Below are 932,466 nucleotides of genomic sequence, written 5' to 3'. Positions count from 1 at the left end.
ACAAAAACTGATAGGAGGAGGTAAAGGTTTTTAATAACTGGAAGGAATAAACATATTTGTCATTAAAAAGATTTCAGAGAGGGTTTTATATGTAAACCGTGTTACAACTTTTCACCAGTATATATTTCCACCCTCAAATTCAGTGCTCTCAATTTAAATAACAAGATAAGGCAACCATAAATACATGCTGGGAAGGCATCATGACAAACTGGAACTCCTTAGAGGCACAGCTTACCGTGTATGATCAAACTTGACAAATCCTAATTAATACACAGTCTCAGTAGCTTTCAGAGACAATGTCTGACAGGGTCCTGTGGTCCTGTTATCGTTTTTCTACTTGCATCTCATGCATGGATATAAAAAAGGTACCCCCACTTACTTGCTTGAAGTTTCTTCTTTCAGGAAAGATGCCAGAAGAGGCTGCTTTTGCTAATTCTACTATTATATTTTTGAAGCAGAACAGAAGTCCATGCTTTTCTATAGTTGCATATAACTATGCTTTTGTATAGCTGCGTATAGCTTATGAAGACACCTGGTGTATTTTCAGCAGGGACATAATACTGATCAATAAGTAACAAAATAAGTTACAAAGTAACTGAATAAGTAACAAAAATAAACTGTAGAAAATATGCAAACATAGGCCATAGTTTACAAATCTCTTACAGTTTGCTTTTCACCAGTAGTTCTCAAAGTTCTGTGCCACAAGATAACCCTATAGACTGCCACTTTTAGACATGAGACACTAAATCACTGAGAGGAATATATATTTACCAAAAATCATCAATTGCTAAACCAAATAATTTGGAAGAGAGCCCAGGTTTCTCAGGCCCCAGGCCATCACACAGTTTCAAGTTATTCCTTTGATAATCTCCTTACTCTTCAATAAACATTTCAGAAAAAGGTTTTATTATCTACAGTTCAAACTATCCAATAAGAACTAAGTGTGTTCAGTATTTCAGTGGAGTCCTAAGCTTGTCACAGGATCAAATCCACACACAAATGATTTCCATTTCTGTCTTTCCTCAAAGCACATACTCACTTTGCTTTTTAATTTTTAAAGAAAAACAGTTTAATAGTATTCAGAAAATAAATTTAAATAATCACAGGAGGAACATAATTTCCTGTTGCAAAGACATCCACTTACCTTCAGTTATACTTTTCCTATTCTTATAACGTGCCAGATGTTAATTTGGCTCACAACCCCTTGCATACAGCCCTATTGCAACTTTAATCAAGTGATTAAGAGAGCTGTTATTTCATTAGTGCATCCTTTTGCTGATCATTGCAACACATTAGTCATATATAAAAAGAGTACCAGTGGCTTGCTCCAAAAATTGTATATTGTGGTTTCAACTGCAACAACACTTTTTTTTGCCTGCAAAAAACCTGCAAAAATGTTGTTCTGAAAAATATGGACTAGCAACTCTTCCATCTCCATATGAAGAGGCTTTTATTGTAGAGCAATAACTACCCTTTTAGCCTTTTTCTATTAAAAATAAAAAAAAAAGAGAGAGAGAGAAAGGATGAAGAGATGCAGATGGATATTTTATTTTGCTATTTTTAAAGGCCTTTTGACACTGGAGAAAGACTTGTTGATAACAATCTGCCAGTTTAGTTCCTCCATCACTTGTGCTAAAATTGACTTGACTACTTGAAAAAGCACTACACTACACTTTCCAGCATTTGTCAGCACATGTATGCAGATCACTCAGGTGCATGCAGAACATGCTGAGTTGAACATTTTTTTGTAATGAATTCTAATAATAAATTTGACTCTAGGGCACAACTAAAAGTTAGGGGGACACTAAAGCAATTCTATCAATAGAACCAGGATGTATGTGTATCACCAATAGATTTCCATCCTCCATTCTGTTTGAAGTATGTGTGAAAAATATCAAAAGTTTATACACAGATAAGTCAAAGGCAAATTATACAAAACTTAATCCTTTAGTGAATGACATATACCTCAGGTTTTAAAAAGTCAGAGATCTGTGAAATTCATCCTGTCTTCCCAGACATCTTCAGCTTCATAATATATCAACATAATTCAGCATATAGTGGAAAAAAAAACCAGAAAAACAACATTTAGGTGTTCACATACAGTTGTGATTTTGACATTTTAGAACGTACTGACCTGGGTCTGGGGCTCAGCAGTCACACAGGTGACTCCTGCGTCCTGTTCAAGGGCCACACCAGAGTGAGTGTCTCTCACTTCTCAAGGGTGGAATCTGTGATTCTTTTCCACCTGGTTTCACCTGTGGAAATCAGATTGAGAGCAATGACGATGAATGGATCACTAAAGAATTCCTTGATATTAATCCTTCAACAATACAAAAAAGATGTTTTCAGGGAAAAATTATCAGAAGTTGAAAGAAAGCACTTTCTTCCTATATGATCAGTTACAGAGATCGGAGACCAGTGGAAAAAGTAACCAAGGTTTTGTCCAAAATTGGAGATGATCTGATCTAAGGAGTATGGCAACTTCCTTCCACAGAGAAAGAGGCCTTTTAATTTTGAATCAGTAAGAGGACCTCATTTGGCAGGTCAATCTTTCTCCTGGGTTTCAACCAGACTTTATAAGATAAACGGATTTGTAAATAGTCACTCATTCCACCAAGAAAAGATGGCTTTTAGAATTGCTATTAAAGAAGCATTTGACACCCTATTATTACAGTCTAATTGCTGCATACATTCACAATGCCATAAAATTGTGAAAGGGTATCCGGTTACTTTTTGCTGGCAAGTTTATTGTGATGTAAAACGTACAGAAGTATAGGGTATTAAAGAACTATAGTGAAATTCAATTACTGTAGCATACATATAAGCTATGAGAAAAATGTAACAGGAACAAGGAGCTCTGTGTTACTGACAGATAATCAAAGTACTGGCTGCTTTTCACAAGTATTGCAAGAAGGGATTTTCTATTAAAACTTCTCATTTAAAAAAATCAAAGTAGATATGTACTGCTACTTTAAATATTACACAAACAACCAAACAAAAACCAAAAAAATGAAATCACAGAATCACAGAATGGTTGAGGTTGGAAGGGACCTCTGGAGATCATCTAGTCCAACACCCCTACTCAAGCAGGGTCACCTGCAGCACGTTGCACAGGATCACATCCAGGCGGGTTTTGAATATCTCCAGAGAAGAGATATTGTTGATAATATCTCCACAACCTCTCTGGGCAACCTGTTCCAGTGCTCTGTCACCCTCACAGTGAAAAAGTTTTTCCTCATGTTAAGATGGAAGTGTCTGTGTTTCAGTTTGTGCCCATTGCCTCGCGTCCTGTCGCTCGGCACCACTGAAAAGAGTCTGGCCCCATCCTCTCGACACCCTCCCTTCAGATACTTGTACACGTTGATAAGATCTCCTCTCAGCCTTCTCTTCTCCAGGCTAAACAGGCCCAGCTCTCTCAGTCTTTCCTCATAAGAGAGATGCTCCATCCCTTAAACATATTTGTGGCCATTCGCTGGACTCTCTCCAGTAGCTCCCTATCTCTCTTGTATTGGGAAGCCCAGAACTGGACACAGCACTCCAGATGGGGCCTCCCCAGGTCTGAGTAGAGGGGGAGAATCACCTCCCTCGACCTGCTGGCAACACTCTTCCTGATGCAGCCCAGGATACCATTGGCCTTCTTGGCCACAAGGGCACATTGCTGGCTGTATTAGCAAAAATGTATTAGCAAAAATCACAGTGGATCTACTGCAACCTCTCCTTCCTCCTCAACAAATATGGAGATAGCCCTTAGGTTTCATCAGTAGATTCAGATCCAGAGTCGTGATTAGGGTCTGAAAATCTTAGTCTGAAACTGAAAGATGCACTTCAGCTGCAAATATGTAGCAATTATCATGAAATGAAGTTCATTCCACATTTTAGCTAATCACCATGGAAACCTATATTCATTGGCTCCTAATTGGAAACATTCCAGACCTGGAAAACATTGCAGGCTTAAGACTGCATAATTTCTTATTTAAGCAGTCGTACTATTCTTCTCTGTTTGTGACAATACGTTGTGGCAATTTTGGCAATATCCCTAGAGGAAATCCTCTCTGAAGCCTGTCTTTGTAAGTATTTTTCACACTTCAGTGGGACTTCTGCCCCTATAGGATTGTTTCGTCAAGCCACTTCTATGTTTTGTCACATTAATACTTGAACAACCAAATATTATAGAAGGCTGTTGTTCCAGGAACTCTGAATTATAACATTGATACTTGAATATTGCTAAAAGCATAATGCTTTAAACTTCCTTATTATATGCAATTGCTCAGTGGTTCTAATGGATTTAAGGCTGAGTTCAAACTGTAGTGTCAAATATTAGCTATCTTTCATAAGATTTTCAGAAAAATGCTTAAACTGACTTAAGCAAAGAAGACCTACTGATTTTCATTGATACATTCCTAAATATATCCTCCAGTTTTGAAACTATCCTAATAATCAAAAGTGATGAATGCTTGTAGATTTTATTAATTTTACTAGGGTCCGGACAGACCTTCTCTGAAAATCAGAATATTCAGTTAATTTGTTTCTTTTCCATCACACCCTATACCTTTCCTTTCCTGAATATTTGGTTCATTAACGCATATCACCAATTTCTATGTATATTCTTTGTGTGTGTGTATATGTGTGTGTGTGTGTATGAGCTGTCCTGCAAGCATAAACATAAAAAGGTTCTAGATCACACATAATTATACAATTTGATATGTAATTTTCATTATAGATGGTCACAAATTCTGGTTGCACCAGATCTATTTAGAAAGGAGACTTTTAACTACAAATTCTTTGATGACTGCTTTCTCTTTTGAAATGCGTAATTACGCTTTCTGGCTTTCATTAGGATTATGGCAAGTAATTCTCCCTACCTTTCAAAATTAAGGCTCCAAGAAAGAGTTGGTTTTCTGGAAAGAAATATCCATTGAATTTCTAGATTAGCTTGCTTATGTCTCTGTGTTCCCAGAAACACATACATAACAGACCACATTTTCCTTCTATATTCCAGCTGTATAATGATTGTTGTATCTTTCTGTCTGAAAGAAAACTGTGGCGCAGTGAAAGTGTTAGGAAAACTCATACAAGAAATGTTTTCCAGGGATTATTCTGTTTGTTTCCATAACACAGTGCATCATTAGGCAGAAAGGAATCAGGACAAGCTGGAAAAATCTACTTAGAATAACTCCTAACTTAGGGTCATGCTGCCAGACCAAGCTCAAGAGTACTGGTACCTTACACAGGTATTGGTGTCTGAACTAGCTAGTGTTAAATCAGTTCTGGTTTATCTGCAATCACACAGTTAGATTACAATGTAAATGCTTCCTACCCTGCTATCAAAAGCACTCTACAGATGTGTTTCTTTCATCCATTACTATTCTTCAAGGAGTGAAAATGAATCTCTCTTAAGCAGTTACAAAAAGGGCACAAAGCAACTCAATTTACTGCAAAAATTCCTGTTTGCCTTTCTGGGGTGGTAAAGGTTTAGCACTACAGTTCTGCTCCCTTCCTCAAGCTCGCACAAAATACACAAAGTGCACAGGACCATCCACATGCCTATGCCTTTATATACCTTTATACAGTTGTCATACAGTGGCAATTAAAAAGACAACAAATACACATAATATCCATGGAGTCTGGCATAGCATTAGGTGGCATTAGGTTGTAGAAACTGATAGCGTTAGTTTGTCAGCATAGCATTAGTTTGTATAGCCTGATTTTTCAGTGGAGTGCTACTTCTTTCTAATCCCCTTTTTCTGCTAGGAAATTAATTGGTCTTTACAGATGAGTCGAAAGAAAATATTTCTCGACTTCACAAAACTAAAATGAAAAACGATTGTATATGAAAGGTCTGATATTCAGGTGGAATAGAGTTATGCACATTTATATGAGTTTCAGAAGTGCCTTCAGGTAATTAAGAAGTACAGAATTCTTTTTCATTTCCACAGGGCTAAGATTTGATCTTGTGTGTTGACACTGTAAGGTGCAACAGAGTCATTGGTTTGATTTTTATCTGTGTCAAATCACCTTCCTGGGTTCAACCTCCTCTGACAATGGGAAGCATAGAGAATTAATGCATCTGTTTCAGTGCCTAGTGAAAACTTTTTCTGACCAGCTAAAATGAGGGTGTAGATAAATGTATAAATGTGCCTTTACTGTTTGTATTCTCCAGCTCTTGGTTTAGACTTTTTCTCTGGCTCCCAGTCCACACATCTTTCACTTCGCCTTCTAAATATCTCTCATAAGCTGCTAAGTATGCACTCCTATCTTTACTGTGCTAACTGCTTGTCACAAGGAATCTCATTATTAGGTTATTTTCGGTATGTATTTAATTCTCTGATCTTACAATGGATAATGCCTCAAGTTCATGTCCAGGCTCAGGTGGTTTTACCTACTGATGTTGCTGCTAACTCAGGTAGTGGCCATAGCCAAGTCCATGTCTCAGGTAGCTGCTCTTCCTTCCACCTTGCCCAGTGCAGTCTGTCTGGCACCACAGTCCCTCCGGTGCCAAAAGCTGCTCCCATCTCATCCTCCTCCCACTAACAATTGCAGCTTTTTCCTTTTGTCCTCACTAAAGCAGCTTTTCTCCCTTTTTTTCAAAACCCTTCTCTTTCCTCCACCTCTGCCTCTTCCCCAAGGAATAATCACCTAATAGTCCTTCCTGCATTTCCTCAGCTGATTGTATGGGCATAGCATGATAAAGGAGTGGGGCATCCGCTTTGCTACTGGGACAGGAGAAGGATGGTGTGTTTAGATAGCACTACAGAATTGTTGTGCCAAAAGCTGACGCCTTTTCTCCAAAAAGTTTCTGTTGGGATACCCATTGCACCACACATCTAGCTAAGTTGCTGAATTTGAGATTTCATCAGTCTATCTGCCTAGGCAGCTAAAAGACAAGAAAAATATTGCTTTCCAATTTGCTCTTTCAGAGAAGCAATTGTGGACAAACTACCCTTCCTGTTGGCTAGTAAAATCTTAAATGCATGTTTTACATATCTATTACACTGACTTTAAAAACTTCCAGACTTTACGAACCAGTCTTACAAGATATCATGGCCCAGCATAGTAGTTTATTTGGCATTGAGAAAACCTCTAAATTTTGTTCTAGCACTCCTTCTAGCTTCAGGCCATAAGATATATTTGAGAGCTGAGTTTTAGATACATAAGACTTCTCCTCCAACATCTCCTGAGAACCTTATGAATAATCAGTCTTCAGATTATTAAATGTATTAATTCATTTTGTTACCAAAGGCCTATTATGATCCAATGTTCACCTTTAGTTACATTGTGTTGTACCTGACTATGTATCCCTAAAAATCGAAAGTATTATCAAAATTATAAAATTTAGGTGAGACTCCCAAAGAAATCATACTTTGGAAGTCTCAAAGGGGGGAACTGTTACCAAAGGCCCCAGGCAGGAAAGAGTCTCAAAAGGGTGGGGGGGGGGGGGGATTGTGGGAACTGTTACCAGCTCGGACAAGAAGAAGTCTCAACAGGAGCCTCAGGCAAACGTACCCAAGGACACAGGTGCAGCTGCGACCCATACATCCTGAGAAAGTACAGATAAACCAGCAGAAGCCAGTTGGAGCCAAGATTAGGACTGAGACAGTTTTTCTCAAACAAGGAAGCAGGCCAAGCTGAGACCATGTATGGAAAAGTAGAGCAAAGTTCATGGCAAGACGCTGAGTGACACCTCTTCTGACACCACCAGAGACCACCAGAGACCACCAGAGACTCCCACAGAAGACCCCCAGAGACTCAGACCGCATGCATAATGATTATGTAAATGTAGTAATTAGTTCTAAGAAATAGAATGAATATGTATAATCATTCCTGGAAATTTAATGCATATGTATATGATAGAGCAATATAAACTTCAGGTGATGTGATACATGGTGTGCACTTTGGGTGGAGCTATCCCCCATGCACCCGGTGCCATAATAAAGAGAATGCCTGCTTCTTAATGCTACATTGGTGTTAAGGAGTTTTTCTCCCGATTTTGGTGACAATTTCATTAATGCTTCCTATCTCTGAATGGTGTTATGTCTTTCATGCAAATATTTGGCAAACTTTGAAGTTTTAGTTTAGTCTAGCATTTAAGAGAGTTTAGAGAGTGCTGATACCTTTTTTTGAAGTATTCTCCCCCAATCTCCTTATTGCCCTCAGAAGAACCACTTTACTCCTGTAAACACCTACATGATGAATGAATGCAAGTTTATTGCTAGCTACTTTACAAAATGAACATTTTTTGAGTTCATGCTTTGAATTCTTGTTCTCTAAAATTCATTCCCATAAATGTAACTCCAGAAAGATTGATGATTAAATTAGAGCATACCTATTTTAAATCTGATTGCTCTTTTAAAAATTACGTTCCTGTCAATATCTCCCTTTCTAGGTTGCTCTGTTAGGATGGTAAAGAAGGGGGAGCTGGGACAGATTTATATTTTCACTTCAGATGTGCAGAAAAGAAATGCAAGAAATTAAATTTAGGTTTCACTAAATCAAAAAGCAAAGCGAAAGAAATTCACTTCAGGTAAGATTATTATTATTTATTATTAATTGTGTTCACTGTTAAAGGCAGGGCAATAGATATTGTTTTGTTAATTTACATAGAAGACAAATAAATAAAGGGCTGGTTTTGAAGAAGTGGTTGTGGTTGCCAACTCTTTCCCAGAAGGGTGATGCTTGAAAAACTTTCCCAGGTTGCATGAGGTAAAGATTTAATTTCAACCTCATTCTTTAATGATTTAAATAATAAAAATAAACAATGCCATGTTTAGAGATAATGTGGGATGTTTTCAGTTTTCCTGCCATACCTATTGTGCCATTTTGCACCAAGTACTTTAATACTCATCTAGACTCAGAGAAAGTGACTAAACCTTGTCTTTCTGTTTTTAAAAGCTATCCTAAAGAGTGAGGTTACTTCATTCCTCCTCTTGGGATTTTCCTTCCATGGAGAACAGCTGGGATTAAGTTTGTCTTGCCACCACTGCAGTCACCGCAGCCCTGCTGGGAGCGGGTGCTGGAGGTTGTCTTCTGAAGGGAATGGTTCTTGTTAGAATTTATTTTTTTGAGGCCAAATACACCATTGCAAAACAATGAGCAGTTGCTGAACCACAAATAATGTTCTAAAAGGGAAACGCCTCCACACCTCCCAGAGTATCATTCCTGAGGTTAACCTTTCTGAGCATAGCTGAGTTTTACTGATGTTAAGCAAAGCTTCCTTCAAATGATGAAACTTTCTGAAAATCAGCATTTTACAGTTCCAGAGATAAAAAGTTGATGTGTGAGCAAGATATAGGTGCATCTAGATAAGCTAAACCCTTTCTCCTGTGGTGGACAAAGGACTACAGAAAGAGGAATTGAAATTCTGATGTATTTTTTAAAGAAAAGAATTAATTTTAAATCTTACAAGGAACAGATGAGGAAAGACATATGTTAGTAGGATTCTGAAAGCAGGAAGGGCACTATGATTTGAAAGCCTTAAAATACCCATTTTATAAGACTAATTTATATCCAGCATGTTATTAAAGTCATTTAATGTCATTCTTCTCCTAAAAAGAATGTTTAGGAGCTTGGATAGTACAATGACAGGTGCTAGTATAAAACCCAGAAAAAATAAAATACTACTGTGTTAATTCAGATAGAATAAGTAGGCTGAGTGTTAAAAAGTTGTTCTCATGACCTTGTCACTGAAAAATAGTGTGAACAGCTAAGTTCAGGATTTCAAGCACCAGGGCAATAAACACTTCAAAATTTTTAACTTTTATTAAAGATACAAAAATGAGAAGAAAAAACAGTTAAATCGTATGGCATGTAAGGAACTGAAGAAGACTAATTTTAAACAACATTTTTCTATTTCTCTCTGCTTTTTCTCTAGACCTTTTAGAAATAAACTCCCTATATGTCAGCCTTCTAGATGTTAATAGCTGTCCATTTGGGACAAAGAAAAAAAAAATAAAGGCAGTTTAGGTAGATGCTGTTGTTGCAGTGTGTGTTTTCAGAACAAAAGAATATAAACACAGACAAAAAGAAATGAAAAAGAGTACCGAAAAAGGAAAATGCATCTTCTGCTTCTGAGCTTGGTGCCCTCAGTTCATTAGAATAGGACACAGTGTGAACTGAGAGGCTGTTCTGGCTAATCTGGCGTGGCTGCTTACCCCACTGAAGACACACATCTTCTTGTCCTCACAGCCGTGCTGCCTGAAGAGGTTACTTTTGTCAGCCAGAAGATGATGAAATACTTACCCACCAAAGTCACTGTGTGGGGATGGGGCAAACCTCTACCAGCAGCAGATTATTTCAAAATATTTGTTTAGCAACCTCTACGAGATGAGGCTTTGGCTGGCAAAATCAGGATCTTTAATGGGCGAATGAAGAGTTAACAGGACTGAAGTTTGGCAAGTGCAAAGCTGTTGAACAGAGAAGTTAACAGGACTAAAGAAGTCTACCAACTCATAAGCGCAAGGATTGATATGTGCAAGGCTGCGGAATGGAAGCATTAGCAAGACTGAAGAAGTTTGCCACCTGGAATCTGCACGGGAAGAAACAATACGGAGGTATTGTGGTCTTGCCTCGCTAGCAGGGTCCTCCCAGCAAACAAACAGACAGTCCTGTGATTGTGAAACTCGCAAAAAGTCAGCAAAAGCAGTGTTTGCCCAGAGCCCCAGCCGTATAAAAAGAGACTTGGGAGCTAGGAGAGTTTGAGCAGGGACAGGAACCTGACCTGATCATCCTCTCCGGCTGGACCGTGAGTATTCCCTTCCCTTCCCTTCCCTTCCCTTCCCTTCCCTTCCCTTCCCTTCCCTTCCCTTCCCTTCCCTTCCCTTCCCTTCCCTTCCCTTCCCTTCCCTCCTCTCCCCTTTTCCCGGGACGCTGGGTTAAAGTAACTCCTTGAGGTTGAGAGTCCTCTCACTAGGAGAGTGAACAAGCTAGCTTTCAAGTAGGGATAAGCAGTGCTTCCAATTAATAACGCAGTAATCGACGGTTTCAGGTTATCCTTTCTAAATTAGTAACTGATGGTTTTGTGTTATCCTTTCTAAATTAGTAATCGCATTATTTTAATGGACGTTACTAATCCAAGGACTTGTGTGAGGAAATAAACATTTATTATTATTATTTTACTGTCTCAGTCGTTGCTATCAAACCTTCATAGCGTGACAGTGCAACGATCTTGTTTATGCCAAAGACAAAAGGAGAAAAGATCCAAAAAAAAAAAAAAAAAAGAGAAAGAAGATAAAAAGAGATGTGAGGGAAAGAGTGGTGGTATTAGGGCTTTAGCTCATGCCATGAAGCTGGTATTTTCCCTTAATTTCCTCCATCTGGTGTAGTATGTTCAGGGCAACTCATCGAATGGGCTGGTGAAAGTTTAGTGTCATGATGGAGCCTCAAAGCTCTTGGGAAGGGACCTAGGAGGGGGGATGTCAGTTCTTGCAGGAAGGAAACTAATTAAAACTGATGGGAGGAATATCCTATCCTCTGAACTTTTTTTCCACGAAGTAAAATACAGTCATTTTTGGTCCCACACTCTCGGTTGTCAGACATGATCTTAGCACAGTCCTCTGTGGATAATTTTGTGATAATTCATTTTTTTGGAAGAAAAGAACAGCTTGGCACAGTCAGTATAATACTGGCTTAACAATCTCTGTATGAGATGGATTCAGAAAGTCACAGAATTTGCATAGTAAACCAATTGCAATAATTACATTGACAAACCAAAACCATTAATTGAAGAACCTGTGTTTGAAGATAATGCCCTTAATTATAATGAGGTTAAATATTTCTGGCAAAAGTGAATCCTTCCAATGACATGTAAGTTGGGAAGAGAGAAGTAATCCACATTAAGTTCCATGGCTGTAGCTTATTATTCTTCATAGACCCAAACTTGAAAGTGAGCTATATCAGAGGTTGCCTAATACTGATCTTTTTACCCTTGAGACTGTTGCAAATGTCTATCATTAAGGCAGCTACAGCTAGCCAGTCAGTTAGTGTCAATCAGAGCCTGTGAGGCATTTTACAAATTAGTCCCTATTGATATATAATGATATATGAATTAAAAGCAAGAGATGGAGCCATTTGTCATTGTAACAGCTAGGTTTCCAATTAGCCTTTTTAGCTACTTCTGTTGTGTATGCCATGCATTTTTTATTGCTCAATGCATTCTAATTGAATAACAGAAATGCTTCAAGGAGTTGCCATTAAGACAGAAATCTTTAATCTACTGTTTGTATGCAGAAAGAAGGAGGAGATTAACATTTCTTATTTTATTCCTAACTTCATTTTGCCTAGGTTATTTACTTCAGATTTCTTCACACACTGAGAGGCTTAAGTTATAACCAAAGGTCTTCTGACAATATTTTGGGACTAGATTTGTTGATAACAAAAAGTAATAGAGAATTCTCAGACAAAAAAAATCCAGGGTGGAGATATCTATCTCAGCAATGTAAGTCTAGTTTAAAACTGATGGCTATAACTGAGTTATTCTGACATTTTACTAGTGAATGTGAGATAAGAATCTATTCCATATATTTTCAGACCTGTTCCTTGGGATTATTTCTGTATACAGTGAACCTAGCAGGAACTATATTGCCTTGCATGGGTGCTGGGGTGCCCCAAAATGCAGGGTCACTTTACTCCCCAGGATGTTTAACAGGAAATGAGAGAGAAGGAGAAGGTCAAACCACATTCTCGCAACCGTGCTGCAGCTTTTCTCTATTCCCTGGCTAGGGATCACCCAAACCATAGAGAATCAATTGAGCAGCTGGCTGATAAGCCACAAGAATGGAGAACTGATGCTATGTCAGGAGCTGCTCTTCTCTAGTTAGGGTAGGAAACTACTGTTTTAATTACTCTGTATTGATCTAGATTATAAGTGGCAAAGTGTCTTTATTTCTTTCAATTTCTGAAATGCAGGTCTCTCACATATTCCTTATTAAAACAGCACAGTAATCCTACTAAGATTATTCTTGAGTTATTTGCAATATACATACTAATGTTTACTTATCAGTTCTAAACTATTTTAAACATTGATTTGCCATTTGTTTGGCAGTTTGTATTCAGAGAATATGATAGTTTCATTAAGTGACTTTTGGAGGATTCTGAGTTTTGAGGTGACATAAAGCCATAAATAATAAGATGCTTTTCACAGAATAAGAATAAAGAAAACTTCAAAAGTAAAAAAAAGAAAATCTAAGCATTTCACGTAACGATATCAAGTAGTTACACAAACCTGCTAGGGTCTGGAAGAACAATGACATGAAAAAGAGGGAATTGTTAGCAATCTTCTGTTCTAGAAGATTCCTACTCTGAAGCATCTTGCCTGATACTCTGTTTTGGATTTTCAAAATCAGTCCAGGGATTTAGATGTTAAAGTCCCACTGGAAGTGCCTTTGCAATTCCTCCCTAAGAGAACAGACTGGAATGAATTCTGTGCAAGGAGTAATTAGGAGCTAGTATGTACCTGCAAGCTGAGCAGACACAGAATAACACCATCTGTATAGCAACCCTAATTCTGCAAAGAATTTAGGCCCATAAAAGACATTTCTTTCCTTATTAATCCAATTGCTCCTCATTCACCACCGTACTCTCCCCTGTGTATGCTCTGTTTATGAGAAAAACACTTAGAATCAACTCATTGCATTGTTCTTTTTAATCCTTCAGAAAACTCCCTGTAATGACAGTTACTCTATTTACTGAACTAACTGCACTTGTCTCATTGTCACCTCCTCCTGCAACCACATCCTGGCATGCAGCTGAATATTATAGGAACATGGTGGAGCACAGGTGTTGTAGGGTACAGACTCTCCAGAAAAGATAGAAATAAAGGCAGATAAGGTATCTTGGGATTGTTAAAGCCATGTGAGATTGCAGAGAAATAAGGACATGAAGGAGACAACAGAATCAATATGAGTCAAATTCCTTTGAGGAAGGTGGTTTAAGAGGTTTTACAGGCATAGTGTACCTTCAAGCTAGAGAGCTCTGTACTGCTATTAAAATAATGGCAAAATTCCTGAAAAAGTTTACAGGAGAGCTTTATTTTCCAGATATAAATTAAGAATAAATGCCATTAAAGACTGTTCACACATGAAGTAAATAGCAGAAAGAGATAAGAGCTATTTACAATGATGGACAGCACTGGCATAAAACAAATCAGTGTACACTGCAGAGGAATGAATTCAGCCTGGAAATTAGAAGCTATCTAACCATCTCAAGAGCAGGGTTCCAAAAGGCTCAGCATGTGGGCCAGAAAAATAATCCATTTTTGAATGGAACATGAGAAATTTATGAGGACAGTTGTATGATAGATTCATATCCTAGGAAGTGAAGAAAACCCCTCCTGTCAACTCTTCAGTTGGCCTGCTGTTTATCATTACATACTGAAAATCTAAGCAGCAATTGTCTTCTCGCTATATATTTGGGCACAGCAAAGGAGACTGAATCAAATACTGCTAACATGGTAGAAATTATAACAAAATAGCATTGAGGTTTAGAGAGAGATATTTAATGGAAAGATTAAATTATGTCTTCCATACAAAATTTCAGTATATCTGCCACAGTCTGGTAAGTTCAGAATAGGTGAGACAAGGCTATGACAACATTTACTGGGTAGGAATCACCAAAGTGAGTCATTCATCCTGGATGTCATCTCTAAGCAAGTCGAGGAAAAGAAGGTGATCAGGAGTAGTCTTCATGGAGTCACCAAGGGGAAATCATGCTTAACCAATCTGATAGCCTTCTATGATGGAATGACTGGCTGGGTAATGAGGGGAGAGCAGGGGATGTTGTCTGCCTTGACTTCAGCAAGGCTTTTCACACTGTCTCCCACAGCATCCTCATAGGTAAATTCAGGAAGTGTGGGTTAGATGAGTGGCCAGTGAGGTGGATTGAGAACTGGCTGAATGGCAGAGCTCAGAGAGTTGTGCTCAGTGGCACAGAGTCTAGTTGGAGGCCTGTAGCTAGCAGTGTCCCCCAGGGGTCAGTACTGGGTCCAGTCTTGTTCAACTTCTTCATCAGTGACCTGGATGAAGGGATGGAGTGCAACCCAAGCAAGTTTGCTGATGATACCAAACTGGGAGGAGCGGCTGATGCACCAGAGGGCTGTGCTGCCATTCAAAGAGACCTGGACAGGCTGGAGAGGTGGGCGGAGAGGAACCTCATGAAGTTCAACAAAGGCAAGTGCAGGGTCCTGCACCTAGGGAGGAATAACCCCAGGCACCAGCAGAGGTTGGGGGTTGACCTGCTGGAAAGCAGCTCTGCCGAGAAGGACCTTGGAGTGCTGGTGGACACCAAGTTAAGCATGAGGCAGCAATGTGCCCTTGTGGCCAAGAAGGCCAATGGTATCCTGGGCTGCATCAGGAAGAGTGTTGCCAGCAGGTGGAGGGAGGTGATCCTCCCCCTCTACTCAGCCCTGGTGAGGCCACATCTGGAGTACTGCGTCCAGTTCTGGGCTCCCCAGTACAAGAGGGATGTGGCACTACTGGAGCAAGTCCAGCGAAGGGCTACACAGATGATTAGGGGACTGGAGCATCTCTCTTATGAGGAAAGACTGAGAGAGCTGGGCCTGTTTAGCCTGGAGAAGAGAAGGCTGAGAGGAGATCTTATCAACGTGTACAAGTATCTGAAGGGAGGGTGTCGAGAGGATGGGACCAGACTCTTTTCAGTGGTGCCCAGCGACAGTACGAGAGGCAACGGGCACAAACTGAAACACCCTGAAGTTCTGTCTGAATCTAAGGAAAAACTTTTTTACTGTGAGGATGACTGAGCCTGTTTAGCCTAGAGGAGTCTCCTTCTCTGGAGATATTCAAAACCCGCCTGGATGCAATCCTGTGCAACGTGCTGTAGGTGACCCTGCTTGAGCAGGGGTGTTGGACTGGATGATCTCCAGAGGTCCCTTCCAACCTCAGCGATTCTGTGGTTCTGTGATTCTGTGATTTCTATGAGTCAGGAAAATCAAGAAAGTGAGTGGGAAAAATCATGGAAAAAATGGGAAATACCTTTTTTGAAAACTGGGAACTTGGAGTTTAGGTGACACAAACATTCTTTGTTGTCTTTCTAAGCAGAATAGTAATAATAACTCCTGATAATAGTAATAATAACTCCTGGTATTTCAAGCACTAGATTATCCTATATGTAGGTCAAGCTCTAGATTTACATACAACTATTGGTGCAATAGAAATGATTACAGTTAAATAGAACCACATAAGTGTGTCTTCTTTGAAAATAAATGTTTCAGTGTGCCTTTACTATTTATTCATATGCGTTAGCATTCATGTAGAAGCAAAAGACTATTATCCTGTGACAATGTTCTGTTCGATTCATATTATCTCTTAATTAAATTAATACATGCTGTATTGCAGATACTTATTAAAGTAATTGTTTCCTTAAAGCAGGGATATCACAGATATAAGCATTCTAATCATTTTAGGATGATTCAGAGATCTTTTCCAATTATTTACTTAAGTAAAAATCTGGATTTGGCTTGACCTGTGTGATAATAATCTGTCATATTAGCAACTGGACTAAATTATTATACAAATTCTTTACTAGGCTTACAAATCTAGTTAAAATTATAAAAAGGAAGGCTGAAAGAAATATTGCAATCTGTGAGATTTGGTGATCTTGTTTCCAGAAACAAATATCTAGGCCATAATTTCCTTTTGTACAAAGGAAATTTATGGAAGGGAGTAGGAACACTGCCCCTCTATCTCAGACCACTCTGTAATAGATGGGCCAGCGACAGCTTCCTCTATGAAGTTGTGAACCCAGGTCTTCACAGTGGGAATTTGACTCACATTCATCAACAGCTTTGAGATTTTCAATACCGCTGTCTCTGAGATAAATTCACTGATTAAGACTGATAATGATGTTGTACATTTCTCTTTAGCAGCAGACTTGCCAAAATAATGACTTGGAGTGTCACCTCTTTTTTTTTTTTTTGTATTCCTCTCTCCCCAAGGTATATCCTAACTGTCTGATGATTAGTGAAAAAGCTGTTTAATTATACCAAGAATTTGAGAGAAAACAAGCTTTTTTCTCCACATGTAGAGATTTCCCCCAACAGCTGTTAAATTGATAAATTGATATTAAATGCAGAATGTCATGCCATGTTCTTTGAGTAGTATTATTTAACAGAGCAATGATTTTATTGTCTTGAACATCACTTCAGAAGTCTACAATATTCAATGCTTAGGAATCAAAATCAGCCTTTGATTGAACACGTTTCATTTTCACTGAAGTGTATGTCACTGAAGAGAATGTTAATCGCATGGATTCATGAGCTGAACTTGTCATTTGTAATTTCACTGGTAATTATTCCAATAAATTTTGTCTTTTCCTTTAACACAGAAATAGGCTGAAATGTAAGCATTGTATCACGACATCCCTTAGTTTGGTCAAATTCAGTTGTAGATTAAGCTTTACAGATGTCTTCTATACAATCTTGGTAATAATTGTAACCAATTCCCATCCTCAAACTTCTGCATGACTGGATCTAGAAACACACCACAAGACTAATGCTGCTCAATTATACTATAGAATGATATGCTTGTAATGAGGAAAAAAAAAATTACAGTTCCTTGATGTATAGATGTTAGAACTTTAGCAGTGCTGAAGATATAGAATTTCCTTTCTGTATGAACTGCCTTAACACAGCCGAATGTATATTCCTGAAGTTTAAGATTTTGCTGAATGGCTTAACCGGCTTTATAATACAGGAAAAAAAACCCCACAGAATTACTTGTAAATTGTGGAATTGGCTTCCAACCCAGCAAGAGATTGGTTGCTATGGCTGCTGCTTGTGAAAGCAGCTGGCTTTCTCAACATCTGATTATTGTAATATATTAAGTGGTAATCTCCAAGCACCAGAATTTTTTTTTTATATATTTTTAAAAAGCTTCCATAGACAGCATTAAGAAAAAAAATGATCTATTTGAATATTCTATGTCTCTACATTCCTCTTTCTGTACTATTTCTATTATTGGTCTCAGCCAGATACATTTTATGGGACTTGACGGACAAATTTTCTTTTTCAGTATTGTAAATTCTATGCTCCTACATCTGATAAATTCAGGCCAATGCTATGACATTTACTTTCACTTGTGAGGAGAGGTGGGATAATTCATTCACATCTATTCTTCGCAACTGTTACTTTCCTTTTTTAACAGTGAAACTGGAAAGAATAAAGGAAAGTGAGGAATTATCTGGATTCAGGTCTGCTACAGTTATAATTTTGAAACAGATTATTAATTGCCAGCATCAAGCTGCCTTTTGAGTAACATTTGTATACCATGCTACAACAGTACAGTCAATTTTTCTTTTGGTAATTTTATGGATCAATGAATTACTGGCAAATGAAAAATGAAGTAAGTAAAACAAACTCTAATTCATAATTTGCTTGGACAAAGCTGTTTGTCTTTTTTTCTTTTTGTTTGTTCTACAACAAAAATACAGAAGGTGTTTTGTTTCTTTGGTGTACAAGTCATTACTGATGCTTGTGTGATGTCTATTTGCTATAGTATAACAAGAATTTTCATGTTCAGCTACAATGACTTTCAGAGGGAATCAGTTGTTTTCAAGGCTTAAGCTGCAACTGGAGAAGTTCTAAATCATTACCTAAATTTACATTATATTCTGTCTGGAAATTTATTTTTATTACTTGCAGACCCTATCCTTTTCCTTTTAGATAGGAATTTTGCAATTGACTTCAGTGTGAAGTCAATTTTTTTTAAGAGATAACTGAAAAGATTCTGTTTTCCTGTTATTCTGCTTAAATATGACTCATTGTCTATATTTTATTTTTGCATATGAAAGAAGAAAGTGACACAACATCTAGAAAAGACCTATATTCTTGCAGAGAATGGGTGGTTATGGACATAACAGTAATGCTCTTTTGCAGAAATATATTTTATACGCCTGTACTGCTGAGATTTATTTCTATATTTAAAGTGCAATGCAGCAGCCAGTAAATGTATGCAGGGGCCCTGAGAAGAGCTCTTCTGTAAGAAAGGGAGTGAAATCCTGTTTCCCTCAATCATTAGGTAAAAACCTTCAGGAGTAAAGGACCTGACTACTAATTCCACTTTGAAATGAAAACTTTGAGGGCAGAAGATTTCGCCACTTACAAGAACAAGGTGTACTGATATCAGTCATCCTGGAATTCAAACAGGTCTCTTGTTGCAAAGGTTATGCTAAGTATAGGAATGCTTCTGAGTTTGGGAAGAAAACCTACAAAAATGTACACAAATCCCTGCTCTAGGAGAGGTTTATGCCCATGACACTATTCACATACTCAAAATTAAAAAAAAAAAAAAAAAAAACCTTAAATAAAGCCAAGTTCTTAATGGAATCTTGGTTAGACAAAAATCTCGTGATTTTGGAGAAGAGCAGAAAAATGGTTGCCATTTTGGCTGATTTGTACTGTGAGTCAGAAAGAACAACAAAAAAGGAACATTATTCCTTCTATTGTGCAGTCAGCCTCATTTCATCTTTCCTTCCCAGCTTAAGAGTTTTAGCTCAAGAAGCAGAGAGAGAAAAGAAAAGCATGTATTCCCCTCAAACAAATTTACTGCTTGTTTGGCCATAAAGGCAGGTTAATATTTTTGGCAACTCACGTTTTTCCCTTTGAAGCAGGAATTCAGCAGCTGGGAACTGTCTGCCAAAGCAGATGCATAATCTAGGCCATTGCCTCAGAACTGCTTTTGAGAGTGTTGTTAAAGGAGACACTTTCTATTTAATACTTTGTGAATCTTAAAAGTAAAGAGCATGAGCAAAAATAATAGGATTCACTTGTCCAAGCTGGATCAGTAAGACCAGCTGGTTGCACAATTTAGGTATGGGGATAACAAGTTTTCTCAGTTCTCCTAATAAATATGCATCATTATTTCCTCGGTGGCTAACCATAAAACGAAGTTCTAGCTGATAGTTGTAACTCAGAGGAACTGACTCAGGTTTAACTCAGGTGTGGATGAAACCATGCATTTCTCATGACATATTCATTAATATGAATGCAATCATCCTTTTTTCTTGAATAAAGGAAGCATAAAATCACCAAAAGGTTTACTGGTTCTTAGTCCCAAAGCCTTTTCAGCTAGTGTCTTTCTCTCAACTTGCACACGCACAAACACACACACTCATATGCTTACGTGCATCTATTAAAAAAACTAGTTAGCAGCATCCTTCCATTTTTGACTCAAGTGGAAATGGGTGCCTTGTGTTTGGGGCTTAGAGACTGCTGTTACCTCAACCATCTTCTGTGAAGGTTCCCACTGCTCCTCCCAGTAAAATGAGACCATTAAACTCATCGGTTTCTACAATGTTGTATTCAACCCGGTACATTTATGGTGCTGAGAGAGATCTTATTTAAAACAGAGCAATTTGATAGGATTGTCATCTGCCAAATATAATTAAAAGATTTTTGCATTTAGTTCTCTAGCCCTGGAAGTCATCTTTGCTTAAAGCATAGTCAGCTTAGGGCAGCTTGCTCAGGGCAACATTTCACAGTCTCTCTGGGAAACCTGTTACAGTGTTTGATTATTGTAGCTTGGGCTTGTTCTCTCTTGCCCTTCCACTGCTGATGTTCAAAAAGAGTCTAGCTCCCTTTTTCCTATTCTCCCTCTTTAGGTAATTGAAGACAGAAATAAGATCCCCCTTAACCTTCTCCTCTTAAGACTAAACAAACCGCATTCTCTCAGTTTCTCCTTGTATGTCATGTGCTCCAGCCCTTTAACCATCTTGGTGAACCTCAGCTGGATTCACTCCAGTATGTTAGTGCCTTTTTTGTAGTAATGGCATGCTGGAATACTCAACAGTGGAAGTCGTATGTTTACTGTGACTAGATAGCTCTTCCACAAGCTCTGTGTCATGCTCCTTTCTGCTCCAGCTTATGGAATAGCTTTTTATCTAGGGACATTTTAGGTCCAGAAGCAGGCCACATTTTGCATAGCACAGCTGCCAAGATAATACTCCTTCCCACCACCAGGAAAGCTAAGGACTACGATACAGAGAAGTCCAGCAGACTCCATATTGGTCTGGAAGGGTTTGCACAAAACTGAAGTTGGTTAGAGCTTCTTAATAAGAGCTGGTTTACTTATGCAGTGGCCAAAGTTTCTTCACCACAGTTCCCAATGTTCTGGGGAAATGGCTGCAGAAGCTGTGTAGGTGAGGAATCATGCCAACTTCACCTAGATTCCATGAAGCCAGTTCAGGTGCGTCTGTACCACAGATTGTGAAGGTGTGATTTCTGCACTGTCCAACAGTCGTTTTCTATAGATATGTGGGTTCATATATCTATCCACGTATCTATTCCATGGCTTACAGATTTATAGTTAATCTATAGGAAAAAAAAAAAAAAGGATTACTTCTCCATGGTCATTATTAGTGAAACAAGCAGGACGTTAGGTGGGAATTACCTATCGCCTCCGTACCTATTGATGCAAGGAAGACCTTGGCATCTAGTTTGTTATGCTTTTCATGCTAAAATATTAATTCTGTGTAGACACAGTGTGTGGGATGACTCAAACGTTTTATTCTAAAAGACTCGGTCAGTATTCTTTAAAAGCTTCCCTAACAACTGTTCTGATGTCCATTGTGGAAAAGAGTCAACATGTTTTAATGGAATATCCCTCTTTCAGTGGTAATATTTCTGAATAAATTTTGAGAGAAATGCACATACTCATATGTCAAGAATAAAGATCTTATGGAAAGAAGGGAAAAAAAAAGGTGGGAGAGGAGAAGAGAGGAGAGCAGAGTAGAATAGATTTCATCAGCTGGTACGCAGTATTGCCTGAACAAAATTTTGACTAGTCAGAAAAAAACAAACAAAAAAATCCTGGTATCAAGTAAAAACACTTTTTGGTCTCTAACTGATAATCACCCAAGTTAGCAGGGCAGACGTCTGAAGCTCTTGGGTGTGGTACTAGGTAAAACTTAACTACATACAACAGAGCTTGTTGGCCAATTTCATTGTTGCGTTTATCAAGTTCCTTTCTCAAACAGTACTGTAGTGAACATATTGTGGTTAATATTGTCTTAAGATAAGAAAACTATAATGAACTGCAATAGGCTCACTTAATGTTTTTATATTCCTAACATGAAGACAGATGTGTGTCTTTTGTACTGCCTAATATATATATCCCTGAAGCAATAGCCACATGAGGTCAGTGTTGTTCATACATGAATCATAAGTTTAAATCATGATATTTTTAGTTGACTGAAGCCAAAATGTGTGTATTATACATTAATAAAAAATGCAAAAAGAATTAATAGTGGCAAGACATATTCCTTCTAAATGCAAACTTTAACTGCATAAAATAGGGAAAATAAATTAACAGTTTCATTCTTTGAAAACCATTATCTACTATATTTAATGGCACATTCTCTGTAGTAGTTACTCTCCTTTGTATTTGGTTATAGATTGTTTGATGGGCTGTGCTGACAGAAGAACACCAAAAGAGTCTCAAGAAAGAATTAGAAGTTTGCAATTGTTTAATTGCCCATCTTTCATAAGAGAGGTTTTTTTTTTTTCTTTTACATTTGAAGTTTATTGTCTTCGGAGGTATGAAATTGTGGCACTCTCTCTGAAATACTATGTGCAGTGTGAGAGGCTCTGGCATTAGAGAAACAACTAATTAGAGAGACATTGTTATAGCAAACCTGTATTGAGCTGTGGTGTGAAGCCATTTTGACTGTAAATTAGTTACAAAAATGTTTTCCTTAGACTCTTATAAAATATTATACCTATTATGCTGATGCAGTTTCTGTGAATCGTTCACTCATTCATGTGATTGTATAAAATAATGTGCATTATCAGAAATCTTCCCTTAAAAGGTTAGATGTGGCAAATTCAGTGTCATGAGATTTTAGAGAAAGTAAATTTCTCTTCTATTTTATTAATTAAGAATACGTGTCATATTAGCCACTGCTGTATAGTCAAGAAATCAAAGACCTTATAGTGATCAAAATAATCAAGAGAATAGTACTGAAATAGCAATTGAAAATGTCATCTGAATTTATAGAATTTTGTGTGATTAAAATCTTACTCCCAGCACTGAATCAAATTCACATCCATATGCTTAGATTCTGTCAAGAAAACATTTTTATGCAGGTGTATTCATCAGTGTGCATTTAGATGCAAAAACATGACTTGTTCTACTGATAAAATAAAAGATAACTTTAAAGTTGATTAATTTTTTCAACAACTTTAATTTTTGCAACATCTTTTATTAATGTGCCAAACATATTAACTTGTACATGTGGGCATTAAAAAACTGTACATAATGTACAAAACGGCTACTTTAATAGAATATTAACAGAGCAAAAAAACCCAGTCATTTGCTCTGATAGACCAAAGCAAAGGCTGTATGTGTATCAACAGTTCTATTTCTTGGACATATTTCTTCATCCTTAAGCAGGTGAGTAAATAAAATTCATAATATTATGTAATCATTTCATAATATTTAGATTCCTCTATATGATTTAAGAGGCCATGGGGAAAAGTAAACAAAAATAGAATATATTGGTCTCTGGTAAAAGATGAACACAATAATGAATCTTAAAGGACAGAGGTTGCATAGTGAAATAGGTAAAAATTAGGCCAATACAGGACCTCACCACCAAGTTCCATTGACAGTATATTGCCTTAAAATTACAAAAATAAATTAGCTGCATAATTAAATAACCATTAGTTTAAACTGTACAGTAGATCTGACTACCGTTATTGTGACCTCTGTGTTTATAGAAACAAAACATGGTATAATTACAAAATATAATTAACCATACTAATTAAGCTATAAAATAGCAATAACTCTCAGTAAGTATCTCGCTACAGTTTTCTGCTTAGATGAATTTATGACTGTGAAGGAAGTCTAAAAGGACTAGATAGGGGAATGAGTGCAACAGTTCATCCAGCCCCAAAAGTCAGCTAGATTTTGAAAATCTGTTGGAATAGCTGGTGAAAAATCAGTAATAACAGCATGTGCAGCAGATGGTTGTCCAACAGAAGAAACAAGTCTGTGTGTGAAAGACTGCAACAGCTCTTCTGGTAGGTGGTAAACCTATTGCAATCTGAGAGGACTAGAGGGGATTTTACCTCAAGATTTGTTAGCCAAGTCCCCAGAACAGCAGCTCAGCCACCACTGCTCTAAAGAGGAGCCAGACTATTACCCACAGAAATGTTTTAATTGATCAGGTAGCAATAATGCAATGTTTTCGCTTTGGCAGAGAAAAGGGATAGATGGTCAGTTTGCCACAGTGAGAAGACTTGGTTTGAGCCAAATATGAATTGTAGATGTAATTTTGTTGACCTCAGGGTGGGGAAATGAGTTTTCACCATATCGTATCAAAGAGCAGTGATGAGCTGGCATGTGCTCCCCTTCCTGGGATCCATGAGAGGCTCCTTCAAGTCCTCAGCTGAGAGTTGTGCTTGGAAGACAGGGAGGCTCGTACCTTATGTTAAGAGCAAAGATTTCTCTTCTTCATTGCCGTGAATTTTCAACTTTCAGTGATAGGTTTAATTGGTTCCTTGGAAAAGTGGAGCACTGTATATACAATTACTTGATTGAGCCATGAAGCAACAAGAGAGAAACTTGTTGCACCCCCAAACTCAGATTGCTACCATGGAACAGCTGAATATTTTTGCTTTGGCTCTTATGCTCAAATAGATTCTGATTTATTGTGCTAACAATTGTCCTAACATCTCTGACCTTTTAAACCATATCAGGTGACAGTTGTTGTACGAGACCAATATATGAGAGGTATTTTCAGGAACAAGCCATATGACAAACAATTTCAACTTAGTGTTGCTTCGGTGTTTATCAAATAGTGAATTGCTTCTTTCTTTTGCTATTTTTCCAATAAAGTATTTCTGTCTAAGAAAGCAAATAAGGTAACATACCTCCCACTACCTTGCTTTTACTCTCTGTAATAAAAGTCCTCACTGAAAAGAATTTATCACAGGACAAGGAATGTATTTTTTGAGTGGAAACCCCTCAAGATATTGGCAACACATCACTGCATCTCCAGGAAAAGAATATCATCATCTTTATTAGAAAATACGTGTTTTGGTGCCAGCTACTATTCCACTAAAAGCTTGACAATCCAGTAGACTACTATTAATCATGAAGTGTTACTGCCCAACTATGTCAGTCAAGCAGATGTTGATGAGACAGGTGGAGGGCAGTTCTATTCATTTCTTTCAACTGACTTTTAATTTATTCTTCATCCTTTTTTCACTGGGAACTTCTCTTCCTTGCCTTAATAACCTGCTTTGTTCACTGTGTATGGCAAAACCAAAGAGGAGATGGAATAATATTTTTTTGTGAGTCATATGATGGTAATGGTCTGAGCTATTTTACTGTCTGAAGTAACATAGCTCTTTCATCTCTTAGGTAGTTTTAACACTACTGACTAAAGGTTTAAAAGAATGTATGACCAGTCTATCTAAGGGACAGCTGACCCACAGTCACAAAATCCACTGGGGAAATTTTAAATCAGTAGGGTTCAAATATGACTCAGAAAAAGCAGCCCAAAAAGCCCTTCATCGCAGGCCTGTGATCTTGAATGTAGCTTTTGTATCATATCTCCATAGCCTGTAACTTATGTGGATCTCATTTGTAGCATCCTTCAGAGAACTTTTTGAGATTTCTTAGTTTCCATTTTAGTTGTTCTACATTATATTTACAGGAGAAGAATTAGCATAGGGCTCAAAGGCACTCCTAATTCTTTTGTAAGAATCCATATCATATAAAATAAACAAATGATAAATTCTGTATTTCTTTTCAGACAGATCCAGCATGCATTTAGATGTAGAGATTCCTGTTGACATAGGCATTGAATCAGGGTTTGAAGTCATTCAGAAGCCTTTTCATATGAATGCCTTCTAACAAGATATCATAATAATGTTCATCTTTTTAAAGTTTTATATAACAATAACATAAAGTAAAACAGTCTGTTTCAACTGTTGTGCAGATTTTTGGACCACCTTACTCTCTGTAGAAAAGTTTCTTCTTCCCAGCCATGTTGAGACAATCACCTGCTCATCACAGGAAGGTTCAGAGCAAAGCATCTTCTCTCTGCTTACCAGAAAGCTTGACACTAGTTCTGTTGTACATGTAGCTCCTGTATATACTTTCCCTTTAGGTGAGTGTGGATTTTTATCTCCACTTTATCAAGCCACCAGGAACATGTAAATCCTTGTCATCAAGACCTTTCTGTAATTGTTTCTTCTCCTAGGAAGTGTATGTGTGTATGTGTGGGTGCACGTGTGTGTGCATGTGTGGGCATATGTGCGTGTATGCTTGTGTGTGCTATCAGACTCAGAATAATTTAGACTGAAAGGGACCTCTGTAGGTCTTGTCCAACTCCCTACTCAAGACAGACATACATTCACTAATTAGGCTAGAAACAGCAAATTATTTATTTCTGTTAGCATCATGACAGTTACAAAGCAGACACACATTCCTGATAAAATAACCTAGTAGCTTCCAATTATGTAAATTCAGCAAGACAGTTTTTCAGTTCTCTTTCAAACATAGGTATGTATATTGCTCTTTACATATAGATATGTAAATATATATATCACATATTAAGATACAAATACATAAGTCTGACAGAGAAATGAAAGGATATATAAATATATATATATGTATATATATTGCTTGCAGAATATTGCATTTCTAAAGAGGAGTATTCTTATGTTAGATGTTCTAAAATGACATTCCTTTCCCCTAGAAATAAACAGAAAACCATAGAGCTTACTAAGAGAGCTAAAAGAGGACAGAAGGTAAGACCACTTGTCTTTAGCTTAGATCAGCCCTTTCTAACAAAAGTACCATATATTATGGAAGCTGGATACATTATTTGACATTTTGAGAGCACATCAGTTGCCCTTCGGTGCATTCCATATAAGCTTAACAAGTCAATGCCAACCTGGGTGACATCTAATTAAGACACTACTAATGAGGCTGTAAAATTTGGGGTCCTTAGAGATTCCTGATTACTGACATCTATTGCTCTTTGGTCATTATTCAAGGAGAAATATCCCTGAGTGAAAGTTGGAATGTTTCAGATAGGTTTTCAAGAGCACAGCTTTCTGTGATAAATAGAAAACAAATGTGGTTAATCATGCAGATACCAGCAAAACATGGAACATTATGCCGTTGTGTTGATGCAGAAAGAAAATGTGTTTGATGTAGATGTTTAGCTTTATAATAGCTTAATAGAACCAATATTTGCCATATTCAAATACCGGACTACAAACAAATGTGCTGTCACTCTGAAAGCTTTCATATGGTTGCAATTTTCAAATTAGCAAACTGAAAGTTATCTAAAAGGCAACATATTGTTATACTCTAATGGGCCATTATGGCATAACTTATTTACTTACATAGTTATTTGTTCCAGCTAAAATTCAATTTCTGCAAATTTTGGACTCACAAGCCCCACAGGGCTTTTACAATTTGGCTGCTGTAAAGCCTACTCCTGTCTCAAGAAGTAGACATTTTCTCCTGGACTGTTACAGGAGCACAGACACTGCAGTGCTTGGCAATACATCTGTCTAAGTAAATGTGACCTGTATAGGCATTTCTTCCTGTACTCATCACCCCTTTTACAAGACCAGTGTAATGCAAAGACTTCCTTGTCGTAATATACCCTTGCATACAGTAATACAACATGACTGACCTGAGCCTATTCAGAGAGAATATCTGATCTCAACACGTCGGGAGAAGTTGAGTAAAGCCAGATTGCAGCCAATTGACCTGAAAGGAAAACATCCAAGCTTCTATATTAGTTCCACTGATGCTCTACTGACTGAAAGGCATTTATATTCATGATAATTTCCCTGTGATTTCTCCCCTGACATTTTCTTTTCTAGTTTTAAAGCAGAGAACATGAAAAAGGTTGCCTTCTTTAACCCATATACACAACCATAATACACAATAATGCTGTTTGCTCAGGTTCAGCAGGTTCAGCTGCTCTCTCAGGTTCAGCACCCTGACCTTAACCTTAACTGTCCAGAGTGTAATGTCTGTATATGAAGTACTCACCCTAAGCTGTCTTTATAGTAAGTTTCTATAGTCAACACAGAGTCTACTGGGGATGAAGTGAATCTGTAGACTTTTCTTTGCAATGATTGGTCTCTATCAACTAAATAGGTACCATGTGATGGTCTGTCAGAGGTAGATGCTGACACTACAGACACCCTCCTTTTGTCAGATGACTCCTGGCACTACCTCAGTTTGTCTAAAGATGACTCATTTCTCATTAAGTTTGGCCTTAGTGTAATTACATCTGGAAAAAACTTTGAAAAGCTTATTATTTAGTTCCTCCCACTTTCCTTTGAAGGACTGTTTCTTCAAAACATCAGATCTTTCACTCTTACAAAGCAAAGTGACTTTCCTAATTCATTTTTGATCTTCATATACAAAATCAGAGCATACATAATTTAGGAGGTAAGAGTTATCATCCATGAGGCTTTGTGATAACTATAACTGGAATATTAGGACCAGTTTTAATTTAACATTTTTCCATTCTCTACAAGCACCGAAAACATTCAATACCATTTTGGAGTTTTACCCAGAGTCTACTGTAGTCTGTTGAAAGATCTACAACAATGTTCACATTTACTGGTTTAGACTGGAGATATTTAGATTGTTTAAGTATCTTGGGAAAAAGCCTGAATGCTGAATTAACTGTGGTATTTATGCTGGTCAGGCTTTCAATATTGCTGAGTGACCTGCATGTCCCATTCCTTAATGCGTACTGTATAGGATCTTTGATCTTCTCTCAGTGACTTTTCTTTCAAAGCCCCTAAATACAGTTTAGGATGCTTCTCAAACCTGCCTTCAATTTTTCAATATATTCCTATTATAGAAATGCCCAGAACTGGTCACAGTATTTCAAGTGTAGCCAGCCCTAAGCTTTATAGACTGGAGCAATTATCTCCTTGTTAATGTATGTGCATTGCGTATGCCGAGCAAAAATTTGTTTTCCTTGGTAGATGCAACATCACAGTTGCATTTCTGCTTTGCTGTCTACTGACACCCTTCATCCTTTGAAGAATAATGAAATTCAGAATATTACCTCTATGGAATATCTTTGTTTTATAATATTCCCCATGTGTCCTCAATGGTATTTGCAAAAATTAATATATTATTGCCAATTTCATTAATATGCCATTTATTCCCACTTCTTCTGGGTTTTTACTGAAGAAGTAAAAAAGACTTACTTACCACAGACTCAGTAAGAGTCATCTTGCCTAGCTGCTGTCCACAATGTAGGTAACCTTTTCAATTCACTGTTATGACTTTTCTATTATAAATCATTATATGATTTTATTTCTCTTTCTTTGTTTTTGAAATAATTATATCATATGCATTAAAAAAACGGTGATCATACTGAAGCTATTTTCAAATTATTTATGTAGGGTTTTGTGGTTCCTAATGTAAAAATATAGCTGAAGTCTGGCATAGTCCTCAGGATGGAGTTGGAGATTTAGATCTCCCTGCCCCCAGAGCTGTATATTTATTAGTAACAGTATAATATACACCAACAATATTTGCAGCAGGAACCAGAAATCACATATCTTCCCTCTCAGACAGAAAAAAAGATTGGGTTGTTAAAGCTGGCTTTTGCCCTTTCTGGCATCTCTTTGCAGAGTGGCCCATTTTCACCAGGGGCATGAGAAACACTCTATAACTACGGCATAACTGGAGTTTAGGACAGTTTGCTTGAGAATGGAGTAGTATATATCTGAATCTTATCAAGCTGAGATGAAGAAAAGTACTTTACTTTTGTGCTTAGGGGCTCCCCAAATATGTTCTATATTTAAATAGTTCTAAACCCTGAATTCATGTAGTCTTTGGTAAGGTTGTATACTCATTACTATGACTCAATACCATGTAATCCGATATGACCTGTTATATGTAGTATGACAGTCCTTTAACCTGTTCTGTTGCTCCAGATTAGTCTGTGCACTAGATCTTGTAGCTACAAGCTACAGCATAAGCTATGTGATTGGGGGGGGGGGGAATTATATATCCATACTATGGACAACAGAAGTTCAACCACATCTTCCTCATGGGCTCACAATTTATGAGATAACTATGACCTGTCACATTTCTAAGGGAAATTCATAAGCAGCTAATTGTAGAAGAGCGTTTTTGATTCTCTGTTTCATCTTCATGGAGATGCCTAACTTAAAAATGAAGGGAAGGGGCTACTCACAAGATTTCAGATAATCTACTTAAAAATCCCTTTTCAGTAGTGCAGCTTTTGGTGGAACCAGAGAACCAGGTATACTAAAGGGTAATTTTCTGAGATGTTATAAATCTTCACATTGCTTGTATTAGGACATGAATAGAAGGAACACTCTTAAAGATAAATATAATGTTTGTAGACATTTATATGGCAGGTGAAATGGAAAAATTATTCTGTTTTATTGAGAAGTAATGATTACTTCTTATGACTAAATTTTATAGTGCTGCATTATTTACAAAGCTTTGGGCAGACATATTAAAATAGTCATTACCAAGGGGAGGATTCTCCTTTCATTCTGTCTCTGTTCTTTCACATAAAAGAACATATTGCAAATGTAAACACACTTTGAGCTGAATATATACAGTATTTTTAACACTGTTTCTGGCATCTTGCTGGCAGATGACTAGCTGTGATATAAAAAATGTTTTTGTGACAATTGTTTTATGTGCTTTTTACTGAGACTTTTTTTCCTGATATATGTGCTGTCACAATGCACATGGACAACATATTTATGCTCTGTTGACCATCTATTTTTAAAATATGTCAGCTGGATAGAGGACAATGAATGTAGTCAGTCTCAAATGTCCATGAATCTAAATTCTGTGAGCTGAAGAAATCCAGGTAGCTTTTAAAAACTTACATACCTCAACTCCTTTGTGTTTCTATTTTCTAGCCTGCATCTACATACTCCATTTGTACTAACAAAATGAAAAACAAAACAAAACAAAACAAAACACAGGTTATTATACAGATGAGATTAGGCTTTTCAACATAGCCACAACTGAGGTACTTCCGTTTAGCCCAGAAGTCCCAGGAGATAGTGTGTTCTTCTGGGACACAGATTGTACCCTCATTTCTCTTTGCAGCATTAGGATCAGTGCCAAAATTTGCTGTTAGTCTATACCACCAAAGGTCCCTTTTCCCTTCTGCTAGTGGTTCAGCTGAGCTAACCAAAAAGCTGAGCTAACCCAGGAGCCAAGGAAAACTTGGTGCTAACTCCTATGTCTGTGAAACTGTGGAGAGGTTACCTCAAAAAAATGGAGTCACATCCACAGTGCATGCAGACCTGATCTGTGCTTCCAGCTACATGAAGGTGTAACAGTTAATCATTTTGATGCAATATTGTTAAAAATTGGGTGGGCCTGCGTGAAAGGAATAAACAAGATGGAAAAGGGGTGGGATGCTGAGCACCATTTACATCTGTAAAATGCAAAAAATTCTTTTGTGAAAGCTACAGCACACTGAGGACCATTGCTGCGCACTTTGTGTACCTATAAATCTATTGCATGGAGTGTGGTATTTGGGGTGGGCACGCAGTGGATATGAGGGAGAGAGGGCAAGTCTATGGTCTTACGGATTGTATTTGCTTCTGGTTAAGTTATAAGTCTTAAAAGACCAAGTATATTGATCAAGATGGCGGCTGTCATATGTATGCTGTAAAATGTTCACCTTGAGTGAATCATCCAAAATAACTGCATGAAGGAGAGATAAAGCAGGCAAATTTAGAAAGAAATGAATTCAACTGATACAAGCTGGTGTTAAAAAATAATGTAACACTGATCGTATTCCTTTATTCGGCATGATTTGCATTATCCCAGTCAGCTCTATCCACACCTAGAATCTTGTTTGATGAAATGAAAGTCATTTTAGTAATATAGTTTGCAGAGGGCATGGAGAACAAGATTGTTTATTCTTATGTTATAACATTATTACTTTGCATATTTGCAGGAGAAGTTCCTTACTATAAGGAGAAAAATGAAGTTTTACAGCTTGTGTTTTCACTTCTGATATTTGGGTTTTTTTTTTTTTCATTTTCATTTCATTTCCCATCTCATTTTTAGATAATTAAAAAGAAATCTACAAATGGAATCAGGTAACATATATAGTCTAAGAACCACTTATAATAGGAAATTCTGGCAACATCAAAAACTGCATGGCTAAAATATCTTCATGTCTTGATTGTATTTTCCTCTATCATGTTTTTCATTAGACAATTAAAGGAATAATAGATAACCAAACTTTTAAATTCAGAAGAGAAATTATAACATATCCACTGGCATCTTAAAACAGTTGGTTTCCTCCTAAGGGTCAAGACATTATCAAAAATTTGAAACCATGGAGCTTTTAAGGGCTTTCTCTTTAAAAGTACTTAGATTATGGAAACTGAGAAACATATAGTCTGGAAGTCTAAAAGGAAAATAACAAAATATTTCTTGTTGATTACAAAAGGTATAGCTGTAAAGACATTGTAAGTGAATATATTCATAATAGTCCATGTTTAAAGAGACAACTCTACATCTGAAGCTAATTGGTCTCAAAACCAATGTTAATCAAAATAGTATAATAAGCAAATAACATAAGTGGAAAGAATTTTCAGTTTTAGCCTGTAGCCACATGTTGAATATACAGCTGAAGTAATTTTTGCCCCAGTGCTGTTCAGTTATCAGAATGCTCTGTGTTTTACGTGTCAAGAAAAAAACACAAATTAATGGGAAAGAAAGTCCCAAAAGTAACAAAAAGCCAACCTTTAGAGTTTTCTGCAGGAATTATCTGCAAATGAACCACAGAGTTCGTGAAGAAGGAACCTCAGTAAAGTGAAGAAAGCTCAGTGACAGAAGCAACACCTACAGGCAGTGAGAGCAAAAAGAAAGTGAGTCAATATGTGTGAAAAGAACTGTGTCAGCGAGTAAAATAGCTGAAGAAAAAGTGATAAAGAAAAAGAATAAAACAACAGGAACCAGAATAAAATGTGATTGGAGAATATAGTTTTACTTTGGATTATTTTTTATGTAGCATCTTTGTAATGAGTATTGAAAGATCATGCCAGGCTGGTCAAACCTTAGACAAAAAAAAAAAAAAAAAAAGCTGAGGAAAAGACTGAAGAGAAAATTCCTTTTGGACTTTTACAGAATTTAACAGGAGAAATACTACAGAACTCCTCACCCTCAGAAATAAATGATCTTTTTAAAAAATATTATTTACCATCTTATCACTATCAGCTACCACACTGTTTCTTGAGAGTCAGCCAAAAGAAAAAAGTTTTTAACTATCTCCCAGGCATTGTGGGAAAACCTTAGACAAAATTAATGTTTGCTGAGATATTTTTAAGGCAAAGTTAGCCTACCGTGGTTTGTGGTACTTCTTGCACGGGTGCATGGGATTGTAACACTCAGTAGCTGGCTGGAGGGATGGATGAAAAACACATGGGAGATACATATGTATTATTAGGTGAGGGCATGAGGAGTTAAAATGTACCTCGAGAACTTATATACTGAATAAGACACGACACATCATTGTTTGCAGGTGAAAATAGAGATAGGTGATTTGCATCCACAATGAGAATGAAACAGGTATCTTGAGAAGGACAGCTCTCTCCAGAGAGGAGAGCAGACTCTGGAACATCAGTAAAAGGCATTTGGAGAAGGGAGAAACAACAAATCTTAAAGACAAATGACAAAATGTAGAAACTACTACACTAAAGCCTCAGCTGTTGTGGCTGCAAGAATTGACAAACCTTTCTAGTTCAAATTTAACCTCAAGGCAGAACATGAAAAATTGGAAAGCACATTAATTGCAAGAAAACTGAGAGAGCTGACATCTGCCACAGCTAAAGAAAAAGTGAAATTAAATCACTTTGAAATCCACAGTGAATTTAAGAGCAACTGAAAAAATCTGCAATAAATTTTAACAGGATACACAAAACAGGAGTTTAAAGAACACAGTTCTTTAATGTTTTAGCCATTTTAATGTTTAATTTTTAAATGCCCAAACATATTAAACATTTCACAATACAGTTAAAAGGCAAAATCCGTGTCCTGAAGAATTCACTCTAGATTTTAAAGCAAATCTTAGAACAAAAGACTATATCCACAAAAAGAACTGGAAATACTGAAATCAGGCAACAGTGCTATCAGGTGGTAGCTCGTTTGTAAGTTTACATGTGTCTCAATGGTCTGTGAAATGCATGTTACATGTTAGAAACAGCATGTCAATGATTAATTTTAAAGAAGAATTTAAAGAAGGAGAAGATAATGGGATGGGTGAAAGAGAACAAGGTAGACCCTAAGTTTCTAAAAATAATTAGAGACTGTTGCTTCAAAATAATCAGCTTGGCAGAAATTTCAGGAGCCTATTACTCTGAAGAAAAAAGAGTCATAATTAAAGATCAAAGCTTAATCCAATCTCATGTCTCTCTGGTAAGTTAGTGAGAGCAGGAAAGAGGTTTACTTCACAGTTTTTATGATGAGATGCTTTTTTTTTTGTACAGCTTTGTTTTAGCTAGCTTCCATTAAAAGAACTAATTCTCTCCTGAAAAATTTATTGACCTAAACTTTTCATGTTTTACTCTGCTGGAAAGCGAAAATAGATTTGAAAATAATATACTATTCTGGCTTTATTATTATAACTAAACTAATCTACACTTAGTGGCCTGAAAAGTTAGTATTTTTGCCAAAATGTACCTCCTCTTAGCAGAATAATGTCTTGCTACTGTCATCTCCATATATTAAATCTCCTATGTCAGCTGTTTATTTGAGGATATCACCACTCAAAAATGATGACTTGAAAGGATGTTCCTCAAGAAGCATATTGACCATAACATAGTTTGTTGTTCTCCTGATGACAAGACAAAACAAGACACTACCATTTGGTAAACTTTTTAAGCCGGTGAGCAAAAACTGGTCAGTTGAAGCTCTTCCCCCTGCTCTGCTGAGCAGGTTGATCCCATGGTTGGAAGCTCTTCTTGTGCTCTTTCTCCCAGCTTCCAAGCAAAGTGGAGGAACTCCATCATGACAGAATGATCTCTACCTACTTCTGTCCTTTAGGCCAGTGGTCACTGTCTTCTAAGAGGCAGTGGGACTTGTAAATTCAAACATTCAAACTCCTCAGGCAATGACACTCTGTGCGTTGCTTTCCCACAACTCAGAAGAGCCCTTTAGTGGCGGGAGTACAAGGAGAGGCACAATTCATGCCTCTTCATTTGTGAGCCACGGGAATTTCGGCAGCAAATCTCCTGCCACAAGACTGGCGCAAGGACTTCCAGGGCCCCCATGCTCCTGACTACGCATTAGTACTTCCCTTCTGCAGACTAAGCTCACACCCATGCTCACAACCTTTGGAAACAGAGGAGTCTTAACTTAAAATTTGAATCTCTTTACAGTTTTGATTTACAGCTTGATTCCACAAGGTGTTGCACAGCATTGCTAAAGAGGTGGTAAATTGTGGGCTAAGGTCTTGGTGAGAGAGGAAAGTAGGAACTTCTTCAACAGGTTTTGCTATTAGCAAAACATAGTGGAAAATTATATCCTAAGAGATGGTTAAGAAATGGATGTGAGAAGATTTCTGATTCTGGAAAAATTCCTACTGCCTATCTTTTGCAGCACTCTGCTCTTGCAGTTGCAAACCTGCCTGTAGCCTCCTGACATTCATTGGATAGGGAACACCTAACTTCCACTGCACATTTTACGGGCAACAAGGCACCAGGGTCTATTTGTGAACATAGCCTGAGGATGACAAACTAATAACAAAAGGGGAGGGGAACTGAGCAATCATTTAGCACAAAATGGAGACCCTCAGAACAAAATTAATCAAGGCTTCAAGGGATGTGAAGAAGAAAAAATCTTCAATTGCCTATAATCCAAGGCTAGGAGCCTGGTTAGTAAACAAGAATTGGAATGGCTCATTTATGAGCGTGAATTTGTCTTCATTGTTATTACTGAGACCTGATCGGACGATCTGCATGACTGGAATGTTGAAATCACCTGTGTAATCTATTTAGGAAAAATTAAGCAGGAAGAAAGAGTGGAAAATGACACTTTATGTCAAAAATGGCACTACCTCTTTCCAAGTGCTGACAATGTACAAGCAATCAATACTGAAGGCTTATGGGTGAATATTTAACTGGCAAAGCATGAAGCACCAGCTGGAATTTGCCATAAGTCACCACATCACAGAAGAAAACCATGTGTTCAGCTGAGTACCTGTGTACAACGTGGGAGGAATAAGAAGCCCTGGTATCAGAGGGACTTCAGTCTAAGTGACATATGCTGAAGAACTTCTGATGCCAATTCTAAACTTTATTTAGAATTTTAAAAAGTGAAAGGTGAGCCCTTCTAATTCAAGAAGTGTTGCATCTAACATAGGGTTATTTTATACTAGACTTCATCTTACTAGGTAAAAAATAGTGGTCACATACATGCAAATTCCTAGATTTGTTATTTACAGAGAGAACAAAGACCAACCAGCACTGTGTATATATTTCTTTAAATGGGTTGATTTCAGAGAACTGATAGCAATTAAGGACCATGGAAAAAAAGAGTGCATGAATATACATTGAACATACATTGAAGCAGGAACTGCAGAAAGTAGATAAAGGAAACAAAAGTAATAGACTACACAGTCATTTTATAATGGACCTCAACAGATCCAGGTAAATCAAGATGAATCAATTACAAAACTGAAAAGGCAATAAGACCTGCCAAGGCTGTTCAGGTCATCAGGAGGAGAGACTGTTTGGGTTTTTTAAAGTATATTAAAAGCAAATAAAATGAGAAAAGCAATATTGGCTTTGTATTAGCAGATGGGAATCACAGAATAAAGAGTAATAACGCAGGTAAGCCACAGGTATTCAATGCATAGCTCTGTTGTGTGTTTAGGAGGGGAAAAAGTAGTAATTTTATCATAAGGTAATGCCGAAGCACTTTCCATTCCAGTAGTCACTCCAGAGAATTAAAGGCTACTAACAGCACACATTTCCAAATAAAAAGGTCCAGATAATTTTCTTTGAGGAGTTTCAGAAAAACCTGGCAAAGAAATTCTCTGGACCATTAATGCTGATTTTCAGTAGGAGTTGGAGCACAAGGAAAGCCCCAGAGGGAAAGGAGGAAAGCTAATGTTGTGCCAATATTTTAGAGGGGTAAATGAGATGACCTGGGCAATTATATACCTGTCAGTCTAACATTGATCCCAAGCAAAATGATGAAACAGCTGATATAAGACTCAATTAATAAAGAATTAAAGGAGGATAATATAATTAATGCTGATCAACATGAGTTTATGGAAAACAGATCTTGTCAGGCTAACTTGATGGCTTTTATTGATGAGATTACAAGTCTGGATGATGAAGGTAATTGTGTTGGTGTGTAAAATGTTTAGACTTTTGTGAGCTCATTTTGATGACCATTCGATTAAGAAACTGAAATGATGAAAAGTCAACATGGAGCATGTTAAAAGGGTTTAAAAGTAGCTAGCTGATAGGTCTCAAATTGCAATTTTAAATGTAAAACAACCACTGAATGTATCAATAGCACCTTGTAATATTTACCATTTTAATTATTTTTACATAAAAGGAAAAATGAAATAATTGCCATGATTAAACCTGGAAGATGAAAAAAAGGATTGAATGACTCATAGTAAAGAGGACTGGCTACTTCTCTGTGCAGTTTGGGTTGCTTGGTAAGCTGAGGACAAAGAAACACATCTGTCCGAGTATGGCAGAATGCAAAGTCACATAGCCAAGAAAAAAGAATGTAGTTCATAGGTAACAGATGGAGGAGTCTATCCTGGGAAATAGACCCAGAGAAAGGCCTTAGGGATCATGGAAGATGCACAGTTGGACAGGACCTCTCACCATGATGATGTAAGGATTTTTGCAGGATTTTTGCATTTGATAGTGGCACAGTCACTACTAATATACTGTGTTCAGTTCTGCAGTTCACTTTTCTAGAAAAAGTTGAACTGGGAAGGGTTTCAAGAAATGCTGTAAGAATGATTAGGGGATTGTAATATAACCTTGGGAGACCAAGTTCCTTAGGTTATCAAAAGGAATATGACAGATTGACATAGTAACAATCCAGACAAGTTTATAGAAAGAACAAAACTTTTTCAAATTTTGAAAAGAACTTTTCAGTCTAGCAGACAGAAAGCCAGCAAAAACTAGCTGGGGAAAAGTGAACCTGCACAGTTTTAGACTAGAACTAAAATGCTAATTTTTAATATTATATCTTCCAGTGAATCTCTAGAACAAATTACAAAATGTTTTGTTTATTATTCATTTTTGGAAAACTTTAATTCAAGTCTGGATCTGCGTTTCCCCCACAGCTTCAGTTCAACCAGAAATCAACCCAGGGAAGATCTATGACCTCTTGCAAGAGGCCAATCTGGGTAAACAAAAGGATTTTTTTAGCCTAAAAAGCTTTAAAAAAGTTATAAACAGACAAATTAAGATTATTCTTTGTGATCAGATGTAGGAGTTACAAGTCTACTCATGTCTCCAGGAAAAAAAAAAGGTTTACTCTTTATGGAAAATCTTTACAGAGATCAGAGTCAAGGAGGTCTGTTGCATTAGGTCTGTTGCGTTTCTTTTCTATTTCCCTTATATTTCACTCTCTGTGGAGTCCATTAATTTTTATGTGTGACAAAGTGACACTGCGCTAGGCATGAACTATTTTCTGCAGCTTGATTTCTTTGCACCAACTTCCTCGGTTCTCTGGACTCTGGGAGAAGGAGCTGGCTGGAGTGCAGCTGCGCCATGACACAGGCACCTGGGAGGGTAGGCATATTTGCTTTACTGGCTTTAAATCTGTGCATCCATAGACATCAGAAAGAACTGCTGCACTGATTTCAGGTGTTCTGTGTATATATGAACACAGTGCCCTCTTTTGACTGGATGCAGTTTATAAAAAATATAAACGTTTAGCTATTGCTGATACCTACTAAAGCTCTTCCATCAGCCCAGATGGTAACAGGATCTCTCCACAGGTGCAATATGAAGGTTCCTTTTTTATTTTTATTTTTGCCCATCATTTTTTCTCTTTGAAGACGAACCTTCTTCTCCTTTTCCCATAGGACTTTTTTCTCCATTTCTAAGACTGTAATCATACTTCTACCACAGCTTCATCACGAAAGAAAATAACTTTGTTTTACAAATTTCATGATTTTAGTTTCAATGATAATCAAAATGTTTTCTTAAAAAACAGCCATTCTTTTTCAGAATTAAATAATTTAAAATGCCTTTTTTTAAAATGAGCTTCTAAATTTTTGTGTACTTCAGTGCAATCAACAAAAATTATAATAAATCAAAACTTAAGAAATGGAAATAAGTTTTTGACACTGGCTTATGGAAAGACAACTTTCAAGGATATTAATATTGGAACATTTGAAAAATTGCTGCTAATGGAAAAAAATACATGATTCTATGATAATGAAGCAAATAGAAAAAAATATATGGTGACAAAAATAATTTGACCTCCACCTTGGCCAATTTTAAAAGCAAAAGGAAATTCCAGCTCTAGGAAGACGATTCCTCCTGTGCGTTTCTTTGCCCTAGGCAGTATGAGCACACATTCGTTTTCCAGATGAGGTACACGAGAAGCAGAATGTTTAAGTGACTTGCTAAAGGTTACACAAGTTTACAGGAGACAGATAAGGAAAATCTACTACTTGAATGACCAAAGTACCTAGCATATGAAGTGTTTCAAATCTGTGTGCTCAGAGCAACTGAAACGTAGGATCAATAATATTCATTTACCTATACATTGCTTTAACATCCACAAATGAGAAAACATCAACTAAAAATAAAGTAGTAATAGCATTATTAGCCTCTTTTTTTCCAGATGGCCTAATAAAAGCACAGAACATTATAGTGATAATTAAGAAAAACATTGCAGAAATGATGTCTACAGAGAGCAACGGTAGGTAAGCCTCCAGGAAGCCAATTTTTTGTAACCCTGCCCCTGTGTGAAGCAACACAACGTGGCGAGGAGAACCTCCTCCTCTCCATTCCTTCCTTTTTCCTATTCATTCCACTGGGCTGTGGAGCTTTCTGGAAATTCCTAGAGCGGTTGCAACCTTGCTGTCTCTCCAGTTTGGGAGGAGAACATATTCAGCAATGATTTGGTGTGCCCCCTTTGGTGGCAAGGAAGGTCAAGTTGCCCTTGGGCACTGCTCTGCTGATGGAGAGGCCTGTGCCAAGTCCCACTGCAGAAGGTCAGCTGGGGGTCTCTCGATAGGTTCAGTACTTAGTCTCATGTTTAATTTACTGTTTTTCTCTACTAGCATTCATAATGGCAGATATAAGATGGCTAAATTGTCTACTAAGTCAGTGTAAGACAGAGTACTAGGGACACATCACTCCTTCAATCTAACAGCCTGCTGAGCTTCCCTATCCCATTCTCTTCACATTTGGGTAACTGGTTGATCCTTTGCCTGCACACAGGAAGAAGTTAGAATGCTATTATTGGTACTTCATCTGCTCATTAGCAAGAGTAAAATCCCTTGGAAAATTCCTCAACTGGTTAGCATTGCTAGGTAAAAATGATACATCACATTATTTACAAAATCCAGTCATTCAAAATCAAGAAACTGAATATGTTAAGTGACTGCATTATCCTTATTACTGTTACTACTGATATCTCAGCTGAGGTATGGATGATGGATGATGTCAAATGAGGAAGGTAAATCTTATCCTTCTCACCGATACCAGTTCACAGTAAAGTTGGCTAAGAGGTGTGGAGTTCAGTCCCAGTGAACAAACAGCTCTGCAGAGAGGGCAAAGACAGCCTGTCTTTCTTTCGAGTAGCCAGAGTGCATGATGTGGCTCAGCTCTCCAGTGTATGTTGGTAGGCATAATGGGTTTTCCAAATAAGACCCAAGTGCTTTTTCCACTTTGCAGCAGCTGTGATGTATCACTAGGCTTCCTGTTTCTGTCCTTTATTTCATTTATGAAATGATAGCCTTTCTAATTTGCATCACCCTCTAGCTAGTTGTTGTCTGGTGGCTTTTACAAGTCTTAAATTCATGCCTAAAAGGGATAATATTGGTCTTCTTATTCAGTTAAAACAAAGACTTATTTTAAAAAATGTACATATTTAAACCCATCTTAATGTTTCAGATATTATTTTCAGTAGAAACCGCTTCTTAGTTAAATGGCTTTCAGGCATCAGACTATTACATGACAGACGATTTTGTCACTATGCAAAATGTGAAACCTGTAATCAACTTGTTATGGCATTTCACAAAAGTATGTGACAGTAAAATAAGTAAACTGTCATTTGGGCAATCAAGTCTTGAAATCCTGCAGGAGGAAAAAAAAGTACCTGACACTCAATCTTCATGGTAGGGATGAGGTTCAAAAAAATAATTTAATACTGCTACAGTCTTACAGGTTTGAAAGCATTCTTACTGCAGTGTGCTTAAGCCTACAATAATTTTATATTATGTTTTAATCACATATTTTCCCTCTTAATGATTTTCCGCAGATAATGTATATGTATGTCACACAGTAATGCCTACTCTGTTAACAAGGTGTTAGTTAAAATTGAAACAATATTCCCCCTTTACTATTGATGACAATATTATCAATTACCAAACACTCTAAAACTGGTTTGATATTAGAATGAACATAGTAGACAGGAATTGACATTGATTTACCAGCACTTGTGTCAGGCTAGACATAGGCACGGTACTGATGGATGGGAAAGAGCAATCTTGCAATTGGATGAAATGTTTAGGATAAAGCGTCGAGTAACTGGTGCTGTGCTCAGTTTAACAGAGTTCACATAAAAGTTTTATTAAAGGAAAGGGATATATAACCCTATGGTTCATGAGCCACTTGTGTCCCTTCATAGCAGTTCATTTGGCCTGTGGCTTGTTCTTGGACGTCCTTTTTTTCCCCCCGTGGCTGTGGGTTTGATGAAGTGCTCTGACAGCTGCAGTCCTGCCTGGGCTCCCATCTCCCACAGGCACTACCCCAGACGGAGGGAAGGAGCAGGTTAGGGACAGCCTTACAACAGATTACTAGGTCCAGTTACATCACAGGGAAGGCACTGTGGGATACAGTCTTTCTGCCATTATAAGGTGTGTTCCCCACTCACCCAAATGGAGCAGACACTGCGAGTACAGAGGCAGAAACAATAAGCTCTTTTAACTGGGAATGTAAAATGGATCTGTAGCCTCCTGTTTTCAGTCATTAGTGCTAGTCACTAATTTTGGAACTGAGAAGAGAGTTGTAGAAATAAGAATAAATAAAATTATATCTATTTCTGACTACAAGAAGAGTGAAGGGAAACACGAAAACAGGCTTTTATCTTTTTTGTTTTCTTTGTGGCATCTTTGAGGTTACAAACCAACTAGTGAAACCCCCAAAGTCTGCAAGTTAATATTTTGCATAGAATAATCTTTAGCAAGGAGCACTGCAGAGCCTAGCTTCTCAGAAAATTGGGTTTGATTTGACAAAGTTATGAACATTTGAAAATTACTCACTGAGCACACACAACAGGCCTTTTGTTAAGTCTAAGTGTGAACCTACAAAACAGTATTACTGTATGTACACAGCTGATATGCTGAAGCTGCAGGGCCCCCAAACAGGCTCAAACTGGCCTGGGAAAGGCCTTTAGTGTTCGATCTAGAGATTGCTGAACCCAGTTTTCCTGCGTCTCACCTAAAATGCTCAGGGAGCAGTCTAATATGGATTCAGGGGTAATGCTTTATTCCTTCTTCCCCTGCCTACTCTCCTTAATCACATTATAACTTTTTTTTCAACCAGCATATAATTTGCAGCTTCTCTAATTGCATAGAGCAAGCAAAGGCAAGCCCACAGCAAGCCTCAGCTGTGGTGGATCTGCTGGTGAGGTTACAGAGAGAAGGCAGGATTCTTCTTTGGCACCTCAGCAACAGGTTATGTCTGAAGACTTTCATGGAAAATCTAAATGGCACTGCTGTCAAAAAGATTCAACAGATTTAACCCATCTCTTTAAATCTCAGCTCTTGGGAATGTTCATGGCTAGAAGGGTAGAGAAATTAGAAGAGCAGCAGAGGGAAATATCTAGAGAGGTGCTAACCAGAGGTTCAACCACAAGCCAAGGAGCAGAGCATTTCACACAACTGATGACTTTGACTTCATCTGAATCCACTGAGGGCTTATTCTGCTCCTAAGTGGGCTCTTATCAAGCAGCTCTGCTCAAAGCAGAGGCAATGGTCAAAATGCAGCCCATACCCATATGATATAGAGCAGCATTTGGTATTGTGGGATAGAGTGAAAAAGGACAAAGAACTCATAGAGAAAAATGGGGGACAGCGGAGCACAAAGCAGCACAAAAGATGGACAGATTGAACAGCTATGAAGAAGCGACATGGACAAAGGCAACTAGGGTGGAAAGGTGAGGATAAATGAGAGCCAAATGCCAGAGGGAACTGGAGAACAGAGGCAGAAAGAAACACAAACCACTTTGAAGATCAGCAGAAAGCCAGGAACCAGAGATTCTCATTAAGAAGCAGAGCTGTAGGAGAAGACACAGAGAAAGAGAAAAGGATCAGGGAGCTGTGGAAAGCTATGGGAATCCATGGAGATCAAAGGTCTCTTTCTAGATGTTATTCCTTTTGGACTCTGTCACTACAGCCCACATTTTCATTAGCAAAACCCTCCACCATAATAAACAACCTGCTGAGTTATGGACACATGGATAGCACTAGCTTTAGCTTCCTCTCAGAGTTCAAAAGGGTATTATTTGTCCCTCCTTCTGTTAACTTCCCAGCTCTCTCAGATTATCAGATACTTTGTTCTTACCACTTTGCCAGTTTTAATAGGAAACAATTATTGCACATTCTTTTTTGGCCACCCTGACTCCTCAGTAGAGCAGGATTCACCACATTAAAAGTGATCTGTACACAAAGGGCAGTTTGTCTGGGACATGACAGGAGTAATTTTACAGTAGCTACAGAGGCCACTGCTACAGAAAATGTAGCCACTGCTACATCTTCTCTACTTCAAATATAAAGTTCAGATAATCATAATACCAGTCAATACCTGCACACCAATGTCATTTCTGTAAAATGCATGAATGGTATATTGAAGTCAAGAAAGAGTATTTGAATCTGTGGGTACCTGAGCTATTCTCTGCCTCTTGTTGGACATCTCTGCTGCCCCTGTTGCCTTCTTAGGTCCTAAAGTGGATGTGTTTGCTGTGCTTGGTACTTTGCATGACCAGTGATTTGGCAGGTCAATATTATTTCTGTTAGCAGAGGAGCTGACAATCAGAAGGTTGTCCTTATGGAGCAGAGAACAACCAGTGTCACCTTTGTTTGGCGTTGGTGTTTTGCTCCCCTGTGGAGCGCTCATTATGTCATAAGTCATTTTAGGAGGCATAGCTGCTAATTTGACAGGCTGCCAGCTATTTTGACAAACCCACTCTGAAAGTGAGAGACAAACTACTTGGGTCCTAAGTTGCCAGAGAGCTTCCAGTTTCACAGAATATTTGCGGTGCAAATGAACATCCACATTTATTCAGAAAACCTAGCAATGCTCCTCCAGTTCATAAGTGTTGATGTGACTGCTGAAACTGCATCCATTAATGGGCAGCTTAGCAAAAGAGTGACCTGGTCTGAACATAATGTCAAGACTGTTTCTGATGACTCAGCAAGTAAAAGCCTTTGGAGGCTGACTGACACTCCGGAATTTGACATACCATTTGCCACCAACTTTATTTATGTATTCTGGATGTTTTCCATATCAGAGAAAGGCTGGATGTATCACTAAATGCCATTGTCCCTCGTCGTGATGGAGACCAGTACCAGATTCCTGAAACCAATTAATATTTTTTGAATGCATCCAGTGTTGTCCTTCCCTTCCTGTCTTCACCCTGGTTATTCCTGGCCTCTGGCCTGGATCCCGCCCAGTTTTCCAAGTTGGTGTCTCCTGACTGATTCCCCAGCTTTGCCCTCTGCTCTGGCTGGGAGGGACACCGGGGCGAAGGCAGCGTGGGAACCGGCGTGTCCCCGTCCCGGCCACCAGTGCGGGGCGGCGGCGGCGGCAGCAGCGGCAGCAGCAGCAGCCGAGGCACCGCGGAGGCAGGGCAGGTTGGGGCGGCCGCGTCGGCGGCTCTGCCCTGCGCCGCCCGCCGCGGCCCGGCAGGCGGCAGCAGAGAGCCCCCCTCCGCGCCGCGCCGCTGCCCCGTGGCGGGGGCCGGGGGGGCCGCGCTGCCGCACCGCAGCCCTCGCTGCCTTGCCGGGACTGCGGGCAGCACCGTGGCCCAGGCGCAGGGGCTGCGCGCGGGCGGCAGCGCTCCCTGCTCTGTGCTACGCGCCTGGGGGACGGGGACGTGTGTGCCGCGGTGCGGGGGAGTGCCGGGGGGGGGCGCAGAAGTGTCTTGCGGAGACAAAGGAGCCCGAGGGCGGCGGAGCCCCCTCGCCGCTGCCTGCCCGGGCGCTCCCCGGGCTGTGCTGGAGCGGACAAAGCGGCAGTAGCCGCTGCTCGCCCGGTGCCGAGCCCGAGCCGCCGCCGGAGCCCGGCGTTCGGCCGCCCGGCCCCGCTCCGCGCCCTGCCGCGGCTGCCGCCGCCGAGCCCCGAGCAGAGCGGGTTTCCGCTGCTGGGGCTGCCTGAGACCTACCGGGAGGAAGAGAAGGAGGAAGGAGGGTGGGGGAGCGCCTCTGCTGTGGGCAGGAGGGAAGCATCTCTCCGAGCGTGAACTGAGCTCAGCGCCGCCGCCTGCCTCGCCTCGCCTCGCCTCCCCGTCCCTCCCTCCTTCCCTCCCTCCTTCCTTCCCTCTCTCCCTCCCTCCCTCCCTCCGCAGACGGCTGCGAGCCCGGATGGTTTGCGAGCGGAGTTGAGGGGGCAAACTTTGCAGCCCAGATGCCTGTGGGGCTGCGCAGCAGAGCGCGGCTGCTCCTGCAGGCACCTGCCGCCGCCCTCGCCCCGGCGCTGCCGCCCTCCGCGGGGGCGGCCGGCCCCGCTGCCGGCGGCCGCCGAGGCGGCGGGCGCTGCGGCTGCGGCTGCTGCTGCGGCCGCGGCTAGGGCGGGCGCGCGGGCGGCGGCGGGCGCGCCCCCATGCGGGTCCCGGGCCGGGGCGCGCCGGCGGCGGCAGGCGGGAGCCGGGCGGCGGCCGGGCGGTGCTGCGCGGCCGCCTGAGCGGGCGCAGCGCGGGACGGCGGCGCGGGGTGCCGGGAGCCATGGGCTATTGCAGCGGGCGGTGCACGCTGGTGGCGGTGTGCGGCGCGCAGCTGGTGAGTGGCGGCGGGGGCGGCCCGCGGAGCGGGGGGCGGCGGGGAGGGGGCAGCGCCCTGGGCGCGGGCGGGGAAGCGCGCGGTATGTCGGGGTGGGAAGCCGCGTTACAGGTAGTTTCGCGGCAGCCTCGCCGGGGCGGCTGTGGTGGACGCGCGACGGAGTTAAAAAACTCGGGCAGTTTTCCCCAGCGTGGGCTCAACTTGGTGCCTGGTTTCCTGTGGCAAGCTGACATTTAGGTAGCCGTATGTAAAGGAGGCACATGGTTATTTTAGGGGTGATGAACAGCTTGCGAGCGGTTTGCCGTACAGGTGTGTGTAGTAGTTATGCCTGAGCCTTTATGCAGATGCTTCTTTTATTTTTTTGTCTTTCAGACTTACTGGGCAATGTGTATTAACGTTGCCTCATTACATTGTTGCAGAAGTAAAACAGTTCTACATCTATAAATACATACGTGTGTATATATACATCTATATATATAGGGAACATGTGGCAGAACTTGTAAGCTCAGCTACCAGTGAAACTGTACTGAGTTTAAAAAGTATGCACTGAAATACAATAACAAAGAAACTGCCTAAAAATAGATCTGCTTAGCAAGACCCTTAGACTGTGCAAATGTATTGTGGTACTTGAAAGTCTCTGTGTCTAAAGTTAAGAAACTAAAGAAATGTCTTTTCTTGTAATGTGTGCATGGATTATTATCATCAACACAGATACATGATGTGTAGAATTCCTTTGGATTTTGATGCAGTGACACACAGCTGACGACCTGTCAGTGAAATATGCCCTATTTCTTATTTTCAGTAGATCAAGTGTGTATGTGTTGGCAGAACAGGTGCTGAAAGCACCTTTGTTAAGCAGTTAACCTTAGAGCAGGAAGGAAATAATTCATGTTACTCCATCCGTCTACCTCTTACTGAATAGTTTTGCTGAGAAAGTGTTAGTCGGTATCAATGGCAACCAGCATTGTCGCCAATTCTTCTCCTGCAGACAGGTACTAAGAAGACTACAGAAGAAAAAAAAACACACAAAAAAACAAAAAAAACCCAGTAGATTTCACTGACCAAAGTCAGTAAAGCAGGATCTAGAAAAGAAAGATGTGTTAGCAGATCAGAAATCCAAAATGCCTATTGTCTTTATATTAGTTGTAATCAACCTTTAATCTTTTTGTGTTCTGGGAAGCATTTTATTTGTATAAGCTGTTCTCTATGTGAGTTGTCTGATTCTTTGTAGCTGGATGTGTCTTTTCAGATGTGATTTATTCATGCACACTGTCTAAAAAAAGAATCTTGAATAGAAGTAGTGAATCTTGAGTGGAATGGTAGGAATGTAACCTTTTCCAGCAATTTGGAAACATAAAATTAATCACTGAAGTTCTTCAGGTCCATTTAAGTTTCAAGCATACTTTTCATTTTCTCCTGCAAAGGGAACAAAAATGGTTTAAATTGTACCTTTTACGGATAAGAGGTTGATTTTAAAATCAATCAAAGAGGAGATCATGAGAACTATGGAATATGCTCGGATATTAAAATATTATTGTTTTGAAAGTCTGTGAAAGAAAGCATATTTGCTAACTCATGGTAAAAAAAAATATGCATACAAAACTCATGGTTAAAAACATTAACAGAAATACCCATAGGAATGTATCAGCAGGTGGATGAGTAAGTAAGCTGATATAGAATTGTCTTAAGCAGTACTGTAAGCTTTTTAAAAGTGGTTCTGAACTACAATAAGTGAAATATATAAATATTTTTAGAAAGTAAATATTGTGTTCTGGAGTAGCGTAAGCAAACTTTTATCATTCTCATATTTTCATAAACTGCAGGCAAACCTGGCAAATTTTTTGAGCAAAAAGAGTTTCTTTATTGTGCTAGCAATAACACAAAACCTCTGAATCACACTTGGCCTATGTAATGATATTTAGATAGGTTCAAAGCAGGAATACTCATTTATATGGGGGAAAGAAAAGCTGTAGGGAATGGAAAAATGCTCTTTTCTCCCTTCACAAAAATTGCTTCTCATGTTTCTTCATGTGCCATATACCATCAGATGGGAACAGGTCATGAGTTTTTCAGACTTAACTGTTCGAAGTAGGCCTTTGGTTGATCAGTTGTTACTACTTTTTAGGTAAGAGCTGCTTAAAGGAGTAAGCGCTGTCAAGATTTGTCCTATTATTAGCAGCCATGTTAATTTTCAGATGCAAATCAAAAACAAAGGATGAAGAAGTCATCTGGCCTGATGAAATAGGGGGAAAAAAACATTTCTACACTGATAATCATACATTATATATATGTATGTATATATATAATTTTTAACATGAAGATCTCTTATTACTAAAACCTTGATTTCAGTTTTAAAAAGGTCATGTATGAAGCAGAAAATATACTTCTGTTTGAGAAAAATAAGTTAGTTAAAAGAAAGGTTTTACCATTTTTTAGGAAAATATTTTTTTCCATCTCTGCAGAGCCTGGGTGTGGTGATCTAATTGGTCTTTGTAGGCTTTGTACAATAAGTAAGACTGAGGTATACTTCAGATTATTAGAGAAGTTGTTGCATATCATGTGTGTAAATGATATAGATGTCCGGAAATGGACAAAAAAGAAAAAAAGGGGGGGCGTGATTGTTTCAAATACTGATTCGGAGTAGAGCTACATCAACTTAGGAGAGCCCCTGAACAAGCAAAATTATTTTCACAATTGCATTTTAAATGCTCATAGCTAAGGGAATATAACTGTATCATCAGATTATCAGAAAGCTCAAGGAATGTTTCTTTTCTCAAGGGCATACTGATCATTGCTCCCCAGCTTATTAACATACATACACCTTCCTATTTGTGCTCTCATTTGTACTATGGAAAATAACCTTTGACAGCTCATCTTCCGCTGTATTTGTAGCCAATGAGAAGATTTAACAGCAAGTAAGAGCTAATTTTGCTAACATTAGGAACAAGGCATTACTTTTTGTTTAAAAAGTTAATTATCTTAACATATCTTGTAATTCCTTAAGATACTAATTTCAGTCTCTCTTGTCCTTCCTCCTTCCCAAGAGAACTCTGGGCATAGGGTCTCCCTCTGCTCTTTTTTTGTTGTATGTCAACAGTCCTGGTTGCATTGAAAGGAATCCTCTGCTACTGCATTTCTTCCTTTACATTTCTTTCTTTTTGGGTGTCTCCTTTTCTATTAATAGCTTACATCAGTAATAGGAATATCCTGTTGCTTCGACTCTTTAATAGCAACAGCAGCAAAGGTGATGCTGCCATGATTGTTGTTGGTTTCAATGCTCTCTGAAAGGCTTCGAGTCCCATTGAAGCCAGTTAGAAACTTTTTGTGTGTTCTCTATTGCTGCTTAGGAGAAGTCTGGCAGTGGCAAAACAGAGAGAAAAGTAATCTTGTCAACTTAGAAGCCGTCCTCCCAAGTGTAATGATGAGAAAGGACAAGATTTCATAAGGAGACTTCAGGTCTTCAGAAATCATTGCTGTATTGTTTCTGTTCATCAGGCAAAGATTGCCATACTCCCAAGGCTAATTAGATGACTGATATTTCAGCCTTTGCAGTGTCTTCTCTCAGTTTCTGTCTGAACTTATTTATATTGTTCTTCTTGTACTGTTTGCCTGTTGCTATCTCTTTTTTTTTCCTTCTAAGTAAATTGTAATACAATTCAAATATTCTAACTAAGTATTAAAATTTGTATGAAATTTATAAACAAACTTCATATATATTGGGGCCCAACTAGTGATCCCAAGGTATTCTGTCTGATACTCTAAAGGAGCCTGTGTTATAAAGGGTACAGACTCCCCAATTTCTGTAACGCGTGGATTTACAAAGTTTGCAATCTCGCCTTTCCTCGCTAACACCCCACAGTCTGGGACATAAGCACCACATGTCTCCGTCTCTGCATGAGCTCTTCCAGTTACAATTCTGGCTGAAGCCACTGTCAGAGATATGTCATCATACCTAACCAAAAGGAGAAAGGCACCGAGAATTGGCAGGTGCTTTTGATATTATAGGCCCTAACTTTTATCTTTGCTTTTAGCTAATGGGAAAAATGTTTAAACTTCTGACAAGTTGTCTGGAAACACATTTGAGTTTCATGTGTTTCTGCAGATGAATAGTGTGATGTAAGAGAAAATTCAAATACTTTTATTTCAGAAACTGTATCAGCTGAGGTAATTTCTATGCTTATCTGTGATACTAATGTCCATAAACACATACTTAGGTACCATGTTGCACCTAAAGGCACATACCTGATCTGCTGCAAATAGTGTTGGAATTGTTCAATGCAGGAAATGAATTACTTACAAACTGGAAAGTAATATCTGCTGTATGTGTTTTGTGACTTTGGGGGATACTGTCAGAGGTGCCAGTAATCTACAGTGCACACAAACCATTCTTCACTCTTACATTATATTCTCTTCAATTATTGCATGCATTATAAAACAATGATACTTTTAACTACAGAGAACAGAGCTTTGTTTCTTAGAGAACAAGATTGTCTTGGTGATCAGTCTTGTAAAATTTTGTTTTGCTTTTTAAAAAACATAAATAGCAAGTATTTTTATGCTCATTTTATCTGCCATGGACAGAATATTTGTAGGACTTTTTGAACCATCTTTGCTTGCATTTTTTTCAGTGTTAGGCTTTGTGGGTTGAGATTTTTCATGTTCGAAACTGAGGTCAATCACTTTGGGAATGGTAATCTTGGCAGGTTATGGTCTATATCAGAAATCTACCTCACTAGTTTTGGGACAGTTTTATACCAAATGTCACGGCTTGGGAAAAGCTCATGTTTTAACAATTTGCAGATTGAATTGTCTCTGGACCTTCAGGGAGTGGGGTTTGCCAGATTAGAGCTGAGGTCCCTCAGAGAGCAAAGTGAAGGCATTCACAAACAATATGCCCCAGGATTAGCAACCCTGCAGTTCAGCACAACAAAGATTTTTCTTTTTCTCTTTTCTTTTCTTTTCTTTTCTTTATGTAGGCTCTTCTATCATGCTTATCACCATAATACTTTACAAACATCACCCCAAGGCATATCACTAGTATACCTAACAAGTTTTTTTTTTTTTCCTTTTTCCTATGAGGAAGTGGTAGTGAAATTTTTAGGGTCTGTTTCCACTTGCTGGGTTTTGGGGGTCTTGTTTTGGGACTTTTTCAGGAAATTTTTTTTTAATTGTGTTTCATTGTCATTGTTTCCAATGGTTTCCAAAAGCTGCTTTAGGAGAGAAAGGTCTGCAATGGAAAATTTTTGTGACATGTATGTGTTCCTAAATTTTCTGCTAGCGAAAGTGGAATTAAAGAAATAGGCTTCACATGTAAAATGGAAAGTGATTTTGTTATTGCTCTTAGCTTGTAGATCTGAAGGTTTATCAATCGAGGAAAAAAATAAAATTTTTTTTTTGAGTTTTGGATAGTACTTATATTTCAGTCTTTGACATATTCACAGTTTCAAAGGTAGGCAACAACTGGTGTCTATGTTTTCTTTAAAATTCTACTTCTTTCTTTGTTTCAATTTTGTCAGGAAAGAAAGTGAAAGTGTTAGTTTCATTGTATCCAAAAATATTATGATCCCACTAGCTATGAAAAGAAAACAATCTTATGAATAGCGGACTTTGAAAAGATGTATGTTTTTGAAAGCTATTGTATAATATTGCAGAGCTGATTTTGAGGTGTTGCTGGGAATATATAAAACAAGGACTTGAGCATGAATTCAGAGAGCTAACATCTTTTGTTGCTATGAAAGAAATACGTAGCAAACTTTTTAGGTTATGTGATACCTTGGTAGAAAAGTAAATACTCTTTCTATTATGTTCTTGAGATAAAATACCACAGATTCATAACCAAGCTGTTTATTTCTTGACAACTTGAAGTCAAAAATAGTGATGCATAAAAAAAATGGATATTGCTAAAGGTAACAGTCCATTATGTCATTTAATTATAGTGAATTGACTTTCACTGTGAATGGTACAGTATGTTTTTTTCACAGAAGAGTGAATGAATAATGATAATTGTGAATAATGAATTATACACTTCAAAGAAAGCAGAGCATGTTGTTTTAAGTTATAGGGGTTAAAAAAAAAAAAAAAAAGTTGAACCAGATGAATAACAAGTCTAATCCAGTGTTTCTTGAAGCTGAACTCCCATAGAATTAATTGAGCAAGCTTAAGGTTCAATATTCAGACACTCTGATGATGGACAGGATGGAAAAGTTTAAATAGATTGTGAGTAGAAGAGGTGTAAAAACTGCCTGAATATAGGGACCTAAAATATCTAGCTCAGTTAGACATCCGGTATAGCCATGAGGCAAATCTTTGGCAGTAAGAGTTAATTTCATATTGACTGAGATTTGAGCTAGTACCTTGAATGATGAGCAGCAGAGTTTTTTTGTTTGTTTTCTGTTTCTTTACAAAAAGCACTAAGTAAGCATTTTTAAAAGACACTAAAACTCTCTATAGTCATTCTGTAGTCAGTGGAGGGGAATCTATCATTGTGTAGTCAACAGGCAGGAATATACTCCACTGCTGAATGATTCAAAGCAGAAGTGTACTGTTGTGAGCTGGTAGCGACTTTACTGTCCTGGGCTAAAATGTGGGAATGTATGCAACATGAGTGCCGCGTATAAGGCTTGTAACAAACACTTGGTGATGTAGGTGGTTTTTTTTTCTAGGCAAAACTAAGTTCTGTTGGGTCTTCTCAATGCCTTGGTGTACCTGATGAAGGTATTTTAAGCATCCGTTAGACATGGGTCTAATTCGACATCTAGTTTCAGCCAGGATGAAGATTTGAGGCTGTGACACTTCTCTGGGCTCAGGGGCTGGCTGGATTCAGCCAGTGTCTGCTCTGGAGGCTCACATCAGCACCCAGTGAATTACCTGGATATCCTCATACTCTCCAAATGCCTTTTTTAGTCCCATGGCTCCAGTGAGCTGAAGAGATCATTCAAGGTGTACAATGCCAGAAGAGGTAGCTATAGCTAATGACATTTTATGAGAGAAGATGTATCAGTGGATTTCTCCAAGTTTTGCTTATGTTTTGAAGTCTAAGTGACATTTAGCTGAGGATGACAATAGTGAATATTTTCATATTTGGGTGCGTGTTAGGGTATTCACAGTCTGACTAGTTCAGGATGATCTCTCTAGGCTTCTCTTTGGTCAGAAGACCAAACTTCTCCAGAGGGCAGGTCAGAGTGGGTGAGGTCCTTTAGAGCTATTTCTTGAGTAAAGTGGTCCTTCAGCTTAAGAAGGCATTTGCGGGTGGAGGGAGGGAGGATGAAATCACAGACTCATCTTATGCAGTATTGACACCCATAGTGATTATTATTTACATTTTTCCCTCCTCTGGCATTTTTACTAGTGATTTTACTGAGAACTTTTTGACATTAGGGACAATCTTGATCCAAAGATTGAGAAATGCTGTTTTGAAAAGGTGTTCGTCACTCCACTAAGTATGTACCTTTAAATCCCCTGTGCTTTCCATGCTTCTATAATCACTCATTGATGCTAAAATCAAATTGATAAAACAAAACTAAGTTATGCTCACTTTATTTTTTAGGCCATTTTCCGTTGGCTTCCTACAGGGGTGAGGAAGACAGGGACCACTGTAAATAATGTGTGATCAGAAAGAAATACACTGAAAACGTGATAATTTTAAAGCATCAAGTAGCTCATTGTCCTCCAAATTAATCTTCATTTATTGTTTTCATTTTGATGAGTGAAAGGGAGGGACCATTGAGTGCTATCTGACTTGTAAAGTAGAATGGACACGATGGTTGAAATGACATTTTCTTGTCACTGCAACAAATAACCATTTCACAGTTTGTTATTTAATCCTCTCTCCCCACACCTATATGTATCAGCTGGATGGCATCTGAGAATTATCAGCCTATAACCCTCCAACAGAAATGACATTTAGAAAAAAAATTACTGATTTCTGTGTTCACTAAAAAGTAAACATGCATATCTAATAGATCTATTCACCGCAGATCATACTTATGCATTTTTAATAAAATCTTGATTTTAATTCATACATAACTTGTGAGAAATGTTTATCAGTTTAGGGCTCTGCTGATTCCCACTTACATGTTTACATATATCAGGATACCTCGAAAATGCCTTTCATTTGAAGCTCAGATTTACCTTTCATACACAAACTTGCTTCTCTGTTGCCTAAGTAATGATGCAATGTGTGTAAGAAATACTGATTGTTATACTGATTGCTAAAATCAGTAAAAGTACTATTGATATAAATGCATCTCAGATTTTTCTATGTGATTTGTGGTAACAGCTTTCTAGCATCCTTTTTTTTTTTTCCTGATACTTTTACTGAGTTGGGATTTTAGGCTGTGTCTTGACTGAAAAAAAAAATTGAACAAGTTACCAATTACATCAATGGGAATAGGAAAAGTCTATCATATCCCATATTCGTACCACAACAGATTGAGGTTTGGTTTCCTCATCCTTCTTTTCTCATGAAGAGAGTCTCATTAGTAGAGTTTTGTACAGAAGGCAGCATATGAAGTTAATTCTATTATTTCTGAGAAAAATGTCAAAATGATGGTGTCTGTCATCCTTGTATGCTCTGAATCACCTTCTGGAGGTGGCAGCCCCTTTCCATTGACTCTGTAGGGAGCTTTGAGTTGGTGCCCGGTTAGGAATGTGAAGCTCCAGCCTCTGTTCCGCATGCACCGTTATTCACTTCATTTTATTGTTATGTCTGCTTACCTTGGATGGTAGCTTCGCAGCAGCTACTGAAGAGCTCAGCAATACCACATGACAGACTAAGATGAGAGAAGAACGCTAACTGTCCTACAGTGGCAGTTGAGCGAGGATAGGATAAAACACTGCTGTTTAGAATTTAGGCAGAATAAACAAGAGTGACATATAACATTTCTCCTGGGTGAATGGAAGTGATGTTAGAGGCCTATAACAAGGGTCAGAGTGCTGCCCTGGTTCACCTCAAGTAACATTTATTCTCTGTGAGTGATCCCACAGTAGTGCATGAAATCGGTTTACAGGACAAGATAGTATTAAGAGATAGAGGGTCTTGAATCTGAGGTACTGCCTAATATTTGTGTCAGAAAGCTTAACTGCCTTAGAAACTAAAGTAATTCCTTTCCAGGTGACTCACACCATGGGTCAATTTACTAATTAAAAATTCCTTTAAACTTCTCCATAGAAGGACTACTAATTGGCCCTCAACAAGTATATTCTTCTCATTTGAAGATAAAAAGCTTTTGTGAGGATAGGAAGATAGATGCTACGATGTCTCTCTAGAACAATGCATGGAGCTTTGAAAACCCATTCTCCAATAATTATACAAAATGTGAAGTTTGCAAATTTTTGCCATGGCCAACAATGGCCCAGCATTTTCCATTATTCTCTGGTCACAGAATGTTTTTGTGGCAGGCTGTTCTATTACAAAGCACAGAAACAAAAGGAGAAAAAAAGCCTGTTGTATATCATTACTGCCTTCACAAAGCCACAAATACATTATACTCAAGATACTCTTCATTGTGCACTTGAGCCACCAATGACAAAGGCACTGTGAGTAACATTGAATATCAGGCAGTCATATGTCATTACATCACTGTTCAAATTGGCAGAGCAAATGACAGTAAAACAAATGAAAATGTTAGCAGTTAAGGGAATGCAAAAGAACAAGAGGCTGATAAAAAAAAATTTAAAATATAGATGTTATTTTCTTCATTTTCTTTGCTGTAAAGTTGATTTTCCTTTTTTTTTTTTTTTTTTTTTAAGTTCTTGGCCACTCCCACCTCATGCACTTTAGGCCAATTATCTTTTGTTTTCTTTGACACTAGTAGCAGTCATGAGCAGTGACAGCAGCTGGTAACAAGCCAGATGATGGCACTGGTAGTGTTAACATAAGACATAGGCTTCAATGTATCCTGAAAAGAGAGTGCACTGTCTTGGATTTTATCAGGCTGGCTTTCCTGGGTGTGGAGCTGGCAGTAAATTTGGTACTTGCAGAGGGAAAATTGCAACAAACTGGAGCTGGATGCAGTATTCAGCAGAATACCTAGTAATGTCTGCTGCTGTTCCTGGCAGCCTCTCAGAATGCTTAGAGGGGGCTGCTGGCTAGTACTTTTTGTTGCTGTTTTGGGGGGCAGGTTGCTCTTTTTTTTTTTTTTTTTTTTTTTTTTACTGAAAGCCATCACCCAAGCTTAGGGGCATAATGGCAGGTACAGAAGAAAGCCTCAACCGCTGGAATAGATGGTGTCTATACTGCATAATGCTAAACTATGCTTTTTCAGATGCATAATAAAAGTTATTTATGGACACCGATAAAGTGGTATCTGTTGTATAATATCACAGATAGGCATAAGGACAATAACAAAAGGCAGCTGGTTTAGTAAGCTCTATTTGCTGCAGAAATGTGCTGTTCTTTGCAAATTGAAATAAAAATGTGTGTGAGGGGGGAATGTTGTGTTTTTTTTGTGGTTTCTGCCATTGGCAATCATTCTTGCTTTGCAGTGTGCTTATAAAGACAATTATGTGGGTCCCATGTCAGTATTATATTTGTCATGGCTAGCTCCTTATTAGAGGACAGCTGCTCCTCTTTGCCCAGAACATGGGCATAACTACCACGGGTGACAGTAGAAGTTATGAGTGTAACTCTCCCCTGCATTACACCAAAGGGTGATGGTGGAAATCTCTTGGCTTCAGTTAATTGACACAGGTGTAAAACCAGAAGGAAGCAGTGATGAATTCAGGACTGTTCAGATGCTTGTTCAGAGGCAGGTGGAGAGTGGTGCTGGCAGAACAAGTGCAGTGTGTTTGCAGTGCTTGTAACGATGCTTACAGCTTCCAGCAATTAATATCTTGGCCCTTATACTAAATGAGAAAGAAAGGCACGGTCAAAATACACGTGTGTATGTCAGATCATGCTGAGTTCCTTCACTAGAAGGTCAGATACTCAGGTCCCCAACAACCTAGAGCAGCCATGAGGAATCTTAATGCCCAAGGGATGTTTCCAAGTTGTAAATGCTGTACAGTAACTCCTCAGTCTCTTTCTAATTCCACCTGGATTAAAAAGGGGTAAGCAGCAGGTTCCTCCAAAGCTCTCCAGCTGCTGTAATGGTGCTTTGGCTGCTATGACTTCTGGTGGGAACCAGATGGATTTGGAATGAGAAAGAATATAGAGGTGGCATAGTGCATCGTAGTGAGGTTAAGAACTGATGTAAACTCTGCCGGAGGAAACCATTTGCCGTGAACGGCAAGGTTTGTTGGTCATGCCAAACCCATGAATGTATTCTCAAGAACCATTTCTTGGCATTTTAGCTATTGTGATGACATTCATGCGCAGTATCCTTAAGCACCTGGCTCTCTCAGCTCAGATCTGCAATGTGTACAGCTCAGACTGGCTTAGAGAATGTAACCCCATGCCTCTATGTTCATGTGGGTGTTTCTTTTGTTGCTACTTTTTGCTTTGTTTTCAAAATTTGAAAAAAATGAAGTTTTTCTGCAATATTTGGGGTGACTAATTGGACTTCTTAATGTAGACAAAATCTGATTCTTCTTGGAAGGCGAAAATACTGTTCTTAAAATTGCAGCATCTATTCCAGACAGTTTTCTTACTAATTTAAGACAAGACAGTTATACAAAACTACAGTGATGAATGGATTGAATAGTTAATATTTGACATTTCATTTTATAATTACACCATTTTAAAATAGCTGACTTTTGACACATTGCTAGTATGTTTTTTGCATGAATTGGAAAACCTAGATTTAGAATAAAAAGTTCCCAGTTAAGGTCTGAGGTCCCTGGAGGATGATTACACTGAAGGTCCCAGCTGCTCTGATATTCAGTGCAGGTATTAAAACATTCAGTAATAATGGCTTAGGGGAGGGGACATTCATTTGCCCTCACAGATGGACTGGTAGGATGATCAAGAGAGAACTGGGGAATAGTAACACAGCTAGTGATAAACTTTAGAAAAAAAAAAAGTTATTTTTAGTAGTCTGAGGTATTTTAAGTCTCTGCAAAAGTGAAAATTGGTAGTTCCAACAAGTGTCAGAAAAATACTTCAGGACACCTCTCCTGGAGGTCATTTTGAAAGATATGTCTGTCATAACTGGAATATATTTGTGCCAACTGAAGAGTCCATATTCAGCATCCACCCTGTAAGCTGGAAATAGGGGAATGCAGGGGACTGAGCCATTCCTGCACTGTTCTTGATCCGCCACAGAGTCATCACATGCAGATTTGCCACATACAAATTCTTTTAGTGTTAGGTGCAATCCTCTCTGAAATTGTTCCTTTCTCACCCACTTAATTCATCAGGAAAACAGTGAAGAAAGCATGTGCTCATGCAGAGACCTAAGACTCTGGCAGTAGGTCTTCTCTGATCTTCTTCAGTGGAGCCTTGTGGCTCAGGAATTTTACACCGTTCATTTTGAAGACGCAAGGTTTGTTGAGAGTGTGCAGAGGCATGCCTACTGAGAGAAGAGAGAGAGAATCTTTTAGGTACTTCTGCATGTAAAGTGTCAACTTGCATTTGTGAGGAACCAGTCTTGATGAGTGACGTGGTCCCTTTTGATTCTGGGTTGCTAATTGTGCATGTCTTTGCTGGAGTGATCTTTTCCTGGAATGGTGGGTAACTGTTACTTTCTACTAAAACTATTGTGCTTTTCATAATAGTTATATTAAAACTTGTATAAGGTCAGTATGCTAATTCCAACACCTGAATCCCTTTAGAAAATCAAATTTGATCAAGATAAAATGTGCTTAGTGAATATTTTTTAAAAAGGTCAAAAAGTAAAGATGATTTATTTACTTCAGTTGAAATTCAGGAGCTCTTAGGTTAAGGTGAGGGACAAAGAAAATAAATCTCTAGAATTATGTTATACTTGACAGGATATTGATCAATAATTGTCTCAACATGAGCTGTTAGTGATCCAAAAAGTAGTTTTACAAATTTACATAAGTATTTCTGATTGGCAGTTCTTTTTGTTATATTGATCTGTTCAGATTTTCATTCCACATTTTGCCTCGACATTAGCATTTCAAGAATGTTTGACCTCCTCCATTTTTGATTAAAAATGAGTTATAAAATTCTGTATTTTAGTTAATGTTCCCACAGTGTAAGAAAATAAATATTTTGTTTAACATAATTAACATGCTAGTTTCATGAAGTAGAATATTTCAGACTACAGGGGTTTTACTGGATACCCTGTACTGTGAGTAGTGCTACCATGAAGAGGTTTATCTTGAAAAGGAAAAATGCAGTCTGTAGGCATTTAATAATCACTTAAAGAAGATATATCTATGAAGTTCTTCTCACAAAAGTATTCATATTTGCAAAATACTATATAGTTTCTTCTTTTCTTTTATGACCCCTTGCTTGTGTCTATTTTACAGCCTCACTATGACTGCAGAAGTAATACAAGCTCTTTCACTAGCAAGCTAGTATAATCTTAAAGCAGTATTTCTAGAACATCATATTGGAGATCTATGTTATTTTCTCTACCTCTTTATTCACTGGCATTCTTTCCCATCCCAACAAGCATCTGAGAGGAATTCACATCAGGTACTTCAGTGCCTTGGCTAGTGCCTACCAAGATGGTGTGGTAGACAGGTGTCCCTAGGGGGAATTCCGTGCACTTTGTTAATATTTAGCATGCGTAGGTATGGGTATGTCTCAGTGATGTGTAAAGATGTCATATTCAGCATCAAAACTTAGGTGCTCTAAATCATGCTCTGGATAACCAACATATCTGTCAACTTGATACAGAATACAGGCTCCTAAATTAGGTGTCTAGATTACACAGAATACCTACACTTTCCCCCTCTCCCCCCATCACCTGGTGCATACTTCCCCGTGCTAAGTGTAGAATAGCTTGAAATATTGACAAAATTGAATTTTTTCCATATGACCTTTCAATGACTTCACCTTAGTAGTCATTTCAGTTGTGTGATGGCACTGGCTGGCTGGGATTTGCCTGGGCCAGCTGCAGGGCCCTGATCTTCTTTGGTGGCATGCTGACAGAGGACCTGGAGAATAACAGACTCCTTTCTAGGGGCTGTTATTACTTGTACAGTGTATCTGACAGGTTCATGTACTGTCCTCGGGATGTGCTGCTTTTGAAGCAGGCCAGGTCTAAAGAAAGTAGAGTTTAAAGGTAAATTCTCACATAGCTCATTCCTGCCCCGCCCCCCCCCCCCAACACACACACTGCCATAACCAGAGTCCTTAAATTATAGTGTTTCCTTATGGGTCTGTACAATACATTAAGGAAAAAAAACAAAACAAAACAAAAAGAAGGTATTTCTTCAGACTTACTTTTTAATAAGATGGATATAATTGTAAACAGGAAAGCTGTAAAACAGAGTTAATAAAATTCATCCTTATAAGGACTATTTACTCTCATAATGGTGACTCAGTCTCTGCTTTTCAAAAGCTGACAAGCACTAATGGAGTATGCGAGAGCAGTTTTCTTTCATACCTCATTTTTGTCACTGCTCATATCTTTTAACTACTCAGGTTCTACTTATACCACTTCCTTAATATGTCTTGGTATTAAAAAAAGGTAGACTGAGCCATTGCTTATTTGGTATTTGTGGTATTAGATTGCCTTCTACTGCTGCTAGGAGGAATATAACTTCTGTAACTATAAACTAAGTTATATAAGAAATGAGAATTACCTAGGAGGTAGCTACTAATAAATATGAGCATTTCTGGACAGAATCACTCTTTGTAGTCCTTTCTATGTCAGTGAGTTTTAATAAATCTTCTTGGCTGCAGTAAATCAGTGATCTGCTTGGTGACAAGACAATGTCTGGCCAAACAAATCTTCCTGCATTTCACTGGACTACTAGCTTTTTTCCTATAGGTTTCCATGGTTAAAAAGCAAGGGGAATATTGCAAAGCAGGAGAAAAAGATGCAGAGAAGCTCCCAAGAAATATTGCATCTGTTGGGGAAATGCATCTTTGCCAAAAGAAAATCCATTGATATAAGTGACTGCACTTTGAAGAAGTACAGTTAGGAAAATATAAAAAGTGATTTCTGAAAAATTAACAGAGCTACCCTAATGTGGGGAAGAAAGAGTGGGGAGAGGATATGGAGGGAAGAGAAAGGAAAGAAAATACATCAGAGAAAGGATTGACTTTGAATTTTGGAATTTTAATTTCACAGGACTGTCTTTCCTTCAGACCAGCCTCTTTTTATATGGCTCTGAAATCTAAAACGTCAAAATAAATGACAGCTTTTCAGGGGTTCACAGTCTAAATGAGAAAAAAGGAGTTAAAGGAAGCATGCCAGTGTGAAGCATTTGTTTGAAATATGTACAGGAAAAAGGGTATGTCTCAGTGATGTGTAAAGATGTCATATTCGGCATCAAATTCCTATTTGGAGCAGTGATGTGTCAGGAACAAGAGGTGTGCGTACATGGTAACCCTTGTATTGATATATTGCAGAGCTGGTGACTTTCAGAGAAAAACTCATACATTTCTACAGCTTTAGTTGGAAAACTGGACTTAAAAGTGAAAAGATTAATAGCTGTAGATTAGGCACAGACAGAATCTTCAACCATGTCCTGACTAATGGGTAAGTATAAGCAATGGATTACATGTCCATTTTCAGCAGAATGTTATAACAAAGGAGACAGCAGTTTAAGCAAATCTGCGTGAATGAAATCATAGCCATGAGTGTATGTACTGTGAGTTTTAAAAATAGAACCCTGTTGAATTGCACAGAATCATATTCTCCTATGCTGCATGGGTGGTGCTCAAGAGTTTGGGAGAATGAATGATGAATCTGATATTAATGGAAATATATTAGAAACAGACATGACTTTCTCTTGATGCATGTGTCACAGGTGAATTTTTCTTTAGCAGTCCGCTATGAGCAGAGTAAATGATAGATATTTCATATTTATGTAATTGAATGAAGTGGGAAGGATAATGACCTTCATTCTGCCACTTTCTACTATTGTTATTAGTGTTATACTGCTAATTTGGGAGAAAGAGGAAAGAGAGAAGAGAAAAAGAAAAGGTAACCTAGGTAGTCAGTGGGGGACACTGTTAGGAATGCAGAAATACAGAACTCCTCTTCAGAGTTAGTCTAAACTCAGGATTCAAATACAGATGGAGAGTTTTCATTGCTGGTTCTTGCTGAAAGAGGATCTAATTGATTTTGGCCGTTATTTAGAGGCATTATAACAACTTCCTGGGGAACAGAGATGTCCGTAGAGAAATGAGGGACAGTCAAATTGTAGCGCACACAGGGCTTCCTTTTGTTATTCCAGTGACCAGTATTGCTGACCAGCAGAACTGGCGTTTTCTCTGGTGGAGAGATATCCTGCATTTCTGTTCAGGGGCTTGCTTACCTAAGAGAGAAGTCAGCTGAGCCATTTGTTATGTGTGTGGAAAAAATACTTCTAGCTTATATGTTCTAACAAGAACATGCACTTCAAACTTGTTTTGTAGAAAACTTAAAAAGGTGCTTATCCCAATAATTTAGAGGTTGTAATGTAATCTTTAGTTTATACTGAATATACTTAGAAAATCTACTAAAATTCAAGCTTCAGCTCAGATACTAAAATAAAGCAGTCAACATAAAGTGACCCTGTGTCATGCCAGTGAGATAGCCCTTATTCATAAATTGTATAAACTTTGATTTTAAAGCAAAATTAAGCCCACAGCAGCAAGACACATGATGAAAGAAATAATGCGTTATAAATGGGCAACCTTGGTGTTTCTTAAGAATACCTACAGTGAGAGACCTTTTAGTTCAGCCAAGGTGGTAGTTTGCAGGGTTTTCCTACCTCTGAAACTTGTTCTTTGCTTTTTCACTCAGCTTACACATACATCAAATCATTTTTCTTTCTCATTTTTGCTTTTATTTTAGTCAAGAAAGATATGTTCTGTAGTTGTTATATGTATAAAAAATTGTGCTCTTCTGATTTTGTGGTGGGTTAATTCTTATAAATATCAGCTTTTAATGCTGGTTTTTCCAACCTCAATTTGAATAGTCATTTAAAAATATCTATGTTTGTTTCCTGCACTTGATCAATCACCACACAAAAGTTCTGTTCAAAAGGTAAATATTTACTAAAATCCCATAAAGCTTTACTGATACGATATTGAAGAGATATTCATGTCTTGTAACTTATTAAGCTAAATCATTTTCCCATAGTTTGCTCTTCTGTACTTATTCTTCCAGCTCACCTTGGCTTCTAATCTGTCTTGAAGACTACATACTTTTGCTACGTTAGCTACTTGCTAAGCTAAGAAATAGCCAATATAGTGAAAGTCATTTAAATTCATCATACTGTTCATTAGCCCAGCGAGCTGCCTCAGGTTCTGACTCAGTTGCTCATTTTCTCTGTGCAGGCTGATTTGGGCACACCAAAGTACTCCGGGAGACACAGGGAGGGTGGGGAAGGTGTCTGTTATGCTATTTCTCTGCTGGGTTTAGGTGTCCACCTGCTGACCCCCATTGGACACCCGTGTGGGATTAGGATCCCACGCCTGGAAACTGTCCTAAAGTCAGCCGCTGAGATTACTCCTCAGGGTACTGAGGAGAGGCTCCGTTTTTTCTGCCAGAACATGCCTGGAAAAGCAGTGATGGTGGTTGTGGTGCTGTTGCCCATTTTTATAAATGAGTTGTTGGATTGTTCACGCAAGAGGGAAAAGCATCAGTTTGTTGCCCTCTTAAGCAGACTGAAAACTGAAGCAGGCTGAAGCTTTCATTTCTCTGCCATCCAGAGAGTCATTCCCCCCCTGCCGCAGCAATCCATGAGCAATGGGAACATCTTTTCATTCATTTTTCAGGCTGTGTCAAAAAGAGGCCTTGTGTCCATATTTGGGGTTTAGAGGAGTTTCCCTAAAGAAATATATCTGGACTTAGCTCTTTGGACCACTTGTGCATTTTCTGTGATAGAGTCAATAGATGCATAAACAGTATTAAGACCTATACTGTGAATTTCGTTTTAGTACTGTGTGGTGTCAAGTAGAAATAACCTCAATGTCTTGCCCAGAGTCACGACATTAGTCAGTCAGAACTGGATCTGAATCCTTAACCTTTGATCAACCCATTTCTCGAGTGATTTTATTTAATTTCTTCTTTAGTAAACTAGTTCAAATCTCAGTTATAGACCTAGATAACTGAATTTTGACTTATCTTTGTTACCAGAAAACTATATTCAGGCCCCAAGACAAATGCTTCTTTATGAGACAGAAGGTCTTATTAAAAACATTAACAAAACTCCTAAGGGGGGGGGGGGACACTTATAAAAACCATTAAAAACCCCTATCCTTATAAAAACTATTTTTATTAGAACACCATTTGCTTTGTCAGGAAAAGCAGGATTAAGGTGGAAGGATCAAACATAACTTTTATTTCCTTTGCTTGTGCTCTAAAATGTGGTTGTTTCTAACATCATTAGTAACTATCTATAAAGGACCTTGCAAAGTGAAATTTCTTAAGCTTTCTTTCTTCTGCTAAGTTACTGGTCATGGTCTGATTTCATTCAGTGAGACTTTAAAGCCGGTTTCAAGAATAAGAAAAAATGAAAAAATACTTGGAGTTCTCCATGCCTACTAGAGATACCAAAAATGTCTAAATCTGGGCAGTATGATAATTGTCATAACATTGCTCTTTTTTGTTCATTCTTTCATCTCTGACTCCTCTCCATAGAGTACTGCAGTGTGCATGTCGCCTATTAAAGACTGAGTTTTAGAATCTGCTTCAGAAGTAGGATGCCACGCAGGAGGAACCCAAGGACACTGAACAGAGCACTGGGGCTCTTCACCAAATTGTGGTCTTTTGCCTTTGAGCATCCTCATATCAGCTTTTTTATTTCTATGAACAGCTCCTTCAAGCAATTTCCAGAACAGCTGAAGGTACTCTAATGTCTGAACTGAGGTTTGTTGTCATATTTCCTATATGTTCTTTTCAATGTTCCTGAACCATGTTTTACATGGAATGGAGTTTTTGCTCACTGTGACCTGGTGTTTTACATTCCTGGTATCCTACAGGCTGAACTGAGCTGTTCTTTTCCTAACCTGCCCTTATCTGTGGCTGCATTATCCTTTGAATTTGTTGCATATCCATCTGATTACTGTTGCTATGAGCTTACTGCCATCTGCCAGATTTGAAAAAAAATCACAATAAAGTGTATTTCTTTATGACCCATCTTCATAAATACAGTTCTGATAATGTCAGATGGATGGTTTGATTAATGGGCTTATCAAAGGTCGGTGGTTTATCCATGTTTCCAATGTTCTTCAGTTCAGGCAAGTGTTTTTTCAATAGACCAGTTCTGAGTTTGTGAAAGTGAGACTGAGGTTTTTAAAAACTGCCACCATTTTTAGTCATCCAGCTCTATTAAAATATAAATATAAACTGGACATCCAAATGCCTTTTGTGCAGCTTTTAAAATCTTAGCTTAAGGGAGCTCTGCTGCAATTGTTGGAGTGACAATCCATTAAACCTATATGTCAGCCAAGTGATTCAAGAAAATTATTGGTAAGCCACCATTTTGGTTTTATTGTTATTGGCTAAAACATTAATGTGGTAGCTTTGCTATCTTGCCTCTGTTTTTCATCCAGACTACTAGCAGTAAAAAGGATGATTGCTTTATTGGAAATGTGCTGCTTACTATAATTCCTTGAATCTTGTCTGTTTTATTTTCTTTTTTCTCACTTATTTTTATTTCTCTTATTACGTGTATAAAAATTCATCAGATGATAATGTTCAATATGTGTAAAGCTTAGAATGCCTCTTATATTTGGCAATATGAAGTTCAGTCAGGGATCTTTTTCAATTCTGATTACTTTTGAACATAATACCTCGTAGCTCTCACCTCCTCTTTACTCACCTATCTTCACAATAGTAAATATTGTCAAACAGGAAAAATGCAGTATGAATCGGTTTCCTGACTACTTTTTCATTTTTCCCTTTTTCTTCCTTACCATTTCCCAAAAAAGGTTTTAAAGCATATATATCTAATTGACTTCCTTTTCTATAGGAAGCGATTAAATGTTATGATAAATGTAATCTGTGGGAACAGATGGGCAGTTATATGCATGATTTCAGATCTCAGCGTTTTTAAAATATATCCTAATATGAATGTTTCCTCCTGTATATCTAGTAATACTAGTAGCTAGAATTTCTGTGTGAGGAAAAATTAATTTAAGAAATCTTTAAAGATTAATTTCTGTTATATTTAAAGCGTATTTTCCTTCTATTTATCTAGCACAAGCCCAAGACCTGTTAAATGCAATTTACACTAACTTTGTGAATAACTGCACTTTACCTTATTACAAAAAAATGTAGACAGTGATTATCAGTGGGTTTATTATCAGTAGGTCTAAAGAAAAAAATAGTTACGATGAAAAAGGACATGGATTATCTTCTGTATTTAGGGACACCTGCCACGATAATTTGTATGGCAGCACTTTAGTTAGACTACAATTGCATTCCCCTAGTCACCACATAAAACTATCAGATAACATGGATCCCTGTCTGACAAAGTTGACAGAGTGGTTATGATAGTATGTAAGTGTGCGTAAATTATCAAAGGTTACAAACTTTCCAGAGTTCCTAGTCACTTGGAGGAGTACAGATTGGAAATAGTTATCACTAGCACTGTGTCCTGTGAAGGGTGGCCTTTGAGAATCTCCTCTTAAATTCTGAAAGATTTTCCAAGAACTGATTGGAAAACAAAGGATTCTGTTACTTTGTCTGCCATTTATGTTGCCTCATTTTTGGCAGCCTAGAATATGAAAGATTGACAGCAAACAATAAAGGGCTAAGGCTCTACTTTTATATATTTGAAAGAAATTTCTTAAGGAGCATAGTTTGCTGCTAGTGATAAGGCCTGCTGAGATGGAAGTTCAGATGCTAGTGGTATTGAAAATAGAGTTGAGAAGGTGATGTGGGTTTAAAGCTGTGATCCTTTAAGTAAAGCTCCAGTGAACAAGTCATTGTGCCGTGTTCATTTTAGAAATCTGTTGAAGGGTCTCAGCCTGTTATCGCTAAGCTCTCCGATAGTGTGAAATGGCTTTGTTTTACTACCACATATGCAATGTTTCTACTGACTTGTGGAGTTTAACCTCTCAGGGCCAATCAGGAAAAGTACAAATTTCTACTGTTCACAAAATCTCCACCACTGACTCTTGTTATATATGTATCTTCTCACAGTGTATTGCATCTTCAGACTGTTTTACAGTGCTTAACTATCTCACAGCAATATTTTGGGGATGACAGTCTTTCTGAACTTCACAACAGATAAGCTGAGGTTGCTGCATAGTCATTGATTAAGCAGCAAAAAAATAATCGTACTAAAGTATGGTTTCAGTTTCACATTCAGCTCAACTGCTTTCGAAATCCAAGAAGTTTCCTCTGAGAAGAGTTTTTTCTTTGAAGCTAGTGTAATTTTATTTTCCATGCAGCTTCAGAAATCAATATTTTTAGCATGAGCAAAATGAAATACCCAATGCTTTCCAGTTGAAACAGGTATTTGGAAATGCTCATCACTAAGCTATATATGAATTTGGCCTAGTATATTAAGTTTTGAAAAATATTTTATACCATGAACATGCCTGTTTAATCAACAGCAATGACAATCAACCCAGAAGCTATATTCACAGTTTGGATTAACAGCTTTAGTTAGGGCTGTACTCTTTCTCAGGGAATCTCTACATTTTAAACAATATTATTCATGTTTTAATTAAACTGAAAATTTGTAATTGATAGAGCTAATTTTATTATGTACCTTATTTTATTTCACCTAATACCATGTATATTTAGCTTCAAATATTTTCAGTTTTTCATTTGTTCCTTGGCTTTGCCCTAGAAAATTTATAACATACTGTGAGAGTTATAATTGATTAATATTGTATTCTTTTTAATTACAGTTACTCTTTAAATACCACTTAGATATTCTTACCAAATGTTATATACTGTTCTTAAAATATTTACTTTTTTAAATGGTAAGAGTTGTAGTCAGGCAAAATTTACATATAAATTACATCTCTTGCTTGAAAAATTGCAGAACACACTGGACAAAAAGAGAAAAAAAGGGATTCCACAGTTTTGCTCTTCTATCAAAGGTGGCCTAGGAAGGTTTCAAATTTGCTATTGGCAAGTGCTCAGCTTTGCCAAAAAGTTGGGCTTGGACATTTTTAGAACTGAAAAGTGGATGTTTATTCCACATGCTGTAGGAAAAATGGAGCTGCCTTTTATTTTTTTAAATAAAATCACTGCAGAATTTTGCTAATAGAGAAAATAGCAAAATTTTTTACTCTTGTTTTGGATAGGTTCTGATCATTTATTTGCTGTGAAATTGGTCCTGTGCCTATTAATGTCATTTTTATCCTCCTGTCTATGCTATAAAGAATCCTAGCTTTTTATCACTGGAAAGGAGAAGTGGAATTTCAAGCCCAATTCTTGCACAAATTACACCTCTTGCCAAGTGTCTAGCTTAGCTCTCCTTCTTTCTTCCATGGCTCCTTACGCTGTGCAGTTGCATGCACTTCACCACTGCATAAGTGCCAGTGAGGACTTGAGTGCTTTCTGCTTGCTGTAGAGGTTAATGCAAGTTTCCACCCTCTCAGTTTGAGTTAATTCCTCTAAAGATGCAAAGATGCTTTAATTTTTTTTTCCCCTCTAACAAAATCCTGACTTCAAAAAGTAGCCAGAGCTTTTGATACATCAGGATACAAGAATACAAAAATAACAGACTTCTGAAGCAACAGTCCAGAATTCTCTCCAATTATTCCTGCTCTTAGTTTTTCTTAACACACTTTTTTTTTTACCTACCTTAGTCTTTATCACATTTGAAATAAGTGCTAAAATAGCTGTGTGATCATATGATTAAAGACTATATCATAATGCATATCTTAATCATGTATCATAAGGCTGGAATATTAAATCCACAGAGGCTGCCTCTTGACATTTTTCTAACATTTGCATTGCCTTTTCTCGAAATTTTCTTATCACAATTTTTGCAATTTTCCATATGAAAAAGCACACACTGCACACACACAAATACACACAAAGAAAAGACACTAAATTCCTTTATATCAAACCCTATTGGCTACTAGCATTAGTCAGCAGCAGCTTCAAGTCCTCTGAAGACCTCTTGAGCCTGTGGAGTAACAGATAGCTGTCATAGGCTGTTTGTCCTATGATATGTCAGTCAGTCATTGGGAGGGGCTGAGGCATGCTGTGTGGGTATGTTTCACAGTTGTGTGCTGACCGAGGAGGAATGCTGAGACATGGGGGCCTCACAGCTCCTTCGGCATCCAAAGGATGATTTACTGCATCTGGAAGTCAAGAGTTGCAAGTCTTTACCATTCTCTGCTCTCAGCAAACGGTTATGAAGCCTTTTGTCAAAATGTGTCATCTCAGGAAATTGCTGATCAAAATAACAAGCTCTTGTCATCGATTACATGCTATGCTCATTCTTATGGTGGTCATATGGCCTGCTGTTAGTGGCCTTGTAAAGTCTGTTATGAACCTGCAGGGTCAGATGAAACCCTGGGATGGGAAGGAAAGTTTCCACAGCCTGGCTGGGCTCTTATCCACTATGAAATCCATTTCCTGAGCCTTCAGCATCTTCAGGGGCTGGAGTGTTGCTCTGTTTATCCCCAGTACACTGAAGCACAGCTGGACCTGAACTCTAGCATCTCCTGTAACATCAGGAGATGTTCAGTATCCAGACCATGGATCCTGCCTTGTCCTGCACCAAATGTCTCCCTCCTTCACCTCCCTGTTCTGCACAGGGTGTCATTTCTCCCTTCCCACTTCCGTATCGGGTTTGTCCACATCCCAGCTGTTATATCCTTGCAACCCATATACCCTTTACTCACTCACTTTCCTAATCTGGCCCTCTTAAATAAAAAGGCAAAGAGCTCTGCTCCAGTATATGACCCAATATTACAGGGGATAGGCTACAATGCCTATTGTTATCTTCTTTTCCCAGTATCAAATTACGGTACCTGTACCATATATTCTGACCCCTGTTTCACATATCCATATGCCTGTAATGCTTTTCCTTCTTTTCCCTTTCCCTCCCACTATGATCCTTCTTCTTTTACTTCCTGTGCCCCCTCTTGGCTTCTGTCCACCCTTGTTTTGCATCTTATAACTTGTTTCTTTCCCTATTCCTTGATCTGCTTTGTAACAAGCTGCCTATTCCTTTCTTTGATATAGTTTGGCAAGACTAAAGCAAATAAGGACATTGTTTTACAGTATTAATGCAGAAAAAAACCCGGTAAAGTTGGATTGTGAAATATCGACCTCTCACATCTATCAATCTTCTCCTTTTCTGGAGATGGCTCTTCAGCCTCAGAGATGATACGTTTGAAGCAGCTCCTGAATCTCAGAGTATGCAGCTGTATCTGGTGGGCTGTATGCTGCTTACAGGATCCTGTACTGTTTCAAGTGAGGTCTAATGTCTTTGCTAGGTGGCTAGCTAGTGGGTGAGAAAGACGAGACTAGTGGAGGAGGAACCATGTCAGATACCCAGCTTTTATCCACCTTTGCTCATATATCAACACCCTTAGAAAGGAAAATGGCAGCTGCATGTCTGTCCTAAGAGGCTTGACCAGTTAGAGAATTAGTGATATGGAAGCAAGAGGAGTCATTTCTCATATGGCATAATAGTCTCTGGCATGTGGTTTTCTTTGATAAATGAGCTGTGCTGCTTTAAAATATGGAGCATGCATGTGAACTTAAGCTGTGAAACTTTGGGTTGCATGATTAACATTTGGACAAAAAATCTAATTGCTAGCATGTATTTTCATCTGACTTTATAAGCTTTTAGGCAATCTTCCAGTCCTGCATTTTGAAATTAAGATACTTTCCAAATAAGTCAAATGTAAAATTGGAAAAAACTTGTAATACATTCTGGTAGTTCCTCGGTTGATTATCCTGATAGTGTGATTGATAAAATCACTATGTGATTTTACTTCATGTAGTGTTGGATAGCAACTTTTGAAAGAATGCTTTATTCTTCCTCAAATTGGAAAATATGTCTGTGTAACTTACTAACTTATCAGAGAACTTCACACAATTTGTTCTAGCCATTCTTGATTTGAAAAACACTGATTGCACTAAAGAACCTAGAAGAATACTGGATTTTGTAAAATACTGGCAGTTGAGCCAACATGCTTTTCTAAAGGACTGGAATGACAAGATATAGCAAGTATTTGTGGTTCTCCCTGGTTATTTCCGAGTTACAGAGGGGAAGTGCTTTAATGCTGCTGAGTGGCTGTGTCATCATTGGTGGTCATGGTGGGGAGGCATATTCTGTGGGGCCCCCACGTATCTGGTTCTCCACTCAGGGCTACAGAAGGATCAAAGTTGGATGATGAAGCAGTTCCGTGGTCTCTGTGTGCCCAGGCTGTGTTGCAACTGCGTGGAAAGAGCCCTGATGCTGCAGCAAGTACCCACCCGGCAGTGTGGTAGACACACAACAGTACTTGAGTTTCCCTGTTGAAGTGATTGGCCTCGATTCTGGGAGAAAACATCCTGAGTCCAAAATGTCACCAGCAAGCACATGGTCTGTAGCTACAATCCTCCCCATGAATCACTTGAGGGTTTAAGCAGCTAAGGAATTACGGAGAAATGGCCACAGGCAATGCTGCACCTGTCACAGTATCTGAATATTTTGAATTCACTAATCACAAAGTTTGTTGTAATGTGATTGTCCCTGATCTGGGGATGTGTAGTTGCCAGCAGATCATAAGAACTGCACTTTGACTCCCTGTGGAAATAGTCTTTATTTACTGTATAATTAATTTCTAACTTAAATGGCTGAATAAAACGAGGCCTGGCATTAAGTTTGATGCTGATTTTCTGGCTGCCCCTCAGGGCACTGCTTTCCCTCTCGGTGTTCCCAACATAATTAAATAGCATTCATCCTCTGAAGGACTTCCCAGGTAGAAAAGAAAGAAAAAAGAACTGTGGGAGCTGGGAGTATGTAGGGAAAACAGAGAGAACAGAGTGAAGGACCTTAGCATGGGAGAAGGGAGTGATGAGGAGAGGGTAAGGCCAACAGTTGTGGGCAGGTGAATGTGGTTAACACACATCCTTCACTTGTAGCTGAGGATCTCAAGTGGTTCAGAAATACAAGCAAGTTATTGTGGTATTAGCTGATGCAGTGTAACTTGTTCTGTGTGTTTAAAAATAATAATTCCTTTGGATTACCAGTACCTCTGTTGGGTGGATATATTTGTAAAAGTTAGGAAATTGTTTTAGAAGGATGATGGGCCACATTTTCAGGAGTGGCCACTGCTTTCAGATATCTCAATTTTAAATGTGTATCTTGAAATACACCAGGCCATAATTTCACAAGGGTTTGTAGCCAAAGCGCCTGTTCACCGTAGTAAGAATTTTTGATAATGACATTTCTGGAATTTAAACCATAAATTTATTTTGGAAAGGAACCATGAAATCAGCGTTCCCCTGCAAAAACACTGGCCCAAAATACCTTTGCAATCGCTATATGACAGAATTAGGAAAAGGTACTAGATTCTACATTCAATCTGTGCACTTTATTCAACTTTATTCACAAAAAGCATACTGAGAGAAACTAAAAGGAATATTATACTGCAAGGGGAGCATATGATGCTAATTTACTACATCAGAAATTTGTTCCACTGGAATTTACAAGTTCCAATTATGGAGCTGTAGTTTATAGAAGTTAAAAAGAATCTTGTAGTTTATGAAGTAAGTTAAGAACTGCAACTTTGCAGTTTTCATCAAGAATCACAGATGATAAAGAGGGTAGAAATTTACTCTTAACTGAAGACCTATGACTAATTCAAGCTTTTTTCTCTCTCAGCAGGGATAAAAGGGGGTGGCAATGGGTGGCACAGGATGTATTGAATTAAAAAGTTAAAAATACAGAAATGAGTGTAGAATGGGCCTTCAAGTAGCAATCAGAAAACATTTAAAGTCTGTTGCTGGGTTTCCATCTAAAAGGTAGGCACTTTATAGACAGATAGTTTAGATAAAGGATCAAATCCTGGAGCTCATAGGTTTAAACTGGCTGATTATCTATCCCCTTTCCTTTGGGAATATGGTTTGCTGCTTTTCTCCAGATACTACTTCTCATCAATTACACTGAATGTAAATGGCAGCACACATGAACCTGGCATGGATTTGGTATTAATTCTATGGTAACTTGCATTTTCTGGAATTTTGCTGTTGTCAGCCTTCATATGTCTGTGCTTAAAGTACCTGATTTTACTCTAAGTACTCAAAGCGAAGTTGGAGCAGACTGCTGTCGCTGCTGAAGGCAAGAGGGCCACAGAGCAGAACGTTATACTTTGACCTGAAAACTTGCAGAGCACAATCTCTGTAGGGAGCCTCAGTGGATCGTCTGCGGGGTCCTGAGCGCCGCGATACCGCAACTTGGGGATATCGGTCTTTGTGCCTCGCTGAGTGCTGTGCAGAGCGGGGGTCAAAGAGGCCCTTTACTACATCTTTCTTTTTGTACTTATTTACCTTCATTTCAGTGTACTGACTGAACATTAGCCAAACATTTTGCAGTTTATTTTTGATGCTGTATGTATTAATTATACATGCAGAATAAAGTAGATAAATCATACAGTGAGTCTGTGGGGAAAAAATTGGTGAATCAGTAGCTGGAGAAACACTGTTATTAGGCTGTCAGCTGCTCTCAGAAGAGACTGTTGGATATGTAGCACAGCAAACTTCAGCCAAATGACCTAGAAAGGCATATGTTTTATCTAGATGTCAGCCCACTTCTCAGGAAATAAGGTATCACAAGTTAATGGTTGGTCACTGAGTACTCACCTTTGGTAGGCCTGCCCTGCTCTAAACAGATTTCTGCCCTCATTCTTCCTCCTCTAATAAACAACACAAACTCTCAGCTCACATGCACAGTGAAGGGAATGATTTCACTGGGACAGTTTTTGTTTAAGCCACACTTTCAAATCTTTCCATTAAACTGTCTAGTCTGCTGCTGGTTTACCAGCAGGTAGGCTGTGGCTGCAGTCTTGCTGTGCTAACCAGTGTTATATGATTGTTTCATGGAAGTATCTTGACTGTAGCCTTCTGCTATCTTGTTCCATTCATACCATATGTTCTTTGGCTTATCATATTTTTTGTTTGCAAAATGACAAGACCTGATCTTTGACTTGGGTTTTACACACTACTATTATTATACTCTGTCTCATAGGAGCTGTTGTAATTGTCTCTCTGTTTAAAGCTAATTTCAAAGCAACAATGAGATATTTAATATTGTGAACTAAGTGCTAAATGGAATGTGGATACCACCAGCTCCTATCTTAAACAAGATACCAATCCTGGAAGTACTGCTAGTGATAAAAATGGGGAGAAAAATAGACAAGATGTCTTTGATAGGATGTAGAGTCTCCTAGCTCACAACTTCTGTTGTTTTCTAAGTGTAACAATAATTCTTAGATCCTTCTGAAATTCAGCCATGAAGGCAAAATCTAGCAGGAGTCCAGACTTGTTGCAAAAGTAAGATATTACCAGTTTAAATGCCTTGATGATGTAGGAGGTGGGGACTGTTGTGCTAGCCTACTGTGTGGTGCTCTCAGAATCTCACTGGGGCCCACAGCCTTCTGAACGGATGCATTTTTTCCAAAAAGTGTGATTACATTCAAAGACACAACAGCAGTCTGTCATATTATTTTCTACTGACTCACTTTGAGTGTAGTGGGCATGACTTATCTCGAGTGCTCCAGAGGCCCCCGGAAGGATTATAATGTGATTAATTAACTAAAGGGAACATCATAATGAGTGAAAAATGAGATGCTGAATTTTTTTTATGTGAGCATCTCCTCCTTTAAAGTATATGCAGTATGAGTATTTCTTTAATGTAATTTTTCTGCCTGTGTCTCATTTTCCGTATTTCTTCACCTACTCCAGAAAGTTCATACTTAAGAACCATAATGAAACCCACATGTTCATCAGTGCTATTGGAAGTATTCATAATTGATGGTTGGAGAAGGGTGTTACTGTGAGTGCAGATTGATCACTAGTAATAGATGGGGCGTACATGTTGCTAGCAGGTTTTTAGAGATATTTATGGTATGAATTGTATAGAGAGAATCTGATGTTTTTGAGGTGAATGCATGGTAACATGAGTACCAGCAGGCAAAATGCTCGCTTTGCCCATGAATAAGGAATGTTAGCAACAGCGTAACGCATATGTATGGATGCACAGAAGCACGTACACACCTGCAGACACATATGGAGCTGGGAAGTTCCAATATCAAGGACAAACCTAAAAGAGACAGAATGAACTTTGACATGAAAAGACTGGATACTTCTTCCATCAATTCTGCAGAAAGTGACTCATGTTTTCTGATATGGCTGGTTAGTGATACCACCGTGCCAGTTCACCCATGTCAGGCTTTCAACCCAAGCCCTTCAAAAACAGCTTATGATGCCATTTCCTTCCTCCCCGCCCACCCTTACCCTTTTGGATATCAGCCAGGCTCTAATATTTTTCCTTTAAAGTTGACACTTGAGTAGTTTTGACCTTGACTGGTTTTGTGCTGAAACAAAGGATGTTTGTGTCCCCTTTTTATCTTTTTGCTTTTTATTGCCTCTCCTGACTAGTCTAGCCAGCTTATTTCCTGGCAGATTGGTTCCTTATCTGCCAAGTCAATCAAAATTATGTAGAACTTCTTCTATGTGTAAACTGGATTAACATTACACCAAGCCCAAGCTTTCTATTTTATCTGACTTACATAAAAGACTTACTTCCACAGCCTTTTGCTTCCTTTCTTTTTTCTTTTTTTTTTCCCAACCTTTATTTGTGGGACAGGCTCTCTGAAAAAATGATTAAAAAAAAAAAATCTGTCCTTTGTTGCCCTTTTAAGTTAATTCTTTGTTGTCTGTGACTGACTGAGGCAAATAGCATTTGTATTACGATCTTTGGCCCTGCACATTGTGATGGCTTCAGAAATCTGTTCAATGCATGATCTTAGGAAACCCTCATGTTATCTTCCTGGGCATCAATCTTTTGCAGATTTGTTTACTCTTTTTCTTAGCGTGGAACCTCCAGCAAGGATCAAACGACTTCCTTAGAAAGTTGGTGATCACTTAATTAACACACTTGCAGTTTTTGGGTTGTCCTGCACAGATCCATAAAGATCTCTATTGTACTCAGTTATTTACAATTTCAGAGACATTTTATGGAATTTCTAAACTGAGAAGCTGATACAGTCTGAGCACTACTTGCTGATCTATCTTGTTTGTTTGTTTTGTTTTGCTTTTCTGGAAGCTTTAGATGTGTAGAATGTCACCTAGTTTATTCGTTTCTGGTAAATTAGCTGCAAAGATTTCTTCCTGATTTCCAGTCTCTCTTATTCCTTAACAGTTTTCTTTCTTTTTTTCTTGATTCTTGTATGCTAACGTTTGATGTAATATTTAATGTATTTTCCAGGCTCACCTCTTATGTGCTTGTCCTTTCAAAATATTTTCAAATTGTCATTTTTCCAAATCCTCTTTTCTAGATAGCTACTTAAACGCAGTTCTCTTTTTTTTCTTACCTAAAGCCAGGTAGCATGTTTTTTCTGAGGCAGGTCTGATGATGTGGTGATGTTCCTATCACTGGAAATATTTAAATAAAGATCAAATTAAATCTTTGAGCAAGCTTACAATGGAAGCATTTTTGCTATCTCCTGTCACCACATATTACATATGGGAACTGATACTATGATTTGCTCTTTTTGGTACTTCCATACAAAGAAACACTGAAACAAAGGATTATGTTCAAAATAATATCAATTTCCTGGTTGTTTTGTAACAAGATTAAGGGAAAGAGTGGGAGGAGGTCAGTCTAAATACTCAAACTAATGACTATATCATAATCACTGATATTGGGAAAGTACAAAACAGAGGCAGCTGAGCAGAAGAACAGCAAACTCCAGTGATTTGTATTGTTAGGAAGATGTTCAATTTTTGGAAAGCTTCCATGTGAAGTACAGTTACCAAAGGCAAACTATTTTCTCTCTCATATTTTCTAAACCTTGTGGTTTAGGAAGTTACTCTGCAACGCCATGTTTCACTTTTATCTTGATTGCACATCCCTACAGTGCTGTCACACAGCAGCGCGTGACTTGTGATCAGTGGGTGTTGTGTTCAGATGCCATTCCCCAGTCAGGGCTCCACTGTATGACCTGCTAGCCCTTGTACTTAGCTGCAGGAAGAACCTGGTTTGCTGCCTGTTCGCACCCCACAAAGGAGTGGTGGCACCCCAGAGATGATGTGGTTTATCTTCTGTCTAATCTTCCATGCAAACTATTGCACTTATCTCTCTGAGGTGTGAGGTCTGAGTCTTCAGTTCTTACCTGGATTTTGGTAAGAGTCTTGACGGCCAGGTGGCTTGGTCACCTCTTCTTGAATGTGGGTCGTAGCTAGCATGAGGAAGTCATCCCATTTAATTCCATCACATTCCCTTAACTGTGTCTTCTCAAAAGACATGGCTTTTCCATCTGACCAACCAGCTGCTAGAAATGGGCCATATTTGTACCTTTGTTATCCATTCTTAAAAAAAAAAAAAAAAAAAAAAGCTCAAATCCTTGAGTGATTTGGAGCATTAAGAACAAATGAACTGGAAAAGTTAATTACCAAGAAGGACATGCTAAGAGTAAGATGCAAGACTGATTGTATTTTTTTGTGATGAAGAAGATAAAGAGGTTAAGATAAAGCTAACTCACAGATAGGTTGAAAAAGAAAAAAGGGCAAATGTGGATTTTGCACTGACAATTTAAGATCAAGATCCAGGAGAATGGTAACTGACATTTTATGAAATGGTAGCTTCTCAGAAATGTTGGTATACTGTGGTTGATATATTAAGTAAAATCGATATATTTGTATGTTTTTAGCTTAGGATCCCTAATAAAGTTGGAATTTGAAAATGCTACATTTTGGGCTTTCTCAGTGTTGTATTTCCCATTTGAGGTCCTGTGTTTTAGAAAGCAACTTGATATATATATTTATATGTAAAATATAATTTATATAAAATAAAACATAATTTTTATATACATATAAAACATTTTTATGGTATTTTCCATGCTCATCTTGTTTTATTTGTACTTTCAAAAGTAAATGGCAGTCACTGTCAGGGGAATTATGTATCAAACTGCTGTGTTTTAAATTTAGTGAGGCTTTTGTTTTCCTTTCAACTTTTAATTGTAGCCATTTATAATTCATCCTTGGTATGATAATGTGTGAGGATAATCCACTAAGAAAAATAATATTTTCCTTCAATTAAACTTATGAATGGGTAGATGGTATTTTCTTGATTCCCTGTAGGATCACCTGTATGATACATGTGAAAAGCAGATCAGTTTATCTAAAATACAGCTAAACCCAATTGAACTAATGTAGTTACTAGCTGTTCCTAACATCTGTGACAATAATTTCACTCCAGGCTATTTTAATGTCAGCTTGCTTTTTGGGACTAATTGTGAACAAGAAATAATCACCATATATTATGCAGACTAAGAAAGCAAGGGCAAGGTGTACAAGGTAGGTTTGTTTGCTATCCTGAAATTACTTATTCTTCAGTTTTCCTCTGTCACTTTCTCTATTCATATATTTACAGCTTATATAAATAATCCGTGTCTGTGTTTCCTTTAGTTTGGTGTTCCAGAGAGAAAAAGGAAACATAAAATCTTTATGTGAGTGGAATAATTTTCTTTTCAAGAGGAAAGCAACTCTGCTAAGGTGGATAACAGCAAAAAGCCAATTTTCTGAAAAGACTGTAGTGTCATGGAAGCAGCCCACAGGAATTCTGGTTCAATTTAGTATGAAGAGCATAAACACCTGAAGCTGAACTAGAGCAGTGGTCTGTTTGTGGGTGTGTGCACACATATCCAAGAGTATGTGTAAGTCTTAGTGTTGACTTTCCTGGACTTTGAATCCAGCCCATGTTGATGGAAAACAGGCTTTTTTGGACCTACAACCATGATTCTTTAACTAATGAGTGTGTAAATATGCCCACTGAGTTCATTTCATGTAAATCATCTATGCATATGATGTAATTGATGATGGAATAGAGTCCATAGATCTCATTGTTTAACAGCATGAATTGATGAAGTGCCACGACTTTATTGACAGTCAAACCACTTCTGAAATAACTGTAATAAATCGAAGTATAAAAATTCTCCTATGTGTTTCTTATAGCCTTCCTGTGCTGGAAGTGTTGAATTTTGTGTGGTTCTGCTTTGAAAAGCAATTCTCTGAAAATGACGTAACAAGGTTCCATTTTATGTCATCTTTTTTACTTATCATATATGCTCAATTTACAAGTAAAGTAGTATTTGATTCTGCTTTTTTTTTACTAGCCTACTGCATAGCTGGGACTGAGGGCCAATTTTCTCACCGTAGACTGTTAATAAGACTTAAAGGTTTTCAGAACAAATCATTTGTTCAGTACCTTCATATGTGCATGTTTATAACATCAGAATTAGTAAGCAGTTCTTTTGGCTCAAGAATGAAAAGCTCCAGTTTGTGCTGTCTATGTTAGCTCAGGAGACCTGATAGGACTGAAGTGCAGCTTTCATTTTCATTTCAGTTGATTACACATTGCTATAGTATGCACAAAATATAATATGAGGCTGCATTCTGGTCCTGCAGTGGCGTTTCTTTAACATTTCCTTATTGAAGGTTGTGGCCTTCCTTGTGGCTGGCTAGCAGCCAGGAATTGGGGCAGTCTGGTTACAGTAGATTTGTACCTACTAAGGCACTGAGCGGCATGAAGCTGGTGGTAGAATGAGTATGCTGGAGAGTTTTAGTAAAGACACTACAAAAAATGACAGGGTGATGCAAAAGACAGTGTAAATGGGGAGTATACAGATGTCTTTTAGGGTTCCTGGGGCTGAACTGTCGTGAAAAGTGCAGTTTATTGCTAGACAGAGCAGTGCTGATTGTAAATAGTTAAAAGGAACAGACCTGTCGAATAAGAAGGATTATTTTCCCACAGAAAATCAGATTTCTTTTAAGGTATTTAGGTGCCTACCTACTGCTGATTTCACTAAGAGTTAAACAGTTAAATAACATGTCTGACACGTAGTGACGTCTTTGATGTCTTGCGTGCTACTATTATCTGCACAGGCATCTAAATGGTAGGAAGTGCTGTGCAAATAAAGATACACTGAAAGAGAATATCCTCATTCATTACAAAAATGACCTTTGGAAAATGCATGATGTATTAAAAAAAAATTGATGACAAGGTAATATGACCTGTTACACCCATGCTAGACACCCATTTAAACAGAAATTCTGTTTAAATTGCATTTTAATACCAATGTCATTTGATTTTTCCTTCTCCTGTATATTTATCAAGCGGTGATGTACAACTGACAGTATTACTCAGTGGTGGATAATTCTGTTGTTAAGCCTCAGTGTTCTGGTTAGAATTCTGTATTTTCTATCAATCTTTGTTGACGGGCTATTATAGATCAGCCATGGTTCTTACAGTGTTTCTGTTGCTTAATGGCATGTGGTACATATGACATAATATCTGATATGACTGTAGACACATGCATTTGTGTTTGTGCATTAAACATCACTACTGTCTGACAGTTCAGCTCTTTCAGCATCTGGCATACAAATGTTACTGGTCAGTGTCTTAAATTACTGTGAACCTGTCCTAAATGGGTTCATTTAAGTGTAATTACATTAATTGGTCTGCATAGACTTATGGCAAAATTATTAAAGCCACTGTAATATTGCAGAGGAGCAGTAAGTTGAACATACTGCTTGTAACCTGTGACTGTAAAAGTGTTTCTAAGCAATTACAAAAGATATATCTGTCTGGGAGTTTAGATGTTCTACCTTAGGTATACTGTTTCCTCAAAGTACCTGAATATTTTATTGTCATGCAGAAGCTCCAAATGACCCATAACTTGACAGTTGTTGGAAGGTAAAATGGGGGAAAATCTCTTTTTTTTTTCACATGAAGATTGAGATGAACTCGTCAATAAAATATATTCTGCCTTACTCTGAGTGATAGTAGTTGTAAGTTAAAAGGAACTCTTTCATCCTAAACCACAATTGTTCTTCTAGTAGCATTCCCTTGATGTTTTCTTAAGATTTTTTTCTGAGTTCCTAGAAAACAGGAAGTGTTTACCCAAACTTCTAAAACAAGCTTTTGTTGCTATTTTAAGAATATGAACAATGACACGGGCTAACCAGGATACAAATTATGAAGAAGGGGACTGAAATACTTACTTTGGATTAGCTCCTGGCTCTGAATATTCTGTCAGTCATGCAGTGTAAAAGCATGTAGAAGAAGCTTTTTGGCTGATGCAAACTATTAGTGCCTCTTTGAAAGGAGGTGAGTGATGGCAGTCAACCCTAAACTGATGATCTGCTCTATATGGCTTTCACATATGAAAAATGCATGGTTGCTCCCATTCTTAATGGATGCTGCTATCTTGTTACTGCGTGTGTAACCTCGTGTATCACTATGTCAAGCTAGTACTGATCTCAATTTTAACATGGTCCATGGATATCACACAGTCGCTTAAAACTTCAGGGTTTACACTTTAGCATAAAGCAGTGAGTAAATGGACTGTTTTTGCAGCCAAATTTTGGGACTGTTGTGTGCGCAGAGCAGAGCAGCCATAGTTCTGGGCAGTGTAATGTACTGCACTGTAGGGGAAGTGAATCCAAGACAGAGCTCTAAGGACACAACCATTGGGCTCCCATGCCGACTTAGCTGAAAGCATCATGCTATTTCACTTCTTTACTGAATTAGTGCCTAAGTATCAACATTTGGTGTACACATGAATTCTGGAATGGGAGATGTAGATATTTATCTCATCTTTCTTGTTTGCTCATGCTAGAAAATTTCAGATTGACTCTTTTCTACCAGTTTTTCCTTGTAAAATTATTTAATTTAAAATTTTAGGCTTAAATAGCTAAAATATCAGGCTGATGTCTTATTTTGTTATCACTGCATAAAAATACAGTCTGTAACTGTGAGCTTTTCAACCTATATATTCTTTAGCTGATAGTTCTCAGAGGCTTTAAAGGAGCTGTAGTCATGTAAAAAATGTAAATATGGATTAAAAAAAAAATACATGTACTTTTCTTTAGATAGCCCATAATGGCTCCAGTGTGTAAACATGTAATTATGGAGTTTTCTTAAATGCTTACTATTTACTTAATAGTCCGTGAGGGCTACAGAAGGAGCTCTTTATTGCTTTGCAGATCACTGAACTTATAGACTGCATAATAACTCCTTTGAAGTCAGCATGTGCTATTTTAATGTGGGTGCTGTGTGGAAGTCCACATGCCCACCTCCCATTTTAAAGAGAGAACAGTAAAATGATCTCCTCCTAATAGGAAAAGCAGTTGTTCCACACTCTGGGAGACTTCAAATGCTGTATTAAAGAACAGATACCCTTACTGATTTAGGGAGATGGAGTTTGGGTTTTTGTTAGGTATTTTGTGGCTTTTATTTTTAGACAGTATGACCCAGATTAACATTTTTGCAGCTGAATTGTGACTTTCTGAATATAGAGCTTCATAAAAGAAAACATTGACATGTTTTTAACATTTGGGACACGATCAGTCCAATTTTAATCTTTACAAATTTGATGCTGTTAGGCTTTCAAGGGCTGGTGTGGAAAAGTTGCCAGCCTGAGAGTCAGGAAGGGCAGGAATGATATCCAGAGTATATCTTTTTTGCCTATTGCTATGATAGTAGTCAGCAATGTTTTCTTCCTGATCAACTTCGCAGTTTCACTCCTGGACCCAGTCATTAAGGTGCCTGGCATACGGAGCAACAGAGCCTCTGGGACCATGCCCATAATAAGCCTAAATAAGGCTATTTCTAGGCCAGAGGTCAGCAGGGTGAAGCAGGAGCTCTTTTCTGCTTTAATGGGGGGAGAGAAGTGATGTGAAGAAGCCCAGAAGAAGCAGAGAATCAGGAGGAAGGACCAAGTCTGAAGAACATGCCAAACTGGAAGGTGAATCTTGACTAGCTGGCAGTCTCTGGAAGGGAAGAAAAAGCGTTCCTCAGGTGGTATGGAGACAAGTGGTGGAAGAAATGAAACTCCTCCTTCCTCAAAAATCATACGTTGTTTGTGTTCTAGGAGCTGGAAGAAATTGTAAGTTAGTTTAAACAAACTATTTCTGCAGGAAAAAGGGAAAAAATGCACAGTACTGTGAAGACCTCGGTAGTGTTCCTGAGCAGCGTAGGAATAGAAGATCAAGCTTGAATTTTCATAATTTCATTTAACTTCTCTAATATGTAATTAGCTGCATCCAGATGTCCAAGAAATTACCTCTAAAGAGTAAAAGTGATAAAAATTCTGAGTCTGACAAGACTAATGAGCTAAAAAAATGCTTATATTCTGATGACTGAGAAGGGCTATTATTCTTTTCTTTTTGCATAAGAGCTTGTGTCTACCAAGTGCCTCAAAGCAAAAACAAACTCCATCTCTCAAAAAATAAATCTTTTGCCAGGGAAAAAAACATGGGCTGTTTCAACAAGTGTATTGTAAATATCTTAATTTCATTACCAAATTAAACAAAAAGTTGCTCACAAATGAGAAATGAATGAGCTAAGTGAATAACTGTGCCTAAATATGAATGCTAGCATTCAAGACAGAGAGTTTAGTTAAGATAACAGTTCTTAAACTGCAGCAATCTGTTATATATTTGAGGTAAGGATGTATTGCGAATGAAGAGTTTGTTGTAATGTCAACATGCATGTCAAAGTTAGATACAGCACCATGAATTAGGAATAATGACACTGTCACATTTTATGTATGTCTTCCATTTTGGTTTTATGATGTAGCGTAATGATGTTCTGTTAGCTGACTAATTTGTTGATGTTCTACTGTATACAAAGGGGCCATTAGATGCACCAACATAAAATCATTTCCTATCAGTCATTCACAGAAGAGTTTATTAAAAGGCAACATAGTGAATATCTGATTGGTTCCTGATCCAGTTTGTAGTCTGTTATGAAAACATTGTTACTAGTGGCACTGATCTGCAGACTTGGTAGAGATAGTTAATGTTCTCCATCTCCACAGTCCTTGAACTGTCTTTTCCAGAACCATCAAATCAGCATGCGGGTTGTACTGATTTTACCTTTTATTGAAACTGTTGTGCTGATGAGACAGGGCCTTACAGTCTAGAGCTTTTCTGAATCTCACTCTTGTAAAATATGTATTACAATTATATATGCATGTAAAATATAAAGGGAAAGAGAAAAAAGAAAGCAACTCAGATTGTTTTTGGTTTTTTTTTCCCCTTGGATGAACTGAAAATTGTTAGGACTGAAAGTGAAATAGTTAAAAACAATGACTTTTAAATCATGAAGCTCCTAAATGTGCATCTCACAGGGACAAGTGGGGAGGGGATTTCATGCCTCTCAAGATGAAATATGTCCCCACTCTGAAGAGCTCTGGTACAAAGACTTTGTAGAGAGAGGATTAGGAAAACACCGTAGCTCCCTTTCCCCATGGAGCAGCCCATGAAATGGGGCTATGTATTTAAAAAAGACCCATCAAGACTAAGCTAGTTACAGTACATTTCCATCTGCAGGGGAAGAGAGGAAAAAAGTAGTTGACCTGTTCTCCTGAAATGTCTGTCCAGCTTAGACATATGTCTTAGGTCAAAATAAATTGTCCATGGGATAAATCTATTTGTTTCCACTGACCAGTGGCAGCGTAAAGTTTCTACTTTAGATGTAACCAAATTACTTTTAGATGTACAAAGTCAGATGATGCAAATTTCAACATAGCTGTGTAGATACCTATGAAAGCCACATGTGCGTTGCTTTCAATGCATTGTTTATTGAATGCATTGCTCAGAAATCTCCAAAATCTTGTGTACAGCAACTTTTAGGAATGAATACTCTTGCAGTTTGTAAGGCAAACAAAGAAAATCATTGTGTGTTCAGTAAAAAGCTGTATTTACTACCATGTCAATGTAAGCAACATTTCAAAATGCCTCTCATTAGAACGCATATCAGTAGAAAGTATATGGAAGGCCTTTCATCCTAGCAACTAACATTTGGCTAATCTGTTGTTTATTCCCACACTGATTCTCTCTTCAACTACATGGATAAAATCATACTCTGTTCTCCATTTCCCTTCTCTGTTAATCCCTTTGTGTTTTCTAAGCAGCTCTTATAAAAGAGATACAGTTGTATTTCCAGTATCACTTAAATCAATCAATGTTAAAAACTGCTGTTTAGGGGATTCCCTATAAAAAAAATACAACAAAAAATAACATATTCAGGAAGATCACATTCAAAGTCCTCAGGCTGTGCCTTGTTTTAAAATAGTCTTGTTTGTAGCATATATATGCACCAAAAAAAAAACCAAACCTCTGAATTCTTCAACTGTGTGAAGTGTTACGTCATTTTACTAAGGAGTATTTTTAACAAAGGGGAAAAGAATCCTCTTAGACATAAAACCTTTAATATCTCTACCTGCACATAAAGATAGGTGAGGCATCCTTTGCAGTGTACTTTGTAATAAAATAGTCAGTGTCATGGGGAAAGTACAGAAATTAAAAAATGTCTATGGCATTGACAAAAACAAGTACATTGGACAGCAGCAGAAATACAGCTGCTGGAATTCTCCTCAGGAGGAATATTCACCCGTCCTAACAAGGGATCACAGAAAGCAACCAAAGATGTGTATGTAGTTAGAGCTGCACCCTTGCAGAGTGATGCAATCAGACAGACAGGCTTGGTGGAGAGAAGGCCTGTTATTAAACGTACTGAATGGTCAGTGTCATGTAAGCTGGGCTCATGTTTTGAGATTCCTTCTGAATCTCAGACTGACATCCTTTTCCAGTTCGTACACCCTTCTTTCTTCTTCCCTTTTCCTTTTATTCCTCTTCCTCCTGCAAGAGAGGACTGGAGGAGGGATGGGGAGAAGTAGTTGGGAAGGGCCAGGCTGTTCACAGTGTATTGAGATTCAGCATCTCAAGGCTGTTTCTAAATCATATTCCCCTGAAGTCGAGAAGTGTCCTTTCCTGCATTATACACAAAGATTCATTTCAGTGATTCTGTTTCCATTTCTGCCTTATTCTCAAACTTGTGGACTTCCTTATACAAAGTCATGTGTGTTTATTCTAATCTTACTTTAAGCACTACTTTGTTCTTTCTCTGATTCTTCCTTACTTTCCCAGACCTTCTGTTTTTGAAAATGGCAGCAAGATCCTGAGCTCCAGCCATGCAGCAGTGTTCCTCCCTGCTCATGATATGTGAGCCTGTGACTTGTCTGGAGTTGCCAAGAAGCTGATTTTATCAGGTTATTGTTTTCTTGTGGGGTATATCTCTCACCAGCACATATTGGCATGTTTCTGAACTTACTAAAAACCCAAGGCCAAGAAATCTGAACCTGACTCTGGAATAGTGGGATTAAACCCATTCTCCAGTGAAACAAGAATGCATAATCAGCATCTTTATCTACTTTATTTTGAGAGTGTTAAAGGAAAGGAAATGAAGCATGGAATGATTAATAAAGAGAAAGGATTGGCCTTCCAGTCACATTTTGAAGGCATTTTTGCAGCCAGCATTGATTGTATTGATGGGTCTCATGATCAGCTGCAAAACTAATAATGAAGTTTTCTGCACTGGGAAAAAATGGTGATTAAGGCATTCTACAAAGAGCTAGTCCTTTTATGTAATGGAAATATCTGAATACAAGACTGGGAATGGAACAGAGTTAGATTTGCAAGAATGGCTTTTTTTATACCCAGGCTATTTGAATGAACATTGTCCAGACTGGCAGTTATGTGCCTCAGTTTATATAAAGACAGATTGGTTGCCAGTGGATTCTCATAGCACTGTTGTCACTCTGAATTTAATTTAGTGGTCCAGATTCTCTGGGACATTTTACCTCTGATGATCTAAAGGTCTAGGAAGCAGTATCGTCCAAGCCAGCTGTGAATTTCCTGCAATGTACCCAGCAGCACTGACTAGGAAATAAGTTGTGGTTTGGGAGTATCAACAATAAATCTGCTCAGAAATTTTCTGTCAGAAAGGCTTTCCAGAAAAGATACTGCTTCATCAGTATTTTTCTTGGAAAAATTCCAGTTTGGGTGAAATTTGGATAGCGAAACATATACAGACACACTCACTTTCTCATCCAGATACGCTTTCGTGGGATAGCTCATATTCAAACACCTCCCTAGGAGATGAAACTCAGGTTAGTGTCTATGCTATGCTTAATTTGAAAGTTGGTCTTCCAGGTCTCATGGAATTGTTCTGACTTCAAGACTATTTGCTGTTCAGTATCCCCTGGATTTGTTTTAGGATTTTGATTTAGTTAGTTCCACTGCAGAATGTGGAAAGATTTTGAAACCTTGATGTTTCTGTGGGAGCAAAGCTCTGCTGCTCTTCCAGCTCTGTATTTGCCAACTGGCGTAGGGCAGAGTGGTCCCAAAGCTGTACTTCCAACTTGCCAGTTGCCGCGAAGTAAGGAGTGCTGTCATGGATGGCTACGTGCTTTTTAGGAAAGACAGGCCAGGAAAGCGAGGTGGTGGAGTTGCTCTTTATGTGAGAGAGCAACTGGAATGTATTGAGCTGTGCCTAGGGGTGGATGAAGAGCGAGTCGAGAGCTTATGGGTAAGGATTAAAGGGCAGGCTAGCATGGGTGACACTGTTGTGGGTGTTTACTACAGGCCACCTGATCAGGAAGAGGAAGTCGATGAGGCCTTCTACAGACAGCTGGAAGTAGCCTCACGATCCCAGGCCCTGGTTCTCATGGGGGACTTCAACCACCCTGATATCTGCTGGAAAGACAACACAGCTAGGCACAAACAGTCCCGGAGGTTCCTGCAGAGCATTGGTGACAACTTCTTGACACAGGTGGTGGAGGAGCCAAGGAGGAGAGGTGTGCTGCTGGACCTCGTACTGACAAACAAAGAAGGACTGGTGGAAGATGTGAAGATTGGGGGCTGCCTTGGCTGCAGTGACCATGAGATGGTGGAGTTCAGGATCCTGCGAGGAGGAGGCAGGGCACCAAGTAGGATTGCAACCCTGGACTTCAGGAGAGCAAACTTTGGCCTCTTCAGGGACCTACTTGGAGGAATCCCATGGGTTAGGGCCCTAGAAGGAAGGGGCCTTCAAGAGAGCTGGTTAATATTCAAGCATCACTTCCTCCAGGCTCAAGAGCGGTGCATCCCTAAGAGTAGGAAGTCAAGCAAAGGAGGCAGGAGAGCTGCATGGATGAGCAAGGAGCTCCTGGCAAAACTCAACCAGAAGAAGGAAGTATACAGAATATGGAAAGGGGGACAGGCCACTTGGGAGGAATTTGGGAACACTGTTAGAGTATGCAGGGATGTGACGAGGAAGGCTAAGGCCCGTTTGGAATTAAATCTGGCTAGAGATGTCAAGGACAGCAAGAAGGGCTTCTTCAAAAACATCAGTAGCAAGAGGAAGACTAGGGAAAATGTGGGCCCTTTGCTGAATGGGGTGGGTGCCCTGGTGACGAAGGATGCAGAGAAGGCAGAGTTACTGAATGCCTCCTTTGCTTCAGTCTTTACTGCTCAGGCCAGCCCTCAGGAACCCCAGACCGTGGAGGCAAGAGAGAAAGTCTGGAGAAAGGAAGACTTTCCCTTGGTGGAGGAAGATCGGGTTAGAGATCATTTAAGCAAACTTGACACCCACAAATCCATGGGCCCCGATGGGATGCACCCACGAGTGCTGAGGGAGCTGGCAGATGTCATTGCTAAGCCACTCTCCATCATCTTTGAAAGGTCATGGAGGACAGGAGAGGTGCCTGAAGACTGGAAGAAAGCCAATGTCACTCCAGCCTTCAAAAAGGGCAAGAAGGAGGACCCAGGGAACTACAGGCCAGTCAGCCTCACCTGCATCCCTGGAAAGGTGATGGAGCAGCTCATCCTGGAGGCCATCTCCAAGCATGTGGAGGACAAGAAGGTGATCAGAAGTAGTCAGCATGGCTTCACCAAGGGGAAATCATGCTTAACCAATCCGATAGCCTTCTGTGATGGAATGACTGGCTGGGTAGATGAGGGGAGAGCAGTGGATGTTGTCTACCTTGACTTCAGCAGGGCTTTTGACACTGTCTCCCATAACATCCTCATAGGGAAGCTCAGGAAGTGTGGGCTAGATGAGTGGACAGTGAGGTGGATTGAGAACTGGCTGAATGGCAGAGCTCAGAGAGTTGTGATCAGCGGTGCAGAGTCTAGTTGGAGGCCTTAGCTAGCGGTGTCCCCCAGGGGTCAGGACTGGGTCCAGTCTTGTTCAACTTCTTCATCAGTGACCTGGCTGAAGGGACAGAGTGCACCCTCAGCAAGTTTGCTGACGATACAAAACTGGGAGGAGTGGCTGATGCACCAGAGGGCTGTGCTGCCATTCAGAGAGACCTGGGCAGGCTGGAGAGGTGGGCAGAGAGGAACCTCATGAAGTTCAACAAAGGCAAGTGCAGGGTCCTGAACCTGGGGAGGAATAACCCCATGCACCAGTACAGGTTGGGGGTTGACCTGCTGGAAAGCAGCTCTGCGGAGAAGGACCTTGGAGTGCTGGTGGACACCAAGTTAAGCATGAGGCAGCAATGTGCCCTTGTGGCCAAGAAGGCCAACGGTATGCTGGGGTGCATCAGGAAGAGTGTTGCCAGCAGGTCGAGGGAGGTGATCCTCCCCCTCTACTCAGCCCTGGTGAGGCCCCATCTGGAGTACTGCGTCCAGTTCTGGGCTCCCCAGTACAAGAGGGATGTGGCACTACTGGAGCAAGTCCAGCAAAGGGCTACAAAGATGATTAGGGGACTGGAACATCTCTCTTATGAGGAAAGGCTGAGAGAGCTGGGCCTGTTTAGCCTAGAGGAGTCTCCTTCTCTGGAGATATTCAAAACCCGCCTGGACACAATCCTGTGCAACGTTCTCTAGGTGACCCTGCTTGAGCAGGGGTGTTGGACTAGATGATCTCCAGAGGTCCCTTCCAACCTCAGCGATTATGTGATTCTGTGATATCGGCGGTCCTCCCTCTCTGCCATGCCATTTGGAACCTCGGGGCAGTACAGCATCTGAGCCAGCGCTGTCATTAATGCTCTTGAATGGCCATGCAGTTTGTTAATTGTGTTTTGAGATTATATGAAACTGGAAGGAGTTGTAAACACTAGTGAGGAAAAGAAAATGATTAAAAAAAAAATGATGGTGTCATTCAGTGTGACGGGGCAGCAGCGGTTTGGTTTTGAGCAGTGTACTTCGAAAGGACCTCGTGGCTTAGGAAGGTGACAGTTCACTTCTACATATAGAATTTTTGATACAGAAACAATTGACAAGGCTTTATTTTAATAGTATATTTTCAAAAGATCATCAAGTGATTCCCAAGGTTGGAGTGGGAAGCTGTCATTTGTTGCAGAATAATGAACTTTTGACATTAAAACCTATGCAACATTGCTAAGCAGCTTGGCACCTGAGAAATTTGTAAACTTTCTGACACAGAATCAATGAAAAACATTTTATTTTTTAATAATAGGTTGATTTGTGAGAACAGGATAGAAATGTTAAGTGTTAAGGGCTTGATCTTCCATTGACAATATATAGAAGTGGAACCATTATAATTAATGAGTCACATTGATTTACCACTAAAATAGAATCTGGCCTGGATGTATCACTTTGTCAAACACCAATCAAGTTGGTTTGTGATGGTCATCTAAAAATATAATGGCCAGTGTTGAAATACATTAATCAACATTTACTGCATTTTCTTACCAAAATTCCTGTCATTAAAATGAATAAGTTTTGTCCTTTGTCAAGTAGGGTTTAGGTGACTCATAGACCTTGTAGTAATCCTGCGTATCACTGAGTTACACCTGCAGCACAGAATCAAGCATAAATTAGATGGCTGAATGACCCAACAAGGAGCAGATGGAAACACCATTCAGTGATTTTCAAGTTGGATCTTAGTCTTCAAGGTGGCAGAGGTGCAGATTATTGTACGCACAACACTGCTAGTGCAGGACCTGTATTGTTCGCATGAGAAGCAGATGGTTGATCATGCCAGGATGTATTTCCTTAAGACCTTTTATGCAGTTCCATCTCTTCTGTTTTCCCCCATCTTTGCTCTTAAATCTTCACAATAAAATGTATGAAGAAGTCAACAGCTTAAAAACAAGACATTGCATGATTCCAGTGACAGATGATAATTTCCATTCTTTTTACTTACAGGGAAGGTAAAAAAAAAAAAAAAAAAAAAAAACGAAACAAACAAACAAACAAAAAAAACAAAAAAACCCGGAACACTTCAGCTCTTTCCATTACGTAAAACTTAACAGGAAGGTTCAATTAGCCTGACCCAAACACTTCTTTAACAGACTGCAGGTGATCCACCCTATCTGAAAGACATTAGTGTGCCCAGTGTCCGGAAGCACATTCTTGTGCTTTTAGCAAGGTAATTGTACCAGTCATTAGGTATTTTCTGTTGTGGATTACAGTTTTAAATCTTTTAGTCTAAACAAACTGCCAGTATTCAGAGAAGGGTTTTGCCCTCTTCCTCGACTCTCCATCTCTGTAATTAGGACTGAGTTTGAAAGCTAAATTATTGGCTTTGGCACTTTTGTCAAATGACAGGAAGAGTAAGTTAAAATAATGTTATCTTGCCAATAAGCCTTGTGTCAAAAACAGTACACAACCAACAAAGTGCTGGTTAGACTACCTGAACTGGGACTCAGGTGAAATTCTTAGGCGACATAAAATCACACTTTGTGACTGCTGAGCTTAATTCTGCAATGGGAATAATGGCAGGAACCTTCCTTTGTCCCTGACCAAGGAGGTCAAGTCGTATTGCTGTGGCAGACTCTATGTCAGGAGGCCAAGGGGTCTGTAAGAAAAGTACATCTCTGGAACCAATGTGAACTTCTGAATAAAACATAGAATTTTATGTCCAAAAAACTTTTACCTATTTTAGAAGACACAGTTGGGAAGAAGCCTGTACTTTATTACTGATATTGAATGTCCTATATAAGAAAATGCTGGTCTGTTAAAAGAGAAATAGCAGAAAATAAACTGCTGTATTACTTAGAGATAAAATGAGCTAATGAGGTATCACATATATTATCCAAAGAGTTTAATAAAAATCTCGTAACAATTTGTGTAACTTGGCAAGAAAATTTTCCACAAATGGAAGGAAAAATTATCCTCTAATTATTAGTTAAAAAAAAAAGTTGAAATGAATGCAACTTATGACCAGGAATTTTGCGAAATATCTTAAGAGGCAATGAAGAGTGCAATGAAGAAGTTGTATGGCATATATTTAGAACAATTGCACCTAAGTAGACAGAGGCATGCCTTTCTACCTAATTTTCTAGAGATTTTTGTTTATTTTGGATAAACCTTAGCTAGTATTTGTGCACTGCTCTGAGCATGAGAAGCTCTAAATGTCACTTATGGGGGAGACTATAACCCGAACGAGACGTTATATAAAAACAGCCTACAAAGCCATGTACAGTGGGATATTAAGACAGTGAGGCTTTTAAGATATGAAAAGTGGATTATAGTTAAGCTTTGCTTGCAAGTACGGTGAAATGTTTCTCATCCCAAAAAAGAGTGGTCCTTCTGTTATGCGTCATTTCTCCACTGCATATGAAAGGTGATTTTATACTGCCCAAGGGATTAAAATAGGATCAAACCCATGATCTATACAGAGAATACTAAAAAAGCAATTTTATTGATTAAGACTACGTTTCTTTTTCTCTTCACATACTTGAAATAATTGCTTGGAATAGATTTTTTTTGAGAGAGAGCTCAATAAATTAAATATAACCCCTTCTATACATTAATAGCACAAAAACTGTAACACAAACAATGAAAAATTAGAAATCTCCCCTTTCTAATGTCTCTCATCATATTGACTAAACACAAGAGTGAAGTGGGAGGTAAAGTGAAGACCTGTTAAATTGGAAATGGTTCAAGGAATATTGTATGCATATTCCAAAGAACACATGCTGTTTACAGTTTGTAATATATATATTTTAAGGCATGGTGTTGAACACACTGCAGAACATTCAACATTCCCTTGCTGGATGGCAGACTGTGTGGACTTTTCAGTGGGAATTTTGTTACATTAAAATAAAATGGTCTTCCCATTGGTATTTCAGTAGGAGCTGACTAAAAGGATGTAAGAAACTAAGCATACAGCTGAGGTGTCAAAGGGCTTCTTTATGTTCACTAACTATGCCTTCTAACTTCCTGTTAGGAAAAAATAGTGTGGAAATGCTCATTATTTTTCCAATTTTGAAGTAAAGCTTGTTTATAAAGTAGGTTATTTTTTTTTGTGCAATATTCTGTCAATGATATTAGCACAGGGCCTCAGTTATGTTTCTTGGTTAATTATTACTTCAAAATAGGCAACTGCAGATGAAGAGCATAAAACAACTTTGTACTTTATCTGGAGATTTATTAGAATAAATTTAATTTTTCAGTGACAGAATAGTAGGTATCTTTTAAAAACTGATGTGATAAGCACATTCTAGGGCCTTCCCATAAATGTCCCTTCTTAAAAGAAGAAAATTAAAATTTTGAGCAAACTTTCTGAGCAGTGATTTAAACAGTTAGTATTTTCTAGAGTTATCACAAAACTCTCATGAAGATACAAATTCTGAGCATAGAATATACATCTTGTATGTCTTAATCCCACTCACTTTTTTTTTTCAGCTCTGCCAATACAAAATTAAAACCTTTGCCAAGCAGAACTGATTAAACTGAAACCTCCCAGGAAAAAAACAAAAAAACAAAAAAAGCCCTCCCTGTCTGTGAGTTGATGTTTTCCCTGCAAAATACTGTCCTTGAATCCCTACACATTCTTTAGCTTTCATCCTACTGAAGTGAAGCAAGTAGGAACCATATATTCTGACCAAGATAAATCAGCAGAGTAGGAGCAGTGTCAGCAGTAGTTCCACACAGATACCTGAGATCTTCTCACAATTTCCTGATACTTATGACATGATATGACTACTGTTTGGGGCAGCATTACATTGAGAGTAGGTAAATACAGATTTAGAAATGGAAGCCACTCCATAACAGCACCCCATTATAAGTATGTAACAAAAGCAGCATTTCTGCTATGCCCTGTTTGGCTGCTTTCACAGCTGTCAGTACCTCTTCCTTTTTTCCGTATATATAAATGCAATAACTTCACTTAGATTGATGCACAGAAATCAATCTCTAATGTTAATGTTCCCTCCACTTCTATTTTCACCTTTTTGTGGATGATATGTGAATTTGAGATTTTGACTCGTAAAATTTTGCTCATAATGCACATTGGCAATCCATTAGCCTTAATCATTTGTTTAGCCCAAAATGGGTTTCCATTAGCACCCTTGTGGAAACTTAAATGGAAAAATGATTTGCTCGTGAAAGGCAGAATAGGAGAAATTCAGAGAGATGAGTGCTTTCCTGATCTGTATGTCTTTCTGATCAGCCAGCTGGAAAATAGTACTAAAATAAGCATGGTCATTGAAAAAATCATGATTGCAGACTGCTCATGCTGTTTTCCTGCAGGACTCTCCAGAGATTTCTTTCTTTAATTCAAAAATGATTTCTTATAGAATCATAGATATTCATGAAGTGAAAGATGTTATTTGATAAAAAGTCAGCCCCTCTAGTTTAACTCTCTAGCAACATATGGTTATTCTTTTACAGTCAATCTCCAAGTGAGTTATGAAGATTTTAGGTGAATCAAGAATTTCATTTAAGACATGGATTCTCCAGACTTTCAAAGGGCTTGGATTTTTTTTTTCCTTTTCATTCTCACAGATTGCTTCATTTTTTTGTCATGTTAAGTAATGTGCTGCATTATCAAGTGGTTCGCAATGAAAGGAGAACCCTCAGGTTTTCCATAGTCTAATGGTTTTCCCTTCTAAGATCTGTTTTGACCTTATATCTAGCCTTTTCCTTTACTTAATTCCATATTCCTATTCCTTATTAAGCATTTTTAGTCTACTCTGTGTGCTGTTTTTTCCTCTAGGGGGGTTTACTGAATGCTTCTCTAGTAATATGTTAGCTTGCATCAGAAGTGTGCTTTTGAAGTGAATTTCCTGTTCATTCCCACTTTCAGGGCTATATGGGTCACAATGAAAAGTGTGAATCTTTGAGCATATAGCCTGGATCCCATTTGGATCAAACTAAACCAGAAGGTTTGACAGGAACGAACCTTATGTGCTCTTGTTGCGAAAACACACTCAGGACTTGGGACAAGATTAGAGCTAGTCCAAAGTAAAACCCTCACAAATGCCTATACTGTGGATATCAGATCCTCAGCAATAACTGTTTGCTCTACATATCTGTTCCCATTAGTCTTCATTACTTGACAGTGTAGATGTAAGCATTTAGTCCTGATTCACACTCACACCGCACCTAGTGAAGCCTTATGTAGAAGGAATTTGTTCTTAGAGATTACGTATCAGATAGTTGTGTTTGGATTTCTGATTATTCTAAGCTGACATATGTAAAAGTTCTTTTAGTCTTCTTGTCAATCTCATAAGTGTTTTCAGATTCTTTTATTTATATTCTTACTACTATTATCTTTTTCTGTGCATGTTATAACTACATGGTATTCTACATGCATCATTGCTTGTAGAGAAAGATATTGCAGGGCTGTAGCATGATATTGTCAATTCATCTTCCATTCATCTTTTAAGACATTATCAACTTTTTTTCTTGTTTAGCTTTCATTAATATTAACATCTCTACTGTATGTTGGGACTGAGAGTCAAGAAAATTGCACTCTACATCAGGCTGTACCATGGGCTTTCTGGATAGCCTTGGCGATATCATTTACTGGTCTGTATGTCTGTTTTTGAATCTCTGACAGAAGGAAATAATTTTTGTCCTAATTTACTAAGTTTTGAGATCTATACATTAAAGTGCAGCTGAAACCTTGACACTGTAGTTACTAATGATTTTCAGCCTGTTTATTGGATCTGTTCTCTTAAAATCTAAAGTAATGAGCTTTTATAGTATTCTGAGTAAAGAAACAATATAAAAACTAAATCAGGGAATGTAGGGAACTTGCTACCTTGTTCTGTTTGTCTAGTTCCTTTAATTTTTAATTTTTTCCTCTCCTCTGATGCTTATATTATAGGTTAGAGATATTATTTAGTCAGAGAGAAGTTCCAATAAGAAGGCTTCAAAGAACAGTATCAGACATTACTATTATATAATAAAATTGACCGGAAGAGGATTGATGCTTTGCCAAAATAAAGAGAAGAGAATGCTTCCTTTAAGTCTAGTCAATAGGCATTACACTTTTCTGCTAGCTCCAGGAGAGAGAAGTATGTATATTTCTCAATGGTAGAAACATTGTCTGTAAGTATTTTCCATTTTTTAATGGATACTTCATGAAGTTAATGGCATAACCTATCACACATTCTTACCTTTATGGTGAAGACTGAGCTGATGATTGAAAACATTAGGTATCTTAGGCAGTGCTAAAAAAAAAGCTGGCATTGGCAGAGACAAAAGAAGTCTTTTTTTCCAGGAGAAATTACTGGTCTTGAAATAACATTTCAACAATAAAACATAAAAGTGATACATAGTGGGAGGTCATTAAAAAGTATCCTGTCACTTGAGTCAGACCATGTATTGTAATGCTGGTTATATTGATTTGCTGCAAGTTTCAGATTGAAACTGGAGTTTTCCCCAGGTGAGTATGGGTACTAAATCTCTTTGAATTATGGTGGCAAACAGCAGGGTAGTTGGTACAACGTCTCTCTTACCAAAACCTTGAGATCAGAAGGTTATTAGCAGGAGATTTTCAGACTTCTTTCTGAAAGCTCAATAAGTTATTAACCAACTGTATTCATACTATTTGAAGTACTGTCAATGGATAGTTTTATAAAAAAAAGAAGGGCAGTTCTGTGCTGTGCCTTTATTTTTGTTGTAAAGCACAACATTATTCAGGTTGTTCTTTTCAAAGATTAAGATCTCAGGTAGAAGCAAGATAGCCTTTTCCAAGATCTAAATTCAAATCTTCCATGCTATGGTTCTCTGCAATTACCAAGGTTATAAGAACATTCCTCATTGTTGCTTTTTAAAAATGTCCTAACTTTATCAGTTTTACCTTTTGTAGATATGGTATCCACATCCTCAAAGGATGTGAGCATAGGAATAGCAAAAGCCACAACAGAAAGGTATCTGAAGACTGTGGATGAGGCTGATAGAAGTACTCTCTCAGATGATCTGCTCTGCCATTTCAAAATATCAAATGAGACAGAGAAATTCTCAGGGTTAAATCGATCAGCTTGCATCATGCTAAATAGAGGTTTCCTACCACTGAGATACAGTGATCAGGACTCATGTCCTGACAACTGGAGCCCACTGCAGGACAGTGTGTCCCAGTTTTCAGGACAATTCACAAAACGTTTTGTGGGAACATGCGCAGCGGCTAACAAGGTGCTCTTGGGAGGTGAGGGGCAAATGACCAAGTAAATCTACCTCTGCTTGAGGCCAGTAGCAGCAAGCCTGATTCAGGTGCACTAAGGTCTCTTTATTTTGCCCTGATACTATAAAGCAACCTTACAGTCACAGAAACAGCCCCTGCAAATGTTCTCTGTACAAGGAGGAGCCTACAGCCAGAGCAGCGCAAGTACTACTTTGTTGGTCTACTCATAGCCCCTGAAGGATGAGGTCTGTTGAAGACTGAACTGAGGGAAGGGGCAGACAATTGAGGAGAAAACAGTTCTAGGTCTGTACTAGGCTCTACTTTTGCAGCTTGATAGAAGGAGAAGTTGGAAGTGTGGCTTCAGGTAGAGCAACTCAATCCCTCTCTGACTTTTGGTGCCAAGGACACAGGGCTTCAGCCTGCATCAGAGTGCTGGAGTGCAAAGTACAGGCAATTCAATGCTCATCTCTCCTCCTCAGCTCTTGCCTCTATTGCAAAAATTGAATATCTGAGAGTTGGGACTAGGGAGTAGGATGAGATCAGAATTGCTCGGAATGGTGGCGATACCTTTGAGGATCACAACACCAATGCTAAAAACTACTATATATTTTCATCACTTTTCAAAGAAACAACATTCAATTTCCGCTTCGCCTTGATGTATCATATCAGACCTGTCAGATTCTGTTTCACATTAGATCTGACTTTGAAAATATTATTTTATCCTTTTTTTTTTCCCTGAAAGACTTTCCAACTAAATTGAAGGAGTGTGTTGTGATTTTATTTCTTCACTTGATATAGTACTCTGAAGTAGGTCTCTCTGTATTCGTATATTCTTGCTGTTATTGAGTTTAGCCTCTGTGAAAGAATAGCCTTACAGACTGTTTGTCCCTACTGCCGAACAGATATGACATGAGCATCTGCATTCCTTCCCTCACATTACTCTATCAGCATGTTCACCATACATCTAAAGCAACTCTCTTTAATTGTGAGAACAGTTCATTCTCAGAGATCTGTTTCATCATGGGCATTTTTGTTGTGCCTGTTGTTGATAGTACAAAGTTGTAGAGGTGGGATTTTTTTTCTCGTGGCATTTTCTTAATTGGGATTTGGACTGAGTCTGCTATCTTGTGTTAAATAAAGTAATGAATATGGAACATGGTGCAGGCAATTCAAATAAACCTACAACTTTAAGTGACCAATTTCTGTCAGTTCCTGTCCAAATTGCACCTTTTATAATTTTAGAAGGGCTTCTTATAAAACTACTAGAAAAGTAGCTGAGCTGTAGCCCCCATATTGTGCCAGAACCTCAGCTGAATGTGTGTTGCTTTGTACTAATATGGTGATTTTGCATAATTTGTGGATTTGTAAAGGGAAGGAGGGGAGATGTCTGACCAGGTACAAGTCTGAAAGCCTTTCAATGTTGGTAAATTACTGGTATTTCAGTACAGGTTACTGAACATTGATTGAAAGGAAGTTCAAAAGGATTACAGGAAGAACAAAATCTGAATTGAGGACCTTAAGGTAATAGGTTTGTTCTTAACAGGTGTAGATTTTTATGCCTATAATGACATCCATGATGTTACACCTTTATAAAGCTTTTCACCTGAAAATGAATATGCAGTTTCCTGGAAACATAAAGAAGAGAGAATTAATATCATTAGAAAATGCACATTCAGATTTTGACTTGTCTTCTCATATACAATATCCTCCATCTCTGTTTGTTGAACATTGTTTTTATTTTCTCCAATGTTGTTCAAAATCTGCTGGAGAAGTATGTCTGCTTTTCAGTAAATCAATGTCTTTACCAAATGTTAGATTTTCAACACACTGTGGGATCATGCAAAAAGTAGTCAATGCCCTTTTCAGTGTTTGGATCCTGGATTTCCATTAAATTACTGTTATGTTATTTTTTACCGTCTTTTAGAAGACATAGTAATACACGTATCATACAGCAACACTTCTGGATTAGAGTTAAATTAATGGAAAATTCATGGAAAAGAGCTAATTGGGAAGAGAAACCATGAATTCATCAGTCTGAATTACAGGTTAGGAAGGATTGTTCAATGTGGAGTTCATACATAGCACACTTAGATGTGTCAGTAGAGCAAACTGCATCAGAGATTTTTGCTCAGTAACTCTTTGATATTTAAAAAGGTCAATCTTATCTGCACAATAATAAAATATAAAATCATTACTGTAATGATATAAAGATATATGATAGTATTGCTTGATATAGATACATGTTATATATATAAATGATAATATGCATATATGATAATGTAAAGATATAAATATATATGTTTTTTGTGTGTGTGTGTAATGTATATATATAAAATATATGTGTGTGTGATAATGATATAAAGATATAAAGTTACTTCTGTAGTTCTGGGTTCCCCCATACAAGAGAGACATGGACATACTGGAGCGAGTCCAGCGAAGGGCCACTAAGGTGATTAAGTGCCTGGAACATCTCTCATATGAGGAAAGACTGAGAGAGCTGGGACTGGAAGACTTAGGGGGATCTTATCAGTGTTTATAAATATCTGATGGGAAGGTGTCAAGAAGATGGAGCCAGATTCTTCTCAGTGGTGCCCAGAGACAGGACGAGAGGCAACAGGCACAGACTGAAACACAGGGAATTCCATCTGAACATAAGAAAACACTTTTATATGTAAGGGTGGTTGAAAACTGGAACAGGTTGCCCAGAGATGTTATGGAGTCTCCATCCTTGGAGATAGACCTGACTGGACATGGTCCTGGGCAGCCTGCTTTGGCTGACCCTGCTTGAGCAGGGGGGGTTGGACCAGATGATCTCCAGAGGCCCCTTCCAACCCCAACTATTCTGTGATTCTGTGCTCTACGTATTTTTTGTTTCCAATTCTCACCTCGATAGCATAGAACCACTTTGAGAAAGAGGCTCACACTTTGGATTCAGGTTTTACTGGAACATATTCCTATCAGCTGGGGTTAGATTCACCTCCTTTTCAGACATCTAAACGGAGATTCTTGTAAGCCAGTGTAGGTATCTAAAAGCTAGTCATTTCACCTTAAGTGAGTCACTCATCCTTTATACCCAATGGAGAGAAATAGGTACATCAAGTGAGGACAAGTATCTGTCTCAATTACTGCGGATGAAATGAAGCACACTTCAGAGGTGCCTTTTTCTTCCCAATGATTAAAGAAGAGGCTAGCATAGAGCACAACTACTCTTAGACAGCTAACCTTTTGATGCCTAATTTAAGTAGAATAATCTCACTTCTGATACTTACTTCCAAGTTCACAATTTGTTGCTGAAGCTTCTATCAGAAGAGCTGAACCATGGAACTAATTTGCAGAAATATTTGTTTAAAATACTAAAAATCATTCAACCAGGAATTGAAATGCACTTCCTTAGCTGGAGGTTAGGAATGTCCCTCATTTGAAGTCTTCCTTAAAAATGTATGCTTAGGTTCTGGGCTCTGGGAACAGTCTTTGATGAACAGTGTTCTTGAATCACCAGAGCCGCACTGTATTACTGGACGAACATGTTAATAAAGTGACAGAACCAAAATGAAGGGGTAAAGGAAGGCCTGAAGACTTAATCTGAGTTAGCTGTTGGGTCAGCAGTAGATTCAAAAGAGATGGAGAGAGCCTTTGTAGACTGGAAACCCACCTTATAAAAAGGAAAGACAAAAACTGTCAGTAGAGTCACAGTGGCTTATCTAACTTACTAATGACCCTTTAATAAAAGATTCTGGAAAAGAATTTGTTTCTAGTTCTTTTATTTTTTCAGTTTAGAGTATTAACTGGCAAATCCTGTGGAGATAAGGAGCTTTATGAAATGGTTTTGCACTCAACAGAAGTTTTGCTCATGTGATGGCCTCCAGTTCTAAAAGGAATATTTGTGATTAATAAAGTGAAAGATATGATTTATCGGCTAAGAGAAGAGGTGCTAAAGCTGCCTTATAAAGATGAAGTCTATACTGAGGAAGGAATTAAGCAGCTTAGCATACACTTGTATGTATTTTTTGAAAAGACAGAAGCATGAGAAATATGAAAGCCACAGTACCTTTACTAATGGATTCTGACACTTAAAATTGCTAGACCCTGAGAACACCAGGCTTGCTTATTTGTTCACTGACTAAATTTAAGATATTCTCTTACTCAAAACTCATAAAACAATCTGCATACTGATAAATGAGTTCTATAGTGCATTTTCACAGTTGCTTTCTATAAATTAACAAGCATTGAGATATTGTACTAGCAGGACCAAAGTTTTAAATGACTTCTTTTTCTGATTCCATGTCTCTTTTGCAGTAAGTTTATACAACATTGATCGGTTATATATACAATGAAATCTTTATTTCTTTATGTTTTGAAAAGTCCTCATTGTGTTTTTCTGTTCCAGCTATACTGGATGGTTACATCTAGCTCATGGCTACCCTACCAGCCTTAACCAAAGGAAATGTTCTCACTTTTTTCATATTAGTGTTAGTTTTTCCCCTTTTCCCAAGCAGAATATACATTTAGTACTCTCAGAGCCTGGACAGAAGAATGCCCTCATCTCCTATGCCAAAAATAACACCCTTGCTATCAAAAAAACAAAATCAAACAAAAACCATAGAAAACCATAGTGTTTTACTTTTTTTTTTTTAAGCAGCCAACACTACCAGAAAATTTAATTGACAGCCAAAGAACCAGTGTTGTCAACTTCATTTGTGTTCAGAAAGCGTTGATGTGAAGAATATCTACGGGAGTATAGGGAATTCCAGATCTTCCTTTGTTGTTTGTTATCTATGGTACAAATGCTTTGCAGTTCATCTCCTCTGTCTTGCCACTGTTGCTAATGTTGGTGTCAGTAGCAAGGTCAACCAGAATTTAGCGTACAACAGAAAAATTTGGGACCAAAAATATATTAATTTCTGCATAGCAAAGCAATCAAGCAGAATCATATTGGCAAGCTCTGCATGACATGGGTTGAGATGAAGCTTCATGCAAGGCTGGACTATTTCTTGTTTGCTGAGTGGAAGCAGTCTCAATGCTGTGCTTCATAGACTCCAGTTACTAAAAGAGTTTGAAAGTAACCCTAATCATAAAAACAATGTTAAGTCTGTGTGACAAATTTGGAGTTGATTAATTGGCTATTTACTTTACAGTACATATAAATAAGCTGTGTAAGTGGCTATCATTTATCCCAAAGGGCTCAAAAGATAGAGCAAAAGCAGAAAAGCAATCAACAGGAGAATGTTAGAGGAAAAAGACAAAAAACAGCATCAGCTTTCCTCCAGTATTTCCTACTCTTCCTTACAGCTCTCTATTGTATTTTTTTTCTTTTTATCTTTTTTCAGTTTTCCAGTGATATCTTTGTACTCATACCTGTGTAATTTCTACCATTATTTACACATTCTTTTGGCTTAGCCCTAGATTCCTGCTTTTAATGTGCCCTGTTGCAGTACAGATAACAGATTGCACAGTCTGGGGAGATGCCTTGAGGCCTGTCAATGGGCAGAATTTGAGCTATCACTTTGAACTGCCTCTTTTATGTAATGCATCTCTTATAAAAGAGTTAAAGAATATAACAATTGGTTTATTCAGAGGGGATATATCTGGTTCATATGCACTCTTCTGTGCCATTCAGAAAGCAGCTGTCAGACTAAATAAAAATACATGATAAAACCAACTCATCTTTTTAATTGATTTTAATCTAGCTGCATCCAGCCATAAAATGCTCCCCATTGATGATATGGCAAATAGTGTGAATGCAATTAGTTAGCAATTCAATGTGCCTTCCAGAAAACAGTATCCAAACCTTCCTGGAAATAACTTTCTCCTATCTTAACCAACAAGTTTTTTTTGTTTGTTTGTTTGTTTTTTGTTGGGGTTTTTTTGAGATGTATCAAACCACCAGCTTTTAGAGTCTCTTCAAATCTATATTATGAAAATTTGTATACTCTTTTTGAAATTAATACAAAAGCTTTTGTGGCTGAGGCAATGAATGCTGTTTTTAAAGGGAAATAAATAATTGTGGCATGCCCTCGCATATAGAAACTCTTCTGAAAACATTACTGAAGAGAACATTTATACTCCATGATTTTATCTTCCACCAATCCTGGCAAATGGATAATCTTGGAGAATGCACTACAGAACTACAAAAGTTCTTTTCACATTAATTTTAAAGGTACAGTTATCATGATTTAGAAGTAGCCTTTTATTTGTATTTCTAATTCTGTAGCATTTTGTGTTCAAAAGGAACAATATATTAAAATTGCTCACTTCGGATTGAAACAAATCAATCCAAAATTGGTAATCAGTCCATGCAACACTTTTTGCATCGTGTACCACATGCCATACCAAAGTGTTTCTGCAGTATTCGCTAGTAAAAGCAAAAGTCTTCACTTTTCTGAAATTCTGAAATTCTCTGCTTCTGATACTGACACTGCTAGTTATCTCAAATTGTTTACACAGATAATTCTTTCTGCATTGGCTTACAAGCTGCCTTTAACCATCCTCAGCCATAGAAGTCTCTGCCCTCAGCCACTGTACAACCCTACAGTAGTTGTTTAATCTAGATGATCCACAGATTATTTACTGCATGTGTTGCTACATTTGGAAGGGCAAGGGCAAACAACCACTTCCCAACATTTAGCAACAAACTTAAGATCAAAAGACCAGAAGCCCCAACTGCAAAGAGTGTTAGAAGGAATGTAGAGAGTGGTTGCCTCTGTGTGCCTTTTCTGTATGGCAGCATTTGATTAGCTTCCTTCAGTTTACAAACTGAAAAACTTCCTTTTTGCAGTAGGAAATAGTGTCACTGCTGATGACACAATAAACAACAGTTTTTTAATTTCCAAGCTTGTGCATCTGGCATTTAGAATGTGAGATTGCTGTCATTGCCCTTGTTCTTCTTTTTTTCTTTTTCCACCTAAATCATCTTGGCTGGTGGGAATTATATAGAAGCATAGAGGCAAAAATGTCATTCATTTGTTCTCTGTGGGAGATGGGCTCCTCCCAGGCTCTTACTGAAGTGTCAAAGGAATTTGCTTCCTTTAGAATTTTTGTTGTAGTATGATTGTCTAAGGTACTTGTTCCTAATGAGAGAGCTCCACAAAAACAACAGAAATGAATGAAAATCTACCACTTAATTCTTCTCAGTGTGTGTGAAGGTTATGCCCTGTCTTACCTGATTCCCATCATTTTCTAACACACCGCAACAGGCTACAGCTGATTTCCTTGACAGTTAAGAACCTGATAAATCTGGGGCTGATATAAGAGTTTGACTGCTTCTTAACTTGCTACTTTTGTACATGAGAGAGGTACCTGCCTTGCTGTCCTGCCACAAGGTTTGAAATTTTTACTGGAGGACCCTTGAGACTTTTCTTGTCATCAATGAGCTTTTGCAGGAGAGAGAATCTATTTCACTTTCTCAGCACATACTAGGAGTTTCTGAGCCTTGGTGATTTTAAAATCACTTAATTTTCTCATGATGAATAAACTAATTACATTTTTGCCTATGTACTTCTATATTGTTTCCATTAATTCCAGTTGGGGTTATACATGTAAGGGAAGGTAAGACTCTCAAGGTTATCTCTGTGAAAGGGAAGTGAATGACCTTTAATAATGTAGCAGCAGTATTGCACTTTTTTCCTTTTCAAGAAGCTTCTTTGAAAGTAGAGCTACAGTCATAATATATTATGATTGAGCATAATGAAATATCACTCGAAGAAAAAAAAATTTTTTAGTTGTCACCTAATGATCCCTACCTTTAGTTTAAGTACTCTCCATGGAATAACATGAGATTATTTCTGCCTGAAGGCTGTTTCTATTAGATATATGAAAAATACCTGTAATTTATATAAGCTAGCTTCTTCCTTATTAATGATTTTTGCCTATAGGACTTTCAGCACTTTACATACTTAAATGTATTGATTCATTTGACATCCTCTGGAACTCAGATATAATTAAAAATATTGAAAGCTTTTATTTACTGGAGTAAATTTTTTGAACTATAGAAAGACTATAGTGCTCATAGTAGAGAAAGTTCTGCTGTAGATTCTAATAAGGATTATGTTGCCAGGTGCTTCTGTCCCTTAAAATTCAGGAAATGTATAGCCACAATATGGCATCTCAACACCGATAGATGACTGTAACTGACAGCTACATTTGTCTGGGTTTTTTTTGAGCTGTTGTTGGAAGTAATGGGAGACTTTACATGTTATGTAATGCAGTCTTCTTGGATGGAAAAATGGAAATATAGAAATGGAAGACATTTTGAGTCTAACAGGATAAATTTTTGCTAGGTCAGCAAAACAACAACACAAAATTGGCCACAGTGACCACACACAGAGCACTTTTAAGGGTTCCAAAGGGCCAAATCTTACTGCATTTTTTTTCCCCTTAAGATGGAAATAAAAGCACTTCACTATTTCATTTGGGGGTTTCATGTTGTTTTTTTCTGTAGCAAGAGATAATAGATTAAAAAAAGTACTAATTACTTTGTTAAGCAGAACTGCTAGCCTGTCTTGCATGGCACTCACAGTGTCCATTTAATGATGTATTTTGTATTAGCTGAGTTGACTAATAACGTGAGGAAAGGAGATTCAATGTAAGATATAATTTACATAAGAACTGTTCCTATTCCACTAATTTTGTAAGTTTGCACAGCTGCAAAACTTCACTTTTTGCAGACAAGTGAAAGGACTGGAATGTTGATTTTATGAGAGTAACTGCTGTAGTTGAAGACAAATGTATTTGATTTTAGTAGATTTTGGCAGTGTGTATTTATTTTAGATTTATTTGACACATTAAAAAGCACCCATCCAAGGCTGGAAATGCCTTTGACATTTATTGAAAATACAACTGTACTCTAAGCAATTGTTGATTCTTTCCATAATTATATAGCCTTAGACTCAGCAAAGCATGTATATAACTTTAAGTTCACACTTAAATGCTCTGATGGATAGGACAGCTAGACTACTACATGGGAATGAGGAAGAATGAAACGGAAAGGTCATTTTCTCTTCTCTGTTTGAGTCAATCTGGCAGGGCAAAGAAACCAGAAATTGTACAAATGTTGCTATGTGGATGCAGGACCAGCAGAGCCAGCTTTTATTTCAGTGCCTCTCAGAACACAGTAAGAGAAATGCGAAGATGCATGTGGCAGGAACTCATCAACCTGCAAAAGATCCTGGGGCAATTATAAATATCTGGTGAAGGCTAGGTCAGAGAAAGGAGAAATGGAGACCTGCCATGATCTCTGCTAGGATAGGATTTGATCCTGAATAAAGGAATTGCAGAGAATATTCTTACCACTGCCTCAAGTATAGCTCAGAGAAATGCAATGTTACAATATTCAAAGTTAGGAAAATGTGAATCACTTAAGGAATTCTTATATTTGAACCGTTTGGAGGAGTCTGTGCACTCTAGTTAAATGGATGGACACTTGAGACCAGTTGTGTTGCTTTTGCAGCCTCTGGTTAAGTAATCTAGTTAAAAGCTATGGAGGGGGGGAATTTCCAGGAATCATTCTCTGCAAATCTTACATATTCTCAGTGACCCTTAACAAATGGACATAATAGCAGTCGGTATATTCAAAACCTGAAAATGAGTTCTGAACATGTAGTTTGCTACATACAAATGTCGTTAACATCTAGAAATGCATTGTAAGGTGGCACCTTGAAAAGTCTACTAGCTGTAGTTAAAATAATCAAATCCGGACCACGTCTATTGAAGTTCATGGAGTGATGATGATCTACACTCATGGCAACTGAAGCCAAAATAGCTACCTTGAACCTAATTGCAAACATGAAAGTCTGTGTGTTCTTACATTCACATAGAATAAGAAAGTATTGAGAAATGTGTTATTTAGGTGTTTCCAAATCTAATCTTAAATCCAGCCCACAATGATGTGCATTCTGAAATATTTTTTTCTTATTTTTGTTGTTATGTTTTTTCCAAAAAATAAGATATTGACAAGAAAGGAGAAGAAAATGTAGTTCTTTTGAAATGTTGAGTAGATTCCAGGCACTGGACTTCCATTATTCATTTAATGAAATAAGATATTGCCTATGCATCCCTTAAAACACAAAATAGAAATATCAATGTAATTATTAAGCAGAATAAGGACTAAATAGCATAGCAGAAGCTGAAACAAAATCTTAGGTTGATTTAGAAGTTTCGTACTAGCATCAATGTTTATTGCATGGGGTAGATTAACGCAAAACTATTTCTTAGTAGTGTTTCTGCTTTCTTTATTTTACCCTTTTCCTTCATAAGCTTGTTTATTCTTCCAGTGGTGTGAAGTACTCTTGTAAAGCTGTATCACTTTCCTCTTGACATTACCTGCTGCAGCTGGAAAGTTCTTATGAAAGTGAAATACAGCATTTTCATGCAGGCTCATCGTGTAGTGTTCGCATGTGAAAGATGTATGCTAATCCTCTTCCTTCAAACTTTGCTCTTTAGATCCTTAAAATACTCTCTATAAAATAGACAAATGCAGATACTCTAGAGAAGCATAGAGAAGCCTATGTGGAAAGAGGAGGGTGGAATTATGCCACGCTTATATAGATCTGACAGTGGCTATCTAGCTGCTACCAGATCTTCCACGACAAATGTGTATGTGAAAGTTGCTAAATGGGAAAAAACAGAATGGATGCCTTTCATCATCCCATTGGCCACATGAGTAATGCGTTAACAAGGCAATACTGCAGGAGAGGTAGCTACACTGTGAATACGAGGTGCCTAGTGATACAAAGAGTTAGAGTAATTATGAGGAGAAGAACCATAAGTGGAGCTATAATCTGCTGTTGTGCTGAGTGTTTAGGAAGAGGTGAAGAGACAGAGATAATAACAACAAGCAATTAAGGAAACAGATCTGAAGGTCTGTTTCCTTTCATAAAATATGAATAAAGTACCAACTGTTTGTGTTAAAGGGTTTGGGCTGTCATTATCTGCAGATTTATTGAGTGCGGGAGGTCAAAACTCCTGCTCCAAGTAATGGTGAATGATGAATGACTGCTTCCAGGTAAATTCTTCCTCCCTCAGATTACAATGGAAAGGACCAGAATGATGTGTAGAGCCTGTCATTTGGTGATGTATTTTTGTTAAATAAACAGAATAGTTCACCTATCTTTTAAAATGTAGCATATAATAAAGTAACTGAAAAAATCAAAATAAAATGTCTCTCAGCTTGATTGCTGATTATCTAGCTTATTCACATTGATAAAAGCTTGGAAAAAAAAAACAGAGTAAAAATTAGAGCCAACCATCTTAGAACAAAGTACAGTATGATGAAAAAGAAATTTTGAGTGAAAAAATTTACAATTGGCCAAAGCATAGCTGCCATCTGTCCTTCAAATAAATGAGAATGCAGCTGCTCAATGATGTTACATTAGACTAATGTACCAAGGACTACAAGACTAAATGATGGCATCTGAATCATTTGGCATATATGAAATAGACACAGGAATAAATCACCATCCCAGAGCAAATATCTCTTTGAAAACAAATGATCCTGGCTCAGCATTTATTTTTGATCAATTCCTTGTCTCCACCTCTGTTTTGCAGTTGTAGCATCAATTGTGTAGCAACACACTATAAAAAGTCATAAATGTATATACCACGCACATGCTGTGCAGATTAAGCTAAGGAGCATGGTTCACTAAACAGTATAGGGACTTAGTCAAAAGCAGTATAAAAATGAATGGGCCGCTTTTTGGCCATTTGACAGTTCTGGTTTTGTAAGTAGGTCGCATCGTTGGAATATTAGCATATCACAGTGAACTCAATTATATGCAACAGCAAATAAGGAAAGGATTTTAACTGTATCTTCTGGATCTGCATAACATTCTATAAACACAGAGAAGCAGATGATTGATTTCCTTTCTTGTTTTCTTTTGTAAAGGAGCCAACATCATTTTGCCCAAAGCTCTTTTTATTTGGATGTATAGACTACAGATATCGTTTTATAATGCTTAGTCTTAATGGTTTAAGTAGAGGGCTTCTTGTTGAGTGTATGCCTGTATAATTGACTGTTTTTGCTGCTACATTGCTTTCTGAAAAGCAAATGGAAGTAATTTAAGAGGAAGAAGACATCACAGAGAGAAGACCTGGGCTTCACTCAAGAACACAAACCTTGTGGAGAAGATAAAATCTGTGTCTCGAAAGATCTTGCTTTAAAATGTAAAGCTTTCTTCCCCATCAATGTCACCAGTGAAGAGCTTATTTCACAGAGGGCTCTTCTTTTAATTGCAGGGCACTACATCAAATTCCAGAAGATAAATGAACATGGAACAAATTTGTACGGGCTCTCTCAATAACTACTCTGACATTAGCATTTTAGCTCTTCTACAAAAGGAGCTTTGAGATCCAGACAGGATGTCAAAAGGGTCTTTTCTTTGTGTTTAATTCAAATGTGAAATGTCTATCAGCTCAAGCACTACGTTATTAATTAAAAAAAAATGCTGATGTTTGCTTCTTTTCCAGAACGTGCACACATGCTATTTTACTGAGACCTTTACAAGCTGCCGTTGGCTACCCATACACTCCTGAGGCTGTTTTATTATTGTTCACCCTTTCTGCAGAAAACAAAATATAGCAACTTATGCCATGACATTTTGTGACATTTCCAGATATGAACATCTGGGAAGTTTAGTGTGACAGTGACAGCAAAGCTGACAATGATTTTCCAGTTCCACATACAGCCGGGGCATCTGCAGTCACTGCCTTTTCATTTTATTTTCCTCTCCCGCCCTCCCTGCCTCCATTTGCCACCCAAAAGCTTAGTACAGCCCTTCTCCGTTTTGGCCTTGAAGAAAGAATAATATCCCACATTTATTTCAAAGCTGTGCATAGAGCATTGTATATGAAGTGCATCACAAAACAAGCGGTTCAGAGAAAAAGGGAAGTGCACTGCAGCTAGCAAGAGGAAGCACAGCTGCAGAACTTGGTCTAATTGCAGACATTGGGTGGATTTGATCATCACATGTCTGCTCTGCATAAAATGAGAGTTAAACAGCTAAACATTAATTACTTCTATTATTGCTTTTATATATTGAGAGGAAAAGAAAAAGAAACCCACACATCTTGGGTATTAAGTTAAAGACAGAGAAGCGGGGAAAAAAAAAATCAACAACAAAACCTGCCAAATGGTTGCTGTATTTAAAATGTAAAATGTATGGTGAGGAAAGATGCTCTGGATGAAGATAAAATTCCTTTAAAAATGAATCAAAGTGCAGCACTAATATGATTACTTAATAAAATAATGTAAAAGAAATCAAAGTATACTGAAACTTTTGAGAAATACTATCAGGAACATCTCAAAGTCGAATGCCATTGATAAACATTGGTATGGGAAACTGCAGGGAGTTACAGATAGCAAAAGACAGAGCTCTGTGCCAGCTATGTATGTTCATGTTGGATTTAAGCTCTGCATCTGACAATCTGTCTAAAGGAGGAATTTTTGATGTTGTGAAACTATGATTAGCTGTGACCTAATAGTGTGAGGCACAAACACTTAATCAACACATTATGTCAACAACATTTTCAACATAAACCATTTTTTTGCCTTTCTTGGTCTCTTAGACTTCTACAGAAATTGCATTTTGTAAAGAACAGTTTCTCTGTTGCTGCAAGAGCCAATATTGAGCGGAATATAGTGAAAAAATATTGCATAATATTGTCTAGTGTGTTACTGCATTTGCAGCCACAAGACTGTCTGAGTGCATCAAAAATTTTATACCAGTCAGGCCTTAAAATTGCTTTGTGTCTTTTAAAGATAATTTAAAAGACTAATGCCTCAAACAAATACCTCAGTATCTTAAAAATATTCAAGTGGAACATTCAGAACCCATCTTTTGTTATATGCTTTGAGAACTTCTATTTCAGCTCAAGGTAATGGCAAAAATAGTTTAAATGTAATTTTTTTTTTGTTTGTATTTACTGCAATCAAGCACTAATTTGTGTTTGACTGTGTTTAGACACAACACTTTGGTATTACACATTTTTCCTGCAATGAACAGCCTTGAAATGTTTGTGGAGTTACTTAAAAAGAAAGTACAAAAAGAAGAAGGTAAGATACAACAGGAAAGAAGTAATGTCTATTAGATGAGCATTTTGTTCAAATCCTGCAGGAAAATTTATATTCATTTGTTCAGAATTGCTTTTATGGAAGCATAGAAACAGCCGTATCAGATCCACTCCTCTATTGTGTCCCCAGAACGGGGAATGTTCCTAGAAACAGTGTTACAGTCAGTTTTCCAAATGGAAACAAAAAAACCTTTTCCTAGTCTTTGTTAATTAGACATCCCCTGAAACATAAGATTTTATGTTCCTTGAAAAATACTGCATTTTCCCTGATTTTTTGTGTGAAAATCTAGCTAATAAACTCAGTTATTAGAATATTCCCTCAAGGCAAATGCTAAAGCAGTATGGTGCAGTGGAGTCCAAAGGCAAATGTCAATTGGAACAAAGAGCTGACAGACTGGGCCCACAGAGGAATTTCTTGGTCAGACTAGAAAAGCTGTTGCTCCTGGAGGAAAAGCAGAGCTAGAGGATGTTTCCATGTTGCATTCTGGAGAGCATCTCCTCGGCCAAGAGATGATAATGATTTCAGATAGCTGGGTGATTTTCTACCTTTCACTCATTTATATATAATGATTCAGACAAAATGCCCTTAAGTTTTTAGTCTTCTGTTAGCAGGTGGCTGCTCTAGCTTGAGACAATTCTGAGTGAACTAAAGTAATTTCCTAGCCTATCTGAATATATTAAAACAAAGGAGATGATTATAATATTTTTAAATGGAAAGTGACCTGATGAATCAGATTCCTTGATGACTTTCCCCTTTACCTCTTCCCCTTTTCCATCCTCCTCCTCCCCCCAGCCTCCTCTTCGTTGGAAACTCTCACACATCTTTTACTTTTCAAGACCTTTGTCTTTTTTGCTTCACCCCTTTTTATTCTGCTGAAGGCCTAAGCAAATCGATAGAGCAAAGCCAAAATACAGTGTCAATGGCCTACAGAGAGGTTTCCTCAGTAGACAGCAGGCAGTGGACTTGTATTTGCTGCTTCACAGTGTGGGGATGCAGCAAATATGACCAGCTGTTCCATGGAGAGTTTTGGCACAGCAAATCTGTTCTGTGCACTGGTGCTCTGGGCTAGCCCCAAATTTCTTCTCTCCTGAGCTCCGTTATGCAGCATACTGGAGAGCTCTGTTGGCCGGGGGATACAGCCCCCCAGCCCCTATGCATCTTCCCTACAGTTTGAACCACCTGTGGAGAAGAAATATTCTTTCGATTACTTTCTGTTGCTTTTGGCCCCAGCAAGCACAAGGTTCTTTGTGTTCCCTTCTTTGACTGATGGCTGGTTCACAGTGTTGCATCATCTAAAACATGTACTCCGATTTTTCAGCCTGGTTAAGTGTCCCTGCATTCACCCTGGCCTTTGATTCCTAATTTTCTGTCAAGAATAGCAAATTCAACCCTGTTCACTGCAGCTCTGATTTTTCCATGCTTAGGCATTTTTCCTAAAAATTTGTCCTTTGTGAACTGGCAACCACTTTACAACGTATCTAGAGATGTTACTGCACTAACGGCATATCTTTTCCCATCTGTCTTCATGGTCATAATCTATTGAAAGAAATATTTCTGTATTTAAACTCTGAATTAGTTCTGAAGTCGTTTCTGGTGTTTTTGTGTGATGCTGGTACACAACCTCAGCGGAATTCCATATACTGTGCTGTAGTCTAACTGAGGACTAGTTTATATGTACATTGGTGGAAGTTCAAAAAATCCAGATTAATGCTCCTTGCATCTGTTATGGTCCCTAGATACTAACATAGCAATGTGTGGGTATTATGGAATCTGCTGGGCAGCCAGGCTGTAATGCCACTGGCACAGGCACTGTTTGAAATCACTTTAGTTGCCATGTAAGACTTCCCAGGAAGTATTGGAGTAGAGGAAATACCAGAATTGAAACTGGAAGGCAGACGTCTGAAATACCTTAAGCATTGTGGTGACAGTATCACAGATAATCTGTCTAAAACCAGTGGTGGTAATTTAGAGCAGTTAACCAAATTATAAAATGGTGTTAGAGAGTATTTTAGCATCTTGTGGAACGTGGAACTGAGAAGGTTCAAGCATGACCTAGGCAGTGACCTTTTTTGCTATACCTTCAGGATGCTGGGCACAGAATTTTACACAACTTTAACCCTTTAGTTATGTTCTTGTGCCTCACTTGCAAAACTTCTGATGAAAGACTCCCATAGGCTTTTTGAATAATGTTTACATTATTTACATAATGATTACATTTTTTAAAGACAATAGAAAAAAACACAAAGCAGCCCATTATACTACAGGTAAGAGTTGTGCCACATTGCTTGTAAAACTAAATAGATTGCAAAGTATATATTAAGCTTTTTTTGTTAGCTAGCTTGGATGTGACAGTTTTACACAAATTTAGCAAAATATATGATACAGAAGAGCGCAGAAATATAACAAAAAATGAAGGAAAGTAAAAAAAAAATCAACTTTGTGGTTTTCAGACCATAACACAAGTGACAACTGTTAGTTTTGGTTGCTGTGCTTGTTCTGTCAATCCATCTATTAGGGGTCTTAGTTGTCTTACTGAGATGTTGCCTGGGACTGCACAGACACTGTTACACTCTTTGATTTTTCCTCTGACACAACACTAGCTTTCAACCTGAAGCTCAGTATTATTTTATGCCATGTGTTAATTTCTTGCATGAATGCCTTTTTTACCTTCATTTAGAATATGTTGCAGGTGGAAACAACAGTACTTATTGGCAATATATTTGATGGCAAAAAACTGAAGGACAGCTCAGGGTCTTGCATAGCTCTGGGGTATCACCACTGTGAAAGCAATTTGGAGGTGTGACTTGTCATTAAGGAGGACTGGTTTCTTAAATACTGGTGCTTCATAGGACTAACCATTATTTTGAAGTTTTGCAATTTTTTCAAAGACCTAAAAATTTTAAGGCCCCATCCAAAAGCCACTCAAGTCAATGGGAGTTTTTCCTGGAATTTCAGCCACTTTTTGATCAGGACCTTGGAAACATTTCTTTTTGTTTGAAATTGTGTGGAAAGAATACTTGAGCTCTTGGTGCTAAAAGTACAGATTTATGTAATAATTGAGTAGAGTTGTGTTACTAAATCATTATTAGATTTCAGTAGCTGTTCTAGCTACGTTTTTTTCCTGTAAGATACACTATTTATTGCACGTTGTTCTGTTTTATGAGCATTATATAAGTTGCATCCATACAATTTATATTAAGTTTCCTTTAATTCAGATGCACTGACTTTAGTACTTGCAGTTATAGTGGATATTCAACAAGAGTAGCTAGATATGAATATAAATTAAGACACTTAGTGCAACCAGCTTTGTGGAAGATGTTTTTTGTAATGTACCATATAGAGGGGTCATTCCTTTTCACCATTTCTCATTGTTTCCTTTGTTACTTGGGTGGGTTTTGATTTTTCAAAGAGGTCTTTTAGACAGTCGTTTTGCAGATATGAATTTTCCTTCATCTTGGAGTCGTTGTATCAGTTTTACTCTGTAACCATTTGGTCCTCTATTAATGCAAAGAATGGAACTGGTGTTTTCAAAGTAGTCTAGTATACACATTTCTTCAGTTAGTTTTAATGACTAAATATATGGCTAAATTCCCTAGGCTGTTTGGCCAATGTTACATTTGATTTATATATTTTTCCTTTTTCTCCTTGACTTTTTTCCTCAAAGGCTAATAAATATGCTCTTTTGTGTTTCAAAATATCTTAAGCAATAGAGTTATGCATATTTATGTATGTGTGTGCTCATGGTATTGGATAAATTTCAGAAATAGATATTCACACATGTATGAATGCATGTATATACATATAAGCTATACCATAGATATGTTAGAGTAGAAAAAGGATGTAGCTGGATGAAAGGTGTAAGCTTCTATGCTGTGTCCTTCTGTGCTATAGGAGTGTGGACAATGGCTTGGATTTGCATTGAGGATGAATGCAGGGACTGCTTGAATTTTGCAGCTACAAGCACTTCTTTTTACCTTTGCATTTCAAGAGTGAAAGGGGAGTCAGTGGAACTGAAAGGCAGCAACAGTAAAGCCAGAAGGAAATACATCAACAGTTAAGCATATAAAATTATAATACACTGATACAATAAAGCAGTAGATCTTGCTGTCATGAGATACCATACGAGTCCAAAGTTAAGTGCAATTTATATAAACATGAGGGCATAAACTATCTTCTAAATTCAGGTTTTAGAAGAAACTTTACTTATTGAAAGTTATTCCATAATTGCCAATTTCATGGGTTTTTTGTCCTTCCTCTAAAGCATCTGATGCTGGTCACTGTCAGAAAGAGGATATTGGACTAGATGAATTGATCTGAATCACTAGGATGATGTCTGTACTTGTTACTGTGAGGAAATGATCATTTCTATTGGTATTTTACCAATAAGAATGCTCTTAACATATAGGCATTAGACTGAAAAAAAATCTGCACTAGCATACTTACATGCTGTGATCATTTCAAAATGCACACCTTTAAAATGCAAAATTGCAAACTGATCAGCCAGTTTTTGTTGGACATAAATTGTACCTTTTGTTGTACCTTTTTTTAAGAAAAAACATGATCCAGTGCTCTGCTCAAGCTAATAAAATTTCAGAGTTAGCAAATAATATTTTGTATAGGATGGGTAACATATTTCATACAAGAGCAGCTTATGACCTTTCAGAAAAACAAACTTGAATCTTCTTCCAAATTTCAGATCTTTAGCACAGTGGGTTTCTGGCTTGTAACTTGAGCTTCTAGATGGTATTAAAATATAAATAATAATCCATAGTAACAGTCCTAGTCCTAGTCTTTTTTTCCTGTTGTTTACTCTTTTCCTAGTTTCAGTAGTAGCAGCAGAACTACTAGTCTCTGTAAAGAAATGAAGTTATGCATCAGAGAGAAGTAGATATGCTTCATGGCAGACCTGTCTGTGATTAGTTAGAGAAGGCTTTGGCAAATTTTTGGTATATTCTTTTTGTGTAAATACCTTCTCCACTAGGTGTCCCTTATGAGAAGTTTAAGATTCATGTCTTCTACTTTTAAACAGTGACCTTTTTTCCAAGTCAAGCATTCCAGTTAAGATATATTCAGTCCTTATTTTGCTTTTGGTTTAAGGATTTATTGCATCCCACTATATAGCCTAGGTACTTTTCTAAAAAAGTTATTAAAAGCTAGAAAGTTGAGACTCAGCATATTTCTGCTAATCTTTTTCTTGAGTCCTGCCTCACATCCATGTAAAATTGACCTCCACGACAGCAACAAGGTCTTTGTAAACACTTAGCTCCAGGACTCCACAGCGTTGAAACAAATAGCTTTGAAGGATTTGGTTAGGACCTTAAGACTTAGGAGAAAGAAAGAAAGATTCAATCCTTGTCTTAGAGCAGAAACTCTAAGACCTTTTGATACCTTTGCATCAGATAAGTCTAAAGGTTCCCAGAAATTTCTGAGAGAGTGGGCCAAATTGCTCCAAATTCTGCATTAAAAAATGTATGAAAACTGTAAATTTTTGGACAGTCTGCATCCTTCTGAGCCATGAGAAAAATTTTTGTCATTAACGAAGCCTCACTGGAACCTGCAAAAATTATTTGGCAAGCAGCTGGAATTGTCATTGCAATTTCAAAGACAGAAGATAAAACCTATATATACTATGTGCCACTTGTGAGAACAGAACAGACTGGTCTAAACTCCTGCTGAGAAGGCACCAAGATGACCAGATCTGCTTAGTCATAAAAGTTATTCATTGGCAAGCTTGCAGTTTAGAATGTCAAATTATTAGGTCCTTCTTGCATGTTATGATCTTCATAATTATAATAAGTTTACAGATTTTGTTGATGAGGTCACCACAGGAGCATGAAAAAGAATTTAAATCCCTAATTGTTCAGGGACTGTTAGCAGCAAGAGCACCTTTACAAACAGCTCTATATGCTGCAGTTACCATATTATAGTCAATGGAAATATCTGTGGTAATGAGCTACTCATTACCTGGACCCATTCACTGGCCCTTGAGTTCTGAGATCCCAGGAGCAGTGTAATCAACAGAGAAGGATCTTCTGTTTGGATGATGAGTATTAGTTCTGCATGAAAAAGGGTAATGTCCTTCATACTTTGGAGGATTCCTTTACTGCAGTTTGTTCTTTCAATGCGTATATGACTGCAGCAAAAAGGAAACAGAATTTTCTGATATTTGGCCCATGTACATGGTAGGACAATGCAGGAAAACTTTCTTCTTCCAGATGCTATAAGACCCTCATGCCTATTCAAGGCATTATGAAGTGCTTATTGTTTCTTATTATTTGATTATTTGTTTCTCATTTTTTTTCAATCAGATAACAGACTCCTGACAAGACTGTCATGAGTTACCATTTTGCCATGCTTATGGATTTTAGTCTCTTTATTCTTGCTATGGAAACTATTTTCTCTCATTCTTGGTATTGAGGTACTCAACAACATGGACTTCTAGGTGAGAGAGTATTGTAGGTAGCCCCATAACCTGTCCCCAGCTGTTTTATCTTCTCCTTAAACTCCACTTTTGCCCGAAGCTATTGCCTGAGAAAGTGAATCATCTCTGGCTCTTGTAACAAGGGAAGAAGTTCCTCATAAGTAAGAAGAAAGAATTTCTGTTCATACCATTCATTATCCAAAAAGGAATGGTTTGAGAGGTCTCCCTGTCTTCACTCACCTGCTCAAATCCACTCAAATCCAGAAAGATCTCCACAGCCTCATTACATTCTCAAATGACAGTGAGCACTTGACAACACCTAAAAAAGACTTGCTTTTTTTTTTTTTTTTTTTGTCACGCAACTCTCCTAACTCTGTATATGCTAGATAAAACACTAGTTGAAAATGTTACATATACTATACAGGCACAATTTGGACATACTTTTAATAGTTCTCTCCTTATTGACTTCTGATGCAAAGATCCTGGCAAAGTAACCAAAAAGAAAAGGATATTTTTGACCAAGACCATGCTGACCTTTTTTGATTGAGCCTCATAAGCCCTCATGACACCTCCCATTTATATAATTTATATAAGAACATAATGGCCATACAAGGGCAGACCTAGACTCCAAGTAGTCCAGCATGCTGTTTCCAACAGCTTCCAAGCATGTATCTTGAAAATAGTATAGTTACAGGTCAACCATGTAGTGATACTTCGCAGAATATTCTCAGCCTCCAGGAGTTCATAGTCAGAGATGGCATCTTTATACTTAATACACCTAAATGGATTTCTTGAACTTGTACAATTGTTCCTGGAGCTCCTGGAACTTCTGTCATTCAAGCTGGTTTCCTTAACTGTGCCTTAAGTTCTTGCTAAAAATGCTGTCTAGCTTCCATATAGATCTCATTTGTCTGCCTCATTTTGCTAGTCATTATCTGACTATGCAGACCTTAATCTCTATGTTTAGATGTTCCTTTTTTTGTGTGTAAAACAAAGTAAATCCCTCCAGAGATTCCCTCAGGCATCTTTTCTGTTCTTTATCAAAAGTGAAACTCTTTTTTTGTCCAACAATGATCTAAATGCTATTCAGAGATTATAAAGGTATGTTATTAAAGTAGCTGGACTGGAATCTCCAAGTGATATATAATTCCATCAAACTAGACCCAGTCAGCTTTTCCTCCTCTTTGAGAAGTGTCCCACTCACTTGCACATATATTTAAGGTTGTACAGACAATTAATTACAGGAGCTTTTCATAATATGTACTCCTTTTGTGAGAATTTAGTATTTTGCATTCTATTTTTAGGGTAGCTCCAAATCCTCATCATGTTTAAATCAAGTCACTGCATTTAAGTCATCAAGAATGCATTAGAAACTTGGAATAAGAAAGAAAAGTTACTCATTTGTACAGCACCAGAAGTTCTTAGGCATTTGTTATCCATAGCTTTATGTTAATGCATATTATACCACAGTTCGCTCTCCCTTCTCAATATGATGAAACATGATAAAGTTTGTGTTCTTCAATGGAGAAAGACCTGAATGTAGCTTCACCTCTCTCCTTCCCAATGTGGAGATCACACTGCAACCTCTGCCAGGTACTGCAGCATATTCCACAGTTGATACTTTCAAGCCTGAGGATACTGCGTGAAGGTACATCATATGTGGGATGAAGACCAGGCATAGCTTTTCTTTAGTCACTGAATACCATTCTGCTATCAGCTCTGGGCATTTTTGTGGTGTTTACCAGCTCAGTTACTCTTGTCATTCCTTTGAATGTGCTTACACTTTGTTTGACTTTGTGAAAAGTGTGATTGTTTTCTCAACCCTGGGAATCATTTATAGTTTTACATATAGAGGAGTAAGCGTAACCAATGATATGTAAATTAATTGCTTGTTTTATCCCAAAGAAACTGTCTCTAGATGAAATATAATTCTAAGTATTCTAATTCTGCTGAGTGCTCTGCTGCACTGGTTGGGAAAGTTAAATGGTATAATCTTCAGTACTAATCAGAAGCTCTGGGCAAGGAATGAACATTTTATGCCTTATCAATCTGTGGCTGCCAAAGACCTTGCAAAAAAAGGGGAGTTTTGATTGGTTAACGTGTGCATATCTTGAAAATTATAGCCCTCTGAATATAAGAAATTGTACTGCCTGAACAGGTGAGTAGAATACTAGCTAGCACACTAGGAGAAATCCAAAGCTACAGTTTCTTGGTAAATCTCTACAGCTTTTCTTTTTACATAGGCCATATGGAACATCTGTATCAAAAATAGCTCTAAAGCACCCTTATGCAAGTATGTGGTTGTGTCTGGCTGGATCCTGTCTAAAAATGACTGGGGTATATAAGATGAGTTTTCTCATCGTTAATAGTAAAGGTTAAATGTCTCCTTAAAGCCTGTTGATCCATGGAGCTAACCTGTTATGCCACTTTCAGCAGCCAGTGCCACACATCACTAGATGCCAATACTTTGTGGCTGGGTTCACTGTGGCAGCGTTCAGCTTCTTAGCAAAACTGGAGCTGATTCTTTTGCATCCAACCAGAGCTGCCTTAATGGCTATGCTACTATTATTTATAACAAGGGAAGTGTCAAAATGACAGATAGAGTCCTCGATTCTCAGCCATGCCAAATGTCTGCACAGCGTGGCAGAGAAGGTACTAGAGAGCCTGTTAAATATCCTTACAAGCACCAGCATCAGCCGTGGCTAGAGCAGTCAAGTGGATTGTGCCTATAACAGAGGGCACTGTAGCTGTACTAAGAGGAGCTACCAGGTTCTTCTAGTCTGGATGATGGGCAAGGCACGTCCTATGTGTATGAGATATCTTTCTCCTTGTAGTTCATTCATTTGAGAGAGATGCTCACCTGGAGAGATTTAGATGGTCTCCAGTATCTTTACCCCATCAATCTGACAAAAAAAGAGAATATTTGATCCAACAGAGGTTGCAAACTTCCCTTTAAAGACATTTCTATAAACATCTTTCTAAAGAAATGGACTTTTCAGGAGCATTCTTCAACACAAAATATTTTAGAAAATCAGCCTGGTTATTATTGCAGTCACTGTCAAGATGTAAGGAATTATAAATTATTTTTCAGTATGCTAACCAAGATTTTTTTTTTAAATTAAACCATTGTATTAAATTTCAGCATAAAATACCATGTAATAAACAGAGTAAAAGCTATTACTCACTTTCAATTGATAGGTGATTTATGCTATGCAAATTAAGTATCACCATGGAAAAACATTCAGACACTTTAAAAAATTAATGAAAAGTTATGCCTCCATAAATCATCATGTTACTGGTTCATTTCATCATTTTCCTGTCTTATTCGGATGCATTTCAGAACTCATAAGCAAGCCAGAGAGAGTTCTGGAGAATGAAAACTCTCCCAAGTGTGCACACTGCTAATGAGGAACTCCAGCCTCTGCGAACAGGACAGCTTGTTCCCAGATCTTCCTTAGGAGGGAAGGACTGAGTAGCCCAGTATCACATTCAGCAGCTGCTATTCAGGAACTGACCATCCAAGATAATTGAGATAAAATACCTGCTTTTACAGGGATGTAAAGACAAGATCATCTGGAACAGAGTCAGAAATGTATCAGCTTTCAAGAGAGGTTCATATTTCAAAAAGAAGGGGGGGGAAGACTGTGGAGGGCTGTAACCTTGTTGGAAAGCCTTTTTGGAACAATGCAGTTGTGTTAAAGGCATGGGTCTGACGTCTTAAGAAGCGTGAAGTCAGATGTATGTGCATCTCCTCTTTCACAGTTCTATTGCCTTAGATTGCAGCTATCACTTTCAAGCAATTGAAAATGCATGTTGGCAATTGTAAATCTGTATGTGACATTCTAGTAAGGAAAGACAAAGCTATAAAAACATAGTGCCATAAATGCACTGACTTGCCTCCAGTGTCCCATTTTCAGCAATAAAAGGAAATAAGTCTTAAAACTGTACATAAAGCCTCTCCTTTCATATATTGCTATTATTCCTGATTCATTAAACACTTTCTTCCTATAATCAAACTTATGGGAAAATGACCATAGAACAAATGTGAAAAAATAAAAGCACAATTGCTTGTGCATTATTATTGCTATTAATCAGCACTGTGGGACTTGTACAGTAGCATGATGTTTCCATAGTATACCTTACATGTTCATAAGCAGTACTTCATCTACATAAAGTGTTACAGAGAGGATAGCAATAAAAGAAACCAGACAAACAGTAATTGTATAGAGGCAGGTATTTCAGGTGGGCTTCAGTTTAGTGCAAATGCATGTTTAATATTTGCTGGAACAAAACCCACATTGTGCAAACAAATGGGTAAGCACGCTTGGATGATCACCCAGAAGATATCTGTGCTGTAATGGGACAAAAGGCCAGAAATTTTTGGCAGCCTAGCAGCAATGCTACCCTGGATTGGGGTATGATGATACTTAGCTTAGGGACACCTAAGGGAGTTGCACTTGAAGCCTTAGTAGCAGCAGTGGAAAGAGGGCTAGGGAGTCTCCCAGCCAGGGAGCCAACAGACCTTTACAATTTTAGCTCAAATTCTCATGAGCCACAAAGGGAAAAAGTGAAATATTTAAAGGACATTCTGCTCTACCTAGCTTGGAAAGTTGCGCTTTGGAAACTGTAGAGTGTAAGTTTGCTAAAATTAAGGAAACAACTCAGATAAATGGTACTGCTGAGTAAACACCTATTCTACATGTGCTAGGGCTTTTGTACACTTCAGGAGGAGACATAGCTGAATGACATTTATCAGGAGCAGAAACCACAAGCAGTGTAGCTCAGGAGCACAAATCTTTTCTTGCAGAAGTTATTTGTGTAATAGTTGCTGTAGTATCAGGAGATTCAGGGTCCAGAGAGAAGTAGTATTCTTTGAGACAGAAAGACCTTAAATATAAATTGTAACCTTATGGCTCTTCACTTAGTATGTATACCAGGAAGGCTATCTGCCACAGGTGAGGAAAGTAAAAGATTAGAAAAGTTTTTTCATAGTTCGATTTAAGGCTAATTTTCCTTGATTAGAATGAGTATGTCTCTCCTCCAGATTAGCCTAGGTAACTGGTGGAAGAGGGTAAGGGTGTTAATTGATTTTGGTTTAGGGTAAGTGAAGGTTGTAATAGAGTTATTGTGTTGTTGTATGGTGTGTGAACTGCTTGTGTGTAGGTTCCTGTTTACGGTATTTTGTATTGCTGTTAGCTTAGATGTTTTGAGTGTTTCCTGAGAGATTATAGACGAGCTAGTTAGTTCCCCTGTATTTGGGGGAAAAGGTATTGTGGAGAGGTATTGAAGCACTATCGATGCTTCAATGATTTAGCTTCATCCTAACAGAAAGTAGTCTGGTTGCCAGTCTGAATGAAAACTGCACTTGAATACTTGAATGTCCAGATGGACCTGACTGAAAGCTCCAACAAATCCAGGTTAGTGAGTTTTTATGTGAAAATGAGAGGGGAGAGATTTTGCACCTATGTAAGCCTAGCTATCACATTGTAAGGGATGTCTCAGTGACAGAAGGTTTAAAAAAGTTGCAAGTATTAATTCACCTCTAGTAAGGGTGAGTGGTTTGCAAAGGTGGGTGGATTAAATTAAATTCCATTATGAGTTATTCCTCTACCGCCCTTCTGCAGCTGTCTGCTATCATCTCAGGACTGTTACTCAGACTGTGTGGGAAGATGGCTGGAGTAAGATTGGTTTTCAGTCTGGGTGTGGGAGGTTCACCACTGGATGTGGTTATTTTATGAGTCTTTTTTGTGGTAGGAGTTTGATGCATAGAGCAAAGAGAATCTTGTTGAATTTGAAGGTAAGTAGGGGATTAAGGATTTAAGTAGGTGTTATTTTCTAGTGCCATCTTCCCTATAATCTCGTGGAATGAGCTGATATGTCAGAGGGAGATTGTGTTAAAATAAATGCCATCCTAGTGTGAGAAAACCAGGATGTGAGTGAATATCTTGAATAATAACAGCTACAGAGGTTGTAGCTTGTTGTGAAGGTTGCAATTTGATTTGTATTACTTCTGGTTGACAAAGATTGCGGTTGGACTAGTACTCTGGTTTCCTGAGGCTTGGAAACTTAAAGGCTTATAGCCTTTCCTGTATTATGAAATCCTAAACTAGATAATGTTGTTAGCACATACCAAATAATGATCCTGAGAGTTTCAACTGCAAGGACTTCAGTCCTCAGTCCAGTGATAGGAAACAGATAGAGATATGGCAAGAAGAAGTATTTAGATACTAAAGAAAATGATAAATAATCTAGGCTTATATCCATGTTCATCTTGAAACTTTTTTTTTTTTTTAATACATACATATAAATATAAGCATGAGGGTACCTTGGTTCCTTACACAGTCTTGAAACCTGTCTCTGTTGAAGCCAGGGGAAGAACTTTCACTGACTTTTAGCAGAGTTAAAACTTTATATCATATTGTATGATCTTTCAATGTTCAAATACTTAAATCTAACCACTTCTAAATGGTGGTTTCTGTATGTGATTTTTAACATAATCTGGCATATTTTGAAGGGAATGTTTGCTTTAAAATCATTTACTGCATGCTTGAAATAATACTATGTTGGCAAATTAAGTGGTTGGCTTGTTTTCACAGGCAACACAAGACTATTATGGTTAGAGTTCAGTGTCATGAGTCAGACTAGGCTTTGGATAAGCATAGGCCAGATGTGTTTAGTGACCCAAACAATTTATGAAAATGGAAAAAAATCTTAACAAATATTCCAGCTGTTCTAACATGTGCTATTTTTGATGTGCTTTAACAAGATAGATTTTGTAGACTTTTTTACTATAAATGTTTTCTCTCTTTCAATGTGAATTTGTAAATATCCCTTTCATGATCTTTTTTTTTTTTTTTTGCAAGTGATCTGAGGAAGGGGACAAGACCTTAGTTTCACCAGAAGCAATTCTGCTCTGGGTTATTAATTGGTTATAGCTTCAAGGGTGAGTCAATCATGGATCAGTTTTAAGTGGCAGGGAAGAGGAGAAACATATATGGTTGGACCTAAGATTTCACTTGGGAGCAAAAAGAGATCAGTATAGAATTCTGGCTAGTAGATGTAACCCTGATGTCAGCTATTTGATGCAAGATGATATGATTTTTCACTTTTAAGAAATTGCTCATTAGGCTATTGTTATAAAAGCTGTTCTTTTAATAAAGAGTCACTGGATGAATTTCCTTGGCCAGTGTTTTGCAGTAGGTAACTCCAGTTAATCACACCTAAACCCTGAAAAGCCAAAGACATTTTTTCTTCCTTGAGTTCAAGCTAGTAAAACTATCCTTGCTGAGGATTTAGAAAGCAAGCATTTGCATAGGGAATTATTGAAGTTATGATAGTTTTTACATTGAACAGGAAAATGAGAGCACTCTATTTTACATTATTGAATTCTGCTGACCTAATAGCTGCATGGCTGGTAGTGTAGAAGATGGTCTAAAGAAACCTCTAGATGGAAAACTAGATAAATTGAAGAAAAATATCCAGGTTTATGACAAAACTAGAAATGTTTTGGGAGAAATTAATGCTTCCTATCAAAATGTTCTAAACAATGGAATTGCTTTCTTGAAAAATGGAAAAATTAACAAAAAATGTTGATCCCATCAATAATATAGTTCCATTATTAGTATTCTCCATTAACAAGACTGGGTGAAGTTTTTGCTGAACCAGCTCATTAAAGGAAGTGTAGATAAAGTAAAGGAAGTGTAATGAGCTCTCTGAAGTGCAAGATGGAGTTAGAAAAAAGGGCTATTCACCATCCAAGAAAAGGGCTATTCTCCATCCAAGGAGACGCTGTAGAACTAAGAGGAAATTTGGGCAAGGATGATTGGAAAGAGAGTCTTGATGAAGAACTTTGCTGTTTCAATCTTACTTACAGCATTGCAAAATGAAAGCAGCTCTTCAAAACAGATAAATTTAGACTGTGATCTACATTAAAGTGGAGAGTGCCATACTTTAAGGGCTTATTTGTTTATGCTAGGACACAAAATTAAAATGCTGAAAATCTTTAATATAAGGTGGCTCATTTGCTAGTCAGTCATTCTAGTTGATTTCAGCTGAGTTACATTAGTGTAAATCAAGTCCTCTATGTTTACTTGTCAGATTGCTTTTCTGTTTTGCTTTATGTATAACTGAAATGTTGCTTTTTTTCCCCAGAATATTCTGGTTGCAGCTGTATAACATTTTGCATGGCTCTGGAGTCAGTGTTCAATTTAAAAGATATATTACACCTAAGAAGCATTTAAGATTAAAAAGGCTATATTTTGTGGAAGTAAATGACAATAGTGCCATTTAAAGCTGCAATGGTGTTTACAATATAAAAGAAAAATCTCTCTTTCTCTCTCTCTCTTCCTGTCCCCCCCTCCCCCTACTGGACACCAAAACTTCAGAAGATTTTATAACAATACATGTTCTGAGATAAAATTTTATTTTTAAAGCTAAGTTATTTTTAAAGCTAAGCTCCCCCCAAAATGGGAGATCGTAGCTTCCCAAATTTAATACTTTAGCTAAAGAAGTATAAGAGGTGGGAAGAGTAAAGTGTTTTGGAAAATGAGGATGATTAACAGGGCTACATCTCTTTGCGTGTGTATAGTCTTTAATCAGCCTTAGGATGTATACACTTTCCAGTATTATATAGCCTATAATCATATATTATAGTATTTATAATCTTGCAATAATAACTGTAACTGACAACCATTCATCTTAGTGGTAACTCCATTTGAATTAAAGGAAAAATATCTACCTTTCCATATTGGACCAAGCTTGATAGCAGGGCTGCCTGTTTCCCTAACATTGTGCATATTATGACTCTTTCTATCTGATTGCTTGATCATGCTCTTTACTCCAATTACTGTACTTTTCCATAATGATAAAGTGATTACACACATAAACAGCTAACATATTCTGTTTTTTTTACCCTTTCCTTCCTGGACAGGAACAGCTGAGGATCAATTGTTGTAGATGTTTTCTAGCAGGGTGTGCTGATGCGCCTTCTAATGGCTAAAATAAGAAAACTCTTGTGCTTTTTAAGGCTGATGTCAGAAAGACCAAAGAACTGATGCTCAAATATTTTTAGGAACCTGTGTCCTAGTTGATATAATAATGCATGCTTAAGTACTTTTTGAAAATCTAGGCTTTGTGATTCATATTCTTTCTTCTCACACAAACAATATGAGAGAGTGGTGGTAGGGGAAAAAGAAGGGGGGAGATAAAGCACCCTTCTTGAGATGGCTGGACAAAGTGACAGAAGGGAGTCTCTCAGATAAAAACATGGTGAACTGAAGAGGTCGTCCTTCAACAGATGGATGTAGCATTAGGAAGGTGACAGCAGGCAGCGGGCACATGGAGAAAGCAGGGAAGCAGTGCCGCTTGCTCTAACACTTGACGTTATTTACACCTGTTGGAATTCACTATGTCTTCTTGCTCCAAATCCCTCCTCCAGTTAATCACTGAGGGAGAGGGATAAAACTAGATTAGATCTCAGGATGAAAACTTAGATCAGTGTATATTGTTTCATTCAAGTCAATGAAAGTGCATAAGGAAACAGAAAGTTCTGAAGCTTTCAATGCCACTGAACTTCCAAAGTTATCTCAAGTTCCACCCTCTCCCTGGTAGTTCCTACCTTATTTTTTTTCAAAGAAACTTGATATGAACAAGTAGGTGGGCAGCTGAGAAGATAAGAAGGAAACATCAGTGTTTGTAGGGGGCAGGTGGGATAGGGAGAGGAAGAAGGTTTTGGGAGCTAGGAACTTTTCCAGACTTATTGTTTTCACTTGTTTGGAATATTTTTATTTACCCAAAAGTTAATTCTATGTTGTTCTTGCTTTTTCTTCTTGGAGATGCTTGCAGAAGAATGCATAAGTGAGATCTCTTGCTATCCAGCTTCAACAGACCCTCACTCTGTCCTTAAGCCAGTAGGACTGCCTGGTAGAGGAGCCTCGATTAGGCACAGTAAAGATCCGGTGGTCTGACTCATTCATTACCTCATGAAACTCAAGTTAGCTGGACACTGTGCCAATGTGGCTGGTCATCATAAGGGTAGTAAAGAGATGGAGGTTTGATACGCCATAGAAGGGACTTGTGGAATAGTGCCAGTGCACCACAACCAGCCAGGATCTTAACCCTGATTTGAGTCATGGAATCCTGAAAATGTTTTTTGGAGACTGTGATTCAAAAGCTTGCAGCTGCTAGTAGTGTGATCCTCACTCTGAAGCAACCAAACCACACCCTGTATTTGGATGATTATTTGGATGTCAATCACCATTTGGATGATGGTTGTTAAATCATCTGCTGTATTTAGAGTTTTAATAAATTATCTGAATACAATCTGAAATAACTGACCACCTCCTAGTTCTGTCAGTTCTGACCTAGGTAATAGTACTACCAATGAGCCTGAGACAAAACAAAATTCAGTAACTGAGAGAAAGCAACAAAAGTTAGTTGTGTTTTGTGTTGATCCAGCCACACTGATTGTGTGACTCCAAATTTATGAAAGTTGTCCTTGTCATGCTTTGATCTCATATGTATTTAAATGCTCTGCAGGATCTTTAGAAAATTTGACCTGGTTTCAATTTAAAACACAAAACTCCCTTTCTATCACTTGCTGGCATTACATAGCCAGTCTGTTGCCTGGATATATAGGAATTATCTTTGTCTCAGTTTGGGGAAAGTTGTCACTAGCAGGGCACACCAGCTACAGTAGATAAAAACAGTTAAAAAGAACTGTGGAAAATTTTTGAAGTTTCCTCAGCAACCCTAGCATCTACTTTAATTTCTGATATTCACTGTCTATATGCCTCTTGCTGGCTAAGAAAAATAGGATATTGTCTTTCATCAACAACAGAACTGTTTGCCAGCCCTTTGCCTCAACAGGAGCATTTTGAGCTTCTGCAAAATTTACAGTCAAGCAGATGGACAGCACATTGGAGGCCAAAATAACACAAAGGGAACCCTCAAATAGTAGGGCACAGTTTGGGTCTGTCTCTAGATCATCAGCTTTGTGTTCTCTGCAAACAAGGCTGGTATAGAGAAAAGAGTACTGGACAGAACAAAAGAAAATACTCTGTGATGAGTGGCAGCAAAAAATGTGGGACAAGACTTTTAAACCTCCTCCCTAGTTCTTCAAGACAGCTAGAGAATGTGAAAATTGGAAGACCGATACACAAGAAGCTCTCTTGTCCTTATTTACTTGGCACATGCCTTACAGTTAGCAAACACACAGAGAGTTTTTGAATTGTTTCCACCAAAGATATTGAGGCATATCATTGTGACCTTGCAAAAGACATAGGGTTCCTTTCTGGTACAACTTAGAGTTTTCAAGCCTCTGAACGGAAAGTGCTTAATGCACTAGCAATGCAGAATCTGGTTTAGACTTCATACAGTGACCCTGAAGAAGTGATTAATGCAAGAGGATAGCCTTTCCTCTCCAGAACTGGGAACAGGAAAGAAATTGAAGCAATAGAAAAGGGAAGAAAAATAAAAAAATTTAAGAAACTCACTAAGGCTTAAGAACTCATGTACTCATCTTCCTCCTCAAAGACTTCTCCCTTTGCTGAAGGCTGAGAGGCGTTGCTGCTTGACCCACAGGGTTCTGAAGAAGAAACTCAGGACAGATTGTTCCCAAAGGATTTCTTTGATATTGTGGTCAAATAGTCATAAAAACTTCAGAGCTGCAGCTGGCATAGGGTAAAAAAGAAAAAAAAAATTAAGATGAAAAGGGAGAAATACTAATAGTAAAAAGGAGTCTGGTTCTCTCCCCTTAGGACAAGACTTGTAGATGAATTCAGAGGTCCTTGAAGTAAAACTTTGAAATATCAATAAAGTGAAACAAAATAAAATAAAATCCACTGTTTTTACTGAAGGAATGCTCTTCTGGTGTAACATTAAACAGTAACTTAAAAAAAATTATTTAATTTAGAACTTATTAGAACTTTCCCCAGCAGTAACTTCCCATTTGATATTTTTCCAGAATTAAGAGATCAGATGTAGCCTTGGCAGTTTGTTAGCACTGCAATTAGTGGTGCAATTCCTGTAGCTGTAGAAAGCTAAGGTCCATTGAAAAATATATCTGTTAAAGAATATATAGGACAGGAATAAAAGTATAATATAACAATACAAGAATAACAACAACAAAAAAAAGATCTTTTCTTTCCTTTCAGCCGAACCTTGCAACAAATGACTACATATATACCAGGCAGATAATAACCCCAAGAGGACACAGACAGAAATTCAGATAATCATCCCCCCCCTCTTCCCCCCCCCCCCCAAATTTTTACACTCCTCTAAGCTTCCTAGGATGAGAAATGCCCTGCTTTGAGTCAGCATAGAGTGGCAGCTGCACTCAGCAAAAGGAAGGTATCCCTTACGAGGGATGAGGTAGCCCATGCAGAAATTATTGAGCTTCCTTGCAAAGGAAACTTTTTGAGTGAAATGCTTGCCTTCAGTGTTTTACCTCGTGTCTTTCAAAAACTGAGGGCGACTTGTGTATTTCTATGATTTCAGTTAAGTCAGAAGGAAATAGTGAAACCAGGAAAGCACTGGTAATAAAAGTTTCAGGAAGCTTCCTGGGATTAAACTGCCATTCTGGTCTCAGTTCCAACACAGATCTCAGTCTGGTGTTAGCATCTTTCAACTTCCAGAGCTGAAAGGGCTGGGACTGGCACAGGCAGACCCATTATGGCAATCCATAATCATCTGATTTCTCTCTTGAATAGAGCAGCTATGGAAACAATTCTGAGGGGATGTTTCTGAAAGAAATGTCAAGTTGAATAGAGAAGGAAGGCTGGAAAATTAAATTCTCTTTCATGTGTCTTCAGCAGGGGACCAAAAAAAGAGGCTGTAGAGAACAGCCAAATGGTAAGCTTGAGGGGAAGAAGGCTGAAGGTGCAGTTTTTCAGAGACAACAGCAGTCACTGGTTGCTACCGAACTGGTGTGAATATACACAGTTGGTATTTAGTTAGTACTTGGTCAAACTGGGTGCGTCAGTTGTATCCACTTCTTCTTCTTCATGTTCCAGTCACTTCATCAAAGTGGTTTTTTTGGAGGCCGACAGCCATTCCTTCAGTTTCCCAGTGATCTGCCCCTGCATTGGCTAATGTGGATAGTACGCACTGCCTAGGACTCTTAGAGTTCAGGTATTCTCCCCTCTGTCCAGATGCATGCTATGGAGTTTACCTACTAAGGCAAGTAATGGTGTTTTCCTCATACAGGTTTTGCATCATGAGTTCCTGGGTAGTGTCTGCAGCTCAGGGGAGGGCATTCTGTAAAACTGAGTTACATGGGGTGCTGCTGGTCTCATGTGCTTACACTCCTCATTGTGAGGATCACTGCATGCAATATTTTCCTGCTTGTCAGATTACTCAAACAACTTTGTTACTTGAAGACTTAAGAATAAAATATTCATGCTTCGATGATTTTTATTAAACACTCTTTAAAAAACAAACAAACAAACAAAAAACCCACAGCCAAAGACACTATTAACATTGTACTTAACAATAGAAATCTTCCTTAGTGGCTCTGGTGTCAGTTAGTTTACAAAGCTGGGTTATTATCCCCTACAACTTTCCTCAAGGCTGACATGCCTTGGGAATTCCTTACAACTATAGCTTTTCTGTTCATATTGTTGGTGAGAAGTGTTGGGGTCACCCATGGCAATTATTCTGAGCAGCTGATTCTGTAACCTAAGCAGAATGATTTCCTCTGTCTTCCCTGTACTTGCCCCTGCTTGTCTATGGTTGAACTGTGGTCATGTTGCACTGAGTTGTTACATGGTCATGGTGGGGGCGAGAAAGATTGAAGTTACTTCCTTCCTGAGCCTTCCTCAAACAGATGTTCCAGTGAAGAAACTTGCGTGCTTTGAATAGTATGCTGATGTTCATGCACATAATTTTGTTTTGTGAGGTTTTAAATATTAAGACTTTTCACCCACTTTTTTTTTTTTTTGACAGCTGTGTTTTTTATGTATGCAGTCACTTGCTTCCTGATCCTTCTGAACTGTGCAGAACCCATGACAATTTTCCAGTGAAAAAGCCTCATTGTAGGGGGGAAAAACTCAATATTTAATAATAGGATTTCTGCAGCTTCCTTTTTGCCATATCGTTCATGCTTTCATCTTCTCTACATAAGTCTTGTTTTTCTTCAGTTTTAGCAATTACTTTCTATGGATTCCCTCTGATAAAATCTCAAAGCCCAAGAGACCTGCCACAGTTAATGCATAACGTGCACTGTTCTATTCACAGTAGCTTGTAGTTTGAATCTCTTGATTATTGCCTCATACAGTTTGATAAATGCAATATATCTGTCCTTTTTAATTGCATTTTCATGAGTCTCTTGCCAATTTGCCTTTTATGATAAAACTGTTTCACCACAGGAAAAGGAGAGATGTAGAAAAAGAGAGGCTATGACAGAGGAACTGAACTCGAGATTAGAACTCAACACTGAGCTGCAAGTTTAAATTCATGGTAATTAGGAGCAGGATTAAGAAGTAGATATACAATGACATGGCATACCCTCTGCCATTTTAGTGCAGTGCAAACTACAGGTCAGTAGTGCTAGTTCAGGGCCTCCTGCCTCACTCCAGAAGCATAAGTATGCACTGAGAAGTCCTCTCATACCATGCCTATGTTCCTGTAGAAGCTGGAAGAATGCTTACTGGCAGCCTTGCCTAGAGGAATAATAGCGATATTTATGTATCTGAAGGTATAAAAAATAACAAGTTAATAACATTGTTATTATACTTATCTTTTAGGCTGCTCAAGATCTTAGTTTCACACACTAGCCTGTAATGGAGTTGTGCATTTAAAGACATGAAACTCAAGATGCAGTGGTACTGCTTTTGTGTTAACTATAAGAACATGGATGTCCTTGTTTTGGTTGTTGCTTCTGTTGAGAGTTCAGATGCAGATTCAGATTAAGAACAGAAATCATTGTGCAGGGCATCAAAACCCTGAGTTATCACATGTGTATAACTTATGAATAAGGGTAAATGCCTGGAAGTGGGATCTGAAAAAGTAAGGTACCTGCTTACTATCAGTAAGTCCCATTCTTTGTCTGATCTGTTAGGCATGACTACAGCTAAATGAAAAACAAAGGTTTTGGTTTGTGCAAGACTTTAGTTTTGTTTATTTTGGGAACTGAAAAATAGCCCGAGACTGTCTAGGCTAAATACATGTTTTACTCAGTTTGGTCAGCAAAATATCTCCTAACAGTTTACTTTCTCAAATTTATTTGAGCTGAATCTCCATAAATATTATATTTCCATTTACAGGAGGAACATTTTCTGAGTCTAATTTGTTCTGAGAAATTTGCAGCAACTATGCTTTTGCTAGCCTCTTGGTGTCATGACCATGTTTTTTAAGCAGATGTTTGTGTGCTGGAAATGCTCATTGTAAATGGTCTATCATTCTTTTTTTTTTTTTTTTTTTTCTTCATGCAGTATCATGTACAAGTCTGTTAAGGTAGCAAGAGATGAGTCAACATTTATCTTTATATTGAAAAACTGTTGTATCAATTCCTCTGCAACAATAATACCCTATTACTTGGCACTTAAAGTCTTTGAGGCAGGTCCTATGCCTAATGTTGTGTCTGTACAATACCTATTACATCTTAGAGGTTGTATGAAACAAAGTAATTACATCATTTATAATTCTTTCAAAAATCTTTGTAAAAGCTACTTATTAAAATGCTATGGCAATTAAAATAGCTTTTAGGTTCAATACTTATAGGAAAGAGTCTTAACTACATTTTCATTCCAAACTTCTTGTTTGTTGCTCATAAACTTCTGTAACATCTTGCCTTTCATGCTGGCTTTTCCCAGTCCTGTTTCCCTCCCGAAGGCAGTTCTTGTGTTGTTATTGTTGCTGAAAGTCCACAATAAAACGGTTCTGCCACTTCTGAGAGTATGAAAGCTAGGAAGAAGACATTCCCCTTCAATGACTCTTTGGGTCTAGGTTTAAAGTGCTCCAGTAGCCAATAAGGCTGGAAGTAGAAAGCTGAAATAGCCCCTACTGTGGACAAGTAGATTTCAGTGTTCTGGTGAAAACTGGTTTCGGTTGGAGCAAGCGAGGAGGAAACTGCAGAAATACACACATTCAGCTTTCATTTATTTTACATAACCATTTTAACATGATTTTATTGCACAATATGCCCAAATAACTGTGGATATTAACCAAGGACTTTGCAATGGAAAACTGTCAGTTTTATATCCCAAAGTAGCATACTCAAATACTGAGCAATGGCTGTTTGCTTACAGCATTTCCACGGCTCTTATTTTATCAGTGTCAAGTAGATCACTATGTTTTCAGTATGTAGCTGTTCCAAATTAACCCTGAATGTAATCAGGCAACTAACCCACTCTTTGTACAAGAGGAGAAACTAATATGTATTACATCATATCTAATATTCATATAAGTTTGTATGTATGTAGATCTCTCTATGAACTAGGAAACAAGCTTTATTTAAGTTTTATAGGCTTCAAATGCAACACTCTATTATGCTTTTCACTTAAAAATATTACAACATTCACTGCTTGTACAGTATCTCTAAATCTTCATGAATAGTATTTAAAACTGGTAGCAACAAGACTGTAGAAATTTACTTAAAATGATGTGAATTAAAACCCTGTGGTAATGATCTTAATAAGAAATTTTTAGCTCTTTTCTATCAAGGAAATTGTAGTGTAAATCTTAGTCAATTGTAGGAACAAACATAGTGAATATTGGAAGATAAACACCAATACAATAAAATCAGGTACTCTGTGCAGTGCATCAATATAAAGATGTAATATGTTCATGTTTAAAAATCCACATTAAAAAAAGGTTAGCCATCCAAAATCATTGTCTTGCGCAGGCCACAGTTAATGCTAATGTACTGTGTCTGGGATTCCTGGTTTATGATCAATGATCTGTGGTGTTTTTGAAACAGAGACATAAAAACTGAATTAAGAAAAGAAGCATTGTTAATCATCTCTGTCCTGGGGTTTCTGATAGGGCCTATGACAGTAACACTTTTTTCTTTTTAAACATGCTGTCTTTCTACAAAGCATGTGAATATGTGTGTTTAATTAAAAAAGGATAAGATGGCAAAATCCTTATTTATGTATTACCCAGGTCGTGTGATAAAGAGGTTTTTGTGTGTGTGTGTGTTGGGGGGAGGGGGTGGGGGGGAGGGAGTGGCAGGGGAAGGGGAAATGGGACTAAACTGTCCCAACATATTCTGTAGAAATGGAAGGGTGTGTTACTTATGAGACCACATCCATCACTGCTGACCTACAATTGAATTCTTGTCTCTCCTTAACTTCAAGAGGAAATTGAGACATTTCCAAATGCCACCAGAAATAAAGAATATGAATGGTTGATACAGTATTTTGAAGAATAGAGTGCAAAGCTGTTAATGAGCTGTAGTAGCTGCCTTTTGTAAGAAAGACAAGTTGCTTTAATCAAAAAGGTCATGCATGTCAGATAGCATTATTGTTTCCTGTGTTAGCTTGCCTCTACCTCAGTCTGTGGGAATTAAGATTTCAATGAACATTACTAATAGTTAAGATACATATCTGGGGAAGTGGGTGCTTCTGCATTCTGCTCTGCTCAAATTTCTATTTTGATTTATTGGCATTGCTGTTAAGTACTGCTTAAATACAACCAGGTTATACATGTCACTGAAGCCCCTAGAGTTATGCGAGTGTTAAATTTATAGCACAGAAAATAGCTCAGGGATCAGTAAAGCACAGATAGCTTCCCACTTGGGCTTGAATGCTAAGAGCACCTTCATCATCCCAAAGGTTCAAGTGATGTAATTGTATTTCTTAGATAGGCTGGGGGGTGGGGGGTGGGGGGAAGGAAGGGTTGTGATTCAACTAGGTGGAGACTCAACTTAATTCATCTGGGAATTATTTGTAGATAACGATTCTCTGCATGTGGTCAGGCCTTCCTAGGTGGTTTCTGTTTATTCAATGGTCTAGGAGGTTAGAGAGGCATTTGTTTGGAGGGATATGGGGCATGGCCTTTTTTGTCTGGCTGAGGGACAATGTCCCAAAGACAGTGTAAATGTAGATTCCTCCCCCCTCCTCCCCCAAGTTCTTTTCATGACTGTGGAAATTGTATCTTTATTTGGTATTGAATAGCACTTTCTCCAAATATGTTAAGCCTTCTGGCATCCTTTTGTAGTATTTGATCCATTCCTGTGCCAAATACATTTTTAGGTTAAGTGGAGTATCTTCTCAGTCTATGGTGTTGGAGGGTTTGTTTGTTCTGTTTTTTGTTTGTTTGTTTGTTTGTTTGTTTTCTTTTGGTCACCATGCATTAGAAGTGAATTTCCTTGATTGGGTTGTTGGTGCTCAAACCTGAGATTCCTTAGGCACTTGAAGGGCCTTTCTGGGACAGGAGATGCCAGAGATGATTGTATCTCTCAGTCCTGGGGCTCTGTCCCTACCAGATTGTCTCACACCTCAGGAACATCCTGACTGGCCTCAGTATTACTTAAAGTGGTGTCAAGTTATTTTTGTTCTTACACACCTCGGTGGGATACTAGTGAACACAACGCAACCTATCAAGGAAATGGTCAAATGGTGTGGAGGGGTAGTTTTCTCAATAGTTTTTCACAATAGGATCTCCCAAAAAAAGACAGGTCTGCATGCAGGATAATCCAGGATAACCGTATCATTTGGTGTTTTTTTTCATTTTTGTTAGTTTTTATTCCTACTTTTGTCATTTCATTACATATGCACGTAGGGAAAAAAAAAAAAAAAGGACATGTTCATCCTTTAGCAGTTGACAAAACTGATTTTTGTCCCCAAACCCAGAAGTGTAAATAAAGTAAATCTTCTAAAAGCAAAAAATAAAGCCCATTCCTCAAATTTGGGAGTGTTTGCGGGAAAACGTATCCTGAGCATTTCATCAATGCTGGTGGGATTACTTGTCTGAAAACTCCTCTATGCTGAGCAGTAAGCAAGTTCCACAGGAATCTCCTGTCCTACCAGGAATAGGAGTGTTGCTGTCTCAGTGTCGTTGACCTGCAGTGGTGTTAGACTGTACAGAAAGTTCTTTATCAGAGCTTGAGTAGAAAGGAAGATAGTCTTCTTGTATATAAATATAATACACACATACAATTCACTAGAGGGGGAAAAGGGATAGAAAAATGAGGTGAAAATATATTTAACTCATTATTACTACTATAAGCCTTTTACAAATAGCTGGATTGAAGTCAAGATCCTGCTCTGCAACTGCAGGAAAGGCTGATAAAAGATAACGTGGGAAACGATTGCTTTCAGAAATTGCATGGCAAGCTTGCCACATTGATTCTTCTCATTGTCTAGGAAAGGTTGTGTACTTACTTATTTATTCTCACCTTGCTGATATTTTCTCCACTCTGATTCACCTGAGTGAAAACTGCCAAGTTTCCTTTGATTTTATTTATTTTTTTCTCTCTTCTTCTCTTCCTCCCTGTGCACTCCTTCCCCCCCCCCCCCAGTCCTTTCTTAACTCACAGAAGAAGGAGGATATTTTTGACTCAGCTCTTGTAATTAAAGTTATAGAATCCAGTTTGGTGGTGCAATGAATGTCCAGATACCTGAAAAAAATCAAGCATAGAACAAGGCCAGTGCAACTGGATAGGAGTATATGTATGAACATCAAGTGCATATTAAAAATCATACAAATTGATACAGACTTTCCTTGTGGGAGCCATTGTGCCTAAGTGAGCTGTGAATCTAAAAACTACTGAACTTGCATTCAACCTTCCTTTTAAATAGAAAAGCACCAGTCAGCACTTTGTCAGTACCTTCTGCCTATGCAAATGAGAATATTTTCCAGAAATAGGACCATACTCAGTAAGTGTGGGCAGGCCACCAGTGCAGCAGGGGGAAAATATGCATCTTTCCCCTCAAAAACTATTGACATAGTATACGAAGGATAATACAGGTGTATTACTCCTTCCTCAAGTATAATATATATATTCTACTCCTGTTTAAAGGTGTTCTCGAATATGTTTGGATATGCAGCCAGGATGATTTTTCCTCCATTAAAATCATTTCAATGTCTTACCTAAGTAATTCTCCTTTACCCTAATGGAGTTCCATATCCTCTATCCCATCTCTTTTTCATCTCTTTCAACTTAACTCCTTTTTTTTTCTTTTTTCCCCCTCTTTCCCCTTCTGTTCTTCTAAAGGATCCTTCCTATTCTCTCAAAGAGAAAAATCAATACAATTATTGATTTGTTGTGTGTGTGAAATGGTATGACCTTCTTAACACTTTTCCTCTTCTGTTCCCACAGACTCTGGATCTCACTTGATGTTCTCCACATCTTTCACTTCCATTCTTGCTATCCTAACTACCAAACTTTCCTGTGCCCTGTCTTATCTCTACCAGTACATAAACTTCTCTATTCATTTTTCTCTTGTTCTTACTGGCAATAACTTAGGCAACCACGTCCATGATGAAATTAACCATCTGAATTTGTTACATAAGTACTGAAATCAGTGTGCCGCCTAAGTGTTCTTTAAATGGAGTTATTAGAAATACTTATATTTCAGTTTTATTCAACTGAAGTATCAGGCATTTTTCAAAAACAACAAGGAAGTACCTGTAGAGCCGCTAATTGCAGAGTGATTAAAGTAGGCCTCCCAATAAAAAAGGAAGCTCAGTACTACTACGGAACAGATAAAGAAGTTGACAATACTAGGGATTACAAGCCAACTGAGAACAACAACAAATAGCAGGGCCAGCACAAATTGTCATAACTGTATTGGAGGCACTGGAACACCACTGACTTTCATTAGCCAAGGATCTGCCCTTATGCAAGTGCAGGGCGTTGTGTGTGGATATCGTGTACAAAATAGTCCTTTTTGGATGCCCAAGAGGCAACATAATTCTTTGAATCACTGTCTTAACACAAGAGTGGCTGCAGGTTGTGACATCTCTTACTATGCTGAAGCACCAACAGCGTTTTAAAGTCTGTCGACTTACTCCTGTTTGTGGTATGCCAAAGTTAGTCCTTCATCAAAGAAAAGCTAGATCTGTGTTAATGTTGCCACGTCAAGCTCTCTCTAAGTCATTTTTGATTTGGAAGGAGAGAAGGAGAGTGACAAACCTAGCAGGCATGGTTACAGTTTAACTTTTGGGAGGTGAAACTTTAAACCACACTTGTCAGAGGGAAGACCTGAACCTATCCCATATGAATGCTGTAGATCATGAAGAGGAAAGAAAGAAGCATAATAGACTCCTTCCCAATGATGTCTTGGGCAAGAAGAACTGGCTTAAATCCTTTGGAATTTCAGGCAGGTTCATGATTAATATAATGAAACCTTCCTGGCTCTTTTTTTTGTTTGTTTGGTGGGGTTTTTTTGGTGTGCCTTTTCTTGCACTGTATTTTATCAGGGCCTTGTGATTAAACCAGGGCATGCTATTCAATAGCACTTTCAAACTTGGTCTGAGCCTCACTTTGGCAAGGGAAGTACCAAAATGTTACTGTTAAATTCTGTTGTCGCATATTAAAATGGTAAGACCATTTTGGTAATGTAAGAGAGGTGTGAAAGGAGCATTTTTACAAGAAGTTGCCTGAGAACTTCCCTCAGGGAACCTGAGATAGTACAAATCAGATTAGAATTGTCCAGAAATCAAAACTCTCAATGTGATACTCATACTAAGACCCACTCTCTCATACCTATGTAAGAGATGTGATTAGATGTGTGATTTATTTACTTAAAATAAGGTAATTGTCCCCTCACATCCTCTGTCTTCAGTACAGCTATTATTGATAATATATAGGATTCCAGTGGATTATATCCCTTTTTTCAAAGCTGAGATAGTTACTCTTTTTTAGATTTTATATGCCCATAATTACATCCACACTGTAGGAGTTGTACTTTATTACAGTTAAAAAGTAATAATTGTGTTTAAAAAAAAGCAAACAAAAAGAAAAAACACACAATCCTACTAATCCCTTTTTCCAGTCAAGCAGTCTTAAAGTATGAGCTCAATTATACTGCATCCCTGTTCTTACTCCTTTGCTTCCTCAGGCTTCTCTGGGGCAGCCTTGGTGCAAATGGGGGTCTGGGTTTGCTGCTGGGGCCATGAGTATAAGGATCTCTCAGTGCTTCGGATGCCCTCTAGTGGCATTTTAATGGTTGGGGATGCCTATTGGGTTGCACCACTTGAATCCTTAACAGTCAGTGGGTGTGTTTGCATAGTCAATGGCCAAACAAAATCTTTTCATTTCGCTAACAGCATGTCTTCATTCTTCATGTTGTATTTAAAATTGGAATCAATTAGGTAAAGGATATAGTACAAAGACAAATAAAGAACTTCCTGGGTTTGTATGTGTCCGACAAAATGCTCTGGACACAAGGGGGAAAAACTTGTTCCCCCAAATAAAAAGATGGGTTTATAGGAGCACTCGACACGTTAGAGACAGAACACTGCAATTGAAAGTGATAGAAACATTGTCTCGTTCATGTGCTGCTAGAAAACTTCTCTTTAGGTTTATGGAACTGATGGATTTTTTTATTGACATTTTTCACTTCAGTGATTTCTGTTGAATTACATTAATTACAATTCATTAGCTGTTTTTCATTTAAAGACGTAATGAAATGCTAATTTACTTGCTTCTCAGAAAATTCCCTTAGCTTAGTCACAAAAGAAATAAATATTTGTTGATTTGCCTTAACATGCAGTGTCCTTTATTTCTCTAAATTGTGTTTTGGTATGTTTGATAGCTAAAACTATCTGCCACCTGCACCTAAAATTTTCTGTCTGCAGGGAGATGGTTTACACCCTATTTTCTAAAACAAAGATGAAAATATTAATCCAGACTTTGATCGTGCAGTTGAATATTGTTCTCTAATCTTATGCAGGAAAAGTCAGCTGCAGAATAATTCCTGCCATGCATTACTCTTTGTCACCTGATGTCTTTTGCTATTGCTCCTTATACTGTTACCTATTATTATCCTTCAATTACTCCTTCATGTAGCTGTGATGTTCACTATGCAAATCTGATACTTTTTTTTTCTTTTGAAGTTCAGTTTTATATATATAAAACTTCCCTGTAAAATCAGCTGTATTGAGTTTGCCCTGCTTCCTTCTCTGATCAGCAGCAATGGTTGTCTGTGCATGTATAAGGCATACTCTTTAGGACTTCTCTTCAAATAAGTATTTTCTAAATAAAATGATAAATTTCAAGGAGATGGTTTCAGCCCATTATCTCACTGCAAGTTGTTGTTCTCTTACAGTTAAGCATGTGATCAAATGTTTGGGGCTGTTTGGAACCATACAAAAAATGTAGTATATTTTAATCTCTTCTGATATAGTGATGTTTGGGTATCATAATGGACATGGCAGTGTTTTCAGTTGTGAATTTTTAGGTTGATAGAGTATCCTTAAGAACCATTTCGTTCATGCTGACACTTTTAAATGATTTACATTTTCCAAGCATTAGCATAAATTAAAAACTGGCTAGTTTTGTACTAGTTAATTGCATACAAAACATTAAATAGGCAAAAACAGCCTTCAAACATTTGTATGCTGAAGTAAGTTCAATTAATTTAGTAAGTTCATTAATTCATTAAAAAGTGAAGGACTGAATATGAATAGCAGAAAATTCATAACTCATGAGCAAGAGAGTGGATGTCAAGGTGCCTGTCCCCATGCCATATTCAGGAGTTCGTATGTATGACAGAAGATCCGTATATCATGCTTTTGCACAGGCTTTTTCCTCTGCCCTGAAGGACTATCTAGCCAAAACAGAGTAGGGTGCTAGACTACTGGTGAATTTGTAACTTAGTGGTTGATAGATGTTCCAATGATAAAAACACAGTAACTTAGTAGGAACCTCAAAACTTTTATGGCTGCTGATTTTTTTTTCCTTCATTTATTCATTCATTTTAGGATGGATGCTATGATTATGTCTGTGCTCAAAGTAACAACACTATGGAATATTTCCAGACATTGGAATGCGAACATCTATATCATTAAAATGTTTAAACATTTCCAAGTGCTCAGTTTGTCTGTAACATCTAGCACTCTCAAATATTTTTTGTGCACAGTATTGGAGATAGATGCTTGGAGGAACATTCCCGATGTGTGGTTTGCATGCAGGCACCCTGTTCTGGAGGCAAGAGTTTACTGGTACACATGTGCGTTGTTCCATGCCAGTGAGCCTCAGTGTCCAGGAACGAATGGCATGTTGTGTTTACTATGTGTTTAGCCAATAAGAACTTGCTTATATTTTCTGTGATATTAATTAATAATTCGTCTGGGATTGGTAATAGTGAACCCCAAACCTGGTGGGTCTTGAATCTTTTTCCTCTGTTGAGGCTCAAAGAAAAGCAACAGTGATGTTTGATACCACTATCTGTACTGGAGAAATGAGATGTATTTTTACTTAATTTCAGCAGAAATAAGCATAATTCCTTCAGGAAATAATGGGAAAAACATAACAGAACAGAAATTGACTCTTTCAGAATTGATGTATTTTCATTCATGCCCTTGAAACACAAGGCTTAATACTCATGCCAAAATTTTGGTTAGTGTCAGATAGCTAACATACTACCTGTGACTCCTTTTAATAATATTATAACAAAATGCACATTTTTTTTCTTTTTGAGCCTCCTCAAAACTTGATTATTTGCAACAAGGATGAGAGGTGACAGCAGACTGTCTAAATTTACCTATCAAAGGATTGTTGCATGTTTGTTAGGCACTAGAAACAGGCTACTTGCCTGTCATGGATCTTGAAATCTGAAGTCACTTGTCAGCTTCTATGTTACTCTAAGGCTGTAAAGTAAAAGGTCCTTCAGATAATAATTACTTATTGCTTTGTAAAAGTGGTGGCCTAGGTAACTACCTTGGTAAGTACGCATATTCACTAGGAACAATTCAGGCTTTATGCAGGATAAACACTAAATCCTCATAATAATAAAAAGTTAAGAAGTTGCCTAACTCTAAAGTTAGCTTGTGCTAGTATACCCTCAGAATAAGTGAGCGAATTGGTGGTATCCGGAACTCCTTTCTTTGAAGCTTTCTTTCTCCTATGACTTTTGAGTTGGTTGTCTTTGCTACATAACGAACTCTTTCAAGTTCTGAAAGGAGGAGTTAGAAATTTTTCTAAAGGAAGTGGATCTGAATTTTCTAATGGAGTTGATTTTTAGCTGTTGCTTTGGAGTCCTTTTAATGTTTCTGTAAAGCAGTGCTCAAGGCTTTTCTTGTTTGCACTTGTGTGTGTTTTCATCAAATCTCCTCTTTTTTTCTGAACAATAGATGATGTTTACCTGTGAAATCAAGTGTACCCACAAAACCAGCTTCTGCCTGTAATTTGGGAAATTAGTATAGAAGCTTAATGGATTTGTGTTTTTTTTTTCTTTTCTTTTCCAAGGCTATTGTATATTTGATTCATAAATAAGAATTCATTTACATGCTATGCTGTTAAATTAGTCTTTGAAATGAACAAAAAGATAAGTGCAGAAAAATGTATTACGGTATTGCATATCTTGAAACTATTTGCCTGAATAATGTAATACTCCCACATGTCCCGTTTTCAGATAGTTTGCTTTTTGTTGCATGAATGCTTAAGGCATGATGCTGTGCGAGACATAATACTGAGAGCAATACAGCATTGTTCCCAAGCCAGAGGAGGGCAGGTTGGTGTGTAGGAACTGAAGATCCATCTAGGATGATTTCTAATGACTTTTTTTATGACTAGTATAATAACCTGAGGAATATGACAGAACTATTGGTTGTGACAGTTCCTTCACAATTTGTGACAAGTGAGGAAATAAGAAGAATTAGTTAATCATGAGAATTTAGGTTTACCAATGGGTGTCTTCAAATATTTTGATAAGCCGTAGCATGTATCATGCTAAATATCCTTTACCTTTCCAAAAAAAGACTGCAACTTCTCTAAAGAGATCTTTTTGGAAAAGCGTTTTTCCTCCCACTTTAACTATCCTGAAAGAAGATTGTTAGAGATGATTGTCCAAAGGTAATGGATGGACACTATCTCTCTAAAACGAGGAGGATCCTACTCAAACTTAAAGATGTTTTAATAGACAGGACAGATCTTGCTCAGTTCTTCAGAACTGGATGAGAACTTTTATTCAATGACTTAAAGCACTTGTCAATTAACTTGTCAGTTGTCTACAAGTAGCTTTAAAAAAAAGTGCAAGAAGGATGTGCAGTTGAAAAGTAGTCTCAGGGTGTTGATTTAGCTAGAAAATACAGGGTTTTACGTAACATTGATTGTGTTCTCCCACATCATTCATGTTGTGTGCATTCTGCTAATGTGTATCTGTGCTTCTATCTTCTACGCAGGCATAGCTAGGATAGCAATAACAACATAACAAGGTTTCAGCAAGGACTGTAATACCTACCTAGACCTTAATTAAACCTGATGGCCTGCCCAAGGCAGCCCTCTTTATTGCTACAGTTGCACAATTGTCAATGTCTGCTTGGTTGGATAAAAGTTAGTGTATCTGCATAAGCTGTAATTGCATTTTAGTTACTATATAGAAGTATTCTTGAACAGGAGGGTAATTTTAAAAAAAAAACACACCTGTACTGCTTGTTTTCAAAGCTCCCAGTACAGGGAGTTCTTGGTAATAGGCAGGTTTATGGAAAAACATATATTTACTAATAACGGAAAGTATACAGCAGTGCTTCTAACTTGATTTACTAGCTTCAAGCAAATAGTTTCAATAAAATTTTGTGTATAAAACTTCTTTACTAGGGGTTTGAAGTTGGCATGTGAGTCATTCATATCTGTGTATAACTTGTGTGGATTTTTTTTTATATGGAACAATTGCTAGATTTTCTTCTGCTTATGAGCCATCTGTTTACTTTCGCTAGTAGACACATGAACAGAGTCATGTGATCCCAGTAAATACATGTCTGTTTATAGCAATCAATTCCAGGCAGAAAGCGACAGAAAATCTAATCATAATGACAAGGAAAAGATGAAGCTACACTAAGACTAACCAAAAGTCTGCCTAGAATAAATATCACAGACACAAATATACACAGAATTCCATAAACTAATTATGTCCTTTAAAAAAAGGGACTTACGGGGAGTGGGGGGGGGGGGCCGGGAGAAGAATATGGAGAGACTGCTCAGAAATGGATGGTTTATGGGGAAGAATGTCAGCTTGTGCTTAGCTGTCAAAACTCATCATTTCATCCTGCTGCACAAAGTGCTAATAGATTTTGCACTTGAGGGGATAACAATTGCACTGTTTCCTTTGACGAAGCAGATGAAAGCAACAGATCCAGTGAAACTGAGCCTGATGGGATGCATAAGATGTTTGTTATCCTGACCATAAAGAAAATACAACTAGGAGAAGATAACCCATTCTGATCCAAAGGTTAGAAAAGATCATGCTGGAGACTCTCAGAGGGGTGGTCACAAAGATGAACTCTTGCTTATTGAGTTGAATTTCCCTAAATTCCTTCTTTGGCTTATACAAAGATGAAAAAGGGAAAGTCTAGAAAGATTTGTTTCAATAGGCCGAAGTTAGCCTTTTGTGAATATCCTCCTTTGTCTCCTCTGGGAAGACTGTAATAGGTAACTTACTGAAACCAAGAAGCGGAGATGACTAGTAAACTGTATTAACAGGGACAGCCTCTAAGACTGCTACTTAGATCATCAAAACCCTAAAAGGATTCTCAGCAGGGCCTCTGGCAGAGAACAGGTAACAAACACCTTTCCTTCAGAAATAGTTATTTCTTCATAATGCCCCGGAGCTACCTTTCTTACCTTGCTAGCATTAACTGTCGTACCTTGCGACTGCATAACAGGAGCTTTGAAGGTAAAAGGGTAAGAAATCCAGTTAAGTCAAAAAGAAACGAAGACTATGTCATTGTAATAGACATCAAATATCCTGATCTGAAGAAGTGGAGGTCATAGTTGCCTCAGAACCAGTAATAAGGGTGAAAAAGTAATCCCTAAGGTATAAAGAACACTTGGCTATAATGAATGTGAATTAATGCATATATTGATAATTGGAGTATTCTCTGAGAAGAAAACTAGTTATCTAAAATATTTTGAGCAAACCAGAAGATGAAGTACAGCATATGGCCAGCCCTGTGAGGATTCCTCTTGACCCTTTAGGTAAAACCCAGGGCATCCATTATTTCTGTGCCAGTTTATACAGCATGGCACCTGCCTGAGTTATAAGTTTAACGTAGGTTTAAATATTTCTCTGCACAGGTTTCTTCTTGTTTTTATAGCTTTGCTCACAGTGTGTATTCTGAGTACTCTGAAGTAAAGATAGACAAGTACAGAGAATTCTGTTTTTATAACTGGGTTCCACAACAGATTATCAGAAAAATGCTCAACAGAGTTGCTTTTAATCTTTTTTTTTCTTTAATAAAAAAGGCTTCATTTGGGGGTTATATATTTATATCATTACATAAAATTTGCATAGTAAGAAGGATTTCTTGTATATGTTTTACTGTTGTGGTTTGAGAGTTTAGTCATTTTTTAAGACCTGAAAGCATTTCAGTTTCTAAGATGTAAATAATGTTAGTGTTTTCACACCCAGTATTTAAAGAGGTTTAACAACTGGGCCATCAAAACTGCAGCTACTATGGCATTTAATATTGAGGCTTCACATGAGATGAGATTTTTCTTTTCACTTCTCTCACAAATCAGCTTTTATTTCTCATCTGATTCTGCATCTCCATGAAAGTCTGTACAGACTGGTTTCCTCAAGAAAGAAAACATGGGGTTTTGAGTTTCTTTATATATGTTAAACTAGATTCTCTAGACATCTGAGTTGATGCAAGACCTCACAGGTCTTGTGAGCTCACAGGAGTTATACTAACTTAAGCAAGAGGAAAGAGATGATGATTTTTTTTTCTTTTTTTGCCCCACCATTTTTTAACATAGCAAATGAAGCAGGGCTTCACAGAAGTGAGAAACCAACATTTAATTAACATGAGGCTGGAACATGCATAGCAACTGTTAGCTGATATTCTGATTCATTAACAGTAACCAGGTCTAAAATCTGTGCATTATGTAGAAAGCCAGTTTAAAATATGTGGAAAAAATTTGGAGCTTTCACTAAGTTTGAAGGAGCACAAACCAAAACAGTAACCTTTTCCTAATGATAGTATAATTCATTAGCGAAACACCACTATGTCTTCATTTCCTTTATGCTTATTTAGGAGGTACCAGCTTGCTAGTTTGTTTTTATCCATGCCTGGATAGAATTTGAAGTATAATTCAGTATGCTAAAAAAAGCAAAACAAATGTATATCACTGTGCTCCTCTGAAAAATCAACAACAAAGACTTCCTAGAAAACAACAGTAAAATTGATGCTGGCATTTGTTTGCCTCACCAGTTCAGTAGTATACACCCTGAGAAATCAAGTAGGAATGCACTTTGGGGAAAAAAAGGAGAATAAACAATTTCTAAGTGGCATTAAAGAGAGACCCACAAAGATGCCTAATTGAGATGGGAACATAAGTGTCCTCAGAATACAATAGCCTCAACAGCTTTTGAGGGCCAGCTAGGATGTCCAAACTCTAGCAAGCCTTTAGCTGAAAGGGCAAATACATTTGCATCTTTAATGTTCCTCATTTGGATCATTCACATCCTGGCCAGCATTTCTGCCTGCCTGAAAATAGTTTATAAAGCTATTATGCCATTTTGTTTAAGAACATCATTTCTACTTGCAGAAGCCTCTGAATGGATCAAAAACATTCTTCAGGCTTTAAGAGGTTTCAGTAAGGGAGGGAGTCCAAAGCAGGGACTTAAAAAAGCATGCAGATAACTCTGCATGAGTCTTGTCTTGAAAAGTATTTCATTACAGTTTGCAGCTGTGTGTGTACATTGTGTTTATTTTTGCTGAATGCCTTTGTCATTGATGTAATGTTATTTCAGTGTACTCTGCATCAGTGTGTATGTGGGGGGCAACACTCTCTGTACCATCTCTGAATATCTTTCGAAATGAGAAAATAACAATCTTAGAATGTATTCATACTAGTCTGACAAAATTCTGACCCTGATGAAATAAATAGAAGTTTTAAAAAATTACCATAGCATCAGGATTTGACTTTTAATTATCCGTACTTACAGTATCTTCACATAATGTTGTCCCAGTATAGATTAATAATTGTCCGCTGCTCCAAAAGTCTTTGTTCAATTATATCTATGAAAGAAGAGTTCCCCAGAGTAGCTGATTTGTGGTGGTCTCTTGGCTAACTAGTGTTGCCAAGGATTTCACTTATGCTCTCAAGTCAGATTTTTAAAAGGGATCAAAACCCAGTGTGATGATAATGCTAATAATATTTGGTGTTGAAATGGAGCTGAACTCATCTGAGAATCTTGGCCCAGGTTTGAGTCAAAATATCTTGTGAATTGTATAGGTGAGAAAACTACAAAGTGAAACAAATTATTTTTGGAAACTAATGAAATGAAGCAAAGTGGAACATTCAGAAAGAAGCAAAAATATCTATACTGCCTGATTAAAAGTTTTTCTTGAAAGCAATCTTTTTCATCTTAAGGAAATATTAAGTACACTTAAAGATTCTTGATAGGTGAGAACATTTTGTATGTATAACATTCAGTTTAATAATAGTCTTATTTTATAAAAACAAGAAAGATGAAATTCCACTCTGATAAAGTGAAAGGGAATCTTACATATGTTTTGTATGAAACTGAGATTTTACTTTAGGTCTTCAGTTTGGGGTTTTGAAAAGGAGGGGGAGAGGGGTGTTTGCTTTATTTATTAAATGAAATTATTTACTAAAATTTAAAAGAGAAGGGAAAATCAAGTTATTTAAGATTTATCTGAAAGACAAAATATAAAATTGCTGTTGATGTATTTGGATAACAGCTTTAGTTTCCAGGAAATTGTATGCTGGTTTTCAAAATGTGGAATCAGTGAAACCTATACATATGTGAATATCTGTGTGTTCACTCAGATAACTCCAGTGGTTACTCAGGTGCTAAATGAAAAGGAGAATATAAAAAAATTCCAGGCTGGAAGGTTAAAATATTAATGAATCAGGAGTTCAAACATCATGAGAGCTCTAAAAATAGCTAGATGTTTTATTCAGGATCTGTTAAAAGGATTTTAGGTGGAAAGCCACTATCTGTCTTGCTTTTGGTAATCTCAAAGTTACTATGGACATGTGAGCAATCATATATCTGAAGTTGCTTTGTGAAGATGATATATTGCATACCATAAAGGGGCATGATCTTTGCTTCAAGTCCATATTCCAAGGAGAGTTCCATTTCGGAGACAAGATTAACACTTTCACAATATAAAGTGTCCTGGGATATGATAAGTTGGACATCTACTGTTGAAACTTTCACTTTTGTGGTTTTTTTTTTTTTTCCTCCAAGAAGTACAGTAGTTGTGAGGGAACAGAGGAATAATGTTAAAGATATCTGTTGGAAAGAGTTGACAGCCCCTGCAGATTTATACTGAATATGAATTCACAAGCCCACTGCAGATGAGAAGGTACATTCAGTTGGATTATAAATACGCTGTAGTTAGCTTTGAAATGCATCCGTTTTATTCTGAGCTTCCAGCAAAGTCCTACAGATATGCAGCTCCAGTGAGAGCTCTAAAGTTGGTAATAAAAAGAAAATGACAGGGGTTCTGTCTGGAGTCTTCTGACAGCTATGGAAGAAAAAGAAATCCATACATTGTTTTTTCTCCTAACAGAGAAGGAGTAGATAGAAAACTTTCTGCTCTCAGGAAAAAAAAAGTCCTTGTTCCAAGACAAATGTGCTCTATGTGACTGGAAATGTATAAGGTTCAAGAAGCCTTTCCTTCACCGTGTTCCTTCTCATGCTCAGATGCAATAATTCTAAATGTGCTCCAAAAGAAGTCAGGTACTGTTCTTTTCTTCTGGCCTGTTGGAGATGGGAAGACACAAGACTTGCCTTCCTTTCTACTTCTTCCAGCCAAGCAGAACATAGAGACCTACAAGTTGATACTCGCCTGAACACTGTTCAGTATAATGCTTTCCATGATGCCAGCAGTAAAGGCAGTGCTAGACACTGCCCAGCCTGAATTATCAAACTACCTTGCAGGAGATTACTAGGGATGATTTGGATCCAAAGACTAATGTGGTCTCTGTTTGCTTCTGTTTGATCTCTGCAGAAAGTAGTCTATTGCACAGTGTAGCCATGTCCTAGGGTGCAGCAGAAGCAACACTCTTCCTCCTAAAGGGTGTGTAACAACATATTATTCTTTACATGCTAGCAGGATTGCACGTTGAGGAATAATTCTTTGTAGCTCTCCCCTGGTTACCACCTGAAGCAGAATTATATTTGTTTCGCTTTTTTTTTTTTCCCCTCATATATATTTTAGTGACTGAATGAACAGCATGTTCTTCTGACATACATATCAAACATGTGAGAAGTTCTGACTTCGGAATGTAATTTTTAGCTTGTTAGAATTTAATTGAAACAATCCATGTCCTGTCAGTAAACACAAGAAAAGATAATGAATTTGTGTTTCACTACTAAACAAATCAGAGCATAACCCTGTAACTTCTCCAAGTAGCCTGATGTTGCAGTCAGGGGACAGACAGTAATAATAAACCAGCAGAGAGCTTTAAGTGAGTCTTTAGCTTGTATCTGCAACATGTTGGTCTTTAAACTGTCACCAGTTTTGGAATCCATCTACACATAAACTGTTATAGGTGACGTAAAGGTGAAAGACAAAACAGTTACTGTTTACATGGAGTGCAGAGGTGCTCAGCAAACCTCTTTGCACAATTTGTATTCTGCACAGGAATTGTAAAAGGTTTCTGAAGCAGCCACATCATGAGCACTTGCATGCTGTGGAGATGATCTTTGCATGGGCAGGAGATAAGATGGTTAATATAGAGGATAGTTTATGAATGCAACAGAGAAAGGATCTTTGTGAAAATCCAGTAGCCACCCTAGGTCCTTCAGCTACTGCAGAGGAGTTCCAGGCAGTAGGTGAGCTGGCGTAGTCTTAGGCTGATATGTCTCTGCTTGACAAACTCTGGTTCTGTGGGCTTTCTGCAATGTTGGCATAGTCACTTAGACATAAAATAAAAACAGACACATCTTTAATTTAATCAGTAAAAAGTGGAGAGTAGTGCTCATCCTCCTATGAATTTACAGGCTGTGTAACGGAGGCCGGGAGAGCTATTCTCCTCTTCATAGGAACCTTCATTATGTCTTCTATGCTGCCTCTGGGTTTCCATTGTAAAATAACTAGATAAATCATTTAATAAGCTTCACAAACATTAAGTTTTGCAGTTATCCGACTACTTTTTGATGGAACTCTGAATCATAGTGCTGCATCCACGTTAGCTTTTGGGTTTAAAGGAGCATTTGCTATTCCTAAGAGCCCAATTAACAGCTGCCTTGACAGCTTTTACTACCTGCTAAGACATTACAGAACTGAGCTTGCCACAGGCTGTGAATGGTTAGGATTCTTCATTACAAATGACCACCCTCTATCTTCTTTTGAATTGGGTGTGTATATTCAATTACTAGAAAGCAAACCAGTGGTTCCAAAAGCCAGTGAGTGCTGCATGGGACAGTACTCTTACAAATGGTGATTAGTTAAAAGACATATTAGATCACTTGGCACTGTCCAAATTGAATAAACTATTTAGTGAGTGCAAGCACGTAGCAGGGCAGAAAGAATTCTTGATGTTCCCTGTTTTGTGTCACTAATAAGCAATAATCATGGCTTATATACATCATATACATGGCTGCCACTCCTGCAGAAATGGTTGGGTTGGTCCCACAGACTGATGATCTATGTCCATCAGAGATATATGCATGTGTGTGTATGTATATGTATCTCTATATATTTATTAATATTATTTTTAGAAAAACTTGTGATAACTCTTGCAGCAAGAGCCTGAAAGATGTGATAGCAATTAAATAAATAAAAGCAGCATTGTAACTGGAAAATAATTTTTAAGCATGGGATTGCTTTTGGCACTACTACTTGGTGTTCTAAGATCCTTTCTCTGTTTATCCAAAACAAACTGCAAAACTTGCAGTTTTCTGGATCATAAAACCTCACATCATTATCTGAATCTAATTATTAGCCTTGTTAGAAGCAAAAGAACATGAAACATTACAAATTTAATACTGAACAAAAAGAACCTAGCAGTAATAATCTTTGTTCTTTCACCTCTTGATGTGTTTTAAGCATTCTTTCTTTCTGTCTCTCAAGCTTCCAGGCACCATTTTCTTCCAAGTTGTGGGATCTCCATTCTACCTTAGTGTTTATCAATCCCTGTGCAGGTGCTTGTCTTTCTGGCTGTCTCATTCATAACAGATAGCCGGGTTATGAATTTTTAAAGGCAACTTCAATCACCATAGCTGATAGAATGTTTTGGAGCAATATCAACTCTTTAATGCCAAAGCAAGAATACTGAGTTCAGTTTTCTTATCACAAAACACTGAGAAAAGAAACATACTATTTTTGCAAAATATCCTGCTGGTCTGTACACAAGATCATATTATCTTGAGAGCATGCTTCATGTGATTATTTTCCAAAATTAATTACCATATTCTTTACATATTCATTTTTGCAGTGTGACTGTTCTAATGCCATTGTGCTACTGAGTGTAGTGCACATTTAGATAACAGCCTGCCTTGTTGAGTTTACTTTGCTGGAAGTTAGACAAAAATATATCTTTTTAATATGTAAATTGAGCACATTTGGTCATTGAGATACAATAAGCATAGAACATAATGATGCCACTTTTATAGCCACATTTCAAAGTATAAGTACACTTCATCTCTTTGACCCCTTTGTTCTAATGCCAGAAATAGATGTTAGTTCCTGAACAAGCTTCCATAATGTCACATGCAAAGTTTTTTAATCAGGAAGCTGAGAATCTTAATCCATTGAACAAAAATAATATCAGTTCTACAGGATGACTATAGATTTTAGGGTTTTTTCAGCTTTTGTAATAATTAATTGCAGTAAGCATCAAGAGTTTCTGCCTTGCAGTTTACAACGTTTAGCCTACACAAAAGAACTCTCAGCTGTCGCTGAAATCAAGCACTGAATCCATATAGCTACATTGTGATAGCTAATATGTAATGACGGCAGATATTTTCTCTGGCCAAATATGTGTGCTTAGCTTTAGAGAAACTCCAGATTTCTCCCTTCCTCCCCCAAGGAAATGATTCTTCTATTTTTGGGAGACTTTCTTTGGCAAGGACACATAGTGAGACATTTGGAAGGAAACAGATGCCCGAGGTGGGATGGAGGGTTAAGAATTTGGGTAGTGAGACTTCTTACTAGCATCTTGAGTCTCAAAAACCTCACAAACTTTAGATGCTTTCCATATCATCCAAATATTGAAAGTTGCAAAACCCAGTTGCTGACTACTAGCAGTATTTCTGTTCTCAGTGTGAAGCTTACAAACAAAGTTTCTCTTTTCCCACAATTTCCTCCTCCCCACAATTCCTTTTTGTTTGTACAAATGAAGACAATAGCCGACTCCACTCAATGTAGCACTGCTGTTTACATCTTCTAACAAACAAGCGATCTCTCACCAAATGTGTAGAAAAACTGCAGAATGGAATCCGTTGTGAAAAATCAAAGTAGAAAAAAGATCGACAAATTTTAATGGAGGAACTTGTTTTAAGATGGTTCATATAAGAAATAGACAATTTCAGTTTTAGGCTATCTTTTTGTAGATGTGACTCTACTTGGCTTGTATAACACATTATTTGTATGTTTATATGGGTGCCTGTGTCTATGGGGTTTCTGTTGCAGTGAATTTTATTTTAGTGGTGTCTGTCCTAAAAAATAAATAAATAAATAAAACTGAAAGAAATGACTTTGCTTGGTGAAGAAGTTTTTGCTCTTTGATCATTTCCCCACTCTGCTCACAAGAAGACTTCTCCACCCTGTCCTTACCCCCTAACCCCCCAGGTAAGTGAAATGTGCAAGGCCAAGGTGCCTATGCATTTCGCTCTTAAGGATATAGTTTCTCTTCTGTCCTGTTTTTCCTCTTTTAAAAATGGCAAACTAAGATGAAGGGAAAGGTTAAGCTGCAGGTTAGCAAAGAAAAATATGTATTGCCATGCAAAATTCAGCACAGCAGAGTGGTTACATGACTTACCTGAGTTGTTATCCTTTGGGTAGTTTAGGTACAGTGTATCAAACAACCTTTGATGCAAAGTCTTTAATCTAGCTTTGTTTTACTTCTCCCTAGTCAGTGACTCAAACGTTTCACTGGAGAATGTTATTTATTCTTTCCTTGGCCTAGAGGTAGTGGAACAGCTTCAGCAGGAAGGCCTAAAGACACCCTGGAGCCCTCCCAAGGTACCTGATAATAACAACTTTAAGATCTCTTCTCAAATGCTTATGAACTCATGAGCATGCTTATCTTTAAACATGAAAGCTGCTTAAAGTGAGACTTTTCTTTAAGAATGCTGCTTCTGTAATTTGTCCATTTTATCCTAACTACTTCTTGTTAATTGTCATCATCCCTTTACCTTTGCTTCAGAACCTGTTGTGCTTCCTCTGGGCTAAAGTCCTGGGCTCAGGCCCCAGGTCACACCCACAACCCACATGGCGTTGCAATTAGCCCGGAAATATGGATGCTGCCCCAAAAAAGAGCCCAGCAAGATTTTCTTCCACGTCTCGACCAGAAAGGCTGGTAGCTGAAAGGAGGATCTGATTTATTTTTGGAACCAAATCTTGTGTGGAGTCATAAAGGATAGTAAATGCAAAAATCTTCCCTCTCCCCCACCCCACACAGTGCTTTCTGTGAAGTTGTTTTTAAGATCAACAAAACATTTTAAAGCTGTCCTCAGACACCCTCATTTGCCTCGCAAAGCTTTTATAGGTAAGTATCTGCTAGCTTATGCAGTAGTTTTGCAGGCTGAGTTCAGTGTACCGTAGTAGACTGAACATTGTCTTGCATATATGATATATCAGCTTGATGCTAGTCAGCCTGTCTCGTAAGCTGAAGTGTTTTACTGGTTGATTTCGACTTGAATTTTCCTCCAACAGTTGAGCGGCAAAAGAAAATACCACTGGGTTGCAGAGACTATGCTACTAAGTAATTCTAGCTTAACTGGCCATGCCTGTAGTAAGTGGTAAAATCATTAACTGTGACAGCACCATTATTAATAACATCTCATTCATCTCATACCCATGTTAGCCTGCTTAACTTCAGCTGCTTTTTTGTATGCATATTATTTAATGCTATTTTAAATTATTTCCCCCAAAAGCAAAGGGAATGGATTTAATTAATCTCCTTATAAAAAGCTCTGATGCTCTGTCTTCAAACAATTATGTTCTCAAAATTTAGACGGAAAATAAAGCTGAATTATTCACTTACTTCCAAAAGGCATTCTTATGCATGGCTTGATTTACCTTGATTAACATAGCAATTTACCACACATTTCAAAAAGTGTTGCTAGTATTTTTAGCTCAAAATAGCTTTAGATACCTTAGAATTTTCTGCCATATTCCATCCACACTTTTCAGAGTTCAAATGCTATTTAATTTTAGCAGGTACAGTGAGATTTTATTTTAAATAGGTTTTTGTAATAACAAGCAAGCAATAAAGTGATATATTTTTAAAGTTATGGTATTTCTTTTCATTTTCCTTATCACTGCCTTGGCTAACCCTTTTAAAATACATTTTCATCTAAATAGTGTGATTCTTAGATCAAGTAAAGAGCCTTTCCTCCTTTTTCCTGGAAGTGTGTAGGGGCAAACTGAAATGGTGTAGGTAAAATTTGGCTCCATGATGTTAGGAGCAGTCAATCCAAAAAAATGAAAATACAATTAAAAATCTGAAACTGGCCATTAGCTTCATTTCTGAGTAAGAATAAGGGGTTTTATTTTTGTTTTTATTCCTTGCAAAACAGGAAAAAAAAAATGTCTTCTACAATGACTTCCAAAGAATATAAAAATAAATGTCGCAGGTATAAGATTACAGAATGAAATAGCCAGGGCATTTCTCATTTATTTACCAACTCCATTCAACTCTCATTCTCTCTTCTGCGTTCTTCCAGATAGCACTTAGAAAAGATTGTTCTGACGTGGTTACAACCTTTGCCAGGGACCATGACTGAAGTAAGCACTGTTGCAGCGCAGTTCTACAACATGCAAACAGCTTTGGAAGTTTCTTCCACAAATATAAACCATCTCTGTGCCCATTTTCCAAAACGTGCCTTACTCTGACTATCCCTGGACACTGAGCTAGGTACATAATGTACGTGGCTATGAGTCCAAATAATTTTTGTACACATTTTTGGGGAGGTGCTTTATTGTGTAAGCGGGTTGCCATCCTGTCTGAAGTTCTCTTTTATGTCAACCCCCTCCCCCAAAAAAGAAGTTTGGTAAAAACAGGTAAATATAAACCAAAGAAAAACAGCACCAGGATTTTAAAATGTAACAAACAAAACAAAACAAAACAAAAAAACAGCAACAGCAAAAAATAACAGGTAGAAGTTAATGCATATAAAATAGGTTCAGTCCTGTTCATTATGGGGATTGAAAGGATCAAAATAAAGCTGTAACACCTGAAATATTATCTTATTATTTTTTAATATTTGTTTCATTTTTGGAGTGAGTACAAAAGTGTGTCTGTACATAAATATATGCCCAAACTAGTATGACTTTTTGTCCTCTTTCTTAGTTTGTTGCTCATATTCAGAGGTACCAGTGCTTCCAATCCATATGTAATTCATTTGTATAAAGACGTTCACCCCACTAAGCTGGCAGGCAGTCATATTTGACATAATAGGGGCCTCTTTTGTTGAGGACCGTGCACGCTAGTGCTTCACTTGTCTTTGAGTGATATCTGTATGAGTATGTACAGCAGCAATGACTAGGAGCTAAGATAAGCCACTTCATCCCTTCACTTGCTCTGTTAGCATTGGTTTGTTTAATAATTACCACCTTGCAAACTTTCATAAGGGCAAAAGGTGAGATTAGCACAACAATGCTGACTATTTCTGGATCCTATGCTTTGAATGTGAACCCATTAGAAAGCTGCCAGACGACAAGGAAATGCCAAGGAAACAGCAGATATAATTTATCACAGTAATTTATCTGCTTTTTAGGAAAACACTTGACAATAAACTATGCAGCAGATTGATCTCTGTATAAAATATCAGATTTTCTGGGGAAAATATAGTGACAACCGGTGAAGTAAATTCTGAAGGAGACAAATAGTCATTTCATAGAGATGGGAATCATTCTGTAAACAGCTGATGCGTATACACAGCTACACTGCTAACACTGGTCAAGTAGCTGAAAATTATGGTTAATGCACTGTTCTTTGGACATTCTTGGACAGTTTCTTGTTATTCATACTGTTTTGAGGTTGTTTTTTTTTTTTTTTCCAGATTAGGCAGGAAGATTTGTTTTAAAAGTATCCAGAAACTGTATTGCCACCGATTGGCATATTCCAAAATCTAATTAGGATCAAAGATTTTCAGTTCATGTTTATCTCTAAATTGTCTATATTGAAATGCTTGGATTTTGTGATGGAATACGCAGCACCTTCTAGTGGCACTGTTTCATAGACTGCAGGTGTCTGATGCAATTCTCTGTGGCTTCAGTGTGTGCTGGATAAGGTTCACAGTGAATAAACTTGGAAAAAGATTTATAAAAGCAGTCAGAGCCAGCTTTGTTGTTGTTGTTGTTGTTTTTTGCTTAACAATAAAAACCCCACAAATAAAAGCTCTTTCCATATATTTCCAAATTCATTTTCCTGTTTAAGCCTCTTGGGGTTTGTTGTTGTTGTTGTTTTTATTATAACATTAAGCAGGTTTTAGCATACGTTTATTTTAGTAAACAGTTGAAAAAAATCCCTTCAAGAATTGCTCCTTTCTCTTATTTTTTTATTATATGGTGTGCTACTCCTACTTTAATTCTTCTGACTTGATTAATAAATTGGAGGCTCAAAAAACCTTGTAGATTTTATGGTGTTATCCTGATTCATCATCCACTGTCAATATAGAAAATTTTAAACTATTCTTTGGGTTATCCCATCAATTCATATGTTCTTAAAACAGACTCTCTGCACTTTAGAGGTTTTCTTCTAGAGCTCAGTCTTGGAGCTACCTGCCTAAGAGATAAAGTACACTTCCTTAGGCTCAAAGTCAGTTTTTGATAGACCATAGCCAGACCTCATTTCTTATAATTTTTTCAACTTAATTTTTCCTAATGTTTCTCCGTATCATGATTTTTCTCATTAACTCCTTTCCTAATGGTACCACACCACCTGAGTTACTTTGCCACTTCATTTCAACTTTGGCTGTGTATTCTGGTTCAGTGATGCAAGCTGATTCCCATTCATCACTAGCACAGTATTATGCCTTCCTGAATAAATCCCCTATTTCTTAATGTACCAAATTAGTGAAACCAATTTTGGCTCCCTCTTTGCATTTCTTAGACTGCTCAGTGACTCTTGAAACCTCTCTGTAGCTTTCCAGAGCAGCAGACCTAGCTACCGAGCTCTTTATACAAGCACACTAGACTGAAAGGGAGCAACCCAGGTGCCTAAACAGGGGCATCAGAGGAATATGCCGTGCAGTATCTAAGATATCAGCAGGGGCTGGGCAGATAGGAAATGTGATTAATGGGAGATGCTTCTGGACCAGCAGCTGGAGAACAGACAGGATACTATAAGGCACTAGATGCCTGATTTTAGGCTCCCAAAGCACTCTCTAGACTTACTGCTCAAAAAATAGATTATTATTATAATTCAAAAAAAGAGTGCACAGTCCAAAATGTACAGCTTATGTTTTCATTCAGTAATTTTGTTAATTGTCATAGTTGCAATGCCATTGCTAACTGCAATTTATAAAGTTGCTAAAGTGTGTATCTGAACATGATCCGGTCTTATGAAAATTGCAAGAAATATTTGAATAAATATGGCCAAAGGGGAGAAATTAAGGCAAGAGATATCTATGAAGAGCCCAGTTGTTTTAGAAAATATGGAAAAAAACTTTTGATGACAGTAAGCATTTCTGAATGTGAGTCTTGAGGTCCAGCATTCAAAAAGAAAAAATAATGTCTGTTACCGGAATATATATATAAACACTTTTTTGAAGTCCGACTTACCCTTTTTCTTTTGTTTTTATACTTCCTTCAGCCTGAGAAATAAATTAGCACTGAACCATTCCTAGAGAATTTCATTTTCTGATCCTTCCACTGCTGGACTATTTTAATTTCCTGACAGTAAGTTGATATAAGAATATATCAGCTTTGAAATTTCAGGTTTATTTTTTTTGAAATTGTGAAAGCATTTTCTTTACCAGCCAGGCTTCCTGAGGTTCCTTTCTTCCTCACAGAATATCTGCATCTTGAGGAGGTCATGGAAGGGGGGTGGAGGGGGTGGGGAATGAATATCCACTTGTATTAATGTTGGGAATAAAAAGTAAGGCTGAAGTATAATTTTCTTTCAGTGAAGCAATGAAGATAAGAAGGGATGCTTAAAAAGTACTAATGAAGGACTCAATTATGAGGAAGCTGCAGAATTCAAAAAGAGCACCCAGGAAAATTGCCACTTATTCATATTGTGGTGAAACACATTGGTTCTATTGGATAAAATGATTTTTTTCTTTTTTGTTTTCTTTTTCTTTTTTTTTTATGAGCCTAGGACATCATTACTTCAGCTACATATTACATAGCCTTGACTCCCACACACAGCTGCATTGGTATTTGGGTTTGGGCCTGCAGGAATAAACATCCTCTTTACCTAGAAAGGTTAGAAGGAGGAAGGGCAGAACCTGGTATTCCTCGGGAGTACAGGGAAAATAAGTAGGAAAAGATTCCTTAAAGAGAGTCTGATGGGTGTGTGCAAGGCACATACACACACTGCCTTGTTCAAGGCTTTGTTTAAAAGTACTCTCTAGTCTTATGTGTTCTTTTATCTGTTCTTTTCAACAGAGAGACTACACAAGTAAATGAAGCATTGTGCTGGTTTTAATAAGTTCTGTGTCAGTGAAGTGACATTTCTATGTCAGAAAAAGCCCAGTAACATTAGCAATTAGCTGATACCTCTATACTAAGTATTTTCAGATCCTAGTTTATAAGAAAACAGCAGTTCAAAAAGATAGACCACCTAAGGATATCTGTAGGTGTGTTCAGTGCATAGGTTTGATGAGAGTTGAGCTATTGTCCTTTGTTTTTACTATGGTTCCAGGCAAAGACATCTGAGGAGATTTGACTAATTTAACAAATGTGACGTTACCTCACACTTGTCGCATTTAGGAAATGGATGAAGAGCTGTTTGCTGGTGTTTCTATCATTAATGAGAAACACCAGCCCACAAAAAGAAAGAAATCTCTAAATTATTAACTGCCCGATCAGCAACTCATTGGGGAATTTTGTTGGGTCATGAATGCTGGCAGGTTGTCAAGGAAACAGGAATAACGTAACCAACTGCTTAAGTTTCTTGAAAGATGAAGCCTTTTTACATATTTTTGATGGCTAATAGCTGAGCTGGATTTGCAAACGGTTGCTGAAATGGAAAACATAGTCATGCTTTTGATGTAATACAGGCATCGGTCTTAATTTAGACTTTTGATACATGGATTTGATTTTAATTCATGAGAAAGTTCTTGGGTTTTAATTGTTCTCCCCCTTGCCCACCTTCTCCCTGCCCATACCATTCGTTAGTACCATGTAGGAAGATTTCTTGGTATGCTGGAAATTTGCAAGCAATTAAGTAGTGCTCTGAAGCTTAGAGTAGATTAGTTTCCCACATATGAAGAGTTGAAATTCTGAGCGGTTCAGGTGACACTGTCTCAGTGTAATGTTTTATTCGAGGCTGGCTCTCCTTTGCTAACCGTATCCCATTCAGGAGCAGCAATGCGTACTTGCAGTGGCCGAGTTACTCTCCCTTGGTGCTAGGTAATAAAACAGCTACCTGTAAAGGCAAGTTGAGTATTGTCGGCAAGAGGAAAGCTGTGTTCCACTGAGAGGTCAAGTTAGATTCAGTCTGTGATTTGCAGAGATAAGGGGGCTCTTCTGGTTGGCAGGAGGATACTCTTGCCTGCAGTTAGGCTGTAGCAAGTTGTTGCTCTGAAACTCATTCAAAACTCTGTGACAAGTTCATTAGAAGTGATTGCCAGTCCATAGAGCTTGCCTTTTTTCCTGAGCATGTACTCATCTGGAAAGCATCCTGCTGGAAGGGGAGAAACAACTGTTACGAGATCTCTGTATTCCAAAACCTTGTCTGTCACAAGAAGTGGTTGCTCTTCACCTGGTATTTTCCATGGTTCTTAGCAACTATGCTAGCAGTCAGCAAAAATAGGGAAAGGGTTTTGAGTCACTGAATTGTAGGAGTAAGGGTACCTGGTTACCATAGGTAGCATCAAATTTGATTTGTTCCTGCTTAGACACTTAGAGAATAGACAATATATAACTATCAGTGACTGTAGCCAATATTCACCAAATGTTAAAGAATCTATTCATCTGCAGTTGGTCTTTTGAAGTTTTTTGCTAAATATGAGCAATCATGCCAATGAACTTCTACTAAGAAAGCAGACCTAGTTGTCAAGTTTCAGATCAGTCTAGTGAAATCTAGATGATGGGAAGATCTACAAAATCAACAATCTACAAGATCATCTGGGATGATCTACAAAAATAACTATATACAGGAAGCCTGAAATTCAATGGCATACAGTAGTCTTTGAACAGCAAAATACCAAAGATCAGGTTTTAAAATATTAGCTGTCTTCAGGATTTCAGATTAAACCATGTTACTGTTAGCACAACAGTACTGTGGTATCTAAAGCCAGGTTTTCCAGAATTTTCATCATTGTAGTAGGATTATCATCCAAGTAATTTTACTTTTTTTCTAATTCTTTTATGAAGTGCTCTACTGGTCTGATGTTCTCAGGGTGGATAGATGATTGTTAGTGGGGAAAAATATGTGTGTAGTGCTAATATTTACTATTCAAATGTGCAGAAGGAAAATGAGGTATTACTGTTTTTACTATTTCTAGTCATCATTTGTTTTTTCTCACCCCTTTACGGATTCTCATTCCAACCCCTTTCCAATGGTTAAAAGGGCATAGCTTGCCGCCAGCATAATTTTGGTATGTTCCTATGTCTGAATGCTGCCTTAACAATGGAGTACAACTCATCTCATTTAACTCAGCTGGTTGTCTAGACCCACTTTGTACTCAGTGGAGAGAAACCAACACTTTGAGAAGCAATTTGCTCTGTCCAGCAACATAAATACTTACCTTTGGTGTGACTTCTCTTACTTCATGGAAATGCACATTTCCTTCTATTGACTATAAGTGGAGTCTGGACAATCAACTTAGATATCTGAAGTCTTTAAATCTAAATCTGGGCAGATGAAATGCACCTGAGTTGACAAAGGGCTGGTAAAATTACAGCTTGTGATTGGATATGAAAATAAACAATTTCTCAATCAGACTTTCTCAGATCATAAAGCATTTCTCTGCTGGTTAGGAGGCTTGAATAAAAATTATCCTCATCTCCTAGATCCAGGTAGCAATCTAGTATTTTGCATGACACAAGTTTCCGCTGGTATGTAGCGTGGTATGTACATCACTAGATGTAGTTGCAGCTGTTTTCCTGTTTATGCTAGAAATATGGTTATACTGTGCACATTCACAAGACGTGTTGTTGTTTTCTTGCCCAAACTATCAGAATTTTTTTTTTTGGAAAAAAACAAGTATTTCATCTCTTTTCTTGCTTAAATGTGTGAACTACTTTCCTTTTTACTGGGCTAGCCAAATGAACAATTCTTCAGCTCTTCTTGCTTATATTTTTGTGTTTGGTTCTTTTACAAGCAAACCTTTTACAAATGTAACAACAGCAAAAGAAACCCTTCACATTGCATGTTATTAAATGGGGAAAAAAACCTATACCCTATAGTATTCAGCATCCTCAAATCCATTTCTTGTCTATTTCAAAGCAGTATTTTTTTTAACTGCTAATGAAAGCATTCTAAAGATTAGCTTCTGAAGGGAAAAGAAAAAAAAAAAAAGCTTTCATTTATTTTCCTTCTCGTATTCCCTCTGCCATCCAGTTATAGTTCAGAAACAACCATTTTGTTATTCAGGACTAAATTCATTTGATGGACTATCACAGTGCATTCAAATTATCAAAGTCTTATTCTTGCCCTAGAATATGGTATTCAAGAGAGAACACTGATCTGCTGGTACTTCATGGATAGCTTGAAAATATCAAACTAAGAAACTAGTGTTGAAATTACTCATGTTTTCTACTTGTAGGTGAATATCTATTTTCCATCCTACCATATATTAAAATATTATTTCCCTTTAGGTAATAGTTTTCCCTCTTACCATATAGTCAAAAGTCTCAATTTGTTATTCTATATAGTGATTGCTTAAACTGGGGGCACTCAAGCTTTCACAGCTGAAGAGTTGCTTTAATATCAAACACAGTTGCAGAAAACCATAGAAGTCTTGCATATAATAGGGACTCAAAGAAGAATGCAAATATATTTAATAATGAATTTTAATGAGAAGTGTTATGGTAAATGAAGATCAGATTATTAAACAAGACCCGATTTTTCTTTTTTTTTGAGTTCTGCTAGCACCCCAAATTTAATACGTGCCACTCACATATGAGACTAACCCTGGTGGACCTCTGCAACAAAGTCTAGATTAAGGAGAAAACGAGCTAGACTATGCATGTATGTGAGTACAGTGAGGTCATCAACTTTCTATGCTATTCTTCTAAAATTCCCCTGATCTTCTACCCCCTCAAGTTCTCCATGCTCCACAGAGTTATTCCTCAGCAACTGCTGTAAGTAGTACAACTTGCTATTGTAATACTACTACAATATCATATGGTATTTCAGCTTGTCTCCAGTAGTGTCTGAAAGGTAAGATCCTTTTATTCTGCATAAATTGGCAATTTACATGAGTCCTTCACATGCAATGTCCTTCTGATTTTGTTCCTAATACTCAATCTCTGTTACTAAAGAAGGCAGGTCAGTTAAGAGAGGAATGTCAGTGGGTAAGAGAGGTAAGTCAGTAACTTAGAAACAGATTTTTCAGAAGTACTTAGGAACCAGAAGCAGTAAAAGGAAATGTAGTGATATTTTCAAAAACAGCAAAAGGAAACCTAACAATATTTTCAACCCTCCCGAGCAGGTCAGAATCATTCCCAAGTCTTTCAGTTTCCATATTGAATTAATAGGCATTGATATTTTTTGAAAACAGATAAACACCTACTAGGATTTGGAACTTCAAAAGTATTTAGGCAACTTAATCCAATGAATACTCCTAAAGTAGTGAAATATTATTGCCCCTGTGCCAATTACTGATGCCTGTGAGCATGTCCTTCTGAATCTCTTGATTGTTTTTGGCTAGTTGGGACTTGGAAGGTTGTTTTCCGTTTTATGATATTCTGTATCTCTCTTCTCTGACAAAGTGGCTTAGCGTCCATTCAAGATGGTTTGTATCTCTTAACAAAAAGGTTACTGTCATGGCAAGTGATATCAGACATTCCAGAATTTTAAAAAAAGGATCACTTTATACTCATCATTAGACCTAGTTGGATGACAATCCTGGAAGAATTTTCACAGTTCAGTCTAGATATTTGCTACCAAAAAAAAAAAAAGGAAGAGAGAGAGGAGAGAACATCAAGTACAAACTGATGGTTGGAGGTCTTGCAAGGCCAGCATGAATAGCCCCAGGTGTGGTTAGCAGAAGGATGCTTTGCGTGTAGAATAAAGATCAAATCCTAATTCTGAATTTTGGGTGACAAAGACCAAGACATTGTAAGGACAAAGAGGAAGGAAAACAACAGAACATTTCTGAGGCCATTACATATGTACTAGAAGAGAAATTGTGAGTCTGTTATTTCAAGGAGTAGTAGAAACAGAGTCTGCATGCAAAAGACAAATAATATCAGCAGAGAAGCTATTCTAAGCTATTATTTTAATGCTTCTATGCCAATTTTAGTTTCTACTGCTGACTTATCCTAAATTGTCATCTCAATGGCTCCAGCAGAAAATTTTGTCAAGTTAGATTTTTTCAAGTTAGAGCCCAGCTCACAAGTCAACAGTACTAAAACCGAGATTTAAAACAACTGATCTTAGCAACATGACAAAATGAAACAAGTAAAAAAGTCTGTATTTTGAAATACCTGGTAGATGATCCTGAATCACATTTGTATGTCACACAATTAAATCTCTGCAAAATTTTTAGGAACTTTTATGATTAGTTAAGAACTAGCACTCATGAGAAACATTTTTTCATGTCTCAAAATTCTGAAATTTCAGAACAGCTGTTATTCCAAACTGGGATCAAAGTAGAACCCTAAACAACTTTCATGAAAAGTCAGATTTCCAGTTCGAAGGGACTGTCATCATTAACATGCTTCTGTCTATTTCATAGTTTCCTACTGTGGGAGGGTTTCCTGCTGTGGGACTGTTCCACTTTTCTGGCCTAAAGAAAATTTTCATATAGAAATGAAGGATTTGCTTCATAACCCAGGAATTAACCTGGGTCTTCCATATTCCAAGAAACTGCCATACGGTACTTGTCCTTAATAGTTTTTGTTTTCAGCAGCTCAGCATTTGCTGATGAAGAATCAATCTTTAAGTAAATCCCCAAATAACACTATTGTGGTCAAAAAAGCAGTTAATTCACTTGGATAAATTATGTTAATCTAAGATATCAGAGTCTGTGTTTTGAACTAATCTAATTTGCTTAAATGAAACTTAATATACGAGAGAGATTTTGCTGATTTGTGAATTCCTATGGTCCAGGAACATGATTTCAGATCAATAGAGTGTGCCCACTGCACTAATACTGTTAAGTCAAGAAGCAGATAGTGATTTTTCTATAATGGAATAGGCAACAATTAAAATGCATTAGCTCATTTCATTTCAAAGTCAGTATTTTTCCTTACACTTCCATACCTCCTCTCTCTCTTGAGGACTTTGGATGCCATCAACAGTTTAATAAGTACATGCAATTTCCTTTGGTGCACTAGACTTTTCAGACAACCATCTCAGTATACCTTACCAAACCAATCCTGCTTTGTCAGCTAGTGATTTTCTTTCCTACATTCTTGCAACCAGTGCCTTCCTGGTTCTCTATGTAAAGTACTTACAATTGAATATGTAATTGCTAGTGCTTGTACTTGACTAAACTTTCTTATAACGGGCAGTATCACTTAACCAACTCTGAAAAATGGAATGGTACTTTTAGGAGTTCACAACTCAGAAGGCAAGGCATCAACAGCTGGAAGATTTCAAAGGAAGTCAATGGCATCTGGCAAATATTTGGATTATAGAGACCGTTGGTGCATTGATCTGTGTGTGCTTACTGCAGAAAAAGCTCCCCTGAGCTTTTCTTGTGCATGTAAAGCTGCTGAAAACATTTTTATTTCTATTTCATACTGTCTGGGCAAAATAGAAAAATAGGAGTTTTACCAGTTTTATGAGTTATAATTTCCATATTTATAGATTAAACTCAATAATTAGGTATTTATATCATCTACAGTAATTAATTTGGTCTGCCTAGTGTTGTAAAATATTCACACTTGACATACTTAACATCTTTTTCTTATGACTAATTAGCAAAGCGACAATATTGACTTATTTCGGTTTTATGCGGGGAAGTGGCATTATGGTAAAATGGTCATTTATCATTAATATGTATAGTTGAGGAGGCTCTTTCTTCATTTTATAATCCTTCCAAATTACATACTACATTATATTAATAACATGTTACATTGGTTGGTATTTTTGCAGCTCTTTTCATGCAGTTAGTAAATGTCCCAATTTGCAGTCCGTATTCCACTTGATCCTTGGCACTCGCTGAATGACTGCTGCTCTTATTGGAGCTGATTTGGAGGGCTGAAGGGATCAGGATCTCTGCCATCAATTATTTTACTATGTCCAAGGATAAATGAGTGAGCAAAATTGTGATCTGATGGTTTTCAAAACAGACCTGTGTGAAAGTGACTTGTTTCTTGCTTGTTTCTATCAGACTCTGAAGGTCTTTCCTTATCTGTTAGAATTCCTTAGCTGCTCTTGATATCAGGCCAATGGTAAAAAAAGAGAACAACTGTGGAATGGGGCCTAAATATGGTCTGTGACTTAATTTTTTGGCTTGTTGTTGCTTTGGCTGTTTCATGTTCCTGTGTTTTTGTATAGATAATAATACAGCGTATGTTTTAAAGCCTTTGGGAAAACTTCTTGACTTCCAGTGAGAAAATGGATTTCTACATCTGACTTAAGTGATTTTTTTTCTGTTTTTTTATGTGCTCCCATTTTTTTTTCATTTTATCTTTAAAGTTCTGAGAGAGCTCAGCACTTTTCAGAAACTGAGGATATATCCTACTAAGCAGTTCCATTTGCTTCCATATCCAATTAAATTTTGTCCGCTTGGGTGTGATATTCATATTTACCTTCTGCCCACTTTGGAAAAGCTTCTGTTGTCTTTCAGTTTGGGTCACTGCACATAGGCCACCACTTTAGCACTTGAGAGAGACAGCCTCAGGATCCTCGAGACAACCTTGGTAGCACCTGAGATGGTACTCCTCCATATCTGCTTTTTCTCCATAGGTGCCTCTTCAGGGCACTGTATCTGTAACTAGTTAAATAATGACAGAGCAGAATCAAAAAAAGTAAAATACTTGTTTCCCTATACCCACATCAAAGTCAAGGGTAAAATGAAAATACTCTTTTAGAGCCAAGTTTCATGACCAAACATTTTAAATGGCAAGGCATTGGCCTATGTGCTTTCTTTGTTCCACAACAAGCCAGCGTTGGTTTGTGATGATGTTTAGTAATGGTGCAATATGGACTCATGGGAAATATACTGTGGTGGTAATGGTTCATTGCAAGCTTGTCAGAAAGATTAAATAATATTGGTAACAAAATTCATTCTTTGGGTTGTGTCTGTTTGAACATTTATGAAATGAATCAGTTTCCACTTTTTCTTATCATACGTATTTGCCCTTGTCTGAAGAATCGCTGCAAACCTCAGGCACAAGGGCTTAATTCTTTACTGATAGAAAACAGGGATGGTAACCTAGTAACCTTTGTCTCTTTCAGAGGCTTAAAAATGAGGCTAAGTGGTTCTTTCATGGTGGTAGTGATTATAGTGTTTCAGCTTATTTTTTTTTAAATTACATTTAACTCACTTATTAAAAATCAGAATTGATATAATTCAGTTTTTAAAAGGACTAAACCAAAATCAAGGTTAGTACAACTATATCCTTCCCTCTCTTCCCCTCCTCCCCTAATGTGGTCATTATAATATGTAAGTAGCATATAAAATTAACATACAGGGTGTGCCTCTTGTTCATCTGCTCATCTCATTGCAAGTGTTACAGATCACAGAATCCAGCCAGTGAGTGCTCTAATTTCTGTAGATATCAGGATACAGTCAGAGAATATGGATTAGTACTGCTGGGACTTCCTCAAATAATGAATCCTGTTACCTGTACAACTAATTCATTGGTTTCTTAGAACCTTTCCCCAGACTTTGGAGTCTTATCCAAATCCCATTAAAGTCAATGGAATGGCTTTAATGTAGTTCAATGACTCTCTACTACACAATTTGTTTGTTCAGTATCATATTTCAGAAACAATATCAAACTTTTATTACTAATGAAATTTTTGATACAAAACCTAAAACTTCTGGCTGCTTCTTGCCTACCAGAAATGTTTTGCCTTAAAGGTGTAGTTCTTTATCAGGCAAATACTTTGAAGTAACTTAGAAAAAAAATATATATATTAGCCTGCTTTTCCTGGGAAAAGATCTATTTCTGGGGAAATAGGTGAAAGATTATAATCTTCAAACAATCACCTAAACCTAACCATTCTGTTATTTTATTGTGCCATATTGGAAGAGCTGCTGAGAGACATGAAGGCAATATGAAAATAAAAACACTTATTTGAGTACTTCTTTTTTTTCCCACTTTTTCCCTTGCTTGTTATTTTCTTTTTAAAGACTAAATGTTTTTCCTTGTTTACCTTACTATTAAAATGAAATGATTGAACATCGTCTGGTGATAAATTAATAGTACAAATAGAAGGATTAATCTATTAAAGTATAGCAAACTCATTATTTTACCTTAGGTGTTGTTGCCTGTTTTATTTATGAGTGAAGACCTATAAGTAAAGATAATGAGTTGTTTATTTCCTAACAGACAAACAAAAGAATCATTTCATAAATTGAAGGAAAGCATTTTTTAAGGCACATTCTGGCCACTCATGCACATCGAATTTAGAAATGCGGAACATTTTCTATTGCCGAAGTATGTTGCTTATGTTAGAAGTGTTACTTCTGCAGTGTAGGAAGGACTATAAGATTAATAGATTTTCATTACAGTATAATTCTAAGAGTGATTAGAGAATTCTAAGGAAACTTTACAGTAAGGTCAAAATAATAATTCTAATTTATATGCATGCTTATAAACTTTCTGGAAAAAGTCTCTGTTCATAGGTAAATAACTTGCTTTTTAGGCTTCAGTGAATAATAGAAGCTGCTGTGAGAGTGAATAAAATTAAACAAAGACATTCTCTAATACACAGAAGATAGGGAACAAAAGTAATTAATCTACTGTAGGTCATAAAGAGCATAACCATATGTACAGAGCAGTAAGAATGCCAAGACCAGTAACCTGATTTTACTTGTGAGACAAGTAGTCTCATAAAACCTAGCAGAGCATAAGTGCATGGACACTAGAAGTATTCAGATTAAAGCACTGTGGAATTTCATTTATGGAGAGTACAAACCCTTAAGAACGCACTTGCCCTTTTGTCCTGCTACAGCGAGACTGTGAAATCTCGATGAAACAATATTTTGGTAAAATAATCTAACGCTGAACTATGGCAATGTGAATTACTACAAGATGGAACTAGTGATGTAAAGGTAGTTCTACAAGATACAGACTCAAATTTATCTTCTCTATATTATGAAAGACTAATAAGTTTTCCAGTAACTTTAAATTTTAGTGGTCTAATCTCTGTTTTTCATGAGTTGTTTGACAGTAGCCCAGTCAATAATAAATGGAAATAACTGATAACTATTGGGTAGTCTGTGTGTCCTAAAATCAACTCTAATAATTGTCGGTTTTATTTTTTAATAAAAATGTTTTTCTTCTATTATTTCAAGCAAATTAGAGATCTAACTTCACTGTAGACTTAACATAATCCTAAATGTTAGAAAAACTTTGGAAATGAAATAAGACCACTACAAAATTTGAGTAAGTGAACCATCTGCCTCACTTTCCAGATGTTACAGAGCTTTGAGCCCAAAACAAGTTCTGGCAAACAGTTGGAAAAACATGCACACTTGAAGGAGTTTTGGTGTAGTTTGGGGTTTTATGGTTAATGTATGTTTGTTGACTAGGCTGTACTGGGCAAGTATTTGTGAATTTAACATTTCTTAGGAAATGGCAGTGATTAATATGTTTTGAGTTATTGTAAATTTATTTGGGTTTAGGAAAAGAGAATACAAAGTGTTTTTTTAATGGGAGGAACCTCTTCTGAATATATGAGATTGTTTATTTTATCCTTTTGATAAGCTAAAAAATATTTAAATGATTCCTTCTTAAAAGTAATAGAAGCTATTTCTGTCAGAGGCATTGAAGATTTTTTTTTCGTGTGTTTGAATGGTGCTCAGAAGGCATGAGGCTGGTTAGATTTATGGAGGCTCTAAAATACAGAGATTTTATTTCCACATGTATATGTAGTGGAACTGCAGGTTTGTTAACTTTTTTAGTTTGACTAATGCATTGAATCTGCTGCATAAATGGAAATACAGCAATGACTTCAGGGTCATTAAGTAAAAAATACTAAATGTATAACAAATATACTATTCTGCCCTCATTTTTCAAGTAGACCATTTCTTGAGTGGCATCAATATGACTTTTAAAAGCATAGCTACTGTCATTCTATGGACTGTAAATTCATAACTTTCATGTGATTATGAATAACAGCACATTCTTTTCAGTATCTATTTTATATCAATTCTACACTTTAATTAATGTGATAAAGGAGGTCTGTGCGCATAGGTGGAGCAGTTGCTGAGGCAGGCCCCTCAGGTATTTATATACATAACTAATTTTAAGTATGAGTCTTTCTAGTATGAGTCTTTCCATCTCCCAGTAGATAGGAGGTGAAAGACCCCTGAATGGTGCAGACGTCTGCTTCCTGTGTGGACAGTGACAGGGTTGCAGTGTTACAGTGATCAGAAAAAGGAACAGGTAATTTCAGAGATTATAAGATCTGAAATAAAGAATATTTATTTCCCCTTGAAATTTTCTGTAAGCTGTTCTAATGAAATAATCTTTGCAAGGGCTAGATGTCAGTAATAGTTGCAGTAGCAGCAAAATGGGTGTAACTCTGCACATGTATGTGAACTCTCTCCAAAGGAGTGAGCTAGTAGGTGGGACTGTGTTTTGGTCAATGGCAACATTTCCATTGGCTTCAGCAGTTTTTGAATGCAGCCCCCTACATCAGCTTTAAACTCTGTGTTGGAATAATTTCCAATTTTTCTAATTATCTTAACTTTCTTCATTCCAGAAGGGCAGTTCACCTTGGACCTCATGAATTAATGTTTTTGTTATGGAGCAAATTAGCATTTATTGTCACAGTAGCTTGCTCACTGATGGAGGAAAAGATCATTTAAGATGAATAAGATCAAGTGTCCATCTAACCTACTTTATGGGCAGAAATCACCTATCCTTAGGAACATGCAGCTCTTGTAACATTTCTGAACCCTAATTATTTCTGCAATCCCTCTGCGAGAGCGCGACATATTAAAGCAACACGGTTGTAGTATTTCCCAGCTACAGCTGCAGATACCACATACAAATTTATATTTAAATAATGAAAATATTATATATCCTCTCTGATTTGAAGTTCACTAGTGCAGTCAGCTGATCCATATGGATCCTTACAAAGAATAGTACATCTTCAGATGTACGTGATAGTGCATCTTTATAGAGTAAGTTCAGTTTGCTGTGTTGAGAAAGTGCATTGGGGTGAAAAGGCAGGGGAACTGTAAATGTATAATAAGCCATTTGTACACATTAGCAATTTGTGTAGAAAACGCTTATGGCTATTCTCTCAGGCAGCTGTTAATGCCAGGGTCCCTGGGCTTATTGCGTTACGTGGGGCTTGTTCCATGCCGTGGTCGGGGCTGGTGCTCCGTTCTGCTGGCCGATGGCACTGCCGCTTTCTCACCCGTGCATGGCTGACCCCCGAGCAAAGCACATAAGTAGTCCCCGTGTATTCGCCTGGGGGAACCGGTCTTCTATGTGTATTGTTCAGTTACAGTTAGGATCTGGCTCTGTGCATACCGGGGTGAAAGAAAGAACAGAAAGATCCCCCTGCTTGTGACATTTTAATCTATTGAAGACAAAATACAGAATGCAGAGATGGTGTTCCCCTTCTTTCTGCATAGAATGCACCATGTCTAAAATAGGCAAATAATAAATGTGTATCATTAATCATTAATAGGCTAGTAGCAAAACACAGGATCAACATAATCCTTTTGGACATTGATGAGTGCACACTGCCACTTTAAATAATGGCATAAAAGGCATCATTGCTACCCAGTATGGATTTACCATAGTAAATGAGTTTGAGTTACTGTATATATTTTGCACTCCATACCCTGTTATCAATAACAGTCCTCAGGCCTCACAAAGGGCAACACGAGCAGGAAAAGAATAATTGCCATTCTGCATGGAGCCAGTTTATTGATGAGGTGGACAGAAGTAATATTTTTAGCCTGCTGGGTGTCCATCTGTAAGTAGTTTCCTGGAGCTGCCACTTTTCCTTTCTCTGGAAACTGTTATGGCTTTGTCTGCCCAAGGAAAATAATGAGATCCATCTATCAAACACAGAACAAACAATAAACTCTATACCTTCCAATTAATTTGTTTTTCACCTCTGTTTACCAGTGTGCATGCAGTTAACTATCCATCATATTATTTGCATGTAAAGAAGTACATTTTTCAAAAGGTTGAATCCATTAACCCTTTTGCTAGCAAAATACATCTGCATGCCCTCCAGCTAAACAGAAGACTTGGAAAAAATCAATCCTTTTCAAGTGCCAGAACATAACAACATTGAGTGCAGGGTAAAATCATACCATCCAATCTTAAGTCTATATTCCCCATTATGTTAATAAGTGATAGACCATAAAAATGTCTTTTCATACCAAAGAAGGATGCATTTCAGTCTGGCCAAATCTTGTAAAGCATGTCATCTCAAAGTATAATATCTCCATATTAAATATAGAGACCCTCAGAAAATGTGTTGGGATGGTACTTGAAGCTGTAGTGGCTTGTTACTACATTACAGTAATTTACTTCTTTGTCCTAGCTGTACTTCCCTCTCTTAGGTGTTTTTTGCTGTTCTTGCAAAGGGATTTTCAGTTAATGTGGGAATGGCTGTACCAGATGATGATCAAACTATATAGTCCAGCTATAGGCCTGTTATGGAGTTTTGCTTTTGTGTCCACAGTCTTGCTGTGTAATTAAGAAGCACTTGAATACAGGTATTATCTATCTACTTAAACAGGTTTGTGTGCTATTTCCATGCGTAAAACATGTGAGTTCAGTTTTTCAGGGCACAGATGGCATATGGAAAGAAACCTAAGAAGCCAACTAGACAGAAGCATTAAAAATCTGGCTCTGTACAACCCCCCCCCCCCCCCCCGAAAAAAAGACGAGGAAATTGGCTCCTAGCAATCAACTAGTTCCTAATCTTTCATTAGCTTTTAATGTGTAAAGGGTTTGAACACTGGAGATGGTTCAAAATAGTAATAGTCAGACTTCTTAGAAAGTAAATATCCGGGAAATACTGTTAGAAAATAAATGATGCTTTAGATATTAGGAATCTGGCTTAATGACTATGAATAATGTTGTATGAATGGCTCAAGCATTTTATGATTGCCATTTAGCCCCACTGAAATATAATAAGCCTAAAATTCCATTTTTGGGGAAGTTGTTTGCTTTTTAAAAAGTAAAAAAAAAAATTTGACAAAAAAGCTTTAAAAGGTTTCAGAATTGTGGTGTGAAAAAAGGAAAATAAGATGAGGAGGAAGGAGGTAAAGCCAAGAAGACAATGTCTTCCTACGATATTCAATCCATTTCTAGCTGCCCTAAGCTAAACAATTGGTAGATGACATTTTATGCAGATGAATCAACGTGTTCCCAGTTATAGTTGTATATACAATATCCAACATGCAGTCAGCATTTTAACTAGTATTTGTTAACAAGCTGCTCTGAGCTCACCCACAAATATGTCATAGAGAGAAGTCTGTACATTTTGAGTGAGTGTGAATTAGAGAGACAGATGTATAACCTGGGAAGACTTCCAGATTCATCTTTCTTAAAAATGGATGTGTTCAATGTTGGCTACACTTATCAGGATTATTCTTTGTGCCACAAGCCATTAGAACATCATCACCATGATAATAATTCAGAAGTAAGCCAAGGTCAACTAATAATTCGGATATTCGAGTGGTCCTGGTCTCAGCCATAGGAATTGGTAAGTCTAAAGGAAGAAATGCCTCCCCTGGTGCTCTATTGTTATCTCTGTCTTGATATGGCTGGCCAAATACTCAGCTAGTATAAACTGGCACAGCTCCATTCAATTTAATGCTTAGCTAATGATCTACATAGAAAACAACATAGCACATTTATTAGCCATGAAATTCTTATTAAACATCTGAAATTATGAGAAGTTTTCCTGCGCATTCCTGCATTTTTGACTTTTGTTCTCACATCTGCTTGTCAGACTGTGGTTTTAACAACTTCTGTCCTTTATGACCTATGTATTGATCATTGCTGCTACTCTGCCTTTTTCTCTGAAGCAGCAACAGCTATGTATACAGTGCTGTTGCACAATCCTGACCCCAGTGTAGTTCATTTAGTCTGAATTTCAGCACAATTCATAATAAAAGCAATCCACACAAAGTGCTTTAGGCTACGATCCCGCTTATTTCAGAAGGAGAGTACTGCTTAGTTTAGTGCTGGAACTGTTTGGTAATGTTGACACATACATACCTTACTTTTACATTCCAGTGTAACAGTACCGCATAGGACTTTAACATTCAGCTACTATAGTTTTAGTAATATTGCCCTGTAAAAAGGTTGCTAATTACTACTTGCCGAAGTACAAAATTACTCTAAAATGGAAAAAGACGATCTAGCTCAGCAAGACCTATATGGAAGGATGTGTTTTGATGCAATGATATATTTGGAGGTTCTAAAGCTTGAATATCAGGTAGACATATAATTACTGAATTTATTATATACATTTTATTTAAAAGTCAGTCTGATGGATACTGGATTCTCAGAAAGCGAAGATTAGAAAGTAAATGATGAGATTTTGTTTTGCCCGTGTAAGGGACCACAAATCTCACTGAATAAAAGGATTTTATAAACATGTATTGTAAGACCTAATTGTCAACTGAAGTAACTCAGAAGAACTTCACTGAAGTCTGGAAGATGCATGATTTCATACTTTCCCATAATAAGGCCTACATTTTGTAAAGGAACAGATTATGACACAATGAAATGAGAAGAACTGGGGTAAAGATATTTCTGTAAAACCAAACTGCTTAGTATGGTCAGATTCCTTAAAACCAAAGTGTTTAATGAGCTGGTTCTCTCATTTACTATTTTTAGTTCGCTTTGTATCGTAAGCTATCAAGTAAAGACGATCATCTTTCGCTAAGTTGCTCAGAACAGACTTTGGTTGCCAAGATGTTAAAGGCTTCTTGGCACTTGATGAGATTTTACTCCTGGCATTATATATCCACCACTTGAGAGGCTCACTGAACTTTCCTGTATCTACTAAGGAGATGCAAGACTGCTAAGACTATCTACATTTTACCACAAAGAAAAGAATATTTAGTATAAATGTTTTTAAAAAACTGAAGACAATTTACAGAAACAGCAATAAATAGGACAAAAGTGCTGGACTGCTGCCTAGAGACAGTATGTAAAAAGCACTGTATTTGTGTAAAGGTTGTCTGAGGGGAGAAATGCATTATTTTGAGTAGTTTAGGCTTGTTTCTGCGAGATTAGTATGGCAAAGACTTTACAGAGATTTATAATATGCGTCACGTAAATAAGACTTACTACGATAGACTGGAATAGCTTGGTCTCTCAGGTACTGTAATATTATGTAGTGGGTTTTTTTAATTGCTTCAAATATTTCTTAATTGACTTATATGGCTGATAAACTGCTGCATGTAAATGTTTAAAAGGCAGGATTCCAAGCAGGACACAGATCCTTCAAGCTCTACAGGAGATAAGCAGCCTGGCTTCAATCCACTAAAGCACTTAAGTATGTATGTAGCTTTAAACACCTAGCAGTCCCATCATCTCACATTTTAGATATCAAATCACTTGCATCAGCAGGACTACTTGGGTGCTTACATTTATAAATGTACTTAAGTTGTTTTGGTAGATGGGGATCAGTACAAGCAACTAAGAAAAACAGTACTTTATTTAGGGAAGGATTCTTCTGCACTGTGGGAGACAGACGCACGAGCACATCTTTGAATCACTTTGTCTCCAGAATGAAGTGGAAACTTTCTGTGAATGCTAAGCAGGTAGTTCTATAAGAAAAATGGATCAAAACTTAAAAAAAATGGATGCATCTTTTGTTCTTTCTTATTTTAGTTTGATCCGTGTATGATCCTAATTAGTTGTTCTAAAGGATACTTTAAAAATCTGGCATGAATGATCCTTAAGCAATAACTATCCACTGCTGCATGATTAATACATTTCTAAACTAAAAGATTAGATGTGGTACACAATGTGTGATGGACTGTGAATTATCAAGGGAGCCAGCCTTTGAATGCTAAAAATAGAAAAAGAACATGATTTGTTATGAAGAATATTCAGATCTGTTTCACATAATATCATGGTATATTAAAAAAGAATCAGAAGTACAGCTGTCTTGAGTCACTGGCTCTTTCATTTCAAGTTTGTTTCTTGGAAACAGGAAATATTAATCTTTGGGAGAAATAACTGCATTGAAAAAAATACAGATATACTTCTAGGAAGATGGAATCAGATTGTCATCTCCTTTTTACTGATGCTAATTGCAATGTTTCACTTAAAGTGGGGACTGTGAAGAGATGCTGGACAGCCAGAGCCTACAGCATACTGACAGGAAACTGAGGAAAGCCAGCAAAGAATAAAATCAGATGAAAAGTTTTAGTCAGAGGAAAACCTTTCTGCATTTTGTAAGAGGAGAAAGTATGACTTCTAGGAAAATGGGAACCAGGAGTTCAGGCATCAGATGGCACAAAGCAGGCATTGCAAGGTGAAAGAAAAATCATCAAATGCCTAGGAGAAAGTGCCATGTCTTTATACTTTTTTGTGATGTTTTGATTTCATATGTAGTATAAACCTTAAAGACTGATGCAAATATTTCTGGGAAATAAAATCCAAAGTACACCATATTGGTAAAGATCAGAAATGACTTAAACCTATGACCTTGGCACTATGTATATGACTTAATTCCATTATTGACCTGATCTTTTAACAGTATTGTTACAGGCCTATATAGGTCTACTTACTTCTGGGTTTGTGTCTTAAATCTTTTTTTCAAAAAAACAAACCAAACCAAAACATATATATAATAGTGTGAAACTGTCCACCAAAGGAACTGCACAGATTTACAGCAGAACTTCACAGTCACACTTTGCTAGTATAACTTTGTCATGCAGAAAAGCCCTGGTTATCTTTATAGTAGATGTTGAAATGATGCTGTGTGACAGGTTTTGAGGCTGTTACTTCATCACCATTTAAGCAATAGAGGCTATTTTCAAATCAGTCCAAACTGATACAAAATGGTTAGCTCATTCTAGGTAAAACTCCCAGGAGAAAACATAAGGTTTAGTAGATGAGTGGAAAGAAAGAAGGAGTAAGCAAAGCTGGAGAAATAAACCACCTCACAGACAGAAACAACATGCATTTTTTTAAGGACATTATAAATAGGAAGGCTACCAGAAGTTCTAGCAAATAACTCTGAAGTACAATGAACAATTAAGAAAAACAATGACACTGCAGAGCAGTCAAATGATTGATCTGGCTCAGTCTTCACCACAGGATAGTGAAGAGAGACACGACTGCCATTCCTTGTTTCAGCTATTAGAAGTGGGGGGAAAAAAAAGTATTAAAAAGAGTCGTTGTTAAACAGTTCAGTTTAAGGTGGCAGCCTCCTGGATGGTTCACCACAGTTTCAGAGGACCTGGTTACAAGGAATGAAGTGGACAAGATGCTTAAAAAAATCAGCTTCTGATGATAGTCCTCTGCCTTATTAAAAGATCAGAAGATGCCACATGTTGTACATATTTTTAAAGAAAGATGTTAACAGTTAATCTAGGAGTTAGACTATTTTAAACCTTACTTCAGTATTTCTGAAAATGTTAGGGGGAAAATACCATGATTTTAGTAGGAGGAGAATTAAGTTCTTTGCTAATGGAACTGTGATGTACAAAACTTCTACTATTCAGAGTAATTTAAGACAAGTATATTTATCCAAGCTACACTAAAAAATGTATAAAGTGAGTACAATCAATACCTATTGCAATAATTCCTAGCAGGGAGAGCGAGAGTAAAACAATTTTGTACTTAAAGCTACAAACACCATAACTTCCTGTGCTGGAGGTCAGGTCTAGTTTCTGCAGCTGTTATAAAAACATTGCTTGGTTCTTATGTCTATGTAATATTTGATTTCTAAATTTTCTCAAGAACACAAATTCTTTCTGTGGGGTTCTTAAGCTTGCCTGCTTAGTTAACAGAAGCTAATGCCTTAGCTATTCCCATCAGGACTCAAGACTCCTGCTATTTACCTCTTAAGGTAATTAGAGTTTCTCATGTTAACATCTGAGACTTCAGATACACAAATGAATTTACCCATGCAACATCCCTGTTGAGATCGGGTGATCCAGACTTGAGCTTACCCCCAAATCATTGTACGTGTACAGCAGGAGCCCCAGGAGACTAATCCTATCCCTTCCTGCATAGAGGAAGCACACTGCTTCTCTTGCCTGTCAGGTTTTATGTGTGAGAAATAGGCCAAATTTTACCCATAGGGTTTGCCTTTTTGTTTTTTAGAAAAATAAGACCAAAAATTGTTATTAAACATGTTTTAAAGTCATCCCTGTATCTTTTACCTGAGGTATATTTCTGCTGTACTAGGCAAGTGATAGTAAAAAATTCACTTTGAAGAACTTTATAGATGTGAAATGGTGCCAATACTTTCAATGTTATGTTACAGGATTTTGAAAAATGGAATAGGATACTTGAAGCATTTAACAAACATCAGATTTCCATCTTAGTTTCTGAATATGATTAGAGACTCTAAATGAATAATGCTTCACTCCAGCTGTTCTGGGCACAGGTTTTCATGCACCATAGTCATACCAAGCATAGCTGTATTTCTATTTATTTGTAGAACCCATCAAAATACCATTCTGTTTAATGGGCTTTACTCTGTTAGAGAATTGCAGAGTTATAAACTGTGGGCCTCTTTATTATAACAGAGGAGAAGACTAAATCCATGATATATGGTAAAAGTTGTAGAGATACTGTCTGAATCAAAAAATCTTTGGACCAAATTCATATTACGGTTCTATTAAGGAATATGCTCCAAGATGCGTTTTCTTGTTTTGAGTTTCATATGATAGACAGATTTTATGTGTGTGTAGTCTGCACTGGTAACTGCAATTGGAGCTAAAGTTTATTGCCTTCCAATTCTCTGACATAGTGTGTTTTCACTCTTAATTTTTTTTTTTCCCATCAGTTTTAAACCCTACTAAAGGGAAAAAATCCTATGGCTTTTTTTTTTTTTTTTTTTTTTTTTTTGTGGTGAAGAATCTCTGGCTTTGCTGCTGCCAGTACACTGAAGAGGTTGCTTTTATTGGGCAAGTGAGGAATGTAGCAGTCTCGTAGAACAAATCATGGACAAGCTTTTGGCATTGCCTCAGACATCTCAGATTTAAGTTCTAATCTTATGGGAATCCTTTTCAGTTAATCACTGGTCACACTCTACTGATAAAGTTGTCATAATTCTTTGTGTTGTTTTCTTTCTTGATAATTAAGTAATACTTAAAAACTACTATTTAGAGTGGTGCTTATGAATTTGGAAATGGGGATTTGAGGTCTTCCAAACAACTTTTTCTCCCATATACTTTTTGCCCATGTTGATTGTGTAAAAAGGACTTTTGTCTGAATGTACTTCCAGGGTTTTAGTCATTCATGAACTTGCTGGGAAGCAGCAACCTCCCATTTCATCATGTTTTATCCAAGTGACATTTTAGTAATTTCTATATTAATTTTGCCATTTGCTTAAAATATTTTAATGAATGGCTGTTTTGTTGATTCCTCCCCACACACACTTACCTCTCCCTGCCCCTTCCTTTCTTTATGCACAGGAGTTAGCCAAGAGCCTACCCCCTAACATGGTCTCTTTGTGCTGCTCCAGAAGTAAAGCTGGCGATTCCCTTGTCATGTAAGCTAAAGATTTATGTCATTAACAAATTTTGTTCACTGGTAGATGCAATGATCAGAGGATTGCAAACCTATTGGGATATCTGCATCCTTTTATGTCTTGTATGAGGACTGATTCTCTAGTGTCTTGCTCTCTTTGTCATCAGCTGCATCACTGAGAAGTGGAAGGCAGTGCCATTCTAACTGGAAAACACTTTTTAGCTGCATGCAGTCATAGAGAAAAGGGAGTAAAGCTCACCTAGTTCATCCTTCTGTCACTGGAAAGGATCATATCTATCTTACTTGCAAGATCTTAAAAGCCTCTGATGATGGAGACATTTGTGAGCAATCTATTCCAATACTTCAGCATGTTCATTAGTAAAATGTGTACAAACACACATTTTATGTGCATATGTGTGTGTACGTATGTGTATACAAAATGTGCGTTTGTATGTGCATATGACCATGTAACTCCAATCTCCCTTGATGCAGTTAAAGCCTGCCTTGCCCCTTGAACAATTAATTCTCTTGCTTTGACTTTTACATATTTTTATCTGTTCTTGTCTTACCTTGGCCTTTTATGAACTAAATAGCCCCTCTTCTTTGTATTATTGCATCACAAAAATAGAGGCACTGAAAGAGAACAGAGATTTAGGGTTCAAATACTGTGTTTTTCATTTTGTCCGGAAAAAAAACCCACACCAACCCCCAAAAGAATGCTCTCCTCATCTCTTTTTGTCTGCATTGTGTTTCTGTTACCAGCATGGCTGTGTGCAGCTCTTGGGACTATTTTTAATTAAATACTGCTTCATCAAGGGGGAAGGCCCATGTATATTGTGCTTTTGTGGACAGACATCAAAATGGAGGTTTGTTTTTTTTTAAATTTCTCTGCAATAATACAGCTTTGCTAGGAAACAAAGTAACTGAGTGTTGATTATAATCTCAGGTATGTCTTCATATTATGAATTATTATAGTACTGTTTCTCTAAAAGCAGTGCTATATCATAATAATTTTGTATAAAACACTGACAAATTAATCGTAAAATTTGACTTTAGAAGTAATCATATACAGGTTAATAGAAGTAATGATATACAGGTTAATTTTATTCATGAAAACTCTTGTTTTTTTAAAAGAGATTCTGCTTGACTTTGATATTGTAATTATAGTTGTGAAACTCAGTGTTATGAATAATTGTTTTGTTTCCTGGCATTTATTTATACATACACGCATACCTAAAATACTGTGTGTGTTGCTTCATTTGAATATTAAATTGGACATCTAAATGAATTTGAAGCGAGGGGAGCATAACCTCTTTGCCCCTTTCTCCAGAGGTTAGTCACAACATTAAAAGCAGGCGCCTCTTCCCACGGCAGAGCCTTCAGATGGTGTGGCAGACAAGGCAGCACACTCGGCGCTTTCCACATGACAGGTTTCTGACTGAATTCGCAGCCTGCTGTTTCCTCGCCGGTCCCGCTGGCCATGCCATCTCTGGGCTGCGCGGGTCCGCCTGTGCCTGCAATCAGAGATGAGAGCCCCCGGGCAGAGGAGGGAGCCACGGGACCGGGGAGCTGTGTCTCGGAGACGGGGGAGCAGACTTTACACTCAGCATTGCTTCGTTCGTACATCTCAGCTCCCACGTTCCCCCCGATGACATCCTTTCACTGCATGAAGAATTATTCTTTAGAGGCTTGCCTTTCTTCTCCTAATCAACAGAGCTGACATTATATTTGCCCCTTTTTGCTTTTATCATCATCCACTTGGTTTATTTTCCTCTAGCATCAAACTCTCTCTAGCTTTAATTCATCTCTCACACAGATAAGTCAAAAGCTGCAATTACTTACAGTGTGTGAGGAGGAGGGAGAGCATGCATTAATTTATAAATCATTTTAAATTTACTATTCATAAAAGGTGGCGTATGGAGAGTCCTGGCCTCCATCCACTCAGCTTAGCCAGAAAACAACAGACCTGTTTAGTAGAAGTGGTGCCAAAGATTCCTATGTCATGCAACAGCCTTATTCTGCAGGGACCACCTGAAAGATGAAAGGTGTGTGTTCTCTGGCCCTGCACAGTCCATGGCTTTGCCACTGAAAAAGTCAATATGCCTCTCAGTTCTGATGTTGAGACTTTTTCCCAGCTAGGGACCAAATTGTGACCGCTGCCTTGTTTTGCCTAGATTAGCCAACAGCTTCACTGTTACTTTCAGAGTGATGACCTGGGAAGTGGTGGCCAGTAGACCCAATTAGGATATTCTATACAAAATATTAAGGTTACATATATTCTTTCAACTGGAACTATGGGAAAAAATAATTAACTCAGGACATGTTCTTAGATTATATGCTATTAAAATACAGAAGACTATGTCATTTTTAAAGATAAGCAACCTGTAAAGAACATGTGTGGATGGAAAAATATGTGAATATCACCAAAGTTCTTCTCGACATATGAATCAAGCAGCACAAGGGTAGGAATGGCTACCAGAAATGTTTGTTAACTGCCAATGAAAGAAATTCTCCAAAGTTATGAGCGGACATATATCCTAAAACCCAGAGAAGAAAATTAAGAGTAAACAGCTCACAAAGTATCCCATGTGTTAGGTGCAAGGCAGATTAAGGTAGATAGCTGTTATCCAGCTGGGCTTCATACAAACCCCAAAGACATCAGAGAAAATAGATCAAGTGTTCATCAGTGCTGGCGTATACAGTATCCTCATATCTAGATACTCAAATGGGCTTGTGGGACAGACTGATGATTTACAGAACATTTCCAGAGAAAATGCCTAGAATCGAGTGCTCTGAAACTCTGCAAGGCCCAAGAGCTGATGGCAGCTCTCTCAGACTGGATCTTGCTCTAGCAGCAGCAGATGGCGGTGATTTGTCAGCCAGCCCCACATTTTTATGTCAGCACAGGAGCATACATCAAACACACTCTGCAGTCAGATCACAGCCTTAAAACGCTGACTGCATGATAACAGCTCTGGCATTACTTGTGCTAGCAACCACTGTGACACTCTTGCTCCTGCTTCTCACCCGTGGGTCCCTTTCGGAATGAGTTTAAACTGTGGTGCTTGCTCTGGGCAATTTTTTCAATGGCACAATGCTCATTTCTGGGCTGCCCATATCTTGCTAGCTGATCACTAGTTTTTAAAGAGATCATGTTGTTTTCCTTTAAATTCAGCCTTATCTCAAACTGCTCTTTTCCATCCCACACTTTGTGAGTGTTAGGGATGGTCAGGGCCATGCTCTGTAATTGTTAGTGCTAAATTTTAAATTACCTGAATTTGCCACATAACGCCACTAAAGAGCCTTTGAAATTAATACAGGAATAGGTGCTGTCTTCCAAATTCAGCTGGGTTCACTGAAGACACTCTACAGTTTAATATTATCAAGGCTGGCTTGGCTGCATCTGACTTTGAAGTACATGAGGCGCGTTGGGGTGATTTCTCCCTTCAGGGTTCTGGGTGGGGAAAATGACCTCTAGATAGAAGCGGATAACTTTCTTCAGCCAAAGTCCACATGCACTTCTATTCTTCCACCTATGTGTGTTGCTCTGCATGCAAGCAGTTTTCCATATTGCATATTTGAGGAATATACATATATACCATAAGGTTCTGAAACTGATCCTTTCTGTACCTGTAAACTTGCCCTGACTAAAATGCACGTGGAAGACCCTGAGAAAAGAAATTTAAACTGAGGGTCGTTAACAAATGATGCTCTGACTTCCTGGTGCCACTCATTGAATCAGTTCTATAAAAACAAATCTCCACAGTTCTTTCATTACGAGAACCTCTTTTACAGCTGTACTTGAATAACTATCCTCCTCTCTTTTATGAATGAGAGCAAAATTTATAAAGAATAGCACTCTAACATGAAGCAGTGAATCTATGAGAATTTTAAGGCTAAATACCTGTGATGCACAAAGGGAGCTTCCCAGCTTAGACAGTGCACCACATTTTTGTAAATGGGTCCTCATAGTGTTATAGTAGGAAGTGAATGACCTGCAGTGGATAGCAGGGGTTTTGCGTGATGATTAAGTACTGTAGACCGTGACTAGTACTGTTTAAGAATGCACTTAATTTAACCTCAGTGAGAGCACTTGCATCTTTAAGTCCAGCATACTCTTAAATATTTTGCTAAAGTAAGGGCTAGTGTTCTCAGCATCTAGTAGTTTCAAGTACTGGATTAATGCCAAGATTATACAAATGCTTTTGTTCAGTTAGAGCGTTTTAAGTTCCAGACTATTTCCTTGTGACAATGTGCACAAGAAGTCATTTAAGACCTGTGGTTTGGGAATTGTGCATTATTTTAATAATGGGAATGGTGAGGTGCAAAAGGAACCATTTAGAAATGAGTAAATAAATGATGGGGAAGTGAGAATATTTTATTTTCTTAATTAAAGTGAGAGTTTACAGTGCAAATGTGCTGTTAGGAAGTGTTTCTATAGAGAATAATTCTTAGCTGACAGGATTAGAGTTTCTATAGAGAAATGGGCATTAGACTGTGTATTTCACTATACTATTGTAGCATCTTATTTCATAAATTGAACTAAGTTGATATCACTGGTCATCTTATAAATGCAAGAATAGCTACAGTAGTATATGTTTTACTATTTTCTTTCTACTAGATTATAATCTTTGAAATATAAATAAATATCAGCCCCAGTTCCCATCAGAGACACTGGAAGAGGAGGAGGTTAGCCTATTGATGCACGCAACACACTTTAAAAAGTCACTATACTATTTTTGCTTTTAGCAAGTTCATACAGATTTGGAAAAGGTTGTTTGTGCCAACACACAATCAGTCTTAGAAGTGTGTAGGGATGCCCACTGGCAGCGATGTCAGGAACAAAACCGGAGCATTCCTTTGAATTGTAAAGGAATGAATTCCGTATGATTTTATATGAAGTATTTGGAAATCGGAGAGAACATTATATATGTAAACATGAAGACTGTATTTTATGACTAAATCTACTGTCTACTAACTCTACATAAGTTGTGCGGAAGTGTAAGGACTGGACTTTTTAATTGTGCTAACAGAAAGTATATTTTAAAACATGAAATTCAAGAAATTCATAGCAAAAACCTAACTGAAAGCCAACAATAGAAGCTTATATTTTGAAATACAATATACTAAAACATAAACTTGGAAAATAATGTATAAATGGAGTTTTTCTATACAGAAATCAAATTTCTTGCTCTGGAGAGTAATACAGAGGGAAAGTATCTAGTAAACATTGCCCATTAATTTTAGTTTCTTATTAGTTTTGTCTTCATTTTCCACAATCTAACCACAAAAAAGTGCAACTAGTTTTCACCATCCAAAACCAGAGTTTAAAAAATTATAAGAAATAAGCTTTTAAAAGTCCGTATTTTTAAACACGTGCAATTCAGATAGATGCATGCTTTCTAAACATTTTGCCAGATCAGGACTACATGTATAATTTTGCTTGTCTGAGCAGTTAAATCCAATAAATCTACTCCAGAGTGGAAGTTACCAATTAAGATTGAATTAATCTAATAATTCAAAGCTACTTAAGGGATAGGTGTTGCTTCTCTGTCCCATTCCCTCAGATCCTATACCTGATGGTTGTTCCTCCTTGTCTGCTCTAGAACTCATCACTTCCTTGCTGGTTCAGTTCAACCCATTATGCCTTTGTAGAAAATAATATACTTTGATTTTCCAGGTTGGTATTATTAGTTTTAATTTAACAGCTTGAATCAGTGCATTATCAGACTGGGACACAAACTGGCACAACGCAGTGAGAGGTAGAGGCATAAAAATTGTGAGATGCTCAAGGTGGCTCATAATACAATATGCAATGTTGTCCTGAGTAGAAAGGGTACTCAGATTGCATGATATGGTTTTTAAACTCTGGGTTTTGCAGTTTTCTTTTTCATTTTAGAAACTAGTTAAAGAACATGGCAACTGACATTTTAGAAGCTGCATTTTTTTCTTTCCTCTAGAATTTTCAATTCTTCCACTCTATCTCTGCTACTTGTGCATAACTATAGGTGTTGTTGTCTTCTCTTTAACTCGTTGGTGTTCTTGAGCATTCCTGAATTTGAGGTAACAACCTGTCTTCCCTCCACAAGCTTGGTTGAACTACTATTGCTGTTTTGTCCCTCAGTCTGTTGTGTTTTAATCCATTGAGTATAAATAGAATTTGGAAGAAAAATTCTGACTTTTCAGACTCATTCCTGAAGAATATAAACTCTGTGTAATACCCCTTCTCATGGAAGGGTTTCATGAGGCACAGTGATCTGGTATTAGCTGTCATGTTGCTCAGCTGACTGAATGACTTAGTGTCACTGAAAGGAAATCTTTCTTCCCACTCCTGGTTGTGCTGTCTTACCCTGTGAGATGTCCTGGTCCAAAAGCTGCCAGGTCCCTTCATGAGTCTGGAGGGGAAACAGCAGAAAATTACACCAGGAAACATGATGATTTGGGAGGGTATAGATGGATAGAGTTCAAGCACCTTATAACAAGTCTTGATAAATCACAAAATTTGATAAGGTGTCAGGAGGAGAATGAGGACAAAAATGAAGGTGGACGCAGGACTCCATGGCATCCTGTGATATAGAGCCATTCAGCTCGCTCAGTTGCATGAGGCACTACAGCTCGGGAGATGGTCCAGTCAGTTGTCTCACGTCCCCAAAGTGGTGCTTTGCAGGCTAATGTGGTCACTATTCGACAGATAAAGAGAGGCTTAAAGATCCAAGCAACAACAAAAAAATACTGCAAGTCAAATCTCTTTCCTGCATGTTTACTCCTCTGAGGCACTTTAGGATATTTTTGTCACTGTTTGTAAGTATCCAGGCTCTTCGGTCTCCCTATTCATGTCTTACTTGGGGGAAAGTGGGAAGAAAGAGCTTGGGGCAGGAAGAAGTCATGATACTTTTCAGTCCCTTTGAACACTGTTTTTTTGTTATTGTTATTCTTATGATGATTATCTACTGTTTTAAGCTCAATCATAAGCCAAGTTTTCTATGAGCTGTGCTATCCAATTGTTAAATTGCTTTTACTTGAAAGAGAGAGACTGTTCTTGTTAATCACTCGCCATTGTTCCATGTTGGGAGACAATGTAGCACAAGACCTTTTGAAATTTTGTGACCAAAATATAAGCAACAGAGACCCTTGCAATTAAGATATATGATGATATAAGAAATAAGATGAAGATATATGATGATATACGATTAAGATGATATTCAGAAACCAAAATGGAATTTGCAATTTTATTTTATATATGTATAATGTGTGTGTGTGTGTGCATGTATATTTATAAATGTATACAAAATTATAAACATATGCACATAAACAACATATATGTACACTTAAGAGATGCTAAATTTTAACACAACATAATGACCTGACGTGGTCAGCAGCTCAAAATATAACCTCCAAATCACTATTATTTATGTTGTTTTACTTTGAAAGCAACATAAAAAAACACATTTAGAATAGAAGACTAATGTATTCACAGGAGCTCTTGACGAGCTGCACCTTTGAAATTTTGAGACTAGAATAACTTATTCCCATCTAATGATAGACTGAAGTAGTTTATGTTAGGTATTTGAATTAGAATATTTGTCTATCTCTCTGCAATATATACTTCAGCACATTTTTCAATTAAAAAGAAAAACCCTTGGTCTGAGTTGGTAAATTTCAGCATAAATTTTTTATTGTGAAGTTATAAGCACCCAAAAATAAGAAGGGGGAAGATTATAACTGTCTGACACTACCTTAGCTATATAGCCAAGAACAGCATCACTACAATAAAAGACGATAGCAGTCTTCCATTGATTGTTGTTTGATGAATGTAAAGCAATTTACTGAAATGCAATTAGCATTTGCAATTGCGTTACCGTGGGGATTTTTTTATGCTGGCTTTGAATTGAAAATCTATACATTTTCTGGCCATGAGTCACTTCTAAGGAAGCTTTCTTTCTTTCTTTTCTTCTTTGTTTCTTTTTTTTAAGGTTTCAGAACTATAATTTGTGGAATGCTGAAAGGAAGTAAACCTAGAATTGTCTGGTTTAAAATATGCTGAAGGACAAATTGTACAGTATATCTATTGAAGTAGGTGACATATCTAAATGTGTAATGCTCTATGTTGTGTGTCGCTGGGGAAATTGTTTTTAGTTTTTATTTGAAAGAAATACATCGCTCTTGAAAAACAAATGGCTTCTAGACATAAATATCTTAGCAATGTTGAAATAATTTTATAAATGTGCAAATTAAGAGGCCTGAAATACACAGATTAATATCAATATGCTGAAACAATAATATCTAAATACGATGTCATGATGTTAGAGTAACAATACTGCAAGAGGAATGACTACCTTTTCATAAGCATCCAGATCACTAGAAGAAACAAGAATGTGTGCAAGCACTCAATGGGATACACAGTTCTGTCTCTCTGTTAAAAAAGGTGCAAATTTATCTATGTTGCCAGATGTGATTATTCCTGCATCACACAGAAATTATACAGAGATTGTAGGGAAAATACATATGCATCCTTTGCTTGACAATTTGAATTTTCTGTGGGCATTTATCTGAATGATTTTCAGTGTTTCTGGACAAATCTTAGCTTATATGCAGAGGGTATAATTGAAAAATATGTGTATGTTGTAGTGGGCTATCAACATCCTCCTGATGATGACACATGAGTACAGCAGTGAAAGTAAGCAGTATGGTGCTTTTTAATGGTTTCTTCTTTATATTAGGGACCAAGTCCTGCTATCCTAACTCAAAGATGACTACCACAGAGAGTTATTTCCATAGAGAGCTACCTGTGAATATTGATTTCAAAAATACAGTTATTTTTAACTCTATCAGTTAATGTCTTACTGCTATAATGATATATAATGTACCTTAACCACTTTAGGGAAAGCTTTTCCTTTATGCGTTTGACCTTAGAGGTCTTACAAGGACCCACTGCCTATGGCAGCTTGTGTACCTTAATCTCTGTGAGGTCTAGAAAGAATTGCTACTGAATTCCTGGGTACTATATTAATTATCCCACTAGGACATTATCTTCTGCACTTTCAAAGGGTTTTTCTTTTTTCTTTTTCTTTTGGTAATGAAAACCCTTAAAGAAAGTTTAACAGATATGAATAGCGAACAAAAGTTTCTGTATTCATATTTATAAATATACTACGGTGCCAGATGCTGTCAGTTCTTTGTTTCTGCTGAAAACTTCCTTCATTTATAATAGTAACAATGACATTGTAATGGTAACCCTTCTAGCTGGGGTTGGCATCAATATTTTAGTGGAGTTAGAATTGTCTGTATGCCCCATCACTGCCTTGCTTAGAAAAAAGAATGCTATCCTCATTTATCCCCATTAACTGTTATTTTTAGGCTGCACACTGGGCACGTCTGACACTTTATGGAGAGGCTAGCAACGTGACTCTTTGGGACATATCTTAAGCTGGTAATAAGTAAATGTAATTCAGGAAGAATCACTAAGGTAGCAATCCCCACTTCCTTCAGAATTAACTCTTTGCTGCATATTCCTTTAACTTCATTTAAATTACTAATCAGTTGAGTACTTTAAATTTTCTACACTTTCTCTTTGAGGAAGAAGGCTAGATGCTTTTGCCAGATCAACATAGTCTCAAATTTTCTGTCAATTAAGTTCTGTGAAGTTCTAAATCAACCAATATGAAATGCAAGGTACAGGGAACAAGGTGAAATTGTGACTGTATGAGCAGATGCATTAATCATTTTCTAGAAATAAAAACTCAATTTTCTATTCTCCTGGATAGCTGGAATACCAGAGACTTTATATCACTGAGTTTCAAGGATGGATATGTTCCAGATCTACTTATTGCAAATATTCTTTCTTGAGGAGGGAGGTTTGTATCCTTTATGTATTAAATTTTTTGAAGTTAACCTCACTGTGCATTTCTTGTTCTATATCACTGTCTTCCTCAGATCACAACTTGCTTTGTCGTGCCCTCAGTTTCCTCACCAAACAGTCCTAAGGCTAAAAGCAGATATTGACTCTTCTCTTAAGTCTCTGCTGTCATTTTGTTTTTGTAAAGCTGGGATGGCACTTTCAAATATATTCATAAAAATTCTGTCACTGCTATTATTCTTCTGGAAGGCAAATATTTCATGGGCTTCAGCAGAGTTTGGCATTTCATCCAGATGAAGGATGCGACCATTGCTGAGACTAAACTGTGTGTGAAATATTTGAAATGCTGAGTCTGAACCCAATGTTCAGACTGAGGAAGATGCCCTGCTGTTGCTTTTTCTGTGTTATGAGCACTGACACATTGTGACTGAGGAACAGGTTGGCTCCGGAACTGTCACCTCACACAAAAGCAAGAGTGTGCCAGGCAGCTATTAAAGATACTCTTCTCTATGTGATCAATGACTCTTCACTCCTGATAATTTTAACCTTCGCAGAAGCCAGAGCACAGCAGGGGACAGGAGCCACTGTCTGTTGTATTATTGATTATATGATTAGTGTTGTCTTGTCTCTATGAAGGCAACAGCTCCGAGAGAGTTCTTGAAGGCATAAGACTCTCAGCTTCACGCAGAGCCTTCTCACAGTGGCAGAGGTTTGTCTCTTGCCCCATGCAGGCTAGTGGCCATTGTGAGAGCCTCTGCTTGTCCTCAAGGCAGGTTGTGCTTGCTAGAAGCCCAGAACCGTCGTTTCCCATGGAGACAAGAGTGTAACTATCGTATGGGAATACGAGAGGCAATGGCTCCTGTGTGTGCAGGAACTAAGCAGGAGGCAAGACCCCCATGATGGTACAGCTTGGATGCCTCCAGGAGCTGATCAAATACCTTTTCACTTCCATATGAAGCAGGCATTCTAACTCTCACCGAGCTTGGAGTCACTTTCCCTTCACCCACTCCTAGCCCGTCAAGCTCTACGTACAAGGATCCTATTATGGAAAATCAGGCTCGCCGGCCTCCATAACAGGGTCCGACCCTAGGTTCCTGCTGAGGCAGAAGTTCAAAGTCAGATTGGAGAGAAATAAAATTTAATGATACATGTGCAGTAATTACAGCTCGAGCTGGGTGCCTCTGAAGAGGGACCCCGAACAAAGAAATCCCTGGGCAATTATACCCTTACAATCTAAATTCCCCACCCCTTAAGCGATAGTTTGGACCAATAGTAATAGTTAGCTCTGGGTTCTTCCCTTCTTCCTTGGGCCCCTTCACTGTCTCTAGGCAGGCTGCTTCTTATCTTCAAGGTTGGCTGCTCCTGCTGTCCGTGTAACTTCTTTATCCCTCCAGCTTGAACCGGCTCTGGGGCCCCCTTTTACTTATCTAAGTAAAAGTTCACAGCCTGAGGCCTAAGGCTTCAGCAAATTTAGCTACTAATGCTAAGCAAGTTATGCTAAGCAATTAATTCTAGACAGCTTCAGTCCGATATTCTCTAACAGATCCCTTGGGCTGGTATTTTTTGTTTGTTTGTTTGGTTGGTTGGTTGGTTTTGTTTTGTTTTGTTTTTAAGGACCCAAAATGCTGTAGCACAGACAAAGGGCGACAGCTGTTAAGCAGAGACTTTGCAGTGCCCTTGTAGGACAGTTGAACCGTGCTGGGCCCATGAAAGTTCTGTGCAGTGTTTTGCTTTCATATTGACCCTGGTTTTAAAATCATGCATAGTATTGGAAATGTCTCAAGGGAAAGTATGAATTTCAAAGATCTTACCTCTCTCTACAAGATATTGTATGCTGTCCAAGCCAGGGCAGTTGTGCAAGTACAGTGACTGGGAGGGAGGTAAACCAGAAGAATTTCATATGGAGGATGGAGGACCTTCATACAGGCCAGGCAATGAGCAATTAAGAGATGCCCATGACTCTGGGTGCTTCTAGAACAGATTGCAGCAAACAGAGTTGGCTTTAATCAAATATGCAAACAAGTCACTTAAATAATGAAAATCCATGAAGTTGGAAGATAAGAAATTGCTTACCATGCTGGAGTTAAAATGTCAAATTGTCTACTTTATTTTCACCACAATGGAATAGGGGTGGAGTGGAGGAGAAATCACAATAAACAGGTTGGAGCTACTTAGAGTTGGTGAACTGAAAACATTTAAAGCTGCTTTTAATGCAGCTTGCAAGAAAAATGAAGCTCAACCCCTCTAAAAATGTCATTATCACTATGGCAAGCAGGACTCAAGTATTTAAAAAAAAGAAAAAAAAAAAAAACCTCTCCCAAAATACCCATCATGGGGACAGGGTGAACATAATCAGTTTAGCTCATTAAATCAAATGCGGGATTTAAAAAGGTACACTAGGAAGAGATCGTGGAAGCTGCAGTCAGAGCATTTTGCCCAGAACTGAGTCTTGGGAGTGACTTGGAAGGGAAAACTGAGCTCAGCCTGCCAAAAGTGATGCACATCTTGAGGTCTTATTTGCATCTTTTTCCTGATAATGGACTTTACAGGCAGCTATCAAGAACAGAACAAGAGCCAAAAGAACCACCTCAGGATTTATTAGTTAGAAGTCCAGAATGGGAACAGAAAGTGCAGTTTGCTTCAGAAGTGTGTTCTCGCCTTAAGTGTGATCCCCTTTCTGTATCAGCTACATTTTGTTTGGCCCTGTTGGAAATACAAAAATATAGTATTAACTTATAGATGAAAAATAATTTTAGCACGTTGGTGTTAACTGAACATGCTTGAAAAATATAAAGCAGAGTAATAACAGAAGTTGGAGAACAAAGTGGAGACTGGAATGTGGTGTCCTTTGAAAACACTATATGCTGAAGTCATATCAGTAACTGAAGCAGCAGGAGCTTTTCTCAAGGGGAAAAAAATGGCTCAAAATGTCACTCTTTACATGAATGAGATAAATGAACTAGAGACTACAGCTGATGAAATTAAGGCATAAATGCAGAAATTAATGTATTAAGGTTAGCAGTCCAAACACGTAAGAGCAGCACTTCTGGGAAGAAGAGTTTGGCTAAGGATTATAGTATATCCTTTTTATGGAAAGGACATCTGACAGTAAAATGATTATGAAACCCTTCCAGAGGTGGGCAAAAAAAAAAATACTGGCCATCAGGTGCTGTGGAACAAGGACTGCCCTGAAGGAGAACACCAGTGACTGTGACCTAAGGATCCAAAAACTGGGTTCGGTGTCTTGCAAACGCTATAGTAGAAAGACAAACCTGACAATGCATTTAACTTATAAGGAGACATACATATTTGGCTGTTGAATAAGCAGTAAATTACAGTTAGGTAAGGTCTCAAGTCACTGAGAAAATGGTAATTTCCCAAGGATAGGCCTTAATAAGACACATCTTATGAAGTTTTTTCCTGTGAAATTTTATCTGAAAATTCTTATTAGAGCACATATTCTTCATAAAGGATGGACTGAAGTCCCCTTTCATTTAAAAGCAATGACAGTCTGACTATTTCTGTGGTAAATAGTGTACACTTGAAAGGAAGGTAGATGTTCAGATATTGACAGGTAGCTAAGGCTAGGGACATTAGAAGTGGCCTGATGGGTTTTCTGGTCTTCCTAATCTGCTTTGGTTTCTCTAAATTCAAGTCTCCATTGCTGCTGTGGTTGCCTTCTATAGGGTCCGCTAGAGTCTGAGCAAGAGCAAAACCAGCTGTTCTGACACTTGGAACAAGCAGGCATTACAGCCTTTCCTCATTGTGATTTATCTTCAATGTCTCTCCCCATAAGGAGATGATGTGTTTATAAAAGTAAGCTAAAGAGTATCTGGTTATGTGTCAGGAACAGTAAGTGCAGCTAAAAAGTATTATTACCTTCATTCAGGAAGGCTGGAGCTTCTGCCTTTGAAATAGGCTGTAACCGACAAATGTCACCCCTACCTCTAGAATTCTTCATGCCTTATAGCCATAACAACCTGCTAACCTATGTTTTCACTTCTGCAAGGCTGAATGTTACAGCACACTGGTGGGTAGAAGAATTACCTGGCTGCAACTTTGAAAGTAAAGGGGAATCTAATATAAAGCTCTATTCATTAATTTTTTTGATATGAGGGAAATTATATATGACAGAAGAAATGAATAAAGATATTTTAATGCTGCATATCATCTTGGGCATACCATAAAGTGCCAAGATATCTTGGCTAATAGCTTTTGCTACCAACTATCAGCAGTAAAAAGCTTCTCCATGAACATTAAAGCTGCCATGAAGCCTGTTACACATGAAGGTAGCTGAAAAATACCAAGATGATGATCAACCTGTTGTGAAAATGTTTCACTGTAAATCATAGATTAAAATAGATTATAATCAGGAGAACACATGACACTGTGGTAAAATCTCCTCACGACACAAGAATGGGAAGGAGCACATTTTGGGAAAAGATAATCTACCCTTATGTGATATCAAGTAATGAAATCAATTGTTACTAAGTAAAAGGTACAATTGGAATTAATTCCTTTACAATGAAGTTAGACTTCTAATTCAAGAGTAAATAATCGTCATGGAATTGGTTGTGAGATATCAACTGTAAAGGACTCACTAGACAGCTGTTGCTGTCTTACTCATTCATTAAGAATGCTTTAAAAAGTTGGAGGAATAAACAAATGAAGACATTTCTTCAGAAGAATAACACTTATACAGCACTCAAGTGAAACTAGATGGTCCTGTCTCTCTTATTTCAGAAAAGCAGATTATTGAAATGTAAGTATCAAGCATACTTTGCTTCAATCTTCTGACTTTTTTTTTCCTCAAAAGAGAACCGTCCCCCATAGACAAAGCCCCACAGTCCCCCCCAGACAAAAAAGTAAAAAAAGAAAAAGAAAAGCAGGGAAAACTCGTGCAATTAGAGATCCAGAAAACAATAAGGATTTCAACAATAGTGATTCAGTTAACTAAAATATCTGATAATATGAAAACCACACATAGCACAGGAACTCTGAATTCTGAGGCAAACTCATTTCATCTGCCTCTGGGAAATAAGGAAGTTGCTGATTTGGAACATGTGGCGTTTGCTGGTCAGCTGGTTATCAGCTTTTTTGTGCTTTTGAGGATGGTAGGTCATGGAATTGTCTTTGTGTTTTGATACATTTGACAGTCCATAGCTCTTCCTTTGTATCATCATGCATCTTATTCAAGAATGTTTTCATACTCATATATGACATGACGTTGATTTTGTGTGTTTCCCTAAATCAAAGTTACAATAATTCTGAGTAATTTATCAGATTAATTTAATCTTTTTTTTTAGTAGTTTCCTCTGTACTCAGCAACTTTTAGAAAATATACATGAAATGTGGTATGATTATATTATTAGGATATTTGGAGATTAAACTGTTCAGGACAGATTATCCTTTTAAAAGGTGGAATTAAAATTACCATCAAAAATTCATGCTTAATATGGACTAACATGAAGAAAGATGCACACAGTTTCATTGTTGTCAGCAGAATTTGTATGGGCTGAAAGAGGATGACACACATCAGAACTAACATCTATTAATGGATCGTGGAACTTGTGAAAATCTAATGAATGTTAATGTTAGTAGTAAGGCTATGATGACATTGCGCAGTGAGTGGGGGATACAATGCTCACAGTGGAATGTTAGGACTGCATTTACCCTTGAAATCTGAAAACATTGTACATTTGCTAGACTTCCGTAATGAAATATCTGTAATCTGAAATTATGGAAAGATACATTAATATGAGTGGAAAGGGTTGTAGCTTCAGCAATTTTATGAAGAAGAGAGGTACTGTTAAAAATCAAGGAAGACTGAGATATTAACCTTGATGAAGCACGGGTTTGCTCATGGTTCCCAGAGTAAAAGCTTAAGGGCAATAATCAACTTTTTCCTTGTACCAATATATTCATTCTGCATGTTAAAACTTCAAAACATGCTTATCCTCAAAAAAAAATTTTTTTTTTTTGAGTATCAAAAGCTCTTCACAACTTCAAAAGTTTTATGGCTTAATTTTGATTATTATAAAGGTCTACTGCTTTTTTTAATCTAATTTGAACTGTATTTCATATCTTAATGACTGAAAAAAGAGGTGCCTTAGTTCTTGATCTGAGTAGTATGAAACATGAAAATATACATATCACTCTCCAAAATTTACTAAGATTAATCACTGTGCAAGTAAAGAAGAAGAAGGAAAAAAAAAAGACCCAGTGACTTTAAATCCAGGGACTTGTGCTCCTGCAGGGCTAAAAGATAATTTCTATCTTGATTAGAAACTAGAAAATTCTGGTTCCTTTGGGATTTTACATTTCATTCTATGTAATCTAGTTCTGCAAGGCTGTAAAATCATGCTACTTAAATTATTTTTTATATTAAAACCTCTTACTGTGTTCCCAGGAGAGGGAGTATGTGTTTTGGTTTTTTTTTTTGTGTGTGTGTGTGTACTGTTTTGAAGAGAATGTTTAGCAATTGGGAACTTTTCTGGATGAAAAAGGTGATATGAAGCTCTTTAGTGATTTGAAATGTTAAAAGACCTCTCATGGGAATCGATGAGTGAGCAGCTGATTTCATCAGGCAGGTAGGAGAAAAAAATTGTACAGATGTTGTTACTTTGTTTTAAATGTACCCATATCCTCAAGCATCTACTACCTTGTTAGTGCCTCTTCTTGTGAATTTGTGCTGTGTTATGTGAGAAAATCTACAAATTTTACTGAAAATTCCTTCTTTATAAGAGTAGTATGTGCTTTAATAAGCACTCATCTGTCAGTATACAGGAAACAGCTCTCCAAGGACTCCAATTTTATTTTCTTCTTTGGAAAAATAGTAGGAAGTGATCATATTTTTCAGCAAGCTGCTTTGTATTAAACATCAAATTCAGTAGTTCCCATGGGTGCTATTAGACGTACTATCATAATGGTTTCTGTACTATATGAAATATCAGTTGGTGAAGCTACAGTGTCTACATGTGTGATATGAATGTATCTGCTTGTGTGAATATGTGCACATTCATATCCATGCATGAATATTTTTCAAATCCCTGATGATTCTTTGATCTCATTACATTCATGGGCTAGTTTATGAACCAGGCAGGGTCATTCAAAGGAAGTAGAAAGGCTTGGTTTGGAAAACCAAAAGGAAAAAAAAGAAACAAAGTGAGAATTTATGCTTATTCGAAGTGCATGAATAAGTCATTACTCTGTCTATTTGTTAAACTGATTGACAGTGGGAGTGAAAGTGATATGGTAGAGCTGCAGCATTCCCCCTGCCTCTTATGTCTTACAGTAATCCGCCTTGTATTAGATCATGAAGGCTTATAGTAATAGTCTTTGATAACTTTGCGCTCTTTGCAAAGTTGCTTGAGCTGTTGTCATGACTTAATTACACATATTAGCATACAAAAAGTGATAAGTAACTGTGTGTCTCCACCTGCCTGTTTATATGTTTTTTTAAAAATCTGGATGGCCTGGGCAACAGCTCATAAAATCTTACATTGAAGGCCACTTTTTAATAGAATCTTGTTGTATGCTAATTGTCTTGGTATAAGGGAGGTCAAGTCAGTTGTCAGTTATAGAGTAGAACATGTTGTATCTTGTTCTACGAATTTAAGTATATGTTTCTCTTGTCATTCTGAACAGCATCTTTGAACCAGGAAGAATGTCCTATCAATGATACTTGTACTCAACATCTCTTTTGAGTTTTTAGACTGTAGCAAAAATAGCTTGTAATTAAGATTCAGGAAAACATTTTTCCCAAGCAACCTGTGCAGATACTTTCTGATATGGACAGGGATTAAATATTTGTCTTCATATGCTTCCTTGAAGAAGGCAGATAAGAAGGAAGTATAGGTATAAGACATATGGCCTAGCCTAAGGACAATTTTCTTATCTGATATCCTCTGCATATTTATTTCTTGTGTTTATTTAAATCTTTTCAATTAATGAAAAAAGTGTGACCCTTTAATGAATGGATAATGACCAGCAGTGTGTGAAATGTATTTTAGGGTATGTATCACAAATAAACATGAATTTCAATATTTGTTTGGTATAAAATGGTTGTTTTACATGTGCAATATCTTATGACATGAATGTCTGAGTATTCTGAATGTTTCGAAAGACAGAGTTCTTCCTAGACAAATATATCATGTGTAATGTCAGGTCAGCTTTACCCAGATATAAAGAATATTTTTGGATTTTGCAAAGGGATCCTAAGTTCCACTCCAGCCTTGGAGTGGAATTGCCTGGCTTATCTTTACAGAGAGGATGCCAAAAGATGCCAAAAATCTTTAGAGCTATGTCATAATAAAGAAATAAACTCATAGCTAGATCAAAACTCTTTAAACGTGCCAACTTTGCATCTGCTGATTGAGACCTATTTATAACAAAGATAGTGCCCTTCCAGATTTTTTCTGCTCCCATCTGATTTTCCAGTTGTTTCTGGGTCTCCTTGCTCTCTGACAGTTCGCAGGACTTGCTGGCTGCTGCAGGAAACCTCTTTCCTCTGAGCCACGTCCCAGGAGCTCTGGCACAGCAGGTTTCCTGTCTGCTTTCCCCTCTCTTGACAACCCAGTCTGCTCTACAGAAAAGCCTGTCTAACTGAGAGAGGTGGGAGCAATGCAAAAAGACAGCCTTTTCTGCTGTCTTACCACATTATCTTAATGCCTAGCTTATAGAGCACTTGTAAATTGTGAACTAGCAAATCAGACAAGTTTACCTTTAAACTTTCATTAGGTGCAACACATGTATTGTTTCAAGTAGGAAGCCAATCTAAAGCTGTAGACTTCTTATTTGGCAGTCTTTATCACATATCTGCTGTTCTTAATGTTGGTATTCAAAAAGTAGTGATGCCTTACTTGGCCTTTTGTGTTCTGAGAATATGATGTTTTACACTACTAGCATCATCTTGTTGCCTTTTTCTGAGCCATGAGTATCTTTTTCAAATATATTGCTCAGCATTCTCACAGACATCGTCAGTCATTAGCCTCTACTATGTGGTCCAGGGTTTCTGGAGACAGCCAATGTTCTGATTGTGGCCTTATTTCTTTATTCCTTATTAATGACCATTTAACATTTAATATGCCATCTAACTTTTCTTTTCAGTTTTCCTGTCTGCAGTAGAACTTTTTTATCTTTGGATGCGTTAAAAAAATCATTATCTTATTTTAATCATTATCTAAAAAACTCATCTATAATTGACTTGTTCTTTAAAACATGTGAGGTGTTCATATTCCTCATTTGGTATTATTAGATATAATTCATAATTGAAAAAGAAATGTGTTTCTTTTCTTAGAAAATAAACATTGTGCTTCTTGTCTTAAATCTTTATAAACTGTAGATAAGGTATGGTTTTATTTAATAATCCTTCCTTTCAGTTGTGTTGATTTGACATTCTCTTGTATCATATTGTGGTTGTGCTAGTAAAGACTACATCATAAGGCATACAAGCAGTGGGCAAATCAAGTTTCTGTTCTGATAACTCCAATTCTAGCATATCATATTCTATGCTGCGCATCTTCGTCTTTCTCACATTTTATTGGTATGGCAACTATCTAATTAATATAATTAGCATCAAAAGAGGAATTCAAGATGATAAACATTGTATCATTTAGGGAACTTTTCATTTTATAAAAGGTGGTTGTATTGGAGGTGTTTTCTGGTGGCTGAAACTGCTGTAACAGTCCCTGACAGCCTGCCTTGCTCACTTCTTTCCCTAGAGCAGCAGCTATGCTGATGCTGTCATCTTCTATGAGGGGGCAGGGTTTTGTGCTGATTGAAAGCCTGTTTTAGCAAAGAAAATGTGCTAAAAATCTGAAAGCTGTTTGTCTCTTTTCTGCACGTGGTGTTTTAGATTTCCACTGAGTAAATTGCAACCTTTTTTTTTCCCCTAGACTTTTTTCCCCTCTTCTTCAAAGGCTTAGCCTTTTGAATTTAAATAATAAAAATCATAGAACCAATTTGCCAGTGTCAGGAAAAAATTGTAGAGTCTAAAAATTTCTGTATTCACTGTAAACCACCTGTAACTGTGTAAATTAAAATGAGTGTTACTACTAGTAGCTATTCTAGTAAAACAGTTATTTTACTATAGTTAAATTATTATTCTGAGTATTTGAGAATAGTGTTGTCTTTCAAGTTAATTCTTTGGCAGATGTTAATGTTTTAATATTGATCTCTATTTAAAGACTAATATCTATAACTGTATGTAATAACTATAGATATATACCTGGCTCCTCTGGGTCTTCAGAGACTGGGTTGGAAGGATGGATTATTTTACTTTAACAAGCTTCAAAGAAAAATCCTTACTCCTGTTTTTACAAGGTAAAAATTTAGTCTAAGGAACTCCAAACCTATAATTAATCCTTATGTTTTCCTTGAAGATTACAGCAAAAGGCTGATTTTCAACTGTCCTACACAGTTTTTCTCAGATGTCCTATGTCCCTCCAAACTACTGCATGTATACTCCCCAGTTTCTGTGTAAAGTTGTGCCGTGTCTCTGATAATTGCACTTTGGTTTTGTTTTTCAGTAGTACAAACCCACAATCCTAGTGGAGTAAATGAGATGGGGTGAAATCTGTGAACAAGTGGCAGTTCTTGGTTCTTTTGTACCTTTCAGTAACTACTCTTAAAACTAGACTACTGCTCGTCACTTATTTAAATTATGTTTTACAGCTTATTTGGGGGAACTTCAGTGTTTTAGCGCTGAAAAAGCTTTTGCACCTGATCCAGCGATGGCAATGCACTAATATAATTTCATGAAGCCTCGAACTGGATAAAGAAAATGCAATCATGTAATAACAGCAACAGAATTTCAGCTGTGTTGATGTTTTGAGAGAAGCAAAAAAAGGCCTCTCTGACCCAAACCATCCAAATGGCCTAAAATGGTAGCGTACATAACTGCTAGAGTATGAAAAGCATGATATACTAGAGCCATCAAAGAATGGACATCTGAACAGATGAGGGGAAAGAGTAAATGTCACTGAAATAGAACAGATAATGGCTTTTTGCTGCCACATAAATGCTGAGGCCACAAGGTGAAGCAGAAGACATTTCAAAACAGGCAGCATTGATCCTGTGATAATAGTCCCTTACCATTATTTTATTTCTATGACACTGCTTGATTGATACAGATATAATCATTTCATTTCCCAGTTACTGCCGCAATAGAAGGGTATTTCCTTAGCATGTGCGTGATACCCCTTTCTTTGCACACTCACAACTCCCATGCTTATCTTTGTATCAATACTGACATAGCAGGACATAGTTCGAAGACAGAATACATCTGTATTTTGCCTTGAGGCAATAATGTGTAATCATGTGTGGTGTTTTTATTACATATTTTGAGGATAATCTAGATACTTCCTAAAGGTTCACAATCCTTAAGCTGCACTGTTAGCAAATTATGGGTGTGCATCTAGCAATAGGTAAGACATAACTTCTGAAACTGCAAACAAATGTAAAGCAATGATTTTGTCAGAGAACCAAAAGTAAAAGCAAATGAAAGGCCAGTTTTCAAATGTAGGAAGTTTGTTAAAACCAGGGAACATGTACCAACCTACCCTGACTTATATTTGCTCGAGATCTAGCCCTAAAAAATTTGTGGTTGTGGGATTCCTTTTTTTTTCCCCTAGGAATAATTTCTAAGCATGATTGTTAATGAGGAAAGCAATAGTCAAACATCTAACAAAAAAAGGAATAGAAAAATATGCATTTTATATGTTTTTAAATTTTTAACAGAATGGTTAACACAATTTATTAAGTAATTATAAGTACCTTTAGCCGTGTACCAGTAATGATGATATAGCTGTGCATTGTTTAAGGGTATAAGTTGGGAAATGCCTGAAGGGAAAATATGATTTATTAGAACAACTGATAAAGTTGGAGGAGGGAGAGAGACAAGATTTCTGGCACACAGACCCTTTTTTCTATATAAGCTTGTTCTGCCATCCAGGAGTGCAGTTTCTGGACTAGAAAATATGCCATACATCTTTGCCAAAATGGTTTATGGTACATATCTTTAAAATTCAGTTAACTTTTACAAACATATTTAAAGTTTTGAAGGAGTTTAAAGTGTAGTAAACCTTTTCAGTCTTACAGCAGTTTGTTTCATAATTTGCCTTATGCAAGTAACTAGTACCAGTTTTAGAAAAAGTTGCAGTTGTGCAATTATTCTGGAGCTCCTACTCCTCTAGTGTTATTTTTTTTTAATATATTTCTACAGATAGCCTAGCTACTACCTTCTCCATGTCTATTTGAATAGTAATAAAAGTAAACATTCTTTGGAACAGGATTAGAAGCACATATCTGTTGCTTTTCAATCTCATTTACATCAGTGTAACTCAGGTATAACTCTGATTTCTCCAGATAGCATCTTAGTCCCAGTGAAGTCAATGGTAATAACTTGACTGGTATAAAATCAGAGGAAATGATAGAAGAATAAGAGCCACTTATTGGAGATTTAACTGTACCTAGTTTGCTCACATTTCCATTATAATAAATGAACAAAAGATAGTGGGCAATTAGGCCTCCATATTTGTTCTCTTTCTTCTTGTGCAGTGGGGAAATGCTTAACGGCTGCACCTAGGGTATTGCTGGGATTAATTGGTTAGTGTTTGTTCTGTGCTATAAAGAGTATTATCAATATTAACTAAGGATGAGATGATTGGTTATTTAGCACTGCTATTCTCCAGAACATTTACAGGGAGAATTTAATGTGAACCTATATGTTCACGTAGAGTTAGTTCTCATTTATTTGGGGCAAACCAATCAAGATAGAAGATTTAGCTGTTTGACATATCAGAGATTTTGTTGATGCTTTCACATAGGAAAGTTGAAGTTAAATTGCAGTCTGGATTTTGATGTCCATCTGTTCTGAATGTTTGGCATGTCAAGGGCTACCTATATCTCAATTTATTACTGGGCTCCTATAATAAAGAAAGCAAGAAGAGTTGATCAGAAATAAAATTCTCACTGTTCAGGAAATTCTTACACCATTGTTTTTGTTTCATATGAGAACACTCTTGCTCTTGGCTTTTTGCATGTCCTTACTGATAACCAAATCTGAATTCTCTTTTGTAGCATATTTAACCTGCCCTCAAATAAATATGACATCTTAAATATAATCTGCATTATTCTGTCAAAGATTGGATAATCTCAAGTTGTTTCCTATAGCCATATGAATATAAAAGACCAAACACTGACTTAAAATATCTTTGGATACAGTCTTTCTGTGCTGGATAGAGGCCTCTTGTGCTCCCTCAATTTACTCCCCTTTTTTTTTTGTCTTTCTCCTTTGCCTCTCCTCCACTATTTTTTCATAGTCTGTCAGGGAAAACAGTTCGATGTACTCTACCTTCCAGATCTTGTCTTTTTGTTCCTTGGATAAGAATCCCTCCATCATGACAGTCCTCTTTAGTAGGGACCATGTCCAGACGCATACCCAAGAGCAACAGTAAGGTGTGCCTTTTTTCACAGATTGTTCTGACTGCCCTCTCTTCTTCCAGCCATTACTTTTTTTTCCTGTATCTGTATCGGTTGCTGTGATCCTACTCTAGACTGTGTATGGTCAGAGATACATGGCTCCCATTGAGTTATCACCTCCCACTGTCTCATTAATGTGAAGGAGGGGGGAAAAAGACCTCTTTGCCAGCCTCACAGGTATGCCTGCTGCCTACGGAGGCTTGCATGGAGCTGCCTTTGAAGTTTGGCCCTACCGGAGGGAATTGAATTAACTGCACAGGTTGAAATTTGACTGACTCCATAAAAATTATTTTCTCTCTATTCAGCAACAGAAGTGTTATTCAGAAGTTGGTTAAAACTCCCCATATGGCTCTCATGTATTAAAATAAGATACCACAAGAAAATGAACCTAAAACAACCAAAACATCCATTTTTGCCTCCAATATTCATCTAATAAAACTTTTCTTGTTCCACTTGAGCTAAACAGTATTACAGCCTTCTAAAGTAAACACACTACCTCCAAAAAGCTATCGCACATTCACTTTTAACTGAATTTGAATCCTTTTCTCAGTCAGTTGGTACAATTACATCTTTGGAATTCATTTGATTCAGCAGCAACCTCAAAACTAATTAATTCACTTTAGACTGAGCAATGAAAAGGAAGAATTGGGACTACTCTAGCTGAATCTACCTCAACAGGTCAATTTAAAAACCCATGTGATATCCATTTTTCTCCAATTTACATCTTTTTAGAGGGGTTTACAATGTTTGATATAATCAAAGCTGAACTTAAGCTCAAGTTCTTTATTTTTGTTTTGGTGGATTCCTGAACTTTATCTTTCATCTAATCCAGATTTTAAATAGGTTCTAAAGCTTGTTTCCCAAGACCAGTGTCCTAAAATGCTCTTTGCTTCATTTTTTGCCATGACATTTCAGGGTCTGTCATTAAGTCTTTTTGCAGAACTAAGTAGAGCCCATTTTATGAAAGAGGCTTTATACATACACAGTTAAGAATAGCGTACAATAGGTTGAATTGTGTATGCATTTTCAAAACAATTGTTCCTGCTTTGTAGAAATAACAATAATATTGCAGTTATTTGCACCATTCTCTTTGGAAGAATCACTGAATCCCCAAACACTGTTCTAGAGTATTCCCAGTACCTTCTTTGTAGAAGCATAGAAATGGCTTACAACTTGTTCTGAGGCTTACACAAAATCTGTGATACATTTTCATTGATATTAATGGGGATTAAATAGATCAAACATCTAAACTGGAGACCAACTTCTAAACATGAAGCAGAAGCATAAAACATATAGATGTAGATTTAATGGAATGTATAAATCAGTGAGGAGGTTGCATCACAGACCCTGAAAGTGATGAAGTACTTGCTGAGATTTCATCTAATCAACAGAAATTTTTTTGGAAGAAGACAGAGCTTTCAACTAGTATTGGGGTGTATTCTGCATGGCTTTACCAAAAACAATTAAAAAACACATGAAGAAAAAGTTAAAATATTTCTGAGGTGTACCATATCAAGGGTATTTCTATTTTTGATAGCTTTCAGGATATTTTTTGGCCTGACTTTTAGGACAGATCTTTTGTGATAGAAGATGGCAAGTAAAGTAGATATTGTACAGAGCATGGTTGCCTACGTAGCATTGAATGAAAAATATGTTGCCAAGACTTCACTTACTTGAGATAACCCTAGTATCACAAGATTTAAATATTCCCCCAACCCTGAGTTGGTCTGCTGCTCAAATCCATAATAAACAGAATCAAGGAAATGTTCCTTAATTCATGATATCATACTAATAGATCTGTGTTCAGTTCTAAGCCATTGTTTTACAGAAAAAGTGGGGAAATAAGCAATAATTTTCTTATATCTGAAGGATTTCAGAGAACCGGCAATGTCTAAATTTCTGTTTTGCTTGCTTATGATGAAATATGAGGACAAAGAGGTTGTCACAGGCAAACCAGTAGAACAAATCAGTCTCAAGACTGCATTAGTGGTGAGTTTGAGTGTGAGTAAATAGGGTGCAATTCCCTGGAATAAAACCTGTATCTCCTAGAGCTCAAAGTGTTTGGGTTTTATTTGCAGAGATGTTTGAGAAGGATGTGTAGTGTGGCTTTGCAGTAGTATTATTACCATTAATAAATAATACAAAGAATTAATTAATTAAAGTAATGGAGTACATTTTTCAATGGTGCAATAATTTTTTCCCACCAGTGATCATAGTACCCCCACCAGTATGTACTGAATTATTGCAATGCTGAATGTCTTTATACCCATATAGGACCATGTGTAGTATATGAGCCAGGGTCCCAGTTCTATAGCTACTCTTCACTTTTCATGCTGTGGGTTGTTCCGCTGGTTATGTAGTCATGTAGATGTCTTCCTTCTTATGATGATACTAAGTTTTCAAGTTAGTATGCATATGAGTTGTGCTAAATGGGTGCATATGTAAGTCCAAATAAGTAACGAAGCATGCATACATTCTTCATTATAATCCCTACTTAAAATCTCTCGCACTTCATGCAGGCAGGATGCTAGATTGCTATTTATAGTGGGTTGAAAACCTATGAATATTCATGATATTTAATATATCTTATATCTGATTATCCTGAAAGAAATAGAGTTCCCATAAATAAATATTCGAACAAGCAAATGAACTGCAGTAGAAATATAATGCATATCAGTGTCATCCAAAGGACCATGAAATGGACACTTTTGGTGAAAGATAAATCTCTGAATAAAAGTACCTTTTTTTCTTTTTTTTCTTTCACATATCACCATTTATTTTCTGCATGTAAAAGTAATACATCATATATAGATGAATATGACTGGTCTAATTAAAATGTGGACATAGAGAAATAGTCTAGTATCATACAAACAAAAACCCCATAGATATTCTCTGAAAAGTTTTGAACAATTTTTTTTTTAATCTATATTCACCATGATCTGTTTTATGCTTCAAGATATATCACAATTTATATCGTAAAGAGTTGCATGAATTTTGCCTTCCTTAATATGCCCTAAATGCAAATATTCCAGACCTAGCTGGAGCTGATCTTTGGAAGTATAAATTGAAAGCAGATGAATGTTTCAAAATGTAGTCACAAATAAAATTAAAGGAAACTAAATTCATAGCTCTCCCATTCTAAAGTAGTACAGAAAGCCATCTAGGAATAATTTAAACAGTTAGTTTGTAAAAGATTTTTCAAAATTAAAAAAAAATGGACCTGAAAAAGCTAAAGAAAAAGATTATGTTTTTGTGGGTGTTCTAACTACTTAGGGTTCTGGCAGCATACTGAAAATTCAACTTAGATATGGTTCCTATAAGTGCTTTCAGATCAAAAAAGCTTGAACTAATGGGAACTGCAAGTTATTTTTATAATCCTTTCAGCGATAACCATGCACACCACACTTAAAAGATAAAATTTCTCTCATTCTCAGGACTTAAGAGAGCTGTCTGGAAAAAACTCATGGTTTGAGTTTTGCTTCCAGTGAATTACACAGAGGTATCTTTATTTTGACTATAATGACTGCAGAATGAAGCAGCTGAACCACCTTTGGAGGGTTGTTTTTTTTTTTTTTTTTCATTGTTGCATGTCATTTTTGTCTTGTGGATGAGAACAGCAGCAGGGATGCCCATGGCTAAAATATTTCCCTCCAAAATGGCTTAGGCAGGAGGAGCAACGTTATTATTTGTACTGTGTGTGTACTGTAGTTGTCCTTAGCAATCCATTGCACTCTGCACTGTTTCACTTTCCTCATGAAAATTTCCAGGTATTACCATGCACAAAGAGGAAATCAGAGAGGCTGGAGGTGGGAAACTACAAAGCAGTCATCTGGACAACTCTTGGCTGTGGTATTCTCTGGGAAGGTGATGCCAGTGGGACAATCCCGAAGGCACCTATGTCTCCCTTTCGCCGTTGCCAGGTTAAGCTCTGTGGAAACACTTTGTCTCCAAAGAAGGCCAAGCTCCCCTCAACCTGCTCTGCCAGGCGCCTGCCAGTCTCACTTTACCAGTTGTCGCTGTTACTGAGGTTGGGAATGAAATGACTGAGGTGAATAAGATCAGCAGTTCCCACTCTGTGTGCAAATCATGCCAGACTTGGCAAGAAATGTAAATATGATATGTAGGTGTAGAGGGCAGTACAAAAAGATTCTCTGCTGTGCTAGCTTAAGTATGTGCATGATATCCTTTTTACTCTGGGAAGCAGAATAATTGCTTGTTTCTAGACTCAGGAGGTTAGGGTGCATGTAGGAGATCAGGCTGTGAGCCCTCCTATCTCTGTCTAATGTGACCCAGCACGCCATGAGGAACAAGCGGACACCATTTCTGAGACACTCTCTCCAGCACCCCTGGTGCAGGCTGTAACTTTAAAGCCACAAACTAGTCTATTATGCACACGTGCTAACAGCTGGGTTGCTCCAGACCACAGCACTGTGAATGAAACACTACAGTTTAAAGCTGCCCAAGTTATGCTGTGGGTTAAGGTGCATATAGATAAATAAGAGACACCAGGGACAGTGCAGTGATACGCAGCATAGATTACTCATAATTAGGATGGGGAGAATGAGCGAACAGCATCCTAATTACAGGAGTTTGAAATACCAGCCTTAGTATCCCTTTGCAGTTATTGGCAGCTACCAGGTCAGAGTGCCTAGAGAACAGCCTGAGCAAAAGCCATGGAAAAATACTAAAATAAAGTTGATGAGGTAGTTCTTTGGAAAATCCTTGCAACTGCTGGCCAGGTCTGTCCAAAAGATTTCTGTGCTATTGTATAGTCTGAAGTCAGCCTGAATCTTCATGTACCACTAGCTTAAGACAACTTATCTAGTATTGACTTGAACACTTTTGCCAAAAAACAATCAGAAAATAAGGCACAAGTACCCCAGGATCCTATTTTAAGAAAGCAAAAATTTCTTCCTTCTCAAAGTGGCTAAAGGACTTATTTGTTAATAAGGGAGAAAAATCACCCCTGAGAGAGAATCATCTTCCACATAAGTTTCAGGGTGGTTATATGAGAAAGTTTTACGCAACACAGTGATCACTGAACTTCTGGTGCCACTACACGGGTTGTTTTCTGAGTTCTATCTTCTGCAGTATCGCTGTTCTCTTAGCATCCTATCCGCTTCTTTTGTCTTCTCTGTTCAGTTAGCAATAACATTATGATAGTTTACAATGTCTCTTACAGCTTTACCTCATTACACCTCAGGTTTTCTCTCAGTTGCTGTTGAAATGTCAACTGTCTTCTCTGATTATCCCTATTTCCAGTGTCCACTACTTTCTTGTAGTTTTAGAATCAGGCTCCTCTCTTACTTTTGGTCTCACTTAGAAAGACAGTCGTTTTGACAAAGCTAGAAGAATAGCAGGGGGAGGCCGGGGCTGGTGCCAGTACTGGCTCAGTGAGCACAGGGTGTTCAGGAAGAACCCTAGAGCGCTCCAGCCTCTCCCATAGGCAGCTTGTGCCTCTTTCACCGTTGCCTTTGTTTTTATTGTTAAGAACCTAATTGTTCTCCTGCAGTCCCTAAGTATAACTATTGCTGCCACATGGCTCCATTTCCTTTTTAACATTTAGCTGTTAATGACTCGTCACTCTTATTTGTTTTCTCTTCACAACTTGCCTTTTCCCTTTCCTGTTTGTTTCCATCTCTTTTAAAACATATTCATATATTCTTCTGTTTCTGTGCATTTGTGTATAATTCCCAGTAATATTAAAGGGTCTTAAACATGAATATCTTAAAAAAAAAAAAAAAAGTCTGAGTACCTTCCCTCTCTTTCTTAGGCTTTCCTTTGCTTCTGTTTCTTTTTATTTTTTAAAGTATTATTTTCCTCTTGCCTTTTAAAGCTAAATGCAGCTGTCTAATAGACTATGCTGCCTTCTTTTAGTACTTTAATTGGTATTATACCTCCTTGACCTAGAAGAACAAGGGCACTTTTTCTAAAGAAAGCAAATTATATACTTCAGGTTGTGTAGCAACATGGTGCTGATGAGCAACTCCTTTAAAGGAGTTCTGTAGAAAGGAATTTAAATTACAATATACTGCACTAATAACATCTACATTTTTTAGTATAGTGTTCTTATGTTGCTGTTACCAATGCAAAACTAATCCCATCATTAAAGTCAGTTTAGTACAGTTTGCTATACCTAAATTTAGATCTCAACATTTCAAATCATTTCCAAAATATTGTAATAAGAGTATTATTAATCTATTATTTTCATTAGTTCAAATCCAATTTTGGGTATATTAAGAAAGTGAGAGATAAAAGAAAATAAAAAATAAACTTAATTAAAAATAGGGACAAAGATAAGTCAAGCTACATAGTGCAGTTTCTAGAAAATATCAAGCAAAAGCTATCTTTTTGTGCAATTGGGAGTGGAAATGCATGTAAACCTATACCTCTTGTTTAAATTCCTCAGCTATGTGTATGGAACAAAAGCAATGTTGGTTAATCTCAAAACTTTGATGTGGCTGAATGTCAGAATTATGCAGCACTGTTAGAGTTCAAACCCTCTCTTAAACTCCATGGAGATAGTGATGGTAATTAAACTCCCCTCCCATCCCCCTGAGGTCTAACCATTAATTCCTCCTTCCTTCCTGTGAGGGCTAAGATTCTCCTTCATGCTGCTCATTGCCACAAATCAGCAGATCTTATTTTTTTTGTAACCAGGGACTGGCTGTAGGAAAAAAGAGGGATTTGGTGACTGGAATAAATTGGCTGCCCCAGCATGGGCCTGTAATTGAAGCACAAAACCAGACAAAACTCACCTTTCCTCTGCCCAGCAGAGAGTCATTTGCAATGCTCTGTGTCACCAGTTCAGGCATGGAAGAAGATGTCAGCCTCACCTTTTTTAATTAGGTGCTTAAGGCTAAAAATATTCTCCTTGTATGTGATAGAAAGACAGGACAAGGTACACATGCTGACTCCCACATGCTACAAAACTAGTAAGGTTGCATTTGCAAGTGAGCTAAAGCTGGGAAAATGCACTGTCAATGTGAGCTTCAGAGGGGAAAGCCAGAAAGAACTCTACATTTTACCTGCATATACAAAACTTCACCTCCCACACACTGAGCTCTAATAGAGGCAGTGTGTCCCAGTCCGAACCCGTAGACATGCACGGGGTCATTTAGTTCCCTTGAGCTCTTTCCAACTGCAAACCATTGAGAGAGCTGAATAATGCCACAAAGGACAGAGAGCTATAGCTCTGTTTGTAAAGACATCCTGTCACCTTTTGAAACTGTATCTTCCAGCATTCTTCCTGTGAATTGTTTTTCACAGACAATTTAAGCTGGAAAATGGTATATATATTTTGGCAGGAATTAAACTTTCTGAGAAAGATGTAGAGCACTGGGAAGCTAGCAAAAAAAAGGTATTTCAAACTTACATAAAAAGACCAAAATAATTGTGCCATGAAAAGTCCCTTGGCAAGAAGCTGTTAGCACTTGCTATTCTTGCTGAGTTTTGTCTAGTTTAAAAACCATCTCAGCTACTCGGTATTGAAAACCGCTACCATGCTTAAGCTTGAATGTTGCTTTATTTGCATGCTACTCAGAGACTTCTACTCAGAGGACCTAAATCAAGAGCAGAGGGAAAAAAATGGACAGAGCACAATATTTTAAAAAGAGGCCCCCTTCTTCTCAGATATATTGATTCTTGGAGGAGACTTAAATAGAGCTATGAAAAATTAAATGTGTTGAGGGTGATCTTTTCCCTTTCCTGACACCAGCCGTCTATATCAGTGTGACTACTCTGTCAAAAGAGTGCTGAAGTATGTGATATTTCAGGTTAGCTTTCGAGTGGAGAAGTGATGATATTAGCTAGACAGGTTTCCTATCTCTTCCTAACTTATTTTATTTGCACATAAACATAAGCGCTTGACCAGAGACGGTCAGTCAGGATGCAAGGCAATAGTTTCCTCTAGGTGTCTCTGACCAACATCAAGTTACATAGTCATAGAAATTGACTCTTCAGACACTAAAACTAAGAATAAATTCTGCTTCCTTTGGTATATCTCTCCCACTCAGGGCAGTGGATGAAGCCATTAGGAAATGAGGCAAATAAGACTGTAAAAAAATTTCCATGTGATTTCATCTCCCAGATCTAATGTTACAGTTCACTGTCTATAGATTGTCTTTTTCATGTGAATGACTGGTGCCTTCAATGTCTGATATATTTTATGCCTTTTCTTTAATACTGCAAAATGAATAATCTCCTGAGAGGAATATGCTGTTCAGTTATAGGAGAAAAAGGGTTTTGTTTTTTTTTTTAAACTTTTGAAACCCTCAGAAAATACGTGAATCTCTGGCAGTCCAGAAGTTGATTATGTCTGCATACTCTCTTGCATCCCCCAGATCCTTCAATTTGGGACAACTTTAACTAGTTGATTCAACTTTGAATAGCGTCTTGATATTGTGTTCATTATGAAAGTAATGGTCAGCCTCATCGGCTTTAGTAGGCTGGTCTAAATATTAAGACTATAATTTCCCAAATATTACTGAAGAAGTTGGTAATAAACTCTAGCCAAATGCATACTTCATTTTCGCTTCTTCAATATTGCTAGTTCAAACAAATCATGCAAAATCCTGAGTTGGATCCCCTAAACCATATGTTTTAACAAGGAAATATTAGAGGAGAGATAAAGTGAAGAGTATAGACTCTAAAGAGTGCTTGGATCATGTTTTCAAGTTTTTCTGACTGACCAGCTAGCCTAAAGGCTCCGTTTTTTGTTATGAAAGCTTGATATTTTCATATAATCTCCATGTAAGGTCAAACCCCCCAAATTGTGAAATTTGTGGTAAAGGCACAAGAGACAGTAATGCATACAGTTGCTTATGGCTGATTAAAAGTGCCAAATATGAGAGGTTTGTTGAATGAGGAAATATTCTACCTGGTTCAAATAACCTGTTGTTTAAAAATTTATTTATGGGTAGAGTATTCTTCTCTGGTAATTGTTTCCAGCAGAAAAAAAATGCTGGCAAGAGAATTAATTTAATAGCATTCACCTTAAGCACTTAAACTCCTATTTTCTTTTTTTTTCTTTTCTTCTTAACGTGTGAATCAAAGCAAAACCACCGCTTGTTACCAAGAGAATGACCAAAGGCAGTGGTTCTGAAACTTGAATTCACAATACCTAGAAGGTTTCTGTATAAATTACCAGATGCATTTTGTATTTCTACTTTGAAATCTCATTTTCAAATATGAGAAAAAGCATTCTGGTGGATGGAAAGAGTGTGGTACAACAGGGTATGTTACTCTTATTTCTTCTGACCTCATCTATTGTGGGATGGGAAGGGAATGTTTGGAACTAGACAGGAAATGAATGAAAAGGGGCTTTATGTTGATGCCAATCCTAATAATGTTATTATTAATAACAATATCGACAATAAAAGCATTTTTTATCAGTAGGGGAGGTAGTGTCCAGAGCTGGGTAGATTGGTAGAAGATGGGCCACGCAGTGTTTAGAGCTCAGTACAAAATGAAAAGGAAATGTAATCAGATAACAAAGGTCTTGGTGGAGGAAAATTCCTCTTTAAGGAGTTTATTCATCTGAATTGCTGTTTCTATCTGTTTGCATAAGCCTCTTTAGAGATCTCAAAACATCTGTATCTTCTTCATGTGACTAACTGTTTGTTTGTTTTTTCCTACATCACTACAAGCACAATCTATAATAGGTCAAACTCATAGTGCATTTAAGGTATCTGAATCCACCTATGTAGGCAAGTTTTATAGATGTTTTAAAACCTTCTTTTCCAGGATTGATAGTTCCATCTGCTCTTTGGAAAGGGACCATCTTCTTTATTTTTCTTTCTTTTTTTTGACAAGTCTGTATGAATTGAATATCATCCATGGCTATTCAATCTGCAGGCTAAGAGACCTCCTGAATAAAAGATGGCATTTGAAAGCTCTGTATCTTTAGTTGATTTTTTAAAGTCAGTGATGCTCACCCATATATCTGATGGCAGGATCAAGCCCTTCAAAGTGCCTTGTACAAGGTTTTTTGGTTGTTTATGCCTTTCAGCATCCTTTAGAGTTGTAACCAGTTGCACAGTCAACATTTTTGCTACATCACCTGTATGTCCTTGTGTCATGGAGTCCTTCATCCATAATAATCAAATCATTTTCTTTCTGGTGATCTAAATACTTGTTCTCCTTCCACTCAGACCTGACTAAGTGATTTTTTTTTTACAGGAAAGTAACAATGTGTTTAAAGTTTTAAGACAAGTCCATAGTCATGAGAAAAAACAGCATTTTTCTGAACAAAATACCATCTTTTATTGAGGAGATTTCTTTCCATGCAGATTAACAGAAGTACTTAGGGCTTAAAATGAGTTCTTCAACAGCCAGAAGAACTTTAGTTTAAATTATCTAAAAAGAGAAAACAATGGTATCCGAAGGGTTGCAGTCAGTACAGCATGAAGAAGGAAGGACAAGTTTTTGATTTGTCATGTTCTGTTACGATTCTAGGAGCATATGTCCATATTTTGTGTTTACTGGCAATGGAGTTGATGCCAGTCCCATAACATGAATGTGCACTAAACAGACAATGCAAAGCAGATTTCCACATGGCCATCCCAAAGGTCATGCTGTTACTAACAGAACCACACATGTGTCATGAATACGCTGCTGGAGGACCTCGGAGAGGATGTGCTTTCCCTCCTGAGGAAGGCAACCTGTGTCCACACTGCACGTAAGGCACTCTACCCTCGTGTGTTGTTTCAACCTTGGCTCCTCCTGAGGAGAAAATATTTCAAGTGCACCAGGGGTGCAGCTGAGCACACACCATGTTGCAATACAACACAATCCTATCACAATCTGCAAGTGAAAAGAACTGGTTCAAAGCACTAAGTGGGTAATGTATATGCACCCTGTGCAGCATACATTCCTCCTGCCCTTCCACGGTCTTCCTTTCTTTGCCAGTCCTGCCAGGTAGATAATTAGAAAACTATCATCTGGTTAGTTACTAGCCTTAGAAAATAATATGATTGTCTACAGAATGGAAATTTTCTTATTCTTTTGTCAGGGGTTAAACTTTCAGACCATACGGAAGAAATACATTAGAATATTTTGCCATTGAGTAATTATCTGGTGCAATGTATCATAAAAGGAGAGAAGTTTGATTTGGTGACTCACGGTTTTACATGACATAACTATAATATGCTCTATCTCAGGGTTTTTTACATTTTACCATAAAAGTCTATTTCAGTGAGGTGTCAATGAAATAAGAAGGATAGAATTTTTCTTGGTGTGCTAAACCAGATTGCATCTGCAGAGATGTATGAAGGGTAGGGGTTAATTCTCTTTGCCACATACAATATTTAGTTCAGTATAGCTGTGAATGGCAACCTGAGCATATAAGCATCTTATCTGTGATTGTTTCCATCTATGGCATGACGTATTTTTCCAAGAAAGCAGTACAATATTACTGCAGATCCAAGTATGTAACTGCCCTGGTTCAGTTTGTAGCTGAAGTCTTCTAAAATATCTGTGTGTGTATGGTGTCTGTTCCACATAAACCTTTCCCAGGGTATAATTCACATTTTGAAAGCAGTGTTGCGTAGAGGGAGAATCTCCTAGGCACATACATATTTAATCTAGGGAGCAAGTTCATTTGTATCAGGTTTATTTTTCCCCACAGTGTCTATCCACCATCAGTGATTTGTTTAATGAATGCATTTTAACTATTGCTTCAAATCTCCAAGGATTAGAATTGTTAAATATTCTAATATCATTAGCTACCACTGGAAATCTCAATGTAATGCTGAGTAATATAGTCACTCCAGGTTGCTCAGTGTTCTTTTCTGTGATGTATATTTTTTTCTGAATGTTATATTTTAAAGGGAGTTCTGCTTCTCCTACTTACACAGTAGGAGTTTGCCTGCTTTCTCCTCAATGCCCAGCAATCATCCTGTAGACAAAATACAGTAAATTCTGGTTGTGATTACTGTGTATGGATTATGTTTAATTCATATCTCATTCCTATCACAACTTTTCTTTTGTTTTGTCTTTTCCTGAGTGGATTGTTTGTAATTTATTCTTGATCTAATCTTTTACTTTTTTAGTGAGGCTTCTTTTTAATATGACAAGTTATTTTTGTGGGTCTTTACAATATTTTTCTTGAGCATAACTCTGCCCTTGATATTTCTTGTTGCTCATCTCTTACATTTTGCAGCTGATAGCATCATGAGGTGATTTGTTTCACTGAGTGATCCCAGTGTGACACCAATGAAGCCTACAAAGGCAGTGTCTTGGAGAAGTCATGGTTAAGTAGTATCCACACCAAGGAGACATCTCTATCAGGAAGAAATTCTTAGATTGAAAACTCTATGAGGTGATGCTGTGATCACTTTCCCAGTGTTGTTATTTTCAAATTCTACTAGGTTTGAAGATATTAGTGGTCTTTCTTCAAATAAATAGAATAAAAGGTTGAAAATAGCTGTAGTTGCAAAAAGCAGGAATAATGTCTCTGTTTAACGATGAGGATAACATTCTTTGTCTTCACTTGAGGGGCTGTACCTGTGCAGGGTATGATTGTCTGTTGCCAAGAGTTTTGCAGAAGCCGTATGAGAATCATTGGATTTTCTGTCCTTTTTTATCAATTCAGTAAAGAATCTGTGGAGAAGACCGGTCTGTTTGCTTTGGCCTCAAATTACCAGATACATCTGTCTGGTAAGATGTGTTCCTTTGACTGAAGACAATGCATCTCCCAATGGGAGGCCGGAGTATTCTTAATTATCTTTTGTGTATCACAATGCAAGTCTATTAGAGCTTTAAAAACTAGAAACCCCTCTTCTAACTTACTCTTTACTGCAGTACTGGGTCTATAATTAAATGATTTTTCTTTAGCACTGCTATATCTTCTTATTGTTTTAAAGGACTGAATAATAGCATTATTTAGACTAAGTTGTGGGAGGTATACTTTTGAGCTAGCACTGAAAAGCGATGATCTGCAGGTGCACAGGTGGATGCTTCCTTGTCCACTTGCTTCTACATGTGACAAAGCACTTGAACTGTATGTGAGCACTGCATGATGCTATAATTCAGGATGCACTTCCTCCACTCCTGCACAGCTGTGATCTGAAGGCATCTAATTTGTACTGTGTAACTACACACCAGTTCTAGCTCAGGATCTCTCTGCAAATTTCCTTTAGAACAGGTTTTCTTGGTTTTCTTGATAGGATAGTCTCATTTCTTCAGTTAGGTATCAGAGCAGGTAGCTCCCAAAGATATACAAAACCATGATATTCAGAGGGAATTCATGGAAGGAAGCAGAGAGGAAAAAAACAACAACAACAATATAATACCAAATAGTGGTCGCTACAGAGAAGTCTTTCAAAAGCCTTAAAAGGATTCCTGTCAATATAGTACTTCATCATATTATTCTATTTTTGTTCAAATATATTCCATTTATTACAAATATTGCAAAAGCAGCAGTAGTTGCTTAAAACCCTCAGCTTGACTTTTTTTTTTTTTTTCTTTTTTTTGTGGACTGACCAGAACTGTATACAATTTTCAGGGTTAGGTCTTGTCAGTGCCTTAGAGACCCTCTTCAGTGCTTGCTTTACTGGAGCTCCTACTTTTTGTGGCCACATTACAGTGATGATCCAGTAATAATATGCTTTACTAATCCACCTAAGTTTTTATCATCTTCTATTCCTCCTATATTTTGAATTTCTGGCAGAAATTCTTATTAGTCACCACAACAGCTGATTGCACATTTGTTTCCATTTCTTTTACTTCTACTTTCATGATAAATCATTCTTTCTTCTGTTATAACTCCCATTCTCCTCTGAACTGGTAATGCTGTTCTACTTGAATCAGCAGTACACTTCATAGAAAGCTCTTAAGTTTTGTGCCTGAGCCATGAAATAAAATATTTAGCAAGTTTGTTTGAAAAGGGATCACTAGCTAGACTTCTGAGGAACAAAGCTAAATAAGCTGCATCTCCTTTCCAATATGTACTGCCATTTTGGAATTTTTCTTCAAAATTGAAGTTCAGAGAGGTGGAAGACAAAATAAGAAAATAAGTAACTCCAGGTATGCTCAGTCCTTTCTTTCCAAGTTGATGTCTATATTTTGGTGAAAAGGTTGTTAGAGAAGGTAACCACCTTCTGGCATCAAGAGAGCTCTTTTGGTTGTGCATAATCTAATGTGGGGTATTTTCTTAAATTGTAAATTTTTTTGTTACCATAAGGCAAAAACAAAATAAAAATACACATAAGATTCTGGTTTTAGTGTTCTGGATTCACTAATGTTGAAATCTTAGTTGCAGACTGATATGATATTTGAAACTGATCATGTTGTTGATAATGAAAATCATTCAGCATCTGGCAAAGTCGATCCACTTGTATGCACTTAATGTTTCATTTATGGATTCATTTGTTTTATTTAATTAGCTGGGCTCTTGTACTCATTCCCCCGAAACACTGCAGTGTAATGTTTATGGAAGTGCATGTGACCTTGGAGATATACGTCTAGCCATCCCTTCTCTTCTGAGAATACAAAATCCATATGGTGCTCTCCAAAAAGGAAAGCATTTAGGCTGCCTTGATGCCAAATTAGTTGTCATTACATTTGAATAAAAGGTGAACAGTTTGAGGCAAAATCTAATTATCATCTATTGCTGCTTATATTCTTTGTGCAAATTGAACATTTACATTTTTTAATAACAATGCAGAAGATCAAAGTACATCTTTGTCAATTTTACTTATTATTGCCATCTATGCTGGTCATAAACTCTCGTATAGACAGACAGAATGACAGAACAGCTAGAGAGCTCATTACTTGAAATAGGTTTCATGAAAGCTATTAATAAAGTGCTGTCACAATTATCACATGTGGAAACATGAAAAGACTGCTGTATTGTTATCTGTCAAGATAGGCATTTTTTTAACTTTGTTTTTATTGAAGAATGAACATGAGTTGACGGAAACTATTTACAAATTTGTAATGAATTTTTCAGCCAAAAGAAAATCCTTAAGGAAGTGGATGTATTACGTGAATAAAAAATTAAACTTTTCAGCTCAAAACATTTTGTTTCAAAGTGCCCTTTTTAAAAATAATAAACATCCTTCAAAAAATTTACTCCTAAACGAAACAAAAATTTTGATTTTTAACTAAGGAGTCACATTTCATTTCATTTGAACTGATGTTCCAACAAGCTCAATTGTTTCAAGTTGATTTACAGGAATTTCCTCCACTGGAATAAAACAGTATTTCAAAGTCTGAGGATGTTCTTGGAAGAAATGTTGACATTTAAGAATATATTTGATCAATATTAATAAAATTGGTATCAAAATTGGTAGGAACATATGCTAAACAGAAGGACGTAGGAGACCATTAAGTCAGTCTTGACGTTGTGTCCTCTGAAATAATTACATAGTTCAGGATGGTCCACAGAATACCTTCCCTATATCTAATAGGGCACAAAGCATTTTCTGGTATCCCATATCAATTCCAACACATAAAGGACTGAAGATCAAAATAAAAAAAAATATAGTGTGCCAAAGGAGAGAGAAGAGATCAGAGGCATTACCAGTATCCTAACCACCTCCAGATGTGCCTGTAAGAGTATCCTCACCAGACCAGAGAAGGGTGGACCCTGAAAACAGTCCCTGACAATTTGATCAAGGGTAAAATTCCAGCCTGTCCTCAGCTCTGGAGATCAAAGGCCCTAATCATGTGGTCTGTACATCAACTAGATAACTGAGAGAGCTGAAATGGTGTATCCTTTATTTTGTATGTTTGGCTGACAGCGTATTTATAGAGTGTTTGATGCAACTTGCCAATCATACAACCTAAAGATTGAAATGAAAAATTCTCTCATAATGAGGATCCTTATTTGTAATGCTGGTATTCTTAAATACTTTGAGAAACAAAAGGACATGGTGAACTTAAATGCACTTCCAGATTTAAATAAGCATTTCTGCAAACGTTTCTGTTCTTCACTCAGCTCTGGGCAAAAGAAAAATATTTTAACTGACACCTGAAATGATACTAGAATGTTGCACACTTTAAATCATAGATTATGAGTCCAGCTTTCAAAAGAGTTCAGGGCCATATTTCTAAGCTCTCAGTATCCATTTGTGGGACACAGAGCTTAGAAAAGTTAAGGTCCTATTTTCAATCTGGCAAGAGCGATTCCCATTGTGATACTGTTCACCAGCTTTCTGAGAGGTCAGCATGCTTATTTTTCCTTGAAAATCTTTTCTCAGCTGTGGGAGTTAGAAAATTCTGGCCACAGTGCTCCCTGCAGAAAACACTTAAGGAATTATGTGGGCAGCCTGCAGCACTGCCTGAGACTTCTAAGAAGAATTCAGTTTGGGGGATTTTTACTTGTATAGCTTTTTAGCTAGGCTGCATGGAGAAAAGATTTATAGAATGTGTTGTGTTCACAGATGGTTTCATCAACAGCTACATTAGTGATGAGTGGCCCTGATATCCTGTTTGGGTGGGCTTTCACATTAGGAAAACACATCTCTTGAGAGCAATACAGCTGGACATCTCTACTCAAGAAACTAAGAGAATTTTCAAGCTGAGCATATTTTATGTGAATGTCAAATACTCTGCTGCCAAGACACTTTTGAAATTCCTCAGGCTTGTAACACATAAATAAGACTAAGTAAAAACAGAATTGTCTTGGTAATATTAGAAAGGTATTATCTTGCTTGAGCTCCTGAAAGCCACATTAATATCTTTTACATGTAAATTATATGTGATTGGGTTCATTCTTAACATCTCAGATTCAACCTTGTAATTTAAATGGATGTTTTAATGTGTATTAATTTTAATGAATGACTGGGAGGTTTATTAGAGGGAGGGAGGTAAAGTAGTGTCTCTGAAGCATCATTGGCTAATCAAACTACTGTAAATAAACCTTGATAGTCTAAGCATCTACATCTAGGTGATTTCATCATCACCAGAGATGTTGAAGAACTCACACCTGAAGAGTTTTGCTTTCTGCAGCTCAGAGGTGGTCCTAAATATAAATTCTTCCCCCCCAGCCCTGCTTCCAACCTACAAAATGCCTTTCAGTAGAGGCAGTAAGGAATGTAGAGTAGGCCAAATCTTTTCTCTGTGTACATTTGTCAATGACAACTCATTTTATTTAAACTGGCGTAGACCGGTATGAAGCTACATCATTCATGCCCATGCTTGGGTACCAAGCATAAAAGGGAGACTGAGGGGAAAAAATACATGCTTTTGCTTGGAGGCCTGATTTGTCATTTTCCATTTAGTCCATACAGCTAAAATAGAGAAACTTTAGCATGACTCTCGTAGGGACTTGAAAAAGAACACAATAAAAGTCGGGGCAGTGCAGAACTGAATCAGTTATGTGGACTGCGAGACTTTCTGCAACCTGCTAAAATGCTGCTGAGAATAGCTATGAACTCCCCTACATCAACTCCAAACTCTCTTATTCTGCATCTAAAATAGATCATTACTATAGTTTGATCTGGCAGCAAGAATCTCGATAAATGTTAGTGCAAACAACTGTAGTTATAGTTTCCATTTTGAAAGGATGAGTCTGTCACCAAGAAGGTAATTCAGTTGTCCAAAATGACATAAAAGCCAGGGTGAAAGCTGGCCAGAAGCAGGATTCATTCAGTCCTAGTTTCTACACATATTCAGACAACCACATAACTCATTTCACTCCTATTTCATATATTCTTTATCTTAGGTTATTCTGAGTGACTGAAGTTTGGTCCTATTTATATTATGCATTTGTCCATACTGTATTTATAGCAGTTTGTGCTTTACATCTACTTTTTTTTCCTTATATATGCTCATAGCTTTCTGAAAATATCTCCAAGTGTATTAAATATGTGTGCATATATATAAGTATATACTTGTTATATATTTATATACACATGTGTACCTTCACGTTTATGTGCAAATACAAAAAAATGGGACTTTGGGGGTTCTCAGGAGGTTCAAATGTTAAGAGATGGCTCAGTGAGCTGAATTAGGTTAAAACCGCTATATTAGTATGATATCAAAGTATTTGAACTTTAGGATTGTAGCTTGAGCCAAGAGTCACATAACTCACTCTTTTCCTAGCATTTTTGCTGGCAGTTTCAGCTGACAAATTGGGTACTGGGTGGACTATAGAACAGGAATCACCTATGCCCGGTGGAGATACTGATTTCAGATTAGAGATATTTTGTACTAGTGAACAAATCTGAGCTGTTTGGCATCACGAGCGTTTGTAAAACACCGTTTTGTGTAAACGCTGTGCCAAGACACCATCTTGGTAAAAATTGAGGGCCTAGCGGTCCAGATCTAAAGTTATAAATCACAGAGTGTTTGTATTTGCACAGTTCTATCTATCTGAATGAGAGAGGGAGAGTTCATTTTGCAGTCGTCTTTGTGACAGCCTTGGGGATGAAGCTTTGAAAAGTGCAGTTTTTTCCTCAGTATGGACACCACATTATCCCAGGAAAGATTTCAAGAGTAAGAAGTTTTCCCTGGTGTACCTAGTTAAATGTCTTCCTTCTCATCTTGCTTCGTTGTGCACTGGGCTGCACACCAAATTGGCTGCCTTTCAGTGCTGCTGAATGTATGCAGTTTGATATAAGCACATTGTAGCAAATCTTCAGGATGAAAGGCACTGTATAAACGTCAAGTTATTTACCCATTATAAAGGATTTCATCCTCCAGAGCCATAAATCCATCAGGATTTTCTAACACAAAGTTAGAATTTTAGTACTGTAGGACCTCCCCAGAACTAACACATACAGTAGCATCCACATCCATCCACAGCCAAAGGCTGCGCTGGCTAGAAGGAGAAGGTGCAGCAATATATGCGTTTTATTCACAATATATTTGGAATCACGTTAATAGGTTTTACCAGGTCTCAAAACCCAGCAAGTTCCACTGTTCTGCCATCCTGCCATCCGTTATGAACAGCAAGGACCAAATATTGGTTCGCATACGTGTATATTCAATACTCACAGAAATCGGTGGGAGCAATAAGCGTGTAATCAAGGGCAGAATAGGACTCCAAGTTTCTTATTGATAAAGTCAGCATAGGATACTGCATCATTTTGGTCTATTATTATATTTGCTTCATAGAAGATTTATGACTTCTTTTTCAGTAATTAGTTGTGGTTGCCTGAAAACTTGAAAAAATGGCAGAAAGCCTTCTTGTTTATTTCCAGGCTGGTGATGTATTACACACCTTGTGTTTTATCTTTGTTGGTGTTCCAACGTGAATTACTTTTCTGTGTCACATTATTTCCTTCAGCTTTCTGTTCCCTAAATTTGTCTTGCTACTCTCATGTCCTTCTCTTAGTACAAAGAATCAATAGAAAGTGCTTTTAGCAGTGGCAGAGCACAGTGGTTTACTGCAGCATGGGTGCTGGACGGTGTCAACACTGTTGACCTTCTATATATTGTGATTTTGGTTATGCAGCAGGTATCATGTGGTGTTCCTTTAATACGTGTCTTTATGGTGCCTGAACATGTCTGGAAGCGAGCTTTGTTAATACATGTTTGCTTTAGATTCTGAGAGAGAATCTAATGTGGAATATTTTTTCCTATTTACCAATTTTTAAATTCTTCTTAAAGAACTTTTGTTCATATATAGAGCATTTCTATTAACAACATAGTACTGAGAAAAGGGAACATAAAAATCTTAAATATGAAAATAAGTTTTGGCTCCACTGGGTTTTTACTGTTATGGGCAGTGGGGCAGGACCTCCATGCTTGCTCCTCATTTCAGACCTGTATGTGTCACTTCATATCTTTAAAAACTTTGGGATAAGATCCATTGCACATTCAAGCCAGTTTGTGTGAGATTTAAAGTCTTAAGATGTAAGTTCCAGACAAAATGTAGTCAGAATTCAGGACTACCTAGAAGTTGTACTCACAGAATACCTCCCTGCTTAGCAATGGCCCTAGTATTAGTACACCAGAAGCAGAAGTGCTTGTTTGGCAGGAAAGAATGGGAGTTACAGCCACATTCTGCTAAATAATTTAGGTTTCTGTCTCAGATGGAAGAACTGAATTTTAGACTTTCTTCATCTCTAGTGGGCTTGAATTAGCCAATTAATTGCCCCAGCTGTCCTTGTGGCCATGCAGTACTATGAGGGGGAGTGTGGTCCATTCCTCGCTGGAATCAGACACTGGGCAGCTGGGACTTTAAGAAGCCCAGGGCAAGGAAGAGAGCCAGCATCAGGGAGCCTGACTTAGTGGTTTGCAGAGGATGTTCCATGAGTGGGATCCTAGACCAGTTCCTTAGGATAGGAATACGTTTTACATAGCACACTCTTTGAATGAAGAAGCTAACCACCATCTCCTCTGCTATTGTGCGACTTGTTAGCAGCTTCTCATCAGCACAGTTAGGCAGATTCTTGGCTTTCTTAAGGAGATACCCAAGAGGACTTCAGAATCAGGAAAAAAGACAGCCTGAACTAAAGTAACACTTAATATAATATCTATTTCTTAACTCTGATTGATATTTCTCAAGTTCACATTGGCTTTCATTGCTTGCCTCTGGAAATATTTAAGCATGCAAGCAATATAAGGTAGGTGAGGGTAGCTTATCAAGGTACACATGTTGTTTAGATAGTGTCATTTCCAGGAACTCTTCCAGTGTTGAAAGTTGAGGAGTCATTTTGGGTTCTCCTGTTATGGTGAGAATCTTGTCTTTTGTCTTTTCTGTTCATCCTTCACTATTACACTTTTTTTTCTTCTTTTGGATAAATATAGCAGCTAACTGTCTTTTGTCTTCCTTAGAATTGTAACATCTGACTGAAATTAAGAGACTTGAGTCTCCAGATGCTTTGAGATTTTCACATTCCTAAGTTAGCTTGCAAGAGAAAGAAAGAAAAAAAAATAGCCTTACGAACACAAAACAGGGTACAGTGTTACTACACTGGATATATTTTTTTTGTAAAGAAGACAGCTTGTCACATAGCTATGAGATAAAGCCTCACAAATTCCGGTGCATTCATGCTAGATCTTTTTTGTTGCTTAAGTTAATCTAGGATTGATGTCTGCAAAGGCAAACTGTGGCTGATAAGAACCTGAATGGTAACTGGGGGACTTCAGGGAGGTCCCATGATGAAAGCTATAGTCTACTTCTGATTTAAAAAAAAAAAAAAAAGTGAAGATAGTGCAAATATAAATGACTACCTGAAGACATCTTATAAATACCTTTGAGAATCAGTGTAAAGCCATTTAGGAGATTTTTTTTTAATTACTTCTTGTTAGAATTATATTTATCACATATCTTTCTGTCTTCTTTAATTCCTGCCTAATGAAGATAGTTTTGCTTCAGAAACTTCAGTAAATATATTCTGTACAGATACGCGGGAATACGAGGAGTTTGAAGAAAAAGGAAAGAGCCATGCTAATGAAGTACCTAATATGGGTAAACACAGGAAGTGCTGTTTTGCATTTTTCCTAATTTATTGTTCACAGAGGCAAGTAAAGGCCATCTTGCTAATGGCATTATAACCTTGGGCTTCTTGGGATCAAAATGTTAAATATTATAAAAGAAATGTTTCTGTGAGAGGAGGGTTTTAATAATAATAAATCTTTATGTTTTCATTTTAGCACCAGTCCATTTTCTTCCCACGCTGAAGTTCTCAGTAATTTATTCATGACCTTTAACTGCTTCTAAGAAATGTAGATTGGGAATTATTGCTCTCCTTGCCGTTGGAAGTGCCAAGACAGGGATGCCTTGAGAAGCTTCAAGGGATTTTATTAATGAGATCCAATTCTCACATTAGAATAAAACAGCTGAAGCTGCTATTTTTGTTCATTCTGGCATATATGTGGAGGATCAGTGTTTAAAATCACATGGAGATCTTTGATCTAAGGTAAGCAAGAGGTCAGAGCACATGAGGATATGCAGTTTATGATGAATAATCTGGTTTGTTTAGGCTTAATTTTTAATCCTTGTGATTCTGGCTTTCCTCTCCCTAAAAGTTGGTATTGTAAGGCAAAAAAAAAAGCTAGCTGGAGTACAAATGCTGAGTAAGAAAAGAAGAACTTTCTGCATAATTTCATGTGTGTGTGCATATCAGTGTATGGATATATAACATATCTACTCATGTATATGTAATGCATGTTCAGAAGCACAGATATAATGCATGTTTGTTACCAAAATATCTTCATCATAATGAGCTAATGCTGTAGACACAAATTTCAAAGAAAGATTCAGGTGGTAGAAGCCTGGGAACTATTAGCACTTCTACCTAGCTTTCCCTTTTTTCATCCCTGGGCTGCAAGTCCTTTGCAATTGAGCAAAGTCCGACAGCCTGGTTACATGACAAGGGAGGAAAGCACAATAACCCTGTATCCTCTATGTTTTTTTACTTTCTATACCATGATCTACTGTGGATAACTCCTCCATCCTCTGATAGAGGGCTTGGAGACATGGGGGAATAGAGGCAGGGAGAAAGAGATTTATACTAAGGCACTATGTGCTGATAGAGGCCATGGGCGGAGGAAAGAAGACCGAGAGAAAAGACAGCGAGTTTATGGGCCATGACTAGAAGGCCAAGCAATCAAGTTTTCAGAAATCTGAATTGGCATATGCTAAATTCTCCAGAACTTTCATAGGTGTTGAGATTGCCTCAGTCAAGGGCTACAAGAGCTCTGCACTTCCTACAATTTGCAGCTCCTATCACATGGAAGACTGCTAAGGACACAGAACCTGAAACACAGGGATTCCTGTCCCTAAATGTTCTCTGCCAGCTTCCAGATAGCATGCAGCGGGAAGCAACTTTAGTAAGGTGTTAGTGGATGTAGCAGACTGGGTTTATAAGCTTTGTTTGAAATAAATAATTCAGAGCAGGGAGACCAAAACTGCGTCAGCACCTATAGGAGAGGGAATGGCAGTGGGAGCCTAACTGGCCACTGGAAATGAGGATCTCAGAGAAGGATACTGGAGGTAGGAGTTACAGCTGAGGGGAAACAGACTTAGGCAGGGAACTGAAAGGGAGAATGAGACCAGGTCAGGCTAAGTAAAGCACATGCTGTGACAGAGCCTTTATATTAGCAAGTAATTGTGAAATATTGGCAGTGTGCACCTCTTTCTCACACAGAATGACAGGAGATTATTGCAGTCTCTTGGTTTGCTTGGTTCAAGTAGCAACATTCTGTCATGGTTCTGTAGCATATAAGAACTTTGGTGACCTGGACCTCATACTGACTACTGATTTTGTGACCTTAACATTTTATTTTTTAGCAGCAAAAGGAAGGATTTTAATCATTATCCAAATACAAGGTCAGATCTCCTGTGATTATTTGACACACATTCTAGAACTAGCAATCCTTCTTAGTATACTTAATTTAAAAATTAATGCATTTTGACACAGTTTGTTCTGTTTAGACAAATGTAGTTAACCTTTATTTTTAATTTATTTTATTTATTCTTATTGTCTACCTACCTGCTACTCTAGAGCAAAGTAAAATAATATCTTTCAGAAACTGCTTCTCCAACTCACTTCAAATTTTGTAAAAAAATATAGTTTAGTCCCAGATAGAATTTACCAGTGAAAGAATAAGGGGCTTTTAAGAGGGATTTTAATTAGGATTCAAAATTTAGACTGATGACAAACTCATTTGTAACCTTTGTAAGGGAATGACTGTCATTGGTATGCTCTGTTAGAGGTCATAGAAAACTTACGTCCTTTTTCTTCTTTTCTAATGGCCAAGTGATATGTTGCTTGCAAGCAGTCAAAATATTTTTTCTGGTATGCAGTCTTGGGGCTAAAGTAGAGTTTTATTATTTTATCAATGTAAGGTGCAATATAGTGGAACTGGATTTTGATGTTAGCAGTATAAGTTAATAAATTTCCTGTAGAAAGACATGTATTGTGATATTTATTATCACAAGGTATTTATTTAACTCTGTATTAAGAGTTTCTCCTGTCTGTTCCCTAAATACATGTATAGCTTCTCCCCATTTATTAATGCTTTTGACAACAGGTTTACCTACATATCTTTACTGTTGACAAGAAATATTTTAGCTCTTCTGAGGAAATCCTTAATACTGTAACAAGTTTAGTATGATACTGAACAGTATCAAGCTCTTAAAATGTATTACACCACTAGATTTTAAATTCAGTTAAAGAATTTGCTTTGAGCTTCCAGATTGTAATACTTGCCAGGTGTTCTAAAATTGAAACATACAACTCAATCATTTTTATACAATCAGTTTTTACTGTATTATATGCATAACCAGTAGAGCATTTACCATTAGATTCTTGCTACTTACCATTATACAAGATCAGATTTGTATTATTTATTTATTTGGCAAACATATCCTACTCAGGTTTAAATTTTACATGTTGGGATTTCTCTAAGAGAGAATGATATGCATGTGTGTGTTCTATATTTCTAAATATAGGTTAGAATGAATAAGAAGGAAAGAGCTGGAAAAGAGGGGTGTGAAATTCTGTTTTGAAAGAATAGAAGTTGGGATGAGAAGTTAAAGTAATTAGCATGAAAATTGGTACCCACTAAGTGAATGAAGATTGAGAACACAGAGGGGTCTGGGGGTGGGAAGGAGGAAACTGGGACAAAGAGTAAAAATGGAAATGAAGAAGGGGACTGAAACATTTCTAGGAGAAAGGCAGGGGGTGAGTGAGGGAAGGAGGAGCACAGAGCTGTCAGGGTAGAGCTAGTTCTGGCAAGGCACAGGTGGGAGCTGGGGATGGTGAATGAGTAAGGATAGCGAGTAGGAGGTGACTGGGATCAGAAGGGAAATTAAAGAAACTAGGGAATGGGTGTAGTGGGAAGCATTTGACATGGGACAGAAGCTTAAGTGAGTTAGTTTAGATATCAAAAATAATGTCTCGGTGGTAACAGCCTTCTCAGTAGGAAAAAAAAAATTACTTCTGCAGAGCACTCTGCACTCTTCCTCTGGTGCGATGGTTAGTTCAATTTACTTTACTCTTTGGTGCATCATGTGGTACAGAGATACCCTAGAACTCAGAGTCAGGAGCAGAGTGCTAAGGCTGGTTAAGCAAAGGAACTTGAAACTGGGTTAATAGGCCTGAGAGTTAGTGTACAGGTCTATTCAGTCAGAAAAGCAGGAAGGAGAAAATGAGACAAAATTTGGAAAAAAAAATAGGACTGAGAGAGAACGGATTAAGGGAAAAAGAGAAGAAAGGCCTATGAAGGGCAGTCAGAAGAGTCCATTCCCCGGTTAATCTGTACACTGGCATGGCATCCCAGGTTCCTGAATTGAGCCAGTCTTCTGCTAGTTGTAAATATTTCTAAAAGCCTTCAGGAAAATTTGGACTGTTTTTTTTTTTTTTTTTTCAACTGGTGATGATCCAGCTGTCACCTGTCTGCTACTACTGCTACTTACTCTACTACCTCAAGTAGAAAAGTTATGTGGTGGATCTAAAAGCTCCCCAAATAAGTGATGATGGAAGACTGATGTCAGTAAAACACCACATAGTGGGGTTTGTTTTTTCATTTTGCTTTTAAAATAGAGTGAGGCAACTAAGAAATAACTTGCAGAAATGGCTTGAAAGGACACTTAAAGTGATGAAAGCAGAGCTTAACATTTAGAAATGCTGGTTCTATGGCTGATTCTGCAAGTGCAGCTCCTTCCACTTGTAACATACCTGTAATGTTTTTTCATGTTTTCCACTTCAAACATAGAGCATGATGGACTTACTCTGGGGGTCCATCAATACAGAGTAGTGAAAGGAAAATATTGCTGTAATCTGACCTCTGCCTCATTTGCTGCAGAAGTTGGAAAGCATACTCTAAGTGAGGAAGAGGACTGCAGAAAAAGATGGATTTTTTCAGGATAAGAGTAGTTGACTATTGTTCTGAGGATCTGTATTCCAAGCCTGCCACTGTTATCAAGTTCTTACCTTATGCCTGGCAGTCAATTAAAGCAGACTTTTCCCAGGTGTGATTTTTTGTTCCTCATTTTTAAGATTCCTAACCTGAGACCATAATTTGTGATGTGGAGAGTGCCATCAACTGCTTATAATTTCTTGGGAAATGGGCTTAAATGTATGAATTACTTCATGTGCTCAAGTTATGGAAAATTAGGTCTTAAGTTTCTCATTCTGATCATCAAGAAGTAATGGATGCCTTGACTTAATCTCTCAGTGCTACAGTAGTAATAGCCACTAGTCTTAAAGGGTGTTGTGAAAATAAATTAATGAACTTTTGGGAAACACACATGAAGTGTAGAGAGAAGCGCCATGGAAGTAGCTCTGAGGAAATTAATAACTCTGTGAGGAAATTACTCTGTCCTTAGAGCAGGGTGTGAATAGTGTGCCATAAGCAAAGCTGAACATGTTGAACAATGAAAACAAAATATTGAAATAGTAGCTCATTAAATGAGTAGTTTCCATCATAAGCCCTGAATAAGGTTGTAAGTATGCAGAAAAAAACATGTAGTTAAAGACGTAATCATACTGTATATGGAAAAGGGGCTAAGTGAAGGTTGCACAGTTTCTAGAATTGCCTCTCATTTGAGTACTCAACCTTGCAACAGTTTTAATGTTCTTTGATTGTAATTTTGTTTCATATGAACTCGTGTGCACATAAATCTATGTATGTTTCTACACAAATGTTTATTACACAGGTTCTAGTTGGGTGATTACATTCTGTTTCTGTAATAAACTAGATTTTTCCTATTCAAGCTTTACTTTTAATAGGCCCGAGAGGCCTCATCCAGGCTTGAATTTCAGTATTCAAGTATGATTATAAAAGTCTTTGCACCACAGTGTTAACACTAATATAAATTATTTGGGGTTGCAGCTTGATATCTTTTGTTTTAAGTTTTTAAATGAAATAAATGGGTTTTCTTAGTGGTCTGGCTGTTAAGGGTTTGCCCTGCAACTGGTGATAACGTTCTGTATCCCAGCTGATCTTGTTTGGATATTTGGAATCTCTAGTTTATGGGAAAATATTTTTCCCCCAAGCTTTCACGTGGTAAAAAAAATGGGCTAGGAGATGTCAAGGTAAACCTAAATTCACTGCTATTGCTATATTTGTCTGTGGGCTCTGGCAAAAAAAAAAAAAAAAAAAAACATATGAAGTACATGATGATTCTAAAAGTTCCACTAAAGGCTCGCACAGGATTTGAATATAGATTGGTTCTTGGCTTATAGCAGAACAACAGCTGTCTTCTGTTTGAAATAACGTCAAATAAAGGAAATGGAATATTGGTCTTTTGTGTGTGTGTGCTTGTTGGGGGCGTTAATCTGTCTTTTACAGGTACACTAGAGATAGGAAGAGCTTCTTAATTTGTGCAGGTGATGCAGCTGAAAGTGTGGGCACCATTGTTACAAAAAGTAATTTAGAACTAGGGGAAAAAAATCTTTAAATTGCTGCTGCTGGAGTAGGAGTTAGCCAGAGAAAGGAGCATCCTATCCTTATTTTGAAAACATCTCAATCCCATCTTTTGCCAGCTAGTCATAACTGCCAGTTATTGCACAATCTGCCAGAAATGCATGTAGGCTTTCCATCCAAGTTAGTGAAAGGTTAGCAATCAATGTTTCCATGAGTTTTCATTGCCATTATATGAGGGCTCCCAACCAGTACATCTTGTAAAAATTGTATAATAGTAGTACAGTGTTTGATTTTTAGAAATAGAGAAATTTCCTTGCAAAGACTGCCATCTCCCCTCTTGACACATCTGAAGAACATACTGAAATTTCTGTTTTTTATAGAATTCTACAGAGTTTAAATTGTCTAGCTTCAAGACAGAAAATTTAAATTGGAATCAGCAATAAAAATTAAAAATATATATTAGTTTAAAAAATTGACATTGACATTTTGCTATAACATTGAAATATGCTTTTAAAACAAGAAATCTATTTTGAAATTTAAAATAAAAAGTGTTCCATTCCCAGAATTATATTTGATCAAAAGGTGTATACTGTTATAATAAGTTTCAATATTGAGAAAGCACCTTTCCATGTAGCTTTTCCAGGATCGAATATGCTTTCTGTTGGAAAAATGTTCTGTCAAAAATTTTCTAACCTGTTCAAGTCATACTATCCTTTTATCCAAGCCATAAGAATAAATGAATTTCTTTGATATGGAAATTCATTTCTAACTAGGAATAGGAACTCTCTGAGCATACAATGCTTTCATTAAAAGTTATGTGAGTTTAATGATTATGCAGGCTGACGTGCTTGAACACAGTTTTTTCAGTGCTATCAAATTGTATGACAAGATTATAAGATAAAAATATATATGAAGTCCTGTTTCCGTGACAGACATTCAATTTTCTTGTAAAATGAATGGACCATAATGGAGTAGAAATACACAGGAAAGGATTTTTGAATTTTCCAGGTTTCATTCCACTTTGGTGTGAAAGCTGAAAAATATGAAATTCTGAATGCCTCAGAGCAGAAGCCTCATTCCCTGTTTTAAATTGGCCAGACTGGGAGAACCTGCAGGTGGTGGTTCCACCCGCTTCTAAGTCTTGAGTTTGGAAGCCCACGCTCCAGGGCTTCTGCATTCCCCAGATCCTTAGCTTTTAGGCAGACAATATGATAAGTGAGAGCTTTTGCGATGGTTAGGGCTGTGGTTCTTAGGGTCTCAGCTCTTGTTTTCTCTTCTGTCTGTTACAATGCAAGGCCTAGAAGCGCAAGCTATAGAGATAAGCAAGCTGACAGATGGAGGTCTGAAATATGGGTTCCACTGTAAATTGACTGGAATTAAACAGTCTCCCTGAAACATGATATCAGTGAACCAGAATTCTCCTCCTGAAAAAGATACCTTGTAGAACTTCCAGGTGGATCTTTCTTTCATGGCACAGTTGTTTTGGTAAAGCTGTCTGCTGAAAGCCTTTTTTGCAGCAGGACAGCAACAGCTAGCTGGCTGTCTTGGTGCTCCAACTTTATCTCTTTGGATCTACGGCTGAATGGGAAAACTGTAACCTCTTCAGAATGCAGAATACTGAAAATGACCAATGACTAGAAAAAGACCTAGAGAGGCATGGCAATGCCGGCATAGTGTTTAGTTCAGTGTCTGACAATACTTCATAGCTGACAAGTGAAAGTTAACACTCATTGGAAGGAATAATTGGGACTAACCATACACATTGCTGGGTTCTAAATGATAAGTAAAGACCTGACATTGTTAGAGATTGTTCAGTGAGTGTGTCGGTAACTGGAAAAGTAAACAGTGTTGGAATGTTTAAATAGACAGATAGAAAATAGCGCTATGTTACATGAGAGTCAATTATAACCACTCAGCTGGAATATGACATTCAGTTCTGGTCAAAAAAGATAATACAGAAAATAGAGTAGGCATATTAAAGGAAGCTGAGAAGAAAGATTTCCATATAAAGACTCAACTTATTATTTTAATTTAGAAAGGATTAAAGAGCAGAAATGACACAAATGTGTAAGTAAATGCACACAGAGACAATGAAGCACACTCTCATACCTACCTTTTGTTATTGTGTTAGAAAAAAGGGATAACTGAAAGAAAATAATGAACAAACATGTACTTTTATAAAATACAAATTTTGTAAGCACAAACCACATGTGAATCTCATTTTCACAAGATCGAATTGAGGCCAACATCTTAATACAGTTTTTAAATGAATTAGACATTTTCATAATTTTTACAACTTTATATTAGATAGAATAATGATTTTGTAAGTAACATGCCTTTCAAGCTTACTGAAAAAACATTCCCAATAGGCAGATTATTCCATAACCGTCCATTACTTTCCCCAAGGCACCTTGTCATGCTCTCAGTTTGAGACAGGCTACAGGAATAAACCAGTGTTACAACTTACTAATAAAAGTACACTGTGCAATATTTTTAATGCAGTGTTTTGAATGATATTAGCTATTGTTATGTTAAAGCACTTTTCAGACATTATGACTTAAGCTTTGAGAAAAATATAGGCATTCCTATAAATTCTTGCTCTGCCTCCTATCAAAGAAGAATTTCTGTTCTAGCTCATTCTCTGTATATCAGAGTGATGCAGATAATAAAGAATACAGACATGAAGCAATATAGAGAAGGAGAAAAAGCTTATTAGCAAAAGAAGATATGACTCAATATACAATGCAATGACTGGCTTGACTTTTTAGTCCTTCCCAGTTATGAATCTTCTCCAGTTCCCAAATTAATTGTGACCTCTAGCAAAGGCTGTTAAATATTTCCTAAATTAAAAAGGCCATTTTAAAAAGTTGTTGTTGTAACACTTCTTTTTCTTTAAAATTGGGCTGGAAAAATAAAAACATTATTCACCTGAAATGTCAAGACAACCAAAACATTCAAAAACATCATGGAGCATTTAAGATACTTATGATTAATTAGTCAACTCATTAATGAGAGACTGAGTAGCAGTCAGAAATATTTGAAGTGTACTTAATTAATAGTTTTTATGATCCTCTGTTTTCTCGATGTTGTTTGCCATTTCACACTGTGGAGTCAAAGATTTAAAAGCTTGCTAAACTTTGCACTTTGAACTCTGCAGTTACTCATTGGGGCTGCTACACAAAAGTATAAACCATTGTGGTCTGGGGCTCTTCACTGCAATAACCTATCCTATTACAGATCTGTACTCAGGAAAAATAAGGCCTCTATCCTGTTCCTGTTTCTATACTAGAAATAATAAATAAGCTTTGGAATGAAATCCAGCCCCCCTGAAATCAGTGCTAGTGACAGCTTTGTTGTTTACTTCAGGGGGATCAAGGTCAGAATACGCTCTAACCTACTAGACTCTGCCTCTAGCTATAGCCAACCACGGTTGCCTGGGGAAGGATGTAAAATCAGAATAAATCTGTAACAACAGTTCTCCAGAATACTTACAACCAGTAACAGTTTGAGGTATTACCTTCGCATTTATTAGCTCTGATAGTTCTTTCTTCCTTAACTTGTCCAGTCTATCCTTATATTCACCTAAATTTTAAGCATCCACAGACTCCTGATGCAAGGATTTCCACAGCTGAATTACACATTGCATTAACGTCTCCCTTGTTTTGTTTTGCAATTTCTATCTTCTAGGTTTCATTCGACACCCCCAATTGGAAAAGACATTGAAAGACATAACGTCTTCTAGTATGGTACAATATAAAGCAAATGAAACATTATACTCTTGCTTTTTTCTTATGGAGACAGACAAATTTGTAGTTTTGAAAGAGAAGGTGCAAGTTCCCCCATCACATTTCAAGCTGACATTCCTGTTCCAATAAATAATTTTGCTTGATTATTGATGACAAAATAGGACTCCATGAATTTCTTTTATTAAAGAAAAAAAAAACCCTCTTAATATCTACAAAGCATTTGTTTGAATTATAATGCAGAGCTTTTCTTTAGGGATATTGAATTGCATTGTACATAAGCAGGTTTTCAGCTGTACCTGAGTCCTTAGCATTTGTTACTGGTTTGCTGTGGGCAGTTCCTCTGTCAACAAACAGGTTCTTTCTGATTGCTCACCTGAAGCCTCTTAATTTTCCTCAAGTTTTACAAGGGAGAAGACGCTGCTGCTAATGCTCTTTTTAAAACATTCCACGTGGGTACCCAAGAGGATAAATTTAAGTGTTGCAGCACTTAAGTAATTTATTAGATCAACACCTTTAATGTTAGGATGATCGTCTTCAGTTTGATATTTTGCACTAGCACAAGCAGATTGCCAGCTGTGGGACTGTGGTAGATGGTGTCAGGACAGTGGAGAGGGGAAGAAACAGGACTGGGGCAAAATTAAACAGTAGTGCAAGTTCTCCAACCTGTGTGTGAGAGACAAGGAAAGGTCCCATGCCAAAATATTATGGTGGACCTATAGGACTTGAGTACAGGTATCCACCTATGTAGAGTTCATGGGAAGATGTGCATTTTAAGACTTGAATGCTGTCTCACAAAATTTGTTAGGAGTCCTTCCACTGACTTTGATGAAAATTAAATGAGGTTGCTCCTCAGCAAGGTGTTAAGAACTATGTTAAGAAAATGCCTAGTTTTAAAGAAGAACTAGAGATCTGTGTGCGGTCGCAGGGCCATGATCTCATTGCCATTACAGAGACATGGTGGGATAGCTCGCATGACTGGAGTGCTGTCATGGATGGCTACGTGCTTTTTAGGAAAGACAGGCCAGGAAAGCGAGGTGGTGGAGTTGCTCTTCATGTGAGAGAGCAACTGGAATGTATTGAGCTGTGCCTAGGGGTGGATGAAGAGCGAGTCGAGAGCTTATGGGTAAGGATTAAGGGCAGGCTAGCATGGGTGACACTGTTGTGGGTGTTTACTACAGGCCACCTGATCAGGATGAGGAAGTCGATGAGGCCTTCTACAGACAGCTGGAAGTAGCCTCACGATCCCAGGCCCTGGTTCTCATGGGGGACTTCAACCACCCTGATATCTGCTGGAAAGACAACACAGCTAGGCACAAACAGTCCCGGAGGTTCCTGCAGAGCATTGGTGACAACTTCTTGACCCAGGTGGTGGAGGAGCCAACAAGGAGAGGTGTGCTGCTGGACCTCGTACTAACAAACAAAGAAGGACTGGTGGAAGATGTGAAGGTTGGGGGCAGCCTTGGCTGCAGTGACCATGAGATGGTGGAGTTCAGGATCCTGCGAGGAGGAGGCAGGGCACTAAGTAGGATTGCAACCCTGGACTTCAGGAGAGCAAACTTTGTCCTCTTCAGGGACCTACTTGGAGGAATCCCATGGGTTAGGGCCCTAGAAGGAAGGGGCCTTCAAGAGAGCTGGTTAATATTCAAGCATCACTTCCTCCAGGCTCAAGAGCGGTGCATCCCTAAGAGTAGGAAGTCAAGCAAAGGAGGCAGGAGACCTGCATGGATGAGCAAGGAGCTCCTGGCAAAAATCAACCAGAAGAAGGAAGTCTACAGAAAGTGGAAAGGGGGACAGGCCACTTGGGATGAATATAGGAATGTTGTCAGAGTATGCAGGGATGTGACGAGGAAGGCTAAGGCCCGTTTGGAATTAAATCTGGCTAGAGATGTCAAGGACAACAAGAAGGGCTTCTTCAAATACATCAGCAGCAAGAGGAAGACTAGGGAAAATGTGGGCCCTTTGCTGAATGGGGTGGTTGCCCTGGTGACAAAGGATACAGAGAAGGCAGAGTTACTGAATGCCTCCTTTGCTTCAGTCTTTACTGCTCAGGCCAGCCCTCAGGAACCCCAGACCGTGGAGGCAAGAGAGAAAGTCTGGAGAAAGGAAGACTTTCCCTTGGTGGAGGAGGATTGGGTTAGAGATCACTTAAGCAAACTTGACACCCACAAATCCATGGGCCCCGATGGGATGCACCCACGAGTGCTGAGGGAGCTGGCGGACATTATTGGTAAGCCACTCTCCATCATCTTTGAAAGGTCATGGAGAACAGGAGAGGTGCCTGAGGACTGGAAGAAAGCCAGTGTCACTCCAGCCTTCAAAAAGGGCAAGAAGGAGGACCCAGGGAACTACAGGCCAGTCAGCCTCACCTGCATCCCTGGAAAGGTGATGGAGCAGCTCATCCTGGAGGCCATCTCCAAGCATGTGGAGGACAAGAAGGTGATCAGGAGTAGTCAGCATGGCTTCACCAAGGGGAAATCATGCCTAACCAATCTGATAGCCTTCTATGATGGAATGACTGGCTGGGTAGATGAGGGGAGAGCAGTGGATGTTGTCTACCTTGACTTCAGCAAGGCTTTCGACACTGTCTCCCATAGCATCCTCATAGGGAAGCTCAGGAAGTGTGGCTTAGATGAGTGGCCAGTGAGGTGGACTGAGAACTGGCTGAATGGCAGAGCTCAGAGAGTTGTGCTCAGTGGCACAGAGTCTAGTTGGAGGCCTGTAGCTAGCAGTGTCCCCCAGGGGTCAGTCCTGGGTCCAGTCTTGTTCAACTTCTTCATCAGTGACCTGGATGAAGGGACAGAGTGCACCCTCATCAAGTTTGCCAAAGATACAAAACTGGGAGGAGTGGCTGATGCACCAGAGGGCTGTGCTGCCATTCAGAGAGACCTGGACAGGCTGGAGAGGTGGGCAGAGAGGAACCTCATGAAGTTCAACAAAGGGAAGTGCAGGGTCCTGCACCTGGGGAAGAATAACCCCAGGCACCAGTACAGGTTGGGGGTTGACCTGCTGGAAAGCAGCTCTGCCAAGAAGGACCTGGGAGTGCTGGTGGACACCAAGTTAAGCATGAGGCAGCAATGTGCCCTTGTGGCCAAGAAGGCCAATGGTATCCTGGGGTGCATCAGGAAGAGTGTTGCCAGCAGGTGGAGGGAGGTGATTCTCCCCCTCTGCTCAGCCCTGGGGAGGCCCCATCTGGAGTACTGCGTCCAGTTCTGGGCTCCCCAGTACAAGAGGGATGTGGCACTACTGGAGCAAGTCCAGCGAAGGGCTACACAGATGATTAGGAGACTGGAACATCTCTCTTATGAGGAAAGACTGAGAGAGCTGGGCCTGTTTAGCCTGGAGAAGAGAAGGCTGAGAGGAGATCTTATCAACGTGTACAAGTATCTGAAGGGAGGGTGTCGAGAGGATGGGGCCAGACTCTTTTCAGTGGTGCCGAGCGACAGGACGTGAGGCAACAGGCACAAACTGAAACACAGACAGTTCCATCTGAACATGAGGAAAAACTTCTTCACTGTGAGGGTGACAGAGCACTGGAACAGGTTGCCCAGAGAGGTTGTGGACTCTCCTTCTCTGGAGACATTCAAAACGCGCCTGGATGCAATCCTGTGCAATGTGCTCTAGGTGACCCTGCTTGAGCAGGGGGGTTGGACTAGATGATCTCCAGAAGTCCCTTCCAACCTCAGCGATTCTGTGATTCTGTAAAGCACATGAATAGTTGACTTCAGAGGGACCTGGTACATGAGTACTGTAGTGTACTGAGACTATATTGAATGATAGGCTGCCTGTTAGAACTAACTAGGATGTGAAGACCATAAAATCTAAGGAAAACAGAAATATGAAGCTAGCAGGCTGTAGTCTCATAAACTTTTTTGGTCAACATATTGCATTTGGTTTCTTTGTTTTCATTCAGAAAAACTCGCTTAAAACCTCAATCTTTTAGGGCTCAAATATGGTCTAAAATGGTTAATATTAGATTTGATTGAACTAAATATGCTTGCATGTGCCTAAAGCAAAACACTTATGAATAATACAGAACCCAGCCCTTGCTATCCCCAAAAAGGTAAATACTGGGTTGTGTATTTGGTTGGCTTGAGTTGGTAAGAAGCTTGAGAAAAGATATACTTAAAAAAAATTTTTTTGCTTGGTGCCTGTTTTTATGCTGTCTGCACTCATTTCTGTTATAACTAAGCAATTGAATACAATATCTGTAATTATTCAAATATGCACATTTGCTATTGTAATTCATTCTTTCACATGTGAAGCTATTGTTTAAAGAAAAAGAAAGAAGCTCTTTATTATTTTAAATTAAAAATATCACTTAATGTGATAGTGCATTTTATTATTGCCAAAGGAATTAAAGATTTTTCTTTTGATTTTACTGTTCTTAAGTTGATTTAAAAGTATTAGCCAAACTAGAGGCATTTGAATTTAAGACTGTAATGATGATTCTCTCAAGCTGTCCTTTTTTATTAAGAAATGTTTATTTTGTTTGTAAATATTTATGCTGGTTGATTTAAAATGTTGGGACATGAGCACTTTTTCTGACCCCTTTCAACTAGTACTGGCCAGAGCTTTCAGACAACATTTCATCTTAGCTGGCAAGCCTTCAGCTAACAGAAGGCAAAAATTTCTATGCTAGCTCCTTTTCTGTCTGTCTGGGTATGCTGGTATATTGGTTTGAGTATTCTGATCATACCTGTACCTATAGCTGATCATACATTAGAGCAGCTCTGAAGCTGCTCTAAAATGTGTAATATCTTACTGTTTGTTACAGAAATTCAAAGGCTAGAAGTGTAATAGTTTCTAGTTTCACAATGGAGTAATGGCATGCAGTGAGAGCCCCATAAAACTGGAAGAATGCAGCAGTGAAACAAGCCCTCTTCATAAATAAGTTTGTTAGAAACAGATGCTGAGTAAAGGGGGATTCATCCACAGCTCATTGAGTTTTAAGTAGAGATTTCCATTCACTTCAGCTTTCCATAGGCGGTTATTAACTGTAGGTGATGTCAGTTTCTGAGAGTTTTTTTACAAAATCTGCAAGTGAACATGTTTATTGTTAGGTCCTGGTTAATAACAGTTTTATACTGTTTACCTCTGGGTATCTCAGTAGACTGTAGAACCATGTTTGATTGAGCTTCTTTACTTGTGATAACTGCTAGTTATAAAAGATAATGACTTGGAAATGAAAATGTACATTTTGCATGGGTAGCCTGAGTAATTCTTTTCGATAGCCACGCCATTCTTTGTATTCTGATACTTTGTGTTAAGAAGAGGAATAAACTCTGTCTTGTACTCTTCAAAGAACCTGATGTACAGTATATGAGAGTTTGCTGAGCTTTGTACACTCCACATGACCAGAGCAGTAAGAGCAGAACAAAGATAAAAGCTTTTTTCTCCTGAGCATTTTGTGTTCATAAAGACTAATAGCCAATTAAGAACAAAAAGGGAATATGTGATGGCTAAAATTCAGTAATATTATCTGTGCCAGGTCAATTTGACATTTAATATTTTGTTTCCTCTTTAGCAATTTTACTGCAAGGGGCAATTTAACCATTTAAAGAGAGGGACAGAACAGTTTCCATCTTGCACATTTTTTTTTCTTTAATAAGTGTTGTTTTATCATTACAGCAGTGATGTTTATTTACATACATGTGTGCTCATACAGAAAATTCATTCGTATAGCAAGGGTTTTATTTAGATTGATAATGGTCTGCTGAATAATTACATTTTTAAAATAATTTAAGTTAGAGGTATTGAGTTGTTGGATTTTTATTTCTAGAAATATGAGTTAAAAATCATGAAAAGTAGCTATACCTTTTTCTGTGTGCATGTATTGTGGTAGATTAATGCAGGATTATTGAATAGCTTTGTAAATTCAATAAGTATGCACATACCTAAGTTGTCAGCAACAATAATGATGTAGACTCATGAACAATCAATAACTACTGAAAGTTTTGATTTTTAGTTAAATAGTTTCTCTGGATCACTGCAAATCCTTCAGAGATGCCATTTTCAATGCATGGCCAGAAGTTGCAATAAATATTTCTTTGATGGACCACTGTGCTGAAGTGGAAATGTAAATGTCAGTAATTGATAATTTTCTGTAATTGTTAAATAATTACATTAGACTGTTCCTGAGATTTTATTTTTTAAGCGTTATATAAAAATAAAAGATACTTTTCAAAGAAAAAGCAGCATAGGCTAAACATTAGGTTAGAATTAATAGCAGTAGTCAGTGATAACCAAACCCTGCTCATTTTTAAGTCCATGAGTTTGCAGGACATTGTTACTTCATCTGGTATTACTGTTCAAAAATCATCTGTTCTCTCTGGTAAAGAGAAGCCATTACTGAGATCCCCCTCCCTTTCAAATGGAGATCTCAAAGGGCAACATAGTAAAGGCAAAGCTGAGCTGAGACATTTATTGTATTATGTCCTGATAAATAACTATTTTCATCTGTTAGATATAGAAGATAGCTGCTTTTTGAGCCTTTTTCATACCTCACCAAATAATTATTTGTCATGTGATATCCTCCTCAATTTGTGTGAAGACACACAGAAGACTTTAACATGGCCTTTTATTTATTTTTTTTCTAGAAGATTTTACATGGTTTCAAAAGCAATTAGAAAACATCATGGTAAAAAAAAAGGAAAAAAAATTAAAGGAATAAAAATACTAGCAGATACAAAACGCCTTAGTCCCTGAGCTGTACTCTTCTGGCAGCTGGGAGGGTGTACCAGCAGCAGTGTCACTACATGCTTCTCCTGTTCTTAGATTGTCCCCTCTGCACAACTACAGGCCACTGACCAAATAGGATACCAAGATAGACACACCTAGATCTAGAGATAGTATATATATAATTATGCCTTATTTAGTATGGACTTGAAGAAAATCTCAATAAAATTAATCTTTTCCTGAAATATCCATCATCTCCATTAGCTGCAACATCTTTATGGATTTTGCAAATATTGTTCAGCTGCTGTCCCCTTATTAGACTTCAATTAGGTTGTAGGAGATTATAGAAATCACAGTGTATCTTTTGCCCTGAACATAGCTAGAAATGTCTCTATTTCCATCTAGTTATGGACCTACATTTCCCCAATCATCTTCTAGAAAGACAAGGGTGTGACATATCCTGTTCTAGTGTTCAGAATTCTCCATCATCCAGACAAATGCTCCCTTTCCCAGATCAAATTCCCAGTCCTGCCTCCCCTTAGAACTTCTTACACAAGTCAAAATGTTTTATAACTGGTTAAAAACCTCTAAGTTCTTATGACTTGCATTGCAAAAAAACCACAAAACCAAAAAGAAAAAAAGTGGCATGTGGAGTTCCCTGGTTCAATAGTTCAGGTCTAGTTCACAAAGGCACCTCTGCTGTTTCCCATCAGAGACTAAAAAGGAAAATGGGCTCAGCTAAATCTCCATAAATGTAATGATTAAGTAATTTATATATGTAATCCATGAGTTGGAAATGCTGGCCCCAGTCCTGCAAATACAGATGTCTTTTCAGATGCCTGCCTTTGTTTGTTATGCTTCAGTGCTTGGATTTCTGTTGCAAAATATTTCTTCATCTTGGGACAGTGAAAAAATCTCAGTGCTCCTGTCTAATTTCCTACCCAGTATAAATGAAATATTTGGACCATCTTCTTTTAATTCTATCACTTGTAGTTATTGATACAGAGTTACAAATAGCAGACCCTGGGATTAAGCCATTTGTAGCCTCTCAGTCTTGCCCACCTATTCTAGGGGATTCAAGGGCTCCATTCCAAATCACTGCTCCTGGCAAAAAGATACTGGCAAATATTTTGCTTCTTTATGGATTTTTAAGGATAGCTCATCATCCATATTTGGTATTTTTCCAAAATTTTTCTGAGGTACAGAAAGGCCATGATACTGTTTCCTCCCACAGTAAGGACAGTCCTAGCATGGGAGTAATGGAGAGAACAAATTCAGTTTTGTGGTAGAGGATTCTTGCATGTCCTGGTTAGCATGTCTCAAGGAAAGGAAAGGGTGTTAATAAGATAGAAGATATAACAGTCAAGTCCTCTGCAGTTTTTCTGGGCCTACTGATAGTCATAAGTAGGATAAGCCATACCTTAAAAAAATTCCTCTGTTCTACCCAGGTTTATACACAGATTAGCCCCAGCTTTATGCCAAGCCCACAACCCCCAGAGAATACTAATATTTTACAGCCAGACATGCTTTCATTTCCTCTGGGCTGCTGAACCTTTTCCTTTAATTAGGGCTTTCTCAAAACAGCAAAGCACTTAAATATATGCTCTATTAGTATTTCTTTAAACCTTAGATTCTCAGATATGCCTCAGAATCCTATTGTACCAGGTAGTATATAAACACAGCATGAAAATATTGCCCTTGCTCGAAGAGGTTATAAGGCAAGAGACAGCAGATTTCTACAGACAGATGTGGAAGTACATTGAAGCAATGAGACAGTGCTGTTCATCTGAAGAGGCAGCATTACCAGCATACCAGAGACTTAATCACTGTCAGGCAGAGGAAAGTTTCAAGGAAGGATTTAAAGGAGGTTAAAGAGGTATCACTGTGGATGCTTACAGGGAACTCATATTAGACATTAGAGGCAACTTTGAAGACTCTGTATGTTTGAAAATACAATTAGTAGCAATGGAAGTGTCATAGTTTGATCAGGGACAAAAACTGGTCCTGTGACAAATGAAAAAATATATATATTTAGGAAAGGAATAGGAAAGGAAAGGAAAATACAGTGCTTTGAAAATTAGATGAAGACAAGTCAGTTAATGTTTATGCTTAATTTGGGCTGCATAAGTAGTGGTGGCATGGTCAAAGCAGTGGTCTAGGAAAATGGTCCTTGCAAAAATTAGTAGATGTTTGGAGGATGCGACTGGCTTTGTTAAAACAAGACTTTAGTGCTTTGCTGGATAGCTTTTTATTGTTGAGAACAGGGATCTCTGCTAAATCATGTGTGAGATGTAGGAAAAAATATGCATTCCATTTTTTGTTATATACTTTTGTACTTCACAGTTCAAATAATTCTTCTCATTTCTATCCTCTTTCTAATCAAACACCAATTATTCTCCTGTGTTACTTAAAAACTTGAAATTAATGAGGTTGTTTTTTCCATCTTCTTTGAACCCTGATATCACTGAAGCTGTAACAGAGGCATTCTTATCATTCAGCCATTCCTACAACCTCAGCATGAATACCTTCGTAGAGCTGTTTTTCACATACTTTATAGGAGAAATAGTTTTCTGGCATACCACTTTCCATTGACTCTGAATTAAACAATTTGTACTGAGTTTAGCAATCTGCTTTGACTAAAAAGATTTGAAAAAAGTGAAAACATCAAAACCAAAACATCAAAATCAAAACTTTTCAAGATCTTTAGAACAAAATATTCCAATTTCTCATCTCAAAATACTTTTTTGAAGTTGGTCTTTATTTCTCAAGTATTTAATAAAAATAAGATCTTAAAATTAAATGAAATATTTTATTGACCTGAAATGATTTTGCTGTGGATTTTTTTTTATCCTAACAATAATTTGGGCTAATTTGTTCATAAAATCATAAAAAGTGTTCATAGTCTCATGCTGACACCTTTTTTTTCTTTTTAAATTTTATTAGAAACTAGAGTTTTGATCTGTGAACCTTATAGCATGATGGTAGCTCAAATTTACAAAATGTGCAAAATTGCTATGTATATGGTCTAGATTTTCTGCTGTATCAAATATCTTTAGGTACTACAGGCAAGGAAGACATGTACAATAGTTCTCTAATTTTCAGGCTTCTTTAACTTAAGATTTATGTGCATATTGGATTTTGGGTGATCTAAAAGTAGTGTGAAGAGATAAAAGTCATTCGTACAGCAACTCTATATTTTCACTTTTTTGTCTGTCTATTGTAAGAACTCTTATGCTATCCCCATTACCAAAAATAAGAGTGCTTCACAGTCTTTAATTTTTAATTCACCCCCATAGGGCATATATATTAGCCAAAACTGTTACTGGGAAAAGTGTAAATTTATAACAGAACTACTTTTACCCACATTAAATGTATTTAAGAAAATCTGGCAACAATCCACAAATCTATTTTTATAGAACTAGTGGATTTTGTGAATGGTATGAAAAAATGGAGCAGTGTGGGCCTGGGTTCTACTTCTCGTATGTAGCCCATGCACTTCTAATAATTATGCAAAAAATGTTTCACTCACGATGCAAGACCCGCCTCACAGCTCTGCAACAAGAAAGTAAGCAATGCTCTTTTTTGTCATTAAAGCATCTATATTAACTCTGAATTATTCTCATGTGCAGAGCACTACATTGCTGCATAAACTTTCTGGAATAATGGCATCCTCTTTGTGCTATTTGTGAAGATGGTTCTGGGTCTTTTAAACGATGCACATGTGTAGAGCTGATTTAGTGGGAATAAGGAATGCAGTGTCTGATTCATTAGTTGCAATTAGTTATCATTATTCATTATTTATTTTGATTTATAATGGATAAAAAGAACCTACCCTGGGCCATTTTAGCATGAATGATAAATGGAGTCTCATAAAATGATTATACTGGCAACTACTGCTTGTCTCTTAAGTGGACAATAATTAATGTAAGATTGAGCAAATTCCGACCAATGCTTCCCTCATCGTAATCAACAGTCCTTTTTATGCAGTTCTAATTACAAAATCTGGGCCAATAAATAGGAGTTAAAAGCTAGGAGGAAGCCTCTAGAAAATTTTTATCAAATGATGAAGAATCAAATTAAGGCCTTGTGTAAAAGCAGGCACTTTTCTCATCAGAGTCAACAAAACTTATTCTTCAATGTCAGTAGTCAATATAGTCTGGAGTCTGTAGGGGAACAAAAAGCTGTCAGAGACAGGTTTGAGTGAAAAACACTTTTGTTCTTGCTCAGGGTATCTGTCAAAAGATCTAGAACCTCTTCTGCAAGCTGTAAATGACCTCTCATGATACTGATATAATACAGCTACACTTTGAATAATTAAAATTCATCACCACGAACATGAAAGGATGTCAGCTTCCTACATTGTTAAATACAATGATGCTGTATATCAATCAGTTCATTTGCTCCTAAAGCAGTCATATTGCAAAGCACCACACACACACACACACACACACACACACACGCTAGTATTTTTTCCCACACCTTACATCAGAGGCGTACAGGAAAGAGAAACTTTGTCCATAGTTCACATTCTTTCACTGGTTTTATTGCTGTTGAGCATTTAGGTGCTACAGTATTCCAATTTCTGTCTGCATAGTAATGCCATTAACTTTGCTGTCCTTTATAAAAGGAAATCCCAATGCTTAGAAAGGTGAAAGCCGTGCAAATGTAAAGAGAAACAAACATAATCAGGGTTGTGGTCACCAAGACAGCATATCTAAATCTCTCTCATTCAAAGGTAAAAAGTTTAATTCATTTGTCCAAATGCAAGTATTCTCTCTCTTAGGAGCAAGGAGAATTTCTTGAAGGTGGCTGCCTCCCTGTCCTATGGCTTTTTCCTCATGATATGCTTCCTGTGCTCTACTGTGCGGCAGGAGTTGTCCTTGGTAGACAGTCTCAAATGGAACTTCAATATTTTGGGGAAATCAGAGCTGTAGCTCTTCATGTCTGTGCCTTGAAGAAAAATGAAACTTAGTGACCAGTTACCTGTAACCTGTGAGACAGTCCTTAAATAAGATCTGTACTATGGAGTCAGTATAGTCCTAGGTAACAGTACTGTGGACATTTTGTTCACTGCATCCTTTGGTTCCTCCCTGAGTCTTTCCATTGCTTCAAGTAGTCTTTGAATTGGAATTGTATAGTGTAATTGTTTAGTATAATTCTTAACTCTTGAGAACGTCGTGAGTCCTTCTCTGGAAGTCATGCAACCAAAAATGGTGTCTTGTTAATCAGGATTATCTGTTAATGTATACATATTGCCTATATGACATGCCATTGAAAGGATTCTACTCAGCCACCTATGAAGGGGCTTAAACAAACTAGTGAATATATATATAATATGAGTTATTCTATCAGCTGCAGAGCTAATGAGAATGGTTTCCTATAGACTTTTGTCCTTTAATCTCCCAGATTTGTCTTCCATGGCAATAACATCTGTTCCTTCCTGTGGCTGTCTTTGAAACCCCTGCAGATAAAGCATTTTGTCATTAGTCTGGAACTAGATATGTGCAGATTGCCTGGCCCAGATATCTTCAGATGGGATGTGTAGCGGTTATATTCTGCCTACCTTTCTCTAAGGAAATTATATCTCTGGTGTAGTTGTCTCCACACAATTATCTGGAAACCTCCCTTCTTTCTAGTCTCCAACTTTATAAAACCTTTTAGGAACTTAAATTATCTGAGCCTTCTACCCCTTTGCTAAATCTACCTGAAATTGGACAGCTGTTTCAAAAGTTATTTGGGGGACAGCAGATAAAGACAACATGTTTGCATAGGCCTTCTGTCCTAAAACATCATTTTTAAAATTAAACTTATTTCTTAGAAGTCTAAATTTAGGTATATCTCCCAAATATCTTAAACATGTATGATAAAATGTGCTATTATTTATATCTATAACTGATAAAAAAAATAACCAGTATCCAATACATTCAAAAATATATGTAGGATCCATTGTATACTATTCAGTCTGCAGTCTTCAATATATTAATCCTATAAACAAATTTATGAAGCTCACTTTCCAAAGAAGAGTAGAACAGTCCTTGAAAAATTCTGTAAGCAGTGTCTTGCTCTGATGATTTTGTATCCATTTACTGACCAATATACAGGATTTTGGTTAACATATACAACACCAGATTTTGCACAGAGTTTCTGTAAAAGTGAGAGTATGTGTGATGACTTGTGTTCTAGAATCATTTTAGACTAGACAGTCAGGTCTCTGATTTTTTATAGCTTCTTGAAATGTTTTCACACATTCTGAATTCCAGGACCCCACTATGAAAAGACTGATGTTGCCGACTTGTTCTCAGTCACAGATTTTGCTGTATAGACTATACATTGGAAAGCTGCTGGATTCCTATTACACATACTTAAAAGCACAGACTGTAGAGGAGATAAAGACTAATGCACACTAATGCACATGAGAATAATTGGCTTTATTTAATACTAGATACAATTTTTTTCCTTCAGAATTAAGAGTTAAATTAGGCATAGACAACATAACAGATTACTCCCCTCTGCGCCCTGACACTTCATCACTTAATGGATAGATAGGTGGAACTTCAGAAATAAATTATTACCATTAAAAAAAAAATCAAGTGTGAGAACTTGATTACCACTGCAAGACTTATTCTAATATTAAGTCTGTAGCGTGTGCTGCATATAAATGCCTGGTTTGTGTGGTAAAGGGTAAGATGGATGGCCCCGCTACCATGTGCTTACTAATTAACTGGCACTGAAGATAGCCTTGTTATGACAGGATAGTAATCTCAACTAAACCTAGGAAGCAAATGATTTTGCTGCTTAGATGAAAAGATTAATATAAAAGCAGTCTGGCAATGGATGCCACTGGGAACAAAATGAAAACAGTTCACAGAAGACTATTAGATGTCAAAGACTCTTTTTCATTCTGTATCAAAAGTTTGGGAACTATAGCATTACTAGACTTATAGTCTCTTACTAGTAGCCCTAAACAGAATGGAAAATGACAAAGTGAAGCAAAAGGAAAGAGACGAAGCAGACAGTGTCGCCAAGGTCCATTAGTTTTATTCTATATAATCAATTTTATGCTATTCTTCCAACATCTTATTTAATGCTTTCAACACTTGCAAGAACTTTTGCTTCTACCCTCTTTCAAAATGTGTATATTTATATGCGATAGTGAAAATAAGTTAGAGAATTGTTAGATGAGTGTTTTATGATCAGTTGTGATAATTCTGCTTATTTGACCATCCTTAGCTGAAAGTCAGACAAATGTAATGTAGTTCTCCCAGCCATCTCATTTTCCTTACTAAGCTAGCAACACGTTTTTGTGTGAACAGCTGTTTTTAATAAATAATTGAAGCTGCTGATCTTGTGCTTTTAAGAAGTGTAGCACTAAGATAACTTACATCGAAAGTGTACTGTGAAGCAAGCTTTAGATTTTAAGAACAAGCCAACTATTATAATAACTTTTAATAGGAATCATAGCAGTTAAAGGAAATTAGCTATCTATTCTTGATGGCAGTAATTGGGAGTGCAGCAGTTCTTTGTATTGTGACCCTCAGTGTATATAAACATATTTCCCACTGTTACTATCCCAGCTGGCTGATAAGGCTAGGTAATTGAAAAGGAAATAATACAATACATTTCGAGTTGTGGGAAATAAATAATTATTCTCAGTTTCGAACATCACATAGCGTTAGAAAGGATAATATTTTAACCCTGTGAGGATCAGATTGTAATGATCATTCCTAGAATGACTGTTGTTTTTCATGTAAGGAGTATGGATCTCTCAGCAAAGAAATATGGTTATTTTTCCCTGAGGAACTGAAACAATGCCATGTCTCAAAGATCATCCAATTATCAGCAGGATATTGCCTGGGCCACCTTGAGCTAACTGCTCATCACAGGGAGGTTACACCATATGAAGCTCTGCTCGTGTCCGCAAAGATCTCCACTCATGACAGGGATGTACTGCCAGGCAATCCTTTCTAGGCTAGTGGGTTTTATTCAGTGGAATTGGTGCACAGCACAGTTTTCACTGAACACTTAAAGAGAGCCTTTAATAAATTTATAATATTGGGAACTTAATAGAGAAAGAATAAATGTCCTTAGGCCCAAGACGCTAGCTATTTTTATTTGTGAAGTAATGCAAGAAAAATTTTTGGCAGTAGAAAAGTTGCTCACTAACCCTGCCTATATTATAAATGAGAGGCGTATAGTCTTCCTGTGAACTCTCCCTTTCCTGACACCATTAAATACAACAGTCTCTTCTCATTTCAAATTGGGTTCAATTCTTGTTGCATCAGTATTTATTGCTGAATTATTTCTCAGTTTCACCCTGCCCCGCTTTGTTTGTACAGCTGGTACAAGAGGTTGGTAAACCTGTTTGGCTGATCAGTCCCAGCTACCAGGTCTGCATATGCGTCCTTCCCACATCTTGACTCCCACCAAGGTAGAGTCAATATGAATATCAGCCACCCATTTCCACAGAAAGAAAACCTGGGTTCGTCAGCCGCAAGGGAAGAATGATGAAGTCTGTGCAGATCCCCAGTCTGTGTAAATAGGGGACCACGACCAGAGACAGAACTGCAGCATATAGCTGCTGCTTAGTCTGTATAAGGTCTTGGAGAACCTTGGTTTGGCCCTATTATTGTTATTATTCATTACCTTTAAAATATTTGTTCTCTTCAAAACAAATATGTGATTGCAATTTGAATTACTTTGTTCACATTTTACCTGGATATATATTGCTTAATGTTTTGCCTCATTCTGAAAGACTTCATGAAGAACTCTTTAAAAATTAAAAAAATACTATTTTTGAACTGCATATTTATATCTATCTATCTATCTACCTATGTCTCCATAAAAGAACATTTAGGGAATCCTGTTTCCCTGGATTCCAGGATGGAATAAATTTTACAGACAAATGTTTTCCAGATATTTGACATATTGTAGTATCTATTCCAATTTATAATACAGTGTCCTAGTTTACACAGTGGACACCCTTTATATAAGCTTCTTGATACATCTACTACCAAATTCTGGTAACTGGGAGGTGAACTGCATGATTCTCATATCTCACATCTGGAGTACTGTGTCCAGTTCTGGGCTCCCCCGTACAAGAGGGATGTGGCACTACTGGAGCAAGTCCAGCGAAGGGCTACACAGATGATTAGGAGACTGGAACATCTCTCTTATGAGGAAAGACTGAGAGAGCTGGGCCTGTTTAGCCTGGAGAAGAGAAGGCTGAGAGGAGATCTTATCAATGTGTACAAGTATCTGAAGGGAGGGTGTCAAGAGGATGGGGCCAGACTTTTCAGTGGTGCCGAGCGACAGGACGTGAGGCAACAGGCACAAACTGAAACCCAGACAGTTCCATCTGAACATGAGGAAAAACTTCTTCACTGTGAGGGTGACAGAGCACTGGAACAGGTTGCCCAGAGAGGTTGTGGACTCTCCTTCTCTGGAGATATTCAAAACCCGCCTGGATGCGATCCTGTGCAACGTGCTCTAGGTGACCCTGCTTGAGCAGGGGAGTTGGACTAGATGATCTCCAGAGGTTCCTTCCAACCTCAACCATTCTGTGATTCTGTGATTTTGAATTATTCAGATGCAAATTCAATGCCTGAGTTGAACTCTAAAACCTGAATTCTAAAAAGACACATTCTGAGCCTAAATCTAAAAAGGTAATAGCTGTAGCAATTAGTAGTAATCAGTGATCAAAAATCTCCAGCCATATTTACAATGTAAGCATGATCATTCTATTATAATCTCTGACCAAAATTTCTAATTGTTAATTATTATGTGATTTCTAGATAGCTAAAGTGTAAAATGGCAAGCATAAAAGCACTGCAGATGCAGGTGCAGGTTACACATGTCCTATAAATATTAATGTATAACTCCTGAGGAGCAACCAAGAGAACAAGGGAGAAAAATAGCCATGTAAGACCCCTATCAATTGAATGAAGAAAGTCTTCCACCCCTGAAGACATCCAGTTCATGTAATTCAGGTAACTGGGGGAGGTAAGCTACTCCCTTTGAAGTAGGTGTCTATGTCACCAATACAAATACAGAGAACCAGTAATCAGTGCTAGGTGCCACATCTACTGAAGTTTTATTTTGCATAACCTTCTACTAAGGATGAGTTCCTAATCAGGTGTTGTTTGTGTCTGGAGGTGGGAAACCTCACCCAGGATGAATGGTTCCCTGGGCTCTCAGCCCTATTCATTTTGAGAAAGGTTGAACTCACTAGCTCACATCCTAGCCCCCATTCAGGGTGAAAGCATGCTCCTCCCTGCACATTGTCCTTAGACCACAGTGAGTTAGAAGTGCAAAAGTCATGACAGATAGCTCCTCAGAGAGGGGGGCTGAGCCTCCCTGATGTCTGGGGCACTTTGAATGGGCACAAATGGTGTTCCAGGTCAGTCCCATGAATGGGAACATATTGCACTTTGGACTGCTTTGGACAAAGAAATAGCATGGCAGTGGTGTCTAGGAACCAACTGAGTGCCGAACACCCAGCTAGAATTAAGTTTCCTCACGCTCCTTCTGCTCTTCTGGCCCCTGGTTTCTGCACGCCTAGCCACCCACGGTCTAGCTGAAAGAGGGAAGGTGGGAAACACATTCACCCTGAGTCAGAAAGTGGACTATATTGACATGGACGTAGATGAATCTGAGGTACTTAAACAGCAATTTGTGTAGGCGAGTCTAGTCTGTTAAACCTTTTTTAGAGTTAAAAACACTGTACAGTGGTAATAATCTGTTAAATCTGTGTTAAGTCGCAAACCTAGACGGAATGATTCAAAGAATCTCAATTTACTTTCTACTGAACAGGTGTTTGCATCTCAAACATGCTTGTATCTCAAACACTGTGATTAAAATTGTCACTGTGCTTCCCATCGCTGCAGAGAAGTTTAGAGTTTAATCATCATGGAACGATAACTTCTCTCCCACACCTGGAAATACATCTACCTAAACAGGATTGCAGCAAGTAGCTGCTACTCATGCTCTCTCTATTCTTTGTTAATAATAAAGGACTCTTGAGTCCTTACCAGATGGTTTAATACTTTGCTTGATTGCTAAATTAATATTTACCTGATATTTAGTCTGCTGTTCTATCTTCACCAAAGATTGTCTAATTTTGTTTAAGGTCCTATATTAGGACTAGAATAAATATATTAGAAGGTTAAGATTAGATTAGTATAAACTAGGATTAGTAAAAGGACTGACTCATAGAAAATAATTAGGAATTTATAGTAACTGTCTGATATGATAAGCAGTTTTAGTTGTAGGACTCTTTCTGATGGAAAAAATAATGTTGATATTAAGGAAACTGCAAAAGACAGCAATGGTTAATAATATTTTAAAGCAGGGAAATATTTTACATAATTTAATAATTATTTGTATGTATCAAACAGCTTTTGTCTGCATAACAAAACAACATCCTCATAAGTATTACATAGACTTTCATGTCTGTTCCTCCATATTAATGCATTCCAGATAATCAATGCACAAGTTTCTGTTTCTTGTGGTGTATATACAGTGGCAAGGATAGTATATTAGGGAATCAAATATATGACTCAATCTGTAATACCAGTGACGTGAGAAGAAAACAAAGGTCCAGGTTTTTAAGGGTGTTTAGATACCTAAATCTCTTTCCTTTCAGTTTGTTCCAAAGCTTAAACCTGCCTGGTTTCTTTGAGATCAGTAAAGTTACACCTGGTTATACTGGCAGTAAATTTCCATCATCTTGCTGAAAAAGTCCAGCAAATAGCAGTTTTGGCACAGGCCTCCATCTTTATTATTGCAATCATTCCGAACCACTGTTTCCAGAAATCTGGAAGTCACAATCTCTCAGAGTATGTTTGATGATTGCAACTGAAAAGACAATTTGGGGGAATTGACAAGTTTGTGAATATATTTGAGTATTGTAGCTGAAGTTTCAAGCCTGTTGAGTGAGACTGGTTGCACATCCATTTGTTGCATTAGCTAGTGATCTGAATTTCTGTGCAATTATCTTGATAAGAAATGCATATGAACAGCCTTCCATTTAAATTATTTTTGTTGTTGTTGTTGATGTTTGAGAATTGTACTGAACTCCTTTCCTCTAAGCCTGTATGAGATCTCCCGAAGATCAAAATGTAAAGAGTGAAAAGTAAAGAGTAACCCCATGTGATACATAGGTCAAATTGCTTAATATGCTGCTGTAAGTGAGCAGAGGTTATTGCAGAGAAAAGGACTGTAGATGAACCATACAGAACAGCACGGAATAGAGTAGAGGCATCTGAAAAATTGAATGCTGTACTCAAAAAAAACAGCATGAGAAAAAGCCATTGTCTTGAATTCTTTTTCATAGGTTAGTCAGATAGTTACAGTAAATATTTTTCATATTTGTCAATCTAAAATGCTGTAGAGTTTATTTTTAGACTATTCATAGTTTATTTAGAAATAAGACCTATAATTTCCAGCAGCTGTCATTCTCAGTATAAGGGGTGCTCGTGCCCAAGTGGCGTTCTTATTAACAAAAGCTCTGCTAATTTGCATATCAGTATAAATGTACTATAAATCTCCTTTTGCTGTAGTCTAGATAACATTTTTAAAGGACTATTGCTCATCTTGAGGTGGGAAAAAAAGAAAATTCTTAAAGAAAAGAAAGATCTCTTGGGACCTTGTAACCATGGTAACTAGAAGACACACTTGCTGTAATTTGTTGTAATTTAAAAAATCTAATACTGATTTACTTTTTCCTTCACAAAATATAATGGAATCTCTAATAAAGAATGCACACTAAAAAAGTGTTGTGCTTCTACCTAGTGGTTCAAATTCACTAAAACTGTATTTTGGGAAAATAATATGGTTTATCTGTAATATTTAAATAAGTTTTGTTTTTAGTTGTAAGTCAAAAGATTTTATCAGGATGATGATAACTGTGGTGTTAAGTGAGAGAGTATAGCTCTTGGTTCCCTCCTAGTGAGTACTAGGAAATATTTATGTAGGGCACTTTTAAAAAAGCTCTAATGAAAATTCTGGTTGTACATGCTTGCATGTTCTCCTTTCCCCATTGCATGATAACACTGTATTACTCCCAGATCCTTCCATGTTGTTGTCATATTTCCACTTTGGGAAGTTGTGTTGGAACAGTGCCTAAAACCTGCATCCAATACAGCTAAAAAGGGTGAAAACTAAAAGCTAGCAATTAAAGGGACCCTACCTCTGCAAGCACTGTTCGGGGAGCTGGATGGGAGGTGGTGACTCCTGAAAACCAAGACTCTTCTGGAAACAAGAAAAGAAAGGAAACAGAAATGCTAAGTCAACTCTTCTCAGACTGGAAGAAAGAGTTGCTTTCTCTAATTACACTTTAGAATGGGAGAACTTTGAAGTCAAGGATTAGCAACCTTCCTACTTTGGGATTTAAATAAAATAGCTAATTAGCTCCTATGAGAGTAAAGGAGTCCCATGAAGCTGAGCTTTAGACTTTGTGTTATGACCTCCGAGGATTATGAAGGGTTTGTTTTGGAAGTAAAGGACCATTCTGCGGAAAACTGTAACTCAAGGGAATCCTTGCACAACCTGATTGGAACATGTTGCATCTTTGTGCAGAGGTTGACCAACTGCAGATTTTTGAGAATTAAGGCCCAGATACTGGAGGGGGGAGGTATGGGGGGAAACTTCTGTCAAATGCCTTGTCTTTGAGTGCTTGCTGAACAAAACATATAGTCTCCATATACTTTTCGAAATGGTAATTACCTTGTGAAAGTAAAGAGATTTGTACATTTTGCTCTTACTTCCAAGACAAGAATGATATTTACTGTTCATTCATGAAGAAGAGACAAATTACAAAGTCTCTTCCTATCCTATCCTATCCCTTTCTCTGACATTCTTTGCAAGCCCTCTATCTATTACTACAGTTGTGAAATACTAGCCCTTTTCAGTATCTCAGGTTCACAGGTGGGTTTAGACAGCATATAGCCCTTCCCCCCAATCCCCCCATTTTAGTGTTTGCAAATTTAGTGGCAAAAGCTTTTGAATACTCTGAGGAAAAAAGAGGGTGATCTTCATATCACTATTTCTCACATCCACGTCAGTAATTGATGGCAGTTTGAGAAGCCACCATTAACTTAGAATATCACAACTGAAATGGATATATTTCAATATCAATCAAAATTTCAATATAGAAATAGATTAAATAGTTTCTATGTTGAAGCCTATCCATTTGCAGAATCACCCAAAAGGCAAACTCTCTTTTTATAGAATTTATATGCTTTGAAGTATCTTTCCTTCTATCAAGAGTGAATATGTGATATAAATTCAGGAAGATCAGCTTCTGTAAAATGCTTCTAGATTTTATGAAAGAATCATAATGGAAGAAAACAAAATGATGCAATTAGTGCAAATCAATCAGCCTGCAGCTAGAGGACCTAAGAATATCTTCTACCCATGTTTCTATTCTTCAAAATTTAGCACTTTCTCAAACACAATTTCATTTGGGATTTCCTTACAAATGAAATCTGAAGTGGAGTTCAGTCTCGTATATGACATTTTATCAATATGTTTTTTTGAAAATCACTAAGTCTGTCAGAGAAAAATGTCAACAGGATTTCTCCTGCAGGTACATTTCTGCTATTCTGCTAAGTTCTACCTCTTGTTCTAGTTCTTCTTGGATCTCCTTTTTTATTATGTTCTTTCTAGGGAAAAGGCTTTCTTCTTTGGGAATTATAATCTTGAGACAGCCCAAAATACTGAACTGGTTTAAAAATAACACTCCTTTAATAAAGAGAGACCTGAGTCAAAGGGTAGTATATCATTATGTAATTAAAAAGTATATAAAATATTCATATACACAAGAGAAAAGTTCAGATTTTATTACTGAATCCCTGATTTTTGATGAGGTAAAATTAATTTTGCATGAATGCAGAATTTACATGGAACTTAACTTAAAAAGGAAAAAATATCTTCATTGTACTTTTTGCAAAAATACTTGGAGTTCCTGGCTATTTTTTCAATCCGTCTTAGACTATTTTTATGCTATTCTTATTTCCACTTTGGATGCGTGATTAAATTAAAATAAATTGGTCTCCCTTGCTCTATTGGGATAATCACAGAATCACAGAATGGTTGAGGTTGGAAGGGACTTCTGGAGATCATCTAGTTCAACGCCCCTGCTCAAGCAGGGTCACCTAGAGCACGTTGCACAGGATTGCATCCAGGCGGGTTTTGAATATCTCCAGAGAAGGAGAGTCCACAACCTCTCTGGGCAACCTGTTCCAGTGCTCTGTCACCCTCACAGTGAAGAAGTTTTTCCTCATGTTCAGATGGAACTGTCTGTGTTTCAGTTTGTGCCTGTTGCCTCACGTCCTGTCGCTCGGCACCACTGAAAAGAGTCTGGTCCCATCCTCTCGACACCCTCCCTTCAGATACTTGTACACATTGATAAGATCTCCTCTCAGCCTTCTCTTCTCCAGGCTAAACAGGCCCAGCTCTCTCAGTCTTTCCTCATAAGAGAGATGCTCCAGTCCCCTAATCATCTGTGTAGCCCTTCGCTGGACTTGCTCCAGTAGTGCCACATCCCTCTTGTACTGGGGAGCCCAGAACTGGACGCAGTACTCTAGATGGGGCCTCCCCAGGGCTGAGTAGAGGGGGAGAATCACCTCCCTCCACCTGCTGGCAACACTCTTCCTGATGCACCCCAGGATACCATTGGCCTTCTTGGCCACAAGGGCACATTGCTGCCTCATGCTTAACTTGGTGTCCACCAGCACTCCCAGGTCCTTCTTGGCAGAGCTGCTTTCCAGCAGGTCAACCCCCAACCTGTACTGGTGCCTGGGGTTATTCTTCCCCAGGTGCAGGACCCTGCACTTCCCTTTGTTGAACTTCATGAGGTTCCTCTCTGCCCACCTCTCCAGCCTGTCCAGGTCCCTCTGAATGGCAGCACAGCCCTCTGGTGCATCAGCCACTCCTCCCAGTTTTGTATCTTTGGCAAACTTGATGAGGGTTCACTCTGTCCCTTCATCCAGGTCACTGATGAAGAAGTTGAACAAGACTGGACCCAGGACTGACCCCTGGGGGACACTGCTAGCTACAGGCCTCCAACTAGACTCTGTGCCACTGAGCACAACTCTCTGAGCTCTGCCATTCAGCCAGTTCTCAATCCACCTCACTGTCCACTCATCTAGCCCACACTTCCTGAGCTTCCCTATGAGGATGTTATGGGAGACAGTGTCAAAAGCCTTGCTGAAGTCAAGGTAGACAACATCCACTGCTCTCCCCTCATCTACCCAGCCAGTCGTTCCATCATAGAAGGCTATCAGATTGGTTAGGCATGATTTCCCCTTGGTGAAGCCATGCTGACTACTCCTGATCACCTTCTTGTCCTCCACATGCTTGGAGATGGCCTCCAAGATGAGCTGCTCCATCACTTTTCCAGGGATGGAGGTGAGGCTGACTGGCCTGTAGTTCCCTGGGTCCTCCTTCTTGCCCTTTTTGAAGGCTGGAGTGACACTGGCTTTCTTCCAGTCCTCAGGCACCTCTCCTGTTCTCCATGACCTTTCAAAGATGATGGAGAGTGGCTTACCAATAATGTCCGCCAGCTCCCTCAGCACTCGTGGGTGCATCCCATCGGGGCCCATGGATTTGTGGGTGTCAAGTTTGCTTAAATGATCTCTAACCCACTCCTCCTCCACCAAGGGAAAGTCTTCCTTTCTCCAGACTTTCTCTCTTGCCTCCACGGTCTGGGGTTCCTGAGGGCTGGCCTGAGCAGTAAAGACTGAAGCAAAGAAGGCATTCAGTAACTCTGCCTTCTCTGCATCCTTTGTCACCAGGGCACCCACCCCATTCAGCAAAGGGCCCACATTTTCCCTAGTCTTCCTCTTGCTACCGATGTCTTTGAAGAAGCCCTTCAAATAAATAAATGAATAAATAAATAGATAAAGCCTCTCTGTCTCATATGACCTTTCTCCAGAAGAAAGCTCTTGCATTATTGTGTTTTGACAGAGGGTCTGACTTCATACAAACATTTCTTTTTAAACAACCATAACCAGAAGCTCCAGGAACTACTGAAAGTATAGATTTGTGTAGAACTAGAGAGGAAAATATATTTTCTGAAAAGAGTATTCAAAGCATTTGTTTTCTCTATAGCTCTTAGCTGGAATATGCCTTGATCCTGACAGCCTTGGCCCTGGAATGAAATGAATGTGGATAGTCTTCTATAGTAGGTTTTACCATACTCAGTTTCATGAATGATAAGCAGTTAAAAGTTGTCTAAACCAATTACCACTTATTCTCCAAGCCCGGGAGTTAACATCCTGTTTGGGAAACAAGTAGTATCTCCGCAAGGTGCTACCTTTGCTCCTATGGGTTCAGTACCACCCAGCACTCTCCTTCCTTCCTGGGGAAGGAGATATGATATCAGTGAGGTAAATCTTGGAGACCAGTTCAGGTCAGATGAATGTGGAGAGGAAAGGAGGGATGGGAGGAAAGTACTCTTTTTTTTCCAGTTGTGGACAAGGTGTATGGGAAAGCAAAGGCCAGAAAGAGTGGGAGAATATGAACTCAGCAAGAAGAGGACTGGAGTCAGGAGCTAGAAGTAGAGATTAGAATGGCAGCAGAAGGGGGCATCAAGGATAAGGTAACTGAACAGTCATCAGCAGCATGAATGACTGGATGGGGCAGAAGTTCAGCAAGTCTGAAGATGGCACTAAATTGGAGAGAATAGTTGAACTGATGGAGGACAGGGCTGCCGTACAGAGGGATTTAAAAAAAATTAGAGAAGTGGGCTGACATATGTCTTGAAAGACAATATCTTGTATCTGGGATGGAATAACCCAGGCAGCAGTACAGTCTGTGGACTGACTGGGTAAGGGCAGCTCTGCAGAAAAGAAGCTGGAGGTCCTGGTGGACACCAAACTGAACATGTATCAGCAGTGCAGCTTTGTGACAATGGTGGTCAACTGCATATTAGTATCCCCATATAATAATGGGCTATATTAACAAGACTGTAGCCAGCAGGTCAAGGAAAGTGATTATTCTTCTCAGCCAAGGACTAGTGAGGTCAAATGTAGAGTACTGAGTTCAGTTTTGGGATTCCCAGTACAATGGAGAGATTGAAAACATTAGAGAATTCAGAGGAGAACAACTGAGATCATTAGGGGGCTTCAGGACATGACCTATAGGAGAGACTGAAGCAGCTGGATTTGTTTAGCCTAAAGAAGAGAAGAAAATGGTAGGGAATATAACTTCTTTCTTCTGCTACCTAATGTGGGTTAGAGAAGACAGGAACAGTCTTTTCTCAGCAGTGCACTGCAAAAGAATGGTTGAAAGTTGCAGTAACAGAAATTCCAATGAGACATGAGAAAAAACAAGTCGTACCGAGAGTGGTTCGACAGGAACAGGTTGCTCAAAGAGGCTGTGGACTCTTCATCCTTGGAGATTTTCAGAACTTGGCTGGACTCTGTGCAATCTGATCTAACTTTGAAACTAGCCCTGGTTTGAGCATGGATTTGAACTAGATGACCTTCAGAGGCTCCTTCCAACTTAATTGTTCCTATGTTTCTACGTTTCTGTCACTATCTAAAAAGGATTTTTTTTTTAAGTTTATCAGTTGTGATTTCAAGCCACAATTCTATACGTATGAGAATTCCACAGCTGAATCAAGTCAGAGGTGCAGACTTTAATATGTGTGCCTTTGCATTTCTGACTTACTAGCAAGAAGTAATTGAAACACCTGCTTCAGAAAAAGTGAAACACCTGGGCTTTTCTATTACAGTATATTTTAGTACGCTTGCCTTGAAGTATTGAGCTACTATAGGCAAATTATACCTCACTCAGGGCATAATGACTGTATATAGGCAATAAATGTTTTGCTGGCCTGGCGTTTGGGTATAGCTGACAATCTTGTATTCTGACACTACTGCACAGATGGCACTACATTTCAGGAAGTTATATCATGGGCATCTGAAATTTTTGACCTGGTAGAAATTTTCTTTAAAAGAGGTTAACTTCTTGTGTCTCTACTTTTTTACAATACATTAAAATATGATCTTTCTAGGGATGAACTTTTGCCAACTAAGTAAAGTACAGGAGGGCAGTTGATTCCCATTTGTGTCTTGAAAAGATTTTTATCCAATATACCACAATAGGTTGTAGTAAGATACACCCATCACTGGCCCTGCCAGCTAGTCAAGCTGACATCAGTCAGTCAGTGCACACTGTGGTGCAATCTGCTGTAAAGTTGTGAATACAGTGAAAGTGAACTATTGCAAAAATAAATAAATAAATAAATAATAAATAATTGCTAAACTGTTATTCACTTAGAACTGTACAAATACTACTGACTGATTCACATCCCTTTTATGTACCACTGTGTACTCTGTACTAAGCCATTACCCTATTTTGGGGGAGGTCGCTAGTGGTTAAGAGTATATTATTCTTCAGGGAAATGAATATGGTTCTCCCAGGGAAAATAGGTTTTTATATTACTGGAGGTTAGTTTCTAGAGCACTGCTGTATAATAAGAACTTAATGCTATGTTTTGTTTCTGGGGAAATACTACTGCTCCAAGCTCCTTTCCTGCCCTGACTTGGCTGAAAAGTTTTCCCTCATCTTTAGCCAGTCTGTTTTCCTAAAGTGCTAGCATTTGAATGGGAGTTATCAAGGTTTAAAAACCTTCTATTGTTCCTGGTCTAGAAGATGCATTACATGGCCGTTTACTATATGCTCTGAGACATTTAATGATGCAGCATCTCCATACCCTCAATTAGAATTCTATTTGTGTATAGGGAGATTCCCTGAATTGTCATATCCTCAAATCGCATCTCCTCCGTTACATAAATGAAGTGTAAAAATGGCTTACAGTTCCTTCAAGATGCACTGCTGTATAGTGAGCTGCTCATAAAATTACTGAATAGAATGAATGGATTAAGAACATTCATGCTGTTACTTTCAGTGGATTAAATCTCTGTGCTTTTTATTTCAAGTTAATCAGCACTTTGTACTGCAAGCCGAAAAACCAAAATCCTTGTTCACTGGGTCTCAATAGCAGGAATCATGATTATGCCAAAGAACTTTCATTGCCATTAATAAACAGCTGAACTTTTAGAAATGCCAAATTGCACTTCCTAAACAAGTACTATTTTTGTTCTTTTTAAAGTGAACATAAAGTTTTATTAAATGGTGTATTCAAAAGTTTAGAATTGAAAAAGTTTCGCAAATAAATCTAAGCTGTTACTCATTCTGTCTAAACTGTAGCATGCACTCTCTGTAATACACCTTAATATACTCCCACATACAATATTAATTTTTGCTGAAGGTGGCTGGGTGATATAGTGTTTTTTGTTTTCAAATTGCATGTCTTAATAAAGAAAGATTTTGCTTTGGCTTACTGAAGGCACAAAATGTCGTACTACTCTGTGTTTAACCCCGCAATACTTAAGCCCACAAGGAATATTTTTCAGAAAGATAGAAGATATACAAATCTTGAACTATAATAAAAGCCCTTGTGTAACATTAACTCTGACCTGCTGTATCAAGTGCCTGTTGTAGCTATTATTAATGGTGAATGGCATGTATTATCTTAAATATATTGTAACTTTTCCATTGTAATGCATACTTACAAACTGTAAAGAGTGTTTTGAAAACTAGGAACTTACTAATTCTTCCTAGCAGAAGGAGATATAACATTGACTGTGCCCTTTTTATGAAAGGGTAATACACTTCAATTATTTCCTCTAATAAAAGCTTGCAAATGTGCCACATCAGTATGAAAACTTGAAGAATGATGAATAGATGATTCTGAACAGGTACATGTGTCTAATACCAGTCATATCAACATTTACCAGATCTTTTCAGTGTTGCTTATTTCATCAGACTAATGGCTGAGTATTAGCTTTTAAGGATTTTAAGGCAAGGCATGTGATGGAAACTACAGTGGTCCAGAAATACTGTGGGAGCTGGCATCATTCCTACTTTACCCACATGCCATATCCCTCTGTTCATCCCTCTCTTCTAGCGGGAAATGTTTCCTTTGTCAAACGCCTTGAGACTGCATCCCTGCCCTTTCCTTGAGCCACCTTTGCCATGACTTTTCTACTGTCAGTCTGTATCTTAAGCCACAAAACTAAAGGCTCTGTCCACATCATGCACAAGTAATTGACCTTTTTTTCAAATGACCGTGGGTAAAGGTCTGGGGACTGTGACACTCACCCATCCCAAAACACCAGCTGCCATCCCCGAGTGAGTCTTTCCCCTTGCTCTCCAAAGTGAAAAGTTGCTTGTGAGAATCAAAATTTTAGTTACTGTGATTCCTGGTGTAGGGCCACAACTGACAGTGTTTATGTTTCTGAACTATATTGTCTCTTATTCAGGATGTTTTCCTAGCTTGAAAATTTACCTAGGACATAAAAAATAATTAAATGGTTTGTAAAACCAAACTATTTCATGTATAATCTAATGAAGCCTCCACATAGGTTGCCGGAATTTAAATACTAGAATTTTGAATCTCTGTCAGTCAAACTGAAAGCTGTTGTATTCTCCTCAAAATAGGGACAAACTCCATGTAAGAAGCATTAACTAATGGTCAGACTAAAACCCCCCTATATTTGACACATTCATTGTATGAGGCAATGTGACGATGCAGTGCTGGAGATCACATTCAGCAGAATTGAGAATGGATCGCTAAATTCTCAGTTCAGATTTTAATAAAAAGAGAAAATAGGTATTAATTTGCTCATACAACACAGCTAGCCAGTACTAATGTGGGGTAATGGCAATCATCCTTTTAACCCCAACTTATCCTCAGCAAACCTCTGCACAGAAGTATTAACAGCTGCCAGGAAAGATAAGAACAGAACACATTCTTCTGGCTTATAGCTTGGTGTGCTTCCCCTAGGCTACAGGGAATTTATTTCTTGGAAACATATAGCTGAAAGGTACTAATTCTGTCCTGACTAACCAGTGTAACAGAACAGACAGTGGGATTTGACTGAAGACCTGATACTTCTGAATTGTGAAAGCCTTGATGTACCTTTTCCTTCTAACCATTAAGCATCCATGTTGCATTAACCACAATTAAGCTCTTGAAATTTTTGTCTTTATCTGTGCTTGATGTAATATTCTGCTAACCATTTCCATTTTGGAGGGAAAATAAGTATCACAACTAGCAGGATCTCATATCTGTTTCTTCTCTCCTATTCAGTGGCAAAGTTTATTTTTTTCTTTTCTTTTATATTTATATTTATATTTATTTTATTTTATTTTATTTTATTTGTTGCTCCTCTATTATCCTTTCCCTTGTACATCTCAAAGGCTACAAATATAACAAATATTACAGGATAGATCATTATCAGCTTGATTTTATCCTCGCTCTCTCAGTTTGTCATATCTCTGTATAATTGCTGTTAAAGTCATGACAAATGGGATCCATTCAATTCCCAGATCCATGGAAGGGCAAAATCCCCCTGGAAATTTTTATCACCCTATCACAAGTCATAGTGTCATCTTCATCGCAAGGTGTTAAGCTTGCAAAGTCAGTGCTGTTTTCCCTGATTTTAGCAGCTGTATTCTGAAAGCTGTGGCTGCAGGTGTGGTTTTTGACGCTACTCCTCACCACTTCCCAGAGGCTTGCAGGCTTTTAGATCTGCCAGCATAACAACACGTGTTGTTGCTCTCTAACCAATTTCTATCAAAATAAAACAGCATTAACAGTAAGGCTTCATTGAACCAGACCATACTGACAAATTAAAGACTGATAGCACATACAGTTACATCAACAGACCCATGCTACAGTGTGTTAGTGGTGACGGGCAGTGGGGCCTTTACCCCTTTAACCCAGCTCAGCTTTAGACAGCATATCTTGTGCTATCACGAGCCATCATAGCTTTTGTAACTTTTTGTTTGCATGTGCACTTGAAAAGTGTCACTGATGTGGTTTACAGTAGGTCAAGTAATGTTTAACTGTAGCACTTTGCCAGCTCTGTTTACAGTCCATGGGATATACCTGATGCTTCTTTACCAAAACACCTAAGCACCTACGTATTTAAAGATAGGAGCTTTAGGATATCATCATCCAAAAGCCATTAGAAGCAATGGAGAGTCCTGTTTGCTTCAAGCTTGAACAGGCCCCTAATCGGACATGCCATTTTGGTGCCATGGTATTGATGAGATGGGGGAAGAAGCTGAGCTGTTGCAGATTAGTCAGGGCAGCTTACTGTGTTTATGCTCCAAAGCATGTATGCAGATGCCAAACCAGAAGGGGTCGACTCTTTATTTTCTTTCTTCTTCTTTTTGCTGAGGGACAGGCTGCCAGAAGCAAAAGGCAAGTAAAGTTATAGTATAAGCTAGGTTTGAGAAAGCTGTTAAGAAGTTGCTCAAAATCTCTATCTTCCAAAAATATTACCAAAAATTTGTTGAATAAACTAAAGTCTGTCTTTCGAGAAATTTTTAATGTTCCTAAAAGAACTCTTCTCTGATACGAAATGTCAAGAACAGAGCTTGGTTAGTGTTTGTGGTAAATATTGCATTTTGATGCTATTCAGCTGAATGACAATTCACTCAAACATTGGATGAATAATGGCACAAGTTACCACTAGCAGATACCTTTTAAATTCCTGTTTTATGTATCACAGCATAACAATACTTTCTGCTTGACCCATGACCTTCCATTTACTGCTTATGGCTGCGTGGGCAACTTATTAAATTACTCGGTCAAAAATACTTCCCAGATAATAAAGAAATTATATGAACTATGTTGCTTTGAACACAATTACTTTTTTTTTTTTTTAAGTGATCTTATGCAGAGCACCCAACAGAATTTAGCACCTTGCATTCATCCAGAGCAATTCCCATGCCTTGCTGTTACAGATGCTTGTGCAGCCAAAACTACTCAGCTCCCCCAATACTAGACTCAGCAAATGATGTGTGCAGAACTCCAGCAGATGGGCCTATTCTTTTCTGATGATGCATGTTATCTTATGAACCATTTTATAGCTCCTGTGTCTTCAGTTTGGCACCATAATAGATAGACTATAAAGAGGCTAACCATGTAGTTCAGCTCTTCACTTCAAAAAGGTGAAAAGTATAAAGAAAAATAAATAAATAAGTAAAGAGAAGATGCCACATCCCTTTATTTCAGTGACGGCATGGGAGGTTTATGCCTGCTGAGTTCTACCTTTTTTTGCAGCATCCCCAAATAAAGAAAAAAGTATATTCATTTAAATAATGAACACTTCTGTGGTCAGATCTTTTTGTTGGCTGCACTGAATTCCCTTCTGTTCTCCTAACTCACCTGGCCATTGTTTGGGGAGTTTCTGAGATGTGGTTAAGTTCACCGTGAACACAAAAAATTTTAATCATTGCTGGGACATCTTTAATAAATGCAATTAAATCTCACTTAAAAACACTAAGCTTAAGATCTGTTCAGGACCTACCTGCCCTCATTAAAACTCTAGTTAACCTGCTTGTTTCCATCATCAAATATAAATGTGTCCTTTGCAGCAAGAAGATAACAATGCTAGGAAAATTTGTAAAGTAGGTATGAAATGAAGAGATTTGAAAGATAGTAGTAGCTAATAAAGAATAGAACAGAAACATAAGAGACAAACATGCAAACAGCAGCTTTAGAGAATCTCATCTCATCTCATATGTCAAGCAAACAGTAGCAAGATTATTCAAATGGATATGCACCTCTCTCGTTCAGAATATTTTAGATTATTTAAAACAATCTTCTTCTGTTTGGAAAGAAAACAATGTTGATGTTTTTCTTCACATTCCAAACACTACTGTTTGAAATAATGTCTTCCAGGATACACCAAAAGTGGATTAGGCATCACTTGATTAAAGCAAACTTTGACTGAAATAATGTTTTGACTCTGGATTTTGTGATAGCAGGGCTATGGGCCAGGACAGGGGTTTGGGGGCTTAGTAGCTCTGACAGCTCTCTAGTAGCTACTGTAAGCTCTGATTCATTCTGCTTTGCTAATAGGGATGTTCTGCCATCACTTGATGTTAAAAAAATAGTCCTATAATTGGCAGCATCAATTGTCTGGAGACTGAGAAGGAGGAATTTTAAATATATCTCTTCAGGCTAAAAGAATACTCAATGTTTATTTCAGTTTAATAGAGATATGCTAACAAGACTCATTATTCTAATGTTGTGGAAGATTCATTTTCTTTCCCTTTTTGTGCTTTTTTTTGGGTTCAGAATGTGTTCAAAGTACTAGCTAAAAGCCCAGTCTTGGCTGCTGTCGTGTATTCTGCTTTTGAGGGCTGTGGGGTGTTCTTGGGAGCTGGGGTGAACATCTGTCCAGATTGCTTTAGACTTCCTTAATTTTTGAATCTATACAGGTATACTTCTTGATTTTACAAAGACCAGGCAATTCTTCTTATTTGATCCTGGACACTTCCAGTCTGGTTCCTTAAAGGCAGGGAGTGCAAGGACACACCCGGAGAAAAGTCTCTGGGCCTTTCAGAACAGCTCTATTGATATTGTGTGATAGAGGCAAACAGCATTTATTGTAAAACAGCTTCTTCAGGGCTCCCATCCATGCTTTGTGGCTGCAGCAGGAGTAGGAGAGAGGAGCTGGCATCTTTTCCCTTACTCCCAACTGTCAAAATCCTCCTACATCCTTGTGTTTTCACCAGAACTTTCCACCGCATACTCACCCATCACTCGGCCTCTGCAGCATATGTCCTTCCAAGCATTATGGAGTTTTCATGGCTTAATAAGCCTTTTCATGTTTCAAGACGAAGTATCAGCTTTCTACCTTTCTAGAACAATTTTGACAGCTATAAGATTCTATAGATTGCAAGAACACAAAATATAATCCAACTTGAAACTGTTGCAATCCCTGTGTGCATAGGGAAGAAAAAAAATCTGTCTGTTTAAATACCAAAATCTTTGGTAAAATGATGTTTTATCATTTTAGGGACAGTTTGAAGCAACAAAGTCAAATAATATAGAGTAAAAAGCTTTTCAGCCTTTAATCCTACAACTGTACCTCTGTATTTCAGTTGACACAGAGCAATGTATTGCTATGTAGTGGGTAACCAAAGAATCAGAAAGGTGATTCAGTCACAAAAGCAATAACTAGTCTTTCTTTTCTCGTCTCATAATCTTCTGCTTATGTTCTGAAGCAAAATTAAATAAATAAATGAAGTAGAAATTTGGAGAAAAAAATAAAATCAAGAAGTTGCACATTTTATCATTTACGTCTTTTTAGTCTCTCATGATGACTATATTTTTATATTTATTGACTATATTTTTATATTTATTCTTGACTCAGAGTTACAATTAGAGAAGAAAAAGGGTTGTAAGTTCTTCTTTTTGACAGGTTAAAACAGTTAGAACCCCCCCCCCCTTTTTTTTTTCTTTTCTTCTTTTCCCAGTGTTTGCAATTGACTTTACTTTGAAACTCTATATTGGGCAAATAGGAAGATGAAGATAAAAAGAGGGGAAGAAATCACAGAAATGCTGACTGTTAGATTACTGGATTCCCTTGTGCACCTGTGTGGATAGTCCACCACACCCAATAAGCGGTAAAGAGTCTGTCTTCTTCTTATAATAATAATAATAACATGAAGGAGAAGGAAGAGAAGGAGTAGGAGAAGGAGAAGGAGAATTGACTAAGCCGTAGAATCCCCATTATGGAAGGGGAGCAGAAATGACCCAAAGACAGATAAACCTGTCAAAATATCTTCCTTTTGTTTCATTATCACTAGGAAATTCTCTCCTGAAAATGCTCAATGTTACTTTAAATCCATTATTTTCTCTGAATTTGAACCAAGCGTAATTTGTCTAGGTTATTTGGTAGTAAATACCTCTCTTTTGGACCCAGTTTTTGCCAGTTATTCTTGTGAAAGTTACAGAAGTTCACCATGCAAACCTTAATTTTTGAATTTCTTAACCACTACTTGTTTAATATGGTACTTGTATGATCATTTTTCCAAAAATTTCCTAAAGAAATTTGCCCTCCAGATCTTGGATCCTAGTAATCAATGCCAGTGATACTTACAATTTGTCATGTTTCATCAAGGTACAGATTCTTTCCATTGTTTCACCTCATACTCACACACTGTCAATGAAACCACTGCTGTTCACAGAAATGCCATAACAAAATATATTATCAGTGAGAAATTTTACATAGTGAAGGTAAAGCCATTTTGATTGGCAAATTATCTACAAAAGATTTCACTGGTTATCAGTTTGTGAGGGATTCCAAATTCAACACATCTGTTTTAGAGTTGTATTTTGCTGCCAAACATTTTAAAACCTCTGATATCCTGAAAGGTATCAGTCTGAAGAGCACTTATAAGGTGTTTTCCTGTGAGCATTGTCTTCAGTATTTGCTATTTGTACTCTATGATTAGCATGCTAAGTCATATGATAATCTTCCATGATTTAAATTTATATAAAGGTGAAAGATTGGACACAGTGTCTTGGCAAATCTTCCCGGGGGGAAAAAAAAAACAAAAAAAAAACAAAAAAACCCCAATACTTCTTATTAGCTTGGTAAGGAATAAAATTAGCTGGATTAGCTACTAGTTACATCATTATAAAAAACAAGATGTCAACAAACTGTTTTGGGAGAGACTCTTCTGTAGCTCTGTTTTTATTTGTAGCCCTATAAAGAGTTACTGTGCAGGTTCCTATTATTACATGAGGATGAATGGATCTCTTAAGTTTTTATTTTGCTGTTTTGTTTTGCTATTTTTATTTGTTTATTATATTTAGTATCTTTGTAGAAGACCTAATCATGGCTCAAGACCATCTGTAAGAATACAAAAAAAAAAAAAGATGGTCTCTGCCCTTAAAGTCTGACTGCATGTGAGGAAATCGCCCTGTCAGAGAAGAAGGAAGAGGCAAGGCTGATGAATGTGATAGGCAGTATGTTAACAGTCTAATGGTAATCAAATTTTTTGTTGGCTTCAAAGCAATGACAAATTTTACCAAAAGACATAAAGAAGAATAATAAGGCAGTTCTACACATGTTTACAAGGAAATCTTCTTAAGTTTGAAAGGCAAAATAGGAGAAAGCAATAGGTATTTTTAAAAACAGTAAATGGATGGAGGCTTGGATCATGAGCAGTGGCAGAAGTCAGTCTTTGATACTGATGAGAGAGAAATGATCTTGACAGTGGAAGCTTATATTTGAGTGAATAGTGAAGGAAAAGCAACAAGTAGCATACAGTGAAATGGAAGCCACTGAGCAATTGAATGAAAGCAAAGATCCTTGCAGCACTATCATGAATAGAACCAAGATCACATGCATTAAGGCCAGAGAAAAGGATGGTAAAGTAATTGAGACATGAGATGACAAAATTCTTTATAATTTTTATTTGCCATATACAGATGGAAAGTCAGAAGATACACGGATGGGTACATGATGTTATGTGGTGAGATTCTGCAAGGTTAAAGCTAAGAATGTGCTTATGTCTTTGCAGGATAATGTCTGATTTAATATCTTAATTAATGATTTCAAAGAAGTAAACAGCATGTTAATGAAATTCATAGATAACAAAAGTTGACAGGAGATGCAAATGTATTTAGGAGGGAGACATTACCCAAAGACTGGAAGAACTGGTTAGTGAAAAAGGATTCAAATGGACATACAGTAAAGCAGGATTGTTTATGAGATATTGGAAGGTTAAAAAAGGGTCCCAACATAGTTAAAGATTGAGTATCTTTAGGTCAAAGTATGTGGCAGAAGTGTGGAAAAGATTCTAAGGGGTAATTTGAGAATTTGCTGCAGATCTCCGGTGTCAGGCCTATAGAGAGTTCCTTATAATATTGGTAGTATTACTGGAATAAATGTCCTATGGGATATTTGATGTTGCCTGATAAAAATTAGAGGACAAGTTCTATAAATTATAATAGGGCTTACATATTCTTGACCACATAATCAATCTACCAACAAAAGAATACATTTTATTGCATATTGACAAATCATTGTAGAAGACCTATTGATTAAAAACAACTTTGCATGTCAGTGTTCCTAAGATGGTTCAAACTGAATTAGATAAAGAATGCATAGAATCTATAACAGAAGTTCTTAATTTTAAGAGAGAAAATGTTAATAATTATATGGACTATCTATTGAAGCTAAGTGTACTAAACAGTCCCAGAATTTGAACATCAGGAGTGCTCAGAATTTCCTTAAGCCATAAATGTAAAAGACATCTGAGCCAAGGGCATTAAGTATAGGCAGATAGCTAAAATAAGTAATTTTCCTTCATGTGTTTTTTTGTGTTTGTTTATTTTAAACTGATCAATATGAAAACTACATGTTAGAATTCAGGACACATGAGGAATGGGAGAATTGCCAAATATCAAGTCAAGCTTCATCATACAAAAAGTAATTAAAAGCAGAGGTTTTTAGCCATGTGAAATTGAGAACAAAAAAAGGAAGGAAGTACTCTTCTGCTAGGAACACAGGAATTATGCTAGACATTAAAAACAGGTTCTTTTGGTCCAAAATCTAAATGAGAATTTTCTCAAAACTTTCAGCAAAGACAATGGTATGAGAAACGGAGACACAAAATAATGAAAATAAAGACATAGAAATGTGATTTATTGCTTTACAGGAAAAATCAAAAAAAACCCCCCCAAAACTGTGCTTAAGATGGAGGAGATTAGATATTCTTCATCCCAGAATTATGAAGAACCATATTTGAAACCACAGGTCTAATGATCAACCTATCCTCAACCAACCTATCCCAGCTGACACCCTATACTAGGAGAACAATGGTAAATCTTTCATTTAAAAAAGTAGATGGAGACATAAATGATTTGGGAGGGTGGGTTCATCTGGCCTTAATAGTATGTAAAGTTTTAGAACAAATTTCAATTGAAATTATCATTAAATATATGAAGGCAGTTAGAAATGGGACAAAACACAACATGTTTTTAACTGCAATTTTTCTTTGCTAATAATTTTCTAGGCAAATGACATGCAGGAGAGCTCATCTCTTTGGAATTTAGTTAAATATTTGATACAGTGCCAAACAATAAATTAAAAATAGGATTACTACAAGAATTTTAATGTGTTGTGAGGAAATGACTAAAGGGGAGAAAACCACATGTGATATTGAAAAGGATAAGCTTTACTGGAGTGGAAGAGGGTTATTGCTGGAGATCTTTAAGAATTGGTTTGCAAGGGTTCTTATTTAATATTTTTGTTAACGACTTTAGTCCAAAAGGTAGGAGCACATTGCTGATATTTGTTGATGGCACAAAGAAAAAAATGAATTCAAAGTATAAATTGTGCAAGAAAGCTTCCCAAAAGAATCAGAAAACCTACCTAGTAGAGGATACCAAGAAGTCAAAGAAACAAAACTGAGAGGATATATGATTGTTTTCTGTAAATCCACTAGGAGGGTAAGTACAGGGAGGGAAAAAATTACAAAACTAAAAGGTAGTTATACCAAAAGAACAAATTGGATATAAGCTGTCCATTAATTATTTTCAGATGGAAATTATAAGCTTTCTAACCATGACAGCTTTTTGTGTTTCTTAAAAAGCTTCCCATCACAAATAGCAAAATAAGAAACTAACTGCTCTTAAGATAGTACATATTTAGTTCACAAGATAAGTTACATGGAGTAGCAGCAGTAGACTATAGTCAGTAATCCATAAATTCTTTTTCAATCCAATGTTCTTGTAACCAGTGGGAAACATGATACAAATATCTGAAAGAGATTTCATTTTTCCTTTCCATTACTGATTTTAATGTGGTGCCTAGTGAGAACATTACTGTAAGAGTGCTGGAATATAATATCAAAAACGATAAAATTCCTCTCTTCCTTTTGGCTCTGGAATAGCTTTTTAAGAAAAGTGATGGTAGCTTCATCTCTTGGGACTTTTAAAACTAGATTCAATGCACTACTGAAGAAAAATACTGTAGGGAACAAACCAACAGGAAAGACTGTGACCTTGAAGACAAGAGTCTTAATAAGCATTTTTTTCCTTCCCTGATTCCTGGAGTCCCAACCCTTCTAATGTTTGTTCTCCAGGTTTATCCGCAGTGCTATTGACATACTTAATGCAGACAGATTAGAAAAGTAGCTAACGTGAGTGTTCAGTAGCTATTTTCAGAGTTAAGGCATTTTCTATTTCCCTTTTTTCTTTTAATTACAACAGCCACTCGTCTATAAATTGTGCATGCCCTTTGATTGTTGGTGGGAGATTTAATTTCTGGTTGAATATTCTGTTGAATATTCATTCTGATTGAATATTTGACTCAAAGAATATAACAATTTCTGGGAACTAATAGTGAATACCCAAGAATTATTGAGGAAAATCTAGAACTACAGTTCTTTCTTTCTTGGGGTTTTGTTTGTTTGGTTGGTTTTGGGTTTTGGGTTTTTTTTTTACTAGGAAACCATAAAATGGACAAACTTGTCCATGAAAAATAAATGCATTCAGTTATCTGTGAGAAGCCCTACTTACAAATAAAAGTGAAACACCTTCTAAAACTTTTCTGAACATAATCGGTATTGCTTTGGGAATAAAAGTTGAAAAATCCCTAGACTGTCACATCAGAAATATCTGCTTTTACTGTCATAGAGGAAAGAGTATGTAAACTGTAAAGTGTGCTCAGCCTGTAGACTTCTGGAGTCATTGCCTTTTAGGTAAAGCTACCCGAGGCTGTTGTTTCACAAGTTACAATGTGCTAGCAGACCATTCAACATTCACAGAGCCTTTTAGACTGACGGTGTTTCATCAGAAGCCAAACAGTCCATATGTGCATTTTAGCTTTCAGAAGCATTTATGCTGTGGGGATCAGTTCTGCACTGGGATGGAAAAGGAAGTAGATTATAACTTAACAAGACTTCCCTTTATCAGCCCCTTCAACAATTTTGTACAAAAACCTGATCCCACAGGATCAAGATTTTACAACACTTTTTTTTTTACACTTGAACAAAGGTAACCAAGTTAATACATTACATTAGGATAATTGATTGAATTCTCACTTTGAAAATCCAATTCTGAAAGAGAAGATAAATTCTTTGTGAGCTTTTATTATTGCTGGTGGGTGGAAGGAGAAATTTTCACTTCCTGGAACCAACACTGAACCGGTGAATAGGTCCAGCTAATTCTACAGGTGACTTTGTAAATTGCCACTCTGGCATAAAATGAGAATAAAACTTTATTCTTGCTTTCACTGCACCTGTTATAAAGACACTCTTTCCTATCTTGAAGAGTCAGACACAGTTTTAAGAAAACACTCTGGCTTTGTTTTAAAGTCTATGAGACTGTATTTAGAGTCATTAGAGACATACAATATCACAAACAATGCCAATTTTTATGTTCTTTATAGAGCACTGTAGAGTTCACTGTGGTCAACAGGAAGTAGTATAGTTGCTGTTACTTAATGGCACCATTTTCAGTAAGAGAGAGTCACTAGGCAAAGTACTGTTAGGTGTATTATAAATTTAACAATAACATATTATTACATGTGGAAATGGTCTAGAAATACTCCGTTTAATAAGTACATCTTGTTAGTTAACACACAATTATGTTAATGCAATAGAATTGGAGAGTAATTTAAATGTAATTATCATTTTAGGGCTTAAAAGATAAATCGTACAGAACATGGAACTTGTTTTCATAGAGTATGTCTGAAATACTGTTTTACCTTTGAAATTCATTTTGTAAAATAGAATAGGACAAAAGTCATTTGTAAATCAAAATACAATCATCCTGCTCGATGGTTCCATTCTGTTCCAAGCTTAGACTTGCACAATTAATAAAATGAGAAAACATATCTGTGACTGAGATTCAGAGAAATCAAATCCACAGACTCACAGAAAGGTTGAGGTTGGAAGGGACCTCTGGAGATCATCTAGTCCAACCTCCCTGCTCAAGCAGGGTCACCTAGAGCAAGATGCCCAGGACCCTGTACAGATGGTTTTTGAATATATCCAAGGAAGAAGACTCCACAACCTCTATGGGAAACCTGCTCTAGTGCTCAGTCATCCTCACAGTAAAAAAGTTTTTCCTTAGATTCAGACAGAACTTCAGGGTGTTTCAGTTTGTGCCCGTTGCCTCTCGTACTGTCGCTGGGCACCACTGAGAAGAGTCTGGCCACATCCTCTTTACACCCTCCCTTCAGATACTTGTACACATTGATAAGATCTCCTCTCAGCCTTCTCTTCTCCAAGCTAAACAGGCCCAGCTCTCTCAGCCTTTCCTCATCAGAGAGATGCTCCAGTCCCCTAATCATCTTTGTAGCCCTTCGCTGGACTTGCTCCAGTAGTGCCACATCCCTCTTGTACTGGGGAGCCCAGAACTGGACGCAGTACTCCAGATGGGGCCTCACCAGGGCTGAGTAGAGGGGGAGAATCACCTCCCTCGACCTGCTGGCAACACTCTTCCTGATGCACCCCAGGATACCATTGGCCTTCTTGGCCACAAGGGCACATCTCTTGCTCATGCTTAACCTGGTGTCCACCAGCACTCCCAGGTCCTTCTCTGCAGAGCTGCTCTCCAGCAGGTCAGCTCCCAGCCTGTATTGGTGCCTGGGGTTATTCCTCCCTAGGTGCAGGACTCTGCACTTGCCTTGGTTGAGCTTCATGAGGTTCCTCTCTGCTCATCTCTCCAGCCTGTCCAGGTCCCTCTGAATGGCAGCACAGCTCTCTGGTGCATCAGCCACTCCTCCCAGTTTTGTATCTTTGGCAAACTTGCTGAGGGTTCACTCTGTCTCTTCATCCAGGTCATTGATGAATAAATTGAACAGGGCTGGACCCAGTCCTGACCCCTGGGGGACACTGCTAGTTACTGGCCTCCAGCTAGACTTTGCGCCACTAATCACAACCCTCTGAGCTCTGCCATTCAGCCTGTTTTCAGTCCACCTCACTCTCTGTTTATCTAGCCCGTACTTCATCAACTTGCCTATGAGGATGTTATATCATGGGTTCAATTTTGCTATTTTACTAATGTGTAACCTAATAATAAATAATTTTAGCTATTGATTATCAGCATTTGATTACCCAACATTAAATTTCTTATCAAGGTCACTTCAGTATCTGTCTATATATATGCATGTCATTTATTTTTAGATAGATAACTGTACAAATTTAGTGCATCTTACTGTCATGATTAGTGTTTCTTCTTATAGCATAATATCAACATGATTTTATTACTAAATTGCGTATGCTTGAGACTCATTCTCTGCATCAGTCTTGTGATAATGCAGGTTTTGGAAAAAATAAATAATAATTGTGTATTATTGATTGCACTAGATCCTTATTGTTTAGTGTTGGCATTTAGAGGTTCACATTTTGGCATGGATGTAATTAGTAAGCGATACATTTTTTTTTATATTCTATGATGTCTTATATAGTATTTTAAACTCTTTTAAGATGTTAATACATCTTAGTAGTCTATTTTTTTGCACACATTTTCATCACATGCAATGTGGCTGAGTTTAAGGTGCTACAGTTCTTCCTATAATTTTTTGCTGATGAATGAGTGCTTGATTTCTCAACCTTAGCACCATATGAGTATCAGGAATTAGATAATTAATTATGGTCAGTCTTCAAGGACCACTTTTATTTGCTTTGATCTTTTTGCTAATAGTTCATTAGTGAATAGTTTTGCTAATTTTTGTTGAATGTGTATGGTGTTTTTGTCATGCTCCTTTTCTTCAAGGAAAGTATTTCTTTGCCCAACTATTCTTGTTATGGGAATACATTTTTTAATATTCAGCCCAAATTTTTCTTTTCGTACCCACAGGCTATTATTCCTCCTCCCTCTGTTCATACATCCTTTTTCTGTTTCTTATATTGTTAGCTTCAATGTCTTTATAGACTGCAGTCATGATTTTTCTCCTTTTCTGGATTATAAATTTAAGCTTTTCACTCTTGGTTCATTTTTCTTATTCTCCTTACTCAATAACATTTTTTCTGCTCCTCTTCATATTTTCTCATGTTTTTCTATGTCCTCCTTACACTGAAGAGCCAAGAATGCAAGATTTATGAAGCAAGAGCAAACAAGAAAAAATACACACACGGTTATAGTTATGAAGGCACACCCTCTGTCAGTAAGGAAAAGAAAATTTATTCTTTTTGTGTCAAAGTCATATGATTATGTACCTGCTCCGCATTAGAAGTCAAATGCCCTGCCTGCCTGGGCTAGAGACATGTTCTCTGCCCCTTCTCTGTCTCTTGTTCTTAAATCTTCCACTTCCTGAACTAGTGACTAATAATCATTAGGCTGTCATATAATAAGATGAAAGCTGCCACCACAGTCCACACTTACCTTATCCTTCCTGCCATGTTTTTCAGTAGAAGTGGCTGGACTGCTGTAGTTTGTGCTGAACTCACGTGTGTTCAGCGTGCACTGAACACTCCTATAGGCTGAGGCACTTCATGGGATTTAGGCACTTGATTTGTAAGACTGAAATGGACTGTGGCAAGAGGGGGGTCTTGGAGTCAATCAACTCTGCAACGGTGGTGTTGGCACTCAGTATATTCTTTAATATTTCTTAATACATTATCATCCTACTTTGCACAATAGTTACAGTCTGGAAAAAAGAGAAAAACTGCACATAAGGTACTTTCAGTTCTCTTATGGTGCAGGGCTTACTAAATAGCTTATGTGTATAAAATATAATTATGATGGATTGGATTTGGTCAACATGTCTACCTAAAACTCACTTCCACTTACTTCATACATGCATTTCCTGTGTTTCTTAACTGCTTACATTTTTCCTAATACACTCTTTTTTTCTTAAAATAATCTTGTAAGTTTTGTAAAGTGGTGTTTAGACAAATAGGAAAGACAATCAAACGAGTGGCACCATTGAGGGCAAGTTTGCAGGTGAGTTTAAAGGCTATCAGTTCTTTTAGATCTCGTTAATGGCCGCTCAGTATACATGTACCACTCGGTACAATTGTGAGATAGAATTGCCACAGCATATCTCATCTTTTTCTCAGGTTTTAGTTGGGAGACCTGGGAAGGGGACAGTATAGAGTGCATGTGAAAACTATGGAGTATAATTAGTAGCTGGAAGTATTGCAGTACAATAGGAAGGTCATAAAGAACAGGAGAAGGGGCAAGGTTATTGTGACATTGGTGGTTTAATGACAAAGGATACAAGTTTGAGGGAGGCCAAATTTAATTTGTCTTGTTGCACAGTGAGTGTCACGCTGTCATGCTATGAAGGTTCGATAGCAACGACTGAGACAGTAATATAATAATAATAAAAAAGATGTTTATTTCCTCACACAAGTTCTTGGATTAGTAACATCCATTAAAATAATGCGATTACTAATTTAGGAAGGATAACACAAAACCATCAGTTACTAATTTAGAAAGGATAACCTGAAACCGTCGATTACTGCGTTATTAATTGGAAGGACTGCTTATCCCTACTTGAAAGCTTTCTTGTTCACTCTCCTAGTGAGAGGGCTCTCAACCTCGAGGAGTTACCTTAACCCAGCGTCCCAGGAAAAGGGGAGGGGGGGGATACTCACGGTCCAGCCGGAGAGGATGGTCAGGTCACGTTCCCGTCCCTGCTCAAACTCTCCTAGCTCCCAAGTCTCTTTTTATACGGCTGGGGCTCTGGGCAAACACTGCTTTTGCTGACTTTTAGCAAGTTTCGCAATCACAGGACTGTCTGTTTGTCTGCTTGGGAGGACCCTGCTAGCGAGGCAAGACCACAACACCTCCGTATTGCTTCTTCCCTCCCTGGGGGTCCGTGCAGATTCCAGGTGGCAGACCTCTTCAGTCTTGTTAATGCTGCCATTCCGCAGCCTTGCGCATATCAATCCTTGCGCATATCGGTTGGTAGACGACTTTAGTCCTGTTAAGTCCTCTGTTCAGCAGCTTTGTGCACGTCAGCTCTTGTGCTATCAGTTCTTCTGCGTATCAATTGACAAACTTCAGTCCTGGTAACTCTTCACTCGCCCGTCAGTGAGTAACTAACTTCTTTACTATAGTATTAGTAATGCATAGTAGAAATAGAGCAATTGTAGCTTAAACTGAACATGGAAGCATGTAACAGGTTGATAAATACCTGTCCATCACTACAGTCTTTCAGATTTAATGTTCAGGAATCAACCCTTTTGCTCCAGGTGGGAGAAGTCATATAGAAGCTCCTGGATTTCAGTAAGGCAGTGTGTCATAAAGAAACCTATAGTGTAAACCTCAACACAGCAATGGACTCAAGATATATCAATTCATCTTCTGCGCTTGATAAAGCATTGGGTGAAGTGTCTTTAGGAAAGTCCAAGGCTGGGATGTTTTGGTTACCACTTTCAAACACACAATGAAACAAAGTAGATCTTCCCAATTAGGAGACTATTTCTGAAATGCTAGAGGAAAGCTTAGTAAAGGCTCATTGACACCAAAGTACAATTACGCAATGACTTTATTTCAACACCGATTATTACAAAGATGTCATTTGTTCCTTATACAAATGGTAGCAGGAGTATATCAGAGAGAAAAACCCACACATTCCTTTTTTTCCTGAGTCCTACACCTGTTGACTTCAGGAGGACTTCAGAGTTGAGAAATGGTTCCATGATGCATCATTCCAAAACATCAATCCTTCCTTCACTGTGAGATATTTTGGTCATCAGGGGTGGGGGGGCACGAGAAGAGGTGAGGGGAAAAGGGGAAGATTTCTGTTTTCTTCACAAGAAAAGAAGAGGCTTTCTTCTGTTCCCTTTTCAAATGCTAGGTTCATTTTGTTCCTCCATTTTCAGGAAGAGCAGAGACAATAATATCCACAGTATGAGAATTACAATTATCCTCATTCTTGCAGTTTTAAAAGTTGTTAGAGAACAATCTGTATCCAGAGAAATAAACTATAAAACCTATTCAGAAAATGTTTTTCCAAAGAAGCTATTGCAAATCCAGAAACTTCAGTCTGTAAAGCAAGGCATCACAAAATTATCTAATTATTATGCCACAGATTTTGTTTCATCTCTGTTCTTTCATCAGTTTGTGTGCTTGCTTTTATGTTGTGTTTTGTTTTGTTTTGTTACAGTACCATTGTCAAGCTCTCCACATCTTATCTCCTTGAAGAGTAATACTCACCCACAGTTTGACCTTTATGCCAAAGAGCTTTGCAGTCTAGACACCCTTTTCTCCTCCCTCTTACTTTCTCCAGAGTGATAGCTCTCCAGGAAATTTATTGCTTCCTTCCTAGCAGATCAGGACTAATCTAGTCAGAGAGGCCTATTCCTTACTAAGACATATGGAAGATGCTCCAGGCATTTAAACTGAGACACGCTTCACACTATTGACAATTTCTTGGTTTGGCACATGGGAATGTTCATTGATTTATCTTGTTCAATGTGCTGCCTCTGGCAGCGGCTTATAACAGACGATGCCAAAAAGAAGATCATACATGCGGCACCTGAACAATTGTGTTATTCTGAGTGAAGTAGGATGAATTGATTCTTTCAACTTGCATGTGAATATTCTTATCAATTATTTTCTTAACAAGTGTATCTATGCCAGTATGCCTGGGAGTCACTTGGCTGGAGTTCCTTTGTTTGAAACAGAAAGGGTGAAGAGCTGGCTCTATGCTGTGACAGGTATTCTGGAGAAAGAGAGATACGAGATATGGGGCGAGATTCTAGCTGAGACTTGCCTCTGAGTGTGAGGCTGGGGGAAGCTGAGAGTCATTATCAGCATCCTTCAAAATCACAGTCTTTGCATGAAAAGCACTTTTGGCCAATTAGGTTTTAAAGATCACCAGTGCCTTTCAATTACACATTGAAATTTGTTGCAGGTAGAAGTGATTAAAGAAAGGAACTGTCCAGAAACATCTTTCTTTGGGATATGTTTAAAGATAGGAGACTTTATCTGTAATAAAAATATCTGACCAGAACAAAAATGCTGTTAGCTGTTAGCTTCTCTGTATTTGAAAATATTTTGTGATTTCATACAGCTGCACTTACTTAAAAGAATTCAAAACCAGACTAATAATTCCTGAGCTTTGCACACAGTAATCATGTACGGATTTTTCTGATTGCAAATTGAAGGTTGTTTTGTGTTTACATACAAGTCAGTTTTTGATTTTGGTATTTTTCTTTCTGTTATTTAATGTTGTCATGTGGGACCTCTAGGAGATAACATGGCATCATGTTTTCAAATGTCAGAGCCAGAGAATTTTTTGGTTTTTTTCAGCTCAAGTTTTTTTTGGGAGGTGGGGAGGGAAGGAGATGGGCACAAGACTTAACTAATTAAAAGTGATTTGTTTTCATGATCTGGATGAAGTGTTTTTGCCAGATGCCCAAGATCCCTCTGAGATTCAGGCAGAATTTTGTCGTATCATCCAGGAAATCCTTATCAAAACACAGCTTGGATCTCTGGCGGCACTGGGTGTATGGTTTGATAAGCGGGTCCTGCTTTCTTGTCCACACACTAGTCCTTTGTAGCAGAGGGCATTTATTAAAGAAACAGATGGGGAAACATCAGTTATCTTTTGTGCCTTCTGTTTTCTATAACAGCCGGAAAGACAAGGCAAGCTCAACCAAAATAATTGAAGGCTTCGTAGAATAAGTCAGGTAAGTCAAGAGAGAATAGATTCACTCCAGCTCCAATAGTGGCATAGTTCCCAGCAAAACAGTTTTGCATGTAGGGTAGTAAAGCAGCTGAAATTTTGAAAAGCCATAGGTTTTTTTTTTAAACAAAGTTTTGATCAGTTAAATTACTTTATAGTGATATAGGCTGTTGTGCTAGCTATATAAACCATAGTATACTCTGAACAAGAGTCAGGTTATTTAAAAATAGAGGGTTCAGAAGTGATGAACCACTATCTGCAGTTTTAATGGACTTGTCTTGAAATGGTCAATAATTATAAAAATCAGACAAAAGATAACTTGCATCGGAATCATAATCTTTAACAGCAACATTTTTAGTCCAATAAATAGCTTCTGTAATAGTAACTCAGGTCTAATATATTTGTGGCTCTTTTCATTTATATGTAAAATGAGTTTATTGACAATTCTCCAATGGAAATGGTATGACTTAGAGATGATTCCTTTCATTTGAGATTTGTTCACGACTGGTGTTCATATTTCTAATAATTATGTTTGAGGTTTTTACTTTTATTAGCTAGTGATAAATGTCTTAATTTATAGTGTTGAATTAAATAAAGAAAAAAGATCATCACAAAAACTTTAGGTTCCTTTCTCATAAAAAAACTCAGAAAAATTTCTATGAAAGTGAATAGTATAGATTAATATGACTTCTCTCTATTTTTTTGAGACATTCTCTGCTAAATACATACATAGAATTATAACAGTTTAATTGAATTCAGTAATCAAATGCTGCCCTAGCAGGTATTCCACAATCACACAAGAACTTGTATTAGGCAATAGTGAAAGCCCATAAAACAGGCTATCAGAGAACAAAATGGTACATATTGCCATCAGGGAAAGACAGACTGAGGAGCACAGTGAAATGAGAAAATGGCACAAATTAAGGAGCAAAATGAGAATGGAAAATATCACATTAACATACAATACCCTTTTTTTAACAAGTTCTTAATATCATCTGAAATGTTTGTGTGAAAGAAAAAGCTATTTTTATACAGTGTGTGGATGCTGGTTCTGATTATTTTGGATATTTTGAGATAGCTCATGATGTTATCCCTCAGATAATATTACTAGGTTGTCTGCTATGGTAGAGTCATAATATTTAGGCGCCTGTAGTATTTTCTTGTTGTTGTTGTTGTTGTTATTGCCTACATTGATGACCCAAATGGGTAAAAAATACAGAAATGTCAAGTACAGGTTTGTAAGTCTGTACATAAGTAACCCGTCTTTTTCTCAAGTACTAAGCGTCCACCTTGGTTAACTGACATACGTTTGCTGGTTTAAATTACCTGTAAAGCAGATTGATTCCGTACCTTATTACTTTCCATTTTCACATCTCTGTCTTTTCTAATCATTACCTGTTTGCCATTGGTATCGTTGTTACTTTCCAAAGCAATGAAATTGTGGTATCATACCTACCATAGTGCTTAGTTAATCTATAGACTTCAGATACCAACTGTTTGCATACTGTTTGTGTTTTCTGTTATCTGTAGGCATTTCCCTATATGGATCCACAACAAGAAGAAAGTGCTTTTATCATGGTTTGGAGGTCTCTTGGAAATAATCTTTATTTTTTCTTCTTCTAAAAAAACATGTCTTGTATAGTATAATGTAATCGTAGAAAGTTGAGGAGCCTAGAACTACCATAGCTACCTGCATCCAAAAGAAAATGTGCAAAGTTTTATTTGGATAAAGAGATGAAACGCCCATAACCTTGTTGCCACCATCATTGGCACAAACACGCTGCTGTATTCATTTACATTCTATGGCCCACAGCAAATAGACTGGTAGTTTAGGTATGCGAAGCTTCAGGGTGACGATTTAGAATTAATTAAACACTGTTCAGTCCTGTTTTGGTATTTTTGAAGGACCTCAACAAGTGGGAAGCAGGAAATGGAGAGGCTTGAATGCATAGGAAGACTTACAAAGTTACTTAAACAACAGCCTTCTGCATCTTGCGTGTCACTCATTTCATTTGCCTCAGACCCTTTCAAAATTTCAGATTTCTTATGCTTAGTATAGGCTATACTTCATTACCCTACGTTTCCATTCTTTACCACTAGTGCCAACTTCATCTTCCTTTCTCGTAACCCAATAAGGTGTAGCTTTGTTATTGGCCACCATTCAGTGTATGACAGGTGGCTGATAAAGCACTCAGTGGAGTTTTCCATCTGTTGTTCCATTCTTCCTATCCAGGCTTTGTAGGGCACGCGTTTTCTCCTTAAATGGTATACTTCAAACTTCCAAAAGGCTTTCTCTTTCTTGTGCTTCAGCTTGCATGACATTGCACTAATCTGACATGTTTAAGCGATATCTTTTTCATTTGAAAATACACTTTGTGATTTGTTCCTGTAGCAGTGACAGTTTTGAACAGGGGTGTACCCTGAAGAATTACCAGCTGTGTCACCTCTTGGTGCTGTGCCAGCTACTGTTCATTCCATTAAAAGGCTAATTAATATAAGAAAGTGTTCATGTTTTGGATGCTTTTAAAACATCAGAAACACCATCACTTTGTTATTAATGCACCTCATAGACTCACATTTTTCATGGCATATGTTATGAAAGCCAGGTAATGATACAGTTAACTGACATTTATTAGCAATAGATAGATGGATGCCTGCTTCAGATTGTTGATAATGAAAGGAAAGTCTCATCTAACAGTTGTCTTTAGTGTAAGTAAAGGCTCTACGGTTTAGTGGTTAGGATTCCCAGTGGGACTTAGAACGTGTCAGCTGTTCCCCATGCTGGGGTATCCATGTACTGTCTGGGTGAGGTTTGGTAAATCCTTCTCGTTCTTCAGGTTCTTTTATTTGAAATGGGACTTGGGATGTTTCATATCCTTTTGCAAGTACCTTTGGGTGAAAAGTACTGTAGCAGACCTCTATATTTATTTATTTATTATTTCTTTGTCTTGCTAATGATCACAGAGGACCAGAACACTTGAGGAGGAGTAGCAGGGTAGGATCAGAAAGGAAATATCTATCCCAGGATAGATAAAGTGTGGATAAATAGGATAGGAATGGATAGGAAATGGTGGATAAATCAAAACTGGACCCAAATTTTCTTGTAGTCTCATTTTATCCACTAATACCTGACTTCTGTCTCTGTGTTGTCTACCCCATTTGCCCCCCTGTACCTTGATGTGTAAGTAACTGATAGGCCTTTTCCAGTATTTTTAAAACTTTTTGAACTAGTACTGTTGTTCAACATTGAGGTTGTGTATCATGTGCAATGAGATTTAACTGAAACCAAGTGGACAGGATCTGCAAATAAAATGAAGTGAATTCATTTTATACTCTCCCAATTCTTAGTCTTCCCCATTAGCCACTGGAGACCAGCTTTTTATGGTACCTGAGAAAAGATTACTGTCCTGTAGTGTTACTGAAATTAAAAGGAGCTCTGTCATTGAAATGATGATATTTAAATTTCATTTTATAGACAAGTATAGGCAATATGATTTCAGAATGTGTTCATGAGCCATGTGAATATCTTAAAATTTTCAAAGGTCTGAAGCTATAATGTTCTGTGACTTGGGCATAAATATACATATTCTTGTAGGCTGTATGTACATTGATGCATAGTTTTTAATCAGATTTATGATTTTGTTGTAATTTCATTGCAATTTAAATTGGAAAAAAAGCTATAAGCTAGTTCAAATGGAAGATAAATAAAGTCATATTGGATCAGAACAAAAGATCGCCTAAGCACAGAAACTTGCCTCAAGCAGCATCCAGTAGCAATTGCCTAGTGAACAGCACAAGACCCCGTACAGCATGGCCCCTCCCTCAGTTTGCCTTCTCAGTTTTCAGCAATCAGCAATTTTGAGACTTTTTAAACCAAAGGCTGTAGCCAGACCATTGTGTTTAACTGCTGTTAAGACACAGACCACTGTCTTAACTGCTGCCAATGGACTTGTTTTCCATAAACTTGTCTAAACTTTTTCTATCTAAATCACAAAAGCCTGTGACAATATTTTGCCCAGTTTCATTATTCATCATGTAAAAAACAAAATTCCTTTATTTATTTTCAGTTTTTCTCTGACCGCTCCAGCTGGCTGCCTCTACTGCTAGTACTAGGAGAAATAATAAAATTCGTCCTACTTATTTACTTTATATCATCCTTGATTTTAAAGACTTTTTTTCATATCCCCTACAACTGTCTCTTTTCTGACTTCAGGAGTCCTAAATGGTTTCGTCTGTTCTGGGTAGAAATCCTCCACCATTCTGATAATCCTTGTTGTATTTCTCTGTACTTTTCCTGTTTTACTTTGTCTACAACTGCAACTGTGGTGTTTTCTCCAATAGTGGAGTTCTCCACTACATTGTCCACTCTTTCCTAATGACTCCTAAAGTCTGGGTTTTGTTTATCATCAAGGTGACATTTTATGATAACTCTCCAGGATGATTTCATACTTTCCTGAGTAGTAATAGTTAATTTAGAACCAATTCACTATATATGTTGATTATTCTTTCCCAAGTATATTATTTTGCATTTGTCGGCAATTTATTTTATCCCCCATTTTTATGTGTAGTCATTTCATGTTGTAAGACCCCTTGCAACGATTTGCAGTCAATTTTAATGTTGGCTGCCTTGCAGATTTTGAATCATCAGCAAACTTCAGCACTTCCCTACATAACCTCTTCTTACAACACACTTTCTTCAGGTCTTTAGCATGAGACATTGCTGAAGCATTGTGAAAATCCAGATAGACCCAAGCTGGGTCACTGATTCCTTAAAGAAAGAATTCTTGCTAAAGGTTTTGCTAATCTTAACATCCTTAAGCAAGAGTAGCGTTGATTCCTCCACAACAAATTATATTTATCAACATGTCTGCTAATTCTAATCTCTTTTAAAATAGACTGGACTATTATGTGTTCTGTTAGGTATTAGATTAGAGATTATCAATTTGCCTCATGACATATGCCTTAAATAGTGAACTGAAAATCCTTCTGATGGAAAAGTTTCTCTGATTATGAAGGTTGCAGAGACCAATCCAAAGGAAGCCAACAGTTTATATTTAGTATTCTCTATAGTGAAAGCCAATATCAGGATGATTTATAAATATAAATGTAAGTATGTTTTTTATAATAGTTCAAGGTGCCCAACAATAATTTTATTTTTATTGTTATAATGAACTGTTAGTTTCAATATAAATAAATTGCAGTTTAAATGCATCAGTTGGTTTTAACAGTGTGGACAAGAGATAGAGGCACTCTTTCAGGTAATCAGATCCTAACCAATTTAGAACCAATAACTTCACACTTAACAAATGAAAACAGAGGGTGGAGGAGTTGAAAAAAAATGGCAAAAAGCTATATATAAATGTCTCATGAGAAACTAATGATTAGTACTCCAATAAGTTACTACTATTTATAGGCTTCTTCCTTAGTTTTGTTTAACAATCTGTGTTGTTGATTTCTGTAATAATTGATTTAGTTCTTGATTTTAATGTCTTCTTAAAAAAGTAAAAGAAGAAGAAGAGTGTGTGCCAGGTAATGAATTATGCATGTGGTCTGCAATACAGAATAAGAATAAACTGCTTGGCAGGAATAGCATTTGACCAAATTTATACTCGACCACACTGATTGTTGCTGTGACCTTAGCTTGAGCCACCTCTGGCTCCTGACCTCCTTTTACAAGGGAGGAAAAGAATGTCCAGTATATAAAAATGCTGAGTGCTTATATTTATCTTTAATGAGTTTTCACTTTACAGATTAAACTGATATCTAGAATAAAAACTTCAGAAATATTTAAATAAGCTAGGAACTTGATAATTAGAGAAAGTCAATGGAATCAACAGTTCCAAGTGACTTTGTCTTGAAAACAGGATTTAAGTACTGCCTGAGATTGTTACCCTGAGAGATTAAAAGATTTTGTCCAAATCCCATGGGGAATCTGTGGCAGACCCTGGAACAGAATACACCCTGGCATTTTATTTATAGACTAGCAACCATATCAGTCAGTTTGATAATAATTATAACTCTTTTAGGTGAAAAGAGAGATGGATGGGATTCAGTTTGTCTCAGTTGGATGCCTGCAATTAGTCAGACCAGACTGAGGTCTTCAGAGGCACATCTTTTCATTGACTAAAAAAGAAATTAGCTGGAGGTTCAGTACCGGAAACATAAACAGAAATTAGGGTCTTAGGTAGATTGGATCTAGCCTCTGCTTTCTAAATGGAAGTTATGACTGTGATGCAAGGTGGCGTGAACTGTATAGGTCAGTGCCAGGTCTTCCTTGAGCTTATCACAAAGAGAAAACATGAATATCACTTCCAAAACACCATGGACAATGACAGCCATTGGCAGCTCTGGGCAGCTGTCAGTCATCTGCTGGCACTTTGGTCAGCTGCCCATAGCACAGAGCTGTCTTTATCCTGCAGTTTTCCTTATCGGCACAATTTACTTTGTGTAGTGAGATAAATTAAGAAGGAATTTGGTGATCCCAGCTTTTTCTTCATATTTTCCCAAACATGCACAAGTTTTACCTATTCCTTTCTCCACTCCAGATGTAGAACTGCCTGTCAATAGCAGGGCATTTTGAATGGGCATTGATCCTTTCTTTCCTTGGCTGCAGCAACAGAGCAGCAGGGGTGAAAGAGGTCTCTCTGCTTTGGTTGTTTTCTACCTCCCAGAAAGAAGGCAGTTCTCAGTAAGGCAAGTTCCTTTTCCACCTATACTATTTTCCATGATACTATACTATTTTTCAGAGAGTTGGGTTATCTGCATCTTCACTGTAAATTGAGTTCTTCTTAGTATGTCACTGGGGTACAGGTAAACCATAGGGTAAACCATTACCCCAGTCAAATTGGTGCCATACAACACAAAACAGGAATCAGCAGGTGGGCTGTTGCAGCATGCATTGTATAAAGGTATGATCCTGCTTTAGCAGAGCAGCAACACGCTCAATATTATCAGACTATCTTTTCTTGAGTTAAAAATACTCTCTCTAGAAAGGTCACCTATAACACTAAGAATCACACAGACATTTGGTATTATGTAAATGTTATTTTTTCCTATTGTTTCATTAATCTTAGCAGTCCACTTTGAAAAAGACATTGTAGTTACCCTCAAATCATTTTATTAAAAGCTATTGTCTAGCAAGGGTTAGAAAGTCAGTAGACACGCATCATTTAAAACACTGAGTAACATGATTATAGAAAAAAAGCCCCACAATTTGATTTTTTACAATCTTGTGTGAGATAGCATCTATTATGAAATTAAATTGAACACTGTTAGCATTCTTCTCCTAGTCTAATCCACACTAAATTGGTCAAAAACAATTATAAACACCTCTCTTTTGACAGGTCATGATTGGATAGATGATTGTTTTTTGTATAATTTGAGGAGGTCATTTACTAACAAGTCAGAGCATTTAAAATGGTTAGATTTCTGCAGCTAACCTAAAATTGTCAGCTCATTTTTTTGCTAGGCACTGTAGAAGAGTCTGGCTCAGGCAATTTAATTTGCCTTTCATAGTCTATCACAAGGCTCATGATTATTTCTTACAACAAAATATTCAGTGCAACAAATTAGTAGATTCTGCTATGTTCGTTGGGCTGCATTCCAATTCCTGCCTTAGTGATGCTGGCTGCCTTCAGCACTGCCAGCACAATAATTATTGCTCAGTTTTCTAGACCTCATCAAACCAGCACGGTGATCACCCCCTTGGAACAGCTGGGGATATGAGGTATGGAAAAGTGGAAAGAAATTGCTGCAACTCTGTGCTATCATGCCAGCAAGTGCCACTTGAATGATGGCAGCTATTGGCAGGGGTAGGGCTCTGCTGGAGGAGAGCTTGCAGCAGTTCTAGATTATAGCTTTTGCTGCTTCCAAGAATTGCTGTGAGCACTGAAGTAAAGAAAGCAAATTGGAAGGTGGGGAAAATGAAGGTTTGAAGGCAAATGTAGAAGGTGAGATGATGACTTGTGACAGCAGAACAATTTTTTTTTACTGTATTTGCTTGACTCTTTTATGAAGCACCAAACTTCCACAAACAACATAATTTAAGTTATGTGAACTTGTTAGGCAGCCCTCTCTGGCCTTCGTCACATAACAGGTACCTAGTGGTGTCAGCAAACTGGGGTCATTCTTGTTCCAGTACAGAGAAATTTACTTCTAGTTAGTAGTATTTTATTTTGTGAAGTAGAGAAGCAAAAAATCTTACTTTAGGTATTTAAAAATAGTCATCATCAAAATCACAGAATCACAGAATGGTTGAGGTTGGAAGGGACCTCTGAAGATCGTCTAGTCCAACCTCCCTGCTCAGCAGGGTCACCTAGGGCACGTTGCACAGGACCTTGTCAGATAGTTTTTGAATATCTCCAAGGATGGAGACTCCACAGCCTCTCTGGGCAGTCTATTCCAGTGCCTATTGATATGATCCCCCCTCAGCCTTCTCTTCTCCTGGCTGAACAGCGCTCTCAGCTTCTCCTCGTGTGACAGATGCTCCAGTCCCTTAATCACCTTTGCATTCCTTCGCTGGACTCTCTCCAGTAGCTCCCTGTCTCTGTTGTATTGGGGAGCCCAGAACTGGACACAGCACTCCAGATGGGGCCTCACCAGGGCTGAGTAGAGGGGGAGGATCACCTCCCCTCGACCTGCTGACAATGCTCTGCCTAATGCAGCCTAGGATACCATTGGCCTTCTTGGCCTCAACGGCACACTGCTGGCTCATGGTCAACTTTGTGTCCACCAGCACTCCCAGGTCTTTCTCGGCAGAGCTGCTCTCCAGCAGGTCAGCTCCCAGCCTGTATTGGTGCCTGGGGTTATTCCTCCCTAGGTGCAGGACTCTGCACTTGCCTTGGTTGAGCTTCATGAGGTTCCTCTCTGCTCATCTCTCCAGCCTGTCCAGGTCCCTCTGAATGGCAGCACAGCCCTCTGGTGCATCAGCCACTCCTCCCAGTTTTGTATCTTTGGCAAACTTGATGAGGGTGCACTCTGTCCCTTCATCCAGGTCATCGATGAAGAAGTTGAACAAGACTGGACCCAGGACTGACCCCGGGGGACACTGCTAGCTACAGGCCTCCAACTAGACTCTGCGCCACTGATCACAACTCTCTGAGCTCTGCCATTCAGCCAGTTCTCAGTCCACCTCACTGGCCACTCGTCTGGCCCACACTTCCTGAGCTATGAGGATGTTATGGGAGACAGTGTCAAAAGCCTTGCTGAAGTCAAGGCAGGCAACATCCCCTGCTCTCCCCTCATCTACCCAGCCAGTCATTCCATCATAGAAGGCTATCAGATTGGTTAAGCATGACTTCCCCTTGGTGAAGCCATGCTGACTACTCCTGATCACCTTCTTATCCTTCATATGCTTAGAGATGGCATCCAGGGACTTCCCAGGGACTGAGGTGAGGCTGACTGGCCTGTAGTTCCCTGGAGCCTTCTTCTTGCCCTTTTTGAAGACTGGGGTGACACTGGCTTTCTTCCAGTCCTCAGGCACCTCTCCTGTTCTCCATGACCTTTCAAAGATGATGGAGAGTGGCCTAGCAATGACATCTGCCAGCTCCCTCAGCACTCGTGGGTGCATCCCATCAGGGCCCATGGACTTGTGGATGTCAAGTTTGCTTAAATGATCTCTAACCCGATCCTTCTTGACCAAGGGAAAGTCTTCCTTTCTCCAGACTTTCTCGCTTGTTTCCAGGGTCTGGGGTTCCTGAGGGCTGGTGTTAGCAGTAAAGACTGAAGCAAAGAAGGCATTCAGCATTTCTGCCTTCTCTGTATCCTTTGTCACCAGGGCCCCTGCCCCATTGCGGAGTAGGCCCATGTTTTCCCTAGTCTTCCTTTTGTTGCTGATGCATTTGTCCTTGATATCCCTTGCCAGATTTAACTCCAAATGGGCCTTGGCCTTCCTCGTTGCATCCCTGCATAATCTGACAACATTCCTATATTCCTCCCAAGTGGCCTGTCCCCCTTTCCACTTTCTGTATACTTCCTTCTTCTGGTTGAGTTTTGCCAGGAGCTCCTTGTTCATCCATGCAGGTCTCCTGCCCCCTTTTCTCAACTTCCTGCTCCTTGGGATGCACCGTTCTTGAGCTTGGAGGAAGTGATCCTTGAGTATTAACCAGCTCTCTTGGACCCCTCTTCCTTCTAGGGCCCTATCCCAGGGGATTCTTCCAAGAAGGTCCCTGAAGAGGCCAAAGTTTGCTCTCCTGAAGTCCAGGGTTGTGATCCTATTTTTAGCCCTGCTTTCTCCTTGCAAGATTGTGAACTCCACCATTTCGTGGTCACAGCAGCCAAGGCTTCCCCCAACCTTCACATCTCCAACCAATCCTTCCTTGTTTGTTAGTACAAGATCCAGCAGCACACCTCTCCTCTTTGGCTCCTCCATCACCTGTGTCATCAAGTTATCATCAATGCTCTCCAGGAACGTCCTGGATTGTTTGTGCCTAGCTGTGTTGTTCCTCCAGCAGAAAAACTACAGATACATGCTAAGAGACATGTGCTGCGCTTGAGTGCATTTTTTGGACAAACAAATAGGTTTAATTCAGTGTGCTCAACACTAACACAAAATAAGCACTCAGTAAAAATCAGAGTTTAGCCTCAAATTGGTTGATGTAAATTACCTTAGTGTAAATCAGAGAAAAACTATTGACCACAATAGAGAAAGATTATGCAATGAAGAATAGGGCCATTATTTCCCTCTTTAGTATCTCTGTTTCCTTTCCTGTTTCTCTCTTTTGTTTGCCAATATTACTTTTAAGCCCATTTCATTTTCTAGACAATCTGTCTGCATAGAAGTGCAATGTTCTGACACTGTCCTCATCACCGGGACACAGTAGCACCTTTCAGCAGCACAGGAAGAGATATAGCAATCATTCATCATGTGTGTTTAGACTTTTGTCAGAGGTTCACATCTAACCTTTTCCTTGTCCCTCCCATTTTTAACTTTGCAATCTAACCAGATGGTGGGTAGACTTTGGTGATCTTTTAAGCAGGAACTTTATTACAGTACTCTGTTTTTCACCATTTGTTACATTGTAGGTTGATGTGGCTTAGACACTCAGTTCTCTCTGGGAAACTACAAGCAGTTAATATTTAGGAAAAAGTGTAGTTAATAGGAGATATTTATTTACAAACATTAGTTAGTATCCTAAAAAGAGGTCAACATACAGTATTAGTATATTAGTCATTACAGCGTAGCTTTTTATCCCTTATACTTGTCATTAGGGCTAGGGAAGAGGAACGAGCAGTCTGCCTTTTTTGTTTTGTTATAGTTTTAATGTTGGAAGAAGTGAGAGAATGGGACTATACATCTGTACTATGTACTTATATTAGAGAGAAAGGCTGTGCTTTCCGCTTGTAGGTGGTGGGTTTTGTGTTTCTTTTTGTTCTTAATGAATGTTTCGTATCACATTCATTAGGATATATTGTTTTGTAAAAGCAGAAATACTTTGTGGTTTTCTTGAAATGTTTAATAGAATCTTTTTGAGGGCAATGACTGACTGACTCACTATAGCTGTTCATAGAGGCTTGGGATGGAGACCCCCACACCCAATTGCATGATGTCCTAGGTTTTTCCTATTATGACTACAACAGTATAGAGAGTTTCACGTGCTCCTTTTTTTTTCTTATAATCATTTTCCAAAGCAGAATGAAAACAAATGGTGAAATATTGAAAACTGCTGCAAATTGGCTGGCTCTAATCAACAGTTCTTGAGTTGAAACAACTGTCTTGGACTAACCTCCGACAATGCTGTTTTTTTTACAAAGAAAAGATTCACCCTTAAGATAGAAATTTCTGTTTATGGAAATGGGCTGTAGACAACAACTGTCATTCCCCAGCTGTGGTTTAATTCAGAGGTGCTGGGCCTGGGTCATTGAGCATCTTGAAGAGGAGATCTGAGATCTTGTGCTTGCTATTCTCTGAGACGCTGGTGCAGGGAACAGACAGCAGGTCTGACTCTTGAGGTGGCCACGTTACAGATAAGACACTTTGCTGCCTTTGGCACTACCTGGAGTTCCTTAAGGACTGATGGCCTCATGGCCAGGTAACAGGCAAAGTTTAGCAGCTACAAACTTTTCAGACTATAACTGACATCAATTATCTCTCTTCCATGAAGTGGTCTGCATAGTTTAAATGTCAGTTTTCAGATTATGCCAAGGCATGAAAATCTAGTAGATGCTTCACATATTCTATCTAACAGTAATGAATATTCCAGCAGGAGTGTATTACAGAGAGAGATTTCTGTAAGGTCAGACAAAGTCAGCCTTCTGCTTATCCAGTTTTAGTTGTGGAATAAGTGACTACAAAGCAAGAGGCCCTCTGTGCCTTACAGTTCTGTTATGGATTAGCTGTCTTTATCTTTCATGCTTTATGGGCACTCTTCTGTGTCTGAATACAACTAAAACCAACATAGTGACTGTAGACTTGCTATTTTCACTTGATACACTCCTCTAATACCGAATCCGCACTTGCTATTACTATCGCATCTCTCAGTCCTGATGAGATAGTGAATGATCCCTGCCAATACTCCTCAAGATTGTTTGGCTAATAAGGTTTCTTACAGAGGTGCCTTTCATGCTGAAAAGAATTAGAGAGGATTTTTTTTTATTTTCTTGTTAGAAAGTAATTTTTTTTCAGGTATTGGGCAATATTCTATTTTTGGCTGAAGAAACATACGAAGGATAATTTCACTGCCTTGAGGGGACACACCCTAGATATCGCCTCTTGTCAACTCCACATCAACATTATCAGATCTATGCTGAATTTACAAGTGTAATATATGATAATCTGTATCACTGTGTAGAAACTAGGCAAATCTTTGTGAATGAAAGAGATACCTGTTTTATTGCCAAATATTTCCATAAAGACAGAAACAATTTGAAAGTATTAGTTAAGGTGGTGCCCCTCTCTGAATGCTTGATTTTGCCTTCAGGCATTACTGCAGGCAAATTCATATTGTGTGATTATGAAATATTATTAAAGCTTAATGCAACAGTATTTTCCTGTCCAAAACTGGCTCAAGGCTTCTCAGCACTGTCAGTAAAATTGAATTTTGCCATCTTAAAGATGAGCTGTGGGAGCCAGGTCCTCAATGCTCCTGCCAGAAGAAGGCAAAAGAGGCAGAGGAAGGAATGGGGCTAGGACAGAGGGACAGGAACCCTGGAGAGATCAGTCTGATTTTCCCATTGTCAGTGCCAGAACGGGAGGAGATGGGTTTGCGAATGTTGGCAGTGTTTAACCCCATCCCCAGCAGTAATCACCAACCCATATATCCCCATCCCTTCTTTGGCCACAGTCTCAACTAGCCGGGTTCTCCAGGGCTTTGATATAAACAGAGTAGACATCAAGCCCAAGACCGTGTTTATGACCTAGCTGACTTTGTACCAGGTAGTCATATGAAACTAAAGATGCATAGAACTGCCTCCCAAAATATGTTCCCAATATATTTAAGTGGCGTTGTTAATCCATGAGTCCAGCATAAGCGTGCACCAATAAATCCAGGCAGCTAAATCTCAGCAGGGTGTCTTAGCTGGGGCAGGCAGTATGTTGCTATACTGCTCCCAGGCCTGAGCTGGCACAGGCAGAGCTCGGCAGCTGGGTCTCTCCTGAACTCTCTGGTTTCAGAAGCACCGTGGGAAGAGGCAGCCCTCACATCTCTGTCCGTGTGATGTAGACTTGCACTCACCAGTTCTGGAAATCTGGCTGCCTAAAAATAAAAATCACCAGCACAGATGGACTGCAGACTGAAGTCTGCAGTCAGTTCTCTTCCATGCACAGCTGAGCAAGTATTTTAAACAATTCTTATATATTCTATCCTCTGTGATTAATGTTTTGTTAACTTCTTTTTTTTTTTTTTTTTTTTTTTGTGCAGCACATATGACTTATAGTGGTTCCTAAAAAACGCTGGTGCTGGTTTTATTAAATGCTTATTACACTCCTACCTTGGACATGCCAGCTGGGTGTTTTGTGTTACAACATCATCTTGTTCTTAAGGTAGAAGTGGAATTTGTATCTTGACCTGATTTATCAGTTTGAGTCTGAACCACTTTTCTGCACATTCAATCTTTATATCCCTGTTACTGCTGGGGTGTAAAATTATTAAAATCATGCACGGATTGTTATTACAAATGTTCATGAACAGGAAATCAAATACTGTAGAGGGACTAATTCTCTTTAGAAGAGCACCTCTAAGTTATTATTCCTTAAATTAATTCTCCAGTTGAAATATTAGCTTTATGATATTTTAACGTAGAACACAATTTACACATGACTGACTTTCCAAATTTTCTTTCAGGCATGCAAAATGATGTGGTTCTGATATATATTTAAGTCTTGTTACTGTGTGCCAGCCGGAAAGAAAAAACTATGTAGTCTTAAAACATGAACACTCACACACACAAATACACACACAAACACACAAAATTGCTGTAAGATGATGTTTAGATTTATAATCTAAATTATACCATGAACTTAAGATCCCACCCCATTCAAGCAAGTCATGGGACCAAGCCTATAGTTACAATAAGCTTATACATAAAACTTTGCACTGAAAGCAAATGAAGGAACTGAAACACCCTTCTGGTTACAATAGTATTGAAATCTACCAGGCTTCACATATTCCTTCTGTATAAAGTTATTAGCAAAGGTGTATTTGGTTTTGTACAATACAAAAAAAAGAATGTAGATGTTGGAGACATAATTATCTCTATAAGCTCTGTGTAACTATATAAAATGTTCCCATGAATTCAAGTATTTGCTTCAGGTTTCAAAATTTTACATGTCCTATGTGAATGTACAGCAGCACTGTTATTTAATTACATTTTTACCATCATTCGAGCAATATGGTTCCTATAATTTTTATATTAAAGTCATTTTGGGAAACAACATAAAAATAGGAAACTATTTAGTATAAAATTAGAAACTTTTCACATTTTTTTTCCGTCGTTTATCTCTTTCATGGATATTGGTGTTTTGTAATTTGTGTGGAGACTTTTTTTGCAAGAATAGAACTTGTTGATCAGGCATTTTGGCAGCAATTTCCTCTTTTTTTTTAAGCTGCTCACACAGAAGGTAACACTTTCAGGGAAGTACTAGGAAGACAGGGTTTTGATTTTGTTGTTGTTAGAGTCATTGAGTCCCCATATATGTATGGTGGAGTCTAAATGTCTTTAAATCGTGAACATAATATCCTGAAGATATTTTCAGTGCATTGTAAATCATTTTTATTTAAACCAACTGTCAGCTTCACAAGCTCAGCCTTAGCTAGATTCTTTCTTATTTTCATGTCATGAGTAATAATAACTGAAGTGTTATTTAGATAACAATTCTGCTTTTCATTACTACCTAACTGAAAACTCACTGTAGAAAGCTGGTATTTACCAGGTTTCTATTATTACTATATTCAGTCAGAGAAGGCAGCAGCTGAGATTTAGAAAATTCTCTGTACTTGTGGAGAGCCGTGTTGTCCTCAGTAGGTCACAGCAGAAATCCACTTGTACACAATATGATGTAGGGATGTGGTCATATATATAATTTTTTAAAACTGTAATTACCTTTTCATCGAGTGCAGTCAAGGCCTATTCCTTCTCTCAGCAGCATCAAAGGGATTACAGATACAGGTTTAGTATTATATATGTGATTCCTTTAAGGAACCGATGGACAAGAGGAAATTAATTCCTTGCTGGTTATTGAGTTTCCTGTACTTGTGATGGGCTTTTATTGGATGTGGCGAGAACACCATTGTATCCATAGCTCTTCACAGAATTTTGTTTTACTTTTGCCCTTCTCCCTATAAAAAGTGTTTGCATCTTTTTTCTTTCCCTCCTGTCTTACAGTAAAGGACTTCACCCATGTGTAAATACACACAATATGCATATGTATATATTATTGATTTGACTTTCAGAATGCTATTATTACTTCTGTTTTTCAGATTGGGTAATGGTAGTGAAGGAATTGAATAACTGGGCCCTCTATCTCAAGATAGTATCCTGACATTGGCAATTTTGATGAAAATTTAGATAAACATCTCTAAGGAATGGTGTAAATATATGCACTCTGCCTCAGAATGATGGATGAGTTGAGGGAGTGTCAGCTGGGGGAGTTGTGTGTGATACAGGTAGGCTTAAGCATCAGTGTTCTTTCATAAGCCACAGACCTAAAATATTTATAATTATAGGGCTTTTTTTTTTTTCCAGCTGCATATGCCATAGAACTAAGAACTTAAAGTCATGAAAAAACTGTTACTGTAACTTAAAAACACAAGCCAATGATTAGAAGCTGTGGGCATCTGATGCAGCGTGACTGAGCTGAGGGGACCTAATGAGTTACTGATTACCGCTTAATTTCTGCAGCTCATTCTTAGCCTGCACCAGTCATGAGATAAAACACAGTTGCTTAGTTTTCCTTTACCATAATTTCAGCTCATACTCTTTTCTTCATTTGGGGTGGGCTAAGCGCCAGTTGTCATGACTTAGCTGGTGAGTTCATCGTTTGAATGTGATCCTGTGCGCAGGCCCCGAATTACTCCAGTGCCTCTGCCCTGATCTGCGCTGTGCAGGGGCTCTGGCTGGCAAACGGGGCAAATGGGGGCGCAGGGGGCTCAGGTGCCCCCGCACCCACCTTGCGTCTTCCCCTCTCTGCAGCCAAATCGGCAGGCCAGAGCACGTGCCTCCACAGCAGCTGCTCCGGGATGCTTTCGGCAGCTCATTCGGCAGGTTTTTTGGCAGTTTTGCCGCGGTGGGTTTTGAAGTGGAGTGGCAGATGCCACATTTTTGCCCTTTCTGCCCCATATACAGTAACCTCCAACAGAAGAGGCTTGCTAACATCAGTGTCTAAAATGGCCATGATGAGTTTTGCCACTGTGAGAGACTGTATGCCCTAAATGTAAGGCATCATATACATATATATACACCTAACTCTGTGTGTGTGTGTGTCTGTGTGTGTGTGTGAGCGTGCGTGCACCTGCATGCAGTTTAATTTATATTGATGCAAAGTTTTGATCCTGTTTTATTGTGAGGTAGTCTTGGTTGAGTTTCATCCCAAGGAGCTTTCTGAGGAAAGGCACTTTGTCATTTTCCATTTTGGAGTTTGTGTTATAAATCATCTTTTGACTGGTTTCTCCTCTGTGGTTCCTGTCTGAAATTTTAGTCCAGTCATATACTTTAAGAATCATCTCAAAATGGTTTTCTTTATCCTCTGGAAATTCAATTCTTAGATCCCTCAAGGTCAGTAACACTGTTAACCTATTAACAACCAGCCTCTGACAAGAATCTGGAAATAGCTTGAGCTATTCCAACTGGACAGCATACAGGCTGATTTTGTTTTGTATTTATTTCTAAAATATTTAGCAGAAGTCTGGAAAAAATGATTAGGAAAAATGGTTCACTGTAATTACACTTAACTTTTCTATAATTTTATCAATGGTTAGATAAGATAATCTCTCTATGATATTTTATTTACTAGGAAGCCTAAGAATACAATGTGCTGGACGTTTACTTTCTAACATCAGGAATTGAGACTCCATAACACTATATTTTGGAATAGGAGGATTGTTTCATACCTGACTGCCTTATTAAAATTGAATTGAATTAAGACATTTTTTTTTTTTCTTACCATGGTCTACTTTTCCATACAAAGCATCCATTTTTCATGTTTCTTGTTCTCATTTTAAGCTCTGGTTTCCAGAAAAGTAAGAGAGAAAATGAGCAATTCTCTACCTATTCCTAGTCTTCAAACATGAATAATTCTTTGTCAGTCCTTTCCTTTTTCTCTGTAATGTGGTTGAAACATCATTAAATATTTGCAGCTGGTGGTTCTCATTTGGAGAAAGAAGTGCAGTTTAACAGAAAATTAAAAGTTTCTAAAGTAAAGGAAAAAAATTCTTTTAACAGCAAGTCTTCATTTTCTATTGCTATGTAAGGAAATCCCTCATGATTTTGGCATCTGTGGAAGAGGAGGAAGCCACATAATACTGTTTTTAATAGATTCTTGTCAGTATTTTGTCCTACTTTTTACTTTTGCCCCTTTGGAAACATAGAGATAGATCGAATGAGATTTTTTTGAGTAACGGCATGTAGTAAGTCTATATTGTTTTTGTGGGTTTTTTCCTCTCCACCTTCATCTCTTCAGGAAGTGGGAATAAAGATCTAGTTCTGCCCTATATTCTCCATTTGATAAATCTGTGATGCACCTTGCTGCGGAAGTCTGATCTTCTAAGGAACAGCAGCTGCATTTCAGCAGCATTTTATCTATGCGCAGCCTACCAGAACGCTGCTATTTCGCATACCCAGCCGTCCCCGCCCGCAGCTGATGCCTTGGACTGACAGGAGCAAGTCTAATAGCAACTCTGCCTGTGGCAAGCATGAGGCAGACACAGAGGGACAGAGGCGGTACATGCTTGTCTCCTTGTTCTGCATGGCAGATTTTCCCCCCTCCCTTGCTTGCACGCGCTGTTTTCCACCAGCAGGACATTATAAACGTGGGCAGACAGGGTGCTCTGTTCGTCCCCCCAGCCTGATCCCCCGTTTTGACATGGCCGCAGAGTCTGAGGGAGTAGTTGTTCAGTACTGAAGCAATTGTTGGCAGTAGGGGGGGGAAAAAAAGTATATGGACATGTGGGAAGTGAAGATTTCTCACAGAATACCCATTTATCCAACCCTCCTCATAAACAAGTTTTGAGGGAACTATTGGACTGCTCACTAACAAAAGCAAAACAAAAGCAAGCGTGATGCATGACAGTGCCATTTCATTTTAGCCTGAAGTTGTGGCAGGAATACTGTTTCCTACTTTTTTATATAATTAACTACCTACCACAATTTTCCTCTATAATTGACACACTTAGCTGTATGATTTCCTACTGGTTGAATGATTTGCCTCATCCCCTGCATTTTTGCTTGTGGGATCCCTACTGTTACTACAGTAGAGGCTTGTTCAGTCTAGACTCTCTTTGCTACTGCTTTACTATTCTCATTTACTCTTTGCTCAGTTGATGAAAATAAGAGCTCTGTGCTCAGAGTGAGCATTCTGCTTTTGTTATATGTTTAACAGTGCTTTATGTGTAGCAGGTCTTTTGTTGATACCCGTAAAGGACTTCACGCAGACTTACATAACACTGCTTTATGCCACACTTTCTTTTTTATATATAAATGGCTATGTTAATAGCTGAGGAAATATTTTTAACAATAATGTTAGAAGTGTAGGGAGACTGGGATTTCATGAAACTCAGAATACATCTCGCCCTTTCTACCCTTTCTTCACCCCATTGTTGCAGTTATAGTATTATGCCTTGGGATTTGGGGAATTTTTCTATAACGTTGCTTTGCTAAAGGTGAGGTATGTGATATCACAAATCAGTTCATTAAGATCCTGGATAATGTAGGACAAAGATCTCTTTGTGTCAACAAATCTGTTAAATAAAATGCTAGGCAAAATACCAAGACTGGTTATAAGCTGGCTGTATTGTATAAAAGCCATCTTTTTTTGTAGAGAGGAATTCAGTGGTTGACATGAAACCCTAAATTTTCAAATCAGTCTGAAAGTCAATAGGTTATGGCTGACAAACGTCCTTAGGGTTATTTTGAGAATCCCTATCTTAAAGTGCAACATATGCCAGTAAGTACAGTATTATTAACACTCTTGTTTTGCATTTGCAATGATGGTGCAAGTGTAGGCTGTCTTTTTAATGGCAAATATTCTTAGTTAAATTCAAAAAGAAATTGTTGGTGTGACAGTGGACTGCTGAATGAAGTTGAAAAACTCTGCCATAGCTATATCATGTGGTGAACATGTGGTTAATTATCCATTTAGTACTTGATCTCCAAAGGAGGTGTTAACCTTTAAATGAATGAAGAAGTCTGTGAGAGATACACCTAATTTAATTAATCTCCTATGTAATATAAACCAAGTAAATAGTCATCTGTTATTTAATGAAACTTTATATAGAAACAGCCTGCTTTTTCTTTCTTTTTTGTGTTTATTATTATTATTATTATGCATTTTCATGAAACTCATCTGCTCAGAGTTCTGGTTAGTGAAATTGTTATTGGAATTGTACCAAAGAAACTCCTTGCCCTTTCTGCTTAACTTCACCTCACTGTTACATCACCTTCTAATCTTCCCCTCAATATTAGTATGATCAAAAAAATGCCATTCTGCCTATGGGTTGGTTATTGCATTTTGATATAATATCTGAGTATCAGTTAAGGGAAATCTACTGTTTCAATTCTGAAATGATTTCTACTGACACTATTAGAAATATATATATATTTATATTATATATATATATATATTTATGATCTATCTGCTTGGAACAGTCTTTCTTGAAAATAGTCATCCACAGCCCAAGATTGTCCCATAATTCACATCTAAGAATGAAGTATCTTTAGCTTCAGGTAATAGCTTACTTAGGATGTTGTTTGCAGCAGTGGGAGGAGGTAAACTGGACTCATTATCAGTAGAACAAGCTCAAAAAGTAGTATGCATTTGGATAAAGCTAAAAGCCTACTGACAGAATACCTGGGGTAGAGGGAAGAGAAAAGTCAAAAAGTAGAGGAATTAATGGAAGCAAATAGACAGGAGTAGGCTGAAGGATGGTGTTTGTGGATGGAAGCAAAGTAGCTGAGGAGATGTCATAAACCCACCACTTTCAGCATCAGGAGGTTATAGCATTTGCTGGTGTATATAACAAAATGATTTGTGTTTCTCCTGCTGCAAGCATGACATCTTAGTGAACAGAGTTTACTGTCTTGGTAGAAATGACCACATTAATATGTTAGCTAACTGAATATAACTCAGTAAATTGTCAGTGAGAAATGCTGCTTTCATTAAAACAAGAAGGTGAAACATTGCAAACTCATTTCCTTCTACTGCTGACTGAAATATTTTTTTAACTCAGTTACCTTAGGTATGGGTTGGGGAAATGCGCTAATAGATGTCTTCTGGTCAGTTCTAATCTATTTATTCTTTTGCTTTTTAATCACAGGTTTCTGTGCTCGAGAGACAGATATTTGACTTCCTTGGTTATCAGTGGGCACCCATCCTGGCAAATTTTATACACATTATTATAGTCATACTTGGCTTATTTGGAACCATCCAGTATAGACCTCGTTACATAACAGGAGTGAGTATTCATTTTATTTATTTATTTATTTTGATGGGCATGACAAAAAAAAAAAAAGAGTTCCAAACTCTTTACTCTTTTGCTTTTGAATGAAATAGAAATCTTAGCTTGGTTTAAGCTACTTCTGTACATATTTTACATCCACATATTATGCTTTGGGGGCATCTTCAGTAATTAAATGGTAACAACCTGCAACAGTTGAAAATCAGTGTGATCACAAACCACATGAAAACACCTACTTTAAAGACATGAAGTAATTTTAAAGAATTACAGAATTCTCCATGACAGGGATCTAGAGCTACAATGAATGCTAGCCATAACTTAGATACACTGGGCCTCCCCAACAGATCCCTAATTTATTATACTTGTTCATTATTGTTATTAACCAATATTGGTGGAATGCCTACTTGTTATGAACAAGAAAGCATTTCTTCCCTCCAAGAAATTATGGTCTGAGCTGAAAATGAAGTATGGGCGTATGGTAAGAAATGGGGTTATGACAGTTACAGACTGAGAGCTCCAGAATAAAAATAAGGATTCATGTATGGATCTTTATATTTTAATCTGTTTCTTTTCCTCATTCAACTGTCTCTCACCCACAGACTCAGAACTGCTGTACTCTTTAGTATAACATGGTATTAATGAAATCCTGGTTTTATGCTCTGAGTTTTTGGGTTATTTTCTTCCCATTTCTAGGTCTATAAAGAAAGAATAACAATTAAACCTCAAAGCCATTGTTCAGAACCCCTTTTGTTAGAAATTGATTTCTATAGCAGTATTTTTATCAATATTGACTGCTAATTCAGTTAAATGCTGTAGACTTCTTAGACACAGACAGCAGTCCAAAAGTTTGCCCATACACAACCATGTTTTCATGTCAAAGAGGAATGAGTTAACTCCACTGAATCCATACTGACTTCTGCAAGCCTTCATCCTCTCATAGTGTTCCCTCTTATACCAGCAATCACTCAGGAGATATAAAGGTTTCTTTGTACCTCTGTGACACCATACATAGTCTGGTAGTATGATGTTAACAGTAATACATTAATATTTGTGTCTGTGTTCTATCTCTCTGATTTTCTATGTGTAGAAAGTCTGTACCCACATGTATAATGTGTTTGTGCATACACATATAATTAAAAAATATATTGAAAAATACGTTGAAAAATATATTCCAAATTTTAAGTATTTGGAGTATTTTCTTTAAGTCCAAACTCTCGGAGTCATGTGAATGTGAACTGGAGTTTGCTTCTTCCATTTCTAGTGCTGTGACCACTACAGAAGTCTTGAAAATAAAAAACAAAATTCAAGCAAGTGTCGGTTAAATAAAAAGAATGAAAAATGTAGTTTTTAATACTTTTAGGTAAAATTTTCAGTCATCTATTAAAAAGAAACTCCTGTGTTTTCAAATTCAAGAATATTAGAAGCTGGTTTTTTATTATAGTTTTTAGAGAGTATAAGACCATTCCAAGGAAAATGAGCATAAAATGCTTAGTTGAGCTAAGCAAAAGAGCTAGTTTTAAATGGCCTTTTCAATAGGAGTACAGAAAATTATGTGCTACAATGATGAGTGCATCGTGAATGAGGAGGAATACTAACCATATAAATAGGTACTGTTCACATGAGTTTCTGGATGATGCCATTTGTACCACACCATCCTACTAATTTTCACACATATATTTTCTTATAGCTCCCCCCTCACCCACACTGTGTAGCCCATCTGGCTTTGTGAATTTGCCTCCCTGCATCCTTTCATTGAATTGGATATAACTGATCTAGAGTGGGATTGTTTGTATTACTAAGGTTTTGTAATAGACACCTGAATCTACTGTCTATAACAGACTAATTAGATAAGGAAACTGTTACAAAACTTTCATCCTCCACTGCTCTATTTGGAGAATATCTGAAGTTATGATGTGGGAAATGGTACTAGTCACTGGAGGGAGAGATAAGGGAACTGCACACTTTTCCTTTTCGGTTTTAATGGGCCCAGAATAGGCATCCTGATGAAACTAGACAAACTCAATGGTGTCATTTGATATCAGGAGTTAAGCAATGAGTTCTAAGGCAACAAAAAGGTTAAGGCAACAGCTTATAAGCCTACAAGGATGTAGTTACGAGGTTTTCAGGTGAGTGGATGTTAAAACTCAGACTTCAAGTGATTCTGCAAGGGTCAACCTATTTTGAGTGGACCCTGTAGGACCCTTAATCCTCAGTCACATTAGTACCTCAGGTATAGCTTGCTTCAACAAGACTACAATAAATTTCCTTTTTATAATGCATGCTTCATAAAGGATATCACAAAAATGTTTTCCAGGGATAGTGAATCACAGGTTAAAGAGAGCAGGGAGGTTTTAAGGTGAGATTTAAAGAAACGATGTAGTGGCTCAGGGAGAAAAGGAAATAAGTTTTAGACAGATGGGAAACCACAAGTGAATGAGTATCCTTGAACTCTGAAAAGTTACAGGGAAGTTGTAGGCAGTAGTAGTAATAGGTGGCAGGGAACAGGTGACTGTGTGGTTTCAGGCCTTGGAAAATATTTCAAGCTACATGGGACACAGGGGTGTGGTGGACAGAGGATGGGAAAGTGAAGTTTAATATCTCCAGAGGGGTATTAACAAAAATTCTGAAAGAACACGTACTCATTTTTGCTTGTAAACTTAAACCAATAATAAATAAACCAATAACCAGTGACTAAGGAGGTAAAACGTATGCTAGAAGGGTGGGAATGAGTGACTGGGTAGACAGAACCTCTTCAAAAGATAATAAACAGATAAGCCAAATTTTCATTGTGAAAACAATAATGATAAATGGTCTGCTTAACAGCTCTATGTTGAAAGTTAGAGAATAGGGATTTCAGTAGGAACAAAGGTTAACCAAAGAAATAGCTGAGATGTGAATGTGTTTTTAGCAGTGCTATCATAAGGTCAGGTTCATTCTGTCTAACTAAGGGGTCTGGGAGGAGGCAATGCTGTTCATTCCTCTATGGGCTCTGCCTGAAGCTCTGTTTCTCCCAGTTCCTTCTACAAAGGACTCCAGCTGTGCTGATACACTCAGGACAGATTCAGTCCATCTACTGAATGCACGGGTCTTTTCTGGTTCCTGCTTTATGGAAAAGCTCAGCAATCTCATTCTCCCATTTTCTTAACATCTCTAGAAAACATTCTAAGAAGGACAAAAAGTCCCCTTTGTTCTGAATGTCAGAATCTATCTTCACCAAACAGTGGAATCCATCAGACAAGTCAAGCCTACTTGGGGTAGTCAGATGCCACAGAGGTGGCACTTAAAATTAAGTACTTTTTTTCTTCACTGCCATGACAAAAAGATAAAGGAATGTCTAATGGAGCCAGGCAGTACATAAACAGAGGAAAACTTTGAAGTGAACTATGAAATGTACTACTATGAAATGTAAGAATTTGAAGAAAGTCATGTCTGTGAGGTAGATGGCTGTAATTTCCCTTGCTTATTTGGACCTTTTAGACCTGTTATATTTTCTTCTTCTATAATTTGTTCCAAGAAAGGGAGAATCTTTGTATAATTCTGTAGGTTTTACTAAGCAGTCTTATACACAAAGGAAAAATGTTAAGAAAGTAAAAAAGCATCTACATTAAAGAATGATCAAGTTTTCCAGCCTTGAGCATAAAGTGAAGATCCAATACATAAGAGAGAAGGTTTTTAATCCAGAAGAGGATTAGTTTGGTTTCAACCTGTGATAATAGGAGACTGCACTGTGACAAAGTGTTTGCTTACAAGGGACCATTCATTGTGCAGTTAAAGCAAACTTTTGTTGTACAGAAAGCAAAATTATGGAGTGGACAACAACAGTGTTATTAATATTTTCCCATGAATTAATATAGTCTGTTCTAGTGTTTCTTCCTCTTAGACATAAGAGTAAAAAACCTCTAATAATAGTGAACATGGTAAGGGCTCATATGGGCCTACTACAGAACACAATATACTAGCTGAAAAGAACAAGGATCTCAATTTGACATAAAGCAAATCTGCAACCTTTAAGAGCAAAAAGAATCTTGTACAGGATAATACCTGGTCACATTAAGTCTGGGAGAAAAGGATAGATTATTACTGGTACATTACTTAACACGTAATTGCTGATATATATTAAAAAAGAGGCAATTACCTTATGTCTGAGAGTCTTGCAGCATCATCAGTCTGCCAAACCATTAGGCCCCAGAGAGTACAGATGAGTTAATCTATGCCTTTTTTAAGACTAGAAATTGTCAATGGCTTCAACAGCCCTAGCGGGATCTGCTTAATGCTCTATATGACAAGTAGCCCTGAAATCATGAAGTCTGTATTGAAGTATTTCAATTGCATATTGCAATTTAGTATCTTCTGTGTTTTTAAATGCTCAAAGCAATACATGAAAGTGTGCAGCAGTTCATCTGTCGTATGTACATGTCAGGATTTTATCAAACAACATCAGCCATAGCATAGAAACATGTAAAGCCAAGAACAGTGGGGAAGCTACAGTTCTGGAACTGTGTTCTCTCAGCTACTTTTTTGAATTTTAAAGACCAGCTTAGTGTACTTAATGATTTGGCAACAATTTTTGGTGAGGAAGCATTTCATGAGACTGTTCCATTAAATCTTGTGAGACAATCAGTTTTCAATTCTTTTTCCTGAGGAAACAGTCATTCACAGTAAAAGAAAAAGATTCTTATTCTCAAAAATATTTAATAACATAGTTTTTCTGAGCTTAACTTGCTTGTTGACCTGATCCAATTTATTTTCCAGATTTTTGTTTTCTTTAAAATGAGGACATGAATATGCTCAAATTCAGTACAGGAATTATTAAAAAAGGATACTTCTCTTCAACTTTCTTTTACCTGTTATTAAAAAAAAGAAAATCTATTTAATAAAAAGGAGGATGAAATGGAATGGCCCTTGTAGATTCAGGACAGCCTGTAAGGCACAAAGTTCTTGTGGTCCATGAAATCAGAATCACAGAATCACAGAATCACTGAGGTTGGAAGGGACCTCTGGAGATCATCTAGTCCAACCCCCCTGCTCCACCAGGGTCACCTAGAGCACATTGCACAGGATTGCATCCAGGCGCATTTTGAATATCTCCAGAGAAGAAGACTCCACCACCTCTCGGGGCAACCTGTTCCAGTGCTCTGTCACCCTCACAGTGAAAAAGTTTTTCCTCATGTTAAGATGGAACTGTCTGTGTTTCAGTTTGTGCCCATTGCCTCGCGTCCTGTCGCTCGGCACCACTGAAAAGAGTCTGGCCCCATCCTCTCGACACCCTCCCTTCAGATACTTGTACACATTGATAAGATCTCCTCTCAGCCTTCTCTTCTCCAAGCTAAACAGGCCCAGCTCTCTCAGCCTTTCCTCATAAGAGAGATGCTCCAGTCCCCTAATCATCTTTGTGGCCCTTCGCTGGACTTGCTCCAGTAGTGCCACATCCCTCTTGTACTGGGGAGCCCAGAACTGGACGCAGTACTCCAGATGTGGCCTCACCAGGGCTGAGTAGAGGGGGAGAATCACCTCCCTCGACCTGCTGGCAACACTCTTTCTGATGCAGCCCAGGATACCATTGGCCTTCTTGGCCACAAGGGCACATTGCTGCCTCATGCTTAACCTGGTGTCCACCAGCACTCCCAGGTCCTTCTTGGCAGAGCTGCTTTCCAGCAGGTCAACCCCCAACCTGTACTGCTGCATGGGGTTATTCCTCCCCAGGTGCAGGACCCTGCACTTCCCTTTGTTGAATTTCATGAGGTTCCTCTCTGCCCACCTCTCCAGCCTGTCCAAGTCTCTTTGAATGGCAGCACAGCCCTCTGGCGTATCGGCCACTCCTCCCAGTTTTGTATCGTCAGCAAACTTGCTGAGGGTGCACTCTGTGCCTTCGTCCAGGTCATTGATGAAGAAGTTGAACAAGACTGGACCCAGGACTGACCCCTGGGGGACACCGCTAGCTACAGGCCTCCAACTAGACTCTGTGCCACTGAGCACAACTCTCTGAGCTCTGCCATTCAGCCAGTTCTCAGTCCACCTCACTGTCCACTCATCTAACCCACACTTCCTGAGCTTGTCTATGAGGATGCTATGGGAGACAGTGTCAAAAGCCTTGCTGAAGTCTAGGTAGACAACATCCACTGCTCTCCCCTCATCTACCCAGCCAGTCATTCCATCATAGAAGGCTATCAGATTGGTTAGGCATGATTTCCCCTTGGTGAAGCCATGCTGACTACTCCTGATCACCTTCTTTTCCTCCACATGCTTGGAGATGGCTTCCAGGATGAGCTGCTCCATCACCTTTCCAGGGATGCAGGTGAGGCTGACTGGCCTGTAGTTCCCTGGGTCCTCCTTCTTGCCCTTTTTAAAGACTGGGGTGACATTGGCTTTCTTCCAGTCCTCGGGCACCTCTCCTGTTCTCCATGACCTTTCAAAGATGATGGAGAGTGGCTTAGCAATAATGTCCGCCAGCTCCCTCAGCACTCGTGGGTGCATCCCATCAGGGCCCATGGATTTGTGGGTGTCAAGTTTGCTTAAATGATCTCTAACCCACTCCTCCTCCACCAAGGGAAAGTCTTCCTCTCTCCAGACTTTCTCTCTTGCCTCCAGGGTCTGGGGTTCCTGAGGGCTGGCCTGAGCAGTAAAGACTGAAGCAAAGAAGGCATTCAGTAACTCTGCCTTCTCTGCATCCTTTGTCACCAGGGCAACCACCCCATTCAGCAAAGGGCCCACATTTTCCCTAGTCTTCCTCTTGCTGCTGATGTATTTGAAGAAGCCCTTCTTGTTGTCCTTGACATCTCTAGCCAGATTTAATTCCAAACGGGCCTTAGCCTTCCTCGTCGCATCCCTGCATACTCTGACAACATTCCTATATTCATCCCAAGTGGCCTGTCCCCCTTTCCACTTTCTGTAGACTTCCTTCTTCTGGTTGAGTTTTGCCAGGAGCTCCTTGCTCATCCATGCAGGTCTCCTACCTCCTTTGCTTGACTTCCTACTCATAGGGATGCACCGCTCTTGAGCCTGGAGGAAGTGATGTTTGAATATTAACCAACTCTCTTGAACACTCCTTCCTTCCAGGGCCCTCACCCATGGGATTCCTCCAAGTAGGTCCCTGAAGAGGACAAAGTTTGCTCTCCTGAAGTCCAGGGTTGCGATCCTACTTGGTGCCCTGCTGCCTCCTCGCGGGATCCTGAACTCCACCATCTCATGGTCACTGCAGCCAAGGCAGCCCCCAACCTTCACATCTTCCACCAGTCCTTCTTTGTTTGTTAGTACGAGGTCCAGCAGCACACCTCTCCTTGTTGGCTCCTCCACCACCTGGGTCAAGAAGTTGTCACCAATGCTCTGCAGGAATCTCCAGGACTGTTTGTGCCTAGCTGTGTTGTCTTTCCAGCAGATATCGGGGTGGTTGAAGTCCCCCATGAGAACCAGGGCCTGGGATCGTGAGGCTACTTCCAGCTGTCTGTAGAAGGCCTCATCAACTTCCTCATCCTGATCAGGTGGCCTGTAGTAAACACCCACAACAGTGTCACCTCTATTAGCCTGCCCTTTGATCCTTACCCATAAGCTCTCGACTCGCTCTTCATCCACCCCTAGGCACAGCTCAATACATTCCAGTTGCTCTCTCACATAAAGAGCAACTCCACCACCTCGCTTTCCTGGCCTGTCTTTCCTAAAAAGCACGTAGCCATCCATGACAGCACTCCAGTCATGCGAGCTATCCCACCATGTCTCTGTAATGGCAATGAGATCATGGCCCTGCGACCGCACAGATATCTCTAGTTCTTCCTGTTTGTTCCCCAAGCTGCGTGCATTGGTGTACAGGCATTTCAGGGAGGTGATCGAGCATGCAGGTTTCCCAGGAGGGCTAAAAGAGGGTCCTCCATAGCCACATCCCATGCGCACTTCCCTGGCTGCATTCACCTGTTGGAGGCATCCTGACTTGAGCAGTCTTTTGCCAACTACCCTGTCACTATAACTCTCCCCTTCCCCCATCTTTCCTAGTTTAAAGCCCTCCTTACCAGGTTGGCCAACCTGTTGGCAAAGACCCGTGTGCCCCGCCTCGTGAGGTGGATCCCATCTCTCGCCATCAGTTGTCGATCTTCAAACAGGGTCCCATGGTCGTAGAAACCAAAACCCTGTTGCCAACACCAGCGGCGCAGCCAGTCGTTAACCTGGAAAGTCCGTCTCCTCCTCCTCTCATCCATCCCCCTCACTGGCAGGATTGAGGAGAAGATGACCTGGGCTCCCAGACCCTTGACCACCATCCCCAGAGCTCTGAAATCCTGCTTTATGGTCTCCAGTTTGCCCTTGGTGTCATTGGCGCCCACATGGAAGAGCAGCAGTGGGTAATAGTCCGAAGCGTGGACAAGCCTTGGCAGTCTTTGCATGACATCTCTCACACGAGCCCCCGGCAGGCCACAAACCTCTCTAGACAAGAGGTCAGGTCGGCAGATAGATGCCTCCGTCCCCTGTAGCAGGGAGTCCCCCACAACAATCACCCGCCGCTTTTTCCGGGTGTTCCGGCAGGGCACAGGGTCTGTTGTCCCGGTTACTTCCCTGGCAGCCATGCCCATCTCCTCCTCATCCTGGAGGGCACTAAACCTGTTCTTCAGCTTCAGGTCTTCAGGAGGAGTAGGAGCCTTTCTCCTCCCACGAGCAGTGACCAGTTTCCAGCCTTCTTCTGTGATGTTATGATGTACCGTTTCACACGGCACAGAGCCCTCTGGCAACTCCACTGCTGCAGGGGGTTGGGACTCCTGGAGCTGCACAGTCTCCGAGAATACCCTGTCTATCTCTTGCTCTGCTTCTCGGATGCTGCGCAGCCTACTGACCTCCTCCCGTAACTCCCTTACCTGACGACACAACTCGTCAACAGCAGCACACCTCCTGCAGGAGAGCTGACTGCCAGCCCAGGCCTCCCGGAGAGGCCCCAAGCACTCCCTGCAGCCTGAGACCTGTAGAGCCGCATCTACTGTCAGAGGGTCAGTCTGGGTCCAAGCCTCTGACGCAGCAACTCCAACAGTCACTGGGGAACGCGCTGTGCGGCGTGTCACGACCATACTTGAGGAAGTGTACACCACAGGGAACAGAAATGAAGGTCCCTTCGCACGTCCCTTCGCGTGCCCTTCTGCGCAAACTGCTGCGTCTGTTCGCTGCCTCTGTTAGCTGCGCTCTCAGATTCCTACCTGAGACTGCTCTCTATAAAGGTGGGTCCTCAGGAAGTACTTTTGTCTCTGCACTGAGACAAATCATTCAACACTTCACCTGAGTTGTACTTATGTGATGGTTTACTGTATTGCAACTAAAATGTAGATATATATTTATAGAGGAAGGCAAGTAGTCACACAAGATACTTAGGTACTCTAGACAACTTTTTTGAGCAAATATTCATTTGTGGACATAAGTAATGATCTTCTGCATAATCATTTTGAGCTAACAGCCAATAATACCATAACGGCAATTAAGGAAATGTGGACCTTGAACATATAGTAGCAGCTTTGTCTGTGGGTTGTCACAGGGGACTTTGAATCAGGATACTGATTCTGTTTCAAAGTGTAGCATTGGCAAGTTTTTTTATTTGCTAACATATTGTTCAAGGACACATAATGATTTTCTTCAGTCTGTTCCTTGATTCGGGAGTTTGCCATGGAAAATAATGAATGTGAATGTAGTTTGTATCTATGCACTTTTCAATGTATTCAATTATTGAATACACTATTGGCAATATTCAACATAGATTTATGTTAATTTTAAATCTAAATTAAGTAATACAATTGCTAGCTATATAAATAAACAGATATAGGTATTATACCTATTTATCTTTCTAAGAAAACCAGCCTCTTAAACTCCCGTTCCTCGTACAAATGTGTTAGAAAATGCAGAATTTGTTTTCTGCAAATATTTCCAGTAGGAGCAGCAGAATGATTGTTTCTTAGGATATTCTGTCACTATATCTGCTAAAATCTCTGTTGAAAGTAAACATGAAAGTAAGCTGAACAAGACTGAAGCAAATCTACTTTAAACTGGAAAAGGTATTTGTAGGAAATGTTTTCCATTATTCATGCAGTTTTCACTGTAAAATTTCCAGGATTTATTGGTTTCAGTTAGGTTGGAAATATCATGAGGCATTTTATTTGATTTGTAGTTTGCTACTTACAGGCCGGATCAAAACCAGGAAGTGTATGATCACAGTGATCATATTTCCACATTACAGGAAAAATCTTTGTCAGTAAAAAGTTAAGTAATAGCTAAAAAGCCAGAGGTACTTAAAATGTCTATATACCCACTGGATGAGCTGAAAAAGAATAAAAAAAAGAGGTATTTCAATGACAAGGAATAAAAGAAAATGTTGACAAAACAGTAATTTCTGAAAATTAATAGAATGCCAGTAATTAATTACAGTACAATCTGTGTGTACCTCGAACAGGGAGGACAGAATATCTATTTTATTTGGGAAGCTCATGTGTATAAAGTAGTTTTTACACTTGGGAAAAGAGTAAGTGGAGGTACTCATCCAGTACTTTCAAGTTGCAGGAATACAAGCAACCTACCATTGCATTTTTGATCAGAAAGATCAAAAAGATTCAGAAGATACTGAATATACAAGATCAAGGGGATGATAGCATCTCACAAAATGATCATTATGGATAACTCTGCACCTAAATAGAACAAATGGTAGGTCAGGTCAAACTTTAATAAAACAGTTACTCAGTGTTTACACAATTTATTCTTGGGGCTGTTGCTTAAAAATTAGACACATACAAAGCTTGCCTTCAGTTCAGTTCAAAGTAAATCAAAGGAGTTTGTTAAAAAATAATTATATCCAAGTCATTACGTAATGGTGATCACAATATCAGTGGTCTCGTGAAATACCAAGAAACAAGGGTTTGTTGCTAATCTTCATCATGGTAAGAAGAGGGAATAAAATCTTGCCATGATGTAGAATCCCCAGAGACTCACAAATTGAAAAGGAGACAAAGGAGAAGCAGCATGCTCATAGGGCTGGTTAGTAGAGACTGTTTATCAAAATAAGCATCTTTGTGAAAGTTTGTGGCTGATGAAGTTAAATAAAAGAGAAAAACACTGAAAATAAAACTTAGCATAGAATATATAAGAGAAAGAAAAAGCATTGAAGAGCAAAGAGTATGACCAAGAGTAAGAAAACAAACAAAAAAGTACAGATTGAAAACAGAAAATTTAAAAGAGCATTAGTAAACTTGCAAAATGAGTATTGTAGAACTATTTATGGGACACTCCAGGTCAAGCTCCAAATGATAATATGACTTACAGAGTATTACAGAGTGGGAGAATCCACCTCAACCCTGAATTAACCCCAAGTTTCATTCATGGTTTCATTTTCATTATGACAGATAAATCAATGCTAAATGAAGCACTGGTCTTTTATAGTACAGTAATTACTGCATAGGGACACTTTCATGAAATGCTTTCTGTGCCACAAATATCAGCATGCATTCTCCTTAGCATTTGCCATGATAAGTCTTTAATATCATTAACATTCCATATATTACAAAATTTATACTAAATAGTTTATTGAGAGATGCTTGCTGTTTGTCCAGCTTCAACTTGCTAAAAGGATTCTTTGTCCTGGTCACCTGTTCAGTAATCATCTCTACAGATCTCATCAGTGTTTTCTGAAACATCTCCATGTTCAGAAATATCTGGAGCAAGAGCATATTATTACAACTTTTTCTCTAAAAAACTCTCGTAGAAGATTACTGATAAGAATTTGAATCTCACAGGAGGGTAGGCTTTGGGAATCTTTCTATATTCTGTCCTTTCACTACTGGATACAACCTCCATAAGAATGACCTCTGTAAACTTTGCTATCTGCTATTTTATTTGAGAGTTTTCCTCACTTTTGGCAGATGCTGTGAAAAAATTGGTAGGGATGTAAGTAGAAGGCTGCCCTTTGGACTTTAAACAACATTTGCTGAAAGGGATTTCAGTTCACACAGAGGTACACTATCTAACAGAGTGCTTTTTGCTGCTGTTGTGTTAAAAGATTAGATTTTAGTATGTTGTGGATTTAAATGTGCTTTCATTTATGTTTAAAAGGATAGGCTCAGCAGTTTACTTTTGAAACTGGATCTAGCCTATATTTTAGTAGAGGTAGGAATGTGAGGGAGTAGAAGTTAGTCAATAGCTGATCAGTGTCATAGCTGCACTGGTGTGACTAATCCAAATTTTGAGTCTAAAGCCAAAGGCTGAAGGAATATGCTCAGTTTCATGTAGTGCCTTGTACACATACAGAATGTCAACAAAGAACAGCTTAAGGATTTCAGTGGTCAAAAAGTCATTCTTTCTTTATATTTGTGAGTTTGTTGGTGGGCTATTAAATGTTAGTTTAAAACAGATGGTCTGCTGTTTTACCTGATATTCAGTTCAGAGCACTACTTTGGGCTTAGATTACACTAGGTCTTTGGTTTTGACCTCGCTTTTTCAATTATTTTAGTAACTTGCAAGAGATCTCAAAAATTTTCAGCCCTGAGATTCATCTGATCATTGGGCAACTATGTCAGAGAATCACTGTCTGTATAGTATACAGAGTGTGCCTGTCTTGACCATATGAAAATAGATGAAAGAAAGTAACCCACAGTGCATGTCTCTGGAATTTTCTGCCTTTCTTGGCTCTGGAGTTTAAAATTTTAATATCCTTTAAAATATGGACCACAAAAATAATTCTTTTTTTCAGAGATGTATAATTGTCTGAGTAAAGTTTGATTACTTTCATCTACTCTCTTTGCTGGAACATATTTAGGTGTGAGGCACTAAGATACAAAGGGATTAATCTAAAGGAAATTATGAAAAGGAACTTTCTTCTGTGATCAGAAGACCTGACCAACTTCTTGTTACCAAAGTGTCATATATTCTTTCAAGATTAAAGAGTCCCCAGACAGTGGATCTTCCAACTCTAGGGCAGCACAATGGAAAAAAAAATGTTGATCAGACATTTAGGGAGCACATAAAAAGAAAACAATCCCATTTAAGAAATCCTAAGTCTTTGTTTTCTGCAATTTTGTCCAGGACATTGCTCTTTCAGATGTCCCTTACTGTCAGAAAACAGAGCTGTACAGACAAAAGGCGTATTAACCCTGTGGAGATTCACTGTAGATAATTGAATGAGAAGCTCTCAGACTGCAAAAGGACTTTAAAATAGTGAACATTTTGAAAATACAACAAAATCTTTTCAGTTTTTTAAGTATGAGACTTCTTCTATCAAGTTCTTATGGCCAATAAGTCTTGAAAATTAATTTGGGATGTTTTCAGAAAGTATGGTGAAAGAAACCCTAGAAAACTCCAGGACAGAGTTTGCTTCAGTAGCATTCTGTTTGGAGCTTTCTTTTAGACTGAGATGGATTTTCATTTATTTTCAGAATGTATTTTAGTTTCCATTATAATAAATCCTTTTAAAGATACTTAGCTAATACTATTTTTCAAATTAATGTGTGAAGTATTAGAAGATGACAAATTATAATTTGCATCATCTAATGAAGTACAGCATTGATTTCCAGTAAATTTTATGCAGAACCTGTTCAGTGTATGAAGCTTTCTGGTATTTTCAATTTAATCCTTAATTATGAGATTCATAACAGGTTTAATTGGTGTAGAATTCATCTACATTCATCCTTTCTTAAGGCTTTTATTTCCTTTCAAGGAATGGTATTTACATTAAAAAAAGATGGCCATTCAGAAAGTCTGTCCCTCATCCACTCCGCAAAAAAGAAAGATGGCTTTCCATGGAGTCCACATTGAGGAGTACGGTTCAGTGTAGAACTGCTAATAACATACAATGAATATGGTATTTTTTCTAATTCAAACCAGAGAGCTCACTCACAGCATCCCTGGAAAGATACCAAAATATGAAGTTCCTCTACATTTTCATTTTCTCTTTCTTTAGAATAGATCCTCTGGCTTGTCAGTGTAATGACAAGTGGGTTTTACTCTACAGACTTTTTTTTTTTTTTAGAACAAGCAACCCTTTCTGTTAAAATAATGTCTAATTGGCACTTTGTAGTTGAAATACTATAAAAAGCATGGAGAATGAACAACTTAGCTGGTGATGTGGGTAACAGATACACAGAGCAAGAGATTAGAGAGAAAATCCATGGTTTTTGCTACTGTCACCTAAACTACAGTTGAAAGCATTAAAATTCTCTCAAATGCCCAATAGCGCTGGCCAGCTAGAGATAATTAAAAATCAAGCAAGGATAAGGTAATGTTTCCACTGCTCTGAGCTGACCTCTATAGTTCAGTGCCAAACATTTCTCTTTATATAGAGTAATCGAAGGGACTTCTTTGTATTTCCCACAGTTCCTCCTATAGCAATTACTAAACCTATGCATTTCTGTGTAGCATATTCAGTATTTTCTTCTAACTGGCACATACCAATTATGGCTGATAAATTCACAGAGCAGTCTGCAGAGGATCAGCAAGTAAATGGTTATGACATTTGTTCATCTAGGAGGTTATACCTCTGTCTTTTTATCTTGCATAACACCCATTCCTGGAGGATCTGTCTGCCTCGGAGCTTCTACTGTCTCTGTCCCTGTGACACACTACTGAAGTATTCCCCACCATTGCTTTACAAGGTGGGCACTGAAGCACAGAGAGAGTGAATCATTTGCTCAGTACTAGAAGAAAGGCTGTGACAGATCAACACATTATTTCCCAACTCATTATCACCCTAACTCTTACCCAAACTCTCTGCAGTCTAGGAATGAGGATTGGAATAACAGCTACTTAGCAGTATGGAGCAATTCTGTAAGAAAAAAAGTAATAAAACAGACTTTGGACAGTACATTTTTCACCAAGGGAAAAGTCTGCTGATACCTCAAGATCTCCTTGTGATAACTCTTTGTCAGACTCAGTGGCTGTGTTGATGACTGGGACCTATAGAGGCACTCCTTCTAGGAATTTAATATATTTTAATTAACAACTTATACCACAATGAGATAAGCATCACAAAAGAAAAGGAAATATTGCCTGTGGTCCAAACTATCTATCCAAGTCTTCCATTCCTCCGTTCTGCTGTCTGTCATTGTCACGGTTGCAGGTTTGGAGTCGACTCTGTAGCATGGTCCTGTAATGATGGTTCTGCTGTCACTCCTTTTTCTATTCAAACTCCTTCTGTCCTCCTATCTGTGTCTTCCTCTAGTCTCTTCAGTTCCATTCAGCCACTCACTTCTTGTACATTTCAAATGTCATTGTACTTCATGTGGCTAGAACTAAGCTGTCTCTTTATTTTAAATTGACTTGAAGTCTGAGCAGCGAATAACAATACATTGCCAATAGGTTGCATCGAAACCCAGTTCTTGTTTTGACCAACTGATTAAGGTTCAGACAACCTGTTTTGGTCTTCTTAGGCAATCTCAGGCATTCAAATACAGCCAACTGAAGTCATATGGTCACTTCATATCTATACACAGGATCGCCTACCAATACCTGGAATCCTTTCTTATTCTTTTTTTCCAAGAGTTTTGTTTCTAGGTGATGTGACTAATTCTCTTCTTTTGTGAGCTTCAGTGTCACCCTGAGGTTATGCTTCAGGAAAGATGCATTGAGAATCACATAGAGCTATACTATATCATTCATTTACAAATCACCATTTTCAATATTGAGAGAGGCTTGAGATGATTTTCTTAGTCATATTCTAAATGTGGCTTCTTTCTTGCCTTACAAACAAGAACCTACATAAAAATCTTCCTATAAATTTTCTTGTCACAACTCTCCACTGCAGAACTTTAGAGATGTTTTCCACTTCCCATCTGTACTTATTTTTTTTTTAATTTTTAATGTTTTCATTTCTATTTTCAATTCCTGAAGCTCCACAGGAAAAGGGACACACTACTTTTTCAAGCTTTGCCTGTTGTCATGAGCACAATTACCAAGGAAGAAACATTTTCTTGCTGACACTGAAAGGCAAGATAAACAATGTGTAGAGCTGTAAAATGCAGTTCTAAAGATGTTCCAAATTTTCCATTGCTCACTATTTCCATAATTTAGCTGTCAAGGGCACTATTTATTTGGAGATTGTTTTTATGAGTTATTGTCTATACTTGGGCATAGATATTAATGCCACATACATTCATGTTGGATAAACTGAAGTATAAATAATAAATAATCTTAAATTTAAAATAATAAAGATCATAGTGAAGCAGCTATGAACTCAGCAGATATAATTTGAATGATAAATGCCTGTAAGGACAGAATGTTTCCAGTTTACCTGATAGTAATATAAATTTTGCTTCTAAACAACTCTAGTATAGTAATATTCTAGTTTTACAATTAAGCATTATTATTCCCTCTATACCAGCTTGGGATACCAAAGATGCTGCTGCTCAGTTTGATCCCTAGCTGCAGTCCCTTAGCTGTTTTTCAATACTATTTTTGGTTAGATTATCCATTTTTGTTCCATGAAGCTCTACAGCTGTTTTCACTGATTTCAGTGTCACCTTCGGGTGAGTGCAGAGATAACCAGCTTTGGTTTTCCTGCTGTTATATTCACCCAATATGCCACTTAAAGCTTCTTAGGTGCTTCTGCTCTGAGACCAATGGTTTTTTTGTTTGCTTTTCCTTGCTTTTCAGGTCAAACAGAAATTAACATTTAGCTGAAACCAATTTTGGGAAGAAGGTCCTTGGAAGAGTAAGAAAGAACAGAAGAGATAAAAAGTTAGCAGAGTATATAGAAAGTAAATATTTGGGGCATGAGCACCTCACATGTTCTCTTGCATCATTTTATCATTCAGTTTTTGCTTATTCATTTCACATTTTTCCTTGCTCCTATGATGTCCTGCTAAGTATGCTGATAAACCTTGATTTAACCATTCAGTTTTTGTTAAAAGAACAGCGTTCTCTAACTGATGCATAAAAAGGACAATTATTGCAGTCATGTTTTCTTTCCATAAATATTTTGATTGAGGAATAAATCCGGAAGAAAAAACACTAATTTTAAGGCATCTTCAGTTCTGTTAATTTTAAATGTTTACTGTCAACCAATTCAGGCATTCCTAGCCTAGATCTAACGCAATCTTCTGAAAAGCTTTTCTATCATGTATTAAAAAAAAACCCAACAAACTTGTAGCCTGTTGCACTGAGCACTCTGAATATTTCACATTAATTACACAACTTTCTGAAGAGCAAGTTCCCATTTGAAATTTAATGTTAAAACAGGTGTGTCACTGCCATTTTGAATTTTCCTTACTCACTAGTTCACTAGACTTTCTGATAAACAAGAAGCAATATTCTCTCTTTAGTCTTCAAATAATTTGAAATACTTATTCATAGACTTCAAATGTGTTTGTTGATATAAAAATGTAAGGACACAAAGATTTGGGGTTCTACACTGCTTATTGTGATAGGCCAATTTAAGATTTTGTCTTGGCATGCTATATTTTGTTAAATTTAAATCCAACTTCTGTCCTGAGAGACTTACCATTATAATAATTTTAATTACTGTCAATATTAGTGTTTTTGCCTCTACCTCTCAGATTGATTGATAGTTCTTTGCCCTTATAAAGATGTCATTGTTAAATTCACATAAATATAGACACAGTATGAATAAGCAACCTTTTGTGATACATGTCTGTTTCTGTGATACATTGCTGTTTCTGTTTCAGAAGACTCTTTGAGATGACTTTATTGAGACTGACTCTTAACCATTCAGTAATTCAGTCAAATTCTATTGTTACTGATTCTATAAAATGTACAGTTTAATTTGTGCCCACAAAAAAAAAAAAAAAGAAAGAAAATGGGCATTGGGAAACAGATCTATACATTTCAGCTCAGATGTAGATAAGGTTATGAATAAACAATATTCATATATTTCATATAGTTTTCAGAGGTCTAAAACTGATAGTTAGTTACATTCAGTTACTACACAGGGGTTTATGCTTACCAAACAAATTCAGGAATCAATATTTAAGATAAGCAGGTGCAACCTCAAATCAAAGTGCACAAATGTATATTATCAAAGAAAATACAAGGGGAAATAGATATCCAGTCTACTCTGGACTTACAGAAGGTCACCTGTAACTAAAAAAAAAGGCCCACAGGTTACTGATGAAAAATGCCTCTAAAGGGCTGACCTAACAAAAGGCTTACACTTCACATAACTGAAAAGAAGCAATTCCACTGCAAAAAATTTACCCATAAAAATACTGGAGCCATGCTACTGGTTAAGAAAATTGTTCTCATATATGAATATTAAATGGATTACTTCTTATTTGTGTCATAAACCTATGTGGAAAATAATAATTAATGAAAGCTGGAGGTTATGTTAACTTAAATAATGTGACTGTAATGTCTAAAGCACAGCCACTAAAATCCTTTTTGGACTTGAAGGATAGATTTGTATGTTAGATGACATAAAAACTACCCAAATGGCTCTGAAATGAGGTCAAAAAGTCTTAATCCTTATATACTGTTATTTGGACTCTGGTGAGCTTTAAAAGATTGGCTACATAGCTGGAGGATTCTTGCACAAGCTGTGTTGCTGACAGTCTGTAGGAGCACTCTTTCTGCATAGGTCTGATTAAGTCAGGGTAGTATTGGATATGTTCATACAGAACAATGAACAGAGATTTTAAAGAGTATAACATGTCCTCCCCCATAATATCGGTCTTCATTCCAGTGGTGGGAGAGAAGACAGGAGACTCAGATTTATCCCTTTCTGCCTTCTGGGAAACAGATGTGCAAAGTAATTTTTGGTACCATTGAAATCAATGAGGATTTTTTTTTATAGTCTTCCAAGGAGTTCGGATTTTCCTTCTGTCACCAGAGTGATCCTAAATTCCAGCCCATGCTGACACTTACTCTCATGGTGCCAAGTACCTGGACTCTCCTGGTCATTGCTGAAGGGTTTTGTAGGGCTCCTGGCAATTCAGTTTCTGCCCTGTGCGCTCATACAAAAGTACCCAGAATCTTACCTTTCAAAAGAAACAAAATCTTTTTGTAAAGTACATAGGTCTTCAGGCAAGAAGCTTACTGCAACACAATGCAGACTTGCTGTAGAGCTCCTCAAGGAGAATCTGGGCTGTTCTTTAAATTTGCAGTTGCACTAGCATACCCTGTGGAAACATCATGTGGACAGGATGGTATTATGTCAGTTCTCTGAACTTTTAAATGAGTTTGTATAAGATAAGTGGAACGGCCTGACAATGATACTCTGATAAACCAAAAGTGTCCTGTCTTCAAAATTATTCATTTTCATAAGTTATCTATTGGAAATATATTTATTTATCTGTTTTAAAAACTCATCCTTATCTTACTTCATTTGGTTATACTGAGTGGGCTGTGGGTTTCTTGGAAGAGATCAGCTGGTAAAAATACCAAAGTTACTCCATGTTTTTTCCACTGTTCCCTCTTTACCTGGATGCATAGGGATGGATAGTCTATATTTGAGGTTATCATCTATAAAATGGGACAGGCAAAACATTTTACAGTGACATAAAACACAAACTAGCAAACTTGAAAAATAGCTGTGAAGACAATAATGTAGGATCAGTCAAGAGTTTGTAAGTACTTAGAAAATATTCAGATGATCTTTCAGAAAAAGAAGCTAAACTCATGTGAAATTCACTCCGTAGGGAAATTAAAATGCTAAAAAAATTGAGTAAGGCTAACATGTAGATTTTGCATTAGGACTTCTATTTAAGGGGTACCTTATCAGGTAGGAGAGTAAAAGAGTAAAATCATACGAGCAAAATTTAAAAAATCTTGGTAAGGAGGTAGAAGAAGTGCATGCTCAGCAACTAGTATAATATGTTATTTACTGTAAAATATATGAATATTTTCCTAAGTTATTTATTGTTATCAGCAGTTATTTTCTTTCTCTGTAGGCACTCCATACATATTTGTGCCTCATCCTTTCAAAATACGAACTATTCTTAAAAGCAAAAAATACCTATAGAGTTGTTAGAGTGGAACTTTCCTGCCTTCAAAACAAACAGAATGTATACTTAATATTGGTATTACTCTCTGCCTTGGATCTGTGTAGAAAACATTCATTTAGTAGTCATAAACCTGGATGAATGTCCCCTCTTGGCCATTCATGTAACTCCTGTGCTTAGATCCCAGTATTAGATCCTGTGTTCCTTGCCATGGACTAAGTCCGGGCAATATTTAGGCACTCTGCTGTCTCTGGCCTCCCGGATTTACCTCTGTGGTACAAACTCTCTCCTTGGTACCCTTTCTCAGGATTGGAGACTGCACAAGTCTGCTGCTTATGGCCCCATGATTTACTTAAACTTATCTCTAAAAATTATCCCTCCTATGTTTTCTCTGAGAGTCTTCTGAGTCTTTAGTCAATGTTTTCCATTTTTCTAAAGTCCTTTTATCAACCCTCATACCTCTGTCTTTCTTACTGGAAAGGCAAGGCAAAAAAAGTCCCTAAGATAAAGGAAAGTATTTGTTTCAATCTTTTTTCCCATCTTCTCCTTTTCTGCTTGGGAAATTCAAGAGTTTATTCCTACCTCACAAACAAAAAGGCATAACTAACTTTCTTTAGCTTGGCTATCTCCTTAGTGTATTTACTGCTTTCTATGGCTAGGTCATTCCCTGCTAACACTGTCTTTAATTTGCTTGGAGCCCTGTCTAGACAGGGTTGTGTGCTTGTTGGTTTGACTGATTCCTGTTCCACCTCTGAATACAGTTTTACATATATTCCAAACAGCTAGAGTTCCTAATTTTTATATATACATATTCTTCAGACCATTAAAGCTGTGCTGATGAGCTGCAAAGTAATGGCTTAATGATGAGAGATCTGGAGTGCTCCACTCAGAGACTCCCAGGGAGTTGAGGGTACATTAAAGAGCACAGTATGTTGGATTGACACTATTTTTGAATGAGTTGCCTAAGAGTACATCAAGATTTTATTATTTGAATGGCAAATATTTTGTAATGTTTCTGTGCATGCACAGCACTAACTCAGATGTAGAATATCAAATTTAATATCTAGCAACTATCCAGGTTTAGTCCACTCAGTCTGGGGATTTGTTTTCACTACTAGAACTATACATCTTTACAGAAATATTTATTAACATCAGTGACTAATATTTACTAATGTTAGCCTCTAACATTTACTAATATTAGTAAATATCCCTTTCTGTGAAATCCTAGTAGAGATAGGTACACTTCAAGCTGTGACTGACTTTACCAAGTGAACAGTGAGTTTACCTTATGATATAAATAAGGTAGCTTGTGTTCACTAGCATCTTTCAATGGTTTTATTATTATTGTTAGAAGCCTACATTTATTACAATTCAAATTTGACATGGAAATGTATTTGTTTTGACAATGATATTTCAAATCTAGTACCAAGATATTTCAAACCTAGCTATATGGGGGGAAAAGAGAAAGTAATTTTTATCACAAAATAACTCAATACATTACTGATTGCTCACCTGAGATACGGGGGAATAAGATTCAGGGACTGATTTAGAATCTGAATTGCTCTTAAATATCCTATGCTGGTTCTGCATCATAAGGCCGTTGGCTTTTCTTGATTACTTCTGTTTAAATGTTAATTTTTTGAAGTGTCTTAATTTTTTTTCTATTACATTTTGAAAACAAATCTGAAAGTCAAATCATTTTGCCTAATGGGACAGTTCCTTTCTGGGCAGCTCTATTAAGTATTCTGTGGAGGGTTTTTTTGTTGTTGTTTTTTTTTCAATGAAGTCTTAGACTAGGTAACTATAGCTTTTAATGCTTCCCATCTCATTTAAATCTATCAAAGTAGTCACAGTCAGACCCTGCTATTACTTGAATGGGAGGACAGTTTGCATTTCTTTACAGTATAACCTTTATCATGAAGGAGTACAAAAATCAGAGATATGTAAGCCCGCTCCCTGTAGGGGCTGACTCTCAATGAATAATCTGTCGTTTCTTTCTCCATCTATTTTATGCAATCTATTTGAAGCTCCATGGTGAGTGGTGAGTACTGAATGCTGATGACAGCTGGATTAAGCCAGCCAGGAATATTCATGAATATGCCTGTGAATAGTTTTCTGTTTCTGTTCTCTGCTATTTGGAAGTACTTCTACTCACTTATTAGGAAACATTTACACTTACGAGCTTTTACTTGCAAAGATTAATATGCAAAGGAAAGGGATCTTTTAGAAATAGTGGTCTAGTAAAATATTTGTTTCCACTGGTGTTCAAAGGTCCAGTGCCCATTCAAACTAGTTGGTTTACCAGTCTAGCATAGACAAGGCATGGTGTTTTCTTACCCAACAACACATAAGGGAGCAATGCAGTATCATCATATCCCTGTTTCAAATTTTCTGGGCCAAATGACCAAATGCTCCCTTTAGGGTAGGTAAACTCAGAAAGTTCTCCAGTGTAAGTTGGGAGTGAGGCATGAATTCATCCCTTTTGTTTGTTAGCTGAATGCCTTTAACTGCTGTGGTGTCATGACTCCAGACCTAATAGAATTTTGAAAACAAATGAAAAACCAAGGTTTCTTTCATGATTACACCAATTTAGAAGGTGAGTGGCTTGTCAAACTGAGTTACAGAGTTAGTCTGCAGTCCACACTTCCTTTGAAACGAAAAATTCTTATAGGATAGTCATTTGGAGGTTTTCTACAGCTCAATAGAAATAGATATATTAAAGGCTTTTGTGTTATTTTGGGGAGGCAGAGATGAGAGAAGACTGTGATCACTTTCTGTAGAAAAGATCTACAACAGGAAACAGCCTGTAGAGGGAAACAGAAACAGGGACATGTGAACTGCAACTTGCAGAAGGCACCATGGTACCATAATCAACAAACAGAATAGAGTTATAGAGACATTCAGGTTGGAAGGGATTTCGGGAGGTCTGTAGCCCAACCTCCTGCTCAAAGCATGGTCAATACTGAGTTCAGATCAGATTGCTGAAGGTTTTGCCCAGTCAGGTCTTGAAAACCTCCAAGGATTCAAATTATTTGGTTTTGATCTTTTATGCCAAAAGTAAAGAAACCTTTCTGATCCATTACTAGTGGTTCTGGATTTGCACAACCCTTGTGAAAATGAGGTAACACCTATAGCTTTAATGAGTGGATTGCAGCAAGATGAGTAAATATCTGGATAATGTGGCCAGGCTAAATCTGTCTAAATATGCCTCCCTTCCAAGCTAGACTTCATTGCTTTCAGTTATATTTATAATTACTTCCATTAATAACAAGGCGATCATAAGGCAAGGGGTCATTTAGAAAGGTAAGGCATATTAGAAATGTACTATACTGTGGCAAAAGACTGTTTCCCACCCCTGGAAGGCTTTCCTGCTGTAAAATTCCTGGGAGGAGTAGCGTGGGAGGAGAATGGAGAATGATATTGTTAACAGTTTAACTATTTGAAGTTTTCCTGATTTATAGATGAAATATTTATATCTACAAGAGGGAGAAATACTGTTAATCCATACCTCATAAAAGGCTTATAGTCAATAGTTGTGGGCATGCTGTTGTTGTCACCGTTGGAAATGAAAGGCTTTTAATATCCATAAAGGCTGAAAATTGTAATTGAAGTCCTCTTTCCTTTCTCTCAGTAACCCAAGGGATAAACTGAATTTTAAAAAATATTGTGTAGCTGCATTTTGGCTAATTATTTAAAAATACTTCTCCAATTGTAAGTTTTCTCTTGCCTATTTATGTAATTCTATATGTACATCCAGAATAAGGACCTGTCCAAGGATTTCCATCAGCTTTTAACAAATGAAGAGAGGTTAGCAGAAACTAAATTATGTATGATCTCAGTTTGATTCTAATAAAAATTGCAAGATTTAGTCACTCAGCCCATAAAATGCAACACATAACTAAACTTTCATTGCTAGCTTTTTCTTACAAATTTTAAGGACCCATCTGAATGCAAAAATGATTACAAAATATCACTATTTCATTATTTTTCACAGAGACTTTGGCAAATATCACAAATACTGTGAAAAGGTAGTAAGCATGTTAAGGGTAAAAAAGGTTAGTGTTGGTGCTAATGCAAGGTTTAATTACAAGTTTTCTATATCACTCATTCATGAAAGTATTTAAGCTACCCATTCTTTCATTTTCTGTGAATAGACAGCTGTGTGGAGTCATGAGAGGTTTGCTAAAGTGAACAAAAGTATGCAGGCACCTAAGGAATCAATCCTGCATGCACCTATGTGCATGTTTTAACTTTTTACACATCAGCAAAACACTGAACTCAGCAGGGCTACTTTGGCATAAAGATAAGTATGAATGTGTTTGGGGAATTGTGGCTGTAATTTCTGATCCACACTATGTTTGAATGAAAAGGGGATTTCCACTGGAATTTGATCCAGACATAAAATTGGATGACAAAAACAACTTCTCTTATAAATTAAACCAAATTTAAATGCAAATCTACAATGTGAAAGGATTCTTACCTACTGAGCTTTTTAACCTTCCGAATGATACCAGCCTTCTTCATAAACACAATGAGGACTTTGCATTTCAGATTTATGTAGAATGTGCATTTGCAACAGGAATTTTGAAGAAGTTTCACCAAATAAACATGTCTGGTCAACCTTGCAAAAACACTTTGGAAAATATTTATACAACATATCAAATGAATTTGCACTGCTCCTTTGTCTTCACTTCCTGCCAGTAATCTCATGAATGAGCTTCAGAAGCATGAAACCTCAAATCTGAGAGGAAAAAAAGACTATTATAATTGTGTGCATTTGAATATTTGTTGAAGTTAAATGCAAATCCGAGATGGTTGTACAGTATTCATAGTTCACAGTATCGATTATTCAGGTAAGTGGAGCAACCATTCACACATACTATTCCACACTATTTATGAAAGAAGCCCGTACAACAGAAATATGTACTATATTCACTATAAACAAACAGATTGAAATATTGCTATTATACTTAGTATCAAATAGCCAATGCATCAAGAAGTTTGCTTGTATGATAATAGAGCCAAACTTTTGAGTAATAATGTATTCACATAAATATCTTTTGATTAATTGTGAAGTAAAAAGGTCCAGTTTTCAAAATTTGATTTCTATGCATTTACAATTTTGAAAATGCATTTGTGAGCATTATCACCTGCTTATGCAAGTAATAAATTATATGCTTTCTGGAAAATTGCAGACTAATTTCACACCTTTTAGTTTAACTAAGCTTTCTTGGCAGAATGCTGGGATCTGATATATCACCCAGTAAAATGCATGGTCTGAAAGGTTGCTGCTGTTAATATTATTATTAATCACTTTTGCTACAGTATTTTCTAAGAACCAACCAAGAATGAGCTCTATTGTACTGAACAGTGTAGGAATGCAGTGGTGGTGGAATAAGATAGTAACTTGGAGAAAAAAATAAAAGGGGAAGGAGAGAAGAGAGTGACAAAGGCAGTGACAAAGGCAAGAGTAAAGCTGAACTGAAGAGACACTTGTTCTGCTCTATGGCACAGACACACAGTGGCCTTACGCCAGGCTCCCATTTTGAAAGGGGCTCCCCATTTGGTTCCTAGCAGCCTAATGCCTGCAGAAAGGTCTCAGTGATGCTCCCTGTTTGGGCTCTTTCTACAGTTGCTAAGGTAGGAGTATCGCTCTGAGGTTTTTCCTTATTTACCTTGGGAAAAGCGAGGGATAACCCATTGCTGCGGCTCTGCTGTCTGCAGACTCGCATCTACTGTTTGTTTGCTGCCACGATGCTATTTTTATGGAAGAGTTTATTGATTATCTTAAAATAAGAGCTTGCAGATAAGTGTCTTTTCAGCTTTGTCTCCTTTTCTAACAAGATGAGACGTTAGATGCCATAGTAGTTATTAAATGTCTGCCCTGTATCAGATACAGAACATCACAAAAAGATCACACAGTTATCACAGGCCAGCAGACATGAGGATTTAAAATCCTTGCCTGGATTATGGTCCTGATATAAACACATGGTGTGCCATTGGAACTCCACTGAATGTACCAGCTGAGAATTTGGTGCTAAGGGCTGAATGTAACACTCATAGGATGCTTTTTTCCCATGATAAATGAACAAAAATAACAACACCACCAGCAAAAACCAGCAGCATAATTGTAAGAGTAAATGCATTGGAGCCTGAAAACAATCAGTACCTACTTTGTCAACACCTTCCTTCCTTCTGAAAACTGCATAATATTGCAGATGCAGAACTTAGTTGTGTTACTGCTTTTTTCTTTTTATTACATGAATTTAATTCTCATGGAAGTAAGTCATGTTTTTTATCCACTGAACAGGCACCAGCATACTGTAGTTGAAATCTCTGTTAGCATCTGCATTATAACCTTCCAGGTACCTCATCCTAGGCCAATAGGTGAAAGAGTAGTTTAGTTCCAATATTCATATATGTAAATTCTCCATGACCAAGTATTTCAATGTTTGGCCTATCTGCCACATCTAATCTAATCAAAATAGGTAATTTTACAGTACTCACTACTGTAGTTTCTGAGTGCCTTACAAATATTTTAAATTATTAGAATTTTAAGACTGAGAAAATTAGGCTATATTTCTACAAAGAAATATATAGGTGACATATTTCTTCTAGCATTGCTATCTATTGCTGTAGTAAGTTTTCAATCTATTTCCTAATATTCATCTCATCTACTTTTGGAGGGCCCTTTTTTTTTTTCTTTTTAGTTTTTTAATCTTATAGATGATATTTTGTAACATCATTGCAAGCACTGATGAGAGAATTCAGTTTTGATGGATAGTTTCTGTTAGGTACCCATTACATTTAATAAAACCAAAGCAAAAAGATCCTTCCCCAATAGGGTCAAATTTAACATTGTATTTTGTTCAGCCAAATATCTCATGTTAACTCTAGTTGACTTTAGGGACTTGTTTGAAGTTAATCATATATGCTTGCATATTTTTTTTGAATAGAGATTAAATTAATCATGCTGAATAAGATCATTAGGCCTCAAAGAACTGTGGAAGATTTCTGTCCCCACAGAAGGTATAACCTGGTGAGGTCCCCAGCAGGTTTGTGGACCCTTCATTTATTCCTCTTAATGGAAGTTTAGTTGGTTAGATCTGTCATAGAAGAAAGAGAAACGGTAAAGGTATCTTTGGTTTGGCATCCTGAAATCTTTATGGGTTTGGACACAGATTTAGAAAGTAATGTGAAATTCCTGAGTGTGCTGGGTAAATGTTTTCAGCACAAATTTTGTATTTTTCCATTTTACTTATCACACAGTGAATGTACTATCACATTTTGCACAGTGTGGAGCTTGCTAAAGGGCAAAACAAATGGACATGGAGGAATAACGTATGGCATGCACACAGAGAGAGTATAAACATTAGTAAACATGTTCTGCAGCAACTCCTGTATAGGTCTTTAAGAAATGAGAACTTTGCAGAGAAGACATGCTGAATTCTTGCATTGTAGCTCTAATTTTTAGCCCTGTAAACCACTAAACTGTGAGTCAGGTTTAATTATTAACACATTTGGGTGACAAAGGGGAAAATACAGAGGGATAAGAAATTAAATAAAACAAGTGATTATTTGTGTGGGTGGTGAGAAACAGCAATGTTTCTGTTATGAAGGTAGAAGCAGTCGTCATAGATACAGAGCAAGCTGGTTCCAGAGCTAAAGTGTCCATAGAAAGCCAGCCAGTATGTGACAATATTACTGAAAGTGAAAGAAAAAGGGTAAATGTGTGGAAAAAATATAGTGGAGTTCACAGTCTGGAGCTATCCAAATTTACCTGCAAGGGAAAATACAGTGGATATGTACATCTCTGATTCTTAAGAATCTGTGAAACTGGGATTTTACTTAGAGTCTTATACTTTAGGAACAGAGTGGACCCCACGAATTGAAATCTTTTGGCCCCAGTTAGCGCAAGTATAGCAGTTGAAATAATGGTGAATATTTTAATGCTCTTCAAAAATCCCTTCACATGAATAACCATTGCTGGTTTTAGAAAAGGCTTTTCAGGAAGTATGATAAGATGATTTTGATTTTTTTAATTTTGTGTAATGTGAACCTTTTTTTTTCTGATTTTAGTGCTTGCAAATGAATCAATAAAGCCATCAAAGCTTCTCAGACACTTGGCCACAAAGTGACAGGAGTTTAAAGATAAGGCTATAGATTTTTTGTAAAGAAGTTACAAGAAGAAAATAAGCAGATATCATTTATGAAAAAAAGTAGTAACCATGCCAGGGAAAGCATTGAAGGCTGCTTACCTGATCTTTCTTAGGATAGCAACACAAGGCAGAAAATCTCATACCACTGGGGAAACTCTTAATATGCCAGAAGCAACCGACGTGTAAAGCTATTCTTGGAGTAAAGCAAAGCTACAAACAAGCTAAAAAAGAATATTTCAACACTATATCTAACAACAGAGGCAAAGAATTAAAGACATGAGTTCAGTTGTAATGTCTCAGCCTTGGACAAAAATGGACAAAAATCCATATGTGGATTTTACTGCTTGCTCAGATGATCTCTGGAATAGTCAGCTTGTATACTTGCACAGTTTTCATCACATCATTTAATAAGAAGCTGATGTAAAACAGAAATATACTTATAAATAAGATGAGAATAGGAACTTATTACTGGTAGGGGTAATTTTTTTGTGTCAGATTAACTGAAAAGGAAGATAACATAGTAATGAAGTAGTGTTTATCCTAATGATGTAACAGCAGTCATGTAAACGACATTAGGTGCGTTTCCCAGTCCTGCTCTCAAAGATTTCAATTAAGAACAGAAATGAACCCTTATTTGAACAGTGGAGCTAAAATCATTCTCTGTTATTATTAGAAAGACAAAACTCTATTTTTCTTCTTTCATTCTTGCAGTACTGTATGTACATTTAGAACATATTAATATTTTGAAGTGTGTTCTTCTCGCTAGAAAAGTGCTAATCACAACTTAAAGGTGTTGTCATAGGAGGGCTCCTTGAGTAAAACAGGATCCCTTCTTCTGTGAAGGCATCTACATTGGTTATGTTGTTCTCCCAGTTGACAATGAGGTACCATTTAGAAATATGATGAATGTCATAGCTATTTCCAAATCAAGAATTGTTTTCACAGAGCTATTCTTTAATAAATGTATGTCTGTCAGATGCCACAACCTTGTGATATACTGGAACTCGTCTTGGAAAAAAATAACTCTGTGGTTAACAGTCTCACTATATTACCTTCATGAAACTAAATGAACCCATAGCTTCTTTTTTGTTTTCTAACTCCTAATAATCAATACAAAATGCAAAAATTACCCATAATGCCAACTCTTACAGGATTCTGTTAATTATATATCTGTGTCCCCGACGTGCTATACTTATACTTCATATATCCAGTTTAGGGTCCCTATACTCTGTCTTGCTTGCTAGCATGAAGAGAGCGCAGCTAACGGAGGCAGCGAACAGACGCAGCAGTTTGCACAGCAGTGGTTGGGCTCTGACTAGAACTTGAGGATCTTGTTGGAAGTTGTGGGCTTTCTGAGGACCCCCAAGGAACTAGAAGGTGATTGCTGTGAACAGGAAAGGGGAAGCTAGGCAAGGACAACTGCAGGAGGCCTTGACTTCTCCTGGGAAAAGCTCTAGCTAGCAGTGGCTGCTGCTAACGAGCTCTCTTGGTTGCCCCTGACCAGAGGGAGTTGGGGCCTTTGATCCCAGTGGCCCTTGATTAGGGTGGGTCAAGCACCCTCTTAGCCAGTGCTAGGGAGAGGCCTATATAAGAGCCAGGCCTAGGGCACAGCACCCAGAGTGCAGCAGTTTGTGTGAAGGTACCTTTGTTTCTGTTCCCTGTGGTGTACATTTCCTCAGGTATGGTTGTGACACGCTGCAGAGCACATTCCCCAGTGGCTGTTGGAGTTGCTGTGTCAGAGGCTTGGACCCAGACCGACCCTCTGACAGTAGATGCGGCTCTACAGGTCTCAGGCTGCAGGGAGTGCTTGGGGCCTCTCCGGGAGGCCTGGGCTGGCAGCCAGCTCTCCTGCAGGAGGTGTGCTGCTGTTGGCGAGCTGTGTCGTCAGGTAAGGAAGTTACGGGAGGAGGTCAGTAGGCTGCGCAGCATCCGAGAAGCAGAGCAATAGATAGACAGGGTATTCTCGGAGACTGTGCAGCTTCGGGAGTCCCAACCCCCTGCAGCAGTGGAGTTGCCAGAGGGCTCTGTGCCGTGTGAAACGGTACATCATAACATCACAGAAGAAGGCTGGAAACTGGTCACTGCTCGTGGGAGGAGAAAGGCTCCTACTCCTCCTGAAGACTTGCAGCTGCAGAACAGGTTTAGTGCCCTCCAGGATGAGGAGGAGATGGGCATGGCTGCCAGGGAAGTACCTGGGACAACAGACCCTGTGCCTTGCCGGAACGCCCGGAAGAAGCGGCGGGTGATTGTTGTGGGGGACTCCCTGCTGCAGGGGACGGAGGCATCTATCTGCCGACCTGACCTCTTGTCTAGAGAGGTTTGTGGCCTGCCAGGGGCTCGTGTGAGAGATGTCATGGAAAGACTGCCAAGGCTTGTCCACACTTCGGACTATTACCGACTGCTGCTCTTCCACGTGGGTGCTAATGACACCAAGGGCAAACTGAAGACCATCAAGCAGGATTTCAGAGCTCTGGGGATGGTAGTCAAGGGTCTGGGAGCCCAGGTCATCTTCTCCTCAATCCTGCCAGTGAGGGGGATGGATGAGAGGAGGAGAAGACGGACTTTCCAAGTTAACGACTGGCTGCGCCGCTGGTGTTGGCAACAGGGTTTTGGTTTCTACGACCATGGGACCCTGTTTGAAGATCGACAACTGCTGGGGAGAGATGGGATCCACCTCACGAGGCGGGGCACACAGGTCTTTGCCAGCAGGTTGGCCAACCTGGTAAGGAAGGCTTTAAACTAGGAAAGATGGGGGAAGGGGAGAGTTATAGTGCCAGGGTAGCTGGCAAAAGACAGCTCAAGTCAGGACGCCTCCAGCAGGTGAATGCAGCCAGGGAAGTGCGCATGGGATGTGGCTATGGAGGACCCTCTTTTAGCCCTCCTGGGAAACCTGCATGCTCGATCACCTCCCTGAAATGCCTGTACACCAATGCACGCAGCTTGGGGAACAAACAGGAAGAACTAGAGATATGTGTGCGGTCGCAGGGCCATGATCTCATTGCCATTACAGAGACATGGTGGGATAGCTCGCATGACCGGAGTGCTGTCATGGATGGCTACGTGCTTTTTAGGAAAGACAGGCCAGGAAAGCGAGGTGGTGGAGTTGCTCTTCATGTGAGAGAGCAACTGGAATGTATTGAGCTGTGCCTAGGGGTGGATGAAGAGCGAGTCGAGAGCTTATGGGTAAGGATTAAAGGGCAGGCTAGCATGGGTGACACTGTTGTGGGTGTTTACTACAGGCCACCTGATCAGGATGAGGAAGTCGATGAGGCCTTCTACAGACAGCTGGAAGTAGCCTCACAATCCCAGGCCCTGGTTCTCATGGGGGACTTCAACCACCCCGATATCTGCTGGAAAGACAACACAGCTAGGCACAAACAGTCCTGGAGGTTCCTGCAGAGCATTGGTGACAACTTCTTGACACAGGTGGTGGAGGAGCCAACAAGGAGAGGTGTGCTGCTGGACCTCGTACTAACAAACAAAGAAGGACTGGTGGAAGATGTGAAGGTCGGGGGCAGCCTTGGCTGCAGTGACCATGAGATGGTGGAGTTCAGGATCCTGCGAGGAGGCAGCAGGGCACCAAGTAGGATCGCAACCCTGGACTTCAGGAGAGCAAACTTTGGCCTCTTCAGGGACCTACTTGGAGGAATCCCATGGGTTAGGGCCCTAGAAGGAAGGGGCCTTCAAGAGAGCTGGTTAATATTCAAGCATCACTTCCTCCAGGCTCAAGAGCGGTGCATCCCTAAGAGTAGGAAGTCAAGCAAAGGAGGCAGGAGACCTGCATGGATGAGCAAGGAGCTCCTGGCAAAACTCAACCAGAAGAAGGAAGTCTACAGAAAGTGGAAAGGGGGACAGGCCACTTGGGAGGAATATAGGAATGTTGTCAGAGTATGCAGGGATGTGACGAGGAAGGCTAAGGCCCGTTTGGAATTAAATCTGGCTAGAGATGTCAAGAACAGCAAGAAGGGCTTCTTCAAATACATCAGTAGCAAGAGGAAGACTAGGGAAAATGTGGGCCCTTTGCTGAATGGGGTGGGTGCCCTGGTGACGAAGGATGCAGAGAAGGCAGAGTTACTGAATGCCTCCTTTGCTTCAGTCTTTACTGCTCAGGCCAGCCCTCAGGAACCCCAGACCGTGGAGGCAAGAGAGAAAGTCTGGAGAAAGGAAGACTTTCCCTTGGTGGAGGAGGATTGGGTTAGAGATCATTTAAGCAAACTTGACACCCACAAATCCATGGGCCCCGATGGGATGCACCCACGAGTGCTGAGGGAGCTGGCAGATGTCATTGCTAAGCCACTCTCCATCATCTTTGAAAGGTCATGGAGAAGAGGAGAGGTGCCTGAGGACTGGAAGAAAGCCAGTGTCACTCCAGCCTTCAAAAAGGGCAAGAAGGAGGACCCAGGGAACTACAGGCCAGTCAGCCTCACCTGCATCCCTGGAAAGGTGATGGAGCAGCTCATCCTGGAGGCCATTTCCAAGCATGTGGAGGACAAGAAGGTGATCAGGAGTAGTCAGCATGGCTTCACCAAGGGGAAATCATGCTTAACCAATCTGATAGCCTTCTATGATGGAATGACTGGCTGGGTAGATGAGGGGAGAGCAGTGGATGTTGTCTACCTTGACTTCGGCAGGGCTTTTGACACTGTCTCCCTTAACATCCTCATAGGTAAGCGCAGGAAGTGTGGGCTAGATGAGGTGGATTGAGAACTGGTTGAATGGCAGAGCTCAGAGTTGTGATCAGTGGCACAGAGTCTAGTTGGAGGCCTGTAGCTAGCGGTGTCCCCCAGGAGTCAGTACTGGGTCCAGTCTTGTTCAACTTCTTCATCAATGACCTGGATGAAGGGACAGAGTGCACCCTCATCAAGTTTGCCAAAGATACAAAACTGGGAGGAGTGGCTGATGCACCAGAGGGCTGTGCTGCCATTCAGAGAGACCTGGACAGGCTGGAGAGGTGGGTGGAGAGGAACCTCATGAAGTTCAACCAAGGCAAGTGCTGGGTCCTGCACCTATGGAAGAATAACCCCAGGCACCAGTACAGGTTGGGGGTTGACCTGCTGGAAAGCAGCTCTGCCAAGAAGGACCTGGGAGTGCTGGTGGACACCAAGTTAAGCATGAGGCAGCAATGTGCCCTTGTGGCCAAGAAGGCCAGTGGTATCCTGGGGTGCATCAGGAAGAGTGTTGCCAGCAGGTGGAGGGAGGTGATTCTCCCCCTCTACTCAGCCCTGGTGAGGCCCCATCTGGAGTACTGCGTCCAGTTCTGGGCTCCCCAGTACAAGAGGGATGTGGCACTACTGGAGCAAGTCCAGCGAAGGGCTACAAAGATGATTAGGGGACTGGAGCATCTCTCTTATGAGGAAAGACTGAGAGAGCTGGGCCTGTTTAGCCTGGAGAAGAGAAGGCTGAGAGGAGATCTTATCAATGTGTACAAGTATCTGAAGGGAGGGTGTCAAGAGGATGGAGCCAGACTCTTTTCAGTGGTGCCCAGCAACAGGACGCAAGGCAACGGGCACAAACTGAAACACAGACACTTCCATCTGAACATGAGGAAAAACTTTTTCACTGTGAGGGTGACAGAGCACTGGAACAGGTTGCCCAGAGAGGTGGCATCTCCTCTGGAGATATTCAGAACCCGCCTGGACACAATCCTGTGCAACGTGCTCTAGGTGACCCTGCTTGAGCAGGGGGGTTGGACTAGATGATCTCCAGAGGTCCCTTCCAACCTCAGCGATTCTGTGAAAACAAACTAACTGTATGAAAGGTCCTTAAATTGATGGACAGCTGCACATTGTCCTTGTCCCTTGAGTTCATGTGATCTCTATTGTTATGCTAAACCTACAATGTCTGGAGTAAGTTGGGTATCGAAAAATGTATAGGAAGGAGCTGGCATGCCGAAGAGAGATTCTCACCCAGTCTGTCATAGCAGTCATTTGTACATGCTGGCTACAGATCATTTTGAGGAGGGATTCTGAATGGTGCGATTCATGCCAGAGTCAAGAATTTAAGGGGGCAATATGTTTCTTATGATAAAGATTCAGGACTTTCCTATAGTTAGACAGATACTCCCTTATCTTTCTTTCATCAATAAAAAATGTCATATGCTAGGTTGTTTTAGGCTTAATTCCTGCAGGTTTATATATAGTGGTCTTTCAGTTTTCACAACAAAATAAGGTATTAAGATAGCAATCCCTGCTGAAACAAAACAATTATACCAACCAGCTTCTGGCTTCTTTCCAGTGAGAGTTACAGGATCACATCTGCAATCTGCACTTGAGACCTTCTGTAAGAGTTGCCATTTATTAGTTTGAATGTGCTGCAAGAATATCCCATGGGGTAACTAAGAAAAGATTCACTTCGTTGCTTCCTAATACACCTTCAGCAGTCAAAAGCGTCAGCACACTTAGAAGAACAGCCCTGGGCTAAATAAGGGATGTGAGTTAGCTATCCCAGCTGCATAGCAGCCTCTTGTGATGCTTTGCCTGCTTTCTGTAGCATTTTGTTCCAAAATGAGCACCATGGGAATGTTATCATGGCAATAGGTTCTCACTTAAACTTGGGAGCAGACAAGGTTGCCACAGAACTAATTTAGCCAAAGACTTTTGGACCAATCAGTGTTGTTAGGCGGCAGGGGACTTGGTTTTCTGATTTTATTGCTAGCTTTATGTGACAAATCTGTGGGTGTTCTAGATTTTCCATCTTTTTGTGTTAAATACAGATGTTACTGGCATTGCTTTTCTATGAAAGTGCAGCTAAGAGATTGCAAGCATAAGCTAATTGTTCTTTTATCTTTCTCACCATTTCATTAGTGTTCTGGGATAGACTCCAGCTGCCACTGAAGTTTTCTTAACCCTCAGACTCTAATTTCTTGCTGACCAATACTGGCCTGATAGAGATACTCTGCCATTTTTCTCCCCCCCCCCCCCCCCTTGGAGTTTTTATTTTTCTGGCATTTGTTCCCATGGGCTTGTGTGAGGCACAGATCCTGTCTACATTTTAGCATTATTTTTTTCTTCCGTCAATGAAATTACCCTTTTCATGCATTCAAGATATGACTATATTCTTCAATGACCTCTTGTGGCTTATGTATTTGAACACTGTCTTAGTTACTTAACCTTTTAGTCACTCCTTACTGTTTTAAGATTTTTTTGTCTGTCTTCTCAGTATTAATATTCCCATCTTCTCTCCCTTCCTTGTTTTGAAAACTCTCCTATCTATTTTCTGCATTACTACTGCTATGCTGTGTCTATACTAAAGGAATGAGGGCAAAAGGAATTTCCAGTGATAAGGAGAGATGACCAGCAACAAACAGCAAGATTTGGGTAATCCACTGAAATTTTTAGTTTAATAGACAAAAGGACTGCAGAGCTTTTCTATGGGACTCTGTTTCTTTTGAAGTATTATAACAGAAGGGGACTTAATGGCTAGATAGTACTGAAATCCCAGCAGTGCATTTACTCAACATCTGAAGTTCAAAAGGATGGTGGGGAAAAAGAAATGGCTGTATCTATTTATTAATTTACACAATGATAGTCAGGTTTGGCAATAAGTCTTTACACATAAAGTTGTCTAGCATTTTTCCATTACAGAATCTTGAAATTAACCAGTTTTATGAGCTGGCTACAGTTAAGTCCTTTAGATTAAACTTTCGCTTAAAGCTATTTATTATTTTTCAGTTAAAACAATTCAGCCATTCTCATCAGTTAGATCAATGGAATTAGAAGCAAGAAAATCAGTGGGAAAAAAATTCAACATTTTCTAATGGCTGTTTCACTGATTTGTCCCCAGTGAAAATTCATCTAGCTTTGTTTGAATGGACAGTGATTTCAAATTCAGGGAGGGCAGCAAACTAGTCAAAGAGACTTCAGCTGTTCTTGGCCTCCAGCCACCTGTGCCCTTGCTGGGGTCTGCCACTGAGGGAGCGGGTGCAGCTGCAGCCAGAGGGGTGCTGAGCCTCCCAGCTGGCACAGCTGCTAGGAGGGGGAGCGAAGGGCACTGACTGCCCTGTCTTTGCACAAGCGGTGCAGAGGAGAGGCAGGAAGCCACCGCTGCCTAAAGAGATAGGGAGAGAAGCAGACCGGAGGAGTCAGTAGTCCCTATAGATGTGGCTAGTTTGGTGCTGCGCACTGCAATTTCGTTGCCTTGAGTGGTCCATGTCTGTTTTGAAAGGCTAAGGCTTTCGGCATTGCTGATAGTACACGTGTAGATCAGCATTGCTTCATAATCTTTTTTTTTCTCAAAGTTTTCTTTAAACAAGATGGAAGTATTTATACCTATGCATTAAGAGAAGACTTATCTAGAAGCTAAAAGAGCTTTATTGTCCTGTTATCATCAGCCCATGCAGAAGACACTGCTTATCACATGTTATTAATTGTGGCTACCTGACTGCATAATGCCCAGTACCCGCAGTGTAAGCACAGTTGTAAATGTACCTCCACACACTCTTTTACATACTGTAGCAAAAGACTATTAAAGCTACAAATGCTGCATCCAAAACTGAGAAAGTTCCAGAACTAACGCTGCCTGCATGACCTTTATTTAGCCACCTGTGTTTTTGAATTATGTTACAGTCTTTAATTGCATGATCAAAGTAAGCATCTCCTTATTAGTGCACAACATGGGCTTCTTGCTGGTAATGAATAATGTGGTTGCCTTCAACGCCCCAGACTCATTTATGGCAGAAATTTCTCATCTCTAACATGGGACTAATAACTATTATCTTGCCCAGCCAGGGTCTTATGAAGGTAATCCATGCTTAAGAAGTACTCAGAAGCTGCAGTAAGCTAGCCTAAGAAAATCCTATGGAAAAACAGAACGTGGATGATATTCAGTAAATAAAGCTCGAGGCTGCACTGAGTGATGAAGGTAAAAAGACATATTGAACAGCAGCATACAGTGAACATCATCTACTATGATATGTAGAAAAAGACTTGGATGTCAATGAAAATTAATATGGGTAAACTACAGTTCTCACTTTTCCTAATTTTTCAGTTTTTTTGCTTTAATTTCCTTTGGATGCTTGGAAGCATCTTGTATTTTTTGCATGAAATACATTATTATACTTGGACAGGGTGATCTGAGGAAATACTTTTTGAATCGTCTGGGCAATCAGTAGTACCCAGAAGCATATTCTAATTTAATTTAAGCATAAAATGTAAGCATGAACTTTAGCTTGCACAGTTACAAATTTTTATGATGCTTGCACAACTATCCTGTTGTTCTTAAGGCAATAATAGTTAAAAAATGACAGTGTTTTCCTCCTGAATTATTTCACTTATTTCCACTTACCAGGGAGGAGTATGCACTTGATCTGACACTTGGAAATGGAGTTAGAGCAGGAGAAACCTGTTCAGTTTTCATTATACCTTACAGAATTTGGAATAATTCAATCCAGTCATCTCAAAAGCTCATCTCTTTTCCAAGCAAAGTTATCAGTCTGTCATGCTGTTGTCTCCTGCCATAAAACTGTCATCGCAGTCTTTCTGATGTGACAATGCTGGGGTTATTGGCAAAGCATCTTGGCTCAGCGGTGCTTGAATTTTGCATAGCGAGCAGGGTTGCTGCAATAGAAGTAACATGGATCTTTTGCCACAGTGTGGGAGCTACCATGCCTTTCATTACTAATGTCATCAAATACCATCTTGACATCTGGATATATTCTCACCCCATTTGAAGTGTCAGCTGTTTATTTCCTTACTGTTGACCTTGCTTACCTCTTTATAATTTGTTGAGCTATCATCCTTTCAGCAACCTGCTATTTTTTCTGAAAAGTGCGGGGAAAGGGTCTGTGTCACACTGAGTATTTATCAACATAATAGGTATGATTTTCTACTTGAGCTGTGTATAGGATCGTGATGCTAAGAAGGTTCTGTAACAATCAGAGAATCATAGGTTAAGCTAGGTGGGGAGGAACCCCTGGAGGCCATCTGGTCCAACCCCCTCTCAAAGAAACAAAGTTGTGTAACTTTGCTTCTGTTTCAAGCCAGCTTTTGGACAGGGTAGTCATACCCTTAGGTTTCTCAGCTGCATTTGCTATATCCCCTAGTCTTCTTATCTCAAAAATTTTGCTATAATTGATTTTATTAATGGTACATGACAAATATGAATTCATATGTATGTTTTACCTTGTAAGTCAGTTTAATTCCCTCATCATGTAATTCTCAAGAATTTTTTGAAAGACATACATTATTTAAAGATTATAGAATCTCTAGATCCCAATTCACTTAATTAGGATTGTTATAAAAAGAATATGTAGTATAGACTTAGCTTGTGTTAATATCTACACTGAACAATGGTTGTTTCCAGGTGATACATCTAAAAACAACTGCAGCTATATTTTAATTTGTTTTCTACGCTAGCCACATATTTTAATGATGGCTTTACAAGAAAACTAGGACATCATTCTCCAATTTTTTTTTCTCAATCTTCTCCAACACTGATCCCCAGACTTTGGATCTTTCATTAATCACCAATTTGTTGTAGAAAATAATGTACTGAAGCTGTAAGTGTTTCTTGCCAAAACTATTTTAACTATCTGCTTTTAGTGTTGTGTACAATTTCTTGTTTCATCACAGGCAATAATACATCTATGAAGCATTTTTCATTAAATTGCTCTTGCAAATGTGAAAATGATAGACATTCTTTTAGACCTAAAGAAATAATGCGATATTTTTACTAGAGACTACTCTGTGATTAACGATTCACATCCCAAATAGCTGCAACTTCTTTTATCTTTATATCTAGATCCAGTTTTATTCTACTGTAATTGTTAGTTCTGATGCAGTTATGGTCGTCTTGGAAGTTTGTGACCCTGACTTATGCAATGAGGAGAAAATATTTTTAAGATAGTATGTTTCTTCTTAAAGAAACTCTGGATAAAGAACTGAAAGTATCCAGAATAAACTGTGGATACAAACTGAGAAAATTGTTCATTAAATTTCTGTGAGCATGGCATGTCATCCCTGGAGGGTAAAATAAGGCTATTTAGGACATCTCGGCTATATGTTTCCTTATACTAATCTGTTTGAATTCTTCTCAGTGTGAACCGATTCCTGCATTTGCAAACCTTTCTTTGTTTTGAATGTTTTGAAATACTCAGAATGAGGTGAGATTGTATATTTGCATGTTTTTTCTCCTTTGAGTTAGTGGTATACAGCGCACAATACCTACACCCTACTCCTATACTGAAGTACTCTCTTAATTTTATTTTAAGATGCACTTTTTGTCCTCTATTTTATAGTGTGACTTGTCTCTTAGTAGCTTTGTTCATCAGTGTCTTACCTGTAGATAGTGCTTTCTTTCCCTTTGACCATCAGTGCCAGATTTTTCTTTGTCTGTAGAAGGGATTTAAAGATTACTTTAGCGAAATCCACCTTCAGTAGGTGCAGAAAAATGCACAAAGACATAGTCTATCGGTATCTCAGCACTCGCACTTCTTTCTACAAAAGAAATGGCACTTTCAGGGTTATACAGGCTACTCATGTAAAACCTTTATTTGGCACCTCTGCATAGCGAAACTGTCCAACAAGCTGATAAGTGGGCACCATGCCACTGAAGCAGATGGGCATAGCTGTACAGAGCCAAAAGACAATGTATGTGCATCAAGTGTGGATGTTGGTGGCAGACTTCCCAGTTAGTGATGTCTTAACGATTAAATGTCCTGAGTTCTTTGCATCTGTAGTTACAGAGATGCCAACCTTGCTCCTAGATGGTCTTTGAAAATCTCTTGCTTTAATTTTCAGTCATAAAGAATGTTTAGAGGATGCTTGATCTAGGAGGTGCTTGAGACAAGAAGGTTAATAGCAAAGGAAATAGTAATGATAACCTTTCCCAGTCCAAAACAGACACATGCTCTCACCCAAAAGTGAGATGTAAATTGCAGTTCAAGAGGAAAGAGAGATGAAGCATTTTTTAGGGTATTCAGAACACACAGTGGAGAGAAGTGACAGTTACCTTCAGAGGAAGAAAGTCAGATGCCATCAAAGAAACATGGTCAACATGATTTTACCAAAAAAGGAGAATTTAGAGGCCATTTGTCATGGATGAAAGAGATGTGAATCCAGGAATAAGGAAAAGTATGCTGTTCTTTGATTGTACTCATGTTTAGGGAAATACAGTTTGGCCATTCTATGAAAATTAACAGGGCTGCATCACAAAATTACTTGACTACATCACCAGTTTCTCCTCAGAACTCAAAGAATCTATGGGATACAGTAGCTAATGAGGTTTCAATGAGCTAATGAGGTTTTTGATACAAGTTGCAAATGAGGGAAAGGAAAATCTGCCTCAGATAGCTAAGAAGATTTTTCATTGCTTCCTGAATAATGCAGAGCCAAATATGTGCACAGAGCCATATACAAACTTTCCTGAAGAAGGCCATAACTCATTCAATAAGCAAGCAAAGTGTAATGTATTCTGGTGCATTTGGGTAAAGTCAAATATTGATTGATTAATGAGGAAGATATTTTTAGAATACTACTTCCTTTGAATATGTACAGTTGGTTTTTAGTGTGAAATGAATGTTTTTTTAGACATGCGTGATATTGAATTTCCCTCAAGAAATTAGGAAATTACATTCATTTTACATTTTATGCTCTTTAAGAAAGAGAGATTATTCTTGATTTGCTTTTTCTGTATTGTTATAGTTTCAGATTTCTCTATTAATCTCCTTCAATGCTTTCAAGATTAAAAAGAGAAAAAATTATATTGTATATACTGATCTTGCCAAATCTGGTACAGATGTACCAGAAAGGAATAAGGGAACTGTGGTCCTTCCTCTCCTCACTCCCCTTGCTATTGCTCATTAGTATCACTCAGTGGGGCTTTCACACTCATGTGATACAGTGGCAGTTGAAGAGGTATGCAGCACTTGCAGTAACCCTGTGCTCACCATACAGTTTACTGAAGCTGACTTTTGTGGCTTGAGAATTTTACTCCATCTACCCCAGCTGCCTTAGCCTCCCACACAGCAAACAAAATTCAGTCTAGCTCCCTCGTACGGTTGGCTCTAAATAGCTGTGCTAGCCAGGGTCCCCTTAAAGCCAAACACTTTGCAGAGCCAATGATTGTATGTTTGCTTTCTCCAAATAATAGGATGTGACCTTTGTAGTTGACTGGTACTTTCGAAACAGTCAACAGCCTCTCAAAACAGAGCTGCCAGGCAGTGATTTGAATGTCTGTGTGCTCTGTCCCCTAATCCCAAAACACGAACTGTCCTAGCATCTTAGTGAGCTCCTGCTGATATTACTAAACCGATTGCTTCCAAAATTTTGGAGAGGTCTTAGGAATTTTTGAGAACTAATACTTTAGAAAACAGTGCAGAGAGAGGTAAGAATGCATCTGATGGTCCTCACTTTTTTTTTCCTGCAATAAAGTAAATATCCCTTTAGTTTCATTTAAATCTCCCTTGGAATACAAACACCAAGCACCAAAGTCAAAGCCCTGTGTACTCAATGGGCAGGCTCCCCTTGACTATTAAAACATTAAGCCGAAGAAAATGAAAGAAAGAAAACAATACTCAGGAAGCAGACTACAGACCTCTCAATTTGTCAAATGCTCTTATTATACATTGCTTAGTTTTAGCAAGATTTTTGATTTATTCACTGAGGGAAGTGGATTCCCTTTATAAATAGTTACAATTGGCACTCAAATACTGAAGCATCAATAAAAGAATGTAGATAAATGTCAGTAGAGTTCTGTCCCTAGCAACATTATCTATTGATTTTATTTTTTGCATTCTGTTAAAAATGAACACTGAAAGAATTCTGAGTGTCCTGATTTGTATTTTTAATAGGGAATTTAAATGGGCACAGCTGCTAAAAATGCCATTAAAATAAACTATTCAATGACTGAACTATAAGCGTGATTTTTCTTTTTATATGTTTCTGAAACAGTTATAGACACCAAGAAAATGCTCAATATACTTGTTGCTCCACCAATATTTAAATGTCTGGAGCAAATCATAGGAATGAGCATCTGAGACCTTTTCAGTGAGAAGCCCTTCTCATCAGATTACAGCAAAGATATATTTCTCTCATTTATTTTATCTGGCAAAACCCCCTTGCCTTCCTGGCTGCACAATGGCCTTGTCCAAGCAGGAGGGAGGGAGATGTTTCCGCCCAGGTCTTGCTGCGTAGCAGAACAGGTGAGATCCTCCTGGGACTGTCTGAGGTTGAAAAGGACCTGGAGAAGTGGCCCTCAGCTGGTGAGGCTAGTTTGCCATGGGTGAAATGTGAGCATTTGATAGGGTAAGTATGGCACAGAGTCCAAGGGGAGCAGCCCAACGGAGAAGGTGGACGAGTCAGGCTTGTTAGCACACTCTCAGATTGGCCCTGCAGAGCCTTGTAGCAGAGTAGTAGCACTGGTGGTTCCCAAATGTGCAATGACAAGGAGGAGGCAACATCTCTAGCGGGAAGCTGGGGGGTTCTTCACATATTCTGTAGAAAAATGATTACACAGTCTTTTCTTTAACACTTTTCCAAATATTCTAGTCCTCACTCTTGGAGAGCCAATTGATCTCCAAAATCACATCATTTTGATTTCTATCTTTCTTTTTTCCATGTCAACTATAAGATGATTTTAACAGCTGATAAGAACTGCTAGAAAAAAAAAAACTGCTAGAAATAGATTAATGTTTCATATCATTTCAAAGCTGGGATTTAAGGTTTTTAGATCATGTACAGCATTGATTTCTAGTGCTAGTAGCTCTTGAGGTAGAGCCTGACAGATTCATCCATCTGTGCGCATATGCATTTATTTGTATGTGTGTGTAGCTAGGTGGATGCGTACTGCGTTGCAGTAAACTGAGTATTCAGATATTTGAAGTCGCTTCCTGCTGGTAAATGTTTCACAACAAAGATATGATCAAAAGAGATATGGGAATTGACTGATGATTGAAGCCAAACCAATTAAATCTCTACTTCTAAGTCAAAAAGATAAAATAAATATGTCCCGTTAAAATTTCTGCCTTGACTTGCTTTCTTTAGTACATAAAATGCACCTTGGTTAAAAGGGCCATGACCTTTAACATATGGTTTCAGAAGAAAAGTAAAAAAAAAAAAGGAAGAAAAAATTTCAGATCAGAAGGAGAAAATTTCTCTGCTCCTGACTTGTAAGAAGGTCAGAAATATTATCTTTTTAAATAAAAGTATGTTTTGCTTTTTGCTTACAGAATACTTTTATTTGGGGATCTATTATATTTGTAATACCCTACTCTGACAGAGTAGATTGACTGAAGAATGCTAATTTGTACACTATGTTTATATCTGCTTATTTTCATATTTTGGAGATTGTGTTAGAGCATCATACTGGAAAAGACAACATTATTTATCAAGAATAGAGTGACTACATTGAGATAATGCTGTATCTTTCTTATGAAGGCAACATGAAGCGGCCAGTATGTCAACTAAGTTTTTCATGGGTTCTTGGTATGGAGATTTGGCATTTAGTTTTTTGGATAATATCTTAAGATGGTACAGTCTGACACTGAAACAGCACCTGAAAAACAAGCAAACAAAAAAGATGCAGTATCCAGAAAGAGTTGCTATTTTAGTGATTTTCTCATGCTTTTCCTCTAAAACCTAAAATGCCGTGAAACTCAGACAGAAAATGAACAGATGAATGAATGAAGTATAAGAAGTGATAGAACATCAGTAAATGTGTAGAGTGCAACAGCCAGCAGTTCTTAGAAGATGTCTCTTCAGCAGACCTTTGGGGATATTTGATACTGGTGACATTTAATTTTTTTTTGCTTGTTTACTTGTTTATGTGGAAAAAAGGGAGTGCCTATCTGCATAGTGTTACTGTCTCATTTTTGATATCACAGGTACAAGATTTTTGAATGGGCTCTGTGATGTTAAGAATTTTAAGAATCTGTGTCTTAGAAATGAACTGAGCCCTGGAAATGCTTTTCTCTCAATTGGCTTTAATAGGAATCTAGACACTGCTCAGAGGAAGACATCTGCATTGCAGACATCTAAATGTGGGCGGATGGATACCACTCCTCCAGTAATGAATGTTGTGGAAATCCAGCTTCTCTTATGCAGAAGAAGTTAGAGCTATGTCTTCAGAAAAAGTGAATCTCTTTCATGCATTCTGGGCCCTGCATGATTCTGGCACTTAAGTAAATGGAAACCAAAAAGATGAAGCCGAAAGTAAAAAGGAGGCGGGTAAATTCCACCCAAGCTGAAACTCCCTGGCTATGTGTAGACTGAATGGTAAGCACACATCACAGTACGATCCTGGGACCCTGGGATTTGTCTTCGGCCATCTGACCAGAATGGGACAGAATTCTTGCCCTTACATTTATGTATCCTTCCCGCAAAAATCAAGGGAAAATAGAGTTTCTGCACTGTTACATAAAGTCAGGGCATATAACTAAGCCCAAAGAGTCTGAAAGTTTAAACATAGCCACTGAACATATAGAAACTTCCAGGAAGACATTTTAGGTAGCATTTGCTCTGTATTTGCAAGCAGTGGTTGCCAAGGAGTAAGAAAGCAATCCAATGGCCGTTTTCTTTTTGGCAGTGACCAGTTCTGTTGTACTTGACAGTTCAGCAGCTTTCAGTCAGTTTTGGCAGAAGACACTAATTATGCAAGTGTGAACCAGATGAAATAAAGAGAATTCTTGAACCTGAGGGTGCAAAAGAAAGGTGAAACTATAGATTTATTTGTGACTAATGAAAGACTGAAGAGCTAGCCTTGCAATGTTGAAGGGTTAAGAAGATCTCTCCTGATAAAAAACAAATAAACAAACTAGACTATTGAAGTCTGAGCTGGAAGAGTCCAACTGGAGTATACTCAGTAATGACTCATGCAAAATCAACCCACATTTGCTTAGAAATAGAAACTCGGGGTGATGGACAGTGCTCTGACACTATTGCCATGATTAAAAATCCAAAAAAACAGCAAAAAAAGATCTAAGACCTAACAATACAAAGAATTCAGTCACGCAGAACTGGTGCAAGCTGCACACTGTGACAACCAGTACAATTTAGAACAATATCCAGCTTAAAAAACAGGTTGAAAAAATCCAGAGGATTATGTCATTCTGCAAGAGCTCCCATGTACATTCAAGAAAGTGAATGGCATATTTTTTGAAGTTGGACCTGGCTGCACAAAGCCTTCTGCTGCCAGAAATATTGTTATATGTTGTCAAGGCTACTGGGTTTGGCCCTGAGCTGTCTTTCATGGAGGCATGTAGGTAACTGCTGGGCAAGGAAGACTTTCATCCGGATTAAAGCTCATGGTTGCATTTTGTGTCTGGTTACTGAGAGCAGTAGTTCTGCTTAAAGCTGCTGATCTTCACGTATTCAATAACTGCACTTCTCCTGGTCATGGACTTGGCTCCCGATTCCTGTTTGGAGTCTGGCTTTGGTTTCTGATCCTGCTCTGCATTGAAGACCTCCCTCTGGGCCATGGCTCGTGCCAGCTTCTAGAGCTGCACTGTAATCACTACACCACACGGCCCGGACCCGCAGTTCCTATGTCAGCACTTGGAGAAAAGCCTCAGGCAATGGAAAGGAAACAGCCATATGTAGCCCATATTAAATCAGAGAATGATGCTTATTAAATGGCGACTTTGTTACGTGAGGCTGCCCGGCAGACTCCTGTGATTGCCACCACAGATGGACATATCCCAACGAAAAATGGTTGAGGTCTTTTACTAATCCCAAGAAGGTGGAAACAAGAAAGGCAGAACATTTGTCTTTTAATGCTGGAAAGGATCAGATAAGCAGTACCACAGGAGATTAAGGCAACTAAACCCATGGGCCTCGCTCTTCAAGAACAGCTGCCTCACCAGAGTACTAGTTCTTTCTATTTCAGAGGGGCCTTTCAAAGGTGAACAAAGTTGCAGGCACCTCAGAGATTAGCTGAATGTTATCGGCAAGTTGAGTTAGTATGCTGGTGCCAAGTATACAGAATTCCACATGTTTTCAGGTTTGATGGGAGAAAGATAAGTTTTGGAAATTGCATTTCTAAGTGATGATTCTTCTTCAACAGAGGAAATTAGGGGAGAGTAACTTCAGAAGCAAAGATAATGATAATTGTGGACAGTTGTTAACGGTGTTACTGGAAAGAAATGCCTCCTTCCAGACATACTGGGTTTAGGGTAATCTTTGAACAACTCAACTACTGTCACACAGGTAGCATAAATAAACAAATTTTTAACTCCTATAATAAATGGCATCTCATTTTAGAATTGCACGTAGTTTATTTCTTGAGTGGAGCATGAAAGAATGTTGGGGCATAGTATTTTCAGCTTAATTTAAAAGAATCTAAAACTTAAAATGTATACATTTGTAAAAAGGAAATAAGTAGCAAATCACTAATCGCAATAGGATTCAGCTTACTGTTCCTCTTGAATTGTACAAGGTAACATCTTCTAGGTCTTGAGCACTGTACCCTTCTGTACAATGTGATTGAAATTGACCACATATCCAAAAATAATTAGAGAGCAAGAGAAATTCCATGATAAAATTCTGTGAAACAGATGCTTACATTTAAAATGCTCATAGCTATTGGAGTTGCTAACAGTACCTATACTTGAAAGATATGTGACATATTTCTCCGTCAGACTAAGGGACAAGGGTATTAGGCGTGAGTTCTAGTGACCAGCTCTGTATCAAAGACAGAGTAGTGGGCTACATGGACTTTGGTTCTTGTGTCTTTGAGGTCATTTTTCCATTTGGTTGTGAAATTAAATTTAGTAATTTAATTTCTTTGACCTTCAGTTTCCCTTTTAGTAAAATGGGTATAATGCAATTTAGCTGAGTTTGAGTGAATTGTGGAGTATATGCATTCTTTTTCAAACCTATGACTACACGGTGTCTATAAAGCATAAAGCAGGTCATTCTCATAGTTCTTTATAGATGGTTATAAATTTGCGGTAGCCTGAAGAGTGGCAACCATATTCCACCATATGAGAGCTTTCTTTGTATGATTTATTTTAGAAAAGGAAATGACTTTTACTGATTGGCTACAGCTTTGCAAAACAGTAAGCATTCAAATCTTCTCACTTAGCCATCCAGCTGTATCTCTTTCCAGCGTGGATTTCCATTAAAATAATAAGGCTGTGTTGTCATTGCTGTAATCATTGCCTCCTGTCAGTAGCTCCTGCTTGGTCAAGTGTGTGTTCATCAACATTCTTGTCTTGTTGATATGTGACTGCTGTAGCATTGTGGTGGCTTCTGTCAGATAATGCAGCTGTCTTGAACTCCCACATAGGAGAAAAAAATACAACTATAGCCCTTTGAAGAACTCTTATAAATTGTGTTTCTAATTAGATACATATAATAGAGAGTACCAGAGGGATTTGTTCATTGTCACAGACCTTCAGAGCTGAATTTCCACAACAATTTGCTGAAGCACATAGACAACAAGAGGCATTTATGACTGCATGTGATCCAGAGATAAGAGATATGCTAGATCTGAAGCATCTGAAATAAGAAGCAGTGGGAAGCAGAAGCGTCCTTGTTTTTCAAGATAATTATAAGCAGTGTTTATCCATAGAATTCAGGCAGCAACACTTAATATAACATTTCAAAAGAAGCAGCTTTAAAACATGATTTTAAAACCTTTTCTGTGGTCCAATAACAGCAGATGCTCATTAAAAGAATATTTCTAAAACTCAGATAATTTTGTCATTTTTCAGTGATAGACTAGACAGCTGAAAAGAGAAATTTTGCTTCTTCCTGTGAACATAAGACTTGCTGCTGGGACAAGCAGCTCCAAAGTGCCTTGGAATGTTCTGCTGGATGTGCTGTGCACAGGGAGCTTTTTAATCAGCTGCTGCTTACATGCAATGTGGCAAGTTGCACCACGAACAGCAGATCTAATGAAGCCTAGTTTCCAGTGTTTTTTCCCATGTTTTTTCCCCCCCTTGTGTCGACTGATAAAAGATGAAATTATAAGCCTTTCTCTCTATGAAGATATTAGTAGAGTTTCTCTCCTCATTTGTACACCTATTTTCCTGAAACTTTTGATAAATAATATCTTTAAAACTTCTGACCTTTTGTCCTGTTTGGTTAAAATTGTCCAGGAGCTCAGAAGTTATGCCAAGGAAACAGACAGCACAGATGGATCATTATTGTTTAAGTCTCATTTCTTTGGGACCCTGATCTAAATGTAGTGTTTAGAATTTTCATTTTAAGAAAGAGTTATCTTTGTGTATCAGACGAAACACTTGTATTTACTCCATCAGTGTGTATCTGTTCTTGTAAATAACATTAAAGTATTAAAATAATGAAAAAGCAAAGTTCAAATACTGAAAAGTTAGAAAATGCCAAATTAAGGTTATTGACTCTGAATTAATGTTTCTCTTTCTTGTTTTCACATTTCTGACACTCCATGTTGCATGCAAAGTCAGATGTACTATGAATAGCAAGCTACAGAAAACTGAAATGTTCAATATATTTAATGGCTCAAGGTTCAGTTTTTAAAAAAATATAACTGAGTTAAGACTGTGAATCTGAACTAAGTTCCTGTGTTTTGAAGGCTAATTACTGTCTTACCCTTAAAGAATAGATATGCATTAGAGAGTCTGTGAAATCTGCATCCCTGGAGATATTCAGAACTCAACTGGACAATTCCTTGTGCAAACTGATCTGTGTTGACCCTGCTTTAAGCAGAGAATTGGACCAAGTGACCTCCAGAGGTCCCTTCCAATCTAAATAAATCTGTGATCTGTGGACCAGATCTATGGTCCAGGAATAAGGCCCTATAAAGTATATGTAATCTGTATGTTTACACTGCCTAAAATTATTTCTGGCTAAAGCAATTTGAACCTTTAAAATTAGTTAGTTTCTAGCAGATAAAAGCAATATTCACCATGATTCTTTAAAATCTATATATTGGGTACGTAACAATATATTGGGTATGTAGCAGTCAGGCTGGTTGACAATGATTTGATGAATTGCAAAAAATAAGAAAAAGGAATAGGCCTAAATTTTACCCGTGTTGGATATAGTCTCACTTTAGATCTCCTTAGAAGGCATAGAATTGTATTTTCACAGTATCTAGAAGATTAAGTAGAAAATGGCATACTGAATGATAGACTTAAACTGATGCAAAATAGCACTTCTAAGAGAAATACAGGAGTACCACACAGGTTATTACTGAATTTAGAGGAGTAAGCAAAAGTCAACAGAATGCAATTCAAGGTAGATAAATGCAAGATACTGTGCATGTAAAGAAGAGCTATTAACACCTAAAAGACTAAGAGGGTGAGACAGAAAATTGCAATGTGAAGAACGTGAAGCAGTAGAGTTAATTCACAGCTAGTGAATTGCTACAAATTTGCACATAGTAGTAAACTCAGTTCACAGAAGACAAAAACATAGAAGGTGATTATTCTACTGGATCATATGCACAGTATCTCACAACGGGGAAAATGGACCATCATATATTTTTGTTAGGGATAGATAATGTACAGTCTAAAGTATTGTCTTGGGCAAGCTCAGGAAGTGCGAGACAGATAAGTGAACAGTGAGATAGATCGAAAGCTGCCTGAATGACAGCGCTCAGAGGGTTGTGATCAGCAGTGCAAAGTCTAGTTGGAGGCCTCTAGCTAGCAGTGTCCCCCAGGGGTCGGTACGGGGTCCAGTCTTGTTCAACTTCTTCATCAGTGACCTGGATGAAGGGACAGAGTGCACCCTCATCAAGTTTGCCAAAGATACAAAACTGGGAGGAGTGGCTGATGCACCAGAGGGCTGTGCTGCCATTCAGAGGGACCTTGACAGGCTGGAGAGATGAGCAGAGAGGAACCTCATGAAGCTCAACCAAGGCAAGTGCAGAGTCCTGCACCTAGGGAGGAATAACCCCAGGCACCAATACAGGCTGGGAGCTGACCTGCTGGAGAGCAGCTCTGCCGAGAAAGACCTGGGAGTGCTGGTGGACACAAAGTTGACCATGAGCCAGCAGTGTGCCGTTGAGGCCAAGAAGGCCAATGGTATCCTAGGCTGCATTAGGCAGAGCATTGTCAGCAGGTCGAGGGGAGGTGATCCTCCCCCTCTACTCAGCCCTGGTGAGGCCCCATCTGGAGTGCTGTGTCCAGTTCTGGGCTCCCCAATACAAGAGAGACAGGGAGCTACTGGAGAGAGTCCAGCGAATGGCCACAAATATGTTTAAGGGATGGAGCATCTCTCTGATGAGGAAAGACTGAGAGAGCTGGGCCTGTTCAGCCAGGAGAAGAGAAGGCTGAGGCGGGGATCTTATCAATGTGTATAAGTATCTGAAGGGAGGGTGTAAAGAGGATGTGGCCAGACTCTTCTCAGTGGTGCCCAGCGACAGGACGAGAGGCAACGGGCACAAACTGAAACACCCTGAAGTTCTGTCTGAATCTAAGGAAAAACTTTTTTACTGTGAGGGTGACTGAGCACTAGAACATGTTTCCCACAGAGGTTGTGGAGTCTTCTTCCTTGGATATATTCAAAAACCATCTGTACAGGGTCCTGGGCATCTTGCTCTAGGTGACCCTGCTTGAGCAGGGAGGTTGGACTAGATGATCTCCAGAGGTCCCTTCCAACCTCAACCATCTGTGATTTTGTCTGCTTATTAAGAAGGTGATATAATAAAGAGAAGTCCAAAAATGTACTTTTAATAAGTTAAACATGATTTGGAAAGGTAGTCTAACAATTTAGTCATTACAACTTGGAGAAAAGACAACAAAACAAGAAGTCATCTGTAAATACTGGAGATAAAGGGGGTTGGTGATATAAAAGGAGGAAATAGCCTTCAGCTAAAATAGGTAGGGAATAATGTTTTGTCTTTTTTGCTATATTTCATGCATACGCAGTGCCATGGGCCTATGGAATGAAATTAGAAAACATACAGAATTGAATCATGAACAACTAGAGAATAGCAACAACAGTCATTAGAAAATGGCTGTAGTTCCTAAGGTTTATTTGATGATGGAATAATTTGTCAAGGGAAGTTTTCAAGCATAAACGTTATGCAAGACTAGCAACAGCAGGTCAGATTTTACTGTAGAGGATCCTCCAGCATTACAACAGGGAAACGTAGTTTCCAGACCTGGGACTTAAGATCTTATGAATACAAAAGAGTAGCTATAGGCATATATGTGGACAGAAGGAGAGAAAACAAATGTATTCCATTACTCACATCAGATATGCAAATAAGAAATTAGACAACCACCAGTGAACAGATATTGCTTAAGCATGAATACTTCTGTTATACACTGTAATTAAAAAAAAAAAAAAGTCAAAGAAAATGGCAATTTAAAATACAGTTTAGCCCTCAGGGTGTTGAATAATTTTGGATGATGGTCTGGAATGTCACTAATATTTTATAGAGGCAGCTGTCATGACCTAGGGAAAACTGTCCATATTTTCTAGAAAAACTGTAAAATAATGAACAAAAAGTATTTTATTGAGACTAAATCCCAAGTATTGCAGAGTCCAGTACCTACTCCAATAAGTTTGTTATTTAGTAAGTTATATTTGAATAACCATTTGAATAAACAGCTCTGCACTTCTCACATACAATTGATATTACATGTCTCTCTTGATATTGCAGTATTTCCCATATGAGCAGTAATAAAAGATCTAGATTATTTTCAAATTTGAATTTCAGGTCTGTCATCTGTTTTCTCAGATATAGGTTTTCTGGTGTGACTGAACACTTATCAAGTCACACTAGATTGTGTCTGTGAAAGGAAAGAATTTATTCTTGATTTTCTTTTACATGTAACATTCATATGTACCATATTTATAGTCTGTTTTTGTCTTGGATTAAACTAATGGTCTAATGAACTAAGTTCAACTCAGCTGATTGCAAAATGAATAATGTATTGTTTCTTTCTTTCTCTCCTACAGTATGCTGTCTGGCTAGTCCTCTGGGTTACATGGAACGTGTTTGTTATCTGCTTCTACTTGGAGGCTGGGGACCTTTCAAAGGTAATTTACCATCTGATACATTTAAGCCATCAGTGCTGTGTTAACATGTCCCATTTCAAAGGCAAAGACTCCTGTTTTACTCATCCTCTTGACGTTGTTAGAATGAGGATAGCACGATGGAAATTTTGAGTATTCTGGGTATGTTAGAACCCTTTATCCTAGACAATTACAGATATATACATTCTGATGCCCACGACAATAATGATATATAACTTTTAATGGAAAATTACATATTTCCCCCCCCCTCAGTAATTCTGCAAAGCAAATTTCATCTTTATGAGAAAGACTAATTAGTGATTTCATAAATACAGAAGATTGCCATCTCAAGGGTAAACATATCTTTCTTTTGTACCATTTAGCTTGCTATTACTTAGCTGGATTCCTTCGAGGGGTCTTATACCACAGCATAATAATTGTAAAACAAGGTGTCTTTCATTAAATTAAAATGTAAACTGAGGTGCCAGAATAAATTGCTATTTGGCTGTAACTGTTCTTTTAACTCCATGGTTCTAGTAGGAATGTTATGATTCAAGACTTATACATAGTAAAAATCTATAAGAAAAATATTTTTTCTCAAGAACAACATATTTATAGGGTTTTATTGACACCGTAAGTGATAACACATAAGTGGCAGTAGGTAATAAGCTCTCATAATCCAATATAAATGGATCCTCTATCTCAATCCAATACTCCTGCTTTCTAAGGTGCTCCCAGAGAGCTGACAAATTGTGGGATAAAAGATTAGCAGGGGTAAAAAATTGTTTCATTAAAGTTATGAGTTTTAGCTAGGTCTGAATGTTGTGGTCCATGCTGAGTTATGCTCACAGTGGTGTGAGCTGACCATCAAGGGGAATCCCACTTCTGAAAAGATCACTTTCTCTTCTTGATTCAGATATTTAATTGCCTTTCCTGATTAAAGGCAGTTTAACCCAACTGTAAATTACAGATGTAATTCTGTGATCCTTTGTGAGTTACTGATATGTTATGATGCAGAAAGTTAAACATAATTATAGGAAGAATAAATGAGGCAAAGATACTTCCTTACCAGTACTTTCTTTCAAATCACCCCTAAAGTGCAAAAAATACTAGAGACTGGGATCTTTCATCCCCATGTCTTCTGTTTCTTCAAAAGATGCAAATTTCAAAAGGATCATAATTTCATTTCCTGAGGGTATTAAAAGAATTTTCTGCAGGTAAAACAATGTTACACTTTCTGGGTTTTGTACCTTCAGACAGGCCCAATTTAATTAAGAGTCTGGCAAAAACAAAGTAAATTCAGAAACTTGCACGTATATCTTTTATGGTGTTAAAATGCTTTCTGTATTGCTAAGTGAATTAATCTATATAATAAGTCCAACACCTGTTGTGTGGTGGTATATCTATCCTCTTTCCACCTGCTTGTTTCAGCCATTTGCATTCCTTAATTAGCAAACGTTGGGGATGCTTCTTGTGAGATGTGTCTGAGGAAGACGAAGAGGGTGGGAAGAAAAGGCAAAAGGAGAAGCAGCTGTTTGAGCACTGTATTTTAAGGGGTGTAAAATCAGTTTAAGAACACCAATAAGTGCTATCTCTGGAACTGATATTTTCTCATTCTAGGGCTGTGTGATCTAGAGTGTTTCCAATGAACCCTGGGGTACAGGCTTATATTTGGATGCAATTGAGATGTTTATTTGGTCTTTAGTGGTATTATTTATTTGCTCTAGTGATATAATCCACCCTGAAATATCCAGTAGAGTATATTCCTTCCACTTTAGTTAGTTATTGGACCAACAGCATTAGTAAAGAGAGGGAGGAAACGAAAAGTACCTAGAAAATGGATTTAAGAAATAGGTAGAGTTTGACTCATCAGCTACAAAAGGTCTAACCAAATCGCACAGAACATCCCTCTCCTCTCTTTCATCTGTGTGGTACATCAAAACTTCCCCAGATGCTCAAATCTTCTGCAAGAACTAGAGTCTAGAAATATATGTATAGTGGAAAAGTACCCAACTGTTTGCCTGGATAGAACTTATCCTTATATTCTAGGTCTTTCAGAGGCTCCAACTATTTTACAGAGGTCGGTATGTTACAAAATGGATCATTTTTAGCTTTATATCTGTCATTCACATTCACACATCTTGCACTGAATCTTCTTTATAATTTATATTTTCATCTGAGAATAAGCACAACTTCACATTTGTAATGATACTACAGTGTATTTTTTTTGTGTTTGGAATGGTATGTAGAGTCTGAAAAAAGATCTAGGCCTGAATTGGTTCTAAATAGAGAATAAAAAATAACCTTTAGGCAAGTACCAGAGGGATGCCTCTGAGGCTGTAAACCATGAGAGAGGATACTGCACAGCATGGCTTTAGGAATTGATAGGTTAAAATTACAGCCTAATAATAGTCCAGCTGGGTATAGTTTATTTTTATATGTATAATTTATAGCTTTCTATGAAATAAAATAAAAGAAAAGCTTTTCTTTTGAAAGTTTTTAGAACAGCTTTTATTCTATGTGTATGTACATCTATTTTTCTAGCATGACTTGCTAATGTAGTGGAGATGACATACTTCGATTGCTGATATATCTTACTACAAAAGGCATGCTAGCTTCATCCTTTTTTAAACTAGTCTTAGGGGCAGAGGTCATGACATTTTTACAGCTTTTCCTTATTACAGTGATATGGCCCTGTAAAGAGTCAGACATTTTAGAACTATGGGATAATCATCTCTGAAGAGATTGAGGAGTCTGAAGGATTATTAGTGAAAAGCCATGCAAATCTGTTTACATTATATGACATTATAGAGTCTTATAAATGTTGTGGAAAATGGCATCATACTCTAAGTATTTTCTGTCCTTGAGGCATGGTTAATGCCTTTGCTGACACTCTTTCACAGCAAATCAGAATATTTATGGCTCAGAAGGTCAGTAACAAAGAGGAAGCGCAAACCGTTGCTCTTCTCCCTGATTGTTAGGCGGATCTGTGAATGAATGCCTAGAAAACTCACTTCTCAGACTGTTACTTATCAGTTTTACTCTTCAGCAATATTTAATTAGTCTCCTTGTTGCTTTGCTTGCAGGTATTTGCCATACTCAATGTAAGCATGAGTTTTAGCTTTCAGGATCTCCGAGTAGCAATATTTATTTTGGCCAGTGGCTGAGCAAACATGTAGCATACTGAAAACATGACCTCTTGTCTTGAATGAGTCACATTTGAAGTGCACTAGTCAAACAGAAAAGGAAAAAATAATAGAAGGCAACTGTAAGAAATTGTAATATTTCAATTATTTCTTTAAAAATATCAAGAAATTTTTACAAGTAGAAAACAAGGGACTAGCTTCAGCTATCCTGGAGCAAAATCAACAAAAAGTTAACAGCCTGTCTAGCTCTTTTGACTTTCTTCTTCAGGCAAAGCTCCCATTTGCTTCTGTGAGATTCAGCCATGACCTCTGAATGAAGACCCTCAGTAAAAAAGTGCTGCAGATGCTCATATAATGAAGAAACAGCACCCCTGCTTCAAGGCATTTAAAAACTTACACTGATGATGTCTGTAGATCCCCCCAAGCTGAAAAGTGTCAGAATAAGAACTACCAGATTCCTATTTTTAGTTTTAAAATGTGTAGACATTTGCTGCAAAAAAATTTACTGGTGCCTGGCAGAGGTTGCACTGGTCCCATCCCCAGTGTGATCTGTCAGACGCTGCTGTCAGTTACCTGGAGTCAAGGCGAAGGCTGGACTCATGGTGCTGGAGGATGAGGACCAGCTAGGGTTCGGGGTCCAAAGCTGCTGCTGGCACGCATGCTCCCAGCTTCATCCCAGCGATTTGGCTCTCCTTTTATGTGACCCTATCTACCTTGCGTGTGACCCTATCTATCCGACCAGATACCAGAGCTCTCCTCTCACTGCTGCCTGGTTGAGCTCTGGTATAGCTTTGCTGCAATCCCTACAGTGTTATGTGAATGTGAGCAAGAACACACTTTAAAAAAAAAGCATTTTAACCATTGCGATTGACTTTGTTTCTATTTATACTTCTGACTTCTTCTTTATTTTAACCAAATAACGTATGAAGGTTACATTTAATGTATTAAATCATAAGATTGTACTTATATGTCTTTTGACACAAAAGTTAGGTGTTTGAAAGTCAGACACTCCAGAAGCAAGAAATGCCAGAATTAAGGTTGCTTGTATAAGCATAATTTAATTCTCTCTGTACATTCATTTTTATACACTCTTTAATTATGTAGTCATAACTGTATTTTTTTTTCACAGTCATTGCCTTAGTCTCTGTAAAGCATGGCCTATTTTAAAGATGAATTAGTGTTGGGAAGTGAATGAGGCTTTCATGCAGGAGCCTGCTTCATGTGTTGCAGAAGTTGGGCAAAGCTTGATAAAGGGGCAGAAAAAAAGTATTGTATGTTGCTTACTGTGCACGGCCATTACATATTTTATTTTCTCCTTATTGGTCAGTATGTGATTTATTTCCATATTTCATACAAGTAAACCCTGTACTCCAACTCTGCTCTGAAAACAGATGTGATAATATTATGAAAGCTTATGTGCAGTAGCATGGCACTCAGACACCCTAAGCATGGCAGTATGTATGTAGCTCACCACCATGTCAAAATGCAGTTCCTCTTGATTTTAGTAGTCATTCTACAGATGTGACTTCCTGGTTCTGAGCTGAACATCAAGAATACAAGAAACAATTTGTAATCAGTTTTGAAATTTGGTTGCAATGATTTATCTAGCATGAAGCAAGAATTCTATAGCAGAGGCTGGTACAGAACCCTAGTAGTTTGAGTAATATTCATTTACCTCACCATGGGCCTATAGGCTCTTTGAATCCTATTCTTGTTTGAGAGTGTGAGCACTGTGCAGACAACGCACACCCGTTGGTCCCTCCCCTTCAGCCTTTCGTTGTTCCAGCTCCTTCTCCATAGTCACACTGCACTGACCCTCCACAGTGCTTTTGTTTGCCTAGCCAATTACAGTCGTTCCTCCAGGCTTCACACCCCCTTTTTCTGTATCTTGGCCTTCCCCGTTTTCATTCTCTTCTGCTTCACATTGCAAGCTATGGTACTCTTCCACTAAATAAATTGTTGCTATATGCATTCAACTCAGTTTGCTTCTTTTACTATATTGCCCTGAGTTCCAATAGGAGGAGCATGAAAGAACAGGAAAGACAACAGTGTGTTTAAAAGTGAAATTATTGCGTATGATACAAAAAATTGAATATACTGAAGCTATTAAAATGTAAACTACATAAAAATAAGTAATCAGAGTGCTTCCTGCTTGAAGTTTTAAGGAAATTTGAATGTTTCTTAGTTAATTTACTCCTCCTCAGCCCCACCCCCAAGTACCTGGCAGATACAAGATAACTTAGACCCACAGAATCACAGGCTAATTCAGGTTGGTAGGCACCTCTTTAGGTCACCCAGTCCAACCTCCTGCTCAGAGCAGGGCCAGCTTCAAAGTTAGATCAGGTTGCTCAGACTTTTACTCAGGCGAGTTTTGAAAATCTCCAGGGATAGAAATTTCACAATCTCTCTAGGCAACATTTTCTAGTTCTTAACTGTTCTCATTGTGAAAAATTTTCTCCTGATATACAGTTGAAATTTCCTGTGCTGCAGTCTGTGACATTGCTTCTTGTCCTTTCACTGGGTGCCTCTGAGAACAGTTATGTTCCATCTTTCCTATAACCCCCACTTTGTTTTTTCACTGAAATTAAAAATGTCTTTTTTTTTTTGTCCTTACTGAATTCCTATTTCCAACCACACGCAGCATGGTGCAGATCACAGGAAAAAAAGGTAATTATCGTGTAATAAATAATCAGTTCACTTTTCACAATTTTGCATGTTTTATTATGGAAGATAAATGAAGGATCTTCATACATATGTTAAAGTATTTATTAGCTTAAGTAAAATGTAGAAAGATGAAGGTTACTGTGGTTATCTGGAAGAAGTAATAACACATTAAAAAATTTAGAATACTTAGTTCAAAGAGATTTCAAACTGCACCGACATTCAAGTTGCCTAATATTGTTTTTAGGGAAATACTGAAAATATTGCATATAACTCTCGCACTCATATAAAATGCTGAAAATGTGTAACTCTTTCCCCTCTCCAGTACAGGTAGGTATGAATAAGGAAGATTAAGCAAATTTTGGTGAAGACTCTGGGGTAACTAATAGGGCACAGAAGGAAGTAACTTTGCTGGGAGACAGCTCAGGGGAAGGATACAGCTCAGAGGCAGGAGGCACTATTGAAGAAAAAGAGGGTTAGAGGGAGAGTTTGCTGCTGTTTTATTACCTACAGGTATTACCTGCTCTGTAGCTAAACTGCAAGTTTGACTGTTTTCTAGGTCATGAAAGCAGAGTAATAAATACAAATGTAAATCAGAAAGATTAAAGTGGGATCCCCTAACTGCTGATTTACATTGGGATTAAAATCAGTGATTTCATAGTCATGGTCATAGTTCAGGGTAAAGTAAGGCTAGAAGGGACTTCAGGATACTGCTAATCCCTTCTCCTGCCTCCAGACAGCAACCACTATGCATGCACTATGGCATACCATCTGACAGAAAGGATCTTAAAGAGGAACTAAGCAGTTTAGAAATCCATCCATAGCTGATATTTCATGCATTAACAACTTTCTGACACCGATAGGCCCATCTTTCCATTGGAGACCTGAGATGCTAACAAGACTAGCTGTATATGACTGACTTTTAGTGTCTGTGGTGCAGTCCATCTCTACTCTTTTCCTTTTCCATTGGATGATAGTAAAGGGAAAAGAAAGAGGTGGTAACAGTTGTTAACAGTTCCTGCTAACAGAGAAATGATGTCAGCCCTGCATTGCTGATGGAGATAAATGGGATGGGTGGGAGAAAATGTGGGGCCCGTGTTTCTTCCCACCAGTTCCCTTCATTCCCACCATCTTCTCCAGAAAGATGATAAGGACCCATTGGAAATAGGCATCTGCTAGTATTTTCCTGCTTAAATACCCCAACACTGGCCAGCACTCATCCACTTATGCACCTGACTTTCACTCTTTCACATGCCACTGCTTGGACTGATGCTTATTAGCCACAAAATGCAGTTTATATCCATGTGCAAATTAACTGCAATAATGCAAATTACTTCAGGATATGATTTGCAGAGCTTGTTACTCATGGTGCTAAAAGGCATGGTGGCTATGGCTGCTGCATACTTTAAGCAGCTAATATACTCTGATTTTTAAAAGGTCAGTTTGGAACCTGGAAGAAGCTGATGAAAGAAGGAAACAAAAGAAATGGGTCATTCATCTTCAGTCTAACTCAGTTGTAACAAAACAATGAACTTGGCAACAAGGTTGAACTTGCACCAGGCACAGGTTCATTCTCCATTAGTTCATGTCCATTAGTATAATTGTTATACTGCTTTGATTTCACATTTACTAATTATTTTTGTAAGGCAGTGGTTGTTAACAGTTAAATGTCAATGTTGCACGTACTCTAATAAAACAACCTGCAGGATGTTTAATTTTGAACATATTACCTTCCTTGGATGTTGTTTTAACAGATGTCCTGTTAAGATAACAGAGAAATTAAATTAGTTTTCAACTCAAAGCATCTGGTTAACTTTGTAGGTAAATGCCTTTGAGCAGTAAATCTGACCAGGGTTTTTGGAAAAATAGCTATCAGAATGTTTTAAGTAAATGACTTTATTTTTTCACTTCTCTTACTCAGGGCAGATTTGACATGCTTGATCATATATCTAGCAGATGAAAATTGAAAATAGCGCTGGCAACCAGTGGTGTTAGGTTATTTTGAGGGTAGTTTCATGGGTAGATACTATTAAGCATGCTTATGGTTTCAGATAATTTAGCTTTGCAGCAATTTTTTAACCTCAAGATCTTTACCAGCCAGAAGATAACTGATTACAAAATTTGAACTGTTTATTACTCTAGACATAGCATATGGCAGAAAACATTTAGATAAAAATAGAATTTTTCATGTCCTTGATGGTGAAGCAAATAGTAGTAGAAAATCATTCAAAGTATGGAAAAATATGAAATAGATTTTGCTTATTGTACAAAGTTTATCTTTTAAAATTCTGGTGTATGTTTTGTGTTAGACTTCATGAATAAACATACACATACTTTATGATTTATATATGCACACTTTTCCCATATATAATAGTTGCTGTACTAATGTAGGAGTACTTGAAAAATGAGTAAGTGCAGTGACTGATCAGATGATAATTGTATGATAATTTACATGTATGTGTAAATATTATATAAATATCATATGTATGTATGCATGTATTAAGTACCTTAGCTATTCTGTTAAGATTGGTAAGCACATTATTAACATATGCCTTACAACTGCATATAACACAGTCATATGGAGGTTATAGTAGATATCTAAAGGCAGTGCCATGGAAATTTCTGCAAGTCTTTCAAACACTACAGCCAAGACTTTGCAGGAAAAAAAAAGTATATATTTATGAGATTACTTTTTAATATTTATCAATTATATTGCAGTACCATCTAGTGGCCCCAAGCTGATATCAGGGTGCCATTATACTACGTGTCTTAGACAAGTATAATATAAATGGGGACTGTCCTGAATGGCATATATATAGTCTTATAGCATGTGAAGAGACAGAATAAGAAGTGGGAACCAACAAATAGGAGACTGCAGAGAGAAAGCAAAAAGCAGTGATATATCTTTTGAACTTATCATGGTCTCTGGATTTTCTTAATTTTCTCATTAAGTTTTCCCCATGTTTCTCAGTAGAGAATCCCTGTGAGGATGGATAGCCGAGTGACACAAAGCCCTACTTTTACTTGGGTGGCATTTCCTGATATCCCTCTTTAAGCAAATCACCTTCAAATGCTATAGTGTACCATTGTCAGAATTTCAATATTTGTTTAAGGCACAAGGGGGAAAACTGTTGATTTGGGTGAAAATGGAAAATTAGAAGAAAAACTTATTTCCAGTGAGGGAAATGCTCAGAAACTCATAGCTACAGAAAGCCTGTTTGCTTCTACAGCTCTTCTGGGGTGCTTTCTACACCTCTCAGAGACAGCAGTTTCCCTGTGGGTATATAAATCAGGCTACAGAAGCAGCTAAGGAAGAGGGCATAAGGGTGATTTACCATAGAAAGCTGGAGAGGCTGCCAGAGCACCTGCTTCTCTATGGAGAAGCGTATGAAAACATCCTCACTATGTGATAAAAATAAGGAGGGGGAAGCAACTCATTTAACCTTCAGACATCTAAATTAAGGAACAACGAATCCCATCCAAGCTCATATTTATTGTGGGATATCTCAGAATAAGAACCAGGTACTGTGCGACAACCTGCCAAGATTGCTCCCCTGGAACTAACACCCCCACTGACGGGCACTGCCCTGCTGGGCCTGAAGTCACAGAGAATGCAGTTCGGTGTTGATGTAAGGAAATTCTCTCATTCATCATGCACATTTTAAAGAAAAATTGTTTTACTTCACAGTGGGTATCTTACAGCAATGATGAGAGTATGCTCTGCTTTTCCACTCTCTGAGCTTAGTTAAATTTCACTGAGTCATGGTGTCATCTTTTTGTTTCATCAATTATTCTTTTTGATTACATATGCAATGCTTTAAAATACTCCTTAACTATTTGTTGATCTAAATGTAGGCACAATGTTTAGAATATACTTTCTCCACATTTACATTTTCCTCTAAATGTAAGTAAATAATTGCCCTTTGAATTATAATATATCAGAGAAGCTTCATCTTGTGAACCAGGGTCTGCCAGAAACTTCTTAACAACATTAAGTCCGTACAGTTTCCTAGGAGGTTTGTATTAATTGGAATTTTTGAAGGAAACCATCCAGATCCTTATGTCACTGAAAATTGCTCTACTGAAATTTACCTCAATGTTAATCTAGTAGGAAATAAAAATTCTGTGTTGCCTTCAACATCTTTTCACATCTGAATGGGTATTTATTAAAACTGGGAAAGCAACGTGAGCTGTGAAGTACTCTCCTGTTTCTGATTCTGCTTAATATTGTCCCCATTCCACAGACCAGCTTTCATGCAGCCAAAGAGCAGCGCAGTGTCATTTTCACTCTTTCTCACTGCTGCAATGGTAGCAACGAGCTCACACAGCATGAGGTCATAAGTTGAAAATGGCTGCAGTGGCTTGTCATCCCTTACAGTGGTTCATAATCTTATAATCCTCCCTGTTTGCTTGCAGCTGCCTTCTGCGGGAGCGTCCCCTTGCCACAGCCCTGCCAGAGCATTGAAGCCCTTGAACATTCACAGTCTGTCTCTGGGCTAAAATACAGAAGTGTTGCTTGAAACCTTCCTAGCAGCCACCTAAAATATATTCCCCCACCCACCCACTTTGCAATGGAGCAGGGGAGCGAGATCCTACAGAGGACACTGGCCAATAGCTAAGAGGCTGTAATAGCTTTAAACTGCCACAAATGTTTGAAAGTGAATGTCTACCCTAGCCTTGGAGTCATGCTATGCATTCTGCATCCAGATGCATTATGCACTCTGCTTAATTTATCCCAGATATTAGTAAGTGTTATTTTCTTTTCTTCCTTTCTTCTTTACAATGAAACAAATGTTTCCAAAACTGCCACTGAAAGACAGTGATCGGTGGTATACGGATAAGTGAATTAATTAATATCAGTTTTGAGAATTCTGTAGGATTTGATGATGAATTTCTATTAACTGTCCTCAATAAATCAGAAAAAATATTCTCTGGCACAATCCCATTGACTTCAGTGTTGTTACACTGTAGCTGACAGCTCACTCAGCTTGTTTTGTTTTGTTGATTCCATATGCTCTGAATGAAAGCTAGCTGTGAAAAGTATTTGATCTTCTTTTCTAATAACCCACTAAACGCAATGAGTACCTTTGTGAATTTATTCCCAGAGTCCAAGTTCATTCTGGTGTTTATGTTTTCAAAACTTGCAGCTGCTATTCCAATTACATTAATTTTAAGGGGCATCCTATCTATTCAGCAGTAGACTGCAATACTATGGCATTATATGCCACTTATCAGACTACCATGAACACCTCTGCGAAAGAAATTGGATTCTGTGTTTTGAGGGTTGGACTTGACTGATTAAGTAACCTTATGAGTTGAACAAAAGTGTGGTTTATTGTGGGTTTCAGTCTAAAAGCCTACTCTTCAGCAGGCCACAGTATAACTCAGGCTATTTTTCTTCCACCCTACAATAGTTGGCTAATTCAGCAATAACGAGGTGATCAGTAACGTGCTGTGTCTGAGTATCTCACCAGTATCTTTAAACTCCCAATGAACCCTTTTATAGAAAAACTGCTGTTTGCAGTGTAGAGGGAGAGTAAGATTGGAGTACTCATCTAAGCTTAAAACTATGTGAAAAACAAAATGTTTCCTCCTCTAAAGGTAATTTAGACATACCTTACTACTCAGTTGAAAAAAGAAGATGTTGGATTTGTCAGTCTTTTAGCCATATCTTAAAAGCAAAAGGCTCTCCCTGTCTATATAAGGCTCCCATCTGGGGCTTCCAATCAGATGCAGAATAGTAAATTCTGTCTCCCTCTTTCTCTCTTTTCTCAGGAATTTTATATTTGTCACTCCGCCATTTTCCTCACTCAGATTGCTAAAGCTGAACACTCTTTGTAATCCTGGCATTGCACTATCATTGCTGGCCCATTCCTCAGGAGTTGTTTTTAGGGCGTTCGAATGTATTCTAGCTGGTTTCGGCTAAACTGACCAGTTTTATTTTGCTTTGGAGGTATGGGAAAACACTGTATTAAAGTACGGTTTCATTTACGTATTTCTTTTTAATTGCCACTTACAGAATGCACCAAATGTTGTAACTCTGAACTTCCCTGCCTGTTGTAACCACACGCATCTGATTCATAGTGTTTTCCACTTGTTCCCACAGATGTTCTAAAAACCCAACTAAAAAAGATCTGTCCTCCACCAGCAATGATGGGGATTAATTTGGTGGGGAAGTGAAGTAGTTGGAATGTACTTGTTTCTCTCAATGCTTGACTTTGTTTTTTTTTTAATCCCTTTTTTCTCATTAAAACATTCAACGTCATGTTTGTGTGGGTGTTTTTTTTCTCTCATATGCTGCATGTGACATCATAATATAAATATTAACAAAGCATCATTAAACATTGTGTAACAGGTATAATCTAGGTAATGTAAAGTATGGAAACTAGAAGTTTTTACATAAGAATAATGTAAAAATTGGCATAGTGGGTTACACTAAGGTTCCCTATAACATTGTCCCTTGCCAAGCTCTAGTTAATTCCAGGTGTTCATATAGTTATATAAGAACCATTGCTATGGGTAATACTGAAAGAAATTCCTCCATTAGAAAAGTTTCTTCTTAAGCCTTGGAGCTTAAAAACCTTTGCTTTTATTGAGAAGCAAATGTACATATATATTTGATCAGTGTTTTCCATTTTGTCTAATGACACATATAAGCATTTATGTGTCTGATTCTTTTTCTTTTTCTTTAATATTATTTTTTTCATTCCTTTATTATCATTAAGGGCATGAATTCTACAAAATAACAAACATTATTCTTGGCCCCTGTTTATTTTATTTCTTTTGGTTTCATCAGATGTTTTCTTGTGTTATGGATACCTTGCTTTTCATCGTACACACATATCCTGTCTTCTTCTAGTTAGTCTGTCTTGAGTAGTTCCTATCCTTCTTGCCAAATACTATCGGTGCCTTTGTGGATGGTGTGGAAGTATGTCAATCACATAAGTAATTTCAACTCAACACAGGATACAGAGTCTAGCATAATTTATATAAAATCAGAAAGCTTGTGTGCTTCTAATGGTGCGTTTTTTATGGTTGACAAAAAATGATGGGGTTTAGAGAATTAGATGTTTCCTAAAATGACAACTTCTGCTCTTGCGTTTGCCTTCTTAGATATTGTGTTTTTAATTTTTAATAAAGGAAAAAGTTATGAGCTGTTTGTAAAAAGAGGTTACAGAAGTGCTTACTAACAACAGACTATGATACTATATAATTAGATTTTTTTCCCTTCATTAGCATATACAACCTGCTACAGGAATGAGAATATAATGATAATTGCCAGACTCTTGGGTTTTCACACTTAGAGATAGTGTAAAATACAAATCTGAAATAATTGGGATTTGTTTCAAGAAGTCTCTCCTTTCTACATTGTGAAACCAGGAACTTAAAACAGACTTTGAAGACTTAATTTTAAAGTTACATTTCTGGCAAGGAACCTTCAGGAGGAATTGTACTTCTCCTGATTCAGATTCCAAAGTGAAAATGAGTCTAATGATCTCTAATTTACCATTAGAGGACATTTGTCTATATCACACAGTACATAGAGTTAATGGTAGGTTCTGCAGAGTATGAAATGTATAATGCTGCCAGTATATGAAAAGTTTACTGAAAGACTTTACATGGGGAATTTGTTTGATTCCTGTACCCACTCTGTTTAGCTTTAGGCAATGTTGTCAGTTCTGCTTTTCACAAGCATAAAAATGTATCCAGTAAAAAGAATATATAAAAAGTAATATAATTTTTTATGCTGGTATCATTGTGTGCTGTGTAAAACAATACTCCCTTGTTTCTCATCATGAAGAAACACACATTCAAAGTTGGTAAGTCTCAAGTATTTTCTCTTCCCTGTCTCATAAAGGGATAAAGCAAAATATTACAAACATTAGCGGCAATTTGTATATAATTCAAGTATTATCTCACATATAACTTGGGCCTTAGACAACCCACACTGTAAAAATGAAGTTCTTTGCAAATAATATTCAGATTATCTGCTATTGATTTAAGATAGAGAGCTATAGGCATGAAAATATGGGCTCAGGGAAACCAGCAAACCTCTGTGTCAGCTCAGAGGCCTTCTCAGCAGAATGTCCTGCTGTGTGCTGCCTTCCTCCCATGCCCATGTAACATGCTCCTTCCCATATGTAATTCTTCATTCCTTCCCTCTCACTCCTCCTCTTTACACTGTTTTTCTAGACAGCTATCTGATGATGGGTTGAATCACTCTTTGGAAAGTCCTACTTCTCTGCCTAGACTGCCTAGAGTAGATACCTGACTTTTAGACAACTAAAGTTAAATGGGATGAATCTAACCCTAAGTGCCTATCGCCCACTGAATTCATGCTAGTTAAGCACAAAGGGATGTCTTACTTTAACACCAAGCTTCTAATATATTTAAAAATCTGGTGCCATGGAGTCTAAATTGCATTTAAATTGGAATTTGAGTGGTAAGTCTTTTAGTCATTTCTGAAAGTGGGGTTTAAGTTTTAGCATAAATTCATTATGCCTTTTTGCAAATCCTGCATCTATTGATTTTCAACAGATTTATCTTCAAGAAAAGAAGAAAGAATGGCAATGGCAGAGTTTTCATTTATAAACATACAGAAAAACTGCTTCATGTTTTGACTTGGAGGTTGCATAGTTTATTTGATTCTCCTCCCTCACTGATTATCATTTTGTTTCAGAGTAAGCTAGTGATGCTGCACATGAAATAAATTGAAAACCTGCCTACCATGTCCATGAAACAATGGCACTCTGTTTGGAAAACCTCATACAGAAAGTCATGTCAACTACCAACATGCAAATGATTAACAAGCACTTAGGTTTTCAGTTCAGAGGATAGAATGGTTGAATTTCAAAAATGGAGGTCCTTAAAAAGCAAGTGAAGTAGGTCCATGTTTCAAATCAAAGAGAAATGTCAAGAATTTGTGGCTCTATATTCATTAGCGCTGTAGAAGACACTCAAAATAATAAAAATGGATAGACTGCATGAAAAATTCAAAGTAAAAGATCTGGTCTGGATATTTACCATGCTAAGCAAGGGATATATATTAAGCCTACTTAAAAATTTAGTGTATATTTTTATTAATGTCTATTGTTTTTCTGTAGTATTTTCTTTGTGATGGGCTGCAGGGTACATGTTAGATAAGGTAAGAAGGGGGAAAAGGCAACCTGTTGAATACATGAGTCCTTGAGCAAGTAAGTATTTTATTTTATTCTGCGGAATTAAATATTAATCTGTAGAAATATGGAAATCCTGTATTTTATACACAGAAAGTCCTGTGACACTGTATTAAGTTTAAAAAGCTTTGGCATGATGATTTACTTTATCATTAGGAATAAACAGTGTTTAATAAGCAAATTACATATTCATATGCCACTGACATATTTAGAAAGACATAGGTACCAGTCCGGAATGTTTTGCCTGTTTTGCTCCTCTACTTAGGTGATCCTAAGCTCCCTGTAGTAGAACCATAGAAACATAAAGCTGGAAGAGATGTCCCCATAATACTGCTTGTATGTAGGAAAGAATAAGAATATTTAATCTGTTCCTAACACATGATTAGCTAAATTATTCTTTTAAAACTAATAAAATGGATTCTGTATCATTACCAAATATTCTGTTTTTACATACAGGAAGTTCTTCCCAATATCCTGCCAAAATGATTTTACTGAATTTCTTTGACCTATCCTGAATAGGCATAAAATATGGGCTCTTTATTCTACCATCTACATGTTGAAAGACTGTTAACATGCTGACTTTTCATTTTTCCCTTTTTTAGGCAGAGCAGATCCATTTCTTTCACTTTTCCTTATTTATCATATTTTCTAAGTCTCTTATTCTTCTTGTTCTCCTGTGGATTCTTCTCATGTTGTCTGTACCTTTTGTAACATGCAGTATCCAAAATCAAATTCTGGCTGAGGTCTCATGAGCACCAAGTAGAGCAGAATAAGGACCTATAATATTTTATCTATAAAGCTATTATTAAAGCTTACTGAATTATATTGCCTAGGTTTTGCACAGCAGTACAGTTTTGATTCTCATTTCTGAGTCACTGTTATAAACTCCTGCAATTCTTTTTGCCATATTTTCCTACCTTGCCGAATGTTACTCACTTTCAATCTGTTTGATTTCTCCTGCCTACAGGTAGTACTTTGCTCTTGTCTTTATTTAATTCACCTTGTTGTTCTTGGGTCATCTCTTCAATTTGATGAGCTTCTTTGGGTTCCAGTTTTGCTCTCTGAAGTGTTTACTATCCTTCTTCAACATGATATAAAAAGTATTCTATTCTATTGCCAAAATCATTCATGAAAATATTTAATAGAGTTGGACCTGGAGGGGACACCCTGCTTCTGCTTCAAACCCTTTCTCAAATTAACAGCCAAACAGTGATAAAGGCTTTTGGGGAGCATGTATTAAACCAGCTGTGCATTTTTTGCTTGGTGATTTACATCCATTCTGCATTTTCTTGGTTTGTGTATAAGTGATGACACATGGCCAAGTGTCAGAAGCCTGAAAAACATCAGATATGTCCCATCTACTGTTCCACTCCTCAAAACCAACACAGCCAATGAACCTGTCAAAGGTGAAGAAGGAAAGTTGATTTAGTGGGATCTCTTCTGGCAAACTCAGTGTCAGTGTCTTTTATCATCTTACAATCTTATGAGAACACAAAATTTGATAGATTAGCAATTTTGTTACAGACCCTCAGGATTGAATGCAGGCGCACTACTCTAAAATAGTAAAAAATTTGAAGAGTCTGTCTTTCTGAATTTCTGTGGTTGTTATTTCAGCTTTTTAATTAGTTCTGACCTTTTTTTAGTGAACAGAAACTTCAGGTGCAATCATGTCTCCATTGAAGTCAATGCATGTTTTTCAATTGACTAAAATGAGGCCAGGAGCTGACATAGATTTTTCAACAGCTTCTCAGAGTGACAAGTTTTTTCCCTAAAAGCATGATGATGTCTTGAGAATCCTGCACATCAAATCAATTTCATAATAGACAAGAAGATTTTAGTTTCATTGATATGGAAATCATGTTATGGAGCATACATATTAGTAATAGTATAAGTTCTGTTTTGCTTTTGGCTTTCATATTTCAGTGAACTTGGAATATAAAAGATGTGCAAGTGCTGTGAATCTGTACGTGAAGAAGTGAACATTTGTTAATCTATTAAATATCATCTGCTCACTCAATTAGCCAGTTATTTAACAGCAGAAGAGGAACCTGACTTTCTTGTTCAAATCACTGAACTGAACCTTGAGAGATTTGGGTCCATTTTTCAGCTCTGACAAAGATTTCCTGTAAATAGGGGCTTCTGCCTCAACTTCTGCCTCTCAGTTCTTACTGCTGTAAAACAGAGAGAACTGCAGTTGCCTGCATGAGAAGGACAGCACCACAGTGAGGTTAAACGCAGTATTTCTCGAGTGTCTCCCAGTACAAGTGGAGATACCTTATTCTAATGGTTCACCATGCGTAGTCCTCCTGTTCATATTGCTGCATTGCTAGAAACCTTCTTCATAGAAATGGGTCCCATTAAGCTTTTGAATATATGAATTGTTCCCTGCCTCAGTGAAATTACAGACTATAGGTAATGACAACCAGTCAATAAATGTTAACCTTTCTTCTGCTAACTTTTGTGATGCAACTTATTTATAAAATTTTATAGGAAGAAATGGCTTTTCTAGGTTACTTTCTCATTAGGAATTATTCATTCCACTACATAATGACTGGCAGTCTGTTTGGTCCAAAAGTAATTTTCTTTTTACTGATTAGATGAATACAATTAGATTAGATGAGCATATTGAATTTGCCAAGCTACTGGGCATTTGCTTTCCTTAAGAAGCTGATGAGAACAATATGAAAGATAAGGAGAAACCGAAGACAAGATTCGTCACTTTTGCTTCTTCTTTCCATATCGTTTGAAAAAAGAACTCACCTGTAAAATCACGGATACAAAAATGAACTATTTCAGGGTTCCTGAAATATGCATGCATATATTTATATTATTTCCTTGGTTTTGGTCACTAACTCATAAGAGTCAGTGAAAAAATATTAGTAGGAAGTGTATGGCAGAATACTTGTAATGATTTCTTTTGTCTGGGCTCTTAGTAAGTGGTCTGGAGAACATATCAACAATTCAATATGTTTTATATGAATGAAGTGCAGTCCTGATTATACCTTCTTTTACTAGTTACCAGTGATTTTGAAAGTTTTCGAGCCCTACAAACATACAATAAAGAAGAAATGAAGAATTAACGTCTGTATTGTCTACCACCATTATTTTTAATCATAAATCTCTCAGTATTCCTAAGTTATTTCCTGATACCTCAAGAGCCAGAAGTCATTGAGATTATCAGTACATCAAGAAAAAACTGTTTATTTTTTTTGGCATCCTCAAAGCATGCTGTATGCCCTGTTTTAGATTTCACGTGAGCAATTCAAGAGGGAGTCATTCAGTAATTGAAATGAGATCTGAGGCTTTCTTGCTCTTAGTAATCACTGTTAAATTCACATGAGAAGACAAAATATCAGCTTCAGGATAGATATGGAGAAGGGGCTTGGAAGATGGATGGAGAAATGGAGGCTTGAGATCTTTCCATAATATTTTCAGTTCTTTTTATGAGAAAATGAATGATGGAAAGAGGTTTCAGAGGATGACAAGCTCATAGAAGTTAGTAGGAAGGGATAACCTGAATATTGGCTTTGTGCCACCAGGGGAATTAATATTTCAGTGTGTCCAAGTTATTGATCAATATTTTCCTGGAAATGGAGTATTTTCATCCACTGAAAGATAAAAACTGGTCAAGTTGCAGCCTGCCAGTCTAAATGAACCTTTGTATCTGTGTTTCATTTCTTGTGGCCCTGATGAAATGGGGAAAAGGAAGATCATAAATTGATCCATTTTCTTGTAGGATTTCAGTGACCATTGCTTAAAGGTTTTTCATTTATCTGTTAACTTATATTTACTTCAGGGTTTATGCAAGCTATCTATCACTGACTTAAACATTAGCCTCCTGAGGCAAATATTCTGGTTTAAATCATAAAGACTAAGTGCAAACTGCAATGCATTTAAAGGAATACTGATACGCTGAAAGTTTCTGTCATATTTTAAAGTGTCATATTCTACCACAGAAAAGGTGACTGTCCCTGACAAAAACTACTGGGAATCACTTTGCATAAAGAAACTTTCATATTCATTTCTATGTCATGAAATGAAGTCTAGCTAGGTTGTTTTTTTAAGATTCTCAAGAAAAGATGTCCGATTTATGCTGAGGCATCACTTTACATTTGGAATTATCCCGAGGAAATTTGTGAACAGTAGATATAGGAAGCAATTCAGCCATAGCTGAAACATAGCAATAACTGAAGGTGGAAGCATGCACAACCACTTTTAGGAGATCAGAGAAGAAGAGAAGAATATCCTATCCAAAAAGAACAATTTAGATATGCAGAATGTCATTATATCATTCTGAACATTTACCATAATGCAGAGGCCGACACCTCTACTTTAACAGAAAGGGTATGGGACCTTTATCAATTACAAAAACGTAAGCGTTAATTGATTCATTATAACTAACAGTAAAGGGAAGCCATGTCAGAAAAACAGAAAAACAGAATTCTATTTCAACCCAGCATGACCTACGCTTACAAGTACCCATCTAGGAGACAAAAGGGCTTCTTGTGGGAGGGAACCACACAGTGCGAGTGATGTTATTTCCAGTGGTGCAGATGTCCTCAACTGGACAGAAAGCCAGAGATTTTGCTGTAATGTTCTGTCAGTAACATGTGCTAATTTACTTTTTCTTTTTTTTTGTAATAGGATGTTGCCTGGTAATCAATAAGTGTACAGGAAACAAAAGACAGAAAACAAAAAGATAATATTTCACGTGGGAAGAACTTACTAATGGATCCTAATAGTATTTGTGCAGGAGCCTTTGCTGTTCAGCATGTTCAAAGTTGGTCAAGGAAAACTGAGGAATAAAGTGAGGTGACAGCAATGGCTGAGTATACAGAATGATTCAAGTTAGTCAAAGCTAAAAGAGACTCAATAGAATTGCAGACAAATCTTGCAACACTGAACAATAAACTGGCAGAGGGAATTAAATGTCAATAAATACGAAGCGGTGCCAATAGGACAATTTGACCCTGATGATAAATATACAGTGATAGGCTTTAAATTAGCTCTTACCACTTAGGAAAAAGATCTATCTTTTGAATAGTTCTCTGAAAGCATCAGCTCAGTGCTCATCAACACTGAAAAAACGAGCAGAATGTGAAGATATGGTAGGAAAGGAGCAGAGCACCCAGCAGAGAATACCATTATATTATTGTCAAAATTCACAGTGCGCCCCAATATTAACTACTGTGTTCAGTTCTGTTCATCTATATCAAAAAGAATGAATAAAGTTGTTCAAGAGGAAGAAACAGGGGTGCCTGAATGGTTGTATGGGAAGCTGAATGATTGGCACAACTTCTTGGAGTAAAGAATATTTTCTTCCTGTATGTGTTATACTCACAGTATCAGGGCTGTGGTTTCAGCTTCGGCTACGGTTCCCCTGATCTTCGTTTTCTGGAAATATGACATGTTTTAATTTGTTGCTTGTAAATATTGTCCTCTTAAAACCTGAATTTAAAAAAAAAACAGAAAAAAATGAAGGGCAAACACAGCTGGCCAAAATTATTTAGGAATTATCTGTATTTACTTGTTTTTCCTTTTGTAGCTGGTGAATCACCCTGCTTACCTTCCCTCCCTTTCCTCTTCTGCTCCAGTAGAGCAGAGAGGAAGACAGCGGTGATAATCCTCTTGGACTGAAATATTTTACACTTGTTTGGTAGGTGATAAATGCTGCATTCCAAGGGGATTAGCACAGTGAAACTTCACTAAAGAAGTGAGAGTTTCTGCATGCACACTAAAACAATTCAGAGCCTTGTTGGATCCACAATAATATATATATTTTTTTCTGTCTGAAAGCTAATATAGGAACAATAACTGCATCAAGTTAACCAGAAGCCATTTTTTAAATCAGTTGCATTATTCTACTGCAGCTACTGTGATATGAACACACTTAATTGGGTTTATCACTAGTTTACACTAATTTAAGTGAAACTCTGTTCAGTTAAAGCTGAACCGAGTTAGCAATATGTATTGTGTTTTCTTGGGAAAGAAGGATAATTTTTGAAAATTTAATGTTCTAATCCAGATGAAATATTTGTAATGATCAGCATTACAACCACCATAAAATCTTAATAAATATATATTCCAGTAAATGCAGTGGAAATAATATTGCATGTGAAACATTTCTGCTTTTAATGGATTCCAATCTTTTCTTTAAGCATTTCAATTTCATTGAAAACAGTCCTTGAAAAGACATACTGAATTTTCAAGAAAAAAAAAAAAGACAACAGAAAGAGCATTTTACATTTCCCCCCATTTTGCATTTCCCCCATTTTCAGCATTTAAAAATACAGAATCACAGAATCACAGAATCACAGAATCACTGAGGTTGGAAGGGACCTCTGGAGATCATCTAGTCCAACCCCCCTGCTCAAGCAGGGTCACCTAGAGCACATTGCACAGGATTGCATCCAGGCGGCTTTTGAATATCTCCAGAGAAGGAGACTCCACCACCTCTCGGGGCAACCTGTTCCAGTGCTCTGTCACCCTCACAGTGAAAAAGTTTTTCCTCATGTTAAGATGGAAGTGTCTGTGTTTCAGTTTGTGCCCATTGCCTCGCGTCCTGTCGCTCGGCACCACTGAAAAGAGTCTGGCCCCATCCTCTCGACACCCTCCCTTCAGATACTTGTACACATTGATAAGATCTCCTCTCAGCCTTCTCTTCTCCAAGCTAAACAGGCCCAGCTCTCGCAGCCTTTCCTCATAAGAGAGATGCTCCAGTCCCCTAATCATCTTTGTGGCCCTTCGCTGGACTTGCTCCAGTAGTGCCACATCCCTCTTGTACTGGGGAGCCCAGAACTGGACGCAGTACTCTAGATGTGGCCTCCCCAGGGCTGAGTAGAGGGGGAGAATCACCTCCCTCGACCTGCTGGCAACACTCTTTCTGATGCAGCCCAGGATACCATTGGCCTTCTTGGCCACAAGGGCACATTGCTGCCTCATACTTAACTTGGTGTCCACCAGCACTCCCAGGTCCTTCTCCGCAGAGCTGCTTTCCAGCAGGTCAACCCCCAACCTGTACTGCTGCATGGGGTTATTCCTCCCCAGGTGCAGGACCCTGCACTTGCCTTTGTTGAACTTCATGAGGTTCCTCTCTGCCCACCTCTCCAGCCTGTCCAAGTCTCTTTGAATGGCAGCACAGCCCTCTGGCGTATCGGCCACTCCTCCCAGTTTTGTATCGTCAGCAAACTTGCTGAGGGTGCACTCTGTGCCTTCATCCAGGTCATTGATGAAGAAGTTGAACAAGACTGGACCCAGGACTGACCCCTGGGGGACACCGCTAGCTACAGGCCTCCAACTAGACTCTGTGCCACTGAGCACAACTCTCTGAGCTCTGCCATTCAGCCAGTTCTCAATCCACCTCACTGTCCACTCATCTAACCCACACTTCCTGAGCTTGTCTATGAGGATGTTCTGGGAGACAGTGTCAAAAGCCTTGCTGAAGTCTAGGTAGACAACATCCACTGCTCTCCCCTCATCTACCCAGCCAGTCATTCCATCATAGAAGGCTATCAGATTGGTTAGGCATGATTTCCCCTTGGTGAAGCCATGCTGACTACTCCTGATCACCTTCTTTTCCTCCACATGCGTGGAGATGGTGAGGACTGTGGTGAGGATACTGTGGTGAGGATTCAAGTTTGTTTCTTACCTTAGTGAAAATAATATAATTAATACAGCATTCCTCAAATAAGAAATTTGATTTGATGATTACAATCTATTTTAACTCACTTCTTCCAAATATGTCAAGTTTATGATTTTAGAAATGCCGTTGACTGGACTTTCTTCAGTCCTCATAGAACAACAAAGCAAATACACTATTCTAACATTGAATCCAAAGAATATGAGATTTAAAGAACCATATGGAAACAGCAACCTGCAATTGTTTTCTGGTTCCTTCATGTATAGCACTGAAAGTAATCAAAAGACTTATGAAAAAGTAAATTTATGGGTAGTTTATATTTTATTCATTTTTCCTACTCTGTCATGTTCTCATGTTAGTCATGTTCTAAAGTCCAGGCAGATGACTGCAGTGGAACACCAGGAAAAAAAATCCCACTGATGCATCTAACACTAGATACTTCTACTACCAGACTGTATCATACGGATGATTTTAAACTGAGAACTGCATGTTAGAGCCGAGTGTTCCCTCTGTGACAAACACGTCTAGCTACCCAGTGTGGAAATACTGGTCTTCATCCATTTCTCTGACAGAGACTGAATGCATTATTTTTTAAAGAGCCAGGCTTTGAACACAATTGTATGTACTTTGAAACATCATTGCAAGCTAATATTCAGTGAACTGACGTCAACAGATTGGGGTGTACTTGCTTGCACTTGAAGATTATTGTCTCTCTAGTCATTAACACAACTTATTGCAGGACCTGATCTCAATATTGAAACTTGGAGGTGGGGAGAGATTGCATGATTACCCTTTATTTCCCTTTTTAAACTCATTTTGTGCAGTTCTTGCTTTGATGATATATGATTACAGACTAAGAAAATGTAGCATGAAACCTGTTGATATGTGAGGTAGTGTAGAAGATGAGGGAATGATAGTCTAGAGTGACAGAGAGCGTTCAGCCTAGACATTGAATGATTGCTAGAAGTAATGAGATATCTTCCTTTTACCAGTCCATTTTGCAAGTTTTTTTTTCTAATGGCTTTCAGCATATGAAATGCTTAGACTGTATATATTGTAGGCTGTTTAAGTAGAAATCTCAAATTTTTTATAATCTCATTGAAATGTGAAAGAAAGAACTAGTGAAGGCAGAATTCAGAAAACACTAAAATTAAGAATATTTTCTGTCTTTATTGCCTTGACAGGAAATGCATAGCTTAAACAGTAGGCAATGCATCTAAAATAAATATTACACTAGGAAAGGAAAATTCTAATAAACGACACTTTTTTTTTCAGAAGAAAATGTCATTTTTACTATTTTAAAAAGGCACTAGTGATGACTAATTAGACCTTAAGTGTTAAAATATTGTAATATATATTTTGGGGGCCATCATATACAAAGCCATCAAAAACTGCATTTACTGTGCTTGGCTTAAAATAGATTATTTCATGGCTTTGTTCCGGCTCTGCGATATGAAATGCACTTATGATGGCAGAAGATAAAAGGATGCCTCCTCTGCTGATTTAGGCTATAACATGTAAATGCTGCAGTATTTGGAAAAACTGTCTGCATCTTAGTGGCAATTGTTAGTAATATGTTGGACTGCTAGAAATCTTCTTGACATATGCAAAATAGAAGAATAAAATATTTTCAGATTAATAGTGCAACACTAAAAAATCTAAATATTGTCAGAAAACTGATTTGATGGTTAACACTAAAAATTTGCCTTTTCATGGAATGTGAGTTTTTAGCACTTCAGACAAAATAATACTTTTGGCAATAAAAATGCATAATATTTGAAAGCCTGTTGAATATATTTCCATGTAAATGAAATATAATGTGACTTTCTACTCTCAGATTAGTGCTTCTAAAAGTACAATAAACTTCTTTACAGAGGATGTTATCTCATAGCCAATGTTACACCTTAATGACCAACTTGCAAAAGTTTTGGAATATATTCAGTAATTAGTCTAAGTTTTCTGAAACAAGTCCTCTAATAAAGAGTTTGTGCATATTTCCTCTCTTTGCTTTAGACACATTTCTAAGCAGTTCAAATAGTGGATATAGGGTTTGGGGTTTTTTTGTTTATTTGTTTAGTTTTTAACAGCCACCTGCAGAGACTTCTCTGGGGGATGCAGGAGAACTGTCTCTGTGCGTGAGAGCGCTGAGTGGTTTTGCCTGGGGTGACTCTTGTGGTGCGTACTCACATGCACACCTAGTATGTAAGTAGCAGGCCCAAGGCAATAAAAACTGGCCAAAAAATGGTTGTACTCAGAAGAGCACCACGGTCAAAAAAGAACTCTCCTCCCTCAACAGCTCTGTTGTTTTTGAGCATGCCTGGTTTATTGCCAAAATGCAGTGTTTGTTCATTTTTATTGCCTCATGATTACACTGTTGGTACAGATATGAACAAGTAGGCAGGTATCTAAGTCTTTCCTTTATCTAATCACTGGCATTATTTAAAGGGTTGCACTTGAAGGTGATTTGAAGCTATTCTTGAGACACATTTGCTGCCACATTTGGGAGCTGTAAAGGACATAATTTATCACACAAAATCTTTGCATGGGTAGTGGCATGATGGAAGAAACTACTGTTTATCCTCCGATCCTAAACTGAATTTTTGGGTTCTTTATTCTTTCATCTAGAAACCATTTAATTAAAAAAAAAAAAAAAAAAAAAAAAAAAACATTGGAGCTCTATATTTAAAGTCCTTTGCAATTCTAGGACCACTTCTTAAGAGCTGTGATTGTAGTAAATATGTACATACCAGATGTAATAAGCCATGCTGCTAAAATGCTCTAGCTTCTTCCTTTTAACTTGAGGATCTCAGAAACCAATGTGATTTTCAACAGAATATGAAGTACAGTTTTGTGCTTATGAGGATGAAATATATGATTATTAAATGTGGTGGTTATATAATGCCTTTTTTTTGGCTTATACATTTTAAATGACAGGATGAGTTTAAAGTGAGAATATCCTCAATAGTTATAAAATGATGATGCTAACAGAGGATGTTGTAATGTCTTTCAGTATGTGTAAAACGTGTAACAATACTATGACCATTCATTTGTTATTGTGAAAAACTTAGCATGTAAAAATGAAGGCAGAAGGAAATGAAGAAAGTAAGTAGGAATTGTTGCAAGAGAGACTGGATGTTGTGAAGTAAGAGCTGTAATGTATTTCTAAGTGAGAGGGATATAGGATTGTATTTTATTATTATTGTAAAGATAACATATTTTAGTAACCCATCTAAAAATGGTGTGACCTGTCTTACCAGGACATGAATGATATTCATGTATTTCTGGTGCTTTCTAATGGGAAAATCCCTTCATTTAGTCCTACTTTGCATCATCAAACAGGGTCTCTGCCGGAATAAATCATTAAAATGGTAACTCCTGCTGAGGGAGAGAATAAGACCATGTTTTGTTGGGAGACAGTAAAGAAGTCAAAGTTATTTCTTGAAATGTTATGGCAATTTCTCCTTTATACTTAGTACGTAGTCTTCTGTTGAAAATTTGGTATTTGTTGTCTGAGATATGAGTACTCCTTCTTAAGACTATAAAAGCCCATGTTTGCCTAGTTTGATCTTCTGAATAGCACAGTCCTTCAAGTTTCATTGAGTAAATTTTCAACTTCTGATGGAGCTTCTGCTTATCTCATAGAAAACAATCCACTTAAGTGTAAAAGACCTAAAGAGATGGAAAATCCATCACTCCAGGTAAGTTGTTCTACTGAGCAGGTATTTCCAGAGTTAAAAATTTGCTCCTCTCTTCTCATCTGAATTTATTTAGCTTCTACTTCTGGCTTGTACATCTTGTTATACCTTTGTCTGGTAAATTTAGAATCTTTCTATCATCAGAAATCTGCTGTTCATATTTATATTGTTTTCCCTCTTCTACTAATCATACAGTATCACCTTTACCAAGGTTAAATGATACAGAATACTACTGTTAAACTACTTGGTTAAACTAAAAAGACCGTGACTTTTAAATCTATCTCTGTAATTCAGGCTTCCCATCCCAGAATAATTTTTTGAGCTCTTTCCTGAACCCTTTTCACCTTTTCAGTATCCATTTAAAAGTTTAGGCATCTGAACTGCTTTCCAGTAATGGAACAGTGTCAAGAACAGGAGTAAGTAAAAAGTTTGATTCAAACTTCTGCATATCCTTCATATACGTTTAGGGACTGCATCTATTGTCTTCTCCACGATATTGCTCTGGGAGTTCTAATTAATGAAGAAAAATACTAGAACCACTATAGATCTCAAAGTCCTATCTAAGAATGATTTTTCAGAATACATACATCCATCATAAAAGTTTGGACTTGCATTCTTAGTTCCTGATTGTAAGGTATTGCATGTAGCCATATTAAAATGTATTATTCAAATGAGTCCATCTATTCTGTAATTCAAATATCTATATAGTGCTGTCTGCTCCTTATCATTGTTCCTTATTCCACCAATTTTCATATCAACTGTATGCTTTTGCTAGCATGAATGTGTATTTTCTTCTGGATAAATGAGAAATATATTGAATAACACTGGTTCAAGATCCTTGCACTACACCACTAGGAATTGCTTTTTGCACAATTGTTCCCAATTTACAGCTGTTTTCTGAGGTTTGTCAGGGAACTATTCTTTCAAATGATTAGTATGTGCTACATTTGTATAGTGCTATTTTTTTCACCTGAAAGTTGTGCAGACACGTGCCCTTACAAAAGTTGTATTATGTCAACACGCTTTCCTCTGTGAACCGAACTTGTCACCTCATCAGAAGTTTAGACAAGACCTGTTTTCCATAAAACTGTGCTGATTGGCACTAATTATGCTACCATCATTTAATTCTTTCCTACTTATATGTTGCATCAGCTTTTCTGTGACTTTGCCCAGAACTGATGTTCAGCTAACCAGACTATAATTATTTGGGTCATCTTGTCTACCCTTTATAAAATATGTCATAATAGATAATTACAGGATTTTTTTCCTTTGCATTATGTTTTTATAACCATAGGCTTAGATCTCTGTGCCGAGCAGAAAGTAAAGTTTTGTCTAGCATGTCCTTGAAAAGTGCGAGGCACAGTAGGCCACAAAAAAGATCGTCTCACAGGGCATAGTATCTGTAAAACAGTTGGAGAGACTGAATATCTCTTCCTTTTTACTTGACATAGAGTGCATACTGATGATGCTACTGGAAAGTGATGATGCTACTGGAAAGGCTACAGGCTTCTTAAACTCTTCTCTGCTCCATTAAGTCAACCCATATCTCAGATAATCTCTTTCAGTGGTATGTTTCTTAAAGCCCCTGCCTCAGTTCAGAGTTGTGATCTGTGTCCTGTCTGTTAAGGCAGAGCAACAAAGAATAGATGCCCCAGAGAGGCCCTGGAGATGGATGAAGATCCCTATGTAGAATGTGTTGCTTTAGATGATGAAGGATCAGACTGACTCATGTGTTCCTAAAAGGCACCACACTATATTGACTGATTCTGGACCTTTAGTTCTCAATCTCCCGAACCTTATGCAGTTATGATCTCAGGGTCAGCTCCTCAGCCAGAGTAAAGCAGTGTCAATAGGCAATGCTTTGTTGAATCTAGTGATGCCACCATGATTTTTACAGCATCTGAGCAGCTGTCTTCAGTCTAAAATGTCATTAACATAGTATTTTGCTTTTACTTCTGCAGAACAGCTACAATAATTACACGGCATTACCCAAAACATTTCTGAAGTCTTTAAAGTTAAGTATTTACTGTGCATTCTGAGTGTTTCCAATTTTTCACAGATGAATACATCAAGAGGTGCCCTGTGTAGTCATACTGAAGAACAAAAACAGACAAGTGAGCACAGTCAGAAAAAAAGTGCTTCAGAAAAAATATATAATATTTTCATGCTGCTCTTGCCCCCTCGGTGGTGAACTTTCAGGAAACAAAGCTTAATTTCTCCCCTTTGTAAGCCCAGCCTTATCCTGTGCAGTAAATGAGGCTGGCATACATAAAGGGAGTAGCTATGAGTTGTAATGTTATTTTCCCAGCTAATCAGATATACATTTTGTTGTCATCTTGATCTTCGAAAATAATTGGAGGACAAAGTGTTCTTGAAATGTGCAAGCAAAAATATTATCGTGGAAGTCCTTTTATTATGAGGTTGCGCTGCAATCCATTGAAAACCAGCAAAACTCTGTACATACAGGGATTGAAAATAAGGTACAATAACCCTGGTTTCTGTGTGGAAGAAGCAAAGTGTAAAAAAAATCTATATGATTATCTACATTTATAATAAGTGTATTAAAATGTATAAGAAGGATAAATAAATTTTGGGGAAGGTAAAATGTGACCTGCATATTATGCCACAACTGGGCATTTCTAGCAGATGTTGCACCCTGAGCAACTGTTTGTGCATGTTCATGCGCAAATACACATATGAAAATGTATCAGTCATTTTTATTGTTAAAAATACCATCATTTCAGACTTTTTAATTGGAATTATATGAAATAATAAAGGAATAGATTATATTTTTATAGTTGGTTTTGTCCTGCAAGGAATTTACCAATTTTCTCTGGTCCAGAAGTCTCCTAAGGAGATTTTGTCTGGGGAAATTACTAATGCTTTTTGAAGTGAATGGGTAGCTTTCATTAAGTTTTTAAGTAAATTTGATAAAATCAAGAAGCAAAATAAAAATCATTATAAAAATCCCACTCATTCTGAAGAAAAAAATATATATATTTGGTTCCATGTTCTGGAAAAGGCTCAGATGTTCTGGAAAAGGCTCAGATGTTGTGCTTTTTAAAATGCTATGGTAATTGGTCTGCTCATTCCTTGAAATAAGTTTAAGTTGTTTTCTTTTTAATGATACCTAGTAAATACTAATGTAGTCATTTTTCTATTTAGCTATCATATTTATAGGTATAAGTGTCCAGTGATCTTCTGGTCCTGAACAGCATTGAATTAAAATTTGTGACCTGGGCCAAAATAACTTGAAAATGAATTAAGATTGATAAGTTTTAAGCATAATGATTCCTCTCACAGTCTTGGGAAACTCATGACTATCAGATGGAGTGTTCATCTCTACTTTCTGAATCAGATACAGAATTTTTCTTTACCCTACTAATTGTAAAAAACTATAGCATAGATGGTAAATACATTCAATTGCTAAATAATAAAATGCCTATGTCTGCGAATCCCAGCTTTTTAAAATAAGCGTATCTTACTGAGCCTTTAGAGAGGTTCTAACTAATTAACACTTTTAGGTGAGACCTGCTTGCCAATTACCCCTTATGTTTTTCTTCCATCCAGACTTATTCTCTGGGACACTCCAAATCTTCAACAGCTTTTATTAGTTGCTTATTTGTGGCCAGAAGTTGCAGTGAATTCTTAGTAGTAGGCATACATATGATTTCTGCCTTTGATAAGCTTTCCTTGCATTTCTAATGCACAGTTTCACATTTTGAGGGCAGCTATTTAACTTGGGGAGCCAAACACAGCCTCATCCTGAGCAACACTGTAGAACTTGGTCCGGTTTATGTCACCTCTAACTGTACCTCTTCTATGCTCCATGGAAATTGTCTGTATTAATATTATTACTGTATCCCATATGAATCTCCTTGTTATGTAAGCACTAGTATTATATTGGCATTCCATGATTCAGAGAGGAGTTTAATCTGCAAACAGTCTCTAAGAGCCATGTGTTTATATGGTGATATATGGATCTGGGGGGTCTTTGGCTTTTACTCTTCAGTTCCACTCAGCATCTTTTACCATTGTGTCATTTGACTGTCTTGCAAAACTTCATGAAGAGTTATGTAATTAGAAAAGCTGTACTGGTTTAAACTGGAATCCCAGTTATGATAACAGCTCATAAAACCACCTCACTATATAAAATTTGGTTCCCAAAATTAGAGGTAACTCTTGTAAAATTGATTGTGTATCATCACTTGTATTTAGAATGTCTGTTAATTCCAATATTTTTGATGGTAGCCATGAAGGCATCAGATGCTGTTCTGCGCTCTGTTGGTACAGAGCCCGCTAGTCTCTGTAAGTTAAGAAAGGAGAAAGAGGATGTAAAAAGTTAAAAGGGCCATAACAGTCCCCAGTACTTTGCTGATGAACCTTGGCGGGACAGAGAGCGGAATCATAAGACTATTATATTTTGCTTGCTGAACAGCTAAATCTAGTCTTTTGGAAATCTCCTCTGTTTAGATAACATAAAAATGTTAATATTGTAGCTCAATAAATAAAAGGACTTTTAAAAGTTCTTTTTAAAAACAATCATTTGCTGACTTTATTATTAAATTTAACCCAGATACTCCCCAGGACTTCAGACCTCTATAGCATATGTTTTAAAGCAGTTTCTCATGGACTGTCACATGCAATAAGCTTTTTTTTTTAGCTATTGATATCATCATGGTTGCAAGGAAATGTGAACTCCATGACAGATCTGCTGATCAAAGCCTTGTTACAGTTATCATATTCATGTAGAATTATTTAGGAAATATTCATCTGGAATTAGAATAAGCAAAAACACTCAGTATACTCATGTTTCAAATTGCTTACAGGTATCAATGTTTTACTACAGACAGCAATAGTGGAAAACAGATACCTATTTCTTTATTTGATTTTGCTTTTTAAACTGGTTAACAAAGGAAAGAAATCTTATGTCACAGTGCTGTCTCTCAGTCCTCTCTCCTTTCTTTATTTTACTAATTGTTCCTCAATTTCAAGTGAAGACCAAAACAAAGTATTCATTACCAATGTCAGTGTCATTCTTTAATAATGCCAGTGTTCATTCCCTTCCCTTTTTTTTCCCCAGAAGTGAAACAAAGGGAAACATTAGTACTATAGCAGATATACACAACACACACTGAGATCCTAACGTGAAAGGTTTGGGCACTATAATGAATAGTACCTGACAGGGGGGAATCAGCTAGTACACCCAACAGAAAATTCACCTTGGATAAAATATTGTGTGTCAATATGGAAAAGAGAAGATTCTTGGATATTAAAGATTCTTTGTGTGAGACTAGTTTTTCTTAAGGAGAATAGTTTTTCTTGAGTCTAATCTATTTCCATTAATGGTGTATGGCAAAACTGATGAAGAACTGCATTAGCAAAATTAATATTTAAAAAACTCTCTGCAAAGGGTTAAATATAAGTGACTTAAGGGCAGGAAGTTCCATAAACTTGTATGTTCTAAAAATACTAGTATGGCTTTTACAGTCAGATTTTTATTATGCTGAAAAAAACAGCAAAGCAAAAGGTGTTGTACCATGTTTGCTTTTTTATAGGTAAAAATTAGGTATACTTTTCTTCCTTATTTTCCTCACAGTAGAAATTCAGTATTTAGAAGAGATTTTAGAGACGATACTATGATTCTGTGTGAGATCAATTTCTATCTACTGGAACTAGTTTTAATATATTTTGCCATATTTTTGTATCATAGAGTGACTTATATTTCATTTTTTTTGTGGAGGTAGGGAAGGGGTGGGAAAAAGGAAAAGTACAAGGAAGAACAGAGAAAGTGAAATGCTCTGAGTTCTCAGCCAGAGTAAGAGGTCTTTATTCCTGACCTTACGTGCAATCCAATTTCTGTAGATGATTTACAGGAATGGAGACTGGTTTCTTTTACTGAGCATTGAGTAGAATATAGGAAAAGGAATTTGGCTGCCTTTAATTTGAGGGTTTTTTCTACAGTGGAAAGCAAAGGCAAAGATAAAAAACAGTAACGTCAGGGCAGGGTTCAGTGCTTTGCAGGGTGACTTCCCCTTTTCAGCTTTTGAGATGAAATTACTTGAATATGAAATTCTGTGATGCATAAGCAACTTAATGACCTGAAAATTTATAGTTCCAGAGAATTTCTGTACCAAGAAAAGTATTTTTTCTCCTCTGTTTTCCCTTTGACTTTAATAAGATGACAATCCTGTTTAACTGCAATCTCTTTTTCTTAGAGAGCAAAGAATATCACTATTATTAACAAATAAGAGTAAATGGAAGTCATTAGAATGATCTCCTCTAGGAACAATCACAAGCCTCAGCAACTTTGTCTCCAAATATGGTACATGACTCTGACTTTGTCTTCTCTTAACATAAATAAATAGCAACGTATATTTTGAGGAAATGCACACAGAAAGATTCTTTCTAAACATAACAGCAATAATACTTCTAAAACATGATACTCCACTGCATATTTACCTCTCCTTTCCCTCTTCCTCAGGACAAGCTGATTAGGGAAACAAATAGAGTAACTATCAGTTACCTTGTTCAGTATATACTGAAGTTGAGATGGAATAAGAATCAAAAAGTATGGAAAAGCAAAAATTATGTTTGATTTGCTCCTCCATGAAGAATTGTTTCTAAAATACATACATATAATTTTCTCTTCAGAATACGAAGTCTAGAGAATGACAGATTCATGAAGATAATGATAATTCATGTGCTAAATGCACATCTTTACTTAACTACATATCACCTTCCCATATAGATAACTTTTTCTATGTACCTGTACAGAGAAAACATATGTACTGTCTATGCTTCCCTTTCAGTCTGTCCTTTAGATTTGTGCCTGTTGTACTGCTGTTAAACAAATGGTCTACTAAGTGCTAAGTAAGGGATACATTATGATGAATGATTACTTTCAGAATATTCACTTCCAAATATATACATATATATACATATGCATATATACATATATACACATACACACCTCTGTATCTCCAGAAAACAAAATCAATCAATGCTGTCATGTTTAAAGAAACACTATTAGCTTTCAAATTCAAGCATTCAGGCATTTGGAAAGGGCACAATTATATTAACCCATGGTATCCCAATCTATTTCCCTTTTGTAAGATAGTATTATACAGATGGTGCTGTATTAAATGATCATACACAACTTTTACATCAGGCCCACTACCACATTCAGTGCTCAGGCTGATTAGTGGTTATGTTCTAAAACAGTTCAATAGCAAAATATTTCAGTTTGTGGCATGACTTATTTGTTACACATTATCAAGGCTCTGCATAGAGTAAGAGTAATGTTCTCTTGCAGTCTGCCCATATAAGCTCTTAAATTTTCCTTCAGAGCAGTCACTACTTTGCTAATTAGATTATGTGTAGTGCTTAGCCTTTTTAAGGGCATGGATTTTTTCCCTGATGAACTTTTATTTGCAAGCAATGTAGTAATTATAAATTAAAAGTGTTGCTATATCAGAACACTAATGCTTACTAAGCTAATGCTTACTAAGGTATTCTCCTGAAAAATCACATTAATAGATTAGAAATAGTTGTGCAAAATGCATCCTGATAAGGTAGTCCAGTTTTCTTTGCAAATGGCTTTCCACGGACACAGTGTTAACAAACCAGGAAGGGAAATCAGGCATTTCAGCTGCCCAGCTATTCCTTAATCTGATGGGAGCTGTTTCTTTTATTCAAGTTACATATTTTAGGGGCACCTAATAATCCAATTACACTTCATCTAACATCTCTGTCCTATCTTTCTAGGAAGAATGCCAATGCTAGTAACAATAGTCCAAAGTAGTTTTCATCATGAATTGTCCCAAAACACTTCACATAAGCATGTGTGCTTGTGTTTTTCATTCACTACTCTGAAATAGTCTTTAGAATGGCATGTATCAGATTTTCCCAGCCAGCACAGCAGTTTACCACACAAGCAAAATTTTAGGTTGTGAATAATGATATCCCAAATTGCTATTTTGCCTTCTCATATTGCAAGAAGAACCCCAGACAGTTCAGTAACTGCAAGTCTTGTCTGCACTGATTGTGTGTTTCCCCTGAAAGCTGGCACACTGAGCTAACGAATGGTTCCTCAATATTATGCTGAGACATTGGTCTGCTACTGAACAGAGGGAAGAATGCCAGCTACTGAATCACTAGTGCTACTTTCTTTAGCACCTGGGATTTTCTTTGGAAACTTCCCAGCCAATTATTATGCAGGCCAGAATCTGCTTAGCTTATGAGATCTGACAAGATCACAACCTGAAGAGATACAGATGGCAAGGCATTCCCATCATCACTGGCATCCACAAGCAAATGTACTATTTTCTGTTGAGATACGCTTCCAAGAAGACTTAGTATTTTACAGATATAATTTTGTTAAGTGAGGCTGAATCCGGGACCTGATATGGAGCTATATATGCAGTGCATAGACAGTACACATCAGTTAGGATTATACAGTAGTCCTAATACTTAAAATATGTATACACAGCCAAGGAGGCACAGAGGAATATGTATTAAAACTCTGCAAACAACTCATTATTTTGTTGGCCATCAGCTATATGGAAAAAAAAAACAAACAAAAAACAGTCCCCTCAAATGAAAAAAAAAGTCTTTGTTTGCAGGGGGATTTCAGTACCTTTCAGAGAACCTAGAAGGTCACCTACATGTATATATCAATTCAAAGGCAACAGACCCAAAAGAATCTTGGGAGAGGTACTATCAAAAAAAAATATATATATATATAACCCAACTCTCCCCTCTTAGAAGACTGAAATAGCAGTGGAGCCCATTGAAGCTGTTCTCCTCCAAAGGCAGAGGTGAGATGAGGCTGCAGACGTCCTATGCTAAAGTAGGAGGCCTAATCACAGGGTCATGGAGGTCATTCCCACTTTCATTTTCTGGCTCAGTGAATATCTTACCATTTCACAAATTGTAATAGCTTCCAAGTATGGATTTACAAGGAGGTACTGCTGCTGTATCTATCCCAAATTTCAACAGGCAAAGCTGAAAGACTTGTGCTTCAGAACACTTTATAGCTAAGAAAAGATGTCATTCATCTGAGTGATGGGAGAGTCTGAATCAGGCCAAGAGGGGATTTAAAGCCCTCACATGGATTTTAAAATTCAGAAGAAGAAAAAGAGGGGGAAAAAAGAATCTCTTTCATTTTATAAGTGATGCATCATGAGAGAACCATTTGTTCAGGAAATGCTGAAATGAGTTGTTTGAACGTCTGTTGTTTGATGTCCTGCAAAGATGTATTCTGCAACAAATATGAAATGCAACAAATGAAACACATGAACAAGACTGAAAAAATGAAATATGCAGCAATTGAAATGTTACTGTCCAGATTACCTGTACATAAAGGCAAGGTTTTGCATCATCTGCCTGCTCTTTTTTGAACTCCAGATATTCTTGTATCCTGTCTTTTCTGACAGTTGTTGCTCTGTGGTCTGCTTTACCCACTCTCCATCTTAATCCTTCCAAAATCTTTTTAGATTTTCCTCTTTTTTTTTTGAAGACCTATCTTCTGTTTCACAGAAGTCATTTTGCAGTTCCTCTCTCCTTCCATATCGAGCTGCCTTCCTCATGAAGTTGAATTGCAGTGCTTTGGCTCTGGTATTTTACAGTCCTTTTCATTGATCACAACCTGTGACCCTCATGAAGCACCTACAATTCATCTATAGCAACAAAGATGAGTCTGCCTTGATATCATTTATCTGCCTTTTTTTGCGGTGATTTTATTGTCCTTCAGGGCTATCATTTCACCAGCAGTGAAACTGTGCTAACAATATACATATTTCTATCTTGAATGCAGATGAAAGGAAAATCAGTCTGATTAAGTTATGCTTAGAAATGTTATTCTCTGACTCACTTCAGGGTGGGAGCAGGCGGGTGTATGAAGAAAGACCCTTGTTATTTCTCTTGTGTGTACTCTAATCCATAAATAAATACAGAGAACAATATCAGCTATCCAAAGGAAGAAAACCCTCCCATAAAATGCTAAAACAGACTTGCCTGTATACCATTGTATGATAGCCATCATCTCAATCCTCTCTGCAATTATGATACCATTTTACTTTGCAAAACTGCTGCAATTAGCATCTCTAAATGTTCCCTTTCAAAGTATGCTGTTTAGCTCAAATTTATCAGCATTTCCATTGTATGAAATTCTATCTTAATAATCCATGAAGGTCAAGCTATTAGCAAGCCACACACAAGCTCCCAAAAAGCATGCCTGAAGCACAGTGGAAAATTCATGACACTTAAGTGACTTAGCTATAATTCCTTTTCATCTCAACAGCCCTTAAAACTCTCCACGTGAAAATAGCAATAACCCTGACAGTTGCAGGGCAGTGTGTTTTCTGGATATTTGATCACTTGACGTTTTTTTAACCTAAGGGTAATGTACAATGTCGACATATTTGAAAAAAGTTAAAAGCAGAAACACACTTCAAAACTGTAAAAATATTTTACCATAGGGCCCTTGCAATATTTTCAAAAATACAGAACTATGTAGATGTACCAAATTTGCATAGACATACTATTTTCTAAGGACAGCTTGGATTTTTATGAACACAAAGGAAAATCCATTTTATTCTGTGTCTGTCCTTTTTTTGGTGCCTCACAATATTATTTCTTACAAACATTTATCCAGCTGCCTTTCTCAAATTATTTCTATCCTCTGCCCTGAATTCTGCATGAGGTTGTGCGCTTCATACATTAATTTATCTAAGAAGAGAAATTCTATCAGGATTATTTTAACAACTGTGTTTCAATAATAAGATCTGATAATTAAAATAGTTGACCACAACTGCTCCCTGTGTTTTAATTTTTACAGTGTGGAAAAAAAACAAAACAAAACTGTTAATGTAACTGACACACAGGCACTTTTAGATATACTCCTCCTGCAAATATTACCATCCCATTAAGGATCTAAATGTATTCAAATTTAACCCACTCTTGGTTTAGGATCATGTAATATGAGCATGGATGTAAATTACCTTCTCAACGTTTTTGCATTAGGTTTAATAAGAAACTTTTGAAACACTTCATGAAGCATTATTTATGGCCCTACTCTTGATCTCCTGGGGGTCTTCATATTTTATTGCTGTTTTACATTTAATTCAGGTTTGTCTCAGCATTTTTTCTTCACATTCTTCTAGCTTACTGATGCATCAGGTGTGCAAAATTAGCCTACTGGTCCATGTCATTATTAGAGTTAATGGGGCAGGCAAGTGTCCACTGTCTAATGATATATGCAGCCTGGTGCACAAGCAGATGAAATAACATTTAATGGAGTTTAATGAGGAGAGCTGTCAGGGTTTTCTGCTGCCTAGGTCAGTGTTGAGAATGACCATAGTCAGTGCTAAGGGAGTAAAAATAGGTAGCTGATGTCAGAATTCAACTTTTGAGATAATTAAGACACACACTCAGTACCTGCTGTGTTATAAGCATGAGATTTCCAATATGTTTTCACTTGCAACTTACTTGTAATAACACACATTTGAAGGGGGGAAAAAACTGTTGGCTTCTTGCATTAAGTTTTCGTGCTTGGAGAACCAGGTTTAAGCTAGGCTTAGATGTGCATTCTATTGTGGCCTAAATGGTAGCTACTAAATGGAACCAGTTTTGAGCCATGTTCTCTTCTGTGGTGGCTCTGTTTTATTTTTTGTTGTAGCATGTATTCTGCTATGAATTTTACCATGGTCATCATGGCTAGTAAGAAGGGAGCTCTGTGAGATCCTCCTCCACAGAGCAACATCTTGCCGGAAGCAACATGCTGAAAGGAGAACGCATTAGATCACACTGTTACATGATGTCATCCAACTGCAGAAATTACCTCCTGTCACCTATTGGAAGGGTTTGCATGCTTGGCCACCTACCTGCAGGGATCAAGAAGATCAGGTTTTATGCAATAACTTCAAAAGATAAAGATAATAGCTGGAGAAAATTGTTCATCCTGGAGCACAAAAGAACCCCAAATCCAGTCTTTTCAGCTTGGGTCATCTGTGCTCCACTTCCAGCCCAAGGAGAAGGATTTCAGTTCAGTATTATCAAACAAAAGCCTGACCCAGAACTGTGATTCACAACCCTAGACAGTGCTCATCAAACCCCTAAGTCTCCTTGCAGTTATAATGAGTAAAGTCAGAAATATAAGTCATTTTATTTTGCACACTTACATACATTTCTAAGTATGTCTGTCCTTTGTTGCTTCATGTAGAGACTTTGTGGGTCTAGTTCAATGTTTTTTTAAATTTTTAATGCAGATAACTATTTGCTTAAGGACATCAAGTTCTTCAGTCCTGGGATTAATGAATAATATTTACATAGTGCATAGAGAAATTTGAAAGAAGATGCACTGGTAACTTTACTAGCTGCCCTGCACTAACTGAACACCCTCAGCAGTGTCTAATACCAGGTGTTAGTGATTGTCTTTCATTTTTCTAAATAACAAGTTGATAAAACTATTTTAAGATTGAAGCAGCAATCTACATAAATACTTTAGTATTTAGTGTACCCAAACTATTTTTCCATTTTGTAGTTTATTACGAATGGAAACAAATGAGAGTAGGTTTCTCCCCCATTGAGACAGTGTTGTGCAGTGAAGGATTTTTTTTCTTTTTTTCTTTTTTTTTGGTCAGGGAATATGTTAAGAGACTTAAAAGTCAAAATAAGAAATGATTTTACCAAGATTTGAAAGTAAATATCAATTGTTAAGTTCACAGGAGTTTTAACCTTAAATTATTTGCACCTAAGGCCAGTGGAAATGAGCCTGATCAGTGTTCCCTCTCTGTAGTGATGTCAAGTTTGTGTGTATATGTGTATGGCTAGTGGGAGTCAGATTGCAATTTTTTATGGGAATGTTAAACCTTGCAAGATGCAGTGATCTCCAACAACAAGATCAACTGTGAGTCCTATTTCTACCACCAGCCTCTATGACTTCATATAAAATTCCAGAATTCTGATAAACTGTCATGGGGAAAAATGATGAAGTGATTTATACTCAATTTCGCTGGAAGGGAGAAATGCAGAGGCTGTCAGTCTGGGTCTTCAGAACAAATGAGTTACAGTTCATGAGGCAGCTCAATAAGGCTATCATTTCCCATCAGCTCCTATCACTGACAGCCACAGATTTACTGGATGGGGAAAGGGAAAATGGCTGAGTTTTGGTGCCAGGTGAGTCGACACTATTACTCTATCAAGCAGACTTGTGTAGACAAGAGGCTACCATGAATATTTGATAGAGGCTTCTTCCCTGAAGTGCCTGTGGAATGCAGTAAAGCTGTTCTTTCATTTGCTTAAAAAAAAAAAGCCATCTCTCTGTTTGGTTCCTGTTTAAAACGTCCATTTGTAACCACTAAGCTTGCTCTGATTTATTTTGTGTGTGTGCATTTGTTTCATTCAGCAGTCTGGTTTGTGCCACACGACTTATTTAGAGCACTTGCAGAATGAAACAAAAGAATCCTTAGTCTTCTGGGATTTCACGTATAATGCATTTGTCACTATCCATCTCACAAAATGGCAATATGAACATAGCCTCAGAGCCACCTGTGCATGCCCAGAGGAAACAGGACTTTGATCTGCCACAATTACAGATTGTTAGAAATATGTACGTTCCACTTCCAGGCAGAAAAAGATTCAGGTCAAAGCTAAAGAACTTACTCTCTATATATTCTTGTTAAAATAGATTGACAGAACTGACTTCTATATTATCCCAGCTTTCCATTGCATGATACTTTTCTGGCAATTGCTGGCATCTATTCAAAGAGCTACTGTGTATGCTACCTGTATTTTTTGAGAATATTTGCACAGCAGGGTTTCTTAACTGAAATCCAAATTTGCCTCGCTGATACTCAGATGCTGAAACATTTGCCTTTTTTTGTTGGTGGTGTTTTTTTTTTTTTTTAATCTTAATGATCAGTAATGGATTTGGTCCCTAGATGTCAGCATTAAACATTCTCTTAGACTGGATTGTTGTGCTACAAGGATGGGATAATACCTGCAGGTATTATTGCCTGTTTGCCTTTTAAGACAGAGATATATGATTCCTAAGGAGAATTTAATATGACGGTTACAAACAAGGCTGTGATGTTCTCATTCACACTGATATAACTAATTCTACATGCAGTTCTATTTAAGTTGTAAATAAAACACCACTGTACCTTAATCAGCCGTCATAACTATCTCTCTATCCCATAATTAGCTATAGAAATAAGATACTATGCAAGCCATTCCAGGGTTCTGTGACTGAGAAAAAATATTTTAGAATATCTGTTCTGTTATAGAAAATCTTTCCCTCACCCACTCACAAGAAAACACAGTTAAAAAGTTCTTAAGAAGATGACTTCAAATTATTGTCAAATAAGGCTTCCAGAAAAAAAGGAAAATCACCAAAATGAAATAGCATTTCTGTCGTTTCTCAGAATACTCTAGGCCATGTATTCAAGAATATCTTACCTATTCTAGTCCATAAATCATTTCTCCCAGTTTTGCAGTTCTTTTCCTATAGAAATAAATAAATAAATAAATAAATAAATAAATAAATAAATAAATGCATCATGTCCTCAGAATAAACATGGGCTAAGTTCATTTGTGATTCTGTTCCTGAGCAACAGAAAACAATTACATATTTTCATTTTAAAATCTAAGAAGGTCATGGCAAAGATTTCCAGACTTTGCAGCTATGACTAACAGTGTGCCAGAAGTGTTAATGATGGCAGATTTGAATTGTCACATATATGGTTCATCTTGCAACAAAAACGTAGAATAAGTCTTTCTACAATTGTGGAAAACTACATCCAACACATATTTAGTTAATGTTAAAATGATGGTTTCTCACCTGAATTTTTAAACCAATGCTAATTGTTTTTTGCCTAGAAACCAGACATGTTTCAAAGGTATATATTTTTTTCACACGTGGTAGTGACTTTCCCCATTATTGCTAATAGGTAACTTTTCTTTTTTCAAATAGTGTTCTGATTTCATTTGCTTTAATGATGGAAAGGTGTGTATCAGCTCTATCTTTAATCTTTTTCTCTTAAGCTTAGAGAATCTCAGTAAATACACTTTCTAAAATAGAAAAAAAAAATCAAAGTCAAATCAGATTAACCGGTTTGTCATTTCATGAACCATTTTTCATCTAGGAATAATAAATGCAAAGAAATATTTTCTTATTTCTATATCTTTCTCCTGGAGCTATAGATGCAGCCAAAATTGTGTCATAAATGAATCAGTGTCTGTGTAGATGGAGTAGGGAAAGTGCAGGATGGCTGTAGTCATAGAGTCCTTGTGTTGTCTTATTTGTCATCTGTCATGCTGTCAGAGTACATAGCAAAATCCACACTAATCTAGTCTGAGAAAATGTAAGATATCTATTGCCATATGTTTTTCCACTCCCTTTTTCTTTATTTACCTAAATGCAGGATATGGTGATGTTCGGCCAGAAAATTCTCTATACATTGAGTAGGAACTCATAGGAATCCCTGCATGACTTAAGTTTCTTTATATTCACAAAGCTGACCATCAAAAGGGATAATAAACCTGGATACCAGGGCTTTGTGACCCTTATTACTCCATCAGTTACCTGCTCTCTTGAGTGACTGAAGAACTAAGTATGAACTGAAGAACGGCATTTTTTCAGAATATCAGACGATTTTTCACAACACACCACATCCCGTTTCTCCATGAGTAAATAGTATGGTGGAAGGAAAGGGAAAGGGAAAGGGAAAGGGAAAGGGAAAGGGAAGGGAAGGGAAGGGAAGGGGGAAATAAGATGGGAAAAGGGGGAAGGAGGAGGGGGAGGCGGAGGAGAAAGGGAAGAGGAAGGGGAAGCATACATCGTACATGACAGAAGGTTTCTCAATTGGTAGACAATCCTGGAAGAATCTTACATTTTCTTGTGCTTTACTTTTAATTTGAGTTTGGATTACTCAACTAGCAATCCAGACAATGAATAGCATTAATTTCATTCTGGCTTGCTCCATGGTGCTACATAGCAAATCCAGGTATACAGGACAGAAAAAGAATCGCGAAGTTTAGTTGTGAACACATGACAGTATTATGGAGAAGGAATCATAAATATCTGATAAAAGATAGTGAAATATATGGTGAATATATATTGGACATAAATCTGGACCAATGGAGAAGGAAATTTTATCTAAAATCCCCCTGTCTATAAAATGTGGTTTAAGAAGCCCTTTCTTGCTATTTTTTGTAATCAGTGGCAAAACTTTTCCGAATCACAGAAGCAAGTTCTATTTGAATTTCACTGTAATTTTAGTTTGGCTTTTATTTCCTTTAGCCTCAGCTATGAAGCCTGAGCTACAAATTGTGGATTTATGAAGACTTCCAAGATTTGATGTGGTTTAGACTTCTCATTTGATTGAAGATCATGTCTAATTTTATCCTGTTTTCTGTTTTCCTAAAGAGGTGCCCATCTGGACAGAGAATGCTAGCAAATTACTTATCTCTCCATCTTGCTTAATAATAACTTATTGTTGGACAAATCAGAAAATAGAGATACCCACCCTTTCTCCAGAATTCTTCAAAAGTTCTGATGTGACACCTAGTATGTCTTGGATTTCTTACATGCATGGTGTCTTCTCTCTGGGCCTCTGGATTCAATAAAGACCTGGAAATACATTTTCAGCTTCAGTCCATAGTTCATATTTGAAATCTATTCATATCACAAAAACACTGTGCAATCTGGCAAGAGTGACGGCAGAAGAAAAACAGAAATAGGATAATCAGACATGATAAATGTATAGCTGAAGAGCATCACCTGGGCAGTTTCCACATTGCCTGCCTGTCTGCCTTCCCACAATTTCAGGCACTGGTTCTTATTTTTCTACGAACACCTTGTTCTATGATGGTCATATCCTCCCCCTCTGCTTTTGCTCTCCCAAGGACAAAACAATCAAATAAGTGTTTCTTTGGCCAAAGTCTGTGGACAACCAAAGGATTTGGAGTCAGTGCCTCAGTACCCCCCCACACACACATCTTCCATAACTGCAGCAGTCCTTCTGCACAAATATTGCACATCAAAGTTGTCTTCTGAAAATGCCTTGTGAATCCCTCAGTTATAGTTTTGGAGATGAATGTTCATGACTATATGAAATTATCTCCATTTTATTTTCTAGTAAAACTATAAGAGCTGTTAAAGGTAGAGAGCCTGTGAAAAAAAGATAAAAACTTACTAGAAGGTATTAATTGCTGTCACAGTCATTCATGTATGAATTACATCAATTCTCCTGTAAATTGGGCTCATAAGAATGCAGCTGCTGAACTACTCTCAAACTATATGCAGTTGTACTCTTAGTGAATAGAGATCTGCCTATTCGCTAAACTGCATTACTCTGTTGTTCACACAGAAGTTAAAAAGGATGACAGTTTTTCCAGGATGACAAAGTATATATCCTGCTCAAGGATCTTATAATTTGCTTTTTCCTAGTTGAATCTCCCCAGATTTCTTCATCATATTCTCCAGGTTCCCACAATGCAGTGCTGTTTCTCTACAACAATTCAGGATGTAACACAGGCTGACTTTTCCTTATCTTGATATAAAAACATATTGACCAGTTTATAACAAACAAAGATGGGCCTATTCCATGGCCCAGCTAAAAAAAAAGAAAGAAGCATAGTGAGCATGATTTTACTTCATCCCTTTGAGCCTTAATATTCTGAATTTTCCAGTCCTATTCAAGTATGAGAGCAGAATGAACAGCGAGGAAAGACTTAAGCATTAATAAAGTTAATTCAATAAGTCTTTAGACCATAGGCAAGCTAGCTTATCACTGGTGCCAGCAGAAGCCTTGTCTGTTAATTGCCCAGTGACACTGTGTTTAATTTGATAATTCAAAAGAAGATTACAAAAAAAGCTTTTTTTTAATCTGCAAAAAAATTATAAATAAGCCATAGTAATATGTGATGTTTAACAACTGACAGACATTAAAGGCAAGGGAATCTATAGGAGTTGACATGGCTGTTTTTTGTAAAGGTGCCTTCATCCTCGTAAGAAATTCCACACAGAAAGGATGATTTCTATTCTATTCTTCCCCTTCACAAGGTAAACAAACTATAAAGAAATTACGGGACTGTATTTATTGAATTTGTATTGAATGAAGTCTAGCTATACATATACACCACTCCTGAGACAGTTCTGGAAATAGCTGGAAGAGCACAAACCTTTATGAGATAACTGTTGGCAGGGGAGGGGAATTCACGTGAACACTGCAATGCCACAAACCACAACAGCTAATGAATAACAGCCAGGATCCAAAACGGACTCTGCATCCCCAAGTTGCATTTACTGCTACATTTTCACTGCCTGCCGGCTCTGCTGATGCCTTCCGGGTAGCAGCTGCAGCTGGCCCATCCTCCCCATTGCACGGTTCTGCCACCTCCTCTGCTTTCTTGTCTGCGAAATCTCCCACTCTCTCAAAAACTTGGACAGACCCAATGCGCACCAACAAACAATTCAGAGAAAGCGTGCAAAGCAAGAAATGTGTGGTGGTCCTATACAATGCCTGGGAACAGGCTCCGCAGACTAGGATTTTGAACGGGGGAAGCAAGGAGACTAACTGCTGCAGTAGCGATGATGGACTGGAGGGGAGGCCACACAGCGCTACCACCTCGCTCTCTTCTGCTCACATGGAGCAGGTGCCACCCTGTGTAGTTCCCACAGGGTCACAGGGAAAGCCAGCCCTCACGAAAACTGACTCTTCATTTTGCACGTAGTGCAGTGGTGGTTAGAACATCCATCCATCACATAGGAGATTTCATTTTAATTTTTCTTTCCTTCTTGGGAGTGTCAAACCTAAACTGGAAATATAGAAACTAGAAAACCATACTAGAAAGTGATCTGGCAGCAATATGCTATTTAGGGGTAGTTATACTCTTGATCCTTTGAGCATAAACTGCTACTCACTGTAGAAAAGAATTCAAGATTATTCAGGCTTGAGAGAGTGGAAGTATGGCTCTGTAATTCAGACCACAGGGAACCAAGAGTCTCTCATGCCCACTAGGGAGATCAGGGGATCTGGAGAGCTTTGTCTACCTCATTTTCTTCAAAAGCATCAGCGGAAGTTGTCAGGTTCCTATGAAACATCTTGCTTCTTTCAAATCAGTATTTGCCAGTGGAAAAAATCTCAGTTGGTAAATTTGCAACCAGCTCTCTTTCTCTGTGAGATGTTGAGAAAAATGTGACAAGAGACCAAATTCCCAAATTCTTTTGTAAATGGAAATCTGACAGTTCTATTGGCAACAAGGACTAATGATTTAATTGTCACACAGAATTTGCAACAATCCAGTTCCAACAAGCTGGAAAAATCTCTAACATGCAGCACTTCTTCATCTGCCTAAAAGTACAGATATTTATAGAAAGCTTTGATACACAGAAAATTCCATTATTTATTTTTCTCTAAAATGCACATTTAAAAATAAAGAGATTTTGAAGGTCTCCCTTTTTCTACAAAATGGCAGTCCCCACAACAACTTCTAGTTCTTCACTGGCTTGCTTGAAGGTAGTGTGACTTATTTCCTTCTTGCTTGTATCTGGAAATAATTCTTTAACTCCAGCTAAACTATTGACAATTATTTTTAGGCCATCTTACCCAAAATTCATTCCAATAATAGTATAGTGTCTCTGCATCTATTGTATGCTTTGGGCCATATTAATATATACTATCCTAACTGTCTTTTTGTCAAACCTGAGATCTCACCTAAAACAGTTACTACAACTGTTCTTGCTTATAGCTCTTAACTATTAAAAATAGATTTTCATCATTATCAATGGAGTTGTGGGGGGGTTGTAGGATTTATCTGTTCTTTCTTAGTAGGTTTGTTGTGCATATTATATATAACGAGAGCTTTGAGACACCTGGTGTTTCAGCTCTTTCATACTGTATTTTGAGAAGTTTGTTTTGTTGGAAATAGAATGAGAACATTTAAAAACCTTTCTTTACCAGCTGAACATTTTGTTTCCTTTTTCAACCATTTTTTTTTTGTTAATAATTTAGAATACAAAAGAAAACAATGCTTCAATTGCATTTCAAAACAAAGAAGGAAAATATTTTGTTTTTTGTCTACAGCAGGCCTCACTGAATTTCTTGTATTCTTCTGGAATATTTTTATCATAGTAAATGAGCATTTCTCAGTAGAAAATGTTTCATCAAAGATCTTGGTATGTTTTGTGTTTCCTTTGTGCATTTCTGGCAGTGTTATGGTATTTTGTGAAATTCCTCCATCTTATTCTGATCTTTTGTTGATCCCTTCATGTTCTGTTTAGAGTTTGTTATCCTACATTTTGAAGAACTCAGAGTTAGGTAAGAGAATAATGCTCTTATTTCCTCTGAGTTAATTCTGTAAAATTTGTACTGATATTTTCCAGCTATTTTTTTGCTGATGATCAGGGTCTTCATAGTGAACCTATGTGGTTTCCTTATGATGTGTATTTTGTTTTTTCTATTTGCATTTTCATACTAGCTCTACTATGCTTATGATCTCTTCTATTGTTTCTTTTCTTCAGCTTTGCTTTTCTATCTTGTGTTATCATACTTTTTCAAGTTGTATTAATCTCTTAGCATAGCTCATTCATTCATTTTCTTTATGGTTTTGAAAATTCATCTGACTGGTAATTACCTCTTAGTCTAGAATTTTCACTTTTCTTAATTCATGACACTCTCATTAAAGAATAAAATGACTACTAGCAGTTGACAAGGCTATTAGTGCAATGATTTTGGGGAAGATAAACTTGCTTGTTTAATATGCTTGGTTTCTAGTAGCTGGAATTTTACTTTTCTGGTTTCTTTGGCAGTGGAAAGAAGGAGTATTAAATCATCAATGTAACTGTCTTGCCCTGTTCCTTATAAGAAAAAAAAGAAGTGCATGTTATTGAACCATGTAAAAGCTTGAGGGTTCAGGGATTTTCCTTTTAATGTAATTTAAGCTATCAGAGTGGGTAGCCCAGTTGCTCAGCCTACTAATATTGGACTTGTTTTCTAAACCTATTCACATAACAGGTGATTGAGTGAAATGACATGAATTTTCATCCCAGTACCATCAGGCTATTTTGCAAGTGATGTAAAATGGGGAGGTCTGCTCAGAGGAGCCCCATGAGATAATTTTTTCCACATAGGAGAAAAACACAAGATCAAACAAAGCTTATCCTTTTTTATTTCATTAGTTTGTATTACTTTCATCACAGTGAGATGGAATCACTTTCTTCATTTTTTTAAGGGAGGAAATTGTTTTGTTTTCTTCATTTGCCCTGTTATGATTTTGGACTGACTTCAGCAAAGGCAGCAGAGTTCCAAGATTTACTTCAGTGCTCTTGAAATCAGGATCTGGATCATCCTGGTTTTTAGGGTTTAGGGACCTCAATTCTCATTGCTGCTTTGGGGAAGACGGAACGCCTGAGCTGATCTGGGGCTGAGAGCCAGGCATTAGTATGGCAGCAAGGCAATGGCTAACACATCGTGAGTGGCTAACAAGCACCAGTCTCATCATGTAGGCAGTGCCTTTTACAATAAAGGGGGACTGGAAGAAAAAAAGTAATACATTAATCCTTTTATCTAAAACTTTAGGATATTCTCAGTATATCATGATATTCTCAGTATATCATTGTATATCATTGCTCTGTAACTCAAGAATGGTAAACATTAGTAGAAAGTAGTCTGAAAGAAACTGCAGCAATGTCTGCTTGTGCTTGACTCACTCTAAACCACCTGTAAATTCCTGTTCTTTAAATCTGGTTTCAAATTACAATCTCAAAAACATGCCCTGAGGTTAAAAGCGTGTAATTTCTCTTAAAATTAGGTCATGGGAAAAGGAATGTGAGTCATTAAATGATGCTACCCATGACAAACCAAAATCCTATTACATTGTGTTCCATAGTCTTAAAAGTTGAAACACTAAGTTGAATTTTAGTTAACTGAAAATGTCTTTTGAATTTGGACTGAAGCAAATAACAACTGTCAGCACAAATATATGAATCTGTGACAAACTCGTCTCTTGATCCTTATCATATTCTCCACTCAGTGCGCAGACAGACTTCTAGGATTTGCACACAAATAGCAAGGGGGTATTCATTCCAATAGGCTGCAGAGGTATAACTATTTACTTCACATCACAGAGTCTAATAGTTCAAATGCTGACTACTCTGATGTATATTTAGGATAAAACATAATATCAGAAAATATTTATCTAGCTACATGATGAAATTGACTGAGAGAAATCTTATACTGATAGAGCATGTTTACTTTTTTGTGAAGCACAATACTCCAGAGAAATCATTGTTTTTTCACTAAGAGAAAAAAATCGGGATAGGGAAAGCATAGAGGGGTGAAGACACGATTGTTTGAGGATGTAACGAAAAGTGATTTTTACAGGAGAGATTGTTAGCAAAAATAAAATATTTATGCTATTTATTTGGGAACTTGCTGGTTCCCAAAGTTTCACTCAACCCTTTGCAGTATATAAAACTATTTACAGAAAATATATTTTTTAATTTACTCTATCTGTAGTTCTCATAAAAATCACTGTACTTCTTGAATGACCACTTCAGTTTGAATTATACTGCATGCCTTCCTATGGAGTCTGCGATCTTTAGCAGTATATGTTTCAGACCGCTTAAGAGTTGGAAATCTGCCACTTAGTAACAGAATGTAAGAGTCAGTAAACATGCATAAAAAATAGATGTAACAGAGGTGTGAAGCAATACAGGGGATAACTAAAATATGCATCAGCGAAACTGGAAATGAAAAAGCCAGTTAAAATCATGATATCCCTCAGTGTAACTTCAACTTCTCTGTGTAGTAATGTTATTGGGATTTGGCAAGTTCCCTCTACTTATGTATATTCATTGCAAGGAGATCCGGTATGTGTAAAAGTAGAACTCTGATGTGTAGACTTTCTGCCATTATAATGTCTATCTTCGTTTGTGCTTAAAAATCCTTTTCATTAATGTGTGTGCAACATAAAGCTGTTGGAAAACAAAGCTCTCTATTCTTTTTACAACTTTGCTGTTGTTTGACTTTGGGAAAGTCATTTAATCCTTTGGATAAAAATTTTGAAAAAAGGGTCCCTACATTTTGGCTTCTACATGTTCCAATACTGGTGAAATGTTTTTAGAGCTACTGAGTACAGCTGGTTGTTGTGTTGTCATTTTTATCTCTATGGAAAATTTTGACAGAAACAATCTGTTTACTTAAACTCATAGGGAAGTGTTTTGTCTTCCCAGTGAAGGACTAGAAATATGATTTTTGGAAATTGGGGTTTCGGTTTAAAATTTAGGAAGGTTTCCAAGAAATATTCTTATGGCAATCAGATACACTTAATGAATATTTTTGACTAATGACAATGATTTTTCCAATTAGAAGGTTTGGGGGGATTTTTTACTATGTCTGCTGCTTGATCAGTCAAACAGCAATGAATGCTCTCTCTTGGCTGGGTTTTTCTCTCATATGGAAGGAAGTATGCAAATAATATCAACAATATGACTGTGCACTTTATACTTGGATGATTTCAAAATTCTTGCATATTTCACTATGCTGTCTGCTACAAGGACTGGTTGAAAACCAGAAAAGAAGGACATACACAAAAATGCAAAAGCATTCCTTGCTTCTCTGTCTTTCATAACATAGATTCAAAACAGTTATATTCCACTGAAAACTAGCAATGCTGTAGGAAGACAGTCAGGTTAGCCATACTTATGCAAATAATGTTTTACCCTGTCACAAAATTAATTCTGTATGTAAATGTGAATACTGTAACAATGGTATAGTAGATGGAGCACTGGCATCTCACATCTATGGTCATTTAAATCTAACCTGAGGTTTTAAACACAATTAGACAAGTGTTTTAGGGTTATTACCTGTTAGACAGTAGTCTGCCATTATCTTTAACAAAAAGAACATAATTTATCACAGTTAGGCTTAATTGGCCATTCTCAATCTGTGCACAGCAGAAGATCAGAACTGAGACAGCATGGACAATCATTTTGTTCTCACCATCACCAAAGATGTCATTTCCAAACTCAATGATAAATACTATGAGAATCTCATTTAAAAAAACAAAATTGTGAATTCTGCATAAGTGACTGTCGCATACTTCATTCCTCCTAAAGTTATTCATTCTGGGCAATTCCGTTAGCAGACAGGACACTTCAGTCAGAAGACATCTCCAAGTGTGCGATGTCAGATGTCCAGAAGTTGAAATAATGTGCTTTATAACACTTACATTCATGAATAAGAGTATATTGACGAGTGCTGTTGAATGCTATGATGACAAATCATTGTATGGTTAGAAAGAATACATAAAAGCCAACACTATCTTGAATTTTGCAAGACAGTTAGATTGTATTTCTGGAAAAGCAGTAACCTCATTCAAGTTTTTTTTTCTCTCTTTCTTTGGGTATGTTTGAAATCCTGTTCTGTCACATTGCTGAAAGTGTTACAGAACTGTAGATTATGCACATAGAGCTCCACTGACTTCAGCATATTTGTTTGTATCAGAAGACATTCTTGCTTATCAGTTGCATTTAACTTTCACTGGTTATCTAATATAGCCAAAATTATCTTTTTTCAACAATCTCTGTGACCCAGCACTGACAAATGCAAAATGTTAGCAGGAAAAGAAAAGTCTTTAGCACACTTATGCTTCTCTAGAACACGTATGCCTATCATTTTTGTGATTGCTTCATGGGAATGGGGGAAAATGCGGGAAAAGAAGAAAAATCTAAGTTTTAGTGCTTTTCCGCATGTGTTTCAGAAACCTACCAAATGTAGTTTTTATAGATCAGGTAAACCTGAAGCATGAAAGCGTGGCTCTATTTCAGAAATAAAAATATAGTAAACTCATGGCCTACCCTATGTATTCAGATTCAGCTAATCCAAAGGACAACCATATTACTGAGACTATGGCAGTAGTAGTAGACAAATATTACTTTTATCTTACATGAAATATAATAACTACTCTCTTCTGGGAAAATTAACATAAAGTGACTTCATGTGAAACAGAGCTTGTTTACTGAATGTTATATTAGAGACAGCAATGGACAGTGACAGCACGGTAAGAAGGAGCGATAAAATCTGCCACTTTCATAATGGATGCTTAAACAGGAGCAGTACTACATCTCTACTACATAAGTTTTGTGTTGAAATTATTAGTTTTATTGTTTGGTTTTTTTTATTGTTTGTTTGTTTTTTCACCTACAGTGAGTAACTAGAACTGAATTCAAGTGTTTCTGTTTGTTTTTTTTTTATTGTTCTTAAATGAAACATTGAGAAGTTTAAATATCTTCTTGGGGTTTAAACTCAATATTCACTTCCAGATGCTGATCTCCCTAACAAACCATTTCCACTAAACCAGCATCACCTCTTTCAACCTCCGTAAGTGCACTTGTCCAGCATCAGAAGCAGATACTTGATCTATACAAAAAGTAAAAATAGATGCAGATGTGTGGAATATAACCACATATTTTGATAAGAATAAAATATTATATATGAGAAATCTATTGATTTGTAAACTGGTAAAATGAGAGGGGAAAAATCTGCCTCAAAGCACATGAATGTAAAGTAGTACAGTATTGGGGGAAATTTATATATTGAAGAATCAATATATTACTCATTCTCTTGACATATAAGATCTGTGTCTCTGAAAGTGCTTTTTTTAACCTATGAGCAATGGAGAATTTAAACACTCTCTTCAGTGCAGTAACAACAAAATACATTTATATAACATCTTCCCTAAAAGAGTCACAAGGGGCCTATCTGTGATCTTTCAGCATGTCAAATATACTGGCTCTGACTAATTTCTAGTGTGGTGAAAGGAAAAATGAATGTTGTTTTGGTCTCCTAGACAACAGTCTGTGCTACAAAAGTAAACTATGCAATAGATATATATTTGATTCAAATCTAGGAATCAATTTGGGAGTGAAAGAACATGAGTATCTGGCATTGTCTGCCTGGGCTGCTTCAGATGGACAAATAAAAACTCTGCCAGGCTTCAGTATTATTCAGTTTTCCTGCTAATAACATTTTGCAGGATAGATACCTAGACAGAATAAAATCCTCATAGAAAAGCTAATTCCATTAATTTTAGTGCGTTGATTTTTCTTATAACGTCATAGTGATGTTTGCTGTGTGTATATTCTGTTTTTCAGATGAGCAAATGGATGCTATAAACCAACAACTAATAATACAGTTGTCATTCTTTAGATATTTATTTTAATAAAAACCATTATTTTTCATATTTTAGAACTATATTCCTTCTAAGTAGATTAACTTTCCCAATAGATGTCTGCTGTCCTCAGTTGCCAGCTCATGTACTATAGTCATATGAATTAGACCAACATTTTTGTAACAGGCTACAGACAGGAGAATATTCTCCACAGGAAGTAACCCACAAGTAATTCAGATCAGCATTGCTTTCCTATATGCTGATGGTGACATCATTAAAACCATGATTACGAAACAGCCCCAATGTAATTTGTGGCATGTATTTTACATATAAGCATAGTTTTGCAGGACTGATTGGAGTAACACTACATGGATTAACTAACTAACTAAATGCACTGATTTTCAGTTGCATCAGATTTCAGATGAAATTCCAATTAGCCAAGCTAAAAGTAGCTGATTCTTTTTCCCAAGACTGCTCATTGGGGAAAGAGGGAAGAAACCAGTTGAAATTCTCTACATGATAAAATTGTAGACAATTCTTCAATGCTATTTTACTCTGAAGATGTAAACTTTCCACATGAATCATCGAATTTTGGGCACAGAAATTGCTTCAGAGGCTCTACTTAGCCTATTAAATCATGTTAAGGTGACATAAAAGAAAAAATTGCTTTCTGTGAAAATTAATATTTGAGGACTCCCAAATTAAGAAAAGCATTTTATGAGAAGCAATTTTCTTTCAGACACTAATATGGCTTTTCTCTAGCAGGCAAAATAAATGCAATGCAGTTTTCTTCTCTATTCATTCACTGCTTTTAAAATATGTCATTATCACAACCACCAAAGTCTAAAAATATTAATTCAAGAATCCATAAAATTTAAATTATGCCTTTATAAAATTGGATGAGCTTGCCATATTATTTTTCATTTTAAATACTACATGTGAATATATAAGTAGTTATGCTGGTTTGTTAAATTAAAATAGGACACAGACAGACATTTTATCAAGTAATCTGTGTACAAAAAAGACTTCTTTTTGTTGCCACTGTGTATTCTCTCATTTACTTTCAGAAACAAAAACTTGTCATATTTGCACGTCTGTGACAATGCTGATGCAAAATAATTAGATAATTGTAATTAACAGGTATCTTTTTTTCTCTCAATAAAAGACACATATATTTATTTGTCTTCCTTTGTAGAGAGGTTGTTTAGCAAATTTGACCAAGTAGCTCTTTCCAATGAGGAATGTTTGCAGGAACCGTTTTACTGCTGAAAATAGTTTGAATGTTCTTTCAGCTGTTTCATCTCAATGTTAACTGCAGCATAATTGTTCATGCTAAATAAATTTAAACTATTTGTATCATGGCTGAATTGAACTGAAACTGAATTGGACTGAAAAGTATGTGCACTTTCAGATGAGAAATAAAAAGGTAAAGTCAGGATAAGAGAGATTAAATTCAACCAAAGCAGTTAAGAGCAAATTGCTAGTAATTTTTTTAAGATAAGATCTCCTTAAAACATACATGTAAAAATGGACTACTTTCTTCCCTTACACCAGTTTATATAGTAGTGCAATTCTAGGGTATTTGGGAGATTTTTATCGAATCACATCTCAAGTCACTGTGCCATAAATTCCCGACAGGAAAAGGAAGAGAAGAAAACCCTAGCGGCCTCAGTGGGGCTCTCCCATGGTGTAGGAGAGCATTTGCGTGGGGAGAGGGGCAAAGGTAGGATGCAGGACCAGGTCCTAAACGCGAAGAGGATCCAGCCCAGTGGCTCCATGGATTAGGGAACATGAAGGATGAGATTCTGTCAAGTCACTGACAGTTTTCTTATTGCCCCCTCCCAGGGCCAGGTTTTCTTATTGCCTCCCCGGGGGGAACTGTTGCCTGAACGGGAGTTTATAAGCGCCGTGCAGAGTGTCCAAGCCTCATGGCAGCATGTCAGGGCCTGGGGCATGGGAGCATATCAGTCTGCAAGCTGCTGACTGCTGAAAGCTGTGAGGAGGCGCCAGCGAGGAATCGCTGGGTACCTCCCTGCTTGTGGCCTCCTCCAAAGCATCCCAGACTGGTCTAGGTTATTAAAAAAAAAAAAAAAAAGACACTGGATCTTCCTATGGTTAGGTGGTAAATGGATGGAGAGGGTTCATCTTTTCTGAGAGCTGAAAACTCACAGCAATGCTGGGTATTCAGCCACCAAAATGTTATGCAAGGTTTTTTTTAAGATAGAGCACTTTACAATAGCACAGTCATAGTGGCACTGCTTAATTTGTATCAGGTTACATTTAAGGATACATTGTTAGAAGAACTCCAGAGTACACATGGTTTAAGCGCTGACATTTGGCCACAGATGCCACTGTGAGATACCAAAGCGCCATCTCGAATAGCTGGGGTATTAATGGGGAGTTAAATCTCTTCCCAGTAAAAGTTGGAGACAGCATCTTCTTTTATGCTTGCCTGCCCTGTCTGAACTACTTCCCTTTTATCTCAACTGAGCTTCTGCCAACTGCCTCATCCTCGCAGCCAGGAAGTATAAAAGCAAAGTGTCCTTGCCATTTGGGAGAGATGTTGACAGGAGGTAGATGCAATGATCCCCTGCATACTTATGGCATCAGTTCTTTCCTAGTAGCAGCACATATGAATAACTGACTAGCTGCCAAATGCCATTCTCTGGAATGGAGACATTTAGACAGTACTGAAGAGTCTAGTCTGGATCCATAACACAAAAAAACTCAAGTTCTAATGTCTGCCTATGAATGAGCTTAATTACTATTAAAACTGAGTTTATTACTAAACAAAGTAAGTGGGCTTAAAGGCATTGAAATGAACATTCCCACTTTGCAGCTAAACTTCTATGACATGTATCATGAATAGCAATGATGTAAGTAAAGGCATTATATTCAGCGGCAATTTGCTCATTGAATTTAATGAGAATATAATAAATTTTCAAAGGCTAAGAGGATAGTATGGTTCAAAAATTGGTCCTGAAAGTTAAGCAATATATTTCATTTTCATGCTTACTACAGAAATTCTATCAAATCTTGGGTAAGACATCTTAGTCTCCCTGTGCCTAAGTTGCCTGTTTGTAAAACATAGATAATAATACCAGACTATCTCCTAGTATGTAGTGAGGACAAATGCATTGAAAAGATGTGACTTTTCAAATGTTTTAGTGCAGGCCTGATACATACCATCTACAGAAGGAAAGCTGTGTTTTCTCAGTGCTACATTTGGGCATGCAGTATGTATGTAACTGCAACACTTGGCATACTAAGCAGCTGTAAAACAGCTCTGCAGGTGTCAGTATATGGAATATGCAAGAATGATTGATCTAAATGGTTCAGAGCTCCTGCAGCATAGAGACAGTGAAGCAGTACATGAGTTCTTCAGGTCGCTGTATGGAAAAACTCATCATACTGTCTTTATTGTATTAGTAAAACCATTCTGCATGGATGAAAGTAATGCAAATGATAAAATTTGGAAAGTTATGGTATGGGTACAGTTTCCATGGACTTCCTTGAAGCCAACATATTATTTACTAGGAATTATTGCACAGCAGAGGCCAAACAGTGCCTAATAGCTGTTGGGTAATTCCCATGTCACTGCAGAGACAGCTATTTCAGAACAACAAAAATACAGCATCCTTAGATCTTTCAAAAAGAGATGATGGTTTTCCACTGGAAGCTATTCTCCTCCTTTTATGAATGTGTGTAACTTCTGTTTCTAGATATAGCGTCACAAGGTGTCAAACCCAAAACTGTTCCCTGCTCTAGCTTTCAACATAGCCTGTGTTGCCTTTTAAACTAGTGTAACTTTTCAGTGAAGAAAGAAACACATCCTTAGGAGACAATTTTAGAAATAAAAATGGCAAACATTTCACACTGTGTAGAGGTGTGATATGTTACAAGTAATCTTGGAAGAAATGGAGTAGTGGGCAGAGTGCAGGTGGAGTGTTCAAAGCTGTATGTATAATTCACACTTAGTAAGATGGGTGCCATAAAAAAAATCAATATATAAACTCTAAGGCAGATGGAAATTACCACATATTTCTGCTGTTTGTCACCTGAACATCAGCAGCATGTATAGATGTGTCTTATAAGTTCATCTTACTTTCTTTTTAAAAAACACCTACTAAAGGTATATTAATTCCTGTACACAGAACTAGAAGTGCTTAGTGTAAAATATGACTAGGGTTTTATGAGTTTTTAGCTGGAGTTACTTTGCATAAAAAGTGTCTTTTTTCAGAAAATCATGTTTACTTCTCAGTGAGAGATATGTCACAGCAGTGTTTCATTTTGAATAGCTCATTCTGTTGAAAGGTACAATAATCTGTAATAAAATGACAAGACAATAAATCTCATTAATAGTTTTAGTCCTTATAGCACACTAATTAGATATACCATGCTTCATTTCCATAGCTAGGCCGATCACAGATTTCTGAGAAGTAGAATATTGTGGTTTTGCCATTTGGTTGAGATCTGTAGAGTAATCCTAAAAGAAAGAAGAATGATTGAGATATCTACTTATGTTCTTTTTCTGCTAAATAAAAAATGGCCTGTGGGATTTTGATATGATATTGAAAAATGACATATTAAAGAGGAACTGTAGGAATCTGTATTACAATATAGAATTGTCAGTTTTCTGATAGGGACCTTCCTGCTAGTTTAAATTGTAAACACCTGAAAATCCAATGTAAAACTGATGTTATGCCTGCTGTGTGGCAGTCATTTTAATATGCTTGCCTTGAAGCCTCAGAAGCAAAATCCTGTATATAAATACTATGACTTCAGAAAAGCAGGGAGAGAAATAACCATTGATGCTTATAAATATGAAATCTACAGAGTATAAGCAAAAGAAATTTATAGAGAAAACCTTGAACAATTCCTGCAGCAACAACAGCCTTGCTTCAGTCTGAACTGTTGATCCAGAAATATGAGAAAATGAAGTGACTGAAGCCTGTCAGAAAAGAAAAACAGCTAACAGAGTGATGATATGAATCCACAGATGGCAATATTGAATCCACTATCTTCACTGCATTGATTAAAGACTGTTGCTGTTCAGGTGAATGGAAACCTTCAGTGAAGTCATGGTGGAGATGAGCACAATGAAAAGTTGTTCGTCATTTATAACTCAGGACGACTCTGAAGTAAGGAACTAATTTCTTCTTTTTTGCTTCAACTGAATGATACTAGATGGCTCATATGTTGCGTATGTTTCTTCCCATAAATACTTTGTTTTATAGTACATGTAAGCAATCACATTATGTAGGATCCATTATGAGACTAAACTCTCCAAACATAGCACTGCCTCATTATCATGACTGAAGCTTGAGTTCACCTAGCTTGCATAAAACAGTGCATTGCAGTTGGCCTCATTTAAAGAGGAATCCGGGGGCTGCAGACACTGCAGGTTTCATCACGCTCTGCTCTCTCCTGATCCAGACTTTGATATCTGTATTTCTTGCTAATTGTGATAAAAAACAGTTAGGCCTTTTTATTGTGAGAAGAGATTTTTCATCAGAAGTTGTTTAGCAGTTGAAACTTGTTTTTGTTTTTTTGTTTTTTTGGGGGTTTTTTGCGAGACAACACCAGTTTTTAGTAAACTTTCATCAGCTCAGTATTTCACAGCTTGAGGACAGATTAATTGATCAATATCAGAGCCATCACCCTCTGGAAACTTCTGTGGCTCAGATCCTACCCTAGGAGGAGGCATTTATGCAAAGTTCTTTCTCCGACTCAGAACTGAGGACCTAAGCTGGGTCTCCCACATTTCAGCCACACACCCTACATGTACAGCTGTTTGGGTTTGTGGGGTAGGTCTTCCTAACAGCTTCTGCAGGAACTGTTCCATTTTGAATAGATAGTTCAGTGGAGTTATTTGCAAAATGAAGTTTGACCTGGTCTATCTTCATTTAAATGAAGACAGAATCACAGAATCACTGAGGTTGGAAGGGACCTCTGGAGATCATCTAGTCCAACCCCCCTGCTCAAGCAGGGTCACCTAGAGCACACTGCACAGGATTGCATCCAGGCGCATTTTGAATATCTCCAGAGAAGAAGACTCCACCACCTCTCGGGGCAACCTGTTCCAGTGCTCTGTCACCCTCACAGTGAAAAAGTTTTTCCTCATGTTAAGATGGAAGTGTCTGTGTTTCAGTTTGTGCCCATTGCCTCGCGTCCTGTCGCTCGTCACCACTGAAAAGAGTCTGGCCCCATCCTCTCGACACCCTCCCTTCAGATACTTGTACACATTGATAAGATCTCCTCTCAGCCTTCTCTTCTCCAAGCTAAACAGGCCAAGCTCTCTCAGCCTTTCCTCATAAGAGAGATGCTCCAGTCCCCTAATCATCTTTGTGGCCCTTCGCTGGACTTGCTCCAGTAGTGCCACATCCCTCTTGTACTGGGGAGCCCAGAACTGGACACAGTACTCCAGATGTGGCCTCACCAGGGCTGAGTAGAGGGGGAGAATCACCTCCCTCGACCTGCTGGCAACACTCTTTCTGATGCAGCCCAGGATACCATTGGCCTTCTTGGCCACAAGGGCACATTGCTGCCTCATACTTAACTTGGTGTCCACCAGCACTCCCAGGTCCTTCTCCGCAGAGCTGCTTTCCAGCAGGTCAACCCCCAACCTGTACTGCTGCATGGGGTTATTCCTCCCCAGGTGCAGGACCCTGCACTTCCCTTTGTTGAATTTCATGAGGTTCCTCTCTGCCCACCTCTCCAGCCTGTCCAAGTCTCTTTGAATGGCAGCACAGCCCTCTGGCGTATCGGCCACTCCTCCCAGTTTTGTATCGTCAGCAAACTTGCTGAGGGTGCACTCTGTGCCTTCGTCCAGGTCATTGATGAAGAAGTTGAACAAGACTGGACCCAGGACTGACCCCTGGGGGACACCGCTAGCTACAGGCCTCCAACTAGACTCTGTGCCACTGAGCACAACTCTCTGAGCTCTGCCATTCAGCCAGTTCTCAATCCACCTCACTGTCCACTCATCTAACCCACACTTCCTGAGCTTGTCTATGAGGATGCTATGGGAGACAGTGTCAAAAGCCTTGCTGAAGTCTAGGTAGACAACATCCACTGCTCTCCCCTCATCTACCCAGCCAGTCATTCCATCATAGAAGGCTATCAGATTGGTTAGGCATGATTTCCCCTTGGTGAAGCCATGCTGACTACTCCTGATCACCTTCTTTTCCTCCACATGCGTGGAGATGGCTTCCAGGATGAGCTGCTCCATCACCTTTCCAGGGATGGAGGTGAGGCTGACTGGCCTGTAGTTCCCTGGGTCCTCCTTCTTGCCCTTTTTAAAGACTGGGGTGACATTGGCTTTCTTCCAGTCCTCGGGCACCTCTCCTGTTCTCCATGACCTTTCAAAGATGATGGAGAGTGGCTTAGCAATAATGTCCGCCAGCTCCCTCAGCACTCGTGGGTGCATCCCATCGGGGCCCATGGATTTGTGGGTGTCAAGTTTGCTTAAATGATCTCTAACCCACTCCTCCTCCACCAAGGGAAAGTCTTCCTCTCTCCAGACTTTCTCTCTTGCCTCCAGGGTCTGGGGTTCCTGAGGGCTGGCCTGACCAGTAAAGACTGAAGCAAAGAAGGCATTCAGTAACTCTGCCTTCTCTGCATCCTTCGTCACCAGGGCACCCACCCCATTCAGCAAAGGGCCCACATTTTCCCTAGTCTTCCTCTTGCTGCTGATGTATTTGAAGAAGCCCTTCTTGTTGTCCTTGACATCTCTAGCCAGATTTAATTCCAAACGGGCCTTAGCCTTCCTCTTCACATCCCTGCATACTCTAACAACATTCCTATATTCCTCCCAAGCGGCCTGTCCCCCTTTCCACTTTCTGTAGACTTCCTTCTTCTGGTTGAGTTTTGCCAGGAGCTCCTTGCTCATCCATGCAGGTCTCCTACCTCCTTTGCTTGACTTCCTACTCATAGGGATGCACCGCTCTTGAGCCTGGAGGAAGTGATGTTTGAATATTAACCAACTCTCTTGAACACTCCTTCCTTCCAGGGCCCTCACCCATGGGATTCCTCCAAGTAGGTCCCTGAAGAGGACAAAGTTTGCTCTCCTGAAGTCCAGGGTTGCGATCCTACTTGGTGCCCTGCTGCCTCCTCGCAGGATCCTGAACTCCACCATCTCATGGTCACTGCAGCCAAGGCAGCCCCCAACCTTCACATCTTCCACCAGTCCTTCTTTGTTTGTTAGTACGAGGTCCAGCAGCACACCTCTCCTTGTTGGCTCCTCCACCACCTGGGTCAAGAAGTTGTCACCAATGCTCTGCAGGAATCTCCAGGACTGTTTGTGCCTAGCTGTGTTGTCTTTCCAGCAGATATCGGGGTGGTTGAAGTCCCCCATGAGAACCAGGGCCTGGGATCGTGAGGCTACTTCCAGCTGTCTGTAGAAGGCCTCATCGACTTCCTCTTCCTGATCAGGTGGCCTGTAGTAAACACCCACAACAGTGTCACCCATGCTAGCCTGCCCTTTAATCCTTACCCATAAGCTCTCGACTCGCTCTTCATCCACCCCTAGGCACAGCTCAATACATTCCAGTTGCTCTCTCACATAAAGAGCAACTCCACCACCTCGCTTTCCTGGCCTGTCTTTCCTAAAAAGCACGTAGCCATCCATGACAGCACTCCAGTCATGCGAGCTATCCCACCATGTCTCTGTAATGGCAATGAGATCATGGCCCTGCGACCGCACACAGATCTCTAGTTCTTCCTGTTTGTTCCCCATGCTGCGTGCATTGGTGTACAGGCATTTCAGGGAGGTGATCGAGCATGCAGGTTTCCCAGGAGGGGTACAAGAGGGTCCTCCATAGCCACATCCCATGCGCACTTCCCTGGCTGCATTCACCTGTTGGAGGCATCCTGACTTGAGCAGTCTTTTGCCAACTACCCTGTCACTATAACTCTCCCCTTCCCCCATCTTTCCTAGTTTAAAGCCCTCCTTACCAGGTTGGCCAACCTGTTGGCAAAGACCTGTGTGCCCCGCCTCGTGAGGTGGATCCCATCTCTCGCCATCAGTTGTTGATCTTCAAACAGGGTCCCATGGTCGTAGAAACCAAAACCCTGTTGCCAACACCAGCGGCGCAGCCAGTCGTTAACCTGGAAAGTCCGTCTCCTCCTCCTCTCATCCATCCCCCTCACTGGCAGGATTGAGGAGAAGATGACCTGGGCTCCCAGACCCTTGACCACCATCCCCAGAGCTCTGAAATCCTGCTTGATGGTCTCCAGTTTGCCCTTGGTGTCATTGGCGCCCACATGGAAGAGCAGCAGTGGGTAATAGTCCGAAGCGTGGACAAGCCTTGGCAGTCTTTGCATGACATCTCTCACACGAGCCCCCGGCAGGCCACAAACCTCTCTAGACAAGAGGTCAGGTCGGCAGATAGATGCCTCCGTCCCCTGTAGCAGGGAGTCCCCCACAACAATCACCCGCCGCTTTTTCCAGGTGTTCCGGCAGGGCACAGGGTCTGTTGTCCCGGTTACTTCCCTGGCAGCCATGCCCATCTCCTCCTCATCCTGGAGGGCACTAAACCTGTTCTTCAGCTTCAGGTCTTCAGGAGGAGTAGGAGCCTTTCTCCTCCCACGAGCAGTGACCAGTTTCCAGCCTTCTTCTGTGATGTTATGATGTACCGTTTCACACGGCACAGAGCCCTCTGGCAACTCCACTGCTGCAGGGGGTTGGGACTCCTGGAGCTGTACAGTCTCCGAGAATACCCTGTCTATCTCCTGCTCTGCTTCTCGGATGCTGCGCAGCCTACTGACCTCCTCCCGTAACTCCCTTACCTGACGACACAACTCGCCAACAGCAGCACACCTCCTGCAGGAGAGCTGGCTGCCAGCCCAGGCCTCCCGGAGAGGCCCCAAGCACTCCCTGCAGCCTGAGACCTGTAGAGCTGCATCTACTGTCAGAGGGTCAGTCTGGGTCCAAGCCTCTGACACAGCAACTCCAGCAGCCACTGGGGAACGCGCTGTGCGGCGTGTCACGACCATACTTGAGGAAGTGTACACCACAGGGAACAGAAATGAAGGTCCCTTCGCACGTCCCTTCGCGCGCCCTTCTGCGCAAACTGCTGCCTTTGTTCGCTGCCTCTGTTCGCTGCGCTCTGGGAGCTGCGCTCTAGGCCTGGCTCTTATATAGGCCTCTCCCTAGCACTGACTCACAGGGTGCTTGACCGCCCAATCAAGGGCCACTGGGATCAAAGGCCCCAACCCCCTCTGGTCAGGGGCAACCCAGAGAGCTCGTTAGCAGCAGCCACTCCTAGCTGGAGCTTTTCCCACGAGCTTTTCCCAGGAGAAGTCAAGGCCTCCTGCAGTTGTCCTTGCCTAGCTTCCCCTTTCCTGTTCACAGCGATCACCTTCTAGGTCCTCGGGGGTCCTCAGAAAGCCCACAACTTCCACAAGATCCTCAAGTTCTAGTCAGAGCCCAACCACTGCTGCGCAAACTGCTGCGTCTGTTCGCTGCCTCTGTTAGCTGCGCTCTAGAGACAGTCTTCTTGTCATAAAAAATCTTATTTAATACCATTATAAAATATATTATCTATAATAGGCTAGGATATGTAAATTTGAGGTACAAAGGAAATGCTCAAATAGCCTAAAAGAGTTATTAAGTTTAGTATTTGAGGCTTGTCAGAAGATTGACATTGGTTTAGCAAAAGAACATACATACATTAATTTAGTTAGAGAATGATAAAGTTAGTAGGATAAAAAATGGTAAAGATATAACACCTAATCATGTACAAGACTAATACCTGGAAATTGTGAAAATAATGATTCCAATAGAGACACAATTTTCTATACCTGATTTTTTGACATTAATTTTTTTAATTTGGTTCTATCTTAAAATAAAAAAAATACTTAATAAGATAGATTAGATAGAGGACTAGAGAGAGTACCTGATCCATTAGAGCAATTTCTGTATTTATGTGACAGAAACTGCTGTGCGTTGTAGTAAGTAATAATTAAAGAAACTATTGAGTTTATTTCCTAAACAGATTTTAGATTAAAAATATTTTATGTGTGATATTTTGTCCTGATAGGTTTTCTGAATATTATTAGGTATAGTTATCATCTAATTAAGATCCTGACAATCTTTAAAAAAAGTCTTTCTACACCTATGGATAACTCCTGTAGTTTACGGCAGACCACAAAGAGTGACCTGGGTAATGGCTATACTGTTGGGAATATACCAGAGCAAACCTCTGCACATATGCATAGTGGCAGAAATCAGACACAGAGCACTCACCAAAGTTTAAGGTTAAAATAATGATTTCTTCTAAAAGTGCTTCAATGAAGTTGGCATTATTTTAAATCCATGAAGTTAAATTAATTCAGTATCCTCTTTGCTTCTCAGCCAGTATTGAAACTGGATATGTTATGTGTTCTTTCCCTCAAAAAATGTGAAATAGTGAATCAAAAAAACTCCTAATTTTTGTGAAATTGCTTTAAAATATGGTTTCTAATAGCAGCGTTTGTCAAAGCATCCTCAATTTAATGAGATCAACAAAACCAAAATAATCTATTTTGCTGTCTTGCTTCTGCTGGAAAGCTTTCCAAAGTCAGTAGGGAAATCCCTACTGATTTTACAAGATAACCTCTTTTCAGCAGTTGAAAACTCAGCTTTTTCTATGCAGTTTATCCTCCCTCAGTGTTTTCTTTTCTTTTCTTTTCTTTTCTTTTCTTTTCTTTTCTTTTCTTTTCTTTTGACACCACTGCAGAAGAGACCTGAAATGTGCAGAAGATATTTGTTGAATTGTTAGGATATGAACAACATGTTTTGAGTTTGCAGTGTGGATTTATAAAAGGGAGTAATTGTTCGGGGCTTGAGATGGAAGGAGTTTTGTTTCAAATGACATCATATAACAGTAGTTTTGGTGTCTTTCATTCTTCATAGAATAAATTGTGAGTAACTCATCATTCTCTGATGTAAATTTATTTAATTAAGTGGTGCTATTTAGAATTTATTAAGGTGTTATTAAGGTGTTTTTTAAGGTGTATTAAGAAAGCTCTATATCTAATACTTAGTAGGTTGTTGTTGTGAAACTATTCTCTTTAATATTTAGAAATCTTCATATCATTTCAGTTGGCTTTATCCATCATTACACAAAGCTTTTTATCTATACCAGAAAAATGTCAATCCTACTAATGCAAATTCATAGAACAGAAATAAAGCCAAAGGAAACTGGCTGTTGCATATTCCTTATTTAAATCTGGTGCACCTGAATGTAATTAAATGCAAATTGTTAGTTTTAAAAACAAAATATTGATGTAAGAATATCCCTTCAAAGTAGTGTCGTACAATTTTGCAGGATTTTGCAAGAGCTTAAAGATGGAAACTGGTGAATAAGAGAGCCTGATCAGGCACTTAGATCCTCTTCATTCCTTCCACATGAGTTGGCCTTGATTTTGTCATTTTAAGAAACTCATTACTGCAACAAGTTATTTGCATGGTAGCAACAGCTAACATAAACTAGATTGCTAGCCTTCTCAGTAGGCTAGAATGTCAAGCATATATTTCAATGGTCCTGTGTATTTTCCAACAGCTACCAATTAACCCTAAGGTGAAATTCAAGGTGTTGGTACATAACCCTAACTGTTGAACATCCCATTTCCTGCAAGACAGCTTTTCAGTCTCTGCATAGCCATGTTTCCTATGTTTAGTTACCTGTCCCTTGGGTAGTGAAGTTCAAAGTCACACATCCTATTCAGAGTGGTGGGCTCACATTTTTGGAATTGATCCTTGCTGGATAAGTGTAAGTGTGACTACTTTTAGAACATGACATAAGCTGTGAGCTCTGTTCAAGTTTTTTACTTTGCACCCATTGCCATTTAGGTTCCCAGCAGTTTTTTGTCAATTATTTAATCCTTTCAGGGAGTTAGTTCACTTCCTGCAATGGATCACATAGTAAAGTATACAATCATTATCAAAGAGAAAAATGCCACTTGTCATTTCATCCATTTTTAAATCATACAAGGATCCCAGATACAATGGAATGGGAATTTTACAAATGTGCATGATAATAATTCTAGTTAAAATTCTTTAGGAGGTGTGCTGCTTGCTGAACAAGTTTAGGAGTGCATGTTAAGCAAGGCGAAAGAATAATGATTCAGTGACAATACTGGGAGTGGGAAAATTAGGAAGTTTCTTTCTTGATAGGTGAGTATTTAGTATGACTGCAAGCAGTTACTACCAGACTTTGAAAACAATGCTACTTATTAGTAAGGTCACTCCAACCACTGCCATAATACTCATTCCGGTGAATGTGGTACCGTTAGATAGCTTAATTGAGAGATAAGAGCATTCTGTGTCTTCAAAATTGAAGCTGTTTATTGCCTCTTGTACATTTGATGACAATAATCAGTTTTACTTCTTTATTTTTATTTAACCAGCATAAGGTGTCAGAAAGGCCAAAAGTCTCAGCAAACGTACATTTTGTCTCCTGTGTTATATCTGGATGATGGCCAGTAGTGGGTGGTTAGGTAAAGAATATTACAGCAGAACAAATGGAAAGATATGTTTCTCTTTCTGTATCCTCACAGCTACTGCTAATCAATATTTTAAGGACTTTCTGAATCAGAATCTGAATCCAGTTTATTTTGTTCAGTAGCCGACAGTGAATGTTTCTTCCATAAATGCCTCTGATCACATTTCTAATCCTTTTAAAATTTTGGCATTCAAAACAGCCGGTACCAATGAATTCCACAACTGAAATGTGTGGAGCATAGAAAAAGTCCTTTAATTTTTGTTATTTTAAAATCATATGCTTAATCATTTCATTTGGCATCCCTAGTAGGAGGAAGTAGTGAAAATATAATTTCCTATGGCCTCCTTAATCACGTCTGTGGTTGCACAGTCATTTGTAGCGTCTTCCTCTGGCCATGTCTTCTCCCAGCTGTGGAGTCATTGCCTATCAATCTCTCCTCAGTTATAGCCTCTCTTCTTATGGAAGCCATTCCACATGTCTGATTGACCTTATCCCCTTTTCTGCATCTTTTCAAGTTCTTCTTTCAACTTCGTATATGTGCAGATTGGGTAAGCAGAACTGCGCGTATTTTCCATGACAGGGCTGCACCGTGGCTTTAAAGCAGCATCGTGACATTTTGATTTGTTCTCTATTTCCTTACTAATAATTTCTAATATCTTATTTGTCTAAGTATCTCTGAGTATTGAGCTGAGATTTTTCAAAACCATCCTCCAAGGGCTTTGTCTAGACTAGAAGGACTAGAAATACCCAAGCTGGAAGCTACTACCTTCAAGTGCACTATTTTGCATTTTAACAACACTGAATTTCCTCTGCCATTTTGTTGCTCAATTACTTAACATTGCAGTATGCTTCTACAGCTCTGTTCCAGTTCCATTTTTGATTACCCTAAAAAACTGCGTATTGTAGAAATTAGGAAAAGTTCTGAAGAGTCAGGTATTCAGGTATTTATTCTTGAGTGAATATCATCAAGTATGGGTGATTTGTTTCTACTCAGTTTATCATGTATTGATTCACTTTCAGTTTATTCTAAAACCTCTTCTACTGACTCTCCAGTCTGTGAAATCTTAGACTTATGCCTCAAAAGAAAAAAAAAAATCCCTGTGGTGAACATCATTAGAAAGAATTAGTGATATTCTCTTCTTGGAGTGCTCATACAGCACACTGATCATCTGTAGGCGCTGCAGACTTTTTGACTGATTGAACTCTTCTAATGTGTTTAGGAAAAAGGCTCTTTTTTAGTGTAAAGCATTTATGAAGTTCTTCCTTAAAATCTCTTTTGGCATGTGTTGTCATGCTTCTCTATTTAATTTCTCAGATACTCTATTCTTTCTGTTCGCCTAATTTGGAAACACTTTCTAGCATTTTATTTCTTATTGCTAATAGCTTCTTCTACTTTTTTGGTCTGTTTGAAATCTTATTGATGGGTGTTTATTGTTCTGACCATCATAGTCTCTCTGGGACACACAAAGTCACTAAACATAGATTTGGACAAGAATAAGTCATACCACAGTCCCTTGGTTGATGCGCCATATCACAAGATAATGTAGACACACCCTTTGTTTATTCTGAAGCTCCATGCTATGGTTTGAACACTGTCATGCTAACCGCAAGCATTTTATCCTTTTAGCTGGTGCTTTTCATTTGTTTTTGACAAGCGCCCTCACTTTACCTTTTAGAAATTAAGTATTACTCCTGTGGATTTTCTTTTTTGAGGGTGTTTCCTTCAAGGATGAAGATTTTGAATATTGTACTGTGGCTATTATAAAATGGCCCTACAGCCCATTATGTCTTAAATCAGATTCTGTGCAGTTATACAATTTAACACAAAATCCTAAATAGAGTATTATAGATATTTATATGTAAGAAGAATATAAAAAGTCTATATAAGAATATGAAAAATTGAAAAAAATATATTTTACCTAGCAATGGAATACATCAACAACTGAGGATTCCACATTGAAAATTAGTTATAAAGACTGCTAAGATGATAGAACACCCTCAAAGAGGAACATTTTTAATAAAAGCAGTTATACATTCATCTACTACAGGCAAAATCCTAAATCCATCATAAATATAGCTGCTATTATTATATGACAGAACAGTGAAAAGCAGATGGACCTTATTTGCAATAATGTAGCTAGGCTGAAGGTATTTTTCCACCTCTTCTTGCATTAATAATGACAGGTGGTGTTGAAGATAATTTTAAACAGATTATGATGAGCTGTAGTTCAGATTCGAAGACATTTTCTTCTAGCTTCTCATGCTTGGTATATGACTGAACATACTTTTAAATGCAGTTCTTCAAAAACAGCATTTGAAGTGCGTGAGAGCTGATAAGGTGCCTGCTTTTTCTGAAAAGAATTCTTTGAAAAACTTAAAAAGCACATATTTCAAAAAAGGTTTCTCTGACTTTCATGTGAAGATACCTATTTTGATATGAAAATGCTTTTAAATGGAATTTCCAAATAGCAGATTCTCCACTTCTGAAAAATGGATTACAGACTAGGTGATGAACAAAAAAGAATCCGGTGCTTACTTTAGACCTTGCAAGCTAACAAGGTAGTGTATTTTTTGCAAACTGATTGCAAGGTAGCATTTCCTCCTTTTTAAGAAGGAAATAAGTATAAAAATTTATGTAGTACTTGGTTTACCTCACAGCTCAGTGAGTTACCTTCAAAGTCAACTCAGCCCTTGAAGAGAATTTCAGTTTCTTAACTCATTTTCTTTGAGTTTCACCTTCTGTGCTATGTGTATTTATGCATATGAATGTATGCAGATATGGGAAAATGGCTGCATATGTTCAAACTTTCTATAGTAGTTAAGTATATGTAGTGGGAAAATAATGTAAAATACCGCCGAAGCTATAATTTAAGTGGGGGAAAGAATTCTCTGTGAAAGAGTAACATTAAAGCTGTATTCGGCTGAATGAAGATACATATTAATGAAATATTAAAGAACTTGTGCTTTCTCATATTTTGTGATGAAAAGTTTTGTTTTCTGAAAAGCAAGGTCTATTTTCAAACATATGAAACTGAAAATATAAACACAAAAAAATGCATTGAGTCCAGCCACAGAATTATTTTGAATGACATCTGGATTACCAGGCTGTGATAGTTGAGGGAATGATAGTTACAGGTATTTGATCACTTCAGAAGATTTAATGTGCTCAGGAAAGACCGCAAAATACTATAAAGAACAGTGGAAATGGAGCATGTACCCAGCCGTTGGGTCTGAATAATTACAGCTTCTGTGAATGTTTATTCTGCCTGTTGAGGCTAAAATTTGATGTACTTTGATTCTGCCATCTGAAGTCCCTCTGCAAAAGTTTATATCATTATTAATACATCAGAGTTATAATATGTGGTTGCCTGAGTGTGTATTTGGATTCCTTTCTCTCATCAAAGAAATATTCCTGTTCTGAGGGAGAGCTGGTGGTAGATTCCTGGGAGCCCAGGGCAGAGGCTAAGGGCACAAATTCATCCTTTTTTCTGTTTGTAAACCAAATTACTTTCTTTGCTAAATGTTTTGCCCAGCTGAAGCCACACCCATGCTTGCAGCACCCCTACAATCTGTTTAAAAATACAGTTTAAGCAAGAACAAGTTACATGAGTATGAGTTCCCTTGACCTGAATACGGGTGATATGTTGCCTTGACTTTACAGACTACCTCCTTAGAAGGGCCATAGCAATGTCTGCCTTTCTCAATGTGAACTCTTCAAGACAACCGAAAAATGCTTCAGAAAACAAAAATGCTTCTCCCAATTCCCTGTCATAAAGAGGGTCTGCATAAAACACAGCTTTCCTTTAAAAGACACTGCGGCATTTGAGGATTGTTCCTCAATACAGTATTTTAACTTGCTTTGGGTATATAGTGTTTGGCAGATCCTTGTCACATGTTGGTAAATCTCACTCACATGCACAATACAACCGCTCTGCACAGTAGCCTTTTTCAGACATGGACTTTGCTAGTTGCTGTCCACAGTAGCAAAATAATAGATTAGCAATAACAGCAGATATCTACTGCTACGATTGATAAAGTTTCCAGGTCAAATGTTAGTTTAAAAATTCAGCCTTGAATCTGTGATACTCTTATCTTGGTTCAACCAAATATAAGAAATTCAACTAATTTAACTAAACCACTACATGAAGTTGTGCAGTTACTTTTATTTCAGTTTAAATGAGGCATTTTTCAATCTAGCATAAACTGGAATCTGTTTAAGCTAAACTGAAAAAAAAAAATTTTTAAACTGAGTTATACATCCACAATGGAATTCAACTAATTCACTTTATTAAAAAGCTTAAGTTAATGAACCACAAATCTCTTGTGTGAACAAAACTTTATACTTCGTGTAGAAAACTGATAAATAAGGTTTCCTAGCTTTAATAGAAAAGTAGAAAAGCAGTTATATTTGACACATGGTAATCAGATTGCATCTGTGCTTTGCTGAAATACACTCAGATAGAAGGTAAAGGTAGGAAATAAAAATTTGGCTTGGTTAGAATAAAACTGAAAATGTAAATGCTGTAAAAATGTTGCGTAAGAAAGAAATGAACCACATTCAGCTCCCTGAAAAGTAAGCACTTGTATCATTAGGGAAAGGTGAGAAAAAAATGAACAACATTATCCTGGTTTAGGGGCTGGATTCTTGCTGAAGACAGCGAAACTGTGATGGTTTATTTATACTATCTGATGACCTACCATCTATATACTACTATAAATGTGTTTTCTTTCACACACAAACCTGAATGCAGGACAGCAGTGTTTTTAAGAAAAGCCTTTAAGATAAACAGATGTGAATCTTTAAACATGTACTTTGGTTCTATCAAACTCCCAAGTAAAGAGAGACTTAAGCACATACTCATGGACTTCTTCAAGCTGGGACTCTGCAACATTATAAGCTGTAGGTAAGTAAATACAGGTACTCCTGTTTGTAGTGGAGTATAACTGAAAAGAGAAATTGCTTTTCACTTCAGACCACCTTGAGAATATCTGTATTACAGCAATCTGAGGCCTCTCTGTGGACAAGAGGAGTCTGGAAAAGTATAGCTCTTCTACAAAAGAAGAACAAAATCTGCTCTGTATAGATACCAAAGATCACACCTATAGTGAATTTGCACTGAGGATCACTTGGTAATTTCATCAGTCTTTGATCATTTTTCCAGATGGGATTTCACTGAACTCTTCCCCAGCAGAAAGCAGCTTCAGCTGAGAGAAACAGCATGCTCACACATGGGAAATCCAGCAAGGTGGATCTCCTTCTCAAGAGACCAGAAAAGGAAAAGGAATAAAACAGTCCCACAAAAATTCACAGACACTCCATGTCTCCATTTACTTGTGACTCGGATGTACCTTGAATCCTTCAAGTAGCCCTGGCCTTAATGCTGCTGAGCTCTCCAGATCTGGAGCTAGAGCACATTGTTTGCACAAGGCAGGCATGAAGGAAACTGTGATGGGCATGTCCTCACTGAGAGGAGAGTCTCCCCTTGAAGAGGCACGGAGTTGGAGATTCCACCAGGACAATCAGGGGACGAATACGGCAGTAGGACATGATTGTCTAACGCGGCTTTAGCAAACAATAGGGAGAAAACAGACTGTGGCCACAGATAAAATCCCAAAGAAATTTTTGTTGTCTAGTCAGGAGGAAAAGCAAAAAAAGATCAAGAGCCGTCTTAGGGAGGTACAGTGTTTCCATTGCAGGAGGCTGACATGGCACTTCTAACTCTTTTAAAACGGTGTGTTCCATTCAGGATAAAATGTTGCCAGAACTCAGTTATTTAAAAATAAATAAGCAGCAGCTTGAATGCAGATAAAGGTACCCAACTCAATTAGGAAGGATTTTTTTTTTTCACAAATCTGAAAGCAGGCATTATCCTTCTCTGATAGAAAAACACAGCTGTGCAGTGCTGAGATACTAATGCATTCTGCATTCAGCAGATTGTAGGGAAAACAGACATTCTTATTTTGGATACAATTCAAACTTTTGGCAGTGTTTTCCAGCTTCTCAGGTCATTTACAGCACTTCATTACAATGCACAGACATTGTTCATATCTTGTTATATGCTGATTGACTATAAGTAAGTATTTGCATATATTGCTCCATAGCTTATTGAGAGGCATTTAATTTCAGAATTTTAAATATTTAGTGACCAGGTGTTTAACTGCCAAATACAAATTACCACACGTCTGTTTCTTATGAGGAAAAAATCCAACCAATCCAATAAGACATTCTTAGTACCCAATCATTGAAGTGTATAAAATGGAGTGAGCTAAATTCTGCTCTCATTTAAGACAGCATAAATGTGTAATTATTCCACTGAAGCAAAAACCACGACACCAAATATATCTGATTTTAATTAAAATTAGAATTTGGACTCTGGTGTATCAGTATGTTAGGAATATTCTGTGTTCAAAGGTAAATACAAATGGGTGGAATCACAAATCATGGGAGGAATATACGAAAAGAGAAAACCTCTCAAGTTTTTTGTCTATTATTATTCTCATCCTCTAACAACGATTATTCACAGTTCATTTTTGTTTTGCTTTGTTTTCAACTGATTTTTTTTTTAACCTGATGGCTGACTATTAGGCTCTTTAGCATGTACCTAAATTAAAATAGCTTGATTTTTCAAAGTCATAAAGCATCTTCTGCGCTCCTTGATTCAGCAGCTTTCATTATTCGACCATGGAATGCCTATTAAGATCAATGCAATGGGATCATAAAAAAGACAGATGCAACCCTGGGATATGTCTGGCAAGAAATTTCCAGTAGAAACTGGGAAGTAATAAAGCTATTTTGAAGGCATGGCTGAGTCCTCAGTTAGAACACAGGGTATAGTTCCAGAGTTTGCATTGAAGAACCAAGTTTTCAAAAGCAACAGATGCAAACAGAAGGTATAGATCAGAGGTTTGGAGAGCTTACAACGACTGATTAAAAAACCTCAACTTATTAAGTGTAGCAAACTGGAGCCTGAGAGAAAGTGTGACTGCTTTCAGTATAGATATGTATATTTATATATGTATACATGATTAAAGACAAGCAAAGAGAATCTAAAAGACACTGTTCATGCAAGAACAAATGGGAAGAATTTGGGCATAAATAAATTTAGACATAAATTAGAAAAAAGTTTTTTGTCTTAGAGAAGTGAGATTTAAAAAACATTTTTCATAGCAATAGTTAGGGGGTGGGATATGGGAGGTGGTTATGATGGAAAATAAAATCAATTTTACTGATGGAAGAGTACTAGTTTTTAAAAGGGGTGGTACAGTGTGATTTTTTTTCTGATAAAATGGAATGAATCAGATATAGGATTGCGTTCCTTTCACTGCATATCTCTATCTAAGACAACTATCCAAACCTGTCATTGTGATTGCCTCATAGAGGATAAAATATGTATAAAGGCCATATAATCTCATATTTAGATGATAAAAGTCATTTTCTGGCAAATACAAGGAAGCACTTTCATCTTAAATAGAACTTCAGAATGATGACACTGTGTCAGACCAGATATCTATTCATCCTTGAATCTGGTCTCTGACAGTGGCCAATAATGGATGCTTAAGAAAATAATATAAAAAAGAGGGCAAGAGGGTAGTGTTCTTTCCCTGATATCTCTTCCTGGTTCTGTGAATTAGTGTATTAGAGACTTCCTGAGCTGTAGAAAGCGGTTCCATCCTTCCAGTAATCTTTGTCACAGTATTTGCACTTTGAATAGTTCCATAACCTCGTATCTGAGACAACTGGCCAGAAGTGTGTACACAGTATTTGAGATTTCCATGCATTATGGATTTATGTAGTGGCATAATGATGTTTTCTATTTCGTCCTCTTTGGTTTAGTGTCCTATTTTGTTTATTAGAAAATAATTCAAATTTTCTATTTGTCTTTTTATTGTTACTGATGTTTTCATATCCATAATTATTCCAAAATCTCTTTCCAAAGTGGTAGTATCTAATTTAAAATCCATCACTGAATTTGTATAAATAGGGATGTTTTTCTTCCACATGTGCTTTACTTTGCAGTAGTTGCACTGAATTGCACTGAATTTCATCTGCCACTCATTTCATTCACGTATTATTTATACAGACAGTTAACTGGTCCTGGTATGCAGGCTACATCTCTATTATTAAACCTAACATGACCAGGGCAGGCACTGGATCACTGGCTCAAGTCCATATCCTTGAACTCTTTAGCTAGGTGCCTATCATATTTTTTGTGCTGTGCTAGCCAGTCTCTTCCTAAACAATTGCCAAGCACAGTTTGGATGAGAGGACTGTCAAAAGGCACTTTAAATGCAGCTATAGGGTAGGCAAGTAAGCATTTGGGTACAAACTGCACCCTTTCAACTGTCCTCTGTGCCAGAGAGCAGATCCTGACCTTTTTTTTTTTTTTTTTTTACTAATATGCATATATCCATAGGAAATAGGACTGGAGGAGAACCAGAAAATTATGATGAATTTTACATATGAAATTCCTGACTTTTTTTTTTTTTACAAGCATTTGAATGTAGTTTCCAAATCATGATTTTATGGCTTATTTTTACCATTAAAAGTTATTATGTTATCTAAGGAAAACCTCCTTCTTCTACCTTGAATCTACTACTTTTGTCCTGTTTTCAGACAGGGGTGATAGGTCAGTTGCTTTGCGGCAATTGTTACCAGGTCTGTCTCAGTCTTTGCCTTTATGTTGTAAACAATCTTGAAATGTTTCCTGAGGTGTTCAAGATTGCAGCTCTCCATCTCTGCTCTGCTCTGGATGCCACTACTGGCCCACAGTGTTTTTGAGGAGTGGTGCCCAAAGGTACTGGCGGAAATGCTCTCACTGAGTCATTGCCAGCTCTGGGAAGAGAAAAAAGTTGCCTCACTTATCTCACAGAAGATAGTGCTCTTTTGCTCCCTATTATGGTATTTGCTACTTTTACAGCTGTGTGAAAACAGACTCCTTTCTATCACCCTCATGGTTCTGAGGCCTCCAGCAATTGTAGCATCTGTTTTCTTTACTTTCTTTAAATTGTCCAGCCATTTTAAAAAGACGCATCTTTCTACGTTCTGTATGTCAAAACAGCTGTGCACATAATTAACATACTAGTCAATGCTTCTCTTCTTTTGTGTTTTTTTTTTCTACCTGTCCTTCCTGCATAAGCTGTGGCTGTTGACATTAGTTGTTCCAATCAGTACCCCACTGATTCTCAGTTATCATAATTATAATACCATATAATAGGAATTTTAGTTCATTTGCATGTTTCCCATGCTTTTGACCTCACCATGCAGATATCTATGATTTCAGTGAATTCCCCACTATCAAAGCCCATGATTTATAATGTAATCTCCCATCGCCACCAGCACCTTACTGCCACCTCCATTTTATCCTCCAAAACAGCTGCTGTTGGTTATACTTATCTGTGGGCTTTTGTCACTGGCCACCACTGATCTTAATTAAAAGCCTCAAGGGGATGTGAAGATGTTTTTCACCTTTTTCATGAGATGAAGCCTCTCCTTCCTTACCAGTTCATTGAACTATGTCCTAACATCAGGGAAGTCAAAGCATTCTTGTCAGCATCTTTGCACAGTTAGGTATTCAATTCCACATTTCATGTGCTTCTCTCCGTGTGTGTCTTTTTTTATTCTTTGCTAGCAAGGAAATATAACCCCAAAACTCTGAAAATTCATCCTGTGATATGAGTTAAATCATCAGGTCCTCAGGTCCCCATTTGTAAAGCACAATATACAGAAAATAAATGTGACTTTGTAAGCTATATGAGGTCAAGTAAATGCACAGGGCTCACCAGAACCCTACCCAGCCGTCCCCTTCCCCATATGAGAGAGATTTTACCAATGGCACTTAGGAAACTGATGTTCTTTCTCTATCCTGAAACTGTTTCTCTTCTGAGATGTTCCATTACAAAAGCCGTTCAGAATATGTGCAGAGACAAAACACTTAATCCTCATGATTTCTTATGTTTGCAGCATAGCTGATTCCTACCAATTGTTGCCAAGATTTCTGAGCTCCAAGACTATCATTTATTTTAAGCAATCTGCACCATCTCCGTCAGATGTCTTTACTTCATCCCACTGTATAGGTATTTCTTCTTTATTCACAGCCTTTGAAAGAGAATGATTGATGAATGGGGTTTCTTAATCAGAGGTGATTATTAACTCTTCAGTTGTTAATATTTATTCTAGATTATGGACTTGTTTCTTCTACTATTTAAACTTAAAGGACTGCAGTCATAAATATTTTATCAGACAAATTTAGAGAGTCTTCAAACTAGCAGGGTATTCTGCTAGTTGAGATGACTGCTGTAGGAATCTTACATGAATTGCTAACAGTTTGAAGGAGCAAAGTTTCTAACATGATCTCTAGTTGAAGCTCTGAGGGGTATGTTTTGTTTCTTTTGCATCGAAATGTATTATTTTGGGGCCCATTTTTTCAGCTAAATGAAAAAGCACATTTTAGGTCTTCTAGACCTCCAGACATATGCTTTTCACTTTTGAATGAATCAGTGACATACAGTGGAAAGGAGAGTGTGTGTATAGAGGAGGTATGAGTCATCTGAAAAATATGGTCCCTGTGACCACAGATGTGCTCTTATCTCTATCAAATGTATGTGAGTAGATATTTTGTCATAATGAAAACAAGTTTTCTAAGGTATTTTAATCTTTCTTTTCTTCATGTGATGTTTTACTGCTTGAAAAAAAATGTATATAGTATTCATTATTTAAATCTTCATCTGCTGACAAGTGGGTTTATCCAAGAGATCTGGTTTGATATGGAGACTCTAGCAAAGACCATTTTTTCAGGTAGCAATAAATACCAATTGTTTGAAGGTTTTTTTTTAATATCTGCTTTTTTTTTATTATTGTGTTTAAAATGTTGACTATTCTGTATTTTTACATACTTGCAGTGTCAAAATAGAGAATTTGAACACATTAAATAAAGTAGTTAAATTAAAGAAGAATTTTAAGTGCTAACATCTTGTGCTTTAACAGTGAAACAAATCTAAAACAGTCAAGTTATGAGCCATTCAAAAATAGATTTTAAGAAGAACCCCACAAAACCACCTGCAAGCTGAGTTAACATAAATAGGCTCAGAATGATATCCTACAGTAACAGATTTTGTCTTTAACTGTTCATTGTCCTTACAATAGACCTGCTTTGAGATGTTTTAAGTTTTGAATACCAGCAACTGCTCATGTGTAAAGAATATTAATTTAAAATATAGGAATAAGTGTTAAAATTAGCTAACTTTCTATTTCCCTTTCTCTAAAGCTTATAAATATGTCAGCAAGTATTCATGGGCATCACCTTAGCTTCTGGTAATTCATTTGCCTTGTTGTGCTATTATCTATGTGTACTTGATTGCTAAACTAAAGAGGATGTCCAGGTTAGGGGGTTTTTTATTTTTATTTTATTAACTCCAGCCTTGGTCTCTTGTTCCCTTTTTCTTGCTTAGTGCCATTGTGGACATTTCATTTATGAGTACCTATCAGCAGTTATGAAAGAGCAATAAAAATGACTGAGGGTCTGGAACAACCTGATTTATGAGGAAAAGGAAAAGAGCTAAATATGGAGTGCCTGTCTAAATAATGATTCATGAATGATGTGCTAAATATCCGTAAGTGTTTTAAGAGGGTAAACGAGAGAGGAATTCTTTAGGGTGGTTCAAAGAGGAGTGACTGAATGGAAGGAAGTAAAGGAAGGATTTAGGCAGAATAACATATTTTTCTAATAGGAAAACTGTGTGCAATAAGAAAAAATCTCCCAAAGGCACTTAAAGACATATTGCAACTTGATTGGACCACACACACCATCATGATGCTTTAATAAACCATTCTTCTTTTAAACAGTAATAGTTATAAGAGAATTTGTATCAGTATCTCAAAGTGGTCTGCAGCCAGTACTTAACATCTTGTGTAAGGTGAGGAAGGCTAAGTATGGGCATTTGTGAGCAAAATAATCCAGTCTCAGTCTAGATACAGCTATTTACAAATTTTGATAAAATTCACTAACTGCTTTCATCTTTAAAAATTACTTAAATTTGAATCACAAAATTGGGAAGAAAGGGATGTGTTGACTAGCAGGCTAGTTAGTGTGCTCAGAAAATCTCAGACCCTGGTTCAGTACTCTCCTTCATTTATCAGGATTTGACTCTATGTGTTGTCTTTCTTAGAGGAAGGCCCAGTCATCCATATATAAAGCTACTGTGTATAAAGTACACAGTGGGGGTACATTATTCCTATTTTCAGCTAGTTAGGCTATTTGCTTCCAGTAAAATACTTTTTCATTAACTCCCATTAGTTAGGCAAAGCACTGGGAGTGACTCTACCATGGCAGCTCTGGCAGTCATCTGGAAGTTGAGCAGTATGTGTAAAGTTTCTGTAAGTAGAGGAATGAGGGTAACTTCCAAAATCTGGGCAGATATTCTGACACTGGTCATTCTGATTATATCACACTGAAATTCTGATATTTTATAAACGAAGATTGAAGAAGTAAAATGTTTCATTCCTCCCCAGCAACATTTTATTTTTACTTTTCATACAATTTCATGTTTGCTTTGATCTGCAATTTTCTTCAGTTTGTCAGTTCAGGTTCCAAAACAAGAAAACAGTCTGACTGACAGCTGCCAATCGATGTAAAAATGCTGCCATTCCCTTATAAGTCCCAAAGAGACCCCTTCACCTGCAAAGCAGGGTGACCTGGAAGCATTCACATCACTTAGATTAGTATGAGAAAGCTAGCTGCCAAATATCTCAGCAGAATACCAGTGAGATAAGGAGGACAAGGGAAATCTAAGTCCCTGGGAAGTTGCTCTCCTGTTTTTAAAAGATCTAGTGTGCTCTTATTTTTGTAGCGTGAGTTATAAAGTCGAGCAGTAGTTGCACTCTTTCTCCTACTCTGTCATTTTATAGCCTTATTTCCCAGAAGATCCCACTGGTTTGGTAATGTTCAAAAAATGTAGTTCCATTTTAGCCCCTTCACAAGATGCAGTTCTCAGGAGGCAAAGAGAAGGTTTAGGATGTAGTCTCTGGAAGAGGACATGAAACCTTGAAGAGGTCAGAGTAAAGATGCTCCGTATTTGAGGGAAAGAAATATTTTTTCCCATCATTCCTTTTACAGACATCCATGTCTCAATTCGCACTTTCAGTTTGCCCCTGTACCAACAGCAAGAAAGTTCTCTCTGTTGACAATTGGCCTATCAACATCCTCATTTAAATCTTAACATCCTCATTTAAGGAGCTGGTCGGGAATCAATATATTTGGTTTTGATTTTAGTGTTCCTCCAGAAGGCTGATATCTGAAGGGTTTTTGATTCTTAGCAATAAAAAGGCTATAATAACCTTTTCCTTGTGTCTCTTAATTTCATCTCTTGCAAAACAGACACTCTGCTGGCTTTCATGTTTCTCTTCCTTTACATCATACTTCTTGCAAGAACTAGAAGAATTGTTAATATCATAATAAATTCTCTCCCACAGTATCAGTGAAATAACTTTGAAGAGAAGATTTTTTTTCTCTCATCATCCTATTCTAAATCCTAAGAATTATTTTGGACTTGCATTGGTTTATGTACAAGTGTTAATTACAGCACCAAATAATATATTAATATTTTCCTTCTAGAGTACAGTAGCAAGTATAGAGGTTGTACTATATATCATCTGTGTTCACAGATAAGTATGACTAATGCTGTGAACATCAAAAAGAAATCTATCCTGAGGTACTATGTATGAGTCACAGAAGCTATAGTATGATATTAAGAATAATAATAAGACAAGAAATACAGAGTCACGAAATTTAATGAGGTTATTTAGTTAAAAAGTGCGCTCCCAGTTTGTGTCAGTCTGCAGACCAGTCAACATACAGACCAGTGCTATGTGTGCTTGGTTCTTTTCCTTCCGTCCTTCTGTCCTTCTTCCCTATCATGTGCAATGGAACCATAAATTACAATAATTAATTCAGACCATAACTTTAACAAGGCAATATGAGGTGTTAGCAGTTTTGTTTCATAATTGTATTGCCTACCTATTATAGGAATAGTTGTGGTGAAAGTAAACAGCTCTAATATAGGTTTTCTTATAAATCTTTAAGTCTTACTGTATCATTGTGGATGATAGGCATCCCAAAACAAAGCAAAGCAAAAGAAAACAAAAAACCTTCAAAGATGCCTTGTAAAAGACCAAGCCTAGATACTCATGTACAAACAGGTAGGAGAATTACCTTTTAAAAAGGAGTCAGCAAAGATGCATTGCTTCTTTCTTCTTCCTGGAAGAGAAGAAAGGATGGGTTAACCACCACGTGGACTATTGTCATGGAATCCTCTTGTCGTTGATGATGTCTTGTCCAGTTTCTGAGCTGCTTCTGAAAAGAGAATATAAGTTCTAATAACTTAAATAAAAGAGCAGGTTATAAATATAATTTCTGTGGGGTTTTTTTTCCTTTTCTTCCTTGAGTAGTATAGCTTCTGAAGAGGTGGTGTCTTGAATTAGTTGCTTCTCCCCTCCCCTGTATATATCTGAAAAAGTACTTCTTTTTTAAAAAAAGTACAAGGGAAAAGTGGTGGACTGCCAAGAAATGGATGCAATTTTTGTATTATAAGCTGCAGTGACATGTTCTTTCAGCATGGATTATACCCATGCCTAAAGTGTAGGAGGAGGGGATACTGCAAAATATTGGTATTTTGAACTATTAGTGAGATGTTGTATGGAGAGAAAACCTAGATTTATTCAAGAAGACAATTGTTGAACCACAAATAATCCACTTGAAAGGACCCTGTAAATGTTAGTGCTATCATTCTTTTATACATTCCATAAATTAGAGGACTGTCTGGCTACAGCACACCAGGAGGAGTTCTCAAACAACAGTCTCTTGCCGTAGAAAGATATAGATATGTCAGCACATGATTTAATATTGAAATAATCATGCAGAACCTTTTTTCACTGGTCCATGTCTGTTTATCTTTTGTTTTTCTGAGAAGTCTTTATACTATTAATAATTTAACCATGCACAGAGGACAACATAAATTAATTATCCTCATATTTCAATTGTAGATGGTATTCCTTATTGCTCCTATTCCTGAGCTAGCTTCTAGTCCTGAGTTAGTTGACATTAATGGCTATAATCTAACATTGTAGAGTTGAACAAACTGCTTTAAAAACAAACAAGCAAGCTAAGCAAAACAAACAAACAAACAAACAAACAAAAAACATGGGGAAATGAAGGAAGAAGGCTTTCTAGAAGGCTTTTCTATTTAGGCCATTAATTATCTCCTCAAGTAAACCTGAAAAAGTCACTTTCACGATGTGGTGGTTGCTTTTCTCATCATTGGACATGCCAAAACAAGAGGTTAATGTGAAGATTTTTGTTTAGGATGCTCTGCACTTTGTGCAGTATACTAGATACATGGAGTCTGATTTTATCATGTGGCGGAAAATGAAATGCATTAGCATTAAGCAAAGTACTTTGCTGATGCTTATCTTATTAAAGAAGAGGACTTGGGACCACTGCCAGCATGTTGGGTAATTAATTGTAGTGGTCAAAAACCATGATGCTGTCAAAGACTCTCAACTTCTATATAATGCCAGTGTGTTTTTATCCCCCACAGAGATAACGACTGGGTTGCTAGGAAACTTACTTGAGTTTAACAAAGGGTAATGCAGGCATCTCCTCTATGGAAACGGTGCATGTGCCAAAAGCTTTGTTACTTGGGAGCTACTTGCCCTAGAATGATTTTTTTTCTTAATTTGCAATGTGTGGACAGCGGCACCCTGGAGGATAGTCTCTTCAGAGAAATATTTTAATGTATTCTGATTCATTAGAGTGTATAGACATACCTTAATCTAACTCCCAAGTGCAGACATCCCTGAGACTTGATGGGATGACTTCACTACAAGACACACACTCTAATTCAAAGTTTTGAAATTGTAAGTATCTGTGAAACAGCCAAGTGACCCTGTCTGGCTTGAGTCCGTCTCTAGCAAAATAATTATGCAAACCTAAAACCATGCAAAGCTGCTCAGATGGGGGTGGGGAAATTCTTCATTTTTGTCTTTTAAGGAAGAGAGTCCTCCTTCTCTTTGCTTTAGGCCCAAAGACTAGGTTGTCTCTGTGTGAGGTTTGGGGCTGTCCCTTCACAGGCGTAGTCTTCACCCTGCAGCTAAAGAAGAGGCAGCTTCAAAAACGGCCTTTTGCCTTCCCCACTCTGAAACTCAATAATCCCTGAGAGCACTCAGACAGCTCCAGTGACAAAGGACAGCATCACTTAGATGCTGCCCCAGTGCCATCACTATCCTTAGATAATGTTCAGAGCAGGATCCAACTCAAGGATACGCCTATATCAAAGCTTTAAGGCCACTGCTTTTAGAGCATCTTTGCTCCGAATCACTGCAGTTACCTTTAGGCAGCTTTAGGCAGACATAGTCAAGGTAATAATCTGACTTTATAATTTTTTTGTAAAAAAAGATCTATAGAAACATTCTATGACTTCGTTGAATATGATTGGTTTTATCCTTTTTTGAATTGTATTAAAAATATCCATGAGTGTTTTCCTCTTAGAGTAACCATGGCAGCATAATCACACTTACCTGCTATTTCCTTCTTTCCCGTTATCAATATTTTTTTCTAGAGGGTCTTAGGTACACATAAAAATGAAACCCCTTTTTAAAATAACGTTAAGGATGCTTTGCTCATATTTCTACCCTCCCAGTTCCTTGATTACTGAGAACAGATTTGCTTTTGGCAATGGGAGGATGATGGCTATCACTTGCACTGTGCAGGCCACTTTATTGTTGAGATCATAAACACAGCATCAAAAACTGACATCTGATGCTCTTCAGTAGAACAATTTATTTCTATTTCTTGCTGTCAAAATAATAATGATATAAGTTTAAAATAACAAGGCAAAGAGAAAATGAAAACAAGTCTTGTGGTTTTCAGTCTATTACCAGATTCCTCACAGTCAGCATCTGAAATCATAGACATTCAGGATAGAGAATAGGGGTTCTGAGTGTGATGGTGAATATAATTTGGGAGTTTTAACTGTCATTTCAGGAGGCGAAATTATTTCTCTGAACTTCAGTGAAAAGCACTCACTTTACAAGTCAAACTGATTTTTCTAGATGCTTTGGAAATGCTCTGCGGAACTCTAATTGTGAGCTACTTTCTTTCTGTTATTTTTGGTATATGCTGGCATTAAGCACCTTTCTGTACTTAATGTAGGCTACACTATTTTTCAGATTTCACAGTGCAGGAATGTAACTTTTAAATGTAAAAGTGCTAATCAATATTGCAAAGTGCTAATCAATATTGTCAATGTGATTAGTGTTCACTGATTATCAGAAAAGGGAATGTAAATTTGTCCAATTCTGCATGACTGAGTTTGAAGGAAGGAGAAAGAGTCAAGGGATTCTTAGTCTGAAATGGTCTGAAATAAGAAACACAGATCCTTCATGAGACGAAAGAATTTGTGCTCAACTCAAAAAGTGCAGAAAATTGTTTTCTTTGGATTCTTCAAGATCAAATATGCCACTGACTGAAATTTTGTCTAGTGAAGAGCAGAAAATTGATGAGTCTGATGATCCTGCAAATGAGACATTTTTATTTTGTCTCCTTCATTGAAACCTAGTCACAATGATAATTTATGTTTCTCCTCCAGAGCTTTCAGCCACATTTTAACATCTGCTATATTCAGGAGTAGTTTTTATTCATTTCCAGCATCCCAAACACTGCAAAGATCAATCTGTGCTATATACCATAAAAACAACTGAAAGGCAAAAGCTTCAATTTGATCAAAAAGTTACAGTTTTGTTTTCTATTAATAAAATTGCCCTCAAGGTTGAAAAAAAGAGCATTACAAGTCATGAATGGAAGGCTTACATTCACAGATTTGTTAATAAATATTGCAAGCAGGAAAAACATAGCTAATGATAAAGGAAGAACTAAGGCTTAGGTCTTGTGAAGGATGTGAATACTAAAACAAATATTGAGCCATAGAAGCACAAACTGTGATTAAAAAAACCATCAGGTTCTTCTGACCATGAAGATATCTAAACTCACCAGGAACATCACTGTTTGACTTAAAAATTCTTTATTGCCTAGTGATCTTCCTGCACATGTCCAGACTGCCCTCATTTGAAGATCTTGTCTCCCACCTAAAGTCTAGGCTTCTATATGCCTGTACGCTTTGAAGGACCTAATTTCTAACATAATAAAAACTGATTTTTTCTAACAATCTAGTGGCTTGATTTCTTGTATAGGAAGTAGGTCATTTGGATTCAGTTCTCTCCTTCCCATAAGAGCATTTAAAAACAGAAAAAGTTTCCCCTCTCCTAGAAAAATGCCTTAGTCAACAAGCTATGGAGTATAAGTTTCTCCACCATTTTGAAGTAGAAACTCTCTACAGTAAAGAACTAAAGAATTATGGAGAGAAAAGAGGGAGTTTATAGAGGAAGGAGCATAATTCCACACCCTTGTGATTGGTGCATTCATTTTATGAGAAAAATGTGCTAGTTCTATTCTGTTTGTGCATTTTGTGTTTTGCAGTCACTGGGTAAAATATGGAATAACATCTCTTAGAGAACAGATTCAAACCCTGATCTCTTCTCTCCCAGATGACCACCTTATTACTGTACCTTCTAAGGCCTGCAAATCTAAATTCTCCCCTGCAGTGATACAGCTTCAAAAAGATAGCATGAATGTATCTCTATTCTGACTAGCAAATAGCATATCACCTGGTGCTTTTTGTGTAAATGCAAAAATGCAAAGTTCAGATCGGTTCCCTCTAACCTCTGCCTTCAAGACCTGGTTCAGCAGTTTGGATACAAAATACAAAGAAATTAGTTAACATAGGAGTGTATATAAAATAGCCTTTCTGTCCCCTCTAAAACATTTCTTAGTAGCTTGTTCATTCTGTGGGACTTTTAGATTACAATTCTAGTACCTAACTACGTAAGTCCAAATCTCATTGAGGATCAATATGCTTAAAATTTAAACACTCTGACACCCAACTTGTAGCCTCCTAAATTAATCCCATAGGAGGAGGGATTAATCCAGTAGGAGGGGATTTGCAGAGCAAAACAATCAGTGCTGAGGACTTGACTTCTACACTACAGGTGGTTCAGAGTCAGCTCCCATGGGCTGAATGCCCAGCAGTTGTTAGAAGGCTCCTGGGGAACATGTCATTTTTTTCACCCAAAAGGACTCCCATTCAGGACCTCTGGGACTGCCTGGCTGTGCAAACTGTGGCATAGCAAGTGGGCCTTCTTCAAAAGGGCGGACCTGTCTCAGAGTAAAAGACTAACAGCCTCACCTTTGATGTGAAATAGCTGAAAAATTGGGGTATTTCAAATCAAAGTCTAAAAGGAATCACAGGGCTTGAATCTGTTATATGAAACCTCGTGCCCTTGGAAATGCCCTTGGGTGCCTGAGGTACCTCTGCAGCCTGGCAGGTCTGCCACGGGGCTGTGTGGAGTTGCACACCAGGCAGGAAACCCCCGGTCATCTCAGCTGGCACCTGTGTGAGGGTAACAATATTATTCCCTTGGGGTGAAATTCAGGTCAAGATTAAGGCACCTAAATTTGGGTACCTTTCACATGCAGGTGTCTGTGTTGTACTATGCAACTCTGCTCTTATTGTCAATGGACATCTAATGAACATGTAATTGTTGTGGAGGACACAATGGAGTCTAAGCAAGTCATTTCATCTTAAAGTAGATACCTATTGCCTAGTCCCCTTAATCACTCTCTAGGCACCATTGACTGTATTAACTTGATTTCCATTGACTACAATAGATCATTATAGTCCTCTATAATGGGAATGTACTTATCGCACATGCAAACCCCTATGTGAGGTACTAAAAGTTAGGTGTCTTAATCTTGCACTAGATTTCTCTCTTGAAATCAGAATTTTGCCATGCTGAATTTCCCAAAGAGCTTTCTAAGCATCAGCAGAGTATTCTTGTTCAGATCACTCACATTAGTATTATTCAGATCGATATGAACCTTTATAAATGTTGAGTCTTTATGAAGGAGTAGATTTTGAAAGGGCAAATAACTTCAGCAAGAGAATGTCAGTGTCTCAGAAGAGATTCTAAAGACTGACTTCCCTACACAGTAAAACTAGATTACTTAATGCTGTGTGTTATTTACAAAATAAAAAAAAAATGGTGAGTTTTTCATTTAGAATGTGTTTTTTTTATTTTTTGTTTCTGGAATAAATATGCTTATGAAGTAAATCTAGGTTTTTCAGTTCTACAGAATTTCAGTAAGATAGTAATTTTCAGAGATGATGGATTTGCAGGGAAATTTTGCAGCCAATGGAAAAACTTCCCTCTGTTTGGCTGCCTTTATTCACTCCTCTCTTGCAGAACAGCAGTAACTCATTTCTCCATGTGCTGAAGGACAGATTGTTCCTCATCACATGGAACAGACACAGACAGTGCCTCACAGCTGAGGGGCTGGGGTCATTTCTATACTTAAATCACTTCTGTTAGCTTTACAGCCTTTTTTTTACTTTCTTTCACTTCTTTTTTCTTCCTCCTTCTATATCCTCCATCCTGGAGAGTGGACAACAAGATATTCTTCAGTTTTACAAGACGCAAGAGTGCAAGTGTAAGAGGCAATGAAAATTTTTAGAAGTCCAGATTATCTGAAAGGGATGGATTTCAAGGGAGAAGGAGGAAGGGATGGAAGAAAGCAAGTAGGGATATTGTGTTTTAAGAACAAAATTAATTGTAGGAGAACCATATTTCAACATGATACTATTGGGAGTCTAACTGCATAATGAAGGTGTTCCTTAAAATGTTACTGATATGAGAGCATAGCATTTGAAAAAAAGCTGATTTGAAAAACATAAAATGGAAGGAGGAGATGAAAGTGAGAAGGAAGGTGATATGCTGAAAGTTTTTTTGGAAAGGAGGAAGAAGAGTCAAAATACAGAGGGCGTTATTTGAATAGGAGAAAATCATATCCACAACATCCTTATGTCTTTTTTAAGTAGAATGAATCAGTAACTCCTTGGCTGTATCATGCACAAAATGTTGGCCTTGAATTCTTTGGGAGAGAGGAGGAGGGAGAGAAGTATTTTGTGTTTGTGTGGTATTTGAGAATTTTTTTACAAGGCTAAAAGTATCCTCTTCCTTTCTTCTCCAAGTTTGTCCTTTATCTTGGAAAAAAAAAAAAACCCTTAGTAATTAAAGTGCTGAAAAAAGAAATAACAAACTGTGAAGGTTTTTTTTTTACTCAAATTACAATATTAACACTTGAACAAAAGCTGAATGTTTTTCAGAATCTTTGATTGCCCTAAAGCTTGCATATAGTACCGTGGTTTTGATACTCAGAAAATGTCTCATACTTTTTAATGGAAAGTCTGTACGCACTAGAATGAGAAGCATGCATTGCAGTCCCATTCAGGTGTTTGTATATTTATCACAGAGTGGTATCTTCACTGAAAAGTGAGTGGACTCATGATTTTTTCTCTGCTATGTTTTATATATTATACAAGCCAAACCAAAGGGAGATCACTGCTGATATAATTGACATAGGACTTAGAGAGAAAGTGCATTCCCTGATTTCTATCCCTAGTGATCCAGACCTTAATTTCTAAAAAATTTATAAATGCATGTATATATTTAGAGATAATTTTATGCTAACATTGTTTCCAGAATTAACTTAAACTAAATCTAGTGCTGAAATTATAGCTGAGTAATTTTTGTCCCAGGAATTCCCATAAATTGTTGAAAAATACAGTTTCATGGTCCAGAGAGATTCACCGAGTTGGGTCAAAGTTAGCAAATGGTTTTCAGCAAGAAAAGGGAAAACAGTGTTAAACAGTAACATTGTTTAGGTAATTTTTGACTTTTCTCTTTATTTTTTTTTAAGCATTTCTAGAATTTATTTTCTGAAAATTTAATTAATCCAAAACAAAACAAAATCTTTTGACTTGAATCATATTGAAACAGTATTATAATAATTGTGAGTTGATTGTTAGTTCCATTTTTGGTGAAAAAAATCAAATAAATTACTTTTGTTTAAGCTGAACCATATTTGCACAATTTGTTGATGTTATTGTTTGGCCACTGACTGCAGTGTTTTTCAATTTATTATTTTTGCAACTGAAATCCATGTATAGAATGTGCTTGTTTATTTTTGTTATTTCTGTGACCAAATAATAGATAAAAATGATTTCACTGAAAAAAAAAGTGTCTTTTGCAGAGTACAATTACTTCAAGGTATCATTTTTGCACTTTGCATATATAATAGGAATGAATAATACCATTTCTTGCTTTAAAACACTTCATCTGTGCTTGACATAGGGAAAATGTCATTTATTACCTGGCTGCTAACATATTTTCTGTTCATTGACCCCAATTATATAAGCGATCACTACTCAGGCTTAAGAAAGCACTTAGGCATATACTTGAGTTCCATTAATGTGACTTGTTGAATGGGGGAAGGCAGATACATGCTTGAGCACTTTGCTGAATAGGGCCCATCTTAGGCACTAGTCCCTGCCAGCAGGAGTAGCCTCATTGATTCCAGCAGGGCAGCTCACATGAATAAAAGATTAAAATTAAGCACATATCTGAATATTTGAAGAATCAGAACCTTAATGACTGTGTGTGCAGCTAACCGCGGGTTATTGCTAGCTGGCCTTGGCCACAATGCAAAGTGGCAGCACATGTACCAAATCAAGTCCTTTGGCTGTTTAGAAATATTAGCATTAGATTGTGTGTGATGTAGTATGTCTGTGATTATACAGCTAGGCTATTTCTGGAGCAGCCATTGTCTCTGCTGCTTTGGGCCACCCTACACTATTGCACAAAAATCAATGCACATTATAGGTTCAGTTCCGGGATAAATGAGGTGGGCGAATCCTGGCAACAGAGGACTCCATAGCTCTGCTTTAAGCACCTATACTCCATATGCAGTCTATGAAGAAAATAGAGTGGCTAAAAGCATCATGCACTCTAGCATGGTGTGTGTGGAGCTGCCAGAGCTAAGGCATTGGAAACATTTCCCAGATGCCACACTGGAGACCGCTTCCCTCCCCAGTGCGGGATTCTTCATTACCCTCTCCCTGACATTAGGGTCCATGGCCAGAAACAGGTCTTCTCATGAAAAGGAGAAATGGTGAAGATGGCCAGGGCAACTATATCTGGGGAAATTAAAAGTATTATGTTAAAAACATATTTCACCTGCAATATGCAGAGATTTGAGAGAGGAATGGAAGAAAAGAGTAAACATATGTAGTTAAAACAATCTTAATCATGACTCGTATCTGCGCAAAGCACACAGTTTTCAAATGGGCAAGAATCTGTGGGGAGACAGTATCTCTAATTCTGCACCAAATCATAACCCAAACTTACAATTTGTCATTCTCTTTACTCTGATTATTCCATGTTCATTACTGCTGAATTGTTTTTTACATCCACATGACAGTGCATTGAATTTAACACAAGCATCTAACTCCTATTATTCTTGACAGACTCTCTTGCCCATCCTTGTAGATGGAATTATGCAAAACAGTCTTCCTTTTCTTTATGTCTCTATGAAAGCAATGCACTGATACTTCAGGTGCAGAACTTGTTGCTAAAAATATAACCTGCCAACAAGGAAACAAATGTGTAAATTGCCTTTGGCCAGACATCATATTTAATTGTTTTCCTAAACTGTGTTATTATCTTCTAGGAACTTGCTGCAACACGCTTGTATCAGAACAGATAATACAGCATCATGATTTTTCATGGGGAAGAAAGGGATTTTAATGAAAATGCCACTTTTAATAAGAAAACTCAATAATATTCAGTCTTGGTTGTTCCAGCTGAGGTACTAACGTCTTGTGCTTCTTTCTGAAATCCAATAACTGAAAGGGAAAAAGGTAGAGATGGAGAGTCAAAAAATGCTTGCCTGTGCTAAGCATATAAAGTCATAGGAAATGATGGTGGAACTGATCTAACAGCATGTGTTCTTTAAAGATTTTTTGCATTATTTTTCAGTTAACTAGAAAGGAACTCTTCATTTGCCCGAAGGATAAAAATGATAATGCACTTTTACTGAGATGCAGAAGCTGTATCATACGGAGTCCAAGAAAATTCTGAAACAATTTTCAGTGTAATTTTTTTATACTATCATCTTGTACGCAGGGACAATGACTGCATGCAACTACTCTTCAAAGCCATGGATTGGAGCTAGAGTAGACATGGTTGTCAGATATGGAAACAGCAATTTTTGCATTTACCAGGTGATTTCTGCTTTAAGATGCTCTGTTTGGCCTATAAAGCCCTTTATCTGAGACCTGCTGACTATGGACCCAGTTCTGTAAGGAGTTATGTGCTTAATGTAGCAAACATGAACAGTCCCCTTCACCTTCAAGAGATAGTCCTATGTGTAAAATTAGGAACAAGTGTTTTTAGACTATGGACCCCAGGGATGCAGTCCATTATTGTGGTACATAATTGTGATCAATAGAGATACCTCAATTAGACACTCAAGTGTAAATTAGGAGGGCCTTTGGTGGGGAGGTATTTGAGAGGGACTGACACCTTTGCACTGTGAATTTTTTAGTCTACAATTACTAGAGTAAGATTGCTGCATACGCATCAAATCTCTACTGTTCAGAAAGAAAGCATGAGCAGCAGTGAAAGGTATTTTGATAGAAATTTTAGTATGTGGCACTTTCTAAACATTCTTATTTTTCTGCTGAAGTCATGCTATTTTTGTATTCTGTATATTTTTTAAATAACAGGAGCCCAATACTTGGGAAGACCAATATTTTGTTTAATCTTTTTTCCCCCTATCATTTTTATTGTGGAATGTATTTTGATACTTAAATAAGTAGAAAATTGCTTATAGAAATCTTAAGATCGTTTGAACAAATATTGAATGAAACTAAGTCCTTTTATCTCATTGCTTCTTTTAGTAAGAGACAAAATTTACAACACTAGTATTTTTCACATATCACTTTCTTTTACTAAATTGTTTCAGTTAAAAATGATACAATTTTTTTAAATTTTTGTTGTACCAGGAATGAACCTCAACAAATGACTTGTCCTTATGGCTGCCACAAGGCTGTACTTAAGCAATTCCTGACAGATGTTTGTCAAACCAGTTTTTTAAAGTTTTTCAGGGATGTGTTTTCCGCCACCTAGGGAATTTCTCCAAGTTTTCATTACCTTTAACATGAAAAGACTGTTACCGTTCTGTTATCAAGGAAGAGAAATTCTACAAGGATTGCTGAACACATATGATGAACTGTGCTACAAAAGTATTTGAGGAAATATGACAGTATACTTGCCCATTCTTACCTGCCTCCCTCGGCATCTGCTTCTGGCCACTGACAGATAGGATAGAAGGCAAGCTGCATTTTTGGCCTGACACATTACAGCCATTCTGACTTTCTAATGTTACCTCTCAGCTTTCTTTTCTTAGTAAGTATACACAACAGTAGTCACTTTGGAAGAATACAAAGTTAGCTTTTGAAACACGTCTGAGACAAAAATCATTTTGGAGATTTGTTACTCCAGTTTCCAGGAGAGATTTTTGAAAGAAACTAATCTAACTATACAGATGTGATTCCAAAACAAAGGGCAACTGAGCCATCCAAGGCAAAAATAAAAGGTGGCAATCCCTGCTGCGCAACAAGAACACATGGCCAGGCTTCAGGAACTCAAGCAACAAGAGGAACCACTAAGAGTTTAGGCATGATAACATTAAGATCAGCACGACTGATCCAGCTCCCTGTGCAGTGGTGGCAATGGGATGAGATATAATACTATCCCATAGCCATCCTTTCAAGGCTTCTGGCATTCAGATTATCCCAGCAGGCCTAGGTTAGTTCAGCATCAGCAGTTGTGCTCTTTCTCAGGGACGGTGTCAAAGTTCCCCAGTGACTGCCAGGCTCTTATAGCATGGTTAAAGAATAAAAGAACAGAGGAAATAGATCACATAGCAATAAGTAGCTTACAGTCATGCCTTGCTTCCCTTCGACTGCATATATTGCCTGGGGGAACTGGAACTCTTTAGTTTGTGATTTCTTTGTTCCAATGTGATGTCCCCTATCCTGCCAAAACAATATGTATTATTTTTCCTACAGAGTGAGTTTTATTTATCTACAGCTATTTATCTATAGCAGAGTTGTGGACAAATTATTTCCCTAGGAACAGAGAACACCCATCCACTGAAACATATTTGCACAGAAACACGTATAACACTTGTAGCACACTGATGCAATAGTTTTTGAATATTTCATGTACCCATAGCATCTGTCATATGTCAATATAATATTCACTGAGTATTCTGTGCTTCCAAAACATCACATTTGTTACAAAAGCTGACATCCATTCTACTGACGTATTTTGCAGCTCTGCTATTAGATCAGTAAAAAATTTGAGTCCAGCTGGTTTGTGGAGCCAGCTGCAATATAACCCCAGAAACACTGGAAATCAAAAATATTGTATTGGAGGAATAGGACCAAGTGCTAATGATTTAGAAAAAGAAAACGTTCTGAGGCCACTGGACAAGTGCAGGAAGTTGATAAGAAAGATCTGAAGAAAGAGAAGGTTTATAGATGTTTGCACACAGCAGTGACACCAACTGCTAGGGAGCTGGACAGAGCAATCCATATATTTAATTTCATTGCAGCACCAGAATATTCTGAAATTGAAAAAGAAGAGTTATCAGGGACCCATACAGCTTACTCTACAGATTGTAAAGTCTTATTGCTAGGAAATAACCTCTATGATAGTAAGAAAAAGTCTGAAATAGAACCCAAAGTACAGCCCATGAGGCTACAGAGTGCAGCACTTCACTGGCTTTGGTGAAGCTCAGGAGGAAGGAAACACAAACTCGGCAAAGAAAAGACAATACTGAGCATGCTGAAACTTGCACAACCTTCTAGGAAGCAGTGAGAAACTCACATAAAGTGAGGCTTTGCACTGCTCCAAAATCATTTCTCAGAACATGTAGAGGCTGTCACTGTCCAGTCCAGTGATCATGTTTACACCTGCCAGTCCATCAAGGAAAAAGTATTTTCCCTTTGCAAACCAAAAAGTCAGCTAGAGATATCAGGCACTCTGAGAGGGAGGGGAATCTCTGTGCAGGACATGTTGTCCAGGATAAACACCGAGGAAGGGAACACTGAACTAGAGAAACAAAGATTTTCTCATCTTGAACGGCTTTGCGCAATGCCTATCAGAGGAATCACAGAAATACGGAAATAAGTTAACATAATGTCAGCAGGCACCCTTTAACAGCAAAGGGTCTGAGACTGTGCGGAATCCTATTTGGTCCAACTGCAATTCAGCTAAAACATCAGTGAAAGGCATCAGGCCGAGCCCCATCAGTTCCAGCTCATGTGACACCACCACATGTTCAGGACATTAGGGCACATAAAAATAAAGAAAACTGTCATAGGTTGGAAGCAATCCCTCATTAGCAGCAATAACACAAGAGGCAAGAAAAGGGATAGTGTTTTGAGCAGCATAACTGAAGAATGATGTTGGTTATTAAAGCAAAAAAAAAAAAGGCGAGAGTGAAGATCATTTCCCTAAATTAACTTTGTATTAGTATATCTGGTCCCAGCAAGTTAGTTGAGAAATTTCAGAGTGGATCGCATTTTCCAGGAGTAAAGAGAAAGGGAGAGTGGGAAGAAGGGTTGAAGGAGGTAGCTGGAAAACAGTCTATATGTTGTAAACAGCTGTAATGCTAGTGATAATTGTAGTATCCCTGAAAACAGGTTTTGCTGTACAAAACTTTTGTAGTTTAGTCTTACATGTTCTTATAAAATGCAGGCAGCAGACATCAGAAAGCTGAACACCCCATAATTTCAAAATTTGCATTCATACAAGCATGTCACGATTAAGAAAGCATTCACATCATCTATCAGTCTCACACTCAGACTGCTAGTTTATAACCTGAACAGCACAGGCTTTAGATGTGGAGTGCCCAGCTCTTGGTGTTGATAGAAAAGCCACTGCATAACACTGATTGAGTCTCTTGCAACTTAATGTGTTTTGAGATAGGAATATATTAATTGCTTCAGAAACATTTAATTTAATGCTAGCAATGCTGTTTCCTAAGTGCACATTACCATACATACACAGGATTCATACTAGTGGCAGACAGTCCTGCCATGCTTTACTGAATTTTCTGAACTGACGAGGATACATTATTTAGAAAAAAAGTAGTCAATAATTTATCACAAGTCATATAATGTTAAGAGACAAATGTTGCAATATTGCATCAAGAACCTTCGCTTTCCTTGGGTTAAAGTAGGAAAATAGTGTGTTTTATTAACATTTAAGAACTGTTTCATCCTTAAATATCAGGTTTTTATTGATAAAAATCAGGTCTGTTTTTTATTGATAAAGTGTAACGTAATATCAGTCATACAGGGCAAGAGTTCTCAATGTATTCCATAGTCTATAGTGTAAAAATCATGGGCTTTCAGTTCTGTGGGATTTTGGTAAAACAGAGTGACCTTAAATACTTTGAGAATTGTGAAAAACCACAGCATTTATAGCTCTGTGAGGCTTTATGGTTGGCACAGTTTAGTGAAGTGAAAATCAGAGAGGTTCCACTCTATAAAAGCATTCATTTGTATGTACAGGAACCACGGCCAAAGAGTCCTCTTATATGTGTATGTGTGGGTATATGTGTATGTAAATGTGTTGGTATATGTGGAGTTTGTGCAGAGTTAGCAAAAGCCTCTGCCTTGCCCAGAAGAGGGGAGGGATTGTCGTACAATGCCTTTCCTAGAAAAGATGTATCTGAAACTAAATATTATACAAAGATGGATGCAAGGATTTGCCTCTATACAACTCCACACCTACCACATAAAAAGTTATCTCTGTCTTGTTCTATAGCAGCCCAGTAAGTAGCCCTTTAAATTTGGCTATAAAAATATCCAGACTCAGAACAAGCATTTTCTTCATGCAGGATGCTGAAGCAGCATGTCTTCTTCAGCACAGTTTACACATAAGTTGATAATATCTTAATAAGTTTCCGCTTTCTTTGTTTCCAAAACACATTCTAAATTGCACATGAAGGATAGATTAAACACCTTGTTGGAAATTAAGTGCACCTAGTGGTAATTTCTTACTTTGGAAGCAAAATTTTCTGCCTTGCCCAACTTCTTTCCAACAGGAATTGACATCGATTGCATAAATGACTCTGGATGAGGCACGCTTGCAGACACTAATAATAGACTTTGCTAATGCTCCTTAGCATCAAATCCCAAAGAGCACCCCAGAGGGACTTAAACAAAGGAATTCAAAATTAGCTGAAGTGCCAAGCTGGTCACTTGTTAAAGAATCATTTGCTTTCTTATCTGACTGAACCTCACCTACCCTCCATTCCCCACTAGACACATTTGCTATTGCTTGCTCTCTCTCTTTCTCCTCCCCCCCCCCTCCCAGCTCAAACAAGAATTATACTTATGTGCTTAGAAGCTAGAACCACTGTGTGCTGCAGCACTAGGGAAAACAGCTATGATGTTAAAATATTTATACAGCTGGATTCAGTGAGATGCAGCATCTCCTTTTAAGTTAACCAGCTTCTGTCAAATGATAGATAAAAAAAATAAAATAAAAGGCAACTATAGAGCCAAACCCTCCTCACATAATTTTTGTGATGCTCTTATGAACCATGTAATTTGCAACATCATTTTTAAAACACTGTGTAGTGGCACTTCCCAAATACAGTCCAGAACATGCATATAAGTGCAGGTAGAATATGCATATACATTTTCTTAACTCTTTGTGTTTAGAAACATTTTATTTTAATTCTAGGTCTGGAAAGAGAAAATATTTCCAGAAGAATAGGAATACAGTTTGGTCCAGGTGAAACCAATCACCCATCTGTTTCCCTATATGCACATTCTAGCAGGAAAGTCTGAGAAAGTATTTTCCTACCAGTAATAGTTGGAGTTTACGTGTCTTAGATGAAGCTACCATTCCAGGAAAAAATCAGAGTTTATTACACAGTATTTATACCAGTCAGCCATATCATTATTTTTGCACCAACAATAACATCTGAAATTCTTGACTTGAAATCACTAATTTCTAAAACAGAAAAAAAGTCTATATACATGACCATAAGTCATAGTTAATGCATAATATTGTCGGCATATTGCATTACACACAGACTGGCTGCATAGAAAACCTAGAAAACAGGAGCTGTGGAGGCTTGCAAACCACAGGGCGAATGAAACCACCTTATTGTGTGTGCCTGTCCATCTGTGTGTCTGTGTGTACAAGTATCTCATGATTTGGGAGGCTTAATTTTCCATGCGAACAGTTGGGAAGAGAATGCCTTCCCAGACAAGCTCTGGATAAGCCGCTGTCCCCTTGCGGTCCAACAGCCGTCATGATTCGTGGCCAATTCTCTTCCTTCCCTCCCGCACACACAGCCCGAGCACAACCGGCTGTTCCCTACCACTGGTGCAAGCCACTAAAACAGCTTATCCCCCAAGGCAGTTTCCTAACAACCTCTCAAGGTCAACGTTTCATTTCTAACTCCAGTTCTGGCAAGGGGATCTGGATGGTGCTAGTGCCCAGTGCTCCTGGTGGTGTATGTGCAGTAAAACCCATCTATTCTACTGAACGGGTGGGATAGTGAACGGAGGGCAAGTATTTGTGCAAGGTTTTTTCTCTTTGGGTTTGGACAGTGCTTCCAATTTTAGACACTGAAATGTTGTGGCAAATTTTGACTTTGGGATTTTCTGGTTTCACAAAAAACACGACTGTGTTTGCTCTTCCCTGGCGTTAATAAAGCCGCCATGTCTATTTTTGCTTTACAGTTGTAAGGATAGCAATATGTGGATGCTCAGGAAAATGATGTTCCTGACAGTTTTACTGCAAACAGTGGTATGACAAGAATGTCAGTTTTGTTTAAAAGCCACGAGGGGTCATTCGTGGGGTCAGTGCCCTGGAGCAGACCTGCCAGTTCACTCTCTAATTTGGACATGGGCTGGGATCTGATTAGGACCAAAACTAAATTATAAGCAAACAAATACAATTCCCAGCAACTGAAAAAAATGGTTTTTGGCTAGCTCCGCTGATAAATAATGACGGGGTCAAGTCAGCTTTATGGATTAATCTGGCTTGCTTGGTGAAGCAGGCTCATTTGAAAAATGCAAACAATACCAAGAGCAAGGTCACGCATCTAGGAGAAAAAAGAGGTAGGTCATTCCTGCCAAATGGGAGAGACTAGCTTGGGTTGCATTGATGCTGGAAAGAATTTGGAGACACAGGAGGTAAGGGAATGTCTCAGTTAGATACTGTAGCTCAGAGGATAAACATGACCTACAAATTTAGTATATCGCATTTGTAAACTGCTGTTAGTCTCCTGAATGCACTTTTGCTGTCCACACTGTTAAAAGGATAATGAACAGGAGAGGAGTGAGGAAAGAGTGACTAATAAACCATAGCAAGAAATATAGGAATCAATTCAATTTGGCCACAGAAAATAAAAACAATCTGGATACGGACCACAGAACCTCTGTGGAGAAGGAAAGTCTACTAGCAGGTATTTCTTTAATCTAGCAGAAAAAAAAGTTACAGTAAAATCTAATGTGAAAATTCTAGGTAGATACATTCGGAGTGCTTATTTATAAAAAAAGAAGTAATTAACCTTCCTTAAAGACCTGAGGGAGTCCTCGTCACTTGAAGTAAAGCCAAGTCTGTATACTATTTTAAATTCTGTAGCAGACCCCACTGGTTGGTATCTTTGTACTTGGGGAAACTACCTAAAGTTCTCTGCCCTGTTCTGTGGGAAAAAAAAGAAAGATCATGCAGACACTCCCCTCTAACTTTAAAATCTATATTTGTGGTAATCTTGAACTTTTTCTCCAAAAAGCTCAACACTGCATTTTCCTGAAATCCTGCTGGCATTCAGCATCTTCTACTTCCCCTTATATTCTGTGGGCTAGTGAACAACGCGATAACTAAATTCCACATAAGAAATCTTGATTACATGCACAGTTTTAGGGACATTTTTCCATAGATGTGTATGACAAATTAGGATATATGGGCATTTTCTAAATCTTACCTAAATCCCTGAATCAGTGTTCACTCTGCATATTGAGGTCTGGTCGGCAGCCATCTGCACTCAGACAGGAAATAATTACATTTACATATGCAAACAAAATCATCTCCAGTAACCTAGGTCTTGGAAGCAAGGTCATTGTATTAAATTGATTACTTTTATCAAACTATATTTGGAAAAAAATGCGAGAACAGACTTGGGCTTCCATAGCCCTTCCATCAGCTCTGTATTTAGAATCAGGAATCACAAAAGTTTGAGCTTGTTTCATACAGTTAGTTGTGGAGTGTGTGTCTAATTGCTTCTACTGTCTTCAGGGATGCTTTTCATGAAGTGAGACATCACTCAGCACAAGTAATAGTGTCACAGTTACACCTTTTAACAGAAGAGCCAACAAGGTGAATTAGATGTAGCCCACAGTGAATAAAATGGTGTCTTTTTCAGACAACTATATAGAGAAATAAACCTGAAGCTAAGGCAAGAATTTGGATTAAAGAAGGGTTTCTTTGCCAGATTTTACCACGACTTTAGGAGCTGCAAGAAAAGGAACAGAAAAGAAACCAGTTTTAACATGTTCTGCAGATTTATATTTATTAAGAAACAAACAGGCTTACTTTGATATTCTTGAGCATAAAGATACTTGATTTTGCATCTTTAACTGAGACCTTGAGCACAGCAGTGGTCGCTGGCATGTGACATTTTGACTTCTGTTCGTTTGATAAATGTATCAGACTTCAAAAATGTATTTATTCAGAAATGTTAGTAAATGATTTAATTTTAATGAAATGTTACAGGGTTTTTTGTTATCTTCATAAAGTTATAAGATCCTTTCATGCTGTCCTTTATGCATTAGAATTTTAGAACTGAAAGCCACCCATATATTAAGCAGTCTGGCTCACAGCAAGGTGTTCAACTTGACATTTTGAAGAGCATGGATATTTCCATCCCCTGTTTTTTTCAACTTAATACATGATAATTATGCATTTTAAAGCATTTTACTTTAATTTATTGCTTTCCTTCCAGGAAGTATTGCTCCTTGAGTCTCAGAAAGCATATATTTTATGATAAGTATAATTAATATTTTTTCCAAAGCCATTTCTTTATGTATACTCTGTTGCACACAGTGTTATGTCAGAATTTAATATGGACAAATTTTTCAAAGAAATCCCTCTGAAGCTCTTACTTATCTCGTGCTCTATACATACAGTAAGAATAGAAATATCTGTGCTTATGTGAAGATTTGTATCATATATACTGTACATTTTTCATATGCACAGTGTACTATAAGGTATTCACACAATTAGCTTATCAACAATGTAGGCCTGGACTTCCTGTGCAACTTAAGCTGTGAAAAAATCTGTTTTTCTTTCTTCGTGGACTGTATAGGGATTCTGGCTTCCTAATTTTGGAAACCTGAGTTAGTCTAAAACAGCCAGCAGAATTAAACTCCCATTCTGTTTAAACTGGATGTACATGAAGTTAATAAGATATTTACCAGTGTTCCCATGACTATATCTCCTGATTTATTTCAGCCATGCTCACAATGATTTTATTCACAAACATTTGTACGAGACAGAATTTATTCACAAGAATATTCAAGAAAAGGGAAATAATCATGAACAGTAGAAAGAACAGATCTATAGCATATTCACATCTAGTAGAAGGTAGCACGGCCCTTCTAATAAAGCCTTTTTTTGCCATTATCACAAGAGTCATCAAAAACTGAAGATATTCATGTATAACTCATTAATAAGCAAGGCATTTTTCCTGTTTATAAGATATAGGTCATCCATTCTTGGAGCAGAAATAATATCCTCTGATTCTGGTGATTAATCAAACTGCACACAGAGCAAATAGGAAATAATCATAGTGACCTGTTATGAATAAACTCCACAGGAGGTTAAAAATTGTACATACAAACTACTACAAATAAACAAATACAAAGATCTAACAGTCTGTTCAGGGATAATTTACAAAATGACTAAATTCATCAGAAAAGTTGTTCTCCATAGCCTGTGAAACAAGATAAATACTAACTTTTTAAATGTTCTGTTGCGGTGCTTGGGCAAGCAAAATATGTTCATAAACTCAGGACTCTATGTAGTTGGGAAAGTTTTGTATTATATTGGAAATTAAAAAGGGGGGGTTGGATAATCAAGGCTTTATTATATGTAGAGAAAGCTACCTGGATGACTGAACATTATTTGCATATTGATCCATCTAAGTTCTAGCACTACTATGGAATAATGTGTTGTTAGATTCCATAATTTAGAAAGTTTGTTAGACATCAGATCAGAAGTGTGCAAAATGTACATCCCAAGAAGGATGGAATACAAATAGCAAAGACAAAATAAATTGTTCCATGGGCAGTGTACCTCATGAGACCTGATTTTCCATGGTTTTGCATCCTCTGCAGTTCTTATCACAGTATCTGCAGCTTCCATCTCCTCACCCACCCAGCTTTCATATGGTTCCCTTTTCCCTTTCAGTGGCCTTTATGTAATACCCTCACGTCTTCCCCAAATCATCCCTACTCTCACCTCTCTTCTCTGTTAATACCTGAGCTTTCCTAGAGACACCTAAAAGCACTTAGGAAATGTTTACATCTTCTCACCTTCCCTATCTACCCAGCTGGGCATGAAATGTCATTTCTGCCTAATTGCAAGCTACATTTGTGCTGATTACCTGAGCCAGGCACATGTGCTGGCCAATGAGCCACCAAGCCAGCCTGCAGAAAAAACACTGTAGACACATTTTAGCCTTCTCTTCAATGGATATAGTAATAGACTGTTTCTCCTCTTCCCTGTTTCCTCTTTTCAGGAAACTTGTAGGAGTCTAATATCTAGATGTCTCTGTCAGATTTGGTTAAAATCTGCCAGCAGGCTCAAAAATTAGATGGGAGAGGAAAAAAGGAGTTAAACAGAAAGAGGATAAAAGAACAGACAGGCAGCAAGATGCTGGAAGCTGTTTTTTTCTTGGAAAACTATGCTAAAATAGTTTCTGGAATAGATAGTTAAGTACAGAGCTTTATATATTTCTCAACTAATTAATAGGCAAGACACAGGATTCAAGACACATGCAGTTTATGTGAAACATAAGCTGTAATTGAAAATAACAGTTTTCTAAAGACAGATGATGTTGTGCTGGATTTGTGGCAGGTCTCAGCAGGCAGGTGGTTAGTATGAAGTATGAAAAGCCAGCAGAAATGTTAGTAGTAGTAGAGAAAGAAACTCTCATTTAATCTTCGGACTGGTGGGAACTCAAAGTGGATGGCACATTTAGCTTTGGTGGTTTTTCACTGCTTGGCAGCCTGGAAGCCCAGGAGAGATGTGAGCAGCCCTGGTTATTGAGAGCGAGCGTGGACATAACAGATCTATCTGTCAGGTTCTCCATCTCTGCGCCGAGGCATTCTTTGAAGCAGTCAGTGAGGTGCCTGCCTGTTTCTCCATTATAAATGTCTGGGCATTTCCTGAAAAAAAAAAATTAAGAAAAAGAAGAAAACAACCCCCCAGCCCCCCCCCCCCACTGATATACTATATTACTGGCAGTGTAAGTAAACTTTTATGCTACTTAAAAGAAATCAGATTCTGACAAATGGAAATGCCTGCCAATGGTCACATATAATATGCAGAGAGAGAGTTTTTTGAAAACATGACACTCATTTACAAGTTTCTTACTGTTTGAAGGATAAAAACACAAAACAAAATAAGTTCCTTCACTGCCCCCCCAAAAAAGTCCCAATAACTCCATCTCTTCTGAATAATAGGTTAGCTAGCCATGCTTTTATTAATGATACTTCTTCTCTGTGTAAGCAAAGTGCCTAGGAGTCTCAGCCATGGACCAAGATGTTCTCTGTCAAGTGCCGTACAAACAGCCCCACATAGAAGTGCTCATCATTTAAAGTCTAAAACAAAAGCAAAACAAAACAAAAACAAAACAAAAAAAAATCCCGAGTGGATAGAAAATACAAGGTAATGTAAATGTTAGAGGTGGGTAGAGTTAACTTTGTTTAGGCTACTTTAACTCTGTATCTCCATGCTTTCCCATATTTCCTCTTTGGCTTTGGTCAGCTGGTTGCTTTTCTCTTGCTTTTCAGGTATCTGTGTTTTTAAGACCGCAGTATTCTTGTATTTGCTTCCATGTGTTTGACAGATACGTGTTTACAATCACACTCTATTTTAACAAAGAGCTGGGAGACGGAGCTTGTCCAAAGATACTCTTTCCTTGTGGTTTGGGACTTGTAATGCTTATCCTCTCCCAGCCAAGGATCATTTTCTCCTCAGGCAGCAATCCTTAATATCTTCCATGCAAAAATACCACATACTTGCAAGTGAACAGCATAGCTAGGAATTAATTTCCTGCATGCAGGATTTGGTATAAGCCCTCTTTACCTTCTCACACTGTGTCTTCAAACTACAGAAGCCCATTAACTTCAGAGTGTGGTTCCACTGCACCACCTGCTTCCTTTGCTCCTTCCAGGACTACAGTAAACACAGCACTAATAAAGGTGATAGACTGCTTTTATCCACCCCTACTTTAGATTGCCAGACTTGTGGCTTTTAAACTAGTATCCAATGTATGAGGTATTAATAATTCTTTTCGTATTCCAGTTTTTCCACAGAGCTGGATGAAATGAATGATGGGGGGTGGGTTTCATACAATGTATTCCCCTGTTGGTTCCCAGTGCAAGCAGTTACATTTGCTGATAACAAAATGCATTTATCTTCAGTGGCATTTTAGATAGCTCCACAACCTGCTGCGTATTCTAATGAAACCTGTATCACTACCAATTAGACACCTGCAGAAGAAGTGGGCTATGCAAATGCTTTGCCCCCAAATGCTATTTTCCCTCTCTCATTAAGCTTTCAAACTAAATTACATCACAGTTAATGGCTAAAGACTTTCCCCTCAAATTTCAAAGTGTTGCCTGGAATTTAGCCAAACATCTCCCACTGGTTTTAATGGGAGTTGTGTGACTGCAAGCCTTTGAAATGGATTTGCATTGCTTCTCACATGCCTAACCTGAACCCCCACCTGACCACCTTCCTTTCCTTGCAAACACACACATACAGAATACACTGCCTCTTTCCCTCCATCCCTCCCTCCTCCTCCCACCCTCTAATACTTTCTCAAAGTATTCTGGTGGGCTTGGCAAACTGTAGATTATTGTTATACTTGTCATCCCCGGAGGTCCTTGAGTTCAAATGTGAGTAGATGTAAGTCATGCTTGCTGTAAACAAATATTTGTTGGTTATATACACAAGGTAGAGAATAAACAGCAGGTATCTGGCTTATGAGGTTATATTTCCGTCAAGGGTTTCCAATGCTGTCATAAACCATGTGAGAAAAGCAGGCATGATTTATAAAGTTGCCACAAGTCCCAAGACAGAACTATATCTCCATAATTCACACTTACCGGTTTGTTTCATGTGAATCTCAAGACCTGTTCTAAGCCCTGCCTGGGATACAACCCCTGTCTTGCTCACCCAAATGTTTCATTAACCTTTTATCTGCTCCTGGCTCCTGCTGTTGCCTGCCCCATATTCCGATTTGTGTGGCTCCTGCTTTAGTTGCTTTCATCTCCTTCTCCAGGGTGCTCTCCGTTGAATGCCTTGGCAGGAGCTGTAAGCATTACCCTATATCTTTTAATTACACATGCAAGCATATTTCTGAGAGCAAGCTGTGCGTTCATAAGTCAAAATTGGATTAAGACATGCCTAAACAGTTGCGCTTGCAAGTGAGTACAAAAACATGATCAACTCTGCAAACGTGGACGGCACAGATTTCGCAGTAGGTTTTAGATTCTTCTTTTGGAAATTTGACCATGTAGTTTTAAGAAATTCTTTAAGTAAAATGCCTCAAGAACAGCTTGGTGGAAACTTAAAATCTGCTTTACAAAGCTAGAAGGAATGAAGTGATCAAATACTGTACTGCACCTTGACTTAATATCTCTTAAAGAAGATGCTCTTTACACATGCCAATGCCACGGAAAACCCATCAGCCCTATGACAAAAGAATGTTTCTTTTCAAGTTGGGCTATCCCACAAAAGCGAGGGCAACTGGGTTATTTTGTCATTTTTGGCTACCTGCAGTTATCACAAAGATTGAACCTGCCTATGACTTAGGCCTATGTCTTATATTTTCTTCTTGGACAACAATTTCAGTGACACCAGTGTTATAGGTAAACGCGACAAATTGACAACCACTCGGGCCGGGTTGCATAAATTCCAATTTAATAAAATAATTGAGCAAGTCACAAGTAAGCAAAACAGCGCTGGGCGGCCGGGGAGTCTCCTGCTCCACCAACGGCGCGCGCGATCCCCCGCTCACAGTCCCCTTATATGCCTCTAACTTCTGTGGTTGCGCCGGCTGTTGCTGGGGGGGGGTCGGGATGAAAGCTGGGGTCTTCCTCTGCGTTGTGCGTGGTGCCCTTCAGGTCGCGCGCATACATTTCACAATGCAATATCGCTCTGCTGGCTCAGTACAATCATTGTGGTGATAGCCCGTACTTAGCGCCTAGTTTCATGGTAAAATCACTTCACGAGGTGATGTAACAAATTATCACCTATCACAATCCCCCCTTTTTGTTTTGGTCCTTTTTAATTTGTTCATCAAATCGAACAACAGCCTCCTGTGCCAGGGGGAGCATCTTTCTTTATGAAAATTAATCCACCTCTATCGGTCCCGGACTCCCAGTAACGGACTCCCCAGGTCTTTCCCAAAAACCATCCCGGATCCTCCGGATGGGTGATATTAAATGTTTACAAGTTCCCGGGGGGGGGGGGTATAGTGGGGATTTCCCCGATACCCCAGCTGGAGATCCTCTTTGGGGGGGGGGGTACACCCAGAAGGCCCCCATTTTACTGATAAAAACTTATCTAACCCTGCTTCTGGAGTCCAGTCAGAGGCTATAGTTTCACATCCCCAATAAGCAAAATAATAAGAGTTTGGGCAGTTACAGCCCAGGATTAGAACTAGGACAAAAGTAAAACCCCATATGATTTAGACATGGTTCAATAGGCACCAACTCACAAAAAGTAGCTGTAAATGTAGGACTCCCGGGTACACTTTGTACTTGGATCACTGTTTGATCCTCCCACCTTATTAATGACCACTTAAAGGGTTGGTGTATATTATGTTCCCCTTTGATTCGTCTTCCAGAGGAGTAGTGGACCCATGGCTTGGCTAACGGATATTTTACGAACCCTTAATGCCTTGGAGGGGTGATCCGTGATGCCAAGTGTCTCTGGGACTTTAAAGAGTCTGGGCCTTACAATTTTGGGTATCCCTGCTTAGGAGGTGGCTTATCAGCCTCAATCCCCACAGTTTCCATACGTCTCTGTCTCCTCTGCCTACTCTTTTGCTCAGAGCAGCAGGGTGTACCGTCTTCTCGACAGCAGCCGTATTCTTCAGGGGAACCTCCTGTATGAGCTTTTTGGATTTTTAAAGGCTTCCCAGTTCTCCAGAGTGACACTCAACATACGGCACGGTCCACCTACAATTGGTGTTTTCAATTTTGGCCTTATGTGATCGGGGTGGTTGGCGTAGGTACAACCTTTCTCTGGTTGTACCCCTTTAGCAAAAGCTTCCCACCATTCCACCGATCTTTTCTTGAGATCCCTTTTTAATGTCAAATGGGTCAATTTGCCATAACAAAGGCGACAACTGCCGCTAGGGAGGTACCCGTACTACCAATGAGTCCACTACTTCTCTTTACAAATCCTGTATTTATAACACACAAAGGGATAACAAATACAATGTGAGGTTTTACAAAATGTGGTCTTACTTATCGAGGTTTCTAGGTTTCTTCTTAAAGGTTACTTTTAAATTGTCCGGGTTTCCAAAGGCTTCCCACAATGATTCTGAGATCGGCCCTTTAATTCTGCTGGCATGTGTCCATCCTCCCTCTGCGGTGCGAATAGCAGTGTCTGTGGTAAGCAAAACAAGGAAAGGTCCCTCCCAGTGGGGAGTCAAGGACGAGTCTTTCCAGGTTTTAATTAAAACCTTGTCTCCAGGGTTAACTCGGTGAATGGCTACATCTAGTGGAGGTCTCTGTACTATTAGTCCTTTCTTTATCAATTCTTGTCTTCTCTTCATAAGCTCTGTAATATATTTCTGTAATAATCTCTCTTCTACTTTAGGATGTTCTTTTGGTATTTCTAAATCATATGGCATCCCATATAACATTTCAAAAGGGGAGACTCCTGTGTCAGTTCTGGGCTGAGTTCGTATATCCAACAAGGCTAAGGGTAAACACTTGATCCAATTCATCTGGGTTTCCATCATTAGCTTCGTTAACTGTTTTTTTATTTCCCCATTCATCCTTTCTACCTTTCCCGAACTTTGAGGATGCCCAGTAAATTATATTCAGCTTCGGGAACTAATAAAAAGGATCCAACGCTTAATCGAGAGTCTGATTCTATTTTCACATTTTTAATTACTGGGACCTTAAAGGGTTCTCCCTTAGCTCCTATCACTTGCAATTTCTCTGAGGATGGTTTACACCCCCAGGGTACCGTTTGGACAGTAGATCTTTCTGCCCCGGAATCTACAAGGAATTCTACTTCTTGTCGCTGGGGACCCAATTTCAATTTTATCAAGGGCTCGGTTCCTTTATGAGTCCCCAGCAGATAGAGCCCCTGACCCCCCTAATCTTCTTGGAACATTTGCTCATCCTGCATTCGCTTCCTGCAATTCCTCTTCAGATGCCCTTTCTTCTGGCAATAAAAACACTCAACCTGCCTCAAGTCCCTCGTCACGACTTCTCTGGGTTGTCCTTCTTGGTGAGGTGGCTTTCTTTTAGGTCCGTTATACGACCTAGGGGGTTGCGCCTGGATCCCTCTCTGTCCTTCTCGGACTGCTGCCACCAGAATCTTTGCCTGCCGCCGATGAGTTTCCTCTTCCCTTCGCACATGCACTTTCTGAGCTTCCCTCAGCAATTCGTCCAGTCCTCTATCTTGCCAATCATCTAACTTCTCTAACTTCCTTCTGATATCTGGAAAGGCCTTTGCTACAAACTGTGTTTTCAATAGAGCCTGTCCCACAGGGGTACTGGGGTCTACCCTGGAATAAAGTTGCAGGTTTTTCCTAAGTCTCTCGAGCCATTCTGTTGGTGTCTCGTCCCTTTTTTGTTGTTCCATGAAGGCCTTATTAATAATTTGCCCCCTGGGAACAGATTCCCTGATTCCCTGAACTATTATGGTTCTTAGATCGGACATATGTGTCCGATGCTCAGCATTCTGATTGTCCCAGTCCGGCCGTTGGGTGGGCCATTTGATATCTGCTGTGGGACCTTGTTGGTGCTGTTGATCCCAAATCCGCATCCTGGCCCTACGGATCATTTCCCTTTCTTCCACTGTAAATGATATGCTCAGGATGGATTGTAATTCCTCCCATGTATAAAGGCTAGGACCTAAGAACTGATCTAATTTTTCAGCTACCCCTAAAGGGTCTTCTAATAAATTCCCCATTTCTTTCTTGAAAACCCGTACGTCCCCTGAACTCAGGGGCATGGACACAAAACCCATCCCTGGTTGCGGTCCTCCCATGGGGAGTTCTCGCAAGGGGTACAGCTGATCAGGTCGCCCACCTCCCCTCGTTTGACTCCTCGTGACCCTTCGGGTTTCTTCTGGGGAACTAGGAGGGTCTAGATCCCAGTCCGGGGTCGTTGGGGGGGGGCTATGAGGAGGGGCTGGTATTGGGTTTTGAGCTGGAGCTGAGGGAATATAGGGGGGAGGAGAAACGGGAAGTTCCTCCAATATTTTGCTTTTCTTCCTCGAACCCTTCTCTTTCAGGGTAAATATCATGGTCCGAGTATCTGGTCTTATCCATAAACTAGCATACTCACTTTCTTCTAAACTAAAGGGCTCCTTTGAATTCACATATATATTTAGGGCCTGACATATCCAATTTTCAAAAGACCCGTATATTGGCCAATAAAGGGGGTCTCTTCTAATCTGCTTCCCACCCCATACTTGCATGCAGTAATGTACCATTTTCTCTCGACTTTTGCCTTTTCGGGAGGGCCAATCGTTCCAATACTTAATCATTAATCCTAAAGGGCTATTGGGCGGTATATCTGGTAACCATACTGTAAAGCCCTCTATGGGATCAGAAGACTTGCTCTTTTTCTGTCCCATCTTCCGGAGTACACACACACACACGCTCAATCGCTCCCCTAGGTCGTGGCCCACGCCCTCGCGGACAATGGGAACCGCACTACTGTAGGGTCCGCACTCGCTTCGTCCCTTGGGGACGTCTCACTCAGACGTGCTCCGGGGATCCCACCCCAACCGAACGGAACCACTTACCAATACTTTACTCAATCCTGAGTCTTCGTTCGGATCTTCGTGCACAAAGTTTACGGGATACTGCAGTTCTTTTGCTTACTTGTCCGATTTAGGGTTCGGAAGTACAGGTTGTGGTAGGGGAACTACCCACTCAAGGGCCATCCGAAGATGGGGCGCCTCCCCTGAGTCAGAGTCCCGAAACCAGGGAAGCCTGTATCCGAGTCACGGCACCAAATTGTTATAGGTAAACGCGACAAATTGACAACCACTCGGGCCGGGTTGCATAAATTCCAATTTAATAAAATAATTGAGCAAGTCACAAGTAAGCAAAACAGCGCTGGGTGGCCGGGGAGTCTCCTGCTCCACCAACGGCGCGCGCGATCCTCCTCTCACAGTCCCCTTATATGCCTCTAACTTCTGTGGTTGCGCCGGCTGTTGCTGGGGGGGGGTCGGGATGAAAGCTGGGGTCTTCCTCTGCGTTGTGCGTGGTGCCCTTCAGGTCGCGCGCATACATTTCACAATGCAATATCGCTCTGCTGGCTCAGTACAATCATTGTGGTGATAGCCCGTACTTAGCGCCTAGTTTCATGGTAAAATCACTTCACGAGGCGATGTAACAAATTATCACCTATCACACCAGTGTAAGAAAATCTTTGGTTTGCATAGATGGCAACATTAATCAATATCATTTTATCTGTATTCACTTTCTTATATTCTAAAAGCAGAAAATGGGGAACAGGTTGAATCTGGTATTGACTTTCACTTCCTACATCTAACTTTAAATACACTTTCAGTTGTATCCAAACCAAGACTGAGCTTAAGACATTGTATTACACTTTAGCTGACCCTAAAACAAGTAACATAGATCTAAAGACTAAGTGGACTATATATATCAAAATTAGTTTTATATCAAATTATGTTACCTGCAGAGATTATACTTTTGTATTTCATTATAAAATGTATAATCTTTTAAAACACAGGTCTTTCTGTAAATTATTAATTTTTATAGAAAACAAGAGCAAATTCTCTTTGCATTTCTAACTTTGCATTTCAATTCGTTTGCTTTTTTTTGGCTTTTTCATTCTCACTGTGTTCTTTACATATGTTAAAATCTCTCCAGTTCTAGTAGTCTTGAAAAATACAGATCAGCAAAATTGAGCATAAGTATTAACACGAAAGAAACATCAGCAATGTAGTCTTTCTAGCTGTCTCAAAAATGGCGAGAAATTTGCACAGTGATGTTAACTACAAATATTGCCTTTAGCAGAGTTCACTGGAGTTGGCTATAAAGTAAGCATTTACAATGTGAGCTTATCTTTTTCACAGAGCCCTTTGCCCAAGGGGCAGACTCTGTGAAAAGGGATGACAAATGACTATTTAGTGAGTAAGGCTTGTGCTTATTCTCTGAATGCCTTTTTTTGTAGTTCTTTTGTTAGTTTGCAGTAACACCTGCCTAGGTGACAGACAACATGTGAGTCTGCTTTATTTGCTATCTATCACACAGCAAAACCTTAGAGAATAAAACTGTGTAATTATTCTAGCTCTTAAAAAAATGCAAATTTTACATACTGCCTTGAGCTCTATTGCTAACCTTCTAACCTGGAATATTTTCCTGACAGCACGTAAGACTTTTCTGAATCACAAATAGGCAGCGTTGTCTATCTCAGAATGAAATATTAATTGTGACTGATTAAAGTATGTTCCTGTCACTAATTCAGTATTGAGGAAGGTGTATTCCTTTTAAGCTTTTTTGTTCTGTAGCCTGTATAAAAAGATAAGAGAAGTTCAGAATGTTAGTCCGGATACACTGATTTTTCTGTATATACGATTGATGCAATGAAAATATGTTTGTCCTCTTCTTTTGGGTTCCAACCACACACTAAATTCATGTAAAACCTTGCAATTCTGGTCAAAAACAGTGCAGTGAATAAAAAGACTCATGGTGAGCCTAAGGGCACCCCAGAACTCACTGAAACAACTAAACTATGCTGCTTCATAGCAACACTTTCAGTCTCTTTCCACTTTTAGTGAAGCATTCAAATTCCTACTTTTTGCAGTTTTAACTGCTATTTTGGTAATATTTGGTGTTTTGCTTGAATTCTTGTTTCTAAAATCAAGACTGACCATGCAGATAGCCATTGCCTGAATATCTTAAAGAGGAGTTTCAAAATTATCAGTTAAAAGTGCTTTAATTACAAACCTCACATTTTATAAGAAATGCTCAAAGATGTGACACAACTGTCTCCAAAAAGGTTCAACACCAACAAAGGGAAACAATTCTGTTTAAAAAAATCCTGATGTTTTTAAACCTAATCCCAGGATTCTTAGACTCAAGAATTTCATGTTTGAAGTTGAAAACCAGCCCAGAGCTAAGGAGAGAAAATTGGGTTGGACCCTTTCTCTCACAATTATTCTCTGTATTTCTTAAGGCACAGTGTGTTTCTTCATGAGAAAATTCAGAGTGCATGAGTGGAGAGGGAGAACTATTCCTAGTCCATGTGACGTTATCACGCTTTACTGTAACTGTACATGAGAATGAAATGATCATTCTGTGACTGGAACTTGTGAGCAAACTATTTTTTGGCTCCCTGATAAATATTTCCAAACTTCTCCCCAAAATACTTTATCACACAAAGGTTAATATTAGTTCATTAGGACTGGTGTACTATGACCTGCTAGCAACCATCAGAACACCGGGATTTCTCTAGTCATTGAAGAGAGATTGGCATCTTCAGAGGGCTATTCATTTCACCTGGTCTTTGAAGCCTATCCATTACCCTCTGTAGGTCAGCTGGCTAAGAATGGAGCTTAGATAATATATTAAAATAAACATCTGTCTTTTATATCACCAAAACTAGGTGAGCTACACCCCTGCCTTTGTTTCTAGCATTACATAATGATTGCATATTGAGAAGTGCTTGGTGCTCTTCCCATACAGTCAATACCACTTTGTCAATTTTTGTTTTGTGTCATTGAACTGCTGAAGGATTGTTTTGATGATATGCTATTGATCTGGAAGAATCACAATCAATAAGCATTATGGCTACTCAGTGACTAGATTATTAGAAAAATAAATTAGGAACAATCCTGCTGGCAAATAACCATTATTTCACATGATGGGTAGAAAAAGTTGTATATATGTTATGTCATACTTTTCATTTGCAAGCACAGACAGACCTTTTCTAATGTTATAAATTTCATTATTGATCAGAGATTATGATAAAGTGGTTTCTTCTGGACTGCTGTTGGTGTAAGCCCTCTCTTTTAAATTAAAAATCTATTTTATGTTACTGCAACTCAACATAAAAGCTATGTGCTTGTATGTGTACAATCAAGTCACTCAGTCCTCTCTCTTCTGTTTCAACATAACTGACTCGGCAGCCTTTCTGATTAAGGAAAAAAACAAAATCTATTTTTATCTTTCTCCAGCTGATCTTTGTGTTCAGGTATAGCAAACTTACACTGTTTCCTATTGTGGCTTATGCTACAGGCGATTCTGACATTTGCATTTGTACATCATGTGCATTTTGAAATAAAGAAGTGACAGCTTATCTCAATGTTGAAAGCAGGCTTTTGTACTGGCTTTTATATTGCTCTACAGTTTTTGTTTTGCTTTGATTTGTTTTGCTTTGTTTCCTCTGGAGATCTCATAATCTGCTGAGAATTTTTGTGTTAGAGAAGGAAAAAAGAAGTATAAATCTCAAAAGAGAGAAAATAGTTGGTATAGAGTGAAACTGTCACAAAACGCTATAGGCTAATGGAGATCCAGGCCTTTGGGTCCACAACAATAGAAATACATGGAGGGAGCCACAGATTCCCTATATAATTTGCCCTTTCCAAGCACACCTTGCATGTTGTCTGTTAATCAAGGAACAACAAGGTCTGAAAATAAAACTGCTCATCTATAAACAAAATGGAAGGAGGTTATGGTGGAGAAATAGACAGGATTTAGTAATTTAGAGGCTTCCAAACCTCTTACCATGGCTGTGGTCTCCCTTGTAAACAGCAATAATTAAAAGCATCTGGTTGCCTGTGTGTATGCTCTTGCCTTGCTCGGTACTAGGCAAATGCCAACTCACAGATAATCACATGTGAACAGCTGACAGACTTAGGAGCAAGAAGATGGAGGCAGGGGGATGGGGTTGGGTTTGTGGAAAGTGGAGAAAGTAGGAGGAAGCTGTGAGGTCCCAGTGTAGGGACATGGCAGGTCATGCTAGGAATGACACGATGCAACACTGACACTGTGGTGCAAAGGAGAGAGAGACGTCAGGAAGAAGGCTTTAGAAACAAACAAAATAATCCATATTCAGTTATTTTCATGAGGTTATTTTAATGCAAAACTGTCTAAAAATTCAATATCTACAATGTAAAAGTTAGAAAGCTAGATCAATACAAATCACTGCTGCTCAGGTCTGTCTTAAATTATCACCAAATGATGAAAAGTGTTGAATACTGAACCTGAGCTGGGTATATTGACGGCCTTAGCATAGTTATAGAAAAATACTGGGACAGAGAACTAATTAATAAATGTCCAGAAGGTTTAAGAGAAAAAGGATAAAAATATGAGGATACCCAATTCCAGATCTAATGATAATGCAACATGAAGAGTAAAATTCTGTGTCTGTGGTACAGAAGGAGGTTGAGAACAAAGCTGAGGTACAGCTGAGGGGAGCACAGAAGCACTCCTGTATCAGACAGGGTGGCTCAAGCCCTCCCGCCTCTAACAGGTGCAGGAGACTGGTGCTGGCAGCACGTCTAGAATCCACCAGTCCTTGCAATAAGTGGAGCAGATGGACCATTAGTGCTGTAACGTGCTCAGGAGAGATCCTTTTATTTCCATTCCTTCACAGTGGGTGCAGATGACCCATGGTTACAAGTCCCACCACTTAAAAGTCACGACTTCCCAAATCTTATTCTGGTAACGTTGCCTTCTTCCTGTTCTACCATCCATGTCTGGCTGGATGAGTTTTGCCAGAGCCAGCAAGCTCTTGGCCTTAAGTGAATAAAACAAGCCTTTGGCTTTTAAAGATGCACCAGGCTTTTACTTCCTCTTTTCAGCTTCCTCATATCTAGCCAGATGTGTACATAATGATCCCACTGGTTTGTACACTCCTAACAAGAAAATTGGGAAGAAAAGAGGGATAATTTTGCATCCAGCAGCAAATGTTCCCCAGTACACCTGCAATCTATATCCTCCTACTTTACGACTACTTGTTACTGTTATGCTAAGCAGTTTCTGATGACACGGGAAATTTTCTTCTCATTCCCAAATAAGCATCTTTTCTCTCAGTAAACCTGATAGGCAAGTTCAGTTATACACTTTTTTTTTTCCTTCCCCAGTTTTAAAAGTGTCATATGCAGGTATCCAGAGAGAGTTTATGAGCACTAGATTCATTATTGCTTTCACCAGATATTTGCAGACACCCTTTGAAGTGATAGAGATGAGCTTGAGGCACTGAGAAAACCACACCTTTGCCATGGTCGCACTCATCATCTAAGTGGAGAGCCAGGGGAACTACATTATCCAAGGGCCTGAGGACAGCATTCACACAGAAGGAGAATAAACCTACTTCAGTGGTTAAGTTACAGCCAGAGAGTGCTCATAATAACATTGTGTTCACAATAACACTGCAGCTTATATAAACCACAATAGGCTTTCTCTTGCTTTTGGCGGTTTTCATTGCACAAATGCAGAATTTTCTGTTTTCTCCCCTTGCTAGTTAAATTTTGACGTATTAGTCTGTGGCACTAATGTATGCTATAAAATATGCAGTATGGCTGACTTAATACTGCCAAGTCTTAGCTTTTGAAATATGGTTTTTGAGACTTTAACTTCAGAAATTTAACACTGCATTAGTTCCAGTTTTGCATTTGGAAGATAAGACCTTGTTATGCAATAGAAATTTTACTTGAAAATAATTGAATTTTTGGCTTTTTCAGTGGAATCAATACAATTTTTTGAATATCTAGGTTTGTTTATTTATCATTACTCTATTTTAAATTAAAGTGAGTGTAGCACTCATAAACTGTTCCATATTTTCAAGCTACAGAATAATGCAGGTAGTATCTATACTTCAGTTTACAAATTTCCTCCTTCAGGATTTATGAAGGTACAGATTCTAGAGAACAAGAAAGTAATTAATTCTATGTACTGGTCAAGTCCTTGGCCTTCCATGAAGCGTTAAAAGAAGCTTCACAAAAAATTTCTTCTTTCCTCCCCTCACAAAATCAGTCTGTGGGCACTGATGGAAAATATGCATAAGGAACTAAATAAAAAAATAATCTTCTCTTCTGTGTTCTAATAAATGTAAGCAAGGAGTGAAGCAGCATAATAAGAAAATATAAGGACACTTTGAGAAATGTTCTTTTCTACTACATGAAAGTATATGGTGTCCTGTTTTTAAATAGGACTTTGCAGTGTTCAATACACGTGACTAAGCAAACATCATGTTTGTGAACAGGACCAAGGAGAAAGAAACAAGAGAACCTGAGAACTTTTTTATGAAAATCCATAATTTAGGGTGTAAGGGATGTAAATGGTAGATGCTCAGCAGGTGGCACAGGAAAGATGTCCTCCTAGCCTCTCAGAGGGGATGCTAATGAGTGGATATCTCAAATCACCACCTCCCCTGCTCACCCAGACTAATATTCTTGACATTAAAAAAAAAAAATCCAAAAGATAGCATCTGCCTGCTAGAGAATTTTGCTTCCTTCAAAAATAAGATTTACAAATACTGTACATCAGCATGCAATGAATATCTCCTCCATTCCCTATGCCTATTCATCCATTCCCAGCTACTCTCTGTGAGGGAAGAAAGATTAGGAGCAGAGCCCTGCTACCTGCATTCAGCCCTCCTCTCTGGAACACCGCATCATTGCAAACAGATTTTATCTTTGTAATGTTGCTGTGAGGTAAGAAAGTACTATCTCATTTTTATGAACAGACAGGTGAAAGAAAGCAAAGTGGTTTACCCAGTTATTAATATATTTTTACCTAGTTTTGGAATCCTGCCCAGATCTTTTGCATCTTAGCCCCACGCTCCTGTATACTGTGTCCGGATCCAAAATCCAGGCAGTATCACATTTGCTTGCTTAGTTCTTCTTACTTCCAGTGAAGAAGCGTGTAATCTAAGAAAATATAATACAATGGAGAATGAATGGACTTCTGAGAGCATGCAATAGTAACATTTCAAGTACTCTTTTCTAATGACTGAATACTACAGAGACCATCAAAGCGCAAGTTTGCATGTGCCAAGAGTGAACAACATGTTGGATGCTGTACAAGACACTAAATAAAGACACATCCGAAATTGCATTGGCTGAAGTTAGTTTTTTAAATGAAATACACTCTCAGAAGGACTAAACCAAATCTCATTTCATCCACTGAGACAGCATCCTTGAGAATTTTGTGAAAATTTCCTTGAAGTTCCCTTGAAAAGCAGATCTTGCCAATTTAATATGTGGGCTCCAGCTCTGCAAAGCTTATTTATAGTAGCCAGCAACCTGGTCTATAAACAAGCACTACACCCCACGTCATTTATTATGTTATCTGTATTTTATTGTGATTAGGATAAACAGCCAAATCAGTACTAGTTCTTGTATTTACAAAGTAGCCAGATAGATAGTCAATACAGTGCTTCTCTGTAAGGGATAAGGACAAACTGTGCAAAGCAGGCTTCCCCTGCCTCCTTTTCTTTCTTTGATCATTACTCCTTTCTTTCATGTTGTTTTCAGTCGAAAAAGCACCACATGACCTTTGAGAAATGCCAGGAAAACATTATTTTCTCTGTGCCATTCTAGTTTGTGGACATCAGGTACCTCCTTATTCTGAGCCCTGCTCAGCATAGCTGCTCCAAGATAGGTCGTTCTAAAGTGTCTCTAGCTGTGCTCTCAGGGATACTATACACCTCTCCTGACCTTCTCCGAGGGCTAAATGTTGCTGTGGGAGTTTCGCTAATGAACAGCATTGCACCATCCATTTGGCTCCCACAGTTGCAGACCCCTCAGGATGGGGAAGAGCAGCAAGCAAATACCAGTCAAAAATGTCCATCTGACTCACAAATGAGTACAGCTGCTGTTTCTATATTTTACTGTTAAGAATGCTCAGACCCCCCCCTTTTTTTTTCTTCAGAATGACTCAGATGCATTCTCTTTCAGAAATATACCTCGAAAGTACAGAAATTTTAAATGAATATAATAGAAATAATATAATCAAAATATATCTCACAGAAATAAACAAAGGGAAATTGAACCAATTAAAAATTTTAGCTTTTCTGCATACATGATTTTGGCATGCAGATGCCCCTCTGTAATAAAAAGTTTTAGCTCAAATTGTCAGAAAGACAATTACTTTTAATATCTACTTGGGACTATCACGCCATCATTCTTTCTGGGCTTAAATCATCATTAGGTAATATTAATGATAAAAACAACTCAGGAATATTTGTGGTGCAACTCATTTAGTTCCAGCAACTTACACCAAAGATGAGTTTTGGCTTTGTGTCTTTAGAATATGACTTTCAAGTTGTATAAGAAGTTATTTGTGGCTAGTTAAAGAAATACTGGTTTGGGGATTTTATGATCCCACAAGTTTCAACAGTTGTGTCTTTGAACACTTATCTCTTGGGAATAAATTTTATATCCTTTTAAATTCTTTGGGATAAGTACTCTCTTCCTTCTTCTCTGCATAAATTCTAGTACATTTTTCCACCACCACTGTAATATAGCATTTGGCATTTTGAGGTGTTCTGTATTAGAAATACAGATTTTATCTTGTGCTCCATGATGGGAGGAAAGATAGATAGTGATTTAATATAAAATATAGCCTACCATACAGAATCTATCTGTACCAATCAAGGTACTATCATTCTTTAATTATTTTAATTGGCCCTTGGGCAAGTGAAGGAAAGTATTTCTTTACTGGCATTTTCAATGGGAAAAATTCTAATGGAGGGTTAGACTGAGTGCTATATCCATTCTACTAAACAGCAATGTATTCCTGCGCTCCCCATGGAGCCTGAGATGGAGATGGGGACGTAAAGCATGTACGTGTTTACCTGTGACTAGTCAAACCATCCTCATTTAAAATAACTGCGATCATCTGACACAATACTTTGAGATTAATTTAGCCACAACCTGTGCAGCTTCAGCAAATTTACAGGTTTGGATTAAAACAGCCTTGATTTCAAACACCTTTGCTCCCTTTGCAGAGTTCCCTTGCTTGCTGTTAGCAATGCCAGTAGTAGCTCCACGGTTTATTTACACAAAATAGCACTCGTTCGTGTCGCAGGGGTAATATGTTCACGTTAGCCCAGCAAGCGCCATGGGCCGAGCGCCCTCTTCTCCACGGGGCAGCATCTCTCTTGGGTCAGCCCAGGGCCTCTGCCTGCTGCCCCACCGCACGGTACAGCCATACCGCCTACCCCAGAGACCCCCCGTTCCTCCTGTATTCCCAGGGCCGCTGATGGAAAAACGGCCAGTCTTGGTGTCTCCACGAAGCGGCGTGCCTCCCTTGGCACGGCTGCGCAGTGCAAGGAGACAGGAGAGGGACAGGGCAGAGAGAAAAGTCCTTCTCTCCCCAGCCGCTTCATGTCCCTCCTGCTCGCTGGTGCACAGACGAGAGGAATATAGCAGCTCTGCGCAGCAGTTGTCCCTGCTCTCCGGAGAAAAGTATGAGGCTAACAGCAACGAGGCAACAACTTTTTTGGCCGTTCTAGCAGGACCACAGTCTCAGCCAGATTAGGTAGTACAGCAATGTATTTCCTCGCTCTCAGCATTTGCCTATAGACACAGATTAAAACAGGCAGAGCCATGACTCTGGTAAAAGAAAATACAAAATGGATACAAACCACAGTATTAAAAAATAAGAATTAACAAATAAGAGTCATGCTGCAGTTGTGCCAGATACGGTCTGAGACACAAAAGAGACCTTACGGAGTCACACGTTCCTTACTTCCTGGTGATACATTTGCTGCCTGCTCTGCATTTTTCAGTTCTTCGCATGGTTTAATGCTCTGCGGCTCAGTGGGAGTGGATACTCTGCTTCCTTTATGAGCAGCTATGCCAAAGACAGGATTTGAGAGTATCAGGCAGATGTTTTATTTACTAGGCTAAAAAGCCATTTTCCGTAAAGCTGAATATTGAATGATGGGAGCAGTGTCTTCTTTTAACTTTTTTTTTTCTTTTTTGATTGCCAATGTAAGATCACATCTTTTTGGTGCACAAGATATAAGAACAGCTGAGTTTTGATAACAGTTCAGTGAAAGAGATGACAATACTAAATTGCATTTCTCCTAATCTTCCAGAGCAAGAGCATCACATTTGAATGTCAGTAACATGAAAACTCAGTAGGACTTTTTGTGATTTTATTCAGTCCTGTGCCTGCCAACTATTAAAACCCTGTCCAATGGACATGGCACTGCATGATGTACTTCAAAGCCAGGGCCTAGGCTTTAGGCACTAGCATAAAATGTTTTCTTTGAGAAAGCAGTAATGGTAGAACACAATTTGCAGGCTGTCCACATGACAATTCCTACACACATCTTTTGGGGCTTGATTCAAGATCCATGGAAAACAGGGTTTTAGTCCTCAGGCCTTGTGTGAAGAACCCTGACTATCAGAGGGGTAGAGTGAGAGGGACAGAGAAAATGAAACTAAAAATAAGGGATCAAGTCTCTGATGTTTGACCAAGTTTGCATTTCATATAAAAAGGCAGAAATATTTCATCTGTGAGTGATACTGGAACTTAGGAGGTGTTTTAAGCATTTGATTTATTTAAAAACAGTACAGGATTATGTGAATTACTAGATTTCTCAGAAAAAATTATATGGTCTCTGCACTTATTGCACACCATGAGACAATCCCATTGTCACCTGCATTTTTCTGTCTACAGATAAAAACAGAGTGATAACATCAGCAATTTGAAATAATTGCCATTTAAGTATGAGTTGGATGAAAGTTCATTTTATTGATGATAGATGCCTAGAGCTCTTATTGTTGCATTGACAGCAGCCTTAAACCTTTTATATTGTTTGGATTAGAAGAAGGAGAAGGAACAGATGTAAAATGACAGATCACGGAGTTCCCTCCTCTCCCCTGCCTGCTTCCCTCTGTTTGCCCAAGACATGGATCAACAGCTTCAGCCAGAAGGAAAAAATGATTTTTTCTTTTCTTTCTGTGACATCAAAAGGACATGATCTGTGTAGCACCTTTTAAAGCTGCTGTGGTGAAATCCTGTTTATGGTTTCCCACTGACAGATGAAAAATCAGATCTCCAAGAGCTTTGGCTCTACAGCAGACAGCTGAGCATCATCCAAGATGAAAAATGGGCCTTCTAACCGGGATGCGATCTACTGTGTTATCTATCATTCAGTAGCAAGCTCTTAAATAGCATTCTTTTTTTCTCAAACATGGTTCCAGAGCATCTTGTGGAGTTATGCTAAAAGAAGGGGGGGCATAGAGAGGTTTTTTAAATAGCAGATTTATGAAAAAAAAGCATAGAAAATTCTCCTGGCTGAGTAAATATCCTTTTAACAATTCTTTACATAGTAAATAAGAAACTGAGCCAAAAAATTACTTTAAATCTCTATAAATTGTGGAGTACTGTTCAAATAAAAGGATTTATGAGGGTAATTCTATTAATTGTATTGGTAGCTATCTGCATAAATCCCAGCTTTATCAATAGGAAAAATATTTTTGTAATTATAAAATATGCTGGTTAAGCACTCTGGGCATCAAATAATGCACTATTGTGGTCCTTACTCTCAGTTAGGAAGGGGGACATGGTATCCTGTGTGTAATTATTACATGCACTTTCAAATAATGCAACAAGATATTTTAAGAGATTTTTAATAGAGTTAAAAATAAGACCTCTGGCTATCTTTCAGATAGTCATAAGGAATCTGGGATATGAAGTCTCATTTTTTCTGCACAAGTTATCTATAACACTTGGAGATTTAAAAATCCCTTACTAAGATGAGTTAATTCATTTTTACAAAACAGGAATGAGTTTATGCAGAAGAGGAAGTTGAAGAATTCCTAGATACATTTCTCAAAATATGAATTCAGTACCCAACAGCTTAAATAGCTGTGTGGTTTTTGATAATTGCCTGTGAGTATCACAATATTAGAGTTCTGGACATATATTCAGTTGAAAGGCTCATATGATCAAATGCTAGTGTCCAAATAAGTTTTCTCTAGAAGTTTTTCTTTGCATTAGAACAGAATCCTATCAGATTCAGCCTGGATGGCTGCGTTTCCAAAAACTGGGGGGAAGAACATTCATTATTTTGCCCAAATAATATCCTACAAACACACACACACACACACACACACACACACACACACACACACACACACAAATGGTTTGTAATTTGCCAAGTTGTGAATCTGAACTCTAAATTTGAAGGAGCACTTGGGTCTTTGTCAGTCTAATTCATGACTCTTGTAATGTAGACAATGTCTATACTTCCCCCTGCCCCCCCCAAAAAAGGTGAACTATGTACTAATAGTAATGTAGCTGTGTTGGAAGGGTGTACAACTCCCCCACTGCCTGTGTTTGGCTAACTAACCAACATTGAGCTCTCTGATGCTGCAGCTGAACGGTTAACCAAGCTATCTGAGTTAAGATCAGTTCAAATATGTCCACATGTGCTGCAGCTATCTCTCTGACATAACCTTGGAAGGGCTAAAAGCCCTTCCAATAATGCTGTGTCTCCTTGAAACCAGTAGCAAATCACCCTCTGATTTCCATTCAGAAAGAATCACACCCAGATTACTTTTGTCTTGGTGTCATGTGGTTATCTCCTGCACTCATTACGTTTAGTCTTTTAGACTGTAAATAATAAAAACTTTAGGCTTGGTGATATATAGCTATGGGGAGGTCTACGAACGTGCTCCCCAGCAAGAGATATACCTCAGCCCCAGTTTTCAGGTCTACACTGGGCAATAAAATAGGAAGCAGGAGCGGTAGGTCGTCATTAAGGTAACAATACCCGGTGAGAGGTGGAGCTCATTATCCTGGGTGAAGGACCATGCCACATGGCTCCTTGGAGATCTGGCTATGGAGCATGGAGGTTTTGGGTTGGGTGGGCATTAACCTGTGTGTTGCTGCATACAGTTTTTGGCCTCAACAGTCCTCTTGATGAATCTCTTCAATACTTTACAGAGGTAGAGTTGGAGATTTACAGCATTATTTCAAGGGGCTTTTGAATCCTATTCCTGCAACATTTGTTCACTGAATGTCTTGTGTTATGTCTTCAAGTAATATTTAGTAGTTATATTCTGACCAGAACAATTTTGTGTATGTTAACTTGGAGATAATAATTGACCACATGTTGAAAATGGTCTGCCTCTGTTGTTGCTGAGCATGTGAAGACACAGTGACATCCAGAAACTCTGGCAGACTTTTGGGACGGGTTGGCCTAAGAAGCCTGTAGGCACCGTATTCCAGACAAAATATCCAGGGAAGGCTTACAGGCACACTGAGCAAGTTTTGGGAAGTGTGAAAGGATCAAGCTGAAAAGGAGCATGCAGAAGGGGAAAAACAGAAGATGCTCGCTATATTTGTCTCTGACAACTGAGAGGAAAAGATCTTTAAAAATATTCTTTAAAAAAGACTATTTATTTCTGATTATTTTTTCACAAGTCTATGCCACTGATATGTGTTTTGATATCTTTTCTTTCTCTTAAATTGTTCAACCTGTTCCAAAGTCAGCGAATGCATCTGTTTCTATATTCTTCATGCTTACATGCAGTGTGCAATCACTGGTGAAGTCTGTGCCTGATATTTTATGCTCTTCCACACCCAAAAGTAATGAGAAACTATTTTATAGCCACACATATCTTCAGAATGTTTACTTTATGAAAAGAAAATTTTCAGTGAAGTTGACAGAATCAGAAAAAATACTGAAACTATTGTAAAGAATTATATTTATTCAGCTAGGATTTAGGACACAATTTCATTTATAACTTTTATATTTTATTAACAGCATTGATAGCAGTAAAATTTACAATCAATTATTTTGCAGTGTTCATTTATCTGTAAGGAAATTTTCAAGGCCAACTCTAATATGAAGGATCTAAACAGAAGAAAAATGCTGAAACTACAAATATCTCTATTTGAAGTAGCAAAGGGTTTGCACAGACAGTATACCACTACGGTATCTGTTTTATTTCACACTGGGGAGAGCATTCATTTCCCAAGAAATGGTGTGCCTCCTACAGCAAGACCAATCTGTAGAGGCTTTGCATAACAAATTTTGGGTTCTGCATTTCCGATTTTGGATTTCTGGTGGTTTACTCATGACAGAGTTGGTTCACTGATCGCTGGTTTCAGAATGGACAAAATTCATTCCTTTTATCTTGATTGTCTCTCTTCCCAAAGCTGCACTGAAAACTTTTGGAAAGGTTAAACACAAGGCACAAATTTCAAAGGAAAAAAATAAACTTGGTATCCTACCTTCCATGGACACTACTTTCAGACTATGCTGAAATATAACTATTGCTGAGCAAACACATTCCAAAGCCTTAATCATTTGCTCAGAATTTGCTTTTTTTTTTCCAATTGTTTTACACTCTAAAATTAGAGCAGGACGCATGGAAACCAACCCCAATCAAGTCTTTTACTATCAAATGTCACATCATTGTTTTCATCTTTTGTTGCAACAAAGGGAATAATTTCTGGTGTACTTTAATATGTATTGCTGCCTCTGTTCAGAAAATGAGTAATGACTTATGAAATTTTACAGGAAAAGCATATTTAATTATCTCACCGCTACTAGGGAATGTATTAGGCTGAATTGCTGTAAAATGTATTTTATAGTATTTTAAAAGATAAAAACAGTGTGGGGGGGAGGATTTACATTTAAATCATATTTCAGTCAACCTTAAGGGTGCTGTTTACACAGTAAGAGTTTAAAATGTTAGCTCATTAAATATGCACAATGTTTTGCATTGCAGAAAGGATGTGGATTGTACTTTCGATTTCCAAGAAAATTAAACCTGCTGTCAGAAAGCACAAGGTAGCAGGATGCAGTGGGTTCTGTGGAAACCAATTTAAACAATTTATGCTAGCACTTAAAAGTTTGGTGAATTGTATTTCAGATAAATTCTCATTGATGAGCTTAGGTTCCTCTTAAAAGAGCAGAAAGAATCCTCATCTCATATAGACATATGATTTTTCCTTTTTTTCTAATCATAAATTAAGGGCTATATTTTTGCCCCCCATGCAATGAGTTTCAACCATGAGTTGAAATGGTTGAGGTGGGAGATCTTACATGGAAAGCACAAAAATTGTAATGAGATAAGACAGCCTCCAGGACTAAGCAACAACCTTCTACATTTCGCCCCATACACATCAGGTGTTGTTCAATTAACATGTGTAGCTTGCAGACCAGCCCACTCATCCCTAGCCTCCTTCTGTGCAAGTGCAGCCAGCCCAGCCAGTGAACCCATGTTATCCTGTTTTCATTTCTCATTTTGGTGCAAACCCGTGTATAATGGCTTTGAAGAGTCTTTGAATGCTGGATAAGAGGCCAGGATGTGAATCTTAAAATCTTAAAAATTAAGTCATTCCAATCAATCTAGCTCATTGCAAGATTTCCCTTAATATCTGTTCTATGAAAAAGAGGATGGCAAACCCTGCCTATCCATTTCCTTGTGTCTTGCCATTTAGTAAAGTACAAGTAGTAAACTACAATGCAGATTAAGTTATCAAACACAAACCTTTTGATTTCCCTAATGAACAGCCAGGGGTATATCTTCACATATAACTGTTTTAGGTATTCACTGTGTGCTTTAAAAAATTTACTAAGAGCCTTCCAAACAGTGGTTCATCACCCAGCTAAGAATGCTGAGAATTCATCTGTGGGGGAAGGATGTTTATGGTGAAAATGAGGCCATAGGGTAACTGATGGCATTTAATTGGAAAGCATTTCAAATATCTGTATGTCTAACTGAAACCAAACCAAAACAATTTTGAAGATAACCAAATGTTGGAGGTAAGATAATTTTATCGGACAGGTATAATTCCTTTGTAATAATGCATTTATGTCTTTCCGTTAGAGGATGTTAATGCCCTTTACAGACTACATGCATTGTCTTCACTGGAGTCATAAAAAAATGCAAAAAGTTCTAGAAGGCAGTCTTAAAAAGTAAATGATTTGCTGTAGTTCTTTTATGATTCTTTCTCAAAAAGAGTCAGGGAGGCTTTATATTGTCATCATATCCTTATAGTCAACATATTGTTAAATTACTACCTTCACTACTGAAGAAATTGATTTCTGTTTGTACAACACCCAACCATATTTTCAGTCATCTTATCTCTAGACAACAATCACAATGAGCCCAGTTTCTAGCCATAAAATCTATTTTTCCAAAAGTGGCATCTGTCTCCCAAAAGACTTCTATTAGACACTACCGTTAGCATCCTTCGAGTTTCCTCTGGATGAATCTGTCATGCAATTAGGTTACTGATGGACTGCCATGACAAACAGGATGCCATTTTCTTTTGATGTACTTTTGAATTTGATACTTTAAGTATTTTTTGATTCTAAACACTGTCTTCTGGGAGGTGTACCCACTCTTCTTTATGTTTTGAATAAAATTCTTGCAGCAGCATCTTTTCTTTGTGAATCTAAAGAGAAGACTATAATGTGTCATATTTTTCCCAAGTGTGAATTTTATTTTGAACAATACCTATTGTATCATGGAATAGTCTGTAGACTAAAGAGCATTTTTTTTTTACTGTTTTCTTTGGCCTGAGGGAGTTAGCCCATTATTTTCAATCTATTACTAATAATGTACAACTGATTAAATAGGCAATGAAATATTTCAGCTGGTAAAATAAATGCACTCATTTTTCCAAAATATTTAAATAATAATGTTTGCTGTGCAACCTTCATTTGGTTCTTCTGCCTGTGCATACTATGCCATTTTTAATTATTTTATGATATACTATTCTTCCTCAAGATCTCTGCCTTGTTCACTGTAAAATGGAATGGATCTGCAGATAAATCAGAGCTAAGCAATGAAGGAGACTGTTGTCTGTATGACCTCACTTGGTGAAGCTGAAAGTTATATAGTAAGGCAGGAGGCTGCAAGAAAAGAAGAAACTAAGACAACGAATGCTGCCCTAGTTTGCGTGTGATGCTAGTGTCATACTAACTTTCTAACATAAATTTCATCTAGTAACTGTATTTTTTTATTAGTTTTGTTTGCAGTGGTGAATCTAAGTGAAAAACAGAGAACACTATTGTAAAAATTTTAGAGGCAGAAGGTCGAATATATCTTTTTATTATTATTATTTGATCAATCTTATACTTAATTTCAGCAGCAAGTTCTGACTGCTCTAAGCTATATTGGAGCAATACAAAGCAAGCAAAGCATGATGGCCTTTAAGCTGAGCCATAGAACCGCTTTACTGCACAAGATCAATGCCAATCAACTGCAGAATGCGCTCCCAATTCCTCACTGATGCAGTTTTCCAATTTCTTCCTGTCTTATTATTGCCTGGCTTTCCCTACACCACTATGGAGTGATTTAGGTCAAAGAGACTTAATTCATTGTTAAAATTATTTGTTTAAATTCCAATCAGTACAAGCCTTTATAAACTAACTTTGAAACCTTGTGCATTGCTGCTTTCCATTACAATGTTTAATGAATAAATGATGAATGCAGGTTTTAATGACATAAGTGTGAGGATATTGCATTTGAATTTTGCAAAACATCTAGAGGCAAAGAAATAAAATGGCCCCTTAAAAGAAATGTTTCATTCTGCAGGTGGTTAGGCAACTCCTTAACTCTTCTGTACATGAGCAGTGACTACTCCTACGTTTAACTTATACAGATGCATAAAGCAATTCAAGACCTGCCCTTAAACAAGAGGACTGATCTGCAAATAAATCTGAGCTGAGTAGTGAAGAATGCTGTTATCTAAGGACTACAGTTCTGGTTTTATTACATTCTTTTCTCTTAGTTGCTCAAAAGTCCTTGTAGCTTAAAAGACAAATTGCCTTGGTGTTAATGAGGCATAATTACTTCCACTTTCTAAATGCTGACAAAGTTTTTGTAAATTTCTAGGTAGAGATACTAACACTTAAGGACAGTCTACAATCACATTCTTCATTTAGACAGCTATGAATGGGATTTCCCAAAGCAGTTAGGTAATTTAGGAATGCAAGGCCTACTAATTTCAAACTAAAAGACCTAGTCAGCATAAGGTAGCATAAATATTTTAGATCTCTTGATACATTGGAAGTCAAGTGTATCAGAAGATGGCTATGACCTAAAAACACTTTAGCAATATCCAGGTTATAAAATAAGAAGAGATAAAGAACTAGAAAGAAAAAATATAAAAGAACAGTAATTAAAACTGCAATCTTTACCCAGGCTCCCCAACGTTCCATATTCCTCCCATCAGTAATTCTCAAGTATAGACATATCCTACTTTACTTGTCTGTTTTGAATTCTATTGTAATTAATTAATTAATTCACCATATGATTTTTTTAAGTTAAAGCAGTAAATGCTGAAGTTTAGGAGAGAAGGCTTCTTTGATTTTTTCATTAAAAAAACTCAGCTTCTCTGTAAACCCATCTTTAATTCTGAAGCTGCTGTCAGTTTCACCATAATATTTACCAGTGTGTTTATATCTTCTGCTCACTTTATGAAATCAAAATACTTACTGCTCTTATAAGATAAGAAGTCATAGGATATGAGATAATTATCGGCATATAATGCTAAGAAGAATTTTTTAACACATCATCTACAAGGATTTGCAGATTCCATGTATAAAGAATGTTGCCTTTGTACTGCATGCTGAGAAAAAGTAGTAGAAATGATACTGACTAGCAAATATTACTGCTTGTTCAAATATTAATATACTTCCCATATAGTCAATGTAACTGAAAGTTACAAAAAATTGCTTTTGAGCATTTCATATTCATCAATAGTTCATGAAAATACAGAACAAGTTATGAAATCTAATAAAGATGAAAGGGATGAAAATGCTTGTAAATTTTTAATATGGATGATAAAGGACATTAATACAGCTTAATTATGTCAATAAATAATTAAAATTAGTTTTTAAACTATGTTTTTATTTGAAATATCTTTATGTGATACTCTTGATAGAATTACATACATGGCATTACAATTGTCAGCCATGCTCACAAGAGGAAGAAAAAGTTGCTATACTGATTATCTAAGTAAATATGGCCATTTAAAACATTCTTAGGAAATTTCAACCAAGATGCTATTTCTTTTATAAATATCCTTTTAAATCTAAAATTTAGGCAAATAAAAAATACCACTGAAAAAAATGTCAGTGTTCTATCTGTACTATCCTGTCTCACTAGTGATCAAACCAGAGTCTAAAACTTAGTAGTTGTGCCACTGTCTTGTAGCTAAAGGAATCTTAAGTGCTAACTGACAGGTGACTGTCTCGAGCTGTCTCCATCCTCCTGCTTTGCAGATCCCTACAGAGAACTACTGCCTACAGAGAAAAACTGCCACACAGAAAAAACTACACCAATAAGCAAGCCAACATTCAATATTAATAAATCATTGCAGACCCTGCATGTTTGTCATAATCTCCACACAGTTAATTTGTAAAATATTTATTCAGTGAATAAAACTTTGTGGAATTGTGCATATTTTTGTATTAAAAAAATCTGTGACCAAAGTAGTAGATGCTAACAAAAATTCTGAGCCTTTTGTAGGAGCCAGACTGCATCTTCGCAATGGCTCAGTAACACCTGCTTTCCAGAGATAGGGTAGGACTAGTGCACTTCTTACCCCAAGGAAACATTGCCTCCACAGCCTCCCAGCAGAGTAAAATTAAGATTTTTCTCCTACCTCCTTACAGTTGAAAGTAATTGAATGGGTCACAAAGGTGAGAAAGAGAGAGAATCTCTCGCTGGACCTTTGGCCAATGATCTTATAAGTCAGGGAAAACTAAAAAAAAGAAAAAAGAATAGTTGCGTGGAGGATAAATGCTTCATGGACAGCTATAAATTCCTCCCTCTTGTGTAAATATTCAAGGGAATTATTTAGTCATATATATGAAAAAAACACACAGCTATAGCTGAGGTAAAAGATTTAGCATCAGTTTGATGATTTTAGTTGACAGAACACTTATGAGTTCTAAAATATGCTTGTATTCCAACTAAGAGGAAAAACATACCAAAAATGTACCTAGGAAGCATACAATAAAGGGGGAGCAGGAAGGGAGGAGAAGCTGTCTCTGCATTTTGAAAAGTGAAGTCTTCCATCCATAAATGCTCAAATTTTAAACGGCGACAGGAGACAGAACAAAGGGCATAGTGAGTACTGCTCTGCTTTTTTTGTCCAGCCTTGGTTTCCTCTTTTATAGCTTCTCCCTGTTTTGGTTTATGTTTTTCTTTTAAATTTATGGTCTTCTGTAACCATTTGAGTTATTCATGTTTTTACCTTCCTTCATCCCTTTAGAAACACCTTTAAAAAGGGCTCTGAGGTTTTTGGTAGGGATGGGCTGATCTCATCATATTGGAGACAAGCAGTAATGACAACAGCCAACAGTAAATACCATGAAATTGCAATCACAGTAAGGCATGTGTCTCACATTTCTCCAGAACTTCCTCCCAGCCCCCAGCAGCCTGTGCCTAAAAGAATTCCTCAGCTACTTGTTGTGTCTTTGTATTTAAAAGCCCTCTATGGATTTTTCTTCCATGAATTTCTACAGTTGCTTTTTTAACCTAAGTAAACTTTTCCCAGAGCTCAGCATCCTGCAGGAATGAATTCCACAGCTGAAATACAATTTATGTTACAACCAGTTCTGTTTAAACCTGTAACCAGCTTGTTTCAATAAATGTTTATAAGTGTCTGGAGCTCCAAGCAAAGCTATAAGTTTAGGAGGTTATATCTGTTGATGAACTTCCTTTTCATTACTACCCAGAGCACCTTCATGGCTTCAAGCCACATAACAAAGCTACATCTTCTGGGGTCATAGTCTTTGAACTTTATAGTGATATCATGATTTCGGTTAAGATACAGAAATTTGACTTCTTATTACTGCCTTGTCTGGACCAATGAACAGAATCTGGTTCAATGCCTTAAAGAAAAAAATATCTCACAACCTTGTATTGAAACATTGTGAATTTTGTGTTGTTAAAGCTCCCCTTCAACACAATATTCATCTAAGATTCAAAAGACATTAGGATTTTCTCATTGGCTTTCAGTATTTAACTAAAAAAAGAATAAATTCCCTCTTCTAAGGTTCCCACATACCAAACTAATGATTATATATAAAGGACACCAAAGTCAGTAAAAATCATATAAATTCAGGACTGAAATTCAATTTTGATCCTCTGCTAATAGTTCATTCTCTGCTAATGATTCACTGCCGCACCTTAAAGAAGAATATAGTAGTTTTCAGTACTGAAACTGAAACTGAATCCTGTTCTTTAATCCAAAGTACATGATTTTATAAGCAGCTACACAGAATATGGTATTAAGATAACTTTGTTAACATAATAACCTCAGTAATCTCTCCTTTTTTTTTAGTTTTGGTTTGGTTTTTTTGAACCTGTCCTTGCTTCAGCTGTTCTAGTGTTAATTTGATTTTCACTAGGTAAGAGCTGCATATCAGACTGTAGATCAAAAAAGCATTGCTTGGGTTGTTCTGAGTCATTTAGTTCATTGCAGAGGTCCACGTCTGAAGGAGTTTGAATTTCTTTATTTCCTTTTGCTAGATTTAGGGGTGATTCATACCCCCACCATGATCCCATACTCTGGGAGAGGGAAATCTTTAAAAAATACAATCTAACAGAAGACAGTTAGGAGACTTTTTCGGAATATTCAGACACCCCAGTGATTAGCTGTATCTCAAATAAAATGGATGCTTTTAAAAATAATGAGCAATTATATATTTTATGTAGATTTGGAACATGTAATAATGAACACTCATTGCAGAACATAAAAATCTTACCTTTCTCTTCCTCAGACTGCTAAAGTTATGTTCACATTACATATACGACTCAGGGTCAGAGCCCCAGGCTCTCACCTGCCAAGTCAGCTGTCATGGCCAATTTATGTCCATAGTTTCATTCCCAGCTCAGCCTCTCTGTTCAAGCAGCACAGTTCAGACCCATTTCCACTCGGCAACCAACTTGTGTTAAGGGGCAGTGATTGGGTTCAGTAGTTCACAAGGATTTTCCAGAGTGCACTGGGAGAAGGGTGATCTGCTTTTCATAGGGAAAAGAGGAGCTGAAGGTGAAGGCTTAGTTGTTCAACTTGCAGCCGGATGCAGCTTGATCAGACGGGAACTATGGGGAAGGATCAAATGTTATTAATTGTATTCAGTATTCAAACAACTTAATGGTAGTAGACTGAAATTTTACCTCATTGTGCTCCCAATACAATATACGGTTTTCTTTTGCCTTTTTAAATAATATTTGAGGAATAACATCATATTGGTTTTGAACTTTGATTTATTTTTTGTGTAACAATTTTTTTTGTATTTGTAGTTTTGCATTCTGGGACCTGAAGGACTTCCCAACCTTTCTTTAAGTATGATAGTTTAAGGCAAAATGAGAATACGCCCATGAAGAGTATCACTTGGATTCAGGGACGACGTACTCAAATCGAGTAGATGGGTGACCTCCCACTCATCCACTTATGCTACTCCTAAAGCTAACACATGTTTAAGAAATCCAACCTAGGATTCACTATCTGGCCTAAACAGCCTAAAATATACTTCTGCAAAGAGAATAAAGGTGAAACCATGACTAAACTCACACTCAAGTGGAATTAGCGTGCAAGTACCTGGAAGGTGCTTATTAAATATGTGGATCCTGATGGAACAGATCATTCTGATTAATATCTTATGCAAAAAAATGAATAATATTATATTTACACTCAGTAAGGCATTTGAGTGGAATTTTGTTGCAGATTCTGGTGAAAGTGAAGTGTTGCAGCACTGGCTAGCCTAAATTGGCCTAGCTCTGCCCAGAACATATTGTTAAGATTCAAAGCCTTGGTAATATTGTCCTACATGACTAGGAATATATGATTTGTTCTTTCATCTCTTTTCTGTTTGTTCATTAACTGTGGGCAAGAAGAAATTAAAAACTGCCTTTTGGGCAATTTGTGGGCAAAAGATCTCAACATAAACTAAGAGGGAAGACCTGAAAGAGAGCTGTTGAGCCATTACAGCCACCAGCTGAGTCTCTTTTTATTGGCATATAGAAGACAAAAAGCACATGAGGCTTGAAAGTGAGAAAAGCTGTAGAATTCAGGAACCCAGTGATTAAAGACTCTGAAGAAAATCTGAGGAAAATTCTCAGCTAAAAATTGAAAGATCAGGGATGAGTTGCATCTAGAAGTTAGCCTTAATGGAAATCACAAACTTTAGATAATTCTAACCTTTGGAGGCAGATTTTTTTTTTAATAAAATAATAGCTTTTTGTTCGATGTTTTGTTCGATTTTTATATGCCCTCCATGATCAGAAAAACAAATCTGAATTTTAAATTTGCTTTGAATTTGGAAGGTTTTAAACTGTGATTTCAGTTCCAAACAGAATATTGTTGGTTAGTTTTCAAATGTGAATTGGCTTCATGGGCTTGACTTATACTTTCTTTGAAATTCTTAGATTCAATCTACTGCAGCATGTATCTTTTAAATATGTATAGCTAATACTTACAGGAGAGGGAATGCATCTAGGAGTAAAATACCTTAACTTGGAATGCTTGTCTCTATTGCTTTTATCTGTTACTTTAGTCTTGAGTATTTCTTCTGATGAAAATTAAAAATTGTAAAAATTAAGGTTAAAGATTATTAATTTTGAATACATTTGTTTTTATTTACCATGGTGTTTTCTCCTTTACCAGAAAAGCTTAACCTAAGAGAAATGTTAGAATATTCCAGTAATGTTTTTTTACTGAAGACTGGAGAGTAAAGCTTGCAGACAGTTTTGTCCTTTATCATATGAAATTGAAAATATGCTGTCAGGATTAAAGCAGTAAAATAAACAGAAATGCTTGCCTCTCTTCACCCTACCTTCCTCTGTTTAGGACCTCATCTAAGTCATATAGCCTTAGTGAAAATTAATATCAGGGTCCTTTATTTATTTTTTTTCTTTTGAGGAGTCTATAATCATTTTTATAAAAACTGCACTCCAGAATCCTTTTCTGAGAGAGGCACACCTTCTTCTCAGCAGTTCTTGAGAGAGCTGAGCCTTCTTTTTGTGTTCACATGTATTATTTATGTGACTACGCAGGAAAACTGAGAGGAATAAATTGGCAGAACTGCCATTGCAAACCATTCTGCAGAGAGGTTAAGAGTACCACAGCACTGTAAAAAGTGCACTGTAACTTTTCAGATTTCTTTGGGCACTTTAGAATATTTTACCTCTTGATGGGCAAGATGTTCGGCTTATGCCAACATACTTGTAGATTAACCACTAAAAAAAAAAAAGTAAGAATTTTACATCACAGTAAAAGAACCCAAATAACAGTAATAATTCAGAGCACACAAGATTTTTCTTTACTACTTTTAAATAAGAAAAAAGTCTAGTAAAGCAAATACTAAGGTAGACTGTTTCAAGCAAGATATTTTGTACAGGTTATTCAGATCTTAGAACTTCCTTAGCATGACTTATCTCTCTCTCTCTAGCCAGTACCTAGAAAGAAGAGAGGAATTACTATTTCAGAAATTTGCCTTCACCTTTTAAGTAGGTGACAGGAAAAGTGGGAACAGTAAATTTCTATGAATGTAAGCCAGCAGTAAATTGCTAGCTTGCTGCAGAAAAGAGGAGAGTATTAGTGTAATCTCTTCCCTCGGATGTTCCTGGAGTGGAAGAGAACCATAATATCTGCTGGAATGAGCACTCCAGCATGACTAAAGAACTGGATAAAGGACAACTAAAGAGAAAGTGGAGCATGTTACTTCTCAGTTACTGCACACTAGGAGAGAGATTCATCTTGCCTAGTGTCTCCATCTGACCTGATTATCTGGACTGCTATTTTAAGTCAGAGTAGAAAAAGGTACCTCTGGAGTATGTTTTCTCTGCCCTATGTTATATGTCTACCTTAGAACAAAATGAATTTACCTCCAGAAGTGACTGTTTCCTTTGACTGTAACTGGATTCCAGACTACTTGCTTAACTTTGTTTTGCTAGTCCAAAAATGATTACATTCTAGATGTATAAAATTAGGTGAGACAAATCCCACCCTAAGTGCTCAGATAAGGGTTAGATCGAAGTAAACCTGCACCTTTAATTGCAGTGACTATGCTGAGTAGATAAAGCCTGGCTATATAATACTCTGGAGGGTTTCACTTGATGAAATGCATAGTGCTATGTCTGAGACAGTCAGCTTTCACTTCTTTTACAGTTATTGGAGTTATATTTAGTAGATTTAATGGGCTCTAGGATACAATTCATCTCATCTACGAGTAATCATCTGATACAGGTCAGATAAATTGCAGCTTAAAATTTTGCCTCCATTTGCTGTGAAACAGGAGTCTACAATGCAGCAGTATAACATTAAGGGAGAAGGAGCCTATCATCAGCGTCAGAGTGCTCCCAGGACGCAACCCACAGCATTTGGTTAGGGAGTTAAACTACACAGTATGGGCAAATACAAAATAGCCTAGAAAAATTGTTTATTCTGATGCCTTCTGATGTAATATGCTGTCTTCACCCTCATTCATTCATTTAAACTAAGTTATACTCTTTTACAATTAATTGGACTACAACATGTTCAGCTGCTCAGCTGACAGGAGGTAGCTTGTTAAGTCACCACAATTCAATTGTGTTTGATTGTACAGCCATAACCTGAAGCTTTGGTTTTCCTCTGTTCCTGGTTTAAATCACAGGTAGCTTACATGAAGACATTAGATTTATTTCATAGTCTAAAACCATCAGGAGAAGAGAATCAGAGCCTCAGGACACCCATCTTACATAGCAGAAAAAAAAAGGGGAAGGGGACTTTATGGATGACATCAACAAGGAGTGTTATAAAACCAAACTTAGAATAGCTATACTAATTAAGAAAGTGGATTGCTGAAGCTGGAGATTGTAATGCAGATAACCCCACAGTACAAAATGGTAAGACTGCACTTTTCTTTATGGTACTAGAAATTCAACTCTTGAACAATACCTAAAACTCATATGAGTCTTGAATCATGAATGGTTCAAGTACATCAGAAAGACAGTATTATGTATCTTGTACAGTGAAAATGTACGGCATAGACAAACCAGTTAAGTGACTATGAAGTCCTCAAGAAACCTGAAGTGTGTATTTCCTATCATAGGTAAGCATTTGAGGCATGAAGAAGATGTGATTATTCAATTACATACATTAAAAAACAGAAGCAAAACCAACACACCATGCTGTTGAACATTACAAAACAATTATTCTATTCAGTCAGTGCTTTAAAAACAAACCCATTCCTGAACAGCTGGAAGCCTGCAAGTGACATTTATAACAATTGCAAGCAGTAGTTAACATAATGTAGTAAAAGAGAAGATTGACTCTTTTTGTCATTTTTTAACATATTTTACTTTTAAATTTATATTTGGTGTGTGATTCTCATGCAATATCTTGCCTATTCTTTTGTCTCCCCTGAAAAAGTTCTAATTAGCAATTCTCATTGACTTTGGTGCATCTGTCAGTAAGGATTCTGTGTTAATATGTTTTAACATTCCCAAAGTCTCATCCAGAGTGCTTTTACACTGCTATATTATTTTGTTGAAAGGTATTGGGTTTGGGTGTTTTGTTTGTTTGTTTCAAATTCAGACACATCCCTTTAAGCTTAGCTGTACATAAATGAATTGTGCCAGGTATGTTGATATAATTGTGCTCATAGCTGAGGAATTACATAGTTCTAATTGTACCTGTAAATAAAGTAAAACTTTTTTACGTATACAAGTCTCCTCTGAAGAGGTTGTGCCTTTTAGGGCAGATGTCAATAAAAAGCTGAGGTAAGCCACAGCAAAGAGGTACTCCAAGATGACTTGTGCCTGAGAAAAAGAAAAGCATCTGGGAGGCTCTAGCCTGTTCTTGTTATCCCAGCTAAGATAAATCATTAGAGTGACTCAGTTCAGACTCAGATTCCCAAAACCAGAAGTGACCCACTGAATTGGATTTATTGTGCTAATATGTCAAGACATTGTGCTGATTATGAACTCTCTCATTAGCAGTGTGATGATATGAATGGATATTTTACTTAAATGAAATCAAATCACCGAATGAACAGCATTCATTGGCAAAAGGCCCAGACACATCCTAATGGGTAGGTACGCCGTGTATCTTCAGGCAACAAAATTAGTGCATGAAGAGTTAGGAGCCTTATTTGCTTAGGTCTCCTGTGGTCTTAAGAAATGGATAAAGAAAGGCTGAAGCTACACTGCTGCATAGAAATTGCTCCAAAACCAAGTTCATGGGCAGATTCACCAACTGTGGAACCAGTTCTGGAAATGCCTTGCTGGGTTAGAGGAAAATCCTTAGATCCCATCTAAGGTGTTTTTTTCTCTCTCTGTTTGCTTTCTGTTGATCTCTTCCAAATAAAGAGACCTATAGAACTTCTGATTTCAAGACACTAGGAGAGCTCTTTTCTAACAATAATTAAACAAACACAGAATGAATTTCCTGTTTGACTTTCTTTTTTTCCTTATGGTGTCCTGTCCTAGGAACAGTGAGCCACTGTACAATTTTTAATAAGTCTTTGGTGGTCAGTTTTAGCCATAGAAAGGAAATCAGATTTTCTTTCCTTGTCTTTTTATTTTCAAATAAATTCATATTAAAATGAAAAAAATATGTATTGGAATCTTTCCCCATGGATTTCAGGATGGTATTCTTCAAAATTCTTTTCTTTTTTCCCCAGCTTAAAAATCGTGCTAGGGAACTTACTTGTCCCCCTCTTTTCATATACCTGACAAAGCAAATTATAGAAACTGCTACCAGTTTTGGTTTTGTTGTAGACTAAGCCTTGTCTGAGATTGTTCATCTACCGTCTAGCTTCAATTTACGACACCTTCTGAGTCTATGTAACCTAGGTTTTATTTCAAACATTTTGGACTGTAAATCTCTCACATCTCACCAAACCTTATAAAAATTAGTGTTGATGTCTGTAGTACTCAGAAAATGAAGGAAAGTTCAATACCATCAATTCAACTTCAAATGAGGTCATGCCAACGTCCAAGACAAATCCTTATATAAGATATGATGGCTCATTTCCTTGAAGAAACCTGCAGTGTGGATCATTTCCTGGTTGTTATGGGAAGACGTATTTAGATATTAAGGTCTGCTTCTGCCAAAGAAAGAGTTGTCTAGTTCTCAACTTTGGGAACAAAGCTAGTTAATTTCTCCATCAGCAGGCATCCGTATACTTGTCTGGCCACAAAGCAGGCGCTTGTTTAGGCAGTGGTATGTTAGGTCTTACTGAACACAAAAAGCATTATCTGTGCATTATGTGTTTTATCACAATATTCGTGTTCAGAACCTCTAAACAAGATATGAGTGCCAAGATAGTGCTGTGCACGATAAAATCAGGGAGGAGCACATGACCCCTCACCGACACAGTCTACAACTGGATAAATAATGAACATCCAGAGATTTAAAAAGTCAATATGACTTTTGCATTTGGCATAATGCTTTCTTTTCCATTGTATCTTTCTCTCCTTTAGTAATATCTTCTGGGCAAACATGCTGGCCCCAGAAGTTGCAACCCAGAGCACACAGATCCCATCTTTCCAGAGAAGAGTCTATAAAGGGGTTCCTATCACAGAAGCAGGAACCTGGAAGCTCTGGAAATTCTACCTCTGAAGGAAGCCCAAAAATCTAGGCTTCAAGAAAGCCGCTTGCAAAAAATGTTGCTCTTCTCTGTTTCAAAGTTGCTGATGGCTGTGTGGTGCAGAGAGAGTCAAGTAGCCTGGTTCAGTATGTCCCTTTGTTTCATGTGTCTGTACAGATTTAAAGAAAAATCTTTTTTTTTTTTTTGTCTGAAGTTGTAAGACAGACTCAGATATTTAATAGAAAGGAAATATAATATTGTTTAAATTAACAGTGTAGTGTGCAAGAGTATCAAATACTGCATGAATTCAAATCCATAGTAAATTCGTTATACTTAGAAGTAGAAAGTGAAACAAAAAGTGTTCTATCAATAAATTAAACTTCACTGGGGGACAAGGAAGGCCAGATCATTTAGTATACTTGTATTTTGTTTAAACAAGGCAATAAGGCATTAGAAGCCTGGAAAGTAAGGTAGGGCATATAGGTAATGAAATTGGTGAACTTGCAGCATGTACAGAAGAAACTCCATTGATCATTTTATACTTGGTACTGTAACACTTCCCAGCTATTTTTTGACCTCATTCTCAAAAGATTGCTCCCAAATGGCCATCTTTTTACTGTTGGTGGTTGCTGATAAAGCTGAATAGCTGATGATCTGGCAGTAGCAGCCAGAGCGCTGGCCACACCACCAGCAGTAGGACCATTGGACTGAACGTGTTCAGTTGTGGCACAGACACTTTGAAATGTTATGCCTATTTATAAGGGTGGTAAAGAAAGAAATCTTCTGTTTCCTTGTAACATCAACTTGTGAGACTTTTCTAAATGGGTAAATATTCCTTAAAAATCTAAATAATCTCTTCTTTTGTCGCAGTCTAATACTATGAATGTCTGGCATTACTTTGAGTGGGAGTCACCAGCTGCAGCTGTCTGACAGTGAGTTAGCTAAGGAGAAGCTAATCAGCTTGAGATAATCATCTGGGTAGGTGGCATGATTCATCCACAGAAGGCGTCAGTCTCTTCTCAGTCTTACAGAAGGAGCCTGAACAACTAGCTTAGTCTAGAAACTTGACAATTAGCCAGCTAAAGATAGGTGAGATGAATCCTAACCTTGCATATAAAATTACTCATATTTAGTATGAAGGTATTCTTAGCCATAAAGTGCCTTAAGATGATAAATGCCAGTAGATATATTTGACTGAAGTAGGTGCAAGGGTATTTGCAGTCATGAACTGCCTGTGGGGCAGGCACTTCGCTCACTGAAGGACAGCAAGAAAAGCTCTGGATCTTGTTAGCTAATCATTTTTCCAGTCCTTAAATAGGGCCTATCAGTGTTGATCTTTAGAAGAGTAATCATTTAGTCTCTTAGCAGTCACAGCTTTTCTATCAAGCTGCTCCTGTTCTCTCAGTTTGGGGAAAAAATCCTTGGACAGACTGAGCCAGGGAGCCCAGATGGATTTTTAAAGTCCATAAATTTTAGTTCTTTTGACCAGTCCTCTTAAAATGTGGATATAGAGTAGTGATTTCACTACTCAAATTTGTAGATAATCTGCCCCCAGCAATGAACAAAAATTGATGGTACATGCTAAGCTTTTTTTAATTTATCATCAGCCTTTGACACAGACGTTGCCTCTGCATTGCTCTGGAATTTGCTCTCAGAAATGTCATACATCCTGTTGGGCAACTACCAGGATAAATAACTGCACCTTTATTCCCTTCTGTCCTGTTGTATGGTCTGACTCATCTGGGAACATCTGTAGGAAAACGTGGAGGGCTATCATTACAGTGTGTTGATAAGACTAAATTCTATGTGTATCATATGTCTCAAAAGTGCAGGGGAATATGTGAACTGTTGTAAAGGTGCTAGGTTAGTAGACAGTTTTACATTTCAAATCTAAATTTTAGAATCTAAATTCTATATTTTAGAATATTCTGAAGTGACCCATAAGGAAAAAAAATGGTTTCGGGTGAATATTTGAACCCAAACCCTGAAAGATTTTTAAGGTGTTTATTTGTAGTCCTTTTCCTCATCTGTTTCCAGTGGCAAAAAGAGAGTGATAGCACGAAGCAAATTATACATTCCATTCTGCAGATTAAATTTGTTCTGAAAGCTCAAATTTGTTTTAGAACAACGCATAGAAAAATGGCATGTTCAAATTAAATGAAAAATAGCTTAGGGTAAAAAATGTATTTTTCATTGTAAAATTGCAATGATTATCATTACTGACTTTCTGCTGCTTTGAAAAATCAGCCAAGTGGTAAGAATTGGGGATGATAAAAATTACAGTTGGAAGGGGTACATATTCTATTAGCAGTGCAAGCTTATGTTCTATTGGTAGTGGATATGTTTTTCTGTCTGTTCTTCACCAACAATCCGTTCATGTGATTCCTTCCCCACATACTTGTGCTTTTGTCACTGGTAGTTAAATGTCTGTCATGCATGCATGTAGGGCAGAAGAACAATACCTATTTAGTTTTTACAGTATCGTATAGGTTGCACAATTCACCAGTGTTTCAGTACTTGCAGTGCTATCACTGCAAGGTTAAAAGGGTTGATTTTAGAAGAAAGAGGAGAAGCATGGTTCTAAATTTTCTTAATGTGTTAATTTCTGCTGGGATATATGGCAGCAGCAGCTAAAAGAAAATAAGGTAAGGTATTATGGGTCTCCCTTTATAGAGGATTTTGTCTTTTATGATTGTGAGCATCTACCTGTACTTCAAAGGTTCTGTGAATACTGAATAAATGTATCTGTGTGGGAAAGGGTAAGAATGAGCAATGTAGTGGAGATGAACTGTTTGCTTAAAAAAATCTATTATCTCTTCTATATTAATTTGTACAGCTGCGTGCTGCTGCCTAGTTTTCACAGAGTTATCCAGAAAAAGTTTTTATAATAGTTCAGGATAATTTAATGCAGTTCAGGGTGTCTTATTTTAGAGCATTTTGTAACTGCCTTCTGTACTTCAAAATTGGGGGAAAATATTGGAATAGGAATAGTCATTTGTTCTTATATGTTAACAAGATGTATATTTAAAAAAGCTCTGTCATTCGCAAGTTTCCATCAGCTTCCTAAAGTAAAATACTACCTGTAGTAGTTACCAGGCAAAAATCTATTTTCAGAGACCAGCTTGGTGGTCTTTTGTAAGTTATTGAGGTCATTAAATGTAGAGCTGAAGTTAGAAAAAGTGAGCTCAGAGATAAACAGGGATCCTACCAGTCTGAAATTGTATTGGAGTGTTTTGATTCTATTACATGCATCACAGACTCCCTGGTGTAGCCCTGCAGAAAGCTGTTCTGAAATGAGCCTCAAGGACCATGAAGAGATTGATCATTTATCTAAAATAATGTTCTTTTTCTGGTTTATTCTGTTTGTGCAGCCACTGGAAAAACATTTCCTTTCTTGACAAAAGCATTGTTCAGCATCCAACAGGTCTTATCAAGCTAAGAGAAATATTTTATTTTGTACTGGTAGATAGAATTCTTATTAAATACTTTGTCTTTATGTTAAGGAATGCTCTGTGTGCCTTTTGACTTCTAAAGTTTTTCTTCGAAAGGTGTATTATTTTTAATCTTCTTTTTCTGTACAGTGGATACAATTTGATGGATGAAAACTCTGATTCATTTAAAGTATATTAAACAGAGTTAGACCCCTTAAGTCTACCAAAAAAAGCAGAATTTCAGATGGATTGACATCTGATATACATAAGGTCTTTTGAGAAAACCTGAACAAATAATTCTATAAGTACAAGGAAAAATCTTCAGTTCCCTTTGCAGGCTGTATCTCCTCTTCTTCAATCTAGAATTTCTCCTAGAGTTTTTTCAAATGTGTTCTTGCCTACTACTGCTGCTTTGTTTCCGTCTGCAATTTCAGAATCATTAATATGATTCTGGAAAGAAGACAGCAATGCATTTGAAAAAAATAGGATATGTTATTCTTCTCATATTTCTGGCACTAGTTCAACAGGAAGTTGAAGCATATGCTTAATTTTAGCATTAAACTCCATTAGATCACAGACCTGTTTCAGATTTATTGGAATCCTAAATACCTTACTTATTTGAGAGTGTAAACAAAACAGTTTTTAATAACCTAATAGTAGTTTATTCAAGCTTAAGGAAATCTAAATCCTCAGGTATGGTTTTGGTCTTCTCCATTTCTTTGGGAGTCACCACTGTCCATCTGCAGTAGTTAAAGGTAATGGAAAAAGTTGCCAGTTTCCTTAAAAAGTTTGACATTTTAGAAAAATTGCCAACAGATGAGTCTTGTTTTTCTCATGCATCTAATCCTCTTCTCTGCAGTGATAAAGTACCTTTTGATGATTAGGTGAAATGCTTACAAATTTGTGAAAAAAAATCTAGTGCCCTAAATATCTATCTGTGATAGCAGATGTGATATGCACTATGCTTTCTTTCATGGATAATATTATTCCCATAACTTGACTTATAAAAATCCTGTCATGTTAACAAGCAAAACTGTAATCAAACACAAGACAAATAAACAAAATAACATAGTAATTTTTAACTGTCATAACTCTGATGCTATCATGAGAAAGGGTGTTTTGACTCTTAAAAGGTCATTTCTCTTAAACCGTAGGAGGACTAACAAGCTAATTATAAATCTAGCTGAAGGGAAGACTTCAGTCCATGATTATGCCTAGAATTCATTGGTTTTATTCTGAAAGGATGGTGAACTCAGGGAAGTCTGCTGGGACTTTATGCTCTGTACTTTGACCATTGAAATAAATCCTTAACACTGTCACCTAGGATTTTAAGTTTTTTCTCTATATATCAGATTATTCTTCACGTAGAGATTTTTTTAAAGTGATCTAATTGTTTCAAACCCTTAATGATGCAGGTTATAATCAAATGTATATCAATGTTTATACATAATTCAATATATAAACAAAATTTTATCTAGATTCAAGGCAGAACATGTTAATAAATGGAATCCAATAGGACAAAAGGATGTGTTCAGCTGCTTCCTGAACTAAGGCTTTAATAGAGGCATAGATGAAGAATGGGAAAGGAATATTTCTCTTCCAGTGCAAAGTGACTGGGAAAATAAAAGGGAAAAAAATGTAACCTTAGATATTCTGTAAATTAACCTAAGCAACACATAAGGGGGGGGGGCTTTTGAAAGGATTAGCTTTTCAAATTATTTTTCAAATTCAAAATATAATGTTTTATTTACTGTTCATTTTAAAGAAAATTTTTAAATCAAATGAATGTCCTTTTTATGTAAAATCAATATTCCTCGAATATGTAAATGATGGTTTCTAATCAATATATAGGAATAAGCATTAAGGGAGAAATATTATCACTGACAAAAATATCTCCATAAGGCTGAGAAAAAGTGGAGAAGAAAAATGATTTTTCTAAATATAACCTCATGGTAATTTTTTTCCCCAGTGTGAACCTTAGTGATTGATGCTGAAGGGCAAACAGAAAAATTAGACTTTGAAATGTTCAAGTACAATAATTATAATAATAACAATATCTATATGAATGATACTAAAATGTACTAAAATAAAAACACTTTTTCTGAAGCCTAAAACTGCAATGCAAGAAACTTGTTGTATTTACCAACTGATATGAGAGGAAAAGCTTTAAACTGTGAAAACCTTCTTGAGGAATAACATGTAATTGTCAATGAACCGAGTCTGATGTCCTTACTTCATCCTGAACAATACCTTCCTTTTGAAAGAAATTCATGTAATTTGATTCAATTGTCAGGCTGATCAGCAGAGACTGGGCTCTCCATTAACAGATGAGGGGAAAAAAGCACCTACAAGCAGTTGGACATGTTGAGAAAAGTGGGTGGAAATGTGTTTTATGATTTTACTGAATGCGTAGAAATATGAAACCAAAGAACTTGGGATATCATTATATCATCCCCAAATGCTTTAATAAATGCAAATATTAATGTGAGAAAGCTTTGAGATATTATTAAAATACATGTACAGGGTTATTTTCTAAAGTTTAAAATTCCCATTCAAAAGTATGGCTTCTGTCCAGATGCAATTTCTCTAGATAATCAAGGAGAAGCTTTGGCTTTGCTAACACAACTCTAATGCACTTTCTGTATGTAGACTGGCAAATTCATTGAAAAGAACAGTAAATTTGGTCTGTTTTCCCGGACTGTGCACAAAAGTTTATAGTTTTTTTTTATTAAAGTGCATGTTTGACCTTGGATTATTAAGTAGAAAAAAAATGAGTATATGTAAAAAAGTTTTATTTTGATAGTCTTTCAGTTCTTCAGCCTGTCATACAATAAAGCAGAACATTTAAGTCTTACTATCAAACAGCTATAACTATTCTGTCAAGCATGACTTTTTAAACCTGTCAAGCAGTCATTCCTTTTCTGTTTCAAAACATCTAACTTGAAGCTTCCTAACCTTCTTCCAAACAAAAGTTTCAGCAAAATATGCAGTAAATCCCACTTTATAAAGGCCTCCTTTTTATAAACTCTTACTAAAAACAAATCCTGAAAGACATTCCAATTAATATTTCTGGACAGAATCTCAGTTTGTGTTAGCTGGTGTGTCTGCACTAAGGTCAATATAATTTCTATAACCAATATTTAGTGGAGAACTGTCTGAAAGAGCTAATAATTTTGCCCACTGGATACCACCTGTCAAGAATCACAGTGTCTAGGTATTTTGTTATCAAACGGTCAATATTTTATAAGTTATATTGCTTAGTTGTAGCACAGGTTGTGTAATTAAAGAGTTGTCTTTCTTTACTACCACCTCAGGAAGAAATTCAAACGTAAAGCCTGTATCATTAATAAGCTAGTAAGGGCAAATAAAACTTCAGTAAAGTCACTAAAAGTGACTTCCTCTGGTACCAGGTAGTGTTAGAAATAAATAAATAAATAAATATACATTTCACTAAGAAATCCCAGTTTTCAGGGGCTTGCAAATTTGCCTGAGGCTAACTTTTCATGCTGAAATTTCATACTTGCTCCCAGCTTCAGGCTTTTCTTTTGGGAAGATGGATGTTGAATTTCAGTGGAGGTTCCAAGAATGAGATTAGATGGTATTTTTACCAAAAGGAAGTCCCAGGTATTTGCCTGAAGCATTCTAGACTATCCATACTTTAGAATAGTTGTTTGGCAAGAGAAGTGAGGACTGGTGTTGGAGATATGCATTTCTTTTCCAGTCAAAAGTCAGATTTGGCCAATTTATAGGAGTCTTAAAGTTGCCTGTGTGCACCTGTTCATTGGGTGCTGCCAGGTTTTGGCAGGAATCACCTGTGGGACACCCAGGTGTGTTGCTCCTGCTCCAGTCCCACCATGTGGCAACTGCACTGAGCGTACCACGACACTCTCAGGAGCAGAGGAAATGTCCTCAAGGCAAAGAGGATTAGGATCAGCAGACGCCTTCCCCATGTGGGTAGGAAACCAAGTAAGAAATGGAAAGTCCCAAACCCAAGATCAATTCAATCCAGCCTCTATTGTTCTCTCAGAGTTAAGTTAGTTTAGCTGTCAATAAAATTGCTGATCACTAAATCACCTTCAAAAGTCCAAGAACCTACTGCCCCAGAACTGCACTGCTGTAAACTCTACCAGAGTAACAGGGTGTAAATTCACCTGGTGACAATTCAAATGAGTGAACACAGTGAATGTGCAAATTGAACTAAAATTATGCATCCATTCAGTTCACTGCCCAAATACAACCATTATGATCCTAGAAAAAAAGGGTAAAGAGATCTCTTCAATACCCTTCTCGCCTTCACGTTCGGGAACCCTCAGGTTCTTGCCTTTGGGGACTCAGTGCAGTATAGTGGGATATGGAAAGGAATACTTGGCTTTAGCTGGGTTATTTGTGTTTTGTGGCTGAATCTACACCCAAGGTAGAATGAGGCACACTAGTCCTCATGCCAACTGAATACTCAAAAAAAAAAAAAAAAAAAAACTCACAACACTGATTGGCTGCTACAATAAGGGACACATGAAACCTAGCCGTGCTATATCTTCTGTATACCACAGTGAGGCCTCAGCTGAGTTTGTGACTGCTGTTACACATGTAACAGGTAATAGGTAGTGATTAGTGACTGACATTTGGAATCAGCTAGACGCCTCCATTCCTGAAGTTTCCCCTCTATACCATTCTGAAAAACACCTATTTCGAAGCTGCAAAAGGACCCAGGAGAACTCAGTCCTCAAGGCAGAGACTCAGACTTGCTCATTGAAACAACCTCACACCATCTCCCTGTAATTTTCTGAGATGTTTTTCCTTTCATTTGAAAAGCATATTGTATGTGGGTAGAGGCAATGTTCAGAACATTTTTCTAAAGCATAATGAACTCCCCTAAAAGGCTTAGTAACATACTCCATTTTGAATGTGTTTTGTACAGGGCTAAATCATTAGGAAACTTCCCAAGTTTTAAGTAAAACCATCATTCCCAGGCAAATGAGCATAATATCCAAAATAACATGCAAAAGCTCAGCTTTGCTTTAAAAAGTGTCTGCTTGTAATTTTAAAACCACCGACAGTGAGTCAGAACAGGGAGGCAGGTTTCTGCATTTCCTATAGAACTGCAAATCCTTGTGCTTTGTCCTACTTGGCCACAACATTTTTAAGGGCTGTTTTTAACAGAGTTATTTGGAGTAATTAGTGGAGTCGAATTTTCATCATTGCACAGAGAAGCATCAAGAAAAAAAAATAGCAGATAATTTTGTCAAAGCAAGAATGTTGTCCCCTGGAAAAAGGATTACAGTGTGCTATAAACACCTGGTTCAAAACCATTTTACAGCTGCAGTCAGGCATTCTAAGACCAGTAAATACACAGCACATCATAGCACCTACATTTAAAATAACATAAAGCACATATACAAAACAAAAGCCTACTTTGCACCCGTCTTTCTCCTCCCCTTGAAAGAATAGGAGAGAAAACAAACCACATATCACAGCCATGAGTCATGTTGTTTCAGTCACTACTGGAGAACAGCCAGATGTAGGTCAGTTTTACCGTGACTCCTTGTGGAAATTGAGTACAGAGGACCCTGAATTTAAAAGAAGGCTTTGGAATCTTGCATGTCTCCTTACCAAACAGTGGAAAGAGTCACTTTATTCTTCATATGCATTCAACTGCATTCAGAAAAAATGAGCAAACGAAAAGCAAAGCTTAAAAAATGAGAACTAAGGGAACATTGGATCTCGTAAATATAATTGCTACATCACACTTCAGCTACAAATGTTCCATGAAGCATTTTATTGCGCCTTGCATCCTAGTTCTGTCTGAGAGTTTTGTGCAGAAAGTATCATTCCAGCAGGTTTTGTCATGCAAGTGCACTTTTGTGTCAGTAATTTGCTAATGCTGTCACCTTACAGAATCCAGCAGCATTAATCTTAGGAGTAGGACATTAGTATTCCCCAAACGATCACAGTAGTCACAGCACTTGCATCTAGTCTCTGCCTGCTGCTAGTGCTAAACCCTGGTCTCAAGGAGAAGAACTGCCTTTGCAGGTTGGGTTTGATCTAGGAAAAGGAGAATTTCTCACTAGTAGAGTGACTCTAGCACAAGGCTTCTGGTCCAACGTATCAAAAGCTCCAAAGTGACCAGCACAAAACTATAAATCTTTAAAATATCAGGCTTACAGTGGGCTTTCCAAAAGCATTTACACACCTCATTTTATAGGTGCTCTTGACACCTTTGGGTGCCTAAGCAGAGACAGTTTTATTACACTGGAGGGAATGTCCTTAGCTCCAGCTGATCTCATGCATATTTCCACTAACTTCAGAATCTTTGTTCCCATACACATCCTGCCCACATGCAGCCCTTAGAAACACTTTTTAAAATCTGGCCCTTCAAGAACTTCAATCACTTCTCAAAAGGGTCTTAAGACCTTGATCTTGCGTTCACGTCTGCACAGCAGTGAAGAGCATGATTCCATTTATAATCATGTTTTTACACTTTAGGCAGGATTTCCAGGTGGTTTTCTGTGTTAGGTAGAAAGGTAATTTGAATGGAAAGAAACGTTCAAGGAAAGCTAAACAAGCAGCTCTCAGTAAATATATTTCTAAAGCTTTCAACACTGAGATTTCTTGCTTTACCTCTATTACACAACTGATGGCATGGGTAGCTGCCACACATCAAAAATCTGGACTCCACAGTGATATTACAGACTGAGGTGGGACAAGCAAGGTGATCAGCACACATGCTTGTATCATAGGAGTGAGCACATGCTATGCCTAAGTGTAGAACAACTTCATGGAATGGGCAACAGCACTAATTTTACAAATCCTCATTTTTGTAAACTTTAGAAAAGGGGAAGTTCAGCCATGATTCCAGAAATCCCTGCAAACTCTGAACAACTGAGGAACAACTGAGGCAGTCTCGCCTGCCAGCTGACCTGGGAACATTGAACCCGTGTTTCCATGAGCAATTTCCATAGTTTTTTTTCATTACATAAGGGTTGGAAAGAACTGACCATTTGTTTGCCTCAGTGTCAAGCTGAGGACTTATGTTTCACGAAAGCACCTTTCAGAGTAGAGCCTCGCTTAAAGACATTAAAGAGATCAGGAATCCATCATTTTCATTGACAGTTTATTCCAGTTGCCCTCCATTTTGGTGGGTCTTCCCATTTCAATCTCTGTGGTTTAAATTTGCATCAGACAATCCTTTTTGATATGTCTTTGCTGCCATTACTACACAATGATTTATATAAAAATATGTATATATATATATATATTTTATATGTGTGTGTGTAAGTGTATATATTATATATGAATTCATGTATATATGCATAAAATATTCATTTAAAATGCAGCACAGGATCTGCTGTATCTGTCTCGGTGATGATGGATACAGAGATAAAACCACTTTCCAAATTCACTTATCCCACATTTTGGCATCAATGATCTCATTAGCCTTTTTTTACTACAACATTGACTAAAAGTTCACAGCTCACCTATCTAAAAGGACTCCTACCTCTTTTTCTGTCACTGATCTCCCAAACTAGTCCAATGGGGATAAGTAGGGCACAGAAAAAGAAAAAAGCCCAAGGCCATAAAACCCATAAGAGAGAGAGTATGGGCATAAAATGGGAGGAAGAGTTGAGGCAAGTTTTGGAATACATATTTTTTCATTTATTTACTAGTTAACAAGAATTTTTGACATGTTACCAGAAGACAACAGGAAAGAGGTCACAGAAAGATAAAAATAAAGGTTGGATGCCCTTTTCTTTCATGTGCTAAAAGTCTCCAGAAGTAGCCACAACCCTGTCTAGTCTCTCCTCTTCTTTCATTTTGAAAATTCTTTTAACCCCATGTCCCCTGAGTTCATATAGGACAGCCACTTCCAGCTTTCACTTACTCAGAACAAGAATCTTTCTCTTTGGGATTGCAACTCCAGTCACTACCTCTTTGGAAAATCACTTGGCTGAAATGTTGAAACTACTCACACAGGACTTGAATATTCTATTATCAGTCAGTCCAGTTACCAGCTTTATTTAAATCAGCCTCCTTTAAAAATAACATATATTTACACAAGGAGATTTGTTCCTTTGAATCTTCCAAGTTTAAGTCTTCTGCCAAAAATTTGGATTTCTAAAACAAATGAAATTTTTATCTGCAGGACAGACTAGTAAACCATTACAAAGACAGTTAAAATAAAAGACTGTTTGCATGTCTTAGCACATATGCTGTAAAATATTGATACAGAACCCCCCAACTCTATGAATTTAGAACTTTTTTCTTAGTCTTCTGCTGCCACAATGCTGTATTGCATATTGTAACCTGAAAAAACTACCAAATGTCCTGGAACCTAGATTTCATTTAATTTTTATTTTGTTACGTTTGTCAACAAAATTCATATAATTCTGAAAAAATGCAGAAGTGTTTTTTTATCAGACTAGGACTCAGCAACAAATGCCCAGTAATACATATGCATGCCAAAAGAAGAATTGTGAAGTGTATTTTAAAGTCACACTTCCATGTCTTTGTAAAGAATGATCTAAGAATACAAGATAGATTAAAAGAAGGGGGGGATGTCTTTTGTACAGTATTTACAGAGTTTTTTCATCCCTTAAAATGAAAATTTCCCTGGTATTAGCTGCCCTAAATCATATTTAGTCTGTTGTAGTGGGATGTAATTGAAAAAGCTACATGTGCCATGTGGAGGTTTGCTGCGTTAGTAGTTCACCTTTTGATAGGGTTGTTAATTTTGCCTTCTGAGCATAACCAGTAATTGATTTGGAATGGTAAAACATTGATTATTGCTCTCATTTCCTCCACAGCAAGGGTGTTCTTACCCTCAGTTAGAACACAGGTACAAATGCAATTCATTTGGTATTCAGCACTAATGATAGAGCAGAACTGCTCATCAGGAAGGAGGGGGGAATTGCTTATGGTGGGGACGCCACCACTAGAGGAGGAAGTTTCTATATGCTCTGAGTATCTATCTCTTTGCAGTATTTGTTGTTGCGGTTTATTTGGAGGAAGATGAATTTGGGGGCTAGAAGCTTGTGGGTTTACAACTGACACTCTTAACCGCAGATTGGTAATATATTAAATTGAGATGTCATCTGTTATGTTACTAGCAGCATGGAGTGTAAAAAAAAGTCCTGATGTAGCAAACTTTCCTTTTCTGAGCTATAAATGAAGTGCTGTTGAAGAAATATCCTACTGCATGGAAGCATTTAGAACAACTGGGTATACATGCAATGATGCCTATTTTTCAGGTCATTTGACAACTTAAAATGCAAGCTGGATGTTCAACATGGACCTAAATGAGGTAACTCGCAAGTGTACAAAAGAAAATACAGCAGTCTGTGGTATGGCTGTTTTTAAGGAAGGCTTATCTGCAGAAAAATATTTTTCAGGAATAAGATAGAATAAATTCAGACAGTGTATTCCCCTTTGGAGTGGTGCTAATTCCTCTGGCACTAGCAGAAATGCTGCAAAGGGCAATTAAGTTACTCTTATGGCTATCTACACATTAGTGACAATAATCTAGAAATGGACAATATCAGATACTTTTGTACTCATTGGTATCCTCAGATGTGAGGATTTTAAAATAAATCAAGACTTCCTGTGCAGAATGTACTTTTCTAAAAGCTTTTCATTTACAGCATGAAAAAGGGTGATAGGAATTGCCAATAGGAAATCCCCAACCCATTCAGGCTCATGAAAAAAAGACTTCTAATTGCCTGAAATATATTTTGGATCTAGTCCTTGTTCAGTTGTATTAATTATTAATATATGAAACAGATAAATTGCTCTTGCCTTTGTCTTTTAAAGGAAACCTCTAGACTGGTGCTAACTAAATCAAATTCTAACCTTGTATCTTCATTAGGCAAAGTAAGGGAGAGAGGCAGTTTGGTCTAATGGACGAAAAACAAAGTGGGAAAAGAAGAGCTCTTCAGTCCTAGTGTATCAAAATCAAGTCACTTTTCTTTCTCAGTTTCTCCACCTGCAGGGATTTTACTAGTGCCACTATGTACCTCATGCTAGTCATTAATTCTAAAGTGCTTTGAAAATATAAGGAGTCAAATGTTGTTATTAAATCACTAAACAAAATAATTAAACTGTCTAAAAAGAATTACAAAGATTAATTAGCAATTAAACAGGATGCTATTATCTATGTTGTGTGATGATGAGAGCAAAACTAGGAGAATGCAAAACCCATTTGAATTCAAAAGAAATAAGCACCAGTGAAAACTAATGTAAATGTATCCATCTTTTAATTCTAAATTCATTAAAATGCACCTAAACCACTTCTAAATAAATTGTTGCCTCATATTAAATGATCAAATTTAAATTTTATTTCCTTCCATTTCCAAATGATCTTTGCAGTCCAGCTTCAGTTCTATATGATCAAGCAGATGCTCCTTCCTCAGAGTATCAATGAAATGGAAACCTCCAGTGATTTGATGACTATCAGTCATAGCTATGCAGAATATATAAGTAGTACTAAATTTGTAAACAATCCTTAATCTAGGTATTCTTGAAACCAAATATGCCCTTCTACTACATGTTTGGATCTCAGTGGACGTCCCTAGGAATTGTATCTGGCATCTTTGGGCAGAATATGACATTTATTTTAGAAATATGTATTTTTACAGTTTTTAGGTAAATGGTTAAACTGTGAAACACCTTACTTTTGCAAAGGTTGTTTTGAAAAAGAAGAAAAACCAGGAAAGGTATGACCCACAACCCTAAAAGAAAACCCAAGAACTACTTCAGTTCTTATTCCCTTAAAATGAAAAAAAAAATCTTCTTTTAAGATAAACTGCAGGTGTCATTGTCTACATGTGTGTGCTGACCTTTCTTTATAGTCCTACTGAAGGTAATAGTCAAGCATAGCATATATATTTGCAGAATCAGAGCTTATTCTTGGGGATTACAGTTTCAGAGCAAAGCCCATCAAATGCTTAAATCACTAAGCTGGGAGTTGGGAGGCTGTTTCAAATCTTTGCTTTGCCACTAAGTTCTTCAGTCAAAGTCTCTTAGATACAGATTTTTCAATGGATTTAAGTGCTCATTTCCTATCAAAATGGAAGTAGGCATCTAAATGGGCATTACTCGTTGCATGTCTTAGTTCCCCACATAGAAAAAAAGGTATGAGAATATTCTTCTATAGAGAAAGGAAACTGAACATAAATACATGCAATATCTTCTTTTTTCAGGAACAACAACACTACCTAAAATAAGTGAAAATAGAATGTGTTGCATAATCATATGCTGTTCTTTACAGCAATATGAAAATGCCGATATTTCTGTTTTGTCTCAAACAATAGGTATATCAGGGATCTGAGATACTAATACAGAGATGCAAATACTGCACAGTTTGCGTGTAGAGTCAGGCTTCAGGAAATTCAAATTAGCTGTTTAATGCAGGCACCAATCTGCTGACTTCTCACCAAGAATTAGGAATGTGGAGGAGGTATTCAATTTGCGATGCATTTTCCCTTTTAAAAGCTTTTTCAAATTGTTGTATCATTGAACACGTAAAAACAAACACAAAACAGAAAAAATGTTTCTTCCTTTGGGTACAGTTGCTGCTAATTATTCAGAAGCAAACAACAAATTCAGAAAAAGATTCGATGTGGAGAGTGGATACAACAGGATGTCTCTAGACTATATTTTCAGGTAGGGTGGCTTCAAAGATACTGAAAAGGAAATTATTTGGTGAATTGACCTATCACTGGCACTAGGTAAAAATATTGTACAGAATAAGACGAGGGCGTTTCTTAGAATAGAACAGTAAAATCTATCTTAGTTGTCACTCACAAGAATAACCAGGTGGAGTCCCATAAAAATGTGCAGTAATTTTACAAAAATGCTTGTGTGACCTCCTGGAAAAAGTCTCATTTTCACATGTGATATAAATACTCTGAAGTCTTTCTCTGAGATACTCCAATAAAAGTATGTTTGATCATCTAATTTAACATCCCAGGGAATCTCAGGAAAGATTTAAAGAATACTTACACTTTAGCACAAACATGCAATTACCTATAGATCCCCACAGACAACAAATTTTAGTACTTTTTTAATCAGAAAAGCACATGATTTAATAACAGCTCTTAGATGAATGACTATTATCTGAAGCCTCAATACTGAGTAGTCTGCCAGTTCCTCTAGATACTGGTGGAAGAGATATAAAGGTGAGTCCCCTTACTTTTTTTTATACTGTGTTGAAACATACAGTGTAGACATCACATGGCCCCAACCCGAGTGGTAAAAATCGCTAAGCACACCAGTTGAGTAATTAGGCAGCAGTCTGCTCAGAGACAGGCCAAAGGCAACCTCATCCTCAGCAACTGAAAGAGTCTCAATGCACTATCCGAGGGCGATAAGCAGAAGCAAATAGAGTTAGGCTGAAAGTGAAAATGCTAGAGGTGTCCAAGTTGCAGAGTATGACACCAGACATATGGAGGTCTGTGATCTGAGCTATGTAGTGAGCAAGGCATGCATGCATGACTGAGATAGCACGAGGCCAAGGAGCAGGAGTAGACGGTCAGAAGCCACCAAAGAAACTCTGCAATGATCTGTAAGAGGCAGCTAATGAATCTTCTGGGCAATCTATGTCTCAAAGGCCAAGCCAGCTCTTGAGGAAACTGACTGTCACTGCTTACTTGATAGTTGGCTTATAACTGATCCGGGCATTCAATAAGACATACTTTATTTCCTTTCCAGAAAAGAAGACAGATCCTTGTCAAGGCTGGGTCCTTTCATTAGTGAGCTTTTAGGGGGCTGTATGGGGTTGGCTGGGCTTTGGTTAAACATTCCTGTTCAGTTGTAATTATACCACATGGGTCTCAGCTGTCCAAATATGCTCCATCATCCAACTATCTACCAACTGTCCCTTCTGAGGCAGGCTTTGAGTTGTTCATGAAGTACTTCACCTGTTTCAGTTTAAAAGAGGCAGATAAGTTTAAATAATTTAACCAGATGGCTTTTGGTAAAGCAACTGATATTGACAGAACTGCTTTTGACTAAAGGACAGATCTGAGAACTTGGTAACCTCTAATAAAGTGCAGAAATGAGGAGGTCTTCAGCTGGCCCAAATCCAGTGAAAAAAAAGGAGGTGTATCTGAAGCCTATGATACTAGCTGTTTATTTTGTTAATAGACTTGATCTGAGATAGTAGACTGCATTGCCTATTCAAGGATAACTTTAAAGATTTTCAAGTGCATATAGATGAGCATTTTTTTATTTTCATTTGTAAAAAAAAAAAAAAAACCAAACACACACACAAGGTTTTAAGGTAAGTAGAATTAAAATATTAAGCTTCCTTCTTGAAATTCAACTCCTGAAAAGCGGGGGAAAAAGTGCCTTACAGCTTAAAGAAGCACAATGACATCAAGAAACACTAATGCTATATGAATGAATCATCAAATGTACTGACTAAAAGCATACAGAAGTCATAGTAGCTCATACCAGCTTGGCCCATTTGCATTCTATCATCCCATCTAGAACGTGCACACTCTGTGAAATACAAAAGGATGGACACAAATAAAAGAATTAATTTTGTCCCATTTATCAGTCACCTCCTGTTTTTCTGGATATTGTTCAATAACAAGAGAATAGTCTTCTCATCTCTGTTGTGAGTTACATTACCTCTGATTAATTTCACATGTTTCATAGAATTTTGCCCCAAGAAAAAACTATTACATGAAGTTTTGGAACTGAATACTGATATGGCATTAACAGCCTTTACAAATAAAGCTTAGGGGTTTAGATGACATACTAAGCTAGGTCGAGTCACAGCAAACTAAGCCTTTTAGCATTGTGTATGTTCAAGTCAAATTTATTAGTTTCTAATGAAAAAACTGGCTTAACAGCTTGAAGGGTTTTCTAGTGAGTAAAATAAATGAGCACAGCTTCTCAAAGCCAGAAAGATCTAGTTTAAATCCCATAAAAGAATACTAGAAACAACCTGCTAGAGGGATCAAAAGGTGTTTGGTAATAGTAGTCACAATAGCAATGCACTTTATGATCTTGATGCACCACAGGATGCATGTTTGGAAACAGAGCAATTTAAGAAATGAAAAAAAATTAAACTGGCCTATGTGAAAATGTGCAAGGACTTTTCTGCAATAGTATCTGTAAACTAGGTTTTATCCTTGCAGTTGACAAACAACCAATAATGTCTAGCAAGTGTTTGCAGAAGTTTGTATGGTATTCGCATAAGCCTATGCACAATCTACATCCATTGGAGAAATAGTATTATAGTTGAAAAGTTGATGTGTCACAGATTTAGAAACCCCAGAATTAAAATTCAATTCATTCCTCATTGGACATATGTATTATGATATAGATCTCATGTAATGTTCACATCCTATTATTTTCTGTTCTCTTAATGCTCACCTGCTCTATGTTTTGTTTTCTGTTCTTGTTCAATAGGTGTCTTGTGATATATTTATTTATTGCTATTCAGAATCTCCTACTTCTGCCTTTGTGGAAGGCTAGAAAAAAAGGAGGAAATGTGAAACAGAAATGGAAAGACACTATGCCTTTTGTTTCTCCTCACCAAGCATTTTGGCCTGAATACACATTCAAGTTGCTTCAACCACCCTTTCTATCAGCAAAAGGGTAGTATTATACTATATGCCAGAGCAAAAGGAGTAGAAAACTGAAGTATGACTTTAAAATAGCATTTTCACTGCAATAAAGATGGGTGATTGTACTTTGTGTAGACAGAACCATGACAGCTTTACTCTGTTTAGCTTAAATACTGATAGCCATATAGCTACAGCAATGTGGCTCTTACTGCACAAACCTATCCAGGGCCTTTAAGTAAGTGGCTGACCTCTTTTGTGCACTTTCTTCATTAATACCGTTATGCAAAATTAGTTAAATTAATGCTAACACAGGCACATACATCTAAACTGCAATCTCTGAATTTCAGTGTCACAAGATATATTTTTCTTCTTTGGGTGGTTCAGTTATGTGTGAGCCCTTATACAAAGCCTTTGCTGAAATAACTCTTATGTCAATTTGTGACATAATTATCATAATGACTAGAAGATAGATGAAATTCCACTAGAGATTATAAAATTAAAGGATTCATTAGACCAATTGGAGTACGGTTATCAAAAAAAACCTCAGGGTCTGGATCAGTTAAAATAGAATTAGATTTTTTTTTTTAACATACAGTTTTTATGATTAGGGAGGAATCTACAAGAACTCAAGATTTCTGAACATAAATATTGTGTATGCAGTATGCTGCTAATGGGGTTGAAAGAAGGGTTAGAAGGTAAAGATTCTGCTCTGAATTTATGAGATGTAATCAAGCAAACATTATATATCAAGGCTATTGGATCATGTCCATAGATTTTTGACACAGAGATGTCTGGTCCTTGCATCATATCTGAAGTAGGCAATTGCATTACATGCAATTACATTCCTCTTTCCTCGTCAGATTGCAACATCATAGTATCAGACCTATAGTTTTCCAAGCCAATATATATTCATATACTCAAAATGTACCGAGCAGAAACAAAAGCTCCACTTTAAAGAGATTTCCATTAAACTAGACAGTTTTTTTTCTCTACTGACCCAGTTGTCATGACTTGAACAATATATTAACATCAGGTAGTTTGCTAATAACTGTTTTCAATAAGCTTTATACTCTTCTTGCATACTAAACTCAGGAGAAAAGTTCATTATCTTCATAAATGTATTTGAAAGAGATTTCTAACCCAGGTATCAAATAAATAAAGATATCTTTGGCTATGATTTGTTGACAATAATATAGCAACATGTTGACAGATTAAAATTTTCATAGATTTCCTGCTGTTCATCCTTTTCTATCCATTTTATAAAAAAAACTTGACACCACAAATGAAAATGTTTCAGATATGATTTTGGTCAAAGGAAGTATTGTTCTGTTTTTATTTAGGACAAATGAATGTGTGCTTTTCCTCCTATAGACAGATTAAGAACAGTGCACAGAGATTTGGAGGTTATGTATGGGTGGTTTACTAGTTAATAGTCTAAATGGGGCTTTAAATAAAAGAATATAATTCATAGAAGTCTAGATAAAGCCTTCTCTTTCAACTCAGAAAATCATAAACAAGTGAAAACAGAATTTTAATGGTTGTCCTAATACAACTTCTATATATAAACGCGTGTAACAAAACTGTAGTGGCTGTTATTTTTATGAGATGACTATTGAACATACAACGCACACATAATTACACAAAAAATCCTTAAATTAACAAAGTGTATATATTTGTTCATGTACTAAGCCACACATTAGGATACAACATGCCAAATTTATTCTGGATCAATACTAGGAAAACAGCTATTCCTGCAAAATGTATGTGTCTGGGGGCATCAGTAAGAGATTTCAATAGTGCAATACATGGAGCTTAATTCAAGTACATTTATATTAATAAATATATTAATAAATTTTCCCTAAAATCAGTAGACTTGGCATAAGGCTCTCTTCCAGCTTCATGAATATTAAGATAAACAGGAAGTGATCCAGATTATCTTGTAGCTATCTGAAGTTCAGTCATTTAGACTGTCATAGTCATCTAGGCCAGTGGAAAATCATTCTCTGCTTACAGGACACTTTATCCCAGATATCTTTGGCAATTATTCTTAGGAGTGTTAGCAGTCACCTTCTAGCACTCCTCTCCATCAATTATAACTCAACCCAGGGGAGTAGCTCTGACCAGATACCTGACTTTTAGATGGTTAAAGTTAAGTGAGTATAATCCTGCCTCAATAGTCTGTTTAGTCATAGAATTTGATCTTAACTTTACTACTACAAATTTTAGGTGGGTTTACAGTATTTGATGCACTCAAGCAGTATTCTAGTAACGACGTATTTCTTCTAAAGCTCTTGTGAGCTAATATCTTCACAGTTTATCTGATATCAGAGTCTATGCGATAGAATTCTGTCTTTGCTTTCCTTTCTCTAATTCAGTACCACTTCTAGAATTGCCTTTTAGAGCATGTAAATTCTGCAAATCTAGTAAAAGACCTAATTAAAATACAAGCAAAAGGAATCTATTCCTTGTAGTAGGTTATTGCACCAACAGGTTAATGCCATTAGCAAATAACAAGGGTTGTCATTCTCTGATTTCACTCACTTACTGTATTTAGAAAGCAAGAGAAAGTGAGGGTTAGTTTGTGTACACACACATGCATGTATAAAGGCATAGAGAGAGAAACAGATATATACGCATGTATCTATGCATCAATTCCATTCTGAGTCTTTCTCCTAAAGATGTTTATTCTTAATGTCTCTGAGACAGAACCGGTCAGATTTTCAGTCATATTATGCAATAATATGCCTGGCAACTTGAAGAACTTCATGTAATTTTCTAGCAACAGGCAGAGGCCTGCTTATAATGCATTTATGCAGTATATAGTTTTGGTGTGAACAGTTAAACAACCAGCAGTACTTGGTAAATAAATCTGAGTCTTTAGCTCCATAAAGTGTATCCAGTAAATATCACCTCATTCACAAGATTTTCCATCTCATCTGGTCAAGGAGTTTACAATCTTCCGTTTGGGATTTATCAGAGATTTAGGTCTATCTTGTTACAGATCATTTCCATATTTATTCAACTGTCTGCTCTGTATCAGAGGAATAATATACCTCTGAGAAAGTAATAACTGGATTTTAATAGGAAAGGTAAAGTATGGTTATTCACTCTGATTCAACATTCAGTTTTAATATCAGAACCTCCATTTCACAGAATTATACCCAGAGATCCACTGAATGTGTTTATGACTACTCAGCCAACACTGCCACTAATAACTGATTTAGACTGTTGTAATATTGGACAGAATATAGCTTTTGTGTGTAGAACAGAAATCATGATCTGTGATCTGCTCTTTATCAGGAGAGCATGTTGTACATTAGTCCAATGATTAATATCTAATGTGAAGTTAGAAATAGGAGCCTTAGCTGCTGGTATTTCTAAAGCATACGAACTCTGTGCAGGGATCAAGAGACACTAGATCTAATATATCCATGGGCATGGTACATGAATATCAGCTGATAGTTACAGGTAGAAGCAGGGGGTCTTAAGTAGAAAATGGAATTATTCATGATAAATGATCGCCACAAGTATGATAGCAGTAAGAACTGGAGTAATATTGAATAGGCAGTTAGGACTTGACAGATGTGAAAATCATCATCTGAAAGTGGAAACTAGGAAAATTATATTCAAGTTTATACAAAGAAAGAAAAACATGTACATATGATTACCTGTCTCACTAACAACAGGATCAGCTAATTACAGATACATTCACCTTTGCAAAATCTAGAAGAAATCAAAAGCTGTTTCTTTTTTTGCAGGTACTTTAAGTTTAAAAATTCAAACTCAAGGGATATCATATTTTAATCTTCTGAATAAAATATGAACCAAACATAGTCAATGCTAATACAAGACATTTCTGATTCTGAAGTTTTTCAGTTGTGTTCCTGTATTTTATCAAATCAGGTTAAGGTTATAGTCAACATTAAGACAAGCTAAGCTTCTGGAAATTCTGCTGGCTTCAGGTTTGGGTGAAAAAAAATTCTGGAACCTCTTTTATCCCTATTCTACCCATTTAACAAAAAAACTTTATTGAACTTATTATGGTTTATTTTTTAAAGTCTGACTGTGTCTTGACCAAATTTCTCTTTTCATCTCTCTGAATGCTTGACTACTTGTTTATAGCATTATTTTTCTGACTACTAGTACTATCTTTAATAACTTATTTGTTGTTTCTGAAACATTTTTTATAACTGAGCGTCCATGACTTCCTTTTTTGCTTGGGACAATTCAACATTCATGTTCAGGTTAACAGTATCAGAAAAATTACCAAATGCTTTCAAATTCCATATTGTCTCCTTTTCCTAAGACTGTAGTGTTCAGTCCACAAACCAATTCTTCCTTACAGAACTAGATAAGAGATAGTCAACTGCAAATTGTATTGCATTCCTTTCTTTTTCTTTCTTGTAACTAATTAAATCAACTTTGTCATGCCAAATTTGAATTCTACAGTAAGTTTTGATACTATTATCAATACTGTGTCTCCCTTGTCTTCTCTCCAGTTTTCTGGTGGGACATCAGATTCTTGTCAGAGAAGGAGATGGTTAGTTACAGTGGCAAAGGTTTGAAGTAGAAGTTTGGAATTTTCCTCCGAAGCATTGCAGCCATGGCAAAATCCTGGCAGAAGGCTGGGAATCTGCCTGCTGAGCAGCTGAATCTCCAGTGCTGCAGCAGCCTGAATTCCCTGAGGTTGCAAGCTCTTAGCTGTTTAGTCAATTGGCTCAGAACTCATTTTTCTGGAATCACAGACTCCAGGAATCTTGTCTCAGAGTCCTCAAATTTCTTACGCTACATGAATTCATAAATGGTTTAATGACAAGTTTCCAAAAAGTTCAAAAGTTCAAAAAGACTTAAAGAATAGGTGTTCAAATTACCAGACATTTCTAGTACTAGTGCCTTCTTAGAACCTCTATCTGCAGAAAATAAATGCTCTAAAACCAACATTATTGGCTCTTAGGTTGTATATATGTATGTGTGTGTGTGTATATATATATATATATATATAGTATATGTATATGTATGTGTGTGCACACACATGTGTACATGTATGTATACACACATGCACACACATGAATATATATATATATATACATATCATCATTTATTTTTAATCTGAATTGTATGTACTCAAGGGTATCTGTACTTCGGATTTTGTTTCCTAAGTATATGAAGCTGAATCAAATGCAGATACCTACATTTGAGTTAGCATTTAGACCTGCTCTAAAGCCAACAGAGAAAAACAGGGAATTTTAGGGTGTGATTCACCTCGTACTGAAAATGACCTCTACAGCTGGTGAGATGACTCATACCCTGAAGGTGCCGATTCAGCTCCATTGACTCTAAGGGTGACTAGCTCAGAGGAAGACATCAAAAGCTAGAGAAATGAATTCCAGCCGTTCCATTTCATATTCTACTTTGAGAGTCCCACAGAATGGACTGCAGTACTATAGCAATCACCCTATCAAAAGTTGGGAACCTAAAAAGGAAAATATCATTTTAATAGAGAATCATTCACTTAAAATTGCTTCTAGAAATGCATCTCCCTTCTCTTGCATTAAAATTGCTCATGTCTCTTAGAGAACTCCAGGGAAAAGCGATATATTTAAATTCAGTTATGTTTATGCCTTACATGTTGGGCACTTCCAATTATTATATTAAATATATCAAATCTCAGTGGAATGACTAGTGATATGTGTTACATATTTATAAATATTATGTATTCCCAGAACTGTGCTTTCAGTTATTAGAGTTATTGACTCGTATTGCTGAATGACTCAGTAGGACATTTAGTCCATATCCCCAACCGAAATACGTATGAAAAACATGACAGAAGTTTGTCTAACTTGTTCTTAAATGCCAGCAACAACAGATTCCCAAGCTATCTATTCCTGTGTTTTTGTATCCCTTAGCTTTAGAAATTCTTTCTTCCCCAAGATCTAATCTGAAACCTCCTCTTTGCAATGTAGTTTCATCCTGGGCCAATGATGGATATCTCCATCATAGACAGGTTAATCTGTTCTTTTCAACAGCCAGTTATGCTCTCAGTCTTCCTGTTCTGAGCTAAGAAATCCTGGTTCTTTCTGTCTTTCTTCCTAGGTCTTGTTCTCAAACACCTACTCATTCTAATTGGTCCCCTCCAGCTTTTCTCCAGTTGGTCCACACTTTCTGTTAAAATCTTTCAAATTGAAGCCTTGCCAACACTAAGTTAACCTGAATTTTACCAGTGCTCCATATTACACTCTCATTTACATGACTGAGAAGGATGACGCCTTTTATTTGCAACAACACAGCACTGTTGATTCCTATTCAGTTTGTGAACCGTGATAACCTTTCAGTCCTTTGCTAAAGGACTACTGCCCAGCCAGTTGTCACCCATCCCATATTTGTGCATTTAGTTATTTCTGCCTAAGCATAGTTCTTTGCACTTGTTCTTGCTGAACAGCAACATGTGTTCAGGACATATCTCTAGATTCTTAAGATGATTTTGAATGTTACTCCTGTCCTCAACTGTACTTGCAAGCTCTCAGTACACATTTGATAAGTCTATTATCTATTCAATCATCCATAGAATTAATGAAAATATAGTAGTATTGGATCCACAGCAGACCTCAGCATAGCATCGTTTGATTTATCTATCCATTACGACCAAGGACTATTAAAATTACTTTCTGAGTATAGTTTTATAGTTTTCCTTCTTAAAAGAATGCCTTATGGTAGGACAAAACCAGCAAGATGTAATATATCTCAGTTTTGATAAGATTAAACTTTGTCTCATTTGACATTCTCTTCAGTGTACTAAGGAACCTTGGTATACTTACCATAATATGGGACAAAATCAGCTGAAAAAATGTACCAAGAATGAAAAAGATACCCATGTCACCATCAATATACAAGGATATATTAATGGAATCTGTGTATATCTTGGAAAGTGTTTATCTGAAGGTCTGGACTCAAATAACAATTTTAATCTCACATGCTGTGAGAGTCCCATTAATTTAATGGAATTATCATCAGTACAAAAAATGAAATAATTTCTTAAATTATTTAGGACTAAGCTGGAAATCTCTACAGGTTATCCTGAACTGTCATAAGGCTGAAAAATATATGAGGGTAGCTTAATGATGAACAAGATGCTGTGTGCTTAGCTCATCTTGTTGAAATGGTATGTAATTAAACACTATATTGTAATGCTGAGGTGCATAAGGCAGAACCAAGACTGCACATAAAAGCTGCAGTTTGTCATTTCCTAACTTTAGGGTGCTAAACTATGCAATCTTTATTTTCAAGCCTGATTGTGCCATTAGTTTTTAAGCTGAAACCCCATTTGTTTTAATAGAGATGTATCCTTTAAATGTAATGATACTTTACAGATCACCCTTTCAGATGAAAGTGAAGTGTTTATTTTAGGTTGAAAGCATATATGGCTTCACTGCTACCTTCCCTGGACAACTTTAGCTCCTAGTGAATTCAGAATTGCACCAACGCACATTGCAGAGGACTGCTCCTCAGGGAAGTTTTAATACTTTTGATGCCTTTGTCCAAGAAACATTAAAAATCAGTGATGTTGATGGAAAACCTATGATGTGCCTTGTAAACAAAAGATCCCTCTTGTAAGTAATTTATTAGGAGAGTTTTACCCAAAGGAAAGGGACAGAGCGCATGTGGTTTATGGCTAGCACTTCATAATGAAGTGATTATACAGATACTGTAAAACTTATTGAAGGTTATATATTTTTCCATTGGGCAGATATATATTTCTATAAAAATATTTTTACCCACCATATACTTAATAAACCAGGTATTCTATGTTTATTCCTTGACACAAAATTAACCCTACTTCTTTGAATTCACAGAGTTTTGCAATATTCTTAAACATCAGGAAAATCAAAAAAGAGCTCTTTGTATCGTTCTTCCCCTGCAAGTGCTCTATTGTGTATACCAGCTTTCCAATTCAAAGTAATAAAAAGAATCGATCTTCTAACATCTTGACACTGGAGTTCCTCTAATTCTGCATTAGCACTAAACACAAACAAAAAATTTAGTATAAGCAGCCTCAAGAGACAGTTCAACCAGATTTCTGCATTTCCCTGGGCTAAATCAGCTACTGAAAACTTAATTTAAGAAACTGACACAGACACCACAGTTAGAATGCTAAATCTACTCCCCCTCAGTTTCTTAAATAAAGTTTTCAATCACTGATTCAGTCTACAGAGGCAGAACTCTGTTCTTGTTGCCTCTCTTAAGCTATGCTCATTAAAGATCATTGCTCCTAGTGTTTCATCTTAATCCTGACTGGAAACTGGAGGGTCTTTGGATTCAGGGATGCATCTTAAGTGGAATTTTAGTTAGCCTGCATGAAATGCTTGTAAATAAAACATGCAGGCAGAACTATTGATATGAGTCAAGTGGAATGACTGAGAGAGAGAGAAAACATTTTAGAAAAAAAATTTAAAATTTTTGAACATCTTCACTGTTTTATTCTAGCTTATATGTGATAATTCAAGATAGGGAAGGGCTCTAATCATAGCTGCATCATTAAAAATCTGTACAGCATCTTCAAGGCAAACATTTATGCCACTCCAATGCCAGTTTTCCTTTCTCCATCCCAGTGAGAGAGACACCTCTAGGTTGTATCAAGGCAGAAAGCATGTAAGTTAAAAATCTATTCTTGAAAGTCTATTCTGAAAGTATGTTTTCCCTACAGAGTTAGACCATGGATTAGTTATCAGCCCAGTGGACAAGTCATACTTGAGTTACTGGGTTCTTATTAGAACTGAGCTCTCCAGTATGTTATAGTAGGATTTTGAGGGACACACCCCACCTATCTTCACGCTGCAAGAAGCCAATTCATTGCATAATTAGGGGCTTTTTTTGGAGAACTACAGGAACTTTTTTTGATTCTTCAAGGGAATACATTTTGTATCACAGAATAATTTAGGTTGGAAGGTCATCTAGTACAACTCTCTTCTCAAAGGAGGGTCAATTAGATCGCCTTGTTCAAGCACTTTTCCAGTCAAGTTTTGAATATCTCCGAGGATGGAGATTCCACCACCTCTCTGGGCACCTGCTCTAGTGTTTGACCACACTCACGGTTAAAAAAAAAAAGAAAAAGAAATCCTTAAATCTAATCAGAATTTACTGTGTTCCAGCTTGTGTTTTGTTGTCCCTTGTCCTGCTGTGCACCTTTGAGAGGAGTCTGGCTATGTCTTCTCTAGACCTACGTCTCACTAGGTAGTTATGGGCAGCAATGGGATCCCCTCTGAGCCTTCTCCTCTTAATGCTGAACAGGTCCAGTGCCCTCAGCTTCTCCTCCTATGACAGATGCTCCAGTCCCTACATCATCTTTGTGGCTTCTGCTGGACTTGCTCCAGTAGCTCCATGTCTCTCTTGTACTGGGGAGCCCAGCACTGGACACAGCACTCTAGATGCGGCTTCACCAGAGCTGAGCAGAGGGAAAGGATCATCTCCCTTGACCTGCTGGCAATGGTCTGCCTAATGCAGCCCAGGATGCTGTTGGCCTTCTTTGCTATGCTGACTCATGGTCAGCTTGGTGTCCTCCAGGCGCCTCTGCAGGCCTTTTCTGCAGAGCTGCTCACCTGCCAGTCAGTGCTCAGCCACAAGAGATGGAGTTTGCATTCTCACTGAAAAGTCATCAGGTTACTAACTAGTTGGAAACCAGAACTTGAGGCTTCTTTTGCCTTTGAAGCAAATCAATGTAAATTTGAACTGAAAAGCAATTTTTCCTTTTGCAGAGCCCTGTGAGATGGAGGAAAGCATCAAAACATGAGTCTCCTGTAATAGTGGAACTGGCATCTCATGTGAACTGTCACTAAACTATTGTTAACACATAGCTTATCTAGGAACTGATCTTTAACTGTGCCTACCAGACACAAGATCCCGCTCTTCAATTAGTAGGCCATTCTGTATTGCCTTTTACAAAAATATCTCCTTTACATTTGCACTTAATATCTGAAATAAAATGCAGGGACAAACCATATTTAAAAATGGGAATATATGAATCACTCTGCATTATTTTATTTTATGTTTATTTTTACAATTTAACTATTGAAAACAGAACAAAGCTTTTACAAAGAAAAGAAGACAGAAGCATACAATACAAAGTAGCATTTGTTATATCATTAAATAGCATGGTTTATTCATTAACTGCTGCATCTTCAAATACCAGATGAAAATATTTGTATCTAAGAGGAAGGAGAAGAAAATCATGGGAAACAAAAGCTGTTGTAAAGAGTTTTAGGATGAAATGGTATGATATCTAGAAAGTGTCTTGTTATCGCCTAATAACACTATTAGTTCAAAACCATAACCCTGCACCCTGAATCTACGTTATATTTCTTTTGCATGCTATGTATGCTATGTTGTGTATGCTATACATAACTGTATGTATAACTTTAGGTATGCCATAACCTTATGTCTGTTATACAAATTGGTGTGTATGTTATACAAACTGGTGCTAAGGATAAGATGTGCAAAATAGTGGATCCTTTTATTGAACTGTTTTTGCCATCTAAAATTAGGTATTCTTATATTCTGCAGATAGTCCTGCATGATTTAGCAACACTGCATGCAGAGTAGTCAACGTGTAGAAGAGTGGCAGACGATTAATCTATGGACTAGTACCTCAGCTGATTTAAATTGCTATTTTTCTCTTTTATGGTACATGAGGTGCTTTCCTTCATACTGGCTAAAAATCTAGCGTGCCATCGTAATACTATTCCCTAAGGTGTGCTTCTGAAAACTTAATAGAAAACATATATTTATCCAAAGTTATGCACTGAATCTTTTAAAATGGCCTCAAATTATTCTTACGAGGCTGTAGTTTAGTAAACTGATGGGCATGGACATCCTTCAGTAATGACTTGTAAGAAGAGTGAAATACGCTTTCTGAATCAAGGAAAGAGGAGATTTGAACTCATATCACCTACACTGAACAAGTGGAAGTGCTAGCATTTTCCATTTCAATTTGCAAATGCTGCCTAAATGCCATGTAATGGCATTAAAAAACTCTAACATTTTCTTCTGTAAATGTTGAAAAGAATTCCTTATGGTGTTGTTCTCATTCTTGTTATTTTCATTTTTAAGCTAAAACTAGTCTCCAAATTCAGCTGGAATTCCTGAGTAGTCTCAGATTCCTCAAAATTATTTCTGAGGTACACTGCAGAAAAAAAAAAAAATTACCATCTTTAGAATAGAAGAAACTGTGAATCCCATTTCTTAGAAATAATTTAAATAATTTCCTTATTGTAACTTCCCAAATGCAGAGAACAACCAATATACAAACCAACCTTAACTCACTCCGTGTTCAAGATAAGTTAGATCTTATTTCTGTAGTTAGATGAGTTAGTGGATAATCAAATTAGTTTTCATACAACTAATCTGTGGTCCATGCTAAGTGACATAATATCACTCTACAAAAACAAAAAGCAGCTTCACTTACAGTTAAATTAATTGCTGCATGTAAAGTGAAAAGAGTTTGATATATCAAATCTGAATATAGCCTTACATATTCTAATAAATATCCTCATGAGCAAGGACGTGAATGAACTCTTTATGAACTAAAGTTAGTCAGAGTGGTATAACACAGCCCTGTGACAATTGTTTCGTTCATTTAAAAAATAAACAGAACCATTGAGATATATACTGAAGGTGTTTTTGAAAATCTGTGGGGTAGCTATAGCTAAATGTTTTAACACTGAAAACTGTGACATAGGTTTTCCTGTGTCACATGGTAGAGTTGCACCTGTGTGATCCCTTGAAGTCAGATAAAAGTCATATGTAGGTGGAAAATGTGTCAGACGAAAAGTCAGAAATATCCTTGCTACAAATATTCAGCAGTGTTGCAACAGAGACTGCTATATTCAGTCTTTGTGCACACCATGCTGTGTATTCATGTTGTTTTGCTGACCTGACTTTTGTTCCACTGGCCCAAATCTGCAAGCTACCTGGATGTTGTACGGCTTCAGATTTGAATATAAATCTGGGGATGATGAAAACTGTCAGCCTCATCAATAGTGATCTAAATCATGGTGAAAGAGCCTGAAATAAGTCAATGCCGAACAGTTGTTCCATACCCCATACCAGTTCTTTAACAGGACATAAGGGTTATACTGAGATGGCCCACATTCCAGTGCTGTCTCTATCCTTTCTTATCTATCTGTGGCTGGCTTCTTGCTCGGTGTCTTATTTAGGTTCTCTAAGTAGCTTTTCAGGGTTCTTCAGAAATACTTAGCACTTTCTTTCAGCTGGGCTCTGTCTGTTGACTTCAGAGGAATTCAAATCATTTAAATATGGCTATTTTATTTCATACTGAGAATGCAAGTGGGTTGGGAGGACTAGTTCTGCATTTTGACTTGCTGCTTTAGTATATTGCAGCCTCTTCACAGAAGTAAATTCTCTTGAAAATATTAATCTGGGCTAAATTTGAATCAAACTGAATAAGATGGTTCCACATACTTTTTAGTAATTTCCTGGTTCATCCAGGCTTCTTTTTGTTTATCCTGAAATCTTGACACACATAAACTCAGCGCTGACTGGAAGTGCTTAAACTATAGCGCACTGTGTACAATATGTATTAACCCTCAGCTTGGTGTTTCTTGAAGCACCTCTGCATGACAATGATCTCATGTTTCCTAACGCCTCTTCTGGGATAACAGCTCTGATCTGAGAACTCTGTTGAAGTCTACTTACTGTTTCCTGTACACTCTGCATTTTGTGGATGTAATATCAGAGGCAGGTTCAATCAGAAAAAAATGTATATCTCCATTGTAGGCATGAGCTCAACTCAAGAGTCATGGATGATCAGGTTGTTTAAAGCAGGAAAAGGTAGACATTATAATTATTTAAATTTTGAAAGAGAATAAACATCCCAGGAAACAGAAAACAAAGGTTTGCCATTTTATATGTGTACTGTTTTACAGCATTTACTGTTACACAACCAGTGCCAAAGGACCCTAAAACAAACCATATCAATGGGAATTTTCTTCTGCACAGACACTGTAAAACTATCAGAGAAGCTCTATATCACACACTTTTGCTATCTTCCTTACTAAATTGTTGACCATGATAAAATTTTGCCTTGGAGAGAGGTGATTCAGCAAAGTGTTCTTGAGATGGTTTAACAACTTAGAGCAAACCATTCATTTTAGAAAGGGAAACATTCTAAGGATATTCCTTTGATCCCATCATTTCACTGAGGACCTGGACCTTTCCATTTGCAGCTTTGTTCTTAGCTCACTGGAAGCTCTGCTCAGTCCTTTGGATATTATCCAAATGTAAGATGTCCTTGTACTTAGAGTGTTTTATTTAGAATTAGGAGGTTATTTATATTTGTCTCTGCAAATTCTAAGCATTACTGATCTGTGTATTTGCCTGGATAAACCAAGACATGAGACATATTTCCTTTACCATTTAGAAAGAAGAAAAAAAAAAAAAGCCATCCTGAGAGACTAAAGAGCTAAAACTTGTTTAAAAGCATTCTGTCCTGTACATGACAAACTAACACAAATATAGTGATATTTCTGTAAGCTGTGAAATCATCTGTTTTCAATTAAAAATGGACAACCAGTGTTTGGGAACTGCTCATAATATTCACCTCATTTTGAAAAGAAATTCAGAACGATACTGAATTTAGAATGACTGTAAAACTCTTTTCTAGTTTTGCTTTGGGAAACACAGTTTTGTTGTGGGAAGAATATTATGAAGAGAGACTAAATGCTACCATCCAGTTTCTAACAATGGAACTCTGCCCTAAGTCAGGTCACACTGTTCCACACTGAAGCTGAAAATTAACTCTCTAATATACCTGTTGGATCATTGTTTCTTGGTACACCAAAATATATCTAATTTGCCCATTTGTATCTTCAGGTTTAAATTTTCAACTTACTATTTCCAGACTTTATCTTCTGGAATGAATGAAGCCTTTTTTAATGAAATCTGGGAATAATTCCATGCCAGTCAGTAATCTTAGAACAGTGTACATCAATTGAAAGTGGAAAACTGCCTGCTTTATATCTGCATTAACAAAGTTTCTAGGCAAGTCTGGCTATTTTCATCAGAGAAAGGTGGTTTGTCAAAACTGAAACTTTTCAAAACAAGGTATTGTATTCAACACAATTTCCTTCAAAACTTTTCCTCAATCCTAGAATGGTAATGCTGGTTAGAGTGTGATGAGAAATAAAAAAGATCTCATAGAGTTAACTACTACTTTGGGATGTGGGGGACACCTGTTCAGCTGCCTTTTTCATTGTTTTTTATCATTCCACCAAGCTTAAATCCTCCAGAAAGTCAACCGCAAAGAGTTTTATAAGATTGTACTGCTTGGGACCCTCACTAAATTTCTAGAAGACTCAGATTCAAATTTCTATGTGATAGCACAAAGACTGCAACCTGTCAAGTTCCAATAATAAGCAACTGTATGTCACTCAATATTGAAATGGACTTACTTCTTCTATTCTCCATAAAAAAATTCAAAGTATCCTAGTCCAGAACATTCTTAGTCTAAAAATATTCTGTTTAAATATGAAAAATATTCATGAGATAGTAGTAATCATTTTAACCTTGCAGTACAAATTGAAAGTTTTTACTTTCTTTTTATGATATTTTTAATTGAAGAACTATATAGATAGAAACTTCTTGAACAAAGCTGTTAATGAAAAATGTTGATGCTGCTGAACTGATAGAATTATATTCTGGAGTTTAGCAGGGTTTTTTTTTTTTTTAATAAATTGTAACAGAACAGAACAGAATTGTTAGGTATGTCAATGTAGATATTCCAATACTAGAAAAATATGAAGATCTTAATTAAGATAACATTGATTGCAGCTCTAACAATTTCATAAGATTATTGATAGGAATGGTATAACAGAGTTGTAAATTACAGTGTCAATCCCTGTATTGTAGTAGCTATGCTTTTTGAGGACTATTTTACAGTATTTTGTTCACATAACCACCTAGTTTCATTTTAGAAAAGAAAATCAGCACACCTGAGTGATCTCTTTCTCTCATGCTGATGTCTTTATAAGTAATTCATTGAGATCTTTGGATGTACACTACCCTAGAAATCACTTAAGATACATTTGGAGCATTTTCAACAGAATACTGAGAAGAGATAACAGTGAGATAACTTCTGCTTTTTTTCATGGATGAACTTCAGAAGCAAATCTGCTGGATGGACTCAGACTGATTCAGTCTCATCTCATTAACGACATATAGGTAAATCATATTCCATATCACATTTGGAATTATACTGATGCAAAATTGTTATGTAAGAGGAAATTCAAGGCCAGAATTTTGAGTTTCTGGAAAAAAAAAAATCAAATGAAAGGGAAAGGATTACCCATGTAGGAAAAAGTAAAACAGAGAGGCTAAAAATCAGTTAAGATGCAACAGGATAAAAAAGATTTAATAGTGGAAATCCACTATCCCTACACAATTGTACAATAATTATTTCCTTTATGTCAGCTGTGGATAAGAAAGCAAAAAAAAAAAAAAAAAAACCCACTCTACACAGCTGCCAAGCTGTGTGCTGTGTTTTGACCCTTCAGTAAGAGTAGTTGTTTCTTTAGACAGAAAAAGTCTGCTTGCATAATAAAATGGTACTGCCTGATGGGAGCTACTTTTAGTGGAAAAGTGAGATAACAGAAGGAAAAACTGCCTGTAGAGGCCTCTGTGCATCTGACGCATCGAGAACTATAGACGCTTTCAGACACTGATCTTTTATCACTGAAACCTTGTGTGATCATTCAGTCTCCAAGCAGCCCATTCTTGCTAGTTTGAGTTTGAAAAATGAAACAAGGGGTTGCATGGTTGTATTTGACCAAACTTGTACTGAAGCTTGGCAGATCTGCACAGATTTCAGCAATTCCTAATTAGAAAAATGGAAGAATCTCATTTCCCATTATATGGCAAGCCACAAGCACAGAGGTCAATACAATTTAATTTCTCCGAGTCTTCACAATCTCTTGTACTTTCAAAGAGAATAACCCTGAATCACTACTGCCTTTCTTTTTGCTTGGAATTCTCTTGGATTCTTTGGGATTAGGTGTTCCAAACTGCACCAGAGCACCTAACAAAACCCTTATAATAAGTAATTACTACACAGAGATATTATACATATTAATATATAGTAGTAGTAACATACACACACCACCTAACTATCTTCATTTTGAGTACTGCTGACCTGTTGCTGCTCCTTAAGGAGCACAGAAGGATATATTTATTCCTAGTAACTCTTACAAAGCTTTCTGCTGCCATGTTCTGTCATTAGCTGTCCTCAGCCAGATGTGCAGAAGTATTCCTCAGCAAGAAGTATTGTGCCCTTAACCCCAGTCAAGGCTGTTATGTACTGTATTAAACACAGACACAGAACCATCAGGATTCTGTGTTTTTTACAAACCAGGCTAGAATGAAATTACACACTTACTTTGAGGATGTCTGAGCTTCTAATGGCTGTGAGATCTCCAAGCTCTAGTTTTGTCCAGTCCAGCAGTACTACTCCTGACCACTACAAATACCATGACATCTCAAGAAAGCAGCAAAGATGTTCTACTGAATATTTTCCTCTGATTTTTCCCCTTGATGAATAGCAAAATCTACTTTAATGCACTGGTTTTCATTAACAGGCTTTACAAATATCACCAGGGTTTAGGAAAGCATCACAGTGATCTTCAATAAAGCTCATACAGATGTATTTCTGTGTACATGAAGGAAGCAGCTGTTTGTTGAACTTAGGATAATAAAATCTTCCTTGACATACAAACTGTGAACAACACCATATCGACATGCCCAAAGTGTATCAACAGTTCTTGTTAAGTTTCATAGTTCCAAGGCTTACTAGACCATTTCTCTGCATTTCTCTGAACAATGTCTGAGCCACAGATGTTGGGAAGAAAACATATGGCAAATACACAGGAGAGTACAAAAATCCCCTGCTTCCAGCACAGTCTTCCTCTATGTCCACTAAAAGTATATTCATACAGTGAGCAGAGTAAATAGCAAGAGAGCTTATTAAAGAATAATTCTAAATGTTTCCAGTATAATAGCTGTTAATGATAGATATATCATCTTCACTTTGGTTCACACAGTTCTACAAGGACATTCAGGTCCTTATCAGTTTTCTCATTAAAAAATAAAACTTTTCGTAAACTGGTTTTCCATTGCTATTAAACAACAGGAAATGTTCTTCTAATCTGGTTGCACGTAGAGGGAGATGGTTTGAAGGTTATGAGCAAGATCAAAGCCCATAATGATTAATACCTGAGAAGGTCTGACTTTGTGCTGCAGCTGACTTTGTACTAAATAAGCTCCTTCTGCATTTATTCTTATCCCACATGCTTTGGGGGTAAGAATTTACAGGGACTAATTTATGTGCTTGCTTGTGAAAATCAGTCTTTATTATCAGGCTTTTTCCAGTCATATTTGCACTGAGATATGGATGATGCCCGGTCTTACCAGAATCAGATTTCACCTCCACTTACTATTTTGCTTTCTGAACTTGGCCTCTGTTTCTTAATTAATTAGATACATAATAGTTACACTCTTTAAAAGTCTTCTCAACCCCTTCATTCAAAGTTTTGCAAGATTTAAAGTCCAGGCTTTCAGTAAAAGTTGTTTATTTGTTTTTTTCTAATGTCAAGAATTAAGGGAGAAAACACTCCTGTGACAAGTATCAGGCCTATTCTATGAACAGAGGAAACAACACATCATTTTTCTGATTCATTGGGGATAGAAATAGATACAGATCTGTAGGTTGTTCTTTAATTTTTACTGATAATCACTAAAAGTCTATTCTTGAACAAAACAAGATTATTAGTCCTAATCACAGCATTCAACTTAAGTGCCAAATTATGATTTGGAAGCCAGGGAATTTGCTAAATGTAATAGTGAACTATTTCAGAAAATCTTGCAGGAATAAATTCAGGGAGGAAGAAAGCTGGATTTTGCGAAGTTTTATTTATATATGTAATTATAAAGATTTTATTGTGTAATTATATTTTCTGTGTAACTTGGAACTTTACTTGTACTTTTAACCAAAAGCATTTTGGACTACTGCACCTTGTGTAAGCAAACATAACTGTTTTTAAAGCAGTGAAGTTCTCACTAGAGAGTCCAGTTTTGATCTTTATGTTTAGCTCCTCCTGATACATTTTAACTTCACCTGTCAGATGCCTAACAAATACTCAGTCCCTGTAGCTAGTTTGTTCCTTTCTTTTTCAAGGAATACATTTTTCATCCCTTGTCTGCACTTCGTAAAATATTTTTAGTACATCATGATTCTTCTGAATGTATTGCAAACGATAAAATAGAGCCAAACAATGAGTCCTATTCATTCATACTGCTGCTCTGATAAGAGACTAGAGGTTAAGAATTTTCCATGGTAACCAGAATAGCTTAAATATCTTCTGACAATAACATGATGGATTTTGATTTTAGTCATTCAGGAATAAATCCATTACTTCAAGCAATGTTACTCCAAAGATATTCACCCATTCTTCAACCTCTTACACTGGGTGAGAAGGACTTTGTGCTACAAAAGAGCCATAACAACCCTGACTCCAGAAAGAAGAAAAGCCTCAAGGCTTGGCTGCTGGGGAAAAATGTCCATTGACTGTACTCTAAGACAGACAGACTCTGGCAGACACCAGAGCAGCAGATTTGCTAGAGAGGGGTCCAGGGACAGGCAAGGTTTGATGGGGGTGAAGACATATAGCCACAGGCAAATATGTCTGGTTTTGGCAAATTCAGGCTATTTATCCAAATGTTCACAGTAGTCTTGATTACCTTCAAACTGTCTGAAGTTAGTTGCATCAATAAAATTTATGGGAAGTGTCATGCGTTTATTCATATAGCTAATCATTTGCTATATGACTCTTCTGACAACATAGGGCAATTATTCATTGCAGCAACATTTGTGGTCCTTCCTGCCATCTGACAGTTGGGTATATTTGTGCAGGGTAACTTTTTCTTCTTTTAATGTACCAAATTTCTGTGCTTTAAGACTGTAGGGCAACTTCTAAAAGACCTTTCAATAAACTACAGTGTCAAGTGTAATCACTGATTGATTGACATGTCAGTCATGACATTATCAAAACCTCACTGAATGGAGTTACATTTGCTTGAATTAGTGCAAAGAGGGAAAACAAGTGGAACTGAAAAATGATCATTTTTGGAGGGAGGAAAATATGGACACAACATATCCGGCTTCAGAATAGACATTCTGAATGGCCATTCTATTCATTTTGGCATGGTAAACATAACTAAATAGTTACATTTTGAAATCTTTATGAGAATCTTAATTATTAATATCATCAACAGGCTGAAAAAAATGTAGGCTAGGTGTGGGGAGAGTTTGGCTCTGCAAAGACATTACTTAAAAGCAATCTCTTTTACATGACTGAGCACATGTGCACACAGACTAGATACTCACACTTTACAATGAGGTTACATTTATAAATAGTTTATAAAGAGTTGGTAAGCAGTGTAGGCTATTACAGAATCCACAAGGTCCATAGTTTGCTTATAACCATGTATAACACCCTCAAATAATGTGCAACCAAGTATAATTTATGAAAGTCATATCCATAATATTGTTTATGATGTATATTAATCATTTATTAATCCTTTATGATCTATTTATAAGCACAATCTTAATGGAAAGCATGGCTGACTAGTACTCCCTTGCACTAGCTAGAACGTACCAGCTGCATGGGATTTAAAGGTTGCCTGCCTCTCTGCCCTTTATTTAACAAGCTGAACAGTCTTTAGACAAGGTAACACTCAGTAGCTGTTTCCTTACAAACAACTACGAAGTTAGAAGATTGAGATGGGCATTACTAAGAATTCAGAAGAGGAGCCTATAGTTTCAAGCAATAAGGCTAAACCCTTTTTCTGCACCTCCTCCAATATTTCAGTAGAGCTATCACCGTTTTACTTCTCAGACTCCATGAGCTAAACTCCTTGCAAAAGACCCACACATATTAAAGTCTGTGAAGTCCCAGCTCCCAGGGATTCTTGTATAGTTTGGTGGATCAGACCACCAAAATAGGAGCCACGCTTCTAGGAAACGAGCAGAGGAAGGTTGGGGTGGAAATATGCACATCCATCAGTCCTTATGATTTCCGCAGGAACGTGGGAAATGTAACAGAAATGACTGATATGGTCCAGGCTACTATAATGTCTGGGAGCAGATCCTGGCTTGCAGAATTATTTTCCTTCTGCTTCAAAACAATTCTGCCTGTCAAGGTACAGCTACTTGAGCTTGCTGCAGGCAAGCTCCACTAATCTTCATGTGACAGTGCAGTTTTATTGCTGCTCTTTGCTTCTTTATGCATGCTGAGAAATCTCTAGCTGAGGTAACTGGTAACAGAGTACCATCCCAGCAAGTTAATTCTTCACTTGTTCTTTTGCAGGAAACAGATCTCATTCTGACCTTTAATATCTCAATGCATCGTTCTTGGTGGATGGAGAATGGACCAGGCTGCACTGTGACCTCAGTAACCCCAGCCCCAGACTGGGCACCAGAGGATCATCGTTATATCACTGTCTCGGGGTGTTTTCTTGAATACCAGTACATAGAAGTGGCTCACAGTTCTCTTCAGATCTTCCTTGCAGTAAGTGTTTATAAACAGCCTCACTCCCAGCACTTTTTCTAGATTTCTTCTTGCAGCGCTTTATTACCAAAATAGTGGAATATTGTGACATTGATTTAGAAACCCTGGAACTAAATTTTAGAGTCCCTGCAGTGAAACTCTCTTGGCTTGTAGCTATTGCAAGCAACCTGTACTTGAAAAGCTCTGATATACACATTTAGCTCTGTAAGAATTGTCGTCTTTACCTACTCTCTCTTCCTGGCCTCTATTTTAACCATTGACCATCTCACAAAATACTTACAGCAAGTTACATTCAAATTACACTGGAAAATTTAATTTAGGACAAAATAATCAGTTACAGCTATTACTGTGAAAGTCAAAATGAATGTGAAAAAAAGTCAAAATGAAAGAGAAAATTTTTCACAGTAAAAATAGATTCATTGATCATTTCACAGGTCTCTCATCTGACTAGTCAAATTATGTTGTTTTCTTAAATCAGCAAAACTGAACACTTGTCTTTACCACATTATTCAATATGCCCTTCAGGAGAATGGGAAAGGTTCTTCTCAAGAGAAGAAAATGTACTTGTATGAAAGTCAAAAGCAGAAATCTTAATCTTTTTATGAGGGTAAGAATCCACTGTTACACTGAGGAAAATTTATGAGCAGTGAAAAACGGTTTGTAATGGTTGGGGAATTTGATAGGTTTTAAACAATATTTACCTGTACTAATCATTTTTCTTTCTGATGACTCTGACTCAGATGAAAAGATGACATAAACACTGACTTAATTACATTGAATGCCAAGTTGCATTTTTATGTAGGCCCTAGTGATGCATACACTTTTATGTCCAGGTGCAGATATATATATACCTGATTGCAAATAAAACCATTACTATATATAAATTTGGTTCAGCAGCTGGGTACATGACTCCCACTATATACATTTTTGTGCAGAAGATTCCAAAGTTTTTTTCAAAGAAGGACCATACTGGCAAAAGAGGAAATTTGGTTTGCGAGATGCAGAAGTTAATGTAAGGCAGCTGGATAGCCCATAACATAGAACATGGCCCTCAGCTACCCCAGAGGTGAGCAGGTTCATCTATCTATTCCCCAGTCTTGCTGTAAATGGCCAAGTACCAGGTGAGGTCAGGAAAATACATCTCTGTGTTAATACATCTCTGTGACAGCTCCACATGTAAATGGTTAGTAGCGGATTCACCTGAAAGCGCTGCTACCTCCCTTCATTGGAGCCAAACCACACCTCCTCTGGGCTCACCAGGTGACCAAGTTGTAGCAGAAAGAAATGACCTCAATCAAGTTGTTAGCGAGGCCAGCACTGGACAGTTCGCTAAGATAAAAACAGTCCCTGCTCCAGATAGTTCACAATTGCAATTTTGACAAGCTACAACTGATGGAAAAGAGACAAAGTGCAAAGAAATCAGATTGACTAAATAAGTATGATCAAAATAGCTTTACAACTTTGTTTACAACCAATTTTTATGACTCAGACTTAACTTGAAAGGAGATATCCAGGCTTATTTTTCTGTCTTATTTTTTGTGTGTAATGAATGATGAACAAGAAACTCAGGGAACACATAGTTCAGGACAGATTCTGTTCTTATTCTGGGAAAACACAAGCACCGTGCAACAAGGATTTTTGTGTATCTGTGCCTAAACAGAGCTGTGTTGTTGGATAAGGCCATTCTTTGCAAGCCAGAGGAATGGTTCAGAACAAAAAGCCATCAGTAATCTGGTAGCTGTAGCCAACTAAATATATTTTTGCTTTTCCATTCATGTTACTGTAGATGTGATTATCATAGGTAAAGAGCTACGCATTAAAAGTATAGGACAATTTTCCAAACCTGTTGTTTAATGCTTACATATGCATCATTTTCACTTTTCTGATTGGGGTTCTAAAAAAACTGCTAGCATAAAGTCGCAATCATAATAAATATGGTGAGAAACAGAGGAATTACCTGGTGCTGCTCAGTGACATATAGCACAAAGTTAGAAGAGCAGATATTGCTTGGTTTTCAGCAAACTAGCTTTCAACAAGCCCAAGCCTTGGATTAGATTTATCTCCAGCTAGTAGAAAGAAATTAATCTTTTCCTTCAATTTTCTTTTATAGGCACTTCAGTGGATCTTACACTTTAACTGTAAAACTATAAATTGCCACCTACAAATTGATTACTTGCTTTCTATTTGTATTTCTGTATGTTCATGACAATGATCAAACTAATGTTGATCCTGGCTTTTTCACAGACTGGTAGCATGTTTTTAAGGATGTTTCCTACTGCCTACAGATAAAAGTTACAAAGAAATTCAGCTTCACTTAGTCCCACTTATATCAGTTTTTGAAAATGTTATACTGAGCGTATTTTGTACAGCTTATTAGTAAGCTCACAAGGAATCCAGCTACAGAAGGTTAGATTCCATATAGATGTTATTCTTGCTATGAAATACTTGGTGGAAAGAATATGAAAGCTAAGATAAAACCTATAAAAGCTCCATTATGGTATACTTTCTAAAAAGAAAGGCTCCAGGTGGGTTGTTGCATATTTCAAGGACTGCAGAAAGATACTTTGCCGAGGAGGTACAGATGACTCAGTGTCTCCAAGAGACCTTATCTCCCCACCTTATCTAGGAATGTGTCCTAGAAGAAAACAGCACCGGAGAAGAAAACAGTACCAGTTCATGAACCATACAAATGTTGCTGCTAATTTTGTGGAAGTCAACACAGATTTTGGTTCCTAAGGATGCCATTTTGGAGAATAGTCATTTCTTCTCTTAAAAAGAGCAGCAGTTAAGACAACTGGAAAGTGAAATGATCCCAAAGGTCAGGGGAGTCCCCACTGTGCAGAGTGATCATGTTCAATATATAACATCTACCTTTAAGACTAAAGAGAGACAGACATGATGATGCACAGATATTTTGCCAGCTTCTGTTGAGGAACGGATTTTGCTCAGAATAAACAAACAACTTGGCTAAATTCCTAATGTATATCAGGTCACATTGAAGGAGTAACAGAAAATTCTGGTTGATATTCTCTATGCTTTGACAAGTTGAAGTTCATGGTTTAGAAAATCTTCAAAATGGGGGAAAATTATTTGAGAGCTACTGTGTGAAAGGAAATGCTCTGATAAAATGAGGATTATCCTGATTTGGGTATTTAACACTTATGTATGCAAAGCAGGGCTGGAATAACCACAGTGAAACGGGGGCTGCAACCGCTCCTTTGTCCATAACAGAGAGCACACAGCTCTTTGACTGGTGCTGATGAGAGACCACAGACCGTGTAGATCCTATCAGTAAATCAATCCAGGCATCAGAGATACATAAAATAACCATTTAGTGCACTTTTAATTTTGTCTTGTAGCCATTTCCATTTCAACACATTTCTTCTTGCTCAGCTGTTGACTGATTTCATTTCATGTTTATGGATCTCTATTTTGAAAAACTTCCAGTGATTTTTCAGTCAGTTACTGTGATAGTTTCATGGGAGTTTTCCATGCTTGGCATGCCTCTCAAATGGTATGGTACCAAAATCTTAGTGCCACACACTGTGCTTGTCATTTTTTGTGTGTTCCATACCCTTACCTCCTATTTGGTTCTTTTCAGATTGAGCTGAGCCTCATTGCTATCATTTTATCTCTACATTTCTTATCACCTTCTTCCATCAAGTTAAAAAGAGAGAGGAGAAGTTCAGAGTGAAGAAGGGAAAATGTGAGGGGGGGAATCTATTTCTTTCCTAAGTGCAGCTTTGCAGCCTGCAGTGCTGCAAAATAAACAAACATATTTTTAGGGCACCACCTGCAGCATGCAGCTGTATTAAACTGAGCAGAACTGCTAAGGTCGTGATTTGTTCTGTTTTGCATGAAACCCTGAGGTCTGGGAAAAGATGTGGGGAAGACATTTCTACCGAATGACTCCCTCCTTTCCTCCCCTCCTTTCCCCAATTCTCAGTGAATAGCACCACTGAATCTGCGAAGATGAAATCTTAGCTTTACATCTTGCCAGAAACAGTACTTTCTTTAATGCTATGGTGGTAGATGAGGAAAAATGCATAGCTTCGGCCACAGCTAATTCACTTGTTTTGTTGCACAAAGCTAATCCTCACTGCAGTCTGTACTCGCATACTGGGCAAATTCTCCAGTTTGCTCATTCTTTTCCCAGCAAGCCCCATTTTACAGAGCTATGACATCTGAGCACCTGGACCATCAATGTGTTGTGGGAGTACCACAATTCTGCCTGTCCCTGATGCCTACATACTCCCAAAATGAACTGTTTTGGGGATGAAGTGACTTAGATGCTCATATGCTCCATACATTAAGGGGTCCTTATATGCTTAATGGTTATTGATTCTTGCTACTTACATCAGAAAAGCTATTTCATTTTCAGAACTCCTGGGTTATCAAGGATGAATATTCTTAAATTACTGATCTCTGGAGATGATTGTTCCAGGTAAAGAATGAGGTCACTGATACCAATGAACATCTGATTTGCTATTGGTTTGTGAAATCTGAGTTGCATTCTGCATACTTTTCACAGAGTGGCTGCTGAATGAAAGTTCCCACCCACCCCAAAAGATAGGAGGAATAGCTGCCATTTCACCCTGGAGAAGACAGTGCTCAGGGTGCAGGGGGAGGGGGGGGGCGGTACAGTGTGGAGTATACACTCCTAACCTTGGCATATAAAAAAGAAGGGGTTGGCTTTGTATATAAATAGTGTATGGACCCCAGGGAGCCCACATGGCCAGAAAAGGGTCACAAGCTCACAGTTTCACAGGTGCCCACACCCAGTTAGTGTCTGACTCTAGCTATGGATCCTATACATAATTTTCTTCATATGCACATTTACTGAACTCTTATTGTAGAATGGCAAATGGAAAGTTTTTGCAGTTAAGGGCTTGAAATGTGGTAAAGATCACTGAGTTCTCCTTCCAGATCTACTGCTATGTCCTTGGGAAAATCATTTCACCTCTCTGTGCCTCTTCCTGAGTGGTACAGTGAGAAAAACAAGAATTCCACATTTTTCATGTTACATTTGTAAGAGACTACCATTTGCATAGACAGGGATCTCTTGGAAAAACACTAAATGTGTATGACACCTACTACAGTAAGGCCTTTATGTGGTACAAGCAAATTATAATAATGGTAATTGCATTTCATACAGAAATGGAGCTCAGATTCTGTACATCTTCCTTCTGCCTGTGTTTTACTCTTTGATTATGCATGACCTGCCCCCACTCCCACAAGGCTTTTCTTGCAAGAGTCGACAAATCAAAATCCATTTGTAGATTAAAACTCTGAAAATATGCAAATAAAAGATCAGCCATGGAGTTAATGTGACAGAATTACATATCTATTTGCCAACGTAGGAATTAAAGTATTTATTATGCTTGTCTTTTACTTCTCACTTACACACTCACAAGTCTATTGATTTTAGTGGAACTAAGTGCCTGAGTTATGGGAATAAGACTAATGTGAAGGCATCACCTTAGCCAATTTGGGTTTTAGTTATATAGCCCTCGAAAAGATGAACTGTGTAACATTATTCCAGTAAAACGAGTGGAGAAAAGGCATTTCTTATGTACATTATTGATGGTAACTTACATACCAAACAAATAAAACCTTATTAAACTATTACGTATAAGTATTGACCATTTTCATAGTGATCTTGTCCACTGACTTTTTATGTGCTGTACATTAGTCTTAATTCCTTTTCGTTCCTTCCTGTATTAGTACTTGAATATATGCATCATGCAGTCATTATATTATTACTTCATGCTTTAAATAATTGTAATAGGTAATTATCCATCCATACTAGTTACAGTAAATACATACTGCTTGGGATTCTGCATAGTCTGCATCATGCCTAATACCTTTCAAGCTGTGATGCTGTCAGGCTGATTTAAATCATCATGAAACATAACTGTTTTATTAACATGCGATAATAAAACTGGACAGTTAGAAAGCTAGTTTCAAAATCTCTGCTCTGTTGCAGACTTACAGTATGACCTTTGGCAGCGTGCTGAACTGTGCCAATTTCTGTCTGTAATATACAAACGATAGTTCTCACATATCTCAGAAAAGTATTGCAAGGATAATTCCATTAAATGCTGCAAGGTAATCAAATAGTACAGTAAAGTAGTCCATGTATATATTTAGACACTTAGGACAGTAGACTAGTTGTACTGTATTAATGCTCCCTGCTTCTCTCAGGGATTGGTAATAATTAGAATAAGGTATTCTAGAAATCCTTAATGTTAACATACACAGTAAATATTCTCATGCCCTTGTGGGGAGATGGGAATACAGAGAAAGAGGGGGAGTGCATCACTAGCCATCTAGTTAGCATTTCTTTTCAATTTTGTTTTGTGGCTCTTGCTGCTTGAGTGGAAGTATGGCTAAACTCCTAATTAGTCTCTGAAATGTCCCATATTAGAAACAAATCAGAAAAAAAAAAATTTACAGTGACTATTACTACCTATAGTCTTTACAGCACAGAATGGCACAGAAGTGTGAGTGCTGAGCAGGGCAGTGGGGGCAGGATGTAACTTCATAGAAATCTTCTTAACTGGACTATCTTCTTGTGCTTTGGACCTCCATGCTGTACGTATTTGACTCAAATATATATCACCCAAAAGCTGCCAACTGTGCTGTGCACAGTATGATCACAAAGCAAAGCAACAGTTCCTGTCCCAAAGAACTTATATTCTACATATGGAACCCGCCAGCCAACCAATAGAGACAGAAAAATGGGGAAAGACAGGAAAACAGAGAGGGGATACTGGCTTGCAGTTTCAGTACACTTCCTAATTAACTATTGTTGGCTTTTTTGTAGGCATGATAGAAAAGTCCTAAAATGGGTTGTGAACTAGAATAATGAGTTAACTATGCACTGTCCATGGGAAAATTCTCCTAAAAGGCAGCATAAGAGGAGAGTGTGAAAGTTTGAAATATATCAGGGGGTTGACAACAGGCTGGTGGCTCATCAGTGATGCACTCTCTCATACTGACAGTGAATGAGAGGGGAAAAATTAGAGGCGGATAAGCCACAAAGGACCTTGCAAAAGAAAGCAGTAGTTGAATTTCACTTGAAAAAAAAGCAAAGAGAAGAAATGGAGGGGTAAGCCAAGTTGTGAAAAACAATCTCTGTAGTAGCATTCCTGATGGGCTCAGCCTAGACTGGGTTGCTGGTCAGGAGCAAGGAGAGGACGCAGCACATGTACAGCAAGATGCTCCTGTGAAGCTGCAACTCATTGAGCAAGAGAGCAGGAGGGTGTCTGGGGGACAAGTGGACAGGAAATGTTAAAGGAATGAAGGGCTTGTAAAATTTCTGGGTTTGGAGCAGAAAAGGGGAATGAAAGTGCACCCAGAGACTGGAAAAAGGAAAGTACTTTCCTTTTTTTCTTTATCTCTTGTTTTTTTCTTTCTTTTTTCTCTTTTTTCTTTTGGAAGACATTGATGAGGCCTGAGCAGAGCAAGAGACTAGCAGTTTCTCCAGAGACACCAGCAAATGGCAGAGCAGGTCTAAGAGCAGCAAGCAGCGGGCATAAAGTGTGGGGGTGTATCAGCAGGACAGACTGTATGATAGGAGCAGGGACAAAAGAGTGAAGCTGGGGGAGAAGAGGGAGTCTGTCACAGGAATGGAGGAGAAATAGAAGCTGCCTAACAAATGAGTCCATTAGGAATGAGGCAAAGACCAACACAGTGTTTCTATGGTTTCCAAAATAGCACTGAATAGAATCAAACAGATCCTAAATTGGCACTAGATTCTCCAGCTCAAAATGTTGAGGAAGTAAACAAGCAGGTCCTTTTCTTAAAGCTACAAAGAGTCAGGGCCAGGCACAATCTAAGAACTTGCCCTGTATTAAAGGTTTTTACTGAGTTCAGATAGCTGATACTGATCTCTTAGGAAGTTTCACTGCTTGACTTAGGCTTTGGGTCCTGTTAATAATCCAGCATATCCCATTCTCATGCTCAAAATATGTATAATTGGATATGCTAAAAAAAAAAAAGCAGAAGAAGATAAACATCAGATCTGCTTGCTGCTAAAGCAAAAAGACAAAGCTCTTGAAAAACTTCTGATGTCCAACTCCAAGCAGTAAACCAACACTGGATTCTTATTTTTCAGTTTTCAGTTACTTTTTGCTGATCACATGTGGCATATAGCTGGTCTATTTGCAGTAATAAGTAAGCTTGATGCCATTTTCCTTTCTAGCCAACACAGAGCTCTTCAGTTCTGCACATAAGTAGGTCTTGCACATAAAAGCCCTCAGATTTACCCATGTTAATTTTGTTTTCGCACCTCCTTTTTGACAGCAGCCTCCATCTCTTCCACACATGCATACACCCATGCTCATACCTTGTGTATTGGCTGCCTCCTGCTGTGCTTGTATAGTGGTGAGAATATTTATATGTGAAAAAGGAGAAAAGAGCTCATGTAATCAACTTATGACTCTTTGAACCTAATGGGGGAAAATAACATTATTTAATTAAGGTGGAGGTCCTTTCTAGGGCAACACAGTGATTGAAAGAAAATTGATTCTAAATGACATAGATTGTTACTTTAGACAGACTAGTTTTTCACAACAGGACTGGGCAGAATGAGCACAATGGGAAGAGGGTATGAATTATTGTAAAGTGCTAATTTAATAACACTGTCGTGCCGTGTTAGTGGAGGAGCAACATCAGGTTCAGGCTTCTTTGACATTGCCTCAGAGCACAGTGCATTGCTGTTTTTCTGTTTGACAATAATGTTAGAGCATATGTCATTAGTGTTTTGAAGGATTACTGTAAGGAGAGATTTCTTTATGCCTACATGTTATCTGTTGTTGCTTCTATCAAATTCTACCTGCTCTTCTTCACCAATCCTTGCAGAAAACTGAATTGCACACATCAAAGCATAAACTGTTTTTTAATGAGCAGGGAGCTTTGTAAGTAGAATTGCACTCATTCATTTACCTAAAAGCTTCCCTTCTTAATGAACTGGGCTCATATAAAGCTAAGTTATATGGTAATTGTGTGAAAACAAGTTTGCTCCAACTCAGTAGAGAGAAGTCAGCTTTAAATAGAGTTACCCGATCAGTGCATACAGGATTTTCTCTAAGAGGTTTATTTCCCTGACTAAATGAGAAGCAAGAGCACCAGCATGAGCCGAGACTGGAAGAAGCAGTTCTACCTCTCACAGGTCCTCTTCCTGCACAAGCCAAGGTGTGATATCTTTGAGGAGCAAAATTGCGATAACCAAGAACTAAACATTAGACTCATTACTTTGAGGCCTGAGGGAAGTTTCCTAACAATTTGGTTTGACTATCTCATATGTATTCCTTCATATAGAGGACGCTGAATCTGCTGTCAGAGTGGCCAGCCTGCCTGACCCTACAGGGTAGATAGTTACATGGTACAGCAGTGAGATTATGGTTCCCCAGGTTCAGTGCCTCATGGCTGTCCTGGGGCTATGTGATGCTGGACATGCTGGGCTAGCAAGTGATGCTGGCTTGCTGGCTTGCTTCCACCCACAACTGAGATTTAAATTATTCCTCAGCTGCTGTACTAGCACAGTCCTGCCTCTGTTTGCATGAGACTGTCCTAGCATAAGAACTGCTCATGTACTACTTCCAGCTATATGCAGCTCAAAGCCATAGATTGGTGTCCTTTTACCTAGGATTTGGTAAGCACCTACAGGTTTTTCATATTTTGAAGAGATTCAGGATAAAGAACCTAGTCCATTCTATTTTCTTCCTTTGGATAATCTCTACAAGTGAATTTGCAGAGTAGAGAAACCAAATACTCTAATTACAACTGCTTTAGACACACATATATAATAATATTAAGAAGAGGAACAGCATCAAAAGTAAATAGCATAAGCTTCTGGTAATCTCAAGTATTCGATTGCAATGCAGGTGACCCTGCTTGAGCAGGGGGGTTGGACTAGATGATCTCCAGAGGTCCCTTCCAACCTCAGTGATTCTGTGATTCTGTGATTCTGTGTAATGTATAGTTAAACAGAAAGGAATCCCTCTTCATGCTGAAAACTCATAGTCAAGTGTTCATTTCACCAGCCTCTTCCTTGAGATGATTCGAGTGGTATAATAAACACATGAATGCTGCTGCTTAAAATATAGAAATATGCACAGTACAGGTATATCTCAGTATCACTGGGATCAGTATTCTTGCTGACATTAAGTACTGCCTTGCGCTGCAATGGGCAAATATGGCATCTGTTATTTTGCCATTTTGCTCCACACCCCATGAGAACCCCCAGAGCTGAAAGCAAGACACCTCAATTCATGAGTTAAAGTACCCTTTCCTGAATATAAGAGAGGGATTGATAAACCACACTGCCAACTTCCACACTTGGTTGTGGAGAATAAGGTATTTTTCTAAAAATGCAGAAAAGGCCAGTATTACAGCTGGTTTCTAGAGGAAACATTCAAATTTGTACTGAAATTTGTATAATACATTTTATGTTTCACTTTTGTATGCTGTCAGCATAGCTTCTGTGCAAAAGATGAACTCAGCTCATAAAAGTATAGCATTACCTATAAAAATGTAGAATTATATATTGTTTAGCTTTAGTCATGGTAATTGTACTCACAAACCCACAGTTGAGAAAATCTGGTCTGTTAAATTCACCAAAGAAAAAATTGTAAGCTGCACAACTCACAGCCCCTGCAACTGAATCTATATGGAAGGTACCAATAGATTAATGGTAAATTCCTAAAATTCTATAAAAAAGTTAATTGTTTTTCATGGAGCTAGCTACTCCTCAAAAAAAAAAAAAAAAAAAAAAGCCTAACTATGCCTAGGGAAAATGGAAATCTAAGAAGCATTTAAATTTCCCTTATTTTTATGAGTGTGTGAATAGAAATCATAATATTGTGTTATAAATTCTGTAATATTTTCCCCTATTTTATAGCATGGACAGTGCAACAAGACTTTTGCCTCACAGAACAAAGTATCTAAATTTTTATGGTAACTGTGTACCTTAGGACCCTTGGAATAAATATCTGAGGCAGGCCAAGGAGCTGGGTCAGAATACTGCTCATGTTATTTTTGCTATTTGAGGTTCCTCATGCAATCTAAGAAGCAGATCCAACTGGGAATTTTCTGAAGAAACAATATTCTCTTGGAAACTGAATCAGCTCTGAAATCTTTTGTCTTAATGTATCAATGTCCCTGAATGTCTTTTAAAGTGCAGGGAAGTGATAATCAAAATAGTACCTTGTTTCCTGCTAGTTTTCCTGGCTGGTCGCTTAGCTTCTGGACTCCACACTACACCTGTACTCGGCCAGGACTCAAGCCCAAGAACTGCCACACTCTTTAACTTTCACCACAGCCCCTGTCGTGCGTTGGGCCCAGATCCACTACCACTGTGCCAGACAATGTCTGGGCACGGTTGCACAGGTAGCACAAGCCAGGGACCATCCCTGACAGAAAGTTTGGATATGGTCACCTTGTTCTTGGGGATAAAAAGAGCTTAGCTATGTAAATACAAGTTGTGTCGTACCAGTTAGTCTTTAGGCCAGGAGACAGTCTCTGTATTATTTCACTTGCCAGTATATCTCTATACACTGCCACACATCCACAATGCCATGACAATTACACACTGAGAATCTGGCATCACTAAAGCCATAGCAATACCAGAGCTAACCTGATTTGTAGCTTTCGAGATGTGGCCACACAGCATGGAGTCCAGGAAAGGAACCTGAGCTGTAACCTAATAACCTGGGGGGAAAAAAATCCATTATTTATAGGATGAAAGACCATTTTCTAACATTTATGTAGCATGCAAAACAACCTAAGTAATACAGAGTATAATCCTCTGTTTATAGACGTGGCCTAAGGATTCTTAGCTCTCTGCCTTCTACAATGTGGCAAATCTAAGGAGAGAGGAGTCTGAGATCATTTTTTGGCATGAATGTGCTGGAGCTTCCACCTGAAGCCAAGATTTCAAATGACAGGTAACATTCATTAGTGACAAATGTCATTGTTCCATCCAAATGAAGAAAAAGACTCTCCCTTAAAAGTAGGGGTAACCTGTTCTTCACATGTATTCTGAGTAGACACCAGCAAATTCTCCCCATTTTTTCAGCAGATGATATCTTCAGCCCTGGCTGGACAGTCAAACAGCATATTTATGCTGTGCTGATATTTTGGGGGGCCTTTCAAGATGTGCTCCTTAGAAGCATCACTCAGCTAAACTTAAGAACTATTTAGATATCAGTTTTTCAGTACCCAGCTGCTTGAAACTGATCGGTATAAAGTGATTCATGTTTCCAAGACCAATTGAGCAGAATTTTTTTCCAGAAGGCAAGATTCTTTTAACTCTACCCTTGAGCTCTGCTAACTTAATTTCCATCCTGTTCTGAACACAGAAAAGGAAATAGTTATCTTCTAATGTATACAAATAATTAATAATGTAGAGGTGAGACTTTTCCTCTGCTTTATTTTAATTTTTTGATGTCCAGGCTTTCCTTGAATCTGGAACATATCACTCATGTGTGCAATGTCATAACCAGAGGAAAAAAGGCATTTGCAAATTCGTAGGGGCATTTGGCTGCCAATAATAGTTGTTGCTATGGATGGCAATTAAATATTGACATGACAGAACATATTTTTCTTTAAATGTAGAGAATGATCGAGTAGTAACATCTGGAATCTACCCCAGAGGTTCAAGTCAATAAAATATTAACAGCTGCCATTTCCAGGAAGGGCAGCATAACAATAGCACAACAGAGGAATCTCTGACATTCTTTGCACCTATTGTTCTTCCAGCTAATTAACCATTTCCCCTTCCACATACTCTTCTCCTAAAGATCAGGGGAAATAAAACTGAGCCTGAGATACAATTCCCTGACTCCAATTTAGGTTCAAGGAGCCCCATTTTCTAGGAAGGCTTGCTCAGTTCGGAAGTGGCACATGGCAGACAGTAGCGACAATGGGCTAGACCCTTTGGGCCTCTGCACATGGAGCTCCCACTGACGCTGGCAGAAGTGCAGACATAATACATACTGCTGATTTGTAATGGAAACCATACACAGAAATCAAGATCTGTCAGACAGTCTCATCTTAAGCACTCACCATTTTATCAAGAGATGTAGGCTTTTGTTAAAAAGTGCGTTCAGTGTATACAGTCATGATGAGCATAGAAAGCATGTGCTACAGAAGGACTATCAAGTCTTGTTTCAGACAGTCCTGTTTTTCCCATTCCTCACATTCAGTGAGTTAGTATTAATAGTCACTTATGCATAAGAAGAAATAATGAGGTTTAATGAATCTCCAAAGATCAGCTACTTCATAAAAGCAAATGCCACACTTTTATCGGTTAAAGGCCTCCAAGTCCAACATCAGCAGCAGGGGGAATTTTCATTTTAAAGCAAATTGCACCCAGTTTCAGTAAATTATCATAGAACGATTACTCCACTTTTATCCAGTCAACGTTATGCTTCCCAAGTGAAATCGGTTTATTGTCAGTATGTCTGCTTCAAAACATGTCTTCCCTAGAAAGCATTCCTTCATTCAGCTTCTGTTGCTGGAAGCAGGCAACAGCTTGAAGCTAGCAGCTGTTCTTGAACAAAGCAGGTAGAGATGCAGAAAGGCTGCCGAATCCATAACAATAAGCACATCATGACATAATTACAGTAAATCTCCAGAGTGGTCTGTACACACTGAATGCCATATGTTTTTGGTAGAGAAAGTGTACATTAGTGAAACCATAGTATAATATAAGCATTTTCCATAGTAGTCCTGTTAGCATGAAAATGATTTTTTATCCAGAAAATTAGCACTGACAGAACAGAGGATAATATTTGAATGGTCAGCTGGTTAGACTGGGTGATATAATTAATATCCTGAAGGGCATTAGCAGGTGATAGAAGGGTATGGGGGATTTTCCAGTTGTAACTGTGCATAATCTAATAGCTGGTGCATCCATTTAACCTGTCTTTGATATGATCTTCTTTCATCACTGCATGTAATAGCTGTTCTGTTTTCTAAATGTCTTCATTTGACTTTGAACAGGTTAATAGGATTTACTGCTTCTGCAGTCTGCCTATACAAAACAGATTGCCAATATGGACAATACACTGTGGTCTGCCAGGGAATAATAGACTGTTCTCTCCATCCTTGCTTTTAGGAAGTGATTTAGTTTCCTGAAGATTTAGATACAAACAGGAGAAGAGAGGGGGCTATTTTTCTGTGAGAATCTTCTGTGAGCTGGCACTGCTAAATAGTCACTTGGCATTTGCTGTATCAGCTGGTGGTGCCTGCCTCATTTTCAGATGACAGCCTCCTGATTCTCCTTTAGAGATGTCTGCAGAAATTTTGCTGTGGCTGGATACCAACTGTACGAAACAGATAACCCAGATACACTTCAAAGATTTCATTGGACTCTTGCAAACATTTTCTGTTACAAACTGCATGAATTGATTTGGTCTTCAACAGCATTAATCTCCTAAATCATTGTTTTGTGCTCTGTCTGAACCAGCATTTTAGGTTTCTTTGGCTTTGTGTTTTGTAAAGATGTTTCTAAAATCAGTGTGTGTCACAAGAAAAGGATTTTTCCCCTGGCTGTTAGCTCTTTCTTGCCATGGTTATTGCTTCCTGCTGCAGTGATCAGAATATAACGATGCAGCAAATTTTACAGGAATGTAAACTGCATGAACTAAACATATTTTCATTTTCTAAAGTATCAGATCCTTACCAAATGCCATCTGCACATTTACACCTTTATGATTTGTGAAGCTCTGACTGACTGAAAGATCCTAGTGTCATTAAAAATTATGATGGTAGTTGTACGTAAAACAGAGGTAAGCAATATGCACTACTTTTTCAGTTTCTTTCAGATCTTCTTGGAAATAATACTGCTGCCAGGAAGTTCATAGTGATTATGTGAGCCTAAGGGTTACCAGAAAGAGTCTTCATTTAATTCGACCATTTTTAAATATCAGGGAAGAACAAAGTCTCACAACAGTGTATTGCATTCTCTATTCTAAAGTGCTTCTTTTGAGTAACTGTTCAGCTTCCTTAAACTTGGTGATTCATTTTAATTAAAACAACCTAGAATGACATGAGCAAGCAAAAGGAATGAGGTGTTTTGTTTCTTCACTGTGCAATTGTCCGTAGTCTAAAAAAGTCAACAGATTTGTTTACAAAGTCATTTGAAGGTATTATCCTTTTGTGCGCTTACTGGGAGTCACCTTGGGTGGTGGGAAATGTGAATCTCAAGCTGGAGACTCACAAGAATTAAGGTACTTCCAAATTAACAAAATTAATCCCATCTATTTTTAGCTAAGGGACAGACACATTTGACTCAGTTGTCATCAGCAGACCCCTGAACTTGTATTTGAGCATGGCTGAATTTGGGAAGTTTGATCTAAGACAACCTCTGAACTTTTCTCTGAGCTTTGTCAAAGACATGATCTTCAACTCTAACACACTTAAGAGCAAAAGTCTCTGTTTATTCACAGCTCCTTAGAGAGCACCTACTCTGAGCAGGTAGCTTTGATCAAATCTCAGAGGGAATTTTGAAGAGGATATGAAATGTGATTAGACAATTAACCATCTCATAGAGTGACTCAATGTCATTTTTAATTTAGATTGTGCAGTTGCATAGGTCATTCTGAAGCTTTTTAATTCTTCCTCTAGCTTCAAATGTTTAAACAGTTTACTGAAATTAAAAAGTAGTATTTTGCTGAACACTGCTGGAAGCTTTTTGTGTCCCAAACAGGCACATTCTGGTGTCAATCAGAAAATTACAAGTGGGTTTTGGAGCTTCTAAAAAATGTGATAATATCTGTAAAGAGACAGTTGCCATCCAAGACCTTTCAGCATCTAATACATACTAGCTTAATGTTTTGCTTCTTCTGAACGCTGGGTCAAAACCTAAACTGTTGTAGGTTAACAGGGTTCTAACACCAGATTCGTGCACTTGCATTCAGGGTTTAATTTATCGTCAAGTCTGAAAAGCTAACTCTTTTTTTTAAAATACTTTAGGAAGGTGCCCAAGAACCTACCACTGTGTTCCATTAACTACAGTTGTCTTCAGAAAACTCTTTTTCAGCTAATTTTCAAATGGATTTTAAGATTCGGTATGATTATGTATGAGGCACTTTTGATTTTTTTTATACCAACCCTAGAATCTAGTATTCTCTACACAGAACAGTTATCAAATCAAGAACTTACATGGTGAAATTTATGCTGAAATTCATTATGAATTCATAATGAATGAAATTATTATGAAATTCATACTGAAAATTCATTATCAAATTCATAATAAGAGCGACTTAAGTTTCACATGAATAGCAAAGAACTAGTGAGAACCTACAGCTGTCAGCTGGAAATGGTAAATGTTTGAATAGTAAAACCATTCAACATTCCTCTGCATGGCTAGCCAACTAAAATTTTAAAACATCATCTGAGTTCAGTTAGAATTTTATTATTTAGAATGAAAAGGTGTTGCTAGTGTTGTTTGTTGTAGTTGTTATTGTTTGATTGTTGATGCTGCTGTAATTTGATTTTATCAGGTATAATTACAGGTTCTTGGTTTGACCACTTAGAATATCAAACATCATCCAGGGTGAAATTAGAAACTATCTGAATATCATATAATGCCAGATTGTCTTTGTAGAACTAGCATCACATACTATAATTTTTTGTTTGTTTACCATACTTATGGTATGTTTGTTTGTTTACCATAGTTTCAGCTATGGGATCCAATATCTGTTGAACACTACCAAGCTTTACACATTTTATCAGAATACAGTACATTTGTTAGTTTTTTTACTCTCATTTTACATAAATAGCAATTGTCAAAATTGCAGTATGTCAACATAAATTTGGGTGTCATTCAGCCAACCGCCACATGCAAAGTAACTGGCTATCCTTCATGCAATATGCACTAAAGCTACAGAGAGAAGCAAACTGTCATGGAAGAGTATACAGCAATTTGGAACATTCATGTGGTTGGATTTTTTCAGCTCCAGCTCCATAATAATACACCTGTGACCAAAGCAGGTGATTGGAAGTGGAGTGGATACATACAGACAGATGGATTAAGACAATCACAATTGTACTTTCACTTGATTATAATATTAACAGGTTCCAGGTGACTGCTATTTTTTATAACGTCACTCATCTCGACAAGTCCCAGCAGGCCTGGAAGCTGAGGAGAGATGCATCCTGCTTTTCACATGAACCTGTTTCCATTGTGAGCACTTAAGAGAGTTCTTCTGTCGAAAAGCAATTAGCTTCTGTAGTCTAGGGTGCCATTTAGAATATCCAGGCTCATGTGTTTCATCATAAAATTGACCTTTTTAATTTTTTATGTTTAAAATTACCCACTAAAAGAGTAAGCATTAAAAAAATACAGCCCTAGAGAAAATACCAAAGGCACATGTAGAATTTGTTAAAGGATGTCTGCCCCTGAAGTGCTGCAGATAGCAACTCCATCTGAATATAATAAATATGAAGTATGCAGTACTGTGTGCTTAATTTTTAAATAATTGGTGTCATTAGGTAACATAATGATACCGATTACATAAAAAGCATAGGAAAGGAATATGTATTACGTTTACAGACTCACTTTTTTCCTCTAGTAATTGCTTTCCCATACAAATGGGGTCTGCTTGTTGATATCTTTGAACAACTGTGTAATAATTATCCTCATGTTTAAGAGTTTGCTTTGTTTTTTAACAACATTGCCTATCTTGGGTGTATATTTTTTGTTAAAATTTTGCAGCATTTTGATGTAAGAGAGACTTTCAGAAGGCATTATTTAGCTTCAGTATAGAAAAAAAACCTTTCCTTCCTGGACAACTTGAGTAAAAATATTGGCAACAATAGTGACATCTTCCCCCCATCTCTGGGGATTATTATGTTTCCATGGAGACATTGGAGAGTTTCAACAGTACAAGATTGCTGAAGATTTAACAGTACTTTAAAATCTTCAAAAGATTTAAAGATGTTTAGCATTACACATAGGGATTGTGGACAGAAGCTGTCATAGTTTTAGATTAGTCCTTCAGTACTTTTGTTCTAAAATTTAGTGGTAGTTTCAGTGAATTCTGAAGGCTTGCTTCTCTGCTACATAGACGGAAGGAGGACATGACGACACCTTTAGCTCTGCTTGGAAGTGGTTTGAGGTCAACAATGACTCTTGGTGTTGGTATCTATCTCTGGTTATGATCTAGTATCCAGTATACTCACAAAATGACCCTTTGTTAGAGCAGGGCACATTTTTAGACACAGTGCAGAGAAGCGTAGATTTAAAAGGAAGCTAGAATTTGTAAGAAGAAGCAAGAATTTGTAACAACAAAACTGAAAACTGAAGAATGATTATTGGATCCATGACTGGGTTCCATTAAAACATAATATGATGTAATATGACAGCTGGTGCTGTCTGGATGCTAAGTTGTAGAAATGCAGCAAAGACACTTTTTTTATATAGACATTAGTACAACAGAATAACCCAGTGGCCCATCAACAGCAAAATCCTATCTCTGACACTGCCAAAAAACAATTTATCAGAAGAAGCCAGAAAGTAACCCAGCTCCCACAGTGAAATAACTGGGTAATGCTGTCCTGTGGTCTGAGTGGTGTTATATGAGAAATAGTTTATGCTTGAGGATTCGCAGTTCTTGCTTCAGTTCATTTGATTTAATTACAGACAGTACTCTTATTTGTGCAAGAAAATAACTGCTGCTTTAAACAAGTAACAAATAGCTTAATCTTACAGGCAAATTTTATTTTACCTAAAAAGAAAATTCCCCTTCATTCCATACCATTTGATGTCCTCAACATCCTCTCCATTTCATCTCTGAGCCTTTTCCATGCAGCAGACCAGGTTGCTTTTCTTTTCTCCTTTGCTCACTGTGGATGCTCTAGTTCCTTAAGTTGTATGACATCCCTCTCTTTTTACCATCTCCCAAGAATTCAGTTCTCCACTACTAAAACTGGATTACACTGCACCTTTATTTCTACAGCCTTTCTTTTGTCTACCTCACTCCTCCTCCCAAATGGTACTATTTTGTTTGCTCCCTCTTTATTGATGTTTGCTGAATCACCCTGAAGCCTCCTGCTCTGCTTTAAAGCTTTTCATACACTTGAATGTATGAAAATGACTCTGCCTATGATTACTTTAATTTTTTTCCAGACAGATGGGTTCTTCCCAGTCCTGTGCCTTACAGTTATTTTCCCAACTCCTACCCAATAAAGCACCTTTTCTCTATTCCAAAATCCTCCCTGAAACTCTCTATTGCCTTGTTCTCATGAAAAATACTCCCTCTCCTCATCTTTTGTCCCATGTTTTCTTTACTGTGTATGTTTGTCTTCCCTTATTTAGACACTTAGTCCTTTGGGGCACAGGATGTTACTTTATCTATGTTTATAAAACACAGTGTAAAATTATTGTCCTATGTAAAGCCATAGCGAGGGCACAGTTATTTGACTGATAAATCAATTTGAAGGGATGCTTCCAATGATTAATGATACTGCCATATCAAATAGGACACCTGCTAATTGTTTTCTAGGTACTGACAAATTTAACAGTTGTTAATTATACTAGCCATAGCCTGCCTCATGCTCAAAGTTTTACTATCATTGCAATGGCAAGGAGTATCTAAAAGTTTCTTTGCCATTCTTTCTTTCCCTCCACAATAACTGCCATAATAAGAAATTGTATGTTCTGGATTTTACTTGTTAATGAGTTATTTAAGCTTAAACTCCCACAAGGCACACTGTGAATAGAAGGAGCCCAGGCAAACATGGAGGACTGAGGCAGCCAGCAGAAGAAAGCACTGTACTCAGAAAACTAATTTTCCTCTAAGTATGGTAGATTGCAGCTCCCTGAAGCAGAGTTCTTGCTTTCAGAAAACTAACTTCTGGCAGATTGCAGGGGTTATTCCCCTTTGGTTTTCCAGCATCAGACACAAGATGGGAATGGAGGGCCCCCTCTCAGGAGCCTGGCAGCTTCACAAAAAAAACAGATGGGACCTGACAGGCTATTTCCAGGAGATGGAGTCTTTGAAGCAGGAAGCAGGGATGCCTGAATGGCTATGGGAGAAGCTCCTGCTTTTAAACTGGGTGAATCAAGGACTCCTGTGACAGGAGGCAGTATCCTTTCACAGGCTACCAACTGTCCTGCTTGTTATTTGACAGTCTGATCAGTCAAAGGTTGTCTTATGAGTTGTGAAATATTTGGCTAGAATAACGTTTAACCTGTACAACACAAGCTGTCTCTACTTAATTTTGACAAGAACTATTTGTTTATTTGTTTCACTTTGTTAATTTGTGCACCTCTCTTAATCTCCAGCCCCCATCACATAAAAGACCTGCCTCCCAGCTCATATCATGCCTCCTTGCCCCATGCCATCATTTATGTTTCACACACAGGGGACTGGAAGCATCCCACTTTTTCCTATTTCTTACAAATCCTTTAAAACTAAAAAAGAAATGATGTTCTGAAAATACCTGAAATTTAAGTAGTTAGAGGTCTGGTCATGACAACAAAATTCTAATCTCTCATCTTGAAAATGTAATTGAGTGTTTGCAGAAGCTGCACACTGTGTCTGCCAGAAAAGAGCCATCCCTAAGGAGTTAGCTGTGTGCTTCTCAGGCTTGCAAGCAGGTACTCCTTTTCACCAGCTGCAGAAAAGCATGCTGGCTCTCTAACAGTTGATGAGAATAACGTTCTACTGAAAAAAAGAAAGCTGGATAAAAAGCGGTGATATGTCGGCTCTGATCTAGTCTACCAAACAAAGGTGCTAAGTTGTAGCTGTTGGAGAAAGATAGATATGTAGATATCTCCAGAGTGCTGTTCAGCCCTTACATGCTTATTCCACTTACATACAGAGTTGTGCAAGAAATACAAATATAGGTTTGGGCTATTGTTTGTGCACAAGATGATGTATACAAGGTGCTGCTTTGTGCAAGAAAGGACCTGAAAATGGAGATCTTCTATACAAGAGGAGAGTGAAAATCCACATCAGAACTGGTGCTGATTTCAAACAATTCTCCTGGAGCAGGTGTTTCCCACCTGAATCCTCTAACTTTCAAGAGAAAAGGGAGATGACACAAAACCCCTCATCAGCACAGGAGTTAGGAATTGAAATATGGTCTGAACCAAAGTGGTGAAAGTTACAGCAGAGGAGTAACAGTCATGAGCCTGTGCAGTGACTCTGCAGCATTAGGTCACCTTCTGCCTTCCCAGCCTTGGGCTGCACCAAGGTCTAACATGCAATCAGTGAATCAAAGGTGATGCTATGGGTGCCTCTTGGAGCTGGTCTCTGGGTGCAGAACTACCAGCTCTGAGCCCCAGACTTTCATTTACAAGCAGGGGATCCTTGTAAATCAACTTTATTACTGCATGTGGCACAGACATTCCTGGTGGTCCCTTCCTCACCTCAGTCTTTGACCCAGGCTAAAGAAGCCAACGAGATACATGAGGGACTCACCAGAGGCTCTGATCCATTATCTTTATTCTTGGCTCTTTCATTAATTTACTAGGATCTGGGCTGAATCCTCTAACTTTTCACCGTCCAAGTTTACCATGTTTAAGGAACATCGTTATATCTTTCATGGACATTCAGAACTCTTTTTAAAAAGCTTTCTGTCTTCCAGGAAAGGCATTGCACCGTAACAAGATTAATTCAGTTACTGTTTGTTGCAGGAACACATTTCTAATATCTTCTGCCATTATAAATATGTATTTAAATGAATTTCAAGTATGTAGGAAACTAAACCTAGTGTAATATAAATGTTATGTAAAGTTGGATTTTTGATGCACACCAATGTGTTTGTAGCTGTGCATCCATTCACATAACAAAGATATGCATGTGTTCATTGAGTTTTAATTAATAGAGTCCTTACCAATTCCTCTTTAGACCTTTATTATCCATTTCTTTTAATGCACTTCATTCATCACTTTTAAAAATTAGACCAATTTAGTAACATAATTTGAATCCATAATTGAATTTGCTAGCTACTCTCAGTCTTTGCAAGTTAATCAAACGGCATAGTCTTAAATACTTTTTCAGTGCTTGGGAAAAATTATGTTGGTGACCAATCAGCCCATTTAAAATGGGAAACTCTTATATCTCATTCGCAGCCAGGTTCTGTACTGATTAAACTTTCTTTCCTCACAAATAATAGACTAGAGACATTTTCCGTTCCCTGATAAAAATTAATAACATAAGGCTATGTGGAAGGATGAATAAAGTATAATTCTAGTTAAAAATGGGAAATGACAAATAAATGAAAAATGCTAAGTGAGGTGGAAGAGATACGTGTAATTGAGCAGCACCAGAACCATATGTCAAATGCCTTCGTAGAAAGAGACAGGAAAAGGAAAATCTCAACAGTAGCTCTGTGAAAACACCAGAGCAAGGGCTTCTCTTTTTTTACCCCAGTGCTGTGGATTCACTGGGGAGATCTTGCCTTGTCTAGCATTTGACAACTTAGCATCTCTGTTTGTGTGGTCTGTCACCCAGTCAGTCTTTCTTTTCTCTCTTTCTCTTTCTCTCTCTCTCTCTCTCACTAAGACTAAAAAAGCCATTCAAATTAAGCTACCAGAAAGTAACTCAAGTAAATTAAGCTGGAGTAACATGCATCTTCTATTAGAATGAGTCAATATATCAGAGAGCTGGCTTGTTTAAAGCCCTGATATGTTTGAGTTGTTGCTTCTATCAGATTTCCACGGCTTTGTGTTAGACATGATTTCAAAAGTTTGGTAAGCAAATTATATATATATATATATATATATATATATATGTATATATAACATGTTTGTGAGTATGTGTATGTGTCTGGAATAGAAGGAAAGAAAAGGCTGGCTTTTCATGAAAATATAAATGGAAAATAAGGATTTTAAAATTCATGCAATGCAGTAATGAATGTCTCTGTTGAATCAGTTATTTTCCTAGCCCCAGCAGTATAACTTTTCCAGCAAAACTATAAGCGTTCATGCAGTTGTATTTTTTAAAAAAAAGTCTTAAATCTGTTTATAAAACTAGCATAAGCTATACCAGCAGAAAATTGATTTTGCCAGTATATGCTACATCTCCATTAGAATTCTTTGCTTGTGTGGCTATATCAGTTCTCTGTGCAGATATATGGCTCCATTTAATACCGTACCTCGGTTTTCCTTAATTTGCTGTCATGTGGGCAAAAATTTTGAGAAAATAATTCAGTACATCATCCTTTGCCCTCCCTCTCCTCAGAAGAAACATTGTTTTTGGAGAGTAAAATATTCAACTTTAAGCGATACCAGGAAGTCTTGCAAATGACATGTTGTGGCTATACATTAGATAATTACTCTTAACTCCCTGAACTACTTTCTTAACACTCAGCTTTCTACGCAGCCCACAAAACCACCCCAGCTAATAATGTGTTGGCAGTGTGACTTCACTGGAGAAAACAGGCCAGTGAGCCCTAGATGCAAAAGGAGCTGAAAAATCTTGGCAGTGAAATTGGGGAGGCTTCTTTCCACTACATTTACTTTTCTTTCTTTGTCTTTTTCTCTTGCTGTTAGTATCTCCCAACTTTGCATGCCATTTCCTTTTCCACTTTCCTTCTATTGACAATTTAATAGAACAAAACAACAATAAAACAGCTGTCTAACACAAGTGCAGTCAAATCTTCATCCCATTCATGTGAGAGATAATTCTACCTTTCATCAGCTCTAAGAGCTGTAAAAATACCTACCTTTTAGAGCATGAACTTCTCTCAGATCTTTGATACATGTTTGCTATTAGGCTGCAACAATAGTAATTGTATTACTAAACAATTACTGCTCAAGTCTCCTTCCTCTGCATATGCAATTACTTTCACTGGCTACCTTATTTATCTCAGCATTGCCATGAAACTACTTCAGCCACTGGTCAGGAATGGCGCTGCTGCTTTTTCAGCAGCTAAGAAAATTAGTATAGCATCATTGTGCAGTGATGTACACTGTGTTTCAGTAATTTGGAGAAGCCCTAGAGTAGTTGCAAATCACTGTACTATTAATTTATATGCAGGTGTATATTTTTATCCTAAATATAGTGTGTAATAAATATATTAGATATAATGAAGAGTTCTGTGATTCTTTATTCCTCTGTTTTTCCATCAAGTTATTAAAAGGGAGAAAAAGATTATATTTACATTCCCTTTTTTATTTACTGGCTATTTTAAAGTCTTTCAGAATAAGTAGTGTTCCTGGCACTATTGCCACTTTGTAGCCCACAGCAGAAAGAGTCAGACTAGTAAATTGAGTTATATTTTTCAAGTTTATTTTCAGTCCTCATTTAGGATTTTCAGTAAAGATCCTAAAAATATAGTACTAATCATATCTTTAAATGACAGGATGAAAAAGTCTAAGAGCATTTGTTGTTATAAAAAAAACCCATTTAATTCTCTGTGGGTACCGAAGTAAGTGAACCACTACTTAGAGCTTCAATTAACAACATTTGGCTAATGGCCAAAGAAAAATTAACAAAGGTCTAGAATATACTTCTCAGACTGATTTTTTCCTGATAGAATTACACTTTAAGAAGTAAGTCCTACCAGACTCTGAACTCCCAAAAAACTGGGCTCATTTCCAAACTTAGTCTTGAAGATTTATTGCACTTCCACCCTCTATTCTACTTCCCAGGCACTATCTGCTTTCAGCAATTAATACAAATGTTATGGCTTTTGATTTGCATCACTGCAGCATGTGAACTCAATTTCTTTTCATTTGTAGCTTTGAAATGGCATAAGCCTCTTTGTGACAGGCCTTCATAGTGCACTGGTACTAGTTACTGAGCCGTAGGCTCACACCATTGGAGTCAGTTTTAAAGACTGCATCCCTTTTGTTTTAGTCTAGATATGCTCTGTCATGGCAGAAAGTTAGATAGACAAATATTATTACTGGATTGAAAATGGGCTTTTTAATCATCTAACTAATGACATGCATAGTTTCGTATGGGTTAGGATGGAAGTGGAGAAAGTCCCATATCTAAGAAGATTACACTGCCGCTCCAGGGATGAGAGCTTCATTTATTTTTATTGTGCAGAATAGTATTCTTGCAAAAGCTCTGACATACTGCACACATCTCAGGTTGTTCCCACACTCCTTTTGGTCACACCCTCATTTACAGTCTAGCAAGTGTGTGCAAACCAGAACTGTGTAACTATCAGCTCCAGCTAAACTTCCATTGGTCTCAACACCAGGTGTTACTGCTGCAACTCCTCTTGGAAACAGTTGGTGTCTAGTTCTGGTGGTAGGGCCCAAGCTGTGGCTGGAGGAGATATGAGCATCAGATTTGAGTTAGTATTTGTAAATCTTGTAGTGGGACATTTCAAAGGTGTTTCCTTCTCAAAATTTCTGGTCAGGAAGAAAAACTTTTATTGGACATGGAAATGACAACTGACTGTTCAAATGCAGCTGAGAGCAAGACACCCTATGTATGCAGATGTATATAAAACTCCTAGGTGCCAGCCAGTTCCCAGTCACAACCAAGAACAGGCTGGAGAGCATGGCCATTAGTGTCCACTAGCAGCAGCTCTCAGGGCTGCAGTAGCAGGTGAGGACAGGGACAACTGGCCATCCAGCAACCACAGGAAGCATCCTCTGGCATGGGCTGAGGTGGCTTGATAGTCACTCTGTGCTGCCCCACCAGTCCCAATACATGCATCAAGAGTTGCAAGGTGAAAATGTTTTATTTTCACCCATTGTCTGTAAAATCAGTCCTTTTGTTTCTCTCTGTGGCACTGCTCAGTGGGTTGCAGGAGCTGATGACAAACTCTGTCACCCTTCTGTTGTGTTGCAATGCCCACTGAGAATTTTCAAGATGACAACAGTTACTCCTTCATCACCAGAGTGTTTCTTACCTTTATTGACCCACACAGGACCTTTCAACAGGGTGAGCAGAAAGTAACTAATGATATTTAAAATAGATTAATGTAGCTGCATCCCTTTGTGCTCTCCTTGATAATAATAAAGTGATCACTTGATTATTAGATAAAGTCCAGTGGTGATGGGCCTGAGAGAGAGGGGCAAATGAGGAATTTTAAGGTAAAAGTATGTCTACCTCACACAATACGGTACCATGCAAAAAAACCCAAACTGGCTCTGAGCAGTCTAGTTCAGGGGCTAGAAACACCGCGCCCTGTCTGAAATGGTATGCCCTGATTCTAGCATAAGACGAACATTTCTTTAGCCCAATTGCAATGCATTTTAAGTTGTACTTCTGTTACACTCAAAATCATTTTATGGGCAAAATGGGACGTGCCTGACATATGGAGCTGAGAATTTATTGTTACAACAGTTAAAAATTTTACAGTCATATCAAAATACAACAGTTATTATTAGTCCAGTCACAATGATACTAACACTCATTGTCTAGATTAGCTAATTATCACAGGATTATCACTGATTAATAATACAATTTAAATTGTTATGCATAAACTTTCCAGTACCTAGCCCTTTCTCTGGTGTTATGTTCACCCTTCTAATGCTCTTCTGGGTTTTAAGGCCAATGATGCTAATTTTCTTCAAGAAGGATGGTGGCTGTTGTGTGCAAGGCCATCATTGTCCTGAGTTGTTCACCACAATGAACAAGATGTTGATGTTGGATTTTTCTGAGGTCTTGGGTCCACACAGGGTTATTTTTGTATGTTTTCTAACACCATTTTTCACTGCAGCACAGTCTTAAAGAATAGTAACTGAAATGCAGCCTCCTTTATCCTAGACCATCCTGATGTAGCAAAGATGAGATTTACAATCAAAAACATTGGAAATATGGAAAGATGATAGGGATATGCTTATTCCCAAGATATTTTTTTCAGAGGTAACCAATTTAAATGTGGCTTTTCATATCCTTCTGTGGAAGAAACTTCTCATTTTATCCCATTTTTCTTCAGGAAATGAAAAGGTAGGAAAGGCAAGAGCAAAGAAAACTGAGGGAAAAAAAAGAGATTAAAAATAATATTTCTGTGATGAGACACATGAAAAAAAGTAGACATTCTTGAAAATAAACAAAGACATTTAGTCTTTGATTCATTCTTTACCATTAACAAATACAGATCCAGTGGCTGGAAAGACATCCAAAACCAGGAACTTTATCAAAACACAGGAGCCCAGTTAACACAGAGGGTCATAAAAGATGTAGGTTATTCTCATATCTAACCTCCTTTTAGATTTACTTATATACACTAAAGATCTGAGTTATAAACTGCCTCTTAGTATCACACTCTGGCTGCTCTGGTTAATACTATCTGAGAATTAATGGCTGTATGCCTTTAGTTTATGGTAAAGATTATTGTGCTCACCTCAGCAGAATTGCCGCTATTTACAAGATTTGCTAAGGGACTGTGGAGCTTTTGGGGCCATACCATTTAAAAGTCCTAGTCTACTAGTTTAAAAGCCTAGTTTACTAGTCAGAAAACATGCATCCTGGCTTGCTTTTTGAACACCTGTATACTTAAAAATTGTAAGCATACCATTGCAATTATGAGTGTGAGGAGAAGAGCCAGAAAACTGGTCTTGTCCACTGAAGAGCCAGAACTGAAACGTGAGCTGCAAAGTGCATACATAGTTATCTCCCAAAATTTATGTTCATTGAGTGGTACAACTAATAACTAAATGCAGCCTCTATAGAAGCAATGTAAATCTGCAGTCATTATGCATTTTTCAGGGCTGTGAGATAGACCTCAACTGCTGTCTAAATGGTAAGCATAACAGGCTCGGTAAGATTTACTGAGAAGGAGCTCAGACTCCCTCAGTTCTGTACATATTTCAGAATATCCAGTCTGCTAGAAAGATGAGACTTAACGTCCAAAGAAGTGTGAGTAGGAGCCCTGCTGTGAAAATTTTTTTATCGTAGGTTGGAGCTGACATTTATAACATCAGTAAAGCAATTGTTGGAGCTTAATAGCATGATGCATTCTCAGTTACCGCTATGTACACCTATCAGCCAAGATAGCCTCCTCTATCAGTCGGTATCATCCAATCTAGGTTAGCAGTCAAGAGACAATGATGTGTCATCTTGTCGCAGTTAAAAATAATTCTGTGAAACTTAGAGTATCACAGAGTTTGTCAAGTATACTTAATTGAGTTAAAGCAGCTCAGCCACTGATCAAATCCCTGTGGTATCATAGTGACATAACAGGCAACAATATACGACAGCACAAATTATGGAGAGTCTTAAATGATAGGTAAATAATGTGAATTACAAGAATGCAAGTACATCACGGGATTCTGGGAATGTTATAATAAATCCTAAATACAAAACTCCGATAGTATCACAACACCTACTTGTACTCCAGATCTTATTCACAGTTCTTTTTTCTGTACTGATGAGGTGCATGAAATTACAAGTTTCAAATGAGCTAATTTGTTTTGTTCTTTAAAAATCTGAATTCACACGGGTGTGATTTCTGTATGATGCTCATTTTCAATTTACCAGAGGTATTTTACTGCATCTTATTTCTGTGTTTCCTATTTAATGAGACATGTACCACACAGTGGTAAACTGTGAGCTGGCATTATTTTGGCTTTATTCAGCTTTAAAAAAAAGTCTTGATCTGACTCTCTTCCCTTGCTTTTGTCTTGCCACTGTTCGTTAATTCTCCATGGGGGGTGACTGTAATATTAAGACTTGCCACATTCAGCAATACAGAAAGTTCTTCCTAGATATGTCTACTCTAAAAGGCACTTGCAGTTAATGCAAGACCCGAAAACAGCTGCCATCCTTGCAAGGTGTTACTTAGTCTCTAAATTAGAAAGGAAAACAATAGAATCCTAACAATTATAATGGAACCCTTATGAGTCCAAAGGACTTCAGATGGTGGGAGGAGCAGTTCCTAAGCTAATTTTATCATCAGCTTATGCAATTTGTGGTAAGTTACTATTCATTTTTTTTTCAAATCAAAGTCATTCATTCTTTGACAATTTAGTCCAGCCTATGCATGGATATATATCACCTGACAGCTGATGTAGGTACTTGCTATCTTTATATTCAGTAACATAACCGGGAGCTAGCTGATAGTGTGTTTATATCTAAATCATCAAAGAGGCTACAAGAGACTTTTTTTGATATGCCAATAAGCCAGGTAAGGAGCCATTGGCACAGCAGAATGGAGAAACTTCCATTTGTGCTTTTTGTTCACTGGACAAAAATACTTTTCTGACCCTGAGAAATTCAGTCTCAGAAAATTATACTCTTTCAGCAGCACTGTCATTTGGAGCACAGATATATGTGTGTGCGTGTATATATATATATATGTATGTATGTAAGAAATTCCCCCATTGCCAATGCTGCTCTCATTTCAAGGAAACAAATTGTGGCTAATGAGCTCTGTAAATATGCCAGCTTTCACTGATATTGAAGACAAATAGAGTTATATCCACTTTCCAGTTACTAATAAAACACTGTGAGTGGCTCCCACTTCACTCACAATGTAAAAAATAATAAAGAAAGAGAAATTTCTAAGTCACATCAGAGGGCTTTTCACCTTCCAAGTCATTGAGCTACTAAATCATCTGGACATTCTTTAAGAGCCTTTAATTGAAAGTCATGTGATTCCTCCTCATATCCCCCCAAAACCTGACATCTTCCTTCTAATATAAGGGTTTTTGGGGAGAAAACACTCCCCAAAAAAGTATTTCTTGTCACTTCTATAAGTGGGCTTAGGTTGAAGAAATAATTCTTTTGATCTTTGAACAAGGTGTCCTACTGAAACAGCTGTATTTTTCTGTTTCTAAAATATAAAATAGAATGAGGATGTGCTTCAATTACACTTATTCCCAGGTTAGTTATCCTCTAGCATAAGTCACAAAAGAATTGGAAGTGCAATAAGTGGCATAAAGCTAAGATTTTTTTTCTTCAAGAGTTATATCTTGAGTGCACATCCTTGTGATAACTGGATAGCACAAGGGATATTTACCTCAGCTAACACCTGGCCTAGCAACATCATAGTTTGTTTGGTTTTTTTTCCTCTATGAAAGTCTTTTCTGACATAAATAGAGTGGTTAGCATAGAAGTCCAGAGGCTTTGTAGGTATTCTTCTACCATTTGAAATTCATAGATGAAAATGTTTCTGGACTTACTTGGTTTTCATTAATTAATAAGGAAAGAGAGCTGCAAACTGAAAAATAATTTTATGTAAGTTTGACTAGTATCACTGATTTTATCCTAGCTATTGTGCTTTTAAATACAGTATGTCTGTCACGGTTCAAAATCTTTCTTTTCTCACTTTACCTAATAGGTTTTCAGTTGTGGTACCTACCACAACTTTTCATTTACAGCTTGCTAATACAACCCTTACTTAGAAAAATCACTGCCAGATTTCACTCCTCTCTTTTCAACAAGTTAGAATGGTGCAGTCTCAGAGATAAATGAATATGAATCATGTTGATAAATTTTTATTTTTATCTTTCCAAGCAAAAAGGTCTAAAGCACTCTAGATCCTTTCTCAGTAGAAGTTTAGAGAGGAAATTATCTGGGGTAACAGATTGTGAACAGCTGTTGAACAAGGAAGCAAATCATGTCATCACATCAACACTTAAACCAGTGATAGCTGGTTTATGATGGAGGAAAATAGGACAAGACATTCCAAATACCAGGAACTGAAAGACATAGATTGTTTTCATGAAGTCTTGTGTTCACAAGGGTACTTAAATGTAATTCATCATCTTAGGCAATACTGCAGGATGACATCAGTACGTGCTGCATGTTTCTCTACACTTTTAGTTTCTTCCTGTCAGAGTCCAGTAGTCTCTGACCAGGTTCTTTTAGATATTCCACACACATGTGGAGAGTACAATGTTTAATATAAAAGTTTACTTTGAAGATATTTGATGTTACACAGGATTTTTGATTTAACAGAGTGATACAGCAATATACTGAAATCACAACATGAGTGTATACACTTAGCAAAATATAGCAATTGCAATACACAGTTCAATCACAATACCAACGTGATCTCCAATACTGGTCTCCATAATATGCTCACTGTCACAACGCTGGGCATCTCCAGTCACCAGGAAGGAATACATGGGTTGAAGCCAGCTCAAGCCCATTGCTCTCTTTGAAATTCTTTTGTAGTTGTTCAGGTTTTATACTCTATGTTGGGCTGAGCCACATATACACTTCCCCCATGCTGATCTGGCTAATTCAGGGAGACATTCACATTCTTTTGATAAACTCATGAAGAAACATTTACACCAGTTGATCCACTCAACAGATACAGCTTCTTATCTAAAGCAAAGGTCATCCTCTGGTCCCCTTTGTGTTGAGATAAAGTCAGTTTTCTGTGCCACAGCCATGGTTAATGAGTCACATCCTACGTTATTCCTGAGCTTCATGGGCACCTTGCCCTTGCCCATCTCCTCTGAGCCTTCTTCCATTGTAGGCGTTTATTGATCAGTTCCCTATGAACTTAATCTGTCTCTTCATACTCAGTTGTTCAACATTTTCATTTTTATCTGTTTATCAGGTTTAGATGAAAAAATATCAGTAAAAGGACATAGTCACTGTATAACTAGTGATGTAATTTAAAAAGATGGAAGGATTATTTTCAAGAAAGCTATACAGTTAGATAAAGCAGTAAGAGTGGAAATTGGAAGGTTTTTTTGTTTGTTTGTTTGTTTTGCAAGAGCAATAACATTTGAATTTCTCTCTGATATAAAAATATATTGGGGGAAAACAGTGTTGTTTTCAGCTGATTATCTCTACCTGAATAAGAAATATCGGCTACAAATTCCAAGCACTGTAATGCTGAAAGACAACTTTGTCTGAAATGTTTTAACAGACCTGGAAGAATAATTTTGCCAAATCCAGTTTAAATACACAAATATTGCTTTATTTCCAAGTACATTTATATTCACCGGCAGTCATTATTTACGGCGCTCACTTTAGAAGTGAACCAATGTGCTGTAGAACCAGTAAAACACACAAACGGTCTTGCCCCATGATTCTCACAGTCTGCAAAAACACAATTTTAAGAGGATAGATCCAGATGATGTTTGCAACAGCACACAGCACGTTCAGAGCTACATGAATGTTTGATTTTTAGCTCCTTGGAAAAGCCATGAAAAAGAAAGGAAAGGATTTTGTTTCATTCATAATTTTATTTATTGCCAAAATCAAAATATTGTCTTTAGAAAACACTAATACGAAACATTTTTAGAAAATAATTAGCTGAAAAATTCCAGTGAGTTTCACACAAATTAACTAATAGTTTCAATCTGTCTGAATCTGTATTGTTCTGAAAATAAAACACAAGAATGAAAATGTTGCTGAACTCTACTGCTCATCTCTCCATAGCTAACAATTTTTGCCAGTGTGACTTGAAAGACTACATCATCCACTGATGGAGGGTCACAGGATCATTTTAGCACTGAACTACCTGAAATTGTTTCACAGAAATAAGCCTAATGTAAAGCTGAAGCATCACTGATTTCTCTCCTAGGTTTGCAGAAGTGACATGGCAACATAGTCGTGGGGATGGAAGAGCATTCAGACTGACAGCCAGTCTCACACTGTGCCTTTAATCTTAGAGCTGCCTCTAAATGTGATCCATTTAAAAGCATAAAGTTGAAGTGTTTTCTATTAAGCATCCATAAGATAGTAAAGTTCAATTAGGTCCAGTACCACTGAAGGCTTCAAGAAGACTTTTACTTACTTCTTAGTAAAGGACATGTGTCTCACAATTAAACTAGATTTTCAACACATTTAAGAAATGTTGAGGACCAGAACATTTACTTGAGCCCTAACCAATTTACAAGTGCTGAAGCATATCAGGACGATTGCAGTCTCACTTGTCTATGATTTAATTGTCATCAGTTCTCTAGCACTGGTGACAAGCAAAAAAGGAAGAATTGCACCACATATTGCAGAATATTGTCTATCAGTAAACAGATTCAAACACTGATATTCTATCAGAGCCAGACGAATCCTGGATGGTACAGTGCTGTGAAGGTAATGCTATACATATTTTGCTGTGCTTGGGAACAGCATACGTTAGAGATGGAGTATTTCAATTAGTCTATAAAAACCACTAAAACAATTGGTTTTCTTTTTGCCTAATAGAATAGATTTGTAGATGCCATCAGCTAATCTAATAAACCAAAACAATCAGTGAGTCAAGGAATTATTATGCAATTTATTCTATGGAACCGTTTTGAAGCACAAATATGATTTCTCTACTCCACAAAAAAGCAACATGAATTTCAGTTGTTGCTGCTTTCACTATTACTGTTATTTTTGTAGGACCAGCTCTAGTGGTTAAATCTACAAAGAGACTGAACATTTAAAGGGGGGCTTTGGTGGAGTAGGGCCATTCACAACATTTGATTAGCGAGATTCAGACTATCTCAAGTTAAAAATGTAAAATCCCCATACACAGTGTAGAGAAGGCCCATAGGTGATTCAGAGCATCTAAGTCAGGTGCCCATAGTTAGACAACATGATTAACCATTTGCTGCCTTTGCTCTACTGATACCTTAACCCATGAGTTCCTGGAGCCTTCATTTGCCTGAACTTTCACCAGTAAACTTCCATCAATGTCTAATATTTTGTTTTTACTCAGAAGTACCACTGCCATTGAACAACATGGTATCTTTATTCAGTTATGTTTCAGAAAAAGTGAAAACTACAAAGAAGAATGGGGATAAATTAGGGCAACAAATCTTGGGCTTAAATTGCATCAAGGAAGATAGAAGTTTTGCTAAACGTAGAAGTAGTGAAGCTCTGGAATAGATCACTTAGGGCAATCAAGGAATCACCATCAGGAGAGGTTTTTAAGACAGGCTGCCCCTCCTCCAGCAAAACATCAGGAACAGTGTAGGTAGAATTGGCTCTACCTTGAGGGTGGAAGAGGTGGTATATGTACTTCCCACCCTATTTTTATAGGATCCAAAGAGCTTTTAGAATGGATTAGAAGCCTGAGAGGTAGAACTGATCCAAGAAGTAATTCAGCACATATATGCCCATGCAAAAGAAAAGAAGGAAACTTATGTGACTAACAGAGCAAAAGTATTGCATCAGCCCATGGGAGGTGAAGGAGCAGGGTTTAGTACAGTGGTTACCAGCCTTTTTCTTAGTTTGACCTCATGTTCTTACTATAGCTTCACCAGAAGCTTTCTCCTGACTCCTACTATTTGCTTTCCCTCCACACCTCTTTTGGACAAAGCGTATCACCTCCCAGCGCAGTCAGCCCTGGGACCTGGGCAATGGGTGGGAGAAGACGCGTGGAGCACACACAGTCAGTCTGTCTCTGGCTTGCTTCTGCCTCCCTGTAACTCACCTGGGGAGCAGAGGATCACAAGCCATGGGGAACAAGACCACCAAAGGGATTCATAGGGCAGGTGGGGGAGAGACCACTTGCAAGACAGATTGTACACCGTGGCTGCTCTCATTCCTTGAACATGATGCTATGCGACCTGAAGAGACAGAAGTAGCACTACAGGTCTAGGGAAGATCAGAGCAAAGGATGAAGATGAATGGAGTATAATCCAATTTGCAGCACTGCCTCTTCCTTCCCATGCTCCCCTTTGACCTGCAGTGCTACCTTGCATTAAAGTAAACATAAAGAAAAGCATTGGCAGTCAAATAAGGGACAAAACTGCTACTACCACCTATCCTCACTTTGCTTTCATATTGTCAGACCTTACTAGTTGGCACTCCAGTCTAGAAGAAAAATACTGCCTTTCTGTTGAAGATGATGTTGAGCAAGGAGTGGAAAATTTTAGAGTTGCTAAGGGAAAACCAGACAAGAGCACCTGGGCTGGAACCAAACCAGGGAAGAGGAGTTCTCATTTTTCAATGGAATAGGTTGACATTCACCACATTCTGCACAGTGGAGGGTGCCCTTCATCCCAGCAAGGGCTGTAGCTCTTTTGGATATTAAGAAGGGAACTGTTGCTCTCCCCAGCTGGAATTGCACTAAATAAGCCAGAGCAAATCCTGCACCAGCTAGTGCCCGTGGTGCAAAGCTCATAGCCCCAAGCTCTTGGTGCATGCCAGAGCCACCAGGTCTGGTCCTGACAACCTCCAAAGCACCACTAGCTAGCAGCAATGTAGGGGATGGAGGGCACCATAACAACGTTCTGCCCATTCCTTTCCCATGAGCAGTAAACTCCCACCTGAGTTAGAAGTCATACAGAGAAAGACTGTAAGGCTGTACTCTGGCCTAATCTAGTCATTACTGTGTTGGCATTAATTTATCAAGGCATAAATTGCATCTTCCTCAGTATTCAAAATGAGGACCTCAAAAGTAAAGTGCTTCCTGTGGCTTTTAACAGAGGTTTTAGGAAAAGCTATCAAAAGTACAGTTGTGGCACATGTGTCAGATCATGCTGAAGAGAAAAGATCATGCTAAAGATCATGCTAAAGATAAGAGCTGTAATGTAGCTAGAAAGAAATGCCATTTTGACAATGAGGTTCAGTGTGTACCGTATGCATTTACTTAAAGCCATCATGGCCTTCTTCCCTAATATTCACACACAAACAGAAAAACTACAACATGGTCCATTTATTTTAAAGCACTGCTGCAGTTTAACACTGATCCCAACTCCAGTGAAACAATGGTAAGTAATAGGATATTGGTTTTAAATGTCCTACATGGAAAATATGTCCAAGGGATTTATGTATGTAACTCCTCTGTACTTCTCTAAGCATTTCCTCCCTAAGGGTTCTTATTCGCTAAACTGTTGTTTGTTCTTTGTGCAGCATATACATTCAAATAAAAACCCCAAGACTACTAGCATGTCTATCAGGTGGGGTGGCCAGATGTTCAGACTTACTAGCCAAGACTGAGGTTAAAGATGTCCCTCAGGGGTTCATCTCTGGAAAATATTTTATGACTGTGGGTTATTCTGAAGCATATTGAACCGTCTGTTGCTTTCCCACAGCATCACACAGAGCATAGGGAAACAGGCAGAATGACAGAGAAACTGAAAGATCAAGAAAGGGTACTTTACATTTTAGAAGCATCTTATCATTTTTATTAATATAGAAGACTAGAATCTTAAAAGATAAAAGACTAGAAAAGACTATAGCCTAGAAAAGACTAGAAATCTGAAACAGAAGAGAAGGAATTATTGTTTAACACACAAAATCATATTATAATATAAACTGTTTCTTGTACACCTCAATGCTTAACTTAGTTATGATGTTTAGTCTAAGGAAAAGTTAAAAAAAGATTAAGACAGCTAATATGAATAAATACAAATGATTTCAGATGCTGTCATATAAAATCAGGAAAAAAACAGTAGATTTTAGTTCTGACTTGGTGAATCTTGAACTCTAACAGTACTAAAAGGTATTTAAGCTATTGTTCCAAAGAATACTGATAAATACATTCATCCAATACTTTATGTGAAAGAATTTGCAGAATGAAGGATATCTTTTTCTAGTTTTGTGGTTCTTTAGAGGTTTTTTTGTCTTCATGTATGTCTATTGTCTCTCTTACTCTCTGATTATTTACCTTTTTACAGTCAGACGTAGGGTGATCTTTTTTGTATGCTGAGAGCAGTTTCAGCCATCATGAGATACTTGCCCATTACTAAACTCCCTTCCTGGTGTTTTACCTTAAAGATGCTTCCAAAATTATTTTACTAGAAAAGAAGTTTGTTTCTTTTTTTTTTCCTCTTGTGCTTTGGGGTTTCTTCCAAGAACATATTTGCAGTCATAATTAAGAAATGTGTTAAGCCTTCTGTCAATTAGCCTAATTGATGTAAAAACCTGATTGGGTCCTGGAGGAATGGATTTCCCCAGCTGAGCCTTATCAAAGAACAGCTTAGTGCAAAATGAGGGAGAAGCTTGAACATGCAAGACTGCTAGGGAAAAAGCTTGTGGTGCTTTGAGACAAGGTGAAAGAAAAATTTGTGTGTGCAGACTGCTGGATAGGTGTTTCAAAAGTAAGTGTTTTCTAAATGCTTTCATTTTAGTGTAGAGGACTTGTGTAAAGCCATTAAGAGTAGAAATGAGGGAGAGATGCCTGTGAGATAAAAGACTCATCAGGAAAGAATATCAGAATGTGGGAAGACTGGGGACTGGAAGAAGGCAGTTGTTAACAGGCAAGGAAAGTGACTTGTTTTTTATTTTGTCCTGGAAGTGCTTATTACAAATTCTAGAAAATACAGAGTTCATAGGGTCTGTGATGACAGGAACCTTAATCATATAGTGCTATTGGGAACACTGTGTTACCACAGGTAATGATCAGCAAATAAAGTTTCAAAGTCAAAGGAGAAAGAACTGCTACAAGTTTGGGTGCATGTGTGTGCTGTGGAAAACTCTTGTATTTTTTACCTTTTTAGCTACAACTCACAGCCAAATAATGAACTCATTCATTTACTGAAATATTTCTAAAATGCTCCAGATTTCTTTTAAAAAGACCTTCTTTTCCTTCAGGTCTGGTGAATTAAGTATTGGCTGGGAGCCAGGTAGTAATGAGTTCCAATTTTGCTGATAGAGAAGGTTTATTTGTACCTGAGATTACAGGGAAATTCAGTCTCTGAGGCAGGACTGGAGCTGTGCTCTTAGATTCTATTCAGACTATGAGGACACAGTGACCTCCTGGTAAACCACTTCACCTTGCTGTATCTCCCTCTATTTAAAAATGGGGGTAATAAGTTACCTACTTCACTGTTATAACCATCTTGCAACTTTCTTGGCTGATGTGAAAATGGAATTATTTCTTTTTGTTGGCTTGAATGTATATGTGTGAAAGACTATTCAGATTCATCATTTCTGACAAAGAGCTAGACAAGTGATGCTACATGCATATGAGCTTCCATTAGGCAGGTTTTACTGTAGCTAATCTAGACAAAAAAAAAATGTACAAGAAGCTGCTATGGTGTTATGTGTATTCTGATTTCTGCTAGTCCACTGGTTTTGTGCCATAAAGTGCCTCTGTCGCATCCACTTAAGTATTTCTCGTAGTGAGAGCAGCAAGGTTAAGAAGATGCAACAGAAAACATTCCTTCTGATGACAGTGTCTACACTGAGCCTTTCTTGACCCTATGTTTTAATATTTGCGTAACTAATTACTAAACTACAGCTGGACATAAGGCCTAGATTACATTAATGTTCAGTGTTGGTGTACCATTATATCAGAGCCTCTAGATTGGTGACTGGAGGCTGTCAGACAGTGTTTACCATAATGCCACTCTTAGCATGGTTATTCTGAAGATGAAAATACATTTTCTGTATGTATAAACTCATATACTGTAAGAAGCAGGGAGAATGGAGGAACAAGTATGGCCTATCTCTGCACCAAAATCTGCCTTTCTCTCTCACATGTGCAGTTTTGGGGAAAATATTTAAATAGAGCAAAAATGTGGCAAAAACTTTGGGCTGCTTTTTGTCTCCAGCTGAAATAAGCTATCTAGAGGCAAGAAGGGAAGTTTAGCATCACTGGAAAAGAGAAGCAGAGGAAACGCTAGAGAGCACCTTCTATTTTATCATACAAATGAGAGAAGAGCTCACAGAGTAAGGGGAATGCAAATGCTGGAGACCTGTGTTCTAACCAAGAAAAAGGGAATGTTCCCAAACAGATGTAAGGAAGATCTTAAATGTGGTCGGTAGAAAAATGCAAAGAGAAACTAGGCTCTTGATCTATCCAACTGGTCCCAATTGTGCAGTAATTACTTGTGCTAGTTTTGTGTTAATGTTCAGTAGGCCATTAATCTCAGCAAGGCTGTCTGTGGGAAATAAATGCTACTGTAACTGTGAAGATTTGCTGAATTATGCGTTCTAACAATATATGTTTCGAGTATGTCAGCAACCCTTTGATTGATAAAGATGAAATGTCTAAAAGCAAGTGTCCTCAAAGGATGCATCTGCCAGAGAGAGACAGCAAGCATGGGACTCCTGATAAATTGCATTACTTAATTTTTAGCTTATGCCATGGCTCTGCTTTGGAGTACTCCCACAATCACTTTCTAAGACAGTACATGCACACATCACGCATTTCTGGAGAAATGAGAGACAGACATTCTGGAGAATGTCCTTTCAAAGACCTCTCCCCAAAAGCAGTATGGATGAGACTGCACCATGTTTAGATTCTTCTAGCTTACACAGTTTTCCTGTGTTATACCCAGATGATGTGTGGTTTGTTTGTTTGTTTGTTTGTTTTTTTAAACTATCAAGCACCCCTTTATACTCTCCCACTGCACCCAAGGAACACAACACACATCCTCAATTTTACATCCAGGAATAGTTTACATAGTTCAAATAAAGACAAAGACAAAGGAAAACCTCAATGCAGGCATCAACATTAAACAGGACTGTTTTCTACTGTCTCTCCTCTGCCTTGCTGCCTTTGCTATGAGAAAAACTTAGATGGGTTTGATATAACATAGACATTTTACGGTACAGTATACTATAGAGAAGAAGCTCACTCTGTTGGGCTGTGACACAGCCCTTGTTTCAGAGACTTTGAACTGAAAAAAACAAATGCAGAAGCTGGTAATGCTTCAGAGCTGTATGATCACTGCATAGGACTTGGAGAGCCAGTTCAGTGCTGCACAGTCTGCTCACAGCCCTTGTGCTGTAGCTGGAGCTGTGCCAAAGCAGCACAGGCAACAGTCAGTCCACACTATTTGGCCTTGGAGCCAGAGATTGGCCCTTGGCCCTTTTCTGTTTAGCAATATAGACATAGCCAGAGTATCTTTCCCTGCATCATTAATTATCCAGGTTTCATGAATGTACTCTATTTTATGAAGCTATAATATTTCTGGTTCTTTAGGCAGTGCAGTCCCTTTGACTCATTAGTGTGGCCTTATTCCATAAGATGCTTGATTTATGTCATTGTACAACTTCCTGTCATTGCTATCTCTATAGCTCACTTCTTTTAATGTTTCATGAAAGCTACTGGCTGATAAGGGAGATCTCCACTCGTGGTGTGCAGCCTCAGTGTGCTCTTAGTCTTCAGCCTCTGCACCTGGTCCCTTCATAGATGGGAATGTCTGGTGCGGTGGTTATATGGTGATCTGCAGAGGAGAGCTGTGTTTGCCTCCTGCCAGCATTGCCACCTTCTGTAGAATACAGAAGTCAGGAATATTGTGCTCCTTAAAAAATGAAAAAAAGAAAAGAAAAATAAGTGAGAAAAAAGAGTCGAGGTGACATGTTCTCTCATTCTCTTGCCTTGCATTTGCCGTTCTCCCAAGCTTTCTTCACTTTCCTTAAATCCTATGCATTTTGTTTCAGAAGGCTATTTCATTATTTTCTTTCTGTCTAGAGATTCAGATGCAATGCTTCCTGACATAAGGGTTGAAACTTGTGAAGTGTGTCCTCTTTCCTCATTTCTGAAATAAATATTAAACTGAGATCTGGAGTAAGCTGGTTACACCTCTCCTGGGATTCTCTGGATTTAATTCAACATGGATAAAAATAGCAATGCAAATTACATATAGTGAGTTAAGTGCGGTAATAATAGTGTAATACGCACCATGCTGCTAATTACTGAATGTGCTCACTGAAGGTAATTTACTCAAGCAGAAAATAGTGAAAGATCTCACAGTACAGTTGAAGGTAGTTGTATGCTCTGCTGTATCTGAGCGAGTTAGAGACTAACTTCAAATACTTTACTATCACTTCAAGTTTCTCTGTTGTTCTTCCACTGAAGCAAAGTGCTCGTTTTTCCCCATTTGTAGAATTCTTTTCTTCCACAAATATTGCCATATATTGAAATTTTTATATATCAACATTGCATGGACCTTACTAGAGTCACAAATCATGAAGCCATGATTACTTAGTTTGACCTCCTACATAACACAGGCCATAGAGATTCCCTGAACTTTCTGAATTTCTTTCCCTGAATTTCTCTCTGAATTAAAGTTAAAAATGTATTTAATCTTGATTTGAAAATGTCCCATGATGTTCACCACAATTCTTGTTAAATTTAACTTCAACTTTCTTTCTTTTCTAATTTTAAGCTTTGGATCTAGAGATTTACAAGACATTTATCTGATAAACTGCAGTACCCTGTCATTAGCAAAAGTTTTGTTCCCTGTTTTTATGGTTTGTGAAGGTAATCTTTCTTTAGCTAGCCTGCTTAATCTCCTTCGTACTTAGTGAGCTACTCATGCTCACCAGTTCTCTAATCATTCTCATGACTCTTCTCTGAACCTTCTCCCTCTTTTCAAAATCCTTCTTGGAGCTTGGACACTGAATATATTTTGAAATTTAGTAAAAGCTGCACCACGAATACAAAGAAAATGTAATATCCTCAGTTAAACTCAGTTCCCATTTAAACAGCTGAAGAGCACATGATCTGTTTAACCTCAGTGTTGAACTAGTTATGTGCTATGAAGGTGTTTCAGTCACTACCCTATCTGTAAGCCAGGCTTTCCTGCCTGCCTATATTCAAACACATTTTATTTGCTTGTACTCAGTACAAGACATCCAGATTGCTCTAAAGGAGTGTTAGTCCTCTAAGTCTTTGCCTATTCTAAATTCAGTTGTTTTTTGATTGTTGTAGACATATACACACTCTGAACTTCCTGCCTTATTCTGCTAGGATGGGATTCACCTTCACCCTACTGACTTTGGTCATCTAAAAGTTAGGTATCTAGCTTAAGTTAGACAATTGGGCTTCTCCCCTAATCATGGAGAAAGGCAGGCACTTCTAGAGAGATTCATCACATCCTAATTTAGATGCCTAAAATATGTGGGATGACTTGTTCTCTCTATAGGTGTCTGTCTCTCACCAATGACTAGGTATTTGTTTCAACATTCATGGAAAAAAAAAAAAACAATTATAACGGTCATCAATTATCTTCATGATGCCAGAGGCAAAATTTTCAGAAGCTACTAGAAAAATGTTAGGCAAATGCAACTTGAGGGCAAAAACAAGATCTGACTTTTCTATCAGAGCTGTTCCCCTAGGTAAGAGAGAATGAAGTGCCAAGAAAGAATATTTGGCATTTATAAAAGACATCTGTACACTGCTATTCCATTAATCCCTGATTAAGCACAGGGCTTTCCTTCATATTAGCTTGCTGTTTTTGGAAAGGTGTATAATTCATTACAAAGATGAAGTAACTGGAAAGTATTTCAAAGTTAGCATGTATATCAATCCAAGTCATTACATCCAAACAACATGATGTGTTTAGGTTAGCAGTAAATACATTACAGTACAGTTGTGACTAGATCACATCTTGCCGCATGTGTTTTCTGACATAGTAGTTGACTGGGTAAACATATGCAGCTGATGGAAATAGCACAGGGATTCAATGGATAGATTGCTAACAGAAACTGTATGATCTGAATTTTTGTTGCTTGATAGCAGAAAACAGAGTAGATGACCTATGGAAGACAACAGACATTATATTAGAATACAAATATTCCCCATCATGGCATCTATTAGAATGAAGATCATTGTGAAGAAGTCATAAATGATGAAGGTATGCAGGAGGCTTGCATGTGAAAACTGCAAATGAGGACCCCTACACAAGCTGGAAAAATATTGTTATCAGAGAAGAATGTCAATAATGAAAGATTGTGCCTCACTGGGGCAGCAGAAAGGACAGTGAAAACAAATGCACTATTTACTGGGCTCAGTAAGACCTCAAGATCAAGAAAATCAGTAAAAGAATGAAGATAAAAAATGCCATCATCAGGGCCTTCGTATTTGGTACAGAAATGTAAGGACTGAAAAAGAAAAGAAGGCTAAAAAGGACTTTGGAAGGATAACTCCAAAAGAACATGAAAGAGTGTCAGGATGACTGTCAAATTCAAATCAGATAAATTGATGTGGAATCATTAACCAAATTTCTTTATCAAAACTGAATGAGATAGCCTGATTGTGTGAACAAGATGAGCAATGCAAGATTCCCAAAGCAGTCTCTTTATTATATACACCGTTCTCCAGATAAAATAGATATGCTCACTATCCATCCGATTAACATCTGTCTGAATAAAATTTGGGCTTCTCATCTGTTTGCTGCCCAATTGTTTCAAGTCTTCCACCATGTCTAGGTTGCTGCACGTTGCATGAAGATCAGGATCAAATTCAGAGACAAGCACCTGCTAATCAGGCACATATTAAGCATGAAGTCTAATATCTTTGTGCAGAATTACGCCTTTGGTAGCAATTATGCAAACTTTTCATGAGGCACACAGCCTTTCCAGGCACAGAAACAGCCACCTGCCTTTGAAGCTTTGCTACTTCCACTGCAGAGGAAGAGCAAGCCTCTGAAAATGTGAAAGAAAGACTGTGAAAGCTGTGAAAGAAAGATCTGCACTCTCATATGCCCCGGCGCACATGGGTAAATTGCCATACAAAGTTTTGTCATATCAATTCAATGAACTTAGAAATTACAGCTGCCGAATCATTTAATTTTGGGTAAGGTAAAATGTTTGAAAGCAGATGGAGAATGGTTATTCTTTTGAAAATGGAAGAGTTATTTTGATTAACACTTGCTATTTTAAGTATATATCTTTCCCACTTGCAAGTATGTCATTGTAGCTGACCTACAGACAAGTCCTCATTTAATCACAGAGAAGCTTTCAAGTTATCGTTTTAGCAAAAATTATATGTAACACAACAAAAAAAAAAGATGTGCTTTCTGCTAGTTTGGCTTTTCACGTTACCTAGACACTCAAATGCTTGCTTTTCCCAACTTTTATCACTTGCTGAACTTGGAGGTAAGTGACTACATGCCAATGAATGATCAGAGATCAGCACTGTGGAGGTCATTATAAATCAACTAGATATGAAATCAGAAGGAAGTCTGAAAAACAGCAGAAAAATGCATTCACAGCTTTCAGAAAAGAGATGTTATTGTCTCAAGCTCAGTTCCACATGATCACATAATATTGCTGTTCCAGTTCCAGAGGCTGCTTTCTGTGCCATGCGAATTACCTGTGGGGATGTAAAGCTCTCTGTTCCCATGAGACCGCAGTCATGCTGCAGTCTTCCAAACTGGAGGGACCTGCGAGCCTTTCCAAGCTCCCAAGTCTGACTACATCTGCAGGATGCATCCCAAAACCAAACTGAGGTCAGACCTAAGCACACATTAATGTCCTCTTTCTTGATGTCCTAGTTTCCAGAGAAAAGTAACCCAGACACACAAGCTAATCCATGCTTAGCTCCAATCAGGTCCCCTGTCATCCAGGTGAAGGGATGAAGACCACAAGACTTACAGCAGTTTAGCTTAACTGACCATTTAGACACAATCTGTGACCCTTTTGAAAATGGGATGTTTCTGCCCTAAAGAATTCCTGAGCTGGAGTCTGTTGCCATTTTCAACTTTAATTTAACCTCTTTCTTCAGTATTATTGATATATCTGTTTTGCTTCAGTTTTTTAGGGAAACATAGCCCTGCTTATTTAACCTGTGTCAACTACAGTTTATAAACACTCAAGCAAAAATCTATTTTATTTGGGTAGCACAATCATCTGTCAAACCTGCAAACTGCACTTTTTGTCTCTAATAAGGCCTATTGTCCCTCCAGTCCATGTTCCCTAAATGTTTGAATGCTCTTTTATTTATCTTGGCATAATTCTTTTCAGACCCTGTGTTTGCTTTTCCTCTCTTTTGTATAACTACAAATTTATTCTGCAATATGTCTGACCTCACACTGGAATTGTATATCTGATGTTTTATACCTTAAACATTTCAGTGTTCATGCCATAGACTTGCATTATTTCAAATTGGTGATTTATTGCCTACTAATACCATGCAATACATTTGCAAGTACTATGCATCTTCTTGAGCATTCACGAGATAGCATTAGTGCTTTACTTCACTAAACATGAGTGGAAATCTAACCAGATCTATCACTTTATGAAAGTGTAGTTCATCTGTAAAGAGAACATCTTCACAAAGATAAGGCGTTTTATTTTAAATCTTAGCTCAAACAATATACTAATGCATCTCTTCAGAATTACAACCACCTGTAATAAGTGATGTGCATAGCATTTAACAAAGCAATAAAGCATAATAACGATCAAGTTGGTAAGAGAAAATTGTTTTCCTCCACAGTGAAGAATTCCAGGGTGCTATTCGCATGATTAGAGGGTATTATCAAGAAATATTATGATTTAATTGAAAGTTTCTTGAGTTAGCTTGTGTAGTAAAAGGCAGCTATCATTTTGCATTCATTGCTCTCAGGCTAAAATATCTCAACTGAAACATGTATATAATGTGTATAAAAAAAATGTTTGTCAAAAGCTCTCAAATCCCACTTTCAAAAGTGATTTTCACACTTGTCAGCCTAAATGTCAGCAATGAGCTCCTAAGTCCCTTAGCCAATTTAAAAAATGGGGCTTCTAAGTCAGGTTTGCATTATAAAAATATTTTGCCCACTCTGCCTAACACTGCCCTGTTATTTAGGTATAAATGTCGAAGAACTAGTTCAGCTTTCCATCTAAATAACAGAGCAGAATTTGGTAAAATGGATCACTAGTTTCCTGCAAATACATGGCCTATAGGAGTAATCACCTTTCACAGTGATTCGTAACAGCAGGACATACATATATTTGCTTCAATTATCATCTCTGGCACCTTGTCACTGAAAGGCAGAAGTCCAAAATATCTGGTAAAGGCTGTTTGCCAGCTGAAAGTCATAAAAAGTAAAGCTTTTTCTGCACAGAATTCTCAACTGTTTGTCAGATTCTGTCTTCACTCCACCTATCTGAGAGCTCTTTCCATGTTTATCGGGTACTGCCAAGGTATTTAAGAATTATACTTTATTGGATATATTATTTTTTCAGATGAATAAGGTTTTTTGCATAATTTGTGAAGTTACAAAATAGCAAAAAATTATAAAAACAGACATGGTCCAGATGTGACATACAGAATGGCAAAAGGAAAGACAAGGATGCTAGAATATAGTTGGTTGATTACTCTAAGGCACATAGTCCTCTTTATTCTTTAACGTAGGACGGTTTGGGCAATAAATATCCTAGTTCGATAATGTCGTAACTCCCTAACTATTGACCTGATAATTATATAATCATTCAAATTAACTAACTTCACATCCTAACCCATGAAATCTGATGAAGCAGAATGCCTTCATGCTCTATGAAACTAGAAAGCTACAGTCTCTCTTGCATGGCAGGAGACACTTCAAGGTGTCCAGGATTGAAGATGTAACAAACAGTTACTAGATCATACAGACGTATCTCCTAGACCTCAGTACTCTCTTATTCAGAGTAGATGATATATATTAGGGCACCAGTGAAAAACAAGGCAGGTTTGTGTGCATGTGTGCACCCAAGCACCTGGTCTCTTTTCCCTTCTGTGTTGTCAACACCCTTCCTGCACCTCTGACAACTCCTTTTATGCCTTCAGGTGCTGTCTCATTTTTCTCCAAGCAGCTCTCCAGTGCATTATACTGCAATTAAGGTGTTTCGTCTTCCTTTGGAACATCCTCCTGATGCTTCCTAATAGATACAACTCTGCTTGCTCCTGACTAGCATCAGGTATCTAGATATTTTAAAAATGAGCTAAATTGTAATCAACTTCTCAAATAAAATATCTTTTGTATTGGAAATGTGATTAGGACTGAACTGTGACAACAGAATTTTTTACTTCTTCTGAGAGGCCTAATTCAGTCACCATGTACAGTTTCGCTAAAACTCTTATGCCCTTTTCATTTCCCTCTAACTTCTGAAGATATTAGTATAACTTTGCCCACTTTCTGTGGATATATAATAAACCAGGGAGGAAATCTCATGGAGCATGCCGTGTCTTGGCTTTACACTGTGTTTAGTGTTGCAATACAGCTGTACAGCTCAGCTGTCTTCAGAGATGTCTGCGTGACTTGGACCTTACTGCACAGTGTCACGTTGCATTCCCTCATGTCTTGCCAATTAAATTGTCCTCTCTTCCCTTTATTCTGCCAAGGCAACAGAACCAGAAAAAATAAGGTCACACTTCTCAATTTTAGCACTGAATTGTTGATGTAGGAGCACCAAGCATCTGAGAACCATTTCTTCTCTGACTCTCAGTAGGATTTAATATTGTCTCTCATTTTTCAAAGAGCTGGTGCATCTGCTCAAGTCAATAACATCAAATCGCTATCTACCAAAGATCTATTCTCTGCCAGAGTTCAGTCTGAGAAGTACAAAAGATTGACAATGTTAACATTTGGAATAAAAATATGCACAAAATTAAATATAAACAATATTAAAAATGAAGCATTAGCACATTGCTGTTATTCTTCATAGAGTACTTTAATATAATTGATTAATAAAAAAGTAGAACAGAATACCTAGCTGAAGAACTTGTAATACCTTCCATCCAGAATCTCAAAGCAAATGTCACAGTGATGAACAAAACCTTTTCCTGCCCTGGTGAAACAGGCATTATTATCTCCACTGTACAGATGTAAATGGAACTCAGAAAAAAAGAAAGAAAAGATAAATCTTGATTACGCTGTTTTGAAGTCCGTGTTAGGGAGCATCATGGCTCTGCATCACATAGGTGGGAGCTTCTGGAGGCAAGGATAAAGACATAACATTTTCAGGGACAATGAAGGAACACAGCTGCTATACCAACATGATGGCTATGGTGTGTGTTGATGCCAGAGCACAAGGAAAAAGGCTATGGTCTTTTCTCTCTCTTCATGCAGTCTAATACCAGTGTGGAGGCTGAACAGAAATTGTCTTTCTCTGCTGGTACAGAAGCTTCCCCTCACCTTTCCTTATGCTCTCCTGAAGGGGCCGAGACATGACAATCTGGAGCTGGCTGGATTGCCAGAGGTCGCCCTGGCCCTGAACGTGCTGTGCATGGAATAGATGGCAGAGTTGTGGCCTTCACCACTTCTGGGTTCAAAAAAAAGAAAATTCACATTTTTCTTGAGAGACTAATGTGTCAACGTACAGCTGCCACTTGTGCTCTTCCTACCAGAGCAACTTCTGCATCAGCATGTTAAATAGCCTCTTACTGAGACCTAAAAGAGATGTGTGCTGACTACTGAGAGCCACATGGAGCTTCAGAGCTTCAAGCTGAAGATCACTGATTTAGTGGATAACAAGAGAAGTGACTGGTTCAGTTGAAACATTTAGTTTTAAATGGGTATCTGATGTCTGCTGATGGCAGAGGTCTAATTTAGACTCCCTTGATCACTGTGGCTGGCACACTCCCAGGTATTGCATTATATTAACAAGGTTCATAAATCGTCAGATATAACTCATCCACTTAACTCTCTGAAATGAGGCACAGATTCTAAGGACACGGCCTTTCCGAGAATGTTCTCGCTTTATTATTTGTCATTCCCCAAAAATACTTAATGTGATATGATGTTACTGGAGTCTTCAGCTAAAGGGATCACTTTTTTTTCATCACACGTATTGGAAAATTTATTCATATATCTTCTTTCACTCCAGGGTGCAACTGGGACCCTAATCATGAAACTATTTCCATTCAGGCTAATGAGATCACTATTTGTCATGCCGAATAAATAAGGAAGTGATCTCCTGCCCTCCACCAGAAGGAATGTAAAGGGAAAGGTGCCTTTGGCCATGGAATTCACATTGTCCTTTCCTTCAGAGACTCAAGAGGGTAATCTCTTTTCATACCAGGCTAGGCTGCATGGTGTGATATTCCTTTAAACTCTCCAGTGGTTCTCCTTTTGCAAGGAAAGTTTCATAAAGTGCTTTGGCATTTGCTTTTTGAAGTCTGCTTAGCTGATTTTGCTGAATGGAAAAAGTAGCACTGAAACATATCTTTTATTATAGATTACAAAGGTGGAAAAAGCCTTCAGTAGGCTAATGCTGTGAGGAAAAATATCATAGAAACATGAGCTGAGTTCAGTTACTTTAAACACTAGATGCCACAGGAAGAAGTTTTACTGACCTTGAACCCCACTGACACTTAATGCTGTTATATTGTGCATCTAGAGCAAAATGTTTATGCTAGGCAAGGAGATGCCATGCTGTGGAGCCCCCCCCCCCAACCGCCATGTAGACGGCTTTGAATTTTCAGTAAGGTACTTCTCTTTTCTTACTCGAGAGCATGAGGCTTGAAGAGCTATTTGGTTAAGATCAGTTCACTCTTCCCTAATCTGCCTTATGTGCATTGCCAGACAGAGAGGATATCTTGTCAGGCATCCTGCAGCCATGGAGCTGAGAGGCAGAGCCTCCCCCTGACTTAGCCATCTCCCTGGCAGCTCTGTTGCTGAAGGCACTGTCAAAGAGATTGGTCTATTCCCCTGTAGCTGCTCTACGGTTCCCACTTGGCTCAAGATTATTTGTGTATTTTAATAACCAATCAATACTTGGCGTTTAGCAATTAAGTCCCTCTTCATCTAGATCACACCACCTACAGCTTCTCCTATGGATGGCAATATATACCTTATTTGGTTTTCTTCTTGTAAATTAATGAACTTGACTGTTTTGGTTGCTGAAGAGCTGCTTCAGCTGAGCTGTGCACTTTGTATGCAGTACATCAATACATAGCCGTCACCAACCTATTGTAGAAACACTTTGATCAGAGCAATATTAGGCTGTTACACCACGACCACCACCATGAAGCCAGTGTAGTGCTGAAGGCTGTTATGTACCCATGGAGTTTCCTGATCCTGTGACTGCCGTCAGAGCCTTCAAATAAACAATTCATTGCAATAAAAATGAATAGCATCACAGGAAAAGAGTCAGTCTACTGAAAAGTTTCTCTCACCTCTGATGAAATGTTCTGTCACTTGCTGTTTATGCGACAGGGTTACTCAAACTTCATCTAACGTGTAATGATGAAGAAGAGTGCATTACCTGTGCTTCCTCACCAAACTTTTACTCTACACAGTTTTCATGGTGGGCCACAATCTTGAGAAAGTAGCAGACCCAGCACAAAACTCCCTTTCTCACCCTCTACTCACTCTCCTCCAAATGCTTCTGGGGGCCATTACTCACAATCACATCATCGAGGTTCGCTCACCATATGGGTGCCTCAACATGGAGAGTTTTTCACAGAACAGAAGCCCTTGTATGTGTTTGTTTATCAGGAATTCAGAGTTCTCTTCTACCATCAAAATATTTCCCCCTATGCAATCTGCACAAACTTCAGATATGCAGATTTTTTTTTTCTACTGCCCCTCAAAAGAGTGAGTAGCATTGATAGTCAACTGTTTCATCTAATGCTGTTCAATTTAAAATGCTAGGCATTCATTTGGTGGGCTGTGAGCAGTCTGTGTCTTTGTTAGATCTGCAGCATAAAGAACCAATTTTTCTTATCCTAATCCTATGGCTGTCTGGAAAAGGTGACACACACTGAGACATAATGATAAGAAAAGCTACAGCTGCCAAAGGCAGTCAGGTACCAAAGCCAGATGATTAAACCATCCCAAAGCATTCCCAGAAGAGAAGAGGGAAAAGGTCCAAAGGTTTTTTCCATGAAAGCTGCCTTGCTATAAAAGCTTCAGAGAGGAACCCACATACAGACACATATGGACTCTTACTTTAACAATCCATTCCTAATAATAACAGGCTTGCCAGGGTGATACGTATTTTAAAGCCTTTTACCTGAGTTTTTTTGTTTGGGCTTCACTCTTTGTTTTGTTGTTTTGCTGTTGCTGGGTGGATAGAGGCAGCTAACCTTGTTTTAAAAATAAATGGGATGATTTTTCCCAATCTACACAGCCCTAATGGCTAAATCCCTTTGATGCGAACAGCAGCCACTGCACGCTGTTGACCCCTGTACAATCACAGCTATGTTCTAACAGTGACAAGCTGGGTTTCAGAGCTGTACAGTAAGAGGAAACAGAGCAATAGGCTTTTCAATTTTCAGAGCTTTCATACTCTCACTTTGGCTGGAATTAACAAAAATAGGTGGTCAAACATATCCTTTAACCCTAACGAGGTGAGAAAAGGTAGAGTGGAGATAGTTCCACAGAAGCAGAAAAGAGAAAGTTAAAATTTTCTTGTTTTGTGTAGGGTTTTTTTTGCAACACTGACGCCTTCAGCTTGCACTGAGCAGTGTGTATTTGAGCTGCACCCAATACCTGCTGAAAGCAGCTGGTGGGGGATTTGCTCCTGGCTTCCCGGCAGTGTTGTTGCTCTAAGCTGTCACCTGGGGATTAGCACAGGTCAGCATGCTGTGCCTCCCCTCTGCAGCTGCAGACATGCCTGCTTTAGCTTCCTGAGGGAATCCAGCAAAGTCCCAGTTGGGGCATTTTGCCTGTGAGAGCAGCAATGTTGAGTTCAACACTGAGACTGAATCTGCAGGATGCTCTGCAGCTCAGTTAACATGAAGGTCAGCAATAAATGATCCTTACTTTCATTTTGTACAAGCTGTTAACCCCTACATTTTGGCTTGTGTTTGAAACAGGACAAAGTACGTCCTTCTCTTTAGCTGTGAGATGAAATCATGGAAAAGCACCAAGTATCATGTGGTTATCAAAAGCATAAATCACACTGAAATACCTAGGAAGAAGGAAGATTTGTAGAAAGTTTTAGGTCAGATCCACAGAAAAGTCTTCCTAAACTTTCAGGAAATTTGGGTCAAGCTGAGTGTCTGTAATACAGCTTCAAAACAGGTAAGTATCTCTTGCTTTCTACTGTTGTTAAGGTTTGCACACCTCTTATCTGACAAGCCATAGAGCTGTGATTTTCGGTGCCCCTGTGGTCTCTTCAATTCATCAGGTGAAAAAGCTTGCCGGGGAAGATGCTAAGGGAACAGTTGCCCTGAACAAGACAGAACCTTTTTCAAGCTCTCAGCAGCATTTCAAACAAAAACGTTCTAGCAGGTCTTCATGGTGATCTTCACATGCTTATACAGAAATGAAATCTCAGGAAAATTGAATGGTCCACTGAGAAATAAAGAGAGACTTTATGCTAAGCACCTTCTAGATAGCTGATATAAAAAAGATTACAATGCAAGAGTTAAAATAATGCAATTTTTATCACACTTCTGTCTTCCAATGTGTCTAGATTTATCTGTATTTATGATTCATGCTTTACTGTGCCCACGGGAAAAGATAACAAATCAAAAACCTCTGGGGCAGCTTGCAGCTTAAAGAAGGAAAGAAGAAGAATTTGACAATTATATAGGTTAAGAAATCAGATTCTGTCATTTTTTTAAAAATTTTATGTTTGTCTACTAGATATTATTGTGGTCATGATAATTTTACACAGTGTTTTTTTAATAATTATTTTATTTCACAGAAAAAAGCTACTTGGCCACACTAATGAATAATTCTTTTCAGATAGCACATAGATAGATAATTACATAGAAAAATGACACTAAAGCCACGCAGTCCTCATTGCCCATCAGGATTCTGATCTGGTATCTATAGTTTTTAAATGCTCCTCTTATGATGAAGGGCAGTTCATCATAAGGAGGAATGACAGAGTTCTCACAATGGTAAATGTAAGTGTAAATAAAAATGTACCTCAATGGAGTAGTTTCCATGGCACATAGCTTAAGTTTTATATTAAACTCTAGCAATGATCTTCTCTCACTGATGCTGTACTGTTGCAGGCAGTGAAATCATGCTTGAAAGGGTTTTTGCAGGGGGCAGCTTTAGAACCCCCATGACACTGATTTAATTCTACAGGTATTGAGAGAAAGGTCTCTGTCTCATCTATTCTGCTAAATAATGAGTATGATTTTTCTGAGAATCAATATACTGGAAGTTTTCTAGATAACAATTCTCCAGTTCTTCAGTTGCTCCACAATGTGTGTGTATGTATAAATAAATAAGTAAATATATAAATAAATATACATACATATATGTATGTATGTGTGTATATATATATATCTCCAATCTCCAAAACTCCATTTTAAAGAAATACCATCCCTTAAATGCAAAACATTACAAAGACTCTAAATGTGCAACCCCCTATAAGCTTAAGAAATATAGCTAAATTACATGTGGGTAGAAATGTAACATCACAGCCTGGAGATATGAAGTTCCCATAACCAAAACCAACCTGACTTCCTACATGTAATTCTGCATTATTATTACCTGAACTATCCCGCTTTTTTTGTCAAGATCTTCAAGCATAGTGTTTATGGGAACCTGCAAAAACTTTGGGATCTGGAAAACTTAGTCATGAAAAATAAATTAATGGGCCTCAGCATTAGCTGTTTCAGTGGACACTGTAACATCTTTCCATAGGAAAATGCTGTGGGTTTGTGTTTTTTAAGTTTGATGTCCCTTTCTCCTGACAAAGACCAGTTATCGAATAAAATACTCATGTTCAGTGAAGCCAAGACCCTGTGCTATTTCCGTAACCTTTAAATCATTCATCTTCATCTTTAGAACCTTCTCCTCATCACCTCTCCTCACTCAGGTCTTACCTACTTCTAATTTTTGTTTCTTCCTTGTTGTCATTCTTCTGTTTCAGCTGTCCAACTTAATGGAGATAACTCCTAATAGTTGTTTATCTAGATATTGCTTTAAAAGGGGAAAAGATGGGAGGACTTTGAGCAGGAATGATGGTTTTTCATATAATAGCTTTTTCCCCAAATCTGATGTCATTTGCAGTGTATGAAAACATTTATCTTCATAACAGGGGTGAGAAAAAATAGCAAGACAAGATTTTGATCAATATTGATTCTGATTAAGTTTGATCCCAGCACTTGACATTTTGGGCAACTCTGGAAGTACACTCACAGAAAACTCAGGATCAGCTAAGACTCACTAGCAGTGTAACAGGTTAGTGCTGTCTAGGGTAGGGAATATTCTGTCAGCTTTTTTCTTTTATCTTATATAGCTACAATAATGGAATAAGATGCATTAACACAATTCCATAATTAATATAATTGCCCTCTCTTTAGTAGTGCTGTTTTAATACTGATTTATTTTAGGCTTTTGCTTTTTTTTTTTTTCCTTTGCAGAAGGAACAATTGTTTTATCAAGGTGTTTAGAGATGAAAAAATGGCTTTTTTTCACAAAAGTGTTTGAGATCATTGTATAATTACTAGCTTGTATGAATACGAACATCAGATACCATGAAATTAACACCATGAGAACTAGTGCAGTGATGGGCAATATGTAACTTTTAGAAAGAGCAGTGTTTATTTATACTCATGTGGATATACTGGGGAGAACAGTAAGGAGCTGATTTTCTCGAGCTGCAGAAAATGAAGTTCGTGAAAACATGCATTCAGTAATCACTATATATAAATGAGCGGAAGTGTTAACAGTTCCTTCTCTCCTGGATACCCGTAGTAAGGTATTGTTTTAATTTTGGGGACAGATGCAGACATCTAATTTGGATGGTTCTGTGATCCAGATCTGATCTTCTATTCATTGCACCTATTTCTTTTTATCCCTACATGGCTTATAAAAGAAAACTAGGTTAATGGAAAAAAGGGTTGCAAAGCAACAAGAGTTTCCAAGCTAGCCTTCCTGATTTTAAACTCATTCTCTGAGACAGTCAGCACATTCTCTTCATTATCTCTAAGGGCTTATTCCCTTCCTTCTCGCAGAAGAAAAAAAATTCCTCCTGAGACACTGAATCAGGAAGATTCTGTTCTGTGTAATTCCGATACTGCACTCAGCACTGTGTGTTTGAGCGCTTTCCAGGAATATATTAAGCGATGTGACTAACTTCTATCATTTGTTTGTTTTCTCTTCTCCTTCTCCAGGGGGAAAAGTGTGTTCAGTGGACTGTTTAGTTTGGAATTTATATATATATATATATATATATATATGTATATTGCAGTGTGGTTTTTTTAAGAGAAGCAAGGTCAAAGAAATGCACCTTGCACTTGTAACCAAGGTGGCAAATTTTGTGAGAGCCTTTCATCCCTGTGGAAATCTATTAATAGTCTTAGCTGACTGGCCCCCAAGAAAGCTCAGTTATGTCCATAGGTGAGCTTGCCCTTCTTACAGGAAGCCTGAGTACACTGGGGAGGAAGCATGGTCTAGTCTCCATCCCATTGATATCTATAGTCACCATGGGCTCAGTCCATTGAACATGTTTAAAGTAAAAAACATCACATTCGGTTCTGAGCCTTAGGTTTCGGTGAATGCCCTTTATTGCTAACATAATTAGAAAGTAAAACTTGAATGTCTATCACTTGAATGACTATCACTGGATCAGAACTGATAAGTTACTTGGTAAAAAAAAAACAAACCTAATGGGATGTTAAAATTAAAACAAAATTATTATGTGTATCAAGCAATGGATTGGATAATTGTGGAAGAAGGGAAGGTTTATTTTATGAATCCTGGTTATCTCATGGGAAAAAAACTTGCATTTGTATTTAGAACAGAACAATTTCTAGCTTTAAGTCACTCTTTTAATCAGCAAGCTCATCTGACGAAATGCTCTAGGATTTACTTATATATCAAAGGAGTTCCCTAGATATTTAAGGGATGCAACTGAATACAATTAAAAGATCAGTAGTAAGCACTGTTTGCGATATAGTTTGTTGACTGTGCTTTGTGAGAGGAGTTTAATTAAAAACAGACAAACTTGTGGTGTTTTAGCAGAAAGGGAAATACTGAACTGTATTATAAAGAAAGGCTTTACCATTGTGATTGCCTACCAGAGATGTAACTATTCAGATAACTTGGATCTGATGGTCCGTAAAAAGAGAACAGAGAAACTATTAAGCCAACTTTCACATCCAAGAATGGAATCGTTTATGAATAACCTTTCTGGACCTAATTCTTTGCTGAATTAAACCACATGTAATGTCACTGAAGTCAATAGGGTTATGCAGGGCATAAGTCAGTGAAGTAAATTAGCCCTCTGTCTTGAAGCCAAGAAACCAAAGGAAAGAGTGATCCAATAAAACAGAAATGAAATGCTGATATTAGCTGAATGCTGCTGTTCTTGGTACAGTGCGTTCTTTGTGTCCGGCAGTGAATATTTCATTCTTCCCAGGTGTAAAATCTTCCCAGCAGCACTATAAGGCAGATTTATAATAAATGACAAAATTAATGATTTAATTCTCTTGTAATGCAGCTTCCAGGCTCCCAACAGGAACTTAAGCAGGTAGTACACAACATCTATATTGGCTGCAGTATGAGCTCCAAATCAGGTCTTGACCTCTTCAGAAAAATCCTGGGGCTGACCTTTTTTTCTTTAGCCCTCTCTCACACATACAGATGTTAGAAGCTAGCATCCATATGTATGGATGGTTTTCTACACAGTCACTGCCTCCAACATGGAGACGCTAGGAAACAGAACGGTTTTGTTTATATTTCATGTATACAGTTTATATTAAGGATTCTAAGAACCCAGAACACTACAGTGTTTGTAGATGTGCCTTGGATTCATGTACATGTATAATTGCACTAACCAGCATTCACAACAGTACATGGTCTTTTCTCAGATTTCACCAGTTTACTGTCTAACCCACTGATTAGTTGGTCTGAAATTAAGGACATAATCTCCCTCAACCAGAGATTAAGTTTTTTGCACCATGCACACTGAGAGCTCAATCTTGGCCGGAGTCTTTAGGCATTTTTATTATCCAAATAAAGAAATAATTCCTAAAGATTACAATTGTGTTTGCAACTCCTGAAAAGATCTCTGGGAGGTGACCTATGCAGCACAACACATTTTTACAATGCTGTTCACTTTTCACTACAAAGAGACAAAACAACCAAAATTCTTTTGACATCCTACCATCTTTATGCAGACTTCAGTGATGAGCTAAAGGATGTAAAATGGTTTGTTTGCAGTCACAAAGCTCTTCAAACCTAAATGTAGGGGAAGCCCTGTAAAGCACACAAGCGGCAGATACTGCTGTTGCAGTATTTGTTTTATTGCTTCCAATGTGAGCGTAACTTCTTAGGCACAACAAACAGAATTTGTCAGGAGGACTAGCAGAGGATTTACATGATTTTGGCCATGGCCATGTGCGATATCGGCCTTTGCTTTCCTTCTTTTGCTTTTTTTAGATGACAGTGTGAGATAATCAATCTACCATGGTACTCCAGCAGCACACCAGAATTTACATTTTCTTTTAATTATGTTGTTTGTGGTTACAACCCACTTCTGGGCTTGTTCTGAGGAGAGGGATGCAGGGAACAAGAGCCATTTTCACCAGCTGCAACATGAGACACTGATGCAAATACACACAGATCTATCCAGGGATGAAGTGCTAGGTACTTCTCGAGGCTCAGGGGCTACTACAGATACAGGAACTCATCCCACTGTCAGGTCCACAACCCTAATTTCAAGTGATAAAATGTCTCTATAAAGCCTTTACAAGTTTCCAAGTGCACTGAACCAATGCTAGGTTTAGTTGGCAATGTTCTGCTAAAAAAAAGAGAGTTCTACTAAAGGGTGAAGTTTTGCTGGCAAACAAATATGATTTTGACATAAACATGTACCTTTTCATTTGCTAAACTCCCTTCCATCCACCTGCCTATTTGGTTTTTGATTTTCAATAATTAAAAAGAAGCAAAAAGGATTTTTTTATTAATTATTTTGTAATTTTTATTGAAAAATTTTATTTAAGGAAATACCAACTCCTGACTACTTCCAAAAGAATCACAGAAAATATGGAAATTCACTCATTATTAGAAGGAAAGAACTATTGTAAAGAATTATCATTGCCCCATCAAAAACAGTCTGGTGAAGTTTGTTATTTCTGTTGGTTTTTTGTTTTTTTTTAACCAGCTCCTGTTTTTCTATTGTATTTGCTTTACATCTAACGCTGTTACATTCTGTTTCAGCTGGCGGGCTTCATCTATGCCTGTTATGTTGTGAAATGTATTACTGAAGAAGAGGACAGCTGTAAGTACTAAAGCTTTATTACATACAAAATGAATTCTTTTTCTTTTTAAATCACCCTTCTACTATGCTGGCTCTTGCAGACTTCCACTTAAATGCCTTATTTCATGCCTTTTATGTAGCCAGAATATGCTTTCTGACCATCCTTCTTGATCTGCAATTTGCAAATGCCTGGAAGACAAAGGGGTCATGAAATGCAACCTAAAAAAATACACACTCCTTTCTTCTGAAAAGATCATTGTAATATGTTTTCCCCACGGTTTACCTTAAGAACAAAAAAAGGGGTAAAAATACCAATTGACAAACCTAACTTTTTTGTTTTCCTTGTTCCAAACTGCTATCTAATTGGTTACAGCTGAGGGTATAGCTCTTCTGTGTTGACTTCTGTTTGGCTTGTAAAAGCACTTCCAGCAAAAAAAAAAAAAAAAAAAAGCTTTAGATCATGCAGGACCTTCATTTATGAGAGGTGAAACTATGGAGTTCGTCTTTGTTCCTGCTGCTTGCAGGGTACAATTACAAGAGTGAAATGATCTCGTATAGATATATGTTTGTCTTTCTTCTGCTTATTTATTATGAATAGAAGCCTGTTGAGCAGAATTTACTCTAAGTACATGCTACAGAGCCAAGTCATTTCATTTTTTCTCTACTTTAACCTTGATTTTTTTTTAAAGGGCCACTGCAGCATTTCAGGACATCTTGGGATTTATACTAAAGCGCTTTAGAAACAAGTATCAAAACTGCATGCAACTTTGATAAAATATACATGAATCCTAGAGAGAGTTTTGCAAGAGGAAGCTAAAGGGCTTTTATTTGATTGAGAGCACTGATAAGCCTGGTGGGGGTTCCTTTGTGTGTTCTGCTGTGTAGAAAATAGCTGAAACCCTATAATCTATTGGCAATACAGTGCCACTGTGAGCCATCAAGGGGAGATTTAGTGCTGAAATCAAACTGCATTTTGGAGGTCTTCCGGACTGTGCTTATTTTAGTTGTATCTGTGCTTCTGTGGAGATGAGGAAGGCGTAATAGTAAAAAGAGGTTGAGACAAGTTTGTGGAGCAGGGATATGTCATAAATATGTCTGTCTTTTTAGGGAGTGATCCAGCCATATGGCTTTTGTTCTACTCTCCAATGAAGTGAATTCACTATCCACAGAGTTGGAGGACAATGATTCCTTGCCCCCAAAATGAAATCTTGTTTAATACAATTCTGCCCCCTCTTCCCGGGGCTTAAATCTTTTTTTTCAGTCTGTGTAATGCTTTAGGGCACAATATAAGTAAAAAGTGAGGAAGGGACTTGTGATTTGGCTCACTGAACAAGCACAGGACTCGGAGCACATTTGAAAGATTTCTCCTGTGGTCTGTAAAACAGTATTTCCTGGCAGCAGAGCACTACAGCCAATATGGTATTGTTTTCCGCTCGCTGCTGTGGGAGCTCCCTGTTGTTCCGAAGCCACAGATTGTCATGCTTCTCTGAACCTTTTCTTGTGGTTGCCTCACCTATTTTGAGGCTTTTATTACTTTGCTAGTGCACCTCAACCAGGGCCCCCTCTTCTAGCCAAACAGCCATCTCCTCCATCTGTAAGAGTCTCTCTGAAGTGCTAGGGCAAATGTTCGCTCAGTGCAAGGAAGCCAGCACAACGAGACACTCCGCAATTTCACCTCTGGTGAGTTTTGGAAGCATGGCTGGAAAAAAAGAAAAAGAGCAAACTCTGTGACCGAGTCATTCCAACACTGTAATAACTCTCAGATCTGATTTTGGCCCCTCAAGGTATCGTAAAATTAAAGCAACTTTAATTTGTACTGTGAGACTGCATTTAGCAGAGAATCAGAATGATTCTAGTTTTTTCTTTGCTCAGACATTCGCTCTGATATGGGCTGAGTGCTCTCTAACAGCCAGGGACCAGAGTTCGTAAAGATACCCCCTGCTCTGGTTACATTTTAGATTCTTTTTCTTTTTCCATTTATACATGTTTTCTTGCTTTTTCCCTCCCTTTCAGCAACACATCAATCTATCACTCCCCTCTGGGAAGTAATGTATCCCTTACGGATTCTGTGTTATTTAGTATTTATATTGCAAGGAAAGATTCCTAAGTGTAACTTCCTCAGCATGTTCACAGATGGGGTTGTCCCCGTGCAGACCAAGCAAGCGTAAAAGAGAAGCTTTCAGGGAAAGTGAGATATGCCCCAGAGCCTTCTCCAGAGCCATTGCTAGAACTTCCTGCTTATGCCAGCCTTTAGTAGGAGGTCACTTCAGATCAGCTGTGTTTCTACTCCCACAGTCTCCTTTTTCACTTCCCCACCCTGGCATGCTACTACCATCAACAGCCCATTGAAAAAAAAGAAATCCCATTTCTTTTTTGTTAATGGGCTATGGGAGCAACAGCTGCCTGAAAGAGGAGGGGAAGAAGCAGGTAGGGCAGGAACACTCAGCCTGGCCGAAGCGGGAAGTAAGGGGTGGGTGAGACTAGAGAAAAAGTCAAGAGATCTCCAGATGCCAGATGGGGGCATGTTGCAGATTTTAACCGAAGGAGCACATGAGTGTTGCTCCGGAGCCAAGAAAGTGCATCATCTTCTGTCAGGGTAAAGCCTCTACTGTAGAAACAAAATCAAGTTGCTCTTAAGCTACTTCAGCTGAATTAGCTTTGTTCTCAGAGTAATTGCTACAAGCTGAAAGAATAACCATTTCTCCATTCTTTATACAGATTTTACTAAAAGAACAAATGAGCAAGGGTAGAATTAAGCAAACATTTCACTAAGATTAACCTGCTGTAACCTCACTAAAGGATTAAGAAGGGAATAATACAGTGATCAAATCAGGGTCATAACTAAGACTGAGTCAGCAAATCTAGGGGTTTAAATTACTCACAAACCAAATGAATCCAGCAGCAGGTCCTAAATCAAAGTACAAGTCATGTACCAGCTTTCATGAGAAAAATCTGCCTTTGGTTAATTCTGCACTGAGGATTAAAGAGGAAGCTATTTTCCATTTAGTTATGGTCCCAAGCAGTGCTCTATGCAGGCCACGCCAGGGCAGCACTCATCCCCAAGGATCAGACAAAGGCTCTTTCTTCCCAGCTACTTCTGTTGGTAGTAGCTTGTCACTCCCGAAGGTCTGTTCTGCATCTTGTTCCCTGTGGTTGCACAGGGACGAGGCACTCTGAGGCTTGGTGCACCTCAGGTCTAGAGCTGGGAAAGATGAGCAATGATGGGTCCCAGCAGGGCTTCTGCCAGCTCAACACTCTCCTTTCTGTTCTTGCTACCGCAGAGACCAAGCTATTATCATTCTTACCTCATTAACATTATTAGCTGCAGCAATTAAAAATAAAGCATGAAAATGTCGACAACTATCATTACTTGGAGGCATTCAACGGCTGTAAACTTATCAGAGCTCTTCATTTGTTTTCCAAATTCGTATTAGGCCTCCATTTTTCAAAGGCTGCACATTATTTTTAATAACATTGAAATGTTCATTTAATGTGCATTTCCTCACTAGCAATTTGGCTCTCTGCTATAAGTTGTTACTGCCTTAGTAAAGCAAATTCAATGTATTTTTCAAAATGTTATTAAATATGCAGATATGTGGTGGAAAACTCTGGAATATAAGCAATAAAGCAACATCTTCCTGGGGCTTTTTGTCTGTAGGCAATTAAAAAAGGAACCTGGGTTGCTGAAGTGGGAATTCAGTGCTCTCCTTATAGATTCTGTTGATGGATAAGGGATTGGGTTGTTATTAGAGGGACTGCCCTGACTAGGGAGGAACCCCAGCCCAAATTACTAGTGAAAATCACCAGTTCAGTATGTGTCTCACAGTGAAATCCTAATCCAGAAGGCTCTTTTGCAGTCCCAGACAGGAGGAAAAAATCATTATTCACTTACCGTAACACAATATCAAGGTAATCAGAGAAGAAATATGATTTGTCTGGCTGCTCCTAGAGTACAGCAAGGCACAGCCATTGCACTAGCAGGGGTCCAGCTTGCACATGCACTTTCTCCTTTTCTCTTGGCATTGTTTCCAGGTAAACTGCAAAGCAAAAGAAATTACAGCCAGGTTAAACGGATTTTTGCTGCATATCTTCTTGAGCTCAGCTTTTGGGGATATCTGACGTGGAGCTAAACTCTAGACAACCCTTTAAAATGATTTTCCTCCCCTCTGTGAAAGCATGCATTCAAGATTCATTCTTTTTCACTCAAAAATGAAAAATATTCAAGAATACAATACTCGGGATAGTGGGTATCTACTGGTAAGCAATGCAGCATAGCAATTTTCCAATATACTCAGTGCCAAACAATCCATCCTGGAGTCCTACGCCTGACCTGGGATGTACCAAGGTAGTGGCAAAGATTTTCTTTTAAAAGACATTAAGTTCATTAGTTTTAAGAGATGTGAATTTTTGATAAACATACGGGATAGGTAGAAAAGGGTTTTATTTTTATCTCTGTTACAGACTCCCTTCCAACTATGGACAGGTTATTTAACCTCTCCGTATTTCTGTTTCCCATATTTAAAATGGGAAATAATGATGGGGACAAACTGACAGGCATGTTGCTTCATAACTTTGAGCTTCTGGGATGAAAGGCTCTACTGAAGTGCAGAATGTGCTCAGGTATCACTTTATTTCTGTGCCAAATGCTTTTCACAATCTGCTCAGCGAGACATTACGAAGAAATAATACCTATGCTTCCATCTCTGCTTTAAAATATCTAAAACAAAGACAGAGAAACTGCTAGCAAAGGATCAGCTATTAATTCTGCTTCTTTCTTTCCCTTCCCTTTTTCTGGTGGATATGGCTGTAAATTCTGAGATGACTAGGATAAGAGAAGGACAAATGAAGCAGGGATGGACCAGAAACTAAGGCTGAGGGGATGTTTGAAGCTGACTGAAACCACCTTTCTGTAGTCAAGGCTGGGCTTAAATGCAGCTCTGGAGGTTTCCTCCCTGGCAGGCTTGCAGGTCTCTTCCCTGGCAGGATGGTGATGCCACAGCTGCAGTCAGTGTAAGCTGCAGTTTACAAATCACAGAATCGCTGAGGTTGGAAGGGAACTCTGGAGATCATCTAGTCCAATCCCCCTGCTCAAGCAGGGTCACCTAGAGCACATTGCACAGGATCACGTCCAGGTGGGTTTTGAATATCTCCAGAGAAGGAGACTCCACAACCTCTCTAGGCAACTTGTTCCAGTGCTCTGTCACCCTCACAGTGAAAAAGTATTTCCTCATGTTCAGATGGAATTGTCTGTGTTTCAGTTTGTGCCCGTTGCCTCGCGTCCTGTCGCTCGGCACCACTGAAAAGAGTCTGGTCCCATCCTCTCGACACCCTCCCTTCAGATACTTGTACACATTGATAAGATCTCCTCTCAGCCTTCTCTTCTCCAAGCTAAACAGGCCCAGCTCTCTCAGTCTTTCCTCATAAGAGAGATGCTCCAGTCCCCTAATCATCTGTGTAGCCCTTCGCTGGACTTGCTCCAGTAGTGCCACATCCCTCTTGTACTGGGGAGCCCAGAACTGGACGCAGTACTCCAGATGGGGCCTCCCCAGGGCTGAGTAGAGGGGAAGAATCACCTCCCTCGACCTGCTGGCAACACTCTTCCTGATGCACCCCAGGATACCATTGGCCTTCTTGGCCACAAGGGCACATTGCTGCCTCATGCTTAACTTGGTGTCCACCAGCACTCCCAGATCCTTCTCGGCAGAGCTGCTTTCCAGCAGGTCAGCCCCCAACCTGTACTGGTGCCTGGGGTTATTCCTCCCCAGGTGCAGGACCCTGCACTTGCCTTTGTTGAACTTCATGAGGTTCCTCTCTGCCCACCTCTCCAGCCTGCCCAGGTCTCTCTGAATGGCAGCACAGCCCTCTGGTGCATCAGCCACTCCTCCCAGTTTTGTATCGTCAGCAAACTTGCTGAGGGTGCACTCTGTCCCTTCATCCAGGTCATTGATGAAGAAGTTGAACAAGACTGGACCCAGTACTGACCCCTGGGGGACACTGCTAGCTACAGGCCTCCAACTAGACTCCGCGCCACTGATCACAACTCTGAGCTCTGCCATTCAGCCAGTTCTCAATCCACCTCACTGGCCACTCATCTAGCCCACACTTCCTGAGCTTCCCTATGAGGATGTTATGGGAGACAGTGTCAAAAGCCTTGCTGAAGTCAAGGTAGACAACATCCCCTGCTCTCCCCTCATCTACCCAGCCAGCCATTCCATCATAGAAGGCTATCAGATTGGTTAAGCATGTTTTCCCCTTGGTGAAGCCATGCTGACTACTCCTGATCACTTCCTTGTCCTCCACATGCTTGGAGATGGCCTCCAGGATGAGCTGCTCCATCACCTTTCCAGGAATGGAGGTGAGGCTGACTGGCCTGTACTTCCCTGGGTCCTCCTTCTTGCCCTTTTTGAAGACTGGGGTGACACTGGCTTTCTTCCAGCCCTCAGGCACCTCTCCTGTTCTCCATGACCTTTCAAAGATGATGGAGAGTGGCTTAACAATAACGTCTGCCAGCTCCCTCAGCACTCGTGGGTGCATCCCATCAGGGCCCATGGATTTGTGGGTGTCAAGTTTGCTTAAATGATCTTAACCCGATCTTCCTCCACCAAGGGAAAGTCTTCCTTTCTCCAGACTTTCTCTCTTGCCTCCAGGGTCTGGGGTTCCTGAGGGCTGGCCTGAGCAGTAAAGACTGAAGCAGAGAAAGCATTCAGTAACTCTGCCTTCTCTGCATCCTTCGTCACCAGGGCACCCACCCCATTCAGCAAAGGGCCCACATTTTCCCTAGTCTTCCTCTTGCTACTGATGTATTTGAAGAAGCCCTTCTTGTTGTCCTTGACATCTCTAGCCAGATTTAATTCCAAACGGGCCTTAGCCTTCCTCATCACATCCCTGCATACTCTGACAACGTTCCTATATTCCTCCCAAGTGGCCTGTCCCCCTTTCCACTTTCTGTATACTTCCTTCTTCTGCTTGAGTTTTGCCAGGAGCTCCTTGCTCATCCATGCAGGTCTCCTGCCTCCTTTGCTTGACTTCCTACTCATAGGGATGCACCGCTCTTGAGCCTGGAGGAAGTGATGTTTGAATATTAACCAGCTCTCTTGAAGGCCCCTTCCTTCTAGGGCCCTAACCCATGGGATTCCTCCAAGTAGGTCCCTGAAGAGGCCAAAGTTTGCTCTCCTGAAGTCCAGGGTTGCGATCCTACTTAGTGCCCTGCCTCCTCCTCGCAGGATCCTGAACTCCACCATCTCATGGTCACTGCAGCCAAGGCTGCCCCCGACCTTCACATCTTCCACCAGTCCTTCTTTGTTTGTTAGTACGAGGTCCAGCAGCACACCTCTCCTTGTTGGCTCCTCCACCACCTGTGTCAAGAAGTTGTCACCAATGCTCTGCAGGAACCTCCAGGACTGTTTGTGCCTAGCTGTGTTGTCTTTCCAGCAGATATCGGGGTGGTTGAAGTCCCCCATGAGAACCAGGGCCTGGGATCGTGAGGCTACTTCCAGCTGTCTGTAGAAGGCCTCATCTACTTCCTCTTCCTGATCAGGTGGCCTGTAGTAAACACCCACAACAGTGTCACCCATGCTAGCCTGCCCTTTAATCCTTACCCATAAGCTCTCGACTCGCTCTTCATCCACCCCTAGGCACAGCTCAATACATGCCAGTTGCTCTCTCACATGAAGAACAACTCCACCACCTCGCTTTCCTGGCCTGTCTTTCCTAAAAAGCACATAGCCATCCATGACAGCACTCCGGTCATGCGAGCTATCCCACCATGTCTCTGTAATGGCAATGAGATCATGGCCCTGTGACCGCACACAGATCTCTAGTTCTTCCTATTTGTTCCCCATGCTGCGTGCATTGGTGTACAGGCATTTCAGGGAGGTGATCGAGCATGCAGGTTTCCCAGGAGGGGTACAAGAGGGTCCTCCATAGCCACATCCCATGCGCACTTCCCTGGCTGCATTCACCTGCTGGAGGCATCCTGACTTGAGCTGTCTTTTGCCAGCTACCCTGTCACTATAACTCTCCCCTTCCCCCATCTTTCCTAGTTTAAAGCCCTCCTTACCAGGTTGGCCAACCTGCTGGCAAAGACCCGCATGCCCCGCCTCATGAGGTGGATCCCATCTCTCACCATCAGTTGTCGATCTTCAAACAGGGTCCCATGGTCATAGAAACCAAAACCCTGTTGCCAACACCAGCGGCGCAGCAGTCGTTAACCTGGAAAGTCCGTCTTCTCCTCCTCCTCTCATCCATCCCCCTCACTGGCAGGATTGAGGAGAAGATGACCTGGGCTCCCAGACCCTTGACCACCATCCCCAGAGCTCTGAAATCCTGCTTGATGGTCTCCAGTTTGCCCTTGGTGTCATTAGCGCCCACGTGGAAGAGCAGCAGTGGTAATAGTCCGAAGTGTGGACAAGCCTTGGCAGTCTTTCCATGACATCTCTCACACGAGCCCCCGGCAGGCCACAAACCTCTCTAGACACGAGGTCAGGTCGGCAGATAGATGCCTCCGTCCCCTGCAGCAGGGAGTCCCCCACAACAATCACCCGCCGCTTCTTCCGGGCGTTCCGGCAGGGCACAGGGTCTGTTGTCCCAGGTACTTCCCTGGCAGCCATGCCCATCTCCTCCTCATCCTGGAGGGCACTAAACCTGTTCTTCAGCTGCAAGTCTTCGGGAGGAGTAGGAGCCTTTCTCCTCCCACGAGCAGTGACCAGTTTCCAGCCTTCTTCTATGATGTTATGATGTACCGTTTCACACGGCACAGAGCCCTCTGGCAACTCCACTGCTGCAGGGGGTTGGGACTCCTGGAGCTGTACAGTCTCCGAGAATACCCTGTCTATCTCCTGCTCTGCTTCTCGGATGCTGCGCAGCCTACTGACCTCCTCCCGTAACTTCCTTACCTGACGACACAGCTCGCCAACAGCAGCACACCTCCTGCAGGAGAGCTGGCTGCCAGCCCAGGCCTCCCGGAGAGGCCCCAAGCACTCCCTGCAGCCTGAGACCTGTAGAGCCGCATCTACTGTCAGAGGGTCGGTCTGGGTCCAAGCCTCTGACACAGCAACTCCAACAGCCACTGGGGAATGTGCTCTGCAGCGTGTCACAACCATACCTGAGGAAATGTACACCACAGGGAACAGAAACAAAGGTACCTTCACACAAACTGCTGCACTCTGGGTGCTGTGCCCTAGGCCTGGCTCTTATATAGGCCTCTCCCTAGCACTGGCTAAGAGGGTGCTTGACCCACCCTAATCAAGGGCCACTGGGATCAAAGGCCCCAACTCCCTCTGGTCAGGGGCAACCAAGAGAGCTTGTTAGCAGCAGCCACTGCTAGCTAGAGCTTTTCCCAGGAGAAGTCAAGGCCTCCTGCAGTTGTCCTTGCCTAGCTTCCCCTTTCCTGTTCACAGCAATCATCTTCTAGTTCCTTGGGGGTCCTCAGAAAGCCCACAACTTCCAACAAGATCCTCAAGTTCTAGTCAGAGCCCAAACACTGCTGCGCAAACTGCTGCGTCTGTTCGCTGCCTCCGTTAGCTGTGCTGTAAATGCAGAGTTATCTGTTGCAATTGCACAACAAAACATAAGAGGGGAGATACTTTTAGCCCCATATCCTATATCCAACAACACAGAACAGTTAATGTTCACTCATATATATATTTGCCATATAGGCATAAAAGAAGAGAGTTAAGTGCGTACAGATATTTCACAGAAAATTCCAATAGTAACTTCAGGTTCAGGGACTTCCTTAGCTTACCTTAGAAGTGGTCTTGTTGTATTTAACTGGGCTTTTCTTCCTGAACATGTCCCCCTGCATACAAACTAATAACATTTTTATCAAACACAGCATCCTGCAGGAAGGAGTTCCTTAGCGATACATTTTGTTCCTTTTGCACCTGCCATTTATGTAACGTGTTCTTCTTGTATTGCAAAACACTGAACTATCATACTGTCTTCACCTTAGCCATGCTGCCAAAGATTTTGTAGACAGCCACCAGCCACCCTCCTCAGCTTATGTGGGAATATTACAGATCTTGTGATCAGGAGAGGGTTTCTGCATCTTGATACTCTTTATGTTCTCAAAATAATAGAAACAGAACCTATCATACAAGAATAGTGGTATCAGGAGGAGAAGCACATTTGCCTTTTTTGGGCCCCTTCCTGATGCCACAAAGTGTCAAGGATGGGATTCATCTCACCTGACTACAGTCATATATAATTAGGACTATATTTTAAACTAATGGTCAAGTTTTCTGCTGCAGTCAGTAGAGACAGGAAGGTAACTCTAAAGAGCAATTTGCCCTGTTTTAGACACTTCTCTCACAATAGGATGAATCACTGGTCTAATTTGTCTGGTTGATGCTAAAAAGAACCTAGACAGTCTAAAGAAGCATTGAAAAACAAGCACAGAAACAAAAAAAAGCCAATATTTAAAACACAATTGTTCTCTAGCTGTTGAACCGGTCATTCATGAGTGAGAATTCAATGAACAGGCTACAAAAGCTGAAGCTACATTTGAAATTTATCAAATTGTTTTTGCTCAGCTGCACTCTCCAATTTACAGCCTGCAGCTAAATTAGAAGCTTTTTCGTTTACTTGTTTCATTTAGCGGGGTGACTGCTATGTGAACTAAGTAAACCAAAGGGAGGGAAATGGGATGCCTTCAGCTGTCAAGATGCTGATGGAAGCACTGAGAGAATGAAATCTTTGAAATCGATGCCACTGCTTCATACTGTCATCCTAAAAAGAGCAGGCTTGGAGAGCTACAGTGCCACCAAGAACATTTAGGAAACTTCCTAAGATGTCTGTACAGAGTCAACCTTTTGCAAATAGCAATAGCTGGTTCCTGCATCATTATTTCCAGTCATGTCATGTCTTGGAAGGAGCCTTTTATAAAAACAGAAGCTGGTGTTTAGCATCTCGTTCTCACTGACACAGAACATCATAGATCCTCTGCATCCCACAAGGCTCGGTCACTAGCTAGAAAGCACATGCCGAAAATGTCTGAGCAGCAGAGTGCTAGGCTAAAGCACAAGGGGGAAAGGCTGTGATGGGAAGATATGACAACTAAAACTGGCTACATTTGACATGCAAATGGAACTGAGCAGTCTAGGTGTCACAGGGCCTGGCAGACGTATGCAGCCTTATCCACGATCATTTGGCACCATACTGCAGAGAGAGAAACAAACTTAAAGCTCTGAGGAGGTGCAGTTTGTTTAAATAATAGCAAGTAATTAGTCTGAAGACAAAATCAGTGATGGCATTTTATAATTACAATTAATTTAAAGGTTAATTTCCTTTGGTGCTAAAATCTTATTTAAAACATTTACCACGAAAGGAAATTAGGATGTTACTATCAAGATGCATAGAGTGCTTCTGGGAATCCATGCCTATTATCACTAGAAAATTAGGTTAGACTCAAAGTGGGAATTTCAATTCATTTTAGTGTATAATAGATAGTGGTCAGGGCCTTGAGTCAGAAAGGGTGCTTGGATAGACTGCATGATTTGCATTTTCTTTGTTTGTGGGATTAATTGCAAATGTTGCCAACAAAAGGGTTGGGTTTATACATGAACAAGCTTGACATGAAAAGAAAATTGGTTATGGATTGCTGCCTTCGTAACTAATGAAGTTGGTACTCAAGGAATCCCTAGGAGACAAGAATGTGGTATGAGGCAAATATATAAATAAAATCACACAGGGAAAAATGATGCCATTGCTGGCTCCATCTATGTTAATTCCCCTTCTCCCTCACTGTCTTCCCTGCCACTCCCCTTGCATCCATCACCACCTCCTGTGGGGATTGTCAAGCTCAAGTTTAAAAAATGTCTAAATAACATAACATGGAGCTTGAAGGAAGTAACATTTCCATTCCAGCAGCTCATCACAATGGGATACTGCTTAATAAAATCAATGCATTGTAACAGCCAGGGGGATATACCTACCTTGCATTGTTTTTTTTAACTATTCATCATCCATGTTTTATCTTTTTAAGAAAGACATATCACAGAAAAGATCTGCACATTTCAAAAGGGAATGAATGGTTAACAAACCTTTTACAAAAAAAGATGTATTTTATGCCAAAGTGATTTGAAAATATTACATATTTTCTCATGAATTAATTATTTGAGGAGAGGAACAAAAGAAGTTCTGCCCATATAACAAAGTCCCACATGTTTTTTTCAAATTAGTAGCAGAAATGAGGTAGTAACTAGAGACAGTTCTGACAACAAAAGCCACAGATGATTTGAAGAAATTCTCAGGATTTTACCACAGATTAATAGGAAGCAGTCTTCCCCATCCAGCAAAATATTTTGAGGTTTAAAAATAAATAAAATTCACATTCAAGAGAAGAAAAAGTGTTAAAATTTGAGAATCTCTGCAAATTGGAAATTGACTGGAAAATGGGTTCAGGTTGGCTGTCATATTTTGCTTTGATACTGTTGAAAGACCTCATCTAGATTTTCATCATTTGTTAGTGCTTTGAGTTAAACTCGAAGCCAGATTTTGGAAGCAAACACTACTGAATTGACCTTTGGAGGAACTTCTCTGCCTGTGCACCGACAGACATTCTCTAACGCAGATCAACAGTGAGCATAGGCAAAGATGGAGCTGGCTGCCAGCCACAGCAGGCTCTGAGCCCCCTTCCCTGCCCAGGCTTCCTCGGCGCTGCCTTCCCAGCCCACTGTGAGCAGCCTCGCCAGGCGGCTGCCGCAGCTCTGCCTCTCTGTGCCTCCTCACATTCAGGCAAAGTGAGTAGGTGTAACGTACCTGCTTTGCATGTCTTTGCCGACAAAGCTCCCTCTGACTTGAACAAGAGCTCCAGCCAGGATGGCTACATCTCACAGAGGAGTGACGCAAAGCTGTTATGGGTAGATCACACTCATTAACCCTTGCCAGCTGTCCTGAAAAGGACCCTTGCCCACCACCTTAGTGCCTTCCCCACTGAGAGAGTCAACATGAGCTGCTGGCAGTTTCCTGGATGTCTGGAACATAACTTTGTACTAAATTCTTTTTGCCTACATGTCTTTTTCTTATTACTTTTCCTTTAAAATATCTAGATGGGTATTCATTAGCCTTGGGTTGTTAGCTTCATAGATTTGGGCCTTAATTCTCCACTTTGTTGCACCTATTAATGACTTTTGTTCTAATTTATTAGTATGGTGGTCACATTTGAAGACCACTGACACAGACGTTTTCTTTTTCTCTCTCTTTTCTTTTTTCAACTCTTTATCACTTGCCCCTAGCAATGAACTGGCTTAGAGCAGTCCTCTCCTAACAATTCATTTTATCAGCTCTATGATAATTCAGTCTAACCTACATTTTCTTTAATTCTTAGGATGGTTTGTCAGTCAAAAACTATTTAAGGGCTATATTTTTTGCTATGTACTCAAGCATAAAAATGTGAAAGCAAATGGCTGTTATCCAGCAGTGTCCAAGTCTGTCTGGTTTAGAAAAAGAATGTATGTGCAGACTGTTAATATTCTTGCACCTGAGTGTAGGTATTTAACAAAATCTCTTGCAATACTCTTTAGGGAACCTTGGACTGGCCCCACTGCAGGTGTGCATGAGCCTTGCAAAGCCTTGCAGCAGTCAACAGCAGCCTACCTCACCGCAGCTTTATTCCCCGGTCTATAAGCTTGACAGGTGGTTTACTGCATTTATCAGTTCTAAGCAGCAACTCTGACAGCTACAGTTCTGTATTTCTCATTGCTGCACTTACGCTCCAGTCTCTTCCTCCTGGCTCTTGTTCTTACCTGCTCTATCCCCAGTCCTTGTTTCTGTCTCCAGCTGCCTAAGACTCATTGCTGCCTCTGCCTCCAGCCTCCCACCTCTCAGCCCTTGGTTGTTTCGTCCTGGCTGCTTTCATCCCAGTGCCTTTCTGCTCAGCCGTGGTCCTGGCTCCTGCCCCTGCCCTGCACCGTTCCTGTCCTTGGACAGCCCTGTCTTGCTAATGCATTGCTCTGAAGCATGGTCTTCCTCATGTCCTGCCCCAAGGCTCTGCCTTTGACTCAACCCCCTCTCCAACTGTGAGTCTGAGATACTTTTTGACTTCCTTAATTTCCTGGTTTTCACCACTATCCATGCTGTTATCTTTTGCTGAGTACAACCCTGAGCTTAGCTCCTCTTGAATTCAGTGTCTGCATCCCCATTTGGTCCTAACCATTGGGGAAAGCAGGCTAAAATCCCTGACAGTAACTCTAGACATGTGGTGCCACCAAGCGGTGCTTATCAGTTGTCACCAGCCTGCATATCTTCCAAGTCCTACATCTTGTCCCAGAAGGGATGATTGAAGAATTGGTCATGGATCAGCAGTATCAGAAACAGAAGACGACCCTGTAGGCCCTTATCCATAAGGCATGGATAAGGATGCCTTATCCAAGGAGCATGGTAGGAGGAGAAGAATCTGGAGGAAAAGCCCCTGTGACACAAAAAATGAGGAAATCCTTTGACTATTATGAAAGCAAATGGCACTGTGATAATGGCAGTGCTACAGAACTTGAGCTGAGAAACTTCACAGAAACTTGTGTTCCCTTGCTATTCTTGTGGACATTATAGGCTCAAAAATGTCAGGAAATTACAGTTTAAAAAGCTGAGGTTTTAGTTTCACCTCACAAGTGGGGTGAGCTAAGAGTAGTCATAGACAGTTACTGGCTATTTGGCAGAAATGCTCTATATTATGCTGCAAAAACTGGAACGTGTGTCCAAGTTTTTAACCCATTTCAGAATCCTCCCTTGTCCCATCAGTAAGGGCACAGCTTTATTTATTGACAGATATGCTCCTTCTCCCTGCTTTTTCAGTACTTGGCTCTATCCTATTTTGTGAGTCTGAATTGCAAAGACCAACAACATTTGATTATCATTGTAAACAAACTTTACTGAGATTGTATTCAAGCAAACCTCCTCCTGTGTGCTATACTGTCTTATTGCCACCAGGCCATGCTCACAGCATACAAAGGCTAGAGCACTAAAGGGTTTGGAAGGGTCTTCACCAGCCAGTGGGGCGGGTGGCAGGATACTGGCCAAGCTTCAGGAGCATGGGTGTCCCCATATGTTCTTTTATATTTTTTTCCTATTTGTATTTTATTGATATTTCCAAGTGTGTCTTTTCCAAACTTACTAAAATCAAACCTAATTTTTTTCCTCCTTTTTTTTCACAATTTTTTGTAACTTTCAGCATTTGTGCACAGCTCTCTCTTGCCTCAAATATTCACTTCTACACCAACAGTCCCCTCAGCAAAATTATTAGCTTGTTTGCTGTCTCTCCTCTCTACCATCTATGTGTGCAGTAGAGTGCCTTGATGTGGCAGTGAAGTTTAATCACTGCAGTTCTGAGGCCTGAGTCCAGAGGGACCAAATCTTTAGCTTCCTCAACCAGTGTTCAGTAAGTTTAATTCCACGCATCAGATGTAGCACATGTGCACCAAACATTCTGTGTGCAATATCACGTGGGAAATATATTTGTTTGTGATGTGCATGTGCAGAAAACATCCATGAGCACCTGCACACGTGCCCCCCTGGTCACTAGCACTTTTTAAATGGCACCATCTTGACTATGTATAGTAAATCTTTAATATTATTTTAGTGTTTCAGATTCATAAATATATTTAAGGCCTACCAGGATGTCAAGCAGCGTAAAAACTTGAAGCCCCATTTACTGGAGCTTGCAATCTACATATCAGACAATACATAAAGGTAGGCACAGGCAGAAAGCAAGCACAAAGAAACAATGAGAAAATGTTTTTCAGTGTGGTAGACAGCAATATTGGTGCATTGGTAACCTAATTATTGCCAACAGAACAAAGAAGAGTTTTAGGGAAAATAATGAGAGAACTGTTCATGAAGAACTTCTCACAGAAAGAGAAAGTGTTTGGAAATGTTATGTGTGCAGGTCAAGCTGGCAACCTGGGGCAGAATTTAGCTTTTAAAAATGGAAGGAAGGGAGATTGTTGTGGAGACTCTATAAAGGACTTTGAATATAAAAAGATTTAGCTTCTACTTGATACAATATGGAAGATGAAATCAGCAGCAGGATGCAGAAAGGAGTAAGCTAGCCAAAGAGATGAGCCTTGCAGCTTTTGTATAAGTCTGCATTTGGTGAGGTCAAAAAAGGGTATGATTGTAGTGTTTGACACTGAGAGCCCTGGGTAAATGTTATTGCTGTGTCTGTGGACAGAAAAGTCTTCCTCTTCAATATGCAAAAATAATCTTCAGGAATTAAACAGTGCACAACTATACAGCCATAGAAAGCAGCCCAAGCCAAAGCCATCTAACTTGAAAGTCCTTGAGTGACAGGCAAAACTGTGCTGTCATCACTATGAGAGTTATCAGGGAGTGCTAAGGTGGGAGACCAGGAGTTCTGGTTTTAGCGCATCACAGAGAGAAGGTGAGATTTTAGTTTGTGTAGAAGGAGCAAACTGAGCACAAGACAGGTACTCTATGATGCCTCAGAGAGCAGAGGACAGCAGAATCTGCATTTGTGAATGTGACTACTCAGTTCACAGGAGGTGGTGAAAAATAAAAGGGGAAGACTAGAGCTTGTGGGACTCCCTCAGTGTGCTGGAGGAAGAATCACCAAGAGACTTAAGGAAAGACGAGAGAAAAAAGCTGAGAATCTGGAGAGGAGAGAGTGGAGGTCAGGGAAGGCAAAGGTTTCAGCAGAAGAGAGCAGTGACTGTACAAAACATGGTTTGCTGACCATGGAGAGGATTGTGAGCACTGGAATACCAGTACTCAAATTTGGATAGGAAGGGGTAATCAAACTGCGGTTCCAGCTGAGTGTGAGGGACAGCACACAAGATGGGAGAAAATACTCTATGAAAATGAAGGAAAGTAGCTCCAGAAAGTGTTTGAAGCTACAAGGAAAGAAAAAGGAAGTGGGACAAGCAGGGATAAAGGTTGGGTTGCTTTTTTTTATGGAAAGGATTTGCTTGTATTCATACTGGGAGGGGAATGCACAAGAAGAGATCAAGAGAGACTGTGTTCCTGTGAGATCAAGGCTAGGGACAGAATCACCGGGAGAAGTGGAAGTTTTACAGGAGAAAACTTCTGTGGCCGTGAAAAAAGAGAAGGGGAAAAGAACCATAAAAGGGGGAGGGAAAAAGACCGGCAGACTGAGGAAAGGAGGACTGTATTATGAGTTTGATCTTACAAGAGATGGAAGAAATTGTGTGCAAAGAAAGAAGTAGATGCAGGAGGAGGGGAGCACTCTAGGAGATGACTGGGGTTTCTTGGGTTCAACTAATAGAGCTGGAGGGGTCACGCTGTTTCTTCAGGGAGATGGAAGAATCGAAGGAAGAGAAGAGGAATCTCTCTTGAGAGATAGGAGAAGTCAGTCAGGTTACAGAATTACTACCAAAGGCATTTTTGCTTTTAAAGAAGGAGCTGTGGGCAGGAAGTGGATGTTGTGGTGAAGCCAGGGTTGAATGTTGGTAATACATTCACTGCCATGAGAGGTACAGCCTCATGCATCAAGGGCAGGGAAGGGAGAGTCGGGAAGACAAACAGTAACAGCACACGAACAAAGAAAGGAGAGGGTCTGAAAACAGACAAGAAGTCATCCGTACTGGAGGTCACAGATTGGCCATGTACACAGCTATTTCCCAACCTTTTGTTTTATTTTTCCTTACAGATAAAGCCAGTCTTCACCCTCCTGTTTCCTGAATTCTAAATCCTTTCATATCTAGCCTGCAACGATTTTTGTATGCCTACTAAAATGCAAGGAAAGCCATAATGTCTGTCATATTTCTATACCCATATGCCCTAAATGACTCTTTGGGTCAGATCCTAAGCTAATATAAATTATCACTGCTTCACTGAAGTAACTGAAGTTATAAAATTATATATTAGCTGAGGACCTGAATCTTTATTCTTCTGTATTTATATTTTACAGAGGAAACTTTCTATGAGGAGAATAGCATCCAGTCTTCTGATTTCTTTTCAAAATCTTTCCTCTTGCTTTCTACAGGAAAATGTTGTTGTTGCTTTCATTCCACACTGTTTCCTTTCTCTTTGTCCATCTGTTGGTTTGAGTTTTATTGCTTCTCGCTGTTAGCTTTGTAGAGTCCCTTCTCCCATATGCACATCCATGCTAATGGGATCTTCTTTTGTGCAAGTGTATCTCAGTCCCTTTATACACCACAGCTTTCAGAAATCAGAAATGAAAAGCACATTTATGCCTCTCATCCTGTCTTGATATACACTGGAGACAGTGGGGACTGTGACTGTGAGCAGAGGCTAAAACATCACATCCCTGTAGGTGCTTAGCAATAGAAAATATGTCCCTATTTTCCACATGTCCCGGAAAATGTTTGTGGTACAGTGATAACCACAACCATATGCCTAACAAGCCCCTTAACACCAGCAAAGAAAGAAAACACCCAGGCTGAATTTCTTATACCACTTTTTACAAATAAATAGCACAGTTATTAGCATATTTAAGGCAGTCCAGCTAGGGAAACAAGCATCTCAGCAGCCAATATTTCAAATGAACAAGATTCTGTATTTGTTTATATATGTATGTGTGCTTTTACTAAGACAAAACATAACAAAAGAGGCACTTCTGATAACAGTGACGTGTAAGATGAATGTAAAATACAGTAGTCAAAAAATGTGTTTGATGGATAAGGTTAAGAATGGAAGCATCCGTAGCACTTCAGCTAATAAGCCATATTTTATTCATCTCATGTTACTGCTGCCAGGAACGTATCAGTTGTATGACACTTTTAGCGACCTTTCAGGCACAGCCAGGATAAAATGCCTGCAGAAAGGGCAGCATTTTGCACACTTTAAGAAACTGGCTCAGAGTCCACAGGGAGCTTTTAACACAGTCTGGGCACCACAGGCTTTGCAGTGCTAACTGAGAAACTGCCACTATGAGAAAAAGGAAAACTTGCTGCAAAGAAATTACTGAAATTCTTTTACATTGGAGTTCCCATTCTGCTATCTACCTTTTCCTTTGCCTACCTTGCAAAGTTTGTTGTTGTGTGTAAGAAGCCACTATATGTTTTTAACAAGGTCACAATAATATCCTCTGCCCTACATCATCAGGTTATGCATGTGGGATCTTCTACTGTCATCTTAAAGCAGAAATGTCTCTACAGGCCCGTCTTGTTTGTCACTTTATAATCTGTCTTGTTAACACTTTGTTTTTACTTTGTGCAACAGGGCAAAGACACAATGCCTGCAGAGAAAATAGGCATACGTCTTTCTCATGTGCCCACAAATTCCTTTCACTTACAGAAATTTTTTTATTAATACATTAGATTAGCTTTTTGAAGATGACCCTAAAAACACCCTTAAGACCTTTCACCCTGTGTCTGCAAAACAGAGGATGCATGCCTGCAACTTTATAACAATGATTTACTGGTTGCTTGAAGGCTCTTGGGAAGCTCACAAAAAGTGCAAAGCAGGGCAAATGCTCTGCTAACATCCATAAAGTGACAAGAGTTGACATCAGCTGGGCATTCAATCCAACACATATATTTTCTGACTTGTGTTGTCAGAGATCAAGAGTGGGGAAAAAAATAAAAACTGTGCAAAATCCAACAAACCATAGTTACAGCAAAGCCTTTCCATTCTTTTTGCTGTGATCTTTTGCATTTGAATATGAGTTTTTTCATATCCTCCCAGCCTAGCACTTCATTCAGCAATAATCCTATAGGGAATTCTTCGTCTGAGCTTATAAACTTAATATGCTTCCAAAGACATGATTATGTTGTCATAAAGTTATTCTGATGATTACAGACAGTGAATAAGTAGGACACAATAAATGGTATTTATCCTTATTTTAGCAGAATTTTGATCCTATGAAATTTTTGTAAGCAAGCCAGGGTAGCACTGTCCAGATAAAATCATCATAGGTTGTGTTCAGAATTGTATTTAAAATTTGGTTACCAACCAGCTGGGGTGACATTTCAGATGGGATCCCAGTGGGACCTCAGTAGTGAAATAATTCTCTTCATTATTTTAGTTAAGAGCAAGAATGATAGAGGAGAGAACATTTGTAAAAAAATTAAGGTGAAGCCAGACTGGGAGGGATTCAAGCACTTGTAAAGATAAGATTAGAACTCAAAATGCTCTTGAGAAGTGGCCTGAAATCAAGAAGATAAAATTCTATAAAGAAGTGCAAAAGAACTCCTGGAGGGAAGGAGAAATCGAATGTATTCAGACAAAATAGGAATTAACTGGCTAGACTGCCATTGGTGTCAAAATGTAAAAAAAGAGATAAAAAGAAAGATCTGAGGTTTATGGGGCTCACAACATGGTTATTAAGCATGAGTAGTATGATGCTATTCCATATACTGTACCCAAGACCTACATGGCAATTGTACCAGTTAGTCCTGTTTTGTGCACCACACTTTAAAAGAAATATAAGTGGGCTGAGGAAGGATCAAAAGAGAAAATTTAAAGATGTGGAAAACATGGACCATGAGAAAAAGTTGAAACAACTAGCTAGGTTTAAATCTAGAAGAGATAGATAACCTGAAAATACTTTTCAAAAAATTCTTATAAGTAGTTATAAAAGAAAAAACAGCTCATTTGTCTTCATGTCCATTCGGAGAAAAGACTAAAAAGTAGAAAAGTAGTTAATTTGCAGGAAATTAAACATTAGTAAGTTAGGCACAGGAGAGGCAACACAGACTATAGAAACTCCTTCATTAGATATGTCAGAGATTAATTTAGTAAAACATCATTCTGGGATACAGGTATATTTAATACTGCCACAGAGCCCAGGATGGACTAAACGATTTCCTTGGGGAAATCTCCTTCCACTGTGGCCGGGGAAAAAGGTAGAGGCAGCTTCAACTTGTCTGTGTTTGTTTGCAGTGGAGACATATCACAGCTGTACAGTCAAGTGTTCTGGCAGCTATTTGCTTGCAAACTAGATGGTGGACACAGGGGCACAAGATTTTGGTTTTGTAACACTCCTGGACCACATCCGAATGCATTGTTCAGTGTGGAGCACATTGACAGTTACCTTAGGATAAAATAATGTCATAAATGCAAATATTAAGGACTCCATCCACTGTGAAAGTTCTCAAATCAAGGATTGCAAATTAATGTTTCATGAATTTTTATGTGAATGTTACTTCATTTTAGATCCATAAGAAGTTATCTGATACCAAAGATTTTTTATTCCTTTCTTGATGTACACATAGCCAGTCTGACAGTAGAAGTGCCCAGACTTGTGAAGAATGCACTTCTATATCTGAACTGTTTGTCTTTTTTCTATCAAAGTAAAGTCAAATTCATATCTGGTGTGTAAGAGACAGTATTTCAGGGATGAGAGTTGCCCACAAATAACCCCCCAAAGCCAATAGCTGGGTCCTGGTGCAAAGGAAGCAAAGGGCATACTTTTATCAGTGCAAAGAATGTGCTTCAGCAGAAAAGCAGGGGTCTCAGACTCAGATGAGATTGAATCACCCTGGAAATTGTTTAAAGTAAACATGAGAAGACCACTGGGAACTGGCAGTGGTGTGGATTAACAACATCCCCCTACAACCTTCCCATAGACCTTCAGTGTCTTGAGAGAAATGCTGGTTTCCTTGGATCTGTGAAGTCTCATCTCTGAAGCTCAGATAAATTGTTCCAGCCCTCTCTTTGTGCATTTCAACCCAAATGTCAAAGCAGGGAATCAGAGAAACTTCTGTCTCTCAAACAGAGTAGGATCAATGTGCTTTCTCCTCTACATCACTGAACCACAGTATGTCAGCAAGCCTTACACAGTAATCACAGTCAGAAGCAGTGCATTCATGCCAATAAATAAATGGTTTGCAGCATTTGTAATATCTGAATAGAACGTCGCTTTGTGCTCCAGTGAGGTGGTCTACTTGAAAAAGAGTGAGGTGTAGCTCTTTCTGACAGACAGATGGCTTTTATAAATCCCTTATTGTCTTCCTAATTTAAAATTATTGCTCTAAAGACTTTGCTTTTTTCCATTTTCTACCCTTTTTTGCATCTTCACAATTAGATGGTCTAATTTTAACAGATTATTAAGGGGTCCATCAAAAATAATCTGTGTGTTGGGTGGTTCTTTAATGATAGTGCCTATCTCATCTGAAAAGATGTTGCTAATGAAAGCTATTTCCCCCTCTCTTCAGTTGATTTTATAGGTGGATTTGACTCTTATGGCTATCAAGGCCCACAGAAGACATCTCATTTACAGCTACAGCCCATGTATATGTAAGTACTTAACTTTTGAGATATTCTGCAGAGTGCCAGGCTGATATTAAAGGATCATTAAGCTGAAGGATGATGTGACTTAAAAATTCAGAATAGGCAGAAGCCTTTTTGACAGACTGAATTCAAGCTATACTTAAGCAGCAACATTACCCTTCTGTTGCATGATAATGATTTCTTAAGGCAGGATACAATGTGTCACAGTTGTTTTAAATAACACTGAGCTTTCACCTGATTTTACTCCATTTTCATTCATGCAGGTTCCACTCAAAGGCAATGAGAATTTGCTTTAGTAAAAACTAGTCAGATCTGACCAGGACTTGGATGTATAAAAGTGGTTTTATTAAGATTTATCAAAAGTTCAGCAACCTGATAAATTTAGTAGATGCATTTAGCATTTGTCTTACCAGAACGTGTATTCAGTGAGGTGCCTCTCTACTTCATTTGCAGTCTTCACATTTAAAAAAATTGTAACAACATATCACTTTTAGAACAGTTTGAGTAGAAGACGGTATTATATCTAACCAGTAAGAGTGACAGTTCCATCCACTGTCTAGAAACGCAGCCTGATATATTTGGGGATTGAATGAGGAAACCAAATCTCAGTACATACACACAACTGGAGCACATTCACACTAGAGCCCACACCCAGCCATAGACTGGGTCCAGAAATAATGATCTCCAAGTATTTTTTGTATGGATGCCAGGTGTAGTTCAGAGCACTCCTGACTCCCCAGATAAATCTTACTCACTTCTGCAGCCTTTTGAATTGCTTTTTACTTACCATCACTGGCCTACACAGTAAAATTACAGCACATGATAGCTCACAAGGGGATAACATTTACTTTTTTTCTTTGTTTCTCTTCTGAATATTTATTTTGAGGAAAAGAACTAAATACAGGCAAACAACATCCATCCAACATACTCTCTATTCATACTTGAATATAATTTCATTTCTTCTGATAACTGGAAGCAAATCTGCTAATGGATTAGTGAAATTTGCATGGAAGTGGCATTTACTCATTTATCAGTGGAACAATCGATTCTGGGGTAGTGCTTAGGATTAGGCCCTTTGGGAGCATTGCTAGGAGTTTTTTAATAATCTCCAATTACAATAGTGCATATCTCCAATGCCATTTTAACTTTAGCTTCCTGTCTGTCTGTGTTCAAGTAAAGATTTTTCACCGGCACTTTTGGCACTGTGGTGCACATTTAGAAAATGTTATTTCATTCCTTGTACTACGTGTGGCTCATAGGTACTTAGAACAATTCTAATTCTATTTCTTTCTCAGTATACTATACCTTGTCATCAACATATGGAGCCCTCTATCTGAGATATTATCCCATTCTCTTTATGCTCCCAGTGTTTCTTCCAGAACAGCAGACTGCATTTACTGAGCCTCTTCATACTGACTGGAAAGAACACTAGAGCCATGGAAAGAAGGCGATCTTTCTAAGCTTGTAGCTGAGATGGAGAGATACATGATGAATCCGTGTAAATACACGGATTTTGCATTCCGCATTATTTCACTGCTGCTTTCTCACTAGAGTATAGGTGATTTTGCTATCTTAACTGGGAGACAAAAATCAGCATTGGACATTTTGTCCAATCAGCCACAAAAGTATAATCGTGTCCCAGCAACAGTCAAAGACACTTCATGTTTCCCTGCGACTGTATAGTATTTGACAAGGTTCTCTAGAATTGCTACAGTCTGTCCTTAACAGGCATTTAGTAATTATTTAGCATTTAGTTATACCTTGCTATTATTTACAGCTGAAGCACATTAGGAACACGCATATGTATTCACACTGCAGTTGCTCCATAGATTTAGACAGACCATTAAGTAGCAAAGCAACAAATCTGAATGTCAATTAATCAAGCCATGGTTTGATCTGCTTGTAGCACTGTTTACAGCAGTAATATGTACTGGAAGTCACAACAGACTGATACTATAACAGCAGGCTGTACTTAGTGCTTTAAAGCTTTGTTTGTTGGGAGGAAGGGTTTGCTTCCCCAGGGATCTTGTCCACCAAAGAACATCAGTGTTAGCCTCCATAGTACTCAAGGAGAAAAAAAAACAAATTAAAGGACTTTACATTACTCTCTGGCCAGTGTCACCTGCACTTTATGATGCTCAGCATCCTTGGAGGGTGAGTAAATGATAAGAATCATTTAACTTAGAAAGGTAGGGAATAGAATAGAAAAGACCTGCTTTAATAGGTCCATTGCCATACTCTCGCAGGTGTCCAGGCTATAACTAAATCCTTCCAGGATGTAACTATATCTATACATATCTATATAACTATACCCATATAACTATTTCCATGAATTTATCATCTGTTATAATAGCTCTTTGAATCCATGGGCAGTGGAGGATAAATTAAACATCATCGAGTCTAATTCCTGCAAAAAGATCAAGAAAATATAAAGATAGCTTGTTGCCACCTTTGCATGCTCTACTATTCAGTCTCAAACTTAGTGCAACTCACTCATGTGGAGCTCTGGACTCGCAAGAGAGAGAGGAGACAGTTTCCTTCAAATCATCTGGCTACTAACTACTTCCAAAGGCACAAATAACACTTCTTTTTGTTATAGGCCAGCATGTTAGGCATGCTGCAAAAGTGAAGAAAAGCACATGGCCTCAGCTTTGAAGAGCTTACCAAAACAGTATCAGCTTCCAATGATTATACAGGTCCTGTTGAAATGCAAATCTCAACATATATTTCAGTAATGAGCACAGAGAGCCCCCCCTATGTTTACCAGATGGATTCATACGCAGAAATAGTGCAGACCTTAAAGATATATAGAGTTCTGTGGTAGCTCTCAGCCAACACCAACATCCTGTTTGCAGAGGTGAATTGATTTATTGGATAACAATGACAGAATTTCATCAACACAAACTTTTACTCCAGACAGACTAATTTATATCAAAGGGATTAAAAAACAGTTTTAACTGTTTTATACATGCGCAGTTTAATTATTATCCTGAAGGAATGCTAGGTCTTAGTAATTGCTAACTCCAATTAGACACAGTGTTGCAACCAGTTTTCACTTATGGGCTAAAGTTAACACTTCATAATGTTAATTTGAAGGCTATAGTGAACCTGCACAAACTTGCACATGCAATTAAATAATTATATTGATTTATTTAGATCCCTCATTTTCACATTTCTGTTGCGTCAGAGGTTTTTTTTTTAACTTAAGAACTTTACTTTTTATTTGTGATATCAGTTAAGCTGCACTTATAAGAATGTTTGAACTCAATTTAAATGCACACAGCATATTAGTAAGGAGCTTGGTTAGTTATGTAAAACTACCATAAATGAACAGGACACTTCAGGATAAAAGAATTATTGAAAGATGTTTGATACTTAAACTGATTTATGAAAAAGGAAGCATTGCCCATAGATAGTGAATTGAGGTGACTCTCTGGCTACTATTTCCTTAAATAGCTAGAATTACTAGAATCAGACTCACTTTGTTTCTTTTCTCTATATTTTAAGCTTTGAATTCCTGTCACAGCTCTCCTTCTCATCAACTGACCCAATTTCACATTTAATTTAAATTGCCTTATTTTTAAGGAGAAAAAAATATTCAATTTAAAAATATGATATAAATAAAACATTGGTTTAGGGATGGGGAGGGGGGTTATCATGACTTTTATCTACCCTAGACATAAATGGCTATTTTTGTTATTGAAGTGCCAACAGCATGCTCTGTGCTGTACAAGCCAAGAAGCATAGACAGTCCCTTCAAAACGAATACGCATTCTAGACAGAAGGGGACAGAACCGCTGCTCGTGTACCTCCTCGCAGCGTGCCACAGCTGATGTCCAGAACAGCAGCTTGTTGGCATTCTGTGTTGAAGATGCCAGTGCTCATTTCCAGACAATGGGACAAGAACACAATAAGATGATGGAGATGAATTGTCAAGAGGCCTCTTGGGAGGTGACCAAGGAAGGTGACTAAACACTAAGAGCTGTTCTTTGGCACTGATTTTGCTGCACATGAACAAACACAGTTATAGCTGTGGAACAAGACTGCACTGCATGAACACTTCTCTAAAAACAGTAGGAAGGAGGGAGGGGAGAGAAATCTTTCTTTACATTTTTCACAATAAACTTGTTTGTTCAAAAAAAGGAGTGAAGCAAAAAAAAAAAAATGCATGTCTGATACTGATGCCTAATGCACTGGAGAAATATTTCAAGAGCAGTTCAGCCCTGAAGTGAAGCTTGCTTGCCTTGTACTCTGTGAAGTCTGAGGATCCATGCATTATATGTACATATTTTATACACACACACACACACACACACACACTTACATGCACACATGCATATATATACACATACATATATGCCTGCTTATGCATGTCCATGCTACACAGAACTATTTGTAGGCAATGCTTTTCATTAGAAGGTGCTTACTTTACAGTAGTCTCTGACTATAGGGATCCTAACTTTCTCCAAATGTTGAAGGCAATTTGAGTCAATAATTGGGATTTTTTTTAGTGCATTTGCCTTAGTACCTGTTCCCATCTTTTCTGTTGTATTTTGTTGTATTTATATATGCATCATGCTGGTGTCCTAGCCTAAAGCTGTAGGTATTTGTCCAGATGATTTCACATACACTAAACTGATGGTATCTACTTTACGATTCACTTGAAGCAAAAATGCAACATAAGCAAGACACAAAAAACAGGAGCTAATGTATAACCACCACAACACTCAGCATGTCCATGCAGTAAAAATCTGCTGTGATATTATTTCCTTGATTTGGACTTCCTAAGACCCATGATTGTGAAATTCAGACATCATGGGCAACACTTCATTTAAATAAACCACCAGCTAAACCCTATCTAGCAACGAACAACAACTTGTCTGTTTTAGACTGTGAAAGTCAGAGCGACGAAATGCAAGTTTAGCCATAGCACTTAGCTTTACAGACACTATGACACTCTCACCTGCACACTGCTTTGAGAGTGAGCCTCAAGGCAACTTACCCATGCACCCGTTATTCAGCCTTTCTGTTCTGCCTAGTGTCACTTGTTTTCATAAAGATTGATGAATTCTTGGTGGATTATTATTGTTCAGGTCATCTTCCAGCTATACATGGTCAGCAATCTGACAAAAGTGTAGAGTTAAATTTTATTCCTCCTAGAATGGCTTGGAAAACCTACCCTGACTTCTTTGATGATGTTCCAAAGAGAGTCAAGAGATCACCTGAGCAAATAGCATTTCCTTTCCGCCGGCCTCATCCCACATGTATCTGAACTGTTACCAACTGGCTGCTTAAAAACTTCCTTGCAGAGGGGCACAGGAGCTGCAGGGTAGTGATCAGATGTGTCTCTGGATAATTAAAAATATCTTTCTTTTCCTGTCTCTCTTAGGTCAAAGTAAACATGGGGACTGCTCAACAGGGGCTGGAGGACCTGTCTAAGAAACTGTTTCAGGACGGCCCCCTAGATTCTACAAAGAGCAAAAAAATCCAGTTTTTGTGTTTAAAAAAAAAAAAAAAAGTTGATTGAACAGTGAGACAAAAAACAACGGGCATGTTCAGCCCCTCTTTCTACCAGGTACAGAGGGAGATGCCCAGGACCTGCACCTTGGACTTCCTGCCTCCCAGAGTCCTACTACCAGGCGCCGGAGGGTCAGAGCAATGGCATTGGTGCCATCTTCTGGCTCTTCCCTACCCTGGCCACCACCAGTCCTGCCCATCTGGATCAAGACATGAACCCACCCAGTTCAGTGCTTTTGGAGCCCCTTTGCACTCCTGGCCGCATTGAGTCTCCTTAGTCAACATAATACTACAAATACCAGGATGACCTTGTGACGGAAGTCACTAGACAGCGCGTTGTTTGCCCTGAAGGCTGTACAGTTCATACTTGCCTTAACCCAATTGCGTTGCACATCAGAGAAACTCAGTGCAAGCTTTCTGAAGTAACGTCCTTTAGGCTCAACATGCTGTTGTTAATTCTGAACCATTTCTAAGTCAGTGGTTTTCTTTGTTTTGTTCTGTTTTGTTTTCATGTCAGGGAATAAGGCTCTGTTGCTACTTGGCTCCAGAGCAACTGAGTAGAAAACTGCCAGCTGTCAGAAAAGTGCTTTACTTTTGAGGCTCCACAGTGGTCAAGATACAAACAGTTTATAATGATTAAAAAAAAAAAAAAGAAATTAGGACTTTTGGGGGCCGGGGTGGGGAAATGGGTAACAAACTAATAATTGAACCTACCGGAAATAAGCAGCAGAAACAGTGCTTCTTAATCCCACTGTTTTTATTTATCGCATTGTAGGTGCTTTTATAGCTATCTTTAAATGTCTTTTACTAACTACAGAGACATCTGCAGATTTCTATCAACAAAGGCCAACTGAATATGTACTAGCTACGTTTACTCTTTTATATCTAATTTCAACTGAAAATTCTCTGTAAGTGAGCATTTTTTTTCTAATTGCACCATAAGGGAACTATATATTTTATTTTTCATTTTGGTTGGGGGTGGGTGGGGAGGGATTAGTTGAGTTGATGAAATATTGGAGACCTTTTTGTGGTATACTTGGGGGATCTGTTGTGTGCTAGAACGTGTATTTTATCTTCCTGTGTTATTGTGGCTGAAAAAAAACTGTGCTGTTACGTAGTTGGCAACAAGATGCCTTTGGGAATTTTGCTAGTAGGTCAATGTGTATATGAAATACTCTGAACTCCTAGGAACATATGTTTTGTTCTAAATTTGATCTGTATTTTCAAGCACTTAGGTGGCTTTCATTCTGAGGAAAAAATATTTTGCTCAGGCTTTTCAGGAACTTGGATCATCACTGTTTCTTTGCTCGGAACCAGCACAAACACATGCACCTATCACACCTTAGGTGACCAAATAGCTTTGGAGGGCAGGAGGGAGGTTCAGTGCTTGGAAAGGCTCAAGCTGCCCCAAAGCGACTCTCTTTTCCTTGCTCACCAAACCTTCATGTCCCTGTGGCTGCTGAGTTCCCATGACCTGTGCGCTAACTCCACTTATCCATCCCTTTACAAACCAATGCTCTTTGATGTGTTTGCATGGATGTAATGTGTCACAAACAATGACTCTGGACAATGACAGAAGAACAGGCATTCACCACTGAAAATAAGATACGGGACATGTTCAGGACCTATATTTACATTTATTCAGTGAGATTTATATCTATATATATACGTGTGTGTATGTATGTATATGTATATATAATACACAGGAAAAAAATAGTGATAGAGGCTGCATAACCCAAGAAATGGCTCATGCATAGAGCCAAGGATTCCAATCCCAAATCCTTCTAATGATTTCCTGCATGAATTAGGCAAGTCACTTAGGCCTCATCCAGTAAAGCATTCTTGGCTGATTTGGATCAGCCAAGAAAATTCAAATTTTCAAACTTGGGTACCTGAAATGAGATGTCTCTGTTGATTCTTCGTAGAGCTGCTTTTCACTCCTGGAAAATCATGCAACTCCAAGTGCCAGGCTGAAATTTCCCATAACCTGAAAATTTTTGAAAGTTTCTACTTTTATGTTATATTAAATATGGCAGATGTGTAATATTAAACATCATGTAAAAGTTTAAATGTAATGAAAATGTCATACCAGGGTATTTCAGCTTTCTCTGTATAAATGTTAATCGAAATCATATTTCTATAAAAATGATTTTCTAGCATAAAAAGAAAACAGTTTAGGCACTTAAACAGTGATCCAGTTTTCAAAGATAGTTTTTCATACATTTCAGTGTTTTCTCTCAAAATGGCATCTGATACTGATACTTAGTAATATTAGAAGTCAGTCAATTTACTGAAGTGTCTATACATAGCTTTTAGGTCTATCTAATTTACAAAAGTTTGGCCTTAATTTCTCTGTACCTTAGTCTCCCCATCTATAAAATGGGGATAATATATGCCTCACCAGTTTTTTGTGAGGTTTGAATTGTCAGTGTTTGTACAATGCTTAGGAAATAGGAAGCACATATAACTATTAAGTATTACAATGATAAATGTGTATTCATATATTACATATAGAATAGATATACACACGCTCACATACACACTGTATATATATATTTATATATACACACATATATGAAGTTGGTATTCATAACCCTTCTTGAGTTGCAGTTAGAGCATCACCATTAAAAAGAACTTAGGACTGTTGACTACTAAACTAAATGATTAGTGGACAGATCTCTTCTGGAAGCAGTTTAGAGCACAGTAGTGTGAGAATATCTGGATGACATTTTTGATTTGTACAGCTGTATCCTCCTCAAAATCCAGTAAAGAATGTTATTTTTCTAGGCTGGCTTTTGTTATAAACTTAAATATTCGGAAGGCAAGAGATACAATCCAAATGTGTCTTTTTTTTTCTTTTCTTTTTGCATTTGTTAATTCTGAATGTATTTTTAACAAAAGTGATTTTTTTGACTAGTGTAATTTGCATTTAAAAAATAAATGGAAAAATATAGGTTTCCAAGCTATTCATGGCCCCCTGCTGCTATTCACAACTTGTAGGAAACTTAGAACTACAGTTCCCAGCTGAGCAACAGTGCAGGATAAATAATCCTATTACATTTACATGATGACAAACCTGATTTGTGCAGTGCATGGATGTGACAGCATTAAATAGAAACTGCCAGGTCACAACTTCATTTTAATGCAGTCATAGGTAGCACATATTTTCATTATCATTGACACTAAAAGGTTTCTTTTACAAGGCTGACTGCAATAGACTCTTCACTTAGAAAACATCTTTTTTGCCCACTCATCAGGAATTTTAAGTCTATGATAGGTTTACAGTTGCCAACAGTGTTAGGTATTGCATAAGTAATCCTTGTTAAGAGGGAGCTATGTAACACGGACATTTTCACTGCATTCATTTTCTTTATATGTTGTTCATTGTCCCGACACTGAAATCATGAAATCCTGCCTTAAGCACTCTCTTTATAGAGCTCACATATATTGATAGCTTGCCTGAGGTCATTTAATAAAGGTGGAGCAGAACTGTTTGCATTTGAAGATACTTGGTTGTACTCTCCCAAGACTCTTCCTTAGTAGGAGCATTCATTAGTTATTGCTGTAGAGGTTTTTTATGTCATAACTAAAGTGCAAGTGATACTTTTCAGCCAGGTAAGGAGATAAGGCTTGTGCCCCACTTGCTTAATTTAAGTACTGGTTGCAATACTCAGCTGTTGTACAGCATTTTGGAAAAGGCTGGTAAAGCATGTGTTGATTCCTGGATGTATCCAGATAGGAGTAGCTAATAATTCAGAGCCTGAAGGTGTTAATCATTTGTACATTAACAGTAACTCACTGTCCAATATAACTGGGACTTTTCAAGACAAAACAAAATTTCATACAGCATGAATCTTCAGGTTGGTAACATTTTTATTTCCAGTTCTTTGTTTTCTTTTTAAATGCAATTAATCAGAGGATGAGAATTTTTCTAAAAAGGTTGGAAAGCCCCATGTATAGACTGTGTGTATGTGTTTCTTTCTTCTGATGGGTCTCTTCAACCTAAACTGAGAGGAAATTGATAAACTTTTTGAGTTTGTATTCTAGCTGATGTGATTCTAGCTCCTGTATAGTGTATGTGGACTGGAGACAGACACCAAAGGTGAGCCAGATTGTATTAAAGTACCAATACATAGAAATGCTGCAGGCATCACTGTGTCCAGTGTTCCTTTGAGAAAAATGTAGATCAGATGATGTTATGTTAATCAATCCACCCCAAGCTATGTGCAATATTAAATGTAAGTACCACGCATGAAAGAAACTGCCCTTTAGGCTGCAGTTGTTCATTCACATATAGAAGCGGCACAACACAGAATGAGTTGGTAAAGGACCCTTTCTTCTTATATTCACCAATGAGCTTCATCCCCAGTCATGGACTGGAGGAATCAGCTCTGGTCTCATGTCCTGCCAAGTCCCTCTGTGCAGACTTTTACTAAGAGAGCCAATAGCAGCCAGTTGGAGTTGTGACCTGGACATAGCAAGGTGAGATAGAAAGATATTGTACCTAATATTAAGTAGCATCATACACATTATTCATTACACTTCTCTCCACATGCACAAAAGAGAAGTCTTTTCAAAACACACTCTTCTCTTAGAAATCTCATTAGTCATCTGTCTCAGAAGCCAACTGATAAATCTGTCTTTTATGAGCCTCATCCAAAGCCTGTTGACATTACAAAAGAGTTTTTTCATCAGGTCCAATCAAACATTATCTTTTCTGTTCTCTGCTGAGTGGAAGACTTAGCTCTCAGGACCTTCAAATGCCTTGGAATTATTATTTTGGGTAGATAGGATCAACAGTGACTAATCTGATCACTCAAAAAATAGCACGTGATCACCTCTGATTCAAAATTAAATCTCCTAAACAGAAAACCAGACCTCTACATTCACCAGCAGAAGAGGATCTTTACTACTACCTGCCACCGAACTGCTTTCTTAGCCTTTTCTTTGTTCTGCAGGTAGATAATGTATCTGGAGCTAAATGTGAAGGAGCATGTTCATATTCAGCTTGTGCTCTTCAACAGTCTTCTGGACTCCCAGACATTTTCCAGCATTCCTTATTTCATATAGTTCCTTTCTTTTCCCATATCACCATCTTCTTGTCCCAGTTTCTCTCATCCCCTCTGCCTGAATACTTCCCCATAAACCCTACTTAACTTATGTACTGCTTTTCTTCACATCCACTGTTTCACACTTTTCATATAATGACAGTATTCACCATAATGGGGGATGGTGTCATTGTGTATATGTGCAAAGCTGGAAGAACATGAAGCGTAAAGGTTACATAAATCCTCTAAAACCCCCAGATAATGTGAGACACTTAATAGAATTGTAAAGGTTGACAGTGCTACAGTGGTCATGAGATTCAGCTAGCCCTAGTAGGAATCATTTTCAAATGTGCAATTACATTTGCTAAATCTATACTTCAGTGAGTACAAAGAGAGTCATAAATATCTCGAGTTAGAAAAGGCACGGGTGATATAGAAGGAAATTCATATAAAATGTGTTTGAGAACTTGCTGACTGAATCAGACTCCTCTTTCAGCTGGTCCAAATCTGTCTCAGATACTGTTTTTCTCTTGCAAGCATTTGAGTCACAGAATCACAGAATCGCTGAGGCTGGAAGGGACCTCTGGAGATCATCCAGTCCAATCCTCCTGCTCAAGCAGGGTCACCTAGAGCACGTTGCACAGGATCACGTCCAGGCGGGTTTTGAATATCTCCAGAGAAGGAGACTCCACAACCTCTCTAGGCAACTTGTTCCAGTGCTCTGTCACCCTCACAGTGAAAAAGTATTTCCTCATGTTCAGATGGAATTGTCTGTGTTTCAGTTTGTGCCCGTTGCCTCGCGTCCTGTCGCTGGGCACCACTGAAAAGAGTCTGGTCCCATCCTCTTGACACCCTCCCTTCAGATACTTGTACACATTGATAAGATCTCCTCTCAGCCTTCTCTTCTCTAGGCTAAACAGGCCCAGCTCTCTCAGCCTTTCCTCATAAGAGAGATGCTCCAGTCCCCTAATCATCTTTGTAGCCCTTCGCTGGACTTGCTCCAGTAGTGCCACATCCCTCTTGTACTGGGGAGCCCAGAACTGGACGCAGTACTCCAGATGGGGCCTCACCAGGGCTGAGTAGAGGGGGAGAATCACCTCCCTCGACCTGCTGGCAACACTCTTCCTGATGCACCCCAGGATACCATTGGCCTTCTTGGCCACAAGGGCACATTGCTGCCTCATGCTTAACTTGGTGTCCACCAGCACTCCCAGGTCCTTCTCCGCAGAGCTGCTTTCCAGCAGGTCAGCCCCCAACCTGTACTGGTGCCTGGGGTTATTCCTCCCCAGGTGCAGGACCCTGCACTTGCCTTTGTTGAACTTCATGAGGTTCCTCTCTGCCCACCTCTCCAGCCTGTCCAGGTCTCTCTGAATGGCAGCACAGCCCTCTGGTGCATCAGCCACTCCTCCCAGTTTTGTATCTTTGGCAAACTTGCTGAGGGTGCACTCTGTCCCTTCATCCAGCTCACTGATGAAGAAGTTGAACAAGACTGGACCCAGGACTGACCCCTGGGGGACACTGCTAGCTACAGGCCTCCAACTAGACTCTGCGCCACTGATCACAACTCTCTGAGCTCTGCCATTCAGCCAGTTCTCGATCCACCTCACTGGCCACTCATCTAGCCCACACTTCCTGAGCTTCCCTATGAGGATGTTATGGGAGACAGTGTCAAAAGCCTTGCTGAAGTCAAGGTAGACAACATCCCCTGCTCTCCCCTCATCTACCCAGCCAGCCATTCCATCATAGAAGGCTATCAGATTGGTTAAGCATGTTTTCCCCTTGGTGAAGCCATGCTGACTACTCCTGATCACTTCCTTGTCCTCCACATGCTTGGAGATGGCCTCCAGGATGAGCTGCTCCATCACCTTTCCAGGAATGGAGGTGAGGCTGACTGGCCTGTACTTCCCTGGGTCCTCCTTCTTGCCCTTTTTGAAGACTGGGGTGACATTGGCTTTCTTCCAGTCCTCAGGCACCTCTCCTGTTCTCCATGACCTTTCAAAGATGATGGAGAGTGGCTTAACAATAACGTCTGCCAGCTCCCTCAGCACTCGTGGGTGCATCCCATCAGGGCCCATGGATTTGTGGGTGTCAAGTTTGCTTAAATGGTCTTAACCCGATCTTCCTCCACCAAGGGAAAGTCTTCCTTTCTCCAGACTTTCTCTCTTGCCTCCAGGGTCTGGGGTTCCTGAGGGCTGGCCTGAGCAGTAAAGACTGAAGCAGAGAAAGCATTCAGTAACTCTGCCTTCTCTGCATCCTTCGTCACCAGGGCACCCACCCCATTCAGCAAAGGGCCTACATTTTCCCTAGTCTTCCTCTTGCTACTGATGTATTTGAAGAAGCCCTTCTTGCTGTCCTTGACATCTCTAGCCAGATTTAATTCCAAATGGGCCTTAGCCTTCCTCGTCACATCCCTGCATACTCTGACAACGTTCCTATATTCCTCCCAAGTGGCCTGTCCCCCTTTCCACTTTCTGTATACTTCCTTCTTCTGCTTGAGTTTTGCCAGGAGCTCCTTGCTCATCCATGCAGGTCTCCTACCTCCTTTGCTTGACTTCCTACTCATAGGGATGCACCGCTCTTGAGCCTGGAGGAAGTGATGCTTGAATATTAACCAGCTCTCTTGAAGGCCCCTTCCTTCTAGGGCCCTAACCCATGGGATTCCTCCAAGTAGGTCCCTGAAGAGGCCAAAGTTTGCTCTCCTGAAGTCCAGGGTTGCGATCCTACTTAGTGCCCTGCTGCCTCCGAATGGCTCGTTTCTGCACATATGGGCATTTAGAATACCTTTTTATTCATAGGAGAACATATATGTATGTGCAGTTGAGTTAATTTACACAGCATTCTCAGTATTCATGCACCTATATGCTTTTATGTTAAATGTTGGCTCCTCATTTCTCTCAGTCATACATAAGTATTATTTGAATATATTTCATGATGAGAATACAAAAATCACTTACGCAGTCTCTACCCTCTTCTCTTTAGTTTTTCCTATACCTCTTCTTAAGACATTCAAAGCCCTGGAGTGATTATTTTTCAGATAGGCATTATTTTTATAACAACTATAATTTCTGATGTTTATTGGATATACAAGAATGGTGCCATGTGTGACCACCCTAAACAAGACAGTCCTTTCTGAAAAGAGTTTATATTTTAAACAAAGTAAATGGGACCCCTTCAATATAAAGAAAAGGGAAAAATGATGTCACATTTCCTCTCTGCTATTAAATTTTGATTAATCAAAAAAGTGGGTGCCAAACAACATCAGGAGAAGGAGCTAGGCAAAAAAATAGAATGTGAAGTATAACTATAAAGTGATATAGTTAATTTAAGCATGTGCATATGACAGCTGAGTAAAATATCAGCCAATTGCATCTCACTAAAGTAACCAATTTGTTTATGATCACTCCATATAGATATATTATATCACATCCTACATTTGAAAGGCATTTAAAGCAGTAGCTGTAGAAAAATAGCAACATCGAAAGGACTGCAAATTGATGCCATCACAAAAGGTTGATGGATTGATTCAATTAGTCAGTAAGTCATTTCTAAGAGTTCTACAGGGATTTATTTACCAAATAGTTACATTGTTTATTTTCCTCTCTGGAGGGTATATGGGCTGTCATTTTTCTTCATTATTCTTCCTGTTTCATTCATCAATTTCTGACAAATATTTCTATGCCAATATGTGGCATGTTACAATGTAAATTGTCCACATTTAATGATTTGAAGCAATATACTGAGAGCTTCCAGTAGCAGAGAACTTCTGTTTATTTCCTTTCAGGTGCTGAGAAATGCTAACCAGCTATAATTAACGTAAAGATATGTTTTCCATTTAATCTTTGCTTTCATTGTCTGCTCCACAGAATAGAGATGTAAGGTCTTACCTAGCAAAACATGTAGGTACCTGCTTAAACTTTGGACAAAAGCTTGATATGGAAAACATTATGAACTCTGTTGACACTAAATAAGGTAACTGTTGCATCTTTGGTTTGACCTTAATTTTTATAGTTCAAATCCAGGAAAATGCAAGAATGTTTTCAAGAATGTCAGCAGTTTCACTTTGTTTTCCATATATTAGATAATTCTTTTATTTAAATACTGTCATAGTATGTACTTCAAAGTAAATATATGGAAATGACCTATAATAAGATCAAATCACAGATTACAAAATGGCAGATGCTGGCAGGAGAGAGGTCTGTGAAGGACAAAGAAATGAAACAATAAAAGAAACCACACTTAGAAAGTGCTGTGTCTCACTTGGAGGAAGATTTTTTATCTATATCCTGATTTATCTTTTTTTCTCCCAGTTCTGTGATGGCTTTTAAACCATCAGGAACACTGAATCTGTAAATCAAAAAAAAAAAAAAAAGTTCTCTTGTGTTCATTGCATATTCACATACAGTGCACGTGTGATTTTCAGGCATCTTTAGCACTGGCCAAAATCTGATCCCATTTTTAGGCAGCAAGAGCAACATCTCAGGAGAAGTAAACGATCTAAATGCCAGTGATGATGACAGCCATAACAGCCTGCACCATGTGAGGGTCTCCCTTGGTGGATTTTGAAAACTCCATCCTATCCATTAAACTGGAGGGCATCAGAGGGCTGGAAGCAATACAAATGAAAGTACATTTAAAGACTAATGAAGACATTAGAAGAGTGTGAAATCACAGTAAAGGTCTGATTACAATCAAGAAGTTTGTGGTGCAAAGGTAAGTGAGAGAACTGCAAGAAACAAGTATGAAATGTGAGCAGAAATCATGTCAAGATGAATGAGGGGCTGGCACCTATACTGAACATCCCTCCCCGACTTAAAGGGATAACAATCCCTGAACTTACATGAATGGTGATGCTGTGCTGCTCCTTGCTTCTGCAAAGATTATTTGGGATCAAGAAAGGCAGTTTGTGGTCACTTTCTAAGTGGCGGTAATACACAGACAATATTTGGAGACCCACAGAATGTATACCCAGCACCATTTGTCTCTATATTCCCATTTCTTCTGTCCACTGTTTTTGGTTTTTTTTTTCTCTCTTAGGATTGTTTCCACTAATGCAAGTAGCTACTAGTATTCTTGTAATCTTGATTTTTTTTTTATTTTTTTATTTTTGCATCAACGACCAAAATCTGTTTCCTTCTTTCTATCAGGCTGGAAAATTCTATCCCCTAAAATACAATGGGCTTTAACCTTAGATATAAAACATTTAGTTCTATCCCCAGGTCTGGTTTATAATAGACAGACAGAGCCAGACTGTTCTCAGGGGTGGCCAGTGACAGGACAAGAGGCAAGGGGCACAAACTGAAACACAGGAAATTTGGTCTGAACATAAGAAAACACCTCTTTACTGTGAGGGTGACTGAGCACTGGAGCAGGTTGCCCAGAGAGGTTATGGAGGCTCCATCCTTGGAAATATTCAAAACCCAGCTGGACACAGTCCCGGGCAACCAGCTGTAGCTGACCCTGCTTGAGCAGGGATATCAGACCAGATGTTCTCCAAAGGTCCCTTCCAACCCCAACTATGCTGTGATTCTGTGATTCATCTCTCATTTAAGCTACATTTGATTCCCACTGGAAATATGCCTAGCATCTGAATAGGATGCAAAAACCTTGTTTGTTGTCTTGGGAGAGTCCCAGAATTGATATAATAAGAATAAAGCATTATCCTTAAAAAAGCTTTGGGAATAATATCAATTTCTAAAATATATTAGTTATTATTTTTCTCTTTTCTGAATCACCTGCAGTTGATGAAATCCCAGCTCCATTAGGGTCAATAGGAATTTTGTTTTTTATTTCAGTGGGAAGTGAGGATCTCAGTCTTTGTAATTAAAATGTCTGAATATCTACTTTGTTTGAAAAATAAAAGCTTGCAACAGTTAGCCCTGGTTAGTAAACAGTTACAACAGTTAGTAAAAATTTTTAATGGCCTCTACAAAATTTCTGATTTGTTTCCCTTTCATGCTTAACATTTGCAGAATATATGCTCTGGTGATAAAAAAAAAAAAAATTATCTATACTCATTTGTGCTGACCTACATAACTTCCTCATTGCCAAATGTGTGCCAATAAAATCTTTCAGTCATTCCTATTCTTCTCTGTATTTCACTTTATGTGAATGAATATCACCCCAGGGGGATTAGCACCATGGAAATTTTTCTGCAAAATATGAGTATTAAGGAGGAATCAAAAAGACATTTGCATAGTTATTTGGCCAATGTGATAGTAAGAATCTGCTACATGATTTCTTTTCCCTTTTTAAATAAATGTTAAATATTAGTTGTAACATACAATTCTCAATCTAGGTATTTCATGTTCTTCTAGCTTCTTGCTCAATTGCACAAAGCTCTTCAGACTTGGAGAGTTTTCCACTGAGCAAACTAATTCATCAGCAGAGAGATAAAGTACTACCTCAAAAGGCAGACTAATAAAATACAGTGTTTCTGGATATCTAATACAGACAATGTATAACAATCCAGATGCTAAAAGCATCACTAAGCCTGGAGTTTCTCCTGTGTACAAATGCGTCTCCATTCATTATCTCACAGCCTGAAATGTAGTTCCTGAGAAAACTCTGTCCAAGTGAGACTCCCACCCCAACAGTCATTTCTTTTTCAAGCTCGTGTGTACAGACCTGTATTCTGCTGAGTAAAAGGAAATATATGAGAAACTAGTACTGCTTCTTTCATGCCAATTCCTTCAAGTTTGTCCTTCTCAAACTTGGACACCTGAGGCTCTTGCCCCATGACAGCTTCAGTCCTCATGGGCATTTTAAATAATTAAACTGAACCCTTGGTGTGTGTCGTTTAAAAATAACAAGGGTGTCCATGTCCTGAGTGACAAAACATCCAGTGTGCCAGTGGTGCTATGCCATCTTAGCAGGTCCAGCTCTAGACACATGTGCAACAGAGATCTTCAAGGAGAGGCAACCAGGAACGGCAGCAAAGCTACCACCCTGCACTCTGCTTTGCCTATAAAAAAAAAAAAAAAATCCCCAAACCTGCACTTGCAGCTTGAGCTGGCTTCTACTCCAGCAGGTCCCAAAAGCAACAAATACTGCCGCTCCAGAGTCCTCAGCTCCCCGACACCAGCAGGAACAGCAAATCTGGATCTGCACGAATCTCTTTCCAGGTCTCTATTTTAGCTCATGATGCCATTCTTGGAAGAGAGGCAGTTAGACTTTTGTTTGGCTCTAGCTTTTGTATTCGATGCAGCAAATCTCTCTCTTGCCTAGCTCCTGAGAGTCCTTGCACTTGTTAAAGGGTTAGTTCACTTAGTTTTGATGAACATGGACTATACTCCAAACCTTTTGCATTAGGAAAGCCATAAAGCTGTAACTAGGGTGAATTTTGTAGATGAGAAAATCTTGATCACTGTTTGGACTTGAATTTATTCTCTAAATAACATCCAGCCTCTTATGGATGTGAACACATCTTGAGTCACATACATAATTATTTAATGTTTTTATTACTACTTATTATTACTTGTTTATTATCACATATTTCCCCATTTTGGTGAGTACATTTTACATTTAGAAATAATGAAAGGAAATAGCTGGAAAAATTGATGGAAAAATATTGTAAAACACCAAAGCATTACTGTGTTAATTATCAAGATCATTCTCAAAAGCCATCCCCAAGCTCAGATCTCCTGACCATTTACACTGAAAACATCTCCTCAGTCCTGGCAGCCATTCAAACAATGGCCAGAAGCTCTGTTTAACTTGGGTTATTAAACTCTGTTTAACTAGGCTGACCACTCACTCCCTGAAATCATCTTCCAGTCCTGCTTCCTTTGCTGTGGTTCATTCTCTTAAGGGCTCTAGACTTTGTGAAAAGGAAGTTCATCGCTCCATTTTTGTTCCCGACTTCTTCCTTTTCTACACTTCACTTTTCATCTGTATTGTCCATAACTGAAGCAGGAAAGGGAGACCAGATTCCTAGAAGGATCTGTTGGCAGATGAAGCTACAGGACTTTCTGGGAAGGTGCAGATGGGGACATGTCCTCCAAGTTGAGCCTTCTCAAATAGATGTCACAGGGTTGTTTGCAGCTGTAAAGAAACTCAGCAGCCCAAGCCATGCCATCTGGTACTTTATTCCTGTGTCATTTAAGTGAGGAGAGTTAACCTTAAATCAGACCCTCAGTTTCGCTGAAAGTCAGTGAATCTTAAACTCCTCATGGGTATTTAGCTTTTTAGGCCTTTTTGAAAGCCACACTATTGCTTATTTACATTTTTAAATTCCTTTGAAATGGGACAGAAGGACCTTTGAAAATCAGTGCTCTTTGGGATTAGACCCTGTGGACAGGTACACTTCACAAGTCAGGCTAAATAAATACATTAATTTGGATTCAGCTCTCAAGTTTCAGGATTCCAAATGTATTACACTGTTAATTTCCCTGAGATCTTTCACAGCTTGCTTGGAGAAAAAGATAGAAATTCCATCCACATCTGCTCTGATATTCTTGTTTTGCAACTGGTCATTTTTATTTGAGGCCCCGATGTAATGGATGTATGTCAGTAATATCAAAAATAACTCTTGAGCTATAACAGCCTACGCACTGCTACAGTTTGTACAATACTTTGTTACTCTCTGACTGCATCTCTTCAGAATCCCTTCCTCTGCCATCTGTCCTAAACAAGTGGGAGAGGCTTTTTGCCAGAAAATGTATTTTTTAAAGTACCTCTCTGGAGTATAGCATAACAACTCTGCCCTAAGAAATATGTTGTTAGCCCTTCCTGTATGTCAGAAGGGAAGCTGCTACTAATTATAACTAAGATCCTGTCAGTTATCTGAATTCACTGGTAATTCTTGCAAGATCCTAAAGAATGTGAGCAAACACATTAACAGAAATCTGCCAGCAGCAAGTCACTATAATTCCCTTCCCAGCTTTCTAAAATCTACTGCAGGCTTACAGCAGCCCCAGCTTTGTATCACAACATAGGAAACACCTGGGGCCTGCATAGGAAACCTGATCTAGGCTAGCAGCTGTCTAGAAACAGGCACCCCCATAGCTGGCTAACTGTGCTATAGCTGACAATTTTTTTGACATATCTGGAGCATACCAGAGATTTGGACAACAGAAGAGAAATCTGTCACTCTGGCTCCTTTACCTGAGGACTAAGTGTAAAACAAAACCTTCTTAGTACTACTGTCCTAAGTAAAAGAAGGTGCACATTAAAATGTCACACTTGCCTCCCTAGGGGATTCAGTATACCCAGTTATGCTGTAGTCTTTGTATAATCCAAAAGGACAGAAATCTTTCTTCTAAGATGCCTATGTACAGTTAATGTTTTGCAAAGTCAAATCTTCCCCAGGGAGCCATTCCTGTATCAAAGCTGTAAGGCTGGGCACAGAGTACATGTATATAAAATAGAAATGCCTGTTTCACATGAAACAATAACTTGGGCCATCTTTACTACTGTGACCCTTTCATACATTTCTGGAAGTGTAAATGGGCCTTTAAGTGAGTGAGAGTGTAAAACACATCCATTTTAAGGCTCCTTTACTTTGCTAAAAGGGCATGAAGGGCTCTTAGTGAAAATGAGAACTCTGTCCAATGTTTAGCAGGAGGGCACATTATATATCGTCTGTGTTCAAAGCTTTTTATTATTATTCATAAATAACAACAGATACAGTAGCTGATTTTCTTCTCTTTTCCAAAATACACAGCAATACCTATTTTGCAAAAATTTGAGAGAAGAGACTTTTCAAACCAAATGGAAGCTCACTGTTGAATGCTGAAGCACAACAGCTCCTTTACCCTTGCAGCGATTTGATACAATTAACATTCTTGCACAGAAGGCAAGAGAATTGGGGGGGGGGGGGGGGAAGAGTAGCAGAGATTAATAGACAGTGAAAAATACAGTATATTCAGTAAAAGCTTAATGAGAGAATCCCATGGTAACCGTCAGGCTTTGGCTTTTGTGTGCAGCTATCTGCAGAAATGTCATCAGCACGTGTGGTTTGCTGCTGACACTTTCTGTCGGAAAGAGAAAATTTGTGAGGAGCTCTGGATGACTCGGGTGCTTGCAAGGGGAAATAAAGCTAGGGACATGGCACATGTACATGAGCATGGTGCAGGACACTCTGGAGTCCTGGAAAAGATGATTTCAAGATATCAGATAGTTTATTTACAGGAGCCATAGTATGGTATGGACAGTTAAAAAGAAGATAGTGGGCTTAAAACTGCTTTTAAAACAAAAGGGTTTTTTTTCTTTTTCAAAGAAGACCTGCCAAAGACCTTTGTATGAGCTGAATTTCAAAAAAAAAAAAAAACTTTAGAAGTCTCCATCTGGAAAGATCTGTTTTAACAAATTTTACCACACGTGTATGTGTACATATATATATATATATACACATAGAGAGAGAGAGAGAGATATTCCAAGTAGCAGATACCCATCAATTAATAGTCATCTGGACTAATCTGGCTTCAGAGTCTCTTTTCTCGTCATCTCATCTTGAATGGTCTAACCTCACTTTAGCTTTCATACAGGGAAACCCAGATTACTATACCAGGCTTTCACCTTACGGACACTGATAAGAATGGAAACCAATGGTGTTATATAGGAATAAATACCAACTCCAACAATGGCAAGGTCAGAACTTTTAGGTCTTCTCCCAAATCGCATTTTCTGTGGCAAGTGATAGCATCATTTTCCTTCCTGTTGCATTAGCTTCTAGAAACAGTGATCCAGAATCAGACTAGCCTGAAATAAGTGTAATGGGCTTTTGAATTAATGAAGTTTTTCAAAGACATCCTGTTCTCAGCAGCTTGGGGTTGGCACATATTGATAGTGACCAAGAAACTCTATTTAGGCATTGCTTACTATGCCACTCTTGAAAAACAATATATTAGAAACTTAACATCATTAATTACTGTAATACAACATTATTCTGTCACACTCTGCCATAAATGGAATCCGCAGATGCCACTTCTCGAGGTCCTGCTGATTTACTGGTTTGTCATGCATTACGTGGGGATTTGGAGAGTCTCCCAGCAGAACCAGGGAGTTTGGGGCATTAGTGAAACTGTCACTGAGGAATTCAGTCTGTCAGAAGGTGTTTCTTTACACATCCATGATGGGTTTGCAGGTCTGAGTCACACCAGTGAGTCACATCATTGTCAACCAAGAATAACGTTCGGTGTCAAAGCTAGTACGACGCTCAGGTCTCAAGCCTTCTCCATGTCTCCCTGCTACAGACTCACTGTCTTTGGCTGATACCAACGGATATTTCTATCCACCAGCTTGGCAACCTGTGTTACAGTTAGTAACCTGACCAGTTAGTCAGGTTACTTGTCAGTCAGTAGAGAAGTGCCCTGGATACTGCTGGCCCCTCCCAAGGACCTTTCCCATCCTGGAGAGTAAGATATTTAATATTTGTCTGACCAGCCTGAAATAACCCCTAAAATGGAAGAAAAGATAATGATAAAAGCTATTTATCCTGTAAAAAAGTGAAAAGTCAGGGAACTATTTATTAGCTTTGGAAGCGGCTACAAAGAAAAGAAATGACAACAAACCTTAAAAACTGCCTCATGTTTTCGCTGAGTCTTGGGCTCTGTTGTCTGTTCTGCTCAGCTGGCAAAGCTGACACAACAATTTCACACTCATCAGAATTGGGGCCTAATTCCTTAGACAAATCACCTCTCTTGGGTATTGGCTTTCCAAATAAGACCCTAACTTGCTGTAAAAGGTCTGCTTCTGTATCTTCCTTTTCAGAAAAAATCCCTTTGGAAATGCATTCTTTCCTTCATCCTGTAATTTGTAATTTCAGTGATAAATCAAATATTATGATACCAGCTCTGAGGTTTCTTGTTAATGAAATGCTCTCTGTCACAATTTAAACCCTTGATACGCAAAGGTGCTTCAGAAACCCAACCTGACACAGCTCTAAGCAGTCTGCTCTAGGTGACCCTCCTCTGAGCAGGGGGGTTGGACTGGATGATCTCCAGAGGTCCCTTCCAACCTCAACTGTTTTGTGACTCAATGAAATAAATCTTCTTGCTGGGCAGCAGCAGACACCTTTGGCAGCCAGTAAACAGACCTTTTCATACAGGACTAGCATGGCGCTTCTTACAAACTCAAACTTCTCACAAACTCAAACATCTCCATTATGTAAGTTTAGGCATATAAATTGTAAATGTGTTGTGCCCAAATCACTTCTTGCAGAAGATTTAAATCAGTGTCTCTCAGTACCTGCCTCGAATGGACAAACTGTGATGAGAAACAGTTCAAGCTTTACGGGTGAAGTGTTTGGAATAGGCAGTACCCCAAATCCTGCCTGTTAGATTTGGATAACCTTATCACAGAGGGCTGTTAGAGCTTGAGTAAGCTGAATTCTTCTGGACACACAGAGGATGTGACTGTTGCTGTTCCACCTCTTTCTGAAGAGGGGTGCTGGAAGGTTGCCAAGGACTAATCAAAGAAGGCAGGTGTTAGAAAGGATATGTATACATGGCAGAGTAAGATCATCGAAAAAAGATGGAGCTTTAGGACAGGCGGAAAATAGCTGGTTGTATTTCATATGAAGAGAGAGCCTGGTCAGGTTTTAAAAGCCTGGACCATGAATTGCCTCACTGCTTGTCCAGATGCAGAGGGACAAAATTGCCCTCTCAATTGATATGACAGTGAAGTTCCCCCCTTTCACAGCGAAGGCAAGGCTGGGCATGGGACATTACATTTAGGAAGATAGCTGTGTGGAATAAATGTCTAATGTTGCAAAGAAATATATCTTTGGAGACTCTGAGCAAAAGCTCTTTGTATGCACGCTTTCCTAGGCAAGACAAAGTTCATAAGGTCTGGACCACGCTTAGGATGCTAGTAATGAATGTGGTTAAGCCATGGAGGGGAGGCACCCCAGCAAATGTTGACGTAGTCCCTCCAAGTTTTAGGTTTGGATTTTCTTCTATATATCAAGGGCTGTTTTGTGCATTTCTGTGTATTACCACTGGGTCAGCCATAAAGCATACATGTGTTTGCTGTGAACTGTTGCCCTTTTTCTCCTGGAGGCGGGTGGCTTGCTGGGAATCACCTTCCCAACCTCATGGGACTTGCATGGTCATCACTTGCTGCGTTCATAGCAATAAGAGCAGCTGCTAAATATCTGATTTCACTCAGATAAGAACCCCCTCTTTGGCTCAACATCTAGCACAGGCTGTTCAGTTTTCTCACTAGAGTGGCACTGACCCATATAGCCTTGTTTTGGAAGAAATTTTGTGTACTGGCATTTTTATCATGAATAGAATTTCCACCTTTTTCCTCTGTTCATTCAGCTGTTTTATTTCACCCTGAAGTGAGGCTTTGGAAAGGAAAAGATACTCTTTGCACAGAGGTTACAGCTTTGAGCTTTCTGCTTGCTAGAGCCTGTGAAGATGAAATGTCTGACTCCAGAGGTGCATTTTAGCAGCTTAATAAACAAAAGAGGTAGCACTTTTGACCATCTTGAACAGTGTCAGAATCTGCTTGCTGATTTATATGCACTTCAGCCACCCACAGGATTGTGGGCAGTGCAGATGGCTGGTTCTGTGTGTGTGTGAGTGTGCGTGTGTGTAAGTGAAATGCCACTGCTTTGAAATTTTTCAAATGTGTCCTGTGGTTCATTGTGTGAAGTGAGCTCGTTACTGGTGCTTTAGTTGGTGAATATTATCTTTGTGTCACTAAGTCCAGAGATCAGAGATGCATTGCCTACTGGAGCTTCTTCAAAAACATTTTTACAGTAACAATCTAGTGGCAGGTTAAGAGTATCCTCTCTATATCAGTTATCCATTGCTGCTAGGCTCTCTAAAGTACATCGTCTGTGAGTACAAAGGCCGGAGGCTTCTGCCTCTCATAATTTGCACAATGCAAGTATCTCTTAAGTCATTAATACAAATTAGTTTATTCAAATGTTGCCTTTCACATTTCATTGCCATATGAAAGAAAAAGACACAAAATTTCAGCTTGTCCTGGCCATGTTTAGTATTTTACAGTCATCTGGGATCAGTGAAGATATCCGATTCTCAGACATCCCCTAACACCACTGCCAGGTTCATAAATCTTTTCAAATGGCTTGAAGGAGTTTCCTTTAATGTCACTGTTTTCTTTCATTTCATTTTCCCAGTTTACATTGTTTTTTACACTCCAAAAGTCCTGTTAGGCCAGGAGAACTCAGTTTTCAGCAAGCCATCCTGACTTATTCTTTCAAAAGATTCATCACACTGATGCTCTCTGTTTTTCCTCAGAATTTCTGCTCCATTATTTGCAGGCGCCAGTACATGTTGTTGCAAGAATTTCTCTTCTGGGCTTGTATTTCATGTTGAAGTCATACCTTTGTAGGTTTATGATCATGAGTGAAGTCTAAATGGTGCAGAAGCTAAAGATTTGTCAAGAATATCCCCTAAGGTTTGTGACCATTTCAGCTATACTGCACAGTACGTACTGACATCCAGTGACAATGGTAAAACCTCTTCTAATTTTCCTGCTATAGTTCTACACTCTCAATTCTTATGCCCCCAAAGCATTTTCCTGTAAAAATACTGCTTTGTCTACTATTTACGGCACATCTACCTTTTCAGCGTCATATCCTGAATCTCTAGAAACATACCCTGGAACATATTCAATTATTTTATTGCTATCATTTATTGCTGTTTGAAAATGATACAGCCCCTTTGTTCTCAAAGGTCTCACCAGATTTTCCCAATAACATGTGCTTTTTGTTTTTTCCTCTTTTTTTTTTCTTTCAGCTTCATAGCAGAGATCTGTATTAAAACTGTGCTAGGTAAACCAGTGTTATTATTATGGATTCCGATTTTTCCTCTGAGAAGTTGGAGACTTGAAAATGTTTTACTGTTTTCACTTTGTTTGAACAGGATCAGATGTATGTTTTTTCCAAGGTCTGATAAAAGTAACCCACACAACAACAATTTTTATTTTGCTGTGATTCAGTTTTAGATGGCACTCCATCTTATGAGTAGTGCTATTAGATTTTTGCCAAGTGTCTCTGTATAGTAGATTGTCAACAGCAAGGACTCCTATTCCCTCTAATATTTCACTGTACCTTTTCTGGACTTGTGCAGATGCAATACAAATATACCAGAAGGCATTTTCTGAAAGAGTCGTCTTCTAGACAGACTACTGTGTGCACTTCATTTGCTGCTTTGTCCATGCTGACACAGCATCCAGACTGTGATTGCTGAGGAGGCTTTGTAAATGAGGCCTTTTAGGATGGGTAGACTGTAGCTGGACTGCAGAGAGGAAGAAAAGGCAAGCAAGACACTTGTCCCGAGTGTCTTGTGTCCTGTGTGATCAGGCAGTCTAGCATAAAACAGAGCAGAGAGGGAGCTGTGTGGTAGCTCAGGCTCAGCAGGGACTATCTCCTTAGTTTTGCTAATTGATTTTGTTAGCTCCAAAGGGCCCATGCCTACCTAGCTCACGTCAGTGTTAGCAGTCTCTGCAGCTGAGTTTTCCCCCTCTTTCCATCATACTCAGCTGTTTGCTGCTGTTCCTTTCCCACTTCAGCCCTTATTGCTAATGTCAGCCATTGTGGCAGGTGTGCTAGTCAGACTGCGTTTGGAGGTAGCTTGAGTCCTTGGAGTCTGGGAGATCTCATGTACCTTTTAAACACATCAAGAAGTGATGCGTCAACTGTCTCTGCTGTAAGATGTCCTCTCAGGCATTGCATAGACAGTATGATTGGTAACAAACTTCATGATGTGAAGACAAATGTTCTCAGAAGTGACTCTGCTGTCACAGCTATCACACAGATATCAAGATTATAGTATTTGTCCTTGTACTTGCATCTAACCTTGCATTTCCTCAGTATGCCTCCATGACTTTATCAGCATTGCTGATATAAACCATATGAATGTCATGGCTGGACCTGACATTCTGAGCTGTTCTGCCTATTCTTGCAAACCAATTCAGAGAGCATAACCATGTGGCATAAGCACATTTCCTTATGCTACATTGCAGCAGAAGTGAAAGTGGTTATGCTGTTGCTAAATTCTTTATCATTGCTCTGAAAGGACCTGGGCTATATTTTTCTCTGTGCCTATGTACCATGCTGTGCAGAATGCTTTGCACTTACACACTTCACGAATACCTATATCTGACAACACTGGCACAACTTTCTTACTCTATTGCCTTTTCCATCTTCCAGATGGAAAAGTTTGGGCTGGTGGACATTTTGAAATCCGAGACAAATGGTCACTGCCCACACGCAGTGTAGCTTTGTCTCCTCTTGAGGGCTAGTTCAACTTAGCTGAAGTGCATTGAAACCACTGGGTCTGTGCTGTCCAGTTAATCTGCACATGCACTACAAGTCCAGGCAATCAGTGCATGCACACCAAAAGCACAATGTGTAAGATGCTTGCTGTTGATATGCCGCATTTGTATGTTATCTGTATTCTTGTCTAGGGACTTTTGATCAGAAATATGTGAGGCCTCTAGCCAACAACAAATTTATTTGGTCTCAGAACATCAAGTGTTTGGTAAGAAGGCCTCTCAGGCATTGCATAGACAGTATGTGGTAGAGCACAAACACACTTAGTGTCTGTCAGATACATAATTCAAAAAAAAAAACCCAAAAAAACAAACACCTGGGTTTTTTTTTTTGAATTATGTATCTGACAGACACTAAGTGTGTTTGTGCTCTACCACATGCTTTTCTTCAACTGTTTTTTACATCTTGATGTTCCATTCTTACTTCTTTTCCTTGATACACCTGATTTCTGGCTATACAGCTCTTTATCATATATATATATATGTCATGAATGATGCCTATGACCTAGGAAATCATCTTCTGTTCCTTTCCTGTCTTTCTCTGTTCACATACTTATGTCCATTGTGTCTTTTCCCTGTCTGAAGCTGACTTCTCATATCTCTTAGAGATGTTTCATTTGACTACCACAGCTGTTTTCTCCTTGTTCCTTCCACACATATTTTGCCATTTAAATTTATCCAAATGCCTGAGAACCACTTGCTTTGCACATCCTTTTGACTTTCTCTCTTAAATTGTTCCCAAGGATTTCTTTGCATCACCTTCAGATTCCTTCCTTTCTATAGAAAATAGCACCTTGCTTATATCTGAGAAACAATTGGTCTCCTTTTCCACGTTTCAATTTTGCTCTGTCAGCAATGGTTATCTTGATAAACTCTGGCTAGACTCTGACTTTGTTCTTGTCAGCACCTTTATATGTTCTTCCATTCTGACCCTTAAGTTTTGCATGGATATCTTCAAACTTTACATCAATTCATTTCTTCTACCGAATCCTTCCTAAAATACTTTTGTTCTAGTCATAAAGTCCTAGTCATAAATGGCTAGATTAAGGAAAAAATTCAAATATGTATTTTGACTCATGTTGTTAGTTAGTTCTCTTGAGTTAGTTTTCTTTGAGCAGGACTTTTTGTCTCTGACAAAATTCGGTTGCTAAATTCAGTGGAAGAGCAGTTCAAACTTTACTTTAAAACCATTCACCCCCAATAAACATATCACAATTACACTGACACTCTCCCATTAATTTAAATAGTGGTTCAGGAGTCTTTGTTCAAGAGAGACCTATGAAAGCAAATTTCAAGTTTTCTCAAAGCAGTTTTTCATGAAACATGAAAGCATGAGCTGTGCAACTTAACTCTGGAGTATGCTGGTTGCTGTTAGGAAGATTTAATGGCAGGAAAATAGCTCAGATTTCCCTGTGACTGTGGTAATACAGCCTGTACAGCTGATTACCAGGTTGTCATCTTTAATGAAGTTGAAAGCATGCTGACAATTCAGTAATGTTTTCTTTTCAGCTGTACAAATGCTGTGGCAACAGATTAGAGCTGGATTGTAGGTACTTAACATGAGCATTATAAAAAGAAAAGAATAATTGGGATAGGAGAGGAAAAGAGAGAAAAACATGGAAATTAATTTAATTAAAAAGAAATACTTTTCTTTAAAATTTAGAACTACAATAGCAGAAAAACAATTCTACAGTGTATTCTCTTTATTTTTTTATGTACCAATTTTAAAGCTGTCTTTCTGCCTTTATATTTCTTTCACTAGGAAAAAAAGAAAGTGGGCAAATGAACTTCTGCAAACTATGACTGCTAAATAGAATGACACATCAAACGTTTCACTGGATGCATTTTGGATAAATTTTGCTATTATTCTGAGTTTCAGGATAACCCATGGTACTCTAATTAATTTTGTTTTGATGGTGTGTGCTTTAGAGATCTAAAAGTCAGCTTGAGGTCAAAGAATCTCATGGATACAAGCACAAACCTCAGCTCTGATTTGCACTTTAAATTTAAAAACAAAATTTAATTAAACCCATTTGTAATTTCGTGGAGCTGTTTTCATCTCAAAGATTTGAATCAAGAAATTCAGTGCAGGACTGCAAAGAACGGTACTTGCACAAAAAGATTTTGAAAAAATCTGCAGAGAGTGAATGAATGTGTATGCATGTGTGTGTGTATGCATGTTGCAGAGGCAAAGAGGATTAATTAGCAAAAATATTGTAGATGACCTCTCTATCAAGAGTACAGTTCAGCTCTCATCTCTGTTCTGCCAAATAGCAAGCCGAGTAAACATATTTTTTAAAAAAAATTGGCCTAATGAAGAAACTTATCCTCAGCTTTAAACAGGAGGTAGATCCACAGTCTCTACTCTAGCTCCTGGTGTAATAGCTAAAATAGATTTCCTCTGTAGGAAGCTTTACAGCTCCTTGACCAGTTTCTTCATCCCCACTTTCCTGGTCCCATGTTTATGCCAATAACAAGGAAGCAGGTACACATATCCTCTCCCAGTCCTTTCTAGATCACTTCTGCCATCACTAATCTGAGTTCAGGATAGAAAGTGTTCTTGGAAGCAGCTAAGTACCGCTGCATAGAGTATATGGCATGTTTGCCCCATGCAGAAGATGTGTCTTTGTTCCATTAGGTGAGAAATAATAACCTATGAAAAAACTCAGTATATGTCTGTCTTGTCTAAGCTGCTCAAAAGAGCTGCAAGCCCCATGCGTAAGCAGAGTTCCTGTAAGTGTAAGGACAGAAAAAAATTGTGGTGCAGCTGTGCAGCCATGTGTACATCATGCTAGCAGTGCTATTTTAATTAGGTCCTACATCATCAACAGTACCACGGCAAATACAACAGAATCCTCTATTCAGTTCTGGGCAGTTGCAATTCAATAAATAAAGAAGGAACCGGTTATATATATTTCAAAATGTCCTCGACTATGTGTATCAAGGTTGTTGAAGTGGAATTCAAACCATATATGTTAAAAAAAGAAAAAAGAAAAAGAAATCATACCAGAAAATTTGTGAATGTTTTCTATGACAAAAAGAATGGTCAATTTGGGGCATAAATGCAAGGGGAATATAGTATAGAAGGCACTTGATTAATGCAGTTTATACTAAAGTTAACAGAAGTTGCTATGCTATATTTTACATTTGCTGTTTAAAAAGTGCTAACCGTAAAGTATATTTACAGCAAAAAAGATAAATATTCTGCTTCCATCCAAGCAAGCTAGCGGGCAAATTACAATGCAAGGAGACCTTAAAGTTCTGGTATGCTGCTATTTGCTATGAATCATACACAGTCTTACTATCTGACACCCTGTAAACAACTACTTTAAAAACAACATCAGAGGTAACTACATTTGGTTCCCAGAAGACCCACTACAATTACTTTGCTTAGTGTCAAAGAGTTTGATTCACAAAAGAAACAGTTGGTGATTATCTGTAAATCCATTTAGCAGGAGAAGGCAGGCCACCATTTCAAGACGTGCTCATCAGTTTTATGTCAGATTTATTGAACTTTTGGGGATATTTGGGGGGGGGGGGCGTCTCTTTGGTTTTTCTGAATAGCCTCTCTCCACGCAGCAGGTCCAGGTGAATGCAGGACATGTCAGCTGGGTGCCTCCCCACCAGCAGCCTCTGGAGAGCACCTTCCTGAGCTCTGAGTGCACAGAAGCAGCCTGTGGTCTGCTTGCAAATGCATGAAGTTTGGTTACTTTGAAATGAGTATTTCCTAATGCTCTGCCCAGTAATACATTTTCTAGCAGTGGCTCCCCTGCTACTTTTTAAGGAAGATTATTCTACAGTTTAATATAGCCTGGAGGACTCCATGTTTAAAGGGCTCTGGCATAAATCAGTGGGAACGGGTCACTGCGCTGTGTTGCAGCTCAGGTTAAGTAATGCCAGTCAGTCAGGTCTCTGATCAAACAGACCTCTGTCACAGTCCTTGGCCCCTTATGATTTCTGATTTTCAGAGCATTTTGCAAGCCGCCATAAGCAATCTCTGTCCATGCTTCAAATTGAACACATGTAGTTGTGATCTCCCAACACTTCACTTAATATGTCTCACCCAGATCCTTTGTGCCTGCAGAATTATCTGGAGGCATGTGCATAGTTTGTCCTTTCAGTTCACAATCATTTTTAGTTTGCTTACCTCAAAAAATGAGTCTTAAGCAACTCTACAGCTTGTGGGTTTTTTGTCAGTCCATCCCCACCTGAAAAGCTTTGAACTTGTTTTGAAATAAGCTGGATAGTGGGGGAGGAATTATGATTCTGAGTCCTGTAAAGGGTGAGGTTTTGGATGCAAGAGGTTTTGAAATAGGCATCTGTACAGAAGAAAAAAAAAAAGGAGAGGGTAACAGTATCATCCTTCAAGCTGGCATCTACAGTGATGACGAATACTAAAACCAGGTTTCATCAGTTCTCAGAGAACTTCCTGTTGGGCCCCCATGACATTAGACCTTATGTGGCGCCCAGCTGGAGCTCCTAGAGACACTATGATACAACAGTGGTAAGTACATGTTGTAAAATATACAACTATTGAATGTTGCCAAAGTTTTACCTTGTGTGTGTGTATATATATATATATATATATATATATATATATATATCCAGTTCAGTAAGCAGTTGCTGAGGCCACTATTTCCTGCAGATGATTTGACTCTTCACAGCAGTAGCACCACAAGATGCTCATAGCACCTGAATTAAAAATCTGACTCTAACTGTAACATCAGTCACTTCATAAAATGCCTGAATCTTTTAGACATTTCAAGAAATGAGTGTGTGGAAAAATGGGATATTCTGCCTAGAATGATTTTGGTCATTTCATGAAATTATTTGTTTCACAATTGAATGGTCATATACCTAGCCTGATCTTGCAAGACCCTCACAACATTATAGTTTTGCTGTCTGTCATCACCCACAGGTCTTTTTCAGCTGTGATGCTTCCCACATTCCTGCTTCCCACTGAATATGCTTTACATTACACCCATCTGCTTCCCCAGCATCTTACTACAAATTTTACTACATTGCATTTGGTTGTTTCTCTAGCCTGATCCAGCTGAAGGATGTTAAAAAGAACCTGTGATATTCTTTATTTTTGTGAGATGAGATTTGGGGTCAGGTTGTTATTCTTGCTTGCACTTTTTCTCCTTTGTCTTCCTGGTTGTTTGTGTTCATTCCCAGTATCTGTATGTCTCAGCAGTATATATACTATCTATATGACCTACTGCTGCATGCAAGACAAAAGACTGTCCAGCAACTCAACTTGCAGAGCAGATGAGTTGCTACCAGCCCCCAGCTACAGTTCAGGCTGAGAGCAACCTTGTGTTTTAATCCTAGAGACCCTCTGTTCCAGTCTTGAGTTTCAGCCAGGAGACAATTATTGCATTTGCTCCTCTCATTCACTAATTTGTTAAAGGATATCATTCCTCAAAATCGTTACAAGTCTTTGGCTTTGAATGGGATATATTTATATTTACTATTACCCTTTGTTTGTAATATTGCAGTCAGTTTTCAATCTACATGACAAGTTTCCCTTTCCAAGTCAATTTGAATTAATTTTGAGATTACAATTTTGTGAGACAATTTTGTAATTAAAGGAGGGAATGAAATCCAAACATAGAGCATATACAGTTTTTCCTTCACTCATGAATGATGCAATTCTATTTTTAAAAGCAATTAATTTGTATGGCAAAGTGTATTCCTTCCACACTAAGGCTGCTTATTGCTTATAGTTCTTTTAAAAACAAAGAGTAGGGAAGCCAGATCCAGTAAGAGTATGCAAGAGATGGCATGTCCTGATGCCATCTTGATCTCCATCATTCCTGATAGAGCCAAAGTGTCATCAGTGTTAAATCATAACACTGGAACTGTCCCTCATGCATAATGCAGATAACAGCAGCTGGGAGGAGGAAGAGTTACCTGCCTAGCACTGTATGCATTTAGACAGATCAAAAGGCCTTACCTTACTAAAATATGAGGCAAAATGTAGAAATGGTGTAGGTTTCACCTTCCATTGAGGTCTTCATTACTTGATTCCAGATTTCTTTATACTCAGCATCATGCCCGTCATCTGACATGCAGCCAGTCTTCAATACTCTGATTAAAGACAGCACCACATATGGAAAGTCTCATAAAAAAACATGACACCAGCAGTCATTCCTAGTATTATGTGTTAACCTAGTATTGGAGGAAAAGTAAAATTGAATTGGCATTAATATTTTTTGTACATAAAATAAGTTTGTATGTATAAAATAGCTTTGGATCATTAAGAGAGTGCTGCATATGCAGTCTACTGAGTTAACAGTTGGGTTGTTAACACTTCAACAAGTTAACTCAGACTAAGAGGAAGTTTGTACCTTGCTTTATAGGACACAAATAGAAGGATCTGCTTCCATTGGTCTTATTGTACATTCTTCTGAGGGGTTGACATGCTTTATCTTGATCCCATCAAGAAGTCTTAATCCTGGTCCATAAATGGTTATTACAAGAACTAAAAGTACTTTATCGGTTCTCCTCTTACTTTTCTTTAACAAGCACACAGCTACAAGGTGAATGACACATGCTGCAGAAGAAGGATTAAATACTTCGGCCTGATGTAAAAGGCTATAGAATTTAAGGTGAGATTTCAATAGCTGTTTCTTTTCAGAAACCTACTGAAATCATGTCTGCTCACCCTCCTGATCACATATGTTAAGATCACATAATTCATGGGGTCAGTAATTCATGGGCTTTCCCCCACTATAACCTTTTCCTTTCCCCCTCCTCTCCCTCACAAGATATTTTCTATTAAACACAGTTGAACTGGAAAATGTAGCAATCAATAGCCTCAGAGTGTTCCTAGCAGCTCAGAATAGTGCTAAGGAGTTTGAACTGAAATTATGGATGTAAACCAAATTCAAGCAAATCAATATTGGGTCAGAGTTTTTACACAGAAAACACCCAGTGTAAACTGTGCTTACGATCTGAATTAGGTCTTCACATCTACCACTACTGAGGCTCTATACTAGAACTCTCAGCTTATTGTTATGTCTTTTGTCCTTTATAAGTAAGAAAATTTTAAAAGGGTGGTAGAATCCATGAAAATATGATCTTAAGCCATATAAAGTACAGGGTACTGAGTACTGAAACAGTCTACTTACTGATCAAAAATGTCATAAACAGACATGGTTCTTGCTAAATGCCTAGTGCCATCTATTGATGAAAGAGTAAAAGTTGAAAGCATTTGTTGCAAAATGTATTCTTGCAACATGGAATGCAGAGGAGAGCAGAAGGGGCTGCAGATCCTCAGTGCTACAGCCGCTGGGGCTTTATCCCTGTCCCTCTGCCAGACCCTAAAGTTCCCCTGGAGATGCAAGAGGCAGGAGATGTCCTTGTACTGACCATATGCCTTTGCACAGGTTCTGCACCCACTTGATTCCTGGTGACATTTCTCCTTAAGTTCAGTAGGGAATCTATCCCACAGGACCCATATTGGATGGCAGGAGACTTTTCCCACATTACCCAGATTATTTTGCATAGGAGAGAACTGCAGCCACCTAGCTTCATTTCATTTCTCATCAAACATTCTCATAATCAGAAAAGAAACATTCCTGGTATGAATCAGCACCAGATTAAGAAAATTATTTAAACATCTGCATGTGAGCTAGTGTCAGTGGAATTCAAGGGTTTGATGCTTCTGCATAAAAATAAGTGCACAGTCTCAAATAATACATCCCAGAGTACCTCACTGATCTCCAGCTGCCTTTCCAAAAAGTCATGGGTCTCTGTAGATGCTGTACCAGATGCCAAAACAGTGTGGACATTTCAAACAACACTAGACATCTGTGCTCAGGCAACCGATTCAGGCCATTAGACAATACCATCAGCGGAGTCTTTTGGTTGATTCATTTGCCCTAAATGAGACATCTGTGTTTGGTCTATTGAAGACACCCTAAATGCTACTGACAATAGTGGAAGTGTAGGCACCAAGCTCACATGTAGACATTTAAATTTATTTGCCTTCATCTGGAGCTGAACCTCAGCTCATGTGTCTGAAAACTGTACAGCCACTCAATACAAGGGTGCCTGTTCAGCACTTCTGTCCTTTTCTTCTCTTGACACCTCAGTGTGAATGTTGTCACTGCTCTGGTCAGAGATACTGAATATCTTCACTGAGTTATTAAAATTTCCCATCTAAAAGCATTAACAATGAAGGAAAAAGCTTTAGAAAGATAAACATAAAGGTCATGGGATTTGTCCCAGCTAAAAATATCCTGTTGTACATTTGTAAGACAAAGCTGGGAACTGCTCAATTTAAAGCTCTTCCATTCTGCCTCCATCAAGTTGCAAGGCTTCCTTATTGTAGCTGGAGATAATCAGTAACACCAGAAGGCTATTGAAAGATAAGCAGTGGTGGTTTTATCTAAGAAGTGGTCAAAGGACTGGGCAAGATTCTAAATGATAAATTCCAGATCAGAGAGAGGATTTGTTGTTAAATAAGGGAGGCTTCTGTGACTTGAGCCTCTGGGAAGTGAAATCTGTAAACTAGGAATAAAGGTAAGTGACTTATTGCTTTAAGATCTGTTTTCAATATTACATAAATAAGCAATAACTTTTCTTTCTGAAGCACTCTCCTGGAGTGCTGCAGGCACTACAAGTAAGTTAAGCCTGCTAGCTAACCAAAGGGTCATAAGAGACTGCAGTCCAGGGCATGGTCTGAGAGCAGTGAGATTCTCCTGTGAGAGAAAGATATCGATAGACGTTGAACTGGGAATGCACTCTGAGCAACCAAGAAAGATCAGAATAGCAGTTAGCTTTATCACTGCAACATCTAGTCCTATGCAAAAAACAGCAAGGGGGCAGAGAAAACCAGGAAAGAGCACACAGTCACCTGAAATTCTTTCTGCAATAGCCCCACGGAGCATCCACAGAGCGGGAACAGAGCAGGGGTGACACCTCCCAGACCACCTGCTCCAGTCCCCACTAAACCATGTGGCTGTATGGTTATCAAGCTCCTTCATAAAACCAGTCAGATTGCTTTGCTACCAAAACACACCTCTTAGAAAGGTGATTCTGAAGCTTTCCACTCACACAGGCACTTGCAACTAATTGAAAACCTTCACCTATTCATGGCTAGCTCATTCCCACCCAATCTGATCCTGTGCAATGATAAAATACAACAGATACTTCTTTTATAAACTTTTATCTCTGCTTCTATCTTCAAATCACGTTAGAGATTCTCAGCAGGTATGAGAGCCCTGTTGAGCTAGAGACCCCACAGGGGTCACTCATAGCAAAACTTTGTCTCCCAATTTTAGTGATGTTCTATGAGAAGTATTACATATTTCCAGACCAAGATCAAAATGAGTAGTTGCCAAGGCAGAATTAGTCTGGTTAATGAGGTTTTCATTCCAGGAAAATAAAAGGAAGCATTCCCTCATATCTCTGTTTCTATATAATAACTACTTTTGTATAATGATCAGAGTAGGGTAAAGTATTGTTAGTGATTCAGAAGAACAAAGTAATAAAAGGGCTTGAGTCGCTTGGGGGGAAAAGCACGCACTGAACTTTAAAAGATACTTAATGCATCCATAAATAAGCTCAGATAATATTATATACAGGTCATGTAGTGTCTCATAAGTGCTAAGAAGACTTAAGTAATGACTCATAAGAAAATAAAATCTAACAAAAAGACAGACATTTGCTCTCCCCCTCCACCCAAATCTCAATAAAGTAAAGGAGGGTGTCCTAAAATGGTACCCCCCCACACAAAAACCCTTCTGTACTCATATGGCAAACGAAAAACTCTTTAAAGTGTTCCTAATGCTACATTCCATTGCTATGTGTTTTTTTTCCCTGCTAATGAATACCATGATATAGATAATACAGACTGCATAGAGATTTTGTTTTCTTTGTATTCATGAATTATGAGTCCAGATAGTCAGAAAGTTTTAAATGTTAGAATGATTTTTATTTTGGTTTTACAGTGGCTTTTCTCCCAAGCAGTGATTTTTAAAAACCATAGCTGCACTTCTCCAGCCCCTCAAAAGTCAGTGCTTTCACTATAACTGGAATTTGTCCCCTATGTTTTTTTTCTCCAGTCATAACACAGAAAAGGAGAAGAAAACGTAGGGGAGTGCAAGGCAGGAAAACCAGGAGAAATACGATAGAGGTTGATGTGAACAGACAATTCCCTGGGTTTCCATGTCTCCTCTGAGCACTCTCTATTCATGTCATTTGTGCCTGAGTGTTGTTACACAGTATGAAATCAGTGAGCAGCCCTCGCAGCCAAGAATGGAAACCATGGGGTTGTCCTAACTATTTAGCTAGAACAACACTCTCTTTGTCTTCTGATGTCGGTGAACATTTATTATTTAATGGAAAGCAGAATAACTTCAATAGGAGGGAGGCAGGTTGTTTTTGCCGGTATACTGCAACTCCACAACCTGGATGTTCCTGGGAAGAGGAGCTTGAGCTGTTGCAGGCAGAGGAGGATACTCTCTTGTGTCCTAGACACAAGCTGAACCCTTGTGCTAACAGATAAAGGGGGATATTATATTTTCTTTTGATTTTTAAAGTAAAGGGGGCTATTAGAGTACTTCCTGTGCAGGCTGATTTGAGATCGCCTGTCAGATTAGCTTCCCTAGGGCAGGCGGAGCACAGAGTTTGGAGGTTTCCTGAGGCTGATGGTTGAGGTGGAAACTGAGCAGCTCCATGCCAGAAACCTCAACGGTTCGTGTCTAGCGCTTGTTTAAATATTATTGACTGAAATAAAGTTCTCGGAAATGATTTTGACTCCAAATACTAATTCACAGCATCTCTAGCCTGCAGCCAGGATTCCTGAGGGTGGCAGGTGATGAAGGAGGCTGCTGGGGTCCAGCAAGGAGCGGCGTGAGGAGTCCGTAGCCCAGGAGGCTCATGGCTGGCTGCTCACCTGAGACCAGCCTCGGGAGACCCCTCCCGCTACCCAGCAAAGCCAATTTGGGGAACATTTTTGCTGTTACTGTTGGCAGCAAAACTAAGAAGGACCTCAATGTCCATGAGCAGGCATGGTGTCAGGGAGCTCCCAGTTCATGGGACTTTCCTTCTGGCTGCCAGCAACTGGTTGTTAACATCAATTTAGCTGTCTTAGCACTGATCACGCTTTGTCCATGTTGACACTTAGAGCCATATAGTGGGCAACAGCAGTGGTGCTAAATCAGCTGCTAGCAACAGGCGGTAATACAGCAGTAATTCATGGCTGCAACAGGATTTTCTCTAGCTTGTTGCTTCTTTTAAGCTGGAATGCCACTGAGCATCTCTTGTTGCGGATCCATGCATGCTAACAGTGGAGTCGCTATCTGTATGTCCTACACCCAAGCTCAATGTAGGTCAAGACTTCCCATGTTAAAAGCATGAATATCCATTCTGTGCAGTCATGCCCCCTGCTGCAAGCTCCGGCAGACCCGTACTGCACTAGCGCAGTGCAAGAAACTTAGAAAAATCATGCCAGCACAGGCAGACTTTCAGCTGTAAACCATACTGCAAGGAAAAAACATCTTTAGGAGTGCATCTGGCCCCTCTATTTTAAACTGTGATACAGAATGCGAATTCCAGTATGGAAAAATGCTGAAAATCGTTGAATCTGCAATAGTGGTTTTCCACTTCTGGTGCAGATAAATGCCTCTGTTTCCTTTTTTCCCATTTGCGTGACTGTTTTCCAAAGATGACTTCTCTTTTAGGAAGTGTACTCTACAGACTAAGTGTTTTGCTCAGCCCTATTTTGGAAAGGCAAGATTATTTGAATTGCAAAATGTATAACATGATGTCCAAGAGATAATCTTGTTTTAGACTAGACTAGATATGTTTACAAAATACACTGTTCTGCAGGAAATGTGCAGTAAAATACACTAGTCTGCTTGATCCATAGGTGGAAAATGCACTCTCTTCAGCAGTAGGTTGCAGCTTAGTTGATACAATTCATTGGTCTGTGAAGATAAGCAGAGCTGGTAAAATTGGTAGAGCTAGACTCATCCACATCTTCCCACCCAAGAGACCTTATTTCAGTTGCTTAAAGCATTTGCAAACTTTCTGTTGAAGCTTTCAACACAGAAAAAACTTTTTTTTATGTCCCAAGAATGAACGTAGATGAAAATATGTTCATTTGTATTAAAAATGTCTTTACAACTATTCACTGAGCTACTATAGCAATGCTGAGATTTGAAGTGAGGACTGGTCTCAGCATGCTGTCTTTGGTAAATTATGTGAAAAATTCCCTCATCCTAGGTCAAATTATAAGACCATCATAATCACACAAGTTCAGCAGAGACTTTTTTTTGGGGGGGGGGGATGGGGAGCAAATAATGTGAATATTCCATCTGCACTGGTTGTGCTGTATCTCCTTGTAGTTTTTGCTTACTTACCAAATTTGTGTATGCTGTGTCCTCAGAATGAAAAATCTTTTTTCCATTTTGGACTATGGCAACTGTTTTGGATTTTCTCTGCAGCTGGTCCTTCTGCCAGAGTTTTGTGGCTTTAGGTGTAAGAAAAGAGAACAGATAGATTATTTCATCTCTATTTTCAGTATTTATTTCTCTGCTACATTTTCTTTCTCTGTTGGCCTCAGCTGCAACAGAAAAAGGAAAAAGCAGCCTCTGAGTGGAGAGAGGTATAGAATAGAGGTATCAGAGGATGGGATAGCAAAATGGGAGGGAGCCAGATCCTGAACACTCTCTAAGTTGACAAGAAGGTGGGAGACAAAAAAGGTTGCTATGGTGCCACACATAAAGTTGGGCGGTAATAGAAAAGGAGTGGGGGAAGAACTATTAAGTGATAAAGAGTAAAAGTAATCAGGAGAAAGGGAGACTTGCTTATGGGAACTTAGAATGAAACAGAGGGCTTGCAATGCTTCATTCTTCTTCTTTCAAGAAATAAAACACACTGGTTAAGCAGCTGTCCCTGCCTGCTCTGCAGCTAGTCCCTGGAAAGTATTAGTTGAATGAATAATTAATCGTAACTGACTATTCTGTCCACTTTCCCAGTATGATTTTAAAAGAGTTTTGAAATTACTTTAATTATTTTTTGTTATTTTTATTTTAAATAATTCAAATGTGTCAAAGACAATAATTCAGAAGTTTTAAGTTATCGGTATTGAAGTTGCCTGTAAAATTAAACACCATTTTTTCCTGCTCATCACATATAATTTTACATTTGAATTATATATCTGCACACACTTTTCCTTCTACAGCATTCAGTACAGGGGCCAGATCTCTGAGGGAGGAGCAGCTTGTGCAGTGAAGGGTAGCGGTATCTTTATAAATCTTTGGTTGCCTAACTTAAATGGTGTGTAGTGAATGAAGTCAGAGACTGCAGGAAGAAGCAAGGTGGTCCCATGGGGAAGGAAACTGAACGTTGTCCCCAGTTCTGTCAGTTCCAATGCTGCCAAGGGAACTCTGTGCAAACCTCTGCCACAAAGTTTCTGTGTGATCTTGACTAGGATATTTAAAGCAAGCTGTTCACTGCTGGGCACTCACTGTGCCTTTCTCTTCTGGGAAGCTACCATGAGACAATTGGGGCCAGATTTGCAGAAACACTAAATGCTAACTTCTGACATTTTCTTCTCCCAAGTGTACATCACCTCACCCACTGGTACTCTGCTTCTCACTCTCTCTTTTCTGATCTTTCTATCAACAAGATGAATGTTTCTGTGGGAAGCCTGGGCTTACCTTGTTATAAAGAGTATATATGAGAACTGGTAAGGAGTCTATCACTCACAACAGGGCTCTGTTTTAGATTGAGTAATACCGAATAGTGCTAAGTAATGCTGATGCTGACAAGCTAAAAGTTAAGATAGCTCAATTGGCCCAAGTTGTACTTGCAGATAGTGTTACAGATAACACCTAGTTCAAACAGCTGTTTACAGGCTGGAACGGTGCCAAATCTGTGGTAAGGGCTCTGTTGGGTGTTCTGTATGTCAAATATCTAAGTGTGCATATACACATGCACACACACACACTTACATATATATATATATACACACACACACTTAGACATATACTAATATATATACACTTATATGTGCTTATAATATATGCAAATATAGCTAAACTAAACATCTTTCTATATACTGATATGTACTTATAATGCACATATATATACTATAAAATATATATTTACTTATATGTGTGTGTGTATATATATATATACACATGCCTAGAAATACAATGTATATGTATGTATATTTGTAAAGACAAATACATAATGCAGTAAATGGGAATGTACTCGGTATGTAAGAAAAACAGCAGCTAGGGAGCAATAAGAGTCGATTGATTATTGGCTGGCCAAGAGCATGTCAGTGTTCTGCTGCCTATTGCACTGCCTAAATAAAGAAAGCTGCAGTGACAGTATTGATTGAATTGCATGTGATAAAGGGGTCAGAGTCCCTGGAAGAGATGGCTTTGGAGGGAGAGCCATCATCACAGTAAATGTAGCTATCAAATTATCTTCAACTTTTACCCAAGGAATGATAGCTTCCTGATTAAATCCCTGGTTTAATCTCCGATTCTACCAGGTGTGTTTTGTTTGACCTTGGAGTGACACTGAGAAATGAAATTCTGGTCTCAACTAGTTTAATGCATCCACTGGAGCCTGAATGTGCAGCTCTTCTCAAGCAGACTTTCAATGGTATTTAGAAGCCTAGAGATGACGGCTGGCATTTAGTAGGACAGACAAATAAGCATGAGCAGGTTTTAATAAACTCCCTTTGAAAATTAGATACTTAGCCTACTCAGGCATCTTTGAATAATTCAGCAGGTGCCAATCTGCATGTTCATAAACCTTTGAAAAAATGTTTCTGCCTCTGTCTCCTTTCTAGCAGCTCACTTTAATAGTACTCCCCTAACACACCGAGGTGTAATGACTATAAATTCACTACTAGCTATAAGAGGTTCAAACCTGGAATAATGAGCAAACTTTGTAAGTTCCTACATAACCATGGAATAAACAAATACAAAGACCAGATTGCTGAATTTCTTGCACTTATGACAAATGCACAGAAGAGGGAGCTGTAGGACCAGACTGATTTTCGCTAAATGAGCCTTAGCAAGATGAAGGCATGAATCTGGCTTAAAGAAGAATAAAAATGGGATAGAAATAACGAGGAAATAACTCGAGTTTTAATGTCATCTATTTTTTTAAAATGTTTCTACATATCTTTGTGTTATATGTAGTCAAGAAGTATGCGCTTATGATCAATAAATGCTCTTAATTTTACCTGTATGTTCCAACTGTGGAAATATATCTTATGGAGATTTTTGGCTGCTGTGTGACATTAACACCTTCTAAGATTGTGAGATCAGTGTGCCATAAGTGTTGGTGACTGCAGAATGAGCAGCCGAGTGGCAAACAGGCTCCTGGAACTCATGAGATAGGTCAGTTTGAAAGATGGGAATTGGAGAGCAATCAGGATAATTTTATATGCATCCAGTACAGAAACTGAGTGTACAGATAAAAAAGAAAAATAACTTTATCGTGTCTGTTCTTATCATTTTGTTGTGTGTACAAGGTCCTGTACAGGTTGCTTTTCTTCAGACTTTTTTTAACTTAATTTACAAATACGCTAGTAATAATGGTTGCATTCTCTTTATAACTTTTGTAAGAATATGACTGAATTGATTACAGTGATTCAAAACCCTTACATTGCATCCTTAGATATCTTTCTAAATATTCTAAAAACTGAAGCAGGAAGGTGGCTTTGGTAGTTCTAAACATGAGGATCCACTATAGATGTCCCTTCAAGTGTAAAAGAATTAGTGAAACAAAACTCTCAACAACATTTACTAGGAATATCTATGAGGAATATTTGCATAATCTGGACTATCCTCCAAAACTTTAATATATATAAAGATGTTTAATCTCCCACACATAGAATAGTTGGCCTTATTCAGACACAGCTTGTTTTCTGAAACCGAGCACTTGGAGGCTGTGCCTTCTGCAGTGCCTCATTTAGAGATACTAATGACACCATAGCATTGCATTTCAGGTACATTTGATGCCTGTATTATAGTTAAACCACACATTACAGTTCTTTTGTTAATATTTATAAAGTGTTTAGAATCACAAACATTCTGTCTTTAAAGGCAAAAAAGACAGAAATGTAAATGTCTTTTTCCATAGAAAACTGGCCCTGTGTAATTGTTTTTTTGCAGGTTTTATCACAGAATCACAGAATGGTTGAGGTTGGAAGGGACTTCTGGAGATCATCTAGTCCAATCCTCCTGCTCAAGCAGGGTCACCTAGAGCACGTTGCACAGGATTGCGTCCAGGCAGGTTTTGAATATCTCCAGAGAAGGAGACTCCACAACTTCTCTGGGCAACTTGTTCCAGTGCTCTGTCACCCTCACAGTGAAGAAGTTTCTCCTCATATTCAGATGGAACTTCCTGTGTTTATCACGTTATCTTCTATGGTAACAAGAAGCTAGTGCTCTTGATTCAAGGGCTTTACCACCATGTAAGCTAATTCATGGAAGCATTTTGGATTTTATCTATCTCAGAGTGAATTGTCGAGGATTTCTTGCTTCTTTTTTTTTTTTCTAGAGCTCAGTAAAGGCTCATGGTCACTTTTTATCAGACTTTTATATCATTCAATGTGTGCATGTTTGTAATTTACCGCACACAATTGTGAGACCATGTGGATAACACATATTTAGCTTCAGTGAAACTCTGTGCATAAAGGTAACCCTGGACCTGCCCTGGCTGAAAGAGACTGGAGACAGTAAAGGGAAGCAGGCATCTCTGGAGAGAGCCTGCCCCATCCTCCACAGGTACGTGGACGAGAGGGGATGACATGCCTTCCTGATGCATGCTGCTTGCTCCATTGCCTGAGATAAAGTCAGTGGACTAGACCAGATGTCTCTGTTTTAGATGACTAATGTTAAGTGAAATGAATCCTGTGGTCTGGACTAAATCAGACTTTATTTGAACTGCAAGATTCTTTAGGGATTTTTGTTTGGTTGGTTGGTTTTTTGGTAACCTAGGTAAATTTTGGCACTTGTTTTCTTCCCAAGCGTGCTGGCAAAAAGCAGAATTCAATATCATCATTTGGCCTTGATAAATTTGATTTCATCACTGGCGTCTTGGTGCATCCTTTCTACACTGTTTTGAAGGACTGTACACCTGAGAGACCCAAATGAAAATTTAGCTGTAGAATTAAGAGTCTGGAACAAATCTTAAGAATTTTCAATTCAGATAAACACTGAACTCCCCTCTGGAATCAGAGTGTTTTTAAAATAGGCTATTGTCCATTGTATAAAAAAGAGATGGTTCTGAGGCATAAATCGGAATCTAGACCTAAATTTTCCCAAAGCTTAAAGCTATTGACATGTAGCATTTTGGATCAAAACTAATGCTACAATGGAAAGTACTTTTGTTTTAATCTTCTGGTCCCTAATCAGATCCAGTTCTAAACACGTGCTGCCTGGGTCTCAGCTGCGGGAGTGGTCAGCGCCTAAAGGAATGTTTTCCTAGTCTGAAACTGTGGCATGACACTAACACGCATTGCACTTTCCTAACGATGGTTTTGTAGCCTTTATTATCATCAACATTTAATATCACCTCTTTCCTGCATAAGTTCCATGTTGATTTTACACAGGGCCCGCTTTTTGCTAAAAGTGTCCTCCCTAGTCAACTGATATACTTCACTGATGATTTTAATTAGCGCTCTCAGAGCTGGTAGGGAAAGGAATTAGACCTTTTAGGTACTGATTAGGTAGATGAGGGAAAGCTCTCAGACTGAGTCTTCATATACTTTCTATGATATAATCTAGAAACTATTAACTACGGTACTATAAATATGTACCAAATAGTCTAAAAACAAACATTAACCCTTCCATGTTCGGCTTCCTTCAGCTATTTGAATGTTTTAGGATCTGCAATGATAATACCCTTATTCAGTGTATACAGTGAAGGTCTATTTTTTCTCCCACCCCTGAACAGAACAGAATTAAAGAACTTACGGTGTTTCCTTACTTTGATGCAGATCTTAAAGATGATCAGTGGAGGAGCAAAAAAATTGAGTACTACAAGCAAAATCTGCAAAGCAAAAGTATGCAACACACAACAACATAATCACTTAATATATGGCAAGATTTCAGGAAGGTGAATAATGTCCTGGAAACCCCCACTTTCAAAAATGGAGAAGGAACATTCAGAAACAAAGAGATCTGTATCGATAAAATAACAAAACTGGTGATTCAGGAAGTAAATCTGTTGAGGAGCAGAGGCAGGAGTCCTAAAAAAGAATGACAGAATAGACAACGCACTTGTTTTCCCTCTGAATTCTCTACAGCAGGATTTCCTTGTCACTTCATGCGGAGCCATGTCCCCTTTGGCTACGTGACAGGAATCATTTCCTCCACAGTGCTTGCAGGGAAGGAAAGCAAAAAGAGAGGTCAGGATCTTGGGGATTTTTATTAGCAGATAGCAGTTAGTCAGGAAAGGGATAAAGATTACAGGGGAAATGGTGCTATTGGTCTGTAATCCTTTTCTATCCCACATACTCTTTTATATTAATCATGAGGAATATGTGAAAAAAATTACTTATCTATCCTTTGCTTTCAATTTCTAATTGGTGCTTAATGCACGGAATAAAGATTTCAAAATGGGCATAGAACAAGCTCACAAGTAGAAATTATGTTAGTACCCATAACTTTGAAAGTAAAAACTGTTCTGCTCAAGTTTTCAAATGTTTCTGTACATCTCTCCACCCAAAAAAAGAAACATGGGAAAATAATAGGCGTTTTAAAATCATGGCAAGTTTGTTGGCATAGTCTTAGCTGTGTTCCCTCTGCTTCACATTTGTAAATGCTGAATAATAGCTTAGATTAGATAGCCTAGCTTCGGCATTACTGCACGCTGTACCACACAGCCAAGGAGAGTTAAAATGGTAAAACTGTGTGCCTAGATTATGACTTTATAAGCACCTTTTCAGTAGAGATTTTCGTCTTTTCAGTTTCTGAACTGAAAGTTCAGATTGCTCATTTTCAGCAGGCTAAGAAATGTGGACCTTGCCTAAGTTTATCAAAAGCAGGGCAATAACTGCACTGGAGCACTTTAAGTGCTGTAATCCCATTTGTATGAATGTAGTTTTGTCAATGTAAAGGCTTAAACTGGTCTGGTTTATTCCCAAAGGGGAAAGGGAAAAGATAACGCTGGTGTAAAAGCATTCAGCATACCTACATTCATGCTAGGAACTGCATCAGTATAACTTTCAGGCAAAAGGAGAAAAAAAGCACTGTAAGCAAAACTGTTAACCTGGAAGAAGCATGTAGGCTTCCTTAATGGTCTTTCTGCAGCAAATGCTGTGACTCTTCCCTATAACATTTCCATTTACCTCTGTGCTCTAGCAGAGCTGTGACTCTTACTCATGCTCACGAAAGTCAAGCAAATAAAAGCCCGGATTCCTTCAACAGAGCTCTGCCTAAACGCTCGGGTGACACAAACAGCTGCATTTTTTTTAGGTCCGGTCAACATGCAGAAGTTTCACTGGTTAAAGATAGGCTCATAAAAGCTCATGCCAAAAAGGACTCCTAAAGTTGATTCTAGTCTTATTTCCTATCTATCTATAAGTCATGTGTACAGAGCACATATAATGCATGTTTGGAGTATAACTTCTAGCAAAAGCATCTAGCCTTTCTTAGAAAAGAATCCAGACTTTAAGCACTACAAAATCCATTACATATGTTGAGACCTACTCGTTTGTTTTTTTACTATATTAAAACATTTTATTTGAACAAGAGCAACACACTCATACTCCTTTGTACAGCTTCTCAGTCCTGATCGTTAGTTATCACGCATCAGCTTTTAGTCACTGCATTTACTTCCAGTCTGCTAATGAAATTACCCTACTGGAACTGAACCCTACTGGAAATAGCCCCATTTAATGATCCTTCCCCACTGACAGCTACTTCTTGATTTTGATTACTGGGTTTTTGGTCTATTTTACATGTGTACTATTTCTACTATGCTGTGATATCTTTTAAACTTGGAATATCATGCAGCATTAAGGTAAATGCTTCACATATTTCTCAATGTCATTTTTAGACATTTTAGAGATAATTCTTGTCCTGTTCACATGACTAAAGAAGCTGGGGAGAAACAGTCCTGAAGGTACATGACATTAACATATACTGTTAACTAATTTATTTAAATAAGCATGTCTTCATTTTGGACATTTTTTCACCGGCATTGACTCAGGTTATATCAGTTTACCTTCGCTGGCTCCGAACTGCATCAATTTAATTTCACTGATTTAAAATCATGCTGTTCATGCTATGTTCAGATAAATTCTTAGCTTACAAAAATTAACCATACAGCTTACATATTCTGAAGGAACCACAGATAAATGTTTTCACTGGAAAATCAAAAGTACTCAAATAATTGCCCTTCATCAATATTGGCAGCACAGAGAGAGCACATAGCTGTTTCACATTTGAGTTGCTTAACCAGCCTTTTCCTATCACTAGACCTTTTCAGATATGAAAAGCTTGCAGGTAATAAAAGCCTAAAAGACAAATCTGATTGCAGGTTTACACGTTTATCTCCTTCAGATGCTCTCTTCCCTTTCCTGTAATGCTCTCTCTTACAAGCAGATTGACTCTAAGTGGCAGGCGAGGTCACACTAAGTCAAGCAATGATGAGTAGTCATATACTTCCTGTTTTAATTAATATAAGAAAAACTCTTTATTTTAACTATATTTACTGATTTTTATAATGATGTAAAAGTGAAACTTCTGATTTGGGATTAAAAAATATGATGGTGAGAATTTTCCCCATGAGTCTAATTCAAGTTTATCTAAGACTTAAACTATACCAATGATTTTTACGCTGGGGCTCTGAGGCTACATCAAGTGAGTTAGTCTCAATTCCTTTCTTCATGAACAGAGATTCATGTAGCAAAAACTTACCACAACTGGCACCATTTGTTGGTTTCCCAGCAGACAGCCATGTGAGCAGCTTCTTGGGAAAGCTCCTGTGAAAGGTTGGCATTTTTGAGATTTTCTGATGTTGCTGATAAACATACCAGATCCACAAAAGACACTGCAGGGGTTTGACTGCAACCTTGGCTTACTATTCAGATTCCACTCTCAGAGAGATGAAGTGTATTCTTTTCAGTCCAGACAGTATCTTTGACTGTTACATTTTTTCCCTCAGTTATGCTTTGCTAGGAGAAGGTTTATTGATGCCCTTTCATCACACCAGGGATTGTTTCAACATCTCTTGACCTTTTTTCTATAACTCCATCCATGACTTTTTGTGCAAACCAAGCAACTAACCTTATTGTTAGGGCGAGACACACTAATGTTGCTCCCAAAATGGCTACTAAAGAACAACTTTTCTGCTCAGAGTGCAAACTGTTTCTCACCAGCATTTATCAAGCTACTGACTGAACTTGCCAGTTTTGTAAAAATAGTTTTCTGTTGCATTCTGCAGACTGCCCTAGCTGGCCTTCACTTTTTAACATTATTATTTTTGCCTGTTTTAAAACAAGACATGTTAGATAACAGAATATTTGAAAATACTTTTCAGGAGAGCTCTATACAGTAACTCCTCAGGTAAACTGCATAACATTTACCCACGCTTTTTTTTTTTTTTTTTTTTTTTCCCCAATGTCAGTGATGAAGAATTAGGAAATCAAGAATTTTAAGAATCAGCCTTTAATTATGGGAGGTCCCCCAATGCAACAAACAGTGCATAACATTTCTAAAAATAATAAAACTATCTTTCAGGAATTTATGTACCTGATTCCTTGTTAATCACTGTGTCTTAGCAGCACTTCACAAAATGTGTGCCACCTGTCACTGTGTGTATTTTGCATTGCATGTTGGATGCATACTGCAGCAAGCAAACGGTTAAGTTCTGGTCAAGATAATTCTTCCCCTCTCCCACTCTTTGGTGCTTCTCAATTCCCACTGCAGTGCAGCACAGGCAAACAATCTATAAGATGATCAATATATCAGTATTCTAATTTTGCAGAGTCATAATTCAACCTCCTTTTTTCCTTCCTATTTTCCATCCACCTGCAAAGATTTTCTGAGAAAGAGTAGGGCATCTCTACAGTGAAGCCAGCCTTTCAGGGCATGGTCCTACTCACCTTGCAAATTACAGTGTCAAAGCCTTAAAATGAAGCTTTATTTTGGCCAGTGATGGTGTAGTCAATGAACAAAGTAAAGGTAGGGAGGGGAAGGATCTGAATATATATGTAATTTTGCTTTAACTATAAAAATTGTTATGAATTAACTAATTTCATGTGACACACTAGATTTGGAGATTACTATATTTTTTCTGTGTTATGGCAATACCCAGAGTCTTCAGTCAAGATCAGGGAATTCACTAGGCCAAGTGGTGTCTCAGCTGCAAACGCTCTTTGTCGCACACAGCTTACAGTCTAAATAATTGAGGCAGGCAAAGGGTAAAAGGGGAAACAGAGATATAAGAGTATCTTGTCCAAGGTCACACGGCTGGTCAGTCACAGAGCTGAGATTAGAAATGCGGCCCCTGGGTTCCCATTCCAGTGCACTCTCTGCGAGATCACACTGCCTTTCCCTGGTACATTTGTTAAAAGAGCTCTATTTGTTATAGTGGCTCTTTGCAGAAGTGATAAGTCTCAACAGAGTCACACAGCATGTAATGTGAGCCTCTGCTGATAACAGCAGGCTTTGTTGAATTACAGACATGAGCATAAGGAAGTCTTCAAAATCATTCTGAAATTTGGCTTTAAGAAGTGAAGAACCATAATTAAATAGCTAATTTGAGTAGCTCTATGTATCTCCACTGTTTGATCAGGTTAATTACTTAATTTAATTATTTTCTGAAATCCTTTTAAATTATTAACATTGTAAAAACCCTCAAGCACAAAATGATAAAAGTATAATTTGACAATCCTGTAATATGGGTAGACAACTGTTTTAACAAATGTTCAACTGCTTTTCAGGCCTGAAGCTAAGAATGAAAAGATAGCAATTTGCACATCAGGGAATTACACAGGATATTTTTGAAAAGGTAGTTGCTAAGTCTTTATTTGAGAAAACAGTCTACTTGCGTGTCATTCTGCATAGTTAATAAGTTAATAAAAACAATAAAAGCTATAAAATGTATTTGCCTTTCAGCAGAATTTACTTTTACTGTGCTGTTTTCTGGTAATTCTGTGGCGAGCTAACACTTTAAAGTAAACTTCAAAGGCATATTAATAAAAATAATGAGGTAATGAAGGTTTCTTTCTTTGGGAGAATCGAAAAACGCTGATGCAGTTTGCAATGCTCTCATGCTTTTATTGCTGTCATGAGTGGAAAATAGCTTCAGATTCCCAAAGGAGACCGTATCAAATCCAAGCTATGTATCTTAGCATTTCTTCCAGATTAATGTTGACAAATGATACAGGTATTGTCTTCCATTTGGGTTGTTAAGAAGAAAAATGGTAACTGTTGGATACATAGAACATAGCTTGATTTAGATGTGGTCCTGCAACTCGCAGTGAATAAGCCCACCTGAAAAAGCAATCAGTGGAGATCATGAGAATCCCAGTGCAGTCTCTCAGTTTTAACCTCAAGATCTTAAAAATATGATGATGATATGATACCTTGCTTCACTCAAATGGTTCTTTGCATTTGGGAAAGATAAAAGTGATTCCCAAGTTATGAGCCTGGATGACATCGTGGATGATAATGTAGTAAGAAAGAAAAGGAAAAATAAAAAGGTTGGGTGAGATGGAGAAAGAGGTTTTCGTCAGCTTAAGCAGCTGATGAGTCTAGCCATCAATATAAAATTGAATTCAGCAAGATCAAGAACAGAGAAATGGTCATGAATCTGTCTACAGAGCTTTAGGCTAAACACAGAGCTTTGTGGTATTTTTACAAAAAGAAAGAGATGATGGAAAAAAACCAAAGATACTAAAAATTAGTGAGGCCAGCAGAGAACTAGGAAAAAACAATGTCACAGATTAAAAGAAGGATTTTGGAGAAGTCAGTAGGATACATCATTTCAAAGTAAGGTAAGTGTTGAGGAAGATCCCTGTAAAATAGAGGTTGCCCTGTAAAAGCTGACTTGAGACCTTGATAAGATCTGTTTGGAAAGATCCACAGGGCATTTTATCTCCTTAGCCCTTATGTGGATACTAAGCAGATATGAAGTCCAAAAGCTTTGATTGTTTAAGCAATGCTTTCTCTGCTTGAAGACACTTTGGTATATCAGTATATTTTTCTTACAATTTCAGCCGTGTGCCAACAACTGTGTTCTCCTAAAAGTTTCTAATGAAATTATATGCAAAAAGTATTTATTAGAGTTTTCAGAGATACTTTCAAAATACAAATCAGAATGTTGTATTTTGACAGTTGCTTCCACAGTGCAAAATAAAAATATTGGTACAGACTGTTTTCAAAATAAATTCTGTAGCAATTAAACTAGGCATATGGGAATTCTGTCTGATTTAATTAAGGGATGTTCATAAGAAAATATTTTAGTGCATACCTCATTTTAACCTATACCTTCTGTAAAATGTTACTTTTTCACCTCACAAGATGACTAGAAGCCCAAAGAGTTAATTCTGTTTTACTTCTAGCTGCAGAAATATATTACATAGCTACTAAAACCAAGTGTTGTCAAGGATACTTTCTTTCATATACTATAATTCAGATGCTAGGAGGATTTTGCTAGGTGGGTTATAAAAGTATGACCACATCTTCTTTTCTGTCAAATAAATTGTGTCTACTATAACCCATCTAAATTCAGAATTGTAAATGAAGGAGAATCTTTAAGAGTTCTGTTCTCACTGGATGGTCCCAGAAAACTTTTGTCATTAATGACACACTATTGCTGCAAGCTTTTGTCAGAGAAGATTACAGATACTATTTTGATGAAAACCGTCAAGCCAGCATAGCCAGTTTCATAACTTTTGAAAAACAGGACCATGTTCAGAGTGGTATTTTTTGGATGTGTGCTAGAGAATATAAGACAATAGATTATAGGTGGAGAGTACAGAATAGTGAGAACTGAAAGTGCTGAGGGGCAAATAAGAGCCAGGGTGCATGGAGTGTGTAGAGACGCTTGTGTTACAGTTGTCCATGAAGTCACATGGAATAAATTATTTTCCTCCTATGATAAATGAGAACCTGAATTTTTATTTATTTTTCAAAATAAATGTAAACATTTGGTTAAAGATATTTCACAAAATACTCAGAACACATTTGTAATGGTAGGCAAGACAGCAAACTAAAATATTAAATCCTTCTAAAAATTTAATAGCTAAATAAAAGATATTTGAAAATAGCATCTCAGAAAAAGTCAGTTCTGTATCCAATAGCCCAGTACCACCTGCCAGTTACTTATTGCTGCATGTGGGAATACAGCTCTTCAGATTTCCTCAGAGGTCATCAGCACTAGCCCAGAAGAATGAATGTTAATTACTCATCCTACAAATATTAATTATTTTCAGCAAAAGTAATTTTCACAAAGACTCATGAACTACAGTCTTGGGAAATTTACGTTTCCTCCTCCTTTTTCCTATATATATGTATGTCCTTTTTCAAACACACACACACACACGTATAGCTGATACAGACAGCACAGCCTAGCTTAGCACAGTTGTATTGCTAGAAGTAACCACTCAGTTTTTAAATTCAGCTATGGAACTTTTTTGGTGATTGTGTGTAGTAACGAATTCTGCATTTTGCTTATATGTTGCATAACAGTATTTTCTTTTACTGAAGTTTCAAGTGAGCTTTTGTTCCTTGATTAAAGGAAAGAAAGGAAAGGAAGATAGGAAGGAAGGAACTAAGGAGCGAAAGTAAGGAAAGAAGGAAATTCTCAGGGCAACACTTTGTAAAATTTTACAAGTTGGGAAGAACTGAACCCATTGATATAGTAGCGACCAATATTACATCGATGTAACAGCAAACAGTTTCTTTGTTCAGGGTGAATCAAAAAAAACCCCCCAAAACTAAATGTAATTCTGACCAGAACTGTGGCAGTCTGTGGCATATTTAGTATTTGAAAATATAACTGCAGGAGCCCTGGACTCAGCTGCAGAATTTAAAAATCAGGCACGAGTAAAAGATCTGCCCCTAAACATATCTCTTCAAACCAAACCCTCCAACAGTCTTAACAAAGAAGGAAAAAATGATGGACTTTGCTGCGTTCCCAGACGTTAGCAAATCCAGGCTCTGGGAAATGATGATGGACAAAGCTTTTTAAAACTGAGGACTCCTCACAGAGAATGTGCTGCCAGCTGCTTCTTCATACTTCATTTGCAGAGCTCAAAAGGGTGAATTTCTGCTGAGCTTCACTTAGCCATTAGTGAAAGAAAAGCAATCTTTCAAGTAACCAGATTCAGTTCCACAAAACTGTGTTCAAACATGATAAAGTTCTCCTAAAGCAAACAGTTGGGCTAGGAAAAACAAAACAAAACAAAACAAAAAAAAACCACTTTGTAGGATAATTAATTTGAATCTGTTATCTTCTGTAAATCCTGTAGTGCTGCTATCTTTTAAATAACTTTCATAAGGTTTTATTTAGCCTAGACATGATCTAAGGAGAGTGTAAAATGTATGAATCAAAAATCATGTTTTAAAACAAAAAAAAAAGTTATATTGACAGAGTCATTCTGGGTGCAAATCTGACTTATGGTTTGTCAAAACCTGGACAACAGCCAGCCCTAGACAGATCACACAGGCTGTTAGTCAGCAGTGCTGGGGCTTGATGCGTGGTTAGAAACCATGTATTCTGCTCTGTGCAGGCTCCCACTTACTGCCTCAGATCCCAGCACCTACCAGCAGCGCATTAAGCAACATAACTCGCATCCATCACATACTGTTTGTTCTCTCACCAGCTCTCCTTGGGAATATGCGTATGCAATGCAAGAGTGTCCTATTTTAGCAGATTGTTGGAGGCTCGTAGGGTTTCTTTTTTTTACCTTGAACCACCTTACTGGTGGTTCTAATATGAATCTGTGCAAAGACACAGTGGGAGAGGCAATCAGCTGGTACATGATTGACTCACAGAGCACATTACGTTTACCTGATGCCAATATTTCTTTCTGTCCCTTATTATGTAATTTCATATTTCTAAACGCTTACCATGAGACAATATTTACAGATTACAGCAAAGACCTTGTTGCAAAGCCTACACGCGTCAGGGCACCGCAGAGGCCGGGGGCTCCTGGCGGTGGCAGGGCAGGGCCTGGCAGCCTGGGCCCATCCCACCACCCGCGAGGGAGCAGGGCACCAGGGGCAGCCACTATAGCTATACTGAAATGATCTCCGTTCACTTGGCCTTTACTATAACACATCCCCGATCACTTAACTATCCCCAGTCCATAGTTTGTATCCTGACAGAACCTGAGCAGTTCTGTATTTCAGATTTGGCTCCTAGTTCTCCTCAAGTTTATTAGTACAATCAGTATTGTTGTCATGAATTCCCCAGACCCATTTGTTCCTGGCTGTGTTACAGCACACGTATTTCTGAATTGAGTTAACATATGAACAACATTGCTTACTCTTGCAATGATGCTGTCTTTCTAGGTTTTTCTTTAAGCTCCAGCTTCTTCAGTGATAGAGTTGTATGAAAGTCGAATGCTTATTCATTAAGAGTTTTATGCTTTGCATTTTCAAAGGAAGCTTCAGGAGTATAAACTCTGGATGCTCAAATAAGAAAAGCTAAATAAAAAGAATCCAAATATCTGTTATTTAAAAGAAATAATTCTCCCATGTTAGTTTCCTGAAGGGGTAGCTAGAATCTGATATTGCATAAATTCATCCACACCGACTTTCAGGTCAGCTCAGGTCTGGGAGAAATATAGCATTTTCAAGCAGCAGAGACCCAAATCTAGCAAACGCTGTCAGCAGCCTTAGGTGTTTGCATTTCTGGAATTCCCTAGTGCAGCACAGGCCCCCCGTGTGGCTTTCCGGGGAGGCTCAGCTCACATCTAAAGAACAGAGGCATCCCCATGCCGCGGGGGGCCTTCCAAAGCTCTGGCTGGCCCCATTCATTATCGTCGCTACCCAGCCCTCTGCGAGGACTGCTTAGCTCGAGCAGAGCCAGATAAATGCGCAGAGCTGACGCAGGTCCTGCAGGGCTCGTGTGAGTCAGAGCTAATGAGCTTGCTTGAGCTGAGCTGACTGCAAGCAGACACCTCGGCTACCCCCTGCACTGTCATCTCCGTGACCCAGGCCTCCTTCTTCTCCTACGTTTGTTAGTCCAGCCCCATGTCCTCGCTAACAGAGTAGCTCTGACTGTACATATACTGAAAATACCACCCATTTGAAAATATTTTTATCTTTTTAATTTCTTGAAATTTTCAAATTTACATTTTTTTAAACAAAATTTGCCACATGTAAGGCAGAATTGACATAGCTCTAGCAACTGATTAACTTCTGATTAACACTCTAGACAAAGCTGGGGATGGAAATGGCACAGCTGCTTTTAAATTGTTCCGCTTCCAGCATCAGCTCCACGATATCTGCTGCATCTGACAACGTATCTGACGATGTCAAGTTCTGGAGATATTTTCTTCTAGCAGTGGCATCTGGCTTGTTGGCAGATTTTCTGTGCACAACATGCAGGAGCTCCTCTAAACCTCTTCATTGCAAGTACCCTGAACAAACGGATATTCCTATATGGATCAACCTGTCAGATTTTAATTGAGTAAATCATTTTTGCCAACGTTGCTGTACTGTATTTGGCACGTAGATCTTCCCTTGGTAGTTTATTTGTAAAGACACACAGCAGCGAGGATGCTGCTCCTGCGTGTCACGATTTGTCTCCTTTGGAAATCGTTTTTTAACTGGGTGCTGATATTTTTTGTTCAAAATGTTGCTTTGGGGTGTGTTAATAGACTTCAAAATTCAAGGCATTTTGAAATTTAAAATGGTGTTTGCTTCCAAACGAGCACCCTTTTTTTCTCTGTATGCCTTAGAAAAGCAAAATATTTTTGGACAGCAGCGACAAACGCTCCTTGAAGGAGATGGCAGGCACTGCCCCCCCTAAAATGGACTTTAAAAAAAAGAGAGAGAGAGGGAGGAAAAAAGAGTAGAGACAACCACTCGAGCTGCCCCTCCGTGCAGCTGACAGGCCCGGGGGAAGCCCCAGGGCGGCGGCGGCGGCGGCGGCGCCGGCGCGAGCAGCGCCCCGAGGAGGGGCCGGGACCGCGGGCCGGGGCCGGGGCTCCGCGGTGTTTACGCGTGAACGAGGGGCCGGGAAGGGCCGGGCCGGGCCGGGCCGGGCCGGGCAGGCGGCGGGGCGGGGCGGGCCCGGCGGCGGCGGCGACGGCGACGGCGACGCGTGAGACGGGCGGGCAGGCAGACGGGCAGGCGGGGTCGGCGCGGCTCCTCACGGCTGCGAGGCGGGGCCGCTCTCGCTCCCGCTCCCCCTCCCCGCGGCGCCAGGGGCGGCCGGTGCCCTGCCGCCGCGGCTGCGACATGGGGGTCGGGCCGCGGCGGGGACCCCGGGGGCGGCGCTGACCGGAGCGGCGCCTGCCGCCGCCGCTTCCTCCTCAGCGCCGGGGCCGCGAGGCAGGAGGAAGGAGCGGCGGCGCCCGGTGCCGCGGCGCGGCTCGGCGGGCCCCGGCGCGGCTCGGGACCCGGAAGCAGAAGCGGGGCCGGGAGGCGGCTGGATGGGAAGGAGCGGCGGCGGCGGCGGCGGGCGGCGATGGGGGAGCAGCAGAGCTCGCTGAGCGCCCCGCGGGCCGCCGCCGCGCCGCCCAGCCCGGCCGCCGGGGCGCGGGAGCGGGAGCCCGGCGCGGGCGAGCCACCGCGGGAGGCGGCCCCGGGCGGCGGCGCGGCGGCGCCGGGGCGAGGCGGGGAGCCGCCGCCGCCCGCCGGCAGCCCCGAGCGGAGCGCGGCCGGCGGGGAGGAGGCGGAGGCCGGGCCGGAGCCGCCGGAGGAGGGCCCGGGCCCGGGGCCGGGGCCGGAGGGGGGCAGCGGGCGGCGGCGGGCGCCGCGGCGGCACGTGTACTGCACCGTGTACTGCGTGGAGAACGACCGGCTCGCGGCCGCCCCCGCCGGCCCCCCGGGCCCCGGCCCCGGCGGCGGGCAGCCCCCGGGGCGGCGCGGCGCGGCGGCGGGCGGCGACCCGCTGTCGGCGAGCGGCAGCATCGAGGTGGTGGACTTGTACCTGCTGCCGGAGCCCTTCTCCGGGCTGATCGCCGGCGACTTCGGGCCGCTGCTGGTGCTGAGCTGCCGCGTGTGCCTGGAGGAGAAGCCCGTCAAGCCGCTGTCGTGCTGCAAGAAGGCGGTGTGCGAGGAGTGCCTCAAGCGGTACCTCAGCTCCCAGGTACGGCACGGCGCGATTGGGACGGGGACGCGCGGTGCCGCTCGCGCCTGGGTGCGACGGGTTGAGCCGTGCGATGGTGCCTGCCGCGATTGCTGTTTTGCACCCACTTCTGTAAATGCACGGGTCGCGTACTTTAAAGCTATAAGGGTTTGGGGGTTTTTTTTGTTTTGGGTTTTTTGGTTGGTTTGTGGGGTGCTTTTTTTGCTTCATTCTAGGTCTGGTTTCGCAGCTCGTGTTACTTAAAAAAAAAAAAAAAAAAAAAAAATGTTGGTGAATCCTTACGGTGGGGTGCAGGGAAAACTTCCCATCTTGTTCAAAACGCGTTTAGCAACCGCCTCTTTGAGCTGCTAATTTAGTAACCGTTTGTTCCTGAAGGGTTTATCTCGTGCGTTGTTATGCAGCCTGTTATTTTGGTGGCTTTTATGTTTTCGTGCTCTTCCCAGTCTTTCTCGAAATAATTTTCTGTTTGAATTTTGGAATTCTTGCACGAATGGCAACAATTTCCTTTCAAAAACAAGTGCAAAGAATGATAAGGAACATAGGTTGGTAGCATTAGCAGCTTCTTTTGAGGTGACTTCTTGTGTTACAAATTTAGAATTTTGGCTGTCATCCTGCAGCCGCTTTATCTTTGTGGGTTCGGCGTATGTATTGCTATTTGTGTGTACCGATGTTAAATGCACTCTTTGATAGACCGTGCAGTCACTCTGCATGCTCATCTGAGGATACATTATATTTGGGATCATGCCAATTATGAAGGATTAAAATAGTGTATGGAGGGGATTTGTGTATTTGTTCTTGAAGAGCTACAGTTACAACAGTAAATAAGAACTTTTTTTTTTATCTGTCCTGGCTGAATAGCTACTTATATATAGGCTAGTTATTTCTTCATCACAGTTTGATTTGTTAGACAGAACTGCTGTTTCAAACTGAAATAATCAGATTAAAAGCTCAGCTCTCATCTTCACTAATGTTTTTGGTTGCTGGCTTAGCATCACAAGACATTGTTTCTAGCACTGGGGTAGGCATGCCCTGAACCCAAGGAGCAATGGGAGAAGTATGGGTACATGAAAAACAAAACCAAATAAACTTTTCTCTTACCACCTTTAAGTGCTTATAAACATTTGAGACACTCAGTAGAGATGTGCTGATTGGTGGGAGAATGTATTTTTACACCTGTTGGCCCTGGGAGCCTGGCTAGTATAGTCTGCTCTAGTTGGACTGTGTACACAGGAACCGGAGAGGCAGCTACAGCTACCCCCGTGCACTATAAATAGTTGTAGGGTTGTTCTGGCTACAGTGTATTTCCCTGCTTAAAGCTTGCACGTGCTGATTGAACTGAAGCATATGCCCCTGTCTAGGTACTGGCTTGCCTGCGTAGTATTTACTAATGTCGGTAGTGTTTGTCTTGACTAATATGAAACTCAGATTTTTCTGAAACGCTTTCATTCTGTTTAGATAACAAGGAAGGCTGTAATGTGGGAACTGATGGGATGACAGAAACTGGACTTGCGTTTATGAGTGTCTCTTGTAATACTGAAATTCAGGAACATCTAATAAGCTTTCTTGAGACTTCTTGCACAGAGCCCAGAATGTTTGGTTTGTAGTTAAGTGATGGATGGGAAACTCTTTTAGTAAGTTTTTAGAAGGTATTGCCAATGCACTTCAAGTGCTCTGTGTGCCACCTTTGTATTTGCTGCTGAGGTTGTGCGTCAGAATATTGTCTGTCTTTGAAGCTGGAGACTGGAAAGTTGATGTCAGGGTGGTCTCTTGTAGCAGGGCTCTGTGCAGCTCCAGAAGCTCCACAAGCTGGCATGGTAAGCTGTGGTTAGTTATTCCTCACTAAACAGGTAGAAGAACATTTCAGGGTAGGGTAACAATGCTGTGGGGGGCCTGATAGTCTGTCAGTCCATCTGCAACCCTGACAATGAGGATCTTGCACAGAGGAATGGCCAGTCAGGATCCTCAGTGATAATCTCAGCTGATCAAATCTCAGTGTCAGCAGTGTAGGTGTAAACACTGAATCTAGTTGTCTAAACCCCTTTTATAATCACTGAGGGGGGAGAGAGAGAGAGGTGCTGTTAGGGTGCAGTTTTTCTAAAACAAATGAACTGCCCCTGGATGTGCTTGTGTTTTTGTTTGTTTTGTCTTGTAACCTTTAAGTAAGAAAGGACCTATGGTCTTACGAGGTTTGATTTAAAAAGTTGTATCTGAGTAAGATCCTACCCCAAATTGTTTCAGTATTAGTCATGAGCTAAAGTGATACAGAGAACAGTTTACAACTGGTTTAATGAAGTTATGTGATCTGGTAGCTGAAGCTATACTGAAAAACTTTTCTGCCTGGCTTAAGCTGGACTCTCTGGGGATGGTCCAAAGGCTTGGTTGCTCCAGCAGTTTAATGGCTTGGGAGCCAAGTAAATTGCCCCTGAAGTGGGTTTGGAATTGGCCAGCTGTGAAATGTGTATGCAGGATGCCCTCTTCAGGGAAGTCACTACTACTACTGAGCCCTCTGGAAAGCCTACCCTGGAAGCTATTAAAAGGTCTATATGGCAGATAGCCATATTGATACTTACTCAGATACATAAAAGCTGGTATCTGCAGGCAGGAATACAGTTCTCGAGGATTAAGATTCACAGAGCAGTCTTGTGGACACAGGGACACTGTTATAAATGCTGTTATGACCAGACATAATTTTAGCTGCTTATGTCTTTGGGGGGGAAAAAAACCCCTCAAATACAGTCCAGTGTGTTCTTCACCTATTTTGCTTCTCTGAAAAAGAAAGTGATGTTTCTTTGCAAAGAATAATAAATGATATATCTTTCCTTTGTGCTGTTGAAGGACCCTGTGACTCATCCTGAGGAGAGGGAAAAGATTTCTTTCCAAAACAATTATATCAAGGAATTTCTGGGAAAGGTGAGTGGAAAGGCAGTATAGAATAGAAATAAAATTGCCTATAATCTCTGAGAATTAACCTCATGTAGCAAGAAAAAGAAACTTGTCAAAAGTTTAAAAAAGAGTAGATGTTGAAAAGTTGGTTCTATTTAAAATATTAAACAAAATTTCAGTTTCTATACAATCAGCTTAGTCTAGGAATGAGGGGGGGGAGTAATAAATCTTGTTTAGATTTGGACTCTTTGTCAAAGAAGTAGCAATCTGTGTCCTTGGTTAGAGAGGACATTGACTCTAAGTCTGGAGCAGGAGTGGTCTTTCATGCTGAAATTTGGAGTATATTGACAAAAGAATAACACTTAAAAGAATTTTTGTTTCCTTTAATGTTTGTCTACCAACTGAAGAAAGCTGGATTCTCCTATTATGATTTCTGAAATGATGCTTAATGGAGTATCAAAATTAAAAACCCTGTTAATGTTCTCTACTCTCTTCTATACAAATATGAGACTGCATCAAAACTTCTGCCTTATAACACTTTATAGATTAGAAAATCAACTGAAGTTTTAGGTATTACTGAAAAGAAAATTGTCCAGGTGATGATGCTTCAAGCGCAACCAAGTTCTTTCTTGGTTTTACAGGCATGGGGGAAAATGAGGCTAACTGATTTAGGAAAGTAGGATTGGAAGGACCTTAGAGGTAAAATCCAGTTTCTCTTGTCACTGGCACCTTGTCTCATAATCCCTTTCAAAGATTTAACAGCTGGCGCAGAAGCCAGTAAGCAAGCCCAGAGCTCTAGTGCTGGTTTGGAGCCTCACTTTTGGTACTGGCATAACTTAGCCCTGCCTCAGTTTACCCATTTTTTGAGGGGGAAGGAGGGGCTAGTACTCACAAAGGTCTGACTGGCCAGTTTTATTCACAAAAGAATTTCTATGACTTCTCTATTTTCTTAGACTCAAAGAAATTGAGGAAGGGATAAGTATGTGTAATGGGGTTATCATGAAAGAGATTCTGGCTCTTGTGCCTCAGGATGTGGGTAAAAGTGTGGGGTCCCACAGAGCCTGGTTCAGGTCACAGCAAGCCCTGTTTGCAGGAACTAATGCAGCCCAAAACTGTTTGTCATTATTCCACCTAAAATCGTGAATTTAAGAAGGATTAGACCGAAGAGTGAGGGTGTTTGAAATGCCAGTGCTCTTCCTAGGACGGCAGTGCTCATGGGGAGAATCTCCTCGGACTGTCGGGTCTACACTGAGCTAGGCTGGAGTTTCAAGGGGGAAGGAGTTGTTTCTCCTTCAGCTGGGAGCTATGCACTTCTGTACTGGCCTATACAACATATAAACCAAGGAGAGAGAGAAGAACCAGAGCCTTTAATCTCTCAAAAATAATATTGCATTCACATTTCCTTCATTTCACACCTCCCTCTCCATTTAACGTTGCATCAAACTTGGTTTATTCTAGAAGCTGTGTGCACGCATAGGTTTGCTAAATGAATGAATCACTTCCTAACCTCTCCTGGCTGCTTGTAAATCTGAGTCAGAGGGGAGTATTTGTGCCTGGTTTTGCTTTTTGTGCATATGTGTGTCCATGGGGTTTTTGTTTGGAAATTTTCTTTAGAAAAGCAAACAAATAGTGAGAAATTTGACATAAGAAGAGAAAGAGAGAGAGACCAACAGTTTAACTAAGATTTTATATTTAATTTAACTTTGGTAAAGAGGCAAAGGTTCATATGTGTTTTCTCATCTCTCCAATCTGTAAATCTGACAAGTGCTATTCAGAACATTAATCTTATTCCTCACTTCTTAGCAAGTATTACATAGACCAAAATAACGTATGCTGTTTCCTAACATCTGTAAATTACAGCATTCTCTCTAATAAATATTTGAAGAAATATATATATATATATATATATATATATATATAAAATTGTATCTCTACTTGCTTCACTTTTACTATAAGGCTACAAATGTCTTATACAAACCTTGGTGATTTTACTGCCTGCTTCTTCTACTTGCAAATTAGGAAAGTTGATAATCCAGTTTTGATCCTATGCTCATTAGTGATGCTTTATTTTGTAAATTTTGTAATTCTTTTGGAGCAGTCATCCTTATATTAAAGGGCTTGAGATGAGTTAATTTGTGCAGCATACTATATTCTCAATCAGCTATGGTGGTGCTTTAATTATAGGAACATGAATCGGATTAGTGGATGTGACTAAATCAGAAGGGATTGTTGGGGGGGGCAGGGGTCGCATCTGACAGTGTTTTGCTTATGGTTGGTTTTGGTGAGATTAGAATCCTCCTTTACTCACGCTCCTGAGCAAAATGTGGAGATCATCTTCCCTCTGCCTGGGATCTGTTACCAGTTTTCCCTCTATCACTGACCTGAGATCTTGTTTTCAGGCCCCCCCCCTTTTTTTCTCCTGTACATGATCTCTTTCTAAAAGACCCAGGAAGAAAAGCAGCAGGATGTTAGGATTTTTTTTTTTTTATGTGAGGAATGTGATTATAAAGCCATGCTAACTAGCAGGAGAGTTTAGGGGCAGGCTGTGTTGCCTAAAACTAGTACGAGCTTGGGCCCGGAGGGACCTGACACCTGTGTACCTCTTCAGGTGTCTGATGGTATCAGGGAAATGATCCACCTTCAAAGCTGCGGTCTAGCTGCTGATGCAAACCAGCCGGCAGAAGCGCAGGCGCCCGAGTGCTGAATCATCCGACTGCTAATGAGCCGCTTGGTGCCCTGGCTCAGCCCAGCGCTCGGAGGGCTGCTGGCTTTCCATGTGGGAGGGTAGCTGTGTTCGCGAGAGAGCGTGACTCCAACTCTAGCCAGTAAGTTAGTAGGGTGGCTACAGGCTGGCTACCAAGAGATGATGACAGGGTCATTGGTCACCTGCCAGCTGAAGTTTTCAGAAAACAAAGAGAAGGTTAAATAGAAAGTAGAAGAAGAGGATCTATTACCTGTCAGATTATAGGCTTTGTAAACCAAACCACCCACTTCAGCCACTGTAAAGCATTTGGTTCCTGAGTAGGAGGATGCAGATGTACCTGGTCCATCAGCCATGAGTAATAAGTAAGCTACAGGAGTACCTTGACTTCCTCACTGACGCTTTCAGCAAACACCTTCTGAAAATCTGTCCTTTATGTTCCTGTGTGTTGTAGGCAGCGCTGGGGCTGAAATGCCACGGTGTAGCTGGCTGCCCAAGGATTTGTATTGCAGTTCAGCATGACACCCAAGTAGGGTTAAGGTTATAGTCTTTATTAGTCTAAGGTTAGTCTTTATTAGTCCTTATTATTTTAAATAGTCGTTATTAGTTTAAGGTTATTAAAGTTGACTAGACATATAGCTGACTTTCAGTCCCTCTGAATGCTTGTTGCTGGATCCAGTTTGGGCCAAATCTTCAGTTTCAAACAAACTCTTACAAAATCAATCTTTGGCTAGAAATATACATTACACACATACATATACACATATGTATTCTTATGTATATAATTTTATATATATATTTAAGAAAACTCTTTGAGTAATATTTTTACATCTTAATACTTCCTAGTTGTTCTAGTGCGTGTAGACCTAGATTCTCCATCGCACTAATTTTGTGTGGTGTGTTTATTCCCTGTAAAAAGTAGCTCCAAACTTATGCTACATGGGCCACTATGAATTCCCCTTGTTTAGATAAGCCTCTACGAGATGTAGAGCTGGAATATGTGGCCATCCTCTCCTAGCCATGCTGTTATGGAGGGAACTGGGAAAAAGGATGGATGTTCTTCATAAAGCTAAGAAGATTTCCAGCAAAACCCTGATTTGTAGAATGCTTAGAACAGGAAAGACATTGGCACCTTTGAACAATCCCAGGAGAGCATGTGCTAATGCAGGAATGCCTGAATTCCTGGGGTGAGGGAGGATACATGGTGAGTCCTATAGCAGCATCATGAAGTTGTTGCTATTGACAGTAAAGTTGATTTGGAAGGGTAAGGACTTCCATTAGCACGAAATTGAAGTGGGAGGTGGAGGAGAATTGGTTTTGCTTCAGTTTGGGTTGAAATCTAATTTTGAAAATGCAAAATTTCTGTGGAGCAGAAGCCCTGCTTTCCCGCTGCCTGCTCTACGCCGTGTGCTGTGCTTTGCCAGGCCTTCACTGATGAAACGAGGTGGGATCTGGGGACAGCACAGATTGGGCCATGCAGAGGTGGTCTGCTGGCTGCCTCCCCTCCCACTGTTCCCAGCAAGTGCACTCACCAGGCACAGGACACCAGGTATGGACAGGGGTTTTAAAGAGAAACGGACTGAAAACTGAACTGTTGGGGTTTAATTGCCCCAAATAGAGAGATATGAAGGAGTTAAATGGGGGTTGGGCAGGCCTACATCTCACCTCTGCCTCATTCTTCTGTTTCTCCACTCAGAACAACTGTTCTTCCAACTGCTCTGGGGCCTCTTGGCCCTTCATTCCTCTCTTCTTGTACAAATAGCTTGCTTCCTGCTGTCTAAACCAGCCGGGCTCAAGAAAAGTATGTCTCTTAAATGAGCAGGATATAAGTACATTGTCAAAATGATTAAGAGTTGTAAGGGATGTAATTTCTTCAAAAGAATTTAGGCTGGTGTAGAAGGGTATTACTTACCCACCCAGTTATGTTGGCTTATCTATCTTTTAGTATGCTTCAGCTGCTTGCACTTACCTTTCTTTCACCACTTATGCCTTTCTCTTTTTGTTTAATACTTTCTTTAGGAGGTATATTCCCTTCCCCCCCCCCCCAAAAAAAAAAAAAAGTATCTAGGTCTTCTATCTGACAAGCAGCAATGACTTTGTTAGTATAGAAAAAGGGAGAAATTTGTCTAGTGACAAAGAGGCCTTTTAACTTTTAAACCAATTTTAATGCACTTGAAAAATTTTTGGTAAGGCAAAGAAATTAATTTTATTTGGAAGTTAATGTGAACATAGAAGCAACAGAATTCCTGTTGAACAGTCTTTTCTTGAAGGTACAGTTTTCTACTATGGCCTAAGTCCATTTATGGTACAGGTAACAAGCCTTGTGAGAGCAGTTGTTTAAGGTAACTAATGTGGGTGATATTGGATAAATTCAGATAAAAATTTTAGAGAAGAAAATTTACAGGATTAACAGTGGAGAAGGTCAATAGTTTAATGGTAGTTTAAGACAGTTTTGGAAATGAAATTGAAGTGGCTTAAAGTCTACATTTGTCTTAATCTTCCCCACTGTATCATTTTAAGATTAGTGTATATTTTCATTTACAAGCCTGTTGGGAGATGGAGTTACTCTCTTTTATTTATGTAATTGTGAGAAAGGCTGTGGACTTCATAGACTACAATTTAATGAAAAGATACAGAAATTCCTAAAACTAACGTGTCTTTTTCCTTACATGTTTTCTTATGGACTGTGTAACGCATTTATAAAACTGAAAATGTCTCGCTTTAAATTATTAGGAATACCAGATGGATATAATAAAAATAAAAGTACCTTTGTGTAGACTTTTTTTCCCTCCCCACTGGTGCTTTTACTGAAGCATAGAGTCCAGAATATATTGGATATAGTAGTAATAAGAAGGGGCAAAGTTCAATATTTGCAAGCCTAGTACTATTGATGCTACTGCTTATTGTTTTCTACCATCAATGTGATATGAATGGCAGCAAAGGCAGGTACCTCTCTTGTTTAATTGATTGGCTCCGCTGTTTTCATAGGAATGATGTACCAGCTGAGGGGTAGGATGGGGGTCCGAATGACTCTGTCCCTTTAGCTTATATGGAAAGGGAAGTCCTATCCCACTTATTTCAGCTGTGATGTGGTTCTGTGAGGTTGGTCATACAATACAAGGAAGGAAGAAGAGTGAGAAGATTGCCCGGATGGGAAGGGCTTGATGATGTTGTAAGACTCAGTTTGACCCAGAAGGTAGGCTTGCTCGAATAAGCTTTAGTAAAACAAAAGGGAATCATGAAGACTGTTGGCCTCAATATATGAGGTGGATCCTTGGTGTCTGTTTAAACTTGCAGCTGAATACTGGCCAGTTGTTCTGGTAAATGGTAACCAGAAAGTGAAATGGGACTAGCTCTATTTCTGTTTTCCTGTGGGAGGGGCGGGCAGGGGGGAATAAATTTAACCTTAAAATAAAAAGTAATGATAGACTTTAAACATAGTTTAAAGTATGTAGCTTCAGTACAGAGCTTTTGGGAAGATAGGTGGCATGTGTTTTACTGGCCTGTTGAAAGACTTTGCTACCCTGTAGGTAGCAAAGAGGGATGGAGTAGGGAGATGCATTGTGCCATCAGTGATACAGTTTCAGAGGTGCTGTGAGAAGTGCTGCTTTCCTGAGCAGCTAAAAAGAAGTACTTTGCTATTTTCATTACTGTTACTGCTGTATATGGGCACAAGAGTGAGAGAGGAGAGATTCTTAACTTTTTCAACTATTTTAATGTTGTTTGCTGTATGAATGCACTTTGGGGATAGGACACCTTGTGCCTTTCCATTCCAGTGCACCTGTGCAGTGCCTGGTATAATTTGTCTAGTTAGAAGTATTTCTTTAAAAGATTTATAGAAGCAAGTATGTAAACTATTCAATGCTTTTTCAAGTGCATATGCAGTTCAGTTGTGTAATAGCTTGGAAACTCTGCTTAGTTAACTTTATGGTATTAGCATGCAGCTTAAAAAGGGGAAAGAATGTGCAACTTAAAAGTTTTTGGAATGGATGGATCCGCAAAAGAGCAAACATGCTCGGTAGTATTTAGACTCCAAGTGTTGTGTACCAACTACAAAATGTAGAAGTTAGTACTCCAAGTAGAGTTATGGTGGTGACAGTGTATTTTATCGTTGTCATTTAATCCTACTCAGAGTGAGGTTAGAGCATCAGTTGTAAAGCACTGGAGTTCTGCCTAAATGTTTTTGCTGTTAGAGACTTTCGGGTATTGATGTATATATGGCTATCTAGACCTCAAAGTGGCTCGATATACAGCCCTTATTTTCCTGACAGATGGGTGATGAAAATTAAGCAACCTCAGAAATTCTCACCTGTTTGTATGATGGAAAGTACAGACTTACTTCTCTTGTATTTCTTAGTAACACTTCAGAATAATTTTCCAACTTTTAAAGCTGTCCATTCTTTAAAGGCATTTTCTGAAGTTGTAAGATTTTAAATTTTAATTTTAAATTGCTGGCAGCTTCCCAATTTCTAAGATTTAATCCACGTTTGCTGTGAGTTATGATGTGAGGATTCCTCTTACTGATGGACGTTACTGAGTGCTTTTGCCTCAGTGTAGCAGATATTCCATATGAAGGCCTTATTTGTGGTTCTTTTTGTGAGAGTAACTCACAATCCTGCCTTCAGGCAGGCAAATTCTGCATGAAGTATCTTAGAATATAATGCTTCATAAGGATCTCATCTAAGCCAAGGCAGGTGGAAACCTAGTCAGAAAAGGCCAGGCCATCACTTCTAGTAAACTGTGGGTCTAAAATGAGTTCTGGGTTTCATTCTTTTTCTTTCTGTATGAAGAAGAGCAGGTAAGATTGTGTTTAGTCTAAGACCAAAGGTTTACAGTCACTGAAGCCAGCAATGCTGCCCACTTCTCCCCATAACCTGTTCATTACTCTTCTTGCATCATCCCTTTCCCTGATCCACCAGGAGAACTGATCCGTGTTAAAATTAACATTTAACGCCCATTGTGATTTTTTTTTTTTTTTTTTTTACAAAATTCTTCATTCTCATGCTGCAGCCATGCAAATATTTATTCCCCCACAAGGTGGTAGAGAATCAAGTGTCCATGGCTAAGTGGGACCATTTACTTTGTCAACAGTGACAGTTTGTCAGAATAAAGTGACTGAAAAGACAGTATGTGGGAAAGAGCATGTACAAATAACTGCACGTGGAAGTTTTCATTGGAACTTGATGAAATCAAAACTGAAATTCAGTCATGTTTCTGCATCATTTCCTCTTTCACAGTCCAGAGGAAGTCATGGCTTGTCCAGCTCCTGTAGATGCATCTGCACCCACAGCTCTCTGGACAGTCTTGGCGCATCGAGAGCACTCTTCTGAGCCACCTGCAGCCCTGAAGTTCTTGGTCCAGCCCAGGCTAGTACCTCCTGGTCTTGTCTCCACTGCTGTGTTCCAATAGTTTATTCTTGTCACGTCACTAAACAAGAAGCTTTCAACTAGCTGGAATCTTAAAACATCCCCAAGCATTTTATAACATGGAACAGATTATCCCTAATGTGTTTTAAAAATGGAGTTTTTCATGTGAATATTCTCTGCAAATCAGAGGCCTCTTTTTAAATCTTGCTTGTTTCAACAGTTTTAGTTTGCCAAGAAGTGCCAAGTATGTTCATTATATTTGTGTGAGTAAAAGAAATTTTTCCTGCGCCAGACAGGTCTCGAAAGAAGTTCCTTGAGCTCCTTACCTATTTGAATAACAAATGAATAGAGATGCAGAGCTCAGGATGATAGAAAGATTTTGGGGTTTGGTTTTCTTTCCCCCCCCCCCCCCCCGAAAGACACAAAATGTCTGAAGGTTGCTGTTAAAGGTGATGTTATTCTAAAAATACACAACAGAACAAGGTGCAACACTGCCATGGAAGAACTGGGTATACATCATCTTGAGATCTTAGATTAAGAAACTCTTTTTGTTGATGAAGGTTTCTTTGAGCTTGGTCATACCATCTATTGGTATAAGTACAAAAAAGATGCACTCTTTTTAAAGAAAGCAACCAAAATCAATTAACTACTTTTTCAGTGTATTCTTGTCCGTGCTAATTGACTTTTAATGTTTGGAGTCAGACTGAAGATAACTTGTTGGCCAAGGAGGTAATTGTTTTGGATAAATCACAAGTATAAACCAACTTTTGCATTAAAGGGGAGTGTGGGAAGACATCTAGGTTTTTTTTCCCCCCTTCTTGATGCATTGAAGCCTGTTGCTTACTTTCTGTAGGTATATTGATTAGGTTTCCAACCCATAAAAGTTTAAGGCTATTCTTACAACAGATGTAGATTTTTTACCTTTTTTTTTTTTTAACCTGTGTTTAATCTACACTTCTAACAGTTGCACTGGCATAAATGGGCTGTAACTATGGCTCTCACAAGCTAAAAGTATGTTTCTTAGTGAGAAGTGGAGATGTTTGTTGTTTTGGGGGAAGGGGAGGAGACAAGGAGAGGGCCTTCTCTCCCTTCCTCAATGATGAACTGGAACCAGAAGATAAGCATTTTCTGATACTAGCTTACCCTTTAGCTTCTGTAGAGAGTTTTGACTTAGGAGAATTTAAAGTTTTATCAGAACTGCTGGTAGGAGCAGGGAAGCGATTACTTGATGAGCCAATGATTCTGTGTGTATCAGCTGAGTTCCTTTTCAAGATTGGAAAAGAAAGCTTGCTTTTCTTCAGAAAAGGTGTTGTTGAACTTCACATAGGAAATCAGATTCATGGCAAGTACTTGTTCTTTCTGTGTATTTCATATAATTGCACGTTTTTCTTGCCTTCTCTTCCCCTTCCTAACCTAGGCTATCTTCAGGTTTGCAGAATTAGAATGAAATCTAATACAACTACATGCTAGGGCATACAATTAGAGACCAATAACAGCATTTTCTTTTTTCAGGTGGGAGCCTGACTGTTGGAAGGTTAGTAAGAGGCAGAGAATTTGAGTTAATGACAATATATGACAAGCAGCTAATATGATGGAAATACTAAAAAAAGTAAGTGTGAGTCGAGGGTGTAGTAGAGAGAGGAGAGTTACATTAGGCCATTGCATCTGGTGAGGCTTTTTGGGGGATCTTGGGCACCTGTGTTGGAGAAAGATGGCAGGAACCAAGAATGGTTGCAGGGAGAAGACTGCTGTCATGCAGATGCAAATGGTTTATTTTAGGATAATGAGAACTGAGAGGAGAAATGACTGTTCTCTCTAAATCCAAGAGGGGGTAAATAGGAGAGTTACTTCCTAAGTTTTGGCACAACACAAATTATAAAAATTTGTCGTGAATGAAGTTAGGCTAGCAATCAGAGTGAGGCTATATGTTTGAGATAGCAGGGAGTGATCTCTGAGATTCTTTCCAGTCTCCTGTGAGTTAAGGGAGAAAATTCAGTATCTGAATGGTTCTCAAAGTTAGCACCTGTGGTTCTGTGAAAAAGTACTAGCTATGTGGGACTATCAGACCCAATATTTGGCCCAGTTTGATGGGGAGGTCTTTCGTGTTTCTGAGAGTGAGCTCTGCTGGGGAAAAACCTGAGTTAAAGAAGGAAATGACTGAAGAGTTTTCATCATCTGATGTTGCTTACTTAAAACCATACTTTAATTCATGCATTCTCTGGTCTATAAGGAATCTGAAGTCAAATGGCTTAAGCTGTTTTTAGGAAAATGGCTTTTATCTAAATTTCAAAACATCTAACTGAGTTTTTGATTACTGATATGGCTGAATAGGAACAATTTTCAAGTCTTCCCCAGTCTCTGAGGAGAAACTGCTTTGCTGTCACCTGACTTGAACTAGAGTATAGAGGATGCCTTTGAAATAACTTTGCAAGGGAATTCACACAAGCTGTTGTATAAAGAAACATATGAGAGAATGAACAATTAGCAAAAAAACAGTGATTGTTTGTTTTAGTTTACACAGATTGTTATTACATGGAAACAATGAAGTGAACAGATGATTAAAGTACCCTCCCCCCCAAAAAGCTATGTAACATTGAAAAAACAATCTCTGAAGGTTATGTGGAGGGGGTGTGCGCTTTTTGTGTGTGTGTGTGTTGCTACAGCTACAAGCTGAGCAAGTGTGCTGCTAATTACTGGACAGTGGTAACTGAATTACTGGACAGTGGTAACTTGCTGAGCTTCCTTCTCTTTCTGTTAGTCTTCAGTTTAGCTGTGTGTTTCACTTGGTAGGCTGCAGCAGCATCGTATCTCCTGATGTCTCATTCAAAGGTTTTCTTTTTTTTGTCCTTCCAGTTATTGATACCAATATCTAACACATTTGATGGAAGGATTTTAGCATTCTTAAAGTACTTATATTGGCTGCCAGGTAGTCTTTTGACAGACTGGGGGTGGCTGCAAGGTGACTTACTTGGGGATTCGGGAGAAATCCATCCTGGCTCTGTGCCGGACCCAGTGTGCATAGAGGGCTTTGCTGCTGAGAAGGCTGAGATACAGTAATGCTGTGTTTCTCTATTCGTCTGAAAATATACCCACAAGCCACCTGAATAGAACTGTTGAAGCTGTCATGCTCTTTATGGTTGCTATATGTAGAAGTTAGAAGAACAGAAAAATCAGCAAATTTTGAATAGAGATAGAGGCTGGGTAGCCAAGTGCATGTCTTGCATCTTTAATGTCTTGTGTGTGCCTGCATCTTTAATTTGCTGTGACTTTGGAGGTTGTGTAATGTTAAAAGATACTTTCATTCAATACTTGTTAAATTAGACTAGATGAGACCAGACTAAATTGGTTTCCTACAGGGCTTCAGTTTCATGTAGTGTAGACAAGTTCACCAGTGATATCTGTCTGTCAGGGAAGATAAATTTCATGGAAGTGCTAACTGATTTAATTCTTGGCCTAGAAGGTATACTGATAATCAGTATTGGGGACTGATCTGATCATGACGAACCTACCTCTGCGTTTGAACAAAGCATTATACAAACATGAAGCTTGACGTATGCGGGCACCAATAGGCATTTAAACATTTAAAAACTGTTTCTGAAAGATATAGGCTTATGATTTGTATTCTTAGCCATGGTGGAAAAAACTGATGAGAACTATGCCTAGAATATATGAAATAATAGTATATGTTGCGTAATGGTCTATTGAGGCGCTTGGAAAACAGACGTGGTCTATGGAATAAGAAAAGACAAATAAAATGAAGTGACTGGCTCGCTAATTTGTATTTTGAGTGGGTTATAAAACCTTTATTTATGGCAGGAAGTTGAGCTACTTCATAATCAAAATGCGTATACTTATCTGTTAAGTGCCGTGAAGATCCTGGAGAGTGACCTCTGTTCTTACTAGTTTCCAGCCTTTGCGCTTGCTCCTCTCCGTCGCTCCCCTGGATGCGTTTCCCTTCAACTGTCAGTAGCTTATTACAGTGGCATTTCCTTCCATAACAGTTCTTTTGCTATAGTATTTGGAGTCATGCTCTGAAAATGTAGAGATAGGTTATACAAATTAAAACTAACTTGGCCACATTATAGCTTATTTATAAATGCCTTTAAAATGAATTGGCTGTGTATTAGAAGAAATCAAGCATCTATTGTATACCGTGTGACTTTGGGGGAAGAAATTACTATTCCGCTATGAACTCTTTTTAGCTCTACTATCATTGGAGTGTTTGTCCTATTTTTCCTCCCATCAACGTATACTTGAACAAGAGAGAAAGACTTCCTTGCAGGAGAATCTCGTTAATTAGATGTGGCAATCTCTTGCTTCTCCAGCTGCTTTTGAGCAAATAAATACAATTGGAATAGCAGACTTCTCCAGGAGATGGCCACACCCTGTGCTGGTGTCACGCAGTTGCCGTGACTACAGATGCTTACCTAAGGCTGAGCCTTCATGAGCCATTAGTGATAGTGGGCTAAAGAAGTTATTCACCATTCATTGCTATGCCTCTACACTTCTGCGGCACTGGACTGTGTTCAGATGGAGGATTTGTGTGTCTTCTCAGCTAGCATATATTACTCAACTGCCTGTGATTTTTAGCATGCAAATTTTGATGATTCTGCTCAATAGCCTTTTGTTTCTATTATGCATAGATATATTTCAGTTGTGAAACTTGGAAGAATAGCATTATCGATGCCTGTTACAGGCATCATTATCTAACTGTTGTGCTGATCATTGCAAAAGTGTGTTTTTGGTTTTTTTAAGATCCTCCTCAAGCAGCAGAAGAGTTGTTGATTTTGTTCTCCCCTTTCCTACTCCTCTTCCAAGCTCTAGAAATGAGAATAAGAGAGGGGAGTAACCATGAGATTGAACTGATTTTTTTTTTTCCCCTCCTGTTTTTCCCTTCTCCTCCTCCTCTTGCAGCACAAATTGATTTGTGGAGTTAGGAAAAGGAATTAATCTTTCTGTGAAGCAATGGAGTTTCTATGCAGTGTTTAGCGCATGACAACATTATGTGACAGCACACGAGGCAGGTGTGCTCAATTACAGTTTTAATGTTTCAGTTAAATCTACATACTGTGTTGACTCTAATAAAGGATTTCTTGATTTAGCCTAAGTGATCAAGTACTTATGAATTAAGTGACCAGTACTGTTGGACAGGTAGGGCAGCATTAATAAGACCAGAAGGAAAATGGGCTGGGTAATAAAAAAGGCAGCTGGCATTATCCAATTTAGAGAACGTATCAAATGACAGTGGAAAATTTTAGTGCTGATTTAGCATATTACTGCTTTGACCACTTATCTGCATTTCAGAAATGATATTTCTTTGGGTTTTGGATTTTGAGCAGTTATCCTCACTCATCATTTTTTGTGTTGCACAACAGATGTTAATTCTAGTTCTATATGTTGCAAACCCAAGCAAATGCGGTTGTTCATAGCTTAATGTTTTAACTGGAAAAATACAGAATTAGAACAGCTGATCATTCTTAACTGTCCTATAGGGATCACAGTGGAAGAACCTTAGAATCATGCCTATTTGTAACTCCAGTTTAAACTGTCTTTAACGTCAGTTTTGTGTCTAGCTTTTTAGGGGGAGGACTTTTTTTGTTTTTAGGGCTTCAACTGATACTAATGGCAAACTTGTAAAATTGTAGCAAAGTTGTTCTTTGCTCCAAAGCCTGTAAATTTTGGGGTGGGGTACCTAATCTGTTCGAGATTTCTTCTTGGTGACAAAGACAAATAAAACAGTCCTAATCTCTTCTAGTGATTTTTTTTTTTTTCTTTTGCACTTCACTTTTCTACTGTTTGGCTTGGTTGTCTCTGCTGTACTGCAGTCATGTTTGCTGCTCAACAAGATTTACTTTCCAAGGGTCTTTTAAAAGTATTTGTGTTGCGCAGTACTGAATGTGTGTGGTTTGTCCTGTCAGATAAGAATCGGCCACCTTCCATCATAACGCATTCATCTGCTGCCATAGTTAATGTGGCTGATCATTGAACTCCCTTGTGAATTCCGCAAGTCCAGTTTTCCTTGGGTAAAAGCATCTTCCGTGCACCAGGGTTGCAGCTGGAGTTATGGTCAGCTGTTAGTCTCAAGCAAACCTAAACCTGTCCTTAGTTGTTCTAGATTTCTTCCAAGTGAAAATGTTCTTTCCCACTTGAATTTGTGGGGAAAATTTCAGCAAAGAGTTGGTTTAGGTAGTTCCAAGAATGGACTTTGGAGAAACCCATTTGTTTTTGTCCTGCCAATTTAATAGTAATTTTTTAAAAGTAGCATTTAGGTCACTTTTTGTTGGAAATCTTCACTGTTTTGGTGATTTGTGGGATGAGGGGGGCTTCAGCATTTTTCAGGGTGTCTGTATTTGGAAATACTCTACGCTATTATGAGATCAAATAATAAGTATTGAAAAACTGCCTGCCGGCTGGAGCAGGCTCCCACTCCAGCTGGAACTGAGACCATAGAAACCTGCTTTCTGTCTTCATTTGCTCTGCCTAGGGTGAGATCTGTCCTCGCAGTTGTCTCTTTCTAGCAGCTGATCAACATAAAATAACTGCCTGATATGGCTATTGGTGCTTTTGTAAGCTCAAGCAGGAGCTTTTTCTTATATGCATGGCGATTGACTTCCAGCTTGCTGACGAAGCGTGTAGAAGCTGATACTCTTCCATACAACTGGTTTAAGAAAGAAGATTGCTAGAGCTTTCATGAGTCTGGGAGCCATAAGACAGCAGAGTAATGCAATGGTTAAGGTAAGAGAACTGGGTTCTCTTTTTTGCCTGTATTAGAGCCTTCCAAGGTAATGTTAGCCAGATCACTTAACATCCTCAGTTACTTGGTTTGTGAGCTCAGCTTTGGCACTCAAAGTTGCTAGGAGCTATGCTTTGAGATAAATCAAGGTAACATTAGGAAAAATACATTAATTCTGCAAAACATTCATATACTGTTATGAGAAATTAATAACTGCTTCTTCGGAGGTTGATTTGGTGTGCAGAATGAGCTGAGGATGCACATTGAAAAATGCTTTTATGATCTTTATTTATCCTCCTTGTGCAGTATCATTTTTCCTGTGCACTGAAAGGCTTTTTAACCTGTTTTGTTACTGATTCCAGTTTTGCAAATGAGAAATCAAATGGAACTGTATTTTGTGCTTAATTTTAAACATAGCCATTTGTACTCTAGGGACTTAGTACAAATAGTGTACAGCATATATGGAAATTAGCACCAGTGTGGGCTTTTTTTACTCTTTTCCTAACTTTATTAATGTTTATCGTACTCTTAACATAGGTAATTTGATGGGGCTTGCTCATATATGATGTTGTTCAGTGTGCAAGAACTTGCACAATTGTTCTGCATGTGAAAGCATGAGATATTGATCAATGTGAGAACTCACTAGTTGAACAACAGAAGCAGTTTTTTATTCCAGTTAAACTATATTGAAGTCTTTTCTTCACTCTTCTGTAATACTTAGCATACTTGCATTAAAATATTTATACTAAATATATTTTTCAGTAGAGGTGGAAAGTAGACTCCAGAGACCTCATTACTAAAAATGGGTTTATAATTAGCTCTATGCACTAGAATACAACAAAAGATCCATTTTACCTTTAATAAAAGATGTTTCATTAAATCTAAATGATTCCATAAAATATTCTTAAACTTTCCCTTGATACTGCCTTACCGTTATTTGGCAGAAAGTGGCATGTGGGTTTAAGTGTAAGCATCCTTTGGCTTTCTCATATTTGTCCTTTTTTTTTTTTTTTTTTTAACCTGAGTGACCAAGAGTTTTAAATGATTATATTTTAATATAAATTTCAAAGTCTTTTTTTTTTCCTCTTCCCTCCGTTCATGGTAATTTACTTTACCCTGTTCCCAAACAAAATTTGACTGCAAAATCCAGTTTTTTTATAGTTGTTTCAACTACGTCAACTTCAATTTAAGTAGGGAATACATAGTGTAGGAGAGGGAGGGATTTCAGAAGTGCCATCTTAAACTTAATGTTAGTATCATTGGTTACTTTAATATTAAAAAGTTTAGTGTTCTGGTGAGGTTATAGATTTGTAAGAAAGGATGGAGTCATTTCACAGGACATCAGCTGATCAATCTGGGCAGGGAAGAGTGCCAAAGGCTAGATCCAGAGGATCACTTCTGCCATCCCTCCCTGTCCAGTTGGGAATACGGGGTGAGAAAGTCATTGAGCCTGATCTCTCTCTGCAAGGGAAAGTGCTGAAGCATATTTTAACAAATATTAGAAATCTTAACCATCAGGGATGATTACCATAAAAGGACAAGCTGTATTTTGTCCTACTGGCACTGCCAGAAATTCTCAGCTTTTCTTTATGGTATTTCTTTACAGCTTGGTGTTACTGGTTCAGAAAGCCTAGAACATATTGGGGGAGGGGGGATCTAAATGAAATACACATGGAGAAAAACATCTGAAACTTGTCTGTTGTTGAATTAATTACAAAATTAACACAGCACTTTTTTAATGAAACAATGCTCTGATCCTTCTGGAGAAATGTCAGGACAACTCAGAACTTAATTTTATGGCAGGATGATACGGATTTTCCAAATTGTAGGCAGCATTTTGGTGAAGATCGCGTAACAAACACATCACTTATCTTGGTATTTTGGCATGGCACCAAACCCACAAAATTCACAAGTATGAATATTGCTGCCTTTTTTCTGCACAGAAAACCAACTGTACTTTGGGGGCAGCAAGTTCCTGGGCAGCAGCAATGGCAGCTCTGAGTTGCAGCTCCTGTCCTGGCACAGACGCACAGTAAAAGGAGACTTCACAAGCACAGAATATTCCCTGGATGGAAATGGGGTAACAGGAGCAGTCCTGTGTATGGGAGTTAAAGTGAGGGAAATTAGTGGATTAAAAAAATCTGGAGGAGGAATTTCCCATTTCCTCCCCCCACCCCCCATATGTCAAGCGAGAGGACAGTGTGGTCTGGGAAAGTAACTTCAGCAGAGGGAAAAAAAAACTTGTGATTAGTAGGAGAGACAGGGATTTGCTAGGAAAGCCTAGACTGCGTGATCCCAAACAAGCTATAACAGCAGTGATTGCATTCCCTTTCCAGGTAAACAACTGCTCTCTACAGAAACTTGTATTTGCAGCAAATGATTGCCAAGGACTGCTTAACCCTAGAGAGTATTTGCTGTTTGCAGCTAGGAGGTAGTAGTGATTGTTTGCTCTGGAAGAATTGTTATTTTTTCCAATAAAAAGTAGTTCTCATCCCATTAAGAAACTGAAAAAAAATAATATTTTGAGAGAGCTTATATATGGATAGATAGGTCAGTGGTGTTTAACATCATGTGAGTACTTCAATTTCAATGAAAATATTAATGAAATGCTAAATCAGATACTTCTGAAAGCTTTTCTGATAATGAATACTTATTTATCCTCTTGGCTTTTTGCCTCTGAAGTTGTCCATCATTTCTTTTTGTTCTTGCAAAATCTGGAGTTGGAGAGATGCGTGTCCTTATACAGTATACAAACTTTCCTGTATTCTTTGTTACCATGTTTTACAACAATTCATTTCTCTTATACCTCTTCAATTCCTACCTGTTAACCTTCTCCAGCTAAAGACTATATAGTCTTTGGAATTAATTAATGAAATTAGAATTTCCTCAACTAGTGTTGAATTCAATTACTGTTGAAGTCTGTGGTTTCAGAAGTGGCTTGATACCTCCTTCACCTCCCCCTGCTCCCCAAGCTCCAGTCCTTACTGGTGGCAGTTTTGAAACTCTGATGCCTTCTGGTAGGAACAAAGCTGCTGCTTTAAATATTCAGTGTGAGGTGAAATGGCAGCCCAGTTTCTGGAGCCTTGTAAAGTTTTAATGCAGGCAGAAGTGATGTTTCAAGGTTTCTATCAACCTGCTTAGCACCTAAAAAAAAAAAAAAAAAAAAAAAAAAAAAAAAAAAAAACCCTCCCAGTCAGTAATCCTTGATAGGTGGGTGGGTTTTTTTTAGATTTTTTTTTTGGACAAGCCTGGGGTGATTTTGTTTGTAAATGAATGGGCTGTAGCTACAGAAATGAAAAATAATAGTGTTTTTCCTCCAGTCATATGCAATTTTTTTTTCCTCCATAACCTTTTTTGATCAGAGTCTCTGGAGGCAATATCTTTATTCTTGGAATGGAATAATGAAACGTATTTGGTGAAATTCTTTGAAAAGTATGTCAAGCCAATAAGGAGTCCTGTTCATATTATATCTTTTATAGTTGTTTTATTCTTATAGTCAACCACTTTACAATGTTTTTTAGTGTATATAACAGTTGTTGATAGAATGTCTCCTTGCATCTTGCTAAGAAGTTGCTGAGAATATGTATTAATTTAGTTGTTTTATTACAAGTATTGTGTGTCTTTTCTTAAAAAGTCTAGTTACTCATAATTATTCCCTTTGCTTTAGCTTCAGAGAAGACTTTTGTATCATTCAGAGGGAGAACTGAGTGGAGAACAGAAATAGTGCCAACAGAAAACTAGAAGTTAAAAGACAGCCTTTGAGGTACAGTGGGTTCAAACTAGTAACAAAGTTCAGACCTGAAGTTTTAGTGAAAGATTTCCACACATGCAAAAGTTGAACATTTTAAATACTCGTACACAATGGGAAGATATTGTTAGATTTATGAATACTAATATATGGCCTTGCTATTCCAAAATATAGACTTTTTTCTGAAGAACAGCAGTTCTAGGAGCTATGTATGGAAAACACCAATGCAAAAACTCGCATGGAAAAGGGATCTGGTGCAGCCCTCCAACCCTGTTACTGTAGTTGCCGCTAATTACTGAGAGGGGTTGCTGAGCACACTTCAGGCTTGTAGCTTCTTACAGGTAATTAGAAATAATACAAAGCGTACCTGGTACATGATCTGAAGGTGTAGATTGACATGACAGGTAAGCTGAATTAATGGGTAGCTACTTCTGAAAGAGTCCAAGAGTCCCTGTCTTTGGCCGTGCATTTACAGTTTTTCTCTTGGGTTGCAAGGTAGTGATCATATATCACAGGGAGAATTAATTCAGCTGCCTGATCAACTGGAAAACTAATTTAAAATCACTTCAGTCTTCTGCTGTGTTAGCCAGCTGAGTCTTCTCTCTTTGCAGCCTCATGATTACTGTATCTAACACACATAAGGGAAAGCTATATTGACTCCTTCAGTAATTTCTAGCCATCAGGCAGGATGCAGTTTGACATAAACAGCAGTGTTGGCTAACTGTGGCCTGCAGGAATGACTTAGGAGGTCTGAGACTGGAGGAGGGATACCTAGACCAACAGATACGTTAGAGATGTGGCTGGATCTGTACCCCAAATCTTTCAAATTCCTGTATGTTTGATCAGATAACTGGAGATCTTGGGCTGGATTGCTGGTGATGCAGAGTAAGCCTGGAGTAGCATCCAAAAAGAGAAGAACTGCATGTGGGTAGAAGTCTTATTTTGTCTTTTTCTTCCATTCCAATTTCTCTAAATAGCCAAAGAGGGTAGTAGTAGGGAACTGAATTGGGTGATTACAGTGTCTGTTTCCTATTCCACCTTCCTCTTCAGTCTCAGCCGGTGCCTGAATACATTGTGTCCCTCAAAGAAGCACAAGGGATGAAAAACATAATGAGATAAAGGAAGGGAAGCCGTATTTTACCCTGTTCTTGTTCCTACGTGCAAGAACTTCCACAGACTTATCTCTTCACAGCAGTATTTTTGCAAGAATCAAATCTCTTCCTCATTGTCAACTCTGAAATTTTAGCTAGGGATATAACCTGGGGCATTTTGGCTTATTCTGCCTCTCTTCTTTATCTGTCCCTCACATAAGCAAAAGTGGATTCTCGAAGTACTACACTACGTGCAACAGGTTTGTTAAATCCACATCAATGTAGTAAAGGGTTTGTAGTAAAGGCTATGACATACTAAGTTACTATAGGTGTTTGGGTTTTTTTTTTTTTTTTTTTTTTTACATATATAAAAAAGAAAAGAGTGAGAAGTAGTGCTTTTTTAAAAAAAAGAGATTATTTGAGTTTTGAATAAATGAGAAATCCTTTTTTTGTGGCAAATCTGATGTGAAAAAGGGTATTTTAATCTAATAGCCTATCAGCTGATAGAACTGTCTTTATTGATTAAAATAAACTTGCTTCATATTTTCTTGGTTTTGTGAAAAAGCAGTAAGCAGAATACACTATTCTGAACACAATTAAGGTTTGTTTCTTCTGGTTTAAAACCTCTGTATTATCTGCTTCTGTCATTGTCTTGCTGCTTCTAATGATTTCTGGATGCAGTGTTGTAGGGGTTCTAGCTGCTTGCAACAAATAATGTCTGGGGTAATCTATACAAAAGTGTTCTTCATTAATTAAAGGTGAAAATTGTGTGACAGCTTCAGTTGGGACCCAGTTCGGGCTAACTCTCAGGAAGGCTGAACTGGTACAGTAACAACCCCAAAATTCCAGCTGGCATTTTATCAGCAGGAGAGTTAATGCTGGTATTGGGGCTGTTAAATACACTGTTTAGAAATCAAAATACACTGTTTAGCAGTCACTGCACATTAGACCCGTGCAGTTCTCTACTGGATTAAATCAGTTCTGGTGCAAAATTGTCCATTCTGCTCCTATAACAGTGTCCTTCTTTTGTGCCAAAATTTTCTAATGAGGTATCTTAGCTAAAAGTACCTATATTTAACTGTTTGGTGGGTGGTTTGTTATTCCTCCTGTATGGTTTGCTTTAGCTTTTGCTACTCAAAGTATTGTTCAAAGCCACTGTTTAGGCTGTTGCCTGCAGCAGCTCCCTGGAGAAGGCTGTTTTATTTGCACATCTTGATCTTGTACATTTGCTCCCTTTTGTGGCTGCATCTGTCATTGCATTCAGTGTGTATTAAAATGTGGTTTAAAATATACAACGTATTCTGAGAAATAACTTTAAAAAGCAATGTGATATTGGAGGGTTAGTACAGTATCTTCTGGGGTTTATGCAAATACCACACGTGGAGAGAAGTTTGGAAGTTGTGCCTTGCATCAGCCTTTCCCAGGAAATACTCATCCATGAAAATGAGTCAGTGTGATGCATGCTAATCCACTTCTGAGGTTTATGACTTCAGCTATTTAAGTTGTCAGTTTGTTTCACTTCGTAATAGCTTTCACAGAGTAGCATTTCACCAAAAGCAGCTTTGTTTATTGTGGATAGGTACTGCTAGGACTCTTTTCAGGGAGGCAGAGCAAAATAGCTATTTCTTCATTGCATAAACAAATTCCTTTAAGTTGTGTTGTTTGAAGGGAATCCAAGTGATGGGTATTTGGACCTTAGAAAGGAGACGTGCTGTTATTGCTCCTGACAGTCACATGCTGGGTAGAAAGTATTTTTCAGGCTTTATTCTGCTTTCATTTATACCTGTGCAACTCCACTGCTTTTATATTAAACTTCTCAAGTAAACGTGGGCAGAATTTGGTTTGGTATCAGATAGCCAAGAATCAAAATACTTTGACTGTCAATACATGTACAAGAAAACTTGTGTACAGCCTCAGATCTAGCAAAGATATTGAAACTAAATAGTTGTAGATGGTTTTCTGAAGGAAAGCAGAACAATTTAAGGATGACTATAAAATGTCCATCCTTCCTACTACAGACAGGGAATGTAGATGATCAGAGTGGGTGGAGAATAGCTGAGCAATTTATGTTGAAGTTCTCAGTATATTTAAGTCATCACCCACATCCGTGGCAGCACTCTGTTTTGTTTTGGTTTATAACCATATTTTGGAATGGAATATTGAGATAAGTAGGAGCATTTCTCTCCTTTCCTCTAATTAGAAGAGCTTTTCTTTATTTTTTTGCTAAATACCAGTTTCAGCTGGGACTATATTAAGCACCACAAAATGTTTCTGTAGATACAAAGGTAAAATATAGAAAGGGCCGTTGTTGATTGAACCCAAGGTTCAATTAACTGTTGTTGATGCTACTAGCTGCATTACTATGTGGGCTAATCTGTATTACAGGCTCAGTAATCAGTTTTGCAAATCTATGATGTTTTGGGCCTTTTTCATGTGAAATAGGAATGCTGGCTGGCAAATGACAACTCAGGAGCATTTTCCTCCTTTTCTGTCTGGTTTGGACCCAGCCTACTAAACAGCTGGAGAATGAGCTATTGATCTCTCTCAAAACAAATAGTCATAGGACAAATTGCCACTGTTGTTGATGGATTTTGGTCAGCTCTGTGTGAAGACTGAAGTGATCTGTCTCAATCAAGATTGAGACCATGTGCTTTCACTGTTCTGTGACACCATTGTGGGAGCTAATTTTGTTCATTCCTTAAAAAAGGCACAAGAAAGGATTGGGAGAGGGGAGTTTTGGTCTAGACACTGTGTTTACTCACAGTGACAGTGTGTGGCTTGCTGCTTTCATGATTGCCAGGTTCATAAGGGAACTTTACTTTCATTTATGCTTTGCAGAAAATATTGCTGTATATAAGAATCCATTTTTCCAGCAGTGGGATTTAACATGCTGCTCAGACCAGCAGAAAGTTATCTTGCTAGCTTTTGAAGAAGTATTACAGTACTGTAGTACTCTCTATTTCTACTGCATTGTACTACTTCTGCATCATATTTACTGCATTTTTTTTTTTTTTGGTTGTGATACTGATTGTTGTTAATAGTTAACAGTATCATTCCATTGGACTTGATCTGAATCTAGGTTAATCCAGCCTGAACCCAATGGAGTTCAGAGTTTAACCATTCAATTTTATACTGTAAGTGAGATTAGGACACAGTAATGTTCCTTTTTAAGCACTGCTCCTGCAAAAGATTGACATATAAATAAAATGACCTATTCAAATAACTGACCGCAGTTTGTTTTAATCTCCTTAATTGGAAAGGGAAAGAGAACAGAATTTTGTTCCTCTTTTTTTTTTTTTTTTTTTTTTTGTAATTGTTTTCTAAGACAAGTACTTAAATGAATTACAATAAACACCCATGTCATGACTTTTCTGCCTTTGGGAGGCCAGTTCCCTGCATGCTGAAAGTGAGACATGTCACGTGGCATTGGTAAAACTCCTGTGCTGAGCGGTCGGTCCCCGCTGCCGTGGCTGGGTGCCATCATGTGGGAGCTGTTTGCTGGCCTCTTCCCTGGGTGCCAGCCAGGGGCTCTGCAGCGGTCAGAGCCTTATCAGATCCTCAAACGTGCAGAAGTGATCCAGGTTAGGCTTGGATGGTGAAGCATATATTGTCAAAGTAGGACATAGCTTATAGTTTTTACAAGTTTTATGCTGGCTGTAGGAGAACAGACTATACTGATCTGAATTTAAGCCTGAATTTAACCTGTCAGTTTTATTTTATCCTATTTGTTTTACAAATAGCAACTATCGGAGTTAGTTTATATTGGTTCTGTGTTCTGTGACATTTGTCTGTGACATTTTTATTCCAATATTGGAAGTTCTTAAAGCCAGACTATACTGATAAACCATTGTCTTACGAATCTCTAGCTTCTTTGCTCTTCTTCTTTCCTAGTTCTGCTAAGACCCGATGAGCAGGGCTCACTCACGAGATGGCTGAGTTATCTGAGCATATCATGCAATGCAGATGGTCTCCTGCTCCTTGTTTCCTTTCTGTAATCCCTCCTGGCACCTGCTCTGGTTGTTAGTATGGTCTTTCCATCCTGCTCCTAGGAAGGAGCAACTGCTGTCAGGGTTCAGATGCACTTGCCCCTGTTTTCTACTCCCAGATGAACCTTGCTCAATCTGCCATCCTCAACACTCTTCTTTCATATGGGTCTTTGAATCAACAGATAACCTAAAAGTGAATATGTTTTCTAAGGATTAGAAAAATTATCATACTCCCTATTAAGTTAGCGCTGGTAATCACAGAATGGCTGAGGTTGGAAGGGACCTCTGGAGATCAAATTTGTAAACCTAAGCAAGATAAGAAAGCTCTTGTGTATTTTCTTGTTTTCTTTAATGAATGTAGAGAAGTCTTTGGGTTTGGGTTAGATTCCTCTAATCCAGGTTCTGCCACACTACCTCTGGGTTACACTTCTTTTCAGCACGGATTTTCCCCTCACTTTCCCCCTATGCAGACCTTAAAATAAGAGATGAAAGATTTTTTTATCTTGGAAACTGCAGTGATTGGTGAGGTTAGGAAAGTTTTCTGCCCATTGATGTCTTAGGATAACTCTGCTGGAGTTCAGAAAAACTGGTTTGCCTCTTTGTCCCATCTAAACAAATAACCATCCAAGTTTAACAGCTCTGTTTTTGTCTGGACACAGGACTAAACATTTCCTGTGCTATGGGTTCAGCTCGCTGCGGAAGCCAAAAATACAGGACAAAAGGCATGTAACTGCCATACTTTCTGATCACATGCTCTGTGTTTATGATGTGGTAGCAGGCAGAAAAATGACTTTTTGCCAGGTAGTTGTTGTTTTAATAGTAGTAGTGAGATAAAGCCTTTTTTCCTTTTTAATCAATTTGGTGCTTGAGAAAGTAATAGAGGAGATGACAGAGAGGGGGGATCTCATGCAGGTTGATAACAGTATTTGTTTACATCTTATGAAAGAGAATTTTAGTTTTGATTTGTTCTTTCTGTAAATGTTTTTCCATAAATCCTAATTCTATAGGAATAGGACTAATAGGACCGAAATATTTGAGCTGCTTTCAAATCAATATGAACTGGTAAAACCTGATCCTGTAGCAGGAAGGCAAAAGGCTTTATGCCAGTATGTGGTCGAATGAGGAAGCAAATTAAGAGGCCTTTAAGAAAACTGTTTTCGTTGAATTTAGGTATATTCTGAAAAATATCTCTCAAGCTTTTCCTCACTGGTTTTTAGACTAGTGCTGAATGTAACTGTAACCGTGAAGAAAAAGAAGAGTTATTGAATGGGAAACACGCACTGTGGTTTATGGTTTTGCTGCAGGCTATGCAGGCCAGTTTTGCTAGTTAACCCTTGGGTTGCTTGCTGAGGTGGCTCAGGCAGCTTCTGCCCTCTCTGGTGGCGCTGGTCGTTTCTGCACCATCCAGCAGCTCTGCCAAAGATGAGGATTTTCTGTAATTGCACTCTTTAAAGTGTTCCTCAGAATGATACGATTGAACTTTGAAGCCCAGTTTGTAACTGAAGTTATAAACACTAGATGAGCTTTGAGAATTTAAACGGATGCCGCGTTCAAATGTGCATTGTAAAGCATTTAGAAGACATGCTTTTGGAGCAGAAAAGTCAAACCTTTGATGTACTGGTGGTGTTTGACTTGCAGTTATGTGTGTCATAATTCCCTCTCGGTGTTTTGCTTTTGCATATCCTTCTTGTGAGGAATGATGTATAAAATGTTCTTCAGAGGCCCCAAGATTTTGCTTCCTTTGTGTCTTCTCTTTGTGTCAACAGTGTGACAGATAATGCAAGCCATAGGCGTATGCTAACGCCTAGAACGCCTGGGCCCAAGTGGCTTTTCTCTTTTTAAATGTCACATGGAGTAAGAATCACTTAATTCTCATTGCTTTGTCCAGATGTGTAGTATGAATGTGAAAGGAGAACAAATGTTATGTGCTGTCAGAGAAGACACATGAAGGACTTTTTCCTGATGGACCCTTTCAGGGTTGGTCTGCACACACTTGGCACAATACGAGTCTGTTTTTTTGTTTTGTTTTGTTTTCAGTGCAAATATTGGGTTGAACTTTTGTTAATAGTAAAAAGTAAGTGTCCATTTTAAATACAACATAAAATGGAGATCTGTCACAAATATAAAGAAATCCTTTGTGTTTTTGTTGCGTTTTTGTTGCTCTTGAGTACCTCTCTAACTCTGGTGTTTTCTAATACCAACTAACTTTCTTAATTAATGTTTAGTTTTCTTGGGCTACTTTTAGTTATTGAGGAGCGAGAATGGGGTTCTTCCTTAGGACAACTTAAAGGTGCTTTTGAAACGTGCTCTGAATTCCCTTGAAGGGGGAGTTCCTCATTCTCCACTGACTACTGAGAAAGACTAGTCTTCCTAGTTGTTTTGATGGTCACTCAGGTATTTCCTATCCCAGCAGAAAACAGGAATTAGAACTAAAAATAATAACAATTATGAATCTAGTTCCAGCATATAAGGGATCTTCACCCCTTGGACCTCTTCCTAGAACCTTTTGCTAAAAGCACTGCATGTCTCCCTAAAGCTAATAAGGCCTTTCCTCCTGAAGAGAGAAGTGATGGCTGTGCAATAGAGAGAGGTTGCAAGTGGTGGGTGATAGAGAAGACAGTATGGTGACTTACTGAAAGAGGGATTCAGAAAGTAATTTTAATGCAATTCTGCTCTACAGAGAGAAAGGAATAAAAGGGAAGTGAAAATGAAACTTAGCCAGTGGAGTATGGTTTGTGAAGTAATGAAGTACAGACAAGAACTTGTGAAGGCGTCCAATGGAGGAGGTGACACATGAGAAACTTAGCCTGTGGTTTCCTATTTGGTTGTAATACAACATGCATAGCCCCTAATCTGCCCTTACCCTACTTCTGTCTGTTCATTCTCACTTCTTTGGCACCACTGAGGATTTATACCACTAAGGATTTAGCAGTTAAGAGGGGAGGACAGACTGAAAAAGAGCATCTGTTTGATAGGATTATTTTTTTTTTTTGTAAAAACAAATAGATGGAGCATGCCAGGATACCACTGGCACAAAGCAGAGACAGGGGATATGGACTGTTTAAATTAAGATTTAAGCCACAGAAATGGTCATGGAACCACAGCCTTAAATGCAGATGCAAAAGGTTTACTAAAAGGTTGCACAATCTTTCTTTTTTTTTTTTTCTCCCCAGTTGCACTTGTTCAGTCATATCTATTTGTATTTCATTTGTATAGTGCCTACCCCTGTAGAATCCTGAACCATGGTGAGCCCTTGAATTACTTCCCAAGGTGTTTTTTGTTGTTGTTGTTTTAAAACAAAGTCAAAACAGCACTTTCCCCACCCAAACTTAAAAATAATTCTTCACTAATTTGAAACTTAGCAGCAAAAATGAGAATGAGCAACATTTCCAGTGACCTAGAGGGCAATAGGATTTTGCTTATAAATAAAGGAAACTTTCTTCCATTTGTTTCTTCCTCCATAATATGTAAAACTCTTGTAGGCCAGGCTGCGGCCTCTACTTGCATCTATGCAGTTCCAAAAAAAATCTTTATGCATAAAGAATAATAAAGAATAAAAACAACCACCTTTATTCTTTATTCTTGATAGCTCGCAGGGATGTTTTCAAGGACAGAATTTGGCCTACTGGTAGAAATGTAGCTGTTCTACAGTGGTGCAGATTAGACATGACACTGACCTTTCAACATTAAAAAGTGAAAAGCAAGAAAAACTTACTCATTTGAAGAGCATATACATCTCTGAACTAGGAGCAAATTTTGAGTAAGCAAATGCTAGTTTGTATGTGTTTCTATTTTAAAGTAGAATAGCCCTTTATTTAAGGAATATAGTCTCCCTCCCAAATATACTCTAAACAGGTTACTTTCTATCCAATTTTGGCCAAGCTAAATGACAGGTATAAATCAGTGCTTCTGGTGTAGTCTGAATTTTACTTTCTATGTAGGTAACAAAGATTTCCTTTATTTTTTCCCTTCAGCTTTCTTTTCATTTTCTAACTTAAAATACCATGCTATCTGTTTCTGTGTTCTGTTGTTGGTATTACTGTATTCTTGGGCAATAAATAGTCCACTCTAGAATCTGCCCCTGCCCCCCCCCCCAATCTAAACAGTCTTTTCAAATAAAATGAGAAGAGTTGGGGGGGGGCACCTATTGCTGTTCCGATAAGTTTAAATGTTACCCTTTTATAGAAAGTCATGAGAGCCTGCTTTCACATTTTGAATTGTAAGCAGTGTTAGCACCTCCAGAGATGCCAGAAGAAAGTGAAGCACAGCTGGATGTGATAACTGAATGGTGTCTGACATTTAACGCTGTGCTGCAGCTCAGCCACCTTTAGACATATCAGAGTCATTTCTCATGCTGTGAAAATACACCATGCTGTTGAGCGTATTGAGAGAAAGTTCTTAATACACAGCGGTATCTTAAAATTCAAAGACTTTTTAAAACTCGGGGTTTTGACATTGTGATAAACTGATATTGCAGGATAAGAATCTTCAAAATTTCTTTAAAAAATCAAGGAAAGAATAAAACCAGCTATTTTTATCAAGGCTAAAACAGATTTTTCTTTCCCGTTCCCTAGCACCTCCTGGATCTACAGCAGCAAGTAGCCTAACGCTACTTCTAAAGCTATGCTTGCATCAGTTGCCAATGCTAGTGCACAAACAAAGATAGACTGTTTTGGTAAGACAAGGCTCCATTGAAGTTATTGCTAATAAGCAAAACAGCTCTGTTCACTTCAGTCCCATTCAAAACATAGGAAAAGAATCAATCTTTGCCAAACTTGAAAGGCTGAAACTATTACAGAGGATAAAAATGATTTACTTCAAGTGGGTGTAAAACATATTTTCAAAATAAACACTGAAACCGCACTTCACTCTTACCACATATATTAATCGTATTCTGTGTGGGCATGAAAAACAGAAAGTGTTCAACTTTGTATTTCTTCATTCTATAAATGCAGGTTTGTTCTAACGCTAACTAGCATTTCATATAAACAGTGTTTCGTAAGTACCAGCTTAAATGCCAGATACAGTGTGCCTCCTCAATGTGAGGTGTCATTCCATTGTAGCTTAGTTTACTTTTAGCAGAACAGCTTACCTCTTTTAGTATTTTTCTAATATTAAAAAAATAAAACAAAGTAGCCATAGATGGGGTTTATTTCACTGTTCCTTCTTAAATTGTTGTGCCTTCACTGCCTTAAATAGAAGCTTACACTAATCATTGCAACATTGGAAAAGCTGCAGTAGTTTTTCATATTTCTGTTACAAACTGTTTTCCTAGTTTAGTGTTGGAGTTCTTGGTGCTAGATGGATGGTTCTTTGTTTTTTAAGCATGGTTTCAGCATGTACCAGATGATAAATTATAACAAAATCCCGAGCATCCTGAAATAAGCTATCAATAACATTATTAGGTCTCATAAACAGTCCTGGCCGTTTTGTGATGTAGACTGCTGTTGAAACTATATTGACTTTTGGAATGTGTAGGCACCAGCTGAGGAAGGAAGATTAGACTTGCTTTCATTGACTTTCATGAAAGTCTGTATACGTGCATAATTCTGAACACTGTAAAGAAAAGGACCAGGGTTGTAATGCTGTATGTGAGTGCCTAAAGGTCTGAGCCCCTGCAAAATGTCTGTGCTTATGCTAGGACTTTTAGCAGCATAACTGGATTGATCAGGGACCCCTATCTCTAATCAAAATAGTTTGGTAATAAATTTTGACATGAAACAATTCCTAGTAAGCTTGTTTAGGATCACATGGTGAAACCGTAGATTGAATTTTTCAAATGGTGGCTTCCCCTTCAAACCAAGGAAGCATGTTGAGTCATGAAGTTAGGTTTTTCTTGTGGCCTGATGGTAACTCACTTTTAATTTCTGAGAAGGATCACTCTAGTAATGTGATGTATTTCTGTGAAGAGTCACTCTAGTGATGTCAGATAGTTGAGCTCAATTTTCACATGCTGCTACAGGTAGATTAGTGTCCTCCAGTCATAAAATGAGGACATTCTCCAGCTTCTCTTTTGCATGTGCATTATTTCTCTGATGGTATCTTTGAGCACTGGCTCTTCCTGCTCCATGCCAGTCCGTGTAAAAGACAAACATTTGGGTCTGTCCTTGCTGGCACATGGTGGAGCTCTGCTTAGCTTTTTAAACTGCAAATCAAATTAAGAGAAGTTGCCTAAGAATACATGTATTTCAGTGGGAATGAGCCTGTCCCCTCTACCCTAGGCAGATCTACCCTGGTCCTGACCTGCCTGCTCCCGTGAGCTGAGGCTGCTTGGGGCACTGCTGCAGCCATTGCCAGTTGAGCTCTTCTCTGCTGTTCTTTGGTCTGAGATGCTGCCAGCATCCTCACCCTGCCTTTCTGTCTTTGACAGGCACCTAATCTCTTTGATCTGCTGTGGATTAGCTACATTGCTAAAGAACAAGTAGTGTTCTTTTATTGCAAAAGAACAAAACAGAGTGCAGTAGGTTTTCTTTGAAGTCAGTACGAACCTTGGGGTTTATATCATTTTGTTATGACTTCTCTAATCCTGTAACTCCTGACTAAATTAGTTCTCATTCAGTTAAAGCCCATGCAGCTTTGCTAGTTTCCCTTTACAACAGCTCTGTTGCTGAGGCAGTGATGGCAGGGCTGTGGTTGTGTGTTTTTTTTTGTTTTGTTTTGTTTTCCCCCCTTTTCCCTTTCTTAGCTTAAATAGTGCATTAGTAACGTCTCTGATTTAAGACATTTCTTTTGGTACCACTATGCAGTATTGAGATCTGCATCCAAATTTGAAGTGTTCCTGTCATATTTAGTATATTGTTTTAGAGATTCCTGTGATGGAGCATGTTAAAGAACACTCAGTCTAAGGAAATCCAGCTCCTCAACTTTGCAACAGTGGTTTTTAGAGATGTCCTTTCCACCATCAAACCCTTTCCTCTTTGCATGGAGATATTCAGTAAAGAAAGAACTGGACAGGTGGTCAGCTCTACTTGTGCAGTCAACTCTCATTCACGTGATCTAAGATTACTTGTGGCAGATGCAAACACGCTCAAGTTGGGTCCTTGCAGACTCTCTTTAGATCCAGCAGGGTTTATTTACTCAGGCTCAGTGCCAAATGTACACAACCATACTGCTCCCAGGCCAGCTGGGATCTGCTGTTTTGGCATGGAGTCCAAGGTAATAAAGCCTGCCAAGCATGAAGTGTGCAGACCTGGGTCCAGCATTGTGCTCTCAAAACCAGGAGCTCTAGAAATGAGTTGCAGATATCTGACCATATGGGTCAGCTTGGGACCATCAGGGCTCATTAGATCAAACGTAGTTTCAGCCCTATTAAACTTGAGTTTGCTTCTGTGAGTGGTGGGATTTTTTTAGGGTTTGTTTTTTGTTGTTTTTATTGTTGTTTTTTGGTGTTTAACTCTCCAGCACTCCGAATTCTGGGTAAACTTACTAGCTTGGTCAGCCCCAGGCTCAAATGACATTTTCTGCTTATGCAGTATGGCATGTAATGAGCTTCTTGGAACCCAGACTGCAGAGATACTGAGCGTGCTTAGCAGGAACCAGCTCAGGGCTAGCATTGACTCAGAGCTACTAGACTCCGATGATCCCAGATTTACTTTAGTTTTCTGGGCTGTGATTCCCAGCATGTTTTGTAGTGAAACAATATACAGGTGTTTCCATTATCTGCCTTCTCGCAACCCATATGAGCCAGGGTAGTGGAGAGGTAACCATTACACCCAAAGCATGGAGTACTGAATGGGTGCTGCTAGTTAGAGCTCATGTTTTGGTTTCATGGAGTAAAACACAGTCATACATATGATGAGACTATACTTTTAACAATTCCTGTTGTCATAAAGGTAGTTGGCTTTTCTGTTTGGATATGAAAATACCCTCTGGAAGAACTGCAGTGTGCTTTGAGTAAATCAAAGTAATTTTAAGAAGATAAGCTTGATAGTTGGTGAATTGTTAGAGTACTTCAAATTAAATGGATTTTCTCGCAAAATTCGCAAATGCCTGCTTCTGCAGTGCTTGCAGAGTGTTACCTTTTCCAAGCAAAGGGTCATACAGCTCTTCTGTGATTTTTTTTTTTTTTTTTTTTTTTTAATATGTAGGTGCAGCTGGGACAAGCGGATATAAAATGCCCGATCACAGAGTGCAGCGAACACCTGGATGAAACAACTGTCCTCTATAATCTGCCCCATGATGACATCATCAAGTATAAATATTTCCTGGAACTCAGCCGTATTGACTCCAGCACCAAGCCATGTCCTCAGTGCAAGCACTTTACTACCTTCCGGAGGAGAGGCCACATTCCTACCCCTGCCAAATTGGAGAACAAATACAAAGTGAGCATGCTTGCCAGAGCTATGGATTAGGTAGCACGGCAAAAGTAGGTCAGCATTTGGTGGGCATTAAATGGGCTGTGGGCATTAAATGGGCTTTCTTCCATTACTGAGGCCTAAAGTAAGCTGTGATTAAGAATAAGAATCTGTAGTATGAATCGTTGATTAACTAGTTAATTCATTTCTGATAATTCAAATAGTTGAACTTTAGTCCTTCTTTCCTGTGGCAGGCCAAAATTGTGCCACTTGCCCATTTGAAATTAGAGTGGCAGTATTTTCTTTCCTCTTTGAGATGCAGACAATACAGTCATGATTAGAAGAGACTGGGGAAGGGGAATTGTCACCATAACTGATAATTTTAGACACGCAACTCCAGCAAAGAAAAGCTTTCCCTGAAACTGCAAGTAAATGAGTTCTGGGTGTTTTTGTGTTAGGAGATACCCTCTTAGCTTACTCCTTCCTTAAAATAGAGCTGTTGTCTGTCTCGCTCTTTGGTTTGGCTCTTCAGTCTCTTACTATAGGTTAAACGTTACTGTAGTCTTATGACTCACAGCACAGAAAACTTGAGAAAGAGCAAGAAAACCTTTTCACAGCCTTTCTTGTAGTATAAGATTTGCTTATATTGTGATTTCAATTAAAGACAAAATGCTCAAGAGGTTACAGACAGAAGAAGCTTTGAACTCCTGGAGGTCCATCTCAGTGGCAAACAGGTTCTGTCTGCAACATCATGCTCTTCCTGCACAGTCAGAGAGTGAGTCATTTAGCCCCTTCTTTATGCATTTTGATTCCTGTTTCAAGGGTCTGTGTTAGTTTTCTATCCAGTTATTAGATCTGTTGTAGTTAATTTCATTACTGAGCTGGTCTTCCCTTGATAAACCAGTTTTCCTCAATAGGAGTTTAGATGATTATTTAGATAGCCCTAATTAGAGCATAAGATTCAGCCCTGTACAGAGATTAAAAGGTAGAAGGCTGTGTATCCAGTGGAGCTGAAACCTTGGTGGAGCTAATCCTGAGTTACGAGGTTCTTATGTATCTGTACAATGTATGAATTACGTGCAAGCAGACGCAAAGTCTGTTGGACTTCCTGTTGTGGATTTTTGGCCTCTTACACAGAGCTGGAGAAACTCCAAATTGCAGGTAAAATTCCCTCTGCCTGCAGCCATTCTCCTTCATCCATTCACTCAGCGTTCCCTCAGATATAGACAGGATGTATGGTCTGTGGTAGGCGAATTGTTGTAATAGGTCTGCTACAGCCCCTCTTAAGGTGTCAGAGGCTGTTACTGTCATGTTGATATCTGTCACAGGTTGTGCAGCTGTTGTGTAATGGGCATGCCAACTCTGAGTATTTTTATATGTTCTTCTAGTCCAAAAAATGGCTCATTCTTCCCAGCAGCGCAAAGAAGGAATTTCAGGCTCTGTCTGGTGTGTTAACTAGAACAGGCCAGAAGAAGTTTTCTGGTCCTGTGGTGAAATGTTGTGTCTCTTATCCACAGAGCTAGAGTTTCCTCCTGGGAACAGAGGATGGCAAAATGTGTCCTTTGAGCTGTGCCTAGGTGTTGTCTAGAAGAACGTCTACTTGACTTTAGTCAAAAGTATAATTAAGAATGTGCTGACAGACAGTAAGGATGCTCATAGGCCAGGGCTTCAGCCTGCTTCCTGGACCTATGTTGTTTACTAGCACAGATGCAGTTTTAGTGACTAATTTTAAGCTCAGCCCAGGGAAGAGTTTTGCAGCTGGGATGAGGTTCAAAAAAAAGTCTTTATATGAGATTGTATATATGTGAATAATTACATACACAGATTCCTGTTGACCATTATTATCTCATAGTTTTTGTATATTCTCACCTGATTTCTTTTACAGTGTCTTGCCTGTGTCTTGAATTATAAGATCTTTGGGGAGTAAAGACTCATTTTCTTCTGCAAATAGCATAGGAGTGGCCTAATTGGAGACTGAGAGACTTGCATATTTACATGCAAGTAATAAAAATAATAATTGCATCAGAGGAATTCTGAACTGAAGCATCAACACTGAAAGAAAAACTGAGTCATATATGGGAAAGTGTACACAGAAGCATCCTAGCAGGATCATTGTATAGAAGGACTCAGTGCCAGTACCCTTGCTCTTCTGTACACTGTAACACAAAAACACTTGTTTCAAATCCAAGAGTACATTTGAACAGGTATTTTAAAAATGTGATTAATGGTACTCCAGCAATCGATACACTATTGTAAATTTTACAAATATCTCTTCTACCTCTTTGAATTCAGATTTTAAGTTTATTAGCTTGATTAATTTTCCTTGCTATAGCTGTTTTATGCCATCTAAACTGATGTAAGGCTAGCAGTTCAGTTTTCTAATGTTGCTTTCCATTTTTAAAATCAAAGTCTTGCTGTGCTGAGCCTAGAAAGTTAGCCAGTGCATATTAGTTGGGAGAGAAGGAGGGAAAAGAAGGGGAAGTTGTAACCTTGCTATCCAAACCTTCCATCTCCTATTAGTACCACTTAGTACAGCACAATACAGTTGTGTAACTACCTAGCTTCCTACATGAAGTATTCATGTTACAAATGGATCCAGCTTTAAGTAAGGGAATAGTCTTCCCTCAATCTTATGGTCTAAATTGGGAGTGTAAGACTTGGTCATTGGTAAAATCCTAATAAACCTTTGGTCAAAGCTGGTATGCCCAAGTGTATACTTGGGCATACGAAGTGGGCAAAAGTTTTGAAAATTAGTGGTTCAGATTGTACACATGGAGCAAATACTGGTTTCACTAGAGTGAGTGACTATGCATTTCCTTGTTCTGTGAGATTTTTTTCTTCTGTATTGTTTTTGTTTGTTTTCTCCAAGCCCTGGGTTTCACCTATTTTCACATTGGCTCTCTGACCTGCCATGAAGAAACAATTCTTGATTCTTGGGCAACATTTCTGCCTTATCAGCTTGTGAGGTTTCTAATAAAGTTGTTTTCTTCACTTCAGTCAAGAGAGACACATCATATACAAAAATACAAGAAAATCCTAATTTGAGTGCTTAGCTCCTGAAATGTAATTGTTTCTTCAATGCAGTTTTTATTTAAACTACCTTTTTCAGTATTGAAGAGTTTCTCAAACATGTTGCTCTAGAAATGATAGAAAACTGTACCTGCGAAGATGCTGTGATAGAACGGACCTGTGTAGTTTATGTCAATGAGTTTCACCTTTTTTGGATCAGATTTTACCCTTGAGCTGAGGATATCTTCATGGTTGAGGCTACTCGTCACTCCAGTCTGCCTTAAACCTGGACTGCTCTGAGCACAGTGGTTTTGCCCTGCTCCCCCTCTTTGCTCTGGGCTGTTCATTCCTTCCCACTTGCTTTTTGCTCATGTGGATGTTTTGGTATCACATTGGAGGCTGGATGAAAGATCAGCTCCGATGGGAAACAATATTTGTTTGTTCTGGTGTTGCTTATTTTCAGCTGGTACGAGAGAGGGGATGAGCTGGTGACAAGGAGGAGGCAGCTGTTTTGGCAGGAGCCCATATTTATTTTGGAATAAAGGGACTGTGTAACCATAGCTAGAGATTGTAATTTATGTAATCAGTTAGCTGCACAATTAATTCAGCCATTCTAGTATGTAGCTAATATTCCATTAAGCGGTAGAAAATCCCATTAATCTTCCTGTGGCTTCAGGTTCTCAGAATATTTTGGATGTGAAGTCAGTTTTGCTAACGTCATGTCACAACGAGCAGTGTTATGTGTTGTTGTTACCTACCAATTTTGAAAGGTCTTTTTCTGGGAGGTGAGGAAAATGATAGTTAGACTCTTTACTGAAAACTATTCTATCTAAGACGATGGAAAATGTTAGCCCCAAAGGTCAGTATTTCAGAAGGCGGAGAAGCAGAAGGGTTAGTATGAGAGGCTGTGCAATCTTTTCTATTTCAAGGGAAACTGACTTCCAGATGGCATAAAAGTTTGTGTATATATCCTCTCAATTCTGATTGACTGAAATGAAAGTCATAAAGGAAATGGAAAATGTTTGTGTGAGAAAAATGTATATGAAAAAAACACTAGATTTTTTTTCTTTTTCAGTTGTAGTTTGTCTGCTTTGCTGGACAATGATATTTTTGCTGCTTTAAGTTGCATGAAAATAGCATTTCTGTGTCCGTGTTATGATGATTTCATGCACTGATGCCGAAGCATAAAGCAGATCATGTTTGATTTTTCAGAAAAGCAGAGGAGGAATGGAGTAAGAATCTGACAGACTGCCATAATTGCCCTGTTGTGTTCCTGCTTAAACATGTGCCTTGATGTCACGCTCTGAATCCAAGTTCGGATAGGTTTGGGGGGTTGTCTTGCAGTCACTAGGTCCAAGAAAAATAAGGTTAATAGTACTTAAAGGGACATACATTTTTTTTGCCTACTTAATGTATGTTCAAATGAAACATACATTAGAACAACACATAGAACAGCAGAGTGGAGTCAAGTGGCCCGTTCAAAATTTAAAACTGCCTACTAATTCAGTTTTGTGGAAGGTGCTATCAGGGGTGGAAAGTGGAAAAGGCAACTAGGATCTCCAAACTTTGTAACAGACACAGTTCCCATTAGTTTACTTCAGTTAATCAGGGCCTCTCATGATAATAAATGATAGTTTGAGTTCATGTGATTATAGTCTCGTCCCATATTTCAGCCTCTTCTAAGTAATGAAAGTATTTGGAAACATTCAATGTCAATGTGCAGGTATAAGCTTAAAAATACATATCCCTGTGGCTGCTATATTTCTTTTGATTCTCTATATGCTATAATAGAAAGATAGAGCCTGAAATGAATTTGTGTCAGGAAGAAAAAAGTACTGCTCTTGCTTTAAATTATGTCGGCATTTTGTTTAAATAAGGAGTTTTAGTTTTCAGCTTTTCAGACCTGTTGGCTTGGGTTTACGTTTTTTAACATTTATTTTCAGTCTTAAATGTCTGAGTATTGCAACTGCTAAAACTGTCAGGCTGTCGAACACTCAGCTGTGGCTGCAAGCTCCATCGTTGCCTGAGGCATTACAAACACCGAGCAGTATAATGTGATGCCTGCTATATGCCTTCCCAGCAGTAGTCACCGTGACATATATTATTGAAAAGCATAAGTTCTAAGCTCTAAAACAAGTTACTGGGGATATTGGGTAGAATAATAAGCTAGTGATCGAAGCTATCTGTTGTGTTTATTGGTTTCTAAGGGATAATGGAAACATAAATCAGTGTTCTGAGTGGATTGGGTTAGTAGCAATAAATATGCTATTCTTCAGGTTCTTCGGAGTGGGAATTTTCCTGTTTCTTGTTAAGCTGTTTTATTAGGAGAATTCAGCTGGTAAGCAGAGATGCAGGATAGGACATTTCCTTTTGTTTAGCATCTGGGCACTGAGACACTCCTACAGAGACTTAATTCTGTCAGACCTGATGCTGCTTTCTGTAGAATCTCTTCTAAGAAAAGTATTAGCACGACTAGAAGAGGATAGGGGTTTGGGGGTTCTGTTTTTGTTTGTTTGTTTTTTAATGAAAGTGTAAACATAAGGATCTCTACACTCTTACTATCTTTTTGAAAAATTGTATTCGAAGAGTATTTAACCCTGAACACCAATTCAGTGAACTTACAGCTCTGAGGATTGTCCTCTTAAAATCTGTAAGATTTGTTCAAAATTTTCACCTGGTTCCTAAAAGTCTTTAGTTAATCTACATTGAACTGTATGTATGGATTATTTTATTCTATCAAATATAAAATCAAAGGGTTAGGAGTGATAAATTTCTTTTGCAGGTCTAAGACAGTATGTAAAACTCTTCTAAAGGAGAGAGAAGCTGAAGAGCCGTTAACTTCCACTGAAGCGTGTTTGGAAGTACTTAAATCACTTCTAAAACTGGAATTTTAACTCCTTTGTAATTTAGGTAACAGGAAAAATATTGCATATTTTTATGGTATCAAAAACTTGTCCATTTCTTAAATTTAGGAGCTACCAGTAGACCACCAGATCAGAGAAAGAGTACTGATTGCATTTTGTATTGCTTTTCTTTCTTCATTATCTTGGGCTTTGAAATTTGGTCAGAAATTATTGTGTTCTCATGTAAAAGTAATAATGTTTGCAACCCATGTATTGCAGCTTTAATGTGCTGCTTCAAAGCAAACAAGTTTTATTTTGTTCTTAAATATTGTGGAATCTGTCCTGTTTTTGTACTGCCTACCTAGGTCTTCTGTAAGTCTTTGCATTGACAGGAAGCATGTGATAAATGTAATTTTCTTCTAAGCATATCTTACCGTGGTAGCAGAACTGTCACTGTGTAGCTATGGAAAGCAGTAAGTGATACTTGCACAGGATACAGGATATCAGAATTTCATCCACTTTAACTTTATGCTTTCTTTGAGTCCGTTTGATATGAAGGAAATTTTGTCCGTTTTCTAATTCTTAAATGCACATGAAAGATCAGCACATCATATAGTCCATTGTTTAAAGGTAGTGCTGTTTAACCTAGTATTTTACACAGACAAAAATGCTTCACATACTGCAAACAAGGCTACAATTGTTAGACACTGCTGCAGAGCAAAAACATTTGCTTTGTACAGATGAAGTTAAAGACAGCTACTGAAAAAATGGGTCATGCAGAGTCATAAAAATAGTCAAGCTTGAACCATTGTGTCAATTAGACCTTTGATGTGCAAAAAAATAAATACTACCTATACGTTTAGCACTTGAGAAACAGCATTAAGGGTAGCAGAAAGCTTCGTCACTCAGTCATGCATTAGAGATCAAATCAGCTTTGTATTAACATGCTAGTAGTAACGGATGTAGGAACTGCACATATAAATAATAATTTTGGCTATTCTCCAGCAAAATACTTCAGGGAGCTCAGAGCGCCTACTTTGGCATCTAAATGGAGCTGAGGCAGAGCAGAGCCAGTCAGTGTGTCTGAGCTGAGACGATGGTAATGTGTGGGAAGAGAGAACTTGTTTTGAGAAATTTGTTTTGGGGGCTTTGCATATGACTACACCCTAGGATGTAGTTTCCTGAACAGCACCCCCACCCCATGTGTTGCCAGCACAAACATTTCTGTGGTTAGGTGGTAAACCAGATATGGGAACAGATACAGCTGAAAAGCTTTCTTTGGTTGGTTGAATTCCCTGATCCAGTTCGTTGGCCGGGACGAAGCAAGGGCAGTGCAAGATGGAGGCTGAAGCTGGAGATGGCGGAAAGGGCTCAGCAGTTGCTTAAGAAATTTGTCTTTCCCTTTCTTCCCCCACTTTCACAGCTGGCCTTAAAAAATTCTGCTGCCAAACGCAGCTGAAGTTTAGATGTGCCTCTATGTAATGAGGCTAATAGTTCTTGCCTTATTTAGTTACGATCTAGGTATGAGGCCTGTCTTTTACTAGATGGCACCTGGAACCTGCCCAGATTTCTTAAGACTTCTACAGGCATAGCAGCTACAGTAGCTTTTTTCAAAAAGAAAAAAAAAAAAAATCCAGGCTCTGGAAGAAGAGATAATGATGATGGTACTTGTGTTTTACATAGTGATTTGAAGCCAAAGGAGTGGGAAGAATAGATTCTTTCTCCATTTAAGGAGCTTAGCTTGCATTTTCTGCCATTAGGTGTGGTTTTTAGCAAGTGGACTGAGCTTGGCACATCCTCTGCTCACCCTTATGTAATTGAGAGAAATAGAGCAGGCGCTTGACTCTAAGGTGGTGGTTGGGGCACTTGGCTGAGAAGCAGGAAGACCCTTGTTCTTGGTCCCTTTTCCCAGGTCTGTTTGTAATATAAGTTTCATAAAGCATTCTGGACTTCCTAGATTTCCTTCAGAAGACCGGATGCTGCCTGGTAACAACCTAGGGAGTGCTGTTTATGACTGGAAGAAAGAGAGCAACAAATTGAAAATTGGCTGCTAAGTTTTAGGTGGTATCACATGTGTATCAGGGGGCACCTAAATATGTTTTCTGGATTTTGCCTTTTGGCATATGAGCCACCCAGTGAATTCAGTAAACAGTTCCTATGTTTAAAACAAACTACTTGTGTTTTGTATGACTGAGGCTGTTGTTGGCTTTAGCAATTAATTCTTCAGCTTCTCTTACTTAAAATGAAAAAACAATGTTAGCTTCCATGATCACTTGTATTTTTTAAGCCATTTTAGACCTTTATTGCTGTGTGGTTACTGTCTTAATTTAAGAGTGGTATTTTTCAGATGGGTTTTCTAGTTAAGTCAGAGCACAGCTTGCAAATGTGTGGTGTTTTCTCATTTACACAGATCCAGTGTCCATCTTGCCAATTTGTCTGGTGTTTTAAGTGCCACTCTCCCTGGCATGAAGGTGTTAACTGTAAAGAGTACAAAAAGGGAGACAAGCTGTTGCGTCACTGGGCCAACGAAATTGAGCACGGGCAAAGGAATGCCCAGAAGTGTCCAAAATGCAAGGTAAGTTACTTTCTGTTGGCTCGCAGGTAGTCTTTTCAAACCGTTTTTAAATATTTATCCAAAGTAAATACCTGTAGCTTCCATTCTGGATTTAAAAATCACACTTGCTGTGCAGATTCTCATCTCTGGCCCACCAAGAAAAGAATCAAATATTTTACTTAGCAATTCCTGAAATGATTCTGCAGACCCCTTGCACTTAAAATAAACATTATGGAAATTCTAAGAAAAGGCTCCATTTTATACTCATAATGTATGTATGTTACAGTCCAAATTATTCCTGAAATAAAGCTTTAAAGAAATATAATGCCTTCTGTCTTTTTTTTTTTTTTCCAAAAATCTTGAGTGAATTTGGTAGCTGAATAACGCAGAAAGTACTCTGTTGGCAAGTTAACTAGAAGAGACTTTAAGATTAGGCAAAAATAGAAAAGCTTCTTAGGATTAAATATCAGTCCTTCACAAGTCTTTCTCATAAATTAGTTTAATTTCAACAGATGGAAGAAACTGTGTCCTCCACCCTAAAACCCATTATTTTCTTCCAGCATAGGCACTATTTCCCACTAGTCGAACGAGACTGGACAGCCAAGCATGCCCGCGCAGGCACATCCTGCTGGCTGCCCTTAATGAAGGTGGCCGTTAGGTTTGTTCACTAGTTTTTCTACAGCAGTCGTCTCTAGCTGCTGAGAGGATAGTAAGTCACAACCCTGAGAGCACCATGGTGGGGGGGAACTGTGGCTTTTTGAAAGGGAGTATCTAATTTGAACCTATCTATTGCTCTACATCTACTTCAAGGAGAGGACACAGTAAGAAAACTGAAGCCTTTAATAGGAAATAAATATTGAACGGGAAGATTTATTTTTTAAAGTATAACGTGTACTTTTGTCACGCTTCAAACCTTGTCCTGTGCAAGTAAGAGAATGTTTATCAGTTTACTAAGTATCTTATTCCGGTCATGGGGAAAGAAATGCCTGTGATGCTGTAGCTTGAAATTGAAAGATTTCAAAACATTAACAAAAATTCCTAAAGCTCTGAAATGAGCAGTCATTTGTTTACCCTTCCTCCCATGTACACGTGACATTCAAGCAGAATTTTAACAGCTTGCCATTTGGTAAGAGTTGATAGGTTTGAGCCAGTTCTAAAATGTTCACTTTCTGGGAAGTCTTTACAGTAAAATCCTTTTACAAGCTTTGTTCCCTTTGGAGTGGGAAGAAGCATCTGTTTGTTTTTAATTCTTTGACTTGTATCCAGATTCAGATTTTATGACAATGTGAATGATGTAACTATGGAAATAAGCAGATAATGATAAGCAGCAGTTGGACTTGTCAAAAATAAAAGGAGAAAAAAAGAGAAAAAAAAAAAGGCGCTAAGCCAAAAAGTATGAATGTGGAAAAGCAGGGAAAAGAGCCTTTCTAGCAGGAAAAAGAGAGGTGCAAGCAGGAAAGAGAAAGGAACAAAGTTACAAAACTTAATGTGTTTAATACATTTTAAAGAAATGATCTGACTTTCCGAAACATGAAGTGTACAACTGTTTTCACTGGCTTTGAAAGAAAAGCCTGGACACTCAAAACTTCTGCACTCGCTAATTCTGAGTCCTGAAGTTGGGTGAGTTCAGCTATTAATTCCAAAAAAGACTTTAGTTTGTTGTTGTTTTTTTTGTTTGTTTTTTGTTTTTTTTAATTTAAAAGAAAATAGAACCTCCTGCATGGTGGGAGGCACTATGGAAAGTTATGAAACTAGCACTGAAAAAGAACCTTTGTTAACAAGTCCTTTTTTGTAATGTAGCATTATGAATGAATATCTAAGAGGGAATTCAGCCTTTTCGTAAGGTGCCCCCCCACACACACACATTCCTGGCATTTTTCTTTAGAGGTGAAAAAAGTTCTTCCTGTTTACAACTTCTATGAAATGTTTATATGAAAGCATTTTTGTTTGTTTTTGAAATCAAACCTATAACTAGCAAGTAATCAGAAGAGCCGCTTAGCCTGCATGCCTTTTGTGGTACTTCTTTTTATTTTTTCTTAATCAGTTACTGAGTAGTTATCAAAAATAAATCTTCTTCACATCTACAGCCAACTTCATCTGCATCAAAGCATTAAAAGATGTTTGGGTATGGGGATAAGCATGCCAAGAGTAAACAATTGGGGGGGTGAGATAATATGTTCTCTGCCTCTCCCTCCAGCCACCCCCAAAAATACCCTGTCTATAAGATAATGGTCTATATTGAATCAGATGATTGTCACATTTCCCGTTCAAAAAGACAAAAAGAGTGAAGGAGAAGACAGGATTGTTAACATAGGATTTGAGCTATCTTTTTTTTACATCCAGGTAGGCAGTGTTTCAGGTGACAACTATTTTATTTTGGTATGTGCTTATGTTATATTTAAAAGAATCTCTTTCATGTTTTGCTTAAAAAAATTGCAATAGTCACAATTGACCAACAAATTGAGGAAAAGTAAAGATAAAATTGTAAGTGTCAAGATACTAGATCTTTACACTAAAACTGAAGCTAATAGAAACTAAAAGTAGAAAGTCTAGTAGGGGCGGACATTCTTTCCTGAGATGACTTGTAAAACTACGGGTAACTTCCAAAGTGTGAGACTGACTACAGTGTCACAGATTTTGACTTTATATATTAACAGATATCTTCTGGAGATATTTATATACGCATACAGGCTAGTATATGCACAGGCTTTTTTTTTTTTTTTTTTTTTTTAAGTAGCTGTATCACTGAGAAGTAGAATGCACAACTTGTGTCTTGTCTGGGCATGCAGGTGGGAAAATGGGAGATTTAAAGTGCTAGTAGTCTTACAGTGAATATATAGGCAGATCCTTAGGCAAGTATTCACACGTTTTTCAGTGGTTTTGCTAAGTGTTTTTGAGAGAACGTAATCCTTGGGAATGTGAATACTAGTGGGCACTGTTAAATAGCTTTAAATTTAATTACCTTTTTCTGTAGGTAGACACAACTTTAGTGCGCCTAACAAAGAGATTATTTTCAGCTGTAATAAAAATACTACGTATTGTCAAAATACATTACTATTGTTTTATTTCGTGAATATATTTTGTGAATATCTCTCAGTATATTAATAGCAAGTTGTTATTCTTTTATGTATCTTAAATAAATTATGACATTTCTTGGGGGGTTTTTTTAGTAGAACCCTTCCCAAATTTATTATATGCTGTTTTGAGATACTCAGCATAGACCATTTTTCTCAAGATTTGTCCAACCAAGTTGTGGTTTTGTTTTAGGTGGAGTTGACTAATGGGTGCTAAATTACTGCATTTTATTAAGTGCCTTTTCATAAAATGTGTAAGTTTATCTGTCTTCCCCACTACTGTTTGGGGTTTTGCTTTATTTTCTTTACAGTTTCTTGAAACAATGTGTTCGCAACAAAATGTTCTTCTTCCACAAGTGTTTTTTACAGTACAGCAAAACAAGGAAGTACTTTATATTGGTATTATCATCTTATCACAGATTTCAAAAGAGAAAACTGACAGAGGAAACTCAAAGAGGTGGTTCTTACTTAGAAAGCTTTGAACAGCAGCAGAAAATTCAGTAAATGAGCATTAATGCAAATCAAGGAGTATACACTACTTATATGTGGATTTACTATTCTGATTAAAACGAATGTTGTCAGATAACTCAAGACAGTTTTTTAAGGTGTTCTTTGAATTCTTTTTCATTGACTGTAATGAAGAGAATCTGTGCTTGTATATGAGGGGATTCAGCTATGCATCAAGTTTACTTCAAAAGGAGGGGAAAAGAAATGACAGCTCTGTTCCTCATTCAATGAGAGTGGTAAATCTCTTGGAATGGATTTTTTTGGAAGATTTCTGTGAATGGGCCTTTCTTTACAGAGGGTATTTGCAGGATGGGAAGGCAACTAGTTAAATACTTCAGCTATCTCCGTTGATTAAGGAAAATACTGAAATATTTTCAAGATTCTTTTGGCCACTATTCATTCTCTAGAAGATTACTTGGGTCATCTGTACGCATCATTGCATAGTTGCAAAGTAAGGTGTATTTGGTAGAGCTCCGAAATTGTGTCTCCAATAGCCAATCTGCTAATTCAGCTTTTGCCTTAAGTCCCTTAGCAATATGTACTTCACAGTTGGTGCGGTTTTTTTACCCCTCTTGTTCTGGGAGCCATTCTTGAGTTTCTGAGTGAACTAACCTTACCGTGTAAGGTGAGGTATGTCTTTGGATGTGAGCAGGCTCTGGGCACTTGTTGCTGTGCAGGATTAAGCCAGCAATAGCACCTGAATCTTTGGAGGCAGATACGAGGCTTGTGGCAGTTTTTCTCTCATCTTGCCGCTTCCACCCCCTGCCGTGCTGCTGGGAAGCTTTGAGTTGATCAAGCCCCTGAAGCTCGCACCAAACCAGCTAACTATAGCAAGCCGCATTCCCAGCCCCTTGCGCTCCTCTTGGTGTCTGCTGCCTGGCACATTCCTGCTGTTTCGGCCAATCGAGTGGGAACATTCATGTGATATCTGACCCGTTGGCAATCACTTTCCCAACCTATAGATTTGCCATCCATCTCTATCAGGGGATTATACGGAGGGGAGAGAGAAATACCCATGTGAACCAGAGCCAAAGTTTCTCTGATGAAATGTCATTTGTTAGTCTTGAAAGCTGCCTGACTGAATTGTACAAAGTTCATCTGGCATTGTCAGTCTGTGTGCATAGATAGGATGTCCAAGCTCTGCAACTAATTCTTTTTTTTTTTTAATGAATTCTCTCCTCATCAAAAGGTAAAGTTTTTGCAACAAAAAATAAGTGTAAAAGGCAAGTAAAATGAGTTGTTTCAAATTTGCAGCTTTTGGAGAATTATGCCTAGATGGTTCTGCGTAAGCATTGTCCAAAACTTTTGTAATATTTTATCTTTGTTTCTTCAAAAAGTAAAGTTCATATAATTGCATTATGTATCCGTAAGAAAACAAATCCTGTGTCAACCTCTTTATGCCTTAAGAGAGGAGTATGTTTGTGTGTCAGGAGGATGGGAAATGGGCAGGAGGAAGGTTCAGGGGATAACAAACATTTTGCTGGTTTTGTGGGATTTCTCATACTTTGTTTTGGAAGACATAGGGCAGAAACGATTAGATTCAGAACTGAACCTTGAGGAGTGATGGGAATGGTGGCTGGCTAACTGGAGTTTGCACACATCTAGGACAGTGTGGTTAGAAGGATGGCAGACAGTATCCAAGAGGAGATGGGTATTTATGAAAGGCATTGAGGGTAGAATGTAGAGAGCCATTCCCAGCTGGTCCTTGAGTTTCCAACTACCAAACAAAATGATTTTTTTTTTTTTTTAACATAGAAAGTATTTTTGGAATGAGTATTTGCATCTAGGGTTATTAGGCTCTAGGCTTGTACAGATTTCCAGTTAGGCTTGATGGTAGCTTAATATATTGGGTTGGTAAGTTGAAGAAGAGAAAGGAAAGTTCAGCAGTCTTGATTAAAAAAAATAAATAAATAAGATACTCTTCATTAGTGTCAGAAGATTTGATTTCTTCATTTCCATGTTTAAGATGGAAATGTATCACTGTGAATCAGCAGATAAGGAAAGGTACCTCCAAAATCACAAAATCCTGTACAGTTGTTCTCTGAACTTCACCTGTTGGCAGGTGTACCTGGAACTACTTTTAGCTACATCTGCTCTGGATTCTTTTACCAAAAGTACTGTTACTGGAAAACATCAGCTTGTTTCTTTTATATACATATATAAATATGAAGTGCCAGTTTCAGTAGCATGTCAGGTGGGCAAGGTTTTTCAGCTCTAAGATTGCAAGCACACTTGACCCTCTCAAGAGTGTCAAATGCCCACAAGTTACAAGCCCCTCTTGAGGTGAGAGACTAATTCAATTGTACCTGAGCTTTCAACATCTCAGGTAAGTGCTCTGATGCTGGCAAGGCCATTTTAAGTAGTGATGTTTTATCTTCACTGTTACCTCTCCACAAAATAAATACTTCTTGATATGAGTAAGAGGTTACGGAGGCATTCATTGCAAGTTTTAACAAGTAAAATTCCAATGGACATGAGGGGAAAAAAATAGTCCCAGGGAGAGTGGCTAAGCCTGGGGCAGGTTGTTCAAAGAGACTGTGAAATATCCATTCTTTTTTCAAAATCTAATGGGACAAGACCTGAGCAACTGGGTCTGACTCTGATTTTAGCCCTGCTTTGAGCAGAGAGGTTAAAATAAATGAATGACTAAAATGACTAAGTCGCTTCCAGTGTCAGTTATTCTGTAAACTTTATCTACCATTCCATCGTCAAACATGGTGTGGGCTTTTTTCGGGGGGCGAGGGGGTATCGTTTTTTATCAGTTTTGTGAAAAAGGATACTTACCACCGTTAGCTGTATTTTTAGTTGGCAAGATTTTAGCTGGCAAGCTGTGTAATCAAATTATGTACTGCAACTATGATTTAGTGAAATAGCCCCAGGACTACCTTTTTTCTAAGATTCCCTGAACTATTAACTAAAAGTGAAGCCTTACAGAATCTGTGCAAAGTAAGTAAATTTACCAATTTTGCAGAAGAGTACATGGAGGTAGGGGAATGGTAAATGAGTTAATTCATGCAGGCAGGCAGTGGAAAGATGAAAGCAGAACCTAAGACAGCCCTGCTTATTGGTATACTACAAACATTATGAAAGCTGGGTGTAATTTTTTTTAATACAGTTTGTAGATACTTTCTTTTCTTAAAAGAATAATTTTCCATTACTATTCTCATTCATGCAAGCAGCATAGTCATTTTAGTTTTTATTGCTAAATGCCAAATCAATTTGTAAGGGGAAAGGGAGTGGGGCCACAGGTGGTATAAGAGGGAAGCCCATCTCTGGTGGGTCATACAGAGTTCATGAGCTATATTTACTGTGCTGCTCTTAATAACAGTTGGTGCTAATGTGACTGCCTGAGTAATAAAACAACTTTTCATCTTTCAAAGCATTCAGTAAGGGGAAAGAGCACTTGGATTCTTGTCTGAGACAAAGAGATTGTTTTAACAAAGAAGGAGAAATAAGTAGGAAAACACTTCTTCAGTGGAAATCTGGAAATAAATATAACTCTCGTATTTGTTGCTCTGTAAGCACACTGTAGAAAATTATTGTCTTAGGACAGTTGTAGCATCAACCGATGCAAGCACCAAGTTAAGCAAGGGTTTGCTCGCAGTGTCACCCTGTTTGATACATGGTATATGCAGTTACAGGGGTAGTGCCTACTTTTCTGTGCTTAGGGGGGAGGAAAAAATAATCTTTTCTTTTTTCTTCTGCTCATAAAGATCCACATCCAGAGAACAGAAGGGTGTGACCACATGACCTGTTCACAGTGTAACACTAATTTCTGTTACCGTTGTGGGGAGAGATACCGCCAGCTCCGTTTCTTCGGAGATCACACGTCAAACCTCAGTATCTTTGGATGCAAATACCGCTATCTCCCCGAGAGACCACATTTAAGGAGATTAGTGCGAGGCTCTGTCTGTGGTGAGTGGATAAATGTACCTTGTAGAGAGCTGCACAATGAGGAGATTGTGGGGAAAAAAATCAGTATGCTAAAAACCATTGGTTTAAAGTACAGGATGCACAGCCTGCTGTTTAGTTATGTGAAAGCTGGTCTATTAAAAATATTAAAAGATGTAGGATTTTGACTCTATTTTTCAATGGACTCCGTATGAATAAGTATTGTGCCCTTTATTCTGATAATGTTTTCTAACCTTTTATCAATAACACATAATGATAGCAAGCAAACTTGGAAAAAAAAAAAAAAACTAATCTCAGCATAAGCCAGTCTTAAAAAAGAATTTTAGTTTGTTTCAGAGAACATTCAGTTCACTTTACTTTATAATTTATAATTTATTCACATTAAGTTTCATAGTGACCCCAGCTATTTAAAAGGACCTTTTATCTTGTATCATGTGAAACGCCAGTGCAGCAGTTTCACAGAACATCTTTTGGTGAAAATCCTTTGTACAGTGCTCGGAGTTATGATGTGGGAAATTTCTCTTTACGTTTTATATCTTTGTCTTTTTGCATATGGCTGTGTAACTACCACTATTTGATCTTTATGTCCCTCCTCTAACGTACAAATCAAGAAGCATTTACTCAGGCACACATTGAAAGCTATGCCACATTTCATAGCAGCTGAAACCTAGATCCACAAAAGTATCCACAGGAGGAGTTGATTGTTGCCAAACTGTGGTTGTGGCATGATGAAGTTTGGCTAAGTCTGAGCAGAGTCTGGCAGCCAAGTGAAGTGCCTGGACTGGAATGTCCCCATACAACACCTAGGGAGATGTTTGTCCCCAAGAATGGGATTTGCATGCTGAACTGGGGATATCTCAGCTACCTAGCAGGAAAGTGGAGAGAAAGAAGTATCTGAAATACCGTATTTCTAAAGGAGCTAGTTAACAGTTCTCCCCCGGGGAGTTTTTGGTCCTTGCTCTGAGTTGATGACTGCCTATTAATCAGGGGTCCTTGTTCTTCAGTAGCTCTTCTAGTAGGAACTAGACTTGCATGATTTCACTCAGAAGAGGATATAAAGCTGTCAGTGTGCATGTTGCTGACTTTGATCATTAGGTTCAGATGAAATCCAGTTTAAAAGTAGAACCATATAAATTAATCTCTCTCACAAGAATATAATGCCAAAAGATTGACTTTTTTTTTTAAAAAAAAAAAAAAGCACTCCTAATTTGCTTTTGAACAAAATGGATACCCATCTCAACCTTACAGAAGCACAATAAAAACCATTTTACATGATGTAACTCGCTACAACATGTTAAATTAGTATATATATAAGGTATCATGTAAGGTAAGAATTGTTATCAAACTAAAACGTTATAGGAAAAGGTTGTATTAAGTATGGAAAACTGGGGACCCATTAAGGAAAAGGGGGAATTTTGCAATATGAAACAAGGCAAAGAAATTAGAGATTAAATTCCAATATACCTAGGATAAGGAAATGCTTTGAGTTTTTCAGTTGGATGATGTTGAATATAGAGATAAAGGTAAGAGATTAAACGTGTGGAATTAGACATCAGTAGATCTGAAGTGAAAACAATACTCCTGAGCCAAATGTGTTCCAGTAAGAAACCCGGGTGATTTCCATTTTAGAATAATACAAGAGTTGGCGCACAAACTCATAGGCCTGGTAATAAGAATTGTTAGCTGATCTACAAAGTTCTGGGAGACTAGCAAACGTGGAATGCATATTTAACAAATGATGGTAAGTATTACAGGCCCATTAGTTTGACCCTAGGATCTTGCAAGGCTTTAGAACAAACTTTAAAAGAGAGGTGAAGTAAAGATACAGAAATAAATGGGAAAGAGAATAAAAATTCAAAACAATTGTATATGCTTACTCTGTGATATATTTTATAGAGATAAATTCCAACACATGAGAAGATCTGTTAAAGATTAAAGACAATGCTGGCACTAGAACAAATGGATGTAAACCGTTCATGAATAAATTTAGGTTTACGATTCAAAGGCTGTTTCTAAGCTCTTGGTAAGGTTTCAGAAGAGCTTTCAGTAAAAGCAACATGGCAAACAATATAAATTATTTTAAAATGGATCTTGGTACATTTGATGGAATTACTATCTGTGATAGCAAGGGATTGTACTCAGACATTACAAATACTGTGCTGCTCACATGCAGAATCATGGCTAATGTTACTTCAAGATTAAACCTTCTGTGTGCCATGGGGATACACATATAAATAAGTATTATCTTTATTATCTTTTAACACAAATTAGATCTGCCAAAAGTTATATTATTCCTGTTTTAGCTTTTGCATTGGTTTACACTTATAGTATCTGAACATGCAGTTTGCTGATTAATGCCAGAAACTGTGCATGCATGATTTTAATAATACATTAGTTAGGTTTTATTTTCCCTGTTTCTGGTTAATTTTTTTAAGAAACAGTAGTACACAATATTTTCCTTTAAAAAAAAATCAGCTTTTACTAACAACAAGAAATAAAATTAGTTTATATGCAAATAATGACATGGAGGTAGCAAAGACCAATGCAGAGGTATATGTATCAGTTAAAATTCTTGAGCAGTCATGAAGATGTGTATCTTAATAATTCATAAAATCATGCACAGAGGTGTACAGAAGGTACAAGATTTTTTTACTTTCATTTCCTGTTGGTAAGCGTGCTTGTGGTTTACTTTAATTAGTAAGCCAAGAAAGGTTAGCGAAGTTCAAAACCTCAGCCTAAATTTCTCTTAGAGTTTGCTGTTAAAAATTTCTCTCCAGGACTGCCTCTGTTGTAATGTGTTGTTTTCCTCAGGAACGTTCATATTAATAGAGACAGAGCTAACTGCTTCTGCCAGCAAACATCATAATTGCCCTGATTTTTAGAATAGTTTGTTAACATCCAAGTTCACAATGAGTCAGAGAGTTCTGCAGTGATATCCAGGACCCTAAGTCCCTCAGGCTTCTCCAGAGGGAAGTTGGATTGTTTCTGATTTTATTTTTTTAATATTGATTCTGATATATTGTATAAATAATAGCAAAACACTCCAGAGTCCTACCAATGCTTGCACCTGAAATCTGGAAAATAAAGGTGTAGCAACTTACATCTGTTTAGGAATCAAGAATTCAGCCAACTGCTTTTCCTCTATTGGATTAGATTTTAGCTATGATTAGCTTATGTGGGACAGCATGGGCCTTGATTTACACACACTTTTTTTTAAGAAGGTGTTATGTTGTTGTAAGGTGGTCTCCTTATCCTCAGCTGTGGTGTAATGTCAGCTCAGCTTGTGCTTCTGCCATCTTGAGGGGTGGAGGCTTGGCGAGATCAGCTGTCCTTGTAAAACTTTAGCCATCTGCAACAGAGTTGATCTTTTCTCGTTAACTGGGTAAGTGCAAAGGCATGTGTAGCAGAGTTCATTTTCAGCAGTGGCCAACTAGAAACAAGATCCCACTAACTGGATTTCCAGTGATCATTGGTTTAGAGACTTCCTTAGTTGAGGTTCACATCTATATCTTTGCTTAATGACTATCAGTAGATGCATCCTTCACCAATTTATACAATTTTTCCTCAATAACTTATAGTTTTGGTCTCCACAATATCTGTGCATATTTTGCTGTAGGATTTTATTATGCATTGTGCAGAGAAAGTACTTCCTTCCTCTCTTGTTTTTTTTTTTTTTTAATTGCCTCTTGATAATTTCATTGGTTACTTCTTGTATTATAAAATATAGTAAATATTAATAATTTGCTCATTGTCTGGTGTCTTTCTTTTATAGACCCTCCCTCAGAATCTATCATCATCTCTGATTTTTTCTTCTTAACTGAAGCTTCCTAGTCTTAACTACTTAAAATCAAGTTGAAAATCCAGAAAACTTTCATTCCCGTTAGGGATCAAGCTTAGGATCAGAAATGTGTTGGTAGCTAGAACTGTATATGTAAATGTGTTCAGGCTTTGCCAGGCATCAGTGTAATGTTATTTTCAAAAGGATTGTATAAGACTGATTTTTGGTTCCATTCTGAGAGTCAACAGAGTATGTTAGAAAGAGGAAACTAGCAGAATGCAGAGGAAAAGGTCACTGAAGTATAGTCTGTAATATTTTACTATAATAAAATGCACTGCTACTTACAGAACTTTAGTTTTGGCTGCAAGTGGGAGACCAGTGAGGTGTTGCTAGATGCATTTTATTCTGTGATTTTTTTTTTTTATTCTCTTGCTATGGAGAAGAAATGTACTTGTTTAAGTAAATGTGGTGATCTTGTAGTCTGTACGGTGAAGGTTCTTTGCCTTCTTTTGCTTAATCCGGGTGGGTGGGGTGTGTTAAAAGGAAAGAACGCTTTATGGCAGACTCTGGCATGCCATCGTATTTTCTGTTTAGAAGTAAAGTTCTTTGCCTGCAATCACAGACTGTTCTATAGTAAACAGGGGAGAAAATCATTTATGGCAGCATAAATTAATAGCATTAAATTTAAACATACTGTTCTTCACAAGCCAGTGGCTTTGTAAAGGTAACAAGTCAGAGAGGAAAGAGGAACATAAACTGATATAATTGATCTCTGCTTAATTTGATGACATTCTCTCCCCACCTTAGCCTGCTTGTTTTTTTAAAGGAGCTTTGCCCTGTGACCATTGTGTACAGTAAGATGAAATAGCTTTTATCCTTCGTTCCCAGTGAACTTGGAGGTTTCATCCTCATACTAGTTAGACTCCACTTAGCTAAGTTGTTGAAGGCAGAATGTTTAATTATAATTTGAGTTAGTGATGAATTACATTCCTTATTAAACACAGAAAGGAGGAACATATGTTTAGCTGTCTTCAATGTATTTCGTATGCCACTTAAGTGTCTTCTGAATTCAGGTGGGTGAACTATGTTCAAAGTCATTCACTAATTGTGTGGATACGTAACAGGACAGAACATGTAATGGATGCCATTAAAACAACCGAAGTTTTTATGCATGGTGTATGCATTTCAAATATGAATCTGAAAACAGCATGTTTTCAGATCTGACTGATAAGTACCGCTGTCCCAAGACAGAGTGCATGATTCACTTTATGTATGTGCAGTTCAGAGCACTGCAGAAGGAAGCATGCATTCCTAGGATCCAAGCTTTATTAGCGACTTTACTGTTTAAGTCGGTCTGATTTGTAAGAATGCCCCTTACGCATTTGATTGGACTTTTTAAATACAGATGGAAACTTGTATTAGAACTTAAATCTAGCTAGATATGACTGTTTTGATTTGTAAATATATACTCACAGGGGCTCTGTTTAAGCATATACTGATATTTAGACTTGGAAGACTGAACTTTCCATTTTTCATATGCTGGTGATTAAATTTGTTCTCCAAAACTGGTATATTAGGTTTTTACGTGGAAAAGAATTCTCAAGGGATTTATTTTTTTTGTGTGTGCTTTTAAGGAAATATATACAAAGTTATGCAAGGGAAAAATATTCCCTCATGTTTCCCAAAATGATTCCTCCTTAGCAGAAAAATATCTTTCTGTGTATCAACAGTAGTGAAACTCCTCTGAAATCATCTGAAAGTCCTCAAAATGTAACATAAATATTACATTACTACAGTGGTCTAAATCTGCATGTTGAGTAACTGTGTATACAAAAAAAAACAACTGTCTGCCATTGATTTGAGTAGTATTCTAAAAATGTTCCCTTTTTGGGCTTGATTTATTTACTACAGTCTCTGTAATTATCCTTAAAAACTAACTTTTGAACATAACCAAACTGGCTATTATAAGCTAATGCTGAGTTCAGTGCATGGACTAATGACCCAAGGTTTTATTCAGCTCTGGAGCAAGTGTGGTGGTTGCTGCTGAGTTCCTTACTGGCACAGCTTCTCTGCGAGCAGGCTCTGAACTAGTAGAAGTAGGACAGTCGATCCTTGTGAGATGTGGTGACTATAATAAACACCCTTAGTCTCACCAGCATTTCTTAGTAAGCCTCTAGCTGTGATTAAGATCCTCATAATCCTTCACACTATGACAAACAATTTGTGTGAAGTTGCGTTTGGATAGAAACTAATGTTCAGTTCAGACGTATAAAACAGAGCATTTTATAATTTTTTTGTACGATGCAGATACAAATGATTGGAGTAAAAGATAGATATCTGTTGCTTTGCAATCATTGCTGTTGTTTGTGCTCTTACCTGATGGTAGCTTGAGTATATCTTGCTCACCTCATGGTAACTTGTTCTTGAAATTTATATGATAAAAGTAAAGAAAGATAAAGGTCTTATAAGTGCCCTTGTAAAGGACATTTAGGACATTGTATAGATATACAAGGATATAATACATATAATATTATATAATACACTGTTTTGTTTTTGTTTTTAAAGCTAAACATTTAGAAAGAATGCATTGATAAACAAAGATATAGTGGTAAAGATATAGTTAGTGAATTGATTGTCCCATGACAATGAAGTCGCTTCATATTCACAGGCAGGAGGAAAAAGACAAACATTAATGCTTTATTTCAGCTTGGAGTTAGTTTGTCAAATATGAGTCAACAAGATATTAAACTGAATTAGCTTAGGAAACATTCTTTGTATCTGCAAAGAAATTACTTGTGTCAAAAGCTAGCTTAGCCCTTCTACAGACTCTGGGTTCTGTGTGCTTTAGTTATCCATCCAGTGGTTTAAGTTTTTAATAATTTTGGTACCAAACATCTTAAACTTCTAACATTCAAATTATGTGGTTATTAATAAGGTATATGGTTATTAATAAAGTATATAGAGCTTATGCCTTAAAACGGTATTTTATAAGTTTTACTTCAAAATTGTTGAAGGCATTGTTAATGTTTTAAATATTTTTGATCACAGATTTTTTGGTGTTTACTTGAATTTTCCATCACTCTACATTCATTCTCCTGTCTACACTTGAATAACTTATTTGGGGCAATGACAACTTCTGTGTGTGTATAATGCAACTCAGTAGAGTCCCAAGAAGGTCTACCATTAGGATGCCTAGCAAATAGAGTAATACCAATAGTATTTGCCAATTTTTTTCTTCTAGGAATTAATGTTTCCCACCCACAACACTCCTGTTTTGATAGCTTTTAAATTTCTTAGGAGTGTGAAAAGGACCAATTCATTTACTGCTGTAAATATTTCCAAAATATCTCATTTTTCCTTCAGACTGCCCAAATTAGTTTCAGGTTATGGAGAGGTTTACATCATTGTTGAATGAAGTAATCCATTTACTGAAATCTGATAGAAGTGACTTGAGAGAGGGAAGCAAGAGGGAATGAACTTGCACTTCCTCCCTTTCCAGAGGTAATCTTTCAAAGATGTGCTTAACATAGGGAATTGTTGAATTTCAACTCTCTGTTCAAATTACTGGTGTGCAAGGAGAAGTACTTAACATGCTGCATTTTCAAAGAGCTGAGAAAAGCAACATCTCTGAGCCACTTAGCCAACACAGTGAGAGCGATTCTGCGCTGTGTAGTTGAATGTATTGGACACAAGATAACTTGGGTTCAAAGTTCGGTTTCAACTTCAGCGTTTCAAAAGGAGCCCTGCCTTCCTTCCAGGCAGTTATACACATGATAAACTCAGAAAAAAGTAAAGAATAAGAGCGGATTTCATTTGTTCTCAGAGTCCTATGTTTTAGTTGATAGGCAGTACAACCCTGTTGCCTTATTCATGTAGGAGCAGCAACACAGTGTTTTAAATATTGATCCAAAGTAGGGTTGGCAGTGGTTTGATTTAGTCCTAAATCGCAGCAGTACATGAGGACTTTACCGTAGCCTTTTACAGAGAGCAGAAGCATATTTAGATGCTAGCTGGTATTGTTGCTTTGAGCTAACCTGAACTCCTCAAAGATAGTGATTTGCTTGGCATCTTTCCAGGGTTGTTGTGGTACAACAGGATTCTGGAGAATCTCTCTAAAGCCAAAAGTTTGTAACCTTATATCCTTCATGTTCCTGTCAGTGCCCGAAGGATTTCAGAATGGAAACTGAAGTTAATGGGAGTTAATTGTTAATGTACGAAATGAGCTGTGTTCAGGGAATTGCAGTGGATAAAGAGAGCAATGTGTACAAGGAGATGACTTTTTGGTGACGATTCCTAGCTAGATTTGCAGGCTGACTTTACAAATAAAAATCTTGGTAAAGTATTCAAAAAAACCAACCAGCTTTTGAGAGGTCAGATTATCCAAATATTTATGAGTGGTTGGAGAGGGTGAAATAAAATGCCTGCTTTGAATTATTTAATGAATTTTTTGTTTCAGCTGGAAAACTACTCATTACACCCCTAATACTGGTTCTTGGACTGGCACTGGGAGCCATAGCTGTTGTAATAGGTAAGAATTACATACAGGAATGAGTCTGATCCTGATCTTGCCAGACTTTCTTGCATGACTTTAACATCTCAGTATTTCTCCCTCTGAGATGGACATAGAAAAAGTACAAACTGCAGAGTTTTTAGTGTAAAACACATGCATTTTTTTCTAAATGGGTTTATGCGTTCAAATCTTAACGCTTTAACTTTTTTCTTACATATGTTTTATGCCTACTAGCTTAATTGTTTTTTTCTAATTATTTAGTTGTTAAGGCTTTTCTGAACCAAAATCCTTAACTATTATAGTTAAAATAGCAAAAAGGCCTGCATAATTTATACCTAGTGCCAGTGGCTGACTGGCTTGGAACCTCCCTTTGCGCCACCCCAGTGGATCACAGCTTCAAAAACTTTGTCACATGCACTGCAAGACGTAATTTTGCCTATGTAGGTGCGTAGCCACTATTTGTTTATATTGGCAGTAAGATGTCAATCATGAATCTTGCTGCTTCACAACCCTTCACCAAATTACTCTAGGCCGTTGGAAATCTACAGTGAATGCCTATAGCTGAAGCATATTGGGATGATGCACCTTTATTCTGATATAATAAAGCTGATATATACTAGGATAATTGCATTAATAAGATTGTACATAACCAATCAGTATATAACCAATATACTGATAAAGCTTTTCTAGAGTATACCTGACATAATAAGGAATATAGTGAGTAGTTACAGTATTTAGACTAAGAATACAGACATTTTCTGTAATAATACTCCGAGCTGGGTTGGCTGAAGAGGTATATATTGTTTTAGTGACATTTTTATGCCAAAAATGTAGACAATAAAGACTCTCTAATGCCAGTAAAGCTTATTTTGCTCAGCAGTATGGTATAATCTATGTTTGGGGAAAAAAAAAAAAAACAACTCTTATATTAAAAATTAAATCTAAGGGGGTTTTCCCTCTAAGAGGGTGATGCAGCTGCAATAATGCCTGTTCTGCCACTAAAGTCCCACCCTAGGTCTGGCCAGATAACAGAGGCAATCAAGAAGAGTGGTGTGTGCAGTTCCAAAGACATTGATTATTTATAGTAAAGTTTTGATTTTGAGGTAATTACAGCAGTATTTACTGCCAACACACCTGTAAAAGTAATCTTAGTAGCATAGCTGAAAATCATTTTACATCAATGAAAAGATTATTCAACATAGCAAGTACCCCAATGACTGTGGTAGTCTTTTGTTATAGTTTATTACTGTGGCAGTGTCTGAAAAGAGATTCTTCACCATCTCAGTTGGTGGTGAGAGGAAGGGGGAAATAAGACACACTTTTTCTGTTGCGATTGAAAGAGTATCTCTTATGACAAACTATTTTTCACTTAAATAAATCTGATTTTTCTTTTCCTTTTACACTTTACTTTCTCTCTCAAAAGAGTTTTTAAGATGGTAAAATTCCTGCCTGGGCAAGGATAAACATTTGGTATTAATGATAGATAATGATGCTTGTTTTAAAAAAATAATAAATAATAAATAAATAAATAAAGGAAATAGTATAGATACAATATGCTGCCCTTAATGCATGTGAAACTGGTTGAATTAAAGGTTAACGGGATTTGGAACGAGTGGATTGTCTGAAGAGGAAGAAATAAACCTGGAATTCCAAAGTTGCAATAAGCAGATATTTGTTAGCCTTTTAGATTACATGTTACATGTTTATGAAAACGGGTTTAATTAAATCAGCCCTGGATTTAGATCTAGAAATTGCAGAAACACTTTTTAAAGTTTTAAATTTGTATCTCTTACAAAGCAGACCATTGTTCAGGAATTTATTTCTGTCAGGGATGGGGGTTTTACCAGGAGTTTGTTCTAAAGTAAACAGAGGAAAGTGTAGTTTAACAAGTTACCAAAGAGACTGTTGCAGTCTAGTGTTTTTTCTGCATGTCCAAATGCCTCATCTAAGTTCTCTGAAAGGTGGAAAGCTGCGTCTGAATGCTCTATGTACACTGAAAGAACAAAATGAGTACACAGAGGACTGCATTTAATTGTCTGTCGTCTTTTCTTGTTTTGGCAGGTTTATTTGTGTTTCCTATCTATTGCCTTTGTAAAAAGCAGAGGAAAAGGTCACGGACAGGTATGCCCTGGTAAGGACGGACCTTACTCATCTGAACTGAGCTGGTCCTGTAAGGGCTATACATGGTTTGTGCAACAGAGCAATACAGTGCTGGTAACAGCCCCCAAGCCACCGCCCTGGAAGAAGCACGGGGGATCTCCTGCCATCTTCCCTCAGCCAAGAACACTACTGCAGACCAGAAAGCCTCTTTGCTCTGGTGCGCTCTGAACAAGATGGGCCCCCTGACTGCTGCTTTTTAAATGTTTTTTTTTTGTTTGTTTTGTTTTGTGGTTTTTGTTTTGGGGGGTTTTGGGGGTTTTTTTTTGTTATTACTTCAGAGTTTTTTGAAGATTTAGATCTAAGTTTCTGAACTAGACAATCAAAGTCTGTATTGTAGCCACAACTCTACTACCGATTTGGCCTGTGAAGAAAGCATTTAACTGCTAACATGTGCTCCATTTAACTTCAGTATCGGCCTCTAAGGGGGAAATGCTTAGAAGTGTTTGGACTCTTACTGTACACTGAACGTTCTCCTTTTGGTATTAAAAACTAATTCTGTAAATAACTTCCATCACACAGCATTCTGTTCAGCATACCAAAACCCAGTCAAATGCCAGAACGTGACAGCTGGTTATCTTCTGAGTCGTCCTACTAGTGAGCAAGAGCGTAGATGTCATTTCTGCAGCATGGACTGCCACAGCCAAATAACAGTGCCTCAAAGAGATACAAGATTATTATTGAAACTTCATGATACCTATAAATACCTGATTGGTTTTGTTTTAGTATTTAAATTATGTCAGCTTATAAATAGTGATTTGGGTGGGGGAGTGACTTTGTTAGAGTACAGCATTGTGAACCTCTCCCAGTAAAAGAAAAGAATTGAAAGGTTTAGATGATGAGAAATGTCTGCGGCCTGTTCTATCCCCAGATATTCACTGAAATGTGTTACTGAATGTACAAGGAAGTGTATTCGCAAGTAAGCTGCAAACCTGCTCTTCTGTTCTGACTTGGCACATAATATACTTACTGCACTCTAGTTATGTGTGAAGATTGAATTGATGAAATTTTATTACCTAAATAGCACCTTTTTTTTAAAAGTAGGCTACCCAGGTCTTAGAGCATCCACTGATGCCTCATGAGGAAAACTGATGATGTTTGCATAACAGGAGGGGGCACGAATTGTTAGGAGACCATTTTATTCTTCTGTGCTTCCAGTGTCTCCCTTCCTTCCTGGCATGTTGTCGAAGGTCTTTGAAGAGAACAGCTATTCTTGCTCTCTGTTCCTAACTTCAGACTATCACTGTTTGTTACTGGACTTTTTTCTCAGTGCATCACCACAGAAGCAATGTAATTCAGGGTTAGGAACCAGCTACTAAGAATTTTTTCCTTTTTTAGTTCTAGTACAAATTTATCATGCAAATATAATCTAAAAGTAAAATAAAATAAGTTTGTGTAAGCAGAACACTGATACACAAAACATAGATGAAGAGAAATATCTGCTTTCTATTTACAAAAATTCAAGCTGATCTTAAGAATGGATTTGTACAGCGAAGGTACTTTTTTCAGTGAAATATTTGTGTGTGAATATATATGTATGGGAGCAGGGGAAAGAAAAAAGACCATGTGCAAAAAGTCTACAGACTTCAAAATTTAGGCCCACAAATAGTGTCTTTTGAAAGGGTGTGCTTTGAGACACTTTCTCTGAAACTTGTCACGAAATCTGAAACTAGCTGTAATTATTAAGTAAACAGTATGCTGCCCACCAACATAATGCTCTTTTGTCATGAAATAACCACTTTGACTACAAAGCCTCAGTGGAAGAAACTGATGAATATTTTTTACCTGGAAACACAAGTGTGAGCTTACTGTAGTTGGCTAGGATGTGTGTATTCAGGCAGCTTGTGGTTTGGTTTTGGGGTTTTTTTGGTTTCTTGATTTTTGTTTCCCCCCACACACACACCCCTTGCTGAAACAGTGTGTACAAGCACACCATAGTAGCCAACAGAACTTAATTTTTCCATTTGAGTTTAAGGGCATGTTGACCCTGTCATGACAGTAGAAATAGTACCTTCCTAAGATTTTTCAAATTAAGCTAGGAAGCAATGACATTTAGAAGTAAAGTTCAAAGGCTATTTTCAGTGCAAATCCACCTGTTAATTAGAATTCTTCTTCTGTGACACATCAGTTTTGTATTTTTGTTCTATCTGCAGGTTGGAAGCTGCCTTAAAATCAGTCTTGTTTTTGAAAGTGTTTTCCAAGGCCATACATATCAGTTCTCTTTGGCTTACTCAGGGATTTTTATTCCTTTCGTTAAATGTCAAATAACAAAGATATTTTTGTATTATTTAGAAAACTTCAGACCTCTGAGATTTTATATGTATATATATATTTTTTATATATATATAATATATATATACATATACATTTGGTTTTGCAGTGCAGTCTGTAGTGTGGTGTCAAAGTATTCCATTTAAGAATATTTTAGTACTTGAGATTCTCTGTAATTAGCTACACAGTGGATTAATTTCCTTTGTTTTCCCAGTTCTTTATAAATATGTGAGATATTCTTACAATCTTTGTAGCTGTTTTCACTCTGTGATGTTTGAGATTTTCATAGCTTCTGATGGGAGTTCAGTCAGATCTCAAGATACTAGAGTAAAGAACATAAAAGGGAAGATAACAGATCTGCACTTATTTTATTTTCAAAAAGCATGTCATTGTGGGTGAAGGCAAGGAATACACTCCTCAACTCCTACATTATCATTTCATTTGGGCCATTTTGATTTCATCAGAACAGATTAAATCAAATGAAAATGGTACTTCATATTCTACATATAGGCATCTTTGACCTTGTGAAGAAGAGAAAGTCTAATATATCTTGCTTTCTCTGTGGGGGGGAAGAAAGAAGGGGATAACAACAATATTTACTTTTGCTTTTCTGTAAAAAAAGGGGAAAAAATCAAGAGCCAGGCAGAGTAGGGATATGGAAGGCTTTTTCCCTCCATATAAAATGTCTCCATTTAAATAGTACATAAATATACAATTCATCATCAATATTATGTAGCATAATCAATTGGAATATAAAAAGTAGTTTAGCCCTATATTTTTTTTAATAAAATATTAGCTTTTAAACAGCTCTTCCAATATTGATCTTGACAAACTTTGTGTACATCGAAGGCATGTCATTTGTTTTGCAATCATTATTTTATCAACTTTGGGGAAATGGAATGAACTTTGTAAGGAAATTCAAGGATGTTTTTCATTACCTCAATTTTTTTTAACTGTACTCTGAAGAGACCATCAGACACTTTGCTCCATCTTTATTAGCAGCAAACTTCATGAGGCAGTTGAATGAACCTGTTAAGTAGTTGCTAAAGGCAGATTTCATATTACTATATGCTGAACATCCACAGATTGCTTTCAGCACACTTAATATTTAAGATTATTTATCCTTGCGGGAAGTTCTTACTCGCCAGTATCTGTATTCAGGCTAAGGAAACCTTAAATCCATGCTGCGTTAGCCTGATGCAGGTGATTTGTTCGTGCACTTGCGCTTTTCTGCACAGGTGCAGCAGGTATTGTATGTCCTGCCCGCGGGGTCATGCTGTGCTCCCCCCAGCCCTAGCTGAGCTCCTCCAGCTCCTGTGGGGGCCCCTGACCAAGCTGGGGGCATGACCAGCCAGAGGAGCAACTTTGTCTTTGGGCTGAGGCTGCTTTTTACTGTGGACCATCTTTCCGCTGCCTCTCCCTGCTTTGGAAAACCCTCTGTAAAGGTCACTGGTTCAGCTATTCGGGACAGTTCCTGACAAGCGCAGCCTGTGCAGCGGCTGGCTTTGGTTGTCCCTTTGGTCTGGGGACTGTATGGGCACCTTTCTCTGCTTCCTTTGTGGGAGCAGCAATCCCCAGCCGTAACAGCTCCAAAAGACTTTCTTGCTTTTGGTCCTTAGGTGAGACTATCATATCAAAAGTAGTGTTTTAACCCTGTGTCGCTCTTCCCTTTTAATGGACCTTTTGTCTTCAAGATAACACCTGATTCTAGATCACATATTTTCAGCTTAGTTCATGCTCGTTTAAGGAAGCCCCTTAAAACTGGGTAGTGTGGTATTTAACATTGCATTCAGACTTGCCACCTAGGTAAGTGCTTTGAATGTCTAGTGTGTCCATATGGCCAAATAAATATTACTATGTGCAAATCTGAGTTCTGATTTTCCCAGAATCTTTTTTTTTTCTCCCCCCTCTTCTGCCCCATGTTGCTTTCTGATCCTTGAGGAGAAAGAGTAGGTGTGCTTTCTCCCCTAGAAGGAAGTAATTAATTTCAGCAGTTGGGTCAAGTTAGAGGGCTACTCAACCATATTTGTGGCAGGAAAATTTTGAGTACTGCAGCCTCTCAGAGCACAGTTGCATGTATCTGCAGAGCTTATCCAGGAGTTTGGTCATTGGAAAATAACTACTTTTGTAAATCTGCTAGCTAGTGGGAGTAGAAAACTGAGCAGGAATGTAAGTGAGAGGCAGAAGTGCAATTCTGAGCAGCTGTGAGCTCTGGTTGGTTCACCCATTTCGGTTCCATACAACAACTTCTGTTAGTTTTCAGTTCTCATCACCTTTATTATAAACAGTATACTAATAACTTTCAAATATCATTAAAACACAGTGCACTTTCAGTGATCTATTATCTTCCTTTGGGGCAGTGCAAATATATAAGGAAGGGAGGATTTTGTGTACGTTTTTGATATAACTAACGCTGACTTCATAAATCTTGCTGGTATGGTAAGGTTTTTTGTTTTGGGGTGGGGGGGTTGTTTCAGTTTACATCTGTTTATTTACTTGGTTCTGAAACTTTGAACATTGTGAAGTTTTACTTTTTAAAAACTATTAATTTGCAGGGACTATTGCCAATTTCACTATCGGGTATTCTTTTTTAGCCAGTGTGCTTTCTGCTCTTCCAAAGACCGGCACAGCTAGTGTGACGTTAAATAGCGTGTAGGCAGGACAGTAATTCTGTCAGAGGATACAAATTCACCAGTGACTGAATGGCTTCTCTTGCTAGTTAGATTTGAGAAACTGTTTCATATTCAGTGGTCAAACAGTTTGCCATGCAGACTTTGAGCTTCTTCCAATTTGTTTAAACAAGTGTTGAAAAGGGGGTTTTGTTTCTTGAGCAGACCTTGCATCATTTATAATCATTGGCACGATAATTGTGTAGCTCCAAGTTGTGGATGAGAATCATGGATTACTGTTATTTTTATAATCTATATTAGATCTCTGTTAATTTTGTTGATGGAAAGAATCCTAAATGGATAAACTATTAGAGAGTTTATTTCTTAGTTTCTTCCGATTTTGCAGCCTTATAGATGCAGTGGGTCAGTTCCGTTCCTGACATCAGTCATAGCCCTATTAAACCAGAGAAGTTGCACCCATTCTTGTGCAAGTATAGAATTTTACCTTGATTAAAATATTTGGAACTATGTAGACTGTGTAGACAACTGTCATAAAGCAACCTGAAAATCAGGTTTATTTCTGAAGAAGAGCAAACTGTTATAAAGCCTGTTCTCTCATTAACAGAGTAGTAGTACCAGCTCTGTTTAATGGATGCAGGAGACAGCAGGAAGAAGGGAAGAGTTTCCAAATGGCCGCCTTGTTGAAGCAAATTGTCAGGGAAATACTATCTTTTAATACAATAAATAAAGCTTTTTATTATTTTGAGACACCAGTAACTTTAAAAACCACATCCACAGACAGTGTTAAATTACATATTTTTAAATTCCGTTTTTTTCAGTGTAAGCCACATTAGCACAGTTTAAGAATTGGAGTTAGGAATGGTTTAATGTTTTTCAGACTTAACACAGAAGCAAACCTGAAAAGAGCACACACATATTTAAGAAGTTACGTTGCTAATATTCTTGGTGGCTTGTCTACTACTATTATATGGAAAACCACCTGAGCCTGGATTCAGCTGTAAAACTAGCAGTGTGTTCACGTATGTATTACTGAAGCTATGACACAACACCTGCAAACGTGTATTTATTTATTTCTCTAAGAAACTTAACAAATGCAGTTTGTTGCTGTGACACAGGACTGTAACTTTCTGGCTGTTTCTTCCTTCATTTTGTGCATAAGGGCACAGGATCTATATATGTTTTCTCTCCAGTAAGGAATGGAATGCTCTTATTAGGCACTTAATCACTGATGCTCTTCTTAGCCTGACAGCGAAATACTTCAAGATAGGGAAATGAAAACTAATCTTAGAGTGCATGCCCTGATTTCAAAGGTAGAACTGTAATATAAGCTTTAATTACTTTTTCCCTAGTAAAATAAATAAATAAATAAATTTCTAAGCATAATTCCAACTGTTTATTCCTAAATGTATCTTTGTATAAAAAAAAAAAAAGGAGAGTAAGTATAATAGTAATTACTTTATTTAAAAATGCATATTGTGCTGAAGAAAACCTTTTTGGAGCTTATTTGGCTTATATGAAAATGTGAAAAGTAGATCTGAAATGTGTTGGATGGATCAAAGTCAGAATAGGAGACATTCATATGTATAAAAATATTTGACATTTTTAGCATAAAAATGGATTTTGCACATCGTCTGCTTAAACACTGTTGCATACTAGCCCCATTCAATGTTGATCTTGTAGGAAACTTGGCAAGCTGAAATGAAAACGGTATTATTTGAAATTTTAACCTATTGACACTAAGCATGACGTTACTAGTAAAATGCCACATTTTCCTCATTTTTACAATGAAAATCTACTTACAAAATCCAAACAAGCCGTTCAGATGGTTTAAACCTATCTTGTAAAATTGCTGATGCAGTTAAACTTTTTCATGTCTTATGCAAGCTCTGGGTAAGCAGATGGATTCTGTCTTTAGTCATGGCCTATCTTTTTGCATAAAAAATGCACTGTTAAAACAGTTCTTCATACCAATTTCCATTCTACTGATTTGTGTCCAGAAATTGCAAGGACAGTGGTAGACTTACATTTCACTGTTTACCATTTCATAATAAAATGTTTACCATATTTCCATTTGTTATATATTTTATTTCATAATGCTCTCCTTTTCCTTTCTAATTTCATTATTTGAAACCAATTGGTGAAAATGGCTGAAGGTAGAATTGGACCTTAGGAAATGTGATCTCATAGTAAGTGGTTTCAGTAAGACTTTGCTGAGCAATACCAGCAAAAGATTGTTTCTGTTATACTTAAATTACTTAAATGCAAAATACTGGTATCTGTTTTTCTTCAGAGCTTTTAATTTTACATTTTTTATATAATTAAACACAATTTTTTTTGTTACGTATCTAACCATCTGAGCCCAGTATTGAATAATTAACTCTTTGCTGATGGTAGAGATGAGAATAATAGGTGCTGAGAAAAAGTAAACATGATCTCTGTTTCTAAGGAGGTTGTCAAAGCAGAACCTTATCTTAATTCCACGACAATTCAGTGAGAAATCCCGCCCCCCCCCATCTCTCTCTTTATATTTTAATAATGAAGAATTTCCTTTAAAATAGAGTTAACTTGAAGGCCAGGATGTGAAGGTAGTGGAACAATAGATTATACCTTTTTTGTCTACATGCTTCTGGCACAGATAAAAGGCTGGACAAAACAATTCAGTTTCATTAAGAAAGCAATTTCTAACTCTACATTTGGAATATATAAAAACTGTATGCGTTAGTGACTAGAACTTTCTGTATATTTATTTGGTGACTAATGAAAAGTAAGGTATGAAAACTGGAGATAAGTAATATCCATTTATTCAGCACTTGAATTCCAGTGTTCAGTGTTTTGTATTCTGAGAAAATTATTTAAAAATATGTTAGTGCCTTATTGCTTGAAACAAGTGAAAAGGGGTTTTCTGTTCTTGTTGTTCCCCACCCTCACCCATCCTTCGCCCCATAGAGCAATATGGGAATTTCTGTTAAGCATTCTCCTACACACAGTCACATTAAGCCAAGGTAACCAAATACTGGTTTGCTCAGAAGGTTGAGGAATGTTATGTTAGTGAAGACATTATCTTTTTAGGAATGATAAAGGTAATCCGACATGCCCGTTCTAATTTTCATGATCTTGATCTAGATTCTGAGTTTAACTTACTGTTCATCCCCTTCCATCTCCCTTCAGATTTCTGCGGAAATGCATCTATATGTGTTGTCAGAATGAGTTTGGTCTTCCAGTATAATCAGCTAAAAGTTTTTAACCACTAAAAAGAAATGCAACTTTTTGGAGAAGAGAATTTAACAGAAGTTAGTTTAGACCACAGCTGGAGTATAACTGTCTTCAAACTCAAGGGCTCAAGCAGGCCCTGTTCACACTAACACGTGGCAATGGAAGTGCTGAGGAGCATGGCACACAGGCTCACTCTAGCTAGGTTGGAACTAAAAGCAGTTTAACAACATTTCAGTGCTATTTCACTTGAACTAACATATCCTGTTTAAAAAAAGGTTGGTAAATCCTCTTGGGTATCTTGATGGCCAAGCCCTCAAGTTAGCTTTGAGGATCAGAGCTGAGATCTCTGCACTGCCCTTCATTGCGTGGTGGAGATATGATCTGAAAATAGAATTCATTTTACCATCTTCAGTTAGCTTCAAAAAGGAGACTGCAGGGTTTTTTTTCTTTTTCTGAGATTATTCCCTTTTGCCAGAAGACAGTGGAATTTTACCTATTATGATCTAGATTTTGCAAAGGACCTTTTTTTCTTACTAACATTACTCCCACTTTTGTCCATCTATTTGAAATCAGATGTCAAGAATAAGCTTTGTTTCTAAAATTATCTTGATTTATATGAACTACTGTTGGAAATGATCTAGAAAGGAAAAAAATGTTATAAAATGGCAATTATTAGAAGGAAATTATTGAGAGCTAATAATTGGGGGGGGAGGGGGAGGTAGATGAAAAAGTCATGCTAGAAAGTCCGTTAACTGTGGATTCATGATCATAAAGTGGTTTTACCATATTCAATTTCCTATACTAAAAATTTGGGAAGGAATGTAAAGAGGGAGAAATGAAGATAAGAAGAGTATCTTTTAGAACCTTTTCTTCTGCTGAAATTCTTGAGTTTTCCAGAACTGTATTAGAGACTCTTTTTTTTTTTTTTTTTCCCCTGGAGTTCTTAATTAGTAGTATGACTGTCCCTTGCAGTGTTACTTCTTCGTGAAGAATCATACACCAGTGCTTAATCAGGATTCGGCTTACAAATCTGAAGTTTTTGGTAAAAGGGAATTTGATTGAGAGCCATACTACAATAAAACTTCAACTGAATTATCATTCTTTCAGATATCTTAATAACTTTTATTTCAGTTTTATCTCCAAGTTTAGGTATTAACTAGCTCATCCTATAACTCAATGAATAGGAGGCATCATGTACCAAAATACTTCATCACTCTTAAGAGTTACAGTGTTTATGTAAAAGTTACTTCCTCAAACTGAATTCTTCTCCCCTTATAACCAGCAGGCACACAACCAAAATGCTGATTCGTTTTCCATCATCTTTCTCTTGCTTTTATCTGATAAGTATATTGTTTGTTGCATAGTATAGCAACAATGGTCTTCATGCTATAATAACCTGACAAAAATTTTCAGTAGTCTTGGGCAATATTTTAAAAATAATCCATGTTCAAGTTGGTATTTTAAATTTATACCAGTAATCACTGTTGAGTATGCTACCTTTGTGGCTGCTTCAGTCTGTGTCAATGTTTTGTAAGGATTATTTTTTGCTACCTTCTTCAGAGTGCCTTTTATTTTAGGTGATCTAGAGACAGTTCACTGAAGTTTTCTGTTAAATCTACCATAGCAATGTCTGATTTTAAACTTGTCCTGATGAATGTATAACTAAAATCCTGTTCTTTGAAAAGCTGTAGTAGACACAGGTTGTATATGCACATGTACAAATGCATGGATACAAGGGAAGATGTTCTGCCAATGTTTGTCCTGCTGGACAGGACCTTTTGAAATTAAGTGAATTTTTTAACAGTTTATTTTCAAAATGTTACCTCACTAGTATTCAGTAATAGGTATGTATGTCTCTGTACTGCTTCACTTCGCTACATGCAATCACGTTCTTCATGGTAGCCAGTTTAATTTAAAAGACTATGAGATGAATCTGATGTCTGTATTGAGAGTGAAGTTCATAAGTCAAAACTTATGGTACTTCATTTCTTTTAAAGGCATTCCTTTCACTTACACTGTTATCCTAATCCCCTGTTATTAAGAAACTGAAAAAAGTGCTTCCCCATGATGAAATGGAAGAATGTAAAATAGAATTTGAATGCACTCCGCCTGTCTTAGAATTAATATTCAGAAACGGGGGGGTTGTGCATTTAATGAATTGTGGGAAGATTTATATTGTAGAGTTCGTTCACTTGCACACAGAGGGTTTTACAGTGTCATCTAGTAACGTCTACTTAATAAAGTTTTGAAGAAAAAGAAAACCTGTCTGAATGTATCACTCTTCTTCCAACAGTTGTGTGCATGGATTATCAGTCAACCAACTCCAAGTAGTCTTGATTAAACTTGTATTATGATTGTTATATAATCATAAAGAAATCCCACTGAATGACTTAAAAAGTTCAGAAATCTTTGTGTTCGCAAATACTGCATAACACTCACTTCAGTCTTTCACTATTTTTAAAAATATTCATCACAGTAAACTAGACTTCTACCTCCAATCTGATTTTAAGTTTTACGCATAGTACTCCCGTTTGTTGTCATCTCTGGGCTATTGCTTTCAATTTTAAAAGCATCTTAATATGTAAGACAAAGTTTTCCTTCTCAAGAAAGGTTAAAATGCTAGGTTAAAATAACCTGATATAAGAAAAAACTGTATAAAGAAAATACTGTAATCCAGTTTTCCTATTCCCCTGTAGAATCACTTTCTAAAGCTCCATTTTTTCAGTGATTGAATTTTTACAGAAGTCAGTATTTGCTGTAGCTGTAAATTTGAAGTATGTGGGCCATTAATTGAACCAGATGTCTTTTTCAGAGGACTTGTTTTCAGTTTCCACATTAGTGAATTGATAATACTGATGCAATGTTTTGTCTGATGTGTTGGGGATCTTTAAACACTTTGCATAACTATGAAATAGCATTTGCATGTTCTTGCACAAGTAGACATTGTAGCGCACTCATGTACATTTTGTTTCTATAGGAAACAGCTGAAAAAAACCTTTCACTGCAACAAATACACAGCAAAAACCTTGACTGACAGAGACCTGCCCTAGGTGCCTCTTGCCAATGATAGGAGACAAGTCTTTCTGCCCTCCCTCCGCTTTCCCCCACAAAGTCAAAATTTGCAAACATTATGAGGGCATCATATCAGAGATCCCTTAACTGCAGTAATTCTTGCAAGTAATCAAAGTAATGAAAGGATGGTTAAGAGTCCAGAAAAATCAATATCCCTATAGCTGAAACTCAGGTTAAAGTGTAACTTTTCACTTGTAGTCTCAAACTGTTTCACAAAAGACAGAAAAGCAGGCTTGGATTATAAACATCATACTTCTCAAAGTAAATAGGACTGATATGTTTCCTAGAGATTGCAGATAATACAACTGTAACTTTTAGACACTTCCCTTCAAATGACTGCCATGTTGCTTGAAATAGTGAATATAGGAAATACAGATTTGAGTGTGTTTTCCCAAAATCATGAATCTACTTACACATGCCTGTAAAAAATAATATTCCAAAAATTCTGAATGACTTTGAATTTCTCATATATTTGCTTAGTAGTTTGGCTTCAGTAACAAAATGAGGCAAAAGGCACAAGTTTAACCTTGGATTATGAGGAACTTTGAAAATGGAAGTGATGTGTTGGAATGAGGGGTATGTGAATACCAGCCAGTGAGAACAGAATTAAAAGGCAGCCACCTGGGTACAATTGTCGTGCTTTGGAAAAGTCAACATGGCTTTTGTGAAGGAAAGTCTTACCTCACCAGCCTAACAAATTTGTTTGGCAGGGTCAGCAATCATGCAGATAAGTCATCTTGTTTAATGGTCTGTACTTACTTTTGTAAGGAAGTGGTGGATGGGGTTGGCAACCAAAGGGCCTGGTGTGATGTAAACAGAAGGGACTTCTTAAAACAGGGCTGAAGTGGAATTTCCCCAGGAATATGCATGCAAATAAGGAAGTACCTACAGGGCCGTGTTACAGGGAAAGCTTTTGTGCCCCTTCTGGGAAGTCAGCACACTGGGGTCTTTACACTAATGCACACAGCATAGGAAACAAACAGGATGAATTAGAAGTCTGTGTGTATTTCAGGGCTATGATCTCATTAGGATCATGGAGACATGGTGAGATAGCTCACACAACTCAAGTGCTGCTACAGATGGTACAGGCTTTTTAGGAAAGACAGGCTGGGACAGCGAGGAAAGGGAGCTGCCCTGTATGTGAGAGAGCAGGGGGAGTGCCTGAAGCGCTGCCTGGGGATGGTTCATCCCAACAAGCAGGAAATCAAGCAAAGGCAGCAGGAGGCCTGCATGGATGAACAAGGTGCTCCTGGCTAAACTCAAATATAAAGAGGAAGCATACAAAAGGTGGAGGCAGGGACAGGTGACCCAGAAGGAATATAGAGACACTGTCTGCACATGCATGGATAGGGCTAGGAAAGCTAAAGCCCACCTGGAGTAGAAAGTGGCAGGGGATGATAAGTGCACCAAGACAGGCTTCTACGAGTACGCAAGCAGCAAAAGGAAGGCTATGGAAAATGTGGGCCCACTGCTGAATGGGGCAGGGAAGCCGGTGACAAAGGACTCAGAAAAGGTCGAGGTACTGAATACCTTCTTCACCTTGGTCTTTACTGGTAAGACTGGTCTTCAGGAATCTCAAGCCACTGAGACCAGAGGGGAAATCTGGAGCAATGAAGACTTACCCTTTGTGCAGAAAGATCAGGTTAGGGAATACTTAAACAAGCTGGACATACACAAGTCCATGGGACCTGATAGGATGCACCCAGAGGTGCTGAGGATACTGGCCGATGTCATTGAAAGGCCACTTTCAATTATCTTTGACAGGTCATGGTGGTTGGGAGGGGTTCCTGAGGACTGGAAGAAAGGAAATGTCATCCCTATCTTTAAGAAAGGAAAAAGGAGGATCCACAGGAACTACTGGCTAATTGGCCTCACCTCAGTCCCTGGGAAGGTGATGGAGTAACTAATCATGAATACTATTTCCAGACATGTGAAGGACAGGAAGGTGATTGGAAGTAGTCAGCATGGATTTCTGAAGGAGAAATCATGCTTAAGCAACTTGGTAGCCTTGTATGATGAAATGACTGGCTTGGTGATGAGGGGGAAGCAGTGGATGTTATTTATCTTGACTTTAGTAAGGCTTTTGACACTGCTCCTCCATAACATCCTTATAGAGAAGCTGATGGAGTATGGACTAGACAGGTGAACAGTGAGGTAGACTGAAAGCTGGCTGAACTCCTGGACTCAAAGGGTTGTGATCACTGGCATGAAGTCCAGCTGAAGGCCAGTCAATAGTGGTGTACCCCTGGGGTCAATACTGGGGACAATACTGTCTAAGACTTTCATTAATGACCTGGATGAAGGGACAGAGTGCACCCTCAGCAAGTTCACAGATGATACAAAACTGGCAGGAGTGGCTGATACACCAGAGGGCTGTGCTGCCATTCAAAGGGACCTCTACAGGCTGGAGAAATGGGCAAGAGGGATCTCATGAAGTTCAACAGAGAGAAATGCAAAGTCCCGCACCTGGGGAGGAATAACCTCATGCATCAGTACACACTGGGGGCCATCTGGCTAAAAAGCAGCTCTGCAGAGAAGGACCTGGGAGTCCTGGTGAACACCAAGTTGATCGTGGGCCAACAGTGTGGCCTTGTGGCAAAGAAGGCCAATGGTATCCTGGGCGGCATTAGGTAGAGCGTTGCCAGCAAGTTGAGGGAGGTGATCCTCCCCCTCTACTCAGCCCTGGTGAGGCCACATCTGGAGTGCTGCATCAAGTGCTGGGCTCCCCAGTACAAGAGAGACATGGAGCTACTGGAGCAAGTCCAGCAAAGGGCCACAAAGATGATTAAGGAGCACCTGTCATAGCAGGAGAGGCTGAGAGAGCTGGGACTGTTCAGCCTGGAGAACAGAAGGCTCAGGGGGATCTTATCAATGTCTGATGGGAGGGTGTAAAGAGGACAGAGCCAGAGGGCTCAGTGGCACCCAGTCGCAGGATGAGAGGCAATGGGCACAAATGGAAACACAGAAAATTCCATTTGAATATAAGAAAACACTTTTTCCCTGTGAGAGTGGCTGAACACTGGACTGGGTTGCCAGAGAGGTTGTGGAGGCTCCATCCTTGGAGATATTCAAAACCTGACTGGATACGGTCCTGGGCAATGAGCTCTAGTGACCCTGCTTGAGCAGGCGGGTTGGATCAGATGATTCAGAGGTTCCTTCCAACCCCAACTATTCTGTGATTCCTTGAAATGAGGCTATCAGAAGCTGTAACAAACAAAGGAGAGTCTTTACGCAAATAGTAAAAGATCGATGGAATTTCTTGCCAAAGGATGTTGTAGATGCTAAGGCCTAAAGTGGAAACTGAAGCAGTTCATAGAAGAAAATCTGTGCCAAGTTACTAAATGTATGTATACTCTGTCTGACTCAAGAATTCCTTGAAAATGAAAAAAATGTTTGGAGGCCTGGACAGTGGTAGAAGGTAACACTTGCTTTTTTCTTGCATCCTTTCTCAGACAGCTGGTTTCTATTAGAGATAGGATATTGGACTACCTGGAGTTTTGGTCTGGGCCAGTATTGCTAGATCACCCTCTTTCTATCCTTATCCTGAAGGTCAGTAAGTGGGGGGAATATTATCCCAGTGGTGATCCATTGGGAATGGTGGGGACATGACCTCCCCAACCCTACTTGTCTGTGGAAAAAACTACTCCACCTCTCCTCAGCCACAGATACTGACAGGATAAGGATGCACCTAAACCAGAAACAGGTACCCAGCTGTCCCCTCTGCAGTGCATTATTTTGATCATCACCTAATTTTTTTCCACCTGAGCTGAGTTGTTCCCTTAACCTAATTTCCACCTATTTTACCCCCTTATCCTCTTTTGGATCCATTCATGGTCTCCTTGATCTTTCCCAGGCTATGTTCTTCCTCCTCCTTAACACTTTCCCTATCGTAATACTTAAATGATCTGATGCTAAACTTTGTTTCCACTATCCTGAGTGACGGACATATCAAATCCCATGTTCTGGATCTGGCCTCGACTTCATCTCCTTTGACCAGCTTGGATACCCTAATAAATTATATTACCTCTCCCTAGAAACCTTTATCTCTTAATGAGATAGCTTCAATTTTAGGTGCCTGTTGCCCAACTTGTCTGTCTTCTGTCTCATCAATTCCATTTTATTTTTAAAATGACAGTTTCCATTTTATTTTCAAAATGATGGTTTCTATTTTGTTCTCTTTCATGCTAAAAATGCTGGGCAGTCTCCCAAACATCCTAACGGATAGGAGAAGAGGTGCAGTAAATCAAAATAATTAAGCCTGAAAATTATCAAAATACTTAAGCCTGAAAAGCAAAACTGTGTGCTTCAGTTGGAGGACTCTTTCTGCTAAAACTTCCTCTGCTGACAATTGTTGTTTTATTTTGAAAAATCTATATGCACCTGTGGGTTAGTCAGGGGTAGCCTGACTCACCGAGCACCTCCTGGAGCTCCCACCGGCGGGTTGGGGCTGTCTGCCTGCCACCTGGCTCAGGTGCCTGCTCCCCTGAGGGACATTTGGTCCCATGTAGTTTTGAGCAACAGTGAATCTCTTGGGTTTTGCAAATAAAATGTAATCTGGATATTGCATTTTCTCCTGACTGACAGCTGTCATTACATGTTAGCCTTTGATGATATCCTGTAGCACACAGGGGAACTGATTTGGATAATGGCTTCTCTCTTGAGGGTCACACATAATTGAGGTGGATTTTCTCCATCCTGTTCCTACCGCTTTCTGCTTAAAAAGCTATATTATCACTGGTGTACATTTTCTTCTTTTAACTAATACTACAATTTATCAAATAAAAGTAATGCCAAGTCTTTAGTGCAGCACATCACAATAACTTTGAAAAGCAGAAAATACAATGAACTACAGGAAAGACTGATTATTTGAGTGGTACCTTTTAAGCTGTATGTGCTTTCAATCTATATCTATCTGTGTAATTGCAGGCTCCTCGCTTGTAAGACCTTTTCCTTAAGACTTCTTGATTTTAACTATTTTTCAAACAATGTATACTTTAACTTTTAGTTTTACCATATGATTATTATTTATTAGAAATATGTTTTAAAAGTTGGCGTCTTCTTAATTTCATCTGGCTTTTATAAGGTGATGGACAAGTCAAAGCTCATAATAAACTGGCTAGTGGGAAACCTTTGCCAAATCAAACAAACATTAATTCAGTACAGCTTTCCAATAAAACCTTCAATGTTTTGTACCTTCAAGCATATCTGCTGTTGCCTTTTTCTCAAATTCCTTTACAACAAGCGCTTTATGTCACCACTCCACTTATGATGTTATTTTTAACAAGGTTACTTAGATGACAGGCAGCACATAGCCTTCATTTATCTCTCATTTATTAATTCATTGTAATGTTGAATTAGACATTTTACAGCCTTGGATCTGAAAGACGATCATAATGATATTATCTTTCCTGTAGAAGTAAAGGGAGACAAGATAAAGAAAGATTGACTTTTCTTCTCCTAAAAATGAGCTTTCAAGCACTAAACATGATTGTCACAATTTTACTTCCTAAAAGCCAAGTCTTGGGTAGGGACCCCTTGTCAGCCTGTGGCAGGCTTCTGCCTGCTCATGTGATAAGTGAGGAGCAGCTGGCCCTGCCAAAGCTATTAACTCAGCTGACAGCCTGATAGATGAGGAACTCCCAGAAAAAGGCAGCTTCAAGTGAGCTGAGTTAATTGCTTTGGTTGTGGCAACCAGTCCTTAGCTGCTATTTTCCCCAAGTACTTAAGGGTAAGCAAGCTGTATGCATCGGTGAAATCCATCATGTTCCAGAGTGCTGGGTGTGGTGTGCAAGCACAGAGTGGCTGCTGCAGATGTGTGGCAGATCCAGTCAAATAATAGCAGAGGTCTGTGTACGGCCTGTTCTTGCCATCGGAAGAAGTAGGGCACCCACTGCCATGAATATGCCTAAAGGTTACGTAACACTGAGTGTCATATTTTGGACTGTCATGTTTTCAGAGCTCTGTGTAGATACAAAAAGAAGTACTTCCTTCAGAGTAGAGTTTCTCTGTCTACCATAAAGTTAGCTAGCAGAAATATCTCCAAGGCTAAGACACATGGATCTTAAAAGAACATGTTTTCACAGTGCAATTATATGCATGATCATTTTAGTGTAGTGTGCAGCTGTCTTACAGCTTGTTTTGTATAAATATATATTAAAAAAGCAAATAAATAGTGTTATTCATTCCTTGCTGGCTCGTCACATTATAGCACAAAAGAATTGTAGTGAAATAATTTGACTGTTGTCTGTTTTTTAATCCATATATGTCTAGGGTTTTTTTTCTTTTAATTTTGCTAATTTCCTAGTATGGATGTTAGAAAGTGAAATGGGAACCAAGGAAAGAATTCAAAGTTAAAAAGGTGATAACAGCATAGGATCACCAAGAAAGGAGAAGGACTGTTGTGAAGGCACATCTGATGAGAACTGTGCATTGTTGCTTAGGTTAGAGATGGACCATATTGGATTTGTGTACCTGAAAGCCTTAACAAGACTTTTTGACAAGTGGAGTTCAGTCATTCTTTCTGTTGGTTACTGTGCTTGTTAGGAATAAAAGGCTTGAAATGAATTGTTCCATGAGCAGAAAGATTAACAAAGTCAGGTTTCTTGTGGAACAAGTATTTCTCTTTCTGTGCCCCTCCACCATAAGCTATCTCCACCTGATGCATCCTATATGACCTCAGTCCTCCTCATTATTATCTCCAGTTCTACCCCATGTTCCCTAAACTCTCACCTGATACCTTCTCCTCCTCAACAGCTGAGCACATGCTTTGCCTTTTTCTTGAAGTATGTATGTGCTGAATGATCAGCTACTACAGCTGTGCTGATGGCCAGGCCAATATTCAGGAGCTGGCAGGTTGGCTGATCTCATACCAGCTAACCCTGAACTGGTGCTGTAGTCTTTCTCTCTACTGAAGCACTCCCACTTTGGTTTCTCTCGCGCCCAGGTACTGATTCTCACAAATTATATGGGAACTTTACGTCTTTGAAGCTCATTATTGCAGATCACCACACAATGTGGTCATACAAGCCTTGTGTCTTTAGAATCCCAGGATAAAATGCAGATTTTCACCCATGTGATCTTTTCCTGCATATATAAGGTTCTCTCTGAAACTTGAATGTGAGATTTCATTTTTGTGAACGTTAGTATTAAAGCACAGCAATGGGAACTTGATCTTTGAAAGTATGCCAACTGTATATTGGATACCACTACTACCAATGAGTGTGAATATGTATAAAGATGAGGAGAAGAAGTAAATAGAAAGGCACAGTGAGAATAAATTCTGCATCTAGTAATACAATAAGAAAGTACAGATAGTGTTCTGATCTGTCCTAGCTGTGAAGACTATTTCTTCAAGCGTAGCATCTGAATATATCAGGAATCTCCAGTCACAAAGGTTCTCTTGGAACTGGAAGACAATTTTCTATATCCTGTGTGGTGCTGTGTGTGTTACAAGCCAAAAAATTGCTAGAGAAGCATATCAAAAGCTGTTAATAGCAATACATTTTTGCATTTCATTTATTATTAAATAAGAAATATATTTTCTTTAGATTTAAATAAAATATTGTGAAATTTATGTAACAAATTATAAATTACTTAACAACCTTAACTTTCAGTCATCACTCTTGAGCAGACTAAAAAAAAGCCACAGATCTTCAGCCCTCAATCGTTTCTGAAACTGAACAAATGTTTCAAAATCTCCAGGTAACTTTTCTTCAGTCATTTGAATTTATTCATTGTAAATAACTCCATTGACTAGGTTTATTCTGCAAACATTCTAGCCTAAATATATAGAAAGGTTGTTTTTTTAAAAAATAAGCTGTTTTAAAAGGATGCAGTCAAATTCAAAGAACCTGTTAAAATGCTTTCAAGATACTGCTCTTTCTCTAAGCTTTAATGTCTGATTTTTATGATTCAGTTTATAGCCTGATTAAAGTCAGTAGCGGGGATGAATAAGGCTCTGATCTGCAAAGATATGTGAGCTGTTGAGCTACCTGTGTTTAAAATTATATATGCGCATAAAGACTATACAAATATGCCTTGATTTGACTCTCCTTCACCACTTTTTTTCCCCTGGAATATTTCAGTTGTATATTTAAATGCTACAGATTAACAATATGTATTTTTCAAGTTTCTTATTTTTTTTTTATTTTTATTTTTTTAACCATCATAACAATTTCACCTCTGAGATTTTTCTGTACTGGGGAAGGAGACAGATGTCAGCTATCTCGCCTGACCGTGTTTAGCTAAGGTATTGCTTTAATTAAATGAACAAGTCGAAGTTTGTCTCTAAGAACCTAAAAAACTAAGGACAAAGCATAAGGACCAGAATAGCTAAAACAGAACAATTATGCTGTGATAGCTATGCCAGTAGAAGTGTTCTTTATGGGCATTCTATTCTGGAATAAAGTCACTTTTATCTTGGAAAAAACACCCTATTTGCTCTTTTGGAATACTGGTCTGGAATCAAATGCCCACCTGCATGTTCCATTCCAGCTTGGTGACAGTGGAATTATTAGCTGTCTATAACTGTACCTGTTTCACCTAGTCTCCACAACATTTTTGTTCAGCAGGGGAGCCATGCAGCCCACCTAAGTCTGTCTCCTTACCTAGATGGGGGATAAAATCACTAGGGGAAACAGATCACTTTCAAAAGCCTCAGTATAGTTCAATATAGCTAAATATGGAAAAAGCTTTCTTATTCAGTCTTGTTATGTTGGCAAAGATGTGAAGCCTTAGGAGACAAAATACTTCATTTTGCTAAATCTGTCATGTTCATGCCTGCTTATTTTATTGACAGCCCACCATGCCAGAAAAAGGAAATGATTAAGTGAGTTAAGAGACGTGACATTAGATTTATTGTGTGTTAGTAGTTTACATCATGTTTAAGTAATATTGTATGACACACTCTTCTGTTACCAGGCACTTAATGAATTTGTGCAGGAGTTAATGAAAGTTAATAACAAACTAGTAAAAGAACAGCATATCAAGCATATTTGTTATTATAAATCAAATTAAGGAATTTTTATGAGACAATCTGCATGTAATCAAAATGAAAAAGTGCAGCCATTTCACTGAATAAGGATATTGTGTCTACTCCAATTCAATTTTCTGACTCATGAACAAAAAAACACAGTCACTGGAGTACTATTCAGAAATACACTGAAACGGGATAGTGTCACTATATGACCTCAGAGGATTTGATGGATGGCACGTATTTTTGAAAAGATGCCACGTACTCAGGAGCCTAGCATTGGGCTTATCTTTTTCAAGAATTTTGTCCAAACCCATATTTTTAAAGGGAAGGAATTGCTTGAAAAAATGTGGGCTAAAAGCATACATCTTTGAAAGATTTTTGCAAAATAGTGGACTATAATTATGTTTTCAAGATAGATTTTAGCCAAATGCATACTATGCATTTTATTGTGTATCAGATGAAAGGCAGTTGAAGTTAGAATTGCCTCCCTTTTTTATGTGTTACTGAACAAATAAGATATATTGGCCCACCACACAATGAGTCTGTTGACCCAGCGGGGACTTTCTTCAGAGCCAATGTGCCCTTGTCATCCACGGTTCTTGGTATGTCGCTGCCTCAACACAAAGGCACTGGCTCTCTCCAGACTTGATGCAGTCCATCACAAAAATAACTTTTTGCCTGCTTCACTTATGGCCTATGAACATTTTTCTAAGCCAGAAAGCCACAGCATAAATACTGCATCCTGAGAAACCTCAGATGTCCGTTGATATAGTTTGATACAGCATGTTCAAACAATTTTTTCCCTCAGAAGCTGCTATAATTGTAAGTCATGATGAGCCACAACCAGACATATTCAGGTGGTTTACATTCTAAATGAGTCCCATTCCTACTCAAGGTAAAGAACTAGGATTTTTGTAGAGCAACTCAGAGGAGCCAGGAAGAGTTCTTAGCTGGGAGCTTCATAGCACCAGCCAGGGATAAATAAACATAAGGTTTGAGGCCAGCTGAAAATGGCCCAGTGTTCTTAAACTTTGAGAAGAAAAATCAGACATCACTCTATTAGTTATGCTAGAAATTGGCTGAGTAGCCAGTATTTTTTAGACTGATATGTTCAGATGTTATGTCTAAAATGAGATTTTTATATAACAGATATGACTCACAAATAACAATCTTTTTTTTGTGTGTCAAATCTTATCAAGCTAAGTGGTTAAAGCTACTTAAACTGAAACGTTACTGCAAGTAGTACAGCAGAGGAGACCAACGTTATATATTCATAATTCAAAGTTGTAACGTCTTCATGCTTTCAGCAAGAAGTTAATAGCAGTTTGGTGTTGACTGTGTGGAATGGTATCAAACACTAAGCATGCAGGTTTGTATCTGAAAGCATTTATAGAGAGTTGGGGGTTTTTTGTTGTTGTTGTTGTGGGGTTTTTTTAAGATTTATTAGTCCAACCTGAGAGACAATAGGGTAGATGACTCTTTGATATGCATGAAAGCACTTAGGTAAAGAGATGGATGAAACTTTCACCATAAAATATCCTTAATATTTTCTTCGAGGCATTACAGTCTCAAGCTGATGGCTTCCATTTGGAACTAAAGCAAGGGGACAGTGGGTTTAAGTATTCTGCAGAACAAAAGAGAATGTATTAATAATGAGATAAAGGTTGAAGATAGTAATTATTTTTTCAATCTCAACACATGCATTTTTTCCATGATCTCTCTCTCTTCCCCCTACACTCCTGTAATTCAGCAAAACTCCACAGACAGACCATTTAGTTTTTTGTAAACTCTCCACCTATCATAAATATTTTTCTTTACTACCAGAGAGTAATGTATTTGCTTCCAATCTTTGGTGATTCACAGGTCGTTTTTCTCCCAGATTTTCATTTCTTTTCTACCTTTCAATAGGAATATATCTATATTTCACACCAGACTATAGACATTAGGACAACACAGGCAGAATAGAGTAGAAATGGCAACTCCGAGGCTGATTTCTGATCCTCCAGAAGCTGTAATGTATAATGAAATTAAAATTCTTTGAAAATATCTGCTATAACACCAAGATCTCCCTTCTGAATTCTAGTTAATCTGTACTAGATTGGGACCTGGACAGGATGCTTAACACAATGAAAGACATGAGAGGTAGGATATTGCCTCAGTTTCCCTTTTTTTTTTTTTTGTTAGTAAAAAGAAGAAAACTAGTTATAACACCAGTTACTTAGATGAAGTTATTTGTTACTCCGTGTTTCCTGAAGTGTAGATTTTTTTTTTCACTGTATGTTTGCCGTCTCTCCTCAATATTAGGATCTAAAGAATTTGGGGAGCAGTGGAGTGATTTTCCAGTTTGATTCTAATAATAGTCTGAGAGGCTTGTATCTTCAAGCTCTTTGGATTGAGTAGTGGCTAAGAACAGTCACATTTTAATATGATTGATTAGACCTGTGTGCAGAAGTTCAGCTATACAAGAATAGCAGATAGGTACAATGTGCCTAGTAGCAGTGAGATTATTGCGCCAACATAGTTTTGCAAATACCCCAAAAGTTGTGTAAGTTATTGCCATTTTTGAACATGATTTTAGGTTCTAACATCCCACCCTTCTCAGAAATAAACTGGGAGTAAAGATGATTGCAGACGCATTGCTGAGACACGTAGGTGCCCCTTTCCCAAAGTGCTGTAAGTCACAAGGCATCTTTCACAGGACTAGTAGACAATTTCCCCATATACACAGTATGGTACACTGTAAACATTCAGCCCTTCATCCCAAATAGTATAACTTTCTTCCAGCTCATCTAGACATGAGGGCATCCTAAAATGGTGCTTTCTGCACCTTGCCTCATTACATATCATTGTCTTTTTTTCTTCTTCATTCACTCTTTCGTCATAATTTTCAGTTTCCCTTTACAAAAATACCTTGATACATGTTTTTCTCCGTCCCTCTGAAGACCTAAGATACAGCCAGCGATGAGGACATGTGTGCTGGCATGCAGAGAGAAGAGGAAATGTTTTTCCTCAGTGCTATGGCAGAAGGATGGTGACGTGGCCTGACGTGAGAAAGGGTTGGGCTGGAATCTCTTTTGCTCTTCCAGCCGTGGAATTCCCATGCAACCTCTACGTGATCCTGCCCACATCCTTGTATAAAGCTGACAAAATGCTCACTGCACATACAGTTGCTAAACATCTTTTAGAAGACTCGGAAGCATGCAGACTTCCACAAACATTAAGCAGAGCTGATGCCTAGGAAGCTCTGTGATGACTGGACGTGTGCCCTAGTGAGCAGAAATGGGCTCCTCTGGCAGGGTATGAACACAGTGGTTTTGGTGAGGAATGAAAACCCCAAGAATGTTGGGACAACCAGATAAATGATAAAAAATTTATGCAGTTAGATTCCCCAGATCTATAGGGAATTACTGTGTACACTCAGAAGTCATCTACAGACTTCCTTGAGCCTATAGCCCACAGACTGGCCATAGGCTGAAAAGAAGACCTGCACAGGATGCTTACTGCAGCTCTCATATCAGCCCTTAGGGAGATAGTGATGAATATTCAAGAGGAAGATGTAGAGGCACTGCATGTTGTTCATGTTCACACTGAAGTGGAGTGAACCAGTGGAGACTTTGTCTGTTTGGCCTAAAAAGTGAGATGTGCAAAAGATTAGGAGTAGTGGCACGTAGGCAGTCCTCCTGTAACTTCTCCAGAAAGCAACCACACCGTCATACATTACAGCAAAATGTCAGTTTGCCTATAAATCCTGCCTCCGGCCTCCTTCATACAAATGGCCTTTTCTCCCTGCATCCTTGCTGTCCTTCACCATGCCCAAGTCCTAAGCTAAGAACCAAATGTGGATCCCCATGCTTCTAATGCTGAATTGCCCCTAAGCCCTAGCATTGCTCACTGTCCCGTACCAAATATATTTTACCAGCTGCACTGCACTAACCTAATCTAAGAGGCCTCTGAAAAATCTTGCTCTTGTTCTCTCCTAACTCTGCTCACACTGATCGCTAATGTAAGGGCATGGACTAGCATGGGTGGCGCCAGCCTCATGCCATTGGCAAATGAGCCTCGTTCTTCAGGAATATCACTTTCTGCCTGCCCAGCTAAGCTAATTTCATCCTGGATTAAGATATAATCACAGAATCACAGAATCGCTGAGGTTGGAAGGGACCTCTGGAGACCATCTAGTCCAACCCCCCTGCTCAAGCAGGGTCACCTAGAGCATGTTGCACAAGATTGTGTCCAGGCGGGTTTTGAATATCTCCAGAGAAGGAGACTCCACCACCTCTCGGGGCAACCTGTTCCAGTGCTCTGTCACCCTCACAGTGAAAAAGTTTTTCCTCATGTTCAGATGGAAGCGTCTGTGTTTCAGTTTGTGCCCGTTGCCTCGCGTCCTGTCACTCGGCACCACTGAAAAGAGTCTGGTCCCATCCTCTCGACACCCTCCCTTCAGATACTTGTACACGTTGATAAGATCTCCTCTCAGCCTTCTCTTCTCTAGGCTAAACAGGCCCAGCTCTCTCAGCCTTTCCTCATAAGAGAGATGCTCCAGTCCCCTAATCATCTTTGTAGCCCTTCGCTGGACTTGCTCCAGTAGTGCCACATCCCTCTTGTACTGGGGAGCCCAGAACTGGATGCAGTACTCCAGATGTGGCCTCCCCAGGGCTGAGTAGAGGGGGAGAATCACCTCCCTCGACCTGCTGGCAACACTCTTCCTGATGCACCCCAGGATACCATTGGCCTTCTTGGCCACAAGGGCACGTTGCTGCCTCATGCTTAACTTGGTGTCCACCAGCACTCCCAGGTCCTTCTCCGCAGAGCTGCTTTCCAGCAGGTCAACCCCCAACCTGTCCTGGTGCATGGGGTTGTTCCTCCCCAGGTGCAGGACCCTGCACTTGCCTTTGTTGAACTTCATGAGGTTCCTCTCTGCCCACCTCTCCAGCCTGTCCAGGTCTCTCTGAATGGCAGCACAGCCCTCTGGTGCATCAGCCACTCCTCCCAGTTTTGTATCTTTGGCAAACTTGCTGAGGGTGCACTCTGTCCCTTCATCCAGCTCACTGATGAAGAAGTTGAACAAGACTGCACCCAGTACTGACCCCTGGGGGACACCGCTAGCTACAGGCCTCCAACTAGACTCTGTGCCACTGATCACAACTCTGAGCTCTGCCATTCAGCCAGTTCTCAATCCACCTCACTGTCCACTCATCTAGCCCACACTTCCTGAGCTTGTCTATGAGGATGTTATGGGAGACAGTGTCAAAAGCCCTGCTGAAGTCAAGGTAGACAACATCCACTGCTCTCCCCTCATCTACCCAGCCAGTCATTCCATCATAGAAGGCTATCAGATTGGTTAGGCATGTTTTCCCCTTGGTGAAGCCATGCTGACTACTCCTGATCACTTCCTTGTCCTCCACATGCTTGGAGATGGCCTCCAGGATGAGCTGCTCCATCACCTTTCCAGGGATGCAGGTGAGGCTGACTGGCCTGTAGTTCCCTGGGTCCTCCTTCCTGCCCTTTTTGAAGACTGGGGTGACACTGGCTTTCTTCCAGTCCTCAGGCACCTCTCCTGTCCTCCATGACCTTTCAAAGATGATGGAGAGTGGCTTAGCAATAACGTCCGCCAGCTCCCTCAGCACTTGTGGGTGCATCCCATCAGGGCCCATGGACTTGTGTGTGTCAAGTTTGCTTAAGTGATCTCTAACCCACTCCTCCTCCACCAAGGGAAAGTCTTCCTTCCTCCAGACTTTCTCTCTTGCCTCCAGGGTCTGGGGTTCCTGAGGGCTGGCCTGAGCAGTAAAGACTGAAGCAGAGAAAGCATTCAGTAACTCTGTCTTCTCTGCATCCTTCGTCACCAGGGCACCCACCCCATTCAGCAAAGGCCCCACATTTTCCCTAGTCTTCCTCTTGCTACTGATGTATTTGAAGAAGCCCTTCTTGCTGTCCTTGACATCTCTAGCCAGATTTAATTCCAAACGGGCCTTAGCCTTCCTCGTCACATCCCTGCATACTCTGACAACGTTCCTATATTCCTCCCAAGTGGCCTGTCCCCCTTTCCACTTTCTGTAGACTTCCTTCTTCTGCTTGAGTTTTGCCAGGAGCTCCTTGCTCATCCATGCAGGTCTCCTGCCTCCTTTGCTTGACTTCCTACTCATAGGGATGCACCGCTCTTGAGCCTGGAGGAAGTGATGTTTGAATATTAACCAGCTCTCTTGAAGGCCCCTTCCTTCTAGGGCCCTAACCCATGGGATTCCTCCAAGTAGGTCCCTGAAGAGGCCAAAGTTTGCTCTCCTGAAGTCCAGGGTTGCGATCCTACTTGGTGCCCTGCTGCCTCCTCGCAGGATCCTGAACTCCACCATCTCATGGTCACTGCAGCCAAGGCTGCCCCCAACCTTCACGTCTTCCACCAGTCCCTCTTTGTTTGTTAGTACGAGGTCCAGCAGCACACCTCTCCTTGTTGGCTCCTCCACCACCTGTGTCAAGAAGTTGTCACCAATGCTCTGCAGGAACCTCCAGGACTGTTTGTGCCTAGCTGTGTTGTCTTTCCAGCAGATATCGGGGTGGTTGAAGTCCCCCATGAGAACCAGGGCCTGGGATTGTGAGGCTACTTCCAGCTGTCTGTAGAAGGCCTCATCGACTTCCTCATCCTGATCAGGTGGCCTGTAGTAAACACCCACAACAGTTTCACCCATGCTAGCCTGCCCTTTAATCCTTACCCATAAGCTCTCGACTCGCTCTTCATCCACCCCTAGGCACAGCTCAATACATTCCAGTTGCTCTCTCACATAAAGAGCAACTCCGCCACCTCGCTTTCCTGGTCTGTCTTTCCTAAAAAGCACGTAGCCATCCATGACAGCACTCCAGTCATGCAAGCTATCCCACCATGTCTCTGTAATGGCAATGAGATCATGGCCCTGCGATCGCACACAGATCTCTAGTTCTTCCTATTTGTTCCCCATGCTGCGTGCATTGGTGTACAGGCATTTCAGGGAGGTGATCGAGCATGCAGGTTTCCCAGGAGGGGTACAAGAGGGTCCTCCATAGCCACATCCCATGCACACTTCCCTGGCTGCATTCACCTGCTGGAGGCGTCCTGACTTGAGCTGTCTTTTGCCAGCTACCCTGTCACTATAACTCTCCCCTTCCCCTGTCTTTCCTAGTTTAAAGCCCTCCTTACCAGGTTGGCCAACCTGCTGGCAAAGACCCGCATGCCCCGCCTCGTGAGGTGGATCCCATCTCTCGCCATCAGTTGTCGATCTTCAAACAGGGTCCCATGGTCGTAGAAACCAAAACCCTGTTGCCAACACCAGCGGCGCAGCCAGTCGTTAACCTGGAAAGTCCGTCTCCTCCTCCTCTCATCCATCCCCCTCACTGGCAGGATTGAGGAGAAGATGACCTGGGCTCCCAGACCCTTGACCACCATCCCCAGAGCTCTGAAATCCTGCTTGATGGTCTGCAGTTTGCCCTTGGTGTCATTGGCGCCCACATGGAAGAGCAGCAGTGGGTAATAGTCCAAAGAATGGACGAGCCTAGGCAGTCTTTGCATGACATCTCTCACATGAGTAAGAGTCTTGTAAATGGTAAAGGCATGACACTGATCTTTGGGAAGGAGAAGGTGAGAGTGGAGTAGACACCCACTCTGGCAGGGATGTGCATGTGCAAAAGGAGCACATCAGAGGTACATGTCTAATTGTCATTACCTACTAAATGCAGATACCAAGTAGGTGGGAATTTGGGAGGGGGAGGCGAGATGAATCACTGGCAGACATAGACACCTATAACAGTTTTCAGTGCTAAAGTTACAGCAGGTGAACCATAATGTCTATTCTTCAAAATCTATGACAGCAAATGATAAATGTATTCTTCCATAAAAATGAAATAAGATTCAAGCTTCAAGCTTTAAAACTGTGTTCCAAAAGATGGCTGTTTTTAGAGTGCGTATTTATAGCTTTGCTTAAAGTGTATAAAACATTTAGCACCATCAAGTGGTAAAATGGTGTACTGCTTATGTACAACAGTCACGGTAATAAAAAATGGGAACAAATGTATAGTTTCATATTATAAATGTGCCTAAAAAACTCGTGCCAGTTTTGCTTATTCATCTTTGAATACATTTCCCTGAGGTTATTTGAGTAAATTCCTGAGGTTTTCTCGTGAAAAGTATCTGATTTAAATGTTTGTGTTTCCAGCAAATCTAACTTGGGTCAAGCTGGAATACATCACAGTACTCACTAAGAAAAATTGGTATTTTTCAATCTAAAATACTGAGATTGAGTTTATTTACAAGAAATCAATATGGCAATAATGTTCACTTCAAGGTAAAAGATGGTATAGACTTTCCTGTTATTCTGCGTTCTTTGTGATGCCTTAAAAATGCAAGTTCTATAAAACAGGAACAGAACTAGTAATCTGCATTATTATTGGTCTTGCTTAACTTTTCCCTGTTGGGCATGGAATGTGCTTGAACGGGGACAGCTCTGTTCCCATTTACCGATGTAAAGGGGAGCGTGCAAAGGAGACAATTGCAAGCAGACAAAACAAGTAGAAATGGAATACAGAATAGAAAACAATATAATTAATTTGGCTCTAAAAGAATAACAGCAGCAAAGTCCCTTGCTAGGCCAAACCCAATTCTGCAATCTGAAGAGATTTTAAATTATGCAGTAATCATGCATCATTTCAATTAGTACCAGCCCAGATACAGATAGCAGTTAATGCATGCATAACTTGATTAAAGAAATAATTGACCTACCTGTGGGGTAAAATGATCTGTAATTATCGTGGTTGATTGTTGCATAAATGTTTGTAATTTTACCAGTGTGTGCTTATCAAATAAGAATAAAAAAGACCTTTTTGGGCTACAGAAAAGAAAGAAGAAAAAACTTGCTCCCATTAAGATAACCTTTTCACTATTTAGAAATGCATTCTAATGAGAAGCAGACTTTACTGGATGAGATCACACAACTGATGAGAAAGAAGAGGCAGACAGACAAACAGATCTCTGGGAAGGAAATGGAGGTACTTTGTGTCAGGCAGGAATTAGAAAAGCAGCAAACCAACCTGAGTAACAGTGACCAGAAAATCCTTATAACACAGTCAAAGGTATTTTCCTTGTTATCACTGAATAACTCAAAGCATTTATTTTGATTTACTCCTCATGTTTATCTCAGAAGAAATACTTGACACAGAAAACATTTATACACTTTGCTGAGGATGGAATTCAGCTATCAGAAAAGAAAATAATTACTGTGACAATTTAGATTCCTGTTCTTTAAATCTACTCTTCAGTTATATGAGCACAATATTTTAGTAGCAGATGAAAAGTTAATTCTCTACTGTTTGTTGGAAATCAGTGTTGACTAAGTCTAGGATTCTGATAATGTGAGGCAGAGAGCATATGCAAACTCTACTAAGTTCTTTGAAAGCTAGCATGCTCAGTATCTTGCTAAGTCCATACCTTGTAACATTATGCTTTCCATATATCCTTTAGACTTTCAAAAAGGGGCAGGAAAATTCTGAAGGATCTTGTGTGAGAACTTGACCAAAAATTAAGAAGTTAATGCAAAAAAGTCAACTGAAAAATGTCTTTTTAGGTAACTGATACACTTGACTGCAATAGATCTTTCAGTATCAGGATGGAAAATCTGTTCAGAGAAAAACATGTGCAAAGTTAAGCTGAAGATGGAGAACGCTATAGAAAAGACAGGGAGAGGACTTCCACTAAACTGGTGACAAAGACTAGGGCCATAGTTTCTAACATTAATATAATAGTATGTGCTTGACCTCATATAAGTTTTTAAGACAAATCCTTCTTGCTTTTTCTTTTTGGTAAATCATGAAGTGAAAACTGTTGTAATAAATATTTTTATTTGGATAGCAACTGGAGTTGCAATAGGGTTAAAACCTAGAGTCAAGACAGCTTCTTATTAAACAGAAAAAATCCAGAGTAGTATAAAATAAAGGAGAAAAATGCAAATAAACCTGTGATTAATTAAGTCGTCAGTCCCTTTGTTCATTAGAAAGGTTGAAGATTCTAAAAATAAGTAGAGGTACACAAAAACCCTCTCTCAATTTGCCTTGGTGTTAGAAGCTAGAATCTTGAATAACAATACAGAGTATGTGATACATAATAAAAGGGTGCTCCTTAATGACTAATCAAGACCAAAGTCCATAAGGGTGTCTCTTTAAAAACTATTATAAAGAAAGTAATAGATATCTTTCAAGAACACTGGGACAAAGACAAGAGAGATATCTTATGCTGAGTTTTAAGTTTAATAAACGCATATGTTATAAAACTGATCTTAGGGAAGGGGGGTAGCCTTGGACTAAGCTCAGACTGTGCAATCGTTTAAGCAATGTCAGATTTGTCTGATTCTATCAGATGGAACAGTTCTGATATGTGTGTAACTTTCAAGGTCTTTAAAAAGTCTTAAAAAATCCTTTGTATAATTCCTTTGTATGGTTCATTCCCTTGTACAGACCTCAGACACTCATCGTAATGGAATGATTGATAGTAGTAGTCTGCTGTCATCCTCCAGAATTCAGCACTTAAGGGAGAAGGGGGAGCATTGCGGCAGGCTTGGCTGTCAGCAGAGAAATTGATCTGGGTGATGGCAGCAGTGCTTCACAGAGAGGTGTGTGAGCTCTACCCAAATGCCAAGCCAGCTCCAAAACAGGCGCCATGTAACCATATCAACACAGATCTGAATCCAGGCTAACATACCTTGCCTTTTAGCTCAGATTATTAGCTGGGGCTATCTGTGTAGAGCTGGCTGGTGTCCATGTGAGTTGGAGTGCAGGCAGGCCGCACTGAAAGACAAACTGTTTTTCATGTCTGCCTCAGAAACCTTTTGCAAGCATGCTCTGAATAATGGCATGTTTCATTTCAGGCCTTTGAGAGAAGTATGCTTCATAGATCACACATCCTTCTGCTTGGACCTCATGTAGTCTTGACCCTGCATGGATTCAGAATTTTCAATGCCAAAGGAGCATGTGGTGGTGACACCTCCTGGTACGTACTGCTCCACGGGGAAAAAATGTAGCTTAACAAGTAACTTGCTCACTTTAAGAAAAACTGAAAAGTGCACAGACATGTCAGGAAGGTGTAGTTTGTGATTTTGATTATATTTATTTATTAGGTGAAAAACATGGAACCATTTGAGCCTTATTCTGTTTTTAGATGCTCATGATTAAGCGAAATATGGAATCAGAGTGTGGGGCAGATTTTCAATAGGCAAACTACCTTTTATACTAGACTACTGGCATCCTTAATTAGTGGTATGATTTACAGGTATTTGAAAAATAAGCTGTCAGATATCCAAAATTTGAATCATCATGCTGGTGTTATTTTGTCTCCTTGTATGTGTACTGACACCAAGCTAAAGCAATGTGCAGAACAACAAACAGCAGTAGAGCTGAAACTTGCTGAAAAGAGAACAGAGCTTCTGAAATTGCTGATGGCTGTGCACGACATGAAAGAGAAAATATTTTAAAAAACAGCAATGGTGCAAGAGCAGATAACACATGATACTGGGTGATTTGGTTTATGGTAGTTGAGGTATCTGAGGGCATGGGATTTTTCTATTTTCAGTCATCAGTTACTGCTTTTAGGGAGGCTGAAGTCGCTTTAACTCAGCACTCCATTTTTTGAATGCATTCTGATGATCCTGATGGATTGTTGACAGTTCTTCTGACCTTCCTCAGAGGGCGTGTTCTCTCAGGTCAAGATTGACATCAAAAGGGGAGAGGCCTTTCAAGGTGCTTCTTGTCTTTAATAGATCAATATATGGTCTAACTTAATTAACAAGTGGTAAACTTGCATTGACTAGTTAAAAAAAAAAACTCGGGGGGGGTTGTTGGATTTTTTTTAATTTTTTTAATTTTAATTAAATTTTTAATTTTAATTTTTTAATTTTAATTAATTTTTTTTAATTTTTTTTGTTACCTTATTTTAATTTTTGTCTACGTCTGATTATGCAGTGGCACTATTTCAAACTGCGAACCCTTTTTAATGAAAGCTTAATTTTTTCTTTTTTTAGAAGAATCAATCTCAAGTGTTTTGCATAAGTTGCAAAATCTTTTAAAATCTTCTGGTTGTTTAGTGAAATATGATTCATATGTTTGCATTATGATTATAAGTAAATCCATAGGTCAGCACATAAAATAAAGATTATATATAATCTTTATCTTCCTGTCAGTTACAGTTATGTTATTTGTTAAAGAATTCCATTTTGGTTTTGGTGATCTAGATAATAAATAGGCAGGAATATTTGCAGGTTGGTTCAGTCACTCGCAGTCATGTGGTAGGTAGGATACACTTCCACTTCACTCTGGAGACACAGGATTTTAGCCCCAGAAATGAGCATGAAATCCAACAAAACAGCAATAATTAAATGTGTTAGGCCTTCCATCAGTATCAAGAGCACGTCAAAGAGGTAACTCCTTTAAGAGGCTGATTTAAATGCTTCTCAACAATAGCCTCTGTACCAGCTTCTCAATAAGCACATACATAAATGAACACTTTCCAATCCAATAAAGAGTCTAAACAATCTCAATCAGGAATTCTATTTCTCAACTTGATGTAAAAAATAAATTGTATCCTTGCTTGGGTTAGCTACTTACTCTTTGGATATAAAGAAAACATTTTAAGAATATACAAGTAACTGCATGAGTTAGTCTGAGTTAAATTGCATTGGATCTCTTGTGATCATTTCTTTTGTGTGAGAGATTGGTTTTGTACCATAAAATTTGAATTCTGTTATGATACAGATTCACCAACTAGACTTTCTTAATATAACAGCATTTTGCAGTATACTTGGTTGGCACATAACAACATAAGCGGGCAATGAGGTAGACTGAAAACTGGCTGAACTCCTGGACTCAGAGGATTGTGGTTAGTGGGGCAAAGTCCCACTGCAGGCCAGTCAATAGTGGTGTACCCCTGGGGTCAATACTGGGGACAATACTGTCTAAGACTTTCATTAATGACCTGGATGAAGGGACAGAGTGCACCCTCAGCAAGTTCACAGATGATACAAAACTGGCAGGAGTGGCTGATACACCAGAGGGCTGTGCTGCCATTCAAAGGGACCTCTACAGGCTGGAGAAATGGGCAAGAGGGATCTCATGAAGTTCAACAGAGAGAAATGCAAAGTCCCGCACCTGGGGAGGAATAACCTCATGCATCAGTACACACTGGGGGCCATCTGGCTAAAAAGCAGCTCTGCAGAGAAGGACCTGGGAGTCCTGGTGAACAACAAGTTGATCGTGGGCCAACAGTGTGGCCTTGTGGCAAAGAAGGCCAATGGTATCCTGGGCGGCATTAGGTAGAGCGTTGCCAGCAAGTTGAGGGAGGTGATCCTCCCCCTCTACTCAGCCCTGGTGAGGCCACATCTGGAGTGCTGCATCAAGTGCTGGGCTCCCCAGTACAAGAGAGACATGGAGCTACTGGAGCAAGTCCAGCAAAGGGCCACAAAGATGATTAAGGAGCACCTGTCATAGCAGGAGAGGCTGAGAGAGCTGGGACTGTTCAGCCTGGAGAACAGAAGGCTCAGGGGGGAATCTTATCAATGTGCATAAATATCTGATGGGGCAAGTAAAGAAGATGGAGCAAGACTCTTCTCAGTGGTGCCCAGTGACAGGACAAGAGGCAATGGGCACAAATTGAAATACAGAAAGTTCCATTTAAGCATAAGAACCCCCCCCCCTTTTTTTTTTTTTTTTTTTTTTTTCTCTAAGAGTAATTGGACAACGGGCTGGGTTGCCAGAGAGGTTGTGGAGTCTCTGTCTTTGGAGATATGCAAAACTCAACTGGACATGGTCCTGGCAACCTGCTCTACCTGAACCTCCTTTGAGCAGGGAGGGGATTAGGCTAGATGATCCCCAGAGATCACTTCCATCCTCAACGATTCTGCTTTCTGCAGTAACAGTCTCCTTCAGAGAAACATATCAAAATTCCTTTTTCATTGTGTATGCTGCTTCTTCTGTTCTCCATGGGTCTGAGGTCACATGATATTCTCAGTTGTGATGTTAAGTCATTCATACATTTGTCCTGAGGATAGTTTTCTTTATTCCTGTCAGGAACAGATTAAGGTAATGATCACTTTGAAAGGACAGTTTAGACTGAATCATATCAAAGATAACCTTAAAATGTAGAATAAATATGATTTTAGATTGATAGCACAACCTGAATATCTTCAGAGTTTTACAAATATCACACAGTAGCATTCTTTTTTTTTTTTTTTTTTTGTATTTACTGTTTATGTCTGAGATTTGTGAGTGTTTTTGTAGCGAATGAAGGCACGAACTCAAGAAGTGATGCATCTTGAGACATTTATTATTTGTTTCTGAGCATATTTATACTAAAAAGTTAGCTGCCTCAGCAGTTTTACAGATACACTTTGCTAAGCCAGTCATCATGCAGATTATGTCACAGGTAGCCAGTCATTACACCGATCACGCACGCAGCAATCATGCCTTGTACTTTGCTACTGGCTTCCTAGTTGGAGAAAAGCTGTCTTGTTCTTAACTTTGGTTCCCACTGGCCTCTGCTGGTTTATCTGTACTTTCTCAGGATGTATCATTCCCAGCTGCACCGGTGTCCTTGGGTATGTTTATCTGAGGCTCCTGTTGAGACTCCTTGTCTGACCTGGTAACAGTTCCTTCCAACTTAACCCTGTCATGACCCTCCACATGTTTTCACCAACTTCCTAAGATAAGTAAGTGTCCCAAAAGTTTTAAAGCAGTAGTATGTATCTTTACATTATTTGAGCATTCCTAAATTTCCTTGACAGCTTTGTTTTGGAAGGGCATATAGCTAAGCATTATACAATAATTATTCTTGCAGTAGGATACCTCCTACGAGCAAGATGTGCCTTTGTAGTGAGTCAATCTCACTCTTAAAATTTATTCTCAATGATAGTTTTTTATAATATGACCAAAAATATTTGTTGATTTTGACAGATTTGGTCTATGAGGTTTATGAAGAAATCTGGTTTTGATGAGGCTATAGTATTTCAGAAGTTGTATGAAGTGTCTAATATTCAGATCTTACCAGTTTCTTATAATGTCGTAACATGCATCTTTAAAATCATATGGCTTGATAGTCATCTTCCAATGAAACATTTTTAATAACTAATGCATTCTTTTGTGTGTGGTGCTTTTGTTGTTGTCCAAAAGTGAGATGAGCTTTCTTCATCAGAAATTGCGAGAGGAGGCTGTTCTGGCAGAGCAATATCATTTCTTAAGAATGAAAATGATGGATGATTATAAATCATTGACTAGACAGAATGGCATGCTATGTTCCCAGCTTTTGGAACAAGCAATTGAAACCTACAAGAGTGGGTGAGGGAAAGAGCAATGGGTCTCACTCAAATAGCATTGCCATGCTAAGTTAACAGCTAAGTTAGCTGTTGCTTTTTCATTGCAATATCATTTCATATTTCATTTTTTACACAGTGATCATTTTCAAACATTATAAGAACATTTATTTCAGAACATCTGATTCAATTTAGAGCATCTGCTGGTTTCAGGAGAATTCTCAAATTCCCTTTCCGCCTGTTAAGAGATTTAAAGCATTCGCTATTTTTAATCACTTTTTTTTTTAATATTGCGTGTGCTTATAGACAGACACACCCAACTATATACATGTATATGTGCGTGTGTGCATGTGTGGACATCTTTGTGTTTATTAAAAAGAAGTTTCTTGAGACTTCATATAAAAAAAAGTGTCAGAGGCAATGTTACCAAACTTCCGTCTGAAGAGTTACTTCAGGAACAGTCTTTTTTCATTTGCTTTGGTTCAATGAGGAAGAATTTCTGAGAAGGAATGTACAAGAACTTTCCATATATGGGGTATACAGAGCAAACTCAGTGAGCTGAGAAACAAAAAACTGACTTTTTCCCCCAAACAAAGCATGTTTTAAAGCCATCGTTTTCAAATCCAAATTAAAAACACTTAGAGAAGATAACAGAAAAATAAAGCTATCTACTCAAACAATGTATGTTGTAACCTTGATCTCTTTAGAGACTTTAGGCAAGTTTATCAAAGTTTTTATGGATGCCTCTTTCTGTTTATTTTTCATTTAATTTGTCTGCAGTGACTGGGTTCCCAACTCTTTGAAGCCTCACAGCTCCTATGTTTTCCGCAGCACTGCCTCAACCATAAAATAAAAAAAAACATTTTGGATAAGACTTCTGAGTTACAGCAGTTGTTGGATGTATAGCAAAAACTTAGTGCACAGGTTTCAAACTCCCAGCCTGAAGTGGGCTGGCAGTCATCTGACTGCAGGATCAGCTGGCTTTCCTTTAATATGCCTGACCTGGAAAATTACAAAAAGGTTTGACACCAGTGATTAGTGTTAAGAGCTTGCTTTGCCCAGCCTTCCTCTTTGACCGTTGACTAAGTTACTTGGTCTCCCTGAGCTGCATTTTCCCATTTCTAAAGTGAAGATGTCTCTCAAAAGAGGTATTATATTTCATTCTGAGATTCTGAGATGGAATGGTAATGGAAGCATCTGACAATATAGGGGGGAATACCCCCAAATTTGGGGAAATGTTTTTTTTTTAAGTAGATTTGCAGAGCCATGATGAATGGGCAGTGCATGTACTCTGAGGGCCATTTTGGGCCTGCAAATACAAACAGAATTGAAGACATAAACCGTAGAACAGTTATAATTGTCCGTTAGTTTCCTCCAAATTTCCATGGCAAGGATATAGCTGTTTTCAAAACCTTGCCTTACCTAGTTCACTAGAATTAATTCCATAACTTCCTCCCCTCCCTCCTTGAACCACTTTTCTTTAAATTAATCCTTTTTCTCCTTTTCAAAAATAGTATTCTCTCTGGCCACTCTGTACTGCAACTCTGTCAAATGGCACATTCTACCCTCATCTACTTTGTGACAGTATCATTCTCTTCACAGATGGTCAGTTTGTCTGTGGTACATGGCAGCTAAGCCTTCTCAGTCCCATGCTCCATATGAAAAAGCCCTGTCATCTAGAACTGACTGAAGAGAAAGGCTACATAGGCCCATATTTTGGAAGAAGGAAAAATATTCCTTGACTTAAATGTATAGCTAAACAATTGAATTGAAGGACTGACTAGACGAATATAAACTAAATAACAATTTTTGGTCTGTAGAAATCCTGCAATTAATTCTCCAGGAAGTTTCTTTCAAAATCATCCTTAATTTGAGACCACGAGTTGGCAAAGTTATTCCCCCCAGCAGGGCTGAACATGAATTTATGTTGTGTGTGTACAGCCCCAAAAGCTTGGCTCTTTCAAAGATTCCAGTCTCCTCTGACAAAAGCATATGTCCATCCAGCGTCAGACCCACAGAGACACAGTATCTCAGAGAACCACAGTTATGGTTAACTAAACGGTTAGTTACAGTTTCCTCTTCTTTTCTCCCTTTTTTTGCCCCTTCTCCCTTCTGTCTTTTCCAAATCTACGGAAAACATTGTGGGTTTAACACATAGCTTATATTTTGTACCTGCCATTGTTAAAAATATAGAAAAGGCTTTTATTAAGTTATTCAAGGTTTCATTAATACCCCACAAATATCTAATATTTTGAAGCTTTAACAGTAATATAGAAGAGTAGAACTCTGTCAGAAAGAAAGGTATAACCAAAGGCACAGCCTAAGAATATCACCAAGAGTAAGGTTTTATTACAGACAAAATTCTAGGGTAACTGAGCAGAACCAAATATTTGTATTTATTAGACAAAAAAAATGGTGTTTTTCCTTTAATTTCCTATGTGTTTTTTAAGGCAGGTTATTTTGGTGCCTTTGGACATTTGCATCAAGCAAACTATATGAATTTAAAAGTATGGGAGAAAAAAATGGACTGAATTTCCTTGACTAGGCTCCTTAGAGTTTTTTTGTGAATACAAGTTTTATCTTCATTTTGTTAATGATAGAGAAATTAAAGCAAGTTGAAGGTAGATAGCCGTTCATTAATACTTATCAATTTAAAATTATTTTCATTAATGAAACACATTGAGATTAGTTATTTTTCTTTTGGCATTTTTCTGTAAGAAGGTTCAACAAATCGATATTTACAGAAGCCTAGTCCTGATGTTGCTGCTCTGAACGACCTGTGGGATTGTGGAATATGTTTTGTTCCAGCTGTAACTGGAAGATGCTGACCTTTAGACCTTCTCTAACTGTGTTTTAATTTCTTTAAATGCAGTTGTGCTTTATAACGTATTTCAGGAAAGGACACTCAAGGAAGGCAATTACACAGCTCACTCTTCCAGCATTAGTCAGCTTCTCACAGCGAAGGATCATGAGGAGTATGTTCAGCATGATATCAAGGGACACCAACAGCTTTTGCAACAGGAAAAGAACTTCTGAGAAAGCATGGAAAAGGTTATTTGAGACTAACCTGGCCTTTCAAAACACCTTCACTGTTCTCTCAAAGATGAGAAGACTGATTCTTTTCCAGCAGGTATTTCTTTTAGGAAACAGTTGAGTCTAATTAGACCCTGATCAAGCTCTTATCAACACCAATCTCCTCAGTGAAATTAAGTTCATAGTGGTCTCCTATTTATTGAAGAGTATCAGACAGAGTTTTTTCTATGGTCAATAAAAATGTACTGGACTTTTCAGTTAAATGAAGTTTCAGGGAACCAGGTTCAAAAGAAACAAAAGGAGCTAGTACTTTAAGTAACAGGTTATTTATCTGTTGAACTCCCTATCAAAGGATGTTGAGCATTCTAAAATTTATGGATGCAGTGGAGACCAAATAAGTTCATGGAAAAGAAATCCACTGAGATTTATTGAATACATAGAAACTGCATCCAACTTGAGAAATCCCTGAATTAAAAGTGGTTGGAGGCTGGGAAGTACAAGGGGAAAAGCCCAGTTTTTATACAAATATTGGGCTAGATGGATCTTTCACCTATGTCTTTCATCTGACCCAGGACAGCTGTCTTGGGTTCATATATCCTCAGAACATACAAGAGAGAAAGCCTTTCTTTTACAATCTTCAGGCAACAGGTGGGAGGCAGGAAGCTCTAGGAACTGCTTGTACTCCCAAGCATTTTTGGTATTGCATATCCTAGTGGTGGTATAGACATAGCCAATGTGAAGAGGATGGTAAAATCCCAGTGTTCCAAAAGCTTACATGACAGGTAATATGTCTTCCCTCATAATAACATTTATCAATTCAAATATGACTTGAAAAGTATTAAGGGAGCTTGTATGGAAATATAAGTATATATAACACAGATTTAATAGATGTCAAATGATGGAGATAAATCTGTTTTTTTATCTCATGTATGATGGCTTGTTACTCTAACAGGTTGATATTTTGGAGAAAGGAAGCAAACCTTGACTTAAATGTTGCAACAAAGTGCAGTTGAATAGCTAACTGAAAGCTATGCTAGATGAAGACAATGAGGATAACGTTGAACTACAAAGAGTTTTAAAGCTTTGTTGATGGAACCTATACCTAATTTACAAAACAGGGTAATGTGTTTTGCTTTATGTAACCTATATGCTAAAGTAGGGAGCCTTAGAGGAAAATCAGTGCAGTATGTATTTAACTTTCTTTGAAGTGGATGAAATTCTCATACGATGATTCAACGTATTCCCTTTGCAGACTTCTTTCAAGAGTTTTGGGGATGCTTTGGGCAGAGATTCACACATTTCCTCTTATTCAAGCCCCTAGTGGAAAACGGTGTTGAAAGCACTGCTTACTGTTCAGAAAGGTACAGGGAGTGTAACACTATCCTCTAATAATACAATTGCATAATTTATATTAGTAATATTTTTTCTATTGCTCTAGTACCTTTAGACCCATAGAGCCACTGTAGGAAAACACAGACTGAAGTCCTTGTCCAGAAAGTTTACAGTCTAAGTACTTGTCACTGTGTATGTAACGCAGACATTTCATACTTTGCATTTTTTATATTGCAAGATTGCCTTAAACATTCAGTATACACAAAATATGAAACAAAAAGCAAAAGAACTTACTAAAAGCTAAGCAAAAAAATCCCTGAAATAACACAGTGTATATTCTATTTTCATTTTCAATATTTCATTGAAAAATTGGCACCCATAATATGCCAAATATTGAACATTTAACAAAGAACTCGAGGACTTCTGGATGAAAGGAAATAAATAGTAATGCATCCTCTGAAAGTATGACATTCTGTTTTTCCAGCCTTTTACTGAACCAAAAGAAATATTGCATCTTCTTGGCCTTTCCATCCAAGGCACGTGACTAGAAAGCTTTAACCTGCCCGTTGCTGGGAGATCTAATTTTTTATCACAAATTTAATATTGCGTTCATTGTGGCCTGGCACTTTTCTTATGAAATGCATGTATGCATATGTTGCGGTTTATCCTACTAAATAATCATTCAACCTGACAGACCAGCAATTTGCAGTGGTATTTCATGGTTCTTAGACTGTTTACATTGATGTGAATCATTTAGCACGATTTCTCCTCATCCTTTTCCATGGGAAGTTAATAAGTTTAGCATGTTCAGCATCATGCAGAGTCCTGCCTTTAATCTCTATCTGCAAAATGCATGTGGTTACTACAAGCACAGACAGGTCCACTGAAGTCTGTCACTAGACTGAACAGTGTCTTTTTAGTGTTAGACAACAAAAAACAGATTGTGTAATGCCATAAATTTTTATAATAAATTCACTTGATGCCTTTTATTCTTGTGTTGTGAAAAATGGTGCAATCTAAAGCATTCAGTAACAAATAAGAATTTCAAAAAAATTGAAAAATTTGGCCTTTTCTTTTATTCTGTCTGACCTCCTAAAAAATAAATTAAAAAAACCAACTGTCTTTAGTTCCAGCATGATCAGAGAGACAATGAGTTTTCTCAGGCAACAACTAAATTTTTGCAACTTGATCAAGATCTTTCAAGACTGAAAACTAAGTCTGAATTATGTCAGTCTCTTCAGACAGGAGACAGAATGGAAAGTTTGATGAGGAGCTTCACCAAATCAGTGATATACACAGAGCAATATTAAAATGGGTAGCTAGAAAATGAATTGGTTACTTTTGTATTAAATGACATTACTTCAGGGTGATATTAATTTTCTAATCACATTTATTTTCCAATGCTGATTTCCTAATTGTATGTTATAGCAAAATATTAACTTGGCTGATTTCTTTTTCTGAGCAATATGCCATGAGATGCATATATATTTCATGATACAAACATGTCACTGTGGATCTCATAAAGATTATAGGTTTGTTTCCTTAAAGATATTTAAAGATCTCTTAATTGTAGAACTAGTTTTGTTGATTGCCAGTACTCGTTAGGCATGACATTACTTGGATTTTCCTTACAGAGGAAAGTTTTCCTTACTTATGGTGTGGAAAAATAAGCAATATATTTGAATGGAAAGAAAAAATTCAATAGTGTTTCAAAAATTAGTAAAATGTACTATTTTTTCAGGAATTTGAACAGTATATGCCTCGAAGACTTTTAATTATGCTTCTGCATAAACAGTGTTGTTAATATTTTTATAGACATGTAAATAAATTAGGTATTCAGTTTCCATTACACATAATAGAATCTGCTTAGACAGTTTTAAAATCTCTGCCTATCTTTGCAGAAAAGTCCATGTTCTAATTATACTGATATTTTTACCTGCAAGAAGAAACTTCTCAGCTGTTTCACACATTTATGGCCATACTCGGGGGCCTGGGTTTTATAAAGTAAAAGTTTATGGCATTTCTGAGCTCAAACCTCGCCACAGTAGAACATCTCTTTATTTGAAATGATAGAACTACAGAAATTCATTCTTCTGACAGCCTCTGTTATGCTTTTGCAAGTGGTAAATTCTAGCCTAAAGAGATATCAAACCAAAATGAAGACAGGCTTGCCTAGAAAAAATATTCATAATTCATGTTTTATCATCATTCAAATTCAAAACCACCAGCATGTGCATATTAAAACATTATAGATGTATATAAATTAAGGCTGCCTTGGCCATAATTTTTGAATTTGTTAAAAAAGCAAAGTTGAATAATAAAGTTAATACTTTGCAATGTTCTCCAATATTTTAAGGTAAATAACTTATTTTGTACCTATAAATGTTCTTTTCTCTTTAACTTCACTGTATAATTACTTTCTTTTGGCTTTGTTTTTCTTCAGCTAAAATGTTACCACTTTGCAGAGGTTCACAAACAAATGCCCAGTACTTCCTTTGCCAGCCTTTACTCTCTTGCATTGTTATTTTTGCGGTTACAGGCCTCGTGAAGCTACGCATACCTCAACATATCCTGGAAGGCATTCAGTATTTCCTGTCACCAGATCCACAGATTACGTATGGTGTCTAACTGACCAATATATGGATAATCAGTCACGGTTAATGTATTGTTGGTAAAATAACTATTCTGGCCCCTTCTGCAAATAAAGTTAGCTTAGTATGGCAACTTAGTGATGACTTAGTGGTAACCAAGTGTGGAAATTATGTTGGCTTTAGCAAAACGCAGAGTAAACCTGCACTGCTCTGCGAACTACGCATTGCCACTTTCACATAACATTACCCCAGCTGCCGCCGGCCGTGGGCGTGAGGGAGCCATGGCACGAGGGGGCCGCGGGCGCGAGGGGGCCATGGGTGCGAGGGGGCCACAGGCACGAGGGGGCCGCGGGCGCGAGGGGGCCATGGGTGCGAGGGGGCCACAGGCACGAGGGGACCGCGGGCGCGAGGGGGCCATGGGTGCGAGGGGGCCACAGGCACGAGGGGGCCACGGGCGTGAGAGGGTCATGGGTGCGAGGGGGCCACAGGCACGAGGGGGCTGCGGGCGCGAGAGGGCCATGGGTGCGAGGGGGCCACAGGCACGAGGGGGCTGCGGGCGCGAGAGGGCCATGGGTGCGAGGGGGCCACAGGCACGAGGGGACTGCGGGCGCGAGGGGGCCATGGGTGCGAGGGGGCCACAGGCACGAGGGGGCCACAGGCACGAGGGGGCCGCGGGCGCGAGGGGGCCATGGGTGCGAGGGGGCCACAGGCGCGAGGGGACTGCGGGCGCGAGGGGGCTGCATGCCCAGTCCCAGCACCCCACGCTCGCCCTCTGGGGCGTCTCTGGGGGGACGTGGGGCCTTTGAGGCCTTGGGCTCTCACACCAATAGCTGCGGTAGTTCACCTCTGCGTCTGGCGCTAACTTTATGATTAGATTGCCACATTCGGAAATAAAACGCTGTCCCTGGCCGCCGGGCGGGAGATTCAGAAGCAGCAGGAGAAGCAGAGGATGGGGCAAAGGCGCTGGAAGGGAGGCCATCTGTCTGGCGTCTCCTTGGTAGCTTGTTCCTGTCCCTGGAGGCCATGGTGGCAGTCACTTCACAGAAGTCGGACCTGCTGATTAAAAATGTCTCTTTTAGCGTTAACATGCAGGCCCGGGGACCTGCGTCCCGCCCCGGGGCGCGCCAGGAGCTGGAGGGGGGTCTCTGCCCCCGAGGGGCTTTTCCCTGCGGTCACGCTGCTCCCGGGGTCGTCGCCGGGTCCCGACTCCCCCCCGGGGCCCGCGGACGGCGCGGGCGGTGCGGGCGCCGCCGGGCCTGGCCGGCAGGGGGCGCCGCCGGCCCCGCTCGGGCGGCCGCCGCGGCGGGGGAGGGCGGGGGCGCCGCGCGCCGGCTGCCAGCGGCGCCAGAGCCGTTGCTCCGCGCGGGGCAGCGGTGGCAGCGGCGGCTCCGCGCACCGCCGCGCCATGGAGGCGCAGGCACAGGGTGAGTCTCGGCGGGACGAAGCCCCGTGGCGGGGCGGGGCGGGGCGGGGCGGGGCGGGGGGACGCGCGCAGGACGCTGCCACTTCGCGCTGGGGGCGCCCCGCACCGGGGCCGCGGCGGCGGCGGGAGCTGCCGGCCCCGGGCCGGGCCGGGCCGGGCCGGACCGGACCGGACGTGCGGCGGGGTCGCGGCGCAGGGCGCAGCCCGCGGTGCCCCGAGCCGCCCGGCGCCGCCGCGCGGAGCTGCCCCCGCCGCCGCGCTGGGGTCCGCGGCCGCGGCGTGACCCGGCCCGCAGTGCTCCGCTCCGCTGCTCGCTTTAAAAGTGGACATGTTAAAGCATTGTTGCAGTTTTGCGAACGCGGCTTTCCTTAGCCGAAGCGAACTTCTTCACGTCTTACATTGCAACTGTTACGACTAATTTTTTTTTTTTTTTAATCAATTGCGTGCCAGTGTTCGCTCACCACATACCGAAGCCGTTCAGCTCTCGCTGGGTAAAATTAATTGACCTGCCAAAGAACAGAAAAAACTTTTCATGCAAGGTTTAGATGACTTTTGGGTCAACATGAGGTGTTCAGCATACACAGATCTCACTCACCTTTAAGCTATCGCTTTTCTTTTCTGAGAGCTGAAGAACCTTTTGATTTCATTCTGCCTGTCCGTAAGCCAAAGCTGTGAAGTAGACAGTAAAACTATTTCTTTGAAAGCAGAATGTTTAGAAAATATTCGGTCATCTGTAAAATAAATAGAAGTAGGCAGGAAGCATATGCTTATTGAAATTAAGTGACAGAACAGCCTTTACGAATAGGTAAAAACTGTATTAAAAATATACATAAAAGAACCAAGTGTTGATTGCAAATACTGTGGTATGTAAAGGCATGCAGTGGGGAATTTGAGTTAATCATGCTCATGAAGGAGAAAGCCTCTCTAGCAAAAGCATGCTGTATATGCTATCCTAATGGATACATGGCTCAAGCTGACTGACAAAATAAATGGATTTATGGCTGAGTTCTGGGTTTTTTTTTTTTTTTTTTTTTTTTAAGTCAACACTGAGCTTATAGCATGAGGCTGGTATTTAAACTGATTTCCAAAATACATCTGTACAGATAACTACAGTGAAGCTCCTGTTCTTTAAATAAGTGCACATGATAAAGGATTTGGTCGTTTCTTGTTCTGTAGAATTGATGGAAAACAGTGTCTGATTCTAATTAGTGAGATAATGGTATATGTTAATGTGAATTCTTTCCTCTCCCTGATTAGTAAGGTGAATACACTCTTAGTATATGTTAAATACAGCCGGTAATGTGTTTTGCTAATCTATATTTTGGTCAGCAACTTTTTACTGAGTCTTCCTAGTGCTATTATTGCCATAGAAAGGTTTTCTTTAATACATTCTTCATCTGTATGCGTGTCTGTTGGCTAATGAGAGTGTTTTGTATTGCATTAGTTTTATCTCATTAGGGATTCTTAGCCCATCTTTTTCCTGCATCCAATGCAGGAGCTTTTTTTTCTTTCTTTCTTTTTCTTTGTTTGTAATCTTAAACTTATCATACCTAGTTGACAGGCAAATAATGAGACTCTTCAAGGCTATGCTCATTTCATAAGTCTTTTTTTTCTTCTATTTCTCATCTGTGTGTTTTGTCTCTAAAGTTCCTCAGAACAGTCTGTCATTTCTTAAAAAAAATATTTCTTTTAATGCACTAGCAGTGCAAGCTAAAAGCATTGTGGTATTTGCATATCAGGAAACTTGTGTTCCAAAATGTCCCTCTCTCCTTCTAGACTTAATTCAGTGCCTGCTACTGCAGTTAGGGAGCCTTGCTGGCAAAAAGAATTGAACCTGAATGTCTCTAGTGCAGTTGGATTCAATTAAGTACATTTAAACACTGGCCAGAAATCTGAATTTTTCAATCCCACTATGTAATTTGTAGAACATAGTTATAGAAGGTTACTAACAAAACAGTAGCAATTTGCTTTGAAAAAAAAATCTGTTGAATTCAAGTATCTGCTTAAGCAGCAGGAGAAACGTGTATACATTTTAATGAGTTTATGAATTGCTTCTAAGGAACCTTTAGATGCCTACAGAGAAATAAATCCTGAATAGTTTGTTCCAGTGTGCTCTGCTGGAGGATTGCATTCCCATTGAAAAGAGAAGGTAAAAGCTATAAATTTGAAAGCACTGTCAAGTTTCTCATTATTTAACACTTTGAAGATTTTCTTCAAAAGGACTTTTTGACATAATTATGTTTTTTGTGCCATTTTATATTGTCCTGAAGGGATGCTATGCCTTAGTAGATCAATTGTATGTTCAAGAAATACACGCATGCAAATATAAAATGTAGATTTCTTCAGAGCAGGAAAATAATTTTGTCAGCATCTTTACAGAGCAGCATGAATCAGCTTTATAAATCTTTCTGTGACTGTAAAAAAAAAAAGTTATTATGTGTAATTATTTGCATCATGGTACTGCCTAGAGGCCTTAGCTAACATCAGGAATTCTGTGTGCAAGGCACTGTATGCATACATCTGTCCATGTCCCAAAGACTGGGCCAGTTAAATGCTCTGATATTTAACTTGAAGCAGTACAAAGATTTCATGGGCTGAAATGGAATTATTATTATACTTAAATATGTTCTTGTGGCATTCAATGCTAACTAGACGAGGCAGACTTCCAGATGGAAAATAATAGTAATTAATGTTAAAATTCTTTTGTAAAGAAATAACTGTATGTTCCATGTAGACAAATTCATATGTGTAATAAACATTATAAATTGTACTTTACCTAAGTTGTAACCTTTAAGTCTCTGACTGCTTTTATCTTTCATTACATTTTCCTCTGAATGATCATATAGTGGGTCCTGGGAACATACCATTCAGCTGTACTTAGGCCAAGTGCTAAAAAATTTCATAAGAACATATTTGTTTTCTTCCTATGACTATCAGTCATTTCTAAAGTGAAACATTTTGGAAACACAGTGTTTCTGCCTGCAAGAAGAGAAACTCCGGACTGTGTATTTTCCTGTCCTGATACTCACTCTGGATCGAGGCACAGATTAACTTTCTCCTGCACAGTTCTGCTACTAGCTTAAAACCTTAAATATCCTCTAGCAGTGACAATACTGTGGATGTATTTGTCTTTCATCTGAGAATCCCATATGATTCTTAACATTAGAACTTTGTTCTTAATCCATTTCTCTCCTTTTGCAATACTTACCCATTCTTTTTCTAGTTTCAGCCATAATCGTACCTCCTTCTTTCCCTGTCGTATCCTGTCTTGTTTCTTCCCTTGATGAAGCTTTGATGTGCAGCTTTCTGCTCTTTGTCCTTCTGCCTACCCAATACCTTTTGCATTGGCGGGCGTTACATCTTTGGAGGAACCTTGTCAGATGATGAGACCTAATTTGAAGTATTTGAAGGGTGCAAACAAACTAGGAACAAATGACAAGGAAGAAAAATACTAGCTCCAGGGAAAGGAGGTAGAAAACTACAACTGAATTGCTTTTTCAATTTCATCCTGACTTTCTGTCAATTCTGCCATGTCTATATTTCTTTCCCACCACAGAAGTCCCCTCTATTTGCCTATACTCGACCAGCTTCTTACACTTCTGAGTCTTTGACAGAGTTTTTTTAGGATCTCGCTGTCCTAGCAATTCCTCCTTACAGCTATTTCTTACAGCTCCTCTGCAGCCTCTGCTAGTAGTTGTGCATTGTGGCCATTTTGCTTACTGTGGCTGTGCATACCCCTGTCAAGTGTGGTAGTGAGAGATGTAGTTAGTTCACATCTTATACACCTCCTCATGTAGACCAGTGTCTCACAGGCCTGCAGCACTGCACTGCCTTCCTCTGCTGTATGACCTCAAGGGTCAGAAGCAGCTGACCTGCTTCACTTGTGATCCTCTGGCCAGCTGCATTTGGCATGGGGGCTACAGAGCTGAAGAAGCTGCAACTAGGCATGTGCCATCTCGCTGGGGCTTATGATCAGAGGATGGCCATTAGAAATCACACCGCTAGCCCTGTGGCCCTTTCCCTGACCCCCCATCTCGTAGTCTGATGCCTGAAGTCTCCTGTGGTGGGAGGTGGTGGTAAGGAGGTCTTGTGTTATTTGTGGTTAGGTGGATAGGACCCTAAAAAATAGGTATTGTCAGCTCGGTCAGCGTTCTCTCTCCCTCCTCCTCAGTAACTGTGGTTAGTAAGAAAGATAGGAACCTGGATGGATACTCTCACAGTGGGAAGGTGGGATAGGGAGCACATGGAGAGGTTGCTTCACTGCAGCAGCAGTGCTGTGTCTGCCACACTAAGGAAATAGCCTTACTGGAGAGGGCTGCAGCTTCCCGTACCCCATCTTTGGGATTGGTAGCTATATCGAGGAGCATTACCTTACCATTTTGTGCTGTGTTCACCACCCCACTAAGTACTGAGTCAGACTAGCGGCCTGGGGCTGATTTAGTGAAATTGTTCTGTGAGGAAAAGAAGCCCTCAACTCGATTACAAGTCCTTCAGTGCACAGGTTTGTCTGTGTTCGTACATGTGAGAAAAAGGGAAGGATGAGGCGAACCTTAGCTTCCTCACCTGGCACTGGCTGCTGGTTCCTTTCATTGCTAGAGGTTCATTTACATTCCCCAGCATATCTTTAAAAGGAAAATGCCTGGGCATAGGTGCTTTGAACGCTTCAGGATCAACTCTGTTAACCAGGTGCTTGTGCTGTCTGCTAACTGCCTTTTGGAGCTCATCATTACCCAGCTATGGAAGAAAGCAGGAGAGGGCTTTGCAAAGGGTCAGGAGGCTACTGGGATAACTGAACCAGCCAGTGATAGCTTGCATATTTTACTGCATGCTGGAAGTCTCGGGTGCTGTGTTAATAAGATCATGTGAAGATGAGGTCAAATGAAAATGGTAGGGTTTTAATTTATGATAGAATTCTTAAATATTTAACAAAAGTGCCCAGAGCTTGAGATAAAAAGGATGAATGATAAAAGAGCAATTATACTAAATGGAGGGAAAATGTATGCATGGAATAAGTTATCAGTAATATTATCAGATTTTAAGCAAATAAGTGTCTGAAAGCAAATGTGGTGCTTTTATTTTACCCTTTTGAACCTGTGCTGCTTTCAGCTTTAAGATGCTTGTCACAGGAAGAAATTCAGTTTCCTGAGACTGAGGAAATTTGAGTGGTTTCACTGCTACATGAGAGAGCTGAGACTAATGCAGTGAGATTTGGAAAACAGATGTAAAGAGATACCTATTCTAAAATCTAGGGGTGGTTTTATGAGACATTGCAACTTTTCCAGTTTTAGTGATGAAGATACGAAGAACATGCAAAAACAAATGAACCAGCTCCCAAAACATGTTTTTAAATTCTTGCTCTAATTTTTTCTCCCATATCTTATTATTTTCATTGGACTGTTGATGTAGGGGTCCTACTCTGAGGCATCACAAGTATAGTCTGCTCTCTGTCAGTGTTCTCAAACATATTAGTGGAAAGATTAGTCTGCCAATACCCTTCTGATGTGCCTCGCTGCCTTGCTCAGTCCAGTACAGAAATGTGTGGAGCTTTGCTTATAGGCCATGTGCTGCTTGAAGGTTGATGATGTGGTACAAGCTTGGTAGAAGATTGCAAAGTGATTGAAATACATTCTACATGACTGTATTTAGGAATTTAGATGTTGTTTAGTAGCTTGTTTGAGGATAATCCAGGAATTTGGGTTTAGAAAAACTATAGTCAGCCTTCAGTTTCAGAAGGTGTTTTAAGGGTAAAATAAGATCTTTCTTACTAATCAGAAATACCTTGGGATAATAAGCAGTAGACCTGGGCAGGTTACTTTTATCTGATTTTATTTGGATCCCATAGAAATGCAGAGTCACAATGCCAAATTTTTTAAAAGTAGCCTATTCTTTTGTAGTCATTCTGCTGCTCTCTGAAATGGGCATTTTTGCTGCAGCCTTCTCTAAACCATTGCATACTGGAAAGGTTGAAAGGGGACGAAAAAATCTGGATTCGAGTGTCAGATGTGACATTGACTTTCTCTAAAACCTTGGGCATGGTCATTGATTTGCTTGATCTCTAGGACAGAGGTAATGCTGCTTAGCCATCTTTGAGGTCCATGGATCAAAATCATGGTATAATAGCTAACTATCATTTTTACACTTCTGCATCCATGGTGTGCTTAAGTGTCACAGGTGGAGAGTTGTAAAAGACACATTTGGTTATCAAGTGTTTGTGCTGGCTGCACTTTATCACTAAATCGTCTTTTCTTTTTCTTGTGTCCAGTCTCATTCCCCGTCTCCCTTTTTTTTTTTTTTTTTTTAAACAAAGTAGAATGTTAGTATTGGGGATCTTTTTGCAGATATTATCTGAAAGTGCAGAACAAGTGCAAAGAATTGGACATCTGTGAAGCGATACTGTCTTGAGTACAGTCTTTGTCATGGCGATAAAGGTCTTATAACTGGGTCTCTCATTCTCCTTGTCCTGCTGGTCATATTTTAGCTTTGCCATGTTTATAGGGCTTAAACTTTTTGGATAATCAGAAATGCTTCTAAAAGGCTGTTCTTGTAAATTACTGCTGTACAAGATTTCTTGGACTTTTTGATTTTTTTCAGTTACTCCAGTAAAAAGGTGTTGTGTTTGTATTAATGACATGCTAATATGAGGGATTCACTATTGGATCCCATTCATATTAAGGAAACCAGAAAGTTCCCACTGCATACAGTCACATAAAGCACTCGGGGTTTTTGTATTCTCTCATTTTATCTGTCAGGGAGTTTTCTTACCTTAAGGCTGGTTGCTGAAAGATGCTTCATCTTTGCTGCCAAAAGACAGATCATGAAGTGTTTAGTTACAACATCCAAATGACACAGCAGTAAAATTTATAAAGCAAGTTTTACAGAAATAAGAGAAAAACATGGTTACATGTGTGTATCCTGTGACCAGATAGAATAGCTTCTCTCACTCAGTCTGTTATCCAACTAATGGACAATTCTTATGCAATTTTTATGCAATTTTATTCTTATGCAATTTTGTGTTTTAGCCACTGAAGAAGAATCCAGGAAGCTCAGATAAGCAGGTAGTGGGTAAAAAGATCAGAAGTAGTTCTAATGGCTTTTGTCACTTCCAAAAAAGAGAAGGTAACACTATGCCTTGAGCAGTTGGATCCTTCTGCAGCAATGAAGGCTGTCAGGAAAAATGCTTGCTTCTGTTGTTGCTGGTTTTTATGGGATTGAGAGGGTTTTTCTTTTTTTTTTTTTTTAACAGTTGTCTTGCTATCACCACTGTTTTACCTGAGCATGCAGATATTCTTGGTGTCTACCAAGAACTTTGTCAGTAAAGTACTTTAAAGCATTGAGAGTACTTAAAATGCATATTGGAAAGCAGTCAGTTTTCAGCTTTGCTGTTCTAGAGGCAAAACTGGACTTTTAACGTTTTTGTAAGATAATAGTTCTAAGTACTTATAACAACAACAGATTATTCAAAACACAAGCCCAAGATTCAGCATTCAGTGTAACACAGGAACTAGGGGCTCTTGTAGTGCTTTGGCAGAGAGAGATATAAAATTACACTCTGAAAACTTTTCTGATATTCATGCAAGCAAAAATTGTCCATAGATATAGCGTTGGTTTGCCCAGTGAAGTGTCTGCACAGAATGTTTTTGTAGCAGGCAGTGCAGTTTTAGTTTATTTTAATGTCTTTCTTGCTGAAAGGTCTACTTTTGTTGGCTGATAAGTGCAGTTATTATTTGCTTTCCCAGGCCCCAATGGACCAGATCCTGCCCAAACTATTTCTTCCTCTTTTGAGACCCATCCTTTCTGCTTTTATTTTCCATTTGTACAGCCTCATTTCTGTCTGGACTTTGCTTTGATTTGTAAAACACCATCCCTCTTTAGCTATCCAAATACAGTTGTCTTTCTGTAGTACCTGTGCCACACTTCGAAGTTGCAAGTAATAACTGCCAGTTAACTAATCTATAAATCATAAGTATGAAAAGCAGGGTAAACAGTACCTATGGTGTAGCATTAAAAGGCTGTATGGAAATATCTTCTGTAATTGTTTGTAAATGGTCAGTGAAGGGAGCTGATGCTTTCCATGCTTGCTTGTTCAGTAAAAAGGCAGGTTCCTATGCTCATCTGTTCAAGGAAATTGCCTTGTCACCTGTGTGAAACTAAAGTAGTGCCTATCTGCAGTTGCAAGAAAGCTGCTGATAACCATCTTGGAGTTTTAAAATACCTTTGCGTAACTTCCTTGGAATAATTGTATTCATTGTGCTTTGGGTGAATTTGGAAATAACTTGTCATGCTGATGTTGGCTCAGATATTTTAGGTGCTTATCTAATTCCTCTTTTATGTTTCACATTTTAATTAAAATCTTCTTAACACCACTGAGTAGATCTCAGACAGGTCACTCTAGGAAAAGCCTGTAAATTTTTAGAGAATTACTTGAAGCAAATGTGTTTAACTAGAATGTCTTCTGAAGGCTTCGACTGCTCTATGCTCTTTCTGTACTGGGTTGCTGCCTGCTAAATTTTCATTAAAAAGTGATCAGAGGTAGTTGTATTTAAACACAATCAGATTTTCCTTAGAGATGAGTAAAATGTATATATGTTACAGAGTTAGAAGGGCAATTATACCAGGAACAGAAGATTATCTTCTGCTCGAAGTATTTTAATAGGCAGATGGCAGCTATTAACTTATTATTGTGGGAGGAAGGAATCAAAGTCATAATCAGGGAGAATGATGTTTGCCATGTAATTAAACTATCTAACCAGTGTTATAGACTATTATATGCATGTGAGAAGACTAAAGAACCAGTGAAGCCAAGTGGTCTTGCAGATGTAAATCCTGCAATCATGTTACGGATCAGATGATGGAGAAACTTTGATGACAAAGAAAAGATGATGGTGAAGAAGAAACAATCACTTGAATAGCTGGACCTATGGGAAAAAAAGGACTACTGAATCATGTCATTGATATAAACGGAATCACGATGCTGTTTGAAGATTTAAATAAGGTCTTTGCAGGGTTAAATAACAGATACTGTCAGGATACTGGAAGTGAGATACTACAGGTAGAGAGAAAAATGTCTCCTGCCTGTGGTTTTAAATTGCTTCAAAATAATAAAAACTAGAGAAGTACAGGAAAGCTGTTCTAGATAATGAGCAATATCAATAAAGTTCATATTAAGCACAAAGAATAAGGAAGAATATCTAATGATAACAGTTTGTAGCCTTTCCAAAGAGATTCAAAGGCAGGAACTAGATTTAGAACTAGATCCAGAACAAAAACATCAGTCGTGTCTGAGTCTGCACTGAAATATGGAGAGTGAGTATGTCCTGAAAGGCAAATGGTAAGTAGTAGTGTAGTCATAGTTAAGTGCTGCAAAAGGGAATCAAAGACTGAGGAGAGCTAATGGAGAGTAAGATTTTAACAATTAGGTTGAGAAGGGATGAAGGCATGAATGGAAGATATTATCAGATACAAGCATTGGATTACTAGTGTATTTCAGAAATGTGTCCATTCTGCAACAATGTCTGCAGAAAAGTCTTCTCAAATGAGGTAGCAGAAGGATGAGGAATAGAGAACTGTCTTGTGTTCCCTTTTAAAAACCTCTTAAGGTGGCTTGGGAGAAATTATGATAGGCATGATACCAGGCTGGGTGATCAGTATGGATTAGGGCAGACATTTGAGTGATATTCTTATCACTAAGTGTGATCTAAAGCAATTTTGACCCTCTTTGGTTCAGGGGTTATCTTTTCCTGTTGATCTTGAAAGAGGAAAAATCATGCCCTGTCTGTGATGGCTGGCATTTTGGCCAATACTTGAGGGTAAATCGGGGACCTCAAAGATGGCATTGAGACTGCCCAGTGTGTGCCTGTCTCTGTATCCTGATCCAATAAAAAGCCTCTCATCCTGGAATATGTCTCATTCTGACTGGAGAGGCGTGTATCCTCTTGAAACCCTACCCAACTGGAGAGGCTGAGAAACCTGTTTATATGGGAACTTCACAGATATCCAGAACCCTAAACCCCAGATGCCTCCACCCACAACCTCACTAAGCAAACACATTGCTTTGTAATAACATGGCACAAAACACTGAGTGGGCATAAATGCAAAATTAATGATGCCAAGAACTGTGAAAGCCTTAACATGGAGTTTAGGACTAAAAGCAGAATAATAAGTATCTCATTTCGTGGTTCAAGGTGCTGCTTAAAAAAATGAAAAGACTAATGAAACTTTGTGTTGAACATGCCTGGATATGCACTGCTGTACTGATTGACAAGTATTTTGTGCAACCTGTCCAGAAAATTGCAGTGTTACACTAAGTTTATCAGATAAACCTCCCATGGGAATGGCTGTCTCACTGTGTAAGGGAGTGCGTTTGCAGGAAGCAAGATGGCACAAAATTAAAGCTGTTTTTCAATATATTTACAGTGTTTACTTTAACAAATAAAGTTATTTTAAATATAAGGACTGTGAAAGGGAATACATGGACTTCCTCCCTGATAAAATGAATAGGTTTAAAAATAATATAAAGATAAATTAATATATTTTTTGTTGCTAGCTTTTAAATGGGGATGCAATTGTCCTGCAGTTAGATATATCAAGGACTAGGTGAAGTTCCTTTAGAGAAGCCTGACAGAAGTCTGCACCGTCATATAATCCCCTTTAGGGACAAAGGTGTACTAGGGCAAGAAAAAGGGGCAGGGGGCAAGACCTGCCTGTACTGTGGAGTGAGTTGATTCACTGCCTCTTCGCAGTGACTGTTCACTCTTACATGGTTTAACACCAACCCTTAAAAAGTCTCTGGGGAGAGCAACCGTGCCTACATTCCACTTAGTGGGTGAATCGTTGTTATTAATTTATAATTGTGAAATTGTGATGCTGCCTGCAAGCCTTAGTCACAGATCATGGACCTGTTGTGCCAAGCAGTATACAGAAAGACAGCCCTGGTCCTTAAAAGCTGTAATCTTTACTCTCCCAGTGTGAAAGGTTGAGCAGATGTAGGGGGATATAATTTATTCCTTCTCATTTCATCATTCCTAAATCTGTATTTTAGTACATGTTATGGTGCTAAAATATTTAACCTGTATAAAAGCAATAAGAATTACGACATTTAGCTGAAGAGAATAAAGAATCTGTCATGTGCCTAGTTATAACTGCTTGTTGTGCATTTTCCCTAGTAAGTTTACAAGATCAGAAGTGAGAGTGCATTTGCAGGAGGCAAGGTGACACTTCTGCTTTATGGTGCTGAGATAGACTGGTTAGAGAAAAAGAAAGCAACTTACTGGCCACAGCAAGATTTTGCTCATTTTTAAATTAGACTTCTAAATATCTTGTTTTTACTTATTTTTTTTGTGACCTAAAGGATACATATTGCAGTTACTTGAAGAGTTTCTTTTATAATTAAAAAAAATGTAATTTTATCACTTCTTGCAGCCCTGATACTTTGTTGGAAGTTGGTTGAGGAGGCTTGTGAGTGTAATTATACTGCAGTTAGATTTCTATCTAGTGATTTTCTTTTGCATCTGGGTTTAGAAGAGTACAATAAACATCCTTTCTTAGGAGAGAGGCTATTAAATTATGCCATTAAGTTTCTCTGGTTTTGGTTCAGTGAAGCAGATGTGTGAGCTCAATTATACAATTGATGGGATCTCAGTCACATCTACCAGCTGAGGATAAGACCCAAGATGCCTGTCTATTCTGAGATTAGAAAAATGTACCTTTGTGTATTTTTAGTGTGTAAGGGTGGTTTTAAAAAATTTAACTGACAACTTCCACCTCTGACTGCCAGCATTTCCATGTCATAGCTCTTATCTTCCCCAACATTTCTCTTTCTCTAGTCTGATTATGTATGCGTTATTCCTTCATTGTTTTATACAGTCTGTTACAGTTTCTAGAGTACCTTATTTGTAGAGAACAAGTCTCTTTTGTGACTCAGTGTCATCCACTTTCTCATTCCCCATTATTCCATCGTGACTTCATCTTTTTTTCTCTCTTTTTTTTCTGTTCTCCCTAAAGAAAGAAAAGACATGAAACCCTTCCACTTGTGGCATCTTTTTCTTACCCCTGACCTCAAGGAAAGTTGTGCAGAATGATCAATAGAAAGCACAGTAAGTGGCACAATACTGTCATTACTTTCAGTATTGACATAATAGAAAGAAGCATCTGCTGTCATTGAACTGTTACATTTCACAACAATTGCTTTGTATTTTCATAGCTACAGCTTATTAGAAAGCAATGTCGCCCTTGTCTTCTCTGGGCCAGCCGGATTATTATTTCATATAGAGACAGCTAGATATGTTTGGATAAAATGCGTAAGATATGCCTACCAAGCATTGCTGGATGTTTCAGTGATTTTGTTTGGAAGATGAGATCCTAGGTTAAAGCTTGGCACCTACCTTTAATAACTTCTATTTATTTATTTATTTATTTATTTATTTGCCGTGATTGCTATTCTCACTTTTACCCAATTCGCCTCTGTCCTTTAGGAGAAAGACAGGCTCTACGGTAATTGCTAGGCTTGAACAGTTTGGTCTCATCCACGGTTAGGACCAAAGACAAAGGAAAATCTTCCTTCAGGTAGTTTGTTTAGTAAATGGATTAAATGAGAGAATATTTTCTTATTTAAGTTCTCCCAGGATAAATTCCAAGTGGAAAAAAATAGTGAAAATCTTCCAACTTTTAATAAATTTCCTGATCAGTTTAGTTTTTTATTGTATAAGCTTCTAGTCTCTTGTCTCTTCTCCTCTCCCCTATCTCCCCCCCCATCTCTGTGTCTGGTATTAAGACTGACATTGTAGAGAAGATCAAAGACAGTAATGCAATGTCTGGGCAGTTCCTTTGTTCTGCTTACAATTTCATCACTTAGACTTAATTGCAATTTAAATTGGCTGAATGGCAGAGCTCAGAGAGTTGTGATCCGCGGTGCAGAGTCTAGTTGGAGGCCTGTAGCTAGCGGTGTCCCCCAGGGGTCAGTACTGGGTCCAGTCTTGTTCAACTTCTTCATCAATGACCTGGCTGAAGGGACAGAGTGCACCCTCAGCAAGTTTGCTGATGATACAAAACTGGGAGGAGTGGCTGATGCACCAGAGGGCTGTGCTGCCATTCAGAGAGACCTGGGCAGGCTGGAGAGGTGGGCAGAGAGGAACCTCATGAAGTTCAACAAAGGCAAGTGCAGGGTCCTGCACCTGGGGAGGAATAACCCCATGCAGCAGTAGAGGTTGGGGGTTGACCTGCTGGAAAGCAGCTCTGCTGAGAAGGACCTGGGAGTGCTGGTGGACACCAAGTTAAGCATGAGGCAGCAATGTGCCCTTGTGGCCAAGAAGGCCAATGGTATCCTGGGGTGCATCAGGAAGAGTGTTGCCAGCAGGTCGAGGGAGGTGATTCTCCCCCTCTACTCAGCCCTGGGGAGGCCACATCTGGAGTACTGCGTCCAGTTCTGGGCTCCCCAGTACAAGAGGGATGTGGCACTACTGGAGCAAGTCCAGCGAAGGGCTACAAAGATGATTAGGGGACTGGAACATCTCTCTTATGAGGAAAGGCTGAGAGCGCTGGGCCTGTTTAGCCTGGAGAAGAGAAGGCTGAGAGGAGATCTTATCAATGTGTACAAGTATCTGAAGGGAGGGTGTCGAGAGGATGGGACCAGACTCTTTTCAGTGGTGCCGAGCGACAGGACGCGAGGCAACGGGCACAAACTGAAACACAGACGCTTCCATCTGAACATGAGGAAAAACTTTTTCACTGTGAGGGTGACAGAGCACTGGAACAGGTTGCCCCGAGAGGTGGTGGAGTCTCCTTCTCTGGAGATATTCAAAACCTGCCTGGACGCGATCCTGTGCAATGTGCTCTAGGTGACCCTGCTTGAGCAGGGGGGTTGGACTAGATGATCTCCAGTGGTCCCTTCCAACCTCAGCGATTCTGTGATTCTGTAAATTTGTGAACAAGTGCTTTCCAATTTTAAATGAGAAACAATAGTCCTGCATACCTTGCTATGCTGTTAGCTATAGTATAATGACACGGCAAATGAAGCTGTAGCATGTCATTGCTTACTGTGCTTCTAATTAGAATATTTTCTCACTGATATGGGTACCAGATAACAAGTTAGATATGCTATTTTTAATTGGTCAAGAAACAGATGTGCTGAGAACTCTTGTAAATTAAAACACAGATGATAAAGACAATAAGAGCAAGAAAAGGGCTTCACTACTTAAGTGTTTTGTTAGAATAGAGGATCATCATCTATACATTTCCCTGAAATGAATGCCAGAGAATTTTAGCACCTAAAATCTGGTGTTCTTGCCTTTAATTTTGTTGTCACTGTGGTTAATTCAACAAACATCACTGCCAGTGGTGTTTTCTTTTTTACAAGATCAACATACAAGATTTAGCTTGATGTGGAATACTCTACAAAATGAGCCTGAAAGGAATATGGAGAAAATATATAAAAAACACTGATTAAAATGAGTTCGTGCAGCTGATCTTCAGACACCTGAATGTGCAGTCAGATTTTATCATTATATTCTTTGGTTAATTTAAACTTTTCACAAAGTTACAGATCCTCAAGCTTCAAAGTGACATAGTTAATTTGTCATCACTTCATTGTGTGATTAAAAAATCCTAGTAGCAAACATATGCATGGTACAGATCAAGGTTAAATCAGGTTTAACAGCAGACTGTAAACCTTCTATTACCAGTCTCAGCCATAACTAGCATGAACTTTGGGAGAGAATGCTAAAATGCCCATGGAATTTTTCAGCATACTGTAACTCCTTGTAGAGTTGTTGCATTATCCTGTCATATGAATCTTTTAGAAGATCACATTAAATGTATTCCCCCAGCCATCCACCCCCTACTTTTTCTGTATAAATACCCTAATACAAATAGTTGCGTGCTTAATCCTTTCAAGTTGAATCCTTCTGTATGATTAACAGTTCCTAATTTCTGGTAATCCTATACTTTTCATCTTTCCTGTATGCTTTATCTAATTATTTATGACAGCAAGCACCATGACCTCCTAAAAATGGTGTAAACCAAGCAGCTCTTTGCATTGTTTTGTACCCTGCTATATGCTTTCCTGTGCTTTATGGGGCTTTTTGTTTGCTTTTGGAGTAACAGAGGTTCAGACACTCACAAGTCTGCCTCTTTGTGGAGGTGAAATGAGTGACACATGGATGTGTTCTTAGTGTAACTTGTTTTAGGAATGTGAGGTTGGATGAGACCATATGGACCTTCAAATCTTGTCCCCAGCGATCTCAGGCCACCAGAAGAGGGGCTGCCTGGAAAAACTGATTGAGGGAGGTGGACCTGGTTTTGTATCCATCTCCAGGTGGAGTCCTGTGGCACATACCAGACCTCAGTCTTGACTGAGTTGCCCTGGACGAAGTGGAGAGAAGGGCATAGGACGAAGTGGAGAGAAGGGCATAGGCAATGAGGACTCCTTTATCCATGGAACAGGAGGGTTAGGAGGTTTCTGGAATAGGTTCTAGGATCACTTCTGCTCATTCAATGCTTCTTGTGTGATTTTTCTGTGGAAGAGCAGAGCTGGACATGAGACACAGTAACTGAAATTGAATTCAGGAGAAACAGGAGTAACTTAATCTGGGCAAATGGAGGAGGAGAAAATTAATGCTAATAGGTGGTGGTATGTGTGCTCCCTCTACCCCCATCCTGATGTCTCACCTATCAGTGGCCTGCATGAGCAAGCCTTGGAGAGCCGCCACTTTAGACCAATACTAAGAGGTCAAAGGTTAAAATATTGTGCTGCTAGGAGCGGATAGAAGAGATCCAGGATTAGATGAAGCTCATAATTCATGTTGGGAAGCTTGCAACACCCATGCTACAAGAACGAGCAAAAACCATCTACACACCCAACAACTTCTGTCATTCTAAATGGGTGGAAAGTTCATTCCTGATTCCGCATTTGGATATTGGTATGATTCTGAAATTACACCAGCTGTGCATCTGAACAAGTTTAATTACCAGAGCAATTCCAGTGTCTTCTGTTTTAACAACAGCTTGAGATGGCATGATCTTCGGTGTTCCTGGAAGAAGTCAGGAAAAGGAGCAGGGAATGCAGCCTGATGCCGTTCCTCCAAGAGAAAGGACACATATACCAGCCCAGGAAAAGGGGGAGCATTTGGAACCTCAAACCAACGTTATTTTGCTTCTACTGACAAACATCCATTAAGATTTGGTGTTAATCTTGAAAACATTTCAACTACTTGTACAGTACAGCTCCCTCCCCAAATTGACCAAACCTTCCATGACTCCTTACTAAACCAATGCATGTTTAGGCAAAAGTCAAAACTTACTGTCACTCCTGGACCAACTAGCTCTATGTTATTGGATCATGAAATTGGCCAGAAGCAGAAAAAGATTATTCAAGGCTTTTGGATCATATGAGAGCAGTACTCGTAAGTGGGCTCATATGACATCCCATGGAGTGCACTGGACGGTAATAGTCTGCTTCCTAGAAACCTGCCCTTAGAGGACACAGCTCCATCATCAGCAGGGACTTGCAGTGCTCCCCTTGCTCTGGAGAGGCTAATTGTAAATGCATGAGATGGCAGCATCTAGAGAGAAGAAGCAGTAACTGGGAGAATTTTTCTGCTACTCTCTGAAATGTAGCACAGTGCAGAAATACCCATGAACTCTGAGCAACTGGTATATGCCTGTGATCCAAAGAAGAGTTACTGACTAAAGGCTCAGGACTAGTATAATTATGTTACCACAGTACTGTGTCTGAGTGGATGAGCTGTGTAACTCAGCATGGCTAGCTGGCTGAGAACAAGTCTTGTACTGATGCAACTAGAGTCTGAATTTAAGCTGTTTGATGCTGACCTATATTGTGCTCCATTTCACATTAAAATATGTCCTGGTTGTAGCTGCTCTGCTTTTTGCTGCTGCCTTAGCAATGCAACTGCATAGAACTTGACTTTGATTTAGCAGGATTAAAGCACCGTTATGTATTGGTCTGGAGAGTGTCAAGTATCTTCCAGCTGTAGAATTACTGTGAGTCTCAATTCAATGAAATCAGTTAAACTTAATATTCAAGTGTAAAAATCCTACTGTAGTAGGGTTATTTTAGTGTCTTTGCTTTTGTGAACATGCAGTTAAAATGCATTTAGTTTCCTGCACATAAAACCAATTGGTAATTTGACAGTAATGATTCTGAGCAGGCATATATTTATCACTTCACATGGAAAAATAATTTAGCCATTTGGAATTGTTTCACTTTGAAATTTTATGCCAGGTATGTCAGATAGGGCCTTAATTGTGAGTAATAAATATTTTCACTAATTCTGTAAGTTAGAAGAAGGAATAACTTCAGTTAATTTTACAGTAAGCTGTTGGGAAAACACAGCCTGAAATGTTACCTAACCAGATTCTGGTTCGCAGCTTCTCAACAAGTGGTCTGGTTCTCTGCATTTTGTGCAACTGAAATCAAGGCAAACCATTCATGGACTGGGATTCTGCTGAGAGTGAATGAGAATTAGCAAGGTCTTAATAGACTTTACAGGAAATATGGATAGTTTAATTTAAAAAAAGTCTGTATGTTGCACCAGCTGTTCTTTGGGGTTGTATAAAACAATCATGGCTTAACTGATATTTTAATAAGTGGGTTATGGTCATTTGAATACTATTACTTAAAATAGCCTAAATCTAAAGGAAAAGGTGGGTTTTACCTGGAGATCAGCAAATTGAAATCTACTGTAAAGACTGTCTTTTCACAGGAAAGGTTTGCCTTGGATAGCTATTTTAGTCCCTGTAAAAAGTTATAGATTACATATATAACTTTAGAGATATTATGACTATGCATAGATAGATAAGCATATATAGAGATATATACTGTATAGATATATAGGTAGAGTATATAGGATGTGGGCTATACTATGTATAGTTATACGTTGGTCTTTGGGGTAATTAACTTAAACTATTTGATTCCAGGTAAATTGGAAACCTCTTAAGTTCTTTCCACTCCCAGAGAAATAAGTCTGAAACCAACAAGGAAAGCTCTGTGTTGCATGCTCCATTACAGTAACTATATGTATAAACGGAGTGTTTGTGCATGCATACTGATGAATGTCTGCATTGCTAAAGTTCAGATATATTTTTTTTGTTGGGTGAAGTACATAATTGCTAGAATTGAATGTACACGGTGAGGTGTAAAAATGCAGTGTTATTTTAAAATTCTGGCTTTTAGATGCCGAAATCTGGCGCTTGGCTACTGTAGTAGTGTAGCAAAATACTGGATTCTGTGACTTGCAGCTCTAACCATTTATCTGAATCAACTTACCATTGTGTGTGTTTTTTTAATGAGTTGCTAGATTAAGCATGCTAAACAAAATGTATAGCTAGATTAAATGCACTTAATAAGAACCTATCTTGTTCCTTGATTCTTAAGGAGTTACTCATGTGCTTCATTTAAGATATATCAGCCATCCCAATGAGTTCTTATATTTTATTATGCTTCTGTATTTGGTGCATCTATAACCAGTGTCTGAAAGGTGTGAAGAGACCCTACAGGGAAGGTTGAGAGCAGTCTATGCTTCCCGCACAGAGTAGAAGGTGGAAGAATTTTTCAGGGTCAGCACTACTAGCAATAGGAGCTGCTTTACTACCAATATCAATAAATATTCTTCATATATGTATTGGTGTGAATTTCTCTGCAGGTTCTTGTTCTCTTTGGAGGCTGCAAAAATAACAAGTTGTCCTGTGAGTAGCAGAACACCTGTAGCCTGATTTTCTGTAGTTTTGTGTCTTGTGGTTGGCTGACTTTCCTGAATCACCCTAATGCTGTAGTTTCTTCTGGGGCTGAGCAGAACTCCTCCTGGGTAAGGTGCTGTAGGAATACCATGAAAGGTCTGCATTGGAGGAATGGATGCCATGGTGTTCAGAAGTACAAACTCAGACATTTTTCCTGTTGTTGTAAAAGAGATGTTATATGAATGACCTTTCTTCCTTATGTGGTTTCTCTGGTATCTCATATAAGGATGAACTCATCTAGCATTCTGTCTGTCAATTAAATCACTAATTTAAATCTTTTTCTGTACCAGGCTGACTGTTTTCATTACATTTGTTATAAGAGACCTCTAACTCTGAAATCTAAAATTGGACTTGGTGGTTATTAGAGGGGAAGTAGGTGCATATGTCTAAAAAGGCTGAAAAGAACAAAATCTTTGGAAACTCACTTGTATACTTTGCCATGCAATTGCTTGAAATTGTAGACACTAAAATCTCTAGGATATAAATGACAGGGACAGAGTTATAAATTTACACCCTCAATCAATGGAAAGAGTTGAGATCTCTGCTGCTTCAGGAAGCCTGTATTCTCCCTAATGTGTTTGATTTGCTTTTTCTTTTTTCCTAAGTCTGAAGACTGAGAGAGGCAAATTTGACAGAGTCTGTAGGGGTAGCCCAGACACTGGCAAGGAGATCTCTTCAGATTAGAGTGAAGAAATATATTTCTGTTGCTCGAGTGATAAAAGAGACTGAGAAGTTCAGCAAAACTAGCACCAGAACTGAAACATCCTACCTGTGCCAATAGACTTTGCCCAGGACTGAAGTGGCCAGTGGTAAGTGGTGAGAAGATGTCAGTGGAGTTGTCCTCAATAGGGAGTATGGTGACAGTGAAAGACCAGGGTGAAAGGTGACATCCAGGACTGAAAGGTGCTAGGTGTGGCTGGGAAAAACAGAGATCATGAAGGAAAGACAGAAACGGAGAAAAGATTCTAAGAATAGGTTGGTAGTGACAGTGCTCATGTGAGGAAGTTTAAAAATTGATACTGGCTGAAAGAAGACTGAGACACAGAGAGATGGTGGAGAGATGCTGAAACTGGAACTGTTGAGATGACTGGAGTGAAGCCTTTGTGGAAGGACAGTGATGATTACAGATTGAGGGATCAGACAAGAATTTAAGGTGTCTCGGGAGTTGGATGAGAAGCAAGAGATAAGAATTGGGACTGGCACTGGATGGGACCACAGAGGATCATGCAGAAGACTGTCATGCACATGTTTTTTCAGAATGGATTTAATTACGGTTCTGTCTTGATTTTTTGAACTTGACCATTGGTCTAGTTTAGTGTCACTCAGTTGTCTTTGGTGGTTTCGGCCCCTGTTAGCTTCCATATCTGTCTATCCATTGTCCAGCAATTCTCTACCTAGCCAATCTCAAACTAATGTTATCCCTTGAGTTCAGCTCTGCCTTCTGTTTAAGTGTCAACTGCCCTAAGATCTCCTCAGCTCACGTCTTTTATAAATTCTGCTACTAGATTTTCCTTAAGGTGTTTCAGCCTTAACCCTGTTCCCCCTAGATTCTTCCCAGTGTTTCCCAGAACTGTCCTGTACTGCTCCTTCTCCATCCATGAAAAAAGAACCTGCTTCCAAGACGATAGGGGGTAAGTTTAGCTTGTTTCTCATAGCAACACTGTTAAACCTCAAACAAATACAAAACAACAATTGTGTTTAGGGTGGAGGAGGGCTAATAAAAGTAATTAGGGAATATTCCTGCTGAATAGCATATATAAAATGTGTTTTTTCTTTTGTTGTGACTTTGGAAATCTGGGTTTTCCTGGCAAGCTGTCTGTTGGTTAGTAGCTAAGGTATCAGCTTCTTTTATACGCTTTCACTTTTTTAAAAAAGACTTTTGTGCTTACGGTGCTCTTTCCTTGCATGTGGTGCCAGACAGGGGTTCAGCACCTGTGTTACTGCTTTTTCTCTCCCCACTTGCAGGGGATATAATTAACAAGGCTGAGTCCACCACACAGTGCTCTGCAGTGAAGCTGATGATGAGAATCAAATCAGTTCTACTCTGCTAAATAGCAGGAAATCCAGGTACGCTAGGGACTCTAGATGGAAGAAATGACAGAAAGCTGGAGGGAGTTCTGCTTTCTTCTCCATGGGACATGCATGAAAATATGAAGCACCTATTTTGAAATGTTTAAAACTCCAAACTCTTGCTGCTTGTAACTTCAACTCCATACTGCTGAAATTTAACAAATGGCACACATCTTATCTCTGTGTAATAGAGTATATGGCCATGTGTGAATCTCAGAAAGAAGTTGGTCTCTTCTGTATTAAATAGCACACAGATGTCAGGAGTCAGCTGCGGTGGCTGATTTTTCAGCTAGAGAGGTGAAATACAGTGAAAAGTCCTATTGGAGATGTATCCTGGAGGAGAATTTTCTTTCATGCCACAAACAGATCGAGAACTTCTAAAAACAAGTTCTGAAGGAGAGAGTGTGTCTTCTGTTATTTAATGTTTTGCACTGTTTGTTTTGTTTACAGACAATGAAGAATAAGATGTTCTTAATGACTGAAGCCATGGCAGTCATTCTTTTCTGAACTGAATGATAGGGAGATAGGATATATTTTGTTTCCTCTGAATATATTATACCAACCAGATCCAGGTCTTACGAGCATATATGTATGTACTTAGCTTAGTTATCATACATTCTGATATTGACCTTTGACAGTCAGAAGAAGAAAGTAACAGAAGGTCCAGCAGAATAGATCACTCTTCACAGTTTTAGATGAGGAATCAAGGTATGCTTCTCTCTAAACATTCGGACACGTACAAAGAGTAGGTCTGGCATTTGCTTCTGCAAACTGTGTGCATCTGTAAGGTTCTCAAATTGCTGCGATCAGAAGTGCTTTTAAAGAAAATTTGGCTCAGAAATATACTTTTTATATTGTTCAGTATATTATTGTCACTGTTCCATCAGTGATCCACCTTAATCAGCTTTCTTATTTTGAAGAAAAGCAGTTTTCATCTTGTCTTCCCTCTTCTGTTAAAATCAAGGAAGTGCCCAGTCATGGACTAGTAGGATCTGAGGTGATTGCTTTCTTGGTGTGATTGCTGCTTTTGCATATTAGATCGTTTTGTACAGCATTTCTCATCTGACATTGCCAGTAGCTTTTCAGAACCAGAGAGGCATAATCCAAATGACCTTTAGCAGGAAAAGACTGTGGGTTTTTTAGTGAATGAACATTAAATCAACCTTTGATTTTTAAAGGATGTCAATATCGTGGCTGAAATGATTGATAATAGTTGTCTTGACCATTTAACTCTTTACTTTAAGGCCTGTTGGAAACACAGTCTTTGCATGAAGCAGATGAAGACATGGTCACTGATGTTGATTTCACCAGTATGATTTCTGAAGAAGAGAAAGAAGAGTTAAAGACTGAGCTAGCCAAGGTAATGAATTTGAATCTTTGTAGGTGTTAATTCTTCTACTTCCTGAAACAGGAAGATACTAATTATATAATGAAGTTCACGTCATAAAGGCATGCTCTTCCTTTTAATAAAATTATTCTAGGCTAGAATTGTGTAAAATGATTCATTTCCTTAGGTATTTTTGGAAGGTTAATCATCTTTTACCTGCTGATCATAGAGATAAAGTTAAATATGCCAATTTAGTCAACAATTGCCATTTGTCTTTATTTATAAACTTTAATTTATGAAGAATGAAATCTGTTCTTCCTATTAGATCTATGGAATTATGCTACTATGGTGTGACTCCTGATGGAAAAGGTTCTTTGTATGATGCTCAAAGGAAAAGCTGTTGATGATGATTACAGAAAGTGATGATGATGAACACAATAATTTTGCCATAGTTTCGCTTCCTTTTGGCACTGACATGTTTAGAGGGGGTTACATTTTTGGTTTGCCCTTTTTTTTTTTTTTTTTTTTGCTTAAGTAAAGAACTTCACAGCATGTCATCACACCATAACTTCTCAGAATGCCATGAAGAGGTTTAAAAAATAATACTTAATATCAACAAGGTGCAAGGACAGAAGCCTGAACTATGTGGTCTTCGTATTATAAAGGTTAAGGAGCTTGTTTCGGTTGGGCCTACAATGGAAGAGTGGATTCAGTTTTAATTACTTCTGTTAAAGATTGCAGAAACAGCAATAAAGTTTCTAAGTGGAAAATGAGTGAATGGGAAGAAAATGAAAATTTACTTATTTTAAATGTGAGAGAAATAACAGAAGTCACAGTTGTATGAGGGAGGAGGATTTTTTTTTTTGTCTTAATTGAAATAAAGAATGGTTAAGACAATAGATTGGAAACTTAATATAGCAAAAATAGACTGTCAGCCAAGTTGAATGGTAGGAAGTTAAAAATTTGGAACCATGAGCATATACCCTCAAAAGGTAAACTGACTAGGAAAAAAGCATTCCCTCTTAAGTCCATTCTTCCTCAGTGCTCTGTGAAGCATCTGCTGCTATGAAACAGAATAAACTCATGCAGAGGACAGTTCTTTTGCAGAGATTAATCCCTCTCCTTCATATAACAAAATATTTAGTGCTAGGTCATAATATTAAATACTCTTAGAAGTCATATTCATAATAACTTTCAAGTCATTCAACTTAAATGCTGACTTACAATTTCCTAGTGAGACAAAAACCAAAGGATTTTTTTCGTTCTAATGTTATATCAAGCCTGATTTTTCTGAGTTGTTACATCATTTGTTCCTTCTTTGATGATCTTGTTACTTCATTAGTCAGTAAGAAGGAAGCTTACTTTACATATTCAGTTCATCACATAGCAATAAGATAGGAATTAACATGTTTATTACTGGCTTTTCATCCCTGATTCATTGTTGCTTTCTGTGCACTTTTCTGGTGAAAGGGACTTAAGAGAGGGATGTAAGGAAGGAATATAAAAGAACTTCCTGCAACCATCTGAGAATGATAAGCCTTTCTCAAGGGAGCTCATCCATGAGTTTCTGGGCATCCTTTCTGCTTGCTGATTCCTGTGGGACTTGAGTATTCTCAGTGGCTCATGGTAGAAATGCTTTAATTTATGTACCAACATAGAAGTGAGAGATTGCCTTTCAAATATTATGATCTTGACTGACCTATAAATTATCTCCTGAATTGCTCACAGTAATTTATTGGTGTACGACTTACCCTTAAAAGCAAAACAAAACTGATAATTATTCTAAGAAAGGTTTGGAAAACTTGAATAATGAGCAAGCTAAGTCTAAACTTAAATGAGACTTCTGATTCTTAGAAAAGACTTACAAAAAGATGTGCAAGACCTCAACTCCTTCAGAAAGTAAATTCAGTGGAAACTGAATAATGTTTCCTTTCAAAAAGCTGCTCGTCTTTACTTTAAAGCCCCACTCTGCTCTACCAGTGGTAGCTTTGTTTTCTTCAGTATCCGTATGTGTGGGATAATACTGCCTATGTTAGCCTGTAGGAACAGTCACCCTTTTCTTACTGCTCAGGAAGTTCCAAATCTTCCTTAATGCTGAGATCAGTTAATATTTGATAGAATCAGGAACTATTGAGAACCCCTGGTGTGCATGTGTTTAAATGGAGAAAATGAGCTCCATCTGTATCTGCTGTATTCTCTGTCTTCTTCCCTTCCCTCCCCGGCATTAAGAGGGAAATTTACACTATTGTTTTTCAGTATGTTTGTTGTATCCTCTTTTCCCACTCCCCTGCTAGTTACTCTCTTTGTACTGCAAGTCTTTCAGTGAATGCACTAACTCTGATCTTGTATTTGTGGTCTGACTAACACAGCAGGGCTCTGACTATAATGGAGCCTTGGAGTTCCTACAGTGCAAGTAAAATAAATAACTGTTACAGGAACTTCTAACAATCATCTGAATTATCAGAGAGCAATCTCATGCTTCAGAATAATGGCAGAAAATTGTAGCCCAAAAGCTTTATACAAGGTCAGAAGCAGATTTTCTTTGCTTTTTTTTTTTTTTTTGCCCTCAGTGGGGGTGGTGTGGTCCAGTCTCATGAGTCATGACCAGGGCTGAGGTTGTCTGGCTATCCCCATTGCTGCCATCTGTTGTCTTTCCATTCTACCCATCAAAGTAGTCATTTACTCCCTGTTGTCTTCCCCCTCCCATACCTTCACCAAAGTAGCTATCTGATTTGACCTACAGGCTTTCCAGTTGGTCCAGGGGCTCTAATTTCTGTTGTGTGTGTTACTGCATATTTATTTTCAGTGTGAGGAAAGGTATGAGTACCTGTTTCTGCAAATTTATGGGTAATTTTATTTATGAGTGTCCTTGATGTCACTGGGAGCTATTCACCCAAGTAAACTTACATATCAACAGCCACTGAGCCTGGAGATGTAAACTTTGAGCTACATGATCTGGTGGAGAGGTGAAGTGCCTGTTATTTTTTGCACTGGGCAATTCTGTTAACAGTTAACAACTACTTTATTTGAAAAACTAGTAAGGCACCGTAGTAAGGTGCTCCCATTTCCTTACAAATATTTAAGTGTTTGAGTATACATATTACACGACTAAGCAATTTTTAAGGAGTAACTATTCAGTAACAATAATCAGCTTATTAAATAAAATGAATAGTCAAAATTTTGGGCTCCAGTGGATTACAGAATCACAGAATCACTGAGGTTGGAAGGGACCTCTGGAGATCATCTAGTCCAACCCCCCTGCTCAAGCAGGGTCACCTAGAGCACGTTGCACAGGATTGCATCCAGGCGCGTTTTGAATATCTCCAGAGAAGGAGACTCCACCACCTCTCGGGACAACCTGTTCCAGTGCTCTGTCACCCTCACAGTGAAAAAGTTTTTCCTCATGTTAAGATGGAAGCGTCTGTGTTTCAGTTTGTGCCCGTTGCCTCACATCCTGTCGCTCGGCACCACTGAAAAGAGTCTGGTCCCATCCTCTTGACACCTTCCCTTCAGATACTTGTACACATTAAAAAGATCTCCTCTCAGCCTTCTCTTCTCTAGGCTAAACAGGCCCAGCTCTCTCAGCCTTTCCTCATAAGAGAGATGTTCCAGTCCCCTAATCATCTTTGTAGCCCTTCGCTGGACTTGCTCCAGTAGTGCCACATCCCTCTTGTACTGGGGAGCCCAGAACTGGACGCAGTACTCCAGATGTGGCCTCCCCAGGGCTGAGTAGAGGGGGAGAATCACCTCCCTCGACCTGCTGGCAACACTCTTCCTGATGCACCCCAGGATACCATTGGCCTTCTTGGCCACAAGGGCACATTGCTGCCTCATGCTTAACTTGGTGTCCACCAGCGCTCCCAGGTCCTTCTCAGCAGAGCTGCTTTCCAGCAGGTCAGCCCCCAACCTGTCCTGGTGCCTGGGGTCATTCCTCCCCAGGTGCAGGACCCTGCACTTGCCTTTGTTGAACTTCATGAGGTTCCTCTCTGCCCACCTCTCCAGCCTGTCCAGGTCTCTCTGAATGGCAGCACAGCCCTCTGGTGCATCAGCCACTCCTCCCAGTTTTGTATCTTTGGCAAACTTGCTGAGGGTGCACTCTGTCCCTTCATCCAGCTCACTGATGAAGAAGTTGAACAAGACTGCACCCAGTACTGACCCTGGGGGGACACTGCTAGCTACAGGCCTCCAACTAGACTCTGCGCCACTGATCACAACTCTCTGAGCTCTGCCATTCAGCCAGTTCTCAATCCACCTCACTGTCCACTTATCTAGCCCACACTTCCTGAGCTTGTCTATGAGGATGTTATGGGAGACAGTGTCAAAAGCCCTGCTGAAGTCAAGGTAGACAACATCCACTGCTCTCCCCTCATCTACCCAGCCAGTCATTCCATCATAGAAGGCTATCAGATTGGTTAGGCATGTTTTCCCCTTGGTGAATCCATGCTGACTACTCCTGATCACTTCCTTGTCCTCCACATGCTTGGAGATGGCCTCCAGGATGAGCTGGTCCATCACCTTTCCAGGGATGGAGGTGAGGCTGACTGGCCTGTAGTTCCCTGGGTCCTCCTTCTTGCCCTTTTTGAAGACTGGGGTGACACTGGCTTTCTTCCAGTCCTCGGGCACCTCTCCTGTTCTCCATGACCTTTCAAAGATGATGGAGAGTGGCTTAGCAATAACGTCCGCCAGCTCCCTCAGCACTCGTGGGTGCATCCCATCGGGGCCCATGGACTTGTGTGTGTCAAGTTTGCTTAAATGATCTCTAACCCACTCCTCCTCCACCAAGGGAAAGTCTTCCTCTCTCCAGACTTTCTCTCTTGCCTCCAGGGTCTGGGGTTCCTGAGGGCTGGCCTGAGCAGTAAAGACTGAAGCAAAGGCAGCATTCAGTAACTCTGCCTTCTCTGCATCCTTCGTCACCAGGGCACCCACCCCATTCAGCAAAGGGCCCACATTTTCCCTAGTCTTCCTCTTGCTGCTGACGTATTTGAAGAAGCCCTTCTTGTTGTCCTTGACATCTCTCGCCAGATTTAATTCCAAACGGGCCTTAGCCTTCCTCGTCGCATCCCTGCATACTCTGACAACGTTCCTATATTCCTCCCAAGTGGCCTGTCCCCCTTTCCACTTTCTGTAGACTTCCTTCTTCTGCTTGAGTTTTGCCAGGAGCTCCTTGCTCATCCATGCAGGTCTCCTACCTCCTTTGCTTGACTTCCTACTCATAGGGATGCACCGCTCTTGAGCCTGGAGGAAGTGATGTTTGAATATTAACCAGCTCTCTTGAAGGCCCCTTCCTTCTAGGGCCCTAACCCATGGGATTCCTCCAAGTAGGTCCCTGAAGAGGCCAAAGTTTGCTCTCCTGAAGTCCAGGGTTGCGATCCTACTTGGTGCCCTGCTGCCTCCTCGCAGGATCCTGAACTCCACCATCTCATGGTCACTGCAGCCAAGGCTGCCCCCAACCTTCACGTCTTCCACCAGTCCTTCTTTGTTTGTTAGTACGAGGTCCAGCAGCACACCTCTCCTTGTTGGCTCCTCCACCACCTGTGTCAAGAAGTTGTCACCAATGCTCTGCAGGAACCTCCAGGACTGTTTGTGCCTAGCTGTGTTGTCTTTCCAGCAGATATCGGGGTGGTTGAAGTCCCCCATGAGAACCAGGGCCTGGGATTGTGAGGCTACTTCCAGCTGTCTGTAGAAGGCCTCATCGACTTCCTCATCCTGATCAGGTGGCCTGTAGTAAACACCCACAACAGTGTCACCCATGCTAGCCTGCCCTTTAATCCTTACCCATAAGCTCTCGACTCGCTCTTCATCCACCCCTAGGCACAGCTCAATACATTCCAGTTGCTCTCTCACATGAAGAGCAACTCCACCACCTCGCTTTCCTGGTCTGTCTTTCCTAAAAAGCACATAGCCATCCATGACAGCACTCCGGTCATGCGAGCTATCCCACCATGTCTCTGTAATGGCAATGAGATCATGGCCCTGCGATCGCACACACATCTCTAGTTCTTCCTGTTTGTTCCCCATGCTGTGTGCATTGGTGTACAGGCATTTCAGGGAGGTGATCGAGCATGCAGGTTTCCCAGGAGGGGTACAAGAGGGTCCTCCATAGCCACATCCCATGCGCACTTCCCTGGCTGCATTCACCTGCTGGAGGCATCCTGACTTGAGCTGTCTTTTGCCAACTACCCTGTCACTATAACTCTCCCCTTCCCCCATCTTTCCTAGTTTAAAGCCCTCCTTACCAGGTTGGCCAACCTGTTGGCAAAGACCCGCGTGCCCCGCCTCGTGAGGTGGATCCCATCTCTCGCCATCAGTTGTCGATCTTCAAACAGGGTCCCATGGTCGTAGAAACCAAAACCCTGTTGCCAACACCAGCGGCGCAGCCAGTCGTTAACCTGGAAAGTCCGTCTCCTCCTCCTCTCATCCATCCCCCTCACTGGCAGGATTGAGGAGGAGATGACCTGGGCTCCCAGACCCTTGACCACCATCCCCAGAGCTCTGAAATCCTGCTTGATGGTCTGCAGTTTGCCCTTGGTGTCATTGGCGCCCACATGGAAGAGCAGCAGTGGGTAATAGTCCGAAGCGTGGACGAGCCTTGGCAGTCTTTGCATGACATCTCTCACACGAGCCCCCGGCAGGCCACAAACCTCTCTAGACAAGAGGTCAGGTCGGCAGATAGATGCCTCCGTCCCCTGCAGCAGGGAGTCCCCCACAACAATCACCCGCCGCTTTTTCCGGGCGTTCCGGCAGGGCACAGGGTCTGTTGTCCCAGGTACTTCCCTGGCAGCCATGCCCATCTCCTCCTCATCCTGGAGGGCACTAAACCTGTTCTTCAGCTTCAGGTCTTCAGGAGGAGTAGGAGCCTTTCTCCTCCCACGAGCAGTGACCAGTTTCCAGCCTTCTTCTATGATGTTATGATGTACCGTTTCACACGGCACAGAGCCCTCTGGCAACTCCACTGCTGCAGGGGGTTGGGACTCCCGGAGCTGCACAGTCTCCAAGAATACCCTGTCTATCTATTGCTCTGCTTCTCGGATGCTGCGCAGCCTACTGACCTCCTCCCGTAACTCCCTTACCTGACGACACAGCTCGCCAACAGCAGCACACCTCCTGCAGGAGAGCTGGCTGCCAGCCCAGGCCTCCCGGAGAGGCCCCAAGCACTCCCTGCAGCCTGAGACCTGTAGGGCTGCATCTACTGTCAGAGGGTCGGTCTGGGTCCAAGCCTCTGACACAGCAACTCCAACAGCCACTGGGGAATGTGCTCTGCAGCGTGTCACAACCATACCTGAGGAAATGTACACCACAGGGAACAGAAACAAAGGTACCTTCACACAAACTGCTGCACTCTGGGTGCTGTGTCCTAGGCCTGGCTCTTATATAGGCCTCTCCCTAGCACTGGCTAAGAGGGTGCTTGACCCACCCTAATCAAGGGCCACTGGGATCAAAGGTCCCAACTCCCTCTGGTCAGGGGCAACCAAGAGAGCTCGTTAGCAGCAGCCACTGCTAGCTAGAGCTTTTCCCAGGAGAAGTCAAGGCCTCCTGCAGTTGTCCTTGCCTAGCTTCCCCTTTCCTGTTCACAGCAATCACCTTCTAGTTCCTTGGGGGTCCTCAGAAAGCCCACAACTTCCAACAAGATCCTCAAGTTCTAGTCAGAGCCCAAGCACTGCTGTGCAAACTGCTGCGTCTGTTCACTGCCTCTGTTAGCTGCGCTCTAAATGGCTTCATTGAGAGGTAATTTTTCTGTATGCCTACTGTAAGTTTCTATATGTCTTCTGACATAAAAAGGATTACATCAAAGAACAACATAGAGAAGATTCAGTCTTGTTTATTTGAAAGCCAAAGATGTAAAGGAAAAGATGATTTTCTTGCTCACAGAGTGAACTTCTTTCAGTTATTGTGTATTCCCTTATAGTTGCTCTTCTTTTGTTATAAACACCCTACCAGTGATGTAGCTGGTCCTTCCTTATTACATTTTTTTGTCTCTTTCTGTTATGCTTTTTCCAGCTTTTCTTACAGGCTATATCTATGCAGCAAAGCAAAGGTTCAGTCCTACCACAGACAGGCAGATCCACACTGCCTGCAGTCTGGCTGCCACAGTAGTAAACATGATGATGAAGGGGTTTGATCCAGCTCTGAGAACGCCAGGTATTTGCAGGCCTTAGCTCCGTGATAAGAGAGGTTTTGTGGCAGTGCTCTTTCAGACTTTCTACCCCTTCCTGCATATTTTCGCCTCCATGCCTCCCAAGTATTTTTGGCAGCATGACTAGGACGGGCTATGCTGTGAACACAACTGCAGGGGGTGAAGCGTCGTGGCACAGCCAAAGGCAGATGTACCAACTCACAGAGGCCAGAGCGAGCTCCTCAGGCCAGCACAGCTCCCAGGGCCTCCTGTCAGGGAGCCGTGGCCTTCGTTTCCCCGGCAAGGCTGGGTTTACTGTAGCTGCCAGCTCATTCTAAAGTTTGTGCGAACACGTCATGCTGCCAGCGTTGCTTGATTAACTCGCTTTTTATTTCTTTAAACAGTACCTGGGGAAGCCTGTCCCTCAGATAGTTCATGCTCAGAAAGAGTCATGTCTGCCTTCATTTCAGTAGTGATATGCGCCTGTGATTTTACATGTTCAACCACCATGCTGCTTGTGCTGGTTTAATTGGTCACTGCCTTCCTTCCCGCTCCACCTCTAGCCCTTGTTCCTGCTCCCTGTGCTCCGCAGGCACAGGCTTTTGTGTAGCGCTCAGCACTGGATCTGGGAACTGAGCTGGCTGAAAAATAACTCTATTTTTTTCTGTGCTGGTTTTTACTTGGTTCAGTTCTCCCTGACCAGGTGGGCTGCACAAATAGCTAGGCCAAGACACTATACACTGGATGATGTAGTGCAGGAAAGAAGGATGCTTAAACAAATTTAGAAATACATGTTCAGCTATGCTGTCTTCTGTTTTCAGTTGGGACTCCCTAATGTTTTAATTACCTACTGCCATGCTTCTTGAAAGTAACATAATAAATACTCAACTCACCATTTCACTTACTATTCAGCCCTTTTTCAGTGAATATTATTCCAACCAATAGCAGAGTCTTTCCTCTTTCACATTTTAAATAATGCCATATATGTTTCAGAATATAGATAATACTAATTTATGTATTTTTTGTAAATACTGGTTTATTCAAAATGCTCCATGCTCCATTTCACTGCATAGATATTCTCTCTGGTTTGTTTTCATGAGTTGTTTTATGAGTGTCTTCTGGAAAAGATGGGAAAGATTACATATTGGAGGATTATTGTTTGTTTGTTTGTTTGTTTAAGGCATGCCACCAACTTAAAAGATATTCAACCCCTTAAAACACATAATTTGCCCTAAAATAATCAAACAAAAGCAAACCAAGGGAAAACACTTTTTTTTTTTTTTGTATGCTGGACTAACTGGGACTCTATTGTCTTCCTTCCATATTATTTGTCCCAGATTTCAGAGATCTGTCTGTATTTGCACCTCTCTTGGGAACTCACCTTGTGTGATTTACATGTTAAGTTAGCCAGCTGCTCTTGGGAATCAATTTCTTAGGTGGTCGGCTCTTCTTCCTACCTTATGGGTGTCTCACGCAGTAACAGAGGAAAGAAAAAACAGCTATTAACTGTGATTCTAAAGCCTGCAAAATGGAGGAACTTTGTCCCTATATGCATTTGTTGCACTTACAAAGGAGGGAAACATGAGGACTAAAAGCTTGTATTTCTGTTGACATAAGCACTACTTTCATAATGGAGTCTGCATTTATAATGATGGACTTTTCAAAAATACCTAAGCGGGTGATGGCTGACTTCCATGGAAGCTAGGATTGTAACCTGCTTAAGTGATTTTGGAGATCCCACTGTAAGTCCCTAATCTATTCTGCCTACATTCAGTCTTCAGTCACTTATATCACAGAATCACAGAATCACAGAATCACTGAGGTTGGAAGGGACCTCTGGAGATCATCTAGTCCAACCCCCCTGCTCAAGCAGGGTCACCTAGAGCACATTGCACAGGATTGCATCCAGGCAGGTTTTGAATATCTCCAGAGAAGGAGACTCCACCACCTCTCGGGGCAACCTGTTCCAGTGCTCTGTCACCCTCACAGTGAAAAAGTTTTTCCTCATGTTAAGATGGAAGTGTCTGTGTTTCAGTTTGTGCCCATTGCCTCGCGTCCTGTCGCTCGGCACCACTGAAAAGAGTCTGGCCCCATCCTCTCGACACCCTCCCTTCAGATACTTGTACACATTGATAAGATCTCCTCTCAGCCTTCTCTTCTCCAAGCTAAACAGGCCCAGCTCTCTCAGCCTTTCCTCATAAGAGAGATGCTCCAGTCCCCTAATCATCTTTGTAGCCCTTCGCTGGACTTGCTCCAGTAGTGCCACATCCCTCTTGTACTGGGGAGCCCAGAACTGGATGCAGTACTCCAGATGTGGCCTCCCCAGGGCTGAGTAGAGGGGGAGAATCACCTCCCTCCACCTGCTGGCAACACTCTTCCTGATGCACCCCAGGATACCATTGGCCTTCTTGGCCACAAGGGCACATTGCTGCCTCATGCTTAACTTGGTGTCCACCAGCACTCCCAGGTCCTTCTCTGCAGAGCTGCTTTCCAGCAGGTCAACCCCCAACCTCTACTGCTGCATGGGGTTATTCCTCCCCAGGTGCAGGACCCTGCACTTGCCTTTGTTGAACTTCATGAGGTTCCTCTCTGCCCACCTCTCCAGCCTGTCCAAGTCTCTCTGAATGGCAGCACAGCCCTCTGGTGCATCAGCCACTCCTCCCAGTTTTGTATCATCAGCAAACTTGCTGAGTGTGCACTCTGTCCCTTCAGCCAGGTCATTGATGAAGAAGTTGAACAAGACTGGACCCAGTACTGACCCCTGGGGGTCACCGCTAGCTACAGGCCTCCAACTAGACTCTGTGCCACTGATCACAACTCTCTGAGCTCTGCCATTCAGCCAGTTCTCAATCCACCTCACTGTCCACTCATCTAACCCACACTTCCTGAGCTTGTCTACGAGGATGCTATGGGAGACAGTGTCAAAAGCCTTGCTGAAGTCTAGGTAGACAACATCCACTGCTCTCCCCTCATCTACCCAGCCAGCCATTCCATCATAGAAGGCTATCAGATTGGTTAAGCATGTTTTCCCCTTGGTGAAGCCATGCTGACTACTCCTGATCACCTTCTTTTCCTCCACATGCGTGGAGATGGCTTCCAGGATGAGCTGGTCCATCACCTTTCCAGGGATGGAGGTGAGGCTGACTGGCCTGTAGTTCCCTGGGTCCTCCTTCCTGCCCTTTTTGAAGACTGGGGTGACATTGGCTTTCTTCCAGTCCTCGGGCACCTCTCCTGTTCTCCATGACCTTTCAAAGATGATGGAGAGTGGCTTAGCAATAACGTCCGCCAGCTCCCTCAGCACTCGTGGGTGCATCCCATCGGGGCCCATGGACTTGTGTGTGTCAAGTTTGCTTAAATGATCTCTAACCCACTCCTCCTCCACCAAGGGAAAGTCTTCCTCTCTCCAGACTTTCTCTCTTGCCTCCAGGGTCTGGGGTTCCTGAGGGCTGGCCTGAGCAGTAAAGACTGAAGCAAAGGCAGCATTCAGTAACTCTGCCTTCTCTGCATCCTTCGTCACCAGGGCACCCACCCCATTCAGCAAAGGGCCCACATTTTCCCTAGTCTTCCTCTTGCTGCTGATGTATTTGAAGAAGCCCTTCTTGTTGTCCTTGACATCTCTCGCCAGATTTAATTCCAAACGGGCCTTAGCCTTCCTCGTCGCATCCCTGCATACTCTGACAACGTTCCTATATTCCTCCCAAGTGGCCTGTCCCCCTTTCCACTTTCTGTAGACTTCCTTCTTCTGCTTGAGTTTTGCCAGGAGCTCCTTGCTCATCCATGCAGGTCTCCTACCTCCTTTGCTTGACTTCCTACTCATAGGGATGCACCGCTCTTGAGCCTGGAGGAAGTGATGTTTGAATATTAACCAGCTCTCTTGAAGGCCCCTTCCTTCTAGGGCCCTAACCCATGGGATTCCTCCAAGTAGGTCCCTGAAGAGGCCAAAGTTTGCTCTCCTGAAGTCCAGGGTTGCGATCCTACTTGGTGCCCTGCTGCCTCCTCGCAGGATCCTGAACTCCACCATCTCATGGTCACTGCAGCCAAGGCTGCCCCCAACCTTCACGTCTTCCACCAGTCCTTCTTTGTTTGTTAGTACGAGGTCCAGCAGCACACCTCTCCTTGTTGGCTCCTCCACCACCTGTGTCAAGAAGTTGTCACCAATGCTCTGCAGGAACCTCCAGGACTGTTTGTGCCTAGCTGTGTTGTCTTTCCAGCAGATATCGGGGTGGTTGAAGTCCCCCATGAGAACCAGGGCCTGGGATTGTGAGGCTACTTCCAGCTGTCTGTAGAAGGCCTCATCGACTTCCTCATCCTGATCAGGTGGCCTGTAGTAAACACCCACAACAGTGTCACCCATGCTAGCCTGCCCTTTGATCCTTACCCATAAGCTCTCGACTCGCTCTTCATCCACCCCTAGGCACAGCTCAATACATTCCAGTTGCTCTCTCACATAAAGAGCAACTCCACCACCTCGCTTTCCTGGTCTGTCTTTCCTAAAAAGCACGTAGCCATCCATGACAGCACTCCAGTCATGCGAGCTATCCCACCATGTCTCTGTAATGGCAATGAGATCATGGCCCTGCGACCGCACACACATCTCTAGTTCTTCCTGTTTGTTCCCCAGGCTGCGTGCATTGGTGTACAGGCATTTCAGGGAGGTGATCGAGCATGCAGGTTTCCCAGGAGGGGTACAAGAGGGTCCTCCATAGCCACATCCCATGCGCACTTCCCTGGCTGCATTCACCTGCTGGAGGCATCCTGACTTGAGCTGTCTTTTGCCAACTACCCTGTCACTATAACTCTCCCCTTCCCCCATCTTTCCTAGTTTAAAGCCCTCCTTACCAGGTTGGCCAACCTGTTGGCAAAGACCCGCGTGCCCCGCCTCGTGAGGTGGATCCCATCTCTCGCCATCAGTTGTCGATCTTCAAACAGGGTCCCATGGTCGTAGAAACCAAAACCCTGTTGCCAACACCAGCGGCGCAGCCAGTCGTTAACCTGGAAAGTCCGTCTCCTCCTCCTCTCATCCATCCCCCTCACTGGCAGGATTGAGGAGAAGATGACCTGGGCTCCCAGACCCTTGACCACCATCCCCAGAGCTCTGAAATCCTGCTTGATGGTCTGCAGTTTGCCCTTGGTGTCATTGGCGCCCACATGGAAGAGCAGCAGTGGGTAATAGTCCGAAGCGTGGACGAGCCTTGGCAGTCTTTGCATGACATCTCTCACACGAGCCCCCGGCAGGCCACAAACCTCTCTAGACAAGAGGTCAGGTCGGCAGATAGATGCCTCCGTCCCCTGTAGCAGGGAGTCCCCCACAACAATCACCCTCCGCTTTATCTGAGCACTTTAGGGAGACTTTGTACGTACCATTATTTTAGAAAGTCAGAATTTGAGGAGGATGTTGTTGGTTCAGAACCAGGCTCTGATCTCTGAAGAAAAACAACTTACTATCTTTAATATGTTCAAAAATGTTGTTCATAGTTAAGCCACTGAGCACAGGCTTAGGGCTTTACAGCTTTAGATGTCTATTCAACTGAACAAATGGAAAGTAATTGTAATAGAAGCCTTGGAATCTTCACATATTCAGGTACATAATGATTAGCCTAGTGCTAGCCCATATGGAAAGCATTAATGCTTAAGTACCTGTAAGCATACTGGTATGGGTTTAGGTTAAATTCTTTAATAGTGTTACTGAGGCAAATTTGTGCACTAAAGGGTTTGCTGTGGGTAGGAAACAGTTAAAGGGAGTTCTAAACTTTGTCATCTAAGGAGTGCTGAAATTTGTGACTTCTTCTTTCTGTAAGCATTTACGCAATTATCCCCTCAGAATAGACCCTCATGCTGCCTCTTGACAGTGTTGCATTTTCATGTTAGGAATATAATGGAGCATAAAGGATAAGGGGAGAGAATAAAGCAGTTTTGGATCGTTGTGTATTCTACTGATGAAGTGCTGGCATCACAGAAATGAGTGAATACTGGTATCTGCTTCACTGAGGTCATGATTTTGCTTTGTGTTCATAGTCTTACTGCTTAATTCCTGACCTGCTTGAATAATTTAGATAGCAGGTCCCTGTGACAAAGGAGAAACTGATAGGTGGAGGATTAAACAGTGAGACTTTCCAAAGAACAATGAACTTGCAGCCAGTTTTACAGGGAAGCAGAATGCATGAGTGTGCAAGATAAAAATAATGCTGACATCCTAAATGTAACTCTGGAGGTCAGCAACTGATTCAGCTGGTGCTTGCCTCATTGTCAGCCACCTATGGAGTTAAATCACAGTAAGACTGTCGTTCCAGGGAACTTAACATATGATAATCAGATACATTAACATATGTTATCCTATTAACATATGGAGGAAGGAACACAGTTGGTAAGGGAACTTCTAAGTGAAGTGAAAGGCAGCTGCTCCCATGTCGCTTACCCTTGTTAGCTTCAGTAGCTCTGAGTGCTGTTTGTGTAACCAGCTCAGGAGGCTTTCCTGCTGAAGAATTCAAACCCATGCTCACAGGAATGCTACCCAAGGGGTAAGACTTCAGAGTCAATGGCAAACATTTCAGTGGTCCCTTTCCTTAGTCCAGTGTTCTGCTCATTGCCTTGCTGAAACAATGTTTTGGTTTAAATGTGTTTAAAATAATGCCCACTGCAGGGAGAACGACATCCCTGTGTTTGGGCTGACTTGAATTTGCACAGTTTGGTTAATGAGCAGCAGCTCTGAAAAGGCTAATCTGCTGTGTCTGCTGGATGTTTCCATACTTCAGGTAGGATCTGTTCACTCATGTTAAAAGTTCATTTCCTATGTATTTTTGTTTTAGTATTTCAGAATACATAGGGCCTACAGTGTAGGAGTAAAACTCATGTGATAAGGACTTTAACTTTTTTATATTCTTTACTCAAATATTATCAGATGTTTTTTAAATCTGCTCCTAAAGATTTTTTTTTCTTTTTTTTTTTCATGAGAGCAGAAGACTAAAAAGCTGCAAATATGAACTTAAAAATTTGTGCATTCAAGGAGAGGTTTCTGTTTGGATTATCTAGTCTTCTCTTGTTCTGCCCATTCCCATTTTATCTGTGAATGAAAAACTGATGTTTGAGAATCCCTAAAGTCCTGAGGTAGATCATATCATGTGTATGCACATAAATGGCAGAGAGACATTATTTATAGTAGAATGGTAATATCGGCTGTGTTCTGGATGCATCTTTGTGATCTCCACAAGCACTTGAATCTCTTTCTGTCTCTCTAGTCATGTATGAAAAATGCAAGTTCATGTAACACTCATTCCATCTCTTAAAATAGTTTCTCTTTCTATGGAACAAGCTAACACCTTTCTCCTCCTCCTCCTTTCTTTTACTCAGCTAGAGGATGAAATTTCAACTTTGCGGCAAGTATTAGCAGCCAAAGAAAAGCACCTGGTGGAAATTAAACAAAAGCTTGGCATAAGTCTGATGAATGAACTGAAGCAGAACTTTAGCAAAAGCTGGCATGATATGCAGACAACTTCTGCGTGAGTACAGACCTTGCACAAATTCATTCTTGTATGTTGTGTAGCATGTTGGTGACATTGTCTTGATGAGCCCTCATATGAAACTTAGCAGTTGAAATACCTGCCAGCAGGAGCAGATGACAGGGATGAACATGTCAGGCTTCTTAAAGCAGTAAGGAGATGTGGGGAGAAAAAAGAAAAAAAAAAAAAAAAACTTCCACAGCAACAACAAAATGCTTTGCTACTCTGTTGAACTTCACTCTTACAAAATCACGGCAACTAAGACTGTCAGGGCACCAAGGAGGTCATCTTCCTGTCCCATGACACATTCCCACTGAGTCCTTACTGGGAAGAGAAAGAACTCTTTTTGATCTCAGTGTATTATATTTTTCAGCTTCGAAGGGAGACGGCATAAAAAAAGGAGATCCAAAATATCAGCAACCATTTAAACCAAAAAGTACTATCATTTCAATTGTGAAGAATACTGACAGAATTGGTGATGCATAATTGTTAATTCCTGCTTTTAGTTGTCCAAAAGAAACAACAAAAATCTGTGGGAATAACTTTACCACTTTTGACATTAGCATGAGTCCCACATATGTCAAGTCCTTTGTTATTAGCCAGTAGTCTGTGCTTTGGCAAGTCACTTAAACCTATCACAGCCTCCGTTTAGCACTATGCAGAATGGGTAACTAGCTCACAAGAGTTCAGTGAAACTTGACTTGTACATGTAAGCAGCTCTGGGTTCCCCCAATGAAAAGTAATTCAGAAGTGTAAAAAACTGATATACCACTTTTCAATGCAAAAATGAGTATTGAAATTTTGGTGGTGGTAATAGAATTGTTGTTGAAATGGTTTTAATATGAAATTTTTTTTTCTAGAAACAAACCAATCATATGGTGGCAGTCTGTAGTCTAACTCAGTTGCTGCCTTCCAGGAAGGTGCCTTCTGAAAATGCACTGATTGTTTGCGGAGCGCGGTTCTTATTTGGGCTGCAGCTTGCTGCTAAGAATTGCTAGTGCAGGTCTTTTGTCTTGCATAGGAAAGGAATTAAAAACACATGTTTAGAAACGGTGATAAGACCTACCCTGAATCTGCCACAAAAAATGTTCGAACCCAGGACAGACAGTGCTTCTTCTAAGCTTCAAACACTTTTTGCTTTGTATCTCCAGTGTAAAAGCTGATGAAAAATGGAGTGTCACAGAGAGAGATGACAAATAACCATGAATTTCAAAGCTTCAGGAAGGCTGTGGTAGTTACTGACGGGCTGGTCTCAGCTTCATACTGAGCTTTATGCTCAAATACATGAACACACTGTATTCCTCTAAAAATTCTTGGGCTGAATTATTAGTAACGTTGGTAGAAAGGAGAGCCAACCTTCCATCAAGTGCAGTCGTGCAGTCTGAAAAGGTTTGGGGGTTTTTTTGTTTTGTTTTTTTTTTTTGCAATTGACAATTGGATTTGAGACTGTCAGAGAAGAGCAAGAGTGAGGTGCTCTGCAAATGGAGATGAGCTGGGGGACAGCAAGACAGGCAGGGCAGTGGCCTCACACAAGGGTGCAGTCCCACAGTACCCAAACAGTGAAAGCAGAGCAGGGCAGGTTCAGTGACAGTAGATAGGGTCAAGCCAGGAGTCCAGTTCTCCAGACAAGTCTGTAGTGATGAGGCAGGTCCCGGGTCAAGGCAGGAAGTCAAATCTGCAGGTCAGATTCAATGAGGTGCATGGCCAGACACAGGCACACCTGTAATGTAGCTCAAGCAAGGACTAAGGGCTTGAACACACTCTGAGCTTAAGTGCAGCTCCCAAATGAAGGCAGGAGGCACCCACCACGGCTTCTCCCAACTCTTTCTCACACAGCATCGTCGCCACAGTCTGACCCAAGGTTACACAGTTGTGCCATGTCAGAATTGGTCCTGAGCACAGGCAGCCAAAGCAATGGGAGTGGAGGAAGAGAAAATTATACATTTTCCAATAAAATATTCATTTTTTCCCTTTTAATGAAAAGTCAAACAAGGCATAATGACTCTAATGGGAATTGTAGTTTGCATGCTTCCTATCTCTAACCTTTGGCCAGTTTCTCTTTGGCCAGTCATGAGGTCCCATTCCTCATGATTTGTCACTGACAGAGGCACCCATGCTGGCTCAGTGAGGGAGTGTGGCATGTTCTGGGAAAGTGTAGTCTAGAGACATTGAGCTTTGAGAGGAGGCACTGAGAGGAGAGGAGGGGCACAAGGCACTTAAACTACAGTGACTGGGAGACACTAGCAAAATTTCAGCATAAAAGCTTCCATTTTTACTTGGAATTTAGTAGCACATTCTGAGACAGCTTTCCATTCTTTCTGCACAATGTTGACATTTTCCACAAGGATAAAGAGACCTGAGATTTTAACAGTAGGATAGTTGCTCATCTTTAAGATGAGTTTCAAAAACAACAGGCCATTAGGCATTCAGTGTCCACAGTTAATTATTTGGGCCTGAGCACAGAGAGTTCATTTGTGCCCTTGCAAATCCTGTTGTCTACGGTCCAACTGAGTAAGGTGCTGTATAATTCTGACTGACACTTAATGATGCCAGTGTAAATTGTAGAAATTCAGCGTTCTTAAGAATGGATGTGTTAAGTAATAGAAGTGATTCATTGTTGTTGCATTGAAATAGCAATGTGATAGTGTAACTCGCCAAGATTCTCTGATTTAGTAAGGATGAAAAGCCTGTATTAAAAAATTAAATTAAAAATATTTACATGCCTGTATTTTAGGCTCCTATATCCACAATTAGTCACTTTAATTTTAAAAAAGACCTGATGTTAAGGAGGCAAATTTTGCTTTTACTGAGTCTTACTGGGTTTTGCAGATGCTGTGCTTTTCTGGAAATTTTCTTTAATGGGGAGATTTTCAAAGTCACAAAAAACAATTAAGCACCAGATTGTTTTCTTCTTATTATTAATGATCTTTTCAAGCTCTCCATTTAGGGATGGATTCTTGGGGTTAGAGTAGACTTAGAGATGGAGGAGTGGATTTCTCTCAAAAGCAGTTATGTAGAGTGTGTCTGAACAACTAGTTAAGACTCAGTACCTAAGTCATAGTTGGAATGGATACCACCTGGAATGACTAAATGTAAACTTGGGATCCTGACTCTTTTTGAGCATCTAAGTTTTAAAAGGTTGGGCAGGTAGATTAGGAGTTGGCCTAAGCATGCTTGACATGTAAATGTCAGAAATTATTATTAAAGGATTCTGTTATGATTAAAAAGAAAAAAAATAGTTTTCACAGTGATGAAAACCAGAGCTGGAGGTCAGTGGGCTGATACCCTGAATAGAGTCAAGATTTTAACAGGTTCAGCACACAGTGCTGTACAAAGTCTGTTTCCTTTCATGCTTCAAGATATGCAAAACCAATTCCCACCACCTCCAGCAGGACATTATATTTGCAACAGTAGCATGCTGATATTTTTGTGTCAAATCAGCTTTTTTATCTGCTTTATTTTTCTCTAAAAAAACCCTGTAATCCTGTTTGTATTTTTCAGCTTAGTAGGAAATACACCTGGAAGTCATTCACTTATTATGATGACCAAAAGCATAATGCATTTTTCATATTCCATGTTCATTTCCTCTGCTATTCTTCAGTGCATTGATTTTTAGTATAATCTGTGTGTTAGGGAAGGCAGGGGGCTTCTACTATAGAGCATATCAGTAACTAGAGCACAAATGATTGCCTCAAGTTTAATTTTCTTTCATGGTGATGAGGCATTCAGCTGGAATGACTTCTCCCACACACCTTTTTTAAAGATCAGGTTTCCAGTGAATAGAGGTGGGTGGATATTCAGTTAGCTTCTAGCAATTCAGGTTTTTTATTTATATTTTAAATATAGATAATTCTTATTTAGATGCTAGAAGCAAGATAATATTAATGGCTTTTAAGGTCAGTTATTTTAGGGTAAAGAATCATTAAAAATGTTTGTACAGTGATATTTGCAGAGACCATAATTGAATATTTCTAATTAACATTTTGCTACAAAGGAAAGGTTTTATGTAACCTGAATGCAGTATGTTTACTTAGTTAAACCTATTTGATTGGTGGTGCTTCAATAAAGTTTCCACAGCACTTTCTACAATATTACTCAAAAAGTGTACCCTTCCATATTTCCGATTTTCACTGCATAGTACATTAAGGCATGAAGATAGCTTCTGTGAAGAATGGCCTAGTTTTATACAGTCACTGAATAGATGAGGTTGGAAGGGACCTCTGGAGATCATCTAGTTAAACCCTCTGCTCAAAGCAGGGTCAACCAGAGCAGGTTGCTTGGGACCGTGTCCAGTCAGGTTTTGAGCATCTTCAAGGACAGGGACAACACAGTCTTTTCAGACAACCCATTCTAATGTTCAGTCATCCTTAGAGGAAAAGTTTTTTCTTATGTTTAAACGGAACTTCCTGTATTTTGATTTGTGCCCTTGCCCCTTGTCCTGTCACTGAGCGCCACTGAGTCTTGCTCCATTCTCACCCTCCCGTCAGATATTTATACGCATTGATAAGATCCCCCCCGAGCCTTCTCTTCTCCAGGCTAAACAGACCTACCTCTCTCAGCCTCTCCTGCTATGATAGATGCTCCAGTCCCTTAATAATCTTAGTGACCCATCACTGGACTCTCTCCAGTGTGTCCACATCTCTCTTGTACTGGGGAGCCCAGCACTTGATGCAGCACTCCAGATGTGGCCTCACCAGGGCTGAGTAGAGGGGGAGGATCACCTCCCTCAACTTGCTGGCAACGCTCTACCTAATGCCGCCCAGGATACCATTGGCCTTCTTTGCCACAAGGCCACACTGTTGGCCCATGATCAACTTGGTGTTCACCAGGACTCCCAGGTCCTTCTCTGCAGAGCTGCTTTTTAGCCAGATGGCCCCCAGTGTGTACTGATGCATGAGGTTATTCCTCCCCAGGTGCGGGACTTTGCATTTCTCTCTGTTGAACTTCATGAGATCCCTCTTGCCCATTTCTCCAGCCTGTAGAGGTCCCTTTGAATGGCAGCACAGCCCTCTGGTGTATCAGCCACTCCTGCCAGTTTTGTATCATCTGTGAACTTGCTGAGGGTGCACTCTGTCCCTTCATCCAGGTCATTAATGAAAGTCTTAGACAGTATTGTCCCCAGTATTGACCCCAGGGGTACACCACTATTGACTGGCCTGCAGTGGGACTTTGCCCCACTAACCACAATCCTCTGAGTCCAGGAGTTCAGCGAGTTTTCAGTCCACTTCACTGTCCATCTATCTAGCCAATACTCCATCATCTTGTCTATGAGAATGTTATGGAGAGACAGTGCTGAAAGTATTGCTAAAGTCAAGGTAAACAACACTGCTCCCCCCTCATCCACCAAACCAGTCATTTCATCACAGAAGGCTACCAAGTTGGTTAAGCATGATTTCCCCTTCATAAATCCATGCTGATTACTAACTTCATGTCCTTCACATGTCTAGAAATAGTATCTAGGATTAGTTACTCCATCATCTTTTTAGTGATCGAGGTGAGACTGACTGGCCTGTAGTTCCCTGGGTCCTCCTTCTTGTCCTCCTGAAAGATAGGAGTGAGATTTGCTTTCTTCTGGTCCCGATCACCATGACCTTTCAAAGCGAATCGAGAGTGGCCTTGCCAGCCAACTCCCTCAACACTGATGGGTGCATCCCATCAGGTGCCATGGACTCATGTACATCCAGGTTGTTTGAATGTACCCTAACCTGATCTTCCTCCACCGGGGGTAAGTTGTCTTTGCTCCAGACTTCCCACTGGTCTTAGTCTTGGGATTCTCGAGGGGTGTCTTACCAGAAGACTCATGCAAAGAAGGCTTTGAGTACCTCAGCTTTTTCCATGTCTTTTATCTCCAGCTTCCCTGCCTCATTTAGCAGTGGACTTGCATTTCCCTAGTCCTCCTTCTGCTGCTGATATACCTGTAGAAGCCCTTCTTGTTGCCCTTCATGTCAAAGCCCATATCCTTGGTGATTCCAGGCATGGGATCAGGACTGCTTTGAGGTGATGGAAAGCGGAAATATGCGAGAGTGCCAACTAAGATAGGAATCTCTCAAAGCTCTGTTTTTAGAATGACTTTTCATCTTTTATCCTCACAGATGAAAATTTTTACATATTGTAGAAACAGGAAATCTCATTCATTAGTGGCCAGAAACAAGAGATCTGCAAGTGCTAGCTCCTAACAGCATGTGTCCTAGACAGCGCCTGGGGCTTTCTCAAGTGCTGGCTGTCTTCTGAAGCCTGTTTAGGAAGAGTCACTCAGAATAAACAGCTCTGTTGTTATCCGAGATATTTACCTGAGATTTGGGAGAGGAACATTCAGCATGGACTGGGCCTCTCCCTCCAGGGACAGAAAAGGGATCTCCTCCGGGACTACCAGTTGAAAACTATGTGAGCGAGATTAGTTCTGTTGGTAGGAGCCTGAGAATAATTGTATTACAAGATGTGCGATACGGATTTCGTTAAGTAGTGAGAGTCTTTGTTTTGTAATTCAAATTTCTGCCAAGTGATGAGAAAATAGAAAGCAATAGTTGCACTGCGGGAGTTTGGGGATTAAAAAAACTGTGGTACTTGTAGCCTTCATTAGTATAACTTTAAGTATGTAGTAATGTGTTCTAGAGGATCCGAATTTTCTCAGGAAGTCAGCCATAATTTATGGACAACCATAGTCCTGCTGTGACATTTAGGAACTCAGCATACTGTGTTCCCACACACACTTGTAATGAGTAGTAGTAAAAGAAATGGGAGTGCTTCTCTGCATTGAAATGAGTAATCACCCTGTGATATTTTCTTCTTTAAATATGCAAGTAAGTGTAGCAGTTGTGTAAGTAAAGCAAGCACAGTGCCTGTTTGTGAGCATGTGCTATAGGGCAGTAAAGGGACCCTCCCTTCCACTGACCTTCTGTGTCCTTTGGGTCAGGCCAGCTGATGTTCATGCCTTCCTCAAAGTCAGTTTTTTGCCACTTTTCCACATACAGCTCTGTCCTTGAACATGGAAGAGTGAATGAAACATATGGGGTCATGGAAAATAAGTCTGAAGAAGGGACTTTGAAAAGTCACCTGTTCCATTACTAAGAGATGTATGTCCATTTGTTTGCACCAGAAACTTCAGCTAATGGAAATTCCATGGCCTTTTCAGGTGATGTGTTCCAGATCACTGAATATAATATTAGTTTCTTAGGAACAATCCACTGTCATTATGACTTTGAACCAGAAACTATACATGTATGTATTATATGTATATGCGTATCTAATTATGAGGAGGGGAGGAAAGGCCTAAGTGTAAACTGGAATCCTGAAATGATGGGGAAGGAAAGGGGAAAGGAAGGGAAAGGAAAGGAAGGGATGGAAGGGAAAAGAAAGAAGGAGAAAGAAGGAAAGGAAGGTAAAGAAAAGTCAAGAAAGAAAAGGAAGGAAGAGCAGGCAAAGAAAAGGCAGGAAAAGGAAGGGGAAGAAAAGGCAGGAAAAGGCAAAGAAAAGGCAGGAAAGAAAAGGAAAGAATGGAAAGCAAAAAAAGGCAGGAAAGAAGAGGAAGGAATGGAAGGGAATGAGATGGAAAGGAATGGAACTGAAAGGAAAGGAAGGCGGGAAAGGAAAGGAAGGTGAAGGAAGACAGGAGAGGAATGAAATGAGTTGTGGCTTTTATATCCGGAGATGAGCACAACTGCTTGCTTTCCTCCATTCTATGCTACACTGCACAAATAGTACCTTCCATACAATTGTAGCCCTAATTTTTGCATGGTTTTGAAGATTATAGCACAGGACTGCACAGAGTAATTGGCAGTGTTGTCTGGCATCTTTCCTGACCCGTGACTCTCCCCAGCCTCCTGAGCAGTCTCCTGTTGTATGCTGCTTGTGGATTCCTGGCTTCGGGCAGATCCCCTGCGACCTGCAGAGCTTCTTTTCCCTGAGCTCTGCCCTTCCTGTCACTATGGGAGAGGAACCACCTGGAGCATAGTTCCTTTGGCTTGTTTAGGCATATATACACATATCCAAGTGCCAGCACAATTTCAATTAATTCTTAACATATTTGGCAAAAGGAGAAATGACTAAAAAATACATCACATTGTTTCTTTTTGAAGTTGGAATGAATTTCAGGTGAGCATATTTTAAAAAAGAACCAAAAAAAACCCCGAGCTTTTTATTCATTTGTGGTCAATATGGCAATGAATGCTCTTAGAGCATGTGTTCTAAGTACATACTGTCTGTCATTCACACATGCATTAATTTCATTTGAGCACTAGCATTATTTAATTAATACGAAGCCGTCTTTTTCCACAGAAAATCAATAGCGAAATGGTTTTATAGTTAAGAGTCTCTCGGAGACCCAGATGCTTTACATTCATTCCAGAAAATGTCATTCTTAAGCTGACTAATGGCTTGAGCACAAAAAAGAAGCAAGCTCCATAGGACATGGCTCGTGCAACCAGGCTCTGCTCTACAATATGGTTTCATTGTTAATTGTTTGCATTTTGTTCCATCTTATGTAAGCTTTATCACAGAGGAGGGTTTCTCAAATGGATTAATTTTGCCAGTAAACATTGATGGAGAGGCAAAACACTGGGCGAAGATGTACTAATTACCGGTATGTGTTGTCATATTTTACAGAAATTGATGCTAAAATCTTTATAAGTACTGTAGCATGTCCAATGTGCAGCTTACCATGCAAAATATAAATATCATATTTGTAGCCTACTTCTGTCAGCAGTGCATGTTTGTGCCTATGAAAGAAGGTTAGACTTAAATCTGCCATGCAAAGGGCAACTCCTTACTGAGTTGATATGAGATCAAATGGCATGTAGTATCATTATCCTGTCTTATCCTACAGATGTTGGTCATTTAAACATCTAGTTCTCTGACCTCTCTATGTCTGCAGTATGGCTGTATTTTGTATGAAGAATGACATGTTTCCTTCTCACTGTTTTATGTTTTCTTGTTTTTTTAACTGGCTGTAAAATCATATAGTGAGATCTTGTTGTCATAGGGTAGTGCAACCTAAATACAGTATAAGAAACTGTCAAGTGAAATGCAATCAAAATATGCTGCAAATCTGTTTTGCCTAAGGAGTATGTTACATTACTGGAGATGTAAGTAGTCTTAAGAACTTCTATTAAATGTGCTGGGAAGGGAATATTATCAAAATATGTGTTATCAGCATATCAGCTGGTTTTTCTGTTCCTCAAAGCTGCTCTTGAGCATTGCTGAAGGGAGGAGGTGTTTCCATGTCAGAGGTCATTTTTCTGGAGCTGGCACTCAAAAAAGACCAATTGCGTGACAGTCTTAGCTGGACTGATACTGTTACATAACATCAGAAGTATTAGGAACATAAATGCAGTTTCCATTTCTTTCTTCCTAGTAGAAATACTGGGGAGGACATTGCGTTTATGGGATCTATAGAGAAAATGCAATAATAGTTGAAATGCCAAAATCAGTCTCATTTTTTTTTTTCCTAAAGTTAAACATGCCATTGGCAAAATGAACTCCAAGGTGTCTTGTTCAAAAAATTAGCTCAGAATAATATCTGCAAACTATTTTGCTATTTATAGTCAACCGGAATTAAATAGTGTTTGTTTCTAGAGATATTTTTACCTTGGTTATCACTTTCATTGAACATGTATATAATTTTAATATAGTTTTTGTGTGGTTGGTGGGACACTTTTTGATCTTTGGAAAAAAAAAAAAAAAGAAGAAGAAGAGACTAATCTTTATTACAGCCATGACTCCTGGAGCATCCCTGCTTGGAAGTGTGCTGGTTTTCTGATTTCTGACTCAGAACCCCCCCAAAAAAGGCGGAAGCATTGGGGATAGCTCAACATATGCAAATGCAAGTTAGGATAAGGGTTCAGCTTAACAGGAGTCTCCCTAATGTTTAAAAACAGGCTTAAGGGTTGAACACAGTAATTTGCAGAAGGAGGCAAGCTCCTTCCTGCCTGCATTCTCACAGAGGAGAATGTGAACCAGCTGTGACCGATGAGGCTGGGTATGTTTGTACAGAGATGATTTGTGTCCAGACAGTTTGGGGTATAGGTAAAGTGAGCTTGGCTTTGCTACAAAAGACCTTTTAGACCTGGAAGTCAAGTCTTGACCCTCATTTTTGTCATCAGAAAAATTCCACTTCTGTTGAATGGATTTGTAATCTTCTCCATTAGGAAAATGTTTAAAGATGTGTGTGCAACAATACAGGCATTCTTAAAAAATACACTTATATATATATAAATTCATAAGTATTAGAATATTTGATTTTTTTCATATTTCAACACTTTTCAAAAGGTGTATACACATAGTTTGACTGAAGCATCATTACCATTTGTTTTAGGGTCTTATAGCACTCAAGCTTATATGAGAGTATGTCCACGGACAGCAAGAGAATGCCAGAGTGATTGAACTAGTTAAGCTAGCAAATGAGGCCTCTGTGAAATACGAGCATTGCAATCTTTCTTTGTCCAAGTGACAAACAGTAGGACTGATGGGAAAGAAGACTGACTGAAACAATCTCTTGGGTCTTCTCTGTACTCTGTGCCTGAAAAGGGGGCAATAAAACTGGCGTAACCAGTGCTGCTTCCTTTCTAATTATAATTTGTGCTCCTTCTGTAACTGTTAAAATTTTTTGCCCCTTGTCATCATTCTAACGTTATTGATTACGGTTAATTCAGCTTATCTAACTTTTGGTATCTTGGGGTTTGGTATCCTGGTCTGAGGTGCTTCTCTAGATTCCTGTTCTGGTCAGTGGAGACAGAGGCAGGCGCTTTCACAGACTGAGACGTTTTATCTGGTAGTTGTTACATCTTCTTAGGTGGTCAGTAGTCTGGAAGATATTTTGTGGGTTAGGAGCATATAATCAAAGTATGTATGTTGTGGGAAATTAATTGTGGATGGAATATTGTCTAAAAGTATAGAGCTTTACTTGGTATGTGCCTTTCTAACCCATGGTCTGTACAACAGAAGGTAAGGACTTTCAGCAATAGATACTACCAAGGCTAAAAGGACATGGCATAAATGTGATGTGCTGTATGGCAAATGTTAATCTTCTTTTACTTCCCCTCCTTTCTCCACAAAGCTGTATTGCTTTCATATACCTAAAACTAAGAATAGTCTGTTTCATGAATTAGGCAGTGGGATTTTTCATTAATCTCTAGTGTATTTTGGAATCTTAAAGAATTTGCAATCTTTTGCAGTCTTTACAATCTTAAAGAATTTGTTCAAAAGAGAAGCAGAACCAATGAAATTATATTTCTGAATTTTTCATGATCATTTCTGCAGTTCTTGTCTGCCAAGACACACCACAGAATACAAGACTGATTATAACATGCTATCCTTTTGCTGTTAGGTCAGTATTCTAATTCTGAGCTTGTTTGCGTCACTGAGAGCATCAGTTAATTTCCTAGGAGGAAAGCCTCTGACATACTCAGAAATAGTTTACTCGGCAAAAAAAAGCATCCATACAACAAAGCTTATTCATTACTCTGAGAATGTAATTTAACCATACTGAGTGGTCTACGTGGGTTAAAGCATATCTTCCAGATCAGTAAATTAAGATGATTCTGTAGGTGAATGTGTACGCTATACATACATGTATGCTATGCTTCTTAGCTGATGCAAGTTTACTGAAATTGTGTCAAGCAAGTATTCAGCAAGCTATAACAAATCACTGCCTTCTACATTTAAACAGCTTGCACCGACCAGAGGAGGTTATCTGCCGGGAGGAGAAGCAGTGAAGGATTGCTCTGGAGAGTATTTTGCTCACATTAGAATTAAACTGCACTTAGGAACTGTGTAGGAGTGGGCATCTTTGTAATTCATTTTATGCTACAATTATTACAGTTCTTAACCCTTTAGTGGATGGGACTTTAAGATGTGGAAATAAGAGAAAAGGGGATTGCAGGGGATTCTAGCCTCTGTTTGTTAATACTTAGTACTATTTCTGTTCTGTTTTTTTTTTTTTTTTTCCCCAGTTACAAGAAAACACACGAGACCCTGAGCCATGCAGGACAGAAGGCCACAGCAGCTATCAGCAACGTAGGAACTGCTATCAGCAAGAAGTTTGGAGATATGAGGTATAGGGATCTGCTGCTTCTTTTGTCTTATTTTGAGGAGGAAAAGGATAACAAGTCTATCACTTTTCTTTTCCTTCTACACTAGTGTTTTAAAGTTTCAACTAGTGCTCATAATTGTAGTATTATATTCACAGTTCCAGTTGAAAGGAAAGGGCGACTGTGAATAAAAATATAATTCTTGTTTCAGTCCCAGATAAAAAAAAAAAAAAAGACAACTTGGAAATCCCCTTTGGAGTAACTTTGCAAGTCCAGGAAAGTGTACAAATAAAATGGAAGAAAAAAATGCAGTTAAATCTTTATTAACCTAATTTTATTCATAAATGAGTTTTGGAGAAAACATTATCTAAAGAAAACAAGCCTGCCTGGAGCTCTTCTTGGAAAGATAAATCAAAAAGGATTTTTTATCAGCTTTTTCAATTTGTACAAAGGATAAAATAAAAATAGTACCACATCCTGAAGTTAGGTTTTATTACTTAGCAAAATGTTACTGCCTTTTCTCCTCTTACTTGGTCTGTTTCCCATCATCTGCATACTTTGTGTATTTGTTTCTAGATGTTTTGAAGTTTTAATATTTTACCTATCTGAAAGGCTTTTGCCTCTTGCCCTTGGCTTTCACTCTGCTGGTCCAAGCCTACTAAGATAGAAGACAAAGTTTGTTTTACAGCTGTGTTTATAAAAAAAATAGATATGATGAAAATAATAGGAGTTGAGGGCTTGGGGGAAAATTGTTATTTACTTGTGTGACTTAAATGCCAGACTTTATATGTTAATGTATCTTTAAAATGTTGATCTTAGAGGTCCTCAAAATGAGAGGGTAAATGAAGAAATTGTTCATCATAATAAGCTAGCACTTCAGCTTTCAAGTTGATAGTAGGAGTATAAATTTATTTTCAGGTGTTTTAGGGAGTTGATTTTTTTATGATGAAATAAATGGATATGGACAACATATTGTTTGAACTGCAGAATTAGGGTCTCATTTATTAGAGATATCAGCATATACTCACTTTTTTGTAATTTTGTAGTGCAAGAAGTAACTGTATCCTAAGAACTATGTGAATTCATTTCACAGTATTTCAAATATAGTTATGTTGTTGCTGCACATGGTTGAAGCATAATTCTTTACAACTAAACTTATTTTTCCACTTTTTTATTTTTAATCTGAATTTTTAGAAATCTTTATAGAGTCCCTCCTTCATACCTACCTTTTACATACAGCTAAATAAACCCTCTATAGAAATACCACAGCTGTTCTTCTAAGTGAAACTATGAAAGAAAAATCTGCTTTACAATGACTCTTTCACTTTTCAATTTAAAGTGGAATTCTAGTGAGTGACTTAAAACCAGGATAAGCTAAGAACTGTTTGACTCAATACAGTTAAACATCCATAGGTAGTATATGCCTAGAAAAGGGTATAACAAGGAAGCATGCAGTTGTATTTTCTTGGGCACATTCTTCATACTTTCAGCAATCTGTCAGCTGAGAACTTTCTAAAACAGGGGTGACACCTTTCATTTAAAAGTCTTTGATGGATTCTTCTTCATGAATTTATCAGGTTTTTTTCAACTTATACAAGTTTTTGGCATTCATAACACCTCATGACCCCCCAGATTAGCAGATAGTTTTGTGGTGAAGAAGTTGGTGTGATTTATTTATTTATTAATTTTCTGTTCTGAATTTCTACCTTGTCTACCTTCCTTCGATGCCTTCTCTTTCTTCTATTGGGAGAAACAGTGAACTTACTTCTCTCTACTTACTCCTCTCCTTCAAGTCACTTATGATTTCCTGTAGTTTTATTGCATTGCCCTTCAGTTACCTCTTTTCCAGGCCAAGGCTCCAGTCTGTTTAGTTGCTTATCATACCAAAGCTGTTTCCTACCTTTTTTTATTCTTATTATTGTTCTCTGCACTCCTAATAGTACCATATATTTTTGAGAAATGAATGATGAGGTGTGCATACAGCATGTGGCACAAACATATTTTCTGTTTTATCTTCTGTTCTTTTCTTAACACCTCTTCATGTAACCAAGGCAAGCCCACTGCTTAGTGGACAGGTCCTGTTGGTGCTTCTCTGCTCTGGATCCCAGAGCTATGGTCACAGAATTGTTGTGTAAATACCTTGGATGCTGGTTCTTGATCATAGGAGGAGGACTCTGACCATTTGGTACTTCCCAGGTCCTGTTACGTGGGCTTTGCATAGGGTTTGAGATTAACTGCAAAGGAAGAAATGTCTTTGCTGTAATATAGTCCATCCTGTAATACTTAACATGACTGCTAACCAATTCCTTCATCCTACCTATCAGTCCCCTCCCTGCCATGATCATCATGCTTCTGACTAGCACTTGGAAAGCAGCTGGACAGTATTTGTCCCATTAGCCCTTTAGCCAAGGGCTGAAAGCAGAGGCTAAATCCATAAGCATTTTGATTAATCAAGAAGTGTGATTATAGTAGCTTTTTGGGGCCAAATTGATTGCCTGGTTGGGAATTTTTCAAGAAAATACAAACTTACCAGCACTGCTGTTTTTTGTGGAAACATACTGATTTTAATTAAGTGTTCAGTAAGGAGAGTTTTCTTGGCAATGAAGAAGCAAGCAGCATAGCTAGTATCCCATAGTTACATAAAGCATGGTATGAATCGGGTCTTCTGCATCTGCTAACATCCCAAATCTAGAGTAATAGTCAGTATGCTTAACTCAACAGCAAGGTTGACCTAAGATCTTGGCTCAGCTTGGGCAGGTGCAGCTCTATGTTGGGTTACACTGTAAACCTTATTACTTAAATGACCTAGGTTAAAAATCTCCCCCACTCCCACTCTAATGCCAGCTGTGTTTGGGGGACTGAGTGTTGCAACCTTCTAACTCATTTTGTAGGTAAATAATCCTTAGTATTTTACATCTTCTGAATTTTGTACTATTACTAATTAGTGCTCATAACATATCTTTACAGTTGTGATGCATTTTATTTAATATTATCATGTTACTAGAAATATCAGAAACGCATTTAAAACTGGTAAACCCATACTTTTGCTTTGGGATACAAGCCAAGCACTAGTAATACACTTAAGATAATAGTTTCCTCATGAACAGCTCTTGCGATTAATAGCATGAAATCAGTTGTGTTTTTTATTTTTGTTTTTTTGTACATCACCTCTGTTAACATGTTCTGACATGTCCTTTTTATGGAAAGGGAAGGCAAAGGGGAAGAAGGGAGTCCTAGGTCACTCATAGGAGAGTAATATGGGTCCCAGTTACTCAGATGTGGAGGACAGAGTCTGAGATTTCTGAAAGAAAAACAAGTGTGATTCTCTTCCCCTTCTCCCTTTAGAGCACCACTATATGAATGAAGGGGAAGACTGATAATGAACGGATGGAACAGAGCAGGATGGAAAGGGCTGGGTTTTGGGGACAGAGCAAGTCAGGACAACAGGAGCATCAGGAGGCAGCCCTGGAGAAATAAGAGAGTGGACCGGGACAGTTTTAGAGGGTTGAGATAGGTGAGCTCAAGCTGAAAGCCCATTTGGGCATGTTCTTCTCTAGAGTCAGGCTGAATCCAAGATCCCTGAGTCCTACCACTCCCCTGCTGGCCACAGATAGTGATGGCAACATATCTCTTGTCATGTAGAGCAGAGAGCTGACGCGGAGTTGGGGGCCTTTACCCTTTGCTCTTTTACGTACTGCCAAAGTTTGGATCTTTTTGCGGGGTACTGCTGGATTATTCCACAACTGCCTATGTGGATCTTACAGCTTCAGTCATGCTGATGACTCCTCTAGAAAAGTTGTGATACCAAGTGGAGGATTTCTGATATTTCAGTTTTAAAAATCGGTTTTGAAAATCAAGGAAACTACTTGCACTACACTACTACATACATGCTACTGCACGCACTACTACTACTGCTACACAAGAAAAAACAGTTAAAGGTCATTAAGCTAATAAAGGCTTAACTCATTTAAATATAAACATCTCGTTGGAATTTTTTAAAAGCAGGTTAGACAGATGTCTGTTGGAGATGGCTCAGGCATAATTAATCTGTTCTAGTGCTGTGGAAATGTATTTTTGATGTGCCTTCCACTCCTGCATTTCTGTGCTTTCCATGATCTAGGGATGTTCTGAGCGTTCACAGCTGTTGCTGAAGTCACTGCTGAATTCCTTGAAAAATCATAGCTGTCAGATATCCAAAACTCCCATTCTTAAACTTCTGTGTCTCTCTGATACCCTCTATAAAGGGAAATAATGATATTGTCTTGTTTCAGAATTGAATTTCATAAGCATTTCTTCTGATGACAGGTGAGGTAGTTGCTTTCTCTTATTTCTACTGGCACTTGCATCTTCAATTGTGCTGGTTTGTAGAGCTCTGCAGTAACACAAATTCCCAATCTTGCTTACCATATGGCTCTGCGAATGTCAGTGCTAGCATGGAGTAAGGGATGCCTGGTACTGGGAGTCAGCTGGTAGTAAAAGGAGGCTAAAACCAGCAACGGTATTACTGTAAGCTGGTCTAAACAGAAATGTGTTGTGAAGATAATCTATGTTTGCGAAGCACCTACGTGTATAATGATGAGCCCCATATAATAGACCCTGAAAAAATCAGTAATTTTTTTTCAGAATAGGGTATAAATATTGTGCAGTAAATAATGCATCACACCACACATCAAAAAACTGTGAAAAATTGAAGAGATGTTCATTAAGTGTGCACCATCTATCTGTTTCGCTGCATTAGGCAGGTGTTCCCTTGAAGAAGAGGTCTGTAATTAAAGACTACATCAGTAATACGCAGATGGAGGAGGGGCTGTCTCCATCATCATTTCTTGACTTTGGAACCTTAATGACATCCTTTGGGTATTGTATATCAGCTCTCAATTCTATTGCCTTCTTGTGAGCTGAAAAACAGTGTCAAAGCGTTGAAAATAATATTTTCAACAGAAAACAGTTTTTTAGAAAATGTCATTTTAGGAATTAAAAGGCTCTTATTTTTTTCCATACCCTCCTGAACTGAGAGATGATAAAAAATCCAGAGGGGGAAAAAGACACTTGCTGCTGATCTGAATTTTCAGTTGGCTGATACTTCCTCTTCAGTGAGGTTAAGGTGCAATTTTGGGAGAGAAATCAGTTAGCATTGATCAAACATGATCTAATGAAGAGGACACAAAGTTTAGCAGACAAAAATTCTGTTCTTTGTTGCACAGATAATATGAGATTAACTCTGTGTAGTGTGTGTAAAAATTATTAAAGTGTGTAAGGAGTGTGTAAGAAGGAGTGTGTAAAAGTTATGAAAAGTTATATTTTTGCCTTGAAGGAATCTCAACTGATCCACGTGCTAGTGTGAATTCTGGTGTCAAAATTTGAATACAAATGATTTTCTTTTTCTCCTTTGGCATGTTACAGATATGTATGTATATTTTTTGCTGTATTTTCTTAATACTCTTAACTCTTCTTTCTTTTTGCGGCTACCATAGATCACATTCAATTGGGTAAGACACATTGCTCTTAAATAGTGCTCTTAAATACTGCCTTTATACTTGACAGGGTTTGTTTTATGGAATGTAACACTGTAACCTCTTGCATTTCGGCATTGTATGTAAGATAAAAATATGTTCTACTTAAACTGTAATGTCTCATTTCTACTGCATGGTGATTCTAACGAGGAAAGGACTGGAGTAAGTGGCTAGAGTGTTTGCCTTGCTCTTGAGTGGATTAGTCTCAAATTCAAATAATGAATGCATTCAAAAGAAGTTTCTCTTGGGAAAACCTATTTATATGTAATCTGTTCTCTCAGCCATCTCCTGTCTAGAGGTTGGAACATAAACAGCACTTAGTAAAAATTCTGTTCAGTGAGCAGACTTTTATAAAGGTCACATAAAGAATTTAATTCCTACCTCTTCAATAAAGTAGAAGTATAGCAGTCATGAAGCATACAGGGTGACTCTGTAAAAGTCTTGAGTCTTACAGAGATCTCTGAAGGTAGGACAAGTTCTTACGATGATTAAAAAGGGGTTCTTTAACCTCTCTAGAGCTTGAGCTTACTAATGCTGTAAAACATTTCAATATATGATGAAAAATATGGTGATGATAAAGTAATCTTATGTGTACTGAAAGATTCTATAAGCTGTCTGACTTTTAGTCAGTTCACCTAGCAAAGGGGCTGAACAGCCCTGAATCCTCAGCAGTCTGGCCTTGTAGCATCCTTAATGCACAGGGTGGTTCAAGAAAGTTGTTCTGCTCAGCTAAATGTTGTCCTAACATGAACTCTTACTTCACTGAAAAAAACTTCAAAATGTGGCCTGAGTTGACTTCCTATCTCACTCCGACATCAAACAAAACTGTAAAACCTAGCAATCCTTTGGCATGAAGGATCTCTGTTCTCTACCTGTGCACTGAACCCGTGAGGTCTTTCACCATTGCAGCGCAAGTGTCCTGAAGCCTAAAACATTAAGTAAGCTTTTTCTAATAGAACAATTTTGGATGCTGCTGTTACTGTTGCTATAGCTTGTATCTTCTCCCCTTTAAAGAAAGTAAAAAGATGAACTCAGTAAAATATGCACTCAGTAGTCAGATTGTCTGTCTCATGTCATCCCTCAGCTGTCTGAATTTAATTTGGCACAATGTAATCTTATTTAGAGCTTCATATCTGGTATGTTTTGCTATTAGAAGAGGAGCAGCCTATGCTGAATTACTCTAAAACTCTTTATTTTCTGCCTGTCATGTGTTACAAGACTAGCATGGCAAGCATGCTTGTTTCATTTAACTAGGATTGTTAAAGATCTGCACTTGTGAATGTCTGGACTTGTCTTTCCTAAATCTTAAAAACAGTACACTAATTGAACGCAAAAACCTTGTATTGTGTTTGGTGTCACTTGTCTGTCTCAGCTTAGCAGAAGCCTTAAGGTATACACACACAGAAAACAGTTCATCTAAGACTGATCTGACCCACCTTCTTGCCAGCCAGCTTTTTTTTTTTTTCCTATTTCTAATTTTTGTTTTTGGAAAAGAATGGCTTCTTTGTATGTACGGAAACAGTACCTCTCTGAATTTGTATAAGGAGACTGATAGTTTGGAACAAACACATGCTATTTATATGAGTGTTTTCATATTTTAATGCTATAAACATATTTTGCTTGATGGCAGCCAAATATTAGTGTCCCTTCAAGTAAAGCTCCTACTGTTTTTAATCAGACCAGGCTGAAGCTGTCTGTCAACACTGAAAGTAGCCATTCACGAGCTTTTGAAACACTACATATTCTTGCAGTGTGCAATTTACTCAAATGTAAATGTAGTTACGGACACTACTTATATTTCAAATAAGTAAGGGAACATATTCAAAATAGGTGTGATGCTTCTCAGCAATAGGGAATATGAAATGTTATGATAGCAGAGTTGTCTTTGGCTGAAGTGGGAGAAGGTAGCTAATATGAGCCAAGAGGATAGGGTGGAGGATATCTGTTGGATTAAAGATGAGCAAGAGGATTTGTAGGTCTCTGAGTGATGCAGAGACTCCACCCTCTGCCAGTCAGCCCTCCCATACCTGTGCTGCTGGGAAGTCTGAGGAGGGAAGAAAAGAGTGTGAGAGCTGGAGAGAGCTTTGGAGAACAGAGCTTTCTACACTTGGTAGTGTTGAGGTTTGAAGGAAGGAGTGAAATGTCCAAAAGAGATGGGAACAGGAACTACTGCAGCCATGAGTGTTGCCTCTCTGTTGAGGAAACCTCTTGTTTAGATAGCCTGTTGCCCAGGGGGCTATGCAAACAGGGGCAGGGCCTGACTGTTTGGACTGGATGCATTGTGCATGCAAAAAAAAGCAGGCAGTTGCCTTCTTTACCAGCTTCTTTTGGTTGCCTTTAACCAACTTTGTTTATGTTCACAAACCTGAGGTGTATTGTCCTCACCTAAGCCAGAGCTTATCATCTGTGAGTGAGGAACGTGAAGGTAGCTCTCTGTTCCTCTGTCACATGTTGCACATCTCTGTAGATAGCAAGGGTCTGAGTCCTTTAAATAGGTATTAGCAGGAACTGTGTTGCATGGTTCCTTTGAGCCCTATGCAGTCTCGGATCACTTGACATGAGAGTGTAGTGGCAAGAACTTCAGTACTGAAAGTGAGCTGGAATTCCCAGGTGAGTTTGACAAGCTCTCTCCATTGGGAGCAGAGTTCCAGCACTCTAGGTTTTGGGGGGGTTTTTTAGTTACTCTTAAAAAATAAAAAATTATATGTAACAACCATGTTGCACTCTGGGTTTTACACCTTTTTTTCCTTCTCTTTTGCTTTCATTCCACAGTTACTCTATTCGCCATTCCATAAGCATGCCTGCGATGAGGTAATATGCTACCCATATTGTATTTGCTATGCTGAAGTTCAACGGTGTAGTGAGGGGCAGTTTTCATTCTTTGAATCTGATCCTTCACTTTTTACTCAGATGAATAGTCCTACTTCAATCAATTAAGGTTATTTATGTAAATAAGGGCTGCAGGACTGGCGATCTGTATTTTTTTTCTTTTAATTTGTATTAACTGTTTACATCTTGTGCAAGCCTTTGAGTAATTGTAGCTGTTCTGAGATGCGTTTGGATAGGTGAATGTTAACAGATTTTTATTAATGAATCTGAAATTTCATTGTTTTGCTGCCTTTGGATCATGCTCGTATGCAGGGATTTTATATGAGCGTTTTCATATTTTAATGGCTATAATCATGCTTTGCTTGACTGCAGCTAAATATTGGTGCCTTTTCAAGTAAAGCTCCAACTGTTTTCAGTAAAATTAGGCTCCAGCTTCCCCTCTCCCACCCCCAGGCTCTAAATATATGAATATCCTCACTCCCTGCCAAGCATATGGGGAAAACAAATCTCGTAACTAAATGACAGAGACCAATTCATTCAACTTCAGCAGGTGGATAGTTTAAGGAAAGCGTCTGCAAGTGTGACCTATGGGACAAATTCATTTTTTCTCTCCTTTTGACCCCTTCTTGCCCTGTGAAAAGTCTGTCATTTATTTAACAGAAACCAAAAATAAATCTGTATTATTTTTCCAAATGGCTTCTGCTTGCCCTTAAGGACAGTTTAACTGATCTGATGAGGGATATGATGTAAATATATTTGCAGAAGCAGAGGCTGTCATGATGCTCCTGGTAAGTTGCCAGTAAGTGCACAGGCGATGAACTGGCACCCTTAAGTTTAGCAGCCATTGACTTCCTTGCTTTTTGAAGTGAAACACCTCCTGCATGTGCTGGCCTTTCCCCACTGATGGTACAGGGAGCATGGGCACCTGCCAGGGTAAGGCCTTCTGCCCCCAGTCTCCCACTTGTTCAGGAGTGCCCTCTCTTGTGGCTAAAGATCACTGTTACCTTTTATTCCATATAGGAACAAATGGAGATAGTGTTGTCAGTATCTGATCCTGTTGACCGTGCTGATAGGAGGTACCTTATGCTTTCAGTGATAGCAGTTTCTACAGTCTCTTAATGGATGTATCACAATAGATAGTGGAGGAAAAGCCTAAGAACTAAACACTTCATTGAGTAACTGCTTCATTATACTAGACTGAACTTAGGGGGATCCTGCCACCTCTTTGCTTCTTTTGGTAAAGTAAGTACAAGAGGAGCATGTTGGACAGCAGTTCATGAGGTACAGACTCTTCATTTCTAACGAAACACAAAGTGTGCTGTGATCGAGCTCTCAGCTGTCAAGCAAGAAGCAGAGGACTGGAGGAAGGGAGTATTAAACTGCAGCCTCCCTTTACCCACTCTAGATTTGCCCAAGTCTGCCTGTGCTGGCTGAACTGCTGTGGGGGGAGAAAAGCTTTTGTACTCATCCCAGCTCGTCTGCTTCTAGCATGTCTTCTGGCACGGGATGGGGATTATCAGCAGCAGGGAAGCAGCTGGAAGCCATGGGCAGAGCAGGGGAGAGGCATCCATCTAAGCAGCTAAAGGGTGTCTTATGCAATTTTCTATGGGGGATCCATACTCTCACTTAAAACAGCGCATATGCCTCATGTTCATAATATTAAGCCACAGGTGTTTGTTGTGGTCAATATATTCAGTTGGCAGGAAGAAATGTTAAAAATTGAATGCATTTAAAAGTAGAGAAAAGCTGTGTTTCAAATTTTGGAGAAAAAAAAGAATGAGGTTGTCAGGCAAGCCAGGAAACTGAATATGTGGCTTGTTTTAAGAAAGAAAATCACACCTTTTGCTCATTTTTTTTCCCTTAAGATATGTTCAACTCACAGCTCTCCAAAAACAAAATGTTGTGTTCCATTCCATGAGGAGTGAAAGGCAGAACAAAGCTTAGCTCTGTTAGAGAGACACCCCTGGGACACAATTTTCCTAAAGTCTTTGTCTTTGAAAACAACAAGGAACACTTAATGTCACAAAATCGTGGAGTGGGGTCAGGATTCCTCAAAGGCATTTGAGACCCACTTCCCCTGTAGTTCAAATCTCTTTGCCCCAGGCCTCTAGGACATTTAAGGTTAAACCAACATCTCTTTAATTATTTAGATTATTACCTTGCTCACCAGCTGAAAAAAATGTTAATTTCACTATGGCAACAACACAAATGGATAAAACATAGAAATGCAGCACTAAGGCCAGCATTCTCTGGTTGTTCATTCAGAGAACAGAGTAAATGTATCAGAGGATAAGCAGACAAGTCACTGTTCATTTTCAATTACTAGGCACATTCTGCTTTTGCAAATTTGTACCAAAAACAATACTCATCTGGTTACTGTAATTGGATTTGACTGACAGTAGCACAAGTAACTGCTCATACCCTGTTAGTCTATAGCCCTGTGCTGTCAGCCAGCTGTCATTGTGTCCTAGCATTGTTGCCTGGTAAAAATTGATCAAACTGTGATACACAATTAAGCTTTGAACTGACTGTCCTCCTTCCTCCCTTTAACTTTCTTTTGTTTTTTCTCCTAGGAATTCTCCAACTTTCAAATCATTTGAGGAAAAGGTTGAGACCACCGTCACAAACCTTAAGGTAAAGATTAGGGGCTGAATACATGGCTGTGCTTGTTAAAGTGTAATAGCTTAGCCATTGCTACCATCTGTACAGGAGACAACTTGAATTTGCTGTTCCATCAAGAATTTTCATGGAACTGCAAGTGCACAGGCAGAAAATGAAGGCAATATGCAGAGAAATGGTCTTTCTGTGCTTCTCAGTTACCAAGTAATGACTTGTGTTGTCTACCAAAGTAAACAGTCTCAAAAATGCTGAAAAAGTGGCCACACTAAAATGGAAAATAGGGACATTTCAGAAAGTGTGACCATGGCTGACTGTGGTGTGCAAAGCAGAGCCGTGTGGAGATACAAGGTCTGATTTCAAAAGTAGTGTGGTCTTATGAGCTTTGTGCCCTGCCAGACTGACACAGCTGCATATTTACAGGGTGAACCTGAGTCCCTGAGCAGTGCCCACCAAGTGCTGCTTCCTCAACTGGTGGGAGCTGTCATGTAACTCTGGCTTAATTCACACTACTTGTGTGGCTCTTAGCACTGAACTATTCTTTCCTTAATGCAGGTGTCCGTTTCCTATCTAATTTCATTATTTTGTCTGGATTTAAGATTACAAAACCATATTGAAGTCTTTGCTGAAGGAGGAGAAGATCCAACAGCAATCACACTAACTCAAGATTAAAATACCTGTATCAGTTATTGCTAATAGAACTTGTTAAGGCTCTTATTTAGCAGGACAGAGTATGGCAAATTGCAGTGAGCTAATATTTGCAGCATGGTAAGGCACATTGAAGGGGGAACAAAAAGGTCTGTCTCCTAACGGTTCTTACTCATCGCATAAAGCCCCATAAAATGCCCATAAAATGGCATTTTACTTTAATGCTGTAGAAAGATTCCACTGCATTCCAAATGCAATTCGTGTTAGTGCTGACAAGGGCCAAAATGATCACCCCTCATTTAAGAGGAACTGAAAATACTGGATTAATGTCAATGGGTGTTATGACACAAGTTGTAAAGCATTAAAAGGGCAAGAAAATGACCTTCCACTTGGGACAGGAGGGCATTTCTTGTCATATAAAATGCAAATTACAACTAGAACTCAAGCTGCAGGTACACAGGGAAGGTCTGTCTTTTCCCTGACACTGTGAAATGGTATAGCAGATAACATTTTCTAGTCAGTCTGAGGAAGTTAAGGAGCAACAGAGAGCTGGATTTCTTTTTGTTTCTAAATCAGCATTTCCACCAAAGAATGCTTAGACTCACTCTATCATTTGCAGCTTTTGAGTATTCACATTTATTTAGTGATAGGCTGGCAACTTTAACTCATGATAGCATAGGATGATGTCATCTCTGTTGCACATTGTCAGAGAGGGAAACATCACCTCAGTTTCACAGCTGGGAGACAGCACCCCAAATAAGTCTAGGGGCAGAGCTAGCACAGAACCTAGGCCTCCAGAGTATCAGTTTAGTGCCTTTATATACCTTCCTATTTCCTTCATTGTTTTCACCTTAGCTGCAAATGCTTTTCATACTCACCCGCACTGTAAAAGAAATGCATTCATGAAGTGGGGTGCATCAGCTTGGAAGGTCTGAATTCCTGCCTGCTGCAATCAAGTGTATACTTGATTATGTTTCTTCTGCTTCTGCTCAGTTAAATAAGGGAAGCAGCTCCTGGGAGCACCAGATGCCTGAAATGGACTTTTTGCATTTTCAACCACTTACCAAGTGGGCAAAGACACTACTTCGGAGAAGTGCAGCACTTTTTGTATCCAGAGTTAATCTTTTAGTGGCAGTGAGGTTAGTCAGTAAACCTACTCTCAGGGATTTTAGACCTGTTGACACTTCTAGCTCCCAAGTCATCTTCTAGACTCCTCTAGTCTCCTCAAATCCATTTCTCCTACACTTATGACCAACCTGGGAGAGGGTCAGCTAAAAGCCTTTGGCCTTGCTTTGATGGCTAAAAGACAAATATGAGTGATGTCCATTCTGCTTCCAGGGGGGTCGTGTTTCCAGTCACCTCCATGTGAGTCATTCAGAGATGGGAAAAATCACCTCAAACTGCACAGCTCTGAAGACTATTTCTTCTCATAGTGATCTGCTTGAGGAGAGTGATCTTATTTTGCTGATTAAGCCAAGGCATTCTGCTAGAGGAGAGTATATGTCACACCAGCTCTTAGCCTGTCATGTGTTTGGGGTGCTCTTAGATCATCCTTTAAGGAATCCTTAGTTGAGTACCACTAAACCAAAAGTCTTGAGTCTAAAGTTAGCTTCCACATGCAGTTCAACCTTAATGCCATTGTCCAGCTTTATTGGCAAACCCACTGACATGTGAAACATTTTTTGTCTGTGTTCTCCTTCTCTGTGTGCACCAAGAAATCAGAGAAAGAAATGGAGCTGGTGTCATGGACACAGAGAGTCGCCAACACTGGGGATGGACAACTGGGAATATCTCAGTAACGTTCTTCCCTTTCCCTTGCCTCTGTTCCAAGGCTTGCAAGAACAGAAGTTTGTTACTGTGGGCATCAGGAAGTCCAGGGAGCAGGGGGATGGCATAGGTTGGCCCTTCAGTTCTTGGGCCCTCTTGTGATCTAAAAAAGTGGAGAACTTCCTGAAAAGACTTCTGACAAAAGAAAAGAATAGCAGCAGCATTATCAAATTATCTTTTTTTCATATTAGTTATGTATCTTAAGTGGTCCTTCAGTGCTCTGTAGTCAGACAAAACTGATGATCAGATTTCACACATTTAGAAGTCAATAGATTTTATTTGCTCTTGAGTTTGGACTTTGGGTTACAGCTTTCTTGGGAGAGTGAATTAGTTCAGGTTTCCCTGGAAATCAACCTAGATGCCTAACTCTTTTCAACTTTTCTAAAAACCAGAACACTTACGAATTATGTGTTTGCTGTAAGCACTGGGTATTGGCCAGAGGCATGCCAGAAAAATGACTGATGCTGTTCTTGTTTTCCCATGGAAGAGCAGGCAGAAACACAAACAGAAAATGAAACTGTATTAATATTTCTGCTTTTGAGGTGTCAAAATTCAGATGCACCCTATCTGAGTCACTTGAAATGGTGGAAGGAATATTCTGCTTCCACACTCATTTTGATCAGTCTGAATCACTACTGTTTTTGTTGGGAATTTTAATTGGGAAATAGAAGGAGTCATGAATTTTATATATGTTGTATTGCTATTTACAAAAATCAGTGATGGATTGATGCTTTCTGAAAATCAGCACAGCCCACTAGAATTGATACAGATTTTTACTTCTTAAGATGGGAACTTTTTATAACTATGACTCAAACTGTCAGAGCAAATATCAAGCATCCTACTACCTTGTTTTATTGAACTTTCAAGCTAGGTAAGCTCCTGTGCTAGCTGATGAAACAAAGGATTACACAGGATTAACCCTTTGGAGACTTAGGATGCAGAGTTCATTTAATTAAAATAATCTTCCTAAGCATTCACTGGCTGACAGGCTGGAAAAGTGCCACCTTTTATTTAAGTCCTGCTGTAGTTTTAGGAATGAAGAGTTTTGCCTTATTTTCAGACTTGAATCAACTTCCAGGAGGTATATTCCCAAGTCAAACAAAAGAATATTCTCTTACCAAGACAACCAAATCAAACCAGCTTTGTCTTTTCTTCACTTACAGTCTTGATATTTTCCAAAGCTTTACTTAAAGCTTTTTCTTTGTCAGGAAAACTCAATTTCAGAGTTTTAGTCATATTTTCTTTTATTTTTAGTACTTATATTTACAAATTCTGCAGACTGTAGCATTTTGAAAGTAGATGAACTGTGAGCACATAATTGCATGCTTCATTAATGCAATTTAATTTTTTCCCCCAGGAAGAAATTAAGCTAAAAGGGTCTCAGTTAAAATGCTGTGGGCAGTTTTGCAACTCAGTATCTAGATGGTTACATCTAGAGATGGTTACAAGAACCTACCAGGACAGATTGCTAGTTTTGTTCTTTGCTTACCAAATTCCTTCTACTGTCTGAAATCCCAGCAAGGTTTATAAATTTTGAGGGTAGCTATGTTACCATTGTTAGGGGATGGGCTGCTTTACTCAGAAAATAAACCAGTTCATTTTAATACCCATCTCTTACTCAGCCTGCGCAGAACTGGAAGAACAGAGAAATAAATTCAAGATACTCATGTAAAGAACTTTCCTAACATTGAGACTAAGTTCACTGGTAGGACCTAGGGGATGGTTCCTTTATGACAAATTCCACAGGTGGATTTGAAAACTGCAGCCTGAAAGTTTAGAAATTGGGGAAGGAGAGGAGTTGCTTTATTTGGTTCTTTTTTGAGCTTTGTTGGTACTATTAAAAAAAAATAAAGCGCCATATTCTTTGTCTCCTTTGAACAGTTCTGAGGCCTTGATGGCCATGAAGCATAATGCAAGTGGGACTTGAACTTGCTGTTCTCTTTGTTTGCCTTCTTTCAGACCAAAGTTGGTGGGACTGGTCACACTGGGGGTAGTTTTGAAGAAGTCCTCAGCTCTACAGCCCATGCCAGTGCTCAGAGCTCTCTTGCTGGCACTCGACTTCCTGAGAATGAGGAAGAGCTTCAGTGTTAGACTTCTGGCCCTCCCGAGCCTCATCAGCCTCTGTTCGGAGATCTACCCAGCCAGCAATTTCTAGATGTCCCTCACCACCCAGCTTGTGCAACAAGGTTTTGTCAAGTTTGGAAAACTGCCTCACTGACCTTGTGCTGGAGAAATTCTTTCTCTCTGTATTTATATATTTTGGATGGGCCATTTTATCATCAGGTATTTTGTATGCCATATGAACCGCAAAGTAATTGACTTATAATACTCTAAATTCTATAACGTTAAGTGACCAAATGAGTTTTCATTTTCAGATAACTTCCCTCCAAAATTGTCCCAATCTCTGTTTCTTATTTCTTTTATTTTACTGCGTTTTGTTTCTGTTGGTTTGCAACCCCCCTCTCAGTGCCACATCAGACAGATGGACCCAGAGCTGTGCAAAGATTTCTACTGCCAGCAATAGTCCATACACCAACTGTCTACCAGCCATACCAGGTGCCCTTTGCTCAGGAGTGTCTGTACACGGTCTGTTTCCTAATGGAGTTAAAATCACTTATTGTCACAGGAAAGTTTTTTTCTCTCTCATTGATACAGTCTGACATTGCCCTCTATCCTTTAGTCAGCAGAGACAAGGAGAACGGGAAGATACACCCAGTTATTCATATAGAAACTAAGCTGATCACAGCTGCTGATCTAAGCTGATCAGTGTAGCTGGAAAAGCTTCAGTTTAAAAATGTGTTCTGTTGCTTGGTCTCTGTGGTTTGATAAAACTCGACAGCAGAAACTAATTACAAAGGGAAGGGAGGTGGGAAAAAAAGCCTGTAATAATTTTGCCTCTGTATCTTCCCCTCAAAAATAAGGGAAGGTCAGTTTATGACTGAACAGCATGAGCCTCATTGCAGTTACAGCCTTAAGAGAAAGAATACATAAACAATTGACTTAAGATGTGCCATAGGCTAGAGAGCCCATGCCTTCAGTCTATACTCCAGAGCTGCTAGCATAAGCCCCCCTAAGCTACAATGCCCAGGATGAGCCAGTACTTCACTTTTTGTGCCAAATTTTGTCCTGCTTCATTGCACTCCCAGGCATAATTCCACTTTATATCTACTTAGTCACCAAGAGCCAGTCATCTTTCTCAGCTTTGATTCAGCATGTTTTCTTGCATCCTTTTAACATTTTTTAAAGAAAAGAACAGCACAGTTGTCAGCGTCTTGCTAATGAGCACATGTCAGTCTGCATGTTGTATTACTCAGTTCCCCAGACTGAGATGAGCACAACTTTATCAAGAGTATAAGCCAAATGGAAAGCAGTCTGGGTACTTTTAAAATGGATGCTTGTTTTGAGCATAAGGCAAAGCTTCAAATCAGTGTTAGTGAGTTTAACATTATAGATTGCTTAAAATCTTGTGAGGAAACTTGGCTTTAAGTGATTTTTTTCCTATGTGGCTTTTAGTTTTTACAAAGTTGGAAGTCCTTTCATAATGTGCAACTGGACATAAGTTAGCTTGGACATTTATATAAAATGCCTCTTTAGTGTGATTTTAGCATGGAAGCAAATTTAATTAAGTTTTTTTTAGTACAGTTTTGTTGTGACAGTTTGCTAGCTTATTTTGCAGAGTTTTTAGTACATAAATTTAAACAAAATCTTACTGGTCAACTTTGTGTAAATGAAGTTAGTTATTGATATTCTTATAAAAAATAAATTTCTCTCAACTCATTTACACTCTGGATTTTATTTTTTCAATTCTTACAGTCACTAGTAATACTGTATCTCTTTTCTGTATCTTGCTGTATCACAGTAGAGTATCAAAGTAAACTGCAGGAATATAATCTGCCATTCCTGCAGTTTTTAAAATGCATTCACTCCCTTCCAAGCCTGAAGTTTCCAATGGAAATGTCTGGCTCAAGTTTTGAAGATCTGGAGGTTTGAAAAAGAAAAATGATTGAACTGTTTGGTAAAAGTGAAATGTGCTGCAGAGGAATAAATTAATATCTTGTAGTTCTAAAAGTATTGACCTTCTTTTGAACAGGGCCAGCAGCCAAAATAAGGTTAAAACATGGAGGGCAAGCAGTGTCATCTTCTACAGGAAAATGAGTTAGACTTCATTTTATTCTTTTATATATATATATATATAGACACACACATATATACATATGTATGCACATATGTATATATATACACACAAAAATATTTCTGGGAAAGCAGTAAATTGTTTTTAATTACATTAAGAGCACAATTTAAAGAGATTGTGTTGATATTACAGAGGTAAGAGAGGTGGAAGTGGGTTGGCCAGACACGCTTCTGTTGCATAGAAATCCTTATCATGTTGTTGTTGTTGTTAAAATAGCTACCACTATGAGTAGGCACAACCCTGATATGAACAGAGCAGAGTAAAAAGATGGAGAAGGTGATTTCATCTCACAGAATCACAGAATGGTTGAGGTTGGAAGGAACCTCTGGAGATTATCTAGTCCAACCCCCCTGCTCAAGCAGGGTCACCCAGAGCACGTTGCACAGGATCGCATCCAGGCAGGTTTTGAATATCTCCAGAGAAGGAGACTCCACAACCTCTCTGGGCAACCTGTTCCAGTGCTCTGTCACCCTCACAGTGAAGAAGTTTCTCCTTATATTCAGATGGAAGCGTCTGTGTTTCAGTTTGTGCCCGTTGCCTCGCGTCCTGTCACTGGGCACCACTGAAAAGAGTCTGGTCCCATCCTCTTGACACCCTCCCTTCAGATATTTGTACACATTAATAAGGTCATATGTCCAGGGTGTAGCACACTTCTCCTATATGTGAGCAGCGCATGTCATTACTGCTTGAGCCAGAGGTCCCACAGGCTATTTTCTAACCTTTCTTTCAGCCTCTCATCATGGCTTATATTTTGATTGCATGTCCACCCTGTGTCTTTCCAACTAATTCCCATTTCTCTTAAAATGCAGTGTCCAAAACTGACATGCAATTACAGTTGTTTTACATGGAGTACGTCCTAGGTTTCTTTTTTTAAAAAAAAGCAAAACTCTCACACAACACACACACAAACCATTTCTCTGTTTCCCATAATACTTACCTTTCTTGCAACACTGCATTGCTGACTCAGGTTCAGCTCTTGATCCCCTGCAGAACTGTGTATCACTAGCCAGTGAAGCCACCTGTTGCACTGGAAGAGCTGACTGGTCCTGCTGGGGGTAGTACTTGCTGTATGTTCCTATCGAACCACTTCTCCAGTTTGTCAAGATTGTTTTTTCTGTCTTCCAATGTGTCGGTAGCCCCTTTACACCTGGCTTTCTATACAAACTGTGATTGGTACCTAACTCAGTGGAATAAAAATTCTGATGAATTTTTACTTTGGAGCATTATGTTGAAGTACAGGCACTTGCACATCTAGTTTTATATGACAACTTGGGCATTATGAATTATTTGTGCAAGTGTCCAGCAGATTGTCATTGTGGGGTGAGGGGGAGTTAGGAATCCTGGCCTTATATAAACCTCGGCACAATTCCCTGCTATAATGCAGACACAGTGTAAGGAATTGTATGAAACACAGAAGAGAAATATATTGAGAAAAGTTAATTAATGAAACCATCACTTCTTAAGGATCACATACTCCAAAGCAAATCTCATCTCTAAGTTTGCCTCTATCAAGAGCTTCTAGAGAAATGTACTCTGCATCTTGCTTCTGTGTAACACAGTGAATAGCTAGTAACCTATTTGATACAGTAAGTGTATGTTCTTAAGCCTATGCATGTTTAGAAGTCACAAAACAAGACTACCTGTCACAGTCAGTGCATTATCTGAACAGATTTGTTTGCAATGAGCTAAGTTAAACTTACCTGATTTTCCCCAGTGGAGACCTCAGAGATGCCCATTCATGGCACTGAATAAAAACGTCAGATAGGACAGCCAACACATGCTGATGCTCTGATAAACTCTCTTACTTGACTGAGGATGAAGGAAAACCCTAAGAGTGGATTTATACTCAACTAGAACCCCACTGACTGAGAGATATACAAAGGAAGATTTTATCCAAAGAGTTAGAATCTCACTTGGAAAAGGTGGGGAAAAAAGCTGTAAAGCTGGAATTTACTAAAGATTTGGATTCCACTTTCAACTGTCTTGAAAATAATTAGTTTGAACTCTGAATCTACTAGTGAAATGAACATATTAAAGAGTGTCAAACCAAACCACAGTGAGCAGTTACTGTCTTACTGTTCTTTCTCTGAATACAGCAATCGATTCTATACACAGAATAGAGATGCTTTAGTATTCTTCAAAGCTTACCTAGCATTAAAAGTGTTCTCAAGGGAAAAATCTGAGGAACCTCATTCCTCCAGAATTAGACCTCAGCATGAGATGAGGACTAAGCAAGACTCTCCCCAATTCATCTGGGACGACTGGGCAACACTGATGCATATGTGGAAGTGAAGTTTTCTGTTGGAGAGTGTTAGTCAGGCCTTTTACAGCTTTATACAGAACCAGGACAGAATCTGCTTGAAATACCATTTGGACAATAAACAAAAATTTTATGCTACTCCAAAGACTTCATTCAAAGGTAATATAAAACTAAATAGGCATTTAGGTGTTAAAGCATAAAAAAATTTTTTCATTGAAGAGTAATTATTTCTGCAGAATAATCTCTTCCTAATGTTGATTTATTATTATGGGGTTACGTTCTGCTGAAGAACATATACTTTCACATAATAATTAGACTTTCCCTCAGTGACGAGAGTTACATTTCATTCAGCGTTATAGCTATCTTGCCCTACCATGAAATGTACTGTTCTCCAGATAAAGTACTTTTGTAAGTGAGACTGCATTAGTCAAAGCTGAGTTGGGGTGGGGGGGAAGCCCTAAACCTCATTTATAATATTGGGTCCTTGACAGAATCTATGGTTTGGGATGCAACTACCCTACCCACTCCTATCTAAGTGGTCTCAAGATTCTCAGCAGTTAATGCACAGAAAAAAACTCCCCTGGCAGAATTAGTGATGTTATGGGAGGGAAAACAACATAGAGAATGTAAAACAAAAACCAAAAAGTTTAATATAGCTATAGCTGCTTAGGAACACCTCAGGAATGTGGATGACATGTAGCAGCTATTTTTTGATTCCTTTCTGTATTAATCACAGACACAAGCTGAAGTATTTCTGGGTGAGCAAATTTTCCTGCAAGACAAAAGAAAGGGAAAAATTAATTAAAATGCTCTCATTTTTCTATGTGTGAAAGGTTGGCTGTGAAAGCTTGGCAGTGATGCTGAGCTTTAGGCTCAGAATTTTTTAAGGCAGTATTTCTATTCTACTTCAACTATGGAATAACTATAAGAGTAGTTACAGCCATTTTTCCCCAAAAAGCTTATACAAATATTTCTTGCTCTGTAAGACACTTAGAGTTAGAAAAAGGCTGCATCCTGACCAGAACAGTTCCATGATATGTATTTTACTACAGGAAACCACTCCAATTCAAGGACTTGAGATCATGGGTTCACTTAGGGTATACGCTCTAGGCTCTCCTGAGAAACTAGCTTGATTTAAGTTACTGAATTCTAGCAAGAGGGGAAAGATGTCAATTAGAAAAATAAGTATTTCAGCTTTTCTCATGTAGTCCTTTTTTTCCTTCTTGCCCAATCAAATCATTACATTTTTTTAGAGCACTTATTATTTCCCTGAGGAGTCACCAAGGTATAAATGGGAATTCTTTTACAGATGCAGTGTCTGGAGATTGCTGGTCCTTTCCTTGAGTTCATTTGTTCTTATTTTTTCCCAGGACAGGATGACTTGGAAGCATAGCCCTTTTCTGGTGTTCAACTCTCTTGCTAAAATTTTTAAAACAACTATTTTACCTATTTTCTCATTTTAACTAACAATTTAATTTATTTTGGAAAGCATGAAGAGCAGTAGATAGAATGAAATGTAGTACAATTGCACCTAAAGCATTTCACTGAGCTGGTTCCCCCATATACTTTGGGCAGGTCCTACAAGACCGCAGTCAATGTAGGGATAGCAAGTTTACTTCACTGGCTTGTGAAACACTAGCTTAGGGTAGAAGCAAGCTTCTGTCAAAGCATCAATGAAGACTAAAGGTTCCTTTAAACCCCTCTAGTGGTACAGAGAGATCCTTAAATGCATGCAAGTGTAATGAAAGCTGAGTTTCTCTCTAAATCCAAAGAGATGTAAAAGGAAGTTGGTATAAATGCAATCCATGTTCAACATGTACAGATAAATGTAAGGTGCTTTCATACCATGATAAACTTCACCAAAAATATTTAGTGTGTACTTCAGTAATGAGTGAAACAACTGTTTCTCACCTGCTCTGAATGCCTATCAGAAAAAAAAAGCAATTTATGTATTGGTTTTGTTTAAAAAAAAAAAAGTGTCATACCAGCAGTTGAATCATAAAAATCCTGTAGTCTGCCAGGTGCCTTTTCCAACTCTTCATACTCAAATGCTTGCAGTATCATCTCACACTGATCCAACTGTTTTACAAACTTGGCTTCTGCAGTAGACTGATTTTCATATTCCTAAACAAATGTGCAATAAATTTTTGTTTGTTGTTCTGAAACAGTATTAGAAGCTCTTTTTATATCTAGAATTTTCTTTATTAGTAAAAGCTGTTCCATAAATACTCAGAACAGAGCTACCTCTTTCACTCTCTTCTAAAGCCTGCTGTTCAGCAAAACACTTAAAATTAAGTATGTGCTAAAGTTCTATTAAACATAACAGGATTTAAGGACACAATTAACTTTTGCGTACTCAAACACGTACCAAAATGTTTTGCTGAATCAGGGATCACACGGAGACAATCCTAGTCACAATGTACGAGTTAAATAATAGGTTCCATATAATAAAATTTTATATATAAAGACCTTTCCAGGGTTGGCAAAGACTATGAATCACCATGGCGTGTGCCTATGCATTACTTTTACATATTTTTAAGAACTATTTTGCATTTTTCTCCGCCAGTTGCTATTTTCATAAGGAGTTGTTCCTTACAATTTTCCTGTCACTCCTTCTTAATCTCTTTGGTCTAATCTGTCTGAGCTGCTTATATCTCTTTCTTTCTCCTGGGAGACAAGGAGTGGTGTTGTTATGGGGTTTCCACTCCATAACACATCAAGTCCTTTAATCGCTCTGCTATCTTTTCCCTCTCTCCATTCATTGTCAGTTTATATTTGCGAGTCATTCACATTACTAGTCAGCTTGAACAATTTTGCTGTCATTTACCTCCAGTGATAGTTGCAGACAGGTTGGCCGTTTCATTTTCCTTTTTCAAAATCTATGGCATTTTATCTGATGTCTCTTCAACTGGTCTGCTCCTGGCTTTCCAAACCAACCGCAGAAAAAGGCTACTTTCTCTGTGGGTTATCACCACCTTGCTACCCTCAGCAGATCTGACCCCCCTCATCATCATTAACATCGGTAATAATCAGACCAGAGCCTTATGTACACACCAGGCCTATCTGTGCTTTCAGGTACACGTAACCAGTTATAGACAGCAATTCTACAGATGAGAACAGTGCAACTGCAGGAAGAGTTTTTCCTACTGACCCACAGAACATGGCAGGATTTTGACAGAATTTGAAACAGACAAGAAAGACCCTAAACTACTACCAGGATTTAGGCCACTTCAGAGAGCAGAATTTTGTTTCTATAACATGACAGACAGGAATAAACTGATTAACAATAAACTCCCTCTGCATGGTGAAGACAATGGTGAATGTCATTCATAGTGGCAAGATCCTGGTTTATAATTCCAGCACAGTGATGCTCAGATAATGAACGTGGCATGATCATTTGCTTGTCTGACATACTGTTAGGAGTCTGCTTTATTATTATGCTTACTGCTTTACATTCTAAAGTGAGAAATTCAGATTTTATTAGCCATGACTGATTTGTATATCACTCTATTTGAATTTAAATGATACTTTAAAATTTCAATTACATTCTGATCAACAGTTTAATCAACAGTTTCATTTCAACATTTTTACCTTCCCCCCTTCCTCCTTTCAGTCCGAGATTTGCCTCATATATGAATTGTTTAAATACTTCCTCTTACTTTCTCAAATCCATTTATTTATACTATTTTCATGACTCATGTTTTATTCCATTTTATTTGTCACCAAAAAGCACAAACCCTTTTGGCAGCATTATAATGGAGAACTTCATCACTGTGGCTGTTTGCTTGTAAAGGTCTGCCTCACCTCCTCTATTAATTGGGAAAATCAGTCTGTTACCCATCTCCTCGTGCACAAAGCCCACCAGATCTTATGCACACCTCAGCTTACATTAACCTCAAGAAACATTAGCTATTGTAATGTAACTGTGCCTAACACTGAAATAATCATTTATTGTTTTGTCCCCCCAGCTGTTTAAGAGTGCAAAATAATATACTTTGGAGAAACAGTAACTGGTCTTTCAAATGCCACAGTCTGTGTAGGGCTGTCTTTTAAAATGACTACTGTGATTTTGCTCTTGAAAAATAAGAAAAGCAGGACAGCGCTGAAGTGTGCTGACTTTTCCCTTTTTTTTTTTTAATGTATTCTGAATTAAGTTATAAAGTGAAAATATATCAATGGCATCTTTCTGCTAACTTTTTCCCCTACATCACACAGATACACACACACACACTTGGAGAGAGCTCGCCAGTACAGTCCAAAGCAATAGTCTTCTCAAGGCTGTAGGGAAAAGGGGGTCAAAACAGGACAGACCAGTACAAAAGAACTTGGTGAGAGTCTCAACAGATCTTGTCCAGACACTGTTCAGATCGAGGCCATCACTTCGTTCACTCATAAAAAGAAAGCAGACAGAAATGCCTCTGGCTAGCTGAAACCATAATATTATACCAAGTGATCAGAGGATTCTTGTTATCTGCTTTTTTTTTGATGGATCTAGTTGTTCCACTTAAAGTAAGCCTAGAGGGGCTGCATGTGAGCATTAGATTTTTAGATTACACTTGTTGCTATGTGGGTTACATTGATACTGCTACATTGGAGAGTTAATGCCAATAAATTATCCTGAAGGTACAAACAAAGAACAAATGATCAAAGTGTGCATATGCTAAATTATGGTTAACGAGAAAGATGAAAAGCTAACATGCTGAAGAACTAATTGCATACTGAACCAGCTCCTATACAATCAGAAGGGAAGCCCGAGGCAAAGGAAAAAATACGCAAAAAAAAAAAATCCCACAAGACAACTCTTATCTATCATAAACTTTTGTTGTTCTATTACAGCAGCTTCTGAATGGAGAAGGAATCAGTGTTTACTATACAAATACACGCTCCATATTTCCCAAATTTGGTTATGCTGATTTACCCCTTCAACCCTGGCGTGCAGCACTGAAAACACAGCTCTGTCGCCAGTTTAACCATACAACTAGCGCAAAAAAAAAAGGGGGGGGGGAATATAACCAAGCACAGAAGTTGGCTGTAAATATATGGAATTTAAATACAGTCTAAGTGGAAAAGTAAGAATGTCTGCATAAAATATAGCCTTGGGTTACGAAGCCCAAGAAACATATAACCCCTTGTTTGCAACAAGATGTGAACAAGAGACTGTGGACTCACTTGTCCTTATGAGATTGTATGTCAGGAGAAGATAAAGCACAGTAAATCTAAACATAGATTGTTTAGAAACAATCTAACGATCCCTTGTTTGCAAATATAAAAGATCTTCACAATTAACAGCACGAGTTGCATTACAAAGTTAAATCACCTTCAGAGATGTATTTTCCAATACAAAGATTTAAGGTATCCAAGACTGGCCAGCAATCTCTGTTGCTTGTAGAAGAGAACTGTACTTTATCAGTACTCCAGATTTAAGTTTAAACCAGAACTTACTACTAAATATTTTAGTCTAATGGGTTGTATAACAAAGAAATTAAAACCACAAATTATTACTTGTAAAAAAAAGCAGAAGAAAATTATTACATGATATAATCAGATTCCATTATATTTTTCTGTATTAAAAAAGCTACAAAGAGACAGATGTCAACAAAACAGAATTTAGTAAAAAACAGATTTATATCCAAGAGGGTTGGGTATAAAGAGCAAACTCTTCTTTCAGTTGTCAAACCAAGCCCTGAAAGGGTTCACCTGGAACTCTGTGAGGTCAAAGCCCGGTTATTTTACCAAAGTTTATGGTTCCTTCTTGAAAGGGATCCCAAAGTCATCTTCACTCATACTGTTCACTAAAAAATTTAAAGCCTTATCTCCTGAACAAATGAATCTACCTTGCTTGATGTCAAATAAGAGATGGCACAGTTTTATAGGCGAACAGAAAGAGGACAATAGGTTACCCTCAATTTTAGCAAAGGATTAAAAGATTGCAAGCTTACTTCCCAGAGTTCATAAATTTCTTTTCTGAGGTCCTCTGATAGAAGTTGGGTCAGTTGTTGCATAGCTGCCTGAAAAAAAGAAGCCATTATTCATATATGAATGACTTGAACAAGCACATCTTTATCATTATCTTTTAAAAAATTAACTGCTTGTTACCAAGTTTGTAAAAGCATATACTACACAATACTTTTCAAAAGCGCATGTGTACACCATGAAACCTGCCAGCAGAACAGCAGGAGCACTTGGCAGAGGATCCCTTCTGGGAGCTGCTTAAATGCATTGTTAGAGAATTAGTCCAAAACAACAGAAAAATAACCTGAAAGTGTATCCGGTAACTTCAAGAGTCCAAAAAGAAGCTCAGAGCAAAACAGGCAAGTCAAATGCCAGGGAACTGCCATCAGTTACCAGCTCTACCTTCCTCTGCAGCAATAAGACATAATACTCCCAGGCTGAGATACCATTTATTCAAGAATAAAAATTTTGGGACAAGGTGTAATGCCATATCAAACTAATGGTATAACCAGCAAGTATGTTCTTCATGTTCTTCCAGGGAATTAGTCTTCTGTGCTATTTCTACTGTTTCCTAGTAACACAGTGCTGGTTCTGAAACAATCAGCATCACAGGCAAAATAAAGGTTTTATGCCATGATTGTTTTTCCACTTGAGACACAGGACATGATTTCACAGTATGGCTGAACTTAATCACCTGCTCCTCACCACTGAAGCATTAAGGTCTCATTCCTCCCCACCTCCTTCCAGCTCTGGAGCTCATCCAATTTCAGTGTTAGCAGGGCAAAATGGCTTACCTGGCAAAAAACGACTCTTCTTTTTTTAAACGTCAAGTTAATTTTCTGCTGCTTTAGTGAGACTAACTGATTAAACTTACCAAATAAACAAGCAAACTTCAGAACCAGCTCAACATAAGCAGTAGAGCAGAGGAGAAAAGAGAACTCAGCAGCAGAGTACTGATAATTCAGCTCAGGCCATCTGATGAAACCATTACCCTCAGTGTAATTTTACCCCAAAGTTCAGGGTCAGCATAAATGTTCAGTACTTGATCCTCCTTCTCATGAGGTCAACAGCAAAGTCCTACTGAGTTAAATTGGAGCAGAAGGAGCTAGAAATACTTCAGAAAAATTTGTGAACATATTTAAGCATCAAAACTTTTCTTTAAGTGCCTAAAAACAAATGGTAATTCCCTCTAGGCAAGTTAAAGTCTGACCCTTAGTGACAAAACAACCTTTGGAGGCATCAGGGAAAGGTTTCTTTTAGTTTAGTGTAAGAACACATTAAACAAGTACACTGAAAAAAACAGAAAGACTGAAATTACAGTTAGTAAAGGTAGCATTTAAAGAATTCTAAATAGTCCTTTGATCTTTAAATTGCACTTTTTTAGCAAAGTTTACTCCTAGAATTAGTCATAAACCTCACCCCCAAGCTTAAACAGGTAAGCATAAAAGTGGGAAAAAATCATTAGAGCATTCATTACACTCTGAAGAACTAATTGTGGCCTCAAAAGAAATTACTAGGCCCTCTAGCTGTGACTGAAGGAGTGGTTTACCTTTTCTTCAAATAATGCACCAAAACAGCATTGACAAAGCAGCAGTTTAGACATATACATGGCCAAAATAAAATAAATCAAGCCAAACCGCAAAAACTAATGACAAAATTGGTATCTACACCGGGATTCCTGTGCAAATTGTTTAAATAAACTTTATGATGCATTCAAGTTATCTGGCACTGTATAAACAATCCATTAACGGTCATCCACTCTTCTCAATATACCTACTCTCCGCTCCCCACTTCTTGATTAGGCTGGTAAACACAACTAACATCTCAGGCTACAAAAAATCTAGTCAGTACAGAAATTAATGGTTGGAATGGAGATTACTTCAGGTGTTCTTCTTCTATACCCTTGTACTTCTTCATTTTGTCTGTGTAATATCAAAATGTTGAAAAAAAAAAAACAAACTTTGTTTACTCGTGGCCCATTTGCACAATGCCAATGACAGTATTAGGTTGTTCTGAGGATCTCTTCACTGCCACTGTATTTAAAAACACGTAAAAAGCTTTGCAGATGTGGTTTCAGGCTGTGTGTCATACCTCTTCTCTCCTGTGTTTCTCCTCCTTGGAGATATTATCTGCAGGAGCGATATCTCCAACAATGCATTCAGCCATATCATGAACCAAAGCTAATCGTATGCATCTGACAAGAAGCCAAGACAGAATAATTAATTTTTCAGCATTTTAAGCTATGCCTCATAATTAATAAAGGTGTCTTAAGAGACTGCATAATTTATCCCCTCTGTATATTTTACAGTTTTTTTTTTTTTCCAATTGTATACAATATTTTTCACTTCTTTGCTAAGGGAAATAGCTTCCACCTATACATGATTTTAATTCCTGATTTCTAGCTACTGCTGTTTGTAAATATAGATTTAAGTATAAATATAGTTTGTACAAGAGAATACCATTCAAGAGTGACGTACTCAGTTATCATAACATCTTCCAAACCCAAGCATACAGAAGCTAACTACATTATACACTTCACATTATCCCTGTAACAAGTAGAATGTAATCTGATTGGAGCCGTCCCAAATTCAATATATAACCTGACAAAACATGCTCACAACTCTGTAGCTATGTCAGTCTGTAAGAAAATACTCAAAAGTCTTCACTATTTTCATCAGCTCTTGAATTGGCAAAGCAAATATGATCCCATACCATACTTGACAACTCATTCAATACTAACAATGCTTTCGCTTCTACACTATATGATTTATGTGTCTCCTTACTGCCGCTGAGGGCTAACTCAGTCCGTCAAAATCTACACAGTATATGACTTTGCCTTCACTGTCTATTTCTTCAAACTGCCTTTTAACTGAAAGTCTTCAGCCTGCTTATTTACAGCTCACAAGAAGCCCAGCTCCGAGCCCTTGCATTAAAGACTTGCCTCGGCACTCTGATTTTAGTGATAGCAATCCTTAGTGCCTTTAACCTCTCCAGGTAAACAGCAACCTGCCGAAAGGGGGGCGGGGGGAGGAATTCAAACACTCTCTCGCTGTGTTTTGAAAGCTCCCCCTCAGCACGGGAGCTGCCCTAAGCGTTCTGCTTGCAGCTCTTCCGCCACGTTAAGAAAAGGAGTCGTAACAACCAGAGAGAGTCTCACCTGTCTTTGCTAAGGCTTTTGTCTTCGGTCACCAGCGCCATCATTGCCATCCTGTACATATGGTCCGACACGCTCTCCGGCTTCTCCACGTTCCTGTACACCCATCCTGTCCGCGCTACTCTCTGGGTGAAGGCAGCGTGACAACAACTTAAACATTAAGACCTTAGGGTTGGGGCGCGTCACTTTGCAGACACCAACAGAAACTCGGCCCGGCTGCCATCTCACGCGCTGGTAAGTTTTGATGCTTCCAGGAAGGCACTCGCCACGGAGACCGGGCTCTGTGGCAGGACTCCTTTACACCACTATTTGAAGACAAGCAAGCAGCAGCGACAGCCCTTTCGAGGGCCGGAGCACACGCACAGCGCGGAAAAACCGCGGGCCGCCTCGCCCGGGCGCTGCCCGCCTGCCCCCGGGGCAGCCGGCTCCGGCCACCGGGCCGGGGGCCATTTTCTCCGCCTCACAGACATCGTAGCTTTCAGGCAGCGGCGTTAGCGCGGCTGCTGAAAGCCAGTGAGGGAGCACAGGGACCACGGCTGCTTTCAGGGGGCCCTGGTCCTCCCTTAATGCTCGGGGCACCCGGAAACCCCCCCCACCTAGCGCCCCGCTTCGCCGCGCCGGTCACCGCGGATCCATGTTGGGGCCTGGTCGCGGCTCGCCAACGCCCCGCCGCGGCTCCCGCAGGCGCCCCGCCGCGCTCCCCCCGGCCCGGCGCCGCTCCCCGCGCTCACCTTGAGCTGCCCCACCAGCCGCAGGAACTGCAGCAGGCCGCCCGCCGCCATGCGCCCGCCCGGCAGCGAGCCGCCGCCCGCTCCTCCTCCTCCTCCGCCGGCGCCGCCCGCCGCCATGGTGGCGCCGCCCCCGCACAGCTGCCGTGGCGGCGAGAGCGCCGGGCGGGCGGCGGCGTCTTTGGAGAGGTAGACGTGCTTTCCTTTTTTTTTTTCTTTTTTCTTTTTTTTCTTTTTAACGCGTTAAGCTCTTGGTTAGGTAAAAATATACAGGTAGACCTTGGAGGTAATGCGCCCTGCTAGGCACGGCGGCATCAGGGGCACACAGCGGCCCGAGGGCTGCCTTTGCCCTTGCAGTCTCCCCCTTTTAGCCCACAAATTTTGGATTAATTCATTTTCCCGCAGTGGCGTTACTTCAGCAGGATGGGTCAAGTATACTTTTATCGCTTTCCTTCCCCTCTGTTCTTGGCTTTCCCCTACTGCCTTTTTCCATCCTCCTTTATCCGAGCCCTTAGGGCCTGTCAAACCTGGCAGCTTTGAAGCACGGTGGGGCCTGCTCCTTGCGCAAATGGCTATTAGGGAGCTAGCTAAAAAAGTGATTTTTAAAAGAGGAACCCCGTGCATCTTAGAAGAAGCTTTGCCAAATTTGGAGTGCTTGTCTTCAGGAGAGGGTCCGGGCTGTAGTACTTGGGAGCCTGGGTGTTTTTGTGATTTACTGTGGAGGTCAGAAGTGTGAATGCAGTTCCTGGGAACAAAAGCCCTTTCGAGTTGTGAAAAAAGAAGTAAATGCAAGCTATGGAAGCCCCTAAATAGTTAACTGCAGATGATGGGACTGTTTTTCCCATTGGCCAGTATCAGAAATGGGGCACCGAGCTAGATGGACCATTGATCTGGCTCAGTACATCCTTAGATAGGACTGACTTCCTTAAGTCTTCAGTGGTTTTTAGGTTTGGATATTGAATAGGCTAATTTTGCACAACTGCATTACTCAGTGGATGCTATTTCGGATGCCGTGCTGAAGTATCTAACGCTCTCTTGCCTGGATAACTGACATGCTGATTCAAGGTCATGGGTTTCACTACAAATGATATTACTGGAATTAAACACTGGGGCATCTAAGTCTCCATTTCTGGAGAGATTCTCTGAAACCTGGATAATATTCCTGTAAGTCAGGTGAGAAGATGGAAAAAAGAAATAATCAGTAGACTCAAAACCATGTTCCAGATCCTCTTAGCAAAAATAATGAGGAAAGCAACAATAAAAGTTATATTATTCATGGATATGACTGCTGCAAGAAAGGATACATAGGTGGGTTATTCTTTCCAGGGATACAAAAATGAAAGGAAGGAATCCTTCCATGTGAAGAAAAGGAAAGCAGTCTTGTAGACAGGAACAAGAGTAGAAAAGATTACAGGGGGTATTGTTACGTGAACCAAATTACTAGCAATTCTTCAATAAATTGCCCAGAAAGAGCGAGACTGGAATTGACTATTTAGTTGTAAGTTCATTGGAACTGTAACCATGCCTCTTTACATTCTTTATGTAATATCAAGCACATGACTGATATGCAGAAATAACACTAATCAAAGGATGGACAGCAATAATGCTGGGGATGGTAGGAGGGGACAGGGAACTTAAATTATTCCAATAAGAAAATATGACACAGTCAGGTATGTAGGGTTATATAACTCTCCTCTGTGATAAAAGAATCAAGATTGAAGCATACAGCATGGGCTGTATGAACTTTGCTGACCAGCTTGATTTGTTCTGATTAAATTCCGCACATTTTATAAACTCCCCAAAGAGCTTTTCTTAGAATCTTAAAACTGCCACAAATGATATCGAGAGAAGTGGAAGCTGGGCTCTTGTTGATACAGGCAACTACAAAAATAAATTGCTGTTGGGGCCTTCTCTGTGAGTATCTCATAATTAGGTTAAAAGTGATCATATCATTTAGCATGCTTTAAAAAAAAAAAACATAGGAAATGGAACAAGCTCCTATAATTATTCAGGGAAGAGAGAGTGGTTATCTCAGTTGCTGCACTCCGAGGTTTAAATTAGTTTAGGGTCCCCTGGCGTCTGGCTACAGGCACTTCTTATCACTTTTACAGCTTGAAATAAGTAACACACTAAATTACTTTGCAATTGGTAGCTTTTCACAATACATTGCATTTCTTTGCTATTTTTTTATTGCCAACTGAAATACCATTTAATGGTTTAAGTGTGGCAACAAATTTTTGATTTTCAGAAAAGAACATCTGCAGTTTGCCAGATATCAGCAAATGGCAGAGTATTTTTTATTTTTGCTCATGTGTATACTTAAACAATATTTCTGAGTTAATAATAGATCCAGGCACAGCATTTTGGTGACCATTTAAAAGCTATCCTCACGCAATAAGCAAGGATCATAGAGCAGGAAAGTCATCAGTGTTACAGTTGTTTCACAAAAATGCTGATTGGAAAGGGACCTCTGGAAGTTGCCTAGTCTAGACTCCCACTCAAAGTGGGACTATCAGTGAAGTAAGTCAGATCTGCTGTGGCTTTGTCTTCACAACTCTTGAAACCATCCAAAGATGAAAATTTCACATCTTCTGCAAGTCCAAATAAACAATTTTTTTTCGTAATGTCCTCTCTGGACCTCCCAAGCCGCAGTTTCTGGTCATTGCTTCGTGTTATATTGTCTGCCACTACAAAGAAGTATTTGGCTCTGTCGTGTTTGTAACCACCCTTCAAGTAGCTGTAGGCTACAATTAGGCCACCCCTCAGACTCTTCAAAAGACAAGACAGCCCTAGCTCCCTCAACCTCTTTTCCCAGGTTATATGATCTAGATCCAAATCATCTTGGTAGCCCTTTACTGGAGCCCCTCCTCTTGAACTGGGGAGCACAAAACTGGACTCTGTATTTTAGGCAAGGCCTCACAAGTCCCAAGCAGGGGGGGGCATGCTCCTTCTAATGTAGCCTTGTACGTGATTTGCCTTATTTGGGATGAGAGCACACTGGTTGCTCATATTGGACTTGCCTTTCACCATAACCGCAGGTCCTTTTCAGGAAGGCTGCTACCTAGCCAGTCTCTGCAGCCGGTATTGATGGAAGAGTTTGCTCTGCCCCAAGTGCAGGGCTTTGCATTTCTCCTTGTTTGCATTTCTACTTGTTGTACCTGTTAAGGCTTCTGTCAGCCCAATCCTTAAGTTTCTCAAGGTGCCTCTGATCTGAAGCTCCACCATCTGGCGTGTCAGCCACTCTCCCTAACTTAGTATTATCTTTAAATACGTTGAGGGTGCCTCCTGTCCCATCATCAAGCTTTTTGAAGAAGATAATGAACCATACAGGCCCTGTATCAACCCCTAGGGCGCTCTGCTTGTTACTGGCCTTCAGGCAGATACTAAGGCCTCAATCGCTACCCGCTAAGCCCAACAGAGTACACAGTTTTTAATCCGTCTAAACAGCCAGCTCATTCAGGCCATATTTCCTCGGCTTCCAAGTGAAAATGTGGGAAATGATTTCAAAAGCCCTACTAAAATCAAGATTTATTATGTCCACTGCTGTCCCCTTGTCCATGTGGTCAGCTGTTTCATTGCAGGATGCGACTGGGTTGCTCAAGTATGATCTGTCCTTGGTAAATCCATGCTGACTGTTCTTGATTATCTTTTTGTCCTTTACATGTCTCTTTCTACTATATTTTCATAAATTTTTTTCCTGTATCTTGCAGTCTCTGTGGCCAAAAACAATCCTTCTGGTTTTGTGAAAAGTGGTCAAGTACTTTCTAAACTCAGACTATCACAGAAATAGCATAAAATAATTTAATAATTTCTATATTAGTAAGATAATGAATCTTATTCAACAGTGCTATTTTTAAAGCTAGCTAGTAGCAGACATCTTCTCTTTTAAACATTCATGAGGGCTTCTATTCAATATAGATTTTTAGTGTATATATTCCCCTTTAAATCCAGTAACTTTGTTTATTGCAGACTCTTTAACAATTCTCTCACATGGGTAAGTCTTGTACAGAATATATGAGGAGGTATGATTTTCAGTTATATCGTGTAATAATTTCTTGCTGCCTGTGTCATTAAGGTACATTTCTGGAACAGATTCTTTTTGTCATTAAAGAGACTGGGCTCACAGGCCCCCCTGTAGCTGTCCACTAAGTTTAGTAAATGCATTCAAAACTAGCATATCATCTCTTTGTGGCTTACACCCTGAAGGTTTTCTGTGTGCTTTTAGCATACACAATTTGATTTTGTAATGTACTTAATATCTCTGCTCCATTTGAATCCTTTGGAGCTGTGAACGCTCAGGAGACCTGAGGTTTCTAATGGCATTAAGCAGAGCAGAATGCTGCTAGGTAACAGTATGCAGAGCGTGCCAACATCATTTAGCATATTGGTGGAGGAAATTTCTCAGGCTTCTGCTAGAAATAATGTCTTGGTTTACTTTTTTCAGTGTGTAATAGATTTCTTCAAAAGTGCTCATTAAAACATAGGTACAATATATGTGGGATAAAATATGTGTGTGAGATACATTTGCCCTTAATACAACTATTCTTTACCACCTGTATGCAAACAAAATTGCTTACTTACATTAGCTTTTTACTCAGTCATTCTGGGACAGTACTAGAGGTATAACTATGTGTGAATATTTCCAAGTGCTTAACATGTGCACCATATGTAGTGTTAAATACATACTTAAATCTCTGGAGGGCCAGAGGACAATAATGTAGCTCTTTTAAAATATGAGGTGTTTTTATTCTTGACTGAAGAGCCCAACAACAGAAACAAATCTGGGATCCCAGCTCCTTGTAATTATAATCAGTTTTTCTAATTTAATTCAGAAATGTTAGCAGGGATTTGCAAAGTCTCTCTATAGGATATTAAGATAATGTTAAGGCTTAAGTCTCAATCATTCGTCAAGCTAAGGTGGCTTTTTGCTACACCTTTTGCTGTAGCAGCTGGAAATTCCAATGGAGAAATACTAAATTACATATCTTGCTACTGCTGAGTAATCATATTTAGTAGCAGGAGATGGCGCTCTCTGCCCACAAATCTCTACTTCAAACACATTTGCCGTTACCAAATGCCATGTTTAAATTATGTTTTAGTTTCTTTAACAAAATAGCGCTGAGGGAAAGGGGTTGTTTTACACACTTGGCACAATAATATGAAAGTCATCTCTACAGAGCCCAGGTGACTGGGGACAGAACCCTTAACTACTTTTAAGGTGGAACTTAATCAGCTTGTGGTTTGTGTAGTGCCAATAACAACACTGGCTATTTCTAAAACTCTTACATGTTCTGCTAATATGGACACACCAAACCTTGTGTCAGTGAAATATCTTTGGAAAAAGTAATTAATTGACTGGATTCATTTGCTATCATCGGACAGAAAAAAAAAGTGTGGCTCACAGTATATAGCAAAGTGATTACATATTGCAGATTCAATAGGCAGGAACAATAGCCCCTGTGTCCTGTGTAAGAGAAAAAAAGATGAGCACTTGCCAGAGACTGTAAATGCTCATTTTATTTCTCCAAACCATGTTATATCTTCCTTTACATGAGGCAATATTAGCAACAAGGTAGAAGTAGCTAGTGTAAATCTGCTTGTGCAATAATCCTCTGTAGTGATGCAGAAAGAGCAAACACCAGGGACACTCGGTCTTGCATGTGTATGCCATGTGGCTCCTTCCCCTCTGTCATACACCTCACGGATGTTAGGCTATATGTTCTTATGCCCAGACTGCTCTGAGCTGCCTTGCACAGGCAGTGTCAGTGCAGCTGAGATAGGTACCATTCACCGATGTCTGTGCCAAGGGCTGTACATCTTTTATCATGACTTCCTCTGCAGTTCAAGCAGGCAAGGTTCATATGGAGAAGGTTAAGATTTAAAGCGTAGAAAGTACCCGTGTAGAAAGTACCTGTCACATATGTTGGCTGGTTATTGACTGTAAATAGTCACCAAATCCAGCCTAGAGGTGAGTGAAACTTCATTTGTGCTGTAGTCATTAACACTGAAGACTGTATGTGGCCAGAAAACTTAGTGCTTCAGGAGAGTCTAGCCATTGGATTTGTGCAAAAATTCAGACATGTATGTGTTGCCTGTAGGAGAAATGCCTGTCTTTAGGCTTTTCAGAGTTTTAGTTCCAAATGTGTGAATGAGAACTGGTAATACAATTAAATGCATGTGGTCTATAGATTGCTGGGATTCCCTCATTTGACCTTCATTGATGGGAGCTGCCGTGAAGGTCAGTAGACACAACTAGTGCTGACAGTCTGTCCACTCATGCTCATAGAGCTCAGGAGCTCTTCCAGCATAACAGTGTCAGAAAACCTACCAAGTTTGACAGACTGTGTGTGAGGGTCGCCCAGCTGACCCCTTCCTCGTGCCTGCATGAGGCAATCTCAGCAGCACTGCGTAAGCTGTCAGTCATTTATGGAGTAACAAGTTCTTTCCCCTCCTGTGAGCCTACAGATCAGGTGCGGCTGCAGTCTGCGATCTACCTGCAGATGCACAGAGTTGAGGGAGGCAGAGATATTGCAGAGGAGCACTGGTCACACTGGCCTTTCCTAGCGGCAGGGTAGCACCGCTGTTCCTGGCCTACCCCCTGTAACACATGCAGAGGCCTGTCATACAGTGCGGTGCACCAGAGTCACCACATCAGAAAAAGAGAACAAAAAGGAACAAAAAAGGTGAGCAGATTGTTTTGGTCTTTGATGGAAGACCATTTATTTATTTGTGAATATCAATGGAAGGTACATCAGAAGGCTGAGGAGAAATTGTGCTTAGGATAGTCTTCCTGTAGTTGACAATAACTAACTATAGTATATTCATTAAGTGTAGCTAACCTTGTAGGATCACTACCAAAAAGGAAAATGCTCTTCTTATTGCTGTTGCATAACATCTTTGGCTTTCTATGATGAACAAGAGATTTCTTGTCAGAACCCTTAACACTTGCCTTTCTAGAATTACAAAAAGAAGAAAAAGTAGCCTTTTCTTAGTTAAGTAGAAGTATCAGATCTGCAGAGCCAGGAGTAGAACTTCAGAATAGTACATTTAACAAAAAAAGTCAATTTAAGAGCAAATCAATCTTACATGAGCAGGACATTTCTAATGTAAAAAGGCAGCTGAACTAGAGGATTAGGCCACACTGCCCGATTAACATCATTTGATCTTCTGCTATTGAAAAGCCACTGGGCTTCTTGGAGAATGGAAGCATTCAGACTCTAAATGAAACCACAAGCCTGGCTTAGAAAAAAACTGCTAAACTGAAAACAACTTGCCTTGCTTCAGTAATTGTCAGTTTCTCTCTGCTGTTAGGGGATGCATCCAAATAAGGATTTAGAAATCCCTTGCGTTTTGATATAGCAAAGAAAAGCTAGAAAACTGCATAAATCTACCTGGGAAAGGCTTATAGTTATATGAAGCTTGCCTTTCTTTGTGGTGTCTTATCTGTTTCATTTTAAAGGTGGAAGAAAGATACCCAAATATCTTTTTTTGTGTTCATTATCTGTCTTTGTAGCACATTTACATTCTTTTTTGCCTTTTTAAATTTTTTTGGACAAAAAAATGGTGTTCCCTCTGAGCTGCAAGACCCGCTCAGGATCAGAGAGGTACCCACTGATGATATTTGATAAGAAAGCAAGAGAGGAAGGGAGTTTCAGTCACATTTGTTATTCTTTCAGTGATACTTGTTTAACTTGAATGATTAATTAACATTTTTAATAAAGGAAACTTTTGTTAAAGTTTTAACTCTTGCTTGGGAGCCTCCAAGCAAAATCATAGAAGGCCAGACTTGATCTTCTGGAATTTTCTAAGATAAAGCAAGAAGTAAGGAACCTTTATATGATAATTAAGCCCTTTGTTACTGAAAACACCAAAAACAACAGGGAACCCCAAATAAAATGAAAATGAAAAATGTCTGCCCCTCATATCTTTTCTATTAGAAAGCTTATATTGTTTACACTTATTATACTTAAATAAATTTTGAAGGGATTTTCACAGTCCCCTGCCACTGTCAGCACTTAGTAAAGTAAATAGCAAACAGACAGAAATTAAAGAATTTCTTTCCTATCTCTAATGACCTGATGATCAGTTTGCTCAAAGGGTTTTTCTGTGCTCTTTGGAGAATAGTAACTAGTATTCACAAGCATTCCTTTTTTTTCATTTGAAACACGCTCACTTAAGACTCATGCTGTTATTTTCGGTCAGTATCTGGTGCAGGGCAGTATTTTGAAGTATGGAAAACTGTGAGTGTTCTTGTTCACACACAAAAAAATCATGCTGTTAGGCACCGTATATTCATATAATGAGAATACATATCCTGTCCAAAGTCTACTGCATTTTCAACAGTCTCCCAAATGCCAGCCAACTCAGACTCTGCTTGGCTTCCAAAATCAGATGTGATCAGGCATGTAACAATGTAAAGAAAAATAAACCCACAAAGGCACTCTGAATTATAATGTAAATTTTTTTCTAACATACAAGAAAGAACAAAATGGAAGTTTTATCCCAGCTCTGCTTCCTTTTGAGTTCCCCCACCCACCCTTATTACTGTGAGCAATATTTTTCAAAATAAAGGCACACTGATTTGTTTGTTATTCTGGGCTCTGAAAAGAAAATCAGATTGGAACACTGTCCAACTGTATGGCTGTAGTCCCATTAAGGACCTCTAAGCATACTTGTCTTTGTCCATTGTAAACTAGTTCATTGTCTTCCGGGGAGAGCTCATGATAAGCCAACTTATATATAACTTTATAACTGTATATGCTTATACATTTTTGCAGGATGTTGACCCACATCATTCCTGTTGGTTCTCACACACTAAGAGATGCACATAATGAGCTGCCGCCTCCTGCTCCCCCGCTGCTCGGCTGTTATTTTACACACTGGTGATACATCTCTGAAGCCTCTCTTCCCCTTGGTGACCCCACGTGGCAGCCTCAACTGGTCGGCGTGAGTTGGCTCTGTCATCCCTGTGTGTCCAGAGTCCTGAGGTCACCGGGCTGTACTGCAGAGGCTGCGAGCTTGAAGGAGACTGCTGTAGGCGCAAACTGTAGCACTAGCTCAGGGCTGTGGTCCTTCCTGTCTCATGTGGCTGATGCATCTCATGCACTGGCAAAAACAAACAAACAAACAAACAAAAAAAACTTGTTATTTTTGTCCAAATGTTTGACCTCCTCAAACATCCGAGGAAGAAACAGGTCCATTGGCATTCTCTTGCTAATCCAAGGAAACCTTTTGCACGGGCCTGTGCTTTCTAACCTGAGATTGACTTTAATTATCCATTATTTTGTCCTCCTCCCTGGGAGCCTCTAGCTGAATGCATTGTGCCACCCAACATATTAGTCAATCATCCCAGCTTATGGAACGCTGTACTTTGCATCTTGGCCTCAGTGTCATTCATGTGCACTGAGTGGAGACAGCAAGCAGATTTAAGACACCGCGCACATTTAAGCGTGCTAGGACCTGTCTGTTCCTATAGTAAATAACTTTGCTGACATTCAAGCTGCACGCAGCTTGATGTTAGGTCAAACAAAAATGTCACACTATAATCACTTTTTAAATAGCTGTTTCCGGCTCAGTACTGTATAGTTCTGCAAGAGAAAGCACTTAAAGCTGACAGACAGAAAGAGGAACCTTCTGTGTAGGATGTTTGCCTAATCCCATCTCTGCCCCTGCCTGTCAGACTTGGAGGTTTTGTTTGTTTAAAAAAAATTCTGTGTATACATTTTAATGCCACTGTACTTTTCAGATGGGCAGACTATAAAGAAAACTCCTCAGTGAGTTCTGGGGAGAGCCCTTTGATGTGGCCCCGGAGGTACAGTGCCCTCAGCAGCATTTGAGGTCAATGCTGTGTCGTGGTGTGGGGGGCACTAAGCTGCTGACATGCCATTGCTTGGAAGAGACCTGTGGGTAAAATCCTAATGAGCTTTAGTGGCCAAAAGTGTGAGTGTTTTCACATTCCCTAATACCAATCCCTAAATTAGTCTCTATCTCTGAATCGCCCCGTGGAAGATGTGAACCACAGGGGAAGCCTCGTGAGACTGACTTTCACTGTCAGCCACCTGAGTTCGGTGGCTAAAGTTAGATGGTGTGACGGTCTGCATATCGTCTCAGCGAGGCTCTGGCATCCTGCCTTGTCCTAGACGGGCACTAGTGTTGCCACAGGGAACAGCGATAGCTTGCTAGGGTGCACAGTGGTACTCTCTGGGCTTTCCTGAGTGGTACTTTCCTCTTCCACAAAGCCAAAATATGGCTGGAGGGCGTACCTGCACCCAGCCACCTGGAAGTGTGCCCGAGGCTGCTCCTTCTTGTCACTCTCTCCCACTTTCCCAAAATTGGACATGTGAGAAGAACTTCCCACCTGCATCTTTGTCTTTTGCATTAAAAGCTCTCCCTGGGTGGCTATGAGTGGTTTGTGTAGTGGCAATAAATGGCAATAATCAGAAGGTGACAGCATTTTCCAAGGGGAAACAGTTCTGGAAGGCAAAAGCATTAATGATCTACAAGGAACAATTGAAGTGAGTGATCTTTTAGCCAGAAAAGAACTGTGTAGGAGGTGCTGTGGAAATCCATGAAGGAACAAAGCAGACTTGTCATCAATAGTTTATGAGAAAAGAAGAAAATAGCCTTTCTTCAACTTTTTCACTATAACCTTTTTCTTCTTACTTTGATCTTTGACTTTCTTTTTTCTAACCAGCTGGGGGACTGAGAAGGTGCTATAGATGTGACTGAATGCTGCCATGAGAGTCCAGCCATGGAAACACCCCCGACTGGTGCTTCACTGAAGCTGTTGACCCCTGCTTGTAAGTCTTGTAAGTCATTTCCTTTCCTGATTAGATCAAAATAGTGGCACCAATCTGAGCGTGTCAACATGGAGATTTCTATGTTCATTTTCATCACTGTCCTAAAGGAATGTATACTCTATACCTTTTAGGTTGAAAAGCAAGTTTATTCTTGCAGAAATATATTTCCAAGCTGCATTTAGACATTCAGCATTAAATCTTCACACATCCCTTATTTCACATAGTTACAGAGTGTGGTGGCTATTGCCAAATCTTATAATAATAAACATGATAGATGAGCAAAACTCTTCCACATTCAGACTCTGGAAGATAGGCTTTTGCCAAATGCAGCTGCTAGCTATTGGGCCCTATAGAGAGGGAGCTGGGAAAATATTATAGCCTCCAAGAGGTAGGGCAAGTTGATCCTTGTCTACAACTATCCAAGATTTCTTAACCCAGAAATACCTTCTTTTATACCTCCAAATTTATATTGGCAAATCTTCTTCTCTTAACAGTATATCTCCTGGGAGTGACTAAATTGCACTGCACTCTGGCTCCACCAGTAATGTGAAAGCAAATAGTGGCAGTTGTATGCAACCCCAGCGGAACTAGTTTAGGGCTGGTGGAGAATTCATCCAGACTAGAAGAGGGAGAAGGAAGAAACGGGGAGATGGATTATGGGACAGAGTATATAGAATGCACAATGCATTTATGAAAAATAAAAATGCATTCAGAGTCCACCAACCTCTCCCTCTTTTAGGCCATCCCTTGGTAGAAAAATTAAAACTGGACTAGAGGAGCCAGCTGTGGATAGGCGTTCCTGATACAGCATGAAAAATAACATGCACTGAAAAACAAATATTGTGATTTGTGATCTTGGGTGGTATAGATTTGTAGGCCAAGAGAAACTCAGATGAGGGAGAATAAAATGCCCCAGTTCAATCTTTCTGAATGTGAATCAATACTTTGTTTTGTGCAATTCTGCTTTCCTGTAAAAAAACACAATGCAAGGTAGGGAAGAGAACAGCTTCTTATGTTACTTTTTTTAATGACATTTGAGATGAGATCACTGTGTGCAGGAACATCAGCTGTTCAACTGATCGTACCAAAATTGACTCTAGTTCTTTTGCATGCTTTATCCACTCTGCTGGTTGCAAATGCTCTGCAAAAACTCTCCTGGCTTCACATATTGCAAGAAAACATATTTGATGGCTCAAGTCACAAATTATCTCACTCTGATTATCTTTCGGTCTTCTGATACTATCTGGCAATGGCAGTTTTGTTACATCTGTTGCATGTAAAATCAGATCTTGCATCCAGGTTTTCATTGGAGGAGCAAAACTTGTGCTGCACCACCATAGGCATGAAAATGCACATATGTATACGTGTGTGAGGAAGAGTGCTGTTTTTTCAGCGTTTATCATCAATAATTCTGCAGTGTGTTTGTGACACGCTAAAATATATGTGATGCAGATGGTATGCCATGATGATCATGATGAGCCAGTAATGAAATACAACTTTAAGAATTGTAAGTTATCCCCCTGTTCCTCTGTTTTCTCTGCTAATCATCCAATAAAAACTTACCCCTCAAGCAGGGGAAAATTTTCAGTAGGATTATAGTAGATAAAATGCTTTAAGACGTTCAGATGAAAGATGCTTTATAGGAAACCAGCATTTTTATAGCAGGATATTTTTTTAATTATGATGGTCACATGATTTTTCTTGTTAAAAATATTTCGCTTCCTTTTTATTGTATGGAATATATACAATACTTAGTAGTACGTGATCAGAAGACATGGTCTTGTCACATCATATGTCGTTCTTGTTATTGAAGATAAAACAAGGAAGGAGAATTTTTTTTCTGAGTCTGTGTAGATCTCCTAATAGTACACACCCGCTGCAGAAAGGAGTTGCAGAAAGGCTGGGTTGTAATGAGCAGGCTTTGTGGGTACCATTTGATATACGTGCCTTTGTATGAAATAACTTTTCTGTATCAAACTTCTCTGTGTATATTTATGCAATACACCATAGACTCAGTTGTTTCACAACTGCATCAAACTCTGGAGAAACCAATGGAAAGATTCATGGTGAATTTGGTGGAGTTTCACATCAAAAGCCCCAGTGGAAGAAGAATTAGGCTCCTTATTTCTTTGTTTTATAGATACAAAAATTGTAGTCATAATAATTGGTGATACAGATTTAAATTTACTTTAGTTTAAAAGAAAGATATGAGTTCAACAGATAACCAGAATTATAGTGTATATTTTGAAAGTACAAAGCTTTCAAAGTCAGATTTTTATGCACTTTGTGAATTTAACACTACAGTGAAATGGTAGTCATTGTTTAGATTAAAAGAATTATTACTAAATTATTGCAAGTTATAGAGAGGAGAAAAGAGATCCTTTACCTGTGTACATTGTGAAAGAAAGTAATAGGACATAATAATTTGCAGGATGGGATTCTTCAGTAACATAGTATCAGCCCTTTGTGCCATTAAAAAGAGAGGAACTTGCCATATGCTGCTGTTTAAGGGAAAAAAAGTCATGCTAGAATGAGAAATAAAACATTGTTAATATTACCAGGTTTTGCTTTGTTAACTTCACATTCTTTAATTTATGCAAAAAAATTCATGTAAAAATTTATGCAAGGATTTTATGAAGTGCTTCTATACACCCACAATTTTACTGTTGCGTTGCAAGTGGATCATAAATCCTCAGATGTTTTTAAAGCTAAGACATGCAGCCATATAAAATTGAAATTCCCAGGGATTTTTCAGAATTATGATTTGTCTTGTGTAGTAGATCTGAGGAGCCACTGCTTTTCCTGTCCCATATTTTTCATAAGGGAAATCAAATACAGTAGTATCAACCTAGAATTTCTACTGAGCAGAAAAATACTGGTATTAACTTGCCTGCCTTTTAAACCAAGATTTTTTATGCAAATTTATAATCATTTTACAGATTAGAATAGAAGACATGATTTTTCATAAAGCATGTATCTCTTCTATGCTTTTTAGCTGGATGCATTGGCAGATGTTACAGTATGTATGCCTTACTATGTGTAGTTGTGTTTCTACTCTGAGAGTATGTATTTTGTTTCATTTGTTGTTTTGGTAAAATTACTGAATGTTTCCATAAGCACAGGAGCAGGTTTCCTATCACAGAGCTCTTTGAATGTGAAAATGGCATAGCAAATATACAGACTCAAGAAAGCATTTCAAGACTGCTGGTAGTTACAGTATTCCAGTACAAGGCACTCTGATAAACTGCTGTACAAATGTGTTCCATTACAGTGTACTGACAGGTTGGTGTGGTGACATTAGGAAGATGACAGCAATGCTTGAATAATGATTCAACTTGAAAAATCTTCATTGTTTTGTGACTATTTGGAGGATGATTCCAAATAATACTACAAAAGACTCAGATTATAAATGTGTTGGGGTGACATTTGTAATTGTCTTGGATAACACAGTCGGCTGACCTTTGTAAACCAGTTACTACACAATCCATGATTCAATAAAACCTACCCCGTCCAAATGTTTTTAAACTGGTTTCATTTTGTAGCTTTTTTTTTTTAATAGGTTAGATTTTTACAAAACTTGTCAATAAGATTCCTGCTGCCTCAAAGTTCCAGATTTTTCTTTTTTTATTTACTATGTGAACATTTCAATCAAACCAAATATGACAGCTTAAAGAGCTGCAGATGGCTGTGGGGCTAGAGAGAACTCACTGTCTAAATTAACAGGTAGAAAGGAGAGTCTCCTACTAGGCTATCTTAAGTTCAGCTGAGCTAATTTAGTAATGAATTTTTCTTCAGCCTCAATTCACAGCGTAAAGTTTTGAACCTTCTCTGGTGCAGACTGGACTCTGCTGGTGGTAAGCATTTTCTTTTTTAAATTTACTGTAATGGACATCTGTAAATCCAAAAACATCCATGATTTCACATGTGTTTCTGATTTTTTTTTTTTTTTTTTTTTTTGACACTGGGTTGTTAAATACAGGTTGTAGCTGTAGTTTGACTTTGTCTCTTTTACGCATGTCCTGCTTTAAAAAGGAATGAAACTAATAAGCGTGGGTAGAAAGGTGCAAGGTAAATCCTTATTTCTTCACAAACCTTATTTTGCATGATCGAAGATTTATTTGCTTTTTCATTGTACGAGCATTTGTTCATTCCTGTTGCTTCTTAATTTAGCTTCTTCTAGCTATGTTATAAGGTAAGAGGCTTAGGTAGATTCCATTCTGAAAAGAAAAATTGTTCAGATCAAGAAAAGCTACAAAAACTAGACTGTCGACTGAGTAAAAAATGTTGGTCTCACCCCTCCCCATTCATACATCAACAATCTTTTACTGTCGTAACTAGAAGGGTAAAGTACTCTCTAGCAACAATTTTTCAGAAAAATGAATTTGTATGTTGTCATTAGGTTGTAATTAAGGGCTTGTCTTGAATTTTTACTTTTCATTTTTTAAATTTGAATTCTTTTTTTAAACTGATTAATTGGAAATTTCTTGTATTGTGGCCAATGGCCAAGATACCAGTTTATAATTGAGTTACATGCTTAGATATAGAGTTGCAGCTCCATTTCATGCAACTTTTTGCTTTGAATTTGTAACTCGCCACATATGGAAAGGGAATACCTTCTGTAGTAAGCAACTTCCATATGGTCCCTTATTTCTTTGCTATAAAGTACTTAAATGGAGCTGTATATCCCTGCTGTTTTAAGCTCACTCTGTTATAGGGAGTTCTTAGAAGTTTCCTGACAGTTTTCTGAGACCAAATTGAGAAAAATGTTTTCCTCACCTCTGAGCACAGCTATGTGAAACAGACTGTACTGTACTAAATACAGTTTATTGGCATCAATTTGAACTTTATTCTGCTCATTTTTCTGTTTTCTGCATGGAAACATTTTAGCAAACCTATTTGTTGGTTTCTTGGCTACAATATTCCTGAAAACAGTTGATCTTCAGTGACTATTGCAAAAAGTGGAAATGAAACCTTCAGTTAACCCTTGGAAGCATTGCTTTCAAAACATTGATTGTAGGTGTTAAGTCAGCCACTAAGCAGAGCACAGAAAATGCCATGATCATTATCTGTGATGAACACAGCTCAGAAATACCCCAGACAATACTCACCACTTCCCTTGAACAATCTCCCGGCCAAAAATATTTTTGAGAAGACGTTATGAATAATTTTAAATAATAATCTTTGGAAGCCGAACTATTCACAGTAAAAGACAGATGCGTCACTGTTAAAAAACACTTGCTGGAAATCATTTTCAATCAATCTACTATGTCAAAAATAGCCTATGAAAATAATTATGATGAGTACTTTTATCTTGGGAATGGTCTTCACTGCTTCAGCAATCATATATTTTCAAAAAATGTCATAAAGAAGGATCCCAGGCCAAAATTTCTGGGATGCTTCCAGTACCCCCAGAGCTGTACAAGTTTAATTCAGTGCTACTCTATTATTATGCTCAGTGTGCTTTTCACAGATGAACTGAAACATTTAAATGCTAAATAATTTCTGTTTATCTAGAGCATTGTCACTTTTTTTTTCTTTGTTGTTAAGATGCTTCTGTTTAATTGAATTTATTTATCCCTCGTTCAGTCCTTAAAAACTTTTAATGTTCTGGGGAGCACAGAATACACTGGGAACATATTGCTATCTATTACTACTGTAAGAACTAGAAAAGTATTTACCTTAAATCAACACAATACTTTGGATTCAGGGATTTTTTTTTTTAAATTAAAACAGGAATATTAGGACATGAAGTACCATTCCAAAATGAATGAAATCATTCTGAAGATACTGATTTTTTTCTCAATTCTATCGCTATTTTTTTATCCAAAACTATTTGCCAGTTCTGATATACATTCTTGCATGGCTTTGACATGTATCTGCTTCTACTGACAGATAAACTACTTGGGTAAAAAAATGGACTCACCCTAAAGCTATCACTTACATATTAGAAATGTATCTGTTGCTTAAACAATAGCAACTTTTAAAATGACAATCAGCTTATTACAGAGCTCTATGACACAAAACCATGTTATCTTTTTAAAGAAAAATATATATGTCCGTGTTCTACTGTTCAGTTTTTAATCCTCCATTGTTGCTGGTTGATCACAGGTTTTAATTACAGAGACAGTCTCCCAGACCCTGCTGGTAATTAATTGCTGTAACTCGTGTGCCTTTGTGAAGTCTGCAGTGTGTCTGCAGATAAACAACTCATTAACACTTTTATACAAGTGAAATGGATTTCCAGTTATTACTATCTTCCCCCTTCCCCCAATTTTCACAGGCATTTTGCTTAGAAATTATGGATGCCTCATTGCTTACCAAACTAGATAGCCTTGTGTTTCTTCCTCCACCATTCAGAAATGGTTTAATCAAAGTCACACTGCTGAGCTGTTGCACCTGCCCTCCTACTGCTGTGCTTGTGCGAGAAGCCTTTTGAATGATAAAACGAGTGTTTTGTATAAAACAAGGGAATCAGAATGAGGGTTTGGGCCAGAACAGTGGTAGCAGTTTATAGAAAAAGGATCAAATGTGAGTGATACTGACAGAGAATCTGTATTGATGTTAGCGTCTGTATAAGTATCTCAGGACACTAGATTAGGTCAGATGACTAAGGGAAAAAAATGTGACCGTAAGTATCCAGTGTATATGGGTACAAACTAGAAGATCCAGTGGAATCTGTAACACGGTGTATTACAAACAGAAAATAGGTGTAAACTAATTCTGTGACCTGCTTATCTGCAGAAAGCTGGGACTCGATCCAGCAACTTTGATCCTCCAAGAAAAGAGGGAATGCAGCATCATGTACAGCTAATTTAGTAGAGTTCACCCAGAGTACAGCTCAAGTCCTAACGTGGGCTTGGCTACATGACCCCAGCTGCTGTGCGCAGTGAGCCTCCTGCCTTCCCAAAGCTGGATTCCTCTATTTGGCACCCAGGAGCCTTTTCACAAGGTGGGATTTTGTACTTATCAGAAAAAAAAAGCCTTGCACTTCAGTTGCTCCAAAGAGGGTCCTGCCTCTTTAGCACAGTAGTTCTCTGTTTCAGCAGACATACTTGGAAATCTTTACAGCATTCCACTGGAACCAGTCTAACTTCGGTGCTTTATTTCTCTGAGGCACCGCAAGTATGGAACATATTACCTTACTGGGGAAAATCCTGACCTGTATTACTGCTTTGGTACTTTCAGAGTGGTCTTCATGCACTGTATCCCAAAGTGCCTTACAGAGTAATAAATTACATTACCCACAACGATTATGACCTCAGTAAGATCCACCTAGGGCCAAGAATAGCTACATGTTACTGTCAGTTAATTAGTCGTGGTGTTCATTAACTGAGGAAGTGAGAGCCAGGAAGCTATCCTTTACCTTTGTGGCTGGTGTCATGGGATGGCATGAAAGCCATCTAAACGGTCGCTGGCAGCAAGTCGAAAGGAAGTTAAATATCTCCAGGAGTTCATTCCTGTGGCCCATGAGATGGGCACAAGCACACATGCAGTCACCCCGTAATGCACACCACACTCACGTCCAGGCCCAAGGTTGTGATCCTCACTTCTTACAAACGTGGCCTGGGCAACTATGACCTTAAACCCGAATCCTGTGTAATCGCTGAGTTTGGCTACCCTATCTGGCGAGGGTGGCTCTCCAGTCCTGCAGCCTGATAGACTCTGAGTTCAGACAAAGGCATAGGCAGGGCTTGCTCCTGGGGCATAGAGACTGGTATGTGCAAGCACACTCAGTGGATTAACATACCACTGGGCAAACCCAGTTGGGCTATTAGCTGCCTTTCTGTAAGCCATCCAGAAGCCTTTTTGGAAGTAGAAATCAAATACTCCATATTCTAACATGTAATGAAAAAGACATCTATGTCTGCAGCCTGATACTGCTAGTGCCTGGCCTTAATCCTTATGAGCCTAAATGATGAACCATGATGCAAGCTGATGGAGAGCTGGAGCAGCAGTACACAACTTCTTGCGCTCCAGAGGAAAAGGCATGAACTGCCCCTCCGGACAGAAATGTTGCAGTTCATGCAGTCAGCAGCACACAAAGGGAGTGCTACTGTTCACTTACTCCGCAAACTGCACAGCCAATGCCCAGCTATATCCTTCTATCTGAAAGCATCCTTTCACTCAAAAGAGGACTGACACTGAAACAGTAAGAGGTTTTTGGTCCGTGTGAGAGGCAGAGAGCAGGCCAGGGATGGGTATGAGACTGAATACCACTGTCTGTTTCAAGATCCTATAGATATGCAGATGCGTGCTTTTGGATTTCTCATTTAGTGCTAGTTGTCTCGGTCTTTCTACTCCTTCCCAACTTTTGGCACCTGACAGCCTATGGGACTCTTTAGTAGCCCTCCTTCTTCCATTCAGAGTTCAACCACATTTCTTATCTCCCTTTACTCTGCCAGCAACCTTTGTTACTCTCCCACAGACAACATCATTCCCATTTTCTTTCTAGAGCATTTATTTTTTAAGTACAAAAAATGTCTTCATGCTTTTTCCTCTCTTCCTCCACTCTGCTCCACACTGCATATTCTGGAAGTCACCTTCAGACCACTCTTGAGTGTTACCTCTATTGCACAGGGCTGGGATCATGTTACAGCTTTCCTCTTCTCACTAAAGATGTGTGTTCTGATTTGAACTTCTCCAAAGTTCAGGGATGTTTGGAATCTGAGCTTTTGGCTTAGGCCCCTCTCAGTGCCTCATATCAGAGTCTAGGAATTGAAAGAAGTTGTACGTGGCCTGGAAAGCCAAGCCTGCAGGATGGAAGTGACAAAGAATAAAAGAAAAATAATAGTACTTCAAACAAATTAAAACTGACCCTGCAATTAATTGTGTGGACTTTGGGAACATACCAGCACGTCTTTGTTTTCATCCAAGCCACATCTCAGGTGGGGCTCACCTGGTTTCTGGAAATCCCAACAAGCAAATTCATTCCAGGAACCAAGCCTGACATGGTTGCAAATGCTGTCATATTCTTTCACTTTCACTGCAAGGGACCAGGCTAGGAGAAGGTGGTGGAAAATATCACCATAAAGGTAATGTCATTTGGCACTCAGCTGCTTTTCCTTCATAATGGATCTGAGGAGGGCAGAACAAACATTTTTGTTTCACCAGTGTAGGGTTGGACAGCTCAACTTTGCCTTATGGTCAAGATTCAACATGCACACGGAAGGAAGATGAGACTTGTTTCAAAGTATTTGTCAAAACACTGCATTCCACATCGGGTAGCATGGCATCAGATCGCTTGAGGTTACATCTGACACTGTTAGATGTCTAGTGTGAAGCCATCAAAGGTTGCATTTTGCTCAGGGACCCCTCTCCACCCCCCCCACACAGCCCACCAATCCAGGAGGTATTCCCACAATGCCAGTCAGGTGTCTGTCAGGAATGAATTGCTGTGCAAGCTTCACTGAGCCTTTCCGTTGTCAAAACAAGAATAGCTGTAATTTTCTCTCTTTCTGTTTACAGGAAACAAAAGCTTCCTTCCTGTCCTTTTCCTTGTGGCAGAAAATAGACCAACCGAGAGACTGCCCAGAGATGGCAGAGAGTACCAGTGGCTGCCTCATCCCCTTTCCTAGGGAGCTGTTACAGCAGCAGGCTATATTTAACCTATTTTGTTGCACACTGGCAGTCGCATCCCCTCTTACTTTCTTCCTTCTCTGAGTCTCTGTGTCTCTTTGCAGCTCCTTCCTGCTACTGTGAGATGTGTGAACTATATATGGCCTGGGAAATCTGTGGCAGTCAGTATTTTTAAACCGTCCAAGCCTCCGGTTTGCACACTGCTGTGACGCAGATTAGTTAGCTTTGCAAGTTTCTCATGGGAATCCAGGGTGCCCAGCCGTAGTTTGCAATGCTTGGGTGTTTATTTTTTACCCTTGACCATGCAACCCTTGGGGCCTTGGACTGATATCTTGAGACTTGGGAAGCAGCAGACCTTGTGTGTGCACAGGGGAGGGTTTAAGCCAGGCTGTTGTCATGGTGCTGCTTTCTGGATGTAAGCTGCAGGTCTGCGAAAAGATGTGACCTTTCCAGCTGGCCAAATGTGGCCAGCTATCGTGGCAGGCTGTGTATACGAAGGACCTCCCTAAACACTTGGCACGTGTCATCTGCCCTCCTGCAAAGTCTGTGTCTTGGCTGAAAGTCTCTGTTCATACCCTCTGTGGAAACAACATCACTTCATAATTTTAGCAAGAGATTGGAAGATAGCACTGATACTTCATTTAGTCACTTGGGACTCGTTTAGTAACCTCCATGCCATTCTCTGAATGGGGCAAGGAGCCTTATGCGGGGTCCACAGCTCCTAAAAGACAGGCAGCACATGTAAAGTCTAAGCATCAAGCTGTGTTGGGTATTTTTAGCTAATGAAGAGTACACACAAAACAGATAGTCTGTGTCGCGTCCAGTTCTCTATCTAGACAAAAACATTGGGGGGGAGGGAAACAAAGGTAATGTCCAAGTCACTGGGAAGACTGGGAGCAAAAGGTAGTCTTGCTGAGTCCTGCCTGCATTATGCTACTCACACATTGCCTCTCCAGAAGTAAGGCTAATAAAAAGGAGAAAACAGAGGAAGGTAACAAGCCCTAAGAATAAACCAAGGACATAAAAATCAGATGGAAGGTGAGGGAGAAGAGGTTTATGGTAATGAAACCCTGGTCAATATATATTTGGTGTAGAAAATACTAAATAAAAATAAAGGAAAAAATATGTGGGAGCAAATCCTTTGACTAGCTCCACTTGCACAACAGACCTTTGTTGTTCCCTCTTCTTCCACAGCTAAAATCCTCCCTGACTAAAAAAAGTGCTTCTGAGGACACAAAGATTCCTCATGAATTTTCTTCTGTTGCCACCTTTTAATTTCTCGTTTATATTCAATACACAGAAAGGAGAATGCTGTTTTGAGACTCTTTTCTGGAAACATCCTGACCAAAAACATTCTTCAAACATTTTCACTGAGAGAAAGCACGGGAGCCACTTGTATTGTCTACAACATAAAAATCCATTTTTCTCTTTTTTCTTTTTTTGCTGAAGTTCTTTCAGAAGATAAAGAGGATGTATTAGTCACAACCTTGTAGACTGAGAAAATTCTCTTAATGAGATATTCTTCTGTGAAGAAATAATGCCGTGTTTCTTTTTTTTTAATATTTATGATGTATGTGGACTGAAATTAAATAACTAAAGTTCTTGTGCATGAATTTAGTCCTGTAGAACAGTGAACTTGCCTGCAGCATATATTTGCAAATATACATATGTTCAGCTATAAATATGTACTTATATCTACTGTTGTCTTTTATGCTGTGTTTCCTCAGTAAGAATCATAACTATAGTAGTGAGGAAACAATTCAAAGTTTAATCTAAACCTTTGGGATGCAGTCGATTCTCATAGATTTCAGTGGCATTTGGACAAGGCCCTTCTAAAAGCTGATCTTATTTGAGATGTTTGATTCTAGCTTCATGAAAGTACCTGTAATTTGTGAAGACCAGCCTTTCAAGCTTTAAGGATTTGCAGTTTAAGGAATGCTAATCAGTATTTATATGGTAATAATTTGACCTCTGCACTGCTCTAGTCAATTTGTTTTAGTTGCTAATAGACCACAACACTTCAGCCTGTCAAAAAGTGAAGGATCACAGATATTATCAGAAAACTTCTAGTTTTGGTGCAATGACACTAGGCAGTATTACAGTGAAGGCTAATTTCTCAGGGCCAATTGGACCAGTGTAGGAAAGGCTCTGTGTTCAGGAAACTGTTTGTCATGGTTGATTAACTTCTTGGATTTATAAACATTTAGCTAAAACAACACTGAGGATACAAGTTTAGCAGGATTAAAGGAAAGCATGAGACATATTTATTATCAGTGAGGACACCTGATGCCAATAGGTAAGAAAAAAGGAGAGAGGTAAATCCTCATGATTCTATTAGTGACAACCCCTGGTCCCCGAGATGTCTTAGATGCATTATGAAGTTAGTAAAGAGGCACTCTGATGTTAGTAAAGAGAATTCAGGACAAACCTCTGTCAAAGGTAGAATATTAGATTAGATAAACCAAGGGCTTAATCTGATTTGGAAAGTATTATTTGCCAAGTACATGTTTGCTCATGAAAACTGAGGTTTTTCTTAGCAGGGTACTGATTGGGGGTTTTGTATTTCAAAATTTGGCTCTATTTGTCTCCTTTCTACCAGAGAAGACCTTAGTTTAAGCACACACATTATTTTGGGATCAAAATGGCTTTATCATTCCAGAGGTACTTTCCCAAGTGTTCCCATGGCATGGATTGGTCAGTGGATTTTTAATTCTGTGGATGCCAATTAGAAAACAAAGCATAAGAGGAAGTTCACTTCTGGGCAGAGAGAGCATGTCGTGGGTGGCCTTTGATGCCACAAAGCCTCAGACTTCAGCCACCTGAGAAGTTAAATAATAAACCCTGACTGGGGAAGCTTGTGGGCATTACATCATTTACACATAAAAACAGGAAAAATAGATTTATTGGACACGTGGGTGGCTATGACATCACCAGCAGCCAATCTAGAAGTTTTAGCTATATCCAGCAGTCTAATGCTCCTTAATACCATTCTTTGTAGATGAGTATCCCACAAACCTGCCTCTCTTCTTTGGATTTCTGTTCTTTAGTTGTGCTACAGATTGACTGTGACATATTGAGTGAGATCTGTACAGCTGCAGCTGTAGGGAGATTGCTTTGCATTGTAGACATAGGATGTGCTCTGAGTGTTTTTCAAAACAAGCGTAGTTCTGGAGACATGAACTGCTGCTGCAGTTTTAATGGGGATTGAGAACAGACCAAAGGGACTTCTGGAGATCTGATGTGCTTGAAGCATTTTATTATGGTGATACTGGCTGCTTAGAAGTGGCTATAAGACTGTTGTGTTTCCTAAATTAACCTAAAGAATTTCTAACTGTCTGAAAAATAATTATCTGGGGAAAAAAATGTTCCCTAATACAAAAGCTTGAGAATAGGCACTGAGCAGCAACAGAACAGCTAGTGGTGGTAGAGGGCATTGCTCCTGCACTCCTCCTTAGAAATGATGAGAGGAGAGCCCTAGGACTGACTGAAATGAAGGAGGGAAGGATCATTTGAGTTTGCAAGGACAGAGCAGCAAGGCTAATCAGCCGTAGGAATAGGTGCTGGCAAAAACAAAAGGCATACAGGAGGCAATAAGATTCTTAGGTGTTATTTCTGGGAGTCTAGGCCTCCACGTAAGCACAATACAGCAATAATTTGCTTTTGAGTGTAATCCATCTCTGTTGCTTTAGGCTCTGTGCAACTGCTCATTCACCCCAATAACTCACCCCTCACACTTCACCTAAGGGAGCGTGTTGGACCAGGACCAGCTCATATTCTCTGGAAAAGCACCCACTGCACACTGACCCTAGACAGCCTTGCTGAAAGCATCTCTGAGCTTTCTTTAATTAAAACTCTGATTTGGGCTCAAGCAAGAGAAAATAAACATTGTCCAGTTCCGGTGTTCAGATCCCTCTGCATTCTCAATGTAAACCAGATGTCACAGCTGATTCCTAAAACTGCTCTGAATGTGGCAATCACAACCTCCTACTACTCACCACAGAAGGGCAGCAGTCAGGGGCTGAACCTAGTAGCTGCCTTTATGCATCTTGCTTTCATATTTAGTCTCAGAATGTTTCCTGATCTTTGATATTCTAACTTCTCTCTCTCCCTCTTTTTTTTTTTCTCCTCTCTCTTCCCTCACAGCTTCAGAAAAGAGTTGACACACAGTACATCTGTAAAAAAAGGGGGGGGGGGAGGAGCAAGAAAAAAGGCAAGAAAAAAAAGCCTATGTCCCTTTGATTGTTTCTGAGACAACAGGTAAGAGATCCAGAGCACTGGCATTTTCCCAGCTGCATGCACATGGTGTCAGGGCTTGCTCGGTGCCCCACGGGGACGGGTGGGAGGCTGTCTGTCAGCATGGATCCTGGGGAAATTGTGTGAAACAAATAAGCCTCTCTTGTGCTCCCATGTCAGCCCATTGTATGGGGCTCCCACTCCGGCTGCTGAGTCCCCTGCTTCACTTGCCGGGTGGCTGGAGGAAGACTAGTAGGCAGGCAGGTGTCAAAGGCAGCCTCAGATGTGAATCTGAAGGCTGAGGCACCTTCAAAACATCAGGACTGGAGATAAATGACTTCCTCTTCCCAGGGCTGCAGCTGGGTCATGCAGGAAGGGGGACAAGTTTATCACTTCAGGAAAGAGAAGATGTATTTGGCAGTTACGAATTTTACTGAAATAGATGAAAGAAAAAGCTTTTCCTTCAGTCACTTAACTTCCTGCACCAGCTTCCATCCTTCCTAAGTAATCATCATGGGAGAACCCATGAAGTAGGGATTACAAGCCAGTAGCCGGGCAGGAGTACATTCAGAATAAAATAAGGTGAAAGAGGGGCAATGCTGAACCAAGCTGGCCAGTTTAGACACCTCTGAAAGCCATCCTGGCTACACTCCAGAGCCTTGTGAGTGCAACAAAGGGCATGGACCTAAAGCGGAAAGAGGTTGTGGGGAGGTTGAATGACACTGGCCCACAAGCTGAGTCCTGTCCCTGCACCACCAGGTGGGCAACATGGATTTAAAAGCATTATCAGAGTGGCTGCCAAATAACGCTCCTCCAGGTTTTCCACCAGATTAGGGCTGGGGAACATCTTCATACAGACAGGTAGCTTTGACTTAGGTTACTGGAGTCAACATACAGGAACATGGCAAAGGAAGGTGGAAGTTGTGTTCAAAATGTCACAGAGGCAACTGAGATTTTTGTTCATCTGTTGCCTGTTCCCAATGCAGCATGCTATTACAAAAGCAGATTTACTAGAAGCAGGCTAAAAGGGCTTAGCCCCTTCCCTGCCTTTCCGTATACTTAATGGTAGGGGGATGTGCTCCCATGCCATATGATGTGGCTGCACTGTTGCAGCTGTGCAGTTGACCTCCTAGTACCTCTTTAGACTGAGGGTGGCAACATAGTCTGTCTCAATAATTCTGATCCTGAGCTCCAATCCTGGCTTTACCTGGATGTTTTTGAAGACCACAGTTGTTATTTGATTCATTGAAATGATCTGCCCCCATTTTGGGGTGCCTCTCTCTCAAACATATTGAGCATCCAAATTCCCATTGTCTTCAAAACTAACGAGACTTGGAGAAAGCACTAGAGAATGTATTTCTGAAGTATTCTGAAATACTAAGCAGCTGACCTGTCTTCGTGGCTGTTGCACTAAGTTTCAGAAAAAGACCAATCAGGATTCTGAATACTTTTTAACAATAAACTTAACTTCATCTAACTTCACTTGAGGTCAGCAGAACCACTGGTGCCTGAAGAAAAAAGAAGTGTGTAGAAGGTACGGGAATACTATGCCCAGCAATAAGTAATTGCAATTACTGGGTCATCTATGACAACAGAAATGATGCAGGCCAGTTCCCACATACCAGAGTTCATTAAGTGGCAGCCTTTCAGCTTTCAGAAGCTACAGTTGGAGTTTCTATGTAGGCAGGTATGTTGCAAACCTAGAACGAGTGTCACAGAAATCTACCGGAACGCTGTTGCAAAACCTGACAATATTTCTTTCCTAGATTATGATGGCTAAATTTAAACATGAGGCTAATAAATTACGAAGATCTTTCTTAGTCTGGTTTAGGCTTCCATATGTGATAATGACTTTTACAGACAGACTGGGTTAGGTATTGGTAGTGAATAGCTGGCTGTAAATTCTCTGAGATTATATCTGTATGTGTATGTGTGGGTATGGCAGTGTGTCTGGGAGGTATGAGGCATGTGTGTGAATGTATGCTTGTTCCAAGGAATGTTTAATGAAAGTAGTGGCAATAATGGCAAGAAACAGAAATAACCTCTATGATGAATAAAGGGATCCAGCTACATAGCTGCACATATACTGTTCTAATAATTGCCTATCATGTACATAGTACACAGATGAGAATTGACAAAAACATTAGCATTTCTTATTACATATACTTACCATTCATTGATATATGTAGGATGGTTAAGTATTAATTCTTGGAGCAGTAAAATTTTGCTTGTTTTAGAAAAGTTTACTTGTCTTAGAAAAGTAATGCCTTCTATTTCTAATTTAACACTAAAAAGAAGTACTTAATATTACATTTTGAAATTCTTTTAGGCCAAGTTACTTGGATTTACAAATTAGAAACAGACATATGACAGGACTTTATTCAAGCTCAAGATATGGTTTAGGAAGTTTCTTGAAAAAGATCATAGACTCATAAGAACATCCTATTACTTACAGAGATCTAAAACTTTTGTTCCTTGGTGCAATAACATAACATGTTATGAGTCTGGTTTTATACATTTCAAAGATAATGTTGATCTGTTGCACCTCACCTTTATTTATATACAAGCCTTTTCTTTGGTGCATCCTTTATTTTCTAGCTGTATTTGAAAGAAATATGACAGAAAAATTGAAAACTTCATAGCAAACTTCTGCTTATCAGAGGTAAAAGAATCTTAGCTTTTATTTTACTATACAGACCGTGATTACCTTCACAAAACAGTTTACCTTCCAGCACTGAGCTTTATTATATTCAAACTCTCTCTGTCTCTCTGTTTTTCACTTTCTGTCATGGGATTGTTGTAGGATTTCCCATTTTCTAAAAACTCTGCATCTTTGCAGATGTGAAACTCTGCCTACGCAAAAAAACAAGATTTTTTTCCTTTGCAAGATACATAAAAGTAGTTCTGGGACAAACATAATGAGCAGTTAGAGTATCATAACACTGGGGAAATGTGATGTTTTACATGGAAAGAGCTAGCTAGAAATATACTTTCTGTCCTAAATAATACTCACAAAAGACACTTGGAGAACTCCTGTGCCACAGCTCACTCATGGATCAGGCAAACTGAGGCCAGTTCTGCATCATCCCATTCTTGAGAGAGTCCAGCATGGTTTGAGCAGCACTGAGTTTATAATTTGCCCAGGCAGGAGAGGAGTTAATAACTGAATATACGACACCAAACTGAGGAAAATTTTGAAGTATATCCCAGCTTAAACACTTGAATAATCACATTACAAGTGAAACGTTCATATGAAACCACTTTATGGTGTTTGGCTCATAACCTTTGGTGTTTGGCCAAATGCATAAATTAAGAATAACTTATTTTGACTCTCCTAAGGGCACCAGGTCTTTTCTCTCAAAGGAAAGATCATTTGTATATCACATATCCTTTGATTGCCAAACAGGCCTCTACTTAGACGTGCTAAATTAAAGCTTGGCTTCTTTTTCACAGACAAGATGATACAGGAGGGCTCCCTATGAATCCACTGTACAAGCAACATTGTATTTAGGTCATTGCCTTTACAATGATTGTAATAGAAAAAGACTGTTCCCCAATGTCTGCAGAGAACAACTGCTTTCTAAGACAATTGTTTGTGTAAAATCCCACCCAGTTAGAGCTTTTTCCCCCTCAGAGGCTGTTGGCGTAGAGAGTCTTTCTGCTGTTTTTCTATACCAAGTAGAGATGTCAAAGGTCTAAGAGTGAAGGTGCCTCACAGCTGCCCAGGAGGGGATTTTGTCATCTCTGCTATTATGGGAGATAGTTGTGGGGCTAATTCTGAGGACCTTTTTGCAAGCCATAGCATGATCTCCAGGATTGATAATGCCAGTTGTGGGACTGTGGAGCCCCTATGGCAAGCGTGGGGGTTAGCTCCCCAGGGATGCACCAGTCAAGGCTGGGAACCCTGGGTTAACATACCCCAGAGGGCAAGCCTTTTTCTTTTCCTGGTGAAGATCAGGCCTTAGAGGCACAGCACAGAGTATCACCCAGGAGGATCTAGCCCAAGAACATCATTCCCCTGAGAACTGAATGGCCTTTTGAGCAAGACAAGTGCCTTTGGCAGGAAACTCTCTGGCAAGTACATGAACGAGCAGTTGGCTCCCACACTGGTGATGGGACCTTCGCTAAAAAAGTGACAGCCCCGTTTTTCCTGCCCCCCTCCACGTCTTGCCAATTAACAGAGCTGAGCTTTAGGTTTCCTTCTAATAACAGTCAACTTTAAACTGGTTTAAGAGTGAAAATAATTTCCACATCTTGAAAAATGCTTGATTACCTGAAGCTGAGAGAACAGAGACTTGTAACCATGGTAAATGCAGAAGCAGTGTTAGCTTTTCACCCTTCCCTGCCTTTGTGCCTCCACCTGAGCTAGAGAGGCCATCTCTGAGAATGAAAGCCTGCTTCTGTTACCGTTCTCTGTCAGCTGAGCTTTCTCGGAAGAGACAGAGGAAGGCAAAACAACTTCAGCTACTATTGTACTTGTTATAGGGATTTTGAGAAACTTGAATGGCTGTTGCTTTACTCTATAACTTCATTCCCTTGCCAGCCTATAAATTAACAGTATTATTTTACTTCTCCTTTCAACATTGACTGTACTCCTTGCCCACTGAAATGAAGATGGAAAAATAGGGGGAGGCACAGACACCATTTTCCAAGGCCTGTTCTCATGTTCTCAGGACTTCGTGCCCAATAGCTTTCTAGTCAGCAAGGCATTAAAATGCTGAGCTTTCAAGATGGTAAGTTACAAAAATAATCTGCTGGTCCCCTCAGCACTGAAAGAGTCTGTCCAGCTGGAGTGTTTCTGCATATCCTGTCAGGCAGAGAAAGATGTCCACCAATTGTCACCTCCTCCTTTGGCTTCTGAGGTGACTCTGCATAATTCACTGAGTGTGCATAGATGTTGCTGGCACACACAGCAGTGCAAACATCAGGGAGGAAAGCAATCACTACCAGAGAAAACAGTGCATAATGAGAGCAAAGCTTAGCACCCTCCCACATATATGTTTACACGCACGCATATACACTCACGGTGTGAAATATGAGAAAGAAAGGAGAAATGGGAAAGCAATGAAGCATAGCAGGTGTCCAGGGAGAAGTGGCTCAACTGTTGTGGCTTCTTTTCAACCACAAGGATTTAATGCAACGTTAATCTTTGGTACTCTTGACATCTCTGATCACAGGGTTCTAATTTCATGTGAGTCGGTGTTTCCAGCACAAACATCTATTTTCTGTGAGAGAACTGATTCCACAGGAAAAAAGACCCTACATGTCAGCTGGAAACTGAATTTTATTCTCCATTTAATTAAAAAATAAAGCTCCTTCCTCCCTTGAAGGAGAGAAATGCAAAAAAGCTCAGGGATCACTGAGATTACTTTTAGATTACTTTTAATTCACTTGATTTCTGACATTTAAGAGGAAACACAGAAGCAACCAACTAAAGTGTATTCAAAAAGAGACATTATTTGAAAGCAATGAAAAGATTTCAAATGGATTACCAGCCAAGTGCCTGAGAATCAAATCCTTGGCTATTGATATCAATAGCAAAACACTAATTTGGTTTAATCAGGAACAAGCTAGATCTCTATGTATGGCTACAACCTGACACCTGGTGCTGTGATTATATCACATTCTCAAAGTTACCCAGGACTGAATTGACCCAATGCTTAACAATATCCACCAGCGAACTGAGAGGCTCACACCTTGCCATGCGGCCTTTCTGGGCTAGCAGTAAGCTTGTGCTTTAAGGGCAGTGTGTTGAAGCAATTGCTGCATTTTGCGCAAGGTGTAAGTGCTTCTGCTTTAGAAGAGAAACTGAACACCTCTGAGCTTCAAAAACACCAAGTGAATGATAGCCACTGACCCAAAGTGTGAATAAAAGAATACCTCTGTCTTTTAATTGTTTTCCAGGGCAGTATCATAGTCCTCTAAGTTTATCATTGCCATTTAAATAACAAGAGGAGTGTGTGACAGTGGGTCTAATTTAAGACTGGACAATAAGTGGGTATGCTGAACTGTCAGAGGAAATGAGGGAGGATTGACTCTATGATTACCTAAAAAGCTTATATCTAAGCACTTTCCAGAAAACATAACTGTAAGGCACTTGGCTGGGTGTCCATCTAGCTATGATTCTGGTCAGAAACCTCATGGAAGTGTTTGCTGGAGTTAAGGAGTTAAGTCTGTACCTCAATGGATGTGCTACTCTTCTACCCTGTTTTTGTGTGACATTGCTCTGTGCATTTAGACAACAGTAATTTTCTGCTGCATGTGAGAACTGACGAGCAAAGTGACACATTTTATAATCTCTGAAACATAACCAGTAGCTGTCTGCAAAATCACAATGAAAGGAGCAAATTATTGGGAATATTATGTGGTAATAAGATACTTAAACTTGCCTAAGCTGTAACCTCCTTCTTTGATCCAAAATCTTAAAAATGAAAAAGGTATCTCTGAAACACAGTTGACAGTGGGAGTCCAAATGCTGGAAAATGTGCCATAAGCATGCTAAATGGCAGCTCTGCCTGTGGTAAAATTGTTTATCATTAAACAGATTCATGGAAAAATGCCCAAATACTGATTTATTATCCAGAAAATTTATTACGATGTATTTACTGTGCAATGTAATGTCATTTTAGCATGGCTCTGTGAATAGGATTTAAAGCCACATGGAAAAAAAGTTCAAACAGACAAAAAATAGTGACTTAGAGAATAAATTGGAAGTACAACATCATTATTCCTCCCTTCAAGCTGTGGTTTCTCGTGGCCTGTTGGAGCAGACTAGTAACCTGAAAGCTGAAGAAAATAATATGCATACTTGAAACGTGTATCTGAACACTCGGGGTAAGCTGTCCCCTGTGCCAAGTTCTCTTTCACATATGCTGTATGAGAATTGATTGCCTTTGTGATTTTTATCCTAGCTGAAACAAATGCACATGTTGTTCTTATTTGTATGAATGGCTAATCCATTTTAATATGCTGTTTTGACACATGAACATGACTTTTGCAAGTTAATAGAGGTGACTCACATCTGTCATGCCTTCCCTTTGGTACTTTTTCCTCTATACTGGCTTATATTAAGGATAGCAGGGAAGTATGTGCTTGTGCCAATGCTAATGACATGGAATTTTTTGAGGCTTGATATTTATCAACTTGGTACAGTACCAGTTACCCTAACTTGCATTGCTTCTGGAATGACCCTTTACAAAATTACCAGTGTATGAAATTCCTTCAGGCATTTTGTCTCACTTCCTCAGCTTGCCCCCAAAATGCCGTTCACTGGAATTTCCTGCATGGGGATTGGGACGAAGACAACCTTTTGGTACAAGGAGTACCAGTAGTCAGGGAGATTTATGCAGCTGAGTTGTGGTAACTTTGCAGTATTTTTTCTTGTCAAAATCAGGAGTGAATCAGGCATAAAGCAGCAGCTGGAAACATTTCTTTCCTGCTTTATTTGCACACCTCTAAGCCATTTCTCTGGATATTAGCTGCTTTCTCAGAAAATAATTAGATAACCCAGCAATCTCCCATGAGTGATCCGAAAGAACCAAAGGAAAGTATGCATTTCGCCCAACCTTACACACCCAATTTTGGTGTCATTGCCAGGTGATTCTGATCAGGACCCTAAAGTGGGAGCTGTGAATCATCATTTGGAGGAGCATCAACTGAATGGGGAGTCTAAGGCAATTCACCTTGTACCTGGGGCAAGATGTGGATTTCCTTTCTAAAGAAGTTAACATTTCTACTGAATTTAAACCCATACTCTCAAAATTCTAATCAAGATGTTCTAGGAGGATATTCTTATCCTGCAAGAGATTGGGGGAAAACATCAAAATAGTAGTAATCAAGCTATAAGCTCTGGGAAAAGAAAACAAAACAAACAAAAAAACATTTACTCCTAATAGAAACTGAGTATTTTCCTGAGCACTGATTGTTTCCATCTGCACTATACCCTGGCTATCCTATGCGATCATAACTGATTAGCAGGGAAGAGGAGAACAATTTTCCAGAAATATTTTGCTGAACTCATGCCATAAATACAGTTCACAATTACTTTGTAGGTAAAAGCCAGGTCCTTCTACACTATTTGTATGAAAAGAGTTATCTAAACAGGGGCTGCATATAATATATCTGCCAAGGTCCTGGCCACATGAATATCCTGTGACATAGATTTGGCAAGAGTGGTATTAGCCTTGTTATCTTTGCCAAATTCCAGAATGGGTAACTAAATTGGACAACCTAATTTTCTATCTCAGTTTCAGCAGGAGATACCAAGTGTGATGCTTCTGCTTTATATTTTAGGTAGTCATTCTTATTTATACAAAGTGAGTATAAAATATCACCCTCCTGACATCACATTTAATCCACCTCTTTGGAAGTAGAAATAACTAATCATCGTGCAGGGCAATCACACCATCACATGTATCTTCTAACTCTTTCTTAGTGCTGCTTAGTATCTGCTTCCTCCAGTCAAGCGAGAGAAAAAACCCTGAGCCCATAGCTGGCTTGCTTATGGAAGACTTTCTAATGACTTCAGGAAATTATCTGCTTGCAAAGTTGCTGAAAGGGTGTGAGAGAAGCAGAAAGTTTCTCCCAGGACCCTTAAGTCTGAGAGGTCGTTTAGTCTGTACTGAAACTCATTACAAAGAATACAGACTTCTAGGTAAAGGTCTCTATTTCAATTTTTCGTGGTGCTCTCGGGAATGGTATGGCATCCTTTCTTCTCGTGAAAGGTTTGCAGGGTTAGTCCTACAGCAAAGAGCAAGGATCAAAAAGAGCTAAGTAGATGTCACTGCCAATTAAGAGAATGTTATTGTCATGGTAGGTGACACTAGGTATCTCCAGGGGGGTTATAGGATCATTTAGGCAAAGGATCTATCTGAAAAGTACACCCGACCTGTGCCTTTGTGTAGGCAAGGACTCCATGCCAAAAGTATATGCTGCATGCCACTGTTAGTTCTTTTTTAAGAGAGCTTCTGGATAAAAGAAGCTGGGTACAAGCAAGGGAGTCTCTGCACTGGTTTCTGATTAGAATCGGTACTGGAGACAATGCTGGTCTCTGAAAACTGGCATTGGCATTGCATTCGGATTCCTAGGAGATGGAAAGGACTTTTTCTCCCAAGGCTACCACTCCCATTAACTGGAGACATGAGACCCCTCCCCCTTTGCTACAAACTTCACTTCTAAAACATAGTATCATATGTTTTCCAGTTAGCTGCATAGATTAATATACATATTTCATACATAAGCACACTAATCATTATGCTGCAAAAATAGCTGAAAATATCCTCCTCATTGCCATTGGAGATCTCCCTGCTTTCAGACATTTTCAGCTAAAGCTGCAGGTCTCTTTGGGCTAGATAGGTTGCAAACCTCTTGTTTTCATTAGCCTGTCAGCATCCACAGTACTTGGTATTATTCAGCATCTTAGCTTAATGCAGAGTCTGTAGTAGCTGACAGGCTACTACAGACTGCTGGTTGTCATGTACCATTTTCCTGAGCAATGAAGTCTCAGCTTATATCCTAAATGGTTATGCTCCAAGTTGGGCTTTTGTGTTTAAATAAAACCTAGATTATATCCCATATCTGTACTACTGGAAAATCAAATTGCCAACGTGATTGTCTTAGCGAAGTATTAGAGCATGACTTGTGTTTGGAACAGGCAGCTGCTCTCTTTACATCCCTCTGCCCTGGAGGACAAGCACTCATTTCAGGGCAGGTAAGCAATGTCTCTGCCACCTTCTCCCAGTAAACGTTCCCTAAGGGAAGTGCAGGGCTCCTGCCAAGCCTTCCATGGAAACCTCACACCAAAGGCTGCTGAAGGCTGCTAAAAATCAGCCCACACCTGAGACAAATGTTACAAAATGCCTGTTGTAAGCTGGTGAGTGACCTTGGGCTAAGCAGCAAGAAAAGATGGTGAAAACCTCAATACATTGAAATCATGCAAGATTCACTGTTCAAAACGGCTCTGTTAAGCTTTGCATTGACAGTAAATTTGTTTGAATATGATGCCTGAAATGAGATGCAGAGGTACAAGTTCATATGAACTGAAATGAAAGAAAAAAGGAGGGAATGGAATTCAGTTTTAGCATTAATGGTGATAAATGTCATTTAGCATCAAACTTTCCTAAATCCCCTCTGTCATGAAACTAGGTATTAAAAAAAATCTGTGTGTTAAACATATTTTTTAAAAACTTGAAATGACCCTAAAACAGAATAAGTTCTAGGCTTGCAGTAGAAAAACATGCTTTATCTCTAGATATTTCTTAATTCAGTCAAGGCTTTCATTGATATCTGTGGGAGTTGTCCTGAAAAAGGCTTCTACAAAGGCTGTAAAAGCTGTTTGATTTGGTTCATTTTTAATTAAAAAAAAAAACAGTGAATTTCATCTTTGCTTCACTTGTGTTGTAATCCTTAGTACTTCTCAATTCTGCTTAAACAGGGATTTAGATGAAAGTGCTTTATTGAGTATGGGCTTTTGTTAGGGTTATAGAGCCTCTGAAATTACATTCTCTCAGTTTTAAAACCAACATTTTGTTGTAGGCTAATACAAAGTACAAATATATACATGCAAGTACATGCAAAAAACAATGCAGGCAAAAAGAACTGAATTGTAGATTCATTAACATTACTTTTCACAAATATCATAGAGCAACTCTGTCAGTTCATGTCCTTTTAATTTCCTACCCCCTTAGTTTCCCATTCATTTTCATTCATAAATATAGATATATATTTGCTGTTCAGGATCTCTCCAATTTTTTATTCAATTGAATAGAATATTTTCTTGCAAAATGTTCCATGTGCCAAAAAGTAATGCAAGCCAAAGCTTTCCCAGTTATGGACAAGCAGATCTCATTTTCAATGGGCCAAATTCACCTTCTGAAAAAAGCAGAGGGTGAAATTACACTACACATAAATGTTGTCCAATATACACATCAATTTTACCTCAGTATCATCAATTCTAAGGGGTTCGGGCCAAAAAAAAACCTACAGCACTGATGTAAAAAAGGCAATTTTCCAAAAGTCCTAAAAAATTTATAATGTCAATCTATTATATGACAAGTAATTTCCTCAGTCATATTATTTTAACTTCTGAAGACAAGTGTTGCATACGCAAATCCTTAGTTTCCCTCTCAAGTCAAAGATATGGCATGATTTAGATGAATAATGTTCAAAATACTGTGGACCAATTTTTCTCTGACATTACTTTTTCATTAGGGTATTCTGTATTTACTGGTGAAACAAATGTCACACTTCTGCATCTACACTGCATCCAGATCCCTTCTGTGGTATCCCCTACTTTGTTATTCTTTGTTTCATGCAATATTTCCCTGTAGCTGTTGGAAACCTCAGCAGATTGATGAGGTGTGTCTCATACCACATGCCTTACTTTCCTTTTAACTGTGATATTATGCTCATTTTTTTGAATGCATATTTTCTTTATGCAAAAATTCTATTGCAAATGTTGAAGATACAGTTTTGGGTGTGATACAAGAGTTTTACCTACTGAAGGCTGGAAGTAACAAAGCATATTTGGAAGCCTGACTTTTCTAGGCTTTGGTTCTTTCTATAATGGGGAGAAACCAACCACAGAATTGTGACTCTTGCACAGGGAACATGCTTCCCCTTTATAGCAGAAGTTCTGACTTCTGCTGCTGATATGATTTCTTTTCTTTTTTCACCCACTGTGGACAAATTCAAGTTAGACCTGAAACTTGTATACTTTTCCTCCATGCTGAATTTCTAGATATTTTTTTTGGTTTGTTAGTTACTTTTCCTTTTGGTGAAACCATAGCACAAAATCTGGGCTCTGCAACAACCCATCAAAATACATGCTGTAATAATTATTTACATTTACTTTTTTTCAAAGTCCAGGAACACAAACTCATTAGTATTAACATGCAATTGCTGAAACACAGTAAGAAACAGGTAGGCAAAAGAGGTATAAAGACAATAAGGAATCCTATTATTCATTGTGTATTGATCAAAATGGTTGAGCCACAGTAAAGTCAGAGGGTAAAACAATAGCACAGTCCATGTTTCCATATCAATAATTAGAACACAAATAGACACAATGGTTTCTCAGCCTTTTCCAATCAAGTTTTGAATATCTCCAGGGATGGAGATTTCACAGCTTCTCTGGGCACCTATTCCAAAATTTGACTACATTCATTGTGAAAAGATTTTCCTAATATCTAACTAGAATTTTTCTTGTTGCAACATGCATCCATTGCCTGTTGTCCTGCTGTGCATCATCCAAGAAGAGCTTGCCATGTTTTCTCTGGGCCCTCCCATTAGGTAGTTTCAAGCAGCAATAGGATCCCCCTGAGCCTTCTCAGACCCAGCGCTCTCAGCCTCTCCTTGGATATCCTGTGCTCCAGTCCCTGACCAGCTTGGTGGCCTCCACTGGACTCACTCCAGTAGGTCCATGTCTGTCTTGAACTGGGGAGCCTAGAACAGGATGCAGCACTCCAGATGTAGCCTTACCAGTGGGGAGGGGGAGGAAAGTCATTTCCCTCGACCTGCTGGCAGCACTTGCTAATATAATACTGTATTAGGTCAATATATGCATGGGCAACTGTAGAAGGCAAAGAATCTATTTTATTTTCTTTGCACTGGTAAAATAATTAAGCAAGGGCAAAATGGGTAGGGGTGAAAAATGACTTTGCAAACAAGACAGGGCAGGTTTTCTGGAAACAGAAACAAAAATGATTTCACAGAAAAATACGTTTGGAATACCTTTAACAACCACTTGAGAAAAAGAATACTTTTGTGAGACAGATTGATTTTATTCTTATTTTATCATGATGTTATCAGAAGATGAGGGAGTGATACTGTAGTTAACTTGGGATCAGAATCACCACAGCTGCAAAATTTGCAATGGTACAAATAGAAAATAAAATCCAGAATCTTAAAGAGATTCACTTTTGCAAATGCAAAGCAAAAATATATAGCAAAAACCTGACAAATTAAGACACAAGCTAAATATATTTTTTACATCCATACAAGAAACATGAGTGACTTCTACTGGAAGTATTGAAATGACAATGTCTGTTCCTTTGCTGCGTTCAGCGAAAATCTTCTAGATCTTTCCATCTGACTGCTAATACAATGTTTGTGCTAACTAGATTTTAACAACAACAAATCTACAGTGAATGAAAGTCATCATCCTTCTCAAACTGATGAGATTTTACTTAGAGATGACTTAAAGTATTTGTTCTCCATTCATATACATACTCTTTCAGGAAGAAAAATATAGTCAACCTTGAATTTGTAATGTGAAAAATATGCATGTGCACACACATACACACTTTTAACATGCATTTCAATATTGAATTTAGTATTATTTTCTCTCTTTGCCTTAGAGGACATAGAAGAAAAGAAGATGACAAACCTTTACATCTCATTAAGAAATGATCACTTCCACCATCCCCTCTCTGATGTCCTCCAAAATAAAAGGCCAAATTCTATTCAAGGTTACATATCTGCAACTCCTTTTGAAATTTATATGAGTTACTGAAATTACTGATGGTAGAGTCATTACGAAAACAAATTACACAAATTAAGATCCCTCATAGCCCTAGAATCCTGGGGTTATGGGGTTACTTTCCATGAGACTACACATTCACCAGCTGTCAAGGTCAATTTGCCAATATAAAAGATAGCGGAAACCTTGTATGCACGTCAGTCCTAACAAATTGTAAGGCCACTGACAGAAGCAAGGGTGGGAAATTATATAGAAAATGTCCCTTATGTGGACAAGGTTTCTGGAAGGTGAAGTGACTTACCTGGGATTACCTACAAAACCAAAGGCAACCAAGCTCCACTGCTGGTTGGTCCTGCATTTGTGCCCACAGTTGCACATTTCTTGCACTAGAAGCTCCTCAGCCATGGTCCAGAGACTCCTGTAGACGTTCTGATTCAGCCAGAATAGTTGCTTATAATACTTTCATTAAACTTTATTTCTGTACAGTCTTTTGCTTTTGCCTTTCACTTGGTAGAAGACTATGTTGAAACTAGTATGTTCTATGTTCCCCTCCTAAAACAAACAACATGCAGATAAATATGGTGCAAAGCACTTACCACAACTGAAAAATAAACTTCTAACCACAGTGAGGGAGGGGAAAAGAGCTGTGTATTTTGTGGTCCGTAAAGGAAATTGAAATCTGCTTTTTGGTGGAGACATGCTTCAAAGGATGAAACCCACCAAATGGGGAAAATGTCTCTTTTTCTGGGGTATGCGCACAGCAGATATTAATGGTTGCCATAAGTTAAATGGGAAGTACTATTGATATTATTGTCTGTTTGTTATTATATAAAATCATTTAAGCTTTGTTCTCTTCGACAGTGGATTAAAGAAAGACATCACTCTGAATCAGATCTGATCAAGTTGCTTTTTAGCATATCATGCCTTGCTACAATACACTTCAGACAGTGGCTGCTGCAAAACATTTTGTTTAGTGCCTTGTTTATTATTGTTTTTCTAGGAAAAAATGGTCCCAAAGATAATTTATTTTTCTACAAAATTCCAATGGTCTACTATACTTTAAGAGAAAACAGATGATACAGGCTTCTTGTAAAAAGTTTTGTGTCTCCTTTAAGAGTCTTCTCAAGCCACTGAAATGATTTACCCTAGATGAAGAGAAAGCAAGAAAAAAGGAAGGAAGGGAAAGAAAGAGGGAAAGAGAGAGAGAATGAAAGAGAGAGGACAGAAGGAAGGAAGGAAGAAAGGGAAGGGAAGAGAAGGAAAGGGAAAGGAAGGGAAGAGAAAGAAGAAAAGAAAAAAGAGAAAAGAAAAAAAGTAAAAAAAGGAGCCGAAAAGAGAGAAAGAAAGAGAGAGAAAGAATGAATTTTGATTAGTTGGTAAGTTTATTTCTTGAATTAAAAAGACTGCTATGAAAGACTAGACTAGCATTCAGAAAGATGTGTGTGTTTGTGTGCGCTTCAGAAGTCCCCAAAAGGATTATAAGAAAATAATTTATATATGTTATTGAACCAGACATTCTTATGTCTCCATAGACTCTGAGATGATTCATGACCTTTCCTAATGACAATAATACAGTAGGCTTTTGGCGACTAGTGAGAAGAGCTGGCTTGGGCTGGTGACCTGGAGATGAAATGTTTACTGCCAATCTCCTGGATGACCATCTCCCCCTACAGGCACCTTTAAATAAAGCTTCCCTTCCTTATTTCCAAAAAGGCTCTTTGGAAATATTCCATTTGAGGCTACTGACAATACTTCCAAAAATGTTTTTGTTTAAGGCTTGTTTTTGTAAGCATTTTGTGTAAGACAGGCAAAATTTTCTTTCCTTAAGTTTTAGCTTGTAGATCTTAACATGGTTTTCTTTCTTTCAATTCTCAACATCTTATGCTGTAGCCTGTGGCATGGCACTTTGCCGACAAGTGTTCCTGTGTCAGACACCGCTTAGATGCACAGATCCCAGCTGTCATCTCAGCTACAGGGAGAAACCAAAAATGCACTACACATGCCTGATCCAGGTTCCTCTTCTACAATGGTTTGGAAGCGTCAGGTACCCATATCTCTCCAAACCCCATATTAAAAATTGATTTTATGAAAAAAGGAACAAGGTAAGTATAAAGCAGCTCTTGATCCAAGCTACTAAATACAATTTTAAATAAGAGAGTGTGAAGGTAAATTGTTTTGCCCATAGCCCAGCATACATATGCAGTATTTATGCATAGAAACATCCACAGAGAAAATAGAACCTGGCACAGAGCTGTGGTCTTGGAGATCAGCTAATAATCTCCAGGGTTAATGTTCCCAGAAGGCAAGACTTAATGTTCCCATTGGTTTCATTCAAAGTCATGCCCATCTGTTTGCGAAACTATCAAATAAAAACAATGATTCCGGTTCTCAATGCCTTACTCAGGCCTTTGTGAAACCAGTTACTGGAATTTTTATCTGGGTTAGAAATTCTAAACAGGGCACAATAAATAAGTTATACTTCAACTTTTAATATGATAAAATAGTCAGAATGAAATTAGAGTTTTTTATTATTTTTGTAACTTGAGTGCTAAGAGGAGATCCCTACTCTACTTTTAAATGCAGTATTACATCACTTGCAACTTGTAGTTTCTATCTTTACACTTCAGTACATGCAGAGTGAGTTATGTCACTCTACCTTAAGATTTTTACCAGTTTGTATCTCTTAAAGAAACAGATAAATATTTAACTAAATGCCAACTGAGACACTTTGTGTTTTGAACTTCAGATAGAATTTTAGTAAGTTTGTATTCTGCTTAGAAAGGAATGAAGTGAAACAGCAAATGCATTTTATATTGGCAATCTACTCAGCTGTGTCCTGTCTTTAATTCTCTGATCCACAGATGTGTATAACAGACCATTGTAATTTCCTGTGCCTGTGGGGCAGGCAGCAGCAGGGCTCCTTCTGCCATGTGCAGCAAGCTCATGCCTTAGTGGAGCAGGTCTCCATGGACACTTCCCATCAGGCTCTAAATTTCAGCTGACTCCCTCTGCACTTTCTCTGTCAGTTCAGGACCCATTGTCTAGTCTCATCACGTCATTACATCAGGCTCACACATGACCTCATCTCCGTGTACTCGTCAAGCTTGTCCAAACCAACACGGCTCATCAACCAGTCATGCACATGACAATGACACACTTAGTAGAGGACTTGAGCTTGACTGATGCCTGAAGGTTCAAAGAATTTATATGACTCTCGCCACCGACTACCATCAGAGCAGACTGCATGCCCCTCATCTCTGCTGAAGCCACTCTGTCACTGTGAGGATACTTAAACTAGAGGGAAAGGGAAAGAAAAGCTCTCGTTTTTTCTTCACTTTCCTGACAAGATGGCTGCAGCTTCCCACTGGAGGGGCAAAGGGAGCTCTGTTCTCCTAATGAGCTGGATAACCTGGCACTGCTTCCCTGCAGCTGGATGCAGAAATTTCTTTCCACAGATGTCTGAACTCAGTGATTTACCCTCTGAACTTATGAGAGTTGTTGGTGTAATAGGCAAGGGTTCATGCCCTTCAGGAAGCAGGAGCTTGTGGGGACAGTGGAGCAAGGGAACTGTAATGGACAACCTGAAAGAAAAGGTTGATCTAGAGGAAGTGATTTTTGCTTTGCTGGCTGTGCCTGGTTACCAGGGAGACCCGCTGATAAAAGGGAAGTGATTCTAACAGTCTGATCTTCCTGGGAAATTCTGTGTGAGTCTTCGGAAAGTGAGTAGTGATCTCCACCAGAAACATATGGGCAACATAACTGCCTTTGTGGCTTCTTTCTCTCTATAAGGGGAGCTGTCACCATTGCAGGGGATACAATCCTGTTTGAAGTCTCCACTCAAGAGGTTACTAGGGCCACCAGTACATTGGAGCTGGCAAGTTGTAGAGTCTGAACTGGATCCCTGGTTTTCATCCAGATCGAAGCGCTAATAAAGGAGAGAGAGCATTAAACCTAGAGTGTGTGACCGTGTTGTAAGCGAGCATCAGAGGCAGCAAACAGCATCTGAAGTAAGACTTCACAAGGGATACATAAGAGGTGCCACCAACAACTCTTAGCAGAATATCAAGTGCAGGGTTATGGTCAGAAGTCCTCATAGCAGAAATGTTCTCCTAGGATGTTATTGCACAAATGCACAAACTGATCCCACTATACAGGGACAGGGACTCAATCCTACTTGCTTTTTGTTGCTGTGACTGACTTACTGAAGTTGTCAAAAGTCTCTCCTGTACAAATGGGAACACAAGTAGGTAGCAAAGAATTCAATGCCTACTTTATTTGCTGTGGATCCAAGTATAGATGATAAAGTAACTATCTCTTTAATTCATATTCTTCCACTTCTGACAAATTTCTCAACCTCTCTGATTTGAGTTTGAAATGGAGCTTTTCTACAGTAACACAACACATTCTTCCACTGAGTCCCTAGTGTATTTCTATAGGTAAACCAAACAGTACAAGCCTATTTAATCTGCAGTTCTAGTAAATATTGTTTGTGCTGGATGTTCTGGAATGGACAAATTCATGTGTTGAGGGCCTAATGCGTTTGACGTGAAGAATATCGAAATGGAGATAGGTGGAATATATGGACACATGGTACAAAATAAAGTATAATTTTTACCACTAGTTACATAACGATCATTTCTGTAGTTCAAAGTGAGCAATTTCTGGGCAAACTGTTAACAACTGATCAAGGTCCCATTTTGAATGACAAGATCTGTCAAACTCAGAGGAAAGGACCTCTGATGTACTGATAGAATAAACTGAATGCTGCTGAAAGGAGGGAGTAGGGCATACAGCGTAAGAATGCTTCAGAGAGAGTCTTGAATAGTGGTAAAGTGGAGAAGACTGATAGGTTGTTGGTCAAGAAAACAGAGAATAATATGGGAAGAAACTTCCACAAAAAAAGTGTGCAGGAATCTCAAATGCTAAGGATGAATAGACCAGTTATAGGTAATTGTAGGCAATTTTTCAGCTTGATGGGCCCATCTTCATATATGGGAGTATGTCCTGAGATCAGAAAGAAAAGAGGAAAAACATTGGCTTATAGTTACCAAGAGTACTTTTTTCAGCTAAAGTGAGGTAGCAGTAATACAGCAACACAATAAGGATTTTGAATTGATGAAACAACTTAAAAGAAGCATGCAACGGCAGAGCTACAGAATGTATTTGGACAGCCTTTAAAGAAAGGCTATGGATTTTACATTTTTAGAGCTGAACCAGGTATTTGATTGCACAGCCAGTGCATCATGATATGCACTCAGATGTGGAGTTGTGCAACCCACAGCTTGGTCCAAACCAAATTTGAAGAGACTGGGGCAATGGCTGTTGGCTGAGGTTATTAGAAATCATGTGCTTGATTGCTCAACAATGCAGTTGTAATTAGAAGAGTAAAGACAACTTTATGGAACAAGAAACAATTTAGGCGTTTTATTTCCCCAATGGAGTGGTGAGAACTGATGAAGCAGAGCTTGGTGGCCTCCCTACATTCTTTCTCACAGGGCATTCATGTACACTGTATTACAGGCATAGTGTGGAACTGCAGAGCCTTTTGAGAGTTCCTTATAGCTCACTGCAAGCCAGGAAAGCATGGGTAAGTGGATGTTAAAGATAGTGATGAAAAAATATGTTTCATATTGAATAAGAAAGCTGGAATCAGTCCCATTCACAAAGAATATTAGGAACTCCTCTGATTGGGAAGTCAGCAGGGATCTGTAAGCATGGAGGATAGTTGAAGGATATTGAAGGGAGCTGCACTAGTAACAAACAATTTCTTCTTTTCAATAAGGGTGGGGTTTTTTTTCCTTTTTGAGAACATTACAAATTTTTCAGAATTTGGTAAATAAAGAACAGGCCAGGATTCGGAGACTACTAAAAGGAGGATGGCGTAGCAAGAAAAAAACACAACCCTAAAGAACCCTTTTCTTTATTGACCTTCAGAGCTGGACAGCAAAATAATTTCCTTGGCTCCCACTTTAGTTTTTTCTAGCTATGCAGTGAATAGAGGCACATGAGATTCCTCCTTTATATAGGTCCCTTTTGATTTTTTTTTTCTTGGGGGGGAGAAAAGACAGAGTATTGATAAGACAGTAGAAAGTGGAAGCCATAAAAAATAGGTTTTCATTTTAGACAGAAGGCCTGGAAAAACGCCAGAGAATCATTCCATTCTAGTCGGACAAATGTGGTCAAGGTCTGTTCAGTAGGAGATGCTGAATGTAATTTGTAAGAAGGCTTTCAAGATGGACAACAGGAAAATAGGCTTTGCTCTCACCTTGGGTCTGGCTTTTGTAGATTAAAACTACCATAAAATTCTGGCTAGCTGGCTCAGGCTTGCATCCTCATGCACTTTATTACATGTCCTTGGATTTTGGGTAGGTAGCCTTTTGTAGATGGTTGAAAGAAAGAGCCAGACCCTTCCAGGATGAAATAGGGTTATCCTGAGTGCCACTGTCTTTCTGTGCATTCCAGGTGTAGCAAGATTCTGTGGGGTGGCCACAGAGGGGAAGGTAAGAGGTCTTGGGTAAGCCAGGAAGGTAGGAATGCTTCCTAGGAGTGCTGAGCAGCTCTGGAAAGAGAGTGGTTACTCCTGAAAACATAGAAATATAAAATGCAAAGAACCACAGAGGATTACCCCCCTTTATTTCGAGGTAGGATGACATTTACTGGACAATCTGTACAAGAGGCTGTCTTACCTCCTTTCAGAAATCGCCGGTGAAGGAAACCCTTTACCCTCCCTAGATTACCTATTCCAATGCATGACTGTTTCTTTAATAAGAATTGTTTTTTTCCTAACATCTAACTTAACCCCCTTTTGCTTAAAATTAATCTGATTATTTCTTGTCCTAAAAGTAGTGGACATGGTGAGCAATCAATCAATCTTCTTTAAACTGTCTGAATATTAGAAAACTGCTATCATGTCCTCCCTCATTTTTGTCTATTCTAGACTAAACAAACTCACATCCTCTGATGCTTTCACATGGGTCAAATTTCCCAAAGCTCATTTCTTTCTTCTTTCGACTCTTCTTGCTACATCCTTCTCAGTGTTTAGTGTGGTTCCTTCACTTGTCCAGGTGAGGTCTGGACAGCTAGGGTATCAGCAGCACAGAGGATGATGAGACAATAACCTCCTATCTTTTACAAATAATAGTTCTGAAGCTACCTCCAGAAGTCTTCCTTCTTTGCAATAGCATTGTTCATCAACAATAAATAAAAAAAAATTTCATTGGTGGCAATTTTGAGGTCCTCCTTTGTCTTGGTGCAGGATTCAAGGTTTTAAAGTCTTAGTGAACTCTCCTCAAATTGGATTTTAATTTCATAATAGATATTGATCACACTGATATTTTAGGACTAATCTTCAGTAGTGGTTCAGGAAATGAATTATACTGTGATAATATTTTTGCCTCCAGATGGGGAAAAATGGTTGAATGACAGAGATAGACCTGAGCACTTTCATGAAGTTAGTCAATATTTTGTTACATCTTTATATTCATGTAGCTTCCTACAGCCCCCCACCAGAAAACTGCTGCCTGAATTTATAGGGCTTTTGATTTTTTTTCAGGTGCTCTAGGGCAATACATGTAACACAGTAGAGAAAAATATATCTATTTGGCAGTTAAAGAAAGAATGGTCTGCAATTTGGACTTCAATTTTCAGAAAGTTCATGTGGCAAAGAGTATGAAATGGCCACTTGTCTTTCAGAATGACTGAGCAGGACCACAAAAAAAAAGAAAAAGGTTTTCTACAGAGAAAAACCCTTGCAAAGGTTTTTGTCCTTCAGCAGCCCACCAGGCTACTTTTACATGGGGCTTTTTTACTAGAGGTTTCTCTAATGGAAAAATTAGGCCATTGTACTCTACCGCAGGGAGTAAGTTCAAGAAACAGCCATTCTGAAAGATCCTCAAGGAATATTTTTCAGCGCATCATCAGGAAGTCTTGTATTGATTACATGGCTGTCTCAGTGGGGCATTTAATAATAATAGCATTCCCTGTAAGTACAGGGACAATAGTGAAAAACACTTTTAAGGCAAACAGTTTACCAGAAACAGCCTACAAGAAAAGCACATAATAGACAAGACTGTCCCTCAGGCAGTTGCTGTGGATTGAAAGAGACTCAGATTGTTGTTGTTGTTGTTTTTAACTGTTCTGCTCTTTTACTACCCAGGATAAAACTGAGACATCCAATGTTATAAGACCAAACTTGTAACTTTTGGACTTTTTGAGACCTCACAGAACTTCTTGTCTTTCCATTCAGTGAAGTATTTTTTGCAAAATACTTGCTTTCAGATCCAGTCACTAAAGGAATTATCTTAGCTATGGCTGTGCTGTTTTACTTCAAGCTAGTTGTGCAGTTAGTTGCTGGCAAGGTTGGACAAAATGACAACTCAGAAGAGGTTGCTACACACAGTAGCAGAGGAAGAGGTCAATAGTTTTTTAAGTCTCAGCATGACAAAAGAAAGTTTTTTACATGCTACCATTGTATCTCCGTGTTGTCCATAGCTGTAGCACATTGATACAGATATTTAGTTAATGTGTGAAGTAATTACAAAACCTCAAACTCCATGAATTAACTATCCCTAGCAATAATTGGCTGAGATCAGGGAAGAAGGTATTTATTTCTGGTTCATGACTAGTTGTGTTGAGGACCTGCAGTAACTTGGCACTTAGCCATACAACATTGAAACTGATAGTAGGTTAGTCGTTACCACTAGTGATAAAGGCCGGGGGGGGGGGGGGGAATAATTCTTATGCAATACTGAACTTGAGCAAAGCCCATGTTAAATAGAGTCATTAAGCAGGACAGAAGGGGACAATCTGAAAGCTGTAAATTATGGAGCCCCTGCACAACTGCTTTTTACTGGAAGAAGTTCTGGAAGCTCAGGCATTTGTGACCTAATACACACAGGCTTTCAACTGAAAGACAGGAAGGCTGAGAGAATAAAAGCAAGGCATTCAAAGGAGGGTTGTATAGTTTTGTGCTCTGCATGAGTTGCTCTGGTAAAGCAAAACCCATGCAGCGTCATGAACTGAGTCTTCATTTTGAATTTCCCGCATTTGTCTATGTTATACCTGGACTTTTATACAGGTGTTGTGATGATTCTCATAAACATTATTCATTAGTAGAAAAGTTGCCTCCTGATGTTCCCCTAAAGAGGCCAGTGTATCTGCTAGGAACCCTGTAACCAAAATTCAGCTGCTTATTGCTAGTACCCCACATATACACCATCACTGTTTTACTGGACACATGTGTTTGCAAAGCCAGAGTACAACTCAGTTTCAATGCTAAACTCAGATTTTCTTCTGCATTCATGAAATTTGCACAAAGGAAACACTGATCTTCAGAATGGTGAGCTAGACAATTTTGCTTTGGCCACAGACATATTACACTTACTAAATTTAAGGTAACATTATTGTGGATCATTTACCCCAACTAAAATAGCGTATGAAGGGACTATTAAGATTTCATGCATTTTTAAAACCTCAGTTCCTAGCCTTTTCTCTAAAGAGAAAGACAATAAAAATAAAAATGATTCACCCAGGGAGAGGCATAAACAAAGAAATGAGAATAGAGCATTAATTACGAAGGTAACATTAAAGATAATTAGTGTTTGTAAATCAAGGGTGAGGTTTCTTGATTAGCTTAGCCCAGTCTATGAGCAAATCTGTGCCAAAGCAATGACCCCTCCTTCACTACCTCCCAGCCTCTCTTCTACTGACAATAGCAATCTTGGGATTACACATCAACTTGGATCAGTTAGGTAAGCAAAAAGAAAGTGAGAGTAAAAAATATCCCTGTCAAACCTCTTCCTCACTTACTGGTGGATGTATTTGAGGAAATCTGTAACTCCTCACAAAACTTTCCTAAACCATTAAAACACTTTTTCGTAATCAAAACAAATACAGGGTGGTAAAAATAAGGGTGTTGGTGAGGGAAAAGCTACAAGAGCTTAAAGGAAGGCAGGAAGAGGGAGAAAAATGTTAAACACTTCAGGCAAATATCTTCAGCTGATATAAACCTAACACCAATAGGTCCAGATATTTGTATCAACTGAAGCTGATATAAATCAGCTGCTGTTGTCAAGTGACTTCTGCAGCTAATCTCCAGTAACCACTGTCTCCATCAGAGCCTTTATTTCACATGCATCTACCTGGTGATGTGTTATAACGTCTTCCTTTAGCCAACACTGCTGCTTTTCCAAGATGATTGAGAAAGCAGCACTGTATTAATTGACAGTGAAATGAATCTAACTATAGCTTTCTAGCCATTAGTCATCTAGCCTAATATTTAAGCTAGTCATCTGGATCTCCCTTTAGTCAGAGAGAAGACAAGTTAGGCAGTTTCATGTCTGGTTCTAAGACAGGAGAATAACTCCCCTGGGGGCTGCTGGCTCTCTCCATGTATCAAGAGTATAATGTGCTTAGATTTGACATCTGTCAGGACAACATAGGTCAAAAAATCCACCACAGTTGTGCTCAGCTTCAATATGGAAACTACGTTTAAAAAAAAAAAAAAAAAGGAGGCTTGTTAAAAGCTAAGAATGTGATGGGGATAATACTGCAGGATGCAATGCTGAAATCTTAGTATTGGTTCCTCACCTGCCACCTGTTAGATAAGCCTTGAAAGATGGTAAAGGGAAGCTGATGTGATTAAATGGCAAAATAAGGAGGTTTATTAGACACAAGCCACTCTTCAAAAAGCTGAAGTTGCATCCAGACAAATAAGATATACAGGAATACAAGCTTTAGCATATGAAATATAAAGCATAAGTAATTAGGCCAAAAAAGAGTGAGAACCAAAAAGATGAATGAATCAAAACCAGGACTATATTATTGTAGCATTCCAGAGAGCTAATGGCCTATAGAGAGTATGTAGAGCTAAGTGATGATCATTCAGAGAAGTTAAATGAATGACTTGCATCACTGTGTCATGCTCTTGTGCCCTTGTCTTGAAAACAATATATGCAAACTGGAAAAGGGCAATAAAGAGGAGCAAAGGCATGAAACATCTATATGAGCAACAACTGAGTGGTCTAGAAGTTTTCAGCCTGCAAAACAGATGAGTTGAGTGAGATATTATAGAGGTCTACAAAATCATGAGCAGCCTGAGAAGATGGTCAGGGATTACTTTTTCATTGTCTCTTCCAATACTTGATCTGGGGATCATCACATGAAGGCAGTAGGATCCAGATTCAGAGCAAACAAAAGGAGATAATTCTTCATGCAATATATATTTACAGCTGTTCTTATCTAAGGAAAAAAATTTCCTTGGGTTCAGACTGGACAAGTACTTGGAGGAAAGACCCACTGGAGGTAACTAAATAGACACACTACTTCAGGCCCTAAAAGATGACTCCTGAGCTGAAAAAACTTGGAAGCCTAGGAGGTCTTAAGGAGAGAAGAATCATATATGCTTGCCTTGTTCTTACTGATCCCAAATCATCCATTTATGGATTCTATTGGAGAAGGAAGATCAGGGAAGAGGGACATTCGCTCTGAACTGGTACAGCCGTTCCTATGGCCCCTCCTGTATCCCATGATGATAAAGGCAGATGAAAACACTACCCATGATAGACACCGAATTTTTATATGACTAAACTAGGTAAAGTGAAGCCCTCATCTTGTATATGCAAGCTGCAGAGATCTGCTTATCTTTTTCCTTTTCCATTCTTCTTCCTTTTTCCATTTTCAAGTAGTTCACAGCATCTTGGACAAGTACTAGTCCCTAGTTCTTCCCCTCCACTTTCCTCATGTTTTCTGGTTAGGCTTTGGAGGCATTTTTTGTTGTTTTTGTTTTTCTCAGGAGAATAATGTCCTGTTTCCAAACTTTCCACTTCCAATTGACAAATATTATTTCACCCAGTGTCTTTTATTACGCATAGTCAGTCTGATGCCATTCGTTCCTAGTAGCTAAACACTACCAATCTCCAGTAGCTTGGTTTAAGAAATATATGTAGTTGTTTAAATGTGCTCTCCCTCTGCATGAGGTAGATGGCATGAATGTGTGTACATATATACCTGCCCAGCTATGCAGGAGAAAATACACTGCAGCTCTTGCAGCAGCAGCTTAAAAAAGCATCATCTTTTTTAGAAACTGGCAAGACTCTAGATGGTGAGGTGGCTGAAATTTGCTCACTGCTATGATAAACTTAAAAAATAATTTGTATTCCAAATACTGCATATTAACGGCATTTTTTTCTACAGGGTGTCTGAATAGAAAGTACCAGCTACTTGAGAGCAGTGTCAGAGGCAGGACATGCATTTTTAGGACAGATTTGTCAACAACTCAGGAAATCTAATTTCTAACCTCAATGGACTATATCACAGAAGAACACTGATTAGTTTAGTTAACTATATACACATGTATCAGCAGATGACTGCCAGTGGGGGAATGCACTTTAAGAAACCTGAGGTAAATCATGAAGAATAAGGCATGACTACAGAGGCAAATCTAAAGGGTTTTTTTTAACCATTAAGAAGAACTCCAACTTCACAGAGTTGTTCAGGTTTTTTCTTCCTTTGCTTTGTGCATGGCTCTGTGTGTGCATATTTCATTACTGCTAATTATTTTTAAAAATAGAAGACTAACTCCTCAATAAAAGAGAATACACTGTCCAAAAAAGTCAAAATGTGTAAAGTATTAAGTCAAAATGTCCTGCATTTTTTTCCCTAGCCTTAAACCACGCCATCTTTCTGCTTCTGTTGCTAAGAATGTCCAAATTCTACCATGTAGACAATGATGGTACAAGATCATTGTATTAGGTAAAAGCAGTAAAAGCTCATGTATACAGTTAGTTGACATCAACAAGAGTTCTCATGCTCAAAATATGTACAGATAATGAGTATAAGATTGCACAGACGTCTGGCAGAGAGAAATTTTTTACTTACATCCAGTACTGAGACAGACAGTAAGATTGCCATCTTCAGAGCTATAAAAAAGAACTCATGTGGTTATGCTGAACATGTGGTTACTCAAGGAAGATGTTTCTCAAGGATTGCCAGGACAGCGAAAACACAACCAGGACTCCTTTCTTATTTACATGTTTAGCGGTTCACAATAGTGGAATTCAGGGCCTGCTATCTATTATAATGAAGGGACTATGTAAGTCATGGCATCATCTGGTTTTAAGACCCATAGCTGTTGTTCTTTTCCATCAAGGACCAGACAGAGAGGCATGAGGCTCCATGTAATTAAGAGCATCTAACCCACTGAGGCAAGGCAAGCAGAAGGGTTTTCATTGGGAAGTAGGACTGACTACAGTACTTTAGAGACATGATTGTAAACAGAAGAAGCAGACCAGAGAACATTTAACAGCAAAATAGCATCCTGACCCTCTCTGGATTAAACGCCATCAATCAAGTTTAAATTTAGCTCCTACATGGTCCCAGATGAAAAGAAGGCAGTCAGGGCAAGGAAAGCTTAACGCCTGAGAGTATTTGTATTGCATGGCAAGGAAAACAAGCCTAAAGTCAACAAAGGGCAGCCTGTAAAAACAAATAGGCCTGATGAGAACAGCGCTGCCACCAGAAAGCTCATTAGCAGCCAGAAGTAGAAGAAATGTCTCTCTGCTGTTTCTTTGCTGACTGCCCCCAGCCCAGTGCTACCGCAATGTTTCTGACTCAGCTGCTGCCTCCCTCCTAGTATAACCCATGAGCACTTGCCAGTACCCACACAATGTACTCCCTCAGCATGAAAAGTGTTTCCCTGGGGTGGGCTGGGCTGGACTATACTGGGAGGCAGGAGTGGGAAAAAAGCAGGAAATATCTAAGCTTTTTCTAATGTATATATACACATATACATATACACTCACATAGTAATTGTCTTTATCTGTCCTAAGATAAACCAGCAGAAGAAAAAGTCTGGGGGTAAAATGATGAGAATAAACACTGCCGTGCCCACCAACAAATACATGGGATTTCAGAAATCATGTGAATTCTAAAACCAATGTCCCATCTGTCATCACCTATTCACTGTGGGGGGAGTTACAGCTGTAGGGCAGTGAGACACTCTACTTCCTCCTGGTGCATGGGAAAACACAGTCATGCATTTGGACAGAACTGAGATATCTGGTGATCAGTAAAGAACAAGAAATGTATTTTTTTTAGCCTGGAGAGACAAAATATAATTTTCACAAATCTTCATTTAGGTACCCGAACATGAGCAATTTCATGATGGCAAAATCCATTTATACAGCAGTTTGAGATTTCGCACCTGTGGTTTTCATGCTGTTCACAACCACCTGCTTTGGAGACCAAGTTCACCTTAAAGTGTGGTAGAGTGCCAGGTCTCCCAAGGAAATAAAGGCATACCTGCAAAGGTTGTAAAGGATGTCTGACATTCTATATTTGTTTGCAAATCCCCTTCTATCCTTTTGTCTTCTCTGTCCATACCACCAAACTGCTATGTAGAAAAAGGTAAAATTTTCTAGAAAGTTCCTCAAATGTAGTAAGTTGAAAGGGCACCTCTGTTCTCTACAGCAATCTGAATATTTTTCTCCATTGTCATATTACCTTTCCCCCTCTCAGCTGTATTGCAGTACTTTATTCCTTTCCCCCTCATGCCCACTCATGCATATAAGCAGATAACACCTGAGTAGTGTCCCAGTACTTTGACTACTGGTATACATATGTGCATAAACACATGCACACACACAGTCTGCTCATTTTTTATGAGCTTTGTGGGTTTGCCTATATTAGAGGATGCAGAGATTAATAAATGCATCACCTCAACTTGACCTAGTCACTGCCTATTGCCTCACAAAAACCCCACAGGATTGTGTATAATTTGGAATAGGTGACAAAGGTAGACCCAAAGCACCTGGGGTAAATGTTGGTTCAAATACATCCCTTGTAAAATCAATGTTGAACTTCCAGTGAATTCAATAGAGAAAGCTCTGCTCCAAGGCTGACTCTTCATTTTCATACTTGATACCTGTTCTCAGGGTGCAATGGGAAGCTGAAGCTAGAGGTAAAACCCTTTCATTTAAAGCACCTATGTTTAGATTACAAACCAATACACAGATTGGAGTTGGTTTGATTTTCTGATCTCTATGACATTCTTTGTCTGTTTAAATGCATGAAAAGTAAAAAGAATATCCATCTAAACTAGAGGACTTACCCACTATATACACAAACTTATAAATGAATTCAACTACTCAGTATAAGAAAAAAAAGCAACTAAAAGACTTGAATCCAACCTCTTGAAAAATACATTTAAAGTGAAATAGTGAGAAATAGATCACTCTTCTATACACAATTTTCATTTTACGAAAGACATGAGTTACAGCACTATAATTAAAATAATGCAGGTAAAGCATCTAGGATTTCTGACAATAAATAAGAATGTTTGATGTTCAAGAAATTGCAATGATACTTATAAATATATCGCTTTGGGGCTTTGATTTTTGCACCTACAACCAGATTTTCTTAGGCATAATTTTTGTCCTATAGATATTAACATTCTACAGATAAACAAGCTTCTTCCTGTCTCCATTCATGTTCATTTGGATTTTTAGTATTGCCTTCAGTGGCAACGGGACCTATAACTGAACTTCATTTTCCTTTGCAAACAGAATGAGAGGGGAAAGAAAAAAACAGGACAGACGCATTTATTATAGACACCTATTGTGCTGCATATGTTGAAAGGATGTGAAATGAAAGAAAAAAAATAAATAGATAATATTCATTCTTTTGTTCATAAATAAAATTTGATTCCTCAGTTCCCCACAGTATTTGCATACTCTTGCTCCAGGTTTAGAACAACAGCTCTGGGAAAATGAATTTGAGGATCTTTCTCTAAAAAATTATTCAGAGAATAAAGAGAAAATCAAAGCTAATAATATAGAGAAAATATGATGCTAAGAGGGAAAAGAGGTTGAAAGTTCCTTATGTTGCCGTGAAGAATGTGGGAAAACCACGGACAGTATTAGATTGATATATTACTTTCCAGAGGTATTTAAAATAAAGTCTCATTTGAAATCCCATGAGAAACACCCTTGTCCTGGTATGTCTAATGGAAAGAATGCTGGTAAAAGTCTTCAAAAGGTCATGGAAGAGCCAAAATTTCCATAGGTAAAAAATCACAGCTGCATAGCCTGAGAGCAATTTAGCGTTTACTTCCCCAAAAGATGCTCTTCTGCCTTGGCAAATGCGAAGATTGGGAGGAAAGAAAACAAAACTATATAGGTTGAGGTTATTTTTGGTTCCGTGTGTGCTCATCCTCGGTTGCTGAATGGAGGAGGCTGTGAACCAGCACGCTGCCTCACTGCAGTGCTCGTGGCTGGCAGTTGGGACAGATGCGGAAAACCAAAGTAACCAAACTGCGGCCCTGCTGGTTTGGCAGCCGCGGAGGCAGTGGGACACGGCGCGGAGAGGGGACGTGCCGTCCCTGGACCCGGCTGCACGGTGCTGCCGGGAGGCCGGGCCTCCACCAGCCCCGCTGCCTCCCTGCCCGGCTGCTGCAGTCTGACCGGAGGGAAAAACCGGTAGAAAATCACGGCAGGGATGCAGGATCTCATACTGCTTTTTACACATGCTGATTCGGCTCCGGCCAGCCCTGCTGAGGGAAGCGTTTCAGGGTCTGTTTGAGCAGAGGGTCAAGGTGAGGCGCGGTGAGGTTAAGCAAGGCGCTCAGGACACGGAGCCGACAGGTCGCTCCCCCCTCGCCGTCCTCCTCCCAGGGGGCACGGCCCTGCCAAACCGGGGCGACCGCGCGCAAGAGCGGGGCGGCCCAGGGAGCGTTACTTGGACAAAATTCTTGTCGCAGGTCAGTTACTTCCCCTAAAAATACTCGCATCTTGTGGCTTTCGTAGTCACATAACTCATGTCTCTGTAACTCCTTCCCCAGGGGAATGAAGTATGTCAAGCTGCTGGCAGTTAAGCCATATTTAAGGACATTTTTATTTTCTGAATCATATTCAGCATGATGCTTGTTTTAATTATACTTTATGCGGAGTGCTGTAAGATGCATGCATGAAAGCCTGCCCAAAAATAAACACGTCTTTAAAAGCCCTTATTTGTTTTCCTTGAGTCAGTCCCAGCTCCGTTCCTGAGGTGCACGAAGGCTCTGAAGGCCCACCGCAAAACCCAGACACCACGCTGTTTAAAGCAGCCCCTTCGCCAGGCGGCCGCTTTGCTTGCTCTCGCCCGCGCCCCGCGAACCGCAGCGTCCCGCGGCGGGAGGGGGGCAGGAGCATCACCTGCCGCCGCGCCGGGGGGGCTGGGCCGGGGGGCCACTGCGGCAGTGTGACCAAACGGCGATGGCAGGCGTAGGCCTGCTCGCCAAAGGACCTCTTTGAGGCTGGGGGGAAGAAAAAGGCGTTTCATTTTCCCTTCCCAGTCGGGCCCTGTGGAAGCGGCGAGCCTGAGAAAAGGCCTGTGAGCAGCCCACGCTGGAGGGGCGCCAGCGGAGGCCGCCCAGCCCCGTTTCACAGGACCTTTGAGCTGCCGCTGGTAACCCCGAGGCAGCCCCAGTTGCGGCTCACACAGCACTGCCGCTGCCGTCGCCGTTCTCCTCCTCCTGCCCCGCGGTTCATGCCCCCCGGAGCCGTCTGCTGAGCAGCCTGCTGTGCTGCCAAGCCAGCTGTCTCCCGACAGGATAAAATAATCAAGGATCAAGGACAGGAAACTGGATCCGCACAAGCAGGCGAGATGAAAAAACTCATGTTGTGTAACAACTGCCCCGTCGCTTCGCTCCCTTCGCCTCTCCCCTCCCCCCTGCCCCTGACAAAGAAAAATGAAAATAAAGTGGAATGAAGACAGGTATGCCTGGCTAATTTTTTTTTTAACCTTTGTGTTAAAAAAGAAAAAGAAAAAAATCCAGGTGCATTTTTTTCTGACATCAGCGTGCTCTCATGTTCCCATTCCCATGACAACATTCGCTCACAGAAAATGTATGGCTGTCCAAATAAACAAATGGGCGCTGAAAAGTGTGTAACGTGAAAAATAACCAGGAAAGGTCAAGGAGTGGGCAGCGGTCCTCTGTGGCTGTGAGCTGCTGTGGTGGTGCACTTCCTATCCCTACCGATCGCACATCTGGGTTTCAGCGTGCTCGCTGCTCCTGAGTAGTTCTTCGTAGCGCTGCTGCATCCCATACCGCTTGGAAATATATTGAGTGAATGTGTTGCTTAAAAAAAAAAACAGCCTTAGATATATTTCTCGAAAAGACGTAATGCAAAAAAAAAAAATAAAAGCAACCCGCAGCTCTTTTGAGTCTGCTAGTCCATCTGAAAGCCAGCTACTAGTCGGTTCTGCGTGTAGCGATTGCCAATTGCCGGGAATGAGCAAAACCATCTGGTCCTTCTGCCCTCCACCCCCTTCAACCTTCAGGGGGATTTTTAATAGAGACGTGCTCACTACTTCAATGTTATTTCCCTAGCAACAGAACCAAAGTATTTGTCAACATGTGAGCAACGTGAATGATGGTGCCTTGTCTGAAGAATCTGGGTTGCATGTATGATGCTTATTCACAAAAGCCAATTTCACTGCTCGCTTCAAAAAGAGCCTGACTGGGAAATCGAGAGCTGGGAGGGAAACTTTTCTGAAAGTCAAAAACATATTTTTCCTCTAATTGCATAGGAACTGCCCTGGCCTTTTGGAATTGGTGGCATTTAATTTAATAAATAGTACAAGTCTAAAGCTGAGGAGAATTAACTACAATTTTAACAAGTATTTGCTATTTTTAATAATAATTGAAGTTCACTATGCCCTGTCACCAGATTAGATCAGGCTTCTGAGGGTTCTTCTATTTCCTTAAACTTTTACTGGATTAGGTCTAATGAAACTGCTTGTATCTCCTCATTGTCTTGCTGTCAGTATGTTTAAACAAAAATTGATCCACCATTCGCTTTTTTCATCAGCCATTTTTTCTCCAAATCAGATATCAATTCTATCTTTAATGGGAAGGAGCAGGATCATGGCTGAACAATTTTGGGTTCTTCTAATGAGCAACATAGGTTTCAGCAGCCTACTTTTTACTCCCTCACATTCCCACAAAAAATCAAATTCCTTGGTGCTATCCCTCATGATGCTTTCTTTTTCTTTCTCTCCTCTTCCTGATCTGGTTCATATCAAAGTGCATGTTTTCCAACTCATCTTGATGCACATCTTTGATGATTAACAGTACAGTCTCTCTCCACAACATTTAAAAATACATGGCAAAACTGTTTTTTTTTTTTAAATGACACAAATACATGAAACATTTCCTTTACTTGGCAGAAAAATGACACAATGGATGAACTTTACAAGAACTTTTTGCTTCTTTGAGACACGGCCCAGTCCTTCCTTATACAGTAAATAAGCCTCTAGCAGACAGATTTTGGGAAGGGGGGGATGGATCTTGGGAGAAAATTGATCAACTGGTTTCAAAGATACAATCCTAAATGCCCTTATACATTGCAATCTAATCCTAGTGGCACCTAAACTTTAAAGAAACTTTGCTTTCTGTTGTCTTGACACCTGAATGCTCTACCCTTGGGAATGAACAAAAATATGGCGCCTATGACAGAGTTGAGCAGCTGATTTCCCATCTACATCTAAGCCTGAGCAGGATCCAGAGACTTATCTTTACTCTGTCTAGGTCCTTAAAGATGCTCAAACCAAAAGGTGTTCCTGGAGCATCCTCCAAACTGTACAATGAACTGGCTACCTACAACATTTTTGGGATGGTTTGCTTGTTTAAAGAAAGCAGCTGGTACAGAGTATCCATCCTTTTTAAATAATAATTTAATAATCAGAGAATACCTAGAATACAGAAGACCTGGGCTTGACTTCTTATTTTCAAATTCTCATTTCTCATGAGACTGTGCTGAACACCAGACTATGGATCAGTGTGAGTGAGCCGCTTTCTGCCTCGCCTATTGGTGCTGGGTTCATTGGGACAGAAAAAAAGAGCAATCAGGGAAATTAGCTAGCTGCTGATTCCTGCTCCAAAGACTTTATTTTACCCAAAGGCTGTTCCAAGTCAAAAAACATACCCTCAGTTGTGGTTTGCTCTAGTTGTAGGTACAGGTAAGGTTATCATGTTAACATTAGGCTGTTCCTTGCTCAGTGCACCATAAAGTGGGCAAACTGAGATGAGGTGGGGAAAAAAAAAAGCCCAAGGTGGGAAAACCTGCAGTACATGGTTGGCATTACACCTTGGCACAGCCTTACAGCTTCATCCAGCCCTGTACCTCCCATTGCAATCAGTGAGATCCTGGAGTTAGATGCCTAAAGACCTCTTTTTTTGCAAACATGCCTAAGTCTCTGTTGGTCCCCTAGCACCCTTTTGAAGGTTTCAAGTTTCCATGTAATTTATACTGTAAACTCCCAACAGTGGAGCTGAGGGCTGAGCTGAGTGCCGAGAGAGAGCGAGCAGAGGCTGTCAGTAGTATTTCTGGGTAGTCATCAGAGCGCAATATGAGAGAGATGTTCTCCATACTGTCCACACTAACATCTGTATACAAGAAACAGAGAGAGTTGTAGCCACAGAGGGAGGCGTGTTTTATGTGGTATACTTCTGTTTGGAATATGCTATTCTGGATGACTTCAGTGGATTTTCGCAAGTAAACGATGTTCTTGTGTTTGTATTAAAATGTTAATTCATCTTTTTTTAAGTTTTAAGCCGCAGTTTTAAAGAAATATGAGAAAGACCTTGCCCCCTGCAGTTGTGTATCAATCTACAAAAGATGTAATATGGCTTGCGATGCCAGTAGGGCTGGTATAGGTTCTTTGATGCTTAAGTAAGGGAATATAGGAAGCATATTTAGTATTCTACCATGTGGTCTGGTGGAAATATTGTCAGCGGAATTGAGAATGGGTTTTGGATGTGATAAACATGAGTACAAAAGGAGAGTCAAGTCTTTAGGATTGCTAAATTATGTGAAGAGATTTCAAAGACAGGGAGTTGCTACAGTCAGAAAATACCATAAAAATGTTGAAGGGAACTGTTGTAGGAAGGAAGAACTACACACCATGAAGTGACAAGACTGAAATAGAACAAAACAAGAAGAAAAGTAAGAAAAAGTCACTTGATCGGTCCAATTTATTTAGACTGAAAAATAAAACAAAATACTGGCAAATACTTGGATAGAGAGCACAGTTTAAAAAAACATTTCAGCCCTCACATCAGTAGGCAAGCTAAAAGTGATAGCTGAAAATTTCCCATCAGTATCTTTTAAATGAAAATTGAATTCTAAGCATATATTTTCTTTAAAAAGTTTACATACTATCCTCAAAAATGTGGACATTTTTGTAAAATAAGAACAGATGCAAACCTTACTATGGTTAGGACAAAAATATTTGGTAATTCAAAAAAAAAATCAAGAATAAGATACTTTTAAGACAAAATAATTATTTTGGAGAGAGAGAATATTTTCTTTTTATGTTACAAAACCAATGTTTACTACTGAAATTTTTAATTGAAATAATTTGTTTTATTTTTACACATAATTTCCATGGATAAATCTTTTCTTTTTCAAATCAGTTATTATAACTGGAAAACAGCTTGCAACAGTCACAAGAATAGGGAATATATGTTCAAACTGTTAATATTTTAACTGTATGTAAAGCTGATAATTTTTACTTTTGAAAATTCAAAATTTCCAAAAAGAGGTTGTGCACAAGTATTACCCTTTGATATTCCTTCTGAAAGCCCAAAGGTATGCCACTGAAAATTTCAAAACATCTTTTAAAGTTGATGAATGTACTGCAAAGCTGTCATTACTTTTTTTTTTTTTTTTGATCTTATCTTAAAGTCTAGGCTATACAGAGGAAAATGACAATAGCTAATAATAATAGCTAATAAGTGATAAAGCTGTTGTCTTCTATTCATCTACCTTGCCCTTAGTGGTATTTGTCAGTGCTGTCTATAAAGTGTGTATGAGTGCATTTCATGCTTTGCACATATGTTTCTCCATAGACAAAGTGCAACTATAAATCATACTTTTGGACCTGTTGGCCCACACTTCAGGAGATTTGCTTCTGTGAGTAGGCATTGCAGGATGAAAAGCAGATGATTAAAGGTTAATATAAAATTGAGTTTCTTCTGGGTGCAGAGAATGACCAGGGCTGAAATTAGCCATGAATCACCCGGGAGAAAGAAAGTAAAGAAGAACCTTGCACACTCCTGAAAGTAAAAGACAGGGAGAAGAAGTAGAGCCTTTACTAGGAATGAATGCTGCCGAAGAGGTATGAGTCAAACCCAGAAATAAATGTGCTCATTGCATGCTCAAGACACTAATTTATTAGGATTACTCATGAACAACAGCTTCAGATCCCTCTCTGATCAGAGAAATACCTCTCTGATATCTCTATATCCTCCTTTACTGCCAGGACTATGCTCTTTGGCTTCTGCATGTGCTATATTTTTCTGAATGGAGTGCTGTCAGTAAAATGTTCCATCTCAGTGACATTGTTTCCACTCTCTGTATTTCATGTCTGAACTTTACTTCGAAACCACAAATCTTTGATCATCCTTGGACAGAAACATTTCTTTTTCCCTTCTCTGGATTTCAACTGCTTTCTCTGAAATGTTACCATAACCTGTCCTTGTAACAATCCTTCTTAACCAAGGCATAATGTTAGCCCTATGTTAGCTACAGTATTTCTCATTTTAATGGCCTCCTGAAGCCTTACTCGCTAGACTTTAAAGCGCCCAGAGCACTGCGGTAAGACCACATTATTTGCTAAGGGACTGCATCTCCTCTCTCTTCTATTAATTTTACTTGCTTACTATCTCTCTGCCCACAGAACTGAAATTAAGTGCTAATTCTCTTAATTCACTTTTGGCTCACTCTGTATTCAACCTTTGGCCTAAGTGTTATTCAGTTCTCCTACATGTCTCCTTTTTTATCATTCACACAGATCAACTTCTATGAAATGCCTACAAGCTAAAATAAGAAAACTGGAAAGTCTGAGGTTTTTGCCATTGAGCTTTCTGTGAATTTTCCAAGCAAAAGAAAGAGAAAATGATGCTTAGCCTTTAAAGAAAGATTTCAAATTTGAAAAGGATGCTACCAAAAAACCTACCATTTTCAATTCTTTCCTGGCTTTTCTGTAAAACTTGGGAGGAAGAAAAAATGGGATTAGCATTCCAGTGTAGCCTCAAGCAGTCCTATGTCTTTCTTAACTTCTCCCCTGCTACAGGCCCCTTACCTTGGAGAAGCATGGAAATTAACTTATCATTTCCATCTTCCTTTCATTTTAAAACTCCCAAGCTTCCTTGACATTAATATACCTGGTTCACAACTGTCCTCAAACATTCTCTTCACCTTTGCTTCTTCCAGGAGAAAATGCTACTAGGAATACAACCATGTATTTCTATTCTTCCAGACTGTAGTAAACCTGTATACAACATGATTTTTCTCTTTCATATTGCTGTATGCTGTCTTACTTTATCCTTTGTACTCTACCTTCTTTCTGCTTATATAATAATTGCCATCCCCACTCCTCCACAATGATATAATGAAGGCTGCTGTAATCAATTAAATCATTTTCTTTTTAACTAATATATTCAAGAAATTGATTTTGGGGTCAATCAATAGCTTTTAACAATGGGTTCTTATGTCTCCTAATATTTATGGAATCGTAGTGCTAAATTCTTATTCTTGGTTTCATTGCTCCAGCAGTCCTAAGCACATCAACCATATGTGGTTGGAAAACTTTAAAATTAAACATCAGAGGACTGGGGGGAGGCAAGTTTCCTTTTGCCTCTCAAGAAAATGTATTGTTTAATTCATTCAAATATAAATGGAATGTTCATACTAAGCCACTAGGATGTTCCTAATTTCTTAAAGATGTTTCTTCATGTGATGAAGTATCATCTGGCCCAGTAAACCAAAGTCAGCCTGTGCTTGTAGGTTCACAAAAAATAAACATTGCCCAACGACCTTCCCACTTCCTTTCCTTTTGGTTTTTTGTATGAATGAATCCCTTTCAGGGGAAATGTTAGAACGATATTTTCAGATCTCCAGACAATATAAGATCAGACCACAGAATTAAAGTATTTTCTTTGTCTTAAGATAGCTTTCCTCTCTAAGTATTAAAAAAAACTTGGATCAGGTCAATTGTTCCCTTTGAATGCAACTAGAAAGAGAATTAATTGTTTAAGCTGGTTATTTACTGGTATTATTTTAAGAGGTGAACATTTTTATCTGATCATTTTTGAAGTTTCATGTTAATTAGAAGACATCATAGTCTAAAAATTATTTTGTTTAGCATATAAAGAGGGTCAGGATGTGTTGGAGTTCATGCAAAAAGTGCCAGGTGAATTAATAAAATAATGGTATTCTATGTAGGTAGTGCAAATGTGATCCTTAAAAAGAAAGAAAAAAAACCCCTGAAAAGTCCATGTTATCTATCTTTAATGCAGAAAATAAAAATTCCTCTAAGTGAGAAGAAAAGGCTAGCATACATTTACCTCTCCGTTATACTGGCTTGTTCTGCTCCCTTATGGCTTTGTTCAGGGTTAACTGTGATTTGAAACAGTAACGTTTACATTTAACATAGTGGGACTAGAAGAGCAGCTCTTTCCTAATGTTGTGAGTGAGTTAAATTGCTTTGCTGCTCCTGTTGTCATGCAGCTTTTTCTTTATTGACCCTGGAAATAATGAATCCTCAAATGAGTCTGGCAACTCATGTAGCTACTTTTTTATTGGACAATGTTGCATCATGGAGGAAAATGCCCGGGAAGCACTGGCTTCAGGAGACCGAAGGGATTCATTTTAGAATTCTGGATTAATAAAAGAGGTGTTTTAATAGTTCTAACTCTCAAAATAGGGGCCCTAATTTATATTCTCACACACTTGTGTTTCATTAAAGTGATGCCTGATTTAAGTAGATAACAACAGGGCAAAATCCTAAAACAAAGGCCTTCAAAACCAAAATATTTGTTATGTAACTAAAAAGACATTTCCGATATCCAAACACTAAGGCAACCTTTTAAACTAATTTATGCTACTCTGCACTGCTAAAATAATCTATCCCTACAGTCTACATGGAGCATATTTTTACATTGACATCAAGTTAAATATCATAATTAATATACTGTTAGAAATTTACCAAATTGAAGGTATATTAGGGTTCATTATTTACTAATCATGACTCATATTGTTCACTTTCTTATTAAAATATATTGTTGGTGTCTGACTTTGGGCACAAGGAACTCAGGCATGACCTCAAAGCCTGGCTATGGTCATGGCAGTACGCAAAGCCATGAAGAAAAGACAAGAACCACACCACTGACAGGGACACGCGCTTTTCTCCTTGCTTCAGTGCTATCTACCCAAGAGTGGCCCAGGGTCTCCATGAAGCAGGGACTTCAGAACCTGGTGGACCTCAAAAGGTCCAAACATCACCCCACAGCCACAGCTGGGGCCAATTCAGCCTGCATTTCACCTCCCTGCCGCCTCCTCCTCAGCCCTGGGAAGGAGAAGTCTATGGATAGGTGACAAACCCCTGAATGTCTCTCATACCATCTTTCCTCGTGTGATGGCCAAAGGCAGCCTGCATTCGCGGCCAGAAGTGCCTTCCCTTAGGGAAAATCTTCTGTCACCTCTCTGCCTTGTTGCCCACGCTGGGATTGTTCTTCCCCCAGAAGCAGAAAGGAAGGAGGCTGACGACTGGAAGGGGCTTCCCTTGGTCATCTAAGAGTTGTCTGAGACCCAGATCATTTCATGTCATTATGAAACTGCCTGTAGCAGGGACCAAGTCACATTAGTTCCTCAGAAAAAATGGTGAGAACTGGCAACACCATGCATGGTGCGCTGGCATAAACTTTTGCATGAGTTAGAGGTGCCTCCTGCAAACCTACGCAAGGTCCAACTGGGTCTGAACCTATCAGTTTTCTATTTTCATGAGGACCAAATGTTGTTTTAGAAGTGGGGGAGAAACTAGCAGCATTTAAAATAAGCCAATTTAAAGCCCAGGCCTTTGCTGAGCTTTTATAATCTGCCATTTACTGAAAATATCTCTGTGTGTGAGATCTTTTGCCCTAAGAACATATGTCCTTCCTGCTCATTCAGACTCCAATCCTAATCTCAACTGTTTGATGTCATAATCTGAAGCTGTGGGAAGGGGGAGAAATGCCTTCAAAAATTCTCCAGTGTTAAATGCAAGAGGGTGCCTTCTGGGGGTTTTCTGTGTGCAATAGCTTCAGGAATGATTTGGAAGAAAGCGTATTAATCAATTTTGCAGATGACTTGCAGTGGGAAAAGATCGTAAGTCACACTTAAAGGATGAGAATAAAACAGAACACAACTTTCATAAAATAAAGAAAGAATCTAACATCACTCGAAACATTCTGGATGTCCGCATCATTTCCCATAGCTATTCAGCAGACACTTTTGAAAACATATTAAAAACCATATAGATGTGAGAATGAATCAGCAATGAAGAAAGCAAAATATTCATGCCTTAGTCTTAGAAAGCACCGAAAAGAAACAAAATTGCTTTCAGGATTCAGTGTTATGCTCTTAAATTCCAGAAAAGACAATAAAAAATTAGTGCTTCTATACTCTGCTGTTATTTTAGAGAACAATATGAGACAATAGCAATCGTATATCCTGTTCAACTGTATTGTATTACCAGTACCATTTTCTTTATACTGACAGTGACAATGAACGTCTTCAGGGTACCTTTTACTTTCAAACCCGTAGCAAGATTTACAGTCTTCACTTCAGGAGGAGAGGACATTTTTAACAATCTCAAAAGTTTTTCTTGATGTTCACTGCAATTCCAGTCATGTAAACAGATCTCTTCCATGGACTCTTGCTAATTTTGCATGCCCATAGAAATGTAAGTGTTATGTAGATGTCACAAGAATCAGTAATTTGAAGTTTACAGCAAGTTACATCAAACAGCATGCTCAGTTAAATACATTTGCTAACTGTGTGTGTAATCTGTGAATCACTCTAGATATTATTAGTGCAGTCTTGTTAGGGTGCATAGAGTTGGAAGAGTTTCATCTTGTCATTTGACCACCTTGCAAGGCACAGTGCTTTGTCCAGTCTAGGTATAAGTAACTGCAGCAACATGACTCATAACATATGCTTTGGGAAACCAGTTCAGGCCTCCAGGTATCACAGTCCAAATATTTTCCTATTATCTTTTATTTAAAAATTACAAAATCTTTCATATAATCTTTTTATGACTTTTTATCATTTTATCCCATTATCTTTTCTTCTATGATAGCTCACACATTCCAAAAATTCATAAAGAATCAGAGCTCCTGTAATTGCTGTGATTTGACTATAGTAGACAGAGGACATCTGCATTATATAGTATATGCTATATTCTTTAGCCAGATCTTTTGATTAATGGTGCATTATCATCTGGGGGAACAAATACAAGAATGAGAATTAAGTGATCTCATCTCGTATCTGTCATTGATTCACTATGCAGTCCCCAGTCAAGTCATTCTACATTTCTGCTTTAGGTTCGTGATAGATAAAATGGGAATTTAAAAAATCTACCTGCTTTAAAGAGATACTATATGAGAGTTTATTTGATAATGATTGCACACTACTTCAAACATTTAAAAAACAATATGGGAATGATGAGTGTTGCTTTCTCTTTCATTTATCAGTCTATTTATGTCTCACATTCATTTTTTTCTCTCTTCTCTAAACTTTCCACAAATTAATCTTCTGTTTCTAATATTGAAATGTCCAAAGTTAACTTCTTGCTTCAGTCTTGCTAGACCTGGAAATAATCCTCTCTGGGACTAAGTTGCTCTTTCTTTTTATACACTTTATGTCATACTGACTGCTCTTTAATCATTTTATTTTTACTTACCTTATTAATAGTCAGATGAAATCTTTGCCTTATCATGCCTATTACCTTTCTCCAGAATTATTCTACTGCCTCTGAAGCATTTCTTCTTGCTTGTTTTCTGGTTTCTTATATGCATAAGTTTGCTGGACATACTGTACATGAGATCATCAATAAAACAGGCCAATTCAACTTATGCATTTACAAAACTGAAAGAGTTTTATATTCCTATTGTGTAAGATGGTTCTCTTATAACTTAATTATGGTAAAGAAGACGGATTGGTCCAAATGAAGAAAGATGTAATGTTTTGTTTTCTAAAGAATTTCACACAGATGTAGCAGCTTCTCTGCTGCTGGCTTAAAACAAGGCAGACGCAAGTGGTATGAACAACATTGTCGGCAGCAACCTCATTTGCTTAACCTCAGAGCATCAGAAAAGGGGAATAATTTTTTTTGGAATACAAATATTATTGAGAAATAGGAAAAAAAGAGAAAAGGAAAAATACAGGTTACGCATGGCTGCTTTTAATGGAAATAGTATGATGTCGTTTCTCCTTTTCTTCATGGTTTGAAGTCAGCAATCCCCAGAGAGAAAAAATCTGAAGTTGTAATGAAAAGGGATCATTTCAGAACACATAACAGGCAGTTCCCTCTTCTTTTATGTTCTAGGGAGAGAGAATGTTTCCATTGTATGTGGGTTTTTGATATATGACTTTGAAAAGAATACTCAATCCTTCCATGAAAAGGTTGAATATTCTTCTCTTTGCTTAGTTCTCATTCCTGAATTACACTGAAATCCCACTCCCTGCTTATTCATAACTTGTTAAAGTTTCCCTGTGAGGCTTAAAAATATAGCACTCCAGTCTAGTAAAGACATTTTAAAAAGAAATACCAAGCTAAAATAAATATTGCATTGCAGAACAAACAACATCTGAAACACAGAGAAGGGAAAATATACCCCATACTTCCCTTTTTCTTCCCCCCATGGTGAGTATAGAAAAAAATTGTGCCAATAAAAAGCTTTGCTTACATTAAATCATGAGGCCATTTGTTGGTGCAATGCATTTCAAGCTCAAAGAATACTTAGAGGCTGAACTTGAGGCATTCACACTATGCAGTAATTGCTCTGTTTACCAATTAAACCTTAAACAGTTCTGTCATTGGGTTACTCTTTTGAAGCCTGGCTGGAAAAAATACAATAGTCTTGTAACACTCTCTAAAAAACAAAACTGGAGCTTCAAGAAATCCATGTTGTAGATCTTTCAATGCCATTCTTGCTGAGCTGCCAATCCAGTTGAGAGTTTGGCAGAATGAAGAATTTCTAAGAACAAGTAAAACTAAAATAGGTCTCAAATAACAAAAGGCGAAGCAAGCAGAGGTGCCTATTTCTGGAAGTGGGGCAATACTGGTAATACCTGCAAATATTAGCTGGAATTTGTAGTCCTCCTCATTTGATTCTTAGAAGTAAATTCACTTGTGAGAACTTGAAACAATGAGTTGGACACTGACATCCCAGCAAAACAGCTTTCAGCTGCCCAGCCAGATGTTTGTTTTGCCAGGTCTCTGTTCTTCCAACCTGAAAAGAGGACTAGCCTATTCATCTTTTCTAACATTAGGTTCACAGAAATTGTATTCACCTAATTCTAATTAGGAATCCCCAACTCCTTTGGTGAAGAGAAATAGACATTCTAAAGGGGTTTTTGCTCATTTATTTTATATGCCATTTTCAGGGTGAGATGACTCTCCCTGTGAATTTTTCTCACTGTAAACCAGAAAGGGAGGTTAGGTGATCAGCCTAGACTTAGTTAGCTATTATTTCTGTGTTAATTCATGGCAGAATTGTGTCCCATCAGTTCTGGGACTGGGACTTTACAAACTGTTCTCAAGCAATATTAAAAGACTAGAGACCTCATCAGAAATCTGTGTAGTATGTGGACGTGGTGCTTCACTGCAGACAGATGAATTTCATTCACAAAGACAAGGGAGCAGAATGAGTCATTGCTGACCTAAGTCCCAGTACATGGAGGATGACTTTTATGAGCATGCCTCTGTTTTAACGGAGGATTTATTGTCATTAATAGTTTTCTGAGATTCAAATCATCTTAGATCAAATATACAGGATTTAAAGTTTAATGACATGCCCAAGCAACTTACAACTGCATTAGTTGTTTGGGGATTTTCCAGCAGTGTTTTATGATATTTATTTTCCATTTCAATAGTAAATAAGCCAGTGGTCATTACCACACGAGACACCATAGTATCAGCTCACCCAAAAGGATTTCATTCAGGTTAACTTTCTAATTTTTTGGAGCACACTGAAGAATAATACTCTCATAATAAGTAAATGGCTTTGTAATATCCTGGTTTTGGAAATACAACCCTCTACTGTCCCACACACTCCATAAGAACCACCACAATGACTCTTTCAAGGCAAGAATCAGCTGACCTAGCCTGAGACACAAAAAAAGGTAACACCTGCTCTAAGTTAACTGTCTAGACAACCTCTATTGTCAATGGAGAGACACATGCACCCCCAAAGAGCAATTCATGCCATCTTAAAGCAGGCATTTGAGGTACTGAATTACCTTCCTGAGGTGCCAATATCACTCCTTTGGAGGGAGCAGAGATGGCCAACTTGGACAAGACACCTAACTTGAAGTAAGGTCAGATGAATCCCAGTGCAATGAAGTCCACATTCTGTATTTCCTTGGTGCAGAGTCTTCTTCACAGTGTGGGTTTCACAGAAGATAGAAAGCAACATGAAGCTTTTTTGAGAAGAACCTTTATACTAGAAAGACAGTGTTTACCAGAAGATAGGTGCCCTTTCCTCTTCTTTCTTCTCTCCATTTCATTTCCATCACTTAAACAGCCCTGAATGCATTGTGTTCATTCCCAAGTGTCCAAACAAGTCAAGGAAAGGTGATAGAGGGTAGGGCAGTCTGCGCAAGGAGAATAGTTCAGAGAGAAAAATCTGGATTCAGGCAGGGATCATGCACTGGCTGGGCAGTGAGATTAGAACGTTTCAGAGGAGAGTGGGAATGGCTGGGCCAGCAGAAAGACACTGAGCCAACAGGGAGTGTCAAGGGCCGTATGGGAACAACTTGGGGTATCGGCTTAGAGGGAAGAGGCAGGACTTGCGTAGGACTACTGTTTCCCAATATTGTTTTACACTCCAGCCACAAACACTTGAAACTCTTCAATAATACAGGTTTAGCTCATCCCCAGCCAGTAAAATGGGTTGTTTTGGCGAGACTCCACTTAGTCTTTTACACTTCAGACTTAGATTTATACTTTATATAATGTATTTCCTTGTACGGTTTTTACAACCAATTCATTTTGGTCACTGTGGTTTGGGGATAGATTTGACCAAATTTAAATCTGTGTCACAGCCATTTTAATCACAGAGCATTTAGAGATTGCAGCATTTCCAAATGGCCCACATTCATGACTAAAATCCAAAAGGCCCATTCATGAAAATCCGCAGCAATTAAGTGGTTAAATAGCATTCAGCAAAATCAACTTGTATTTGAATTATGAAAATTTGAATCAACGTGCTCTGGTAAGCAATAACCATACACTCAATGCCAGCTGAATATTTAAACTGAAAATGCAAAGCAGAGAAGCATAACAACTTGATCACCAACTTCCTTTCTATAAAGGAAATATTGTTTTAAGCTGGCTGTTCTAATGATCAAGTATACCACAGGAATGTGTCAGCAATTACAGCAATCAACGCAGTAGGTTTTTTTCAGCTTCACTTTATCTAGCATCTCCTAACACTAAGGGGGGGCTATGTCCTTTGGCCCCCAACTACATGCATGAAAAAATGCTGGAAGACAACTTTAAATAATTAGTCCTAAAGGAACACGCATACTCAGCGTGTGCCTTCCAATCTCAAACACTATCAGGCTTGTGTAAGGATCATATAACTAGAGGACTGTGTAATCATCTGGGGAAGACTTTGAGAGAACCAAAATAAGTCAAACTTTATGAGATCAGACTTGAAGCTTGTGACTTTATAACCATAACCAGTTTAGGCTTCTCTGCAGCACAGGCAAAACTGATGTCTGCTGCCCCAAGCATAAGCCTTGTGCCAGGTAGGGGCATGATTATTCCCCCAACAGTCAGAACTGGGATGGAGAGCTGAGTGAAGAGGCCTGGAAGACTGAGACAGGTACAGCTTCCAGGGGATGGAAAGGGTGAAGGCAAAACCAGCCAACACTGCCCCAGCAGAAACTGCAACCCTATGTTTTCTGCTTATTCTTCAGCTTATCTTCCAGACTGACTTTGCATGGCTCTCACATTGACAGATTGCAAGCATGGTGTAGAGCAACTACTTTGAAGTGGGCCTGGGCTGTAGCAGGAACTCCCAATGCTTCCCATCAACAGGATTTACAGGAGGCACGAGATAAGCATCTTCCAGAAATGAGGGAGGAAAAGTAATGCTCAGGTGGAAATCTGGTACAGATGTCAACTGAGCAGTATTTTGTATTCATAGTCTTCTTAAATACAGAGACTAATGTGATGGAAAGTTTTCTGGCAGAAGAATTTGTGAAGGGCTGGATGTTCTGAGTGTGGGGCTATGTGTATGTGTAATTACAGCAGCAATGGTAAGCACAGAACTTTCAGGCCTTGATTTCAGTTTTATTTTAGTGATATTTTAAAAATCCAATTATCAGGTAAGAAAATAGTTATTTTATGAGCATGCTTATTGCATATAGCAAATGAAGACAGAGAATACAAATCTGGGAATCTCACTTCAGATCTGCAGAGGCTACATCTGGAAAAGAATTCTGACTAGGTCTTAGGTTACAGAACAGCTATAGGTAGACAAGAAGTCAAAATGTAAGCAATCAGGAGATCTTGGCCCTTAAAGGATTAAGTAATGGGAACTACAGTTTTGAAGATGTCAGAGAGCTCTGATTTAGACAACTAAAGAGGCAGGTAAATATCAAACTCTATATGAGGAACAAGAACTCTGGGGCCTATAGATACAAGCAGATAATAGACAGCAGCTTCACAGCTGGTGAAGAGAGCATAAAAGAAAGAGGAAAAAGGTGGTTCCTAGGAACAAAACACTCCAGGGCACCTTGTTAGTGCAGCGTCTGACAAATATTGCAACTTTCTGTCAGGATGAACTCTGAGTACCTGCAGGTACCAGAGGATCATGCCCAGAGGATCTAATATTATTTTTGGCCTGCATAAAGAGGTATCTGTCACTTCACCTTCTGTAAACGCGGCTGGAGTGTTGGAGAACGTCATTATTTCAGTGACTGCTGTCTTCAGCAGTGCTGAGAGGAAATTACAATTTATAGCAAATACTTAGTGGTTTTAAAACATATTATTTTGGGAATTGGGGCTGAATCACTGCTTAATTAGATTGGAACACAGTTTCCACATAGGAGAGGTCGTAATGTCACCTGCCATATCTATTCATATCTATACAATGTAACTACCCAGGTACTTCTAAAGCGCATCTGTCTTCATAACTCACTAAATAGCCGAGCACTCCACTGTCCATACTTCTGACCTCTTTTTTCACTTTAACACAGCCTTAGGCATCAAAAGCCTGGGACATTTTAGAGTAATGGTGAGGATACTTGAGCAATGGTAATCTCAGATCCAGAGTTAATCAGAAGAGGTAACAATTAAATAATTTACTCCCTGAAGATAGGATACAAAAGAAAATACATGAACAACACCTAAGGCAACAAGAAAATCCTAATACAAATGTTGTATTATAAGTATGCTGCTGTTATTGGAGTCTCACATTTCATGCCTTTATGAAGCTTAACACTGTGCATTATTTTTGACATGAAAGGATTTTAGTATATGAACAGGCATGCAGGTGAGAGAACAAACAGATGGCAGAAGGAGTAGGTACACAATTGTAATGGCTCTGAACTGTGGGTATTATTTCAGACTTTTACCACAACATTGATGACATGTTGGGAAAGGTTCCAAATTACCTCACTAGCTCATCATGATGGTAACTTTTTTTTAGAAACTCAGGGGAGATGACATGAGCCTGGGGCAGCAGGAAAACAAGGAGAGAAAGAGAGTGACAGAGATGGAAAGAGAGAGAAAGAAAGAGAGGGAAAGAGCAAGTGAGTGAGAGAAAGAAAAAAAGAAAGAGAGGGAAAGAGAATGATGCCTCAGAACAGTTCTTTCACTTTTCAAACATTCCTCCAAAAGGTATCAAAATGTGCTGTGCCCCAAGGCTACAGCCTAAAAGCTCATCTCAATTGTACTTGGAGAAAGCAGGAATAATACCATAGGTTTCAGTCATGATTTACAATGATTTGAATGAAAACTGAATCTGGCAAAGCTCCATCCACTTAATGAAAAGCTTGCTGAAGAGAGAAAAAAAAAAGGCTGATATAAGATTAGCAAGAACTAGCATGAAAATGAATGTTACAGTACTTGTATATCCATCATTGACCACAATCTGATTAGTCATAAATATTTTATTTCCATTTTTTTTAGTTGCACTATTCCCATTTTGACTCTACAAAGTTATTATTATCTGCCAGTTTCTTGTGGAAGCCAGGGCACATAAAAGTCTTGGACAGGGATTTGAAGCCTTCTAGTGTTATTCAAGGGAAGCATCTGTGCATGGTGGTGTGACAGAAAATATGAAGATAATAATAGGAAAAGCACACCTAAAGGGACACCAATAACCAATTGGCTTCTCATCTTCTCATAACTCTATCAGTGTTTGCCTCTAGCCCAGCACCTCACTTGTGAATGCTCCTTGAATATAGAGAAAGCATGGAAGGAAATCAGTTGTTTGATTATCTCTTCTTTTGTATTATTCTTTCTGAGGGTCAGGCCTCTGCTTAAAAATGTCAAATAGCAACACTATACCTTCAAAGGCATAGAAATAAGAGCTGAAAAGCCCTCTCTTACCTCACTTAACATAGCCCCTGCCAAGAAGACTTGCTCTCTACAGTACATTCATAAGTGTTTCGTACTATCCGGCTCTAAACGACTGAAGTGATAGGGCTTCTGTTGTCTCTCTGGGGAGGTTTTACCACAGCCTATTCAACCATGCTGTTAGGAGAGTGAGAGACAGTGATTTCATTGTGTATCCCATCTTAGGGTTTCTACAGAAAGGTTGACTCCATGCTGCACCTGGAGCAATCTGAAATATTCTGATGACTCAGTGGTGAAATTTCCTGTTCTCTTGTCATCAGGAACCTGATGGGCAACACCACAGTAAGCCAAATTGCAAGAGAGCCAAATTTCTAGTCAGCTGGGCTTGAAATAGATTCCGTGCTAGGATATGACCCTCAAGTGAAAACTTCTCGCAGCTCTGCTTGGCTTCAATCCATGCCCCTTGGAAGTCAATGGGCAAGAGAGAAAGCCCCTTAAATAAGAGTTTTTGGACAGTGACTAGCAGACTGTGAGTGCTGCTTATCATGAGTAAATAATAGTAATAATAACAAAAGTTGTCAGAAGTCAATCTATGCAGTTCTTTCAATGAATTAACATGATGTATGACTGGGGTTAGAGCCAGGAAATATCTAACTCCTTGATTATGAAAGAGATTGAATTGGTGAGGTCTTAGTAGCTTTTGAAGTATTGATGAGTTATACATTTGGTACAGAACAATTCTTCTTTTGTGATGATACAAGGCCTGATTCTGACTTGACTCTTCTTCATTGCTAGGTAACTCCACTGACTCCTGTGGGGCTCTTCTTGACTGACATCAGTGCTGTGGAGCAATAGTACCTTGATATGGAAGCCTTGCATCTTTGGTAGCATATACAATGTCTGTACGCTATTCCTTTCTGTGAAATAGATGTTAGTGCTATGCTGGCATCAGAAATTTTCACAGTGATATAAAATATTTGAAACCACTAATGGGATCTTCTCTCCTCCATGTGATTAAATATAGTCTAAAAATGTTCTCTTTCTAATGTGTTAAAGCTGCTTCTCTTCCCAGGAAGATAAAAAGAATCCTAGCTTAATAACATATTTTGTTAATCTATTGGGCTTTTTTTTAAGAAAAGTTCCTTTAAGCGTCTCAGCACAGGGCAGCACACATTACTGAGGAGTTATTTATTTGTATATCTCCTGGGTACAAAATCAACCTCCCTGAACTCTTGCTAATGGTATCTAAAATATTTCTATATTTCCAAGGGCAAAATGCTTGGCATTTTTAAATGATGTTTCCTAAGTGCTGCTAGAACATTTGAATCATATTACCTGCAGTCTTCTGAGTTTTTAGGAAGTATAAGGTTTTCAGAAGAACTTAACTTTGGCATAATTCTGTTACTTGTGCAGTAAACAAGAGACTTCCTGTAGACTTCAACAGCAGCAGATATAGGTAATTGCTGATCACAAAGTCTCACCCTTGGTGACTTATCTCTACTGTAGCTGACCTCCAGCAAAGCCAGCATCACAGCTAGCATATTGGCTTTTTTCAAACTCCTTTGCTCCTTTCATTTGTACATAAGATCTATAAATAAATTCAGGCATTTTGGTTTCAATAAGCTCTATTCATAATGACACTATCCTTAAATGGCAGGAATTCACTATAGTAATATAATGAATTCTTTTCTCTGTGTTGTTTGCAAGTTGATTAAGTGCAATCACAGTGGCTTAGTTCAGAAATCTTCCATTATGGAATACATTAAAAAATAAAACAAAACACGGTCATCCATGAAGGACCTCATAAAATGTCCAGGCTGTGAAAGGCAGTCAGCAATCTGTGCAAGTCACATTCAAAACTTTTGTTTGACAGACTTTCCCAGACGATTGGCAAAATGTTAAATAGAAACTATACATGGAATTAGAAAGGGTACAGAATCAGCTGACCTGAGAGAGATCTGAACTTGTAGTTCTTCCCACAGTCAGCTGTATCACGCAAAATTTTTCAGGAACATTATCCCTGATAAAATCTCCCAGGCCCTGAATATTCACTGCTCAGCCATTTATTGTCCTCTTTAATAAACAGGTCAGGGGAGGTATTTGTGAACATGGCATATTTTTTCTGAAGACATCAGGGAGCCAATTTTCTTCAGTACAATACCTCACTTGTCTTGGGCATCTTTTTCTTTCTGAACAAGGGCATGAACATTTCAAGATTAGAAGGACAAGAGACTTATTTATGTTTATCCCTCTTTTTATTGTACCATTGCTTTAAATACTTTTTCATTTCATTCCACCATCCTTATCTTCACTAGCTATTTTAGGCTAGCCAGCATTCTGCAAGAATTATCACTGTTTTATTGCGGATTATCAGATTCTGAGGGGTCCACTGCAGTAATAAGCCAACTTTAATGAACAGTTTTCTGCTTGCATCTCTCAGTAGTGTACTACTACCAAGACATGGAAGCTGTCCCTTAGGTGATATATTCAAATCTGCCTGCAGATTAGATACTCCCAGCATGCAAGACCCTCATATATATTTGAACATCTTTAACGTGGGCTCTGCTGCTAGCTCTGTATTTCTAGATTCTTCTAACTCTGTTTCAAGCTTTGAAATTTCATTAACCTTCCCAAGAGTGTTAGAAATATTTTTGTATTATTGTCATCTGCATCACTCTGGCAGTGCTTAAAGGGCCTATCCTTCTTCTGTCAGCTCTACCACCCCTATATTACCAAGTGGAATGGGGCAGCGACTGTGATGTGCTGGTGGAGATGAGGATGCAGGAACAGGAGACATGGCTGTGACAGGAGACTTCAAACATTCTCAGGTGTATTGGCAAATGTCATGTTGGGACACGACATCAAAGCTAAGCATTTAGTTATCGTTAATGACTTCTTCCAGGTCCAAGCAATTAGGGAACCTAAAATAGAATGAACATCTCTTTACTTGGTCCTGAGCAATGCTGGAGTTTAGTCATAAATGCTACTGTGGGGAAAAAAAAAAAAAAAAAAAGCACTCAGTATCTATAACTTTATGCCTAATTTCAAAAAGGGGAATAGTGTAAAAAATGTGGTAAAAAGTGCTAAAATGTGTAAAAATACATTACAAAGGAAACTTTAAGCTTGTAAAGAGTAAAATCTTTACAAATGGCATGGTGACAATTTAAAGATAAAGTACTGGGGGCACAGAGCAAATACACCACATCTTGAAAAAGACCATAAAAAGACTAAAATAAAGCTGTGTAGGAAGGCAACAGATTCAAGAAGGCATCCCTCAGCATGCTAAGGTTGTGTCCAATTCAGGAAAATAGCAAGGATCATAAACTCTGGAAGACTAAATGTAAGAAACCTAAAAAGACAGAAGAAGAGATAGAAGAACAATTGGCAAAAGATATGGGCATGCATAATAAATCCTTTTTCAAACACATTAGGAAAAGGAAGCTTGTCAGAGAATCTGTAGGACAAGAGATGATCTAGGCATAAAGAGAAAAACGACATTCTCTATAAAAAGATAACTGCAAAATTATGTTTCCACTGCAGCCGCTTGGGGATATTTCCACACTATCCTTCTTTGTACAGGATGCAACATGTGATTTAGTTCAAATTGATGGTAAAAATGCTATATAACTGCAGGAGTATTTCATGATAGTAACTGGCAGGTGGAATTCAACCCAGACAAACGTAAACCGATTCACAGGCAACCCCCCCCCCCCCACCAATCCTATGTTGTGATGAGCTCTAAGTTAGTCACCACTCAGAAATAAGATCTTAGTGTTATAATAAAGAGATTTATAATATCATTATCTCAATGCTCAGTAGTGGTTTATTGTGTATAATTCTGGTCTTTTTATCTCAAAAAAGTTACAGTAGAATAGGAAAAGACACAGAGGGGAGCAACAGAAATGATCAATAGTGTGGAATAACTTCAACACAAGAGCCCAAAGAGGACTCTTAAACCTCGAAAAGGGATGAGTGATGATCTCCTGACAGAGGTCATGAAGACTATGGAGATGGGGATGACTGTTCAGTGTCTCTTCTAGCACAGGAACTAAAAGGTATTGAGTGAAGGTAGAGGTTTCCAAAGCAAACAAAAGGAAATACTGTTTCATATTACACGCAGTTAAGCCATAGAGCTCCTTGTCATGGGATGTTGTGGGTGATCAAAGTTTATACAGGTTCAAAAATGATTGGACAAATTCACTGAAGAAAATTCTATCAACAATTATTAAATAATACCACTTCTGGCTGGAGAGCAACAAATCCCTGGAAGCTAGGGGAATAACGTGGGGATGTACCACTGTGTATGCAGTTTGCTCTTATACTTTCTGTAGGCACCTTCTATTGATCTCGGTCGGAGGCAAGAGCCCGGGCAAGGCAGACCTTTGATGTGAACCAGTAAGTCTTATTTTCTTATTACCTTTTCAGACAGTCTGTATGAAAAGGCAATCCTGTTCTTTTTCCTCCACTGTGATAAGCCACTGCTGAGCCACCTCCTGCTCTGTAACTTAGATGAGGCAATTGATTTTCAAGGCCCTCTGCCTTCAGCGCTCAAACTGGAGAATTTCATTTCACAACATGAACAAGAAGCTGGAGTCTAAACACAGCTGAGGAGGGTGGGTGCTCCCTCCCTCCTTCCTCTCTGCGCCATGCAGTTTATTTGACACAGTACACCTGCTGCAGAGGAGGAGGCGTGGAAGGCAAATGGCCTGGGGGCTCCATTTTTCAGTAGCTTAATACAGAGAGAGACCAGGATGAATGGAGCTGGAGTCAAATGTTGCCCTGGGGACATAGGAAGCTTACAGAGATGGTGATATAATGTTGATCTAGTGATCTGTAAACTGTGAGTAGTATTTTACACAACTATGACTAAAAACAGTTAGTATTTCATTAACTCATTTTTTATGTGTAAAAAGCTCCTTAAGGAATTCTGTGAAACTGAATACATTTGCTACTTCAGCCTGTTATGACATCCGAATTTATACAGAAGACAGTCACTGGATTTTTCTAAATATGTTTCTTTTCCACTCAGATGAGGACAAGAGAGGCTGGTTCCAATCAGTTACACTGTCTGTCAGCTTTTAAGTCAGTCATAGCAAACTGAAAGACTGCCATACCAGGTATTATATATTAAACCCAAACATCAGCCTGATCTTAAAATACCTGAACCAAATGCTGAAAATATTTAGGACCCGCTTGTAAGTCTTAGGAAACAGAAGATGGAGAGAAGAGGCCATACACAAATATCACTCCTTGCTCTCCTGTTAGGAAGGAGGTCAGCTCGCTACATACACACACACACACACCCGCACACGAAACACTGGGCTCAGAGCCTGGGCAGGGTAAGTGTGTAAGAGGAAGGTGGTACAAGCTATGTAATCTGTATGGTCTAAGCGGCAAAACATGGGGCAGGGATGGTCGGAGTAGACCAGATGTAAGCATATATTCCTTTTCTAATCCCAAGGAGTTGAGAAATTTTTGATCTGTTTTGATCTGCTGCCTTTCCTACACAGCTGGGATTTTCCTTTACATCTGTACACCTGCCAGAGGTGAGGACCTCTGGGAGTCTGGCTGAACTGGTGCATACATGGAAAGAAGGAAGGATGGAAATCCACTGTTGGAAAATCTCCAACAACACCTGATGTTTTTCTAAGCAGCCACTGAAAATGAATGACGCAAGAAATACAGAACTTAGGTACGCATGTTGACATCAAAGCCATCTAAGCCACACAACTATCCAAAAAACTGCCCATCATACAGAGCAGAAAAAAGTATCTGGGCTGTTTTTCTCCTGTAATTTGTGCAGTAAGCATGCTGCAGAGCATGCGGTAAGTTGAGGCTACTGATTACGGTGTGAAGTTTACTAGCTTTCCTATTATTCCTTCTGCAACCTGTGCCTTTCAATTATTGTATCTTGTTGTTAATCAAGACTAAATTCTTTTGGACCACACTGTTGGTGCTTGACTATAGATTTTTTAATACATGGCTATACAGCTTCTAGCATTATGGACCTGTGCAAGCAACTGCAGTACAAATAACAGTAAAAATAGAGGTAGCAATATTAATCGTGAACTTGTTTAATGATCTCAGTGCATCCTTTAGTGATGAATGTGATTGCTACAGGAAAATGCCATCCTCTTATGTCATACCATACCATATATTGCATGAAGTAGTGAAAGTAAGGAGACTGTGCTGGAAAGACACTGAATATCATATGATGAACGTTTTTAGGGCCTGAAGTCACACTTTGAGCTGAAAAGTAATTGTGTGTTATAAAGAAACATAGCAAGGATTTCACAAGAGGGATATGCAACCAATGAAGATGTTTCGGTGGAAGTGGCATGCCTCTAAAGAAGTGGCATTCACTTACTTGATTTACAAACACCCTTATTTAATATTCTCTGACAGCTAGTATCAGCAGAGCAGCCTTGATCACAGTAATTAGCTCAACTCCAAAGGGTTTTTGATATATATAACCCCAATGGTAGGAGCTGCTGATCTCAGCAGATAAACAGAAAACCAGAAGGTGAAAGAACAATGCAGAAGTACAGCCCAAGTAAGTGTAGTAAATAATGCAAGCATTCAAATTAAGCCAAAATTTATGGGAAGAAACTTTCTGCTAATACAAATAGTGGTGATACAGATGGACCATATCTGACAGTGCTAACCAACAAGAATTATTTTTATGTATCCATGCACACTTGCTAGCTCTGTATTGATAATTTCCTAGATACATGTTAGAACTACAGCATGTGGTTCCCGTCCAGTAACACAGTGAAATAAATATGACTTTAGGATTTTAGACCTATTGATTTTGGAAGTTAGGAATTTAAATGTGACAGATAAAGCACTTCCATTTACATTCTTTTCCCCTTCTTGAAAATGTAGTAGTGAGTACCACAGAGCACACAGAGCATATGTAGGTTGGCAACATGATAGCACTGTGACAGAACAAAAATTGAGTCTCCTATCTCATTTGCCCTGGCTCCTCCTGCGTGCACCCAGAGCTCTTTGAGGAGCAATGTTGTCCACTGCATTGACAAATACTGGCTTTACTAAAGTTCTTGTGGTATGGAAAGAGTATAAGTTACAGCTTTTGGGATAATTTCTCCTCTTTAGGGAGCTTGGGGACATAATAAATAGAACTGGCTTAAACATAACAATAAAAAGTTGCAAACTTTCTTCGTAACATGTCAGTGGAAAGTTGCTGAGCAGTTTTAACTCTGTGAAAGTCATTCTAATTTTCCTGAAATCAGGAGAAAAGTGTTGTGGAGAGCTGTAACTGTTTTACAGTATACCTCCAAAAGCCCATCTACCCTATGCAAATGCAGCCCAGATCACCTCCTACACATGATGGAAGAACAGACAAGTATATTCATTCATGTTCCTCTTTCTTAAAACAAAAAAAAAATGGTACAGCTTTATGAAGTGGGTTTTTTTCTGATGAAATATACATCAGATCAAAAAAATAAACCCAGCCCTTGTCTTAAATGGATTTGTGTGTCAGCTTCTAACTTCAAGCACTAACGTTAATGGCAAGGCAGATTAGAAAATTGAAAAGCAATAGGTGAAGAGGAGTTCATATGAAGAAGGATGGGAAAATATCCAGGCAAGCGGCGTCAGCAAGAGAGTTCATAATTGAATTAAACGATGAAAAGAGTAATTGGTCAAGTGATGCAAACAACAATACAGCCTTTGAAGGCGATAGGGATTACAGAAGCCATCTTCCAACTCACAGAAAATCAGTCCTTCATTCTGCTAACACAAGAGTAATTGTAAATTCTGTTGATCAAGTTTGCATGCAATGAGACATTAGATTTGCTCTAAGTTCTGCAACGCAGTATAGTTTAGCAACTGTGCTGCAACTTTACAGGGAATATTCTGACTAATTTTATGCTTAGAGGATGCTTATGGAGCACAAGTGTGAATCAAGGTCATCATACAAAAAGTGCACTAGGGGAATGTTAAGATTGCCCCAAAGTCCTTTGATTTTTCCTGACCTTTGTGCGACATTATGATATAGGCTGCCAAATTTAGCATACAGGCAAATAAATGCTGTATGTACACCACAACAGCAAAGCTGTCACTGATTTCTGACAGCATCTTTGATTCAGCCCATCCTGTAGTCCATCCTTCCCTGCCTACTATCCTGTTTTCCCCTTCATTTCCCCCTAGACAGAAGTGACAAGTTCCTGATTCTCCCATACAGAATTTTAGGCTTTTTTTTTTTTATTGTTTTTCCTCTTTCAAAATTACTTCACATTTGTTGTCTGGTTTGCTTTGCACAGTTAATTCCTTCACATCATGACAACCTCAAGGAGTAAAGCTTTCAGTATACATACAATTGCAGAGAATTATTTGAGGTTTTAAAATGGCTTCAGGTGTAATAGTCTTTCCTCTTCTGGTGTCTTTTCCTATCAAAAAGCTACCAGAGATGCAGAGATATGCTGCAGTTTTAAGATATGCTATTGTTCATGCTAATCATTCTATTATTCCAATTTATGGTTAAAATAATCATACAGCAGTTCAGAGCAATAAACCTTTAGTCAGCTAGTTTGCCTGTTAGCAAGACACGATTTACTGTCCAGATCATGGAGCTATTTGCATTATTTCTCATTTCAATTTTTCACCTCCTTGGCATCACTTGTTTTTCTCAGGAGTTCAAAATCACTCATAAAACATTAGCAATTGCCAACACTTTATATATCAGGTAGTACTGTAAAATGATAATT

At 38.7% G+C, this 932,466-nt stretch overlaps 4 protein-coding genes and 1 long non-coding RNA gene across 9 annotated transcripts; 4 read left to right on the top strand and 1 right to left on the bottom strand.

Annotated features, from left to right (window-relative positions):
* Positions 1–46,115: 46,115 nt before the first annotated feature.
* On the top strand, positions 46,116–615,961 carry NKAIN2 (sodium/potassium transporting ATPase interacting 2). Its single transcript, XM_067293778.1, has 7 exons — positions 46,116–46,230; positions 301,969–302,106; positions 353,983–354,063; positions 529,528–529,728; positions 587,270–587,330; positions 609,398–609,479; positions 614,863–615,961. The coding sequence occupies exons 1-7, from the start codon at positions 46,177–46,179 to the stop codon at positions 614,870–614,872; spliced, it is 627 nt and encodes a 208-aa protein (XP_067149879.1). The 5' UTR covers positions 46,116–46,176; the 3' UTR covers positions 614,873–615,961.
* A 49,971-nt stretch (positions 615,962–665,932) lies between these two features.
* On the top strand, positions 665,933–728,210 carry RNF217 (ring finger protein 217). The gene is made up of 6 exons (XM_067293777.1): positions 665,933–666,556; positions 701,152–701,385; positions 709,621–709,785; positions 717,059–717,260; positions 725,492–725,563; positions 727,607–728,210. Exons 1-6 carry the CDS (start codon positions 665,933–665,935, stop codon positions 727,678–727,680), a joined length of 1,371 nt encoding a protein of 456 aa, XP_067149878.1. The 3' UTR covers positions 727,681–728,210.
* Positions 728,211–771,457: 43,247 nt separating this feature from the next.
* TPD52L1 (TPD52 like 1) lies at positions 771,458–839,305 on the top strand. 4 transcript variants are annotated; one of them, XM_067293774.1, is made up of 7 exons: positions 771,458–771,547; positions 793,608–793,723; positions 809,151–809,299; positions 821,245–821,346; positions 829,608–829,646; positions 832,238–832,298; positions 836,715–839,305. In XM_067293774.1, the coding sequence occupies exons 1-7, from the start codon at positions 771,529–771,531 to the stop codon at positions 836,844–836,846; spliced, it is 618 nt and encodes a 205-aa protein (XP_067149875.1). In that variant the 5' UTR covers positions 771,458–771,528; the 3' UTR covers positions 836,847–839,305. The 4 variants fall into 4 exon arrangements, with proteins under 4 accessions (XP_067149875.1, XP_067149876.1, XP_013814591.1 ...); XM_067293775.1 differs by lacking the exon at positions 771,458–771,547 and adding an exon at positions 783,582–783,638; XM_013959137.2 differs by lacking the exon at positions 771,458–771,547 and adding an exon at positions 791,889–791,924.
* Positions 839,306–841,834: 2,529 nt separating this feature from the next.
* Positions 841,835–851,176, bottom strand: HDDC2 (HD domain containing 2). Its single transcript, XM_067293773.1, has 6 exons — positions 851,045–851,176; positions 850,317–850,438; positions 849,251–849,353; positions 847,147–847,215; positions 843,193–843,331; positions 841,835–841,979 (listed from the first exon to the last, which is right to left on the bottom strand). The coding sequence occupies exons 1-6, from the start codon at positions 851,159–851,161 to the stop codon at positions 841,885–841,887; spliced, it is 645 nt and encodes a 214-aa protein (XP_067149874.1). The 5' UTR covers positions 851,162–851,176; the 3' UTR covers positions 841,835–841,884.
* Positions 851,177–859,832: 8,656 nt separating this feature from the next.
* On the top strand, positions 859,833–924,708 carry LOC106498011 (uncharacterized). 2 transcript variants are annotated; one of them, XR_001294885.2, is made up of 3 exons: positions 859,833–859,987; positions 861,735–861,849; positions 924,533–924,708. It is a non-coding gene; the product is annotated as an uncharacterized lncRNA (long non-coding RNA). The 2 variants fall into 2 exon arrangements; XR_001294884.2 differs by lacking the exon at positions 924,533–924,708 and adding an exon at positions 865,112–865,337.
* The last annotated feature ends 7,758 nt before the right edge of the window (positions 924,709–932,466 follow it).

Source organism: Apteryx mantelli, chromosome 3 (genome assembly GCF_036417845.1).
Source record: "Apteryx mantelli isolate bAptMan1 chromosome 3, bAptMan1.hap1, whole genome shotgun sequence".
Classification (NCBI taxonomy): Eukaryota; Metazoa; Chordata; class Aves; order Apterygiformes; family Apterygidae; genus Apteryx; species Apteryx mantelli.
This window is presented reverse-complemented; position numbering and strand designations above follow the sequence as displayed.

Excerpts from the sequence above, each read along its gene's own strand:
- NKAIN2 (XM_067293778.1), top strand. The coding sequence starts at position 46,177 with ATGGGCTATTGCAGCGGGCGGTGCACGCTGGTGGCGGTGTGCGGCGCG. Across the intron at positions 354,064-529,527 it reads AGGCTGGGGACCTTTCAAAG|GAAACAGATCTCATTCTGAC; the intron begins GTAATTTACCAT and ends GTTCTTTTGCAG. Across the intron at positions 529,729-587,269 it reads CTCTTCAGATCTTCCTTGCA|CTGGCGGGCTTCATCTATGC; the intron begins GTAAGTGTTTAT and ends ATTCTGTTTCAG.
- RNF217 (XM_067293777.1), top strand. The coding sequence starts at position 665,933 with ATGGGGGAGCAGCAGAGCTCGCTGAGCGCCCCGCGGGCCGCCGCCGCG. Across the intron at positions 717,261-725,491 it reads AGTGCGAGGCTCTGTCTGTG|CTGGAAAACTACTCATTACA; the intron begins GTGAGTGGATAA and ends TTTTTGTTTCAG. Across the intron at positions 725,564-727,606 it reads AGCCATAGCTGTTGTAATAG|GTTTATTTGTGTTTCCTATC; the intron begins GTAAGAATTACA and ends TTGTTTTGGCAG.
- TPD52L1 (XM_013959137.2), top strand. The coding sequence starts at position 791,891 with ATGAAAAAAGAACCTGCTTCCAAGACGATAGGGG. Across the intron at positions 809,300-821,244 it reads GATATGCAGACAACTTCTGC|TTACAAGAAAACACACGAGA; the intron begins GTGAGTACAGAC and ends TTTTTTCCCCAG. Across the intron at positions 821,347-829,607 it reads AAGAAGTTTGGAGATATGAG|TTACTCTATTCGCCATTCCA; the intron begins GTATAGGGATCT and ends TTCATTCCACAG.
- HDDC2 (XM_067293773.1), bottom strand. The coding sequence starts at position 851,161 with ATGGCGGCGGGCGGCGCCGGCGGAGGAGGAGGAGGAGCGGGCGGCGGC. Across the intron at positions 849,354-850,316 it reads AAAAGCCTTAGCAAAGACAG|ATGCATACGATTAGCTTTGG; the intron begins GTGAGACTCTCT and ends GCTTCTTGTCAG. Across the intron at positions 847,216-849,250 it reads AGAAACACAGGAGAGAAGAG|GCAGCTATGCAACAACTGAC; the intron begins GTATGACACACA and ends TCTTTTTTTCAG.